Source organism: Triturus cristatus, chromosome 10 (genome assembly GCF_964204655.1).
Source record: "Triturus cristatus chromosome 10, aTriCri1.1, whole genome shotgun sequence".
Taxonomy (NCBI): domain Eukaryota; kingdom Metazoa; phylum Chordata; class Amphibia; order Caudata; family Salamandridae; genus Triturus; species Triturus cristatus.
In genome coordinates, this window is record NC_140593.1 from 148,864,880 (window position 1) to 150,018,312 (window position 1,153,433).

General features: G+C 45.5%; 1 protein-coding gene across 1 annotated transcript; it reads right to left on the reverse strand.

The window, feature by feature from the left end:
• Positions 1 to 9,685: 9,685 nt before the first annotated feature.
• Positions 9,686 to 830,172, reverse strand: TMEM108 (transmembrane protein 108). Its single transcript, XM_085629968.1, has 6 exons — positions 830,083 to 830,172; positions 760,596 to 760,711; positions 358,702 to 358,787; positions 92,088 to 93,179; positions 17,516 to 17,670; positions 9,686 to 9,992 (listed from the first exon to the last, which is right to left on the reverse strand). Exons 3-6 carry the CDS (start codon positions 358,739 to 358,741, stop codon positions 9,873 to 9,875), a joined length of 1,407 nt encoding a protein of 468 aa, XP_085486094.1. The 5' UTR covers positions 358,742 to 358,787; positions 760,596 to 760,711; positions 830,083 to 830,172; the 3' UTR covers positions 9,686 to 9,872.
• Positions 830,173 to 1,153,433: the final 323,261 nt, after the last annotated feature.

Consider the following 1,153,433-nt stretch of genomic DNA (forward strand, 5'->3'; position numbering starts at 1 on the left):
TCAGGAATGTTTGAGAGTTAAAGACATTTTCCTTTCTAGATGAATTACCCTTTAGGAAATTAAGAGCGTTTTTGTTTTTGGTTAGGATCTGTGTTTGGTCTTTGAGCATAAGACAACATTATGTAATTTGAGTAATGTAATGTTAGAAATCGTTTTTTTGATATGCATATGAAATGTGATTTAATGCATCACCTGATCATCTATTGTTTAATTACATTATTTATTGTTTTAATGTAAGTTCAGTTGAAGCGGTCTGTTTAAGGATGGATACAGAAACTTTGATAAAACTGCTGTTTATATGATTGCGATCCATCCTGCCTTTGACAATGTTAGTATGATCCAGCGACTTCTACCTGAGACTTCAACTTGTGGGGCCATAGTTATCTCGGATCATGCCTTGTACATCACGTTGGACCTTTGTCTCCAGATAAATCATGCCTAGCCTAGCAGTGTTTGGAAGAGAGAACAGCTCTCTTATGTCCTAATTAATTGAGAGCTCTGAATATATAGCAATTCTAATGATTTTCCCCAACATCTGGCAGGTTCTCACTGGGGTTGTGATGACTAGCAATATGTCATCCATGTTGAGTGATAGTAATACCTTCCTGGAGAGAACAAAATCACTCACTGGTAGTGACCGTGCATCACCTTACAGGCCTGAGGCAGCAGTGTCAGTTCAAATTGGAATGGGGCTATAGGGCACCCTTGTAGTTGCCCCTTCTGAACGGGAAGCATCCAGAAAGAGTATTATTCACCTGCAACCTGCCCTTGGGTTCTGTATTGAACAACTGCATCAGGCTATTGATGTACCTTTGCAGGACCATCCTCAATAAAATGATTTTAAGGAAGGGCCACTCCAAAGAGTCAAAGACCTTCTCAGCAACCAAGAGAGCCAAGACCACCTTGACCTCAAAATGAATTTGTTGTATTCTTGCGCAAAGTGTTTGCCAATTTTGACCCACTCTGTTCTCAATTCTGAATGTTCAGGTAGCACTAGCTTATCCATGTAAGGGGGCAGCCTTGTGGCAATAAGCTTGGCATGTATGTTATTCTCCATTTTATGCAAAGTCAGAGCACAATAAGATTGGCACTTTGTGTCATCTTTGCTGGGCTTAAGGAGCATTGAAATTGGCCTACTTCAAGTGCTTCATTATAGACATCCTACTGGTGGGATCCAGGACTTCTTTTGATAGAACTCAGCAGTGCGCCCACTGGTCCCATGAGCCTTCCCTCCCAGAAATATTCCAATCGCTTTCAAATTTTCAATGCCACTGAGAGGGGCCTCGAGAGGCCCTCTAAGCTCATCACCTACCCAGTCCAGAGGGACTTCATTCTGATGGGCTCATATTTCACTGGGTATCGGGGTGGCCTTTGAGGTGTACAATTCAACATGATAAGATGCAAATCCATCAAGTATCTCTTGCCTGGATGAGACTCTCTCCCTCTCCTGAGTGTGTAAAACAGTGATTGGTGGTGGGCGATAATGCGCTGTACTAACTAACTCTGCCAAGGTCTTTCCAAGATGCTACCCCTCCGCATATTGGTGCACCAGGGCACATTTGCAGAGGATTTTCACCTCTTTCTCAGGCCGGTCTTTGAGTTTAGCAACTTGTTTATCTTGCTTATTGTGTGTAGCGGGGGTAAGGTGGGGGAGGTTCATCTATATGCTGCTTTTCAAGTGCGGCAAGTTCAGCCTCTCGTGTAAGTATTTGTTGTATATTATCTTTCAGGACCCCATAGTGCTTAGCGACTGCCATACCCCATATATACACCTTAAAGGCCTCCCGGTGAATAGAAAAAAGAGACAGATTATGTTTAAAAACTCAGTAATCTGAATCAGAACCTTCTCACTATGTACTTAGCCGTGTAAGACTGGGAGGAAAACCTCCAGTCCACATAAAACTGTAGCATCACTGCTATTTCTAGGTCCACTACCACTGGGGTATGATCCGAAAGTGTATGTGGTAATGATTCAGCCTGTGACACCCAGGCCCTCATTCATGGGGATTTGGCATAGGGCAGTACAGCAAGTCAGCTTGCTGCACTGCCCTACACCAAAGTGAAAGGGCAGAAATACACCGTATTTATGCAATATGGTGCATTACTGTCCTTTCACCCTGTGCTGGGGCCATTTTGGCAGCCTAATGCCAGTGTTGGCACTCTTGCACCATGGTGCAAGGGTGCCTGTGTTTTTGGCAGGATTGTTATCGTGTAAGAAGGGGCACCTTCCTGCACAGAAACAATCCTAATAGGCATGTTCCTGTGTCTACGTATGCTAAAAGGAAAATACGAGGAGAAATAAAGTAATTTCTCTTTGTTATGCCTCATCTTGTGAGGCGTAAATTTTTGGCGCTTTCCCAGGTTTACATGAACTCGTAGATCTAGTGAAGTGTCATAATTCATGGGTATTGTGTGGGAAAACCCACTACAACGCCAACGGAACGCCTCCCGAGCGCAGAGTAAGGCAACACAGTGATCTAAGCTGGCTAGCCTTACTCCATATCTATGAGGCCATTCAAAGCCACGCATAGTGGCTCTGCGTGGCCTCATAGATATGAGTTTGTAATCTGTGCCGCGGGAGCAGCACAAAAAGTGACGCTCTGGCTGCAGAAGGGGTTCGTAAATATGCCCCCCCCCCCCCCCCCCCCAAGTGTGTAATCTCAGAGCTAATGAAACAATAGTCTAACCTCAAATGTCTGTCATGGACTGAAAAATTTAATAGGAAGACCTTCTCGGAGCCCCTTTTAAGCTGTCATGTGTCTAAGGGGTGATGTCCATCCAATATTCAGCAGAGGGGCCTCACCTGTCTAGAATGACTCGTTGGATTCAGGCCCAATCTATCACGCAAGGCATTCATAGCTAGGATAAACTAAACCCCGGTGGTGGTCCCAGGGGTGGAACACAGGCCCCTGCATTGCGGGATGGCTCGCAACCTTCTATGGGGCCCTCAGCCCTTCAAAATGGGCTACTTGGGGTTCCTCCTCATGTCACTCCTTTGGGTTACGCCAATGGGTGGTTCGTTATTAGGGGCGTTCGTCTATAAGAACCCTGATTGATTGATTGATATACATTTATAATTACACAATGCTGTCTACAGAGTAGGACGGACACTGCGAGTAGTCAACCATCAGGATCAGAAATCTCATTCACCGAGGAGTAGTGTGCTGTCTTTCTGATTAAAACCACAGCTCCTCTGGCACTGAAGCTGGATGAGGAGAAGTAGTGACAGTGTCCTCACTTTGAGACAAAAGAAGTAGGCTTCTTAGGGTCTACATGTGCATCCTACGGGAGGACACATGTAAAACCATGATCCCATGCGCTAAAACCGTGAGCAGATTAGGACACAACCACTGCGTCTACCAAGTTAATCACACAGTAATCAATAAAAAAGAGAAAAACACACAGTTTGCAAATATGCAAAATGTACTGCTGCAGAAAATATAAGAAGAAGCTGCTCGGTGCTCACGGGTACTCACAACGTGATCAGTGGTCCACATAAAGGGAGCTTAAAGTACACCGACAGTGGGACCACAGGAGTTGAGCGATAGGGCTTCTGAATATACAATATTATTGGTCAGCACATGGATGAGTCCAGATGGGTACGAGCCTGGTTATTTAATGGGTCAGGACTGTCAACATTTGAGGGAAGCAGCAAACCAAAGACTGTCAAAAATGACACATCTATACGATAATAGTAAACAAGCAAAATGGGTGTTAAAAAAGGTAAGTGCACTAATGGGCTACTCACTGTGGGCTACACTTAAGCATCAAACTGACCCAAAAAATCTGAACAAAATAATTGCAATGAAAATCTAATGCAATAGGTGAGGCAAAACGAGAGTCCGTCAACAACCCCCTGTGGGTGGCACTTTTGAAGACACAAAGTGATAAAAAAAGAAAGGATTCAAGATGTGTGCCAATTAATCTTAAAAAGAAACAATTCAGTAAAGCAGCATCTGTAAGTTGCCACGCATCATGCCTTTTATACCTTAAAAAACATGCATATTTTGTTAAAGGCGGCTCACCGCGGGGAACATCTCAGACAGAGGGATGGGTAAAGCAAAGATGCGCCTCGAGGCAGAGAGCCAGCATCCCTGAGGCTGCAGTGTAAGAGTCTGAAGCGGTAGGTCGCAACGTTTGCAATTTATGCCACTTACTTTACTCTGGGTTAAGACTGTTTTTCCAACCAACTGTTGCAACTCATGCTGTTTTCCGCTTCGCACTTGCAGCTCATGAAACGCTGCCTCCGGAACATCCAGAGCGCCTCAGTTTTCTTCACCACTTCTCCAAAAATCTTGATCAGGCTTGACATTTTCCAGACCTGATGATGACCCACCATTCATGAAGGGGTGGAAACGCCATCACCGCGCCTAGCTATCTTGACGCAAAATACCTCACATTGTAGACCACATATATAATAACAGACAGTATTTCCCTCATATTCTACAACATGTGAACAGGCTGACTCCGTGTGTTTTTACGCATGCACTTTTGGGCAACCTTATTTATATCATATCCATTAAGTGACCCCTTATTGCACAGAGCACATTGTCTTTGTATGACCTGTTTTTTGCAATAACATCTTTTGAATACCGTAGAACCACCTTGAAAGGAAGTAACACAATTGCAATGTACACGACTCCTTGTAGCTTCTGTTCACATTGATTGTTCACATTGTTTGCTAAGTATACCTTCCTTAATGATTGCAGTGATTATAAGTATACCTAGTATCGATTATTACAACACAAAAGATACCTTGCTGAAACATTGTGCTAATTGTCACTCAATAAGATTAGTACCTGAAAACTATTTACTTTGATATTCTTAATTTTTGAAATTTCAGTGGGCAAAGCTTGGCTTTGGCCCAACCGAGCCTTTTCGACCACCATCACTATTGCTGCTGGATATTTTGCCCCTGCCCCGTGAAGCTGGTTTGTGTCATGAGTGTCTGCTGTCGTCAGTCTCGCAGGTCACTGTGCTCGATCCAGAGTGACAAGGACTGAAGGGGACCAGCGATGATGTCCACCTCTGACCATCATCTGCAGGAGACCCTGAGGTGGGGGATGGAAACCAGGGATCATGTACACCTCTTACCAGCAGCTAACATGAGACCCTGAGGTTAGGGTGGCGCAGGGTTCATGCCATATGTGACCACCAGCCTGCAGGCAGAGGACTAGGGATCATGTCCCCTTTTGGCCATCACCATGCAAGCCACCCTGTGGGGGAGACATTAGCACATCTCACAGAGGTCCCAAGACCATCTCTCCTTCAGGAAGCAGCTCAAGACCTGGCTGTTCGAGCAGTAACATTTCCCCTTCCCCCAGCGCCTTGAGACCCTCCCGGGTGAGTAGGGCGCTTTACAAATGCCGTGATTGATTGATCGACTGAGGTGGATTAACTCCTCTGCGGAGACTGAACACCAAACCTGGATTCCCTCCTGCAAAGGGTTGAGTGGGTCATCCTTGAAAATCAAAGCAACTTCTGGGCAGTGAAGAAGCCGGCATCAGTGAACATTGTCAGCGTGCCACCCTATGCTTAAACGCTCTTTTCTTTGACATAAAAAAGGGATACCAGGCCCAGAGTGTCTGTGAAGGCACCTGATTGCAGACGACATTCCCTTGTATGTATCCCCTAGGCTAGGCTGAAGGTGTTTTTGCTCCATATGTCAAGAGACCTGGCATCTATGAAATATAATGTAAAGCTCGCTATGGACTGTCTAGGACTTCTGGCCTGGTCATGGCCTAATATTGGCCCATTAGTTCCAATAGTGGGGACCGATGTCTACCTAAGCTTCCTAGGACATTTGATCTTGTAAGGGACTAATATTGGCCCATTGATTCTACTGGTGGGGACTGACATCTACTCATACTATTTGGGATATCTCAGCATGTCCTAAACAAACATTGACCCATTGGTTCTACTGGTGGGAACTGCTGTATCGATCTTCCAATGATCAATTCAAGTCTTCATCAATATGTTATGTTATGTTATTCAGGCTTTTAAAGTGCACTTTTACCCAAGGGTGTCCTGGCACTGAGCACTTTCTAACTGGTACCCCTCTGCCCCTGAGCTCAGACTGAGGTTAAACTGAGAACAACCAGGTTTTAAGACCTTTCCTAAAAGAAAGGAGATCCGTGGCAGACCTTAGATGTATAGGAAGGTCATTCTAGGCATTGGTGGCTCCTCGGACAAAGCTCCTACCACCCCAATTAGCCTTCTTTGCTCTAGGAACGATCACTCGCTTTACTTCCATTGAGCACAGCATTCTCCCCGGGACATACCATTGAATGCACTTTCTTAGATCTTCTGGGCCGATACCCATCAGGGACGTAAAAACCGTACAAAGAGCTTTAAATTGAGCCCGTTGTTTTATCGGAAGCCAATGAAGATATCGTAGGCCATTTCTAACAGAAATAAACCTTGGTGTGCCCGTTAGCAGCCTGGCAGCTGCATTCTGCACCATCTGTAATCTGTTAAGATGTTTCTTTTGAATAATCAAATACAGGCTTTTACAATAGTCCAGACGGGACAGAATGAGGGCTGAAACAACTGTTCTGAAGCTTTCCTCTGCAAGGAAGAATTTTATTTTCCTCAGGGCTCTCAGGATGAAAAAACTTGTTGAAACCACCCCGCTGACCTGGTCCCCAAACATCAGTGTGTTGTCCATAATCACCCCCAAGTTCTTGACTTTCGGCGAAGGGAGTGGGGGGTTGCCCATTTCATTGGGCCATCATGCTGGTGACCAGAGGTTGGGGTTATTCCCAAAAATAATCACCTCTGTTTTGCCTGCATTCAACTTCAGGCAGTTCGCAAACATCCAGCCAGTTACTGCTAACATGCAGTCTTGAAAACTAGGGGCCATTTCAGCTTCTTTGCCCCGCTGAAGGGACAGCACGATTTGTGTATCGTCGGCATAAGAAGTTAATGGCAGCCCAAAGGATCTTATGAGGGCAGCCAGCGGGCTCACATATATATTAAAAAGCGTCGGACTGAGGGACGACACCTGAGGCACAATATCAGTTGGATGTAACCTCTCCTTGCAGGAGAACCACTGTATGTTAATTAAATGTTAACTTTGTGAAACATTTATAAACGACCTCTAAAGAGTTATAACCTTGGAAAAATTGGATGGGGTTTCACCTACATCCCTTATTTTATGTTTGATTTCTCTTACGTATGATTTGTATTACCTATAAGTGCATTGACAGTGTCTACTCATTGTTTACTGAGTCTGTTTGTCAGACGAAGATACATTCACCCACTAGTTTTTTTGGGGCCTCTCATCTGCACCACCCTAAAGGTTCAGTTCAGGAAGCAGATCTGAATTCATACACCTACAGTTTAGGTTCTGGCACAACTGCTTATTGTTTTTCTTGAATTTTAAGAAACCTTCTTGAGCTACAGTCGAAGAGGCAGACTGCCAGGTACTACGATGCCATCATAAATAAGATGACTGGTTAATTGTGAGGTGGGTTTAGACCTCCACCATTCCATCCAAGCTTATTATGCGTCATTAATAGGGACTACGAAGGTCTACAAAATACATATCTAGACTGGATTTATCAATCTAGTGTGCATGTTGTTACACCATCCTTAGTGAAGGATATTCATGATTATTAATAAGTGTAAGCAATGTTGCTAAGTTTTGCTTCATTAAACTTTGCAAACTCTTATTCAAAACTTTGCAAGTGTTGCAAAAGATGCGCTCTTTAAATTGGGAGATTTTGTTTGGAAATGTAGATTTTTGCAGAAAAAGATCTCTGCATATCTAAGTTTTAGTGCATAAATAGTATGTTAAAAGAGCTTTACAAAATTCTTCTATAAGCTGAGGCTTCGTGAAGTTTGCAAATATTTGTTAAACTTTTCGTAACTGTGAATGCAAAATAAATATTTCACTCATCTCTAGCTATAAGGTATGCTGTAAACATTGCGTTGCATTCTGCGAGTAATCAGACTACTGGAGATGCACAATTTAAGCTCTGCCCCTATACTTCATCAAATAAGCAATACTTACTTGCATTAGCGCAACCTATCTACTGTGTTACCTAACATCATTTGTATAAAGTGAAGCACCAAACATACTGCTTGAGCGTATTCACTGTACAAAGTAATCATTCATTTAGGTGTACGCTGTAATAATTTTATTATAATGTAAAAATTGTAGTTCTCCTTTACCCTTATACTTGGTACTTTGAGTTATAGTGCTTTTACTGAAATTGTATTTCTCATGCACTCATGTAATCATCTATAAACTTTTGCATTTATTCTATAATCTTAGGTGCATATATAATCATATATTTACCATGCCCACTGACTGTTTTACTAGGTTAGCTTCACCTAAGGCCGTAAGCATTTGGTCCCTAATGTTTAACCTTCAACGTGAAAGATCTGCTTGCAATGTAATGTTCTTTCTTTTTGCAGGTGCGTTCATATGATTTCATAGCTAGTGAAAGTGGTATTGTGTAGTAGAGATAGATAGGTCCGGGAGGAGAACTTTTGGCAAGAATGTGTGGCACTAACGAACTAAGAGAAGACTACTATTGATGTCGTATCAGGAGGAGGGAAACTTCCAAGGTCATCTTGATGTTCAAACTGTAGGATGGGAAAATCAAGTGAAGTTGCTAATTTATTCTGTGAGAAGGGGGAAAACTACTGGAATTGATGATGTGGAATTCTTGAATGTTCTGAGGGTTTAATTGGTGTTCACACTATAGTCTTTAGAGCAGATACCCTTTGGACTCTGAAAGGTTTAGACCTTTCTGCTCATATTTCCATTGTATGCTTTATGCTATACATTGTCCTGATTTGAAGAACCTCATTGAAGTCTCCACTATGCTGACACCTTCAAGCTTTCCCTGATTTAACTAGGTTTCCCTAGTTTTTCAATTTTAGATTAGGACTAGTTTTGGCAACCTTAGATTTATTCATGCATAGACGGGAGGATCGAAACCTCTAATTCTATTTCTTACATTTTGTATTGCTGCAACTGAATTTCTGGTATGCCTTATGTTACTAAGACTTAATTTCATTTGACATATTGTTTTACCTTTGGTGATTCTGCATCTCAACAATATGTTCTTGAGATTCATATTTATCAGTTTGGTCCTTCATTTGTAATAAAACTCATTTAACTTTACGTATCGATTCCTGGTCCTTAATGTGTGGTCAAATAGGTTACATTGTGAAAAGAAGGGCAGATTTACAAGCCACTTGCGCCACTTTTGCGTCCCTTTTAACATGGGAAAAGTGACGCAAAAGTGGCGCAAGTGGCTTTTAAATCTGCTCAGAAATCTTTGATTGATGTTAACTCCTCTTTACCTTTCAGGCAACTATAGAAGGTCCCTCACAGGATAAATGGTAAGACGGGCCCAGTGCTACATCGGATGGTAGCAGAGGATGGTCAGTTACTAGTAGGGGAGTTAGAATATCCCATTCTAGAATAGTCCAGCGCTTGTTCCTAAGACCTATGAGTTGGTTTGGAGGTCCGGCAGAGTCCAGCGGTTCAGGAGGGAGTTGTACCGGCAGAGGACTGAGTATTAATAGGGTTGCACATTGCAGCAGCTATTCATCACTACTATCAAAGAAAGCTCATAGGCAAGATTAATACTATGGAAGGGAAATAAGCAGAGAATAAGTCAAACTGCAGTTTTGCTTAGAAATACCTTTATTTCTTATAAAGCCACATTGTGTCCTGTAAAGTCTGACTACACTTATAAAAAACATGTCAACAATTCTTAGGAAAAGAAAGCCGAGAACGTCTCTGACAGGTCCAGGATTACACAAAGAGAGTATGAGTATAATGTTGAGTATTTTGTATAATTTATAGACACTGAACTGCAACACAAGGGAAGGAGCAGAAGCGGAAGCCGGCGTTATATGTCAGAAACGTGGTCTCTGCCGAATAGGGTTTCTTGGCAGAACGGATTGACAAGGACCATCCCGCTGGATCTGTAGTCACCATTGGCCGGGGAGCGGGGTTCAGACAGATGATCCTAGGAAAAACAGAGAATGTTATAGAGAGAATACTGGATCCAAAGAGGAGAAAGCAGAGTGAAACATAGGCGATAGAATGAGAGAGAGAGAGAAAGAGTCAGGGAGAGGTATATGGATAGACAAAGAGAAAGCGAATTACTGAGCGAGAGACAGTTATAGGAAAAGAGAAAAGGAATGAAATATAGAAGGTATTAAATCAAAGACCCCAAATGTTTCATATATGCATATCTATTTCTCTCTTTCGCTATAGATATATATGCACCTATATATATATAAATATATATATATATATATATATAATCACAGATCAGTGGGGCACAAAGAAGAATTCGTACACAGAGTTCCACTTTTAGATCAGTTTATTTCTGCAACACAACCTCACCAGGTCTTCTTCCCAGCCTCATATGCATATTGTGCCTCATTGACCATAGAAATAGCAAAACATAGAAAGAATACTATACCAATTCATACAGAGATGGAAGAAGTGCATAACACAAATATTTAAGGCAATTATTTCTTATATGCACAATTAATTCATAAGAAAAATCATAGAGTTGTGAAAAGACCTTTTCATATTATTAGATAAAAATTAGCATTGATGAAATAAACTGATCTAAAAGTGGAGCACTGTGTGCTAATTCTTCGTGCCTCACTGATCCTTGAGGTGCCATGGTTACAATTGAAAATGGGACCCGTACTCGCTGAATCGCACCAGCCCCGGGAAGTGGATGTGGCTGGGTTTATCTGAGGGCCTCTAAATTGAACCAGAGAAGAGGGGAAGAGGGACCCACCCCGATTGCACCAGTGGAGTGCTCACACTGGGGCATGTCATCTGCAGCGGGACCCCCCTACCTGTGAGGCCCTCAAAACTTCACCCTTGGGGAGTCATCGCTGCTCCCTTCAAATAGATTGGCCTCAGGGTGCTGGCGATAGGGATCTGTGGGTGCCTAGGGTTTAAAGACAGAGAGGTGAGTGGAGCCATGGCAACCTATAGAGTCAGCCAGTGGCCCCCTGGTAAGCGGCAAGGTCAGCGAGGCCTTGCTGTCCCTCTCAGCAAGCAGCCCACAGCAACAGGAGGGTGATGTCTGGGAGCAGGGTGCAACAAACCAAATGGAGAAATATGCACAGCTTGAAACATACACAATGGTGGCCATGGAAGAGGGACAGCAACAGTCTCCTCTAGCAGCAGAGAATGATGTACACTGCAAGACATCATGGCTGCATTCCAGGGTATCTAGACACATTAACTACATTGCAGAAGGAAACAAAGTCGCTCAGGGCCCAAGTTACAGAACTTCAATCTACTACAAGTGCCCTAGAGGCCAGAATGAAAGACTTTGAAGGGTGCTCCCGCCAGAATAACGTCTGCATTCTCGCAGTACCAGAATGGGAGGAGGGCCTACCTATGGGCTTGTTTGTTAATGATCTGATTATAAAAATCTCCAGCCCCGTGGCATTTCCAATTACTTCTCGGTGGAAAGAGCACATCATGTCCCAGGCAGTCCACCGAGGCCAGGCACACCCCCGCGCCCGATAGTGGCACGTATTTTCAACTACAGAGACAGAGACATCATTTTGCAGACCTCCCGAAGCGCACCACCAATTAAACTTGAAAATGCCACTATCACATTTTTTCCATACTTCACTATCCAAGTGCAGAGATTGTGGCGATCCTTCCTAGAAGTCAAACAGGCTCTGCCCAGCAGGTAACTGAAATAGGCAATGATTTTCCCAGCCAGGATCTGAGTAGGGGCAGAGGGAAAGGTGTTGTTCTTTAGGACCCCAGAAGAAGCATGGAACTGGCTTGATGGCTGGCGAACGGTCAAGGACGAAAAAAATCACGCACCTATCGCCCCAAATGTACAGGGTCCAAGAACAGCGGGAGCGGTGTTGCAATCTGGCTGGCGAGGGCGTCACAGGGGACAACTCAGGACCCCACAATTCGCTTATGTGGATTGGCCACTGTGTGATACTGCTGCAGAAATGGCCTAAGCAATGCAGTAACTGATCTAATTTGTTTTATGAGAGGGATGTGGTGCAACGGCAGGCTGGCTGGTCCACTTTCCTTGCCAATAGGTTACAAGGGTGGGGGTGAAAAGGTACTCTGCAATGTTGGGGTGTCACGTGGCCGATTGGGACATTGTCGACATCACTAAGTTAGCATGGCTCGTGCAACCATGATTCTGCTTTTGCGCACGTTACTACATAACTTTATTTTTGTAAGACTCTGTTTATACCTTTCACATGAGAACTGTGTTCGTTCTCTGCCTGTTCCTGGAGTCTGAACATTGTGAGCAAGTTCAATAAACAATGCCCCTTATTATTCTGGTCAGTCCCTAGCACCAAGACAAAACATGCCACTGCAGCTGCTGCTGGTGACTCGTACTTTGATATTATGGGGATACATGTTTAGGTGAGAGGCACTTGGAGAGGGACCTTTCCAGGGAGAAGAGCAACACCCACCTTCGATGTAGAAATTCCATCTATGCTCTAAGGTATGGGGTCTGCTAACAAAACCCAGAGATCTTCTATTATACAATAATACTCATTCCTAATTTCCTACCAAGGGGAGGGAGGTTAGGCACTATAGTCCTTTCTCCATTGTATTTATAAGATGACATCTCCCATTATAATGTATGGACTGGCTGTGATGCGAAATGTATTACTGTTATGCATTTTTCTGCTCGTTGTGGCACATATAGTGCATGTTAGAGCACGTTAGTTAAAATAAACATTTTGAACTATATTCGTGTCTCGGTCAGATCTTATTGTGGACAGGAGCGAGAGTCTGAGCGAAAAGGTGTGTCTTGTTATCACAATTCATGAGAGATCCGGGAGTGTTATGTTCTGAGTTGTCCAATCATTGGCTTCTCCGTGTTTGTGTAAGAGAGCGAGTGCGACACTATAGCTAGTCGGTCCAGGGCTCGTGAGTACTAAGGCGGTAGGAAGGCTCAGCCCCTATAACACCAAGGTCCCATAATCCTGTGCATAGTTCTGTGTATGTGCAGAATCCCTGCAACAGGGTGGTGGGCAGTTCGGAGTCTACTGTGCAGGGAGGCAGACAGGTGGGTTGGGGGTTGTATTTTGTGTTTGTTATGAATGATTCTTTTTGGCATGGGTGTTAAAGGCTGCGAAGAAAAACTTCTGCGGCTACAGAGTCCAACTTAGCCATTTGGATTGTTCCAGTCCCCGTTGAGTTTGTCCACAAAAATATAGGCTTCTCCCCCTTTGGTCCATGGGGTAATGTGCTGTGGGGTTTGGATCAGGTGAGCCCTCCCGCATCGGTTGTCCTGAAGTCCATAACATATCCCAAATGAGTACTGCAGCTGAGTCATATAAGTTTAAAATGTTATCCTGGAATGGCCTAGGGGACAAAATTAAAAGAGGGGAAGTGTTGCAGTATTTGAAACAGCTTTCCCCTGACGTAGTCCTCCTCCAAGAAACACACCTCCAGTGCACAATCTATGCTGCCCTGAATACGAGGTACTATAGTCTGGTGGCCCATGCAGGATACATGAGAGGAAGCAGATGGGAGGCATCCTCCTCCGTAATTCCTTCCCATTTACCGTTCGGCAGGTTACCCATGAGACCTCAGGGCATTTTGTAGAACTTACTGGACACTGGGAGGATCACCTATAAAACATTGCCTCAATCTATGTCCCCCCTAGGCTTCCTGTACCTTCACTACCAGACTTAGGGCCCTTTATACTCCATCTACCTGTTGGGAAACTTATACAGGGAGGCGACTGTAATGCAGCTATCTGTAAAGACATTGATCGCTGGCCCCTACGTCACGGGGAGACCTCCGGTAAAGCCCTGACTGAATTTATGTGGGTACTGGGATTGGTGGCTGTATGGCACATCCTCAACCTTTTGGCATGTCAATTTACCTTCTACTTTGGTGCACACGGAAGTTTGTCCCGCGTTGATTACATATTTGGACCCGCTGTTCAGGTTCCAGCTTTCAGCGATGTACGACTCCTGGTGAGGGAAATCGCTGGTCACTCCTCGGTATGCGCAACGTATAGGCATAGGGAACCGGAAAGGAGGCACTTGGCACCCCTCGATCCCTGGTAACTCAAAGTGCCGCAAATCCGAAAGGGCCTCTACAAGGCCACTGAGCACTACTTTAAGGAGAACGAAGGTACAGTATTGTTGAATTGGATACTATGGGAGGCGTTCAAGACAGTAGGAAGGTGCCAGGGAATTGCACTAATCATGGGACGTAAGAAAGATAAGGCAGCACAGTTGGAGTCCTAGAAGGGGAATTTCAGGTCTTTGAAGCCCAATTAACAGCAGGGGAGGACCCGCTGGTGCCACATCGATTAGCCCTCAAAAGCAAGGAATATAAGGATATAGTGGAAGAGGTGGCCAGAGCCAGGCATAGGGTGACTCAACACAGCTTTACGAGGTGGGGGATAATGTGGGCAAGCTCCTGGCCTGGTTGGATAAGCAAGAGACAATGTCAAGATGGGTGCTTGAAATACTCAATGCAGAAGGGCTGGTGTCTGAGATAGACAGGGTTTAGCGGACGCCTTTGCGGCCTACTATGCTGAGCTGTATTCCCCCTCCTCGACGGTCACTATCAACAATGCATGCAAATAACTTGCCGATCTGAGGGTTCCACACCTCGAATTGGCTGATAGAGACCTCCTTGAACAAGATCTGACAGAAGGCAAGATCTCACTAGCCATCTGGTCGTTAAATGTGGGGAAAGCCATGGGCCCCAATGGCCTCCATATTGAATTGTTCAAATTGACAACATCTGAAATTGCCCCCTTCCTGCTGAGAATGTTCCAAAAGGGTTGTGTGGCAGGGGAGCTTACTGTAGACCAGAGACTGGCCAAGATAATAGCTATCCACAAAGACAGTAAACCTCCTGACCACTGCTCATCCTATAGACGGATTTCATTAATGAACACAGAGGTCAAGAATTTGGCCAAGCTCCTGGTGAGCAGGTTAGTCCAGGTGATAGGTAGGCTGGTCCACCCCGACCGGCCTGGCTGTATACCTGGCAGAAACACCACACTCAACCTGAGATACTTGCATGGAGTACTGGGATGGGCACCTTCAATTCAAGAAGATGCTGTGGTGGTGTCGGTAGATGCCCAGATGGCCTTCAACATGATAGAGAGGCCATTTATGCATGCGGTTCTGGAGAAGCAGGGGTTCTGCCTGTAATTCTAATCTTGGATTGAATTACTGTACGAAAAGCCACTGGCACAGGTAATGGTGAACAGCAGGACGTCCGGAAACTTCCAGCTAAAGCGAGGTACAAGACAGGGATGCCTCCTCTCTCCGTTGATTTTCGCCCTCGTACTGAAACCTCTGGCAGTCTGGATAAGAGGAGACCCAATGATTAGAGGATTGAAGTGGACTGGAGACTGGGAGGATAGAATCTCCTTCTACGCCAATGACATCCTCCTCTATGTGACGAGTCCATTTACCACATTCCACAGAATACTTCACATATTCAAACTCTATCGCAAATACTCAGGGTACACAATAAATTGGGACAAGTCCCTTATATATGCTTAGTGGAGACACCCCACACCTTCCCAGGGACTGTAGGGCCCGGGTAGTGGCGGAAGGTTTTAAAGATCTGGGAATTTTCGTCACTAGGGATCCGACCATCTTTTATGAGTGCAACCTGGAGCCCCCTTTAAGATTCTTGAAAGGAGATGTGCAACACTGGGTAAGCCTTCCCCTCTCTCTTGCGTCATTGTTTAAGTTGATGGCACTGCCTCTCTTTTTGTATATCCTCAATAACACACCATACTTGATTCCCCCCAATACTTCCGAGATGTTGACTCTGTTGTCTGCACACTCCTCTGGGATGTGGGAGCCCCGGGATATCCCTACCAAAATTGACAAAGATCTGGTATGATGTTGGGATAGCACTCCCAGCCCTCTAATACGATTATTGGGCAGCACAATGAACAGTAGTGAATCACTAGGTCCATCTCCCACAAGAAGAACCTGCATGTAGAATGGATAGGCGAAATATGAGACCTTAGGGTCACCTCAGAACCATTTATGGAGGAGAAAAACATACATAACCCCTCGCTCCCACTTCCTCAACAATCAAACTTTGGCACGCCACATTAGGGGTGCTGGGATGGAGGCACAAGGCCACCCAGGCCACACTGCTATGGGACACCGCACAATTGGGTCTGCTGGGGGGGGCGGGCACCGGGGTTTTGACAAGTGGGATTTGACCGGACTTTTGAGAGTGGGTGATTTATGGGCAAATAGGGAAGTGAAATCCTTTGGTGATTTGCAGGCAGAATATCAGCTAGAGCCCCTGGAGACTTTACGTTACCTGCAAATTAGACATGCCCTGATGGGGGCGGTACTGAAAGCAGAGATACTCCCCAAGGCTTTCCCACTAGAGAACCGACTGCTTGATGACTTTATGCACAAGAAAGCCATTTCTTTGACCTACCGCAAACTTCTGAATAATTCCTCTGATCTCCTAATTAGGCTCTGGGAATTGTGGGAAGACGACTTGGGGAAGGTAGAAGACGATGAGTGGCAGGAAGCGTTGGCATATCCTAAAGAAGTAGCTATCCGTTCTTGTTTCAGACTGATGCAACTCGAGATCCTCAATAGGACATATTATTCATGTACAAAACTTACTAAGATGGTTAGAGTTGAGTCACCATTGTGCCCTAAAGGATGTGGCTGCGAAGGCACATTTTGTCATATGATGTGGGACTGTTCGGCACTACAGACATTTTAGGCTACAGTTGTAACTTGTACCATGGCAATGTATACCGAAAACGTATTGCCCTCCTCTAAATGGTGCCTATTGAATATATGGGAGGAAACTAGCCTTACGAACATCGACAGGCTGAGGGTAATGCTGGGCTCTTTTGTGGCGAAACAAAATATTGCTAAAATGTGGGGAGCGCTGTCCACCCGGTTACTAGAGAATGGAAAACAGTAATGGACTGGTGTATGCAGGCGGAGAGGGTGGTCTATGAAGGAAGGGGATGTCTCCATAAATGGATAAGGATAAAGGTATGGGGGAAACGGAATGCCAGCAGGGGAATGTTGTGCACACCTGTTGATGGGACTGATCCAAGGGCTTTGGAGTGACTGTTATCATATGGAGGTTTGGGTCGGGAAAATCCTACGAATGGAACCAGACGCACTGTTGGCTATGAGTATTGTATGGGACTCACTTATTGATGTAAAGCATGTATCTACAGTCATCGCTGTTTTATGCCTATATTTCACAATAAAAATATATTTTATTAACTGCTGCTGGTAGTACTTCTAATACCACTGCTACTACTACCACTACCACTACTACTACTACTACTACTGCTAATACTAGAGGTATAACTAAAACTACAAGCACTCCCACATCTGCTATTAGTACTGCTTATACTAACATGATAATAACTGCTGCTGGTAGTACTACTAGTGCCACAGCTACTACTACAACTGCTTCTATTTGCACACCCTCTGTCACACCAGCTAATGCTACTAGAAGTAATGATAGTGAAGCTCTCACCTCTGAGTTGTCGAGGGACTGGATGTCCCTCTGTAAGTCCACCGCGTGCCGATTGAAGTAGTCCATGGTTATTGCATTGTTCCAGTAGCTGAGGTTATTTTCAGGGTTGGACGCCTTCTTCTTCCTCCTCATACAGCACACTGTTAGCAGAACAGCTGGCAAAATAAAGAGATTGAGAGTTCACTCACTGCACCCTAACATTGCAAACATCATGGAAATGCTTCTTGCTCATAAACAAAGAACAGTTTTTATAATATAATTCTGAAATTGTGCAAGGAAATACCAACTAGGGCTGGACATTTCTGTTAAGGCAGAAAAGAGGATGCAAATTCCTTGGAAAATTTACATTTTCTATTAGATTTGATCCCCCCACACCTCACTCAAAGAAAATGAGAAACATGGATGTCATTTTAGGGGTCGCAGCTGCGACCAGTGGCTTGCCCTTTGTTACCCCTCTTACTGCCTTTGCTACTCCTGGCCTCAGAGGTGGCAAATTCAATGCCAGGAACACAGGGGCAGCTAGGGGCTCCACTTCTTATTTTCTGTCAATTTTTTATTACACAAATGGTGACTAAATAAAATATATTATTCACCAATAGTGTTATACAAATGGAGCACAATAAGCTGGAATATGCCCTTCCCTTACAGCTGAGGTAAGCAAAAAATGCTTTTAGATGTATATTTTTGCGTGCTTGCGGGTGAGAGTGTTTATGTGTGAGAGAGTGTATATGTGTGAATTTGTGTGTTTGTGTTAGTATGGGTGTTTGAGGGAAAGTGGCGGTCACAGGGCGTGTGATGTCACTTCCGCTACTGGCATTTTGGTAAATTGATGTCAATGGTGAGAAACAGAAAAATTGATGCAAAATGCATTCGCAGTTCTCGTTTCTCGTGGGTTTGCTGTCCTCTGGCTGTACCATTGCCTGCTGCCCTGTGCCAGGAAGCGGCACTTGCCAACAGAGCCCCTGCTGTGGGTGTCCCTGATCGATGCTGGTGAGCTTTTAGAGCCTTTTTAAACGTAGCCACTAATTTAAATGCTGTGGGGAAGAGGGACGACAAAGGATTTGGCATTAAGGGCCAGGGCCGGACTGGGAAATGAAATCGGCCCTGGCAAACTGCTAAGCCGCTCCCCCCTGTGGGGCAGGGGGGGTGCGGCCGAGCTGTTTGCTAGGGCCGGTTTTGGCCGGTTTTGTTACAGGGGGGCGATATTGCTGGCCCCCGGTAACAAAAATGGCCCCCAGTGGCCCAAAACCGGCCCCATCCTGGCGGCCCACCGTGGAAACGCCCAGTGCCCACTACGGCCAGTCCGGCCCTGGTAAGGGCATGGTGTAGAGTTAGGCGGATGTGCTACTCCGTTATAAAGGTGACAGAGTAACCCTTTTGCCGAACTCTTAATCAGGACCTACATTTTTTGTGATTCATGAAACTTTATGCCAATCCTCTGTCTCCCCCATAGCACTTTAATGAACAATTGCCTCCTGCAGCCGGAGACTGTGGGATAACACTTCCCCTTCACTTCTGAGGGTGTTTTTTGCATCAGTGTCTAAAACACCTCTAAAAGAGCAGGAGAGGTTATTTGAGATTAAGCTCCTCTGATCACTTCTCATGATTCAAGAAACGTCGGGCCTAATTTAGGATGGGATACTCCAACACAAATGTGATAAATATCACGTTTGCTGTATTACAAGTGCCATGGAATATAATGCACTACGGCGGACGTGATATCTGTCACAACTGTGACGGAGTATCCTATCTGCCGAAATCTAGATCAGGACCTTAGCTCTGATTTAGAGTTTGGCGGACGGGCACTCATCACAAACAGAATAGATATCCCCTCTGCTTTATTAGGACTGTAATTAGGGTATAATGCACTTGGAATAAGGCAGACATTTAATTTCTAACTACTAACTACCCTTTAGATCACCACAACCTCGCTAGGACTTGGAAATAATCTCAAAAAAAAAAAGGGGAGAAAAAAGAAAGATTAGTGTTTATTCACTTCTACCCTCTATTAATCATAATGTCCACCCCCCAATCATCCATCGATGACAAATTGGAGGACCTTATCAACAAGGCGGTGGAAAAGGTAATTGGCTCGATTGATGATAAAATCAATGAAAAATTGGAGTCCCTCTCCCTCATTACGCCCCGCCCTTCCACTAGTACCCAATATGAAGGAGCAAAAAAGGCTACGAAAAAGAGAACGCATGGAGGAAAAGAAAGACCTGCGTTTAAAAGAGCGAAAACCAGCGCTCAGCTTTCACGCTTGCAAGGCGGTGACAAATCTGGTGCCTCGGGCACCCAATGTGGGCATGACATAGGCCCTGAGCTTCCAATTGTTATTGATAACGAAGACAAGTCCGATAATGAAATCGACTTGTCTTGCTCCTCCGGGTTCAATACTGATGTGGAAGAGACACCTAGGGGAACAGGAAGCTCTGAAGAGGCTTCAAAGGCCTCACAACCCAATTTGGGAGTCATGGACCCTTTTGGGGACCTAATGTTTGATCCCTTGTTAATAAAACACCCCTTATCCCCGGAATGGACCCCATCCCAGCACATAGCGGAGTACCTCACCTTCTGGCTCAGGAAGGAGATACCCCAGGAGGTGAGATCCAGACTGCGCTCCGAATGTCCGAGACCCTCCCTTCCTAATAAGATAGCCGCAACCCCAGAACTGGACCCCAAAGTTGTGGCCTTTATAACCAAGACTGCTAGAGACCCAAGAAAGGGAATAGATAAAGGACTAAAGTCGTGCCAAGATCGACTCCTTGACACCATTGGCCCCCTTACCAAAATTTTTGAAATGGCTGAATCGGCTTATCTGGAGGACTCCATGGTCGATCCAAAAGAGCTAAGGGAGTGGGTCCAACGGGCTATATGCCTTTTAGGAAACGCAAATACTGCGATTTCCACCGAAAGAAGGAAAGGAATCCTGTTTAAAATAGACCCAAAACTAATTGAGTTGGCAAAGAACGATCCAGGTCCTAGCTCCCAGGGCTTCCTCTTTGGTGAGGATTTCATTAAAGTGAGGAAATATGAATTTTGTGATCAGTTATGTCCCCTATCGTAGACCCCAACGGCTCCATGTACATGCTATAAGTACATGTATGTTCCCTCCTGCTCCAGTTTTGAAGACGCAAATATATGTGCGTCCACCGTCAACATGTCCTCTTTTAGATCCGCCATGAATGGGTCAGATATTCCATTCCTAAGTATGAAAGGCCACCGACTTTATATGGTTCACTTTCCACATTTTACAGATTCAGGCGAGTAGGCCCGAATTCTGTCATCAAGCCTTTTCCTGCCTTCTGCTTCTGAAAGCTCCAGTCTGAGCCTGCATCTGTGACCATGAACTTTGTCCTACTCCCTGCGCGGCTAACGGTGCCTGATCCAGCCAGTTGCCTGCCAAAAACTGTATTTCACCTTCAAGATTATCTCCTTCGCTCCTCATCCGATGCATTCCTGTCTAGTAGTTTAGGTAAACATTCCTCCAGCTACCGTGCAAAGGGCCAGGCCTCGCTGCCCTCATGCAAGTAATTCATAGCCCCGTTACCATGGAATATTCCTACCCCCTCGCATCTAGTGTAGACACTTAGACGCTTGTACACGCACTAACAGTCAGTATAGTCAGTATAGAATAAGATTCTATCCTAAGAGACCTCTCTTTTTGGATAACACAGTTCTTTAAACATAGGATATTAGATATGATTTGGGATTAGGTTGACATAACCCCAGACTTCTGTCTCCACATGTAGAGCTAAATGTCAAGTCCCCTTCACCCTCTAGTTGCACGTCAATCACACGTCATGCGGCTGCGCGCGCATCTCTGCCAACTATTTCTGCTGACATTGCAGGATTCTTTTATGGATCCACCCACTTGTGACATCATGTATGATGACGTTTATTAAATTACGCCCTCTATTAGCTACGTATGCACCTTTTATCAGCTGTCACGCCTCTTGCATCTGTTTCACTGTAATGTATTTTCTATAAAACTGCTTATCTGTCAATAATATATGCCCTTCCTTCCTGAACTTTCGTGGTGATGGAATAGAATGCCAACAATTCGAATTGTGTTCCTTTGTATAGGAATAAAGCCTTTTAAAACCTCTAATACCACGGATTCTGCCTCTTATATTTACTGAGTTATTCTTGATAGACTTTACCGCATAAAAAATAGTACCGGTAATGAAATATTTACCACATAAATTGGCGCCCGAATAGGGACACTTTCTCATCTCACACGCTGGCGGTGCGTTGCAGGCCCGGTCTCCTGCCACAGCTGAACGGACAAAAACGCGTATCTACAGGATTTCCTGTGTCTCCTTCCGGCCAAGCGGGGACGACTGAGGCTGCGATCAACACCCAGACGAGGCGGTGAGAAGTGCGAAGTATCCCGACCAGAGCCTAGCTGAGAGAGCAAGATCCGAGGTATACAGAGACCCGCCAGGTTCCGAAGTTCCGAGTCCAATCGAGTCGAGTCCAGTCCGGTCCAGTTTCAGTTCCGTTCCGAGGCCTTCCGTTCCGAGCTACCCGGTGAGTACCATTACCGGGGAGGCATTTTACGTGCACAAAGTCTGTGCCGGTCAAGACGGGTTTGGGTACACAAATCCGGTCTGCACTGTTTTAGCAGTGTATCTGTACTGTTTAGCAGTATATATAGTATGTCTTGCATATAAATAAGTATTATCTAGTGTCAGTATTATGTCAGTAACCAGTTTTCTATTAGTTATCATTGTTCGTAAAACTGTTAAGCGTTAAATGTTTTAAATACGTTCTATATATTGTGGTGTGAATGACTGTTCATTATTGTGTTTTTTTTGTATAAAGTGTGTTCTAGTAATAAGGTCTAAGAATGCCGCTCTTTTCGAAACTAAGACAGATCAAAACCAGAAAGGGTGTACTCGAAGAAGCCGTTCCCATCCCACCTAGGGACACTCCAGGATACTTTATGTATCATAAGCATGGCCTAGATGCCGTATTATTTCTTGATTTATGGGTGGACTACACCAAAGAATTACCAGAGAGTCAGAGATGGCCCGCAGCGGGGACCTGGGATGCAGATTGCATCATGAGAGTAGAAGAAGAATTATGGAAAAAGAAAGCCAGACAGTCACAGAAAGATGCCATTGAATTATGGCGTAAAGAATCATATAGACGTACAGAAAAAGCACTCAGACAGGAAGATAAGGGTAAGGAGAATTCAAATAAAGTCCGAGAAAATCTGTTAATTGAGGAAGGTACCCGAGTAAAATCAGAACAAGTAGATAGACAAAGAAACGCTCTTATGAATGGTATGTATCCTCTTCTGGCCGAAGGGTTACCTAAGGCTACTCCGGAAATACCAAAAGACTTGCCACCTCCATTGTTTCCGATAAAAGCACATCCCAAGGGGCATCCCAGAACCGCAGAAGATGTTTTCCTTTCCCGCTATTTAGATGACGCAGCTCCCGAGTATGCTAATACCGCACCACATAGACCGCTTGCCGATGATGCTCATCGCCAAGAGCATTCGTCTGTACCTCCGCAACAACAAGCTTCGACACACATTCCGACAAGCACATCTGTTTCTACCGCTTTTCCCGCAACGACGGTTGCTGTCTCACCTTCAACAAATCCTTTCACGTCCAGCACCCCAGACGGTGCTACAGGAGGTACGACAGACATTTTTTCTACGCCACCCAGAGGAAATAAATTTTCCCTTAGAGAATTAGCACACCAACGTACGCCCAAACTAGCAACTCCTGACATGCTTAAGGAACTTCTAGTAGATTGTAGATATGATCCTGTGCCCGGTAAACGGGACGAAATGCTGCTGTCATCATTACGTATTCGACGAGCTGCAATATATTTAACGAAGCTACCAGGAATGAATACACATTTAGAAAATATATATCACTTTGTCCAGTCAGGGCGAGGTCCTGAAAGTATTAACAGAGCCATGGAGTACCAGAAAGCGGAGGTACAGGGACAACTGTTACGTTTCCTTATAAACTGTGTAATCAGAAATCAAGACCGGCCTGGGGTAAATCCGGAAGAAATGCAAAAACTTGTCACTTGGGGCCAGAATATATCAGAAGGGAGACATGATAAACAGTTATGTATAGTAGCTATGTACCGAAAGATCCGCAAAGAAATAGAACGAATACACGAAGAAAGATTAGAGGTAGACGCCGCTGACCTAAACAGAGAGGAGGAGGAGCAAGAGTCAGAGCAAGTAGAAACGATAGCTTATGTAGGTAGAGGAAGACCCCATAATAATACCAGAGGTCTTAATGATCCGATACGTCCAATACGTCCGGAATATAATAGACATTTTCCAAACCCTATGCTAAATACAAAATCCTCCGAACACTTATTCCAAGCCGCTGATAAATTACTCCGAGATCGAAGGGGGTACCACGTGCTCGATTCCATGGACGAACAAGAATTAGCCAGGTCAGCAGTACAATGGGCTGACAGTCCCGGCGAATACAATGACGATGTACTTGCACACACGTTTCTGAATCTAGACCCATATGAACAGCGTTTAGCTAGTATATACATGATTCAACACCTCCTTATATTATATAAAAGCCAACACTCCGACCCAGGACCCTTACCTGACATATTGACAGAACTACTCACGAATATATGGAGAGGGTCAGGTACTGATTTGATTAAAGAAATTCTAGAATCCCGAAACCAATATTTAAATTTCGTATGCCCAGAACGCGTTCCAGTTCCCATCATGGGAAGAAAAATGTATCACATAGATAGACAGAACCCGTTACGCGAAGTACACCCAATTAGAGGTGCCGGTGATAACTTTACACGCGTGTTTGTGTACACGCCTATAACTAAACTGGAATTATTAGAAATGAAGAAAGTAGTACCCAGCCATGACAAGGACCCAGCAGGTTTCCACCGTGAGATAAAAGACATGTTACTCATGGGAGAGTATACCTACCCCGACATTATGAAAATATTAAAAGTCCTATTACCCGCCGGTGTTTATGAGAAACTCAAAGAAAAAGAATGGGAGGTGGGAGACCAAAAGATAGATTGGACAGCATTAGAAAACGAAGAAAAAGCCCGAGCTGCAGGAGCAGGGCTTGGGGAAAAGACTACAGCACTAGCAGGATTACTAATACAGGTACTGCCACGTTTATTAACTACGAAAAAGGAAGACTGGGGTGCAATCTCAGCCTGTAAACAAAAACCAGATGAAGACACTAGTGATTTTTATTCCCGATTTGAAAAATGCTTTAGTATAAATAGTGGCATAAAAGCCAGTAGTGAGTCATATCCACATCTGTTTGTGACAAAATTAGTTGAAAATTCTCTGCTACAAGTCAAGAATAGAGTATTGAAATTCGAAAGTACCTGGCAAGGTAATACCCCATCACAGATGCTACAGATGTTACAATATCACCACAATAGAATTAGAGAAGAACAAGAACACGAACAAAGACGTATGAAAGATACGAAAATGAAAATGCTTGTTGCACAGTCAGTCCCAGCCGATAGTCATCAAAAGGGTGATTCCGCAAGTCCTGCGAAAGGGACATGCAACTATTGTAAACAACCAGGTCATTATATACACGATTGTCCAGTCCTGAAACATAATATTGCCACAGGTAGAACCCAGGAGAGACCACGTCCACCTAGACAGGATCAGAATCAACAACAAATCCCTCAGCATGCACAACCTAGGTTAGCTCCGCAACAACTAGCTCCGCAACAGGCAGCTCCACAACAGATCGTAGCACCACCTCGAGCGCAGCCTATTGCTGCAACACAAGCAACAACACAACAGATGTATCAGTATGCACAAACAGATTATCCCGATTATCAGCGATACTCATGAGATAGCCTAGAGAGGGAAGTTGGCTTACCCCTTATTGAGGTTCCTGTAGACCAAGAGGGACCTTATGTACATAGTGAACTATTAGGGGAAGACAGAAAGTTTTTACTTGATACAGGGGCAAGCAGAACAACTATAAGACGTAGTGAAGTTCCAGGGGCACCCCTCTCAGGCTCACAGAATATTTCCCTTGGATTCTCAGGAAAACCTATAATTAATGACGTAACACAACCTCTTCCACTTACGGTCGGTCCATTGACATGTACTACAGATTTATTGCTTACTAAATCATGTCCAGAAAACTTGTTAGGTATAAAAACATTGAAAGCTCTAGGAGCTATAATATGTTGTTCTCCGGAAGGAGTACGACTATTTTTACGTGACTTTAAAGGTCACTACGTGTCCAGAGACATGGATTACCGACTGCAGAATTTACCTACACATTTATGGGCACAAGGCCCCACTGATGTCGGTTGCATGAACATTACACCATATCGAGTTACACTGAAAACAGGAATAGTACTACCACGAATGCGACAATACAAGTTACCTCCAGATGCTGTAGTGGCTTTACTGCAAATCATTGACGAGCTTATTGCCCAAGGAGTGGTTGTGGAAACCGACTCCAATGTATGTAATTCTCCGATAATTCCGATTCTTAAAAGAACGGATCCAAAAGCATCACCAGTATATCGATTAGTTATTGATCTGCGTGAATTAAATAAATGTATTGTACCACAATACCCTGTGGTCCCAGATATCTCTTCATTACTCACAGCTATTGACTCAGAAGCAACGTTCTTCACTGTAATTGATCTCAAGAATGCTTTCTTTAGTGTCCCAATAGATCCGGAAAGTCAATATTTGTTCGGTTTTAGTTTAAATGGACGAAGCTTTAAATTCACACGCGCACCTCAAGGATTTACAGAAAGCCCCAGCATCTATAGCCAAGCACTGAAACGAGAACTTGACAGTATCCACATGCCAGTTAACACTGCCTTGCTTCAATATGTTGATGATTTGCTGATCACCGCTCGAAGCGAATCTGAATGTGAAAAAGCGTCACTGACGGTTTTGAAATTTCTGGCCGACAAGGGGCACAAGGTGTCCCCTTCTAAGCTGCAATTCTGTGTCCAGCGAGTTGTTTACCTTGGGCACTCGCTGTCCAAGGAGGGAAGGCAGCTTACATCTGACCGCATCCAGTTAATTGCTAACATGCCACCACCCAAGACACAAAAGGAGGTGCGGGCTTTTATAGGCCCCACTTCATACTGTAGGCAGTGGATCCCTCAATATGCATTTCTAGCAAAACCACTCATCCAGTTGACAACACAGGAGGCAGCCACATCGACTGTCCTCCCTTGGACTCCAGAACATACACACGCTTTTGAAAGCTTAAAGAAAGCTTTATGCCAAGCACCTGTCCTAGCAACACCATGTTACAGTAAACAGTTTACACTCTTCGTTACAGAACGCGAAGGTACTGCTTTGTCAGTACTCACTCAGGAACAAGCAGGATCACACAAACCATGTGCTTATTTCTCTAGTACATTAGATCCAGTAGCTCAGGCACTTCCAGCGTGCCTGAAATCAGTGGCAGCAACAGCTTTAGCAATCAGACAAAGCGATGCCATAGTGTTAGGACATCAATTGACAGTACAAGTACCACACGCAGTAGAGGTTCTCTTGAACCGCACACAAACACAACACTTGACTATAGCAAGACTCACCGGTTACGAATTAACATTGTTTCAGCCACATATAGAAATCAGACGTTGTAATACGTTAAATCCTGCCACACTGTTACCAGTAGGCGGAACAGATCCATTGGCACATGATTGTGTCGAAGTCATTACTATCACGACGAAACCCAGACAAGACTTGACAGATACCCCTTTGTCAGATCCAGACTTGACATTTTATGTAGATGGGTCATGTATGAGAACAAGTACAGGAGAGTTAGTGGCCGCTTACGCAGTCACAACAGACACTGAAGTCATTGAAACAAATTGTATTAACACTTTGTCAGCTCAAGCAGCAAAGCTCACCGCTCTGACACAAGCCTGTATTCAAGCCACAAATAAAAAAGTCAACATATACACAGATTCACGTTATGCATTCGGAGTCGTCCATGACTTCGGCGTACTGTGGCGAGAGAGAGGTTATTTAACTTCTCACGGTGCCCACATCCAACACGGACCCCTCATTCAAGCCCTATTAGACGCGATTCATCTACCTACTGCAATATCGATTATGAAATGCAAAGCCCACACAAAAGTTACCAATATCATTTCTCAGGGTAATGACCTAGCTGACAGAACAGCTAAACAGACTGCTCAGAATCAGACTCACACAACTGACATGACAAAGACAATAGTTCCGACACCAACACATTGCATGACAGTTAAGGATCCCGCCCTTGATGTAATTGACATACAGACACATGCTACACCAGAAGAAATAAAGAAATGGACTGAATTAGGAGGGATCCAAACAGATCAAGGATGGATGACGAAGGAAAAATCTATATGGTTTCTTCCCGACTCAATGGTCCAAGTCATCATTAACACTATACATAGTCCAGCGCACCTAGGAGAAAAAGCTATGCTAGACAGCATTCAACACATTTGGTTCAACAAACACTTGCGAGCAGCAGCTAAACAAAAAGTTCGTACCTGTATGATATGTTGTCAGTTTAATCCAGGTAAAAGCATCCCCGTAGAACAGGGTGGATTCCAAACTCCCGATCATGCTTTTGAAGTCCTCCAGATGGATTATATCCAGATGGAACGATGTCGAGGATTCAAATATGTTCTCGTAGTTGTCTGTGCTCTTTCCCGTTGGACAGAAGCATACCCGGTTTCAGATTACACTGCTCCGACTACTGCCAAACAGTTAGTTCGAGAATTCTTCCCACGGTACGGTTTACCACGTGTTGTCTACTCAGATAACGGCCAGCCGTTCTCATCCGAACTAATGAAACACGTTTCCCTTCTATTAGGCTATCAATGGAAATTTCACTGTGTCCGACATCCCGAGGCAGCAGGTCTCGTAGAACGCCATAATCAAACTCTGAAAATTAGATTGTCCAAAATATGTAGAGAAAAAGGAGTCGATTGGATAGTAGCCTTACCAGTTGCGCTCTTTTACATGAGAATGGTAGCCCATTCTCGAACAGGGCTATCCCCGTATGAGGTGATCTTCGGTAGACCACCAAATATGTGGGGGACGCCTATACCTCGCAAAATCACTGATGTTGACTGTAATATGCTGACAGATTACCTGGCTTCCTTGATGTCTGCACTACAATCTTGTCGTTCACAGGTATCAGCAGCTTTTCCCGATAATACTGAGGTGAAGCCCCATGACGTGGTTCCTGGTGACCTGGTTTTGGTCAGGAACTTTGACCGGAAGACCCAACTGGATCCTAGGTGGAAGTCACCGAAGTTGGTTCTACTCACCACAAGGACAGCCGTGAAAATCGAGGGACGGAAAGGGTGGTTGCACTCGAGTCATATCAAGAAGTTTTATGGACTACCACCCAGTGTAGATACTCAACCCTGTATTCCCTCACAGACAGACTCAAAGCTCCCCTTGGTTGAGCAATCGAACTCAGAAATTTATAAACTAAAATTGAGGTCTAGTAAGTCAGACAATTTGATTGTTTAAGTCCTCTCCAAGGTGAATCGGTTGAATTTGTCCCTGACATGTATCCTCTAGACCGGAATAGAGAAAGAAATCATCAGATGCTGCTCAAAAAGCATGCGTATTGTAAATCATTTCGTAGTCACTGCACAGTAACATTATTAATTTTGTTTTTTCTAAGTCTTCTGATCATCATTGTCAGTATACTATTACACATGTATTACCCTATTCCTAAGCGTGCTTACAATATAACTGCAGAACATTCTTTTAGTGAATTACCGCCACATGAATTGTCTTATAGATTTGCGCTGCGCAACAACACATTCATTAGTATGTTACATCATTCCCATCAAACCAGCAATGCCACAAATTGTTGGATATGTGGCCGACTCCCTCCCTATCAGAACTATAAGGGAGTTTTGCCCCTCTTTCCCTATCCGTTCACACACAATGGCTCCTGTGGAGCATGGTTTAGTTTGATTAATTCCCTAGATTCAAATTCCGCAGTTTATCAAGACAACTGGGTATGGGGAAACCTGAACTTAGTTTTGCTTAAAGTCTGCTACCCTAACAAGGAGGGACTTCCCAAAAGAACAGGAACTGATCTAGAAAATGAAGTATATGGATTAGGTAATTTTACACTTAACCTTATGATCCTGAACGTTGAATCTGAAGCTACACCAATCTTGCTCGCCATGTCAGTATTCCCAGTAAAAGGGGAATTATGTATAAGAAAGAATGGCTCTATACACATGGGCCATAGTAAATGCACCACTGTAATAAAATTCAGTGATCAAGGCAAGTCTACATTTAGAGCTTCTCGTCATTCCTACTTTATATGTGGCCAGACCGCATATATACGTCTACCTTTAGATTGGGATGGTACCTGTTACATAGCATTCCTTCTACCACCTGTTTTCCTAGCCCCTCCTGATTATCACAGAAATACCCATTTAGTACACAATAGACAGCAGAGAGATCTCCCAATTGTCGATTACACTGAAACAGCATGGGAGAAATACACAGATTTCAATAAAGGTTTCTTTCCCTATATAGGTACAGTCACTAATAGTAAGCTGATACGTAGATTAACCAGAACCCTTGAAGCAGTAGTGAACGAAACTATTTCCGCCTTAGGCAATTTAACAGAAGAGCAGTCTGCTATGCGGATTGTTGTGCTTCAAAATCGTCTTGTCCTTGACGTCATCCTGGCCGATAGGGGCGGAGCTTGTAGGGTCATCGGATCAAGTTGCTGCATTTTCATCCCAGAAAATTCGCCGTCAGTATATAAAGCCATAACTCGCCTTCATAAGATTGTAAGCCAGATACACCAGAGTCCAGGCACCTGGACTTGGTCCGGTTGGTTCTGGGGCGTGTTGTCAGCCTGGGGATGGAGAATCCTATCCTTCCTAGGTATTGGCTTTCTCATACTATTCAGTTGCTGCTTATGTCTACAATGTGGGCCAGCGATTTGTGGTCTGTGTGCCACCTCGTGTATCCCACATCCAAGTTTTCGTTCGAGATCCCGGAAGAAGAAAGAAGAACAAATGATGCTATATGAACAGATCGATGGATTGATGAAGATCGATATCTCCTAAGGGTCCGAAGGGGACAAGGAGGGAATGAGGAAATATGAATTTTGTGATCAGTTATGTCCCCTATCGTAGACCCCAACGGCTCCATGTACATGCTATAAGTACATGTATGTTCCCTCCTGCTCCAGTTTTGAAGACGCAAATATATGTGCGTCCACCGTCAACATGTCCTCTTTTAGATCCGCCATGAATGGGTCAGATATTCCATTCCTAAGTATGAAAGGCCACCGACTTTATATGGTTCACTTTCCACATTTTACAGATTCAGGCGAGTAGGCCCGAATTCTGTCATCAAGCCTTTTCCTGCCTTCTGCTTCTGAAAGCTCCAGTCTGAGCCTGCATCTGTGACCATGAACTTTGTCCTACTCCCTGCGCGGCTAACGGTGCCTGATCCAGCCAGTTGCCTGCCAAAAACTGTATTTCACCTTCAAGATTATCTCCTTCGCTCCTCATCCGATGCATTCCTGTCTAGTAGTTTAGGTAAACATTCCTCCAGCTACCGTGCAAAGGGCCAGGCCTCGCTGCCCTCATGCAAGTAATTCATAGCCCCGTTACCATGGAATATTCCTACCCCCTCGCATCTAGTGTAGACACTTAGACGCTTGTACACGCACTAACAGTCAGTATAGTCAGTATAGAATAAGATTCTATCCTAAGAGACCTCTCTTTTTGGATAACACAGTTCTTTAAACATAGGATATTAGATATGATTTGGGATTAGGTTGACATAACCCCAGACTTCTGTCTCCACATGTAGAGCTAAATGTCAAGTCCCCTTCACCCTCTAGTTGCACGTCAATCACACGTCATGCGGCTGCGCGCGCATCTCTGCCAACTATTTCTGCTGACATTGCAGGATTCTTTTATGGATCCACCCACTTGTGACATCATGTATGATGACGTTTATTAAATTACGCCCTCTATTAGCTACGTATGCACCTTTTATCAGCTGTCACGCCTCTTGCATCTGTTTCACTGTAATGTATTTTCTATAAAACTGCTTATCTGTCAATAATATATGCCCTTCCTTCCTGAACTTTCGTGGTGATGGAATAGAATGCCAACAATTCGAATTGTGTTCCTTTGTATAGGAATAAAGCCTTTTAAAACCTCTAATACCACGGATTCTGCCTCTTATATTTACTGAGTTATTCTTGATAGACTTTACCGCATAAAAAATAGTACCGGTAATGAAATATTTACCACAAAAGACATGGCCAAATATGTCGGCGCATTCAATTCTATTCAAAAGTCACAGAAGGACATTAAAAGGGTATTCCAAGATCGGGTTTTCACCCGGGCCGGGAGAATTCGGGGTCGTTTTCCCGGCCGAGGAAACTCCATTACAAGACCCTTCATGTCCCATGGAGGGAGATATAACTTGAATTTCGGAAACCAACAGTTTTACCCTCAAAGACAGAGAAGTCGAGGACGTCCCTTCAGAGGAGAACGCAGACAACGCTCTTTTTCATCAGGTAGGACTCTTGAAAGACCCTTCAGATATCCCTCCAAAGGTGGGTGGGAGACTACACCAATTCGCAAACAACTGGAATTTAGTAACCAAGGATCCTTGGGTCTTAAACACAGTGAGAGGTTACAGAATAGACTTCACCCATACACCTTTCCAATCAAATCACCCTCGAGAAATTACATTCTCACACACAGACAGACTTCTGGTTTCCCAAGAAGTAAGAGATCTTTTAAACAAAGGTGCGATTGTAGAATCGAATTCCATAGGCTTTGTAAGCAATATATTTCTAGTAGAAAAGAAAAACAAAGAACAGAGGCCTGTCATAAATTTAAAACAATTAAACCAGTGGGTAGTATACCAACATTTCAAAATGGAAGGGATACATCTCCTAAGGGACATTCTTCGGGAAAGGGACTGGTTAACCAGACTAGATTTAAAGGACGCTTACTTAACGATTCCTATCTGGGGACCTCACCAGAAATTCCTTCAATTCTTCTGGGAGGGGAAGTTATTCCAGTTTCGCAGCCTCCCCTTCGGTCTTTCATCCGCCCCTTAGTGTTTTACCAAGGTTCTCCGACCAGTTACCGCCTGGCTCAGACAGAGGGGAGTCAGACTGATTATATATCTCGACGACATCCTCATCATGGCACAATCGAAACAAACCGTATCTCTTCACACAGATCTTACAATTCGTCTTTTACAACATCTTGGCTTCATTATAAACATAAAGAAATCTTGTGTAACCCCAAGTCAACAAACACAATTTCTGGGTTTCTTAGTAGATACAATAAAGGCAGAACTGAAACTTCCTTCAGACAAAGTAAGGAAAGTAAGGAAAGAACTCAGGAATCTACTCAAGCTAGATCGGTTCCCTTTAAGATACCTAGCAAAGATCTTAGGTCTTCTCTCTTCAACAATTCAGGCAATCTTTCCTGGCCCATTACACTATAGAGCCCTCCAGAGACTCAAAGCAAGATCTCTGAGGTCGACTCTCTCCTACTCCCATCTGATTTCCCTCGACCACGATTCGAAGAGTGAAATTCTTTGGTGGTTGAAGAACTTAGAGGCATGGAATGGCAGAGCCATTTTTGGGGAGGAACCAGACCTCATAATAGAATCGGACTCGAGTTTGGAAGGATGGGGAGCCAGATGTGGGAACTCATCTACAGGGGGTCGTTGGACTCTTCAAGAGAAGAAATTGCATATCAACTGCTTAGAATTACTAGCAGGTTCATTCGCGATTCGTTGTTTCACCCAGAATTCCGCGAAATGTTGTGTAACGTTACGGATGGACAACGTCTCCGCAGCACGTTACGTCAGCAAATTAGGGGGTCCTCATTCGAAGGGTCTATCGGACCTAGCGAAGGGTTTCTGGGATTTTTGCTTGAAAAAAGGAATATCAGTCGTAGCGGAACATATTCCTGGTCTGAACAATGGTGTATCAGACTGGTTCTCGAGGAATTTCAAGGACTCCAGCAACTGGAGACTAGACAGACAGATTTTCCGTGCCATCCAAGCCAGATGGGGTCCCTTCCATACGGACCTATTTGCAGATCGTCTGAATACCCAGTTGAAGAACTTCTTCAGTTGGAGACCGGACCCTCAAGCTCAGAAAGTAGACGCATTCCTCCAAGATTGGAGAGGTCTGGACCCTTATGCTTTCCCACCTTTTGTCTTGATACCCCGTCTTCTTCTTCATGCTCGTCGTTACAAAGAGAGCATGGTGGTGATAACTCCACTATGGAAATCCCAAGCGTGGTTTCCGATAATTTTAGAAATGTCTATCGACTTCCCCATTCTGATTCCTTCTTTCAGAGAGGTTCTCATAGGGCCAGAAGGAGACATTCACTCCCTGATAGAACAGGGGCTCTTGGTTCTGACGGCTTGGAAGATTTCAGGAGACAGTGGCGAATCCCAGGGCTTTCGTCAAATGCTTTCATACTCATTTCTGAATCATGGGCACCCGGTACAAGGAAAGCTTATCGATTGGCATGGAACAAATGGGTTCGCTGGTGCATTCAGTGAGGTTATGATCCCGTTTCAACTGATCTAGTTCATGCTGTCAACTACCTTTCTGAATTATTTACTTCTGGTCTATCTTATAGAACTGTTAATGTTTATAGATCTGCTATCTCTGCTGGCCACTCTTTAATTAACGGAACTTCCGTTGGACAAAGTTTATTAACTAAGAAAATAATGAGAAGTATGAGAATTCTCAATCCTCCTTCTGCTAAATACACCGCCATGTGGGATGTCACTCTTATTCTTAGAACCTTATCCTCGTGGGGAGTTAATTCTTCTCTTTCTCTTAAACAGATTTCTTATAAACTTACAGTTTTACTTTGTCTTGTATCTTTTAGAAGAACCTCAGACGTTAAAGCTTTAGAAATTTCTAACAGGGCTTTTCAACCTGAGGGAGCTTGTTTCTTTCTCAAGAAGAGAACCAAAACTATGTCTTCCTCCATCTTTTATCCCTTTTTTCCTCAAAACGAAAGACTCTGTGTTGTTAAATGTCTGAAAGAATATGAAAAAAGAACTGAATGTCTGAGAATGAACGAACAACAACTCCTCATTTCTTACAGATCCCCTCATAAGGCTGTTTCTTCTCCATCCCTGGCAAGATGGGTGAAAGATGTCATGCATGAAAGCGGAGTGGATGTATCTGTTTATGGAGCACATTTCCTTAGAGGTGCTTCGGCTTTCAAGGCCTTTTTTCTGGGTGGTGGTCTTCAAGATATCCTTAGAGCAGCAGATTGGTCAAATGATACTATGTTTAAGGCGTGTTACTTTAGACCAATCCCTAATGTGATTGATAATGTTCTTAATTCACTTTGAACTTGCATAATATGGCCTCCGTGTCGTGCCATAAAATTTAGATTTTTCACAGCCTGCTGGGCAGAAAATCTGGATTTTATTAAGGACACGGAGGCTAATATTATCCCACCACTATTGATGTTGATGGTATTTTCCCTCCCTATGTGGATACAATTTATTACGTGGTATTATTCTTTTTTCTATCAGAATGAAAAAATTGATTCCTGCGGACCATTCCTTATAATCTTTCCTTCAATCATTTCTGGCTGTTTCTTTTGGTTGATGGATCTTTCATCGCAACTTTAACAAAGAAGGAAGATGGCTGGTCGCGAGGGGACTATATAGTTATTTAGAATGTTCATTGAAGTTCTATATTCTTCAATTGTTGCTGCTGAGCTGTGGCAATAAAGGAGATTTGCATAATATTAGCCTCCCTGTCCTTAATAAAATCCTGATTTTTTGCCCAGCAGGCTGTGAAAAATCTAAATTTCACCCAAAGACTTCCTCCACACCAAGTAAACCAATCCAAGGACTTGGAACACCTCTTGTCTCATTGGCCCACAAACTGGACCTGAGCGTTAAGGTCGGCTCCCTCACCACCGTTGCACAACAGTAGTTGCTATGTGGAGGACCCTATTGAATGGAGATGAAAGGCCCCCTGAAGGCCTCAACTTGAGGTTGATGCATGTACAGGTGCACAACAGAGCGGGCCTCAAGTAGGAGCCATGACTGCCCCCACAGGATGGTCCTGCCACAAAATATAATGACACTGGGCCTGATTCACAGAGCAGGGTTTGAAGAAGTCAGAAATCTACTCTTTTAATTTTCCTCCTCGTTTGCATCAAATTGGAGTTTTTTTAGGATTGACAGTGTATCCAGGAGTATTTCTGAAATCCTATGTCTTTTTTCATTTTAATGATTACTCCTATGAAAAAAACAGTTACTCATGCAGATTTTTCACCAGGTGGAAATGTACATGACTAAATCACGAAAAAAGAAAATTTCCCACTTCTTTGTTCTAAATTATTTAAGGGTTCTTGTTTTTTGTCTTGGGCAACAAGATTAAAGGGCGTTAATATCATCTGGTTCTGATGACACCAGTGATCTGGATCTCCCTGTAAAGCCTTAGCTTGTTCAGATGGAAATGTCCCTGATGTTTATCAAGGGGTTAAGGAACATTCCAGCGTCTTAAGAAAAACCCATGTGTTTTTTCTGGGGTTGGGGCAGCACACAGGCATTGGAGTAGGCACATGGTGCATGTTCCATCAGTAGCATCCCAGGTTTGGTCAGTACGAGGTGGGGAGGTGTTACACTGATCCAGACACTCTGTGATGTAACTATGTATGCACGTATATATGTATATTTGTATGTAGGTATGTACATGGTATTTCTACGGTGAGAACCTAGCCAAAGGGTATTGTTTGAATTGTTGCCAGGTCCACCAGGTTCTCCAGGTAGCAACTGATCTAAGTCTTGTCTATCTACGCTCGGCACTTAAGGCGGTGAATCTCGACGACTTAAGCACATAAACACATGCACTCATGGTAAGTAAGGAGAACAGGGAGTACCTATGTGAAACGCTGTATAATAGTTGTTTAATGCCTGTACAGAAAGTGCATATAAGGATCTGGTAACTGGCTTGAGATTAACAATTTAATTCACTGAAATCTGCTTCAAGGACCTTCCGCCTACCTGATCTGTCAGACTTTTGGTGAGCTACAATATCATAGGCTACAGACCAATCAAGGAGGTCTCGGGACGCTGAATAGTCTTCTTCAAGGGTGGCGACGAGGCCGTGATGAATAACGCCAGCATGGCTTTCATACTTCTTGAGTTTTTGAAGCATGACTGAACTTCATGGAGTGGATGATTCGGGTACCTGTGTTTTCTACAGAGGTCTAGTTAGCCACCTTTTTAGCACTATTTTGAGGTTTGGCAAGCTTGAGTTTAAGCACTAATTTATGAGGTCTTGAGTTTTTCATAATTAGATTTTTTCATGCGGTGGGTTTTTACTGATAATGGGGATCTCAGCAGCTTTTAAGATTTGCCTATTGCAGCGGCTTCTATCAACTTTGCCAGGTTCAGCTGTTTAAAGGTAGGACATATGGGGCATCCTAGGTGGATAACTGGGACGGGCGTGGATGTTTCAGAATTGTAGTACTCAACTAGATTTTGATAACCGTTGTGTTGAAGAAGGTCTTTGCAGTTCTATTAAAATCTGGATTTCTTCTCTAGAATCTTTAAACCACATATGTCCTAGATGCCCACCAGGAGCATGTGTTAATAAGGTCATCCCATTTCATACTGATTTTTGACTCTTGGAACAGCATAATGATGTCTTATCATAAGGACTTTGTGGCATAATGTCATCACTTTGATTAAATCTATGTGGCAGTTTCCCCAAATACCCTTCTTTTTCTCATTTCACATTTGCTTCTGTATCTTAGTGGTGACAACTGTGCTGGTGAGATTTGACACTGTATATGTTCAATATCACTGTATGCAATCACTCACTCACTCACTCACTCACTCACTCACTCACTCACTCACTCACTCACTCACTCACTCACTCCCAAGTAAGCATCAACTCCAAATTAAAAAAAAACTATAAGCAGCAGAGAATCAGTAACTGTTTTCTTATTGAACGATCTGAACCACCACGTATTGTATGGTGCTCGAAATTCGAGCAATAGTCTCCCAATATAGGTAATCAGTGCCAAGCCAGGGTTTCTGAAATTTGTCATTTGCCTTATGCATGACTTAAGCACTATAGTATCACTACTATACTCAGAATGGGTACTAACTTTGCATGAGGCCAGCTGATCTGTTACACAAGATTGCCAGGGTGGGACTGTGCCCTCTTATTATCTTTTACTCCAGGTGCTGTCCTGGAGTAAAGCAATCTCACAGACAAACAAATCTGTACATAGCTTTTTGCAGCTTTTCGGTTCTAGAAATATTTGCCTTTTTTGCCTACTATTACAGTATAAATCTATATGGATAATAATACCTTTAATACTACTTGAGATAGGTTTGCACTTTCTAGTGCCTTTTCCATAAGTTAAATAAGGTTCTTCTGATGACACCTGTCCCGTGACGAACTTTCAAGTACTGGACCTGCCTCAATATAGAACTACCAAGGATGATGGCATGCAGGTGGGCCTTGTACTTTTAGACCATGGAGCAGAATCCATATTTATTTCCAACAGCTGGGTAAGCTGATTCAGTCTTTTGAGTTCAGGACCTTTTTGTAAGCAGATGATTTCCAGATGCTACTGAAGTTTGGCCTGGTGTCTCAAGACAACACCATGGACCCTTTGGATTGGCTCACAGTAGTCCATGGATTATAATACTGATCACTGTGTATCAACATGTATATTCTTGCCGGTTTTGAACCCATTTTGTGAAACGGAAAGTAAGGACACACAGCAACATAATTTTGGGACATAAATTGTACTACTGAATATCGAGACTAAAAACATCGAGATACAAGAATATCATGGACAAAATATTGAAGACTTAAAACTACGGATAGGCAATAAATGAGGCTCCGTCTGCGGAGTTGGCGGAGTTTTGGCCACTCCGCGTTATGCGTGTAAAGTGGAGTTCCGGTCAAATTACACCAAGCGTTGCGTGCCAGAGTTTTTTCTCACGCAGAGCTCGCCAATGGTAAGTTGTCGAGCGCAAGCGAGAATTGGTGTCCCCTAGTGTGATTTTTAGGTGCTAGGAGGGCACCCGGTGAGATTTTCCAAACTCAGGCGGTCGCAGTTGTTCACGGTGAGAAAGCTGCTGCTCGAGAAAAAAATCTACTCGAGCAGCAGCAAAACCAACTCAAGGTGCAGCGCCTCTGGCACGTAGCATGGTGCCGTTGGCACTGATTTTTCAGCACAGAACAGACTCCCGGTGCTAAATATCAGCGTGAACAGTGCGACGTGCCGATTTACACCCATTCATGGAACTCCATGGAATCTCAAAGAGTTTTCATTTAACTCCATGGAATTCTGCGGTGTGAAACTCCGCGAGTCCTGCCCACCTCTAACCAAAAGATCGAAAGGTAAGTGCACAGAAGGGAAGTATACATTTACTATACTCCACATATATGTACCAAGAAGATATACTTATATTGTCAATGCATGTATATGTGAAGGTAGGTAGAGAAAATCTATACTTACTTAAATTTCAATATTTTGGATCCAATATTTTGTTTTTGATAATTGTGTACCTCGAGATCCTACCTTTAATATTTAGGCGCATACCTGGACATTTTCATGGCTTGAATTATGCAAGAATTATAATATATTAATAATCCACATTTGTAAAGCGCGAACAATGACCCGTAAGGGTCTCTAGGCGCTGGGGGCCGTCGGGAAGATTAAGCAAGCTATTGCCCAGAGTCACATGGTGCTGGGCAAATCTGCCGCCGATGATCGAACCGTGATCCCCAGATTCTGGAGTCAGTCGCCCTGGCCACAGCGCCACACCTCTTCCTCTGACCATACTGACCAGTCTGCTGCATCCATGGTGCTGGGAGGAGCTCAAAATGCCATCAGTAATCCCGCACAACACTGGTTACTCTTGCACCAAACAAAACCCATTCAGTATAGTAGTGACTAGCATTGGACAGGGCTGCTGCTGACATTCAGGCACTTGTAAACCAAAACTTCTGTAAGAAAAATAAAACCATCTGCATAAATCAATCACAGTGACTGCTGTAGAGTTAAAAATGTAAAAGACACACAAATGATAGACGGAATGCGGAACAAATCAAACATTCACCCCCAGTCAAGAAATCTGGGCTAAATCCATTGTTCTTTTGCTCACCATGTCACCCCAGTTAGACCCAGCCATATGCAAATCAGTCTTGACCCTGCTCCTCGTGGGAACAGTCCAGCACATTTATTAACATTGTTAGGGATCCTATTGGCACACAGAGATCACCATCCTGCAGCAGAAAAGGAGCTATGCGCCCCTGCAGCCCTTCGCCCTCATCAATGCACAGAACAGGTAGGAGCTCCTGCCTGGCTCACTGCTAAAGCTGCCAGCAGCTATTGCAAACCCATAGAAAGCAAGGTTCCTACTTGGAAGCGAGCTCATGCAGTGTGGCTTCCTGACAAGATCTGTGTTTTTGTGTTTTCTCTCTCAGCAGAATGGTCCAACCCTTTGCCGTCTCCCTAGCTCATGAACAGCAACTCAGAATCAGCTGTGACGCTATTGGGGGGTTGGGTAGGGGCTGGTGGAGAGGTGGGAGCAATAGAAAGTGAACTGTATGTCCTATTTGACACTCTTGTGCTGGTGCTGTCCTGCAGTGCCCAAGTCAATGTCACAAAGACAGTGGCAAAAGTTGCAAAGAGCAAGCCATGGGCAGCAGCTACTACCTTGCAGGACCTCTACATGATGCCCATGCACTCAAGTTCAGAAAGTGTGGCATGGGCTTCCTGACAAGCTGCTGTCCTATCTGAAACACTAGAAGCAGGGGAAGTCTCCTTTTATGATATTCAGGGCAGACTTAACAGCATTATAGGCCCCGAGCAAAGCAGTGCACTAGGCCCTGCCTACACAACCACTCACAGGAATAAAAATGTTTAATGGAAAATTAGTGTTAAATTCTGATCTGCATGGGGCCCCTATGCTCGTGGTGCCCCTATGCTCGTGGGGCCACTGGGCCCATGCATTAGGACGGTAATGATGACATTCTCATTTTTTACCCTGAAGTGCCATTCACTAATAAACATGAAGGTGGAGGGTGCCTCCCAAGCTAAACTAGGAAGAGCAAGGGTGCCTGGGATTTACCAAAAGTATGTGGCTTGCAATGAGGGGTGAGATCAGCTGCAAATCATGAGGCAAGCCGGTGCACGCTTACGGTGTCAGAGCAGCAACCAACCAAGAGCTTTATCTCCCACTCTCACATGCTCAGGGTGCCACTCTGGCTAGGGTCACAGCCAAACCCCGACTAGGGCTCCCCACCCCGGTGCTTGTCTGCCTTTGGGAGCTTCAGAGGGGCTTGGAGTGCAAAGGCCTGCACAACAGTTTGGCTTCCTTTGGAATAGAGGTTGTAGGTGGAATGTTGGCTTTTAAAGATGTCTGCTCCAGTTGCCAACCTTGATTGCTCTTCCACTTCCTTCTTCATTCATGGGGGTATTTGTTTATTAGAGGGCAGAAATATTGCCTTTAAAAAAAGTGTCTGTCGCCTCTTCATGTTAGCAGTTCTATTTCTTTCCCTTTTGGCATCCTTTTACTCACTCAGCAGCAACTCTGCCCAGTGCATGCTGCCATGTGGATTATTGGGCCTTCTCTGATTACCCCTCTTTGTGTCGTACACACACTGACCATCCTGTTGCCATTATGGACAGGCTGGTACTCTGAAGCTGCCTATATGTTTTAGTCCTTATTACAATTATAATTTGTACGTCTAACTCTCACATACCCCCACCCATCATTCTGCCAGGATTTGTGTCCTATAAGATGATAATCACACCTCTGTGTTGGTCAGGTATGCCACCAAAGCTTCCCACAAAAACTCAAAAGAAAAACAACACCCTTCCAACCACACACCCTACACGGTGTAACTTGCTATCTGTATGAGTGAGCACGTTCAGAGCTCCACAAAGGGGTAGTAACTGCAGACAATACAAAAACTACAATATAATACAATACAACACAATGCAATAAAATACAATACAAAAACTACAATATAATACAATACAACACAATGCAATACAAGACAATACAACAACTTCAATATAATACAATACAACACAATGCAATACAAGACAATACAAAAACTACAATATAATACAGTACAACACAATGCAATACAAGACAATACAAAAACTACAATATAATACAATACACCACAATGCAATACAATACAATACAAAAACTACAATAGAACACAATACAACACAATCCAACACAAGACAATGCAATGCAAATTAATTAAATTGCTAGGAAAAGATGCGCGATCAAAGCTAGGGCCCTTATCCTGCCCCGCCCCATCTATGCGAATGCTCTCTACATTGTCTTGCCTGAGACCCGCTTTGGAATATGGCAAAAGCCTTTGGAATATGGTGGAGTGCCTAACCTGTGGGCTTAGAAAATCCAAGTTTGTTGCTGCTGCACTTCGCGACCTACGTCGTTTTCAATTCAAACAGCACCTTCCCTTGAAGGTACTCGGTTTTACTCCGCGAGCATTCAAATTCAACGTTTGAAATCCAGCCAGAAAGCTGTGATCTTCAATCTTGGAAGTTCCTCTGGCCATTGGACCCATTGTGGTGGACGGTCGTTTTGGGTCCACGGCCCCATGTTTTGAAACGATCTACCTCTGCAGCTGCATCTGATTTCACACTTTTCTTGCTTCAAGACAATGCTCAAACCTGTGTCCTTCTATTGAGGTTATGTTTTAGTGCCTCTGACTCCCCTGGCCTGCAGTGCCTTGTGGCAATATACGTTTTTCAGTGAATGCTGTGTTTTACAAGTCAATAAATAAATAAGTAAATATTGAGTTTTTGAAGCTGTAAGAGATTATTGATTTCATCATGCATTTTATGGACATTGAAAATTTCGATATTTAGAGCGTAGCTTGGCTGGGTGGAATAATTTCTGAATATATTGTAAAACAGAAATGAAGAACGGAGGCCAGAGTCGATAAGTTTTGCCCTCAACCCTGTAGTGGGGTTTTAAGGCGTGTAGGCTCGGGTTTCTGTACGCATATCTACCTGTCAGAGAGTTGAGAGATAACTTCTGGCCCTGTACCTGCCACATCAGAGCTATAGACCCACATTATAGCCATATGAAATGAAAGTCCCCATTCCCAGGGTCGGACAGGGACAGAAAATAGGCCTGGGCACAAAAATGAAAGTGGCTCCTATTAGCGAATCAAATAGCTAAAAAAGTGTCCCACATTTGCAAATCAGAGCAGTTTTGAACTTGTACAGATGCGCTCTATATGTGGTTTACAAGGTATTGGCACAGCCACTAGAATTACGCATGCCTTGGGCCTCTTCTTGCTCCGTATATGGTGGTGGCAACACACGTGCAAGATTGTTGAAGTGAAACTCCCTTGCATCGGCAGGGGTTGTGTCTGTCTATAGGCAAAGACTCAGACTCTTGCTTTAGCTAACGCTGGGAACTTCGGCATTGCCAGATACGTGTTTGCCAACATAATGTCTATGGAGGCCACCCATGCCTATGGTCTCTGTTATTAGATATTGGCCACTACAGAGATGGCATTGGGGAAGCAGCTTCTGGGGAGCAGTGTCATTGCTGACGGTGAATACTGAATGTACGGTATAATCTGTGATGTCATCGTCCATGTCTTCTGTTTCCTCTTCGGGATGAAGTGGATGGTTTCTTTCACTTTCTTTTGTTTCGATGACCTGCACACCTTTGCGCAGTGGTTATATTTGCTACAGGTGGTGCATTTTCTTCCCTTTGCTGGGCGCGTGGTTGGCCTATGGGTTGGACCTCTGCCATATCCGCCCCTTCTTTTGACTTCAGGGGTCCTATTTTCTGACTCCGGCTGCAGCTGGACTGCATTGACTGGTTCCGGCTTCACTGTCCTGTGTAGTGTTGGCTCCATATGTGAAGCCCTGGCTTTCGACAGCTCTTTTGATCTTCCAAGCACGAGAATGTCCAGTTAAGGATTTGATGGATTCCTCCAGCATGTTTTCCTGTAGCTTGGATGAAGCTCAACCCTGAATTATCTTCCCTTGGATTTCTACTTGCTCGTCATTGAAACTGCAGGTACTAGCAAGCTCGTTGAGTATGCCGTAGAAGCTATCAAGCGACCTTTGGGTTCCTGGTGAACATGCTGAAAGATGAACCGTTCGTAGTATTGGCTGGCCATCGGCTCGAAATGTGTGTTAGGGCTGCAACTAGTGTGGCATATGTGTTGGGCCCTGCTTCAGTGATTGTCTTGTATACTTTTTGCATGGCTTTTTCACCCTAGATGAAATAGAAGGGCTCGCTGCCTCTCAGCGGGCACTTCTGTGGCTTCAAAGTAAACGCTCCATATCCCACCTAGTCCCTCCATATGGGTGCTTGAGGAGACGGTGCACCCTCAATTAGGAAGGCTTCAATTGCCGGCACGCTGGTCATTCTTAGTTGCTGGCTGGTGACGCAGAACTGGGATTGAGGGCGTGAGCAGACTCACACCCAGAGCGTGCTGGGAGAACTCCGGAAGGTATGTGGGGAACTCCCCATGGGCAGAACACATTTCACAGCACAAGCACTGCCGGCGCTACTGGGCAGCTGGACTGCCGCCACATAGGAATAACCCCTGACCTGGCACTTGTGGTGTTTCAGTACCCCCTGCAGTCCGAGCACTGCCAGCTGATACCGCTATTGTGCCGGGCACCCGATGAACAAGAGACTCAGGGGGATATTCACAAGAAACTGTTGGAGCGCTTTGTTAAGCCAAAATTGCTAATGCCACGATCCGACTGTTTCAAAATGCAGGAATGTGCTGTATTTACAAGATTGCAGTGCGCCCCTGTGTTTACCCTAGCGCTGGTGCTAAATTTAGCTGCCTAGCACTAACGCAGACACCCTTGCACCATAGTGCAAGGATGCCTGGGTTGAAGGGAATGATTGTTCATGTGAACAAAGGTGTCCCTTCCGGCACATAAACAATCACTAATGGTGATTTGTAACTTCTATGTGTGCTGCAGAATGCAGCTCATATAGAAGTTGCAAAACTTCCTTTTTTAATGATTGTTTATGTGCAGGAAGAGACACCTTCCTGCACATGAGCAATCACTAATGGCCATTTGCTGTTTCTATGTGTGCTGCAGAATGCAGAAACAGCAAAAATTAGGAGAAAATAGTAATTTCTCCTCATTGAATCTGTTTAAGACCAGGTTTTCCCTGGTCTTATTTTCGGAGCTACCCCATATTTAAGCCACTCTTGTAAATCGGGGTCAGCGTCAAAAAGCAATGGGTGTTGCAGTGGAACGCCCACAACAACACCCTTGCCCGCCCCTTTGCCGCAGCAGACTGCTGTAGTAAGGGGCATATTTACCAGGTGTCGTTAAGGCACGTTAAATGGCTTAACACCACCTTGTAAATATGGAGCAGGGCATTGCGCCGCAGGAACGTCATTAAAAGTGCAATGCCCTTGTAAATATGCCCCTCAGAGCTGTGGAAAGTCTCCTGGGTGTAGGGAGAAGTGTGTGGTGCGCCAGGAGACCTCCGCAACGTCGCCAGTATAGGCTTGTCAGCTAATTAACGACTGCCGCTAGGTCGGCTATGTGTGGCATTACATACACGGCATTAATAAAGACTCAGGAGCCGGGAGTTCACTTGCTCAGTGCATCGGGCCGGTAATGACTCCTCAGCCCCGCCTTCCGCCTTTTAAATTAATACGTGATCTGCGCGTGGGATGAATCACTGTTTGCACAATGCACTGGTTATGCCTTTCCCCCTTTTACATGGTGCTGCCCCATGGCTCGGGGCTGATACTACAGCGTGCAAGTGTTGGTGCAGGCAATGTTGGTGGTAATATCATTGAAGTTGACAGCAAAACAGACCCACCAGATCATAAAAATACCTGCAAACAGCCCCCCAAAAAAGCTCCAATGATTTGCCAGACCAGCCACACTGAGCTGTCAGACCAGTCACACTGCCAGATTGACCTATAAGCCAGTCCCACGCTGCCCACGCCCTATTACTGACACACTCTCTCATTCAGAGGTTTTTGCTTCTAGAAAGCAGGTGCTTTTAACATTGCGCGTAAATGTATTAATTGTTAGGTGCGTCTGCATCACCAAGAGCTTTGGCAATCTGCGCTTTAGAAAAATATTCTAGCATCAAAACTGGTTCACACGTGTTCCAATGAGGAAAGCTAGCACGCCAGAGAGCTACACGTTCGCATTGTGTCTTTTCCCCCTACTTAATTATTGACTGTTGCAGGGTCGGGAATATAAAACTTTAAAACAAAAGTTGAAAGTGTGATATATAAAAATCCCAGAAGGTGGCAGTAGAGTACAATGTAATCATGCTTTAAAGCCCAGGCTGACAATAATTATTGCCGAAACTAGACTGTACACAATTGTTTCCTGTATTTTGGTGGGGTATCATTTGTGTAGGGCGCAGAGCTTAACCCTCCCATATCGCCCCACATCCTTGACTATGGCTTTAAGGTCCAGCCAGTGTCAGACCCTCACTGTGTTTTGACTGCACTGTCGTCGCGCGCATAACTATGATGAAGGTGACAGTTGTGTGGCGCGCGCTTAGTCGCAAGGCATTTTCTTTTTATTTAATACAGTTTTATATAGCGCGAGGAGTTTACCCAATGGTGTCAGAGCGCTTTACAATAGAACTCAGGGGCATATCAACAAGGGCTTTATCTCTGCTTTTTTGGCTTTAAAAGCCAAAAAAGCAGAGATAAAACTAGCACCCTATCAACAACAGGGTGCTAACATGCAAATTTGCATGTTAGCACCCTTTTACTCTACGCTTCCCCTTGCATCTCTAATGAGATGCAAAGGGGGCGTTCCAGAGTAAAATAATAGGAGAAATGTCGCTAAGCCACATTTCTCCTATTATCAAGAATGTCGCTATCCCTGTTAGAGACAAAAAAAGCAGCGCTAACCGCGGTTAACGCTGCTTTTTTACGTCTGGTATTTTTCTGACTTAGCCATGATATCCTATGGAAGGAGGATATCATGGCTAAGTTTGGCTGTCCCTATCAACAAGGTAACGTGAGATTATCGCTGGGTTTCCAGCGATAATCTCACGTTAGCCTGTTAGCGTGAGGATTTTTATCGCTATTGAGATAAGCGTTGCTAATAGCACGCTATCTCAGCAATAAAAATCAACGCTAGCCGGCGATAATTATCCTAGCGCTAAGTGCGCTTAGCGATAATTATCGCCGGTTGTTGTTGATATGCCCCCAGATTGTAGCCGCATTGCCTGAAAGGGATTGATCCATACATCTTATGTGATCTTTAAAGAGTTAATGTGTCACTGTCCTCAGCTGTTTCATAAATATATATAGAAACTCATGGAAAGTTTGTATTCTGTTTTCCAGACACTCTGTATTTCTTTGTATTTGCTGGACTGCACTGGTAGGTGGATAAGGCTAGTAGTGCCCGCGTCATCGCGTCATTCTCCTCTGTAAAGTAAGCCTCTTCCTTGAGGCAGTGTCGCATTGCACCGCCCGGCCCTTCGCTCCTTAATTTACACTACCCTGATTCAGGGCCATACATACATATATATGAATGTACAAGGAGGTGAACCGTGTATTTCTGGAGACCAACGTTGTTTTTTTGGGTCACCAAGCTCTATCGTTTGCGTTCCGCAATCGAATGTTATGAACTATCAGACATTAGTTATCACATTGAGGGGCATATTCTCAAGAACATGTGATAACCATCGCACAAGTTACTTAACACAACCTACAACATCGCAGTCCATTGCGGGAAATTTACGCCGTGTTAACCAGGTATTCACAACACTTTGGTAACAGATAACGCGTCAACTGACCGCGTTAAAATCAACGCCAGGCCGCAAAAATGCGAAATGCAAAAAATCCTGCAATGAGGCCAATCGCAGTATAAAAAGCACCGAAAACCAGCCACAGGCCTGCAAATGTCACATGTCTGGCGGGAAAATGCAACATAAAAGCAGAGTAAACAAACCGTGAGATGACAACCGGCAAGCACAACCCCACAGCTGAGACGCAGAACAAAAGACCATTGTCCAAATCAGATAGGCATTTCCCCACAAACAGCACAATGCACATAGACATGCATTCAATATGTAACCTGTGCCAATCCGGAAACAAACATGGAACACACTGTGAAACCGCATCTCCCCCTCACATTGCAGAGGGACAAATAACACCCCCTGCACACTGACGTGCCATGTCCATGACCAAACAAGAATGAAAGCACGGACTAATGTAGGGCAGTAACTCCCCCTTACGCACATGTTGCCTATGTCGTGGGACTTGAGTCACAGGGTGCATCCCTGCATCATGGCGGCACATATCAGAGCATAACCGAATCCCTGTTGTCACCTGTAGGCCACAAATGACAGCCAAAATGGAATGAATGATATGGGACACACGCGAAACTCCAAACAGTGGGATACCCTAACAACTTTGACACACAGAACTGGCAGTTAGAATTCGTGACACCATAAACAGCCTCACTGCACAGAGGTGACACCCACCATCCATCAACAAATCCCTCAATTGACAGCACAACATGTCGCACCCACAGTTGTCTGAGTGAAGTGCCTGTACAGATGAGTGACATGCATGCAGGGAATGTGTATCGGAATGCTTTTATTAGCACATGCAGTGCCTGTGGCAGTCAACGTACTGTGCTGTTACTGCGAAGGACCCACACAATGTGACGTTAACCAGAGAAGAAACTGTCAATGATGTAATCTCTACGGGCCATTCCTGCTGCGGGTGCAGTGGTGTGTGGTCCACCTTCCTCATCTTCATCATCATCGTACGGTGCATCTGGCACTCGTATCCATGAGGCTTTGCTGCGTACACATATGTTGTGCAACACACAACATGCAACGATCATCTTGCACACGAGCTCTGGGCTGTACAGGAGCCTTCCACCTGTGACGTCCAGGAACTTGAAACGTGACTTCAACACGCCAAATGTGCGTTCCACGATGCCCCTGGTGCGTTTGTGGGCCAAATTATACTGACTAATCATCCAAGCGCAGAGTGCATATCCTTGGTCACCTGTGACAGTGCAGAGAGACATGAGTCACAACTACATTCTGCATGATGTGTTGGCAGGCTCACTGGTTCATTGGTGTGTAATATGTGTCACTTAGTGATTCCTGTATGACATGTACTGCGTGTTGCAAATGAGCTGCATCACTGTGTACTATGTAGCCTCACTGCTGCACCTCCCCCCCGAGCACATTCACTAGTGATGACATCGCATGCACCCCTACGACACACCATTGAAATGCCTGTCTGCGCATGTCTACAGGCCAGAGTATGACACAGTGATGATGCTGTGCAGAATGTGGCTGGCCACGTGTGGGTCGGCCCATTGCAAGGACAGTGCTGACACAGCTGTAGAGCACCTGCCTGACTGTACTCGACATGCCGTTGAGGGTACATATTTGGCTCACACTGCGCTAATAGCGACACACACAACATTGGTATGTGTGATCCCTGAGCCTGAGCGGGCATTCCCTCCCCCATGTACCCCTTCGGCTGACCACACACACCGGGGACATGCCACATAGCAACATTGTCGATTGTGTGACGGGTGGCGCAGACACTACAACAGAAACACATGCATCAGCCACATCCTTGGCAAGGCCCACACTGAACCACACCCAGATCCACGTGTGTAGAAGCCACACTCCTACGCCGTACTGTCATACACCAGGCCAGCCCACTCCGCTCATGCTTACATGGGGTACGTAACAAGCTACATTTCCGAGATCTTCCCCACTGGCTGGGGTGACATGGTTGCGTCCACTGTCCACTACACTCTATACACAAGCGGTGTATGTCGACATGGATATGTGTGTGGTCTGCATACTGAAGTCAGGCCAGCACATCCACACCACACTTGGCATTGTGTACATGCTTATTAATGGGTCACTTGCCTCCTTCACACATGCCTTGGTCCCACCTCACCCCCACAATCGGCTATTGTGTGGCTGATGTGCCATGCCGTTGGTGGCTCATGTACATGACTAGCTCCGATTACCACAGTAAGTTGTGCTGTCGTGTCTGGTAGGTGGGCATGTTTGGCATGTTGCAAGTGAGTTTGTAACGTGGGCATTCCCAGAGTTGTGAGTTGCACGATTGTGGAGGTGAGGTGTGTGGTGTGTTCATTAGGTACTTACCAATGAGCAGGGCATTTCCATAGGTGCCATCCTGGAAACGCCGGTTGATGATGGACTGTCGGAAGATGTAGGAATCATGCACACTGCCTGGGTAGTTGGCGACGACATTGGTGAAGAGTCCCCGGTGGTCCACTATTGCCTGCACATTGTTGGAATGCGTGTGCTTTCGGTTGTGGTAGTTGTGTGCAGTGTCCAGAGGGGGCACAAGTAGGACATGTTTGCAGTCAATAGCCCCCACCACGTGCAGGAATGCAGCTATGGCGTAGAAGCCTTACTTGGTCTCCAGCTGTTCCTGCGCAGTGTGGGGGAAGTATAGGTACTGGGGTACCATGATGATGATGCCATCCAGGACAGGTTTAAGGAACTTTGATAGGGCTGGCTGTGAGACCCCTCCGACTCTGGCGGTTGTAGGTTGGAATGTCCCAGAGGCCAACAGGTGCAGCACAGCCATCAGCTTTTTTCTGAGGTGGAATGTTGATTGTCCGCTGTGTTGGTACTGTCAGCAATGATGTTCAGGATGCGGAGAATGGGTGTCCTTTTGAGCCTGTAGTGGGCAATGACATACTCTGGTGTCATTTCTGTGAGGCTGGTGCATTTTCGGAAGGTCCGTGGTCTGTGTCTGTGCTGCCTCTGTGGTGGTCCGGGAGGGATGCGGGGGAGGTCCGGGGGGTGATGGCATTCCTGGGGGTGGTGGCGTTGGGTGTTGTGGGCCTATTGGATCTCCGAGCTGCATGATGTGTAGCTCCATGGCATCTGTTGTTCTTCAGGTGTGGCTGTGGGCTGGGCTCCCTTTTGTGGTGCCGGCTGCCGTCCGACTTTACACCAGGTCAGAGCAGGTGTTAATTTCCTGCTGCTAACGCACCTTATCGCATGTTTTGTGGTCTTATCGCCGATGTGGCTGGTCGTTGAGAATGTTGTGGAGTGGTGTTGTCGCGGAGTTTTGCACGGGTATGCCTACTCTGCATCTCATTAGCGATAGTTGCGGGGGTCATCTGTGGCAATGTTTTTTGCGGCTGCTATCGCAGGTAAACTGGTGCTATGGGCTGTAGGCACCAGCTTGTCAATGGGGTGATACATTTATCGCGACTTTGGCTGTGCTAAAGTGCCGTTAACTCGGCGATAGCTCCTTGAGAATATGTCCCGATTCTTTCCACGGAAATGTGTTACAGCATTGTAATGAAAACCTGCGACCGGTAGAGGGCAGCAGAGGGCAGAAGTTATCCAGAGATTTTTAAAATGGAAGACAAAGCACTTTAAACACGTAGTATGCCAACTTAAGCGTTGCCATCCAGGGACGTTACGCAGGCTCCCCCACAGCCCTTGTGGTGCAAGGGACACCAACCCTTCACGGGGCCCCCAACCCTTCCAGAGGGCCCCATTCAGTCCTAGGCCAATGAATACATGTGAGCTATGAAAGACTTGGAGACAGGCCGGTGGGTGGGTTGGAGGGGGGTCTCATCACATTCTGCAGGGGGCCCCATCGTTTTGTATTAAGACACTGCTGCAGTCCACAATTAAAGTATTTTAAAACTGCATTTTGCTGACAAGTTTTTAAAGGCACATGATCCCTTTTTTTTGTGTGCAGATTTATATAGCGCAAACTCGACCCAAAGGTATTGGAGCGCTTTACATAAGCACCAGTTACGTTACACAAGGACACATTAATTTTTTGTTGTTGTTAGGCACGGGGAGATTAAGTGATTTTGCCCAGAATTACAGAATGTAGAGTCAACCCCGAGGCTCAAACACTGGTTTCCCAGCTCCAAGGTCGGCAGTCCAGCCGTGAGACCACATCCTTTCCCATCCCTTGTGCTTCTGCGGGCTATGGACAGACTTTTAGCTGGTGCACATGTAACATGTCGCTAAAAACTGAGTGTTAGGATAGCACCTGCTCTGGTTGGTTTGAAAGTGTCCGTACCTGAGTGTGCATTTGTCCATGTGTCTGTGGTGCCCTTTTATGATCACGTCCTCAAATGTAGATGTTTACATTAGACTGATCACTTCAGTGTTTCGCCTTGCAGGATGTTGTGGGGGGGTTCCACTACTAGGGTCTGTGGCAGGCAGTGCTGTGCAGCAGGAGCGTCGCCCCCCCTCAAAAGTAGAAACATAAAACAATAATAAAACAAGCTTATTATCGTTTTATTTTTCAACTTGTACATGCTGCTTCCCGGGAGCGGGGCAGTCAGGAGTCGGAGTGGTGGGCAGCACTGCTATCAGTGCGCATGTGGGTTTGGCCGGCCGTCTCAGGCCGGCCAGCAAGCCCATCCATTTCCTGCAGCATTCTGAGGGATACCCCCCAAAAAAGTGATGACATATAGGGCTGTATTTTATGGCACAATTTACCAGATGTACTTGCTACAAAGCAGTGGGTCTTTGCAGACTAAGAGAGCTCTCAATCAATCAGTGCTCTTATAAAGCGTGACTACTCACCCGTGAGGGTCTCAAGGCACTGAGTGGGGGTATTTGGATCTGTGGTTCAGTCATAGAGCCAGGTCTTGAGATCCTTCTTGAATTGCGGCAGTGATTGTGATTGTCTGAGGTGCAGAGGAAAGGAGTTCCAGGTCTTTGCTGCGAGGTAGGAGAAGGCTCTTTCTCCAGCCGTGGTCCTGCGGATCCGTGGGATGGTGGCCAGAGCCAGATGGGCGAAGCAGAGATGTCTGGTGGGAGTGTAGAAGGAGAGGTAGAGGTCGAGTTATGCAGGTCCAGTGCTGTGCAGTGCTTTGTAGGGGTGCGTGAGGAGCTTGAAGGTGATTCTTTTGTTGATAGGTAGCCAGTAAAGGTCTCTCAGGTGGCTGCGGCGTGGGGTGTTCAGGCTGAGTCTGGCTCTGAGGAAGTACTAATAAATTATTCTAATATCGTAGCCTGTAGAGCAGCGGTTCTCAACCTTTTGACTTCTGTGAACCCCCACTGAATCATTACTGGAATCTGGAGACCCCCACTGAGTCATTACTGGAATCGGGACTGGGCCTAAGCAATTTCTATGATTTGAATTTGATTCTAAAAAAATACACAAAAATACAAAAACAAGTATGCACCAAGAAAATGCTCAGCTATTGAAATATTTGATTTTATAATTCACAATCAAATATAGAAAAAGTTTTCAAATTTTCAATTTTGGTTCTTTATCAGTATATACTTTAGGAGTTTTATATTATTAATTTTAATATTATTTAATTTAGTAAAACTGTTGCGCACCCCCTTATTATTCCTCGCGCACCCCAAGGTGTCCTCGGACCACAGGTTAAAAACCACTTGTGTAGAGCATCACAGCGAGGTCAGTATTGTTTCTATAGACAAGTCACTTTCTATGGTGTGTTGTGTAAAGCACCTTCATCAGGCAATTGCGCACTATTCCTAGAGCATGTTCCCTAGGCCAGTATTCTTAATACTCCTGTAAGTAAAACAATTTTCCCTAGGCCAATATCTTCAATGCCCCTTTAACTACAGCAATTTCTCTAAGCGTTTATCCTCAATTACCCTATAAGTAGAGCACTATGGCTGTGCCAGGATCCATAATGTACCAAAATGCAAGCATGGGGCATAGGCTGCAATCTGCAACGCCCCAGGAAGCAATGACCATCTCTTAGACTAGTTTCGATAATTCTTTATAATGTAAAGTGAGGTCTCCACGTCCTTTTTGAACGCAGCAAAGTGTTTAGTCTGGTTGTTAGGGCATTCCACGCACAGTGACCCATAAATATTAATGAGCTTTCCCCACTTTTTTACCCTATAGGATTAAATAATTCCGCATTTTTGCCGGAAAGGCTGTGTCTAGGTTTCGGGGAGAACCATCACATTGACAACCGTTGACGTGACCATGAAATGGAGTCTTGTGTGTCAGGGGACCTGCCCAGAATCTAGATCTGGCTTAAGAATTGCTGCCCCAACCAGGATCTGACTTAATTCTACTCTTTTCAGCACTGCACAGTTGAATGAAGCAGAGACTGAGGGGCACTAGCCCCAGAGTCTAGGGACAATTAAAAAGACTTTACCCATGAAGGCTAGGCTGGACCAAGGTTTAACAATCATTTGGAGTAGGCAAAATTGCTTGTTCCAGAGAGATAGATATGCAAGTACCAACAATTTCAGAAAAGTAATTTCATTCAGAAAAGCACCAGCAGTATGGCTTTAAGAGTAAATCTATCCTGCTGAGATTTCCAGTACTCTCTCTAACAAACAAATACATAATGTACAGAGACATGAAGTCCTTGGACCAAAAGGTAATGTTGTAAAGCATCAGGGATGACATACAGAGGTGAGCCTTATCTAACGTCAGTGGATCAAGAGTGAATCTTTGCACCAATGTTTGAGAATCACACCCAATGAGTGAGATGAGCTGTTTATGTTCTGATATTGTTAATGGGCATTTTTGGAGATATTTGTTCGCCCCTGGGCTATGCCTTGATTCATCATCGTGCCAAGCACAGACAGCATCCACCATGTGATGTGTAGTTTGGAAATTCTTTTCAAGATTTTCAAGAGGTGGGTTATGTGTCATTTTCTGTTTGGTCAGAGTGATGGCCTACTGGGAGTCTAGAAATGGAATTTGTATTTCCTTGTTTTGGTTGTTGCAGTAAGTAATTGTTACGGCTACTACAGTCTGTCCCAAGCATTCCCATTGGACATTACAATTTCGTTGAGGGCTCCTTATTTTATGAGCCTGGGAACGCAGACGCGCCATCTGCTACGCTGACTGGGGAGCAAGCAGGAATACACAATATGCGGTTTTGGTGATTTTAGAAGTTTTAAAAAGCTTTTAACATAATTGCTAATTTGCACAGTGCACACTAGGAGGCACAAAATAACTTTTGCACATTTATGCACTCGCACCTTCTGAGCCGAGACTGGTCGCGAGGGGTGCCTCTTTGGTTGGCAGTCTAGTCTTCGTTCCAGGCTCCTTTTTTAATGAGCCTGGGTATGCATGCGCCGTCTGTTACGCTGACAGGGAAGCATGCAGGAGTACGCAATAAGCGGTGTCGGTGATTTTAGAAACAGCTTTTAGCTTAACTGCTAATTTGCACAGTGCACGCTAAGTGGCACAAGATAACCCTTTCACATTTATGCACTCCCCCATTCTTGTCCATGTTTATAGCTGGGACTTGTCACAAGGGACGCCATTTTGGTTGGCAGTCTAGTCTTCGTTCCAGGCTCCTTACTTAAGGAGCCTGGGAATGCAGATGCGCCTCGGGAGCGCTGACGGCATTCCAAAGGCAAGCCCACCTGTGCCTGTCCGTGCCAATACCGCGCCACGTGCCAGGACCCTTGGCCAAATCTCACCCCAACAGTTCTCCAGGTAGCGGTTGCTTCAGCTCAACAAGGATAAGCTCCCGTCATGTGGTATTTTTAACTTCAGTCATGATCAGGGTCATGTATATTGCAATCATTGCAAGCTGGCCTGCCAGGTGGTACAAACTTTCTGAAGATGCAAGATTGACTGTCTCTAAGCCACCCAGCCTCTAGAAGATGAAGGCACCAGACTCAAATGCACATTGATAAACACTCTGTCTCTTATTAAGCGCAAAATTGAGGGGAATATTCACAAGAAAGTGACGGAGAGAGGCGTCAGCCTTCTTGGCTTAACGCCCATCTCCGCCACTTCGGAAAAGCAAGGCTGCACCATATTCACAAGGACATGGGGCAGCCTTGCTTTTCCCCCTGCGATGGTGCTAAGTTTCACAACTTAGCGCCAACGCAGGCACCCTTGCACCAGAGTGCAAGGGTGTCTGCAAGCAGGGAGGTTTGTTTATGTACAGGAAGGTTTCCCTTCCTGCACATAAACAAACCTTAAATGCCAGTTTGTAACTTTTTTTTTTCTTATTGGTTTCATTTTACCAAGTAGTGTTTACAAACGGTATCAAATCTGCACAATCTGATACAATAAACAATTAGCAATTGTACATAGCACAACAGTATGTAATGATCAGCATATTAGCAACTTATCCAAGCAACAATACAGTAGGAACGCAATGACAGTGACTATACATCATCTTTAAGGAGATTAGGATGTTCCTGTAGGTAGACAGTAAGGGGTTCCCAGAAATTAGAGGGCTTAGCACCTGTAGGCAATTCTTCTGCATACAACAAAAAATTATCATTACAATATATAGAGTCCAGTATCCAGCGGTTTACAGTAGGTGCTTTCCTGCTGTCCCAGCTAGTTTGTAAATTACATGTGTGCTGGTTCATGCAGCACACATGTAAGCTACAAAACGACCTTTTTAAAAAAAGGTTTGTTTATGTACAGGAAGGGACACCTTCCTGTACATAAATAAACCATGGCATTTTGTATTTTCCATGTGTGCTGCACAAGGCAGCACACATGGAAAATGCAAAAACGAGGCGAAATAAAGCATTTCTCCTCGTATCGCCAACTTAAGACGAGGGTTTTCCTGGTCTTAAATTTGGCGTTAGCTCCTATTTACGATGACCTTGTGAATAGAGGGCAGCGTAAATATCAATGGGTGTTGTGGTGGAACACCCACCACAACACCCACTGCACGCCCCTTTCACGCTAAACACAGCGTGAAAGGGGGCCGACTCACAAGGCAGCGTTAAGCCACGTTAAGTGGCTCAATGCTGCCTTGTGAATATGCCCCTGAGTTTTTTAACCATTTAGAAAATCACTCACCTGACATAGCATTCTTAACTGAAACTTGGACCGATGAACCTTCAAACCCAAACCTGGTTGATGCATTACCAGTTGGATTTGCTATCACTAGGATAGATCGAATAGGTAAGCGAGGTGGCAGTCTAGCAGTGGTTGATCGTGACCACCTCGAAGTTATATGTGAACTGGCGACAGTAACAAATAGTGAAGCAATGCTATTTAGTTGTAAGCTGGTTGATGCATTACCAGTTGGATTTGCTATCACTAGGATAGATCGAATAGGTAAGCGAGGTGGCAGTCTAGCAGTGGTTGATCGTGTCCACCTCGAAGTTATATGTGAACCGGCGACAGTAACAAATAGTGAAGCAATGCTGTTTAGTTGTAAGCTGGTTGATGCATTACCAGTTGGATTTGCTATCACTAGGATAGATCGAATAGGTAAGCGAGGTGGCAGTCTAGCAGTGGTCGATCGTGTCCACCGCAAAGTTATATGTGAACCGGCGACAGTAACAAATAGTGAAGCAATGCTATTTAGTTGTAAGCTGGTTGATGCATTACCAGTTGGATTTGCTATCACTAGGATAGATCGAATAGGTAAGCGAGGTGGCAGTTTAGCAGTGGTCGATCGTGACCACCTCGAAGTTATATGTGAACCGGCGACAGTAACAAATAGTGAAGCAATGCTATTTAGTTGTAAGGTATCAAACAAGCCTATTTTCAATGGATTATTGGTCTACAGGTCACTTGAACTGAAAGCGAGTTTCTTAGAAGGTTTTGGAGATATTTTAGAATCATGTATGCAGTATTCTAATTTTACCATTTTAAGGTGATATTAATTTTAATTTAGAAAATGGCAACAATAAAGATTCAGAGCAACTCATCGATATTTTAAGTGGTTTTAGTCTTACTCAGCTGGTGAAGGCCACTACACATGTAGCAGGTCATAGTCTTGATGGCATTTTCTCTAACAACCGAGACTTAAATGTCGATGATACACTACCTATTATATGGTCAAATCAAAAAGCTGTTAATTTTAGCCTAAAACTTGACCCATCCACCAATGTTACCAATAAGAGTGTGCAAAGTAAAAGTTCAATCCTGGAATAAAATTAATATAACAGACCTGGCAGATGCTTTAGACAGGCCTCAGCCCTCAATCATGAAGGATGAACATTTAATAGTGAGCACATATTCTGAGTGGATAAGAGTCACAGTTAATAAGCTAGCTCCCATTGAAACTATTAAAAATAAAAGAAGTAGGCCCTCTGCTCCTTGGTGTCCTCCTCAGCTTAAAAAATTAAAGCAAAAATGCAGAAGGCAGGAGAAAGTATGGAGAAGAAATTATCTGAGGGAAGAAAAGGTCAGATACCATAAGTATATTCAAGACTACTAAAAAACAGAGTGTTATCGAGAAAACAAAATACATCTTGGAAAAACTTCACTCAGCAAAGAACTCCACAAGAGAACTTTTAAAAACAGTTCAGCTCCTTTCCAGCCTATCATCAAGTTGTGCAATGTCTCCCTGTCAACTTTTCAGTGATAAACTAGCTGAAGTTTTTAAAAATAAAGTGGAGTAATTCATGGTAAATTAAACTCTAGTGGCAGGGCCTCAGCTCCGGCCTTTCGTTCAACCGGTACAGTTCCCGTTAAAAATACCTTCTGCAAGTTTCCTTCTGTTACGGAGGAAAGAGTGGTTGAGCTTATCGGCCAAACAAAATCAGGGCCTCCATCTGTTCCCTGTCCCTCGAAAATTGTCCACAATATAGCAGGGGTGGCTGCCCCTCCCCTTACTATGCTGCTGAACACTGTCATTACCTCAGGACAGTTTCACACTGAGTGGAAAAAGGTCTCCATCCTCCCATTGTTGAAGAAACCTTCATTAGAACCAAAAGGGGTAAAGAACTATAGTACTATATCTCTTTTACCCTTCTCAGCAAAAATCCTTGAGAAGCACATGAATCCTGCACTTTCTAAATTCATAGAGGAGAAGGAAATCTTAGACTCTACACAATTTGGGTTTAGACCAAATCATAGCACTGAGGCAGCTCTGGTAGTAGCTACAGAGAAGCTGAGAAGTATTTTAGATAATGGTGGGAAGGCGGCAATGATCTTGTTGGATTTATCGGCAACCTTGATACCGTAAACCATGCAGCCATGCAGGAACGCTAGGCAGAAATCAGTGTCCCTCAGGGTTCATCACTAGGTCCTACGCATTTTCACATTTAAGTAGCTCCCTTGACAAGATTGATCCGTTCTTTTGGCTTCGCCCCAGTGGCGTATGCAGAAGATACACAAATTGTTGTGTCCATCTCGAATGACGTAGATGAGACTGCACACAGGATTAACAGCTGTATGGGCGCAATTGAAGAATGGATGAGCAACAATAGCCTTATGTTGAACTTGGATAAAATCGAGGATCTCTGTTTTGGCAAGGACCAATCCTGGTGGCCGCAGATGCTTGGCTCTCTTCCCACTCTGGTATCTTCAGTCAGGAATCTGGGATCCTTTTTACCCCAGTTTGTCCCTCAATGCACAGATTAACAAACTCACCTCTTCTTGCTTTTTCCTGTTTCGCACTTTAAGGAAAGTTCTCCCTTTCATCCCATACGAACTTCAGAAAACAGTGGTCACTGCCTTAGTGCTGCCTAGGCTGGACTATTGCAATGCTCTATATTTAAGCAATCACCAGCACTCTCTGAAGAGACTTCAATGTCGACAGAATGCAGCGGCTCGATTTCTAAAGGAAATTCCTAAATTCAAGCCAGTTTCTGAGACATTATGGGAGCTCTATTGGCTCTCTGTGAAGAAAAGAGTCATGCTTGAGGATTTCTGTCGGGCGCATAAAGATTCTGTAGTGGGATGGCCCAGCATTTCTGAAAAAAATCTTTCTTGCTATAGCCCCAGAGGAATTTTGCCCCGGGCTAATTCCAGGACAGTGAATGTCTTCAAAATCAGAAGAACGAAATGGGGAGGTGGGAGCGTTATCTACACCACTGCACGGCTTCGGAATAACTTACCTGAACATCTTAGAGGTCAGTCTAACATACTCGGTTTCAGGAAACATCTTAAAACCTGGTTATTCTCCTGTTCGGTGTGATCAGTTATAGGCCCTTTCTACTAGTAAATTTTAGCTTTCATTATTCAATGAGCAGATATCAGCGCCAAGACGCCCTGGGCATTCATGCGCTATACAAAACAATTCAATATTAATCAACGTAATTGAGCTGATTTGCTGAGTGGCTGGGATTCAATGTTAATTGAATTGGTTAAGATGTGCAAAGACCAAGATTCAGAGCTGTATATAACAGCCGACACACCCTGTTTCTCTCTATAAAAAGCCCTCTTTGAAAGCTGTCCTCCAGCAGTTTAGTAAGACACAAACTATGTCTCCCTGTTCAATCCTAAAAGAGTAATCTGCCTTGCCAGTTTGTGGGTTGGTGGTAGTCTATTGTAAGTGTGCTATAGCCTTTTGCTATATTTATTGAGGGTGTGGTCTAAAGTATGCCCCTCAAGTTTGAAAATCAAGACAAACCCGATAATTGGATCTTCCTGCCCACAATATGTGTGTGGTAAGATTATATTAGCATATAGATGACATCCTTTCTCAGGGGATGTTTTCTCCCACTGTTGTGTCTCCCAAGAGAAGCTAGCCTTGGATATGACCCCTTCCCTTGGAAGCCATTGCCATCATCCTATGTGCACTTTATACATAGTTGCTGTGATATCTGGCTTGGGGCTGGAATACATAATGCTTGCACGAGTCAGTAAGGCACTGCTTTTCCGTGCAAGGCAGCACATGGACATGCGGCTTTCCCTGGGTCACCTAAAAGTTTTAATACTTCTCCATTCTGATTGGGATCTGAGACTCTGCACATGAAGTCCTGCAAAGAAGTCCTATACACTGGAGACTTACATTGACCTGAGGGGGGTAGCTAGACTTTAGGGCTACTTGTTACTCTCTCCTTATCCCTGGGGCATGTTCCCCACCTCTTTAAGGGAGACAGCAAAAGCATCCAGCTTACATATGGTTTCAGCCTTTGTCATCGGGCAACAGATAAAAACACATTGACCTCCTGTCAAGCGCCTCGTGACACGAGAGTTGTGCACATAAAAATATACTGGGTTAGAATAAGAATATGAGGTGCCGTAAGATACATGGGCACTGTGTTAGGGTCTACAATCCTAAATCCTGCACTCTGACATCCTGGACAGGCCAGGAAGTACTCATGCCCAAGAGAATGTCTGTCATTTTATGGTGTAAACGTGCACGGAAATCCACCAGCATTCCCAGGGATCCATGGGGCGATCCAGCCTTGTGCTCCATGGTAATCTCTAATCCTTGCAAGCAAATCCACCACCGGGGCAACTTTGGTTTATCACCTTTCGTTGCATGCTGGTGTGGGTGTGTGTATATGATGTACGTGCCTTTGTATTACTGTATCACTTGAGCACTACCGCTTTCACAGTCACCTGAATTATCCAAATCATGATTAAACGACGCGTTTTATTCTTTTATAGTCTACAATTTTATCATTTGTATGAATGTCAACTTAAGCAATATCAAAGGCAGAGCTTTTAGGCTCTGCACGTTGAATCACTGCTTTTATCATTATTATTGTTTTTAAATGGAATAGCAGCTTTCACTCTAAAAGAGCAGACTGCTGGCTGCTATCACCTTGTAAGTACTCTTTCCAAACAAGTTCACCTGTAATTTTTTATTACATCTCGGAAGACAAGACAGTGAGTGGAGCAACTAAGCTCAGGCAATTCTCCACAAAGCTGGGGTAGACCCAGTGAGTTCATAAAAGCCCTGGCTTGGATTTAGGACCTTGGAACCTCCAATTCATACACAGTTTGGACTTTGGCTTCTACAGGCTACATATTCCAACCACTACCTGGAGTCCTTAGGAGACAACACATCTGGCTCTTGCTGCCCATGATCATGGGGTTCGTGTTCTGCTACACACGTAGAGCCCACCTCAGGTGGATCATGTGGTCTGTCCGGATAGTGCTGAAGGCTGCTACTTTGTGTAAGTGGGCACCATTGACATTCCCCAGCCAGGCCATGATTGCCATGCATGCTGACACTTGTCGGGGGCTTCTTCAGCTCAGACTGCATAAACAGGAAACGGTAAAGACCCAGCACCGTCTCAAACACCATTTTCTCTTTTAGGCCATGGGCAAGCGTGATCTGGCGGTAGCCACTCGTCAGATGAAATGGCTTAAACCTCTTGCAGCACCAAGCTCGCTCACAAGCTCTTCTGCCTTTCTTGGGTGGATTAGCAGGCAATTCACTTTGGCGAAAGTATATGTTGTCATGGATAAAGGTGAGAAATTACCCACATTTGAGAACAGAACAATTTCCCATCTCTTCCCGAGTTCACCCAAAGCTTTTCTGTTCAAGTGATTTTATTGGTTTAGTATAATATAGAAAGAAAACAACTGAACCAGACAGGACACAAGTATCATTTTTATCATCTGTAATCTGACAGTGGAATTAATAATATAGCATCTTCTACGTGGTAAAACATAAATAGTGTAGAGTGATCGTATCCATTTGATACACATAACAATAAATAAAATGTTGGTTTATAATTTCTTAGGTAAGTAGATGAAATCATTTATGATAAGATGTAAAATGTATTTTTTTCATTCTCTGAATTCACATTTGAATTGGAGAAATCTAAATGTATAACTTAATTTTAGAGGGTGGTGAAGCTGATGAACTTATACTTGACCTATAGATATCTTATCCAAGTTTTTATTAAGTACAAGTAGATAATTGTTTGTCTGGCTGGTGTTCAGTTGAGTATCCCGAACGGGTTTTAAGAGTTCAAAGTGACAGGATTACCATGTCGGGGTGATTTTATTTTTATTTATAGCTGTCCAGTTTGTATTATAAAAGTTAAGCAGCACTAGTCAAGTTCCTATTATAAAATTCCAAATGATCTGCAAATATATTTCACATACATTTGACCTATAGCCACCAAAATAACTCTTTTATTGGTGTTTATAGATTCTGTTGTAATATATATGAATTACATACATGTGAGAAGTTCTGTCCAGAATAAATCTTTCTAGATGTCATTTGAGTAATCTACACATGTAAACAACCCTAAACAGGTTGTGGCAGTAGAGGTGACATTGTCTATTGTAAAACTTTCCAAAAGGGTGTGTCAGATGTTATTCCAAAACTAATGCATTTGTCCACAGCCAAAGAGCATCTGTATCAAATTGTCTGTTGAGTCTTGACAAAAAAGGGACAGGGATCAGCAGAGATATGGAAGACACACCAGTGGAACAAGAAAAGAGAATGTAGATGAAGAGGGACAGAAAACAGACAGTAAGGCTGTGATAGGCAGGAATGTGTTAAATGTAATGAAATCACCCAAAAATGTTTTTTGATTACCTTCCTCTCTCAGCTTGAAAAACAATGGTAGTCGCATTGATTACATCCAGATTAGACAATTGCAATAGTCTATAGGCAGGGACCTCTAAACAAACTATTCATAAGCTGAAAGTAGTTCAACATGCCGCCGCTAGGCTAATACTAAAACAATCACATTGTTCTTCAGCCTCAGCACCCTAAAAGCCCTCCATTGGCTGCCAATTCACAAGGGAGTCCTTTTTAAAATAATCCTGCTTACTTTTAGAGCCTACAGAACTGTGGGCCCTAAGTGTCTTACGGCTAGATGTATCCATTACACGGCCTCACGGTCTCTGAGATCTTCATCTGCGAATCTCCTTAAACCTCCTCACTTTAGGCTTAAGGCTTTTACGTTTTTAGGGATGAAGGCCAGGTCGGAATGGCTACCGGGCGTTTTGGTGTGCTGCCGAGCTGGGGGCTGATTTTGTTGATGGGGACCTGCGTGTGCTTAAAACCATTCGTTTTGTTTTGTTTATTTTGAAGCACACGCAGGTCCCCATCAACGAAAAAAGCCCCCACCGTGGTGAAATCAGCTCCCAGCTTGGCAGCACACCAAAACGCCCGGTAGCCAGTCCGGTCCTGACGAAGGCCTGGAACCAGCTCCTCTTGGAGATGAGACAAATCGTGTTGGAACCCCTTTTTCGGAAACAGCTGAAGACATGGCTTTTCACAGCTTCTGACTCAATCTGTAACTCTTTCATCTGACGAACCTGGAAGGACACCTCACAGATCCAGAGTCTTAAACTCTGTTTCACCTACTAGTACATCCTCTGACTGTTCTATACTGCCTAGCACCATGATGCTCCCTTCGGAGTGACACCGGCTGAAACCCGCACACGTCCGTGGCGGCCCGGTGCTACTCATCCCCCGAACTTTCATCGATTCATTCCCATACTACGCACACCCTAACAAGGTCTCCACCTGTCTCCTGTGCAGTGGATCGGGGCTCCGACCCTGCAACACCCCCTTTTCCTTCACCGGACGATTCCTTTCTCACGATCAGCCATCCTCTGCAGACGTCCCGAGTCAGCCCTCCTATTCCCGGGCACTGATCCGTTCGTGCAACAGCACCCACCTTTATGGCTACCCGGTCCAGAGGATGATCCTAACTTGAAAGGATCGAAACGCCGTCGACCCTCTCCCACGGCGCAATTCTTTGGCGCACACCGTGCTTTGGTTCTCTAAATCGCTGTAAAATTATAGCTAACCCACTCGAAGTAACTATTGTGTGAACCAACAATCCTTTATATATTGTATATTACGTTTTCACCTTGCCCCCTGCGCTGTGTTTCTCACGTTGTCACTTGCGCCGTCACGTCCTGTCACGAGCACAATGTGCACTTTATTCCTTTGGGTTGCCTCTGCATCCATGCTTAACAGTGTTGTTACAACTGTTGTGTATAATCCAGTCTTCTAAATATAGGATGCCAGGAGCACATTTAACGAATAATTTGTAGCCTCTCGCCTTTGTTCCTCTACTGTAATGTCTTGCACATACACGTACATTTATTTTCAATGAATCCGGTTGAGACATTGCTGTATATTTGTACCCTTCGGAGTGACAGCAGCACTTTATAAATTCCAAATTCAATCCAATAGGGAGGCAGACCTTGGAAGCAAAGCGTGTGCTGCCTGCATTACAGGACTGTCTGCACCACTAACCCTGCCTCTGCCGCTCTGCCCTGTGGCAGTATAAGAGTACAGGGTGTCAGGAACTGATAAAAAGGTATGTGAATGATGGAGGGAGGCAAAAAAAAAATTATATGAGGGGACAACAGTAGCATGTACCTATGTAACGTAAAACCAAGTAGATGATTATTCACTGTGGAAAACTAATGGGCGCAAGCCAGCCTCTAGGAGAATCCATCTGTGAAAAGTCCTTCATCTAAACAGATGAGACAACAAACCTCTCTGCCTCACTTTTCCTACAAGGCCAAATAATTCTGAAAGGATACTACTGTTAGCCATCAAGAGGCTATAGAGACTCATCGTTACTTTGATATTGCTCAAAGCAAAGTGCTATCTGTTGACTTGTAGACATGCCCAGGATTCTGTATCAAATGCTTTTTCAGCTTCCAGGGTAACAACAGGGGCAGGTGAGTCAATCTGATGAACCTTCTCAGCTCTATGCCTAAGAAGTCCAGAGTTAGTGGTTGATAGGAGCCGCTTCAAAAAACTGAATGTTTCAGGATTGATTCATTTCACTATCTCTAAGTTTAACCTGGGGGCAAGAATCTCTCTGTAGATGTTTAACATCTGTATTGAAGAGGGACATAGGGCTATAATCCAAAGGTCGCTTTTGGGTATATGGATGACTATTGCAGCTTCTGCTACTTTCAGCTCATTTGACCGTAACTCCTCAAAATTCTAAAATAAAATAAAGTAAAAAATTAAAAAAATTAGGTTTATGTAAGCTTTACATTTTGCAAGAAACTTGCCCATTGTGAAGGTGAGTCAAGTTTAATAACTTCAACTGAAGCAACGTTTACCACGCCTAGCCTATCTCAGGCTGGGATTTCCTACCTCAAGATGTCCTGTCGGCAAAAACCATGTCAAGGCCTTTTTAAGGGCTCACCGAGTATTACTACAGCCTTGTGGACAGTTTTGTGAACTTAGGTGATCCACTGACTATCTTGACTTACTAGATCTAATTAAATGGTCCAGCTGTACCTATTTGTAATAGACAACTGATTTTGCGGCAGAAAGAAGTTCGCTACTGAGGTTGGAATCTGTAAATCACCATTAGGCAGCGGGTAAATGGTTTTAAACCTAGTCCTACTCATGCTGAGATTGACACATTCTGTGTAATTTAGCCCATGATGCTTTAGTAAGTGAAACTGTAGGGTGTGTATACAATATATGGGACCTTGGATCTATTGCTTGGACCTGGGGTTTGGAATAGAATTGTCTTTAAATTTGGTCTCGGATCCTATCAGCTGGAAAGAAAGATGACACTTGGAAATGTACAGATACGATGAAAACGTATTTGCAGTGAATGCAATCGCATGTATAGTAGTTGATTGCTAAGGTCCTTGAAACCTTCAAGGAGTAATTTTCTAGACCTTTCTAGGAGAGCACTTGTGACTGCAGCTAAAAGTGGTGTGTACCGTTGGAAACACCTGCAGCCAGTACGCGCACCTTCATTGGCAGAGAGCCCCAACCATGACTCACATGTCAGTGGGGGTGTCTTATTTTCTATTTGACTCCCAAGACCCCCTGCTTATTGGCGTAACAAAAAATAATGCCCCCCTTGCAGAATGTAACAAGGTACCTCTGAGTTTCTCATATCTCACAAATATGCATTGGTTTGGACTGAATAAGGCCCTCCTTGGAGGGGGGCCCTGAGTGTGGGGGTGTGAATTACTCCCTTGCTCCTACTATATTTGAATTTCAAAAAATTTGCATTCACACCAGCAAAGAAAAATAGCTGCAGTCAGCCAACTGCCCCCGTGTGGAGCAGAAATCTGACATATTAATCAGGTACTTATAAGAAATGTAAATAGCACTTACTGAGTCTAGATTGGTAGTTAGCAGAGGCAGCATCGATTGTTTTTTCTCTGTTGTCGGCACTGAATTATTCAGGCTTGCGGTGCGTGTAGTTCAAGTGACAAATGACAGCTCTGGGCAGAGCTCTTAATGCTGGTCTCTGTTGTGAATATTATTGGCACCACTCTCTCAGATGAAGGGCGGAAGTTAAAGATATGGGGGTGCAGAACTACGACAGAATAGAGGTACTTTCAATCCTGAGCCCTGCAGGGAAATAGGTTCTTGCCTGATCTAACTTGTCAGAGAAGATTGGCATGGACCTTCACTAGCTTATCCAGGTAAGAGAAGGCTCAATCCATTTCTGTTCCATTCCAACGTTCAGGGGTTTCAGCTCTCATAGTTATACCCTTAAATGTCTTTGAAGTTTGTTGTGCTCAGGGATCCCAGACCCCTGCCTAAATCAGTTCTGGGTGTCTCCCTCCCAGTGTCACCTTTCTCCCTTTGATACTGGGGGTCTGGATCCTTAATCACTCAGCAGGAGATGGGTCAATTGGTTTATAGCACCAGCCCAGGCCTTTTCACCTTCCGGGCTTCTCCTTACCCTACACTCCAGATGCAGAGCAGCCTGGTGCCATCTCAACCCCTCCCTGGGTCATGACTTCTCCCAGCTCCTCGCACCTCTCAGATCCAGACAGTCAATCCACATTCAGCAGAGACACAAAGAAATGCTTAAAGCACAAAACTCAGCCACTTTCTAAAAGACTGGTTTCTGAATACACAGTGACAAAACCACTTTCATAGAAAGATCTGTTATGACACTGTGAGTTCATACATACTAAACTTCACCTCTCCATTTTAAACTTATAAGAAACTAGGCTAATAAACACAATACCCAGCCTCCCCATTCTGTCCTATGGGCAGAATGGCCTTTCACCATTGAAAAATGAAATGGAGTGTTTTTCACTGTCAGGACATACACACACCTCAGTATTTGTCCAGCCTTTTACCTACTCTGCACCCTGCTCAGGGGTTACCCGGGACCTACCACAGGAGTGCCCACTGTGTATGTAAAAGGGAAAGTAAGGCCTGGCAAGTGGTTACACTTGTCAGGACGACATGCTAAGTTAGCAAACTGCACGCAGGCCCTACACTGAAGGCCTGAGTTCCCTTCTCCTTGCGCCTTTGCATTACTAGCCCTGGCACACACAGTGCACATCACTAGGGACTTTTACTAGTAAGGCAAACATACCAATCATGGCCAACCAATTACCATTGTACTTTACATAGGGAACCCTTGTACTTTGACACTGATCAGCAGTGGCAAAGTACCCCATGCATCTAAAACAGAGGAGGTAGAGGCAAAAAGTCACGGGTAATCACGCCAAGATATGCCAGGTCTAACATAAAACATGACAGAAAACAGACTAATGCCCACCTCAGGCCACAGCCGCCCATGAGAAGTGTCAGTCTTCCATCATCCCCACCCATTTGCCCTACATTTTACGGTATTTCTTTGGGCATCCCCTGGCTTCGTACAAGGGCTTTTCCTGCGCTGCCCACCAGTCCACCCCCCTGCGCCATCGTGTCATGGTGGGTGCAGCTGGATTCATCCAATTCGCTGCAATGCCCTCTTAACTACCATCATATCTGTGTTCAGGAAGAGTTTGTCTGCTCTGGATCCGTCCAACCCATCGGTGACCCCTAGGAGTATAGTCAGTGGGTTAAGGGGAACCTCCCAGCTCAGGACCTCAGTGAGTTCCCCCACCACAGACTCCCAAACCACAACGGGGGCATGGCGCATCAGGTCAGAGCCCTGCGCAGTGGAGGTGCAGCGGTGTAATGTAGGCGGCGTGGAGGTAAGGTGGGTCAACTTTAATACCTTCAACTGAAGCAATGTTTTCCCCACCTAGCCTATCCCAGGCTGCGATTTCATGCCTCAGGATGTCCTGCCGGCAAAGCCAAGTTAAGGCCTTTTAAGGGCTCACCAAGTATTACTACAGTCTTGTGGAGAATTATGTGAACTTAAGTGATCTACTCACTGTCTTAACTTCCTAGATATAATAAAATGGCTCAGCTGGACCTCTTTGGAAGAGGCAGGAGATTTTGTGGCAGAAAGAAGTTTGCTACTGTGGCTGTAATATGCAAATCACCATCAGGCAGCAGGTAACATGGTTATAAACCTAGACCTACTCATGCTGAGATTTACAAATTCTGGGTAATTTAAGCCATTAGGATCCTGTATGTGAAACTGTAGGGTGTGTATTAGTACAATATATGGGAACATGGACCTATTGGTCGGGCCTGGGGTTTAATTTAGAATTTTCTATAAATCTGGTCTCAGTTCCTATCAGCTGCAAAGAAAGATGACACCTGAAAATGAATAGATACAATGAAAAAGTATTTGCAATGAATGCAATCGCATGTATAGTAGTTGATTGCTAACATCATTGAAACCTTTAAGGAGTAATTATCTAGACCTTTCTAGGAGAGTACTTGTAGCTAAAAGTGGTTTGTACCGCTGGAAACACCTGCAGCCAGTATGCGCACCTTCATCGGCAGAGAGCCCCAACCTTGACTTGCATGTCAGCGGGGGTGCCTTCAATAGCGGCTAGTGTCAGGGCAGAGTGGTGGGGCAGGTGGGGGGGGAAAGAACTTACCTGCCGCCCCTCTCTGGCTCCACTGTAGCACAGGCTCCCAGACTCTTTGTGGCCAATCCAGACACTGCTCTCATGGTGCCTGCAGCATGAGAGCAGTCAGGATTTGCCTAAGCGCCCTGGATTTGCACTCCCAGAAAGACTGGGAGCCTGTGCCCACTGTCTCCTACCCGGCAACACAGCTCAGGTTGCACACATCTCAGTGCGCATGTCGGTTTGGTTGTCCTAAGACGGCCGGCCAAACCCACATGCGCACTGGCAGTAGTGCCCACCACTCTCCCTCCGTGAGTGCCCCCGTAATGGCCCCATCCCCAAGGCTTGGCCCTTAGAACTTGAAAAAGAAAACATTATTAATCCTGTTTTATTATTGTTTTATTTTTCAAGTTTTGAGGCTGTTGGTGGGGGTGAGGGAGCGACGCTCCTCCACCATAGTGGAGGAGCCGCCACTGGGTCCCTTATTTTCTATCTGACTTCCATGATCTACTGCTCAGTGGTGTAACACAAAGTGATAGGGCCCCCCTGCAGCATGTGACAAGGCACCCCTGAGTTTCCCATAACTGACAAATATTCATTGGCCTTGGACTGGATAGGGCTCTTCTTTGTAGACCACCCGAAGTGTGCGGTGGCCACTGTGCACTGTAGGGACACAAGTTACTCCCCTGCCCCTACTATATTTGAATCTTTAAAAAGGTGCATTGACACCAGCAAAGAAAAATGGCTGCAGTCAGCCAACTGCCACCGTGTGGAGTAGAAATGTGACATATTAATCAGGTACTTATAAGAAATGTAAATAGCAGTTACCGAGTCTAGATTGGTAGTTAGCAGAGGCAGCATCGATTGCTTTTTCTCTGCTGTTGGCACTGAATTATTCAGGCTTGCGGTGTGTTTAGTTCAAGTGACAAATGACAGCTCTAGGCAGATCTCTTAATGCTGCCCGCCCTCTATTGTGAATATTATTGTGCATATTATTGGCACCACTCTCTTCCAATCTTTAGCCCTGCAGGGGGGAATCCTAGCTTTTTGCTGATCTAACTCGTCAGAGAAGATTGGCATGGACTGTCACTGGCTTAACCAGGGCACAAGGTAAATAAAAGGTAGGACATGGTAAACTGAAGAACGAATCACAGGAGTAGCGGAGGTGACATCACGTTTATTGGCTTCCACTGGCATCACAGGAAGTAACCTCATATATACCTTATATACAGCGTCTCTTCGAAAACAAATAGGATAGAAATATTTAACAGATTTAAATAACAATTGCAGAAAGTATCAAAAGCTAAATGCACATTTTCTTTAAAACAATACTCAGTTGGATCAATCACAGTGATCGCAATGCAGTCTATACTGGCAGCAAGCCAAGCAGCGACTTTGGGGCAATCAATATATATATATATATATTCAAAAAAGAGCATGGAACCCTGGGTAGATCTCAAGTTTTCAAACTTAAAAACTCTGATAGAAAAATAGACATTTGCGGTGAGCAGCTCTATAGAGAGAGAGATAGATATATTCACTAAATAGGACAAATGTTACAGGGATGTTATAGTCAGGTTCACAATTGCCACTCACAAAACCAAAGAAATTCAGCTGAATAGTTATCTCAAGGAATATAACTCCTGCCCTAAGGTAACTATAACTCGCACCCTTGCCATGTACCGTTTTCTCATCAATAATTTTACTGCAAAAGTTGGAGTGATATTATTAATTATTTCATTGAAGATGTCATCAGTGATGTAATATGTGGGGTAATAAGGTGTGCAAGGCAAGGGTGCAAGTTATAGTTACCTTAGGGCATGAGTTATAGTTTCTTCAGCTAACTCGAACTGCTGCATTCCTATGGTTTTGTGTGTGTAAATTCTGCACCTAACTATAACCTCCCAGAAACCTTTGTTTTTTGGGTGAATTTCCGAGGCTTTTAAAATGCTCTTTTCTGATTATACCATCCATGTAACTGTTGTTTTTTTCAGTGAATTTCTTTTTTCTTTAAAGCAGCGGGGGGGGGGGGGCAACCCCTCATATACAGCCAACCCCATGCATGCGACCAATCTCTGCAGGCAACTCCCTCATTCAGCCAAGCCTCTGCTGCAGCCAGGTCGTGTAGCCAACCCCCAAAGGCAGCCAACATGTGAGGGGGGCCTCCCCAGGCCGATTTCGGCCCAAGGGACCCTAGCCCCCAAGGCTTGCCACATTTATTTTAAGAGTAGGGGTACATGGCACCCGCCCTGGACTATATTTGGCCCCTGGGACCCCCCTCCCGTTGTTCAGCCTTATTGTAAGTGGGGAGAAGGCATGCAGCCCTCCTCTCCGGGCTAATTTTGGCCCCAAGGACCAAATCTCCTGGGCCCGGCCATTGTCTGAAGAGGCAGGGGGGCACACAGCCACACTCTCCAGCACAACATTGGCCCCGGGGACCCCATGCCCCGTGGTCCAGACAGTAAATGATGGGTGCTCTGGAGCCCACCTAGGGCACTCACTACATATTCAAATGGGGTAGAGGGCATGCAGCCCCCTTCCGGGCCAATATTGGCCCCGGGCATCCCATCCTCCAGGGCCAAGATACTTAATCTTTGGCTTGGGCCGCATGCATGGGCCGATTTTGAACCTGGGGACCCCATCTCTTGGGCCCAGCCACACTATCAATGGGGAGGGGGCCACATTATCAATGGGGAGGTGGGCACTCAACCCCTCTCCATGGGCCTGGCCAGTGAAGTGTGGCTGCCCTGAAGCCCACCCAGGGCACCCACGTCCTTTTAGATGGAGGTCGCCGGGGGAGCCCCAATGCCCCGTTGCTCCAGCCAGCTCGCCACCTCCAGCGGGAGCCGACATTGCTCCTGCCCACAGGGAGCAGCAAAACATGCAGGAAGGGACACCTTGCTGCACAAAAACAGTCCTCTTAGGCTTTTTTCTCTTTTTATGGATGCTGCAGAATGCAGCATGTGTAGAAAAAGGGAAATGATAAGGAGAACTAAACATATTTCTCCTCGTTACGCCTCTGTTGGGAAAGTGTAGCATTTTGATGCATTGCTAAGTTTACTAGTTTTAGTAAATCTGGGAATGCGCCTAAAATCACGGGTGGATGCATGGAAACACCCACGCTCAACCAACGGAAAGCCTTTCCAATGCACAGTAGTGCGAGGCAGTGACTTACGCTGCCTCATGTTACTCTAGATTTACTATTCCACACAGTCACACAAGGTGGCTCTCCGTAGCATAGTAAATCCGATTTACGGGTTTGTGTTGCCTTGCGCGATGCTGCAGCAAATCAAGTTCTCGATAAATCTGGGACCAAGCTCCTACCATGGGTACAGCATCACCGGGGTAAAAACATATTCACAGATCTGTGCATTCCTTGGGAACAAAACAGGTGTCGGATATGCCACTCTATGCTGGTCAGCCGAGAAGTCACCTTTAGCTGCTGTTCATGGACTTTGGAAATGACAAAAGCACACTTCTCACATCATATTCTTTACACCTATTAACAATCATCCAATGAAATCATTTACATCTGGAGATGTAGGGCCCCCAAAACTACCATTGTTAGGAGCCTGAATAGGCAGAACTGTTTCTAGGTGCTATCTCTGACCTGTCATGGAGAGTGGAGGAAAAACTTCAGAAGATCCCAGTTTTGGGCGGGTCCCTGCTGTTGACTTATTTTCATGGGGAAACAGCATCTTGAGTGGCTCGTGGGCATGTTGTCTAGTCCAACTTTCCTACTTACTAGGTTAAAACACACTAGGCTATACCTAGTAATCATTGTTCCCAAAGAAGTACATTTTGGATCATTAACAACAAACAGGTAGGAGGGGGGTTTAATGGGCTTTATTGAAAACAAATACAGAAACACAGACGTAAAGGGATTGGCTTGCATTATTAAAGAGCACACATACACCCAATTTTGTCAGGTACTGGTTGCCCCCAGTTGTTCAATGGTTGGAGATGGAACATAAATTTAATCCAGTCGTACAGTAGGTGAGAAGTGCATTTGATTAGATTTGGGAACTATTAAATTGGGGATCTTTGTAATTAGATATTTTTGCATGGGCTTTAGATTTGTGGCATAAATATTTATACGGAACCCAAAATATTGTGAAAGCGGGACACCTCTTCTCCTGCCATCATAGCGAGCAACCTAACCACAACTTCACACCCCCCTTAAAGGGATTCCACTGCCGATAGCGGTCACTGGCACGGGTTAACTTTATTAATCAAAGTTGTGAGGCTACCAGGAGCTTCCCAATATTAAAAGTGTTGCATGGAACTGCAGTGCAACTAGTGCCATGCGGCCACTGTACGTCGAGAAGGTCTGTGATTGGTAGGGAAGAACTACTGATCATATGAGTGAAAGGATGCAATTGATGTCCAAGGGGCCTTGTGATCCTAGAGCCCTCAGTGTGATACACTGTCACTGAGCACTGAGCTGTCAATCATTCCCAACTCACTGATTTTATGTACTTGTATTTACACACCTGACACGGACCCCCTAAATCTATTGCCTATAACATTGTTCATACCGTATCAACTCTTCCCTTGAATGGCTACCAAAACCATCCACAACGTTCATAAGGTTTCCTCCTTAAAGGCGTAATTGAGTTTGATAATATTTTAATGTTCATATCACTCCAGTAAATCCTGGAAGTAGAGACTTGGTTCACCTGTAGGGTTTAGAGACTATCTGTAGGCTAATTTACTGTGATGTCAAAATACAGCAGTTATGATACCCTATACCCTACCAGGCTTTGCAAATTCTCGGTATCATGCATCACACACATAATTTAGCACTGTGCATGCTAAATTAACACTTGCTAGCCAGCTGACAGATCTTTTGTTTAGGAACATGCTTTCCAAACTCGCCTTTTCCATGATTATAAGATACACATTGCAATGCATAGGCAATGAGTTGAATGTAATACTAGATTGATCCTTAAACACCGGTGAAAGAGGCCTACCGCGTGAAGAGTATTTCTATCTACACTATGCAATTACAAACGGTTTTAAAGTAAGCTTAAACCTCGCTTTAAAATATTTTGTATTTATATTATTTATTTAGAAGATCTGAAAGTAGTAACATAGCTGGCAGGTACGCAGCAACTAAAGCAGCCCACACGGCAGTGAAACTGGCCGCCACCCTGCCAGCCGACCAAATTCTGAGACACCATAAGCACCACGACTTGTGTGAATTCAGGCATTCTAGCTCACAGACATGGTTGCTGTGAGACAGGCGAAGATATGCTTACGGATGCGGTTATGCAGTCACTGTCTTGTTTCTTTGTCTTTGACCCAATCCATTAAAATGTCCTTGCTTTTACTTTACATCAGCCAATCAGCTGTCTTCAGTAGTCCCCTGTTCAGTATCCTGAGTTAGCTTTCCCACCATCCATCCCTGCCCCCCTACCCGTAGTCTCTTATTTCAGTGGGTCAACAGATGCGGACTAGGGACAGACATCTCTTTCTATATTCTCTATTTTCAGATGCTATTTTACGGTTGTAGGCCTGGACATATCACATTCCCTCCATACGCTTCGGTCTCAATATGCTTCTGAGGTATTCGTTAGAAGGTACTTTGTCTTTTTGTCTCCGGCCAAAGGGTAGGCATCTATTTGAACAGCTTATGTGCATCGAAGTCATACATTTAGGATACATTGCCTGGAGGTATCAAATCCATTCTGAGTAGAATAAATAGATTTGGGTATTTTGTAACAAGTTTAATGGTACTCCTTTACTAAAGGGTTCATATCTAAATGCGCCTTTGGCCATAACATTGAGGTAGTGAGAGCTAAAATGTAGTTGCATCTCCCGTCTCTTTGTTGTTTTTTAATTGCGGAGACATTGTGTCTACAAATGCGCATTCCATGTCAGAAAACACAAGACATCATTATTTTATTATTAATCAGACATATTTAAATTCTACGTGGATGAGATCTGTTTTTTAATGAAAATGCAGGTAAACGAAAGAGCAGAATGACTTTTCAATTAATTGGAGGAGGTACCATTGTCACATACATAAATTTGCAACTACATGAAAGAAGTGGAACCCCCTTGTATAGTTGCTCTAGGCTGCAATATGTTGTTAATCGTTTATATGAAGAAGGACCTGGGCATAGTAGATACTGGATGCCGTCCACTTATAGTTCATTATTTTGCTTTGCCAATGTGTGTACAGGGCGCACTGATACTCCTGCACAAAGATTGAAGTGGCCTTCCTGTGATTGGTCTGTTTATTCCTCTCAATTAAATATCTATCCTAAATACCTGCATTTTCTTACTGACTGCACAGGCACCCCTTAGGGAATTGCCAGATAGTCTTACATTGCAGGCAGAATTGTTTTTGTGCCAGAAGGGGCACCTTCCTGCACAAAAACAACCCTACAAGGCGATTTCCTCTTTCTGTGTGTGCTGCAGAATGCAGGACACATGAAAAGAGGACAAAATGAGGAGCCATTAACATATTTCTCCTTGTTACGCCTCACCGTAGGAAGCGTACAGATCTGACACTTCCCGAGGTTTACATCACTTTGTACATCTGGTGCAGCGTCACATTCCATGGGTGTTGCGTGGGAAAACCCACAGCAATGGCCATGGTATGGATCCCGGGCGCAAATCGCTGCGTCACCGTACTCATGACTTGCCCGGCCTCCTAAATCTTCATGACAGTCACGCCTGTACCACTTTACGTGGTCCAAAAGTGACGCAAGGCTCTCATAAATAAGCCCATGAGTCCTTAAACCTGTTTACACTCCTCCAGCTGCTTATTCTCTGATTCATTCTCAAACCTCCCTGCCACTAACTTCTTCCAATACACCGGCACCTCGTGGCATGTCAGGTGCACCTCGCGAAAGGCCGCACCGGCCCAATTTGACTTTGATGTAACATCCTGTCTTCCTCCTCTTCATCAACATGTCTAAATGTTGAATGTATTTTCACTCTTTTTGTCTCTACCCTTAACTCTCTTCATTCAACCAAGCTATGCAACCCCGCTGACAAGACCATTTAATATATTTTTTACTAATCTGTGTTCTGAGGATTTCTCTTCCTACTTTATTTCTAAGAGCAAACACATTTGTGCCATTTTCTCCTCTTAATCCTATTGTTGTTACTCCAGCAATGTTTTCTGCTCACTGGTAGTGTCCTTTTCTGAGCCTTTTCTGTGGTTTTTGGCTGCCTGACATCTCGAGGGTAAATCCAACTGCTTCAGTTTTTTGCTCAGTGTTTGCAGGGGACAGTTGCACTCCTTATGCCCATGGTGTACCTGTTCTGTGTACGCATGAGAAGCTTGCACTACTGATGCTCACCTGGTACCTTTTTTTCTGTGTGTTAGGAAAGCGTTCATTGGTGGTTTCTATGCGGTACATACATTTGAGTGTGTATGCGTGTGCATGAAAGTTGTATTCATAATGACCATAGAGTACCCATAATGTGTGTGAATATGAAGCTTACACTGCTGCGTCCTGTGCTATACCTGTCCTAGTGTACGAGGGTAGAGTGCATTGCTGATGGTCATGTGGTACATTTTTTGTGTCTGAATGAAAGTTGCATTCACAGTGACCATATTATACCAGTTTTGTGTGTGAAGCTTATACTGCCTCTGCCAATGCTAAACCTGTTTTGTGTGTAGGAGAGAAGCTGGCCCTCTTGATGTGTTGTGTATGTTTTTTGTGTCCGAGGTGAGAATGAGCTGCTGCTGACGGAGCAGTTATTCATTAGTGTGTTTGGCAAGCTTGCACTGCTGTTCTATGTGTGTGAGCGGATTGCTCTCCTGGTAGTCAGTCCAGGACCGGTGGTAATACCTACATGGTGCATGTCTGATGTGTACAAGCAATAGTTTCACTCTTATGCCCTTATGGTGCATGTTCTCTGTGTGGGCAAAGTATCTACAGTGGCAGCCTGATCTTTATCTGTTCTATGTGAAATGTTGGCACACATATGGTAACAATTGTGTGGGGTAAACGTGAGGGAAGCATGCACTGCTGGTGTTGGTGCCTTTGCTGTTCGCGTTTGTATAAGGGAAGGCTGTAGCACACCCCCTTTGCACGGTACGGTGGCTCTCACTCTCCTCACATCCTGCACTCCTCTCCATTTGCACCTTGCCCTCCCCACCCTCTTACATCCTATTCTCCCAGCTTCCTTTGCCCTTTGCCCTCGGCACTCCCACTCCTCTTGCACCCTGTATTCACACCCATGTTGCACCATCCACTCCAGTCACCTTGCACCGTATGCTGTCCCTTGCACATGTGTGTGAGGATGCGTATATATATATATATGTATATAGATATAAACACACACACTCACTCTCTCTTTCTTAGCTTCCTCTGGAAACTACATTTGTCAAGTGTATAGCTGTTAACAAAAAATTAACCCTTCAGATGGTGTGGTAAGTTCTAACCAGATCTGTGTACGAATTTGCGTAGCATTTGAGATATATATGAGTATAAAAAGCACTTTAATTAAAGGGAGTCGTTTTAACTGTTGCCCGCCAGTTCTACCTGGACCACTGTAAACGAAATGTGTTCTTGCAAATCTAGGAAAAGTGTATTGCATTAGCCCATTTCTAAATTGGTTTGCATTTTATTGGTTGTGCTCTCTACATTCACATAACTGCATGTACAGTTTCCCTGCACAGGTTTATTAGGTCAATGAATCAGATCAGTTACCTTGTCAAGTATTTTATGGATAGTCTAATTTGCTTCTTTGACCTAGTGCTAGGGTTGTGCTGGAACAGTGAGCATATTCACACACTTAAACTGAATTAGATTGTTGACACGTGTGAACATAACCTTGAACTAGTCATGATATGAACCTCTCAACATTTGATATTGCTCAGGATCTGACTAGAGTCTGTCAATACTTTTTTTGTCTTTAATGACACCTGCTTGATGGTGTTCCAATTTCTGTTTCTGCAAAGCATTACCCCTGCGTTTAAGACTCTTAATTGTATAACTAATTCAAATTTCCCATATGACTGTTTTAAGGTATCCCATATAAACAATATATGTACATTTCTAATTTTAATATGAATGTAGGATCTGATATGCGCTCTAGCAAGTGTCAGAAATATGATCCTTGGTGTGGCTTGGCGCCGACGGGCATGGCGGCACTTCAGTGAGGCTCCCGCTCCGAGCCGGCAGGGACACGCTTTGAGGACTTTCAGCGCGAAGAAACTCGGCGGAGCCGGTGTATGAAAGGCTCGTGAAGATGCTGTGAGCCTTTTTACAGTTTCCTGGAACTGCACAACACAATTTCAAGGTGAACGCTCGGAGGCGGATTCGCGATATCGCGGCCGCCATTATGTTTAGCGATTACCGCCGAGAGCGTTTACTTTACTTCAAACGCGGCGCAATGACTTTTTCTCAATGATGCCTCCAAATTTAGCATAGCGTTCAACGCTTAATGCTCATTTTCAGTGGCATTTTGTTAGGGTGCAGTTTATCTTTTTCTCCTCATTATTTCATCGTTTTTGACTTCCTAAGGTTATGGCAGCCATTTTGAGCTTATCCATATTTCTGCCCCAAATTCTCTGAGGAAACGTGAGCAGTACATGTTTTTCACAAGTATTCTCCTTCTCCTTCTGCGCACCATTTAATTAACGCTTTCCTTGTGCTTTTTTCTGTTGTGACTCTCATGCTGAAATCTCATATCCTATGCACAAGTACTGATTGGGGAGAAAATTATTTTTCAGATAATGAGAAGGTGCCCTGACAACAAAGTTCATAACGAATCCTGATATGTACCATTGCTGCCTCTCGTTATTTACTACCAACATGTTTTTAGACCCCCTCATGCTTGGGCAATGTCATTTCTTCCCTCGGCAGGGGTCTAAAGCGGAGCGATAACCCAGTTTCACTCCACCTTCTCTAAGGTTCTGTGGTGATGTGGTTATATCCACCATTTTGTGTTTCACCTCTAACTTCTGTGTGATAATCCTTCAACATTGATAAAAGTCGCACTGGCTCCATGGAAATTATTTTACATATGCAATGCCTTTTTGATTCAGACAACTTACTCTGCTTTTTCAAGTAATTCAAGTGCCCACTTTGTGGTGATGACTAACTGATTCCGGTCATATAAAGATTCTTAATATTTTATGGACTGTCTTGTCTTCGTCATTCATTCCAAAAGCAAGGTCCCGCTCGGCTATACATTCCTTCAACCTGCTTTTACTCCTCTTTACTGGCATCCTTACTTTTAAAGTTTTTATCTGCTTCTGGACTCTTGATACTATAGTTTGATGGGCAGAATAAAAGGTACCCTTTCTACTATTCCAAAACCAAAGCGTATCTTCATCAAAACTTCCAGATTTTTTTCTGAAATCTCTAAGCTGGAAAATCTGGGTGTCCTTGATAGAGACCAGTGCAACTCAAATATGGAGCCCACGCAGTTAGCAACAGGAAAATCCAATGTGAAACGTTTAAAAAAAGACCCTCAGTCTCAATGGAATTAATACTTCAGGAAATAAGAGCTCTCAGACCTTTTGTAGAGGAAACAAACACCAAACTGCAAATCCTCGCAAATGGTCGCAGCTGGACGCGAGACTCACAACAGTGGAACAGAATGTTTCCTCCTTCCATGATACCACCAATTGTGTTACTTCCTTACAATCTCAAGTATCGTTTCTACATAAACAGGTCGAGGACCTTGAAAATCGTAATAGGAGAAATAACATGCGCATTTTTAATTTGGCAGAAGGCGTGGAGGGTACAGATCCTATTGCTTTTTTAAATCCTTTCTTCCTAAGATTCTTCAATTGCCAGAAGGAACTACGTTGAATATACAACGCGTTCATAGACTGGGTCACATTGCCACTAATGTTTCATCTTCACAGAGGCCAAGAGGTGTCATTTTGTACTTTCTGGAGTACACAGATCTATTAAAGGTTCTGGCTGCTGCCAGGGCTACTGAAAACATTTCTTGGTCTGGTGCTACATTATTTTTTGCGCAGGATTATTCTAAAGCCACGGCATCAAGACGCAAAGCCTTCATCGACATGAGACCAGCTCTTCGTTCCATGGGTGCCAGATACAACTTTTTCCATCCATGCTTGTTTAAAGTCACTTACAACAACAAAACTACTTCATACGACAACCCAGTGCGTCTGCAAAGCTTCATCTGAGTCGTTAATTTAAGTGGTCATTTTCTTTTAGGCTGCAAGATTTATGCTGTTATTTCAATATATTGGTTTTGCATTTCAGTGTCTCTTAAAAAATGCGAATTAGTATTCCGAAAAGTTGCTTCTTCAATGTTTATGGTTAATATTTTAACTAATGTTATTCTCATCATCTCTTTTCTCTTTTGCCTCCACAGTTGCATTTGTGTTTTGGCGTGCTCCCTTCCCGGTTCGGTCTAGTTCTCACTGGATGTTTCGTCTGCTCCATGTGGGTCTGCCTACCCCTCCATTCTTGTTTCCTTCGTGTAGGTATGTTGTTCGTTTTGTCTTTTGTTTTATTTTTTGTCTTACAATTTTTCTCCTTTTTTGAATTTGGTGTCCCTTATAGCTCTTTCCCGTTTTATTATCTCTTCTGCATTTCATCACTTGTTACCCTAACACTTAATCTTTCTAGCTCTTTATTCCCTTTTTATCTAATCATTAATTCTAACCTTCTCTTCCTAGTTCACCTTTCTTTTTGCCCATGGTTTCTGCTATCTAAATTCTCTTTTTTATCTGAAATTTTATCATTCTTCCTCTTCTCTTTTTCACTATTGTACATTATTGTTATAACGAATTGGATCTCTGCCTCATAGCTCTGAATTACCTTATCTTTGATTATTTATGTCTCTAAAACTCATTTCATGGAGCGTTAGGGGTCTTAATTCTCCCATCAAAGGACAGAGAGTACTTACTCATTTGGCTAAATTGAATGCTGACATCATTTTTTTTACAAGAAACTCACCTCACAGATGTCGAATCATTAAAATTAAAAAGAGGGTGGGTGGGGGATACTTTTTCGTCTCCAGGTGATGGGAAACGTAACGGAGTAATGATACTCTGTCGTAAGTCACTTCCAATTTCATTCGTGTCACAAGAATCTGATGTAGACGGCAGATGGTTGATTGTTAAATTATTGTTAAAGGATGTTCCAGTTTCTCTTCTCAATGTTTATGCCCCTACATGTGGTGAACTTTCTTTTTGGTCCACATTGGCCAAACAAATTACACATTCCATGGATGACAACTTTATTTTAGCTGGGGACTGCAATCAAGTTTTTGATCCATTTGTTGATAGAAATTCTAAATTCCCCTTCGTTCCCAACAAACCGCATAAATCCTTTGTCCATACTATCACTCAACAGAAACTTCTATATTCATGGCGTTTATGCAATCCGATTAGCAGAGAATACACTTTCTATTCCCCCACCCACCATACCCAGTCAAGAATTGATTATATTTTTGTCTCCCACAATATCTCTCAAACACTCTCACATGCAGAAATTGGCCCCATTTCACTCTCAGATCATGCTCCTGTTTCAATTGGCATAGACATTTTACCTAAATCATCACTTCCTAGGAGATGGCATTTTAACAATGCTCTTCTTTTAAATCCAGAGTTTACTACTTCCTTCACCACTTTTTTTAATGAATATTTTGAAATTAATCACAGTGAGCACTTGCCGTTTTCCACCATTTGGGATGCTTATAAAGCTTCAGCGCGAGACTTTATTATTGGTTTTGTTGCCAGGGAAGCGCAAAAATGCAAGCACACATACCAAAAACCTTCTTCACAATATCAAGAAACTGGAGCATTCTTATTATACATCCCATTCGAAAGACTGCTTAACAGCCCTTATAAACGCTAAATTGCAATTTAACAAAAAGTCAACTGATGACGCATCATTATACTTATTAAAGTCTAGTGCAAAGTTTTATGGAGGTAGGAATAAACCGAGGAAGATATTGGCCAATTATTTGAAAGTCAGGCAAAACAAATCAAACATAGAATCGATCTACGACATACACTCAGATTTAAAATTTAAGGATGCCAAAATTTTAAGCGAATTCTCCCTTTTTTACAAGTCTCTATATTCATCCGAAACACAGCCCACAGAACATTCCCTATCACATTTCTTTTCTAACATACCAAAACCCCAATTTTCCTCTCTGGATTTATCCCCTCTGGAGCTAGACATCACACAGCAAGAACTACTAAGTGCATTACAACATCTCAACAAAGACAAAGCACAAGGTCCGGATGGTTTTACCGTTGAATTTTATCTTCACTTCTCCAAACTCCTATTGCCTAAATTGTATTCTTTAATGAATTCTTTTAGCTCCTTGAACAGATCCTCTGGATCCTTCTCGGAAGCTCATATTTGCCTCATCCCCAAGGAAGGCAAAGACTCTAGATTTTGTAAAAATTACAGGCCTATCTCCCTGGTTAACATTGACTATAAGATCTTTTCTAAAGCTTTGGCTCGCCGACTAGATTCCTATCGACCGAATTTGTTAGGGAGGGATCAGTCTGGTTTTGTTAAAGGAAGATTTATTACAGATAACACACGCCTTCTGTTTAATGTTTTATCCAAATCCTCTCGTCTAAAACAATCCTTAGCGGCAATTGCATTGGATGTGGAGAAAGCGGTTGATAGAGTTGAGTGGACTTATTTGTTTTATACTCTTAAATGGTTCGGCTTTGGTCCTAAATTTACATCCTTGATCTCTCTTCTTTATTCAAATCCTCGTGCTGCAGTTTATGCTAATGGTTTGATCTCCTCATTTTTCGATTTGGGCAGAGGAGTTCGCCCAGGCTGTCCCTTGTCTCCCTTCTTATTTAATTTGGCGCTGGAACCTTTTCTTTCCAAATTGCACCAAAATCCTAATTTACATGGCTTCCAAACGTTAAATTGTCATATTAAGCTTGCAGCTTATGCTGATGATATCTTGCTTTTTATATCTAATCCAAGTGTATCAATCCCTTCCTTTTTAGTGGAAGTTCAAGCATACTCCTTTATTTCTGGCTATAAGTTAAATAATGATAAATGCGAAATTTTGTCCTTAACCAAATACAATTTTAAACCAGAATTTTGCGCTTCTAACTTTACATGGAGCCCCACTCATATTAAGTACCTGGGTCTACATATTACACCTTGTATTTCTGACACGGTAGCACTGTGCACGAACAAGTGCATTCAAAAGATCTCAGAACTAACCCCTAAATGGCATCCCCTTTATTTGTCTTGGTGGGGACGCTTGGATACCATTAGGATGATGTTGTCGCCCATAGTTTTATACACCATCTCTAACATACCAGTTCCAATTCCTGTTAAATCATTTAACAAGATTAATTCCATCCTCTCTTCCTTTTTATGCAACAACAAGAAACCCAGAATGTCTCTGTCAAGGTTATTTCGCTCCAAAACAGAAGGTGGAGTTAATTTCCCTGATTTTCAAGCGTATCAGAAGGCATTCCTTTGACGTCAGGCTTCTCTTTGGTTACTTGAGCCCACGGATGACTGTCCTTTATGGACTTCAATCGAGATACTTTTTTTATCTCCCTTTTGTTTCCATGAATATCTTTCTTTTTCCCGCAAACCGCAGTCCCTTGCTACCCCCATAATTAAATTGACCACTAAACTCCTTCAACCATCAACTTCCCCTACCCATCACACCATTGATTCCTTCCTTAACTCGACTATTTGGCATAATAAACACTTGCTTATTCATTATAAACCCTTTTACTGGAAAACTCGGATACAGAAGGGATTCCTTTGGGTCCACCAATTATTCTCCCACTCAGTCTTCTTGTCTTTTCCCTTGCTTAGTCAGCTGTTTAATTTACCTGCCTCATTCTCTTCTAAGTACAATCTTTTAAAGGAAGCAGTGATGTCTACATACAATCAAATGTCTGGTACACCTATTAATTCTAACAATTCAGACTCCCTATCACAGCTGCATGCTCTGTTAAAAAATACACCTAAAGCATCCACCATATATAATTTTTTACAGGGTAATGATATGGTTAGGCAGAAATCCAGAACGGAGGAGTCGTGGGAACATGATTTTCAGACATCTTGGCCAATACCTTTATGGAACAAATTATGAATCGAGTTGCGAAAATCCTCTAGAGCAGCAAACACAACGCAAACATTATTCTTTGTATACAACAAGCTTTTATTCACCACACACTTTAAGTAAGAGTTTTTCAACTGTACCAGATGTTTGCTGGACATGTTCATCTCCAAATGCTGATTTATTCCATATGTTATTCTCTTGTCTATCTGTATGTAATTTTTGGAAACAAGTCTGGGCTCAAATTAACCTAAGTTTTGGAACTAAATTTTCTCTTTCTTTTATCAATATTTTCTTGGGAAGTCTTTCACCTGTTTGGGAGAATGTGATGCTCAATACCAAAATTATTGACCTGTTATTAGCAGTTATATTTCAACAAATTACTATTAACTGGAAAGACTTCACAAAAATTTCATATAGAGCCTGGTGGTATGCCGTTTGCTATAATCACAGGTTAGACACTGCTTTTGTTTACCCTATAAATTTGGCAACGAAGCGTTTGGATTTATGGTCACCTTATTTCTTGACACAAGTGCCAAAAGTTTCTCCAAGTTACGTCCATCACAGCAAGAAGTTCTTAAACCCCCCTGATTCCCTAAACGTTCCTAATAGTCTTTATAACTTATTTATATTAAGATTTTCTTTGTATTATTTGTACTTTGTATTCTGTTTATTCATAAATCTGATCTGTATATTCTCAATAGGGCAAATTTTGAATGTATTATTCTGAGGTTACTACGTTGTATTTATTTTTTTCTTTCTTTCTTCTTCGTTGACACCTTCATATTTATCAATAAAACTTTCTTGAACTAAAAAAAAAAAAGATATGTGATCCTTTAATAAATCTAATCAAATTTCAATCAATTCAAAATTATAGCTTTTTATAGATCATTTTTACCTTGAAGACGACTCTAGTATGGACTGAACTTTCCCCTGTGCATTCATTCAATCATATGTCTCAAAGTTTAAATGTGAACCTATTAAAATCTAGTAGACCTTGGAGTCTTAGCTCTCCGACACTAAGCGGGTTGTGGTAGCACAGCCCTTCACTGGGTATAAGATGAGTTTGAAGTTATCACTTATAACTAGAAGACCTATTAGCATAATAAGGTTAAAGGCCCCACAAAGGATCATTGTTCTTATTTGACACATATAATGAACAAATAGTCGGGCACAGAATTACAATCTATGTAACACATAATTAATTTGCCTTGTGAATCTCTTTAAGGCAAGACCATAACTAAAAATCAGAATCCATTCTCTGTATAGTAGATATTTGACTAGCACCCCATTGTCTACATTCATCACACCTTAGAAAAGTGTTCTCTCTTTGCAACCTTAATGAGCCTCTTGCTAAGTTTCTGGAGCTGGATATGCCCCAAAATGAACTCACATTTGTTTTTGTTCCTGGCGTGTCACAGTCTCATTTACTTTTACAGGCTTTACTCATTTTTATTCACAGTTTATGTATATTCCTCCATTTTTAGGTCTCGCGAGCCAAAGGCTCGAAGAGACATTTTATATCTGGGCATTTTCAAAGTGCTGCCGTGGCCTAAAGCTACAGTGCACGTGAACGTGCACGCGCGCAGCCCGTAGCGATCGTAATCACGATCACTTTCACTTTCGCGGGCTCCTCTGATGCTGGAATTCCCCCCTCCCTTCTCGTCTAACTTGCTTTGTTTCTCCTTTGTTAAAATGCTTGCTGTGAAAGGCCAGTTTCGTTGCATTGCCAGTGTTCAGTTTTCAACCTTATTCACCCATTGCTGTTTAATGAAACGGTTTTCTAAATAGTGGAGTCTAATTCTGATTTTATCAACCTTGGCAGCCGACGCGTGTTTTGCTTGCGTTGCTACGACCGTCTAATCTGTCGCCTTCATCAAGGCTTGTTTTGTTTGCTTTTCTGGTCAGCCCAAAGCCCCAATCACAAATGACGTTCAACTGTATAGTTTGGCTCAGAAAACGGCCCGCCTTGGGCAAGCTGACATGCCTCGTTTTGCAAGTAGGAACTTCCTTCTTTCCATTCTTGTCAGCGCAGCTGCTGTTTCACCTTTTATCTCTGGTTGTTTTTAAAACGAAGCATCGTTATGTGAAGTCGGCGCGCCTTCCATGTGTGTTTCCAGCCTCTTCTACGCGCCCCCCTCCCAGCGCCCCCCTCGCACAGCTTCTCGCCGCTCGGATTCGATCTTACACGCGGCTCAGGTTTGGACACATTATTTCCACACTTGTAAGAATCTTGGAACAGGAAGCCGTGGCTACCCCTAGAACTGCCAAATATCACTTATTTCATGAGAACGGAGGTTAGTAGAGGGTGCGGGCTCCAAAGGTTCTCGAGTACCGATGAACACAATGTTCCATTTATCAGAACCAAGTTCACTTTAAGAGAATGCAGTTCCTTGTTTTGGTTTGGACTGTTCTCGTCTTTAAACAACAGTCGATTTATTTTGTACCCAATCCTTTTCCTCTTAAAAGTGTTCTGTTCCATTTTTTTTTTAGCGTTTTAGATAGCGCGAACTAGACCTGAAGATATCGGAGCGCTTTACATGAGCTCCAGTTTCGTTACAGACGGACAATTTCATTTTTGTTATGCAGGGGGAGATTATTTGCCCAGAATCACAAGATGTTGAGCGTCGTTGCCGAGACACGAACCCGATTCCTCTGCTTCCAGGTCAACCGCTCTAACTGCAAGGCCACACTCCTGACTTATTCTCGTTCCTTATTTGAGCATTCACATGCATGGTGTGCCTCATGGCATGTCTGGCAGAGCTAATCTACCTCCCCCCTCTCCCGCCCCATTCCCCCCCACATACACATCACAGTCTCATGCTCGGGGACGACAGAATTATGCTGCAATGATGGAGCAAATTATGCAGCATGGTTCACTAAATTATGCAGCAAGAAAAGGCAAGTTATGCGGCATAATGTGGCCCGTTGTGTGTCAGTATTGTGCCTTTAGTTTGTCATTTTGACACAATTAATGTTGCCTGGGTAAAAGTTACATTTCATTAGCACCAGAGTAACACCCGAGTACTGCATAATCAGCCAGCTAACTTGTGCTCGGGCTCTGCCCCTGCTTGACACAAGTGTAGTACTTTTTTTTAGTAACTTTGGATTCGTTGGATTTAGATGCCTTCTTTTTTTTTTTTTTTTATTAAAGTCTGCAAATGGCGCAGCAGATGGAGGTTTAAGTGATAAGTATGGTAAATCTATAATTATGCAGAAAACACTACAGAATTGCAGAATTCCTGTGCCCTGCCATGCTAAGTTTAGAAATGTAAGTTTCTCTATTATACAAGTAGTTTTTTAGGTCTCGCGAGCCAAAGGCTCGAAGAGACATTTTATATCTGGCCTTTTCCAAGTGCTGCCGTGGCCTAAAGCTACAGTGCACGTGAACGTGCACGCGCGCAGCGCCATGTGTCTTTCCTCCGTAGCGATCGTAATCACGATCACTTTCACTTTCGCGGCCGCGTTTCCACGATCGTAATCACGATCACTTTCACTTTCGCGGCCGCGTTTCCAAAGCTTGTTTAAATTCCGCCGAAGCTGCAATCAGCAAGTGGTGCCAGTCAATGGGTTTTCTCTGCTTCACCAGCCTGCCCGTTTCTGCCAGGAGTGCAATGACACCACATGAAATTTCAATAGTTGCTGATCGCTCGGTGTTTCAGTATTAGAGGCTAGCAGTGCAGCTTGGACAAACAGCTGCAGGATTTTAGGGCTTTTTTCATTTACCCACCTTTTTAACGTAGCCCGGAGTAGCCCGCTAATAATGTGGGCTGGGTGCAGACCTTTAATTCTATACAGAAAGTTTCAGAGGGGTGCAGCATCGCATCCTGTGAGAAGTAGAAGGTGCCACTTCATGCAGCGCACAGAAAGTATTGGCACGCGGCCGCGTTTCCACGATCGTAATCACGATCACTTTCACTTTCGCGGCCGCGTTTCCAAAGCTTGTTTAAATTCCGCCGAAGCTGCAATCAGCAAGTGGTGCCAGTCAATGGGTTTTCTCTGCTTCACCAGCCTGCCCGTTTCTGCCAGGAGTGCAATGACACCACATGAAATTTCAATAGTTGCTGATCGCTCGGTGTTTCAGTAGTAGAGGCTAGCAGTGCAGCTTGGACAAACAGCTGCAGGATTTTAGGGCTTTTTTCATTTACCCACCTTTTTAACGTAGCCCGGAGTAGCCCGCTAATAATGTGGGCTGGGTGCAGACCTTTAATTCTATACAGAAAGTTTCAGAGGGGTGCAGCATCGCATCCTGCGAGAAGTAGAAGGTGCCACTTCATGCAGCGCACAGAAAGTATTGGCACGCACTCTCAAAAAATCACTTCAAAGCGCCCGCTTAATTCTTGCACCTCTGATGTGGGTGCTCAATTGTATGGCGCAGGCCAGCGCACAGAAAGTATTGGCACGCACTCTCAAAAAATCACTTCAAAGCGCCCGCTTAATTCTTGCACCTCTGATGTGGGTGCTCAATTGTATGGCGCAGGCCAGTCTCAAATGCCAGCTCAGAAGCAGGCCGGTTCCAGTTTCAGTTGCCGACCTCAGAAATAGTCCGGCACCCGTGTCCCAATCTCAGAAGCGCCAAAACGCCATCCTCTGTGCCACCGCGCCAACAATCATCCAAGAGTCTCTCCAGGGGCACTTGGTGCCAGCTCCAGTGCCAATCCCTACAGATGGCATACTCAGACTGGAGTGCGCTTGTCTTCTTATTCTCTTTCCGAGCAATGTGGATCTCCCGTTGCCGTCGGCGAGGTAAACCAGCCAGAAAAACCCAGTCATGGAGGACGAAGAGGATGCCATTGGACTCCTGGACAGAGCCCTGAAGGAGGAGGACGTGTTTCTGTTGGGTGACTACAAGATCATTGTGATGCCCTCGTGCCCCCTGGAGCTGGACTTCCTCATGTCGGGAAAGGTGAGAAGACATGGAAACACTGATTTTATTTTTCATGTTTACAGTATTCCTGTCTTGCAGCTCTGTGCGCATTGGAAGGCCAATGTGGTCATGTATGGACATTGCTTGGGGGTCAGAGGAGGGAGGGGGTTGTTGAGGGTGTGGCAAAGCCTGCCCTCTGAAAGGTGATTGCTCAGTGCGCATAGTAAAGGCTGTCTTGTTTGTAGGCAAGGTTGGTGGTGCTATGGCCGCGGGCTCTGGAAAACTCGTCTCAATGTATATTTGTTTTACCGGTGCTAGTAAAAGAGGGTGCGCCTGCTGCTCGTTTTCCACTGGAGCTGTTCCTTCGGAAGGGGGTAGGTGATGAACAAGAGTCCCATTTGTGCCCCTCAGCTTGGCAGACATTGTCCTGGGTGAACAGCGCGCTCCCTCTGCCCCCTTGGTGTGGTGCCAGCACGTCGACCTTCCTGAACACAAAGTGTGCCTCTTGCAGGATCACACTGCAGATTGCTGTCCCTGCTTCCCGTCTGTTTGCAGGTCTGAGGCACACACTTCTCTGGACATGGCTCGTCATACCTCAGTGCCCTTTGCACATTGCTACCTCTCTGAATGTAGCTCAGTAAAAGCCACACCCAGCTACCAGGGTTCAACGTGATGTAGCTAGGTTGGGTGTATGACTGTGCCAGGTGGCCACAGTTCTACCAGATTACACCTGTACTAACAGCAGTCACCAAGAAGGATGCCCCAATGCAAACTGAGTGGACCTCTTAGCTGGCACACAACGCCCATAGCCTACAGCCCCCTCCGTTGTGTGTCTCAGCCTGGGCTGATGCAGCTGGAGCTGCTGTGCGTTCGGCTGGGCAGTGTCTGGAGTCTTATCTCCTGCACCCTGAGTTATTCACAGATCTTTAAAGTCCATTTGCATATTTACATTCCTTTGTAAACTGGTTACCCAGGCTTCGTTTGTTTCTGGTTCCAGTACCCCCTGTGCCCCGTAGTTTCAGAATGTATTTCACGAAAAGGAATATAAAGTAGGATTGCCAAAAGAAAAATGCCAGCCATGTGTTGTTTAAAGAGCCTGCAAAACCTTGTCTTGACACTAAATAGGGATGTAAATAAAAAAGTATGTATTCATTTGTAATGTGACTTTTCTGTCTTTGTTCCCTTTAATTGTCATGGATCATTCAGGCAGTCCTAGAACACAATTAAAAGTGCTTTTTATTTATATTTGCTGTTCCAAGTATGCACAAATAACTGCTGAAAATACGGCTTTAGGTGACTGTTTATTTTTGTACCATTTGGGACATCAAAATAATGAGCTGGCAACCCTAATCATAAGACTGGAAGTTTGTTGTAGGATCACCACATTATTTATTTCCTCCACCCTTAATCCCTACTTTATGCCATAATAGAAATAGTTTAATTTATATCTGAAACTCTACGCCGCCGTCAATAACATGCTGAGTTACTTCAATAGTCTGGGAATGTACCCTGCATTCAGATAATTGACGCCTTATTCTCGACCTTCACTTTCACCCTGCACTCACAGTGATCACACTGATCACCATGCACTCACACTGATCACCATGCACTCACACCATTCACCTGCTCACCCCGCACTCACAATGCACTTGTACTGTTCACCCTGTACCTCACCCTGCTGTCAATGAGCACACTACTCACCCTGCAGTCATGTAACACTTCACTCACCTGTCCCCCTTACTGCTCAATCTGCAATCTCACTCAAATAAGCCCATCACTAACCATGCGTTCATTAGTCGCACTCTGCACTTACATCCGCATCCAAATTCATATGGTCATGTCACTCACCCTGCAGTCACTCCTCTTACCGTACTCTCACACTGTCGCATCGCTCACCGTGCACTCACATGTGCACTCTTATCACCCACACAGCACACAGGGTTAATGTGCCTGCTACAAAGAACGTGTACCAAGCAGATCACAGAACTGAGTGTGAGTAAACTAAGAATAGCCCTATAAAACATATGAAATGTTTGTCAGAAAGAGGCTATAGAGAAATTAGGTGCACTGTTGGCGAATGGTAGGGAGGGAATTTATGGAGAAGGAGGAAATGCGGGAGGGGCGCCAAAAAAGACTGTTGCACTGTGTGCGACCAGGGCCAGCACTGGCTGGCAGTGTTAGTTTCCCCACCCCCCGAAGTTCGGGTCTAGTTGCACCCCTACCTCTTAGTGCCTCTGACTCACCACTGTGCACTACTCCCACCAAGCTGCACGGGGAGCTTCTTTTACTCTCCTTTTTACTTTTAATCTAGGAAACCCATTTTTTAAAATTATTGTTATCTTTGATGTTAAGACCACACAACACACCTCCTCCAGGCCTTTCCCTCTTTAGGTCGAGCCGTGGCAGCGCATGCGCTGCAAGCTATGCTGTATTGGAGTATGTACTTGAAGCCCCGCTCACTCTCCGCCCATATTTGTCATGGGCTTGTGTCATTGTCTTTCATAAATGCTGGCTTCGGATTCATTATTAGACTTGTTAGTCCCTCCTTAGTATCACCTTGTCTATATTTGTAACATCCCATGAGTACTAGCCCTTTTACTTTGGTTGTTACACAGTATGTCTTTAGTCTGTGAGCACTATTTTCTGTCATGAGTTTCTCTTACTGCAGGAGGGTCTCTTGTGCACAGATGTGACCAATGGATTGTTTATTCAACTCATAGTAAATGGGGAGCTCTTCAGGGGCCAAAGGAGATAGAAGGGGGCAACTCAGTGATGCCGTCCAGCATTTGGAATGCAATAGGTCTCGCATTTGCGAGAGTTTAAGCTATTGGCATTTTAAATGACAATGCCTTTTATTTAGGTTTTAAAAACCAAATTATACATAAAAGGCATAATCATTTACAATGCCAATAGCTCAAACCCGCGTAAATGCGAGACCTATTGCATTGCAGATGCTTGTTATGTGTGTTTTCAACCCTGTCACACCCAGATGCCTTCTTATCTTCCCAGAAATGCAAACATTTTTTCTGTCGTCTTGAAGTTACCTTTACTGCCTTAATATTTGTGGCCATACCTTCTTTGTGTTACATGTGCTTAATATTGGAGGAAGGTAGAAGGCAAACTTGACAGACAGAATTATTGCCCATTGGCCCCTTGCCTCATAGATTTTCAATGGCTTTCGCAGGTTGATCACTCAGTATTTGCATCATATCATTGAAGAATTAAAAACAAGTGTTTCATGTATTTTAAAAGAAATGCTGTCAGACAGTAGTCAGTAGTAAAGCAGTGACAATAAAGATGCAAGACTTAAATGAGAAAAATTACTTACAACAGGATGATATTGGCACGCTGATGGCTAAAATGACCCAAGCGATATCCACTTTGCTGAGGCAAATGGTGGCTCTGTGCTGGGGTGTGTCCCCTTCGGTGACGTGCGAGATGTTCCCTGGCATGCTTGGCTTCCAGGTGCCAGCGGGCACAAGCCTATTTAGAAAATTCCCAGTTGCTGTGGATCCAATAGTTGAGACAGAACTGGGCGCCCTGAATGTAGGTTCAACAGGGACCACGCTGTCTATTAAGGTGGTAGGGCTGGTGATGTAAGTGGACATGAGGGTCCTTGTGGTAGTCTCCACTGCAGGCAGACCACTGCTTGCATCCATGGGACTGGGAGCAGAGGAGGACGTAGCCATTCCTGGATTTGCCAACAAGGATATGTTTCTTCTTGGGTTTGAAGTTAGCAAAGAGTCATTGTTGCTCAGGATGTTCCACAAAGTGGTTGGAAAAGGCACAGTTTCTGTTGTGGCATTGGTCACTGAAGCGGTAAAGGCTGTTGTGCGTTCCCGTCTTTGCTCCGTTACCTGCTGCCCCTTGGCTGGCTTTACTCTTTTAAGGCCTTGTAAGATCTCAGTGGGTAGGTAAGAGTCTGGGTTCATTGGAGATGGCAGCAAAGTCCTGTTTCGATGAATTAAAGTTGCAGTACGGGATGGGAACAGGGGTTTTTTGAAGGTGGCCTTTGGTGGAAATCTGGATGGAGGCATAGCTGTTGTTCGATAAGGCCTTGTATAATTTAGAATCTGGACTTGGGGGTGCCGAGTAGTTCCCTCCTTGTGGCGACTAGTTCCTGGAAGGCGAGTGCTCTTATTGAACAAATCTGGCATCTCCTTAGCCCCACTGTAACCATCCTCATTCGGTCTCTGGGACTCAACCCCAGAAGCAGCTTCTTCTTGGGCGCTGGTGTACCTCATCATGGCATGCGTGGTAGATAAGGCGAGGTCTGTGAAGGAGTGTCCCTTGTACCTGGGTACTACAATGGATGCATTTTTAACCATGTCGTCTAGAATTCCCCGAGCTGGTGCACTTGGTGATGTCTCCTGGACAGCAAACACAAGTCTTTCAGTAAATGCCAATATCAGCAGTACACCTAAAAAAGGAAGCAAGCCATAGTGTTAAAAGTGGTAGAAATCTTATCTCACATTTATTCTTAATTTACAGCCTAACTACCCATATGTTGGCACACCCTGGTAGGGAGCCAGAACACCATTCATTGGATATAATCATAACCACTGCTTTTATAGGACAGCCCCAAATTGGATTGTTTATAGGCACTTAAATAATAAGTGTTATTCTACCTAACTCAAGGGATCTCATGTGATTGACTTAAGAAAGATCAAAGGCTGAGTTATCCAGCCTAGGATTTGAACCTGTGGTTTGCAGGTTTCTCAGTAGACATAGTTTGCTCCAGTTTTGTCTTGCTAACATCCAACTGCAGAATTCCAGTGCTTTGGAGTAGGTAAATACAACATTTTATTGGATTAACCACAGTGATTACAGTGAAAAAAAACTTTAAAAAACAAGATTAAAGAACGGCATTAATTATACATACTTAAAATTCATTAATTTAATAAGGCAATCAAGATTTTTAAAATTAAAACAGTACTTAACCACTTCAGAGATAGATCTTATAGTAGCGTCCTTAAAAATGGTCCGGCAATAGGATCGCTGTAGGGGCAGAAGTTTTTGGAAAATGCATAATATGTGACAATTAAGTCCATCCCCAATTCTAGCTGAGAGTAGGAAATGCCAAGTGTGTACGCATTTTCAAATGGCTGGTGTTCTTAGGAGTTTCAAAGCAGTCCCTTTAATTACTTAAATTAGTTAATTAACATTCACAGGTATTCATAAGCAACATGTCTGGCCTTCGTATTCTGTTGCGAAGATGTATTCAATTTCAAAAGAAGGCAAACTTCCCCTGCAGGAATCCTGTCTCTCTTCAGAATGTGTTGATTCAATGGCTTGAAGATATAAGGCATCTTTTAAGAGCAGGGTCATAACTGGACATCTGTCAAACCTCTCCTTTTTAGGTTGAGCCTAGAGCCAGCACGCATGTGCTGCTCTGCGAGTCTTGTTGTAGTGGAGTATGGAATAGAAGCCCCACCCACTCTCCGCCCATATTTGTCATTGGCTTGAGTCATTGTCCTTCCTAAATGCTTGATTCTGATTAGTAAATAGTCTTGTTAGTCCCTCCTTGGTACCGCCTTGTCTTTATTTGTAACCTTCCATGGCGACTGGCCCTTTTACTTCCGTTGTTACACGGTACGTCTTCTTAAGTCTGTACGCACTACTTTCTTTATTTTCTCTTACTGTAGGCAGCACACGGACCCCCACTTTCACTGTAACACAGGCGCGCGGCTTTCACTTTAACAACACGGGCGCCCGGTATTATCTCAATCCCCCACTCACCCCATTCCTGATTAATCTCGTTTTTCTTAACAAATGTTAACTTTATTGATTGTTTCATTTATTTTCAGTGCGCGCACACTACAGGTTGTACCTGCCGGCCAGTTCACAGCGAGTGCCGTGGTTGCTTAAAAAGTAAAGAAATAGAAAAAAGAAGTTTGTCTATTTCTTTACTTATTAACCCCTTCGGTGCTCATGACGGAACGGTTCCGTCATGAGCCACGGTTGAGCTGTGCTCATGACGGAACCGTTCCGTCATGACCACGCCCGCGCAAGATTCCGTCAGCACAGCGGCGGAATTTGCGCAGCATGGAAGGGGTTAAGCCATTGCGGCACCCGTGCTTTAGCTTATGATGTTTACAGCTAAAGCGCGAGTGCGGCTACGGGAACAGTAAATGAACAACAAGCGCGGCGTTGTGTACATAAAACGTATTGCACCTGCTGCACTGTTGATAGCTGTGTCTCTTGGCTTTGAGTGTGTATGCGTAGCTATCTACTGCCCCACTGTTTTCAAGTGTCCACGTATCATGGGTCGCATCTTCAGCCAGTCCAGTTTTTTAAAAATCAACAATAATGTACATGATGGGATTTTTCAAACAATCTTATTTTAAAATGAAAACTGATATCCCGGAATGCAGGTGCCACACATAATTAGGGCCACTTGGGAGCTATGCAATGGACCGGTGTCTATTGGATGTCTGTAAAAAGTCAGTGCTGACTTTTCAGTGAAAGAATTAAAGATGCTGGCACGAGCATTTTCAGTTACCCTATTATAATTACGGGCCTACGAATCCCAGCATGCTTAGTGCTAACGGCTATTTTTTTTAATGAAAGTCACGCTCAAAGATGTATATTTCTACTCTATTTCTACTTCGAAGATGTTTGCGGCCATAGGGGCATATTTACAAGGCGGCGATAATAAATTATCGCCGCTTTTGCAGCCGTTTTCGGTGGAAAAGCGGCGATAATTTTATCGCTTAATTAGCAAGGTCACGCTAACGCGTGAAATCTTGCTTTAGTGCCGGGAATCTTAACGCCCAGCGTGGCTAAGTTTGTGAGTCCCTATCAACAAGCTAACGCCACATTTCGTGAGATTATCGCTGGGTTTCCAGCGATAATCTCACGTTAGGCAGTTAGCGCTAGGATTTTTATCGGTTTTGAGAAAAGCGTTGCTAATAGCACGCTATCTCAGCGATAAAAATCCACGCTAGCCCGCAAAAAATTATCGTAGCGCTAAGTGCACTGAGCGATAATTATCACCGGGTGTTGCTGATATGCCCCATAGTTTGTGGTATTCAACATTGGAGAGCTCGGAAGCTTAGTACCAGGTTACTTGTGCTGTGTGTAGGCTGAAGGCAAGCTTGCGATGTGTCATTTGAAGTTTAAATTAATTCAGCATGAAATACAAGACGATCTCTTGACAAAAAAGGATTTTTTGTGCTGTCCCCAACTATGGAAGCGAAATACATTTAAGAGGTACTCTGAGATGGTTGTTCCTCTATTACGAGTTATGCTTTTCCCAAGCGCCTAGAAGCAATGCAGTGTGCACTAAACAAACATACAACAAAAAATAATGCGTTGAAAGCGAGCATGAAACAAAAGTAAGCAAGGTAGATTTTAGCATATACATATTGGAGCGGTTTATTGACATAACAGGTGGTATTTTAAGAGGCAAGAGCCGCGCATATTAGGAGAAATCATCTACACACCTGTATGTTTTAATACACCATGCCCCGGGGACTGGGAGAGAGCAAGGCTGTAATCTCTGGCTAATATTTGCGCTAGCACAGTCACAAAAGAGACTGCTTGACAGCCCCGCCCCGAGGCAGCTCCTCCCCGTCACCAGTTGTACACAAGCATTTGCAATGCAATAGGTCTCGCAATTGCGCGCGTTTGAGCTATAAATGATAATGCCTTTTATTTACGGTTTGGTTTTTAAAACATATATAAAATACATTGTCTATTACAATGCCAATAGCTTAAACTTACGTAAATGCGAGACCTATTGCATTGCAAATGCTTGTTTACCCTCTGTGATGCAGAGTGCGAGGGAGGGCGGGATACTGATAGCAGAGCCCAGTGGGGGCCCTCTCACAGCATCCCTGATGCAATCAAAGGGACCGTTCAATTTAGCGCCGCTGGTCCAATATTTTGCTCGCTAGCATCCTTCTATCTGGCCTACTATGTAAACCACGGTTGTTATGGTCAGAAAATTAACTGAAATACCTCCACACATTGGGAGAAATCTCTCAGACTGTGGGGCATTAGTTGTAATATTCCTGTAGCGATACTCCCACTTTGGGATCAATTTTTCGGGAAAACATAGTTGACGGCAGGTTTGCTATGCTGGCACAGTACTGCGGATCTACTGCCTAGGGTCTTTTTCCTGCCATGTTCGCAGAAGTTCTTTTGGAGTAAGCGTCTTGTACAGGGCACACTTAGACCTCAAAAGCTAGGTCTGGCTAAAGGGGCCACACTTCACATGGGAACTAGACACATTGCTTTACCTCTTCTCAGTAGTGGCCTGTACCCTGCTGAAGTGACGGGGCAGGCCAGAGGAGGGAGGGGGGAGAGGAGGGTATCGGGGACTAAAAATAAAAAAACTTACCTCAATGCCGCCAAAGCCGCTGTCACCGTATCGCGCTCTTCATCTTGGGCACAGTTTCCCAGCCTGCACTGCGACCAATCTTAACGCTGCATGAAAGCGGCGTCGGGATTGGCCTGAGTGCCAGCAACTTGCGCTCCCGGGCAGCCCCAGCAACGCCGCTGGGTTGGAGAGAGCTTCACTGCGTATGAGCAGTTTGGCCGTCCTGAGACGGCCGGCCAAACACCTCTTGCGCTGTGAAGGGAGTGCCCACCACTCCCCCCCCAGCAGTGTCATCCCCTGGACCCACCCCCAAGACTCGTCAGAGTCCTGGAGGCGGGTCCAGGGATTAAAATAAAACGATAATAAAACAGGTTTAAAACCCGTTTTATTTCCTTTTTTTTGCGGGTGGTGGCAGGGGGGCGGCGCTCCTCTGCTCTTATGGAGGGGCCACCGCTGCCTCTTCTTCAAGCTCGTCCCGTGTCAAGTTCATCATGACTACCAAGAGACTGTTGATGCGGCTCTCTCATAATGACAAAAAGACAGACCTTAGGTCCGAGCTATCGCTCCACTGTCCTAAACTGACCTACAAATGCTTAGAGAGGGTGTTCCAGCTGCCAAGAAGCCTGGTCGGTGACTGAACCTATGCTTCAGGTTACTGAAATTTTATGAAAGTCCCATTGATGTGGTTTTTATAAGTGGGCCCTAGTGTGCGTTAGCGAGTCACACGGGGACACTTGCAAGAAATGTATAATGGCACAATGCATGCCATTGCAACACACGCCATTACAACACAGTTGTAACAATGCAAATGCTGTTACAACAAATTACCATTACAGTGCAAAGTTTTACCACAAATATGCCTTTACAACGCATGCCTTTTCAACAAATTTCGGTGTAATGGCATCATTGGAAAAGGCATATACGTGATCAAAGTTGCTTTTGAAAATATTTTACAGGTAAGTATAAACAATTTAATAGGTTTATATTTCCCTGTAAAATACTTACATTTTCGTAGTAAAGGCACTCATGGTAATGGCATTTGCTTTCTTTAAAATGTACAGGTAAGTACAAACACTTATTTTTAAATGTTTACATATATATGTATATATATATATATGTATATGTATATATGCAAAAAAGAAGCAGAGAACTCTGGGTAGTTCTCAAGTTTAGGTGGAAAGCAGCTCCTGTATAGAGCACTCTCAACACCAGCAACACTTTAAATTTGCTCACCTCAAATGTCTGCTTTTCTATCAAAGTCTTTAAGCGTAGGATTAGCACAGTGCCATCCACGCCGAGATAGAAAAGGACAAAGTCTTTTGCCATTTCTACAGCAAAGTCTTTAAGCATGGGACTAGCACAGTGCTGTCCATGCTGAGCTGTAAAATGGCCAAAGCCTTTTACCACTCAAGGCACAGTATTACAGCTTTGGATTTGTAAAATACCAACCAAGCCAACCTGAAATGAATAAAAGCAACCCCTACACGTGTTTTGCTCTACTTAGAGCTCTTTAGAGAGGTATAGCTGTGTCCAGACACAAGGGAGCACCTAGTATAAGTCAAAACAATACCCTTTCAGGCATAGAGTGATGCATAAATTATGCAAAAAAGAAGCAGAGAACTCTGGGTAGCTCTAGGTGGAAATTAGCTCCTGTATAGAATACTCTCAACACCAGCGACACTCTAGATCTGCTCACCTCAAATGTCTGCTTTTCTATCCAAGTCCTTAAGCGGCAACCATTAGGTATTTCTGAAGAGTACGTCTGAGACGAGTGTATAACTAGAGGCTGAACTCCCCGCCGGTGAAACCATGCAGTGCGGGCTTCACTGACAATATAAATTAATAATGCAAAGACCAGGTGGTATGAAAGAATTGTACACCTGAACGTGCATGTGCGATTGTTGCACTTTGTTGTTTGTTTTTCTTGGTGAATTGCAATTAGAAAACAACTAAAGGAGTAGAACTAGTTTTTTAAAAACTTACTGTACTAGGTCCTGAAGAATGGCCGAAAGGGGTAGGCTTGAAACATGTCAACCAGTAGACTGTAGGAACATCATTTCTAATGACCCTATTCATCCCCTGTTTTTAACCTTACCGACTAGGGGTCGGAATAAAGTACTTTACCCACTAGCCACGTAATTTTAAACACACTTTCTTTTTACTTCACTCTTCCCCTGCAGGACCATCTGCCTCTCATAGTCTGTTAATCAGTGCTCCCGCGTAATTAGTTTGGTCACAGCATGCCCCGTTCCGTAGCGGAACGTGAAGGACCCTATGATGAAGCAAGGGGTAACCCTGGTGGGTGAAGGTTTTACAAAAAAAGTAAGGTTTTTCCCAGGTAAAGGAACAAGATAGTCCTCGCTTAAGTAAGGTTGCCATGCATCACAACCACTGATGAATATTCATGACGACAAGAGCAAAAAAAAATATTTAATTGTAAATGTATGGCATGACTATGTCAGAAGCAGTTAGATAGATACAACGTGTAGCTCTTCTCCGATAGGGTGTGGGAGAGGAGTAGATGATGTGGACTCATTTGCTTTTATGGATGTATGATATGTTGATTTTGGATTTTATGGCTAAGTTAGTCGATTAAAGTATTTGTTTGATGGATTGAATCAGGACTCCAATTTCCAGAACTCATTGGGTTGTTAGCTGAATGTCCAGGACTGGCACATGGTGCCTCAAATAACACTGAGGCACCTCGTAACATATTTCGCAGTATGAACAGCGAAAACCTCTGAAGGACAGAACATATTTTTTACCCATCAGTAAACCAGGTTCACCACCACACACATGTTTCTGCGGAGGCGGTTTTGGGAGGAGTGGAGGTGTAAATGGTTACATTTCTGATTCGCACCGAGTGTCTGTAGGTTCTAATCTCGACTTCCCTCTCTTGAACAGTGTGATTCTTGGAACACCATATCTGCTCTGTCTGTCTCAGTTCCCTTTTTAGGTCTCGCCTGACCCAGCGCATGCGCTGGTCTGGCGAGACTTATTGAAAGGGCTCCAAAAGTGCTACCAGGCCCGCCTAGAGCTACAGTGCATGTGCGCGGGCACGCGCGCCGCGCTTTACCGCGATTACTTTCACTGTCGCGGCCGCTTTGATGTTTGATCGTGATCGCGATCACTTTCACGGCCGCTTTGCATAGCCAATAGGTCTCGCTTTTGGGACCTTATAAGTATTTAGTTATGCAACTGTTGCATGGCTAAACACTTATAAGGTCCCAAATGCGAGACCTATTGGCTATGCCAATGCTTGTTTTTGTTTTAATTGTGTCGTCCTAGCACTGGACTACGCACGACCATAAACCGCCACATAAAACCCGAAACTGACATTTGGGAGAGTAGAGTGAGAGAGAGTGGGCTCTGAGGCAGACCCCTACAGTCATTGACTCATGCGTTTTCATTAGTTGCCCTGCTTGGATGGACTGCTCATCAAGCCTTGGTATTTCACGGATGATTGCAGTGTTCCATTTGTGTTCCCTTTAGGTTTTGGTAATGGGACATTAAATAGTCCTTTTGTTAGACTGCAGAAGGGACATGACATGTGGCTTGTAATTTAGGGCTAGTTGGTGTGCTTTGATGTATGTGCTTTGCAGCAGTGATGACATTTTAACTGCTGATGTGTTCCTGTTCTGTTTAGGAGGTGGCTGCTTCTTGGATGCCTTAGCCTGTCTTTAAGACAGTGTTAGCCACTAATAGCCCTTGAGCGCTCATTTGTTTTACTCTGTTGACTTGATAATGTGCTGGCGGAGTTACTCGAGACTGGGAGCCTGTGCTGGAGGGAAGTGCATACATTGTCCCCACTGCCACTTTCCAGAATAATTTACCAACATATTTATTTGCTCACATCTTTGTCCTCCTGAACCATAACACTGTGTCCATTCATCTTTTCTTTCATAACACTTTCCATTACATGTCACAAACTTCCCCTTTCTTTGTGAACATTATTTCAGATTATGAAGCAATGCATAACGATTTTTATACCAAAGCACACTTATTGATGATGTCAAAATAAACAAAAGAATTAAGCACGATTCCTTTACAACAACTCTATCTGTAGCATAAGAAAAACAGAAGATTGCTAGTCAAATCTATAAGCTTTTTTTCATTCCATTTCTTTGTGATGGGTCAGATATTGCATTGCTGCCAGTGCCACTGTGTAGTTGTTGCCTGCAGACAACTCGTCTGCATGAGTCATGGTACCACTTGGCACATTTATGTAACCTACAAAAATTACCCAATAATAATCTGGTGTATGATGAACTCGTCTACTCCAGATGTTTTGGCAACTCTGCTTTCTTATCAGATTTTCTTTCCTCCTTGAAACGTGAGGGGTGCAAAGGGGGGTCGCAGACTTGAACCCCCAACTCCACTTGATTTTTTACATGTTTTTTCTCATTTGCCACCTGTATCCGCCACAGACATCCATGGCTTAGCCACCGCCGCACTGTGTGCTTCAAGTTCACTTTCCATTCAAATTTTCCCAAACAGAAAAAAACCACTTGGGAATCTATGCAGGTGGCCAGCAGATCGGGTTCATGCGAGGCAGCTATGCCGTGGCGCTTACCAGTGAAGGCTGCTTGAAGGGACTTCCAAAAACTCAAAATGGAGAGATTGTTCAATTCAAGCGTTAGTTAACTCTGAAGGAATATAGCATGCTACAACGCATGCTTTTACATCCCGTTCCATAACAACGCGGTCGTTACAGCGCAATACCTTTACAACGCAAGTCATTAGATCGACTTGCACTAGATGGCGCTCCAACATTAGGAAAAGTATAATTTACTATTACAACTCCACCCTACGCAACAGTAGGAAAGGTGTTGGAATAGTAAATCATGCTATTCCTTAGGTTGGAGCACCATCTAGAGCAAGTCGATCTAATGACTTGCGTTGTAATGGCATCGCGTTGTAACAACACGGTCGTTGTAACAACCGCGTTGTTATGGATCGGGATGTAACAACCGCGTTGTAAAGGTTGTTTCCCCTCTGAAGTAGTGGTTGAAAGCTGTTCTAGTAATGCCTGGTGCTCTTTTGCATGGATTCTAACACTAACAAAAATTGAACACCTTCTGTGAGATTAATTAAGGCACATAAGCGCCACGCCTGTTTTTGAGCAGCTGTCAGCAAGAAAATACCACCTGATTAAAAACAAAGATCAAAACCTCCTCATGGGGAAGCTCAAGCTGCTACTTTTTTTTTATGTCAGCAGGAAAATGGTCCCCTCAACGATGCTCCCATAGCATGTACAAGTGAACCCCATGCCATTGCGCTCTACGTCACTATACTCTCCAACACTCTACCTCACTTTACTCTGAAACATGCTATTCCAATGCACTATACACCAGTCCACCTCACTCTTCACCACTCCACGCCACAGCACTCTACTCTGCACTACTGTTCTCAGCGCCACTGCACTCTGACACACTACTCTGTGCCACTGCACTCTGCACCACTGCACTCTGTGCCACTGCACTCTGAGTCACAATATACTACTTTGCACCACTCTAAGCCACTCTACTCTGCACCACTGCACTCTATGCCACTGCACTTTTTAATTCAACATTGCATTCTACAACACTGCGTTGTACAATGCTGAATTCTATGTTGCTGCACTCTACACCACTATACTCTGCAACACTCAACGCCATGCACTCTACACCAGTCCACTCTTCTATATGTAACTCAACTCTAAGCCACTCCAATACACAACACACTGTCACTCCACTCTACGACACTATACTCCCCTCTACACCTTTCCAATCTACGACACTTCACGCCACTCGCCTCTACGCCACTAACGTTTAGCCATGCTGAACAGCAGCCACGCTGGCATACAACATGGCTAAAGCACATTGCATAGCATAGGCAAGACCTATTGGCTTTGCCAATGCTTGTTCTCTTCTGAATCCCACTTTTTAGTTTAAATAAGCTTGCCCCACAAGAATTAAAGCTGTGAGAAAATGTGTGTGCTCCAAATAGTGCAAGTCACGCTTAGTAGTGACACTTGTACCGGCTGCTTGTCCGCTTTTCTCATCCCTACATGTAAACGGCGAGGCAGTTTTTTATCTTAGGATGGTTTGAGTGAGATTCAAGCCTGGCTCGCACCTCAAAGATGTATCCATCACAGGTAAGCAATGAGGAATCTGTATGGAGCGCCCTGTTTAGATTCTAGGGATACCTTCATAGGTCGACTGTGATTCTAGTAATTTTAGAGCATGGGGTGTTAGAAGATGAAGTTGGAGAGGTGTGATAGTTAGCTTATTTGACCATATAAGTTGCATTAACGCTTTGGAAGGATAAGCATATTAAGTATAAGTTATTCCCTAATCCTTTAATAGGTTCCGGAGTAGCGTGCTACTCATCAAAAACAGCACTTTAACACTCCGTCAGGGGTAACAAGCGCTATATAAATGCAAACCTTTTCCCTCTTCTATCTCTCTGCTATCCTTCTCAATCCAAATAACTGATTAATATCCACCTCTCAAATTACTTTCATATTTCACTATACTAATTCACCACTAAACCTTATGGGTTCCGGAGTAGCTCGCTACTCACCAAGAAAGTGCGTCAACACCCCATTAGGGGTAGCAAGCGCTCTATAAATGCTAACCTTTTTTCCCTCTTCTATCCCTCAACTATCCTTCTCAATCCAAATAACTGACTAATATCCACAACTCAAATTACTCTAATATTTCACAATACTAATTCACCACTAACCTTTTATGGGTTCCAGAGTAGCGTGCTACTTGCTAAAAAAAGTGCTTCAACACGTCAGGGGTAACAAGCTCTATATAAATGCTAATCTTTTTCCCTCTTCTATCCCTCCACGATCCTTATGAATCTAAATAACTGACTAACCTATCCACCACTCAAATTACTTTCATATTTCACTATACTAACTCAACACTAATCCTTTATCTCCTGCCTCGCCGCCAAAACTTGGAACACCCTCCCTACCCACCTACGACAGACCCAAGACCTGCTCACCTTCAGAAGACTCCTCAAGACCTGGCTCTTCGAGCAGTAGCGGCACTCCCCACCCCCCCCAGCGCCTTGAGACCCTCACGGGTAAATAGCACGCTTTATAAGTCCAATGATTGGATTTATGGGTGTGAGAGTAGCGTGCTACTCGCCGAAAAAGCACTTTGACGCCTTGTAAGGGGTAGTAAGCGCTATATAAATGCAATTACAATACAAAACACAGTTAACAGAGCTGCAGTGGTTTTATCACCCAATGCAGAGGGACCGCGAGGACATAGCCCTGGTCCATTCTTCAGCATCCTGCACATAGCAACTAATTAAAACGCTATTTCTTTCCCCTGCTTTGGGTGACAAATGCTCATAGAACAGTGCTTCATTAATAATATAAAGTCCCTTCCACTGCTGGCAGACATTATGTGGGTAATAAACACCAAAGAGGTGATGGTTTGCATATATATCTATATATGTTGGAGACAGGAGATCAATCCATTCTAATCTAGTCCTTCAATTGGAGATTAATGTCTCCAGTTGATGGACTGCAGATTTCCAAGTTGTGCAGAACATGAAAAATCCATACCTATTTTAATGTAATTCAAATGGCTGTGTTGTGTGAACGTTTTTCAATATTCTTTCAAATTCATCGTACACCAGAGACACTCTTCTCAAAGAAGCCATGAGAAGAAACCCAAACATTTTACTCCTCTTTTTAAAGTTTACTGTCTTGAATCTTACTTTGCCTGTTAGTGAGACCTTGCCTAGTAAATATATGTAACACACAATTCTGTTCTATATGGCTGTAGGTCTGACTTGACCGCACAACTGTCTGCAAGAATTGTTACCAAATTTTCTGGACATTTTATCTGTGCCACTTTAATTAAGTTGCTTACCTTTTTTCCCTGCTTCCTTGGTCCGCCATGAGCCTGACGGCACGATTGTTGCGGAGGGAAGCAGTCAATCGCTCTCTTCTGGGTTGGGTGGGGGGACGTGCAGGTAGCGTTCTAGTGGTTAATTAGACGCTACTTAATGGCCATGTGTACATGGATGAACAGTTGACACACAAAGTGGGCGCGCCTAAGGCAAGCCCGTCTGCTCCCGGACTCTGTGCCCAAAACCCTGGTTGTATTAATGGGGCGCAGGCATCAGTTATCAGATACTCCAGAAACCTAATATTGAGGTTAAGAGGTAGGTGGGATTTCTCCTCTTGTACTGTGTTCCCCTTCCAGGACCTTTATGAGCAAGGGCAATGAAAGGGGTGTTGGTTGAAGCCTTCTCCAACACTCTGGATGGCACACCCATTGAGAATTTGGTGAATGTAGACAAGAGTGCTGATGCTTTTGCAGAGTGGCAGGAGATGGCGGCCAACAGGCTAGCCCCACTTAGGGAAGTCAAGCAAAAGAGCCTTTCTCCATTAGCCCCCTGGTATAATGATAGCCTCAGAACACTCAATCAGGCGTGTCGCTGACAAGACCCAAACTGGAGGAAAAATCAGGAAGAGAAAGAAAAAGTCATCTATAGGAATCGAATTAGGGAATATAAATTAGCTCTGACAGAGGAGAAATCTAAATACTGTACCCAGAAAATTGAAAATGCTACTTCTGCCAAAGAAGTCTTTAGGGTGGTCCAACGGATCTCCGCCCCTCCAGCTGCTGGAGAGCCCGAAGGTTCACAAAAATTCTGCAACCACTCACCTAATTTCTTTCAGGCTAAAATTGTTGACATCTATGATGGTTTTGAAGTACGTAAATCCTCAGATCCTCATGCACAGCAAACCTCTGGCAGAGCACCTCAACCAGCACCCTCCAAGACGTCTGAGGATAAGGACCAAGGGCCTACAGTACTCTCGGCTTTCCCATCCCTTACACTTAAGATGGTGGAGCAATAGATCCTTAATACTAAATCTGGGTCACCTCTGGAATCCTGTCCTGCAGCGATCCTACGCACGGTTGCCAGTATCGTGGCTCTACCGCTCTTACATTTGATGAACGAAGCTATACCTTCTGGGTCGTATCCCCGGTGATGGAAGGAGGCAGTGATCAAGCCCCTTCTAAAAAAACGAATTTAGACAGTAATGTCTGTAAAACCTATCGCCCTATCTCACTGCTCCTGCATCCAGCTAAAATACTAGGGAAACAGCTAAATATCCACCTGATGGAATTTGCAGAACAGCAGGAATGGCTGGACAATTCTCAATTAGGTTTCAGGAAGCAACATAGAACTGAAACCGTGCTAATCTCAGCTACGGATTGCATTAGGCTCTTAGTGGACTGGACGAAGGACAAGGCGTGGCATAGGTACTCCTTGATCTATCAGCAATGTTTAATACCATCTCGCCCTTGCTGCTGATTGTGCGCCTACAAGAAATGGGCATCACACATCAAGCCCTAGCGCTTCTGTCTTCTTTCCTTAGGGATCACTCGCATAGGGTGATGTGACAGCAGTACTACTCAGAGGTTTTCGCTCTGCCATGTGGAATACCGCACAGCTCATCACTAAGGTCTACGCTCTTTAACCTCTACGTGACACCAATTGTGGATATAATCTGGGCCTTCGGGATGCAGGTGTTATCATACGCCGATGATACAAAGATCATTGTGTCAGTTCCCAAGAACGCGGCCACCATGGCAGAAAACTCAATGCTTGTCGGTAGTTGTAGACTGGATGGGACGGAACTCTCTAAAATTAAATGGTGATAAAACTGAGGTGCTGCGCTTTGGTCCTTGTGCACTAAGATGGAATAGTCATTGATGGCCAGACACCTTGGGCACAGGTCCCATCCCAGTGGAGAAGGCCGAAAATCTCGGAGTGTTCTTAGATACCGAACTCACACTCAATGCCCAGACCAAACGCACTGTGGCACGTGCTTCTGGGTCATAAGGATGCTCAGAATTGTTTTCCTCTTATCCCTCAGCCTGCAAGTATACAGGTTGCATTAGCCCTGGTTAAGTCCAGATTGGACTATTGCAACTCACTCTATCTGAACTCCAATATCAGCACTCAGCACAAACTCCAAGTAGCACATAATGCGCTTAATAGAATTACTCTTAACATTCCTAGGTACCAAACACCTGCTATGGGGTTGGGGACCCTACATTGGCTCCCCATCGGAAAGCACATTATGTTTAAAGCAATCTGTACAGTGCATAAGGCCCCTTTTGTCCCCAGTGAGGATTAAAGATGTGTTTCACTGGCATTCCCCAAGTAGAAACTTGCGTTCTGCACACCGATACTTGCTCGCTGTGCCTAGAACTCGAAAGAAGAAATAGGGAGATAGAGCCTTCTCGATTGCTGCAAGTAAACTCTGGAACTCTCTAATGCAAAGCAAAAGGGCTATCCCACAGTTGCTGTTTTAGAAAACTCTTAAAAACTGGCTTTATGCTTTATAGACAGTTTTTTCAGGTGGATTTTCAGTTTTAGCACTGGACGGCCGGTAATAGCACCTTGAGGCCTTTGGGTAACTGTTGTGCTCTATAAATTCAAAATCAAATCAAAGTTTTAATGCATGTTTAGAGTGGACTTTGGCTCCATCTAAAGGATAATTACCCACTCACCGCATGCTATTGGCTGTTTGATGTGCCATTCACCCTCCTAGGGAGAGTTTGCAATAAAGTGCATGAGAACTGTTTTAAATTTCTAAAGTATGTTGACTCGTCACACATGAAAATATTTTTCTCATATATGATTAGTAGAAGAAAACAATTTTGATTGTATGATTTATTTTATTCAATGCAACAGGAAAGTCTTATAAATGTTTCCAACACGTCCCTGACTATCTCTGCCTCTGTCTTTTCTGTTGACTTTGCATTTATATTTATTTCGCGTTGTTTTGCCCCGTATGAATTTTCCTGTTGTCTCTTAACCAGTGTCCATCCTCCTCCTCTCTTGCCACATAAAACAGCTTTGCGAAAGCCAGTGGTTTTGGCTTTAGAGAACAAGCACATGCGACTACCGGCTACACACACCATGTGTAAGTACATTAAAGCCAAACATATTAGCTTTGCCAATCCTTGTCTAATGTAAGAAGGTGCTTCCAGAGGCCCTATAGTGGGAACACACGATAAAGCTAAGACTGAAGGTCGGTTTAAAACAAACCTGGGATGGTTACAATAAAAGAGGCGCATCTCTTGTTCCAGGAGTGTGCACATCTAGGCTTTTTTTAATGCTGAGAGCAAAATTTCCACAAGTTATTTAACTAAAGGAGTTGGAAAGGACAGGGTAAATGAAGGGGTGTTTCTATGCTTCCATGAAAGACAAAACCATTACTGTTTGGTGAATAACATTTTTAATATAATCTGCTAAATTTGTATACATTTTCGCTCAAGAAATCTTCGTATTTCCTATTACATCTGGGTCTTTCTTCAGAGTTAGAATGTAAAAATACCAACATAACTATGCCGTATAATGCCTCATAATTGGCCTTTTTATTTTCACACAATTTAACCAGCATTGTGCATACGTCCAGTCACCATTGCTGCATGATTTCTGTGGCCCTGATCATATATATGCCTGACCACAACTTGAATTACGCCAGCGTAATGTTTGAAAATTCCCAACATTTTGCGTACCCTTTTTACCCACAATTCCATGAAATTACACAATATTAGGCTTCTTGGTTTAATGGGAGGTTACTTGCGTAAAAATCCTGTTGCAGGAACAAAGGAACAAGAACAAACCGAACGCGAGTGGTTCTTATTCAGGTTATGTGTGTTTTTTACGGTATTTGTTTTAGCGTGAAATACGTTCACCGCATCCAAAATTGATTTGAGGATGCATTTCACACTGAAAGATAGTGCAAAATGCCAGATTTGCCTTTCACAGAATGCCACATAATTCCGCATAACTTTTTCGATTTCAATTACGCAAAAGAAAATTGCACAAAAAATTGCACACCCCTGAATATGCCATTTAATGTGTTTTAAGTTAAATCTTCGCTGGTACAGGTGTGCACAGCTTATGCTTTCACGGGTTTGCAGTCCCATTTCCATGTCGAGTAAAAAGAAGAAGACCTCTCTGATCTTTCCCCCTTGATGACAGCACTGTGTGCCACGGAACAGCACTGGAGTCTCATTGTGGACCCAAGATCAGTGCTTGATTTGAGCCGGTGGTTTCTGGTGCTTAGGCACCAGCATTTAATTGTCAACACTGGCTCTAGTGACAGTCCACCACATGGTAGCGCTGTCTGTTTACTTTTGAGATGAACACAAGTGTGTTTGCTAAATCAATAATCCTGCTACTCACGCCATTATTATAGCTTTGGTGTACTGAAATAGCTGAATTGTCACTCTCGTAGGAGTGTGATGGTTAGTAGTTGGTTTGCTACTGCCCTTGGCAGCTCTGGCAGGGCAATGGATGGTGAAGGCTGCAGTGGTCACCTGCGAAGGGCCCTGGCACTTACTTTTTTTTTTTACAAATTAGGCACCGCCCAAGATGAAGGCTTTTCACCCTGCTCAATGCCCACTCGCACTTTCCTCTGTATCATCTCCATTTATTCATTCTCATTAGTAGTGAGTTGGCACTTCTTGTTTGAATTAATTGCTTTTTGACCTTTCTGATATCTCTACTTGTTGCCGCGGCGCGGGGTTCCGCGGCACACAGTAGTACATACTGTAATTACATTGCATGCTCCAAAGGTCAGGCGAGAGCTTTGATTGAGTGCGGCTATTTGAATATTCATCTCAAACATGCAGAATCTAGTTCTGAGACAGGCAGAAGCTGTGGGGGAGGGGGAACAGAGGCAGGGGGTGAATGGAACTGGTAGATGGCGACTGAAGCGTCCCGGAGAAAATCAAGCCCCCCCCAGGGATCCAGAACAGAACTAATGCTAATCACATCCATTCTATTCGTTGTCTTTTTTAAGGTAAGATTGATGGATGTCGATTTAGCAACATGCATGGCGTACCGGTTGGGATAACTTATGTTCCCTTTTGGAGGGGGCTTTGTCTGGCAGTTCGGGTTGGACTGTCCCAATGAGGAGCAGGGTCAGTACTGATTTGCGAAGGTGGGCCTCTGTCTAGAGAGGCAGGGGATGAAAAACAATGGGTCTGAATGATACCCCAAGCGATTGTCAGTGGTTAGATTACTTGCAAGCATGCCTCCCGTCCTCTTGGTTAAATTCACCCTCGATCTGACCTATGTACTCCCCCCCACTTCGATCTGTCCTGCCCTCGTTTTACGACCCCTGCACCCTAAATCAATGCTTTTACTGTGTATCTCCCCTGCTCATTTGCTGTAACTATTTCTTGTGATAACTCCTGCACCCACCATTGTTAATGTACAAGATTAATTACTAGTATTGTAACCCGCTGTAACCCTTGTATCCTGCTTGTTGTAAAGCACTCCGATGCCTTTTGGCCATGTCCGCCCTATATAAAATTGCCAAAATAAACAAATAAATAAATAAATAAATAAAAAGTATTGTATTTTAAGGGTAGCACAGTTTACATACCACATCCTCTAACCCTCATGGACATTATTTGGTGGAACCAATGTTCAATTTTTAGCTGCCCGCTCTTGCCTTGGCACGAGGGAGGGAATGGAATACTAAACCAACTAGACTTAACTAAATTAGATCCTCTTTTACATTTTGTTTCTGTCAAGTCCCTTCTGGCCCCAAGACCAGGGGTAGGAAGGGCAACGCTTGAGGTAACAAAAAACACAATCCAGAGGTAGCAACTGCCAGTCTTAATACTCCAAATTGATTTACATGATGACAGTAATATATTATTGCACCTCATTCCCAACACCCCATCATTAAGAATTGATCTCACATTTGCAGCCATTGAACGCATGAAATGTGAGCATATACGGCATTTGGTTATTTGCCCCCGTGAACGCATAACATGTGAGTATATGTGCCATTTGGGTATTTGCCCGCATGGAATGCATGACATGTGAGTGTATGTGCCATTGGCTATTTCTTAATTTATTGTATTTTGTATAGTAGAAGTATTTAAAGTACAGTAGTAGTTTACAAAGCTTATTTAGGTTAAACAATATGACAGACTATTGCTATAGACAATGTATGCCATTTAAAAAGACAAAAGCTGACGTACAAATTCGTTATCTAAGTTCAGTACATAATTATATCACTTTAAGCAATCCATTTGTATTTTGAATTTGAAGTAGTGTTTAAGATACAGGGGCATATTATCAAGAACGGCGTTAAAATTATCGCCGCTTTAGCGGCAGGAAACTGCTGCTAAAGCGGCGATAATGGGCTTGATAATATCCCCGTGTGAATTCCAATAGAAGCCCAGGTTTACACCAGAACATGGGTTTCTATTGGAATTCCAAGGGGATATTATCGAGCCCATTATCGCCGCTTTAGCGGCAGTTTACTGCCGCTAAAGCGGCGATAATTTTAACGCCGTTCTTGATAATATACCCCCTAGATTCTAGTCCCTCCACTCTGTATTTCTCTCAAGATTTAGAGTAAAGACGTCTAGTACGAGCAAATGCTATTATTGTCAATGGTGACAAACAGCTTCATCCTCAATGTATAGCTTTCTCCTTGCTTCTGTGCAGTTCCAAAATACTGGGAGACTGTACAGTGCTGTGAGACTTTGAAAATGTGCATATTTTAAAACTACAGAAAAACTTAATGATGCATGCAGTGAAAAGAAAACACCCAGTATTCTTCAGGGTAGACCAGCCTCAAAGTCTTACTCCCATTTCTGGCGTACATTTCTTACTTCTTTAATGAGGCTGCCAAAGTTTGCTGCTTTTGGTCTGAGCCTGTCTATGCACTGGTGCAAAATGTTCTTTTATGTAAAAAGGTGAAAAGAGAACAAATAACAGTGAATAGCTTATACCTCACCGATATTTTTTCTGGATTTCTGTCCAGAACACAACCCAGTAGTAGGGTTTTTGGCCTCCCTGACTGCAAGGAATCTGCAATGTGCCAACCCGAGACAATAGTCCAGGTGGACAGCAACGACCTTGCTAACCACTCAATCAATCAATCAGGGGTTTATTTTGCGTGCGACTCACCTGTGAGGGTCTCAAGGCACTGGGGGGTGGGGGGGGGGGGGGGGGTTGAGCGGATCCGGAATCAGTCGAAGAGCCAGGTCTTGAGGTCCTTCCTGAACGTGTGCTGGGTCGGGGAGCGTCTGATGTTCACAGGGAGGTCGTTCCAGGTCTTGGCTGCGATGTAGGAGAAAGCTCTCCCACCGGTTCTGTGTCTGCGGATGTGGGGGGGGGGGGGGCTCTGCGAGGGTGAAGTCGGCGGAGTGGATGTTCCTCTTGGGTACGTGGAAGGATACTCTCTTGTTGAGGTATTTGGGTCCGATGTTGTGTAGGGATTTGTAGGCGTGGGGAGCCACTGAGCATTACTTGAGTGAGATGCGCATTAGGTAACGATCAATCCTGTGAAATATCACGGGGACTGTTAGTAGAACCCAAACACTCTTTCATCACGGAAAAGCACTGTCAAGAACACTAGGAAACCAGGAATATTTCTTTAGTGTTTTTTTTAAAATCAAAACCGTGTCATTGTGTATACAATGTGAATAATAACTATTTAAAGCGAGCAAAATAGTGTCAATGATACTTATCAGTACGGTGAGCAAAAAAATATATTGTAACATTGTGGCTTTATCATGAGGGATATTAATACTGAGATTTCTCATGCCACCTTCCTTTGAGCTAACTTAAGTAAACCTAGCACCACTAGTTTCAGAGATGGTTCACGCCAGCATACCTCTTTTGAACAATGGAACTCAGCAAAGAAACAGCTCCTCTCATTCTTGTCTGCTCAGGCCGAGTGAAGGCTAAATGTGCCTCCCTATAGACTCCAGCAAAGGCTTGGGGGGGGCCTGCTCTCTTGAGTCTCTGGTACAAAGTTCCTCTCAGCCCAATTACACTCTGGGTTTAGTTTATACATTGTACCTGCACATTGTTGAACATTTTCAGAATAAACAATTTGTAGACAGTCCCTGGCTCCCTTTAACTAACTTACATTCTGTGAAACCCTGCTTATTGTTTTAAAATTTTAAAAAAATAAACGAGAAGTGAAGCTATCAGCTTCTATGAAACCTTGTTCATTATGTAAAAACACTGGAAAAGGGAACTCATACTATTAAAAAAACTATATTGTATTAAAGTAGTCTTAATTATCATGTTGGAATGAATAATGATGAATAAATGTGCACTTATATTTGACATGTATCCGTAATTAAACAACATATATAATTCAAGAATGGGGAAGCACATTAGAGAAAATACATGCTAATTATGACAAGAGAGTTTTTGGGAAGGGGGTTATTCATTTAGTAATTCCTTACTAACTTAATACATGCACCCTGGCTAGGTCTCAACAGAAATCTATGTGAACCTCTGCTCACCCCTTGTAGCTATGTGCACGCAGCAGGCAGTTTCCAAGAGAGAGGCATGTTATGATCAAGCACTACCAACAGTTTTGAAGTGAAGGAAAGGAAACAGAGTAAAATTCACAAAACAATTTAGAAAAATAGTTTACATTTAATGACCAAAATGATTAAAAGTGGATAAGGAAAACAGAGATATGAATCCTTGAACTTCATAACCATATATAGGAACTCACCCTCCAGGCTCATTCCTCTACATGGTCATGGATGCCTTGGTGACATGCAGCATCTTTATAACAGGTGACAGGGGGCACTTTATCAAATATATAATAATAGGTATTCCTACTTGGAACAAGTCCCTTTCCTTTCAAAATGACATTGCAGTTCTTTTTAACTGCAGTCGAGCCACACCATAGTGGTGTTCCTGGGAGCCATGTATTTTTGACATATATGTAGCTGGTGAAAATACCACTGCAGCCCACATATGATATTTAAGTTCCACACCCCTGGTGTCATTCCTGCATCATCTACCATGACTTTACAGGAAAGTTAAATAGACCAATTAGGTGAAACTGGTTTTGACAGAACCATTTTCGTGCCAGAGACATGCAGCCTGGCACTGAATAGCAATGTAACAGGATGCAGAGATGTAATACCAGTAAAAAACAGGGTCCCGAAAAAAAGTGAGAGATCTGGGATGACCACGATGAAGAAGCGACTGGTACACAGATTCAGCAGGATTGAGCTACCATCAACTGACCAATCAGAGTTAAAGTTGGCCTCCAACTTTAAGAGGAAGCCAATCATTTAAAAGTGCATTTCCCTCTGATGTCAAACTCCTCAGTGGCAACCACGGTGAATTACCACTAAGATTTTGTACATTAGAATTAGGTGATTGCTGTCCAGTCAGGGTGCATTGCTGGGTGCTTGCATCTCAGGCATCAATCCATCGGTTTGTAGCGGGTGTGCAGCTTTTGTCATGTAGTTGGCCACAGCCCTTTGTTCAGATGTTGTTCTTCTGACTAACTAGCTGACAGCAGCTTGGTCCAGGACATACATGATATTTCCTGCTCTATTCCATTTTATCTGATCTTAAACTAGGAACATACACTTGGTTTTGCACTGTTTTCCGCAGAGATGGGGGAAGTCCAGAGCAGTACAGGAGAAAAGCCAGGGCATGGAGGCTATAGCTTTGTCTACCTCTATTGAGAATTTTACAGGCTTATTAGATGCCCATATATGCGGGAACCCAGCCTAAGGGTGACCAACATTTCATCCACCCAGGACACACACACACACCCCCACACACACGCTCTACGCAGTCACAGTGCAGGCCACAACAAATATATGATTATCCTAAGCACTAGGCAGCTGAAATAATATAGGAAACAGCCTTCACAATGAGGTTTTTACCACGTTGTGCCTTTACTTCACATTTTTTACCACGCTTGTCTTTACAACGTTTATGCCTTTACAACGCATGCCTTTACCACACATTTAAGGTAAGTTCAGGGGTGTGGAGGGCCTCTCCCCACAAATACATTGTGTGTGTGTGTGTGTGTGTATATATATATATATATATGTGTGTATATATATTATATATATATGTATATATATATATATATATATATAATTTACTGGCGGTCGCCAGTAGATAGTTATAGTTAGGACCGTGTTTCCATAGGAAATCTCAAAATTCTATTTTGAATAACCTTGGCGCCGGTTGACGAATCCTCGGGAAATTTTCAAAACTAATGGGGCGCTCTGCTCAGCTCCTACCCTGAAAGTCTCGGGGGGATTCGTCAAGCGGGGGCCGAGAAAAAAGGGGGGTCCCAAAACGCGTTTTCCCCATGCATTTTCCCATAGGACCTTTAGTCGAAGGTACAGCCCGAACGGCTGAACAGAATTACTTGAAATTTGGCAAAGAGGTAGTCCTCAGGTCAGGGATGTGCCTTTTGCATATATGGAGTCAATCTGTTCAGTAGTTCCTGAGAAAATTGCAGTTAAAGTATATAAATATCTATAGCCGCGCACCGTGCACGCACCGTGCGTGCACGGTGCGCGCACCCTAACGTGCGCGAGCGTCATTCTGATTGGTGGTTACATGTCAGTCAACGTTCAAATCGGTCGAAATCAGGAAGTGTCGGCCGCCATTTTGTTTGTTTTGAGTGCGAGAGTGAAAAAGGAAGGTGGCGAACGTGAAAAGGGGGCAGGGTAGAGAGTTCCTGACCCCCTAGCCTTTGTCAGGGGGGTCCCTGAAGGACCCCGAAGGCAGAAAAAAACATTTTAATTATTTTTTTAAAAATCGCGGGGTGCGCGCACGGTGAAAAACCATAAAAAAATATATAAAAAATATAATAATAAATACATAACTTAGCATTTAAAAAACCGTACAAATTCACTGAAAAAACCATAGGTTTCACACATGTTATAGTTAGGTGGACATTTCACTCGTAAAAAAACAACGAAATTCCCCCGTTATAGTTAGTTCAGATAACTATAACTCGCGCGACCGCCACTCTATCAAAAGGATGATGTCATCAGAGATGTCATGAGTGATGCCACTGACCATGTCATGTATGTATGTATGTATGGATACTTGTATAGCGCACGACTACCCGGAGGCCTCTCGGCGCTTGTACGAATACCGCTGTGGAACCCATCCTGGCTTTTCCCTGTGAGGCGTCCACTCCTGGGCACCCCCAAGGTGAAGGCCAGGCATCCTTAGCGTTGTGGGGGCCGTTGTGGAGATTAAGCAAGCTATTGCCCAGAGTTGAAGAGTGGGACTCCATGATTAGAATGGCACCGAGGCGAGAATTATCAGGTCCGTGGAATTTTGAGCCCAAGACCCGCCGAGGCGGGGAATTGAACCCTGGTCCCGGGCTAGACCTCTGCATCAGGGTCTGCCGCTCTAATCATTGAGCCACACTTCTCCACGAGTGATGTAATATGTGACGTCATGAGCAGTGGATTGCGAGCGCACAAGTTATAGTTATCTGAACTAACTATAACGGGGGAATTTCATTGGTTTTTTACGAGTGAAATGTCCACCTAACTATAACATGTGTGAAACCTATGGTTTTTTAAGTGAATATATATATATATATATAGTGAGTGTGTGCGTGGTAAAGGCATACGTTGAAAAAGCATATGCGTTCTAAACTATGCGGGGTAGAAAAAATGCAAAGTATTTCCCTGCGTTGTTCCGTCATACAACCAAATAATATAGCCCAGGACCAGGCTCCCTTTTGCCCACGCCTGAAGACGTCCCTGGTTTACTTGTGGAATTTATTGCTCAGCTGTGCCACGTGTTACTGGCATTTCAATGGCTAGAAGGTTATGAGGAAAGTTGATCAAATAAGCTATTCTGGCATCTGTGTCGAGGAGACTTGAAAGCCCCCAGTCAGTGGGAGCCTGCCAGTGGTTGATCTTGGAAGATCTAAGAGTGCTAAATGACACCCTGGGGGAGAAATAATGATTTTTCCACCTAGCACTGTATTGGAGCCCCTTTTCTGTGTTGATTGTTTTGCCCTTTGTAAAGAATTGTCATCTGATGATGTTCTGCTTCCGCTCCCAATCCTGTGTGCTCTTGTTGCCAAGGGTAACAGAGTACACATGTGACTGGCTGCGCAGTCATTTTCTGTTGCTGACACCGTCTATGTCATTGTGCAGTCCTCATAGTCCGCAGATGAGTCCGCAAAAATGAGGCACACAATGAAAGCTGAACGCTCTCGCGAGCCAGACAGGGTCACCAGTGGCACTTTGACTGAAAGCTCTCAGTAAGCACTGAAACAAGCTGGATCCAACAAGCGGATCTTTTTTCAACATCAACAATGACACAGCAAACTCTCCACATCGGAACTAGCCATTATATTGTCCGTGACAATCTTGCTCGTTGGAGCAGGACACTATGGCTCAGATTTATGTCAAATGAAAAGAACCCAATGGCGGACCTTCCAATGTACACCTCACGCTAGTTTCGATTGTTCAAGAATCCTGCGCAAAATCATTCCAGCACCCGCCGTTGTGCAGTGCCCCTGTGTTCCAGATCTTTAACCCATAAAGCAAAGGGAGGTGCGCCAGGTGATGAAGTCAAGTCAGTCTTGTAAATTTCAAAAACCTTTATTCATACTTTTTCTTCCATCGAATACAATTCAATGTGGATGTTGTTTTTCTTGTCTCTCTCACAATCTGTAATTTTGCACATGCTGGTACCGATATGACCATTCAGAGTGGCCCAGCCGCTGGTATCTTTACCTTCTTATCAGTGGTGTAATTAAATTTGAGGGCCCCCCCTGCAAAGTACATGGAGGGGGCCCCCCATTCTCCGCGACAGTCAAGAGCTCTCAGGGCAGCGACCCGCCATACTGCAGGGGCTCACCCCAGCCATAAAAAAAGGATTCTGGTTCCTCCATTGGTCACATCCGCCCTTTCATTGGGCGATTTACATACATCACTAAATACTGCTGCTGCGCCTTCCAGCAAAGTTAGATAACACTGCCTCCAGCCGGCCCACCAAACACATCCTCCTACTTGATGACCCACTTTCAAGCGAAGCCCGCTCAGTTGACCACCTGCAAACACAGACCACTGCCGTGGTGCCTGCTACTAACGCATCCACTAACTCTACTCTCACCCCTACGAAAGCCGCAGTTATGCTTTTCTGCCCGCCTTTAAAACCACCCCTCGGATGACACTGCAAACCCGTGACCACTGCCCACTGCTCCCCTGTCCACCACCGACAGAAAGACTGATGGCCGGTCCCCATCTAACCACTGCCTACCAGGAAAGACAGAGCCTTCCAGCTGCTGCCCCGCCCAATGCCACTGTAGTAGTTTAAAACATGTTAAACAATCTCTTTAACTGACCACCTCAAAACAGTTCTTGCTGCTAGCCTCTACGGCATCAAAGCCGTTCCTGCTACTTTTCATCCTTTGCATGATGCACACAATAATATTAAATGTACAAAGGGTCCGATTTTTGTTTGCTCACACCAACATTAATTTACACTATGTACCCCCCTAAACCATACCTCCCGTCAAAGGCAAACCTTATCCCATATGAAGCACCAATCAGCAAGTACCCCAAGGACAAACACCAGAGAGAATGCGCGATTCATGTAATTAAACCTACAGTGACAACGTAGCATTTCCCCACCCACTGTCATCCCAGCGAAGTCTGCAACCGCACAGTAGCCATTAATACCGGCAACGTCTAAAGCGCATTTCCACTTCCTTTCAATGGCAGCTCCTGATACATATACTTATGCCTTCTGGGCGGTATCTACCACAGACCACAGCATTCTTTGTCTCCCTAAGACTAACCGAATGCTGTCGGTGAACACTTCTTCCTTACTAATAACTAATGGAGGATAACAAAAAAATATAGTATTTTCTTATGCAAATAGCGTATCAAGTACTTGCTGCCCGCAGTCCTCACCAGATCCACATGTATCAATATTCTGCTATCGCACCATCAAACACTATTATTATCTGGAGATGTTTTCCCTTCCGTGAAATGGGAAAAGCAATACCTTGCACGAAAACAAGTCCCTTTAAAACCTTTGCTACTTATGCAGGCTCGCATAGCACTTACTTGTTTTACTAACTGTCGTTTTAAAGCAAACCTGTAACTCATTCTAGGATTGGAATTAGAAGTGTGTAAATGAATCCTGAGATTTAGGATGATTTTTTGCATGTCTGCCAGACACTCGTTCTTCCCTGCATGCGCACACAATGCAACAATACAATTTAGCTTAACAAATTGTTCAGCAATGTACTGGAAGGTAAAGAAACAACCCATATTAGAACTTTGGAATGTTGGGAGCTCCATTGAAAACAATGGAGTGCTCCGGGCTTATAATGGCTGGTATAAGCCCGGAGCTCCAACATTCCAATGTGTCTTTGTTCACAGCTCTGTCTGGGAACAAAGGCTTCAGGGAGCCTGAGGGGAGTTGAATCCCCTCGCCCTCCCTGAAGACTTTATTTTATTTTTTAAAACATTCTGCCTTCTAGTGACAGAATGTTCTAATAGCCTTATAGCCCTTCGTAGCAGGGCTATACCGGCTATTAAAGTCCCGCTGCTTTGTTAAAGTCCCTCGCCTTCGGCTCGGGCCTTTAACGATGCAGTGGGCCTTTAATAGCTGGTATAGCCCGCTACGGCGGGCTATAAGGCTATATTATTTTTATAAAGAAAAATAGACAAACATCCACTTTATACCCCATGACATAAAATCCTAAGCGTGCACCGCTTGTCTAAATCCACACCACCTAATTTAGCCCTGCCAAGTACCACGCATCTGGTGTTAGACTAACGCACTTTAGTGTGGTGATCCGCATCACCGCACTGAAATGCAAAATCAAGCATAACAGGCATCGCGCCTCCTCGGGTACCAGTGCTGCTAATCAATGCTGGTGTAGTATTATTTCCATGTAGCCACCATCTGTTTTCTGGTACTTCCCTGTCTCCTAAACGCGATGCGGTAAATTTCGTTATGCAGTTCCACTGCCTGTGTGGTAGTCCTGTAATGAATGTCCCTTTTCTATGCCCACAACATTTTGTCGTATTTCCGTAGTGTGTCCATAAAGTTAGGTCTCGTGAGGACTTATTGCAGGCATGCGCGTGTGCTGGCAGCCCTACGATGTCAGCCGTTTCGAGTGCGACATCTGCAAGGACTGGTTACTGACGGGAGCTAGGGGCTTGAGAAGGGCACTGGAGCTCTGGAGTAGGTGATGTGACCCGGGATAACCACCGCCTCCCTGCAGGGAGTGATGTGCAATAACGGCCGCTCTGCATGGAGGAGCCGGGATCTAAGATTCCAACACGATGACACCACAGCGCTGAAGTGCCCAATTTCATTGCTGTTTTGTTGTGGGGGAGCGGAAATAACAATGAGTAAGTAGTAAAGGAATAACATGCGGGGAGTCTCTTTCCAGGCTGATTCCTGCTTGTTTTCTTTGAAACTTTCACATGGTGGTAAAAGCTACTTTCAGCAGCAGACATACCGGAATGAAAAACAAAAACGTTAATTGTGAAGGTCCCGTAACTCCTGTGACCTTGGTGTATTGGTAACTCTTACCTGTGTCTGAGCGTTGATTTCTTCAGATCCAAGATAGATATATAGCTGCACTGATTAGGGGTGTTACACTGAGTAATTGCTAAATGAGTGACAACGGTTTCCGAAAGCGTTACTGTACACAGGTGACATTGTATTGACACCGCACAATACACTCTCGGAGTGCATCGACATAACCTCCCCTCCCCTTACTGCCGAGAATTATTGCTCCTCATCTCTCGTAGTTCCACCTGTTACTGTGGTCAGTCACCTCGTAGCCATCCAACGCCTGTTGGCCCTCCCGCGGACCTCAATGCTCCTCTTTTGACTAGAGTCCATCGAGAGGCAAGCTCTAACTGTCTACTATATTGCCTCATCCAGCCTCTCAAGTTCGGGCCTCTGCCATCTTGTCACAGGCCCGTGAGGCCCAATTTACACACACACAGAAGAGGCCTCAGGTCCCCCTCCATCCAGCAGGTGTTGTATTAATGCACCTACAGACCTTGCTCCGCAGACGAGCTGATTGCGCCGAGGGTCTAGGTGCCTACCGTGGCGCAGGGAGCTGTGGCCTAACTCTAGTCTGGGAGCATCAGAGGTGCCACTGCACACACTGCTTCAGGCTCGGATCTCCCCTCCTCACACTCATGGCTAAATGGACAAAACACTGCAGACCAGGGCAGTCTAGACAACATAGTCCTAAAACAAGTTAGATCCCAGTTTCAGCCTACCTCAGACAGAAGTTCAATGAGGAGGCACTAGAGGGTAGGTCACTGGGTCTTACTGTTTTTTTAGCATCCCAGAAACGGACTGATTACTCATAGATGAAAGTAGCTCTTTTTGGAAGGTTTAATCTGACCACAGATAAGCATTTAAAAAAACACCTTGCAGCATTTCTATGCAGAGTAACCAGACATTATGGGAGGCCTGATTGGACCTTGAATGAGCTGCCACTTTTAAAGTGCTGCAGTAAGTCTAACCTGGCGCAGGCAAACCTCTGATTTCTGCAGAGAGCATCCTCTGTATTTATTTCATAGAGTTACATTAACATGTAGCCGATGGAAAACTGCTTGGCGCTTGCAAATTTGCAAAGACACCTGGCAGGCTGGTCACCATGAGGGTGCAGAGGAATACACCTCAATTAGAGCACATTTTCTCACTGATTCACTCGTAGATGCCAAGGTTTCAGATTGGTAAGTGTGACGTTTTCATAATTTAACAGTAATAATGGGTGACATTCATGGAATCTGATTCTGCTCAGTTTTTAGTAGTCTGCTGTTAGCGCACTTCAGTTCAGTGACTTTCTTATAGTTTCTAGTTGCTCAAATGGGTGTAATTTCTGATATTTATATGTTTCCCTCCTCTTCATTGCTTGATTTTGCTCGCGAGAAAGTGTCACTCAGTCGTTGAAATGCCACTCATAATTACACTGAAATTATGAAAATGTCAGACATAGCAATCTGAAACCTTTGCAGCTATGCTAATTCTACCACATGCAGCTCATTTGAACATCTCATAATTCCATGCCACACAATTCAACTATATATAATTTAACCCTACAACATTCCATATCACATAATTACAATCCTAAAGATTAAAAAAGACATATGTCCACTTCACCCCATACCACATAATTCCACATCACATAATAACATTCCACACAACTTAATGCCACTCCAAACCACATAAGTACACTCCACACAACACAATTCAACTACACATAATTCCACTTCAAACTATATAATTATACTTCACACAACATATTTACACTCAACTCCAAAACACATAATTACCCTCCACAAAATACAACTCTGCAACATGCTGCATAATTCCACTCTGTACAAATATACACCACCCCATGCCACATAATTCCACGCGTCACACAATTCATCCACACACAATTCAACACACAACATAATTACACTCCACATAATACCACTCAGTCCACATAATTTACCTGCACATAATTATGCTCTACTCCATATTGCATAAAACACTCCACATAAATCCAGTCTATGCTACGTAGCAACATTCCACATAACTACACTTCACACCATGCCTCATAATATCACTCAACACAATTATCACTCAACAGCGCACACTTCCACGTCACACAAATTCAACTCTACACATTTCCATTCCACACCAAATAATTCAACAACAAACTACATAATTCAAACCAACAACACTATTACACAACACACCACATACATCTAATCTACACCTCAAAATTCCACATCATGCTACAATATTTAACAGCACACCACATAAGTAAACTCCACTACACACCACTCCACAATACAAAATACCATTCCAGATAATCTCACTCCAAGACACACAATTCCACTCCATTACACACAATCCCACTCCACATAATTCCAGTACACTCAATACCACACAATTACTAGCCACATAATTACACTGCACACCATGCCACATTATTTCACTACACAGATCCAATCCACACATCACAATTCCACAACTAACAATTCCAATCCAAACCATATATGACTAGCATATATGCAAATGCATTTATTGCAAAACCATATATTGCAAAAGCTTGTTTACCTTCCAATTGTTCCTGCAGATCCTGTTCCTGGAGCTGCAATCCTTCTCCTGCCCCTGTCAGCTCTGTGCCGCCTCGACTCGCCTCTGGTGGATGCTCTCTCTGAGGGCCGCCGCCCCCCATCCTTTTTCCGGGCCTGGCTCTGACTGAAGAGAAACAATGTAACTTGTTACTTTGTTTCTCTTCAGTTCTGGGTCAGCGGAGGAGCTCAGAGCAGGCTGCACACTGCAGCTGCTTTAGAGCAAGCCTCTCACAGCTCTCTACAGATGAGCTGAGGGGGAACGTCCAGGGTGGGGACGGACTTCCTAATTAGGATTTGTTTAGATGGAGTGTTTTTTGCATGTCCTGTGTTTGTTATATCATGGGTCAGTTTATGTTTATGTAATGTCTTTTTGATTTGGTTTTTGTGTTGATTGCTTTTCAGCCCTGACGAAGTTCCCACGGTTTGGAACGAAACGCGTTGGCTGAGCTGGTTGTTTTTATGAGGAATTGTATTCGATGGAAGAAAAAGTATGAATAAAGGTTTTTGAAATAACGAGACTGACTTGACTTCATCACCTGGCGCACCTCCCTTTGCTTTATGGCTCAGATTTATGTATAACTCAAGCAACGCAGCACCAGCTGTGGCCCGTGGAGGTGAAAGCGGTGGGGCCGGGTGGGAAGGGTGGGATTTCGACAGACAGAGACGAGGGAAAATAATTATTTATTTACCCTCGTGGTCATCTGTCGAATCCCCCCCCCCCCCCACCGCTCTTACCTGTACAGGCCGCTCCTGCGCAGCACAGCAGCTATCTCTAACATTCACCAAAGATGGCATCGCTTCGTTGGGTGAACGCAAGAGAGTAGAACAGCACCATATCTACTAACATGTAGCGCTGTTCTGCACTCTCCCTACGCTAGCGCACCTTTGGCTGCCATGCACCAATGCAGACACCCTTGCGCCACAGTGCATGGGTGACTGTGTGGTGTAAAGCATAGTTTTTTTCACTGGAAGGTGTCCCTTCCAGTACAAAAACTTTGCTTTAAGGTATTTCCCACTTTGTATGTGAGCTATAGAATGCAGCACATGTGTAAAGACCAAAATACGACGAGAAATGAAGACATTTCTCTTTGTTACGCATGCCTCGAGGAGGCACAGGATTTTGGTGCAAATCCCTGTCTACAATACTTTGTAGCTAGAGAAGGGTGTCAAAACCCCTGGGAGTTTGCATGCAGTGCTAAATTTGAGATGGTGGTTTCCAATGCTCGGCACCAGCACTTATTTGTCAACACCCGTGCTTGTGACAGTCTGCCACAAGCTGGCACTGTCTAATTTAGAGATCAGCATAACAACAGTCAATTATTAATTCAATATACATAAAAAATTACAATTACCTGCTGCACAAGCCATTCTTATAGCTTTGTGGGCCTGGTATAGTTGGTTAGTAGCTGTATTTACTATCATTTGCAGCAGTTGCAGAAGCAACGTGTGGTGCAAGCTGCAGTGGCCTCCTGATGAGAGCCTAATGAAAGCCCTGGCACTTATGTTTTTTTACAAATTAAGCACTGGCAGTGCTTAATTTGAGCTAGTGGTTTCCGGTGCTCGGCACTGGCACTTAATTGTTGGCACCATGGCACTGTCAGTGTCATTTAGAGATGAGCAGAACAGCAATTGTTTATTAATTCAGTATGCATTAAAAAAGATCTATTACCTGCCGCCATAGCTATTCTTTTAGCTTTGGGGGCGTGAAATAGTCTGATTGTCACACTTGTCGCAGTGCTCTGCTTAGTAGTTGTGCAGGTTCTATCATTGGCAGCGCTGGCAGTGGCAACGAGTGATGCAAGCTGCAGAGGCCTCCTGACTAGAGCCCTGGCACTTTTTTCTTTTTTTTCTCACAAATTAAGCTCTGCTTTGATGCCACCTAGTGAAGCCCTTGACTGTGGGGTTGGTGAGACATGTGGCCTTAGACCCCTCTGGTTCTTCTATGCTCTCAACTTTGACTTCCCACGAGCCGAGTTAGCACCTTTTTCCTTTGGTGAACCGCACTCCCTTCCTCTTTCTTGAGCTGTCTCTCATCGTTACCGCAATGAGCTGTTCAGCTGGCAGTCAGACAGGGCAATAATGGGATGTAGATGAGCAAGAAAGGTGGTTTATTCCCTGTCACTTTTGATTCTCCTGGCAGAGAACTAAATTCCAAGTCATGATCACTTCTGGAAATGCAGGAGTGCTCAGTATAGCTATACCTCAGCAAACTCTGGAGCTCAACTAATAGAAAAGGGACCTTAATCCAGAGAGTGTGCGAGACACGTTTTTGTGCGGCCCTCTCTCTTATACTCATCCACATCCTGTGTGGACCACTGACAGAATATCGGAAACAGAAATATCGTGTGGACAGAATATTGTGTCAAAAATATCGAGGGTCAAAATATGGAGAAGGTAAGTGCAAATAGGTACATATACAGATTTACTATTCCCAACTCCACATCCACATACCTTGAAGACATATATATTTTCAAGGTACATATATGTGGAGTTCTATACAGTAAAACTTTGCCTATCTATTGGAACTTACCTTCACAATATTTTGGTCTACAATATTTCTGTTTCAGATATTCTGGCTGAACACCTCGTGTGTCTAGGCAGACACCGATAAAGGAATTTTGGCAAAGTAAATGACACAGAGAAATAAAACGGTAAGCACAATATCGCACATTATGGTCATTAGGGGAAGTTAGGGTTTAGAACCACCCCTTCACATTAGAAAGCTTAGTCACTAGACCTTAAGCCTGTTCACAATCTACAGAAATAATGGACAAATGTGGTATTTGTGTACATTTTCTAAAGTTGTACCTTTTTTAGAGAGTTATTTTATACCTGCTGATGATATGAAGTAGAATCCTGATGTCAATTTTATAGCTACAAGAACTTAATTTTATTTTATTTGTATTTGTTTTTTATGAAGTGCTACCAAAACACTGATTATATCATCATTTAAATGTGGTACCACATTAAAGAAACACAATAATTTGTTTACTGAGTGAAGTTGAATATATTACTTACTGGTGATCTTCATTACCCAAAACCTCAGTCCTCTCAGTCCGTTACTCTGTGAGGAGTTCTGCCTCCTTCACAGAACCACCTTATAACTCAAGTTTTTTTCTATCTTGTTTACATAAGGAGAACTATCCTTAATCCACATAAACCCAATCCTGCCTCCCAACCTTGCTGTTCACATCTAAGCTTCATTGAGTAATTAAAAACCTAGGAGGGAACTTGGGACTGTGGCAACTCTCTCACTTCGAAGACTGACAACCCCCTGTAGGGATCACTTGTCTTTCATTTCTCTGTCCCCTAGAGTTGCTCCCCAGCCCTGCTAACCCGCATTGGTTGTAAACAAATTTAAAATGGGTGGAAGGAGAGACATCCATTTTTGTAGATTTTCAATGTCCGGCCACCAACTTAAATTTTCAACAGTGGTTTGCGAGACCAGCAAGATGGAATCGCAGATCTAAGTCACTGGGGACAAATGGGCTCGAAGGTGATGAGGTGAGGACTTTCGATGGAGACGAGCTCATGGAACCACTGCTGTCACTGTCGTTATCAACTCTTGCACTTTCAAGTACATCCTGGCCAGAGCTTCCCAACAAGAGAGGAGATGATTCAAAGTCCTATGCAACATCTGAGCCTTTGTCTCTGGTAAGAACACTCATGCCTTGACTGTGTCGAATAGGGCGCCACTAAAGTGTCTCTCTTGTGATAACATCAGCTGTGACTACTTTAAGTTGAAGACAAACCTCTTTTAAGGACACATCCAACAACTCTTACCACATCGTTCAAAGCCTTCGAAACAGAAGTGGACATAACTAGCCAGTCATCGAGGTAAGGTATTACCTCGATACCATCTAAATGTACGAGCGCGACCACAGGTGCCAATACCTTTGTGAAGACTTTTGGTGAAGTTGTTCAGTCTGAAAGGGAAAGCTCTGAACTCAAAATGACTCCACCCTACTGCAAACCATAGCAGGGCTGACTTTCTAGATGGATGGGTACATGAAAATAGTAATCTTGGAGATCGGGCCATAATTTAAACTCTTTTGTTATAAATTGAATCACTTCTTGCAGTATCGTCATTCTCATAGGAATCTGTTGAACAAACTCATTCAACCACTCAAAGTCTAGAACCAGGCGACAGGATCCATCTGTTTTGGGAACCAAGAACAAAATACAATAAACACTCTGATTCCTCTCGAGTACTGGAACTTCTATCATTGCCCCTTTCACCAGAAGACTTTTTCCCACCTTTAAGAGGCAATTCTTTTTTGCCATATCCCTTGGAATTGGTGTTTCCCGAAACATGTGTGTGCTTCTTCTTTTAGTTCTATCAAATTACCACTCCTTACAACTATAAAAACCCATGTGTCTTTGATTACTTGCTCCCATCTCCCATGGTAGTCAAGCAGCCTGGACCAAGTAATTTCACCTTGAAAGTCCTGACTTTTGGTTGTGAGATTAGGGCACCTGTGGTTATGAATTCTCTCCTTGCACAGCAAAACCAATTCTCTGGGGCTCGGCTTTGAAAGGGACATGAAATCTACTGTGCAGCTTGAGTGAACTTTTATTTTAAAAGGTTTTTCTTGTAGAAAATGACATGAAAGTTTGAAAGATCTTTCTTCCTCAGCTGTTTTTTAACCAAATCATTCAATTAAGCTCCAAAAATCGTTTTATCCTTACAGGGCAGCTTTTGAATCAAGGATCTCTTTGCAGGGTTTGACTTCCATAATTATAACCACAGCAACCTCCTGGGCACCACCAATGTCCCTGCTACTGTTGGACCAGACCACATGGGGCAGTGCTCAATTTGAGCCGGTGGTTTCCGGTGCTCGGCACTGGCACTTAATTCCCAGCACTTGCACATATGACAGACCACCACATGGTGGTGCTGTTCGTCTAATTTGTGGATGTGCACAATAACAGAGTGTTTAATACCTGCCCAGACTAGTCTTAGAGATTTAGGTTGCATGGAAAGGTCTGAATTGTCACACTTGTAGGAGTGTGATGATTAGTAGTTGTGTTGGTACTGTTCGAAGCATTGGCAGTGACAATGGGTGGTGCACGAGCTATGTGGCTATGTTAATGTTTTTTAAAGATTTTGTGCAGCAGTGCGGGCTGATGTGCAGCATGGATAAAGTAAATAATATGAAAGCCTTATGGCATGGTCAGCGTTGACCGCTCTATAGCGCTATGTTGGTATTTACCTTAAGAAATGCTGTACGGCAGCCCGGGCTGCTGTGCAATATGCCTTAAATCAGCACAGGGGAATTCAGAGTGGCAAGCAAACCCTCCTATGAGGAGAAGATGCGAGGTAACGGACAGAGCTGCTGACTGAGAAACTGGGTTTGAGTCTCAACGTTGGCTCAACATCCTGTGATTTTGGGCAAATCACTTAATCTCCCCATTCCCAAAAATCAAAAATGAATATGTTCTTGAGTAATGCAACTGGTGCTCATGTAAAGCACTCCAATATCTTTGAGTCGAGTTAGCGCCATATAATCGTGCAAAAAGAAGAGCAACGAGGTTGAAGGGTGGAAAATAACGGCGGAGGGAGAGTGGGCTAATGAGAACGGCGGCGGTGGGTGCGGAAAATTAAAAAAGAGTACCTGAAGGAATCTGCGGCCAGTGGAAGGACACTGGCCACAGGAAGCAGTACTTTGTCCATGCTCCACGGCAAGGACAAGAAGACGGAAGCCCAGGAGGAAGCAGGAGGCTAGGAGGAGGCACCAACCAATAGGAAGCAGAACAACGAGAGTGACGTGGGAGCCAACCAATGCCAAGTAAAGGTAAGAAATTGACATTTTCTAAGCCCCTTTTAACACTTTTTTTTCTTCACACAAGATCTCACATGCACAGTGCAAACGAAACCTAACAACAATGTTGGCCATAAAGCCAGGACTGACTGATGGTGCCATGAGTAACCAGTGGCAGCTGTTGGTTTCAGTCGAATACTGTATCATGCAGGAGTAAGTAAGGGGGGGTGCTTAAAGAGGGTCATGGGAGCGGCTTGGAAATGGAACTTGGATGCACTGTGGGCAACAACAATAAAGAAAGGATTGCAGAAAAGACAGATAATTGCTCGCAATTTGATGAATATCTGCTGGGTGACAGGGGACTCCCGTATCTATAGTGAACATAAGAGTCATTTGTTTTCAATCGTAAACAATGATATAGCACCGGGGGTTAAGGTACATGGGGCAGAGAAAAACGTGATTGATAGTTGTGTGGACCCGAAGCCATTTGTAAACCGTGCGTTCACAGCTGCTGCTCCCCTGAGTTCTGGCTGCTTTACTAATGCTGCTGACCTCCAAACAGGCGGGTGGTTTGAAAATTGTTACAAATGGCCCCGTCGTCCAGCCTGATGCATGGTCCGGCTGTATCATTATCTCAGTCAATCGTGTATGTACAAAGGCCTCTGGCCTCTAGGGATGCAGCTCTAACGCCCGATGGTTTACCACCACTAAGTCTAGTTACAGGGTTCTCCAATCTCAGTCCTGGAGGGCCGGATCCATGCCAGATTTTTAGCATATCCCCATTTAGATAAATGTAGTTATCTTAAAATTCTGGCATGGATTCGGCCCTCCAGGGCAGTCTTTGGAGAACCCTGGTCCAGGACATTGCACAGCTGAAGTTGCCTCTACAGACCTAGGCCCTGATTACCAGTATAGCTGCTATTTATCGCGCCTGATGAATAGCGATACCACGGGGTATGTTATATATCGGGTGCGATAAATAGCTCCTACTAGGGGTTTATGGGGAATAACATGTGGATTTTGGTATTTCCCACACCAAATATGCATGATACGGTAAATGCCATGTGCTTTTCCCCTGCTACATTTCGGCAGGTTAAACCTGCCGAAATTGAACAAAGGTAGAAGTATTTAACGCATCCGATAATTATTGAATGTCTTAAATACAACCAAACTCGTAATTTCGACACGTGAATAGACAAGGATTTACGTACCGTTCAGAATACACCGACCCCCTCAACCAGGCCTTGTGGATTAAAGGAGAATAAACAGCCGAGGCAGCCTGAAGGGCCCTGGGGTAAAAGGGGAATAGAAGCTGAAACAGCCCGTATAGGTGCTAGGTTCAAAGAGAGAACAGACAGTGGAAGCAGCCAGCAAGAACCCTAGGGTCAAAGGGGAATAGACGTTGAAGAGGCCTTTAAGGAACGCAGGTTGAAAGAAGACACACAGCTGAACGAGTTCGAATGTGTCCCTCCGCCTCCACTGGAGTGCCTACATTCACTGCAATATGGACTTATTTATACAATAGCCCTGTCTCCTCCTCCGGTCTCCCACCCAGGGCCTTAAGTAGGCTCTGGGTTCCTCTGGATCTCAGACCTGGTAATAATTAAAAACCCCACATTGAAACGGGTCCCTATCGGCTCCTGTGTTCATGACTTTAACTTTACAGGAAAAACACGAATCGTTTGTTGAACAATTAATGTAAAAACATGTTAATGTAACCCATGTCAGCGATTCAGTTCTTGTTTATATTTCACGTTTTACTTAATCTTGCATTCCTTAACAGTGTTTGTTATTTCTGGAATGTTGTGTTTCTGTATTTTTTTGTGTAGCATTTTACTCTTGCCCTGTGTATACTTTGAACTGAGTCGCCGCTCGGTGTTCATAATTGCCCTCGACTGAGAGCTCTGCAGCTGCGGCTGAAGACAGTGTGAGGTTCTCACAGTGCTTGTCTATGGGTCAGAAAGGTGTTCAGAATACATGGCCATTCGACCCTTGGCCTCTCTGTAGAGCCCCCAGAGCACTGGTCAGGTATTCTAGTTGTAATTGGGATTCTGTGCAGGATTTTGTGTGTGAAAAAGGTACACAATTGTCAAAATATGGACAACCCTGCGTGTGCTAAAATATTAAAGCTAGACTTTTTGGCTTTTACCATTGAATGGAAAATTTATCAAAACAGCACAGATCTCCCTGGAGAAGAGAGCAAGATTTGTACGTTCTTTTCCATTCTCTTGTGTTTTCTGCTGTGTCAGGCGTCCTTCCATTCCCTGCATGTGTGGGTTGGTGTCATGTTATGAGTTAGGTTACATACGTCTTTAATGGTTTACTATAGTTTCCACTCTCCATTTCAATTGTGTGTGTGATGTGTGTGCAGGCATAGGGCAAAAAGAAAAACCCATATTCTGCAGGTGGCTGGACCGCACAGTAGTCTGCCAACCCGTTGTCATTATTGTGACTTATTGGCATGTGTGATTGTATGTAGGGTTAGAAGGTGTTTGCCTAGATAAGTTATGAAACTCTGCTATGGCTTTTCTTTGTTGTTTTATTGTAATCATGTGCGGGTGTCAATTGCTGCGTGGTGTGGTGTAACTGACATGTTGGTTTGATGTGGTTTAGTGTGTGAGGTAGTGAGGCTTTAATGTGATTCCTTGCCTTTATTTTTGTGTAGTATGCTTCTTCCTTGTTTACTGCAGTTGTTCTTGTTTATTCATGGTTTGGAAATTTTGTGGTGTGCTGCTTCCTTGATTACTTTGGTTGTTCTTGTTTATTCATGCTTTGGAAGTTTTGTGGAGCGCTGCTTCCTTGTTTACTTTGGTTGTTCTTGTTTATTCATGGTTTGGAAGTTTTGTGGTGTGCTGCATCCTTTGGTTGTTCTTGTTTATTCACGGTTTGGAAGTTTTGTGGTGTGCTGCTTCCTTGTTTACTGCGGTTGTTCTTGTTTATTCATGGTTTGGAAGTTTTGTGGTGTGCTGCTTCCTTTGGTTGTTCTTGTTTATTCACGGTTTGGAAGTTTTGTGGTGTGCTGCTTCCTTGATTACTTTGGTTGTTCTTGTTTATTCATGCTTTGGAAGTTTTGTGGAGCGCTGCTTCCTTGTTTACTTTGGTTGTTCTTGTTTATTCATGGTTTGGAAGTTTTGTGGTGTGCTGCATCCTTTGGTTGTTCTTGTTTATTCACGGTTTGGAAGTTTTGTGGTGTGCTGCTTCCTTGTTTACTGCGGTTGTTCTTGTTTATTCATGGTTTGGAAGTTTTGTGGTGTGCTGCTTCCTTTGGTTGTTCTTGTTTATTCACGGTTTGGAAGTTTTGTGGTGTGCTGCTTCCTTGATTACTTTGGTTGTTCTTGTTTATTCATGCTTTGGAAGTTTTGTGGAGCGCTGCTTCCTTGTTTACTTTGGTTGTTCTTGTTTATTCATGGTTTGGAAGTTTTGTGGTGTGCTGCATCCTTTGGTTGTTCTTGTTTATTCACGGTTTGGAAGTTTTGTGGTGTGCTGCTTCCTTGTTTACTGCGGTTGTTCTTGTTTATTCATGGTTTGGAAGTTTTGTGGTGTGCTGCTTCCTTTGGTTGTTCTTGTTTATTCACGGTTTGGAAGTTTTGTGGTGTGCTGCTTCCTTGTTTACTGTGGTTGTTCTTATTTATGGTTTGGAAGTTTTGAGATGTGCTGCTTCCTTGTTTACTGCCTTTGTTGTTCTTGTTTAATCATGGCTTAAAAGCTTTTTGGTGTGCTGCTTCCTTGTTTAATGTGTTTGTGGTTATCAAATAGAAACATGGTAGTAGTGGTAGCTGATTTGCACCCTTCAATGATACACAAAGTAAATAGTGGGTACAAGTAGAAAATATCTTATAAGATTTGGTGCTCATGGGTTTGACAACATCCTACTACCAAAGGTGTTAGTCACAGTCAAGGGCCCGAAGACCTATAACTACTTATCTATCACTCCTCCTCCACTATACTACACAAGATTACATGGTAAGAGGGGAAACCCATGTTTATTGGACATGTCTTCGTATATATACATGTTAATATGGCCGCCACTCTCCTTGGAATCAACGGTTCTTTGACAACTTTTTCTTGGACTATTTATTGTGTTACTGAGGAGGTGGTATTGTTACCCCTTTTTTTGTTGTTTCTTTGGTCTTTTTATTCTCTTCTTCTATGCCATATGTGATCATAAGGGAGGAAGTTACTTCCTTGTACATTCTCAATACCTTTGTTTATACAGGATAAGATGGCCGCCGTTTTCTTGGATTTAAGGGATTGTACGACAATCTATCCCTCGTTCATTTTCTTAAATTCGTCAGCCGATACGGCTACCCCTTGTTTGTTTCTATATGCACACCCGCACGTCGTCCACCCACGTTTAAATAGAACGCCGACTTGGCGGGCGAGACACTTCCATATACACTAGAAAAGACCGTACCTGGTAAGCACGTTTTTGCTGTACTAGCCTGTGATCGTACTTTAATTACATAGGCTCCTAGACGAGCACCTTGCCTCGTGTGTACCATTGCCGGTCCATGACTATTGTACACTAAATTCGGGTTAGTATATGGTTTTTTGACCAAACCCTTTTTTAAGTCCAACTGCCCCAGGATCGTTTAATTCATTACGGGTCCCATATTTTAATATTATGGACCTTGCTCATTTAGTCTGACCTTTTGTTCTGTTATCTTTCCCAGACGAGAGCTTATCATGGACTCCGGCCACCGGTTATTGAACGTGGGAAAGTAGTCTATGTTAACACATTGGGTAAGAAATATCCTCACTTCATTCTGGGAATAGTGCATTTCAGCTTGCCCGGTCACGTTTTTAGGGTTTTCACCCTTCACCGTTCTAGTCGTATATGTGAAATATGTTGTTGTTTTTGCTCTCGATGACGTGCTTAGGACTTTCGCCTTTACCGTATCAGATGTATGTGTAATACTTGTTCTTGTCTAAACTCCCAGATTTTTTAGTTGTCAACATGGGTTATCTTAATTGCCACCTATTTTGGGGATGAGATCTGTTACTTCGTTTACTTCATTTCTATGGCCTGACATGTTTAAGGGGCTTGCACTTTACTGCTATATGGCTCCATTTGAGATACTGTTCTCCCACAATTACACGTCTATCTTTGTTTCTAATAGAGAACTTTGACCTGGAACCATTTCTACTGTGTATGGTTCACCACTGCCATTTGGAACACGTTCCCTTTTTTATAATTCCGGCTACACTCACTCAGCAACATATTCCTACCGCATATTTGCTGGTTTACTATATAGGTAGGTCCTTTTTGGGAGAATAACTATTCAGTATAGAGGCATCAGCCCAAACTTATTTGCAAACTAAAGGTGATTTAGTCTCAGATTTTCCCACTGTTGGTTTTAATGTGACTTTGTGCACCTCTTTCCAATTACACTGAGGAGGACAACATCCTATCGTATACTTTTGGGTTATTCCCAGCAACTTTGCCGAAAAAGACCTTTTAATAATTGGAGAATACCCTTTAACTATATATAGATAGGTAATTATTGGAAGAATATTATTCGGTATAGAGGCATCTCCTCCAAACTTATTTGCCAACTATACGTGTTATAGTCTCAGATTTTCACGTTGTTGGATCTAATGTGAATTTGCTCACCTCTTTCCAATTAGACCGAGGAGGACAACACTCTATTGTGTATCTTTGGGTTATTCTCAGCAACTTTACGGAAAAGATCTTTAATGATTGGAGAGTACCCTATACCTGGCAAGATGGGTCTCATTTCAGCGGTGGTTTGCATGTCATATATCCTCACTATCGGGTTAGGAATTACCTTATCAAGTCTGCACTTCATATTCTTATTATTGTAGTTTTTATATTCTTACTTCAACTCTCACGGGTGTCGTTCACAAGCAGAACCTTTCTATTCTTTACTTTCGGGTCTAATCAACTTGGGGATTACAGTTGCACTGTGGTTTGTCCTTGATTCCATCACCTCTCTGAGCTGTTCTTTAATAATTTTCTTTAATTACTGTGTATCTCTGAATCAAATCTACTGAAAATTATAAAATATATTCCTAATTTGTACATCCTTTGTGTTATGGAATTCACAGCCTTGAAAGACTCACGTTGGTGACGAAACACGTGTTGGCTGTTTCTTTGAAGCAAGAACCTATTAAGAAATGGATTGTAAAGATGAATATCGTTTTACCTTATTTGTTGAATTGTTTTTTGTTTCTACTGCAATTAACTCCGTGTTCGAACTTCTAAATTGTTTTAATACAGCCTGAGTGCTTCGGTTGATGAGCTTTGTATGGTTGTGGTTCTTGTTTATTCATGGTTTGGACGTTTAGTGGTGTGCTGCTTCCTTGTTTACTGAGGTTGTTCTTGTTTATTCATGGTTTGGAAGTTTTGTGACGTGCTGCTTCCTTGTTTACTGAGGTTGTTCTTGTTTATTCATGGCTCAAAAGCTTTGAGGCGTGTTGTTTCCTTGTTTACTGAGGTTGTTCTTGTTTATTCAGGGTTTGGACGTTTAGTGACGGGCTGCTTCCTTGTTTACTGCAGTTGTTGTTCTTGAATATTCATGTTTTAAAAGCTTTGAGGCGTGTTGTTTCCTTGTTTACTGAGGTTGTTCTTGTTTATTCAGGGTTTGGACGTTTTGTGACGGGCTGCTTCCTTGTTTACTGCAGTTGTTGTTCTTGAATATTCATGTTTTAAAAGCTTTGTGGTGTGTTGTTTCCTTGTTTACTGAGGTTGTTCTTGTTTATTCATTGTTTGGAAGTTTTGTGATGGGCTGCTTCCTTGTTTACTGCAGTTGTTGTTCTTGAATATTCATGTTTTAAAAGCTTTGTGGTGTGTTGTTTCCTTGTTTACTGAGGTTGTTCTTGTTTATTCATTGTTTGGAAGTTTTGTGATGGGCTGCTTCCTTGTTTACTGCAGTTGTTGTTCTTGAATATTCATGTTTTAAAAGCTTTGTGGTGTGTTGTTTCCTTGTTTACTGAGGTTGTTCTTGTTTATTCATTGTTTGGAAGTTTTGTGATGGGCTGCTTCCTTGTTTACTGCAGTTGTTGTTCTTGAATATTCATGTTTTAAAAGCTTTGTGGTGTGTTGTTTCCTTGTTTACTGAGGTTGTTCTTGTTTATTCATTGTTTGGAAGTTTTGTGATGGGCTGCTTCCTTGTTTACTGCAGTTGTTGTTCTTGAATATTCATGTTTTAAAAGCTTTGTGGTGTGTTGTTTCCTTGTTTACTGAGGTTGTTCTTGTTTATCCATGGTTTGGAAGTTTTGTGACGGGCTGCTTCCTTGTTTACTGCAGTTGTTCTTTTTTATTCATGGCTTAAAAGCTTTGTGGTGTGTTGCTTCCTTGTCTTAGGTGGTTGTTGTTCTTGTTTATTCATCGCTTAAAAGCTTTCTACCCCGCAGCTTCCTTGCTTACTGCGGTTGTTGTTCAAGTTTATTCAAGGTTTGGAAGGAAAGGGGGTGTGGCGCCTTTCAATTTCCTGCATGTGCGAGTTGGTGCTTGGAAAAGCGTGAGTGGTTTAGAGAATGTTGGTGTGTGGGTGTTGCTGTGAGCCTAGTATTTTATTTTAGCGAGAGTATGATGCCATGACAGGAGCCCAGGCTCTCACTAGGCTCTCCAATATGCAATAAAGACCTCTTATCCAACTTGCATCCTTCTCCTCTGCAGAAGACCCCCCTCCATACTCAACACTCCCACTTACTGCTGCAGTTGCTCAAACGCCGGGCGATTGATTTACCGCCAGCGAGACGCACGGAGGTGGTGTTGTGTGCCGTGTGCACGCATCTAGAGCATGGCTATTGCCCCTGATGGAATTAACGCACCTGGGGGTCCCAGGGGCCTGGATTAAAAGAGTCAAAGAATTTCAAATTCTAATGTAATTTTCGGCTGGCCCCAGGGCAGCCCGCAAGATTAATGTGCGCGGTACTCCCTATTGGGCTATCAAAGGCACTGAGGGGTGCATAAGGAAAGCCTTTTCAAAGCCTGCGTTCATCACTTGTGTTATTGAGTGGGCCAAGGTGATTTTATTCCACTTGCCCATGCTGTCGTCAGCAGGGTCGGCATCCTGGGGCTTGCAAGACGGTGCAAACCACGAAGAACCAGAATACAAACTGCATTTCTTATTTCTACTTTAAGTAATATTTATGCAAGAAAGACCAGACACTGAACAAAATTAAAATTTCAAAACTCATATCTCATTGACTTACTGGCCTAATTTCAGACTAATAATGACATGCCTCTATCAAGCATTGGCAAGCCACTCACTTTTTTTCTTTATTTTTACTGCAAACGTTTGCCACAAAAGATAAAATGGAAAAAACACGCTGCTGCCTCACTGTAGGCCCCATACGCATTTCAATAAATATTTAAGATGTAAAAAAAGTACAGCAGTGTGGATACTTCCCATCAGACAGGTGTACGTAGAACATGCAGAAAAACCTTTTTCACTTTTAATGCACATCACTGGAAAATGCGAATCTTATTAGCACAAAAAACAGGCATTATTGACTTTTAACTATCTAAACCTGAAGACATAGTTTAAACACACAAGGATGACTAAAAACTTAAAAAAGATAAGGACTGAAGGACAAAAAATATTGTTATGGTATTCGCCTATAAGCTACTTCTCTTTAGGTGGTTATGCACAAGCAAATTCCAACACTGACAAAGGAAACAGCCAATGCCTCAGTGGGCTGACCCATTGTCCCATGCTGTGTTGGGTGGAATCAAAATGGGTGGAGAGCGCCAATTCAAAGCCCCGCTATGTATGTATGTTTATAAGTATTTGTTATTTATTACTTTTTTGTTACATGAGGCTGATGAAAGAGCTGCCGATGCACCTCTTGGTGTTTAGGCCAGACATAAAAAAGGTATTTGCTGTTTGCAAACAGCAGTGCTGTACCGCACCCTTTCCGCCCCTACGAGTTTAGTATTGACTTAAGCGGCAAGTCAGGTGTCTTGTTTCTGGTACATAAGCATTATTGTGATATATGGGGCAACACCGCGTATATTAAACCACATACAAGAGATTTTTGTACATTGCACACCCTGAACTGAATTATTTCAAGGTGCTCCCAAATGTGATGGTCATGGGAAAGGTGCTCCAGAAAAGGAAAGTAATTGCCTAGGGTTACATGGTTTGGACATGATGGGACGCCGGGATTGGAACCAGGTCTCCCGATTAGATAATGTGCAATTTATTCACTGGATGAGTATAACATTCTGATCGCCCCTGCCCTGATTACAAGTTTATTGGTGACCTGAGAGGCAAGTCATTTTCGCTGTGCCTCCTATAGAAGGCATTTATTGTTGTTATCAATCGAGCAACAGCAGGGTGTTCTCAGATCTGATGATCATGGAAAGGCAGCACAGTGAAGAAAACAAATTGCCCAGGATCACAGAGTTTGGTCAAGCTGGGAAGCTGCATTTGAAACCAGAGTCTCTGGGTCGGGCCTACAACCCCAGGCTGCACAAAATCCTCTGACTCACGTGCCTATCTCCCTCTTCAACTTATTGTGGTCTTCGGGACCTGGACTCCTGTTGTAGCATTTGCTAGATTTATATTTTTGTGCAATGAAATATTACTGAATAATAATACTTTTATGTCAGATCAAATACGTAAATGCTGAATTAACACAATGTCAGTTGAAACAAGTTCATCAGGGTGTACAGAAATGTGTTTATAGCATATTTTAGTTAGGTCACATTTATGTGCAAACAACCATTTTGGATAAGATGGATGCTGTTTCTGTCGCTTACTCCTGACCTCCCCCTCTCATGCTGTGCCCCTGTGCATCTTCTCTCCTCACAGGCTCTGCAGAGGGAAGACAAGGAGATGCAATGGTTTATTCCCACAAGGCTTGCAATGAACTTTCTGCACCTCAACTGTTGCAGTTCCAGGGTCCTTAAGCTGTGGTTCCGCTGAGTAGCACAGGTCCATACATAAGTGTGAATCGCCATTGTAAAATATATTTTGTTCAAGCATCTCTGAATGAGAGTCGTATGGATGGTGCTTGGGGATTTCCTTAGAATGGGTTAGTGCTTATGTGTTAAGGTAATGACGTCTCATATTATCCATTTGCCAAACAGTTCACACTTTTGATCATGCTGTGATGATTCTGCTTTTTTACTAATCTGTTATGCAAGAATTATGTATAAGAACCCCTTGACATTTATTGTGTACCGCTTGATTTTGAGATTTTCGTAATAATACAAGAGGTGGGCGGAATTTGCGAAATTCACTTTTGCAAATTATCGCGAAAATGTTAAAAATCTCCACAAACACGCGGAAATATCGCGAAGATGCGGAAGTTTTTTTCCCGCCCGTTCGCGGTATTTTCTGCGTGGTCGCGGCTCGCCAACTTACCCATGCAGTTGCTCGCGGGCGCGGCCATCTTGTTTTCACTTGTCTCGCGGTGCATGATCGCGAGAAGAAAGACGTGATCGCGCGACGCATGACGTTACTACGGGCGTGAACTGTCGCGAGACAGCGCAAATGGCTACCAACAATCCAACATCTCGTGGAGAACGCGACCGGATCGGGAAAACTTGTCGGCGAACGCAGGGATTCAGGTAAGGTGATCGCGCGCATGCGAGAATGTATTATTTTACAGCGCGAGCAAGAAACAAATAATCGCTAAACTGCGGAATGCGGAATTTTGACATTTTTGCGCTTTCCGCGGAACGCGAAAATGCCAAATTATCGCAATTTCCGCGAACGGAACGGAATTTTGGCCCAGGCCTAAATAATACCTTTTACTTTCTTTCGATCTAGAACTCAAATATTGAGTGGTCCCAGGTAGTCATATTCGCTACTCTGCTAAATTGATGCCGGGAGCGTGCCTTTTTGTGCAATATCTATCAGTGTGAGAACCGTATGAGGTACAATTTTGGGTGTTCTGAATTTTGGGGTGTCCTCAATATTGTTGTACTTTTTTCCTCGCACACTGCTGCAGTGAAGGGCTAAAGGAGGGATAATTTTAACATGAAACCAAGGAGTCTAAGCTGGCTCTAGGTATTTACCCCGAGTATCCTGTGTGATTGTATGCAGGGACCTTGGATGTCCTAAAGTGTTCCCTTCATCAGCCCTGGGTGCATTTACATTATACTGGCTGTGTGAACATGGCCAAGGGAGTACTAATGGGTCTCATTCATTGAACAGTTTTTGAAAGGCCATAGACAGTGAAGAGGGTCTCTGGTCTGTCTCTCCATTTTCATAAATATGGTAGAAAGACTAGCTCAAGGAATGGCCTTTTTACATCGGCTCACCGAAAAGTCTGAGTCTGGTGATCCAAAATGCTATTAAAACCCTGAGGAATGTGCTGCTGAAACACAGCTTTGCTGCACGGCATGCCTTGCTCTGACTGGCTGAGAGGATGCTATGCAGAGAATGAGTGGCTCGCCGATGAATATTAAGATATATATCTGAAAGATAGGAGTGAGTGAAGTAACAAAACATCAGTGGAACCGATCAACTAAAATTTCCACCAGAGGGAGGACTAGTTCATTCAAACTGTTGTTACCTCTGGAGAAGTCAAATTGTGGATGAAGCTGAATTGCACACACTCTTGTGACCCCAAACGTCTACTGGGTACGGGGCTCTCGTGTCGCACCAGTAGAGGTGGGCGAGCCAACAAATTAACAGGGAGAGCAGAGCCAGAGCTGAACCTCAGGGTCTGGCTCAGATCTTAGAGCCCGTACACGAGCCAATCCCTGAAAATTTGTGTTATGTAATTCATACAAGAAACCACATAAAATATGATAAAGTCTCTTCAAAGTTAAAAAAAATTTTCTTTTTTTTAACACATGGAAGATTTGACATTAATAGGGTACACCATAGCATTGCACTGAGAAGTACTTATTAAAAGTGATAGTTTTGTTCAACTGGTAAACTGAACTCACTTATTCGATAGTGCTTTCATACGCGATAATGAAGAAAAAAGAGTTTGGGTGAAATGGTGAAATAAAATATTTACATAACATCACACAGTGTAAGCAGGGAAGCCATAATTTATCCAGGTTTTCTAGTTTTGCTCTGTACAAATCAGCCAGTAAATAGATATCTATAGGTCTTTCTTTATGTTAAGACTTTGTTTTTACCTCTAACTGCATTCTGCAGTTTTTAAAATATAGCGCGAACTCGAAGGTACTGGAGCACTTCACATGAGCACCAGTTACATTAGACGAGATCACATGCATCTCATGCATCCTTTATAGGCATAAGTGATTTGCCCAAAATCACAGTTGTTGAACCGACGCCGAGCCTCGAACCTGGTTCTTGTGTTCCATTGACGCAGCTCTGGTCATAAGGCCACATTCCGAGTAGAAGGAGAGCGGAAGAAGCCACATGAAGGATCGGCTTGTTATGGGCTCGAGGTTACAACAGGACCTCGATCCGAGCTAGAGGCAGATCTTCAGGCTCGTGCCCGGCTCAAGCTTTCAGTGGCTCGCCTACCTCTACGCACCAGCTTACTCTATCCTCGCCAAGATTGGTTGGTTCTTACAATGGGCGGCTCTTCTATGCCATAGCAGCGTTGTGATTGGCTTAAGGGAGGGGAGGGAGGCTGCCTGCTTCCTGTTGCTGCAGAGGTAGGAAAGCAGGAGCAGACCGGGCGTTGAAGATGCGTGAAAGGTACTTTTAATTTTTTTTTTATTATTTAAACCTCCTTCCCCTTGTGATACCCCCTTCCCTTGTGACCACTCACTTGTCCCCCCCCACCCAGCATGACCCCGCACCTGCCTCCCCCACCCGTCAGCCATGCCGGCCGCGACTGGTTCTTACTCGGCAATCCAAGGGCCCCGGCTGGAAGCGGATTCCACTCTTTTGCAGCTCGTTTGCCATTTTGTTTCATTTGACCACAGACCAGCAATGTTTGTTTATTAAAAACACAACAAAGCTCATGTTTCTCGTTTCACGAGTCTCCTGCAGGCGATCAGTCATACTCTGCAAGTTCCTGTGAATATGTAATATACACTGGAGTGCAGTAAAGCACCGCTTGCCAGAAAAGTAATTTCAGGATGTGGCCCTGGGCCACAGGCTTGCGTTTAAATTCATCCGATCCCTGCACTGTCAGGGCGGAACGCTTATAATGAAAGGTGCGTCTGCAGCCGCCGTGAGTCAGCATCGGCTCCGATCGATTCTCAATAAAAAACACTCTGAACGGGCGGCAGACACAGGTGCGGAATATTTTAATGCCGGATTCTTTCATTTTACAGACTGGGGGCTCGGAGGGGATGATTCTTTTGGCTCCTCGTGGAGGGTTAGAATACTAGTCCAATCAATACGTTCAGAATTTTTCTTTTACCACTTTTCTTTTTTTTTTAAACTCTTTTTATTAGAAAGAATTCGACAACAAGGCATAGTTTCACATTATCGCAGCATAGGCAATGGCAAACACAAGGGTTCGGTAGTACACAACATATTTTTTCAGTTGGAGTTATGGGGAAGGGGAGACCTCAAATTCGCTCAGCCGGGGGGGGGGGGTACATATTTCTCCTCGGTATTGGTTCCAGGGGGTCCATATCTTGGACCATTTTCGGGGGCAACCACTTGCGATGTATACAGATTTTTCTCGTTGCATGCACCAATCAAGGTCTTTTTTCCAGTCCGCTAGTGTGGGTGCGTGTGCGGCCCCCCAGTGTTGTGCAATATTCCTTTTAGCTATCAGCAAAGCGAGTGTGACCCATTGTACGGTGTAGGCGTTGAGGTCCGTGGGTTCCCAAATATTTAGGAGGCATCTGGGAGCTTCTGGCTGGAGTTCAACCTCTAGGATTTCACTCATGACTGAATGGATCTTATGCCAGTACTCTTGAATCGGTTTACAGTGCCATATGATGTGTATAAAAATACCTGGCTGGGAGCACCCCCGTCTGCAAGAACCATCCGTCTGTCCCCCCATGTGCGCCAGCTGAGGCCCCGTTAGATATATTCTGTGCAATATTTTAAGTTGCACCAGGCGGAGCCGCGCTGATATTGCGACTATTTTAGGGGATGAGATCGCTGTTTGCCACCCTTCATCGTCTAATTCAATACCATCCTCCGTCCATTTCTCCCTCAGTATGGTCAGGGGGTCACGCATGTTGTTAATTAGTTTTCTATATGTTAGGGAGATAGCCCGTTCAGGCAGGTGCCCATCAAGGAGCCTATCCTCCAAGGGGGAGCTATCCGGCAAGGAGGCGTCTCTCGGCAGTGCGGTCTGTAATGCGTGTCGGACCTGTATGTATCTGAATAACTCAGAGTCAGCAAGTGAGTATTGAGTCTGAAGTGTGCTAAACAATTTTACTCCCTCCGCCTCCCAGAGATCTCCAATAGTGGAAATACCGATCAAGTCCCATTTATCAAACCCCTTTGAGTTGCCCAGGTACCCTAGCTTTTGTGAATCCCATAGCGGGGTAGCAAGTGTTAGTCTGTTGGCCCAGCCCAACGACTGTGTCGCGGCGTGCCATATCTTGATCGTGTGCTTAGTGGGTCCTGTCAGCTGGTGCTTGCCGGGTGTTCTTTTACCACTTTTTAAAATATTTTTTTCTTCTTTTTTAAATTTTTTATATCAGACTTTTGTTGGCTGAATATGCCATCACAATTATAATATTAAACTGTATGCCTCCCCATTCACCGTTCATGATTATAATTTATTATTAGAAGAATTTATATAATATCATTATAATTTTTATTATATTTGTTATTAATATTACACAGCTACTAATTATATATGATATATGATATTAATTATGTCATAGAACATGTCTTGAGTAACGTAAAACAAGTGGTCATAAGCATTGCGCAGCTTATGTTGGCCCCCGCAGGTGCCCCCCGTGCATAGCCTCTAGCCGTGCGCAGCATGGGGTTGCAACCAGGCTCTGCACCCAACCCCCGGTGGGAGTTTTTAAGCATAGGATTGGCAGAGAGCCATCCACGCTGAGCTAGAAAATGACAAAGCCATTTGACATTTTTGAAGCAAAGTCTTTAAGCTTAGATTAGCCAGTGCCGTCCACGCCGAGCTGAAAAATGACAAAAGCCTTTTACCCCTCCAGACACAGCATTACAGCTTTGAATTAGTAAAATACCATCCAGGCCAACCAGGAAAGCATAAAATCAACCCTGACACGTGTTTGGCTCTTATTAGAGCTAGTCAGCAGGGGCATAGCTTCAGGGGGGGTTTGTGGTCATACAAACCCCCGAATAAATGTATTTTCTGGTAAATAGTCGGGTACTGGTGCTTATTTACATGCACACAGATAAAAACGCACACTCTCTCTGTTTTGAAAGTAAAAAAAATATATATATTTTACAAAATATTGTGGTTTCTTGCACTTAGGACCCATACCAACCCGCATTACTCTCCCTTTCCTCTGCGCCGTAAGCCCCTCCCATACACCCTGCTTGTTGTAAAATGTATTTCAACATTATATGATTGTTGGGAAATCTGAAGCTCAAACCCCTCCTGATCTTACTTCCCAAGCTATGCCCCATCTCATCAGAGGGGTACACCTTTGTCCAGACACAAGGATTCACCCAGTATAAGTTAAGCCAATGCTCTTTCAGGCTTAGAATATATATAATATTACTAATACCATAACTACTACTACTATTATTAACAATTATAATTATAATTTTTTACTATGACCTTTTTTACCAATGTACTATAAAATGCCTCCAAGTTCCAGTCATCACAAATATTTGTTTTGAATTTCTAAATCTGAGTGCTAGTCCTGTATGACCAGGAAGACTGCTCCCCTAGCTCATCTCAGGTACCCTTAATGCCTACCTCCTGCGGTGGACTGCTTAGCAGTGCGCTCGGGTACCAGCGTCTTGTCTCCTCAGTGTAGTTCTCAGATGGGTGTCTAGGGTTACATTTTTATCTCTGCCTTCCTCACAGTTCAACTGAATGGAAAGGCATTTGTATTTGCCCCGTGAGGCAACTGAGAGCCAAACAAGGGCATGTTGGGCTTGGATAGCTTGGTTGTTTTCGTTTTTAAGACTGGCTAGTAACGTCTTGCCATGGAAGACTGAAGGGCTAGCAGTGGCTTCAAGTAAGAAAAGATGGAAACCTAAACCCACAGAGCAGAGCATCTGAAAGCACCTCATTTGTTCTGCTTTTATACATTCTCCTTTTATCCTGAATTTATCCCGCTCTTCCATATCACCGGTGTGAACACATCTGATTTTCCACAAGACTGCAACTTTTCGGGGCCCACTTTAATGATCTCTGGGTGATCGCCTAGCACTAATAGGCCTTCTATAGAACTCTTTAAACTGTGATAGCTGTTATTGCAAATCACCCTCTAAAGGTATTATGTCTCGCTGCAAAGTGCAGGTTTTCGCCTATAAAAAAGTATTCCTCTTCTGCTGAGAAGTGCCAGTACTACTCCCCCATTAAAAGTATTGCACCTCTGCTGAGAACTGTTGATGCTCTCCCATTAAAAGTATTGCACCTCTGCTGAGAAGTTCCAGTACTCTCCCATTAAAAGTGTTGCACCTCTGCAGAGAACTGTTGATGCTCTCCCATTAAAAGTATTGCACCTCTCCTGAGAAGTGCTGGTACTCTCCATTATAAGCATTGCAACTCTGCTGATATGTGCTGGTACTCTCCATTTTAAGTATTGCACCTCTGCTGAGAATGCTGGTACTCTCCATTATAAGCATTGCAACTCTGCTGATACTCTCCATTATAAGTATTGCTCCTCTGCTGAGAAGTGCTGGTACTCTCCATTATAAGCATTGCAACTCTGCTGATATGTGCTGGTACTCTCTATTATAAGTGTTGCTCCTCTGCTGAAACGTCCTGGTACTCTCCATTATAAGTATTACACCTCTTCTGAAAAGTGCTGGTACTCTCCATTATAAGTATTGCTCCTCTGCTGAAAAGTGCTGGTACTCTCCATTATAAGCATTGCAACTCTGCTGAAATGTGCTGGTACTCTCCATTATAAGTATTGCTCCTCTGCTGAGAAGTGCTGGTACTCTCCATTATAAGTATTGCACCTCTGCTGAGAATGCTGGTACTCTCCATTATGAGTATTGCACCTTTGCTGAGAAGTGCTGGTACTCTCTATTATAAGTGTTGCTCCTCTGCTGAAATGTCCTGGTACTCTCCATTATAAGTATTGCACCTCTGCTGAAAAGTGCTGGTACTCTCCATTATAAGTATTGCTCCTCTGCTGAAAAGTGCTGGTACTCTCCATTATAAGTATTGCACTTCTGCTGAGACTGCTGGTACTCTCAATTATAAGTATTGCTCCTCTGCTGAAAAGTGCTGGTACTCTCCATTATAAGTATTGCTCCTCTGCTGAAACGTCCTGGTACTCTCCATTATAAGTATTGCTCCTCTGCTGAGAAGTGCTGGTACTCTCCATTATAAGTATTGCTTCTCTGGTGAGACTGCTGGTACTCTCCATTATAAGTATTGCACCTCTGGTGAGACTGCTGGTACGCTCCATTATAAGTATTGCACCTCTGGTGAGACTGCTGGTACTCTCCTTTATGAGTATTGCACCTTTGCTGAGAAGTGCTGGTACTCTCCATTATAAGTATTGCTCCTCTGCTGAAGCATCCTGGTACTCTCCATTATAAGTATTGCACCTCTGGTGAGACTGCTGATACTCTCCATTATAAGTATTGCTCCTCTGCAGAAAAGTGCTGGTACTCTCCATTATAAGTATTGCACCTCTGATGAGACTGCTGGTACTCTCCTTTATAAGTATTGCGCCTCTGCTGAGAAGTGATGGTACTCTCCATTATAAGTATTGCTCCTCTGCTGAAGCATCCTGGTACTCTCCATTATAAGTATTGCACCTCTGCTGAGAAGTGATGGTACTCTCCATTATAAGTATTGCTCCTTTGCTGAAGCATCCTGGTACTCTCCATTATAAGTATTGCACCTCTGGTGAGACTGCTGGTACTCTCCATTATAAGTATTGCTTCTCTGGTGAGACTGCTGGTACTCTCCATTATAAGTATTGCACCTCTGCTGAGACTGCTGGCACTCTCCCATTAAATGTGTTGCCCCTTCGCTGAGAACTGCAGACGCTCTACCATCTGATTAAAAGTGCAGTTATTCACGTAAAGCACTGATTGCCAAAAGGTGGCTCACAAATTGAGCTTGAAAAGCTTGGTTGAGATTAGAAAATACGGCCCTTTCCAAGCCCCCTTCTACATCATTATCAGAATGCTGAGATTTGTTTGTTCCAGAAGCAAAAGATGAGGACCTCTCTTAGGCCTCCATGGCTTTCAGGACCCACTAACAATTCTGCCCTGTGATATACTCATCTTCAATGTGACAACTCAGTGCCCTGTAAAGCACTTAATGCCCCCCATCGCTGCACAGTGTATTCTTCCAATCAATCTTCCCAGCCATGACCCCCAGAGAGTGGGCTTGGGGCTATTTGGCTCAAAGTCCAAAGGGGCACAGGTTTAGACACCTCTCGATTTATCTGAAAGTTTATGGAGGTAAAATTATGGCTACGGCACTCAAAATCTGAAGTGGTCTTACATCTTCTGACCCTTGGAAGCAGGCTCAGCCACCACAGGTAACAGAGGTAGGTCGGGGCAGGGGCGGGGCGGGTGGGCGCGCAGGGGGAAATGGACGGACTACGGGATAGGTAAAGTAAAATAACAAAATACATAAAACCACTTATCTTGCGCTCACCGCGTCTGTTCACTAACCCACCACCCGCCCTGCCCCACCCTACCCCTGCCCCACCCCACCACTGTTACCTGTGCCTGCCTGGAAGGGTCTCTATTCGGTTTACACACTTGTCAGGCACAAGAACAGATTTCTGGCGATATTCACTGCGTTTCTATGGCCCTTATTAGAAGAATAGGTTGTATGTCATTACAACGCATTCCGTTGCAACGCATGCCTTTACTACGCATGCGTTACAACGCGAATGCCGTTACCACGAATAACATTTACCACGAAAATGCATTTATCATGCATATCGGTAAAGGCATTTTCGTGGTAAATGTTCTTTTGTTTTTTTTAAATATACCCGTGTCCCCCTCATTAATTCCTAAAACTAAATTCCCCCTTACCTCGCTACGTCCTCTCCTCTGGAAGCTCTTCCGATCTGCATCGCACATCGTAAAGAGGAAGCGGAAGTGTCTTTCCGTTTCCTGTAACAACTGTACGATGCCGATTGCCTCCACATCAATGGAATCAGGTTTGGTTATTTTGTGGGGGGGAGACCCCCCCAACCCCCCTTTTTTTAATATTACCTTTAGCACACATGCCTTTAATAAGTATCTCTTAGTAAAGGTATGCGTGGTAAAGGCAATCGTGGTAACCACGCATGCGTTGTTATGCATGCGTGGTTACTGTTATGCGTGGAAACGGCCGCGTTGTAGTGGCCGTTTCCCGAAGAATAGGGTGAGGTATTTACCACACGGGGCAAATGCCATGACCCCACGGTGAGGTATTTACCACTTGTGATAAATACCTCCTGTTCCAAGTTTTTTACTTGTAAATGATGCATAACATGTGGATTTTAACACACAGAATTCTGCACGGTTTGCTCTTCTTACAGGCATTTTCCTCCAATAAATTCCGGCAGGTTTGACTTGCTGAGGTCTACCGGGGTAAAACTGTGAGAGTGTGGTAATTATCACACAACTGGTAAATCTACAGGCCTGGTGTCTCCGTTACTAAGCAACTGGGAATCGGGGCCTTAGTAAATATGTCCAAGCCGGAGTACACAGGAGCGGTACATAAAAAACGCAAAGTAACAAACAGGAGTACATCACTAAATATATGTAAGGAAACAAATAAAAAATACAACCTTAAGAAACAGAACAATACATTTATAAATAATGCCAGTTGAATTGTGCAAATCTTCAGAGCTCAAAGCTTAAAGACTTCAGAAGAGGTTAGTCATGGATGTCAAGTAGGGACTGCCAGGGTCCCACATGAACTCTTCAATCCTAGAAGTAGGCAGGCAGTGCTGTACCTCGGACACTACTATTCACTACTCTGAGTGGTTGAAGATGGAAAAGAGTGAGTGAGCTGCCTGTCCCTGGTTGAACTACGACATATGTTACAAAAATTCACTCACACGGCCTCCTTTTACATAAAGGTGCCCAGGGCTGGCACTCTTTTTAAATTGCCCCATTAAGAGATATTACTAAACCTTCTGCACAGAAGTCGCCTGGCTTTGTTCAAGAAAGCACCTCCCTCCCAACCCCCCTGCTCAGTCGAATAGTCCATGTTGTGGTCGGGGTGAATCTCATTATTTCTGGTTTTTAGGTCTCGTCTAGGCAGCGATTTCGTTGTCTCTTTGAGACATGCTGTATTCAGGATATGGGCATGAAGCTCCGCCCACTTCCCGCCCATCTTTTTAATTGGCTCCTGTCACTGTCTTTCGTAAATGGTGGCTTTTCATTGGTCAGTCGGCTTAGTTCTCCCTCCTCAGTACCGCCTTTTCTCTTCTTGTAACCTCTTGTGGACACCCCCTGTTACACGCGTTGTTACTCGGTACGTTTTAATTACAGGCTCAGAGCGTTATTTTCTTAAATAGTGGACATGCTCTCCCGCAATGCTCGTTTTAAATGTATTTATCCAGCGTGGCACTCCTTGGCTGGAATATTGGTGGCTGCACCTTTCTTTTGGTTACTTGCAATAGCTTTGTCCTGCCTGCTGTTGCATGTGTTGGCCACTCTATGTGCAGTGAGTGGAACAAATAGCTGGACGTAGGACATTACACTGCATGTGTGGATCTTTTATCAGTGCAGTGAGGTGCACAGTGAGTTGGATATTCCACTGCATGAATTCGCCCCTGTATGTGCAGTGAGTGGAACAGATAGCTGTATATTGATCAATCTGCTGCATGTGCTGACACCTATATGTGTATCTATTAGAACCGAAAGCTGGACTTAGGACATTCCACTGTGTTGATCGTTTATCCGTGCAATGATGCACATAGTCAGTTGGACACTTCACTGCATGTGTTCACCCCGTGTGTGCAGTGAGTGGAACTAATAGCTGTATATTGAACATTCTGCTGCATGTGCTGACACCTGTATGTGCAGGGATTAGAACCAAGAGCTGGATTTAGGAAATTCCACTGTGCGGACCTTTTGTCTGTGCAATGATGTGCATAGTCAGTTGAATATTCCACTGCATCAATCAATCAATCAATCAATCAATATACTTATAAAGCGCACTACTCACCCGTTAGGGTCTCGAGGCGCTGGGGAGAGGGGATGCTACTGGTCGAAAAGCCATGTTTTGAGGCGTTTCCTGAAAGTTAGGAGGTCCTGGGTCTGGCGTAGCTGGAGTGGTAGAGAATTCCAGGTTTTGGCGGCGAGGTGTGAGAAGGATCTTCCTCCGGCGGTGGTGCGGTGGATGCGGGGGATGGTGGCAAGAGCATTGTTGGCGGAGCAGAGATGGCGTGTGGGAGCGTGGAAGGAAAGTCTGTCGTTGAGGTAGGCTGGACCGGTGTTGTAGAGAGCCTTGTGTGCATGGGTCAGGAGCTTGAAGGTGATCCTTTTCCTTACGGGTAGCCAGTGTAGGTCTCTGAGGTGGGGGGAGATGTGGTTGCGGCGTGGGACGTCAAGGATGAGGCGGGCGGATGCGTTCTGGATACGTTGTAGCTTGGTTTGTAGCTTGGCCGTTGTTCCTGCATATAGGGCGTTGCCGTAATCCAATCTGCTGCTGACCAGGGCGTGGGTGACGGTTTTCCTGGTCTCGACGGGGATCCACTTGAAGATCTTGCGGAGCATGCGGAGAATGTTGTAGCAGGAGGAGGAGATTGCGTTGACCTACTGAGTCATTCTGAGAGTGGAGTCCATGATGAAGCCCAGGTTGCGAGCGTGGGTGGTGGGTGAGGGTGCGGTGCCTAGGGAGTTGGGCCACCAAGAGTCATTCCATGCTGAGGGGTTGGAGCCGAAGATGACGATCTCTGTTTTATCGGTGTTTAGCTTGAGGCGGCTTGATTCCATCCAGTTAGAGATGGCGTGTAGTCCGTTGTGTAGGTTGTTTTTGGCAGTAGTGGGGTCTTTCGTGAGGGAGAGGATCAGCTGGGTGTCGTCTGCGTATGATACTATGTTGATGTGGTGTGTCGGAGCGATGTTGGCGAGAGGAGCCATGTAGACATTGAAGAGTGTTGGGCTGAGGGAGGATCCTTGAGGGACGCCACAGATGATCTTGGAGGCCTCAGACAGGAATGGCGGAAGGCGGACTCTCTGGGTTCTGCCGGTGAGAAATGATGAGATCCAGTTGAGAGCCTTGTCGCGGATTCCGGCGTTGTGAGCGGAGGGTGTGATGGCATACCGTGTCGAATGTGGCAGAGAAGTCCAGCAGGATGAGTGCTGCGGTTTCTCCTTTGTCGAGCATGATCCTTATGTCGTCTGTGGCAGCGATGAGTGCGGTCTCGGTGCTGTAATTTTTTCGGAATCCGGATTGGGAGGTGTCGAGCGCCTTGCTGTCTTCTAGGAAGCGGGGGAGCTGGGTGTTGATGGCTTTTTCGATGACCTTGGCCGGGAAGGGGAGGAGGGAGATTGGCCGGTAGTTCTTCGGGTCGTCTGGGTCCGCCTTGGGCTTCTTCAGTAGTGCGTTGACTTCTGCGTGTTTCCAGATTTCTGGGAAGGTGGGTGACTCGAAGGAGCTGTTGATGGTGTTGCAGAGGTGGGGAGCGATGATGTTGCTAACTTTATTGAAAATGTGGTGAGGGCAGGGGTCCGATGGGAATCCGGAGTGGATGGAGGCCATGGTGTAAGTGACGTCTTCTTCGTTGACGAGGGTCCAGGTGTGGAGGAGGTTGGTGTTGCTCGGGGCGTCGGGTTCGTGGATGTCTGCGGTCTGTTTGGGGCTGAAGCTGTTGTGAATTTCTTCTATCTTGCGGTGGGAGTGGATGGCGAGGGAGTTGCAGAGCTCTTGTGACGGAGGGGGTTCGTTGGAGCAGGTCCTGGGGTTTGAGAGTTCTTTGACGATGGCGAAGAGTTCTTTACTGTTGTGGGCGTTGTTGTCTAGGCGGTTTTCGAAGTGGGTTCTTTTGGCGGTGCGTATCAGTTGGTGATGCTTGCGGATGGACTCTTTGAGTGCGATGTGGTTGGGTTCAGTGGGATCCATGCGCCAGGCCTTCTCTCTTTTGTGGTGTTCTCGTCTCGGGTGTTTGAGGACTTATTGAGCGGCGCAAGGGTGTTGGCGCAGTCTGCTAACCAGCGATGCAGGTCGGTGGCGGCTGTGTCGGGGTCCGAGGTTTCTGGCGGTGGGGTCTGGGCGAGGGTGGAGATCAGTTGTTCTGTTGAGATTTTGCTCCAGTTGCGTCGGGGTGGGTTGTGTGCGGTGGTGGTGAGTAGGTGGTTTCTGATAGGATAAGTGGATGCAGTGATGGTCTGTCCAGTCGAGTTCGGTGGTGTGGCTGAAGGAGACGTGGCTGTTGGTAGCGAAGATGGGGTTGAGTGTGTGGCCTGCGGTGTGAGTGGGCGAAGTGACGAGTTGTTTGAAGCCAAGGTTAGCGAGGTTGTCCAGCAGGTGGTTGGTGTTGACGTTGTTGTTGTTTTCTAGGTGGAAGTTTAGATCGCCGAGGAGGATGTAATCCGCTGAGGCGAGGACCTGGGCGCTGACGATGTTGGCGATGGTGTCGCAGAATTGTGCTCGGGGGCCTGGGGGTCTGTAGATCAGTGTTCCTTTGAGGGTGGTGTTGGCGTTGACGTAGATGTTGAAGTGGAGGTGTTCGGCAGAGTTGTGGGTGTCGTGGGTGCTGGTCGAGATTTTGATGGTGCTTTTGTGGACTATGGCGATTCCTCCTCCTGGTTTATTGGTGCGGTCTCTCCTGGTGATCTTGTAGCCTTCAGGGATGGCAATGGCAATGTCGGGTTCAGAGGCCGAGCTTGTCCAGGTTTCGGTGAGGAAGGCGATGTCCGGTGACGTGGAGGTCAGCAGGTCCCAAAGTTCGATGGCGTGTTTGTGGATGGAGCGGGTGTTGAGTAGAATGCAGCTCAGGTGGTTGTTGGCAGGTCTGTCGTGGTGCTTTAAGGTGCAGGTGAAGTGGCAGGCTTGGCAGACGAAGGGTCCTTTGGTGGTCCTGGGGGAGGACTGGAAACAGGTGGAAGAGCGTCCTGGGTTGAGGGCGTGGAGGTTGCTGGTGGTGTAATGGCGTCTGGGGGTGCCACGGGTCAGGGGGACGGGCGCTGGGCGCGGTCCAGGCATGGACGGGCGCAGATGGGCTTGCCTCTGGCGCGCCAGCGGCGCGGTCGCGCAGCGACCGCCATTAAGAAGGGAGGAGGGAGGGAGGAGCAGCTGGGAGGCGGGAGGGGAAAGCGAATGGGGGTGCTAGGGGGCGGGGCTGCAGGGACGCAGCGGCGGGAAGGCTGAGAGCGGCTCAGGGAGAGCCGGCAAGGGGAGCGCTCAAGGGGCGAAAATGGCACAAAAGGCACAAAACGAAAAACGATCGCAATAGCAGCACAGTAAAAGCAAGGCACAATAAAACAAGGCACAATCAAAACCAGGCACAAATACACGAGTCTAGGAACGCTTACCAGCAGCCCACTAGACACCAGGGATGAGGCGCGGGTGGGTGCCTGCGGGTGGAGGAGGGCCTCGAACGCGCGAACAGCAGCGTGGGCTTGGGTCAGGGACACGGGCACAGCTAGGTGGTGCTGCGCGCGTGGGGGAGCAAGCTCCTGACCAAAGGCAGGTCAGAGGTCACTCACTAGCGACGCGCAGCGACCGCCATGAAGAAGGGAAGAGGGAGGGAGGAACAGCTGGGAGGCGGGAGGGGAAAGCGAATGGGGGCGCTAGGGGGGCGGGGCCACAGGGACGCAGCGGCGGGAAGGCTGAGAGCGGCTCAGGGAGAGCCGGCAAGGGGAGTGCACAAGGGGCGAAAATGGCACAAAAGGCACAAAATGAAAAACGATCGCAATAGCAGCACAGTAAAAGCAAAGCACAATAAAACAAGGCACAATCAAAACAAGGCACAAATACATGAGTCTAGGAACGCTTACCAGCAGCCCACTAGACACCAGGGATGAGGTGAGGGCGGGTGCCTGCGGGTGGAGGAGGGCCTCGAACGCGAGTACAGCAGCGTGGGCGGGGGTCAGGGACACGGGCACAGCTAGGTGGTGCTGCGCGTGTGGGGGAGCGAGCTCCTGACCAAAGGCAGGTCAGAGGTGTGTGTTCATCCCAGTGTGTGGAACGAGTGAAACACTCATCTGTACACTGGACATTCTGTTGTATGTGTTGACCCCTGTATGTGGGTGAGTGGAACGACAGCTGGATTTAGGATATTCAATTGCATCTGTTAAACCCTTTATGTGGTTGAGTGGAAAAACAACAGTTGATGGACAGAATGAAGAACAATGTCATACATTCACCCCAGTACAGAGATCTGGGCCTAAATCCATCGTTTTTTTTTGCTCACCATGCCATTCCAGTTTGAACCCAGCCATATGCAAATCAGTCTTGACCCTGAGCCTCATGGGAACAGTCCAGCCCGAACTGCCAAGCCAGGTCCTCCCTGGACTGGAACCAAGCATCCTAGGACCGGTTTCACCCCTCTTCAGCCAGGATAGCTTGATTCCAGTGGCATGGAGAGCACGGGACTCACTTCTGAGTATACCCGTCCCACTCAGGGTGACAAATGCAAAAACAACAGTTGATGGACAGAATGCAGAACAATGTCATACATTCACCCCAGTACAGAGATCTGGGTCTAAATCCATCGTTTTTTGCTCACCATGCCATTCCAGTTTGAACCCAGCCACATGCAAATCAGTCTTGACCCTGTGCCTCATGGGAACAGTCCAGCCCGGACTGCCAAGCTAGGTCCTCCCTGGACTGGAACCAAGCATCCTAGGACCGGTATCGGGGTTTCACCCCTCTTCAGCCAGGATAGCTTGATTCCAGTGGCATGGAGAGCACGGGACTCACGTCTGAGCATACCCGTCCCACTCGAGGTGACAAATGCAAAAACAACAGTTGATGGACAGAATGCAGAACAATGTCATACATTCACCCCAGTACAGAGATCTGGGCCTAAATCCATCTTTTTTTTCTCACCATGCCATTCCAGTTTGAACCCAGCCATATGCAAATCAGTCTTGACCCTGTGCCTCATGGGAACAGTCCAGCCCGAACTGCCAAGCCAGATCCTCCCTGGACTGGAACCAAGCATCCTAGGACCGGTTTCGGGGTTTCACCCCTCTTCAGCCCGGATAGCTTGATTCCAGTGGCATGGAGAGCACGGGACTCCCTTCTGAGCATACCCGTCCCACTCGGGATGACAAATGCAAAAACAACAGTTGATGGACAGAATGCAGAACAATGTCATACATTCACCCCAGTACAGAGATCTGGGTCTAAATCCATCGTTTTTTTGCTCACCATGCCATTCCAGTTTGAACCCAGCCATATGCAAATCAGTCTTGACCCTGTGCCTCATGGGAACAGTCCAGCCTGAACTGCCAAGCCAGGTCCTCCCTGGACTGGAACCAAGCATCCTAGGACCGGTTTCCGGGTTTCACCCCTCTTCAGCCAGGATAGCTTGATTCCAGTGGCATGGAGAGCACGGGACTCACGTCTGAGCATACCCGTCCCACTCGGGGTGACAAATGCAAAAACAACAGTTGATGGACAGAATGCAGAACAATGTCATACATTCACCCCAGTACAGAGATCTGGGCCTAAATCCATCTTTTTTTTGCTCACCATGCCATTCCAGTTTGAACCCAGCCATATGCAAATCAGTCTTGACCCTGTGCCTCATGGGAACAGTCCAGCCCGAACTGCCAAGCCAGGTCCTCCCTGGACTGGAACCAAGCATCCTAGGACCGGTTTCGGGGTTTCACCCCTCTTCAGCCCGGATAGCTAGATTCCAGTGGCATGGAGAGCACGGGACTCCCTTCTGAGCATACCCGTCCCACTCGGGATGACAAATGCAAAAACAACAGTTGATGGACAGAATGCAGAACAATGTCATACATTCACCCCAGTACAGAGATCTGGGTCTAAATCCATTGTTTTTTTGCTCACCATGCCATTCCAGTTTGAACCCAGACATATGCAAATCAGTCTTGACCCTGTGCCTCATGGGAACAGTCCTGTGCCTCATGGGAACAGTCCAGCCTGAGCTGCCAAGCCAGGTCCTCCCTGGACTGGAACCAAGCATCCTAGGACCGGTTTCCGGGTTTCACCCCTCTTCAGCCAGGATAGCTTGATTCCAGTGGCATGGAGAGCACGGGACTCACGTCTGAGCATACCCGTCCCACTCGGGCTGACAAATGCAAAAACAACAGTTGATGGACAGAATGCAGAACAATGTCATACATTCACCCCAGTACAGAGATCTGGGCCTAAATCCATCGTTTTTTGCTCACCATGCCATTCCAGTTTGAACCCAGCCCTATGCAAATCAGTCTTGACCCTGTGTCTCATGGGAACAGTCCAGCCCGAACTGCCAAGCCAGGTTCTCCCTTGAGTGGAACCAGCAGATGGATTTAGTACATTCCACTGCATCTGTTAACCCCTATATGTGGGCAAGTGGAAATGACAGCTGGATTCAGGACATTTCACTGCATCTGTTAACCCCTGTTTGTGGGTGAGTGGAACTACAGCTGGATTTAGGACATTCAATTGCATCTGTTAACCCCTGTATGTGGTTGAGTGGAACCAGCAGATGGATTTAGTACATTCCACTGCATCTGTTAACCCCTATATGTGGGCAAGTGGAAATGACAGCTGGATTTAAGACATTCCTCTTCATGTGTGGATCTTTTTATCTGTGCAGTGAGGTGTATAGTCAGTTAGACATTCCACCGCATCTGTTAACCCCTGTATTTGGGCGAGTGGAACCGACAGCTGGATTTAGGGCATTCCACTTCATGTGCAGCTTTTTATCTGTGCATTGAGGTGTATAGACAGCTGGGCTTTACATTGCATCTGCTAACCTCTCTATGTGGGTGAGTGGAACTGACAGCTGGATTTAAGACATCCCAGTGCATGTGAGAATCTTTTATCTGTGAAGTGAGGTGTATAGTCAGTTGGACATTCTGCTGCATTTGTTAACCGCTGTATGTGGGTGAGTGGAACCGTCAGCTGGATTTAGGATATTCCACTGCATGTGTTCACCACAGTATGTGGTTGAGTGGAACCAGCAGCTGGATTTAGGACATTCCACTGCATGTGCGGATCTTTGATATGTGCAGTCAGGTATATAGTCAGTTGGATATTCCACTGCATCTGTTAACCCCTGTATGTGAGTGAGTGGAACCGGCACCTGGATTTAGGACTCTCCCATGCATGTGTTCACCCCTGTATGTGGGTGAGTGGAATGGGCAGCTGGATTTAGGACATTCCACTGCGTCTGTTAACCCCTGTATGTGGGTGAGTGGAACTGGCAGCTGGATTTATGACATTCCATTGCATCTGTTAACCCCTGTATGTGGGTGAGTGGAACTGGCAGCTGGATTTAGGACATTCCACTGCGTCTGTTAACCCCTGTATGTGGGTGAGTGGAACTGGCGGCTGGATTTAAGACATTCCACTGCGTCTGTTAACCCCTGTATGTGAGTGAGTGGAACCTGCAGCTGGATTGGGGACATTCCACTGCCTCTCTTTACCACTGCATTTAGGTGAGGGGAACTGGCAGCTGGATTTAGGACATCCCACAGCCTGCTAGGCTCTCTGTTGACAGAAGAGTTGATGGGAGGGGACCGCAGTGGTTCAGCAGAGCCAAGTGCTGTATCACAGAGAACATTCATCATCCGGGGCCTGCGAGCTCCATAATGAGTATGGTTAGCTGCAAAGCGGATGTGCACCGAGGCCCTGCTAAGCCAGGAGATGGCAGTTTGGTTTAATATCATATCTGTCTCATCTCGGAAATGTATTAGGAGAGCCTGCGCAGCGCAGGCCCCACGGAGAGCAGTGCCCTTTGCAGAGCCATCGCCATTCTTGTACAACAAATCAAAAGTTAATAACTTCACTGGAAATTCATGGACGCAGCATCTCCAGCACATAAAACCTATGCTTTGACAATGCGCAGCAATATATTTCTTTTTTTCCCTGCGGAAAACCGCAGACCGCAAAGCGGGGCCTCAAAATAACTTACACAGATAGGAGCTTCACCTGGTCCATGGTGGGATGGTAGTTCCAGTGCTTTGTTGTACAAGAATAAGCGCCTAAAGGTTTCTCCAGAAGTCAGAGGCAGGCGCTACAGAAGGTCAGGGTATCAATGAACAAGGCTGTGTAATCTTGATTCCACCTCATGCCTCTTTTCTCCACTACCAGACATTCCTTGCACCTTTATCTCGCTCTTGCTGCTTCTTTTTTGTTTCTGCTTTATCCCTTTCTCATTGTTTTTCTCTTCCCTTTTTTTTTTTTTTTGCAGAGTTTTATATAGCGTGAACTTGACCCGAATCCAATCAGGCATCAGAGCGCTTTACATAGCATCAGTTACGTTACATGAGGACACACATTCGTTTTTTCTTAGGCACAGGGAGATTAAGTGATTTGCCCAGAATCACAGGATGTTCAGCGTCATTATCGAGACTCGAACCCAATTCCCCAGGTCCGAGATCGAGCGCCCTAGCCCTTAGGCCAACTCCTCTCCCCTAACCTCTTCCCCACTTTTGTGTGGTGGTGGTCCCCACCTGCAACCACTGGCTCAAATTAAGCACTAGTTAATTGTCATTGTATGGTCTGCAAATAAGTAGTCCATTAAACTTGGCAGATGTATATCCTTATGCGTGTTTTAAAGGCACTAAGCAGTGTAGCGAAAAAAACAATTCTCTTTACCGTCTTGCACTGCTAACAATCACTGATAATCGGCATTCTAGAATTTTGCTGCTTGCTGATATTTGAGATCTATTGTGACATCATTCACCGCATGGCTTTTAAAAATGTTTTCTAACCTCCATATGGGATGGAAAGGACCAGTCCATCACAGAAGAGTATGACTACTGGGCCCCGGTAGAAAATGTCATTCTGCTCATGGAATTGTGGGAATTTGGCAATTCTACGTTACTGTTCTAACATGGAGTTCTGGCCACATTCTGCCAATTGCCGCATAGTTTCTTTTTTTTCTCCCGCGAGGCTCCCGGAATGCGAGTGGGATTTGGTGTTCCCTAGTTTGATTTCTGGTCGCTAGGGGGACCTCGGACAAGATTTTCTAACGCGGGCGGTTGCGGTCAGAGGGCTGCTTCTCGAGTAGATTTTCTACTTATGCCGCAGCAAAATTAACTCCAATGGCTGCACGCTCCCGCTCTTCACCTCCCTGCCCTCCTGGCATGCGCCTTATCTTGTTTCCTGCCTCCTGCTCACCCAGCTTCCTGCTCTCCCACTTTCCTGCTCTCCCACTTCCCACCTCCAGCACCCACTCTTCACTTTGCCCCCTGCTTTCCTCCCGCCTTCCAGGACCTACTTAATAGTTCTGCAGTGTGGATGCACTGGTGGCGTGTCAAAGGTGCACCCAAGGCAGGGCTCATATGTGCCTGGACAGCGACCACGGTGAGAAACTCTGAACTTATACTCACCCTCTGCAATGCTATGCCACCGCACTCCTCTGCGCCCTCAACCCTGGCCGTCCCTTGCCACACTGCTTCAGCACTGCACCACACAGCACTCGGGGAGCTTTTACCTGTGTTTTAATGCCGTCGATCTCCCCCAGCTCTCTCCACTCCCGCACGGAATACACCCAACACACCACTCCCTTTGCACTCAAACATCCCGGGTATCACCCACATGGCACCCCACACTTTTATGCATGCTACTCAATACCCGCTCACTCACCATAGAGATCTAGGACCTGCTTCTTGACCACGCCCCGGGCCTGCTGTACCTTACGGAGCCTGGCTGAACCCCACAGTGACACCAGACATTGTCATTGCCATAGCCATTACCACCCAGATACAAGATCACAAGGCAAGACAGACTTCACAAACCCAGAGGCAGAATCGCCATCATCCACACGACCGCCATCAGCGGCACCATCTCCGTAGACACGTCATCCACCAACACAGAACACTGTTATTCAAACTACACATCACTGCCAACTTCAAAATAAACGCCACTCCTAACTACAGACTGCTGGGGCTGCGCGCCAACTTCTTCAACACGTTTGTGGATTCTGTCACGCCACTCATTCTCAACCAAAGCAACTACATCTTCTTCAGAGGCCAGAACTTCCACCTGGAAGACCTCGCTGACTTTTACTCATAAACACTCCTCGATAACCTTGGAAACCTGGGTGTCATCCAATGGGTTACTGACCCCCCTCCCCCCCCATCGCCAGTCACATCCAGGATCCTATTTCAACAACGTCTGAGTCGAAGAACCCATTCTGGTGACATGGGCAGACCGTTGTCAGGGTCAGCACACCAGTCCCTCTGCAAACAAATGCAGCGCATACAGCGAAGGAGCGAGAATAACGAGGATAGAAGCACATTCAAGTCAGCCCTCACATGCTACCATCAACTGACGTGAATCAGCAAACGCTCCTCCTTGGAGTGCCGCATCAGTGCCAGCACCAACAGAAGCAAGGTAATCTTTGCCACTGTGAACAATTTCACTTCACCAGCAGCCACCTCAAACTACACAGCACCTCACAAGACCTCTGCAACGATTTATCCTTATTCTTCAGCAACAAAATCACTACCATTTACAGCAATTTTAACCCGTAACTGGTCTGACAGATTTCACCAATTGACTCCTGATCTCATACAAAGACCCAATACTTACCTCTTGGCTTGCCATCACCCTGGACAAAACTGCCACCGCCAGGACCATTCACTCAGGGGACCGTCATGCCTTTGCCCTTCCACGCTTACTCAAGAGGACTCCTACCCATCAACGCCATGCTCACACCCATCCTGAAACCTCCATCTACTCTGCAACCTTCACAGATGCTTGGACACATGCCACAGTCCTCCCTTTGCTGAAGAAACCCTCCGTGGGCCCCTCAATGCTCACTAAGTACAGACTGATATTCCTGCTGCAACATTCACCTAAGGTTTGAGAAAAACATTTAAAAAGTGGTTCACTGAATACCTCAATGCTCACCAACTCAACAACACCTTTCGTTCCGGATTCAGACCAAATCACAGCACCAAAACTGCTCTCACCGCTGCCATGGGCGATATCTGCATAATCCTAGACAGAGGAGACATGGCGGCCCTCGTCCTCCTGGAGCTTTCCGCACAATTTGACAGGGTCTCCCAGTCCATCCTCATCCATCGCCTGCATGATATTGGAATCCACGGTCCCCCGCTCCACTGGATCTGCTTCTTCCTCACTGGCAGAACCCAGTCAGGAAGCCTGACATCCCTCACCTCGGACGCCTCTGATCTCATTAATGGAGTCCTGCAAGAATCCTCCTTAAGCCCGACCTACTTCAACGTATACATGATCCCGCTGACTAGCATCATCTTCTCGAACATCAACGTCCTCTCCTATGCCAATGACACGCAACTCATCCTCTCCCTCACGGACAAGACACTCAGTACCCGAAACAGGTTCATGGCTTGCATGCCCGAAATTGACGACTAGATGAAGTCCAACTCCCAACTCCACCCCCCATGACAAGAACCTCGGGGTCACCATTGACTGGAAACATGACATACCTGCCCAAGCCAACCCCATGACTGCCTCATGCTCCCACACCCTGAAGATGCTGAGGAAGATTTTCTATTGGCTCCCTATCAACACCCGTAAAACTGTCACCCATGCTCTTGTCACTAGTGAGCTGGACTACAGGAGCACTCTCTACCCCGGGATCACCAAGCAGCTCACCAGGAGGCTACAGACCATCAAATGGCCAGAATCACTCTCAACCTCCCTTGCCACGCACATATCTCTCTTAACCTCAAGGAGCTACAATGGCTCCTCACCCACACCTTCAAGGCACTACATATCTCATGCCCTGCATACCTCGACAAGTGCATCTTGTTTCACGAATACACCTCCGCTCAGTCATACTACTACTGGCACTCATCCCACACACTGAAAACTAGATCTGGTGGTCGAGCTTTCGCCTACATTGCTCCTATAGCGTGGAATGACCTGCCACGATGATAACATTCTTTAAAAATTAAAATAGCATATTGCAACGTACTGTAATATAACATAACATACAGTATTCCTTCACGATTTCAGTGCATTGGCAACCTTAACCTTTCTTCTATTTCCATGAACTACAAGGGAAACTGAAGTAGGGCTACTGCTTTCTCTCCTGGCCAGTGCATGCTGCTCATGCACCAGGTTGACTGCTCGGCTGATGGGCAGACCTCTGGCAGAGGTGCTTGGAGGCTGCATTTAGTTGTGGTGCTGCAGACAGACTCAGCAGTCAGCCTCCCAATTTTGCGGGCCAGCACTTATTATTATTATTATTTTTTTTTAAGGAAAGTACTGGTGGATACTTTTCTGGACATCGGTGATAAAGTAGTTAGCTCTCTCTTGAGCCAAAAAACATTGTTTAACGTAATTTCCACCATAAGTGTAATTTCTGAAAGAAATTAGGTCTCTTGATAAAAAAAATTAAAGTAGATGTAATTTCAGCTGGAAGATTGTCTGCCATAAGAATTACTGTGCTGAGGCATCTCGATGTAAACAGTAGACCTTTAATTTATAGAGGTGAGTTAAGTTACAATCGCTTTTTGGACTTAAAAAAAACGCAGCTAGTCCCGAGGGCTTGTGACAAGGCAAAGGCAATCGCACAAACCCCTTCCTCTGACCTTCAGCGTGGAGAGCAATCCACCTGCGAAAGCCCACTCAGAATTAATGTATGGAAATGAAACAGATGGATGAAGTGCGGAGGGCAAGCTCTTGCGCGAGACTGGAGGGCGCGAGGACGGGCTGACAGAGCATGACAGAGGGGATTAAATGGCGATCGACCGACCTGCGTAGAGCCGTCCTCGGCGGCGGCGACTTGAGCAGTTACTGAATTAAAAGTGCGTCACAGACGTTCGCCTTGCATTAGTTTCAGAGCAATTAGTTTTGTAGGATTCAGTCAGAAGGAATTAGAATTTAGGAAACCATTTACTGCCACGGCAGAAATCTAATTCCTCAACCAAAGAAAGGTTTATAGAATGTATTGTTCCGTAGCACTTATAATGCCAGACTGGTTGCTGTGGAGATGGAGGCTAGAGACTTCGACTCATCGAAGTGCCAAGGGCGGCGGAAGTGACGTTGAGCATGCACCCGCTGACTCCAGATGACGTCATCGATGTGGACACTTTGTCCTGGCCTTCAGGGTCCTTTGCTGAAACGGGGCTGTTGGAAGGCAGGGAGTGCATACCACAGAGAGCAAAATCAAGGCTGTTAGAGACCTGTTTGTCTTCTATTCTGCTTGTTGCCAACATGACCTAGAGTCAAGGGATACCCAAAGCAGTCGCTGCGCGTGGCTAATAGCTACTATTAATTGATACCCCTTACTGATGTCCAGGACTTTAAGTGGGCCAGTTCCCTCCGGGTCTCTGAGCCAGTAGTAATTACCAAGCATTGGAAATGTTAAACACAAAAGGGTTCGGCACTATTCAACAAATTAAAATAGCCAACATCAGTATTCAGAAAGCAGTGAGCACACAAGAAGATGTCCAGATCCCAGATGTAGATTTCTTAAAAGGATTTCTCTTTATTGTGATTTTTCCTAAAAACAGAAGGCCATAGCCGACGCGTTTCGTCTCACGAAGAAACTTCTTCAGGGCTTCACTGGAGTAAAAAAGTGTGTTCACAAGTTCGTTGTAGATTTCAACATGATATCAAAGAATCCAAGTTTCCGTAGTCTTTTATATAGAAGACATTATCAGCAGTGGCTTGGTGACCCGTAGCATGTGTGCTCCTCAATTTCAAATTCGAAAACAATTTGATAATGTCTTCTCTATAAAAGACTACGGAAACTTGGATTCTTTGATATCATGTTTTAATCCACAATGTCCTTGTGAACACACTTTTTTACTACAGTGAAGCCCTGAAAAAGTCTCTTCATGAGACGAAACGCGTCGGCTATGGTCTTCTGTTTTTATGAAAAAACACAGAGAAATCCATTTAAGAAATCCACATCTGGGATCTGGACATCTTCTTGTGTGCTCACTGCTTTCTGAATACTGGTGTTGGCTATTATAATTTGTTGGATAGTGCTGAACCCTTTTGTGTTTAATGTTGTCATAGGACTTGTTCCTAGTTAAGGAGCATAGAGGGGAGTGCTCCTTGGTTCTTGCACTATATGATACCCTAAGACACTTTTCATTGTCAGGTGCGGTCTTCTATAGCCTCAACCCTCATCTTAATTGTAAGCATTGGAAATGCAATAGGTCTCGCATTTGCTTATGTTGGAGCTATTGGCGTTGTAAATGGCGCTGTAAATGATAATGTCATGCATGGTCATGCATGCAGCGTGTTCCCCCAGCTGCGTACAGCCGGGGAGCCCTGCCCCGCAGCAGCCGCTTATCTGGTACGCATTTGCAGACTGTGAAGTAAACCTTTATTAAGTGCCAGGAGCACACTGCTTCTGATTCATTTACCAGCTTAGTAAAACGCTCAGTTTTATTTCACAGAATCCCCAGGAGTGGCTAAAAAGCACCACGTCTAGGGTGAAAAGTGATTCTGACGGCACGTCTCACTCCGGGGCTCCCAAATATAAACCCCCTTTATGTTTTTCACCCGATGTGCCTGACTCTGAATTGACTTTATGGGAACACTAATAAAAATACAGGATAAAAAAAACAAGGAGCGGGTGGCGGACGACACACAGGGCGGGAAGCGGCACTTAATTGATTGTAAAGAAAATAAAGGATAAAAAAAACAAGGAGCATTGAAAACAAACACACTCCAGCATGCAAGCGATAATGGTGTTCATCTCCAAACATATTCCGGATATGCATGTTAATAGTAAACTTCTACAGGTAAGTGGTTTAACCCTTCAGCTGTCGTTAATCTTTTGTCAAGATAGCTTTCTAGTCACAGACTCCTACAGTGCCACAGATCGAAGGATCGCCATCCTCAAGAGGAGGGGGCGGGAGTGCGGGGTTCAAAGGCTCCCGCCCCCATATTCTTCAGTCACCTTTGTTTGTATACAGAGAAAACAAGACTCATGCAAAGTTAAACCTGAGGCTTCAGAGTGCCTTAGGCTAATGACCCGCTAAAGATTGCATTTTTTTTTTAAATGAAGTTACTGCAAACATTATCCTTTGTTGCTACCCCTGCGTGGGGCGTGGGTGCTTGAGCAATCCACCATCTGTAGACTTCAGGGGTCACCACCGGAGATCCGGTAAAGTAGGGGAGGGTAGAAGTGTAATGGGGGTACTGCGGGCCTCATACATACAGCGCAGTACATACAGGACACAACCACTTCTTAGCTATTCTGTGCCACCCGGTCACGTGCCCCTGACGTCACTACTCCCTGGTCCGCGCCCGGCCCAGGGAGTTGTTTGCTACAAATTATGGTAGGGGCTGTGTGGCTCACTACATCCCATCTAACCAATGGGCGAACAAAATAATAAACTAAAACAACTAACTAACGTAACAAAGGGGCAGAGCCCCAGAGGGAAAGGTTTGCAGCCTGCCACCTGCCGTTCACAGCTCGTTAGTCCTTCAGTCTGGTGCTGGGCTGGGGATTACTTCTTAGCTGGTACCGTTGTCCTGCTCGAGGTTTAGGGCTCTCTTCTGGTCCTATTTCTGTTCCCTTGCTTGCCCCCGCTGTCAGAGTTTCGGGTTCTTCACTCCTCCCCACGCCTGATGCGGGCTCATGTTGCTCTGGAATTACTAGGTTCTCTTGGCTCCGGCTCCTCGCGGTTTCTCTCATCTCTTCCACCTCCGGCACAGCCGCCGGTGCGGGAACCTTCTTAAACCAAGCTGCATTCCGCACTAACTGGTAAGGGCCTCTTCTAGCTGTGATCTTTGTTCCTTTCACGTGGGTCACTTCCCACAGCTCTCGTTCAAACGGTGTTCGAAACTTTGATCCCGGGTGTCGATCTTTAACAACAACATAATCTCCCCGACAGATCCACTTAGGCCTGGCTCTCCGCTTCTGACTTGCCTTATCATTGGTGCCTTGTCTTGTGTCTTGAGTCTGCACAGGGTCTATTTCAGCGGGCGATCATTCTTCACTGGTGGGAATTATATCCCTCACGGCCCGCTGCATTAGTAGATCGCTAGGTGCGCACCACCGGCGGGCCGTACAGTGTGGAGTTTGGCGATAGGCTTGCAGAAACCGGTGTAAACATCCTTCAAGGTCATCGGCCTGGTCCATTCCAATTCTCAGTGCTTTGGTGAGAGTCCTCATGAACCTTTCCACCTCCCCATTGGCTTGAGGCCATTCGGGAGTGATCCTTCGGTGGCGGATGTTATTCAGGATCATGTATTCTCAGAACTCCTGTCCTTGGAATGGGGGGACCTTTATCAGTGCGTATTTCCGTGGGCATTCCTAGAAGTGCGAACGTCTTCTCCAGTACAGGCTTGATGTTCTCAAAGGCTGTCGACGCCACCACCTCCACCACTGGAAATTTGGAATGACTGTCTACCATCACCACAGTGTGTCTTCCGTCCGGAAAATTGCCAAAATCGAGACTTATGTTGTTCCACGGTGTCATACTGGGTGCTTCAGTGATGACCGACGTGGGGGGTGCTTCAGCCCCGGTGATCAGACACGCATGGCATCCTCGGACCTTTCCTTCAACCATGCGATCCATGCCTGGAAACCAAACTTTCGCCCTTAGTCGCGCCTTGGTTTTCTCGACTCCTTGAAGGCCTTGGTGGGCCAGATTCACTGTCCTCTTCCACATCTTGGCCGGAATTACCATCTTAGCACCCCGGAGTAGGACACCCTCACATCCTTCGCTCAGTTCCTCGCGACACCTCCACAGCCCTTGTCGGTACTCTTTCTCAGCTTCTGTGAATCCGCCGGACCCTTGAAGGAATAACTTCCACTGATGGTTGCGTAATGCTTGTGTCACGGCTTGCAAACACCCATCCTCTTTGGTCGCTCCTTGGATCTCCTCCACTGACAGGGCTCGCGGGCAGGCATCCTCCACCACTTGCTTCACGACTGACTCCGCGCCTTCACCGACTTCACCCCTGGTCCCAGGGCCGATAGCCAGCGGGTGTCTTGATAAGTAGTCGGCCGGGTTGTTGACTCCTGGGCGATATACTACGTCGAACTTGTAGTGCTGGATTTGCACCGCCCATCGTTCAATCCGGGGTGGTCCGCCCCGAGCAGTGCCCGCGAGCAGCAGCACCAAGTAAATGTGGAAGTGCTGACAGGCCCATCAAATAGCCAATGCCTCGCGTTCAATTTGGGCATACTTGGTCTCTACTACGGTCAACGCCCGACTGGCATATGCGATGGGCACCCATTCTTCCTGTTGATCTTTCTGGAGCAGCACGGCCCCCAGACCCACTGGACTGGCATCTACCATGAGCTCTGTGGCTTGTCCAGGCTTGAAATATGCTACTGTGGCTCCGTGCAGCAACGCTTTCTTGATGTCGTTGAATGCTTTTGCCTCTTCGCTGGACCACTGCCAACGCACATCCTTCTTTGTGAGGTTTTGAAGTGGTTCTGAGAGCGTGGGAGGTGAGGTATAAATCTGCCACAGTAATTGGCCATTCCAAAAATCTCCGGACTTCCGACTGGGTCTGAGGTATTGCTGCCGCCCTAATGGCTTCTACTTTAGCAGTATCAAGTTGCAAACCTTTCGTCGAGAATTTATATCCCAAAAACTCCACTTCATTGCCGTAGAATTCGCACTTGGCCTTATGTAATGTCAGCCCTTGCTCTACTAGCCTCCTCAAGGTAGCCCTGAGTCGAGTGTGGTGGTCTTTCAGAGAGTTAGAGAAGATTAGAATGTCATCACTGACATTTAGCACACCCACCAATCCGGAGAGGGCCTCCCTCGCCACATCTTGGAACACCTCCGCCGCCGAGGAAACTCCAAAACTGAGACGTTTGAATCGTCGGAGTCCCACATCTGTTGAAAAGGTGGTTATGTATCTACTTTTTCTGCCAACATCAGTTGATGGTATCCCGAATTTAGATCCACCTCCGAGAACCACTGGGCTCGGTTGATGCCGGCTACGATCTCATCGATGGTGGGCGTAATGTGTCTCTCTCTTCGGATGCCTTTATTCGGTAGTCTCATGTCCACACAGAGGCGGATTGTTCCGGGCTGTTTGGGTTTTGGCGCAATCAGCAACGGTGACACCCACGGTGTTGGCCCAGATACCTTCTCAATTACTCCATCCTTCTATAGTCGCTCCAACTCAGCCTCAACCATGGGACGCAGATGAAACGGCACTCTCCTGTGCTGCAGGGCCACGGACTTGACAGTGTCATTAATATGGAGTGTTTCTTCGATGCCCTTCAGGCACCTCAAACCTCGAAACAGCTCCGGGAACTCAGCCAGGATGACCTCAGCCTGCGACTGATGGATGTGTCTTGTAAACATAACTAGTCCCAGGTCTTCCGCCGAGTGACAGCCTAATATTGATCCAGCCCGATCACAGGTGACATGGAACCTTGTGCGTGTCGACCGGTTTCCGCGCCTGACCTCCACCTCTATCACGCCATGAAGAGGTATAGGCACATCACCTCCATAGGTGAATATCTTGGCCTTTGTCCTTAGCAGGGTCGGTTTGGGTACCAATGCTTCATATTGATCTGCTTCGAGGATGTTTACCGATGCGCCGGTGTCAATCAAGGCCTTCTCGTTGTTGTCTCCAATCCATATCTGGAACACGGGCGGAGGCCTCCTATTGGTGTTGACGCCCTATATGTTTGATACTACGAAGACTTCATCATCTTCTTCGTCCTACGTGAGGTGCATTTTCTGGCACCGACTGTCCAAATTCTCCACCTCTTGCACCATCTTTACACTCTGCTGATTTTTCGTGCCCCTGGTGCATTCCGATCCTGTGCGGGCTGACCCCATGCACACCTTCGCGAAATGCCCATACCGGTTACATTTCAGGCACTGCCGGCCCTGTGCTGGACATCCTTTCTGGGAGTGACTCACCATACCACAGTTCCTGCACCCTGGCTTTACTTGACGATCACTAGCTCCTCCAGAGCTGGCCCCCTTCGATTGTACGCCTTCTTTATGGCCTCCACTCATTCCTCCTTTATAGGTGTCGGGTAAATTGGCTGTGGGGTAGCAGGCCGTCGTGCCAACGCCGATTCCATTTCCCCAGCCCTAGCATCAGCCAATTCGTGGGACCTCCCTAGGATGAGGATGTCATCCAATTATATTCCTGGTTGGCGCAGTATTAACTTACGCAGTTCCAATGACTTGCACCCCACAATCAGCTGTGCTCTGGTTTCAAATAGACGGTCAATCCCCACACAGGAGCTCGCCAACTTTCTCAAACGCGTGAAAAACATGTCTATAGACTCATCTTCCCTCTGCTTTGCCTGGCGTAACATGAAATGTTCGAAATCCGGGATGACTTGCGGGTCAAAATGCCTATCCAGTGCCCTCATGGCTTTGTCATAGTCATTGCCATCCCCCGTGTCGAGCAGGTCCTGAAACAGGTCGTAGAGTTCATCACCACCCATAAGCAGCATGGTTGAGCGCTTCACTGCATTGTCCATCTCCCTGTTGGGCACAAAGTAATTCTCTAACTGGCCAATCCATTTCCTCCACCTGGGCGCTGCTGTGGCTGGGTCTGCCAACTGGCTGGATGGCGGGAGAGCTTTTACCGCCATGTGTGAACTGGGAGGTCTCACAGCTGCACCCTCATTCTGCGCTGCCTGGGCCTGTGGCGTGCTCATGTTGTGAAAACCCTGCTCTCTTCCTGCCTTCCTCACCAGCACACACGTGAATCTGTCCCACTGCCTCTCTGCAGTACTCCTTTCCTCCTCTGCCTTCACCACACCGACACTCTTGGCGCTCAGGATAGGCAGTGCACTCCCTCCAGCTGGCTGCTTGACTGTCTGCCTTGGGCGTCGAGGGTGCACTTCTCCTGCTGCCCAGCGGTGTCACTGGCTCCCCTCCAAGGGCCCTGTCTGCCTTCCCCCGTCGCTGCAGCCAGGCCTGTTCAAACGCTGCACACGCGTCCCAGTCACACGCGGCCCGGCTCGTCAGGCAGACAGATGTCTCCTGCGCAGGCGCACACTTCACAGATGGCCTGCAGCCCTCTAGGCCGCCCGCACCACCCGGAGACTTGACTCTCGCCGGCCGCCTCCTCCCAACACCTTCCAATCCCTTTGCACTGCCTTACCGCCGCCACAGCAGGTCGCGGTGATCACCGCACGGCTCAGCGCACACCTTCCCCGACTGTGACGCTCGCCCTGCGCTCCCTCAACGCCGATCTGCTTTGCGAGGTACGAGCACGTGAGGTGATCGCCACTCCTCGTCGCCAATGTAGACTTCATGGGTCACCACCGGAGATCCGATAAAGTAGGGGAGGGTAGAAGTGCAATGGCTGTACTAGGGGCCTCATACATACGGCGCAGTACATACAGAAGACAACCACTTCTTAGCTATTCTGTGCCACCCGGTCACCTGCCCCTGTCGTCACCTTTTTTCATACTCCCTGGTCCGCGCCCAGCCCAGGGAGTTGTTTGCTACAAATTGTGGTAGGGGCCGTGTGGATCACTACACCATCTACATACCCAAAAACCCAAAGCATATTTTTAACATTGCTACTCTGAAAAAAACAGCTTCTTAGGAGACTGTAACACGGTTTCAAAAGCTTTATGCTGTATCAGCTCAAAACAAATCTCAAGAGCACTGCACACTTTTGTTTAATAAGTACAGTTCGTGAAACAAATATGTAATTGCGACAGTAAATGTATGCTCTTTGGAGGGCGGAAGTGCATAATTGGTGAAGGTTGCTTCTGGTGCACTATACCCGCGACTCTGGTCCCGCCAGACCACCTCTCCACCGAAAGCGATTTTTCAAAACAAAGGAAAAGCATTTATTTACATTGAGCTAAACATTCGCGCTTGCGATCGGATGGCCAAGCAGTCACTCGGTTTGTGAAGCAGTTTTCCTAAGCTGTATAACAGGTCGGTTTGCTCGAAGACTTTTCTCAGCCCACCACCCCCCGCACCCCCATCCCGCCCGTTCCTAGCTAAAGCTCGGATCACATCACTTTCCCCCTCCCCCAAGCAGTCCGAAAGGAAGCAGTCAAACTGACTGTGTTGCGTTTCAAAGTAACATTCGGGATAATGTCACTTTCTTCGGACCCCCTCCCAGTTAGTTGCCGCAGAAAGGCCCATTTAAGACTTCGGTTTAGGAAATGTAGGTGACACTAGCCTGCAACTGAAATACTGACTTGGCGCTAGCTTTGAGAAGATACTGATAAGACCGACAGATGTTCAGATTTCTGGGAGGCAGGATGTAGGTTTCACAAGAAACACTGATCATCGGCCCTCCCTCCCACCTACCCACTCAAAATCCCAAAGATCTCCTGGGAAACATACATAATTCACTTGTTAAGCCCAAACCTTTGAACATGAACGGATGAAATACATCACCAGGTAGATAGAATACGCAATTTAAAAATTGTAAATGACAATGCCTTTTATTTATGTTTTAGTTTTAAAAACATAAATAAAAGGCATTGTCATTTACAATGCTAATAGCTTAAACTCACGTAGATGCGAGACCTATTGCATTGCAAATGCTTGTTATTGCCAGGAATGAGGTTGCGGAAAACAACAGTACAGACAGTGGCATGTAGGTTCCACATGGACCCAGAGTAGAATATCTAATGCTAATTACGGTACACGCACCAAAACCAAAGAGTACTACTATATGAGAAAAGGTGTGTGGGGCAAAAAGGAGGAGAAGTGGGGGAGGCACAATGACGAAGTGGGGTGGGTGAGAAGAGAAGGTTGGCGGGCAGGCTGAGCCCTAGTACGATAAAACAAGGGTGGGGGCGGACACAATGGCAGACCGGTGGGCAGCTACGAGGAGGAATGGAGGAATAAGGAGGCAGGGCGGCAAAGGGGGGGAGGGGGTTGTCCTGCAGAAAGTGGGACCTCACTGTTGTTCCTTACAAGTTCTTTCAGTTTTTTGCTCTCTCCCTTGCGGAGATGCAGACACTCAAGGACTGTGGTCTTATTGTTTTTATGTCCTTTTCACCAGTTTGAATGATCGATGATAATTGTTTAGCATTACGCAGGTGAAAACAAGCTATGGTCCACAATTTTGCATCACAGACTTGGAAGCCCTGCTGATGAGGTCTGAACAGAAAATCCTATGAAGGATTGTAGACTTCAATCAACACAGTGAGAATTTGAAGATTCGAAACCTGGATATTTATTTGTCACATTGGATCATAATAAAAGTTTGTAGTCATTTACAAACTCCAAGATTTTTATTGCATCGTAGGCGTTGCCTAGCAGGTAATTGTTATTTAGAGCAGCCAGACACAGTTTAAGTGATAATGTTCTAGACAGATGCTGTGTGATTCTAGCCTCAGAGCTGCAACGGTTTAGAATGTTGAGGGCCGCCAGGTGTAATGTAATTAAATAATCCTCATGTGCACACTTACATAAGACCATCTCTTTTGAGCTTGGTAACTACATACAATTACTAGAGGTGGGTGAAATTCACATTTTTAAATATCCGGAAAGCAGACCCAAAATAATCTGCCAAAGCAATGACTGCCTTCTCTTGGTACACAGGTAGCTGGCATCGCCACTTATGCATGAGCCAGGTTCACCAATCTAACCCTTTTATTCACCCAGTCAATCAATGCCATGAGTTGGCACCCAAATAATACTTTATAATGGACCACAAAATGTGCATTTTATTTTCCGGATTAGCACTGTTTCCGTATGCAATTAGCACTATCTGCAAATTGTTTTTTCCAGTTTTATATAGCGCAAATAAGACCCAAAGGTGTTTGAGAGCGTTATATGAGCAACCGTTACATTACACAAGGTCACATTTTTATTTTTTAACATACGGGAAGATTAAGTGATTAGCCCAGAATCACCGAATGTTGAGCCGAGACTCGAACCTGATTTACCAGTTCTAAAGTCGCCAGCTCTTGCCGTAATGCCACATCTGTTTGATATATATCAATTGTGAAGTAGGAATCTTCTTATTAGATTTAAAAGTTGAGCGCACCCAATTAAATTACAGTCGCCCTTTGTCTTTGACATTTTCCGTTGTAGTCCTATGCTTATAGCAAATGCCACAATAAAGTCCTACTTGTGTGTTTGTGGCGTATCCTCAATGAGAGCCTTGGAAATCTGGTGAAATTAATATATAGAAAAAACGCTGCTATTGTAACGTCTAGAGCACATGCACACTTAACGCAAAGACAGATGCAGGCTGTCATATCTACAGAGGTTACTCAGAACCAAGACAAAGAAATACACACACTAAAAGAACGTGTAACAAAAAAATATCTTTCCTTTGCCCAAAAGAACTGCCTGGCCTTGCTTCTCCGATAAGAAAGGGGGCTGGTGTTCTTTGCACACAAGCCAGACTTCTCTCGGAAAGAAAGTGCCTTTATCAGTTCCAGCATCTCAGAGGCTGTTTCATGATCAACCACAGAGGCCTAAGGGGGTAGCTATGCCAACAGCCCACGGTGACGTGTTGTTTACTTTGGCAGCACATAATGTATGACAAGATCTACTTTTAGTCACCGTGTCGATGCAGTAAAGCAATGGGGCGGGTAATGGTAGCCGTCTCAGCATTTAAATCCACTGTTCCCGACTTCACAAGGTGAATCCCCTTTGGCCGCCTTCAATCGGGTGAGACGGCGCGCCAAGAAGATGCTCCACACAGATAGAAGGGTGAAAGGCCACTTTTAATAGAACAGGTCTGGCAAATGAATCATTATATCAGAACAAGCATGAGGAAGTCATACCTTCTGTTCTTTGAATGTGTCGTAAAAGGGCTTTGCTCGGACTCGTATCTCTGGCAAAGACAGCTTTTTTTGCCCTGCTATATTGTACATCATAAAGAGAAGAAATACCCTCACGACAGCCGTCAAGCAAAGGATCCAGTCCGGATGGGCCGTCCCAAAAGGAGACAGGCCGGTAACAAAGAAGCCTCCTTTTCAATCGGATGCCACCATTTAACATAAACGATGACGCCAGCCAATGAAAATAATGGGAGGGGCTTGAAGTCCCCTTCTGAAATCTCCTCTACCACAATATGTCGTGCAGAGCGAGCAGCGCATGTGCACTGCAACGCCAGGCGAGACCTAAAAATGGACATTAAAAAGGGTCCCATTCATTTTCTGAACTTTACAGGCAAAAACACTGATCGATTTCTGAACAATGAGTGTACTAAACGTTATGGTAGCCCATGTTGTTCCTGTGTATATTTCATATTCTTTACTGAATTTTGCATTTCCTTAAGAGTGTTTGCTTTTTCCAGGGTGATGTTCCTGTGTTTTGTTTTACATACAGCATATTGCGGTGCATGCTTCAAACTAAGTTGCAGCCAGGTGTTTATTACATGCCACGATTGAGTTGTGGTTGAAGGCAGTGCGATTCTATGCAAATGTGTGCGCAGAGTAGCACTCTATGGGGATTTTAGTTTACATGTTTCAGCCATATCCTTAATTATATAGGCCACTCTCTTTGTATGGACATCACTACTTTTTTCATCCCACTCAAAGCCCTGCTGACATCCATGGTGGTGTGGTTACTGTTTACTGCAAGCAGTACAGTTTGCTTGCTTGTCCACAAAACAAAGACATTTGTTTTCTTATCCTTCTGTTTTAACCTGAAATACGAAAAATTTACATTGTTCTATTTCTCTTGTTTTTCTAATTAAATATACTTTTAAAATCTTAAAATGTTGTAAATCTTGAAATCAATAGAGAACCGCTCTAAACTCCAGGATGAAACTGATACACAAAGTGCGCTGCTTTCAAGGTTTGCCATTGGCCATCTCTAACTCTTGCTCTCAATACCCTTGAACCACACATGCTGATAGACTGTTCTGTGAAACACCTTCATGTCCCAAAGGAACCAATGGAACAGCCATTGTGAATTATACTAGACGTTGAGTAAGACATTAACAGAGCTACTAAACAGTGTTTGGACATTAAGATGGCTGCCATGTTAGAGAGTTGGGATCTGTTGGAGCAGAACGTCAATTTTTCAAAGACATTCGGCTTACGGATATGGGTGGGGCATATAGAGGTTATTGAGGCAAACCCTTAGTACAAGAACTTGTTGCAGGTTCATGTGCCACATTGTGTGCCACAACATTCCCTCAATTATAAGCATATTTCTGGACAAAAAGAACCCACGTTGACCGGAGAGTTTCTGTTAACTTGTCTTCGGGCACTGCGCTTAGCGGTTTCATGATAGAGGAGTGGGAGAGAGAGATGCGCAGTGATAGAGGAGTGGGAGAGATGGTATATTGATCTGGCAAAATAAATCTTCCTTTTTAATACACATACTTCACCCCTAGGGTTGGCCCTGAACAGCCTGCAGGGCAGGCTGCATTGTATTTAAAAAGCTGGGCATGTACTTTTAGATATTACATGTCCTGGTAGTGAAAAACTCCTACATTTGTTTTTTACTATGGCAGGGGATACCTCTCCCGTAGGATAACATTCAGTTACCTTATTACATTTAATAAGTGATAACATTTTTGTGGGAGTAGGTGGGAATGTCATGTTTGGTGTCTGATGAATTATAATCTAAAACCATCTTTAACCGGATAGATGAATTTTAAGACCCAATTCTCAAAATGCCTCTTTTAGAAAGTTGCCATTTTTTGCCCTAACCACTTGGTGCCTGTATCCTGTTCCTGGATCACAAGACTAGGTGTTGTTGGCAGATGGCCTTTGTGTATTCCTCCCAGACAGCATCACAACAGAGGGTTGGCAGGATAGGCTCTCTCTAGTAGGATGAGGAGGACAGAAGTATCCCCTAACACACTTCCACTTCAAAGGCACTGGCCCAGTTCACACACAAAAGACTTAACACTAGCCTATTGTGTTCAGAGAAAGACAGGGACCAGGGCAGTTCTGTAGGGGGTTGTTGAAGAGCTCCCCCCCTCCCCCATCAACCAACAACACAGTTTCTCGCAATTATATTTATCATTTCTGTAATATTGGTACAAATTGATATGACTGGAGCGTGGGTTGCCTATTCAGCAATCTTATGAGTCTGGGGGAGAATTGGCGGCACAAAGGGTGAGATGGGAGGCAAAGAGTTCTTCTCTCACTACAGTATGGCTAATGCAGAAATTGGACCAGCTGGGCAGGGAGGCAAGGATCTGGTTGAAGGTAGGTATTGATTTGATCGCTACTCCGCACACCATGCCTCGGTACAGGATGGATTTTCTGTCCCTTACTATGCCACTTTAATGACGTAGGATCAAAATGTTTCTACAAAGATGCAGTATTGTTCGACTTACAGGAAGAAATCTTTTGTGTGAAAAAAGTGGATACGCTTCAATAAAGAATCTTCATGCATTGACTGCAGCCCTAGGAGGCACGCCGCATCTATTTTTTTGATCAGCCTATGCAAGTCCATTGTAGAGGTTAGTTTCCTGGGCTCATGTTCATGCAAGCTCCTTCTGTGCTCAGGCGGTTGCCAGGTAACCACAACAATTGTTTCATTCCTGTTTGAGCGCCTTGGACTTTAATGTGTGTTTTTCTTTGTTAACGTATTTACCGACAAATGAGAAAATGGTCATCTCCAAAAGAGAAAAGCCACTGCAGGAAGTAAGCAGCAATCAGACCATGACAGCATCCTCAATTTAAAATTAGATCCATAAAATACTGGTGGACAAAAGATGTCAGGAATAAAACCGTATGTCCTACTGCTTACGTTTATCTTATTGTTAATAACAATGCAAAACAAAATGAAAAATTACAATAATGAAATAATGAAAATTACAACATCTAAAAAAATCGTATGGATTCGTTGTCCAGTCAACCGTGTTTCATTTGTCCTGAGTGTTGCTGTTCGGGAGCACGTGCACTCATTTTTAGGGACTAGGACTTATTTTCATTATCCGACTTTGACTCAGAGCAACAGAGATGAAGGCTGAAAATGGGGGGAAAAGGAGGAAGAGAAAGATAGGGAAACAGTGTCGAATGGAGATAGCCAGGATGCGAAAGAACCCACAAGAGTGAGACAAAGAGACAGGAAGTGTAGGGTTGGCGAGGCATGAGGTGGAATCAAGACAAGGCTGTTTTAGTATTCGGCAACCATGACATACGGCAGGGCAGGAGGCAGACTCCTGAGAACAGAAATTGGTGTACACTTATGTTTTTTGTAAACAAATTAAGCACTGCCCAGTAAGCACCAAATGGATGTGCTTAGGGGTGCCGGCATATACGTGCTCCATGCTCACCTCTCTGATTTAAAATCTTTGGGGCATATTTACAAGCCCCTAGTGCCATTGGAGCATCACTTTTTCTGATGCTCCGGTGCCGTGGCTCCATACCCCAGATTTACACTTACCATATTACACTTAACGTGGCTTACCACCACCTGGTAAATATGCCCCTTTCTGCAGCAGTCCGCTGAGGCAAAGAGGCAAGCAATGGGTGTTGCAGTGGGTGTTCTACCACAACACCCAATGCTTTTTGATGCTGCCCCATCTTTACAAGGATTCCACCGCAACACCCAATGCGTTTTGACGCTGCCCCACCTTTTACAAGGATGGGGCAGCGCCAAAAACTAAGGCCAGGTAAAACCTGGTCTTAGGATGGGGATACGAGGAAAAATTATTAATTTCTTCCCGGATTTTGCTCTTTCTATTTGTTCTGCATTCTGCACCACATATAGAAACAGCAAATCGCCCTTATAGATTGTTTATGTGCAGGAAGTTGTTCCTTCCTGCACATAAACAACCACCCAGTCGAAGAGCCAGGTCTTGAGGTTCTTCCTGAAGGTGTGCAGAGTGGGAGAGCATCTGATGTTGACTGGGATCTCGTTCCAGGTCTTTGCTGCAACATAGGAGAAGGCTCTTCCACCTGCTCTGGTTCTGCGGATGCGTGGGGTCTCTGCCAGGATGAGGTCGGCGGAGCGGAGGTTCCTTTTGGGTACGTGGAAGGAGACTCTTTCATTGAGGCATTTGGGTCCGATGTTGTGGAGGGATTTGTAGGTGTGGGTTAGCAGCTTGAAGGTTACTCTCTTCTCTATGGGGAGCCAGTGGAGGTCTCGTAGGTGCTGGGTCATGTGCTTGTGTCGTGGGGTTCTGAGGACGAGTCTGGCTGCAGTGTTCTGGATGGTTTGGAGCTTGTGTAGCAGGGTTTTGTTGATTCCGGCGTAGAGGGCAATGCCGTAGTCCAGTCTGCTGGTTATGAGTGCGTGGGTGACGGTCTTTCTGCATTCAGGGGGGATCCACTTGAAGGTCTTGCTGAGGATGCTGAGGGAGTTGAAGAAGGTGGAGGCGACGGCGGTGATCTGGCGGGTCAAGGTGAGGGGGGAGTCTAGAATAATGCTGAGGTTCCGTGCGTGGTCGGTCGGGGTGGGTGGGCTCCCGAGGGCAGGGGCCACCAGGAGCTTTCCCATGCGGTATGGGAGGGTCCGAGGAAGGACGAGGACCTCTGTCTTCTCCGAGGTCAGTTTTAGGCAGCTGTCGCTTATCCAGGCTGCGATGTCTTTCATTCCTTCTTGGAAGCTGAGTCTGGTGTCTTCGGGGTTCTTCGTGAGAGAGAGGATGAGCTGGGTGTCATCGGCGTAAGATACTATGCTGAGCCCATGCTGTCTGACGATGGCAGTGAGGGGGGCCATGTAGATGTTTAAGAGCGTAGGGCTGAGCGAGGATCCTTGGGGTACTCCACAGTTGATCTCTGTAGGTTCTGAGAGGAAGGGAGGGAGTCTGAGTCTTTTGGTTCTGCCGGAGAGAAAGGAGCGGATCCAGTCGAGTGCGGTTCCTCGTATTCCGGCATCGTGGAGTCTGGCTGTGAGAGTGCGGTGTGAGACAGTGATGAAGGCTGCGGAGAGGTCTAGTAGGATGAGGGCCGCAGTGTGGCCCTGGTCGAGTAGCATGCGGATGTCATCGGTGGCGGCAAAGAGGGCGGTCTCGGTGCTGTGGTTGCTGCGAAATCCAGACTGGGAGGAGTTGAGGATGGTGTTCTCTTCGATGAAGGTGATCAGTTGAGTGTTGATGAATCTCTCTGTGACTTTGGCTGTGAAGGGAAGGAGAGAGATGGGCCGGTAGTTTTTCAGGTCCGTCGGGTCAGCCGAGGGTTTCTTGAGGAGGGGCTTGACCTCTGCCCGCTTCCAGTCGTCGGGGAAGCTGCCGGATTCGAGGGAGGCGTTGATGGTCTGGCCTAGTTCGGGTTCTATGGTGGCGGCGGCTTTGTGGTAGATGTGCGGTGGGCAGGGGTCCGTGGGGTTCCTGAGTGGGTGTTCTTCATAGTCGTGGTGGTGTCTTCAGTGGTGGTAGGTTTCCAGGTGGTGATGGTTGGCTGGTTGTTGGTGGTGGAGAGGGGGGTGGTGTCCAGAGTCTGTTCGCTGAAGTTGTTGTAGAGGGCCTTGATTTTCAGGTGGAAGTAGGAGCTGAGCTTGTTGCAGAGGTCCTGAGATGATCTGACGTCTGTGGCTTCGCTGGGGAGTTTTGTGAACTGCTGTATGACGTTGAAGAGTTATTTTGCGTTACTTGCCCTGGTGTAGATTTTGTTCTTGATAAAGGTCTGCTTGGTGGTGCTTATTTGCTGGTGGTATTCATTCATGGCGTTCCTGTAGTTGTTCTGGTCTTCTGTGGTTTTCCTATTCCACCAGAGTTTCTCGAGGCAGCTGCAGGAGTGCCTGGCTTCTTGGAGGTCGGTGGTGAACCAGGCGGCCTTCAGGGGGCGTTGTTTGTTGGGGTGGCGGAGGGGTGCGAGCTTGTCAGCAAAGCCAGAGATACAGCGGTGTAGTTCTTTGGCTGCGGAGTTGGCGTTGGTCGTGGCTGAGGGGGGGTCGTGGAGGAGGGTGGTGTTGAGGTGTTCCTCTGTGATCTTGCTCCAGTTCCTTTGTGGTGGATGCAGGGCAGGTTTGGGTGCGGTGATGGTGTTGAGGGTGAAGTGTACGTAATTGTGGTCTGTCCAGAGGGGCTGCGTGGTGTGACTGAAGTGAATGTTTGCCCCTCCTGCGAAGATGGGGTTGAGGGTGAGTCCGGCTCTGTGGGTGGGGGTGGTGACTTGCTGCTTCAGTCCGAGGTTGTTGAGGTTTTCAAGGAGGGTGGTGGAGTTGTGTCGCTGCTGTTGTCGAGGTGGAAGTTCAGGTCTCCAATGAGGATGTACTCCATGGAGGCGATGGTGTGGGGTGCGAGGAGGTCGGCAATGCTGGTGGCGGAAGAGGCGCGAGGCCCGGGGGGTCTCTAGACGAGGGTCCCACACAGCGTGGTTCTGGGGCTGGTTTGGATCTGGAAGTCGAGGTGCTCCGTGTTGGAGAGGGGGTCGCTCGTGCTGGAGGTGGAGAGTCGGAGGGAGCTCTTGTGTGCTATGGCGAGTTCTCCTCCTGGGTGGTGGGGGTGGTCCTTTCTTTGGATTTTGTATCCGTCGGGGATGACGGTGGCGATGTCGGGGGCAGAGGTGGCGTCTGTCCATGTTTCCGTGAAGAAGACACATCCCTGCATTTTGAAAATGTTGGAGCGCGTGTTGCCAAATTTGGCATTACACCGTGATCCGACATTTTCTTGTACATATTCCCCTTTGTCTTGAGCCAGCAGAGTAGTGTCACAGTGAAGATACACACAAAAGGGAAGTGGTGTTGTAGTGCTGCTAATTAGGGGACCAAAAGCAATGAACCTTAGGGCAGTGGGGATTCATGCTAGGCTGACACCGTACTAAAGTGAACTCACAAACTTGCCACATTCCTACTTGACTGACTGCGATAGAGGCGACTAAAATGTGTCTTTTTGAAGATTGCCTTCCCTTCCCAAAATGTTGTACAACTGGCACAAAAGACTACGGAAAATGTTAAAAGTTGGAATGCTAATTATGCTAAATTTCAGGGAGCAATAAAGAAGAACAAGATATTGTGCACATTTTAAGGGAAAACCCCAAACTATTCACAAACTGAAAAAATATATGGAAAAATAACTGACATCCTATAGACATATTGAAAGAAAATTAGAAGATAGGAGTTAAATGTCTTTGCGTGAATTATGTAAGTTATTTAAGCATATAGTGGAGTGGTGCATTACTTACAGTAAAAATGACTAAAGGATAAACCTGTCAGCCTGGAATCTTATATTTTGATGGGTGACCTATTGAAGGTTACATTATTTAAACCCATGGAATACACCAGCACTGATAAGGAACAAGGGCAGTTTGACAAGTTCAGTATAGGAAGTAGCCTTACTTGTCCACCGCAACAAGAGACACCAGAATACAAGTGGCCTAAAGAAGTTTCCGAATATCAAAATGTCATACTTCCTGGGCTCTGATAAGCAGAGATGATCAGGAGGCATGCTAGGAAAGTCCCCAGAATCTTCTTAAGGGTAATGGAGTTGACAGAAGAGTACGAGTAGGGGCAAGTAGAGGGAGTGAGTGGTATAGTACGATTACAACAGGAGAGAAAACCGATAAAGTGCACCAACACTGGTTCAGTTCAAGAACCACCACCTTTTGAACAGGGCCGGACTGGCCATAGCGGACACCGGGCGTTTCCCCGGTAGGCCGCTAGGGTGGGGGCCGTTTTTGTTACCGGGGTCGACAATATCGGCCCCCTGTAACAACATCGTCCCTCGCAAACTGCTCGGCTGCACTCCCCCCTCACCCTTGGGGGGGGGGGGCAGGTGAGCAGTTTGCCAGGGCCGGTTTCTCAAAGTTATAGGTAGGCGAAATTATCCGTTAACAATACAATTTAAAACGAAAACAAACACTGACAACCACCACTTATATCTTACTGAGCTAACCAGACCTTGCACCCTTGACATGCACAGCTTATGACCTCTCATATCACATCACTCATCACTCATGACATGTTCAATGACATCATTGATGACATCACCAATGGCATCCCAAATGACATCATTGATGACAATACTGATGACATAATCCACCATAATGCTCTTCATTTTACTCTACAAACCGGCACAGCTTTTGAAAAATGTAAGTAAGTACTAAATGTCACAGAATCATGTAAAGCATAGAATACAATGAACGGAAGATCTGCAGGGGGAGATGTGAGAGTACCGCAGAAGATTTAAAATTAAACGAATGTGCAATTAATCCCAAGTAAAGTGAATTAAAATAATAGAGCCTATATAGAAATAAGGCTTGGACCACAGTGCGTCTGGTAGTACTGGACAGAAAAGAGCAAACTTTATGGAGGAGTTGCACATAGTGCAGGCAGGGGGTGGATACCCTGCTGAATTGAGTAGTACATGAGTGAGTCTGATCTAGACCAAAAACCTAGAGTACAGTCTTCGTTAACTGGGGTGGGCAGTGGCCCTAGAGTCTCAGGCTAACATTTCAGTGACCAAGGGGCGCTTCCCCCCAGCAGAAGAATTTCTTACTTGCCTGCGATAACTTTATGAAAATTGATGTTCATCCAATTACAACTCCCACCAGAAATTGTTGGAAGTGGTGAGGAGCGTTGTCAGGGGGGTCAAAAAGATTGAAAAGAATTTGAGTATAGTGTGCAAAAGTTGTGAACGAGCGTGACTAATCCTGACTAAACGTTGAACATATAGATTAAAGAGTGTGGGATTCCCTGATGTTAGGGTGAAACGATCTGTCTTGTGTGACCTTGTTATGTTTTTAAAACAATAAAAAGATTTTCAAAAAAAAAAAAGTGTGGGATTTAGGAATGAGCCCCAGGGCCCTCCTAGTTCTATGTTCCAAAACTTGGGCCTGAAATATAGAAGATGACTTGCTTGAGTACAGTCAGAAAGATAAGAGGCTCGAACTCTGGTCTTGAGGGGACACGATAAGAGGATTTTGTGACAGAGGGTAGCACAGGCTGCTGGCAGGTCTGGTAAGACCGAGGCAATCGAGTAGCCTAGGTTTATCTGAAGACAAATGTCATCTATAATTGATAATAAACAGTTTCTGTGCTGAGTAAACCATAGAAGCCAGTTTGAGCATCATCCAGGATTGGATTATGATCCAGGAATTAGGAGAGTTGAACATTTACTTCCTTTTCTTAATGGTACATGGTCGTAGCTGGGTAGCCTTTCATTGCTGCGGACAGAAATTTCAGCGGAGGTTGTCTTAAGAAGCGGTAAAACTATTGATATAATGTATGGCTGGCATTGTGTGTACGGTTTGACATGGATTGGGTCATGCAAGAACTTTGAACATTTGCTATATTTGGGTAAAAAAGGACGCCTTGTTATTTTGGATTGTGTGATTTATTTCAGCTACACAATGGAAAATAAAAATATAACACTAAAATATTACTTCTTTAAAAATAATCCAGAGTTATGGCCATTCCAAAGATTACGATACCGCCTTCTTCCAAGATATTGCCTTTATCGCCATCAGATCAGGAAACTCCGGGTCCATAAATAATGTCAATAATGGCCGATCGACAGAGCTGGAAGTGGTCATCTTATATTCATCTTAGAATAATTTGTACATATCATTCATCATCCATGCTGGATTCACATCTACAATCCAAACAATCAAAATGACACCTATATCGCTTTGACCAATAAAGCAGATGGAAAATCTTATCTTGCTGATGGCTGCCACAAGCAACAGCGAGTAAGACATGTATTTCTGCCACATTTTATGAAACCGTCACAAAGGATCTAATTTTTCTACATATTACCCCTCCAGGTGGACGAGGCCGCTTGTGCGTGGATGTTCAATAACCACAGGGTTCTTTAGAGGCGAATACTTCTAGTTCTGTGGTTCTAGAATCCTTCCGGATTTGGAAGATTAGATACATGATATTTTAGTGACCCAAAGATATTGAGGACATATAGCGAATTGTACGTTTTCAGATTGTTTATGCTATATAATGTTACCTGTTCCCTCCATATAGACGTATATCATACACTATGATTTTAACTTTTTTCTCTTTTATGAGGCTGCTTGTTCCATTTTGTGTGTGATTTCTCTTTTTATAGACAATCATTTTTACACATTTACATGTTTTGTTGAAAATATCAACTGGGCAATATGTGGACAGGCTCATGTAAGGCACTATCTTAAATTATCACTGTGTGTATGCGCGTAGTGAAATTAGGCGATCTTCACTTTTATTAATGTTCGATTTGAAGTCATCCAGAAGGTAGTCTGGAGAGTGTTCTTTGAGAAGGTCCAATGTGAGGCTCTTGCATCTGCAATCATGTTCTGTCAATGGGATTTTGAGTGGTTATATTAAACTCCTGCTTCATTACTTCTGCTTGTGCTTGTTCTGTTACGTAACTGCTTTATTTTGATTAAGACTGCCTGAGATCAAGCTCACCTAGGCTACCTGACAGTCTTCCGATTCTGCATCTTGTCCGACACACCGCCGATCCTCCTATTTCATTTGCTTGTATTGTTATCTTAGATGATGAGACACTTATGGGATCTGTAAATGTCAGTCAGTCAGTCAAAAAAGCTTTATTTCGACCGTATGGTCATAAAAGCACATAAGAAAAAGACAATACAATACATTTTATATATCATAAGAGAAGTATTAAAATATGTCATCACACAGATTATATACATTGGTGCTATATTTAAAGATGATACGAATCTGGTTTGTGGAGAATTTTCTAATTCATGTTTGGTTGCGCTCTCTCGCAGCATCACTCAATGCTAGACTTGGGTACAAGCCAATAATCATCAAGGGATGAGTGTTCTACCTTAAGTGCAGGGGGGATTACAATATTGTATATTAAAACAAATAGCCAATATCTGTAAATGTAGATATTTTGTCAAGAGTTGCCTTTCTGCACAGTTGGGAGTATCATTCAGGAGTTTCTGCATGTGTCAATTCTCATGGTCAATGCTGGCTATTCTGAAGACACGTTAACCTGGGGTTATAATGCTCGCGGTTTAGGGATTTTTGCCGTATTCCTGTGTAATAGAAATATTTTACTTGTTAACCACTTGCTGTGGTAGCCATCTTGAGCTGGGGTTTTGTCTTCGTTTGTGTTTGGTTTGCACGACAGTGTCATCCCACAATGTGTTTAGTGTGACCCACACGCACTTGTGTTTTCCGTGTCTCTCTGTGCATGTGGATAGCTTGTGGATGGATAGATACACAGAAAAGACAGTCTGGAAACATCCAACTGCTTGGAGCAGTATAACATCAGCTATCCTATATCTCCCTCTTGAGGGCAGGCCTGCTGCAAGGGCTGCAGTGATACATACACATGTATTTCAGTGCAGAAGACTGCTGTTGCCTTATTCTCTTCTTTCCAAGGTTTGTCTGTTGAAATTAAAACAGAGCATTCCTCCATCATCAGACTCAATGTTGTCAATAAGCTGCATGGGGACAACCTGACTTTTCGTGAAGAACTCAGCTTATTCTATCTGATACCAACATCTTTCTGGGGGATTCAACACCTGGGGAGTCTCAAATGATGGTGAAGTGAATCTATTTTCATAATTTATTTCTGGAAACGACCTCTCTCCACCCAGTTGGGTGAGCCTCGACCTCTTATTCGCTAATTGGGAATTTATCTCAGAATGAGAACCAATGCCTACTGATTGATCCAATAACCACTTGATACCTTTTACAGTGTTCTTCAATCATGACATCAACTGTGGACAAATGAAAGAAGGTGTTTCCTTGGTTTAGGGACGCTGAAAATCTCTACCTCAAACACGTTGTGACACAGGATCTAGAATCTTCACCGAACAAGCCCAATGATGATGCCAGTATCTCACCAGATTATCTTGTGAACTGCTTCTAGAAGTTCTGAAAAACGAGCTTCTGTTGAATGTAAATAAAGAGGGTTGAAAATAGGGGTAAGCATAACTGGCATAATTCTCTCTGACGCAATTACTCGTAATTACCTCGAAATGACTCGTAAATATGCATAACTGAGTAAGAAGCATAATCAAGCATTTAGTGCTAATTTCTTGGTGCAAAATGCACCCTCACATCCAAAATGGGCCAGAGGATGTATTTTACGCTAAGAAAATAGTACTAAATGCTGCAGGACACGAACAGTAGTAGCCAGCAGCTGCTCACTCTCTCTTAGTTCATTTTTCCTGTGCCAGGATTTTTTTCCCCAAGTTACTCTTAATTATTTAAGATGGCGTAATCGCATAATTTCAGTAATTTCACATCAAGAGAGTAATGTGTAAATACTGAAATTACTCCGAGTACTCTGGTGTCATTAAAATTTCTCCCAGGCCTAGTTGTAAACTTCTGAATAAATTCACTGAATACTCCAATATTAGAGGTTTGAAGCTAATTCACAAAGACATACAAGAGTGTGGAAAAGGTTACTAGAGGAGTACTACACGAAAATGCCTTTGTGAATAGGCTCCTTAGACCTCAACGGGTTCCCCTCTTATTTAATCAACCACGCTCAATAGATCAAAATTAACAATATTTTCTCTTGCCCTATTACTTTGACACAATCATGTCCCACAAGGGTCTATTACCTATTTCAAATTCTTAATTTAACCCCCTGTTGCCCTACTCAAACCTTCTGGGGTCCCACATCATCAGTGTACGGAGGATAATCAAGTCTCTATCAAGATTACCTCACCTGAGGATCTTCTGGTCAATATTATGCAATGGTAGCAAGTCTTATAACACCTGGAACAATATCCCATTCAAACTGGATTCCTCCTCATCTCCCCCACTCACTTGAGCCTTCCAGTAAAATCCTGGCGTGGCTCCTGTGGTTTGCTGGATTGCATATCCACTATTGCAAATAGCTCCAAATTTCCAGGATTCATCCTTAACAACAGATCAATATGAAAACTCAAGTCAAACTGATGGCCAATAGTGTCTACTTTCAACTAGGACTTCTCTGGGCGATCCAAGGGCTCGTCCCTGAACAAGACATGAAAACCCTTGTTCAATAGCTTGCACTCTCAGAGATTGAGAAATGGCCCTTTCTTCTAATAAGTCGCCCTAAAACTCATCTCGCTCTTAGCAAAAAACGTCCGAAATGCTGCTACTTGCTTTTTGTTGGGGGGCTGGGACAAAACAATGTGACTATAACTCGCTTGTACTTTCAACGATGAAGTGGCTTCCGCCGGATGCCAGCACTTTCCTCTAGACTACCCGCATTACACACCAGATTCCATGCACCTCCTCCACCCATAGCTTGCCTCTAAATTAAATCCATCAGGTGGACTCAGATCACTTTGTAGCACCAGAACTCTACTCACAGAACCCCCCTAGGTTCTAGATGGAAAATATACCAGCACGCTCTTTTTCTATTCATGCGACCAGAATCTGGAACTCTCTCCTTCCGAGCCTTCACACCACTGCCTCAATAGACACCTTCGAGAAGAAGCTGAAAAAACGTATTTTCCAAAAGCTACTTTCTGTCTGCTTTTAAGATACTCTGACTCTACGGTTTACCTTCCAGTTTCTCTTTGTTTCTTTTCCATGTTCTCTTCTCGAGCAGCCCACACATATCTATCTATCATATCTATCACCCTCCTGCACACCAAGGTCCAGTCTATTCTCAAGATTCCCTCAACAGCCCGCTTCTCCCTTTTTCCCCACACACCCAAATTCCCTTCTAACTCGTGCTGTAGATAGGCGATTTCATTTTTTTCCCTTGCTCTTTTGCTGTGTATTGGTCAACTGATTGTATTATCTGTGTAGATAAGAAATATGATTGTCACCTTATCCAGAGAGTCTTCTTTGTATATTACATTCTGTGACCCTTGAATCACCCTCTGTAAAGACCTCTGACCCTTTTGGGCCAAGTTAGCACTCTATAAAACTGCATAAATAAAGAAACTAAATAACAAATAAATAAGTACTTGCCCACAAAAAGGTTTGTGTCAAATGGGTTTGCAGTCGTCTGTGTTATTGAAGTTATCTTCCTGCGTTGATGTTTATGTACTCAGAATTTGCACAAAAGGGGGTGACATAATTTGATTTGTTAACAATGATTTCATGGTGAGCACACGTCACAGGTCATGGTTCTCTAGAGGTTCATCCAGAGCTTAGTTTGCTCTGGTGTTTGACGGTGCTTGGCACCGGCATTTATTTGTAAGCACTGGAATGTATTTATTAGAATCCACCACATGGTGGTGCTGTTTGTGTTTGTTTGGTTTTTTAAGCAGAGCTTGCTAATAGGTCATTTGGCTATTTACTACCTAAAAAAATTATAAATCTAGGATTTAAACCTACAGTTTAAGGTGAGAAGTGTGTGGTGCCAGCTGTAGTGGACTCGAGGGAAATACCTTGGGCCTAGGCACTTATTGTTTAGGTCGATCTTAGACAGCACATGTGCTGTCTCTTTGAGACATGCTGTATTCACCCTGTGCGCTCAGAGCCCGCCCATTGCCTTATTCTTTGTCCCTTTGATTGTCCTTCAAAAATGCTTGCTTGCCAATTGGTTAATCCTTCCTCTTTGTCCCTCCTTTTTGTGTTTTGTTTCCTCCCACAGAGCACCCCAATTATCGGTATGTTTATGCTTCTGTGTTTTTCTTTTTTTTCTTAGTTTCCTGTCCGTGTTTACTGTTGACTTTAAATCTTGTATCTGTGTTGAGCACTCATTAGATGCAATCGCTGCCTGTGTTTTCTGTTGCTTGCTGTGAGTGTTTTTGTGTTTTTTTTGGTAGGCACAGGGAGAATTGACGCTGAGACTTTTTTTCACCCGAAGTGAGCTGCGGCAGCTTACCTGGGGCTGTATCTGTGTTATGCACTCATTCAACGCAATCCCTGCCCATGTTTGCTGTTGCCTGCTGTGAGTTATTGTTTTATCAAGACTTTTTTTTGCTTGAAGTGAGCTGCAGCAGCACAGCCTGCTTTCTTGGGGCTGTGTGCAGAAGCTTGTCAGGCACAGCACTGGTTCGGGTTCATTTAGGGGCGCGATTGCTATCAAGTGACGATATTGTTCAACCTGGAAGCTGTCTGGCATGATCAGTATCATTATCAAGGGGCCCGGACCCTGTGGTTTCAGGGTTGTCGGTGGGAAGGACATTCACCAGACTCTCACTGAGCAGGGTTAGTGAAAAATACACCCGTTCTCCCAGGCGTGGTGTGCCCAGCCTTGGACTCCGTCTTGTTGGTAGATTTCCTTTGTCAGGAGGCAGTAAGTAAATCGCATCCCTGTAAATACGGACACTGACCACTTTAGCTCAACAATTTTCTTCTTGTTTTTTTTTTTCGGTTCGATATTATTTTTAAACTGTTGACTTACAGACATGCGTAAATACGTGTGTTCTTGATAGTTAAGACCGTATGTTTGGGAGAAATGGACCAGCTGCTATACGGGCTCACACGTTGATTATTTTCGGGCGTTGCTCACTCTTCACTAGGGTGAGCTGCGGTATGCTAGGCTTGCCCCGCTGCTCTGCGTGTGCCTCATTACTTTTGATGCATTCTGGAAATCTGGAGTTGTTTTGAAAACCACTTTTCCCATTTCAGGGTGATGTTTATGTTTAGGGAATGTGTTAAGCGCACGTATACCAAAAGGTCTCTTGGCGCTGTGAGGGGAGGGAGAACCTTTCTAAGGACTACTAGCAATAGGCTAGGGTGAACAACCATGTTTTCAGTCTTTTCCTGAAATTGGTGTACTCAGATGTTAGGCTGATGTGGGGCTGAACAGGTAGTAGCATCTCTGTCTTCATCCTCGTTAGGATCTTCCGGTCGCCATGTCTCTGTCTTTCCCCGTCTGGGCTCCTAGGTGGTTTGCTCAGCTCTCCAGGGAGGGGCAGCAAATACTTCCCCCACCGCTAGTTTCTTACTTTTATTTCCTTTGAAGCTGATCCCTGCTCATGTTGGATTTTCACTGGTCTCCAACAAGTTTCTTTTGCATTTTTGTGCTGCACTTCGCAGATCCACCCCCTCCAAGCCCTGAAATAGGCTTGAATGGAGATGCATCCCTCATCCTCTCCTGAACCAGATCAGGAATTCCCACTTCAGGGTTCCCCTCTCGACATCTACAACTACTTTTCTGCTTGTCCTTGTTCAAAAAACTATCAACAATGACGTAGCACTTCAGAAATCCATTCATTCATTAATTTATTTGTTCATTCATTCATTCATATAAGACCATGAAATTCACTATAATGGGGACTGCCGCCTTGCACATCCCCGCCTGTAAAGTTTAGGTAATATTGTGCGGGTGTTCAGTCAGCGATGTGTAGTTTAATCTTTACATATTGGCACAAAAGTATGGGGAAGCCTGGAAAAAGAGTGCACAAATGGAGACGCTATCAATGTATATCTGCAGCCCTGTGTGTGGGTCTAACTGCAGTAAAAGTTGTCTCTACACTAACAGTGCTTGTTTTTTTAGAAAAGGTTGTCCTGGGCCCCAGCTTACGACCACTATTCTCCTTTGGGTGTTGAGCAGGATGTGCTTTATAGTCACCTTGAAGGATGCCTGAGCTGCATGTCAATACTCGTTCGTCAAAGCTCCTGGGCTGGGGACCAAGTGGACTAAGGTGTCCACTGTAGGGGCCTGTGTTCGACCGCATGGCCACATGTTCACTCAGCCTTTGATCCTTCTGTGGTCCATAAAATGAGTTCCATTGAGTTGGGTAACAATAAACATCTGTTATTCAGCGCCAGGACACCTACGGGTAAACGTGCGCTTTACAAATACACCTGTTATGTGGAAACAGTAATGTTTTTTTTTCAAAGTGACATTTCGTCTTACGCCACAATGAGGGGGAACGTCCCCTTTCTCCAAGCGAAAACTCTCAAACGGGGTTTAGCCATTAGAGTGCAAGTCACAAAGGTGAGTGCTCTGAAAGCATGGACTGTGCTTGCTTCCTATTCCAGTGATAGGCGAGGGTTGCAGGGCCGGACTGGGAAACCAAAACCGGCCCTGGCAAAGTGCTCGGCCGGCCCCCCTGGGGTTTGGGGGTGTCGCCGAGCTCATTTTCCGGGGCCTGTTTTCGGCCGATTTTGTCTCAGGGCCGATTTTTCAGCTAAGCTGCAAAAAACGGCCCTGTAACAAAAACGGCCCCCAGGGGCCCAACACCGGGCCCCACCCGTGCGGCCCACCGGGGAATTGCCCGGTGCCCGCTACGGCCAGTCCGGCCCTGGAGAGCTGTGAGCAATCAAATGCTTGGGGTGCCTTGTAGAGAGCACTCTGACAAGCCCTAAATGGCAGGAGGTGTGAGGAAGATGGGAGGAGGGCAGGGAGTTGATGGGGTTAGTTGCGGTGTGAGGAAGATGGGAGGAGGGCAGGGAGTTGATGGGGTCGTTGCGGTGTGACGAAGATGGGAGGAGGACAGGGGTTGATGGGGTTTGTTGTAGTGTGACAGCAGGAGGTGTGAGGAAGATGGGAGGAGGGCAGGGGGTCGGTGGGGTGCTAACAATTATGCTGAGGTACCTTAAGAGCTGATTACAAAGTCTTTAACAAGACCAATTAAGGCCAATTGGAATGGACAAGCTGCTGTTTGCATGACATTAAGTCAGGCAGCTCCCTACGGCGCCCCTCGGAATATTGGTGCCCTGGGCCAGGGCCCAGCTCGCCCAAGCCGAAGGCCAGCCCTGGGTACGGATGATCCGCTGTGCATGCTCCAGCCGCTAGTCTACCACATCTTGGTTTACGAGTGTTGTAAGGGTCACGTTGAGTGAGTCACTCTCAGTTGGCCAATGTCAGCGAGGTGGACCGGTTCCACTGAGTTTTCGAATAACTAGAAGCTTACCTATCACCTTCTCGATAATTCTACTCCTCATTAGAGTTAAACGATATTTACAGGTGCTTCAGACGTAATATACTCAGGAGCAAATCACCCCTTCTTGTCGTATTGTTTGACAAAAAAACTACCCATAAAACAACTTATAAAATGAATCTGATATAGGTTGCAGCTGTAAGTCAAGAGTGAGCCATGGCATTTCCCTGGTACTGATCGGCTGTCTCTCATTGCCAATGTCCCCTCAGTCCAATTCGCTGAGTCGACACTTTCCACATGAACAGTTACAATTCAAAGGAGTTTTTGGTCTCATGAAAGGGTTATTACAAGTTCCTTTAACTTCTTTAAACGGAGCCCAGCATAGCTGTCCACTCACAGCAGGCTCAGGCTGAGTGTCAGTTCTCCAGTTTCCAGCTTTAAATTGCATTGTGGTCATTGAATTTGTTGCAGCAATAACAGTGTCTTAACCCAGTGGCTGCAAGAAAACAACAATAGTTCAGCGGTTTCATCTTTTAAACCCAATGCTCAGTCTAGGGGAGGCTTCAAGTCTTGTTGGTAAAATTGAATGCTGTTGTTTCCGGGTCTATGGACCAATCAACAAATGGTTATCGCCCTACACTCAAACCCATCATGTTTTCCATGTTTGTGCAGTTCAGACAACAATCTAATAATGAATCCGCCCGCTCGTGGACTTTCCACAGAATTCGACAGTGTTTTTCTGCAACTCCACGGAATTCCGGGGAGTGAAACTCGCCCAGCTCCGACCAGGCGTACCACTGGTGTCTCTTCTTATCTGTGCTATATGTACATTCTATTTACACCATACAACATGTATCGCTGAAGTTCTTTCCTTGTCCCTTCTAGTTCCACTCTGTCTTCTCAACAATTCTTTGACAAAAAGTCTCTCTTTTCCTTCCCAGTCAGGTTTTAAAATTACTTTTGGGTACTTCTGCGAGGATCTAAGGGTTTGTTATAGTGTTTGATCCACTTCAGCGGAGTACTCTGCTTCCAGGACGCCTTCTGCTCTGCATCCGCTGTCATCATGCTCCCTTTACCACCTTCACAATAGGGCTAAAAAACGTTGGCACATAGGTGAGGAATATAGCTACAACGCATGCTATAACATTGCGTACTATTACAACGTGGTCATTACAACCACCTCATTGTAAGTACGCGATGCATTTACATCACAAATCATTACTATGACTTGCACTAGGGGTTCGCTGGACTTGAGAATAATATTAATTATTATTCCTACTCCAGTTTGTGCAACAGTGGGGAAGGTGTTGGAATTTAGCGCCCCCTAGTGCAAGTCGTTGTAATGACTTGCCATGTAATTGCATCGCGAACTAACAACGCGGTCATTGTAATGACCGCGTAGTAATGGTAGCACGATGCAATTACAGCGTTGTAAACACTGTTTCCCATAGGTAAGACCTATTGACTTTGCCAATGCTTGTTATAAATTAAGGATTGGGTTCATCTCCAATAAGCTCGCACACCGTGATCCTAGTGAGCTTCATATACATCTGTAGTAAAATGTACACACATCTGTCCCCTGCTCACCCCTCTGGTCACTTCCATCTGTGACAAGCTTGCACACGTCTGTGCACTGCATCTTGGAGATTTATGTGTATGGTTTTGATATTGCTTAAACAGATTTATAAATCTCCAAATATACTTATGTGATCCTCGCCTGTAGCATTTTAAACTAGGGACTGTGACAGAATGCTTTCTGGCTGTCTCAAATGGCACAAAGACCCACCATACATTGACATAGCATTTTTGGGGAACCATTGTTCGAATATACAGCAATCTTTTCTTTCTCATATTAATCTGGAATTACATTCAATTATAAAGTGAATACATCATTAAAAAGAAACGGCCGAGCAGCCAATTTCTAACCACTGTGGCCTCTGCAGAGAGAGTGTAATTAAAGCAGTAATGTACTGAAATATAATTACCATTTACTGATACCGGAGATGGCGATTTTACACAGCTTACACATTAATGACAAATGAATATTCAATATTGGTCATTAGGGAAGTCAGTGGAGGGAATTCGCCATTTTCACATAAACGTGCTTGTTGGAGGATTTTTATCCAGAAGAAATTATTGTCCAGCCCAAATTTTACACTAATATGAATCTATTTTAGAAATATATGAAAATAGGCGCACAAATGTAAACCGAGTTAATGAAGCATTATTGCCCTATACTGAGGTTGTTATCGGGAGTTAGTGCCCTCTGTTGAAGGTGTTAACTGCTAATTGCCCAGTGTGAAATTATGAGCCTGAGGGAAACAGTGTTAACGACCAGCAGCATATGAGCCATGATAACCCTAGTTTCCGGGGTCCCACAAACTCATCCTCAGCAGCAGAGACGCGTGCACTCTCCCCACCTGTTTTATGCGAGAAGCTTTGCACTGTCTCTGAATCAGACTGCAGGCCAACAAGATTAGCTAATGCCAGCATTCTAAGCACGCCTATTTCCCCCACTGTCACTGAGGCTGCCTTAGCCGTGAGTGACCACAAAGAAACGCCACAGCTGGAGCCCAGCCATCCTACCCTTCCCCTGCGGCCAGAAGTCTCGTCCTGCAACTGTCAGCACCTGGGAAGGGAGACATGTTGTGTGTCTGTCGAACACTGTGCTGGTTCATTAAGGAAGGATTGTCTTATGCAGACCAGGAAAGTACTGGATGATTGGTAGTTCAGATTCACAGGGCTGCGAGCATTTGGGCATAGGGTGCTGTGCAACCAGTGGTTAATTTGTAAAACAATAAGTGCCGGGGCTCTCGTCAAGAGGCAGCTGGCACCAGCCCATTTTTCCTGTTAGTCCGTCTAAAACAGAACCAACTACTAACCATGAAAGCGGGGAAAGGATGTGGCATATTGGCCAGAGCTGCTGACCTCGTAGCTGAGGAACCAGCTTCGAGTCTCGGCGTCAGCTCAACATCCTGTGATTCTGGGTAAATTACTTAATCTCCCAGTGCCTACCATCAATGAAAGTGTCCTTAACTGGTGCTGATGAAGAGAGCCCGTGTTAATATTTAAGTGCCAGTGCTGAGCACCGGAAACCACTGGCTTCAAATTAAGTACTGTGTGCTTAATGGGTGGTACAGGGTGCTGTACTCTGGGGACACAGGTTTTATAACCAATAGGTGGTACAGGTACAATGAGCAGCAGTGCAGACAGGCGAATGTGCAATAGACGGGCACAGGCCGATCGATACCTGATGAGAGAAGAGGACTCTTTTCATCCCTTCTATGCTAAACAGCTCTACAATGCTGTGCAGAGCACACTGGTGCACTCACGTACATTCGATGTGTGTAATGTTGACAATTTCACTTCTTTTTGTTTTCCAGCTTTTACAGGAAATAAAATATTTTATTGTGCTCTTTTTTGTGAGTCTCTGTTTACCCAAGAAAGATAAGACTTGCTGGACCATTTCAAAATTGAGGACAGTTCAGTTTGGTGATGCAGTGAAAGACACACCGGCTGACAGAGCACACGCCTGGCTGCAAAACAGTTTCTGTTCTGGCCTAGAACCAGCGATAGCTCTCTCTCCAGCCACATGGAATAAAAAATAAATTTATAAATAAAAAATACATATGTGTATACATAGAGGAGCTTTGGGTATGCCCTCTTCATCCATTGATCTGTTCAACTGTCATTCACATTTTACTTCTGCCCACCACGGTTTACAGCATAGGGTACTCAGGGGTGTAACACAGGCCCCCGCAACCTTCACAGTGTGGGGGGGCCCCAAAGCTCCAGGGGGCCACTTCTGCCCAGCACTTCGGCCGTAGAGCTCCTGATAGAGTCCGGAGGGGGCCCATTCAAGTTAGAAATGTTGTTCACTTGGGAATATGGAACAACATCACCGCAGAAACATGGAGAAAGCATGTTACCACGCTATATAAAGCCACTCCTACAAACACAATGATGTGTCAGTTTTAAGCATACAAACCTTTGCACAGCTCCCTTCAATACCAACTGTGGCCACAAATCCTCAATATGCATTAAGCTTTGTCGCTAGCAGAATAGCAACATTGATTTGAAAAAGTAGAGGAGACAATGCACCAGGCCCCAACGGCATCCCAGCATCAGTCGACAAACACGATATCGACTTCTGATCAGGCATACTTGAAAATGTATTCAAGAGATGCATAGTTCAGCACACAGTGCCACCATCCTGGCAGGGCCTGATTCTTCATGCTATTCATCCTATTCATCCTTTGTGGAAACATGCGCTGCTGGTACCAATCTTAAAAAATACTGGTGCCGACCCATTATGTTTTAGAAATTATCGGCCCATCTCACTTCTCCCTAAACCAGCAAAAGTGTTAGAGAAGGTGGTACAAGAGCAATTGTCTGATTACTTGGAATCAAACCACCTGTCACATGACACCCAGTCAGGATTCAGGCCAAACTTTAGTACTGAATCAGCCCTGCTTGAAGCAACTGAATCAATTCGCGAATGTGTGGATAGAGGAGAGGAGGCCATGTTGGGCCTCCTCGACCTATCCGCAGCATTCGATACCATCTCCCATAACATCTTACTAAATCGTCTTCTGGAAGTGGGCATTGGCGGGACTCCGCTGGCCTGGGTGAAATCATTTCTGACGGGCAGATTCCAACAGGTCACCTTTGGCTCTTTTGTTTCCACGGAGAAACCATTGATATGGGGAGTCCCCCAGGGCTCTGCCCTGAGCCCCCTCCTATTTAATGTATATCTTAGGCCGTTGGCAAGGGTGGTCGAATCTTGGGGCGTCCGAGTGATCTTCTACGCTGATGATACTCAGCTTGTGTTTTCATTCAAGGATCACTCTGAAAACTCTTTAGCTAATTTTCGCGACTGTTTGGTTAACATCGCCTCCTGGATGTCCACCAACATTTTAAAATTAAATGCCGACAAAACGGAGGTTCTTTTCTTCAATCAGAAATCTGCCATTCCTTCCAACATCTGGTGGCCAGCTGAACTTAATCCTCCCCCGGCACCAGTTCAGGCTGCCCGTAACTTAGGCTTTCAATTTGATACAGAGCTTTCCTGTAAAACCCAAATTAACAAAGTCTCTTCCTCCTGCTTTGGAAAACTCCGAATGATAAAAAAAATCATCCCTTTTTTGCCTCATGAGTCCCGTCGAACAGTAGTCCATGCTTTAATAACTTCTCACTTGGACTACGCAAACAGTCTGTACCTCGGGGCTCCAGCGTTCCTCATTAATCGTTTGCAGTTAGTACAGAACTCGGCTGCCAGGCTGATTTATAACATTCCTTATCGCCATTCGATTTCACCTTATCTGGCCAAACTGCACTGGTTACCAGTGAACTATCGCATTCAGTTTAAAGCCCTAGTTCTTACATTCAGAGCTCTTAATGGCCGAGGTCCTGCATACTTAATGCATAGACTCAGGTTGACTCAGGCGACACGGAACCTGAGATCTAATCATCTTCGCCTTATGTTCTGCCCTCGATTCCGTCTGGCACGCATGGGAGGCAGGGCTTTTGCCGTGGCCACCTCCAGATTGTGGAACCGATTACCGAGGGAACTCAGATTTGCGACATCTGAGCTTCTGTTTCGAAAAAATCTGAAGACCTGGTTCTTCTCTTGCCTTTAGCTTCATTGTTCCTCTTCAGCTTATCCTCCTTGACTGTCGCATTCTCTTGTTGTCAGCGCCGGGACACCCCCGTCGGGGGTAGCTGAGCGCTTTACAAATTTCTAAATAAAATAAATAAATATTCATAAAAAAAGGCCCCATCTCGCTTCCAGACAGTTACAGACTTAATGCACTACTGGACATAGACGCAAAATATTTTGCCTCGTTAATACTCGAGGATTTACAAGATGGGGCAACGACAAAAAACCTACTTTCCTTCAACCAAACTGTGTTTAGAACACAGGCCGGCACTATAGACAACCTGGTGGCCATAAGGTTGCTTGTAACCAAACAAATACAGAAGAAAGAAGAGCTGTACTGCTGTTTTCTTGACTACAGTTAAGACTTTGACTGAGTCAACCGTCGCTTCCTGTGGACCAAACCTACAGCCTAGAAAATTCGGGAAACATCCATTACAATGCAGTCATTACATCTCACTGCTTTTACAACGCAACTATTACAACTCAACTGCCTTTGCATCGCATGCCATTACAACGCATGCCATTACAACGCATGTCACTACAACGCCTACCATTATAATGCATACCATTACAACGCATTGTAAGGTAAGTAATGTAGATATTTTAGTTTTAGGTTGGGTATGGGTTTTGGGGTAGATGAGAATAGTAATTTTTACCCCTACACTATCAAACATTTACCCTACTGTTGCACTCACTGGAGTGGGAATAGTAATTTTACCCCTACACTATCCAACCCTTGCCCCACTGTTGCTCTAAAAGTATTATGCGTTGTAATTATATGTGTTGTAAAGGTATGTGTTGTAATGGAATGCGTTGTAATGGTGGTTTAAAAAAATGCGTTGTAATGGCATGCGTTATAAAATCATGCGATGTAATGGTAGTTGCGATGTAAGAACTGCATTGTAAAAGCAAGCATTGTAATTCTTTGCGTTGAAACGTCATTTATTCAGAAAAGTCCAGAGCCATTTTTACAAGGCATCATGTTGCTCTATTCCAGCACATAGGCCAGAGAAAAATTTGGATGACACACCACGGACTCTGAAAATATCAGCATGGAACAAGATGTCAAACAGGGGTGCATATTAGCACTTACCCCTTTTAACTTGAACATGAGCGATTTGGTTCCTGCCTTAAATCAAGTAAACAGTCATGCTTTTAAATTAGCCAACCAACACATCTCTTCTCTGCTTCATGCGGATGACAGCCAAACGCCAGTAGGGCTTCAAAGACTGCTGGATGCCTTAGATACGCACTACCATGCAAACAAGATGAAAATTAATCATGAAAAACCAACATACTTCTCTTCGGCCGGAAAAAGAAAAAAACAACATCACTGGCATCTTGATAACCATCGCCTGACCATCGCGAATAAATACAACTATTTAGGATGCTGGTTAGACGTCAAAGGAGGCCACTTACCGCATCTGAACACATTAAAACCAAAACTAGCATTGTTGCAATGTGCCTTTCGAACAATTTTCAAGAGCACTAACAAGTTTTATTTTGAGGTACTTTTGAAACAGTCTATGCAAAATTGGCGTCAACATTGTCATATGGGTCAGAGGCTTACCAGGGGAAACTGGGGGTCTTTTTAAACAGGGCACAGAGCTCAGTGTTCAGGTCTCTATTTCAATTACCATGCAATACCTCGCCAGCCCAGATCAGGGTGGAATTTGCATTAAAGGGCCAGTTGTTCGTACAGAAGGCCAGCATCATAAAATACCTGCACTCCACAAAGCCAGCTAAGCAAGGATCATTGCAAACCTCATCTGGCTCGAAGTTGCGTGTCCTTATGGTGCAAGCCACTCAAATGTCTGGTCACATGCCCTTTCCGAAGCACTGGTGCAAACATTTGCCAAAAAAACATGCCCACCTGGTCCTTAGCAGAATTGACACAGAAGGTCCACAAAAATATATTATGGAACCATTTTCCTCCTATTATAAAACGAAATACCTGCAGCTTCGGATGACCTCTTTTTCGTTATTAGCTTTATCTCCTCCATGGGCAGTAAACCCTGAGTCGAAAACATGTCGACTATGAGGACTTTTCCAGGAATCAATAACTCACTTGCTCTGCATATGCCCCATACTCCTGGAAGATCGCAGAAGATTGCTTTGGCATCTGTGGGCTAAGGAGGGGTCACGGACATTACCAGCTGCCATCAACTTCCTACTGAACAATGTGCAGCCGCAAGTGATTACTAAACTGGTAAAATTCCTGGAGAGTATAGGCAAGCAACTTAGAAATAACCTCTAAGTACAAAACAGGATGGGGAGGAACCTTGAATTCCAGCCGCCTCAAAGACTACCTTCAAATAGAAATATATCATCGCTTCTTAAAGTATTCGCTTTTATCCTTGCAGACCGGACAGTAATCGCAAGCTTTACATGGTGAAATTTTAACTAAAGGTTATATTACCAAGTTACTAGTTGCTTATTGAATTGCATTTTAAATTATTAACAGTACCACCATCGAATGGAACCTGTTCAAAGACCTATGGTTTATCTGTCGAATTATTGACATGTTTGAAAACATTCTGGCACTGTGTATTATTTTAATTCTATTTGCCTCTTATACACTTTGATAGACTTGATTGTCTAAATAAAGTATTTTGCATTTGACTTGAAATTTGTAATTCTTCCACTGCCACCTTTGGTCACCCTCTCTGGGTGTGCGCCTCTGCAGTGAGAACCTTCGGTATCCTTGTAAATTCTAAACCCTCCCTAGAACTGCATGTCTCTGAAGTAGCAAGAACAGTTTGTCAAATCTTTGCACGCTCCTTTTTCTGTCAAAGAGCCACACGTTTTTCATAAAGAATGGCTCTATTCGCCCCTGCATAGATTACTGTTATCCCATTTTACTCGGCCCTGGTAGGAAAAGTTTTGCCCACACAATATATTGAGAATGCAGCAGTGGGCACCATTTGTAGCCTTCACAAGTTTTGTCATAACCCACTAAGATCAGATCTCTGCACTGGATGCGTCTTAAGGAAAGGATCGCCTTAAATCACTTGGTGTCATGCATAACATGTTCAACAGTGGTCACCCCAATGTTCATCTATGAAATTCACCACCATAAACATGTTCTATGCTAAGACCGACCTTCCGCAGACTGTTCGTGGTCTCTAAGTTCAACCATGGCTCTTACACTGGGAAACCTTGCCGAGTCACAATAGTCACTTTATGGACTAAGCTTCAACTATCCATCAGAGATGTAGCAAAACATCTACATTTCGGGAAGATGTTAAAACCCTGACTTTTAGGGGCTCTCTGCTTCACTTTTCTAACTTTCAAGAGTTTTCAGCCACATGGTTCTATCAGGGCTTTTTCAACCTCAGAGCACCTCTATGGGGTGAATGTTTTGCGATTATGATTCTCCATATATAATAGAATAGACTGTAGAGCCGGGGACCGTGGGACAAAACTTTACTCTGCCAATGCTTTTTACACTTACTAGCAATTCTTGTGAGCCTGAACTATATTTTCAGTTTACAGCTATTCACAGTAAATAGTATCTTTCCTATAATATATATTAGACAGTAGAGGAATTTCTTTACTTGTTCTAAGTACTGCAGTCTGCTGGGAAGCCCCCACGCTGCAAACAAATCACCTGATGTAATAAATAGAGGATGCTATGGAAGAAAATTCCAGTGTACACAGGTTGAGAATCATCATTTCTTCCATAGATTAGGCAACAGAACAGCCAACCAGAGGTGGAATCTCATTGGTTCCTACACCAAGCGATAAAATGTGATGTGGTGGTTATTGGTAATGTTAAACAAGCACTGGCAAAACCAATAGGTCAGTGATTAGCAAGCTGCTGCAAAAGTAATTTTGCTTCTCTTTCTATTGCACAAGTATGCCACAAAAATGAACAAAAAACTAAAACATGCCACGGACTAAACGTGACAGTTCATTCTTGCAATAAAAATTTCAAATTAAAAAATAGTCATCTTATATGATTTTAATTGAAATTGTGCTATGCCATATATAGAGCGATATACAAATATAACATACATAACTTAATAGAAAATCATTCATCTTATCGTGCCCAAAGATTTTTCCCCAAAAAACTGAAAAAAATAATTGAATTGTTAAAACAATGAATCGAATCGCGTAACTAAAACATAGTTTTAAGGCTTAAAACAAATCCAGTCTTGAAATAAAATGTGGTTGGGTGTTAAAATCTGAAGGTTGAGTACAAAACGAATCCATCAATGAAAAACACAAATATATTTGTGAAAAAAGAAGAAATTTGCGATGTACTGCCTGAAATCCAGCTGACAAAATGCCCCCAGTTTGATGCATGTCACAGTTCAGGTTGGTAATAACATGTCTACTTAGCCCTACACATTACAGTGTGTGTAGCTTTATGAATAACTGAGCTATATTCACACAGCCTTTCACTGCAAACTGGAGTCCAGGTATTTGACTATTGTTAGTAAAGTTCGCTTCAGGTGACGTGAAATCACCATGACCACCGAAAGTTAGCCAGAATGCAGACATCAAAGTTTACATTAGAGATGTACACTCTGACAAAGTTCACTTTTAGCAATTGGTGGAAGTATTGAAAGAAATGAAGAATATCCTGAAAAAGAATACGTTCTTATAGTGTCCAAACCCACAAAACCCTAATCGTGCGTAACCTCCTGCAAAACCTTGCGTAACTTCCCAATCTTTGCAAATTCACAAAGTTTCATAGTTGTGAACTACTCTTAATTTAGGTTGCGAATAATAATTTCACACACCCTTAGTTTTGTATCACTGCTACAGGAGCAGTGAAACAGCAAATGGGCAACAAAGCACACTTAAACAAGCATTGGCAAAGCCACTAGCTCTCGCCTCTGAAACCTATTGGCTTTGACAATGTATATTAGCCATGCTGCACAGCATCCGTGTGCAGTGCAGCAAGGCTAAACAATATTAATAATAAAAAAGCCCTTGACGCAGCCCTCTGCCACATTTTGTAGACGCGTGCACTATGCATGTGCTCGCCTAAAAAATGATGCAGGCACTGTTAATGTTTAGTTATTGATCCGAATTGGATCGTTAAAAATGAGAAAGCATGCAAATTTGATCATGTTAGTAAAAAAGGGACTAGTGTCTGAGAGCAGGAGTGTAAAAAGGCCCCAGGAAGAGGTCAACGGGGGCAAGATTTGGGTGACCTTAGCATGGATGCATCTTCTTCATGATTGGTGGAAGAGAATCTGGACCAACTTAACGAGGAGACCAAGGCTCCATAAGTGATATCAGTGCTTCGAAGAGAGGAGAGCAGGTTCCTCATTCCCAAGCACAGTTTCTGAATTTTGGATCGGAAAAACTGCGCTAGTGAGTCTCGATGTTTTTTGTGAGCAGAGTATGAAGGAAAAGAGCAGTAAGGTGTGATGAAAGTCTTCAGTGCCTTAAATATGTCACAGACCTGGAAGTAAATTTCAGAATATGAGTAGATAGATTTGCTGATTCAGCTAAAAAGAGTTCTATTTTGTAGATCTTCCTTTGAGTTGTACAGGGGTTCATCTTTCTTGGAGTGATGTTTTGTGAGATACGATTGGAATTTGATGGGCAAGTACGGTGGTTTAGGTACAAGTAAAGAATGCTAAAGTTTCGGAGATTGAGTTAAATTTGGGAATAACGCGGCAGGAAGATCCTAGACAGAAACAGTACTTGGATGAGGTAACTAGCTTAGAATTGTCCGGACGGTGTAATTTCTTGCTGAGCTGGATGTGAAAGTACCTTCGGCTGTGCTCTGACCAAGTTAGAGGTAAAAGGTCTAAGATCCGAATTGTATTGTTCAATGTCCAAATGTGGTCTAAAGTGTAGCCCTCAATAGAAGGCCTCTGTGTGTTTAAATCCTAATCCAGGTTATACTGTCAGCAAACCCCTGTGCAAGGATATGTTGGGGATTGTCATTTTTGACACTGAACTCACCCAGGAGAGACAAATTCCGCACTTAAAGAAGCTCTTTCCCCAAAAAGTTATATAGATCAAAGAGAGATTTTGTGTCATGATTTGGAGAGCAATATACTAAAGCAAAGGGGAACATTTGTTCTGGAAAAATTGAGGAGCAGCTCACTAAAGCCTCAAAGCTTTCACCTACACAAGTCAATAATAATAAATTGCAGTGGGATTTTCCAGTCCATATGCAAGAGTATAGGGGCATATTAACAAGCCAGGCGATAAAATTATCGCCGCTTTAGCGGCAGAAAACTGCCGCTAAAACGACGATAATGGGCTTGATAATATGCTCTATGGAATTCCAATTGAAGCCCATGTTAGATGTCCTTCACATCTAACATGGGCTTCAATTGGAATTCCATAGGGCATATTATCAAGCCCATTATCCCAGTTTTAGCGGCAGTTTACTGCCACTAAAGCGGCGCTAATTTTATCGCCTGGCTTGTTAATATGCCCCATAGTTCTCAGGAATGGTGCTTACCAAGTAAGGTCTTACTCAGCAATGTCTCAGTGGTGAAGAAAAGATCTCAGGAGTAGCACTAGAGAGGGTGAGGTATCTCAACAGAGGGGGCATGGAGGGGGCGCTCATTCAAAATCACTGCCCTTAGTTGGTCTTCGGCTTTGATGGCAGAGCTGGAGGGAGGAAAACGCCTTAAAGATGGAGGCAGAGGACTGTGTGCTTAGACGCAGATTGGTATAGTCTGGCCAGAGTTTAGCAACATATACTACTGAGACTATGGGGCATATGCATCAAGCAAAATACCGGTCGCAAACGGGCAGATTCTCAGAATCTGACCCTTTGCTCCCGGTGTTTTTGCATTTGGGATGCATCATCCCAAATGCAAAAATAGCAAAATAAGGAATCTCTAAATTGCGATTCCTTAAATTGCGATTGCATTTAAGGAATCTCAAATTGAGATTCCTTAAATGCAATGCATGAAAGTAAAAATATTAGCGATTTCGCTAATAGGGGGAGCAACTTACCATGAAGTTGAACTTCATGGTAATTTGCAAAAACATTGAAAAATGCACTTAAGTGCTTTTTTCAAAGTTCCATTTTACACACACACACATGCCCTTGGGGCATGTGTGTGTGCAAGATGTACTCATATGCAGATTTCAGGGGTGCAACAGGGTGTCCTTTTGACACCCTGGCACCCTTGAAATTGCATGAGCAATTTGCGATTCTCTAATTGAGAATGGCAAATTAAGAAAGTCTTCCCATTCAGTCCTATGGGCCTCTAGGCCCATAGGAATGAATGGGGAGGTAATTCCTTAATTGCAACTCGCAATTTGCAAGTAGCAATTAAGGAATGTTTAGGAATCGCTACTTTGTAAGCGATTTCTACATGCATAGCCTTTTGCTATTCCTTATTAGCAAATCCTTATTTTTTGCTAATAAGGAATCGCAAATGGCATTGTTGAAGCATGTGCCAGTATATCGGGTAACAGAGGGGGCTAAGAGATCTTACCTTGAGCAAGCGGCAGGTCTGGTGAGGAAAAGGCAGCACATCGCGCCGACTGCACTGATTCCAAGCAAACAGGTGCAGTACAGGTTGCATTTGTGCCCCCGCTGCACGGAGTCGCTTACGGGGTGAGGCTAATTTGTGTGCCGAACCCCTATACATGCTGACACTCTCCTGAACTCTGGCTTGCACTGGCCTAATGGGGCCAAACTACTTTCAGCGTAACAGGGTGTAGCCCGGCTTATGAATCGAAATGCCAACTAACCCAAGCTATTTCTACGCTCTCCGCAGAACCACCAGAACCACCATGGTGATACACGGGGATCACACATCAGGAAAAGATGAAAGGTGACAGCAAGGGGGCGTGATGTAAATACACCAGTGACAGCCATAGGTAAGAGAAGAGTCCGGGGAAAAAGAGCTTGTTTAAGAGAGCGCAAGGAAAAATAGTACAGTTTGAGATCAAAGACAATAAACTCAGAAGAAAACTTTGCCAGCTATTAGAGTCCCTGGTCAGTTCCCTGCAGAGCGTGAGGTTAAATTATGCGCTGCAGCCCTACACATGTTCAGAATCGCCTGAATATAGACACTAGGGCACCAACAATCCAAAGATGGCGACTCTCACAGTTGGGCCAAACTACTCGCAAGATGGCGGCATGGATACCCCGGCTTAAGAATCAAACAAACTGCCCCTCTGAAAGCTTTTTCTGCTCTCTCTGCAAAACTTCCGAAAGGTTTGTGGAGGTTGGAGAGCAGGGAGGTGATAGTGAGGGAGCCATGTTGTAACTACGACAGCCACAGGAAGAGGAGAGTCAGGGGAAATGAGCTTGTGGAATCGAGCCCAGTGAAAAATAATACAGAGTGAGTCCAAGAACAATACACCCAGGAGAGCTCAGAAAATAACTTTTCTAGCAGCAAGAGTGCTCCATTTTCATCCATTCTTTTTTGTGTGAATTAGCACAAAGGCAGGGCTGTCAAGTGGTTCATGCTTCGCATGACACCTTCAGCCAGTTTTTTCATTTTAAGGCAACTCAACTTTGTCTTCTGGGACTTGCAGATTATTTGCCTTTACTAATGTAAGTGTAGGCTAAAGATCCCAGCACACAAAATGCTTTTGGTCGAAAGCCCAGAACTAACTCAGAGTGTCACTAGCGACTTGATGGAACTTGGTTGCTAAGCCGGTGTCCATGGTTTACCTGCATTTCACTTGTGTGATCCTATCTGTGTGTTTTCTGTCTACATTTGAGTTGTACATGTATTGCCGGTACATGTGTTGTCAGTAAATAGGGGTGACTCTACATGTGATGTGCGTGCATGTGTAAAATTGTGCGAAGTTGCGCACCATCTACAATTACGCAAATTAAACTTTGCATGTGGACAATTGTTCCTGCCACAGAAAAAAGTTATACAAAGCAGAGGATGGGAAACTGCAGCTAGCAGTAATCCCCCATCCCTGTCCAAAGCCCTCACCCGCTGGCAAAGTCCTGTGTCTCAACGCAGCCCTCCTGCCTCGACTTCGCCCTCTTCAATGAAGTGAAAATTCCAAACTGCGCCTGAATTCGCTTGCACAGTCAAACCCTTTGCCATTCCCTAGTGCATAAGGGCCTGCAAGAGTGCAGCAAAGAAATGATGTGGCTGATGTAGAGTTTGGCAGACAGGTTACTCCATCACAAATGTGACGCACATGCATTCATCCTTATTACAAGTGCCACAGGCTATAATTCACTTGTAATAAGGTGGAGTAACTTTTCCACTTCATGGATCGCTCCGAAGGGGTGTGGACCCTGTTGTCACACTTTCAGTCATCGTGAGCTCCGTATCCTAGGGTACGGAGCTCAGGAGGAGGGACAGTAGGTGTACCGGAGGGTGAGACACCTTGATGAAAGTGTGACAACAGCGTCCACCCCCTGTGAGCGATCCATGCTGTGGAGTAATTCTACACAGCAAACACTCATCGCCAAAGGTGATTCTAAAAACAGTGAGTTTGAATTGAGGCTCATTTACGCATGTCTTAGTTTGCATGCGTATTTTTCTACAGCCCTGACGAAAGCCATATTGACCCACTAGGGCACTTAGCATAAATGGCTGAAACGTGTTGGCCATGATAAGGGGTACATGATATCACTGATATCTCAAAAGTATCCAACACGGATTTTTAAACTTGCCCGAGGTCACAAATATTAAACTACCTTTCTGGCCTTGAGGTAATGTTAAATCACTTGCATCCTTTTTTGCACTTCACTCAAAAAACAACCAGCTCTGCTGCAATCAGGCGTTGAAGCACACATGTGAGGCACTTGGATTCCAGGGTGGGAACCCAATGATGACGCATATCACCAGCTAGGTTGGTGAGAGAGGGTTCTTTAAAAAACCTTGATGGGATATAAATGCTAAACATATTGGCTTTGCCAATGATTGTTTAGAAAAAAAATGTATACTCCTTAACCAGGAGTTGGGGTGAAACTGCAAACATGACCACAATTTAATCTTACCACTGAGCTGCAAGGAAACAGGGAGACTTGGTGGGGTGCGAGCAATTTAATATAGGAAATTTGACATTTTGTAGCGACTCAGCAGACAGCATTACTCAGAGATGGCAAGATCGTGCCAGGATGCTGCTGTCTTGGCCAAAATCCGTTTAGTTATGGATCATAATTTATGGTTGGCGTCTGTTTTTTTTGTCGTTTTCATTCGGCTGGCACCGGTGCTGCGCTTCCTGTAAATGGCTGCATGATTACTGAAAATAAAGATTAAAATGTATAATATTGAACATTATGTTCTTTAGCGGGCCCAGGACCTGTCACATTACGCATGACTGAGATGGCAATATACCCATTGCGAGATTCCACAGGGAACATTTGCATGATCCCGTTCTGGGTGTTGCAATTTTGTCCGACATTAAGCAGGAATCGATTGCGGCTACAGACACTTGAAGCATTAGTTATTAACTCACTGCCATTATTTATTTATCATTTAAAATTATTTTTAAATGCTGTATGATGCTCTCCTGCTCTATCAAAGTGCTTTTGGGTAAACAGAAAATGGCGAAAGCCAGGAGGATGGTCGATTGAAGACGTCATGGTTTCGGCAATGGTTCGCGAGGTTGACCTGAGAGATGAGTCCCTGTCGTCTAGAAGTCATCTAATTCGCAGGTGGTATAAGTTAGAAAAAAGCCTTAAAGAAGAAGGAAAGATTCTATCCACCATGTCCTTGATATCATTAGAACCGGATTGATAAGTATCATTCTGTGGGCTCTATCATACATGAGAAAAACCTGGAACCAGGATGACTCCGTTTCTCTTTTTCCATTTGCTTCTTCCTTGATTTCATTTATACTCCATTTTATGGTTTTCCAATATTGATTAGAAATTATTATATTGCACAATATCACTGAGGTTTAATAGAATACAATATGCTGAACTTTTTTTATAATGCATATTGCATGCTTTTATGCCACCCTTTTGAATATGGCCGAATACAGTACTTTAAAATCCTTTGCTTGATGTATTAATTATTCCAGGACCTACATTGTATCAGGGGTGGGCACCATTTTGACATGGATGCTTAAATTAGTTTAGGAATTTGATGATAGAGCCAATATTACACCAGCTGTCTGAAGAATTAGGCCTAGGATGCCCACAATAATCGAAATCATGCAACCATTATGAGTGACAGGAAACAATTGAGTAGCGCACCATGCCGCGATGTCACTGGGACGACACAATTCCAGCCAAGGGCTTCCATTGAATAAGTGAGTGCATTCTCTTATTTCTTACCTGGGTAGGAACTAATTGGGCTAACACGAATGATACCAATGATTTGGAAAAGGAGGCCCCTGCGTGGAAAACGAGTGTCACGGATCCACCAGAACATCGTGAGTCCTGCAGCACTGTCCATTTGCAATGCCAGTGCGATCACCAGTCAGGTAGGTAGCCCTTTCTAGTGCCTCTGCTTCAATCGGGCAGTGGAAATAACCCCGCTTCACGATGCCCTTCAAGATTTCTCATGGACAATAATTCTGTTTCTGCTCTGTTATCAGACATGGTGAGTGAAATATTGGCGAAATAAGCTAGATTTGACACTTTGGTAGCTGCAGTGAAAAAACAGGTTGAAATATAAGATTAATTTGTCTCTTTTCCTACTGCCTCAAAGTGACATGATCCCTTCTCAAATTGTGTTTAAACACTTTAGACTCAAACAAACTGATTTAGAGACCCTTGTGGTTCTACTAGAACTACTCTAACCTGTGGACGCTGTGACTGGATGCATCAGGAGCAAAGGTTAACTCACTAGACCATTTTTCTCTGGACATCTAGACCCTCAACTGCTCCAGAAAGAATAGAACTTCAATGCTGTGTCAAAGCTTTATGCTGGACTGTCCAGCTTATGCTCTGCTGGTGTAAACCAAGCTCTTTCTCCAACCATAATAGAATATGGGAAACATGACTTTGGTGGGGCATGTGCACCACTGACTCGCAGTGGTCACGTGGGTCCCTCCTTCAAACTCTAAATTACACAGGCAAAACTTTTAGCAAGTTCATCAGATGCCAGTTCAGCAGATTCAAAAGCACCGAGCTTGCTTCAACCTTGCCTTTGCTTAGGTGTCCAGCAGGACCTGTTCCTACTTGGACCATTGTTTTCAAATTTGAGACCGCTCACAACAGATCTCATATGAGGCTAATCTGAGGTCTGCAACTCTCTTTAGATTTTGCCAGTGATCCTCTAATGCTTAAGAGGATTTTCCCCATCCAGCCTTCTGTCTGAAAAACAATTGGGAGGATCCCACTGTGTGGGTGGCTGTGCACCCTGCCTGTGCCTCTGAAGAGAGCATCTCTTCTCTTTAGCTTTTTCATCACTTCAAGCCACCATCATCCAGGGATACTGTTGAGTTGCTCAGATGCTATGGCACCCACTTCAGACATTGCTTAGGACCAGCTCTTGCTTGATTAACCTTTGCTCTACAAAGTCTTCTATTTTTAAAGAAAGGTGTTTTCAATGCATCATAAACTTACCTATAGGCCAGGCAGGCCCACTCAAGGAATGACCTCATCATTGATACAAGTAAACAAAAGTCCATTAGCATGTTTAATAGAACATTGTAAGCCTCCCATAGACTCAACTTGTTCTGTGCTGAAAATGTTTTTCACAAATTCCCTCAAACCATGGGTGATGAATTTAAGTCCAGGTGGGCAGGATACTTGCTAGAATATCAAGGTAACCACTGACTATGCAAATGTGTTCAATTTCGATGCCCCCTATATAAATGTATGGTATGTGGTTATTCTAAAACCAGTGCACAGATTAGGTTCTCCTCGACTCATGTCGGACTCTTCTCCCATAGACTAACCTTATAAATGGGTTAGATGTATTTGTATTCAAATTTATATTATCTTGTTCTCCCATATGGGTAATTCAGTATTACTATTTTTATATCTGATGCTATGTATTTCATAACTGTCCGCGGCGTAGCTTGGTCAATAAGACTAGGGGGCGGGGGGCTTCAGAATTTCCGACAATCATGTTGGCATATCATGTTAGTCATTATATGAGAAGCGGTGCATGAGGGGGGCTTAAGAGCCAGGGTTTGGGAAAGGAACGTGGATTATGACGGGTACTTAAACACAGTATTTTGTAAAATAACGACGTTTTAAGATCTTCAAAACTGAAACGAGTGTGTGTGTGTGTATGTTTTTATCTAAGTGAGTATTTAAACATCCCAGGTGAAACCCGACAGACACCTTACCGTACTCGACTGAAAGCTCCTGTACCCAACTATTTTTTAAATAATACATTTATTAGGGGGTGTAACACCCCAAACATCTTCCCTGAAGCTACGCCCCTGATAACTGTAAAACATGGACCATGATGGCTTCTCCAGAATTGTTTTTGAATGTTAAACCTTGGGCTTGGCCATACTAGTTAAACTAAGACCAGGGGAGATCTCTCGGCACCTTCACTCCCCCTGTCCGTCATAGCTGGATTGTCAGTGAGACTTTGAGCCCACTAAGCCTCTGGTCTCTCCTCCATCTTCAGTCCACAAATGGACTTCATCATTAAGCCTTAACCATGCCTTTTCCTTGAAACGGAAGACATGGATTGGGAAAAAGGTCAGTTTAGAATCCAGGATCCATGAAGATTTTTGTCCATTGTGCAACTACTTTGATTTTGTACATATTGGCCTAGATCTACTGTCTTTTAGGCAATGGTTTGTTGGGGGAAATATTGCTATGCTGTGTTTTGTGAAGAATAAAAATCAATTATGTCATTGGTGGCGTGCCCGCACAAAAGAATGTTCTGCTTGTGCTCAGGTGAGCCAGCCAGCAGTGTATAGTGTGGTATGTGTACTTGAGGTACACCCATCTAGTGCACATATACCTGTACAAGATTAACCTGTGTAAGATGTGTAATTTGGCATAAATCACACGTGTTGTATAGAACTGAATATAATGCTTACCCACTTGGTTTTACTTGGCTTAAGGATTTAGCACAAAGCCAAGCCAGGATATTTTGGTTGATCTGACTTTGTGTCAAACCCATTGAATTGATCCTCCCAAAACATGCTCCCTTCCCATAAATTAATATGACGCTGGCAGTTTGTGGTTAAAATCGAGTCTGACACTGAGCAAGGGCTTGGTTTTAGCCCTGCAAACCTTTAGCACAGGGGTTGTAACTTTGTCCATTTTACCCATGCCTCTTTTCTGCCTTTCCTTCTTTCCTGGAATCCCCTCCTTTTTTATCACTTTATTTGTTCCTCTTGACTTGCCTCTTTTCTGACTTTCCTTCTTTCCTTGACCTCCCTCCCTTTTGCACCCTTAGCTCCGGTTCTCCTGACTACAGTAGAATGTTAGAAAATATTCAGTTGAGGTGGGGAGGAAATTCCTGTGGGGCACTTCTGAGCAGTGTGTTCCTGAGGTACTTCAATGGTGAAATAAAGAAGATTGATTCCAGTCTCTACTTTACAACAACAGGAAAGAAGGCTGACCCTACCAGCAACGCTGCAACGAACCACTTCGTGTAGCGCGAGCGCCCGCTTAAACCTATAGGTGATCAGTAAATTGCCTTCAGGGTAACAAATAAAGTTCTGCTGATGTAAACAGGGGTCATTGGCTGGTATGCAAACAATCTGTTGGAACGCAAGCCAGCCAGGATATGTCTCCAGCTGGGGGCAATCAATGAGAGCTGTTTACCCACAATCCACTGACATACGGTGCGTGCATACACTAGCATGCAGAGTGTTACAATTTCTTTTTCAACAGCTTACATAACACCTTATTGACTGCTTGAGGCTCCATTAAACTGTACCTTAAATTGATCCAGTGAATGAACACCGCTGATGGTTAACCTGAGCTGTCAATTGGTTCCACAGAATAGATGATTTTTAAAGTAAGAACAGTGAGTGATCGTCAATGTCAATGGAAGGCTGAGCTGCTGGTCTTTCGTGGGGCTGGAAGGGAGAGCAACATTACAGTGCCCAGAGGTCAGGGTGAAACAGGGTCACTGTTCCAATAACCATAGATACCAGTTCATCAAAATGTTCGGAAGAACAGAAATTACATCTTGATCCCTTTGACCACTTATGACATCACAGGTTGCACTGCTGGTCCCTCCTTTAGCCCCTCAAAGGCTCCCTATTTGCAGCTGAGGTGCTAGGGGCAGGTCAACGTGTGGGAAGGTAAATGTGACTGCACAGATTCAGATTGTACTTTCTATTCCTGACTTGTCTTCATGAATGCTCAAACCAGGGGTAGCCCGGGGAATGCCATGAGTACCAAAGTGAAGACCAACGTAGCAACATGCTTTCTCCAGACCTAGGCAAGTGCATGTATGGAAGTTTCTCTGTTGACGCATTTCCCTATGGTGGTGATCCTCACCAAGAGGAAGCATGCAAAATTCCACCTTAGGTGTATGAGAGTAATAGGGCCATTGAGTTCACCTATGGGATGTTCCACGTGAGGGTTTCAGGTCCGATGACCTTCACCTAAACCCCACTCTGTTCTAGCAGAGCTGTTGGCTATAGAAGGAATCCCGAAGAGCCTCTGTGTAGGGAATGGGGCCTTGTGGTCTTCAACAGTTGCTCACATCTTTCACTAATAGAATCTAGTTTCATGTGATGGAAGCAGATGAGACCAGAATGAACAGTTCCACCATCTTGTTGATCAATGTATATATGAGAGCATACAAAACTATATATATATAGCGTATTCCTACTATGCGTTCCCTAGCCTAAGTGTCTAGGGTGTGTATGCATTCTGCCAAGAATCCCCCTATTTGATGATCCACCTCTGTTACCTGAAGGGAAAAGATTATAGGTCCCCGTCTTGGTCACGAGTTTGGACATCCCTCCTCACAAAGGGATCAGCAAGCAGATGGGCTGAGGTTTCAGCGTGTAGTGACCTCGCAATGACAGCAAGTGGCGCTCCTCTGCCTAAAACCCGGAAATGCTTGTTTATGTATAACAAAAAACATCCTTGCTTCGAGCCGAAACCTTTAGTCTGAACGCCATTGTTTATGTTCTATAGATAGCTGCGTCGCCGCATGGATGAACAATAAACAACCACATTTGCACAATGTATGTTCAGACCTTGTACGGGATGTTCAAGGTGTCGTGATAATGTTATTACTAAGTGGAATTTGTAAGCAATGTAGTTTCAGAAAACGTAATCCTGCGTTGTCACACATGCAAGTGTGAAAGAGAAGGCAAATTAGGAAACGTGTCCATGTTTTAAAATGGCAGGGTTTCTCCCTGGGCCTAATTAAGACAGGACAGAGCAACTGATATTGTAGAAAAGTACAAATGACAAAGCCTTTTTGCATTTGTAATGCAAACTTTATACAAAAAATTGAATCTCAATACATTTCTCTGAACTGTAACATTACATGTTAATCTCACAATGATGTCATGATCAAAGGTGTTGATGGCACAGTGACGAAAGCATCCACTTTTGGAATCCATGTTTGACCGTATATATATATATAATAGGTCATGCCTTTTTATATATAGTGACTTGGACAATGCTCTTTGCTGATGGTGTGCAGCATTGAACAAAAACAAAAAAAAGAAAAGAACAAAGTATAATGAAGCAAATATGTGCATGCCTACAGACACGTCATGATGCTTTGAGTGTCCGTGCCATCCTGTATGCACGTGCATATGTGATGACGTATGTGTGCATGTGCCATCATGCATGCAATCAACTACTGAATGAAATGTGCGCCATTTTTTTTAATGTAACTTTCCAAGGCGGTTGACGCCACTTTGAGCTGTAAATTGAAAACAAATAATCAGCAGGCCGGCAGCAAAAGGCAATTGCTAGACTCTCCAAAACATGTAAAAAAATATATTTTAGGAACGGCGAGAGGTGAGCAGCAATGGAGGAGTGCCCCTGGGGAGAAGCTGTGGGTGAGGGGAGCAACGGACGAGCTTGAGGTGTAAGTAAAAAGGGGTAAGTAAATGCTTTTTTTTAAAGCCAGGGATGGGTAAGTTCGGGACAGGGTGGGGGAGGAGGGATCAACACAGAGTGCATGGGGTGGGGCAATCGTCACAGGAGGGCAAGAGCAAGTGGGCAAGCAATGGATGCGGTGGGGAGGAGGGAGCAACACGAAGCACGGGGGCCGGTATTTGAGGTGGGAAGGAAGCACACGAGGAAGAGCGCAAGAAAACAGATTCATTCTCAAGGAGTGCTTAAAGAACAAGCATTTACAATGCAACGGTCTCGGCATTGTTAAAGTTAGAGCTATTGGCATTGCTCATGACAATGCCGTTTCTTTAAATGTTTTAAAAACAAAAACATAAACAAAAATAATGTCATGAGCAATGCCAATAGCTCTAATTTTACCAATGCCGAGACCATTGCATTGTAAATGCTTGTTATATAGCGCGATATTGACCCGAATCCAATCAGGTATTGGAGCGCTTTACACAAGCACCCGTTGCGTTACATGAGGACAAACATTCATTGTTTTGTTAGGCACGGGGAGATTAAGTGATTTGCCCAGAATCACAGGAGGTTCAGCGTCATTGCCGAGACTCGAACCCAGTTCCCCGGCCTAGCGCCCTAGCCGTTAGGCGAACTCCTGGTTACCTGCGTACTCGAAACAAGTTTGTGTTGAAATCTTAATTATGCAGCTGATTGTGGGTTATGTGACCAGTCACCAGTTCGGCAAATGTACATGTATGTGGTTTAGCACCAAGAAACCGTCTGCGTGCGCTTTATGGAGCATCGTAAACATAACATAACGTGGACAAAGCTGCGGCTGCAGAACTCCAGTGCCCTGGGTGAGTGCAGCTCACTGAAGCCTCCACTCCCACTGCTAACCCAGTGACGTCACTCGCGGCCCTGCTCCTACAGCCCCTACTACCCCGTATCAGCCTCTGCCACCCCCGGCCCCAGCCACACTCACCCCTTGTCTCCCCGAGGTGCGCATTGGACTATAAACGGGCTCAGCCTCAGAGGTTCCCCTCTCCGGTTCTATGATGACATTTTAATGTAAATATTCAGTAATATACGCACACCGATCTCTGTAAAGCGCTATAAAACCATGCTTTCCAGGCTCCTGTAAATACAAGCTTTGTAAGCACACCGATCTCCACAAAGCGCTATGAAACCATGCTTCCCAGCCTCCTGTAAATACAAGCATTGGACTGATACACGGGCTCAGGAGTCCAACACTCCGGTTCTGAAATGAATTTATATTTTTAATATTTAGTAATAAAAGCACACCGATCTCCGTAAAGCACTATAAAGCCACGTTTTCTGGGCTCTTGTAAACACATGCATCGGACGGATACACGGGCTCAGGAGTTCAACACTCCGGTTCTGAAATGAAAATATATTTTAAATATTCAGTAATATACGAACACCGATCTCCGCAAAACGCTATAAAACCAGTTTCCAGGCTCCTGTAAATACAAGCATCGGTATACTTCTGAGATGAAATTCTAATGTATTATGTAAATATCCAAAATAAATCAAAATTGCATTCTAGAACCAAAGCTCTGGACCCATCAACCCGTGTCTGTTTCCGAGGCGTGTGTTAGAAGAGCCGAATTTTTTTTATAGCGCCTTGCGGAGGTTGGCGCGCTTCTTTTTATGGAGTATTTCAATAATAGTTCAACCCCAGCCCCCAAGCGCTGGCCCCGTCGCCCGTGTGTATCCGAGCCTTGTGTTACTTTGGAAGTTGCTGTGCTTATATTATGGACTGTTTAAATTCTAGCTGGCCCCAGAAACGGAGCCTCGGACTCCCGGCTCGTATGTACACAAGAGCCGCAAAAACAGGACTCTTTTCAGCGCGGTTTTTGGTGTTCTGATGTTAATCAATTTATAAAATATAATTTCATATCATAACTGCAGCTTTTGACCTCTGCCCCGTATGTTTGTCAATGTCAAAGGCTTGTTTCTAAAGGAAACAAACAACATGGCTTTTAATAGCGCCTAGCGTAGGGCGGTGAACTTATAATGTTGAATATGTCTCATTTAACTAAATCCCCGATCCGCAGCTTCAGACCTCAGCTCCTCTGTAAGTGTCCGATGCTTGTGTATACAGAAACATACTTTTAAAGCGCTGCAGGGGGCTTGTAGGGGTGGGGGCGTTACACGTACAGTCAGCGTCTCTGAACCGTCGGAGTGAGGGGCACAGGGCGAGAGATTCGGGGACACAAAGAGCTGGAAGAAATGTCATATTTATAGCACGGGGACTCGGGGACTTGTTAAGCAATGTTCAGCCACGGAAGGGAATTGAGAGCAAGGCAGCATAGTTAAAACAAACAAGGGGCCCCACCTACCAGCACTAACGGACCCTGCGCCGGCTTTATCGAAGAAATTAAAGGATCCGCCGATAAAGAGAGCGGAATGGGTAACGGAGGCGCCAGAAAAATGAAAGGCCAACCTGGAGAGGAGAAGAGGTGATATCAGCGAGGGGGGAGAGAGAACAAGATATGTGCCGAACACGGGAGCCAAGAGCAGGGGGAGAGGACGCCATTAAAACCACTGCCTTTCTCCGAGGCGCAGTAGAAATGCCTTTGAGAAACGCAACGTCCTTTTCGGATTCGGGGGCGTGTTTAGAGAATGAGACTTCTTGCAAAAAACACGCCCCCCGATCCGAAAAGGACGGGGCCTGATCGGAGTGACGGGACCTCTTCTCCAGTGGCTGGCCAGCATTTAAGAGGCCAGCCAATGGAGAACAGGATAGAAGAGGGGCGGGTGCAAGCCCCTCTTCTCAATAACATTAAATCTCCGGACTTCCGGTCTGCCGACCGGATGGTCCCGAGACCTAAAAAAGTAGTTCCTTGAAAGTGAGCAGTAAAAGGATACAGGTCATCTGGTCAAAAGGGCGGTAAAGAAGCCACGCTCCAGGAGAAGGACAACATTTAGAACAGGAGAGAAAACTATTGGATAAGAAGCAAGTATAAGTGAGTGACAATAAAGCCAACCAATAGTAAGCAATGGGCGGGCTCTAAACCCGCTGTAGGTTTTTGGTATGGTCCACAAAACACCTTTAGACAATAGACAATGTTATGTGCTGAACATTGATTTAGAGTGCAGGAAGGTAAGGAGTCACTTTAAATACCGCATTAAAACGCAGACTTTCACCGAGTCAGGGGCCAATCTGTTGAAGAGCACCACCGTGCACTCCGGTGGCACCGTAAATGCATCTTTTTATGCACCTGAGAACCTCCCGGGCAGCTCCCAGTGGGTGTTACACAATTTCAAATGAAGCAGCAAATTAAGAAACCCTGGGCTAATTAACTTTTTCACTTAAGACCATTCTGCAGTTTTGCAACTGATTAGAATGCAGAAGGGCAGAAGGACACGGAGGAGCTTGTGAAAGTGTCTTTTATGCATTTCAAGGGCCTGATTTCCCCCCCAAAAAGCGCACACTTCTGCTGTAGATTTTCAGTTACAGCTTGGCGGAGCCACAAAGTACTAAGCTGTTCATTACAATTACATGGTAATTGGATGGGTTTTCCCACACCCACAAATTACCAATACGGTGTGGACCATTACTTCCTAGGCGTGGGCTTCCCTTAGCAGTGCAAGCTTCAGGACCCGGAAATGCAGTTTATTCACCATAAAAAGGGCACATTTCCTCAATCACATTTCATCACGTTCTACCTGGAGGATTTGGATAAAACGTGTGAGCTTTTCTGTTGAAATCAGAATCCTAGTTCGGCCCTACAGTATGTCAAAAAGTTTTAAAGACTACAGGGCATATTTACAAGGGCTTTATCTCCGCTTTTTTGGCTTACAAAGCCAAAAAAGCGGAGATAAAACCAGCGCCCTATTTACAAGAGGGTGCTAACATGCATAATTGCATGTTAGCACCCTTTTTCCCCAGCGCCTCCCTTTGCATCTCCAATGAGATGCAAAGTGGGCGATACTGGGCGTACCCCGGATGGACTACCTTGCAAATATCGCTGATGTTTACATCGCGATATTTACAAGGCAGCCCACATGATTTTAGCAGACGTTAGATTTTGGCGAAAACTGCAGTTTTTGCCAAAATCTAATGTCTGCTAAAATCCTGACTTAGCCATCCATAACATAGGGGGTGGATTATGCTGATACGACCCTGTGGGTCGTATCAGCAAGGTTATCGCCGTTTTGCAGGGAACATCGCTGGAAAACCAGCGATGTTCCCTGCAAAAGGGCGATAACCTCGCTATCTCTGGAATTTTTATCGCCCTGGAGAAACGCGTTGTTAATAACGCGCTACCAGGGCGATAAATTCCAGAGATAGCCTGCGACAATATTATTATCGCTACGCACGGCCAGCGATAATTATCGCTGGCCGTTGATAATATGCCCCCAAGTTAGCAAATCAATAAAAATCTTACATTCCTAACATTTTATCATATGGCATAGCCTTTAGTCCTATGCCTTCTGAAAACTCGGGGTTGTCAAGGGAACTTTGCAACTGAAATGCACTCATTTTGTTTCCATGTGTATTCAAGTTGTAAAATATTTTCGCCATGTTTTTGAATACTCACAAAGTTCTGTATGTGGTCTGATCTTAGACTTTCATTTATCGACCCTGAGCATTGTGGGAGTTGTAGTCCTGGCTCAGTCGATCCAGCGGACCTAAAACAGCTGATTTGTGACAGAAAAGCCCAGGATTGGAGCACTGCATGCTTGGTGGCATGGAGTCATCTGGTAACCTTAGGCTTTTTGAAGCTGGGGCAAGGATAAAGACTCTACTCCACTCCACAGGCACATCTCATGTCCTCAAAGCCAAATGAACAGTATCGTCAATCAGTCAGTCAATCAGGGGGTTTGTAAAGTGCAGCAAATCACCCATGAGGGTCTCAATGCGCTGGAGTTTCTAGCTGCTTTGTGGTGTCCTGTTCATTCAAACAGCCAGGTCTTGAGTCCTCTCCTGAATTACTGGAGCGTTGAGGCATCACCAGGACAAGAGCTCCTGCCCAGCCCGCAAAAGCACCTGACCCTAATATTCTGAATTCTTCACACCGGTCAACCAACAACACGCTTGGTGCAGCGATTAAGCATGAGGGGCTGAGGAACAGTGTGAGGACAGGGCCATTGAGGAATGTAGATTGCTAGGCCTTCTTGGGGCTTGTTAAAACACAGCAGTTATTAACACGTAAAGAGCCAGGTTTTCCGGCTCTCCGGAGTGCAAGATGATATTGCCCTTACAGTGGTACAATGGGATCCGAAAAAGCATTCATTCTCGCTCACTCTCAGTCACTTGCCTGTGACTGGGGTTCGACTCAGTCCTTGGATTCCACTTTAGTAAGCCCAATCTTCACCACTGTGCGGGAAGTACGTTTAGTAGGACGAGAGTATGGAAAGGAGGCGCACGGCTCAGTGTTGTCAGCCTAGTGATCAAGCTTTTGGATAGTTTCCCCCAGTGACACTACTAACACGATAAACAAAACCAACATCAATTGCTGCCACCTTCAGAAAGGGAGGCGACCATTTGGGCGACACATTGGATCAGAAGGTCTTTTATTTCAAGAACCCAGACTCAGCTCCATGATTGGTTCATGGTATGATTGGGAGGGAGTGAAGAATCCACTTAGAGCTTATCCCGTTAGAGTAGGCCGGACACAGTTAGAGTAGTGTGGATCCAATGAGAGTAAGGTGGACCAGATTAGAGCAGGATGTAGCCAATTAGAAGAGTGCAAACCCAAATTAGAGTTGGGTAGACAAAGTTAGAGTAGTCCAAACCCAATTACAGCCGAGCACAGCCAATAGGAGAAGTGCAAAGGAATTAGAGCAGGGCTGAGCCAAGTGGAGTACTCCAAACCCAATCAGAGTAGAGCGGATCGAATTAGAAAAGTCTAAACCTCTGGTGACTCGCTCTTAAAGTTTTCAGGGCGACACCCTCCTTATTTTCTGGCCCTTCTTTTATACCAGAAGTGAATAATATATTACACACTGCTGGTATTATAAAAAAAGACGCCAACCTTCGGGTTCAGCAACATGCAGTGACACTGTCTGATGGCAGGCGCTGGTGCATCAATGCTCCAGTGCCAGCCATCAGAGGGATTGTCTAGGGCTGGTGAAGTCCCAGTCTTGTATGGGTATGGCATGCCTGAGTATCTCAATATCTGTGACATGCTGAAGTGTCACTGCTAAAGGTATCTCCAGTCTCCGTAGGCTCTGGGGCTACACGCCAATTAGCCTGTCACCCGACCCTTGAAAACTCATCACAGGGAGATTTCATTTAAGGTTTGGGAGACGGTACTCTATCCGTCAAGGTGGCAGCGGACATTACCTCCACCACCCTGATGCACTGCCATGTGTTAGTGTGGTATCCTGCTTGTGAGTCTGCAGTTGGCCACGTCATACTGAAGGTAGTTCTTGTAGTGGCGGCTGGTGTCTCTCAAATATGGTGAGGCATTCATAGGCTACATTTTTGAACTCACAGGCATGAGAAGCATCATGCGGGTCTTACAAATGTTTTTGTATATATATATATAGCCAGAACTTGATCTGTCAGTATAGCAATGCTTTACATGGGCACCAGTTACATTGAGATAATAAAACATAGTTAACTTACCATATCTTCTTCCCACATTGGGCTGACTCTGTCAAATCTACCGCAATGTCTGCTGCACTGAAGGGCTGTGCATGCTGGGATGGAGAAACTAGCACCACGAATTTCAGTCAATAAAAGCAGTGCTCTCATGAGGTTTATAATAATAAACAGCATAAGAGCACTGCAAGGATTGGCTGGGACAGACGACCACAGTGCTCCATCAGAGACCCATGGGGCTGTGTGTCTGGTTCCCCATCTCCCTGCTCTGATGACTGGGAAAGCCTTAACCGCACATGTTAGGCAAAATACTGGCCAACCTGACATGCGCAGTTCAGCTATACAGCCCCAGCTGGTCAACGGGATGAACCACAGCTCGCAGCAGTACACTCCTGTCTGCAGGCATAATGTGTGCTAGCAGACAGGGGGTCAACGCCCCCTCGCCACTATGAAGAAACCACCGCTGATTTCTTGGCTTACAGAGACACCCTCTGCAAAATGTCAGCACTGACATAGTGGAGTTAATGATAAGAGAGCATGTGAAAAAATACTGCCACTGGAATACTAGAGGTAAGAATTGGCTAAGTAATACTTTGCGCGGGTACACTAGAGTAACGCTTGCTACTGGCATTCTACAAGTGAAACTTGGTAGTGGTGTACTAGAGGTAATACCTGGCATACTGACATGTTGGACACCTACTGCAACATACTGGTGCCAGCATACTGAAAATAATGCTTGGCATAACAGTCATCCATGGCAAAATACTGATACTGGCACACTACAGGTTATTCTTGGCATATGGGGCACCCTTGAAAACAATGGTTGAACTGACATACTGGAGGGAAGTCTTGGTATGTGGGCCAAACAGTGAGACAATGTGAGTGCTGTCACATTGTAGACAGCTCCTGGAAGGACAACCATTACCCTGGAAGGGAGGCAACCATGACAAAGTGCTGGGCCTTACATACTAGAGACAGTTTTTCACATATGAGTCGCCCATGGTACAGGGACAACATAAATGGCAAAATTCTGGCACTGGAATATTATATGTAATTTCTGGCATAAGGGAGTACCCGAGGCATATGGAGGCACCAATGACTAATGCTGTCCCTGGCAAAATGGAGGTAATCGTGGCATATTCATGTACCCATAGTATGATGGTAAAAAATGGAATCAACTTCTTGGAAGCTTCGGAATTCACTGGTTTGCACGTCGCCAAAGTTCTTGAATATTTATGACGACTGCTCTTTCAAAGTTTATGGTTCAAAGGCACCATTTGACCCCATTTTTCTGAAAATTATCTCAGGGCGAGAAACCCCCGGACTCTCTCAGAAGAATTCAGGCTCGCTTCTTTTGCTTGCTGGAATTTGAGCCAAGTATTGCTCCCCACCACTTTCAACGGTCACCAGTAGCAACTGGTCCAAACTCAGTTAGTGTACGGCGAACTCAATTAGAGTAGTCCACAGCCAATTGAAGCATGGCAGGCCCAGTTAGGAGAAGTTTAAACACAATTAGAATAGGGTAGACCCAATTAGAACAGGGCAGTCTCAATTACAATAGGGCGGACCCAATTAGAATACGGTGGACCCAATTGGAGGAGGGACAACCCAATTACAGTATGATGGACCCATTTAGAGTAGTCAAAACCCTATTAAAGTATGGTGGACCCATTTAGAGTCCAAACCCAATTGGAGCAGGGTGCAGCCAATTAGAGAAGAGTGTGGGGTGAGGATCACTGAGCTCATTTTGAATCACTCTGTGATTAAAACACTGCTGAAGTGATCAGGATACCTGAGGGCAAAGATCCCATCAGCTTTGTGTCTGTGATTGGACCTGAAACACATTAAGCATATCACAGGAAGGAATGCTAAGAGTTTCATCTACTGGTGAGGTGTCAGAAGACTAATTCATAAACCTACGTTCCCAAGTACAAAGGTGCATGGACAACCGGGTAAGAAGAGTGCGATTACATACATCATATCACTCCAACGTCCCAATTGCGTGTAGATGGGGGTGGAATGCAGGAATACTCCAGACCAAAGTTGCCTCTAATGGTGCAATCCACGTCACACGTTCAAATGGCTGAATCTTTTCTTGTCTCAGGTTGATGTGTTTAAAGAATTGTTTCCTGCTTGAACAATCATGCATGCACCTGCCACTCCCTTATATCCACGTCTCAAACTCACAATGTTAAGAAGCTCTCTGAGTCCGGCCCGTCCACAGATCCATCCTGCCCCAAGAAAAGCCATGTTTCATTGATAAAACAAGGTCGCAGTGGTCCCCGTCGCCTACAGTGCATCCGATCTCTGAAGCCAGCAGGCATCCTTCTAGAAAGGTCACAAAAAGTCTGTGGTGTGTGTGAGTTTAAGTCAACTATCATTTAAATCAGTCTAGAACAGATATTATCACCACTAATGCAAGGGCAGCGTCTACAAGGAATTACCAATCACAGAATAAGGAAGCTCATGAGAATGAGAAGGCACGAGATACCAGTCCATGCTCATCTGAGGTGACCTTGGTATGGGTTACTTTACGAAGACTGTGCCAAGAGTTAGTGGAAACTGTAGAACACCATATGACTTGTATATAAAGTGAAGAGCAGAGTCAGACCACTCTGTATTAAGCGCTTTTCCTCTGAATGTGTCAGAAGAGATGATAGGAGCAAAGTATGAAAAGATTTGAATTGCGATGATAGATTTTCATTGGAAGTATTACTAGATAAAGGGACCGTTTTTGGAATGCATCTCAATTCCCTGTGAATCCTGTAACCTGTTATTTATTTTTTATATGATTTTTCAAAACCATAAATAATCTATATCAGTGAAATTGTACCACACACAATATTGCAACAGTGTACTCCGAAACGGGTAGGTAGAGGTCCCAGCCCTCAGACCCACTGTATAGCTGTATAGTAGCTAAAGGTAACAGGCGGTTCATAGTAAGTGTGTAGGCACGCTCTACGGGAGGCATGGGCCTACTTCCCCAACAAATATTGGTTAAAGGATATAAAAAGAGAGTCAGGCCCCAGAATCTCAGAATAACACCTCTATAGTAAATCATATACTTTTGGCTAAAATAGAATATAATATTTTTAGGTCTGTTTGAAATTCCAAAAAATAGTAATTCTCTTTTGTAGATACAGCCAATAAATATTTCACCGTTTATTATTAGCCTGTAGGCCAAGGCCTCAAGGAAGGGAGAGGGACCTGTTATTATGGATAGCGGGACATCCCTCCTGAATCTAACCTCTCATCCTTTCATATTTTCAACAGACAGGAAACGAGCATCCCCCAGAAAGAGGGACCAATCGCTGTAAGAGTAGGTACCAGTAGAGGGTGCATGGCTTCCCTCCATCCCTATGTAAGCCATGGTTCCAGGAGAACTGATGCTCCCTTGTGTTTTCTTGCAGGGAGGCTTGGAATACCGTGTGATAACCCCATATTTAGGCAGGAGACTGGGAAAATATGTATGTTAAAGGGGACGCAGTAGTAAAACCAACCCAAGATTTTCAGAGGACACAAATTGAGAGGGAGAAGACTTGTTCATGCCATGAAGGTATGTTCATATAAACTTAAACTTACAAAGAGGTATTGGTCTCCAACACATTCCTTCCAATTGCAATGGTACAGCTGGTCTTAGAAGGTGAACCTCTTTCAACCACTGTACGCCAAAGAAAATATCATACAGGAGTTACGCCCCAATGACACGTCATGAGAGTTATTTTATCAGACCATGTTCTGGCAGAAAGATGGCTGCAAGAGAATGCCAGTATCAAAGAAGGTATCTGTGATCTGATCATACTGCAACTGTAGTTGGAGGCACTGCCCTGGCCATGTAAAGGTGAGACAGACAGCATCCAAATCTGACAGTGGCCAATGTGGTGGAACTTGCTACAGCTGACCAGAGGGCGACATTAGTAGACCAATAGCCTCAACAGTGGTTTACAGACCCAGACCCCCAACTCCAATGGCTGAAATGAAAATGAGGCTAACAGAAGAAGTAAGACGCCAGGTACGAGTGAGAGGATAAGAGCTTAGACCTAAAAGGTCCATTCAAAGCAAAATAATGCAATGCTTGGGACACAGTGAGGGCATAAAGCCCAGAATTGCCGAAACAAAAGTAAAAGTAGAGATATAGGAGTGTTCGGCGTCCTTTATGGAGAACCAGACCCCCATCTATGTGACATGAGTGTCTATTAAACACCCACCCGAGACTTGGCAGATAGTGATTGCCTTCAAATAATTTCCAGTCCCCACCTTTGTGACTGAGATGCTGGGAGACAATGTATGAACATAACCTATTTTCATGGGATGCTACATGTTGCCCAGCTTCCTGAGTTGCTATCCTGGTCAAAGGACACAGCTATGAGATAGTATTGGGTGTCCCCCTGAATTTCCCTCAACTACTGAAGCTATGTGCAGACATACCAGAGGATTAACAGTTGGTTTTGGAGAACCTGATAATATAAGAGAATGTTTGAGTGAAGGCCCTTTTTCTAAATAGGACGTTTTTACTACATAACCAGTTTCCAAGGACAGAAAAGAAAGAAAAAGTAAAACAGTAAAGTGAATACAAAAAAATGGAGACTCTTCATGGGTATGGCCTCGGATTCTTGAGCAGTAGGGGACTAGACAGTAAAACAATGAAACTGGGGAGTATGATCCAGCACTCAGCTGTGCTTTAATCTGAGCCTAACAACATGATCTAGACCAGACACCCATTTGCCCTCATTTGCAGCATGAAAAAGGACAGGTGTATCAGATAATGCCACAAAACAAACACAAACAGTTACTGGCAGCCCAGTCATACTGAGCCACCGTTCTTTTTCTGCTGCCCTGTAACCACCTTTCTGAAGGATATTAGAGGGCTGAGAAAACACAATAATTTTCCTACAGCACTTATACCAGCCTGATGTATGTTGTCAAACATGAACATATTGTCAACAATGCCTGCAGAGCAAACAAATCCACCAGCTATATGCCAAGCCCCATTACAGCCCCTTCTGAATCAGCAAATACCCTTTCAATGGATTCACATGGATATATTGGATCTCTAAAAGTCTCCAGGAGGGTGCATAAACATATCCCAGAAGTGGTGGATTACACAACAAGATCTCCAGAAACCTTTCTGATGTGCAAACTTCAGGCACCCATGTGGCAGATGCGTTACTCCTGCTGTTTTCCAGAGTGGAGCTGCAAGAGATGTTGAGAGATCAAACACAAACTTTATCAACCAGGTCCTACAACAACTATGCAAATCTACTAATTGTCGTATACACCAACATGGCAGTGCACCATCCTCAAAATAATTGATTGGAGGAGTGGTATAACCAAAGCATAAAGCAGATGCTCTTCAAGACCATCTGGCCAGACTGCAAGAATGGGATGAAATGCTTCCCCTGGTTTTGATTTCACTGTGGAGTTCCCCAAAGCTACTACATGATTCAGTTCTTTCAAATTGTAATTTAGATGACAACCTCATAATATAATGGACATGGCGTGGGTGAATAGAAATGAGAAGAATAGGTAGCAACTCAGTTGGTGGCGTATGCATTGACCCTGCCTCCAAGCCATTAGAGAGAATGCTGTGGAAAACCTTCACAATGTCCAGAAAAATCAAGAACAAGAGGACAATCGGAGTACTTGTCTAAACATCTTTGGACTGGGAAATTCTGTGCTGATACTGCTACCAACCACAAGTTACAGGCTAAATGGCATTGATCTTGTAAGAATATTGAGGAGAAAAATATTGTGTGACAGTATGATTGTTGCAAAAATATCGAGCACAAAATGACAAGGTAAGTGTAAATAGGTAAGTATAGATTTACTATTCTTAACTCCACAAAAATAAATAAATACATATCTATATCTATATCTATATCTCTCTCTATATATATATATGTATACACAGTGAGCAAGGCGGACTTGTCTGCCGAAACGCGTCTGGGCTTTAGCGTTTGGAATAAAGAATCTCTTTGAAGTTATCCCACGGAGTCAGTGCCTGCTTTTTATTCATGAAACCAGGATTGGATGGAATGTATATATATGTATGTATGTATGTATATATATATATATATATATATATATATATATATATATATATATATATATATATATATATAATCTACTGGCGGTCGCCAGTAGATAGTTATAGTTAGGACCGTGTTTCCATAGGAAATCTCAAAATTCTATTTTGAATAACTTTGGCGCCGGTTGACGAATGTTCGCGAAATTTTCAAAACTAATGGGGCGCACCGCTCAGCTCCTACCCTGAAAGTCTCGGGGGGATTCGTCAAGCGGGGGCCGAGAAAAAAGGGGGGCCCCAAAACGCGTTTTCCCCATGCATTTTCCCATAGGACCTTTAGTCGAAGGTACAGCCCGAACGGCTGAACAGAATTACTTGAAATTTGGCAAAGAGGTAGTCCTCAGGTCAGGGAAGTGCCTTTTGCATATATGGAGTCAATCTGTTCAGTAGTTCCTGAGAAAATTGAGTTAAAAGCACATAAATATCTATAGCCACGCACCGTGCGCGCACTGTGCGCGCACCCTAACGTGCGCAAGCGTAATTCTGATTGGTGGTTAAATTTCAGCCAACGTTCGAATCGGTCGTAATCAGGAAGTGTCGGCCACCATTTTGTTTGTTTTGAGTGCGAGAGTTAAAAAGGAAGGTGGTGAACGTGAAAAGGGGGCAGGGTAGAGAGTTCCTGACCCCCTAGCCTTTGTCAGGGGGTCCCTGAAGGACCCCGAATGCAGAAAAAAACATTTTAATTTTTTTCAGAAAATCGCGGGGTGCGCGCACGGTGCACGCATGGTGCACGCACCGTGAAAAACACTAAACAAAATAAAATAGACTTTTTAATACGTAGTTTATTGTAAAATAAATATATAAAAAATATAATAATACATACATAACTTAGCATTTAAAAAAACGTACAAATTCACTGAAAAAACCATAGATTTCACACACGTTATAGTTAGGAATTAGCATTTAAAAAACCTTGCAAATTCACTTAAAAAACCATAGGTTTCACACATGTTATAGTTAGGTGGACATTTCACTCGTAAAAAACCAATGAAACTCCCACGTTATAGTTAGTTCAGATAACTATAACTCGCGCGACCACCACTCTATCACAAGGATGATGTCATCAGTGAAATCATGAGTGATGCCACTGACCAAGTCATGAGTGATGTAATATGTGACGTCATGAGCAGTGGATTGCGGGCGCGCGAGTTATAGTTATCTGAACTAACTATAACGGGGGAATTTCATTGGTTTTTTACGAGTGAAATGTCCACCTAACTATTACATGTATATATATATATATATATCAAAATACTCCGTCCCTCTGCAGCTTCGCGCCAAAGACGGAGACGGACCACAGTTAAGTGCCAGATAGCGTGATTCATTTAGCTTGTTCGGTCTTATATATATATATATATATACATGAGATAACTTGGAGTACCCATGACAACATGGCGGACATAATAATGAAAAAATGTGAAGTCCGTCATTGTTCACGACTCTTGCTGGGACCAATAGAAAATTGTGATTGGATGTTTAAATGGGGGCAATACAAACTGATGTGTACAGAAGGCATTGAGGAAGGCGGAATGCCGAAACCGGTCTGCCTTGATTAAAAAATTGAAAGCTGTGGAGTCCGTGGAGTGCGTTGCTTCCTGTTGGGAAAATGTTGAAGAATTTATGCGTGACTGCCGCTGTCACGGCAACGACACCCGCCCGCAAGTTGTTCGGCGAATAAGTGGCTTTTGATGAAGAAAATTAATGGTTTGCCTGAACCGCCGCCACTGACCAGCACGGTGAATCTCATTGACACCAGTCAGCGTTTACGATAAATGAAGGAGTACAGTTACTAAACCGTTCCCTGTGGTTTCACCCCTGTGTGCAGTGGAGTACGGTAGGGCGAGGAACAATCTTTCAGTTTAAACCCCCAAAAAAGACTTGTGTATTTGCGTGTCCACTGAGGTCAAAGCATTACTTTAATGTTAAAACACGTGAAAATGCAAGCAAATCTCACTTAGAGATAACTTCGAGTACCCATGACAACATGGCGGACATAATAATGAAAAAATGTGAAGTCCGTCATTGTTCACGACTCTTGCTGGGACCAATAGAAAATTGTGATTGGATGTTTAAATGGGGGCAATACAAACTGATGTGTACAGAAGGCATTGAGGAAGGCGGAATGCCGAAACCGGTCTGCCTTGATTAAAAAATTGAAAGTTGTGGAGTCCGTGGAGTGCGTTGCTTCCTGTTGGGAAAATGTTGAAGAATTTATGCATGACTGCCGCTGTCACGGCAACGACACCCGCCCGCAAGTTGTTCGGCGAATAAGTGGCTTTTGATGAATTAAATTAATGGTTTGCCTGAACCGCCGCCACTGACCAGCACGGTGAATCTCATTGACACCAGTCAGCGTTTACGATAAACGAAGGAGTACAGTTACTAAACCGTTCCCTGTGGTTTCACCCCTGTGTGCAGTGGAGTACGGTAGGGCGAGGAACAATCTTTCAGTTTAAACCCCCAAAAAAGACTTGTGTATTTGCGTGTCCACTGAGGTCAAAGCATTACTTTAATGTTAAAACACGTGAAAATGCAAGCAAATCTCACTTAGAGATAACTTCGAGTACCCATGACAACATGGCGGACATAATAATGAAAAAATTTGAAGTCCGTCATTGTTCACGACTCTGGTTGGGACCAATAGAAAATTGTGATTGGATGTTTAAATGGGGGCAATACAAACTGATGTGTACAGAAGGCATTGAGGAAGGCGGAATGCCGAAACCGGTCTGCCTTGATTAAAAAATTGAAAGTTGTGGAGTCCGTGGAGTGCGTTGCTTCCTGTTGGGAATTTGTTGAAGAATATATATATATATATATATATATATATATATATATATATATATATATATATATATATATATATATATATATTGTCAAGGTACATATTTGCAAAATTAAGTGTAGCAAAACTTTGCTTACCCAGAGAACCATAGAACCTTACGTCACAATATTTTTGTCCTCGATATTTCTGCGATGATACTTCTGTCACACAACATTTTTCCTTTGATATTCTAATCAAACACTGTTAGCTTTAGAGTTGAGAAATGTAACTGGAGACCCACCATACAAAGGTATCATCTCATTCTTTTGAAGAAATGGCTTAATGGCATTTCCTACCTCTCCACTCCCCCAGCATTGCACACAGTAAAGCACTTTCGACATGAGAGAGGCAGTTCTTGGCAAACCTTCAAAAAATGAATCCTCTATTACAGTAGAAGAGAAAAGGGAAACAGGAATTGCAAAATTCATGAAAAAGTATCACCACCAAAGTTCCATCACATCGTATCCCTAAAACCCGACACAAAGCCATTGTTCAAGAAGTCACTACTGTGATTGACTTCGGCCTTTAACATACTTATAAACATAATCAATTAGTCACTAAATCACTACTCATCACATGCTTTATCAAGTAATAACAGAGTGGGAGAAAAGTTTGAGTTAGTACTATGGAGTTGGGACACAAAGTGAAGATAGCACCTTAAATTGGGATTTCCAGAATTCTTTTTAGATTTTCTGGGAAAGCCATGAACTCTTTTAAAAATATTTTTGTCTTCTTTCACAGGACTATTTTGTATTTGTTCAGTATCCAATCTTTTAACAACCTGCTGCTTTATGATCATGTGCCCAAAAGACGTCCCTATGATTATGAATGAGAAGGGTAACGTTCGATGATAAATCATTTTCCGTAGGCACAACGGAACTGTGAAACTCCCTTCCTTTTTATTTACGCAGCCAAGCATTTTTACTGAGTTTCAGGAAAGCATTGGAAATTTGCATTTTAATCTTTAATATTGATTCTTTTTATTCATTTTACTTTTCTTATATTTCCTTTACACAACCAGTTAGTTAATGGCAAGAACCTACGGTGATCGAGCGCTTTACATATATCATACCTATACCTATTATACCTATATCTTTCATTTTCTTTATGTGTATTACAGATTGCTCACTATCCCCTAACTCCATGATTGACATACATATTAAAGAATCAGTGACCCAAAGTCTCTTCTTATAAATAATTAAAATGATCTCATAAAGGGCAGTCCTGTCCCTTATATAACTGTTTAATGTTTTAGGCTAAATACAGAAGTAATCAGTGGAGCTCAGTGGGCTTGAAAATAAGGTTCTATTTATGAGTTTCTGCTTCGAGCAGATGCATATCCTAGATATAATTAGATCATGTAAAGGAAAAACTGAAACCTTGTTCCACATCATATGTCGTTGCCCTTGGCTTGCCCCAAGGTTTCTAACACTGGAAGAAAATGAATGTGTGGGTATTTTAGGAACTTGATGATATGAAAATATGTACCAAAGGGAACACTTTAAAGATATTTTCTGTATAAGGTTCTGTAATTTTCTTTTGCATTGTAAATGTAAAGCTTGTATGGTTTTGATATATGACAAATAAACAAATTAAAAAACTTTAAAAAATGAATGCCTTGATGGATGGATTTGTCTCAATCCTTCCCAGATTTCCTCCAGTTTATAAACCAATCAATTATATATATATATATATATTCAACCAATATATATATATCAGGATGGAGCCATATGGAGAAATAAACCAGGAGGTACCAATAGATCCGATGCAGCTAAAATGGACCCCAAAACTCAATCTTTGGAGATAAAAATAAAGAAATTGGAGAAATTAAAACGTACAGAAATATCGAAATGGTGGGAGGCTATCTCACTACAAAATGATGTTGACCAGGCAATGGCACCTAGGGGTCTTAGAATTTTCATTACCCCCACATTTGAAGTACCTAACCTTACGATGTTAGAGGAATGGTGCGAGCAGTCGGCACTAAGTTCTAGGAAAATTATGGAAATTCTGATCATGTATGCTTGGCAAGATAGAGAAGAGATTTTAAAATGTATCAAAGAAATCATGACAGATTTATCTCAAACAATGGATGGTGAAACAGTGAATAAACTCCTTGATCCGATGAAAGAGCGTCTCATTAAATATGAAGATGAAATTAAAGCAAGGAAGCACAGAAAAATGAATCGTGACTATGCTGATTACGAGTGTGGCAGAATACTGACTTTCAGTAAAAAATATGTTCACTTATATAAGGTCCAAAATACAACACCTGTTGTGGACAATACTGCCAACACTGCGACGGACAACTCAATCGTGAGTGGTACCGAATCAGACGTATCCGGAGGCAGTACATCAGGAGAATAACGAAACCCACGACAGATCAATTGTTTAGACGAGTTTCGGGTCCTACAGAAGGACCGACAAACTGTGAGAGACAATCCACCACCACGAGCGAGGGGACGGGGAAGAGGCAGGGGACAAGGAAACGTCGCAATAGAAAAAAGAGTCTCAGACAACGCTGGCAATACAGGCAGGGGAAGGGGCGCAATGGGAAATCGCAAAACTCGCTCCAACAAGAACTACTGATGGATACCGACACGGTAAATAGAACTGTTGTCAACCTATCTGAGAGACTCATGAGCGATGTGGAAAAAAGAACCCTTTGTCTTGGACTCTCATTCTGTCCTTCGTCCACTTTCAATTATACTGACACAAGAATTGATTTATTTAAGTTTGTGAGAAAACTCAAGTTTAAAAAATGGCATAAACTCAAAAGACTGGGCCATAATCAGAGTAGCAGGCACATTACTAGCAAGAGTAACAGTGATCTCACAGTGGGTGATATTGATATTCTTATAACCATGGTGGAACTAGATCTGGCGAGTGTGTCTAGGGAAGAATTGAGTAACACCACACAGACTTTAGAGAGTATGGATTTAGAACTGGGGACTTCGGTTAGGACTGACTTTAGGGTTAAGTCTACATTTATACCCCTACTCCCTCACGACAACATAGACACGTTTCATGAGTGTGCTACTAAGGCACTTATGAACCTTAGACATAAGAACCAGAGACAACCTCGTGACATTCATGACAATCTCTCTCTCATACAAAGACAGGCCTTGAAATCTCTCAGTGAAGACACCAACATTGTGATCCGCCCTGCTGATAAGGGGGGTAATATTGTCATCTTAGACAAAGATGCCTACATTAGAGAGGCTTTACGCCAACTTGACGATATCAGTTTTTACATACCTGTTACTTATGACACGTACAATTTGAGCATCACGGTTATCTGGGACAAATTGGTCACTTGGAGGGAGAAGGGCCTTCTGGAATGGGAAGAATTTCATTATCTAAAAAAAGATCATCCCAAACTGCCGATACTATACCTATTACCCAAGTTACATAAAGACAGCAACAGACCACCGGGACGCCCTATTGTATCCTCAATTGGGAGTGTCCATGAACATATCTCCAAATATGTTGATCACTTCTTAAGGGATTTTGTGGTCAAATTGCCAAGTTACCTGAGGGACACCAAAGATTTCCTATGCAAGATTGAGAACTTAGTTTGGAACCCTGAATATCTTTTTATTGTTCTGGATGTACATTCTTTGTACACAATAATAGACCATTAGCAGGGTTTAGAAGCATGTGAACACTTTTTGAAACAACGGTCCCTTAGATATCGAGAGCACAGCAGGATGATTATTGAGATGATGGATTATTGTCTAAAAAACAACATCTTTGCTTTCAATGGCGCCCTCTATAGGCAGATTAACGGTACTGCCATGGGTTCTTGCTTTGCTCCCAGTTTTACGAATTTATTCATGGGCTACTGGGAGCAAGAGATCTTCGAAAGCACCACCTTGACAGAGGACCTCCAGAAAGTCATTTGGAGTAGTACCAGGGGTGACTACCTTGATGTGTGTCTGGAAATTAAACATGGCAAGGTGTGTACGTCTCTTTTCCGCAAGGCAACAGCAGGGAACAGTGTCCTTCATGCCCTCAGCAGCCACCCGGAGGCACTCAAATGGAGTACACCCTATGGCGAACTGCTGAGGGCTAAAAGGAACTGTAACAACGCTGAAGCCTATGCTACGGAAAGGGATACCATCGTTGAGAGATTTAGTTCCAGGGGTTATCCTAATTGGGTCCTCAACAAAGCTAAAAGTCGTGCAGAAGGGGTAGACCGGACTCACACACTTAGTGAGAAAACGCAGGAAACACAAGAAGATGAAAGTGACATCACACGTATGATTCTGACTTATAATTCTGAATCTCAAAAGGTTAGATGCATATTTTCCAAACACTGGGACATTTTGAAAACTGATGGCGTTTTGGGGATGAGTGTAGCTGACAGACCCACCATAACATACAGACGGAATAGGAATATTCGTGATTTGGTGGTGAGGAATGACATTACACATTACCCCACTTTTACTGACCATGGCCTCATTGGATTTTATCCATGCGGCCATTGCAAGGCATGTAGATACAGCAAGTATAAAGGAGTTTTAGAATATAGTGGAATATCTAGGAAGATCACCCAGTTCCTGACTTGTGGTACTAGCTTTGTCATCTATGCTATTGAATGTACGTGCAAGTTATGGTATATTGGGAGCACTACCTGCACAGCTAAGAAAAGGGTCATGGAACATCTCAGGGCCATCATAAACAATGACCCAAAATACCCGGTTGCACGACATTTCTTTGAAAAACACTACTCTAATGTTTCTGATCTGAGTTTCCTGATTTTGGAACATATTCCGAAAAACCCGAGGGGTGGTGACAGAGTACTTACTCTCAGACAACGGGAATCTCGTTATATCATAGATTTCCAAACAAAGAGGCCAGGAGGATTGAATTTGGATGAAGAATTATCCATTCACCTCAAGGAAGGGTCGTAAACTTTTTTGACTTCTTCGGCTTACATTGTTTTGCTGTTATAGATATCGTTGTAGGATTTCCTGTGTCTTTCACGTTTTTTATATGTAATCTATATAGATTTTCTGTATTACTGCTTTTTAACTTGTTATGGTCAATTGTGCACTGCTATGGTTAGAAATACGTATTCAAAATCTGTGCCGTGCTCCAGGGTATCACTCCCTGCCAGAGAGTGTGAGCAAATCAAACAATGGGTAACGACCCCACCCATGTGGGGTGTCTCCCCGGGCACTGGACTGTGGTGAAGAAGCTTATCGTAGTTGTCAATAAATGTTTTTGCTCAATTATGCGTTTGAAAGTTTAAAGTTGTTTTAATTTTGCAATCAAATTTTCATTAATCCATTGGAAAACTTCATTTCCCAAAATGCAACATGTTAATTTCACAACGTTGTCTCAATCGGTGTTCCAATGCATTTCGGCATAATGCCTTCGACAGGGAACATCCAAAACAGAAGATTTAAACTATATATAGTGATGCAAGAAAGATATACATGATACACAGTACTAGTCACATGCATTGTCAAAATGCTAATCAGGTGATGTCTGAATGAGTTAGAGTGTTTTTACAGTTCGGGAGGCATATGTGATCTGTAAACCAACTGCAAGAAAAACGTGTGGATAAGCGGCGTGTCTAAAGCGGTTGCTGGTTAAGTCAAAATAGTTGGTGGTTTTATCAAAAATCACTAAATAAAAACGAAGCGGATATTAAAGATTAAATGGAAAGACTAAAAAAGACTAAGAAGGCCACTATGTGTGGTTACTAGCAGGTATCAAGATCTTACCGAAGCTGTGACCGTCAATGCGCTCAGGTGTCTTCCGTGAGTGTGCTGCTGATTCGAAATCGCTGTTTGGTGTGATATTTAACGTAACTGACGTGCTGCTAAAGGTGGAAAGAGGACTACATGAGTGTGTACGAAGGGAAAATAAAGTTGTTAAAAAAAGTTGCTGAAAAAAATCGAACGAACACAGTGTACTAGTGATGTGGGACATGGTGCGATATGTTTACCAACAAAAGTCTGTAAAAATATTACAAATGGTCAGTTCAAAGATCTCGCGATCAATCAAGGAGGAAACGGCAGCCTTCCGATATGGTACCCAGGGACAATATCGCAGGTAGTTGAATCAGCTAGAAGGGATGTTTATAATTTATAGATAACATGAAAATTCCACCCTATCATTCATACCATACGGTTGTAATGAATTTAAATGGTAAATCCAATAGTTTTCTCTTTGCAGTAATGACATGTGGTTATCTTTTCCTTGCTAAACACACACTTGAGGTCAACGAAAGAAAAATTCGCAAATACCGTAGAGATACGGTGGACTACAAAATGGGGGAAGTCTACACGTGGGCAGAAATCTACGCTAAAAGACGACAAAACCGCCCATACACTCCCCAAACCGATACCTCATCCTCTGAGAATGAAACCACGACAAGACCAAATCAGACATCTTCAATCACACCAGAAACACCAGCCTCAACTTCACGGGAAATGCCTTTTTTAGACTCAGGCCGCGAAGAACAGGACGACCCAGGCGGGCAAAAAGAAAAGGACAAAACAAAAGGGAAAGAAACACCTCAAACGAGGAATGTCACAGCAGCCAAAAGAGACAAGAACAAGAAAGGCACCCAATAGAAAGTTTGGTGATCAACATATCGGATTACCACTTCAACGAGTTTGAACTTAAAACACTACAAAAGGGAACTTCGTTTGTGCCCACCACACAATCTAATCTTTTAGAATCCCACATCAGTCTCTACAAACTTATGAGAAAGATACGCCTACGGCATTTTTTCGAAAACATCATCACAAAACCAACTACAGAGATTGAAGACCCACTAAAAGGATTGAGAGCTACCAGCACATATGTAGCCCCCATAAGTCATAAAACCATCGACTTATTTGAACAATTGGTAAAACAAGACTTAGCCAAAATCAACTTCCAAAAAAGATCGCGACATCGAAACCTAAGCACCAAAGAGTTCGCTACCCTAAAATCCATATCTAACAATTCTAAGATTACTTGCCAAAAGGCCGATAAAGGGGGAGCCCTCGTAATCCTAAACACCACCTACTACCAAGAACAAGTTGAAACCCACTTAAAAGATGAGAATACCTACATGGAACTGACTTCAAATCCTACTGAGGAGTTCAAAACGATTCTTACACACATCATAAAAAGAGACTTTGATGGGGGTATCATTAACGAAAAAGTAAAGAAGTACCTTACGCAACCTCAACCCAGGAGTCCTAAGTTCTACATGGTACCAAAAATTCACAAAGACCCCATTCACCCTCCCTGTCGCCCCATAGTCTCGACATGTGGGAGCATACATGAACCAGTTGGCAAATTTTGGGATATTTACCTTCAACCATGTGTTCTTAAAATGACATCTTTCCTCAAAGACACCACAGACTTCCTCAATAAGCTTAATCTCATAAACATTACGGAAGAGGAAACCACACTACTGTGCACAATAGATGTCAAATCCCTCTATACATCAATCCCACATCAAGCAGGGATAGAAGCTGTCGAAAAGGCCCTATTAAACACAGAGTATGATGAAGACATGAAGATTTTTTTGATGGAACTTCTAGATTTCACCCTTCTACATTCCTACTTTCAGTGGCAAAACACATGGTATCTACAGAAGACTGGCACTTCGATGGGCAACTGTGCAGCGCCCGCGTATGCCAATATCTTTATGAACTACTTTGAGGAAGAACACATTCTACACACTCAACCTTGGAAGAACCAGACACTGCTTTACTTGAGATTCATTGATGACATTTTCCTATTATGGAAAGGAAACCATAAAGAACTTGAAGACCAAATCACACTATTAAACCTCATTGATGACAGAATTCAATTCACTCACGAGATTAGTGAACACACGATCAACTTCCTGGATGTAAAAGTCACTAAAACTTTGAGAGGTTTCGAAACTAACCTGTACAGAAAAACTTCGGACAGAAACAACACTTTGACATATGATAGCTTCCATCCCCAACCACTCAGACAACATTTACCGTACTCCCAACTATTGAGGGTGAAAAGGATTGTCTCAGACGGCGTTAAGTCCACTGAACAACAAGAAGACATGCTACAAAGATTCAGACAGAGAGGATACCCAGAACACATATTGACACAAGCTAAAGATCGAGTCAGCAACTTTACCAGACAACAACTACTCTCGACAAGACCCAAAACTACGGATGAAAAAATAACATGCGTAAGCAAATTCTCTACTATGAGCCAACACTTGAAAAAGTCAGTCAAAAAACACTGGACTTTGTTACAACTAGAACAGGATTTCAAAAACATCTTCATCCGTGAACCAGTATTTGCTTACACACGAGGTAAAAATATTGGAGAACTCATTTAACACCCACCTACAAAGTCATCTCAAGCTACCTACAAAGGCACGAGTCCATGCTTAAATTGCAGTAACTGTCACAATATTATCAAGGGAACTTATATCACGCATCCCATGAAAGGCCATAAAATCAAACTGCATGTGACAGCCACATGTTACACTTCAAACATTATCTACTTGTTAAAATGCCCATGTGGGAAAGTCTATGTTGGGCAAACAGAACGCAAATTAAAAGTTCGGTTGAACGAACACAAAAGCAATATAAGAACAAAACAAACCAAATCAATGGTAGCCCACCACTTCATTGAAGCTCAACACCACAACAGCCAACTAAAAGCTTGCATCTTAGAGGTTGTGCAAAAACGAGAAGGAAAAGATAACCACATGTCATTACTGCAAAGAGAAAACTATTGGATTTACCATTTAAATTCATTACAACCGTATGGTATGAATGATAGGGTGGAATTTTCATGTTATCTATAAATTATAAACATCCCTTCTAGCTGATTCAACTACCTGCGATATTGTCCCTGGGTTCCATATCGGAAGGCTGCCGTTTCCTCCTTGATTGATCGCGAGATCTTTGAACTGACCATTTGTAATATTTTTACAGACTTTTGTTGGTAAACATATCGCACCATGTCCCACATCACTATTACACTGTGTTCGTTCGATTTTTTTCAGCAACTTTTTTTAACAACTTTATTTTCCCTTCGTACACACTCATGCAGTCCTCTTTCCACCTTTAGCAGCACGTCAGTTACGTTAAATATCACACCAAACAGCGATTTCGAATCAGCAGCACACTCACGGAAGACACCTGAGCGCATTGACGGTCACAGCTTCGGTAAGATCTTGATACCTGCTAGTAACCACACATAGTGGCCTTCTTAGTCTTTTTTAGTCTTTCCATTTAATCTTTAATATCCGCTTCGTTTTTATTTAGTGATTTTTGATAAAACCACCAACTATTTTGACTTAACCAGCAACCGCTTTAGACACGCCGCTTATCCACACGTTTTCCTTGCAGTTGGTTTACAGATCACATATGCCTCCCGAACTGTAAAAACACTCTAACTCATTCAGACATCACCTGATTAGCATTTTGACAATGCATGTGACTAGTACTGTGTATCATGTATATCGTTCTTGTATCACTATATATAGTTTAAATCTTCTGTTTTAGATGTTCCCTGACGAAGGCATTATGCCGAAATGCATTGGAACACCGATTGAGACAACTTTGTGAAATTAACATGTTGCATTTTGGGAAATGAAGTTTTCCAATGGATTAATGAAAATTTGATTGCAAAATTAAAACAACTTTAAACTTTCAAATGCATAATTGAGCAAAAACATTTATTGACAACTACGATAAGCCTCTTCACCACAGTCCAGTGCCCGGGGAGACACCCCACATGGGTGGGGTCGTTACCCATTGTTTACTGCTTTTTAACTCACCATGATGTGATGTAGACATGATCAGAAGTATTGTGTGTAACTTAGAAATATGAGAAAATTATAATCTGATGCCATGTATGGTTTTTAACTACTTGTGTTTTTCTGTTTCTGTTTTTCTTACAGGAGAAAAGGAAGGGGCCCTATCACTCGTATTCACCTTCGCGGGCAACCTACCCTTTTCCTCCGATTGATTTTCACATTCATCACGCCATTTTTGTAATAGCCAGTTTCGCCAACAGGTCTCTGGTAGGTGTATTTTTCACTCCATGCTCCAACTTGGACTCTGCTACAGACACAACTTGACAGTTGTCCATCATCTATTTTCTTTGTGCCCCATTGTTATCCTATTTTCATCTGGGTTTACTTACAGACTGTATTTAACTGCGCATTTGCGCCAAATTTGATTGGGTACAATTTCAGTGTTTAAGGCAGTGTTTTGCTTTCATTGTATTCCGGTGTCCCATTACATTGCTATCTGAGTTTAATAGGTACTTCTAAGCGCATTTGCGCATACTATGTTTGGGTGCATTGATTCTGGGGTACTCGTGCAAGCTTTTGCAATTCAATGCATGGAGTATTTATGTACTTTTGCTTTACTGAATAGCCTTGCATATACAGTTCTATGTGAATTTTCCATATTCTGTATTTTGACTCGCACATTGTTGCGCTATCGTAATTTTGGTATTAAGCTGTGACTCAGAGGTTATTAGTTATTGGCTTCACTGTCATACTCACTGTTTATTTGTGCCATGAAAACCTCAGATTTAGCTGTGTATTTCATGTGTTTTCTTTTGGGGACGTAATGTGCCATATATTGCAGCCAGTAAAACTTTTTATGATCGTGACCTTTCTAAGATGGCTGCCAAAGTTGGGAGGACAGAATGCATTTACAGTCCTATGTTTATGTTTAAACGCTGCAGCAGTTGGTTGTGAGAAAAACATTATCAGTACCTGTTTCTGCTGTGTTTTTCACACTTGATCAAGGCTTCGGCTGAAACGCGTTGTGTTGATTAAAACTTGGGAACATCTACAATGTGCTCTGCCTATTGTTCCTGAGAGCGTACTTTATTGACATTTGGTTCTGGATACTATTAACCGGCACGCTCCACCAGTATGTACGCCACCCTCCTCGGGTCCCAGCATCCCAGAAGGAGAAATTTGTAACTTTCCATATATATATATATGCATTCTGGGAACTGTAGTCGTGGCATGGACTGCAGTGGCCCTGAGCAACAGGGTCAGCTGATCTCTCTCCAATGGGAGTGCCACAGCAAATTCAAAAGTGGGAGAAGGTGGAACCTAGGTAAACGAGCGGCATCTGAGGAAGGCGATATGCCGAAATGCATTATGCCTAGCTGTTACCTGTGAATAAAGGCTTCCCGACAAGTACCCCGCTATGTCCTTGGATTGCTTTGAATGGGCGATCGTTTTTGGATATGTTTTCGTGCCTGCCAGCAGCGCGATACAAGGACCCGCCTTACAAGTGTCCTGGGGTTTCGCTGGCAAAGTGACTGTGTGTTTCAAGGTATTGAATTCCCCCAGGACCACCTCAAGAACGGGCCTGGCAAGTGGCCGCTGTCAATGCAGCCCGTGACTGCACGGGGAAGAGGGATGATTACACTCTCTTCATGGCCCAGCTTGTTTCGTGTATTGAGGTTGAGGCGTTGGGGACTCAAGGGACGACTTAACACAGTATTTTAAAGGGAACACCATCTGCTACACGGCCCCACTTTTTACGAGGCAATTTTTCAGCGCTCACTGTAGCGAAAGAGATCCTGCTGCTGTACTTACCACCAACATGCATTCTGGGAACTGTAGTCGTGGCATAGACTGCAGTGGCCCTGAGCAACAGGGTCAGCTGATCTCTCTCCAATGGGAGTGCCACAGCAAATTCAAAAGTGGGAGAAGGTGGAACCTAGGTAAACGAGAGGCATCTGAGGAAGGCGATATGCCGAAATGCATTATGCCTAGCTGTTACCTGTGAATAAAGGCTTCCCGACAAGTACCCCGCTGTGTCCTTGGATTGCTTTGAATGGGCGATCGTTTTTGGATATATATATATATATATACAACTTTTTAACCCTTGATTGATTTTAGTGGTTTGCAGTCCGACTCTGGGTGGATTGTATGGCTTTCTGTCCCTGGGCAAAATTCATCACTTGCCAGTCCAACCCTGAGTGGATTACACTGCTTTCTACCATGGTGTGTATTTTAGTGGCTAACACAAATATATCACATTATTTTCTTCCACTGGCTAGAATTCAATGGTAATCAGTATGTCCCTGGGTATATTACACTTCTTACAAGTCAGTCTGTGAAGAGATTACACTGTTTGTCTGTCACAGTAAATTGAACAGTCAAACAGTCAGATGCTGAGTTATTTAAACTGGCTATGTCTGTGACAGCTGGTAGATTAAACGATTTACCTGTTCGCAAACATCAGTGGCATGGTAGTTGTCACAGATCTTAGAGAAAGTACTTGTCATTAATACAGTACTATATAGTTCATTACCGTAATGTATAGTGTAGGTTAGACAGCTGAACACTACGGGCCCGATTCACAGAACTAACTTAAGACAAAATCCTAAACTTACTACCATTTTGGTATTCACAGAAGGCACTTACTCATTTTGGTATTCACAGAAGGCACTTACTCATTTCGGTATTCACAGAAGTTAGGAGTCCTAACTTTAGGACTCCTAAATGCCTTCTGTGACTACCGAAAGTCTTAAAATTAGGATTTTTCTTAATTTAGTAGTCCTAAATTTAGATTTAGGACTACTAAATTGAGAAAAATCCTAATTTTAAGAATTTCGGTATTCACAGAAGGCATTTAGGAGTCCTAAAGTTAGGAGTCCTAACTATACTACTACTAAACTGCGAAAAATCCTAATTTTAAGACTTTCGGTAGTCACAGAAGGCATTTAGGAGTCCTAAAGTTAGGAGTCCTAAATTTAGGACTACTAAATTGAGAAAAATCCTAATTTTAAGAATTTCGGTATTCACAGAAGGCATTTAGGAGTCCTAAAGTTAGGAGTCCTAACTATACTACTACTAAACTGCGAAAAATCCTAATTTTAAGACTTTCGGTAGTCACAGAAGGCATTTAGGAGTCCTAAAGTTAGGAGTCCTAAATTTAGGACTACTAAATTGAGAAAAATCCTAATTTTAAGAATTTCGGTATTCACAGAAGGCATTTAAGAGTCCTAAAGTTAGGAGTCCTAACTATACTACTACTAAACTGCGAAAAATCCTAATTTTAAGACTTTTGGTATTCACAGAAGGCATTTAGGAGTCCTAAAGTTAGGACTCCTAACTATACTACTACTAAACTGCGAAAAATCCTAATTTTAAGACTTACGGTAGTCACAGAAGGCATTTAGGAGTCCTAAAGTTAGGAGTCCTAAACTTAGGACTACTAAATTGAGAAAAATCCTAATTTTAAGAATTTCGGTATTCACAGAAGGCATTTAGGAGTCCTAAAGTTAGGAGTCCTAACTATACTACTACTAAACTGCGAAAAATCCTAATTTTAAGACTTTCGGTATTCACAGAAGGCATTTAGGAGTCCTAAAGTTAGGACTCCTAACTTCTGTGAATACCGAAATGAGTAAGTGCCTTCTGTGAATACCAAAATGAGTAAGTGCCTTCTGTGAATACCAAAATGGTAGTAAGTTTAGGATTTTGTCTTAAGTTAGTTCTGTGAATCGGGCCCTACCACTTTCTAAGGGTCTGATTTGCAATAGCAGTATAATCTAAGGGGGATGGCACTCGCGTGTAGTTATTGGTAGAACCGGTGTAGGACCCCTGGCTCTGCCTTGACATTCTGAGACACCCCAGTCAATAACAACCTGGGGGTCCTTTGCTTGATTGGAACATTGCAATGTTTGGAGCTCCATTAAAGGCGATGGGGCTGCAGAAGGCCAGTATTGGTGGGTACGGACCTTCTACTCCAACCTTCCAAGGTTTGTTTGTGTTTCTCTCTGTTTAGTTTAGAACATTCCACCCACTATTGTGGAATGTTTTTACAACTTTATAGCCATACTGCTTTGGTCTAAACTGGTTATTTAAATTCCCATGCAGAGAAGTCCATTTACAACTGACAAAGTACTCTGCAGTGGGTTACAACACTATTCAGTGTTTTAATACTGTGATTGTTTTAATACAGTTTAACAAAAACGTGTTTATCTTTAAAGAAGTATGACATCATGTCATCATAGCAAAACCAAAGGGGATGATAGATGGAGCGTTTGAAGCAATGCAAACACTCACCCCCAGTCAACTGATCTGGGTTTAATCCATCATCATTCTTTAGCTCACTCCGCCACCCCAGTTCAGACATGGCCATATGCAAATCAGTCTGACCCTGTGCCTCATGGGAAAAGTCCAGCCCGAACTGACTAGCCATGTCTTCCCTGGACCAGAAACAAGCATCCTGGCACCGGTTTCGGGTTCATAACCCTCATCAGCCAGGCTATCTTGAATCCAGTGGCAAAGTGAGCAACGGACCCACGTCTGGGCATACCCTGCCAACTTAGGGTATCCAGTGATGGGGTTACTCTTTGCTTTAGGTCACCTATAGCTGTCCTTGGACTACAGGCCACAGAAAACAAGCAATGGCAAAGCCAATAGGTTTGGCATCGGTAATCTGATGCAATAGTTAACTTTTTTTTTAAATGTATTGCAAACATCAGGCAAAAAACTAAAAAGGAGGAAGGAAACCACTCCACACTGAGAGTCCAGGCTGCTTTGGGGCATCCCACCCACCCCTGTCATCGCGCCTGGAGGTGCAAGCTTTAAAAAGCCATTGGCGCTCCCACAGCGTGGGAAGGGAATTGTGCCACAGCAAGACTCTAGGCCCCAGCCTGCTTTGGGGCATCCCCCCACTCCTGTCATCGTGCCCATAGGCGCAGGTTTTAATAAGTCATCGGCACTATCATAGTGCAGGACTCAGCACAGGATGCGGCCAGGCACATGCCCCGGAGATGACCGGGCCAAGACCAAGCCCGTCTTCACCCATCATCACCCGGAAGAGGCTAGTCTGGGTCAACTCCTTGGCTCCTTCATGTGTTGCACCATAACGTCTCTGCTAAATCCTTTCTTTATACTATATTACCTGTTCATTCACTCCAGCCTTGCCGTCCAAGGGTTGACAAGCAGTTAGCATGGGCAAGCGCAAACTACATGGGGACAAGGATCCTGCCAACAAGCCACCTCATGGCACCACCATAGACTCTATTTTTAGCTTGTGCAATGGAAGTGATTGCAAAAGAAATTGACCTTGCGAAACGGCGATTATCTATGGATGCAGCGTAGGCTCCTAGTCTCCCATTGCCTTATCTCTGGATGCAGTGGAGGGTCCTAGTCTCCCATTGCCTTATCTCTGGATGCAGTGGAGGGTCCTAGACTCCCATTGCCTTATCTCTGGATGCAGGGGAGGGTCCTAGTCTCCCACTGCCTTATCTCTGGATGCAGGGGAGAGTCCTAGTCTCCCATTGCCTTATCTTTGTGTGCAGGGGAGGGTCCTAGTCTCCCATTGCCTTATCTCTTGATGCAGGGGAGGGTCCTAGTCTCCCGTTGCCTTATCTTTGTGTACAGCAGAGGGTCCTAGTCTCCCATTGCCTTATCTTTGTGTGCAGGGAAGGGTCCTAGTCTCCCATTGCCTTATCTCTGGATGCAGGGGAGGGTCCTAGTCTCCCATTGCCTTATCTTTGTGTGCAGCGGAGGGTCCTAGTATCCCATTGCCTTATCTTTGTGTGCAGCGGAGGGTCCTAGTCTCCCATTGCCTTATCTTTGGATACAGGGGAGGGTCCTAGTCTCCCATTACCCTATCTTTGTGTGCAGGGGTGGGTCCTAGTCTCCCATTGCCTTCCAAGCTAGATTCCCATGCCGGCCCTGACTCTGTGGTCTTGTCTGTTCCCCTTAGTATGGTACCTGTTGACTGTGAACCATCTGTAGTGAAAGAAGTGCATGAAATCCTAAATCCAAAAGAAAGTGCCAACCGACATGAACTGCTAATAATAATCTCCCCGCTCAAACTTCTAGTGATCAATATCTGCCTGTGGACCTCCAGGATGCTCGGGAAGCACCCACTTTAGACTGGGACCTCATTTTGAACAAGTTTAAATTCATTATTGAACAGTGTGTCACCCCATTGGCGGGGAGACTTAGAAACTTAGAAACTGCTGTCTTAGACTTGACCAAAATGACTACAGACACTAATGCTTTTTCTTCTGCAAGTGTGGTTCAAAGTGTTCCCCCCTCTTACCCATGGGGGCACTGGAAGGTCCTATCATACAAACTTGGCCTGTTTGGCTCAAAGTGTCCCACAAGTGGATACTGTACTTTCCAGCCACCCCGTCATCCATTGGTGATGTCGTGCCCCCTCGATTAGTGGAAGGCAGTCTCAGGGGGCTATGGTCAGCCATCCTGTGGCGGGGCTTGTAGAGGGATTAGAGGGGCTTACCCATCACCAGTGTGATAAAGACCTGCCCCGCCTTAACTTGCCACCGGAGTGCTGCCATACGCTATGACTGAGGTGCCTTATTGTGCCCCATCGTACCTCTGACACCAAGGAATCTATCATCTGTCTTAAAAACAAAGTTTGCCACTGGCTGTATCGCAACTCTAATTTCAAGTTCAGCAAGTACGGGGATATAATATTTGCGAAAAGGGATGGGTAGGTTGGCCCGGCCACTAAAACCCTGGAAGAGGATTGCATTGTAATCAACTGTAGATCACCCAGTCGGGCCAGACATCTGGCCTAGATAGGGGTATGACGCGAACATAGAGAGACCATGTATTTTTATCTCTAATAGATTTCTTCCCTTGACGGACCTCAACCACAATGATTGACTCCCAGGCATCTTAAGCCCCAGCCCTAATGTCAGCAGACCAATAATGATTAACCACACCTTTCAAAGTAGCAATTTGCCCACAGAATTTGTCTATTAGGTTCCTCTGTTGGAATATTGCAGGTATTAGGGCTAAGTTATCGGAACCTGAGTGGCTAAATGTTATCACCCAGTTTAATGTGATCATGCTCCAAGAAACCTGGGCTCAGGAGTTGTTTACCTGGGATGGTTTTTAATTTTTTAGTGTTCCAGCTACTCCCTCCCCTAGCCAAAGAACTCGATGTGGGCTAGCTCAAATATTTTAGGGTCATATCGGTTCCTTCGGGGTATAGTGGGATCCAGATTTTATGGGTTGTACTTTCCAAAGAGTTCCATTTCTTCTTAGTCGACTTTTATACCCAGTCTGTGACTCAGGGTGCGAGATTGAGATTTTGTTTTTAGCGTTGTCCGCTCTTGAAGCCAGGCTTTTCTCCAACTTCAATAATTTTAATGTGTTACTGGGTGGAGACTTTAATGCTAAACTGAGCTCAAACCCTACTGTCTCTGATCCTTTTATGGCTGGAGCTATTCCAGTTATTCAAAAGGCATCTGAAAACAGAGGAAGGCAACTGTATAATGCTATTGGGCATGGCAGGCCTCTGTAACGTAATGGATGTGGTGGGAATCTTTCTAACCAACGACCCACCTTTGTAGGATGGGCTAAAGGGTCGACCATACACTATGTGTTTATTTTATAGCAGTTAGCAGCAGCTCTGATGCCGCTCCTGCACTAACGGGCCTAATTCTAAAAGATCAGGGCCGCAGGGTTAAATGGCGCAATTTATCAATCCCCACTCAAATCGAAGCCTGATTATGGACCTTCTGTTAACTTTTGCGTCTTCCCCTGCCCTCGTCTTAAAGGCCTTTCAGTCCTTAAATTATTCCATAAGAACTACTATGCTTAACTATCTGGGCCCTGTAGAACTCCTAAGACTGGCTGGTTAGATAAAGAGTGTAGGGTGGCCAATAAGCAGCTTTGCGAAACTCTTAATGCCCGGCCAAGAAACCAGCAGATCATTAGGACTGCAAGAGCAGCTTACAATAAAGTCATTAAGAATAGGAAAATGACTCTTAAAGAGGAATTGTGGGCACACTGAGTTACCACCTGAGATTCAGACATGGAGGCATTGGGGGATCCAGAGGGTGGCGATTACCAAAGCGAGGTCTCGCTGATTTTATGTTGCTTGCTGAACTGAACGGCATCTGCAGGAGTATTGAACACGTGTTGATGTCCGTCAATCTCCACTCGCAGATGCGCTGGATAAAGCATGCCGTACTTGAGGCCTTGTTTCTGAAAAGTAGATTTCACCCCAGCTTAATTTGAGTCGCGCCTCGTGGACCATCGGGGTATAGTCTGGGAAGAGAGATAGTGAGGCGCCCTGATATTGTAATGTACCCTTATCACGTGCCATGCGTAAGGCTGTCTCGGTCCCTGTAGTTAATGAGTCAAGCAATAATTGGCCTCAGTGGCACTACAGGTATAGGGCACGGTCTGAGGGTCCTGTGAGCCCTCGCAATAACTAAAGTGTCAGTGGAAGCTTCGCTAGCAAAAAGTTCCACCAGGAGTTTTTCCACAAAAATGTCCATGTGCCCAGTATTAGTGGTCTCCACCACCCACGTTATGCGTAAGTTGTTGTGGCGAAAATGCGTCTCTAAGTCCTAATTTTTTGTGGCTGTGGTCTTTGGTAAGCACTCAACTCTTTCAAGGCACTTCAGGATGTCTGTGTTTCCATTTTTGTTCTCTGAAATCCTGCGTTCCGCACCGTCCACTCTGATTGTGTGTCGATCGAGACAGTCATTCATGCGATCCAGGCGGCTGTTCAGCGTATCGAATCTGGTGTCTACAGCCTTGAAACCAGCTTGCAATTCAGCCTTAATGGTGGCAATGGCCTCCAGCTCAGTTGACTGGGGGTGAGTGTTTGATTTGCTCAAGTGCTCCGTCTATCATCCCCTTTGGTACCGCTTTGTTCGCCCTTAGTTGGCAGGGTATGCCCAGCCGTGGGTCCCTTGCTCACTTTGCCCCTGGAGTCAAGACAGCCTGGCTGATGAGGGATATGAACCCGAAACCGGTCCCAGGATGCTTGTTTCCGGTCCAGGGAAGACATGGCTTGGCAGTTCGGGCTGGACTGTTCCCATGAGGCACAGGGTCAAACTGATTTGCATATGGCCATGTCTGAACTGGGGTGGTGGAGTGAGCCAAAGAATGATGATGGATTGAACCCAGATCAGTTGACTGGGGGTGAGTGCTGGATTTGCTCAAACGCTCCGTCCATCATCCCCTTTGGTATCGCTTTGGTGGCCAGAAACCAAATATGAATGAAAGCTGAACAGAGGAATGATGAAAAAGGCTGACCTCAAGTGCCCTCTGTTTGAATACATGCATGTAGTTTTTATTAATAATTTTATATTACATGAGGGAGGCTGTGACGCATCTGAAGCTGTCTCTAAGCTGGGCCCAAAAACAAGACTGGGTGAGTTATTCATGCCTGACACTGGGCAACTTGCTATCAATGCGTGAATAAAGTGCACTTACATCGACTGGCCTTTTTCCCAGTGGCATTCAGAGGGGTGAAAACCTGTCATTTATCACCACTGACAGACCGAAATAATTTGTGCTTTAAATCGCAGCAAATCAAAAACTCTAAACCTCTTGGCTGTGCAGTGCCGCGGGGCACGAGAACCTTTTTTGTGGACATGAAAGTGTATTTATTTTAAACACCCCATTTGGATACAGTGAAGCGAGCGGAAGTGGGCAGATGTGACCTTTGTGGACGTGTTTTTCATGAGCGCACAATCTGTTGATGATCAAAGCGCAGTGGCCCGGAGAGCGGCGCCGGAGTCCTTACATCAGCATCCGAGCACGGCGTTCCGTTCGGGGGCAGGACCCCTCCTCGCGGGCGGTAATGGAGGCAGCCCGGGCCAGCTGCTGCCCCGCGCCTGGCAATCACGGAGCTCTTTCAGGCTCCGGCGAGGCGCTGAGCGGAGTTATTAGAATGAATCACAGAGAAGAGCGCGTGCACGTGGCACCCCCCGTGCCGGGTTCTTCACACCCCCAGAGAACGCCTTGGAACACTGCACTAAAAGCTGGTTATTTCATGTTTCTTGTTGGTGTGATATTCCGTCCTCAGAACATATGTATGGCCAGTGCTTAATTTGTACAAAAAACATAAGTGCAGGGGCCCTCGTCAGGAGGCCACTGCAGTTTGCACCACACATTGCCACTATATTTACACAACTACTAGCCATCACTCTTCTACAAGTGTGACAATTCAGACTGTTCGAGGCTGCCAGTGCTTTAAGAATTGCTTGGGTGGCAGGTTTTTTTTAATGTATATTGAATTAACAAACAACTGTTTTTCTGCTCATCTTTAAATTGGACAAGCAGCGCCACCATGTGGCAGCTGTCACAAATGCAGGTTCCGGCAATTAATTGCCAGTGCAGAACACCGGAAACCACCGGTTCAAATTAAGACTGTGTATGGCCGCTTTATTTTTCTGGTACCCGCCCACATTCCCGCCACAGGGATGCGCTGCTCTGCAGCCGGTCACAGTCAAAGCATTCCCTCTGGCACAAAACGCAGGAGCAGCTTCACAGTCAGCTTCAAATTCAGTGTCTTCACGTAAGTCCACCAGGATACGGAATCTGATCATTTATAGTAGCCCATGAAGCTAATTCAAAGCCAAACCCACAAGTAAATTCTTAACTTTTGCATACAAGACAACCATGATAAGATTCACATTTATGAATCTAACAGGTAAAGGTGTTGTGATACAAAGCACAGTTTTATTGCATGCTAGTATCAAAACATTACATCTGATTCTCATAGCATGAGGTGCTCAAGTCTCAAATTTTAATCTGCGCCCAATAACTTTATGCACAAGAGGCAAGGCTGCAATCTGATCCTGAGCTCTGATTGCTATCAAAATGGCTTTGTATGTTAGATTCATGAATTTTAAGGATTCCAACAGAAACTGATTGGAGGTGGAGATGGGTTCCTAGATTTGGGGGAGGGGGGCAGAGCCTTCTCAGTAGAGGTCTTGTCTCTTTGGAATACCCTCACTTCTCTGTCCCACAATGTGCGTCTGTGTCCAGAAAGGGCCCCAGACTATGTCTTTTCACACTCCTTTGATAGACTCAACACCACTTCTCCTTGGTTTACCAGTGTATTTAATATTACTGCTTATGGTATCATAGTCCTTCTGCTGTAATCTCCTAACAAGCACAAGGAAAAGTCCATAGAAGTCAATAGATTATCTTTCTAAACACCTTGATATTGAAAAAAATATCTGAAACATTAGCAGCCAACACATTATTACAACGTTGCATCCATATATACCATGAAAGAGACAGTACCTATACAATGTGCCCACATGCATTGTTGCACCCTCTGCACCCCCTCAACTGACCCTAATTCCACCAAAGCCGTCGACCCAGAGAATTCAAGCGTCAACAGCTTCTTAGATCATTGTTTCCCCCTGAAAGCATTATCTCTCTTCAGGGCCAGTCTCTTAGACATCCTCTTGCATGGGGATGTTTCTTCTAAAACAGTGTTGCCTGAATATACATGCTCAGGCAAAGCAAGAGGCATGGTGCAGTGCAATATGGTTAGAGAAAAACAGTATTTGGAGAATTTGAGTCCAAAATGAAACTGCCTTGCAGTAACAGTAGAGTTCCCGATAACTGTGGATCCAAATCCAAGTTCAGCACATGTTATGCCCAACCACCCACAAGTGTGAGGCATACATTGAGCATTGCATCCTGTGACTTAGGGCCTGATTATGAGTTTGGCGGTCCATGGGACCGCCGAACCAGTGGTGGAGGCGCCAGTGGTCCGATTGCTGTATTACAACTACGGCGGTCGGACTGTTGTGAAACTGTTGCAACTGCCGGAGAACCGCGATCCCCGGGGTCTTGAAACCGCAATAAGCTTGGTGATGCCACTGCTGCACGCCAAGTATATTGCGAGTTTCCTCACTGCCAGCAGTTTCATGGTGGGCCCCCTATTGCCTCAGGCCCGTGGGATGCATGCAAGGGGGCACATGGTTTGCCCCGCTGTGTGCATGCACCCCCTTTCCTGCACGGCATGGACTTGATAGTCCATGTCGTGCAGGAATGGGCTTTGATGCTCCCATTGTGGGAATGCCTTAGGACCGCCCTCCAGACTACAAAAATACTTGTAATGTGGCAGGCGGCCCTGTTTCGTGGTCCTAGAGCAGGACGGCGGCATTGCAGCCTGCTCCATGACCACCAAACTCGTAATCGGGCCCTTAGTGTGTTGTGTTGGGTGTGTGTGTGGGGGCTGTTGTGCTCTGCATTGAATATATACAGTAGGAGGTGATTCATGGATGTTCAAGGCAGCATTTGATAGCTGAAAAATGTTAAGAGTGTCAGGTGAGAAGGGATAACATCCTTCCTCCAAGGGCAGTGTGTAGGTGTAGTCACCTGTAATATGAGTTTATTCAGAATATGGAGGAAGTATTTTCATGTCGATCGAAGTGGACTTCCTGTAGAAACATATAGATGTGTTTCGAATTAAGATGGAGAAGGCCCTTGTCTATTATACTCAATAGCACCCCCATCTCTATAGAGAACCAAGGCAGCTCACCCTCGGATTCATGGACCTTATAAAGGAACCTGCCATGCGCCTCTTTAAATGGTTACGAGGATGGAACCACTGTTTGTTTGACTTGCGATAATGGGATTATGTTCAAAGGGAGCAGTTTAATGCTTAATAATATGTGTTTATCAAGGGTGCAGTGCAGTGCAGTGCTTAATTTGTAAAAGCAGAAGTGCCATGGCCCTTGTCAGGAGGCACCATCCATTGCCCCTGCCAGCACTGCTGGCGACAGTACCAACACAACTACTAACCATGACACTCCTACAAGTGTGTCAATTCAGACTATTCCAGGCCCCAACGCTATAATAATGGCTTGGGCAGCAGGTGTAAGTCATTGTTAATGTATGTAGAATTATAAACAACTTTTGTGGTGCTCTTTCCAAATTAGATAGACAGCACCACCATGTGCCAGACTGTCATAAGTGATGGTGCCAACAATTCATTGTCAGAGCCGAGCCCCGGAAACCACCGGCTCAAATTAATCACAGATGCGGTGGTGTTAGAAACACTAGCTGTACTCAACAGAGTGTTTTGGGTGGAACCACAGCGAGCACTTCTCGCACCCGGAGCTTCAAGCCCACTGCCCTGCTTGAAATCACAGATTACCGCCTCTAAGAAAGGCTACTTTAACGAGGCGCTGTGGTATCCTCATGATTTACACACAGGGTGCCCTTCCCTCAGAATTTTGTGAAGCTTTGAATCGTCTGCCCGCGGAGTCAAAGTTCTGTCCCCTGGTCCAATGTCAAATACGAAATCCTTATTTAAGTCCCAAATGTAGCATTGATTGTGCATCCCTGAGCGCCTTGCACTGCCCACCTTACTGCCCTGCTGGTTTATTGGGTACTCCGTCATGTACCATGTGCCCCATAGGAAGGGTCTGACAAAAGAAACAGGGAAGCCTAAAACCCTGTGGGACTGATTCACAGGGTCAGGAAGATGCTACGACTCACCTTCAGTATTTTTATATTTCCATCCTTGTTCACATTTATTTTGAGCACTTTATTGGTATTATCCACCCTTATTTTTTGTTCTGTGAAAAAAAGTTGAACTGTTTACATTTGCACATTTATTTTCCGTGTACTCTGTCCCTTGGCATCACTGCCTCTACTAATAGAATTACTGTGCTCATCGCGCCGGCTTGTTCGCTTTATTCCACTTTTTCCAGTTTTGAAAATAAATACAGAAAGATGGGATGGTGTAATGCATGCATTGCACAAATTGAGCATACGGATGGGAGTGTCCTAGGAGTGGCCAATTAACTGCAAAGCAAATCAGTTGTACACCCAGAATAATAGAGTTTTCAGTACTGAATCCAAAAATGGTAAGGATTTCACTTTTTACACTGATCTATGTACCCAAATCACACCTAAATGGATATGGTGCAGAAAGACTGTGAAAGTGCACCAAACGTCCAGTTTTACAGAATGAGTGGATTAAGAATGACAAAATAAGTAAGCAATAGGGATTGAGAAATAAGTATGTTGAAATATAATTTATATAAAATTTACTACCCCTGACAAGGCGTTAAGTTTTCTGTAAAGTAAAAAAATATATTCCATGCTGAATGAGTCCAACCTCAGTAATCAATGCGGTTTTTTAACTCCCCAATCCCCAATGCGTTTCGGGCTTTACCGCAAGCCCTTCTTCAGGAGGATTACTGTTTCAATCCCACATCCCTGATTGCTGCGGATGCACGACTCAATCCCTGCTGGTGGGATATCCATCCCGCGTGGATGGAGTCACACATCGGCAGCAATCACCCCAACAGGCTTAAGCAGAGAGAACCTCAATGAGATGACTTGGACATTAACCCCTTTAAGACAGAAAAGTTTACTAAACCAACCAAAAAAGAGTGTGCAATTTTGGATATTCTGATTGAATGTAAAGGAGAAATATGAAGTATGTATATGGGAAAGAAATATTTGACACATGAATGGTTGTGCAACACAGGGATAACACCTACCCCGGGCTAGGAAATCAGGCATAAGGCTGGCGCGGCAAACACTTGGGATCGGAAGCAAACCAATAAATAACTGAGGAACACCTAGAGAAACACTATGCAAAAGTAAAACGGGTGAAGGCAGAAAGCTGATGGGCTACCATGCAGTTCTGTTGTCTTTTGGGACTAGGATTTGCAGGAGGTTGCACCGAATAGGTGACGTTACAACGTTTGCTATTACATCGCATGCCGTTGCAACGCAAACTTTTACTCCGACTTTCTGTCGGGGGCGCTGGAAGTTGGAATAGATTAATTTTCTATTCCAACTCCGGTGTGTGCAACAGTAGGGAAGGTGTGGGAGTTAAATCCAACACCTTCTACCCACTGCTGCACACCTTTTGCGTTGCAACGACATTCGATGTAAAGGCATGTGTTGTAACAGTTTCGTTGTAAAGGCTGTCTCCCGGTTGCAACAGCATCTAACACCTCACATCTTTGGGCGGTCCTAATTATTCAGACTCAACAGTGTGCACTACTTCTGAAATCTGTCTCAGTTTCTCAACCTGGGTACAGCAACATTTGCAATTATATCTCAACTATAGCCTAAATCAGTATGATACTTTGGGACTGTGTCAGATCAATCACACAGCCTTGCGCGTCTGTCCACCACTCCCTCAATTCCACCATCTTGACCGGATCTTCGCTAGGAGGGAGTACCTTGAACTCCTCAACAACTCACTCCTGCCTGGAACAGTTCACTCCTACAACAAATTCCTATCAAGATCACGAAATCCAGGAATTCCTCGCTTTACGTGACCTTGTATTTAACTGTAGAGCGCTTAGTAAGTTGTAGGGTTTTGTACCAGGATTTAATGACCAAGGCCTGATGCCTGATATTGGCTGATGGGATCCAAGTTAAGGAATAATCTTCGACAGGCCAGGCACAATACTCGACTAGTCTCTAAAAATAGCAGTAACTGAACCCACCTCTATCTGCCTATTTTATGAGACATTCTTATCCACAATGAGGAACTCCTGCCCCATAAATAAAACATAGTTAGCCCTTTTTGTGACTGAATTGTATTGTAAGTCAACAATGTATGGATTTGTCCTGTGTTTACTTCTGGCAAAATTTGCTAATTTTTGGTGAGAGAAGCAACAAGTTTACATGTTTTTAAATTTATAGCTATGACACAATGACATGTCCAATTGCAAATTTGCAGAAATGACCCGGTGGCACATGGAAAACATTTGCATAACGAGGGAAATGCCGTATTCCACCTCTTTATGGTCTCCACTACGGTGAAATCAAATTGATGCACTATGCAAAATCGAAATTTTTATGTGATTCTAGAATTTTATCACATTTAATTTAGACCCCAGTATTTCACTGTTAGATGGTTTTAGTCTGGTACAGTGGGAGCTGGATGAGCAATGAAGGAGAGGCCTGTCTCCCTTCAAAGTCTCCCTGAGAGCAGCAGCGGGCAGCAGCCATGTTTTCTGATACGCTGTCTGTCAGCTGACAACAGGGACATGTAGCAACGTTAGTCGCCTTGTTAGGACATGTCCTTTTTGATTAAACAGTCCTACAGCTGCTGGAATGGGCAGGATTAGTGTTGGACAAGACACACAGGAGGACTGCACAGCGCAGCACATCTTATACACAATATTCATAAAAAGCCATTTAAACTGATGTAAAATATCTTCGGCAACCAGACAGGCGCAAAAAAGTTCAGCTTGTAAGGTGCCCTTAGGTGGAGGGTCAGTCGTACTCTCCGTGCTAGCCCGCTTTACGCCATCCCTTGCATGTGCGTCTGCCTATGGAAGTCAAGTGGTCGCTAGCCCATTCGTAGGGGACGTAAGGACTAGTGATGGTAAGTGGGATTCAAGTCTAGGGGACCGACTGATTTGCAGCGGTGGGAGCTGGTGGGCGCTCCCGATCCCCCAGACAGTTGTCCACCCCCCCTAAAAAAATAGGGGTGGGGATTACCTTGTGAAAACGTTCTGCCAGTTCCAATGGACAAAACAAGACACATAAATAACCAACTTTGGGGGCAGTTTGGTGGACCTCTAACTACAATAATTGTCAACACAAATATCAAAAGTGTGCATTTGACAGACCAAGGGACAACTCAAAGAGATCACACGTTTGAAGGAGAGACTATGGCAAACATATACACCCCTCCGTAAAGAATTTTCACAAAAAAGATGCATAGATGCACATTTTCTAAACACATCAGATACATTGTTTGTTAGAAGATCATACATTCCTATGAAACACACCTGCCCATAGACACATGGATGTGAGAAGTGGCGAGCACCTTTATACATACTATATCACATGCCTGTCCATAGGCACATGGATGTGGGAAGTGGCGAGCACCTGTATTCAGGCTATCTGAAGATCTGAACCCCTTTGTGATGAGACGTACTGTGCATCCTTCAGATGTCTCTGCCTGAAAAGGCTGTCTGCCATTCTCTTGCACAGCCTCTTAAGTGCTGTAATGCCTGTGATGGGCAGTGAGTCTGTATAGGGAAAGGATGTTACCCGAAATATGAAGTTGCGAGATCTGTGCGATGCAGCCTTCGTTGTTCCCCATGACATAGAGCCAACTCTTGGTGCTCATGTAGAGTTCCACTTCTTTCACCCTGGTTGGAAGTGTGTAGAGACAGCCTTCCAGGAGTGACGCCAGTCTCAGGACAGAGACGGAGCGCAGTGCCTGGATGCAGGATGCCAGGACCACCATGGGTAGGTCGTTGAGGGCACACAATGGGAGGTGGCTTGCAATGAAACTTGGGCTGCAAAGAGTCCTAACATGCAGGAGAAACCAGGGGGCTACATGAGGATATGGGGGTCTACAGGACACATTCAGAAATGAGGAGCCGTATTAAGGTGAAATCAAGCTTGGAAGGGAAGAAAAGCAGCAGATGTTGTATCCGATAGGAGCAGACAGCAGACTGCAAGGACTGATGTTTGCTATGAGCGCCCATCTTCTCTTTATTTAAAGGCTCATCCTGAGTTACTCTGCTCTGGAGATCTCCCACCATGGGGTAGTTAGGGGGGCAGTTCAGTTAGGGTTTAAGTTTAGTGCATGTTCCCTGAAGGTGACACCCATGTTACCATTAATAAGAACGCTTCTTCATATAGTGCTTCACACCCCAACTCAATCTTTTCTAAGCGCTATAAATGTCAGCTCCGACTATTGGACGCTTAAAGGGTGCTCGGTTTAGCGAGCTTGGAAGTGTGCAGGGCTGTGCTGGCTTTGCTGGGAGTTGAACCCAAGACCCGCAGTCTTATCACATGCCAGTGCCTCTAAGCTCTCTTGCTCGCCATAGAAACAAACATTTGAAAGCCATGGAGCCTGCTTCTTCGGGTAGAGAGGAGGCTGCTGAAAGGGGTTTGTGCTGTATGGTCCTCAGAGGAGTGGGGTGTCAGAAGAACCAGTTCCAGCCATTCAATGGATGCACCCAAGCGGTGACATCGAGAGACTGGGTGGGGTGAACTGCTGGGCAGCCAGTGACATGTCCTGCACATGACCTGAACCGCTAGCCCAGGTTTGTGACCTTGCTCGCCAGTGCACCTGAATTAAAGGACCCACCTAGCACAGAAAAGTTGGCTGGGCAATGCTCTCGTGCATGCTTATCTCCCCCGTACTGCGCATGTCCAGGTCAGTGCACGTGCCACAGATGGAGCAGAGGCAAAGAAATAAACAAAACTCTTAAAGAGCCCCTTTCACCACCAGGTCGGTCGGTGAGTCATTGATGTTTATCAGCTGTAGCCGACAGAGTCAAGAGTCCAGACACGATGTATGGACACAATATACAGTTGTACAAAATAAATCAACATGTAGCATACCAAGAGGAACCCTCAAAATACAAGCCAGAATGCAAAGTAGAAAAGGCAAGCTATTGCTCTACCCTAAATGGGACAACGAAGCCACATCCAAACAGTTCACAGTCTTATTTTGAATTCCCAGGATGCTTTGCAGCCTGCAAATATCGCTCGTTATTCAATTATATGAAAATGTAAATAATTCGACAATCTTCCCCAAAATTCTTAATTCTTGCAACTACCCTCCACAATTAGGCACTCTACTCCTTTCTATCTTTGTTCTAACTTCTGGACGCAGAGTTTTAAAACTGCAGACAGGGTCAAAGTCTCAAAAAGCACAGTAAAGCCAGGGCCAATGTTAAGAATGAGACAATTCCTAACACCGTTTGGACAAATAATATGACACAGGTCCGAGGACCCCATAAGTCTCTGATTCTTGCCCACCCAGAACTCGTCTTCCAGCACCTTATGTCACGTTTGCAGTTATTCGGTTATTGTGCATGTCTTTGCAGGTCTTTTTATTTATCTTTTGTGGGATCAATTATTTTTACCCAAATGTAATACAAATGAATTGACAAGAGTAGGTTCTTATATATCTGTTCTTATTAAGGTTTATCCATTATTTATAATATTGCTAATATTTATTATTTTTATTAATTATTTATTGTTCAAGATGGTTTTTATGTATTACATGCTGTAGTACCTTAATTATTTATACTCTCTCTCTGAAATTAATAAAATTGTTTGAACAAAAAAAAACCCAGAAAATGCATGTCCTATAAAAGTATTTGCGGTTTGGGCCAAGAGCAGATGGAAAAGACACAAGCAGAAACAACATCTGGCAATGATAAATCACAACATTAGTAATTAAGATGGAATTAGATGGAATTAGAAATATAGAAATCCAGTAAATATATATATATTAGAAATGCCATAAAAACAAGAAATACAATAACTACCAGTTAACGGAAATGAATGTACAATAGCACTAGAGTCACAAATAGGCCAACACAAATACAGAACCATTAAAATAACAGAATCTTCAACTGCTTACAAAACATCTCAAGAAAAGAGACACTTTTTAAGGTACATGCAGAATGTTCCAAAGTTCACAAAATGTCATTCTGAAAAACCACACCAGGGACTTCGAGGGGATCACCAGCGATACCCTCGTCTCCAACATGTCATACATCACAAGGATCAGACGAAGGGGGTAAAGCAGACCGCTCCTCCCGCGTGTAGAGCACCACCACGCGCTCCGCGCCCACCAATCAGGTTTCTGGCTGACCAGAGGAACAGAGGGGCAACTTCACAGCTTGTTTACAAGGGCACCAAGACACCCGAGATGTCAGGAGGCTTGACTTTATTTATTTTATTTATTTATTTATTTTTTGCTATTTTTAAAGCGCGCAAATACCCATACAGGTGTCTCGGCGCTAGTGATCACAGAACTTCCTACACTTTGACGAGGTGGTTAGGCAGAGGAGAAAAGCCATGTCTTGAGGTTTTTTCGGAATTTAAGGAGCGTGGGGGCGGTTTTGATGTGCAGTGGGAGGCTGTTCCACAATTTAGCAGTGGCTGTAGTGAAGCACCTGTCTCCCCAAGTGGCCTTTTTTGTCCGAGGGACAGACAGCATGAAAGCTGTGGAGGATCGAAGGGTTCTGCGATGCTCCAATGGGCGTAGAGCTTCTTTTAGGAACTTAGGCCCTGGGTGGTTAAGGGTCTTATAGGCTATGCAAAGGGCCTTAAATGTTATTCGGCTCCTGATTGGGAGCCAGTGGAGCTCTTTGATGTGATGGGAGACAGATGTGAATTTGGAAATAGAGAGTAAGGTTCTGGCAGCCGCGTTTTGCACTGTCTGGAGTTTGTTGAGGACTCCTTCCTGAGCATTAAGAAGCAGAGAGTTGCAGTAATCCGTTTTAGAAAACACTAAAGTACTGATAAGTGTTTTGCCGGCTGACTGTGGTAGATAAGGAAGGAGTTTCTTGATTTTTTTGAGGGTGTAGAATGCAGATGAATCAACAGCATTGGTGTGATGGTGGAAAGTCAGTTTGTTGTCAAAGGTGACTCCCAGGTTGCGGACCTTAACCACCGGTTGGGGGGGAGATCCCAACTCCGGTGGCCACCATTGTGGGGACCATGCTGGTTTCAAGCTCCCGAATGTCATCACCTCCGTTTTATCAGAGTTAAGTTTAAGACAGTTTGATGACATCCAGGAGCTTATTGCCTTCATTCCCTCCTGAAAGTTGGCTGCCACGCTAGCTCCATTATTGTACACCGATAGTACTAGTTGCGTGTCATCGGCGTACGTGGTAAGGGCAATACCATAAGATTTTATCACCCTCGCCAAGTCCGATACATAGATATTAAAAAGCGTCGGACTTAGCGAGGAGCCCTGTGGAACGCCGCAGGGGAGTGAGAAGGTCTGGGAGGTGAAGTTACCCATTTTGACAATCTGTGGACGATTGGCGAGGAACGAAGCAATCAGATTTTTAGCTGTTCCTCCTATTCCCAGAGCTGCGACACGGTCGATCAAGGTGATATGATCGACCGTGTCAAATGCAGCGGAGAGATCAAGGAGTATCAAGACTGCTGATCCTCCCTTGTCCATGGTTGTTCTGATTTCGTCTGCCGCTTTCAGTAGTGCCGTCTCTGTCCCGTGTCCCTGCCTAAAACCGAACTGTGTGTCATCTAGCAGATTGTTGTCGTTGATGTATTTTGATAGCTGCATGTTCATGGACTTTTCAAAAATCTTTGCTGGAAATGGGAGACAGGCGATGGGTCTATAGCTTGCTGGGATAAGAGGGTCTAGCGTTGGTTTTTTCAGCAATGGCTTTATAATCGCCTCTTTCCAGACTGAGGGATATATACCTGTTGCGAACATAGCATTGCATATGGTAGACAACGAAGGGGAAATTGCTTCCGGTATGCGGTTGAGAATGGAAGGGGGACATGGGTCGAGGGGGGAGCCGGATTTAGTGCTGGCTACCAAACATTGAATGTGATCCTTATCCACGGCGTTGAAAGATAGTAAAGTTGGCTGAGTGCTCGTAAGGGGAGGACTCGAAGAAGGTAGGGGGGCAGAGCGTGAGAAAGTCTGGAAGATGGAACTGACTTTTTCCTCGAAGAAGCTGGCCAAGGCATCTGCCAGTGATTGAGAGCCTTCTAAGGGCGGCGTCGGGGGGTTGGATAGAGTGGTAACTACCCTGAATAGTTCTCCTGACGAGTTTTTTGCCTGATTGATTTGAGTGATAAAGTAATGGCTTTTTTCAGTGATTATCGCTCTTTTGTAGATGGCGAGGGCATTTTTATAGTTGGATTTGTCTGCAGGGCTGTAGTTGCGACGCCATTGTCTTTCGAGGTTCCTGCAGTATTGTTTCTGCATGCGTAGGGCCTCAGTGAACCATGGGGCTGAAGGTATTTTCCTGTTTCGGTGTGTTGATTTAAGTGGGGCTAGCTAATTACAGGCCGTGTCTAGGTTTGTCAGGTAGTTTGCGGATGCTTTGGTAGGGTCATGCTCATTGGGAATATAATTATCCTGTATCATCTCTGCTAATTGTGTTATGTTAATATTTTTCCAGTCTCTGTATGTTGAACGGGCTGGTACAGTGCGGCTTGGTTTGGTGGAGTTTATTTGCACTGTAAAACAAATAGCTGAGTGGTCTGTCCAGATTAGTGGAATTATTTGGGTGATATTTACAAGAGGACTGTTGGTAAATATACCGTCTAATGTGTGACCTGCCTGATGAGTCGGGGAGTTAATAAGTTGTATTGGGCCTGCAGCTTCAAGGTCTGCAAGAAGTTGCGTGGTATCGTGGTTATTCGAAGTCTCAAGGTGAAAATTGAAGTCACCTAGTAGCGTAAAATGAGGGGCGTCGGCGACTGCTTCGATTAGACTACCTATGTTAGCTAGGAACTTAGCTCTTGACCCTGGAGGGCGGTAGATCAGCATTCCCTTGAAGGATGATTTTGCTGATAGGACTAGAGTAAATGTGAGAGACTCATATTCTGGGCATGTATATGGTTTAGTCGAGAGTTTGAAGTGGCTTTTGTAAATTATGGCAATGCCGCCACCTCTTTTTATTGGTCTGTCTAGTCTACAAACATTGTAGTTGATTGGAGTGGCTTCTGCAAAATCGGGTCCTGAGGCGTCATCGCCCCATGTCTCGGTGACAAACAGTAGGTCCAGTTTGTGCGCGTCGATCAAGTCGGCGATTTCTGTTTTGTGTTTGGGGAGGGATCTAGAGTTTATTAACGCTGCTTGAATTGAAGGTAAGTTATTTGTTGGAGGTTTCCCGGAACGTTTGATGCAAGTCGGACATAAGAGTGGACCTAAGATGTGATTAGAGTAGCTTAAATACGGGGGTATATGCGGTTGGTCCGCTAGATGTCTCAGTTGTAGTAATTCATCGGTGGAATAGGTTAGTCTCACCATGTCCGTAGAAGGCCGTGGAGCTGGAGTTGCAGGGGGGGTGGCCGTTGGCCCGTCCTCGGCGCGGACGAGCGCAGACGAGCTTGCCCTATGCGCGCCTTCGGCGCGCAAACGGCGCTCCCGCTGCGCTCGTCCGCTGCGCTTGCGAGGATGGCACATTTGGGGAGAGGGTGGGTGTGGCCAGAGAGATGGGCGTGGCCTCGCGAAGCAGCGATGGCGGCCCTTTCACTGTCTATCCCGCGATGCAGCGCTAGCTCCGCTGCTCGTGGGGTGCCCTGGTAGGCTTTAGGTGCTGTCAGCCTCAGTAAAGGAGTTAGGTAAGTTTGAAATCATATAAAAGCACAAAATACAATTTTTAAAAACACGAGTGATTCTGCCCTCCGGCTTCCGCCTCAGAGGTGTAGGAAGTAATCACCAGCGCTTTCAGTCAGCGCTTAAATATAGGCGGGGGAGTGGGCGTGGCCAGAGAGATGGGCGTGGCCTCGCGAAGCAGCGATGGCGGCCCTTTCACTGTCTATCCCGCGATGCAGCGCTAGCTCCGCTGCTCGTGGGGTGCCCTGGTAGGCTTTAGGTGCTGTCAGCCTCAGTAAAGGAGTTAGGTAAGTTTAAAATCATATAAAAGCACAAAATACAATTTTTAAAAACACGAGTGATTCTGCCCTCCGGCTTCCGCCTCAGAGGTGTAGGAAGTAATCACCAGCGCTTTCAGTCAGCGCTTAGATATAGGCGGGGGAGTGGGCGTGGCCAGAGAGACTTGGTTGATGGACTCAAAATCAGCAGACAGTTCCACTCACAAACTGAACATGGGACCACAGCTAACGCCCCAGTGTGGCCAAGTTTTACACCGCTAAGTATTTAGGGATAGGATGGGAACTAAGATTTGCCAAGTAATGATGAGTGTGAGGATGAGGGGGAGCAGGAGCAGCAGGAGGAGCTATTCGAACGATAACGAAGACTCAGGGCAGATTTATCAAAGTCTGAGGCAGCAAGACTGTCAAATCTGGCCCTCAGGTTTTAAAATCCAATTTGAGATCCACAGGTCTCTGTTATTTGCTGTGATAATACCACACTAGATAAATGCTATCACTGTGGTGTGTGGTGTTGACCTTGTGTATTCTGAGTTTCACAACCTCACGCCTCGGACAGAGGAGTAACACGAGCTCGAAAGCTCAGAATGTGCAATATTTTGCCTGTAAAAGTTCAACCCAGTTTTACCTGGCAATATTTGTGGAGAATACATGTGGTATCACATCCAGATGTACAGATGTCGTCGTATTCTGCCACTAACGCCCATCCACAATAGGAATTGGGGATGCGGTGAGGGTAACTGTTATAGCTAGCATGGCCTACTGCAATGGTCCTTATGTTGCCTAGTGCCTTGAAGTTGCATTGCTTGCAAGCTGTAAACACCTGCTTAGACTACTGCAATGCTCTCTATTCTACCCAGTGCCTTGAAGCTCCATTGCTTGCAGACTGTAAACATTTGCTTGGACAACTGCACGGCTCCCTATCCCGCCTAATGCCTTGAAGCGCCATCGCTTGCAGACCGTAGATGCTTGCTTAAACTACTGCAATGTTCCCTATGCCGGCTGAATGCCTTCAAGCTCCATTGCTTGCAGACTGTAAACGCTTGCTGACTACTGAGGGCTCCCTAATGGCGTCTAAGTTCCTCAAAGCTCCATTGCGTGCAGACTGTAAATGCTTGCCGACTACAGCAGTGCTCCCTAATGGCGTCCTAGTTCCTTAAAGCTCCATTGCGTGCAGACTGTAAATGCTTGCCGACTACCGCAGTGCTCCCTAATGGCGTCTAAGTTCCTCAAAGCTCCATTGCGTGCAGACTGTAAATGCTTGCCGACTACAGCAGTGCTCCCTAATGGCGTCCTAGTTCCTTAAAGCTACATTGCGTGCTGGCTGGAAATGTTAGCCGACTACCGCAGTGCTCCCTAATGGCGTCCTAGTTCCTTAAAGCTACATTGCGTGCAGACTGGAAATGCTTGCCGACTACAGCAGTGCTCCCTAATGGCGTCCTAGTTCCTTAAAGCTACATTGCGTGCTGACTGGAAACGCTTGCCGACTACCGCAGTGCTCCCTAATGGCGTCCTAGTTCCTTAAAGCTACATTGCGTGCTGACTGGAAATGCTTGCCGACTACCGCAGTGCTCCCTAATGGCGTCCTAGTTCCTTAAAGCTACATTGCATGCAGACTGGAAATGCTTGCCGACTACAGCAGTGCTCCCTAATGGCGTCCTAGTTCCTTAAAGCTCCATTGCTTGCAGACTGGAAATGGTTGCCGACTACCGCAGTGCTCCCTAATGGCGTCCTAGTTCCTTAAAGCTACATTGCATGCAGACTGGAAATGCTTGCCGACTACAGCAGTGCTCCCTAATGGCGTCCTAGTTCCTTAAAGCTCCATTGCTTGCAGACTGGAAATGGTTGCTGACTAGCACAGTGCTCCCTAAGGGCATTCTAGTTCCTTAAAGCTCTGTGCTGGCAGACTGTAAATGCTTGCCATCTACCGCAGTGCACCCTAACGGCATCCTAGTTCCTTAAAGCTCCATTGCTTGCAGACTGAAAATGTTTGCCGACTACCTCAGTGCTCCCTAATGCCATCCTAGTTCCTTAAAGTTCGATTGCTTGCAAACTGGAAATAAGTGCCGACTACCGCAGTGCTTCCTAATGGTGTCATAGTTTCTTAAAGCTCTATTGCTGGCAGACTGTAAATGCTTTCTTACTGCTCCATTGCTTGCAGACTGTAAATGCTTTCTGACTACCGCAGTGCACCCTAATGGCGTCTAAGTTCCTCAAAGCTCCATTGCGTGCAGACTGTAAATGCTTTCTGACTACCGCAGTGCACCCTAATGGCATCCTAGTTCCTTAAAGCTCCATTTCTTGCAGACTGGAAATGCTTGCCGACTACCTCAATACTCTCTAACGGCGTCCTGGTTTCTTAAAGCTCCACTGCTTGCAGACTAGAAATGCTTGCCGACTACTGCAGTGCTCCCTACTGGCGTCCTAGCTCCTTAAAGCTACATTGCGTGCAGACTGGAAATGCTTGCTGAATACCGCAGTGCTCCCTAATGGCGTCCTAGTTCCTTAAAGCTACATTGCGTGCTGACTGAAAATGGTTGTTCTGCAATGCTCCTTATGCCACCTAGCACCTTGAACCTCTATTGTTTGCAAAGGGCACAGAATGTCACAGTTCACCTGGACTCAGGCCGCAAAAAGTGAACCACATCACCACAGCATGAGATCTGTGCACTGGATATAGATGAAAGAAGGAATGTTGTTCAAACTGTATCTTAAGTTTAAGTGTGTACATAATCAGAGCCGTCCTGCCTCATCAATCATATCCACTGCCACCCCCCCGCCTGAGACCTCAGAAGCCCACACCTCCACCTGGTTGAGACGCCCCAGTACTTAGCAGTGATTGAAATTCATTCAAGCATTGCAGCCATGACTTATATACTTTAGCGATGGGTAGCCACAGGCGTGGACACCGTGGTCAGTGTGCCATCGGATTTAAGCTGCATCGCACAGGTGAGACCCAAATAGGCAGAAACCGGTCTGGGGTCTGGGGCGCTTGTGCTTCTATCCAGAAGTCACCTGGCCTGGGAGTCTGAGCTGGACTGTTCCTCTTCCAGAAGGACCAAATCTTATTTGCATATGGCTGGTCCTTGGTTACAGCGTCATAGTGGGCAAAATGCCAACAGGCTGGAATGGGGCCTGGAAGAATTGTCCTAGGTAAAGGCCTGGAATGAAAGAATTACTTGTGGAAGTAACACTGATTTCTGCGTGTTATTTCACTTTTCATTGGGGGGCTAATAGGAGAATATTGGTAATCCTATGGCAATATCACTAACTGAAATTACTGGTCCAGCTATATCGGTAACACCGAGTGTGGTTACCCCGAGAGGGATACTGGGGGCCTGTGAGTAAAATATGGCAGAAGAAATGCGTTATACTCCTTGCCCTCTCTAGGTACTTGTTGGCTACTCCTGGGAGAGCTGCCTCCTGCCTGGCTATCCCCAAAGTCTGCTTGTTGAATGTGATTCTTTCTGCCCCAGCTTCCTTCCCTCCCTGGTAACAGGAAGTGGTGTCCTAGGTGAGGGGCATCCATGTGCACCAAGGTCCTAGTGTCCCCCTGATTAGAAAAGTTGGCAGGAGCAAAAGAATATCTTCCTTGTATGAACAGTCGAAAATGGACCCTCTGACCAATCCATCGGACAGGAGTGTAGAAATACACGGCGTAGATATATCTGGGTCACTCAGACCTCTGGTATGGTGTTACAACCGATGCAAATACAACTTGCGCTCATTATAGCAAGAGCATCGTTCCTACCAGAGGCTAAGTGCAAATGTTCTCTCACTGCTTCGTTTGTGAGGTCAAGCACCACCACGATGCACCTCACGGTACCTGTGAGTGCAAAGCACAGCACTTAGTGTAGCAATGTGATCACATCGGGCACAAATACCACTCACTCAAATTAGTTGCCACTTTCAATCATTATCTTCAAATTGGGTGAAAAACGCCAAGAGCACCATGAATGAGTTCAGTTTGTGATGGGGTGTTTTTTGCCCCAAATATTAAGGTGAAAATAAATGTGATGGAGTTTAATGATGTCTCTCGTCGACTCAAGGGGTTGTAGAAGTGGTAGTGTGTGCCTACACAACACCACCCCTGTGGCGAGCATTCACGACACACTGAGAATGTCGATTGTCTGATTGAAATAGAAAGAGAATCAATTTTCATTAAAGACACGGAGGCTAACATTAATAACAATGGCATCCAAAGCACACTAGATGACTCGTGAGACTTCCTTTTCCTGTTTTCCTTTTTTCCTACTGCGCCACAGGCGCGAGCCAACTGCTGTTCAGCTCGCGCCTCTGATGCTTGCCCAGCCACGGAGAAATGCGCTCGATAGGCCGCATGCGCCCGCGGTCATTGACAAGGTAATGCCCGCGCTTCTCGGCTCCTCCCCAGTGTGCTCGCCTTCCCCTACTCAACTTAGAACGCCGCTTACACCACAGCTCCCGGGTACTAACTGCAGGTCTAATGACTAAAAAGGTCACGGCCTCCGCATACACGCTACGATAATGACTATACTCTCTCCATACGCAATCAGTCAAAATGCTTTGTATGTTATTTACAAAAGTATATAAACCTACATTTCGCCAAAATATTAAACCCAGTACTTGCTTCCATAAATTAGAAGCTTCTCCATAAAGTACACAATTCTCTTAAAATAAACATTTCTTGCAATCATACACTCAGTGATCACAACTGAGAATAAATGGGTACTTATCTCTCCAGGAGCAGCATTTAAAAGAGAGTGTTCTAGGAGAGAATATTTATAAACTACAGTCTTCTGGTTCTAGATTGAAGTTTAATGTTTGGAAATTGTTTAAAGGGGCTGCAGGAGAGGCAATTGAAAGGATGGTGCATAATGGCAGCCTCCAGTCTTGTAGTGAAATCCATGCCCTTTTCATCTTTTATAACTTGACATTGAAAATTCAGTTCCTCTCCCCCGACGAGCAACACATGCACTTTGCTCACCTTTCCCGTGGACACAGACTCCCCTTTCTCGGAGATAAGTTAAAAAAACGTTTCCCAGGAGATCCTGAGAGTCAAAAACATGGATCATGTTTATAAAATGCTCCAAACAACACAAGATTCACCTTTTCCACCTGCAAGAGTGGTGTACCGCAAAAGGGAAGCGCGTATCTGAAACTCAGTGACATGGCATAATGCGTAAGGGGTGTATAGATATATAGGGATATAGAGGCTTGACATATATGACATGGCAGAATGTGTGTTCAGGGTATATAAGTACATGCGCTAGACACATATGACATAGCAGAATCTGTGTTTGGGGTATGACACATGATATGGCAGAATGTGTACGGGGTGTATAGAGGGTATATAGTCTTGATAAATATGACGTGTGTGTTGAGAGGTATATAGGGGATGCACAGGCTTGGCATATTTTACATGGAAGAATATGTGCAACTGGGAATATAGATATACAGGGAAGATTTAGGCTTGAAACATATGTGACATAATGTGGGTAAAGGGTATATAGACTTGACAGTTATTTGCAGAATGTGTGTAAAGGGGTATATAAGTATTCAGGGGACATATATACTTGGCACATTATCCAAGTCAGAATGTTTTTAAGAGGGCATACATGGGGTATTTAAGCATGCCAGAATGTATGTAACATGTATATATGGTGGTTATGTGACTTGATACATGGGACATAGAAAAATGTGTATAAGAGGGTATATAAGGGGTATATAGGCTTGACACATGATATGGCAAAACGTATGTAAGGGGATCTATAGGCTTGACACATAACATGGTTGGATATGTGGGAGGGAGTATATAGGAATATAGTGGATATATAGGATTGACATGCCATAGCAGAATGTGTGTAAGCGGGCATATGGGAGTATATGAGCTCGGCACATGTGACATGATATGATGTGTAAGGTGGTATATAGGTATATAGACCTTATATAGGCTTCATACTTGACAGCAGAATGCGTGTACGGGTGTATCTAGGTATATAGAAGGTATATAGGCTTGACATATACAACATTGCAGAATGGAGGAGGAGCCTAGCGCGCAATCAAGATGGCCGCGTAGGTGCGAGGCTCCCGAGGACCTCCGCAACCTCCTACGTTTATCCTGTCTTCATCCTGCATCGGTTGAGGGAACTGTGTCGGTGAGCCTGAGCCGAGGTGGTACCCGTTTCCCGTTTTCGAATCGGACCTCGGGTGCCGGAGTGAGCACCGATTGAAGTTTGCGGCCTACTTCTCTCCTGACCCCGGATTCGCGTTTGGGGCGACCCAGTGGCAAAGTGAACAACAACGGCGGGCTGGGCCTGGCGAGTCGCGTACCCCGCACTTTCACTTTCACTTTCGCGCCCCCTTGCTGTCTTTGCAAGTGGGATCGCGGCGCTCTTTGTGTTGGGGTGGCCTCGCTGGGAGACCCTGCCTGCCTGCCTGCTGTGGCCCGCTCCGCCGTCCTGGGGTGGCCCCCCGGAGCTCGTGGCCTTGATTGCTCGCTTTTTACTGCGTGGCTGGTGAGGGTGTGAGACCCGCGACGATGGCCACTAAACAAGATGGAGATCGGTTGAAGGCCAAGTCGACCCGGCGTGGCGCCGCACATCAGGCCAACATCATGGACCGCTACACCCTCCCGAAGGGATCTCCCGGTGGACCGCACAAGTCCTCTGAGTGCCCACCGGATGCCCCGGATTTGCCCATAGATCTGACTCTGCAAGACGTCATGGGCGCCATTGCTGAGATGAAGGCCTCGGTGGGCCAGCGGTTTGACACGTTAGCGCATAAAATCGACGGGGTCCTCGTTGACGTCAACCTGGTGAGAGCTGATCTCTCGAAGACCAACGACCGGGTCGATTCTTTGGCCCACACCGCATCGGGCCTCACGACTGAGGTGGCGGCCCTTCAGACGGAGGTACACCGGCTTCGTCAGGCGAGTGCGCTCATGGATCGGCGCCTGGAGGATTCCGAGAGCCGGGCCCGGAGGAATAATATCCGCATCATCGGAGTACCTGAGGGACGGGAGGAGTCGGCGGCGGATCTTTTTGTGGAGGACCTGATCACTACCCATCTCCAGCCTCGGGGACTGAGTAAATTTTTTGCGGTGGAGAGGGCTCATAGAGTTCCCGGGGGAAGGCCGAAGGTCGGAGCCCCTCCGCAGCCTCTTATTGCCCGTATCTTTAATTTTCGGGACAGGGATGCGATTCTGCAAGCCTCCAGACTGCAAGGGCCGATTAAGTTGGAGAACATGGAGGTGAACTTTTATCCTGACTTCACCCAAGCGGTCCAGAAGCAGAGACTGAGCTTCTTGGGCGTCAAGCGGCGGCTTCGGGACATGAACTTAAAATACGCCATGCTCTTCCCGGCCAGGCTGCGGGTGGAGGTGGATGGTCGCACTCACTTTTTTGACCGTCCTGAAACGGCCGGGGACTGGCTGGACACTTTGTCTGGGGGTCGGGATGGCGGGGGGGGGGCTGCGGGAGGAGAAGGCCCACTGGACCGGGACTGAGGTGCTGATACTGGGACTCACTCTGGACGAAGATGCTGCCGCTTTCGGCCAAGCTTAGGGTCTCTCGTTTTTTGTACTCGTTCTCCCTCCTTTGTAGGTGGTGGGGGGTCTCGAAGGGGTACTCTTTCCTCCTCTAGGGGGTTTACCTAGTTTCAACTATATAGGGGCGACAGGCACACTGCAAGTTGGGGGGGCTGTTTGGGCTCATGCAGGGGTGCAGGGAGGGGGGAGTTTTGTTGGGGCGGTTGGGTTGGGGTGGGGTGTTGTTCATTTGTACCACAAGGCAAAAGTATCGTCGTGCTATTCCCAAAGTGCTCTCGGGGGGACGAGTGATTGCTTTCGTTTATGATGGGGGGTAGGGGACTGAGTCTTTTGTCCTGGAACGTTAATGGACTGGGGGACAGGATAAAACGAGGTGTGGTCCTGCAGTTCCTGAAACGAATCTCACCTGACATAGTTTTTCTGCAGGAGACGCACCTCATTGGCAACTCCTTTCGTGCTATGAACCGACGGGGCTACCGCCTTCTGGCCCATTCGGGCTTCACGTCGGGTTCAAGGGGTGTGGGCATCATGGCCAAGACCTCGCTCCCGTTGGAAGTTGATGAGGTGCTCCATGATGACAGGGGACGTTACACGGTTCTGGTGGGTAGAATGGAGGGCAGAGTGATTATTTTTGTTTCTGTCTATGTCCCGCCAGGGTTGCAGATGACCACCTTTGCGGATCTGGGGCGCCTCCTCCTTGGCCTTCCGGAGGGGATTCTGGTGGTTGGGGGGGATTTTAACGCTGTGGTTTCCGGAACTGAGGACCGTCACCCCCCTAGGGATCTCCCCCGTGCCCAAGCGTGGTTGTCTGGCCTATTGGATGCCTTGGGGCTGGTGTATTGTTGGCGTTTGAAACATCCTACGCAGAAACAGTACACTTTTCATTCCGGGGCCCATGGCAGTCTATCAAGGCTAGACTATGTCCTGGTGCCGGCGGCGCATGCGGGGAGGATCGGGGAGGTGCGCCATTTGGCGCGGGGTATTTCAGACCACTCCCCGCTCTTATTGCACTTCGATATTCTCCCGAGGGGAGAGGGTAGGGTGGCCCCGATTAATCCCTGGTACCTGCGTGACCCCACCATTCGCGCAGAGTTGGTTAAGTCCCTTAAGCGATATTTTGATGATAATGTGGGGTCGGTGTCATCTGCGGTCTCGCTATGGGAGGCATTTAAGACGGTGATTCGGGGGGATGCCCTGTCCCTTATTTCCCATTCCCGGAGGCGCGAGCGGGAGGAGGTGACCCGTGTTGAAACTGAAATAACTGAGTTGGAGGGCGACCTCGAATGTGGGGTGACGGATGACAAATTACATGTTCTCCGACTCAAGCAGGCGGCCTATAGGGCCCTCGTCACGGAGGCGGCCAGGGGCCTCAGTAGAGAGCAACAGGGGAGACTGTATGATGTGGGTGATAAGGCTGGGAAATTGATTGCGTGGCTGGATAAAAAGGAGAGAGCGAGTCGAGTTGTCCCGTCGATTGAGAAACTGGATGGTGTGTGTGTCACGGAACCGGAAGAAATAGTCGATTGCTTTGCAGAATATTTCCGTGGGGTGTATTCCCCGGTGTCCTCCCGCTCGGAAGAGGATTCCCATGCCCTGCTTAGGGATATCGCGCTGCCTTCCCTTTCGGAGGAGGACAGAGTGTTGTTGGACGCCGCCCCAACCTCTGAAGAAATTGCCCTCGCCATACGCTCGGTCGCTTCCGGCAAGGCCATGGGTCCTAATGGTCTTCCCATCGAATTGTACAAGCTGCGACCGGATACGCTGGCGCCGCATCTCCGTGCGATGTTCCTCGCGGCCCGTTCGGCGGGTTCCCTCCCGCTAGACCAGCGTCTGGCTACTATCGTGGTCATTCACAAGGAGGGGAGGCCGCGGGACCGGGTCACGTCCTACCGGCCTATTTCGCTGCTGAATGCGGAGCCCAAAATTCTCGCCAAGGTGTTGGCCAATCGGCTGGTTGGCGTGGTGTGCAATTTGATTCACCAGGATCAGTCCAGCTTTATCCCCCATCGCAACACTGCGCTTAACCTGCGGCGCTTGCATGGGGTGCTCGCGCGTGTCCCGTTTATACGGGAACCGGCCATCTTGGCATCCCTGGACGCCACTATGGCGTTTGACACACTTGAGTGGCCATATATTTGGGCGACACTGGCGAAGTTTGGGTTTGGCCTGGGATTCATCGGTTGGGTGAAATTGTTGTACTCGGGACCGCTGGCGCAGGTGGTTGTGAACGGTAGAGTGTCGGCTCCGTTTGAGCTGGGCAGGGGCACGCGGCAGGGCTGCCCATTATCACCGCTCCTCTTCGCGCTTGCCCTGGAGCCCCTGGCGGAGTGGCTGCGGTGGGATCCTTCTATTCGTGGTCTCCGATGGACCCCCGAGTATGAGGACCGCGTATCTCTTTACGCTGATGATATTCTTCTGTACCTGGCTTCCCCACGTAAATCACTGATAGTACTGGTTGATGTATTGCACTCATTTGGCCTCAACTCCGGCCTGGTCATCAACTGGGCTAAATCGTGTGTGTATGTCCTCTCTGGGGAGGATCCTATCCTTCCGCGGGGTTGTCCTATCCAGATCGCCCCGCGGGGATTTAGGTACCTGGGTGTCTTCATTACCCTGGACGCGGAGGCCCGATATAACCAGAACTTGCTTCCCCCCCTCCAGCGCCTGAAGGAAGACGTCGCGCGTTGGAGGCGCTTGCCGCTCTCGCCGCTCGGCCGGGCGGCATTGTTTAAGATGATGTCGCTGCCACGTTTCCTGTATGCTTTGCAGAATACAATGGACGTTGTCCCGGCGCGAGGTGGAGAGTTTGCAGCGCCGACTGTTCTGGGAGGGTAGGCCGCGTATCGCCCTGGCGAAGCTGACGCTCCCGTGGTACGACGGGGGGGTTGCCCTCCCAGATATCAAGCGATATTACTGGGCCTCCCAGCTGGCTGCGATCAATCACGGCCTTTACGGGCCCGCCCTAAACCCGGCCTTTGAGATGGATAAAATGTTACTGCCGGGTGGTGACTATAATCGGGCGCTTTATTCTAGCTCGGATGACGCGCGGCTGACGGGCCCCACGAGGGTCATGGTACGGGTGTGGCACACGGCTAACGTGGCGATGGGGTGGAAGGATCGCTTGACCCGGGCGACGCCACTATACGCATCTGAGCGGCTGGGCTCCCTGTGGACCTCGAAGGGCTTTGAGAAGTGGGACATGATAGGCATCAGCAGGGTGGGCGATCTCTGGACGAGGGGGGGATTCAAAACGTTCGATGTGCTGCAGACAGAATTCCAGCTGCAGGACAGGGAGTACTTTCGTTATATGCAGATCCGTCATGCGTTGTGCTCCGTATTTCCGGACGTTGCCTCCATCCCGGAGTACTCCCCTCTGGAGGATAGAGTGCTAGATGGGCATGTCCCGGATGGCACGATTTCATTAATTTACAAAAAGCTCATCAATGACCGTTCGGGACTGCTGACCGGCCTTCGTGAGGCGTGGGGGGCTGATGGATTGGAGCTGGATGACGAGGACTGGGTGTCTGCGGTGGCCTCCCCGAAAGAGGTGGCCATACCGGCCCGCCTTCGCTTCGTCCAGCTCAAGATACTCCATAGGGTTTATGTTACGGGGCCGAGGCTGATGCGTATGGGCTATGCTGTGGACGGGTTGTGTAAGCGTGGGTGTGGTTCTTTGGGGACCTTTCTCCATATTCTGTGGGAATGCCCGGAGGTGGTGCGATTCTGGCGTGGTGTGCATGAGGTTTTGCAGGTAGTTACGCATGTGCCGCTGTTGCCTGAGGCGAGGAGATGTCTTTTGAATGTATGGGAGCCAACCGACTACTCAGTGCCGCAGACGTGGTGGGCGACTCTGGGATATATGGTGGCCAAACGTGACATTGCGCAACTGTGGGGTTCCCAGAGGTCGCCGACTGTCTCGGCGTGGAAGGACAACATGGATTGGTGTATGTTTCGGGAAAAGGTGGTGTATGTTGCGAGAGGTAAGCCTGGGACATGGGTGAAAGTATGGGGACCCTGGAACGCTTACCGTGGGGGAATCTGTACCCCGCCGCTACTGCCTGATCCGTCACCGGCCCCGTCTCCTTAGCCTGTTTGTCTTCCCGGTTCTGGGCAATGAGTTTACTTAGTCCCCGTCCTGACCTATTCCCCCCCTCGATATTCCTATGAATCGGTGGGGTCCCCCCCTAGGGGAGCACATGCTGTTGTTTCCGACTGTGGGTTGCCTTGTGGACTTGTTTTTTGTTGTTATTTATATAAAACTGAAACCGTCGTGTGGGGTCCGGATGGTGTGGCTGCCAACGCCTCTTTCAACTCCTGTGAATTCCCTTTTGCCGCAGCGTGCGTTCTATTGTCTGTATTACATGCTCCTTCTGTTTGCTAGCGGCCGGCCTGAAGGTTGTAGGCCCATCTTTGTATATTTTTTGGATTCTGTAATAAACGGTTTAAAAAAAAAAAAAAAAAAAAAAAAACATTGCAGAATGGGTAAGGTGGAATATAGATGTATTAATGTGTATTTATGTAAGTGTAGAGGGAACTGGAAGACGCATGCTTTGTAAGATGCTGTGAATATAAACACTTTGGCTCAAATACCCCAGCGTTTCCAAGAGAAACTGTGCGCATGCGCTGTCTCTCTCTTGGATTTTATCATGTTAATTAATTATATTTTCTCTGGAGGCAGGGGTCATAGAAGATTGGCGAGGGTAAGCATTGAGAAGCAGATAAATGCAGTTTGTTTACTTGGCACCAGTGAGCACTCCTGATGGCATTCTGCACGTTTCCCATTCCCAGTTACAGTGTTGAGTGTTCACCCTAGCGTCATAGCGTCACAGCGTCATAGCGTCATAGCGACGCACCCTCCCAGACCGAGGGATGGGAGGGAGAGAGGAACAGTGTCCAACAACCCCAGGTTTCGCCATCCGTCCAAAGGGCTACAGACCTGTTTATTGACATGGTGCATCACATTTTTGGGGTGCTTTTTGTTTTGAGTGTCTTATTCTCACACAAGCAAAGATGGCCTCTGAGACAACCTCTCTCTTTTCAGCGCAAGGCTTGGGATTTCTAGAGCTCGAGTTTAGCTGGCAAGGAGCCGAGTGCTGTGCAGGGGATAGGGGTAGGTCACCATGGCTCACAAGTGATGGGGGACGCACAGGTTGAGCATCGGTGAGGGCTCAGGTGGTGTTTACGGCAAACAGCCACATCTCCCTGAATTGAACCCTGCAAGTATTTTTGCCCCTCCCCGGTGGCAGCATGGAGTGTCTTCTCCATTTGTCCCACTTTTCACCCTACCTTTTCAGCATCAAAGACTCAGAAATGAGGTGGCGCACCTACAAACTAGAGAAAGGAAACCTGCTCCACCCACCCTAGTAATCCTCAAGGACTTCATAGACGTAGACATTTACTTTCTGGATGTGCCAGATTGATGGGGTGTTCTTTGATAGGGAGTGTGTTGATATCTGGACATGCATAGCTTCACACTGAGAGCCAGGCTGACATCCCTTCCATTGTTTCTATGGTGACCACCTCCCTCCAGGGCATCACAAACACTGTTACTGGTCCTGGGTGATAGCCTAATGCATTCCTGATGTTGCCGTCTTGTTTGGCTTCCATTAAACTAGATCGACTAACACACCTGGAAGCCATGATTTGTAGGTGAAAGGTTCAGCCCTGGAGACACAATCCAAAAGAACAGGACCTGAAATTGTTTCACATATTTACAAGAACAGTCACTGGTAGGTCAGGATGAAACCTGGGTACATGGAGGAGAAAGGCCTGTTGCGCCGTGCTGGTGTTGAGCCACTACCTTGTGACCTCGTCCTTGGTTACGGAGAGAAAATCTGCAACAATGGCTTGATGGCGGCTGCTGTGGCGCTCGCACCTACACTTTGGGATGTCTTCAGCCGGCCTGGTACCAGATAATAGTGGAATGAATAGCGGATGTTCTACATGCCTTTACACACTATAACCCCTTTGGAGGTCATAATAGAAAATCTGCACCCAATGGGACAATGCTTTAGTCAATGATAGGAGACACGGTTTATATCCGACAATATTTTTTTAATGATATTCTGGCATTCAGACCGAGAGAAGGAACCCAGATGGGGGTGAGTGAGGCAGCAAGTTGGGATGTCTTACATGTAAGGGAGGAGGGAGACGGATAAGCTAGAGCAGGAAGCCAAGAGGAGTGTGTGTTGTGTAGATCTTGTAGTAGAATGAATCTATGTTCCTTAAGTGAAAGGCAGGAATGGAGCTCGGATTCACCGCAGGTCGGGCTAACCAGTACTGGCACTCTTCCATGCACGGAAAGCCAATAGGTCTGGCCCCGGCAGCTGCGCAGTGACTATTCTTTCTGCGAGCATATGCACATAAAGAAAAAATTAGAACCTAAACATCGGTGCCACGTGCTTACAACAAGCGTAACATTAAATGTAAAACACGTTCACTGATGTGGACATTTGGTAGTGATGTCTTTTAAATCACAAGTGTTTCAGTAGTTCCTTGGATTTTGATGATGATGATGATGGTGATGATGATGATGATGATGGTGGTGGTAGTGGTGGTGGTGGTGATGATGAAAATGATGATGGTGATGATGATGATGGTGGTGATGATGGTGATGATGGTAATGATGATGATGATGATGATGATGATGATGGTGGTGGTGAAGATGGTGGCGGTGATGATGATGATGATGATGATGGTATTGGTGGTGATGATGATGGTGATGATGGTGGTGATGATGGTGATGGTAGTGGTGGTGGTGATGATGGTGATGGTAGTGGTGGTGGTGATGATGATGATGATGATGATGGTGGTTGTGATGATGGTGGTGATGATTAAGATGCTGGTGATGATTAAGATGCTGGTGATGATAATGGTGATGATGATGGTGATGATGAAGATGATGATGATGAAGATGATCATAATGATGATGAAGATGATTATTGTTGTTGTTATTTACCTTATCTTTATTATTGTTGTTGTTATCACTTGTGAAGGAGACAAGAATAAATCACCACACAACCAAGCACTCAAATCGCGGGCAGCGACAAGGTACCTTAATTGCTGCAGATCTTTAGAAACTCAGACAAAACTACTCCCCATCGACCTGCACACCCAAAGTGCATGCAAACAGTTGATAATTAAAATAAATATAAAGAATACGTTAAAAAGCACACTTTAAACCAGCTTTGTCACAGAACAGAAAATAAATATTTCTGGCGCATGGGTGAAGTGGGCTGACCTGTTACCCCACGCTGTATGCTGTGGTGGGTGGAAACCAAATATGAATGAGAACTTCACAGGCCAATGCATGAAGCCTAAAGCCCATCTATGTCCGAATATTATGCATAAATTCTTTTAAAATGAAATAGTCTGGCAATACTGCTGAAGCTGCCTCAAAGGCCAGACCTAAAAAGCTAACTTTTGGTTATAGGTATGTTAAGTTGCAAAATCTTGCGCCTCACATCTTTTCTTACATTTATTTAAATCTACAGCTATTCAAAGTTTTTAAAACATTACAATATAGGTTGCTCAGAGCAAGGAAGGACTAGTGCCACTTGATAGGCATCCACTCCATGGCCTGCTGGAAATCCCTGGACCACAAGACTGATGCGAAATCCACCCAAGAAGCCCAACAAGATTCCTGGCCAGCCCGAGCGCATTCCCACAATCTCCCCTGGAGTCCCACTGCACCCTGGCCATCCACCTCAAACAGCAGCATCCTTCTTGAACCCCTAAAAGACATTGCACCACATGCCTCCAAGACAGGATTCACTGCCCTTCTTTGGCACCCCACATCGTCCCTGGGAGGGTGTACCCTTGTCGTGCCCACTTCCTGTCCCTGAGTAGGAATCCCGAAGCAGGAAATAGAAAATGTTTTGCCGCACATGCGTACTCATAAGAAATGGGGGAAAACTCTACCCCGCCTGGCTATATTTTCCTGTTTTCATCACCATCTGCAAATACTTGGCAAAAATTTGCAAGCCAGGATTTTTCAGTCCTTTTTCAGTGATTTGGTAGCACAGTAAGCCGCAGCTTTATCTTGCCTTCTCGAAATGTTGCCCTGCTGAAAGGATGTCCATGATTTAGAAAAGATACAGACAAGATATCCTTGAAGAACCGAAACACATTTTATTCCACAGCAAAACTGTTTTCCTCTGTGGAAGATAATAAGCCCCTGAAGGCCTAGACTGGTGTTGTTGTGCCCCTGACAGAGAAAGGATTGTTATGGAACAGAGAGCTCAAGTGGTACACACATCAAGACACTAAAAGGAATCGCTGGCGGATTAAAGTTGTGAAGGGGACGTGCTGTGGAAGGAGACCGGCTATTGTGTCTCCTGTGCTGGGGGCAGTGACCGGTGCAAGAGGGCGAAGCTATCCATGCGCCCTGCACTGCCTCTGGGGGCTTGGTCGCCAAACTCTGGGTAGGATGCTGCTTGTCCTGCACGTTTAACCCCTTCAGTGCCCATGACGAGATGGTCTCGTCATGGGCCGCGGTTGCGCTGTGCCCATGACGAGACCATCTCGTCATGAACCCCGCCCGCTAATAGAAAGCCTGGCACAGGGCGGGGAAAGGGCGGGGCACGCAAGAGGTTAAGGGATTTTTATGTTTAGTATTATTTCTTAAAAGCAGGAGATGCAAGTGGGACCACAAATTCATGGATGATATATTCTCCATGATGGATGGAGACAAGATGACACCTAGGTTAGCTACACAGGCTTATTATTTGCAAGAATTCTCATTTTCCCTGAAACATTGCCCTGGCCGTAAAAATATAAATGTTGATTGTTTGTTTGTCCCATTTATTTCTGGGGGGGTGGGTGGGGTGAGGAGATGGAGAGGTAGGTGAACCAGATAATTAACTGGTTGCTGATGTGAATGATTGATGACAAGGGGCGATTGGTGAGGAAGAGTGGAAAAATGATGTTGATCAGTATGTGGGGTAGAAGGAAGATGTGTGCAGTGGGTGGCTTAAAGTGAAGGGCGTGGTGTACAGAGGGGACAAATTCTTGGTTCCAGAGTCGCTGAGGGAAAAGTTACTAGGATTGTTGCATATGGGACATGGTCAGCCGCAGCCGATGCAGGTAAGAGCGGTGGGGCCAGGTGAGGGGGATTTCGAGAGACGACCAGGAGGGAAAATTAAATAAATAATGAATTTTCCCTCATGGTCGTCTCTCGAAATCCCCCCTCACCTGGCCCCCGCCCCACCGCTCTTTCCTGCAGCGGCCGAGGCTGGACATGGTGGCATGTCTGTCATGAAGCAGAAGGCAAGAAATGTTGCTGGTCTGGAATGGACATGGTGATTGAGAGGTATGTTTGGAACTGTATGTCTTGTACCCGGGGCTATAAAATGCATAATTCACATGAAACACCTATGGTGCCCAGCAAATTTCCCCTAAGGGCACGGAAAAAAATCAGCTAGGTTATCTGTAGACCCTTCACGGGCAGGCACGTGAACAGAAGGTATGCCTTGTAACTAGTACATTATTTCTTGAAGTGGCTAGAAGTTACATTTATGAATGTCATTAATGTCGAGACAGTGAAAGGGTTTCTTAGTAATGATTTCTTAAGAGAGGGTTTCTAAGAGGAAGTGGTGACTGATAAAAGTACATAGTTTATTTTAAATCAGATGAAAGAGGTTTTGGAAAAAAATGGCATCTAGCACCATTGAACCGCGTTGTACAATCCTCAAAAAAATGGGTTAGTTGACCAGTTCAATCAAATGTTAGGAGAGTGTGTCCAGTTCATTGTGGCTAATGGACTGGATGAGAGTGAGGAAATGCGTAAGATGAAATAGATTTATACAACAATGCCTCACGGTTTCATGGGGGTGTCGCACGTTTGTGATGCTAAATGGTAGAGCTCCATATTCAAAACCATATCCCAGGTGGATGACTAAGGAGGGAAATAGCGGGTACAATTCCTTAGTGATGAAAGAAAGGATGCAGCTCCACCATGAAAATTACTGTACACAAGGTAAAAACTTGGTGTACATCTTTCAAATTTAAAACAGGTGACTCAGCGAGAACTAAGGGGCATATTATCAAGGACGGCGTTAAAATTATCGCCGCTTTAGCGGCAGGAAACTGCAGCTAAAAGCAGCGATAATGGGCTTGATAATATGCCCTGGAGAATTCCAATAGAAGCCCATGTTCTGGTGTCAACATGGGCTTCTATGGAAATTCTCTGCGGCACATTATCAAGCCCATTATCACCGCTTTAGCAGAAGTTTCCTGCCGCTAAAGCAGCGATAATTTTAACTCCGTCCTTGATAATATGCCCCTAAATTGTGTAGATTTTCTAGGAAGGGAGATTACAAGAGGTCATCGGTTACGAAAATTATCAGTGTCGGACGGAACACTGTTATATTGCAGGGTGGGGATACTTGAAATGCTCCCAAAATACCTTTGTGCCACTGTCATGAATTGAAAAAAAATGTTTTTATTTATGTAGACTGTTACCTGTGATTGTATATCTTATTTTGTTTCTGTACATTGCTTCATTTCAGTCCATGTTTGAATTATTTTTTTGGGGAAAGGGGAATTTGTGGAATGTTGGTTGGTTCTATTCTTTGGGTGGAATGATGAAGGCGGAGGGTTCCGATAGCGGCACTTGCTGCTAATCTGGGGAAGGCGATGGGTGCGGATCGGTGCTTCAAGATAGTGATGTACTGAGTTTAAACTCCGGAAACTGACATAACTGAGTGCTTGTTATCGATACATGGAGGTAGCTAGTGGTCAGTAATGAGCAGCCTCTCCTATTGAGCAGACCACCACTTGCCCCAGTGACAGAGAAGTTCTGATGTTAATGGCAACATAGATTTCTCTTACCAAAGTAAATCCAAGGGTATGCTAGTGCACCGCTGCCGCTTTTGTTACACGGGGTGATTTTACAGAACTGCTGCAAAACCGGCCTCCACCCCCACGAGTCAAAAACCGGCCCCCGACCCTTCCGGCCCACCCGTAAAAACATCCAGTGCCCGCTATGGCCAGTCCGGCCCTGAATGCTCCCTTGTGGGATTTCCTGTGGTTAAAATGTATTTGCTCAAGCATTTCCAATCCCTGCTTTTGTTTTCCTGTACTTTCTTCTTTATTGCCACTAACCCTCTGCGATGGCGGCTTGTCTGCGTGTAATGGGAAGTTGAGGCAGATCTAGTGGCAATTCAGACGTATTGTAAGTATGAGCCATTTCTTCACATCTCTATTGAGTCCCACTGTGGAGCCAGTAATCTCACGCACACATGCTACTATTACTCCGCTCAATCTCCGCCGCCACCTAAGCAGAGCTCCCATTGCTGGATTTATCCAAAATGGCCGACACGAATGAAAAGACTGAGCTGCATTAAAGATAAGACTGGCAATAAAGCTTACAGGCACGAAAGAGAGCTCAGAGACTCTCGGGATACAAATGAATCTTGTTTTTTTTGCCTTTCCTATTACTTGAACTAGTCGAGGACTGCAGTGGTTAGGAGAATCCAACAATCGATGGAGCAGCGATCCGAGTCGGGTTAGAGATTACAGAGGGTTTACCTAAATTGTATTGCAGACCGAAATCTTGAGGGTTCATTTACCGCAGAAATGCAGGGGTCACTAGAGAAAGATTTATGCACTTTGGAATACTTCTTGCACAGCACGCTCAGCTGTGTCACTTGATTGTAATGTTTGTGTAATAATTATTTTGAAATGTTCACTTCCGTTTTAGGGTTCTTGGTGTCTGTAATTCAGCAGCCATTTTGTGCTTGATTAGAAAGAGGAGCGTCTACAATTAGGATCTTGTCAAAATTATTTTCCCAAAATGGTGTGCCGCCGTAGAGATTTTTGGTGAACTAGGCAAGTGACATCTTATCATTCCCCTCCCCCGGCAAGGGGGCCACATTTTATGCTTGCAGGGGATTCTGGCGTGCTCTTGCTAGAGATGCACTAGGCCACTGGTTCTAAATCTTTTGACTTATGTGGACACTAGCTTAATCAATACTGGAATCCAGGGACCCCCACTGAATCATTATTGAGATCGAGGGACCAGCACTGAGTCATTACTGGATGCCAGCGGCCCCGGACTATAAACTTTTGATGATTCTTAACGGCAAAACAATACACAAAAATACAGAAACAGGCATTCATCAAGCAAATACAAAAATTAATTTCAATTCACAAGCAAATATTAAAAAATAGAAATTTTAATGGGTAGGTTGGAGCGTTTCTAAATTCAGTTAAGGTCACCCATCGTCCATTCATATATTCTGTTGAGGCACTTGCACTGCTCCCACAAATCAGCGTGGGGAGACCATCTCAGTTTTTCGCCTCAATTTAAAATGCCATCACATTTACAGAACTTTTTTAATTTTTTAGTTTGGTTCTTTACTGATATATACTTTATTGTTTTAATATTATTTAATTTTCTACGCTGTCAAAGACTTCCTGAGCAGGCATCACATACCCCTGGAGACCCCTGGACCACAGGTTAGGAACCACTGCCCGAGGCAGTTGCCCAGTATTACCCTAATGTAGAATCGATCTCTTTTTTATAAAGAGACTAAAAAGAGCCCACGTGATTAATTCCCCAATTCTATGGAGACTCAGTGACACAAATTTGCGCAACATAATTCAAACTGGAACAAGAAATGAGTGTCTGAAATTTGGGGGTGTACCTCAGAATGAAAAAGAACACTGACCTAGCCTCACGACAAAAGAGGAAGAGATTTCCCAGTATGTATTAATATGTCCTGAAGATGGTGGAGTGAACCAATATATGTACCACCGAAACGCCGCGTCGACACATAATACAAAATATAAGTTTTTTATTGTTTTTAGTATGTGTTTATGATAGGATTTTTAATATGTGTTTAAGAGACAAGAATATTAACAGTGGGTTGTAAAAATTGGATGACAACAAGACACCCTTTTAAAGTGTTGTGTATTAAATATGAATTTGTGATACTTTGTACTGTAATAATTTTTATAAAAAGAAAAGGGAAATGTTTTAATTGACAGTAATAAATAAAAAATGTAATGTTTCCTATACATGCAGTAAAATGTATTGTAATTTTTGGGAATTGTGAAATATTGTCAGGATCTAGTCCTGATTTATATCTGTTTAGTACATTTCCTGATCCCTGCTGATGAGTATCTTTATTCTTCAGTAAAGTCACAGCACAGAAGGGAAAATATATATTTTTAGTAATACACTTACGCTGTCCTGTTCAGCATCGAAAGGCCTCTCTCCTTGTTTTGTAAAGGGCTCCCATGTACAAGGCGGTGGGTTATTCTGCATAATTGCCCTACTCCTGTGTAGGTGGTGAGTGGCAGAGATGGTTTGGTGGGATGATGAGAGTTTGGGGTTGACAAGAGTGTAGTTGTTAACTTTTTGTAAAATAAGTTGCCTAAGAGAAGAGTCAGGACTTTAAGAGCCTCATTTAGAGTTTGGTGGAGTGAATGACCCACCATATCTTGGCAGTCCATGCGCCTCGCATTTATTCCACAACATTTGGTGCATGAACCACAGGAGATCCGCTTGTTGGAGTCTCAACTGGGTCAGCCAGTAGAATCCCTTGCCCCAGGGCCATTCTCCACTGGGCCACCAGGTCACAGTGACCCCATCACTAGATGTCCCTGTCTGGGAGCACAATGTGATGGACGGAGGTTCGAGGGAAGGGAAATCGTCCCATGGCTGTGATGTGCAAAGCGAAAACCACATGTCATCAGGGTTACTGGTTTGCTATTTTCCAAGAACAAATTTCCAGGCTCAGAGTTCGAGTTTGAAAAACAATACATTTTGCAGAGTGAGATCAACAAACATGCCCGCCTGGCAAGCTTTCTGACTCTGGAGCTATCGCCACAGCTCAGGTAGCTCTCAATGCGTAGAGAACCAGGCCAAGCAGTCTGGATCTCTAAATCTGGCGTGCGGTCCAACGCCAGGACAGCAGATGTTATGTCCTGGGCCGGGGGGCTGCCGAACCCATAAACGAGGGCCTATGTTCTATGTGCAGTTCATAAGGGCAGCGCTGTCTCATACATGTCGAGCTAGAATCAATCAATGCTGCATAGTACACAGGTTGAAAGGGCATGTGTGTGTAGGTGACCCATTGGGGAAGCACTGGGCGCCATTCATGGAGGCAGGAGGGGTGGCCCAAACGTGCTGCTGCACAATTGGAGTTTTTCTTGAATTGTGTGTTCTATACGGCTACCCAAATCATCTGCCCCTGCTTCCAACTTATGCGCAGGGGAGGGGGATATATAATGTAAATTGGGGGAGGAGTTGGCCTAACGGCTAGGGCGGTCGACCTCGAATCTTGGGAACCTAGTTCGAGTCTCGGAAATGACGCTGAACATCCTGTGATTCTGGGCAAATCACTTAATCTCCCCGTGCCTATCAAAAAATGAATGTGTCCTCATGTAATGGAACTGGTGCTCTGTAAAGCGCTCTGATACCTGATACCTTCGGTTCAAGTTCGCTCTATATAAACTCCGTAAAATAAATTTTTTTTAAAAATGTTTTTATAAAACTTAGCCCACTGCCACCCACCTCCCACCTCCATCACCAGAGAGATATCCTCCCACTCCGCAAATTAATAAATAAATACCCAGCTCCTTGCTAGTCATTCCCACCAACCTCTAAATACTCCCCTTGCCAAATCCAAATGGAAAAAAACAATATCTGGCCTCCTGCCACCCACCCACACCACCCTCTGCATATACTCCACATGCCCCCTCCCATACAACGCAAAAAATACTTGGTCTTCTGCCACCCTCGCCCACAAACCTCTGCAAAATCCTCCAAATACAACCAAACTCAAAAATAATTACCTGGATTCTTGCTGCCTCCCTGCCCTGACCATTTTCTGTCCAGTTAACCCCGCCCCCCCTCACATACCCACCCACCCTCTCCCACTGCACAGCTGTCCTGCGCTCTCATATTGTCTGTGGCTCTGAGAGAGACGCTGGACATCGCGGGTCATCAGAGGCCTGCATGGATGGGAAGCGAGTGGCTGCAGCAGGCACAGCGCCACCCGCATTCCACCGCCTGCCTCGGGTCTGTGGAGGTCCAGGAGAGGTGGAAGAAGGCAGGTGAGACCTCCAACAGCCATATTACCACCACGCTCGGATCTCTGGAGACACAGGGCAGGTGGCACAACAAAGCAGAAGCAAGCGCGTCCCGTAGTGACGTCACGCCAGAAGTTTACCAGCTTTTGATCCGGTTGTAAACAGCATCAGGACATACGTATTGGTGTTAGTGGGCATATAACGTGCAATTCGTCCTCAAACCTTCATATCCCCTTTTCCTCCCACAAAAACACTTTACAAGTGATTGGTGTTCACTGCGTAGCTTTTATTATTTGTCTAAATAACACCATCTTTATTTGCTGAATAACCTTCAACATTTTTCCAACTTTTATAAAATCGAAACCATCACACATTACTGAACATAAGATGGCGCCATATACAGTGCGCCCCAGGTTACCATGTATATACAATTCGGCATCACTAGATCCACTCTTGAGGGGTGTTGTACCAGCAGGCCACAACCCCACCCCTTTCCACTACTTCCATTTGAGGTAGCTATCCGTTGTCTACCCTTTAGACGCGACCAACAGAGCACGGCTTAGTGCCTTTCTGCACAACCGCTCTTTCCATCTTGCTTCCTCCAAGCACCGGCTACTAGGGTAGGGCCGGAGAGTCCAGGGCCACCAGCAGGACGGCCCCCTCTCCCGCCAGCCCATGAGCCCCAATGTCTACCTGCATATTGCAGGGTCAGTCCATTTTTTCCAAAAGAAGTCCCTGCCTTTTCTCTCTTGCCCGGGACCCCGCCAACTCCACCATAAACGTTGGGATGGGTGGGTGGGAAAAACTGCACCAGCTGCGACCCTCCAGCAACCCCCTGAGGCGAGAGGACAAAGAGGGCTACTCCCCTGGGTCCGGCACTTTTAAACAGCTTCGGGGAGGGATCACTAGCGCACCTCCCTATCTTCTCCCATTTCCTTTGCGACCCTCCCCTCGTCCACTTTAAGAGAAAGCAAAACTGTTTCCTTTTGCCCGAAATGCCACTAACGGCACCCCTCCCCTAAGCGCGGGGGGTGCCTCTCATAGTGGGCATATTACGTGCAATTCGTCCTCAAACCTTCATATCCCCTTTTCCTCCCACAAAAACACTTTACAAGTGATTGGTGTTCACTGCGTAGCTTTTATTATTTGTCTAAATAACACCATCTTTATTTGCTGAATTATCTTCAACATTTTTCCAACTTTTATAAAATCGAAACCATCACACATTACTGAACATAAGATGGCGCCATATACAGTGCGCCCCAGGTTACCATGTATATACAATTCGGCATCACTAGATCCACTCTTGAGGGGTGTTGTACCAGCAGGCCACAACCCCACCCCTTTCCACTACTTCCATTTGAGGTAGCTATCCGTTGTCTACCCTTTAGACGCGACCAACAGAGCACGGCTTAGTGCCTTCCTGCACAACCGCTCTTTCCATCTTGCTTCCTCCAAGCACCGGCTACTAGGGTAGGGCCGGAGAGTCCAGGGCCACCAGCAGGACGGCCCCCTCTCCCGCCAGCCCATGAGCCCCAATGTCTACCTGCATATTGCAGGGTCAGTCCATTTTTTCCAAAAGAAGTCCCTGCCTTTTCTCTCTTGCCCGGGACCCCGCCACAGGACGAGGAGCCAACTGGCGCTCTCGCCCTCCCCCCACCGCTGCTTCACTTTCCAGATGTAACACTATAGCCCTGCTTCCCCTCTAGCCGTAACGCTATGGCCCCCAAGATGGTTCGGACGAACAATTCCAATCCTGTCTTAGACAAATGCAACCCATCTTCCCGATATACTTCAGTGTTTAACGTCTGCAGCAAGCTATGCCGAATGGAACCTATTTGTGGACCTCTCAACAGTTTGGCCACCTCCCTATTCAGTTTTCTCACGGACGTGTTCACCGCGGCTGATGGCACATCACCACCCCAAACCCTCCGCGTGAGCACCTCTGACCAAAATACGGTGGTGTCTGGTAAGACCCTCCTTACCCATGAGAATGTAGAGCACAGCGACTCCTTGACCCCCCTCCTGCCACCTGGAATCATGCTTTCACCTCCCGAGTGAATCACCCTGAAATGTGGACGGCGTAGCGGTGAATATACCGCTTAACATATACTGGTACGAAGACCGGTCGTCCCGCACGGGTCACTGCACCCCGACCCGCCATTATTGCACCGAAATGCAGTCGGCCTGGCGGTGAATATACCGATGAGCACACAATGACCCGTCTCCCTGTACAGGGCTCTGTACATCAAAGCGCCATATATCACGCTTTGATGCATCGCACTGACTTGATGCTAGAGTGGCGGCAAATATACCGCTGCACACATAGGACCCGTCTCCCCGCATGCCCCCAACCTCTGCTACGCTGTGAGGACCCCTCACCTGTATGGATCGCCGCAAGCGTCGCCGGGCCAGACAATCCGCTTCGCGAAAAACTGTACCAGCTGCGACCCTCCAGCAACCCCCTGAGGCGAGAGGACAAAGAGGGCTACTCCCCTGGGTCCGGCACTTTTAAACAGCTTCGGGGAGGGATCACTAGCGCACCTCCCTATCTTCTCCCATTTCCTTTGCGACCCTCCCCTCGTCCACTTTAAGAGAAAGCAAAACTGTTTCCTTTTGCCCGAAATGCCACTAACGGCACCCCTCCCCTAAGCGCGGGGGGTGCCTCTCATTTCAGTGTCATCACCAAAGCCCAATCTTTAGTTGATTTCACCTCCAATGGGCAGAGTTTTTATCCATCTAGTGTAACCTGGAAACTTTTTACGATCAGTTAAGTGGTGTTTTATGAAAGCGTGTAAGTGTTGCTGATATTGTCTCCTAGGTGAGCCGAGGTACATGTAAATAAATCAATTTGCTCAGGATCACACGATTTAGCTCTCTGGGGAAGTCCAAGTTACACATACAGTCTCCTAGTTCCACAGCAGACAATAAGGTCCCCAAAACTATTCTAGCTGATAAGAACGATACATATAACCAGCCTGTTCATCCATGACCTTCCAGTGACATTGCCATAAAGGCCTCCCTATGACATGGTCGAGCAAACACGTGCAATGCATGGCTAGTGCATAGGAAGGGGAAATGGTTAATGAGGAAACTGGTACAAAGAGCAGACATGGGGGACACTTAACTAACGACAATCATTAGCTTCTAAGGTCACCAGCGTCTGTGTGGCCTGCCCAATCAAAGCACCCAAAGAGGAACTTGAGACACTCCAGAAAATAAAACAAGCATTGGCATAGCCAATAGGTCTCGCCTTTGGGACCTTATAAGTGTTTATAAGTATTTAGTTATGCAACTGTTGCACGGCTAAATACTTATAAGGTCCCAAAAGCGAGACCTATTGGCTATGCCAAGCGGCCGTGCGGCCGCGAAAGTGAAAGTAATCTCGGTAAAGTGCGGCACGCGCGCCTGCGCGCATGCACTGTAGCTCTAGGCTGGCCTGGTATCACTTTTTGGAGCCCTCTCAATAAGTCTCGCCAGACCAGCGCATGCGCTGGGTCAGGCGAGACCTAAACAGCAACCTGGCATGCTACACATAAAGCAAGCGGGCGGTCAAAACCACCACAACAGACATTTCGGGCTCACTGAACTGAGCCGGACAAACGTTTTGTCGAGTTAAGTTTCTTTTGCCCAAGATCACACAATTGCGGCCCAGTTTGAAACCGCGATCAGAGCTCATGTATAACAAAAACTGCGCCCTGCAAGTGTGAGAGCACAGCTCGAAGGTGGCGCTTTTCACATGGATGAACTATCACAGCTTTAATTTGTTTTTCTGGAGCAGATGGGCCTGTCATCACTGCGTGCAGGGGGCGCTATTTCGAGGCGGCTTGTGACGAGCGCGTGCAGGGTTCGGAGGGTGGACTTGAAGAATCACAAGGAAGCGTTTTACCCTGTGGCAAAAGAAGCCGAACCACCCAAGGGCAATGTCGGCTTTTTAAAGCATCACACAAACAAAGTGGGGAAAGGTGCTATCCCCATTAACGTGACTACAATTATTAAGGTAATTACAAACAAAACAGTCCTGCTGGCTTCTGTCTGTTGCTGATATCTTTAGGCAACGTGGATGTTTTCTGTTCTAATCCCCATCATTTCACAAAAGTTAATACAATTATTATCATTTAGTCGGATAAAAGAGCACCATTTTTCGCATTTGTAAAGTACAAGCCTTTATCATTAAACACTTTAATTATTTGAAAGTTGCGTGAAACGCGGAATATGCAAAAGCAAAGGGCGGCAGCACAAAGCAATGCAAATGAAAACACACATTAGCAAAGCCAAGAGGTCTGGGTTTGTAGCACCAACACACGTAGGGCACTGGAGTGAGACACATTGGAGGGAGCCGGCAGAAGTGAATAGAGGGGCCATAGTCCCTCATGCAGTTTCATGTAAGCACTCCATTGCAGGCGGAAGGATACACCCAAACAGCCAATAGCATTAGATGAGAGGTGTGTACTTCAGAGGGCAGCAGTGGCGGCCGGCACAGGTAAGGGCGGATGTGGGCGGAGTTGCGGAGGGGTCGGCGATGCGGAGAGCGCAAGGTAAGTGGTTTTACTTATTTTTTTGTTTAATTTTACCTACCCTGTGTCATACCTGCCAACTTGGGAACACAATAGGGCATGTGAGGAGGGGCGTGGCCTTAGAGGGGGCATGGCTTTATGCCAAATCTTCCCAAGAGGGACTTCCATCCCTCCTCTGCCCCCACCGACCTCCGTCTTCCACTAAAAAAACGAGAACAACGGATAGTTGAGGCTGCTGGCATTACCTCCTCGTCCCTCCCTCGCTTCCCTTCCTTACGCATTGAGATGTGCAAAGCCAATCAGGACAACCAAAGAAGGTATGCAAAAAGAGGTTTATTAAAAAACACAGACAACAAGGAAAAACCACTATTCAGGAACCACAGTTGAAAGAACCTTGTACCCAAAAACATCAGCACGGTCAACCTCCAGGCCAATCCTGTAATGAGAGGCAAAGGTCAACGGCGAAGCCCAGGTGGCAGCCCGGCAAATTTCAGAAATGGAAGCCCCTTGGACCTCCGCACAGGACGCCGCCATGGACCGAGTGGAACAACCCTGAACCCCCAAAGGTGAAAGGTGCCCCGCCGCCTTGTACGCCAAAGAAATCAGAGACCAAACCCAACGACTCAAAGAAGGAGTAGAAGGACGCAAACCCCGATTCACAGGCCTAAAATTAACAAAAAGCGAATCAGAGAGACGGAAAGGAGCGACCCGCTCCAAATAGACCAGGAGAGCCCTCCGAACATCCAAAGAGTGCAGCCGCACCTCAGACTCCGAGGACGGAGAATCAAAAAAGGAAGGAAGGGCCAACTCCGGATCCTTGTGGAACTGAGAATCCACCTTAGGAGGAAAGAACCGGTTTCAAAATGATCCTGTCTTCAAAAACCCGACAAAAAGGGTGTTTGGAAGATAGAGCACCCAGTTCACCAAGGCGGCGAGCAGAGGAAATGGCCACCAAAAAGAAGGTCTTGAAGGACAAAAGGCGCAGGTCCACAGAAAGCAAGGGCTCAAAGGGAGGAGACATCAAAGCGTCCAAGACAAGAGACAGATCCCAGGTGGGAAAATGCCGCAGAGAGGTAGGAAGAACATTACCCAATCCTTTAAAAAGGTGACCCACCCATCAGGATCCGAGAGATTGCCCCAAGAGCTCCGAAACGCCTTAATCGCAGCCCACTGCAAACGAAGGGAAGAAACCTTCAAGCCCAAGGCAGCACCATCCTGGTGAAACAGCATCACCTCAAACAAAGAAGAGGAAGCAGGGTCCAAACCCTTGTCACGACACCACCGACTGAAAGAACGCCAGTGCCTCAGGTAAGACTTGCTGGTCGACAGGTGCCTAGCCGCCTGCAGAGTAGAGGTCAAGCCAGCCGGAACCCCTTTACGCAGCAGACCTAAGCGTTCAACCTCCAGGCCGCCAAGCGCATCCTGGCCAGAACATCCTGCTGCAACACCGGGAACACCAAAGGGGACTGAGACAGAGGCAGCAACCACTCCACCTCCGACCTCATCTCCACCAGGAGAGGAAACCAGGAGGTACGAGGCCAAGCCGGAGCCACCATAATCACGAAGCCCCCAAGGATCGGACCCGCAGCAGGAAGCGGAGAAGAAGGGGGAAAGGAGGAAAAGCATACAGAAGCCCATAAAGGGCAGGAGAGAGCATCCACCGCCCCGGCCGACCCCTCCCAACTGCGGGAGACAAACCGGGCCACCTTGGCATCGCCCACACAAGCAAAGAGGTCCACCACCGGAACACCCCAACGCATCGTCAGATCCAAAAACAACTCCTGACGGAGGCAGAAATCCACAGAGGATGGGATGGCCCTGCTTAGGGCATCCGCCAGGGAATTGGACCCCCCCCGAATATGAATCGCTGAGAGCGCCATCAGATGAGACTCCGCCCAAACAAACAACTACGTCGCCACCAGAGCCAGAAAGGAGGACCTGGTCCCTCCCTGCCTGTACACATAAGCCATGGCAGTGACGTTGTCCGTCCTGACTAGAACAACGGAACCCCGCAGAAACCGGGAGAAGGCCAACAGAGCCAAACGGACCACCTCTAACTCCCTCCAATTCGACGACATCCTGCTCTGAGAGGGGGACCAGAAGCCCCTGGACCGATGAACCCCCAGCCAGGCCCCCCACCCCGATAGGCTGGCGTCCGTGGTAACCAGAACGGGAGCCGGAGGAGAGAGAGAAACCCCCTTTAGCAGATGACCCCAAACCAGCCACCAACCCAGAGCCGTCCTGATCTGAGGGGACACAGGGATCGGAGAAGAGAGGGGGAGGCAATAGGGAGACCAATGCGCCAGAACATAAGCCATCAGAGTGTGCAAATGAAACCTGGCCCACGGAACCAGAAAAACCGTGGCCACCATATCCCCCTGCACCTGGAGCCAACGAGCAGCCACCTGAACCGGGCCGGACAGAAGTGACAGGATGTGAGAATGAATCTGGTCCACCCGAGCCTCGGGCAGAGTGACCACCCCCAAATCTGTCCGAAACTGAGCCCCAATGAAGAGACGATCTTGGAACGGAACAAGGAATGACTTCCCCACATTGATAAGAAAGCCATGCTCCCTCAAAATGGCCAGAACCACCTCCGTGTGACTGAGAGCCAGCCGGAACGAGGGAGCATGAACTAACCAATCGTCCAGGTAAGGATGAAGAAATATCCCCCAACAGTGGACCAGGGCCACCAACGGAGCCAGAAGCTTGGTAAAGATCCGAGGAGCGGACTTCAGCCCGAATGGCAAAACCGCAAACTGGAAGTGGGAGTCGCCAATCGCAAAACGCAAAAACTTTTGATGCTCCCGAACCACTGGAGCATGAAGGTAGGCGTCCTGCACATCGATAGACATCATGAAGTCCCGGACCCCCACCAACGGAATGATGGACTGCAAAGTCACCATTTTGAAGGGAACGGTCAGAACCCAACCATTCACCCTCTTAAGGTCCAGAACCAGACGGAATCCCCCTGACACCTTCTGGACCAGAAACAAAATGGAATAACAACCCTGACTCTGTTGTGCCAGAGGGACCGGTATGATTGCCTTCTTCGCCAGAAGATCCCGAACCCCCTCCAGAAGAGCCTCCCGCTTCGCCGGGGACCTGGGGATAGGAGTATGGATGGGCGGAATAGTGACAAAGTCGATAAGATAGCCTCTCCTGATAATAGACAACGCCCAGAGATCCTTCACATCCAGCCGCCAAGCCTCCAGAAAAGACAACAGCCTCCCGCCCACAGGTTTCGAGGCTGAAATGCTGTCGACGTCTGGACTTCCTCTTGAAGGCATCCGCCGGATCCTTGGGACCAGCCATGGCACAAGACTTCTTGGGCTGGAAATTGCGCCGACGGGCCGAAAAGGTCCTTGAGGACTGCCGGGAAGACTGGAAGGAAGAAGCGGAGGAAGGAGCCGGATTTTAAAAGCGTCGAGAACCAGACGCAGACATCTTGCCCTTGTAAGGCAGAGCATGCTTACAATCTTTGAAGGCCTTAGTGATCATACTGTCCAGCTGTTCACCAAAAAGCATCTTGCCATCAAAGGGGATTTTAAGGAGAGAGGACTTCTCCGAAGAATCAGCCTTCCAGTCATGCATCCACAAATTTCTGCGAGCTAAAACCAAGGAACCAGAAGCCATGGCCGAAGACCGAAGCATATCCGAAGAGACGTCAGCCAAGAGTTTGGCCTGCTGCTCCATGTGGACAAGCAAGCCAGAGCAGTCCGTCTCCTCCTAAATAGCCGTGGCCAGCTTCCCAAAGTCAGACACCAATGATTGAGCTGCATAAGCAGAGTAAATGCCAGCACGCATAGATAAGTTACCAGCAGAAAAGGCCTTCTTCAGCGGACCATCCACTTTCTTATCAGTAGCATCAGCAGGAGAACAGTCTTCTGGATTGATAGCCGTACGACCAATCAGGGTGGCCAACATGGCATCCACCTTGACAGAGTGAGGAAGAGAGACCTCCCCCTCCTCCAGGGAATAAAGTTTCTGCAAAAAGCGAGGAACTGGAGAGCGCTCCAGATCTCGCCATTCCCCCGAAATCAAGTCCTTGATGCGACCATGAAAGGGCATAGCGAGCACAGGGGGCTTAACATACTGTGGAAATATGTCATCCGACCCCACGGGAGCAGAGAAAGGCAAAAACCCCAAGTTCTCCCTAACGTGTTGGAGAATCGCAGGAACCTCCTCCCTACGAACAAACTTCCCCGAAGAGGTAGAAGGCCTGAAAGCACCCGAAGAAGAAGAGTCCTCAGAGGGAGAGTCCACCGGACCCACCGCAGCATGGGAAGACTTGCGTTTAGCAGGAATCCTGCCTTCCAGAGCGCAAGCCACAGCAGCCTCAATCATGTCCTGCACCTCAGAAGCCGACAGCAGGGCAGAAGAATCCCCTGGACCTTGGGACATAGTCCGGCGAGCCGGGACAGGCTCCTCATCCTCAGAAGAGGAGGACAAAACACACAAGCGTTTGGTAGCACGCTTCGCCATAATGACACTGCAACCAGAAGCACAGCAGAGACATGTATAAATAGGGAGCAGCCCAGGAATCAACCAATAGGTACGAAAAACCGGGAGGAAACCCCAGAAAACTAATGAAACAGAGGCAAATTGGAATTTAAAAAAAAAAGAAAACCCAATCAGCAAACACACTTAAGTATAAAAAACGGCCTCACACGAGGCCCTTACTGTAACGAGGACCAGAAACAGCCAGCCGAGGATCCCAGCCGTCCCCACTGCTGCCGGTTCCCATTCCGGCCTCTAACCTAGAAAGACAGCCCCAGCCACCCAGGGCTAGCGACTTCGTCAGCCGGACCCCGTCTGCTCTGCCGCCAAGAGTTCACAGCTACTCCAGACGCGGTGAGGGAAGGCCCCGCGCTGTCCAGGCCAGCACCGCCAGGCCCAGCAGGCAGAATGCAACGAGGGAGAAGACAGCCCCACAAAGAATCGAAAAAACAAAGAAGAAACTCGAACAAGAAGACCGCAGCACTGCAAATGTCCAGCGCGTGGTACGCGCGTCTCAACAGGTGAGACAAAGAAAAAACAGGAGGTTTGAGGGGGGTGGGGGCTACTTATAGTCCTCGTGTGATAAATCACGTGGGTATGGGTGTCTGGTGAGGCCTCAATGCATAAGGAATGGAAGCGAGGGAGGGACGAGGAGGTAATAGGTCTGTTTCACCGCTATGCTGTCAATAGCCAGACGTAAAAGGAAGCCCGATCTCCAGGCAAGATGATAAAAGAGAGCAAATGAGCAAAAGTACAACCAGGGCCGGACTGGGAACAAAAACCGGCCCTGGCAAAGTGCTCGGCCGCCGCCCCCCCCTTGGGGCTTGGGGTTGCCGCCGAGCTCTTTGCCAGGGCCGGTTTTCGGTCGATTTTGTTACAGGGCCGATTTTGTGCTATGCTGCAAAAACGGCCCTGTAACAAAAACGGCCCCCAGGGTCCCAAAACCGGCCCCCACCCGTGCGGCCCACCAGGGGATTGCCCGGTGCCCGCTACGGCCAGTACGGCACTGAGTACAACTTTAAGTTAGTTAAGGAAAATATACATAATCTTATCTGTCGGATTCTAGAATACAGGTTCTTTGGAGTATGGCTAAGGTTCGAGAACCTGGGCGGTTGAGGGAAGGCAGTTGAAAAAGAGCAGTTGGATGAACACCATCTCTTGGAAGGGGAGCGTTTGTATTTACTTTATCTTGTGCTTCTTGATTTCAAGTAATTGTAACAATATCTGTGGTTGCTCAAGAATGTAGCCAAGTTATTGCATGAAGCAAGAATATGGAGGAGGGCAGAGGCCTGGACAGTCCAGGATGCTTTACTGGTAAGGGAGAGTACCTGTACTTCTGACCAGGGCTGCTATACCAGTAACGGAGAGTACCTGTACTCCTGAGCAGGGCTGGTATACCAGTAACGGAGAGTACCTGTACTCCTCAGCGGGGCTGCTATACCAGTAACGGAGAGTACCTGTACTCCTGAGCAGGGCTGCTATACCAGTAACGGAGAGTACCTGTACTCCTCAGCGGGGCTGCTATACCAGTAACGGAGAGTACCTGTACTCCTGAGCAGGGCTGCTATACCAGTAACAAAGAGTACCTGTACTCCTGAGCAGGGCTGCTATACCAGTAACAGAGATCACCTGTACTCCTGAGCAGGGCTGCTATACCAGTAACGGAGAGTATCTGTACTCCTGAGCAGGCCTGCTATACCAGTAACTGAGAGTACCTGTACTTATGAGCAGGGTTTCTATACCGTTAATGGAGAGTACCTGTACTTATCAGCAAGGGTGCTATACCAGTAACGGAGAGTACCTGTACTCCTGAGCAGGGCTGCTATACCAGTAACAGAGAGTACCTTTACTTGTGAGCAGGGCTGCTATACCAGTAACGGAGAGTACCTGTACTCCTGAGCAGGGCTGCTATACCAGTAACAGAGAGTACCTGCACTCCTGAGCAGGGCTGCTATACCAGTAACTGAGAGTACCTGTACTTCTGAGCAGGGTTTCTATACCAGTAAAGGAGAGTACCTGTACTTATCAGCAAGGGTGCTATACCAGTAACGGAGAGTACCTGTACTCCTGAGCAGGGTTGCTATACCAGTAACAGAGAGTACATGTACTTCTGAGCAGTGCTGCTACACCAGTAATGGAGAGTACCTGTACTTATCAGCAAGGGTGCTAAACCAGTAATGGAGAGTACCTGTACTTATCAGCAAGGGTGCTATACCAGTAACGGAGAGTACCTGTACTTTTGCGCAGGGTTTCTATACCGGTAATGGAAAGTACCTGTACTTCTCAGCAGGGCTGCTATACCAGTAACATAGAGTACGTGTACTTCTGCGCAGGGTTTCTATACCGGTAATGGAAAGTACCTGTACTTCTCAGCAGGGCTGCTATACCAGTAACGGAGAGTACCTGTACTTCTGCGCAGGGTTTCTATATCAGTAATGGAAAGTACCTGTACTTTTGAGCGGGGCTGCTATACCAGTAACGGAGAGTACCTGTACTTTTGAGCAGGGCTGCTACACCAGTAATGGAGAGTACGTGTACTTATCTGCAAGGGTGCTATACCAGTGACGGAGAGTACCTGTACTCCTGAGCAGGGCTGCTATACCAGTCACAGAGAGTCCCTGTACTTCTGAGCAGTGCTACTACACCAGTAATGGAGAGTACCTGTACTTTTGAGCAGGGCAGCTATACTAGTAACTGAGAGTACCTGTACTTTTGAGCAGGGCTGCTATACCAGTAACAGAAAGTAACTGTACTCCTGAGCAGGGCTGCTATACCATTAAGTGAGAGTACCTGTACTTCCGAGCAGTGCTGCTACACCAGTAACGGAGAGTACCTGTACTTTTGAGCAGGGCTGCTATACCAGTAATGGAGAGTACCTGTACTTCTGACCGGGGCTGCTATACCAGTAACAAAGAGTATGTGAGCAGGGCTGCTATACCAGTAACAGGGAGTATGTGACCAGGGCTGCTATACCAGTAACATAGAGTACATACCGTTGTGCAGGGCTGCTCTATCAGTAACTGAGAGTACCTGTACTTCTCTGCAGGGCTGCTATACCAGTACCTGAGAGTACCTGTACTTCTCAGCAGGGCTGCTATACCAGTAACGGAGAGTGCCTGTACTTTTGAGCAGGGCTGCTATACCAGTAACTGGGAGTACATGTACTTCTCTGCAAGGCTGGTATACCAGTAATGGAGAGTACCTGTACTTCTCTGCAGGGCTGCTATACCAGTAACGGAGAGTACCTGTACTTTTTAGCAGGGCTGCTATATCAGTAACTGAGAGTACCTGTATTTCTCAGCAGCGCTGCTATACTAGTAACAGAGAGTACCTGTACTTCTCTGCAGGGCTGCTATACGAGTAGCGGACAGTACCTGTACTTTTGAGCAGGGCTCCTATACCAGTAACAGGGTGTACGTGAGCAGGGCTGCTATACCAATAACAGGGAGTACATATACCTTTGTGCAGGGCTGCTATATCAGTAACTGAGAGTACCTGTACTTCTCTGCAGGGCTGCTATACCAGTAACGGACAGTACCTGTACTTCTCTGCAGGGCTGATATACCAGTAACGGACAGTACCTGTACTTCTGAGCACAGCTTCTATACCAGTAACGGACAGTACCTGTACTTCTCAGCAGGGCTGCTATACCAGTAACTGAGATTACCTGTACTCCTGAGCAGGGCTGCTATACCAGTAATGGAGAGTACCTGTACTTCTCTGCAGGGCTTCTATACCAGTAACAGACAGTACCTGTACTTCTGAGCACAGCTTCTATACCAGTAACGGACAGTACCTGTACTTCTCTGCAAGGCTTCTATACCAGTAACGGACAGTACCTGTACTTCTCAGCAGGGCTGCTATACCAGTAATTGAGAGTACCTGTAGTCCTGAGCAGGGCTGCTATACCAGTAATGGAGAGTACCTATACTTCTCTGCAGGGCTGGAATACCGTTACGGAGAGTACCTGTATTTTTGTGGTGTGCAGGGCTGCTGTATCAGTAATGGAGAGTACCTGTACTTCTCTGCAGGGCTTCTATACCAGTAACGGACAGTACCTGTACTTCTGAGCACAGCTTCTATACCAGTAACGGACAGTACCTGTACTTCTGAGCACAGCTTCTATACCAGTAACAGACAGTACCTGTACTTCTCTGCAAGGCTTCTATACCAGTAACGGACAGTACCTGTACTTCTCAGCAGGGCTGCTATACCAGTAACTGGGAGTACATGTACTTCTCTGCAAGGCTGGTATACCAGTAATGGAGAGTACCTGTACTTCTCTGCAAGGCTGCTATACCAGTAACGGAGAGTACCTGTACTTTTTAGCAGGGCTGCTATATCAGTAACTGAGAGTACCTGTATTTCTCAGCAGAGCTGCTATACTAGTAACAGAGAGTACCTGTACTTCTCTGCAGGGCTGCTATACGAGTAGCGGACAGTACCTGTACTTTTGAGCAGGGCTCCTATACCAGTAACAGGGTGTACGTGAGCAGGGCTGCTATACCAATAACAGGGAGTACATATACCTTTGTGCAGGGCTGCTATATTAGTAACTGAGAGTACCTGTAGTTCTCTGCAGGGCTGCTATACCAGTAACGGACAGTACCTGTACTTCTCTGCAGGGCTGATATACCAGTAACGGACAGTACCTGTACTTCTGAGCACAGCTTCAATACCAGTAACGGACAGTACCTGTACTTCTCAGCAGGGCTGCTATACCAGTAACTGAGATTACCTGTACTCCTGAGCAGGGCTGCTATACCAGTAATGGAGAGTACCTGTACTTCTCTGCAGGGCTTCTATACCAGTAACGGACAGTACCTGTACTTCTGAGCACAGCTTCTATACCAGTAACAGACAGTACCTGTACTTCTCTGCAAGGCTTCTATACCAGTAACGGACAGTACCTGTACTTCTCAGCACAGCTTCTATACCAGTAATGGAGAGTACCTGTACTTCTCTGCAAGGCTTCTATACCAGTAACGGACAGTACCTGTACTTCTCAGCAGGGCTGCTATACCAGTAACTGAGAGTACCTGTACTCCTGAGCAGGGCTGCTTTACCAGTAATGGAGAGTACCTATACTTCTCTGCAGGGCTGGTATACCGTTACGGAGAGTACCTGTATTTTTGTGGTGTGCAGGGCTGCTGTATCAGTAACGGAGAGTGCCTGTACTTCTCAGCAGGGCTGCTATACCATTAACATTACTAATGTTACCAACAGATTACATACGAAGAACAGCTCAGAAAGGGGGAGTGAGGGAGTGTTCGCTGTGTTTACGAATGAATAGTAGGGTGTGGTTATTACCACTTATCGTCCAAGAAGTGCTCAGTCACAGCTGCTGAAATGCACGTAAGACTGCCTGGAAACTCCACTCTCTGTCAGCAGCTGCTGAGCTGCACAGAGAGTGCCAGTCTGGGGCAGGCGTGCTCTGCAGACACAACTGAATGGACGTCATTAGGAATGGGGCCTGCCAGCGAGGCCGTGCCTGCATGCGCTGTGAATCGTAATGAGATGTTCCCCGATCCAAGATGGCTCCAGGGCCATGCAGCACACACATACATTCACCTGACTGCACTTGGAGAAGTGACCAGAAGTGCTATAAAAGCCGCTGTCCCCACTACACATGAAGAAATATGGAAAAACAAGAGGCATTTGGACAATACTCTGATCCTGTGACATTGACAAGGCAGCACTAGAGAGAGGTCACAATACTGTGATCCTATGACACTGTGATACTATGACACTGACAAGGCAGCACTAGAGGGAGGTCACCGTGATCCTGTGGCACTGACAACGCAGCACTAAGGGGGTGCAAAAGACTGTGATCCTTTGACACTGACAAGGCGGCACTACAGGGAGGTCACAGTACTGTGATCCTGTGACACTGGCAGGTCAGGACTAGAGGGAGGTCACAATACTGTCATCCTGTGACACTGACAAGGCAGCACTAGAGGGAGGTCACAATACTGTGTTCCTGTGATACTGACAAAGCAGCTTGAGAGGGGGGTCACAATACTGTGATCCTGTGGCACTGACAAGGCAGCACTAGAGGGAGGTGACAATACTGTGATCCTGTGACACTTACAAGGCAGCATAGAGGGAGGTCTCAATACTGTGATCCTGTGACACTGACAAGGCAGCACTAAGGGAGGTTACTTTGCAACCCCTCTGTCTTGCTTTATTTAGTTATGTATTTATTTTTCATATTTAAAACCTTCTATTTCTCTCCATCCCGCTGCACTTTGGAATAGAAAAATGTCAGAAAAAGGGCATTTCTCGCAAGAGTGTTTTTCTTTTTTGGATCCATTTCACAGGGAAGCAACTAAATGAAAGAAGGAAAGAGGTTGTGACCGTTTCTTCAAGTTAAGGTTTTCAGTAAGTGAGGAGCAAGACAGAAAGAGAGGGAATAATAGGAAGAGAGGGGGGCACAGCTGCCAGCACAAAAAAGAAGAGGACATTGCCCAAGTCCTATTCCTTCTCTGCCCGTCCCCGAACGTCCACGAAAGAAAGCCGAGCCTTATCTGAATTCCTTTGTCCTCCCCCAAAATAGTGCCGCCCGGGGCGGACCGCCCCCACCGCCCCCCCCCCCCCCCCACCCCTAGCTACGCCACTGAGAGGGAGGTGACAATACTGTGATTCTGTGGCAGTAACAAGGCAGCACTAGAGGGAGGTCACAGTACCGTGATCATGTTGCACTTAGAGGCAGCACTAGAGGGAGCTCACAGTACTGTGATACTGTGGCACTGACAAGGCAGCACTAGAGGGAGGTCGCAATACTGTGATCCTGTGGCACTGACAAGGCAGCTCGAGAGGGAGGTCACAGTACTGTGATCCTGTGACACTGACAAAGCAGCACTAGAGGGAGGTCACAATACTGTGATCCTGTGACACTGACAAAGCAGCACTAGAGGGGGGTCACAGTACTGTGATCCTGTGACACTGACAAGGAAGCACTAGAGGGAGGTCACAGTACTGTGATCCTGTGACACTGACAAGAAAGCACTAGAGGGAGGTCACATTACTGTGATCCTGTGGCACTGACAAGGCAGCTCGAGAGGGAGGTCACAGCACTGTGATCCTGTGACACTGACAAGAAAGCACTAGAGGGAGGTCACAATACTGTGATCCTGTGGCACTGACAAGGCCGCTCGAGAGGGAGGTCACAGTACTGTGATCCTGTGACACTGACAAAGCAGCACTAGAGGGAGGTCACAGTACTGTGATCCTGTGACACTGACAAGGAAGAACTAGAGGGAGGTCGCAGTACTGTGATCGTGTGGCACTTAGAGGCAGCACTAGAGGGAGGTCACAGCACTGTGATTGTGTGGCACTTAGAGGCAGCACTGGAGGGAGGTCACAGTACTGTGATAGTGCGGCACTTAGAGGCAGCATAGAGGGAGGTCACAGTACTGTGATCCTGTGACACTGACAAGGCAGCATTAGAGGGAGGTCACAGCACTGTGATCGTGTGACACTTAGAGACAGCGCTAGAGAGAGGTCACAGTACTGTGATTCTGTCATACCTAGAGGCAGCACTAGAGAGAGGTCACAGTACTGTGATTCTGTGACACTTAGAGGCAGCACTAGAGGGAGGTCACAGTACTGTGATCCTGTGACACTGACAAAGCAGCACTAGAGGAAGGTCACAGTACTGTGATCGTGTGGCACTTAGAGACAGCGCTAGAGGGAGGTCTCAGCACTGTGATCATGTGACACTTAGAGACAGCGCTAGAGGGAGGTCACAGTACTGTGATCGTGTGACACTTAGAGACAGCGCTAGAGGGAGGTCACAGTACTGTGATCGTGTGACACTTAGAGACAGCGCTAGAGGGAGGTCACAGCACTGTGATCGTGTGACACTTAGAGACAGCGCTAGAGGGAGGTCACAGTACTGTGATCGTGTGACACTTAGGGGCAGCGCTAGAGGGAGGTCACAGCACTGTGATCGTGTGACACTTAGAGACAGCGCTAGAGGGAGGTCACAGTACTGTGATCGTGTGACACTTAGGGGCAGCGCTAGAGGGAGGTCACAGCACTGTGATCGTGTGGCACTTAGGGGCAGCGCTAGAAGGAGTTCACAGCACTGTGATCGTGTAGCACTTAGGGGCAGCACTAGAGGGAGGTCACAGTACTGTGATCGTGTGACACTTAGAGACAGCACTAGAGGGAGGTCACAGTACTGTGATTCTGTGACACTAGAGGGAGGCCACAATGGTGGGATCCTGTGATAATGACAAAGCAGCACTAGAGGGAGGTCACAGTACTGTGATTCTGTGACAATGACACCGCAAAGTTTGAAGAATGTCTTCCTACAGGATAGAGGGTCCTACAGCAGTGAGAAGACAAAGCTAGAGGACGGCCACACTGCTGGAGTCCAGCAGAACTGTGGAGGAACTGATAGGGGAGGGGGGGGCCACCCCGAGGTCCTTCAGATCAGAGAAAGCACCACTGAGCGTCTTCACTAATGAGAGGCCGCTATTGGATGACGGCCATGAAGCTTGGATGCAAAGCACTGATTAGATACTTCTGGCTGAAGCTCCCACAGCTGGAGGACTCATCAATGAGAAGACACTTCAAAGGTAAGAAGAGGACAGCAACTGGGACCCCAAAGCATTAGTATGGAGTCAGAGCAGGAAAGCCACATTGTGGGGGTTCTGAAGGCACCCCCAAGACAGGTCTGGAAGATCAGGGTTCTGGAGTGTCTAGTACCGAGAGGACACTCATGGGGCCCAGGGAGTTCATTCACACTGCTGGTATCATCTGTGACTCAAGAGGCCTTGCGCTTACCTTCTAAGCACTTCTTCAAGGTTATGTTATGTTTTAAATTTATTTTTGCTAAGTTTATTAAATGTGCTGCTGCCTGATAGGCTATGGAAAACGAAGTTATCCACCGATGAAATTACTGAAGCAAACCCTCCATTACTACACAAAGAATACCGTTTTTAGAGCCTTTCCGCAAGTTGATAAATGACCGTAGGTGTGCAAATGAATCCAGCGCATTCCAGGTTTTTGCTGCCACAACTGAGACGGCTAGCCAGCCTATCCTAAACCGGCTAGGAATGGAATGCAATGTAAAGTGGATTTGTAGGGCGCTGCTTGTCACTCATAAGGGTATCAAGGCGCTGAACCACCAAAAGAAAACAACCGACAATCTCAGCTGGCACAAAGATACATAACGACAAAACTGTAGTGGTAAAAACAGAGGGCCCCAATGATGAATTGCACAATGACCATACTAAAGTGCCTTAAACATAATCCTTTTAGAGCTCGGCTCTCAATGCAGGGTCTTAAGAGTGGATGAGGGAGAAGAATTCTGAGGCGACTGAAGAGCAAGCGTAGCAGAAGCATTATATAAAATCTCTGCAGCCACTCCAGTAGGCCCAAAGAAGAACTTAAAACCAGTGAGGTACAATAATCGAGCCTGTTGAGGACCGTCCCTGCACCACCAAAGGCTGAGTACAAGGAGAAGGCAGGGGGAACTCAATAGAAGCCTCATATTCTGAAAACTCATGGAGGACAAGTGGGGACCCGACGATAGAAAGGTCAGAACCCACGTGAAACCCATGGTCAACATCTGACACAGCTGGAACGAGGGACGAGCCCGATCAAGGTGAGCACAGGCCAGTGGGGAACCCAGCTGGAGCGTTACAACTGGAAATTCACAAACTTGTCAGAGTTAATTATTAAAGAGATTTCCGCCAGCCAGCTAGCCGCAGCTAACATTCGCCGTAAACCGCCTGTGGGGTCCGAGGAAGATTGCACCAGGGATATTAAAACCTGTGTGTCGTCCGCATAGCTCATACATTTAAAATCAAAAGATCTAGTCAATATAAGCCAGCGAATGCACATACAAATGAAACAATGGGGGACTCAGTGCAGAACCCTGAGGCACCCACAGTCCAAGTGCCTGAACCTGGAACAGAACAGCGCCATACAGACGGCATAGAGATTGATCGTACAAGTAAGATGCGATCCAATCAAGAGCTGGGCAACGGACCCCAATATCTACCAGCCTGAAGATCAGCCAATCACATGACAGAGTGATGAAGGTGGAAGAAAAGTCCAGCAGCACCAGCTGTCAGAAGAAGTGTGCTTGTCTGCCAGGGTACCCAATACAACCACAATGGAAACCAGTATTATTTCAGTACTATGTGCAGAGATGTATGACCTAACCTGTGTGCTTCCTGTCGGTGTCCCGCTGTCTCAGACTACTGGTACTGTGTGGGACCGTCTTCTGCCTCTCACCCTGCCAAAGGACTCATTGATGAATCTGGAACCTCCTGGCCCGGAGCGCTATCATGTCCATCCCTTGATCTGCTCTTCTAAAGGATAGTGGTACTTTGACTCTACAGGTTCTCAAGCTGCTGGCATTGTTTCTGTGGTGGGGCATAGAGCGCCTGTAGGCAAGGCCCTCTGGTGCCTGCAATAAAGGCCTGAGGCCTTTCACCTCTCATTCGTCCTGGGGTGGCTTGGCTGGTGCTACTGCTCACCTTGGAGTTGGAGTAGACGCAGGTCTTGAGGTTTATCTGAGCCACGTTAGTACGCAATGGGCTGTCAAGACTTGTGCCTGACTTCTATTACGGCCGAGCCGCTTGTGCAGCAGGCTGGTTAATCAAGTGATGACTCAAGGTTGGGTCTCTGTGTCTCTTCCAGCTGCTGTGATTCTGGTATCGGAGACCCACGATGCTGAGTCTGACGTGTGTGTGTGTTGTACAGGTGAGTTCCTGAGTGTGTACCTCCGCCTTTGTAGGAGTGACTCTGGAGACTTCACCATGCCACTTTTACCAGATGGAGGCAGGTCCTGAGGTATCCATGGCTCCAAACTCTGGAATATGTTGAACCCATGCCTGAAAACACAGCCCTACCATTCCCAGTGAAAAAAACTCCTCCAAATTGGACGTTATGGACAATCTTGTGCCAACAAGGGCAGTGATAGAGGAGCAACCGTATCTTACTGCTAAGGCCTCGCGTGCAGATTTGGCAAGTTGAGAGCACTGGTGGTCATAGTAAGAATCACAAACCCTCTTGCAATTAAGGGTGAGTTTAAATCTTTATTTTAATGTGATTGAATATGTTTTCTTGTGTTCCATACATTTAAAACTGAGTCAATGCTATATTCACCTATATATTCCATGATTAAGGGAACTGGGCCACAGACATGAACCCATGTGCCAAAGATAACACAATTTGGTCAGATTGGAAAGCCTTGATTTGAACATAGGTCTCCTGGTTTTGAACTCTGCATCACAAGACCTTATCTACTCCCAAGCAACCCTTTCAAAGCATCATTAATGTCAACCTATAGTCTTCACCCTTCAAGGCGCACATCTGGAACCTGTTGGAAATTGACAGAATATAGACGACAAGGGAAAAACAGCTATTCTACCTCCTATGAGCTGCATCTATTTACAATACATGGGATTCTGTAATCGCTGTACAAACACCTGTCTCTAATTTCTGTATAATCGACAACTTGTGACGTCATAACTCAACTATAATTTTGTTACAGTTGAGTTCTGACACCACAATGCCTGCAGCCAGAGCCAGCAGCCAAGGTGAAAGACAGGCCAGGTTAGCAACTGTTTAAAGCAACGGAAACAGAACGTTGCTTTTCTTTCTTCTGCTCTATTTTTCTAACTTACATTGACAAGCAGAGAGAAGATGCTTATTGTTTTGCACTCCTTAGATAGTTAAGAGAGAAGCTAGAATATTTCTGCCTTTTCTCTACAAATTCCGAGCTACTGCAGCTTTTTTGTTTTTTTTAAAAAGTGACTTGTATTGAACTGGTTCTAATATCTGTTTGCAACAAATATATAAGATGTTTTTGGTGTGTTTATTTTTGCACTACAGATTATATTGTTATCCTTCACGTATGGAAACATGTTCACTCTTTCATATGATAGAGATACACACCAAGGTTTTAAGTGGTTTGTGGGAAAGGTGATGGTGTGACCATGCATTATATGGGATACAGTACCCCTTGGCATACATGATAAGGATACTGCAAGCCACCCCAGAGTTCCATTGCCTTATAAAGGAACTCGGCCATCGGCCTTGTTCTCCTGTATGGTTATGGAACTTCTCTTTGACTTGCAATAGCCTTATAATGTACAGCAGGGGGTACTTTATCCCTCATACTAATTGGTGAGCAAGTTCTTCCATATTAGTACATAACGAAAATCAAATACATTATTTGAATTTTGGAAATTACATAATTCAGATTAGCTAAATTCTGAGGCAGCCCTATCAAAACTCTACACCTGTGCTGGCAGTGCAGTTCCCTGTCCTCTGGCCCCTCCCACGGCCCAGAAGCCCTTGCGTCTGCTTTCTGCTCTTCTGAACCCTTAACTACCTCTTGTGCAGAGACTCCATTTGCATCTGATTCTGAAATGAAGATGTGCGCGCGCCGAAGGCCCGCGCGGCGGCGGCTGGGGACGGTTTGACAGTAATATGAAGGCTTTAAATTCAATTACACGTTGAAGGCCGCTTCGTCTTTCCGAGCTGAAGACATTTTCTTGCCATTACATTTAATGAACATTCACGTGGAGAACGACAGGGACACGAGTGTGACTCATGTCTACGGTGTGTTTACATCGATGTTCATTGGCTACATTCTTTGCCTGTTCGCTGTGTCGAAGGGCGGCCTTTGACACAGAAAAGACAAGCACGGGCTAATTATACATGGGGTATGTATTTGTTTTCGGTTAGAGGTGGCACGGCAGACAGCGACGGCCCATCCATTAAGGCATAGGAGTGCCGCCCCCCCCCGCCACCACCCTCAAATAAAACGATAATAAAACAGGTTTTTAAATCGTTCATCGTTTTATTTAATCCCCTGGGTCTGCCCCCAGGACTTTGATGAGTTTTGGGGGCGGGTCCAGGGGCTGACACTGCTCCTGGGCAGTGCACTCCTTTCACTGCGCATGATGGTTTGGCCAGCCGTCTCATGTGCAATGAAGCTGTCTTCATTCCCAGCTGTGCTGCTAGGGCTGGCGAGAGCAGGCACAGGCTCCCAGTCTGCCTGCACAAGTTGCCAGCAATCCTGATGCTGCTTTCATGTAGCGTCAGGATTGCCAATGCAGTCTAGGAGCCTGTGCCCAGAAGAAAGAAGAGCGTGAGGTGGCGGGCACTGACGGCGGCGTTCAAGGTTAGTTATTTTCTTTTTTTATTCATTTATTTTTTTTGTCCCATGGAAATTCCCTACCTCCCCACCTCCCTCCTCCGGCCTGCCTCTCCACTTTAGAAGTGGACGGGCCGCTACTGAGGGTGAAGCATCAACATGGAAGTAAACATGAGCCACCCAGCTTTACAACAAAGACTGCCAGTATGGCAGCAAGTAAGCTACCTCAGAGGGTTAATGCACCTTCTGCAGCACATGCATGTGGCATTCACGTCAGATGTTTCACCTAAAAGTGATTGAGTCACTAGGCTGCTCTTTCAAATGCAAAAAAAGCACAAGCAAATCCCAAATGGGAACTCAGTTTTGAGTAACAGTAAAAACTGAGTGCAAGGCTGCAGTAACAAGCTATGCTGTTAATTCAAATACAAACAAAAGCACTGGCAAATCCCAGATGGGAACTCTGTTTTGAATATGTATTTTTGGGAAATAATTTTTGGGGGGGACAACAGAGAACTTTGGCTATCTCCTGCATCCTGGCTTACCTGTGTCAATTTGCACATCTTCCATCAGAACTATCTCTCTGGAACGAGAGATGTGTGATGACGTGCCGTGAGCGTCATAAAGGGGTTCTCACTATCAAGACTCACCTATGTGACGATGGCTTGTGTCCATCAGAATCTACGTGGAGAGGGTTCTTTCAATCTTAAATCTGGTTTACAGTCCATCAAGCTTCACCACCACATTTGCAAATCCAGGTGCATACATTTTGCAGAATTTTGAAGTTGAGCGCGCTTGTACACAGCATTGGTTTCATCTAGGATAGCTCAGGGTGCTTATCACGAGACTACAGCTTCCAAGTCGTGTTCCCAGATAATCGTTTCTAGTGCAAACGTTAAGTAGACTAATCTTCATACCTAGATAACTTACAATTCTCAGCTGGGGTCATTGGGTCCACATCGAGGTAGGGGTTCCCATGGTTTAAGGGTCCACGGTTCTACTAGTGAGTTAGGACATCAGACTCAGACCTGGCAACTTTTGAATTACTTTCACTGTTTGAGAAGGGGGCCTTGAAGGGGCGGGGTCTGGTGTGGAGAGGGGAGCTTTGAGCCCATCACCACCGGCCAACAATGGAGAGGGCGGTAAAGAGAAGGGGCGTGGCTTAGAGCCCAGCACTGTTCGAAGAGACGCCTCCCCCCCTCGAAAAAAATATTACAGAAACTACTGTGACTGCAGCAGACATCCTACGGAGGAGGTAAAACACCTGATGGACGTCAGCCGGGAAGAACCTCCACAGAATGAGCTGGAAATCTGCTCTCGAGCACATGTTTCCAGCTCTCATTGTGGCCACCTTTGTGGTATTGGATCTTCACTGGGGGACAGTGTAATGAGAGCCGATACCATGTGACACACGGTGGTACCGTTTAAATTGGCAGGTGTGCATACCTGATACTACAGGTAATGAGATATTTTAGTGCATTCACTAAAGGACTATGGCCCGACTAATGAGATTTTGATTCAATGGGGCTAACAATAAGGTCAAGCTGAAATCCACTCTCAAATGGCCAGCAGAAGCCCAAGTTCAGATAATTCTTTTACAAGAGATACATTTCAAGGCACAATCCAAAATACCAAAAATGCCAAAATGTATCTCTCAAACTTCTTTTGCTTTGGCAGGAGCAGCAATCAAAGGGGTGGCTATTCTGAATTCATGGACATTCAAAGGGGACATTTTAGAGGTACTCAGAGCTCCAAAGGCTAGATGGATCATGCTTAAGGTGGTACAAGGATCTCAGCTTTTATGTCTAGTCAGCTTCTATGGTCCTATTGATGGTGATATAGTCCATCCCACTGAGTTATACGAAGCATTGTGGGTATTCTCTGGCCTGTTGGTGATGGGGGAGATTTTAATATTCTGCAAGACATTAGGTTGGATTCATCCGGTATATACAAGTCAAGGAACAAACCCAGGGCATCGAGATTTGTAGCCAAAATGTTCGAGGACTTAGCCTTAGCCTCACCATTTATAGAATCCTCAATCCCAGGGGTTTACCTGTTTTTCCAAAAGGTGTAATACAGCTTCCAGGATTGATTTATTTTTGGTTTCGTATCTATGGGCTAAGAGGAACGCTGGCATATGGTCAAATCCCTTTTCAGACCATTCAGTTCCGTATATAGAGCAACATGTTAATTTGATCAGGTCGAAAGACCAAGGTGGTCCCTAGATAAATCACTTTTAATCAATAGAGGGTGGGTAGCAGTCATGAAATCGAATCTTGCAGAATTTTCCGAGACAAATATAGGGTCGGCTTCCTCCTTTTCTGTCTGGGAGGCATGTAAGGCTTTCATACGGGGCGAGGTTATTGCTTCTAAAGCTCAACTACTTAAAAAGGGGAAAATATCAAGCTTTGCAATTAGATCTGGATAAAGCCACTCGGCGCATCTTAGGGGAAATGTGCAGGACTCTGGTTCTAGAATAAGCAAAGCTGGACAGGTCTTAAGAAGAGCACTACTTGACTCAGACAATCGTGAAGCAGAATTCTTGCTTTCAACAGCTATATGAGCAGACTGGATGATTCCTAGTGTGGTCTATCAGAAAGAGACAGAATAATTCTATTATTAAATCAACATATGATGAAACTAGTGGCCAGGTGATATTTCAATCGGCGGAGATAGAAAAAGTCTTTCTAGCTCACTATGTGCAACTATATAAGTCCTTTACTGCTATTATGCCCGAAGTAATAAACATGTTTCTTCGGGGTATTGACATGCCTACTCTTAGCCAAGAGCAGCAGTCAAGTGCAGTTGTTCCCATCACGCTTAGAGAAGTTCAAGAAGCTATCAAGAATTCCCAAAATGGGAAAGCAGAGATGTATAAAATCTTTGGCGTACAGTTAGCTCCCTTCTCGGTTACATTGTTCAATGAAATTCTAGATGGTTGTGGAATACCTAGTAGCTTTCCGGAGGCGGTAATCATTAGCTTTCTGAAAAAAGGTAGACCCTCTGACCAGCCTGGCTTTTATCACCCTATTAGCCTTTTGAAAAACGATTATAAGATCCTGGCCAAGATAATTGCCTCTATAATAACACCCCTTGCACAAGATGTGGTTCATTTGGACCAATATGCCTTTCTACCAGGAAGAACTATCTCGGCTAATACCAACTTTCTCCTCCAAGTGATAGATTTTTTGCCAAACAATAAGATCAAGTGGGCTCTCATAATGGTAGATGCGGGGAAAGCATTTGATTTACTTCAGTAGGAGATTCTCTTTGCTACCTTGAATAGATTTGGGTTCCCTTCGAAGCTGGTGAAGTGCTTAGGAAATCTATATAATTCCAGCTCAATCGCCAGGGCTGCCCGATTTCTCCGGTGCTTTTTGCACTGTTTACCAAAATGCTGGCTTCAGCTCTGCGTCAAGAACCCCTAATTGACCCCCCCCCCTCATTTAGGGTGCACCAAAATTGAGACTGTTTGTGGATGATTTGATTTTGTATCTACATGCTGAGGAACATTAATATAACTTTTTCTAAAATTCAAGCTTTTTCCGAATTGAGGGATATAGACTCAACCATTCGAAATCGGAAATTCTGTTATTTAATATTTCCGAAAGCATATTACCTAGCAAAATGCAGCCCCAGGTGCAGGTTTTGCGTCCCATTCGATATCTAAGAATTTTCATATCTCATGATTTTTCCGATCTATATCAGCTCAACTATGCACCTATGCTAGCTAAAGCCCAGAAGCTATTCATGCAATGGCAGTCGTATCCGCTTACTATCATTGGGCGAATAGCTTTAATAAAAATTATGATTTAACCTCTTTTACTTTTAATTTTCTATAATATGATTATTATAAAGGTCCCCCAGAGATTCTTCATGGAAATCGATCAGATGTTGTGTCATTTTATTTGGGCAGGCAAAAAGCCTCATACTAAGCTGGAAAAATTACAATTATCTATAGAAATTGGTGGATTAGCATCTCCTCATTTTAAGTCATATTCCCAGGCTTCTTTTCTAGATAGGTGTGTGCGGGCAGCAACCTCTCAGAATCCATGTAAATCATTTTTATCTTAACCTTATGAGGAATCAAGTTTTTACACTTTCTTAAAATACCCAAGCTCCCGAAGGGCTTCAGGTATAAATTTCCCTTTTTGGTAGTCTGGAGATTTAACCAACTGAAGGAAGTGTGTGATGTCCCTCAATTTCATCCGGATATCCTATTGAAAGACCATGACCTGTTAGGTTTACAGTTAGGAAGAGGGTGTATTAGAATTGGAAGTAAGCAGGTATTCGTCGCTTCAAGGACATATTAGCAGCTGGAGCCATGAAGCCCTGGGGGCAGCTCCAAGAGGGTAATTTGGCAATATTGGACACAATGCTTTTCTCATATTGTCAACGACAACACTTCCTTTATGAAAGTCAGCCCCCAGGGGATCCACCCGCCTCCATAATTAGCTATGAGTTTTATGTTTCTGGGCAAATTAGAGTTGTGAAATGGTATGACAGTCTGTTGAAACAAATGTATTTTGAGGTGGCGCTGACTGCCCTAGAGAAAATTGTGACCTCTACCAGCTGCAGGATAGAGCCCTCTACCTGGAATTTGTATAATTTATGGGCCTACAAGGCCATTACATGGCCTAATTTTAAGAGGATGGCTTTCTATTCAAAATAATTGTTCTGTTATACACCAGCCAAACTGCAAAAGATGTTTCCAACTATATAGGGGGAATGTTTTCAATGTGAGGCTGGGAAGGGGGATTGGCCCCTCGTAAGTTTTACTTGCCCAGAATTGTTCGCCTTTTGGAATAGGGTATTTCAATGGTTATTGGTGAAATTAGAGACCCCAGTGACACTGGATCCCATGGGTGCCCTTTTTGGGATATGTAATTTGGCAAATCTGACAATGCACCAGAAGCAGTTACATTTTATTGCTTCATGGGTGGCCAGATCACAGATTTGACAGAAATGAAAGCAGGAAAAGCTGCTACTTAAGAGCAGTGGGGACTTAAGATGCAACAGGTAAAAGCAAGGGAAGAACTCTATGCCTTGCGAATCAGGGCTGTAACCAAATTCCAGAAAATCTGGAAGGGGGAGCATAGGAGGGTCTAGTATCTGATGAAGTATCTTTTTATGACGAGGTCTAGCAATTTAGGGATGAAATAGCTGATGATGGGTCAGTTAAATGAATGAAGGGGGTGACTGAAGTTGCAATGCATGCATAAAATGGTATTTTGATTTTTTTTTTTCCAGAGTTTTATATAGCGCAAACTAGACCCGAATCCAATCAGGTATCAGAGCGCTTTACATAGCACCAGTTATGCTACATGAGTACACACATTCATTAATTTTTTTGTTAGGCACGGGGAGATTAAGTGATTTGCCCAGAATCACAGGATGTTTGGCGTCATTACCGAGACTCGAACCCAGTTCCCCAGGTCCGAGGTCAAGCGCCCAAGCCGTTAGGCCAACTCCTCTCCCCAAATTCTCTTCAATATTTTGTTTTTTTGCAGCCTAGTGATTATGGTCTCCTAATTTTAGAAGGAAACTAAGTCTCTTCAAGAGAGAAGGATTTGTATTCAACTACGTCTAAATGAATTAAATTTACATATATTGTTTGTTATAAAATAATATTTATGTACCCTATAGGGAAACGATAGAGCGCACAATTGTTTAAAGCTAGCTCTTGTTGGGAAAGATTAAATGTATCTTGTTTATTCCCTTTTTATACCTGCTCTAATAAAATAAATACATTTAAAAAAAGAGATGTTGCTTCACACTCATGACAGGACCATGGCTCTGCTAGTGAGGTAGCTCATTACACTCACTAAGGAATCTGCTAGTGATAGAGTTTTGAGCCCTCACTCTGCTTGTGTGAAAGTTCATGGCACTCATTTCAGGACTCCAGTGCTGGTAGTAAGAGAGAGGACATCCCTTCCAGTACCCAAGGACCCAAGGATCATGGGTCCCCTAATGAGACGGTAGAACACACTTACTGCTACTACTGGACCATGGTCATGCCAATGAGGTAGTACATTATACTTATTACTAGTGGACCAGTTTTCTGGTTGTAAGATAGTTCATCACACTCACTAAAACTCTGGTTGTGATAGAATTCACAACACACAGTACGCAGCCTGTGTGGCAGCTACACTCATTGTAGGGCCACTGCTCTGCTAGTGTGAGAGCAAATCACACTCACTGCTCAGGGACCATGGTACGGCTGATTACATTTACTACTAACAGGCCATGGCTAAGCTAGTGAGACAGCACATCACACTGATCACTGCTAGATCACGGTTCTACTCGTGAGATAGTACATCACCATTACTAGTACTAGACCAAGGTTCTACTAGTTAGCTAGTCATCATACTTACTAGTACTAGACCACGAATCTACTAGTGAAATAGTACATTGCCCTTACTAGTACTAGAGAACTGTTGTACATGGGAGATAGCACATCACCCTTACTAGAACTAGACCATGTATCTACTAGTGAGATGGCACATCGCCCTTACTAGAACACGATTCTACTAGTGAGATAGTACAGCACCCTTAATAGTACTAGACAAAGGTTCTACTAGTTAGCTAGTCATCATTCTCACTAGTACTTGACCACGAATCTACAAGTGAGATAGTAAATTGCCCTCACTAGTAATAGACCAAGGTTCTACTAGTTAGCTAGTCATCATTTTGACTAGTACTAGACCACGAATCTACTAGTGAGATAGTACATTGCCCTTACTAGTACTAGAGAACTGTTCTACATGGGAGATAGCACATCACCCTTAATAGAACTAGACCACGATTCTACTAGTGAGATAGTACAGCACCCTTACTAGTACTAGACCAAGGTTCTACTAGTGAGCTAGTACATCACCCTTACTAGGACTAGACCACGATTCTACTAGTGAGATAGTACAGCACCCTTACTAGTACTAGACCAAGGTTCTACTAGTGAGCTAGTACATCACCCTTACTAGAACTAGACCACGGTTCTACTAGTGAGATAGTACAGCACCCTTACTAGTACTAGACCAAGGTTCTACTAGTGAGCTAGTACATCATCCTTACTAGTACTAGATAATGGATCTACTAGTGAGATAGTACATCACCCTTACTAGAACTAGACCACGGATCTACTAGTGAGATAGTATGCCTCTCTGACTAGAACTAGACCACGGATCTACTAGTGAGATAGGACACCACCCTTACTAGTACTAGACCATGGTTTTACTAGTAAGATAGTACTTCACCCTTACCAATCCCTGCCTTGGTTCTACTAGTGAGAAAGTACATCATCCTTGCTAGTAGACCATAGATTTACTAGTGAGAGAGAGTACATCACCCTTACTAGTACTGTCCCATGGATCTACTAGTGAGATAGTACATCGCCCTTAGTAGAACTAGACCATGGTTCTACTAGTGAGATAGTACATCACCCTTACCAATACTAAACCACAGTTCTACTAGTGAGATAGCGCATCACACTAGTGGTGGACCATGACCTAGCTACACTTTCTCCTGCAGGACAACAGCTGAGCCAGTGAGTTAGCGCATCACACTCACTATGGCATCATAACTCTGCCAGTGATATATTACATCATACTTACTATAACCGGACCACCTCTCCGCTAGTGAGATAATATATCACACAACTACCGGACCACAGCTCTGCCAGTGAGAAAGCACATCACACTCACTACAGGATGATGACTTTGTTAGAGAGATAGTTCGGAACACTCACCATATTCTTAAAGTCGGTTGCTTTCCCTGGGAAAGTCTGGTTGTCGGGGACAGGAGGTCTTGTCGCTGAATTAATGTATTGTTTAAAACATCATATCCTACTAAAGGGAGTCGAACCTTTGATATCAACTTTTGTTCAACAAACGACAATGTTGAGAGCTTGCAACACTTTGAAGGCAAAAGGCGCCACATGCCTAGAGTACAGCAGATCACTGGTAGGCTGGGTGGGACAGGCTGAGGGCATACCTTCCCCAAGGGAAGCCTTGCTGCTTTATAATACTTCTAATAAGTTTTCAAAGGGGGGGTGCTTTGATGGCACACAGATCACCAGCGTATCCCACCAGTCCACATTGTTGCGTGCAATGCCCCTTACATGTGAGTCGCAGATGTGTCCTGGATCTGCAGCTTGTCTTCATGGCTGCATTTCACCATTTCCCTAATTGCGAACGAACTTCCATATTCTTTCAGCACACTCGACCAGAGTCAGATCTTCGCTGTACACATCCTGAATTTAGTGAACAGTCTTGCAGTCTCTTATAAGGACACTAGGCCTGCACCAGTCGTTCTTGGTCGACAGTTCCACTTTGGGGAGCACCCTTACAGTCTTCTGGAGGGCACTGGAACATTGCCAGGCTTTTCCCTATGCATGTTTTTTTAATACATCACGGATCAATTACAAGTGTAACACTTTATGGTTATCATTTGACAAGAATATGTTAATCTGATTGTGTGCATTTAATATCCCAATTCAGTTTGACCATGGTGATGTCTTCTTGATTTGAAAATATTTTTTCTTGCTCCTTTTCCCAATTGCTGTTGTTTTTTAACTTGTTTATGTATTATTGATTATTTGTTTATAATTGAACAGCACATTTGGGTATTACATTTTCCTATAAAATGTATGTTTTTTAACTTTGTGATTAGCTATTTTATGTACATATACAATTTTAATAAATTGGAGAAAAAAAGGGAAAATAAACTTTTTCTGCCTTGATTTTTGAGTTCATCTTATTTGCACCTCTGTGTTTGGCTGACTCTGGGCGACTGCTACTAAGCTTGGTGGTGGATGTGAGAATCAGTTGTTGTGGTTGAATATTTGTTCCCGAGGGGATTGTTCTTTTCACTTTTCCCTATGCATCGCCATATTTCAAAACTCCATAGGGACACTAGCCCTGAGTCAGGCCTCAGTGCATACATTCCCATATTGGTGAGTGCCCTTAATGTCACTAACAGGACTCTTAGGTCTGAGCAGGCTTTCTTAGACCAGTCAGTCCCATATTGGTGAGTTCCCGGAGAGTCTCATACAGGACACCAGGCCAGCGTCAGGCCTTCATTATGCACATTCCCATATTTGTGAACAGTATAAAAATCCGGATGCTAAGCTCAGTTTTGTTTCCACCTAAAGTATCATTGAAAATCTGAACGTTTTCACAGGCCACGGTGCCTTGGTGCCTGTATGTTTGCAGAACATGTTTCTGTACTCCATCCTATAGCTGTTCAGACTAAGGTCAGGCTGAAAATTATGCTTTGCATTGAAACTGTGACAGGATCACAAAACCTGTCTTAAAGTGAACCATGACTGACTCAAAATATGTGGGGGCAGATTTACAAGCCCCTTGCGTCATTTTTGTGCCGCCGTTGCATCACTTTTTGTGATGCGGCAGCAGCGTAAAAATGCAACCTGTACGCATCTAGGAAGATGCGTCATGTTGTGAAGCCCTGCGTCACATTATACCTGCGTCAGGTATTATGTATGCAGGGTGGGCGTTCCAACGCAAAAAAGCCTCCCAGAAGTGACGCAGTGAAATCTACAAGATTTCACTGCGCCACTTCTAGGACGCCACTGTGTCAAATTCTAATGCTTGCTTGAAGCAGGCGTAAGGAGTGACGCAGCACAATGAGGATAGGCCTCCCCCTGCATTGCTGGAGTTGCATCGTGCTTGCAACATGACACCAGCAATGCGTGACTTTTGCGTCAACAGATGCGTCAGAATTTCTGACGCATCTGTCAATCCTTGGGCCATGGTGCGCCGTATTGTAAATACGGCGCATCCATAGTGGCGCAAGGGTTTCTCAGGGTGGTGCAGGGAAAGAGATGCATCATTACAGATACGTCACTTTCTTGTAAATCTGCCCCATGGTTTATCTCCACTGCTGGTCCTAGTAGGAAGGTAACGTTCACTTTCTATTTAACAATATTTTGGTCCTTGGCAGGGGAATGGGTATGAGGGGCTAACCACCTCTTACCCATTCCCCTGCCAAGGACCAAAAGGGTCTTTTTAGTTCAAAGCCTACCAGAAAGCTTCTCTGGGAATGCATTCCACCCATTGCTTACCATTGTTGTGGGGTTTGTAACTCACACTTCCTTGTTTTCTATTTGCTGGCTTTATTTTTTTTTAGGCTCTCCAGCTTGAGTTCATCCCTCCCGTGTGCTATCCCTAGTTTACTGTATCCTTTAGAGTGCTCGATTTCTGTAAACAGGCCTGTAAATCTTGTTCTTATCTTGTCAAATGTGCTGCGCATTCCAAGGGAGCTTTGTGTTTACCTTTCTATCTCTGACTTAAAAGTGAGAGGATTTATGTGAAAATCTTGCTGACTACTGGGGATGTGCTGGAGGAAGGATGTAGAATGTTAATTTTTTCTAACACACAACAAAATTTAAATGCCCGTAAATGACTGTACAGATATTTCAGAATATATCAGAAGTAGGAAAGCACAAATGAAGCAAATATTTTGGTACTTATTAAGTGTGGTGGAAACAAATATTTAAATATGATCAAAACAAATCAATACACTAGGTGACAATATTTCCACACATTATCTTTTGTGCACTGTATATTTTTATCAGTAAAACTATATCTGTGCAAATGTAATGATCACTTTATGCCACTCCACTATACACTGTGCCACTCCACGCTACTGCACACCTAGTCGGAACCATCCCACTGTACGCCTCTCTACTCTACTCTGCACCACTGCACTCTTCGCCACTGCACTTTACACCGTTCTAGTCCAGGCCACTTCCCTCTACTCCGCACCATTACACTCTGCAACACTGCGCTCTATGCCAATGCACTCCACTCTGTGCCACTCCACGCTATGCCAGTGCACTCTAGCCCAATCCACTCTACGCCACTATAATCTACTCTGAACCACTGCACTCTATGCCACTCTACTCCATGCCACTACACTCTATGCTGCTGCATTGCACTCTTCACCACTCCACTCTATGCCACGTCACTCTACTCTGAAACAATCTACCCTATGCCACTGTACTCTATGCCACTATACCTCTACAACACTTTATCCTGCAACACTGAACTCTATGCCACTGCACTATATGCCACTGCACCCTACTCTGCACCACTCTACTCTATGCTACTTTACTGCATTCTATGCAAATGCACTCTACGCCACTACAACCCACTCTACTCTGCATGACTCTATGCCACTGCACTCTATGCCACTCTAATTTACTTGGAACTATAGCACTCTGACAATGCACTCTACACCACTCTACTGTATGCCACTGTACTCTATGTCACTGCAATCTATGCTGTGCCACTCCACTCTATGCCACTCTACTATACTCTGCAGTACTCAACTCTATGCAACTCCACTCTACACCATTCTACGTTAAACAGCTGCACTTTACGCCAATGCACTCTAAACCATTTTACTCAAAGCCAATGCACTCTACGCCACTGCACTCTACACCAGTCTACTCTGCCCCACTGCACTATGAGCCACTGCACTGTACATCACTCTATTCTACTCTGCACCACTGTACTCTATGCCACTTCACACTACTCCACTCTACTCTACTCAGAGCCACTCTTCACAACAGCACTCTCTGCCAATGCACTCTATGGCACTCTACTCTGCAACACTGCACTCTACACCAATGCCCTCTAAGCCACTGCACTCTACACCACTCTACTCTACTCTGCACCCCACTACTCTACTCCACGGCAATCTACGCCAATGTAATGTACGCAACTGCACCCTACGCCACTCTGCTCTACACCATTGCACTCTATGCCACTGCTCTCATTGCAACTAATTGTTGTTTTGGCAGCGGTGACAGGGGCGATGGGTGGTGCAAGCTGCAGTGGCCTCCTGGTCAGAGCCCTGGCACTTAATATTTTACAAATTAAGCACTGCATGCACTAAGTTTTCATCACAAATACCTGATTAAAAGCATCCCATACGGAGAGTTCTTAAGACTGCGTAAGATCTGCAGTTCAGACAAAGATTTAATTCGATGGCAACAAGAAACCAAAAAGAGATTTTACGATAGGGGTTACGATACTAAGACCATCGAACATGCCATAGTAAAAGCCAATGAAATAACCAGAGATAGCGTGCTTTCTCCAACGCACAGTATTAATGACCCCAAGCATGATACAGCTAATCCAAGGCATGATGGTGAGCTGGAGGTTAGACTCATTACTACATACAGCCGACAGGAGCGTAAAATTAGATCCATTATCAATAATCAATGGCCCATAGTTTTGACTGATGCTATATTAGGCAAACGATTACCATACAAACCTACTCTAACTTTCAGACGAGCACCGTCCATGAATGCGCTGGTTAAGAGCAGCCCAGAGGTGGATACTAAAAACATCAAAACTGATTGGCTCTCACTTAAAAATTATTTTTACAACTGTAGATCATGCAGGGCCTGCCTCTTTGGGGTCAACAAATGTGAATATATGCCTTCATTCGGCCCCAAACCTATAGAGTTGAAGGTGGTCTATAACTGTTGAACGGAGTTTGCTGTATATGTCCTTGAGTGCACCTGTGGAGTGCGCCATGCGGGTAGCACGAAACGTCAGGTACATTTGAGGATATTGCAGCATCTGAGGGCGATTGTCAACTCTGACCCCACCTATCCGGTGGCAAGGCTCTTTAAACTGGTACACAACAATGTTCTTAATTGTTTGAAATACTGTGTTGTTGGAGCAGTGCACCTTTGAGAAGAGGGGGAAATTGGGAAAAAATGCTCTGCACTTTGGAATCATGGTTCATTTTAGAATTGGATTCAAAAACCCACAATGGCCTTAACAATAGCGAGGATTTACACAATTTTATTGAATGTCAACCAGATAGGAACAAATAGGAGTCAATACAATATCGTTTTGGATCACCAATGAAGGAATAACAACTTTTTAGTATCTTATATGAAATATGTTCTCAGGACTAAGGCGATAACAACAAATATAGGTTTTCATATATTCTATATATTATTCATAACTATAAACAGTCTTCCCTTAAAGATTTACCATGGTTCTGTACTGTATTACACCCAGCACTTTGTTTAGCACTGTGCACTTTTCACGGTTAGCACTTTAAAAATGGATCTTTGGCATTTAAAGGCTATAATTACATATCTATATATTGGTTTTTAGGTAAAAACTGCAATTTTTTTGTGTTCTAGAGTTGTCAATCAATCATGCTCTATTTACAGGCTGTTGTCCATAAACTAAAAATTGACAACAATGTATCCCATAATAAGATACTATTTTAAAACATCTTTGTTGCATATATCACAATTACAATACTTGTGGAATCTTGAACCCAGTTATACCATGATATTAATTAGAAGTTAAAGCATTTATGCTCACAATGTTCGCCTATTGATTTCTAATCAAATCTGGGTGAAAGTAACAAAAGAACAATGTATTGTGTAACATAAACTGGAATAAGGAAATGAGAACAGTCTGTTTTCTAATGAACAAAAAAACTCTTCCGTGCAGTCTGTCTTGTTGGTTGCTCATGATGTCAATCACGTGGTGTTTATTTATTGTCGTTCACTTCGCAGCACATTTTATATGTAATCAAGGCCACTTGTGGTGGCCGAAACGCGTCATATTACATGTCTGGAACAATAAACCACCGAAAAGCACTTTATTTTGGAGTCTGTGCCCACTTTGTGCAAGGAATTTTATCTGGGATTATTGTACAAACAATATATATATGTTATGTTACAGAGTATTTGTAAAGCACACGGCTACTCCTGAGAGTGTCCCGGCGTTGACTTGACCCCATAGACAGAACAGTGTACACATCAGCGGGTGCTTCATCTAACGTTGAAAAAAACACGTTTTTAACTTTGTCCTAAGGCTAAGGAGATCTTGCACCTGTCTCAGGGAGGGCGGCAAGCTATTCTATAGCTTTGAGGCCTCAACCTGGAAAGAGCGTCCGCCCATACGCGCGCGAGCGAACTTAGGCATGATCGACAACCTCTGAGTCGAGGACTGCAAGGTTCTGGATGGTGCACAGGGCTGAATTCTGTTCCTGATATAAGGGGCCCCTATGTTGTGAAAGGCCTTAAAGGCCAGCACGAGGGCCTTAAAATTAACACTCTTTCGCACTGGGAGCCAGTGCAGGGACAGCAAATGTGTATATATATAGATATATATCTCCAACAATGTCAGTTTTGCGAAGAACCCAAGCCTCTTAGATGATGGCGGGCCGTGACGGGGTTGTGTACCCCTATTATTCCACAAAACCGTGTCGTCCCTTTCCAACAAAAAACAACGTCACAGCCCAAGCTTCTTTTCAACGTGTATTTTATTTCATAATTTTGTTAAAAGGTTAAGAATTGAAACAAATGCTTGTAGTGTTTAACACTTGTACAATACTGTGATTACATTGTGATATGTTTTCCTTGTTACAATGACTGAAATTGAAGTCTGTTTCTTGTATCCAGTGTTAGAAATGTCTCATGATTGATTTAAAAACATTGGTGAAGTGCACGCCCTTTAATTGTGAGCAAGGAGCGGACACTCCGAAACGCGTAGGGTGTTGTTGCCGAAATAAAATACACTTTGAAAAGAAGCTTGGGCAGTGGCGTTGTTGTTCGTTGGAAAGGGACGACACGGTTTTGTGGAATATATATATATACTTCTCACAAACATTCCATGGTGAATTTCAAGCTACTTTTGTGTCGACGGGCACACGGTGGGGTAGCCAGCCCCGTAAATACATACAGTTCCTGGCATACAACTCCTCATACGGCGAGAAAGAACCAGTGCCGTGGCCTCAATATTTGCTCAGTGTGTTTTATTTGGCAAAGAAAACACCCAACACGTTTTGGAGTTACTTCACTCCTTTCTCACGTGAGAAAGGAGTGAAGTAACTCCGAAACGCGTCGGATGTTTTCGTTGCCAAATAAAACACACTGAGCAAATATTGAGGCCACGGCACTGGTTCTTTCTCGCCGTATGAGGAGTTGTATGCCAGGAACTGTTTGGATATATATATATATATATTCAATGAAAAAACCAAAGGTTTCACACATGTTATAGTTAGCTGGACATTTCACTCGTAAAAAACCAATGAAATTCCCCCGTTATAGTTAGTTCAGCTAACTATAACTCGCGCGCCCGCAATGCACTACTGATGACGTCACATATTACATCACTCATGACATGGTCAGTGACATCACTCATGACATCACTGATGACATCTCAAATGACATCACTGATGACATCATCCAGTGAATGTGTGTTTTTCTGAAAATTAAATATGTTTTATATATGTATATCTCAAGGTCGATGGAAGAATAAATGAGTATATAAGTGTCTAAATTGATGATTTGTTTCTGAAAAATTGATTGTATAACTGACTGATTAAGTGTATCTTAGTGAATACATGGCTTAGTGAGTAATGTTTAAATGTGTAAATACCTGTATCAGTCTCTCACTTTGTGTATAAGTGGCTGCATGGGTTGGTGAGTAGCTACATGGGTGTCTATATAGGTTATTAGTTGGTTTTTTGAGTATCAGTCTGAGTGTCTTCATTGTGCAGTGGGGGGTATTACGTAGTGCATAGGTGCATGAATGAGTGACTCACTGTTTGTATGTGTTGAAGTCAGCATGTGTGCAGGACTGTATGGGTGGATGAGTGTGTGCATGGGTGTGTTAGTGAGTGAATGACTGTCTCAATAGTGTCTTCATAAGTAACTACATATGTTTTAAACTAGTATATGTGACTATTGTTGTTTATAAGTGAGTATATGTGAGAGTGAGAGATTGGAAGAGTTCCTGTATGAATAAGTATGTGTTTCTATAAGTGATTGTTAAAAAGACTAAGTATGTGTAAGTTTCTGTTAAAGTAAGTGTGCTGGTGTGTGTATAACTGTATATGCAAGTAAATGGATGTTTGTTTCTTTATTAGCATGAGTGACTATGTGTGTGAGTAACTCTATGGATGAGTGGGATTGTGTTACAGGATGTTTAGGTGTATGAGTACATATGATGTGTGAGTACATGTATGAGTGACTGTATAGGATTGTTGGTGGATGAGTGGATGTGTATGTGGATCTTAGAATTACTGAATAGGTTGTTGTAACTGTTATTGGTATGTCCATTGTTTTGAAAATTTTAGTGTCTATTTTTGAATGTTTGTATCAAAGGTTATATTAGGGTGAGAGGAGGTCTACCACTCTGTCACAAGGATAATGTCATCAGTGATGTCATTTGAGATGTCATCAGTGATGTCATGAGTGATGTCACTGACCATGTCATGAGTGATGTAATATGTGACGTCATCAGTAGTGCATTGCGGGCGCGCGAGTTATAGTTAGCTGAACTAACTATAACGGGGGAATTTTATTGGTTTTTTACGAGTGAAATGTCCAGCTAACTATAACATGTGTGAAACCTTTGGTTTTTTCATTGAATTTCTAAGGTTTTTTAAATGCTAATTCCTAACTATAACGTGTGTGAAACCCATGGTTTTTTCAGTGAATTTGCAAGGTTTTTTAAATGCTAATTCCTAACTATAACGTGTGTGAAACCCATGGTTTTTTCAGTGAATTTGCAAGGTTTTTTAAATGCTAATTTTTTTTTTTTCTTCTATTTTTTTACATATTTTTCTTTTAATTTTCTATCCTTTTTTAAAGACTATGGTTAAATTTTTAAAATTCTATAATATGTTTTTTTTAATATATTTTATAAAATAAACATGTAAAATTTATTAGCAATACATTTTTTCCTTTTTTTTAATTTTTTTTTAGTACGTGTACCGTAAGCTTAGGGTAAGCGTACGGTTTACGCAACGTCCGTAATCTATCTACGCTGTTTGCGTATAGTTATGCAATTTGCGTAGCCGCGCGTCCTCCGCGTGGGACGCGTACGCGTGTACGCTACACGCGCACGTTACGTGGAAGTGTCGGGTAGTGACTGTTATGCGCATGCGCGCAAGCACGTGTCTTTTTTACGCGCATGCGTACTTTTGCCGTAAGCGTACCGTAAGCGTACGGTAGGTCATGTGATCATGAAACACAACTTTTGATTGGATGAAACTACTTTCAGTTCTAGAACTCTCCTACACCACACCCATTCCCCTCATTTCTGCTTGTGATCCCTTAGGAGAAGGAGCTGGGTTGTCTTTGTGATACGATGGCAGAACAGCAGAGCCCTTCTGAGAGTGAGGCTAACACTAGCAGCACTACCTTGAGGCAGAGAGCGAGGAAACAAAAGACCTCTTATGTATGGGATTATTTTACTTTTCCTGAAGGCCAGCTAAAGGTAAATGCACCCTTAGTGACTTGCAAGCTGTGTCAGCGTGTACTTTCAAGAGGTAATCCTGACAGGAAGTATTCCTTTGGGAATCATACCATGATGAGGCCCCTCAAGGATGTACACAAAAGGACACATGCTCGACTTTTTGGAGGTAACCCTTCAGTAAGTCAACCAAGCACATCCACAGCAGCTCAGCCTGGACCATCATCTGCAGGGCTGAGTCCTTCTTCTGCAGGTCAGGTGAGCCCTTCATCTGTGGGGGGAGCATCTCCTTTTGCTGGCCCTCTGGAAATTAACCCTCGATTTCTGAGGGTTGATATTCGATGCGCCTCTTGTCATGATCTAATTTGTCATAGGGAGACCAGTGTTTCCCTAGTGAACTACAAAATAGATCAGCACACTTGTCGCAGAGACTAATTTTCCCAATCTTTCTTTCCTCTGTCCCTGCATGAACACAACGGCTCTTTTAAGAGCCAACCTTATCTTTCATCTTTTTTTTATATATGTTTTTAAAAACTTTTTTTTTTTTTTTTTTTACCGTGCGCGTAATTTTTTTTTTTTTTTTTAAATACACTAAAAATCAATTATCACATTACAAGGTCCTTGAGAGACTACAATTATTATTATTGACTTACCATACTCACTCAAAAAAATATTTATTAATTTGTTTTTAAAAAAAATTGCTTTAAAAATGGTTCTAGTTTTCGAAAATTTTCTATATCAATCTGAAAAAAAAAGAAAAAAGTATTAATATTTTTAAAACATTTTATAATACAGTACACATATTTACATATTTATCAAAAAATATTTTTGCCTTATTTTTGCTGTTTTCAACTTCAACAAAAAGAATTACATTTCTATTATTCATTTCTTAATTTACCATATACATCCCCTCTCAAACTCTAACCTCACCTTTAAAATTAGTTAGTTGTGAAAGAAATGTGGCACTCAAACAGCAGATTATCAGAGCCAGGATCTCTGTTCTCTACACCTCTCTCCTCTCAGCAGAACCAGATAATGGCAAAGTTTCCCTCTATTTTTCCACACATATACATGTAAGTTTCAAATCTCAGTGCTTCCCCCTTTTTTTCAAATGTAATCACACATTTCTATTGGTTGAAAACCAACCCTTTTCCAAAAGTACCCTGCCCCCAACTTGACTTCTGCCTAGTACCCTTCCCCCAACTTGACTTCTGCCTGCTACCATAGCAACAGCTCATGGAACACTGCTGTGTGGAGTTAGGTCAGAAGTTCGCCACACAATGTTTCAATTCCTCAGAGCAAGAGTGCTTGACTTTTCAAACCTAACAGCAAATCCATAGTACTGTTCTTTGGTAACACATTTTTCTGTACCAATACAAAACATGCTTCTATTAATTTACACATACAGCCTAGTTTTTATTCTAGAATGGTATGAAACAGCCAATCAGTTCTTTTTGTTTTGAAAAAAATATGTATGCCTCCATTTCCAAACTGTCTTTCTTTTCATATTGCCATTCTACTGAAAGACACCTCCTGAGTGCATCCAGTTCTCCTTTGAAGATGTTCACAGTGTGGATTGTAGGGCACAGCTATGTCTTCTGGAGTGAAAAGTTTGCAGAGAAAACAGGTATGGTGAGAGACCTTGCTTTGCCAAATGTAGACATTAAATGGATTGGTCAGAGAGGGTTAAAGTGGCACCAATTGATGCCATTGGTGAAATCCTTCATGCAAATCCAACACCCTGACCTCATAATAGTGCACTGTGGTGGCAATGACCTAGGCACTTTGACTGGGGTAGGTCTGGAAATGCTTATGAAGGACACCTTTGCACAACTGTTTTCACTTTTCCCTAAAACTGCCTTTGTGTTTTCTAACATATGCCAAAGGCAAAAATGGAACTGGTCCAATCATTTCTGTCCGCAGATTGACAAAGCAAGAAAGCACGTCAACAAATCTGTTTCTGCTTTCCTCCGTGACTATGGTATGGGTTCCATTTACCACAACAACTTGCGTTACGACATGCAAGACATTTATAGAGGAGATGGTGTGCACTTCAATGATGAAGGGAACAGAGTCTTCCTCTTGAACCTTAGACTCTGCATCGGTACTTACTTGTAGGTACCACAAAAAAATCACTTAATAAACACAACGGCTCTTTTTAGAGCCCCCTAATATCTAAACACTTAAATCTGAATTTCATTTCTTTTTTGTATTTTTTTTTTACCGTACGCTTACCGTACGCGTACCCCGTGATTTTTTTTAAAATCAATAAATGTTTCCTTTGTACTTTTCTGTCCTTCTTTGACCCCCTTACAAATGTTAGGGGGTCTGTAACTCTCTCCCTTGCCCCCTTTTCAAGATATCACTCTTTTTTACCGGAGTGAAATACACAAAATGGCGGCCGCCGCTTCCTGGTTTCGGCCGATTCGAATGTTTACTAAGATCTAACAGCCAATCAGAATCGCGCTCGCGCACGCCACCGTACGCGTACGGTAAGCTTACGGTAAGCGTACCGTAAGCTGGCTCAGATATATATATTGATTTAAAGGCTATTTTCTCAGAATCTACTGAACAGATTTACACCAAACCTACAAAAGGCACTTCCTTGACCTGAGGACTACCTCTCTGCCAAATTTCTAGTAATTCTGTTCAGCCGTTCGGGCTGTAGCCCTGTCTAAATGTCCTATGGAAAAATGCATGGGAAAAACGCGTTTTCGGACCCCCCTTTTATCTCAGCCCCCGCTTGACGAATCCCCCCGAGACTTTCAGGGTAGGAGCGGAGCGGAGCGCCCCACCTATTTTGAGAAATTCGCGAGGATTCGTCGACCGGCGCCAAAGTTATTCCAAATAGAATGTTGCGGATTTCCTATGGAAACAGGGTCCTAACTATAACTACCTACTGGCGACCGCCAGTAGGTAATATATGTATATATATATATATATATATATATTACCTACTGGCGGTCGCCAGTAGGTAGTTATAGTTAGGACCACGTTTCCATAGGAAAACCTCAACATTCTATTTTGAATAACTTTGGCGCCGGTCGACGAATCCTCGCGAATTTCTCAAAATAGGTGGGGCGCTACGCTCCGCTCCTACCCTGAAAGTCTCGGGGGGATCCGTCAAGCGGGGGCTGAGATAAAAGGGGGGTCCCAAAATGCGTTTTTCCCATGCATTTTTCCATAGGACCTTTAGAACGAGCTACAGCCCGAACGGCTGAACAGAATTACTCAAAATTTGGCAGAGAGGTAGTCCCTAGGTCAAGGAAGTGCCTTTTGTAGGTTTGGTGTAAATCTGTTCAGTAGATTCTGAGAAAATAGCCTTTAAATCAATATATATATCTGAGCCCGCTTACGGTACGCTTACCGTACGCTTACGGTAAGCGTACGGTGGCGTGCGCGAGCGCGATTCTGATTGGCTCTTAGATCTTAGTAAACATTCGAATCGGCCGAAACCAGGAAGCGGCGGCCGCCATTTTGTGTATTTCACTCTGAAAAAAAAGAGTGAAAACAAGGAAAGGGGGCAATGAGGAGAGTTACAGACCCCCTAACAATTGTAAGGGGGTCAAAGAAGGACAGAAAAGTACAAAAAAAAACATTTATTGATTTTAAAAAAAATCACGGGGTACGCGTACGGTAAGCTTACGGTAAGCGTACGGTAAAAAAAAAAAAAAATAAATAAATGAAAAGCAGATTTAAGAGTTTAGAAATTAGGGAGCTCTAAAAAGAGCTGTTGTGTTTATGGAGTCATTTTTTTAGTGGTACCTACAAGTAAGTACCGATGCAGAGTCTAAGGTTCAAGAGGAAGACTCTGTTCCCTTCATCATTGAAGTGCACACCATCTCCTCTATAAATGTCTTGCATGTCGTAACGCAAGTTGTTGTGGTAAATGGCACCCATACCATAGTCACGGAGGAAAGCAGAAACAGATTTGTTGACGTGCTTTCTTGCTTTGTCAATCTGAGGACAGAAATGATTGGACCAGTTCCATTTTTGCCTTTGGCATATGTTGGAAAACACAAAGGCAGTTTTAGGGAAAAGTGTAAACAGTTGTGCAAAGGTGTCCTTCATAAGCATTTCCAGACCTACCCCAGTCAAAGTGCCTAGGTCATTGCCACCACAGTGCACTATTATGAGGTCAGGGTGTTGGATTTGAATGAAGGATTTCACCAAAGGCATCAATTGGTGCCACTTTAACCCTCTCTGACCAATCCATTTAATGTCTACATTTGGCAAAGCAAGGTCTCTCACCATATCTGTTTTCTCTGCAAACTTTTCACTCCAGAAGACATAGCTGTGCCCTACAATCCACACTGTGAACATCTTCAAAGGAGAACTGGATGCACTCAGGAGGTGTCTTTCAGTAGAATGGCAATATGAAAAGAAAGACAGTTTGGAAATGGAGGCATACATATTTTTTACAAAACAAAAAGAACTGATTGGCTGTTTCATACCATTCTAGAAAAAAAACTAGGCTGTATGTGAAAATTAAAAGAAGCATGTTTTGTATTGGTACAAAAAAATGTGTAACCAAAGAACAGTACTATGGATTTGCTGTTAGGTTTGAAAAGTCAAGCACTCTTGCTCTGTGGAATTGAAACATTGTGTGTCGAACTTCTGACCTAACTGCACACAGCAGTGTTCCATGAGCTGTTGCTATGGTAGCAGGCAGAAGTCAAGTTGGGGGAAGGGTACTAGGCAGAAGTCAAGTTGGGGGCAGGGTACTTTTGGAAAAGGGTTGGTTTTCAACCAATAGAAATGTGTCATTACATTTGAAAAAAAGGGGGAAGCACTGAGATTTGAAACTTACATGTATATGTGTGGAAAAATAGAGGGAAAGTTTGCCATTATCTGGTTCTGCTGAGAGGAGAGAGGTGTAGAGAACAGAGATCCTGGCTCTGATAATCTGCTGTTTGAGTGTCACATTTCTTTCACAACTAACTAATTTTAAAGGTGAGTTTACAGTTTGAGAGGGGATGTATGTGGTAACTTAAGAAATGAATAATAGAAATGGGAATTGTTTTTGTTGTAGTTACACATGGTGGTTTCATAATGTGTCAGTCTGTAAAAGTGATTTTCACTTGGCCCGAAAAAAAAAGAGCAGTAAGTGTGCTTTCAAATTGGCAAAGAAATTTCGTTTTGGCACTAATGTGAAAACATGACTCTGTGTGCATAGAAGAATTATAGGCAGAGATTTATTGCGTCTTGCTCTGGTGATTTCACAGTTGCAGTAGATGGAAAGGGGGAGCGAATTTTTGGGGGAAGAAGCAGAGGCTTAGCACACACCCATGTGCTTGCCATGTATAGTCATGCACAGTAATTAGAAGCGAGTGGGGTTTTCAGGTTTAAGTCTGTAATGCAAATACATTCAGCATCACTAAGGCTGGTTGCCCCTGCTGGAGTGTAGGCAGTCACAGAGAATACACACGGTGGTGGTCTGAAAAAAAAACAGCTTGGACATGTGCATTTAAATAAATTTAAAAAAAAGGTTTCAGAATGTGTCAGTCTGTAAAAGTGATTTCAAATTGTAAAAAGAGATTTTCACTTGGCCCGAAAAAAAAAGAGCAGTAAGTGTGCTTTCAAATTGGCAAAAAAATTTCGTTTTGGCACTAATGTGAAAACATGACTCTGTGTGCATAGAAGAATTATAGGCAGAGATTTATTGCGTCTTGCTCTGGTGATTTCACAGTTGCAGTAGATGGAAAAGAGGAGCGAATTTTTGGGGGAAGAAGCAGAGGCTTAGCACACACCCATGTGCTTGCCATGTATAGTCATGCACAGTAATTAGAAGCGAGTGGGGTTTTCAGGTTTAAGTCTGTAATGCAAATACATTCAGCATCACTAAGGCTGGTTGCCCCTGCTGGAGTGTAGGCAGTCACAGAGAATACACACGGTGGTGGTCTGAAAAAAAAACAGCTTGGACATGTGCATTTAAATAAATTTAAAAAAAAGGTTTCAGAATGTGTCAGTCTGTAAAAGTGATTTCAAATTGTAAAAAGAGATTTTCACTTGGCCCGAAAAAAAAGAGCAGTAAGTGTGCTTTCAAATTGGCAAAGAAATTTCGTTTTGGCACTAATGTGAAAACATGACTCTGTGTGCATAGAAGAATTATAGGCAGAGATTTATTGCGTCTTGCTCTGGTGATTTCACAGTTGCAGTAGATGGAAAGGGGGAGCAAATTTTTGGGGGAAGAAGCAGAGGCTTAGCACACACCCATGTGCTTGCCATGTATAGTCATGCACAGTAATTAGAAGCGAGTGGGGTTTTCAGGTTTAAGTCTGTAATGCAAATACATTCAGCATCACTAAGGCTGGTTGCCCCTGCTGGAGTGTAGGCAGTCACAGAGAATACACACGGTGGTGGTCTGAAAAAAAAACAGCTTGGACATGTGCATTTAAATAAATTAAAAAAAAAAGGATTCAGAATGTGTCAGTCTGTAAAAGTGATTTCAAATTGTAAAAAGAGATTTTCAGTTGGCCCGAAAAAAAAGAGCAGTAAGTGTGCTTTCAAATTGGCAAAGAAATTTCGTTTTGGCACTAATGTGAAAACATGACTCTGTGTGCATAGAAGAATTATAGGCAGAGATTTATTGCGTCTTGCTCTGGTGATTTCACAGTTGCAGTAGATGGAAAAGAGGAGCGAATTTTTGAGGGAAGAAGCACAGGCTTAGCACACACCCATGTGCTTGCCATGTATAGTCATGCACAGTAATTAGAAGCGAGTGGGGTTTTCAGGTTTAAGTCTGTAATGCAAATACATTCAGCATCACTAAGGCTGGTTGCCCCTGCTGGAGTGTAGGCAGTCACAGAGAATACACACGGTGGTGGTCTGAAAAAAAAACAGCTTGGACATGTGCATTTAAATAAATTTAAAAAAAAGGTTTCAGAATGTGTCAGTCTGTAAAAGTGATTTCAAATTGTAAAAAGAGATTTTCACTTGGCCCGAAAAAAAAAGAGCAGTAAGTGTGCTTTCAAATTGGCAAAGAAATTTCGTTTTGGCACTAATGTGAAAACATGACTCTGTGTGCATAGAAGAATTATAGGCAGAGATTTATTGCGTCTTGCTCTGGTGATTTCACAGTTGCAGTAGATGGAAAGGGGGAGCAAATTTTTGGGGGAAGAAGCAGAGGCTTAGCACACACCCATGTGCTTGCCATGTATAGTCATGCACAGTAATTAGAAGCGAGTGGGGTTTTCAGGTTTAAGTCTGTAATGCAAATACATTCAGCATCACTAAGGCTGGTTGCCCCTGCTGGAGTGTAGGCAGTCACAGAGAATACACATGGTGGTGGTCTGAAAAAACAGCTTGGTTTCATAATGTGACAGTTTGTAAAAGAGATTTTCACTTGCCCAAAAAAAAGAGCAGTTTGTGTGCATTCAAATTGGCAAAGAAATTTCGTTTTGTGACTATTGTGAAAAGAAATGTAGTAATATATTTAAATACAATAAAGGATTTTTTTTTTAGTTTTTTTCAGGTATTACTGAAGAACAGTGAACAAAATTTAAGATGCCTACAAAATCTCGAGTTCAAAAAACGCTAAAAAAAAAACTATATTTGAAGACAACTGGAGGACCAAAGTTAGTAGAAGATGCTGATGTTGGGAAAAAGAAAAAATCTTCTGGTAAGCAAAAAAAACAATTTCTAAACAAAATATTCAAAACAAAGAAAAATGTACAAAATGTCTGTTCTCGGAAAAATGTAATAAAAAATAGAGAACAGCAAAAAATTGAGAATTTAGTTAATGCAAATATACCTTCTGCAATTGAAAAGTTTAACATAAACAGAAAAACAGCATTTAAAGAGATACGTAGAAAAATGTTTCAGAGAAGAGTTATGTCCAATTTGATAAAGGATATAAAGAAATATAAGCAAAAGGCTAAATATTACAAGAGAAAAAAAGAAATTGAAGCCATTGCAGCAAAAGCATTAGAATTAAAAAGGAAACTATTCATATTAATTTTGAATAGGATGCGTACATTAGATAAAATGGTTAATGTACTGAAATCACAAAGCAAAAGCAAAAGAGTAGTGAACAGAACAAACTTTTGTAAAGTGTTTTTAGGAAAGTGGATGCATAGTTCAAGTAGTGAACCTTTTTTTAATGAAGAGAGCTATTTTCAAAGTAATAGTTTGCTGCATGCAGTTGACACCAGAGGTCGTTCATACGAAGTAAAAAATGGTTGCATAATGGAGAAGGAGATAATGGTTCCAAGAGATGAGGTACAAGTGATGGCAGATGAGGCAATGGGGAGACGTCCTAAAGCCCCAGTGTACACTTGGAATTGTAGTAGTATTTGCACTGTGCGTCAGGAATCTATTGACAGATTTCGAGAGTTTCTAAGAGAATATAGTAAAAAAAGTGTAAAACAAAAGATTAAGGTGCTTCAAAGTCTGGATCCATGCAGAGTGAGAGAGAATACTGGTTTGCAGGGTCATTCTCTTGCTTGTCTATCTAAAAAAGTGTGCAATAGTGTTTTCCATCATTTTAGGATGCTGGCTGTTCATCATACTGAAATGAGAAAGTTTGTGAGACGGTTGTATTTTGCCAAAAGTCCAGCAATAAAGTTAAATGAATTGAATAGGGCTCTGTTCCGAGGAACGGTATCAGATGTAGAGAAGGTTGTTGATGAAATTCAGTTTTGTTACTTTGGTCCTGAACAAAACAGTGCAGAGAAGGACACAGTAAATGAGGCAGAAGTGGAAGAGAATGTAGAACCTTGTGTAAGTAAGACATTTAATGATCACATAACAAAATTTGCAATAATCTCTAATGAAAGACCAAATGTTACTTGTATTTGTTGCCGCAGAACTCATTATAGAAAACAAACTAGGAATGTTGATCTCTACAGAAAGAGTGAAAATGAAGATAATTATAAGTGGATGGATTTTGCCACATATATATTTCTTGAAAATTGTTTTGAATTGGGTGAAGATCAGCGTATTTGTAAATACTGCTACAACAAGTTAGAGGAAAATAGAATGCCGACCAGAGCTGTACATAATAATTTAGAATTGGATGCTATTCCTGCTGAACTTTCTGAATTAAATACATATGAGTCTATACTCATTCAATGTGTTCATCCGTTCCAGACCATAGTACGTATGGAGCCCAAAACTGGTAAATTACCTCCTTCAGATTTACTGAGAGGTTTAAAAGGTAGAGTGGTGTATTTGCCCTTGGATTTGAAAAAAAATATGGAAACTATTGATGCGGATACTTTGGAAACTGAACCATTAATTATTCTGGTTAATGGTGTACCTACAAAGAATAAGAAGATTTGGCAGGAGCTGGTAGATGTGCGGAAAGTACAAAGAGCAAATTTGTATTTGAAAAAAAATAACAAATGGTATGAATCAATTTATATAGAAGAAGAAGAAGAAGAAGAAGAAGATTTACAAGGAGACACAGAAACACCAACTGGACAAATTGAAAAAGTGGACAAGTCAAAGGAAGAAGAAATTTATGAACATTTTAGCATACATCCTCTCCATTCGAAAGAAGTTATGGGAGACAATATTGATCTCTTTCAGATGAAGAAAGCAAAAGGAAATCCCGTGAGTGTATGGGAGGAGAGCTTGGAAGCTCGATGTTTTCCCCAGCTGTTTCCTAAAGGAAAAGGAGGACGATACGATGAACGTCCAGAACAGATTCCAGCTTCAGAGTATCGAACTACAAGACTATATGCTGAAGATCCCAGATTTCGACAAAGTATTCCTTATTTGTTCCATCTTTTATTTGAAAGCGACTTGTCTGCACTGTCTTATGCAGTAAATCACATTTTAAAAAGTGGAGTACATTTACAAAATGTGTCTGCTAAGGATTTTATGGAGAAAGTGCAGCACCGAGATGATCATTTGGAAACACAACTGATCAATCTGATGGCTTGTCAGCGTGGGACAAATGAATATTGGTACCGACGCCATGGTGAACTAAAATGCATGTTACGCAATTTAGGAACACCAACATGGTTCCTTACCCTAAGCTGTGCCGAGTACGCTTGGGATGATTTACTGGATTTTCTACGAGAGGCCAATTCAAACATTAAAAACATCGAATACAAGACAGCAGGAGAACTGTGCTCATTGGATCCGGTTAATGTTTGCAGATATTTCAATCATAGATTTGAGGCTATGATGTCCTTCATCTGCAATAAAAAAAATCCACCCCTTGGAGAAGTAGTGGATTTCTTTTGGAGAAAAGAGTACCAGGCAAGAGGTGCTCCTCATATTCATATGCTGCTGTGGATCAAGGATGCCCCAAAGTTTGGAACAGATACTGATGAAGCAGTGTTATCTTACATTGAAGAATATGCAACATGTGCTATACCTAAAAGCACAGAAGAGAACAAGTTAAAGGAGCAAGTTCTACGTTTCCAAAGTCATCGGTGTGGAAAATACTGTCGACGGAAATACAAGAGCAAAGAAAAATACTACACTAAATGTCGATTTGGATTTCCTAGACCTGTTCTTACAAATGGAAGAGTCAACAGTTTTATGTCAGCTGTGAGACATACTATCACAAGAAAATCACCTAAGAATACCTACAACCTTAAAAGAAAAGAAGAATCAAAAAATATAAATGACTACAACCCAGTCATTTTATCCATGTGGAACGCTAACATGGATATACAGTATGTTGCTGACAATTCCATTGCTGTTGCTCGATATGTAACGTCTTACATTACGAAATCAGAAAAAACAGAATTGAAGGAAATGTGGGAAGAGATTTCTCACGAGAAGACTGTCAGTAAGAAGCTGTACAGTTTCAGTTTGAAGATGTTATCGCATCGAGAAATTGGATCCTACGAATGTTCAGATAGGTTATCTTCTGCAAGTCTCTACTCGAAGTCAAGAAGAATAATTTGGGCAAGTTTAGGCCTTGCAGCAATGAGAAATCGGGTACTGAAATCTGTTGGAGAAATTGAATATTTGGCTGAGAATGACCCAGAAAGTACAGACATATTGAAAACAAACATGTTGGACACATATTATCCCAAGAGAAGTCATCATCTGGAGAACATGTGTCTCTATGAAGTGTTACAGAACTACATTTATTCACGGAAAGCTGCAGAAGACATCAACAGTGGAAAATATAAAGTTGTTGGTGAAGAAGGATGTTTGGTGAAGCAAATCAAAGGAAGTTTGATAAATCACCGGAAGCTGAGTTGCGACACTACCGACAAGAAAGAATTTTACTACTTGGCTCTTTTACAGTTGTTTAAACCATGGCGTACAGAGGATGAACTACTGGGAGAATTCCAGAGCTATGAAGATTCTTTTAATGCTTGCAAAGACAGCATACAATGCAGTACATTCTCAACTTATCTGCAAATGTTAAATGAAGAAATTGAACAGGAAACTACAATTGCAGCAGAAATAGCTAGAGACAGTTCTCAGGACAGCCAAAGTTCAGGAACACACAGTCAAGATCCCCTAGGACAACCAATCGTTGAAAATGAAGCATCAATAGCCATGAATGAAGTGGAAACGGCTATGAATCAAGCTCAAGAAGAATTTATAGACTTAGAAAATTTGGAAAGACAACTGAATCAAGAGCAGCAACAAATTTATGAAGAGATCAAAAACAAAATTGATCACGGATTTCTACATATCAAAAAAGAGTGCTCATGCACATCATTTCATCCAATCAGGATGTATGTAAGCGGACAAGCTGGCACTGGAAAAAGTTTCCTAATTAAAGTCATCAGAAGCTACCTAAAGCAAAAAACGGATTCTACTTTGTCTTGTGTGGTTACTGCTCCAACTGGGTTAGCAGCATATAACATAAAAGGAATCACCTTACATCGTTTGCTAATGTTACCAGTGGAGCATGAGAACAAAATACAATTCAACAAGCTAACTGGAGAAGCATCCTTGGAAGTTTCACGAGTATTGAAGAAGATGCAAGTTCTCATTATTGATGAGGTGAGCATGGTATCAAACTTAATGCTTGCCTTTGTGCATTTAAGAATGCAGCAAATTTTGAAGACAGACTATGACGTGTTATTTGGTGGAAAACACGTCATAGTTTTTGGGGATCTTTTGCAACTTACTCCAGTTAAAGGACAACCAGTGTTTAATACTGTGACACATGAAGACACAAAGAAGTCATTGGGAAGCATTGGAAATACAAATATTTGGTCCTTCTTTGAGTACAAGGAACTTACAACTAATATGAGGCAAGCAAACGATGAAGAATATGGAAGTATTCTGAAAGATATCAGGATTGGACTACTCACAGATGTTGGGAAAAAAGCATTACAGAGTCGGCTGCTACATAATTTATTTCCAAAGGAAGAAATAGTTGCAGAGAAAATATACAAGAATATTGCAGAAAACAAAAGTGTCATCTGCTTAATGCCAACTCTACGTGAATGCTCAATATTTAATGAGGAGCTTTTGAAATTGGAAAAGGAAGACATCAGGAAATTGGAAGCAGTGGACAAAATTGAGGATGGAAGAATTACAGTCACAGTAACAGGCAAACTGAAAAATAAATTGGACTCACTAGAGAAGAACATCTCCAAAACAGCAGGATTAGAAAAAAATCTTTATGTTTGCATGAACTGTAGAGTGTTTTTAAGGAGAAATTTGGATGTTGAGAAAGGCTTAGTGAATGGAGCGATGGGAAGAGTTGTGGGTTTTATTAATTATCAGAAAAAAGAAGGAATTGAATGTTTACAGATAAAATTTGATCAGATAGAGGAAGTTAAAGACATTTGTCGTTGTTCAGTTCGTTTCATGCTTGTGAAAGACTTATATGTACGTAGGAAGCAGTTTCCGTTTTCACTAGCATATGCTGTAACTATCCACAAGTCTCAAGGATTGACTGTAGATTGTGCATTTGTGAACATTGGTTCAACTGTGTTCAAAGAAGGTATGGCATATGTAGCTTTGTCACGAGTCAAAACATTATCAGGTTTATTCATGATAGACTTTGATGACTCAAAAGTTAGTGCTGATACAAACTGTGTAAAGGAGTATAATAGATTAAGAAGAAGCTATGCTCCTCATTTAGGTCAGTATCCTGTGTTGGAGAAACGTGTAGTTTCTCGTAAAAGGAGAAATGAGAATATCTGTAATGAAGATGTAGAGAAGAGGAAAAAAAAGAGGAGTGATGTAATTGCAAGCAAAAAGAATAAGGAAAATGAAGAACAGGTTGTAGGATGTCATTTTGAAAATAGCTCTGGTGTCAACTGCTACGCTAATGTAGTGCTGAATGTTGCATTTTATCTGGAAAGTTTGCAAGAGCAGATAATAGTAAATCAGGGAAAAAGATTCTGTTCAGAGCTCAGTCTCCTTTTTCAAAAGCTGAGTAAAGATAAAACTCAAATAGAAAGTGCTACTGAAATTAGAAAACTTTTAGATGTATGTTCAGGACGAACACAGTTTTCTCAAAATGAACAGCAAGATGCACACGAATTTTTGATGTATTTTCTTCAGGTAGTGGAAGAAGAAGGAGTTCCCATTGACATTTTTTTTGGTCTCTCTTATAAATGGGAACATAGTTGTGATAATTGTTATAATATATGTGGCTCTATTGTTGATAATGAAAGGTTTATTTATTTGACATTGCCAGAGAGTAAAACAGTCACTTTTGCAAAATTAGTTAAAGATGCTAATCATAGCATGAAATGTGGTGAGTGTAATTCTGACATGTTTTCAACATTAATTTTAAGGGAATACGGACAGTATGTAATTTTAATGATGCAACGATGTAGAGCTGATGGATCAAAATTGGATACTTTAATAAAGAAGTTTACAGGACAGCAATTATCAATTTCAGGAAAAACTTTTGTAACTGTTGCAATAATTTTCCATGATGGACCTACTGTTACTTCTGGACATTACACAGTTTATCTAAAATGTGAAAAAGGCTGGACACTGTGTAATGATTCCCAATTGATTTTCAAACAACGTTTGCCTTTTGATTTAGCAAATTCCTATCTAATCTTCCTGAAACCTAAATTTTAGAGAGATTTGGCAAGATCTGGACAAAATAATTTTACCATTTTACTGGATTACCATTGCAATTTTGTAGAAAAAAGATTTTTAAAATTATCATTTGGCCTAAAGGAAAGATAACCAATTGTAATGTGGACTTTTTTAAATTTTAATGCAATTTTCAAAAACCAATAATTTAGAGATAATCGGTAACTTCTGCACATTTTAAATTATGGAATGCTATTGGACTGCCATTGGAAATTTTTTCAAAAATGATTTAAAAAATTACTATTTGGCCATGTGGAAAAGTAAGCAATTCTATTGTGGACTAAATAAATTATTCAAAAAATTTTCGTGAACCAAAATGTTACAGAGAATTGGTGAGATCTGGACAGATTAAACTTTAGAATTTTAATGGTTTTCCCTTGGAAATTTATTCCAGGAAAAAAAAAAAATACTATTTGGCCTAAAGGAAATAAAATCAGATGTATTTTGGAGTTATTTGAGATATAATATTGTGATTATACTTCTGAAACAAACATATCAGACGGTATTTTAAAGAAAAAAGTATTGTTTTTAGATGATATTTTTTTAGAATAATATGCATTTCTGTAATGATAAGTTTAAGTGAGAAGACATTCTGGGCTTTTTTAATACAATCTTTGTGATTGTTAATTTTTTTTGCCCGCTGTAAAATGATGAATGCAATTGCTTTCACAATTAATAGTGAAATGCAATATATTCTGAAAACAGCAAAAATAAGGCAAAAATATTTTTTTGTAAAAAATGTAAATATGTGTATTGTATTATAAAATGGATAAAAAATATTAATACTTTTTTCTTTATTTTCAGATCGATATAGAAAATTTTCGGAAACTACAACCATTTTAAAAACTATTTTTTAAAAAAACAAATGAATAAATATTTTTTTGAGTGAGTATGGTAAGTTAAAAATAAAAATTGTAGTCTCTCAAGGACTTTGTAATGAGATAAATGATTTTTAGTGTTTTTTTTTAAAAAATAAAAAAAAGGTACGCTTACCGTACGCGTACGGTAAAAAAAAAAAAAAAAAGTTTTTAAAAAAAAAGAAAAAAAAAGATGAAAGATAAGGTTGGCTCTTAAAAGAACCGTTGTGTTCATGCAGGGACAGAGGAAAGAAAGATTGGGAATATTAGACGGTACGACAAGTGTGCTGATCTATTTTACTGTTCACCAGGGAAACACTGGTCTCCCTATAAGTAATTAGATCGTGACAAGTGGCGCACCGTACTTCAACCCTCGCAAACCGAGGGTTAATTTCCAGAGGGCCAGCAAAAGGAGATTCTCCCCCCACAGATGAAGGGCTCACCTGACCTGCAGAAGAAGGAGTCTGCCCTGCAGATGATGGTCCAGGCTGAGCTGCTGTGGATGTACTGGCTCGTCTTTCTGAAGAGTTACCTCCAAAAAGATGACCATGTGTCCTTCTGTGTACTTCCTGGAGGTGTCTCTTCATGGTGTGATTCCCAAAGGAATACTTCCTGTTAGGATTACCTCTAGAAAGTACACGCTTACACAGCTTGCAAGTAACTAAGGGTGCATTCACCTTTTGCTGGCCTTCTGGAAAAGTAAAATACTCCCAAACGTAAGAAGGCTTTACTTTCCTCGCTCTCTGCCTCAAGACAGTGCTGCTGGTGCTAGCCTCACTCTCAGAAGAGCTCTGCTGTTCTGCCATCGTATCCCAAAGACAAACCAGCTCCTTCTCCCAAGGGATCACAAGCAGAAATGAGGGGAATGGGTGTGGTGTAGGAGAGTTCTAGAACTGAAAGTAGTTTCAACCAATCAAAAGTTGTGTTTCAAGATCACATGACCTACCGTACGCTTACGGTACGCTTACGGTACGCTTACGGCAAAAAGTACGCGTGCGCGTAAAAAAGACACGCGCTTGCGCGCATGCGCATAACAGTCACTCCCCGGCACTTCCGCGTAACGTACGCGTGTTGCGTAAGCGCGCACGCGTCCCACGCGCAGTACGCGCGGCTACGCAAAGTACGTAACTATACGCAAGCAGCGTAGATAGATTACGGGCGTTGCGTAAACCGTACGCTTACCGTGAGCTTACGGTACGCGTACTATAAAAAAAAATAAAAAAAATAAATAAAAAAAATGGAAATAAATTTTACATGTTTATTTTAAAAAATATATATAAAAAAAATATTTAAGGATTTTAAAAATTTAAGCATAGTCTTTATAAAAGATAAGAAAATTAAATTAAAAATATGTTTGAAAAAAATGAAGAATAAAAAAAAAAATAGCATTTAAAAAACCTTGCAAATTCACTGAAAAAACCATGGGTTTCACACACGTTATATTTAGGAATTAGCATTTAAAAAACCTTTCAAATTCACTGAAAAAACCATGGGTTTCACACACGTTATAGTTAGGAATTAGCATTTAAAAAACCTTAGAAATTCACTGAAAAAACCATAGGTTTCACACACGTTATAGTTAGGAATTAGCATTTAAAAAACCTTAGAAATTCAGTGAAAAAACCATAGGTTTCACACATGTTATAGTTAGCTGGACATTTTACTCGTAAAAAACCAATGAAATTGCCCCGTTATAGTTAGTTCAGCTAACTATAACTCGCGCGCCCGCAATGCACTGCTGATGACGTCACATATTACATCACTCATGACATGGTCAGTGACATCACTCATGACATCACTGATGACATCTCAAATGACATCACTGATGACATCACTGATGACATCATCCTTGTGATAGAGTGGCAGACCTCCTCTCACCTTAATATAAGCTTTGATACACACATTCAAAAATAGAGACTAAAAATTTCAAAACAATGGACATACCAATACCAGTTACAACAACCTCTTCAGTAATTCTAATATCCACATACACATCCACTCATTCACCAACAGTCCTATACAGTCACTCATACATGTACTCACTCATCATATGTACTCATACATCTATACATCCTGTTACACAATGCCACTCATCCATAGAGTTACTCACACACATAGTCACTCATGCTAATAAAGAATAAAACATACATTTACTTGCATATACAGTAATACACACACCACCATACTTACTTCTACGGAAACTTACACATACTTAGTCTTTTAAACAATCACTTATAGAAACACATACTTATTCATACAGGAACTCTTTCAATCTCTCCCTCTCACATATACTCACATATATACACCAATAGTCACATATACTAGTTAAAAACATATGTAGTTACTCCTGAAGACACTATTGAGACAGTCATTCACTCACTAACACACCCATACACACACTCATCCACCCATACAGTCCTGCACACATGCTGTCTTCAACACATACAAACAGTGAGTCACTCATTCATGCATCTATGCACTACGTAATACCCCCCACCGTACCATACAGACACACAGACTGATACTCAAAAAAACAACTAATAACCTATATAGACACCCATGTAGCTACTCACCAACCCATGCAGCCACTAATACACAAAGTGAGAGATACACTTAATCAGTCAGTAACACAATCAATTTTTCAAAAACAAATCATCCATTTAGACACTTATATACCCATTTATTCTTCCATCGACCTTGAGATACACATATATAAAACATATTTAATTTTCAGAAAAACACACATTCACTGGATGATGTCATCAGTGATGTCATCAGTGATGTCATTTGAGATGTCATCAGTGATGTCATGAGTGATGTCACTGACCATGTCATGAGTGATGTAATATGTGACGTCATCAGCAGTGCATTGCGGGCGCGCGAGTTATAGTTAGCTGAACTAACTATAACGGGGCAATTTCATTGGTTTTTTACGAGTAAAATGTCCAGCTAACTATAACATGTGTGAAACCTATGGTTTTTTCACTGAATTTCTAAGGTTTTTTAAATGCTAATTCCTAACTATAACGTGTGTGAAACCTATGGTTTTTTCAGTGAATATATATATATTCACTGAAAAAACCATAGGTTTCACACACGTTATAGTTACGAATTAGCATTTAAAAAACCTTGCAAATTCACTTAAAAAACCATAGGTTTCACACATGTTATAGTTAGCTGGACATTTCACTCGTAAAAAACCAATGAAATTCCCCCGTTATAGTTACTGCAGGCAACTATAACTCACGCGACCGCAATCCTCTGCTGATGACGTCAGATATTACATCACTGTATTTAGACACTTATTTACCCATGCCTTCTTCCATTAATCTTTAGCTATACATATATTACAAATATTTATTTTTCAGAAAGACACATATGTCATCAGTGATGTAATATCTGACGTCATCAGCAGAGGATTGCGGTCGCGTGAGTTATAGTTGCCTGCAGTAACTATAACGAGGGAATTTCATTGGTTTTTTACGAGTGAAATGTCCAGCTAACTATAACATGTGTGAAACCTATGGTTTTTTAAGTGAATTTGCAAAGTTTTTTAAATGCTAATTCGTAACTATAACGTGTGTGAAACCTATGGTTTTTTCAGTGAATTTGTACGGTTTTTTAAATGCTAAGTTATGTTTTTAATTTTTTCTTTTTTTTTTTCAGGTTTTACACCGTGCGCGCACCGTGCGCGCACCGTGCGCGCACCGTGCGTGCTCTGTGGGCACTCGGTGCGCTTTGCGCACCGAGCGCCCACGGTTCGCAGTGCGCGCAGGGTGCACGCACCTCGCGATTTAAAAAAAAATATATAGTTTTTTTTTCCATTGGGGGTCCTTCTGTGACCCCATGACCAAGGCTAGGGGGTCAGGAACTGTCCACTCTACCCCTTTTCACGTTCTCCAGCTTTGATTTTCACCCCCTCAGACTGCGAGAGACAAAATGGCGGCCGACACTTCCTGGTTTCGACCGATTCAAATGTTTACCGACATCTAACAACCAATCAGAATTGCGCACGGCAGGGTGCACGCACAGTGCGCGCACGGTGCACGCGTATAGATATTGATATGCTTTTAAATGCTATTTTCTCAGGAAACACTAAACAGATTTACACCAGACCTGCAAAAGGCACTTCCTTGACCTTATGGCTACCTCTCTGCCAAATTTCAAGTAATTCTGTTCAGCCGTTCGGGCTGTAGCTGTGTCTAAAGGTCCTATGGAAAAATGCATGGGGAAAATGCGTTTTGGGACCCCCCTTTTTTCTCGGCCCCCGCTTGACGAATCACCCCGAGACTTTCAGGGTAGGAGCTGAACGGAGCGCCCCATTAGTTTTGAAAATTTCGTGAGGATTCGTCAACCGGCGCCAAAGTTATTCAAAATAGAATTTTGAGATTTCCTATGGAAACTAGGTTGTAACTATAACTATCTACTGGCGACGCCAGTAGATAATATATATATATATATATATATATATATATATATATATATATATCTCAGAACAAGCTTTCTTCGCGTATGGGAGCTTCAGACCCTCGGTATACTTATTATTAGGCTTGTTGGAACTGGAAGTCGTATGACTTATGTGCTATAATATTTTTAATACACTGCCAAAACTTAATTCAAATGAGATGCTATTTCTTTATGGATTGCCCAATACATCTGAGCTCTCCAGGGGCAAGAGAACAGGCTGACAGGTTCTCTCCTAACAGAACTGCAAAGCTCTCCAAGTGAGGCGCACAATTTGTCCCCAATGGTTGTTTTAAGTTACGGTCAGAAAACAGGAAGACCAGGTGGCTTGTTCAGATGAAAATCAGAAACTGCTTGAAAAAACAAAACTCGAGGACATTCGTGCACATAGAAATGGTAGGAAGAGGGACAGATGCTGCATTCCTAAAGGTTGGAACAACCTGCCTCAATCAATGTAATGGTTAAAGATCTTAGAAATGTATCTGTCTTCGACGAGAAAACTATACATGAAACACTGCTAGTTAACTAGTTAACTATAACATCACTATTAGCTTTTTCTTCGGACTGTTGATGGAAACGTAGACTGCTGAAAATAACTTAATATCTTTAAGACTGTAGGATATTGTAATGCGTTCAGTTTCTACTGAAACACTTGAATCCTAAATGCAAGTTGCATGATCAAAGAGTGGCTCGTCGATTTCCATACATATGAAAGGGGCACTGCTGTTTAGGCGCTTTTCATATTTCTGGGCGCTATAAGTTAGCATTTGTGATCCCTGGCACTTCAATTAGCATTCCAGTGGCTACCACCGACAGCCTGAGGCGCAGAAACGATGCTGTGCTTACTGGACAATAAAGGGCTTTCATGGCTGTGCAACCTCTCCGCCCCCTCCCCCCATCCCCCCTCCACTCACCCGAAGTCCCTAACTCCCCAAAGTATCCAAACACAGGTCCCAGGGCGCCTCTTAAACGCATGACCAACTTAATGTAAACTCAGAAATAAAAATGCAGCGGTGACAACAGCAGGGAGGCCCAAAAGAAGTAAACATAAGGTCTACGTGGTTTCCATTCAGGGCCTTCTATTTAAAAAGAGAAAACCCGCCCTAAAACATTCTTCACCTGCAGACTGGAAGTTTGCTTTGATCTCTGCAGGAAAATTCTTCAAGGCAAATTGTAGCAACAGGTCTGGCAGCCATAGCAACAGCTGCCAGGCATGCACTGCGATGAATGTCTGCTATGTTTTTATGAAAAAGGCTCACTTTACCTGTCCTATAGGAAAAGAACTGCCTATGAAGATGAATCATTACATAACATATTTATTAGACCTTTCGCGCGACTTTCTAATTTACTTTTTGGTTCCATCTATTTTAATTTTCATATTCTCTCTGAGTTTGAATCACTGTTTTACACATTGTAATAAATATATATATACACGTATGTGTGTATATAAAATGTGCAAATTGCAATAAGTTATTTATGACCTTTGCTGGATGTGGGGAAGGGCCCGGACCCACACATGGCAGGGCCTCGAGTGTCCCAGGAGCCCCCACTTCAGCAAATATAATAGCTCTCGTGTTACTAGACTATGCCGTTAAACTCGACTGATCCTCATGTAGGGTTTCTGGCAGGCGGATTGTTTGCAGTGCAGAAATTATAAATAATGTTTTTTAACCCGGAATGGAGCATAAGGCATTTTTAAATCCGTTCTCCAGATAAGACCTCATTAAACAGCCTTTGTGAACATGAACTCAGCTAATTTCCTCTGCAAATGTACTGTAACATAGTGTATCATTTGTCCATTTAGGTAGAGTGCACACCTATGTAATAAGTAGAACCTGACCTTTGCACTCAAACAATAATTGACTGAGAGCAGGTTTTAGTACAATTCTCCCCAATAACAAGTCTTTGTGGCACAGTCTTGTTTTCCCTGGTGTGGCACGATTCCTAGGCGACTTTCTGGCCTCCACTTTACAAAGAAAGTCTTTTTCACATTCAGGACCAGTCTCACTTTTTTGCAGAGTAGCATCTTCTGAGACATGCTGAGGTCGGCATCCCAGGACTGAACACCTGGAAAAAGATGTCCCAGCGGGACAATTCTTCATGCACATTGTGAATTCATTCACAGGGACAACTTTATCACTGCTCTGAGAAATGGCTGCCCCAGAGTTCTACACAGGGGTCCGGTGTACGGGCCCAAGGGGTTAATTTGCGAAGAACCGAGTTCTTGCGAAAGTTGTCATCAGTCACTAAGAGGGAGAATTTGCAGAGGGGGCGCCAAGGGTGCACCACATAGAAGTCTGTGAAGGCCCAGTGCCCCCTCCCCTACCCGGAAGCCAACCCCATCCATGGATAGCTTGGAGTTAAGAGTACTCCATCCCAAAGAGGTGTCTCCGGCCTGCCTGGCACCAGGCCACAGACCCATGCCACTATCAGGGGCATAACATGTTTTAAAGAGGCCTTACTTTTACATGAATATGCACTGTTGATATACTTTCCAAAATCTAACCCATGAACATGCTTTTTAACCGCCCCCCAAGTGTACGTGCCCTGGCGGGGATTGGACAGTCTTAGCCAAGGGATACATCACTAGACACTCAAGGTCATCCCCCCCACCCCCACCCCCCCTCCCACTCCACCCCATTGCTCAATGGCGGGCAGCAATGCAATGGACTGGTGTGCAAAACTGGAGACGTCCATATGCAGAGGGGTTGCTCACATACATCTGGGGATTAAGCCCCACCATGAGGTTCAGACCAGGATTAACAAAGGTCTGGTGGCCTTTCGCTTTGTTAATCTTATTCTGACCCGAATCAATCCCTGAAGAGCAAAAAGGGCTGGGATGCTGGACCCTTCAATCAAGTGGTATTACATATGATTGGCCTCTCTGCTGCAACTGCCTGTGCCTCGTTCTACATCAGTTAGCTGTACGCGGAGGAAGAATTGATGCAGTGACCTGGAAGTGAAAGGTCACCTTTGCAGGGTTCGAGCACGCTGTGAATCATATTAAAAGTCTCATAAAGAACAAAAACGCTGAGCACATCAGAAATGGGCTCCCCGGATACCGATCTGTTAGCCCTAAAACCCCACATTAAACATGATCACCAGCTAAATTCACCAAAGACCATGTAACTTCTGATATTATTCCAATACCAAGTGCTTTTCGACTCTACCTCAGGACACCGTACTTTTCTGCCTAGGATGTGCTGACTCCCACAGCAGGGGACAACAAGCCAGGGATTCCAAGGCAGAGCAAGTGGTGCAGATCTATCCATCAGATTCATTGGCTAGGAGGGTAAACCCTAACTTTGGATCCGTGGCAGATACAACTTGAGTAAAATGGGATGTCTCCACAGTACTGCAGCACCACACTTTCCAAGACTCACAAAGTTCACTAAAACTGCAACACTAGCTGTCAATTCATGTGTTGGATGTTTGCTGTTGACATCTGGTGTGGTTTTCATTTCAATAGTTCACATCCTAGCACGGCCAATTCAGTCTTTCATCCTTCCGAGGTTGATAAATTGAGCACCATGTAGTTGGATAGCAATACCTCTCACCTGCAGTGCCTCGAAATAGAATAAACTGTGGATTTGTGCATATGAATTTGAAACAGAAGTTTAAATGGAAGATGGAGACAGACAGACGTTAATTTATATATTTTAAAAACATAAATGCAGTTCCAAAGTGTTTCTTAGGACCTTACTGCCAGCATTGTCAGATGTTGGGGTTAAAGAATATCAAGGCTGCCTAGTTTTGTGTCCACTTTGTGCCTCTTTTCACACCATACCCATCCTTTTTCCTTATCTCACTCTAGTGAGTTCTTTTTCGTCTCTGTTTTCTCCCTTTCTGAATGCTATCCTGTCTTTCTATTTCTTTGTCACAATTTTCCTATCATTATTTTCCCATTCCCTTGTTCCTTTTTAGGTCTCGCCTGTCCCAGCGCATGCGCTGGTCTGGCGAGACATTTTTTGAGGGCTCCAAAAAGTGCTACAAGGCCAGCCTAGAGCTACAGTGCATGTGCGTGGGCGCCTCGCATCGCGCTTTACCGCGATTACCTACACGGCCGCGCGGCCGCTTTGATGTTTGATCGCGATCACTTTCGAGGCCGCACGGCCGCTTTGATGTTCTCCGTGAGGCTTCAATAGATTGCAGCAGTTAAAACAAGCCTTGGCATAGCCAATAGGTCTCGCTTTTGGGACCTTATAAGTGTTTAGTTATGCAACTGTTGCATGGCTAAACACTTATAAGGTTCCAAAGGCGAGACCTATTGGCTATGCCAATGCTTGTTCACATTTCTCTCTGTTGCTCTGAGTCAAACTCTGATGATGAAAAATAGGTCTGAGTCCCCAAAGATGAGTGTGGATGCCCACCACATGCACCCACTGCCACCAGTTAAGTGCTGGAGATAGCGTCAGGTTCAAGCAAACCCCGGAGACTCCATCTCAAGGGGGGTGAGACTTAGGTGCAGTCTTAAATGGTCCTAAGGTCTGAAAGAAGGGCATGTTCCAGTCATAAAGTTTGCACCGCACATTGCCACTGTACTTACACAACTACTAACCATCGCACTGCTGCAAGTTGACGATTTTGACTGTTTGAGGCCGCCAAAGATTTAAGAATGGCTTGGGTGGCAGGTATTAGTTGGTTTTAGTGTATATTGATTAACAAATAACAGTTTTTCTTCTCATCTTTAAAGTGCACAAGCAGCGCGACCACGTGGCAGCTTTCATAAGTGCAGGTTCTGGCAATCAATGCCCGTGCCAAGCACTGGAAATCACCAGCTCAAATTAAGCACTGAATGGGGGTGAATCTGAATCTTGATTCTTGGCCATATAAAGGGCATTTATGTCATGAATATCCCCGAATGCCTTATTGACAAGCATAAATAGATCTCTACTGTACGCTGACACCCCGCTGGCCTCAACACGGTGATCGGGGGGGGGGGGGGGGGAGGAAACGTCAGCGGGAGCAAGAAATGAGTACACAAGTGGCAAAGATGATGGGTCCTATTCACAAAGGCATTTTGGAGTACATTAAGTAGCAGTCCTGGAGTACTCTTTTACGTACCCTTACATGCCATTGTGGATTGACTCCTAAACATCTAAAAGGGATATATTCTGGGTTCATTCAAGGAATATTTATATACAACTAGTGTAAATAGAATGGACTTTTTTGCACTTTTACTAATATGGAGTTGGACGGTTCCAGGGAAATTCACAAAGACATGGGAGAGTACGTAAAAGTATGCACATGTAGTACTACTTCCTGAACTCACAAATGCTTTTGGAATTGCCCAGATGACTGTCTATGGGCAAGAAGTCATACTTTGTGTGCCTGTTGCAGTACTCTAATCAGTACCTGATATGTGAGTTTATGGGGAACTTAGCTATGTTAAAAGGGAGGAGTCTGCAAATGTTTCTGATATTTAAAAGCTGGTACCTGGCCACCACAGCCGCATTGGTGACAAAGGAGTCATAAAGATGGAGGCATCTAAGGAGGGAGAGTGTCAGGTAGAAAGAGATTATAGGAGATGATTCAGAGGAGCTGAAGAAAGCAGGAATCTACATGGTTTATTTTGAGACAAGTTGTGGATAAGAAGGGAAACAGCCTTTACCAACCAGCCGGAACAACGAAGTGCCTTTACAACGTGAGCACTATAACGAACGCGCCGCTACCACGCGTTCCTTTACCATGCAAATCATTACAATGGCTTGCTTTAGAGAACGCGTTGTTGGACTGGTGTTTGATTTTAAGTCCAACACTTTCCCTACTGTTGCACAGACTGGAGTTGGAATAGTAACTTATACTATGCCAAAGTCCAGCGCTTCCCTAAGGCAAGTCGTTGTAACAACTTGCATGGCAATGTGATGCACAGTAACTACACGTTTGTTGTATTGCCCACGGTGTAAAGGCATGCGTGGTAAAGGCATGCGTAGTTCCTTCATACGACCGTACAAGAATGACAACGTGCCCTAGAGCACTCAATGCAGTTTGGGGACTGTATGACAAGCAAGCAAGCTAAATGAATATGCCAAGATTTATAAATTCAAAACATGCCCATTGAGATGCTGGGAAGACATCCCCCAGAGCTGTCAATTTCACCCTCTCCCAGTAAAAAGCATGAAGAAGCCATCTCTGCATTAACAACAGGACACTATTAGATTATTACTACATAGGAAAAACACCAGTTTTTCTCTGGTCAAAAAACAAATTTAGCTGAATTAAAGCCACAACAAACAAGCACTTCCAAAGCCAATAGGCCTTGGGTGATTGTGAAAATGCATGCAATATTAGCACATTAGAGTGAGATACACAGGCGGGAGCCAGCAGGAAGAGATGTAGGCTACTGTTGTAAAGTAGCCACCCAAGCAGTTCAATGCAAACACTGGGGTGGAGGCGGAAGGTTAGATCCAAACAGCCAATAAGATTAGGTGAGAAATGAATACTGTGTCAAGACAAGGGTGACAAAGTCTGATGTCAATGGCTGAAGAAGGGTGATTGAAGAATGCTAATGATCGAAGGGGGCAGACCTAAAACCCACTCTTTGTATATTGTTGGCATTAGGTAGTTTAACAGCTGCACTCTCAAAAACCAGACCTAAACTGTTCTGAGTGTGTTACAACTACTGATTGGAGACCTACAATCAGGCAGACCTGTGAGTGAGTAGCAGTACTTTACTTATGGAACTCACTCTCACTGCCCACACAGGAAACCCTGCCGACAGCTAGAAAGCTGCAGAAAACCAGCGATATTTTAAACCTGCAAACTTGTGCCTTAAGACTGACTTCCCATCATTCACTCCTCTGATACTGGAACACAGCTTGCAACTCTCACTCACAAAGCGTGAGGCCACCGGCTCAATAGTAATATATAGGAGGGAAAATCAGATCATAGCGCAGGACGGCAAAGCATAATGTAAAGTAACATGATATAATATAACACGCCGCCCCTGATGCCCAGGCACCCCTCCTCCCGTCTCTAACTGGACTCTGCTCTCTTAACCCTCAGAAAAGGCCCGCCTTCTAGGACCACTTCTGTAATGTGCAGGTGTTTGTTGCAACCTGACGCTATCATGCAATACACAGTGACAATTAAGACAATTCACAAAGTAAAAATAACATCCAATCCATGTGGGTCCACCAGCAAGCTATACGCCACAGCTGCGGGCAGGAAGGTACCCAGACGAGGAACATTTGCACTCTGTCTAAAGAATAAAGTGCTATACATTAAAATAGAATGTGGGCTGTGGCCTCATTCCCCAAACCTACATATCCTATGGCCTCATCAACCATAAAGTACTAACGTGGCTTAATCTAAACCACATCAAAAAATGTTTCATCTGAGATTTTTCCCTGTCTTCAAACAGCCAGGTAAACTGCAGCCATCTGAGCCTAATATCTGCATAAAATGCATCTCTATGGAGATATGATATGACCAGTCATCCTCCTGTGCAGTCTTTTCTGTTATTGCTTTAGGGCCCGACTGCAAGTGCCCCGTTAAATTGCGATCCCTCTGCAAACACCTCCACCTGCACCTCAGAACCGCACCGGAGCTCCAGCAATTCAGCAGAGAATTAAAGACCTGGATGTTTGAGTGATCAAACCTCCATGCAGCAGCAAACAGCTCCAGCACCTCGAGACCCTCATGGGTGATTTGCGGTGCTCTATAAATGTTTGATTGATTGATTGAACTGTGTGCGGGAGTGCCAGTACAAGTGGTGTGATGTTTATCCCACCTCATAATTACCAGGGCCCTGTTTGCGCCATGCACCTTTAAATCGATATGCCTTGCGCAAGCAGGGATGGTGCACCCTATTACAGAGAATGCTCTGCCTTCAGGGCAGCCACAAATGTGCGCTGCCCTGGGGGCAGCGCATTCAGGTGAAATACGGAGCGGCTGCTTCAAGGCCCCAATCTATGTTTCACTGTGCAGGCGGCAACACGCCTTCACTTTAAGGAGGGACTAGAGTTCCCCTTGCAGGTAGGTAAAGTGAGTGACTGCACCCGCCTGCAAGAGGATGTCTGGGGGTTCCATGTGACCCCCTTTAACTCCCTCCAGAAGGCTGTCATCAAGGAGCACACAGACAGTAAGCCACCTATTTGTGGCACACATTCAGTGCACCTCCTGACATCTAACTTACCCTTGCGCCCTCGTCCATGAAATATTGTGGGCGCAGAAGCAAATATATTCCCTGTTTTGCATGGGGCCACGTCACGATGCAAATGAGGGAATGCCCTCTTGAGATAGTGCTATCAGTATTACGGAAGGGGGCGCACAAGCATCTGCAGCCCCTTCTGTAATGCCAAAGAGCCCGGAGTGTGCACAAAGCGGGCGAACGTGCCAGTTGCACCTCCGGGGCCCTTTCTGTAATACGTCCCCAGGTGTAATAATGTTCCAGTCGGTCAAACCTGCTGGAATTTAACACGGGGACAAGGCCCAGTATTCACTGAGATGGATAGATTTTCATGCAGCAGGCACTACAATCTGAATGTTATTCTCCTGAAACATGGAATTAGCAATAAGAATTGCTTTCGATAAATTCCGAACACCTCAGTGTCAGATTTTGGCCTACTGATATTTAGTCCCTTGGTCTCTTTAAAAACATTTGGGGAGACCAGTGAATTATTGATTAACAATTAACATTTATTTGAGAAAAACCAAAATTAAAAAAAAATAAGCTATGATTGACAGGGCTCCAAATAGCTTGTCTAAAAACCTCTTCAAAACTCAACGACTAGAGGCACACAGGAGAGTTCTAATAGAAACGATAAATAGAAACAAAGAAATCTTGAACCCCCGTGCCAAACCACCGAGGCACGCAGCATCGCCGCCGCCTCTTCTATTTATAAGATAATGCAATGCGTTTGGCGAGCCGCAGAAAAGCCACCCCTGCCAGGGAGCACCAGGTGTTTTCTGTTGTTAGTGTACCTGAATGGATTCTTAAAACCACAAGGGAGGGCGATATAAAACCCTCAAAAATTAAACAAAGTTTTTTGCTTCCTTGCAGCTTCCCCAAGACTGGAGAGACTATTTATTGCATGAGCTGTTGTGTTTTTAAGTCTGGCTGCCTGCAGGACCTATTGTTGAAATACTTTGAATTGTTTATATGGATGCAGTATTTGTGCAGCACAAATCAGACAAAAAGGCAGTTGGGCACTCTACAGTGGCATAGGCAAGCACACAGTCAAGGAGTGATTTGGCGGTAGCTGGGCTCTGGGTGCAGATTAGAACTGTTACTGCCTGGTGATGTAGAGTCCTTTAAAAAGGTATGTCTTTAATTCTTAAATGGGAGCATATTTGGGGTTTTCCTGATTTTTTTTGTTAAATTGATTTAGGGCCTGATTTAGATCTCGGCAGATGGGTTACTCCGTCACAACGGTGACGGATATTCCGTCTGCTGAAATATAAATTCCATAGGACAGCAGGAAGAAAAGAAGGTTCACTGGCTAGTAAAGCCCTGTTAACTTTATGTGGCTTCCATTGCCCTTCTCCTGGCCCCGCAGCAGTAAATAGGAGGGGCTAAGAATGAGACAATGGGTTAACCCTTCGAAGTCCTTGGGGCCAAAGGGTGTATCATGCCACTTCTGATTTCCTGGGTATTCTGGTGAATTGACCTTCATGCATGGCCATCGCCGTGATGTCATCGAAATCAATCGGTTAGCTCTGGCGGCACACTAGGCTAGTTCGATCCCTCGATGCCGGGGAACAACCTTTACAACGCAACTTTTACAACGCACTACACTTACAACGCATTTTTTACAACGCAAAATCCATTACAACACACTACACTTCCAACGCATGACACTACAACGCATTTTTAAAAACTACCTTTACAACGCATTCCATTACAACGCCTACCATTACAACGCATAATATTACACTACACTATCCAACACTTACCCTACTGTTGCACCCCCTGGAGTTAGAATAGTAATTTTTACCCCTATACTATCCAACACTTACCCTACTGTTGCACCCCCTGGAGATAGAATAGTAATTTTTACCCCTATACTATCCAACACTTACCCTACTGTTGCACCCCCTGGAGTTAGAATAGTAATTTTTACCCCTATACTATCCAACACTTACCCTACTGTTGCACCCCCTGGAGTTAGAATAGTAATTTTTACCCCTATACTATCCAACACTTACCCTACTGTTGCACCCCCTGGAGTTAGAATAGTAATTTTTACCCCTATACTTTCCAACACTTACCCTACTGTTGCACCCCCTGGAGTTAGAATAGCAATTTTTACCCCTATACTATCCAACACTTACCCTACTGTTGCACCCCCTGGAGTTAGAATAGCAATTTTTACCCCTATACTATCCAACACTTACCCTACTGTTGCACCCCCTGGAGTTAGAATAGCAATTTTTACCCCTATACTATCCAACACTTACCCTACTGTTGCACCCCCTGGAGTTTGAATAGTAATTTTACCCCTATACTATCCAACACTTACCCTACTGTTGCACCCCCTGGAGTTAGAATAGTAATTTTTACCCCTATACTATCCAACACTTACCCTACTGTTGCACCCCCTGGAGTTAGAATAGTAATTTTTACCCCTATACTATCTAATACTTACCTTAAATGCAATTTTATATTATGCATTGCAATGGTATGCGTTGTAAAGGTAGTTTTTAAAAATGCGTTGTAGTGTCATGCGTTGTAAGTGTAGTGCGTTGTAATGGATTTTGCGTTGTAAAAAATGCGTTGTAAGTGCATGCGTTGTAAAAGTGTGCGTTGTAACGTCATACATCCCTCGATGCCATGACAAGAAGTGACATCACAAGACCTTTTGACCCTGAAGACCCACAGCTGCAAATTCTTTCAGCAAGATTCACTGAAACCTCAAAGCTGTAACGTCTTAATTCAGATTGTTGTATCACGGGTACAATCAGCTACTTCACATATCGAGAGTTAAGGATACTTTTTGGACTGATTGTAAACAGTGGTTGTCAGACTATCCAGGCCACAGGGTTCGCGTGCGACAACATAAGCAAGCAGCAAACTGCTAAGCCCAAGTTACCCCTAAATCCTGCTCCAGAACAGGGGCATCGGGCCCAATTAACAAAAGTAATCTGAGACAAAATCCTAACTTTACGACTTTCGGTATTCACAAAGGTCATTTAGGAATAGTAAAGTTAGGATTTTGTCTCAGTTAAACTTAAGTTTTGGTCTTAAGTGTAACTTAAGTAAAACTTAAGTTTAGCTGAGACAAAATCCTAACTTTACTACTCCTAAATGCCCTTTGTGAATACCAAAAGTCGTAAAATTAGGATTTCGTCTCAGATTACTTTTGTGAATCGGGCCCATCGTTTTCAGAGTATGCAAATGACATAAGAGTGTGACAAAAACATTAATACGTGCAAAGGGACTTAATCACAATGATCATATATTGATAACAACTATGACACATAATTTTATCAGTGCTGATGTCAAAAAACAATACTATTTTACCCAGGTGGCATGTGATAAGAGCTTTTCATTGTTGTGCTTTTTGTGCATTTTCAAGCGCTATGAAGCAATCTCCTGTTTACCACAGTGCTAAGTAAAAACAACCAATGAAACAACATGACTATGTAGAGGGTAGAGCTACCAAGGTGTATTAAAAAGTCAGAAAAGCACTTTTGACTGAAAATAAAAGACAACAGCCACGGCCACACATTCCTGTGCTTGGCCTTTTGCTTGCAATACTCAGCACTAACAGCTACCATCCAGCAGGGCTTTATTGGCCCTATTCACAAGTCCATGACGAAAACAAACTCTGGCAAAGCCAATAGGTCTGGTTTTGGCAAGCTAGTGATTTTCCTTTTATTTATTTTTTGCAGACATATGGAATAGATATTGAAAGTGTCAAAGCAATAAAAAATAGAAATGCCTCTGACTAAAAGTGGAGTGCATATGTTTGCAACAAAAAGAAGTAAAAAAAGGCCACTGCAAAAAGACATTAGAAAAACATGAATTTAAAGCAGAAAGCAATGCAGAGACTGGCCAACCAGCCCAGACAATGGCATAGATAATGTGTGTGGCATAAGTCCACAAGTACACAAGCAAAATGCTGTCACTAACAGTGAAGAGAGCCAGTGGCTGGAATGGACCGATCCATTGTCCCATGTTGTGTGCAGTGGTGGGCGGAGGCAAATGGATTAAAATAGCCGAAAAAATGTGTCTGCATGTACATATATGTATATATTTTTTCTATGCTTTTATTTTAAACAGAGGCTGCCAAGAGCTTTGGCGCAAGGACAAACCTAAAAAAAACCTAGGAAAAATGTAATCTCGTAAATCTCCCTTTTAATTCTACTAACATCATTAAGAAAATATAAACTCCAATATTACGGTGGACCTTGCCTTGTGATCATCATTCCTACAGCTGCTTCTTTCTAATTCACCAGAATTCTGGGAGAGGGGCCAATCATGTAGGCTCAGTATTTTTATGACGTGCAAATTTTCTTTATCCACATGGAGGAAAACTATTTGCCTGTAAGTCCTAAAGTTTGCACTGCTCTCCCGAGGCGATCTGGGCAAAGGACTGAAAACACTGTGAGCTTTGGAGAGACCCTAAAGAACACCTATTCTGGTGGACTCCTGTAAAATGTAAAACGAGTGCAGTTGGCCGTCACCACTAATAGTGCTTACAGATTCAAGGGGTTTAGTTCCATTTAAAGACTAAAAACGTAACCCCCATTCAGCAGGGGCGGCTTCTCCGCTAAGGTGGAGGAGCATCACCCCACTGCTCTCAGAGCAGGAGAAAGGAAAAATACAATGATAATAACCTTTATTTTTCACAACAGGGCTAGGTTAGAGCGGGCGGGGCTGCGATCACAGGGGGAGGAGTGGTGACACAAAGTGCGCATGACTGCTTGGCCAGCCGTCTTAGGTCGCTGAACAGTCATGCGCACTCTGCATGTTCCCCACCAGACTACATTACACAGTCTGGTGGGGAACGTGTCCAGACTCCCTGTCCCCGTCTGAGTGCCGAACCACAGCTCTCAAACCATTGCAGTGTTGTGATTGGCTTAGGGGAGGGATCCTGCGTGCTTCCTGCTTCTGCAACCGAAGCTGGGGAGAAGGTCGTCGCGAAAAGACAGAGGCCGGCAGAAGGTAAGTGTTTTTTTATTTTTTTGTCCTCCCAGCCCCGCAACCCCTGTTTCCTGACAGCAGCCACTGCCATTCAGTTTCTATAAAGTAATGCGGGTGATCGATAAGGGACAGACCCATGCCGGATTTGTAAATAATTGCTAATGAGATTCATACAATGTAAATGTATGTCATGGCTATATCCTGCATTTCTAACATTCTCTTGAGGACCAATGTTGGACACCCCTCCCAGGATTGCATATTGAAGTATCCTCTAACCATCTTATGCATTTGGTAGGGGTAAAAAAAAGCAAATCCCAACATTTGAACATGGTAGATCAAGCGTTCCACATTTCGTAGGACGGACCTGTAAGGGGTTAAGATCCTATGCACTTGCCTGTAAATAAGCCACAACTTTCATTTTGGATGGATGGTGTTTACAGATCACATTGGACTGCGTTTATTCACCAGACCAAAATGGAAACGGTCTACAGTTTACAATCTTTCGAACTCAGATGTTATGAAATACGTTTTTTATGCCTTGAAAATGCCCATACACAACTCACATGTGGGCGAAATATGAGCCACAAAAAACCTTAATGTGGAAAGCATGTAATTCAATGGAATATTCAGGCCAACACTCTCCTTGTAAATAACATTTCTCGCTGTTTTACTTTCAAATGGAATTTGCTTATTTTGTTATATAGATATCAAAGTCAATTAAACATTGAACTACCCAACTGAGTCTCAAACTTACTAGATGACTGTGTCATGAGGGACACCATTTCCTAATCATGGGATTTTCCTTCACAACCTACAGTATATATAGGAGGCCCATTCCCGGTCCACGTCCACAAAACCAATTGTACTTACACACCTGAAAATAATGGTTTTACAATTTTTAGACAAGTGTGCCCATGGTGACATAGAGTCATCTGGCTACCGCGCCAGGAGTCTTAATTCATGGTACCACAATTCTTCCAAAAATGATATTGAAAGCCAAAAAATGTATACTAGCATGGCACTTACTAACATGTTCATCAAAAGCAGGAGCGACATGCCACACTAACACGTGCCACCATTTAAGGTACAAAATACGAAACAGAAACCATGGAAACAAACTAGTCATAAACATGAAATATGGAGAAAAAAACAGAAGACAGGCCTTCTCCATCTGGGCACCCAGAATCTGGAACAGCAGACCTGCCCCAGCCCTCCTGCAGTTCAGGAAGCAGCTAAAAACACATCTCTTTAGGGAACACGACTCTCCCACCCTACTCACTGCGGTTTCTTGTATCTGCCTCCCTCACATGCCCATCTTCAAGGCTCCGTTATTTACAACTAGTTTCACGCTTTACAAGGACCAAAAATCACACATATGTATATTTTAGGGGTATGGGGTTGAGTCACAAAAACATTTATGAATAAAGGAAGGAGTGTAACTGGTGTTCCTTAATGTGCCCTTACAGGCGGGGCCTTTGTGAACGGCTCCTCAGTGGAACTCTTTGTTAGTAAAAGTGCAAAGAGGGCGCGTCCTTTCAACTTGTAGTACTAACATATGAATATTCCATGAACACGTCAGTTTTAGTGCAATTCTAGAAGCTTTCACAAAAGCAGGGAAGAGTACGCAAGAGTACTGCAGCAGTATTAAAATACATACTCCAAAATGCCTTAGTGGGCAGGCCCCATCTTTAATGTATTATTTATTTATAAAATGCCAAGGCCCTCCCACACAGAGACAGCCTGTCGCCAGTGCTTGTGATGGAGAAATAGAAATGCAGGTATGCTTGTTTCTGAGAAGTGCCAGTACTCTCCAATTAAAAGTATTACGTTTTCTTGAGTGCAGGTACTCTACCCCTCAAAATAAAAACGTGCCGGTACTCAGTACCGGTCAGTACCGGTCCATTTAAAGCACTGCAGGCTATCATTAAACAACAACAGATAATACCCGGATGTAGGAAAGGAGCACTTACTCAACAGTCGGCAGCAGAGGGCCTGTGGACTTCTCTTCATGGTATCATCTGCCTCGGCTGGTTGTCCAGTTTATTCATGGTTCTGTCTGTGGAAAGAAAGGAAAGACTCTTTCAGCAGCGGCCACCTTGGCGTAAGCTCGGCGCTGCGCACTCAGCCGGACCCCGCAGGCTGCTATGATTAAATTGGGTCCGAGAGAGGCTGGAATGGCGTCGGCGCCGGCGTCGCCTTTATTATCAAGCTACCGGAATGCAGAACAAACCGTATTATCTGCAAAGTCTGCAATCCAGCGCGCCAAACGCTTACTCAGCAGCCGGGGGATTAAACCGGTACACTTATGCTAAACACGCCTGGCGTGTAATAATCACAGAACATCACGGAGGGGGACTTTTCAGGGAAGCCCCCGCAAGTGTGCACCGGCTCACACGGATACGCTCACGAGTGCGCCAGGATTGTTGTCTACTTTCTTTGAGGACCAATGTTTCAAAAGGCATCAACGACATAAGAGTGACGCTTTTTGTACAGCGCTTAATGCTTGCTCAGCAGCCTGTGTTTAACCGCTACAAATTTTGCCTGAAGGGAACATGTGCAGAGAGAGATTGGTTGCTCAGGCAAGATCACGCAAATAGATCTAAAGAGAAAGGCAGTAAGCGAACCCTTGTCCCCAGGCTCCACAAATGAAAGGATGGTCCCAATTCGAACGGTCAGAGCTGCCGACTTTGGTGCTGGGGAACCATATTCGAGTCTCGGCGTCTGCTCAACATCCTGTGATTCTGGGCAAATGACTCAATCTCCCCGTGCCTACCAAAAATGAATGTGCGTTTCCTTGTGTAACGTAACTAACTGGTACTCATGTAAAGCACTCCAATACCTGTGGGTAGAGTTCGCGCTATATAAAACTGCAACAAACCCCCCCCCCAAAAAAAAACGTAGGTGTAATCTAATATAGCCTTATATCCCTATACCGGCTATTAAAGGCCTGCTGCATCGTTAAAGGCCCGAGCAGAAGGCGAGGGACTTTAACAAAGCAGCGGGACTTTAATAGCCGGTATAGCCCTGCTACGAAGGGCTATAAGGCTATTAGAACATTCTGCCACTAGAGGGCAGAATGTTCTAACAAATAAAACAAAGCCTTCAGGGAGCGCGAGGGGATTCAAATCCCCTCAGGCTCCCTGAAGCCGTTGTTCACAGCCAGAGCTGTGAACAAAGAAACATTGGAATGTTGGAGCTCCGAGCTTATACCAGCCATTATAAGCCCGGAGCACTCCATTGTTTTCAATGGAGCTACCAACATTCCAATGTTCTAATAACTGATTACATACATTATTTTTTATTAACCCCTTCAGCGCTGCGCGGATTCCCCCGCGGTGCTGAAGGGTTCGAGCGCGGGCGGGGCCATGACGGAACGGTTCCGTCATGAGCACAGCTCAACCGATGCTCATGACGGAACCGTTCCGTCATGGGCATGGAAGGGGTTAAAGCGATTGGAAAATTCAAGGGCAATTACTACCTCCTTCTAAACTCAACCTACCTGAGCAAAGGTATCTTAACAGCTATATCACTTTTCCCACCCGTTTATGACAAATTAAGTACACCATTGTTATATACAATAATAACTGCAAATTTCAAAGGCAGAGATTCCCCGTTGTTTTTCTAAAAACCCTCGCCATGTTATATGTACTTTCAGCACGTGTGAAGACACACTGCACAGTTCTCGTAACTAAGAGGCATCATTAAAAGGAGTTGGCATTGGGCAGCATCGCTAATCATTTTGCTGCGCTGCCCTGCGCCAATTCAAAAGGACAGGGATGCGTTGTATATACAAGATATGGTGCATTCCCGACCTTTTAGCCAGCACACATGTTGCAGCCGTGCGCCAACGCAGGCGCCTGGGTTTCTCTGTTGCACAATTGTTTTTGTGCAGGAAGGGACACCTTCCTGCCCCAAAACAGTCAGGAGAGGTGTTTTCCTCTTTCTTTGAATGCTGCAGAATGCAGCACATGCGAAAAGAGGAAAAAAGAAGGAGAAATGTAAACATTTCTCCCTATTACGCCTGTTCTAGGAGGTGCAAGGTTTTGGCGTTCCGCGGTTTTGGCGTTGCGCCAAGTTTACCTGACATTGAAAATCTGGGGCAGCGTCATATTCCATGGCTGTTGGGTAGGAACACCCACAGCAACACCTGCGGAACGCGTCTTTCACGCAGAGTAAGGCAAGACAGCGACTTGCGTTGCTTCGTCTTACTCCATATCAACAAGGTCATGAAAAGCGACGCAGAGTGGCTTTGGGTGGCCTTGTAGATATGAGTCTGCACTGTGCGCAACTGGAGCGTCAAAAATAGTGATGCTGAGGTGGTGCAAGGAGCTTGTAAATATGCTCCTAAGTTTCCAGCATCAGCTTCTCTGCTATAGCGGAGGAACGTCAACCCCCTGCCCACAGAGGCAAATGAAAAACAAAATTACCTAAATGTAGATCAATTCATTTTTTGTCCTGTGGTTGAGTCGTGAGGGCGGGACCACAGCACCGCAGCAGAGGAGGAGGAGTGGTGGGCTCTGCTGTCAGTGCGCATGACGGGTTGGCCGGTGGTCTCAGGCCGGCCAAACCTTCATGCTCCCTGACATCTCTCCAAAATTTAAAATGAGTTTGGAATTTTCTTTCGAGTTTGGCAGGTGACACTGTTGTTGATGAGTTTGCAGAGTAACAGCATGCACATTTTTGTGCATATTTTGGGGTAGTTACATATATGATGATGGGTTACAGTAATGTTTTTGGCTAGATTTGCATGTAATTCACGGCACATTTAGGTAAAGAGAGGTATGTTTTTGCACACTTAGGTACTGTATTGTATATTTTAAGCTTTAAGTTGGATCTCGTCCCTTAAATGCCAACGGGCCTGTTTAAAAATTGCAGTTACCCCTGAAGAAGGGCTTCCAGCCTGAAATGCGCTGGTCTATAGTTGCACAAGTAACCAGGATATATTGTTGATTCCATCGTGCTGTATGATAAAGCCTGGATGGGCATGTATGCATCATTTGAAGCTTGGAATTAAGCTACCTCCCTTATGAATTGGGAAAGTTTGAAGAACATGGAATAAAAATGAATTACATGAAGAAAAAAAGGAACTACAGTTTTGATTAAAGTCATTTACGCTGTGCAGCTTGTGACTGAAGCGAAACACCGCCCCAGCCTATTTTGGAAGTCTCTGCCCTGACAGTCACATATATTTAGTGGGATTTCCAGTGAAGGATGTCACAGTAAATCTACGCACCCACGGTGACATCATCAAAAAAATACTCTAGAAGACCTATTAATGGTGATTGTTGGAGATACACGAATGGGCAAATATAATCCTTTTTCCCGCACACTGGTTGGCCCCTTTAAGGTGGACTGGCTGTAGGGTCTCAGTTTCCAGGGGTCTCCTCTCTGATAGGCCATGTCTCCAGGTTCTGTACAAAGGCAGGTGGGTGGGATCCTGCTCTAAGCAATGAAGACAAGGAGTCCACTCTGATTCACCAATCACACCGCCGTTTCCTCCTACTACATCCTCATTGAGCATTGGGTAGACTGGTCATGTTTGGCGCCGTCCATCTAGAGCAGGCGTGTCCAGTGTTGGTTGACCGTGACTTGTAGGCTAACTGGAACCTTGTAAATAACTCTCATTTCCATTTTCTAGCTGTAGAGTTATCTTATGGCCTGCAGATTACATCAGATGTCACCGGCTAGTGTTTGCTAGTTTATTGTGTGTTTTTTTGGAAACTCCCTAACTTTGTTACAAGATTTTAATAACAGAGTACCTTTGTTGGGCCCTTAGCAATCATGAGGATATGTTGCATTATGCATTCATGCAAACTCTGCTCTTCACACACTGCTTATAGAGTAATAAGGAAAAAACCTTGATGCAAAAAAACAGATCTGGGTGAATACATATTTTATTCACACTCTAGGCCTCTGCGGTCGGTGCAGATTGTTGTAATGCCACGTAAGGCTCTGTGCTCTATTAGTTGACTGGCGGAAGCGTTGGCACATTATAGCAACTATAGGCTGCTCCACACCCAGGATGAGGAAGTGGTGCCAGTCTGCCTATTGCCTGCCAAGGCTCATAATGGGCTGCCCCTCCCCTTCACTTGCCCACCACTAAAGTTTCTCTGTGTCTAGGTCATGCCACCTTGCATTCTGATATCCTTTGTACCTCCGCCCATCTGCAGTGGGAGTTTTTCAATGCATTGGCTGGTCTTTCCATGCAAAATATTGGCTTGCATTTCTCAGATTCCTCAGATGTGACTCCTCCAATAAATTCATGAAAGCTGCCCCCCTCTCCTCTTGGGGTGCTTGGGGTATTTAAATGTCCAAGTCGACAAATGTTTGAACTGAGTTCAATTCTCATCGCTGACACGTGCTATGATCTGTGGGTCACAAGTTCCAACGCTAGCAAGACCAGTTCAGAGCTCCCAAGTCAGCAAGCTGAGTGCCATTACATTGGATAATAACAGCACTTGTTATTTAAAGTGCTTAGAAATGGTATAAGTGTTGTGCAAAGCACTATATAAACAAGCTCGAGCAAAGTTAATAGATTTGGTTCGCGGTTTGAGTCTTGACTAAAATATTTTCTAAAGGCCTGCTGCAGTGAAAAGCAAAACAGAAAACTTTTGATTTCTTATATAGCACATCTATGACATGAAGAATTTAGAGCATGATCAGTCAGTGTACTTGAGAGAAGTAAAATAGTCCCTCATGCATTGTAATGCAAACACTCCATGGGGTGGTGTAGGGTGGAATGATATACAAAAAAGCCAATGGCAAGAGATGAAAGGATATTACTCCTGTGGGGCACATTCAATACACATAGTATGTATATGTTAAAGAAATTGTAACAATAGGGCTTAGAGAAAGCTGGTTGTCAAGCCAGACCCAGAAGCCAAATTGTTAATATTCCCATACATTCTTTCTTCTTCACTCCTGTTGCACTGTGTATGCTTATGTGCTTTCAGTGCCCCTCATATGACTTTGGGCTGCTGTCCTTCCAATATCTTATGGGTCCATCTCTGATTCCTGCTAGGTTGTCAATATCCCTCTTCGGGGATGGGGGTGCAGGGACTAACCCTTGTTTGATACAGCAGTGTTTGATAATCCTTTCCTCACCTTTTCCCACTATTTCTTAATTTGCCAGCACCCGACTGTGCTTCTCCGCTAACGCCTCATAAGGTTTCACCAGCATAAGACCTTCAGATGTGATTGCCTCCCTCCTCTCATTATTAGCGAAGGAGACAACTGAGACAAAAGAGCAGACATTTTGCCTACTGTGGAGGAAAAAGAAGGAAATAAGACAATTTCTTTTCCGATACATTTACTTGGTGTAAAAAAAAACTTTTAGTCATTTACGCTTTATTGTGAACAAATTAATCAATTTTTTTGAAACACTCTAGCAATTGTGAACTGTCAATTCAGTACCAATACTGTGTGGTGCAGAGTTAAAATATATTCGAGCATGCATTTAATCTACAGATGGACTAGAATTAACACATATCAGTGCAGGGTGGATCAGGATTTACCGTTCAAGGGAGACCATGGAAACGTGTGCATAGCACCTGGATGACTAATAGCTCTTCGAGGTTATACTAATGGCGTATCGTACAGAATACGAATACGATAAGATAAGCTAAGATAAGACGTTATAAGATAAGATGTGATAAGATAAAGATGTGATAAGATAAGATAAGGTTAAGATAAGATAAGGTAAGCTAGGATAAGATTGGATTGACGTGGCCTATGTCAGAGGGGAAGACAATTAAATGCGAACAATACCTTTGTGAATTCCAAATCCTAAAGCTGCAAACTCTCTTTATTTCTTCGGTGTGCATTTGCTAGGGATTTAGCCAGGTCCCAAAATCAATCCTTCAGAGTTTTCTTAAGAGGCGTCCGCTGTCATTACACACACACGTCAACTCATTATATTGCACTCCCCGGCCTTTTAAATGCCAAAGAGATTATGAAAGCGGGAGGGCGTATTTGACTTGCAGTTTTCATCTCTTTTTATATTACTTTTACCAGTATCCCCTGCTCCCGGTTGATATCGAGTGATATTAAAAAAGATGACAGACTTAAAATAAGGAAGCGTCTTTGTGAAGCGTGAGTCGTCAATCGCCCCCCAGAAAATGCGCGATACATGCCAATTATTTTGAATTTGTGCTTGGTTACTATGTCATTTACTGTTAGCTGGCAGTTATTTGCATTACTTACTGCGATCATTATGTGCTTCCTGATGTACAACATGCGCATGTTCTATAATCAATGACAGCCGGTGAGAAATTCTTCTTGGTGCTGTTGCCTACTGTTTGGAGGCCTTTTATCTAATCATACCAGGAAGTTCCTTGTGCTTGCTTCATGGGTCCCCTGAGACCCATTTGGGCTCAGTTTGCAGAGATCCTTCGGAAGGAAGAGCATGTTACTACTGTAAATCTGTCCCGTGCCAGAGACAATGATGGAGGTAAAGACAGAGTGTATGCGATTCATTGACGATCTTAAACACTTGCAGTTGTCAATGATTGACAAATGTCTTGACAGGAATACTCCACTTTTAAAGCCCTCTGAGGATGGGAAATCATTTTCCACCCCTCAAGGTTAATGATCATTGTTGAGGTTTTAGCTGATTATTATGATGTGGACAACAGGACCCTAGGAGGGAACAAGCAACAGGAAAATTCAGTAGGTCTGGCTTGCTCCTTGAGTCCTGACCAAAGCATTGAAAAAAACTGCTACAGTGAAAAACAAACATAAAAACATTGACTACTTTCTGTGTACAATGCAATATGAGATCAAAAAAATCATGAATGATGATTCAGTATATGTTTGAGAAGTAAAATAGTTCCTCATGCATTGCAATGCAAGCATTCCTCCGGAGATGGATTGATACACCAAACAGCTAATAGCAAGGGGTGAAAGAGAAATACTCCTCAGGGCAGATCTAAGGACATTTCTATGAATATTTTAGAGAATTGGTAACAACAGGTGATGCAGACAGCTGTACTGTCAAGCCAGACCGAAAACAGTGCTGGGATGCCCTCTCTCCACCACTGTGACGAAGTGCCTATTTGACTCACAAATCCCAAAAAGGGTTCAAAAGTTTTCATTCTCAACTTGTAAATTCGTCCTTTTCCCTAGAACATAATGGAGGTTAGAACATGGTGTACATGATTCACTAGCAATCTTATACGCATGCCATTCTCAATGTTGAACACAATGCCATGAATACTGAAGATTGTAGACTTCTGAGAAGAATTACTTTCGTATCCCTCAAATGCCCTTACTATTGGCTCAGCCAAAGATGTTGTTGTGAACATCTGGCTCCACCCATACTGGCTGACTAGCACAATCTAAAATGTGGTTAAGTAGCCAAAGGATGTCATTCCTTACTGTAAAACCCGTTGTTCTCTCTGCAAGATGATGACTCTTTGGACACGGGGCAAGATAGTCATTGATATGGTATACACCATCTCTCGTTAAAGTTGATTTGATGGCCATGCACATTCACATTTTGGATGAGGCAGGGGAGTCCCCGGTCAGCTCTGGTGTTCGCCCTGGCAAGGGAGCCACTTGCAGCCTTCACACAAAAGCTTAACAAGGGTCTGAGCTTAGGTCTAAATGGGGCACGTCATTTAATATCATTTGAAGCTGAAGACATAATGCTATCCTCAAGAGATGCAACAAATGGCATGCCCCAACCATTACTGGACTGAACATATTTGGGAACATCTTGGGGTTAGTCATCAGTTGGACTAAGTCATGACTGTATACCCTGTCTGCTCAGAAACAGCAAGGCAAAACAAGGATATCATGTGAATAATATCAGATGGGTGGGGGACACATTTCCCCTCTTGGGCATCGACATTTGTTATACAGACTAGGCCGTGATAACGGCAACCTCCGTAGAGCCATTAGGGACAAAAAAAGATCCTAGAACCTTCTGGAAACCCTTGCCCCCATTGATCCAGGGTAGAGTATCCCTTACCAAAATAATAGTACTGCTGCACTTATTAATTTACTTTGTAAATATACATATGTTCTTAGCTCCAAATTTGTTCAAAGAACTTAATTCTACATTAAGGGATTTACTTTTGCAGGGCAGCGCTTCAGGGTGGCACCCCCAAATTACAACAATTCGCCAATGAAAGCGGAGTGGGGGTACTGGATTTTGAGGTTTACTACATAGCACACCAACCAAAATGGCTAGCTAAATGGCAAACTGAACCGCCTTCCGTGGAAGCCAAGTACCTTGCTCTATATTCTGACAGGGGCAGGGTAACTACATTGATGATATAAAAGAGCGCTGCTAAGGATACATTTCTGACACTAATGAAGGTACTTAAGCACTGCTGGGACAGGTACCCAAGATGGGCACCAACACTAACAGTATATTCTCCAGAGCTGATCCAGGCCCTTTCAGGCCTAAACTCAGCAGCAGGGAGACCGGCACTAAGAACTCGGAGAGATGCTGCGGAGCATCAGGTGGGAGAGCTATATGAAGGTGGTGTCATACCATTCTTCCAAGACCTTCTGGAGGAGATGGTACCACCACATGGCCAATTCCTAACGTAAGGCAAAGTAGTTGCGGTCATACAGACACCTTAGAAAGAAGGCAACAGAGAACCCTCCCTCACAAGAAATATTATCAAAATCAGACTGGAAATGGGTGAAAAGGCAGTGATGCACCCACACAGAGCAGCGCTGGATAGTCTTAAACAACCACTGGCAGACCCAAGGAAGAAATGGGTGGCAAATATGGGGAAAGACACCTCAGACTTCGACTTAGTATTGACACATTCTCAGTGTATTGAGAAATACACACCTAAAGCTAAAAAAATGTAACTATCTCCACAAGACATTTCTGAATCCTTACAAAGTAGCAAACATATGTGAAAACTCCAATTCTGCAAGTTGGAGATGCAACCGCGCCCCAGTGGGTTTGTACCACATGTTCTGGGAATATCTGGCGATAGTCCAGTACTGGGAACCAATAGTAGAAATAATCAAGGAAAGTCAGGGAGAAGCTACTACAACCTGAACTCTGCCTATTGGGGCGAACGCCCAGACTGAGAAAGAATAAAGTAGGGAATAGGTTTGTTGAACTAATTTTTATGTTAGCCAAAATGTCATGAATTGTAAATCTACAATAATGACCAACATAGAAAATGTAAGAGTCAAATGACACAGTGGGCTGACACAGAGGAGCCTGTACTGCACATAAAGAGAAAGAAGGGCACCATAGATGGTGGTGGTCCCAAGAAATGGACTTACTTTTAGTATAGCGCCCCCCGGGGGCTCAACTGCGTTTTCCCTCTCATTATAATGAACTACTACTGGTACGTGAGCCTGTGCACAGTCACACTGTCAGCCTCCTAGAGATAAATGTCGCAGTAGGCCCGTCCAGGATTTAACCTTGTACCCATCAGCCTGCACACAGCAGATGCATAACCTTGTGAGCTATCTTTCCCTGGAGAGGGCCCGCGCGCCTTCCCCCGCAGATGCAGCCTAATTGTGTCAGTGCAGATTTACAGTGATTGGAATTACAGAATTTTATATGCCAATAAAGCCACAAGGCACCGAACAAGCGCTATAAATCCACCCACCAGCTCGGTGCACCGAAGCATGGTTTTTACTGGTTATCGACAGTCTCATTGAAGGAGGAGGGCGATCAGGGTGGCCTCCTGTGGCGCATGACTCTACTGCAAACAAAGTCACTTTGACTTTTTTTTCCCCAGCAAAACAATTGAACACCCCCCAAAGCCATCTCACTTAGTTTGATGAAAAAAGCGGCATAAAGAAAACTAAAACACAAAAAAAGTTTTGACAAAGCAGTTTCGCTATTGGAGTAATGAGCCAAAAATTAAATAATTTCTCTGTTCTCAAATTCATAAATTGCAACATTTGGAATTTTCACACAATACCGCCACCAGATGGTTTTGGAATTTCCTTCCTCCCTGCCCTGGTCCCAAGATGTCTGAGGTGACAAAAGCCTGGTGTGGAGTTCTTTGTGAGTGTGCTGAGACAGCTCCTTTGAAGTGTATGTGGGGCAGGGAACAGCTCTACCCCTCCAATCCTGGCAGGATGGTTCATCATGCCAAGACCTAGTACCCCTTTGTTACACTGTCTTGGAGGGATATTCAAAGGCAACCTGCCAGCTACAGCTGCTCTTGTGACCCAGGGTACAGGCTGCAGGCACCAAATAGTTATGAAAAGAAATTGCCAACTTTCTAGAAGTGGATTTTCAGAATTGTGACTTAAAATTTGACTTTGCCATTACGGAGGGTTTTAATTTACAATTCATTTGCGACTAAACATGACATTTCTATCTGTTGCCAAACAAAAGTTATCACTTATTGTGAGGTTTGTTGCGCATTACATGGTGTGGTTGCGTGACCTCACCATGTTACACATTCGCCAAAAGTGTCTTGGGTCCAGTCAGACTCGTTTGTTAACCTCTTGCTCAACGCTGGGTAGCTATTGCTTTGAGCAGCAAGGCTTAAACAAATGAACAAGAATAAAGCATTTAGAAGTACCAAGCAACATCATAAGCAGGTCACACAACACAAAAGAAATCCCACACCAATTTATAAAAGTAGATTATATTTTCATAACATTTTAGACACCGAAAAGAATCAAATCCACCAGAGCTTTTCGAAGTTATACCTTTTTAAGTAGAATGCGAATCTCAGCCTTTTAGTTCAAAGCACTAACAAACATTGGTAACCGTAAAGTTGGAAATGTTTCAAAAGTTCAAAAGAGACTGGGCCGCCAATTCTAACAGGGGGGAATGTCAGGGGGCAGTAAGGAGTATTTGGACAGTTTCTTGGTCACAAAAGGAGTCTCAAAACAAGTTTCACACTTTATGCAAAGACCACCATAGATTTAAAAGGAGTGGTCCTATTGCTGAGGAATACCGATGCTGAGGATGCTGAAAAGATGCTCTGGATGCTGTACGGTCGACAGGTGCCTTCCAGGGTTGTCCCTTAGTCTATGAGTGAGGCAGCTTGGGCTAGACTGACTTTTGGAGTTCCCCTTTGCAGACTGGGGCTCTGGAGCAAGTTTTCCGTAGCCAAGATCCACAGGCAGAGTCCTCTGTTTGATAGCCAAAGGAGCAGCAGGTGCAGTCCAGTGGTTGGTGCAGGCTCTCTTGCCAAGCGCAAGGGCCGGCAGGGTAGTCCTTCTTGGGTCCTCTCTCCAGTCCAGATGTGATCTGAGGTTCAGAGTGCCAGGGGTGCCCTATTTCCGCCTAGAATGGACCTTTGCGGGTGTGGGGGTAATGCGGTTACTAGCCAAGCTGCAGGCCCACAAGTCGTATTTAATTTACAGGTCCTTGGTACAAGTAGTACCACTTTAATAGGGACTTATTAGTAAATTAAATGTGCCAATGAGGTGTTCGCCAATTTTACCCTTTTTTAAGGAGTGAGTACAAACTGTAGCACTGGTTAGCAGTGGTAAAGTGCACAGAATCCTAAGGCTGGCCAAAACAAATTTCAGCAAATCAGGAGGGGAGAAGGCAAACGTTTTACGGGAAGACCACCTTAAGGCTCTCAGGTCTTACAATAACATACAGGGAGCAAATCTTTGACCTCCGGTTTTGCACAGACCTTAGTAGCATCCACTCAAATTACAGTTTCCTATGCCTATCCCTTCTTGCATTACACCGGATCAGCATTTCAAACACTCACCTGGCAAAATAATGCACCTTTATTCACCATTTGCTAGAGCATAGTACAAAAACTGAGAGGTATTCTGGCTTAAGAATAGGTGCAAATATAACCTCCTTTATTTTCACTTGATTTATTAAATTCAGAAGTATGAATGGCTGATCCAGCCCTGCCAGGATTCATGCCTTACTTGCAGTATACATGCATTGTTCTGCTGTTGATGATCATCTCATGGAACACATTTATTGTTAAAATTCGCTTGGTAAACCACTTTCAACCATTTTTCTCTTTATTAAATAAAATCAGGAGGCAAACGACGAAGGGCCAGCTTACATAAACTTGGCGCTCGTGCAAAAATAGAGCACATTTTATTTTCCTCCTCTTTTGCTTAATGTTGATAGGTTTGCTCAGGTCTTTAGTGCATAAAGATTTTTGCACAGGAGCAAATATAGGCTGAACAGATTTTGTTCCATTTTTATGTAAAACAAAAGGAAGAGGTGTAATTTTCTCACCTGTTCAAACATCAAACTAAGTCTGACGCAAATTCAGTATGCACCATTTCATATTAGTAATGCTGCATGAGTGATGAAACAAGCATTGACAAATTCATTAGGCCCAGCCTTTGCTACCTATTGGCTTTGCCAATGGTTTTCAGCCACCCTGCACAGCATTCCCAATGCTGTGCAACATAACTAAAGTTTAAACAGAAAGAAAAAAAAGCTTTTTATGCAGCTGCTGGTGTCGTTTTGTAGATGTGCGCAACATTCATGCGCGCTACTAGAAAATAACACAGGCGTCTATTTTTCTATTCAGTTACCGGCCCATATTGGATTGGTAACTGCAAAGTAAATAAAGGTGCAAAACCTTTTTTTTTGTAAGCGGGTAGGCAGGGGAACAGAAGAAACACAGGGAGGGTGGGGGCATAGCGGAAGCAAAATGGGGATCATGGGGGAGCGCCAAAGCAACATGGGAAGGGACAGGAAAGAAATGGGAGAGGGTTGGAAGGGATGCAAAAGCAAAACAGGGAAGGAAAGGCAGGACTTGGATGTAACACGGGGGTTGGGAGAAAGCAACACGTAGGGTGGTGGAAGCAATGGGGAGAATCACACAGGCCAGCGCAAGAGGGGGGTGGTGGGAAAAAGCAGACAGGCGACAGAGAGCAACACGAAGTGCAGTAGGAGACACATACATGAGGAAAACACATGCACTCTCATGGAGTGATTGACTCAAAAGAAAAAAGCAGTGATTGAAAAGCAATCACTGGAAAAAGAGATGGCAGCAAATCAAAGAGACAATAAAGAGGCAATACTCCAAGGGAAGGATAAACACAAGACTGACAAGCTGGGACAGGAATAAGAAGCAGGCAAGTGTGATTGACACGGAAAGCCAACCAATGGAAATCAATGTGCGGGATTTAAGCCACTCTATGTCCTTGCTAAGACACAATGGGGCATATGTACAAGCCCCTATCGCCACGGGAAAGTCACATTTTGTGACGTTACCGTGGCGATAAGGGCCTTGCCTTATGTACAAGGCAGCGTTAAGCCACTTACCACATACAATTACATTCTTTTCGTACAGTAAGATAAAGGATGTAATGCATTGAAATTCAGTGTACAGTTAAGATGTAAAACAGTCCTTCATGAATTTCAAGACACCCACTCCACTGGAGGTGGAATGCTACATCAAACAGCCATTGGCATCCAGTGAGAGGGATTTACTCCTTTAGTAGGAGCCAGAATCCACTGTGTTTAGTTTAAAGAATTGGTACCAGTAGCTCACACAGACAGATGTGCTGATAAGGCAGACCTAAAAACCCCACAAATACACAGGATTATGCTGTATTCCTAGCGCAGTCTTGTGTATAAAGGAGGCGGGGAAGTCTGAGTGCAGTATACAGAGCAGCTTCCGGTGTGTAAACAGCCCTTTGTGGTGAAGCTCTCTTGCCGTAGGCTCTGCACACAAATCTAAGACTGTCTTTATAATCAATCACCGAACAGACAAGACCGAACAGGCATGCACCAAGGTAACCGTAGTGAGACCACCCTACCTGAATCCTCCAGGTAGCACTTGGCTGTCTTTGGATACCTGCACCAGGCCAACAATACCGAACAGGCATGCACTAGGCATAGGTAAACACAGCGAGCCCCCCCCCCCCCCCCCAGCTGAGTCTTCCACCTAGAACCAGCTGTGTTTGGAAACCTACACCAGGTCGACAAAACCGAACAGGCATGTGCATAGGTAACCATAGCGAGGCCCCTCCACCTAAATCTTCCAGATAGCACTGGCGGGTGTCCCGGTGGTAAAGGGCCTGCGTCCTGGTTCTATCGCCCGAAGCCGGGAAGTCCATCAAGGTAATGATTGGTCTACCCTAGCTTTTGGCTGGGTGGGGGTTGTGTAGGACTTGGCCTTTTGGGCTAAAGTTCCCTTCACTTTTTGCTTTCCCCTAGACTGTTTTCCTGACATAAAGTTGCCAATTTAGATGCTTTGGGTACTTTGCCACTGCTGATCAGTGTCAAAGTGCAAGTGTTCCCTATGTAAAGTGTAATGTAATTGGTTGGCCATGATTGGTATGTTTGCCTTACAAGTAAAGTCCCTAGTGATGTGCACTGTGTGCGCCAGGGCTAGTAATGCAAAGGCGCGCAGAGAAGGGAACTCAGGCCTGCAGTGTAGGGCCTGCATCAGTTTGCTAAGTTAGCATGTTGTCCTGACAAGTGCAACCACTTGTCAGGCCTTACTTTCTCTTTTTGCATACACTTTGGGCACCCCTGTGGTATGTTTCGGGTAACCCCTGGGCAGGGTGCAGTGTAGGTAAAAGGCAGGACATATACTGAGGTGTGTGTTATGTCCTGACAGTGAAAAACACTCAATTTCGTTTTCACTGGTGAAAGACCATTCTGCCCATAGGACAGAATGGGGGTGGCTGGGTATTGTGTTTTGTTAGCCTAGTTTCCTATAAGCTTATAATGGAGAGGTGACGTTTAGTATGTATGAACTCACAGTGTCATAACACATCTTTCTATGAAAGTGGTTTTGTCACTGTGTGTTCAGAAACCACTCTTTTAGAAAGTGGCTGAGTTTTGTGGTTTAAGCATTTCTGTGTGTCTCTGCTGAATGTGGATTGACTGTCTGGATCTGAGAGGAGCTGGGGGAGGTCTTGACCCAAGAGAGGAGTTGAGATGGCACCAGGCTAACCTGCATCTGGAGAGTAGGTGAGGAGAAGCCCCAGGAGGTGATGAGGCCTAGGTTGCTGCTATAAAACAATTGACCCATCTCCTGCTGCGTGATACAGACCCCCAGTATCAAAGGGAGAAAAGTGACACTGAGAGGGAGACACCCAGAACTGATTTAGGCAGGGGTCAGAGACCCCTGAGCACAATGAACTTTAAAGACATGTAGGGGTATAACTATGAAAGCTGAAACCCCTAAACGTTGGAATGGAACAGAAATTTATTGAGACTGAAAAGGCTTGGACCCATTTTGTGGTCAAGAGGAACCATTGCTAAGGAAGGAACAACTGAAGAGACTGCTGGTGGAAGACCAACCCTTGCTTTGTGATCTGGGGCTGGTCCGCAGTTTGCTGTTCTAACCAAGGAAGAGGCTGTTGGGACTGTGCTTGGAGCGCTGGGTCCCCCCGCTTGATGAAGACTGTGCTTTGTGCTGTGTCTTGTAACCCCAAGGACCCGAGGTGAGCTGGCTCCCTGTTTGGAAACACAGGAACATAAAAGTTTCCGGAGAAGTTTTAAGCAACGTGGTGGGCGCGTGTTGTGGCAGCTTGAGACCCTCGGAAGGTGTGCTCTGTGATCTTGGACACACGAAGGAGGAGTGAGTCTCGGACGTGCAGGGTATGTGTCGTGGTGCACCTCAGGCGTCAGTGAAGAGCGCCTGGTCAGAGTGTGCACCGAAGCTGAAATGAGACTCGGACGCGCTGGGTGCGTGTCGTGGTGCACCGCAGGCGCTGGTGAAGAGCGCCTGGTCGGTGTGTGCATCGGAGGTGGAGTAAGTCTCGGATGCGCAGTGTGCGTGTCGTGGTGCAAAGGAGGCATTGGTGAGGAGCGCCTGATCAATGTGTGCATCTGAAGTGGAGTGAGTCTCAGACACGCAAGGTGCGTGTCGTGGTGCGGCCGAAGGCGTTGGTGAAGAGCGCCTGGATATCGGGGCACCAGAGTTGGAGTAAGTCTCAGTAAAGCAGCGTGTGTGCTTTGGTGCAACCTGGGACTGTGGAGGTGATCGGCTGATCATCGTTTGCACCGGAAGAAAGTGAGTCTCTGCAACACGGTGGGCGTGTCTTGGTGCCAACTGAGACCGCAGAAAGGAGTGCCTGGTGAGCGCACTCAGAGTCGACGAGGAGTCCCATCAGCGTTGTGTGTGTGACTTCGTGCCAGAGGAGACCCGGAGGGTGCTATGGTGAATTTACACCCGGAGTAAAGTAATCTCGGGGCGTGGGGTACGTGTGCCCCACAGCCGCCTGAGATCTTCCTAACAGTGGCGGGCCAAACCGACAGCCGCGGAGGAGCTGAGCTGCCGGGCCGAGCCGCTGAAGTCCATTGAGAAAGTTCTGCACAGAAGGCCCAGTTCGTGGAACGAGGAGAGGAGAGTGGGGTCATGCCCCCAGGTAACGTGGATCACTACATGAGCGGGGTGCGGGCTCGGAGGGGCACTCTCTTGGCCTCTCAGTCCTTCTGACGGTGTGAGCCTTTGCTTCGGCTCAGATCGGGGCCCATACTGACGAAAGGAGTGGCAGTACTGGGGCCTGAGTAAGAAGCTGTACTTTGTGTCATCGTTGAGACGTGTGGGGGGGCAACTGTTATCGAAGAGGCTGATTGTCGTAATACACATTGCCAATATTGCTGCTAATGAACTGCCGTACTGTCTTATGACACCTGACATTATTTTTGCATAACAAAGTACACGATTGTAGCACTACGCATTTGTTCTGCTCGATTTTCCCGGCCTTCTTGTGAGGAACAATGATGGAATGTGACTTCAGTCTCTTATCATTCAAGTCTAAGGGTTAGGGTAGTGAATGGAGCCTATTTACAAGGCACTTCGACATGATTCTGTGCTCTTCCCCATAGATCAGGGCTTGCACACATAGCCTAGGGGATAGATTCGTTAGTATTAGGGATAATCTGTCCTGTAGTGAGGGTATTTCATGGAGCTGTGCTGAATTCAGGCCTGGTAGGCCTCAAACGGGAGAGACTCCATCTTTCTTTCTGCTCCGGCAGCTTGGGATGCTTCTAGGTCAAATGTAATGTTTTAGTTATGAGGTGTTATTCACTTGGAGAGAACCGGTTCAGGCCGGCCCTTATCGAAGGATTGTATTTTTCTTCATGCCGAAGACACTACATCAGGCCGGCCGGCTGGGAACGTGTCCTTGGTACGGGGAGGTACAAGAATTTGGTGGGCGGCAGGTTACAGGCCGGAATTTTCCATGAGGAAACGCACCTCTATATCAGTGAAAGTCTGAGGCAGTTACATGTTCAGTCCGTAGGCGGCATCTAGCCGTTAGCAGTAAAGCTACTACTTATTCCAGGGAAGACAGACGCCATCTTGAAGGCGGAGAAGAACCGAGAGACAGATACTCTCCTAGCAGAATAGCCAGAGAGGAGAGAGTAGCCGATAAGGAAGAGGTCCCAGTGACTCGGAGAAGGGTGAAGAGAACAGCGCATAGTGGTGCAGACTTGTATCCGTGACTGCGGAGGTGTGACTTCCAGGCGAGCCGAGGCACAGACGAGAAGGGAACCTAGATGACCACTGAGTGCAGGCTACACACTACTAAGGTGATGTCGACCCTTTCTTATTAGAGTGTACAACTTAATCTTTCACTTTTCTTTGCAGGTTATGTGTTATATTGTAATGTTATGTGATTGCGTATGTAATGAGTAATAAAGTACCCAGTTTGTAGTGAACCAACATGTGCTGCGTGTTCTTGTATGAGAGGGTAGCCTATTCTTCTAGTCAGCTGCGGCTACATGAACAGATGTTAACCCTGATCAGGTAAGTGGTAACTGAATAAGGGAAAGAGGAGCCCCTCGAACCAAAGAACAGGCTATGCTTGAACTGGCAATCCTTGTGTGATCTGATGAATAGTGAGACTGATTCCCTTTTTGTATGTTATGGTGATCATAGGATGAACTGTTGAGACTGCCGTCTGGGTAGAGAGGTCTGGATTCGTATGGGATCGCGAGGCCGCCACTTGTGATACTGTCGTATGGGCAGAGAGGTCTGGATTCGTATGGGATCGCGAGGCCGCCGATTGTGCTGAGACTGCCGTCTGGGTAGAGAGGTCTGGATTCGTATGGGATCGCGAGGCCGCCACTTGTGATACTGTCGTATGGGCAGAGAGGTCTGGATTCGTATGGGATCGCGAGGCCGCCGATTGTGCTGAGACTGCCGCCTGGGTAGAGAGGTCTGGATTCGTATGGGATCGCGAGGCCGCCACTTGTGATACTGTCGTATGGGCAGAGAGGTCTGGATTCGTATGGGATCGCGAGGCCGCCGATTGTGCTGAGACTGCCGTCTGGGTAGAGAGGTCTGGATTCGTATGGGATTGCGAGGCCGCCACTTGGGATCTGAGACTGCCGTCTGGGTAGAGAGGTCTGGATTCGTATGGGATCGCGAGGCCGCCACTTGTGATACTGTCGTATGGGCAGAGAGGTCTGGATTCGTATGGGATCGCGAGGCCGCCGATTGTGCTGAGACTGCCGTCTGGGTAGAGAGGTCTGGATTCGAATGGGATCGCGAGGCCGCCACTTGTGATACTGTCGTATGGGCAGAGAGGTCTGGATTCGTATGGGATCGCGAGGCCGCCACTTGTGATACTGTCGTATGGGCAGAGAGGTCTGGATTCGTATGGGATCACGAGGCCGCCACTTGTGATACTGTCGTATGGGCAGAGAGGTCTGGATTCGTATGGGATTGCGAGGCCGCCGATTGTGCTGAGACTGCCGTCTGGGTAGAGAGGTCTGGATTCGTATGGGATCGCGAGGCCGCCACTTGTGATACTGTCGTATGGGCAGAGAGGTCTGGATTCGTATGGGATCGCGAGGCCGCCACTGGTGATACTGTCGTATGGGCAGAGAGGTCTGGATCCGTATGGGATCGCGAGGCCACCGATTATGAGAGGTCTTGGTATGTATAGTAGGAATTCCCTGTCCTTAGGTGGTAGATATATGTGGTTGCACTATTGTAAATAGGCCCTAGGGAGGGGGTAACGTTCTGGCTGGGTTAGTGAGGCTCTGATGAGCGGGTTCTATCTGATCCGAAAACCCAAGCAGAACATTTGGCGTCACGAACCGTTTACGAAACCTGTGTGCGTTGTGGTTGTATCGTGTTTGCTTTCGGCGCGTGCGTGGTTTCGTTTGTATATTATTTCTATATAATTGTGAGTGTAGTTTTTTTTCTCTCTCTTTCTTCTTTCTCTTTTTCTCTTTTTCTTTCTTTTCCAAGATGTTTTCTAGAAAGTCGAAATCTACTTTTAAGTTGCCCGTTGATATTCCCGGTTGGGATTCAACGCCTTATGAAGCCTTAGCCCGTGAGTGGGCTGATTCTACTGGTTTGAGTGAGAATTGGAATTCTTTTTTGGAGCTGGCGGAGCCGGCTAATGTGATTACTTGTTTACAGAAGGCGCCGGTATCTAAGGGTGATGAACTTCCCGTTTTGGGGCGCAGAGGTTGGATTGTTCTGTCTGCGTACAGGATCCTGCATGAGTGGTTGTTGAAGTTACAGAATGTGCATAAGGATGTGGAAGCGAACTTTGTTGAGATTCAGAATGCTCATACTTTGTTGCGGTGTCAAAATAAGTTGCTTGCTGACAAACTTGAGACGTACCAAACTATTGCCGAGAGGGCGGCTGTGCGAATTGCTCGTTATAAATACAAGAATCGGCGTGGTCGGGTTTCGACGCGAAAGGTGCGTCTGGTCGTGGCGAAAGCCGGACTGGATTGGAATCCTGATGAATGGGATGGTAATATCTGGAACTCGAGTGATTCTCCTTCCTCAGGTGAGGAGTCTGCCAAGCGCGAGTCCTCTCGCTCCGGCCGTGATTGTAAGTCTGCTTCTTGCGCCTCTGATGGTGCACCCAATGATTACGCTCGTCCTTCGAGTGGGGTCGATGCTTCTTACACTGATTGTTCCTCTATGTGTACTGGTCGAGCTCCTTGTGATGCTCGTCCCGCGGTCTCGGTGCATCCAGTTTTTCGGCGGAAGTTGCAGCAGGCTCCCGGTGCTCCGAATGGTATTGCTTTAGACTCTTTGGAGGATTTTACTCAACAAGAAATTAGTGATATTTTGCAGCGATTTCGGCAGCGAGCTGGTGAGTCCTTACTCACATGGATGGTGCGCCTTTATGAACTGGGCGCTGCTGGCATTATGTTGGATGCTGGCGATTGTTTGAAGTTTTGTTCCTTGAGTTCGGATTCTACTGTACAGGATCATTTTCGTAACTTTAATGGTGGTGGTCAAATTACTTTGCTTCAATTGGCGACTGAGGGTTGTAATCAAAAATATCCTACTGAATCTGACTGGCCTGTGAATGACAAACCGTGGTATACTTTGCGCGATGCTGCACAACGTCTCAAAGAGGAGGTGATGAAAACGGCAATTTTTTTGAATACTGCTGACAGGTTGCTTGATGGTTTGTTGACATCTTCTGTGCGGAATCGTATTATTCGTTCTTCCCCTGTTGCTTATAAGCAGGTCATGATGACTTTATTGATTAATCAGACTGGTAACATATTGTCTATGGTGTTGGAATCGGTACGCCAACTCGGTGAGTTGGGTGAGTGGTTTAAACCTGAACGGCAATCCCGGCCTGACACTCGTACTCCTGGTGACAATAAACTTACTAGACGTGATATGTTTTTTGGTCTTATGGCCGATGGTGTGCGGAAGGAGGACATTGACGGTGAGACTACTTCTCGTTTGTGGGAAATGTTTCGCAAACGTGGCTTGGATCGAAAGGAGGGTGCCCGGCGTGTTCGGACGACTGAGTGTGATCGTGGTTTTTCTGACGGTAGCGGTGATGACGACCGCCGTGGGCGCTCTGATCGTCGTGATGATCGACGTTATGTACGTGATTTGTCCCCCCGTCGTGAGAGAGACAGGGAGAGAGAGGGGGAAAGAGAGAGGGGGAGAGATGATTATGTTAACAGCAGACGTAGAGATGATAGGGATCAATCCCCTGAGTTGAGAAGGAGAGAGGATCGACACAGATTGGCCGATCGAAACCTGCAGTACAATGCAGAGGACAGGAATCCATTTCGTAATGGAGATGGATATGAACAGGAGGTATCGATACCTGGGAAACGTGAGAGTCTTTATCCTGATTTATCCTGGTACACAGAACGCAGTAAAAATGACTAGGAAATAGGTCAAGCTCCAGTACACAGATGGGCTCACAGAGATAATAGACCCTATGTAGATATTGATATTTATTGGAGACATCGTAATGTCCAAAGGGCCCGAGCATTGGTAGATACAGGAGCGGAGGCCACTCTTATTCATGGAAAATCAAAGAAGTTTAAAGGTCAGCCTTTTACAATTACCGGATTAGGTGGAAAGGAAACTCCCGCAGTTCAAACTTTACTTGAAATGAGAATAGGTAGAATTCCTAGAAAAGAATACTCTGTATTAGTGGTACCACTCTTAGAATTCATAATTGGAATTGATATTTTGAAAGGAATGACTTTGCACTTAGATGATGGATGTTAACAATTTGGAACTAAACATTATATATCGTCCAGACCTGTACGGGTTGGTCGTTTAAGGATGCCCCCCATAAAAGTTCCCCAGGCGACACAAGTGGTTCGTCAGAAGCAGTATCGTATTCCAGGTGGTCATGAAGAGATTAGTACCACTATTCAGGAGTTGGTGGATGCAGGAGTTATAACCCCAGTTACTTCTGCTTGGAATAATCCTGTTTGGCCTGTACGTAAGAGTGATAATTCTTGGCGCATGACTGTTGATTATCGAGAATTGAATAGACACACACCCTCTTTGACTGTTGCAGTACCGGATGTTATTACCCTAATTGAAAGAATCCAAAAACATCCAGGTACATGGTATGCGTCCATTGATATTGCTAATGCTTTCTTTTCGATTCCGATTGCCCCTGAGTGTCAGGAACAATTCAGTTTTACGTGGAACGGGCGTCAGATGACGTTTAGGAGTCTTCCCCAGGGCTATGTGCATAGTCCTACGATATGTCACCGGCTGGTGGCAGAGCATTTGGCTGAGGTACCGGTTCATCCGCAAATTCAGATATGTCACTATATTGATGATATTTTGATCCAAGGCGAAACACAAGAAGAAGTTCAGACCCAATTGGACAGAGTCATTGAGTGCCTGCGTGAGAAAGGTTGGGAAATCAACCCGGACAAATTACAAGGTCCGTCCCAGGCTGTAAAATTCTTGGGTATTAATTGGCATGAGGGGCACCGAGAAGTGATCCCTCAGGTTAAACAGAAAATTCTTGATTTTGCAGTTCCGAGGAATAGGAAAGAAGCCCAAAGCTTCATTGGTTTGTTTGGTTTTTGGCGTCAGCATATTCCTCATTTGAGTCAAATATTGGCCCCTTTGTACCATGTCACTCGTAAAAAGAATGCATTTGAATGGGATAAACCACAGCAAGATGCGTTCAGTCTGGCAAAAGAAGCAATTCAGCATGCTCTGGATTTATGGCCTGTATGTGATGGTGATGTGGATTTGAATGTGTCTGTACAAGGCCTTTATGCGAATTGGAGTTTGTGGCAGAAACAAGGCAAGAGTAGAGTACCGTTAGGTTTCTGGACCAAAAAGTTACCTGATGCTGGTGAGCGTTATACACCTTTTGAGAAACAGTTACTTGCATGTTATTGGGCTCTGGTGGATACCGAGCAATTGACTTTGGGACATGATATAGTTTTGCGACCTGAAATTCCTATCATGCAGTGGGTTATGAGTTCGCCGAAAACTCACCGAATTGGACACGCTCAAGAGGCGAGTGTGATTAAATGGAAATGGTATATACAAGACAGGGCACGTGTGGGACAAAAAGGAGTTGCATCTTTGCATGAGCAGGTGGCACGGGCGCCATCGACTGAGACTGAGAGTGAATGTTCCGTACCTTTAGTACAGGAGTCTCCTGTTCAGTGGGGTAGACCTTTTGATGATTTGTCCGCAGAGGACAGAAACCATGTCTGGTTTACGGATGGTTCAGCAAGGTTCATAGGGACGAAACGGCATTGGAAGGCAGTCTCCTATAATCCGATCACACAAAAATTGCTGAGCACAACTGGTGAGGGTAAGAGCAGTCAATTTGCTGAACTCTATGCTGTTTATCAAGTTCTGAAACAAGAGTTACCTGGCACATGTCATATTTTCACCGATTCTTGGTCTACTGCCAATGGACTGGCAGTTTGGTTACCGACTTGGCATTCCCATAGTTGGAAAATCCATTCAAAAGAACTGTGGGGAAAAGAATGATGGCAGGAGATTTGGGAAATGCTCCCACAGAGTACTGTTACAATCTTCCATGTGGATGCTCCTACCCCGATAGACTCTCTTGACAAATTCTTTCATAATATTGCAGATGAGAAATCTAAAATTGCTGAGGCAGTGGTGGACAGGCAAGATTCTGATATTGCGGGATTGGCGAAATGGGCCCACCAGAAAGCAGGACACTTTGGAGAGAAAGCCACTAGCAGGTGGGCTGCTGATCGAGGAATTTATATTCCCCTAGATTTAATCAAAAATGTTATTCTACATTGTCCCATTTGTCAGCATATCAGGCAGCGCAAAGTGCCCCAAACTGTTAAAGGTCATTTACATCGCGGGAAATTGCCCGCTCAAATTTGGCAGATTGATTACATCGGTCCACTTCCTATGAGTAGGAATTGTCAATATGTTTGCACTATTGTTGATACATACAGTGGCCTGTTGGTGGCCCTTCCCTGTAAGCAAGCTACCCAATTGAATACTATTAAAACAGTGGAATTGATTATGATGTATTATGGTGTGCCATTCCAAATTCAATCTGATAATGCATCTCATTTTCGTGGAAGATTGGTACAGGAATTCTGTGTGGAAAACAATATTGAATGGGTGTTTCATATACCATATTATCCACAGGCCTCGGGTCTTGTGGAGAGGTTGAATGGCCTGCTGAAAGATCAGTTACGTAAATTAACAGATGACAAGTATAAAAATTGGCGAGACTTTTTGCCTCAAGCGCTATTGATTTTGAATAACCGTCCTTTTCTAAATGCTGAATCCCCACTTATGCGTTTGTTTCCTCCGAATGTTGATGCTAAGCCCAATGAAATCAGAGAGACTGTGATGTACTGGGAAATTACTCCCGGAGCTTTGGCTCCATGTAGAGCGACCCCAGGGTCGGCAGGTTTAGACTTGCATGCCATGGATAACACCGTTATAAAAAGTAAGGATCGAGTCATCATTGAAACTGGTGTTGGTGTTCATATACCAACTGGAAATTTCGGATTAATCGCCCCTAGATCGGGGCTGGCTGTAAAAGGCATTCAGGTGCTTGGAGGAATCATTGATAGTGATTATCAGGGAGAGATTAAGGTGCTCCTGCTGAATAGCAGTGAGGTTGACTTACTGATACATCAAACTGACCGAGTGGCTCAATTGCTAATAATGCCTGTTTTCAGTGGTGAGATCACAAAAGGCACTACCCCAACGTTGCTAACTGTACGAGGCCAGAAAGGTTTTGGCTCCACAGATAATCCTGGGGCCAGAGTTTGGGTGCAGTCACCTAAGAATCCCCCTGAACAAGCAGAAGTCATTGCAACCGGTCAAGACAACACCATTTTAGTTATGAGACCAGGGAAAGATAGCTGGGAAGCAGTCCCGGCTGACAAATGTTACTTACGAGAATGAATAATGCCTGTATTTGATTCTCTTTCAGATCATTCTTTGGACTGTTGCTGCAGGATGTGTCGGCGTTGGACTCCTTTTGGGCTGGTACGACGAGAGAGGAGGGATCCCATCAACCCGGGCTGAGTTGAGAACCCGAGTGTCGCGTTCCTTCGCTGCGTGGGATTCGTCGTCGAACTTTTGGATTACATTAGCCAAACAAGGGACTAAAGCCCCTCATTTCTGCTTGACACCGATGAGATCGGTGACGGACATTCTAGCGACTTGTTTAGTTGCTGTCCCTGCTTCATTGGAGACTTTGACTCATATTTTTAATATATCGAATGCTCGCCCCAATGTTCTTCTGGGCGATTTTGCTGCCCATGAGTATTGCCCCTTGTGTACTGTACTGTCAGACCCGATACCCCCCATCCAGTCCCGAATAGTTACCTATAATATCACACAGGGTGATTTGTGTTTTTTCCTTACTTGTGATCCTAGTGCGATTTCTGAATGTATGCGTTTAAGATTGAAAGGTGCCACTTCATTCACCGCTCATGAACGAACTTTGTGCCTTCAAAGGACACCGAAAACATGTACTTCTGTTCAGAATAACATGACTTGCAAGAGTTTGGTAGTTACCCCCAGTCATTATCGCACGATGTTACTACCTGCCGGATGGCTTTTCTCATGTGGTAATACTTCCTGGCCATATATTCCCGCAAATATTTCTGGAGGCCCTTGTGCCATTACTAGACTAAGCTTGTTAATGTTTTCATCACATCCGAATGCCAACTCTCGTGTGATTCGAGATACAGTGAGGTTACAGGAGGATTGTGACTCATCTTTGCATTTATATTCCAAGTCTGAATACCTTAGCCTGGCTATTTCAATTGTTGGTGTTCCTGCCTTGGCAGTTTATAATGCCAAATCTATTGGGAAAATGGCCTGCTGGATGGTAAAATCCATCAATCATACTTCTACAGTCCTGTCTGGCATGCTATTAGACGCCCAGGGTGAACGTAGGGCTATCTTGCAAAATCGAGCGGCCATTGATTATCTTTTGCTTAAACATGGACACGATTGTTCTGATTTTGAGGGTCTTTGTTGTTTTAACTTGTCGGATCATACAAAATCCATTCAAGCTCACATTGATAAACTACATGACTTGACAGAAGAAGTTAGAAAACACATTGACCAGGGCTGGTTTGACTGGCTCTTTAATTGGTTACCTGATTTGCATATGTTACGTCAGATATTAGGAGGTATTCTGATTACTATCGGCATTTTGATTTCTATCTGTTGCTTTATTCAGTGTATTCCTTCACTACTTCAATTCTGCACACCTGGTACTAGACATAGATCAGTTAGTCTTGTTTCATATTATTCTTCCACAGATATTAGTTCTGTTTAATGAATGTATAATAGACTGAAGTCAAGGGTGAAATGTTCTGCTCGATTTTCCCGGCCTTCTTGTAAGGAACAATGATGGAATGTGACTTCAGTCTCTTATCATTCAAGTCTAAGGGTTAGAGTAGTGAATGGAGCCTATTTACAAGGCACTTCGACATGATTCTGTGCTCTTCCCCATAGATCAGGGCTTGCACACATAGCCTAGGGGATAGATTCGTTAGTATTAGGGATAATCTGTCCTGTAGTGAGGGTATTTCATGGAGCTGTGCTGAATTCAGGCCTGGTAGGCCTCAAACGGGAGAGACTCCATCTTTCTTTCTGCTCCGGCAGCTTGGGATGCTTCTAGGTCAAATGTAATGTTTTAGTTATGAGGTGTTATTCGCTTGGAGAGAACCGGTTCAGGCCGGCCCTTATCGAAGGATTGTATTTTTCTTCATGCCGAAGACACTACATCAGGCCGGCCGGCTGGGAACGTGTCCTTGGTACGGGGAGGTACAAGAATTTGGTGGGCGGCAGGTTACAGGCCGGAATTTTCCATGAGGAAACGCACCTCTATATTAGTGAAAGTCTGAGGCAGTTACATGTTCAGTCCGTAGGCGGCATCTAGCCGTTAGCAGTAAAGCTACTACTTATTCCAGGGAAGACAGACGCCATCTTGAAGGCGGAGAAGAACCGAGAGACAGATACTCTCCTAGCAGAATAGCCAGAGAGGAGAGAGTAGCCGATAAGGAAGAGGTCCCAGTGACTCGGAGAAGGGTGAAGAGAACAGCGCATAGTGGTGCAGACATGTATCCGTGACTGCGGAGGTGTGACTTCCAGGCGAGCCGAGGCACAGACGAGAAGGGAACCTAGATGACCACTGAGTGCAGGCTACACACTACTAAGGTGATGTCGACCCTTTCTTATTAGAGTGTACAACTTAATCTTTCACTTTTCTTTGCAGGTTATGTGTTATATTGTAATGTTATGTGATTGCGTATGTAATGAGTAATAAAGTACCCAGTTTGTAGTGAACCAACATGTGCTGCGTGTTCTTGTATGAGAGGGTAGCCTATTCTTCTAGTCAGCTGCGGCTACATGAACAGATGTTAACCCTGATCAGGTAAGTGGTAACTGAATAAGGGAAAGAGGAGCCCCTCGAACCAAAGAACAGGCTATGCTTGAACTGGCAATCCTTGTGTGATCTGATGAATAGTGAGACTGATTCCCTTTTTGTATGTTATGGTGATCATAGGATGAACTGTTGAGACTGCCGTCTGGGTAGAGAGGTCTGGATTCGTATGGGATCGCGAGGCCGCCACTTGTGATACTGTCGTATGGGCAGAGAGGTCTGGATTCGTATGGGATCGCGAGGCCGCCGATTGTGCTGAGACTGCCGTCTGGGTAGAGAGGTCTGGATTCGTATGGGATCGCGAGGCCGCCACTTGTGATCTGAGACTGCCGTCTGGGTAGAGAGGTCTGGATTCGTATGGGATCGCGAGGCCGCCACTTGTGATACTGTCGTATGGGCAGAGAGGTCTGGATTCGTATGGGATCACGAGGCCGCCGATTGTGCTGAGACTGCCGTCTGGGTAGAGAGGTCTGGATTCGTATGGGATCGCGAGGCCGCCACTTGTGATACTGTCGTATGGGCAGAGAGGTCTGGATTCGTATGGGATTGCGAGGCCGCCACTTGTGATACTGTCGTATGGGCAGAGAGGTCTGGATTCGTATGGGATCGCGAGGCCGCCACTTGTGATACTGTCGTATGGGCAGAGAGGTCTGGATTCGTATGGGATCGCGAGGCCGCCGATTGTGCTGAGACTGCCGTCTGGGTAGAGAGGTCTGGATTCGTATGGGATCGCGAGGCCGCCACTTGTGATACTGTCGTATGGGCAGAGAGGTCTGGATTCGTATGGGATCGCGAGGCCGCCACTGGTGATACTGTCGTATGGGCAGAGAGGTCTGGATCCGTATGGGATCGCGAGGCCGCCGATTATGAGAGGTCTTGGTATGTATAGTAGGAATTCCCTGTCCTTAGGTGGTAGATATACGTGGTTGCACTATTGTAAATAGGCCCTAGGGAGGGGGTAACGTTCAAGCTGGGTTAGTGAGGCTCTGATGAGCGGGTTCTATCTGATCCGAAAACCCAAGCAGAACAGCATTGCATTCTTTCTCCCTTGAAAAGTACATGATTGTAGCGGCCCGCATTGCATTATTTCTTCATTGCAAAGTACGTGATTGGGGTGTGACGCATTGCATTACTCCTTCATTGCTCAGTACATGATTGTAGCAGTACGCATTGCATTATTTCTCCCATTGCAAGGTGCCGGGGTGTATCGTTAAGCATTGTATGATTTCTCCTTTGCTCAGCACAGGATTGTATCGTTACGCAGTGCACTATTGTTTGTCCATTGCAATGTGTGTAATTCTAGTACTATGACCAGCATAGCATTTGGAAAGCGGTGGTTGGGATTTGAACCTACCAGCCAGCCGGAACGAATATTACCCTTTATTCTATGTTGACTTTTGTATTGTGTGGTCTGATAGTATATCTTTTTGTATAAAGTTTATACTCGTTTTAATCAAACTTGTGTGGAGTCCATTTGTGGTGTCACCAGGGGATTGCTGTGGGTGTGGTTGCACATACTGTACACTTGTGCCTTGGAGATAGACCTAGCTGCTCGTGCCAAGCTACTAAGGGAGCGAGCAGGGCTATCTCAAATGGTGTCCTTTCTTGGCCTAATGTTGAGTGGGGGGCCCCTGGTCTCTCACTTGGTGACAGTAGTGCAGGACTGGGACTCCGGCTTCCAACAATGAGGAAATGAGGATGTAACAGGAGTCCACCATGTAGCCGATATGAGATAGAAGACACTCGCCCCAACTAAGATATACCCCAAAGGTGCAACCAAAGATAGTACACCCCCACAGAGTTTGGCCAGAATGTTGTACTACCCACCGCTTATTTGGAACGCAACCGTAGAGAAAATCCAACATCCAACACAACACAAGCATCACACGTGGCCATGTCCATCCATGGACAGCACCACAGCAAACCCACCAGCTGCACCCATGAATGATAAAGGGTCACGCTATATAAAAAATCGGTGCTATAACATAGCATATCGTCTCTACAGAAGGGAGGCTGCACTGCAATCACTGGCTCTACATATTAGGGCACATCACCTAGGACTATGATCCACCCACAACAGCAAACCCACAATAACATGCATATACAGCTGCACCTAGGAATGAATACGGGGCCAAGTTATATAATAAATTGGTACTATAACATTTCTTCTCTAAAGTGAGGCTGCACTGCTATCCCTGGCTCTACATAGTAGCCCCCATCACAAAGGACTTTGTTCTACCCACCACAGCAAATATCCTGTCAGACACGCTGTGTCTTGTCATGAAACTTTAAAAAATAAATAAAAGGGAAATTAGGTGGCACAACTAGAAATATATCACACACAATGCAATGTCACTGTTCTGATGCTGTAAATGCTGCCCCTAAGTCATCATTAAAGAAGGGACTTTTAAGTTGTATCTACTAGCCTTTTGAATTAATCTTATCGCATGCCATTTTAAATAGTCTAAATACTTTTTGGGAAATGTTTTAATTAATATTTTGTTTTATGAATCGTTGATGTTATTGAACACGTTGCCACATATAAACAAAATGTCGACATTTATGTAAAAACCTGTACTTTTCTACCTTAGGCAAGTTCGGATGTCATAAGTAGCTCGTAACAACCCACAGATGAAAAGTAAACATTTAATGCAGTGAGCTGTCTGCTTGTTTTTTAAGTTCATTTCACCTAAAGTAATAGCAACTAGTGCACAAGGGCCCACAGACCATAAAAGCTTCACAGCTCCCATATGATATATAGGGTACAGTGCCCTGGACTGTGCACCTTTAAATGTGTGTGCATGGCACAAACCAGGTCAGTGCACCCTATCACAATAACATTTGTATTTGTAAAGCACACGTTCACCCAAACATATCTTGGCGCTGATTAACAGATGTTTATATTACCCAACTAAACTGTATTTATTTTATTGACCCTAGAAGGATGAAATGCTGAGTTGACCCGACAGGATTTGAACCTCTGACCATAAGGTCGAACACAGGCCCCTACAGTGTACACATTAGTCCACTAAGCCATCAGACTTGACAATTGATACACTTCTCCAGAGCAGCCACAAACTCGCACCTGCCCTGGGGCAAAGCATTAATGAAAGGCAGACCAGCCCATTGAAACCTGCTTGAAGTCACCGGTCTGCCTTTCACGGTGCAGGTAGCAATGTGACCTACAGTTCAAAGGAAGGGGGCAGATTTCCCTATTCAGGTGTTTACAGTGAGTGACTGAACCTACCTGCAGGGGGATATCCAAGAGGTCAATAGGATCCCGCTTTCCCCCTTGAAATGGTGCCCTCAGGAGGCGCCTTGTGATGGTCTCTTTGCCTCTGTGCCCACATCTTGAAGACGGTGTGGGTACAGAGGCAAACAGCCTCATTTACAAGGTTCCTACACTGCCGGAACGTCATTTTTAGTGATGGTCCGACGGCGCACATTGCAGGGCCATATCTACGAGGCCACGTAAAGCCACCCTGCAGGGCTTTTCATGGCCTTGTAGATATGGACTAAGGCAACGCAGCACAAGTCGCTGCATTGCCTCACCCTGAGATGGGAACATTATGGTGGGTGGTCCCTTGTAACACCCATGGCATTTGTCACATTCCCAGATTTACGAAAATTCGTAAACTTGGGAATGTGTTAAAAGCCTACGCCTCCCAGGGATGGCGTAGGGGAGGTGCAACAAGGAGAAATAACATTATTTCTCCTCATTGTTTCCTCTTGCTATGTGTTCTGCGTTCTGCAGCACACATAGAAAGAGGAAATCACCTCCATGGATTGTATTTGTGCAGGAAGGTGTCCCTTCTCCTACGAAGGATGGCACTCTTATGGTCACTCTGGTGCACATGTCGCACCAGCGTGATTGGTCAATCAATCAATCAGCATTTGTATAGTTCAGTACTGTCACCCCTGGGTGCGTTTGGAAAGGTCAAGGATGAGTCTGGCTTCGGTGTTCCCTATAGTCTGGAGTCTTTTGAGGAGCTGGGTGGAAATTCCAATGTAGAGGGCATCGCCATAGTCAAGGCGGCTCGTTTTACGAGGGCCTGCGTGATGAACTTTCGGGTGTTGATTGGGATCTCTCTGCAGTTTCTGCAGAGAATGTGAAGGGTGTGAAAGCAGGAGGAGGTGACGGCGTTGACTTGTCATTTCATGGTCAGTTAGCTGTCGAGGATGATGCCGAGTTTGCCTGCGTGGTCTGTTGAAGTGGGTGTTGGCCCGAGTTCTGCTGGCCACCAAACTGTGGTCCCATGTGGAGGTATTCTTCCTGAAGATCAGTACTTCTGTTTTAGCATAGTTGAGTGTGAGACAGCTGTCTCTCATCCATTTGGCTACGTCGGTCATAGAGTTACAGCAGTTGGTTTTGGCATTGGAGGGGTCCTCGGTGAGCGAAAGGATGAGTTGGGTGTCGTCAGTGTAAGAGTTTAGTCAGTGGGATCTGACGACATCTGCAAGGGGGTGTCATGTAGATGTTGAACATGGGGGGGCTGAGGGATGATCCTTGGGGTACGCCGCATATGATATTCTTGGGTGTGGAGGTGAACGGAGGTAGACAGATGCTCTGCGAGCTTTCTGAAAGGAAAGAAATGATCCACTTGAGGGCATTTTGCTGGATGCAGATGTTGTGAAGTCCATTGATGATGGTGTGGAGTGAGACGGTGTCGAACTCAGCCAAGAGGTCGAGGAGGATCAGAGCCACTGTTTCTCGGCATTTGAGGAGGGTTCTGATCGCGTCTGTGGTGGCAATCCTGTTTGTAAGGTGTCGAGTAGGTGTTTTAGTTCCAGATATTTGGTGAGTTGTTAGCTGATAGCTTTCTCGAGTACTTTGGCTGGGTAGGGGAGCAGGAAGATTGGTCAGTAGTTTTTAAGGTCGCTAGGGTTGGCAGAGGGCTTCTTTAAGAGGGGTCTGACCTTCGCATGTTTACATCCATCTGGAAAGGGTGCTGTTGAGATGGAGTTGTTGAGGATGCTGGTGAGTTCCATTGGCTCTGAGGTTGAAGAGGTGGTGGGGGCATGGGTCGGTGGTGCTCCCGAGTGGATGGAGGATGTGATGGCTGTTGTAGTTTGAGTGGTGATTGGGTACCAAGTGGTTCTCGTTCATCTGGTGTTCGCTGGTTGGCTGAGGTTATCGAGGCTGAGAGTGGTGGGTTGGGGGTCAAAGTTGTTGTAGATAGTGGCAATCTTGTTGTGGAAGTAGTCTGAGAGGGTGTCAGAGATTTCTTGTTAGGGGTGGATGGTGTTCACTGTGGCTGTTGGGTTGGAGGTCTCCTTGACAATTTTGATTAACTCTTTCATGTGAGTGGCAGTGGTGTCCATGCGGTCGTGATCGCTGCTTTCTTGGCTTCTTTGATGCCGAGGTAGTAGTTGATGAGGGCTGCTTTGTGGGTGGCCCTGTTGGAGGGGCCTTTAGTGGCGCCCCATCACTTCTCGAGTTAGTAGCAGTTGCGCTTGGTAGTTCTGAGGTATTACAAAAGGGTCAGCACAAGCGTTTGTGTCCCCTTTTGTGATGCCAATGAGCCCTGTGTGCTCAAAATGACAGTGCATCTGCTTGTGGCATCCACAGGGCTCTTTTGATGACACTGCCCTTGGGGTTTGAAGGTTAGCTGCAGTGAACATGTGAAGATATGGAAAGCGTTGCATTTTAATGCTATCTGTATCTGTCACAGAGCCATACGGGATCTTGGCCCTGCCTTTATTCGCTCCAGAATCATGCATTGCACACAAGTGAAAGATTTGCCCACCTGCAGCCTCCCTGGTATCTGCCGTCATATCTCTCTGTGCCATCTGGGATGCTGGGCTTTTTGATACCTTGCTCCCAAACAACGGGATGTGCTACCGATTCCTCTGAGTCAAGACACTCGCTATCGTCACTTCCGCAAGGACCTGAAAACATGGTTAGTATATTGAGCCTCAACTGGAATTCTCTACGGTCGAAGTGCCAGAACACTCATTCCTGGGCATTTGTTGCACTTTATAAATACATTAAACATAATCATCATCTAAAACATTTAAAACCTATTGCATATTTTTCCTAAACTTGCATGTATCGTAATTGATCAATAATTGTGTTGATAGTTTCTTGTTCCTTCCTCCCTACTTGTTTCTTCTTGTACCTCTATCTCTCTCTCCTTTCCTCATTTAACATTACTAAGATACTCACACACATTGAATGAACTACATACCTACATAACTTAACAGTACATTCAATTAATGTGGCAACCACTGATGTGAACTCATTTGAATACAACACAAAGTGGTATTGCACCGAATAGTATGGTAGATTTATGTAGCACTCACTAACCCTGACGAGGTATTAAGGTTAGAAAATAATTCTCTACTTCAACAAAGATCCTTTACTTCAAGATAATTTGTTTTCTTGGATTTAACTATTTCTAACATTTTCTTTCAGTATTTGCTTCTTAGAAATTCTTGTATGCTTATTAGATTACTTTATTCGATAATGTTGAGTCCATATTTGTTTTCCAGACATTATTCCCAAAGAAATCTTGTTTCAGTGGGAGCAGGACATCAATTAGTTAAAGAGAAGGTGGACACTCGGGAGAGGCGTGGGTTTTCTAACAAAAAACAAGACTTCACTAATAGAGACCCAAAAATATAGACTGCCAAAACATAAAACATACAGAATTCAAACATTTCTGCCTGTTTTATTGTCTAAATCCACCCATTGATAGGTGTGGGTTCATTTACTATTCACAAAGTGTTTGTGCTCCCTTTGCAACTACACATCACATACGTAAATTTTGCGACTGATATTCGCCTTACCTCCTTTTGTGTTTTCTATCGTGTTTGAGGAGGATGAGGTAGGGTTTAGTCCTTATCCCCTTGTCTGTGTGCACTGTATCATATTTGGGACAACGGCTTGATAGTGGTTTCCAGTAAATGACACAAAATGTTTAGAAGGTATGTATGGGAGCTAATTAGCAAAGGCCATTGAGTCTATTGATTCACTAACCCTCAGTGGTGTGAAGTTGAGCATGTATTATAAGGAATAAAATACCCCCAGTTGTACCTAACATAGATAGTGTGGATCATTTTCATGTTACCTCAGCATGTAAAGGATTCTGGCCCTAAACCTGTAAGTTGACTAACTTCTTTGTCAATTAATAGACACAATCGGGGATACTTCATCCCCAATATAATAATCTTATTCAAGTTTTCTGCTCAACACAGGGGATATTGTGATCATCACTTCGTGTACCTTGCTGGAAAAAAGGTGTTTTTTACATTTTGCGGTATATCATAACATTGCCATGTCTATTTCACATTTTGCTGTATAAACTAACATTGCCAAGTGTAGTGCACATTTTGCGGAATTTAATAACATTGCAGAATTGAAGAACAGTCGTTAGACGTTAAGCTGCAGCATCTGCAAGCTGCTTGCAATAAAGTGATAACATGAGCAGAGGAGGCAGTCCCCAGACTCTACCCCTGGCATGATCCGATTAGTGCCCCCAGGGGTAACCATGGAAACACCCAAACAAAGGTTGAAAATACAATCTGCGAATAATTCATTTTTCTGGATTTAGATAATGGGACAGAAAGGTAGGGTGGTCGCTGAGGCTGCAGACTGGTCTCCATGTGAACTGCTGGGCCAGGGGCTCAGGGTGCAGCGCGCTTTACGCGCTCATGTATTTGAGTAGGTAATACGATGGTGAGCTGTAATCTGGTCTCAACAGCCCAATTAGCCCTTTATGGGGTTTAGTATGGGAGAGGAAGCTGACTCTGGTGTCAGTGAGTGTTACTCCTTGACTCTAGCTTACAAACAACGTGCATCTATTTATTCATTTGTCCTTCTGTATAGTGCCAAGATGCCGTCGTTCAGCCCTGCAAGGCACCATGCATACAGCAAGTCAACGCGTGGGGAGTATTACTTTGGGTAAGAATTTGCTATATGTGAGGGTTGGCATAGTTCAGGCTCGGTAATGGCCGAAGCTGTTCTGCCATATGTGCCGGATAGAACTACTTTTAGATCGTGAGCTAGCCAAGACCTTTTCATTTTACAAAAATGACATGTATCTATGCCTAGTTATAGAGGCTTTCAGATAGACCTCCTCGTCCATTGGTCTGTTTTCATGTCAGTCATATTTTCATCCATTGCAGCATGGGTCAGTCCACTTCAGCCATTGGCTAACTTCACATAAGTGACAGCATTCTCATTTCTTACAAGGAGCAGCTGCACACAAAGCCGTTGCCATCAGTGCCAGGGACTACTATGGCCAAGTGTGCTTTTGAGAACATTTCTTTTTTGCTTAAAACCCTTTCATACTGGGGAGGGGCCTGGCAGCTTCCCCAACAATACAGTTTTACAAAAAACAAAACAAAACAGGCATTAACAAAGCTGAAAAGGTTGCCAACCAATGTCAGACCTGTTGGCTTTGCCAATGCTTGATTTCTATTGAGTGTCTCCTTATTGGGCCCTTTATTGCTGTTTTCTCCCTATTTCGTCTATTGCCATATTTCTATTCCTCTTCCCCCCTCTGAAGAGACCTTTACTAAATCTGCATTTTTATTTATTTGATCTTAAAACTCTGAGGTGGGTGACAACAGCAGCCAGAACGGGGCACTTAAGGGAGCAGCTCTCCACTGCTTAATTTGTCATAAAGTAAGAGCCAGGACCCTCGTCAGGGGGCCACTGCAGCTTGAACCACCCATTGCTCCTGCCATCAACAGTACCTACACAACTACTAACCTTAAAACTCCTACAAGTGTGACAATCAGACTATTCCACGGCTGAAAGCTGTAAGAATGGCTTGGGCGACAGATATTAGTCGCTTTTAGTGTATATATAATGAATAAACTACTGTTGTTCTGCTCATAATTAAATTACACAGACAGCGCCACTATGTGGCAGACTGTCAAAAGTGCCAGGGCCCGATTCACAGAACTAATTTAAGACAAAATCCTAAACTTACTACCATTTTGGTATTCACAGAAGGCACTTACTCATTTCGGTATTCACAGAAGTTAGGAGTCCTAACTTTAGGACTCCTAAATGCCTTCTGTGAATACCGAAAGCCTTAAAATTAGGATTTTTCTCAGTTTAGTAGTAGTATAGTTAGGACTCCTAACTTTAGGACTCCTAAATGCCTTCTGTGAATACCGAAAGCCTTAAAATTAGGATTTTTCTCAATTTAGTAGTAGTAAAGTTAGGACTCCTAACTTTAGGACTCCTAAATGCCTTCTGTGAATACCGAAAGCCTTAAAATTAGGATTTTTCTCAGTTTAGGAGTAGTAAAGTTAGGACTCCTAACTTTAGAACTCCTAAACTGAGAAAAATCCTAATTTTAAGGCTTTCGGTATTCACAGAAGGCATTTAGGAGTCCTAAAGTTAGGACTCCTAACTTCTGTGAATACCGAAATGAGTAAGTGCCTTCTGTGAATACCAAAATGGTAGTAAGTTTAGGATTTTGTCTTAAGTTAGTTCTGTGAATCAGGCCCCCAGTGTTCACAATTAAGTGCTGGTGCTGAGGTCCGGAAACCACCCCCCTAAATTAAGCACGGCAGCTTTGCCAGAGCGCCAGCACAAATCCCGTCTTCATCTGAAAATATTTTTATTTTATTGTTTGTACTTTGCATTTTTATGCTGAATGATGCCCACTCCAGCTCCTTCGCTGCCAAACGTTGTCAGCACTCAGCAAAGCCCACCTGCGCTGTCTGTTGTGTGGCAAGCAGCCCAGATCTGGGCATTGTCTTCGAGGTAAACCAATACACAATTAATGCACACTGCCTCACTCAATGTAAATTGAGCTACAATCAATATGTAACAGCTCAGAATGAAACACATCAAATAACCTTCAGTAAGTGCCAACATGCTCTAGAGAAACACCCTACAATGCCAGGAGGTGCCTTTAGTTTAAGTCAACTGTAAGGCTGTTATTAGCTGTGAAAAGGGTGTCATGGCAATTGTGCTGTTGTTCATGTTGTACAGTAATGAGGCAAACACAGTCCAGCCACACTCACCACATGATTTTAAATTTGAATGAAGGACATTAGTGGATCAAAAGTCATTTTCATTTGGGAGAGCCTTAGTGCCAATGAGGTCTGAAGCAATTTTAGTATATTTTACCAAATAGACTCACTAGAAATGTCATTCACTTTCATAGCCGGCTGTTATAAGGTAAGTGTGAGTGAAATCTAAATTACGCCGCTGTAATTTTAGGAATTCTGCATTACGCTTGTTTCTTGAAATTCCAGAAGCGATGCCACCCTGCCATGTTGTGCAATAATGCTGCTGTTGACAGCAACATTATTGCACAGGAACAACTGCAACCACCCACTAACCAGAATGCGAGCAGCGATTGTTCAGGAAATTGTGTCTCGTGAAAATTGATGCGTGGATGCTGTCTTTGTGCTAAAATATAGCTCTAAATGACAGATTTGCATTTTGCTTAATTACGCAAAATTTCATATAATTTTCCCAAAATGTCACATAATTATGTGAAAGCAAATTACGTGAATTTCACACATCCATGTTATGTACTGACGCGGCTCCAACCATAGAGTCTCCTGTAGAGAGCAGGCTGTCGTGGGTCTTCGGCTCTCAGACACTCCCCGGTATGTCGGCCAGGTTGGCCATATGGCGTTGGGGCTCGAATAGTCTTCCATCTGTCCCTTTCCCGAAATACTGCACAAGCAGCCAGAGCCGGTCTCTTATGACCCAGACGTCCAAGCGAATGGATCCAATGATGCGGGCGAGGGTTGCAAACCGCCAGCACAGTCCTTGCACCTTTCTTGCTCAAGGTAACCCAGTCCCAGAAATATACTGACAATATTTTTCTTCACAAGACACATAGATGATGGACGGAATGCAGAGCAAATCCAACATTCATCCTCAGTCAATAGATCTGGGTTAAATCCATCGTTCTTTTGCTCACCATGCCACCCCAGTTGTTCGGGTTGCAAACCGCCAGCCCAGTCCTTTCACCTTTCTTGCTCAAGGTAGCCCAGTCCCAGAAATATGCTGAGAATATTTTTCTTCCAGCACCTACAGAAAATTATCTATAAGGCATCACTATAACTATGACTGTTCTGATTCTTGAAACTAGGGCTGGGCTCGCCGGTGATAGCAGAATTTCTTTCTTAGAATGTCATGTGATATTAATATTCTGTCATAAATATAATATGCGAACATATCACCCATTGTAATTAAAATTAGAAAATCCAACCCAATGGTATGATATTTTAATACGCGATTTTTAGGACATGTTATGCATGTCAGACGATATTTCTGTATTTTATATTCAGTCCTGGGCTTGCAAATCCACCAAATTTTTAAATCCAATGTATAGTTACATATAAATAAATTTATTGAACTCCAATTAAATTCTTTATTTAAACAGTTTTCTCATATTTCTTTTTAATATTCTTAAATCCAGACTGGATATTACTATTCCCTGTAAAAATCAACTCATCCTACCTCCAACTCTTCTGTCTCCAGTGCACAAGTCACAGTACTGTGGCTTTAACTCTATCAACATTGTTTTAGTGTGACTTACTCTTGACTTGCTCCTTCATGCCCCTTAATCTACAAGACTAGGTCCCACTCAGTTTTGTTTTTATATTATGTTATGTTATGTTCTGTTAAAATGCGTTGTCCAGCGCTAACTTTTACACAAAAAGGCTGTCCAGGCGCTAGGGCCGGTCGAACCAATGTCCTCACCTTGCTCAGATTTCATAGAGATCTTTTACAACAAATCACGGGGCATATTAACAAGGAACGGGGAAATTAACACTAAGGGCACTTAGCATTAATTTTTTTAACGCCCGCTATCGCTGGATAATATCGCCTGGTTATCGCGTTATTAACAACGCTAACCGCCTAGGCGATAAAAAATCCAGAGATAACGGCATTTTGGGAGGTTATCGCTGGTAATGCAGCGATAAAACTACAAGGATAGGGATATCCTTGTTGATAGCCCATGGTGGATTTAGCCAGGTAATCCACCTCCCATTGGATTACATGGCTAAGTGTGAAAATTAGCAGATGTAAAAAAGCAGCGTTAACCGTGGTTAGCGCTGCTTTTTTTGTCTCTAACAGGGTTAGCGTGAAGCTTGATAATAGGAGAAATATTGCTTAGCGACATTTCTCCTATTATTTTGCTCTGGAACGCCCCCTTTGCATCTCATTAGAGATGCAAAGGGAAGCGTAGTGAAAAAGGGTGCTAACATGCGATTACGCATGTTAGCACCCTGTTGTTAATAGGGCGATCATTTTATCTCTGATTCTTTGGCTTTTAAAGCCAGAAACGTGGTGATAAAGCCCTTGTTAATATGCCCCCACATTACAAAAAGGAGTTGAGTTCATACTAGAGTGTGGAGGACTCATTCATCACCCACCTGCACCCTCTCCCTTATTGAAAGTCTCGTGCAGACCTGGTGATGGTCTCGAGAGCCCTGGCATGGTCAGACGTGTGAAGCTTGTGTCAAGTCAGACATTTCACATGTCACATTTAGTAGGTGTGAGCCAGAGTTCTGTGCTTTTAAGTACAATTGGGAGTAGCCCCTGAAGCTCAATTATGCATAAATTATGCGAAACAAAAAGAGGGACCCTGGGTAACTCTTACTTTTTTTGCGGGAATTATTTATTCCCAGTGAAACACATCATTCCAAAGCAGATTGTAATAGGACTGATATGTTTTTCTTAGAATGGAGCCGACTTCAAAGGAGATCTATCCAGAATTCCTAATCCTGTCAAGAAAAGGGAATTTGTCTCATTGTCACAAGAACTGCATCATGGCCGCTGAACCCACACCATGTGTTTCATTAAGTGTATAACCAGGATTCATTTTGCTCTTGGAGGTAAGAGTGGGGCTGTGATTCGACACTCTACGATCTGTGTCTTCTCTAAACACAGGCTGATAATAAAGATATCTCTAGGATGTTGATGTTCAGACAACTGGCCAATGGGATTTGGACTGAGACCAGAGACTTGCTTAGCACTGGCCAATGAACAGGCCCCCAGATTGTAATGACCTCTATTATTGGCTGACTTTTGGCAGAAAGGTTTGCTACTATTTTGTTAAAGAACTGAGCTATTTACCTCCACAAATCTTGTTATTGCGAATATGTTGTTTTGTTTACCAGACAAGTGCATACTGAATTCTCATAACTAGTGGCCAGGAACTGAGACACAAGGCAACACGCAGATTTACCAGAGATCACACGAATTCGCCCAGAGGGATAGCCGAGGAACAAACCAAGATCTTCTGGTATTATTAGACTGCAACATGGCAAGTAGAGCACCTTTCCAGATGAAGGTTAGGGTGACAAGTAATGTACACAAATTCCTTATTGTTCTTATTTGAGTTCTCCATTTCCTTTTCTAAACATTTCTTCCAGCCTCTAGCTAGCCAGGTCAAAAATAAAGGTTGCTTTTCCCATTCATAAATTCCTCAACACTTAACAGATTGATTTTGGCATATGTCTGCCTTCATCCTCAAATGAAAGTGACAGCTTTATGCTTTGAGATATTGGTCTCTGTCCCTTGCATTGTACATTACGAGTCTAAAATTCCATTATGTGTCGATAGGGACACCTAAAACTGTTCGCCCAATACCTTATGCTGGCTTAACAAAAGGGGCGTCGGTAGGGTGATCCATGCCTAGTCTAGAGTCGCGAGTAAATTGAGTCCGATAGGACTCAGCTGAACATGTCATAGGCAATCAAACGTGGCTTATGCTTCGCTTTATTAAAATATGCATCGCTGCAATTATCCTCCAAGGTTATTGGCTGCCCAGCCCTGGCATCCAATTGTGAACTAAGGCTATGCCTCCTTGCCAAGATCTTATGTTATTAAAATTTATTATTTATGAGGCACAGTAATATAGGCAGGCTTTCATTTCAGGATGCTTGGATGTATAATTCAGGGCAGAGTTCTGCGGGGAGGCTCAGCTGTTTGCCCTATTAAAAAGTCTAACGATTCGCCCTGATGAAGACGACACGCTGTCAGAACGTGTTTGCGGACCGGATAAAGAGGGCAGCCTATAAGATGGAGACATGGAGACTGGTACAGCAACCTTCTTTGGCTAATGTTTCAATTCTGTTTCTACATGTGTCTCTGAGCCAGTGTTGAGCATTTACAGCCTTCGGTCATGTGACTTCTTGCTGCTTTCCATCCACCATAGGGTGGGGCAATATGCCCCCCTCACTGTTGATCCCCAAGCGGCTGGTCATTCTTACTCTTCTGAACTAGATCTGTATTGTGTCCAAAATTTGTATTTATTTGTTACCATGTCTTTATAATGCTTTCAGATGCCAACTTTGGGCAACTGCAGACACTTGTCAAAGTTAGGCACTGATTTTGGAAAATTTCACACAACGCAAGAAAGGGAGAAAGCAGAACAGCGCCGCATCTATTAAGATGTGGCGCTGTTTTCCTCTCTCCCTGCTCTGACGCATTTTAGGCGGCCATGCGTCAAAGCACACACCCTTGCGCCATAGTGCAAGGGCGTGTCCATTCTGTAAAGAATAGTTATTGTCCTGGACGGGTACCCTTCGAGTACAAAACTATCCTTTCACACTTTTACTGCTTTGTATGTGTGCTGTACAATGCAGCAAGAATGAAAAGTAGGTACAATGAGGGGAAATGAAAATATTTCCCCTTGTTATTCCTCCCTTGAGGAGGAGTAAGATTTTAGCGCAAATCTCTGTCTAAGAATGTTTGTAGATATGGATTTACATCAAAACCCATACGTGGTTTCAAGGGCATGCCCATGTACCATCCATCTACCACCCCCTTAATGCAAAGTAATGCGTAGTGCAGTTTTTTGTAACTTTGGGAAACTATCCAATGCAAATCCTGATGTGCATTGGGTAGTGATTCCCATCATAACACTTTGCGTCGGGTTTGCATTACAAAAACATTAGATACCCGGAGCTAAGCGTTAGTAAATCGGGCCATAGTTTCCCTGCTATTTGTGCATTCCCATTGGTGATCTCTCCTGTACGCTCTGGCAAACACCTGTTTCTAATACCTGGTGCATTTATAGAGATGCACATACTGGGAATGGGTTGGAACAGGTTTGGTGCAGTGGCACTGGGGGTGAAGTGCTTCAGGGACCAACTACTCCCTTCACAGCTGCCAACTGACCCCAGTTACATCAGACTTTTACTAAACAGCTGGAGGAGAATGTTGCCTGCATTAAAACACATGGTCAGCAAAACAATCCGAATTGCCCACAGGGCTATCTATGGCATGCGCCCATCATTCAATCAAGTAAAACTTCAAAGATACGTGCAGAATAGACCTGCCCATCCTACAACACATCTCGCATTGGTGGAACCTCCATGTCTGTACAGAATGTGCTCCCGGAAAAGACAAGAAACATCTTAGACAGCCTGGTATTCAGGAAGACATGGCCGTTTCCCAATAGATGACTTTCAATAGCACCGACCAAGAACCAGACTCAATCACCTGCACAAGGAAGGTAAGCCCGATCACGTGATCTGACTCTCACACCCCTTTCGCCCCACTCCACGCATATGCATAGCTGCCAACTGTCCCTTGTTGCCGGGACAGTCCTGGCAATTGCACTTCCATCCCTGCCAAGTGTCTTGCAGGGAATTTCCAAAGTAGCCGAGTTGGAAAAATTCTCCAATGCCGCTGAATGGGAGAAGTTTTCCACCTCAGCTACTTTGGTCTTAAGTTTGAAATTCCTATCTCAATTCCCTAAAATTCTCTCTTTATTGAGTAGACCCCATAATCTGCAATGTGATTAGTAGGGTCAATTATGCTAATTATGTGGGTTGGGCAGAGCTGGCGGAGCTTGGGGCAGTGGATGTGGTAAATTTTCAAGTAAGTAATGGATAGCTGTGCTGCAAAGTGTCCCTGGAAATGTTTTTCGAACGTAGGCAACTATGGGATATGTGCAGCTACCTGATGGCAATAACATGAGTAGAGTAAGTCATTGCTCTTCATGCACAACACCAAAACACTTTCCGCCCCTAGCCTCACTGGGAATCCACACTGTTCCAACAAGACCCAATAGTGCCATAAACCAAAGAGTTCTATCCGTCACTACTCTTTGCTGGACTATACGCTCATGCGCAATGACATACAGTATGAAATGAGAAAAGCACCATTGTGATCACCACATACAACAACACGGCAGCAAAAAACCCTTTCCACTTAGGTCACACTACAAACCCACCCATTTACAACCATGTAAAACCTTGTAAACCCTAAGTAGCAGACTGGTCCTTGCTGGCCAAAGCGTTTTGGCGCCTCTGCCTCGTCAGAGGTATTCAAGAGTTATCTTGTGATATACTTCCTGACTCAATGATCTTTATGTCTAGGAGCCAATCACGTGATAACTGTAATCCTTACAGGACAGAAGTCCCTCAAAACACGGCATGGCATTTAATTCAACACACTCAAGAATGCTGTTTTTAGAGTAGTCATGTGATAACCGGAAGGGGTTCTTCCAGCACGCGGCGCAGATGTCATGGCTTTCATAGTTCTGTGATGGCCCCCGCCTCCTTCCACCCTCACTTTGTCTCAGCACAAAAAACTTCTTGACCCCCCCTATATTTTCAACATCTGGAGGTGCTTTTACGTGTTTATCACCATGGCAACCGGACCATTCGGTGGAGGAAAGGGCTTTTTGCAATCAGCAGTAATGAAATAAAACAATCAGGGCAGCCCATTTCTGTCGTCATGAGGGGCCGCACTGCCTCAGTCACGCTGGTGGTAATTTCTGCTGTTCACTCGCCAGTTGTCCTGCCTGTGGGTATCAATTAAACATAACGAGCTACGTCACAAGCGGGAATATATTAATACGGATATTTCCCTATGTTTTTGTAAGGAGGGTCAGTGACTGCATATATGCCAATTTATGTGACTCTCGAGAGGAAAAATCTGTATCAGACAGAATGTAATTTTCACATTGAACTTATATTGATTGTTAACATATAGGTGCTGTTGGCTACCTCTTACATAACAGGTCATATGTGGCGCCAACAGTAGGGTGACCAGATTCTCAAAAAAAAAAACTGGGACCGTTCATAGACATAGAAGTAGGACTACAATTTGCAGTAACCGTCGACATAAAAGTAGGACTATTTGACAGCTGACATAGCAAATGGACAACAATGACAGCCGCCTCCACAGACACAGATGAAGAATTACAGATGACAAATCAGATGTGTGACACAGACAGCAATGGATTTTTTTTAGCTAACAGCATGTGCATTATAGGATGTCGGGTTTTTGCTTGAACAATGCCAAGAACGGCCTCCAAACTAGTAACATGCCAAATGGCTAAAAAGCTTGCCCCATGCCAGAAGTTGAGAAGGAAAAGGGAAAGAAGGAAGAGGAAGGGAGACAAAAGGCACTCTGATGCGGGAAGGGCTGAGGAGGTTGGCCTGTCTGTGCCTCAGAGATGAGGGGAGGGTTGAGAGAAGGCCTGTCTGTGCCTCCGAGGTGTGGGATGGGCTGTGACTATAGGCCTGTCTGTATCTCTGAGACTTCTCAGGTACAAGGCTAACTCTAAAATAGATGCAGTATGTTACTGGTGATATCCGCTATGTCCATGTTATTGACGCAAGTGTCTCCTATTGATCAGCTTTAAAAATACCTCTAGGCACTGTATGTGATTAACCAATGACATCATAGTGCTCAAAAACATTTCCCTGAGTGCTCTTTTGTGAGTGCTTCTTTCTTTAGGGAGCAGTTACTGTCCAATTACATGCCAGCATTTTTGGTCGTCTGGTAGAGGCGTCCAGCGTCCAGCTTCCTCCCAGGTAGGTGGTCTGAGTAGTGCGGATAAAGATACTACAGCACGGACATGTTGTAGGTCACAGAAAGGAGAGCTCACCTCTGACCCTGTGTATCTCACCCAACCATTTCCCATTAGACAACTGCACCTGCAGACATCTCACCCCTTCTACATCACACAGGGACTTCAGATGTAGTAGAAATACTACCTGAGCAGGCTTGAAGGCTGCAGTAACTTGACCCCATCACCACTCGTGCATGACACCTGACGATTCCCCCCACACTCCCATCAACCACTAATGTACCCTGTGCTCTCCTAGCGCTCCCAAACAAGTCCGCGCACTGAAGTCCCTTACATCGCTCTACAAAGAGGAGAGAAGTTGACCTAACGGCTAGGGCGGTTGACCTCGAATCTGGGGAACTGGGTTCGAGTCTCGGCAATGACGCTGAACATCCTGTGATTCTGGGCAAATCACTTAATTTCCCCGTGCCTAACAAAAATGAATGTGTCTTCATGTAATGCAACTGGTGCTATGTAAAGCGCTCTGATACCCAATTCGGGTCAAGTTCGCGCTATATAAAACTCTGTAAAAAAAAAAAGACCAGGTGACATGACAGAAGTATCCAGGCTTTAAGTGGGATGAAAAGACTGGGGGGGAGGGAGGTCTCTCAAAGGGGCATGGCTAATGTAATTTAGGGCGTGGCTTAAAACACATAAGCTAAAAAATCTATTCTCACTATAGTGTCCCGCCCGAAAATTTAGCTGCTTCTGTCATTATATTCAGATAAATATTGCAACAGGTAACATTACACCTACAACAAGCCAGGACTATTAGCTTTGTCAGTTGTTGTTAGCTAAATAAGATAAATAAGCAACAGCTTTGGCTTTGTTGTACATAACATTGAAAATGCTACAGTTCTGGAATGATGAGTCTGTGAAAGAACTAGAACGGGTCTCTTTGAAGGGAGTGAAGGGCGGTATTGCTGCAGCGGTAAGATTTTTTTTTCATCCCGAGGGCAAAAATGGAGACCCGCCTCAGCACTTGTGCGAAGTAAGCAGAGAAATGTCCCGTTTTTTAAAAAGTGTCTCAGCGCGTGCAAGACACTATTTAAAAACTGGGATATTTCTGTGTTTAACGCAGGCACTGCACAAAAACCGGGACATTTCTGTAATTTGGAGCAAAGTGTTGGGACACCGGGACACTACTCCGAAAACCAGACCGTCCGGGGAAAACTGGGATGTCTGGTCACCCTAGCCAACAGCGATCATGGTGTTTCAGCCAAATGCACTTTGCATTATGGAGGGAAACGACTTTAGCTGTGTTTGAATATACAAGCTATTGGCTTTTCTAATTTTCCTGTGGACCGGCAAGCGAATGCGTGTATCAAGATGCATGCAGTGTGGCGCAGCGGCTAGAGTGGCTGACTCCAGTGTGCAGGACTTACGGCTCGATCCCCTGCACGGGCGGCAGCTCTGCCAGCACAGCATCATATGACTCTGGGCAATAGCTCACTTAATCTCTCCAATGACCCCCAGCGCCTGGATACCCTTAAGGGTGATAAGTCATACTTTAAAAATCTGGAATTAATGCACAAGCATGTCTGGCAGTTTTTTTAATTGGTTTTCTAGTAAAGGAAACCCATTCAAAGAAGCTGCCGCATGCCATGAGCATGCATCATGATGTGTGTGCAATGATGCGTGTGCACCCATTTCTAATAATGCATGTGCACATATGCATGATGACATGGTATGTGCATGAGTTGTGATGCAGCTGTCATTTGTATTTTTTAACCTACAATTCCAAATTATCAGATGCCCATCCTGGAGTGAATTTTTGTTTTACACATAATAATTAGCACAAATGCACATTTTAAAGAAAAGAGTAGACCAGCACCAAATTTTAGCTGCCGTGCCCTCCCAAAAAAAAAATAAATAAATTTTGTTTAAAATGGACGTGCAAGGAAGGGGCGGGGGAGCAACAGTAGAGCAGGTGGAGGCATGGGGAAGGAAATTTTGGTGAGAGACAATAGTAAGAGGGTAGACCAATAGAAGAGGTGGGATACCTATTTTGAAGAAAAAAAATACACAAAAAAGCAGAGAGGGATGAGGAGGAGCGGAGGAAGCAATAGTGTAGGAATGACTGGAGAATACGAGGGGGAAGCAGCCAGTGTTTAATTTGAGCCGGTGGTTTCCAGTGCTTAGCACCAGCATTTAATCATCAACGCCAGTGCTTTTCATGAGCACCAGTTAAGGACACATTAATTTACGGACAGATTCAGTGATTTGACCAGAATCACCTGATGTTGAGCCAACCCTGAGACTTGAACTTGGATGCCAAGCTTCGAGGTTGACAGCTCTAGCAATTACGCCACATCCTCGCCCACTTTTGTGGTTAGTAGTTGTTTCTGTTTTAGGCTCCACTAACAGGAGAAATGGGCTGGTGCAAGCTGCCTTCTGACGAGAGCCCCAGCCTTAACCACTGGAAGCAGCACATGGAGTGAGAGCAAGAAAACACATGCACTGACATGGAGTCCTGAAAGCAAAATATAAATGAGTCCCTCAGATGAGCAGTGGAAGCATAAAACTCATCCAATCACAACAATTATTGACTGAAATGGTTCTGAGTGGGACAAACACAACAATAGGGAGGAAAGCTGATGTCTCAGTAGGAGGGAAGTGAGACAGACAACAAAGTCATCCAATCATGAGCACGGTACTGACCCAAATACCACTCTGTATATTGGAAACAATAGGTCTGACTAAAGCTGTGTTATCAAGATCTTAGCATTATATAAATGGATATATATTAAGGGTGGCAGGTGGGTCAGTCCTCTTCAGTCATATGTCGTTTCAGCTATTACTCACATTTTGCTTCCGCACGCCACATCATATAAGATACAACAGTGACTCAGCTCACGTAAGCCATTGGCTTTCTTGCACTATGAGTGACAGCATCTTGCCAGACAGTATGTTGCACATCTGTCTAAACAGACGAACAATTCAGTGCCAGGGAGTCAGTATTTCACTTTGTAATTTGCTTTCTTTATTTCCATTCTTTTTTTATTTTTAGGTCTGGCTTGACAGCACAGCGGTTTGGCAGACTTATTTTGATAAATTCTTTAAAATATTCATAGAGATGAATAGTCCTCGTGCTATTGGCAGTTTGCTGTATTATTCCACCATGCAGGAAGTGCTTCATTTCCTTTTTAAAAATATTTTATTTATTTCTCAGAGAAAAGAGCATACACTGTTAATTCATTTCATTATAGTACAGACAGCTTAATAAAATTCATTTCATTTCCGTAAAAGGGCAAGTAACATAGGGGAGAGGGTGTAGCCCTACGGCTAGAGCGTTTGACCTCGAAGCTGGGGAACCGGGTTCGAGTCTCAGCAATGGCTCAACATACGGTGATTCTGGGCAAATCACTTAATCTCCCCGTGCCTAACAAAAATAAATGTGTCCTCATGTAACGCAACTGGTGCTCGTGTAAAGCGCTCTGATACCCGATTTCTCGGGTCTGGTTCGCGCTATATAAAAATAAAAAAATATATACCTAATAAATAAAGAAAAGGCTACTTCAAATAGTTGGAGCAGTCTCATATCCCCGAACCGGTGTTATTACAAGCACCAAACATTATCAGGCAACCAGTATTTTCCCTCGATCCCGCACTACTCCTCCTTCTCTACTTTAGGTTCCCCAATCATTAGGAGATAGCCAACACTACCCCTCCCACTTATCAGCCGGGGCCTAACCAATCTTCATAGGCAAGGGGGCCAGTCAGCCACCTGGTCATTGGTGGGCCAAATCTTTTTACCCCGTTTCTTAGCACTCCTACCCTTATAGTTATAAAAGGATCTTTCCATATTGTAAATTCCCATTAATCGCCCAAGCCATGCCTGGAATGCAGTAGGTTCTGCACTTTTTCACACTGTTGCGATTAACAATCGGGCTACTGTCATAGAGAGAAAAATGAAATAGTTCTGCGTCAGATCATGTTCGCTTCTGTTGTCATAACCAAGAAGCATCGTAAGTGCACTAATGCAAATCTCCCTCCCAAATAACTTTCACCAATGTGTCTCGATTGCCTGCTTGAGGGAGCCATTTTTCACAATTAGAAAACGTGTGTATCGAGTCAGCTGGGCCCTCTCCACACCAACAGCACTTATCTTCCCTTTTACCTCATCTAAACAATATATAATATAGTCTAAAAATATTTTTATAGTGCTGAGCACTCAAATTAGATGAGAGAAGAACCTTCGTTCCTAGTTCAATAGACATATACAAATCCACAGCCGCTTCTTTTAATTTCCTTGCTTAGTAAGATTCCGTCTTTTCCAGATCATCCGGGGCTGTATCCCTTACAAGGTTATAGATTGGCCCTAACCTAAAATCTGACTACTTATTATCTCTAAAAGAGGAATTTGTTTCCAGAAGACCATACCTCCACTAATGTGGCTCAGATAGTCCCTGAACTGCAAATACTTAAAAAAAACAGCACCCCACTCCAAAATCTTGTTGTAGTTCCAAAAATGAGCAAGGCTGGTCTGCAGCGTAGAGGTCCCCTTTCTTGATTAAACCTGATTGCTCCCATTGCCCGCCCATTATACCTTAAAAATTGGTCGGAAAAGTGGGGACCGACACAAGGGGGTATGTGGAAGTGCTTCATTTCAAATGCATGAGGGACTATTTTCTTCTGAAAAGCACCATCAATCATCACACTGTTTGTCACATTCAATTCTATATCTTATAAACACATTCTCAATAGAAAGCAATCCTTTATAACTACCTTTTCATTGACATTGACAAAGCTAAAAGACCGAGTCTTAGCATGCTAAACAGCTTTTATACATGGAGCATATGCAAACAGCATTTGTGCCCTTAAAACCAGATCTGGTCGCTTTGCCAATGCTTGATCATTATGGCTGTTCATTTGCAAGACCCTGGATGGTAATTGCTGTTGCATCAAATTTTAGGGAGATGCAAGGTTAAAACGTTGCCTGTAAAATTTTGTAAAGGTGTCAAAGTTTGCAACTTGACAAAGTTCCATTGTTTGTAGCTTTGCCATATCTTTAAAATTGTACTGCCCTGAAAATCTGCTTTTGTGGAATTTTATACCAGCTAGTTATTGTTTTAAACTTTGGCAACATTGAAAAAATATAACTTCATGGAGTAGGCAAAGAACAACTTTCTAAGTTTCGCCTCTCCCGTTTACAACTTGCCTGTCTGGCTTCTTATGTGACTAACAACAGTTCACTATGTGCTTCTCTGCTCTCCCCCACTTCACCCCTTAGCTTCACTCTTTCAGCTCCCAGGCCCTTCACATTTCCCGTCCCTTCAGGAAACAACTTAAATTACTTCTTCTCAATAAATATCTAACCCCCCACCAAATCGATTCGACTTGCCTTCAATCACCACATCCACAAAAGAGCATGAAAATCGCGACCTTTGAAAATAACTGTACCTCGATTCCTCCTACTTATGAAACACCCTACCATAACTACCTGTATTTATACTGGGTGCTGGATTTGGTTTTTGCTTCCTCATTGCAGAGCCGATAATTGACGTGGGTGACCTCCCGAATGCATAGACCCCGCCTCGTCGTAAGGAACCGACGCCTCGACGCCACCGCGATGTCACCTCCCCGGCAACAGTAAGGAACCGGCACCTCACCTCTCTGCATCGCAGTAAGGAATCAATGCCTCACCTCACCTGTGGTCATAAAGGAACCGATGCTCCCCGGTGCAAATGAAGCATCACCTCCACGATGCTGTGCACTGTCTTTGTTATCATCCTTTGCCAAGGTACTGTTCTTTGGGGCCGTGTGACTCTGGGTCCAATGCCGCACTTTGGGATTTTCCTCTGTCACGACTTCGTAATAACCCCAAGTGGAGCTATTTGTTGCTACAAGCTTTATTTTTGCGAATAACCTATTTTTGGTGATATCTTGATATATGTATGGTGGATGTTTGTCATTGTGGTTTTGTTTTGTTCAGATTAAGATTTCCTTTTTTTCTAATCTATCCATTTGTAGTATTTTCACTCTATCACTGTATGTGTGCACAAATGCTTTACACACTGCCTCTGAGATAAGCCTGTCTGCTCGTAGCAAGACAAATATAGTTGTCTTCAGGCCAGATTTAAAATCATTGAATCACTTTGATTTAATTAACATTAAAGCTATTACATTTATTTGCACAACACAAGCAAACCGTGAAGGGCAAGGACTGCAGCATACATTCAAGGGTAGTTTTAAAATATAAACACCAGGACTTCTAGTGCATCATTTTGGGACAGGGAAGACAAACTGGAAAAAGGAAGAGATTCTCAAAGCCTCTTTCATACTAATATTAACATGTGGATATCCTTTGTGTGCTAACAGGGCATTTAGAAAGATATCTTCTAAAACCGCTGCTAAGTAGATTTTGTTAGAAATGCGAAAGTGTGGAAACAGCTTAATGTTATTAAAATTAAGAGAGCCCCACGGGCAGAGAGGATCCACCGAAGACATATTAAAGAGTTATAACCACTCCCCCATAGTTAATTTTAGAGAATCGATCATTTTTGATTTGGCCCCTGAAGGATGGCTTGTGGCAGATGGATCATCTAAATATATTGTGAGGGCAAGGTCAGAAGCTGTCAACCACAGAGAAGAGCATCTAACATCTGCTTTAGGAAAGATTGTGCAGTCCAATATTAGGAAACAGATTGAGCAACATCTGGGCAGGTAAAGGAGTCATTACTAATGAACATGTATTAATTAAATATTTCAGTTTTTATGTGCTTGGTATTGCCACAAGGACAAAGGAGAACTTCAGAAGCATTACAAGATATAAGAGAAAATCTACCCCCTGCCATATATTAAAAAGATATTGCAAGTCACTGAGGAGCTCCGCGACCATATAGTGGAAGCCAAATTCCTTTATAAGGTCACGAAACTCTGAGTTGACTTGCAATATTCTTTTAACACAGGGCACAAGTATTTTATAGCCTTATAGCCCTCTGCAGCTGGTTATACTGGCCATTAAAGGGCTGATCCAGCGTTATATTTCTGGTCCAAAGGCGCGTAACAAGGGAGGGGGACTTTAATGGCTGGTATAGCCCGCTACGGCAGGCTAAAAGGCTATTAGACCATTCCTCCCAATAAAGGCAGAATGTCTTAATTAAATATAAAGACCTCCCGCTAGACAGAGGTGGTTGAAACCCCATACAGCGCTTAAGCCTTTTCTTTCACAGCTCTTGCTGTGAATGCTCAAAAATTACATCTGTGTGCAGGGCCATGGCTGTTGAACATAAACACCAACAGCTGTAATGGGAGACTTAAGTCAGCCCCGGGTTCTCTGGCTCAACCAAATTGCTTTTCCTCGTTCAGCAGAGCCAGGGCTATTGGACTTGGCCCTTCTGGCAAGTTCACCCCTTGAACTTTTTGCATTTATCCTAGCCTTTTTCCTATGTTGTACTAGTGGTTTTAGGCCTCTAGGCGCTTTTACACTGTGTCCCAGTGGAAAGCGCGTGCGCTCTGTGTATGTTTTAGTGAGACTGACCTGCCCTCCCATAGGAATGCATGGGGGATCTGAGTGACCGTGTTAAGTCCTGATGTGAGAGGAGTGCAGGGTCGAGTTTGGTATGTGCAAACTCGTGAGGGTGAATGCTGCGCAATGATGTGTGCGGCGTTACGGTGTCTAGTGTAGAAGTGCCACTTCTAGAAGCTGGCATGTCTGTGTAATAAATGTGCAGTGACTGTCTGGCTTGTGATTGGCTGGTGTGTCTGGCTCCAGGAGTCAGGATGGGTCTGCCCCGGTGGTGAATGGAGAGATCTGCATGTGATGGCAGGGAGGAGTACACCTGGGACTTGAATAGGGCTGGTTCAGCAGAACCAGGGCGAACCAGTAGAACTTCCCCCGCCCTCCTTTCAAGGCTCCAATGACACTGTGAGCTATGAGAGGATGACTCCTGTGTGCCCTGGTCCCCAGCCTCGGCTTCTCCTTTTCCTACCCAATCCACATATTCTGGAGAGGCAGGGAAAGGGATGGGCACAGACTGTGGATTAGGACATTGTAACGTCGAAAGCAGTGGGCCTAGGCTGCTGCTGCTCCATTGTCTTCAATGGTGTTCTCCACATTCCCGTGTTCTAATATTCCTTAATATACATGTTCACTTGTATCGCTTCCCACAAACTGCCTAAATGCTTAGAGATTCATGAAAAAGTCATGCAAAACAATGCAGCAAAACAACTTGCTGCGCTGCGTGACGAGGGAGCACAGGAATGTGTCTCATCTGCTAAGATAGGATACATTCCTGTTCGCTCCCTACCATGCCACAGTGAGTGCTGCCGAGTGCCATGGTGCAAAGGTGGCTGCATTACAGGCAGGATTGTTTTTGCGCAGGAAAGGAGACATTCTTGCACAAAAAACCTTTGTTTGAGGAATTTTCTTTGTTATGTGTGTGCTGCAAAATGCAGCACACGTAGAAATAGGAAATACCAGGAAGAAATAAAGATCTTGCTCCTTGTTACGCACCTGTTGGGAATGTGTAGCATTTTGATGCATTCCCAAATTTACAAGTCTTTGTAAATCTGGGAATGCACCAAAATCCACAGGTGGATGCATGGAAACGCCTCTGCTCCACTCATGTACTGCCTTCTAACGCAGAATAACGCAAGGCAGCAATCTGCGCTTCCTCGCGTTGCTCTGGATTTACTAGGCCACGCAAGGTGGCTTTGCGTGGCTTAGTGAATCTCACTGAAGCCCTTGCGTTGCCTTGCATCACCTTGTGTGATGAAAGGACCATGCAATGACTTTTTTAATCCGGCCCCTTGTGTCTTGCTGTTTTATATGAAAGAGATAGGAAGGTTGCAGGCATAAAGACTACGGGCGAAATCTGGACGCTAAATTAAATACACCAAAAACAGTTAGTGATTTAGTGCAAAAAGATAATAGAATCAGTTTAATGTGAGTCAGAATAAAAAAATGTTGTTGCTCAGAAACATGCAGAGAGATTCTTTCTTTCCTGTAATGATCTACAGGGCAATAAATGAATATGTAGCCATAAATGTCTCCTCTCAGCTGGCCGCTGTTTATTTTAAAAAATAGATCAGAAGAATGAAAAGCCAGTTCACATCAACTGCAGCGATGCTCCGGGACCTGCCTTTTACCTTGGCTGCTGGCACCGGCAGGAGGCATATGACATCACAACTCAACTGTAATAGTTTATTACAGTGAAGCACATATGTCATTTCTTTATTATAGGTGGCTAGAGGGGCCACGTTGACTGCAATTTGGACATTATAGACTCCTTTATACAGGATTTGCCAGCCCCCATGTATTATATATGTAATTGAGTACAGATGGCAGGAGGACGCATCAGAAATAATTACCGGTTCAGTTGACTTTAAAGAGAGGGTGATTGAGAATTGCAAGTTTCATCAAGCCTTGGTGAATTTCACAACGTTTTGAAAAAGAAAGTGATTGAAAGAATCCGCTACAGACAAATTCTGAGGGGAAAAGTGCAGCAAAAAAGCTAATTGTGTGGAAGAATACATGAGCAGGAAAATGTACCCACAGGCAAAGTGGTCCAAAGCTGTTAAGCTCCGCAACTTGGTGAAGGGCAAACTTACCAACTTCACCCAGTTTTGCTGATGGCATTTTAATTCCACCCACCTCAATCTAGGAACCCCTGGGGGAGCTTCACAAGCCCAGCTGTGATGGAGACAAGACTAGTAAGGAGGCGGTATGAAGCTAGCCCTCTGGATGAGCAGACTCCTGATTATTTAATAATATCCTTATCACTGAAATTATTATTATGACTACTACAATACCAATAATAATAATAAAAATGGCAATTTCAGAAAATAACGATATTATTGAATATTAAAATAATTGTTAATATAATAGTAATAATATTGAATGATTTAATAATATCGCGATTAGGGAAATTATCATTAATATTATAAGTACAATAATGATAATAATAATAATAAAGGCATTTTCAGTAATACCGATATTATTAAATCATTAAATAATTATTAATATTATAATAATATTTGTTAATTATTTAATAATATCGCTATTACTGAAATTATTATAATTATTGTTATTTGTGGTACAATAATGATAATAATAATGGTAATTTCAGTAATAGCGATATTATTAAATGATCATTAATATAATATTAATCATCATCATCCTACAACATACAATATGTTTTTCTAATAAACATCGCACCTGTCTGTGGTCGGCTTTTATTTTTGTATAGATGACCTCACACTGTTCATTCACATTCGTTTTATGCAGAACAACTGCTCAGTGAACACTTGGGGCAGGAGTATGTCCGTATTTGCTGGTGATTCCGAAATGAAGGAAGTAGAAATAGAAGGAAGACCAAGGGGTGGAGAGAAGCTTGGAAAACCAACAGGGCCTGACATGCGGGGGTTAAATATGGGTGGCAATGCCAGGAGGGCACAGCACAACAGAGACATGGTACAGACCGAATCAGGGGTGCTCCAAGGAAAGAGTGTTGATAGACAATGAGCTAGGGATGGGTGCACAGGGTCATGCAGGTGATGGGTGCACAGGGTCATACAGGTGATGGTTGCACAGGGTCATACAGGTGATGGGTGCACAGGGTCATACAGGTGATGGGTGCACAGGGTCATACAGGTGATGGGTACACAGGGTCATGCAGGTGATGGGTGCACAGGGTCATGCAGGTGATGGGTGCACAGGGTCATGCAGGGGATGGGTGAACAGGGTCATGCAGGGGATGGGTGCACAGGGTCATACAGGTGATGGGTGCACAGGGTCATACAGGTGATGGGTACACAGGGTCATGCAGGGGATGGGTGCACAGGGTCATACAGGTGATGGGTGCACAGGGTCATGCAGGTGATGGGTGCACAGGGTCATGCTGCTGCTTTGAAAGCAGAGGACGTGCACACCTGCATGAAGCGGAGCATGGAAGAAGGGTTAGAGTGTTATTCGCCACTGGATGCCACCTGGGGCATCTTTACATTACTGATATGCAGTTTGGGCCTCGCCAGTCATGCAAGAATCCTCAATGCACTCTTTAACTCCAGCATGTGTCTGGACACCTGGCTCTACACTGAACCTCAACCTGCCCTTTGACTCTGACGTGTCTTAACACCTCCCTTTCCATTGAATCTCAATGTGCTCTTTGACATCAGCATGTGTCTCAACACCTACCTTGAGACTAAACCTCAACGTGCTCTTTAACTCCTTTGAACCTCAACCTGCTCTTTAACTCCAACATGTATCAGAACACCTCCCTCTCCATTGAACCTCAATGTGCTCTTTAACTCCTTTGAACCTCAACCTGCTCTTTAACTCCGACATGTGTCAGAAGACCTCCCTTTCCATTGAACCTCAAACTGCTCTTTAACTCTGACATGTGTCTCAACACCTCCCTTTCCATTGAACCTCAGCGTGCTCTTTTACTCCGACATGTGTCTCAACACCTCCCTCTCCATTGAACCTCAACGTGTTCTTTAACATCAGCATATGTCTCAACACCTCCCTTGAGACTGAATCTCAACGTGCTCTTTAACTCCTTCGAACCACAACCTACTCTTTAACTCCGACATGTGTCTCAACACCTCCCATTCCATTGAACTTCAACGTACTCTTTAACACAGACATGTGTCTCAACACCTCCCTCTCCATTGAACCTCAATGTACTCTTTAACTCCTTTTAACCTTAACCTGCTCTTTAACTCCGACGTATCTCAACACCTCCCTTTCCATTGAACCTCAACCTGCTCGCTCTTTAACTCCGACGTGTTTCAATACCTCCCTCTTTACTGAACCTCAATGTGCTCTTTAACTCTGACATGTGTCTTAACACCTTCCTCTCCATTGAACCTCAAACTGCTCTTTAACTCCGACATGTGTCTCAACACCTCCCTCTCCATTAAACCTCAACGTGATCTTTAACTCCTTTGAACCTCAACCTGCTCTTTAGCTCCGACATGTGTCTCAACACCTCCCTTTCCATTGAACCTCAACCTGCTCTTTAACTCTGACGTGTCTCAATACCTCCCTCTTTACTGAACCTCAATGTGCTCTTTAACTCTGGCATGTGTCTGGGCACCTCCCTCACCAGTGACCCTCAATGTACTCTGTAACTCCTGCTTGTGCCTCGAAACTTCATCCCCACTAAACCCACTGCAACCAATAACTGAAGTTGAAAACCTGCGAAATTTGCCTCCATCTTGAGTTCCCAGAGCCAAAGCTCTAGTGCACGCTACTTTTACATCAACCTCCTCATCGGCCTACTCTTAAATACAAGACACCTAACTTAACCATGTGAATGAACCCTTTTCTCCTTTTATCGACGCCAGAATATCTGGCTATTTGCCGAAAGCGGTGCCCTATTCAAACTGCTGCGGCTGGCATTCAAGAGAACGCTCTCTTGTTACCCCCATGAGAAACGCAATGATCCACAATTCACCAACCGTGATCTACTCACCACCTGTGAACCACCACTGTGAGTCTGGACCATCAACCTCTTGGGACCACTCCAGTGGAACTCAACCCAGAATAATAACAGAACATTCACCTCCCTCTCTCTGTACCAGACAACTCTGAAACCATACCTCCTCCAAATGGAGCATCACAGTGGTCCCTGAACACTGCCCACAAACCCGCCTACACTCTCTTGTAGCACTCTCTGCACTATGGACAGCATTTCTGATATAAAAATACAGTAAATACCAGAGAGTGTGTCAGAGGTTATAATGTTTCCTTTTATGGGTTAGGCAAATATGGCCATTTTTACATAAATTTAATTAAAGAAATAAACATTTTGTATAATAAAATCCCCGATTTTTTTCACTACAATTAAACAATCATACAAACTCCACTGTCAAGAATAAGACACATTGTCACTTCAGCGCTAGAAATGTATAAATCAAAACTACATGGGTTAAGTGCATAGCAACAGCTATTCGATACAGTTTTGGCCACTATCGCTCTGGTTCTTCCAAGAAAGTCTAATCCATCTATCTAGCAGTCTCTCCTTTAGAGGGCTATGTGACAGCATGATGGTCATTCCTATATGGTCACTTTGAGACCAAAAACATCACATCAAAAGTTATTGAAATGTTTTACTATAGCGTTATACCTCGCTGCGGAGGGTTGTACCGGTTGTCATAGACCCCGGACCCGAGTTATCGGCCCAAGCCACAGGTGGGCCTAAAACGAGTGAGAAGGCCTTTAACAACTGGTATTGCCCAAGGCATAAGTGCTATAAGGATATTAGAACTTTTCACTCACTTACGGTCGCATGTTCTAAATTAAAAAGGTGGAATAAGAAAGGGAAACATTGGTATGTTGGAGCAGAAGACCTGGTCGAGTCATTATTGCCTTCAATGGAGCCTTCACCATTCCAGTGCTCCAATAATACATATAATAGGACATTGTCCATCAGATCATGACTTTACCAATGGACTCTAGTCAACCTTCATCTAATATATTCAATAAAAGGCTATGGGAGGCCTAGGAGTCACTCCTGCAAGGTGTGCTGTCTGGTATGACACCTCAAGCAGGTGATAACCTTCTTAATTAGCTATCATGCCTTGACACTTGTTGTTTTGTGGAAAATATTATTAGGCAGAAAAATAACTGAGCCTCCATAGTAATATCTAGCACTCTGGAAATTGTGTGTTCCCTTATTATTCCATTCTACAGGGGACACAATAACACGAAATGTAGATAATCTACTAGCACACCACATATAGATGACTCATCCTTTGACAACTTTCTCTCCATCACACCTGTACCAACAGGTACAGTCCACTCCTAGCAAACATAAGTATTATGCTTTATCAGGTAAATAAAGTGAGGCAAACAGGTCCACTAATACAAGGAAAATAAATACAATACATGAAAACATGCAAGTTAAAAGTGATAATGATAGAGCACCAAACAAAATAAGGCATCAAGGGCTGAACTCCATACAACAGCGGTGGATGGAGTTTCATAAAAGAGGTGAAACCTTTGCTGTCTGAAAGCTTGTGTTCTTGATGATTGACCCAGAGACCCAACTAACCAGGACCCACCCCCTGTTACCCAGCTTCCCACAAATCTCCCACATGCCAGAAATCAAGCCAAAAGCCAAGTCCAAATGAGTTCTGCCCTCCTTCTCCTTTTACATTAATGAAAGACTCCATGATGTTTCATACTAAGATTACTGAGTAGGCTAAACCCTTGCTACAACCTGATAGAACAACAAAAACAAAACACTCCTGTGACAGTAATGGAAACTTCTAAAACTTCCTCAAGCACCCATCTTCTGATTGTCTACTGGATGTACTCGAGCACCTACAGACGAGTCCTCTTCTTTAAGTCCTCAAGCTGTGTTTTTTACTGCAGATCCTCAAACTCTTTCACGCCAATCCTCTTGTTAGGTTCTTAAGAACCTATATACTTGTCTTTATCTACAGGTGTTTAAGCACCAATACACTGATTGTCTACCCGAACTACTCATGGACCTAGAGACGGATCCTCTGCTGAAGGGAATGAAGCACCAACAGGCTTGTCTTTCACCGAGTATACTCAGGGCTCCTTCAAGCCAGTACTTTTCTGCAGGTTCTCAAGCACCAATCCACTGATTGTCTACTGGAGGAACTCAAGCACCTACAGACGAGTCCTCTTCCGAATATTATCAAGCAACTACAAGCTGTATTTTTACTGCAGATCCTCAATATCCTTCAGGCCAATCCTCTTGTTAGGTTCTTAAGTACCTACATACTTGTCCTTGTCTGCAGGTTCTCAACCACCAATACACTGATTGTCTGCTGAATGACCTGCAGACGGGTCTGTGCTGAAGATTCCAAAGCACCCGCAGGCCGGTCCTCTTCTGAAAGTTCTTAAGCATCAAGAGGATGTTCTTTACCTGCAGATCCTCAATCTCCTTCAGGTCAATCCTCTTGTTAGGTTCTTAAGTACCTACATACTTGTCCTTGTCTGCAGGTTCTCAAGCACCAATACACTGATTGTCTACTGAAGGACCTGCAGATGGGTCCTGTGTTCTCAAGCACCTGCAGGCCAGTCCTCTTCTGAAAGTTCTCAAGCATCAATAGGATGGTCTTTACCTGCAGATACTCAAGCTCCTTCAGGTCAGTCCTGTTCTTGAGGTTCTTAAGTAGCTACATACTTGTCCTCGTCTGCAGGTTTTCAAGCACCAATGCACTGATTGTTTGCTGGAACCACTTAAGGACCTACAGATGAGTCCTCTGCTTAAGGTTCTGAAGCTCATACCGGCTGATCTTTTACTGGGAATCTTCAAGCTCCCTCAGATCAGTCCTCTTCTGCAGCTCCTCAAGCACCAATACACTGATTGCCTACTGACGGGTCCTCTGGTGAAGGTTCTCAAGGAACAGCCCTCCAGTCCTCTGCTAGAAGCTCTAGGTTCTCAAGTAACAATAGGCCGAACCCCTATTAAAGGTTCTCAAGCTACAACAGACCGGGGCCATGCTGAAGAATATCAGCCATCTTCATGCCGGCCGCCTACGGAAAGCTCTCAAGGGCGAAAAGGCCAATTCAACTCTGAAGGTTGCCCAGAACTAAAAGGCTTGGTGTCCAGAGACACAAATTGATCCCCTGTTGAAACACCCTATAACAAACAGGTACCTTTCTAGGAGATCTCATAATTTATTGATCTCCTGATCAAGGTTCCTTGGAACCAACTGAAAGATTATTTTTTTTTTTTTTTTTTTTTTTTTTTTTTTTTTATAAACCAACTTTTATTGATTTTAACGGTCGTGCAAAAATCCATACACAGCTTGTTCGCCTACAACCACATTGGCCGGCAGCAAGTGACTAGTCATTGGGATACATACAGGCATAAGCGTTAGCCCCAGGAACATGAACTATAGCCCAAAAACCGGCCCCCACAGGCCCATTGACTTCCAGAGGTTGTAAGCCTTAGTAGCGTTAAACCCTCAGTAGACCTCCCGCCCAACAACCCTGTAGAGACAGTTCTTAAAGGCTAGAAACCAAGGCGAACGAAGTGACCCAGTCGCCCCTGGCCAGCCTGGCAGGTATCGTTAGGGTAGGGCCGTGGGGTGTCCCAGTTGTGCGCTTTTAGGGTCGCAGTATATGCCAGCAGATATTACCTACGGGAGGCGCTGTACAAGTCAGGTACCTTTCATCAATGATGCACAGAGCAGCAAGTAACGCCCCACTCCCCACATCAAAGATTGCCAGTGTGACGACCAATCAACCAGGGGGAGAAGAACAGGGGAAGAGGGGTAGGGTGTAGACCATCGCAAGGGGCGATAGTCGTGGCGAGGGAGAACAGATGCGCGCTTAGCTATCCCCAGTAGCTGGGGACCCTCCAGGATGTATTCCGCTAACAGCAGGGCCTCCTCCCCTCCCTTCGGGTCGGCTCTCACTAGCGGGTTATGTTACCTATCCCCAGTAGTGTTCCAGAACCCCCCCGGGTCCGTGGGAACTAGCACGTCATCGAAGAGCTTCAGGGCTCGAAGTCGCGGCGGCTGTAAGCGAGCATGCTCTAGCCGCCCCAGGTAATCCACCAAGGGCTTCCAGAGTTTCTTATACTTGGCGTCCCGAAGCTGTAGACGCGCCGTGAGAAACTCCATCGCCACCACCTGCCACAGGCGGGTAAACCACACGTTTACTGAGGGCGACTCCGGCTTCTTCCAGTGAAGGGCTACTGTTTGTTTTGCTGCGCCCAGCATGTGGAGGCTAAGATGCCGATCCCGCCCCGTCATGGCTCTCAGGGTTGTTGGCCTAACCCCCAGAAGGACCACCAGCGGATCCTCCGGGAGAGGGAACCCGAGCACCCTTTTTACATGGCTGAGGACCTCTTTCCAGAAAACTTTCAGAAGTGGACATGTCCACCAGATATGTATGAAGTCTCCCTGCGCCTGAGTGCATCGCCAGCACAGGGGAGAGGAGTTGGGGAACATTTTGTGGAGTCTGGCAGGGGTGTAGTACCACTGGGTCATTACTTTGTACGCCGATTCTTGTTGAGGGATGCTACGTAGTATTTTAGGGATATCGCCCCAAAGCCGGGCCCACTGGGCAGGGGTGACGCCCGAGCTAGTAGAGGAGTGCCATCTCGCCTGATAAGGGTGAGGGTCAAGCCGATGCGAGCGCTGGAGCACCTTGTAGATGCGGGAAATGAGCCCCTTATAGTTGCCGAAATCCCGCGCTAGCTGTTCGAACTGAGTGTAGGGTCGCATGGCCGCCGGTGTCAGGGACGAGCCCTGTATCCAGTGCCGTAGTTGTACATATTGGTATTTGTCCCCGTCCAGGAGCCCAAATTCCTGTTTACACTGTGTAAAGGTTTTGAGAGTGTCACCGCAAAATAGGTCTCGTATCGTCCTGCAGCCCGACTCCGTCCAGTTCGCGAAGTAAGGTGTCTGACCCGCGGGCGGGAACTGCGGATTTCGCGCAATCGGGGTGTGCGGGGATGGAAAGGTGGTCAAGCCCCTGCTCACCGCCACCTTGTCCCAGATCTCCAGGACTGTTTTAGTAGGTACGGCCATGTAGGCGCTGCGATGTCGGGCCGCCCGGGGGAGCCAAGCATGGTCCCACAGCGGCCGGCAGGTGACTGCCCTGTCCATGTGGAACCACACCTTTTCACTCTCCCACGCCCCCCACTCCAAAACGCAGCGAAGGTGCGACGCCCAGTAGTATTCGAGGAGGTTGGGGCAGGCCAGGCCACCTCTGTCCCGGGGAAGGCTCAGGACTTTATTCGAGAACCGTGGTTTTTTCCCCCCCCAAACAAACGCATTGAGCTCGCGTTGGAGCCCCTGTATTTGATGCTCCGGAATCGGGGTTGGCAGCGTCTGAAATAAATAGAGGACCTTTGGCAGGATCGACATCTTCACTGTGTTTAGGCGGCCCAACCAGGAGAGCGGTAAGGCCCTCCACGCCCGCAGGTCAGCCAGGACAGAGGATTTGTAGTCTTGCCAGTTGGCTTGCGTCCAAGTGGCCAGGTCTGGAGTCAAGTTAAGACCCAAGTATCGCACTGACGCGTCCGCCCACTGATACGGGGCCGAAGCCTGAATCGCTGGGAGCTCTTCGGTCGGGATTGAGATATTAAGGGCCCAGGACTTGGTGTGGTTAATTTTGAGCCCAGAGGCACGTTCGTAGGTGCGGAGCAGCGAGTGTACCGCCGGCAGTGAGCGCAGAGGCTCAGAGAGGGTGAGAAGGAGGTCGTCTGCGAAGAGAGCAATCTTGTGCTGCACTCCGCGAAGGGCTACACCACAGATATCAGGGGACCGCCGAATCATAATGGCCAGAGGCTCCACCACCAGAGCGAACAATAGGGGCGATAGGGGACAGCCCTGCCGAGTGCCTCTGCAGATGGGAAAAGGTTGCGTGAGCTGTCCGTTAACCCGCACCCTGGCGACTGGCGAGATATACGGGGCCATAATGCGCGCCACCATCTTAGGGCCCAGGCCTATTTTCCGCAGCACTGCTCGAAGAAAGGTCCAGTCCACCCTGTCGAACGCTTTTTCCGCGTCGAGCGACAACAGGCAGGCCGGGATCTTCCAGTGCTGGGCCTTCCCGACGATATGCGCAATACGCCGCACATTGTCCGCACCCTGGCGCTGATGAATGAACCCCACCTGGTCGGGCTCAATGAGATTGGGGAGGTGAGGGCTAAGCCGCTTGGCTAGGATTTTAGTATAAAGCTTTAAATCGGTGTTCAGCAGGGCAATAGGCCGGTAGGAGGAACACAGCGTATGGTCCTTCCCGGGTTTCGGGATGAGCGTTATGTCGGCCATTGTCATATCCGCCGAGGGCCCCACCATCTCCCCAAAAGAATTGAAGAGGCGTAAAAGGTACGGCTGTAATTGTGGTAAAAAGGCGCGGAAGAACGACACCGGGAGCCCGTCCGGGCCGGGCGCCTTGCCAAGCGGGAGGTCGCGTAGAGCGCCACCCAGCTCTGCCGGGGTGATAGAGTCTTCCAGAAGCCCCGAGTGATGCCCACTCAACGGGTCCCAGTGACAAGCGTCTAAGGCTTCTGCAACCAGCTCCGCCGCGGGGGGGTCGCCAGTGTAAAGGCCTGAGTAGTAGTCGTGAAACGTTTGGAGCTTCGCCGCTTCCGTCACGGCCCAGGTCCCGTCCGCCTTCTGTAGTTTCGCGATATGTGCCGTAGCTGCCCGCGTCCGCAAACGTCTCGCCAGAACAGCACCCACCTTGTCGCCCCCCGCATAGTAGCGCTGCTTGAGTGCCAGCAGAGCGCGCTCAGCCTTATTAACCCTGTATGCGCGGAGCTGCCCCCGTAGGACGGCCAAGCGGCGTTTATGCGTCGCTAGCGGGCGCTCCTTATCCATCTGTTCGAGCACCTGCAACTCCCTCGTAGTTTTTGTCTCATAAAGCCGGGCCTCACGCGCTCGGGCAGCTGCCAAGGCAGTGAGAGTACCCCGTATGGTGGCCTTGAAGGCATCCCAAAGGACAGGGAGGGGGGTCCCCGGCAGGTCGTTATCCTCGAAGTATGCCAGGATAGCTGTTTGGAGCTCCTCTCTATCCACTGGATCCCGGAGGACGTGGTCCGGGAAGCGCCAGCGGCGCGGACGCAGCGGGTGTGGAGGACCCTCCCGTAGGATCAGCTCAACATGGGCGTGGTCCGAGACCGAGATGGTGGAGTGGGACACCGAGATGTAATCTTTGAGTAGGGAGTGCGATATGAGAAGGAGGTCAATGCGGGAGTAAGTGCGGTGGACATGGGAGTAGAAGGTGTAGTCGCGCAACCCCGGGGAGTGATACCTCCAAACATCCACTAAGGTTAAGGCGGTTAAGGAGCGTTTCACAGCCGCTGACATGGCCCCCACCCCATGGAAAGTGCCCCCACAACGGTCAAGCTCCGCGTCCCACACCCAGTTGAAGTCTCCCCCGACTATGAGGTCTGTGGTTACCGGCTCAAGGTGTTCCCTGATTACCCTGCGCAAGAAGAGGTCCTGACCCTGGTTGGGGACATATAAATTACACAGTGTCAAAGCGCGGGAGCCCCGCCTGATCTCCACCCGCAGGAGCCGCCCCTCCGTATCTCTATGTACCTTGGAGTCACCCCGGGTTATCCCCGCCCGGCACAAGATCGCCACCCCTGCCGTCTTTGAAGGAGCCGAGGACCAGAACTGAAGGGGGAAGCGCGGGTGTGCCATCCGGCCCACGTCGGACTTGAGGAGATGGGTCTCTTGAAGAAGAATGATGTCGGGGTTCTGCAGAAGGAGGTAGCGCCAGATAAGGCGTCGTTTGTTGGGGGAGTTGAGCCCATTCACATTTAGAGAGAGAATCTTCCAGGCAGCGACGGCAGACATTGTCATAGAATCCCCAGTAGGGCACCACCCGCTTGAGCGTCCCGCCCGAACATATGTCCCCCCCGCCAAGGGTAAGGAAGGAAAAAGGTTACGAGGGAGAACAAATATAAACAAGTACAACCGTGTAAACCTGTAGTCGGCCAACAGGGCCGGAAGAGCCTATTCCAGTCCAGAGAGTAGCCAGGCACCATGGCACAGGCTGTCTCGGAGATGTCACTCTCCCAGAAATAGGATGGGGGGTGCGCCATCCTTGAACCGCAAAGTGATGTTGCCGAGGGTCTAGCCCGGGCCGCCGCCCACGCCTGGGAGACAGTGCCCCGTAGGGAAGACGCCGATGCTCCTCCGAGGGAGTCGTCCAGGGCGCCAACAATGGGGGGGAAGATGCAGTCTACAGCCGGCCATGCCGTCGGTCAGGTCAGCCAGCTCAATAATGTGAATGCAGTCAGGCAAGCAGATCCGCGATGGGTGTTGGTCATTTAACGGCAGAGGCTTGGGAGCCCAGCGGCGAGGAGGAGCCCTCCAGGGACTTGATATGTTCGATGATGTCTTGCTTGTCCCGGGAGGCCCTGCTGCCATCCGGCGACGATGGGCGTCTAGGGTGCCTCACCGTGGACCACTGCGGCTTCGCCGGGGCTCTGAGTCTGGATGGGCGCCGCGCAGGGCTGGCCGGCGGCGAATCAGGAATCTGTAGGAGTTGGGCTGCTTCCCGATATGAGCGCAGCACCCGCCGCTTGGACTCCCACTGAAACATGAGGGCGAAGGGATGGGCCCATTGGTAGCGGATGTTGAGCTCCCTCAATTTGGCAGTGATGGGCTTGAAGTCCCGGCGGCGCCGGAGAGTGGTGGAGGCCAAGTCCTGGAACAGTTGAATGGGCTTCCCTCCGCAGAGGATTTCGGATTTGCTTCTGGCCGCCTGGAGAATGGCTTCCTTTTCAACAAAGAAGTGAACCCGTGTCAAGATGTCAGGGACCAGGCCCGGCCTCCCCATCGGCCCCGAGACCCTGTGGGCGCGGTCTAGGGTGGGCGGCGATGTGTCCTCATCCCCTCGGATGTCGTGGAGTAGGTCCGCCACGAAGGACATGATATCTGCCCCTTCTGCCCCAGGTGGCACCCCCCGGATGCGAATATTGTTCCGGCGCCCCCTATTTTCCAAGTCCTCCTGTTGTATCTGGAGCTCCACATGCTGTTCCTCCAAAGTCGCAAGCCTTTGCCACAGGTGTTCTTGGTCCTCCGTGCGTGCATCCAGGGTTTTTTCCAAGTCATCCACCCGGCCCCCCAGCTCTCCCACATCCCTCCGAAGGTCCTTCACACATGCCTGGACCTCAGAGCGGAGGGACCCAATCTCCGATTTAAGTTCTTGCATGAATGCCGTCATAAAGGATTGCGTGACGGGGGCCGTCGAGGTCCCGGCCCCCGAGGGCTCCACGCTCTGTGACGGCGTGGCCGGCTTGTTCCACAGGTCTTTAACAGAGGCTTTTGGCGTTGCCGGCGGCTCCCTCCCCTGTTTCGTACGGGTCATGGTGTGGTCGTGTTCAGGATCTGTCTCCCAGTGAGTGGGGATGGCAGCCCCCAGCAACTCAGGGGCCCGCAGTCGTGTGGCGAGTGTTCAGCCCCACCTGTCCCGGCTCAGAACCACAGAGGCGCGGGGGTGAGCGCAGATGACAATGCTACTGCGGGAAGCGCCGCAACGTAGGGGGTCTTCGAGGCCCAACTCCACGTAGGATTGTGGCCGCCAAACAGTCCCAGGATTGAGTTCCCACGCCGTCTAGGAGAGGCCCTCCAGCACCAGGAAAGGCCGCCCCGCCGGTAGCGAACGCCACCAGCTCTCAGGGCAGGGCTCGTCAGCAGGCCCCCCCGAGCCCAATGCCAGTCTATCGGCCGGTTATCATGCACAGGCAGTAGGTCACGGACCCCAGGGCGCCGGTTGTCCTCCGGGCGCGTTTCCGTCTCGAGCGCCCTCGGATCCAGGCCCAGGCCCCGGTTCAGTCGCCTTGTGGGCTAGGCCTCTCCCGCGAGGCGAGTCAAGATGGCCGCCAGCGTCTCTCAGCCCCCGGTCAATCCACAGCCACAAGCACACCCCGTGTCGTCTGCCTGCACTTTCGGGCCCCCGCCTCCGCTCTGGCCCCCAGCAAACACCCAGGCTGTCCGGGAGGTCCCGGCCTACCAGCTCCCGTCGGTGTATTCGTCGTCCGCCGTTCCTTTCAGTTCGGTGATTCCGCGCCGCTCCACGGATGGCCGGCGCTGTCCCGGCTCAGAGGCGTCACAGGCCGGCAGAGCGACGCCGCGGCCAGAACCCGGCCGGGTCAGGCTAGGGGCCCCAGTCACGCCGCCACCCGGCAGCAGCTCCTCGCGTGCAGAGCGTCGCAGGATGTGGACAGGGCCGAGGCCGCAGCTCAATCCGCCTCCTCCTTGGCGCCACGAGACAGGCAGCCGCAGCGACGGGCCAGGGCCAGCCGCAGACCACAAGATGGCGGCCACGCCCGTCCCCGAGCTCGATCTCCCTTCAGTCGCCGCCTCGTCGGTCCCAGCCGCCTCAGGATCGCTGTCGCTCCATCACACGGCCCCAGTCACCTCAAGGACGCCGCCGCTCTGCCGCACGGCCTCACGGCTGCTCCAGCGGTGCGCCTCTCGGTCAGCCAGGCGCAGCCAAGATGGCGGCCGCAGTATCTCCCGCCGGCTCCTCGCCTCACAGGTCACCGTTGTCCACCACAATCGGCGTCGGGAGTCTCTAAGGCGCCTGGCAGCCGCCCGCTGTCAATATCTAGCCGGTCGCCCCCCGGTTAGCTCGTCTCCGCTTTCACCGTCTCGCTTTAGAGGCTGTTTTCCACGGCGGCGGCCCGGAGCTTCAGCGATGTGCGACTCACATCCGAAAGATTATTTTTAAAAAGGCTTCCAAATTTACCTCTACCTAAGCTTCCAAGCAACCCTCCCACCAAAGATGGCTCCTCTCTCACCATTACCGCTCAAAACTGGATTTAAGTATTTGCATTCATTACAATGCCCAATATTCTCCAATAATTTAAACAGCAGCAAAATAGTAACATTTGTGCAAGAGTCGAGGACTACCTGGCTGGAAGGAAGCAGAGCAATATTCAGGTCAATAAGTATAACTAACTGTGCCGCCAAAGAAATGCAAATGCAAAAAGAACAATTGATGGACAGAATGCAGAACAATGTCATACATTCACCCCAGTACAGAGATCTGGGCCTAAATCCATCGTTGTTTTGCTCACCATGCCATTCCAATTTGGACCCAGCCATATGCAAATCAGTCTTGGCCCTGCGCCCAATGGGAACAGTCCAGCCCGAACTTCCAGGCCAGGTCCTCCCTGGACTGGAAACAAGCATCCTAGGACCGGTTTCGGGCTTTCGGCCCTCATCAGCCAGGATAGCTTGACTCCAGTGGCATGGAGAGCATGGGACCCACGTCTGGGCATACCCGTCCCACTCGGGGTGACAAATGCAAAAAGAACAATTGATGGACACAATGCAGAACAATGTCATACATTCACCCCAGTACAGAGATGTGGGCCTAAATCCATAGTTTTTTTGCTGACCATGCCATTCCAGTTTGACTGGGGGTGAGTGCTTGCAATGTTCAACACTCCGTCCATCATTCCCTTTGGTTTTGCTTTGTTCGCCCTAAGTATGCAGGGAATACACAGACGTGGGTCCCTTGCTCACTTTGCCACTGGATTCAAGCTAGCCTGGCTGAAGACAGCTGATTAGTCAGAAACCAGTCCCAGGATGCATGTTTCCAGTCCAGGGAAGACATGGCTTTCCAGTTCGGGCTGGACTGTTCCCATGAGGCACAGAGTCAGACTGATTTGCATATGGCCATGTCTGAACTGGGATGGCGGAGTGAGCTAAAGAATGATGATGGATTAAACCCAGATCAGTTGACTGGGGGTGAGTGCTTGCAATGTTCAACACTCCGTCCATCTTCCCATTTGGTTTTGCTTTGTTCGCCCTAAGTTGGCAGGGTATGCCCAGACGTGGGTCCCTTGCTCACTTTGCCACTGGATTCAAGCTAGCCTGGCTGATGACGGCTCATTAGCCAGAACCCGGTTCCAGGATACTTGTTTCCGGTCCAGGGAAGACATGGCTTGGCAGTTCGGGCTGGACTGTTCCCATGAAGCACAGGGTCTGACTGATTTGCATATGGCCATGTCTGAACTGGGGTGGCGAAGTGAGCTAAAGAATGATGATGGATTAAACCCAGATCAGTTGACTGGGGGTGAGTGCTTGCAATGTTCAACACTCCGTCCATCATCCCCTTTGGTTTTGCCAAAGAAATGCAGGCTTCTCCAAGTGATGCAGGCTTCTTCATGTCCGGAAGACGGCATCACCATGATAATATATGTTACAGAACACTGCATTGTTGCATTTTGTAGAATAAAACATTTGTGCAGAGACAGCGGGAAGAGTGGAAATTGTGATCTTTTGGAAGGGTGTTCAGAATCCTGGCTGTAGGGTGGAGAGAAGCATCCTTAGTTCTACTCCTCAGCACCAGGAGAAGATTTTTAATGGGACCGAAAGAGCTACAACTTTGTTGCACCAGTCATCATCATACAATGAGATTTTAACATGCCTGTTTCAGCGGTGCTAGTTTTGGGCACCCCAAATGATGCCCTTTGCAAGCTAATTAACATTTGAACATGAAACTGAGTACTGGTCGGAAGGGAAACCACTTTTGGGATCCGAGTGAGGACTACTTTTTTGTGACAAATGTCCTGCTCTTATGGTAGTGGTTTTATACATCACTCACCAATTAGAAGTGGAGGAAAAAGAAAGCTTCTTTTACAAACACATCCAGTGCGGTTAGTAACCTATTGTCAATGGGCACCCTAATCTGGCTGAAACTAGAAGTTTATTTCAGAGTTCTTTTTTAACTATAAAGTCTGATAACCTCACCAACATCCATTAATAATGAGCACATATGCACCAGTGTCAATGTTATAAATCGTCTGTGTATATCATTGTGTAATTATACTCTGTGCACCAACAAAACCTGGAAAATACTCGTGTAGGACAGCAGATATATGCAAACTTAAATGCAAGTAGAGAGTACATTAGGTGTAAGAGGTAAGTAGGGGGATTACAATGAAAAGGTAAATGCTCTAGAGAAATTGCATGCTCTACTTAAGCGAAAGGGGTCAACTTTTCAGGTGACTTGACGATAATATAAATATTTAAGCACATTTAGAACTCGCGGGAGGGGCACAAAGAGATAGTTGGTGGTGGAGCTGCGAGAGAAGAGTCGGGGGAAATACTTAAGGTAATTTGGAATGTCTGAGAGCGCCAAAAGGAGACTTTTTTTAAGTCTTCATTACGAGATTGCTGGAATTTGGTTTAGTGACGCCGGGGGTCTAGAATCTCTAATACCAGGCGGTTCTATCCGCACACCAAATGAGGATAATCACACATATCCGAACCCAGAGATATCACGCCAGGTGGATTCCTGCCGCTGGTGATGAGGGTCCAAGTGAAGAGTGAGAGATAAGGAGGTGGAACCAAAATAATTTAGGAAACTTAGGATATCTGGGAGTAGCGCCGACAGATTCTTGTTGGCAGTGGCGGCTGGCACGGATTGGGGGTGAGAAGAAAAGCAAATACACTTACCTTTTCACCACTTCTTTCCACCGCCATCTCTCCACGTCTCTTCCCGACAATTCCGGCCGGAATGGAAGCAGGAAGCACACAGGCTCCCATAAGCCAATCACGACGGTGCTGTCAGCAGCATCGCGATTGGTCTGAGCACTGTGGTTCGGCGCGCAGACAAGGACTGATGCCTGTGCATGTTCTCCACCCAGACTGTACAATACAGCCTGGTGGAAAACACAGAAAGTGCGCATAACTGTTTGGCCGGTCCAAGATGGCCGGCCAAACCGTCATGCGTGGTTACAGAGTGCCCACCACTCCTCACCCTGCGAGCAGAGCAGCCCAGCTCCGCCCCACAAATCTGCCTCATCAGGGAAAAAATAAAATGACAATAACAGCGTGTTATTATCAATTTTTTTCCCCTTTTTTACACTGCTCAAAAGCAGTTGGGTGATGCTCCTGCGCCCTAACTGAGGAGCCGCCACTGCTTGTTGGTGGAGTGCGGAGGTGTCATTCGGTGGAGATAAAAACAATTAGGAAATTGTAAAATGTCAGGGAGTGACATACAGTGAGCTTTGAAACAAATGCCAATTGATGAGTGCAGCGTCTGGTATGCTAGTAGGTGCAAACATTGCCTTCTGGAGGCCCAAAGTACATTTTCAACCATTATTTTTTGTGCAATAAGGACATATTTTTGTTAATGAGTTACAGACAATATAATCAAATGAATGTGGAACCGAAACCGATTTTAACACCTTTTCCCAATGCTGTAGTTTAGATCTGACTCTCCAAGTGCGCCTCCCGTCTAATTTAAAGAGACTTTAAATAGTTTTTCATCAAAACACTCCTTCTCTGTCTGACTCGGTCCCGGGATCCCATCTAGGACACATCCTTAAACTTAATATCTGTCAGCTCAGCCTTTAATCAGTTCACTTGAAAGGGGCGCACACCCACCACAGCGGTGACAACTTAAAATTAAAATTCTCTCTGAGAAGAAATCCGGCTTGTTTACTTTAATTATCAGGAAACAGTCAGAGTAACACAGAAATGTCAGCGGGAAGCGGAGGAGGCGAGGGAGAAAAAAACTTGAGTGGTTTTGTTTAAAGAGATCTAACAAGGTAGGGATTGGGTGGTTTAATTAAAAGACTGCAAGATTAATTCTAAAATAAATTATCCTTTCTAACATTTGATCTAAAAACAAATACTGGTTGGAGGCATTTTCCTAATGTCACAGTGCACAATGGGGGATCCTACCTGGAGCTAGGATACTGCAGGAAAAACATAATGGGGCTGATTTACAAAAGCATTTAGGGGTACGGAAGTAGTACAGGGGTACGCTTTTAGGGACTTTTAGGTGCCTTTGCGAATCAGCCTTGAAGGGTCCAGCTCACAATTAGTTAAAGTGAAAAGAGGGCACAGTCCTTTCTATGTGTACTAATTGTATAGTAATATTCCCTGAAAACTCATATTCTATTCCCAATGTTGATGCATAGGTGCCAAATTGCATAGGCATGCAAGGGTATGCAAAAGAGTGCAGGAGTATTACTTTGCGCACTCTAAAATGTCTTTGTGAATCGGCCTCTATGTCTGTGTTTTGTGGCCCCATTCATGCGTGACACCTCCAGCCTCCTGGATTTTTAGCCCATGATGCTTTGCATTCTGGGACATTTAAGGAAATACCTCTGCAGGGAAAGTGAAACTACAAGTCTCAGACTGCACAGTGATGGTGTTTAGGAGCCAGAACTTTGACCACTATGACAGTGGTAGGTTCATGTTTTAAAGTTTAACAGTAATGAAATGGAAAAGTGCTCTGGTATTGCTACTTCTTAGGCATACCAGCATGTTGCATTGCAGAGGTCTGGATCTTGAAAATATTGCTTTATTAAACATAATAATAATTAAAATGAATTCGGGCAGAGTCTTGGGGTTCCTGATTTATTGTTGCTTTAAATCAAGGATGTCCAACTTAGGTCCAGGAAGCCTGAATACATGTCTAGTTTTTCAGGCAGATGAGACAATTTCAATATTTCCTTGAGGCGGGAGAGAAGCTTAGCTGTGAGGCATGATGTTTGACCTCTGACCCATCATACAAATGGGCTAATTGGGTTTAACATCCTTGTTAAAATAAATAAGTCAATCCTACAACCTTTGTGTTAACTTTTCATACTAAATAGATTCGATGTATTTCATCTGAATTGACCTTCTTCAGGTAGCCAAGCAGGCCTTTATCGTTGACCTGTCACTCAAAAGGAGCATGTTTTTCAGTTAAACACACACCTTCTGCCCAAACAAAACATTGTAGAGAGGAAGATGAGAATGTGGGTAGAGTCTAAGCCAGTCTCTTGCAGTTCTCCTTCTTAATACTCTTTTAATGGTGATCATATAAGTCCGAGTCAGCTATATTTTCAAGCCAGGTCTAAAAATATAAGTTCGGGGCAAAATATGTCTTGTGATCCTGCCACTGGTGTTGCCAAATTGCAGGTTTGTGAAACCAGCACTGCCTAATTTGAATTCCACCTCATGCCACATTTCCCCTCCCCACTGTACACTCCCGGTTGCTTTATTTCACTATTGCGGGTTCTTTTTCATCCCTTTATCCCTTAGACACTGTTTCCAGACCTTTGTTCTCCTTCTCCCTTTCTGCCTCTTACTCTGGGACAGAATCCAATTATGACAAATTATAACCTTTGCCCAAAAGTGAGTTCATGTGCCCATCACCTGCAGTCACTGCCACAAATAAGCACTGGGGACAACCCCTCAACTCTAATGTATGATCTGTCGCATCATCAGTGTGGAGATGCAGGTACAAAGATAGATGAAACATTCATTAGGAGCAGCAAGGTTTATTTTTAAAATCACTGGCATAGCTGAGTGAGCACTGCAAGATTGCATGTAAGCAGGGCCGGCTTTAGGGCAGAGTGACCGGTGGGGGCACCCTAGGCGCTGACCTGTGGAGGGGGCACCGACCTCAGGGGGGCACTGTGTTTAGCAATAACATGATTGGAGAGAGGAGGGGACCTTTTGCCCGGTGGCAGTGAGAGAATCCAAGCAGGCAGTCATAGAGTGTGGGGGCGCCAAAAATTATTGTCGCACCGGGTGCCACTAGTGCAAATAGGGAATGAGCTGTGGAAATCAGTACACACTTACTCCTTGTGTGGGGGGAGGTGCGTTGGTCAACTTGGTTAAAGTTAAATCACACATGTAGCAGCTGTGTGCCTAATAGACAGATGCATGAGACATACACTGGGGAGCCTTTAGTGGATTCTGATGTCACCCACGGCCTGACAACTCTCTGTTTCCAGGCATTTCCCAGGTGGGCTGGAGCCGTTAGAGGCCGGTTTAGAAAACCCAGGACCACTCCTGGTGCCTCTGTCACTTTGCCCAGCTGTTTGTAGCAGGTTCACTGGGGTTTCAAGAGAGAAGGAGAGGGAAGGAGGAGGGAGGCAGACAGGGCTGGACTGGGAACAACAACCGGCCCTGGCAAAGTGCTCGGCCGCCCCCCCAGGGGGTTGGGGGCGCCACCGAGCTCTTTGCCAGGGCCGTTTTTCAGACGATTTTGTTACAGAGCCGATTTTGCAGCTATGCTGCAAAAACAGCCCTGTAACAAAAACGGCCCCCAGGGGCCCAAAACCGGACCCCACCCGTACGGCCCACCGGGGAATTGCCCGGTGCCCGCTACGGCCAGTCCGGCCCTGGAGGTAGAGAGAAATTGATCAGAGGGAGGAGAGAGAGGTAAGAGAAGGAGAGAGAGAATGGATGGATGGATGGAAAGAGGGAGATCGAGCAGGCAGAGACGGAGGGAGCGGGGCTAGTTTGAGCACTTTTGCCGGATCTGCTTTTGGTTCCCTTGTCTGGTCCTGATGATACCACAAGTATAGTGGAGACCACTAAGAGTATCCCAATAATAACAGTTTTTGTATTTAGGGTTTTTCATTTTTTTCCATTTGGGTACTGTTAGAAATGGGGGTCTCTAGTTGGAAGGGGAAGGTACCTTTGTCCAAGTAGGGGCCCTTCTTCCTAGTCAGGATAAGGAGGATATACTTCTAAAATAACCCCTTCTCACCACCTTGGTAGCTTGGCACGAGCAGACAGGCTTATCTAAGAGGCAGTGTGCAAAGCATTTGTGAGCACATACAGTAATACAGTGAAAACACTACAAATGGACACCACACCAGTTTAGAAAAATAAGTAATCTTTATCTAATGCAAACAAGACCAAAACGACAAAAATCCACAATACAGTAATAAAAATATGACTTTCAAAAGGTAAGAACAGTTCTGTTCAAAGTAACTTGCAGAAGCAACACTTTTCACACAAAGTACCTTGGATGTGTCACGCACACAAACAAAAAGGGTCGCAGGGAAGGTGATGCGTTGGTTACTTACACAGGGAAGGTGATGCGCTGGTTCCTTGCTCCGTGGGACGGGGCTGTTGGTTCCTAATTGCTGCGCAGGGGAGGTGATGCGTCAGTTCCTTACCTGAGAGGAGGTGATGCGTCAGTTTCTTACTGCGTGGGGAGGTGATGCGTCGGTTTCTTACTGCATCCCCCAGCGATGCGACAGACCTGGCACCGCAATGTGATGTGTGATGTTTCAGGGCGATGTGATGGTTCTTGCAGCCGCACAGCAGGGCCTGCATCGGAATTGGTGCAGTGATCTCGTACTTCGAAGATTGGTGCACTCGATGCGGCGTGCGGCGATTTCTCGAGCAACGGTTTCTTCTGTGATGCGCCGGAAACAGGTGTGGATGCGTCGCGCTTCTTGAAGTTGCGTTGCTTTTCCAGCTTCCAGTGGCGAAACAACCTCCAGAGGCCTAGAACAGCAGCAGGCACCTCTTGGAAGGTCAGAACTCACAGCAAGGAAGTTCAGGGGAGCTGGTAGTGAAGTCTTTGTATCCCTGAGACTTCAAAATAGGAGGCAAGGTCTACTTCAAGCCCTTGGAGACCTTCCTCAGGCAAGGGGAACAGCACACAGTCCATGTCCTTTTCTTGGCAGAAACAGCCACTGCAGGCCAACAGCAGACAGCACATAGCAAACTGAGCACTTCTCCTCAGTTTCTCCAGCTCTTCTCCTTGGCAAAGGTTCCTCTTGAATTCCAGAAATGATCTAATGTTCAGGGGTCTGGGCCCCACTCTTTATAGCACAAAGTCCTTTGTTCTCTGGTGGCAGAGAAGCTCTTTGCCCAGCCAAAACCAGTTCTGTCCTCCCTGGTGCAGCTTCCCGGCTGGAGGTGGAGATAGCATTGTCCGAGACAGACCACGCCCACTCAGGTGTGAAAGAAATCTCCTCTCTCTACTCTGAATGCAGCCCAGGTCTATTCAGCCCATCCCTGACTCACCCTGGAAAGGCAGGACACACCTCAACCCCCAAGTGGCTGTCTGAACAGAATACACATCCCCAGCCCCTATCACTCCAAAGCCAAACAGTCAATACACAAACCTAGCAGAGGCACACTGGAAGACTAAGCAAGAAAATACCTACTTTCTAAAAGTGGTATTTTCAAAAACCGAATGTAAAAATCCCCCTTACCAAAAGATGCATCTTTAGATTCTGAGTTCAGGCATACTAAACTTTATCTTCCTATCTTGTTCCAATGGGAAGTTATATTTAAAAGATGTTATAAATAAACTCCCATTCTGTCCTATGAGACAGATAGCCTTTCAATAGTGAAAAACGACATTGGCAGTATTTCAATATCAGGACAGGCCACACTCATCAGGGCATGTCCTACCTTTCACATACACTGCACCCTGCCCACAGGGGTATCTTGGGCCTACCATAGCGGCGACTCACATGTAAGAAAAGGGAAGGTTAGGGCCTGGCAAGTGGGTGCACTTGCCAGGTCGACATGGCAGTGCTAGACTGCACACAGACACCACAATGGCAGGCCTGAGATTCTGTTGCAAAGCTGCTTGTGTGGGTGGAACAAGCAGTGCTGCAAGCCCACTAGCAGCATTTGGTTTACAGGCCCTGGGCACACACAGTGCACTGTACTAGGGACTAAACAGTAAACCAAATAAACCAATTATGGAAACAGTAATCCATGACAACAATTTACAGAGAGAGCACTTGCACTTTGGCACTGAACTACAGTGGCAAAGTACCCAAAGCATCTGGACTAGCAAAAACGAATCCCACACACAGCAAAATAACAGGCGGCAACAAAATACAGGGTAAACATGCCAATGATGCCAGGTCTAACAGGTACTTCAAAGAAAAATGCCAAGCAATAGTGCAGGTCAGAAATAGAGATGGCATATGAAAAGTAAAGTCTCACAAACTCCTCCCCCACTCAGCACCTCACACCATTTTACTTAGAGAGTGCTACCACATAGTTCACTGATTATGAATCTATAATTTCAGTGTGACCTCACCTGGAATGTGCTGCATCTGGGACGCATTTCTTGCCACTCCCTCATCAGCTCAGGAGAGGGCAGATTGGAGCACTGCCATGGTAGCGTGTGTCACGTGCCACTCAGGAACCACAGAGAGGAGTCAGCTGAGTAAGAGTGTCTGGTTCTGTGACAACTCGCAGCGTAGCAAGGAATCTCAGCATCAGGTCACTACAAGGAATCTTGTAAGAACACATCTTCCAAGAATTCTACTGCAGTGTACCCAGTGCTTAATACGTAAACAGTAAGAAGTATCAGGGCCCAATGTATACCTCAGATGTACACTGCAGCTTGCACCATTCACTGTCCTGCCAGCTCTACCGAAAGCCAATACCCACACTACCATCACACCTGCTAACCATCACGCTCCAACAAGTGTGACAATTGGACTATTTCAGGTCACCCAATGCTTTACGAATGGCCTGGGTGCCTCAATGTTATTATTATTTCTAATATATATTGAATTGTTAAACTTGCTAATAATGAGTCCCTGCTTAAAACTAGATCAACAGCACCACCATGTTGAGAATGTCATAAAAATGTGCTTATGTTAAGAAACAAGTGCCGGTGCCAAGCCCCACAAACACTGGCATAAATTATGCACTGAGCATACCTCTGCCCTTTCAGCTCCTCCTGGCCAGCCATGCCAGGCATACCAAGCAGAGAAAATTTACAAAGACAAAAGTGTTGCACAAGGTGTTGTCCATGCATTTTTGCTTCTATTCCTTATGCAGGGTGTAGACTGTTGAATATACCTGAAAGCGTGCAGTGGGACCTCAGCAGCCATCAACTGGTATTCCAGTGCCACCAATATAATGCAGCCTTCTGTCCCTCTCAGGGGCAGCGGGTCGACCCTGAACCTATTCGAGGAACGGGGATCCCTTTACCCTGCTCTTTGTCATCGGTGTCTCTATTTTCAGGCTTTCCATACAAGACACATTTACAAATAATGAATTGAACTGTACATCATTTACACGGCCAATGATTATTCTGAGAACCAGGCCCAGCTAGGGCAAGACAGTAATACATTCATACAGCAGGCTCTACCAGTATAGAGAACCGTAAGTATCTTATCTTAGTGACAGTCTGGTTTCAATCAATCACTCATTCAAGGATTTGTAAAGCGCAGCAAAGCACCAGTAAGGGTGTCAAGGCGCCGGAGTTGCTGCTTGTATCAATGTGATATGTCGTACGTACAGCCAGGTCTTGAGTCCTTTCCTGAATTGCTGGAGCGATGGGGCAAAATTGACCTTGCGGAGCTTCCATTTTAAGGACACAAGACTCTCCCCCAAAGAAGAGGCATGCTTCATCAGAGGGTCTGCTCCTGACACCGACAAGGCCTTCTGTTGTGGGTGGGCGGGCTCCTATCTAGGGGAGATCTTTTCAAACGTTTGGAATCTTGTTAGTGATTCTAATTGCAAGTATAGTGTTGTGAGATTCTAATCATAAACTGTTAAAATTATCTGTAGATGGACTATGGAACTTTTATTGCTGTCACCTTCCTTAGACTTAAAAAAATGTTAGAAGTTGTTGGGATCTTGAGGGTATTAGTTGTGTCTCTCATCCTCGGGTCAACATGTTTCAACCATCCTCTCTGAGTCCCGTACGGGTCTGTGGCTTTCATCAGGACCAAGGATCGCTGTGAAACTATCCGCTCCTGCACTAATCTTGTCTTTCCTTGACTTGCTTATGGTAGCACTCGCGTATGGTAGCTGGGGTACATGTGAATAAATATTTATAAAACTAAAAGAAACACATGCTTCTAATAAATCAGCTTCTTGTCTTTTTTTCCACACAAATGCCCTTGCTTCACGAAATGGATTTCCTTCCTACATCTCCCCAGTGACCACAAAGGTGAAGCACTATTGGTCCATACAAACTAATGAAGATGATCCCAGATCCACTGAGCGGAGCGGCAATAAACCTTTGATTAGAGCCCAACACCAATAGCTTCAATACTACTCTCTCTACAGGCTTCCTGTTCTTGGTTGATTGATTGTCTTGTCACACATGGATCTGGTGACAGCTGGAATGGAAACTCTGTGTGGAAACAGGACTTCAATGTTGTGGCCTAAAGCCCGCTGAGGCGATTCTGAGGAAGATTCACATGTGGTTGATATACATATGTGAAGTTAAGATCTTAACTCGAAAAGTGTGTTTCACAGCAGTGTCCTGACACCCCCGCTCCATACCTACCACATCTGCCCTACAGAGCACATGATTCGCCGGAGTAGAGAGGCCCACGTGCCACGGTGGTGCATCAGCATTGCCCCGCGAGTTCTCAATGACGGTGGCCACCTTCCGCTGAACTTGACACTACACGCCAGGTTACCTACTGCTTGCTGCGTTTTGGCTTCCACTCTCTGTGTCATTCTTGCTGGAAGACCAACGACTGAACATCACTTTGGTGCACAGTCACTCAGGGCCACAAGCGGCCTGTTTTTCATCCCTTTTAGGATTTTCTCCTCCGCCTCTGATTTCCTGTACACCTTTGTGAGCCCTTCCTGCACTTCCGGCCTGGAGCTGTGGACCCTCATGCCACGTGCCACGCTCGTGCAGCCTGCTTTTGTGACGTTCACATCATTGAAGTGTGTGTCACTATTACTGGACGATGCAGCGTCATTAAAACACGTGCTCAAAGGAATGCACTCCTTAATGTGAGCGAGAAGGGGTGCTGCAACACCTCTTGCTATTGGAGAAAAAAAATGAATGAATATGCAAATGATCACTATTCAGTTCCATTCAATTTAAATTTCTTTCATGAAGAGTGATGGCCCAGCTAGAGTTGGCCTTCGAGGATCATCACGGAGAGGTCCCTCGTCTATGTCGTTGCCGCTGGTCTTACACTCCTGGGCCCTGGGTCCTAAATGCCCCTGTTATTATTCCGAACCCTCCGGAAGGGTCTGCCGTGCCATCGGCCACGTTTGCACGAGTATGCAGCTGGCGTCCCTGGGGCCTTCTCACAGATCCTTTCTCCTTGAATCGATCACAGGAGGGGGGGGGGGGTGGACGATACCATCTGTTTCGTTAACAACGATTAATGAGGCAGGATCAATGCTATTCATTTGAAGATTGTTTATGGCTTCCCGGGCCATGCTGTCTGTGGGGGCGGGGCTAAGGAGCTCATGCTTTCAAAGAGGAAACGTCACAGATGCAGGGAAGAAGCACGAGGAAGGCATGCAACAAACACTTTGAAATGTAAATGAGCAATGCATCAGCCTGAGATTGCGCGAGCCTAATGGCGGTCCTCTCAATTTTCAGTGCGGTGACCTCAGCCGCTTGTCCTCTTCAGCAAGCACAGGGGTGGCTACCACGCCAGGCCTCTTGGCCACACGGAGCCTCAGCCAGCAGATCATCCTTCCTGGGGATGAGCATCTTCATTTAATCTCCCCTTGGAAAAGGTGATTATTCCAGCCCTAATTGGCCGTCATTGTGAAATCCTTCTGCAGGAGGATCCGAGAGGTTTGGAATCAATCAGATCATCCGCAGACCAGTGGAGCGAAGAGCGACCCCCGGCTCCAGGTCCCCTTGCAGTGTCAAGAGGCTTAGTCAAACATATGAGTGCAGGGTCAGAGGGCACCCGCTTCATCAGTGCTTCTCAATGGCCTGCCAGGAGTACCGGGTCCACCTACTGGTAATTTGTGGGTTAAGTTAGGCCACTCAGCCACAACTGATGTCTCAGCAAGGGTCGCCCAGTCAGGTGCTTCTCTGCACTGTTCTCTGGTCTGGCGAGTGAATACCTAATATTAGCTATGATTTAAAAGATACATACAATGGTCCCTGGCTCCACCTAGGTAACTATTTTACATCTCAAAAGTACCATGAATCATGACACATAAACTTCTTCATCTCTTAGATGCTTTCTCTAGAGAGCAATCTGTTTTTTGCAGTAGATCTTTTTAGACCGGACTTAAAATGCCAGCCAGGCCTATTGGCTTTGCCAATGATTGTTACATCTGTGGATTTCGCACCATCTTCTCTAACTAGCTGTGCCTGTTTTGAGGGAACAGCTTGCCGGCCCTGCCACTGCCTGACTGTTTTCTAAATGCTCCCCATTAGGGTTTAATTATTCAATTAAATATTTATGCGTTCAGCATTTATTTGCCATAAAATGAAACAGGTTGTCCATGAAATATCATGGACTCTTCTTCAGGAACCTTCTGCCTAATGGCTCCTTGTATGCTCAGGGTCGCACGGCGGAGGAAAGCGATGGACACAAGTATACACTACAGATGATATCACACACACACACAGACACACACACACCACCCCCCTACCTCAGTGCACGAGGGTTCAGAGGATGACCGTGTAGGCTCGATTCTCCCAGACAAGTGAGAGATAGTGTAACAAACACAACTCAGATGTAATAAGAACACCATTATATTATTGCTATTATTAGATTGTTAACAATATTAATAGCAGTAGTAACACTACTACTCCTACTCCTACTGATGTAATATTACTAACAACAGCCACAATAATAACAATAATATTATTAGAAATATTAATAATAACCATCATCGTCATCATGACCTTTCTTATGTTTGTTGTAATTTTTATCTTTACATTGACTTGCTTTCTATATGCCATTCCCTACCATAGAAAGTACGCTTTCGTAGTCCTGTAAATAGCAGTTGTCGCCATTTGCAAACTATTGGAGGATACTCAAGCTGTTTAGAATATTTGTGAAAACATTCGGATCTGAAGATCTGTGTTCCGTCGTCTTCGGTGGCACTGCGTGTCTGTAATTGGATACCTTTACGTAGACTTCATAGAGATGTTGACGTTTTAAGTAATTTATTTTGCTAGTAGACATTTTAGTGATTGTTGAGTAGAAGATTTGAGTTTAGTTTTGCCTTGATATATCAGAAGTAAGTCAGAAGGACACTGAATCAGCCCTCTGCATCAACCCACTGCCTGGCCCACCCATTGCTCACTCCCCGGAAAAGTGCAATGCCATCAACCTCATCTTCAGTGAAGAAATATGGAAGATCTGACCCCACATTGGCAACACAAAGCCTGCTTCATCTCTTATGCCCACGCCTTCTCGTGGCATCCCACAATAGTCATTCTTCAAAGCAGTATCTCTTGCAGATCTCACGGACATACTCAACTCTCTCAAAGCCAGTCCTTATGAAGATGATGTCTCATCCTTCATCATAGCTCTCTATAAGATGCCCTTTCTCCCCGGCTCAGAATTGTCAGTGCCTTCGCTACTCAAAAAACATCTTCCCAGATGCTCTCAAGAAAGGCCAGGTCTTCCCATGCCTAGAGAAACTTACACTAGACCCTTATGACATTGCCAACTATTGGCCCATCACTTAATTACCATTCATCTGCAAGATCATTGGAGAAGCAGTCTATGTGAGCTCCAAAGTCATAGTAATGCGACCCATCCACTGCATGTTTAGCAGTTTGACTTCAGATGATGAAGTAGTACAAAGACCACTACCTTACACATCGTAAAAGATGTCCGTCTGACCACAGATGAAGATAACATCTGTCTCCTCATACTGCTGGACCTCTTAGCTGCCGTCAAAACATCTGACAGCCCCATCCTTTAATACACCTTCATGATTTGCAAATCTAAACTCTCTGTCATTTTTGTGGGGCCACGTATGCTTCGCATTATTGAAAGCGTATTGATTGCTGTGTTAGCTGTGGTCGGAACTAAATGTCCATCTGCTAGAGTGAAGCCTGTAGTTGAGTTTGCACCAGGGATTTGCACAGTGCAAAACGCTGCAACATCTCTAACAAATCAAATCTTATCCCTGTCAACCAAGGAGTTCCTCAGGGCTCTACTCTGTTTCCAACTCTTTTCAGTCTCTACTTAGAACTCAAAACCTCGATTTTCCACCAGGTCAATATATCAAGCCATCTCTACATATATGACAAACTGCTGTACCTCAAAATCGCCTCCCTAGAGGATGCATTTCACCTAAATCATACTCTTTCGAAAGTACAATTCTGGCTATGAACCAACCACCAAAAACTAAGCCCACTAAAGACTGACTTCCTTCTCATCTCTCAACCCCTAAACAATACACAACTGGCTCCATTACTTTAACGCCTTAGACTGCACTCCAAAAATTATATACTGCACTAATTCTTTCTGAATCTTCCTTGACAAACACCTAAAAACGATTGCCCACATTAGGTTCAACATCAAAAGAGCACTATATCAACTCAGGCAATTTAGAAAAATGAATCCTTGCGCTCCTCTGCCCGACTTTCACAATATAGTACAAACACTAGTAATCTCCCGACTAAACTGCGGTAATGAGGCGCTCAACAGGCCATGGTCAAAGTGGCCGCAAGGCTAGTGATAGGAACGAGTCGCTATGATCATATCACTCCCTTTCTGATCGCTCTCAAGTGGCTACCTGCTGAAGTATGTTGCATCCTAAAGATAGCATGTACAACAAACAAAGAGCAACACCACGGAACCCCAAAGTACCTGGTGTAGAAACTCACCGTGTCTGGTGGCAGCTGCTCAACGAGGAGCTGAAAATCTCTACTTTTAGAACCACCCAGATTAAAAAGAGAGGGTATCTATTCTTGCTCCTTCACGGGCAGTGCGCTCAGGATCTGGATCGCTCTACTGCTAGAGATATGGACAATCCCCTCCTCTCCGGTCTCCAAGAAGAGTGTGAAATATCTAGTTTTTGAAAGATACTCAATGCAATGAACGATCCGATTCAGCGACTGTCGACAATAGCAATGTCAAATCCGCAATATTAGCTGTAAACATGCCATTGTAACCTATTTGGACGTAACCTACTGTTGGGCGTTGACTGCTCAATTGTAACCTGTTAGACCTGGCATCCTTGGCATGAATTCCCCCTAACATTTTGCCCTCTGACCTCCTGTTTTTGCTGACTTTGTTTTTGCTGGCCTTAGGACTCTGCGCACTTTACCACTGTTAACCAGTGCTAAAGTGTTTGTGTTCTCTTCTCAGAAAGTTACACCCGAGCCTTCTCAATATGCACCCACTCTCCAGAAAACAATCTGAACCTCCTTCTCTGAATTCCCCGTACACTAACCTCGCCAAGCGCGAGATCTCCCTTGACTCCTTCAGATCACAGAGCTAAGCTATACAAACCCCGTCGACTATTCTCTCGATCTACGTCCATTGTTCAGCTATGATGAACCTAGCTCGCAAGCAGTAGGGCGAAGGAAGGAGCACATTCAGATACATCAGTTGCTATCAGCTCATCACCGCAGTCCCTTTTGGAGACAAACTCTGCGCTGTGTTCGAGCATCCGTCATCCGCGATCCCTCAGGGCGGATACAATCTCCATGATTGGTATTGTAAGAAATCGCGTAGTCGCAAATGGAATAAACCTAAAATTGGTGATGAGCACGCATCCACCTTCGCCTCACGGAGAATGAACTTATTCCCCTGTAATTGAAATGTTTTCAGATTTTTCTTCCTTTTAATTAGTAATTTGTTGGCTCTTTTCACTTAGAGAAATGTCAGTGTGCATTTCCCGCGTTCAGTGAGGGGGATTACTTCCAGTGAGCAGAGACAAAGACATTTTGCGGGGATTTTTGTTTAGTAGTGTGCAGTGATCTAAAGGTCACAAGATGGAATCCGGGCAAGAAAGACTTAGGCTTCCATCCTTTTGGGTTGGTAAATTGAGTTCCATGAATTGGATAATAATAACACCTGTCACTTACAGCACCTAAAAACTATTACTATTATCAAGTTCCCTGATGCAACTTTTGACAGATTGTGGTGATATATAAGCAAAAAAAGAATACTATTAATCATTTGTACTTTGTGTCTTAGGAAGTGGATGTATGTGCTTCTTCTTCTCCACCCTTCCATTGCAAAATGGCTCAGTCTTGCATTTGTGCTGCTCACTCCTCCTTTTTCATCCCCGTGCCCTCTGTTCCTTCCTTTGACATCACGAGTCTCTGTAAGCATGAAGATTCATTCGCTGCTGGTGTCAGGTATGAGGTACTGCAGGTTTTGGACAGGAGAGGGATCTGTCATAGTAGAAGGATAGTCAGTGGGTCAAGCATGTAATGTTTTTACCGGGGCTTAATTTGAGCCGGTGGTTAGTGGAGCTTGGCACGGCACCTAATTGTAAACACCGGCACTTATGACAGTCTACCACATGGTGCCACTGTTTGTCTGTTTGTCTAATTAGAGATGAGAACAGAAGTTCATTAAGGCAATATACATTAAAAATTACTATTACCTGCCACCCAAGCCATTGTTCTAGCTTTGGGGACTGGAATAGTCTGATTTGCCACACTTGTAAGAGTGTGATGATTAGTAGCTGTGTTTGTCCTGTGATTTGCAGACCTGGCAGGGGCAATGGGTGGTGCAAGCTACAGTGGGCACCTGACGAGGGCCCTGCACTTATTTTTTTTTTCAAATTAAGCACTGTCCTCAACATACCTCATTCCCTTTGTCATGAGTCTCCTCTTTATGTATCAACGGCTGCTAGGCCTACTGCACTCCTGATATTAGAGTGAGGTGCATCAGACACTTATATCATTACATGTTCGGAGACAAGGAACGGCGTGGCGGCCATGTTCTGGGGCGTCCAGCAGGATCGCCTCTACTCCTAATCTTAGAGTGAGGTTGCTTGAGCTTTGTTACAGAAGATGTTCTTGCAGGATAGGTTTTCACTTGCTGCAGAGCAAATTTTTAGGATGATAGTAGAAACTGTGAAAGCCATTAAATATTGTGTAAACCAAGGTGTAAACACATCAGATATTGTACGACAGAGCTTATATGAATATGAACCCAGCCAGCGTTGCTGAATACCATGGACGCCCAGTCTTGATTACACTTCCGACCTGTATCTTTCACCACCCTACTCTTTCAGTATTGTTACCGCACACTTGCAGAATCTTTGCCAAGGTTTTCCTCTCTTTCGCTTTCTCCTTCTTTCGAATTTGCACTTTTATGGCTTTCTCTCTTTCATGCTCTAGTTCCGTGGTACTCATAGTATGGCCCGCGGGCCGCCAGCGGCCCGGCAGGCCTTCTTTGGCAGCCCCCGGACCTTGCAGGTAATGTACCCATGGCCCCACAGAGAGAGAGAGAGAGAGAGAGAGAGGGAGAGAGGGAGAGAGAGTGGAGAGGGAGAGAGAGTGGAGAGAGAGAGTGGAGAGCGAGAGAGTGGAGAGAGACAGTGGAGAGAGAGTGGAAAGAGAGTAGAGAGAGAGACTGACTGACTGAGATACTGACTGACTGATAGGGTGACTGACAGAGAGACTGACTGACTGAGGGAGAGACTGACTGACAGAGAGAGAGAGACTGACTGACTGACAGAGAGAGACTGACTGACTGAGACTGACTGAGAGAGACTGATTGAGACTGACTGAGATAGAGAGAGACTGACTGACAGAGAGAGAGAGACTGACTGACAGAAAGAGAGACTGATTTAGAGAGACTGAATGACTCAGCGAGACAGCTAGAGAGAGAGAGATACTGACTGACTGACTGAGGCTGACAGCGAGAGACTTGCTGACTGACAGAGAGACTGACTGACTGAGAGAGACTGACTGACTGAGAGAGAGAGACAGCTTGCCTGAGAGAGAGACACTGAGAGAGAGACTGACTGACTCAGAGAGAGACTGACTGACTGAGAGTGACTGATTGACAAAGAGAGAGAGAGACTGAGTGACAGAGAGAGACGGACTGACTAAGAGAGAGACTGACAGAGAGAGAGACTGACTGACTGAGAGTGAGAGATACTGACTGAGAAAGACTGACTGAGAGAGACTGACTGACCGAGAGAATGAGACTGACTTACAGAAAGAGAGAGACTGACTGACAGAGAGAGAAAGACTGACTGATTGAGAGAGAGAGACTGACTGACTGAGAAAGAGAGACTGACTGAGAGAGAGAGAGAGACTGACTGGCTGATAGAGAGAGAGACTGTGATGGAATTGGGGGAAAAGTGTGCATGAAGCTATGCAATGCCTCTTAAGATTGTTATTGTCTGCTAATAAAAATGTATTATCAAAATGTGCTCTTTGTAATTACATCTGCTTTTGAAATACAGCATTGTCTCATTTTCTAATGTTTTGAAACAGGTTTGATTTTTTTTTACTGTAGCCCTGCCTACCAACCCCCCCCCCCCCCTAGTGACCCGCCGCCCACTGACCCCACCCCTACCAGTGCAGCCCTCTGCCACAAAGCACACTGTAATTTCGGCCCCTCCAGAAAGTTTCTGAGTACCCATGCTCTAGTTGAAAGTCTGATGAAAAATAAGTCCCGGTACCCAAAAGCCAGTGCCGAACACCTGCAACCACTGGTAGAAATAAAACACATATTTTGACTTGAAAAATGAAGCTAGGCTCAGATTTCCATTCTGAATTTTCCCAAAGTTCTCTAATTTTTCAGTTAAATACCTTTATTTTGTCGAATCTGGCAATGCAGTCTAATTTTTTCCGTACCCCAATGTCTCAAACAGAAAGAAGGATGAATGTGCATTAATTAACACTTGCTACAAACATTCTTTGTCGGGGAAAAGCCCTTGAAAACGAGTGACATGTCCCAAGGCCTCGTCGCGTGGACCGTACACGAGTGAATATACCTCAGGGCTCCAGACGTCTGAGGCGCGAGACAGCTGCAAGTGAAGCCTGGACACCAAGGCGTGATTAATTACTGTGCTAAGCCCGCCCCCGAGCTGCAGGCAGGTTTGGATGCTAAAGCACGCACCGCACAGCCGCACGCCCGGGTTTACACAGGAGGGCCCCAAAATAAAATATTGAAGCTAATTTATCAACTTGACAATGATAGGGTTATTATTATTCAAAAACTGTAGAAAAATGTATTCAGGTGGAAAAAATACAATCACCCGAAGTGAAGTGACATTTAATTTTACTGGAAGTCGTCCTTATTGAATCAAGCGGCGTCACACTCGGTGCATTACATTGTCACAGTGAGAACCAGACATCCCCACATGATGATCACCAGTGGGTGGAAACACAAAAAGAGAATTATAGCATTCTTCCACTCCACACCTCTGCTTCGTCCTCCCCGGTATTTGTCTAAAGCTCGACATGTGGCCCATTTGCATTTGAAATAGTGCGTGTTACAGGCTGGCGCTTCATTCTTTTCAAACATATACGGGATAAAATACCCCTGCCATGCATTGTATGGTTATTGCGAGTTCTGTGCTCATACAGAGGAAAAAAATTAGGAGGATGAGTTTTTATAGTGTCATGGAACTCCAAGGTGACTTGTAATGTGCTGTTTTATGTATAGTAGGGGGTATTTTATTCCTTATAATACATGCTCTCACCCTCACCCTTTCCACAAACTACTTAAATATATGTGCTATTATTTCACACAATGCGTCTCGTTGCAAAAGGGAGAGAGCAGAAATGCTGCATATTTACAAAGAAATGGAGCATTTCTGGTCTCTTTTTACGCTGGCTGGTCAATGTAGACACGTGCCAGGGTACCTTCATTACGAGCAGTATTTTTTTTGTACAGGAAGTGTTCCCTTCCTGCACAAAAATAATCCTTATATTCCTCTTGGTTTGTGTGCAGAAGAATGCAGCACACTTGGAAAGAGGGAGTAACAAGGAGAAATAAAGATATTTCTAATCGGTACGCCTCTGTCAGGTAGGCGCGCCATTTTGGCACAAACCTAGGGTTACAAGTCTTTGTAAATCTGGCTTTGTGTCAAAATACACGGATGGATGCATGGGCATGCCCATGTCCCACCCATGTAACACCTGCCTGATTAAAAGTAACGCAAGGCAGCACTACCGATGCCTTGCAGTTTTTTGTATTTACTAAACCACGCAAAGTGGCTTTGTGCGGCTTAGTAAATGCCAAAAAGGATTTTGCAGCCACAAAATTAATGCAACAGCAACATTTGCATAAAATCATAGTAAATCTGGGCCTTGTTGTCTTGTTAATTCATATGGAAGAGATGGCCTGTTTGGAGACATCAAGAATAAAAGCAGAATCTGTAGTGCAAATTAAACACACCAAAAAGCAGTTAGTGAATTGTTGCAAAAATATATTAAAATCAGTATAATGTAAGTCAGATTTAAAAAAGCTGCAACTCACAAAGTGTACGAACATGCAGAGAGAGTCTGTTCTTCCTGTAATGAGCCACAGTGTGAAGATATGTCAAGACTAGAGACGGGCATTCACACAGAGATTGCTGGGTCCCATGTATTATGTATTTAATTGAGGTCTGGGGTTAGTTCTCTCCCCGGTGTGAAAATATGTAAGTTCAAAATAAGTCAGACCTGCTCTGGGCTGATAGCGAAGAGGTGGGTGGAGGAAATGATGCGCCTGGAATATGGTCAAGTGGGGGATACCCATACAGTCCCAAAAGACACGGGCTTTGGGCACAGAGACAGAGGGAAGCTGCAAAAGATGGGATGTGTTCTCAGGACAGAGGGATCCAGGAACTATACCTAATGCTCCCAGTTTTCTGACATTTCAAATATATTCTTGCATTTCTTTTTTTTAAATTGAAAAATACTGACATTTGATCTTTTTTCAGATACCTCTATGCTGTCAATCAAGTCCAGCAGACCAAAAGCTGAGCATATTGAGACCTAGGAAGTTAACAAAGAATAATATTTCGCAATACAATTTAAATAGATGCAGATGTGCACGTGTGTCAGTACTAAAAATGTAAATTCTGCAAGTTATTGCATTTTTTATGGCTATTTAATGCTCTGAAAACGTACAGGCATCAAAGTGTGAATGTGTCAGTTAAATACATGTGGGACTATGGTAGCGCATGTTAGTGTTTCCACTAGGCAAAAACAAATGTGGTTAAATACCCCTAATATGAGCAAAGATAAATATGTATAAATATAGATGGAAATGTGAACAAAATAAACCCCATAAAACAGGGAGCTAGGACGAGGGACCCAAAGGGGGAGAATGCATGAAGGGATTCTGCTGAGGTCATTTAGACCCCGGTGGTAATAGCAGTATTGACCCACCTCATATGACGTAGGGATGGAACTGAGACTAAAGATGAGATAAAAGAAACAACGCATAGGGCTCAGGATACCTTGCCATAGACTCCTAAAGGCCAGAAGTGATGCCAACTGAACCCTCATTGAACGCACCAGTCATCCCGGCAAAACTCATCCTGCATAATATCAAACAAGTGCACAGGGCAGACTTGCTCCATCTGTGTTTTCTTTCAAAGATCTTTGACTATTTAATTTCATCCCATAGATTACAAGAAGTAATACAATTGGTGCTGTCTCGTATTGATTTCACTGATATTATCTCTCTTCTCTTACAAGATTACCCGTCTCGAAGTCTGTAATGTCTAGAAAACATGGCTGCCCGCCCGCCATGGACATCCAAGTGGCAAGGCCATTTCAAGCTGGTTCTGCGAGTCTTGCTTTGGCACCCGTTGAAGAGCGTGAGGACCACAACGCCCTTTGCACAATCACTGAGCGGTCCACAATGGGGGGCACTTTTCTAATTTTAAGCCTCAAATCCTATACACCCCAGAACACTTCCATCTCTTGTGCTCTCAGCCATTGTAGAGAGACAACACAGCAGAACACAGCTTAACCCAGCCCAACATAACACAACGCAACATGACATAACAAGCCATAACATAACATCATAACATCAAAACATAACGTAACGTAACGTAAGGCTATGTAACATAACATAAGATAAGATAACGTAATCTGACATAACAAGACATGGTGTAATATAATGTAACATAACATAACTATATAAGATAAGATAGGATAACGTCCCATAACATAACGCAACATGACAGCTTGACACTAAATGGCATAGGCTGAAAAGATTTTGAAGACTGCAAAGCAAAGACAGATCTTCTTAATGGAGGGACGCAGGGTTCGCTGCACACCTATATTTATTTCTGCTGAGACATCTACCCTGGAACCCTAACCATTCAGGACCTGAGTCACAAAGGTAAACTTAAACTTCGGTGTAAGTTTACTATTTTTTTGGTATTCACACACTACGAGTTAATATTAACTTTATGACTGCAGAGACGCTGCAGTTGGGGCTGAGAAGTCTGCACATGAAAAGATAGGCCTGGCCGTAATCAGGCCCGCAGGCTTCAAATCAACAGACGCAACTGCACCCGCGCCTTAGTTCACAACTTCGGCCAAACCAATGGAGCAGGGAAAGGTTTGTTCCTTGACTTCCACTAAATAACTCCTCAGGGGCAATCATTTTGCAAAAGAACACTAAAGGCGAAATATTGTAGAGACTTATCTCATATTTTCTTCATTTTTCTCTAATTGTGGATTATTTAAAAAGAAAACTTGGTTTTCCTGTTGAAATATGTAACTCTACTTACCACACCCAAGAGAGTATCCAGAATCTCGTGATGCATGGACCGGCATAATTCCTTCCCCTTCTGTGGGCTTGGGGTGGGGTTGACCTCTGCTCCGGCCCGCCCTCCCTTATTTCCCCCCCCCCCTCCAGGGGTATGCTCTGAGTCCCCCAGACTAAGATTGCTTTCTTTGTGGCATGGTTGGGTACGGAGGGTGGGTTCCGGGTGGGATTGGGGGTTGTGGGACAGTTGAGCGGACATCGCTCCCCTTGAATACAATTTTTCGTAGGCTAGGTATGTAAAGCACACCACTGTGATAGAATGGTGGCCTTCCTAGCGGCCTTGGGATATTGTTGTAATATATCATGGACAACACTACAATTTGAACAGATGGCGCACAATGCCTGAATTGTATCCTGTGTTCTCTGAATAATTAAATGTTAAATGTGATGTGTATTATGATGTACCCCCACATGAAAATCCCAATAAAGTTTGTTTAAAAAAAAAAAAAGAGAGTAGCCAGAAAATTTAAATAGCCCCCACTTTAAACTAAAACTCTGATGGCACCAACGAAGCATGTGAGCCCTAACCTTCCTAGAAGAGCTCCCTTATCTCTTCCATTCAAGCATCTAGCCATTCATCCTTTCATCCACTCAATGATAGCCACTATTTCACCTTTACATTCTGTCATCCATCATTCAACCGTGCCCTATTCCATCCATTCATCCATTCTGCCATCCATCCATGCATCCACTGTGCCATCCATCCTCCCACTCTACCATCCATCCATCCACTTTACCATCTATCTTTTCATCCATCCATCCTGCCATCTATCCATCAATCTGCTCTGCCATCCACTCTGCTTTCCATCCATCCATTTGCTTGTCCATTCACTCACTCACTCACCCACGCATCCTTTTACTCAGTCAAATTTTCACCTGTCAATCCACTAATCCATTCACTCATTCTTTTGCCCACTCATTCATCCACCTACTCATTCACCTACACACTCATTCATCAACTCACTCACTCATTCATCCTTCCTTTTACCCTTCCTTTCGTTCAGTATTCCTCCCTTTTCCCCTTTTCTATTTAACCAGCTGCTGCACCTCCTCGCTCTTCAGTTGTTGCTGTATTTCTTTGTAGCATTGGTTATGAACTTTTGTCTGTCGAGTTGCAGACACAATAGTCCCATAATTAATCCCGCCCCTGCTGTAGCTGCCAAAGCGGGGGTTCACAGTGCTCCTGACCGCACCAGACACTTGGCTGCATGAAGAATCCTACAGAAAGCCCCAGAAGCGACAACAAGATTTTCAGCAGTCCGGGCAAAACAGCATTTTGCCCGTTGGAGCGTTCCCCATACATGAAACAAAGACATTTATTTGGACTTTTTGTGGTATTTTGGCACCACCACTAGGTGGTGCTACAATGGTACTTTACTTCACCGAATGTAAGAGATGGCCCTGCAACACTCTAAAATATACAACTATTTTATTAATGGGCTGCCCCCGTGCACGTTTACATGCGCTCAAAACGAGGGGGGGGGGGGGGTGGGGGTCGTGGGGAGCTGCCACCCTTTATTGCAAAGGGTTGCTCATGCGGAATGTCATTTTTTAAAGCTTCAGATGCCAAGTTATGAAGAGCTGCACTGGATCAACACACAGCCGAGTACCTGTTTTTTTTATTTTAGTTGTCTAAAGTTAATACAGATCACTCAGAATTTCTCAATATTAATTCACGCGATGCAGATAGGAAGTTTGGAAGCAGGGACTGCCTCTCTCTGTTCCTGACTTACGCTTTCTAATGGCACGGATATAATGTGGGCCCCTGGAGCTTCTGCGAGCAACATGGCACCCCCTACCCTTCAGGGGTACCTCAGCCCTTCAGCCCCCCTCCCCCATTCAGCCAAAGGCCAATGAACATCTGTAAGATATGGGGACTAAGGGACCCCCTTCACATATTGAAGGGGGCCCCATCATTTTGCGTTACACTGCTGTCTAAAGGATATATATTCCATATAAATAAATAACTCACCATACAGAAACCAAAGCTATATTACCATTTACACTACACAGGCAGTCAATTTTATTTCAATCTAAACAGAATATGTGCCTTTTATACCACGTGTGTTTCTAATTATTGTTTTTCCTATGCAATAGGATTAAAGCCATATATATTTTTTCAACTTTTTGTGGTATTCTATTAGGTTATATTTATGACCATGTATGCAAGTGTTTAGATTGAAAATGACTGCCTGCCTGTGGAGTGTAAATGGTATTGACACCTTGGTTTCACTTAGGGGAGTTTTTTAGGTATTTGGTTCATATACCTCTGCCCCCTTGGTCAGAGGTGTTACTCTTAATTTTGCCTGTTAAAGGTTTTACATTTACTGTGGGATTTTCTGAGTTACATGTATGAATTTTAGACACCTGAAAAGTGAAAGAAGAACAGGCACGCCTCTCCGTGTGGGGCCATCGCAGCTCTTCATGATACGACTCCAGGGTGCGCACTTTGCGGAGCTCTTTACGTTTAAAAAAGAAACGTAAGGACGTAAGGACGCAAGTCCACAGACTATGCAACTTTACAAGTTCCTACAATTAACAAACAACTGCTCAGAACGAATATGCCTCCTTATTCCGCAGTCTTTTTGTCTGCAGGGAATCACAACGCGGTCGTTACAACGACCGCGTTGTGATTCCGCATTCCATTACTCCGCAAGTCGGAACAATGACTTGTGGAGGGGGGCGCTGGATGTTGGAATAGTATAATTTACTATTCCAACTCCAGTCTGTGTGGACAGTAGGGAAGGTGTTGGATTTGAAATCGAACACCTTCCCCCCCCTCCGCAAGTCGTTCTTCCGACTTGCGGAGTAAGGGTATGCGGAATTACAACGCGGTCGTTGTAACGACCGCGTTGTGATTCCCTGCGTACAAAAAGTTTCGTTATAAACGTTGTTTACTGCTCAGAACACACAAGGCAACAAATCTCTGTAAACCTACGCAATTGACTTCCCAGATCTACTCTCTACCACGTATTTCAAATAGTCCACAGCGCATCGAAGCCATAACAAAGGCCGATGTGCGCTACATACATCCAGGCAACATTATTATTATTATTATTATTATACAACATAGTACAACATTTGATTTATTGACCAAGAGATCCTGATGCATGTATGTGCCATTTGGAACCGGAGTAGGGTGTGTGTGTTTCAATTACTATTAACACATACAGGAGCACACAGTCAGTATGCACACACACAAACGCACACCCTCTGTGTTAGTGGCGCTTGATTGCATATTGTATATATCTCACCTCATAATCAGGGAATGCTTCTCTCTCACAGTTTCACTTGAATGACATTTTCTCTTATCTTGTATAAATTACACATCTTTACTCACTGTGTAATTAAAACTGGGCCCGCCAGGCTGCGGTCGGCTGCAGATAAGCAGGATGCCGCCTTGGGATGATGTGTGTACATTTACATTAAATACACCCAGCGAGATCTTTATCGCTGGCCATCTAAACCTCCTATACTACTGATGGGAATCTAGAGAACAAAGGGTGAACATATCTAGCTTCTGTATGAGTTTAGTCTTTACAAGTAGATAAAAACGCAGTGCTACGTTGCTGTAGACAGTGAGCTTTCGTCTATGAAGCAGTTGAATGAATGAGTGTGTGAAACATGAATTGCCCATTCATCCAAGTAGGGCTGGCCCTAAATCAAATTGACCGGGACAGCACCCTAGGCAGATAGCACATTCTGTGTTTGTTGTGGGGGCGGGGGTTGTTGCGATGTGCCGGCAGGAGGTGTGAGGAAGATGGGAGGAGGGCAGGGGGTTGGTGGGGTGCTATTAATTACACTGTGGTACATTAAGGACTGATTACAAAGTCTTTAACGGACCCGATTGAGACCAAGTGGGATGGACGAGCTGACATCTGCATGAGATTAAGTCGGAATATTTGGCGCCCCGGGCCTAGGACCAGCTCACCCATTCGCAAGGCCGGCCTTGCATGCATGAGAGGCGGACCCATCAATATCAAGTTGCATTGAAGAGTGTGGGTGGAGAAGATTACTGTGGCTAGGCTGTTGCATTAAAGCAACAAAGTGTGAGGGTGGGGTGCTCATAAAAAATCTCAGCGCTTGCAGTGACTAGGGCCACATTCTAGTAGATCACCTTCTTGCCCACTGCACCCTTCCAGTCAAATCAGTCTTAGTCCTGGTCCAATAGGAACACTCCTGCCGAAATGCCAGACAACTTTCACCGTAATGCACACAAGCTGCCTCCAAACAGGATTCTGCCTTGTTAGGCCTCATCAGTGAGGTTCAACGTAGATCATCTGTCATCTGTCACGTCCAACTAGGATCCTGCAATTAGTTTTGGACCCGATGGCTGAGGCTATGGAGGAGATCTATGCTGAGGTCCTGGAGTAAGGGAAGGAGGCAGTTGTCATCCCTCTAAAGAAGAAGCCTGATGGCGATCCCACTGACTTGAAAGATTTGTGCCCGCTCTCTTTGTTGACCTCTACAGATAAGATCTTGGAGAAACACATATACGAGGAACTTGCCAAATATCTCCTTGAGCATGAACTCCTGGACCCTTCGCAGAATGAGTTCAGTAAGCAATAGCACCAAATTGCCTCTTATTGCTACTACGGATTCTATATGTAGGCAAGTAGATTAGGGAGGGAAGCTCTCTTGGTTTTGCTAGACTTGTCAACAGCCTTTGACACCATATCTCCATCTCTGTTGGTGCAAAGCCTGCGACAGGCAGTGCTGAAGGATATGGCCCTTAAGCTGTCGGTGTCGTTTCTGTGTAATAGAAGGATCACAGTTAGTTGCGGCGACTTCAGAGCAGCCCCTTTCAGCTTTCCTGTGGATTTCCTGAAGGGTCATCCTTAAGCCTTACCCTATTTAACTTGTATGTTGCCCCGTTGGCAAAACTGGTGCGGTCTTTTGGTTTCAAGGTGTTGTTCTTTGCAGACGACACCCATATCATCCTTTCCATCTTGGAGGACTGGAAGAGGTAGCGGGCAGGCTTAGGGCTTGCATACAGGTGACGAGCAGATGTATGAGGGATGTCTGGCTAAAAATGAATGAGGAGAAAACCCAGATTGTGGTGTTTGGAGTGGACAGTTCCATTCGGACTGACCGCTGGTGGCCGGATACCTGTGGTACCCTATTGATCCCAGTGGCGGCAGCCAAAAACCTGGGGGTGCTGTTTGATAACACCTTGACCTTTGACTCCCAGGTTAATAGAACAGCGAGTTCATGTTTGTGGATGATCAGGATCTTGAAGAAGATTCTGCCTCTGCTTCTGAAGGAGCTCAGGGCATCAGCAGTCATTGCACTTATCACCCCGCGCTGAGACGACTGCAATGCCCTGTATTTCATACAACCTTCAAGTCATCCAGAACGCGGCCGCACGCTTGGTCTGGGGAGAACTTAAATAAGCCTCAGTGAGGGAAGCCTGAGATCCCTTCATTGGCTGCCAATTAAGACACAGGTGTCTTCTAAAGCGCTGTGTTTGACACTCAAAGCCCTTTACTCTAGGGGTTCGAGCTATCTTAAGACAACCCTGAGCTGGCATGTTTCCAGGAGATCTTTGAGCTCTGCGGGACGACAGAAGGTAGCGGTTCCACGATCCAAGAAGGTCAGATGGGGGGATGCGCCTTTATGGTGGCTGCTGCCAGGTTGTGGAACTCTCTTCCTGAACATATCAGGAGCCAGAGTTCGCACTTGATATTCCGTAAGCAAATTAAAACGTGGCTGTTTGGGGACTAGGTCAGCTAGAGGATATTTTTTAGGGTGTCTGTCTTTTGGGTTCCACTAATGGTCAGTCTGTCCTTCTTCTTGCATAGCACTTTATGCATGTTGGTCTAACTGGCTCTAGAAATACCACAAATACAAATAGTGAACATGAAAGCCCTGGCCTGTCCATCACATGTAGGGCATCACATTAAAACAACAGTGTGTGCCCTAGTTCTTGAGATATAACTGAACCAAGGTTGCTCTTTCACAGGGTATTACAGTAGAACTTGGTTTTCATAGACAGGAACACACATGTAAGTGTGCATGTGCATGCTTGCATAAGCATGCACACACGTGCCCAGTGCACCCCCCTTTGTACCACTTTGTTCGCCATAAGTTGGCAGGGTATGCTCAGACGTGAGTCCCTTGCTCACTTTGCCACTGGATTCAAGCAAGCCTGGCTGAAGACGGCTGAAATGCCAGAAACCGGTCCTAGGAAGCTTGTTTCCGGTCCAGGGAAGGCATGGCTTGGCAGTTTGGGCTGGACTGTTCCCATGAGGCACAGGGTCAGACTGATTTGCATATGGCCATGTCTGTACTGGGGTGGCAGAGTGGGCTAAAGAACGGTGATGGATCAAACCCAGATCTGTTGACAGGGTGTGAGTGTTTGATTGGTTCTGATGCTCCGTCCATCACCACACCCTTTTGTACCACTTTGTTCGCCATAAGTTGGCAGGGTATGCTCAGACGTGAGTCCCTTGCTCACTTTGCCACTGGATTCAAGCAAGCCTGGCTGAAGACGGCTGAAATGCCAGAAACCGGTCCTAGGAAGCTTGTTTCCGGTCCAGGGAAGGCATGGCTTGGCAGTTCGGGCTGGACTGTTCCCATGATGCACAGGGTCAGACTGATTTGCATATGGCCATGTCTGAACTGGGGTGGCAGAGTGGGCTAAAGAACGGTGATGGATCAAACCCAGATCTGATGACTGGGTGTGAGTGTTTGATTGGTTCTGATGCTCCGTCCATCACCACCCCCTTTTGTCCCACTTTGTTCGCCATAAGTTGGCAGGGTATGCTCAGACGTGAGTCCCTTGCTCACTTTGCCACTGGATTCAAGCAAGCCTGGCTGAAGACGGCTGAAATGCCAGAAACCGGTCCTAGGAAGCTTGTTTCCGGTCCAGGGAAGGCATGGCTTGGCAGTTTGGGCTGGACTGTTCCCATGAGGCACAGGGTCACACTGATTTGCATATGGCCATGTCTGAACTGGGGTGGCAGAGTGGGCTAAAGAACGGTGATGGATCAAACCCAGATCTGTTGACTGGGTGTGAGTGTTTGATTGGTTCTGATGCTCCGTCCATCACCACCCCCTTTTGTACCACTTTGTTCGCCATAAGTTGGCAGCGTATGCTCAGATGTGAGTCCCTTGCTCAGTTTGCCACTGGATTCAAGCAAGCCTGGCTGAAGACGGCTGAAATGCCAGAAACCAGTCCTAGGAAGGTTGTTTCCGGTCCAGGGAAGGCATGGCTTGGCAGTTTGGGCTGGACTGTTCCCATGAGGCACAGGGTCAGACTGATTTGCATATGGCCATGTCTGAACTGGGGTGGCAGAGTGGGCTAAAGAACGGTGATGGATCAAACCCAGATCTGTTGACTGGGTGTGAGTGTTTGATTGGTTCTGATGCTCCGTCCATCACCACCCCCTTTTGTACCACAGTGCACACCCAGCTGGCATTAACTCTCATGTATTGCTTTTTCAGTGATTAACTTCCCTCCCTGCTGGTTGAAGTCCCTCATAGACGCTTCTTCATACAACCTGCTGGGTGGCTGAGTACCTTGTTGCTAAATCTCAAACTGGTAGAGACCAATGCACAGCCTAGATGAGAAAGGCTGGCTTCAGGTATTGGCCTGCACTGAATGGATGATGCGGTTGTTTGGATCCATGCCCTGCCTAGTTTTTGTGCCTTCTTGAAAGAAAAACAAAATTTCACCGGCCCACCCAACTCGCCTTTTCAGACTCAAAATAATATCAAACTCATGCTGGCTCAGCTCTTGGGTCCCATCCACCTTTTCGACGTCACAACAGCTCTGGCCTGCAGCAGCCACAGCCTCACCTAACACACAATCCTGCTCTGATGTCAGGAGAGCTACGGTGCATTGCTATGTCTTCACAGGACCTGTCAAGTGATTTAATTTTAGTGGAGGCAGGTCCCACAAGGCACAGCAATATTCCCATCCCACAGCACAACTGGGCAGGCATGCCAGATGTTTTAATGTAGCCAGGGACCTAATATTTGAGCACTTCTGTTTAGTTTCCTAACCAGACAGGAAAACAAGCTATCCCAGACTGGTTGTGGCATACTTAGACCTCCTCAGTGAGGTCTCTGTCTAGAGTGACTTGGTGGACAAAAAACAATGGACTGAAATGTGACCTGAGCAGTTAATTGTGGCTGAGATTTATTCAAGCATTCCTTCTATTACTTTGTTGCTTGTTGCTGTATACTTAGGTCATGTGCCTCAGGGAGCAAGCTAGATATCACTGATATGGTCTACGTAGGCCCAAACTGGTCTGGGTTTGTGTGTTTTCCCATCTACAGGTGAGTTGTCCTGGATGTTCGGGTTGGCCTCTTCCTTTTGGAGCAGGGCCAAGAAGTAGCGTAGCCAGTGTGTCATGGGCCGTAGCGCAAGGCAAGAAGTGGAGCCCCTAGCTGCGGTTTGAATAGTAAAATACAGCAGTAATGAGGGCTGAATGGGCCCCTAATGACTCTGAGCCCCGGTGTACTGCACCTGCTGCACCAATGGAAGCTGCACCTCTGGGACCAAGACTTATTTGCATAAGGCTGGTCTCTCTCTAGAGTGGCATGATAGGTGGAAAATGATGGACTGGCATATGGCCTACAACTATTATTAGTGGCTGAGATTAATTCAAACATTCCTTCCAACACTCCTAAGTGCACTAGGTATGCCTAGAGGTGGGTGCGGAACTCACAGGATCAAGGACTTACACTCAAGTGGCATGGTTTGTGATAAATTATGGGATGGAATGTGGCAACAACTGACAAACACCGGTTGAAATTAATTCAAGCATTCCTTCCAGTACTTTGTTGTTTGTTGCCGGAACAGTAGTCATGTCAAAAACATTTTTCTGGGGCATCTCAAGCACATCTCGAGGTCACCGGGGGAGGACTCGCCATCAATTACAAAGACACACTCAATTGTTCTACTTTCATGGACCCGAACACACCATTCATGGAGTTCATGCACTTCAGCCTACAAACCAACAACAGGCCCACCCTTAGGGCATTCAAGCATGCAGACCACATGGACCACAAAGCAACTTGAGCAACTTCATCGCTGGCTTCATTGCCCCCTTTACCATTAACTCCAAAGACTTCCTACTTCTCTGTAATTTCAATTTCCACCTGGCAGACCCTGCTCCACCGACCTCCTCGAGAGCCTGCACAATAGAGCACTTTCCCAGCTCGTCAGGGACCCTACACATAGTGCAGGGCACATTCTAGACACAGTCTTTGCCTCTGGAAACAGCATCAGCTATGACTGTGCCTCACCACTCATATGACCGACCACTCCATCATCCACTTCAAAATCTCCACTCCACTAGCCAAAACTCTCATTGGCACTAACCTATACAAATGGAACTGGAACAGAATAAAAGAAACTGACCTGCATAGCACACTCGAAACAGACCAACTTATCACCACCAACAACCTAGTTGGGGACATTGCCAACTTTAACCAGTGGGTTTTCAACTGTGCCAATGCTCTTGCACCCATCAAGAATTAAAATGACTAAAGAACCAACAAACAAGCCTCCTGGTACATGGAAGAACTCTGGGACTCCAAAATGTACTGAAAACAGCCAAGCACAACGCCAGATCAGCCTACAAAGCCATTCTCAGGCACTATTGCATTCTTCTGAGAGACACCAAGAGAAGATCACCATCCCACCAGATTGAAGCCAGCTCCAACAACAGCAAAAACATCTTTGCCATCATCAAGAAATTCTCCACTCCAGAAGCCTGATCCAACTCCACTACCCCCTCAGACGAACTCGGCGACAACCTTTCCAACTTTTTCCACAGGAAAATCGAAACAATCTACAATAACTTTGACAAAAAACTTGACCACCTCCCATATGGACACAAACCTAACCAACTGGAGAAACGTCACAGAGGAAGATAGCACTTCAATCATACAAAACATCCACTTCAGAGCCCTCACAGACCCCTGTTCACATTATATCTACAAAGTAGGAGGACCTACGATCAGCAAATTCCTCATCCACATAATCAATGCCAGGACTTCTGCAACCTTCCCCAATGCCTGGCAACATTCTGCCGTCTTTGCCCTGCTCAAAAAAGACATCGGCAGACCCCAAAGAGATGAAAACAATCCGCCCCCATCTCCCTACTACCATACCCAGCCAAAGTTATAGAAAAAGCAAACAACTATCAACTTACCAACCACATGGAACTTCAAAATCTCCTTGACCACACTAAATCTGGCTTTTGCAGCAACCATAGCACAGAGACAAAAATCATCGCCACCATATATGAGATCTGCAACTTACTGGACTGAGGAGAAGAAGCCACCCTCACACTATGTTACCTTCCCACTGTGGTTGACACCGTTCAAAACTCAAGCTTCCTCAAAAGACTTCACGACACAGGCATCCAAAGTCCAGCCCTTAAAAATGTATGCTCCTTCCTCACAGGAAGAACTCAGAGAGTCAGACTCCCACTGTACTCATAAAGGCAAAAGGACTTTATGTGTGAAATCTCTCAAGGATCATCTCTCAGCCCCACTCACTGATGTTATTGTGTCCTCCTTAGTGGGATGGGTATCCCCAGACGTGGGTCCCATGCCACTGTGCCACTGGTACCAAGCTGTACCCAACTGATGAGCCCATAACTAGGGTGAAACTGGTCCTATGTTGCTTGTGTTCCTGTTCAGGGAGGACATGGCTTGGCAATTCGGATTGGACTGTTCCGACTGGAGCAGGGGCAAGACTGATTTGCATATAGCTGGGTCCAATCTGAGGTGACATGGTGGGTGAAATAATGATGGATTGGGATGCGGTCTGGAGTGAATACCAGAGGCTGAGATTAATTCAAGCATTCCATCCATCACTGTTTTGTATGCTAATTGTGAAACTCAATTCAGACAAGATCGAAGTCCTGATATTTGAGGACAAGAACTTCCCTGGAATCCCACCTGGTGTCCATCAGAGTTGGCCAAACACCTGCACCCTCTAACCATGCATGAAGCCTTGGACTCATATTAGACATCAAACTCAACATGGCCTCACAGGTAAACACAGTCAGCTCCTCCTGTTTCCACATACGACGCATCCTCTGGAAAATCTTCAAATGGATGCCCACCAACATAAGGAATACAGTCGCTCAAGCCCTAATCACTAGCAGAGTAGACTATGTCAACACACTCTATGTCAACACACTCCTGTACGACTTCAGAACATCCAGGAACGCTGCTGCTAGACTATGTCAACACACTCTATGCGGAACCTCCAGTCACTTCCGCCATGGACTCAGACCAGCCAAGAACGCTGCAGCTAGACTCGTCCTGGGTCTCCCACATTGCACACACATTACGCCACACCTCTGAAAAACTCCACTGGCTGCTGATACACTAATACTGCCAATTCAAACTTCTCGCGCATTCATACGAGGCACTGCTCAACATAGGACCAACATACTTTAACTGCCTCCTTCACTCCCACCAACCCTCCAGACTCCTACACTCAGCTTCGCTCTCCCTCGCACACACACACACCATTATCCACAAAAGCAGAATGGGCAGCATAGCCTTCTCCTACATCGCACCCAAGTCATGGGGTGACCTGTCTTCACACATTAGGGCCTCCTCCTCGCTTCTTAAATTCAGCAAGAAGCTGGAGACGTGGCACTTTAACTAACTCAACTACTCCCAGCAGACGACCTTCACACCTGCTCCAGCACCTGGAAACCCTTCGGCTGAAAAGTTGTGCTATAAAAACTGATGATGGTGTTACCCCAAAACCGGTCCCAGGATGCTTGTTTACGGTCCTGGGAAGACCTGTCTTGGAAGTTCTGGCTGGAGTGTTCCCATGAGGCACAGGGTCAGACTGATTTGCATATGCTGGGTCTGAACTGGGGTGGCGAAGTGAGCTAAAGAACGATGATGGATTCAACCCAGATCTGTGACTGAGGGTGAGTGTCTGAAAAGTTAAAGCGCTCCGTCTATCATCTCCTTGTGTTTGCATAAAAACCCATATAACATCCCATAACATAACATCCCATGGCTTTTCTGGCTTCTCTGCAGCCATTCTGCCACACCTCACGCTTGTGGTGTTCTGATTTGGCAGCAGTGTTGCCCATCATATGTGTCAGTTTGCCCCAAGTAGGAATGGCAGCTTCTCCCTGAAATGAAGCTGTAGTTTTTTTTTTTTAATCACATTCTCGACTGAAGCCATCCTGGCATGTTAAAGAGCTCGAAACAAGTTTGTGAGACGCTAATTGGGTTCGGAGCTTATAATTAGCTGACAAAGTTTTATCACTTTTTTCAACAGGACGCCAGTTTCACAAGAAATACGGAAGCTTCGCACCAATTGCTGAAACCTGTCACATTTCCAAAGGATGAAGAGATCCAGAGCTCGGGGAGTTTGACATAGATTAAAACTTGAAAGAACCCTTCTCTTGTTTGTGAAAGAGTCTTGAACTGCAAATAGCGATAGAATCATTTCAGATCATGCCACTGAAATCGACAACTTCGGCCAGGCCATGTCTTTAGGCCTCCGTGTTTTTCCACTACAAGGCTTTGCGTTGACAGATCAGTGAGCAGCTCTCAAATGGATCAATGAAAGCAGAGAAAGACTACAACTCCCAGAATGCAACAATTTCTTAGGTGAAAACCCTTGACTGGCCCTTGGTGCTCTGCTTTTCTGGTGGCTCTGACTCCAACCCTGCCTTTTCCAATCTTCAGCTTCAAAATAATATAAGATGGGCAACGTGTGACAAACAACCAACTGAAATGTATATGGCGCCGTCCATAAACACCTAGGGGCAGATTTACAAGCCCCTCGCGCCACTTTTACGTCATTTTTAACATGTGAAAAGTGACGCAAAAGTGGCGCAAGGGGCTTGTAAATCTGCCCCCTAGACATTTTAACACCGTGAGTCACCTTGGCCCAATGTGCAGGGGCATCTGCCACTTTTTAACTATTGCCCCACATGTACCAAACTTTAGATCCGGCCCTAAATACCTTTCACTTCCAAGCAGCGATGGGGCAATTCACGAGCCTACATGTTTGTTTTAATATTTTTCATTTGACTCTCTATGTATGCATATAGCTTTTCAATATATATTTAGATGTATATATATGTTTATATATAAATACTCCCACACTTGTGCGCACTGCTCTTCGTGTTTTCCTGGTGCAGGCAGCCTTATCAGTTTTATCTACTGCCCATTTTGTTCCCTCTAAAAGTCACTTATGTGATGCAACTGTTGCCTGGATGGATTCCTTGTCGTTTGCAGCTGCTCCCACTGGGCAGCTCGGAACAAAGGATCTAATTTGACTTACGTGGGTATCTTGACAATATGGCATGGATTTAGACCACCAAGACCTGCTTTGGGTACCTTTTGATTACATTGTGTGGATATTATTTTTTCTATGGTTCTTTTTCTCTGAAAATGAGTTTATCCAACAGAGTGGGGGTGTTGGGTGCCAGGGTTACCTGTTTATTCCACCCCATATTCTGGAGTGAAGGCACATCTACACTGCTCTGCAGTGCTGCACTGGGCGCTGACCTGGAGGGGGCGCTGACCTCAGGTGGGGGCGCTGGGCCTGATTCACAAAGGTAAACTTAGACCAAATGTCTAAGTTCAGACCTAAAGTCTAACTTAGACCAGAAGTCTAACTTTACTACTACAGTTAGACTTTTGGTTTGAGGTAGACTTTTCGTTTGAGTGAGGCTTTTGGTTTGAGTGAGGCTTTTGGTTTGAGTGAGGCTTTTGGTTTGAGTGAGGCTTTTGGTTTGAGTGAGGCTTTTGCTCTAAGTTTACCTTTGTGAATCAGGCCCACTGTGTTTAGTAATAACTTATGATTTAGAAGCAGCTGATGCAGAGTTCCTTGTGCTGTCAGATTTCAGGCAGCAATACAAATGTCAAGATAGCTCTTGTAATTAATGTTCCTGCTAGAGAGAGAGATCCAGTTGTGTCTGGTGGCAGTTTTGACTCACTGTAAAGTAGTGCAGAGGGTTAATATGCCTGCTGCAAAGAACAGATCTATATTTAAAGGGGATAGCTGAGTGGATTAGTAAAGCCAGCCTTTACCAACACTTTAAAATAAATGAAATTGTGGAGGGAGAGGGGCAATGGGGAGATGAGGGGCTCTTTTGCCAGGTGGTAGTGAGGGAATCTGAGGAGGAGGTCATGGGATTCTGGGGGTGGAGGCGCTCAAAAAGATTGTTGCACTCGGCGCCACCAGAGCTAAATATTTACACCACGGCTGCAATTCAGAACACTGCAGCAGGACTACGGTCGCTTTAACTAAAGCAGGCTCCGGAAGAGGTAAAGGGACAGGTTGTATCAATCACCGCACTGCCAATGACACAACACTGAACAGGGTTGTATTTACATCTGGGCCTGCGAAAAGATCACTTTATAAAAAGCAGAGTAGCATTCTGGGAGCTCCTCCTTCCTCCCTTATAGGTGGAATGTGGTAACATTTGCTGCTGGAGAGTGTAGTACTCTGGCAACTCCTTTCCTGCCTTGGAGGTGGCTGATGTTATCATTTGATAGATGGAAGAGGTAGTTATCTGGCAATCTCTTCCGCCTTTGGACTTGGGGGGGGGGGGGAACAGTTGCTGCTGAAAGGGGTAGTAATCTGGCAATTCCTATCTATGAGATCAGTGTAAACGTCATACGCCGCGCCTGCATGAGGCTCCCGTCTGTCGCACAGTGCATGTATCTCCTGCCTCCTAGGTGCCCACTATCAGTGGGTATTAGAATCCCTTATTTGTGACAGTAGAAGGGGTCTTGTTGGCTTGGAAATTCCTGATCTCTCTAATAGGATGGTGAGAGTTGGCAGGTCGGTTCACATGTTCACACACAGCGCGCTGATGATCAATGCTCAAAGAATTACAAAAAGCGCACATCCCAGCGCGGGGTGCCAGCGGCGCCTGTGCTAGACGGCGGCCATCTTGAGCCATTGAAGTAGCTAATCACTGCCTAGCGCTCAGCAGGAACGGGCTTCAGCTCATTGATGCTAATCCGTAGAGCCATCTGTTCTTTAGCAGGTAATTGACTATCCTGATTCCTGAAGCATTGCGCGCTTCCCCAGGGACGAGTGGGTTGGGTGCGCGTGCTGCCAGGTGCGCCATCTCTTGCGGGTGAAAGAAAGCTTTGGTGGGCTAAAAGCATCAAATATGTATCTACAGCGACAGCACTCTGTCTTAGCTACAGTGTAGAACCTGAAAACAATTATTCTGGCTCATGTACACCATTTGATGAAAAGGCCAGGCAGTGCTTAATTTGTGAAAACAAATGAAGTCAAGGGCCTAATACCAATGCTGCATTATATTGATCCCATCTCATGCCTCTTTTTTCCACTACCCTACACTTCCTATCTCTTTATCTCATATCTGCCCCCTTCATTTGTCATCCTTGATTTCTCCATTTGCCACTGGTCCCTATACTTCTCTTCCTTCCATCTCTCTGCTCTGACTTTTTAGATTTAGTCTACGGAACAGACCAAGCAGCCTGCTTGGGGAAGATCTATTTAGAGCTAACAGTGCCCTCACAGCCTGCCCATAGCTTACCATTGGTTGGCTTCCTGTTCAATCTCATTTGCTTGCTTTTCGTTCAATGGTGTGTGTTGGACCTGTCAGCCTTAGGGAGGACTTCCCCCAAAACGTTTTGCCTTACTCTTCCATTTTTTTGCTTATCTCATTTGTGTTGGCATTAGGACTATGCACACTTTACCACTGCTAACCAGTCCTACAGTGCTTGTGGTCTCTACTCTAACATGGTGAAATTGACTTGCATCAATTTGGAACATTTAAATCACTTTTAAGTCCCTAGTAAAGTGATACTGTATGTATCCAGGGCCTGTAGATTAAATGTTACTAGTGGGTCTGCAGCGCTGTTTGTGCCACCCACTTAAATAGAGCCCCTGGGTAGGCCCTACAAAGCCCAGAGGGCAGGGGGCAGTGCATTTATAAAGTTGGACATCTACTTTTAAGTTTTACATGTCCTTGTCGTGAATAACTATTACATTTGCTTATCAGAACTGTGATAGTTAATTTAGGTTTTGCCTGCTACAGAGGCCCTAATTAATCAGAGTTTAAGGTCCCATTCATAAAAATGTATTGCATTGTTGCATTGATTCTTCCACGTAATAAAGCACAGCATTTACTAATGGCCAGTGGCCACAGAACAGGTCACTTTCACCAATGCTGGCAGGACCGCCGAGAAAACATCCTGTGTGCACTTTAACTTTTACAAAGACGGCCGCGCGTCAGACATCTGCAAACTGTTCTGACGTGATCTCTGCCAGCGTGTCGCTCATTAGGCTGATTTTCACTTAAAAGTTTCTAGTATGAGCTGTCTCTAAGGGCAATTAACATCCGGCATCTGTATAAGTTTTGTCTTCTAAAGACACTCTCTACCCGCCTTACCGCCATGCAGCGAGCTGTGCTTTCTGGGACCCGATCATAAGGTTTGATTTTTGTTTCTGTTTACAGTCTGCACTTTGCGTAATGTCTTCCTCGTGTTTTAGTCCCTTTTAAATGGCTCCCGTAGAAAAAGAGCATGTATAGCATTAAATCTGGTGATGTTTCCTGAGCGTGCAAGTCTTTTCAGCATTCCAGGTATTTAAAGATGTAGACTCGTGTAAACATAGGTTTTACTCGCACGGACCCACATGTTAATTCACTGCACATAGAGTATGCAGCCTAGTGCTCACCCTGAAAAAGGTAACTGTCGCCAATAGCCAATAACTCTGCATTTAACTAATGCGAGACCTATTGCATTGCAAATGCTTGTTCCTTGAACACTACATGAGAGTGAATTTGTTTTGTAGCTCTCTCATGCTGGTTCCCCCTCAAACATTCCCCCACCCTCATGATTCCCACCCCTCATACCTTGTCTGTAAAATCACAAAGGGATATTTTTTCAGGGCTGTGCCTGAAAAGAAGACTGTAAGGGTTGTTTTTATTTCATCTCCTGCATTACACATATTGTGTGAACGCGCAATCTTTGGCACAGACAGGCTTTTGCGGCACTTGGTGAAGGGCGCCTGCTGCACTCAATCAGCTGGAGTCTAAGGAAGAAGGGTATTTAGCATGACACTTCTCCTGGGGGCTCATAAATCTGCTCCCTGGGGCGGTGCAGAGGAGCAAGTGGCTGAATCCTGTAGAAAGCAAATTCGGCCTTGTCAAGTGTTTCTCTGTATATTCTGACACTTACATATTTTTTTTAAATTATATTCAGAGTCACCTTGGATTAAAAGTATTTGAAAAATAAAGAATTACATTATTAGAAATTGAAAACATAGCATTCAATGTACAGTTTTGAAATACCATAAGATATGTGTTTGCTTTCTATTCAGTAATTTGAAATGTGTTTTTTCTTTAACTTTTTTAAACGATGCTTTAGAGACAAATATTGTCAAAACCTACAGCATTATTAAGGTAAGGCCTGTTGGCTTTGTCAGTGCTTGTTCTCTCGTGTTCTGGGTTAAAGTCTGATAATGTGATTTAAGCTGTGGTCCACGCAAATGAGTGTCGGTGCCCACCACCTGCGAACACTCACAGATACTAAATACTGGTGCCAGGGGGTGCAGAAGTGAGATTGCAAACTCTTTGGGGTACACTGACCTCAACTGGGTTGGCCCTTAGATCAGCCACTGGCCTTACAACAGCCATCTATTTTAGGTGCAGAGGCTTGAGGAGGGCAAGGAGTGGAAACAAAAAAAAACCATAAAGTGGGCTCATAGATCTATGTGCTTGCTCTTCCTGTTACTACCTTCATTACCACTGAAACTAGGGCTAGCATTGCCACTGCCAGGGGTGCCAAAGAGAAGGTGGGGTACCAGGTGCTGCCTGTACCCCTAAATAATGTCCATGCTTCAGTTTGATTTCCTTCCTCCAATCATATGTTGGTGCTGTGTGTCTTGGAGTGGAAATAGTGTGGAAGGGTTTGGGCGGTCTGTACCCCCAAAATCTTACAGCTCAATAGCACACTAAGAAGATGGGGGGATCAGGGACGGTGTTAACTTCAATTTCATGAGGTAATGTTTCCCAGAGATAAGGATATCTGGCTACCTCCGTAACCTACACTGGCTCAGGGTGGAGACCTGCATTAAGTTTAAAACCCTGAGCTATATGTTCAAGATCAAAATGGGAACGGCACCACAGTATCTTAACTCTCTTGTCCGTCCCTATGCCCCCACTCGCCATCTACGATCTACCACTCTCGGATATTTCACAGTACCTAGGTTCAAACTATCCAGGATGGGGGGAAGATCATCACTGTGGAACACCCTTCCTCTCGCCATACGCAAGGAGACTGTTTACACATGCTTCCGCAGATCACTCAAGACCTGGTTATTTAACCAGTAACTCCTTCTATTACTGCCTGCTACTAGCTACACCTAGTCCGCTTGGCGCCAGGAAACCCTTTTTGGGTAGCTGTTGCGCCCTATAAATTAAAATAATAAATAAATAAATAAATAATAAATAAATAAGTAAATAAATAAATAAATAAATAAATAAATAAATAAATAAGGTATAAAACAGCATTTCAGTATACAGCTAAATAGGAATGGACTGACTCAAAAAGAGAGTTCTATAATTTAGGTAACCCATGAAGTTTTATTACAAAATTCAAAATACAATACAGAAATAATGGACCTCGGAAGCTGCTGAGTTACGTATAAATCAATTGCCACAAACGTCATCAAGAATCCAAAATAGTGACAAAATCAGACAAATGGCAAGTCCCAAATGTGCAGCAAAATCTGTAAGTAATCAGACAGCATCCCATGCCATATGGAAAATGTATATGTCTCAACCCCCAGATTGAAGGGTTTATATATGTTTTCTTCTTAGAGGAGCATTAGAACTGCAAACTCATTCTTGTGTTTAGAAAAGAATTACACTTATAACAAACCAAATTACAGTATTTTTAAATGTCACATATCCCTATCACCTTAGCAGCAACTCACTACATGAATATTGATTCAGTCCCTCCGCCCGAATGTCATCTGGAGGTCTTAGAACTAACGAGTTACATAAACAGTAGTGAACCATTGTGAATAAATAGAAAACTGCATGCAAGTGAAAGGTCCCTGGGAAGATGTTACTATAGGCCATTTAGCAGTCTTTCTTTGAGAACAGTGCCATTCAGAAATACAGTGTCATTCAGAAATATAGTGTCATTCAGAAATAAGGCAAAACCAAAGGAAATGATGGACGGAGTGTTGGCAGTTCGGCTGGATTGTTCCCATGAGGCACAGGGTCAGACTGATTTGCATATGGCCATGTCTGAACTGGGGTGGCAGAGTGGGCTAAAGAACGGTGATGGATTAAACCCAGATCAGTTGACTGGGGGTGAGTGCTTGCAATGTTCAACACTCCGTCCATCATACATTTCCTTTGGTTTTGCGTAATTCAGAAATAAACAAACATGTCATTTAGAGCTACGTGCAGCAGAATTCTAAATAAAGAATGAACATGATGCCGTGACATCAATTTTGAACAAGTTGGAGGTGAGTCCTAGGTGAGGTCTAGTTGAGGCCTAGTTAGCATAAACCAAACAAAAACACTTTAACAGGTCATAGCAAATGTGTTTAACTGCATTAGTTTCATGTTAGTTTACAAATGTGAATTCAAGTGTAGATGAATTGCTCTGCACACTATTAATAATGTACATTTGGAATAGACACATGCAAATGCCATCACCTGTGTCTTGCTAGTGGATGAAAAGTTGTTTGTAGAACTTTGCCGAAGATTTATTACTATTTGAATTTATACTTCAATTTTGTGCCACCCACTGACACCTCTCCTCTGCTGGCTGTTCGGGTCACGTTCTGCCTTCAGCAGCCGACTCGCTGTGGTTCACCTCATGCTATTATTCTGCTAGCTCAAAATGATTATTGGTTGCTCTCCTTCTGATTTTATAATTATTATTGTTATTATCATTTTTTTTTATTCTTATTTTATTCATATTCTTATTACTAAGTGCTTAGGACGACAAGATTAGTGTAGATCAACAAAGCACCTAGTTTTTCAGTGGCCCCTGTGGCATGGGTTTGCATTCACATACAGTTCCAGTTGTGTTAGTTGTATATAAAATTGCCAATGTCAGACCTGTATATTTTTCTTGGCTCAGTGCAGGTCATGTTACGTTATGTTAATTGTAGCTTATATAGCGCATAATCACCTGCAGGTCTCTTAGCGCTTGAGGGCGTGGAGGGTCAGCTCACACCATGAGTCTCTGAACTGTGCTCGTGCCATTGACAAAGGTGCACCAGGACTTCAATAAAACCACTGTTTCCAATCAGCTTTTGCTGGGTGATCAGGTGTGGAGCGCAGGCGATTGGCTGGCTGTGCGGGCAGGTAGCTGCCGACGCTCTCCTGTCCACCTTGAGTGCCGAGCAGCAAAACAAAAGGAGGATCACAAGCGATGCCCAGTGTTTTCAATTATTTGTAGGTTTTTGATTCTCGTTGGGGTATGGGAATATCCAGAGACTGCGCTCGCATCTTTATAGTCTTGACAAACCTGCTTTGTCCAATATTATCCCACTTGGGTCCTGCTTCAATGGTGCTGGGATAGTTTTCCAAGTGGGGTTGGTAGCCAATGGCATCAGATCCCCTGAGGATTTTTTTTTAAAAAACTCACTTATGCTGCTAAATGAGAAGCCCCACAACTGGGCCTAAACCCTTCCGCCGGTTGGAGGGGCGGAAGAGCCCCTCCCTTAAGATGTTTTTTCTAAAAGTGGGACCGAAAGCTCATTTATAGAGAAAATGTAAGATAAAATGTGATATGGCCGCTCACAGCTAGCACATGGTCAATGAAAAGGACATCTTATGATTCATCATCACAAGAAGCCGCCAGTGGACGACCGTCTCTGAGGCTCACTTGAAGAACACCGGCCTTAGACTACTCCTGAATCTACCACATTCTGCCAAAATGTGCAATTGAGTCTTCTTTTATAAATGATCCCTAGTTTTCCTTTTTTTATTTTCAGAAAGAAAATCCTGACAGATGATTTCCTTTTTGAAAATTAAAAAGAAAATGCGTCCCTCACCGTGAGAGTCCTCTCCCCTGGCAAGGGGAGGATTTAACAGTTATCACTGCCCCTCACGGGCACTGAAAATTGACCGGCAATTCTGCATTCTAAATTAGGTGGGTGGAAATAGAGGTCAGCCTCCGATGACCCTTACTCTGGAGAAGTGTCGGAGGGTCTTAATCTTGGCCGAGACGGAGTAGTCTCTGTCGCGATTAAAGCTATGGTCTGCCTGGATCGACATCGATCGGGTGGGCTATTATCCGTGCCGTATAGATACTTCATCGCCGTTGGGAATGACTATCTATGCCACCAAAATAGTAATCAGCTCCTAAGTCTCTAAATTAAAGTTAATTGCACCACTTTTTGTTGATAGTTCTATCCTCTAAAACTGTGTGGAATTTGGTAAGCAAAGTATCCCTGCCCCCGACACATACCAATATGTGTATTGATAATCATACATTTAGAGATATCATGTTTCCACAACACCATTGTGAAAATTCCAGTATTCGAAAAACATATTTAAAAAGTAAAGAATATATATTCAAATTCTCCAGGTGCAGTTCTTTTATATTTAAACAGTTGAAAATTCATTGCGAAAATCTGAAAAGTTTTAAATTAATCGGAGCAATTTTCAAAAATGTATAGATTCAAAGTAGCTCCACGAGTAACACACTACTCAAGGCGCACCAACTTAGGCCACATAAGTAATATAAAAGCATCTTTGCTGGTAGTTTGTAGACAGATGCACTGACAGCCAGTCATGAACAATGACGTGGAAAGCAGGGCGACAAGAAGAGTGCACCAGGGCGTGCACGCGCCTGCTGTGTAGATTACACATACCTCCCTCAGAGTGAAAGCTGACTACAATACGTTCACGTCTCCGGCACATACATTGAACTGTACATTCGAATTTAGCATAACAAAGGACTCCAGGAGATGAAATAAACTGAGAACGTGCAGGATCAAAAAACGGAAAGTTAAAAGGAACGCAATATCTACCAGATTATGGGAAAAATACACCCTTTGATGTCATAAAATAGAGTTCTTCGTGGATCTACAACGGTGTCATTTGCAACCGGGGAGAATCAGATATTCACAATAGACAATAATAATCAGAGTTCGTTTCCATTGTGCACGTCACTCGAAGGAAAGCCATGTATTTATGCATGGGTGTGCTTGTTGTGAACCATCCAGGAATGTTTGGTCACATCACATTCAGCACGAGGAAGCAATGACCATCCTTTCGAATTTCAAAGCTCGGTAAATGTTTTGAAATATCTGTGCTTGCGAGTGTTATTTTATATCTCAGTGGGCATTTAAGCTTTTCCCACCGCACCACCCATCACCCTTCAGCCTGCCCGAGCCTCAGACAGTTACAAAGGTTGCTCTCTGTTCATAAGTGTAAACTGCCTGACGAGTAAAGAAGCCGCAGGATTTTAGATTCTTTTCATTTTGACCTGATGACATTTTTCTTCCGGCACGCGACATGATTCGAAAACACAAAAAGAATGCCCTTCAGCCGGCTTCACGATGCCCACTGTCGGCTGAACTCTCCCTGCAACCGCCTTGCCGCACCCCTAATTTCAGTGCCCCATTTTCGAGCCCAGAATTACCGCCACCGACTGGAATCGCTGCATGGAATGTCTGCCCTTACAGGTTTGGCCTCAGCGGATTGGGGAATATTCAGGGCGTTAAGTGGGCGGGTCCTGCCGGTGTCGAGACGGCCCCTCTCGGGCTCTCCGTTTTGGCCCTCACTCTCGGGGTGAAAAAACATCTGAATTCTGTAGTAGCCCACCCTTCACTGCCACCACCCTTCACTGCCTATGATGTGACTTCAAAGCAGTGTTAGAAGTGGGGGGGAACGGAAGGGCACGGCGTGCCCCTACTTTTAAAAATTATGCTAGTCCGTTCCCCTACTTCTTGATTTTAAAAAAGCGTCCCGGGACTGCCCTAATTCAGGCCCGGTTCTAGTAAGGGCTTGAAGGTAGGCGCCAAGGGGCTCAAAGTGCTTCACACACAGACAGTTTCAGAGATTATCGCAGCCGTACCTGAGTACTTCACAGGTCTTTAAAAGACCATTTACATGTTAACGAGGCCTTGTTTATTTTTTCACCCCTTCAGCTCCACTAGGGGCATGGCGAAGGCGACACATCCTTTCTTTGGCCGCGGTAACCTTTGCCTCCTGTTCTGCTGCGTGGATATTCTTTTTCTATGCAGCGCAGGAGAAAAGAAGTTTGTTTATTTCGATTCACCTTTCCCAACCCCTGCAGCTGCTTATCACTTCAGGCTGCGACACTAAGATTGACTAATGGAGCAGGTAGGAGAATGTGTCACTATTTGTTATTCTTTTTAAATTCTACACCGGCGCAGCAGGACATGTACTTCGTGTGTGCTTCATTTAATCCGTTTTTATCGTTATCATGGCTGATGCAGGACAACAATAGGACAATAAAATAATGCCCAGATAACGCTGGGGATTAATGATCCTGCTGGAGAGCAATAATTTCTCTGTTAGTAGTTAAGAGCAGATGAACTGTATTTTATGTGGAAGCTCAGTGGGTTATTGTCACTGTGACAAGAGATCCTTGTGTTACTTGCAGTTCAGAAGTTACAATCCTAACCTAGGACAGTGTCCAATGAACTGTCACCAAAGAGCTGCATGCAAACCTGAATGATATAGTTAGAACTTCGCGTTTTTTGTTTTGTGATATAGTTAGAACTTCCCCAGTCTTTCATTATTCTAATGTTGCTAAAAGGAGTATCTTTGGGCAGATATACATTTTTATCAGTAAAGCCAACCCCTAACCACTGGAGTACTCTTTAAATCCTGAGTTTGTGCTTCTCCAGACCAAACCCTCTTGAAATAACTGCCCACCAGTATGGATGACATGTGATTCATACACCTTGTAATCCTCATTGGCTTATGTGACATTCCCTGTAGGCTGATTTACATACTTGTATGATTCGTTGTCTCTGTAAAATGTGTGCGTGGTGTAAAGTACTGACACACACTACACTGATATGAGTAGCGCTACACAACAAATGAATTGCATATGAGAGAGGGGCTACATAAAGATGAGGGGCACTGTTGGAGGGTGGCAGTGAGGGAATCCGAGGAGGAGGTAGTGGGAGTGGCTATGGAGCGAAGAGGGGCACTGTTGGAGGGTGGCAGTGAGGGAATCCGAGGAAGAGGTCATGGGGGGGAGGGGGGAGCTAGGGAGAGATGAGGGGCACTGCTGGAGGATGGTAGTGAGGGATTCTGAGGAGAAGGTCATGAGGGGGAGGGGCTACAGCGAAATGAGGGGCACTGGTGGAGGGTGGCAGTGAGGGAATCCGAGGAGGTCATGAGGGGGAGGGGCTATAGGGAGATTAGGAGCACTTGTGGCGTATGGCAGTGATTATTGGTGTGGCGCCAAAAACGACTTTCGCATCAGCGCTAAAGCCGGCCTTGTCATGGCCTTTCTGTTTTTGTTTATTTAATTAGCAGTCGGGTCATAAGGGCTACTGTGGAACATACTTTAAAGTGTGTGCTAATTGTATTTACTGCTATATTCAATGTTTTAAGTTTGAAGGTGATTTTACTAATGTTTTTACCGGGAAAAATGAAAGTGGAGCCCGATGGTGCCTGATATGGGGCTGGGGCCCAAGGTCAGCTGTGAGATAAGGTGCACTGGAGAGGAGTAGTGGATAATCAAGCCTGTAAGGGAGTGCGTTGCGGAGTCTGGGGTCAGGTGGAGGTAGCAATGAAGAGGGATCCTCCATGAAGGCTCGAACAGAGGGAGCCCAAGTAGTGTCACTTGCCTGATACTACCACCTCAGAAACCTCCTCTTCCCATCAAAGGAAAATGACATAGAAAAAACAGTTTTTGAGAGTGATAATATTTAGAAAGAGATTTGGAAAAGAGTGCGATTTACTGGGCCTTGTAAGACTAAGAAGAGATAAAGGAGGGCCCGGAGGATTTGCAGTCTGGGTGTTGCTACTCCCAAGATAATTTTGAAAAAAAAACTATAGGGTAAAATACTGCATTTTATTTTCAACACCCCATTTTTACACAAATTCTCTCAAAAGCCATTACTGTGCCAAGACAACATCCCCAGGAGTTGACCACATTTTTTTTCAAGATGCACAATATGTTCCTCCCATAAGTAAATATTTACCTCCACTTTGCCAAGGCCTGTGTTTTGTCCTGCTTGCTCACATGTTATCTCACTCAGGCTCACTACCCCCATTATTCATTCTCATTCACTTTCCCTTTTACTCAAAATTGCTCACTTGCACTCACTCTTCAACATTCAGTATCACATTCTCACTCAATCAGTCTCACCACTTTTTCCTACTCTGATTACCTCATTCTAACTTACAGTTTTACTTACTCTACGTGACTCCTTCTCACTCACTTTCTCTCACTTTCATCGACATACACTCTTTCACTCATGCTCGGTTACATTCAGGCACTCAATCATTCACACCCACATTTACTTACTCGCATTCATTCTTCTTTGCAGGACACTTGAATACATATGTGCTATACTATGTGTGAGCAGCTAGCTGGCTGACATGAATAAGAATTATTTATTTATTTATCTCACTTGTAAAGCGCACTCTCACCTAACAGGCATCCTGGCGCTGACAATCAAGAGTGCACAATGTGTGGATTAGAAGGAGCCCTTGTGGGTTTCCGTGAGTCAGATCAGATTCTCTTGAAGAGTTCCTTTGTCTCTGAGCCCTGCTTAACACATGTGTACAGGAGGAGCCCTATATTCATGTCCTCAATGTTTGAGACAAAAAATACTCATTGATTTCTGAACGAGAGTAAAAGCGTTAAGGTAACAAGGACTTGTAATCCTGGGAATGCGGCAAAATCTTGCGCTGCCCCAGAGGAGGCATAACTAGGAGAAATATCTTTATTTCTCCTTGCTTTTTCCTCTTTCAAACTGTGCTTTATTCTGCAGCCCACATAGAAAGATGAAAAAGCCTCTCAAGATTGTTTTTGTACAGGAAGGTGCCCCTTCCTGCACAAAAACAATCCTGCATGCAAAGGAGGCACCCTTGCACCATGGGGCAAGTGTGCCTGCGTTGAAGCTAGGCTGTTGAAATGGCGCCAGTGCAGGGGGAAAAGACCGGAATGCACCATATTGGATAAATACGGCACATTCCCGCCCTTTCCCTGTGACGCAGGGCAGCGCAGCAAAGTAACTTGCTGTGCTGCCCTGCGCCACCATTCCCATAAATATGTCCCTAAGCTCACAAATAGTAAATTGACCAGACTAATTATCTGTGTAAGAGCATGTATTGATAAACACAATGAGCCACTGACCTTTTTCTTGGACCTTGTTGAGTTGCCAAGCACAGCAGCAGATCTAATCTTAGATACCTTACTTGCATGCTTAGAGAGACACGGTTTTACTGATGAGTATTTAAAAAGTCATTTGGTTCAGCTTGTAACAGATGGTGCTTCCAATATGAGAGGTAGGAAATCCGGTGTGGCAACTCTTCTGAAACTGAAATATCCACAGTTGAGTGTATGGCACTGTGCTAACCACAAGCTGGAGCTTGCTGTGGGTGATGTTTGTAAAGAAGTCGCAGGCATTAATCAGCTCAAATGTTTTTTTGATAAACTATATACCACCTACCATGCCTCTCCGAAAAATCAGAGAGAGCTTGGGAAATGTGGTCTGGAGGTAGAAGTAAGACTTCTGGCAATTGGAAAGGTGCTAGATGTACGTTGGTTGTCCTCAAGTGAAAGATCTTTGAGAGCTGTTTGGAATAACTACAAAGGACTTATTAAACATTTCATGGAATCTTCCGAAGACTCAACGAGGAGTGACATTGAGCAGAGGAAATATGCTGGTTTAAACCGTTTATTAACCTCCCTGGTGTTTGTTGAAAATATGGGCATTTTATATGATGCTCTCACAGAATTGGGTGACCTATCCAGAAGGCTGCAGCGGCGTGATATGACCATATATGAGGCCGATCGTTCAATACAGATGCAGATTTTAGTGTTTGAATCAATAGCTGATGCACCTGGGCTCTTTGTTTGCTACAACTGCATTAGATGCTGCTGAACGGATGCAGTTTGCTGGTGTAGGACTGCAACAGAACAAAGGCTGTGTTAGCATCAATAGGGCACAGTTCTTTAGGAGCTTAGCAAATAACCTGCGAAAAAGGATGACAATGTCTAATGCATCAAATGTTTCTAGATGCACAACCACAAACAATGATGAAATAGAATACAAAGAGTTAGTACATAGAATGAAACTCCTACAACCAGTTTATTGGCCAGATCCAGTAGACATCTTATACGGTGAGGGAGAATTACAAAACCTTTGTAGCAGGTTGCATGTATTTGATACCAGGCAGTACATCCTTGGTTTCAGAGAGTACAAACAAAATAAAAATTGCATCTCTGAAAGCCTGAAACCATTAATGCACATTATAAACACCTTTTGTACCTCAACTGCTGAATGTGAACGGGGCTTTAGTGTAATGAATGATGTGCTCACACCACTGCGGAACAGAATATCAATCGATCGTCTGTCTTCTACAATGTTCATAAATATCGTGGGGCCACCTGTCATAGAATTTAAACCTGAATTTTATGTTCAGAAATGGTTAGAAAAAGGGAGGAGAAGTGCAGATGAAAGAAACTGCATGGCTCGGAGACAAATGGCTTATGATTCCACTTATAAGCGTATTTGGAATATTCTGTGATTGGAAACATGTCCCACATTGTAAATGAATTAAATATAAACAACTTATATATTAAACCTCAAATAAACATGTTTATTGATTCTTTGAATTAAATAACGTTATAAGCTGTAACTGGTCAGTGAAATGCCAAACGTTCAAAAATTGGTATGTTTTGCTATTTCTAGCCACACCTCCGACTCCGCCCACTAATCCAATCCTTGGGTTATTCCCGCCCCCTGAGTCTCCGCCCACAGTTCCCCTACTTTTTTTCCCCCACTTCGACCACTGCTTCAAAGAGACTCCTTATATTACTTTCACAGTTTCATCATTACAGAACTGACGCATATTCAGTGTTCTATACAACGAAGCAATAGTTGTGGCTTATTTATCATAAGCAACTAAAAACCATTGGCAAAAACAACTGTCCTGGCTTCTTTGAGGTGTGATGTTACTTGTTGCATCATATATCTAGATGCAATGACAGAAACAGCAAAATACAAGCACAGATTTTTACTTCACGTGTTTTTAAGCCACACCCTTAATTACATCGACCACACCCCTTTGAGAGACCCCCAGTTCTTTCATCCCACTTAAAGCCCTCGGAATAATGTGTGAACCCTGACTTACCAGGTGCAGTTCTGCACAGTACTGCTGATTTTCCTACCTCTGCCATGAGCAGGGGTTAAATGCCGACGACAGATCCTGTGCAAGGCGGCAATGGAGGCCGGGACGCTAGGGCGCCAAAAAGAGTGAAGGCGAAATTGTTGGCTGGCAGTGGGAGCGTGTGCTCCGCGTGCCTATGCAGAGGGTCAGGTAGGTGCGAGGAACAGGCCCGGCTGATGTGCAGTCCTTACCAAATGCACTTTTACCAGCCTGCTCCTCCAGCTGCTGAAATCAGGCCCGGTCAGGGCTTTAAGTGGGCCGGGTCCTGCCGGTGCTCAGCACTGGCAGTTCTAAAAACCAGGTGCTGAGACGGGTCTTTATGGGGCCCTCAATTTCTGCTCTCACCCTCTGGGTGAAAACAAAATCTTACCTCTGCAGCAGCGCCACCCTCCACTGCCTCTGATGTAACTTCAAAGAGACTCTTTATAGTTCTTTCACAGTCTCATCATTTCAGAACTGAAGCATTGTTAATATTACATACAACCAAGCCACAGTTGTTGCCTATTTATCCTATGCAACTGACAACCATTGGCAAAGCTAACTGCCCTGGCTTCTTGTAGGTATAATGTTACATGTTATATGGTATCTCTGGATGCAATGACAGAAACAGCAAAATACTAGTCGGGCTGCACACTATGCCAAGCACAGCTTTTTAGCTTATGTGTCATTAAACCACGCCCGTAATTACTTCGGCCACGCCCCTTTGGAAGACCCCCTAGTTTTTTCAACTCACTTAAAGCTCTGAGTCCGGTGTTCCCGCACTTAGGAAATCTGGGGCTTGAGTTCCCTAATCAAAATATGTGAAGAATTGGACCTGGCTTGGCAGTTCGGGCTGGACTGTTCCCATGAGGCACAGGTTCAAGACTGATTTGCATATAGCCAGGTCTAAACTGGGGTGGCATGGTGAGCAAAAGAATGATGGATTTAACCCAGATCTCTTGACTGGGGTGAATGTTTTGATTTGTTCTGCATTCCGTTCATCAATTGTGTGTCTTTTGCTTTCTCATGAAAGCCGTCAGTCGTCGTGGTGAGGCGGCCCACAATTCAGAGCAAGTAGCAATTGCACCAAACACGGGGCTTTAGAGAGGCGGGTTCATTGAAGACGGGTTTGTCAGGCAGGGGGTCTTGCGTAGGAATAACACGCTACTGAGCTGGCCAAGATTTCAGCACGGTACCAGGTCACAGAGGGGCATTTCGTAGGGTCCAGTTCATACCCATGGTCCTCCCCGTTGTTGTGAAGCCCTTCCATCCTTATCTTCCAGGGATGGCTGGTACGAGAGATGCGCCTTAAAAACTGCCTATATCTCAAAAAGTTTAGAGCCCAGAATGCGAAGAAAAGCCGGAACTAGATTAATTACTAACAAATTAACCTTGGAAACTCGAGAGCTCCTGAGCGGTCGGGGAAAACATACCATTGATTAAGGCCTTTGCAGTCCAGCAACAAACCCGGAAGTGATGTACAATGTTCAAAGGGGATGGAATAGACCCCCTCCCCCCCGCTGACGTGAGTATCTCATTACACCGGAGAGTCCCAGAAAATGCATTGATTGTTTTTGGCGTTGAAAAAGGATCGTTTGCTTTAAAGATGTTACATGTTCATTCGATTTCAGCACGTATATGACCGGACAGCGATGCGGGGAGCTGGGAGGCCGTGTTAGAGCTTGACGTGTTGATTTGGAGTTGTGCTGAGCACGGGAACACCAGAAGCAGAACGTTCCTTATGTTGCAGGGAGAGGGGCTCTTGCTCTCGGTGGTGTACAAGACTGTTTACTGTCAGCATTATTAGGGGAAGGGCGGGGACAGGAAGCAGTGAAATGTGCACAAAGAAAGGAAGGAGAAAAGGAGGAAAAAGAAGAAAGGGAAGTTGGAAAGTGAGAAAAAAATGAGCGATAAGAAAGGAGGAAAGGAAGAAAGTAGGGAAGGAAAGATGAAAGCGAAGGTGGAAGGTGGAAGGATGGAAAAGAAGAATAAGTGAAAAAAGGAGAAAAGAGTGTAGGGGATGATGGGGGAAGGAAGAAATGGACGAAAGGAGGGAGGAAAGAAGAAAGTCACGCAGGGAAGGTGAAGGAAACGCTAGAAGGAGGGAAGGACTGAGGAAACAGTGGCGCAAGGAATGGATTAAGGAAAGTAGGAATTGTAGCAGCCAAGAAGGATTATGGGAATGTGTCTACTATTTAAGATCAATTATTGTAATGGTAGTTTACCAAAGTAAGATTTCAAGCGTCTTTCTCGGATTCGTATCGCTGCAGGTGGGACTGGACTGGGATCCAGCTCATAACCTTCAGTTACCCTTGAGGCCTACAGCGAGCCCTGAGGAGGTGTGAAGAGCCACAGAAGAAGGCACGCTGAGGGTAAAGAGAAGGTGACTTACTCCAGTGTGTTTTCAGACATTGGTTACATAGCTTGGGGTCTTCCAGGAGTATGGATGGGACCTCCACTCTCCAAATGATGGACATAAACATTTGGAGATCTCAGAGGGTTAGCTGTATTAGGATGGGACCACGACTCTCCAACCATGGACTATGAAACTGTGAGGTCACTGAGAGTCAACCCTCTATACGACCCTCCTGCCACGGCACATGAGGCTTGGAGGTCAAAGAAGAGTAACCCTGTATCGATGGGATCACAACTCTCAAACTTGGAGATTACTCAGTGTTGTTCGCTCTTGGAGAAGAACTTAGAGATCTCTAAGAAATGACCATGTATGGATGGGACCTTGACTCTCTAACAGTGGGAGATGAAGCTTGGAGGTCACTGAGGGTTAACCTTGTATGCATGGGACCACAACTCTCCAACTGGGGTACATGAAGCTAGGAGGTCACTGAGGGTTAACCTTGCATGCATGGGACCACGACTCTCCAACTGGGGTACATGATGCTTGGAGGTCACTGAGGGTTAACCTTGCATGCATGGGACCACGACTCTCCAACTGGGGTACATGATGCTTGGAGGTCACTGAGGGTTAACTTTGCATGCATGGGACCACGACTCTCCAACTGGGGTACATGATGCTTGGAGGTCACTGAGGGTTAACCTTGCATGCATGGGACCACAACTCTTCAATTCGGAGGCATGAATCATAGAGGTCACTGAAGGTTAACCTTGTGTGCATGGGACCATGACTCTCTAACAGTGGGACATGAAGCTTGGAGGTCACTGAGGGTTAACCTTGTATGTATGGGACCACGAGTCTCCAATGCGGAGGCATGAATCTTGGAGGTCACTGAAGGTTAACCTTATACGCATGAGACCACGTCCCTCCAACAGTGAGACATGAAGCTTGGAGGTCACTAAGGGGTTAACCTTGTATGCATGGGACCACGAATCTCCAACGGTGGTACATGAAGCTTGAAGGTCACTGAGGGTTATGCTAGTATGCATGAGACCACGACTCTCCAACTGGAGGACATGAAGCTTGGAGGTCACTGAGGATTAACTTTGTATGCATGAGACCACAACTCTTCAACCCGGGGACATGAGGCTTGAAGGTCACTGGTCGTTAAACTTGTATGCATGGGACCATCACTCTCTAACAGTGGGACATGAAGCTTGGAGGTCACTGAGGGTTAGTCTTGTATGCATAGGACCACGTCTCTGCAACTGAGGACAAGAAGCGTGGAGGTCACCGGGGGTTAACCTTGCATGCATGAGACCACAACTCTCCCACAGTGGGACATGAAGCATGGAGGTCACTGAAGGTTAACAGCACTGTATGATCGGTGCCACGACTCTCCAGCCACAGCACATGAGGCTTGGAGGTCAAAGAAGATTGACCCAGTATCGATGGGATCACAACTCTCAAACAGTGGGAGACAAAACTTGGAGATAACCGAATACTGGTCATGCTTGGATGGGATCACAAGTCTCCAACCTTTCGAGATGAATTTAGAGATATCTGAGAATTGACCATGTATGAATGGAACCACAACTCTCCAACAGTGGGAAATGAAGCTTGGAGGTCACCGAGGGTGAACCTTGTATGCATGGGACTACAACTCTCCAACCGGGGGACCTGAAGCTTGGAGGTCACTGAGGGTTAAACTTGTATGCATGGGACCACAACTCTCTAAAAGTGGGACATGAAGCTTGAAGGTCACTGAGGGTTAACCTTGTATGCATCGGACCACATCTCTTCAACTGGGGACAAGAAGTGTGGAGGTCACTGAGTGTTAATCTTGTATGCATGGGACAACGTCTCTCCAACTGGTGACACGAAGCGTGGAGGTCACTGAGGGTTAACCTTGAATGCATGGGACCACAACTCTCTCACAGTGGGACATGAATCTTGGAGGTCACTGAGGGTTAACCTTTTATGCATGAGACCACGACTCTCCCACAGTGGGACATGAAGCATGGAGGTCACTGAAGGTTAGCACTGTATGAATGGGGCCATGACTCTCCAGCCACTGGACACATGAGGCTTGGAGGTCAAAGAAGATTAACCCAGTACCATGAGACCACAACTCTCAAACTGTGGGAGTCGAAACTTGGAGATTACCTAGTACTGGTCGCGCTTGGATGGGATCAGAAGTCTCCAACCTTTGGAGATGAACTTAGAGATCTCTGAGAATTGACCTTGTATGCATGGGACCTTGACTCTTCAACAGGGAGACATGAAGCTTGGAGGTCACAGAGGGTTAACAATGTATGCATGGGTCCACGACTCTCCAACTGGTGCACATGAAGCTTGCAGGTCACTGAGGGTTAACCGTGTATGCATCGGACCATGACTCTCTAACAGTGGGAATGAAATTTGGAGGTCACATAGGGTTAACCATGTATGCATGGGACCATGACTTCCCAACAGTGGGACATGAAACGTGAAGGTCATTGAGGGTTAATCTTGTATGCATGAGCCTACGACTCTCCAACGGGGGGACATGAAGCTTGGAGCTCACTGAGGGTTAAAGTTGTATGCATGAGACCACAACTCTCCGACAGTGGGACATGAAGCTTGAAGGTCACTGAGTGTTAACTGTGTATGCGTGAGACCACGACTCTCTAACAGTGGGACATGAAGCTTGAAGATCACTGAGGGTAATCTTTGTATGCATGGGACCACATCTCTCTAACAGTGGGACATGAAGCTTAAAGATCACTGAGGGTAATCTTTGTATGCATGGGACCACATCTCTCTAACAGTGGGACATGAAGCTTGAAGATCACTGATGGTAAACTTTGTATGCATGGGACCACGACTCTCTAACAGTGGGAATGTCATTTGGAGTTAATGAGGGTTAGCCTTGTATGCATGGGTCCATGACTCTCTAACAGTAGTACAAGAAGCTGGGAGATTATCGAGGGTTGCTCACGTACAGATTGGACCACGAGTCTCCAGTTTGGATCATGAATCATGGAGATTGCTGGAGATTAAGGGCCTCCTGTACAAGAAAATGATGTTGTGCAGCACCACAAGCCATTTAGCTGTGCCGTGCTGCGTTATTTTATGAGCACAGGCATGTGTTGTATTAACAACAATATGACGCTTTCCTGTACTTTCCCCTGCGCTGGAGCACAATTGGCTGTCATGAGCCACCGCAGGCACCCTCGCGTCATTTTGCAAGGGTGTTTGCACTGCGGCATGATTGTTTTTGCGCAGGAAGGGACACCTTCCTACACCAAGACAATCAATAATGGAATTTTCCTCTTTCTATGCATGCTGCAGAATGCAGCACTCATAGAAAGAGGAAAAAACGAGGAGAAATGAAAGTATTTTTCCTCATTGCACCATTCCTACGCCTTTCCTGGGGAGACATAGATTCCCATGCATTCCCAGTTTTACAACATGTGTTGAATCTGGGAATGGGTCAAGTTCCAAAGATGTTGTTTGGCAACACCCATGGAATGCCCCTTTCACGTAGAAAGGGGCCCATATTTACAAAGCCATGAAAAGTCACACAGGGTGACTTTAACAGGCCATGTAAATATGGGCAAGCCCATTGTGAAGCCAATCCATCAAAAAAAGCGATGCACTGGCGGTGCAATGGGCTTGTAAGTAAACCCCTAACTGTGTAGGAATGGGACTGTGACTCTCCAATTGTGGCATATGAACATGGAAGAAGCTGAGGGGTTACCATGTATGGATTGAAGAGTGACTCTCAACATGCACATCATAGAAGGTCAACTATGCATATAGGAATATGAGTCTACAACTATGGGGTCTTTATCAGGGATACCCATAGGGCGTGGCCGGAGCAGGAAGCCTTTGTAGAGAGTGTTTACGCTGCAGGTCAAAGAGAGCAGCCGAGGCGCCCAAGCAGCTAAAGATAGGCTCTGTGGGTACCTGTCTAAATTTGTTAGTAGATTCAATTAAGATTCGTCCATGGAAAGTTACCTAACCAACCCTAGGTTATCCTACTCTGATTAGAAGAGTTTGTTCTGCATTTGGCACATTTAAGGTAGGCAAGGCTGGTCTTACCATTGCCAGGTTCATAGGGGCTTGCACATTTATCTGAGATACTCACGTGGGTCTCACGCATTGCCATGCAGCGTCATCAGAGATGATTGAACTTCAGAATGCACCCGGGCATGCACAGCTCAACAGTACTATCCCTGTGTGCATGAGCGCTTAGCCAGTCTCCCCCAACAACCATGCAGCCATCCATGGAGCCTCCTGGAAACGGATACTTTTCTCACAGAGGAACCACATTAGCAGCCACATCTTTCACAGCCAATCAGACAGCCAAATACATGCTAGAAAATCCCTTTCACAGTAAACATATCTGGGATTCAGTAACACAATTACCATAGGAAGTTCAGCAACCCCCGCCAAGTAATGAAGGGATGTCTGATCCCAGCATCTTTCTAGTAAAGAATGGTTGACTACATATTGATCAGCACACTGGCAATTTACTACTAGACTCAATGTTATCATAGAAAGGTAAGGTCCAAACATCTCTGACTACTGGCCTGAGTCATGTAGGAATATAGCATGTTACATTGCATGCTATTACATCACATTCCTATACAATGCGGTCGTTACAACGACCACGTTGTTAGAACGCGATACCTTTACAACGCAAGTCATTAGATCGACTTGCTGTAGGGGGCACCCTGGACTTAGGAATAGTATAATTTACTATTCCAACTCCAGCCTGCGCAACAGTAGGGAAGGTGTTGTAATAGTAAATTATACTATTCCGTAGGTTAGAGCGCCCCCTACAGCAAGTCGATCTAATGACTCACATTGTAAAGGCATCGCATTCTAACAATGCGGTCGTTGTAATGACCGTGTTGTAAAAGAACTGTGATGTAATGACTACGTTGTAAACGCTGTCTCCCGTTATGTACCTCTCTAGTCATTGTAAGTGGGTGAGTATTTTTGTCCTGGAATTACAATCTCACAGTTAGGTATATGTTAACGCACATGCTACAGTGTCATCCTACTCACTACAGTACGTCTCATCTATCACCTCAAGAAATATGGCCATCCGCTCCATACTGGTGAAATGCCACTGTCTCCCCTTGCTGGCTCACACCATCCTCAAAGCCAGCTGCATCGCTTCCGAAGCAGTCAGGACCAACACCCACCTTTATCTGGCTGACGACTGACCACCGTCCGTGGCTCTTGGCACTTCTTTCAAGAACACCCCTTCATGATGCAGTAGGAGTCCACTTCTGCTATTATAACCAAACTACCTCTCTCCTCGTTTATTCAGTTTATCTTTTACTCTGTAAAGCACTTTGGTGCCTCTGGCTTGGTTCCCTCACTCAAATACAACAAACATCAATACATGAAACTCATCCCTGCGAGAAGCAATGTTCGAATAATATACACACACTTAGCAGTCTGTAAGTTCTTAAACATTCCTCTGTACAGGTTCTAGCCTTGCATCCCCAGTCTTAACATATATAGGCCACTACATATTGACATGGCGTAGTTTTCTATGTTGATACATAACAAATGTGAACTACCATTCAACAAAACAATTACGTGCGCTGTGTCCCAACTATGATACCCAAGACTAGCTCTCCTGCACCCATGTATCCCCAACACACATAAATTACAAAGCTGTCCAGAAAGGCAGTTACACTTATCAGGGTTCTTTATCCAGTTGTGCTTCCACAGAGGTTGGAGGCTCCAGAGGCAGGCCTTGGTAATGAGCCCATTTTTGCCAAATCTAGGGATGCTTCTGAGGGCATCCCCATGCCTTGAATATCGGTATCTCTAATCCCATACAAAAGTCCACACCCTGCTTCCATATGTTCAGTAGGGGAGGGAAATTAGCTTTCCAAAGCCTAGCGATGTCTCTCTTGGCCAGGGTGAGACCCAGAAACAGAAGATTATGCTTGTACCTGTTGCCCCCAATCTCTTCAGTGGTGTGCAGAAGGATTAGTTTCGGGGACTTGGGGAGATCCCAGGCCAGAACCTCAGTCAAGCATGTCATGATCCACCTCCAGAACCTAGCAAGCATGCTGCAAGACCATACTGTGTGGAGAAAGGTGCCCTCGCTGTTGCCACATTGTAGGCAGGTGGGAGAAGCCACTAATCCGATTATCCAAAGCCTGTGCTGAGTGTAGCATGCACAGTGGAGGTATTTATATTGAACGAGGTGCAAGCATTAGGAAATAGCAGCTTTGCGCTGGGACTCCAGGGCTTTGGTCCAATCATCGTTGTGTATCTGGCCCAGGTTGCCCTGCCAGGCAGCTCAGAGGGGATTTAGTGTGGTGATACTATTGGAAATTAGGGATCAGTATACCTTAGTTATTTTATGATCTCAAGATCATCCATCAGTAGTTTGCCCTCTAACTGGTTAAATTCCGGTAGAGCCTCTAGGTTCTTGAGGGAGGGGGACAGGGCATGACCAAATTACAGATATTTATAGAATTAGCAACGGGGTATGGAGAATTCATTCTGGAGATCGTGGAAGGATTTAAGGGTCAGGCCATGCATGACTACTCCCAGGGAGGATATGCCAATATTGTCCCATCCCTGAAACCCGAATAGGCCGACCAGTTGGGTACGGAATCCGTTGTGCCACACTAGGCTCTCTTGCGTTAGGCACCCCCACCACCCCATTCACCGCAGTGATTGTCTCCACACCTTGAGCACCACTCTTGCCGTGGGCGGCTAGGCCCGGAACTCCGATCTGCTATAAGGATATGTGTAGAGATAAGTGTTGCTCATTATCCAGCATTCCACTGCATGAGCAGGATCATACCTGGCACAGTACCACATTTCATTAAGCACTTGTAAGTGTGGGTCTGCACGGTGGGACTGGATGTCTGCAGCAGCAATGCCTCCACAGTAGGTGGACTGGAAGCAGGCACTTAGAGCCACTCGAGAAGCACCATAAAAAGTGACCCTAGAGTGTGTTCACCAGCTGGAACCATGCTACAGGGATCGGGTATGGATGGTTTTGCAATTGTATAAAAGGTGAGGGAGGGAAACCATCTTGAAAAAGGTGGATTGTCTGTAGAGCAACAGGGGCAGATTCGACCAGGATCTCACCTCCACCTTTACTTGTGCTGTCAAAGGAGCTAAATTACGCTCCCAAGAGATAGGTTGAGAGGTGGACAGGAAGACACCGAGGGATCACAGTCATTAGGCAGTGATAGTCAGGTCAGCTGCCCATGGACCATAGTCATGGGCCCCCGGAATGGTCAAAGAGTGGAGTTGCCAGCGTTCATATATAAACTGGTCATTTCTACTGCATAATACGTAGGAGCCTGGGGCCGGATCTGTGTGGGTCAGTGAGAAAAAACAAGATGCCATCAGCATATAGCGACCACTCAAAACTACATCAATTCTGACCCAAGCAGCCAAGGGCTCCATGGCCAGAGTGAATAGGAGTGGGGATAGGGGACAGGCCTGATGGGTACCATGCTGAATGGGGAACCCGGGAGAGAACGAGCCAGCCACATGCACCGAAGTGGTGAGATCTGTATATAGTCGATGAATGAAATGGAGAAATCGGGGGCCTATGTTGAGACTTTGCATGAGCGCAAGCAAGCAGGCCCAGCTGACTGCGTCAAAGACATTGTCGATATCCGCTAGTAAAAACTGCGGCCGGGCGATCCTCAACGGCTATGGCCATATGAGCGCAGCGGATATTGTGACACGTTGCGAGGTGGGGCATGAAGCCTGCTAGGTCCAGGTTGACGAGGTCAGTCATGTAGGGTATGAGCTGGTTAGCAAGGGCTTTGGCAGGTAGTTTGGCATCTATATTTAATAAAGAGATCTGACGGCAGAAAGAGTGGCAGTCTGGTGGCCGACCTGGTTTAAGGAAAACCACAACTTCAGCATGTATCCAGTCCAGGGGTAGATGCTTCACCTCCAGGGCAGCCTGTATTGCAGTGAGGTAGTGGGCGCCTAAGTGTGGCATATATGCCTTAAAGAATTCACATGGGAAACCGTTGGGACCTTTAGGATTTGCCGTGTGCAGGTCTGCTAGGGCGGTTGCTAATTCTTCAACCATAAGGGGGGCATCGCGTAGTGCTCTAGCCATGGCTGATAGGACCTTCGGGGGTAGATCATCTAGGATCTTCGGTACCTGGGCATCAGGCAGGGTGTCGCTATTGGCATATAGTGTCTTATAGTAGCTGGCAAAACTATTAGCGATTGCCGTGGGATCAGTGGGTATAGTTCCATTGGAATCGCAAATAGTGGGAATATGAACTGGCTTCAGCACGTGTTGGTACAGCCTATGCAGCAATTTTCCAGATTTGCCATCGCACTGGTAGATCCGAATGCGGGAGGCCAGCATGGCACATCTTGCTTCTTCTAAGAACCCCTCTTGATATTGCTGTTGCGCTAAAGCCACGCTGCTCAAGGGCCAGAATGCGAGCTTCCATCTGTAAAAGTTTCTCTCAGCGTTGTTTGCATTTCGTGGTACAGAACACAATATCAACAGCATGAAGGGCTGGCTTCATAGCCTCCCATAGGATTGAACTCAAGGCGATGGACGGTGCATTGAGGACAAAGTATTCGCTCAAGGACTGGTGCATGTGAGTCTTGTATTGTTGATCTTTCAGGTGCCAGGGAGCGAGGCGCCAGCAGAAAGTAGGACGGTCTGGGCCTACTCTGAGTCCCAGTGTCACAGGAGAGTGGTCTGAGAGGCCTCTGGGTAATGTTGCGGCATCAGAAACTCACTGAATATGGCTAGAAGGTACAAATAGATAGTTGAGCCGAGAGAATGAGGCATGGACATGGGAGTAGTATGTACCCAACCCATCGGCCAGAGGCTTCAGACGCGATTCACATATCCCCCCATCCCTCCGGTGGCACGCCATCTATCGTGATTTGGGTGTGAACACCATTCCAATCTCCACCGAACGCCGCCATCCCTTCAGGTGTATTTGTCCAGATATCCATCACCCACTCCACCAGGGTTACACAGTGCACAGGACCACCGTCTCCCCGTGTGTCATAAACACATATCTACCTTGCGTGTCTACCCATGTCCGCAAACATTGAAAGGGAACTCTGCGATGGACCAGAATGGCCATGGCTCGGGAGCCTCTAGTGAAGCCTGAGTGAAAAGTTTGGCCATCTTCATCCCCACATCCAAGAAAGTGAGGTATAATTCTTCATCCCTGTCTCTAGTTGCATGAAGTATACTACTCCATCTGCAGATCAAGCTATGGGAGGCATCACTCTTAATTTATGTACGCTATATCGCTTTCAGCTAAAGTCCCAAGTATGTGAGGTATATTCTATTTATGTGAGCTATGCATCTTTGTCTTCAAGCTGTGGCTGACCCTTGCTAAAGGAATATGAGAAGGAGCGTAGAACCCTGTGGTACAGAGAGAGAACACCGCCTCCTTCATGTCCCCTCACAGTCCTGTCTGGGTTCTAGAAAGAACACCCTTTCATCCAGAAATGAGGTGCCTAGATGATGAATTCTGATGCCCTCCCACATAAAGACTTCTAATAACTATATGCAATTAGCATAAACTATGGTCTGTTGTTTACTCACACTGCAACAGCTGCAGTTGGTTATTTCTCTTGGTCTGAACAAACTTAAACCAGTCAGTGACAGGTGTTGTAGCTTGTGATATAATGTCTTTAATAAAACATAATTAAAAATAATAATTTGTTGTCTCTGAAGCCACAGCGGCCATGTGTTCAGGCTCCCAACCATTCATCACACAATCTTTAATTTCTTGACACTGACTGCCAAGACGTCGCGTAGCCCTGATTCCCACCTGCCACCTGCTCTCCTTCAAAGAAATCAGGCGGCTTTGTTTAACTGCTAGAGACTTCTGATCAGGTGAAACAAACGTAGGACTAGACAGTGCTGCCCCCTGTGGCCCATAGTTCCACGGTGCCCTTTGAAGCACAGGTACCATGCTCACCAGTCCCCTGTGGGCATTCATCTACTTGTTTCAGAGTCTATTTCGACAAGCTGTGGGAAAGCTGTTTGTTGTAAATGAAATATACCCTCTTGGTAAGTAGGAAGCAGGCAGCCAGTTCATGCATTAATAAGTCATAGGCTTATTAATTAGAATTACCAGTTTGTTACAGGTTACAAGTTACTTAAGGGTAACCTCGCCAGGAGCAGCATCCTCCCTGCTCAGCCCACTCTGCCAACCAGCCTTCAGCCTCTCATCAACGTTCCATGACATCACTCACTGGCTGAGCAGAGCCGGGGGCAATGGAGACATGCACAGAATGCATCTGAAGCACAGCAGGTTGTCACACTGTTCTTCAGGGAAAGAATTTTCAGGGCTTTATAACGAGCACTCCTACTACCCATCACTTCTCGCCGTTAAAGGAGTGCGCCAGATAATGCATATCCAGGAAACGAGAAAAGAAAAAGAGCGGTAAATTTAAATCTAAGATGGCAGCTAGGAAGTGAAGTTCTCTTGCTCATCCCTTCTTACAACAAAGCAGCTGGTATACAAATGTTAATACAGCTTTGGCTGCGCAGTGTCTCGGTTACGCTTCCTGGTTCACTGTGTTATCCCTGTCAAAAATGGCCGCGGGTCGAAAGAGTCATAGTCGTGTCCTGCCAGGCCACATCTCATTGGTCATTATACTTCACTTCTCACGGCTGAAGAGCCAGCGTCCTGCAGAGACAAAGCCCCAGAACAATCTTTTGCTCAATTTTGACTTGAGGGCACTACTGCCCCGAAAGTAAAACATTCATTGTGGACAAAACGTCAGCAATAAATGGACATTTTGGAGACTTTAAGTGCTACTTAGCTTGCTACACATGTCCATCTATCACCCACCCATCTCCATCTGGATAGGGTTATCTCGGAATCGCAATGATGAACTACCGTTGTTGTCTCTTATTTACAATTTACATTTCATTTGCTGATACATTTATTAAATACCTGTGCTCAGTCGTTCTGCTTTTCATCTAAGAATGTGGGGCTAGATTTATCATTGTATTGTATTGTCCTCGCATCAACCATGGTTAGATTTACCAAGCAATACTAGAGCACTTTCTGTGGCCTTGCATGCCTTAGTAAATGTGAAGCAATGCATGACAGCGCAAGTTGCTGCCCTGCGTTACTCTGCCCCAAGAAGGCGTTCCATGGGTGGAGCGTGGGTGTTCCCACACATTCACCCATGGATTTTGGTGCATTCTCAGATTTCCCAAGACTGGTAAGCCTGGGAATGCATCAAAATGCTACGCCTTCCCGATATAGGTTCAACGAGGAGGAATATCTTTATTTCTCCTCGTTTTTTCCTCTTTTTAAGTGTGCTGCACTCTGCACTCTGCAGCACACTTAGAAAGAGGAAAAAGCCTCCAAGGATTGCCCCTTCTTGCACAATAACAATCCTGCCTGCAACGCAGGCCCCTTGCACCATGATTCTAGTGCGTCAGTGCAAGGAGAAAGCAGGAATGTCCCTCTCCGTTACATGCCGCGCAGGAAGTTGTCTTGCTACATTGCGCGGCATCAAAGTTTGATAAATCTGGCCCACGGTTTGAAACACCTTTTCTGCATCTGTGAAACCCCTCCAAACCACACTTGAATAGAAAAAATGTTAGTGAAAGTGTCCCCACTGACGGCTCCTTCACTCGTTACCAGTTTCCATCATCCAGTCCCTAAAGCCCTCAAGTACTTTGATGTCACTTTGCTTCTAGTCCCCCTGCCCCAGCGGGGCTCTCCTTTTCTTGGCAGTCTTTCTTTGAACCGTGGCTGTAGCCTCCTGTTTCATGCACAACCCAAGCATCACCTCTTTGAAGGGGAGCAGGAGTCCATCACTGGGAGTGTGTACAATGTGTGGAGTTTGCTTTTGCAACTACTCAAAATTTCGGAAAAATTGCCTGTAATTTCGTGCAATTGTGCTGAATGCAAATCCTTCATTTAGTGTGAAGTGCGTCGGACACATTTCATGCTAAAAAAAAAGTTGTGCGAAAAACAGTTCCTGTGAATGACCGTCACTAGCTTTGCCTGCGTTCTTTCGGCAATCCGTCACTATATTCTCAGCACGAATGGCGGCAAAATGACGTGACTGGCATAATGGCTGCATTTTGCATAATGTAAAATCCCCAAAATTAGGCGACTTATGCTACCACAATTTTCATTTGCCAAGGCCTATCCATCCTCTCATGGTCTGTGTGTTCGGTGGGTCCTCAAGTCCACCATTGGAGCTCATGAGTGCTGGGACTGAGCTAAGAACAACAGGCTCTGGGGGGGGGGGGCTCTGCTTTACTAAAATCTTGTAAGAGTCTGGATTAAACCCTCTTCACCCTACCGTGCGGCCATCCCCACCCCCATTGGCGCAATGCAAAGGTTCCCCTGTGGTCAGGGCTCCCCAGTACATGTGGAGGGAGATGCAAGGGGTGCAGGTAGGGCAGTGGGCACCCCTCCAAAGCCTCCCAACCCCAAGTGACTTCCACAGCCAGCACTCTACACTTCCTGCATCCCACTCAGGCATTACCACCCGCTCAGGCTGGGCAGTGACACAGGGCACAGGTGTACCAGATCCGTGTTCGCCTGGGCATGCTAAAGGGGTTTAATCCAGGATGCCTGGAAATATGAGGACTTCCTGTTTCCGCTCTAGCCCGACCCGGAAGCTCATGATCCACTTGCAGGGTTTTACAGTGTTGATGACCTGCATGAAAATGTTTTGTCGCCCCTCTCTCACCTGCAATGGTATCTGTCTATATAGTCCACATATATAAACCGAAATATACAAACCGAGGCGCGTATATACTTGTCAGTGAAGTAGAAGGAGAGGTGTGTTGGCACCGGCCTCAGGTACAGGTGACCCCACCCACTTCCCTCTTTCTCTCTCCCTATAACCCCTTCCCTATTGCCTCCCCTTCTCTCTCCCTTCATTTCTTTTTCTTCCTTCCTTCCCGTCTTCCTTCCATACTTACTCGCTTCTTTCCTCCATTGTTTCTTTCTCCATCCTGCCCTCTCATTGCATCAAAGACAGCTGACGCCTTCCCACTTCCCCCTTCCTTACCTCTTCCCCTGTCCTATCATAGCGCTTCCTTTCTTCCATGTTTTATTTCTTACTTCTTTCCTTCCTTCCTTATGCTCTTACTTTCTACCTTCTTTCCTTCCTCTTTTTTTGCTTCTTCTTTTCTTCATTTATTTTCTTTTTGCCTTCTTTTCATACTTACTTGATATTGTCTAAACTTCCTTCTGTCTTAGTACCCCTTCTTCTGTACTGCCCTCATTTTCAATTGTTTTTCTTTCCCTTAACACTCCAATCTATCATCGTTCAATTCATCTCTCTTGCACACACTCTCCCTTCTTCCTCCCCCTCCCTTCTCTCGCACTTCCTTCCATCACTGCTCAGTTTTCTCTCACTTACTGACCCCCCTCTCCCACCCGCCTTCTCTCTGCACGAAACTCACAAAACATTACTCCTACCGTACTCCTAGGTACAGGCTCGAACCTAGACTGCACTCTAATCTGGGCGCCCATGCAGCCACCGGAAACAGGATACAGCAGACAAAAGAGGGGGAGAGGATGTGGCATTACGGCCAGAGCTGCCAACTGGTGCTCGGGTAAAACGCTCCAATACCTTCGGTTCGAGTTCGCGCTATATAACTCTGCAAAACAAAAAAAACACACAAAAAGCGGTTGCTGTCCAGCGATACTGGTACTGAAACTTTAGCGCAGTGTGAGCTACTGCAGAAGTGGATTCAGGACGGTCACTTTCACGTCAGCATCCGTGAGCGTGCAGAGCGTCCACGCGGACTTCAGTTCCTTTAGGGGAAATCTGCTGTAATCAGATGACTACTCGAGTATTACAAGCTCGGTAGGGAAGCAGGCAGTCCATTTTAAATTCCACCCCAGCGCATTTGTTTGTATTGGTCAGACATTTTATGCGGCGAGCACTTTTTGTGTTTTACATTTGTCACAGTGCAACTAGACTCAAACTCGAGTGTGGATTGGCAAATTAATGTGAAGTCACGGATGTACGCCACACGGGCATTCATTTTGAGAAAGGATATTTCACCCTGAGCGTTTAACTCAGGTGAAATACCGCATCTCCGAATTCTAAGTGTCTCGGAGACGAAATGATCCGGTCTGCAGCCCCGGACCCCATCAATCTGGCCCTAGTGACACTGCCCCCCATTCTGCAGAGGAAGGGGGTGTGGGCAGCAGTACAGCATGGCCCCCTCCTGACCCATGCAGAGGCACAGGGGGAACAGACAACGCTCCTTCTGGGCAGACAGAACTCTGACCGAACCCCATCTCTCTACTCCCCCTTACCGCCCCCTCAGCCCACCTGGTACCGCCCCATGGGAATTGCTAGTTTATTACTTTAATAGAGAGATTTTGGCTAATCGAACCTAAGCATGACAGCGGACCCACTAACACAAATCGCACCTAACCTATATATCCCCAAATAATCAAACACAAAATATACCTGATATGTGCACTCAATGTCAGCGCCTGCGGTCAAGGTGCAGTCCAAACAAAGGACTATACGAATGTAAACACACAGTGAGGTGCACCTTACTGTGTGTTTACAGAGATATTTTGGCTGTTAAGAACAGTGGAAATCACCGTGTGAAAGTCCTGGGGAAAATTAGGAATTACTGGGCAAATCGGACCCAGGATGATCAATTCCCTGGTTATTCCTCATTTCTTAGTGGGCCCTCAGGATCCAACTCACTTAGGGGCCAGAATAAAGCAAACCCAACAATTATACCGTTACTTCCGGTATCAGTAACTCCAGGAGTGGGGAAATCCAGTCCATTTACCGGGCGACTTGTAATGATGTCTTTAGTCAAAAGCCTTGAGGTAGCCATGACTCCGTTCAGCAGACTTGGCCACCCAATGAACGTCTGCGCCTCTATGTCTCTAGGTTGGCATGATGTGCGTCAAACAAAACAGCTCAACGTTTGTGATTCCTTATTAGTCTCATTGGAAGCCTGTGAAACATTCTGCAATGAACTGACAATACATTGTGCCAACTCCCAGACTTCCTAACATCGAGTCCACGCCAATCACAAGACCTGGCACTGTGGACCCTCAGTGGTGAATAAAAACTGTGATAGAAAGAATGCTTAAATGAACCCAAAATACTGGCATTACTCTGGGCACACGATGCTATCAAATTGCTACTCTATTGCGTTTCCACACTGATGACGACATTTTATGGTGTAATGGCAGCATACATACACAGACTGATGCATCCTGGGAAACATAGTTCATCGAAGACTCTAGGTCTGGTTACAGGAAGTGGTATCAGCCAGGAAGGAGTGTTAAAGAGCAAAGGACATCTTGCAAGAAGAAAATGCCGATGGGTTAGGTTTACCAGATGGCTTCTTATCATAGGAGAAGCCATGATCCAATCTTTTTTTTCATGTTGTCATATAATACTTCCTGGGAACTATAGTCCTTTTTAAACCCTTTGAGAAGTAAATACCCTGCAAAATAATGCAATCAAGCTGGAATGAAATGATTTGGCAACTCCTTGTCTTCTGCTGCCCCAGGCAAGTGTCTGGAGGTGCCAGGTTTTAGGGCCAGCCCTGTCCTGTAACTGGCTCTTGGTTGGGAAGTGTGGAATCGCTCAGAATCCTAGGAGACAGACCGAGGTAGACTGAGACAGAAAATAAGCCTGGGGAACAAAATAAAAGTGACCCGCGTTAGTGAATCAGATTGCTAAAAAAGTGGACCATGTTTGCAAACTGGGGCAGTTTTGAACATGTAAAGACACGCTGTACATGTGTTTTGCATTGTACGGAAGACTGCATGCATCTGTGCTTGCTGCAGCCAATGGTTGTTTGATTATCAGGAAAATCCAGAGCAAACATCGGCCCGAAGATGAAAAACCTGCCCACAAAGAGCCCCAAAAACTGCCCTCACACTGACCTGCCAGACCAGTCTGTCGGGCACAGGCGGGTATAGAAACGAAGATCTTTTTTCATGGGGGATAGGTTTTACGTTTAGGATCACACAATCTCGAATTATCTGTTTTACTACTAATTGTATCCTATATATTTCTTCATTGCACTTTCATTGCAAAAAAACAAGAGCCCGAGGGCCTGATGTGGAGGTTGGTGGATGGGATGCTCCATCACAAAAGTGACAGATATCCCAAGTGCCACATACAAGTGCCATATTCGTATAATGCATTTTTAATATGGCTGACTAGATTGCTGGAAAACTTTATATCCGGCCCTTTATGGTCTAAATGAACTTTATTGCCTTGTACTCCAAAATGCACTGCTGGACAATCTGCACTTTCTAGAACACCTGCAGTTCATGCAAGAAACAGTTTTTCAACATATATTCTCGGGGGCGTGGCTAGACGCCCAAGGAGTATGGACGCGTCTTCGTGAGGCTCCCGGTCCCGGAGCGGAGAAGTCCGACTTCGCGATGATTTCCTGAGAAGCGGCTGGCAGCATTTAACATCGGAAGCGCTCCTGCATCGCGCACGATGTTTTACGAGCAGATTTGAGCCGATTTACTTTACCTTTATCAGGTAATGAGTGTCTGCTCGTCTCAGCAGCAGCGCGGCCGCCATTTTGAATTTCGGCGGAATGACCTCTCCTTTCATGAGCTTCTACCACAAAGCGATCTAAAGACATAATTCTAGTGGCAATTGATGTCTCCTTTACTCATGATGCCTGCAAGACCGTTTTTCCTGGTTTTTCTTTGTTGCTGTCTCTGTTTTTACCTCAGCCTACATGGATACTAGCAGTGGCCGCCATTTTAGGTGATGATGCGCCTCATTACTCTCTCCTGATATATTTTTGCTGCCCAATTCTGGATAGGCGCTGGCTGGGTCTGCACAGTCTTGCTTTGGGTCCACGAAAGCTCCTAGCTGTTACTCTCCATTACCACTTCTTTCATGGATTGTAGCTTCTAGTAACCTTATTGGCAAATAAGTTCTGGTCTGCTTTCTTCGCCCTCGCTACCACCCTGCTTGTTGACTCACGACCAGCTACTGTGCACCATATTCGGTGGTTTCTTCTTTTTTGTTGTGCCTTGCTACTAGTCCTACTAGTTGATGGGTAGGACACGGGGCGCTCATACCAGTCCGTCCCTGCCGCCGCGTTCATTTGTCAAAAACTCTACTTTATTCTCACAACTTTCCAAGCTGGAAGATTCGCAGCTGCCTGAGGAAGGGGCTGAGCATTCGATGATGGATCCTGCACCTGCTACAACTGCCAAGTCGAACGTGAAGAGGCTAAAAAAAGACCCTCCCTCGCCTCCCAAAACATCCTCGGATATCTCCATGGAACTTTTGCTACATGAGATAAGGGCTCCTAGACCCTTTATGGAGGAAACAAATTCCACATTACAAGCTCTCTCTGACAAATGGGGGCAACTCGACACAAGGCTTACAGCGGTTGAACATAATGTTGCCACCCACAGTGACACTACTAAGACTGTTCCTGTCTTGCACTCGCAAATTATTAACCTCCAGAAACAGGTCGAAGACCTTGAAAATCGCAATCGGAGGAACAACCTCCGCATTTTTGGCCTGGGGGAGGGACTTGAAGGGAGTGACCCTATTGCGTTCTTTAAGACTTTCCTCCCTAAAGTCCTTCACTTGTCGGACGGAACTATGCTCAACATCCAACGAGCCCACAGGCTAGGGCGTGTTCCTTCTGTTGGCTCCTCTCCCCAACGACCGAGGGGTGTCATCATCTATTTCTTAGAATACACAGATTTGCTAAAGGTGTTGGCGGCAGCCAAAGCTCTTCAACGTGTCACATGGTCAGGTTCCACGCTGTTCTTTGCGCAGGATTACTCTAAGGCCACTGCCGACAGGCGCAAAGCTTTCCTGAATCTCCGACCTGATCTTCGTTCTATGGGGGCTAGATTTGGCCTCTTTCACCCTTGTCTTTTCAAGGTCACGTACAATAATAGGACTACGACTTACGAAGATCCTGGGCGCCTGCAGAGCTTTATCGACTCACACAGGATGGATGCCACCACCTCTTCGGAAGCTTCCTCCTCACATGTTGCTTAATCGTTACTCAATATTTTTGTCTTTCTATCATTCTTCCTGCTCCATAGTCTCTCCAATTGCTAGTTGAAGTTGTTCCAATTTTATTCTATATAGTAGTGCTAGTTATTTGTGCTGTTTTTCACTGCATTAATGGTTCTGCATTTTTACAGTATTGTTCTTTTATATTTTTTAGGCTCGTATTTTCCTGGTGCCTGTCTTTCACAGTTGCCTCTTGAGATTAATTTTTGTCATATGTTCTTGTTTCACAGTTATGATGTCCTCTTATACGGTCTTCCCCGTTCCCCACCGGATCCTCCCTGGACGTGTGTCTGCTCCATGTGGTTTCACCCACCCTCCCACCCATTCTCTCCTTTTGTAGGTATGTTTTACATTTTGTTGTGCGTCTTCTCTGGTGTACTGTTTTTGTTTTGGTGTTCTGCTCTTTCATGTGTATCTCATTGCCTTTATGGTATCCCTATTGCTCCGACTTTCTTTCTCCTACTTATTTTTATCCTCTTCTCTATGCTTGCTTCGTCTTTTTCTTCTGTCTCTCTCTTTAATCAAAAGATTTCTTTTGTGCCATGCATTTTTTCCATTTTCTACGGATTTTGTACTGCATTGACTTTATGCTTTCTAATTGCATTCTGTATTACTTATGATTGCTTATGTCTTTGAAACTAGTTACATGGAACGTTAGGGGTTTACATTCTCCCATTAAGCGGCAAAGGATCTTGACCCATTTGGCCAAATTAAATGCGGACATTGTCTTTTTACAAGAGACTCACCTCTCCGCTGATGAATCGTTAAAGTTGAAAAGGGGTTGGGTAGGGGAGGTCTTCTTCTCTCCTGGGGATGGCAAACGGACTGGGGTGATGATTCTTTGCCGCAAATCTCTCCCGCTTACATTATTGACTCAGAATTCAGATGTTAACGGACGATGGTTAAATGTCAAACTGTCCTTCAAAGGGGTTCCTGTGTCTCTGTTCAATGTATACGCCCCAACCTGCGGAGAACCATCTTTTTGGTCCACCTTAGCTGCTCAGATTGCCCTTGGTTTAGAGGATAATTTTATTTTTGCTGGTGATTGTAATCAGGTTTTTGACCCCTTTATTGATAGAAGCTCCAAGGTTCCTTATATTCCCAACAAACCTCAGAAATCATTTGTACGAGTTATTTCCCAGCACCAACTCTTTGACGCCTGGCGTCTCTGTAATCCAACCACCAGAGAGTACACTTTTTATTCCCCCTCACATCACACTCAATCGAGAATTGACTACATTTTCGTTTCTCACTCTATCTCACAAACCCTTACACACGCAGAAATTGGCCCTATTTTGTTATCAGATCATGCCACTGTGTCAATTGGTCTCGAAATTCTCCCTCAAGCCACAGGTCCTAAGAGGTGGCGCTTTAACAATACCCTCCTTCTGGACCCGAAATTTACCGCTGCTTTTACTACTTTTTTTGAAGAGTTTTTTGTGTTTAATACTGACCAATCCATGCCCTTCTCAACCATTTGGGATGCTTTCAAGGCCTCAGCGAGAGATTTCGTGATTGGCTTTGTTGCTAAGAGGTGGAAACTTTCCCGCAAATTTACTGCTGACCTTTTACGGGACATCAAAGCATTGGAACACTCCTTTTACACTTCGCATTCGAGCCATTCCCTCACGGCCCTCATTAACGCCAAATTAGCATTTAACAAGAAATCGACGGAAGATGCTTCTTTGTACTTGTTAAAGTCCAGTGCTAAATTTTATGGGGGCAAAAACAAGGCAGGAAAGATACTAGCTAACTACCTGAAAGTTAAACAGAATAGACTTAATATCGAGTCCATCTATGATGACTGCCTGGATTTAAAATGTAAAGATTCGGATATTCTGAACGAATTCTCCCTATTTTATAAATCCCTCTATACCTCAGAATCGCAGCCTTCTGATGACTCTCTTTCCCAGTTTTTTTCAACACTTCAGACTCCTCCCTGTCATCAGCCGGATCTCAGTCTCCTGGAGTCCGATCTAACGCACCAAGAACTGTCAGCGGCACTCCAGCTGCTCAAGAAAGATAAGGCGCCGGGGCCTGATGGCTTCACAGTAGAGTTCTTCCAGCACTTTTCTAAGCTCCTGTTACCCAAGTTGCACTCCCTTATAGCTTCCTTTAACACACTGGGTTGTTCTTCAGGTTCCTTTTCGGAAGCACACATATGCCTGATACCGAAGGAAGGGAAAGACCATAGACACTGCAAAAATTATAGGCCTATTTCTTTGGTCAATATAGATTATAAGATTTTCTCAAAAGCCTTAGCCATACGTCTTGACTCCTACTTGCCTGACTTACTAGAAGCGGAACAATCGGGCTTTGTCAAAGGCAGATTTATCACGGACAATACCAGACTTCTTTTCGATGTCTTGACCAAATCCTCGTCCTTGAAGCATCCCCTAGCGGCAATAGCGCTTGATGCCGAGAAGGCGTTTGATAGGGTTGAATGGAAGTATTTGTTTTATACTCTTCGTTGGTTTGGTTTCGGCCCCAAGTTTGTGTCCTTGATTTCTCTCCTTTATTCCAACCTGCGTGCGGCTATTTGTGTCAACGGTCTGATTTCCTCATATTTTGAATTGGCAGGGGAGTTCGTCAGGGCTGCCCTCTCTCTCCTTTTCTTTTTAATTTAGCTTTGGAGCCCTTTCTCTCTAAGCTTCGTCAGAATCCAAATTTATTCGGCTTTCAATCAACGAACATTCACCTTAAATTAGCTGCCTATGCAGATGACATTTTACTTTTTATGTCCAACCCTAGTGTTTCTGTTCCTGCCTTTTTGACGGATGTACAGGCATATTCTAACATCTCTGGCTACAAATTGAATAGCGATAAATGTGAGATTCTTCCCCTGACCAAGTACACATTTAAAGCAGATTTCAGCGCCTCAAATTTTACGTGGAGCCCCTCTCATATTAGATATTTGGGCATGTATATTACTCCCTCAATATCTGACACAGTAGCGCTATGTTTAAACAAATGTATACAAAAAATTACTGACTTAACGGCCAAGTGGCATCCACTGTACCTATCGTGGTGGGGTCGGTTAGACACCATAAAGATGATGCTTGCACCCATTGTACTATACACCATATCCAACATTCCAGTCCCCATCCCGGCCAAATTCTTTAAAAAAACTTAATTCCACCCTTTCTTCCTTCTTGTGGAATTCAAAGCGGCCTCGTATGTCATTAGCTAAATTAATTCGCCCAAAGGCTGAGGGAGGAGTTAATTTTCCTGATTTCCAGGTTTATCAAAAAGCTTTCCTTCTACGACAAGCCTCACTCTGGTTGCTCGACCCCTCGGAGAACTGTCCTCTATGGCTTAGGATAGAGCGTCTTTTCCTTTCTCCCTTCTCCTTTTCTGAATACCTTTCATTTTCACGCAAACCGCAGGCGGTGTCCTCTCCTGTAATTAAACTGACTTCCAAGCTCCTGCTGTCCTCACCTTCTCCTCCCCCAGATTCGATTGACTACTTCCTAAATTCAACAATCTGGCATAATAAAGACTTGGTTGTCCGTGGTAAACCATTCTTCTGGAAGACCTGGCGTCGAAAGGGTTTAATATGGATACACCAGCTTTTCTCAGATTCAAATTTTATGTCCTTTCACTCACTCAAACAGCGTTTTGACTTGCCTGCCTCATTCACACATAAATATCCTTTACTCAAGTTGGCTGTGATGGATAGGTTTGATCACCTATCTGCTTTGCCTCAGGTCCCCACATCCCAGACTTCTTTCTCACAACTCTCCTCCCTACTTAAGTCTAAACCCTCGGCTTCTAGCATATATAAGCACTTACAAGGGGCAGACGTTCTTAGACAGAAATCTAAGGTGGAGGATGCTTGGGAGCGCGATCTTCAACTTTCATGGCCACTATCTCTTTGGAATAATATCTGGCTCAAGTTGCGTAAATCCTCCAGGGCAGCAAATCTCACACAAATGCTATTTTTTGTGTATAATCGTATTTTACTTACGCCAAGTGCTTTGAGCAGAAGATTCGCATCTACTCCAGATACGTGTTGGTCATGTTCGTCCCCAAACGCTGACATATTTCATGCGCTATTTCTATGCCCACTTGTGCAAAGCTTTTGGGAGCGAGTTTGGTCCCAAATAAATTTAATTTTTGACACTACATTTCCCTTTTCTATCCCTCATATTTTCTTGGGGAGTCTCTCACCATGCTGGGAGAATGTCCCAGGTAATACTAAAATTGTTGATTTGCTGTTAGCGGCTGCGTTTCAGCAGATCACGGTTAATTGGAAGGACTCTACTAAAATTTCTTACAAGGCGTGGTGGTATGTAGTTTGCCATAATCACAGGCTGGACACCTCCTTTGTATATCCAATGCAGTTGGCAACGAAGCGTCTGGACCTGTGGTCCCCTGTTACACTGTACCTCGACTTGTGTGCCAAAAAATCCTCTCAGCTAAAGCCGTCCCAACCAGAGGTCTTGAAGCCCCCATGAACCCCTTATGCGTTCCCAGATTTATTTCCAAATTTTTAATACTGTTTTGAGTTATTTTCTTTGCATCACTAGCCTATCTTCTACTCATGAGTTTGTCTTTTTATTTTTAAGCAGTATAAGTCTATTGTAATGTGATGGCATGAAATTATCGCTTTCTTTTTGTTCTAGGTCAATGGATTACCTTGATATGTATTTATTGTTATTGCTTACAGTATGGATACCTCTGTTTGTCTCAATAAAATTCTTCTTTCAAACTTAAAAGAAACCTAGATTACAGATTTAAATCCTAACAATGTATGTCGGGCATGGGACTAGCTAGAAAAATAATAAAACAACTAAAAATCCAAACATATATTCTCAACATTTAACCAGTCAAGTTTGATACCATCCCCCTCCTCTTCATTAGTTTCATTCTCAAACAAGCACGTGAGGCAGCAAAACATCTTCATAAGGAAATTTATAAATATGGGAAATATGACTTAACATATAATGACCGCCAACGAAGCGTGAACACAGTGCAACATAACACATACATATCTCAGCTTCGATGACTAGCTCACAAGGCCTTTAGATGTGGGGCTTGGTTTAGGGTTTGCCAGATGGGGACTCCATCACAAGCGTGACAGATGTGCTAATGCACTCGTAATAGGGTGGACCGGTATCTGTCACATGGGTGACACAGGCCTGATTTGGAGTTGGGCGGACGGGTACTCCATCACAAAAGTGATTGATATCCCTTCCACTACATTAAAAGTGCATTAAGATATCTCCTCTGCCGTATTGCAAGGGCAGTACACCCTAATGCACCTGTAATAAAGCAGAAGGGATAGCTGTCATGTTTGTCAGGTAGGACCCATAGATCACACTCTGACTCAGGCCCATAGACTTTACACACAATACATGCTACAATTATATGATAAAACTAATAAAACACAGTTATGAACAAGTACTTCTTTATGAATTGTATTCATAAACTCTGATGCAGCAATATTGAAGGCTTGAAAGTAAGTAGCTATTCACCGACAAAGGAGTGTCCAACATAGGTCCAGGAGGGTTGGATCCATAGAAGATTTTCGGGGTAAACATTATATAAATATAAATGTGTCCTATCAGATATGTAAACTTTATGTATGTGGTTCAGTGGCATAGCTAGACATACTGCCTCCCAGGGTGGCCCCTAAGTTTGCCGCCCTGGTGTGGGTAAGAGTGGGGGGGCGATGGCCAACTTGTTCCGGGGAAGGGGGGGGTGGCGGATGATAGACGACTTGTTCTTGGGGCTGGGGGATGCTGGTAGTCTTCAGGTACGACTACCGCTGCCCCCAAAACAGTGCCGCCCGGGGCAGACTGCAACCCACTCCGCTACGCCACTGGTGTGGTTGTCCTGAGAATCTAGTAGAACTCCCGCCATCCTGGAACTACGTTGGACAACCCTGACCTGCAGAGTGTTTACATTTCCTCCCATTAAACCATTCTCTGTACTTCTACCTAGAGGTGAGGCCAACTTTCTTAATTGTCGCTCTAACACACCGCAGGTTGCTGCAACATCATACTTAATTTCACGATGGACACCAAGAGTGGTCAAGAGACCAACCCCCTGACCCCATACAAACGGAACCTGAGAGCTTCTGGTCTGCCCCGAAACTCGAGGGGAGTTATCTGATACCTTATTATCATTTTATTTATGAGATTTATAGGGTACACCTCTACCCGAGGGGTTTCCTGGCGCAAGGTAACAGCAGATAGGCCTTCCCGGAATAGAGCATTGAAAAATCCAAGTTTTCAGATCTGTACAAAAGGTGAACAGAGAGTTACAGTTACTGAGACCGGCCGGTAGAGAGTTCCACAGTTTAGGACCCAAATAGGCGAAAGAGCGACCCTTTATGCGGGTAAGACGAAATCTAGGTTTAGAAAACAACGCTTGGCCCGAAGGTCTCAATGTATAGAGGTGCTAGGTCATGTTTGACCGTGAACATATAGCACAAAGCCTTAAATTCAATATGCTTCGATATCCTGAACCAATGCAGTTTCTGAATTAGCGGCGTGATAGACGCTCTCCGAGGTAGAGGAAAGCGCAGCCTCGCAGCAGGATTTTGAACCATCTGCAAACAAAGTACCAAGGTCTTATCAGCCCCCAGGTGCAACACGTTGCCATAGTCCAGTCTGGATATGACCAGCGCCTGAATAATATTTCTTTGAGTTGCTAATGGAATTAGCCACATAATTTTTTTTAACCATTTGAGGGTTGAGAAGCAGATGGCAGTGACCTTCATCATCTGTGGTTTCATTGAGAGTTTATCATCAATGATAAAACCCAAGTTTTGGGCATAGCTGAAGGGGTGGGCAGAGGCCCTAATGAGTCTGGCCAGTGTCTGGGACCCCATAGAGCAGCGTTATTCCCCAGTACAAGTACCTCCGTTTGATCATCCCTGAGCCTTAGTCCATTCTCATTCATCCATAGAGAGCTGTTCCTCTTCAGGGGAGAGGAGTTGGCCTAGCGGCTAGGGCGCTCAACCTCGGACCTGGGGAACAGGGTTCGAGTCTCGGTAATGATGCTAAACATCCTGTGATTCTGGGCAAATCACTTAATCTCCCCGTGCCGAACAAAAAAAGAATGTTCTTATGTGTCCTCATGTAACGTAACTGGTGCTATGTAAAGCGCTCCAATACCTGATTGGATCGGGTCAAGTTCGCGCTATATAAAACTCTGCAAAAAAAAAAAACTAGATTCAGCAGAGATGTGTCATGGTGCTGCGCTAATGATCGAGAGAAGATGATCTGTGTCATTGGCGTACGAGAAAAGAGGTGAAGGTTATGGGCTTGGATCTCACGTTGGCTGAGGAGACCTGAAAGGAACGCTTACTCCAGAAGGAAACAAGCCAGCTCCAGGTGGAACCTTCGAGTTCTAGAGATTCAAGTCTGCCGGCCAGGATGGCATGAGACACCGTGTCGAAGGCTGCGCTTAGATCAAGCAGAATACGTGCAGCTGTTCCTCCTGAATCGAGGTCTTGCCTACGACATTCAGTTGCGTCCAGAAGGACGGACTCCGTGCTCTGGGCCACTCTGAAACCAAACTGAGAAGGATGAAGAAATGAATGAGTCTCAATAAATGTTGAGAGTTGGGTGTTAACATACCTTTGCAGCCAAAACCGAAAAAGAGTGATCCCCACATACAGATTTTCTGAGTTTTATTATTTTTACAAATGCTAGACTCTCTAAAAGCAAATCTTTCCTCTGGACATACCATATGTGTCAGTAATAAAGCCCAGAACCTTCCTATACATTCCCAGCCCTGTGCAAAATATCGACTACGAAAAATAAACTGCTCCGCGTCTATATAGTTGGACTATATAGGCTATATTCAAGATATATAGATGTGCAGTTAAAAATAGTACGTTTATGCCTACCTATATAGGCTTACTTTCCCAAAATATTGATAGGTAATATCCTGCACTCCATATTTTTGGAGGACTATATTTCTTACGTTGATATTGTAGGATACAAACTCAGTCCGTTCCCATCACACAGGCATTGCACCTGAGTTACACAGGGAGACACCAGTCTATGAGTGTCTCCAGCTCTGGCCCTACAGTGATTTTCTTTGTGGAAATTACGTAAAATGTCCCCAAAAATGTTGGCAAAGTTATGCGGTATTAAAATGAAATGTCGGTTTTGGCATGTTTCACTATTTCATGAGCGGGAAATGCAGTCTTGTATCTATTTTTGGTGCACAAATGCATTTTATATCCGTTTTATGCACACAAAAAACGCAAAATCGCACATGATGCGAACAGTCGCCGCTCAAGTTTGGTTCATCTGTGTTCTCCCGTGCTCTTGCAATAGGATTTCTACCCAAACTGTCAATCATGTGACGGGACATAATAGCACACGGTGAGGCATTTTGCCTAACAATCAAATTGCAAAATCCCGTAAATTACGACAGATTACGCTGACTGGCGTAAATGTAATTTCACTCAGGCTCGCCAAGGCTTCTGTAAAAAATTGTTGTCCCATATCCGTTCTCTGAAAAAAAACATCCCTGCGCTCAGCCTATCACTCAACCCCTCCCTCGCTCTCCAAAGCCCTAACAGGGCTGAGTTTTTAAATTACCGTCTCATTTCTTGTGCTTCTTTGCTGCGCGCGCATTATCCCTTTAATTTATTCTTGTAAATTGCTCCTGAGTTGGCGTTTGTTCCCATCATCCTCGGCTCTGGGGCGGAGTTTCTGAGAGACATTTCAGAAGTGCTCCAGTTGTATCAGATAGGAAGGTTCTCGAAGAAACACTAAGCTGGACTTTATGGTTTAAGTGTTTTTATTAATTTACAAATCAAAGGACATAACCACATACATACAGCTATCCTCATATAGTGCTATAATGATACCACTGAACCCAGTGACTGTAAAGCGCTGCCCCAGCTGTATGCGCCCTGTTATGAAATAATACGTACAGGATTTAACAATGAAATGCAAAGAGAAGAAAAGGAAGAAACAAAAAAAGGAAAATCCCCCGGATCTCTGGCCCCTCCCCTCTTCATGATCCACGTCCCCCACTCAAGCTATGTGAACTCCCCATCTACCCTCTCAGCAGTCCGCCTGCCCCACTTGTAAGTCGCAAGAACCGTAGATACCGGAAGCTGGACTTTAAATGCCTGGAACCCGGGCAAGGATAAAAGAGAGACGACGGACACCGAAGCTCACTCCCTCAACAAACACGTCATTTTAGGGAGACATGAAAGGAGCATTCAGATTCTAGCGCTCGTTAAGTGAGTAGGCGCTTGATGGAGCGCCAAGATCAGGGGAAGAAACTTGCAAATAAGTGATGAAATAAAGGGGGGTGCAGGGAGGGTGGGGCACTCGTGCAGCTTTCTTTTCTAGTTATCGACAGAGACAAAAATACATGCAATACAACAACAAACAGGCAACAATCGTTGGCTATTTCAAAGAACATGAAATGATACACACATTGAAAAAGTAGAACATCTCTTTGTGAATATGCCATGAAGATATGGAGACATGGATCTACCTGTCCACGAGGATTTCACATCCGGCTTGTAAGGATGCCTGAGGCATCTAGGAGTGATTTGAAGCTTCTGCTAAAGGGAGGCTCAGCAGCGAATAGCTTTCTGCCATCAGGTTGTCGCTTTGGGGACCATATGTAAGACAAACTCATTTGTCACTCAGCGCGTCTCTCTGGTTGATACCTTGAAGGTCAAGTGAAGGTGAAGTGGTAAGTGGACTCTTGGAAATTGTGACCAGTCTGCTCACTTGATGAACTGGAGACCGTTCAGCCCAAGATTAGCACAGAGAGATTCGTACTCCCATGAAAAAGATGGGGGGATTGCACGGGTGAGGGGTTTTGAAGGGCTGCCCCAGGCGTTGAGCCTGTTCAAAATTGTTTGAGTGGATGCTAAAAATGAGCCCCTTAGAGAGAACCAACTGCGCAACATTGATGCCTGTGGCCCTACCGCCGCGCAACATTGATGCCTGTGGCCCTACCGCCGATTGAGGTACCGAGCACCACAGGGTTCAGTCCAACTCCTGAAGATCAGATTTGTAAACTAGATTTCAATCAATCAGGATTTATAAAATGCGGCTAATCACCCTGGGTGTCCAGCCCTTGAGGGCCATTCTGAATCCTGGAAGTGAGGTGACGGTCCATAGCTGCGTGGGGAGGCTGTTCAAGGCCTTTTCTGCGATGTGGGAGGATGAGCGCCCTCCACTTCTGCTTCGGTAGATGCAGGGAGTATGAGTAAGTGAAAGGGAGGCAGAGCGTAGTCTTCTCAATGGTTGGTGGAAGTTCAGGTGGAGGTTAAGGTTGGGGGGTCCTTGGTTTTTAGAGCCTTTAATTCTAATGTCCAACAGCTCAGTCCACACATCACCCATAAACGGATTTGGTTCACCCAACCATTGCTGCCAACACAGCAGAGCTACCCAGGGGTGATCAGCCACAAGCCAGTGCTCACAAAAACGTTAAACGCGAATCAGCCATCCAGTGAATGATGACGCACTAGACAACCATCAAACAAGAGAACATTCTAAAATGCCCATTGTTGGTGGTTGTTAGCAATGCAGGGCTGGACAAAGAGGACTGATTTTTTTTTCTCTACCTCCTTTAAATAAATAAATATAATCCAGTTCTGAGACCGCTCCCTAAAGGCACCCGAAGATGCCCCGTTACCGAACCCCCCACGCGGAAGGCTACATTAGCCATATTAGACAGTTAGATGTTGACTATGCTACATATTTAATTCATCCAAACACGCAGATCATCACCGCCTAGGATTCCAGTACAAACCAATTGTCACACAAATACATTACCCTGAAAACAAATATCAGCACACATGACCCTGACTATATAGCATGTGCAAACACAAGGTGATGATGGACGGAGCGCTGAAGCTTTTCAGACACTTACCCCCAGTCACAGATCGGGGTTAAAACCATTGTCATTCTTTAGCTCACTTCACCACCTCAGTCCAGACCCAGCTATATGCAAATCAGTCTTGACCCTGTACCTCATGGGAGCAGTCCATCCCGAACTGCCAAGCCAGGTCTTCCCTGAATCGGAAACAAGCATCCTGGGACCGGTTTCTGGATAACACCTTTCATCAGCCAGGCTAGATTGAATCCAGTGGCAAAGTGAGCAAGGGACCCACGTCTGGGCATACCCTGCCAGTTTGGGCTGGACTGTTCCCATGAGGCACAGGGTCAAGACTGATTTGCATATAGTTGTGTCTGAACTGGTTTGGCGAAGTAAGCTAAAGAACGATGATGGATTCAACCCAGATCTGTGACTGGGGGTGAGTGTCTGAAAAGTTTCAGCGCTCCGTCCATCATCTCCTTGTGTTTGCTTTCTTCGCCCTAAGTTGGCAGAAGTGTTAAGCCAAGAATGCTAACACCTCTCTCCACCACTTCATTGAGAATATGGCCCACTGTATCTGTCCAGCGGACCAGCATCTCAGACAGAGGTCACTGCTGGGGTTTGATCTGTAATTCAGTTGTTTGATATCTTTGTAGGACTTTACACGTGGGATCACTGATAATGCACAAAGTAATTTAAGACATTATTTAATCAGAAACTCAGACTTAGGTCTTTACTTCTGAAAGTGGGTTTTTACACAGCATGTTTCTGTAGCAATCCCTCAGAACAATAAGTTTCAAATCAGCTTTACAGTGGTGTGTTTCTGGAACAATCACTCTCAGAAGCATAAGTATCAAGCAGTTATACAGTGTAATGTTTCTGAAACAGACACACTCAGAAGTATCTGAACAAATTATGGCAGCCAGGGGACCTGATGCTGCACCACGTGAAAATATCACGGTGTTTCCAAGAACAAGTTGCCCACCTTCAATGACCAGCTGCTAATTGGTCATACATTAGAGACATTTAAACAAAAGCAGGAGGCAACTATAAACAACATGTATACACAGAAACTGTATCCAAAAAGCAACAAAGTCAAGACTAATAGGTCTTCTTGTTTGTGTTTGTCTTTTCTTCTTCCTCCAAAAGCACAAGCGCAGTCAACGCGTTTCACCTTAATAAAGGCTTCCTCAGGGCAGTTTTGAATACCAACTATTGTATGCCAAACTGGACAAGCAATGTCACAAAGCACAATCAACTGTCCGAAGTTCACTTGTAAGAAATAACTTTCTGTGTATCCAAGTTTGAGTAATAGGCGTCCTAATGTGTAGCTGAGTTTGAAGATGCAAAGTCTTGAGGTCAGTCGTCCAAGCTGTGTTCGGCACAACAATACGCCCAGGAAACGAGTCTCTCACCGTCCAATACTGTCTCTCAGAAGCACAAGTACCAATCAGTTATACAGTGGAATGTTTCTGAAATTGTCACTCTCAGAACAAAAAGTATCAAATCAGTTTTACAGCAGCATGTTTCTGAAACAATCACTCTCAGAAGCATAAGTATGAAGCAGTTATACAGTGGCATGTTTCTGAAACAGTCACTCAGAACTAAAAGTATCAAAGCAGTTTTACAGCGGCATGTTTCTGAAATAATCCCTCTCATAAGCATAAGTATAAAGCAGTTTTATAGCAGCATGTTTCTGTGGCAATCACTCTCAGAAGAATAAGTATCAGGCAGTTTTACAGCAGCATGTTTCTGTGGCAATCACTCTCAGAAGAATAAGTATCAGGCAGTTTTACAGCAGCATGTTTATGAAACAGTCACTCTCAGAAGCATAAGAATCAAGCAGTCATAAAGTGGTAAGTTTCAGAAACAATCACTCAGAAGCAAAAGTATCACGGCAGTTTTACAGTGCTTCCTGCCAATGACTGGAGATGTCCCCACAACCGGCGTACATCTCTACATGCAGAGTACGGTTACTCCATCAGGGCAACGTAGTATTTTACTCCATCACCCTGACTCAGCAAATATCATGCTGCACATGCCTGTCTGCATTCTGCCCATCTTTCTCCTCATTTGTGGGGCTTACCCTGGGCAATTACAAGGCTCCATTTTCTCCAAATGCCAGCTTAGATTAGCAAGGCATTCCCTGCCTTCCTCGGCCACCATACGGCCATCAATGGTTGGCTAGTCTTGTCTCACTAGACTACACTGCCCTAGCATAGGCTGCTAATGTAGCAGAGTGTGACATCATGCCCCTCACCCAAGCATTCAGCAGTGTTGTTCATGCAGCTGGAGAGACATTCCCATAAAGGGACAATTCAAGGGCCCATATTCTAGTCTCTTCCTTTCTCAGAAGCCTTTTGAAGAGCACAGACCAGCATTACATCTACGGACAAGACTGGATGTCAGCATCTTATGCTGGACTAACAACCTGTTCACCTATTCATCGTTCTCATGGGCTGCATTGACTTAAGACCCTTTCAGTGTTTTGCTTACTATTCACTGGTGAGTTGTGGCCCTGAAGGTTCGACATTAAATCCACACACAGGGTTAAGCCTGCTCCAGCCTCTTTGCTCCATCTGACACCCATCCCACCTCTGGGGCTTCCTGTCGCCTGGCTGATGCCTGCAGCATCTGCAGGGGCAGAAATGGTGGCTCCAGGGCACGCGGACGATAACAAAATTGGCAACGTTGCTTGATTGAAACCAAAGGGAGGATAAAGCTCAAATGAGTCATATTTGTGTTGTTACATTTACAAATGTTCATTCTTGAGGCACAGCTGAGCTGTAATAGCCGGAGGAAAGCTAGTAGGCAGCTGGGAAGTAGAAATGAGACGATATACCCAGAGGGATTTCCGCAGGAGTGCCAGAGCCCCCCCCCCCCTATAACTTGGCACCAAGGGCTGGGAGATGTCATCTACTGCTTAGGACAGGGGTCCAGAAACATACACAACTGTCCCCATGCCTGAGCAGCAGTTCTGCAGCCCAAGCCTCTGAAACTGATCAATTCTTCAGTCACAATAATTGTTCATACTCTGCTGAATTGTGAAGCATCTACAACGTTTAAATGCTCCAATTTGAATTGCTCAGTATTTTGACAGGAAGCAAAGTTGGGGGCACTCATCAAAAATGGAGGAAGAGATTATTGGGTGGCGACTTTAATGCGGTGATGGACGACCTCACTGACCGGTCTCCACCTAGGGGAAAGATTGGGGGAGTGTCTCGCCTCGCGGGCTTCGCGACGGCGATCGGATTAACGGACATATGGCGGCTGCATCATCCGACGGCACAGCACTACACGTATCACTCCGGGGTGCATGACAGTCTCACCCGCATTGATTACTTTCTAGGTTCCCCCGGTTGTCTCCAGAATGTTGACAGTATAAACATTCAACCCAGAGGCATCTCTGATCACTCCCCGATCCTCTTGCAATACGCCAGTTATCACCTACTGCGCCGTCGCGTTTATCCGCTACGCCCTAGCTACATTCGCCTGCCAAAGATCAGTAAATCCATAGTGCAAGCGACGAAATTCTACTTCCGGGAAAATGCGACTTCGGTCGACTCCCCTGCGATTCTCTGGGAGGCGTACAAAACGGTGGTGCAGGGCCGGGCGATGGCCGCCGTTTCGGAACACAAGCGCGAACAGGTAGCTGAACTACAATCGCTTGAGACCGAGCTCCGGGCGGCGGAGGCCCGCCAGGCCGCGGCTCCCTCCCGTGCAACCTCGCATGACCTGTATGTGGCTCAGACGAAATACAAAGAGCACCTCACAGAGCGAGTCCGGCAGCGCCTTGAGGCTTCGAGGCATACAGTTTATGATGTGGGGGACAAAACTGGTAGGTTACTGGCGTGGCTTGACAGGCGCGATGACGGCGCCAGGGGGATTGCGCAGCTGAGCACTGATGAGGGACTGACAGTAACAGACCCACGAGTAATAGTGCGCACTCTGGCGGAGCACTTCCGTGAAGTCTACTCCTCCAGCTCGTCCATGGCGGTGGAGATGGCACTGACTTACGTCAAAGACCTGCAGATGCCCAAGCTCTCCCCTGAGGCTCGAGAGACGCTCGAGGCTGAGCTCACGGTGGAGGAGCTCCAGGCGGCTATCGGCGCGCTGCAGCCTGGTAAGGCGCTCGGACCGAACGGCATCCCAATCGAGCTTTACCAGCGACTCTCCGAGACGTTAACGCCACACCTGCTGAATATGTTCACGCATAGCCTTGAGGTGGGGGAACTCCCTGAGGACCAACGGACGGCCACCATTGTGGTAATTCCGAAGCCGGGTAAGCCGATGGACCGATGCACCTCATACCGTCCCATTTCACTGATCAACGCGGAGGCAAAGATCCTCGCGAAGGTGTTGGCCGCCCGGCTCACACCTCACTTATCTGACATTGTACACCCGGATCAATCCGGTTTTATGCCTGGCAGGAGTACGTCTCACAATCTGAGGCGGCTGCATGGGGTGCTGGCCCGAGTGGAGCGGTTGCAGGAACCGGCTGTTATTCTCTCCCTTGACGCACGAATGGCGTTCGACATGGTGGAGTGGCCCTTTCTTTTCGCGGTACTCCAGCATCTGGGGTTCGGACCGAAATTTTGTGCCTGGGTCCAGCTCCTCTATACTAAACCTCTAGCCCATGTCACGGCCAACGGACACATGTCGGAGGACTTCCCATTGACACGTGGCACGAGACAGGGCTGCCCTCTGTCACCTCTGCTTTTCGCCCTAGTGCTTGAGCCGTTGGCGGCTTGGATCCGCTGGGAGCCCATGATGCGGGGCCTCCGGTGGTCTGCCGACTGGGAGGACCGCGTCTCCCTCTACGCGGATGACATACTACTCTATTTGTCCTCCCCGAGGCGTTCCATCTTGACGCTATTGAACATCTGCGAGATTTTTGGCCGGGCGTCTGGGTACACGATCAACTGGTCGAAGTCGGTCCTCCTGGTACTAAGGGGCCCACTCCCGCGGCTACCGCCGAGTTGCCCGCTCCGGGTGGCAGAGGGGTCTTTCAAATACCTGGGAATACACATCGCGCTGGATCAGACGGAATTCTTCAAGCGCAATCTAAGCCCTCAGATAGACCGCCTTAAGCGGGACGTGCGGTACTGGGGAGCGCTGCCCCTGACCCTGGTCGGAAGAGCGGCGCTCTTCAAGATGATGGCTCTGCCGCGGTTTCTCTATGTACTGGAGAATACCCCATTCCAGGTGCCTCCGGCCTACTTCCGTGCGATAGCGGCACAGGTGTCCAGCCTGCTCTGGGGCAACAAGCCGGCGCGCATAGCGCAGTCTAAGCTGGTTTGCGGGTGGTATGATGGGGGAATTGCACTCCCAGATATCCAGCTTTATTACTGGGCGGCGCAACTGAAGGTGATTAACCAGTGGCTCCACGCGCCTCAATCTGACCCGGCATTCAAGGCGGATAGGGACGTGCTGGGTGAGAGGGGTATGCTGTCCCCACTGTATGATACCCGACTGGCCTCGAGGATGATCGGCCCTTTGCGGCAGACTATATCCATCTGGCATGCTGCTCAGGCCAAGTTGGGATGGCGAGGAGTCCTGACTCAGCTAACACCTCTGTGGGATGCCAAGAAGCTGGGACGTCTGAGAGACAGCAAGGGCTTCGACGCTTGGGATACCATTGGAATATCGACGATAGGCGATGTGTGGCACAAGGGGGAGGTTGTCCGGTTCGCGAGCCTGCAGCAGCAGTACGAGCTGGCCCCCTCGGAATGGTTCCGATACCTCCAGATGAGGCATGCCTTAATGACGCAGCTGGCTCCTGGAGCGAAGGTTCCGGAGGCGTCCCCGCTGGAGGACAGGTTACTGACGGAATATATGCCAAAGAAGGCCACTTCCTTCACATACCGCAAGCTGGTCAACAATCTACCGGACCCTATGGGGACCCTGCGGGAGCGGTGGGCTAACGAGCTCGGCGATCTTGATGACCCAGAGTGGCGTGAGGCACTGGCCTCGCCGCGCGAGGCGGGTATACCCTCGAGGCTGCGACTGGTGCAACTTCGTATATTGCATCGCTCCTACTACACCAGATGCTTACTACACAAGCTGGGCAGGGCGCCACATCCCTTCTGCTTGCGGGGTTGTGGGGAGGAGGGAACCTTTTATCACACTATCTGGGACTGCCCAAGCATTCAAGACTTTTGGAAACGAGTGCTGCGTACAATGTCACAGGCGTGTGGGATATCGCTGCTGCCGGAACCCAGACGCTGCTTGGTAAATGTGTGGGAGCCCAATGACCTTAATCGTCAGACGCAGGGTTGGGTGACGCTGGGCATCATGACGGCCAAAAGAAATATAGCCCAAAAATGGGGTGCAGAAGAGGTGCCGCTGCTGTCCACGTGGCGCAAGGAAATGGACGCAGCCATGTTTGCAGAGCGTTCTGTATTCATTAGACGGGGATGCCCCCGCAAGTGGGCCAAGGTCTGGGGGGCATGGAACAAGTACAGGGGTGAAATATGCGAGCCGCCGCCTCTTTCGGATGAGGACTCCTCTGACTCGGATGGTTAAGGAGACCTGCGGGGCGGTGGGGGGGTGGGGAACCAGAGTCTTTCGAACTGCATTGGAACTTGGGTTGGTTGAGGGACTGTGCAATGGGGTGGTGCTCTTTCTAGGGATATGTATACAAGGTCTGTTTCAATGTCCTACTGTTTTCACTGTTTTACAAAACAATAAAATTCTTTTAAAAAAAAAAAAAAAAAATGGAGGAAGAGTGCATCAAGATACAGTTGTGCTGTTTTGTTTACAGGGCTGTTGTTATTTACATTCACCAGCTGTTAACTCTTGATGAAATACATCTTTTCCTCACTGCACATTATGGTTTATTCTTTAAATGATCGAATATATATATTTATTTATTTTTTCTCAGCATTATTCCAGGTGCGTTTTGACAATCCCAAGCATTCCATTCCATTTAGGGAAATTGGTTTATAAACGTCATTGTAAATGACTGCAGTGGTATTGTGACGGCAGCGACCACATTCCTAGTTTTCTGCCCACGGGGAATCACTTTCCGCAATTCAGAATTACTTCTGTTAAACCCTTCCTAAAAATACTTGGGGGATTTATACCTTGCCCCAAAATTTTCCAGGACTGGAGTTAGAAAAGTAAATAAGCTTCCTGGAATATTTTGGGGAAAGTAACTCTTTCCCCAAATATTCTAAGACTGCAGTTAGAATAGTAAATTTGACCTTCCAGTGTCTGCCATGCCCACTGCTGCCCTGAGGGCGCAGTTCACGCCATGCCACTTTGCATGTTGGGGCTTTCCGACACACAGTAGGAAACGCAAAATAAAACTGCATGCCCGGAAATTGCGTGAACGGAGGAGTGTTCTTTGCATCGTGTTTTGGTCATTGCCTCTGCCGCAGTGACGGTGACGATACAGGTCCCCTTAGAGGCTTCTAGATGTCCCCGCCTAGGACATTTGGTGACGAAACCGCAGTTTGGCAAAAAATATGGCATTTGTGACAACTAGATGAGAATTTAGTTGGCTGTGGAGAAGACTGGTTAACTTTGGAGTGCAAAAACAACAGTTGATGGACAGAATGCAGAACAATGACATACATTCACCCCAGTACAGAGTTCTGGGCCTAAATCCATCGTTTTTTTGCTCACCATGCCATTCGAGTTTGAACCCAGCCATATGCAAATCAGTCTTGACCCTGTGCCTCATGGGAACAGTCCAGCCCGAACTGCCAAGCCAGGTTCTCCCTGGACTGGAACCAAGCATCCTAGGACCGGTTTCGGGGGTTCACCCCTCTTCAGCCAGGATAGCTTGATTCCAGTGGCATGGAGAGCACGGGACTCACGTCTGAGCATACCCGTCCCACTTGGGGTGACAAATGCAAAAACAACAATTGATGGACAGAATGAAGAACAATGTCATACATTCACCCCAGTACAGAGATCTGGGCCTAAATCCATCGTTGTTTTGCTCACCATGCCATTCCAGTTTGAACCCAGCCAAAAAACGAGACCTAATGAGTAATTTTGAGGCAATTTCACCTAAAAATGCAAAAGCTCTGTGACACCACTCACGTGGTATCCCAATAGTTAATAGATTTATATGCGTCGGTTGCAATCTACCTGTAACCGACATGAGGGTCTATCACACAGTATGTGCCCATCGACCCATCTCCGTGCGTGCGATCGCCATGCTTTTGAACATCTGAGTGTCATCAACCAAAATACAATGCATACGGATACCAGCAATGTGTCTCCAGCCCCAGAGCCTGCACAAACAATACCCATCCCCGCCCCCCCATTCCCGCCCACTTTGGCAACTCAACTACGCCAAAGCCATCCCCCAAATCGTAACAACAACACATCCAACTTGTATTGGGGAGCACCCGCCTGGGGGGATCCACCAAGTGCGCACGCCTTCATCCAACATAGTGGATGCGGTCAGGGGTTATAGTAATAGTGCAGTTAGCAAGACTCACCACAACCAACCCCCACGATCACCGTGCATATCCCTGGACTCTACGAGCGAGGCTGATCCCGTCGTAGCACAAACTATGTACCTCACATATCCACAGTCCATTACTATGCTCTGTGGATTAGCAAGTGTATCTTGCTGCTACGCCAACCGATCCTGACTCAATCCAACAATTGCAATGTTTTTTTGTGTTTTTTTTTACCCAAGAATAGAAAATTTAGTTCATTTAGTAACATCATTTGCCAGTCTTCGATCGGCCAGGCGAGTGTAACCAACAGGAAGTCCAAACTGGCCCTATTTCCATCATTTAGTAGTCTTAAACAGAATGTACCAGTGCATGAACAGTTCATACATTACCGCCCTTAGCAAGTTACTCAGTCCAGCACAACCTTCGCTGCGGCGCCATGTCAACACCACCACTGAGGAGCAACCTTCCACTGTCTGCCAATCCTCATGATTAGCACCCATGTCCCCGTTGCATCGACAATCTAGTTGTGCCATGTGCAGCAGCAGTCATTTCCCATCCTCGTCCAGGTACCACACATCTCTGCAGGGACATCTATGCTACCACAGCAGCAGTTCAACTACCAGCGTGACTTGGCACCTCCCATTCTATTCATCAAGTTGTTCCTGCGTGGCTCTCTTCTGCTCTTTGCGCTTATTGATCACTTTTTTAAGAAATTCCTGCGCCATTTTAGGTGTCTGTAGCACCGTTGATCGTCCATCTTGTGTCACCCTCAGTCGCGCCGGATACAGCATGGCATATTCGATCCCCAACTCGCGCAATTTGTTTTTGGCAGGATTAAACTCCTTACGTGCTGTTTGCACCAACATAGTATAGTCAGGGTAGAAGGCTATGCTGTTGCCCTGATACATAATTTGCTGCTTTTCTCTCGCCAATCTCAGGACGGTATCCCGGTCTCTGTAATTCAGGACCCTTGCAATAATTGGACAAGGCGGCGCCCCCGGCGGCGGCCTCGGAGCTAATGACCTGGGGGCACGTTCTATGATCTGCATCGCAGAGAAACTGTCCGTTCCAAATACCGCCCGCAGTAGATCCTCCACATAAGTTTCCATCCTCCCAGTCGCCGTGGATTCTGGTACGCCCACAATGTGTATGTTATTGCGTCGTGATCGCGCTTCTAAATCCTCCGCTTTGTTCTTAAGCACCTCCAGCACCTTTTCCATTTCCAGACATTTGCGAGTCGTGGCGCCTGATTCGTCCTCCACCGCCGTTATACTGCCCTCCGCTGCGTCCAGCCGTTCCCCCTGTTTATCCAGTTTTGTGGAGATATTGTCCACCCTGTGAGTGAGCGAGTCCAACTTGCCATTGATGTCTTGTGGGCTTTGCTGGATCGCGTGGAGAACCGATTCTATGTCCTTGTTTGTCGCACCTTCAAGCTCCTGCTCCATATCGCGTTGCATCGCCGCCCCTTGGGAGTCTTTTTAGCTTCAAACGACAATTTTGACTGCTGCCTATCCTGTTTACCCATCATACATCGCAACCAAGTTCGCAATTAACCACAGCAGTCGGCTCTTAGTCAGGATGATCACCGTGGGGCTCCAGCCCTGCCAGGCAGCCACCACCCAACCCAGATAGTTGGTGCGATTTGCAATCAGCTCTCCCGGTCCTTCCAGCGTCAGGAGGGCGCCTCCACGCCAACCAGCTGAACCCACCGCTGTACACAGGCGCTATTTCGACGTAAGGCACAGCTGGTATCTGCTTCAGTGCAACCCGCACTCTCCACCAACAATCCACCCAGGGACTCTCAGCACGCAGTTGGTGCCATCCGCCACACAACGATGGAATGAGACTACAGTGAACACTCAGTGGGGCCACAGAGGGTACGAGTCCCGGCTTCCTCCAGACAATCCAAGCCACACAGGTCCACTCCTCACCACCGCGAGAGGCCAGCAGCTCTTCCCGGGTCCGAATATGTCACATCTGACCCTTGCCTCCACTCATTGGCACCCTCAGCGCAAACAGCAGCATCAGCGCAGACATCACTGCCCTTGTACGTTTCCAGCATCAACTTAATAGGGTGAATATTGTACCATGCACTTCAAATTGTCTCAGGCCGCCTCCCTCACCACTGAGCCGTCTCCCAACACAGCCTGAATCAGTGATCGGCACCGTCCGGTGCGCAGGTGTCCGCCATTTTGTGCACCCAGATCGTGCCTTCCAACATCTGCGCGGCGGATCTCGCCATTCAGTTTACTCTGCCGTACACTTTCTCCACATCGCTCCCTCACCTGGTATCAATCCGCGGCGCTGGAAAGAATTAGTAGGGTCGGCATCCGAGGTCCTCACAACGAAGTATACCTCGCATCTCCGCTCCCCACGCCGGGTTCATGGGCGCTTCCATTTTGAATTCACCGCGCCAGCACCGCGCGCTCGACCATAAACGCAATTTAGGGCACAACAGTTTGTTTCGCGAACATGCCGACAGAATCCAGTAGGCGACCCTCGCCCGCAGCTTAATGCTTTTAGGGCGGTCTCATCGGACGAAGTTGAAAAAACTCTGGCCAAGATGAAAAGTGGCTCTCCCTGTGACCCGTGTCTTGCTCCACCGGCTGGCCAGGGCGGGACTCGGGGGCACTGCGTTGGCCTGCATAGAGTAATTCCTGTCGGGCCGTTCGTTCCAGGTCTGGGATGGCAACTCCCGTTCTGACTCTCTTCCTTTGACAAGTGGGGTTCCTCAGGGTTCCTCACTCAGTCCCACTCTTTTTAATGCATACATGGCCCCTCTGGAGGATGTAGTTGCCCCCTTCGGCATCAAGATTGTGAGTTATGCGGACGACACGCAATTGGTCGTCTCCCTCTCACATCTTGATCAATGCCCAGATAATCTCCTGCACTGCCTCCAGAAAATCTATCTTTGGATGTGCGAGTCTTCACTCAAACTTAATGGATCCAAAACAGTAGTTATGCTGATGGGCAAGAAGTGGTCATCAATTCCATCATCTGTTTGGCCCGATATTATGGGTGAGGTACCCGCCCCTAAGAAAGAAATCAAGAGTCTTGGGGTCTGGCTCGAACCGGACTTATCAATGAAAACCCAGGCCACTAAAACAGCTGGAACTTGCTTTGGACTCATGCGGTCAGTCCGCAAGATCCTTCCTCTGCTTCCCTTTCAATCCAGGAAACTCCTGGTTCAAGGACTGGTTCTTGCACGATTGGACTACAGCAATGCTGTCTATCTAGGAGCCCCTGAAGCTACTCTCGGCAAGCTACAAAGAACCCAAAATGCGGCTGCCCGGATGCTGATGGGTCTTCCTTCCAGAACCTCGGCCAGACCTGCGCTTAAGGCTCTCCACTGATTGCCAGTGAGAGAGAGGATCGAGTTTAAGGCAATGTGCATCGCTCACAATCTTCTCAATGGACAAGGCCCTTCGATCCTAGGAGATATGGTTACTCCATACAAAGCCTCGAGATCCCTGCGCTCGGACAATGAGCGACTGGCAATTGTTCCCAAGTTTAGGAGGGTGCGTGCCGGAGGCCGTCGCTTCTCCGTAAAGGCAGCCACCCGCTGGAATTCGCTTCCCCGCAGTTTGCGGTTGGAACCTTGCCACTTGCGTTTTCGCAAGCAGCTTAAAACTTTGCTTTTCCCAAAATAAGTTTTTCCCTCCCTTCTTGGTCAATTCAAGCTCTCACAGCGCGGGGATGCCTCCGGGTCACCAGGCGCTTTACAAATTGTTAAATAAATAAATAAATAAAATCCTTCCACTGCTGATTTGTTCACACGGCGTTGTGGCGGTCTCGGGCTTAGTAGAGCCACCGCATCTCGCTCTTTGTGGTAGTTTTCGCACCCGACCGGCGGAGCTGTCTCACAAGTCAGCCATCTCGCAATGCGCCCTCTAGCGCCCCCCCATCCCGCAATGCGCCCTCTAGCGCCCCCGTGGTATCCCAATAGTTGCAACGTGTTGCAGACAAGCCTGGCCCACCTCAGGAACACAAGAGGAGGGAATCAGTGTGGGGGAGATGGAAGATTCACCTCACCATCCCCAACACAACACCATTTCAGTAAAATAGACATGACAAGCAGTTAAGAAATCTAGGGACACAGTCTCACATCACCGATCATTTTTTCAAATGCATTTTATCTTTGCTCTTCACTTCCACATCTCACTTCTTTTTATTTATCCATGATGCACATTCCAAATGGATTGTCAGTCTCAATGATGATAAAAGTCCTTCCCACGAGTCATCAAAGAAAAACAGTCAATGCAGCAAGCAGGCATCATCAGTCTCCAGGGCTCAGCATGAATTATCTCTCCAATATCAGCTTTAGAGAATGCAATAAACCTGTTCGAAAACCGAATTACACTCCTGCAAAGACACACATTTGGTATTTATGAGTCGTAGGTCTGGGAGATGAATTGATTAGTTGCTTCTAAATGTTGAATATTTCTGATGCATTTAGTCTTGCGTTCTGTTATTGCTTTACAGATTTGCTGGATGTATTTAGATAATGACTATAGTATATTTTTGCATTGTCTTTAAAAAACAACAACAAAAAAGAAATATGATTGCATCCAGGCTCCCTGCTGCCCTCAGCAATTCAAAACACAGTCCTGATCTATGGGGAGTGAGAAACAAATCAACAAATAAGTTCTTATGTTCAGACAAGTGAGAATTATAATTGGGGAAAATTCCTACTAAAACTATTCGGCTATGAGCACTGATGCTTGTGTTTTTGGGGTGTGGGGGAGCAGAACCATGAGCCGCAAAGGATTTATTTGAGAATTAGGAACCTTCTACGGAGGGAGGGTGGATGCAAAGAAGACATGTCTTCCTGCTGGGAAACTATGCAGCTTGAGTCCTGGTCCAATCCACCATTCGACGTCAACACCCTTGATGTAACCAAGGCCACCGCAGGACCTTCGAGGGGGCATGTCCATTCCAAAGAGGCAATAGAATATCTGTTACAACACAAGTGCTTCAAAACATTGTAGTTTTTTTTGTTCTGAAATGGTTTAGAAGCTCATTAGACCTTCAATTCCATATCTATGACAAATCAAACAAAGGTTAAAGGGACATTTGAGTTAGGTGAAAATCAGTTTTAAACTTAGAAAACCACAAAAATTCACCAGTTATAATTATCTCAATTAACTATAACTAGTGCTCCACCTTGCACAGTGTTGTTATCATTGATGTCATTCCAGATGATGCAGTGATGTTATCAGTGATGCTATAGAACATGTCATCAGTGACATAATACGTGAGATGATTAGCCGTGCATAGAAAACGAGCGAGTTATAGATACTTTAGGACACAAATTTTACTTGAGATAACTATGACTGGTGAATTTTAGTGGATTTGTTCATTTGAAACAGCATTTTCACCTGACTGTAATGTCTTCTAACCATTGTTTTTTCAGTGAATTTCTAAGTGTGAGTACCTACCAGATTGGGTCTCCACCATGCATCATAATATAGTTAAATTAGCCCACAAAGGGCATTATGGGGCGCTCTTTCCCAGAGCATTCAATAATAAATGAGCAGCTTTCTTTTATCATCATTATTTTTGGGGTCTCCCCGTCCAACCCGGGCTACCACATCTTCAAAATAAGTTCAGGGCCGCGGCGGGAGCCCCAGGGCCCTCGCGGACCCTGCTGGATCACTGGCTAGCACCCATCCTAGGACTGGCAGGAGCTGGCCTCTTTTTGTTTTTCTGAGTGGCCTGCATCATTAAAATATGTTGGGGGCTGTGAGGATTAGCTTCTGTGACCCACAGGCTCTGCCGACTCCCTGCTAGCACTCAGGATGGGTACTGGCAGGAGTGGGCAACAAGTGTTCTCCAGATTTTCACTCTGCTCCTACAGCAGCAGCAGACAAACTACCCTGCCCACGAAAATATAGGAAATGTTTGCTCCCACCAGGCCGGAGCATTACAGCGAGGTCCGAGGGGTGGGTCACCGGGGTCTTAATACAGCTCCGGGTGGAGGGCCCCACACCACCCTCCCCTAAAAAAAAAAAAAAACAGAGGCCCTGGGAAATGGGACTTTAAATTAGGAGTGGAATTTGAGAAAGCAAATACCACCGACATTAAAGGTGAGGTAGTCAAAAAAACAATGACAACCTTATCATTTATATACAAAGTTGCAATTCTTGCTACTAAGCAGATGAGCTCCCGCTGACCCAGCCACAACATTAAAAATACAAAATGGAGTCTTCAGTTTGATAAAGTGGCTTTGAGAGATAGTTAATAAATGAGCACTTTCATGTAGATTTAGTCTAGTTCCTACTTCTAATTGGGAAACGAGATCCTGGCTGTATTCCTGTGGGTGCCCCCTTCATGCAGGCTACTCCCCACCCCCGGAATTAATCTAGAATGAGCAGCCACTGCATGCTAATGCCTCCCTCGCCATATACAGCTGAATGAGCACTTCTGTGGTGGTGAAAACAATTCCCTCTCCGGGATGAAACGTGAGCTTCATCAAATCACCAGTGGTTGTGGTGACACAGTTATGGGGCTCCCCCACGCCCCCGCACAGGTAGACTCTAATTGACATTGAATTGAAAATGTGATTGCGGAGAGTAATTATGCGTCCCTGTGACAAACAGACTGACATTACAATCTGTCTCAGAACAGAGCAGAGCTCTCAGTGCCCCCGGGAGAAGGCAAGGCTGCGGCTTGCGGTGAAGGAGAATGTGGTTAACCTAATTCATACAGTGAAAGACGTTCTGCTTGTGAGGTATTGCTATTAGAGGTATGACCATGCTCTGGGGTACTTTTCACAGCTTGAACCACAACACAGTGTATTCTAAGCAGTGCTAGCCCTGGGGTCCACTGTATTGCTGTATATGTGTTGTTGGTCCTTGGCGTTGCTGTGCTGGCTCAGTGTGTCTGTTGGATTGTATACATGACCTTTCTGTGCTGGCCTAGTGGGTACATGTCATTGTGCACATGGTATTTTAGAACTGGCCCTGTGAATGCACGGTACTATTGTGCAGGCCCAAAATGTCTATGGCATTATGCACATGGTAGTGTAGATCTGGACCTGTCGGTGCACAGTACAACTGTGCTGACCCCATGTGTCCATGGTGCTGTACGCATGGTAGTGTAGATCTGGCCCTGTCGGTCCACGGTACTACTGTGCTGACCCCTTGTGTCCATGGTATGGTGCACATGGTTGTGTAGACCGGGCCCTGTGAGCGCATGGTACTACTTTGCTGGCCCTATGTGTAAATGGCATTGTGCACATGGTAGCGTAGATCTGACACTGTCAGTGCATGGTGCTCCTGTGCAGTCCCCATGACTCCATGGTGTTTCTACCCTGGTGTTGTTGGTCTGTGGTGTTGTTATGCTGACCCAGTCCTCCCCTTTAGGCTGCCTTCGCCACCTTACAATAGAAAATACCTTCAGGCTTTGCCTTGGGCTCATTTAGAGATCCTCAGGAGGCACAAACATATGTACTAAATCTGTAGGATATGTTTTTTCTCACATTTACAACAATGTTTTTGGAATTTAAACAAGAGTAATATTACCACATCACAAAAATGAATAATATTCTGTCTCTACAGGGAAAGTCCTTGATTGGAATAGACTAGTGCCAGCAACAAGTTCAAGTGGACCATTGGAGCTGTTACCTGAATCCCACCTACACTCTAATGCTCACATGTTATCATAAGGCACATCCTTGGAAGAGACAAGAGTCAACCACAAGTTCAAGTGGACAATTGGAGCTGTAACCTGAAGCCCAGCACTCTGGTGCTCACATGTTCGCATATGGAGCATACCTAGAAAAGACCAGCTACTACCACAAGTATAAGTAGAAATTGGGGAGGGGGGACAAGGAGCTGGATCTAGGTCCAGTGACTCGTGCCTCTGAAAAATAGTATTGTTGCTGAGGGGAGTCACAGTTCCTTAGGAGGAATAAGGGAGAGAGAGATGAGTGTTGTTCTTTTAGAACAATGGCAGGGGACAGTGTGTCCTTTTCTTGATGCCCTCACACACCCCGAAGGATGCCATGCTTCATCAAGGGGCGGTGCTCCTCGTCAGGCCGGTGCTGCAATGCCCTACGGGTCCCCCGAAGGGTCACTTTTTCAGAGATCCTTTGAATGATCTAGCTGCAGTGGTGTAAAGTGCAGTGGTAAAAGATGTCTAGAGGGGCGTAAGGGTAGGTTTAATAAGAATAAATGCATCATTCATCATTAAAAAAACAGAAGGTTAGTAGCTAGACAAGTCTGAAGTCAGTTTAGAACAAGAGTAGGGTCGACATGTTTCGTGCAGTGTAGTGGCCTCAGGAGGAGATCCTATGCGCTTCTTCAGGACCAGAAAGGGAGTAAAGTGAGTGCCAAGGCAGTGAAGTGGCCTAATAAATAGTAGTAATGCCACTCTTTGGAATTGTAGAATGATAATTTATGGAACGACAAAGAAATGAGAAGAAAAACATACAGTCAGTGTAAAGAAACCCAATCATGGGGCATTATCTCTATGTGGAACTGAGGTCCCCCATCGGTCGACCGTAAGCTCATAGTGCAGCCAACTACTCTTCACACCTAATTATTCTGTTTCTGGCTGACAGGTGGGGGCTTGTATGATAAATTTGTGAGAGGAAGATCAACGAACACATAGGTAAATCACAATTAATGATTTGAAAAGGTACTGATCATAGAACACATAAAATGAGAAAGAATGCTGTATATTACTCTCAGAACATTGCTTAGTAGGATAATGGGTTATATTGCCCAAAATGCCACCTGAGGCTCGTGAAAATATTGAAGGCAAATTACGCAAGGGTTAACCATTGATGGCAAAACCTCAGAACACACTGTGCTGACTAAGGTTGGTTGGGTAGTGGCCGCTTACTTATTCAATGTGAGTGCAATGTCCCATAAGGTTCGGCTGCGGGAATGTCATCATAATCTGTGCGGAGAAGTCAGCATTAGTTAAGACGTACAGATCAAGGTATTGCCGGCGCATGCGGGGCACAGAAATGAAGCGGTAATACAGTTACGTGGGTGTGTGCAGGCGCTTGAATCTACCCGACCTGTCGCCACCTTGAAAGGTGTTCAGTGTGGCTCCTTCGGTATTTGTGCTTGACACCCGGTGAGGCATGGTGGGCTTGTCTGAGCACGCACTGATCATGATGCTTTAGTCACATGTGTGTGGGTGTGATGGCACAACTTGGTAGTGCCATCTTGGAATGGTGTATATTTCAAAATGTGGCTAAGGAATAATACGGTTTGTTATCAATGAGAACTACCGTATAGCAGTCAGAGCCTTTTATTGGGTTACCACATTGTATATGGGGTCCAAACAGGAATGAAACATGCAGGACCAGTAATGATTGTATGGATGAGGCCATAAGAGCATGTAGAGACCTATGAGTTCACTGCCAAACCCCTCCGGTATTTGAGCTTAGCGTCAGGTGAGGTATGTTGGGCATGTCTGAGTGCGCACTGATCGTGTCACTATAGTCACGCGTCTTGGTGTGATGGCACATCCTGGTAGCGCCATCTTGGAAAGGTGTATATTTAAAAATGTAGCTAAGAGATAAGTCGAATCATTATTGATGAGAACTACCATATAGCATTCAACCTTTGCTAGGTAACCATGTTGGGTATGTGGTTCGGTACAACCAGGAAGACCGCCCGGGGTAGCGACGGCCAGAGCGCTGCCTCACGCCCTGAGTTGCTACCAGGAGTGGAGGCGATTATCCCCGATTTAATACGGGTGACACATGAGAACCCTTGCAGTTCCACTTACTACTTGATGAGTAGGTATATCTGTTGGTGGTATCGTTCCAGTTGAGGGTGGGATGAGATTCTTCTCACCCTGCCTTTATTCTTTAATTTTGTTGCAGTAGTAACAATTGGTCCTGAAGAAAGCCATGATCAGAGAGTGTGATCGTTAATGGCTGAAACATGTTGACCATGTTTTTATCCCTTGACATCTAAGGATACTGAATAAACATAATTTTAATACACTATTCATCCACACTGCACTTTACACGCTGTTCCACCACACGTTAGGCAGCTTCAGTCTTTGTATAGATTGGTCCATCCAGGGTGCTATGATTAAGAAAACATCCGCGAGCTCCTCCTTTTTCATCAACGCAGGAGTTGTAGCTCCTTATCCACACTAGGTGTGGTTAAGAGGAGGCCCCATATGATGAAGCATGCCACCTCGGTGGGTGATGGGACTTCGTCCTCCTTATGAGGACTGTTTTTCTTAGAGCATCCAGTCTTGTTGGCATTAGTATTTAGTATTGTTGCTTTAGACCCACGGATTCCGTGTTGTTTGGGGTATGTGGTTGAAACAGGGACAAAAGATGCAGGAACAGTAGTGATTGTATGAATGTGGCCAAAAGGGCACGTAGAGGTCTATGAGTTCACTGCCAAACAAGGGGGCGGCTGTGATAAGGTCATTGTTAGAAAGTTGCTTATGAAACATAGTCAGTGAGGCCATAAGGGCATGTAATGAGTTATGAGTTCATTGTCAGACAAGAGGGTGGAGGGGGGCAGCACACAACCTTCTGTTTTTTTAATGATGACAGAGGGTAAACATCGTTTACCACAAAACCTTTTCCCCGCAGGGAATTGCAACGCAGTTGTTACAATGACCGCTTTGTTACCACGTATACCATTACTAAGCAAGTCGGAACAACGACTTGCGGAGGGGGCAGAAGGTGTTGGATTCAAAATGCAACACCTTCCCTACTGTTGCACATACTGGAGTTGGAATAGTAAATTATACTGTTCCAACATCCAGCGCCCCCGCTCCACAAGTCGTTGTTAGGACTTGCGGGGTAATGGTATGCGTGGTTACAACGCAGTCGTTGTAACGACTGTGTCGTAATTCCCTGCGGGAAAAAAGAATGCGTTAAAAGGAGGTTTATACATAACAGAGGGAATTGTTCTTATTAAACCTACTCTTACTCCCCTCTAGCCATCTTTCACCACTGCACTTTACACCACTTTAAAATCAGACCCGCACACACCCGTACGGCTAGATCATTAAAAAGATCTCCGACAAAGTGACACCTCAGGTGACCCCTAGGGCATTGCAGCGCCAGCCCGACGAGGAGCACTGCCCCATGATGAAGCATGACATCCGTCGGGGTGTGTGAGGGCATCAAGAAAAAGACACACTGTCCCCTGCCATTGGTTTAAAAGAACGACACTCATCTCTCTCTCTCTCATATTCAACGTCAAGTATAAGTAGGTCATCAGCACTCTGGCCTGATTCCGGGCAATTGTGTAGCTTTCATGTTAGGATACAGCGCATCCATTGGAAGAGACAATCTCATGCCACAAGGTCAGGTAGCCCATTGGTAACCTTGACCTTCATCTCAGCCATTATCTATCTCTCAGGTTAGAGTATGTGCATCGGCGGACGAGGAAAGCTCAAGTCACTAGTGACAGATGGACCCTTGGTAACTGACTGCGCCAAAAGCAAGACGGGCGTGAACCGATGCCTACTGTGTACTGTGACATGCTGCCCCACAGCCTGACAAGCCTTTATCAATGGGTGCTCCTTGGCAGGGGCATTCCTGCAGGGCACGATGGAGCCTTTTATAGTCAGACACCAAGATGTGAGTGATGTGCAGGTGTACCAGGTGATTTCCCACAGGAACAGCTTGTTTCTTGGAGAGCTGTGTAAACACACATTCTGTCTGTCTGTCTGTCTGTTTGTCTCTTTCTCTCTCTGTTTCTCTCTCTCTCTTCCCCTCTCTTCCTCTCCCTTTCCTCTTTACGCCTCCCCTCTTTCTGTCTCGGGTCGTAGTTCGATTACCACCTAAAAGCTTCTTATTACCATCAGAACATTAGTCGAGATGAATCAGATCTACCTTATCACAGGATTCTGGTCATGTCATACCTATGGATTTAACAGCACATGTAACAACTAGACTGGAGAACTTACACACAGTGCTTGAAATAGAAAAATAGAAGTGCAGGCAGTCTGCAGCAGAGCACCTGCTTGTTTTTGAGAAGTACCGGTACTCTATAAGTAAAAGTATTTCATTTCTCTTGAGAAGTGCCGGTACTCTCCCTCTCAAAATATATAAGTGTTGGTACTCAGTACCGGACAGTACCAGTCCATTTAAAGCACTGCTTACACAACAATGAAGCAAGGAGTGGTTTTCCCACCCACCCAGATTGTCTCCAAAGTTGTGTATTTACATTTCTAAATGGCAACTCCTAGATAACTGCACCTTTGTCCATTTTGTAGCCTAGGGACCCTGGGTAAACCTCGGCCTGCTCAAGAGACCCATGATAAGTGACATAAAGGACAGGAGGGCCTGTGGCTCAGACTGTCTTAAAGGACAACTGGCAGAGCTGTGTCCTGTACCTGGTGTCAGGTGCCAGCCTGGCTGTTCACTGTCACACACCACCCCCAGACTCAGCAGGACATCAGGTAAACAAAGATACGCAATGCACACAACATTGACCAATTGATAGATCCACCTGAAAGGCTTTCAGCTTATGTCTCTTTCTCCTAAAACTACAAAGGATTTCTGAGGACATCATGCGTGGTGACACCAGAAGAACATGGAGGGACGGGCCTGGTGACCTTTTCACAGGTCAGAAACGTGTGCCCTGCAGATTACAGAAGATCTCTTCAAAGATCACTGGAACCAGCTTCACACGGTTATTCAGATTCAAACATGTGATCTGCAGGTCACAGCTCATTCTCTGTAAGAGAAAACATTAACCCTCTAAGATATTTTAGGATTTGAACCCCTGTGTGATTTGTTATATACATGTGTTGTGTGGCAAGTTAGGGTTAATAATTCAAATTCTAATTCAAATTATCTTTATTGTTTGATTACTTAAAACCATAACAATTTTAAAAACATGTAATTCATGTATACAAAACACAATGTTTTAAGAGACACAAATTGATACTGAAAGAGTGCAATGATCTTACGTGTGCTGCGTGGCAGGTCCATTAATCAACTTGACTATATTGCTAGATTTCTACCCCGAAAATGTCTGGCCACACATGTATGCCCTTACTCCATACACTATCGTGCCAACAAATATGCTTGGTCAGTAGATGAGACGGATAAGAGAGCTCAGTGAGTTAATGTTCCCATTGCAGTAAATTCAAGGCCTCCTGAAGGTCACATGTGTTATTCTTGGTGCAAGTAACTTAACGTTTTATTCTGCTAGTGTGTAAATGTGGCAATTTGTTAAAAGAAATGCTGCAATGGAGTGTGTCATTTTTTGGGTGAGCAGAAATGTCATTCATGTTTTGCTTCAAGGAAAGATGGATCCCCTAGCCAGGACACTCTTTAAATTCCAGGGAATCAGCAAATCTTGGCTTTTGAAGTTGCCTTGTCTGCCTTGCACTTTAGAAGTTGCCTTGTCTGAGATGCAGTTCCAGGTGCTGTGCATGGCTTATGGTGCCGGGATGCATGTTCCCGGCCCAGTGAATCAGCACCTCTCTCCTTTTGAAGTTGCCTTGCCTGGCACTGGTTTGTTTGATACAGTTTTAGGTGCTGTGCATGGCTCATGGTCCCAGGATTCTTGCTTCCGGTCCAGGGATGAATTCCACCCAGATCTCTTGATTGGGGGTGAGTGGTTGAAAAGTTTCAGTGCTCCGTCCATCATCTTGTGCTCTGCATGGCTTAAGAGGGCGGTTTGGACAAAGGCGCCACTGATGGAGAAAAGGGCATAGCCAGGAGGGTGGGGAAAGGAAGGCTCGGAGGGCTCGTACAGCCGCTGCCGATGTGTGCCGCGCACTCCTCTCCCCTCCACAAGCAGCCTTCGGCAGACAAGACTGAAGGTCAAAAGCTTGGCTTTAATTAATTTGTTCCTGAAATAAGAACAGCATGTGAACTAAGCAGCAAGGACTGCTGTGCACTTGCATCATGCCCTGACTGGGTATGTTTGTATCATTAACTAACCTGGGACCCCATAAAATACAACAGATTTGCCGCTCCCTGGTTAATAACAGGCCCGGCTCATTTGAACGTCTGCAACAACCATAGACGCTGGATCTTGGTCAGTCTCTGCTGGAGATTGAGTCGTGACTTTGACCTCCTCATGAGACTCTGCGACAGCATATAGGTTCCGGTTAATTCAGATTAAACATCTACATGGGGTATACCTCACCCGACATAAATTATGGAAGATGGGGCTGAGGACTCCCCGACATGTTTGAGATGATGCTCACAGCTCGAAGGCTGGCTGCACACAATGGGGGGTTGCTGATTGATCGATACTTTTTGGGAGGGAGTTCTCTCTACCCTGGAGATGGTATTGAAGTTATGTTATAAAACCGATATATAATTGTTTCGTCTCTTATTATTTTAAGGAGCCTTCCTCTGGTCACACAAATGATTTAACTCCTTTGGTGACACACCTCACCTACTCCTTGAAGCAACCTAATGATTAGAAACAAGTCAGTGTGGTATAGCTATACTCTCCAACAGAGTTGATTTTAATCAACTATTTTGAATATATTCTGAACTTTAATTTTCCAGTTGCGGCTAAGGCTGACTGTAAAATGAATAGTTAATTAGATATAGGATTAATTTTGCCGCTAAGGCTGACTGTAAAATGAATAGGTATTTAGATATAGGATTAATCTTTTAGCACTAACAGAATCAGGCCTGTCCTTTTGTTGGCAGGCAAATAGTTTGTTACCTACAGACCTTTTTGTAGCACTTTCTATTGTTGCCATTCACTTTCAAAGTAAATCTTATACACCATACCACCAACAGTGGTGTGGGCTGTCAGAAAGGCCAAATATCACTTCAGGATGAAAACTGTTTCTACACACCGGCTTTATTATCACCCTTTCAAATTTTTGTGAGCTGAAATCATGAATGAAATATGACAGCTATTCAATTTTATAGACTTTTTTAAGGATGTCTCCCATGATGGAAAATCTAGACTCTCACACAGAATATCTCTGCACACAGCCTCAGCAGTCCAGCACATGCTTTGAGTTCTCCAGTGGCTGATGGTTAATTTGGCAGCAAATTGCTTTAGTAAAACCGTGGAAACAACCAAGATTGACTGCCTGGGAAGTGTGAGATTCTAAAAATAAATGGAGACTTTGAAGACGCTGCAGAGTGATTTCCCGTCTGGCTTCCACCTTTTAATTATACATGAGTCTGCTGGTGTCAAGTAGGGGATATCAAGGCCTGTTATCGCCAGAGCTCAGGCCGCACCAGGTATTCCCAAGTCTTCAGTTCCTTTGTATTAAGTCACAAGCCCAACTCCCATTGCTTCTGTGGAAGCCCCCTTTGTGACTCAATCCTTTATTTGTTGCCAAGGCTTGTTTTAGGGGGTGTATTCCAAACAGATAAGGAAAGGCTTTTAAAGAAATCACGTGGTGCAACACAAATTGACAGTGTCCTCCAAACCTTTTCATTTATGTCTGCGGATGCAATCCTGGACTTGACTAGTGACAATTCTGTTTAAATACGTGAAAAGAGTTGGCATTCTCAGCCTAATTCCTGATAGTTGTTCTATACGTGGTAAGATACAGATACCTTCCCCTGTTTCAGGGATTCTGCGGAGTCACAGAACTATGCTTGGGACCATAGAACCTTGGTAGGCAGGGATTGAGTCATCCCACCACCTTAGTGCCCATGAGCCCCGGACCGACTAGCTATAGTGTCTCACTTGTCCTCCTACTCGCTTCCAGAGAAACATGTAGATAGTCACCCCAGAACACAACACTCCCGACTCTTTCAGGTATCGAGGTGACAGGACATACCCTTTCGCTCTCACTCTCGTACCGATCCCCATTAAGATTAGACAGAGACACGAGAAAAGTTCAAAATATTTATTTTAACTGTCCCGCTTTAGTATGCAGTATAAGTGCCACAACAAGTAGGAAAATGCCTAACACAAATATGGTCAGCATAGTAATTAGACCATAAATCATAAAAGGATCTGTCATTATATTAGACAGGGTAAACTAACCCCCCTCTCCTTCTACAGAAGCAAGGTAATTGTATATCAAAAGATCTCTGGATGTTTGCAACGGACCCCATACCTTAGCATGCACAGATGAAAGTTCTACACCTCAGGTGTAGTCGCGATTTCTTCTGTGTGTATTTGCATGTCTGTGCATACCTATATGACAAAGAGAATGTGTTCCCAAACAACAGCTGCATGTGTGCATCTTGTCTAGGTGCTAGAGGCTGACCAAAACAGAATAACAAGGGAATTGTTGTTAGACCTTGTCTACAGTGCTCAAATTAAATCGAAGGAAAGAACAGAACGCAAAAACAACAGCAGGTTCTGTGTGAATATACAATGTGGCACAAAAGCAAAATACGTTGGTATAGTAACGTGCGAAAAGCAAAGAACAGTCTGCATCTAGCTTATGCTAACATAGGGAAAAAGACAATGGGCCTGCACAGGACATATGACACCCCCACCTGTAGAAAACGCATCTCGTTCCTAACATCAAACTTCCCAAACTCTGAAAAAAACATTAAAATATCAAATCATTCCAGATTTGTTGCATTACTCGCTTCAAAACACAAACATGTAAAAATCAAAAACTAAACTATATGGCTGGGCTTTTGCTTGCATTTTAAAAATGTAAATCAAGATCAGTGGGAATCCAGCAAACCCACTTAATTCCATATACATTAGTTATTTAAGAACTTCCTGGGCAGTCAATCAGACAGCACTAATGTAAAATGAGATGGCTTAAGTCCTCGCCTATGTTTGATATATAGCTAGATAAGATAGAGAAATAGTAAAGCCTCAGAGAAGGGTCAACAGAGCTAAAGGTGACCCAGAAAGATAAGGAAGATAGATGGTCCAAGGTACCGAACCAGTTAAACCTGGGTCTAGGCAGAAGTAAAGACTAGCACAACAGAGTCAACTAACCATACCCCCACCTGACAAAGTTTTTTTAGTTTTTTTTACATCTGGCTGAATTTGAGAAACTATGGGGCATATTTACTATAGAGTGGCGAAGCGCTGCATTAAGCTAAAATTGCTAACGGCGCGCTCCGACATTCTGAAAAAGTTTTGCCAGATTGAGACCAGGTTTTCCCTGGTCTTATTTTTGGTGCTGCCTTCTATTTACACCACCCTTGTAAATAGGGGCAGCGTAAAAAAGCAGTGGATGTTGTTGCGAAATGCCCACCACAGCACCCATTGCCTGCCCCTTTCACACTAAGTGCTGCATGAAAGGGGGCATGGCCTCACAAGGCGGCGTTAAGCAACGTTAACGCCGCCTTGTAAATAAGGCGAATCCCCTAGCGCCATAGGAACGTCGTTAAAAGTGACTTTCCTGTGGCGATAAGCCCTTGTAAATATGCCCCTCAGTTTCCAAACTGGAATTCATGTCAGAAAATTCCACATAGAAGAGCCCTTTACAGGGAAAGCTCTTCCCCCAGATGAATCGGATGTATGGGCAGTAAGTAATTAATGACAGACCTTACGCTTCAGGTTGTAAGGTAAAGGACACACAACTTGCCAGGGCTGCCCAGTGTTTAGCCGCATATCGATTTGTGGATGAGCAGAGGGATTTGAAGATTGTTCTTTAATTGGCTGGCAGCCAATGGGTGGACTTCAGAACAGGTGTGACATGTTTGCGATGTTTTAGGACACATGGGACACAAGCAGCAAGCTTACCTATTATTTGAATTCTGCAGTGAGGTTTGCAGGGGAGGTCCGTCTAGAGGCTCTTGCAGTACCCAAAGGGGACATAACCTCTCTGCGGATTTCAGAGTGGTGATGGAGTGGTAGAACATCGCACAGCAATCACAGGTGATGAATCGCTGTTCAGGAGATACCGTTCCGTGCATGTGAAGAAGAACTCACTATGGAACAGCACTTTAATGTACAGGATCTTGTACTGAGCATGAGTGATGTCCCGTTGCACTGAAATGGAATAAGACAAAGGCAGGGGGCTGAGTTGACAGGCCCAAAATAGCAGGATTTCAGTTTTTCTGCTCCCCAACCATAGGCCATTTGTCCTGCATCCAGGGATGAACTTGTGATTGGCTCTGAAGGTTGCTAGAGACATCTTCTAGCTTAGGATGGAGATGAATGTGCCCAATATTCTCTGTCCGCCAACTCCTCGCGACACCCTCTTTGCATTCAACAGCTCCAGAGTTTGAATGCGCGCTATAGTATGACATGGTTATAGTACCGCACAATTAAAGCACCTACTACAGCATGAGGATAGTACTGGGCAATGAAAGTGCCCGCTGCAGCCTCAAAGCAATTTTTTTCTTTCTTCAAATCTGAAAATAACAATGCTCATCTACAAGAACAGGATGTGCTACAAAACCACCTATGCTGTGGTACCCAAAGTCTTGGTCTTGTTGAAAGACACTGCAAGACACTTTTTTGGGAGGCTCGAAGACTCCAAAACAGTCTAATTTAACAAAAAAATAAACAACTTGAAGCTTTTCTTCAAATGAGGTACCTCTGAATAATGTTCCTATTGTTTTTAATATCTGTATGCTTCTACACATTTGTATTGTTGATTCATTTGCTGTTATGCAACTTTAAAGCACTCTTTCTTGTTCTAATGTATGTTACAAATTGTTTAAGAGCGGTTTTGATGCTTGTTTCACACTGATTTAATTGCCATTTAATGCAAAAACAACAAGGTGATGGACGGACTGTTGAACTATTCTCAGCCATTGGCAATGGCTAGGGGCCGCATCCCAAGCCATTGTTTTTGGCTCACCATGCCACCTCAGTTTGGACACTGGCATATTCAAATCAGCCATGACCCTGCTCTTCATGGGAACCGTCCAGCCCAAACTGCCAAGCCAAGTCCTTCCCGGACAGGAATACAAGCAAACGAAGGAGCGGTTTCGCCCTGATATGGGCTCATCACACAGGTACAGCCTGATTCCAGATGCACAGTGTGTAAGCACTACCTGGTTGTTGAGCCCAAGTAGGGATCACGGGTCTTGGGTTGCATGTGTTCAGGTAGGACCCGGCATTGCAGTTAGGGCAGGACTGTTTCCCATTGGAGCAGGGTCAAGACTGATTTGCATATAGCTGGGTCTACAAGGAAGTGGCATTGTGTGCAAAATATTGATGGATTTGGATGTGGCTCTGAATAATTACCAATGGCTGAAAATAATTAAAGCATTCCATCCATCACTTTTATGTATAGTATAGTGTGTTGCCCTGAGTGGGATGGGCATCTGTCATTGGAACAAAGCTATACCTGGCTGATGAGACCTAAGCAGAGCGAAACCGGTCCTGGGTTGCTTGCGTTCCGGTTTAGGTAGGACCTGGCCTGGCAGTAAGGCTGGATTTTTCCCATTGGAGCAGGGTCAAGACTGATTTGCAAATAGCTTGACCGAAACTGATTTGGCATGGTGAGTGAAATAACGATGGATTGGCATGCGGCCCGAGTAATTACCAGTGGCTACGATTAATTCAACATTCCATCCATCACTTTTTTGTATACTATATTATTTTCCTTTGAGGCCTACCCTCAAACTACCTCGCTGGCACATCTGAAGTAATTAGAATGTGAAACAGAATATTGGGATGCTATGCAATGCCTGCCTCCCTCTCCCTCATAAGGCAGTCTCTGAGTTTTGCTGAGCGAGGGGTGGGTGGTGGTATTTCATTGGGCAGCCTAGAAAGTAGAAAAAAGTGGCTGATGAGCCTATCTCAACAGCCGACTCTCCTTCTACGTACCCAACAGGAAACTCCGCTCTGCAGACCTCTCCCTGGCTACCGTCCCACGCATCCGAAAGACCACAGCCGGAGGCAAATCCTTCTCCTACCGCGCCGCCAAGACCTGGAACACCCTCCCCCTCATCCTACGACAAACCGAAGACCTTCTAACCTTCAGGAGACAACTCAAGACCTGGCTGTTCGACCAGTAGCAACAGCACCCCCTCCCCTCCCTTCAGCGCCTTGAAACCCTTGCGGGTATGTAGTGCACTTTACAAATTAACTGATTGATTGATTGATTGATTGATTGATTGATTGATTGATTGATGAGAGAAGAGGGCTCATTGGGGGTGATAGTGGGGTGCTCAGTTCTTATCCTCTGTGCCCTACAAGCAGTGCACTGATTACACACAAAACCATTATGGAATCGGAAATAATGTATCGGTTTCAGGTCTGTGCACAGTGCAAACCAGAGAACCTGTGCAAACTAAGACGTCACATCGAGGACCAGGAGAGACAGGGCCTTCAGTAAACTCACTGTACAGCAGGTTACAGGATACATGACTCAAAGGGATGCGATTCATCTGCAAAGACGAGTCTTCAAGAGGGGAATGTTCCGGGCTCTGCTGCAAAGGCCTCTGGAAGCTTCAGGCAGTTTCAGATTCCGGTGGATGCACAAAAGAAGGTTTGGTGCAGAGATGTTTCTTTTCAGTGAGATAGCCTGGGGCACGTCTAGTTTTGTAGCTACTAGACCCTGCTGGTTGTACGCCACAATACCGCGCACAACATATCCTACGAAAATTTTGCAGTCCAACTATTGACTACCACAATACCTTAAAGGTAAATATACTTAGGGAAAGATAGAGTTAGCATTTTGGCAAGATGATATTAAAAATTCATTAGCGACATAAAATGACAACAGATTCTCTGCTAGGTACCGGCTACCAAAGAGCTGATTGGAAGTCTGGATGCAGCTGAAAGATGAAGTTACAGAAAATTTATTTGAAAAAAACATTCAATTGTACAGGGTTTAATGATGACTTGCATCATTTGTGCAACGCCCCACCTCCCCCCCCCCCAGTAAATCTGGATACAGATGGATATAAACGAGTGACAGTGTCATGTTGTTACTCTATATTATTATGTTCAATAGAATCTGTGAGAAAATGGATTTTCCTGCCATTCCTAAGTCAACTCATAAGTGGCGACTGTTTCAGGAGAATCTATGGCAATTTTAATGTGGATTCGTGAAATCTGGAATTGCTAAATGAAATGGGGAACACTGTACTTAATTCAGTAGCATTAACTTCAGTTCAGAGGGTGGGTTTACAGCAAAGGGCTTTGGTCTGAGCTCTCACGTTTCCCCCATCCTTGCATGAATAATTCATCACTCAGGACTCATCCAATCCAATTGTTCCTGAATGGATGATGTGATAAGTACAATACTTGGACTGGAAGTTCAACTCAAACATTGACTTTGGAAACGTGGGAGCTCTGCATAATTTGGAAAGGAAAAGAAACTGAGAAACAATGAACTGAAATCAACTTGCCTGCCAGCTCTCTGTGGCCTTCTTTGTTTCACAGTCTATTGTGGGTCAGGGCCTATAGTGATTTAAAAATGGGTGTCTTGCTTTGTTTTGGCACAGTAATCAAAGAAACCATGCAATGAAGCACCACCCAGAGTAAAATACACCGGTTAAAATGCTTTAAGTAATTCCATCCACCAGTTTTTCAATTCTCACCCACAGAGGCATGCCCAGAAGTGAGTCCAGCATTTTGTTGCCCAGTGAGCCTCAAGATGCATCTTGCAGTCTGAGATTGCTTATGTTCCAGTCCATTTGTTGCCATTCCGTCACAAATAAAAAAAAACAATGGAATGGAATTCCAACCAGAGTAATTGCTAATGATTTCAACGGATTCAAGCACGTACACCTATCACTTGTTGCTTCTCAAGTCGAGTCAAGGCTTACCTTATTCGGTTGACTAAACCAACCATAAAGTACACTTTAAAACAATAAAAAAAAGTTCATTAACAGTACTCAATACATATATACAACTAAATAACAGTGAAACGTCCAAGCTTAATAAAACATAAACATCAGCTCAACAATTTCCACCATATCTTATTTGCTTAAGGAACATAAATTGGCTTCTCCCTTCTTGCAGCACTTAGAACATCTACCTTTTCAACAAAGGTGGAAAAGGAATCCCAGTCTGACATAAGCCGTTGACCCCTCATTATGCGAGGCGGGTATTCTCGACGGGTGCCGCTGAGAGGAGTTGCATGCACCAATGTGGATTGCATGTGGTGCAGAATTGCCACACCTGGTTTTGGGGTGCAGTAATACCGATTTATATTTACCAAGAGCAAATCCTCCAGGTCCTTCCTGGAAGACATTGTCCCTGCTAAAAAGAGAGAAGTACAGGTTTATATATGGAAAATTGCTGATTTCCGCATGCTAATTCCAATTTTAGTACCAGTTTATGTTTACGCAGTAATAGTGGGACCTGGCATCACCATACTCCTGGTGCCAGGTGCGGTGTTACCGCCAGGGAACACCCGGCATCTTTTAATTGAGCCCATAATGATTTTCTCTAGAAAACAATTTAAAAAAGAAAGAATGCACAAAAATCATACCTCCTAGCCTCCCGCAGGGATTTCAGCTTGATAGCATTAGCATGCTGCCAGGCTGGCAATGCTGAGCCTGCCAGAGTGTTGTGAACACAAAGGGAAGGGCCCATATGTTTGGCTTTGTGATTGTGTCAAATCCCTTTGATGCTGTCTGATTCTGCCAACTCAGTCAATATGAAGAGCGCTCAAAATTGTATCATTAATGAACATTCCATGGGGTTTTATCAAGATAAAATTATTCACCACCTAAAACACGTGCCCAAGGCGCACCTCTAAGGATGAAGGGTAGTTGTCTAAATGATGATTCTCTCCAGAACATTCTTAAATGCTATTAGTACATTTGTGCTGCGAGCAGTAGAGTTTTATCAAATTAATTCTAATATGCACGCATTGCACGCTAAGCAACGTTGGTTGGCGGACAGTCTGCCGTGACATACAATGAGGAACTTGAGGTAGGCTAAGCAGCAGAAGGAAAACCTGTGAGGGCCACAATCTGATTGGTTGAGGTACTATATTGCATCACATGACTCAAGATTCTGATGAACAGGCGACAGGCAGCCCTGTGATGCCCCTTGAGCAGCTAAAGCCTGCAGAGGGAGCATTCTGATTGGTCACTCAACTCAAAACTTTCCATACAGGGTGTTATTGCCACTTAATGCCCTCTTTTAGGTCAAGAAGATTTACCACCATATCCTGGCTATTCCATTGCATGTTATGTTCTATTAAACCTTTCTCTGATAAACAGTCTAACAATATGTCTACATCTTTTGCTGTTTGTGATATTAAGTTTTGTTGCATCTTGATCTATCATCCGTTTGAAATATCAGTCCTTCAAGATAAATGATTCAGAGAATTGTTGGACAGCTTTGCGAGATATCATTGTTTGGCTGACAAACAGGTAATGTTGAATTTCATCTTTATGAAAACTTTGTGTTGGCCCTGTCATTGGATAGGATCTTGATCACGGGCAATGGGACCAAAAGATGTGCTTATCCGAATCAAATGAGTATAGGGGAGTTCTTTGTGCACCCCTAACCAAGGCCTGTTATTGAAGGGTTGCTCCAGTGGTGCTGACATGCTCTCCAACATGTCTGCTCGATAGGACCTCGCTTCTTAGTAGTGTACATTTAATGATATTCCAAATCTTTGATGATAACACATCTTAGCAGAGCGTACACTTGATGATGACACGTACTTTAGTTGAGTTTACGCTTGATAATAACACAACTTAGCAAAGCTTATGCATGATGATAACACAGCTTAGCAGAGCGTATGCTTGATGATAACACGTAACTGAGTTCGAGCTTACGCTTGATAATAACACGTATGAGCAGAATGTACGATCTTAGCAGAGTGTATCCTTGATGATAACAGTTACCTTAGTTGAGCCAACGCCTCACGATAACACATCCTAGCAGAGTGTATGCTTGATGATAACTTGTACCTTAATTGAGCTTACGTTTGATGATAACACATCTTAGCAGAGCTTACGCTTCATGATAACGCATCTTAGCAGAGCGTACGCTTGATGATAACACGTAACTGAGTTCAAGCTTACGCTTGATAATAACACATATGAGCAGAATGTACGCCGAACGATAACACATCTTAGCAGAGTGAATGCTTAATGATACCTCGTACCTTAGTTGAGCTTACGCTTGATCACAACACTGTTAGACCTGTCAGCCCTTTGGGTGGTCCCTCCTCATCATTATTTATTTTGTCCCACTTTTGCCTCAAACCCTGTTTGAATTTTTCCTTTTTGGGAACCACCAGACTTTTTCGTGTTGCTACAGATTCAGGGAACCATTTTAGCTACCCCTGAAACTTCTGTCTGAGGGCCTGGAGCACAAAATGGTGGCCACCTGTGACATCACCAGCATCCACTGGAACCTACCAGCACCTTCCAGAACATTCCAGGAGATTCCAGAACCCTGTGACCGTTGGAGGCGGTTTAGAATGTTGGGAGGTTAAGAGAGTGAGTTGGCAGTTGGAGCTGGCAGTTGGCACCTGACTGGTGAAGAGAGAGGAGCACAACAGTGAAGGAGGAAGGAGTGAAGCAGCAGGGGTGGAAACTTGTGCCTGGAGTGGGGTCCATAAACCCACCCTTGATACTTGTCCCTACTGATGGATCCCAGCCTGTAGCCCTGTGTGGGAAGAAGACAGAAAAACTCATCCTAAGGACCTGAACAGCAGGAACAGGCCTTAGAAGCAGAAAGCAGGAAGATCCTGACCTGGAAACTGGTTTCCCTGGAGTCCGGCGTCGAGTAGCCTGAAGACCTGGAGCCCGAGGTGGAGAAGCGGCGCTGACTGAAGTAGCAGACGTCGTACCCGGAGCCGCCCGAGGTCGTGAGAGGGCGCCGACAGAGGTCGTGAGGAATACCAGAGGTCGAGGAGGAAGTGAACCGAGGTCGAGCGAGCGGCGTCATCGGAGGAGTGAAGTCCGCCCTCCGGAGTCGTCGGAGACCGAGGTAGAGGTGAACCGGAGGTCGGGAGTGAGGATCGCACTCCGGAGTCGCCCGGAACCTGAGAGGAGGAGCACCGGAGGTCGGGGGTGAGGATCGCACCCCGGAGTCGCCGGAAGTCGACATCGAGGCCAGGCCGGCCGACGTCATCGGAGCCGAGAGCGCCATCGGACCGGAGCCGCCCGAAGTCGACATCGTGAAGAGACTGCCCGACGCCGTCGAATCGGAGGTAGAGATCGAACCGAGGCCGCCGACATCGGACCGGAACCGCCTACCGGCGTCGTCAAAGAACTGACATTGTGCCGAGGCCGCCGAGACCGAACCGGAACCGCCTCACGGCGTCGACACGACTCCAGCGGCGTCGGAACATCAGAAAAAGGGCAGTAAGTGGAGTAGAGGGCGCCTAAGGCCCTGTGGAGACCTGAGAGACTGCTCTAAGGGGCTAGGGAGGTGCTGAAACCAACCTGACTGTGCCTGGGGTGAACTGGGACTAACCTAGAGAGGTTGTGTGGAGAGAGAAAGCCAGGGCACTGGTATTCCCCCCTTTGATCTACCTCAGTTTAGGCCTCAGCCTTGTCTCAGCCAGGGAGTAGCCTCCCCCCTCAAGCCTTCCACAACCCTACAAGCTGTGCCTGGGCCAAATCAGCCCTTAAGAATTGAGAAGTCAACTGATTACATGAGGGTTGCTGTATACTTTTAATTATTTATTGGGGGTACTGTATTTATTGAGTTTTACCTATTTATTGCTGCACTATATTTATAGGTCCACAGGACTTGTTGGTGTACAATATTTATTGGTACAGTATTTATTGCCTCAAAGTATTTAATTGTCTGTATATATTGCACTTGTATTTATGCCCTGTTATTTATGATCACCCCTATTTATTTCATCAAACAGCCAATATTTATTTGACCTGCACTAATTGAAATTTGTATATTGTGATTGACCTATTTATTTTTCCAATCAGCAACTAAGAGAAAAAGATAAAGAAAGAATATTTTCATAATTTTTACGGTGTAGAGTCGTTTTTGGAACGGATGCACGCATGGTTATTGTTTGGGTGTATTGTATGCTTAGCACTGCGCCTGTTTCCTGACCACTCGAGCCAAGCTACCACAGTGTGTTCGGGGAGTCCACCACCACCCTGCGGAGTGGGAGTGGGCTGTTTCCAACATAAATTGGTGTTCAGTGGTGGGATAGAGCTGTGCCTACGTATACTCAACAATAACTGTGGGTAGTCCATAGGCCTACACCGGGAGTTTTCTCAAAGCGGCCTTCCTAATTGTGGGTTTTTGTTTTTTCCAAATTTACTCTGGTGGTGGGAGGAGGTATTATTAAAGGTACCCCCCTGCATAGTTACTGCACAAAACCTGTCCTCTAACCTGAGTGGGCAAGATGGAGTTTGTACTAGAAAATCTAGAAACGTACACTGTGGCCCAACTCAGGGAGTTTTGCCAGCGGGAGGGGGTGTACTGTCCCCCAGGAGCAAAGAAGGGTGCACTCCAAACCAGCTTAAGGGCTTGGGGGGAGGCACGCAGGGAAAGCAAGGCTGAGGAGGAAGACAGGGATGGAGAGCCTGACCCCGAGGGGGCTGAGATGTACCAACCTGAGGTGGGGAACCTGTCAGCAGGGCCCAGAACCATTTCTAGGAAGGGCAGCAGTGCCTCTAGCGGTGGCTTGTCTGAAGTGGAGCTAACGGACCGGAGGGAGAAAAGACAGCTCACATGGGACTTAGCAAGGCTGGAGAAGGAGAAGGAGGAGCAGAGGATGGCCCATGAATTGCGACTGAAAGAAATAGATCTTCAGATCTTGAGAATCGGGGCACAACCTGTTCCTAATGGTGGCAGCCAAACCCAAGAGATCACCAGGGAATCTAAACCATACCTGCCAAAGGACATAGTGGCTAGCTATGGAGTGGGCGACGATATCGCCAAGTGGCTAGCGGCCTATGAGGTCTCATTGAGGGCCCATGGGGTTCCAGAGAAGTACTGGGGAGGGGGATTGTATAAGTACATGCCTCCAGCTGGTAGGGATGCTTTATTGGCCCTCGAAGAGGATGAGCAAACCCACTACCCCACCATGAAACTGGCGCTCATCAGAAAGTTTGGACTAACACCTGAAAAGTACAGACAGAAGTTCAGGGGTAGTCACAAGCTGGGCACGCAGAATTGGGTGGACTTCCTGGACTATGCGAAGAAGGCAATGGAAGGTTGGATTCAGGGCAGTGAAGTGAGGAACTACGAGGAGTTGTTCGACCTAGTACTGAAGGAACACCTACTCGAGAAATGTTTCCCTGAACTGCGGCAACACCTGGTGGATAGCAAGCTGACCAGTCCCCGGAAGCTTGCTGAGGAGGCGGACATTTGGGCTAGTACCCGGGTGTCCACAAGGGGGACTGGAGGGGATACTCAAAAGGCCGGACAGGGCGCCCCCCAGAAGAAAGAGGGAGGGGAAAAGAAAAAGGAGTTCTCCAAAGGCCCCCAAAATAACTTCCAAGGGAAGGGAACAGGATTCACCTCTAAGGCTAACCCACCCAGAAACCCTAATCCTGGCCAGAGTCAGCAGCCAAGGGTTGTCCATTGCTACGAGTGCGGTGGCGTTGGACACTATAAAGGAGATCCGAAGTGTCAGAAACGATCACCCCCTCCCACTGGAGGAAAGCCCCCCGGAGTAGCTAGTGTAGTGCTCGGGGAGGAGATGCCCTTAACTAGGGGAAGGGAGTGGGCGGGTGTCACTTTAGTGTCCCTGGGAGAACGGGAGATGGTTCCTAAGATCCAGGTGCCCGCAAATACCGCAAAGTATGGGCAGTGGATCACCATCAACGGCCAAAGAGGGGAGGCTCTGAGAGACACAGGAGCCAGTATGACTATGGTGCGTAGTCAACTGGTGTCTCCAGAGCAGGTAATTCCCGATGTACTCCACCCAGCCGCGATGGCTGACGGCAGAACAGGTCACTATCCCGTGGCCGAGGTTCCCTTTGAATGGGGGGGGGTTGCAGGTTCACTTCGAGTTGCCGTAAGCCCTGCCGTGCCAGTCGATTGTCTGCTGGGGAATGACATGGAGCACAACGCTTGGAAGGAGGTGGAATACCGGACTCACACCGAGATGCTGGGTACACCTGACTGGGCCTGTGTTAGCACAAGGTCCACGACTACCCGAAGAGGGAGTTCATTTCGGCTGGAGCCTGGAACAAAGGCCCAGCCAGCTGCCAGTCAAGGGAAGAACCGAGGACAGGAGGAGCCTGCCTCGGCGTCCCCACCCCGTAGGACGGATAGGCCACCGGAGGTGGTGGACCAGGAGTCTGCGGTGGGGGACGTTACCAACCTGGAGGACCTACCCATCCCGGCCGAGTGGCACGTGGAGGGAGGCCCGTCCAGGGAGGAATTCTGCCAGGGCCAGAGGGAGTGCCCTACCCTTGAGGGGCTGAGGCGACAGGCCGAAGCCCAGGCAGCAGGGAACGTTGAAGGGAACTACAGTGTTTACTGGGAGGACGGCCTCCTCTACAGTGAACCCAAGGCCCCCCTACACGGATCGTCACGAGCCTTGGTAGTTCCTCAACGTTATCGAGCCTTCCTTCTGGAGTTGGCTCACGAGATACCATTGGCAGGACACTTGGGGCAAGACAAGACCTTCGCCCGTCTTGTCCCACACTTTTATTGGCCTCAGATGAAAGTGTCGTCCGATACCTACTGCTGGACATGTGTGTCTTGCCAAGCCAGTGGGAAAACAGGGGTGAAGCTGAAAGCTCCCCTGGAACCACTTCCTGTCGTTAGCACCCCCTTTGAAAGGGTGGGCATCGACATTGTGGGTCCATTAGATCCCCCGACTACAGCTGGTCACAGGTTTATCCTGGTTCTGGTGGATCATGCCACACGGTACCCAGAGGCAATACCTCTGAGGACCATAACAGCACCTGTTGTGGCTAGGGCCCTGATGGGAATCTTTACCCGAGTGGGTTTTCCCAAGGAAGTTGTGTCCGACAGGGGGACCAACTTCATGTCAGCATATATGCGGGCAATGTGGAAGGAGTGTGGAGTGACCTACCGGTTCACAACTCCTTACCACCCCCAGACCAATGGTCTGGTGGAAAGGTTTAACAAAACCTTAAAAGGCATGATCAGAAGTCTGCCTGAAAGCCTGCGGAGGAAATGGGACGTCCTCCTACCCTGTTTACTCTTTTCTTACAGGGAAGTGCCACAGAAGGGAGTGGGCTTCAGCCCCTTCGAGCTTCTGTATGGGCACCCTGTACGTGGACCTCTTAACCTGGTGAGAGACGGATGGGAAAGAACGCCCAGAAAGCTTCCCCAGGATGTGGTGAGCTACATGCTGGCCTTCCGGAGCCAAATGGCTAAGTTGTGGAAGCAAGCTTCTGACAACTTGGAAGCCAGCCAAGCAGTAATGAAGGCGTGGTATGACCACAACGCTCACCCGGTGGAGTTGGAGCCTGGCCAGAAGGTGTGGGTGATCGAACCGGGAGAGCTTAGTGCCCTCCAGGATCGCTGGTCAGGACCCTTTGAGGTGTTGGAGAAGAAGGGTAAGGCTACCTACTTGGTGGACCTGAAGACCCCTCGTCAGCCCCTGCGGGTGCTGCATGCCAACCGCCTCAAACCCCACCACGAGAGGCCCGAAGTCATCTTGATGATGGTGACTGACGGAGGAGAGGACGTGGAAAGCGAGCCTCTCCCTGATCTGTTTGCGTCTCAAGAAAAGGATGGGTCGGTGGAGGGAGTGATTCTCTCCCCATCTCTAACTCCTGAACAGCAGGAGGACTGTCGCCAGGTCCTGGGGCAGTACTCTTCGTTGTTCTCCCTTGTCCCGGGTAGGACTCACCTGTGCGTCCATGACGTGGACACAGGAGACAGCCCACCTGTGAAGTCCAAGATCTACCGGATGTCAGACAAGGTGAAGGCTAGCATTCATAGTGAAGTCACTAAGATGCTGGAGCTAGGAGTGATTGAACCTTCTAGCAGCCCCTGGTCCAGTCCGGTGGTGTTAGTACCGAAAGCTGCACCACCGGGTGCCCAACCAGAACTGAGGTTCTGTGTGGACTACCGGGGACTGAACTCTGTGACAAAAACTGATGCTCATCCGATCCCTAGGGCGGATGAATTGATTGACCGGCTGGGAGCTGCCCAATATCTAAGTACCTTTGACCTTACTTCGGGGTACTGGCAGATCTCTTTGACTGATGGAGCAAGGGAAAGGTCAGCCTTCTCCACGCCCAATGGCCACTACCAGTTCTGTGTGATGCCCTTTGGGCTCAAGAACGCACCTGCCACGTTTCAGCGCCTGGTAAACCAGATCCTCACCGGAATGGAGAGTTTCTCTGCTGCTTATCTGGATGACATAGCCGTCTTCAGTAACAGCTGGGAGGATCACTTGCGACACCTGCAAGCTGTTCTCCAGGCCCTGCGACAAGCTGGATTGACGATCAAGGCCAGCAAGTGCCAGATCGGGCAGGGGTCGGTAGTGTACCTTGGACACTTGGTGGGTAGGGGAGCGGTGCAACCCCTCCAGGCGAAGATCGAGGCCATCATGGCCTGGGAACCCCCCAAGACACAGACTGAGGTCCGAGCATTTTTGGGCCTCACGGGATATTACCGCCGCTTCGTGAAGGGGTACGGTACCATCGTAGCCCCCCTCACGGAGCTCACGTCCAAGAAACAACCTCGACGGGTAGTCTGGACGGAGGCCTGTCAGCAGGCCTTTGTGAGATTGAAGAAAGCCATGTGCGAGGCCCCGGTCTTAAGGGCCCCAGACTTTTCCAAGGAGTTCATTGTCCAGACAGATGCATCAGAACATGGCATTGGGGCAGTGTTATCGCAACTCAACGAAGAGGGTCTGGATCAACCCGTGGTCTTCCTATCCCGGAGACTACTTCCCAGGGAACAGAAGTGGAGTGCAATAGAGCGTGAAGCCTTTGCAGTGGTATGGGCACTGAAGAAGTTGCGGCCATACCTGTTTGGATCGCACTTCCTGGTTCAGACCGACCACAGACCCCTTCGTTGGCTGATGCAAATGAAGGGGGAGAATCCCAAGTTGTTGAGGTGGTCTATTTCCCTACAGGGGATGGACTTTCAGGTGGAACATCGGCCTGGAGTGGACCACGCCAATGCAGACGGTCTCTCAAGGTATTTCCGCCTTAGTGATGAGAACTCCCAAGGGGTTGGGTAGCTCTCCCCACTTTCAGCTGGGGGGGACGCGTGTTAGACCTGTCAGCCCTTTGGGTGGTCCCTCCTCATCATTATTTATTTTGTCCCACTTTTGCCTCAAACCCTGTTTGAATTTTTCCTTTTTGGGAACCACCAGACTTTTTCGTGTTGCTACAGATTCAGGGAACCATTTTAGCTACCCCTGAAACTTCTGTCTGAGGGCCTGGAGCACAAAATGGTGGCCACCTGTGACATCACCAGCATCCACTGGAACCTACCAGCACCTTCCAGAACATTCCAGGAGATTCCAGAACCCTGTGACCGTTGGAGGCGGTTTAGAATGTTGGGAGGTTAAGAGAGTGAGTTGGCAGTTGGAGCTGGCAGTTGGCACCTGACTGGTGAAGAGAGAGGAGCACAACAGTGAAGGAGGAAGGAGTGAAGCAGCAGGGGTGGAAACTTGTGCCTGGAGTGGGGTCCATAAACCCACCCTTGATACTTGTCCCTACTGATGGATCCCAGCCTGTAGCCCTGTGTGGGAAGAAGACAGAAAAACTCATCCTAAGGACCTGAACAGCAGGAACAGGCCTTAGAAGCAGAAAGCAGGAAGATCCTGACCTGGAAACTGGTTTCCCTGGAGTCCGGCGTCGAGTAGCCTGAAGACCTGGAGCCCGAGGTGGAGAAGCGGCGCTGACTGAAGTAGCAGACGTCGTACCCGGAGCCGCCCGAGGTCGTGAGAGGGCGCCGACAGAGGTCGTGAGGAATACCAGAGGTCGAGGAGGAAGTGAACCGAGGTCGAGCGAGCGGCGTCATCGGAGGAGTGAAGTCCGCCCTCCGGAGTCGTCGGAGACCGAGGTAGAGGTGAACCGGAGGTCGGGAGTGAGGATCGCACTCCGGAGTCGCCCGGAACCTGAGAGGAGGAGCACCGGAGGTCGGGGGTGAGGATCGCACCCCGGAGTCGCCGGAAGTCGACATCGAGGCCAGGCCGGCCGACGTCATCGGAGCCGAGAGCGCCATCGGACCGGAGCCGCCCGAAGTCGACATCGTGAAGAGACTGCCCGACGCCGTCGAATCGGAGGTAGAGATCGAACCGAGGCCGCCGACATCGGACCGGAACCGCCTACCGGCGTCGTCAAAGAACTGACATTGTGCCGAGGCCGCCGAGACCGAACCGGAACCGCCTCACGGCGTCGACACGACTCCAGCGGCGTCGGAACATCAGAAAAAGGGCAGTAAGTGGAGTAGAGGGCGCCTAAGGCCCTGTGGAGACCTGAGAGACTGCTCTAAGGGGCTAGGGAGGTGCTGAAACCAACCTGACTGTGCCTGGGGTGAACTGGGACTAACCTAGAGAGGTTGTGTGGAGAGAGAAAGCCAGGGCACTGGTATTCCCCCCTTTGATCTACCTCAGTTTAGGCCTCAGCCTTGTCTCAGCCAGGGAGTAGCCTCCCCCCTCAAGCCTTCCACAACCCTACAAGCTGTGCCTGGGCCAAATCAGCCCTTAAGAATTGAGAAGTCAACTGATTACATGAGGGTTGCTGTATACTTTTAATTATTTATTGGGGGTACTGTATTTATTGAGTTTTACCTATTTATTGCTGCACTATATTTATAGGTCCACAGGACTTGTTGGTGTACAATATTTATTGGTACAGTATTTATTGCCTCAAAGTATTTAATTGTCTGTATATATTGCACTTGTATTTATGCCCTGTTATTTATGATCACCCCTATTTATTTCATCAAACAGCCAATATTTATTTGACCTGCACTAATTGAAATTTGTATATTGTGATTGACCTATTTATTTTTCCAATCAGCAACTAAGAGAAAAAGATAAAGAAAGAATATTTTCATAATTTTTACGGTGTAGAGTCGTTTTTGGAACGGATGCACGCATGGTTATTGTTTGGGTGTATTGTATGCTTAGCACTGCGCCTGTTTCCTGACCACTCGAGCCAAGCTACCACAGTGTGTTCGGGGAGTCCACCACCACCCTGCGGAGTGGGAGTGGGCTGTTTCCAACAAACACATCTTAGCAGAGGGTACACTTGATGATAACACGTACCTTAGTTGAGCTTACGCTTGATAGTAACACAACTCAGCAGAGTTTACGCTTGTTGATAACACATCTTAGCAGAACATACGCTTGATGATAACATGTACCTTAGTTGAGCTTACGCTTGATAATAACACATCTTAGCAGAGCTTACGCTTGATGATAACACGTACCTTAGTTGAGCTTACGCCTGATAATAACACATTTTAGCAGAGCGTACATGTACCTTACTTTGAGCTTACGCTTGATAATAACACGTACCTTAGTTGAGCTTACGCTTGATAATAACACGTACCTTAGTTGAGCTTACGCTTGATAATAACACATCTTAGCAGAGCTTACACTTGTTGCTAACACATCTTAGCAGAGCGTACATGTACCTTACTTTGAGCTTAAGCTTGATAATAACATATCTTAGCAGAATGTTCTCTTAATGATAACACATCTTAGCAGAGCATATGCATGATGATATCAGGTACCTTAGTTGAGCTTACACTTGATGATAACACATCTTAGCAGAGTGTACACTTGATGAAACACATTTTAGTTGAGTGTACACTTGATGTGTGATGAAATCCCGTCATGCATTGCAAGAAGTAAAATCTCGGTCTTATGCCCTTTAAGGGATCTCATCACACCACTGAGAACCTTTAGGAGGGTATAAAGCATATCTTAAAAGAAGTACCTTCTTATTAGCTCCTCTAACGATCAGCTGCATAAGGAAGTAGTAGTTTATTAAGCGTCGTTGATGGAGCATAGGGTAGAGTTTGAAATAAGCCCATATTTATGTTACATTCCTGATCCTTCAATACATAATGAATTCTGAAGACCCCATAAGGAGAAATGGTGAATGGAATCAGCCCGTGTGCAATGAAAGGTAAACATAACGCTGATCACGCTTTATTGACTTCCTCGCCTAGTGTAAGTGCAAAAAGCTAATTTTTGAGATCTTTCTTAATTCTGGAATTCTGTCTTGGATAGTTTGTACAAAATTAATGAGTTGTTTTCGTATCATGCTAAATTCGTTTTACAGCACACATCACTTTCCGCCCAGAAATTAGCATTGCCAATAACCCACTAGATTCTTCGAAGAAAAGGCCGTATATTCTAATTGAAATGAAAGTGCAGATTTTGCAAATTTGGTTTAGTTTGATAATATGCTAAATGAACTCACAAAAAGATAAAAATGAAGAGATATAGAAATAGGAGATTTTGTCGCTACACAATTTCGCATTACATTGTAGGTTCTCTGCAGCACTTCATAAGTATCCTGAAATATGTTATAAATTAAACTACCTTAATTTAGATTACGGAAGAGTGAGTGGCAAGCCACCCGAAACAGATCAGAGAACCCCAGAAGGATGGGTTTAAAATTAAGGTAATTTCGCAATTAAAGCCGTTGCGCAAAAGCAAGCCTGAAAGACCTCATTTGAGAAAAAGAGAGGGTTGTGAATGCACTGAACTTAAAATTTATTTTAAAGTTAGTTGTTTCTGGGGAATTCTTTAAATTGTTATGTCTTTGAATAAATGCAGCTTTGCCACCATCAGCTCTCACACAGCTGTTCCCAGTATCTAAATTGGTGCATTAGACCACAATACTGTCTCCTCTTAGCGAGGAGTAAGCAATGTTAAGGCGCTCGGAACCTCCAGCCTGCCAGAGAGACGGCCTCCCATATTATCCAGTCACGCACCCGAGAGACCACACAACTCCCAAAACCGCTCTTAACAGGCTGCCTCAGAGACAGGGCGGCTGCTCCGTTGGAGCGTAGGAGCGTCACCGCACTTAAATTACCCCCAAAGATGAAAAATAAAATAGTAATATGTTACCATGTATTTTTCATGCTCCCGTTCTGAACTGAGCGTCAGGATGGGGGTGGGGCTGCTACTCTTGCACTTTTCAATGTGCGCATCTCTCTTGCGACGGCCAGCCAGACATGCGCAATGTGAAACCTCTAACCCAGCTGTCTTAAAACAGCTGTTTTAGGGTAAGTGCAGGCCTCAAGACCTCACAGCTGGAGAGCAGCGCTAGGATTGGTGCCACACAGCAGCATGCAGTTCATCGGAAGAGGTCCGTAGCGGAGGACGTCGGTTCAAATAAGTTTTATTTTTTCATATTTGCACACGCACTCTCGCCCCTCCTCTGCGTAGATGCCAGCCAAAACTGCTCCGAAACCTGCCCATAATGCAGTGGTTAATCCATGAATTAATAAACGCAGGTGCCCACATTTTATATCAGGCCACCACCTATTTCCCTACTGGCACCACCCATTTCCCTCACTAGCGCCGCCCACCGACTACTAACAGCATCGCAGGCCGGATTGAATTAAATGAAGCAAGTTTGCTTTCACCAAAAAGGATTTGGGGTGCTCTCTCCCTGAGCACATTTTGAAGAAACAAAGCTGCCAAGGTTTCAGATTGCTTATGCGTGACATTTTCATAATTTCACTGTAAATATGAGTGACATTCAATGACTACGAGTGACACTTTCTCGGGAGCAAAATCAAGCAATGACCACGAGGAAAACATATAAATATCAGAAATTACACCAACTTGAGCAACAAGAGACTCTAGGGAGATCTTAAAACTGCTGCAAACCACTAGGAATGGAAGGGCACAAACCAAATGAAAAGCAGTAACTCACAGCTAATCCTCATAAAATAGAGTTTTGAGAATATGCGTGGTTCATATTCTTTTGGGAAAACTGTCACTCAACAAAAGCTGCTCTTGCCCCCGCACTCCATCATTCACCAGAGCTGTCTTGACATTTGCATTAGTTGCATGAAAACTCCTGGGCACACGAAGAATGCAGCGCCACTAGCTTTGGTTTTAACCTCATGTTCTTTAACCGAAGCACCCACCACACCCCAGGTGAGCTCCAGGTGCAATGTGTGGCAGAAGTTTCACAAAAACAAAACGGATCTCGTGATATGTGCTCCCCTAGTCACCGCGGCAAGGCTGAGACAGAAGGTGTTTTTGGCCGGGCCAGGCTGGGTGGGGGGCCAGGGGCTGCAGTTACAGTGGGGTGATGGGGTCCGAAGCGCCGGCCTGGGCAGGCGTGCTTGTGATTTTCTTGGCCTTGTACATTTTTTTCACTGGTTGCTGTCCGCCCGCTTCCAGATTCACCTTTACTACCTTGCGTGTCCCGGCTGGTCGTCAGTTGGCCGCCATTAATTAGTCAAGACTAATGCTACTAATACGGTAAATAAATGTGTAGCCCGTCCAGGGAACCCATTGAGCAGGCTCAACTGGAGATAACAGGCTCAGCAGCCACGACGCTGTGAATTAAAAAATACTATCCTTAAAAAAATTATAAATATTTGTCCATGAGTGACAGGCACTCAGAGCAAGCCGCCACTGTATGATGGGCCAGCCGCCACGACTTCTCCGGCACCGGCCCGATCCAGGGACTCGCGGGTGGCATGAAAGCCAGCTGCCGCACAGGCCGCACACACAGTCGGCTGGGTGAGGTCCGGCGGACTCGCTCGGCATGCCGCATGATCACTCCGAGGCACCAACGAATCGGGGCACAACATTACTAACGGTGTGAGTGAGCACTCAACTCTTTAGCTGCCAAACGCTAGGAAAACATAACTGCCGCCCGCTCACTCGTGACGTGGGTGGCCCGATCATAAGAGCACAGCCTCGGTCGGGGGTCGGTCTGACCTCAGGCCTGGTAGTGAGTGATGACTCACTAAGTGACAGCCGCGCCGCGGGCGCCGGGAATTTCAATGGAGCCAGCACGGAGCAGGATAGTACGATACATTATAGCAGGCAATGCACACAGTCATCATTAACAGTTTACGAGCCTGCTGGTGGCAGCGCCCGGGCCGGCAAGTCTGCGGAAAGCAGCAGAGCCGGCGCACAGGTGTCACAGACGCAGGCGCATGCAGTAGCAGCCGGCGTAGCCAGTTTCAGCGCTGGTACAGCAGAGTGAGACAGTGGCATTAAAATGTATTACAATGCATTTCAGTGCGGTGATGCGGAACACCACACTGAAATGCGTTAGCGTCACGTTTGATGCGTGATACTTGACAGGCATGAAGAAATGGGGTCATATTGTGCATTTAACTCACAACTGCTAAAAAGCTCTGAAAGAGCATGAAATATTCCAGTACATTCATAGTCCGGTTTGTTCGGAGCCCTGAGGCTGAAGCAAGCGAGGCCCACCAGACACTGTTCTGTGACATATGCAGGGCCAAAGGGGGTCCTGATTGGCTGTGAAGATAGTCCAGCACCTTCCACGAAGCAGCAGCTTACTTGATTTATTTAATGCCAGCAAACTGTAGGAGACACATCTGACGCTCACACAACCACACTTGCGGTGTTGAATTTTTGTCAACATTGTGTTAATCCTTGTACCTACTGCAAATATACTTCAGACCCTAAAATGCAATACAAGCCCTTTTTTGGGAACATTATTCAAATTATCACTTTTCCGTCTTCAAGGATCAGGGAAGCCAGCGAGGAATGTGCCTAGACTGTCTGCCTGAGGTCCCAATGACAGAGCCACACAAAAGCAGGTGCAAGGACCTGTCTTTAAAGCAGGACCCATTGTTGTGTGACTGAGGGTCAAGTCGAGGGGCGCAGTCACCAGTAGAGCAGCATGAGCAATGGTTCTGGGGTCCAGAGCTGTGAGGGGCCACTGACTCCCAACGGTGGCTGTTGTTTACTAGCCAGCCAGTGGGCAGCCAGTCCATTTCTTTGCTTGCATTATGGCCCATGTACGCTTGCTAGGCCCTCGAATCCTGCCGAGCCCCCGCAACAGCGCAGTAAATGCTGCATTAATACTGTAACAGGCCCCTCAGAGACCAGATACCCTCTGAAGTGTAGGAATGGTCAAGGTCGTAATGTACTGGGAGCCCAAGCACCGCATCCAATCCCTAGAGCCATCACAAGCTCATGCACCTTCCTGATACCACTGCTGTCTATCATGTAAAAAATACTTTCTTTATTTATAGGAATTGTGCAGCTTTCTGCTTTGCGTAATAGAGATAGCACTAGCCAGGAACTGCGTCCGGGAAAACGAAGTGCTTGGAAGCAGACCAGTCATTGTGTGCCATGCTATGCTACTTTGGGTCAGACACATGAAGGGCACAATCAGACACACACAGCTGTCTTGGAAACGCCCAGCAACACTATGAAATATACATTTGAGAAGTTATGCTGTTGCTAAATGGATTGAGGTCATTGGGTTCTACATGACACCATGCAGGAAGGCTTGACTGGATGCACTGTATGCCCGATTTTCATCTCAACGAAGCACTTAGCAGACCTCTCACCACATGGTAAAATGGCCGGCACGGGTATGCGGCGCTAACCAGATACCACAATGCGGTACAACCTGTGGTGATCTGCAGAACAAGAGTTCGGACCCCAGAAAGGTCCACTTGGCCTTCTCACACTCCCACGGTCTGCAAACTGAGTGCCATTAACTTGGATAGTACTAATTGTTATTTGCAGAGCTTAGAAAGTGCAAAAATATTATTTGACTGTGCTATAACATCAAGTTATTCCCTCAACGGAGCCGTTCCCCATAACCCCCAGCTCCTTGAGACCCTCACGGGTGAGTAGTTGTGCTTTACCAACCCTGATTGATTGAATTGAATGGGGACCTTCCCCACCCGTCATTTAACCCTTTGTTAGAGTAGACCTTTATCAACCTCAATGACACTAAACACATATATAGAACCAATCATGCCACCGCTGCAATCAATGAAAGGGCACCTTTGTTGGCAAGATGCTGTGCGCTGACTAGCGGGTGATCCCAAAGAAGTCCTAAGGAGAGTCCAGAATTCAAACGTTTCCCTCCTCTCTTCTCTCCCATCCAAGATCCCCATAATGGTCTCACATCCCTGCTGAGTGCGACCTCAGATGCTGCCTAGGAGCACAAACCATGCAGACAAACTGTATACATTACAATATACACGGGTCGCTGTGCCCCACGCTGCCCTGCACAGGATCAGTGTCTGTTTGACGGCCTCTGTGCTGCCTATCATGACAGATGCTTGGTTCCCACTAACTCTGGAGTCGAGGGACGCAATACCTCATGGAGTCAAGGGACCCAGTAACTCCTGGTGTGAACGGACCCAATAACTCCTGGAGTCCAGGAACGCAATAACTCCTGGAGTCAAGGGATCCAACAACTCCTGGTATCAGGGGCCCAATACCGCCTGGAGTCCAAGAACCCAGTAACTCCTGGCTTGAAGGGACCCAATACCTTTGGAGTCAAGAGACCCAATAACTCATGGAGGCAAGGGACCCAATACCTCGTGGAGTCAAGAGGCCCAATACCTCAGGCAATCAGGGGACCCTGTAACTCCTGGAGTGAAGGGACCCAATAACTCCTGGAGTCCAGGGACCCAGTAACTCCTGGAGTGAAGGGACCCAATAACTCCTGCAGTCCAGGAACCCAGTAACTCCTGAAGTCCAGGGACCCAGTAACTGCTAGAGTGAAGGGGCCCAATAACTCCCGGAGTCCAGGGACCCAATAACTCCTGGAGTCCAGTGACCCAATAACTCCTGGAGTCCCAGAACCCAATACCTCATGGAGTCAAGAGACCCAATAACTCATGGAGTCAAAGGACCCAATACCTCGTGGAGTCAAGAGGCCCAATACCTCAGGCAATCAGGGGACCCTGTAACTCCTGGAGTGAAGGGACCCAATAACTCCTGGAGTCCAGGGACCTAGTAACTCCTGGAGTGAAGGGACCCAATAGAGGGTGCAGCGCAAGCCCCTGCAGCACAGAGAGGGTGCAGTGCGAGCTCCTGCAGAACAGAGAGGGTGCAGTGCGGGCCCCTGCAGAAGGGAGAGGGTGCAGCGTGAGTCCCTGCAGCACTGAGAGGGTGCAGGGATGAGAAGTACAGTGCAAGTCCCTGCAGCACAGTGAGGGTGCAGCACAAGTCCCTGCAGCACTGAGAGGGTGCAGGGATGAGAGAGTGCAGTGCAAGTCCCTGCAGCACAGTGAGGGTGCAGCACGAGTCCTTGCAGCACAGAGAGGGTGCAGTGTGATTCCCTACAGCACAGAGAGGGTGGAGTGCGAGTCCCTGCAGCACTGAGAGGGTGCAGGGAAAAGAGGGTTCAGTGCAAGTCTCTGCAGCACAGTGAGGGTGCAGCACGCGTCCCTGCGGCACTGGGAGGGTGCAGGGAAGAGAGGGTGCAGTGCAAATCCCTGCAGCACAGTGAGGGTGCAGCAAGAGTCCCTGCAGCACAGTGAGCTCGAGTCCACATCTGAACACCCCACGCCTCTTAGGATCACTCGCAGAGAAGAACAAACAGTTCCGGATGGAAATGCTTGAATCAATTGTAAACACAAGTAAGGATTCTGGGAGATCACTCAATTTCATCATGTCTTAGCTCACAGTACCATAACACCCAGGGACCAACCATATGCAAATGAGTCCAAGTGAGTGAATCCAAGCTTCAGCTGCTCGCACGTCCTCAATGAATCCCAGGCAAGCTTGGTCCTGGTTGTGTTCACCAGTGCAAAGCAGCCTGTGCTCCCGGTGCGCTGCAAGATACAGGAATGCAGTGTAAATGAGAAATAAATCACTTTATTTTCAATTCAAGATCCTCCTTGACATTACGCAGCTGAGCAGCGTGATCATCTTAATCTTAAAGCCCCGTGTTGACAATCATGAGCGGAAGTTACAACGTGCTTTAGACACTTACATTTCACATGGAACGGGGGACTCACAGAATCGTCCCACTGGTGCTTACACATAGGTGCTGGTTATCACCCAAGTGATCAGTTATTCTAGAGATAGAAAAGCATCTCCTGCCAGGCAGCAGAGCCTGCCTTGGGGCCTGTGAAGGATGGAGTGGACCCGCAGCCTTGGAGTGACTTTGAAGGTGGCCTTGAGGAAGGCGCTGCACAGAAGAGGAGGACAGCAAAGCAACTGAGGTGGCGACAGTGCTTTATTTGAGCCGGTGGTTTCCGGTGCTTGGCACCAACAATCAATTGTCAACACTGGAGCTTGTGACAGTGTGACACAAGGTGGCACTGTCTGGCTAATTTTAGGATGACCACAACAACAGTTAATTATTAATTCAATGTACATTAAAAAAGACTATTACGTACCCCCCAAGCCATTTGTATAGCTTTGGGGGCCTGCAATAGTTCAAATTGTCTCACTTGTAGGATTATGATGGTTAGAAGTTGTGTTGGCACTGTCGCTAGCAGTGCTGGAAGGGGCAATGCGTGGTGCAAGCCACAGTGGCCTCCTGACGAGAGCCCTGGCACTTATTTTTTTTACAAATTAAGCACTGGGTGGCGACAAATGTAGACTGCAACTGGGGGCGGGGGGAGATCTGCACCTTAAGCTGGAGGGTGAGATCTGGCAGACACGGGTGCCTTGCAGCATCTGACCTGAGCCAGAGTACGTGTGATTGGTTGGCACTTCCAAAGACCAACTCTCTGCTCCGTGGAGAGAGGCCCACGGAGCGGACGTCACCGCGACTCCGCTCCAGTTTAACCAAAATGGCTTCAGCTGTGGGTGTGTGCCTAGGTGAAGTATGGGAGATGCATAACCTCGTCTTATGTGTTACTGATGTTTATAATTCAATACATAATATGCTGTTTACTTTGCTTATGCCATTAATGGTTATTTGTTCCTTATCATCTACCTTCGTACGAAAATGAATGTCCTTTTGTGCAACATTTCTGAGCAAATTGTTTCAGGTGCAGCACATATATAAAAATAAAAATACATATTAAGGTGTTGATAGCTCATTGCCCCACTGCTTCCTGTTATTGATTTGATTAACTCCTTTTTCCTTCCGTAATGCTACCCTTTATCTCCAGCATATGTGTGTGTTTTGGACAATTAGCAGACATTAAATGTTGTGATGCATGCTACGTTAGATCTTCAAGTGGCTAACACTACATACGAGACGCACTGTGACACAGGCCCTCATCACCAGCCACCTGGACCACAACAACAGTCTGTACATAGGAATCAACACACACCTCCTACAGAGACTTCAGACCATACAGAACGCCGCAGTCAGACTCATCCTCAGCCTTCCCCGACAAACCCACATCACACACACCCTCAGGCAACTTCACTGGCTCACCGTACAGAAGAGATGCCATTCAAGCTGCTGACCCATGCAACTAAGGGCCCACATACATTAACCACCGCCTGAACTTCCACCAGCCGTCGAGAAGACTACGCTTCACCTCCCTTTCCCCTACCCGTACTTCCTGCATCTACCGAAGCAGAAGTGGAGGACACTCCTCCCACATCGCAGCAAAGACCTGGGACAGCCTCCCCACGCACCTCCGGACCATGACCTCACTTACATAATCCTGAATGGCCCTCAAGACCTGGCAGTTTGAATAAGCCTCTGGAACCTACAAGCGCCTGGATAACCTATTGGGTGATTAGCCGTGCTTTATAAATCCTGATTGATTTACTAGGACTTTCAGGTCGGGCTCATAATTGTGAGAGAGGGAATTAACAGTAGTTAACGCCTTCAGAAGGATGCCGTAACTACTGTGAACGCCTTCAGATGGTGGCGATAATTCCAGATTATTCAACGAACTATAGACTTCTGAATATGTAAATAGCCGCTATTATTTTGACACCATTTTATAAACCCTACGTGTACTAAATGTCGAAACACCCTCTATATGCATAGTTACAGCAAAAACACTCGCTTTGGATGCTTAACTCTTATATCGCACCAAGGTTGCAATAGGAATCTGCAGTCACTATAGAAAAAAGCAATTCTCGTCTAGCAATTTGCATTCAGTCTGGCTCTGTGCACGCGACTCTCAAACACTACACGCCCTTGATATTAGCCAGCGCCTGACAGCTAAGTACATAACGCGGGCGTCCATTCATCTCTACGGTGGAAATCAGTCCTGTTCTGAACCTGGTGTCATTTGTCAGCTGGGAGGTAAGCTTTCAGTAGCCCAAAGGAAGCACCCAGAATCCTAATCAGTTGAACGCGCAAAGGCAACCTGCCAAGTAAACCCGCTGTGAATAATGCGAAGCCGGCATTGGACCTGAGGCATCTGTAATAGGCCTACGCAGGCGACCTCGCCCATTAGAGCTTGCTTACAGAAAAGCTGCTGTGTCTCTTCTTTTTGACAAAAACAATGGTCAAGTGTTTGCTTTGGCCTGTAAAATCCTTCCTCTGTACAGGAGTGGGCACAGGTAATCAATAGACTGTGCCATAGGGATGTCCATGTGCCATCATCAACGTGGTCAACATTAGGCCTGGGCGAAACTCGCAGAGTTTAACTCCACGGAATTCCATGGAGTTACAACTGCTTTTGCTGTGATTTAGCACCAGGAGTTCATTTTGATTGTAAAATCAGCGCAAACTGCACCACGCTTCGCGCCGGAGGCTGCAGCTTCTCGAGGTGATTTTGCTGCCACTCGAGCAAATTTTCTACTTGAGCAACAGTTTTCTGACCACGAATATTTGTGACCTCTGGCGACCTCCAGCGTTGGACAAATCCTGCTGGGTGCCCTCCTAGCGACCGAAAATCACACTAGGGGACGCCAAATCTCGTTCACGCTTGCCAATTTACCATTGCCGCGCTTGAGAAATAACTCAGCGGTTGGTTGATTTTGGCAGGAACTCTGTGTTAGAAGCATAATGCAGAGGGTTGTAAGATGGAAAAACGCAGGGAAATACCCTGCATGCCTTTAACAAAGATTTTTTACCCCGCGTGTTTTTTCGAACGCATATGCTTTTTCAACGTCTGCCTTTACCATACATTGTTTATACATATTTATATATATATATTTATATATAAACAATGTATTTGTGGGGTGAGATCCCCCACACCCCTGAACTTGCCTTAAATGCATGGCGAAGACATACATTGTAAAACCACGTGCGTTCTAAAAACATGCGTGGTAAAAAATGAGTGGTAAAGGAGCAACGTGGTAAAAACCACGTTATAAAGGATGTTTCCCACTCAGAGTGGCTAAAACTATATCACCCACCCCTAGTCAACATGCAGACATTAAGACTGCATTTAGAGTGTTACAGGACAAAACACATTGCATCTTGTTTCCCTGGCCTATTCTTTGTTTCATATTTCCCGTTTAAAATTCTTGTAAGAGGCAAAGAACATAGACCGCCTTGGACTCATGCAAGCATCACCCATCCAGCCTGCCTCCCCGTCTCCGCCCTGCCGCCCCATGCCAACAATGTTTTTATTCCACCTTTTGACAGGGTAACAGGAAGGCTAGTGGTCACTTACAAATCATGTACTAGATACAAGACCATATTTAGAGTTGTGCGGACGAGGGACATCCTCCAAGAAGCGGCAGATGTCCCGTCTACTGTATTAAGAGTACGTTCATGTCAGTTGACTCTAAATATCGTAGAAGATAAGATGTCCCACGTGGCCAAACTCTAAGTCAGACCCATAGCCTTTTCCATATTTTGACTTTTGGGGCCTGATGTGCAAGGCTATTTGCAAAAGCAAACCCCATTACTGGTTGAGGAACTGAGGATAGGTGGGATTTTGCCTTCGAAATGGAATTTACACCAGTTTGTTGGAAATACAGTGCGAATAAATTTACTAAAAGGAAGGGTAAGTGGGTGTCACCATGTGGGGCAACCCATTAAAGATCACCCAGAATGCCTCTGGTTTGTGCATATTCACCAATGCTTTGCAAGTAGTTTTTCTACCCCAAATATATGCTTCTAGATTTACAACTGTCGAGAGCAGTACCGGTGGGGTGGTGGGGCCGGCTTGGGGGGATTTCTAGAGACGATGACGGGGGAAAATTAATTATTTATTTAATTTTCCCTTGTGGTCGTCTCCCAAAACCCCCCCCCCCCCCCGCAGCTGGCCCCACCGTCCCACCGCTCTTACCTGCAGTGGCTGCTGGGAAAGTAGACTTACTCTCTTTTCAGATCATCTCTTTGTATTTCTATATATCAATTTCTCCCCTTCTTTCTGTCAGCCTCTTCCTCTGAATATGTCTCTTTGCCCAGCATCCCCTTACGAAATTATGGGGCCCCTAGAAAGGCATATTTCAAATGTTTTTGTGTGACCCCCCCATTTCTGAAAGTTTGTTTGGTATCATGATGGTTTCAATTAGCAGAAAATTGGTAATAAATTTCACATTTGTTATGGACAGAGGGGCTGAAAATATATGTTGCCCAGGGCCCCCAACATCTATAAATCTACACTGTCCCAGGGCGTGCCCCAAGTTCTCTTCAATCAATCAGGATTTGTAGAGCGCGGCTGCTTCACCCGTGAGGGTCTTGAGGCGCTGTGGGATAATGCTGCCCTTTCCTATTGGTTGAACATCCAGTTCTTGAGGTCCTTTCTGAACTGCTGGAGCGATGGTTAGGCCCTCAGGTGCAGGGGAGCTAGTTCCAGGTCTTAGCAACAATATCTCAAGACCGGTTTATGGTTTTGGCAATCCCCATTTAACACCAAGAACCTAGTATCCCTATGAAATAGACATATTTTACAAACATCACAGTAACTCTTCTGGGGCACGCTATACTGACACACCTTTAGATGTCAGCTTCCTTTCTCATAACAAGCGAACCACCATGGGACACCATGACTGACTTAATCACAGATCAGCAGCCAGTTTAGCATGTTTGGTGCCACAATCACATGACACTGTGACACGAGTCTGGTCTGTAACATTCTTATTCACCTGGGAATCACTTCCCCTCTTTTCCTCTGCCCACACACTCAAATAGTTTACTCTTGGGAGTGTTTGTTGTTGCCCTTAACTCGTTATTATTGTGTGTATGAGTACATATCTGTTAGAATTCCCAGGATCCCTGGTTGGCTGAGGTAGGTACCGTAGGCCAAACAGGGACCCGCGAGCCCCAACATTAGGGAAAAGACAGGTCGCCTCTAGAGATAGCCCCCGCTCCACGTCCTTGGTAGCTTGGCATGAGCAGCCAGGCTTACCTTCAAGGGCAATGTGTAAAGTATTTGCAATTACGCTCACAGCAATCCAATGATGACACCACAAATAGACTCCATACGAGTTTCATAGGAAAACAAATATATGTTTATAGAAAGATATACGATGCAACCACACAATACTAAACCAAAATATGTGTCGGGGTAATACTCCAACTGGCCTATTATTATTGAGCTAAACTAAACAATCCTACGTAAACTTACTGTCGTAATATGCAGTTTGTTATGCAAGAATCAGGTACTGTCACTGTAATGCAATGCGTAAAGCAACAAAGTGGTAAACTGTTATGCCCCCGTAATGGAATGCGTACGATCCCCTTTCAGGTACTCTGTTAGGAAAAAGCAATGCAGCGTGTAATACAGTTATCAGGCAGTTCGTTATGCGAAACTAATGCAATGCGGAACACATATATCTGGCAGTTCAGTATGCAACACTAATGCAATGTGTAATACGACAATCCAGCAGATGGTGATGCAGGACTAAGACAAGGCGTAACACATCTATCAGGCAGTTCGTTATGCAAACCTAGTGCAATGAGTAACACACGTGTCAGGCAGTTCGTTAGGAAAACGAATGCAATGGGCAATATGACAAAACAGGCAGTCCGTTGTGCAGGAATAAAGCAATGCGTTATACAATCATCAGATAATCGTGCTGGCTTGCGGTTAGTCTCCGGCCACAGTTGCCCCCCCCACACGGGTAAGATAGAACACAGTAAATGCAGCTTCGCACTCAGGCCCCAGTGCTGCCACTCCCTAATGCAATGCGTAAAGCAACAAAGTGGTAAACTGTTATGCCCCCGTAATGGAATGCGTACGATCCCCTTTCAGGTACTCTGTTAGGAAAAAGCAATGCAGCGTGTAATACAGTTATCAGGCAGTTCGTTATGCGAAACTAATGCAATGCGGAACACATATATCTGGCAGTTCAGTATGCAACACTAATGCAATGTGTAATACGACAATCCAGCAGATGGTGATGCAGGACTAAGACAAGGCGTAACACATCTATCAGGCAGTTCGTTATGCAAACCTAGTGCAATGAGTAACACACCTGTCAGGCAGTTCGTTAGGAAAACGAATGCAATGGGCAATATGACAAAACAGGCAGTCCGTTGTGCAGGAATAAAGCAATGCGTTATACAATCATCAGATAATCGTGCTGGCTTGCGGTTAGTCTCCGGCCACAGTTGCCCCCCACACGGGTAAGATAGAACACAGTAAATGCAGCTTCGCACTCAGGCCCCAGTGCTGCCACTCCCTTGGCACAAGGGCCTCAATCCGAGCTGAAGCAGAGACTCGCGCTGCAGGACAGAGAGAGAGGCCGAGAGCGTCTCCCTCCGAGCCCGCGCCCCGCCCCAGGAGTCGCCACACGTTACCTGGGGGGCGCAAACCCACTCTCCTCTCCTCGTCCAGTGGCTTGGGCCTCCGATACAATTTCTTTGAATTTCCGGGCTATGGGAAGATCCCAGGCTGCACACTACACCCACACTCAGAGTCATTGAGACTCACGGGAACTCCGGGTGCACGATAACCAGACAACTCCTCACGAGGGTCTCAGGCTGCGCACGGCACACACACGCAGTGTCGCTGAGACACACTTGATCTTCTGGTGCCCACGATCACAGGGCACAACTTGTGCAGGTATCAGCCGGTAGAAAGTACACGCACACAGCATCGCTGAAACACACCTTATCTTCCGGTGCCCCCGATCACAGGGCACCTCTTGCGCAGGTCTCAGGCAGTAGAAGAAACACGCACACAGCGTCGCTTGAGACACACTTATCTTTCGGTGCCCCCGATCACAGGGCACCTCCAGCAAGGGTCTCAGGCTGCAAACAGCACACGCACACAGCGTCGCTGAGACACACTTGCTCTTCTGATGTACACGATCATGGGCCAGTCCACATGAAAGTCTCAGGCTGCCCCCAAGCACATGCACACTGCGTAGCTGAGACTTACTTGGCTCCCCGGTACACACGTTCACAGGACGATCCTCTCGAAGGACTCAGGCTAGACAGAGCACACGCACACCGAGTCTTTGAGTCTCGTTTGAAACTCCACGTGCCCAAAATCACAGAGCACGACTTGCGAAGGTCTCAGGCTAGACAGAACACATGCACCCACAGCGTATCTGAGAGTCTTCTCTGGAAACTTTTGTGTTCCTGTGTTTCCAAACAGGGAGCCAGCTCACCTCGGGCCCTTGGGGAAGTTACTTCAGGACACAGCACACAGCAAAGTCCTTCAAGCAGGGGGACACAACACACAGCAAAGTCCCTACAGCCTTCCCTTGGTTGGAACAGCAAACTGCAGGCCAGCCCCAGATCACAAAGCAAGAGCAGTCCTATCCAGCAGTCTCTTCAGTTGTTTCTTCCTTGGCAAAGGTTCCTCTTGATCCACGAAGTAGCTCCAGTCTTATTTACACTTGACCAAGCCATTCTCCAAAGTTCAGGGGTTTCATCTCGCATAGTTATACCCCTCAATGGCTTTGAAGTCTTTGTGTTACAGGGGGCACTGACCCCTGCGCAAACTAGTTCTAGGTGCCTCCCTACCAGTGACACCTTCTTCCTTTGATTAGTGGGGGTCTGGATTCTCAATCACTCAGCAGGAGATGGGACAATTGTTTTATAGCACCAGCCCAGGCCTCTTCACCTCCAGGGCTACTCCTACTCTGACACTCCAGCTGCAGGTCACCCATGCTGTCTCACCTCCTCCCCTGGGTCAAGACATTCCCCAGATCCTATCGCTTTCAAATCCAGCCAGTCAGTCCACAACCAGGCAGAGACACACAGAAATGTTTAAAAAGCACAAAAACCCAGCCACTTCTGAAAGAGTAGCTTACAAACACATAATGCAAAAACTATCTTTATAAAAAGATGTGTTATTGCAGGGTGAGTTCAGGCATACTAAACTTCACCTTTCCATCTTACACCTTTGGGAAGATAGGCTGGAAAACACATTACACAGCCTTTCCATTCTATTCTAATGGGCAAGATGGCCTTTCACCAGTGAAAACGAAATGGAGATTATTCCACTGCCAGGACATGGCACACACCTTGGCACATGTCCCACCTTTCACATGCACTGCACCCGGTCCAGGGGGTACCCTAGACCTACCATAGGGGTACCTGATGTGTATGGAAAGGGAAGGCCAGGGTCTGGTAAGTGCGTGCACTTACCAGAACAACATGGCAGTTTAGGAAACTGCGCGCAGGCCCTGCAATGGCAGGCCTGAGTTCCCTTCTCTAGGCTACTTGAGTGGGTGGCACAAAAAGTGCTGCAGGCCCAGCAGTAGCATTTGCATTACTAGCCCTGGCACACATAGTGCACTTTACTAGGGACTTTACTAGTAAAGCAAACATACCAATAATGGACAGCCAATCTCCATTACACCCTACACTCCATTACTCCATTACACTCTGCACTTTGACACTTTGACACTGTTCAGCAGTGGCAAAGTGTCCAAAGCATCTAAGTTGGCAACACATGTCAGAAAAAAGGTCTAGGGGAAAAACAAAAATTTTAGGGAACTTTAGCCAAAAAGGGCCAAGTCCCACAATGTCATGCTTTCATTTTTTGTGAGAACTCTAAACTGTGTCACCCTGGAGACTGCAACATTTTGTACACAAGAGTCTGCCTTGCTTAGCTCTTCTTCACAGCTGACTCCGCCAATCCTGCCAGATTTCCCAGGTCCATGAGTGACAAAAGGAGCTGGAAAAACTCCAATGAAACAATAACAAATTTGCATCTGCAAGGAGTCTTACCTTTGGAGAAAATGCCTGAAATGTAAAGAATTTCTAGACTGCTACTGAGAATCAGTGACCATCACAAAAAGCCCAGAGCATATATATATGTGCATGCATTACTTCATATGGAAATATGACAGGTGGACATTTGAAAATGTCACATAAAATTAATTTGTACTTATCACTTTTTTTGCTTCTTCACAGGCAAAACAGATATCTCCATGCTGAAAACCCTTCCTCTACACCCACATCATTTTTAGGAGGGTTGAGGGTAGGAAACAACCTGTAAATGTTTACCCATCAGCCACAAACTCGTGAGTGCATGTTTGATCCCCTAATCTTTCTGGTGGGCCCAACCATTGAGCCCACAAGCTCTCTCCTGCATTAAGATTTGCTCGATTGTAAGTCAGAATATAGAGATTTTAATATTGTGCTACCATAAGACTGTACCAAAAATATCAACAACCTAAATATCAAGAGAGTAAGTGTAAACAGTTAAGTATAGATTTACCATTCTTAACTCCAAATCTACATACCTTGCAGGTATATATCATGAAGGTATATTTCTGGAGGTAAGTATACTAAACCTTTTCCCACCTACTTAAGCTTACTTTGTAGATCTTTTGGACATTGGTATCTCTCCTATGAGTTAATGGTGGCATGATATTAAAGACTCAATATTCTGGACGCATATCATTTGAACATATACCTTAAACCTTATTGACAGAATTTCTATGTCAGAAAAATTTAAATTCCACCATTCCTTAATATGCAGATCAAAAATATGATTTTGCCCGCATAAATTACGCCTTTGGGTCCTGAACTATACTCATGTGCACAAAAACCATTGGAAAGATCAGCCAGTTTGGTGGAACCGAGGAAGGGATGGAGAGAATTTAGAAAAGAGGTAATTGAAGAAAAACCAATGTCAATGTTCAAGATACATTTTGGTTTTTAAACAAAACCAGACTGCTGTGCTGGAGGCTAAAGAAAGATGACAAAAGCGGAGAAAATGGCAAAGAGTGTAGAGAATGAACTGGAGGAGAGAAGGAAAGAGAAATGCATGAGGGAGTCTCAGTTGTGAAATCTTGGGGTGCCATGAAGAAGTATAGGGGGGCCATTGAAGACTCTCTCCAGTAAATACAACAAAAAGCTGATCTTGGGGAAAAGAATCTTCAATGGGATTTTTTTTTCTTCCAGATAGACACTGGCGTTCAACTAATTTGGTAGACTGGATTCTTATGTCTGGTTTCATCATGCTGACAGAATGGCTGGTTATTTTTCTTTGAAATAATGATCCTCTTTGTTGCATTTTAAGTAAAAATATACGGGATCACGGCAAACAAAAAAAAAAGAAAATGTCAGCCTGCCATTTTTCATAAAATAATTGGGTAGTGGGGTGTGAGTGCGGTCCACTCCCTGAGCCCATCTGAACCCATTTTGGGCCCTGAGAGACCCCATGCCCTGGGACTGTGTATTATTTCTAAGGAGAGGGGGCGTGTTTCCCCCCTTCCAGGACCATTAACAGGCACTGGGTCCCCCATACCCACAGGGCTGACTCAACCCTGTCCTGGAGAGCCCACCCCTGGGACAGGATAGTTTCCCACCCGGCAGGAGCATTTTTAAATCTCCACCATGAGTAAGCAAACATTCATTTCCTGCCTGCAGCAGTGTGAGCAGAGAAGGTATGTCTGCTCCCAGCTGGCAGGAGATTTAAAGAATGCTCCTGCTGGATAGGAGCAGATGTCTGTTTCCCTGCCCACACTGATGCGGGCAAGGAAACAGATATTGCTCCCGCTTGGAGGGGGCATGCAGAGACAGCTGCTCCTTCTGGATGGGAGCAATGCAGGCTCCCGCACCATGCTGGGAGCTGGCTGTGGCAGCCGGCGTCCTGGTGCTCCCCCTGAAGCCCCTAACTAGTAGTTTGTGGGTGCCCTGGGTGGGAACCAGAGCATCCATCTCTGGCCACGGGAACGGGCATCCCCTCGTCCCCTTAATGATAAAATTTAACCCTGGAGGATGCAGTAGCCAAGACTTTTTAAGGCTCAGGGAGGAGGACAATGTGACCCTCCCCCTTAATAATAAAACTCGGCCCTGGGGGATGGGGTCCCAGGGGCCTATTAAGGCTCAGAGTTGGGTCACTGCCATTTTATTATGGCATTTGCCCCTGGGCCCGACTACCGTTTTTTTAATGCATTCATCCCCAGTGGATGGGGTCCCAGAGGCCTATTAAGGCGCGGGAGGGGGCCCTGTGGCTCCACCCCTTTTTTATGGCATTTGGCCCCAGAGATGTGGTCCCCGGGGCCTAATAAGGCTGAGTAAGGGAGACCGAGCTGCTCCCTTTCCTTGATAATATAATTTGGCCCTGAGGGATGGTGTCCCGGGGCCAAACAACGCCTGGGAGGGTTGTGCAGGTTTCTAATATGGGTTCTCTAGGTTGGACGCAGGCACGTCACTTATATCAACTTCTATTTTCTTCCTTTTTAGGTCTCGGCTAGCGAAGGCTGCGCTTGCGCAGTCTCGCTCGCGAGACATAATGACTTGGGGTTGAGGGGCTTGAACACGCCCCTCTTCTCCCCTCTTCTCCATTGGCTGGCCTCTTGAATGCTGGCCAGCCATTGGAGAAGAGGTCCGTCACTCCGAACAGGCCCCGTCCTTTTCGGATTCGGGGGCGTGTATTTTTCAACTTTTCTAATTATCTCTCAAGCCAATGGCAAGAGGAGAGAAAAGCAAAACATGCCCCCGAATCCGGAAACGCCGCTGCCTTTCTCCGAGGCATTTCTGCTTCGCCTCGGAGAAAGGCGGTGGTGTCCCGGCGTCCGGACGCATTTGTTAATTTCCAATACTCACCTTTTCGTACACTTCTTCTGCACACGCTACTCCTCCACACGCCAATGATGCGGAAGTTCTTCTGCAGTGGGGATCACAAGTTATACTTCCGGCGCTAACATGTCGAGTTCGCTGCTGCCATCTTCGGTCAGATTCTGCGGCGGCTGAGGCAGGTAGAAAGTGGAACGGGGGCAACTACAGCGCGAACCCGAAAGAAACAACGCCTGCTAGAGCGGGAGGGCGGCGAGGGGGTTCTGTCTGTGCAGAACGATAAATAAATCCAACCACCTTCTACAACATGGCGGCCAGACCCACTGCGGCGAAGGCACCTCTTCCCGACCCAGCATGGCTGCCTTCTCCAGCTACCGTATTCATAGCACTCCAGCCGCCTCCTTACGTAACATGACAGCCAGTCCCATCCTGTGTTGGATCAGGAAATGACATGTTTAAAAGGAACTGGTTGTGAGTTAGTGCTATGAACAATCTTGGTCTCGTGTTTGATGGTCAAAACCCTTACAGCGAACTGATTGAGTCTGGTCTCGCTGTGGGAATACTAGACGTCACGTCCCGTCTCCTTATCCAAGATGGTGACCAGGCCTGGCTCTGTTGTCTTACAACACTGAAGGAACCCCCTAATCCATCATGGCGGCTGAGCGTTCTGTTGAGTGTAGTCACTCTTACCAGTATGCAGGCCTCATCTTTCCAACTGTACCCTGCCCGTCATGTCCATCTGTGTGCAAGCATTCAACTCACCTGTGCGCATCTCTCTCACAACACCCCTCTCGTTGTCACAAGGCTGCGAAGCTAGGGCAAGAACCCCCTGTTCATCTATGCTCTCTGTGACGAGAATTGATTTGTTCGGCTTATGAAAAACTCAACATAAAATGACACTAGCTATTTTAACCATTACACTCGGTTATATTTGTGTCCTATTCTGATTTAATACTCACCATGTGGTAAATAATTTAATTACCGGTACTTAATTTGATGCGGAAAAATCTATAATAATAGCTCAGTAAAATAAGAGGCAGAATCCGTGGTATTAGAGGTTCGGAACGGGCTTTATTCCAAAATCAATTCGAATTGATGGACTCCATATTCCATCACCACGAAGGTTCAGGAAGTGAAGGACCCTACTTTATTGACAGGTAATCATTTTTATACAAAGGCATTATAGTGAAAACAGATGCAGGAGGCGTAACAGTTGATAACAGAGATAAAACATACATGCGTAACTAAAGTGGGTGTAACTAGGCGTAACTAAAGAACGTCATTAGGTACGATGTCACAAATAGGTGGCACCATGAAAGAATTTCGCAATGTCAGCAGAAATACTTGGCAGAAATGCGCGCGCAGCAGCATGACGTGTGATTGACGTGCAACTAGGGGGTGAAGGGGACTTGACATTTAGTTCTACATGTGGAGACAGAAGTCTGGGGGGTCAAGTCAACCTAATCCCAAATCATATCTAACATCCTATGTTTAAAGAACTATGTTATCCAAAAGGAAAGGTCTCTCGAACAAAATCTATTCTATACTGACTGTGCGTGCGTGTACAAGCGTCTAAGTGTCTACATGAGATGCAAGGGCAGAAATCTTCCATAGTAACAGGGCTATGAATTACTTGCATAAAGACAGAGAAGCCGGGCCTTTTGCTCGGTAGCTGGAAGAATGTTTACTTAAACTACTAGAAAGGAATGCATTGGATGGGGAGCGGAGCAGATAATCTCGAAGGTGAAATACAGTTTTTGGCAGGCAGACAGGTCGAGTCAGGCACCGTTAGCCGCGCAGGGAGTAGGACAAAGTTCATGGATACAGATGCGAGCTCAGACTGGAGCTTTCAGAGGCAGAAGGCAGGAAAAGGCTTAATGGCAGAATCAGGGCCTACTCGCCTGGACTGTAAAATGGGATAAATGAACCATATAAAGCCGGTGGCCTTTCATACTTAGGAATAGAATATCCGGCCCATTCATGGCGGATCTGAAAGAGGACATGTTGACGGTGGACGCACATGTGTTTGCGTCTTCATAACTGGAACTGGAGGAAACATACATGTACTTGTGATTTATACATGAAACCGTTGGGGTCCAAGATAGGGGACATAACTGATCATAAAAATCCATATTTCCACATTCCCTCCTTGTCCCCTACTTGCCCTTAAGAGATATCAATCTTCATCAATCCGTCGATCTGTTCATATAGCATCATTTGTTCTTCTTTCTTCTTCCGGGATGAATGAAATCTTGGTGGTGTAATACACGATGTGGCACACAGACCACAAATCGCTGGTCCACATTGTAGGCATAAGCAGCAACTGAATAGTATGAGAAAGCCAATACCTAGGAAGGATAGGACCCTCCATCCAAAGGTTGACAATACACTCCAAAACCAACCGGACCAAGTCCAGGTGCCTGGATTCTGGTGTATCTGGCTTACAATCTTATGAAGGCGAGTTATGGCTTTATATACAGATGGCGAATTTTCTGGTATGAAAATGCAACAACTTGATCCGATGACCCTACAAGCTCCGCCCCTATCGGCCAGGATGACGTCAAGGACAAGACGATTTTGAAGCACAACAATCCGCATAGCAGACTGCTCTTCTGTTAAATTGCCTAAGGCGGAAATAGTTTCATTCACTACTGCTTCAAGGGTTCTGGTTAATCTACGTATCAGCTTACTATTGGTAACTGTACCTATATAGGGAAAGAGACCTTTATTGAAATCTGTGTATTTTTCCCATGCTGTTTCAGTGTAATCGACGATTGGGAGATCTCTCCGTTCTCTATTGTGTACTAAATGAGTATTTCTGTGATAATCAGGAGGAGCTAGGAAAACAGGTGGCAAAAGGAATCCGATGTAGCAGGTACCATCCCAATCTAGAGGCAAACGTATATATGCAGTCTGACCACATATGAAGTAGGAATGGCGAGAAGCTCTAAATGTAGACTTGCCTTGATCACTGAATTCTATTACAGTGGTGCATCTACTATGGCCCATATGTATGGAACCATTCTTTCTTACACATAATTCACCTTTAACTGGAAATACTGACATAGCGGGCAAAATTGGTGCAGCTTCAGATTCAACATTCAGGATCATGAGATTAAGCGTGAAATTCCCTAATCCATATACTTCATTTTCTAGATCAGTTCCTGTTCTTTTGGGAAGTCCCTCCTTGTTAGGGTAGCAGACTTTAAGCAAAGCTAAGTTCAGGTTTCCCCATACCCAGTTGTCTTGATAAGTTACTGAGTTTGAATCGAGGGAATTAATTAAACTAAACCATGCTCCACAGGAGCCATTGTGTGTGAACGGATATGGAAAGAGAGGCAGAATTCCCTTATAGTTCTGATAGGGAGGGAGTCGGCCACATATCCAACAATTTGTAGCATTGCTAGCCTGATGGGAATGATGTAACATACTAATAAAAGTGTTATTGCGCAGCGCAAATCTATAGGACAACTCATGCGGGGGTAATTCACTAAAAGAATGTTCAGCAGTAACATTGTAAACATGTTTAGAAATAGGATAATATATGTGCAACAATATACTTGCAGCGATTATTAAAAGACTTAAGAAAAACAAAATTAATAACGTCACTGTGCAATGACTACGCAGTGATTTACAGTACGCATGTTGTTTCAACTGCATCCTTCGGTTTCTTTCTCTATTCAGGTCTAAGGGATACATGTCAGAGACAAATTCGACCGATTCACCTTGGAGAGGACTTAAACAATCAAATTGTCTGACTTGTTAGACCGTAGTTTTAGTTTGTATAGTTCCTTATTACTCTGTTCAACCAAAGGAAGCTTTGAGTCAATCGGTGAAGACACGCGAGGTGTATCGTTTACATCAGACGGAAGTCCATGAAATTTCTTGATATGACTTGAATGTATCCAGCCTTTGCGACCTTCGATCTTCACGGCTGTCCTCGTGGTTAACAGTACGAGTTGAGGCGATTTCCACCTAGGATCCAGCTGAGACTTCCGGTCAAAGTTCCTCACTAACACCAGGTCCCCGGGAATTACGTCATGGGGTTTCACCTCGGTGTTGTCGGGAAAGGCTGCAGCTACCTGTGAACGACAAGATTGTAGTGCAGACATCAAGGAAGCCAAGTAATCTGTCAGCATATTACAATCAACATCAGTTATTTTTCGTGGTATAGGCGTCCCCCACATATTTGGTGGTCTACCGAAGATCACCTCATAAGGGGATAGCCCTGTTCGAGAGTGCGCTACCATTCTCATGTAAAAGAGTGCAACTGGTAAGGCTACTACCCAGTCGACACCTTTCTCTCTACATATTTTGGACAATCTAATTTTCAGAGTTTGATTATGTCGTTCCACAAGACCTGCTGCCTCGGGGTGTCGGACACAGTGAAATCTCCACTGATAGCCTAACAAAAGTGAAACGTGTTTCATTAGTTCGGATGAGAACGGCTGGCCGTTATCTGAGTAGACAACACGTGGTAAACCGTACCGTGGGAAGAATTCTCGAACCAACTGTTTGGCAGTAGTCGGGGCAGTGTAATCTGAAACCGGGTATGCCTCTGTCCAACGGGAAAGAGCACAGACAACTACGAGAACATATTTGAATCCTCGACATCGTTCCATCTGGATATAATCCATCTGGAGGACTTCAAAAGGGTGATCAGGAGGCTGAAATCCACCTTGTTCTACGGGAATGCTTTTACCTGGGTTAAACTGACAACAGATCATACAGGTACGAACTTTTTGTTTAGCTGCTGCTCGTAAATGTTTGTTGAACCAAATGTGTTGAATGCTGTCTAGCATAGCTTTTTCTCCTAGGTGCGCTGGACTATGTACAGTATTAATGATAACTTGGACCATTGAATCAGGAAGGAACCATACAGATTTTTCCTTCGTTATCCATCCTTGATCCGTTTGGATCCCTCCTAATTCAGTCCATTTCTTTATTTCCTCTGGTGTAGCATGTGTCTGTATGTCAATTACGTCAAGAGCGGGATCCTTAACCATCATGCAATGTGTTGGTGTCGGGACTATTGTCTTTGTCATGTCAGATGTGTGAGTTTGAGCAGTCTGTTTAGCTGTTCTGTCAGCTAGATCATTGCCTTGGGAAATGATATCAGTAACTTTCGTATGAGCTTTACATTTCATAATTGATATTGCAGTGGGTAGATGTATTGCATCTAATAAGGCATGAATGAGGGGTCCGTGCTGAATGTGGGCACCGTGAGAAGTTAAATAACCTCTCTCTCGCCACAGCACGCCGAAGTCATGTACAACTCCGAATGCATAACGTGAATCAGTGTATATGTTGACTTTTTTATTTGTGGCTTGAATACAGGCTTGTGTCAGAGCGATGAGCTCTGCTGCTTGAGCTGACAAGGTATTTATGCAATTTGTTTCAATGACTTCAGTGTCTGTTGTGACTGCGTAAGCGGCCACTAGCTCTCCTGTATTTGTTCTCATACATGAACCATCTACATACAACGTCAGGTCTGGGTCTGACAATGGGACGTCTGTCAAGTCTTGTCTAGGTTTCGTCGTGATAGTAATAACTTCAATACAATCATGTGCTAGTGGGTCTGTTCCGTTTACTGGTAACAGTGTGGCAGGATTCAATGTACTACAACGTCTGATTTCTATGTGTGGCTGAAACAATGTTAATTCATAACCGGTGAGTCTTGCTATAGTCAAGTGTTGTGTTTGTGTGCGGTTCAAGAGAACCTCTACTGCATGTGGTACTTGTACTGTCAATGGATGTCCTAACACTATGGCATCGCTTTGTCTGATTGCTAAAGCTGTCGCTGCCACTGATTTCAGGCACGCAGGCAGAGCCTGAGCTACGGGATCTAATGTACTAGAAAAATAAGCACATGGTTTGTGTGATCCTGCTTGTTCCTGTGTGAGTACTGACAAGGCAGTACCTTCGCGTTCTGTAACAAAGAGTGTAAACTGTTTATTGTAACATGGTGTTGCTAAAACAGGTGCTTGACATAAAGCTTTCTTTAGGCTTTCAAAAGCTTGTGTATGTTCCTGAGTCCAAGGGAGAACAGTCGATGTGGCTGCCTCCTGTGTTGTCAACTGAATGAGTGGTTTTGCTAGAAATGCATACTGAGGGATCCACTGCCTACAATATGAAGTGAGGCCTATAAAAGCCCGCACCTCCTTTTGTGTCTTGGGTATTGGCATGTTAGCAATTAACTGGATGCGATCGGGTGTAAGCTGCCTTCCCTCCTTGGACAGCGAGTGCCCAAGGTAAACAACTCGCTGGACACAGAATTGCAGCTTAGAAGGGGACACCTTATGCCCCTTTTCGGCCAAAAATTGTAGAACCGTCAGTGAGGCTTTTTCACATTCAGGTTCGCTTCTAGCGGTGATCAGCAGATCATCGACATATTGAAGCAGAGCAGTGTTGACTGGCATGTGGATACTGTCAAGTTCTCGTTTCAGTGCTTGGCTATAGATGCTGGGGCTTTCTGTGAATCCTTGAGGTGCGCGTGTGAATTTAAAGCTTCGTCCATTTAAACTAAATCCGAACAAGTATTGGCTTTCCGGATCTATTGGGACGCTGAAAAAGGCATTCTTGAGATCAATTACAGTAAAGAATGTTGCTTCGGAATCAATGGCTGTCAATAATGAAGAAATGTCTGGGACTACGGGGTATTGTGGTACAATACATTTATTTAATTCGCGCAGATCAATAACCAATCGATATACTGGCGGGGCTTTCGGATCAGTTCGTTTAAGAATCGGAATTATCGGGGAATTACATACATTGGAGTCGGTTTCCACAACCACTCCTTGGGTAATAAGCTCGTCAATGATTTGCAGTAAAGCCACTACAGCATCTGGGGGTAACTTGTATTGTCGCATTCGTGGTAGTACCACTCCTGTCTTTAGTGTGACTCGATATGGTGTAATGTTCATGCAACCAACATCTGTAGGGCCTTGTGCCCATAAACGTGTGGGTAAAGTCTGCAGTCGGTGATCCATGTCTCGGGACACGTAGTGCCCTTTGAAATCACGTAAAAACAATCTTACTCCTTCCGGAGAACAACATATTATAGCTCCTAGAGCTTTCAATGTTTTTATGCCTAACAGGTTTTCTGGACATGATTTAGTAAGCAATAAATCTGTAGTTCGTGTCAAGGGACCAATCGTAAGGGGAAGAGGCTGTGATACTTCGTTAATGATAGGTTTTCCTGAAAAGCCAAGGGAAATATTCTGTGAGCCTGAGAGGGGTGCCCCTGGAACTTCACTACGTTTTTTGGTTGTTCGGCTTGCCCCTGTATCAAGTAAAAATTTTCTATCTTGGCCTAATAGTTCACTGTGTACATAAGGTCCTTCTTGATCTACAGGGACCTCGATAAGGGGTAAGCCAACTTCCCTCTCTAGGCTGTTTCATGAATATCGTTGATAATCAGGATAGTCATACTGTGCGGTCTGGTACATCTGTTGTGTCGTTGTTTGTGTGGCAGCAATAGGCTGCGGTGGTGGAGCTGGCATAGACTGTTGCGGAGCTGGCATGGACTGTGCATGCTGCGGAGCTCCTTGTTGGTTCTGATCCTGTCTAAGTGGCCGTGGTCTTTCTTTTGTATTACCTATGGCGATATTATGTTTTAAAACTGGACAATCGTGTACATAATGACCTGGCTGTTTACAATAGTTGCATGTCCCTTTTACAGGACCTGCTGAAACACTGGACTGTGTCATACCCTTTTTATGACCGTCAGCTGGAACTGTCTGGGAAACTAGCATTTTCATTTTCGTGTCTTTCATGCGTCTTTGTTCATGTTCTTGTTCCTCTCTAATTCTATTGTGATGGTACTGTAGCATTTGTAACATTTGTGACGGAGTGTTACCTTGCCATGTACTCTCGAATTTCAATACTCTATTCTTAACTTGGGGCAAGGAATTTTCAACTAATTTTGTCACAAACAGATGTGGATACGATTCGCTACTTGCTTTTATTCCACTATTTATACCAAAACATTTTTCGAATCGGGCATAGAAATCACTAGTGTCCTCATCGTGCTTTTGTTTACAGGCTGAGATTGCACCCCAGTCTTCCTTTTTCGTAGTTAATAAACGTGGCAGTACCTGTACTAGTAAACCTGGTAGTGTTTTGGTCTTTTCCCCAAGCCCTGAACCTGGACCTCGAGCTTTTTCTTCGTTTTCTAATGCTGTCCAATCTATCTTTTGGTCTCCCACCTCCCAATCCTTTTCCTTGAGTTTTTCGTAAATGCCCGCAGGCATTAATACCTTCAATATTGTCATAATGTCGGGATAGGTATACTCTCCCATGAGCAACATGTCTTTAATTTCACGGTGGAAACCCGCTGGGTCTTTGTCATGACTGGGTACCACTTTCTTCATTTCTAATAGTTCTATTTTAGATATGGGTGTGTATACAAACACACGTTTAAACTGATTGTCCTCACCTTTTATCGGGTGGACTTCGCGTAAGGGATTCTGTCTATCCATATAATACATCGTTCTTTCCTTGATGGGCAGTGAGACATGTTCGGGGCATACAAAAAGAATGTACTGCTTTCTGGATTCTAGTATTTCTCTAATTAACTCAGTACCTGAACCTCTCCATTTATTCGTGAGTAGTTCAGTCAATATATCAGGTAATGGACCAGGATCGGAGTGTTGGCTTTTATATAATATAAGGAGTTGTTGAATCATATAGATACCAGCTAAACGCTGTTCATCTGGGGTGAGGTTCAAAAACGTGTGCGCTAATGTATCATCACTATATTTTCCGGGACTATCAACCCAATGAACGGCTGACCTGGCTAATTCTTGTTCGTCCATAGAATCGAGTATATGATAACCCCTTCGTTCTCGGAGTAATTTGTCAGCGGCTTGGAACGAATGTTCGGGGGACCTTATATTTATTATAGGGGTTTGGAAATTTCTGCTATTATCTGGACGTATCGGACGTATCGGATCAGTAAAGCATCTAGTATTATTGCAAGATCTTCCTCTACCTACATAGGCCATGGTTTCTAACTGTCCTGTGGGCAGTTCTAATTCTTCCTCCTCCTCGGTTTGTTCAGGCTGGTCTACTGCTAATCTTTCTTCGTGTATTCGTTCTATTTCTTTGCGGATCTTAATTTCGAAAAAAGCGGCATATTGAGAACTGATCTGATACACGTTTAATACAACAAAACACAATAATGAACAGTCATTCACACCACAATATGCAGAACGTATTTAAAAACATTTTAACATTTAACATTTAATGAACAACAATGATGGCCATTTAGGGAACTAGTCACTAAGCATAATACTCGGCACTAACTAGGTAATTCTGAATTATATACTAGACATACTTGATATACTGCTAAACAGTACAGATACACTGCTGAAACAGTGCAGACCGGATTTGTGTACCCAAACCCGTCTTGACCGGCACAACCTATGTGCACGTCAGAACGCCTCCCCGACAATGGTACTCACCGGGTAGCTCGAAACGGAAGGCCTCGGAACTGAACTGAACTGGATTTGAACCGGACTGGACTGGACTCGAAACTTCGGAAACTTCGGAAACTGGTGGGCCTCTGTATACCTCGGATCTTGCTCTCTCAGCTAGGCTCTGGTCGGGATACTTCGCACTTCTCACCGCCTCGTCTGGGTGTTGATCGCAGCCTCAGTTACCCCCGCTCGGCAGGAGGGAGATACAGGAAATCCTGTGGGTACGCGTTGTTGTCCGTCCAGCTGTGACAGGAGACCGGGCCTGCAACGCACCTCCGGCGCGTGAGATGAGAAAGTGTCCCTGTTCGGGCGCCATATATGTGGTAAATAATTTAATTACCGGTACTTAATTTGATGCGGAAAAATCTATAATAATAGCTCAGTAAAATAAGAGGCAGAATCCGTGGTATTAGAGGTTCGGAACGGGCTTTATTCCAAAATCAATTCGAATTGATGGACTCCATATTCCATCACCACGAAGGTTCAGGAAGTGAAGGACCCTACTTTATTGACAGGTAATCATTTTTATACAAAGGCATTATAGTGAAAACAGATGCAGGAGGCGTAACAGTTGATAACAGAGATAAAACATACATGCGTAACTAAAGTGGGTGTAACTAGGCGTAACTAAAGAACGTCATTAGGTACGATGTCACAAATAGGTGGCACCATGAAAGAATTTCGCAATGTCAGCAGAAATACTTGGCAGAAATGCGCGCGCAGCAGCATGACGTGTGATTGACGTGCAACTAGGGGGTGAAGGGGACTTGACATTTAGTTCTACATGTGGAGACAGAAGTCTGGGGGGTCAAGTCAACCTAATCCCAAATCATATCTAACATCCTATGTTTAAAGAACTATGTTATCCAAAAGGAAAGGTCTCTCGAACAAAATCTATTCTATACTGACTGTGCGTGCGTGTACAAGCGTCTAAGTGTCTACATGAGATGCAAGGGCAGAAATCTTCCATAGTAACAGGGCTATGAATTACTTGCATAAAGACAGAGAAGCCGGGCCTTTTGCTCGGTAGCTGGAAGAATGTTTACTTAAACTACTAGACAGGAATGCATTGGATGGGGAGCGGAGCAGATAATCTCGAAGGTGAAATACAGTTTTTGGCAGGCAGACAGGTCGAGTCAGGCACCGTTAGCCGCGCAGGGAGTAGGACAAAGTTCATGGATACAGATGCGAGCTCAGACTGGAGCTTTCAGAGGCAGAAGGCAGGAAAAGGCTTAATGGCAGAATCAGGGCCTACTCGCCTGGACTGTAAAATGGGATAAATGAACCATATAAAGCCGGTGGCCTTTCATACTTAGGAATAGAATATCCGGCCCATTCATGGCGGATCTGAAAGAGGACATGTTGACGGTGGACGCACATGTGTTTGCGTCTTCATAACTGGAACTGGAGGAAACATACATGTACTTGTGATTTATACATGAAACCGTTGGGGTCCAAGATAGGGGACATAACTGATCATAAAAATCCATATTTCCACAACCATCATCAGCTTGTATGAAATAGGCTATGTACGATTAATGCAGCTGTAATGGTGTTATTGACGCTAAAGCAGATATGCTATAAATTGTGAGTATGAATACACTTTCGTAACAGTGGTCTTGTTTTCATTAAAACAACCCTAGCGGCCGCTAGTGAGACGGCGCCACAGCTGTGGGACTGAGACATCTCTGGCTTGGGAAGAGACAACTTCAGTTACCTGAGGGGGTGAGGGAGACGCTCCTGCCCTGGGACAGAGCATAGAGTGTGCGAGGCATCGGACAGGACCAGGGGGGGGTCCCCCGACAGGAACTGACCTCCGAGGGGCCGGGGCTCCTGCCACTCCCTGGCCTGACTCATGCTCCGGAGGATTGCTGACTTCAAATGGTGCCCCTGCCCGGTAGAGGGGGCAGTCGCTGCACCAACCCCCTAGGGAGGAGCACCCCCATGGAATGACATCAGGGCAGTACCGACCTGGATACAACGTTACCCCAGCAATAAAGGCGAGTTGTGGGGATCCTGCCCCCTGGGGTTCACCCCAGCCTCATCCGTGAACCCCTAGTGACTGACTTCCGGGGTCCTGGACTGGATCGCCCTGACTCATCATCCGGAGTGCTTTGGGAAACACTGAGAGATTCGAAGCGCTTTGGCATTTCCAGGCTGTCAGAGTCTTTAAGCTGTGTTTTGGGACCGCCCAGTCCGGTCCATCTGTGTTTTACCGGCAAGCCCTCTGTGTATCCACCAGCCCCTGTGTCATACAGACCCCTTGTGTCTCCACACCACCCCCTGTCTCACCGTTGACCCCGTGTCTCCACCAGCCCCTGTCTCACCTCCACCCCTGTGTCTCACCACCAGCCCCTGCGTCATACAGACCCCCTGTATCGGCCCACCACCCTGTGTCTCACCGCTCACCCCCTGTGCCTCACCACCAGCCCCTGTGTCATACAAACCCCCTGTATCTCCCCACCACCCCCGTCTCACCGCTCACCCCCTGTTTCTCACTGCTGACCCCCGTGTTTCCCCTCCACTTCCCGTGTTTCCCCTCCACTCCCCGTGTTTCCCCTCCACTCCTCGTGTCTCACCACCACTCCCCATGTCACACCACCGCTCCCTGTGTCTCACCACCAGCCCCCGTGTCTCACCACCAGCCCCCGTGTCTCACCACCAGCCCCCGTGTCTCACCACCAGCCCCCGTGTCTCTCCTCCACCCCCTGTGTCTCACCGCTGACCCCTGTGTCTTCCCTCCACCCCCTATGTCTCCTCTCCTCCCCCTGTGTATCACAGCTGACCCCTTGTCACACGACCACCATCGTCTCACTATCTTACAGGATTCGTGTAAATGGGAGTCTCAGCGCCGCCCAGGCGTGTGATCTTGCACACATCGCGCGCTTTCCCGTTCCCTGGATCCAAAAGGAGAATATTTAAAGCCAAGTCACTTCTTGTGGTTTGTGCCGACGGATGTGCCCCCCCTGGAGCATGAGTGCGGGTTATCTCTGAACGAAGCACTTTACGTGGAGCGCTAGAGGGGGCCTGGAGTCGGCCATAAACATCTTGGCTCACCTCGGCACATTGGAAGGGCTGGGGCTATGTCCGGCAGCAGCGCATCCGCTCTCACCTCTGGCTTCTGCTGACACGTGCCATTGTGAAAGAGTGTCATCTTGACAGCCCTCCCCCTACCCAAGTGCACCCCAGGGATGGAAAGCCTCGCTTGTGTATGGCAAGAAAAGAGGTGCCCTCTACAGCCTTGGGATAACTGATGCCCGCTGGGTGCCCCCCTGTGTGCTCCCTGCTGCGGGCCCCTGAAATGACCCCTGGGGGCAGAAGAGGGGCGGTGCCCGGAAGGAGACCTTGGGATGGAGAACTTGAAGGAGGTGAGTGACACCGTGGGGCGTCAGTAAATGATGGGGGGGGAAGGTGAGGGTGCACGGGGGGGGGTCAGGTGATGCGGTGTGCTTGATTTCAGTCCTGGCCTCTTCCAACTAGTCGGTGCACCATTCCATTCCACCGTTTAAGCTCACGTGTGTCATTTCCTACAGCGCCCACCAGGTGCAAATTAGAATTGTCCGTGCCCAGACGGGGCAGATGCCCCCAACCCCTCACCCCCTCCCCCAACACCTCATGTCTAGGGTGTATTACATGACGTTGTACATCACAAATATAACTACATAGTATTGTACATTGAAATCATAGTATATTACATGGTCGCGTGCTGCAAGTTTAGTGCACTACATTGTATATTATTTAGCAAATACAGTTTAGAACATTATGCCAAATGTGTATTTCCAAGTACATTACAATACATTGTGCTATCTGTTGCAAAATACATCACCTCAAGTTGTTCATTTGTTGATGTAGTGTGCCACAGAATATTTTGTGCAAAGTAGATTATAGGGGCCCGTTCATGACGCGTTTGGTATATTAGTGTGTATTATATTAGATTAAACATGTATTTAACCGTGTAGTACCTTCCATTTATAGTGCATTATAGATTGTGTGGTATATTATACTTACACTGTGTTGCTTAATACCCTACACTGTGTAATTATAGTACACACTTCCAACAACAAACAACTAACAAACAGCTATTGACATTGTAAATAACAATGCTGTTTCTTTAAATGTTTTAAAAACAAAAACATAAACAAAAATAATGTCATGAGCACTGCCAATAGCTCTAACTTTAACAATGCCGAGACCGTTGCATTGTAAATGCTTGTTTAAACTGCTAGAGATAGACTGATATTGTAAGTGGGTGAGATAAAAAGTGTGTTTACGGTGTCTACCTACCACCAGATGAAAACAGAATGGCTGCGCAACAGACCCTATTTCTCTTTTCGATCTGCATGTTTAGGCGCTAGGATATTGCCCTTTGGGGTCAAGCGTCTGCTCATGGAATACAGGTTTCTCATATCAAATACTGTTAAACTGCACCTACTTCCTTGCGTATGTTCAGAAGCCGCAGAAAAGAGGTGGTGGCAGGAATGCAATAGGGCAAGTTTCCCAGGCCACACAGCCAGAAGAGGTATGTTATTGGTGAGGATGTTCACATGTGCAACATGTTTCACAGGGCAAGTCACTGTAATCGTAGTATGTGCTATGAAACAGGCCATGTCCACTCTGCCAAACCTCTCTTGCAGCTGACTGGGGGAAGCAGGAGTACATAGGCCTTGAGACTACAAACCACACACCCAACACCAAAGCATCTCCGGCTTCGCTACCGGTGCCAATCAGGCAGTGATGGCCGGGTTACATGATTCTCCGCAGCCTCACCTCTGTTGCATCCTGTCTGGAAAATCAGCACCCTGGAGGCGAACAGCTCCTAACTCATCCTGGACTTCAAGCCCTGCTGAAAGTGCTGCTGACTGACACTTTATTTATAGTTGAGGTTCAAAGCTTTGCACGAAAAATGTGCATTTTTAAAATTGCTCCACTTTAGCACCTTAGATTATATCACTGCATAAAGTGACCTTTAAAAGACACGGTGAGCCACACCCTTTCTACTGTGGCAATTGTATTAATGAATCAAGAGGCAAGTCCGTTGTCTTGTTTCCTCTATATAAGTCTTCATTTGTATAGATGGGGGGCTACACTATGGCAATCAAGCCACGCACAAGAGACATTGGTGTACAGTGTGCATCATGATCCGAGTTGTTTGAGGTTTCTCTCTGATGTGATTATCATGGAAAATGAGGCACAAGGAAGACAATGAATCGCCTTGGGTGGCACTGAGTGGTCATGTTTGGAAGTCAGGATTGAAACAGGTTTCCTGGTTAGACAATGTGCAATTCTGACCCTGAATAGGAATCACGCTCTTTTCCCCTTCAGCCCTCAAGACAGGTTCATTAGTGACCCAAAACGCAAGTCAGTTGTCTTGGGAACAACTACACAAGGCCTTTTGTTATAGATGAAGCAACATTATGGTCTATCAAACCATCAAGAGAATGGCGTATGGACAGTGCACATCAGGAACTGAATGATTTCAAGGTGCTCTCAAATGTGCTGATCACAGAAAGCGAAGCTGATAGAAGAAAGTCATTGCCCAGGGGCACACAGTTTGGTCAAGGTGCGAACCAGTGACCAAAACAAGGGTTGCTGGGTCAGGGCAGCGCAACCAGTTTTTGTTTTGGGTCAAAGAAAATATTCTGACTGGACTAGAAATGTTAGGCGCGTACATTTAAAATATCCTTTGTAGCTCTATAAGATGGGGCAACATCATTAGAGGCACCCCTCTTCATAGGACAGGTGCACCTTGGTCAGAAACAGTGCACGCTTCCTAACTTCAGAGGGCAGGGACAGCTCGGGTAGCATTGGCACAAGCCTTTCCCATAAGAGGACAGGTTCAAATGAGGCAGCAGCGGTGCAGGCTTTACTTCCTCACAGAACTGGGGCAGTATGGCATCAGCAAAGCAAGTTACCCTCTCCCACAAAAGGCAATAAGTGCAATCTTCCATTTCCTCAGGGCAGATCCAGCAGGCTTTAGTTGTACAAGATTTCATCGCTCACAGAATTTGGTCGGTCAAGGCATGAGTGTCATGCAGATTGCAGACAGTCTCTGGAGTGGGGGCTGAGTCACTGAGGTAAATGAGATGAGTGTATAGGTGGATGAGTGAGTTAATATGTGAGTTTTGACAACATTGTGGGTTAGGTGATAGCCATAATCAGCATCCTGAAAGTCCTGCTGCTATCAGTTAAAGACCTGCTGTTTTTTTTATGCTGTTGTGTTTCTTGTATTGAGAAGTCAACATCACCTAATAGGTCATTGCTATTTGGAGCAGCCTCACTAAAGCGTAACCAATTATGCTCTAAACAGGCAAACAAGAGCCAGCCTCTTAGAAAAGTCTTGAATGCAACTGCACCAGGCACTATGCAATCCCAGGCTCAGTGCTGCACCTGTTCAAAATGTTGAGGGCCGCCAGTGATATTACTACAACATCAGGCCAACCAAGTGACCAAAACTGCATTCCACACCATGACCTTTCTATTTTTCTATTTTTTAACCGCTAAACACCATGTTCTTCACAACTAACTCCAATCAGCTTCTACTCCCAGCATGCTCTGCAAATCCTCTGAGCCTGGCTGATGAGGGGTATGAACCAGAAACCCGAAACCAAATGCTTGTTTCTGGTCCAGGGAAGACATGGCTTGGCAGTTCGGGCTGGACTGTTACCATGAGGCACAGGGTCAGACTGATTTGCATACGGCCATGTCTGAACTGGGGTGGTGGAGTGAGCTAAAGAATGATGATGGATTAAACCCAGATCAGTTGACTGGGGGTGAGTGTTTAATTTGCTCAAACGCTCCGTCCATCATCCTCTTTGGTATCGCTCTGCAAATCCTCTTAAGCACAACTAACTCTCTGCCATCATATTTTCACGCACCTATCTAGATAATGCTTCTATTTTACCCTTCCACCTTAAAGACGAGTATCTTCTTGTTCCATTAACTTGCACCCATCTCCACCACTCCTGATGTATAGTAAGAAACCTACAGGCGGGTTGAAGCTTAACTCAGCCTGCATGTGCCCAGGCAGTGTTTGCAAGCCCTAAGACGTGGCCTCTGCACCCTGTGCTGGAGCATGCATCACAGACTGAGTTGTCGGTGCACTAGGACCTCTGAAGGAGCACTTTACCTGCAGAGGGAAGAGCTGCCAATCACCTGGGAACACAGCTGAGGCTGATTAGAGCTAATCAGGAGCCTTTTAAATCTGCTGTGGAGGGGGGTGGAGAGTGACAGCAGCGGTGGGCAGAGAGCTCTGTAATACCTGCAACTGCTTCTGCCTTTAATTTAAACCCTTCTTAAAAATTAGATTTTGAGACACACAGCCCAGCATCACACCAGCATTGCATGATTTTTGTTGCTGATTTTGGGAAATAGGATTTATCTTGCCAGGGCCATGAAAATGTATTTCTATTAAAACACTTGGTGCCTGGACTAGTTCATGATATCTGTTTCCCTCTTGGTGTCTCAGAAAATGTGGCAGCTCACACTTCCAAGCTGAATTCAGACTGTTACAAGTGGTGTTCTCTGCTCTGTCCTTGGGTTTATACAAGCCACTTATGCAGCAAGAGGTGTGTGAGGCATGCACAAACTAATATAGATCACAATCACGTCTTCCCAGCAGAAAAAACACTTAAGGACCTTGCCAGCAATCTGAGGGCTACTACAACCACTGCATAACCTGTCTCTGTGGAGCGCTGAGTCTGCACCACCAGCACCAGCAAATCTTACGATTGGGGTGGCCCAAACCACACCCGGTTCTCTCCCCGGGCTGCCTTCCAGACTCTCTCAACAAATGTGACCAACTCAGAGGCTATACAGAAGGAATTCATGTAACCAGGCTATACAAAAGAAACCAATATACAGCATGCCCTGCATAGTTACAAACATGTTGGTGACTGGAACCACACCTGTCTGATAATGAGGCATCTGCCCAGCAGTACGAGCCCCTAAACCTCTGGATGCCTTGCTTCCTTAATCGCAATATGCATTAACCAAATGTTACGATTGTCGTGCCGCTGGATCGCCAAATTTAAGGAGGGTTTCTCTCCTTTGCTCCACCTATGCCCCACACCAAAGCCCCAGTCCTGGTGTGATCAAACCGTACACAGTGCTCTCTCAGACTCTACCTCCCAGAGTTCAGACCCCGGATTAACCAATACCAGCTAATTGGCGTCATTCCAAACCTGCTACACCCGCTCAGACCATATGCGCCTCACTACCATACTAAATCAATGGCTCTTTGTTTCCTAAACCAAGCTTCCAAGGTCAGGCACAAACTGCTAATCAATCAACAATTTCAAAAAGTCCTCTGCCTCTTATAATGTACTTGGTCTCTGCCTCAATGTTATGGATTTCAGTTTTCACGTTACTGGCCACATTATGCAAAATCTCTGGAACGAGCATCCAGCAAAGGCTCACAACAGAGTCTGATCTTGTATGGTGACTCTGTCGTACAGCCTCTCAGTGATTGGTAATAAGAAATATGCAATGACGCACATGTACCCGTAACATTGCTAAACTGCTGCTTCTGACAATGTAATCACACCGTCTCATCCTTCCAGGCGCTTCTTCAGGGTCTCCGACTCCTGCATCTCTGTATGCCATTCACTTCCAAGAGAGCAATCACTATGTGTATGTCATTAACTTAATTATAGGTGCCTGTGTAAGCATATAAAGTTTCAATATCACCACAAATGTTTCCTTGCACCATCACATCCTTGGTACCCCCAGCCATAGATCTCTGCCCGAAACATCTGAGCTTGCCGGATCTTAAAGGAAAGGAATACAAAGAAACAAAGCACCATAAAAAGCAAAAAATTTACCAGAAAAGTTCCAATCAAGATCCTTTTGACCCCTACTCTCCAATAAAATGGAAATCTGACCGCCTGACAATATGGACTTAATTCTGCAATGTCTCAACTCTCTGCATGATATATTCCAGAGCGCTACATCGGAATTACCATGTCTGAGATCCAACTTTTAAGTCCTAGCAAACAGGTTTGAAGAAGCTTTGATGCAAAACATGAAAACTGAAGACAACCAACATAACCTTCAACTAAAAACACACTAATTGTAAAAAAAAACTAATGTCTCTGGAAAAAGAAATCACTGAGCTCGAAGATAGGCACAGAAGAGGCAACCTAAGAATCTTTGGGCTTCCAGAAAACACTGAGGATGAAACAAATTCATGTGTCTCCTTTCTCGAAGAAGAGAGAGATTTTGAAATTGAAAGGGGCCAAAGAATCACATCAGGCAAATCAGAATCCTATAAAAATACAACCAATGATTTTCACACACTTAAGCTTTCAATATTTTGAAAAATGGCTGGAATGTATACGGAAAATAAAAACTTTGGACTGGAAAGGCCATAAAATCGGTATAACCCAAGACTAAGCTAAATCCACGTTGATGCGTAGAAAAGGTTTTTTGGCCCTAAGGAATAAAATGAGATCTCTAAACGTTTCCTTCTCCTTCTCCGGCCCAGCAAAAATGAAGATTCTACACAATGGACGCTCCTCTGTCTTTGATGAGCTAAAAAACTTGAAGCTTAACTAAAAGACATTGCTGATGCCAAAATGGTCATCTAATAATCTGCCTAACCAACTTTACTACATTCTTCCATCAGTTTCTCTCTCACAACTAATCACAGATGCTGTGCAAAACTCCTCGATATCCGCTCACTAACATCTGAGCGCCTAAATCATATATTCTGAACTCTTCACGAAATCACAAATATCTATAGGTTGCTGGCCATCTAACATCTGGCCTAATATTCTCTCCCATCTACACTAGTAGGATACTAAGCTATATTGTTCGTCTATAAAGTAAGCTTGGTTAAATGTTCCCTCCCATCAGAGAGGTTAAATTGTACTGTTATCAAATGTTGTCTGTTATCAAAGTAATCCTACAAAATGGAGTGCTTAAGTTCATTGTAAGTCAATTTGTTAACACTTTATAAAGCACAATGACCTAATTTCCGTCCATGCGGTTATCCCCCTTGGCATTGATCCACTGCCAGCTTAGGCCTTTCATGGCCCTCACTTCCCCCCTATTTTGCTTTTGGGTTGTGGGGTAGGTTTTGGGGATTTTCTTCAATGTTTTTGTGTTGGTCTCTTTCATTTCTTTCAAACTTAATGTATCTGTATGTGTTTGGACAATCACCATGATCTATATAGCACTGTTCTACTCTCAATACCACACTAGAAGATTTAACCTCTTACCTATTCTATCTTCCCCTTGTCCTCCACAATTCCCCATACCCGGAACCTTACAGGGTCTCTGTGCGGAGATCTCTCCTGAACAATAATGAAACTAACGCAGTGGCCATGCAAACAATTGCTTTGGTCCTTCTCCAAGGATGAAAAAACACGCAAAGCAAATCCTCTCATCTCATGATGACAAATGGAAGGCTCTCTTAGAATATTAAACGTTAATACTAAGGGACTAAGCCACCGAGTTAAGTGGAAACAAATCCTTGACTACTTTGACAGACTCAAAGGGGACATTATACTCCTGCACAAGACAAAAATCGGCACAATCGAGACACAAAGCATGTAACATTCCTGGATTCAAGGCAGGATTGGTTTCATATTCCATAATTAAAAGAATTATGTTATTACACTTATCTCCAAAAAAGCAAATATAACTCACATTGAATCCCTCTATGAAGGAAAAGATAGATGACTTATCTCCAAACTAAATAAAAACACCTCAACCTTCTTCATCAACAACATATACACACCCAATGGGGATGATCCACAATCTTGGATAGACCTTAACAAAAAACTCTCCAAGATCCCGCCCAACAGTACCTTGATTCTTGGAGGAGACTTTAATCTCCCCTGGAACCATTCTTTGGACACACTATCCACTTGTAAAATATATAAGACAAATAAATCACATACACTTATGAGGAAAGTATGTGAAGACAATAACCCCTCTGACATACGGCATCTTTACAACCCAACAAGGAGTGAATTTACTTTTTTCTTCAACCCCCATAATTCCTTACCTAGAATAGGCTACTTCCTCTGCAGCTATCTGCTTGTATCACTTTCAACCAATCCCCACAAAGAGCCCACACATATCTCAGATCATGCTTGCATATCTCTAGATATTTCTCTCTAGGAATGATGCTGCTTGTTAGACCCGGGGTTCAAATCCCCTACCTCTGCCACCAAATGTTAGAACTGGGGTTCTAATCCCCTGGTTGGCTGAGGTAGGTACCCGCGTACCATCGTCAGGGAAAGGAAGGTCACCTTCTGAGATAGCGCGCTTACCCCCTTAAGCTTGGCACGAGCAGCCAGGCTTATCTTCAAGGCAAATGTGTAAAGTATTTGCAACCATGCTCACAGTAACCCAATGATGACACCTCAAATAGACTCCACACGACTTTTATAAAACAAGTATAAATTTTATATAAAAAGATATACGATAAGACCACACAATATAAATCCAACATCTGCATATTGGTAATATTCCTCCTGGCCGGTTGTTAGGCCAGCCAGCCCTTATCAGTTCTGGCGATAGTAATGAGCACTTCTAAACATTCGACTCTAATCCTAACACCATGTCATGCAGATCGTAATGCTAGAATCAGGTCTTTTCAATGTAAAAATAATGCTATGCGGGCGCAACAATCAGGCACTTTCCGATGTAAAAATAATGCATTGCGTAGCACGACAATCAGGTACTTGGTTGTATTACGCATTGCATTATTTTTACATAAAAACCAGGTACGTCATTATACAGATGTAGGGCAATGCATAATACACTAATCAGGCAGTTCGTTATGCAGTAATAATGCAACATGTATACAGAAACAGTTCAATGCATCATACACTAATCAGGTACTTCGTCATGCAGAAATGATGCAATGTGTAGTATGACAGTCAGGTACTCCGTTATGCAGTAATGGAATAATGTGTAATATACTCAGGCACCGATCACTGTGCCTCAGGCAGCTTCTCCCCCTCTCCTCCTGACTTGCAGTCAGACTCTCAACAGATGCCCCCAACAAAGGTACGATGTAATCAAAAAGTGCAGCTCCGCACTCAGGCCCCTGTACTGCCCCTCCCTTTGCAATTCGGGCCGCGATACAACCCGAAGCAGAGGCTCTCGCTGCCAGAACGAGAGAGAGTCTGAGAGCGTCTCCCTTCGAGCCCGCACTCCGCCCCAGGGGTCGACACACATTACCTGGGGGGCTAGAACTCACTCTCCTCTCCTCGTACAGTGGCTCGACCTCCAATGGAATCTTTGTGAATTGGCAATGGCAGGATCTGGCCGGCGGCTCAGCTCCTCCGGGGCTGCCGGTCTGGGCAGCTACAGTTACGAAGATCTCAGGCTGCCACAGGGCATATGCACACAGTGTTGCTGAGACTTCCTTGAACTTCGGGTGCACGATCACTGGGCACTCCACATGGCCTCAGGCTGCACCAAGATCACTCGCACCGCGCCGCTGAGGCTCACTTTAACTCCGGTGCACACGAAAACAAGGCAAATCCTCACGAAGGTCTCACGGTGCCCAACGCACACGCACAATGCGTCGATGAGACTCACTTGGATTCCGGTGCACACGATAACTGGACAATCCTCACGAAAGGGTTCAGGTTGAAAAAAGCACACGCACACCACGTCGCTGATTCTTGCTTGGACTCCAGGTGCCCACGATCACAGGGCACACCATACGAGGGTCTCAGGCTGCAACAAGCGCACACACACAGCACCGCTGAGACTCTCATGGAAACTTTTGTGTTCCTGTGTTTCCGCAACAGGGAGCCAGCTCCCCTCAGGCCCTTGGGGATCAGTTACTTCAGGACACAGCACACAGCAAAGTCCTTCAAGCAGGCGGACACAGCACACAGCAAAGTCCCTTTAGCCTTTCCTTGGTTAAAACAGCAAACTGCAGGCCAGCCCCAGGACACACAGCAAGGGTCAGTCCTATCCTTCAGTCTATTCAGTTATTTCTTCCTTGGCAAAGGTCCTCTTGACCACGAAGTAGCTCCAGTCGGGTTCACACTTGATCAAGCCATTCTCCAAAGTTCAGGGGCTTCAGCTCTCATAGTTGTACCCCTCAATGGCTTTGAAGTCTTTGTGTTCAGGGGGCACTGACCCTTGTTTAAACCATTTCTGGGTGTCTCCCTGCCAGTGACACCTTCTTCCTTTGATTAGTGGGGATCTGGATTCTCAATCACTCAGAAGGAGATGGGACAATAGTTTTATAGCAGCAATCCAGGCCTCTTCACCTCTAGGGGCTTCTCCTCCCCTACACTCCAGGTGCAGGTCAGCCTGTGGCTGTCTCACCTTCTCTCCTGAGTAGGTGAGACAGCCACAGGCTGTTCATTCCCCAGATCCTATTGCTTTCAAATCCAGACAGTAAAGCCACAGCCAGGCAGAGACACACAGAAATGTTAGAGCACAAAAACTCAGCCACTTCTAAATGAGTGGCTTCTAAACACACAATGCAAAAACTACCTTCATAAAAAGATGTGTTATTACCTTGTGAGTTCAGGCATACTAAACTTCACCTTTCCATCTTAAGCCTTTGGGAAGATAGGCTGGAAAACATATTACACAGCCTCCCCATTCTGTCCTATGGGCAAGATGGCCTTTCAACAGTGAAAAACGAAATGGAGATTATTTCACTGTCAGGACATAGTACACACCTTACTACATGTCCTACTTTTCACATGCACGGCACCCTACCCAGGGTGTACCTTGGGCCTACCATAGGGGTGTCTAATGTGCATAGAAAGGGAAGGGTAAGGTCTGGCAAGTGGATGCACTTGTCAGACAACCGGGCAGTTTAAAAAACTGCGCGCAGGCCCTGCAATGGCAGGCCTGAGTTCACTTTTTAAGGCTACTGGTGTGGGTGGCACAATTAGTGCTGCAGGCCTACTAGTAACATTTGCATTACCAGCCCTGGCACACATAGTGCGCTTTACTAGGGAGTTTACTAGTAAGGCAAACATACCAATCATGGACAACCAATTACCATTACACTTTATACAGGGAGCACATGCACTTTGACACTGTTTAGCACTGGCAAAGTGTCCTAAGCATCTAAGTTGGCAACACCATGTCAGAAAAAAGGTCTAGGGGAAAAGCAAAAAGTTTAGGGACTTTAGCCAAAAAGGGCCAAGTCCTACACTGCTTACAGTGCTTAATTTGAGCAGGTGGTTTCTGGTGCTTGGCACTGCCACGTATGACAGCTGCCACATGGTGGCACTGTTTGTGTAATTTAGGGATGAGCAGAACAACAGTAATTTATACATTCAATATCCATTAACCCCTTCGCCGTGGCGCGAATTCCGCCGCGGTGTGGGGGGATAGTGGGCGGGCGCGGCGATTCGGTGCTCATGACGGCACCACACCGTCATGAGTCAGGGCGGCGTGTGCTTATGACGGCGTGGTGCCGTCATGACTCCGCCCACTCATTAATTCGCCCGCACAGGTGGGGAATTAGTGCCACGTGGGCGGAGCGGCAGAGGCATGATGGCTCCACCCCGTCATGAGCACACGGCTAGCGTGACTCATGACGGCGTGGAGCCATCATGAGCACGCAAGGGGTTAAAAACAACCAATACCTGTCGCCCAAGCCATTCTTATATTTTTGTGGGTCTCGAACCGTCTGAATTATCACACTTAAGCAGTGTGATGGCTAGTAGTTGTGTGATAAGCAGTGGCAATGTGTGGTACAAGCCATGGTGGCCTCCTGACAAGGACATGGTACTTATTTTATTTTTTTACAAACTAAGCACTGATGCTGTGGGGGCACAGATGCCCACAGGAGGCAACCAGTTAATGTGTCTGAGGAGGCCGAGTGCCAGCCATCTGTGGGAAGCAAGCAAATGGTGCCATGCATCCTTTCTAAACTGACATGAAATCACCCTTCTGGCAGGCTGTGCCCTCATTGCAAGTCAATTAAACGACTGAAGGAATGGATACTCTGAAAACATTACAACTGCATTTTAATGCTCTGTTTTCTGTCACATTTGTGTGCTCCTCCCAGAGTCTGCTGCAGACAGACAGAGACAACATTGCTTTGCAATTTGGACTCGCTGGGGGCAAGTGCGGACTTATAACGTTTTCAAAGCATTTTAAATTGTTTTTGTTAAGAAGCAGTTTGGCCGAGCCAATTTACATCTGACATCTACACAAAAATGTTTGATGATTCCAGCGAGAGCCATGCATTTTCGAAACTAGGAGTCAGGGCTTTTAAGAATGAGTATTGGTACAAAGCTATAGTCTTCCAGTTCACGTCTTTTACACAGAAAAACAAATAACTAAATATCCCCTTAACTATGCCTTTGAATAGTGGCTTTTTTTCTGTTGCTAATGTTGTACGAGGAGTGAAGTTCAGAGAAATAATCCCAGAGTTGCGCTGTATCGCACTGTGTGTGACCTAGAACAAAACTGAGATAGGCACTCAAATGTCTCTTAATATCTAATATCATTTTATAATCTTAGAAATAACTCTTTTTTCAAAAAATGTATACGACAAACACGTGTAAGGCTATCATTTTAGTGGATTTACTCATTTTTGACATTCACAAATGTTTTTGCATCAGTAAAGAAGCATTTTGATTTTCTTTTTGCGGATGCTGACCAGAATCAGAAATAAAAAAGCTCTGGCAATTCAAAAAAAAAGGCTGGGTAATGCAGTTAAATGACGAGACCTTTTGGCTGTGCCAATGCTTGTTTTGTCTTGTTTAAGCATCTGTAGTCTTCAGTAACACCACCGGTGCTGGGAGGTTGAGGAGAGTCAGTATCATCGGACCAGGGATTGTAGTCGTCTGGCTCATTTGCCGCTAATTCAGAAATATAACAGAAAAAGATTCTTAAAACTTATTCCATCTAACATAGAGTCTTCTTTACAAACAAATTAAGTTAATTCCTGGAAGACATTTTGGCTGCAGCTGATGCCCGCTCCTCCATTAAATTAAGGGCCTATTACGATGGCGGGCAGACGAGTGTCCGACAGCCATTGAAGCAGGATTGAGATCGGCCGTCAAGGAGTTGGTGGTCCTACCCGCCATAATTTGATCAGACCGCTGTGTAGGCTGTCATAAAATGCCTTTTTCTACTGCGGCTTGGAAAAAGGTTGCAGCATTAGCCGCGGAAGAAAAAGGCATTTTTCAAACATCTGTGCACTGTGCACCAGGATCCATGTGGTGCCTGGTACAAGGTGCATGGATGTTTTGGGGGGGGGCACCACACTTAGCAGTTGTCCTCGGGGAACGGGGGCCCTGCTTGGGCCCCCCAAAGACCCTTTTCCACTACCTTTTTATGGCAGTGGTACCGTCATGAAAAGGCTGTGGCAAAAGTACGTTGTGGTCATGACGACGGTACCTCAGCAGGCTCCGCCTCGATTCAGGATCACGATTCCGACCGCCGCCCCGCCGGGATCAGTAGATCCTGATGGAGGCGGAGATCCGTCCCCCTACAGACAAGGGTCCGACCACCTGCATCCTAATGCGTCAGTTTGCCGAAGGGCTGTCTGTCGGTGGGGCTGCCATCAACGGCCTGTCGGTGGCGGTACCATTGAGATAGTGATGTGCCCCTAAGTGAGTGATTTGCATGTTCTGATGAGTTCTGAACTCTCCCTACCTCTTCTGAATGCAGCTGTAACCAAATCTTTTTTACTGAGATTTCCTAATCACATTCTATCATTCTTCAGCTCATTAAAAAGGATAATGGCAGTTGTTGCTTTTGCCCACTTTTGTCCAGATAGTCACACTCTCCTCCATACTGACCTACAGATCAGGTCAAAGTCTCTACTGCAACATGTGCAGAATGCTTGAGGAAATTAAAAGTTTTCTCTTCAAAAATAAGACATTAGCATTGGCTTCCATAACAGGATTTTGTTCACTTGTGCATTTCATACTATATGCAAAGGCTATTTTATCACAGTCTACTTTTCACTTTGGCTTGGAGATACTCAACAGTACTCCAATAGTATATATTCTAATACCAAACACATGTTTACTGTGGCCAGAAATACCCTCACTGGACGCAGGGGTGTAGAACATCTCAGCAAAGAATCATGGGACAGCTGTAGCAAGTTTCTGGTTACAAAAAGCAGCTGCAATTTGTGACCAGTCTTTTTATAACCAGAAACTTATTTGGCGAGCTGATGCACTAATAGGTGGATTCATAAAGTAAGGATATAGACCGAGTTGCATTCTAGCTTACCTAATTAATATTCATAATGTAGCTCACAAATTGTGGCTCAATCTGATTGGTCACAATCATAGGGATGGTGGCCTGCAAGGGCCAGCAGACCACTAGGGCTGTTATTATTTATTTATTTTTTCAGTCAAGTAAAAAAAAAATAAAGCAGCCTGATTTACCTAAAGAAACGGTGGTTGCTTTTAAGAAAGAAAAAAACAAACGTTTTTGTGGTTAAATGTTTAATTGAGGGACCAGTGCCTAGTCCTCCAGAAACGTTTACCCCAATTCAGAAATTGGAAGAGGTCCAGAGAGGACCCTCCCCCATTTGCAAATAGGTTACCACCCTAACGTGGCAGTCGGTAACTTTTCAAAGGTATGCCACCGGAATCTGATCGCAAACCATTGATACATAGGGTACCAATTCGCAGTTTGGAAGGGATTCCAACAACACGCCTTTTCGATAAACGTTTACTGACTTTGCATATGGCATTCGTATATAGGAAATACCTGTTTTGGGGTCACGAGCGTTGTCATTTTGCATATTGGAATATTTGCAAATGCAAAAAGGTTTGTGCATCTGTCCCCATACCTTCTGGTATTCTGAAGTCCGCTTAAGACCAGGCTGTTGGATGATTAAAATTCAGTCTGGCACGGGTTCGTTGGGTTCCGCTATGGGTTCTTACCGATAGTGGCCAGTCAACTTCTTGAGAGGACGATGCCTACACTTTAAAGAAATCTACATCCATCAATTGTGTTTGCAAAGACATGGGCCTGTGACTCTAAGTCCCCAGAGTGGTACAAATACTTGAATCGTGAAGATTGCAACAACAGTGTCTACCATGGTGGAAATTCCATCACACTCCAGCTGTGCCCAAAGAAGGGCTTCCGGATGTGCAGCAGAATCTACTTCCTGGAAAGAATGATGGGTATATGTGCAGTTTGCAGACATGAAGAGAGTTTAAATGGAATGCAGTTATCACAGGCTTGGATCCTTCTCAGATAATTCACAGCAGTGATAGCAATTATGTGTGATTGTCCATTGTGCGTCACTCCATCTTCACACTTCATTTTACTCAGAGAAAGTTTAGCATTTCTGCGAAAAGGAACATAAGGCTCCTCAGCAGACGCGTTCTTGGCTGTTCTGAAGTAAATAATAGCAAAGCAAGCTGTTTCTGGACTGATTAGACCTTGCTGCGGATGACTGCCGCTGCCTTCACACCCATCTTCAGGGGGGTGCCGCCATTTTCGACCCTGGGTACCAAGCACCATCATTATAACCTGCCAGCAAATAGGCAAGAGGCCGGCCTCGCGCTGCGGTGACTCATCCTTCTAGACAAAGTCCCAGCACTGGTTGTGGGAAGCTGGCAGGAACCAGGGAACAACATCTGAGCCCCCCCAATCTCTTCATCTGGCACAGCCGGTATAAAACACGGTCCCCGCGACGCCTCCCCTTCACTTGACTCTTCTTCGCCGCCCCCACTCTCCACTTCCACCCCTCCACTGTGTGCCTGGTACCAGGCCTAATTATCACCCATCCTTTAAACAAAGACATTGAAATAGGTGTCGGCTGGTTGACAACAGGGGGGGCCTTCAACAGCTGTTTCTAAACTAAATGATGCGCATCGGCTGAGCCTGCAAGAGGCAAGCTGCTCCTCTCAGCCCAGATTTACCAAGGTTTAGCCGCGGGTTTGTGTTACTTTTTATTGCAGACTCGACACAACATCATTTTTGGTATTTACAAAGCCACGCAAATAGCAATTACTGGTGTTTAGTAAAAAAAAAATAACACAGTGCACTGCGCCCTCATGGGTGGTGCATGGGCGTTCCTGTGCATCCATCTATGAATTTTGGCACAAACCCATGTCTACAGAGAGTTGTAGACATGGATAAGCGCCAAATTCCTGTGCCCCCCCCCCCCCCCCCGGATGGCGCAATAAGGAGCAAAATCTTTACTTCTCCTCCTTGGTTGCTTTTTTTTGCACGTGTGCTACAACTATCCTGACCACAACACACACCTCTTTGCACCATGGTGCAAGTATGCCTGAGGTGGCGCTAAGAAGAACAAAGTGGTCCAATGTACGGAGAGAGCAAAACTGCACCATTTCTTTGAAAACATGACACCCCCCCCTGCCCCCGTTAAGTGCGCAATCACTAGGGCTCCACGAAGCCGTTGGTCCAACGTGTCTCTCTACCTCGCCAGGAGCACGCCATTGACGTGGCGGCCTGGTCACGGGCCGATAAGCCTCACAACTGCAGAACCCTCCTTGTACCCTTCTTTCACTCCTTTCTCTTCTGCTTTTTTCTTTCATCCTTTTTTTCTTCTTGTCCTCACCAAACCAGGTCAGGTGGGGTTAGCTAAGCATATGTTTTGAAGTGACTGCTAACACTGCTGTACAAACTACGATTGGCTAACCTTGGAACAGAAATGATGATGTCTTGTTTATAAAAAATCAATAAAATACTTTCAAATGAAATGAAAATATGATGCAGTGCTCCTCATATTTTTCAGCTTTGCTGGGTGCCCCACGGAGCGCCACCTGCTAGTAAATCTTGCCCGCTGTGTCCATTAATTTATTTGTTATGTAGACAGCCCATTGCTGCCCAGAGGCTTCGTGGAGCCGAAAAATCAGAAAGCACACAGAAGACGCTTCAAGAAGACACACATAAAGAAAACTCAAACATGGCTAAGGCTACCGATGAAGGGAACTGCCAGCTTCTGAAGACAGGCTGGCAGAAAAGAAGTTTTCAACAACAACCCGCGGAGACGTCAATAGCTGTCCTGAACTCTTACCTCCCAAAAGAGAGTTCCAGAGGCCCCGAGCCAGTTGGCTGAGGGAACGGCTTCCTGTGCCTCCCTTACTAACACAGTTGAATGAAAGCAGGCACATACTGTATCACACAGAGAGCAGACTGAAGTGGTGAAATTGAACACTTTGGAAACTCAGATTTTTTGCAATTGTAAAAAACTCTGGTCAATGCTGAGATCTTTGAACTGGACCCAGCTCTCCTCTGCCAACCACTGTAAGGCTTTACTGCCCCTAAAAAGCCCGATTTTGCTTCACTCTGACTGTGAACTCCTGGTGCTGCAGGAACATGTTCACCAGATGTGCGACCATAGCCAAGTCCCAGCTGCTGCAGTATGTGAGCCTAGCTGGGACACATGCTGCAAGCACAGGGCTAGGCGTCTCTCGAGGGGGAAAGGACAGGGATGTTCTCAAAGTCCACAATGTGCAAAGACAAGAGGCAGTCACAGTAGTGCCTTGGAATTGCAAAGACGTCTCATGATCAACAGTAACCCTGGGAACCCATGCGTTTGTCCACTCATTCTTTAAAATCAGACATGGTGATGAGTATTGTTGAGAAGGCATAGCTAGCCGTTCTGCCACCAGGGGCGGCCCCTAAGCTTGCAGCCCGCTTGCAGGTAAGAGCAGGGGGTGTTGGCCTACGGAGGACTTTTCCCCAGTGGGGGATGGCGGCCGACGGATGACTTGTTCTCCGGGGGATAGTGGTGGTCGACAGACACGACTCCCGCCGCCGTGAAAAATAAGGACACCCACCCTCCCTAGCTACGCCAAAGTGGTAAAATATTATTCTCAGTATAAAAACACAGACTCTACCAGATTTCATTCTTCTACACACTCCACAAAACACCCAAGATACTCTTGTCTACTCATTGATCCTTCTCTTGCTCGTGGGGGGCGCAAACAGAGTGTTTCGGGCTTCTAAACTGGCCAAAAAAGGCAGTCATTCGGGTCTCCACAAACATGGATCTAAGAAATAATGAAACAACACCAGAACTTCTTTTCATGTGCAACTTTTGTGCCCTTCGCTAAGTGATGGCCAAGGCTGGAGAGGTTCACAAGCCACCTCTCTTATCCAAGGACAAGTCCGAGAGGTGATTGTGGCTGAAAGTCCGTCAATGAATGTTCAGATGAATGCAATATATAGAGCCTACTTCTTCAACCTGCACCTTTTTTATGACTAGTTTTGCTCCCTAGAGGGCATCATGCCACAATAGTAGCCACATGTCTCTTGCCCAGGCTGGACTACTGGTACTGGCTTATCCTGGGCTTGCCAGGGCGTGTGATTACCAACCTGTAGTGGATCCAAGTGCAGCAGTGAGATTGACGTTCGATCGCGTGTCGTGGGTGCCCAGAGACCTACACAGGTAGATAGGGGAGCAGAGGATACAGTTTAAATGCCCTTGCTTGATTCTTGAAACCTACCAATATCCAGATATCTCTATTCTAGCGTACCTTTTCCAGACCTGTGTTCATAAACATTCTCTCCACTATGAGACAGAGAAGTCTCTCTAGGTTCCTAGCGTCAATCGCAGCATGCTGAATCGAGATTTTGTAGACTACTAGGACCCACTCTAAGGACCAACCTACCGTTGCCACTTTCCGTACCTGATAACCAACCTACAGTCAAATCCACCTGGATTTTTGGATTTTGCGATTTGCAAACAATCCAGGAAATTAGTATCGGGCTCGGAGTCATAAAATATGTATAAGAAAACAGGGATCTGCTCTTGGGGCACAAGCACCGCGTGTGTATGACATATGTAATGCATTGACTCAACTAGCCGTGGGTGCTGCAGCAGCATGGTTGATCATGGTTAGCTCAAATGAGAAAGCTGCCTGACTCCTTAGTTAAAAGTTAGATTATTTTTTATTATTTTTAGTGTATTTGTTTTGTTTAAAGCCAGAGGCTGTCACATTTTGATTTTGACCCATGTACTATCTCCTGTAAACATTTTATTCACCGTTTTTGGTGGAGAAGTGTTTTGACAAAATTATACTTTCAATATTAATTTTGTTGTGTGTCTAAATATTCTATTTTTCTAGTTATGCACGGGGTTGCAAATGCTACACATATCTGTCATTCATGTATACAGTGTTTAACTTCATACATTCCTCGAATGATATATTATGGTCTGACTGAGTGACCAGTGGCAAGAAATTTGAAGGTTAAAGTCTTACCATTCTTAAGAAGCCTTGTCAAGATTAGACCTGCCAGAACAACATTTGATTAGCATCTATTTTGCCTTTTTAGTTAGAGGTAAATTAATAAGAGATGCCACCAAAACAGCTAAGAGCTTCTCTGGACTTGAAGGTCATTATAGGTCCAAATCAGTGTGGAGTTTGTCCTAGACATGGAGCTGAAACAGCATCAAGGGGAGCCCTTCATGGTTCTGTCTTCTAGAAAGAGGGTCTCAAATGTTTTATGTCCTTCGCCTTTAGGAAGCATTTGACATCCTTCCTCGTTGGTTCGGCACAGAGAGTAACCTGTGAGCAGAGCGGGGCAAGTGCCAAGTGCAACTGATTTGTCGAATTGTTTTCAGGTCAGAAACTTTAGTTCATTTATCATAATGCTTCACTCTAAAAAAGTTTGGCACACAAATTCCCTCTGCTTCGACGAGTTTCACAATAATGCAACTATTTATTAATCTTTACTTGAACTCCCACATTCATATTTGTTTTTCTCTAATACTACACGCATTTAATAATGTCATACCGAAAAACTAATCCAACAGATCATATATATGTATGTCCTCTCTTCCGGAGCGCCTTCCAGGATGGATACCTGTAATAAATATATCCACTAGACGAGGAGGTAAGAAGAAAGACTTATTTATAATCAGTTCCCCAACTCAACCCTCCGGCTCCTCAGGAGGCTTCTCAACATTCTATCGGGCACTCTAGGAGCATTCTTGGGAGAAACCAAAAGGGGAAAGAGGGATAGGGGAGGATGGGAACATACCAGGAGGGGAGACAGGAAGAAAGGTGGAGGGAGGTAAAAACAACACGTTTATAACACATCTTCCTTTCCACAGAAAACAGCAAAAGGTATCTGGGTGAAGCAAACTTATTTCATCACATGGTCTTTCTGCCGCTCTGGAGGCTTTACAGTTCTATTACAACGTTTAGTGTCCAACTTGTCAGACCTTTCACTTGAGATGTTGCTCTGCTTGTTACAAGTGGCTTGCACAGAATATGGAACATGTCTGTCCATGCTCCACATCCTGCCATCTGCCATAGTGACAACATTTCTACTGACACCACTTATCTTTACAGGACCATAACATTTGTTGTACCTATTAGAGCTGGCGACAGGTTTCTTGACCAGGACTTGTTGACCTACTTTCCAGTCATGTGACTTGGTTCCCCATCTGAGATCATACTCATGTTTATATTTCTCTTGGTGGCGCAGGATCCTTTCTTGAGTTTTTTCCTTATCGCATACAAAGGAATTATCCTCAAATAACCAATTTGGCATGAGTTTAGACCCCGGTTTGTGCCCTCTTAAGAGACAAAAAGGGGAATAGCCTGTTACACTGTTAGGGGTTATTGCGTGCGACCAAATCATGTCCTTGATAGATTGGATTATAGGTTTATGGGCAACTATTGCTAGCTGTAATGCGTCTTTTATCATTTTATTGCAGCGTTCTACCAACCCATTGGCACGGGGACTGTACAAAGGGGTAGAGATGTGTTTTATGGGCAGGCTGACCAGGAACTCATTCATCCCTTCTGAAAGCAACTGAACCCCATTATCTGTTATGAGAGTATGCGGTATACCTTCATTTGCAAATGTGTCTGACAGAAAGAATTTAGTAGCCTTGGTATCCACTTTGTTGACAAACTTAAGGGTAATCCATTTGGAGAAATAATCGACTAACACAAGAATGAATCTTTCTTTCCACCCAGTTATTTGTAAGGGCCCAATGATGTCTAAACCTAATTTTTCCCAGGCCTTAATGGAAACTCATACTCGTTCTAGGGGTGTTCTTCTAGTGCATTTAGTCTTGTCACTGATTCCACATGCATGACACCCTTTGACAAGCTCTTCGATATGGGTGTCCATACCTGGAAACCAATAACCTGACCGTAAGTTACTTTTGGTAAGACTCCTCCCCAAATGGCCTTCATGAGTCAAATCACATATGCGTTTTCTGAGGTTCTCAGGAGGCATTATTTTGGCGGACTTATAAATATTGGAACCTACAAAGGACAACTCTTCTCTTACATTCCCATATGGCTGCAACTCATTTGAAAGGTTCCCACACTTCCTGGGAAAACCCTTCTTGATTTTTCCAGCAACTGCTTTCAGCGTGGTTTCTTCTCTAGATGTTTTCTTCCACTCGTCCTCTAGAATGGCAGAAAGGATAGTTAACAAAGGGTTCTCGTGTTGGGGTTGTGTTATAAACGTGGTGTTTTTACCTCCCTCCATCTTTCTTCCTTTATCCCCTCCCGGTATGTTCACATCCTCCCCCATCCCTCTTTCCCCTTTTGGTTCCTCCCAAGAATGCTCCTAGAGTTCACAATAGAATGTTGAGATCCCATCCTCGTCGCCAATTTGTAATAAATATATCCACTAAACTAGGAGGTAAGAAGAAAGATTTATTTATAATCAGTTCCGGTTCCTCGGGAGGCATCTCAACATTCTATTGTGCACTCTAGGAGCATTCTTGGGAGGAACCAAAAGGGGAAAGAGGGATAGGGGAGGATGGTAACATACCAGGAGGGGATAAAGGAAGAAAGGTGGAGTGAGGTAAAAACACCACGTTTATAACACAACCCCAACACGAGAACCCTTTGTTAACTATCCTTTCTAGTCAATTCCCGGGCAACCACTTACAGTTTACAGAATCTGCTTCAGTAGCGGCTGGTGTCAGAGCAGAGTGGCGGGGTGGGGCTGGGGAGGGGACAGCAACGAATATACAGCAAATCAAACAAAAAAGAACTTACCTGCCGCCCGCAGCATCACTGCCCTTCTGCTCCTGACTGCAGCACCGGCTTCCAGACTCTTCTACAGCCAATCCTGATGCTGCTTTCATGCTGCTGGCAGCATGACAGCCGTGTCAGGATTGGCCTGAGTGCCTCGTTGTACGCTCCCAGAGAGACTGGGAGCCTGTGCCTGCTGTCTTCAACCCGGCAATGCAGCTTGTCCTAAGACGGCCAGCCAAACCGACATGCACACTGATAGCAGTGCACACCACTCCCCCTCCGTGACGGCCCACAAGAGGGTTCCACGTCCAAGACTCGGCACTTAGGAGTTGAAAAAAAAATGATAATGAACCTATTTTCCTATTATTTAATCTTTTGAGGCTGCTGGTGGGGAGGGCGACACACCTCCACCATAGCGGAGGAGCCGCTGCTGATCCGCCATCTTTACAGACCCTCTGTAACATTCAGGAAAATGAGTGCAATGTCAATGAAATATTTGCACATGCTTCCCATGACATCATTCAGCAGTAGAACAGTCTCCCATTGGCCAACCATTTCACTATCAATCCCTCTGCATGCCAATCATTATCACACTAGAGCTGACACCGCCTCTTCTCATCCTGCAGTCACCAACAATCCGCGCGGCCGCCAAGAAAGGCGCATACACTGTTGAGGGTGTAATTGGAAAATGATGAAGTGCTGCGCTGATGGCATATGGTAAGATCCCCATTAATTTATGAAGTGCTTGCTCAAACACTCTTCCAGCACATGTTTAGAAATTCATTTCAGGAGGCGGTGCCAGAGATTTGAAGCTGTCTTGAGTGACTCCCACTTCCAAGTAATATCTGTGGAACCTGCCTATGCAGCCAATTTACACTTGGATCCAATATTATACTTTTTTCATTACTGAAGAATGCCAGGGCAAGAAAGCTACAGAATCTTTGGGTACTGAAATCACCTAGCTCTAACTTGGCATGGTCAAATAGCGTGCAATGGTACATGTATTCCACCTCCCAATGTCTTGTCTTGTGGACCAGTGGATCACAGTGGAGATTTTCAGCACATCTCCGGCATTACATACCAGTATCGCCTGGAGATTTATGGACTTCTTACAAATTCGTGAAATTGGGCACATATATTGAAGGGCCCGTCCAGTGTAAATAAAAAACTGTTCTCTTTACCCAATCCTGCATTAGTAACAATCACAAACAATAGGCATTCCAGAATGTTTCTTTGTTGGAAGATGTCTGCTTGGGTTTTGAACACTATTGTAGCATTGTTGCTCGGATGACCCCTTTAGTAGATTTTGTCTAACTTTGTAATTATCTCGGCACATCCAAGGATGGAGCAGAGTAAAGTAAATTAATGAGGCTGAGTTGCCATTTAAGTTAAAACTGAAGTTAAATGGTGTCCATGGCTGGTCTATTGGGAAAGTAGGTTGTGGTTGCTTAGTGATGAAAGATGGGATGTTGCTGTGTGTTCTGTCTAGGGCCCACCCTGGCCTCTCTTAGAATTGATCATCTAGTTGTCCTAATAGATGGAGACGGGGTAGAAGACCGACACATTTTGTGGATCAGTGTTTGCGCCAAGGTGGTTTAGAGTTCTACTTTTCACTTCAGAAAAGTCACTCATCATCATTTGCTGTTGAGTAGTCAGATTAAACTTCAAAACTGACCAGTTGCAATCCCCACATGAACCGTCCAACTTTGTGAGGTTGATTCTATATGATAAGGTACAATCACTGTTCTGTTTTGACTTATATCCTCTGTACCTTCTGACCCATTGGTTGTTTCTTGACTGTGTGTTGGGTCTCCTGACGTTGGTTTCTAGTTGTTCCAGCATCTACAATACCATGATGCCCTATGCATCCATAATAAAACTTTGTATAATATAAAATGTCCAAAACACATGTCTACACAATGGCAGGGTATCCAAATTGCTGCACCACTACCTGTGTTCACTTTAGTGTACCACAAATCTTCTATATCCTATCTTGGCTCAAAAAGCTGTGCCCACCTCTAAGAACCAGCCACCATTAATGGTCCTCAATAAAATATTCTAACACAAAGATAGAGAGGCACAAGCATAGAGACAATAAAACGTCCGCACTTAGCCCCACGTTATTTAATGTGTACGTCCGCCCCCTAGCCGTTCTGGCTAGGGCCCATAACATCAAACTAACATCCTATGCGGACGACACACAGTTCATCTTCTCCTTCTCCAGTGACACCAATGCCGACAAAATTAAATTCCAAGAAGATCTATCGGCCATTGCATACTGGATGACTGAAAATCGTCTCCAGCTTAATTCATCTAAGACCGAGGTGCTACTGGTTGGTAAGGAGACCCTAAAATGGGACGACAAGTGGTGGCCATCTGCATTGGGGCCTGCACCCACCCCTAAGAAGGAAGTTAAAAACTTGGGTATCATGGTCGATAATCAACTAAACCTTGACTCCCACGCCAAAAAAGTAGCTGGTCTGTGTTACGGCCGTTTACGGTCTCTGAGACCCATTCTGGGATTCTTCAATCCCCAAGTCCGTCAGACGATCATTCAGGCTATGGTGCTGTCAAACATCGACTACTGCAATGTCCTCATGCTGGGCTGCAATCAATCCACAATTCATAGATTTCAAAGAGCTCAGAATGCGGCCGCACGTAGTCTGTTTGGACTGCCCAAAAATTGTCATATCTCTCCTATCCTTCATCATTTGCATTGGCTGCCTGTAAAGCAGCGTATTCAATTCAAGGCTCTTTGCCTTATCCATAAAATTTTGTATTCCTCGGGCCCTAAAATTCTGCAGAATTTGGGTTCTCTATATGTCCCCACCCGGGCTCTTCGTTCTGCTGACTTGACTCTGGCCCACATTCCTATGATCAGGAGGTTCAGAGCCGGAGGCCGATCTTTTAGATATTTGGCCCCGAAATTGTGGAACACAATTCCACTTGAAGCCCGTGTTGTCACAAATCATTTGGTTTTCAGAAAGAAAATTAAGACCTGGCTATTTTCAACTCTTTAGGCCGGACTCTCTGGAGCTCTTCCTATACCTGGTGTGGCTGCTGCGTACTTGGTTGTCTGCAAGCGCTGGGACGCCCCGTTGCTGGGGTAGCCATGCGCTATATAAGCTACCATAACATAACATAACATAACATAACATAACAAAATCCAGTCGGTAAAATACCGATTCGCTAATAGCTCCCGGTATTGAGTTAAAAATACCCAATCCCAATGCATCAACCCAAAAGCAAAAATCGCTATTTAAGGAATCCTTAAATAGCGATTCCTTAAATAGCGATAGCATTTAAGGAATCCCAAATTTAGATTCCTTAATTTAAGGAACCTCAATTTGGGATTCCTTAAATGCAATGCATGAAAGTTAAAAAATTAGCGAATTCGCTAATAGGGGGAGCAAATTACCATGAAGATGAACTGCATGGTAATTTGCTAAAAGTTTGAAAAATGCACTTTTGTGCATTTTTCAAAGTTTCATGTTGCGCACACACATGCCCTTAGAGCATGTGTGTGTACAACATATGTGCACATATCAATTTCAGGGGTGCAATAGGGTGTCATTTTGACACCCTTGCACCCTTGAAATTGCATGAGCAATTTGCGAGAACCTACTGGTACTCGCTATTTGCTCATGCAATCTCCAATTCATTCCTATGGGCCTGGAGGCCCATAGGAATGATTGGGATGGCATTCCTTAATTGCTACTCGCAATTTGCTAGTAGCAATTAAGGAAAGTTAAGGAATCGCTATTTGAATAGCGATTCCTACATGCATAGCCTTTTGCTATTCCTTATTAGCGATTCCTTATTTTTCGCTAATAAGGAATCGCAAATGGCATTGTTGATGCATGTGCCCCAATATTTGGAAGAGTCCATAAACCAGCGAAATCACGATGACAGAGGCAAATCGTTTCTTTGCATGGTCGTATTTCTTTTTAAATCCTCATTTGATATTATACATGCAGACAATGCAAAACAGCCAATGCGTTTCGCCCATTCGGGCTTCTTCAGGGATAGTTCCACCTTTTCTTTAGTGATCCGTGTGCACGGCCTTTCCAAGCCTTCCAGGGTTAGAAAAGACACCGGACTGATCACCGTCGACTGATTCCTCTTCCTTAGGAGAACGTACTCCTCATGTGCCCAAGTAGCCCCTTTCGTTTAGGGCACCAGGTCACCCCCTTGAAGTTGCTGTCCCCTTCACAGAACTCCAGCCTCTAGCAGGGGTGCTGTCCGACTGGTGCCCTGCTCTGCAATGCTGCAGCTCCCTGCTCACCAGCACTTTGTGCCGGGGTGCATCACAGTGGAGTGCGGTCATCAATGTTAATGTGTGTGTGTGATTGTTGTGGGTCAGCAATATAGAAAAGCCAATCTATTTGGCTTTGCCGGTGCTTGTTTCGCTTGAATATTTACACCAACGTATTATTTAATATTGAGTGTACTTTTTAAAGGAATCAAATTATACCAGGATTATGAAAAAACGAACCAGCTGTTACGCTGAACTGCTTTTTTCCCCTGGATTTCCCTATTCACAGCCTCTCAAAGCGGCAGCGCTCTCATCACATTGCATTTGGTAGCTGTGGTGCTTCTTTCCTATATCAGATATGCACATTCCACAACGAGGTGGAATGGAATGTGAAAGCAAGGACTGGTAGCTTGTGATGTCTGTGCTCTTAAAGCTGCTGACACAAGAGAAGGCCTGCAAATATGTCCGTAAACAGTAAAGGTTTATAGTGGTCCTGATGCAGGCCTGCAGGAGGCCGCAACTCATCATCTCTGCAGCATCCTTTAGGCGCGGCATCAACTCATCAATGCGGAACTGAAGCAAGCACCCGTGGTAATGTAACTGATACTGTCATGTAACATCCCCATGTAATTTAGTCAGTGGTGCTAGTATTAATCTGAAATGAACACAAGCAGGTGCTCATTCAAACCATGATGGCTGACAAATGAAGGGGTGAGAGTGAGGAAATGAAACACATGCTTTACAGCATGGAAATACCTGCCTTGACAGCATGGCAGGATGCAGTTTTCAATTATTATAATTTACCCATAAGGCGCATATGAATAATGAATAATTCATGTTAAAAATTCTAGTAGTATGATTGCATTTGGATTTTAATAAACATGTATTAAAATGCGTTTCGAGCATAGATGCCAAGCTCTCCCAAGCCAGGTGGCAGTAGTTCCTCTTTTTGCACTTTAATTTGTACAACCTGCAGTTTTCATTTTCCATCTACAAATGCAGGGCTACAATAATCAGTGTGCAAAGAAAAAAAAGTGGAAAATAGTGTTGCTGCTTTGTAAGCCTGATGTGATGAGCACGAACGCCAAGAATGAAAGGCTGAGTGGACTCAGGCCAGAATCCTAGCCTATGACTGCAAGGTACAGGGAGAGCTGAGCAAGGAGTGCTTGCGTCACTGACGTACTCACCCTAGCATGAAGCACGTAGTGACGTTCGTACTTTATGGTTTAAATCTTTTATTGGCATTTCAAAAATATACAAAAAGGCTCCCACCCAGGAAAATAACAACACCTTGCTCAGTCTCTGAATGGTGGATAGGTCCCACATTTCTCTGCTGCAGTCTAAATCAAACGTGGACCAATCTGGAGACGCCATAGTAATCTCCAATAAGATGTTATGGAGCAAACCATATATAAAAAAAAACCTCCCCCCTCCCTTGCCCCAACCCACCCCCTCCCCCCGTTCCACGTCCATCTGTCCCCCTTCCCCCACTATCTCAACTGCTCCCAAGCCCTACCCCTCCGTCCGCCCCTCGGACAGCCACAGCAGGCGCAAATAGCGGGGACAAGTAACCTCCCTAAATTCGGAAGACAACAGTGCCAGAAAGGGCTTCCACAACTCCCCAAAATTTGGAGCCCTCCCCGGTCAGTGTTAGTGTGTGTTTTTCCATGCCTAGGACATGCCACAATCGATATAACCAGCCCGTAAACGTTGGTGTGTTGGAAGTGCGCCAATGAGTAAGTATGTTCTGTGTCGCTGAGCCCAACGCTATGGCTATCTGTCGTCCCCTACGCGATTTAAGCGGGTATGTCAAAGGGTTTGGGAGGCCCAACAGTATGTACGCCGGGAAGCGCTGTATCGTAGTGTCAAAATGCTTGTCCACCTCGTCGAGCACCTGGGTCCAGTATGGCTGGACACACTCACAATCCCAAAGCAGATGGGCCAAGGTGCCTATCTGCCCACATCCCCTCCAACAGTGTGCGTCTCTCATCCCGTCTATCGCATTTAAGCGCTCCGGAGTGTAATACCAATAGGTCTCAATCTTTGTGAGGGTGTCCGTGAGTCCCATGTGGTACGCTGAGTGTCTGGCCCTGTAATATATCCCCCCCACTCCTCGTGAGTGAGATTCCTACCAAGCTCCCTTTCCCAACGTGTCCGTCCTGCATTGTAAGTGTGCGCAAATCGAATTTGGAGCATTCTATACAGATCAGAGATTAGCTGTTTATCTGATGATCGTGTTATTAACCATCGCTCGTACTGGGAGAGCCGCCGGTCCGCAAATGGGCGGTCCCGCCCATCGAGCGCCCAGTGTCGAACCTGGAGTTATTGGATCCGTTCCTCCTCCGGTAACCCGTATTCCTGCCTGAATTGCTGGAACGAGTGCACGCCCTCCGCATCATACATATGATAGAGGAAACGGCAGCCAGCCGGTTTCCACCCGCTGAAAGCCGCCAAGTCCATTCCAGGAGTGAACTCCGGATTGTCGAACAGGGGTGTAAGCGGGGAGGGAAAGGTGGTGAGATCATGAGAGACGTTAGTACGATCCCAGATTTCTAAGGGAACGCGGGTGATTTGAGAGGCGTAGAGATTGGAAGGCCTGTGCTGCTTTCGCAGGAAGGGGATTTCTTGTAGAGGCCGGGCCGCTACCGCCTGGTCTTGAAACAGCCAATGTTTCTCCGACTCCCAGCGGCTCCACTCCACCAGATAGCGTAACTGAGCGGCCCGGAAATAGAGCTGGAGATCAGGGATCCCGAGTGTCCCGCTTTCAGGTGTGAGAGTGACGTTCGTACTTTAAACAGTATACGACTTTATCTAACTCTTTGCTTCATCTGCCATGTTTCATTCTCTAGAGGACATTATCTTTCAATTAACCTACCAAATCATAAATGTTCCATATTTTCACCTATGACATGAACCAGTGATCGATGTAACTGTTGGCTTCTCTGAAAGCAATTTGAAATGTCAGTTTCTTCCACCTGCCAGGAGACTTGGAGCGGTTCGAAAAAATCTCTGATGCTTAAAATGGCTGCCCATCTCCAGGTGTAGCCGGAACAGGTAAGGGCCGTGGGCGGGGGCGGGGCAGAGTGGAGTGGACAGACGGCGGTATAGGGAAAGTAAAATAAATAAATATATAAAATCACTTACCTTGCGCTCGCCGCATCACTGATTCGCCAATGTGGTGAGTGCAACATAAGTGGTTTTATTTATTTTTTCTTTTCATTTAATTTGACCAATCCCGTTGTCTGTCGACAGCACTTAATTTGAGCCGGAGCTTTCCGGTGCTAAGCACCGGCACTTAATTGGTTTCCGGTGCTAGGCACTGGCACCTAATTGTCCACACCAGACATAGAACAGTCTAGCACATGGTGGGGCTGCTCATCTAATTTAGAGATGAGCAGAACAAGGGTTGTTAATGAATACAATATACATTAAATTTGGGTGGTGCAAGCTGCAGTGGCCTCCAGGTCAGAGCCCTGGCACTTAATATTTTACAAATTAAGCACTGTCTGCCGAATTCGCCGCCGCCGCACCCCACTGCTCTTACCTGTGCTGGCCGCGCCTGCCCACCTCCAATGCATAAAATGTGTGACAACTCTCACCCCCTTCAATGCATAAAACGACTGATCACCAAAATGTTTAAAATAAAACAGCTGACGGCCTCAAAGACTTAATATGGCTGACGGCATAAAAGACTTAAAACACTGATGACATCTAAACACGTTAAGAAAAAAACACAAAATGGCTTAAAACGTCACAGTTTCCATTCCAGCTATCATATCCCAAGGGGCAGCGGGAGAAACCCAACATTTATGAGTAATTTCCTTGGTTCAGATGGATAAACCCATTCCTTTCGGCCGGAACATTGAGACGCCATTCCTCTCGAAATAACAATGTTCCATTCTAAAGAGACTTGTCTTTGCTGTCGACGTTATAGCGCCATGAGACAAATTCAGAGTGCATTCACACTCAATCGAAATCCTCCACTACAACACAGGAAATGAACTGAAATAAAATGAAGGGGGGGGGGGGGGCATTGGTGTCAAATATGCCCTAGTTACCTGACTGGCGCCAAGCGTTTTTCAAAATATGCAAAATGTACAAAAATTGTGTGAAAACTATTTTTAGAAATATTAGCGCTTTAATGATGCCTAGAGCAACAACTGATGAAATTGAACCTGAAACGAGTTACCTAGGTTATTTAGAAGTGCAAATGAAGCTATGAATAGTTGTGCCACATGTTCATGTAGGAGGCCCTTTTATCAAATGGATGCAGTTTCTTGTGTTCTGTTCAACTTCTCCTGCTCATTCCCCCTCCCAATCAGTGACCCGCTGCAAAGCCTCCTCTCCCCTTGTTTCCACTGAGCATCAAGTGAATGACATCAATCTAGAAGTGATGTACAACATTTCCAAGGAAACATGCATTGTGAATGAAGCTTCCGTGCAGTGCTTAATGTGTAAGAAATAAAGTGCCTGGGCTCTCGCCAGGAGGCCACTGCAGCTTGTACCACACATTGCCCCAACCATGCTGCCAATGTTAGTAGCAACACAGCTACTAACCATCACACCCCTTCAAGTGTATCAATTTGGACTATTTCAGGCCCCCAAAGCTATAAGAATGGCTTGGGTAGCAGGTAATAGTAATTTTTAATGTATATTGAAATAATAATTAACAGTTGTTGAATTAGCCAGACAGCCCCACCTTGTGGCAGACCACACAAGCACCGGAGTTGACAATTAATTGCTCGTGCCGAGCACCAGAAAGCACCGACTTAAATTAAGCACTGCTTCCATGATGTACCCAAGCAATCATTTTCAAGTTCAGTTGTAGATGTGTTCTAGTTCTAGAGCCATTGTTCAAGAAATGCTTCATTTGTACAATACATCTCCGGAGTGCAGTTGCTGAGGAAGAAAGTCGAAGATTTCTCTTACCTTAAGAAATGGGTTAGTGCTAAATAATTGTGCGTTTTTTAATTATTACATTGTTTTTTATGATTTGTCAAATGTGACCCTAACCGTGATCATACCATGCTGAATTTATGGAATCCATTAACAGCTTCTGTGATTCTTATTTTTATGGGATTCTTTTGCCATTATCCTTGGAAGTGGCTTGTTATGCTGTCGGTGATCTTCATGAGTCTGACACTTAGAATTTTTGCTTAGAATATGTCTAACCAGAGTTTTATGATTTTGCATTTGTCCTTCATGGCGATTCATGCATTTCTCTCTCTGTACACCTTTTTATTATTCTGTAATTAATACTCTTTTTGCTCTATTTTTGATCTGGAACTCGGTCCGTTATGTGTCTAATATTTTATTCCGTTTAACTCTTCCACTGTGTGGTTTCTTGATGGAGAGTGTACTCTCTAACCGCTTGTTCAAGTAGAGATTCTGAAGATGGGTTATTTTGGTAACCTTTTTGGGATGGTCATTTATTGAGGTTCAATCAATCAATCAATCAATCAATCAATCAATCAATCAATAATTTTTAGAGCGCACTACTATCTTGTGAGGGTCTCGAGGTGCTGGGTGGGGGGGGGGGGGTGTTGCTACTGCTCGAACAACCAGGTCTTGAGGAGTCTCCTGAAGGCCAGCAGGTCTTGGGTCTGTCGTAGGCGGATGGGGAGAGTGTTCCAGGTTTTTACGGCGAGGTGGGAGAACGATCTGCCACCGGTGGTTGCTCGACGGATGCGGGGGACGGTGCCGAGGGCGAGGTCAGCGGAGCGAAGCTGGTGGGCCGGGTGTAGAAGGTGAGTCGTTCATTGCGGTATGCTGGTCCGGTGTTGTGGAGGTGCTTTGTGAGTGTGGGTGAGGAGCTTGAAGGTGATCCTCTTGTTGACGGGGAGCCAGTGCAGGTCTTTCAGGTGGGCTGTGATGTGGCTGTGGCGGGGGATGTCGAGGATGAGGCATGCAGAGGAGTTCTGTATTATGGGGTTCTGTATTATTGGGATTTGACTCCCACAATTGTCACTAATTCAATTTTTTATCACTTGATGTCATTCTCCACTAGTTCAAAAATAATAGCGGGCTGCAGTTTGAGGATTGTGGCACAGTCAACTCACAAACCATGTCGGGGAACACCTGTTACATTTTGGTGTCACACTAAGAAAAACAAAGTGATCGGTGGAATACTTGAAGTGATCTCAAACGCTGGTAACCACGACTTATCACTCTGGGCCGACTCCATCACTCTTTTAGCTCTCCTGTGCTATTATAGACAAGGTACGGCCCTATGTAAATCAGCCTTGGTCCTGGCCCAAGTTGGATAGACCAGTCTGAAGGCCTAGGCCTGGTTCTAGGAAACAAAAGCAATCCAAGACTGATTTCAGCCTTATTGGGTCTCCATCCTGAGGTACTTCTTGAGTGACATACAAGGTTAAAAAAGGCTGAAACGTTTCTAGGTTGCTTTCGTTCTCATTTAGAGAGAATGCGGCTTAGCAATTTGTGATGTATCGCCAGGACCAAAGCCGATTTGCATTTGTTTGATCCTCGCACATGAATAGCAGATAAGGACAACAGTTGGGCATGACCAGGTCACCGAACAGTTAAATTCATTGTGACCTCAATCAATTTGGTGAGGGACAAGACAGTCCACATGGTTTCCAATATAGTGAACAGCAACTGCTGGCAAAGTTCCTCAGAAATATTGCCAGTGGGGTCACATGAGGTCAGTGTCTTTAACAACATTTACTTCTATCAAGGTCTCAAGGAATTTCTATATCACAAAATAGATCTTGGAATTCTACAAGACACAGGGTTCTTCTCAAGAAAGCCTGTAGATCAATGAGATGCTGGGTTTTAGACCCAGGAAAATAAATAGCTGATCCCCTCCAAAGAGGCTATAAGTTGGCTCTGGGTGTCTCTTTCTGAGCCAATTTGCGGATAGAAAGATTCCACCCTATAGTTCCACCTGGATGAAAGTCTATCATTTTTCAAGATTCATGAAAAGGACTTAAAGCTCGGATGTTAAGAAAACAGTGATCGGTGACCAACTAGTTAGTGATGGCCAATGCTTATGGGACATGTGCGAATGAAGGCAACTCTTTGCAGGGTTCTCCAACATGTCGCTCATGAAGGACTCGCGGCTCCCCAGAGACATGTAGGTAGCTCCCCTATGTGCAGCCCCCTTAGAACCTTTAGAGCTTTTGTTTGGTTGAGATAATTATGTTTCCAATAATAAAAAAGCATGTATTTGAGAGTACAATGTATGTCTTTTCAGAAGTGATAAGGTGATGTTTGGAGGCAAAACGATTGAATTCACATATATTTAAAGCTAGTAGGTGAATGATAATTCACACTACACTGGAGAGACTTACTACTGACGCTGTTTCCTTGGTGACGGAGGGCATTGCGGTGACGACTGCTTTGGCATGTAGACGGTAACTTTGTTTGATGCACCGAGGTCATCACAGCCGACAATCCTGCATTGGGGTAAACTCTAATTTAATCCTTGCTGTTGAGGTCAGTATTGTATCTAATATTATTATAATGTCTCTGACTTTCAATGAACCTAAAAAGCTCTTTCTAAATAAAGGGTTGGCGACGCGGTTCTGCAGTGTCATAGTCAGAGCTGGTTGCTTGTAAATTTGATAGGCCACAGCAAGGCATCTTCAAATATCTTGTACTACAGTTACCAATGCTATATCATCAATTATGACCAGATCTGATCTCGTCAGTCAGAAAACCACTCCCTGCTGCCAGACTAGCGACCAGCAGTTTGCTCATTTTTTTCCAGAGGCATCAACAGATTCTTACCTTCAGCAGCCTACTTTCATCCACCTGACCACCTCACCAGCCAGGTGAACCCAGCTTTTGGGTGCTGATCACTGTAAGAACATGTTAACATTACATTTCTATATGTCCTACTATTAAACTCCTATGCTTCCTGCCTTGTGGACTACAGGGCCTACAAGGCCTCTATCTATCTATCTATCTATCTATCTATCTATCTATCTATCTATCTATCTATCTATCTATCTATCTATCTATCTATCTATCTATCTATCTATCTATCTATCTATCTATCTATCTATCTATCTATCTATCTATCTATCTATCTATCTATCTATCTATCTATCTATCTATCTATCTATCTATCTATCTATCTATCTATCTATCTATCTATCTATCTATCTATCTATCTATCTATCTATCTATCTCTCTATCTCTCTATGAAGCATTTGTAGAGCGCATAGCTACACTTAGGCATCCCAGTGCTGATAGTGTGACATAAGCTGCACCAGGTGCTCTGACAGTGTTAGGTTTCAAGCACACAAGTTTTTAAGAGCTGCCTGAAGGTCAGTTCATTGTCTGTTGTCCGCAGAGTGTGAGGGAGGGAGTTCCATAAATTTGCACATTTGTAGCCGAAGGATCTTTCCCCACCTCTCAACGTTTTCATAGTGGGGACTACTACCCGTTGGGTGTTAGAGGATTGACGAGTTCCCTGAGGGATGTATTAGGAGTTCAGAGGTCGTAAATTGGGGGGCGGGGGGGCATTGTCCAACCAGGACCTAAGGGCTATACAGAGGTCCTTGAACTTAATCCTCTGCTCGACTGGTAGCAAGTGAAGAGAGGCCAGAGCTGCATGGGCTAAGTTGTGCCTGGGGATATTCAACAGTATACTGGCCTCAGAATTTTGTACCATTTGTAATTTTCCGGTGACAGACTTTGGGTCTCCCAGACAGAGAGAGTTTCTGTAGTCCAGGCAGGAGAGTATCAGCACCTGGACTACAAGCTTTCGGGAGATAGGGGAGTAGATTCATGGATTTTTACAGCATTCTCAGAATGCTAAGGCAGCTGGAGGCTTGTGGTCAGGGCTTCCATCAACAGAGATTTGTTCAGCAGACTTTTCATGACTGACTTGGGGGCAGGGGGTGAGGCCTGAGGTACTCCACAGCTCAAAGAAAAATATCAGAGCTGCAGGATCCTTCAAAAATCTGAAAGGTCCTATCTCTCAGGTAAGAGTTAAGCCATTTCAGAGCAAGTCCTGAAACTCCCTCTTTGGAAACTCTTTCAATAAGGATATCATGGTTTACGGTATCAAAGGAGAGGCTAGGGTCGAGGAGGATGATAGCTGACTCGCCTCCCTGACCCAGCAGCCTCCTTTATTTCTCCACAACTGCCAAAAGGGCTGTTTCCATGACATGTCTAGGTCGAAATCCTGTTTGGGTTACATGGAGCATGCTGTTTAGCTCTAAGAATTCTGACAACTTCTGGTTAAAATGTTTTTCAAGAATTTTAATTAGACCAGGGAGCAGCAAGATAGGTTTATAATTTTCAGGAGGAAGAGGATCCAGTGGAGGCCATTTTAGTAGTGCTTTAACAATGGTGTGTTTCCATGCCAATGGGACAGTTCCCTTTGTAAGTTAGAGATGAAGGACTTCCAACTTCCATCAGAGTGCCGAAGATGTATTCAACTGCTTTAGCAAGAATGCGTGGAGCAGCAGGGTCTAGTGGGGAACCTGATTTTACTTTGTAAAAAACGTTGTGAAGCATTCTAGAGTCAAGTTAGGAATTATTGAAAGGTCAGGCTTCCTTTCTTCCTGCTTACTTCTGTTGGTGGTGTGGAGAGGGGAGGGGAGGGCAACTGTCCTTAGCCGATTACTGAAAAGTCAAATATATATCAGAGACTGTACTGGAGAAATATCAGGCCAGGTCATTACACCTGGATGCTGATGGTTATAGTGTGAAGCATCTGGAGGAGGGTTCTAATGATGCCTTAACAACTTGGAATATTTTACGGGGGAGTTTGAGACTTGGTTGATTTTGGCATCAAAGTAGGCAATTTGAGCGATTTTAATTTCAGAGTGATAATTTCTTATAAGTATACGATAATTTGATTTCTTGGTTTCACTATAGTCTCTCCTCCATTTCCTCTTGGCCTTTTTGCATTCCTGCTTTAGTAATCGTAATTGAGGATTGTGGAGGCGTGTTAATATGATTGAGGGAGCTGATCTTGCTTTAGCGTGTGAATTTCAACTTTTTATAGGGATACAATGATCAAGTGATTGTGTGATCCACTGAGATATCAGAAATATAAGCAGTGTACAGTTCCTAAGGGTAAGGGAAGAAAGGTCCTTTCTAAAAAGTGCCCTCACACACCCCAAAGGATGTCATGCTTCATCATTGGGCCTTGCTCCTCGTCGGTCCGGCGCTGCGATGCCTGACGGGCACCCGCGAAGCGGCTCTTTATTGGAGATCTTTTTGGATGAAGCCGTAGGGTGAGTGCGGGTGTGTAGGCTTGGTAGTGCGGTGAGTGAGTGAGTGGGTTAAAACAGGTCTAGGGCCATCCTAACTAAATGTATTTATTCCCAGGGGGCACTAACCTAGTTAAAATTAATCTGCCCCAACTGGATATAATGATCTTATAGGGCGAGTGTGGTGCATAGGGTTGACATGTTTCATGCCAGGTTAGCCCCTAACGGGTCTGGTGGCACTTCATCAGGAGCAAAGGAATGAGAATTGGGTATTTTAGCACTACTGCAAGTCTGGTTCCGTGGTTTTTTAACTGGTAACCAGAAGCAGTTAAACGCCCAGTGTTTGAGTGATCCCGAGGTGAAAGACCCTAAAGGTAAGGGCTTGTGCTGGCGGGGATGGCAGAGCACCTCGTTGCTCTGATGGCAGGTAGGCAGTGCAACTAGCGGCCGTCCTACCCTTGCTCTGGGCCCCGTGTAAATATAGCTCCTGGTTCCTTCTGTTCTAAACCATTCACTGAGATATCTCGGAATTCGTAGTAGAGGGTCGGAGCTCAGGTGGGGGCTTGAAGTATTGAGAGCCTGAATCCAGGTTTGACAATCAGGTTTAGCCCATTTGCAGTCTCCCCAGGGGTTCGAAATCAAGACAGAGGGGGGGTTTACATACCATATACTCAGTAGCAGCTCCCCTTCATAACAAGTGGTGGGGAGGGGGGTAGGAGGTAAATAATCCCCCCTAAAAAATCCTACCTGCTGCTTCTGACCGCCGTCTCAGGGTTCTTCTGCTACAGTCTCTGCACACTGCTCAGGCTCCTAGACACCAATCAAGACGCTGCTCGCACACTGGTAATACATCATGAGAGCAGCGCTGTGATTGGCTTGAGTGGGCTTGTTTAATGCTTGTTCAGGTCCTAGGACCCTGTGCCTTTACTTCACCTGGCTGTAGAATACAGCTCGGGTGAAGAGAGATCAAAGTCCACATGACCGTTTGGTTGGCCTTACACAGCCGGTCAAACCGCCATGCGCACTTACAGTGTGCACTACTTCTCCCCCGCTCTCTTCATGGCCCTGCCCAAACTTGCCTGCCTTTAGCGAAAATAAAAATAAACTAAAGTAAAATAATTTTATTATCATTGTATTTTTCCCTTTTCCCTCAGTCTTCCTGGCTCTCAGCGGCGGGGGGGCGACGCTCCTCCACCATAGCGGACAAGCCGCTACTACACACACTAGAGGACTCATATGTAAGTTAAATACAGCAATTAGGAATATGCCATTTCATCAGGTTGAAATGATCAGCACAGGCACTGTAGCTCTGGTTAGCAGGGGCAAAGTGCACAGAGTTCTACAGCCATTAAGAACACACAGGGCAAAAATCCGGGGGCACACCATGCAAAAGATGGCCCTTCCTACCTGTGCCATATTAATAACTGGAAATGGACACGCTGTGCTCTGGCTTTCCTAATCCTCTACAGACCAAAGGGCAGTCGCGGCCTGTGCAGGTAAGAGAATTCCTAGAATTAAGAAAGCTCGTTCAGGTGGCAAGGCTTTCTCATATCTGGCACCTATTTTTTGGAACAGTCTTCCCCTCTTTCTTCGTATGGAAATGCCTCTTTCTCACTTTAGGAAACTAATGAAGACTCATCTTTTCTAGCTTCCTGACTAGTTCGCTGTTGCTAGCGCAGAGATACCCCCAGGGGTGATTCAGCGCGATATAAAATTATAAATCAAATCAAATCAAGAGCGGTGGACCGGGTTGGGGCATTGATTCGACAAACGACGATGAGGGAAAATTAAATAAATAATACATTTTCCCTCGTGGTCGTCTGTCGAAATCCCCCCACTCGGCCCCACCGCCCAACCGCTTTGACCTGCACGGACCGTGGCTGCCAAAGGGTACCCCTGTCACACTGTGTGGCTGAATGCTTCAAGGCACTCCATCACTATTAAAAAATGTCAGTGGCTTGCAGGCTGCCTTCTGATCACAGTAGTTTCCAGGCTCCAGGAGCGAATAAAGTCCTCTCATGTGCTGATGGCTGCGGTACTTGGTGCGGTGCCAGCGGCGCGCCAATCTATTCACAGAAAAAATGAATAATGAAAAAGGCGATAATTCACCCCTCGAGATTTCTGACACCTTGTCTTGCTGACGCAGTTTGAAGTTCTTCATTCTGCGCCGCTTAATTAGGTTATAAAGATCTTCTGGATGAAAGATGTTGGAGGAGAGAATCTATGGGTGTTTGTGGGGCACAGAACATTCACACCTTCATAACCACTTCAGCAGGTCAGGGACAAATGTGCACATGAATGTCTTGTTCCTTGGCCTAGAAAAACTGACCCACTTCTGCAAGTTTGGTAAATTGTTGTATTTTTGTATTGTTGCAACTTTTAATTTGCAAGAAAATCTTGTCCTTTTGAATGAAAAATTAGATGTCTGTATTGCTTAGGATGCAGCACACAGCACAGGTGCAAGATACACCCAGGATGATGAATCTAGTACTTGGCTATCTGAGCGAGCTTGCATTAAAAAAGCACTTATTGGAGGTATGGGCACGATGCGCCTCGGACCTGGGGTGCTGCTCGTCTCCCCGTTGTCGGTCTGAACTAGGGGAAGTAGCTGGTTTTAGGGAATCAGTGCATGTGGCGTCTTTTTGCACGTGGATATGGATAATCATGCCGTGTTTCATGGTACGGGTCATGGCTGCATTATCCTCCTCACGGCTATGACACCCCTACTGGTTATGGAGCCCAAAGACTACTTATATCAGCCTATAGGAGGGTCCTGGTTTGTCCCTCGACCAAACTAACAACCATGCCAGAGTGTAAAGCAGATATTTCAAGTATCAATGTCCTTTGTACCAGCATAGCTGCAACAAAGACGCTTTATATGCCATATTGCCTCTTTCAATGAGGTCTTAACTTTTCAAGTGTGGACATCCCAGCTACAAGTCCACAGTAAAGTAGAAAGCGCACAAAAAGTAGGGAACTTTGTAACTCCTGTTGTGCCCCTCTTTCTAGGTCTGCATTTTTACCTTGGCTCTGTCACTAAGAGAGCGACACTGTTGGCTGCTAGGAGTCTCAACGTATGTGTCGTCTCTGCAACTTCGCATAACAGCTAAACGAGGGAAGAGATGGGTCATAAGATGTGTTGAGATTTGTGGATTCGCAGGACCAGGCGCTAGATGTGATTGAGGGCAGAGGGAATGGGCAGGAGAGGCCACTGCCCAATGTCTGAAAGGAGGTAACAATTTCTACTGGCAAACAAAAAATAATAATACAAAAAGACAAGAAGTGCTTGGAGATCCAGTCCCTGTTTCACCCTGAAAATGGATTTATGGCAAGGCTTGAGCGGAGTGGAATTCCAACCATTTCCTGGGTGAAAAGGGGACCAAAAGGAGTTTGTGAATGACCACAATTGTACACGTTTGAGGGCGCTTACAAACTTCCAAGGCGAACCAAACTTTGGAATTTTTAGTTTCTGGTCCAATGAGTGGGATTTATGGGTGTGAAGATCTTCAAAACCATCTTAGAGGTCTCCGCTCACATGCATTAGCTTACACCTGCCAGGAATCACTTTGTGAGTTCCCGGCAGGCATATAAAGGTAAATTCAGTTGCAAGTGTCCCACACACACTCAGGGCCGATGTATTATCCATGTTTGAAAACAGAAATGTGAAAAATTCACATCAATGATTGGCAAAAAGAGGGGTAATTAGTGATGAAAAATACATTAAAAGGCTACATTTCAAACTTTCCATTCTCAAGGACCTTTCTGGGTAAGCATAGAAAGCCTGCCTCCTTTTCTGTGATCAGCACATTTTAGAGCGCCTTGAAATAATTCTGTTCATGATGTGCACTGTACGTACACCTCTCTCGTGTATTGTTTGATTGAGCATAATGTTGCTTCATCTATAACAGCAATAAAGGACTTGTATATGTGGCACAAGACAATTGACATGTGTCTTGGGTCACCAATGAAATAGTCATCAGGACAGGAGGGGTAAGAATGGGATACCCATCGAGGATCAGAATTGCACATTGCCTAACCAGGAAACCCAGTTTCAGACATGGCCATATGCAAATCAGTCTTGACCCTGTGCCTCATGGGAACAGTCCAGCCCGAACTGCCAAGCCATGTCTTCCCTGGACCGGAATCAAGCATCCTAGGACCGGTTTCGGGGTTTCACTCCTCTTCAGCCAGGATAGCCTTACTCCAGTGGCGTAGTGAGCACATATAGTGAGGGTCAGTGACACTTTCAGCAGCGCTTGAGGCCCAGGATGAGCTAAGAACTGTTCTCCTCAGCCTCCAGAGTGTTGCTTTTCTATACAGGATGCAACACAGGTGGGGCAGCAGAGAATCATGGAACCCGGCCGCCACTTCCTTACTATCACTGCCTTATTGGCACTGGTACCGAAGCGGGAGATGCTTTGGTGTTGGGTGTGTGGTTTGTAGTCTTAAGGCCTAAGCACTCTTGTCTCCTCCAGTCAGCTGCAAGAGTGGTTTGACAGTGTGGACATGGCCTGTTACATAGCACATGCTATGATTACCGTGACTCTCCCGGTCACATGTTGCATGTGTGGACATCCTCATTATTAACACGCCTCTTCAAACTGTGTGACCCGAGGAAACTTACACCATTGCCCTCCTCCCACCACCTCCCTTCGGAGGCTTCTGAACACACACTAGGAAGATAACAACATTTGAAGTGAGATACCTGTATTCCTGGGAGGACGCTTGACCCCAAGGGGCGCTATTCTAGCAGCTAAACAGGGGAAAAAAGTAGGGTTTATCTGTGTTAGGGAAGGTGACACTGCTGCTAACAATGCTGTTACAACAAACAAATGATGGACGGAATGCTGACAATGCAGACATTCTCCCCCAGTCAAGAGATCTGGGTTAAATCCATCGTTCTTTTGCCCACTACGCCACCCCAGTTCAGACATGGCCATATGCAAATCAGTCTTGACCCTGTGCCTCATGGGAACAGTCCAGCCCGAACTGCCAAGCCATGTCTTCCCTGGACCGGAATCAAGCATCCTAGGACCGGTTTCTGGCTATCAGCCGTCATCAGCCAGGATAGCTTGACTCCAGTAGCGTAGTGAGCACGGGACCCACGTCTGGGCATACCCATCCCTCTTAGGGCGAAAAGCATTACAACAAACAAATGATGGACGGAATGCTGACAATGCAGACATTCTCCCCCAGTCAAGAGATCTGGGTTAAATCCATCGTTCTTTTGCCCACTACGCCACCCCAGTTCAGACATGGCCATATGCAAATCAGTCTTGACCCTGTGCCTCATGTTGTAACGCTAACAATGCTGTATCATTATTGTGTTATAAAGCTCGGTATAAAACATTCCAATACACATAAGAAAAACTTGCCTTTTGTTGGAAAAAAGCATCCATTGTTTAAGATGCCTTCATGCAAAAATAAACAATGCTAAAGTAAATAACTACATTTATGTCCTTGCCTCCTGTAGAATATTCTCCATGTCCTTAGGTGGCAGAAGACTAATGTATTTGAGCCAAAGGGCAAAATTGGGGCTCATCTTTGTTGAAACAAACAGGCAGCGCTGCACTAATTATTCATAAAGAGTTGGCACTAAGTTTATGAAAAGAGCGGCGGTCAGTCCGTCGCAAAGCTTAGCAGCGGAAGCAATATAATTATCCTAAAATCTTGGACGAGTTATTTATGTCCTTCTTGCTGCAGGAAATTTGTTTTCCATTAATAACAGCTCTTTGATAGTGCTTTAATGGAGCCCTGAGTGAAGATTTATCATCAGCTGATTTGGAGGTCGGCCATAGACGTTCAGAGACGCCTCAGAGATGGCTCAGTGATGCTCGAGGTTCATTCAGCCAACCATGTACAAGAACCGGAGGCTTGTAGGGTCTATCCACCCTAGAGGGAAAACAGTCCTAATGCCCAGTTGTTGTATCTTGGTTCTGTGATTCTGTGATTCTGACCTAAATTTCCTCAATAAATCTTCTTAATCATTATACCTCGGCTACATCAATGGACTCATTTCACCAGTCCTGCATCCTGACAATTACTAGCAATAGACATTTTAGAACGTTTTTTTTATGAGACCGATTGTGACATCATTCACTGGATGGCCCTTTCATTCTTCCAACAAGGGTGGCGTCATCAACTGATGGCATGATTGAATTAGCTAGATGTTTTAATTAGGTGCCATATCATGCAGACTTTGGTTGTGCATGGTCCTATTCTGTTTAAAAAGAGGTCCATACTGGGGTAGAGACTCCATAAGGCTGACGTAGGTTCATAAGTAAGTTTATTCCTTACAGCCCTAGACACGTCGTTCCTCCACGGCATCTAGATTACAACCGCCGTTGACTTTACCGCAGTTTAACTGCCACCTTTAGAACATATGCATAACAGGTATTTTACTTAACCAATAGTATTACATGGAATGTTACATACCTCATAATGGCATGCCACCAACCAGGGTCATGCTATAACATTACAACACATACCACCTGATGGTAGCCACCACCCATACGATATATCTGAGCTAGGCAGAGGAAGCAGAGATGCATATGCGGGGGATCTCATGCATCTGTGTTCATACATCCTTCCATCACCAGCCAAAACTACTAATTTGGTATTATGGAGCCAGCAGAGGTAGAGTACTCACCACCCAGAGTCAGAACCAACTCTTTGCCTAGATGCCACTATCAGCAGGGGATGGCAGAGCTTCACAAAGCCCCTCTCTGTCCAGCAGAGAAATCTCCACCTTGCATTACCCTGGAGCAATGAGTCCACGGGCAGAAGAATAGACATGCGTCCAATTTCTTTCTGCATCGAAGCAAATACAAGTTAGCTTTCTGACCTTTTCTTCGCTTGGAGAATTCTATACAGTAGAAAGAAATACGGCCCATTAAGTCATCCAGTATGATTACAGATCACAAAATTGGGGTAGAAATATTTTCTGGAAAAATATTGAATCCACATTATTTACTGAGCTGAAAATTGTCTGTGTGTCCTGTCTTCAAGGCCTAGACCGACACAGGGCTTAAGTATCTCCACGAAATAAAGTCACTTTGTGGTCCTCTGCAGCAGCTAAGATGCTCCGGTGTGTGTCCTGATGATCAACTAGGGAATAGCTTTAAACCTCACTGTCATAGCCAAAATAGCGAGAACAAAAATATCAACAGGTAAACATGTAAAGATTTTCTTTATACATAGATCTTCAAGGTACATAAATGTGGAGTTAAGAATAGCAAATATATACTTTCCCATATTCACTGATCTTTCAATATTTTTGTCCATATTTTGGCTACAATATTAAGGTATAATAATATTCCCTACACCATATTTGAGACTACGACCAGATACTTCTACTCTGATGTTTTGGAACCCAGTCCCTAACCGACTTTAAATGTATTGTTTGGAACCACTTCCCAGATCAAAACTGCTTTATCTCCAACTAGCCGAGTTTCCGAAAGATTGCGAAAGATTGCAACCTGGCTGTTTTCTGTCTCTTAATCTCGTCCGCTCCTTTTACCTTTTCTCCGTCTGCACTCAACATGACCCATCCTTTTGTGTATACATCTTCTCAAGCCCACAAAATATACACCATGAAATATATACAATACCGTTCACCAAAACCCTCCCAATGTAAGGTGTCACGACTTGCGCCTTGTATGAAGATTCAAGGAGGGAATCAGGCAGGTAACTTTCCAAATACGGTCTTAGAATACTGAGAACCCTTATTTCTGACCTCTGACACCAGGAAACGGCAGCATCCCAGGATAAGCATCTTTCAGTTACTCATTGTCCATCAAACACTCCAACTGGAAGCATCTGTCTCAACCTTCCCATTTCTGGCAATTTCAAACAGCTCAGGTTTATGCAAAAAAAACAAAGTAAATTCCTTCATCTCGAAGAGCATCTGTTTGGTTTGCTAAACTCTGATTGGAAAAAATATTTTATTTCGTCTCCCATCCCGCTGAGATTTGAAGGAATTGTATACAATATAGTGAAATTTAGGATTCAATTAGTCAAATGATTTAATAGCTCATTAGGGGGCAGTCAGTGTGGTTGACCAATCTCCTAAATTCAGAGTGAGTCAAGTTATGGCTGTTCAGTTTTTTTTTACACTCAGTTCACTTTTATGGAGCTTGTTGTTTTGTATTGTTTTCTTATATTTTACAAAGAAAACTGCAATAAATTCTCAGAGTTCACATTTCTTAAACTAAAAATAAATTCCACTGATCAAGCACATTACAGTGTTCGATTCCTATCTGCAAGGAACATGTAAATGTTGTTAGACATTGGGTTACTGGTTGACAGGGATGTGAGCCCTGGTCAAGCAGCAAGTGCAAAGCAAACTCCAAATTAACCTGTGCTCAGTTTCCTGGTAGCTTGGCACAGAGACGTCAGGCTTAACCTAGAGGCAATGTGTAAAGTATTTGTGCAGCACTCCAAACAGTAAAACATTGAAAAACCACACAAAAATAGTCCCAAACCAGGTTAGCAAAATAAACCTTAATTTAATAACTAAAACTAGACCAAAACAAAAAAATCCAATTAGTGGAACCGGAGATATTCAGTTTTGAAGTTCTAGGTCAAAATAGCACCAAAAAGCAGAAAGCACCAATTGTGAATATCTGGTCGCACCAGACCGAGGCAAAGTCACAAATTCAGGCTGACCACGAAGGAGTACGGGTCAGCTACAGGGACCGAGTTAAACCCACTGAACAAAGTACCTGAAATCTTGGTTGCAGAGCATTGTGTGAATCCGCGTCAAAGATGCGCCGCACAGCTCAAGAGATGCATCGGTTCCAAGATGCGGTGAGGCAATGGTGCAAGGTTCTGTTGCGTCCTTGTAGAGGATCCTGTAGGCGAGCTTGGAGTCGGGGATGCAGGGTGCAGCTGGCGATGCATCGGTTCTGAGGAGCTGCAAGGCTGCGATGCAAAGTCTGGCGTTGCCATTGAGGCTGCCATCAGCAAGCGATGCGAGGACCTGGGCCATGGATGTGCCGTGCCGTTGGGGCAATGCATCGATTCCAAGGATTGCAGAGGCGATTCCGGGTTTTGCAACGGGCCAAATCCACACAGCAGTGGCGATGTGTCGGTTCTACTCGGAGATGTGCCACTCAGCAGAGGAGATGCATTGGTTCTGCTCGTGGTGTGCCGCTCATCAGAGCAATGGCATGCTTGAAACAAGTTTGAAGGGCTACTTAAGTGGGTGGCACAATCAGTGCTGCAGACCTGGGCACAGGTAGTGCACGTTACTAGGGACTTATACACAAATTAAATATGCCAGTTCAGTAGAAGCCAATGCTACCATGTTTTAGGGAAAGAGCACAAGCACTTTGGCACTGGTTAGTAGTCCCAGGGCCAGCAAAATCAAGAGGTCTGAGGGCAAAAAGTTAGGGGGAAATCACCCAAGGATGCCATATTTAGCAGACATCTGCTATCTATAATAGTAATCATTTATAAGATAAAGGGCAGAAGACAGTTAGGAGTACAAGTGGGTCCTAATTCACAAAGCAGGGGTAAAAATGTGGAAATCTGGATGCGTAGGGACACATTTCTGACTTATTAGTGACAACTAAAAATTCCAGAAGTGCTTTAGGAAACCTCTAATAGCATGACATGGTAATGCCCAATATGTGCACGTGAAGATGGCAACCTGCATGATACCCGCCTTAAAACAATGTGCCTGAATCATATCCTGGGCCCTCACTCACTGTACAGTGCTCTGTTGCTCCCTAGAGAGGTTTGTTGTGTATAAATATTTCCACATGAGGAAAAATCTGCCTACGTACACAAATATGCTTTTGCAAATGCAGCTTTTTTTCTCCACAGGAAAAATACTTTCCCCCTTGGACAAACCCCTTCCGCTACACTCCTATTAAATGTAAGGGGAGCCCCTCTCTATTCCCACCAAAGAAAAACTCTTACCGCTTACAGGGCCAAATCTTTAAGCGTTCAAAGGATGGGAAACCACTGTGAAAAGAGTGTGCAAATGCCCACAAAAGTAAGAGATTTTATCTGTTCACTTATGTTTTTCAGGATGGTCCATCCAGCAACACCCACAATTACACCCCAACCCTAATATTCTGAATGTATTATTTCTGCTTTATTAGTGGAATTATAAGAGCACCCTGAGGGCGTAAAAAATCGTCAGTTGCTAATCCGGATTCAGATTCAATAAAAAGGAAAACAAATGCAAGGTCTGATAAGTTTGTTTACCTTTCTATATTCTACTTGACATTACAACCATTGCTAAAGATAATATATAGCCTCTAACTGCAAGAATCCATGCTTCGACTAGAGCAAGCCTCCTGATAATTAATAACTTCAATGTTCTAGATCCTTTCAATGCCCCCTTACTACGTCTGTCCAGTCAGTTCGATGGGGATGGCTATCTAAAAAGCATCCATGATCTGCGATCAGTGACAGCCTGAATCGTGTGGCCAGGCACCTATCCAACACCTTAGTAAAGCACCGAACAAAAAAGGCAGCTGTGCCCCCTGTTAACCACCAGAAGCACCTGGGATGCATGCATTTTAAAAACACAACCTTTCACCATCAAAAGTTTAAATCATTGACTTTTCCAAGCAGATCACTCACAATTCTCTGTGAGGTCTTATGAGTTGAAATCCCCGGAATCTGTCTTAAAGGGATATCCCTTTTTGTGTTTATTATAAGTTTTCAGAAAGATCCTGGATGTATAGGCCCATCAATGTGGGTCCTGAGAGCCACATGAGATAAATGTGTATATAATGAATCAAAATGTAGTTCAAATACATGGCCAGTGGTTACCCAGAAAATACATCTGGAATGGTTCCGACCCCCTGGACCTACACTAGACACCCCTAGATTAGAACCCCATCTGCTACAAGATGCTTTCCCAAGAAGTGAGAAGGAGGAGAAAGACACCTGGCAAAAGATTTGCATATGGCAGAAGCCTATATTGTTCTCTGGCACATGACATCCGTTTCCGGCAAAGCTCCTAAATGTGTACATTGCTATATCCTCAGGAAACATGTACACAGTTGCCAAGGAGCACTGAATGGAAAATCAACTGTTATAGAAATATATATTGTTAGTCAGACGTTCGCTAAACTCCAGGGTTGGCATCCGTCATGCCTCACGGAGGGGGTGAATGTCTCATTGGTATCTCCCCATGAAGCCTTCTTTAGCAGCCAATATGGTATAACCTCCAAATCAAGAAGAATAGGACGAATTTTGTCCTCGATAGTCTTATACCTTGATATCACCTTCGATATTCAGAGGGCAAACACATGCATCTTCTCGTTACCTCAGCACCATTCATATGAACCCTTTATCAGTGTGCATAAAGTCTTAATATATTTCAACTAATTGTCCCAAATTTTCCAGAGGACATCCCTGTGTCACGTACATTTCTTTTTCAAATAATGTGTTTTTGTACATCTACCTAACCCATTGCACTGCGCCGCGCCACGCTACTGGAATTCGCTTCCCATTGCCATTCGAAACTGTCCCTCTCTCACAAGGAAAAAATTAAAAACATTTCTATTCTCTACCTCCTAGTATTTGTCTTGATGTTTCTCCCACTCTCCTTCCCTCTCAGTGATTAACTAAGCATAGCGCCGAGATGCCCCCGGGTGAGTCGCGCGCTCTAGAAGTACCCTTAACATAACATTGCACGACTGTGTCGGGTCTTCCATCTCTAACAATGTCTTTTTCAGCATCAACATTGCACACACAAGTGGACAGTCTCTTGGTGTGTCTAGCTGGCTCTATATCTTTCAGTGTTCACATGACATGTTTCAGGCTCAGCTCCACAATCTATGGCAAGTACCTTGGCCAGTATTATCTTGATTTCTTCCTTAAGCTCTGCTAGTAGGTTGATGTTGCGTACACGAAGGCTGCCTCCTCAGTTGGGCACCTGTAACAAGTGGGATCTGTGCCCCAACCCATTATCAAGGGATTGGCTCTCTTCCAATATGCTCACTGCTCTTGAGGCTATACTGGGTACTTGAGACTGATTATGAGGATGTTATACCAGTCTGATGGAACGGATGGATGTGATAGGACAGTACAGTGTGTGCTCGTGGCTAGGAATTTGTTCTGCAACAACTATACTGACTTTCTAACCTGATCTCTACATCACCTTTGTTTCAGTCCTCCACTGCTCCCATGTTTGACTTCAGCAGGACCTTGTAACTGTAAACAAGGATATCATCATAGGTCAAGAAGAGCATCACCATGTAGAGACACCACCTTCCTCCCGGTCACGGTGGACACTGTTTCCAGTCCTGGACTTTTCTGTGATAGCCTAATTTATTCTGGGTTTTGTAGTCTTGTTTTGCTTCCATTAAACTAATTCCACTAACATATCTTAACTCGTTCCGTGCTCATGACGGAACCACGCCGTCATGAGCCACGGTTGCAGTGTGCTCATGACGGAGTGGTTCCGTCATGCTGCGGCCGTTGGCGGCCACGCCGCCCACGCGGCGCTAATTCCCCGCCTGTGCGGGCGATTAGCGCCGTGGGCGGAGTCATGACGGAACCGTCATGAGCACAGCCCAACCGTGGCTCATGACGGAGTGGCTCCGTCATGAGCACCGCGCCACCGCGCTGCCCCCCCGCTCCCCCCAGCGCTGCGGCGGAATTTCCGCCGCAGCGAAGGGGTTAAATAAATGATTTGTAGCAAAAAATGTCAGGACTGGAGACAGTGCCCGTAATGACTTGGAGTGGGGTGGTCACTTAGAACCATGATATATTTTAAGCTTAAACTCTTACTGTGTAGTAGCATGAGTAATTTTTATTGTGTATGAATTAAAGTAATTAGACTATAGTGCATGTGATAAAAATAGCAAAACATGTAAGACAAATAAAGAGATAAAATGCACATAATGAATACCTAAAACCTTGGAATACCAACAGGCAACATTTTCCAAATCTTATCCCATACAAAAACGATAACACTGAAGGTGCATGACTTCACTTTGGATTAATTGTATGTGAATGTCTCTTATGTTGATATCCTGTAAAACCAGGCGCGTACCCAGTCCACCAGACCAACATTGGACACCTTGGCTACAGAATGTTTACATTTCTGAATGAAAATGTAATTCTTCTGTTTTTAGCTGAAAGCCTACCAGACAGCACAGCTGTCTAGCTTGCTAAAGACATCTCCGGGACAGTCAGAAAGCTTCACTAGAAATGCATTCTCCCATTGCTTACCATTGGCTTTGTGGTTTGTAACACGGTTTCTGGCTTTCTATTTGCTGAATTTATTTGATTTAGGCTGTCCAGTATGAGTTTGTCCCTCCCAAGGAGTAAAGACTTTTCACACTATCTCTCCTCATACTCTTCCATCAGTGCAGATTTCTGTAAACAGGGCTGTAAATCTTGTTCTTATCTTTTCATATTTGCTGTGAATTCAAGTACAGTGAATTCAAGTTCAAATGGCAGGCTCTGTCTTCCTAGGGAGCTTGGTGTTTTCTTTTCTTTCTCTGACTTAAAAGTGAGCGGATTTATGTAACAATCTTTCTGGATACTGGAGGTAGGAAACGTTTTTTTTTTCTAGCACACAACAACATTTAAATGAACTGCAAGTATTTCAGAATATACCAGAATTAGGAAAGCACAAATAAAGCAAGTGTTTTGCTAATTCTGAAGTGTGCTGGAAACAAATACTTTAATATGATCAATACAAATCAATAAACTGTGTTATGTCATTTCCACACCCGTTTGTGAGCTGTATAGTTTTATTAGCAAAACTATGTCTGTGCAAATGTAATGATCATTTCAATTGAAAATGTGTTGTCTGTAACGGCGGTGTGCTACCACACCATACATACTCCACTCTACGCCACCCAACTTTTCTCTGCACCACTCCACGCCACTGCACTCTGCACAACTACACTCTACTCCACTATGCACCACTCCACTCTCTGCCACTGCACTCTACGCTTCTCTACTCTACTCTGCACCACTCTACTGTATGCTAATGCACTCTATGCCACTCTACTCTACACCACTATACTCTTTGCCACTTCACTATATTCCAGTCTACTACACCACTTTAATCTGCTCTGCACCACTCCATTCTATGCCACTGCACTCTACTCTACTTTACTCCACACCATTACACTCTAGGCCACTCTACTCTATGCCACTGTACTCTACACTGCACTACTCCAATTTTCCCCACTTCACTGTACTCTAACACAATCTACTCTATGCCACTGCACTCCATGCCACTCTTCTCCACTCTGCACCACTCTACGCCACTGTAATCTACCCCACTGTATTCTATGCCAGTGTACTTTGAGCCACTTTAATTTGCACCACTGCACACTCTGCACCACTGCACTCTACGCCACTCCACTCTAATCTACGCAACTGCATTCTATGACGTTGCATTGTACGCCACTGCACTCTACGCTACTTCACTCTACATCACTATACTCTGAAACACTGTACACTAATGCACTCCACACCAGTCCACTCTGGTCTACACCACTCCATGCCACTCTACGCCACTGCACTCTATTCTACTCTGCACCCCTCGACTCTACACTACTGCATCCTATACCACTGCATTCTAAACTGCACCACTGTACTCAACGCCACTGTACTCTATGCAGCTCTAATTAACACCACTCTACTCTACACTACTGCACTCTACACCAATGCACTCTATGCCACTCTACATCACTGCACTCTACAACACTGTATCTGCAACACTGCACTCTACTTTTTACTACTGCATTCTATGCAAATACACTCTATGCCACTGCACTCTATGGCGCTATACTCTACTCTGCACCACTCTACTCTGCACCACTTTATTCTATGCCACTGAATTCTATGCCAATGCACTCAATGCCACTCTATAGCAATGCACTGTACGACACTCTACTCTGCAACACTACACTCTATGCCACTCTACTTTGCACTATGGGATTCTATGCCAATACACTCTTAGCCACTGCACTCTACGCCACTCTGCATAATGCCACTCTATGCCAATGCACTCTGCAGCACTCTATTGTACGCCACTTCACTCTATGGCCCTACTCTCTACTCTGGACCACTCTATGCCACTCTACTCTGCACCACTCTATGCCACTGCACTCTATGCCACCCTACTCTGCACTGCTGCACTCTACAGCGCTGCACTCTACACCTTTCTGCTATGCTCCACTCCACTCTCCACCATTGCACTCAACACCACTGCACTCTATTATAAAACACACTGTAAGTTATGCCACTACATTCTACAATGCTGCATTGTATGCTGCTGAAATCTATGCCGCTGCACTCTGTGCCACTGTACTCAACAACACTCTGTGCCTATGCACTCTACACCAGGCCAAACACTCTACTCTACGCCACTCCACTGTACGGCACTCTACTGTACGGCACTCTACGTGACTCCACGGCACTCTCTGCCACTCTACTTCACTCCTCGCCATTTCACTCTACAACACTCCTCTAACTCTCCTTTATGCCCCTAACTTTTAGCCATGCTGAACACCAACCACGCTGGTGTACAACATGGGTAAAACTTACTGGCAAAGCCAGTAGCTCTTGAATAGGCGAGAGCTATTGGCTTTGCCAATGCTTGTTTCAAACATGGAAGTGAGCGGCTGCCCTTTGCGCACAGCGGATGTTTATGAAAAGGCAGCCCTTTTAGAAGGGAAAGCGATGACTCAGACATTAGCGCACATTGATAATAAGGATAAGGACTTGAGCACACAGGGATGCTAACAAGATACAAAGGATACATTTGCTTCTGGTACCCAGTGGGAGAAGAACAGAGCACAAAGTAACCGCCCACCACCACAGATCATCTCCTCTCACACTAAACAACATGTTTATTTCCCATTATCAAGGCCATGAGGTTTTGTTCAGGAGCCTCAGCCTCATGCTGAACAGAGTAGGAGTTTAAATTGGCTGATCCGGGGATCCGGCACAGAGTGGCGCTGAGTTTCTGCAGCAGGCGCCGGTCCCCGGGGAGTACTGTGCCTAGCAGACACTGCTGCTCATTGACCCACTGCTAACTGTCTCCACCTTGAAGCTGCGGCCTTCCCTCCAAGGAATAGCCTTGGCAGAAGGAAAAATACACCTCATCCTATAATGTTTCCAGTAAATGAAAACAGCGTTTGCAGGTGATCCCCGGATGGTGGCTTAATGGGAGTTTTACATAAACTTTGCTATTGAAAAAATGCATCCTCCACTGAGCCTATGCACACTGTTAATGTTTGTGCAGTCTGGTGGTGCCCCTGGCTCCCTAGAGCTTTGCAGTGGGCCCAAGGCAGGCAGCGGAATTTCATTTCTTCACAAAGAAAAAATTGAGGTTCTCCCTACCGGCACTTTCACGCCGCCAGTAGGGCACTTTTTAACGTTCCGGTGGCACAATGTGCCACTGGCATATTTATACGTGAAGTGGCTTTTCATGGCCTTATAAATATGTGCCCCTTTCACCCAGAAAACTGCGTGATAGGGGCGTTCCAACCATGGGTGTTGTTGGAGGAGTTCCCAGCAACATTCATGGCTGTTTGGCGAGAGATCGCAAGTCTGAGGCAGCATCAAAAACATACGCCTCCGGCAAAAGGGAGGCACAACAAGAAGAAATATCTTTATTTCTTCTCGTTTTTCCTCTTTGTATGTGTGCTGCATGCTGCAACACACATAGAAAGAGAATAAAGCCTCTTGTGACTGTTTTTGTGCTAGAAGGTTTCCCTTCCTGCACAAAATGAATCATACCCGCAACGCAGGCACCCTTGCACCAAAGTGCAAAGGTGCCTGCATTGGCGTATGACAGCCCATTGTGCACCGGCGCATTGTGCACCGGAGAAGGACAGGAATGTGCCATATCTAATAGATACAGTGCATTTTTGCCCTTTTCTTTTGCCGTAGGGCAGCGCAGCAGCAAGGCCTGCTGCGCTGCCCTAAAGGCAAAAAAGCCCATAGATAAATTCCTCAGTATTGCTTTAAACAGATGTCCACAAAACCAGAAGTGTGGCAACAACTGTACTTTCCAGCCTTTTTCCACAACCATGGTCTCACTTTTCCGTAATTTCAAAGTTTTTGTACCCAGGAAATGAGTGTCGGCCTCGGCCTGGGACATTGAAGAAAGTGACCCGCTTAGGGCCACCCGGGTCACCACTGACCACCTCTCAGCCGTCCGTACCAAATGAAGAGTTGAAGAGACAGTGGAGAATATATACCAATAACTGTATATTCATATACGCTCAGAGTGGGGCCTGGTCTGCACAGTCTCAAGAGAGTGCTACAGAGGGAACTGAAGAACAGCAAGCATAGAGATACATTATGTACATTTCATGGTTAGCTAAGAACACACCCACAATGGAATTTTCCAGGCAGATGTAGCTGGACAGTAAAATACAAAAAAAGGTGTCTGTTCCCCTATCTTGCACAACTCAGCACAGTCCAAGGCCGTTTCACCCTGGGCTGCGATCAAACTACCAGACAAGTGTGAGAGGACCGTTATCGAGTGGGAAAGCTATGCGCTTGCACTAACAGTCTTTATTGCAGAAACAAAACTTAGCAAAGGGTATTTCTCAGAACTAAGAAGGATTAGTTTTGATCAGCATACAAAATGGAATCTGGAAAGAAAATGGTGTAGCGAATGCTAACTACAACATGGCATTGCATGAGCATCAACGGTCCTAATCTAACAACATACTGGTGCGACAATGCTGTAGTTGTGGTAAAATAGGGAGGGGTACATCTAAAAGAGCCGTGGCCTAAGTAGGGTACCAGAGAGCTCCATCCACGAGGCACAGGCATCAAACTAAGGGAGTGAAGTAGAATGCTGTGCTTCAGAAATGTATAATTAGAGTCTTACTCAACAAAACATAACTGACATCATCAGGCTCTAAGATATTTACTAAGCAGTAGTATCCAGGTCCACTCGAATTATGTGACAGGTGAGGACTAAGTTATGTAGCAGGATTTTTTGAATTATGAATCAAGAAATGGCAAATTATATGGCATAACGCGTCACTTTTTATGACAACATTACCTCATTATTTTCTAATTTTTACACATGCTAAAACTTTCTGGAAGGTTTAACTCATTAGTACCAGCCTAACACACAATAACAGCGATAAGCAACAGAAAGAGGACCAGTCAACCTCTGTGAAAGGTCTTCTACTGTGCAGCAACACATGTTGCCACGTTTTTAGTAACTTTTAATTAATTTTTTTGTAAATATTTTTATTAGCATTTTGAATCAACAAAATAAAATACAAGCGAAAAGAATTGGCAGGCAATGCGTGAGGCAGAACCAAATTACACAGAAGTTAGAGGAACCAGTAACTTCGTAGATAACATGATGATGAGTGTGAAGTGGGGTCAGGGGTGGGGTCCCCAATACCAAGCAACATGCACAGTGGTTGAAGTGCAGCTCCACCTTCCAACCTAGTATCCCATGTGCCCATCCATTACCAGACCTACACGCATGAGGAATAGTAGGGCCAGGCACATTGCAAAACCCAAAAGCTCTCAAGGGGGTTCCTCCAAATGAAGGATCGCCTCCCACGGCATGGCAGCAGGCGAGGGGGCACCCGATATGGGCTCAACTGCAGCAACACGACCCCTGTGGGCCACCTGGGGACAGGCCAGTAATACAACATCCCATGCAGGCAGAATTAGTACCCCCTGTTCTCCCCTAGCCTCTTCCCTGCAAAACACCCTCTCGCACTCCGCCCATTTCACTAGTTCCAACCCCCATCTATACACATCCGGTCCCCAAGCGGAAGTCGAGCTTATAGTTAAGTGTCTGCGAGCAAGAATCAGGGCCAGGTCCAGAAACCTGTTTGTGATTTTCCTGGCCGAGGTACACTCATGTAGGCTGAGAAGGCACAGCTGGGGGCTGAGTATAAAGTCCTCTTGTGGGCACGCTAGCCACTCTGAGGACAGTAGCCCATTATGGTATTAAAAGCGGGCAGGCCCATACCATGTGGTAGAAACCTGTATCCTCCGTAGAACATCTAGGGTGCTCCAATGCCGTGGCTGGGAACAGAGAGTGTATGCGCCAGCCAGGGGTAAGGTAGGCCTGGTGTACATAGTAGAACTGGATATACTTGAAGTGCGCATTCCTGGATACCCTAGGGGCGAAGTCCAGAACCATTTTCTAAGCCGAGTCATTTATAGGCACCCCTAGATCCACCTCCCATTGTGAATGGACACCTGCAAGGGCTGGACGCGCCCCCTTCAGGAGAGCCCAATAGAGCAGTGTGAGCGCTTTTGTCCGCCTCGTGATGAGGAGAACATGGTGCAAGCATTCACCAACTTTTGATCCATTTCCGCTGCCACAAACCTTTTTTTGTTCCAATTTACAGATTATGCAGCAGAATCTGTATTATGTTGAAACTGCTACAAATCCATAACTATGCAGTAAATGCAGGACCGGAAAAATCACATAATTCCAGTGGCCCTGGCCATCAGCAATAAAGCACTTAAAAAGGTGCACTTTAAAAGTTAATCCTTGCCTTGACTGCTTTCTATTACTACCCATGAAGAGTCAAGTCTACAAACGAGATGCCTTGGCTCAACTGGAATGGAGCTATATCTGAGGCCCGGGAACAGCAATGGTAAGCCACCACGTCCCCGTAACCTCAAACTGTCCTAAAATTCAATGGAAATGCTTCAAAATATCTGTCTGCCTCATTTCTTTTGGAACTGGTTTGGAACCTGTGACCTCAGCTAATGAGTGCTCCGTAAAATAGCTTGACAGGACCCAAAACGAGGCAGGCAATATACTGGGTTGGGCGAACAGCACCCCCCCCCCCCACCACTGTACAGAAACATGATGGTGATGAAATGGGGCCAGGGCACTCGGGCCTCAAGCAGTCTCGCAATCTCGGCTTATTGTTAGACCAAATTGTTTAATCTTGGACAAATCACGTTCTGTCTATACCTCTTCCCCCTTATCTGCCACTATGTTAGAACTACGTTGGTGCATCTAGTGTATGAGAATACAATATGTTACTCATACAATACTAAATCTTTGTGGGTACATACAGCAGGCATACATTTTCTATGAATTTTGGCCTGGGTGCTTTCATGGGCATGATCAATTCATTAAAAAACACCTAAATATAACATAAATTCACATTTGATATGTGCTTTGTGGTTTGGTCAAAACCAGTTATGGGCCTGGATTGTTTAGATGCTGGTCCTGATTCCCACATATTTTTGTGACTTACTCAGGTAGTACTGCTGATTCACTCCTGTATACCAGGACTCTCTGAAGTTCGTATTAAGTCAGGAGTGAGAAGAGACAATCACACCTCTGTGAGAAAAAACCTGTGAATTGGGCCCATTATATTTAGAATCTGAAGCGCCCTGTAGCAGAACTGAGGGACCTCGGTGCTGCAGTGCACACACAAATGTATGACGTTACAATGCAGTTTTTACATCGCAACATCCATTACAATGCATGATTTTACATCGCATGCCATCGCAACGCATTTTTAGAAACTACATTTACAACGCATTCCATTACAACGCATACCATTACAACGCATATTACTTTTAGGGCAACAGTAGGGTAAGCGTTGGATAGTGTAGGGGCAAAAATTACTATTCCAGCTCCAGTGAGTGCAACAGTAGGGTAAGTGTTGGATAGTGTAGGGTTAAAATTACTATTCCAGCTCCAGTGAGTGCAACAGTAGGGTAAGTGTTGGATAGTGTAGGGTTAAAATTACTATTCTACTCCAGTGAGTGCAACAGTAGAGTAAGTGTTCGATAGTGTAGGGTTAAAATTACTATTCTACTCCAGTGAGTGCAACAGTAGGGTAAGTGTTGGATAGTGTGGGGTTAAAATTACTATTCTACTCCAGTGAGTGCAACAGTAGAGTAAGTGTTGGATAGTGTAGAGGTAAAAATTACTATTCCCCATTATTGCGTTGTAATGGCATGAGTTGTAGTGACATGTGTTGTAATGACATGTGTTGTAGTAACATGCGATGTAATGGCTGCGTTGTAATGTCATGCGATGTAAAGGATGTTGCGTTGTAATGACTGCATTGTAAAGGTAGTGCGTTGTAATGACTGCGTTGTAAAGGTTGTTTCCCTGCACACACATTTGTGCTGACACTGCCCATGATGCATCGCATGCTGTGATTAAGAGATTACTTCTGTCTGTAGTCTTGTGTTAGGAGCAATGTGACCCTTTGCTTGAATAAAACCCAATGTGTCACACGGTAAACAAAGGCTCATTCAGATATTGTACATTAAAATAATTGAGTTGGACAACAGGAAGTGACGTATGGTGGCTCGCTCACCTCCATGGAAGGCTTATGGTTCCCGGTATCTTGATCCAGCACCTTCCACCAGTATAGCGCAACATGGCGCCTAGAGGTGGTGACTCTGCAGTGTCTATGGTGCACATTCACGTGGAAGTTTAGATGTAGGATGAGATGGTGTCACTCATGCAAGCATGTAAACATGTGCTCACCTCCTCTGTTGCCACCTCTTACTAAAGCTACCACCACCGCCAATTCCTTCCAGAGCTTTGCAGATTTGTTTGTGTTTCACCACAGTAGGAGAGTTTAACAGAACCCACCACTATCACTCTCTATTGGTATATCCCATTGGGTTGATGCACCTTTATTTATTTATTTATTTTGGAGTTTTATAGAGCGCGAACCAGACCCAGGTAAGGGTATCAGAGCGCTTTACAGAAGGCATACGGTGAACACTTACAAAGGAGAACATAGCATATAAAAAGACAAAGTCCGAAAGAAACAAGGAGTAAACAATAAAATGAATAGTTCAAGTGGTAAAACATTCAACATTCGTGTCGGTATACACTTTACGTGTCAGCATTAGGAAGCAATGCTCTGAGCCTTACGATGTAGTTCAAGCTCGTGAAGTTCATAGTTCCTGTCAAGGAACCCACAGACGAGGTAGTTAGTGGTTGAGGTTCCGGGGTTGGGATTGTGCAGAATTAAAGTAGGCCTTTGTTCATCAGGTATGCTTTTGCTTCCTTTTTGAAGAGAAGTGTAGCAGAGATTTTTCTGATGAATGAGTTCCATATCCTTGGCGCAGCCCCAGAGAAAGCTCTGTTGAAAGTTTTAGACTTTTTAAAACGTGAGGGTTTCAGAAGTAGATTGTTTAAACTCCTTGAATGTCTGTTTCCTCCAGATAAGGTGAGTTTTTGGGCTAGGTACTGGGGGGTGTTGTGGTGTAAGCTATTTTTAGCTGGATTCGGGCTTCGTAGGGTAACCAGTTGAGAGCTTTCAGTTGAGGTGAAATGTGGTCAAATTTCCTAGACCCTGTTATGAGTCTAGCTGCTGCATTGAGACAGGCTTTCAGCGGTGCGGTACAGATTTTGGGAAGTCCAGCGAGGGTGGTGCAGCTGTATTCAAGCCTTGAGATAACTAAGGACTGGACTGCGGATTTGAGGTCGGAACTCTCGAGAAAAGGTTTCATTTTTCTGCGATAACTGAGGTGGAAGCGGGCGTTTTTAGTCAGTGATTTGATGTGATGTTGCATGTTGAGGTTCTTATCTAGCTTGATACCTAGTGATAAGGAGGAGTCTACTACAATTGGCGTGCATTTCAACGCAGTGATAGTTTCGATCCATTCCTTTGTCACCTGCTGCTAATATGTGCATATGGTTATAATATCTGCAACTCCACTCTCTGTCCCATTTGGTGAGCAGTGCTAAAGCTATTACAGGGCTTCACAGAGAATGTCCACGACTGATCTGCGAGGGACGGAGCCTGGTCGGATTTTCGGACTATCCACGTGAGATAAATTTACTTTATAATTTGCCTAAATGGGAATCTTTTCCATGGTGGATATTCGGCCTGCGTTGAGCCACAGTAAAGAGGGGTACATTAGAGGAGAGGCTTGCTCTTGCATAAGGTGGTGACAGGGGCGGCTCCTCCATTGGAGCGGAGGAGCGTCACCCCACTTAAGTTACCCCTCACCCCAAGGATGAAAAATGAAATGGTAATACAGTACTCTTTTATTTTTCATCCTCCCGTCTTGATGGTCGCGTCAGATGGGGCTGGGGCCGCTGCTGAGTGACAGAAGCATGTCACTAGGCAGGGAGGAGGGTGGGTTGTGTTTGCACTTTTCAAAGTGTGCATGACCGGCCAGCCGCACATGCGCACTTCAAAAGCTCTAACCCAGCTCTAACCCAGAGAAAGTGCAGACATCCAGCGCCATCGGGATCGGCGAGTGAGGCCGCTCCCTCAAATCAGTGCGCTGCTCTTACAGCGTGAGAGCAGCGCAAGGGTTGGTGCCCGCACAACAGCATCTAGTTCAGAAGAGGTCCGGAGCTGAGGAAGCCGGAGGACGTCGGTTAAGGTAAGTGCATTTTTAAAACTAAAATATTGGCTTGCTTGCACGTGCACGCCTGCCCAACGCCCCCCCCCCCCCCCCCCCGTAGATGCCAGCCGTCTCTGGATGGTGATATAACAACTGGAGGCCCAAGCTGTAAATATTTTGCTACGAGTAGCTCGTACTTACTCTTGTAGTACTCCTGAATTACTCCTGAATTTAAGGAGTAAGCTAGGAGAACCCAGGGCCAGACTGGCCATAGCGGGCACTGGGTGTTTTCCCGGTCGGCCAGAAGTGTAGGGGCTGGTTTTGGAGCGGCGGGGACTGGTTTTGTTACTGGGGGCCAGTTTTGCAGCAGTGCCCCAAGTAACAAAAGCAGCAGCAGTGTTTCGCACCAGCACCCTCCCCCCACCCCGGCCCCCCAGACGGAGGGGGGAGCAAGATCAAAGTTGCTGTAACAGGAAATATGTCTTGCCAGGGCCCCCAAGATGACAAATGGGATGAGCAGTGGAAATAAAAATATCTAATTAAATTGAATGGAATTTATCATGTCAACATTGCCATCAACAATATTCCTGCTCACCATCCGTGGAACAAACAAAAAACAATATTTCATACACTGAGCAGACCACGCAGCAACGAGCCTTCCTAGCCGAGTTTTGTTATTTTATTGAGAAGAAAAGATAATGTGTGTAGAAAAGTACCATGGCAACTGAAATGAAAAAGAAACTACATTAAAAACTAGCGGGGAGAACTGCAGTTTGCGAGCACCCCCTGGTCAGCATCGATTGCCATAGTAACCGCAGTCGCGCGGTGCCCTTATCTGCCACTTCCTCCCCGCCTGGGAGGGCGGGCGGAAGGAGCGCGCGCCGGCGCTCGCCTCTGGGGGGAGTATTGGATTTTTAGAAGATGAACAGCCTGGTCTTTTGTGCATCTCACTGTATTTGTTCCCTCGCACTGTGTGATATTCAGTCGCCCCCCGCCCAAAAGACAAACGCTTTCCAGACATCGGAAAGTGTTTCTACCGCTATCACCGCCTGAAAACTGATTGCTTGGGACCACACAGTGAGCTAAAGAGCACGGGACCCTGTGCAGCCCAAACAGTAGGATAAGCACCCCAAAAATCTGACGTGTGCGAGCAGAAAAGCTGGGTGGGAGGTGAACGGCTCAGTGAGCTATGTGTGGTTGGGTGGAAGCATCAGTGCTCACCGGAGTGGGAAAAGTGAGGTCGTTTCTTCAATTGCTCAGTCATCAAAATATTTCATTTAATTGTATTTATTTATTTTATTACACTATCCAAATAAGTGTTTGCTAAAAGTTAAGCCCGTTCTTTCCAGCTTTGCAAAGTCCTTCCTTTCCTCTCTCAGGAGGCCAACATCTTGCTGGGTCTGCCCTCGTGGGCTACCACCATGAGGATGGCAATACCCTCTACTGAGGACTTCCCCAGTACTTGTTGAAGTGTCAGGGGGCCACTAAAAACATAGCTGCTGGGTTGGTGAGTGGTACTCCTAAGTTTAGTTGTGCTAAGCCCCTATCATGACTGGCCTCTCATAGGTGCCCGAAGATCTTTCAAAAGACTGCATGGTTGCAACTCTTCACTGGATTGAAATCTCTTCAAATTCTGGTCAATTCTTGGAAAAACTCAGGGTTAGTAGCCAGAATTTCTATCTTCTTGCCCCTTCATTTTGGAAAACTTTGTCTGTGGAGCTAAGACTCATTCCTGACTTCAACAGGTCTAACAAGCAATTAAAAACCTGGCTTTTTAAATCTACAATAGCTTACACTGGTATAGCTGTTCCCACCTTCAAGTGTCATTAAACTTTCACTGGTGTATGTGCATAACCTATGAAAGCCTCATAACATAACATGACATAACGTACCATAACTGAACATGTAGTGGCAGCCCATACTGATCGGGGGTGGTGAGGTGGGGGCAGGAGCGAGCAATGTAAAAATTAATAACTTACCTCATCACCGCCGAGTCTCTCCTCTGCGCCGAACAGGAACCAGGTAGCACCCAAGCTCCTCAGACAAATCACAACACTGCAATGCATCTTTGTTTATTGCACATTTGTCGAGGCACACATGAGAAATACTATAACCAGTGAAGCTGGTTTCCACTGTACGTTTATATATATCAAATTGAAGTCCACAGAATACTTCAGGATTTTCTTCCCATATTTCTTTATTGTTTCTTCTTTTAATAACCACATGTGTGCAAAAAACAGCCGACATGTGTTTCGTCCAAAAGGACTTTTTCAAGGCTAATGCGTATTCTAAAGTCCGCTAATAACATCCATAATCAATCGAACAAATTAGGACAGCTAAGCCAACCAGGAATATATGACCCCTTATTTGGATTGGTATTGGCGTTCCCCGGATCATTTGTCTTCCGTTTTTGGGATGGCCTTGTTCAGGTCATGATAAACCATGCTCGTTCATGCAGGGGGAGTCCACTAGGGGGAGGTCACACCATTCTTCCACCACTCGACAACACCATCCAATCTCCACAGGGACACCTGCCATATATTGTCAGAGCTTGACTCGTTTATGGTATCTTAGAGCCAGGGCTGATTCTTGGTTGGGCTCTTCCTGGTAATTTGCCTTCTCTGCCCGAATGAGCAGCTCATGGAGTATCTTGAGTTCGCTGAAATGTGGTCCTCTGCTTAGGTCATACTTTCTGATGATTTCCCCGGCTCCTGAGGAAGGCACTTTGTCTGAAACGCCACCAATGCAGCTTTGTAATTGGTAAGCACCCAGGCTCCCTCGACCAATCACAACACGGCAATGCAGCGATGTGATTGGTCTGAGCGCTGTGGTTCGGCGCTCAGATGGGGACTGGAGTCCTTGGCATGTTCCCCACACATGCAGCCTGTATGGAGAACATGCAAAGTGCTCATGACTGTTCCAGCCAAACTCATTGCACACTTGGAGTGGGCAAACCACTTCTCCCCTGCCCTGCTCTGAGAGCAGAGCAGCACCGCACGCCCCCAAAGCAGCATGGAAACATAAAATTCTATGTTTCCTTTATTTACGCTGCTTAAAAGCAGTGGTGCAACGCTCCTCCGCCTCAGTGGAGGAGCCACCACTGTGAACACGACATAGCATGACCTGACAGGACATGGCATGAAAATACATAACATAGCACAACAACACAACATGACACACCTGTGCTGCTTTGCAGTACCTTCAGGGATCTTCTCTTGGTAGGGGAAATTAAGGGGTCAATATGTTTTGACTGGGGCCTTGCATGTCCTGATATAGGAGGGATGCAAATGAGCGGGCTGGCCTAGAGAAGCAACTTGTACTTACCCCTAACAATAGGACTCTCTTTGAGTCTGAGATGGAGAGGGAAGAGCTCTGGGTGGCGAGGGCTTGTTTGTGGAAAGATTTTTGCCAGAATCAAATGTGGCTTCGTGGATGCGCACCTTAGGCATCTATTCTGCCGCTATTGGGTAAGGGCTTTGGAGAAATATTTTGGGTTCCTTTCAAGTAGATTTCTCTGGCTACTATGACACATAGACTAGAATATTTTCTTTAGACTCAAGAGATGGTCAAACAAAACAATGCTCTTTGAATCCCTTAATGGTGGAATCTCTGCTAAGTGTTGGTGAGGTAAGTGGGTGCACTAGATTGCAGTTTGTGGTTCTAGGCTGTGTGCCGGATTAGTTCCATTTCCAGAGCAAATTATTTTGCTCACCCCTCGCTACTCTTGTTTCCTTGCCACTCCGAAAGGAAGCCATAGAATTTGGTAAGATGCACTCAACAATTTATCATCCAGTGGTTAAGGAAGCAGATAATGCATTTGCCTTTACAGACAATATTAAGAGAACACACTGAAATAAGAACCTAAGTGAATAGAATGAGGGTTCGTCAATTTTCCAAGTTATACTTAAGACTATTATTTTGCAACTAACTGTAAAAGAATCCTCTTTGCTTATAGCAACTAGGGGTGGCTGGAATTTTCAGAGTTCCACTCTGCAGAGTTTCGTGGAGTTACCCAAAAGCTCTGCAAGATTCCACGAAGTCCCGTGAGTGGTAGAATTGTGGTACATCGTGCTGGTCGTGCTGATTTTTAGCACCAAGAGCATGTCTCGGACTGTGAAATCAGCGTGAACGGCACTGCACTGTGTGCCAGAGGGCGCTGCATATTTCTGTCACTCAAGTAGGTTTTCTACTCGAGCTGCAGCTTTCTGACCGTGAGTGGCAGCCTTCTCAATGCATGTGGTAGCGACCTGCTGCAACCGTCCATATTGAGAAATCTCGTGGTCTGGCACTTGATTTTCTCGCTGGTGCTCGCCAATTTACCGTTAGCGAGCCGCGCATGATATAAAACTCCACCACACAGTGGTGGTGGAGTTTTTCAGAAACTTTGTGCTGGGCAAAACTCTGCAAACTCCGCCAGAGGAGCAGAGTTTACTGCTTACCCCTCCTAGCACTGATGTAGTCAACTGGGGTAAGAAAGAACTTTATTTTGATTTTGAGGTAACTTTGCCCTACATAATGGGATTACGAAGAGATTACTCCCAGCATTCACTTTATGTAGGAAAATGCAAATAATTGTAAATGGGATCGATCACTAAGCACCTCTGTCTTGGCTAGGGGAACAAATACCATACATAATCTAGAAAGTAACTTTGAATTCAGTCCATTAAATAACTTGTGGACCAAAAACATGATCATCAGGTCCTTACCTTTCAAGCTAGCTAGAAGATTTCAACTGGCTCAAGGTATTGTTTCTTTGCTTTGTCTTCAATGTTGGGTTCTATCCCTGAGTTGCAGCCAGTTGCCTGCTATTTAGCTTTCCTTTTTATTTGATTTGATCTTTCTCCTTTTTTCTTCCTTCTCCTCTCTTGTTGTTAGGGTACTTTTTGTAGATCTTACTTTAAAAACCTACAATGGGACCTCAGCAAGTTGTTTTTTGGATATAATTTTTTAATATTATTGTTTTTTCTGTTTGTGTTTTAAGCATTTGTCATTTACTAGCAAATGTAATATGCTTAATATAATGTATTTGAATATAATGAGTTAGGCAATTCAATGAAAGGACAAAATAAGTCTAAGTGAATCAAGCCAAGTTAAAACCAGCTATTGCGTATATTCAAGAAACGCATTCGTCGCATGGATTATTCACCAGGTGTGGTTACTATAGGAGGAATTGCATTTCTCTGACAGAAATCTCTAACAGTTGAACTTTTATCACAGGACCACGATAATGATGAAGAGGAATTGATACATGCAGATGTACTAATTAATAAGACACATCATTTTCCTTAAAATGAATGGTCTGCTTCAAAGCAACTCATCCTTTCAGAACATCAACATATTTAAAATGTGTAGTTTATACAAGAACTATATTATAGTCAATATTGCCGAATTATACACGCCTCTTGCTGGTAAATCAAGAATAAATGTATGAATTAAAATAGGGCATGTAAAGATGCAATTTCCACAAGATCCCTGTCTCTTTCCTGGAGAATTTGCAATACTGATTTGAATTAATTTCCTTTGTTTTCATCTGCATGTCATTCTCTGATGAGTTAGATCGTATAGACATCAATTACAATTTCACTTAAAGCAGAGATGGGCTCTGTTTTTCTTTTGGGCCATGGTCCCATCAGGAATACTTTAGAATTGCTTGTTGTAAATAAATCTAATGGCAGATGGAGGTTTAACAATTATTTAAGAACAGATAATATTTCAATAAAGCGAACATTTCCATTATGAATTGTTATTCTTTTACACTACATAGCACTTTAGATACATACATTCCCAATAATTGGAATGCTTTCAATGCTGCTCTTATAGAACTTGTAATGCTAGGAAATAAAGCCTCCCAGGCGGTCTGAAATAATGCCCTTTAGAAGACCATAGGTCTTGAAAATCCGACTTAAACGAATAGTACCTCTGGTATGCTTTCAGATATCATAAATACCAAAATGGAACCAAATAAGTTCCCCACTTGTAAAGGAAGTAATGCAAGTCAAGGCAACATTTTATATTGGAGAAAGCAAAGCTGATAAAATTCTGCCAATTTATTGAAAAAATGGAAAAGAACATACATTGATCAATAGTACTATTGAATATACCAATGGCCCTGTTTCAGTGTTGGCAGGGACATACTAAAATCATTTGAGAATTATCATAAAACTTAGTATACAGAAGTTGGTAATCCTTCTTCATGGGATACTGAAGAATTGTTTTATTGTTTGCAATATTTCTAAATACTTTACTGATGTTTTTGAATTTGAAGCCCTGGAGAAATATAGTTAATTTGATGAAATTGTTTCAGCTATTAATTTCTTTAAAAAGCTCAAAGCATCTGGATTAGATTGGCTCTCCATCACTTTTCTCTCAGTATGCTTGCCTCCAAATTATTAGAATTATCTCATTCTTTTTTGGCGAGTTCCAAGCCTATAGAAACCTCTATGGAAGCACTAATTACAAAAATATCCAAACAGGATAAACATAATATCTATTGCAGAAAATATTGTCTCCTGCCCTTAATCAAATGTAATTATAAAGAATTTGCTAGAATAATAACCTCCAGAGTAGAATCATATATACTCAATTTATTTTAATCTGATCAACCTGCGTTTGATAAAGACAAATTTGCTTCACCTAATAATATTTCAAGAGTGTCTTTAATTAATTTACCATTACCTGCTCTTTCTCTTAATGCAGAAAATTATTTGGGTAAGAGTAATAGGCCTTATGTTTTCAAAACTCTATTCTGGTATAGACCTTACATTAATAAAATATTTATATGCCTAATACCAACCCAAAGACCTATGTTTTAAATAAAGGCTATCTTAACATTCATCTGATTAAGGAATCCTTGCGAGGATTCCCTTTGGCCCCATTATTTGTATTGTAATGTGTAAATTGTAGGAGTAATATTTCAGCATGACAATATAAATATATATGTTAATGTGACATTTCAAGATGTATGTCTAATCTGATTTCCTAATTAACTTAATTATGTCTAAACGGATTTCTTAATTAACTTAATTCCTCAATAAAGTAACACATCTACTCTAGAATTTGGGTTATAAACTCAACTTTAACAATGTTGAAATCTTACCACGTCACAATTATGTATTCATTTTATGTTTGATGTTCCAATTTTCAGATTTTGTTAGTAGATATAACCAACCCTAATCTATCCTATGTAAAAGGAATATTACAAATGTTTGTCTCCTGCGAGCCACATTTATCTGCCATCCTGCAAATGCCATTCCTATGTTATGATAAGTGTGACCCTACTTACGCACACGGGTAATGTTTGCAACTTCTTTTCACAAGTCCGGCACACTATTGCTTGCAAAGGCTTACACCAGTGATGACTGCCAGTAATGTTTGCCAATGTTGCGGCTGATTCACAAAAGCATTTAAGAGTACAGGAAGTAGTAATACAGGAGTAGTCTTACATGTATTTGTGATTTGGCCTCAAAACATATAACATCGCATTGGAAAATGGGACTATTCAGGGGCTACTTATATACCATTAGTACAAATAGGATGGACTTTGCCCTTTTTGCACATTTACTAATAGGGAGTTGGATGTTTTGGGGCTGATTCACGAAGGCATAGAATAGTATGAAGAAGAGTACTCCTCTAGTACTACTTTTCATACTCATAAATGTTTTTGTTAATTAGCTTCATTATGGTCAATAAAAAAATGAACATATTAAGGAAATCGCATTGGCATGAAGCCTAGGGACTTCCATTTACATAGGGAGTTTCCCTCAAAACTATTCAGCTGGCATTATTCATAGCTTGATCGAATGATTGAAGTGGGCTTTTAACACAGGACCTTCAGTGGGGACACTGGGAGATGAATAGGGGCCTCTCCTCCATTAAGGACCCTGGGGTATCAGTCTGAAGTTTGGGGGCCCAAAGAATTAGCACCCCCTCACACAGTTGCCTAAAAGGAAACAAGTATGGGCAAAGCAAATGTGTCTGGTTTTAATGTGTTAAAACATTCAAGCACAGGCACACACAAATGCTGTTTGCATGAGTTTTCGACATTTTATCCAGTGATGTGTGTGAATTAATGGGAAAAACTGAGGAACCACATTGAAGGAAACCAAAATATGGAAAACCAATTTTAAGGAAAGAAAATTTAAGGGAATATAAATAAATAGCAAAATTAAAGGAAAGATATATTTAAGGGATCATACAATATCACACACTTGGATGTGCTTAGGGGTAGTGAGGGTTTTTTGGGTACAGAGATGGATGATGTTTAGGGGCAATGTAGGGTTTTTAGGGTTCAGGGATGGGTGGAGTTCCGAGTTGGTGAGTGATTTTTAGAGATCAGGGGTGGGCGGAGTTTAGGGTTGTGAGGGTTTTTTGAAAGTTTAGGGATGGGTGGCATGTAGGGCTGTTGTTTTTTTTTAGGTCTTACCAATGGGTGGAGTGTTGGGCCGGTGAGTGCTTTTATGGTTAGGTGATAGGTAGAGTGTTGTGGTGTTGAAGACTTTTTTGTGTTCAGGAATGGATGGTGTTATGGGTGGTGTGAGGTTTTATGGGTTCAAGGATAGGTGGATTTTATATAATTATAAAGAAATGGTTTTTAGAGTTCAGGGATGGGAAAGTTTAGGGGTGGTGAGGGATTTTAGTGGTCAATAATAGGGTGGTTTTCAGGGGTGCTAAGGGTTCTTTTTAGGGATCAGAAATGGGTGGAGATTAAGTGTGGTGAGGGGTTTTAATGGTTTAGAGATGGGTGGAGTTTAGGATTAGAAAGGGCTTTTAAGGTTCAGAGACTGGTGGCGCTAGGGGTCAGGGATGGATGTAGTTTATCGTGAGATGCATTTTTAGGTGGCAGAAATGGATGGCGTTTAGGGGTGGTGACAGTTCAGCAAATTAAAAGCATCGTAAGTAATGATTTGACAATGTAAAAGCTATAAACTCAAATTAATGTCCACTCACATAATGAAATATATACCTTCAACAAAAATGCAACCTTATCATTTACAACTTAAAAAATAAGTATGCTGATGTCAATTTCGAAAAAAAGGCTATCTGCGAATTTATATCTATAAAAATGGTAAATGTAATTCATCATGAAAATTTCCGATAAACCATTTAGATAAAATGGATTCTCAGTAATGTTATTCCATTAAATCGTTTTCCTATGAAATCACATACAACCATATCCAGACTTATTGGCTTTGCCAATGCTCATTGTATTTGTATTGTATTTGTATTATTTGAGATCAAAACAGCAAAAATCCAATCGATAGAACCGGACATATGCAATTTTAAAGATATAAGTGAAAATAGTGCCTCAAGGCCCCCGCCACATTAGGGTGGCTGGGGGGTCTGCGGCGGACGGGAAGACCGTCCACCGCTTTTACGCTGGTCCAATCGTCAACCGGCGGAAAAAGTGCCTGCATATGGTGGCGGTGTCTGCGAGACACCGTCATCCATATGGCGGTCAATGGCCTTTCCACAGCGGCGTTGCCGGCATGGAAAGGCATACTGTCCTTGCATTGGGGGCCCGTTGCGGGCTCCCAGGGTGAAGGAGGGGGGGTGCACATTGGGGGTACCTATGGTACCCCCCTCATTGCCATGCACCACGTGGCAGGCACCACGTGATGCCTGCCATGTGGTGCATGGCAGTGCCGTGCACAGTCCTTTCCCATTGCGGGCGGGTCTGCAGCCAGCAGATCCACCCGCAATCGAAAAGGCACAGGATGCGCCCGCCAGTGTGGCGGGCGCATCCTAATGTGTATGGCGGGACTGCCGCAGCATTGGCGGGTGGTCCCGCGCTCCGTTACGCATCGTAATAGGCCCCATAGTGACAGCTGTGGTTATCTGGTTGTGCTGGACTGTGACAAAGTCAAAAGTTCAGGTTGACTGCCATGGAACACAGGCTGGGTAAAGGGACCAAGTTAGGCCCTCTGAACAATGTGCCTTAAATCTTGATAGCAGAGTATTGTGAGATCCTGTGTCAACGCAGCGGTGGTTCCCAGGAAGCTACGAGGCTGCAATGCGGAGTCCTGCATCATCATCAAGGATGTTGTTGACAAGGGACTTGCAATGCAAAGTCCTACATCGAGGATGCATTGCGTAGAGCAGTTCTGTGGAAGCTGTGGGCTGCGATGCAAGGTCCTGCATCGGGGATGCATCACGTAATGACTGTTCAGAGGCGGCTGCGAGGAGGTGCATGGTGTAAGGATCGGCACTCGAGGCGCCTGCATTGCCTACAATCCCCAGAGGGCAATGGGAGAGAAGGCGGAGCCACGACTATTTACGGCGGAGACGCGCGCAGACGTATGCGCGTAATCCTGGATATCCGTTCCTGTTCACCGCTCTTGATTCCGGACTAGGCGGACGGACGTCCGTCAATACAGAAGCAGAGAGTATCTTAGCACATCATATGGGGGTCGGAAGGCTTCGTCCAAACTGCCCACGTTTTCCAGAGATAAGGACCTCGCCAGCGTCCATGACGGAGTGTACTGTCCGTGACTAGTAGAATCCCTGGTGGTCTTAGCGCTGCTACGTGGGAGCCGGCTTCCGCCTCAGTACCCGATTCTTCCCAGCACTGTTACTCCTGATGCGGCGCTCTTAGATACCAGCGCGGCCGTAGAGTGCTGCTCCTCCGTGGGGTCACTAATGCACATGCTTGTTTTCTTTTGCATTTTCACAGATTGTACCCATTAACTTCCTCATTGGTGGAGTGACCATTGGGTAATCTTAGTCCTCCTTGTGATTAATAGGCTATCTGCTGTATGATAGCAAACGGGAAGAAGTACTTTGAAACATTTCGTTTATGGACAGCATTTGGACCCGAGTCTTGATCAACCTTGACATTGCTAGTCATTTCTCAGGCTGTTGAACTGCAGAGAAAGAAAAAGTTTCCGAACTAGGTGTTTCACGAGACTTTAGGCTCATTTGTTCTTTCCCTTTTGGCACAGTGGGGTTCTTGGCAGGTGTGTACGAAGGGGACCGGTGTGTCACATTGCCTGGTATAGAATGTGCTTTCAAAAGCTAACACTGGTGTGTCTCTTTTGTCTTTCATGGCAGGTATGAGGTAATACCTGGTTTTTGAGGAGAACCGAAGGGGCGTGTTGTGTCACAGGTATAGGAGAAAGCCTAGCGAGAATTCACAGAGTGTAGTGTTGCATGCTTCTGTTGTCTTTTAACGGTGTGCGTTTGTATTACAGGCTCTACTCCCCGCTGTTCCCTTCCTACCCTTCCCTCACTTGATCTTTCTGACACTCCGTACAATTATTGTGGGAGTTTGGGGAGATCAAGGGGTGGAAATCTTGTTACGTCGCTCGAACCCTGAGGAGCTCCTATTCTGGAACAAGAACGTTACACATGGTGCTGCATTGGTTCTGCTCACAGGACCAAAGCTGGGCTGGCAGATCACCTTCAGGCCCACTTATAAGTGTCTAGGACTGGAGTCGCACCACTTGGGGGGCAAGACTTACAGCAGACAGATTCTAGGTGCTGGGTTCAAGGGGGTTCGTGCCTTTTCTGACCCTGAGGCTCTCGCTGATCAGGAGGCCAGCCAACTAGACCTTGGAGTCTCGGTGGTGGTCCTGGGTTCAAAATGCAGGTCCAGTCCTCACTCAGGCATTACGGCAGCAGGGCAGCAGAGTAGCAGTCCTTCTTGCAGAGCAGCGCAGCAGTTCTTCTGAGTCTTCCACAGGTCCAGTGGTGCACTGAAGCGTTGCGTCTGATGCCCAGTACTTATACCTGGTGCCAGCTTTGAAGTAGGATACGGTTCTGGAGGTTTCCACCCACCTTGTCTGGGGCACAAAATACTAGTGTAAAACTCTTTGCGAGTGTGCTCAGGCAGAGGCTTTGTGATGTGCAAGTTTGGTAGGTAACAGCTCCTCCCCCATCAAATCAGAGATGGCCCATTCTGCCAACACCTATTCCCCCTTTGTCTCACTGTCTGAGACCAATACAGTATGTGGCACAATCAGCCCTCCAGGCCCACTAATAGCATTTAATTTACAGGCCCTGGGTACACGTAGAACCACTTTACTAGGGCCTCAGAAGTACATTAAGTGTTCCAATTGGGTGTAAGCCAATTTGGCCAGGTTTTAGGGAAAGCGTACAAGCATTGTCTTCTAGGGACACATGTTGAATTTTCTCTAAAAATACATAACACAAGACACCCCTTAACTGTTTTTTTAAATCATTTTGGTATTATTTTAATCATTAACTTTTTTTGTCTTCTTACTAAATTATACATGTTTATCTATTTAAATTCTTGAATTTGATGTTGTTTTGTTACTTCTAAAATAGTTTACACACCTGCCCTCTGACAGAAGTATGTCATATTGAGGCTATTGACCAGGGTAGGCCTAGAATTCCTTGTTGAAGCCTGCTTTTTACTTCATGTGGATTGAGTTACATGTATTTGTGGAACTACATTTACCACTCGGTCTGACATTCAACAATCCAGTTTTAAAATTCAGCTAAACAGTATGTTGCCATCCAGAACAACGTTACAGCATTATTCTGCCTTCACATTTCATACCGTAACCCTCAGTTTCATAATACAGCATGATATTCACTTTCAAAATCATTGAAGCTGAATCAGGTCAATGCACCTTAAAACTGTAAAGAAAAAACTTTTTTGTCACACAGGCTTCCCAAAGCTTCACCATTAATAGCGAAACATATTCATACTCGGTACAGTATGGAAAAACAATCACTGGTTTCCACAGAAGATGCCAAAACAATTTTGCACACTGCTAGTGTTTTGTGTTTTTTTGTGTAAGATTACAACTGAGAGCATTATAGTTTAAGGGAGTTTGTGTATAACACAGAAGGAATAAAGGCACACGTGTTAATATATTTTGCAAGAGGCCTTTCAGTGCTCTGTTCATAAGAATTATTTTCAAAGTCAGTATTATAATATAGCCCTATAGTCCACTATAGGGCTATACCAGCTGTTAAAGGACGAGGGAGAGGACCTTTAACAACTGGCATAGGCAAAAGTGGTATAAGGCTTTTAGAGCATTCCAACCACTGAGGGTAGGATGTTCTAAATTATAAAGGGAGAAACAGGAAGACAAACATTGGACTGTTGGGGCTTCGGCCTTATACCAGCCATTATAAGCCCGGAGCTACTCCATTGTCTTCAATGGAGCTCTCAACATTCCAATATTCTAATTTATGGTGCATAAGCAAAGACTAAGGGGTCTATTAGAATGTCGGGCGGATCGCCACCACCCGCATGGCGGTGGCGATCCGCCCAACATTTTCCTCCGCCCGCATGCCATTTCCCCCGCCATATTAATATGGCGGGGGGGGCCCGGTGGACGGAAAGACCGTCCAACGTTTTTCCGCCGGTCAAACAGGTGACCGGGCTGAAAAGGGGCCTGATATGGTGGCGGTGTCTGCTAGACACCGCAATCCATATTATGATGGCAGCGGGAAGCAGCCTTGCCGCCACGAAAAGGCATGCGGTTTCCTCAGTTGGGGGCCTGTTGCGGGCCCCCAGGATGTTAGGGGGTGGGGGGGTACATGGGGGGAACCTATGCGTACATGCCTTTTTGTATTGCGGCGGGTGCTGCTGACAGCACCGCCCACCGCAATGCAAGAAATGCAGAATGCACCCGCCAGTGTGGCAGGTGCATCCTAATTGCCCATGCGGGACTGCCGCACCCTTAGCGGGCGCTCCTATTTGCCGGGGCCTCCGCCCACCATTATAATAGACCCCTAAGTTGGAGGCTAAGTTGAGTATGTGGTGTTATAACAGAAAGAGCAAATTATATGTCTGCTGGCCTTTAACTGCCACAAATGTCTATTCGGTGTAATGTGGTTACTAATTAATTGTTTTTGTGAACTTTCCTTCAGATGTGATTTTGATAACTGTTATACAAGCTATAAATAAATCTTCAATGAAAGAGATTGCCTCTGCAGCTGCAATCTGAGCTGTTTTTATTAATTACTTTTTTCTTTATAAACTGCTGTTAGTCAAGTCAGCCACAATTATAAAGCGGACCTTTTAGGTCTGGCTTTACTACATGACTTCTCCGGTTCCCCTCCACTCAATGCGCATGCACCGGCCTTCCCTCTGCCTACCACTTCCATTCACCTTTTGGACCACCAAGCAGAATCACCATCATAAGCCTCCATCTCCGAAAGCCTATATGAGCCTCAATGAGGCCACCACCCTTTCTGAGACTAAAGTTGCACCCTCAGTGCTCGCACATTGGCGCAAGCCTAAGGAGTCTAATGGAAAACCCACCCTTGGCTTCTTCAAGCTGGCCCATGACAGCCTATGTCACCACTGTAGCAGGCAACCAAGAACTCAAAAAGGGATCTCCTAATATCCTTCTGGCCCAGATGTGTTATTTTGTGTTCAAAATATTTTATTACATTTTATGCTAAAACTAAAGACTATACAAAAAAGAGCACCAAAAGAGGTACATAGAAGACTACAAAGTAATATTGAAATGAGAAATGTACCCATACAGAGACAATTGGAAAATACTATTTAAAGAAAAAGGAATAAACAAAAATGCCTTTAAAGGAATTTCTTCATAGAGCTACTTACTACAACCTCAAAATTCCACAATTATAAAGCAGTATATACATCAGTCAGTTTCCAAAATAAGTGATAAGTAGATGTGTTATGGACTACACCCAAAAGAGTCAAATCAGCTACTCTTCAGGGAGACATTATCCATGACACTATGCATGATTAGATAGTAATGTATCATTTTTCCAATTAGTAGTAATTAATTTTGAAGCAGCAGATGTAAGAAAGTCTAGAAGTTTGTTATTTAAATCAGACAAATTTGTGGACAGTGAAATAGACTTACAAATCAGCATATCATATGAAATATTGTCTTGAAATGTAAAGATTTTTGCGATAACATCCGAAACTGCCTTCCAATACTTAGAGACAACATTGCATTCATAAAGCATATGTCTTAAAGAGCCTGAATTCAAATTACAATGCTAACAATTTGGAGAATGTAAAAGTTTTGCATTGTATAACCTTAAAGGAGTCCATAAACAATTAAATAAAATCAAATAATTGGTTTGATATAAAGAAACAGGCAACCAACCAGAAATATTAATCAACCATATTTTCTTCCTTAAATCTTGAGAAAGAGATATACCTAGTTCCTTATTCCAAAAAGCAGAGAGTTAATATTATCTCTTGTTAAATTGTAAAAACTGTTGAAACACATTGACACAGCATGTGAGGAAGCAACTATCATTTGAAGATACATTTCTAAATCAGATGTGACTTTTGAAGGAACATTGTTTGGAAATAAATCAAGGATGAAGTTTTATAACGTTCATATCTAGAAATATCCAAGGAGGGCAAAAGTACATTTTTGTTGCAATACATCCAAAGGTAAAAAAGCATTATTATGATATACATTTGTTTAAGAAAAAATACCAGCTTTTATCAAAGAATGCCAAAACGGAGTAGTATGCTCAAGTTTCAGTAAAGGGTTATACCACAACGACATATTTGAAGTATATGTAAGATATTGAAAAAGAAAGCCTATGTCCTGCAATTTTAGTTTTGTTGATTTAAGTATGCCAGACCTTTTAAGTAATGTGGTAGAATTAGACAAGCAGGTAAAGGAAACAACGATATCAAAAACTTTATTAAATGAGAAGCCATAAAAGTAAATTATTAAACTCTGTTTGACTGACCCAAAAAGAACCTTATTTTAAAATATCTGCTTTATGATAATTGAAAAAATCAGGCAAACCAAAACAACCATTAAATTTGTAATTTTTAGTGTTCTATAACTTATACAAGTGGTTTCGTTATTCCAAATAAATTTAGATAAATGTTACCAACATAATTATAACATTAAGAAGAAGTTGTGTGGGTATCATAGAAAGGAGGTAAAATATTTTTGAGCAATAAACATTTTTACAGAATCAACATTCCCCCACAATGAGAGATGTATGGCAGACCATTCATGTTATTTGCCTTTAATATGGTTAAGGATGTATTCACAATTCAGAGCTATCGATTGTTTCACAGTTTGAGAAAATAGGATACCAAGATATTTAAGTATTTAATTTTGCCATATTATCTCATTGTTGGGTAGCATAGCAGATGTACAGTGAACATTAAGAAGAAAACAAATCAGTTTTTTTAGTATTTTTTTAGTATTTAAAGTGTAACTTGAAACCTGAGTTATATTTAATAGAGGAGGAATGGGGGAGTCAGGATTATGAATACAAAGTAGTACATTGTCAGCATATGCTGAAGTTTTCGTAGCGTTACAACAAACAAATGATGGACGGAATGCTGACAATGCAGACATTCTCCCCCAGTCAAGAGATCTGGGTTAAATCCATCGTTCTTTTGCCTACTACGCCACCCCAGTTCAGACATGGCCATATGCAAATCAGTCTTGACCCTGTGCCTCATGGGAACAGTCCAGCCCGAACTGCCAAGCCATGTCTTCCCTGGACCAGAATCAAGCATCCTAGGACCGGTTTCTGGCTATCAGCCGTCATCAGCCAGGATAGCTTGACTCCAGTGGCGTAGTGAGCACGGGACCCACGTCTGGGCATACCCATCCCACTTAGGGCGAAAAGCGTTACAACAAACAAATGATAGACGGAATGCTGACAATGCAGACATTCTCCCCCAGTCAAGAGATCTGGGTTAAATCCATCGTTCTTTTGCTCACTACGCCACCCCAGTTCAGACATGGCCATATGCAAATCAGTCTTGACCCTGTGCCTCATGGGAACAGTCCAGCCCGAACTGCCAAGCCATGTCTTCCCTGGACCGGAATCAAGCATCCTAGGACCGGTTTCTGGCTATCAGCCGTCATCAGCCAGGATAGCTTGACTCCAGTGGCGTAGTGAGCACGGGACCCACGTCTGGGCATACCCATCCCACTTAGGGCGAAAAGCGTTACAACAAACAAATGATGGACGGAATGCTGACAATGCAGACATTCTCCCCCAGTCAAGAGATCTGGGTTAAATCCATCGTTCTTTTGCCCACTACGCCACCCCAGTTCAGACATGGCCATATGCAAATCAGTCTTGACCCTGTGCCTCATGGGAACAGTCCAGCCCGAACTGCCAAGCCATGTCTTCCCTGGACCGGAATCAAGCATCCTAGGACCGGTTTCTGGCTATCAGCCGTCATCAGCCAGGATAGCTTGACTCCAGTGGCGTAGTGAGCACGGGACCCACGTCTGGGCATACCCATCCCACTTAGGGCGAAAAGTGTTACAACAAACAAATGATGGACGGAATGCTGAAAATGCAGACATTCTCCCCCAGTCAAGAGATCTGGGTTAAATCCATCGTTCTTTTGCCCACTATGCCACCCCAGTTCAGACATGGCCATATGCAAATCAGTCTTGACCCTGTGCCTCATGGGAACAGTCCAGCCCGAACTGCCAAGCCATGTCTTCCCTGGACCGGAATCAAGCATCCTAGGATCGGTTTCTGGCTATCAGCCGTCATCAGCCAGGATAGCTTGACTCCAGTGGCGTAGTGAGCACGGGACCCACGTCTGGGCATACCCATCCCACTTAGGGCGAAAAGCGTTACAACAAACAAATGATGGACGGAATGCTGACAATGCAGACATTCTCCCCCAGTCAAGAGATCTGGGTTAAATCCATCGTTCTTTTGCCTACTACGCCACCCCAGTTCAGACATGGCCATATGCAAATCAGTCTTGACCCTGTGCCTCATGGGAACAGTCCAGCCTGAACTGCCAAGCCATGTCTTCCCTGGACCGGAATCAAGCATCCTAGGACCGGTTTCTGGCTATCAGCCGTCATCAGCCAGGATAGCTTGACTCCAGTGGCGTAGTGAGCACGGGACCCACGTCTGGGCATACCCATCCCACTTAGGGCGAAAAGCGTTACAACAAACAAATGATGGACGGAATGCTGAAAATGCAGACATTCTCCCCCAGTCAAGAGATCTGGGTTAAATCCATCGTTCTTTTGCCCACTATGCCACCCCAGTTCAGACATGGCCATATGCAAATCAGTCTTGACCCTGTGCCTCATGGGAACAGTCCAGCCCGAACTGCCAAGCCATGTCTTCCCTGGACCGGAATCAAGCATCCTAGGATCGGTTTCTGGCTATCAGCCGTCATCAGCCAGGATAGCTTGACTCCAGTGGCGTAGTGAGCACGGGACCCACTTCTGGGCATACCCATCCCACTTAGGGCGAAAAGCGTTACAACAAACAAATGATGGACGGAATGCTGACAATGCAGACATTCTCCCCCAGTCAAGAGATCTGGGTTAAATCCATCGTTCTTTTGCCCACTACGCCACCCCAGTTCAGACATGGCCATATGCAAATCAGTCTTGAACCTGTGCCTCATGGGAACAGTCCAGCCCGAACTGCCAAGCCATGTCTTCCCTGGACCGGAATCAAGCATCCTAGGACCGGTTTCTGGCTATCAGCCGTCATCAGCCAGGATAGCTTGACTCCAGTGGTGTAGCAACATAATTAATATTAAGACCTTCAATTTCAATCGAGTTTCGAAAATAACATTGAGTAATGGTTCAATAGCTACAAGGGAAAGTAAAGGTGATAAGGGATAACCTTGCCTGGTACCTCTAAAAAGAAAAGAAAATACTAGAGATATGGCCATTAATAAAAGGTCTGGTGGACGGACCAGAAGAGAGTGCTGATATCATGAAAAAAATGATCTTCCAAAATTAAATGCAGACATGGTACAAAATAGATACTGACAATGAGCCTTATCAAAAGCTTTTTCAGCATCTAATGCAAGGACTCCTGAGGGTGTAGGTAATGATGTACCAGCGGCAATTGCATAGAATAATAGTCTTGTGAAGCTCACAAAATGTCTATGTTTCATAAAACCAGATTGATCAATATGAATAAGAGAGCCAAGCACAGAGGCCAACCTGGTTGCAAGAATTTTCACATACAGCTTACAATCTTGATTAATAAACAACATAAGTTTATAATTTGAAACAATAGTAAGATCTTCATTAGGTTTTGAGAGAACTATAATTAAAGCTTCATTGAAGGACACTAAGTTGATCCTGACATACTAAAGTGAGTAAATATCTTAAGTAGGTGAGGAGGAAATGATTTATAAAATTCAGCAGGAATACCATCCGGGCCAGGGGATATATGTGATGTAAGAGATTTAATGGCTGACTTAAACTCTTCTAAGGAAATCAGAACATACAATTGTTCTTTAACTGATTCAGAAATGTTAGATAAGCCAAACAACTCGAAAAAATTATCAATATGAGGAGTATCAGTAGATGGAGGATTATTGTATAAAGTTGAATAATTAATAACAAATGAATTGGCAATATCTATGTGAGATAATGCAATGTTAGCATTTGGATCATGAATTGCATTAATTTGAATTGTATATTTTTTTCACAAAGATAATTTGCTAAAAGTCTTCCAGACCTGTCAGCACTGAAACACAATTTAGCCTTAGTATTAGAAATGTGTAGGCCTGGCTTCTTACCTAAATGGAGTTTTAATTCATAACTGAGTTTTTGTAAATGACGCTTGTATTTGATATGACCAGGTGTGATAAAGAGATGTCGCTCATCAAAATCTTAAATTTTTTTGTCAAATGACTTATTACCATGTGCCATAATGGATATGGTTACACCTCTAACATATGCCTTAATATCAACCCAACGATTTACAATTGACGTAGAACCTTCTGGATTAAAAGCAAAATAGTCATTCATTGCAGACAAAGGTTTTGGATACATTTTTTTTATTAAGGGCAACATCCGTATTCATACGCCACCTATGCTGAAATTGGTGTGTGGAGGTGAGTTGCAAAAACCAAAGAAATGAGCTCATGGTCAGAAATATCAATATTATGAATAATAGGGTCAGAAATTGATTGAAGTAATTGATGGAATACTAAGAAATAATCTATTCGAGAATAGGAATTATGAGGGTTAGAGAAAAAAGTAAAATCTTTATCTGTTGGGTGGTATATGTGCCAAATATCTACCATTTTAGTATTTTTTAAAAAGGATTTGAGAGTAAAAATGGTTTTGGGAGGACGATATTTGGATAGAGATATTCTTGCTAAAAAAGGGTCATGTATTAGATTAAAATCCCCTTCAATTATATAAGTGGAACATTACCTAATTTAAGTACTTCATATGTAAAAAGATACCAAAAATTAGGTTCATCATTTGTTGGACCATAAACATTAATCAAGTGTAAAACAGTACTATCAATTTTTATTTTAAGTATAAGGTAACGACTATCAGCATCAGAACATGCGTTTAGTATTCGGAACTGTAACTTTCTTACAAAGAGAATAGCAACTCCATTTTATTTTGTTGAGAGCAGAAGAAGAGACAACATTACCAACCCATTTTGTATTCATGTAAGCTAAAACTGTATCGTTTATATGACTCTCCTGGAGTAAACAAATATAAATTTTCTATCACGCTAAGGAATCTCACACTTTAATATGTTTAAAATTAAGTTTTTTTAAAAATTCTATTAACATTATCCATTTTCATAAAAGAGAAAGAACAGTAAGAAATAAGAAGAAAGAGATTTGTGAGAGTAAAAAGTACCTCTTAGGATTAAATGAAAAAAGAAAAAGGAGAAGGAAAGACAAACATAGAAAGGACGACATAGAAACATAAATAATATTTCTGAATCGTGCACACTCATGTGCAAGAATGACATGCAAAGACAACGCCCTATCAACAAAAATCATAGAAAAAGGCTATCTACAAATAAATATTAGAACAAAAGATTCAAGTATCAGTCTCATTTGTACCCAAAGACAGTGGAGAATGCTAGTCTTGAAAGGCATGAAGATCAGGGACGTGAAAGGACCCGGAAAAAACATATTTTTCTATTCTAATTGTGGAAAACCAGAGCTTCTTAGTTGAGGTTGAAGTTCTGTGAACTCTTTGCAAATTTTAACAATTTCCCTGGCAAAGTTTTGATGGATTAAAATTTTGTTACCATTGAAGATGGGATCTCAATTGCCGCTTTACGAAATTATGACTAAATGATTATGATGCAATACTTTGAAGATCCTTTGGCGAGGTTTGGTGTGACTTGGGTTACGATGTGAAGGAATTCTGTGCGCCTTATCATTTTCGAATTTTACTGTGAACTTTAACTGCAATAAATCAGGTAATACGTTATACAAACACTCTCTGAAGCCATTGCCTTCAACACCTTCTGTCAAATTAAAGATGTGCAAGTTGTGTTGTTGATTGCAGTTTTCTAGATCCCAGTAAAAGAGTATTCATTGGCATCATTTTTGCTGCAATGGGCATCAGAATATCAATTTTGGTTTTGTTATCCTGAATTCTAATTGAGCTGTCAGAGACTTTCATAGAGAGACTCGCTAAGTCTTCCTTGATATTTTTGATCTCTGATGCAATATTGTCTGTATTAGCAGAAATTGTTTGCAATTCTTCTAATAAAGTGGATAACAAAGGTGCATTAGTGTCAACAATTTTTGACTTGTCTGGAGGAGGGGAAGTCGTTTTTTTACGTTTGTTATTAATAACATGCATATTTTTCCCTTCCATTATAATAAAAAGTACTGCAATATAGATAAGCATACAAAAAAAAGTGATGAAGAAAAGTATAAATGACAGTCACCACAAAAGCAGGCTGTGCAGCAGCTAAAACCAACTGTGGGAGTAGTCCTGGTCTCAGCCTTGCCCTTTCCTTGAATTAGCTCCGCCCTCCTGCCAGGACGATCGGTAGCAGAATTAAACAGAGATTGGGGACAGGCCCAGGAGGCAGCACGATGTGAAAATTACTGGAAATGCTGCAGAAAAGTTATTCTCATGCAGTAAGCAGATGATTAATGCCCAATAATAAAAGTACAGCTAAACTTGGAGTAAAATAATATATTTGATAATCAGGGCATTGGAAGAGAACTAACGGGAGGTGGCCATCTTGCTTCACACACTGGCACGAATTCCCGACCCAGTAGTGTTCTAAGTAGGTCCATGATTGCAGATCCCACACCTTACTCTCAGGATACAGACTGAGTAATCAAAGGTTTTCTATTAAGATACAAATCAGGCAAATGTATCTTATTTGAATATATTTGAATTGGTCTCCCCTCTGCGGAGGGAATCTTCATGGGAACATTTAAGCAGCCGCAGTCCGTGCAGGTAACAGCGGTGGGGCGGTGGGGCCATGTAAGGGGGGATTTCGGGGGACGATGCAGAGGGAAAATTTTTTATTTATTTAATTTTCCCTTGGCATGGTCCCGCAAAATACACCCTTACACGGCCCCACAGCCCCACCGCTGTTACCTGTCCAGACTGCGGCTGCCTTTAAGAGCAGAAACACTGTCAGATATAGAGTCTTGCACTTCTACACTAATGGTGCTCTTGTAGAGTAATTGTGAGATACTGCAGGAGTTGTGGTATGAAAGATGGTGTGTCATGCTACACTTCAGAGCATATATTGAAAGCGCTGTGCAGTGAAGCCTCTCGCCGCAACACATCGAATGCACCATTTGAAATCTAGCCCCAGGGTGGGAATAGAAAAGGGCAGGACTGGGCGCCTATCAGAAAAGTTTATTTCAAATAAAAAAAATATGTTTCTTGTTGTGCCTTGTCTGTCTGACCGAAATTTATATATGTATGTGGACGCTGAAATGTCAGACTTTTTGAAGGACCTGGGTCAACAAGCTCACAATATCTAGGGCCCGCAACTTCTACTAGGCATGTTTTGCTTCTTCATTATTCAATAGATGTAAATCTATAAATGAATAATATTGCCGCATAAGCTCGGATCCCTGAAAAGCGCAAAGTCTGAGGTAAGGCCTGTCCGTTTTGATCAACGTGTAATTCTTTAGTGAGTCCCACTTCAAGCCTTATCGTTGGACAACTAAACGCCATCTGAGCTTGAGATGGTGAGTGGTCCTAACCAGTTGGAGGTGAACTAAGCAATAGCACTCGCCAATACTCTTAGGAATTGCTCATGGCTATAAGAAATTTAAAAAAATGCCAAAGCCAATATGTATGTCTACTTTACATACACACAAAAATGCAAAAAAGAAACCGCTTGCATAAATAAAAGCACACACGCTCCAAATATCCATGCAGATAGAAGATGGCTATGTGTGCGCGGTGTGAGGGGAGGGTAAACCAATGTGAAAGTAACCTCCCACTATATTTAGAGGGGTAACCTTGTTTCCCCTAGAATGGGGAGACCGGTTGATCTTTACTACTAGTCAAGGACGTGTGTGTGGTGCTCTGCTCTGCCACAGCTGCAGCCATTTGTATCAATTGTAGACTATTCTTCTATTTAGAAATCACTGCAGGCAGCTTTATCTGTGGTATTTAGACGGAATATCGGAAACAGAAATTCCGTGGACCAAAATATTGTGTACAGAATATCGAGGACACAGATACCGTGAAGGTAAATTTCTATATGTAAGCAACGTTTACTATATATAACTCCATATATATGTACCTTGATGCTATATGTATATCTTCAAGGTACATAGATGTGGAGTTAAGAATTCTAAATCCATACTGACCTATTTGCACTTACCGTCTCAATATTTTGGTCTACAATCTTTATGACACACTATTATGTCCACACGATATTTGTTTCTGATATTCTGTCAGTGATCCTTATCTGTCTGTGAGACCTTGTGTTTCCAGTACTTTAAAAAGTACATGTAAATAGTAGTAAGGAGAGATTGTGTTTTCGGGCAGCCCTCTTCAACCATTGACTTTAATTGGTGTTTCATGCTTTACCCAGGGCTGGACGGGTGTCCCGAAAACGAGCTTGGCAAAAATGCTCAAAGTGGCTCCACTTCATTCCTCTCCTCACTCTGTCCCACCCTTCCCATTCATTCATTCTCTCTCTCACCTGCTCTCCTCTCTTGCTTCTCCCTCATTGATCACTCGGGCTTTCTCTATCCCCCGTTCCACCCCTAACCCCCAATGTCCACTGTCCGCCCCTGCAATTAATCTTTGGGGAGGTTGGGGGAATGTGCAGAGGCACCATCAGCTTTCAAAACCAGCCTCCAGGTCACTAGGGAGATGCCAAATTAAATAAAAGGCCAGTCCGGCCCTGGGTTTACTATTGCTTGAACAGGCTGTTCCATCAAGCCCATAGCATTTCATGGATTGGTATCATGTCCTATTTGTAGTCTTTGGTGGTGGTGCTCAAGTATTTCTTTTGGTACACTGCAGAAGCAACATTACATAGATTGTAATTCAGAGGTCTGTGTTCTTTTATTCAATTAGTGATAAGATGAAATTTTAATTGCTGGTTCAAGGATTTTTGTTTAGCAAGTGCACCCTATATGCCTTTATGGTAGGCAAAAGTTAGTCCCCAATCAACCTGTAACTTCATTTGTTTTACTTTGCTGTTTTGATCACATGTTGGGTTCACAGCTTTGTTATTCACAAAGTAAAGCCATAGACACATACACGTTCCTGCAGCTGCATCCAAAACACTGGTCCTTTGTCACCCATGTACTCATCAGCAGCAGACTTGACTACGACAACACACTCTGCACCGGCACCACACAGAAATTCCTAAAGAAACTGCAGAACATCCAGAACACCTCCGCCACACTCATCCTGAACATCCCACGCCACAGCCACATCACCGGCCACCCCGGAGACCTTCACGGGCTTCCTATCAGCAAAAGAATTACCTTCAAGCTCCACACGCACACCTACAAAGCCCTCCACAATGCTACACCTGTATACCTCTTCCACCGCCTCTCCTTCTACACTCCCACTAGACATCTCAGCTCTGCCCAACTGGCCCTGGCCACCATCCCACGGATCCACAAGACCACAGCTGGAGGAAGATCCTTCTCCTACCTCTCTGCAAAAACCTGGAACTCCCACCTCTGCACTTCAGGCAATCACCATCGCTGACGTAATTCAGTAAGGACCTCAAGACCTTGCTCTTCGAATGATCCGCAGCCCTCTCCCTCGAGCACCTTCACACCCTAACGGGTGTGTAGTCGTGCTTTACAAGAAACTTGACTGATTGATTAATTGATTTGTGAAAGGTATCTACTATGCAATATGTTGCTGCTGTTGCCTGGTAAGTTCATCAGTTTCAATCTAAGGGTCATTTTCTGTCTCCTTTTCGTAGTGCACTTTATTCAGGGCGCCGTCTCTCTCTGCTAAGCCAGTCTGTTCGCCACGGGTCTCAGCTCCTAGATTAAAAATAGTTGTAGCCCAAATGGGTGCTTCATTATTGTATATTTCGTGTAGGGTAGCTGGGGACACCACAAATGCAAAGTCGTGCAACCATAATCGAACGCTTCTCCTAATCAAAGGCCAGACTGTGAGAAGTTGGCCTGGCATATGCTGGTCACTAGTTATAGTGGCCACCTTGCACCAGTCCAATTCGACTCTTGTGGTAGATAGGTTTAAGACAACCTTTAAAGAAAGCTATCCTAGTGGTAGCTGTGGAGAGCAGCCTTCAGGCTAAGTCTCTGAGGAATGTAAAGCAGCTTGTTTTACCTTATAATCTCTTGAATTACCAAATGAAAAGACACCACACAGGTATATATATCAAATATATATGTATTTATTTCTAAATATACTCTACTAATCTCTTTATGAGATTAGAGCCAGGTAAACATTCAAAAGATCAACAGTTCTCAATAAATTAAGCACAAATATGGCTGTAGCCCTAGGGGCGTACAAGACCATATACTATAAAAAATTGGTTAACAATCTCAACCTGCAAATTGAAAAGGCCTAGGGCCTTGGGAATCGCTGGGGCTTCACTTCTGCAGTGTTAACAGGTAAGTAACCAGCCCACAGGAGACGCATGCAGTGTCTAAACACACACACGGGTTTCCTATACGTTTCAATGGCAAATGTTGCGGTTTGTAATTTACAGTTTCAGGGCACTTCGCAAAAGTCAACAAGCAAGCCACTTACAGGGTAAGTATTTCGAGGGCCATCACACACTTGGGCACCGAAGTGCACGAGTTACCTCACCCAGGGAAGCCGGGTGCATAGGTGTCCTTTGGTGTCGGGTCGCGATGCTGTTTTCAATGGAGATCACTGAAGACTTGCTGCTTGTGACGACTGGAGAGGTGTCCGCTGGAATCCGAAGATGGATTGGAGATGCAGAAGACCTAGAAATTGAGGGGATAGAGTTCAAAGTCACTTGCCAGTGACCGGTGGCCAGCAAGATGGATGACCACAGCTGTCGCGTCTCTTCAGGTCGATGATGGTGTTTTGTCTCTTCGCTCACGAGGTCCAGGAGAGATCGACGATGACCAGCAGCTGGATTTGGAGGTTCCCACGACGTCTGCAGCTGGTGACGGTGTTGGCACCCGGATTGGAGCCAACAAGCCTTGGCAACTGCAAGTCTTTTGTGGAGTGAAGATTGGCAATGGTGCAGACCAGCAAGGTCTGATGGACTTACCCAGCGAGGGTAAGTGAGGGCAGGCCCAGAGCAACTAGGCGAGCCCTTGAAGTTGAGGTGGAAGTCTTCAGGTGAGTTACTAGCCAACAGGCAAGCAACCGCAAAGACGCCTTTGCAGGAAAAGTTTCACAGAAGCCCACGGTCACTCGGGACGGGGTAGGCTGCTGAATTTTAGTACTAGACCTGCTAGGGACTTGGACAACAATTGGTCCAAAGCACAAATTCGTAGGACGAAGATTAGGGCTTGCACTCAAAATCAGTGCACGGTTCCCTGGTATTGCTGTTCCTCGTCACTCGTGGGGTCCAGATGCCACAGCTTCACTGGGGACTCAAAATGGCCGTCGATAGGTCAGGAAATTCACTTCAGGGGATGCAGGGACTTCGGACTCCGGCGGGAGCGGTGAAGTTTGCAACCGTTGTTAAAGAGTTTTGGTGCCTGCCCAAGGGCGATTCTTCCATCTTCCAGAGATAGTGGAACGTCGAAGGGCCAGGATTCTTCTTTGTAGAGCGTCGTCCAGGTGTAATCTGAATTGCATTGGCAATGCTTGGTATCTTTATAGTAGAGATAGGGGAGGTACTAGCTCTATGACCACTCCTCTAGGAGGGTCAGGGTAGTGGGTGGTTACACCCACTTCCCTTTGTCCAGTTTCGCGCCAGAGCAGGGGCAGGTAGCCCCCCGAACCGGTTTGAGCTGGCATATGCACAGAGGAGCCTACTGCTCCCCCAGTGCAGGACTTCAAAGCACTCTAAGAGTGCACCCACCCAGCTCCAATAAACTAAATCCTGTCTGGGAGGTGGTGACACCTCCCTGTGACAGGAAACCTTTTGTTGGGCTCCCTCCACTGCGAGTTTCGGTCAGCAGCAGGAGGGCAGCCCGGTGTCTGTGCTGGTGGCATCCATTTTGTGATGCCAGGGCTCTTGAAGATTTCTACCGTGTAGTACAGTGGGTACATGTCATCCCCTCTAGAAGGGTGGGATCCTACTCCCACACCAGTTACTGGTGTGGGGGTAGGATTCCAAGTTGTTTGACACCAAACACGGCATGTTTTGATGCAGTCATTCCAAAGTTAGCATTTACCGCGAGGTTATAATGCACTTAAGAGTATATGGTTTAACCGCATCCACAAACAGCAGTAGAGAATAGACTCTGCTAGCTGCAGAGGGGTCATGCTCAGGCAGAAGCACACCCTCACATAGTAAACCAAGCACCCTGCCCTCAGGATGGTTAGGGCCTGCTAGAGGGGTGACTGATAGGTTTATATGTGTGTGTATGGTGAGATATAGGAACCTATACCTCAGTGAGGAGTGCTAACACTACCTCACACAGGCTGCAGTAGCAGGCCTGTGGTGTCAGATTGTGAATGCTTCCCAGGGGTGGCATAATACATGCTGCAGCCCCTGGTAGGCCTGTGAAGTACCAATGCCCTAGGTACCTAAGGTACCATATACTAGGGGCTCACAAGGTACCACAGTATTCAATCACTAGTGCATCTAATATGCACACCAAGTTGTTTAGAGAGATCAGTGAGACTGGGGCCCTGATTAGCAGGGACCCAGCCAGACTATAGTTAGAAACCAGTGTATACATCAGAAAAAAAGTGGGGGCAAGATAAGTGCAGATCCTACTCTCCTACACAGACCTATTAGCTTTACCATTGTATTTTTCAAATAAAAGTAAGCCCTAATGGAGTTGCCAGTGCTTGTTAAAATGAGCTGTGACAGAAGCTATACCTTTTGATGCCAGGAGACTAATTGCCCCGAGAGCCCTCTGTTTTATCCCAGCCTGCTCACTCCTCGTTGGTCCCTCTGCTCTATACATCATCTGTTTCATCCCAGCCTGCTCACTCCTCGTTGGTCCCTCTGCTCTATGCATCATCTGTTTCATCCCAGCCTGCTCGCTCCTCGTTGGTCCCACTGCTCGATACATCATATGTTTCAACCCAACCTGCTCACCCCTCGTTGGTCCCTCTGCTCTATACATCATCTGTTTCATCCCAGCCTGCTCACTCTTTGTGGGGCCCTCTGCTCTATACATCATCTGTTCCATCCCAGCCTGCTCACTCTTTGTGGGGCCCTCTGCTCTATACATCATCTGTTTCATCCCAGCCTGCTCACTCCTCGTTGGTCCCTCTGCTCTATACATCATCTGTTTCATCCCAGCCTGCTCACTCCTCGTTGGTCCCTCTGCTCTGTACATCGTCTGTTTCATCCCAGCCTGCTCTCCCCTCGTTGGTCCCTCTGCTTATACATCATCTGTTTCATCCCAGCCTGCTCACTCCTCGTTGGTCCCTCTGCTCTATGCATCATCTGTTTCATCCCAGCCTGCTCACTCCTCGTTGGTCCCTCTGCTCTGTACATCATCTGTTTCATCCCAGCCTGCTCACCCCTCGTTGGTCCCTCTGCTCTGTACATCATCTGTTTCATCCCAGCCTGCTCACTCCTCGCTGGTCTCTCTGCTCTTTACATCATCTGTTTCATCCCAGCCTGCTCACTCCTCGCTGGTCCCTCTGCTCTGTACATCATCTGTTTCATCCCAGCCTGCTCACTCCTCGTTGGTCCCTCTGTTCTATACATCATCTGTTTCATCCCAGTCTTCTCATCCCTCGTTGGTCCCTCTGCTCTATACATCATCTGTTTCATCTCAGCCTGCTCACTCTTTGTGGGGCCCTCTGCTCTATACATCATCTGTTTCATCCCCGCCTGCTCACTCCTCGCTGGTCCCTCTGCTCTATACATCATCTGTTTCATCCCAGCCTGCTCACTCCTCGTTGGTCCCTCTGCTCTATACATCATCTGTTTCATCCCCACCCGCTCACTCCTCGTTGGTCCCTCTGCTCTATACATCATCTGTTTCATCCAAGCCTGCTCACTCCTCGTTGGTCCCTCTGCTCGATACATCATCTGTTTCATCCCCACCCGCTCACTCCTCGTTGGTCCCTCTGCTCTATACATCATCTGTTTCATCCCAGCCTGCTCACCCCTCGTTGGTCCCTCTGCTCTGTACATCGTCTGTTTCATCCGAGCCTGCTCACTCCTCGTTGGTCCCTCTGCTCTGTACATCGTCTGTTTCATCCCAGCCTGCTCACCCCTCGTTGGTCCCTCTGCTCTAAACATCATCTGTTTCATCCCAGCCTGCTCACTCCTCGTTGGTCCCTCTGCTCTATGCATCATCTGTTTCATCCCAGCCTGCTCACTCCTCGTTGGTCCCTCTGCTCGATACATCATCTGTTTCATCCCAGCCTGCTCACTCCTGGTTGGTCCCTCTGCTCTGTACATCATCTGTTTCATCCCAGCCTGCTCACCCCTCGTTGGTCCCTCTGCTCTATGCATCATCTGTTTAATCCCAGCCTGCTCACCCCTCGTTGGTCCCTCTGCTCTATACATCATCTGTTTCATCCCAGCCTGCTCACTCCTCGTTGGTCCCTCTGCTCTATACATCATCTGTTTCATCCAAGCCTGCTCACTCCTCGTTGGTCCCTCTGCTCTGTGCATCATCTGTTTCATCCCAGCCTGCTCACCCCTCGTTGGTCCCTCTGCTCTATGCATCATCTGTTTCATCCCAGCCTGCTCACTCCTCGTTGGTCCCTCTGATCTATACATCATCTGTTTAATCCCAGCCTGCTCACTCCTCGTTGGTCCCTCTGCTCTGTATATCATCTGTTTCATCCAAGCCCGCTCACTCCTCGTTGGTCCCTCTGCTCTGTACATCATCTGTATCATCCCAGCCTGCTCACTCCTAGTTGGTCCCTCTGCTCTATACATCATCTGTTTCATCCCAGCCTGCTCACTCCTCGTTGGTCCCTCTGCTCTTTACATCATCTGTTTCATCCCATCCTGCTCACTCCTCGCTGGTCCCTCTGCTCTGTACATCATCTGTTTCATCCCAGCCTGCTAACTCCTCGTTGGTCCCTCTGCTCTATACATCATCTGTTTCATCCCAGCCTGCTCACTTCTCGTTGGTCCCTCTGTTCTATACATCATCTGTTTCATCCCAGCCTGCTCACTCCTCGTTGGTCCCTCTGCTCTGTACATCGTCTGTTTCATCCCAGCCTGCTCACTCCTCGTTGGTCCCTCTGCTCTTTACATCACCTGTTTCATCCCAGCCTGCTCACCCCTCGTTGGTCCCCCTGCTCTATACATCATCTGTTTCATCCCAGCCTGCTCACTCCTCGTTGGTCCCTCTGCTCTATACATCATCTGTTTCATCCCAGCCTGCTCACTCTTTGTGGGGCCCTCTGCTCTATGCATCATCTGTTTCATCCCAGCCTGCTCACTCCTCGTTGGTCCCTCTGCTCTGTACATCATCTGTTTGATCCCAGCCTGCTCACTCCTCGTTGGTCCCTCTGCTCTGTACATCATCTGTTTCATCCCAGCCTGCTCACCCCTCGTTGGTCCCTCTGCTCTGTACATCATCTGTTTCATCCCAGTCTGCTCACCCCTCGTTGGTCCCTCTGCTCTGTGCATCATCTGTTTCATCCCAGCCTGCTCACCCCTCGTTGGTCCCTCTGCTCTATGCATCATCTGTTTCATCCCAGCCTGCTCACCCCTCGTTGATCCCTCTGCTCTATACATGATCTGTTTCATCCCAGCCTGCTCACTCCTCGTTGGTCCCTCTGCTCTATGCATCATCTGTTTCATCCCAGCCTGCTCACCCCTCGTTGGTCCCTCTGCTCTATACATCATCTGTTTCATCCCAGCCTGCTCACTCCTCGTTGGTCCCTCTGCTCTATACATCATCTGTTTCATCCCAGTCTTCTCATCCCTCGTTGGTCCCTCTGCTCTATACATCATCTGTTTCATCCCAGCCTGCTCACTCCTCCTTGGTCCCTCTGCTCTATACATGATCTGTTTCATCCCAGCCTGCTCACTCCTCGTTGGTCCCTCTGCTCTATGCATCATCTGTTTCATCCCAGCCTGCTCACTCCTCGTTGGTCCCTCTGCTCTGTGCGTCATCTGTTTCATCCCAGCCTGCTCACCCCTCGTTGGTCCCTCTGCTCTATGCATCATCTGTTTCATCCCAGCCTGCTCACTCCTCGTTGGTCCCTCTGCTCTATATATCATCTGTTTCATCCCAGCCTGCTCACTCCTCGTTGGTCCCTCTGATCTATACATCATCTGTTTAATCCCAGCCTGCTCACTCCTCGTTGGTCCCTCTGCTCTGTATATCATCTGTTTCATCCAAGCCCGCTCACTCCTCGTTGGTCCCTCTGCTCTGTATATCATCTGTTTCATCCCAGCCTGCTCACTCCTCGTTGGTCCCTCTGCTCTGTACATCATCTGTATCATCCCAGCCTGCTCACTCCTAGTTGGTCCCTCTGCTCTATGCATCATCTGTTTCATCCCAGCCTGCTCACCCCTCGTTGGTCCCTCTGCTCTATACATCATCTGTTTCATCCCAGCCTGCTCACTCCTCGTTGGTCCCTCTGCTCTATACATCATCTGTTTCATCCCAGTCTTCTCATCCCTCGTTGGTCCCTCTGCTCTATACATCATCTGTTTCATCCCAGCCTGCTCACTCCTCGTTGGTCCCTCTGCTCTATGCATGATCTGTTTCATCCGAGCCTGCTCACTCCTCGTTGGTCCCTCTGCTCTATACATCATCTGTTTGATCCCAGCCTGCTCACTCCTCGTTGGTCCCTCTGCTCTGTACATCATCTGTTTCATCCCAGCCTGCTCACTCCTCGTTGGTCCCTCTGCTCTTTACATCATCTGTTTCATCCCATCCTGCTCACTCCTCGCTGGTCCCTCTGCTCTGTACATCATCTGTTTCATCCCAGCCTGCTAACTCCTCGTTGGTCCCTCTGCTCTGTGCGTCATCTGTTTCATCCCAGCCTGCTCACCCCTCGTTGGTCCCTCTGCTCTATGCATCATCTGTTTCATCCCAGCCTGCTCACTCCTCGTTGGTCCCTCTGCTCTATATATCATCTGTTTCATCCCAGCCTGCTCACTCCTCGTTGGTCCCTCTGATCTATACATCATCTGTTTAATCCCAGCCTGCTCACTCCTCGTTGGTCCCTCTGCTCTGTATATCATCTGTTTCATCCAAGCCCGCTCACTCCTCGTTGGTCCCTCTGCTCTGTATATCATCTGTTTCATCCCAGCCTGCTCACTCCTCGTTGGTCCCTCTGCTCTGTACATCATCTGTATCATCCCAGCCTGCTCACTCCTAGTTGGTCCCTCTGCTCTATGCATCATCTGTTTCATCCCAGCCTGCTCACCCCTCGTTGGTCCCTCTGCTCTATACATCATCTGTTTCATCCCAGCCTGCTCACTCCTCGTTGGTCCCTCTGCTCTATACATCATCTGTTTCATCCCAGTCTTCTCATCCCTCGTTGGTCCCTCTGCTCTATACATCATCTGTTTCATCCCAGCCTGCTCACTCCTCGTTGGTCCCTCTGCTCTATGCATGATCTGTTTCATCCGAGCCTGCTCACTCCTCGTTGGTCCCTCTGCTCTATACATCATCTGTTTGATCCCAGCCTGCTCACTCCTCGTTGGTCCCTCTGCTCTGTACATCATCTGTTTCATCCCAGCCTGCTCACTCCTCGTTGGTCCCTCTGCTCTTTACATCATCTGTTTCATCCCATCCTGCTCACTCCTCGCTGGTCCCTCTGCTCTGTAAATCATCTGTTTCATCCCAGCCTGCTAACTCCTCGTTGGTCCCTCTGCTCTATACATCATCTGTTTCATCCCAGCCTGCTCACTTCTCGTTGGTCCCTCTGTTCTGTACATCATCTGTTTCATCCCAGCCTGCTCACCCCTCGTTGGTCCCTCTGCTCTGTACATCGTCTGTTTCATCCGAGCCTGCTCACTCCTCGTTGGTCCCTCTGCTCTGTACATCGTCTGTTTCATCCCAGCCGGCTCACCCCTCGTTGGTCCCTCTGCTCTATGCATCATCTGTTTCATCCCAGCCTGCTCACCCCTCGTTGGTCCCTCTGCTCTATACATGATCTGTTTCATCCCAGCCTGCTCACTCCTCGTTGGTCCCTCTGCTCTATGCATCATCTGTTTCATCCCAGCCTGCTCACCCCTCGTTGGTCCCTCTGCTCTATACATCATCTGTTTCATCCCAGCCTGCTCACTCCTCGTTGGTCCCTCTGCTCTATACATCATCTGTTTCATCCCAGTCTTCTCATCCCTCGTTGGTCCCTCTGCTCTATACATCATCTGTTTCATCCCAGCCTGCTCACTCCTCGTTGGTCCCTCTGCTCTATGCATGATCTGTTTCATCCCAGCCTGCTCACTCCTCGTTGGTCCCTCTGCTCTATGCATCATCTGTTTCATCCCAGCCTGCTCACTCCTCGTTGGTCCCTCTGCTCTGTGCGTCATCTGTTTCATCCCAGCCTGCTCACCCCTCGTTGGTCCCTCTGCTCTATGCATCATCTGTTTCATCCCAGCCTGCTCACTCCTCGTTGGTCCCTCTGCTCTATACATCATCTGTTTCATCCCAGCCTGCTCACTCCTCGTTGGTCCCTCTGATCTATACATCATCTGTTTAATCCCAGCCTGCTCACTCCTCGTTGGTCCCTCTGCTCTGTATATCATCTGTTTCATCCAAGCCCGCTCACTCCTCGTTGGTCCCTCTGCTCTGTACATCATCTGTATCATCCCAGCCTGCTCACTCCTAGTTGGTCCCTCTGCTCTATACATCATCTGTTTCATCCCAGCCTGCTCACTCCTCGTTGGTCCCTCTGCTCTTTACATCATCTGTTTCATCCCATCCTGCTCACTCCTCGCTGGTCCCTCTGCTCTGTACATCATCTGTTTCATCCCAGCCTGCTAACTCCTCGTTGGTCCCTCTGCTCTATACATCATCTGTTTCATCCCAGCCTGCTCACTTCTCGTTGGTCCCTCTGCTCTGTACATCATCTGTTTCATCCCAGCCTGCTCACCCCTCGTTGGTCCCTCTGCTCTGTACATCGTCTGTTTCATCCGAGCCTGCTCACTCCTCGTTGGTCCCTCTGCTCTGTACATCGTCTGTTTCATCCCAGCCTGCTCACCCCTCGTTGGTCCCTCTGCTCTAAACATCATCTGTTTCATCCCAGCCTGCTCACTCCTCGTTGGTCCCTCTGCTCTATGCATCATCTGTTTCATCCCAGCCTGCTCACTCCTCGTTGGTCCCTCTGCTCGATACATCATCTGTTTCATCCCAGCCTGCTCACTCCTGGTTGGTCCCTCTGCTCTGTACATCATCTGTTTCATCCCAGCCTGCTCACCCCTCGTTGGTCCCTCTGCTCTATGCATCATCTGTTTAATCCCAGCCTGCTCACCCCTCGTTGGTCCCTCTGCTCTATACATCATCTGTTTCATCCCAGCCTGCTCACTCCTCGTTGGTCCCTCTGCTCTATACATCATCTGTTTCATCCAAGCCTGCTCACTCCTCGTTGGTCCCTCTGCTCTGTGCATCATCTGTTTCATCCCAGCCTGCTCACTCCTCGTTGGTCCCTCTGCTCTGTGCGTCATCTGTTTCATCCCAGCCTGCTCACCCCTCGTTGGTCCCTCTGCTCTATGCATCATCTGTTTCATCCCAGCCTGCTCACTCCTCGTTGGTCCCTCTGCTCTATACATCATCTGTTTCATCCCAGCCTGCTCACTCCTCGTTGGTCCCTCTGATCTATACATCATCTGTTTAATCCCAGCCTGCTCACTCCTCGTTGGTCCCTCTGCTCTGTATATCATCTGTTTCATCCAAGCCCGCTCACTCCTCGTTGGTCCCTCTGCTCTGTACATCATCTGTATCATCCCAGCCTGCTCACTCCTCGTTGGTCCCTCTGCTCTGTACATCGTCTGTTTCATCCCAGCCTGCTCACCCCTCGTTGGTCCCTCTGCTCTATGCATCATCTGTTTCATCCCAGCCTGCTCACCCCTCGTTGATCCCTCTGCTCTATACATGATCTGTTTCATCCCAGCCTGCTCACTCCTCGTTGGTCCCTCTGCTCTATGCATCATCTGTTTCATCCCAGCCTGCTCACCCCTCGTTGGTCCCTCTGCTCTATACATCATCTGTTTCATCCCAGCCTGCTCACTCCTCGTTGGTCCCTCTGCTCTATGCATCATCTGTTTCATCCCAGCCTGCTCACTCCTCGTTGGTCCCTCTGCTCTATACATGATCTGTTTCATCCCAGCCTGCTCACTCCTCGTTGGTCCCTCTGCTCTATGCGTCATCTGTTTCATCCCAGCCTGCTCACTCCTCGTTGGTCCCTCTGCTCTGTGCGTCATCTGTTTCATCCCAGCCTGCTCACCCCTCGTTGGTCCCTCTGCTCTATGCATCATCTGTTTCATCCCAGCCTGCTCACTCCTCGTTGGTCCCTCTGCTCTATACATCATCTGTTTCATCCCAGCCTCCTCACTCCTCGTTGGTCCCTCTGATCTATACATCATCTGTTTAATCCCAGCCTGCTCACTCCTCGTTGGTCCCTCTGCTCTGTATATCATCTGTTTCATCCAAGCCCGCTCACTCCTCGTTGGTCCCTCTGCTCTGTACATCATCTGTATCATCCCAGCCTGCTCACTCCTAGTTGGTCCCTCTGCTCTATACATCATCTGTTTCATCCCAGCCTGCTCACTCCTCGTTGGTCCCTCTGCTCTTTACATCATCTGTTTCATCCCATCCTGCTCACTCCTCGCTGGTCCCTCTGCTCTGTACATCATCTGTTTCATCCCAGCCTGCTAACTCCTCGTTGGTCCCTCTGCTCTATACATCATCTGTTTCATCCCAGCCTGCTCACTTCTCGTTGGTCCCTCTGCTCTGTACATCATCTGTTTCATCCCAGCCTGCTCACCCCTCGTTGGTCCCTCTGCTCTGTACATCGTCTGTTTCATCCGAGCCTGCTCACTCCTCGTTGGTCCCTCTGCTCTGTACATCGTCTGTTTCATCCCAGCCTGCTCACCCCTCGTTGGTCCCTCTGCTCTAAACATCATCTGTTTCATCCCAGCCTGCTCACTCCTCGTTGGTCCCTCTGTTCCATGCATCATCTGTTTCATCCCAGCCTGCTCACTCCTCGTTGGTCCCTCTGCTCGATACATCATCTGTTTCATCCCAGCCTGCTCACTCCTGGTTGGTCCCTCTGCTCTGTACATCATCTGTTTCATCCCAGCCTGCTCGCCCCTCGTTGGTCCCTCTGCTCTATGCATCATCTGTTTAATCCCAGCCTGCTCACCCCTCGTTGGTCCCTCTGCTCTATACATCATCTGTCTCATCCCAGCCTGCTCACTCCTCGTTGGTCCCTCTGCTCTATACATCATCTGTTTCATCCAAGCCTGCTCACTCCTCGTTGGTCCCTCTGCTCTGTGCATCATCTGTTTCATCCCAGCCTGCTCACTCCTCGTTGGTCCCTCTGCTCTGTGCGTCATCTGTTTCATCCCAGCCTGCTCACCCCTCGTTGGTCCCTCTGCTCTATGCATCATCTGTTTCATCCCAGCCTGCTCACTCCTCGTTGGTCCCTCTGCTCTATACATCATCTGTTTCATCCCAGCCTGCTCACTCCTCGTTGGTCCCTCTGATCTATACATCATCTGTTTAATCCCAGCCTGCTAACTCCTCGTTGGTCCCTCTGCTCTGTATATCATCTGTTTCATCCAAGCCCGCTCACTCCTCGTTGGTCCCTCTGCTCTGTACATCATCTGTATCATCCCAGCCTGCTCACTCCTAGTTGGTCCCTCTGCTCTATACATCATCTGTTTCATCCCAGCCTGCTCACTCCTCGTTGGTCCCTCTGCTCTTTACATCATCTGTTTCATCCCATCCTGCTCACTCCTCGCTGGTCCCTCTGCTCTGTACATCATCTGTTTCATCCCAGCCTGCTAACTCCTCGTTGGTCCCTCTGCTCTATACATCATCTGTTTCATCCCAGCCTGCTCACTTCTCGTTGGTCCCTCTGTTCTATACATCATCTGTTTCATCCCAGCCTGCTCACTCCTCGTTGGTCCCTCTGCTCTATACATCACCTGTTTCATCCCAGCCTGCTCACTTCTCGTTGGTCCCTCTGTTCTATACATCATCTGTTTCATCCCAGTCTTCTCATCCCTCGTTGGTCCCTCTGCTCTATACATCATCTGTTTCATCCCAGCCTGCTCACTCCTCGTTGGTCCCTCTGCTCTATGCATCATCTGTTTCATCGCAGCCTGCTCACCCCTCGTTGATCCCTCTGCTCTATACATGATCTGTTTCATCCCAGCCTGCTCACTCCTCGTTGGTCCCTCTGCTCTATGCATCATCTGTTTCATCCCAGCCTGCTCACCCCTCGTTGGTCCCTCTGCTCTATACATCATCTGTTTCATCCCAGCCTGCTCACTCCTCGTTGGTCCCTCTGCTCTATACATCATCTGTTTCATCCCAGTCTTCTCATCCCTCGTTGGTCCCTCTGCTCTATACATCATCTGTTTCATCCCAGCCTGCTCACTCCTCCTTGGTCCCTCTGCTCTATACATGATCTGTTTCATCCCAGCCTGCTCACTCCTCGTTGGTCCCTCTGCTCTATGCATCATCTGTTTCATCCCAGCCTGCTCACTCCTCGTTGGTCCCTCTGCTCTGTGCGTCATCTGTTTCATCCCAGCCTGCTCACCCCTCGTTGGTCCCTCTGCTCTATGCATCATCTGTTTCATCCCAGCCTGCTCACTCCTCGTTGGTCCCTCTGCTCTATATATCATCTGTTTCATCCCAGCCTGCTCACTCCTCGTTGGTCCCTCTGATCTATACATCATCTGTTTAATCCCAGCCTGCTCACTCCTCGTTGGTCCCTCTGCTCTGTATATCATCTGTTTCATCCAAGCCCGCTCACTCCTCGTTGGTCCCTCTGCTCTGTATATCATCTGTTTCATCCCAGCCTGCTCACTCCTCGTTGGTCCCTCTGCTCTGTACATCATCTGTATCATCCCAGCCTGCTCACTCCTAGTTGGTCCCTCTGCTCTATGCATCATCTGTTTCATCCCAGCCTGCTCACCCCTCGTTGGTCCCTCTGCTCTATACATCATCTGTTTCATCCCAGCCTGCTCACTCCTCGTTGGTCCCTCTGCTCTATACATCATCTGTTTCATCCCAGTCTTCTCACTCCTCGTTGGTCCCTCTGCTCTATACATCATCTGTTTCATCCCAGTCTTCTCATCCCTCGTTGGTCCCTCTGCTCTATACATCATCTGTTTCATCCCAGCCTGCTCACTCCTCGTTGGTCCCTCTGCTCTATGCATGATCTGTTTCATCCGAGCCTGCTCACTCCTCGTTGGTCCCTCTGCTCTGTACATCATCTGTTTGATCCCAGCCTGCTCACTCCTCGTTGGTCCCTCTGCTCTGTACATCATCTGTTTCATCCCAGCCTGCTCACTCCTCGTTGGTCCCTCTGCTCTTTACATCATCTGTTTCATCCCATCCTGCTCACTCCTCGCTGGTCCCTCTGCTCTGTACATCATCTGTTTCATCCCAGCCTGCTAACTCCTCGTTGGTCCCTCTGCTCTGTGCGTCATCTGTTTCATCCCAGCCTGCTCACCCCTCGTTGGTCCCTCTGCTCTATGCATCATCTGTTTCATCCCAGCCTGCTCACTCCTCGTTGGTCCCTCTGCTCTATATATCATCTGTTTCATCCCAGCCTGCTCACTCCTCGTTGGTCCCTCTGATCTATACATCATCTGTTTAATCCCAGCCTGCTCACTCCTCGTTGGTCCCTCTGCTCTGTATATCATCTGTTTCATCCAAGCCCGCTCACTCCTCGTTGGTCCCTCTGCTCTGTATATCATCTGTTTCATCCCAGCCTGCTCACTCCTCGTTGGTCCCTCTGCTCTGTACATCATCTGTATCATCCCAGCCTGCTCACTCCTAGTTGGTCCCTCTGCTCTATGCATCATCTGTTTCATCCCAGCCTGCTCACCCCTCGTTGGTCCCTCTGCTCTATACATCATCTGTTTCATCCCAGCCTGCTCACTCCTCGTTGGTCCCTCTGCTCTATACATCATCTGTTTCATCCCAGTCTTCTCATCCCTCGTTGGTCCCTCTGCTCTATACATCATCTGTTTCATCCCAGCCTGCTCACTCCTCGTTGGTCCCTCTGCTCTATGCATGATCTGTTTCATCCGAGCCTGCTCACTCCTCGTTGGTCCCTCTGCTCTATACATCATCTGTTTGATCCCAGCCTGCTCACTCCTCGTTGGTCCCTCTGCTCTGTACATCATCTGTTTCATCCCAGCCTGCTCACTCCTCGTTGGTCCCTCTGCTCTTTACATCATCTGTTTCATCCCATCCTGCTCACTCCTCGCTGGTCCCTCTGCTCTGTACATCATCTGTTTCATCCCAGCCTGCTAACTCCTCGTTGGTCCCTCTGCTCTATACATCATCTGTTTCATCCCAGCCTGCTCACTTCTCGTTGGTCCCTCTGTTCTGTACATCATCTGTTTCATCCCAGCCTGCTCACCCCTCGTTGGTCCCTCTGCTCTGTACATCGTCTGTTTCATCCGAGCCTGCTCACTCCTCGTTGGTCCCTCTGCTCTGTACATCGTCTGTTTCATCCCAGCCGGCTCACCCCTCGTTGGTCCCTCTGCTCTATGCATCATCTGTTTCATCCCAGCCTGCTCACCCCTCGTTGGTCCCTCTGCTCTATACATGATCTGTTTCATCCCAGCCTGCTCACTCCTCGTTGGTCCCTCTGCTCTATGCATCATCTGTTTCATCCCAGCCTGCTCACCCCTCGTTGGTCCCTCTGCTCTATACATCATCTGTTTCATCCCAGCCTGCTCACTCCTCGTTGGTCCCTCTGCTCTATACATCATCTGTTTCATCCCAGCCTGCTCACTCCTCGTTGGTCCCTCTGCTCTATGCATGATCTGTTTCATCCCAGCCTGCTCACTCCTCGTTGGTCCCTCTGCTCTATGCATCATCTGTTTCATCCCAGCCTGCTCACTCCTCGTTGGTCCCTCTGCTCTGTGCGTCATCTGTTTCATCCCAGCCTGCTCACCCCTCGTTGGTCCCTCTGCTCTATGCATCATCTGTTTCATCCCAGCCTGCTCACTCCTCGTTGGTCCCTCTGCTCTATACATCATCTGTTTCATCCCAGCCTGCTCACTCCTCGTTGGTCCCTCTGATCTATACATCATCTGTTTAATCCCAGCCTGCTCACTCCTCGTTGGTCCCTCTGCTCTGTATATCATCTGTTTCATCCAAGCCCGCTCACTCCTCGTTGGTCCCTCTGCTCTGTACATCATCTGTATCATCCCAGCCTGCTCACTCCTAGTTGGTCCCTCTGCTCTATACATCATCTGTTTCATCCCAGCCTGCTCACTCCTCGTTGGTCCCTCTGCTCTTTACATCATCTGTTTCATCCCATCCTGCTCACTCCTCGCTGGTCCCTCTGCTCTGTACATCATCTGTTTCATCCCAGCCTGCTAACTCCTCGTTGGTCCCTCTGCTCTATACATCATCTGTTTCATCCCAGCCTGCTCACTTCTCGTTGGTCCCTCTGCTCTGTACATCATCTGTTTCATCCCAGCCTGCTCACCCCTCGTTGGTCCCTCTGCTCTGTACATCGTCTGTTTCATCCGAGCCTGCTCACTCCTCGTTGGTCCCTCTGCTCTGTACATCGTCTGTTTCATCCCAGCCTGCTCACCCCTCGTTGGTCCCTCTGCTCTAAACATCATCTGTTTCATCCCAGCCTGCTCACTCCTCGTTGGTCCCTCTGCTCTATGCATCATCTGTTTCATCCCAGCCTGCTCACTCCTCGTTGGTCCCTCTGCTCGATACATCATCTGTTTCATCCCAGCCTGCTCACTCCTGGTTGGTCCCTCTGCTCTGTACATCATCTGTTTCATCCCAGCCTGCTCACCCCTCGTTGGTCCCTCTGCTCTATGCATCATCTGTTTAATCCCAGCCTGCTCACCCCTCGTTGGTCCCTCTGCTCTATACATCATCTGTTTCATCCCAGCCTGCTCACTCCTCGTTGGTCCCTCTGCTCTATACATCATCTGTTTCATCCAAGCCTGCTCACTCCTCGTTGGTCCCTCTGCTCTGTGCATCATCTGTTTCATCCCAGCCTGCTCACTCCTCGTTGGTCCCTCTGCTCTGTGCGTCATCTGTTTCATCCCAGCCTGCTCACCCCTCGTTGGTCCCTCTGCTCTATGCATCATCTGTTTCATCCCAGCCTGCTCACTCCTCGTTGGTCCCTCTGCTCTATACATCATCTGTTTCATCCCAGCCTGCTCACTCCTCGTTGGTCCCTCTGATCTATACATCATCTGTTTAATCCCAGCCTGCTCACTCCTCGTTGGTCCCTCTGCTCTGTATATCATCTGTTTCATCCAAGCCCGCTCACTCCTCGTTGGTCCCTCTGCTCTGTACATCATCTGTATCATCCCAGCCTGCTCACTCCTCGTTGGTCCCTCTGCTCTGTACATCGTCTGTTTCATCCCAGCCTGCTCACCCCTCGTTGGTCCCTCTGCTCTATGCATCATCTGTTTCATCCCAGCCTGCTCACCCCTCGTTGATCCCTCTGCTCTATACATGATCTGTTTCATCCCAGCCTGCTCACTCCTCGTTGGTCCCTCTGCTCTATGCATCATCTGTTTCATCCCAGCCTGCTCACCCCTCGTTGGTCCCTCTGCTCTATGCATCATCTGTTTCATCCCAGCCTGCTCACTCCTCGTTGGTCCCTCTGCTCTATGCATCATCTGTTTCATCCCAGCCTGCTCACTCCTCGTTGGTCCCTCTGCTCTATACATGATCTGTTTCATCCCAGCCTGCTCACTCCTCGTTGGTCCCTCTGCTCTATGCATCATCTGTTTCATCCCAGCCTGCTCACTCCTCGTTGGTCCCTCTGCTCTGTGCGTCATCTGTTTCATCCCAGCCTGCTCACCCCTCGTTGGTCCCTCTGCTCTATGCATCATCTGTTTCATCCCAGCCTGCTCACTCCTCGTTGGTCCCTCTGCTCTATACATCATCTGTTTCATCCCAGCCTCCTCACTCCTCGTTGGTCCCTCTGATCTATACATCATCTGTTTAATCCCAGCCTGCTCACTCCTCGTTGGTCCCTCTGCTCTGTATATCATCTGTTTCATCCAAGCCCGCTCACTCCTCGTTGGTCCCTCTGCTCTGTACATCATCTGTATCATCCCAGCCTGCTCACTCCTAGTTGGTCCCTCTGCTCTATACATCATCTGTTTCATCCCAGCCTGCTCACTCCTCGTTGGTCCCTCTGCTCTTTACATCATCTGTTTCATCCCATCCTGCTCACTCCTCGCTGGTCCCTCTGCTCTGTACATCATCTGTTTCATCCCAGCCTGCTAACTCCTCGTTGGTCCCTCTGCTCTATACATCATCTGTTTCATCCCAGCCTGCTCACTTCTCGTTGGTCCCTCTGCTCTGTACATCATCTGTTTCATCCCAGCCTGCTCACCCCTCGTTGGTCCCTCTGCTCTGTACATCGTCTGTTTCATCCGAGCCTGCTCACTCCTCGTTGGTCCCTCTGCTCTGTACATCGTCTGTTTCATCCCAGCCTGCTCACCCCTCGTTGGTCCCTCTGCTCTAAACATCATCTGTTTCATCCCAGCCTGCTCACTCCTCGTTGGTCCCTCTGTTCCATGCATCATCTGTTTCATCCCAGCCTGCTCACTCCTCGTTGGTCCCTCTGCTCGATACATCATCTGTTTCATCCCAGCCTGCTCACTCCTGGTTGGTCCCTCTGCTCTGTACATCATCTGTTTCATCCCAGCCTGCTCGCCCCTCGTTGGTCCCTCTGCTCTATGCATCATCTGTTTAATCCCAGCCTGCTCACCCCTCGTTGGTCCCTCTGCTCTATACATCATCTGTCTCATCCCAGCCTGCTCACTCCTCGTTGGTCCCTCTGCTCTATACATCATCTGTTTCATCCAAGCCTGCTCACTCCTCGTTGGTCCCTCTGCTCTGTGCATCATCTGTTTCATCCCAGCCTGCTCACTCCTCGTTGGTCCCTCTGCTCTGTGCGTCATCTGTTTCATCCCAGCCTGCTCACCCCTCGTTGGTCCCTCTGCTCTATGCATCATCTGTTTCATCCCAGCCTGCTCACTCCTCGTTGGTCCCTCTGCTCTATACAGCATCTGTTTCATCCCAGCCTGCTCACTCCTCGTTGGTCCCTCTGATCTATACATCATCTGTTTAATCCCAGCCTGCTAACTCCTCGTTGGTCCCTCTGCTCTGTATATCATCTGTTTCATCCAAGCCCGCTCACTCCTCGTTGGTCCCTCTGCTCTGTACATCATCTGTATCATCCCAGCCTGCTCACTCCTAGTTGGTCCCTCTGCTCTATACATCATCTGTTTCATCCCAGCCTGCTCACTCCTCGTTGGTCCCTCTGCTCTTTACATCATCTGTTTCATCCCATCCTGCTCACTCCTCGCTGGTCCCTCTGCTCTGTACATCATCTGTTTCATCCCAGCCTGCTAACTCCTCGTTGGTCCCTCTGCTCTATACATCATCTGTTTCATCCCAGCCTGCTCACTCCTCGTTGGTCCCTCTGCTCTATACATCACCTGTTTCATCCCAGCCTGCTCACTTCTCGTTGGTCCCTCTGTTCTATACATCATCTGTTTCATCCCAGTCTTCTCATCCCTCGTTGGTCCCTCTGCTCTATACATCACCTGTTTCATCCCAGCCTGCTCACTCTTTGTGGGGCCCTCTGCTCTATACATCATCTGTTTCATCCCAGCCTGCTAACTCCTCGTTGGTCCCTCTGCTCTGTGCGTCATCTGTTTCATCCCAGCCTGCTCACCCCTCGTTGGTCCCTCTGCTCTATGCATCATCTGTTTCATCCCAGCCTGCTCACTCCTCGTTGGTCCCTCTGCTCTATATATCATCTGTTTCATCCCAGCCTGCTCACTCCTCGTTGGTCCCTCTGATCTATACATCATCTGTTTAATCCCAGCCTGCTCACTCCTCGTTGGTCCCTCTGCTCTGTATATCATCTGTTTCATCCAAGCCCGCTCACTCCTCGTTGGTCCCTCTGCTCTGTATATCATCTGTTTCATCCCAGCCTGCTCACTCCTCGTTGGTCCCTCTGCTCTGTACATCATCTGTATCATCCCAGCCTGCTCACTCCTAGTTGGTCCCTCTGCTCTATGCATCATCTGTTTCATCCCAGCCTGCTCACCCCTCGTTGGTCCCTCTGCTCTATACATCATCTGTTTCATCCCAGCCTGCTCACTCCTCGTTGGTCCCTCTGCTCTATACATCATCTGTTTCATCCCAGTCTTCTCATCCCTCGTTGGTCCCTCTGCTCTATACATCATCTGTTTCATCCCAGCCTGCTCACTCCTCGTTGGTCCCTCTGCTCTATGCATGATCTGTTTCATCCGAGCCTGCTCACTCCTCGTTGGTCCCTCTGCTCTATACATCATCTGTTTGATCCCAGCCTGCTCACTCCTCGTTGGTCCCTCTGCTCTGTACATCATCTGTTTCATCCCAGCCTGCTCACTCCTCGTTGGTCCCTCTGCTCTTTACATCATCTGTTTCATCCCATCCTGCTCACTCCTCGCTGGTCCCTCTGCTCTGTACATCATCTGTTTCATCCCAGCCTGCTAACTCCTCGTTGGTCCCTCTGCTCTATACATCATCTGTTTCATCCCAGCCTGCTCACTTCTCGTTGGTCCCTCTGTTCTGTACATCATCTGTTTCATCCCAGCCTGCTCACCCCTCGTTGGTCCCTCTGCTCTGTACATCGTCTGTTTCATCCGAGCCTGCTCACTCCTCGTTGGTCCCTCTGCTCTGTACATCGTCTGTTTCATCCCAGCCGGCTCACCCCTCGTTGGTCCCTCTGCTCTATGCATCATCTGTTTCATCCCAGCCTGCTCACCCCTCGTTGGTCCCTCTGCTCTATACATGATCTGTTTCATCCCAGCCTGCTCACTCCTCGTTGGTCCCTCTGCTCTATGCATCATCTGTTTCATCCCAGCCTGCTCACCCCTCGTTGGTCCCTCTGCTCTATACATCATCTGTTTCATCCCAGCCTGCTCACTCCTCGTTGGTCCCTCTGCTCTATACATCATCTGTTTCATCCCAGTCTTCTCATCCCTCGTTGGTCCCTCTGCTCTATACATCATCTGTTTCATCCCAGCCTGCTCACTCCTCGTTGGTCCCTCTGCTCTATGCATGATCTGTTTCATCCCAGCCTGCTCACTCCTCGTTGGTCCCTCTGCTCTATGCATCATCTGTTTCATCCCAGCCTGCTCACTCCTCGTTGGTCCCTCTGCTCTGTGCGTCATCTGTTTCATCCCAGCCTGCTCACCCCTCGTTGGTCCCTCTGCTCTATGCATCATCTGTTTCATCCCAGCCTGCTCACTCCTCGTTGGTCCCTCTGCTCTATACATCATCTGTTTCATCCCAGCCTGCTCACTCCTCGTTGGTCCCTCTGATCTATACATCATCTGTTTAATCCCAGCCTGCTCACTCCTCGTTGGTCCCTCTGCTCTGTATATCATCTGTTTCATCCAAGCCCGCTCACTCCTCGTTGGTCCCTCTGCTCTGTACATCATCTGTATCATCCCAGCCTGCTCACTCCTAGTTGGTCCCTCTGCTCTATACATCATCTGTTTCATCCCAGCCTGCTCACTCCTCGTTGGTCCCTCTGCTCTTTACATCATCTGTTTCATCCCATCCTGCTCACTCCTCGCTGGTCCCTCTGCTCTGTACATCATCTGTTTCATCCCAGCCTGCTAACTCCTCGTTGGTCCCTCTGCTCTATACATCATCTGTTTCATCCCAGCCTGCTCACTTCTCGTTGGTCCCTCTGCTCTGTACATCATCTGTTTCATCCCAGCCTGCTCACCCCTCGTTGGTCCCTCTGCTCTGTACATCGTCTGTTTCATCCGAGCCTGCTCACTCCTCGTTGGTCCCTCTGCTCTGTACATCGTCTGTTTCATCCCAGCCTGCTCACCCCTCGTTGGTCCCTCTGCTCTAAACATCATCTGTTTCATCCCAGCCTGCTCACTCCTCGTTGGTCCCTCTGCTCTATGCATCATCTGTTTCATCCCAGCCTGCTCACTCCTCGTTGGTCCCTCTGCTCGATACATCATCTGTTTCATCCCAGCCTGCTCACTCCTGGTTGGTCCCTCTGCTCTGTACATCATCTGTTTCATCCCAGCCTGCTCACCCCTCGTTGGTCCCTCTGCTCTATGCATCATCTGTTTAATCCCAGCCTGCTCACCCCTCGTTGGTCCCTCTGCTCTATACATCATCTGTTTCATCCCAGCCTGCTCACTCCTCGTTGGTCCCTCTGCTCTATACATCATCTGTTTCATCCAAGCCTGCTCACTCCTCGTTGGTCCCTCTGCTCTGTGCATCATCTGTTTCATCCCAGCCTGCTCACTCCTCGTTGGTCCCTCTGCTCTGTGCGTCATCTGTTTCATCCCAGCCTGCTCACCCCTCGTTGGTCCCTCTGCTCTATGCATCATCTGTTTCATCCCAGCCTGCTCACTCCTCGTTGGTCCCTCTGCTCTATACATCATCTGTTTCATCCCAGCCTGCTCACTCCTCGTTGGTCCCTCTGATCTATACATCATCTGTTTAATCCCAGCCTGCTCACTCCTCGTTGGTCCCTCTGCTCTGTATATCATCTGTTTCATCCAAGCCCGCTCACTCCTCGTTGGTCCCTCTGCTCTGTACATCATCTGTATCATCCCAGCCTGCTCACTCCTCGTTGGTCCCTCTGCTCTGTACATCGTCTGTTTCATCCCAGCCTGCTCACCCCTCGTTGGTCCCTCTGCTCTATGCATCATCTGTTTCATCCCAGCCTGCTCACCCCTCGTTGATCCCTCTGCTCTATACATGATCTGTTTCATCCCAGCCTGCTCACTCCTCGTTGGTCCCTCTGCTCTATGCATCATCTGTTTCATCCCAGCCTGCTCACCCCTCGTTGGTCCCTCTGCTCTATACATCATCTGTTTCATCCCAGCCTGCTCACTCCTCGTTGGTCCCTCTGCTCTATGCATCATCTGTTTCATCCCAGCCTGCTCACTCCTCGTTGGTCCCTCTGCTCTATACATGATCTGTTTCATCCCAGCCTGCTCACTCCTCGTTGGTCCCTCTGCTCTATGCATCATCTGTTTCATCCCAGCCTGCTCACTCCTCGTTGGTCCCTCTGCTCTGTGCGTCATCTGTTTCATCCCAGCCTGCTCACCCCTCGTTGGTCCCTCTGCTCTATGCATCATCTGTTTCATCCCAGCCTGCTCACTCCTCGTTGGTCCCTCTGCTCTATACATCATCTGTTTCATCCCAGCCTCCTCACTCCTCGTTGGTCCCTCTGATCTATACATCATCTGTTTAATCCCAGCCTGCTCACTCCTCGTTGGTCCCTCTGCTCTGTATATCATCTGTTTCATCCAAGCCCGCTCACTCCTCGTTGGTCCCTCTGCTCTGTACATCATCTGTATCATCCCAGCCTGCTCACTCCTAGTTGGTCCCTCTGCTCTATACATCATCTGTTTCATCCCAGCCTGCTCACTCCTCGTTGGTCCCTCTGCTCTTTACATCATCTGTTTCATCCCATCCTGCTCACTCCTCGCTGGTCCCTCTGCTCTGTACATCATCTGTTTCATCCCAGCCTGCTAACTCCTCGTTGGTCCCTCTGCTCTATACATCATCTGTTTCATCCCAGCCTGCTCACTTCTCGTTGGTCCCTCTGCTCTGTACATCATCTGTTTCATCCCAGCCTGCTCACCCCTCGTTGGTCCCTCTGCTCTGTACATCGTCTGTTTCATCCGAGCCTGCTCACTCCTCGTTGGTCCCTCTGCTCTGTACATCGTCTGTTTCATCCCAGCCTGCTCACCCCTCGTTGGTCCCTCTGCTCTAAACATCATCTGTTTCATCCCAGCCTGCTCACTCCTCGTTGGTCCCTCTGTTCCATGCATCATCTGTTTCATCCCAGCCTGCTCACTCCTCGTTGGTCCCTCTGCTCGATACATCATCTGTTTCATCCCAGCCTGCTCACTCCTGGTTGGTCCCTCTGCTCTGTACATCATCTGTTTCATCCCAGCCTGCTCGCCCCTCGTTGGTCCCTCTGCTCTATGCATCATCTGTTTAATCCCAGCCTGCTCACCCCTCGTTGGTCCCTCTGCTCTATACATCATCTGTCTCATCCCAGCCTGCTCACTCCTCGTTGGTCCCTCTGCTCTATACATCATCTGTTTCATCCAAGCCTGCTCACTCCTCGTTGGTCCCTCTGCTCTGTGCATCATCTGTTTCATCCCAGCCTGCTCACTCCTCGTTGGTCCCTCTGCTCTGTGCGTCATCTGTTTCATCCCAGCCTGCTCACCCCTCGTTGGTCCCTCTGCTCTATGCATCATCTGTTTCATCCCAGCCTGCTCACTCCTCGTTGGTCCCTCTGCTCTATACATCATCTGTTTCATCCCAGCCTGCTCACTCCTCGTTGGTCCCTCTGATCTATACATCATCTGTTTAATCCCAGCCTGCTAACTCCTCGTTGGTCCCTCTGCTCTGTATATCATCTGTTTCATCCAAGCCCGCTCACTCCTCGTTGGTCCCTCTGCTCTGTACATCATCTGTATCATCCCAGCCTGCTCACTCCTAGTTGGTCCCTCTGCTCTATACATCATCTGTTTCATCCCAGCCTGCTCACTCCTCGTTGGTCCCTCTGCTCTTTACATCATCTGTTTCATCCCATCCTGCTCACTCCTCGCTGGTCCCTCTGCTCTGTACATCATCTGTTTCATCCCAGCCTGCTAACTCCTCGTTGGTCCCTCTGCTCTATACATCATCTGTTTCATCCCAGCCTGCTCACTTCTCGTTGGTCCCTCTGTTCTATACATCATCTGTTTCATCCCAGCCTGCTCACTCCTCGTTGGTCCCTCTGCTCTATACATCACCTGTTTCATCCCAGCCTGCTCACTTCTCGTTGGTCCCTCTGTTCTATACATCATCTGTTTCATCCCAGTCTTCTCATCCCTCGTTGGTCCCTCTGCTCTATACATCACCTGTTTCATCCCAGCCTGCTCACTCTTTGTGGGGCCCTCTGCTCTATACATCATCTGTTTCATCCCAGCCTGCTCACTTCTCGTTGGTCCCTCTGCTCTATACATCATCTGTTTCATCCCAGCCTGCTCACTTCTCGTTGGTCCCTCTGCTCTATACATCATCTGTTTCATCCCAGTCTGCTCACCCCTCGTTGGTCCCTCTGCTCTTTACATCATCTGTTTCATCTCAGTCTGCTCACCCCTCGTTGGTCCCTCTGCTCTATACATCACCTGTTTCATCCCAGCCTGCTCACTCTTTGTGGGGCCCTCTGCTCTATACATCATCTGTTTCATCCCAGCCTGCTCACTCTTTGTGGGGCCCTCTGCTCTATACATCATCTGTTTCATCCCAGCCTGCTCGCTCCTGGTTGGTCCCTTTCATCCCAGCCTGCTCACTCCTCGTTGGTCCCTCTGCTCTGTACATCGTCTATTTCATCCCAGCCTGCTCACCCCTCGTTGGTCCCTCTGCTCTATACATCATCTGTTTCATCCCAGCCTGCTCACTCCTCGTTGGTCCCTCTGCTCTGTACATCGTCTGTTTCATCCCAGCCTGCTCACTCCTCGTTGGTCCCTCTGCTCTTTACATCACCTGTTTCATCCCAGCCTGCTCACCCCTCGTTGGTCCCCCTGCTCTATACATCATCTGTTTCATCCCAGCCTGCTCACTCCTCGTTGGTCCCTCTGCTCTATACATCATCTGTTTCATCCCAGCCTGCTCACTCTTTGTGGGGCCCTCTGCTCTATGCATCATCTGTTTCATCCCAGCCTGCTCACTCCTCGTTGGTCCCTCTGCTCTGTACATCATCTGTTTGATCCCAGCCTGCTCACTCCTCGTTGGTCCCTCTGCTCTGTACATCATCTGTTTCATCCCAGTCTGCTCACCCCTCGTTGGTCCCTCTGCTCTGTGCATCATCTGTTTCATCCCAGCCTGCTCACCCCTCGTTGGTCCCTCTGCTCTATGCATCATCTGTTTCATCCCAGCCTGCTCACCCCTCGTTGATCCCTCTGCTCTATACATGATCTGTTTCATCCCAGCCTGCTCACTCCTCGTTGGTCCCTCTGCTCTATGCATCATCTGTTTCATCCCAGCCTGCTCACCCCTCGTTGGTCCCTCTGCTCTATACATCATCTGTTTCATCCCAGCCTGCTCACTCCTCGTTGGTCCCTCTGCTCTATACATCATCTGTTTCATCCCAGTCTTCTCATCCCTCGTTGGTCCCTCTGCTCTATACATCATCTGTTTCATCCCAGCCTGCTCACTCCTCGTTGGTCCCTCTGCTCTATACATGATCTGTTTCATCCCAGCCTGCTCACTCCTCGTTGGTCCCTCTGCTCTATGCATCATCTGTTTCATCCCAGCCTGCTCACTCCTCGTTGGTCCCTCTGCTCTGTGCGTCATCTGTTTCATCCCAGCCTGCTCACCCCTCGTTGGTCCCTCTGCTCTATGCATCATCTGTTTCATCCCAGCCTGCTCACTCCTCGTTGGTCCCTCTGCTCTATACATCATCTGTTTCATCCCAGCCTGCTCACTCCTCGTTGGTCCCTCTGATCTATACATCATCTGTTTAATCCCAGCCTGCTCACTCCTCGTTGGTCCCTCTGCTCTGTATATCATCTGTTTCATCCAAGCCCGCTCACTCCTCGTTGGTCCCTCTGCTCTGTACATCATCTGTATCATCCCAGCCTGCTCACTCCTAGTTGGTCCCTCTGCTCTATACATCATCTGTTTCATCCCAGCCTGCTCACTCCTCGTTGGTCCCTCTGCTCTTTACATCATCTGTTTCATCCCCTCCTGCTCACTCCTCGCTGGTCCCTCTGCTCTGTACATCATCTGTTTCATCCCAGCCTGCTAACTCCTCGTTGGTCCCTCTGCTCTATACATCATCTGTTTCATCCCAGCCTGCTCACTTCTCGTTGGTCCCTCTGTTCTGTACATCATCTGTTTCATCCCAGCCTGCTCACTACTCGTTGGTCCCTCTGCTCTATACATCACCTGTTTCATCCCAGCCTGCTCAGTTCTCGTTGGTCCCTCTGTTCTATACATCATCAGTTTCATCCCAGCCTGCTCACTCCTCCTTGGTCCCTCTGCTCTATACATCATCTGTTTCATCCCAGTCTTCTCATCCCTCGTTGGTCCCTCTGCTCTATACATCACCTGTTTCATCCCAGCCTGCTCACTCTTTGTGGGGCCCTCTGCTCTATACATCATCTGTTTCATCCCAGCCTGCTCACTTCTCGTTGGTCCCTCTGCTCTATACATCATCTGTTTCATCCCAGCCTGCTCACTTCTCGTTGGTCCCTCTGCTCTATACATCATCTGTTTCATCCCAGTCTGCTCACCCCTCGTTGGTCCCTCTGCTCTTTACATCATCTGTTTCATCCCAGTCTGCTCACCCCTCGTTGGTCCCTCTGCTCTATACATCACCTGTTTCATCCCAGCCTGCTCACGCTTTGTGGGTCCCTCTGCTCTATACATCGTCTGTTTCATCCCAGCCTGCTCACTCTTTGTGGGGCCCTCTGCTCTATACATTATCTGTTTCATCCCAGCCTGCTCGTTCCTCGTTGGTCCCTTTCATCCCAGCCTGCTCACTCCTCGTTGGTCCCTCTGCTCTGTACATCGTCTGTTTCATCCCAGCCTGCTCACCCCTCGTTGGTCCCTCTGCTCTATACATCATCTGTTTCATCCCAGCCTGCTCACTCCTCGTTGGTCCCTCTGCTCTGTACATCGTCTGTTTCATCCCAGCCTGCTCACTCCTCGTTGGTCCCTCTGCTCTTTACATCACCTGTTTCATCCCAGCCTGCTCACCCCTCGTTGGTCCCTCTGCTCTATACATCATCTGTTTCATCCCAGCCTGCTCACTCCTCGTTGGTCCCTCTGCTCTATACATCATCTGTTTCATCTCAGCCTGCTCACTCTTTGTGGGGGCCCTCTGCTCTATGCATCATCTGTTTCATCCCAGCCTGCTCACTCCTCGTTGGTCCCTCTGCTCTGTACATCATCTGTTTGATCCCAGCCTGCTCACTCCTCGTTGGTCCCTCTGCTCTGTACATCATCTGTTTCATCCCAGCCTGCTCACCCCTCGTTGGTCCCTCTGCTCTGTACATCATCTGTTTCATCCCAGTCTGCTCACCCCTCGTTGGTCCCTCTGCTCTGTGCATCATCTGTTTCATCCCAGCCTGCTCACCCCTCGTTGGTCCCTCTGCTCTATGCATCATCTGTTTCATCACAGCCTGCTCACCCCTCGTTGATCCCTCTGCTCTATACATGATCTGTTTCATCCCAGCCTGCTCACTCCTCGTTGGTCCCTCTGCTCTATGCATCACCTGTTTCATCCCAGCCTGCTCACCCCTCGTTGGTCCCTCTGCTCTATGCATCATCTGTTTCATCCCAGCCTGCTCACCCCTCGTTGGTCCCTCTGCTCTATACATCATCTGTTTCATCCCAGTCTGCTCACTCCTCGTTGGTCCCTCTGCTCTATACATCATCTGTTTCATCCCAGCCTGCTCACTCCTCGTTGGTCCCTCTGCTCTATACATCATCTGTTTCATCCCAGCCTGCTCACTCCTCGTTGGTCCCTCTGCTCTATGCATCATCTGTTTCATCCCAGCCTGCTCACTCCTCGTTGGTCCCTCTGCTCTATACATCATCTGTTTCATCCCAGCCTGCTCACTCCTCGTTGGTCCCTCTGCTCTGTACATCATCTGTTTCATCCCAGCCTGCTCACTCCTCGTTGGTCCCTCTGCTCTGTACATCATCTGTTTCATCCCAGCCTGCTCACTCCTCGTTGGTTCCTCTGCTCTATACATCATCTGTTTCATCCCAGCCTGCTCACCCCTCTTTTGTCCCTCTGCTCTGTACATCGGAGCACTGGAGGCGTGGAGGAATCAGTGATGGAATTGTTGTGACCCCGAGTGATACACCAGTGTCGGTTTTGGAGGAGTGGGTTTAGCCCATTGGAGACTGCTAGGCATAGCTAGTTAACGGCCTCATTCCTAAATATCTGATTACTCATTCAATAGCATCTTCAAGTTGAAACGAAATAATTATCTTTCAAAACACCTCTCCTGTTTGTGGCCCTTGCGTGCATTCTTTCAAATCTTAGTCAAGAGTATAAAAGGTCAGATGTAAATTCTGTCTTCTTCTCCTAGTTTTATTTGGACTTACTCTGGTCTGTAACTGGCTTCTGTTCCTAGTTTTTTTTCTACTAGTTTTAAAAAACACTATTTCACAAATGTCTTCAGTTCATGGCAAAACTATAGCCACGTCTATGTAGCTTTTCAAGTCGGAGCTTGCCCAAATGTTATATTTGTGCGTGTGTGTGTGTGTATGTGTGTGTGTGTGTGTGTGTATGTGCGATGCATGCGTGCGTGCGTGTGTGTGTAGGTCATCTGCATCTGTATAGATCTGCATGTGTCTGTCTGTGTCATATTTTTCTCTTTGTCTCAGGTCTGAGTGTAATCCCTTGGTGTCTTTGTAGGCTTGTCTGTATTTCTATAGGGGTATGTCTGTGTGCCACTACAGGTCTGCATGCAAACCTGTGTGTTTGTGTGTGTGTGTGTGTGTGTGTGTACAACCATATGGGGGCAGTGTATGTGCATGTCTGCCTTTATGCACGTGTATCTGTGCAACTGTGTCTAAGACTGGGTGTGCTTCTCTGCGTCTGTATTTATGTCTGTGTGTGTTGAAAAATGCCCATTACTGTTCCCTAGCAGATGGCCAGGTAACCAGGGACGTTTAGTCCTACATTGCAGGAATGCAAACCCCAAGCGTGCTTTGAGATCACAAGTCATTATTTACAGCTAATTCTGCAAATTAAGGTATGGGCTGTTAATCTTCGTTCTGTTTTCCCATCAGTTCTTGCCACCCACAAAAAACAAAATGTATGTGAATAGGTGAAGCAAATGAAAAAAGCAACGCAGCCTTCCTTTCACGCCGCAGTACTGAGATAACAAATGTTTTTGAACTGATCTCATGCTGACGAGCCACTGGCGTTGTTACAAACCCCTTACCATCTGTGGCACAAGTGCCTCCCCAGTGCATGCCTGGGTGCAGAGGGCATGGTATTTACAGCTTGCAGTAAAGGTACTGGATCACAGACCATTTAAACTGGGGTGTGACTACATGACCTTGAGGGCAAGGAAGGCAGGGCTTGGTTCAAACAGCTTTTACCATCGCATTATGATAAGGTGTGACAAAGATGTTTGTACAGATTTGTTGTGCGGCACTTTGTTGTGGTAGGGAATGCTGTGTTCTGTGTATTTTGTGCTGCTGTGCTTTTGTATTGCATTATTTCAATGTCTTGTGGCTGTGTTGCACTGTGCTTTTTGTGTGGCATTGTTTTGACTGTTTTGTTGTGTTGTATTCTGTTCTGATTTAATTGTGTTGATTTGTTGCATTGTATATGCTATAGTGTTGCATTCTGTTGTTTACTTTAGATGTATTGATAAATGTTGCTGGATTTACAGCCAAAAGCAGCACATGCTTTTAGTTTTCCTTTGACAAGTAACCATTTTCCAATGTCCAATGAGGAGGCGAGTAATGCTGTCCCAGCTCTTCATTGGAGAGCTCAGTCAGCATAAAACTGTGACAGAGACTGTGTCTTAAATTAGCACTTACAATGCTCACTTTATGTGATATGGCCCAAGGTGTGGAAAAGACAAAAGGTAGAAAATAGTTTGTAGAGTGAGCAAGCAAAGCAGAAATGTTATGTTAAGTTAGATGTTTTCATAAAGCGCTCGAATGCCCAGAATGGGTGTCTTGGCGCTAGCTGAGTGCAGATAGTCCATGAGTCAGGTTTCAGTTGGAGACAAAAAGCCAGGTTTTAGGGGCTTTCCTAAAGGACAGGAGACTGGGTTGGGATTTAATGTTCCAAGGGAGATTCTTCCACGCCTTTACGGCCCCTAGCACGAAGCCTCTATCCCCCCCCAACTAGTGTGTTTAAATGTCGGTACCGGGGATGAGTTTAGCTGAAGTGGATCTGAAAGAGCGGGAAGGTACGTACCAAGTGAAACATGTTTTCATGAAGTCTGGACCCATTCCATGTAGGGCCTTGTAAACGATACACAGAGCTTTGAAATGTATCTTTTGTTTGACCGGGAGCCAGTGGAGGTTGGCTATTAGGTCAGAGACAGATCGGCGCTTGGGGATATTACCTAGCAGTCGTGCTGTCGTGTTCTGTGAGGTCTGTAGTTTAATTAAAACTTGACAGTGGGCATTGAGATAAAGCCCATTGCAATAATCCATTTTTGAGACAACTAGAGAAGTGACCTCAGTTTTTTAAGAGGTTCCGGAAGAAAGTGCAGAATGTTTCAAATCATTTTCGAGGTGAAAAAAGCCGCTAAAGTGACCGTATTTACTTGGTTATTGTAGGGTTGTTTGTTATTTCAAAGAACTCCTAAGTGTCTTACACACCTCGATGGAGTATGGAGGGGACCCAACTCGGTGGGCCACCACTTGGGCATCCAAAAGGATGGTTGAGCACCGAACAACATCTCCTCCGTTTTGGGGGCATTCAGTTTAAGACAGTTGTTCTCCATCCAATTTTCTACTGCTCTCATGCAGTCACAAAATGTTTCCACTGCTGCCCTGTCAGCTGTTCCAATGGAGACGACAATTTGGGTGTCATCAGCATAGGACGTGATTTCGAAACCGAAGGATCTGGTGAGATCCGCCAGCGGGATAACGTGTACATTAAACAGAAGTGGGCTGATGGTGAAACCCCGCATGGTAGAGAAAAAGAGGGGGAAGAGAATCCCTCAAATCTAACAGTTTGCACCCATCCAGATAAGAATGAACCAATGACCCTGATCACGCTCAAGCGTGCCATAAGCAGCTCATGGTTGACCATATCAAAGGCTGCTGATAAGTAGCTCAGGATCATGGCAGCCTGGTCGCCCATGTCCAGGGACTGCCTGATCTCTTCTGTGGCCTTAATGAGTGCAGACTCTGTACTGTGTCTGGCTCGAAAGCCGAATTGTTAGGAGTCAACAAAATTGTTCCTGGTAATATACTCACCCAATTGTGTATTTAAGGCATTTTCAAATATTTGGGCTGGGAGTGGAATTCAAGAAATAGGCCGGTAGCTATTTGGGTCATCTGAATTGAGTGATGGTTTCTTAATCAGTGGAAAAACAATATTTTTTTTCCAGACGGAAGGGAAAGTACCAAAGGTACTCAGCACTTTGAATAAATCCGCCAGCTTAGGGCCGATAACATCGGATGCCAAAGTGGCTGTTCTCAGTGGTCAAGGGTCCTCAGGAGAGCCTCATTTAGCAGCTTTAAGAAGCTTGACTACTTCAGTGTGGGAAGGGGGTCTGAATGAATTGAAATCTGTGTTAACGATGGATGTTTTAGGGAGGATGATAGCTGGTCCCATTGAGTTGGGGGTTAACGAAAAGGTATTAAAAACATCCTCTACTTTGTAGCGGAAGGCTTCGGCCACTGAGTTGCAAAACTCCTGGATGCGGACAGTGGGCCCAGGTGGGGGTGCTTGGGTGAGCCTTTTTACTGCTGCGAATAATTCCTTAGTGGAATTAGCAGCATTCTCATGTTTAGGGGTGAAGATCAAGGTTTTCGCTTTAGTTTAAATCAGGGGTCTTCAAACTGTGGGGCGCGACCCCCAGGGGGGCCGTGGAGTGATGCAAAGGGGGTCGCGCCTTCCCAGTCACACTTCTGCCCGGCCCAAGGGCTTCAGCCCCCCCCCCCACACTTCCCCCCCCCTCCTGTGTCTCAGCCCGGCTGCTGCAGTGAAACTTGAGCTGCTGGGGGCTCAGCTGGGCAGTGTCTGGATTCCTATCTCCGGCCCGTGTTTTTTTTCACAGGTCTTTAAAGACCATTTAACATGCCTTTGTAAACTGGTTACAGAGGCTTAGGTTTTTTTTGCTGGTTCCAGTACCCCCTGGGTCCCCACTGTGCCTATTCCTTACATTTGGATTCTACATTCACTGCCGTAGTGTGAGAATGCATTTCATGGAAAGGAATACAAAGTTGGCTTCCTGGGGGCGCCGTGAGTGAAAGTTTATTGTGCTTTTGAAGCACCTGCTGCAGCGTTTCTTTCCCCGGCAATTACCAGGCCTCACATAAATGTCAAGATAACTCCTGTGATTAATTATCTTCCTGGAGAGAGATCAGTGTTTTGTATAGTTGAGGTTTTGACTTCGGTGAAGTTAGTGCAGAGGGTTAATATGCCTGCTGCAAAGAACGTGTACCAAGTAGATTGCGTATGATGTGAAGAGATCAGCAGGTTACTGCTTTCAAAAGAGACATCCTTTTGTTACTTGCAATTTATAACTTAAAGTCCTAATATAGAATAGTGAGCTATTAACGTTCATCCTAGAACAGCATGCACACTACAAAGAATACCTTATTAGACCATTGATTAATGTTGCAAAAAGGGTTAATTTGGCTAGAAATCAATTCTTATTATTAAAGGAAACTCCCAAACTATGCTGTTTCTTTTTCGACTCTGAGTTTGTGCTTCTCCACACCAAGCACTCTTGAACTATACTGCCTACCAGTATAGATGACATGTGACTCCTATACTTTTAGTCCTTTGGCTTATGTAACATTTCCTATAAACTGATTTACACACTTATGATTGTCTCTGTGTAAGGTGTGTGTGATGCAAAGTGCTCGGACACCCTACACTGGTATGAGTGGCACTATATAACTAATTCAATGCATCTGAGTGTGGGGTTATGGAGACTTGGTCACTGTTAAAGGGTGCTAGTGAGAGAATCCGTGGTGGGGGTGGTCATTGGGGGGGCACCAACAAACATTGTCGCACAGGGCACCACCAGCACTAAAGCCGGCCCTGGGAAGTATGCACAGATAAGCGCTGAAAATACCGCTTTAGGTGACTGCTTTTTTTGTACCGACAGGGCCATCAAAATAATCTGCTGGTAACCCTAACCATAGGACTGGAAGTTTGTTGCAGGATCAGCACATTATTTATTTCCTTCACCCTCGATCCCCGATTAATGCCGCAATAGTTTAACTTAGATCTTAAAGTCTACGCCCCGTCAATAACATGCTGAGTTACTTCATTGGTCTGGGAATGCACCCTGCATTCAGACAACTCATTCCTCATTCTCGCCCTTTATTGTCACGCTCACCTTGCACTCACAGCAATCACAATGCACTCACACTGATCACCATGCACTTGCACCATTCACCCGCTCACCTTGCACTCACAGTGATCACTCTGCACTCAAAATGCACTTGTCCTGCTCACACTATACCTCAACCTGCAGTCACACGAGTACACTACTCATCCTGCACTCATGTGACACTTCACTCACCTGTCCCCGTCACTACTCAATATGCAACTCACTCAAACAAGCCCATCAGTAATCATACATTCATTCATACCATTCTGAACTTGCATCCGCACCCAAAATGAGAGAGGACAGCAAGGGAGTGAGAGAATTTGATTGAAGAGGTCAGGGATGAGGAGAAATGTGAATTGCCGAAGAGAAGTGTGGACACGCAAGAAGTGAGTGTGATCCAAAGGTTGAGGGCTTCTGTTAGAACAAAGGGGAGATGTGAAAGAGGAATGGGGGGACTGGAGAGGTGTAAGATACAAATAGACAAAAATTTGAATGAAGAGACGAGGTGAATGAGAAGTGCTGAGGGGCACGGGAGGTGACAGGGCCAGAGAGGCCATGAGATAAATGTGAGAGACTGTTAGAGATGAGGGCAGTGAAAGGACAGAATGGCAAGAGGTGATTAAAGGTGAAGTGAGAGGTTGAATGGGGAGAGTTCAGAAGTTGTAAAAAGGGGTGAAAGAAAATGACCTGCAAAGTGAGAGAGAGATCCGGGGTTAGGAGAGGAGAGAGGGATGGAAGGGAGGGGGTGAGAGGAAAGCTGCATGGGTAAACGGCTTAACTCTACACAAAACCGCCAGGGTTTTAAGGGACCCCTGCTTCTTCCGGTCAGGGCCAGGTGAGCTTCTAATGTGGCAGCACGTATTGCTGCAGAGTGGAAGGCCCTTCACAAAGGTTGACTTGAAATCTTTCTGATGATAATTGCTGTATTTTGGTTATAAATGGGTACTGATTGGGTGAAATCTTTCCTCAGCGTTACTTTGTGTAACAAATATCAAAATAATGAAGCAATGCTATCCCAAAATACGCGGCATCACATAACCTCATTTACATTTTCATCCCACGCAATTTAGTCAACCGGTTTAGACATTTTTGTCAGGAGGGGGTCCTTACGCCTCAAAATGTTGACAGGGGGGTCTCGGTATCCAAAAGTTTGAAGACCTCTGGTTTAAATGATCAGAAAAAAACAGTTGCTGAAAGCTGGCATCTCATAGACCTACATTGTACTCCCAACTGCTAGGTCTTCAAATTACACAAAGTGGTGTAATGGTGTAATTTCTGAAATTTCACATAAGTATCATCAAATGCCGGACATTACGATGAAAAAAAACAACCAATGCAAGCTCAACGTCTCCTAGCGAGTTTTGAGCTGGCAGTGCAGGCTATGAGATGCTAGCTTTAATCAACCGGTTCCCTTCCTGATTCCTGATACTTCCTCACCACGACCATCTCTCTCTACGCTTTTGAGTCCCTATGATCCTTCTCTAACGTGGCCGCCATCTTGAAATGCATTTCCGTTTTATTACACAACTTTGTTAGGTAATGTAACTGTTATGCTGGCTACCTCTACTAACTTTGTTTCAGCCTTTAGTCTTTCCCACACCTTGGGCTATATCACATGAGGTGCGGCCTGGACAGTGTTAAAGTGCACTCTTATCATCGTTCTAGGAGAGTGTGACATCACTTCACTGTGGCCTGTCTGGAGAACACAAAGAGAGACAATGCAATACTGCATCTTATTTATTGTGACAATATATAGAGTTAAATGATAAAAGGCAGTGTTTATATTTCAGAAAATGCCAGCCATTTAATTTATTGATATGAGACAAGGTAGATTATTTTGCATAATATTTATTTTAGCAAAGTTAATTCTGAAATTGTGTTACAGATCTGATGTTGTGCTAGTTTCTCAACTGCATGCATGAATCTGGTTTGTGAGGAGTAAGAGAAGGAAGTAAGGTACCCTTTCAGAATCAGTTCTGATGTTTTTTCTGGAGCGCGTTCATTTGTTATTGGGTGTCCATGGTAGTTAGGCAGTTTGGGAAGGAAGACAGTACCTCATGCACTTTGTGATGCATGTGTGGAGATTGTTTACTGGTGGAGATTGTGTTGCACATATGGACAATGCATGCAGGTTCAGATTTTGCTTTACGTATGGATGGGATTTATCTCATGTGGGTGTATGTATGAGAGTTTTCTCAAGTGGTTTTTTGAATGAGTTCTCTCCATTGGTTGCCAGGTTGAGAGTTATATCCAGTGGATGTTTGGAAGAGAGGTCTCTTCAGTCGTTGTGTAGATGGGAGTTCCCTCCAGTGGAGGAATGGATGAGAGTTCTCTCAAGTAGATTTATGGATGAGAATTCTCTCCAGTGGTTGTCTGGGTGAGAGTTCTCTCCAGTGGATGTATGGATGAGAGTTCTCTCCAGTGGTTGTCTTGATGAGACTTTTCTTCTGTGGGTATGTGGATGAGAGTTCTCTCCAGTGGTTGTCTTGATGAGACTTTTCTTCTAAGGGTATGTGGATGAGATTTCTCTCCAGTGGATGTATGGATGAGAGTTCTCTCAAGTAGATTCATGGATGAGAGTTTTCTCCAATGGATGTATGGATGAGAGGTCTCTCAAGTGGAGATATATATAGGAGTTCTCCCCAGAGGTTGTCTCGATGAGCGTTCTCTCCAGTGGATGAGAGTTCTTTCCATTGGTTGTCTACATGAGAGTTGTCTCCAGCGGTTGTCTCGATGAGAGTTCTCTCCAGTGGATGTTTTGATGAGACGTCTCTTCAGTCGTTGTGTGGATGAGAGTTCCCTCCAGTGGATGTATGGATGAGAGGTCTCTCAAGTGGATGTATATATATGAGTTCTCCCCAGTGGTTGTCTGGATGAGAGTTCTCCCCAGTTGTTGTCTCGATGAGAGTTCTCTTCATTGGTTGTCTGCATGAGAGTTCTCTCCAGTGGATGCGTGGATGAGAGTTCTCCCCAGTGGTTGTCTGGATTAGAGTTCTCTCCAGTGCATGTATTCATGAGAGTATTCTACAGTGGATGTATGGGTGAGAGTTCTCTCAATTGGATCTACGGATGAAAGTTTTCTCAAATGGATGTATGGATGAGAGGTCTCTCCAGTGGATGTACGGATGAGAGTTCTCCCCAGTGGTTGTCTCGATGAGAGTTCTCTCCGTTGGTTGTCTGCATGAGAATTCTCCCCAGTGGTTGTCTCGATGAGAGTTCTCTCCATTGGATGCGTGGATGAGAGTTCTCTCCAGTGGATGTCTGGATGAGAGGTCTCTCCAGTGGATGTAAGGATAAGAGTTCTTCCCACTAGTTGTTTGGATGAGAGTTCTCTCCAGTGGATTTACAGATGAGAGTTTTCTTAGGTGGATGTATGGATGAGAGATCTCGCCAGTGGATATATGGAAGAGAGTTCTCTCCAGAGGTTGTCTGGATGAGAGTTCTCTCCAGTGGTTGTCTGGATGAGATTTCTCTCCAGTGGTTGTCTGGATGAGAGTTCTCACCAGTGGTTGTCTGGATGAGAGTTCTCACCAGTGGTTGTCGGATGAGTTCTCTCCAGTGGTTGTCTGGATGAGAGTTCTCTCCAGTGGTTGTCCAGATGAGTTCTCTTCAGTGGTTGTCTGGATGAGAGTTCTCTCCAGTGGTTGTCTGGATGAGAGTTCTCTTCAGTCGTTGTGTAGATGGGAGTTCCCTCCAGTGGAGGAATGGATGAGAGTTCTCTCAAGTAGATTTATGGATGAGAATTCTCTCCAGTGGTTGTCTGGGTGAGAGTTCTCTCCAGTGGATGTATGGATGAGAGTTCTCTCCAGTGGTTGTCTTGATGAGACTTTTCTTCAGTGGGTATGTGGATGAGAGTTCTCTCCAGTGGTTGTCTTGATGAGACTTTTCTTCTGTGGGTATGTGGATGAGATTTCTCTCCAGTGGATGTATGGATGAGAGTTCTCTCAAGTAGATTCATGGATGAGAGTTTTCTCCAGTGGATGTATGGATGAGAGGTCTCTCAAGTGGATATATATATAGGAGTTCTCCCCAGAGGTTGTCTCGATGAGCGTTCTCTCCAGTGGATGAGAGTTCTTTCTATTGGTTGTCTACATGAGAGTTCTCTCCAGCGGTTGTCTCGATGAGAGTTCTCTCCAGTGGATGTTTTGATGAGAAGTCTCTTCAGTCGTTGTGTGGATGAGAGTTCCCTCCAGTGGATGTATGGATGAGAGGTCTCTCAAGTGGATGTATATATATGAGTTCTCCCCAGTGGTTGTCTGGATGAGAGTTCTCCCCAGTTGTTGTCTCGATGAGAGTTCTCTTCATTGGTTGTCTGCATGAGAGTTCTCTCCAGTGGATGCGTGGATGAGAGTTCTCCCCAGTGGTTGTCTGGATTAGAGTTCTCTCCAGTGGATGTATTCATGAGAGTATTCTACAGTGGATGTATGGGTGAGAGTTCTCTCAATTGGATCTACGGATGAAAGTTTTCTCAAATGGATGTATGGATGAGAGGTCTCTCCAGTGGATGTACGGATGAGAGTTCTCCCCAGTGGTTGTCTCGATGAGAGTTCTCTCCGTTGGTTGTCTGCATGAGAGTTCTCCCCAGTGGTTGTCTCGATGAGAGTTCTCTCCATTGGATGCGTGGATGAGAGTTCTCTCCAGTGGATGTCTGGATGAGAGGTCTCTCCAGTGGATGTACGGATAAGAGTTCTTCCCACTAGTTGTTTGGATGAGAGTTCTCTCCAGTGGATTTACAGATGAGAGTTTTCTTAGGTGGATGTATGGATGAGAGATCTCGCCAGTGGATATATGGAAGAGAGTTCTCTCCAGAGGTTGTCTGGATGAGAGTTCTCTCCAGTGGTTGTCTGGATGAGATTTCTCTCCAGTGGTTGTCTGGATGAGAGTTCTCACCAGTGGTTGTCTGGATGAGAGTTCTCACCAGTGGTTGTCGGATGAGTTCTCTCCAGTGGTTGTCTGGATGAGAGTTCTCTCCAGTGGTTGTCCAGATGAGTTCTCTTCAGTGGTTGTCTGGATGAGAGTTCTCTCCAGTGGTTGTCTGGATGAGATTTCTCTCCAGTGGTTGTCTGGATGAGAGTTCTCACCAGTGGTTGTCTGGATGAGAGTTCTCACCAGTGGTTGTCGGATGAGTTCTCTCCAGTGGTTGTCTGGATGAGAGTTCCCTCCAGTGGTTGTCGGATGAGAGTTCTCTCCAGTTGTTGTCTGGATGAGAGTTCTCACCAGTGGTTGTCTGGATGAGAGTTCTCACCAGTGGTTGTCTGGATGAGAGTTCTCACCAGTGGTTGTCGGATGAGTTCTCTCCAGTGGTTGTCTGGATGAGAGTTCCCTCCAGTGGTTGTCTGGATGAGAGTTCTCACCAGTGGTTGTCTGGATGAGGGTTATCTCCAGTGGATGTATGCATGAGAGGTTTCTCCAGTGGAAGTATGGATGAGAGTTCTCTCCAGTGGTTGTCTGGATGAGAGTTCTCACCAGTGGTTGTCTGGATGAGAGTTCTCTCCAGTGGTTGTCTGGATGAGATTTCTCTCCAGTGGTTGTCTGGATGAGAGTTCTCACCAGTGGTTGTCTGGATGAGAGTTCTCACCAGTGGTTGTCGGATGAGTTCTCTCCAGTGGTTGTCTGGATGAGAGTTCTCTCCAGTGGTTGTCTGGATGAGAGTTCTCTCCTGTGGTTGTCTGGATGAGTTCTCTCCAGTGGTTGTCTGGATGAGAGTACTCTCCAGTAGTTGTCTGGATGAGGGTTCCCTCCAGTGGATGTCTGGATGAGAGTTCTCTCCAGTGGATGTCTGGATGAGAGTTCTCTCCAGTGGTTGTCTGGATGGAGAGTTCTCTTAAGTGGTTGTCTGGATGAGAGTTCTCCCCAGTGGTTGTCTGGATGGAGAGTTCTCTCCAGTGGTTGTCTAGATGAGTTCTCTCCAGTGGTTGTCTGGATGGAGAGTTCTCTTCAGTAGTTGTCTGGATGAGAGTTCTCTTCAGTTTCAGTGGTTGTCTGGATGAGAGTTCTCTCCAGTGGTTGTCTGGATGAGAGTACTCTCCAGTAGTTGTCTGGATGAGGGTTCCCTCCAGTGGATGTCTGGATGAGAGTTCTCTCCAGTGGATGTCTGGATGAGAGTTCTCTCCAGTGGTTGTCTGGATGGAGAGTTCTCTTAAGTGGTTGTCTGGATGAGAGTTCTCCCCAGTGGTTGTCTGGATGGAGAGTTCTCTCCAGTGGTTGTCTAGATGAGTTCTCTCCAGTGGTTGTCTGGATGGAGAGTTCTCTTCAGTAGTTGTCTGGATGGAGAGTTCTCTCCAGTGGTTGTCTAGATGAGTTCTCTCCAGTGGTTGTCTGGATGAGAGTTCTCTCCAGTGGTTGTCTGGATGAGTTCTCTTCAGTGGTTGTCTGGATGAGTTCTCTCCAGTGGTTGTCTGGATGAGAGTTCTCTCCAGTAGTTGTCTGGATGAGGGTTCTCTCCAGTGGATGTCTGGATGGAGAGTTCTCTCCAGTGGATGTCTGGATGAGAGTTCTCTCCAGTGGTTGTCTGGATGGAGAGTTCTCTTCAGTGGTTGTCTGGATGAGAGTTCTCTCCAGTGGTTGTCTGGATGGAGAGCTCTCTCCAGCGGTTGTCTGGACGAGAGTTCTCCCTAGTTGTTGTCTAGATGAGAGTTCTCTCCAGTGGATTTATGGATATGAGTTCGCTATAGAGGTTTTTGCGATGAGAGTTCTCTCCAGTGGCTGTCTAGATGGGAGCTATATCCAGTGGTTGTCTGGGTGAGAGTTCTCTCCAGTGGCTGTCTAGATGGGAGCTATATCCAGTGGTTGTCTGGGTGAGAGTTTTCTCCAGTGGTTGTCTGGGTGAGAGTTCTCTCCAGTGGTTGTCTGTGGATGTTTGGATGAGACGAATCCTCTCCAACGGGTGTGTGGCTGAAAGGTCTCTTGAGTGGATGTATAATTAGAGTTCTCTTCAGTTGATTCTATCCTTTCAGTGAACTGTTGTCTGATTCGCCTATTGCTAGGTTTGTTTAGTGTTCCTAAAACTTAACCGAAAGTGCTAACTCTCTCTCTCTCCTTCTTTTCCCCTCTCCCTTTCTCACCCTCCCCTCCTCACCCTCCCCTCCTCTCTTTCCCACTCTTCTGCCTCACTTTGATTGGCAGCTGTTGTGCTTTTCTTAAATCTTCCCAAGACATCTATCCACGGGGCGCTTTTCATGACGCCATTCGATAAATAAACTTCACTGAGATGCTAAAAGGAAAAAAGTAAGTTCCAGGGGAGGATGGGGGTGCAGGGATGTTTGAGGGTGAGTTTACTTAGGGACGCTTCCAGCAGTTCTCTGCTAGCGCTTCGATAGCATCCCAGGGAGCAGTGGAGGGAGGGCGGCAGCAGCCGCCCACCATGCTGAAAAGGGCTGCGTCAATAAATCTGTACCACGCAGCGAAGAAGCTTTAAACAAAGCTGGCTGGGCCTTTTTGTTGCCAATTAATGGCGTGCCAAGTGGAATAACGATTATTAAAGAGAAAGGCTTCAGGGGAGGAAGAGGCAGACACATCCCGCGCGAGTGCCAAGGCAGGACGTGGTTGAAACCAAGCTTCGTTTCACGGTGGAGCTTATCAAGAAGCTGATCCGCCCTGCCTCAACAGGCTCCTTCTGAGCGACCTGCAGTGTCAGCTGAGAGGCCCACTAGGGGATGGGCATTCCGTGTGACTAAGTGACTAGACCATCGTGTGCCCTCGCTCTCATCCTGTTAGTTTACATGGTGAAGTGCACTGGCCTATGCAGTGTGAAATATTTGCACTGCTGCTGCTATGGCAGAGTGAGGGTATTCCCCCTGCTACCATCTGGGCAATTAGAGAGCATTCGCACTGATGCCACCTAGCCAGAGAGAAGGCATTTGCACTACCGACACTAGGTCAGTTACAAGTCAATTTAACTACTGTGCGGGGATATTTTAACGAGTACCACCAGGCTCGTGTGAGAGTATGTGCAGTGCTGGATGGTAAGTACTGGTACGACCCGGGACTGGCAAGTGGAGGTTATTTCAACAGCTGCCAGCCGAGTAGTGAGAGTCTGGAGGTACTTCTGCTACTTGTGCAGTGCGAGGGTATTTACACAGTTCCCACGTGTGTAGTGTGTCTGTGTGTGTGTAGTGTCATAGCTTTGCCACCACCTTGGCAGTGTGAGAATATTTACATTGTTGTCACCTGGGTAGTGTTAGGTTAAGCGCATTGCTGCCACCTGGTCAGTCTGAGGGTATATACAGTGCAGCCACCTGAGTATCTACAACATGTGAAGGTATCTACACTTCTGCCAGCTGTACAGTGTGAGGGTACTTACACTGTTTTCACCTGGGTAGTGTGAGGGTAATTGCATTGTCGCCCCCTGGGCAGTGTAAGGGTATCTACACCATGTGAAGATATCTGCACTGCTGCCACCTAGGCAATGTGAGGGTATTTACCCTGTTTCCACCTGGGTGGTGTTAGGGTAAGCGCATTGCTGCCATGTTGGCAGTGTGAGAGTATTTACAGTGCAGCCACCTGAGTATCTATACTATGTGATAGTATCTACACTGCAGCCTTCTGATTAATGTAAGGAGTGTGTTTGCACTGCTGCCATTTGGGCAGTGTGAGGTTATATGCACTGCAGCCATCTGGGAAGCGGCAGCCGGCACTGATCGGGGGTGGAGGGGAGGCGTCGGGGAGGAGGGGGTTGAGGGGGGGTGAGGTTACATAAAACATAATCTAACTTACCTGCTTGTTGCATCCTCCTTGCCGCTCCTCCCGCCAGCAGGAACGGGAAGCAGCCTGAAAGCACCCAGGCTCCCCTGAGCCAATCACAACGCTTCAATGCAGCTTTGTGATTGGTCTGAGCGCCATGGCTCGGCGCTCAGACCGCGCATGGGGGCCTGGGCATGTTCTCCACCCAGGCTGTAATAGAGCCTGGGTGGAAAAGAGGGAAAGTGGCATGGTCAGCCTGAGAGGGCCGGCCAAACACTCATTGAGCACTTGGGAGTGGGGGCAAACCACTCCTTGGCTGCTCTGTCAACACCGCCCGCCCCGCCAAGCTGCCCTGCAAAAAGCAAAAAAGATAAGATGATGACAACTGAGTAATTATCATTTTCTTTTGTTCTTATACTTTTTTTAAAAAACAGTGGGGTGATGCTCCTCCGCCTTAGCGGAGGAGCAGCCACTGCATCTGGGTAGTGTGAAGAGTGTACGTGCACTGCTGCCCTCTGGACAGTGTGAGGTTATGTACACTGCAGCCTTCTGTGTAATGCGAGAGTTTACGCACTATTGTTTCCGGGGTAGTGTGAGCACATTTGCACTTCCGGCGGCTGGGCATTGTTAGGGCCCTTCTATTAGATATATACTGCTGAGGTAGATTCTTCAAGACCCAGAGGGTCACTGGAGCCCATCAGGAGTACCAATGTCTTTTCAGCACCCATTCTTTCATGGACCATGCTTTCCACCATGAGCCAGTCTGAGTTGAGTTGAAATGCTGCGAGTGGGTTTTTCTGGCACTCAAACAAGCCTGCCTTGAACAATGCAGTGCCGCGCAGCATGGTGCAGAGGTGAGTGCGCGCTGTCCAGCACAACGTTTGTAGTGGAAGAGACCCCTTCCAGTCCACTTAAACACCGAAAGAAGGACCTCATGCATTGTATGGGTGATCTGCAATCCAGCACACGTGCAATGCTTGTTTTTCTGGTTAGAAAACTCATATTTGCCCTTAGAGCCTGCTTTAAGTAGGTGTTAGCTTTGATGCAAAGCCCAGTTTGGCTATCTTAGAGTTCGGCTATATTAGTAGAATAGGCTTTGTGTCAAAACCTAGAGCGTTTGCCTGATCCACTCCAGCAATTCCTCACTGGCGCAAATCGAAAAAAGCATTTTGTGCACTGAAAAAAGTGCATCTTTCTTGTGCATAACACCTTTTGCAGTGGACATGCCATACACTGATTTGCATCAATATGGGCCCTGTTTAGATCTTGGCAAATGGAATACTGCGCCACAAATGTGATGGATATCCCACACGCTGGAGTACTATCTCCATAGGATATAATGTGATGGAGTATTCCCTTCCGCAAAGATCTAAATCAGGCTCTTAGTAAATTATCGCCTTTATGTCGTATTGATTGGTGCCCTTCCTGGTGGTCCGTATCTTTGTATGCATAGTAGTAAATGTTTGGTAATGGTTGCCTAGCTATGAAGTCTTTGGGGGGTTCTTTAAACAACTACATGCATTTTTCATTCATAGACATAGGATGTCTCTGGTCTGTCAAAACATGCTGACATTGAGTTTGAACTAGTAAGGAATTTGGTTGTATATAGATATATATTGTTCTTAAGTGTTAGAGATTTTCTGTGCAATATACGTGTATATATGTATGCATTTGTGAAATATATGTATATAAGTATGTATTGTCAACACTGTACAGTTTGTTTTATACTATATGTGTATTTTATTTTAATTCACAGCCCTGCAGAAGTCCTATGTTTTAGAGACGAAACGCGTTGGCTGATGGTCTTTTTTTAGAATTGAACACAATTAAATAAAGGAGAAAACGACAACCTATGGACTGTATAGACACTGTTATTCCTAAGGAAGTGTCATACCACATACACATGTTTTACTTTGACATTGTCTAAATTAATATCTCTGTCTGTATGTGGTGCAGTACCAACTGTGTATTGTTGTTCTACACTCCCTGTGGAAGGGAGGCACCGCTGGGCAGGGGTGCATGTGGAGATTTGCACACAGGGACATTCTCTTTGGTCATAATTGACATAGGTGACTAACGATTGGGTGCTGCATGTAAACATGGAAAGTAGGCATCATTTCTCCAGTCATTTTTTGCGCAATGTTCACTAAGCAACACTAACCTTGCAGTCACTTTCCTTAAAACGTATTTTCATTGGTAGAAAGACCACCGGGCCGCACAAAGTCACATCACATTTACAACAAAGAAACAGCCTTGAGCTAAAATTAAATATCTGGCCATCTGTGGCTTAATAAGTGAGAATTTTACAGCGATTTTTCTGTAATTATGTTTTTCTTCTCTAATTCCCGTTCTGCACAATTTCTCAGATGTGATCATTTCGTGCTGTCTGAAAAGGATATAATATTTAAGTCTGGCTGTCCGATATTCACATTACGGTGGAGCGGAATTGGGCACAGGGAGGGAGAGAGAACAATTAAAGTGCAAGCAATAATTTCAGGGAGAAACTGGATCCTCTCAAGTATATAAATGTGGAGACATTTATTTGGAAAGCTGTAGATTCAGTGCAAAGCATCGAAATGTGTCACATCCTCTCCGGAGAAACAAGGGCAACAGATGCAAAGCATCCGGGAAGTAAGCAAGGCCTCTGCTAAAACAAACATCAAATGTATCTTATACCCTTGGGGATCATTAAATGTTCAAATGATGCACAATGTCTGCAGGTCACAAGTTTGAATCAAAGCAAAGTGCTCCATTAAAATTAACATTGGGATCTAGAGGCGGTGACCCTGCAGTGAAGGGCTCAGAGATCTTGGCTGAATTTGGAAACAGTTGGTCTCAGTTCTCTTTTTATGGCTGTATCCACAGTTGTGGTCAATGGAGCCAAGGGTGGCAGACTGAGTGCTGCAAGGCATTAAGGGTGGGCTGATGTGTTTGCCCTTTGTCCTGGTTTCTCGGCCACCTCTGGTGCAAAAGAGGACAACCCGGGAGGATGAAATCAACCAGCAAAGAATATGTCACATAACATCCCCTTCTCCAAACGTGAATTGGTCTTTTTAGGGGGCAATGAAACTCATCCAAAGTCAAAACTCCAGTGCCACGTTAATCAGGCTAACGTGATAGTCAGTGACAAAGAGGACAATGAACACAGTCCAAAGGGAAATCAGTTACAGTCTCAACAACTCTTCACATTTTACGCAGAGAAGGTCACTTTGCTACTGAGGGAGTGATGCAGGAGAAAGGGCCGCTGCGTCTCACTGGAATCAAAGATCCCATCAGCATCAGCCACCTCATAGCTTGGTGCATGGGCAGTGGCTAGACTCTATTTCAATGTGGATGAAGGCACGTTTCGGTTACATCCCAGCCAACAGAGGCCTTCATTCTGCTAGAGAGCAGCGCAAAAGCAGGAGAGACACATCCAATGGGCTCAATGACGTCCAGTCAACTGGGAGAAAACACAGTCAGAACCAGAAAATTGAAGAAGAGGGCAGGATGGTACGGCTGTGCGGATAGTGTGAGGACCTTCATCTCCACAACACACATTTGTGGATAATGCGTTCTTATTGAGACCTTTGTGTTTGTCACATCAACATAAACCACCTCAATGTGAACTTTATACCTGAATGCTCATAACTTTCTGAGCATCACAAATTCTCAGTCTAAAAATCCATTTACACAGTACACTGCCAGTATTTTTAAATGACTAATGACTCATTCTGCTAAGGGAGAAGAATCAAGCACCAAGGCTATCTCTTGGTCGCCTTCTCGTGCCTATCATGGCGGAAGTTCTGATTCGTACCGGTGAGGTTCATCATTGACACCTCCTCATATTTCAAGTTGGGTGGAGGTTTCACCATGTAAAGACACTGGCAGAGTTGCCAAAGCTTGCAAACCCTAGAACTCTCCTACATCATGAAATTTGCCAGACTGACCAGGATTAGTGTGACAGTCACAAGTGCAGTAGGGTTGTGTCTCAGAGCAGAAGAACGAGACCTTGTTATGATCATGTGAAATGTGCATCTCTTTTGGGTTTGGCCTTCAGCTCTCCTGCCAGAGGCAGGCATGAAAGGCCCATTACCTGCAAACCTCTTTGCAGCACGCGTACCAGAGGAGGAGAAGCTCATGAAAGATGCTTCAGATTCAGGCATCAGAAGAATGGTGTACTAAGTACCAATTATGTAGATGACTTTGGTTCTTGTTCAAGAAAAGAAGCAGATTTGGAAGACTTCAGAAAAGGAGAAACAGTAAATTCACAAAGAAACAGGTAGCAGATTGCACGTAACCAGATTCCCTCTATCAACAACAAATCTAGCTTATATTTCAAGAAGTGGCAACCAATATTTACCACCAATATTCCTACTAATGGCACAATGCATGCTAAAAAGGTTATATGTCAAAATATCGTTGGCAAACATATGATGCCACTGAGTGTAGAATTGACATTATTAGCTCCACTGGACCAATGTTTTTGTAAACAATATTTAGGACACAATATTTCTGTCAAAAGATATTTTTGTTGAAGTGTTCTCGTACCATATCATAGTTAGAAAAGTTAATGAGTAAAACTAACTACCACTCAGGTACTGAAGACAAACAAAGAGGCTAAAGCAAGTGTTGACCGATTGCAGAATTGCAAACTGCTCCTTGGGATCTTCTCTAAATGAATCATACTGTTTTTGACTTTGCTGTAGGGTAGCCCTTCCCCTGCAGACCAGCAGGACTCTGCACCCTCACAGACCTTCTCTTACAGACTATGGCTAAAAGCGTTGATCAAGACTTCAAGTGATAAGAAGAAATAACTGAAGAAAAGGTTGAGTTAGGAGATTTTTTAAGGATAGGCAGAGGGGTACGTACTGTATGTATCTCATGAAAAGGGTGGTGCTCCTATGGATTTATGGTCTTATGTCTCAAAGGTGTGATCCGCTGTACTCTCCGACTGTGCCTCTAGAAGGACAATGCATCTCACAATGCTGATACAATTTTTTGGCAGCCTTGCTGGATGAAAAGTATTCACTAGAAACTACAGCAAGATGCAAGCCTAGATAGAGCATTTATATGGCGCAAAAGCAAGCAGGATTGGATGGAATTCTGGGACAACACCATCGAGTTATGTGCAGCTCGGTGATCAGGCCTGTTCCATCTCATTTATTTAGTTCTTTTGGGATAAATTGCAACCTGCCTCTTCAGCGGCTGAGCTTGTGAAAGCTGCTTATGAGTTGATAGTGCCAGGTTTCTCCATTTGATCCATCAACGCAGGAATTGCAGGAGACACCCCAATATTTGATGAAGGTGATTGCGTCAAGTTTACACTCTCATTCAGCATGGTGCTGGGCCCTAATAGTGACTCCTTGAATTTCAAACAAATTTCATGCAGAATATGAGAGTTCAAATGATTGGATGTGTATAGTTTTGCAATGTGTGTTGAGGAAGGACATGATTATGCGTCTTTCTCAGGCTGGTACAGATCCCCTGCACTTTGGTTGCACCATTCTGGAGGAAATTATTTTGAATACAAGATTAATTCTAGTTTTGGGGGGCTGATATATACTGATCAGTTGTGTTTCCCTATATCATGGTTATAACATCAATCTACCGGAGTATCGTACATTATAGCAACTAACAGCATTGTCAAGGTGAATATATATAAGGAACTATAAATATACTATTTTTTACCTCCACGTCCACTTACTATGACCATTTGCTGGTACTCAATATCATGGGTACATTGTTTGGACAGGTTTTTATTAAAAACACCATATTGTCGTAGAACAGCTACTGACCAACAGAGCAGATTTCCAACCGATACATCACTCAAACTCTAAATCAGAATCAAATTCGAGGTAGCGGTGAACCTTGGCAAGCGGAAGTCTCCTTTTGTTGAAATTAATGGAAATCAAAATCTTGAATCAGAAATATGTATGAAGGTCTATCTATATAGTGAGTACCTAGCAACAAAACAACTATTGACTGTACCGAGTAGGGGAAAGGATGCACTTCGGTTACTAATGGTAAGCAATTGCTCTGTTCATGCTGCAATCACAGAAACTTTAAACAAATATATCCAAATGGGCTTGAACCAGTATTTTAATATGAGGAAAGGGTCCATGTACTGTGCTCAACCATGAATATCTGGAGGGTACAGTTTAAGCAGTTTACCTGCATGCCTGAGTTAGACTGCGTGTATCCACGACCTGCCCTCATTCTCCTCACCACCCACCATGAGCCACTGCCCTTTAGATGTCGATCACTACGGTTGGGTGTTTGACTTCTCACCACATTGAAGGCATTTGTAAAACTTGAACCCTACATATGATTATTTTCTGTGATGAGCTAGAGAATAGTCTGGGTCACCAGCTCTCTGCGAAACATGGAAGCAAAATGTATTATCTTTATCATATGGTCCACTGGGCTATATGAAATTGATTTGCTGCGCATTACAGATCCATTATTTATTCAGTTTGCACTGAGATGTGCAGAAAACGTCTTTTGTGAAGGCATGGACGCAGAGGATGAAACCCACGACTCACTTTCTTCAATCACGGAGAATCGTCAGGGCATCAGAAGGTGTATGGACTTCCACAACTTGGGTCCTTGCACTTTCACCAATCTTCTTCTCACTTTGAGGCACACCTAGGTCTATTGATTGATTTAATGTCTGACCATTCATCACCGCTTCCTCGTGGCCTCTTAGTGGTGCCAGTTTCTGTAGATATCCTGGACGTGTGCTCCATCTGGCTTTGTGCATAGAGAAGAGGCTCATACACCCTGACATATCTCTCAGTAGAATCACAGAATTCCCATCAAAGCTCTTCAGTGAGGCTCCTGTTCTTCTAAGGCTACTGTGTTTTTTTCAAAATTGACCCAAATATTGAGATTTTTGAAAGAACGTCACCAAAGGTATATCTGCCATGATGGGCTAAACTGAAGATTGGACCATAAATGTCTTTTAACTGAAATTGCAACCAAAAATGCAATCATATTCAAAGACGTGTTAGAAAACCAGCCGTCTTGGCAAGGGCTTCTTAAAGGTTGACGTCACATCTTCATCCTTCCCTTGAGGATGGACCATAGTTTGAAGCAATCGCACTGAGGATGTGGTCCAGTGCCTTGCGCACCATGGTCTCGCAAGAAAGAACCCTTCGTATGACTTCCAGAAAGTTCTTGTTGACAACAAAACATGTTCTTTCTTCGTCTAGAAGGGAGCACTTCCCTTGGTCATGTCCTAGTTCGGCTTCGATTCGTACCTTGGCTCTAATTGTTTGATCCATCTATAAAACATTGTACCAGAGTACTTTATCAATCAATTGCCTTTATTTAGCTCGATTCGCTTTTAGGATGCTGAGATGACGCATACCATAAAGAAGTAAACACAATGCTTCCTCTTCTCCCAAGATGCATATAAACCAGCAGACACCAATCAAGATGTGCATTAATCTAAAACATTTTTCATGGGTGTACATACATTCAGAAGCTTAAAGTGGTCTTTTGGCCTCCTCTGTTTACAATTCATCTTCCAACTTACTTTAATGCACATTATGCCATTCAATAGCAAGTGAAATATGGATCCATTGCCTTATAATGCTCTGCCTGATAATTCACTCGCCGTAGCACCGACCCGCGGCCACCATCAATGCCCTATACCACAGTGTCCACCGGTCATGGAGAATTTTGATCTTTCATTAATTTTCAGGTATCCAATATTTGTCTTTATTAGTATGGTTGTGTTAGGCAGAGTTATGGTCCCAAAAAGCAATTTACTTTGCAATGTGTGAGAAAGAAAGAAAGAAAGAAAGAAAGAAAGAAAGAAAGAAAGAAAGAAAGAAAGAAAACAAAAAGAAAGAAAGAAAGAAAGGGAAAGAGAGAAAGAAATACATATTTTATCCACCTTACAAGTTCTCATGAAGAAGGCTTGTTGTAAGAATCTAATAAAATAAAAGAAAGACACCAAGCCCCACAACTCCTGCAAGATAAATACACTACTCAAAATAATTGTCTAATCAAATAATTAAACGTCTATTTACATGGCAATTCAAACTTTAGTCAATAGCAATCTGTCACTTACAGTGTCATTGAGCCCAGGGTTTGTGCCTGCAGGCGTTGTCAGGAAAACAAGCTATAATTGCTGGTTTATGAATATGCTCAGTAGATAAAATATTTATTTTTAAGAAATAAACGCCTGAAATCACCCGTCTGTGTGATCGGCATACTTATTTACGGGTGGTTTGTATGCAGTGCCACATAATTCCAGCTTCACACTCCCATCACGGCCCCAAGAGGTTTATTTTACAAAAATGTGAGCTCCTTTCCCTTTTTGAGCAGTGGATTCTTCAAAAACACGGCTGTACTAAAGGTACAAAAATCCTAGGGCGGCAGCTGCGCCTCCCGCCCTCCCCCACAGCCCAGCAAAGACATTAAATTAATCCTATCATCCCGTCTTTCCCCCAGTCCATTATCCCACCTCTCGCGCGGTAATTAATGCGCGGAGCAGGCGGCGCGAGATGTGATAATGCGCACGAGGACGGCGGCTGCCGGGGACTTTTTCCTCTGCTGTGAAATGGATTTTTGAAAGAAGTCACCAGCGGAAAGACAACGGTTGTTTGATGTTGTCTTTTGTCGGGTGAACAATCGTTCAGGTGAAATACCACCGCTCCTAAAAATTGCACATATTAGAGCGCCCCCAGTCAATCCATCCCTTAGCATTCCTCATGTCATTCATTTTAGGGGTTGTGTGCACGCGATTGTCAAAAATATACTCCAAACACTGAAGCTGCGGCTTAGCTTTACACCTTCCTCGCCACTCTGAGCCCACTGTTCGGCATTTCGATTACTGTCCCAAAAATGTATGCACAGCCCCAATATTTGTATTGTGCATTTAAATATATGTGCACATAATATGCAGTCGCAGGTTAAGATCCGTTACACTGGAACGAACCACCTACACGTGACTTGGTGAAAGTTGTGTGCATGATGTGACATTTATGCATGAACACATACACACAAACATGCACATGCACATACACACCACACACAGACATGCAGGACACACACTACAACACATACCCTGCAATCACTCACAAGCATATCCACACGCACACCAACACACACCACACCCAAGCACACACACTCAACCAGACACATCAACACACACAACCCTACGTACAGACTTGGTCTCCCTCACACACACACATCAAAACACACACCACATACCCTGCACATCGTGCACACATGTAAACACACACAGCAATCACACACACACACAGTCACATGCACACACACCACACTCAGACAAAACACAACACGCACTACACAACACATTCCCTGCAGTCACACACCACACACACACCAACACACACCACACACAAGCACACACACCACATACACATCAACACACACTACACACAAGCACACACACTAACACAGACACATCAACACACACAACACACGCACCATACACACACACATAACGAAACACACACCACACACTATACACACACAGCAGACAGATATACCACACGCACACACACAAACACTCACACACAATCATTTGAGTGATGCTTCCACATGCATGCGATAAGCTATAACAACAGTCACAGGCGGCAACATTGCAGGTGTACTCACATCTTGGTGGTTGCACACTGGGGGGGGGCAGGCCTTGGCTCTGTCAAGTGTGAGCGTGAAAGGTTTTAATTTTTGTTTGAAATCCATGGTGGACCTGCTGTGCCTTGTGCGGTTTGAGAGGGAATTTCCCCGGAAGTAGGTTGAGAGCTTTTAGGCGCCAAAGGGGTCAGCCCCTTTCACCTCACATCGTCTCAGGCAGTGGCTTCTCTTACCTCTTCAGCAGAGGCACTCACATTCACCAACACCGCACCTGCCTCAGTGCAACCACCCACTGTCCATTCGAAGCCCAGTCTGAAATAAGAGGGGCCACAACTTGGCCAAAGAGGCCCATATCTGATGCCACCTCCAACAGAAAGGGGATTTGCTCTCGAGTGCCTCTTTACTGAAAATAAAGCTTAGAAGTTGCTATTTTCAAACTATATGCACCTACATTTGTTTGAATGTGCATAGATCCGGAAATGAAATTTGTATCGCCATACAAGCTCCCTGAACTGCTTGTCATCCTTTGCAAAAATTGTCAGACATTCCTTTCCCACACTTCATAAAATGGTGAGCACAATTTAGCAAATTTCATTATGTTTGCAATTTTAAGAAAATGCAACAGAAAAAATCACAAAATAGATGATTAGCACAAAAATGAAAGAGATTTACTCTTCAGTCTATTGTCCTACAATAAAGGTTTTTGCTGGAAAACAGATGCCAAAGTCGTATGTGCTCAAAGCAATCATAATTTCATATTTTCAAGAATTACAATATTATGAGTGTTGCTTAATCCCACTAACGGAATTTACATTTTTGCACACCAGTAGCGGTCTCTGGAGGGAGTTCGGTGGGGCAGTGAGGCGGGGCAGGGGAGGGGCAGGGTGGGGAAATGTAAACACCGGAATATGGATGAACGGAGGTAAGTACACATTTAAATAAATAAAACAAATTCCTTTGCGCGTGCTGCATCGCAAAATGCGATGCAGTGCGCGCAACGAAATTCGTTTTATTTATTTAAATGTGTACTTACCTCCGTTCATCCATATTCCGGTGTTTACATTTCCCCCGCCCCTCCCCCACCCCGCCTCACCGCCCACCAAACTCCCTCCACGGACCACTACTGTTGCACACCCATAGTAATCAGTCTCAGCCATTGTCTGAAAATAGGGATACAAACTCCTGTCTCTTCGGATACCCTGATGCAAAACACCAACTCTTCAGATACCCGATACAAAACCCCGCCTCCTCTAATACACTGATATAAAATCCTGCCTCCTCGAATACCCTTATATAAAATCCTGCCTCCTCGAATACCCTGATATATAATCCTACCTCCTTGTATACCCTTCTACAAAATCTTGCCTCCTCGGATACCCTGAAACAAAATTCTACCTCCTCAGATACCCAATATAAAACCGTACCTCCTCGAATAACCTTATATAAAATCCTGCCTCCTCGAATACCTTGATAGAAAATCCTACCTCCTTGGATACCCTTCTACAAAATCTTGCCTCTTCGGATACCCTGAGACAAAATTCTACTTCCTCAGATACCCAATAAAAACAGTACCTCCTAGAATACCCTTATATAAAATACTGCCTCCTCAGATACCCTAATACAAAATACTACCTCTGCGGAATCCCTGATAAAATCCTACTTCTTTGGATACCGAAAATAAAACTGTACCTCCTCGAACATCCTTATATAAAATTCTACCTCCTCGGATACCCAATATAAAACCATACCTCCTCGAATACCTTTATAATAAAATCCTGCCTCCTCGGATACCCTGATATAAAATTCTGCCTCCTCAGATACCCTGATACAAAATACTACCTCAGCGGAATCCCTGATAAAAAACTCCTGCCCCCTTGGATACCCAATACAAAACCGTACCCCCTTGAATACCCTGATATAAAATCCTGCCTCCTCGGATACCCTGATATAAATTTCAGTCTCCTTGGTTACCATGACACAAAATACTACCTCCGCACAATGCCTGATGTAAAATCCTGCCTCCTTGGATACCCTCCCTCACCCATCACCCAAGGAAGAAACCCTCACAGCTTAGATTCCATTCAAACGAATGCCTTTCTTTGTGTGTTGAGTCGAAAAGCAGTCCCATGGTGGCTGGAAGAGCAGCTTTTCTGAGGTTTGCTGATAAATGCCAGCGATACATCCCATTGGAACTAACTCTTAAAATGCAAAGAGCTTGTCATTAAACATGACATTATTTTCAGCCTTCTGTAAGTACAAGGGTATTAAATGGGGTCTTTAAATGCCACACACAGGGGGACATGGCGATTAACCTCTTGTGATTGCTTTTCTAAATAGATTGCACTCAGAAGAAGGATCAAGGGTTCTGTCTGCTCCCATGACGACCTATAATTAGGTATGGTATGTACCCTACCTTACATGTAATAATTATATTTATACAGACACAGTCACCGAGTTATTACATATTGTGGATTCCTGTGGTAAGGAAGCCTTTCATTTCCATTAATCTATTTAATAGGAGAGCAAAGAAAAATGTCGATCTGTACACACTGCAAAGTCATTAAAATAGTACAAAAGATACATTTGAACACTTAGGTGCCTAGAGGCCTGGAATTAATTACCACTCACTCTTAAATATACCTGCATCAATAAATGTTATGACACGTTCCCTTTTTACATCTGGCTTGACAGCACAGCTGTCTGCAAGATGTACCGTTACCAATTCTTTAAAATGTATATAGATTGAAACTAGGTTCAACTCAGAGGTATTATTCGCCCACCACATGCTGTCAGCTATTTGACTTGTCATTATGCCTTCCAAAAAGAGCTTCCATTGGAATCCATCAGGGACTATTATACATCTGGAAATTACACTCAATCCTCACGCTGTAAGACCTTTATCTACTATATGCATTTTCTAAAGAAAGCAATCGTTTTTTACTTTTTTTGCCCAGCATTATCAACGCCACAAGGGCAGGCTTTATTGCGATAAACACCATTTGTACATACAACACATGTAAACAGCATTTGGAAGACCTTTGTTTATATGCTGTGGCAGCCTTCAACCTTTTGAACAAGTGCAGCACCAAGGCTGGGATTGCACAGCGCCTAGCGTGAACTCATTTAAACCCTTTTCTAAAAGGTTAGCACATGTGCCTCTATAGAGCTTAGTTACTTAGGCTGTGGCTGGTCGGCTCCAAATAACAATGACCTACTAGGTAATGACTATTTCTCAAGACATGGAAAACCAAACAAAACCACAAACAGCAGATTTTAGAGTGACAGCAACAAGACTTTCAGGATGTTGACGTGGAATATCAGCCAAACGAGGATAGAGCCAGAACTTGCATATCCACTCACTTACCCATGTATACATGCCTCGTAGTGAGTTATGCACTACTCCAGAGAGCTATATGTCACCTAAATGTCACTCATGCCTGAATTATACATGTTCTGTCAGTGATTAAAGTTTGCCCTACATTGCCATGTTGATCATGTTCTACAGGGAATAGAAGACTGCCCTGACTGCCTTCTGTGAGAGAGGGAAGCTTGATTTGCTTCTGCCATGCTTTACTTGTTCTGCGAGAAAGCAAAGCTTGCATTACTGCTGCCTGATTTGTACATGTCCTGTCATGAGGAGGGCTTGTGTTGGTGCCATTGCTGTGCCTGCTCTCTCTCTCTCTCTAAAGGAGAGAAGCTTGCACTGTTTCTGCCCAAGGTGTACCTGTTCAATGAAGAAGGGGTGTTTCCACTATTTTTACCCCATCTTATGAATAAACAAAGGACATATTTAGTGCAGTTCCATTCCATACCCAATGAACCTGAGGCTATTTCACAATATTTGATAATAGATACCAAGATCAATAGTCCAGCGGAAGGCACCCAATGTCACAGAGGCAGTATTTAAGCTCTGAAACATGTCAACAAAGCGAAGTCCATTGCTCAACCCTCTTATTTTTAGGTCGAGCCTAGGCAGCGCGCATGCGCTGTCTGCAAGACCTGTTGTAATCTCCTCTATCAGCTTTTGGCATGCCCATAAATTGCCCTTTGTTAGTTGTTGTGCCATTAAGAAATACGGGGTTTTTATTGGTGCATTGGGTCTGATTCTCCCGCCTTTGCGTGCTTGGGTCACGCCCAGGTAATTTCCTTAATTGTTTGCTTGCATTGGCCATCCCAATACGTCCCCGCTTCCTCCTGGTCACCCTGATCTGTCTATTTATTTTGTAGGCTATCAACATCGTTTTAGGCTTTCAGGCCGTTTCACGGAGCAATGCTCTGTTCGGCACCTTCAAATTTCTGTCCAGTCGCTGTTGAGCTATGCCAATAGTCCTAACTCAAAAGAATGCGAGACCTATTGCATTTCTAATGCTTGTTAATCTTGTAGTAGGGAGACACCAGTAAAATCCTTTTTAGTTCACCCAAAACATTTTAATGTAGGTTTAACAGTTTAAGGTAAGAATGTGCGATGCTGTCCATTCTCTACCTTTGTTGCGTTGTGAAGCCTGTGTAAAACTTTCCACTTCACAAGAAACATACAATAATTTGATTTGCCAATAACTGTTTTAATGCATAAAGCTAATGAATCACTGACCCCTCACGAAATGAGTAAGCGCTGTTTTTTGTTGTTGTAAAAACAGGTTTTCAAATGGCCTCGATGACCTTGTAAAAACATAGCTGGCAAGTAGCTCCAGGTCTTGTCTAACACATTTGAACAAGTCTGACATTTTAGGTATTCTGTTTAGGACATGATCTCCATCCCTCATAGTTTTCATTATATTGGAGATTAAGGCATTCAATGAATTGCAGAGTTCACCAAATTGATTAGACTTTATTGCAAGTCGTTGTAGCGTCATCTACTCCTACGAACAGTTTAAGGCTGATACCACCTTTAAATGATCTCTATCAACTCACAAGCAAACGTATTTCTCCCTGCCTGTCAAACTTTAGCCTCCAAGCTTCATACCCACAACAGTGAGGAAACAGACTAGGTCTGGGGGAAATTTAAATTGGGCCAGCATAATTTATGTGATTTTGCGAATTACCTGTTAAATAAAATTGCCGAAATGACGCTTTATGCCAACTTGTGTAATTACACGCCATTCGTGGAAAAATTTACAGCAAACGCACTATTCGTGGTAAAAATTTACTACAAACACATGAGAACATCTGAACACGTGTAACCTTTTCACACTTTATTTTATTGGAAATGCATCCTCATGTCTAACATTGATACGAGGACACATTTCATGGTAAAATATAGCACAAATGACAGATTTGCATTTGATGCAATTTCTCATTATTTTGCAAAATCTTGATAACATTTTGCATTGTTACGTGAAAGCATATTACATGAATTTCAGACACCCCCAAAACAGACTACACATCCTTAACACATTTTATTTATGGTAGCCCCACTCTTACTAATAGTAGGTCCAAAACAGACTCACATCTTTAATAACACATTTTACTTATGGTAGTCCCACGCAAGAGTATGTGCACTACAAGAACAGCATCCCTTCTGGCTGGATGTGGTTCCCATAGGATGGCAAATGTCCAGCCTCTGGTGGCTGCCAAAGCTGGACTCCGAAGCACACCGAATGACAAACGACGAGGAAGATAACACAAGAGCTTTCGGATTGCTTCAGTTCAAGAATTTATATCCTTCCTAAACTTTGCTTCTTGACTCTTTTGTTCTAGTTTTAATCAAGTGTCTCTCATTAGTATCAGCAAACAAATGATGGACGGAATGCTGGCAATGCAAACATTTTCCCTCAGTCAAAAGATCTGGGTTAAATCCATTGTTTTTTTGCCCACTACGCCACCCCAGTTTGGACCCAGCCATATGCAAATCAGTCGTGACCCTGTGCCCCATGGGAACAGTCCAGACCAAACTGCCAGGCCAGGTCCTCCCTGGACCGGAAACAAGCATGATGGATTTAAACCAGATCTCTCGACTGGGGGTGAATGTTTTGATTTGTTCTGCATTCCGTCCATCAATTGTGTGTTCTTTGCTCTCAGTAGCATCTAGCATGTTTCAGAGGCCCTAGTTAATTAAATTTAATTAGCAGACACGATTGTCTTATGCAATTAGAATACTGTTCTTCTCTGAAAACAGTGAATTGTAGATATGGTCTAGCACGTCGGCGATAGGGGTGTAGGACGAGGCTGTATGAATATTGATTAATGTAAACTGAAAGGAAATTTGCATCCCTTGCTGCACCAAGCAAGACTCATTGATGTATGGTGGGGTTGTACCAGTAATGCAATCAGAAGATCCATTTACACCTGTAGCAAAAATGTCTCTGATTCAGTCCACTTGTTGGCACATGACCTTCACATTTGCACCAAACCAACTGTAACAAATTTGCTAGGAACTATAGGAATTGCTCCCTCCCAACCAATTTACCCTCTTTTGGCAGGCCAGGTTATAATATGCAAATATGAACTTATTTTAGTATGCTTTATTCATTACACAAATTCTGACAATGAGTATTGTCTAGCTTCTAAGACCTAAAAAGATCTATTCCTAAATATTATTATTTGATCTGTACAGATAAAATTGGAAGCCCTATGTAAATCTATCTCTAAAGGCAATCTGTCCTTGCCCCCTTTCAAAAATACAGCCATGAATAATCCCCTGCTAGCTCGAACCGGCAAGTCTCTAACGTCGTCTGCCGATGATTTATACCAGTAATTTGTGAAAATGTGTTTGATAATTCAACATCAATACCTTTAACTGCAGAGCAGTTGTTGCTTTTGTACACTTAAATCCCAGGAGGGATGCATAATCCCATGCGTGTCATTAGAGGGGGCTCTATGTTGCTTATTAGCACTTCTAATGTCCAGATGATCTTCCTGGGTTAATCCATCCTAGTCAAGAAATCAATTTGAGAAAAATAAATTGCCTACCTAAGCACCGCTGCCTTTTTATTCCACAACCGAAGACCAGATGCATTGGAGCCAGGGGTGGATGCACAAGGAAAGAATGAAGTAGAACAGACCTGAATACAGATTTTATTTTATTAATTTTGTTTTTTGTTTATTTTGTTTGGGGAGTTTCTAAGGTGCTAAATACTCAGGGTACCTGGTCTAAATTCATAAGTTCTTGAAAAGGAAGGAAAAGTGGTCCTTACTCAAGAATGATATATTAGCACCAGATCATTCTCCTTGCTTTCCTCCAACAGTTCTTTTGGTGAAACACCAGGGCTTAGTGATATCACTCAGCTTTGTTGAGTGTGAGGTTTGCCTTCTAACCCCATCCGTATAGTGGTGCGAGATACTGAGCAGCCATTTTAGGAGACAGATTTTGCCCATCCCATCAGACTGGGAAAACGTGACAAACTTTGTCCACATTTTAGGGCATCCAGGAGCCCTTTGTGGGGCCCTGACTACCGTTATGGTTAGTTAAATATTTCATTGCTCTGTTAAAAGTCCAGGAGTGGTGGTTTTAATGGACAACCACTGATAGGAATGCAGTACTTGCACCTTCTTTTACAAATGCAGAGAACACACAGTTCACACACACATTAGTGACGCATCTCTGGAGTAGCCTAGGCAGCGCGCATGCGCTTTCTTCAAGACCTGTTGTTATCTCCTCTATCTGCTTTTGGCAGGCCCATGAATTACCATTTTTGTTAGTTGTTGTGCCATTTAGAAATATGGGGTTTTAATTGGTGCATTGGGTCTGATTCTCCTGCTTTTGCGTGCTTGGGTCACGCCCAGGTGATTTCCTTCATTGTTTGCTTGCATTGCCCATCCCAATACGTCCGCGGTTCCTCATTAGCATGTTGAGTGTGAGGTTTGCCTTCTAACCCCATCCGTACAGTGGTGCGAGATACTGAGCAGCCATAGGAGAAGACAGATTTTGCCCATCCCATCAGACTGGGAAAACGTGGCAAACTGTGTCCACATTTTAGGGAATCCAGGAGCCCTCTGTGGGGCCCTGACTACCCTTACGGTTAGTTTATGATTTAATGGCTCTGTAAAAGGTCCAGGAGCGGTGGTTTGAATGGACAACCACTGATAGGAATGCGGTACTTGCACCTTCTTTTACAAATGCAGAGAACACACAGTTCACACACACATTAGTGACGCCTCTCTGGAGCAGCGGCGTCACGTAAAATGATGGGACCCCGCCAAACGTGTCTCCGATATCTCACAGATATTCATTGGCCATGGGCTGAATGCGGCGTTCCTTGAATGGTTGGGGGCCCACTGGAGGGGGATGCCCCCCTACACTGCAAGGGCTGCAGGGGCCTGCGTTATGCCCCTGTTCTAAAGGACTCAGTCACTGGGAGGCTGGGAGGTCCCACAGGTCAACGTTTGTGCATCAGGGTCTCCTCAGCAGGCAAATGAAGTAAGTTAAAGAACCGATACACTAAGTGTTTTTTTATGTAAACTCGTGAAAAAAAGTAATAGTGCATAGGTAACATACAGTTGACTAAGATATTGTAATGCATTTACAACCATTTTTTTTAATACTATTTTTTTTACAACATACATTCTTATTTTATCAATTTAGATCTACTCTGTGTAGTAGGAATCTAAGGACTGAAGAAATTATTGCATCCATCACAGAGTGGAATGTTACTCACTCTCAGTGTCTACGTAGTTTTCCCTTATTTTGTGTATTTCACCCGCTCTTCCTCTGTCCTGTAATTCTTTCCAGTGCACACAACCTTGGCTTAGTTCTCTTCTCTCTAATACTCAATTTTAAGTTTGCACTTTCATTTCCAGTTTCTTAGCACTATATACTTTCAAAGACGCAGCACTTGCGTACTGTAGATAAGTAACAGAACGGCAGCATACATTTCCTACACGTATCTAAAAACCCGATTTACACCTAGGTGATTCAGGTGCAAGTCGTGAGAAAATGTGATGAAATGCACCAATATTTTCAATGTAACAAGAAAAATCATGACAAATGTTTTACATGAGGAAGCTGCCAGTGCCGTTGTATTTGGAAGTTCAAAACTAGCTTTCTACAGGAACAGAAATCCAACTTCAGGACCTGTCCGATACAGTGGCGGCTCCTCAGCTAAGGCGGAGGAGCATTGCCCCAATGCTATTTAGCAGTGTAAGAAAAAATAAACGACAATAACTCAATGTTATTATCGTTTCATTTGTTCTTGTTGCAGGCACTGCAGTTTTGGGAAGCGGGCGGGGCTTGGCTGCTCTGCTGAAGGAGCAGGGGAGGGGAGGAGTGGTTTTCACTTCCTACGTGCGCATGAATGTTTGGCTGGATATCTCGGGCTGGCCAAACATTCATGTGCGCATAGCATGCTCTCTGTTGGACCTGGCCCTTTTTGCAGGGTCATCCCTAAACTTTTTGCCTTCCTCCTGTATTTTTTCTGACCTGGTTTTGGCTGTTTTATGACTCTGGGCACCTTACCACTGCTGATCAGTGCTAAGGTGCATATGCTCTCCCTATGGTAAAATGTATACATTGATTGGTGTCCATGTTTGGCTTATTTGGTTTACTATCAGCCCCTAGTAAAGTGCACCAGGAGTGCCAGGGCTTGTAAATACAAATGCTGCTGGTGGGTTTGCAGCACTGGTTGTGCCACCCACAGAAGCGGCCTAGTAAAATGTGTCGAGGGTCTGCCACTGCAGAACCTGCGCGCGGTCTGGTACTGTCGCGCTGACTGCGCAAGTGCACCCACTTGCCAGTCCCTAAACCTTCCCTTAACTACATATTAGTCACCCCTCTGGTAAGCCCAAGGGCAGGGTGCATTGTAGGTATAAGGTAGGACATGCCCTGATGTGTGTGGCATGTCTTAATAGTGAATTACAGCCATTTTCGTTTTTCACTATTGAAGGCTACCTGCTCTCCATAGGCCAGAATGGGTTGCTGGAATTACTACACGTTGTAATCCCAGTGGACTCAGAGAGCATGGTAGAAAGTCAAGTTTAGTATGCCTGAACTCAGAATAATAAAATACTTCTTTTCGTAAAGTTTATTTTAATATCCTGTGTTTGTAAATACTACTTTTAGAAAGTTAGTATTTACTGACCTGGCCATTTCAGTCCGCCTCTGCTGTGTGTGTGTATTCTGCCTAGTAACAGTAAAGGAGCAGGGCTGGGGAATTCCAGGAGACAGGCTGGCTGCAAGGGGGTGGGTAGAGAGATTACACCAGGATAGGTGGGAGGAGTACACCTTTAACTCTGAATAGACCTGTGCTCTGCCTCCACAATGCCGGCTCCGCCCCTGTGGAGCGGCTGATGTCTCTGCCCTGCTGCTGAAAGGAAAGAGCAGAGTCACCACAACAAAGTGCTCCAAAACTGGACTGAGCCAGGCCCAGGCCCCCTGGCGACAAAGAACAAAAGAATTGTGCTATAAAAGAAGGAGCCCTGCTCCTAAGAAATCAGATCCTGTTTGCGCCAAGAAGAAACTCTGCCTGAAGGAGAAGGACCTGGAGAAGCTGAAGGAGGAATACTGTCTCTCTGCATGAGAGACTGGCCTGCAGTGGGTGCCTGTCTGCTGGAAGGAGAGGAAAAGACTAAAGAAAAAGACTTTGATTCAACTTGTGCTTTTAAAACAATCTCCAAGGGCTTGCTTGTGAACTTGCCCCTTGATCTGCGCCCCAGGAACAGTGGGCGCTACCTTTCCCCCAGAGGAGGAGAAGCTGCTGGAAGCGATCCTGTGACGCTGACCCCCAGAGAACCTGTGTGCCCCTCTCTCTTTCCAAGCACCGCGACATCTGCCACCTGGGGCTACCACGAGCACCGCAAGGACCTGTCCAACCGGTCCGAGCACCGCAAGTAACTGCCCCTCCGAGCCGTAGCTCGCAACGCGAGGAAAAGACCCTGACCGTCTAAGCACCGAACCTCTGCGACCCTGTACCGCCGAGATCACCGCGAGGACCTAAGACGCACTGGTGATCCCCTGGAAAGCCGATCGCGCTGCAACGCGCTGGGAATCGCCCCGAGCTGCCCTCCCTGCCTCTGAGCACTTTCGTGTGCCTGGGACCATCCTCGAGTGTTCCACGAAGCACCGCCGCCCTCTGACTAAGAGGGACGACAACGCGACGTGGGACACCTCTTTGGGGACTCCCGAGGCCGCAGTGGACATTCCCCTTCGCTGGTGTGCTGAGAAGTTGGAAAAGCGTCCCCACAAAGCATCGCAGTCCACGGAGGAGCCGGGACTAGGACGCGACGTGGGACACTCAAGGAAGACGTCTGCAAGCCTCCACGAACATTTGCCCCCAAAGAAATAAGGTATTTGTGCCCTGCGCGCCTTGGTACGACCCGTACTTGCCTTGTACAAGCCGTGCCTGCCCTGCCGTCCGTGTGCGGCGCGTCCCTGCTGCTGTCCGGTCTGTATCGTGTTAAATCCAGTGCCGGCGCTCACGCGGGAAGCGTGAGGTTTGGCAAGGAGCGTCCCGAACGTGTACGACGCGTACCTACGAGGGTACGGTCTGTACGGTTCGAGTCCGGCATACGCGTACTCACGCGGGAAGCGTGAGCACGACGTGTCCAGATAGCGCTACGAAGCGTACAAATACCCCAAAGAAGCTATTTTAAGTCTAATTTCGCCCTTGTAACATCTGTGGACTGCCTGAAAAGCATTTGCAAGTAACTGGAACATTATTTGAACAAGAGAACTGTAGTTTTTGCAACCTGCCTAAAGAGACCTTATATATAAAGAACTTTATTTTACTATAAATACAGCCTTGTGTCTTTGTGTGGTGGGGTGGTGATTATTGTGTGGGATACCTTGAATGCTTAACCTAATGCCCTCTGGAAATCTAGCCTGACTGCTCGCGCCACGTTACCTAGAGGGTGAGCAGGGGTTATTTTTAAAGAGGTAATCCTACGCCCTGACTTAGAGGAAAGGGTCCCTGCTTGTCGCAAGTGCATACCTGCGCCAACCAGAGACCCCGGATTCTAACATTGGTGGCAGCGGTGAGGATTTACAGATTTGCGTTCTTGGTGTCTGCTCAGTGATTATTAACCATTGCACGGTAAAGAAAGTCCAGTAGCTTGAGCCACAGAACTTTACAATTTTAACTTCGCTTGCCAAGAAAGAAGATCCCTTGTGTTTGGAGTGATGCCGGGCCCAAACAGCATTGAGAAATCGATCTCTGAAGCCTCTGAAAGAGAAGAATTGGAATGGGATGAGTCAAAGCTGGACAACTACAAGTGAGATGAACTCAAGTACTTCTGCAGGACACTCAAGGTTCCCCATGCAGGGTGCAAGAACAAAACAGATCTCTACAAGGCGCTGAAAGCCTGGATTGAATCAAGGGGTACAACTAAGGAAGTTACACCATTGAAACCAGCGGAAAGCGTTCGCAGTTTTGGCAGAGGCCTGTCGCCAGAGGAGCTAGCAGACAGACAGGCCACCAGGGATCATGAGATAACATTGGCAAAGCTGGAATTAGAAAGCCAATTGGAGCTAGATAGCAAAAAGCTGTCTCTGGAAGAAAAGAAAATGGCTCTTGAAGAAAGAAAGATTCAGATGGAGCACGACTTGATAATGAGGAAACTTGATATGGAGCTCGAGAGGCTTGAGGCCAGGAGTGTCTCAGCCCAGCAGCAAGAAAGGTGCGTAGCTCAGAGATTGAGCTTTTCTGAGTGGGAGGAGGAATCCAGCTCAGATGGTGGCAGCCATATTGAATTTTCTAGTGCTGAGAGAGTAGTACGCACACCCAGAGATGTGGCGCCTGACTTGAAGGAGGGGGTTAACATACACCAGGGGGTTCAAGGGCATGAGGTAGCTCCAGTAGTGCGCAGTATCCCTGAAGGGAATAGGGTAACTGGCGCAGGGGTTCATGGTCCTAGTGGCGGGAGGGACACTCTACTGACTCTAGATGAGAGGTGCAGGGAGAGGGGTTCCCCCAAAATTGAAGTCCTGGTATGTGAGTGTGAAGACCACCCAGAAGAGTGTGGGTTGTGTGACAGAGACAGTCAGATACTGTCTTGCCAGTCTCAGGAGAGTACGTGTGTGAGGCACTGGATGGTAAGGTGAAGGATAGTTTGGTTAACCCTGCTAGGGGGCTGTGTGATCCAATTGTAGGAGAGCATATTGTAAGTCCCTGTTTTCCAGAGCTCTGCCAACACCTGTGTGAGGGTGAGTTCTCTGACCGCAGAGAGCTCACATTGGAGGCAGACCTTTTGGTGGAGTCCAGAGGGTCTGGAAAAGCATTGGGGAGTGATCCCGAGAGGAATGGTTCAGGAATCTTCAAACCCAGTGTGGTGGAAGTGGCTAAGAGTAGCCCAGCTAGGTCCTGTAGTAGTGAGAGGGGTGTAGGGCCTCGCGTCCTGTCTTTAAGGGGAAGGAGTGCGAATGGGTTATGTCCCGGTAGGGCCCAACCTCAGTCTCAGAGCCTGGATGGTTCTTTAAGGGAACACCAGGTGGGGAGCCTAGTCTGTCCTGAGGGGCTGCCCGTTGTGCAGGATCCCCTAGTGTCTGGTGAATGGGGAGTGTCTGTAAGCAGGCCTCCCTCAGTTCTGGTGTCTGGCAATACCGCTCCAGTTGGGAGGGTGCAGAAGTCCAGATTGAGGGGTGAGAGGGGGAAAGAGTCCCCAGTGGAAAAACCAGTGGGTCAGGGGCCGGCCAGAAGGGCTGCGTCCGTCACCAGTGAATGACCATGGTGACACCACTTCTGTCCTGGGGGATCTTCATGCACTGTCAGATGGACAGGGGTTGAAAGATCTGCGCCAGGCAGACTGTCACACGACACAGGAGTTATGTGTCACCCTCAGGGGGAGCATGCGTGCTCCCCGCGAAGTCCTGGTGCGCCAGGCGAGCGTTCAACCGCATGGGTTGGTCCCAGGGTTGGGAAGCCAGGTTCAGGTGTTGTCTGACCTGGAGGGTGGGACAACTGTAATCAGTGTCCTGACCCAGGTTGCTTCTAGGGGTACCACTCCAGTTGGGAGTGTGCAGCCATCTGGAAGGGGGTGCAGAGGGAGGCAATCCTCGCCTCTGACCCCGGCTCAACTGAAGGGTTTAGACCCTAGGTTGGAGGGCCGGGTTCAGGGTGTCGCCCCTGACCTGGACGCCCAGTTGCAGGATAGAACCCCTGAACTGGTGGGCGAATTGCGCCGGACACCTGCCACAGGTGCCCTGGCAATTCTGGAAGGGGGTACCACTCCAGGTGGGAGGGTGCAGAGCCCCAAGAGGGAGAACCGGGTGTGGGAGAGGCCACCCCAGTCTTTGGTCCAGCCGCCGGGTACAGTCCTGGGGCTGGTGGGTCAGTGCCAGGATGTCATACCTGACCTGACAGGAGGGAGAATGGACAAAGGGTGCCAAGCACCTGGGGCTACTGCCCCCCGCTCCCTGGCACCACAGAGGATTGAGAGCCCTGAGAGGCATACGGCTTGGGTCTCATCCCTGACTACTGTCAGTGGCCACTGTAGCATTTTGCTGTCTGTCTGTTGGGACACACCTGTGGGCCAGTTAAGGTTAGGTGTTGCACAGGTGGTGTCCACAGGTGAGGAGAAGGGTTCCCCATGGATTGGCTTGGTGGGCCCTGAGAGTATGGACAGAGGAAGTCCAATAGGTTCAGATTGGCGTAGAACTGGAGTCTGCCCCTGCAGTTGCGGGCCAGGTCCTTGTTCTATCGCCCCAAGCAGCGAAGACCATCACGGTGGTGATTGGTCTACCCTGCGCTTTGGCTGGAAGGGGGTTGTGTTGGACCTGGCCCTTTTTGCAGGGTCATCCCTAAACTTTTTGCCTTCCTCCTGTATTTTTTCTGACCTGGTGTTGGTTGTTTTATGACTGCTGATCAGTGCTAAGGTGCATATGCTCTCCCTATGGTAAAATGTATACATTGATTGGTGTCCATGTTTGGCTTATTTGGTTTACTATCAGCCCCTAGTAAAGTGCACCAGGAGTGCCAGGGCTTGTAAATACAAATGCTGCTGGTGGGCTTGCAGCACTGGTTGTGCCACCCACAGAAGCGGCCTAGTAAAATGTGTCTAGGGTCTGCCACTGCAGAACCTGCGCGCGGTCTGGTACTGTCGCGCTGACTGCGCAAGTGCACCCACTTGCCAGTCCCTAAACCTTCCCTTAACTACATATTAGTCACCCCTCTGGTAGGCCCAAGGGCAGGGTGCATTGTAGGTATAAGGTAGGACATGCCCTGATGTGTGTGGCATGTCTTAATAGTGAATTACAGCCATTTTCGTTTTTCACTATTGAAGGCTACCTGCTCTCCATAGGCCAGAATGGGCTGCTGGAATTACTACACGCTGTAATCCCAGTGGACGCAGAGTGCATGGTAGAAAGTCAAGTTTAGTATGCCTGAACTCAGAATAATAAAATACTTCTTTTCGTAAAGTTTATTTTAATATCCTGTGTTTGTAAATACTACTTTTAGAAAGTTAGTATTTACTGACCTGGCCATTTCAGTCCGCCTCTGCTGTGTGTGTGTGTTCTGCCTAGTAACAGTAAAGGAGCAGGGCTGGGGAATTCCAGGAGACAGGCTGGCTACCAGGTGGTGGGTAGAGAGATTACACCAGGATGGGTGGGAGGAGTACACCTTTGACTCTGAATAGACCTGTGCTCTGCCTCCACAATGCCGGCTCCACCCCCTGTGGAGCGGCTGATGTCTCTGCCCTGCTGCTGAAAGGAAAGAGCAGAGTCACCACAACAAAGTGCTCCAAAACTGGACTGAGCCAGGCCCAGGCCCCCTGGCGACGAAAAGAACAAAAGAATTGTGCTATAAAAGAAGGAGCCCTGCTCCTAAGAAATCAGATCCTGTTTGCGCCAAGAAGAAACTCTGCCTGAAGGAGAAGGACCTGGAGAAGCTGAAGGAGGAATACTGTCTCTCTGCCTGAGAGACTGGCCTGCAGTGGGTGCCTGTCTGCTGGAAGGAGAGGAAATGACTAAAGAAAAAGACTTTGATTCAACTTGTGCTTTTAAAACAATCTCCAAGGGCTTGCTTGTGAACTTGCCCCCTGATCTGCGCCCCAGGAACAGTGGGCGCTACCTTTCCCCCAGAGGAGGAGAAGCTGCTGGAAGTGATCCTGTGACGCTGACCCCCAGAGAACCTGTGTGCCCCTCTCTCTTTCGAAGCACCTCGACATCTGCCACCTGGGGCTACCACGAGCACCGCAAGGACCTGTCCAACCGGTCCGAGCACCGCAAGTAACTGCCCCTCCGAGCCGTAGCTCGCAACGCGAGGAAAAGACCCTGACCGTCTAAGCACCGAGCCTCTCTGACCCTGTGCCGCCGAGATCACCGCGAGGACCTAAGATGCACTGGTGATCCCCTGGAAAGCCGATCGCGCTGCAACGCGCTGGGAATCGCCCCCGAGCTGCCCTCCCTGCCTCTGAGCACTGTCGTGTGGCTGGGACCATCCTCGAGTGTTCCACGAAGCACCGCCGCCCTCTGACTGCGAGGGACGACAACGCGACGTGGGACACCTCTTTGGGGACCCCCGAGGCCGCAGTGGACATTCCCCTTCGCTGGTGTGCTGAGAAGTTGGAAAAGCGTCCCCACGAAGCATCGGAGTCCACGGAGGAGCCGGGACTAGGACGTGACGTGGGACACTCAAGGAAGACGTCTGCAAGCCTCCACGAACATTTGCCCCCAAAGAAATAAGGTATTTGCGCCCTGCGCGCTTTGGTACGACCTGTACTTGCCTTGTACGAGCCGTACCTGCCCTGCCGTCCGTGTGCGGCGCGTCCCTGCTGCTGTATGGTCCGTCCCGTGGTAAATCCAGTGCCGGCGCTCACGCGGGAAGCGTGAACTTTGGCAAGGAGCGTCCCGAACGTGTACGACGCGTACCTACGAGGGTACGGTCCGTACGGTTCGAGTCCGGCATACGCGTACTCACGCGGGAAGCATGAGGAACGGCAAGACGCGTCCAGATAGCACTACGAAGCGTACAAATACCCCAAAGAAGCTATTTTAACCCCTTCTGTGCCCATGACGAGCTGGACTCGTCATGGGCCGCGGTTGCGCTGTGCCCATGACGAGTCCAGCTCGTCATGAACCCCGCCCGCTAATGCAACGCCCGGCACAGGGCGGGGAAAGGGCGTCGCACACAAGGGGTTAAGTCTAATTTCGCCCTTGTAACATCTGTGGACTGCCTGAAAAGCATTTGCAAGTAACTGGAACATTATTTGAACAAGAGAACTGTATTTTTGCAACCTGCCTAAAGAGACCTTATATATAAAGAACTTTATTTTACTATAAATACAGCCTTGTGTCTTTGTGTGGTGGGGTGGTGATTATTGTGTGGGATACCTTGAATGCTTAACCTGGAAATCTAGCCTGACTGCTCGCGCCACGTTACCTAGAGGGTGAGCAGGGGTTATTTTTAAAGAGGTAATCCTACGCCCTGACTTAGAGGAAAGGGTCCCTGCTTGTCGCAAGTGCATACCTGCGCCAACCAGAGACCCCGGATTCTAACACTCTCCAGCCAGGCTGCATTACAGCCTGGGTGGAGAGCATGCCCAGGCCCCCATTCCTGGTCTAGGTCCGAACTACAGTGCTCAGACCAATGACAATGCTGGATTGCAGCGTTGTGACTGGCTCAGGGGAGCCCTGGGTGCTTCCAGTATCCTTTCTGTTCCGGCTGGAGGAAGGAGTGGGGAGATGTGACGAGGAAGACGCGGAACGCGGACAGGAGGTACGATTTTAGTTTTTTATTTACCCCCGCCTCCCTGCCCCACCACCCCTGATCAGTGCCGGACGCCATTTGTCCTATAACTTGTTCCCCGGTAAAAATCATACTGCTAGGGCCTTACTGAAACAAAGACATGAATGTGCAGAAACTGTAGCTACAATCAGTGGTGTAACTAAAGTTTATGGGGCTCCCTGCAATTTACGTGGAGGGGCCCGCTCCGCATTTAATACGGAGCGCTCAGGCCTAAGCACTGTGCTGTGATAGCCCCCTGCAGCTCGGGGGGCCCCCACGCACCGCGGGGGTGCGGGGGCCTGTGTTATGCCTCTGGCTACAATAAATTGAGTTTATCCAGATTTGTCCTCTTGCGATGTTTCATCAAACTTTCAATGATGAGGTATTTCACTAGTTTTGAGTAAACAGCTTTGGTTTTAGGTCTATATTTAGCTAATCTTTCAGTCTCTTTTTTAAATTGTATTCATTACAATTAGTTCAAATTATGTAAGAATAAAAACAAGAAGACCAGAGTTTAAGTCTCACATGTCAGCATTTTGAGGCCGTCAGCCCACTGCTTAGAAAAGTGGGCGAAAGGTGGCTGTGCGTGCCCTCACTTCATTTCCACCATATACTGCGTTCGTCTTGTACAGACGCAGTCAGACATAGGAGCCGGAAGCAGAGGTGCAGGGGCTGCTGCAGACCCCCCACAAATACCATGCCGCAGAATAGAAGGCGAATGAGCAGTAAGGATGCCTTTATGTTTATTTGTATTGTGTCACATTTGCTGTGATCTAGAAGGCAGAGGTCAAATGTCAGGGTATGTCTTCTAACAAATTGCTGCTATATATAGATATCAAAACAATACCCTTTCAGGCAAAGAATGCTGCATAAATTATGCAAAAACAGAAGCAGAGAACTCAGGGTAGCTCCCAAGTTTAGGTGGAGAGCAGCTCCTGCATAGAGCACCCACCCTACAACATCGGCGACACTCTTCATTTGCACACTTCAAATATGCACATGTATGTTTTGGGAGTTTATTGAGTACATACAAAGTCTAACAAAACAAGGCCATGCAATGGCTACCACTATGAACACAGGTTTTAGTGGTGCCAGTTATGAACTGTGATCCAGACACCCAGTGTCCCCACAGCAAGGAGTGAAAGAAGCTGCCTGGTCTTTTAACAAGGAGATTGGGGTTTACTTCTCTTTCTTTGACCGCAAAGTTAGAACATTCAAAGTTAGAGGATTTTGTAAAGTGAACTCTCTGACAATCTTTCTGGCCTACTTTCCCCCCCCTTACCACTCTCCTGCTGAAGGGGCGCGGCTCATTTGCTGTACTTTTTCTTTGTGTGAGAGTTGGATTTTTCGCAATCTGTGACTTTGAAGAGCTTGTCATGTTACTACCTTTCCTAATCAGTATAAAACAACAGATGCTAATCTTTCCGTATGTCGAGGTTTTTCAAGATGCAGCTAGAATTCAGTATAACCAGTTGTTGTTACCCTTCTCTATGAGGACTGGAAGTTGCCCCTCTAGGCGCTTCTATTCTAAAAGAGGGCCTGGCAAATGCTGCATAGAGAAATTCTCAATCTGAGGTGCCCAAGGAAACACCACTAGAATCTTACTAGGAGGCACTTTATAAATCGTATTGTATTACTCCTGCTGGATTTTCAAGAAACCCAAAAAACATAACATTACCCACAATTAAATTCTATGAGACTCTTTGACATAGTCAGCGGTTGTCCTGAAAATCTGGCATGGATTTGGCCCTCCTGGACCGATATTGGACTCCCCTTGCTTAGAAGAACTGCTCAAGCATTGCTACCACACATCCGGCAATGTCACTCACTGACCTTCGCTCCTTTTGGTACCCACCCCGGAGGGGCTGTGTGAGCATCTCAAGCACCCTCGCTGTTGAGTGAGACCTTTGATTATTTTTTTTAAATTACTCAGCGCTGAAGAAGAAGAGGTGTTCTCGTCGTGCACATTTTTTCATTACATATAATTGCACACTAAATTATGCATGTGTGTTATTTCTGTCAAATATGTCATAACAGTCTGTGTTCGATGAAAACTGCCGTGACTCATCAGGCTGGGTGAAAATAAAATCTCCCCTGTAGTGGGGGTGACTCAGCCTTCCGAGGCAGAAACCCTCGTCGCCACTGTTGACATTAACCCTCTCGCAAATGTCACATCTCGCAGAAAGAAAATTACTCCGGGGCGGCGGAAGAAGTGGGGGAGGTGCAGGAAAGGAGGGGGCACGCTGGTACAAGGCGCTTGATTACTCCCTGGGAGCTCTGGTCTTCGGGCAGCTTATCCAACACGAGGAATAAACCTAGAGTGTATTTATTTCTGCCTGTTTATTTGTTTAGATGGTTTGCTTAAGGTCAGTGTTAACATTGGGTTTGGACCTCACTTGTGTTGTCAGGACACTTGGGGTCCGATTCACAAACCCATTTACGACAGTAAAATTACGTTTGTAGCTCAACTTCAGTCTACAAGGATTCCTGGCAGATGTAGATGGTTTTAATGCTGAATAATAATTGTACCCCACAACTGCACACGATTACGCGTAGTATACCCAACACAAAGTGTGGGAGGAGAATGGCTCAAGGCATAGTTTGCCAAGAGAGTTTGTGAATGCCCGGACTAGTTGATAAAGGGGTATCGCAGGGGTCCTGTTTGAGCCCTACTATGTTTAACATTTATGTGGCACCCCCAGCCAAAGTTATCAGAGAATACAAACCATGTCTTATGTGGATGACACACAGTTGCTCATTACTCTCAAAGGAGACATTGACAAACCAAGGGCCTGTTTCTTGGCTGGTATGAAGGCGATTGTCGGCTAAATTTTAAATAACTTCCTCCAGTGGAACCCTGATAAAACCAAAATCACTCTGTCTGGAAAAGACCAAGACCTGTGGTCTTCAGACTGGGGGCTTTCGGAGTTAGGCAAGGCCCCTTCTCCCAGCAAGGCAGCAAAAACCTCAGAGTGAAGGTCGACCAGGAACTCAACATGAGGGAGCAGGTTATATCCACCACAGGCACTTGCGTTTCCACTTTGTGTCTACTACAGAAAGCCCTGCCGTTTCTCCCACTGACAGCCAGAAAGACCTTGGTACAGGCGCTGGTGGTAAGTTGGTTGGATTACGAAAATGCGCTATTGGCTTCTGACAAGGAGTCTTTAATAGCCAAATTACAGGTGATGTAAAACACTGAAGCACGGCTGATCTGCAATCAGCCCCCAGAACGCCATCGGCTCCTCTTCTACAGTCCTTGCATTGGCTGACAGGACACAAAAGAGTCACTTTTAAAATCTGCTGCTTAACCTATAAAGCACTTCAGGGAAAATGTTCCCAATACCTCTTTCAGAAACTCAAGCGCTATCTTCTGACTAGGAATTTGCGTTCCAGTGACAAAGAGCTGCCTGTGATTCCACGCATGCGACGCGCCAGATGTGGTGGTCGAGCCTTTAATTATGTGGCTCCCACCATTTGGAACAGTTTGCCTTTCTCTCTTCGAACTTGTCCTAACTACTCCAACTTCAGGAAATCATTAAAAACAGTATGGCTCTAGATCTCATACGCTGGCTTAAATTTGACCGAGCGCTGAGATACCCCTTCCGGGTGATTCATGCGCTATATCTAATTGCACTAATAATACAACTAATAATAATAACAATGCCACATAATTGTCATTTTGTTGACTTTCACAAACATCTCTCCAATCCTTGACCACCCTCGAAATGGTAGAAGGTTTGAAGTACTTTCCCTTTCAGGGCAGAAAGGGGAATTGAGTACCCCCAAAAGTTCATGGTTGTGTAAGGAAAAGGTTTCTCCCTGGGGAAAACAAGGACAAACAAGCACTGGCAAAGAAAATAGGTCTGTGTTGGTCATCAGCCTTTTGGCCTTGCCAGTGCTTGTTTTGTTTTATCATGTTTTTAGCAATATTTTATTATTACTGAAGCTGCCAGACCCTCATCAATCTAAAAAAAAAGATTTTTGCTAAAAGCAAAAAATGTTTTGGTTTTAAAAAGCACACACTGCCATAGTAGTCCCTGGCACTTCCGGGGACTTGTTTGGGTGTGGATGTGCTCCTGGTGAAAAGGAAGGATGCTGTCAATCACAGCGGAGTTCGACAATGCCTGAAGGGGGCTGACCCACTGCCCCATGCTGGACGCTGCAGTGGTCTGAAGACAAATGTAAATGACACAATAACAGACCAATAGATGAAGAGGGCTGACTGAAAGTTCCTATAATTAAAAGTACTATACATATCATTTTAGTAAAATCAAAATATTTTGGCTAACGCCAGACATTAAAAAAGAACAAAATGTGCAATTGGAAGTATAACTCTGCACTAGGGAAATTGCAAAGGTCACATGACATTTACTATGCCTGGGAAGCTGTGACAGGAGTGGTTTTCAAGGTGTATCACTGGGAAGGTTTGTGAATTCCCAAAATCCATAGATTTACATTTATGTACAGGACTATGGGTATAGGTCAAAAGGTATGTTATTTTCTTGTGAATTGGACCTCATGGCTATACTCAAGCACATTTCTAATGCAAATAATAAAAACCTATTCTCCAGAAAACAAATGTATCTGGCGAGGTAAGCCCTTTTGATGTACCAAATTTTTGACTTCACAAAATTGACATCTATACTGTTGGCTCTGTTTTCCCAGACCTTACAGAACAGAACATCTGCACTTGGAGTATTAGCAGAAATCTGCAATTACCCACTTATTTCCTTCTCTTTTTTCTCGGATGGAGAACAATTTTACACATTTTGGCAGTGCCACCTCCAAAACTGTGGCTGGAACAAGTGCCACGTGCACCCTCAATCCTTGCGGGCGCTGAAGCACTTCTTATGCACAAGAAAGCTCCACTTACGCCTGCAAAACGTTCTAAGAATTGACCCCTTTGTTATTAGTGGGCTAGTCCAAGCTTTTCAAAGGAAGTAAACCAAGACTTCAGGTCCCAGAATGCATTAGGTTGTCACACGAAAGCCGGATTGAGGAAAGCTAGCATCCTGATGACACAATTCGAGGTGGCAACCATACATTAAATTGTGTTATCAAGGATACCTAACAACATCATGTCATATGTTTTGTGACTTTTCCAGAATTAGATTAGTGACATTGCTTCTGAGTGATTTTCTTTTTTCTAGTCAAAGATAATTTTGCTAAAAGGGCAGAATTGTGATTCTTGCATGCCATGTTAGAAAATACAGAAGTCATTAACCCAACCCCTGCAAAAATGCTCTGATGGACGAGTCCTTCGGATATGCACATCGACCAGATAATATACTATTTTAAAAAAAGGAAATGCAAAAGTCCCACAGATGAGCCCCAGTGGCATTGCCTTTGAGATATTCAGTGTCTTAGTCATGTGCCATTTTTTGTGCTTCCTCATAAGGTGATGCTTCTAAATGCACGTCCCTGCACGTGCCTGGGAAGTGGGGATGCCCCCGGTATTGAAGACTGGGAAAATGATGTAGACTGGTGCCAACGGGTGGAGGAAGTCGTCTACCAAAGCAGGGGCTGTCCTAAGAAATGGGATAAGGTTTGGGGTAGTTGGCGCACTTTCCAAGGCTCTTAATTAGATAGAGATGAACAAGGGAGAAGGGGAAGCAATTAAAAAAGGAAAATCCTACATATGGGGGAGACTGACTTCTTTGTAAATTGGGAAGATTCCTCTCACAACACCTGTTACCTGTATATACATGAGTTGGATTGCTCTGATTAACGTGTACATTGTGTGATTGATTCATCCACTGTGTTTGCTGGATGCTGAGCTATTGTTCAACAAAACGAGTTATTAAAAAAAGAGATCGGGAGATTTATTGGAATAGAGTCATCTTTGTGTGTATTAAAATAGAAATGCAAATGGTTGCATTGAATCTGCATATCAATAGAAGCAGCAGATGTAAGAGGTCCTAGTTATGTCAATGGTGCAGAACCGAGGTAAGCACTCATCATCACCCCTTCTATAGGTGCGATGAAATACTACAATACAGGCGGGACTTGGACTCATTCACGAATGGAGCTGTGGAGTAAGGACTCTATGGGGCCATACTGAACGAATGGAACTGAAAAGATATGTGGAACTGTGTGTTTGTGGCATAAAAGGGGCCAAATGGGATATTTAGTGTGTTGCAAAGATTAAGCTGCCATCCTACAAGGGGAAGATGCATGACAGAAAGGGTCAGCTGCCTGGAGAATGAAAAATAATTCTATGAATGTTGAGGCTGTGAGAAATTAAAACAATGTGGGCCCTTAACAAAGATACTATGGTTCCAGTAGAATGTGGCAACTAACTATGGATGAGGGGGAAAGAATGGAAATAGAATGTTAGATGGATAGAATATAGGGTGGGTGAATATTTCCGCTCCGCCGGCGGAGTTCGCAGAGTTTTGCCCGCTCTGCGTTCTGCTTGGAACGTGGAGTTCCGGCAAAACTCCACCAAGTGCTGCATAATGCGCTTTTTCTCCAACCTGGCTCACCAACGTAAGGTTGGCAAGCAAGAATTAGCCTTCCCATAGCATGATTTTCAGGCGCTAATTTGCCCCCTGCTGCGATTTCTCTACATGGGCGGTCGTGGTAGGTCGCAACGGTTCGTGTTGGGAAAGCTGCAGCTGGAGTAGAAAATCTACTCGAGGGGCAGAAAGAAGCGTCGCCATCTGTCAAACCACGTGGTGCCATACGCACTGATTTTACAGCACAGAACAAGCTTCTGGCGCTAAAAATGGGCATTCAGCGCAACGTGCTGAATTACGCCCCCTCGCGGAGCTCTGAGGAATCTCGCTGAGTTTTTGTGGATTTCCGCAGAGTGAAACTGTGCTAATTCCGCCAATCCCTGGTAAAATATTGGCACTCCGTCAACCTAAGTGTAACATATTTGCAGTTACATTTAATCCGTCAGAACTATGCTTAGCCAGTTTACATAGTGGGTTAAATGAAAAATTTAATTAAAAAAACAATTATGGAAAAAGTGTAGCCCTAAATAAACCTTAATGTATGAAATTGAGGGCTAGTTAGTCACACCTTTATCTACTTTTGTTACCAAATAATATGAAAGAACAGCTGATAGCAGAGTATTTTGATGTGCTTAGCACCTACTGGAAAGGTACAGCATTATGAGAACACACATAGAGGCTTACCAAAGACCGTGACAATGTAGCTCTGAAAACTAAAGGGTAGAAAGATTGATCCCACTTTTGCTTTATTGAACTGGACACGTTGCTGTAAAGTTGCCCATGTCCGCGGGCGACTATTTTTGTTGTTGTAGTTTTATATATCGTGCAAACTCAAACCTGAAGGTATTGAAGCGCTTTACATGAGCACCAGGTACATTACACAATGACGCATTCATTTTTTGTAGGCCTGGGGGGGTTATGTGATTTGCCCAGAACCACAGGATGTTGATCCAACGCCGAGGCTCGAACCTGGTTCCCCAGTTGCAAAACCAGAAGCTCTGGCCCTTACACCACATCCTCTCCCAGTGTTTTTTACCCAGCATAAAAACAGGACTACAAATCCCAGAATTCTGAAGAAAAAAAAATCCAGACTGGCCTAACTAACCAAACATGGACCTGGGAACTTGGCAGCTATGTAAAAACGGCTAAGAAAGCACGCCATAAAGAGACATTAAAAGCCAACCCAGGGTCCTTTCTAATTAGATTACCAGTGCCATAAAACCATCTGAAGCGCTGTTTGCTGTGAATGAACATGTTATGCTTGGCTCTCTGTGGGCCATTAACAGGAGTGTCCCATTTTAAAGTGATAATTCACTGCTATGACGTAGGCGGGTTACAGATCGCATAACTCACTGTTGTTACGTCAGTGCGGGGATGCAGTGCACGCAACGTAATTCGTTTTATTAATTTATATGTTAACTTACCTGTAAACCTCCGTAATCCATAGTTTACTACCCCCCACCCTGCCCCTCCCCACGTCACCGCCCTGCAGTGACTCCTACTACCGAGCGCGGCTGTCGGGTTCTGAGTGACATCAGTCCTATAGACGCCTCAAGCTTTGCTCTCGTTGTCTATGTGATGTCACTCGCACCCCTTGGTGAAAAACATCCCCGTATCTCACTGTTACCGAGCTATAATTCCATATATTACCCAGGTTTAGCAATTTTGCACTGCCAACAGGGCAATTTTGTACCAACTTTTGTACTACCCAACCAGTGCAAAATGGCATATATACTGACAAGAACAAGATTTGCACTTACAGAATATGGCATATACGTTTTTTTCTAATGGAAAATCAAGTGCAAATGTTCCCCGCCACCAAGCAAAATTGCTGTTGCTGAGCGATGCGAGTAATGCAGGAGACCTACGAACACAAGGAATGTTTTTTATTGAATATTGCATTGTATGACTCATTTGACTTTTATCAGAAATCTTACAAGCTGTGCGCTCTCCGGGTGAATTTAAAGCTAATATCCACATACAAATTCGATGTCCAGAGGCTCTGCTTGCTGATGTGAGTCAAGACCCGGCCCCCGCTTGCATCACTACATAAAAGACATATGAAAAGATCGTTTCAGAGGTATAGGACTTAAGAGGGACACCAGGCTCTGCACTCAAGGACAGAGACTCACCCAGTCCTTCCTGCTGCAGCTTCCGGCAGCTGAGAATGAGTTTTAAAAGGTGTATCTCTGCCAACAAGAGGCAGCACCCACCTCCCTGGTGGCAGCAGGTCTGTGTTTGACGCGTTTCGACTGTTTCTTGGAAATGGGTTTTTAAACACTTCCCAAGGAGAACACATGAAGAGGTGACTCGAGCCCTCAGTCCCTGCTGGGGCCTTGCAGCTGGAAAGATTGGATTCGATTCGCACCTTAATTTAAATCAGACAGAAGTAAGCTACGAAATAAGAGGCCGGGAGTGGTGATTGACAATGATAACATTTCTTGTTGTGTTCTTGTGAAAGAGAGATGAGATTGTAATTGTTAGTGCATTTATATAGTGCTTACTACCCCTGATGAGGCGTAGAAGCACTTTTTTGGTGAGTAGCACACCACTCCAGAACCCAAAGAGGATTAGTGGTGAATTAGTATAGGGAAATATGAAATTAATTTGTGCGGTGGAAGTGTGAGTTTGTTATTTGGATTTAAAAAGGATAGTGGAGTGATAGAGGAGGGAAGGGTTTGCAAGATGGTGAAGCTGGGGGCCCCTCTTCTACTATAGTTAGCATGAGAATCAATTCACCAAAATGCTGGGGTAGCATAACTTGACGCACCCTTTGATCCTAGCCACATCAAAGGGGAGCGCAAAATGTGCATAATTTGCTTTTGTGTAAATTTGGGGGAAATTACACAAAATTGAATGTAATTCTAAACGCAAATTAGTTATTTAGTGCTGTATCATAGTGTAAAATGTGCCCTTCAAACAATTTGTGGTTAAAAAAAAAAGAAAAACGCTTGTATTCTGGTTGTTCACATTGTTCCTGAATACTCCTGGTAACATTTTGCCGCATAGTGCAAGTAATTATGTGACATGGCATAATGGCCTACCAAAGGTAGGACTAAATTACGCAAATTACACTAGTGTAAAGTTTGTCCCTTTGCCCCATCCTTAGCTACTCAGCAGTTTCCTATGCAAATGTAAGCATAAAGACCACAGGAACAACAAGGAGTGAAAACAGTAGAAAGTTGTGTTCTGTGTCCTCATGACTCCTGACATGAGGGGTCGACAAAACAGAGGCAGGAAGTGGTAGCAACTACCTCCTCCTAATTCACCTCCATGCTGGTTGCTGTCTCTCCCTACAGGTAGATAACTGTGAAGGCTGCAGTGCATAATTGGAGCCGGTGGTTTCCGATGCTCAGCACTGGCACCTAATTGGTTTATTGTGCTCTGCACCGACACTTCATTGTCATCACCGCACTTATGACACTCTGCCACATGGTGGCTTCTCATCTAATTTAGAGATGAGCAGAACAAGGGTTGTTTATGAATACAACATACATTAAAAAATAGTACTACCTGCCGCCCCAGCCATTCCTTTAGCTTTGGGGACCTGGAATATTCTGAACTGTTGCACTTTCAGGTGAGAGAGATGGTTAGTAGTTGTTTTGGTACCGTCATTGGCAGCGATGATGGGGCGATGGGTGGTGCAAGCTGCAGTGGCCTCCTGCTCAGGGCCCTGGCACTTATTATTTTACAAATTAAGCACTGGTGAAGGGTTTCCTGGAGCGACACGAGCAATCGAAGAAGGTGGCAGATGCTAACAACAGGTTCTGTCACATATGATCTGCCGTGATTGCCACCGCTGGTGGAAGATGCAAAAGGAACCGGGATGTCTGGAACGCAAGAAGTCAGCAGGAATGATGCTGAGGCTGCATTGTCACAGGAGCCCAGACACAGGCAAGACAAGGGACACATTCAAAGTAGTGAGACTTCTCTGGAGAAGTAACAAGGCAGTGGGATTGGTAAGAAGAATGTGTGAGAGGGCATGGGGAAGATACGGGTATCATGTCAGTACATATATGTGGAGTTAGGTATTAAAAATCTAGACTGACTTATCCGTTTATTTTTTTTGTGACATTTCTTTCCTCGCTATTGTGTCCCATTGATATTCTGGGGCGAATTTCAGGGTGAGCGTTTGGTTGAATATCAGCCCATATGTTCATGTCACTCAAAGTATGGCCTGGTTGGATAGTGTTGATATGTGTTGAGCTAGATCTAAAATATTTCAGTGGAAGGTGGATATGGGAGAGGATGTGGCCTAACAGCTAGGGCGGTCCACGTCAAATCTGGGGAACCGTTTTCGAGTTTCGGCAAGGACGTGCAGCATCCTGTGATCCTGGGCAAATCACTTCATCTCCCCGTGCCTAACAAAAAATGAATGTGCCCTCATGTAATCCAACTGGTGCTCGTGTAAAGCGCTCTGATACCCGATACCTTTGGGTCAAGTTAGCACTATATAAAAAATAAAAAACTCAAGGTGGTCCTGGATTTCATTGGTGGGTGATAGATAACAGCAATGGCCAAAGAGAAGTTAAGGGAAGGTGTGACCCTGGCATGGACATGGAATTAATTATTCGAAAATAATAATGGAATAGGAAATGAAGAATCCTGTAGGTATTCAATAAATTAGATTTCTTCTGTAAAAGGCTTTTGCATAAGAGAGAGATTATATGTCAGAAGGAATGGTCGCAGGGCCATATAGTGAATGTTTGAGCAGATGCAAACATTTGTCCCGGTGGATTCCCCTCTCTGAGGGAACCTGGTGTCAGCCCTGTCTTTTGTTAGGGGCAGATCATACCTAGCTTTCCTGACATGGGACTGCCCAGGGGTACCCTGCACAGGTCTATCCTGTGTATTGAACCTCTGACCTCGACGCGTTGCAACCGAACAGGGACGTTGCCAGGATTCAGTCGGTCGCTGGGAGATTACGGTCTCGCCCACCCAAAGGCGTATGGCCTCAGTCATAAATGTTGGACACATCTGTATACTCGTGCATCTGTGGTGTGATATTGTACATGGGCAAACCTTCTACTGATGGGAGGAGTGGGCAGGAGTGTAGCAGGGCAGAGATGCCCTTGAACATTTGTGAATTTTCACGGTTTTTGGGTATTCAGAAACTTCCCATGAACCGCTGTCGCCCTATAAACAGCAAAAGATTTATTCTAGTCAAGAAAAGGAATGAATCACATTTCAGGTTGCTTGTGAATAGGAAGAAAACGCGCGCCAAATTGGTAGAGATAAATGGGAACGGATTCTTTACGGGGAAAATATTTTCCCTATGGAGGAAAAAAAGGGCAAATATACAGATGTAAAGGCATTTTCACCTGTGCAGTTACACTGTAAGTTCAATTATGCATGCGGAAACTGCCTCTGCCAATGTGTTATTAATAATTCACAAAACCTTTCGAGGGGGTGCTACTGACACCTGCACCAGTTTCAGGATTCCAGGCGGATTCTAGGAAAACATTGTAGAATATATTTCTGATTATTAAATAATGTGTGCTTGACATCACGAACATTTTGTGAATAAATCGAAAACACTGCACCTTACGAAATCGTATATTTCTGTGCTTTACTAAAGTAGGCCCAAAATAGCTCGGACTCCATCTTGAATCTCACCACAGCCATGAATGTGTGTTTTCATTTCTGCGCCCATCGCAATTAGCAAAATATGGACTAATGAAGACTGTATTGACATGCTGTTCTGGTAGAAGAAGTTTTCCATTCCTATCTAGCATTTCAAGGTTCTTCCTGCCTGTACCACTGGGAACCTTTTTGTGCATAACCTTGTCATTCTACTGTCACATCCGTTGACATTTGGTCAAACAGGGATGCATCATTATTTTATTTTAGTTCATATTGTTGCACATTGCTGTATTTTGATAGGTTGAGCCATGCTACAATTAACTCGTTTTATGCTGACTACCTGCCTTTTTCTGTGCATTTTTGCATAAAGGACCCCAAAACTGGAGGTGAGCCAGTCGGTTTGCCCCAACTCTTGTCAGTTTGTCTCTTGATTTGGACTTAAAACATTTTACTCTGAGATTTGACTTCATGTCAGGCTAGAGTTGCCAGCGTTTTTGTTGTTGTCCTCCATAAAAAAAACAGTGGCCAGGCCAGTAAAAATCGCCCAAGATGGCAACCCTATATCAGACACTCTGCTCTATTTGATTGAGCCCGATGCTGCTCTACTTGATTTAGCCTTATGCTGCTCTTATGCTGCTCTATTTGATTGAGCCTTATGCTGCTCTACTTGATTTAGCCTTATGCTTCTCTATTTGATTGAGCCTTATGCTGCTCTACTTGATTGAGCCCTATGCTGCTCTTATGCTGATCTGTTTGATTGAGCCGTATGCTGCTCTATTTGATTGAGCCTTATGCTGCTCTTATGCTGCTCTATTTGATTGAGCCTTATGCTGCTCTTATGCTGCCTTATGCTGCTCTATTTGATTGAGCCTTATGCTGCTCTACTTGATTGAGCCTTATGCTGCTCTTATGCTGATCTGTTTGATTGAGCCGTATGCTGCTCTATTTGATTGAGCCTTATGCTGCTCTTATGCTGCTCTATTTGATTGAGCCTTATGCTGCTCTTATGCTGCCTTATGCTGCTCTATTTGATTGAGCCTTATGCGGTTCTTATGCTGCTCTATTTGATTGAGCCTTATGCTGCTCTTATGCTGCTCTTATGCTGCCTTATGCTGCTCTATTTGATTGAGCCTTATGCTGCTCTTATGCTGCTCTACTTGATTGAGCCTTATGCTGCTCTTATGCTGCCTTATGCTGCTCTTATGCTGCTCTATTTGATTGAGCCTTATGCTGCTCTTATGCTGCCTTATGCTGCTCTATTTGATTGAGCCTTATGCTGCTCTTATGCTGCTCCTATGCTGCTCTATTTGATTGAGCCTTATGCTAATTCCTTATATTGAATTGCTATGGGTTTTTGACTAATTATTGATTTTGCTTTCTGTATTATACTTTAATTATTTAATAAACCTTCATGATTTCTAAACTTTTACTGGCCTCAAGGAGGCTCTTTTAGTTGACTGTGCTGATTTATTTGTTGTCCACCTAATCTCCGCACGGACACATTGCCTCCTATGTTCCTGAAGACAACGCTATCGCCGTTCCAGCATTGGCGCTTTAACTTAGAATATCTGATACAATAGTGTCCACACCATTTTACATTCATTACATTTGTAAATCTTCAGACATAGGATGTAATAAACCTGCAGGTTCAGTTTGCCAAATTCCTGGCACCGTTTAGGCTGTAGGTGACACACGTGCCTGGGTACGTCCCAAGCAAGCTGTGACCCCATTCAGAGCTAATCACACGTAGCAGCAAAGAGATTGATGCTTTCCAACTTCTGCTGCCTCCAACTGGATCATAAATTAAGGGAAGAAGAAAATTGGGCTCAAAATAGTAATGAAGGAGTCTATAGCTTTCCAGTTTCGGAATACAAGTCCCCTAGTCTTGATTCCACCTCATGCCTCTTTCTTACACCACTGAACGTTTCCTGTCTCTTTATCTCTCACTTGCAGGCTGTTTTTACCCTTTGCTTTTTCTTCCTTTGTCACCTTTAGTCCTATTTGTCCTTAATCAGTTGTTTCCATTTTTCTGCCTTTCTCTCTTGTTCTGCTTCAAGGTCTGATGAAAAGTAACCCCCCATCCCCAGAAGGGAGTGCCAGTGCCCATCACCTGGACAAATTAAACTCTGGTTAATCGCCTAAGGAAAAAAACAGCAACTTGTAGTACAAACAAAGATGGCGGCAAGAGCCTTTGACTAATAGGGCTCACTGTTAGCCCCACACCGCAGGAGACATCTTTAAACCTAAGGAAGCCCAGCAGCATCTATGCACAGAACACCTGCATCCTGGGGGACACATGAGATCCAGTTTCACAACGCGCCCTAAAATAAACATTGATTTGCGGCACAATTATTCCGCGAGAAGCTATGATTTTCTTCCCTGTTTGATTTACTGTAGATGAAAAGGCGCCAGGAGAGCCAGAGAGGGATATTCTCTCCCCCCTTCTTTTATTGCTCCTCAGCTCAGTAATTATGTAATGAAACTCCATACTGTGCTTGTTATTGGAGTTACTCATTGCCAAAGACCAGGCGTCTGAGCCTTTGTTGTAACAGTAGGCTATACATTAAGCTCTGTAATGCACAGCCCTGTACAGTAAGGCACTATGCGCACCTGCATCCCTTCTGTTGTCTTTCCCCAGTGGCCTCATTTAGCATGGAGATAAATTTCGCAGTAATGCCCAAATGCAGACTCAACTTTACTACTGGTTTTTACCACTGGATTTCAACAGGACATAAAGATGAGAACCCAAAAAAATAGCAACAAAAATGTAGCTGATCCTCTACTGCATATTTACGTTTATTTTTTAATTAATCGTTAGGACCAGCAAAATGCTGCAGGTAACTGAACAGAGGCATCCGTTTATACTGTGGTGTTACCTCATGTATACAAATACGATTTTAAGGCAAAGGTATGCGGGAACCTGAATTCTGCACAAATATATACTAAAGTTTAATTACTGTGGGATTCCAAATGAGGCCACATTAGGTCAGGAAATGTTTTCTACACGTGGTAATGTCAACTGAATAACTGTGTCAATATTATCAGCCAATCACTGTTCAGTATGTGAGACATATATCAATGGAAGACCAACCTACGCGGCAGCATCGGGTTTCATGGATATTTGTAGAGTGCTTGGATCAGAAGATGTTCACGTGCCTTGGAGTTTGACAGGAGGGCCCTGTTTCAAGGCTTTCACAGGCATGTCAGGCACAAAAAATGAAAATCTGAGTATTTTGAGATTTTTATTGGATGTAAGTTGACCATTTTTTTGTTCCAAGGAGAAGGTTGCAGGTGCACCATGTTGACTTGTTGCTCATGGGTTTGGCCAGGGTACTGTTGTCAATTAAGCCCAACCTTGCATATAAGTCACAGATGTTGTGGTATGAAACTCTAGAAATCCAGCCAACTGGACCTGGTGTGATTTAAGACTGATGATTCAATTGCAGCAAATAACAAGGTGGGTGGAGCCCAGCTCTCTTGGCTCTGACTGGGACTTGGTTTGATCAGTAGCCACTGGAGTTTGCTGCAGCAATACTACTATGCAATGTTGGGCAGGGATGGCCCAAATTAGGCTAAGGGAGGCCTGATCCATGCCTGAGTTTCAGGAGTATAAGAAAGAGTTCCAATGATATACATTGTATTACAAATTGTCTCACTTGAACACCATAAAACTCAGCAATGGAACCTTCTCCTCCCTTCCAAGGCCTTGGCTGCATCATATTCAAATCAAAGGTCATTTGTGTAGCACCACTAGAGACGCAGAAGATGCACAAAAGAGCACTTATGCAGAACACAACAGCACGTCTAGCACCTTCCTGGTAATTTCAGCTGTCACTTTCCTGGTTTGTTCGCAGTAACTGGCCACCGGCGCAGAAGCTTGCCATAAAGAAGCACATTCAGGAAAGCAGCCAGTTGACCTTTGACAAGGACACCGTTGATGCATGGTTCTTCATTCAGCATCACCAATCCTTCTTGGAACACGATGCATCAGGAACCCGTTGAGCCTCAGTCATTCCCGCTGAATACAGTAGAGTGTGACGCATCGCTTCTCACGGACTCTACAGTCTATCCCACTCCCAAAGATGACATGTCAAGGCTTTTCTGCACATTGGAGGTGTCGCAGCATCAAAAGATATGACTATGATTGAGAGAGGCATCGCCGTGGACCATTCCCATCGGATACCGAAGATGAGACTCTAATGGCCGTCCAATGCCACCGTGACCGCGGCGTGCTCGCGGACAGTCAGATAAAACTGCAAGGATTCCCAACTCGCGGTTTAGGGATTCTCATAATTTTATATGTTCATATATAGCATGCCTTGCATAACAGTTTTTAAAGAAAATGTTTCTTAACACAAAAATGACAACACTTCAAGTGACATTGGTGTTCATAAATATAAGGATTATCATGTTAGCTGGACATATTTGCATTCGAAAGGTAAATAACAACAGTGAATCATAGAATGATACCCATATTGTGCTAATGACTACCTTAAGTCTCAAATTTGAGCGCCAGATAGATTTGTTGCTCAGTTATTCTCATAAACTAGAGCAAGGGACTTACGTGGTACCGGAAAATGTACTCAAAATATGTGTTAACTTAAAAAGATGGCGATCTTGGAAGCCAGATGTTGTATTTTCCTCGATAAAAAATTTCTGTTAATGTCAATAAGAGGAGGATCCAGATGTTGCAAAACTTTGAGGATTATTCAAAGTTTGGTGGGTACAGGGAATTTGCGAAACATCGGCAGATGTCCTGTCTGTCCTTTTAGAGCATACGATGCCCCTTATTTATAGTGTGCGCACTCCAAATTGGGCGAAGAGGGCATCCACCAAATTGTTTGCGATATCCTACAAACTCCTGTCTTTATATTTCTCTGGCATAATAATGGCTCTTGGATAAAGCCCTGGAAGTGCGTCTCTTACCATGGGCGGTTTATATAACATGCACTTAGTCCTAGTTTCTTTACCGCTTGCAGTATTAACTGTTTTAGTGCCAATGCCGAGCATGTAAAGGGTTAGCACTGTCTTTTTAGCTGGATGTTGTTTTAGCACTTATTCCTTTGTTAATGTGCGCGCATGGATCGGTATGATAGATGCTGCAGCCATTTCAATATGTCTTTAAAGCAGTATGTTCACCATATTTGTGCATTCATTGTATGTATTTCTAAAGTGCATTTTGACTTTTAAACATTAACTTGCAAGTGTTCTGCTACTTGATTTTCTTGGTTAGTCCATAATAATAGTCTCTAGATTATTCAGCGAGTTGTGCATTCCAGGTATACCTGAGCATATGTCTGTGAACTTCCAGATGACTCCACAGGCGGAAATCTTTGACTGTCGGCCCATTATGGACAGTGCTTATATTGTGCCGGAGTTTGCAGGTGCTCAGCACCAGCACTTATTTTCAAACACCAACACTTGTTTAAGAGAGTACACCACATGATGGCACTCTAAGCCTATTTTTGAGCCGAGCATGTTCTGTATTTAGCAATTCCAGCTTCTAAAAAATGGTAAAACTAGCACTTCAGCACCATACCAACAGCTCGGTGTGAGCTGTAATAGTCCAAAATGCCACACCTTTTTAAGTGTCTTAGTAGGTAAAGCTGGCACTGGGTGCTACCATTTGCAGTAGAATTCCTTGGGCCCAGCTACTTGATATTTTGAAAAATTAAGCTCTGATTAGGGGAGACATTCTGGGGTTTATTTTTCCTGTTTTGGACCACCTGGAAAATCCTGACATCTCCAAACAGGAAACAAGAGAAATGACCCACCCATGGTGGAAAAACCATACAATGCGTCAAGGCCACTACCTCTTTTTATACTATAAACAAACTCCTGGTGTGTACGATTTTTTAATGAAAAACAAAAAGCTTTGCCAAGCGATGCATTAAACACTTCAGTGCCTTCAGCATATGCTGAAGACATGGAGAGCCAAGCCTGCCTGGTGGGATCTCTAAGTATGGCGGCCATCCATGTGCAAGGGAGTGGAGGCAACAGTCTTCACTGAAATGCTGGAACAACAGGCCTCCTGCCCAACCCTAGATCTGCCCTAATTGTTTTTCCTATGTAGCTGTACTTTAAAATTAGGTAAAATAATATTTAATTAACTATCAAAATCGACAGCGAATAATACATATTAGAGTGCGTACAAGTATTATTGCTTAGTTTACGGCTGACAGCTTGAAGCTCCACTAATAACAATGGTTACATTATCCTTCGGTTAATCTCATTGCAACAAGGATATGGCAGAGCAGTGTTCACAGCATCATCAGAGCTGGTCTCAGCAGACAAAGCATTATCCAGGATGTTGCCTCAGTCTCACTGTCTGAGAACTCATGTACATATGTCAAACTTATTAAGTTCAGAGAAAGTTTTATTAAGAGAATAAAGGTGTCAGTATACAATCTATAAGATTAATCACAGGTCATGACATTATAAATTCACTCCAACAAGAAATGCATGAATTGGATTAATGAATGGAGAAAGTGAAAACAACGTTGTAAAAAGGATATATAATTAATATTAAGGTAAGAAAAAATGGCGGAACATTTGGGGGATTCAAGGTGGTTTAAGCACTTCTTGTTGAGAGGGATGCAACAGGGAAAATCTTTTAGCATTTGCATCAATGAACAATGTGACAGGTGACCATAAGTCAAAACGTTTCGTAGCCATATGTATAGGATAGACAAAGGAGGTATCGAACCCATGATTATGGCACATAGCATACCACCAAGCCTTATAAGAGATTTTAGTGAAATCTTTCCAGTTGTTAGTAATTTGCTGGAAAGCATTCAATCTTATTAAAGTTAGTCGCAAGATCCCATGACCGCACTAATACATATGTCAGACGGGTGTTTTGAGCACTTTCCATAATCAAACTAAAATAATACATTTGAAATAAGGCATTCTTGGCCTACTACTATCATTTACTGCTCAAATAACATCAGGCCGCCAGATCAATTCAAACTAAATGGAACAACCGTAAAACCATCTCATTGACTACTTTGATGCACAGGTCAGGGCAGGGTGTTTGTTGGGCATCATTATGATTTCTGTCCCCTGTTCTCTCTAATGTTTCCAATAGGTGTCTGCAAGCGGGGGAGGCTCAAGCGAGCAGTGAGCGAGAGCTCAGCCCTGAGTCCAATCCTTTTTAAAATATATCTACGCCCACTGCCGACACTCATCAAATTCCACGACATTAGGTTTCTAAACTATTCCGATGACACACAACAAATTTTTTCATTGGACAACAATAGGCACACTTCATTGGAAGGATTCCATATATGTCTAAGAGAGATGGCAAGTGAGTTGAACAACAATTCATTACAGTTCACTGGAGAGAAAATTGAATTTTTATGTTGCTCATCCTCTAAAGATCCTTACAGACTCCTGAACAATTTCTGGCCTTGGACAAAAATGGAAAATTTAGAGACATCACTGTCAGTGTATAATCGAGGAGTATATGTTGATGACAAGTTCTTTATGGAGACACATGTCAACAAAATAGCAGCCACATGTTTTGGGTTTACTCCGGAGCCTCAGGATAATCAGAGCTTGAGGTTCAGAATACCATTCTCAGCAGAATCGATTATTGTAATGCGCTGCTGCTCGGAGCGCCAGATTATCTGCCAAAAAGATTATATAGGGTGCAAACTGCAGCGGCAAAAATTGCACTGGATAAACCCAGATACGCCTCGTCCTCGGGCACCCATAGGGAACTGCACTGGCTCCCAGTAAGAGAAAGGATCACTTTTAAATCATTATATATGGTTTATAAAGCAATAAAAGAAAAAGAACTAAGGAAAATAAAACACTACATTCCAATGCGGATCCTATGCGCTCAGCCAACCTATTATGTGTCCCGAGAATTTGGAAAGTGAGGTACAGAGGCCGGATCTTTGTAGTGAGAGCAGCTCAGCTGTGGAATAAGCTGCCAGCCTCTCTAGAGCCAGTAAGAGTCTTGTGCAATTCAGGAAAGATCCGAAAACCTGGCTGTTTCCTAAATAGTCAGCTCCATATCAGGAAAAAGGACTTAAAGATGTATCATAAAGAGGGAGGAAATGTCTCTGTTGTTGACCCCGCAAGGTTGACATAGCACCATGATACCTGTGAGGTGAAAGCTGCATTTTAAAAATGTAATTAATAAAACAAAGCTTCACTCATGCTTAATTAATGCAAGTTACCACCAAATATTCAATACAGAGCTAAATCACATTCTCGCAGAAAATTTGCAAATAGCAGAGGATTTTCACTGACTTGTTCACCTTATGGAATTCAACCCTTGGTGGCAGGCACACAGGCATAGAGTCGATATATATCGACATTCCAGGAAGCTGCCTTATGGTGACACCACTGATGGCCTCAAAGAGGCAGTAGACTGAAGCAGAAATAGCCTTGCTTCTGGAGGAAATAGGAACCACAAAAATAGCAAAACATCTTTTTGCACGGGGCTCTGGAAATCCTTGCCCCGAGCCACTGACGCATTTGGTACAGCTGAAAGAGCTAATTTGCATAAGTTTATGTCAATGCCAATCAAATCATTATCTAAAGTTATCAGAGTTTAGAATCTATTTAAGGTGAGTTTGTTGAGGAGCAGTTGTTTCCTAGAGTAGAGGGCAGCTAGGCACTGCATACTCCCCAAAGCTGGTCACTTTCCCTCCCTAGCCCAACCCAGTTTGAGGGGACAGGCTTCCATGCCGACACAAAACACTTTACAGAGATACCCAGTCCTGCAGCCTAGAGGCACACATATGTAAGTGCATGCGAATGGTGGGATGATCATAGACCTGTGTACAGCACACTACTGCAGAGAGTCCAGGTTAGCCAGTTTCTATCCTACGTATTACTTGGCCGGTCATCTGGCAGCGAACAAACATGTGCCCTCGTGGACTCTGTGCTGCTTCATGAGACATCAGCAAGTTGCAAAACAGTATCTGTCATGTATGTGTCATGTAACAGTGAAGATCATACTTCATCAGACTTGGGATTTCAACCGCACAGTGTCACTTACACAGTTGCATTTCCATATTCATACTGCAAACAAACTTTTACTGTTCAAAAAATATATATTTGTGCACTAAAGATACATAAAATACCTATATATCTAAGGCTTATACCCATGTACACAATTCTACGATTCTTACTTATGCAAATAGTTCATTAATCTCTGGAGCACTACGAGAAGTATCTTATTCAGCAGAGAAGGGGCCACAGAAATACCCAGAAAATAACACAAATCTCTGAATCTACCGGAAAATACAAAATTCCATCCCTACCGACTTTCCTCCCACAACTTTGTAAGTCACACTGGTCAACTTTTCCACACTTCTGCTCCAATAATTTTTTTTCTGGTTTTCTAAGTAATGTTTATGAAGTTAAAGGTGTCTTATTTGTACCATAATGATTACAGCGCCAAGAGGCCACCTAAATGCCAGAAATTTGACTTTCTAAATACAGCATACAATAACGCGACTTCCACGCGGTCAATATATCAATTAACAAGAACTAACGGGAACAGTTCCAATTCTGCTTTACACATACAATACCCATTGACTTATATTTGGCGGTTAAGAGTGGAGTGGGCTTCTGAGAATGATTCCTAGAGACAAGATCAGAATTACAACTCAGTGGGTGATGTCACTTCACGCCAGCCTACACCCTTCTTTCTGTGTCCAGAATTGTGAGTCTTTAAAACAACAGGCTGTTTCTCTCGTGCACTTTAGCCAACCTGTTCCCTGCTATTGTTGTTTACATAAACAAATCATCTTCCTTTGTCCACTTTAGTAGTGTCATTCCCATAGCAGAATATAACGCAGGCAGCAGGCTATTTTGACCCTACAAGACAGCCCAAACCGCAGGCCTGCTCCAATGCTTGGCTGTTCCTAGTCCCACTGGGTTTGCCTCACTTTAGCTTGATTAACATTCACTTCCACCATTAGTCAATTTTGAAGATGACAAACCACATTCTTCCCTTGGTCTCTAATTCCCTGATTAAATCATGGCCTAACCCATCAACATCATTTATCTCAATTCAATTCAAAACTTTATTCGGCAGCATTGTGGCAGCCATACAAGTTATTCACGAACAGAAATTGATAAAAACATTTTACATCATAACAATTTGATTTGACCAATACATTACATGCCTCAGCTAGATAAGATAAAATATCTCGTACAGTACCAAAGTGCAGCAGCATATCTCATCAGGGCATCGAAGTTCGTGCCCGCGTGGCCACCTTTAAAAGACACTTCATCATTATGTAAAAGTAATAAGAATCTAAGAGCGGGTCTGCATTGATTTAGGCCCTAACAGTACTTCTTTAAAATAGGGGTTAAAAACAACTTGAAATATTGCAAGTAAAATTTGCAGAAAAAGATAAAATGCAGTATAGAGTGAAACATCATCACACAGGCAAAATATGGAATCAAGTTTCTTATCTCAATTATCCCTTCAATATGCAGCTAACAACTTTTAACATAAGATTTTGAGAGAATCACCTGAAACACTGATAGTTGACCAAAATCACTGAGCCCCATCGGGAAAGACATAGGGGCAGATTTAAAAGCCCCTTTCGCCACTTTTGCGTCACTTTTCCAATGTTAAAAATGATGCAAAAGTGGAGCAAGGGCCTTGTAAATAAGCCCCATAGTACTCTGCTGCCCTTTGGCTGGAAGTTTCATGAGGCCCCTAATACCGCTTCTATTGCTAATATCTACCTTATGGCCAGAATGTAACGCTGTCTCCCTCCATGAGTTTCAGCATCAATCATTCCACTTGTATTTTCAACAACGGCAAAATCATGATTCAAGCAAAGGATGAGAATTTGGAATTATTTGAGTCCATTTTATGGTGGTCCTTAATTGTGTTCTAAAACCCTGATAGCACCAAATCTCTCTACTCTGGAAAATGTCTTGGCTGGTTTCTCTGTTCCTCGATTGACGCTTTTGAACATTTCCCTGCCCCCATCATGCACCCTTTTCCTGTGGTCCACCCCCTCATCAGTTGTTCCAAGCAGCTCTAAGGAGACTGGCAATGCTGTCCTTATGCATTCTCGCACCTCTTCCTACAATTCAAAGCCTCAGATTTTTCACTCAAACTATCTTCCTCTCCTCACCTAATTTGGCTTCCCCCCCACATCTCCTCTTTTTGACTATTGCTAAGACCTTCCCTCAGACCCTATGGCCAGACCCCCTCTGCTCATACATTTCCTCTTCATCAATTCAGTTTTCAGATTTCTCATAGCCCTCAGATTACTTAATATGTCCACCTCTTGAAGCACATCTACCTAGAATTCCACTGAGAGCCTGGAATAGCCACCTTCATAGCTTTACTATGCAATAGCTCAATGATTGAATGTGTCTGATGCTGTAGCGCTTAAAGTAGAATATAAAGGCCAGAGGCCACAGTGTACATACCATTTTTCACTGGTGTACGGTGAGTTAACAGAGTACCACACAAGATACAAAAAGTACCTGTACAACAATATCTCAAAGCACAGTGTTATTTAGCACTGTCAGCCTACACAGGATCAGAATCATCCACTGGTGCCCCCAGCACCCTCCAACGACCCCCACTCTGCCTTACCTAAGCGTAGGATGCGAAGAAGCCGGCAAGCATGGTAGCGCTCTCACGCTCCATTGGGGATATGGTCTTGTTTTCCTCAGATGGGTCCTTGCATCCCTGGCTGTGGCTGCGGGGAGCTGAAATCATGGAAGAGAGCTGAATTACTTGGAGCAGGTCACCACATTATCTATACCTCAGTACATCTGACATCTGTTTCTCATTCTCCCTTTGATTACAATCACCAAATAGCTGCCATATATATAGTACTCAGTCATGTGCTTATATCCGCTCGCGTAAACCTGCTCATGGAACTACCAAATACTAAACATGCAATCCTTAGTGCTTGTCCAATGGCATTTACATCAACATCCACTTTCCCAATCTAAATCAATTTGATATAAAATGTTTACATATATATAAGCACAATAGTGCTTAATTTGAGCTGCTATTTTCTGGTGCTTGGCACCGGCACTTAATTGTCAACATGAGGGCTTGTGACAGTCCGCCACAAGGTGGTGCTCTCTGGATAATTTAGAGATGACCACAACAAAAGTTAATTATTAATTCGGTATACATTAGAAATTACTCTTACCTGCCATCCAAGCCATTCTTCTAGCTTTGGGTGCCTAAAATAGTTTGAATCGTCACACTTGTAGGAGTGTGATGGTTAGTAGCTGTGTTGCTACTATTATTGGCAGCGCTGGCAGGGGCAATGTGTGGTGCACGCTGCAGTGGTCTCCTGTCGAGAGCTCTGGCACGTATTTTTTTTTTTTTACAAATTAAGTACTGAAGCACAGTCTGCAGCTCCTGCACATGGGTACAATGATGATACAACCACACAAGGAGCACAGGTATTTCCATCACCTGCGGATCCTTCATGGCACACAGGGAATGTTGGGCAGTGCCCAGAAAGTTCTATGTGAACTCGTGACCCTGCGGTGCGTCTTCCCTTTAAACAAGCCCACCAGATCTGTATTGACGTTTCTGCACAGTGATCTCAGCTTTTCATATTTCAGTACCGTCCAAGGGCTCTTGGTAAAATGTCATGCAGTACTCTGCAGTCCTATTGGCGGGCACTGATGATATCCAAGCTGCCCCGCTGTGAAGTCTAGAGTGAGGGGTATATGGGCTCGCCTCATTTCCTTGCTGTATGGTTTTGTAGAAACATAAGTTAAAATCAAAAACTTTCAATGTTTAATTGTCTCATTCACAAACCTGTTACCTTGCTGAGAGGACCTTACGGATGGAGTCTTAGCAGTGGTCGAAGTGGGAAAAAAAAAGTAGGGGAACTGTGGGCGTGGCATCAGGGGGCGGGAATATTCCGAGGATTGGGTCAGTGGGCGGAGTCAGAGGTGTGGCTAAAAAAAAAGAGCAAAACATCCCAATTTTTTAGTATGTTTGGCATTTCACTGACTAGTTACAGCTTATGATGTTATTTAATGCAACCAATAGATACACGTTTATTTGAGGTTTAATAGATGAGTTTTTTGACATTAAAATTCATTTACAATGTGGGATACGTATTCAATCACAGAATGTCCCAAATACGCATATAGATGGAATCATAAGTCATTTGTTTCCGAGTCATGCAGTTTCTTTCATTAGCACTTCTCCTCCCTTTTTCTAACCATTTCTGAACATAACATTTGGCTTTAGATTCGATGACCGGAAGCCCCACGTGTTGGGGAGCACTGTTGATGACATCATTCTGTGCCCCACAATCAATGCAAAATTGTATTCATGTGTTTTTACATTCTTCACGCAACATGTCATGAAGCCAGCATTAGATGCCTCTTAGTTTCCTGTTATTGTATCTAGACCTAGCACTCTAAAACAACCCAGACCTGTTGGTTTTGCAGATGCTTTTAGCAGTATCAGATGAATGAGATACAACTATTTTATGAGTAGTTTGTGTAATTACCACTCAAGTTAGATAGCTATCAGAATTGCAAATGCATCAATTCTGAAATTATGAGACTCAAACATTGGTAGAGTTAAAAATAGGTAGTGGTCCTCAGATTATTTCAATCAGTTATTTTCTCCCCTACAGGCTACTATCCTCTGCAATCACTATTAGGCACCTTCCTCCTTTGTCTCTCCATGAGCACTGTAGGTGTCTAGGAATACCACCCACGAGAGACTGCATGAGAGAAGTTCAAACATGCATGGCAAAATATCCTAGTTTGCAAATGTTTTCCACATAATTATAACTCTGCCGTGTTTGCCACATAAAGCACCATCTGCTTCATAAGCTGATGGTTTTACCTAAAAATTTGTTTGCATCTCAAATGGATCAAAACAACGTGACTTGTGTTGCTGTGAAGTGGAGGGCCCTTTACAAAGGTTGACTGGTCACGTTCTCAGGGCTGCTATTAATGAGGCGAAAGCTTTACAGAGACTGTTAGTATGTGTAAAAATTTCAAAATAACAAAGTATCAGAAAATGTACCACATTAACCCCTTCCATGCTGCGCAGATTCCGCCGCTGTGCTGACGGAATCTAGCGCGGGCGTGGTCATGACGGAACGGTTCCGTCATGAGCACAGCTCAACCGTGGCTCATGACGGAACCGTTCCGTCATGAGCACCGAAGGGGTTAAGCTGCAGTCTTTCTTTGCTGCATAATTTAGTCAACACTGCAACATAATTTTGCCCTCCATTGTTGCGTAATTGCAGCGGCCCAAAAGCAGGCAGCACATGTTAAAAATGCTTGCTGCTTGAAGCAAAGAGACACCGTGAAGTTTGAGAATTTAGGGACATATTTACGGGAATGGTGGTGCAACGCATCAAGTTACTTTGCTGTGCTGCCCTGGGTCACAGGGAAAGGGCAGAAATGCACCGTCTTTATCCAATACGGTGCATTCCTGCCCTTTCCAAGTGTGCTGGTGCCGTTTCGTCAGCCTAGCGCCAACGCAGGCACCCTTGCACCATGGTGCAAGGGTGCCTCCATTGCATGCAGCATTGTTTTTGTGCACAAAAGCAAACCTGAGAGGCTTTTTCCTCTTTGTATGAGTGCTGCACATATAGAAAGAGGAAAACAGGGAGAAATAAAGATTTTTCTCCTTGTTGTGCCTCCCTTGGGGAGGCGTCGGATTTTGAATCAGTCCCAGGTTTACAAGTCCTTGTAAATCTGGGAATGCATAAAAAACGTGAGAGTTGAGTGGGAACACCCACTGCAACGCCTCCCTTGTGCAGAGTAAGTCAAAGCAGCAATTTGCGCTGTGTTGATTTACTCCATATTTATGAAACCATTCAAAGCCATGCAAAGTGGCTTTGCGTGGCTTCATAAATATGATTTGCAGATTTGTGAAGTGCATTTACCACGTTCCATGGTGCAAGCATGACGCAAGGCCCTTGTAAACATGCCCCTTAGTCTGGTGTGCATGCAAATCCTGCATTGCCAATCCCTGGTGAGTTGCATTAATACCACTGGAACAAGGCCAATGGAGGCACCTATGTGTGAGGCGGACTGGCCTCAAGGGTCCTGTGACCTCAGTGACAAAGTCACTGCTGTTCTGGTAGATAAGCAGAACGTGAGAGCTGTGACAAACTAACCTTTCCTCCAGCTAGGGGTTCAGCATACACTCCATGATGGGCATATCAATGTAACTAGATCTCAACAGTCCGAATCTGTATTTGTTTTCATAGGCTGCTGTTCAATACTCTTACAGTTGCATCCATCAGAGTGGTGTACTCACAGGTGAATTCACTACGGGGGAACCACCAGAGTCGTGCACTCACAGGTGAATTCACTGCATTGAATCCATCAGAGCGGTGCACTCATGGGTGAATTCACTACGGGGGAACCACCAGAGTCGTGCACTCACAGGTGAATTCACTGCATGGAATAGACAAGAGCTGTGCACTCACAAGTAAATTCACTGCACGGAATCCATCAGAGCCGTGCACTCACGGGTGAATTAACTGCACGGAATTCATCAGAGCGGTGCACTCATGGGTGAATTCACTGCACGGAATCCACTGGAGCCGTTCACTCACAGGGAATTCAGTGCATGGAATAGACCAGAGCAGTACACTCACGGGTGAATTCACTGCACAGCATCGATCAGAGCCGTGCACTCATGGGTGAATTTACTGCACAGAATCCACCAGAGCGTGCACTCGCAGGTGAATTCAGTGCACAAAATATACCAGAGCAGTGGACTCACAGGTGAATTCACTGCACGGAATCCATCGGAGCGGTGCACTCACGGGTGCATTCACTGCGGGGAATCCACCAGAGTCGTGCACTCACAGGTGAATTCACTGCATGAAATAGACCAGAGCAGTACACTCACGGCTGAATTCACTGCACGACATTGATCAGAGCCGTGCACTCAGGGGTGAATTTACTGCACGGAATCCATCAGAGCGGTGCACTTACAGGTGAATTCACTGCGGGAAATCCACCAGAGCCGTGCACTCACAGGTGAATTCACTGCATGGAATAAACCAGAGCCATTCTCTCATGGGTGAATTTACTGTATAGAATCCACCAGAGTGTGCACTCACAGGTGAATTCACTGCACAGAAACCACCAGAGCCGTGCACTCACAAGTGAATTCACTGCATGGAATAGACCAGAGCCGTGCACTCACAGGTAAATTCACTGCACGGAATCCATCAGAGCGGTGCACTCATGGGTGAATTCACTGCACGGCATCCATTAGTGCCGTGCACTCACGAGTGAATTCACTGCACGGTGATGAAGAGACAAAAGGGAACAAACATGGCTATCGACACTTCCTAAAGGCTCACAGAGGCAGCACGTGCGGCTGTTGCTAATATGTAACAGACCACCCAAGACATGTTCAGACCACAGAGGGCGAGTGCAGTCTTATAGCGCCTCGCTCATTAACCGTAAGACGTGCAGCTGCATCTGTGCAGTGACTTGCATTTGTGGCAAAATGTAATAGGCTCCGCGGAATAGTTTTATAGTCCATTAAATCAAACATATGAGATGCTTTTACAGCACACATCTAAAACGTAAGTATTTAAGTGTTCTGTTACGTAATAATAAAGAAAAAGCATTTGCAATGCAATAGGTCTCGCGTTTACGCGAGTTTAAGCTATCGGCATTGTAAATGATTGCCTTTTATTTATGTTTTAAAAACGAAAACAAAAATAAAAGGCATTGTTATTTGCTATGTCAATAGCTCAGACCCACGTAAATGCGAGACCTATTCCATTGCAAATGCTTGTTTTAAAAAGCGCCAAGGTTTGAGCACAGTCTGCCACAGAATTCCACATGAAGTCCTCTTCCTTTCCATGTGGCATCGTCAGTCTGGGTGAGCTGGAAAATAAAGGGCAGATGAGGTCAAGGGTGGGGCGGCCAATGCGTCCTAATGTGTCCATTGTATTGGTCACAGTGAGGGCAGGTGGGTGGCCTCCTCACTAAATGAGGTGTAAATCACCGCACAGCCGGGCCCATCAGAGGTAGCCAGGTTTTTGTGCCGATTGATTGCTCCTCCATTGCACCACGGCTCCTACAGTGCTGCTGGGCAGGCCTCTGCCCACAGATACAGTGAGGAAGGGGGAGGGGGTCCTGGCAGCTGCAGAGGCCTTTCTCGCTATGCAGCACACCGGCCTGGATGATCCTGTAGCAGAGCATTCCTGCCGTCCCGGGACGCATTTTTGAAATGAAGAAGTAGGGGAACGGACTTTGCTAAATTAAATAAGTAGGGGCACGCCGTGCCCCTCCGTTCCCGCCCACTTCGACCACTGAGTCTTAGACATGGACGTCATTTAGGGGTCGCCAGGGGTCACTGCTGTGACCCCTGGCACTGGCTTTGCGACCCCTCGCGTCAGCAGTGGCAAAATCAGTGCCAGGAACAGAAGCAGCTCGTCCTTATGGACGTCGGTGGGGGCTTTTTTTTATTATACTAATAGTGAATAATATCACATAATTCGCTATTAATTTAATAAAAAAAATGGACTACAAATAGATGGAATATGACTTTCCCTGGAAGCTGAGGGAAGTAAAAAAATGCTTTTAAATGTGTGTATGTTGTGTGCAGTTTTGAGTGTGTTTATGTAAGAGAAAGTGTGTCTATGTGTGAATGTGTGTGTGTGTAGGCAGAGTGTATGTATGTGTATGTGTGAATATGTGTGTATGTGTAAGTGTGTGTATGTGTAAGCATGTGTTTGTGCGAGTGAAAGTGAAGGTCAAAGGGCATGTGAAGTCACTTCCGCTACCCGAGACATTTTGGTGAATTGACGTCCATGGTCTTAGATACTATTTGAAACGCACAATGAATGGACACCCATCCCTGTAATGTGTGCTATGTGCATTTCAATTTTGTGAAGCTTCAGCTAGAAAGCAGTTAGGGCACAAATTAAGAAATCAGATATGTGGACTGGATCAACCGCTTCTCCTGATGCACACATTCAGTGATAGCCCCGGTTTCCAAATGCACTTAATGCAGCGTCTGGGCTCTGTCCACCAATACTTTGAGATGCTACTTCACTCCGGAAGATTCCAGGTATCCTGGCAGGGCTCATTTGGCATTAAATAACCACTGGCACAAACATTTGGGGAGTTTCTTTTCCAGCGTTTTATATAGCGCAAACTTGACCCGAAGGTATCAGGTATCAGAGCGCTTTACATAAGCAACAGTTACGTTACACAAGGACACATTTGTTTCTTTGTTAGGCACAGGGAGATTAAGTGATTAGCCCAGATCACAGGATGTTGAGCGTCATTGCCGAGACTCGAACCCGGTTCCCCAGATTTGAGATCTACCGTTTTAGCCTGTTACGCCACGCCCTCTAAAGTATTATGTCATTTAACTCTGCAAGGGCCGATGATAGTTTGTAGAGTGCGAAGATCACAAGTTATAAGTATGACTTAATCTGAACGTAGCTCAAGCATCAAACTGGACCTATAATTAAAGGAAAAGTTATACTGACAACCCTGGGGTTTAGAGTTGTTGTGATTCTCACAACCCTGTGGACATGGTATGATGGTAGAAGATGTTATCCGATTGCGGAGAACTTAAATTAGTAGCCATTTATATAATCTAATTCACGGTTACTGCTGCTCCAGAAAGGTGTGTTGCTGGTTGGGAAGAGAGTTTTTATGTCACTGGTGACAGCCATCCATCGCATGTATGATTAGATATCGAGCACAAAAGTATCTCGGGGCCAAAATACCATGACAGAAATATCAAAGAGCAAATTATCGAGAAGGTAAGTGCATATACGTAAGTACAGACTCAATTTACTATTCCTAACTCTGCATCTAGGTACCTTGAAAAAGAATATATATAAATATATCAGGAAGGTACATACATGTGGAGTTAAGTATAGTAAACCTACGCCTCCTTCATAAGATCTTCAAGGGGGTCCCCACCGAGTCCAGGACAACAGTCACCAATGCACTTGTCAGCAGCAGACTCGACTGCAGCAATGCACTCTATGCCGGCACCACCCAGAAACTCCAAAAGAAACTGCAGACCAACCAGAACGCCTTCACCAGACTCACAGTGAACATCCCACACTGCAACCACTTCACCGGCCACCTGAGAGACCTTCACTGGCTACCTGTCAACAAGAGAATCACCTTCAAGCTTCTCACGTATGCGTACAAAGCCTTCCACAATGCCGGACCTGCATACCTCAACCACTGCCTCTCCTTCTACACTCCCACCAGACATCTCCGCTCTGCCCAATTGGCCCTGGCCACCGTCCAACGGATCCGCAAGACCACGGCTGGAGGAAGATCCTTCTTCTACCTCACTGTGAAGACCTGGAACTCCCGCCTCTCCACCTCAGTCAATCTGTCGCAATTCAGGAAGAACCTCAAGACCTGGCTCTTCGACAGAACCGCAGACCCAGACCCCCCCCCAGGCACTTGAGACCCTCACGGGTGAGTAGTGGTGCTTTATAAGTCTCTTATTGATTGATTGATTGATTGATTGATTGATGATTGATGCATTACTATATAAATTTCCATTTACAATATCAATATTTTGGTCGTCAATATTTTTTGCCATTCTATTATGGAAACCACAATATTCTGGTGGAATACCCCATCCATCACACAGCACATGTCAGCTGAACCAAATATGTAGGTCAATCACTGTGGAGAGTAATATCACCATAACATCGCCAGAAGGTAGAGGGAATGAACAGGGTAGAGTTATGACACTCCAAAAAGGATCTTCCCATCACCATATGGGATTCAGACACCATACAGCGGAAGGCAGACATCAGACTTCAGAAACGGTTCACTTTGAAGTACACTTAGATCGATATACTGTTCCTGGAGGAGAAGGGGGAGGCAGAGGAGGAGGAGGATGGAATTGTGTCCACCTCTGGTCCTTTGGTTGACCACTTTACACCGCTAGCACATAAAGAGGTGTCCAAAGAATAGGGCTCCTTTAAATGGGGTCACCTGCTGACCCATTCCTCCCTGTACAATTTACAGCAACCTTAATATTAGTGGTTCCAATCTTTTGACATGATCTGGCTTGTCCCAAGCCGCCATCATAGGCCTACTTAAAAACCCTTCTGCAGATTCTACTGATTTTGAGAACTATTGCTCTGTCTTCGCATTCAGACCAACACCCTTGAAAAGGTGGTACATTTATGAATTCTATTTTCCTGAAGCCTTAGGCGCACCGCACCCTACACAGTCAGGGTTTGAGCAGCTCAATTGCACAGAGACAGTTTTTGTTGCTGCCCTCAATGACATCAGTCGTTCCCTGGATGGAGGCAGTACCACTTCTCTCATCCTTTGAGATCTCTCAGCAGCTTTTGATACAGTCAATGATAGATCTTAACAGATGGGATCGTCCCACTGCTCTGACGTGGATGAGGGCCCACATGACGGAAATGGGTGAGGTTGTTTCTCTGCCTCCTTATCTTTCTGAATACAAACTTCTTGGGATGTGGCATCCCGCAGGGATAAGCTTGGACTCTATGCTCTTTAATACCAATGTAGTGCTCCTAGCAGACCGATCCATTCATTTGGTTTCTTATTCTAAGCCTATATAGAAGACACCCAATGCTATTTCACTTTTATGTCCCACATAGGGACCGCTCTCCTAATCTTCGATCCTGCCTTCATAATGTCTCTAAATTAATGCAAATAATTCTTTTATACTCAGTTTTGAAAAAAATGAAGTCATGTCCTCAGCAGTCTTCTACCAGTCTGACCCTCAGTTTGGTGGTTGACAGTGTAGGGTCTACCCAGATGATGCTCCTCAAGGTGGGCTCATCTCAAGGAGATGCCACCCAACAATCACCTTTCTCATGCAGGCAGTTCCTACTTCTTCAGGTGCAGTTCCTGCTTCTTCAGGCAGCCTACAGCCCTCCTCATCTTACTTCTCAGAGGCACCTGAGCTGCACTGATATAGGGGAATAAATATCCTAGCCCTTTGATGTGCTTGTCCCTTCCACTGACAGCCACATCGAGTGCCCGCTGCTCAGCGTGCCACTCCAGATATACACAGCTGCCTGCAGTTTGGTCTTTGTGGTGTGAATGTTCTTGAACTTTTGGGGAGGCGGAGCCTGCAACCTGCTTCAGACGTTTTTACTCCAATCACCCACAGGGTGACATTTTCTACGACATGCAGTGCTGGAAAATAGGGGGGTTCGTGCGGGATACCAGATCTGAAGCAATTTCTGGCTGTATCTGGGATCAGGCCCACCCAGGGAAACAAGCTCAATTTGTGCTGGTGCCATTTTCTTTCTGATACCAGGACACATTTCAGCAGAGCCTACACATTGTATGAATTGAGCTCGGAGCAGCACTGCGCAGGCGGCAAGAGGACTTTCTTATTCATACTTCCAGCTGGGATTAAAACAAAGGCCTGCTATAAAGGGCGATCAGCCATCCTTTTGTTAGTGTGTAATACTTGACGGGAGCTATCTGGAGCCTAACACCTAGACGCCAAAGCAAAGGAAGGAAACAAAGTGCACAGCATGTTACCACTTCAGAAGGACTTAAGAGAAACTATTATTTGGAAGCAGGTTTTTAACTTAGTTCAACTCTCTATGTAAGAGGTGTGCTTGCACTGTAAGAATGCAAGATTTATTTGTCTATGTGAGTAATTGCATAAATATCAATGTAAATGGCACCTACTATTGTTTTCATTTAATTTATTGTATAGTATAGTTAATTCAAATGTGGGGTATCAGAGCACTTTACATCCCACACAGAGGCACAATAAATCATAACCATGTGTAAATCAATGTACAGAAAATAATACATAACACAATCAGGTTTATAACTAATAAGGTGTTGGAATCACATATCATCCATACGTGTAGTCATTGTATGTTAAGAGTGAACAGTTGGGAGAAGCTCAAAGTCAAGATATAAAACCTAACGAGTGATTGTGGTTGTCTGGACTAATAAGACTTTATTACTTCCCGAAGGAACCCTTCTTTGCAATTCTAGAATTGAGAAAAAACACAATCAGGATCTAAATCCATGACTTACAGTTTGCATGCAGCTCCTTGAGGCCAGTAGATGGATCATTGTGCTATATTACAAAGATTGCAACTTATGAACTGGAAGTAACAGAATGATCACAGCGACAAAAGCAGTAGACCACTTACCTAACTACATAAAATACAAATCTGTGATCTACATGTTACATGTGATTTTATTCAGGGGACAGCTTTCTGAAGCAAGCTTCAATAGGCCCCGCCCACACCACTTGGACTCAAGGCAGCTGCAGGGCTTCTCTCTCGCTTCACCTTCGCCCTCTCCCTCCTCCCCACTCCCTCATCTCTAAGAACTCACAGCAATGAACATTTTTAATTACAATTTTCTGCTGCTGTAAGGCGGATAGTCTCTTTATTTTTTTTCTAATCGATCAGAATGTTCAAACTCCGCCGCAATGCTTCAGGCCGGCCTGTATCTGAGACGTCTACGGGAGGCCTTCTTCACCCAGGACATGTCACAGCATCTCCAGGCGATTACCCCATGGCAATTGGTACCAAGAATGACACGATGTCTGCGGTCTGTATCAGTACAATGGAACTGGGGTTGGTTGTGGGATTGCGCAATTGGGTGGTAATTGGTCAAAGGATCTGTGCGCAAGATTTATTTCAGTGTCTTTTTGTTTTAACTGTTCTGAAAACAATAAAAATTCTTAAAAAAAAAATTTAAAATAATACATTTGCAATAAACAATTTAAAAAAAGGCAAAAAAAAAAAAAAAGAATGACACAGTGTGCTGCACGTGCTCTGCTTCTGTTTTACTTATTTATTTGTGGTCTTACTTAGCGTGAACTCCTCCCAGGGTAGTTTCCTAGCGCTGTACTGAGTAAATATGAAAACATGGCATCCAAGTTGGCAATGCATTGATAAACTTAGATTGGCAATGCACACGTGTCTTGTTTAGCAATAAACAGAAACCTCAATTTCAAAGTGAAATTGCAGCACATGGAATGTAAACATAAGGGTGGTGGGAGACACGTCATCACGGAAAAATAAACATTATCAGCACGGTGGTCTTGCAAAGCATCACTGTGCCGTGCAGCTGACAGCGCTTGGTACTTTGCTGTTCATCTCCTCTGTTTTGAGATAGAATGAAGCCAGGGTTGGATGGGCGATCACCCTGGTGTTTGCATATGTCATTCTCATGAGTTTATGGCCTGCGTGTTTGCAGGGGTGAAGCCAGTGCAATGGGCCCAGTGGGATGCTGATTTTATTTTGTTTAAACCGGGTCCCAGTCACCTTTGGACTGTTGTCCCATTGTCACTGCACTGACCAGAGCTAATATTGTGTGATGTGACAACCTGTGTACAACTAGGTATAGTTTGCAGCTTGCTCTAGTGCTAGCCACCGCTGAGGCACCCTCTGGTGCCATCACTCGAATGATGAAGCAGATGCAGAGATAGAGGAGGCTGCATGGCAGCGGGGAGACAGGAGTGAACACGCGGGCAGAGGCAGGAGATGCACCTTTAATTTTTTCCTGAAGATTCCCGCGCACAAGGAGCCGCGTGGCCTCTTTCAGGTCTAATCTGAGCAAGGCTCTGGGCTCCAACTGACAGTAAACGAATCAGTTGAGCCAGTGCCCAACCCCAGTGCCCAACCTCAGTGCTCAACCTCAGTGCCCAACCTCAGTGCTCAACCTCAGTGATCAACCTCAGTGTCCAACCTCAGTGCCCAACCTCAGGGTTTAACCTCAGTGCCCAACCTCAGTGTCCAACCTCAGTGCTCAACCTCAGTGCTCAACCTCAGTGCTCAACCTCAGTGTCCAACCTCAGTGCCCAACCTCAGGGTTCAACCTCAGTGCCCAACCTCAGTGCCCAACCTCAGTGCTCAACCTCAGTGCTCAACCTCAGTGTCCAACCTCAGTGCCCAACCTCAGGGTTCAACCTCAGTGTCCAACCTCAGTGCCCAACCTCAGGGTTCAACCTCAGCGCTCAACCTCAGTGTCCAACCTCAGTGCCCAACCTCAGTTCTCAACCTCAGTGCCCAACCTCAGTGCCCAACCTCAGTGCGTGCTCAACCTCAGTGCTCAACCTCAGTGTCCAACCTCAGTGCCCAACCTCAGGGTTCAACCTCAGTGCTCAACCTCAGTGTCCAAACTCAGTGCCCAACCTCAGTGCTCAACCTCAGTGCCCAACCTCAGTTCCCAACCTCAGTGCGTGCTCAACCTCAGTGCTCAACATCAGTGCCCAACCTCAGTGCCCAACCTCAGTGCCCAACCTCAGGGTTCAACCTCAGTGCCCAACCTCAGTGCCCAACCTCGGTGCTCAACCTCGGTGCCTAACCTCAGTGTCCAATCTCGGTGCCCAACCTCGCTGCGCAACCTCAGTGCCCAACCTCAGTGCCCAACCTCGGTGCCCAACCTCAGTGCCCAATCTCAGTGCCCAAACTCAGAGCCCAACCTCAGTGCCCAACCTTGGTACACAGCCTCAGTGCCCAACCTCAGTGCCCAACCTCTGTGTCCAACCTCAGTGCCCAACCTCAGTGCCCAATCTCAGTGCCCAACCTCAGTGCTCAACATCGGTGCCCAACCTCGGTGACCAACCTTAGGGCCCAACCTCAATGCCCAACCTCTGTGCCCAACTTCAGTGCCCAACCTCGGTGCCCAATCTCAGTTCCCAATATCGGTGCCCAACCTCTTGCCCAACCTCAGGGCCCAACCTCAGTGCCCAACCTCAGGGACCAACCTCTGTGAGGAGCTGCAGGTGGATAGGTGTACCCTGGGGTACCTTTTGCCCAAGGGACAGTAGAGGGTATAGAATACCTGGATTACCCGGTGTGCTTGGTGGGGATCAGGGGTGTGCTACTGCAACTGCTGCAGAGTGCAGAAATAGGTGCTGGTTTATTGGACAGATGCAGACAACCAAGAAAGTGTTTTTTAAGGACGCCAAGGGTTCACTGAAGCCTTAAAAGGATGAACATGTTAGAAGAGAGGGATTCCCGCAGAGACTTAGCTGATGGTTTAGAGGAATACAACTCAAATTTATAGTGCACTGACTATATACTGAACTTTTCACATCGCCCAAGGATTAATTTAGATTTTGCCCAGAGATTGTTCTTGAATTTATTTGGTAAGTTGAAAACTGAGGGTTGAAAGCTTTTGTTCAGCTTATGAATACGAATACCATATGTACACCACGGTCAAGCCGTCTTTCACCACATTCTTTATAGATGTGTTAAGGAATAATATAAAATAGAATGTTTTACACCCAGCTCAGGCAGAGATGGCATTTTGGGCGGGATGTACTAACATTTTTTGTTGCTCTGAATTGGAGTTTGCAACTGCAAATAGTTTTTTTTTCCATGTATCAATTGGAGTCTGTAAAGTTTTACCGACTCCTAAAAATGGGTTTGCGCATGGATACCGACTGCGTTGTTGTGGCATTTCAGGCAGTCTGTTAATCTGGCACTGCCAGATGGCCCAGCTTGAAAGGGTAAGTGTGTGGGCCATTTTGTTTTGGTCCCATGGACAGGGTAAAAAAACAAAAAAACAATCCACACGCTGGCCCTTACAAGTTGGTTCATCCGGACACGCCACATTGACAGAAAGGCCAGTTCAACACTGCATTCAGTATGTAGAAGGGGGTTGTTTTGGGTGTCTCTTCCAAATAACACAGCTTTGCACTATGGGGCCGATTCCGATCTCGCTTGGTAAGCCCTACGTATGAATCAGATCTGGAGGGCTTTCCAAGCGTGATGCGCTGTGTGAGTCAAACCAAGCGAGTACCTTGCAACCGCATGGTTATGGACTCGGTTCGGCCAGACTCCCATAGCACTCTATGGAAGCTTGTGTACGGACGTGTACACAGGCTCCCATAGCAAAAAGGGGGTGGGTGGGGAAAAGAGTACACACCGTGGTGGGAATCCGCAACACTGTGCATGCTTGGATCGGGGGGACCCATGCGCACCTCCCGGGAACGATTCAGAGTGCTCCGGGTGAAGGGGGGCCTGCTCTGGACCCCGAAGTCCGATTCTGACAGCTGCTTACACTTGCTGAGACCGAGTCGATACAGCAGTCCGAATGGTGCATCGTACTTGCCAGTTTGGAATTTGGCTCCATTGCACAGCACGATTTGGCTACATACGAGATTCGGGTTCGTAAACAATTCGGTTGGCGCGTGTCGATCTTCGCATCACACTTGGTCATTTGTAATGGGGGACGATTCGGACGGAATGATAAGCTCCTAATCAGATTTGCTCTTTACGAATCCCGTTAAGAGGCCTTACTTACGAGATCGGAATCGGCCCCTATGTATCAATCGCTTGTGATCATAATTATAGTCGCAAACCTGTTCAAAAGTTGATAATCGCCAAGTTGTGGTGGTAACTCATTCGCAAAAGGGAAGGGGTCGCCTTTGAACCCCTAGACCCCGTCTCATCAGTGAATTGCAGGAAAAAGTTTCTGATGGAGAAAGCAGTGGTCCAGGGGACCACAAACAACTCTTTTAAAAAAGAAAACCTTTTAAATACAGCTCTGTTCCTTTTAGGAAATCAGGCTGCTTTAAAAAAAGGTGTCTTTATTTAAAGTCAATCTCAGACATGGGGTCTGCGGACTCCTGCAGCCCACCATCCCTGTTATTGAATCCAATTTTAGCGAGTTGCAATTTGTTGCTTACCTCATGAATATCAATAAGGTAGGTCTGATTGGGACGCAGGACCTAGCATCGCAGCCCCGAAGCTTCTTGGAACCACTGCTGCCTGACGCATCCTCAATGCGATTCCTCGCAACACTCCCAACCAGGATTTAAGGTACTTTAGTCAGAGGGCCTAACTTGATTTCTATATCCAGCCTGCACTCTACAGTGGTTGGCCTGAACTTGTGACTTTGTCCCAGTCCAGCATAACCAGATAACCGCAGTTGGTGCTTTGTACTTTTAAGCACTATTCTATCTAAATGCTTAAAGTTCCATCTCTCCGGTTCTACTGAATGGATTTTAGTTGATTTGGTGTCAAATAATTTATTACATTTTCTATTTTTCTAAATTGGAGTGGGAGTTTACTTGTATTGTGGTTTCACTTTATCAGTAACCCAATTTCCTATATAACACACACTGCTGATTTATCTGTGAGTTGTAGATCTCTTGTTTCCTTCTCTTCAATCCAGACTCATTCATCTGGTACCCAGCAACACATCTGCTGAGCTGTAGGTGGTGTTCCTCTCTCTCTCGAGGGGATCTGGCTTAGCAGTTCAGGCTGGGCTGTTTCAAATGAAACAGGGCCCATGCTGCCTTGCATGTGGCTGGTCTCTGCCTAGAGTGGCCCAGCGGGCAAACACACAATATACTGGAATGAGGCCCCAAGTAATTACCAGTGGCTGAGATTAATTCAAGTCTCCACCCTTTTCTTCTTTTTGTTTTCTTGGATGAAAGTCACATAATCCACCAACTCTATGAAAACGGGTCCAGATACGGACACTGGTCAACATGTGAGACAGACCTGCTTCTCTCAAAAACAACTCTTGGAAAGGGAGAGGTGCTACAATGAGAGGTAGCACATGTCCAGCAACCAGAATTACCACAATGAATGAATGCATAGGCTTCCAGGGTGACATCCCTGCAGTCTGGTAATCACTGTGCCATTGTCTTGTGGTGCACTGGTGCAAAGCCTCATTTTAATAAAACAGCAAAGCTTCAGGTGTCAGAAAGGACCACTGATGTGTTTAAGTCATTTGACAGACAAGTTATTGGAGATCCTAGAGAAGGTGTCAAATATGCATATCATTTAGTAAATAGTCCATTTAGGATCTTCGAGATGCTGGTCCAGGTCTCACCTGTGTAACCATTAGTGGGCAGACGCATATGAGCAGTTTTGGACCAAGCATTGGACTTTAGGTACAGATTCCTTCATAAGCAATCTTTTCCAAGGATGGGTTTCTTACTGTGTGGTCTGGAGAGGACAAATTGGCAGCTGCACAATATTTGTGCACAATTTGAGGCCTTACAGTGCCACACACTCTGCTGTGGTGTATTTACAGGAACCATTTAGGAGCAGTTTGAGGGGGTCATCCACTCCATTGTATAAGTAAATATCACACGCCTAACATGTTTGAAAGCATGTGGGCTGACTCCTCACATTTACCACAAAATGTTGATGAACATATCTTAGTCCTCGCTGAGCCAAGGATATCCGTATAAAAACTATATATTTTTAAATTTTATATAGACCTGTCCTGGAGGATTTTGAGGCTGGGAGAAAGTATTGTACATTCCCATGACATTAAACAGATCATCCATGCAGTATTGCATCCCAGCTGAAAAGCAGACAGAATTTTGAATAAATATAGAGTACAATTGGATCCACTGTAGACACATTTTCAATGTGCTCCTCCGTGATTTGCAATGTGTGAGCTTTTGTTATTTCATAATTATGATCAATTCTGTCTCCTTTTTAGATCTAACATACAGATTTTGCTGTTTTTTGTCGAAGAACTATTGTCTACAACACAATATGCATAGTGGGCGGTGGGTCAGCCCCTCGCTTATGATTTTAGTGTTGTTTTGGTCCATATTCCTTATTCGATGACTGTCCTCCCTATTCTTGTGTTTGTCCCACCCTTGGAGCATAGCATCTTTACAACAGTACTGATTTGAAGTCACTTCTTTCCACTGCAGATGTGGGGTGACTATTTTTTGGTTCTGTTTCAGCACTCCACTAACAGTCACCTAGCATTGCTCAACCAGTGCGCCTCTCCCTACTAATTTTTTTAAAATATATATATTTCCCCCGTGCTGCCCGAAGTGTTGCTTGTACGAGGGGTGGCAGCCCCACACAGATGCCAGGTTGCTTGCCTCCCAATCTGTTGCTCCCTGCACTACACTTTTGTTTTTTTGTTTTTTCTACAAGGTCCCATTGGCGGCACACTGCTGCTGGGCTGCTCGCTTCCTCCATCTGTTGATCCGGAACTATTCTTAAATGGTCGCCTCTTGTCTGCGTACGCATAAGTTGTAATGCACAAGCGCCCATTTTGCCCTTTGTATTTTACTATGGCAATATGAATAAGGGCCATTTTGTAATGGTAAATTAAAAAAAATATAAGCACAAAACAAAAAATCCTTGCAAAGTTAGTAGACCACCTATTACAGGTGAGGGCTAGTAGCTTAGCTCATTTAACTGTAGTAATGTATAATATGCTGGCTGCACAAATATGTGTGCCCTTTTCTATGACCTTGTTTCTACATGTAACTCGCAGCCTTCAATAAGTGTCATGCATCTCTATTTAACAACCCCGTTAAACTGAGATTGCCTTCTTTCCTGCATGCCAGCCGCGTGCAGTTCTCAGCCCCTATTTCCCTTCCATCTTCTTCCTCTCTCCTCATCATCAGCAATCTTGATGTGGTCTTGGTCTCATCTAAGTACTTCCACCATCACATCTCTTCAGCCTCCTGGAAACCAGTGCACTGATCAACTCTAAGGCAAGAAACCGCCTCATACTTACCCAGGCACCTGCGTCCAAAGACAGATCCCCCTTCCAAGCAACTGCATTTAAGCAAAGTTGCCTGAGGGAAACTGACTGGTTCTACCAAGCAGTCACGAGAAAAGATGCTTCTGGAAGTGATCCAAAAAATAATGCACAAACAACTCAAATCTTATCCTCAGAGGAGAAGGAGTGACTCAAGACACTTTGTTATGACAGTAAAATAGGCAGGCCTTTAAGTGGGCAGTTGTAAGAAGCAGGTGCTAGGACGGGTCTTTATCGGGATCTCCATTTTTGCCCTCGGGATGGATTTTTTAAATTTTTTTACTCTGCAGCAATACCACCTTTCACTGCTTTTCAGGTAACTTCAAAGAGGTTCGTTATAGTTCTTTCAACCTTATCATGTCAGAAGTGAAGCATTATATATATAGCAAGACCAGAGTGGTCGAAACGCGTTGGTTTGATTAAGGAACTCAGTCAGTCAGTCAGAAAACTTTATTTCGGCTATCAGCCATAAAAGTTCATAAAACACAATAAAACATGAACAATAAATATGAGAAAATGATACGGAAAACTAGAAATAAGAACCTAAAAAGAAGCACATAAAAAAGAGCACTATATTAAAGGTGGATAGTGCCACAGGATTTATCTTAATGTAATAGTAATCGTCTTCTGATTAGCCACATTGAAAATAAAAATTTGGCAATCACCGTGACAAATAAGGGAGAAGGGTCATACTTCAACAACCTAAACAGGTCTCTATAGTTCCTAGCCCCCAAGTTTTTTGCAAGCTGGATAATCCATTTTCAACGGGGGGTTTTATAGGCTGCACAAAAGAAAATAACATGAACCTCTGATTCTTCAGGGACACCACACCCAGGACAGGGTTGTCTAATGAAAACCAGCCCACTTATTCGTTCTCGAGAAGAGAGGAAGGGAACCATGCCTGAATTGTATAAATAGTATCTTGGCAATAACCGGGTGGATAAAATCTAACGCAGGCTCAAAACTATACCCATTTTTTACCTCGAGAAATACCGAGGTCAGGTTAGGGCTATTCACTGATCGAAAGACCTGGTTCAGATTATGTTCCTCCAGGATTTTTGCCAGAGACTTTTTTGAAAGAAGAGGGCATGACTCCTCAGGTGTGAGCCAAAGATCTTCTCTCCCAATTGCCCTCAGCGATTTTTTTACGAATGCTAACCAGGGAATGGCACCTGCCTTTGGAATCAACAAAATAGATTTCAATTCCTCCCGAAAATTAGCAAGTTCGGGAGTACTCCATAGTCGGCGCCAATACATTACCGGTCTTGAGGAGACCAGATCCCCAATGGGTTGTATGCCCAGGTCCATCCTGAGCGGCTGCATAGGAGTGCTCATAGGAATTGCCAGTAATTGTCTAATAAATTGGTTTTCTGACTTGGTTAAAATCTGGACTATATTGTGGCCCCATAGTTCAGCACCGTAGGTCACCAGCCCCCTCGCCTGTGCTTTGTATATCTCCACTAGTGGGCTGATCAACTTAAGTGGGCTATTTTTATACATCTTTATAATTCCCCCAGTTATCTGTACAAATTTTAGATTCACTTTTGAGATCTGGGGGCCCCAGTTCATTTTGTTGTTAAAGGTCAAGCCCAAGTAGTCAAAGATGTTCACCCGTTCTAAGTGCAGACCATCCAGTTTTGGCGTAGGGCGGTTTGTAATGTCTGCGTGCAAGACCATATATTTGGTCTTGTTCACATTAATGACTAAGTTCCTTTTCCTGCAGAATGAAGCAAAACCATCCAGGATTCTTTCCATCCCCATGGGAGTCCTGGACAGAAGCAGGGTATCGTCTGCAAACATTAATGCAGGTATTTTTCTACCCGCCAGCCTAGGTGCGTCTATGTCTCTTAGGGTCAGGATATCCTCGACCAGCCCATTTAGGAAAAGGGAGAAAAGGGTTGGAGCTAGTACGCAACCCTGCCTTACTCCCTTCTCTACTCCGAAGGGGTGCGTGAGTTCTCCATTTAATCCAAACCTAACTCTAGCAAAGGTGTCTTTGTGTAATCGCTCTAGTAGGTCACAGTGATAAAGAGGGACTCCCATCCCTCTTAACAGCTCCCATAGCTGGCGACGATCCACCATATCGAAGGCAGACTTTAAATCTACAAACATGAGGTAAAGGCTGCCCCCTTCTAATGTAATAGATTTCCAGTGGATCATCTGTAACCTAAACAGTTGGTCCACAGTTGACATTTTGGCTCTAAAGCCCACCTGTTAGAATATTGGACTCATCCATCCAGGTTTGTAATCTACCTAAAAGAATGCGTGCAAAAATCTTCTGTGCGACATCGATTAGGCTGATCGGCCTATAATTTGCCGGATCAAGGGGAGAGCCCTTTTTATGAATTGGTATGATCTCGGCACCAGCCCAAGTTGGTGGTAGCGGCATTCAAGCTAGAATTGCGTTAAAAAGACCATATAGATAGGGGACCCAGATGTCCGGCTCACTCTTGAATAGATCGCCTGGGATCCTGTCTAGGCCTGGAGCTTTATTTGGGAGGACTTTGCTAAGTGCCATTTTAACTTCGCTAAGCGTGCACTTATGAGCCATCCCCTGGGAAGGTGATATGAAGGGATTAGGGAGGGAAGAAGGATAATTTACTTCTGATGTCTTAGAGGCGTATAGGTCTTCAAAATGACCACGCCAAATTTCTTCCCCAATTTTAGGTTGGACTGCTTGCTGGGAGCATGACGATCCGGTTTTAACCAGATTCCAAAATGATCTTGAATCCCTGTTCTTCAAAGCAGAGGAGATCTCCCCCCATCTGCTTATTTCCCATTCTTTTTTTGCTTCTCCAGTCATTTTTTTAAGATGTGCCCTTGCCTCCTTAATTAGTGGAATGTTGCCATTCTTAAGGGTTGTCACAAGCAATGTCTTTGCTTCCCTGCAGGATTTTTTGTACCAAGTATTGTTCCCCCTCACGGGTACCGAATTTCTCTTGGTTTCCCGGCGGAAGTGGGTCTCTAAGATACCACAAAGTTCTAAGTGAGTTGCCCCTATCAGATCTAGATCTAGATGGCCCTCTGTCGAGGCAACTTCACCCAGAGACTTCTCCAGGAGGGGATAGATCTCGGTGTACATAGCACTAAGATCCCTTCTCCCATCTAACTCTACGAGCACCACAAGCTGTGACCAAGGGAGCTGAGGTGATTAAATCATTAGCGGGATGAGAGAAGTTAATGAAACCCTCCATAGATACAACAATGGGATTGTGGTCGCTTTCGCATCGTTTCTTGACTCGAAAGTCCAGAATCCTAGGCCAGAATCCCATACTAAGCATTATATAATCGATAATGGAGGTTTGCTCATTTCTTTCAAAAGTGGAATTACCTGGATTATCTGCAGGGAACCTGCCATTGCATGCCCTTAGCGAAAAGGTGAGTGTTATTGAGGTGAGTTGAAGGACCAGGGGTGTCCAAGCCTTCGTAGAGTAGGTATTAGTCGGGGGATAGCCCACACTTGATCCTCTTCCTGGGATACTGGATTAATCAACCCGTTCAAGGGTTCGTAATGGCAGTTAAAATCTCCGCCAATTATGAGATGGTCTACGTTAGTGGATAAAGTCAAAAATGTCTCTAAGCTAGCAAGAGTAGAGGACACTTGGCCGTAGTTCACTGGACGGGCATAAAGGTTAATCAAACTCAACACCTGGTTGTCCCGAAAAGACATGGCTAGGCACATAATGTCAGGTGAATCAGTAATAGTTTTCCTGATTACACAGCCCAGATGGGTTCGCACCCAGATGGTCAGCCCTCCCGATGGCCTCCCCCTTTTAGCCCTCACTGCCGGTTCCCAGTAGGTAGCATACCCTAGACGATGATACTGCTTCAATGCCCATGTTTCCTGAAATAGGCATAGGTCATGTTCGTCGATAAATTCCCCCCAGTCGGGAGAGGCTAATAAGCGGGATAAACCAGCCACATTCCATGATAGAATTTTTAACCCCTCAACCTGAGTGGGAGAATGGATAACGGGATCTAACCAAAGAGGGATGGATATGTCCCCGGGAGGGGTGCTTGGATTTTCACTAGTGTTGACGATTAGCCCTGGTTCAGTGGAAAACCCGGGAGGCATCGGGTTACTAGAAGAGGTAGCGGGATGGGTCACAGTTAAATTTAAAAGGGGTAACTCCACTGGCTTCACCTTTGTTTGCTGAATTGACCTTTTTGTACAACTTTCAAAGTCAGGGGTCAGGGTCGTTACAGGGAAACTTCCAGATCCCCCCTCAATTCTCAAGACATTCCCATCTTCCCGGGTTTTTCGACAACCATATCCCAAGTGTGAGAAGTTGGCCTGGTATATGATGTTCACTAGTTAAAGTGACCACCTTGTACCATACCAAGCAACCCTTATGGTGTGGTTGTAAGTCAACCTTTTCGGACTAGCTGCTCTAGTGGTAGCGTAGGCTAAGCAGTCTTTGAGGCTAAACTCGTGAAACGTGTTAAGCAGGCTGTTTTACCAAATGTAACCCCCTTTTATACCAATGAAAGGACACCACACAGATATATATTCAAAATATATATGTATTTATTTCTCAAAGTAACCCCTAGACTCTTTATGAGCACAGGAGCACAAATCGTTAAACAAGAATACGTTAAAATACACAGAAGTTGCACTTTATATGGATAGGCCCTGGTGGCCGCTCGAACCATATACTAAAATAGTGGTATAAGTACCACGAACAGAAAAGGGAAAAGGCCTAGGGCCTCTAGAATCGCTGGGCCTACAAGGAGCTAACTTCAGTTAGTGACCAGGAGGTCCATGGGTTGCGTGTGCAGAGCAAATAGTCACACGCGAGCTCCCATAGGCTTTCAATGGGTGCGTAAAAGTTTACAAAGTTACTGCAAAAAGTATCTTCCGGATGGACTATGAACTCAAGATTGGAAACACAGACACTAGAGATGATACTCTACACTTGGGCACCGGAGTGCCAGCTTTACCTCACCCACAGGAAGCGGGTGCATAGGTCTCGAAGTGCGTCTGGTTTCTTCTATATGTTCAATGGAGCCTGAAGACAAAGGTGCTGCAGGCGGCCGGCCCGGAAGAGATGCGGTGGATCCAAGGGTGGATCGGAGTTGTAGAAGACCTGTAAGCAGAGGGGACAGTGTTCACAGTCACTAGCCAGTGACCAGCGTGGCACCAGGTGGGTACCAGGCGATGTCGGGTGCAAACAGGAAGAAAGGTGTAGCTTGTCTCTGCAGCCACGTGGTCCCTGAAGGTCAACGACGTCCAGGAGTCAGTTCACGAGCTGTCCCACGCAGGCTCTCGCCTCGCTGTCGGCGGTGTCGACGACTTGATCGAAGCAAACAAGCCTTGGCAAAAGCAATTGTTGTGGAAAACAAAATAAGCTGATGGTTCTGACCAGCAAGGTCAGAGGGATTGCTCCTTTGGAGGGGAGCAAGGGCCAGTCTGGAGCAACCAGACCAGCGGTGTAGTTCTTGAAGTTCGTCGCCAAGATGGCCACTAGCCAGCGGGCCAGCAACCGGTTAGGCGCGTCGAGTGGCAAAATGCAGAAGGGCCCCACGCAGATCGTGGAGATGCTGGAGGGCTCACCTTTGGTGCAGATGCTGCTCGGGTGTTGGGCTTCTCAGATCCCAAAGCACAACTTGGAGGGAGCCTCGGTTGTTGCGCTTGCAGCTTGTCGTGGTCTTTTCAAGATGGCTGGCTCCACGTGTCTCGGTGCCTCCACGGGTTCCTTCTTTTCAGGGACTGTGGATCGGGCGGTGAGAGGTCTGGAGGTCCAGGTCTTGTCAGTCTCTGGGCTCGGGCTCCGGCGGGAGGCGGCGGCAAAGCAGACGTTGATTCGCTGGATGGTGCTTGCGTTAGCAAGGTGGTCACTCCCTGACCACAGGGGAGATTGGCTTCAGTCCTCTGTGCGGCAGAGCATCGAAGTTCCCGTCTTCTTCTTGTAGTTAAGTTGATTCCAGGATGTCTGAAGTCTTAGGACACAGCTCCTACCTTTAAGCGGATTCTAGGGGCCGGACTACCTGCTAGGTCCCTCCCTAAGGGTGGGACCAGGAAGGGGGGTGGTTACACACCCAATCCTTTGTCCAGCTCGCCCCAGGTCCAGGGCTGGTGTGCCCCAGGACCGGATTGAACTGGCATATGCACCGAGGCTCCTTGTGAGCCTCAGGCATGTCTGGTTTCTTTCAAGCCCTACCTGACCAATACACAAACTCCTGTCTGGGGTGGTGCTCGCACCTCCCCTGGCAGGAAACCCTTTGTCCACGTCTCCCAAGCTGGAAGGACTCCCAGCAGCAGGAGGGCAGACTTGTGTCTGTGGTGGCAGCATCCATTTTGTGGAGCTGAGGCTATGTCTGATTTTACCCGGGTTTCAGGTACTGTACATGTCGTGCCCCTCTAGAAGGGTGGAATGCTAACCCCGTCGCCAGAATTGGCGAGGGGTTAGTATTCCAATTCGTATGACACCTTACTCGACATGTTTTGATAAAGCCAAACCAAAGATAGCATTTAACCGCGAGGTTCATAATGCACTTAAGAGTATATGGTATGACGATATCTGGAAACAGCAGAAGGAAGGTGTTCCGACCACTGCAGACAGGCTCAGCTCATGCCAGAGCACCATCTCACATGGAACCAAGCACTCTGCCTTCAGGATTGTTAAGGCCTGCCATAGGAGTGACTTATAGGTTAACATGTGTCCCATTTAAGGTTAGGTATAGGTATACTACACCTAAGTAAGAGGTGGTTACACCAACTTACCCCAGCTGAGTGATCAGCCAGTTGTGTCAAATTTGTTAGGCCAGGCCAGGGGTGGCACAATACATGCTTCAGCCCCTGGTGGCCTTAGATACACCAATGCCCTGGGTACCTAGTGTACACTGGTACAGGGGCTCACAGGGTAATCTAGTTCCAATGGGTTATGCACCTAGGGTACATGGAATCCATTTCAAAGAGAGAGCAGATGGGCTGAGATCCTGAATGGCAGGATCTCAGGCCAACTATGTCGAAAAACCAGCTAGACACTAGGCAAAAATTTGGGGGTAACCATAGTCAGATATCCACCTTCCTACACAACCCCCCCCCCCCCCCCCAAACGAAGGGAGATAAGGCTGACCTTGACCAGGTAAGCCTATATTGCCCAAGTGACCATATAAGGAGGAACCAACACTGGCATGGTTACCCCCTGTCCCATGGTCCACTAAGCAATCCCTCACCCTAAGGGTATCAGAGGGTCTCCACCATAGGGAATCTCTACCTTTTGGTGTGTCTTGGCAAAGTAAAAGGCTGGTGTTGAGATGGAGTACTGAAGTGAGTGTCCTCAAAGTGAGGCCTCAGCTTCCTCCAATCATCCTCCACCATGGATGCCTTTCTTTCCTTAACTGAGTTGCACTGTGCTCTCAAGGTCAGCCTCTGGCTACCTAAAGCTGGAGGCTGGGTCCCTTTTGTGGGCTTACTGGAGGGACAGGTCAGGTTTGGGGCCCTAAGGTCCCATGTTTGCCTGTGCCCAACAGAATCCCTCTGGGGGAGGTCTCTAACTACCTGTAAAGGAGATCCCTCAGGAATGTTTTTACCCATCACCTGGCTAGGGCTACTAGCCAGGCAATCCTCATTCTTTTGATGGGGGGGTTCTTGTGGACAGGGGCCCTCTTGGGGTCCACTGGCCTCCCTGACCTCTGCAGCCCTGGGCTGACTGAGGCAGGGTAGAGAGAGGCAGGCTACCTGCACCAGACTGGGTCCCACCTTGGAAGGGGCCACTGACATCAGAGGCTCTGCCAGGCCAGGCCTGGCTACCTCTGGGGCAGTTCCTTCACAAGGGGTGAGGTCAGATCCCTGAGGAGGCTGACCTTTTCCTAATGTCTGGGGAGAGGGAGACTTTTCTTCCTCCCCACTACTCTCTGTTTGTGTGGAGTGATCCATAGTTTCAGGCTTCACTACACCTATGTCAGTCTGAGTATAGGCTGAGACCATTACAGCCTTGCCAACCCCTTCAGGGGGGCACTCAGTTTGTGTTTGAGCTGTGACTGTCACAGCTCTGCCAGTCTCTACAGGGAAGTCTGTCTGTGCCTGGGCTGTGGTTACCACTGCCCTTCCAACCTTTCCAGGGAGGAAATCTATTTGGACAGGGGTTGTGAATGGCACAACCCCACTACCCTTTTGTGAAAGGCCTACCATTTTAGAATGGGGGTCTTGTTCAACTCCAGCCCAAGCTGAGAGTTCTAAGTCATTCCCCAGTAAGCAGTCTACAGGCAAGGTTGGGGACACTGCCACCCTTTTAGGGCCAGTGACCCCTCCCCAGCTGAGACATACCTCTGCCATGGGATGACTGTTCTGTTTGCCATCAATGTTAGTTACCTGGTAGGAGAAACCAGGCAAAAGCTGCTCAGAGGGAACTAGCCAATGGGCCACCATCGTGATGCTAGCTCCAGTGTCTCTGTAGGCCTCAGCTTTTGTACCATTGATGTAGGGCTCCTGTCTGTACCTACCCAAAGTGTTGGGACAGGCAGTGAAGTTGGCAAACCCCATGCCACCATCACAGACAAGAGTAGTTGCTGTAGGGGAATTGGCTAAGCCAGGGTCCCCCTGTGTTCCCCAAGTAAACCCACCCACATTTCTGGGGGCACTCCCACCACCTGGGGGATTACTGCTGACAGTAATAGGTGGTGTGACAGGAGTAATTGGAGGAACAGTTTTGTTTTTAGCCTTTGGGCAACTGCTGTCAGTTTTCCAATGCCCAGGAATTTTACATTCATGGCAGTAAGGCTTTTTAGCTGTGGTAGAGGAGGGAGCTTGGGACCCACCACCCTGTGTGGAGTTTTGGGGCCCTGAGGAAGATTTCTCTTTTGCTTTATCCCCACCCTTCTCTTGAGGCTTGGTGGTATCTTTCTTTTGGTCACCACCCTGGTTTTTAGGCCTGATCCTGGTCCTGACCCATTTATCTGCCCTTTTTCCCAATTCTTGGGGAGAGGTCAAATCTGAGTCTACCAGGTGTTGATGGAGAAGCTGGTTTTGACAATTACTTAAAATCTGCTCTCTCATCATCAAATTGTACAATCCTGTATAATCAGACACCTTACTTCCCAGCAACCAACCCTCCAAAGCCTTAGTGGCACATTCCACATATTCAGACCAGTCCTGAGTCTGTGTCTTCTGGGTATCTCTGAACATTAACCTGTACTGTTCAGTGGTTAAGCCTAACCCATCAACCAGGACACTCTTCAGGGCTCTGTAGTTTCTGACATCCTCTTCTCTAACAGTGAGGAGTCTATATCTGCCTCTCCCCTCAAAGGAGAGCCATAAGATTGCTGCCCACTGGTCTTCAGGAACCTGCTGCACTTTGCAGGCTCTCTCAAGAGCAGTCATCCATTTGTGGATGTCATCCCCACTTTTGTAGGGGGGCACAACCTTGGACAGGTTCCTATTATCAAAGACCCTATCTTTGTCCTTAGGGACAATGCTGCCACCAGTGGCTATAGACCCACTCTCTTTATGCTGCCTAGCCTTGCTCAGTTTCTCTTCCATCAGAGCTACTTCTAGCTCCTGCTTCCTGATCCTCAGCGGGGCTTCTTGCATTCTGGCCTCATGCTCCCTCCTCTGAGGGGTGGTCATCCTTCTCCTGGAGTGACCTTGAGAGCCTCTAGAGGTATGAGAAGCATTAGATTCACCTGAGTGATTCCTTTGCCTCCCAGACCCCTGGTTAAGTCCACTGGGGAGATCCAATGGGGTGATCCCATTGTCAGTCCCCAATAGCCTTAAGTTAGCTGGGTCATGTATAACACTTGGCACTGGGCTAGTTCTCCCTTCATCCTCACTACCTTCTGTATCCCCACCACTTTCCTCCTCTGTAGTATGATTCTCCTCTAAGGGATGACTATTGGAAAGGGGTACTTCAGTAGAATCTTCAGAAGGGGGGCCTCCTGTTCCTGTCCCTAAGGGGCCTAACTGGGAGGCTCCCTGAGAGCTTTCTGATCTTCATCAGCCTGTAAAAGCTCTCTGAGTTCAGCAGAAGTAGGATTCTTGGGCTGTTTAAGGCCCCTGATATTTGCCAACTGCCTGAGCTCATTTTGGTTTAGGGTAGCAAAGATGGATGGTGCCCTCTGGGGGTCACTCTCAACAGAGATGGGTACAGTGGACCCCTCTGCTCCAGCCATTGCTCTTAAGTGTGGGTGGATGTGTTGCAATCTACCTACACTTGGGTTTGCCTACTAAACCTGTCTAGTAGTTGTAGTCAGGGTGTGCTACTCCCTTTGCTCTACAACAACTAAGTTCAGTAGAACTTAAGTATATCTAATCTTGTTTTATATGTACCTACAGGTACCTATGTGATCTTTCAATTGGTAACCAAGAGATTACAATGGTAAAACACAGCAAGCTCAAATCCAACCGCTGCTCACCAATGTGAGAAGTTGGCCTGGTATATGATGTTCACTAGTTAAAGTGACCACCTTGTACCATGCCAAGCAACCCTTATGGTGTGGTTGTAAGTCAACCTTTTCGGACTAGCTGCCCTAGTGGTAGCGTAGGCTAAGCAGTCTTTGAGGCTAAACTCGTGAAACGTGTTAAGCAGGCTGTTTTACCAAATGTAACCCCCTTTTATACCAATGAAAGGACACCACACAGATATATATTCAAAATATATATGTATTTATTTCTCAAAGTAACCCCTAGACTCTTTATGAGCACAGGAGCACAAATCGTTAAACAAGAATACGTTAGAATACACAGAAGTTGCACTTTATATGGATAGGCCCTGGTGGCCGCTCGAACCATATACTAAAATAGTGGTATAAGTACCACGAACAGAAAAGGTAAAAGGCCTAGGGCCTCTAGAATCGCTGGGCCTACAAGGAGCTAACTTCAGTTAGTGACCAGGAGGTCCACGGGTTGCGTGTGCAGAGCAAATAGTCACACGCGAGCTCCCATAGGCTTTCAATGGGCGCGTAAAAGTTTACAAAGTTACTGCAAAAAGGATCTTCCGGATGGACTATGAACTCAAGATTGGAAACACAGACACTAGAGATGATACTCTACACTTGGGCACCGGAGTGCCAGCTTTACCTCACCCACAGGAAGCGGGTGCATAGGTCTCGAAGTGCGTCGGGTTTCTTCTATATGTTCAATGGAGCCTGAAGACAAAGGTGCTGCAGGCGGTCGGCCCAGAAGAGATGCGGTGTATCCAAGGGTGGATCGGAGTTGTAGAAGACCTGTAAGCAGAGGGGACAGTGTTCACAGTCACTAGCCAGTGACCAGCGTGGCACCAGGTGGGTACCAGGCGATGTCGGGTGCAAACAGGAAGAAAGGTGTAGCTTGTCTCTGCAGCCACGTGGTCCCTGAAGGTCGATGACGTCCAGGAGTCGGTTCACGAGCTGTCCCACGCAGGCTCTCGCCTCGCTGTCGGCGGTGTCGACGACTTGATCGAAGCAAACAAGCCTTGGCAAAAGCAATTGTTGTGGAAAACAAAATAAGCTGATGGTTCTGACCAGCAAGGTCAGAGGGATTGCTCCTTTGGAGGGGAGCAAGGGCCAGTCTGGAGCAACCAGACCAGTGGTGTAGTTCTTGAAGTTCGTCGCCAAGATGGCCACTAGCCAGCGGGCCAGCAACCGGTTAGGCGCGTCGAGTGGCAAAATGCAGAAGGGCCCCACGCAGATCGTGGAGATGCTGGAGGGCTCACCTTTGGTGCAGATGCTGCTCGGGTGTTGGGCTTCTCAGATCCCAAAGCACAACTTGGAGGGAGCCTCGGTTGTTGCGCTTGCAGCTTGTCGTGGTCTTTTCAAGATGGCTGGCTCCACGTGTCTCGGTGCCTCCACGGGTTCCTTCTTTTCAGGGACTGTGGATCGGGCGGTGAGAGGTCTGGAGGTCCAGGTCTTGTCAGTCTCTGGGCTCGGGCTCCGGCGGGAGGCGGCGGCAAAGCAGACGTTGATTCGCTGGATGGTGCTTGCGTTAGCAAGGTGGTCACTCCCTGACCACAGGGGAGATTGGCTTCAGTCCTCTGTGCGGCAGAGCGTCGAAGTTCCCGTCTTCTTCTTGTAGTTAAGTTGATTCCAGGATGTCTGAAGTCTTAGGACACAGCTCCTACCTTTAAGCGGATTCTAGGGGCCGGACTACCTGCTAGGTCCCTCCCTAAGGGTGGGACCAGGAAGGGGGGTGGTTACACCCCCAATCCTTTGTCCAGCTCGCCCCAGGTCCAGGGCTGGTGTGCCCCAGGACCGGATTGAACTGGCATATGCACCGAGGCTCCTTGTGAGCCTCAGGCATGTCTGGTTTCTTTCAAGCCCTACCTGACCAATACACAAACTCCTGTCTGGGGTGGTGCTCGCACCTCCCCTGGCAGGAAACCCTTTGTCCACGTCTCCCAAGCTGGAAGGACTCCCAGCAGCAGGAGGGCAGACTTGTGTCTGTGGTGGCAGCATCCATTTTGTGGAGCTGAGGCTATGTCTGATTTTACCCGGGTTTCAGGTACTGTACATGTCGTGCCCCTCTAGAAGGGTGGAATGCTAACCCCGTCACCAGAATTGGCGAGGGGTTAGTATTCCAATTCGTATGACACCTTACTCGACATGTTTTGATAAAGCCAAACCAAAGATAGCATTTAACCGCGAGGTTCATAATGCACTTAAGAGTATATGGTATGACGATATCTGGAAACAGCAGAAGGAAGGTGTTCCGACCACTGCAGACAGGCTCAGCTCATGCCAGAGCACCATCTCACATGGAACCAAGCACTCTGCCTTCAGGATTGTTAAGGCCTGCCATAGGAGTGACTTATAGGTTAACATGTGTCCCATTTAAGGTTAGGTATAGGTATACTACACCTAAGTAAGAGGTGGTTACACCAACTTACCCCAGCTGAGTGATCAGCCAGTTGTGTCAAATTTGTTAGGCCAGGGGTGGCACAATACATGCTTCAGCCCCTGGTGGCCTTAGATACACCAATGCCCTGGGTACCTAGTGTACACTGGTACAGGGGCTCACAGGGTGATCTAGTTCCAATGGGTTATGCACCTAGGGTACATGGAGTCCATTTTAAAGAGAGAGCAGATGGGCTGAGATCCTGAATGGCAGGATCTCAGGCCAACTAAGTCGAAAAACCAGCTAGACACTAGGCAAAAATTTGGGGGTAGCCATAGTCAGATATCCACCTTCCTACACCAAGGAAACCTGAGAGTAGGGCGATGTAACCCGACTCACCCTAGCTTTCGTCTCCACCTGCATTGGGAGACTGAGCCCGGAGTCGGAGTCAGGCAACTGTCAATCGACACAGTCCAACGGGCTGAACATGTTATAGCAGGGTATGTTGATACATGGGACGTGGGGGTCTGCCTCTAAGATTCCTCTGTGGCCGTAGCCCGCCCCCACTCTTTCCCTATGTGAATTTACTATATCCATCCTATGATTAAAAGCTCCCAACGGATAGATATGTGATAGGAAAGATGTTTGGATTCCATCGATCAATCTAGACCTCCCCCCCCCACACATTTTACCACCCTTTTGTCCCTGAAATTTACAACAATACAATCTCCCCTTATAGATTTCACGCCCCGGCCTATCCAAGACACTCTACGCACCATCAAGATTTCCCCATTTAAATTAGGTGGCAGAGGTCTGTTTTCATTCAACCAGTGGATTACCTTGTTCTTCAAAGACAGGTATGGTTCTGCTCTATCAGGGGGTAGTTCAGGGACACCTGTAAGGACCACTACATAAGGACTACAATCTGGGGGCAGGTCGATTCTTTGAAGATTCCTGGAACTAGGGGAAGTATTTAAACTAGGATTTGCGGGGGGAGAGGGAGTGGGTTGGGATGGTGGGCAGGCCAGGCGACCTGTGTCACTTGTGACTTGGACCTGGTGTGAGGGGTGAGGAGGAACAGTCCTACTATCGTTGTTGGGGGGTATATCACTTTCAATTGGGGGTGGATTATAATGAAGAGATTGATCGACACCCGGCTCACTTGATCTGTTGTTTGATGGTAAAACCGGTTGGTGACAAGGTACCTTCTGAGCTGAGTGAACTATTGCCGCTGGATTAAACTGAATGGTGTCAGCTATCGATGCAATTTTGCCTTCTATAATGCATAAACGCTTAATTAAAGGGACAGACTCTCGTCAATTAATGATGCCATTTTATCCCAAAAAAGATTCTGAGTCAAGCCCCATAATTCTTCGTCACCAGTAGATGTAGAAATGAGGGGCGCTACAGGGTCCCGAGTAGAAACTCTAGGTGGATTAATTTCCTTCATGGGGATGTTAGAATCTAAGTTGCAATCTATCACGCTTTTTTGTTTTTTATTAGAAGGACATCTCATGGGGACCCCTTCGCGTTTCTTCCCTTTTGTTGCTGGTGGCTTCACCCCGGGGTGTTTACTTCTTTTGGTCCGGTCCGACATGGACCTTGTTGTGGCACAGTTAAAAATGGAATCTGGAGAAGGGGGTTTAGTCGATAGCGAATTAACCTCTATAGACCTTCTAACAGAAGAATTAGGTGAGATAGGGCCATCGGAAGGGGCTGGCTCTGTTGTTAGTAGCTCGTCTAGTGAGCCGTCTGGGGGCAAAGACACAAGTTTATCAGGGGAAGGAATGGACATGATGCCTCCCAGTGAGTAGCGTTTCCCTAGTAGGGGGTCCAGGGATAATCTGCGTTCAGTAGCAGCGATCTCATATGCCAGAACATTACTTGCGCGAGTAATAAAATTGTCCAGTGTCCCTGCCACAGAACACCCCTTGGAGGCCAACCTCAATAGTCCCATAGCCATAATATTTTACCTTAAAGAGATCTGGCCAAGAAGAATACCCAACCCAGCCTCGTACAGTCTCGAACGGCCTCAAACGGCCCGCTCTTTGCCCGGTCTTCGCCCCGTGCTTCGACCCGCGTGCGTCCCACTAGCGCGTGAGCACAGGGTGTGTTAAATAGGGAGAAGGTGCGGAGGAGGAGTTGGCGGGAAGAGGCCCCAGGTGCAGCGGTGATTACCTCGCTATGCACGCTGGTCCTCGCAGTCCCGCCGGCAGAAGGACCACGCACACAAGCTCCCAAAGTTCAGGCAGAGTCCGTAGTGGCAGAGTTAGTTGTCCCAGGAGTATCCAGCCAACACAATCCTCGGTGTAACAGCGGCGAGCGGCCCCCGCGAAGCGGGGGCCGCGAGTCTTAAATAGTGATAACGGGAGGAGCTGGCGGGAAGAGGCCCCAGGTGCAGCGGTGATTACCTCGCTATGCACACTGGTCCTCGCAGTCCCGCCGGCAGAAGGACCACGCACACAAGCTCCCAAAGTTCAGGCAGAGTCCGTAGTGGCAGAGTTAGTTGTCCCAGGAGTATCCAGCCAACACAATCCTCGGTGTAACAGCGGCGAGCGGCTCCCGCGAAGCGGGGGCCGCGTGTCTTAAATAGTGATAACGGGAGGAGCTGGTGGGAAGAGGCCCCAGGTGCAGCGGTGATTACCTCGCTATGCACGCTGGTCCTCGCAGTCCCGCCGGGAGAAGGACCACGCACACAAGCTCCCAAAGTTCAGGCAGAGTCCGTAGTGGCAGAGTTAGTTGTCCCAGGAGTATCCAGCCAACACAATCTTCGGTGTAACAGCGGCGAGCGGCTCCCGCGAAGCGGGGGCCGCGAGTCTTAAATAGTGATAACGGGAGGAGCTGGCGGGAAGAGGCCCCAGGTGCAGCGGTGATTACCTCGCTATGCACGCTGGTCCTCGCAGTCCCGCCGGCAGAAGGACCAGGCACACAAGCTCCCAAAGTTCAGGCAGAGTCCGTAGTGGCAGAGTTAGTTGTCCCAGGAGAATCCAGCCAACACAATCCTCGGTGTAACAGCGGCGATTAAGGAACTTCATGGTGTCAGGCTGTTTAAAAATTGGAGTAAAATGTTCTTGATATTTACGTCCTGGAGTGCGAGTACTTCTTTTTTGGTGAAAAAAAATATATATATATGTATATAATTTATCTTACACAACTAACAACCATTGGCAAAGGCAATAGCCTTGATTTGTTGAAGGTGTAATGTTACTTCTTGTATTATATATCTTGAAACAATGACAGAAAGAGCAAAATACCCGTCCGGCAGCACACTATGCTACACACAGATTATTAGTTTATCTATTTTTTAAGCCACGCCTTTAATTACCTCGGCCACGCCCCTTTGAGAGGCCCCCCCTAGTTTTTTCATTCCACTTAAAGCCCTGGCTAAGGGGCCATATTTATGTCAAAGTAACGCAGCTCAGCAAGTCACCTTCCCGCGCTGTGCTGTGCTACAGGCATAGGGCATGCAAAATACACAGGCCCTATGCGAAACTCATTCTCCCAGCAGTTCCTCAATTTCCCACTCCTCATATTTAAAATGGAGATTTCAGCAGCCAAAACCTCTGGGTAAAAATGAAGAGATCTGTGGGAATACTGTAGATCTCATCATTCTGGTGGGGAAGGTGTCCCTTCCTGCACATAAACAATCCAAAAAAAGAAATGACATTTTGCAACTTCTATGTGTGCTGCATTAAGGCGCACACATAAAAGTTGCAAAATGTAATTTACAGATTGTTTATGTGCAGGAAGGGAAACCTTCTTGCACATAAACAATCTTCCACTCTACGCAGACACCCTTGCACTGTGGTGAAAGGCTGCCTTGGTTGGCGCCAGGCTGCTAAGTTTAGCTCCAGCTCAGGGGGAAACGCATGGCTGCACCATATAGTTGTAAATAATCAGTAAGTTGTGTTTCTTTTTCTTTTGCTCCTGTTCTGGTGGGCACCGGGAAACCCTTTTTGGGTAGCTGTTGCTATATATAAATTTAAATAATAATAATGGTGCAGCCCTGCGTTTCTGAAGTGGCGGAGTGCGGCGTTAAGCCAGGAAGGCCAATGCCGCACTTCGTCACTTCATTGTAAATATGCCCCTAGAGTAGGGAGAATGGTGTAGATTGGAGTATTTTGGAGTGGGGTAGATTGGAGTGATGTAGATTGGTGTAGATAGAAGTGTAGATTTTAGTGGTGTAGATTGGAGTAAATTGGAGTGGGGAAGATTAGAGTAAATTTGAGTTATGTAGATAGAAGTGTAGATTTTAGTGGAGTAGATTGGGGTAAATTGGAGTGAGAAATATGGGGTAGATTGGGTGGGGTAGATTGGATTGGGGTACATTGGGGTGTGGTCTATTTGAGAGAGGTACATTGGGGTAGATTGGATTGAGGTAGATTGGGTAAGATTAGAGTGGGGTAGGTTGAGGCAGATTGGTGTTGTTGTAGTGGGGTAGATTCAAATGGGGTAAATTTGAGTTGTTTTAGTGGGGAAGATTGGAGTCGGGTAGAGTGGGGTAGAATGGGCGTGAGCTGATGGGCAACCCATGAAGCTTGCCCAACGGGATGCTGAAGTTACAGATGATTTAGTAATTTTGGGGAAATACACACCAAAATTTCGGATCCACCTAATAATAGACCTTCCTTGGTGGCTGCCGAAGGGGCCTACAAGATAAGTCAGCGGGATGTCGTGGGAATTGCAGTGCACTGATGCAATGTTATATATATATAATTATGATAATTTACACTGACTTGAAATGTCTGGGACTGCAAGTGTTCATTGATCATGTAAATGTGATACATGTTTTATATGGATGCAACATTTCAATGAAAACAAATTCAAAGGAGAGGTTACTCCACAAATTTGATGACTTACTGTTATCACTGAGCCTAAGTGAGACCCAAGTCTTCATGTCTTGAGGTTGTAATATATGCAGTAGTGGTCCGTGGGAGGAGTTCGGTGGGGCAGTGAGACGGGGCGGGGCAGGGGAGGGGCAGGGTGGGGAAATGTAAACACCGGAATATGGATGAACGGAGGTAAGTACACATTTAAATAAATAAAATGAATTTCGTTGCGCGCGCTGCATCGCATTTTGCCTCTAGTTATTATTCCGAGTGGGGTATTCTCCACCTGTGACTGTCAGTGCTGAGATGCATGAACACCCAGGAGACTGCACACAGCTCCTGGGACAGTTTACATGTCTTTGGCCAGAGTTAAAAGGCACATACCACTGCATGCACAACCCTTCACTACCACTCACGCCTGCCTTGGGGAATAAGGCATGAGTGGTAAGTCCCCCTGACGTTGCTGGTCGATTCTGACTGGTGCACAAAGAGAAAAAGGTTTCAGGGTCACTGACTCCAAATTTACCTCATGCTGTTTTAGGGCCGGCTTTAGCACTTGTGGCGCAGAGTGCTATATTCATTTTTGGTGCCCCACCTCCATGACTTGCTCCTCGGATTCCCTCACTTCCACCAGGCAAAAGTGCCCCTCATCTCTCCATAGCCCTTCTCTCGCATACATTTCATTTGTTTTACAGCACCAGTAAAGGCTGACTTTACTAATAAGAATGCATATCTACCCAAATAAACCTTTTTTAATTTATGAATAGATAATATAACACTGGGGGTAAAGCAATACCATCCTAACCTATGTTATGCAGTTTGCATGCAGCTCTTTGATGACAGCTCGTAACAGTCACTGTTCTATATTAGGGTTGTATCTTATGAACTGCGGTAACAAAAGGATCTCTGTGACAAAAGCAGTAATCCACTCAGCTAGCCATATAAAATACAGATCTGTGATCTGCACGGTGAGAGTTCTTTGCAGCAGGCATATTAACCCTCTGTGCTATTTTAGGGCTTACCAAAACTGCCACTGGACAAAACTCCGATTTCTCTCTCTAGCAAAAGCAGTAATCCACTCAGCTAGCCATATAAAATACAGATCTGTGATCTGCACGGTGAGAAAACTTTGCTGCAGACATTAACCCTTTGTGCTATTTTAGGACTGACCAAAACTGCCACTGGAAAAAACTCTGATTTCTCTGTCTATTATGAAAATGAACCACAAGAGTTATCGTGACATTTATATTGCTGCCTGAAAGCTGGACGCATAAGGAACTCCGCCAAAGGTATTTTTAAATCGTAAGTTGTGGCTACGCCCCATCTCCAGGTCAGGCCCAGTGCGGCCGCACCAGTCGCACTACCTTAAAGCCGGCCCTGTGTTGTTTATTTAAATGTAGCAATAATAGCTACTTATGCAGTGCACAATGCAAACAGATGTCTCTCTAGGCAGTTGATCAAGGATGCTGTCATTACCAAGCTGAATGGAACTCAATCTATCACCATTGAGAAGTGCAAATGCAGTGTTTGAGAGCCAGGATATTCTACTGTGACTTGCAGGACTCTCAGTATGTCCTCGCCCACTGAGTTATATAACATGAAAACATTGGTGCTCGCTCCTGACCTCACTCTGTGGCCAGTGCTGGTGCTACATTAAGGCCATGGTAGGGAGCCGCCTTATGGCAACACAATTGCTCCACTGCCAATGGCCAAAAAAGGAGCCAGATTGAAATAAATGGCCTAAAAGTGTCCTTGGTTTTAGTGGAAAGGGAGCGATCCAATGGTAAAATATCATTATTTTTCTTGAGCTCGGGAAATCCTTGCACTAGCGCGGTCTGCAGCAAACTTTGCTATGCTATCAATCTACCAAACAGTGGATGTGCAGGTCATTGAAATGCATAACTATAATACTAACAAAGGTTCAAACACATAATTATACAAAACATAAACAGAACGATTAAAGAAGGTAATACAAATAAAGAATGAAATACAATAAGAAATCAAAAAACGTATCCCAAAGAACAAGTCATAAGAAGTTATAGAAAGAATAATGATACCCGTACAAAATTAAGCAATAGCTACAACTTTTACTGAGACCATACTATAAAAAAAACAATACAATCTCAAACTAATGGTGCTCACACAGTTACACAATAAACACAATCAAAAAACAAAGTTAACAGTGTAAACTAAAGGACAGTGGCAGAGGCAGATCAATTAACAAAAAAGATTGATTGGACAAAACACAAAACCAGGAGAGGCAATTAATGCATCCTCTTGAATATGTGCCAAAGCTAGGCGTCGACGGCGTTTCGACCAAATTAAATTGGTATGGTCATCATCAGCACAAACAATACAATTCATAGAGCATCCAACCAAGAATTCTGAAATAAATATGTGCAAGGGTATCAACAACAACAACTCAAATTCAATAATAACAGCATAGCTCAAAGTCAAAAGGTCAGTGTCATGCATTGAGAGATAATTTCAGAAAAGATGGAGAGAACAAGACTGTGTCCTCAATATTAAACCCACACCAGGTAGCCAATCAGTGACTTCATCAGGTCATGCATTTAAAGATATATACAAAGGGGTGATATGAGCATCAACATTTAGAAGGGTGTGGGTGCTCTCCCCTCATCCTTATTCCTGCTGCCCTTCTTTATCTACTCTTTGGGTTTGGGAGAACCTACAAATCATGTCTAGTGGATACGTAGATTAAAAAGGGTGATCAGGATCACAAAAAACAGATGACATGACCCAGCCAGAACAGTGAAGGACACATTGTTGTTTTCGAACTATCTTGCTCTTGAGGAGAATGGATCACCATTCATAGAGTGATACCCATCACACATGGGAAATGTCCACAGCCTTTAGGGACTGGACTTTACCCCATTCTAAGGCATCCAAATCATGTGCTTGCCATAAACACCTGGGCCAAGAACTTCAGAGAGGACCTAAGAATTCTTGACATCAGCAAGGAATAAAAGTTGCACACCTTTTATTCCAACATAACCCACATTAAACAAATATAATCCAATGAAGGCAGTCTAACAATATGGATAACCAAAATCAGCTATGATCGATCGGTCGGTTGCAATCCATATATTGCTTGTAGATGCAATTAATGCCCCAGACACCTGGTGCCCTCGGTCCAAACCACTGAGAGGACCTAGCATGCCAATTGTTGCTTTTGGAGGTACAAGATGAGATTAGAGACCTGCTAGCATGACTGTTCCTCATTTAGTGTAATCTTCATGTGAGTATTCCTAAACTCCATCTCAGCAAGCATCTAGAAGTCTATCTTTTCTGCTTCACCCACATAAAGTAAACTTGTCGATTCACAAAAGCGTTGAATCGCTTTGATTTATTTATAAATAGCAATGGTGCACGGATTTTCGGTTCTCCAGGAAAAATAGCATTTTCCCATATAAGCATACAGTACCTCTTAATAAAAAAGGTATATTTAAATCCTGTTCTTGGAATATGACACAACTTAGTGATGGCGCCCCAAAGCCTTCCATTTCCATAAGGAAGCCCCAGCCATCTACACAGGAGCGTCACTTTTCCCCATATTAAAAGTGGTGCACTGCGGCAAAAGGGGCTTATAAATGAACCCCAAAGTATGTCACAAGTAAAGGAGGATGCCCCATGCGGATCCATTGCACCTTGCGCATTTGGTTTTATATCCCCTTCTCATCGTTACTTTTGTTATGGAAACATTAGGAAAAATAGGAATCTACTGAGGATTAAGGAGGAAGCTTTAGTTAGAACTCCTGTGATCAGTTGTTGATGCTCCATTTTTTATTCTGTCTTTTGTTTCATTATTAGTTGCAAACAAAATACAAAAACATCAGCCTCACCAGCGATTTAATGCAAACCACCCATACACTTAAACTGGACCGACCACTTCACCATCCGTATCTCCCTGCTCAGCATCCCATCAACAAACATAGATCAATCCAAAAGAGATAATCAAACCTTCAGATCCTGCAAAGGCTTCTCCACTGATGCATACGCAGCTGCATCATTTACAAAGCATCAGCACCCCCCCAATATCTCGGACACAGTCTCACCATCTGTGGTGGTTCCCAGAACACCCTCAGCCAGGACACCATCAGACTGCAGGCTAAGAAGTATAAACAAGCATTGGCATAGCCAATAGGTCTCGCCTTTGGGACCTTATAAGTGTTTAGCCCTGCAACAGTTGCATAACTAAACACTTATAAGGTCCCAAAAGAGAGACCTATTGGCTATGCCAAGCGGCCGCAAAAGTGAAAGTGATTGCGATCAAACGCCAAAGTGAAAGTGATCGCGATCAAACATCAAAGCGGCCGCGGTAAAAGTGGCGCGCGCCCGCGCACATGCACTGTAGCCCTAGGCTGGCCTGGTAGCACTTTTTGGAGCCCTCTCAATAAGTCTCGCCAGACCCAGCGCATGCGCTGGGTCAGGCGAGACCTAAAAAGGAAACCCTAGGCAGCAGGTCTTTTCCTACTTTCACCCAGGATCTGTAGCAGTATCACTGTGTCCATCATGACCATTCCAACGCTGCTTCAATTTAGGAAAGAGCTGAAGATGCACACCTTTAAAAAACACTCAAGCTCAATGTATCTCAATGTATTACCAGTTCAAAAAACAGCTACCTGTCTATCACTTGTTGATATTTTGCTTTTTTCGACCCTGTACAGTGCTGACTTTTTGCCAGGTTGGCACAACTGAAATACCATAAACATACATGCATACATACATATTTTGCCACACTTCCAAACAGGAAATTCGATGCCGTGTCTTTACTGAAAATTGCCTTTAATGTCAGTTGATAATGTTAGACGCGTTTCGCCTGCCCAGCAGGCTTGCTCACTAACAATTCAATAAAGTTTTTTTACCGTTTTTGACAGTGAATGCAATCATGTCACATCTGAACTACGGTTTCATAAAACGTGAAGACAGACTTGTAGTTCTCTAATTGATACGTAAGTATATTAATTCATATATTTACAGAAAGCAGACAATCGTTTCTGGGTAATCAATTCACAGTGCTTACTAGGCTCTAAAGATAATAAATCTGATTATTACAATGTCAAATAATTAATTTAAAGATCCTAAATTATTGCACATTGATGGTCGCCAATAAATGGGCTAGAATCATTTCACACCAGGTAAATTGTGCCCAAGTGGGTAACTTATTTTTAGCAATTGCTTATATTGATTTGAAGCAACTACTGTTGCGACCATGGAAAATTACATTTTATCGACTATTAAAAAAAACTTTAAAAGCCAAAAGCATAATAGAACTGAAGAACAACAGAACACTCCTGCCCAAGTCGGCTAACCCAATATTGACAAAGAGAGACATGTTATTTGCAATAATTTAGGATCTTTAAATTAATTATGTGGCATTGTAATAATCAGATTTATTATCTTTAGACCCTAGTAAGCACTGTGAATTGATTACCCAGTAACGATTGTCTGCTTTCTGTAAATATATGAATTAATATACTTACGTATCAATTAGAGAACTACAAGTCTGTCTTCACATTTTATGAAACTGTAGTTCACATGTGACACGATTGCATTCACTGTCAAAAACGATAAAAAAACGTTATTGAACTGTGAGTGAGCAAGCCTGCTGGGCAGGCGAAACGCGTCTAACATTATCAGCTGACATTAAAGGCAATTTTCCGTAAAGACTCGGCGTTGACTTTCCTGTTTGGAAGTGTGGCAAAGTTACTTGGACCATGTTTGGGAGGTCGGCAACGCCGATGCGCCCTCTGTTTTGGAGGTGGTGGGTGTTCCCGAGGAAGCGTGGGTTGTACATACATACATATATACACACACATTTGAGGTAAACAAAGGGGCTTATTTATCCCCTGGCAGAAGGCCTGCTAGCCTACCAGTTCAGTGGAGACTTGTACCTCGGCCCCCAGGCAGAGGATTGCCTACCCCATTTCTAAATCCACAAGTTCCTGGTTGGCGTATCTTCACTAAAAGTAGATTCCAGCTGTGATGGATGCATTTTTGACAAAGGTGAATGCTGAACAACTCAAAAACAAATTGCCAAAGCGGGGTTGGAGTGGGGGTCATTGCTTATTTTGTAAAAATAAACAATGACGGGTCCAAGACAAAAGATTTCCATTGGAAGGAATACCCTAAATATGAAACCCACCCCCGCATGCGTGAAAGGTAGTAACCAATGGCAGATGGGGGGGCAACACCTTTGATTGTCCGTATAAGGCTCTATCAGAGGCCAATCAAATGGTCTACCACGCCTAAATTCGGGGGAGGGGGAGCACCAGTTTTGGCTAACTCATGGAGGACCAAGACTTTCATCAGGATACCCTTTGGTGTGCAGACATGGACATACACACACACACATGCATACTCTCAAATTTCAGTTCAATTTAGTGTATGAGGACAAACAAAAATGTCCATATAAACGTATTAATAAAATCGAAATACATCAATAAACACAATCAAATCCAAACCGGCTTCATTATTTTAACAGCCTGAAAAGGTAGTGCAATATAAAACACAATTTGCTTTAAAAAAGTATCCGCCTGAAACAGCTCCAATGGGTACTCAGTGCACATAACATTTCAGGGAGTAAGTCCGCTCTCCTAAGTCCACTCTTTCTTACCAGCGGACACAAACAGATTTGTTTGGGACACATTAGCATCAAAGTGTGCAAACCTTTCAACCACTCATCTCTTTAAACAAAAGAACCTTCTGGCAATTAAATTATTCCATCTCAGATTTCACCCAGTGACACCCTAAGGAATAATCCTACAGAAGCTAAGGTTGTCACAAAGAGCAGGTAAAAACACTGGCTCATGGTGAGGCACAGTATTCGCTTCCCAGTATAGCTAAGGACATTGACAAATGGTGTAAGGTTAAAAATCTACCAGTGTTTAAATGTATCAGATGTGATAAGCTAGGATCCATTTTGTCTTTAAACAGAAGAAACTTCAATCTCATCTTTACTTTTGAGGTTGTAAAAAAAACAGGACATTGTGGTTTCGCCCCCAGGCAATGCTGAAAGACATACGGTGGAATAAAAGTTTTGGCGGACGGGTTATACTGAAACTTGACATCCACCAGGCTGAGGGTACTCTGCCTGCCAATTTTAGAAATGACTGCCAAGCTGGTGATCATTTCAAAAGCATTAGTAGGATTCGCTGTCACAGCCAATCCTGTCAATTGTTTTTAAGTTTGACGCGAGGCTCCGTCAACACAATGGAATCGTCAGTCAAGCATTTTTTTTTCAAAAAGAAAATCTGAAATGGGATTTTCTTTTTGAAAAAAGAAAACATGCTCTCATCACCATGCAAGTTTTCTCCTCCAGTGCCCAGGGGATCATTGAGCAGTTTTCACGGCCCCTTACCAGCAGGGTTTCCCTGGCTGTGAAGGGCAATGAAAACTGACTCAATTAAGTGGGCGGACATAGTGGTCAGCCTCTGACGGCCCTTACCATGTCGGCTGTTAGAGGGGTGTAACCATGGCGGAGACGCATTAGTCTTCACCATGGTTACACCAATGGGCCACCCGCTTCTAAATCTGGAGGCTGGACCATTATCTGGACGGTAAGGATACTCCATTGCCTTTGTGACGGAGTATCCTTACAGCCCAGACACAAATCAGGGCCATGGTCCTGCAACAGAAGGAGTCCATTCTTTTGCCGGCTTCTCCAGTTTTAATATCCCACCAACTTCGGGTTCAAATGTTAGACTTTGCAAGCTCAGCTCCAACCTCCGGAGATTCTATATCCATCAAGCTTGGCAACAACAGAGCTTTTTCCAGGCTTTACTTTCAACTATCTCTTAAGGTCATACGCAGGGTCACTGGAATTATGTGGCATAGGAGGGTGAAAGTATGCAGCAAGCTCCACTAAATTACACAGCAAGAAAAGGCAAATGATGCAGCATAAAGCAGCACATTTTGTGATAATTTTATCTCATTTTTTTTTTATTTTGACATGTTAGCAATATCTGGGCAAAGGTTTCACCTCATTAGTACCAGTTTGACACCCAAATACACCAATAAGCAATAGTAAGGGGACCAGTCAGCCTGTGCAAAGGGCCTTCCACTGCGTAGCTACACGTGTCCCTGTGTTATTAGTAACTGCCAAACCGTTTGAGCTAGAAACTGTTTTTTTGTTGATATTGCCAGATTATGCAGCAGTTGATGGATTATGTGGCATATGCGCCGATCCATAATTATGCGGAGATGCCACAGCGGCAACATTGCATAATTCCAGTGGTTCTGGTCATTGGTTTTCACCTATTTTCGCCTGCTTAAAGGTTCAATTCCACACAAGGCAATTGGAAACCTTTTTCGAGATGTGGGTCTTTAAAAGAGGTCAGATCAAAGATCTGCCATGCTGTGCGTCACACCTAGTGAAACCATTCATAGCCACAAGGCTGCGACTTAGAATCAGTGGAGTCAGTTAAGGTTCAACTTAAAGATTACTCCAAAATACGTCTAACCATCGAACACATGTGAGGGCTCTCCACTCAACTTTCAACTAAGTAATATGGTCCCATTTACAAAAACATTCATGAGTACGAGCGGGAGTACTAAAGAGGTACTCTCCTATGTACTCCTATGTGCCTTTGTCCATCAGCCCTAATATGTATCGTCTGAAATGGGACAATCTGTGGTAATAATGTTTAATTTGTTTTTTTAAACAATAGGCATGTAAAGAAGTGTTCTGGCCAGTAAAATGTCAAGATGGCCACCAGAGACCTCAGGAGGAAGTCCTCGGGATTCTGCAGAAAGCATTGGAAGATCCCCCAGAAAATGTAAAAGCAGCAAGGCGTGAGTACCCAACTCTGCTTCAACTCATTGGAGACGCCAATGTTATAGATCAGCTCTCTTCACCTCAACGGAGTTCTTGGCCACATGCTGGAGAGGAATATTTAAACCGAACAGAGAAGGCTAACATAAAATGCCCAGTGGCCCAAGTTTTGCCCAAAAGGATCGATGATGCACAGAATCAAATGGCGCGTAGAAGTCCAAAACATGGGCATCAAATTGACTCTGAATGTAAACCACCCTGCTGCTAATCATATTGTGAAGAGCTGAATATGGTGCCCGGGGGGCATGGAACCAGAATACCATTGCATATAGTCGACTGCTAAATATAGAGTACAATGATATCACCCCATGGGAGTTAATCATAGCAAATCTACACCAGATAGATGATATTTATGTAATCAATATGTAGACCACCATAGTCTGACTGCCAACCACTCCTTTGAGGATGAAGTCTCCAAGCTTGCTTCTTGGGCTCATCATATTCAGTTCTGCGACCCATTCGTACAAGCCCTGCACGAGCACTGTCCGAAGAACGCGGACCACTGAATCGAAAGAAAATATCCGCTTATACGGCACTGGGGTTGTCTCTCTTGTCAATGGGTTTTGTGGTGGAGGCAACCCACACAGCAAAATGAGCGCAAAGAGTAAAATTGTCAGCCACAATGCAAGGAAAGGCTTTATTAATAAGTTGGCTGTTACGGCGGGACTGGGGTCTCTACCGGCCTTTAAGAAATTAATAGTTACAACCAGATTCGACATTGTGCATTTATTAAAAATACTGTCATTGGAAGCAGAAGTTGCAGCGAGACGAGAACTCAGAGGCATGAAACAACTTAAAGAAGTCATTTTGTCACGTTACTTTCACAATAAGTAAAATTGCACCACCCCATTGATTAGTGGCTCCTGTAGCAACTTTAGGAAGGAGTAAATTTGCATCATCCCATCGATTAGCGACTCCTGTAGCAACTTTATGAAGAAGTAAATTTGCATCATCCCATCGATTAGCGACTCCTGTAGCAACTTTATGAAGAAGTAAATTTGCATCATCCCATCGATTAGCAACTCCTGTAGACACTTTTGGAAGGAGTACATTTGCATAATCCCATCGATTAGTGGCTCACGTAGCAACTTTAGAAAGGAGTAAATTTGCATTATCCCATTGATCAGCGGCTCCCGTAGCACCTTTAGGAAGAATTACATCTGCATAATCCCATCGATTAGTGGCTCCCGAAGCAATTTTAGGAAGGATTAAATTTGCATCATCCCAACGATTAGCGACTCCCATAGCACCTTTAGGAAGGAGTACATTTGCATCAGCTCATCGATTAGCGACTCCCGTAGCAACTTCAGGAAGGAGTAAACTTGCATCATCCCATCGATTAGTGGCTCCCGTAGCAACTTTAGGAAGGAGTAAACTTGCATCATCCCATCGATTAGTGGCTCCCGTAGCAACTTTAGGAAGGAGTACATTTGCACCATCCCTTAGATTAGTAGCTCCCTTAGCAACAAGGGACCAACGTGTGCATAAAAGTGTTTCCTTTCTCAACATCTCTCTCTGTCTCTCTCTCTCTCTCTCTCTCTCTCTCTTAGAGAAATGAAGACACTATTCATTGTGAATCTTTTCCATAGTCTAGCAATGTGCTTTGCAGCTAGAGACCTTGTAAGGCATTGGGGTAGTGGGCAACTACCCGGGGTACTCACCGGACAAGGACCCTCCCTCCAGTTCACCTCTATCTATTTCAATATTTCAACCTCTCTCCTCTCTGCCTGCCTCTGCCCTGAGTCTGCCTGTCTTTGTCAAGTATCATTTTAAGGATTTTGGGAACCTTGGAATTACCTATTTGAACTGTTTGTGTTTGACCCTGTTCTGAAAGCTACTCATTGAAGTAGGATGAAGTTAGAGACTTAAAGCCTGATAGAGCATCTAATACAATTAATCAAATTAATGTCCAGCCAGGGTTTTTTTAAGGGGGAAAAAGTACTATACTGTTGCACGCAACACAATACTCTACTAAGACTCAAAGGGAACACTACATGTCACGCCGGTATCATAATTATGAGTCACAGTGAAATTGGGGGCACACAGCCCCAATTGCTCTACTTCAATCAGATCTCAGTCAGTAACAGGGTTAAAACAGGTCTTGTCACCCTGGAACTGGTCAAATTCACATTTGAGGAAATATGGATTCTTCCTGGTTTCTTGAATGGCAACTTAGCAAACCTTCTTTGTGTCTTCTTGGCTTGTGTGCATTTAAGGCCTACGTAGGTCAGTGGTTCTCCCTGCTCACGGGGGTGTGCTGAGCACACGGCCACTCCTTGCCACGGGCCCGCTGATGTGTTTGGAGGCCATGGCAGCGGCTCAGGTGCACGCCAAGTCTGGAGAGTATTGACAGCGCTGGGACCAGCAGCGAAGTAGCTGTGCCCAGATGGTGGGGCTCACAGTCTTATGAGTCTTGGCTTTGTGGCTTTGTGAGCTCGGCCTCAAACACAAGCCCACCACCCAAAGACTGCTAGGAGCCCCCCTTCGGTCAGTGATGATCTTCAGTCGTTGATCGATGTACTAAACCTCACAAAGGGTAGATGGTGGTGGGTGCCCAAACCATGTGTCATAGATGATTGTCTGTGTTGCCACTAGTGTGGTACCCCTGCACCTAGTCAAGAAATCTTGGCAAAATGGTTCAGTTTCTGTCTTATCTTTATAGAGTAGCTTCAGGCAGCATGTGTGTATTCCACTAGTCGGTTCTAGTTCCAGGTTTGCCAGTCTCTTCCTTTTACTTGTGGCTCTCAGACTGGTCCAGGCTCAGTCTTTTCATCTACTGTCAGCAAGAAAGTGGGGTGGATTTAGTAGGCTCCTGTAAAAGAAGACCCTAATCAAGGGCATACAGGAGGGGAGGGAATCCCACAGTTGAGCTGTGTGCGGTAGCCCTTCCAGTGAACAACTGCCCAGAAAAAGGCAGGAAAATCTCTAAAAGCTTCAAACGGACCATCTGGCTCCTCTCCACCACACTCTGAGTTCTGACCCACTACAAAGCATCTCTTGGATGTTTTGAAAGAGCCCTTAAATTTGCACTGCTGTCTGAGGCTCTCTCCACCCTCCATCTGAGGTATAACTTGGAGGAAGGAAATCACAAAGGATTTCCTTTGTGGCCATAATCACAGTTAATATACACACTCCACACATGTTCTCAACAAACAAAAGTAGCACATGTATGGATGCTCCATCTATGTCTGACGTGAATGACGCAAAGGACCAGATTGCAGGGTTTTAGCAGTCCAATTTAAAAAAACAGGTTTAAGAGGCAGGACAGGCCATGAGCTGTGTGAACGGGTTTCAACACAGCTCTGCCGAGGCGCTTTCTCTGGAGACCTACTGCAGCAGGCAGGGGCTGAGCGTCTGGGTGGCAAGAATGGAGGCTCCCCGGGGGATGTTGGGGTGGCTATGAGGGTGACATGGAGTGTCTTTCTTTGTAGTGAACAATGGAATCTAATGGGGCCTTCTACCCTGTGAAAGCCATGGAGATCAAGATGGCGCTGGCCATCTTCTCCCGGCTGGTATGAAAGTATTGGCCAACAGACCACTTGACGTGGATTGGCCCTATCGAAATCCCAAATGTGGAAGGGATGGGAAGTAGACTGGAGGTTCTGCTGGGATATTGAGTTGCCTGGGCAACAGATGTATGCAGCAGACTTAAAGGAGGATGTAAGTGAGGGTCCATGGTCTCCAAGCCCACCTTGCACAGCACACAGATAACTGTCCAAAGGAATCTTTTTTTAAAGGAGTGGCAGTGAGCGCTAAACACCTGCAAAGCAGACTATGACATCATGCCTAGCTGACCTTGTGATGACCTCCAAAGAAGAGAGAGGGAAAAGCAAGAAAAATGTATTCAACCTAAGATCATCAACTGGACCAGAATCTGGGATGGGTGTTGTGGACGAAGGAGAAGAATAGGCCGGAAGAGGTCGGACCAGGGGAGACTCCATGATCTGACTCTCCTTCAAACACTACAACAGACCACTGCTATAAAAGAAAAGAAGGTTTATTTTACTGAGATGACACTAGGCACTATGGACTGTAGCTGGTCGAAAACAAAGAGAGACATGAGGAGGTCAAAGCCACGGTCTACAATCTGGAGAAGTCTGTTGAGAACCTTCAAGAATCTGGGGAACTCCTTACAAAGTTTCAAGCCTGTGCTGTGCCAGCTGTGAAACATCTGGGGCCCCAGCCTGAATCCCTTGAGAGCACTAGAAGGGATGAAATTTACACATTTTTGGATTTCCATCCAGTGGTGCTTTTCAGAGTCAAAATGCAGAGGTTTCTAGACCATTCATCCACTGGTCGTGGTGTTGAGGAGGCGGTATCGACTATTAACGAAAGGCACAAAAGGAGCCAAGAGCAACAGAGGTACCATAGTTGCTGAATTGAGCATCCCACAAGGCCACGGGCCATATACTGGGCAAGGGACCGATCCTGTGATTCCCAGACCACAGCCAGGGGACACTTTGGTGCAGACAGAAGATGCAAGTGATGAAGAAAGAGCGCAACAAGTTGGGCTTGACTCTTACAGCGTGGCACCCAGCTACGCTGAAGGTGGAGGCTAAAGGTACACAACATATGTTTTTAGGCAGGTAGAGGTGCCCTGGCGTACCTGGGCTCGAAAAAGAAATTACTAACTTGATCACATATTATCTTGAGCACTGTGTTGCTGAACTCTAGATGTGCATGTGTATGGCCCATTGTTTATACTTATGGAGGTGGCGGCTGGCTGTGAATTGTTGGCGTTGGATTTCTGATAATTAATAGTCACCTGCCTCCCTCCAATCCTTCTTCCCAGCCCCGCCTTGGCCCCCGACTAGCTTGGAAATCTTAGTTCTTGAAACTTGTGATGAATTAAGATATTAGTCGTTCTACATTTTTTGTAGAGGGCGTTTGATCTTACAGGATTGTACTCTGATTGAACCTGTGGCAACCTCTAATAGTTTGACCCTCAATATAAATGTGTGAGCCTCAAAAACAAGTCCAGCAGGCGGCTCTCCACAGCAGAAGACAGCTAAAAAGCCATGAGCTGCCACGGCAATCTTGCGACTGTCTCCAAGCTCAGTCCTCAGCAGCCCTGTGAGCTAATGGTAGCCATGCTCAGTTTAAAGGAGTGTGCACATGATGTGCTCCCTCAGACCATACAGCACCGCTTGGGGGCGCTATCCATGATGCAGGAAACCTTCAGCACACACATGCTTGTCATGAGGGATGACGTGGGATTCACAAACCTACAGAACTTGCTATTTGGAACTCGAGGCAGGGGTGCCGGCTCTTCAGCACCATGGAGAGGGCCTTTCCCTGTCGCTAACCGCATTCATGCGCAGCATCGCCATCACTTCTTGTAACGAGATACAAACCAGAACAGGGCATCAAAGGGCCACAGAGAGGCATGACATGTGCCTGGCGGAGATTTAGAGGTTAAATTAGAGTCTTTTGTAATTGTTCTTAAATGGCCTAAATTGCTCATTTAGTCTCGTGCCCTGCAGCAAATAATTCCGCTTTGAAGTTCCATGGAGGGGAAATGAACTTCCCCCCCACATATTGGGCCTTGTAATCACTTTTGTGTTGACACCTTTGGATTTCAGGGGCATTAACAAACATTGATCTGTGGGTCTTGAAATTTCCCTAGCTTGCCTGGCAAACAAATATTATTTTCTAAAAGGAAGGGCGACCCAGTCTTTATACGGCATATCAGCCACTGCCCTTGTAGCTGATCTCTGCAGCACCTGCAGCTTTTCGGTCTGAGTTTGAACAGCAAAGCTGTCAAACAGACTTACTGCTCACCATATACCTAGAGTGGGCTTTCCACCACTGGCCTTCTTTGACCAGCCTCTTTCAGCCATTGGCTTGAGATTTTGTCAATCACGTCTTGGCTCACCCCATAGGTGTAGGTATCTCTCACCTACTACTATTGGCTATTGTGGTCTATCCTTCCGCCGCCACGTGAGTGATTACATTAATCTGTTTAAGAGACTACTTTACATCTAGATCCATCTCTGTCTGCTCCAGCTGGCTCCCTCCTGTCTGCCTCACTCCAATGTGTTAACTCTGAAGCCTTAGCACATTAATCAAAGACCTGTTAGCTTGGCCAATGCTTATCTGGTATCCTCCTTAGTTGTCCCAACCATCGGCAAGTGTCAGTGATCCAATTTTTAACCGATGACTGCTCTTGCAACAATGGCCCTATATTTTTACCTATATGATGGACACACTTTCCTTAACATGCTCAGATGAAAGTTCAATACTGACACAACTAAACAGGTGTGACAAGCACACGGTTGAGTCAAAGATGACAGTGTTTTCACTCTGGCTTGGGGATTCATAGGAATTGCCCTTACTAAAAAGTGAGCTATCTGTGTGTTTCTTCAGCTTCACAATTGTATTCTAGCTTAAAATTATATAGAAGCAAGAAAGTAACCAGTAACTTGATCCCGCCTCTCCCCAGAGTCTTTCGTTCTGCTCATGTGTTTAAATATCTCTTAGCGCCGGGAAACCCTTTTTGGGTAGCTGTCACGCTTTAAAAGCCCAATAAATAAAGGCACTTAGTAGTAAATTAATAAGTATAATCAGAAGAACATAGTAAATAAAAAAAACTCATAACAATTTAGAGCACATCTTATATATAACATTTCAATATACAAAGATCCAAGAATAATATAAAAAAACTGGCACAAAATGTACATTATTCCATTACTACGATGGTATTTGTATTTGCCGCCCCTCGGTGCCTGTTTGGAGAATCTTAGGCCAGATTTAGAGTTTGAAGATGCAGGAACGCCCTCTACGCAGGAACCACGGCCAAACTCCAGAAGAGACTCCAACGCATACAGAACGCCTCTGCACGCCTCATCCTCGACAAACCCTGCCACACCCACATCACCGCCCACCTGAAAGACCTGCACTGGCTCCCCATCAACAAGAGGATCACCTTCAAGCTCCTCACCCATGCCCACAAAGCATTACATGACGCCGGACCAGTGTACCTCAACAAACGTCTCACCTTCTACACCCCGAACCGCCAGCTTCGCTCTGCTGACCTCGCCCTTGCCACCGTGCCACGCATCCACAGGACCACCACCGGTGGCAGGTCCTTCTCCTACGTCGCCGCTAAGATCTGGAACACCCTCCCGACACAGCTGCGACAAACCCAGGACCTGCTGACCTTCAGGAGACTTCTCAAGACCTGGCTGTTCGAGCAGTAGCTGCACCCCTCCCCCCCTACTCAGTGCCTTGAGACCCTCACGGGTGACTAGTGCGCTCTACAAATGATTGATTGATTGATTGATTGACATGAGCCAAAAAAAAGTGGCAGGACCCCTCCCCTCTATGAACAGTGCATACATATGAATACACTATATTAATCTCTTACCACATGCCATTAGTTTTTAGGCATATCATTCCGCCTACACTTTGCTATGACTGGGGGACTATTTTACACCTCAAAAGTACACAACATCATCATTAATTTTTCTTGTTATTTCATAGAAGTGTTGCATCCACATAAGAATCGTGTTCTGTTAAAGTCTTTTTCACGGCTGAGGGACTTTTTTCATTGTTTTAGTCAGGACTCAAATGCAAGCCTGTTGATTTTACCTGTGCTTGTCTAATATTAGAAACGATTTCCTGGCCTAGCTTGAAGTCTTTTCCTGGTTGGGCAGGTGAAACATGGCCTGCGTAACATCGGCGTCATTGTGGAATGGAATCTGCATCCTTCCTAAAAATTGTTTAGAAGGTGGACATAAATATTAATTTTTAATGAGATAAGGCAGGGTGCGCGAGGAACTCCACAAACCACGTGTGTCTCAAATACTTAATCTGGCAACTTTATATCATTAATAAGCTCACTATTGACCATGTACATAGCTCCCACTAGAGACAGCATGGTCTCTTGGAGCTTGAAAACATTAGGGTTATTTTCATTGTCCAACTCTTTGGCGCTGATTTTATCGACTTTGAAAGAATGAAAAGCTGCATCTGCCACACTAAGGTGGAAAATAAGAACTCATAGGTTGAGGTCGCGGATAATACACGCGCTGACCCTACCGGACTATCTCACTTGATATCTGATGGGTATTTGCTTCAGTTGAACATGTAGCACCCTGCTGTGTCACTTACTCACAATACGGATTCGAAGATTTGTGCGGCCTTTTGCTAATGCACTGTGCATGTTGGTATTTAGGAAAGTGCAGGATGGCTCCGTCGGTCAGTGCATTCACTGCATACTATATATTTGCCAGATAGTAAAGAACAGACCTACTCAGCCGCTCATCCTTCCCGGCCAGAGCCAGGATCACATTTGGACTTCGTTAATAGAGCGCTGGTAGAAAATTCAGTTTGCAAAGTTCGCCAAGTCACTATGTTCAGTAATTATTACTTAAGCACCAGAGGGCCCGACCCTCTTAATGCGGTGTTATTTCTTGATGTCAAGCCTCAATTAACACCATATCGTGTTTTGCTTCTTCTTGACAATGTTGACGTGTTGATCAGATAAAACATGGTTCACATGTGCAAATAGGGGCAGTGTTCAACTTTTAAAGGCACGCTGTATATGTGTTTCACAAGGTGTGTGACACTCGTGCCTTTGTGTTTATTAATGCCGGCAAAGTTTGTTTATATCTGGGAAATCAACAGTAAAAACTGGCCCAGTAGACCATAAAAAGATGCTGCAAAAAGCTCAGACACTGAGACCAGCCCTTCTGGCCCTGATAGATTGCCCAATAGGCCAGTCCGACCCTGCTTCAGACTTCCTCTGGGGGGCATGAAACCACGGCCCTCGTCTCGAGGCCGGCGGGATTATCCGGCTGCGACACATGGGATCACAGAGGCTGAACACCACTTATGCACCAGAGAGAGCCGCTGTCAGCCCGCTCTGGGCGGGGGATTTCCAGCGGCTTATTCTGGTTAATTTAGATATTGACTCCCGTCACTCAGGGCAGCGGCTCCCGCCGCCCACGGGAAGCGGCAGCAAAGCGCCGACGCGACACAGGGGGCAGGCGTGCAGGACATCAGCTGACATGTCGCAAAAGACAAGGCCTTTATTTTCACCACAGTGAGTGGGGTCATTAATGCGGCGCGCAGGCAGGGCTGACGGTCTTCTGGGCAGCATCAGAGATACCACCGTCCCCAGAGAATCCCACACGTCATGAGCCTTCTACGCTGCCAACATCCCAAAACGGCAACTGAAGGCCTCCCATGACGGCACCAGGCAATCAATCATGACCCTTCCGAGACAGATTCAGCATGAGTCGTGACCCTTCCATGACACGTTCAGTTTGAGTCACAAACCTTCCATGACAGGTTCAGCAGGAGTCATGACCCTTCCATGAAAGATTCAGCATGAGTCACGACCCTTACATGACAGGTTCAGCATGAGTCATGACCCTTCCATGAAAGATTCAGCATGAGTCATGACCATTACATGACAGGTTCAGCATGAGTCATGACCCTTCCATGAAAGATTCAGCATGAGTCATGACCATTACATGACAGGTTCAGCATGAGTCACGACCCTTCCACAACAGGTTCAGTTTGAGTCATGACCCTTACATGAAAGATTCAGCATGAGTCATGACCCTTCCATGAAAGATTCAGCATGAGTTGTGACCCTTACATGACAGGTTCAGCATGAGTCACAACCCTTCCATGACAGGTTCAGTTTGAGTCATGAACCTTCCATGACAGATTAAGTATGAGTCATGACCCTTCCATGACAGATTCAGCATGAGTCATGACCCTTCCATGACAGTTTCAGCATGAGTCATAACCCTTCTATGACAGGTTCAGCATGAGTCATGACCCTTCCATGACAGGTTCAGCATGAGTCACGACCCTTACATGACAGGTTCAGCATGAGTCATGACCCTTCCATGACAGGTTCAGCATGAGTCACGACGCTTCCATGACAGGTTCAGCATGAGTCATGACCCTTCTATGACAGGTTCAGCATGAGTCATGACCCTTCCATGACAGGTTCAGCATGAGCTATGAACCTTCCACTACAGATTCAGCACGAGTCATGACCCTTCCATGACAGACATGTCACATCCTTTGAATCTGGTACATCCCATTCCTCAGAATCCTTACAAGCGGGCAGAACCAAACATATCACTCTCCGTCAGCGCTAATGTCAGTCAACATATCACTGTCCTTCAATGCCAGTATCGGCTAGCACATCACTCTCCTTCAGCGCTATATATCAGCCAATATATTACTGTCTTTCAATGCTAGTATCAGCCAACATATCACTACCAGGGTTGTAAAACAGACCCTTGCAGCCCCTGGGGTGCAGGAGGCCCCCAGCCTTTCAGGGGCCCCTCAAACCTTTAGCACAAGACCAATGAACTGTGAGATCTGATCATTATGTGTTATGCCACTGATTACTGTCCCTCAATGTTAGTATCAGCCAACATGTCACTGTCCATCAATCCTAGTGTAGGAATGTCTTTGCCATGATCACCCTCATTTTTCGGTCTTGCTTAGTCAGCGCTTGCGCTGTCTCTTCGAGACATGCTGTATTCAGGATATGGGCATGAAGCTCCGCCTATGTTCTGCCCTTACATTTTATTGGGTCCTTGCAGTGCCTTTTGGAATTCTTTTTATTTCATTGATTTTTTTTGTTAGTAGTCCCTCCTTCTTCCTGTTTAGTACCACCCTTTCTTCTATTGTTTACCTACCATGAGGAAAGACCCTGTTATATGTATCTTACTCGTCTGGGGTATTTAGAGACCTTTGACTGCACTCTCTTCTTTTTGTTGGCGTTCCTCTGCTCCTTAATTGTTCTGTTACTTTGGTTCCGGCAGCTTAATTTGCTCTGCCCCCATACCTCTCCCACAACACTGCTTGACCGCCTCTTTAAGTTGCACTTATGTTTATTTTGCTTCTGGCAGTTTCATTTGCCATGCCCTCCCACCCCTCCTACAACCCTGCTTGACCTTGCTGTTTTTTTGTTGTTTAATTTACGCTTTCAGTTTAACAATGGTGCAGCCGTGCCCCTTTCTTTATTCGCAGCTTGCCTCATTCAGGTTACCAAATATAAAACCTTTATTTTGTAAAGCGCCCCATGCCGTGGTTTCACTTAAACAATAGCGTCCACGCGCCTTTCTTTATGCCCGGCTCGCCGTATTCACATTGTAAAACATGCAAGTCACTTCACGGGCACCATGGGGCATATGTATCAAGTGATTTTGTATGCGCAAACGCTGCGATTTGCAAGAAAACAGCGTTTGCGAATACAAAATCGCAAAACGCGATGTATGAGCCTTTTTCGCATCGCACTAATAAGGAATCGCTAATTTTGCGATTCTTTAATTTTGCATAAGCATTAAAGGAATCTCAAATTGTGATTCCTTAAATGCTATGTAACAAGCACCCAAGTTGTGCGATTTCTCCTTAAGAAATCGCAAATTACCACCAACTTCAAGTTGGTGGTATTTTGCGAATTCTTTAAAAAATGCACTTTTTGGCATTTTTCTAGGTGCCATGTGACGCACATTCATGCCCTTATGGCATGTATGTGTACCATAGGCGCACACATGCTCCTTTCAGGGGTGCATCAGGGTGTCATCATGACACCCTTGCACCTTTGATATTATTCTGAATTTGCGATTAGCAAATTGCGAATCGCAATTTGAGAATTCCTTCCCATTCATTCCTATGGACCTCCTGGCCCATAGGAGTGAATGGGAAGGTATTCCTTAATTGCGATTTCGCAATTTGCTAATCGCAATTAAGGAATATTAAGAATTCGAAAATATGTCCAAATTTTTAAATACATCCCGTTTTGCAATTCTCAGATAGCGATTCTCAAAAAATCGCTATTTGAGAATCGCAAATACGTTTTTTGATACATATGCCCCCATATGCTTAACTTTTATGTGCATGGCGTCCGCTTTCAATGGTGGTACACGGGCGCTGCGCCCATGGCGCCCCCTTTTATATATGTTTTAAAAACAATAGTTTTTAGTTGTTTCGGTTTCTGCTACTGCTCTTGATTTATGCGGGTGGGAAGTTTACCCTCCTTTTCATTTGCCTGCCCCTACCACACCAGTGCCACCCCAGTGCTCCTCCCGCCCCAGGTCTTTCACTTGCCATCTCTGTGGCTAGCTGTCCCAGGGCTCTGGCCTCCACACTGCTACGGAGGTGGTTGCCTGCGTTGCACAGATAGTAAACTCCTTTTTAGGTGTCTTGCCCCAGTGTTGTGCCCCACCTTCTACAGAAAATCAACCCTGACACTAACAGGATTCATTTTACTTGTTTGGGATTGTATGGCGCAGCCCCTAAGTGTGAAAAGAGAGGTGCTCACCGGAGGCAGGAGCGGCGAGCTCAGACAAAAGGTTCCTTAGCATAGGGCTCCATTATCTCCAGCTTTATTAAACTTTCTGTTTTCTTCCCAACATCCTCTCTTGCTCTCCTGCATGTTTCTCTGCTTTTCTTCTCTTTATCTCTTCATTCTCTAGTCCCTCTCCCTGCCTCCTGTTTAAAGTTTTTATGTCCACTTCTGTCACTGCACCTCTCCCATCTGCCTGTTTTTTTTAAAATAAAATGTTTACACCGTACAAGCAGTCATTTGATTTTTTTTCCAACTAGGTGGCACAGTTGTTTGAAAAAAAAGCATTTGCAATGCAATAAGCACGGGGACCTGCTTACGAGCCAGTCGACGGGAGAAAATTCGATGAAAAAGACTAAGTCCAAGCGTAAACTTTTGACTGGGACCTAGCCCTTATCCTAACTGACCTGTGCTTCATTCCAGTCAGCCTAAAACTTTGATTTTGTCCCAGTCCAGCATGACCAGATAGTCACAAGTGGCTCTTTAAGGTTTTTTTGCGCTAAAATGCACAATTGTTGAGTTAATCTTTTCTAAATTCATATCTCCAATTCTCTCCATTGGATTTTTGTAATGTTGGTGTCTTTTTAAAGAGAAACAAACATTCTCTATATTTATGAATTAGTGTTGGATTTCTATTGTGTTGTGTCTTTTACTTATTTACTGTTTTGTGATATTAAATGCTTTACACATACCTGTCTCCTAAATTAAGCCTCGTTTGTCAAACTACCAAGGGTTGAGCAAGGATTCATTTATTGAGACTTGACTCAACCTGTTAGTGATTGTGGTATCATTGCTAGCTGAAGGTGAATACCTCCACCTATTAATGACCCACTTTCCTACAGCTTGTATCAGCCAACATATTACTGGCCATCAATGCTAGTATCAGCCAACATATCACTCTCCCGAGCGATATATATCAGAGTACATATCATTGTCCTTCAATGCTAGTATCAGCCAACATATCACGCTCCCGAGCAATATATATCAGAGTACATATCATTGTCCTTCAATGCTAGTATCAGCCAACATATCACGCTCCCGAGCGATATATATCAGAGTACATATCATTGTCCTTCAATGCTAGTATCAGCCAACATAGCACTCTCCTTATCACTCTCCTTATCACTTATTTATTTTATTTATTTGAGGTTTTATAGAGTGTGAAAGTGACCCGTTAGGGTATCAGAGCTCTTTGCAGGGAGTACACATTACGTACAGGTTAGGCACAGGCAAAACACATGGATGGGGATTAGGGAATTGACTACATTAGGACAAAAGTCAGTTATATACAATAATCAGAACAGCACCATAATCAGCAGAGCGACATGTCAGCGATTAAAAGATAAAAACGGCAATTGTATAAGAGGGAAGATATGATAGCAAAAGGCAGAGAGAACCAGCAGAAGATTTGAAGGAGTGAGAATTGGTACATGGAAAAAGGCAAGTAGTACAGGAGATTATGCACAGAAACAAAATCCGTGACAAAAGGTGGTATGCGCGACAAAGGTGAGTTATTGGAGGAATTTGCTCATTAGGAAGGTTTTAGCTTCCTTTTTGAAGATTGACAGAGAAGGTATTCTTCTGTTTGAGGATGGTAGCGAGTTCCAGATTTGTGGTGCAGCCCCAGAGAACCCTCGGTTATATGTTTTATCCATGCGGAAGCGGGGTGGCGGGAGCACATGGTCTCTGGCGGACTAGGAGTTTCTGAATCTCCCAGATACCACGATCACTGTCCCTCAATGATAGTAATAGCTAACATATCACTGCCCATCAATGCTAGTATCAGCCATCATAACACTTTCCTAAGCGCTATATATCAGCAAACATATCATTGTCCCTCAATGCTAGTATCACCCAACATATCACTCTCCTGAGCACGATATGAGCTAACATATCACTGCCCCTCAATGCTAGTATCACTCAACATATCATTCTCCTCAGCGCTAAATATCAGCCAACATATCACTGCCCATCAATGCTAGTATCAGCCACCACATCGCTCTCCTTCAGCGCTATATATCAGTCAACATATCACTGCCCATCAATGCTTGTATCAGCCAACATATCACTCTCCTGAGCACTATATCAGCCAACATATCACTGTCCCTCAATGCTAGTATCAGCCAACATATCACTCTCCTTCAGTTGTATATATCAGCCAACATATCACTGCCCCTCCATGCTAGTATCAGCCAACATATCACTCTCCTCAGCGTATATATAAGCCAACATATCACTGCCCATCAATGCTAGTTTCAGCCACCACATCACTCTCCTTCAGCGCTATATATCAGTCAACATATCACTGCCCATCAATGCTGGTATCAGCCAACATATCACTCTCCTGAGCACTATATCAGCCAACATATCACTGCACATCAATGCTAGTATCACCCATCATATCACTCTCCTGAGCACTATATTAGCCAACATATCACTGCCCATCAATGCTAGTATCAGCCACCACATCACTCTCCTTCAGCGCTATATATCAGTCAACATGTCACTGCCCATCAATGCTAGTATCAGCCAGCCGCGGTCAGTAGTAGGAGTCACTGCAGGGTGGTGACGTGGGGAGGGGGAGGGGTAGGGTGGGGGGTAGTAAACTATGGATTACGGAGGTTTACAGGTAAGTTAACATATAAATTAATAAAACAAATTTAGTTGCGTGCACTGCTTTCCCAAATGTGATGCAGTGCACGCAACGAAATTTGTTTTATTAATTTATATGTTAATTTACCTGTAAACCTCCGTAATCCATAGTTTACTACCCCCCACCCTGCCCCTCCCCCTCCCCACGTCACCGCCTTGCAGTTACTCCTACTACCGACCGCGGCTGGTATCAGCCAACATATCACTCTCCTTCAGTGGTGTATATCAGCCAACATATCCATACCCATCAATGCTAGTATCAGCCAACATATCATTCTCCTTCAGCGCTATATATCAGCCAACATATCACTCTCCTTCAATCCTAGTATCAGCCAACATATCACTCTCTTTCAGCGCTATATATCAGCCAGTCTGTCACTGCCCATCAAAGCATGTACCAGCCACCACATCACTCTCCTTCAGAGCTATAGATCAGTCAACATATCACTGCCCATCAATGCTAGTATAGCCAACATATCACTGTCCATCAATGCTAGTATTAGCCACCACATCACTTTTCTCAGCGCTCTATATTAGCCAACATATCATTGCCCATCAATGCTAGTATCAGCCAACATATCACTATCCTGAGCGCTATATCAGCCAACATATCACTGTCACTCAATGCTAGTATCAGCCAACATATCACTCTCCTTCAGTGGTATATATCAGTCAACATAGCAATGCCCATTAATGCTGGTATCAGCCAACATATCATTCTCCTTCAGCGCTATATATCAGCCAACATATCACTGTCCATCAATGATGGTATCAGCCACCATATCACTCTCCTTCCGCGCTATATATCAGCCAACATATCACTGCTCATCAATGCTAGTATCAGCCAACATATCATTCTCCTCAGCGCTCTATATCAGCCAGCATATCACTCTCCTTCAATGCTACTATCGTCCAACATCTCAGTCTCCTTCAGCGCTATATATCAGCCAACAAGTCACTGCCCGCCAATGCTAGTATCAGCAAACACATTACTCTCCTTTAATGCTAGTATTAACCAACATTTCACTCTCCTTCATTGTTATATATCAGTCAACATATCACTGCCCATCAATGCTAGTATCAGCCAACACATTACTCTCCTTCAATGCTAATATTAACCAACATATCACTCTCCTTCACCGTTATATATCAGCCAACATATCAGTTACCATCAATGCTAGTATCAGCCAAGAATGTCTCCTTAGAGTTATATATCAGCTAATATATCACTGTCCATCAGCACTGTATATCAGCCAACACATCACTCTCCTTCAGCGCCATATATAAGCCAATATATCACTACCCATCAATGCTTGTATCAGCTAACATATCACTCTTCTTCAATGCTAGTATCAACCAACATATCACTCTCCTCAGCTTTATATATCAGCAGCATATCTCTGCCCATCAATGCTAGTATCAGCCAACATATCACTCTCCTTCAATGCTAGGATTAACCAATGTATCACTCTCCTTCAGCGCTATAAATCAGCCAACATTCCATTGCACATCAATGCTAGTGTCAGCCAACACATCACTCTCCTCAACGCTATATATCAGCCAACATATCACTGCACATCAATGCTAGTATCAGCCAACACATCACTCTCCTCAATGCTATATATCAGCCAACATATCACTGCACATCAATGCTAGTATCAGCCAACACATCACTCTCCTCAGCGCTATATATCAGCCAACATATCATTGCCCATCAATGCTAGTATCAGCCAGCACATCACTCTCCTTCAATGCTAGTATTAACTATTATATCACTCTCCTTAACTGTTATATATAAGTCAACATAGCACTGCCCATCAATGATAGTATCATCCAACACATCACTCTCCTTTAATGCTAATATTAAACAACCTATCACTCTTCTTCGGCACTATGTATCAGCCAACATATCACTTCCCATCAATGCTAGTATCAGCCAACACAGTCTCTTCAGCGCTATATATCAACCAATTTATCACTGTTCATCAATGATAGTATCAGCCAACATATCACTCTTCTTCAATGCAAGTATGAACCAACATATCACTCTTCTTCAGCGCTATATATATCAACCATCACATCGCTGTCCATCGACGCAGGTATCACCCTCACACATGTTCACCTTGTCATGCTAATAGTCTCCTAGAAATCTTTATGATTTCATGCCACCTACAGAGTATCATGACTGCTTCATGTCCACACTATTCAAGGTCATTGTGAACTTTCAATGCCAGCATAATTCCATGCGTGATGACCCTTCCATATGAGCATCATCCCTCGTACCGTGACAGATCCATGCAGATATTTTGCCATGTGTCATGACACTATCCACTGTGTCCTCGCCCTTCCGTGCCCAAATGACCCCAGTTTTGGATAACACTTCCATACTAGCAACTCCAAATGCATCTTCCGTACACATATCAGGCCAGGAGAGGAGACATTTAAATGCACGCGTGATCCCATGTTTTTATGCTACTTCTATGTCAACACCCTCAAAAGAATCATCACCTTTTCATGGAGGTCTCAGGGCATGAGACTGGCATTTCTATGTTTTACCATGTTTTTTCAACCTTAGACGCTGGCATCATCTTACATAGCATGATGACCCCACAGTGGCATCGTCCAACAGGAATGACCCTTCCAAGATGGAGTCATCCAAGCAATATGACCTTTGAAGGCTGACCCCATCCCTGGCATCACAACAGTTACACAAAGTCCCCATCCCAGGTATCATAACCCTTCTATGCTGGCGTCATCCGAGGCATCATAACTCTTTTATGCTGGCAATGTACGAGGCATGATGACCCTTCCACGCTGATGTCATCCCGGGCTCCATGGGCCTTCCATGCAGACTTCATCTCAGGCCTCATGGCCCTTCCATGCTAGTGTCAGCCAGGCTTCATAGCCTAACCATGCCCGCACACCGAGGCATCATGACCCTTCCATGCTGGCGTCATCCAGGCTTCAAGGTCCGTCCATGCCAGCACAGCCAGGCATCATGACCCTTCCATGCTGGCATCATCCAGACATCATGACTCTTCCATGCCAGCACACCCAGACATCATGACCCTTCCATGCTGGCGTCATCCAGGCTTCATAGTCCGTTCACGCCAGCACACCCAGGCATCATGTCCCCTCCATGCCAGCACACCCAGGCCTCATGACCCTTCCATGCTAGTGTCAGCCAGGCTTCATAGTCCGCCCTTGCCAGCACACCCAGGCATTATGACCCTTCCACGCTGGCGTCATCCAGGCTTCATGATTCTTCCATGCCAGCACACCCAGGCATCATGAACCTACCACGCTGTTGTCATTCAGGCTTCGTAGTCCGCCCATGCCAGCACACCCAGGCATCATGACCCTTCCACGCTGGCGTCATCCAGGCTTCATGGTTCTTCAATGCCAGTGCACCCAGGCATCATGACCCTACCTGCTGGTGTCATTCAGGCTTCATAGTCTGTTCATGCCAGCAGACCCAGGCATCATGACCCTTTCAAGCCAGCACACCCAGGCACCATGACCCTTCCATGCTGGCGTCATCCAGGCTTCATAGTCAACCCATGCCAGCGCACCAAGGCATTATGACCCTTCCATCCTGGTGTCATCCAGGCTTCATAGTCCGTCCACGCCCACACACCCAGGCATCATGACCCTTCCAGGCTGGTGTCATCCAGGTTTCATAGACCGCCCATGCCAGCACACCCAGGCATCATGACCCTTCCATGCCAGCACACCCAGGCATCATGACTCTTCCACGCTGGTGTCATCCAGGCTTCATAGTCCATCCATGCCCGCACACCCAGGCATCATGACCCTTCCATACTGGCGTCATCCAGGCTTCGAGGTCCGTTGATGCCAGCACACCCAGGCATCATGACCCTTTCATGCTAGTGTCATCCAGGCTTCATAGTCGGTTCACGCCAGCACACCCAGGCATCATGTCCCCTCCATGCCAGCACACCCAGGCCTCATGACCCTTCCATGCTGGCGTCATCCAGGCTTCATAGTCCGTTCACGCCAGCACACACAGGCATCATGTCCCCTCCATGCCAGCACACCCAGGCCTCATGACCCTTCCATGCTAGTGTCAGCCAGGCTTCATAGCCCGACCATGCCCGCACACCCAGGCATCATGACCCTTCCATGGTGGCGTCATCCAGGCTTCAAGATCTGTCCATGCCAGCACACCCAGGCATCATGACCCTTCCAGGCTGGTGTCATCCAGGCTTCATAGTCCGCCCTTGCCAGCACACCCAGGCATTATGACCCTTCCACGCTGGCGTCATCCAGGCTTCATGATTCTTCCATGCCAGCACACCCAGGCATCATGAACCTACCACGCTGTTGTCATCCAGGCTTCGTAGTCCGCCCATGCCAGCACACCCAGGCATCATGACCCTTCCACGCTGGCGTCATCCAGGCTTCATGGTTCTTCAATGCCAGTGCACCCAGGCATCATGACCCTACTTGCTGGTGTCATTCAGGCTTCATAGTCTGTTCATGCCAGCAGACCCAGGCATCATGACCCTTTCAAGCCAGCACACCCAGGCACCATGACCCTTCCATGCTGGCGTCATCCAGGCTTCATAGTCAACCCATGCCAGCGCACCAAGGCATTATGACCCTTCCATCCTGGTGTCATCCAGGCTTCATAGTCCGTCCACGCCCGCACACCCAGGCATCATGACCCTTCCAGGCTGGTGTCATCCAGGTTTCATAGACCGCCCATGCCAGCACACCCAGGCATCATGACTCTTCCACGCTGGTGTCATCCAGGCTTCATAGTCCATCCATGCCCGCACACCCAGGCATCATGACCCTTCCATACTGGCGTCATCCAGGCTTCGAGGTCCGTTGATGCCAGCACACCCAGGCATCATGACCCTTCCATGCTAGTGTCAGCCAGGCTTCATAGTCCATCCATGCCCGCACACCCAGGCATCATGACCCTTCCATGCTGGTGTTATCCAGGCTTCATAGTCCGTTCTTGCCATCATACCCAGGGATCATGAACCTTCCATGCCAGTGTCACCCAAGCTTCATAGTCCATCCATGCCCGCACACCCAGGCATCATGACCCTTCTACGCTGGCGTCATCCAGGCTTCATAGTCAGCCCATGCCAGCGCACTAAGGCATCATCACCCTTCCATGCTGGCGTCATCCAGGCTTCATAGTCAGCCCATGCCTGCGCACCAAGGCATCATCACCCTTCCAGGCTGGCGTCATCCAGGCTTCATAGTCCGCCCATGCCTGCACACCCAGGCATCATGACCCTTCCATGCTAGTGTCATCCAGGTTTCATGGACCGTCCATGCCAGCACACCCAGGCATCACGACCCTTCCACGCTGGCATCATCCACGCTTCATAGTCAGCCCATGCCAGCGCACCAAGGCATCACAACCCTTCCATGCTGGTGTCATCCAGGCTTCATAGTCCGTCCATGCCAGCACAGCCAGGCATCATGACCCTTCTATGCTGGCGTCATCCAGGCTTCATAGTCCGTCAATGCCAGCACACCCAGGCATCATGACCATCATGACCCTTCCATGCTGGCGTCATCCAGGCTACATAGTCCGTTCATGCCAGCAGACCCAGGCATCATGACCCTTTCATGCTAGTGTCAGCCAGGCTTCATAGTCCGTCCATGCCAGCGCACCAAGGTATCATAACCCTTCCATGCTGGCGTCATCCAGTCTTCAAGGTCCGTCCATGCCAGCACACCCAGGCATCATGACCCTTGCATGCTGGCGTCATCCAGGCTTCACGACCCTTTCATGCCAGCACAGCCAGGCATTATAACCCTTCCATGCTGGCGTCATCCAGGCTTCATAGTCTGTCCATGCCATCACACCTAGACATCATGACCCTTCTATGCTAGTGGCATGCAGGCTTCATAGTCCGCCCATGCCAGCACACCTAGGTATCATGACCCTTCCATGCTGGCATCATCCAGGCTTCATGACCCTTCCATGCCAGCACAACTAGGCATCATGACCCTTCCACGCTGGCGTCATCCAGGCTTCATAGTCTGTCCATGCCAGCACACGCAGGCATCATGACCCTTCATGCTGGTGTTATCCAGGCTTCATGACTCTTCCACGCTGGCGTCATCCAGGCTTCATAGTCCGTCCATGCCAGCACACGCAGGCATCATGACCCTTCATGCTGGCGTCATCCAGGCTTCATAGTCCGTCCATGCCAGCACACACAGGCAACATGACCCTTCATGCTGGCGTCATCCAGGCTTCATAGTCTGTCCATGCCAGCACACCTAGGCATCATGACCCTTCCATGCTGGCGTCATCCAGGCTTCATGACCCTTCCATGCCAGCACAGCTAGGCATCATGACCCTTCCACGCTGGCGTCATCCAGGCTTCATAGTCCGTCCATGCCAGCACACCCAGGCATCATGACCCTTTCATGCTAGTGTCAGCCAGGCTTCATAGTCCGTCCATGCCAGCACACGCAGGCATCATGACCCTTCCATGCTGGTGTCATCCAGGCTTCATGATTCTTCCATGCCAGCACACCCAGGCATCATGACCCTTCCATGCTGGCATCATCCATGCTTCATGCCCCTTCCATGCAAGCACAGCCAGGCATCATGACCCTTCCATGCTGGTGTTATCCAGGCTTCATGACCCTTCCATGCCAGCACACCCAGGCATCATGACCCTTCCATGCTGGCATTGTCACAGGCTTCATGACCCTTCTGCTGACATTATGCCATGAATCATGACTCCTCCATGCAGCACCATTCCATGCACATGTCCCTTCCGGAATAGCATCAACTGAGCATGTTGCTGCTCGACCGTGTGTAGAAAAGCACTGGCGTCTGAAGTACTCCTAACAAACCATACCAAACCACAATGCCTCCTGTGCGCGCGCATACCCGCTTGTGTGCGTGTGGTGCGTCCGAAGAACCAGTAAGACAGGTTGCAGTCACTAGTCGGACTGGTGCAACCTTTCTTCCTGCCCAGGTGGATATATCAGCACGATTGATCTGTCGTTGCAGCTCGTTTGCCAGGCGGGTTGCTACCATGAAAGAAATGTCAGTGTGCGCTTTCCGGGCTGCGCAGCGGACGCACACGTGTCACTGCCATCTGAGAGAATCTGCCCTTGCACCGAAGGGCACAGGCCATGCGCGGGTGGTAACCTTCTCCGCCAGTGGGCTGCGTGCGATGGCCTGAAGGTGCTATGGCTAGCCGCAAAACGAGGCTCTCTGCACCCAACAACATAGCACTGTTGCCCTGGGCCCAGGGCAAGTAATGAATTTGGGCGTCCTGGCTGCTAGCTGGGAAGACAAGTACGGAAAGTGAGTAGAACGTGCCCCTCTCACACCGCCGGACTCCGGTACTGCACCTGCTGCTTCACTCAAGTACGCCCCTGTCTACTCCGAAAACATGCTAAGCTTTTAACTGGCGCGGCGCCTCTCCTTCAGATCTTGCTTGGTTTATTGTAAACGCTATCCGACTATGCGTGCTGGAGCAGCTGGGAGGATTGCGCCTGTACTGCGCCTGTGTGCGCAGCGCCACTGACCACGGCCCTCGTGCATCGCCATTCGTGTGCTCCTCGCCTCGCGCTAGTTTTGGCTTCCCTCGTGCAGCGCCTTACGCACCCCAGCATTCGCAGATGGCGTCTCGGGCCTCCTTACTACTCGGTCTAGAGGTTAATCTATGTAGCTTTTCCATGGGGGGTCATCCACAGAACGCGGACCGGAAACTGGCCCCCATTCTAAACGTGCCCGCAAAAGCACGGGGGGACACATTAGGACTTGGTGCCATCTGAACCCCAAACACAATCACCCAGCACTGCAAGTGAATGAAACGGTAAGTTAGCTCAACGGGTCCAAACACCTGCTGTAGAGACCTGCGTGGCCAGTAAATCAGAGGTTTTTAACCTGGAAATGTCGACTCCACCTTTCATCATTCCAAGGTAGATAGTAGGATACCATCGAGTTGGGCGATAACATCACTAGTTATTTTCAACATGCACAATGCGTGCGCGTGTGAATGACGCAGGAAAATACTGTAATTATTCTAAACAACGTATCAGCTGGCTTTTCTTTAAATAAACGGCAGCGCATCAATCTTTATTAGCATTTTTTCAAGAAAATACTGCGTCTCTAGTTTGATCAGGTGCTAAAGCACCATGTGCTGCCTCAGACCGCATCGATAAATGCACAAAAGTGGCACTGTGCAAATGTGGGCTCTTCAGAGCGCTATATTTCACATCACAAACCAATGAATGCGCTCCTAGATTTCTCTTCCCCAAGCCTGCTGTCTGAGCCCCCGGCCTCGAGACAATGCTGCCCCTCATAAGATATACAGATGTATGCCACCTCCTGGAAAACGAGTTTAGTTTTGGGGTGCAAAATAAATAGCAGGCTTGCTGCTGATCAGGCATGTCTCAAGTTGAGTCGTATTACAGGCGCTGCAGCTCTACAACTGACACTACAGATGCGCGCTACAGCCTGCAGCTGACACTACAGGTGCGTTATGCAGCCCTGCAACTGACACTACAGATGCGCGCTAGGGCCTGCAGCTCACTCTATAGGTGCGTTATGCAGCCCTGCAACTGACACTACAGGTGCGTTATGCAGCCCTGCAACTGACACTACAGATGCGCGCTAGAGCCTGCAGCAGACACTACAGGTGCGTTATGCAGCCCTGCAACTGACACTACAGATGCGCGCTAGAGCCTGCAGCAGACACTACAGGTGCGTTATGCAGCCCTGCAACTGACACTACATGTGCGTGCTACAGCCTGCAGCTGACTCTACAGGTGCGTTATGCAGCCCTGCAACTGACACTTCTGATGCGCGCTAGAGCCTGCAGCTGACTCTACAGGTGCGTTATGCAGCCCTGCAACTGACACTACAGGTGCGTGCTACAGGCTGCAGCTGACTCTACAGGTGCGTTATGCAGCCCTGCAACTGACACTACTGGTGCGTGCTACAGCCTGCAGCTGACTCTACAGGTGCGTTATGCAGCCCTGCAGCAGACATTGCATGTGCTGCAGCCTTGCAGAAGACACTACAGGTGCATGCTGCAGTCCTGTAGAAGACAGTATAGTTGCTGCAGCCATACAGCAAACATTACAGGTGCGTGCTAAAGCCTCCAGCAGACACTACAGGTGCCTCAGCCTTGCAGCTGACACTACAGGTGCGTGCTACAGCCTACAGCAGACACTACACATGCGTTATGCAGCTTTGCAGCAGACACTACAGGTGCGTCATGCAGCCCTGCAGCAGACACTATAAGTGTGTTATACAGCGCTACAGCAGCAGACACTACAGGTACGTGCAGCGGTCCTGTGGTAGACACCCCAGGTGCGCTCTGCAGCCCCTACTACACACTACAGGATCTACAGCACTGAAACTGACACTACAAATGCGTGCTGCAGTCCTGCAGCAGATACTACAGATGTGTGCTGCAGCCCTGCAGCAGATACTACAGGTTCTGCAGCCCTGCAACTGACAATACAGATGCGTGCTGCACTCCCCTATCTGACACTATAGCTGATGCAGCTATGCATCAGCTACTACTGCTGGTGCAACTCTGCAACTGACACTACATGTACGTGCGGCAGCCTTGCACCAAACCCTACAGGTGCACGCTGCAACCCTGCAGTAGACACTAGAGATGCGTCCTGCAGCCCTGCAGCAGACACTACAGATGTGCCCTGCAGCGGATACTACAGGCGCTGCAGCCCTGCAGCAGACACTACAGGTTCTGCAGCCCTGCAACTGACAATACAGATGGGTGCTGCAGTCTCCTATCTGACACTATAGCTGCTGCAGCTCTGCACCAGACACTACAGTTGGTGCAACTCTGCAACTGACACTACAGGTACGTGCTGCAGCAGACCCTACCGGTGCGCGCTGCAGCCTTGCAGAAAACTCTACAGGCGCACGCTGCAGCCCTGCAGCAGACACTACAGGTACGTGCTGCAGCCCTGCAGCGGATACTACAGGTGCTGCAGCCCTGAAACGGACACTACAGGTGCGTTGTGCAGTCACTCCTGTATCCGACACTATAGGTCCATGCAGCAGACATTGGGTGATCCCCAACCTTGCCAATGAAGGGCAGCAACAGAAGCAGTGACAGCAAGAAAGCGGGTCCTTGAAGCAGCCAGGTTCAGTGAGGGGCGGGGACACCCCGAGGATGGTGTGGAGAAAGCCAGGCTTACCTCGGGGGGCAGTGACGCCGGGGCTCGCTGAGCTGGAATCGCCGCTCCGGGATCGCACACAGCTCACATCCAAAGGGATGCTCCTCCACAGCACTCTGCAGCACCGAGGCCAGTAACACATGGTGCAAGTGACTGCTCACGTGACCCAGCCAGCCAATCCGCAGGTCGCCGCGCGCGACGCCTCCTCCGTCATCCCGAGGGATGGCGCCTCGCAGCTCCCGCATGGACCGGCTCTGAGGGGTGCACTCTCCGCAGGATGCTGTTGTCGGCTGGCGGGTGCAGGCACCTGGCATGGCTGAGTGGCAGCAGTGAGGTGGGCACTGAGGAGCCCCCCTCACACACAGGCTAGGACTGAGTCACTGAGATCCCACCGCTTGGTACCGGGTGGCTATGGGACACAGGCCTGAGCACCGGAGCTCAGAGCCCAGACACTGAATTTAAATGAGCCCAGACGGCAGCGACAGCAGGCGCAGGGTATTACTGCCACCATTAAAGGCAGCGCGAACCCGGCCTGCACCAGACCAGGCATAATTGCACAGACACGAGCTCTCATCTGACGGGTTTAAAAGGATTTGGACGCGAGTACGCATCATTAATGATGTGAGATGCTAATAAAAAGCGCTCTCTGTGAAACCCGGTCCTGACCGCTGGCTGCTTTCATATGTAAAACCCTTCACAGAGGGCAAGCTTATTTCCGTCTGTTAATTTTTTATCATTAATAAAAAAAAAAACAGAAACATTGAAGTTCGCTCGTTTGTTAGCAGTGCGGATTTCGTAGATAATGGTACTGAGCACGTGGGAAATTACTGATTTGCCTAAGATCACACATCTTTGTCCAGAGAACTCACCTTCGTCAATCTGTTTCACTCTCTAGTTTAAAGGCATGAACTCAGTAATATAATAAGTTTAACAATTTGAATAGGTGTAATAAGTCTATAATACATTCTCATGATCTTCATTTATAGAAGTGTATTATATACCCCCTCTTTACCCCTCTCCCCCCTTTTTCTCCTCCTTTTATTATTGTTAAAATGTAAACAGCTTTCTACGCTGATTTATTGTCTCTTTTTATATTTCTAGATATTTTGCTTTTTCATGTCCTATTCTTATGTAATTATTACCTACTTAATAAAGCTTATTAAACATAATAAAAGGCATGAACTCAGACGCTAGATCGTATTGTTCTGTAAGGGGATTTATATAGCGCTTACTACCCCCAATGAGGCATTGAGGCTCTTTATGGTGGGCAGCTGCTACATCATAATTCAAAGTTAGTGGTTAATCCAGTGGTCATTTGTTGTTGTTGCACATTGCTGGTTACCAGGTTAGGCGTAGGAAATTGTTACTGGCATGTTCGGCCATTTCTGTTGGTAGATTAGGTTAGCAGGAGTTTGGTGAAGTTACTGGAGGGAGTCCAGGCACCTTGAGACTGGGATGAGTAGATTGGCGAGTAGTGGTTGGAGAAAGTTAGACGGCAAGGAGAGGTCCCACAGAAATAAAGGTTGTGGTCTGTGAGGAGCAGCGAGTCAAACTGAGAAGTGCGGGCTTTCAAATGTGAGATATTGTTGGTCTGTGTTTGTGAGGAGTGGTGTGGTTAGATTGCTGAAATATATTAGAGAGTAAGGTGGACAGACACGCGACAGAGAAGAAGACAACCAGGGGCGTTAAGGGACAAGGAGAGGAGGGTCATTCAATAAAAAGAGAGGAGAGAGAATAATCACTAGCTATAAAATGAGTCAAGGTCAAAGTTCATGCAGGGCTTTAGGGGGAGGATGGGAGTAGGTTTTGAGATAGGATGCAATCTGAGGTTGTATGAAGAGTAGAAGAAAGGATGAGGGATGTTACTTGTGGGCAGGTAATATACGTTGTTACTTCTTTGGCTGTTTTATTTGGCTGACTGATCTTGACAGTCTGCCTGCTTTTAGCTTGTTATAATATGAGGTACGGTGATTACATGGTATGTCCGTATAGCTGGTGCTTTATAATTTATATGGTAAGATTTAAAGGCTTCGGCCTTCTTTGGCATTTGCATTTTTTTATTTTGTTGTGAATTAGTTTGAGATGGATATGTGGGTGGCCTGTTTCTCAGGGCTTGTGGTTATCTCTGAAACTGGTAAGGGGTTTTGGTTAAGCCGTTCATCTGATGTAGTTCTTACTTGGTCGTAGAGGGTCTTGGAGGGGCATTTCTCTGTCGGCTAAGAGGCCAGAGATTGAGATCATGTTGATTTTCTGTTGGATCATGTTGAGAATAACCAGGTCTTATCCATTCCTCCGAACTCTAAGTGATTCTCAGTGACTCTGATCGTGGAAGATCGGGAGTTCCATAGTTTTGTGGCTTGAACAAAGAAGCTGGTGCTGTTAAATGGTAGCGGCAGTTTCAGTCGATAACCTTTCAAGTATTTGCCCGGCGGTAATCGCCTCTCATACCACTCGATAATTTACCAATGAAAGAGGCAGGCGCCGGAGACTGGAAGGCAGGAAACAAAGTTTTATTCCGTCGGAGCAGAACACATCAGATCAGACAGCAAGGTATCGTCACGAGGTGCTCTAACTGCATCTCTGAGACCTGGTCTCTTATACACCAGTTTATTGCTTTATTACACATAGTACATCCTTGAGATTCCCTTGATGCATGAGGGAACATCCCCTGAAGCCCCGGCTCAGATCCGATCCCACACATAGTTACAGTAGAGGTTCCCACCTTACCCGCAGTGGGAGATGGCTATCGCGCAGCAGGGAATTCCGCCAATTCCCGGGGGTGTGTGCGACCGGCCGGGTCTCAGGGGGTAGGGGCTTTGATCCACTGTAATCCCTTTGATGTGGGGTGTTTCCCTTACAGTAGGGGCAATAAACTGCATCCGCAGCGCTAGGTGATGGCCTGGGACCAGTTCGGACAATGGGGCGCAGAGGAAGGGGGTTATCAAAGGAGCGGCATGACCATGTATGGGATGTCGGTCGGATGTGGTTCCGTAGCAGGGTCGCGCTGAAGGAGAGGGTTTATGGCCCGTGTATGAGAGAGCGGGGGTGGCCGGCGCGCGGGGGATGTTCGCAGCGCCAGGGGAAAGCGCTGGTGATCGAGAATGAGCGGGGAGAGAGTGGAGTGCCTAAAATGGCGGCCGTGCATTCGCTGTGCGTGGCGCTGGGGAGAGGCAAGATGGCGCAGATAATGTTCAGTTTGCAAGCTAAATTTCCACAGTCCTCCCTTTTAACATATCTCGCCAGCTTGCCTGGCCGTCATTTATCTTCGTTAACCTTCAGCTATAATATCGTTAATGTCTTTCGTACATTCCTTAAAGATACAGAGTTTTTTTAGGGCAGGCAGGAGTAATCTGACACATTTGCTTATAGTTACTTACAGGTGATAAAGTAGGCGAGGAGGTAGTACATACAGAGTTACAGTATAGTCGTGTACATGGCTGGTGTTGTATGAATGTTACTATACAAAGTTACATTTTCTTAACTTCTCAGTGTACAGTCGGAAGTGATTGATGCAACATCATGAAAACTTGATAAGAAGATAGTTAATATAAAAAGGTGGTTGGGAGAGGATTTTCAACTTTGACATGGGTTCTTCTTTCCAGTGTCCTTTTTTATAAAGAGCTATCACTGGTAAGCTCTCATTGTTGTTCTTCTTTCGTTGGCACTGTTGAGCACCGGCGGTGGAGCTAAGGTCCAGCTCAAATCCAATTTCTCACGTTGCAGGGTGTGATCATTCACTGTTCTCCGATCACAGCCCTGTTCCTTAACACAGTTCACCATAGGTACTTTGAGACAGGGTACCTGCTTTTTGTTCTTCTGTGGGAAGGTCAGATTCATAATCCATATAAAAGATGGTGAGAGAGAGAAGGGTGTGACGTGCTTCGGGACGCCGAGGGAAGAGGGGGTGGAGTGGGATCGGATCAAAAATGTGGACCAAGGGGAGCAGAATCTTCCAGCACTGGGCCCATCAATCGGGCCCGACGGGTTGAGACTTCAGGCACTGTGGTAAATAATTTAATTACCGGAACTTAATTTGATGCGGAAACTAAACAAGAATAGCTCAATAAAATAAGAGGCAGAATCCGTGGTATTAGAGGTTCGGAACGGGCTTTATTCCTATACAAAGGAACATAATTCGAATTATGGGCCTTCTATTCCATCACCACGAAAGTTCAGGAAGGAAGGAACATATATTATTGACAGATAGGCAGTTTTATAGAAAATACATTACAGTAAAACAGATGCAGGAGGCGTAACAGTTGAAAACAGAGATAAAGGCATACATGCGTAACTAAAATAGATGTAACTAGGCGTAACTAAAGAACGTCATTGGGTATGGTGTCACAAATGGGTGGTTCTATGAAAGAATTTCGCAATGTCAGCAGAAATACTTGGCAGAGATGCGCGTGCAGCAGCATGACGTGTGATTTGACGTGCAACTAGAAGGAGAAAGTAACTTGACATTTAGCTCTACATGTGGAGACAAAAGTCTGGGGTTATGTCAACCTAATCCCAAATCATATCTAATATCCTATGTTTAAAGAACTGTGTTATCCAAAAAGAGAGTTCTCTTAGGATAGAATCTTATTCTATACTGACTATACTGACTGTTAGTGCGTGTACAAGCGTCTAAGTGTCTACACTAGATGCGAGGGGGTAGGAATATTCCATGGTAACGGGGCTATGAATTACTTGCATGAGGACAGCGAGGCCTGGCCCTTTGCATGGTAGCTGGAGGAATGTTTACCTAAACTACTAGACAGGAATGCATCGGATGAGGAGCGAAGGAGATAATCTCGAAGGTGAAATACAGTTTTTGGCAGGCGACGGGCTGGATCAGGCTCCGTTAGCCGCGCAGGGAGTAAGACAAAGTTCATGGTCACAGATGCAGGCTCAGACTGGAACTTTCAGAGGCAGAAGGCAAGAAAAGGCTTGGTGGCAGAATCAGGGCCTACTCGCCTGGACTGTAAAAATGTGGGAAGTGAACCATATAAAGCCGGTGGCCTTTCATACTTAGGAATAGGATATCCGGCCCATTCATGGCGGATCTGAAAGAGGACATGTTGACGGTGGACGCACATGTGTTTGCGTCTTCATAACTGGAACTGGAGGGAACATACATGTACTTGTGATTTATACATGAAACCGTTGGGGTCCAAGATAGGGGACATAACCGACCATAAAAATCCATATTTCCACATTCCCTCCTTGTCCCCTACTTGCCCTTAAGAGATATCAATCTTCATCAATCCATCGATCTGTTCACATAACATCATTTGTTCTTCTTTCTTCTTCCGGGATCTCGAACGAAAACTTGGATATGGGATACACGAGGTGGCACACAGACCACAAATCGCTGGCCCACATTGTAGACATAAGCAGCAACTGAATAGTATGAGAAAGCCGATACCTAGGAAGGAGAGCATTCTCCATCCCCAGGCTGACAACACGCCCCAGAACCAACCTGACCAAGTCCAGGTGCCTGGACTCTGGTGTATCTGGCTTACAATCTTATGAAGGTGGGTTATGGCTTTATATACTGACGGTGAATTTTCTGGTATGAAAATGCAACAACTTGATCCGATGACCCTACAAGCTCCGCCCCTATCGGCCAGGATGACGTCAAGGACAAGACGATTCTGAAGCACAACAATCCGCATAGCAGACTGCTCTTCTGTTAAATTGCCTAAGGCGGAAATAGTTTCGTTCACTACTGCTTCAAGTGTTCTTGTTAATCTACATATCAACTTACTATTAGTGACTGTACCTATATAGGGGAAGAAACCTTTATTGAAATCTGTGTATTTTTCCCATGCTGTTTCAGTGTAATCGACTATTGGGAGATCTCTCTGCTGTCTATTGTGTACTAAATGAGTATTTCTATGATAATCAGGAGGAGCTAAGAAAACAGGTGGTAGAAGGAATGCTATATAACAGGTACCATCCCAATCTAGAGGTAGACGTATATATGCGGTCTGGCCACATATAAAGTAGGAATGACGAGAAGCTCTAAATGTAGACTTGCCTTGATCACTGAATTTTATCACAGTGGTGCATTTACTATGGCCCATGTGTATGGAGCCATTCTTTCTTATGCATAGTTCCCCTTTAACCGGGAATACGAACATGGCGGACAAGATTGGTGTAGCTTCAGATTCAACGTTCAGGATCATGAGGTTAAGTGTAAAATTACCTAATCCATATACTTCATTTTCTAGATCAGTTCCTGTACTTTTGGGAAGTCCCTCCTTGTTAGGGTAGCAGACCTTAAGCAAAACTAAGTTCAGGTTTCCCCATACCCAGTTGTCTTGATAAACTGCGGAATTCGAGTCTAAGGAATTAATTAAACTAAACCATGCTCCACAGGAGCCATTGTGTGTGAACGGATATGGAAAGAGGGGCAAAACTCCCTTATAGTTCTGATAGGGAGGGAGTCGGCCACATATCCAACAATTTGTAGCATTGCTAGTTTGATGGGAATGATGTAACATACTAATAAAAGTGTTATTGCGCAGCGCAAATCTATATGACAACTCATGCGGTGGTAATTCACTAAAAGAATGTTCAGCAGTAACATTGTAAACATGTTTAGAAATAGGATAATATAAGTGCAACAATATACTTGCAGCGATTATTAAAAGACATAAGAAAAACAAAATTAATAACGTCACTGTGCAATGACTACGCAGTGATTTACAGTACGCATGTTTCTTCAACTGCATTTCATTATTTCTTTCTCTATTCCGGTCCAGAGAATACATGTCAGAGACAAATTCAACCGATTCACCTTGGAGAGGACTTAAACAATCAAATTGTCTGACTGACTGGACCTCAATTTTAGTCTATATAGTTCTGAGTTCGTTTGCTCAACCAAGGGGAGCTTTGAGTCTGTCTTTGAGGAAATACAGGGTTTAGTCTCTATATGGGATGGTAGTCCATAACATTTCTTGATATGACTCGAATGTATCCAACCTTTGCGACCTTCGATCTTCACGGCTGTCCTCGTGGTGAGTAGTACAAGTTGAGGCGATCTCCACCTCGGATCCAGCTGAGTCTTCCGGTCAAAATTCCGCACTAACACCAAGTCCCCGGGAACTACGTCATGGGGTTTCACCTCGGTGTTGTCGGGAAAGGCTGCAGCTACCTGTGAACGACAAGATTGTAGTGCAGACATCAAGGAAGCCAGGTAATCTGTCAGCATATTACAGTCAACGTCAGTAATTTTACGAGGTATAGGCGTCCCCCACATATTTGGTGGTCTACCGAAGATCACCTCATACGGGGATAGCCCTGTTCGAGAGTGCGCTACCATTCTCATGTAAAAGAGTGCAACTGGTAAGGCTACTACCCAATCGACACCTTTCTGTCTACATATTTTGGACAATCTGATTTTCAGAGTTTCATTATGTCGTTCCACGAGACCTGCTGCCTCGGGGTGTCGGACACAGTGAAATCTCCATTGATAGCCTAACAAAAGTGAAACGTGTTTCATTAGTTCGGATGAGAACGGCTGGCCGTTATCTGAGTAGACAACACGTGGTAAACCGTACCGTGGGAAGAATTCTCGAACTAACTGTTTGGCAGTAGTCGGGGCAGTGTAATCTGAGACCGGGTATGCTTCTGTCCAACGGGAAAGAGCACAAACAACTACAAGAACATATTTGAATCCTCGACATCGTTCCATCTGGATATAATCCATCTGGAGGACTTCAAAAGGGTGATCAGGAGGCTGAAATCCACCCTGTTCTACGGGAATGCTTTTACCTGGGTTAAACTGACAACAGATCATACAAGTACGAACTTTTTGTTTAGCTGCGGCTCGTAAATGTTTGTTGAACCAAATGTGTTGAATGCTGTCTAGCATAGCCTTTTCTCCTAGGTGCGCTGGACTATGTATTGTGTTAATGATGACTTGGACCATTGAGTCGGGAAGAAACCATACAGATTTCTCCTTCGTCATCCATCCCTGATCCGTTTGGATCCCTCCTAATTCAGTCCATTTCTTTATTTCTTCTGGTGTAGCATGTGTCTGTATGTCAATTACGTCAAGAGCGGGATCCTTAACCGTCATGCAATGTGTTGGTGTCAGAACTATTGTCTTTGTCATGTCAGATGTGTGAGTTTTATTCTGAGCAGTCTGTTTAGCTGTTCTGTCAGCTAGGTCATTGCCTTGGGAAATGATATCAGTAACTTTCGTATGAGCTTTACATTTCATAATTGATATCGCAATGGGTAGATGTATTGCATCTAATAAGGCATGAATGAGGGGTCCGTGCTGAATGTGGGTACCGTGAGAAGTTAAATAACCTCTCTCTCGCCACAGCACGCCGAAGTCATGTACAACTCCGAATGCATAACGTGAATCTGTGTATATGTTGACTTTCTTATTTGTGGCTTGAATACAGGCTTGTGTCAGAGCGATGAGCTCTGCTGCTTGAGCTGACAAGGTATTAATACGATTTGTTTCAATGACTTCAGTGTCTGTTGTAACTGCATACGCGGCCACTAGCTCTCCTGTACTTGTTCTCATACATGAACCATCTACATACAACGTCAGGTCTGGATCTGACAATGGGACGTCTGTCAAGTCTTGTCTGGGTTTCGTCGTGATAGTAATAACTTCAATACAATCGTGTGCTAGTGGGTCTGTTCCGTTTACTGGCAAAAGTGTGGCAGGATTCAATGTACTACAACGTCTGATTTCTATGTGTGGCTGAAACAATGTCAATTCGTAACCGGTAAGTCTTGCTATAGTCAAGTGTTGTGTTTGTGTGCGGTTCAAGAGAACTTCTACTGCGTGTGGTACTTGTACTGTCAATTGATGTCCTAACACTATGGCATCGCTTTGTCTGATTGCTAAAGCTGTCGCTGCCACTGATTTCAGGCACGCAGGCAGAGCCTGAGCTACAGGATCTAATGTACTAGAAAAATAAGCACATGGTTTGTGTGCTCCTGCTTGTTCCTGTGTGAGTACTGACAACGCAGTACCTTCGCGTTCTGTGACAAAGAGTGTAAACTGTTTATTGTAACATGGTGTTGCTAGGACAGGTGCTTGACATAAAGCCTTCTTTAGGCTTTCAAAAGCTTGTGTATGTTCTTGAGTCCAAGGGAGGACAGTCGATGTGGCCGCCTCCTGTGTTGTCAACTGAATGAGTGGTTTTGCTAGAAATGCATACTGAGGGATCCACTGCCTACAATATGAAGTGAGGCCTATAAAAGCCCGTACCTCCTTTTGTGTCTTGGGTATTGGCATGTTAATAATTAACTGGATGCGATCGGGTGTAAGCTGCCTTCCCTCCTTGGACAGCGAGTGACCAAGGTAAACAACTCGCTGAACACAGAATTGCAGCTTAGAAGGGGACACCTTGTGCCCCTTTTCGGCCAAAAATTGTAAAACCGTCAGTGAGCCTTTTTCACATTCAGGTTCGCTTCTAGCGGTGATCAGCAGATCATCGACATATTGAAGCAGGGCAGTGTTGACTGGCATGTGGATACTGTCAAGTTCTCGTTTCAGTGCTTGGCTATAGATGCTGGGGCTTTCTGTGAATCCTTGAGGTGCGCGTGTGAATTTAAAGCTTCGTCCATTTAAACTAAATCCGAACAAGTATTGGCTTTCCGGATCTATTGGGACGCTGAAAAAGGCATTCTTGAGATCAATTACAGTAAAGAATGTTGCTTCGGAATCAATGGCTGTCAGTAATGAAGAAATGTCTGGAACTACGGGGTATTGTGGTACAATACATTTATTTAATTCGCGCAGATCAATAACCAATCGATATACTGGCGGGGCTTTAGGATCAGTTCGTTTAAGAATCGGAATTATCGGGGAATTACATACATTGGAGTCGGTTTCCACAACCACTCCTTGGGTAATAAGCTCGTCAATGATTTGCAGTAAAGCCAATACAGCATCTGGTGGTAACTTGTATTGTCGCATACGTGGTAGTACCACTCCTGTCTTTAGTGTAACTCGATATGGTGTAATGTTCATACAACCAACATCTGTAGGGCCCTGTGCCCATAAATGTGTGGGTAAAGTCTGCAGTCGGTGATCCATGTCTCGGGACACATAGTGCCCTTTGAAATCACGTAAAAACAATCTTACTCCTTCCGGAGAACAACATATTATAGCTCCTAGAGCTTTCAATGTTTTTATACCTAACAGGTTTTCTGGACATGATTTAGTAAGCAATAAATCCGTAGTTCGTGTCAAGGGACCAATCGTAAGTGGAAGAGGCTGTGACACTTCGTTAATGATAGGTTTTCCTGAAAAACCAAGGGAAATATTCTGTGAGCCTGAGAGGGGTGCCCCTGGAACTTCACTACGTTTTATGGTTGTTCGGCTTGCCCCTGTATCAAGTAAAATTTTTCTGTCCTGGCCTAATAGTTCACTGTGTACATAAGGTCCTTCTTGATCTACAGGGACCTCGATAAGGGGTAAGCCAACTTCCCTCTCTAGGCTGTTTCATGAGTATCGTTGATAATCAGGGTAGTCATACTGTGCGGTCTGGTACATCTGTCGTGTCGTTGTTGGTGTGGCAGCAATAGGCTGCGGTGGTGGAGCTGGCATAGACTGTTGCGGAGCTGGCATGGCCTGTGCATGCTGCGGAGCTCCTTGTTGGTTCTGATCCTGTCTAAGTGGTCGTGGTCTTTCTTTTGTATTACCTATGGCGATATTATGTTTTAAAACTGGACAATCGTGTACATAATGACCTGGCTGTTTACAATAGTTGCATGTCCCTTTTACAGAAACTGCTGAAACACTGGACTGTGTCATACCTTTTTTATGACCGTCAGCTGGAACTGTCTGGGAAACTAGCATTTTCATTTTCGTGTCTTTTATGCGTCTTTGTTCATGTTCTTGTTCCTCTCTAATTCTATTGTGATGGTACTGTAGCATTTGTAACATTTGTGACGGAGTGTTACCTTGCCAGGTACTCTCGAATTTCAATACTCTATTCTTAACTTGGGGCAGGGCATTTTCAACTAATTTTGTCACAAACAGATGTGGATACGATTCGCTACTTGCTTTTATTCCACTATTTATACCAAAACATTTTTCGAATCGGGCATAAAAGTCACTAGTGTCTTCATCTTGCTTTTGTTTACAGGCTGAGATTGCACCCCAGTCTTCTTTTTTCGTAGTTAATAAACGTGGCAGTACCTGTACTAGTAAACCTGGTAGTATTTTGGTCTTTTCCCCAAGCCCTAAACCTGGACCTCGAGCTGTTTCTTCGTTTTCTAATGCTGTCCAATCTATCTTTTGGTCTCCCACCTCCCAATCCTTTTCTTTGAGTTTTTCATAAATGCCCGCAGGCATTAATACCTTTAATATTTTCATAATGTCGGGATAGGTATACTCTCCCATGAGCAACATGTCTTTAATTTCACGGTGGAAACCCGCTGGGTCTTTGTCATGACTGGGTACCACTTTCTTCATTTCTAATAGTTCCATTTTGGATATGGGTGTGTATACAAACACACGTTTGAACTGATTGTCATCACCTTTTATCGGGTGGACTTCGCGTAAGGGATTCTGTCTATCCATATAATACGTCGTTCTTTCCTTGATGGACACTGAGACATGTTCGGGGCATACAAAAAGAATGTACTGCTTTCTGGATTCTAGTATTTCTCTAATTAACTCAGTACCTGAACCTCTCCATTTATTCGTGAGTAATTCAGTCAATATATCAGGTAAGGGACCAGGATCGGAGTGTTGGCTTTTATATAATACGAGGAGTTGTTGAATCATATAGATACCAGCTAAACGCTGTTCATCTGGGTTGAGGTTCAAAAACGTGTGTGCTAGTGTATCATCACTATATTTTCCGGGACTGTCAACCCAGTGAACGGCTGACCTGGCTAATTCTTGTTCGTCCATAGAATCGAGTATATGATAACCCCTTCGTTCTCGGAGTAATTTGTCAGCGGCTTGGAACGAATGTTCGGGGGACCTTATATTTATTATAGGTGTTTGGAAATTTCTGTTATTATCTGGACGTATCGGACGTATCGGATCAGTAAAGCATCTAGTATTATTGCAAGATCTTCCTCTACCGACATAGGCCATTGTTTCTAACTGTCCTGTGGGCAGTTCTAATTCTTCCTCCTCTTCAGTTTGTTCAGACTGGTCTACTGCTAATCTTTCTTCGTGTATTCGTTCTACTTCTTTGCGGATTTTTCGGCACATAGCTATTATATTTAATCGTTTATCATGTCTCCCTTCTGATATATTCCGACTCCATGTAGTAAGAGTTTGCATTTCTTCCGGATTTACTCCTGGTCGGTCTTGATTTCTGACCACACAATTTATGAGGAAACGTAACAGTTCTCCCTGTATCTCCACTTTCTGGTACTCCATGGCTCTATTAATACTTTCAGAATCTCGCCCTGACTGGACAAAGTGATATATACTTTCTAAATGTGTAGTCATTCCTGGTAGCCTCCCTAAATATATTGCAGCTCGTCGGATACGTAATGATGCCAACAGCATTTCATCCTTTTTGCCGGGCACAGGGTCATATCTACAATCTACTAGAAGTTCCTTAAGCATGTCGGGAGTTACTAGTTTGGGCGTACGTTGGTGAGCTAATTCTTGAAAGGAAAGTTTATTTACTCTGGGTGGCGTGGAAAAAATGTTTGTTGTACCTCCTGTAGCACCGCCTGGGGTGCTGGGTGTGAAAGGATTCGTTGAACGTGATATAGCAACCATAGGTGTGGGTACAGCTGTAGAAACAGATGTGTTTGCCGGAACTTGTATCGGAGTTTGTTGTTGTGGGGGTACAGACGGAGGGTCTTGGCGTTGAACCCCCTCGGCAGGCGGTCTATGTGGTGCAGTATTAGCATACTCGGGAGTTGCGTCGTCTAAATAAGAGGAAAGGAAAACATCTTCTGCGGTTCTGGGATGCCCTTTGGGATGTGCTTTTATCGGAAACAATGGAGGTGGCAAGTCTTTTGGTATCTCCGGAGTAGCCTTAGGTAACCCTTCGGCCAGAAGAGGATACATACCATTCATAAGGGCATTTCTTTGTCTGTCTATTTGTTCTGCTTTTGCTCGGGTACCTTCTTCAATTAATAGATTTTCTCGGACTTTATTTGAATTCTCCTTACTCTTCTCTTCCTGTCTACGTGCTTTTTCTGTACGTCTATACGATTCTTTACGCCATAATTCAATGGCATCTTTCTGTGATTGTCTAGCTTTCTTTTTCCATAATTCTTCCTCTACTTTCATGATGCAATCTGCATCCCAGGTCCCAGCTGCGGGCCACCTCTGACTTTCTGGTAATTCCTTGGTGTAGTCTACCCATAAATCAAGAAATAATATGGCGTCTAGGCCATGTTTATGATACATGAAGTACCCTGGAGTGTCCCTAGGAGGAATGGGAGCAGCTTCTTCGAGTACCCCTTTTCTAGTTTTGATCTGTCTTAATTTCGAAAAGAGCGGCATATTGAGAACTGATCTGATACCTAATTTTGAACACGTTTAATACAACAGAACACAATAATGAACAGTCATTCACACCACAATATGCAGAACGTATTTAAAACATTTAACATTTAACTTTTAATGAACAACAATGATGGCCATTTAGGGAACTAGTCACTAAGCATAATACTCGGCACTAACTAGGTAATTCTGAATTATATACTAGACATACTAGATATACTGTTAAACAGTACAGATACACTGCTGAAACAGTGCAGACCGGATTTGTGTACCCAAACCCGTCTTGACCGGCACAACCTATGTGCACGTCAGAACGCCTCCCCGGCAATGGTACTCACCGGGTAGCTCGAAACGGAAGGCCTCTGAACTGAACTTGAACTGGACTTGGACCGAACTGGACTCGACTCGAAACTTCGGAACTTCGGAACCTGGTGGGCCTCTGTATACCTCGGATCTTGCTCTCTCAGCTAGGCTCTGGTCGGGATACTTCGCACTTCTCACCGCCTCGTCTGGGTGTTGATCGCAGCCTCAGTTACCCCCGCTCGGCAGGAGGGAGATACAGGAAATCCTGTGGGTACGCGTTGTTGTCCGTCCAGCTGTGGCAGGAGACCGGGCCTGCAACGCACCTCCGGCGCGTGAGATGAGAAAGTGTCCCTGTTCGGGCGCCATATATGTGGTAAATAATTTAATTACCGGAACTTAATTTGATGCGGAAACTAAACAAGAATAGCTCAATAAAATAAGAGGCAGAATCCGTGGTATTAGAGGTTCGGAACGGGCTTTATTCCTATACAAAGGAACATAATTCGAATTATGGGCCTTCTATTCCATCACCACGAAAGTTCAGGAAGGAAGGAACATATATTATTGACAGATAGGCAGTTTTATAGAAAATACATTACAGTAAAACAGATGCAGGAGGCGTAACAGTTGAAAACAGAGATAAAGGCATACATGCGTAACTAAAATAGATGTAACTAGGCGTAACTAAAGAACGTCATTGGGTATGGTGTCACAAATGGGTGGTTCTATGAAAGAATTTCGCAATGTCAGCAGAAATACTTGGCAGAGATGCGCGTGCAGCAGCATGACGTGTGATTTGACGTGCAACTAGAAGGAGAAAGTAACTTGACATTTAGCTCTACATGTGGAGACAAAAGTCTGGGGTTATGTCAACCTAATCCCAAATCATATCTAATATCCTATGTTTAAAGAACTGTGTTATCCAAAAAGAGAGTTCTCTTAGGATAGAATCTTATTCTATACTGACTATACTGACTGTTAGTGCGTGTACAAGCGTCTAAGTGTCTACACTAGATGCGAGGGGGTAGGAATATTCCATGGTAACGGGGCTATGAATTACTTGCATGAGGACAGCGAGGCCTGGCCCTTTGCACGGTAGCTGGAGGAATGTTTACCTAAACTACTAGACAGGAATGCATCGGATGAGGAGCGAAGGAGATAATCTCGAAGGTGAAATACAGTTTTTGGCAGGCGACGGGCTGGATCAGGCTCCGTTAGCCGCGCAGGGAGTAAGACAAAGTTCATGGTCACAGATGCAGGCTCAGACTGGAACTTTCAGAGGCAGAAGGCAAGAAAAGGCTTGGTGGCAGAATCAGGGCCTACTCGCCTGGACTGTAAAAATGTGGGAAGTGAACCATATAAAGCCGGTGGCCTTTCATACTTAGGAATAGGATATCCGGCCCATTCATGGCGGATCTGAAAGAGGACATGTTGACGGTGGACGCACATGTGTTTGCGTCTTCATAACTGGAACTGGAGGGAACATACATGTACTTGTGATTTATACATGAAACCGTTGGGGTCCAAGATAGGGGACATAACCGACCATAAAAATCCATATTTCCACATTCCCTCCTTGTCCCCTACTTGCCCTTAAGAGATATCAATCTTCATCAATCCATCGATCTGTTCACATAACATCATTTGTTCTTCTTTCTTCTTCCGGGATCTCGAACGAAAACTTGGATGTGGGATACACGAGGTGGCACACAGACCACAAATCGCTGGCCCACATTGTAGACATAAGCAGCAACTGAATAGTATGAGAAAGCCGATACCTAGGAAGGAGAGCATTCTCCATCCCCAGGCTGACAACACGCCCCAGAACCAACCTGACCAAGTCCAGGTGCCTGGACTCTGGTGTATCTGGCTTACAATCTTATGAAGGTGGGTTATGGCTTTATATACTGACGGTGAATTTTCTGGTATGAAAATGCAACAACTTGATCCGATGACCCTACAAGCTCCGCCCCTATCGGCCAGGATGACGTCAAGGACAAGACGATTCTGAAGCACAACAATCCGCATAGCAGACTGCTCTTCTGTTAAATTGCCTAAGGCGGAAATAGTTTCGTTCACTACTGCTTCAAGTGTTCTTGTTAATCTACATATCAACTTACTATTAGTGACTGTACCTATATAGGGGAAGAAACCTTTATTGAAATCTGTGTATTTTTCCCATGCTGTTTCAGTGTAATCGACTATTGGGAGATCTCTCTGCTGTCTATTGTGTACTAAATGAGTATTTCTATGATAATCAGGAGGAGCTAAGAAAACAGGTGGTAGAAGGAATGCTATATAACAGGTACCATCCCAATCTAGAGGTAGACGTATATATGCGGTCTGGCCACATATAAAGTAGGAATGACGAGAAGCTCTAAATGTAGACTTGCCTTGATCACTGAATTTTATCACAGTGGTGCATTTACTATGGCCCATGTGTATGGAGCCATTCTTTCTTATGCATAGTTCCCCTTTAACCGGGAATACGAACATGGCGGACAAGATTGGTGTAGCTTCAGATTCAACGTTCAGGATCATGAGGTTAAGTGTAAAATTACCTAATCCATATACTTCATTTTCTAGATCAGTTCCTGTACTTTTGGGAAGTCCCTCCTTGTTAGGGTAGCAGACCTTAAGCAAAACTAAGTTCAGGTTTCCCCATACCCAGTTGTCTTGATAAACTGCGGAATTCGAGTCTAAGGAATTAATTAAACTAAACCATGCTCCACAGGAGCCATTGTGTGTGAACGGATATGGAAAGAGGGGCAAAACTCCCTTATAGTTCTGATAGGGAGGGAGTCGGCCACATATCCAACAATTTGTAGCATTGCTAGTTTGATGGGAATGATGTAACATACTAATAAAAGTGTTATTGCGCAGCGCAAATCTATATGACAACTCATGCGGTGGTAATTCACTAAAAGAATGTTCAGCAGTAACATTGTAAACATGTTTAGAAATAGGATAATATAAGTGCAACAATATACTTGCAGCGATTATTAAAAGACATAAGAAAAACAAAATTAATAACGTCACTGTGCAATGACTACGCAGTGATTTACAGTACGCATGTTTCTTCAACTGCATTTCATTATTTCTTTCTCTATTCCGGTCCAGAGAATACATGTCAGAGACAAATTCAACCGATTCACCTTGGAGAGGACTTAAACAATCAAATTGTCTGACTGACTGGACCTCAATTTTAGTCTATATAGTTCTGAGTTCGTTTGCTCAACCAAGGGGAGCTTTGAGTCTGTCTTTGAGGAAATACAGGGTTTAGTCTCTATATGGGATGGTAGTCCATAACATTTCTTGATATGACTCGAATGTATCCATCCTTTGCAACCTTCGATCTTCACGGCTGTCCTCGTGGTGAGTAGTACAAGTTGAGGCGATCTCCACCTCGGATCCAGCTGAGTCTTCCGGTCAAAATTCCGCACTAACACCAAGTCCCCGGGAACTACGTCATGGGGTTTCACCTCGGTGTTGTCGGGAAAGGCTGCAGCTACCTGTGAACGACAAGATTGTAGTGCAGACATCAAGGAAGCCAGGTAATCTGTCAGCATATTACAGTCAACGTCAGTAATTTTACGAGGTATAGGCGTCCCCCACATATTTGGTGGTCTACCGAAGATCACCTCATACGGGGATAGCCCTGTTCGAGAGTGCGCTACCATTCTCATGTAAAAGAGTGCAACTGGTAAGGCTACTACCCAATCGACACCTTTCTGTCTACATATTTTGGACAATCTGATTTTCAGAGTTTCATTATGTCGTTCCACGAGACCTGCTGCCTCGGGGTGTCGGACACAGTGAAATCTCCATTGATAGCCTAACAAAAGTGAAACGTGTTTCATTAGTTCGGATGAGAACGGCTGGCCGTTATCTGAGTAGACAACACGTGGTAAACCGTACCGTGGGAAGAATTCTCGAACTAACTGTTTGGCAGTAGTCGGGGCAGTGTAATCTGAGACCGGGTATGCTTCTGTCCAACGGGAAAGAGCACAAACAACTACAAGAACATATTTGAATCCTCGACATCGTTCCATCTGGATATAATCCATCTGGAGGACTTCAAAAGGGTGATCAGGAGGCTGAAATCCACCCTGTTCTACGGGAATGCTTTTACCTGGGTTAAACTGACAACAGATCATACAAGTACGAACTTTTTGTTTAGCTGCGGCTCGTAAATGTTTGTTGAACCAAATGTGTTGAATGCTGTCTAGCATAGCCTTTTCTCCTAGGTGCGCTGGACTATGTATTGTGTTAATGATGACTTGGACCATTGAGTCGGGAAGAAACCATACAGATTTCTCCTTCGTCATCCATCCCTGATCCGTTTGGATCCCTCCTAATTCAGTCCATTTCTTTATTTCTTCTGGTGTAGCATGTGTCTGTATGTCAATTACGTCAAGAGCGGGATCCTTAACCGTCATGCAATGTGTTGGTGTCAGAACTATTGTCTTTGTCATGTCAGATGTGTGAGTTTTATTCTGAGCAGTCTGTTTAGCTGTTCTGTCAGCTAGGTCATTGCCTTGGGAAATGATATCAGTAACTTTCGTATGAGCTTTACATTTCATAATTGATATCGCAATGGGTAGATGTATTGCATCTAATAAGGCATGAATGAGGGGTCCGTGCTGAATGTGGGTACCGTGAGAAGTTAAATAACCTCTCTCTCGCCACAGCACGCCGAAGTCATGTACAACTCCGAATGCATAACGTGAATCTGTGTATATGTTGACTTTCTTATTTGTGGCTTGAATACAGGCTTGTGTCAGAGCGATGAGCTCTGCTGCTTGAGCTGACAAGGTATTAATACGATTTGTTTCAATGACTTCAGTGTCTGTTGTAACTGCATACGCGGCCACTAGCTCTCCTGTACTTGTTCTCATACATGAACCATCTACATACAACGTCAGGTCTGGATCTGACAATGGGACGTCTGTCAAGTCTTGTCTGGGTTTCGTCGTGATAGTAATAACTTCAATACAATCGTGTGCTAGTGGGTCTGTTCCGTTTACTGGCAAAAGTGTGGCAGGATTCAATGTACTACAACGTCTGATTTCTATGTGTGGCTGAAACAATGTCAATTCGTAACCGGTAAGTCTTGCTATAGTCAAGTGTTGTGTTTGTGTGCGGTTCAAGAGAACTTCTACTGCGTGTGGTACTTGTACTGTCAATTGATGTCCTAACACTATGGCATCGCTTTGTCTGATTGCTAAAGCTGTCGCTGCCACTGATTTCAGGCACGCAGGCAGAGCCTGAGCTACAGGATCTAATGTACTAGAAAAATAAGCACATGGTTTGTGTGCTCCTGCTTGTTCCTGTGTGAGTACTGACAACGCAGTACCTTCGCGTTCTGTGACAAAGAGTGTAAACTGTTTATTGTAACATGGTGTTGCTAGGACAGGTGCTTGACATAAAGCCTTCTTTAGGCTTTCAAAAGCTTGTGTATGTTCTTGAGTCCAAGGGAGGACAGTCGATGTGGCCGCCTCCTGTGTTGTCAACTGAATGAGTGGTTTTGCTAGAAATGCATACTGAGGGATCCACTGCCTACAATATGAAGTGAGGCCTATAAAAGCCCGTACCTCCTTTTGTGTCTTGGGTATTGGCATGTTAATAATTAACTGGATGCGATCGGGTGTAAGCTGCCTTCCCTCCTTGGACAGCGAGTGACCAAGGTAAACAACTCGCTGAACACAGAATTGCAGCTTAGAAGGGGACACCTTGTGCCCCTTTTCGGCCAAAAATTGTAAAACCGTCAGTGAGCCTTTTTCACATTCAGGTTCGCTTCTAGCGGTGATCAGCAGATCATCGACATATTGAAGCAGGGCAGTGTTGTCTGGCATGTGGATACTGTCAAGTTCTCGTTTCAGTGCTTGGCTATAGATGCTGGGGCTTTCTGTGAATCCTTGAGGTGCGCGTGTGAATTTAAAGCTTCGTCCATTTAAACTAAATCCGAACAAGTATTGGCTTTCCGGATCTATTGGGACGCTGAAAAAGGCATTCTTGAGATCAATTACAGTAAAGAATGTTGCTTCGGAATCAATGGCTGTCAGTAATGAAGAAATGTCTGGAACTACGGGGTATTGTGGTACAATACATTTATTTAATTCGCGCAGATCAATAACCAATCGATATACTGGCGGGGCTTTAGGATCAGTTCGTTTAAGAATCGGAATTATCGGGGAATTACATACATTGGAGTCGGTTTCCACAACCACTCCTTGGGTAATAAGCTCGTCAATGATTTGCAGTAAAGCCAATACAGCATCTGGTGGTAACTTGTATTGTCGCATACGTGGTAGTACCACTCCTGTCTTTAGTGTAACTCGATATGGTGTAATGTTCATACAACCAACATCTGTAGGGCCCTGTGCCCATAAATGTGTGGGTAAAGTCTGCAGTCGGTGATCCATGTCTCGGGACACATAGTGCCCTTTGAAATCACGTAAAAACAATCTTACTCCTTCCGGAGAACAACATATTATAGCTCCTAGAGCTTTCAATGTTTTTATACCTAACAGGTTTTCTGGACATGATTTAGTAAGCAATAAATCCGTAGTTCGTGTCAAGGGACCAATCGTAAGTGGAAGAGGCTGTGACACTTCGTTAATGATAGGTTTTCCTGAAAAACCAAGGGAAATATTCTGTGAGCCTGAGAGGGGTGCCCCTGGAACTTCACTACGTTTTATGGTTGTTCGGCTTGCCCCTGTATCAAGTAAAATTTTTCTGTCCTGGCCTAATAGTTCACTGTGTACATAAGGTCCTTCTTGATCTACAGGGACCTCGATAAGGGGTAAGCCAACTTCCCTCTCTAGGCTGTTTCATGAGTATCGTTGATAATCAGGGTAGTCATACTGTGCGGTCTGGTACATCTGTCGTGTCGTTGTTGGTGTGGCAGCAATAGGCTGCGGTGGTGGAGCTGGCATAGACTGTTGCGGAGCTGGCATGGCCTGTGCATGCTGCGGAGCTCCTTGTTGGTTCTGATCCTGTCTAAGTGGTCGTGGTCTTTCTTTTGTATTACCTATGGCGATATTATGTTTTAAAACTGGACAATCGTGTACATAATGACCTGGCTGTTTACAATAGTTGCATGTCCCTTTTACAGAAACTGCTGAAACACTGGACTGTGTCATACCTTTTTTATGACCGTCAGCTGGAACTGTCTGGGAAACTAGCATTTTCATTTTCGTGTCTTTTATGCGTCTTTGTTCATGTTCTTGTTCCTCTCTAATTCTATTGTGATGGTACTGTAGCATTTGTAACATTTGTGACGGAGTGTTACCTTGCCAGGTACTCTCGAATTTCAATACTCTATTCTTAACTTGGGGCAGGGCATTTTCAACTAATTTTGTCACAAACAGATGTGGATACGATTCGCTACTTGCTTTTATTCCACTATTTATACCAAAACATTTTTCGAATCGGGCATAAAAGTCACTAGTGTCTTCATCTTGCTTTTGTTTACAGGCTGAGATTGCACCCCAGTCTTCTTTTTTCGTAGTTAATAAACGTGGCAGTACCTGTACTAGTAAACCTGGTAGTATTTTGGTCTTTTCCCCAAGCCCTAAACCTGGACCTCGAGCTGTTTCTTCGTTTTCTAATGCTGTCCAATCTATCTTTTGGTCTCCCACCTCCCAATCCTTTTCTTTGAGTTTTTCATAAATGCCCGCAGGCATTAATACCTTTAATATTTTCATAATGTCGGGATAGGTATACTCTCCCATGAGCAACATGTCTTTAATTTCACGGTGGAAACCCGCTGGGTCTTTGTCATGACTGGGTACCACTTTCTTCATTTCTAATAGTTCCATTTTGGATATGGGTGTGTATACAAACACACGTTTGAACTGATTGTCATCACCTTTTATCGGGTGGACTTCGCGTAAGGGATTCTGTCTATCCATATAATACGTCGTTCTTTCCTTGATGGACACTGAGACATGTTCGGGGCATACAAAAAGAATGTACTGCTTTCTGGATTCTAGTATTTCTCTAATTAACTCAGTACCTGAACCTCTCCATTTATTCGTGAGTAATTCAGTCAATATATCAGGTAAGGGACCAGGATCGGAGTGTTGGCTTTTATATAATACGAGGAGTTGTTGAATCATATAGATACCAGCTAAACGCTGTTCATCTGGGTTGAGGTTCAAAAACGTGTGTGCTAGTGTATCATCACTATATTTTCCGGGACTGTCAACCCAGTGAACGGCTGACCTGGCTAATTCTTGTTCGTCCATAGAATCGAGTATATGATAACCGCTTCGTTCTCGGAGTAATTTGTCAGCGGCTTGGAACGAATGTTCGGGGGACCTTATATTTATTATAGGTGTTTGGAAATTTCTGTTATTATCTGGACGTATCGGACGTATCGGATCAGTAAAGCATCTAGTATTATTGCAAGATCTTCCTCTACCGACATAGGCCATTGTTTCTAACTGTCCTGTGGGCAGTTCTAATTCTTCCTCCTCTTCGGTTTGTTCAGACTGGTCTACTGCTAATCTTTCTTCGTGTATTCGTTCTACTTCTTTGCGGATTTTTCGGCACATAGCTATTATACTTAATCGTTTATCATGTCTCCCTTCTGATATATTCCGACTCCATGTAGTAAGAGTTTGCATTTCTTCCGGATTTACTCCTGGTCGGTCTTGATTTCTGACCACACAATTTATGAGGAAACGTAACAGTTCTCCCTGTATCTCCACTTTCTGGTACTCCATGGCTCTATTAATACTTTCAGAATCTCGCCCTGACTGGACAAAGTGATATATACTTTCTAAATGTGTAGTCATTCCTGGTAGCCTCCCTAAATATATTGCAGCTCGTCGGATACGTAATGATGCCAACAGCATTTCATCCTTTTTGCCGGGCACAGGGTCATATCTACAATCTACTAGAAGTTCCTTAAGCATGTCGGGAGTTACTAGTTTGGGCGTACGTTGGTGAGCTAATTCTTGAAAGGAAAGTTTATTTACTCTGGGTGGCGTGGAAAAAATGTTTGTTGTACCTCCTGTAGCACCGCCTGGGGTACTGGGTGTGAAAGGATTCGTTGAACGTGATATAGCAACCATAGGTGTGGGTACAGCTGTAGAAACAGATGTGTTTGCCGGAACTTGTATCGGAGTTTGTTGTTGTGGGGGTACAGACGGAGGGTCTTGGCGTTGAACCCCCTCGGCAGGCGGTCTATGTGGTGCAGTATTAGCATACTCGGGAGCTGCGTCGTCTAAATAAGAGGAAAGGAAAACATCTTCTGCGGTTCTGGGATGCCCTTTGGGATGTGCTTTTATCGGAAACAATGGAGGTGGCAAGTCTTTTGGTATCTCCGGAGTAGCCTTAGGTAACCCTTCGGCCAGAAGAGGATACATACCATTCATAAGGGCATTTCTTTGTCTGTCTATTTGTTCTGCTTTTGCTCGGGTACCTTCTTCAATTAATAGATTTTCTCGGACTTTATTTGAATTCTCCTTACTCTTCTCTTCCTGTCTACGTGCTTTTTCTGTACGTCTATACGATTCTTTACGCCATAATTCAATGGCATCTTTCTGTGATTGTCTAGCTTTCTTTTTCCATAATTCTTCCTCTACTTTCATGATGCAATCTGCATCCCAGGTCCCAGCTGCGGGCCACCTCTGACTTTCTGGTAATTCCTTGGTGTAGTCTACCCATAAATCAAGAAATAATATGGCGTCTAGGCCATGTTTATGATACATGAAGTACCCTGGAGTGTCCCTAGGAGGAATGGGAGCAGCTTCTTCGAGTACCCCTTTTCTAGTTTTGATCTGTCTTAATTTCGAAAAGAGCGGCATATTGAGAACTGATCTGATACCTAATTTTGAACACGTTTAATACAACAGAACACAATAATGAACAGTCATTCACACCACAATATGCAGAACGTATTTAAAACATTTAACATTTAACTTTTAATGAACAACAATGATGGCCATTTAGGGAACTAGTCACTAAGCATAATACTCGGCACTAACTAGGTAATTCTGAATTATATACTAGACATACTAGATATACTGTTAAACAGTACAGATACACTGCTGAAACAGTGCAGACCGGATTTGTGTACCCAAACCCGTCTTGACCGGCACAACCTATGTGCACGTCAGAACGCCTCCCCGGCAATGGTACTCACCGGGTAGCTCGAAACGGAAGGCCTCGGAACTGAACTTGAACTGGACTTGGACCGAACTGGACTCGACTCGAAACTTCGGAACTTCGGAACCTGGTGGGCCTCTGTATACCTCGGATCTTGCTCTCTCAGCTAGGCTCTGGTCGGGATACTTCGCACTTCTCACCGCCTCGTCTGGGTGTTGATCGCAGCCTCAGTTACCCCCGCTCGGCAGGAGGGAGATACAGGAAATCCTGTGGGTACGCGTTGTTGTCCGTCCAGCTGTGGCAGGAGACCGGGCCTGCAACGCACCTCCGGCGCGTGAGATGAGAAAGTGTCCCTGTTCGGGCGCCATATATGTGGTAAATAATTTAATTACCGGAACTTAATTTGATGCGGAAACTAAACAAGAATAGCTCAATAAAATAAGAGGCAGAATCCGTGGTATTAGAGGTTCGGAACGGGCTTTATTCCTATACAAAGGAACATAATTCGAATTATGGGCCTTCTATTCCATCACCACGAAAGTTCAGGAAGGAAGGAACATATATTATTGACAGATAGGCAGTTTTATAGAAAATACATTACAGTAAAACAGATGCAGGAGGCGTAACAGTTGAAAACAGAGATAAAGGCATACATGCGTAACTAAAATAGATGTAACTAGGCGTAACTAAAGAACGTCATTGGGTATGGTGTCACAAATGGGTGGTTCTATGAAAGAATTTCGCAATGTCAGCAGAAATACTTGGCAGAGATGCGCGTGCAGCAGCATGACGTGTGATTTGACGTGCAACTAGAAGGAGAAAGTAACTTGACATTTAGCTCTACATGTGGAGACAAAAGTCTGGGGTTATGTCAACCTAATCCCAAATCATATCTAATATCCTATGTTTAAAGAACTGTGTTATCCAAAAAGAGAGTTCTCTTAGGATAGAATCTTATTCTATACTGACTATACTGACTGTTAGTGCGTGTACAAGCGTCTAAGTGTCTACACTAGATGCGAGGGGGTAGGAATATTCCATGGTAACGGGGCTATGAATTACTTGCATGAGGACAGCGAGGCCTGGCCCTTTGCACGGTAGCTGGAGGAATGTTTACCTAAACTACTAGACAGGAATGCATCGGATGAGGAGCGAAGGAGATAATCTCGAAGGTGAAATACAGTTTTTGGCAGGCGACGGGCTGGATCAGGCTCCGTTAGCCGCGCAGGGAGTAAGACAAAGTTCATGGTCACAGATGCAGGCTCAGACTGGAACTTTCAGAGGCAGAAGGCAAGAAAAGGCTTGGTGGCAGAATCAGGGCCTACTCGCCTGGACTGTAAAAATGTGGGAAGTGAACCATATAAAGCCGGTGGCCTTTCATACTTAGGAATAGGATATCCGGCCCATTCATGGCGGATCTGAAAGAGGACATGTTGACGGTGGACGCACATGTGTTTGCGTCTTCATAACTGGAACTGGAGGGAACATACATGTACTTGTGATTTATACATGAAACCGTTGGGGTCCAAGATAGGGGACATAACCGACCATAAAAATCCATATTTCCACAGCACGCTGGTCGGTGAGCAAGGGGCCTCGATGTAGCCCTTCGCGCTTATCATCCTGAAAATGGTGTCTCGTCTCACGCCCTTTTTGCTTCGTAGCCTCCCCCTTGGTCGATGTCATAGATGTTCCATGGTCTGCAGCCAGGCTGTGCGTCACGTCCGACCCCTCCCTTCCGATGGCAGCACGTTATCTTTAAATGGGTTCAAGAAACAAAAATCTTAGAGAGTTGGCAGGGAAGACATTTACATACTTCATCCTCTCTCCCAACCACCGAGTAGTTGCGGACATGTTTTTATCGGTTGCTGCATGATTGGTGTCTTTTAACTCTGATGTTAGTGTGTGCGTTACTAATCTATTAATTATTGTTGTGGTGCAAGTTTCTCTGGGTGTCCCTGTCCATCGTCTGGCCCCCTAGGTGCCGATTCCTGTGCCCGATACTGGTTGCAGGAAGCCTGACATCTGTCAACCTTCTAGTCTATTAAAAATTCGAACCGGCTTCTCCGGCAGAGGCTCGTTCGTCTCAACACAAGTTTTGTTATTACATATTTCCTTCCGAGGACTGCTAAGTTTATAAAAAGAAAGTGCGAGGTGCTACTGTCACGTGTTCACGAGTATCCATTTCGGGGAGGAACATAAGCTAAGCATTATTTTTGCTGGCGACAATAGATAACCCTTTATCAGTTTAGGCGATGCATTATTAGTGAATGAGGTCATCTGCTGTTTCGTTCGGAATACTCTGAGACGGCTAGTATAGGGCTGGGGTTATCTTGGGAGAACGGGGTGCTTTAGACATTCTATTTCGGGGTAATTGGGCGGGGGTAATTCTGGGCGGTGGAGATGGTGTTGTTAAAGCTCTGAAAAACGGAAACCACTGACATATAGTCCCCGTGATGAGGGCCAAATTGGGAGACATCAGTCGTCTTACCTGTCCTTTCTTTTCTCAGCCAATTAAGCTCAATATTTGTAGAAAGGAGAGGTAGTAACGTGGCAAAGTACGGTCGTTTTGTTTCAGTCAATTTGTTCGAACACCACCGTGCTCCAGGCCAATTATACACTTACCGAGGAGGTATGTGTCGTTAATTTATTCAAACAGAAAAGAGGGTAAGAAGGCTTTTTAGTGAGGGAGGGAGTGAGAGAGAGAGAGAGAGAGAGAGAGAGAGAGAGAGAGAGAGAGAGAGAGAGAGAGAGAGAGAGAGAGAGAGAGAGAGAGAGAGAGAGAGAGAGAGAGAGAGAGAGAGAGAGAGAGATGTGTGCATCAAGTAGGCTATTTGGCATACATATGAAGATAATAGGCCACTTGGTGCACACACAACATGGAGTAGCATGGGTCTGTTCCATGTAAGAAAACACAAGCGGGGAAAAGACATAAATTCGGTGATCACGTACACACAAAGGCCAGATAGGGTGTGACAGTACATGCATCAAGCGCAGAAACTTAAGATGGAGACTCAGGGCTACGTTGAGCATCGGGACCTCTCCTTTCCTGTCCTCCTTTCCTATGCATGCTGCGTACTTTCAGTATTTTGTAGTTTGTCCTAGGGGGTGTCGGACCCTTTTATTCTCCTCCCTTTGATCGACGGGCGAGCACTTCAATCATACAGTGACGCCTTCTTCAAGTGACCTAAGCATGAGATGCACACACATTCATACCGTGTAATCATAGCACACACGCACAATCATGCCATACAGTTTCTCATGTTCTCAATGGTGGTCTGCACTTCACGCACTATCTCACAACGTTTGTCTAAATTTTCCCTGATATTGAACTCGGTACGGTCCATGTCCACTTCATTCTTCAGTCGGAGCTTCGCCGTGACCTATTGAGGGGAAAAAGAGGGGAGGGGATGTGCAGCATTCAAAGTACCCCAGCGCGCGCAGACACGAAAAAGTTCTACTTACCACGTACCAGGCTAGTCGCAGGAATGGGTGATACCACAGACCTATTATTTTTTGTCCGAGACAAAGATGCTCTAATTTATTTCATTTCCTAAATTCGCGTTCCCTTGTCATACATGCATTTCTCAATCGGTCGTGTATTAAGGTGCAAGATACCATACCTTGCGTTCGGCATATACTCTGAGCTATGGTTGACCATTGTTTAACAACTCTTGGAAAAAATAGATGTGATGGGTACAAATTCCGTTAATCAAAAAGATTCAGGCAAATGGGGACTGTATTATCTGTTTTCTATTGCTTGGGAGTAACAATCATTTATTCAAATGAAGAAACCTTTATCAACCTATGTGATTAGTCATGGCACTGATTCCGTAATTCTTTCAAGAGACCCTTTATTTAAAACAATGTCAGCATACAAGATACGGGCCTACAACCGTTCAGGCCGGCCACGTGGTGGGAGGCGTCGAGTGTCATGAGCAACGCTACTACGGCATAAAATCGGTTCCCTTCCCGCCCCTCCCCGACCATCATGTGTGGAAGCATCGCATATATATATATATATATATATCTTTTTAACACAAATGTCACGTGACTGGGACGCCACAAGGGTTTGTAGGCCTCTCCTACATCGGCGCCATCTTGGGGCGAGGTCGGGCCAGAGTACAGTCTAAGTCTTTCCATGAATTAGCTGTTGGACCAGAATCCCTTTCAGTAGTTCGAGAACTTTCGTTAGCGTCAACTTTGCGTCAGCATGGCGTCACTGCGACCCCGTAGAAATGCCATGGTTCGTTCTTGGGGCGGGGCAGCAGGCGGGTTCTTCCGCCGACGCTTCGAACCAGTCTTTCTCACTGCACCAAGCGGAGGCAAGGTGGCTGCCGTCCGGGGCAAAGAGCAATGGCGGCGGTTTTGTCCTTACCGGAAGTCCGCGGGAGTCGAGTGTCAAATGACTCCAGCCGATTCTGCAAGGCTGAGGGGAGCATTTTGTCAAGGGTGGGGCCCACGCCCAAGCAGACAAGCTTTCGAGTCCAGAATTGTCTCACGGTGGGCTTTAGGCCTGGATCCGGAGGAGTCGACCGCCGGAGTTCAAGGGCAGCAGTAGCAGCAGCTCTTCGGTACAGCCACCGGAGAGGAGCCAGCAGCAGTAACAGCGGCAGTTCGGATGGTACTGCCACCGGGGTGATTCCAGTAGCAGTGACGACAGCAGTTTGGATGGTATCACCATCGGGGTGGGTCCCCGATTTCTTGGCTGCGGGGGCCCACTCCTCGCGTCGGGAGCTAGTGGCGATCCTGGTGAACCCGTGCTTGGGCGGTTGTCCGGTGGTCGCGTGCAGCGGCAAGGTGCAGCTCAGCTGGCCGGTGAGTCAAAGACGGTTGGGGTGCCCTCATCTGCTGGCGAGCCTCCACCTGGGGAGGTGGGGGAGGCCCGTCCGCGTCGCTTCCCCCCGCCAGGGCATCAGCCCTTATTGAAGAAAGAAGAAAGAAAGCGGGAAGATCCGCACAGCGTGGCGAACTCCGCCTTGGTGTTGCCAGAACTTCGGCGCTTCGTATAGCCTCCGGCCTATTCGCACAGTCGTCCGCCACTGATGTTAATGGATTTTTGCATGGCTTTTATAGCCCAAAGCCGACTAAAAGAACCGCCCAAAACAGGCCAATGTTGCAATTTCGAGGAAGGAGAGGCGAGGACGGTGTCACGTGGACGTTAAGGCTTTGGGATGGAGGTTGCAGCAGACTGTCATGTAAATAGTTGTTTTAAAACGTGTTTTAACCTGTTTACCCTGTTGGTGTGTTCGTTATATCTTATAAGTTATTAAAATGTTATAACTATACTACTTCGTTGGAGTGTTTGTACCTATTTGCAATCTGACGACGAGCACAAGGAAATATAACATAGACCAATTGCGCGCGATCTAGCCCTAGTTTGGTGACGTCGATGGTGGGTGCCAGCAGGCTTCCGTTTGTGCAGGATTTTGTCATACTCATTGGGCGGGGTGGGCAGTAGGGCAGACATGTTTAGGTAGGCGAGAGTAATGGAGTCGGGCTACCTCGTGGCCGTCTCGACCGTGAGCTTGGCTCCTTCCCTTGGTTTCATATGTCCCACAAAGGGCTAACTCCTAGCGTTACTTTAGTTTTTGTGAGGTCAAAAAGGATCCTACCAGTGCCTTTACTATTTTGTCGATTCCTGTTCGTTCATCCTTCGTTAGTCGATTCATTCTGGTGGACTCTTTCTTTCTCATCTCTGGGTCGTCTAATGTTATAGCCGACGTTGTGTTCAGCACAGGAGGCTCGGCCGGCGCGGAGGCCGTGAGGACCGAGGCCCCTGTACTGCTTTCGCTCGTGTTCGGGGGTTGTGGGTGTTGCACTACTGACTGGGAGGGTGCATATGGAGGGGGCATGTAAATGATCGGGGGACCTAACAGTAATTCGTCATTCGTTCGCTGCTTGGAGGACAACTCAGGGTAGAGCAAAGAAGGGGTCCTAACAGCGTACTGGCCTGATGTTTCGGGCTCCTGTCTTAGTTTAGTTTCCCTTCTCTCCTTTATTTCTTCTTCTAACTTTCTAGCGGCAAGGTGAGCTGCCTTTCGTAATTCCTTTTCTGCTTTTACTTCTTCCCTCTTTTTCCGTTGCGTTGCTTCTTTGCGCCACATGCCAATACTGTCAAGCATAGTAGGCGTTGTCTTATTGCTACGCAGAGCTATTTCTGGCACTTCTATCTTATGGTCGTCGAAGGATCCCATCAGTGGCCACTGACTCTCGGGGTCCTTCTTTGTATATTTATGCCATAGCTTGGTATAAGCTACGGCGACTAGTCCATATTTAGTGAACATGTCCTTATTAGGGGTGCCCTCCAGTGGAGCCGGATGGTTCACCTCTAATAAGCGGTCCGGGCAGAACCAACTACCAATCAGTGGGGAGAAGATAGGCATGACGGGTTTCAACGGGGACAAAAGTCAGCACTACCTATCTTTTCACTGCTTGCAAAGACTAGACAGAATATCTCTATTCTTCGTTATTTGTAAGCAGAGAATACCTCCAAAGAACCAATATCGAACAACTAGTGTTCGGACAATCAATCAATCAATCAATCAATGGGAGATAAAGATAGGCATGACGGGTTTCAACGGGGACAAAAGTCAGCATTACCTACCCTTCACTATTTGCAAAGACTAGACAGAATATTTCTATTCTACGTTATTTGCAAACAGAGAATATCTCAAAGAGCACTATTCTTCAAAACAATCAATGTTCGAACAATCAATCAGTGCGGAGATAAAGATAGGCACGACGGGTTTCAACGGGGACAAAAGTCTGCGTTACCTACCCTTCACTATCTGCAAAGGGAGAGAGAGAGAGTATTTCTACTCCTCCCCGTTTGTAGACAGCGAATATCTCAAAGAGAACAATCAATGAGCACAATCAATGAGCAATACTAGTATTCAAAAGCTTCGGACAATCAATCAATTATTTCGCAATTTGTCGTGTATCACGACCTTACCCGGACCGCGTGGACAGTTTCTCGTCTTCCGCCTCCAGCGCCCGATCGTCCTCTACTCTCCGTATTTGCCGCGGCACTCCTGATGGTTCCCAGTCAGGACCGTAGATCACTCGAGAGAGGTCTGTTCGGAACCAGTGAAGTTCGGATGATCGGCTGCCAGACGAGGGTCTATTGGGCAGGAGCTCTCCCGATCGTTGCAGTCGTTCACTCTGTCGTCGGGACCTCTCCCACTGGATCCACGTGTCGCTGATGGGCCCCACGTTTGGGACGCCAATTGTTAAATGGTAGCGGCAGTTTCAGTCGATAACCTTTCAAGTATTTGCCCGGCGGTAATCGCCTCTCATACCACTCGATAATTTACCAATGAAAGAGGCAGGCGCCGGAGACTGGAAGGCAGGAAACAAAGTTTTATTCCGTCGGAGCAGAACACATCAGATCAGACAGCAAGGTATCGTCACGAGGTGCTCTAACTGCATCTCTGAGACCTGGTCTCTTATACACCGGTTTATTGCTTTATTACACATAGTACATCCTTGAGATTCCCTTGATGCATGAGGGAACATCCCCTGAAGCCCCGGCTCAGATCCGATCCCACACATAGTTACAGTAGAGGTTCCCACCTTACCCGCAGTGGGAGATGGCTATCGCGCAGCAGGGAATTCCGCCAATTCCCGGGGGTGTGTGCGACCGGCCGGGTCTCAGGGGGTAGGGGCTTTGATCCACTGTAATCCCTTTGATGTGGGGTGTTTCCCTTACAGTAGGGGCAATAAACTGCATCCGCAGGGCTAGGTGATGGCCTGGGACCAGTTCGGACAATGGGGCGCAGAGGAAGGGGGTTATCAAAGGAGCGGCATGACCATGTATGGGATGTCGGTCGGATGTGGTTCCGTAGCAGGGTCGCACTGAAGGAGAGGGTTTATGGCCCGTGTATGAGAGAGCGGGGGTGGCCGGCGCGCGGGGGATGTTCGCAGCGCCAGGGGAAAGCGCTGGTGATCGAGAATGAGTGGGGAGAGAGTGGGGTGCCTAAAATGGCGGCCGTGCATTCGCTGTGCGTGGCGCTGGGGAGAGGCAAGATGGCGCAGATAATGTTCAGTTTGCAAGCTAAATTTCCACAGTGCCACCAATGGTTTTCTAACTGTAAGCAGAAATGAGCCTGGAGTGTAAATTCCTAGGTTGGGAGTATTTGGTGATTTTTGCCTGAATTAATGTTGGTCCTTTGTCATTTACTGCTCTGTGTGTGATGCATAGTAGGAAGGAAAATGATCTTCTTTTAATAAAACAGGGCCTAACAGATGATTCGCCGCTGCTGGAGCAAAGTCACAGAAGTCCAGCTATCCACCACCCTCGCCCGGAGCCCACCCGCAGACCCGACTGACACCGCCGCCGCCGCTCTCAACCTCAGACAGTGAATCAACGACTGCGCCAACACCCTCGCCCCTCTCAAGAAGCCCTCCAACAACCACACCAGCAAGAAAGCCAGCTGGTTCACTGAAGACCTCCAGGCCTCTAAGCAAACCTGCCGAAAGCTGGAAAAGAACTGGATCCGCGAACGAACACCAGAAAGCTATACAGCCCACAAGAACGCCACCCGCAGACACCACCACCTCATCAGATCCGCCAAAAGGGCCTCTCTCAAAGACCGCCTAGACAACAATGCACACAACAGCAAAGAGCTCTTCAACATCGTGAAGAAACTCTCCAACCCCAGCTCCAACACCAACGACATCCCACCTTCGCAGGAACTATGCGACTCGCTGGCCACCTTCTTCCACTGCAAGATTGCAGACATCCACAACAGCTTCATCGCCGCAACTGCCCCAGCACCCACTGAGACCCCCGCCCCCACAACCACCATCAGCACCAACCGCCTGCTCTCCTGGACCAACATCAACGACGACGGCACCATCAAGATCATGAACACCATCCACTCCGGATCCCCGCCAGACCGCTGCCCACACCACATCTTCAACAAAGCCAGCAGCACCATCGCACCCCATCACCGGAAAGCAATCAACATCTCCTTCGAGACAGCTACTTTCCCGGAGAGCTGGAAGCACGCAGAGATCAACGCCTTACTCAAGAAACCCAAGGCGGACCCCAAGGACCTCAAGAACTTCCGACCCATCTCCCTGCTCCCGTTCCCGGCGAATGTCATCGAGAAGGCCGTCAACAAACAACTGACCAGCTTCCTCGAGGAGAACAGCATCCTAGACCCTTCCCAGTCCGGGTTCCGCAGCAACCACAGCACCGAAACTGCCCTCATCGCCGCCACCAATGACATCAGGACCCTGCTAGACAACGGAGAAACCGCGGCCCTCATCCTCCTGGACCTGTTGGCCGCCTTCGACACGGTCTGCCACTGCACACTACGAACACGCCTCTACGACGCCGGAATCCAAGAGAAGGCCCTGGACTGGACCACCTCCTTCCTCTCCGGCAGAACACAGAGCGTTCGCCCCCCCACTTCCCCTCCAAAGCCACCGGGATCATCTGCGGTGTTCCCCAGGGCTCATCCCTCAGCCTAACGCTGTTCAACGTCTACATGGCACCGCTCGCCCACGTCGCACGACTGCACAACCTCAACATCATCTCCTACGCCGACGACACCCAGCTGATCCTCTCCCTCACCAAGGACCCCCACACCGCCATAACCAACCTCCACGAAGGAATGAAGGCCGTCGCCGACTGGATGAGGAACAGCCGACTGAAGCTGAACTCGGACAAGACGGAGGTCCTCATCCTCGGATCCACCCCCTCGGCCTGGGACGACTCCTGGTGGCCGACTGCACTAGGAACACCCCCAACACCCACCGACCACGCACGCAACCTAGGGGTCATCCTCGACTCCACTCTCGCCTTGACGAAGCAGGCCAACGCCTTCTCCTCCTCCTGCTTCCACACCCTCCGCATGCTCCGCAGGATCTACAAGTGGATCCCCACCGAAACGAGAAGGACGGTCACCCAGGTCCTCGTCAGCAGCAGACTGGACTACGGAAACGTCCTCTACGCAGGAGCCTCGGGCAAACTCCTGAAACGGCTCCAACGCATCCAGAACGCCTCGGCACGCCTGATTCTCGACATCCCTCGCCGCAGCCACATCACACCCCACCTGAGAGACCTGCACTGGTTCCCTGTCAACAAGAGGATAACCTTCAAGCTCCTCACCCACGCACACAAGACACTCCACAACACCGGACCAGCGTACCTCAACAGCCAACTCAGCTTCTACACTCCCACCCGCCTGCTCCGCTCCACAGACCGCGCCCTCGCCACCGTCCCCCGCATCCGAAGAGTGACCGCCAGCGGCAGATCATTCTCCCACCTCGCCGCCAAGACATGGAACACCCTCCCCATCCTACGGCAGACCCAAGACCTTCTGACCTTCAGAAGACTTCTCAAGACCTGGCTCTTCGAACAGTAGCAGCTTTCCCCCGCACTTAGCGCCTTGAGACCCTCACGGGTATGTAGTGTGCTTTACAAATGTTATGATTGATTGATTGATTGGGATACAGGTTTGTATATTTACAATAGGAAACAGTCTTGGTGCTGGGTTTTGGATTCTTTGTAGCCTTCTGGTAGTCCAGAGTCAAATGCTGTGGCGTAGCCCATTAAAATAATCAAGTCTGGCGAAGATGAGTGATGTTGTTGCTTGTACCTTTTGCAAAAAGATGTGTCTAAGTGTTTTCATTGTATACAAAGTTGATTAACACAGGTGGTCCACTCGAGTATTCATGGAAACTGTAGAGATAAAGAAGATTCCAATATTTTTCATGGTCCCATGGTTCATCTGGTCAGAAAGCAGAAGATCAAACTTTTTCCATCCACCGGAGGCCATTTTTTCAGTTTTCGAAGCATTTAGCTTGTGGTGATTCCACACCATTCATTGATCTACGGCTTTGAGGCAGGAGTCGAGTTTTGGTGTTCCTATATCCTTAGGGTATGCCAGTTTGAGAATTGCCTCAGTGTCATCTACATAGTTGTAGTAGATGAGTTCAAAACTGTTGGCAGGATTTACTTGTGATGCTCATATATATGTTAAAATGTAGAGGTATGAGGATAGAGCCTTCTGGGACTACCATTTTAATTCAATAAATAAATCAGGTACGACCAGTTGTTGAGGTAAGAGCAAATCTAACTGAAAGTTTTCTCATCTTTACTAACGTCTTACAGTACAAGTAGTTATGCATCATGGTGTACTCTGCCAAAAGCTGCCAAAACGTCGATTAGTAGTAATGCAGCTACACCATTTTTGTCCACTCTGTTTTTTAAGTCATCCCAAAGTGTGATTAAGGCTGATCCGGTCCCTTTTCCTGGCAGGAATTCTGTTTGCCAGGAAAAGACAATTTGGTTTTCTTCTATGAATTCTGAGATCTGGCAAAAGGCTTCTCACTTCGTAAGTTTGCTAAAGAAAGGTACATTGATGCCTGGTCTGTACCTGTTGAGTTTCTTGAGAGTACATTTGTTCTTCTTAAGTAGTGGCTGTATGTCTTCTTCAATATCTCTGGGAAAATGTTACTTGTTTAGTGAGATATTGATAATAGTTCTACATGGGATAGGCACAGATATTGATTGAAGGAACATCTTGAAAGTTTGGGAAGGGCAGGGGTCTGATGGGCTTCTGGCTGCTAACTTTTAGCAGGTCTTCAAATTCTGAGTTCCTTGGAATGATGATATAGATGGCAATTGTTTATATGTTGTGATTTTTGGTTGTACTATAGGGAATTTATTTTTCTTCTTGATTGTTAGATACCAATCTAGTATGTCTGCTTTCTTTCTGTAATGTTTTGCAAGTTTACTGCAGAAGTTGTCAGGCGCTGATCCAGAGCGCCTACCGCACGTTCCGCCATGAAAGAACTACGATGCCCAGAATCCTCGGCGGGACGTAGGCGGGAACCAGTGAAATACGCGACTCGGGAGCCAATCGAGGCGCGTAATACTGAATCGAGAAGCACGCTGGTTATTGCTGACCGTTACCGTTACCGAGCCAAGAAGACGCAAGAGCTCGCGTCTGCGGCTTCGGAGGAAGAGCGGGATCTTGTTCGTGCTGCTAAGACCGCCAAAAGACTCCAGTGCAGGAGCGTTCGGTTCCGACTCTCGGAACTTCCCCGCGGGACGCTGCGGTAAGCGTCGCCGCGTTCTCAGACCACCGGACTCACACAGGATTCGGAGAGAACTGCCAAGTACCCCAAGCTGTGAGGACTACGCGTAGGATACCAGTGGATTCCACAGAGAGAGAGAGACTACTCGACTTCCGGCAAGTAGCGCGTTATCCGAGGGAGAGGGCAAAGACTCCGTATCCGTACCGTTGAGGGTGATGATACTACGAGCTGTATGAAATGTAATACGAGACTTTGCTTAAGTAAGCTCACAGAAAGCGGAAGGGAGGAGAACAATTGTAGGGGAACAATTCATCGATCTCCTTCTTGTTCAGGTCTGATAATTCCTGGACAACGGTGCAAGACATTTGTATTATAGTAAAATACCTAAGGGAAGGGATCTTCCAGGTTCACTGAGGGAGGTGGGTTTTGTGCTTAGGAAAGGGCAACGGGAGCAGAGGGAAGACAGTAGAGAGTGTGGAATTTGGAGGTGGTGTGTCATCTCAGAGTGTGTTTTGGCTGTGTTTGGAACAGTAAGTTTGAGGTGCCACAGTACACTAGCGAGACCTAATGAGAGTAGGCTGTTGTTGTGATTAATCTTCATTTGTTTTTCTCTCTCTTACTTTCTCTCTTACTATTCTCTCAGGGCTTCATCTTCCTTGTCCCTCGCCTGATTGTTCTGGCACTCTGTGTTACAATAACCAGAGCTGGACACGTCGGGGGGTGGAACCCTTGTGCCTCACTCGAAGCCCCAGGAACGACGGCGGTCGTGACAGAATTACGCGCCCACGAAATAAATCCTTGGGTTCCGAGTGACGCACAAACATGGCCTCATTGGAAGACGTGTTGCAGGCTCTCCTGGCGGTACAACACGAATTGGCCGCATCGAAGGCGGAAACGGCAGCGCTACGAGAAAGGGTGGATAGACAGGGTAGGAATCCTTTTGATGCCACGCCGTCTTCATCACCTATACAGGTGAATGTGTCACCTCCCATACCTTTAGCTAGCCCAGAGAGGTTTTCGGGTGATCCCCACAAAATACAGACCTTTCTGACTCAAATAGCCCTGCACGTTTCCTGCAAACCAGCTTCCTTTCCTTCTAACCATTCGAGGGTGGCCTTTGCGATCTCATATATGACGGGGGACGCGGCCAATTGGGCAGTGCCCTTGGTCAAATATGACGATCCCTTACTGTCAGACTGGAATGCCTTTCGAACTGAGTTCGAGCGGGTATTCGATCGAAGGGCCACCACCTTCTCGGCGGACCGAGAACTGTTGGTACTACGACAGGGGAAGCAGGACCTGGTGGCGTATTTGACTCAATTCAACCGTCTAGTGGCTGAAACAGCCTGGCCCGAGGAGAAAAGAATGTCCCTCTATTATCAGGGGTTAAATGACGACATGAAAGACGTATTGGCTCAAATTGATCCGCAGCCCTCCACTTGTACTGATTTGATGAATCTTACGTTGAGACTAGACCAGAGGTTATCCGAACGGAAGGGAGAGCGGGTGTATGCACACGTTGATAAAACCGAGAGAGGGCCAAAACACCCAGTGGCCTCGTCGGAAGGTCAGGCCGAGCCCATGGAGGTGGGAGCGATTAGGGCCCCCTTATCCAGGGTCGAAAGAGAAAGCCGCAGGAGTGCGGGGTTATGCATGTACTGCGGAAAGAAAGGGCACTACGTGAGGGATTGCCCAGTTAAACCCAAAAAAGGAGGGTATGCAGGGGTGAGGAAAGTGGCTGTAACCACATTGCAGGCCTCCCTTCCAGAACTTAAGAGTGCGGAAGAAGGAGACAAGACCCGGACGCTACAGCTGCCGTCTTTGGCGATTATAGATTCAATAGCATCGGAATCCCACGTTATTTTAATCATGCATGTGCAAGTGAGAACAGCAGAACATGAGGTCAGAGTGATGATTGATTCAGGGGCCACCGGGAATTTCGTGAACAACGGGTTGGTGCAGCGGCTGGGGTTAAGGCGTTTATCGAGACCTAGTCCAGAAAAGGTATGGGCCGTGGACGGAAAACCCCTGATATCAGGACCTATCACGGAGGTCACGGAGCCCTTAACGCTGTCCAAAACTGGACCCCTGGGGGATCATGTGGAAGGAATAGCCTTCAATATCATAGAGGCCCCGCAGTATGAGTTGATTTTGGGCATGCCGTGGTTGACAACCCATAATCCCACGAACGATTGGAAAAGAAAAACGGTAGAATTTGTCACCGAGTATTGCCAAAGGGAATGCGCTAACACTAACCGAACCCATCTTCTGGCGCTCACCCAAGGGTATCATGTCCTCACGGCGGCAGAGAAAGAAACGGTCCTCCCCGCAGTCTATGACAAATATTCAGATGTGTTCAGCGAGAGTAAGGCGGAAATCTTGCCCCCTCACCGGGAATATGATTGTCAGATAGACTTGATTCCGGGGGCAATTGTGCCATCGTGTCGAGTGTATGCCTTGTCTGAACCAGAGACGGAACATCTGAGACAATATTTGGAACACTATGCAGACATAGGGTTCATCAGGCCTTCCCGTTCTCCGGCCGCTTCGCCCCTGTTCTTTATCAAGAAAGCTAATGGCGACTTGAGAACGTGCATTGAATAAAAATGCTGTGCGAAACCGATACCCTCTTCCACTCATTCCTGTCTTACTGGACCAGGTGAAGGAGGCCACCATTTACGCCCGATTGGATTTGAGAGGGGCTTACCACCTGGTACGGATAAGAGAGGGAGATGAGTGGAAGACGGCGTTTAAAACGCGGTATGGCCTTTTCGAATACAGGGTAATGCCGTTTGGGCTGTGTAACGCCCCGGCGGCGTTCCAATACTTTCTAGATGATGTGCTCAAGGAGTATATAGATAAAACAACTGTAGTATACATTGATGATATCCTAATCTACTCCAAGGATTCTAGCCTCCACCACACACATGTGCCACAAATCCTCCAGAAGTTGAGAGAGAACAATCTGTTTTGCAAGTTGTGCAAATGTGAATTTGATGTAGAGAGGGTGGAGTTCTTGGGGGTGGTCTTGAGCCCTGCAGGGTTAAGTATGGCGGAAAGGAAAGTGGTAGCAGTTCAGGAGTGGCCCATCCCAAGAACAGTGAGAGACGTCCAATGTTTTCTTGGGTTCTCTAATTATTACAGGAGATTTATATCTCACTTCTCACAACTTGTCTCTCCTCTTACTCGTTTACTATGAAAAGGACACCCCTTCACATGGACTCAAGAAGCGATGCAGGCGTTCAGTGAGTTAAAGCAAGCTTTCACTACAGCCCCGATCCTTCGGCATCCCCGCTCCGACGCTCCGTTCATTGTGGAAGCAGATGCGTCCGACATTGCGGTGGGAGCGGTACTCTCGCAGCGAGAGGCACAGTCAGGACAACTGCATCCCATAGCATTCCTTTCTAGGAAATTGACCCCGGCTGAAGCAAACTACACAATTGCGGAAAAGGAGTTGCTCGCAGTTCGGAAGGCGTTTCAGGAATGGAGACATTATCTGTGGGGAGCCCGACATCCGATAACGGTATACACCGACCACAGAAATTTACAATACCTAAAAACGGCCCGACACCTTACGCAAAGACAAATGCGTTGGATGCTGTTTTTTGCAGGATATGACTTTGTCATCACTTTCCGTCCAGGGTCGGAAAACAAGAAAGCTGATTCACTATCCCGGCAAGGCGGAGAGCCCGTGTCTCTCAGAGAAGTCCATGAGTCAATCATCGCCCCGGAAAAGGTACTCTGCGTGGTCCGGGCGGACACGTTTCTGCAATCAGTGCAAGCACACCATACCATAGAACAATGGCTCCATTGGGAAGAACAGGGAGTAGACCGGCATCTGAAAGGAGGATTGCCGTTTGTTCGCGACCGTCTGTTTGTGCCATCGGTGGCGCTCCAGCGTCAGGCCTTCGAGTGGTGTCATGTGTCGCTGTTGGGGGGTCATCCAGGGTGCGCTAAGACTCTTCAGCTTCGCAAGCGTCATTTTTGGTGGGACCACATGAAAGAGGACGTCCGAAAAAGGATACAACAATGTGACGTGTGCGCACAAGCCAAGGGAGACCGGTCGAAAGCTAAAGGCAAGTTGGTACCCATGCCAACTCCCGCTGGACCCTGGCAAAACATCAGCATGGATTTCGTGGTGGGGCTGCCGATGGACCAGGGTTGTAATGCAATCATGGTTGTGGTAGATAGCCTCACGAAAATGGGTCATTTCGTGCCATGCAAGAACCTTCCTTCGGCCAGTCAAACGGCTCATCTGCTGTTATCCCATGTGATACGCCTACATGGACTCCCGAGAGTGATTGTTTCAGACAGAGGCCCCCAGTTCATAGCACGGTTTTGGAAGGCGTGGTGTAAGGCACTGCAAGTAGAGGTGGCTACCACCACCAGCTTCCACCCACAGACGGATGGCCAGACCGAGCGTCTCAACCAAACGCTCAAGACCTATCTCCGTTGCTACTCCAAGGAAGCCAGCACATCGTGGGTGTCGCTGCTGTGGCTGGCGGAACTCTCCTATAACAACGCGTGGCATTGTTCTATCAAGGAAACGCCCTTTCGGGCGAATTATGGTTATCACGCCAGGGTTCTGCCAATGGCATTCCCCGAGGACATCTGGGAGCAGCCCGCGCTGGCTACTCATTTACGGCAGCTGGGTACTCTCCATGAACGCCTCAAGTCACCTCTGGAACACGCCAAAGGCGTCTACAAGGCATGGGCAGACCGCCACAGACGGGACGGGCCTGCGTATCAACCCGGAGACCGCGTATGGCTTACTACGAAATACCTTCGGTTCAAATTCCGCAGTATCTTCCATCCACGCTTCATAGGTCCGTATCCCGTGATCCGTCGTGTGGGGTCCGTGGCGTATAAGTTGGCCTTGCCCGCGTCGTTACGCATCCATCCGGTGTTCCATTGCGGACTGTTGAAACCTGCTGTTGGGGCCCGGAGGAGGGCGCCCCCGCCGGTACTCCGCGACGGCCAGGAGGAGTATGTGGTGAGCAGGGTGTTGGATTCCCGGTACCGGAGAGGGGACCTGTGGTACCTTCTTGCGTGGAAGGGCTATTCGGCTGCGGAGGACTCCTGGGTGCCGGCATCGGATGTGCACGCCCCAGTGGCGGTGCGTTTGTTTCACGCCCGCTTCCCGGCCAAGCCTGGTCCTAGGAGGCGCATGGCAGGGGGGCATACTGTCAGGCGCTGATCCAGAGCGCCTACCGCATGTTCCGCCATGAAAGAACTACGATGCCCAGATTCCTCGGCGGGACGTAGGCGGGCGGGAACCAGTGAAATACACGACTTGGGAGCCAATCGAGGCGCGTAATACTGAATCGAGAAGCACGCTGGTTATTGCTGACCGTTACCGAGCCAAGAAGACGCAAGAGCTCGCGTCTGCGGCTTCGGAGGAAGAGCGGGATCTTGTTTGTGCTGCTAAGACCGCCAAAAGACTCCAGTGCAGGAGCGTTCGGTTCCGACTCTCGGAACTTCCCCGCGGGACGCTGCGGTAAGCGTTGCCGCGTTCTCAGACCACCGGACTCACACAGGATTCGGAGAGAACTGCCAAGTACCCCAAGCTGTGAGGACTACGCGTAGGATACCAGTGGATTCCACAGAGAGAGAGAGACTACTCGACTTCCGGCAAGTAGCGCGTTATCTGAGGGAGAAGGCAAAGACTCCGTATCCGTACCGTTGAGGGTGATGATACTACGAGCTGTATGAAATGTAATACGAGACTTTGCTTAAGTAAGCTCACAGAAAGTGGAAGGGAGGAGAACAATTGTAGGGGAACAATTCATCGATCTCCTTCTTGTTCAGGTCTGATAATTCCTGGACAACGGTGCAAGACATTTGTATTATAGTAAAATACCTAAGGGAAGGGATCTTCCAGGTTCACTGAGGGAGGTGGGTTTTGTGCTTAGGAAAGGGCAACGGGAGCAGAGGGAAGACAGTAGAGAGTGTGGAATTTGGAGGTGGTGTGTCATCTCGGAGTGTGTTTTGGCTGTGTTTCGAACAGTAAGTTTGAGGTGCCACAGTACACTAGCGAGACCTAATGAGAGTAGGCTGTTGTTGTGATTAATCTTCATTTGTTTTTCTCTCTCTTACTTTCTCTCTTACTATTCTCTCAGGGCTTCATCTTCCTTGTCCCTCGCCTGATTGTTCTGGCACTCTGTGTTACAATAACCAGAGCCGGAAACGTCGGGGGGTGGAACCCTTGTGCCTCACTCGAAGCCCCAGGAACGACGGCGGTCGTGACAGAAGTCTTGTGAAAGTGCGGAAAGATTTAATAGCGCTCTGCATTGCGAAATTCTGAAAGGATTCTATTGAGTTTCTTGGCTGAGCATTTGGCACTGTCACTCCTGCTTGAGAAGTGGATTCCTTTGGCTTTCTTTTACTATGATTTTCACTTTCTAGTGTGTCTTGAGAGTTCTTGGATTTGAGCCATCTGCATTGAAGTGTTGCTTTTGGTCTTTTTCAACTCTTTATTCTTCCAAGTGGCATTCTTCTTCTTTTTGCCTTTTTGAAGTTCTTTTTGTAGTTCTTTTTGTGATTAATATGTAAAAGGCTGAGGGCATCCATTCAAGGCGATTTTCTATTGAGTTTATAGTTTCCAATTGAGTATTATTAGTTGAGGTTCCAACTCCTTCATGATACTTTGTTCCACTGTCTGTAAGTTGTAATGGTTTGGTGGAATTTAGTTGATATTTTATTTGGGAAGTTCAACAAGAAGGTGATGATGTGGTGACCTGTCCATGTTACAGGTGAATTTAGTTCACTGGTGAGTAGTTCTGGGCTAAAGAAAATTACATCCAGTGTGTGTCCTGCTGTGTTGGTGGTTCCAGAGATAATTTGTTGTAAGTATTGAGTGTTTATTCCTGCTACTGGTATATTTGGTTGAGGCATACTTGCTTTACCAAAACAGATGTTTAGGTCACCAAGAATGCTTATGTTGGATAGATTTGTTGATAAATTTGATACTGTGTCCAAGAAGGCATCTGTAAAGGCTGAGTTGTTCGGTGAAGGTCTGTAGAGCAAGACAAATTAGTGGGTGAAAGTGGTTCTGGCTTAGCATCTAGCAGGAAGGGCTTTACAAGTCACCTCTTCCAACTTGATGATTGTTATGTTGTCATTAAATACAATGTCTAGTCCACCTCCTTACTTTCCTTCTCAGTTCGGTTCAATGGTTCAGGATCCAGGAGGGATAGCTTTAAGCAGTACTGAATCCATGTCTTTCAGCAACCAGGTTTCAGCGATAAATAGTATGGGCCTGATTCACAAAGGTAACTTACATTTTTTGGAGTAATTTAAACTTTTCAGTAAGTTTACTACTTTTGGCTATTCACAAAATCAGTGTGTAAGTTAATACTAAGAAAACAGTAGTAAGTCCAGCACCACACATGGCTAACCACAGGGAATGTAACATACTCCCATTAAAATAATAGAGGTAGAGAATTAAAATAAAACCCCAAAGAAAATAATGTTAAATAAAATTATTTAAATAGTTAAAAATATAAATAAAATAATTTAATGTTAAAAATCAAATAGAAAAATTCCATGTATTTATTATTTAATTAAAAAATATTTCAATACACTGTTGTGAGTTTGAAAATTAGTGAAACGCTAATTTTATTAAAATATAACATAATTAACTTTAATTAATTCTATACATTACTCTTAATAAATGATAATTCATAATAAAAAGTACTTTTTCTTTATGTGGAAGTTTATTTTTTCATTTAAATTCCTGAAACGTAATTCAATTTAATTTAATATGTTTCCACTAATTAAAAATGTATTTCAAAATTAAGTTAATAGTACCATAGCAATTGTGTATTTTGTTATATATTTATAAGAAATAGATCAAATTAATTTAAATAAATCTTTAATATAGGGGAGACTCCACAGTCGGGCTGGAGACAGAAGGGGTGGCTGTAGAGTGAAGTAGATGTGGGTGGGAGGATGGGCAGGAGAGGTGGCAGGTGGTAGTGATTTATTAGTGGTGGAATGGGGAGTGAGTGGTTGGGAAGCAGGTGGGGAAGTCAATAAGGATTACAGTAGTTAGGTGGGATAGGAGTGTGAAAAGAGAGCGCGTGGATGGAATGCTGCACCTGCCAGAGTGGATACAAGGATAGGGAGGGGGATAGGTAGGATGTGGTTATGGATACATGTTTGTTTAAATTGCGTTGATGAGAATTCTGAGTGTATCACTGTGATCTGTTCTGGAGTTGTGTGGTGGGTATGTGGGTGGAAAGAGGGTGATTTACTCCAGGGATGATTATGTTACCGGTTTGTAAAAGGGAGCTAGTATCTCTACTTGTACGTACTGTGTGGGATGTTGGGCAGAGCGTCTACCCCTAGGCCCTAACAGGATAAACAGGCTGTACCCTTAACCTGACACACATTTCCTGTTTCCTCTAGATCCTCTGTTTAAATAGGAGAGGAAGGCCTATTGATCAGGTGTCCCAGACCAATAGAGACACTAAGCCCTAGAACCAGTAGAAATCCAAGCCGTAAGTCCTGTAACCAATAGAAACGCTAGCCATGGGAACCAATAGAAAGCCTAGGATTAGCAGCTAATAGAAACCCCAGTCCTGAGCCCTGGAACAAATATAAACACTAACTGAGAGAACCAGTAGAATCCCTTGGATTGGCAACCAATAGAAATCCCAGCCCTGAGCCCTACGCCTATAGACACCCTAGCTTGCGGAACCAATGGAAATCTTAGCCTTAAGCCCTAAAGCCAATACAAACGCTAGCTGAAGGAACCAATAGATACCTTAGACATAAACAGTAGAGCCAATACAAACCCAAGCTGAGGGAACCAATAGAAAACTTTGCTCTAAGCTGTAGAACCAATAGAAACCCTAGAATCAACAACCAATAGAAGCCTTATTCCTATGCAGTGGAGAGGATAGAAACCCTAGCTGAAGGAGCCAATAGAAAGATTAGTCCTAACCCAAAAGAGCTAATCAAAACCCTAGCTTTAGTGGTCAGGTAACCTAAACTTGAGGGGTTATTGGAGTGGGAGGAGAAGCCCTGATTCGAATGACTCTAGCTCTAGCCCAATCACTGAGCCTGTAGCTGGTAAGAGAAGTGAACAGCAGACTCTTCTCTGCTCAGGTTTCCTTAGTTACAGGCAACGCCAATATACACGTTCTGCTCGTGGGCAGGGTTAGACCAAACTGCTATATTTTAATGCTATCACACCAATCAAAAACCTTTCTCCTAAACACTAGAAAACGCTGCATCGCAAAGGCAAACAGATCTAACTTCAGGTTCATTATAAATGTTTGTTTCCCAATGAAACATTTCCAATGAAGTCTATGAATGAACAGCTTTCCAAGTTAGTTTACTTGTATATGGATGGAACTGCACTTGCAATCAGGGCTCGTGTACCTTTATTGGGTTAGCACTGTATTTCATATTAGGATTCATGTGCCAGTAAGAGGACAGTACTGGACTTCTGACCAGGATTCATGCACCTTTATTGGGTTAGCACTGTATTTCACATTAGGATTAATGTACTTGTCGGGGATAGTACTGCAGCTCAAACCACGATTCACATACTTTTAATGGGAAAGTACAGTACCTCTTATCAGGATTATTGTACTCACACTGGGATAGTCCTGCGCCCTACATTCAGAGTTCATATATCTGTAATGAGACATCAACAGCCTCCTCCTTGACTTCTGTTAAAGTGCAGATAGATTGAAGGCTTTCAACCTCTGCAGGCCTGACATGGAAGGGACCCCTTCAGGTCAATAGAAAGGCGATGGACCCCATAACCTTTCGCAGTCACTCTACCTTTCCTCTGTATTGTTGCTCAGTTTCTCCATGGCAATGAGGGTCCACGGGCGGGCGTGCAGGTGAGTAGTGGGTGGAGGTTCAAGTTTCTTTCCACTACTGGGCCGCCACTGTAGTTTTGGGGGCACCTAGGCAGTTTCAAATGATCATTTTATCTGCTTGAGTCTGATATCACAAAGATCAAGAGAGCTGGAGAGAATAACCTGATATCAGACCAAAATGGCAAGTTTCGTGGACAATCTCAACAAATGTGTTTTAAATTTGCGATTGAATCACAGCCCCTCCAGCACTTTGGGCTAGTGAGAAGCTTTCACTGGATGACAATACCAGTCTAATAATAATTTGTAATGTGCCTCTCCAAATAGAATGCTCTGTTCATTTTGATTTAAGTCTCTCCATATTGTCAATTTATGTCTCGGTAGATTATGGTCATATAGGGTCACCTCCAAGAGAAGTGAGTATAACTGTGAAATTATGCTCTTGTCTCGTGAATTTTTCTATGGGGGTTATGGTCCTGGTGACTGCGTCCCTCCACCCCGGCTGTAACCCCCTGTGCTGTAGTTGCATGTAGGGGAATCTTCCCTTTTCATCTAATCCTTCTTACACTCTTTACAGGTCTCAATTGTTCCATTATTAAATATATCGAAGATCATACGGCAACCACGCCAAGCAGAAAAGGACCGCGGATGAAGGGTGGACGTGAATATTGGATTATAATGCATACGCGTTGAGTGGGAAGGGATACGTGGTCTAATGTGTATCCCTTTGTGTGGTGTCCTAGACTTGCAGTGCTGTGGACGTTGGTTTGCCGGAAGATCACTTTTTGGTTTCCATATGATGTCCCACAATGAGACATTGAATAGATTTGTGAACACTGACCACATTATGACGTGGGCATTCCTATTATTTCCAAGTGCCGCCTCCCTTACACTCTCTTGGGAAACCTACTAACTGTGCATGTGGTAGGAGACCAGAACTTCCACATGTCTTGCAGAAGTCATACTCTTTTTAGGAGGTCGCTAAGGACATGGCTTTTTGTTGCCTCCTCCAAATAACCGTGTTCACTTTGGCTCCACTAGCGCCAAGACAATTCCGTATTCACGCCCTCAACAAAACCTTTTCTTACTTATTTAGAAATTCCAACAAGCCCTGACATCTCCACTCATTCAGTTCCGCACATAATAACATATGCACCTAATATGTACTGTGAATCTAAGCCATATACTCCTGTCATCTACCTTTCACAGTCTCCGGCAGTCTAAACAACATGAGACCATTGTTTAGCCCTTGGGAACTCACAAACATTTGCGCAGGGGCCGCAAAGTATGGTCTGTGGTGTGAGGGCCGCACTGATGACCGCAGGGTGGCGGTAGGGGGTCTGGGTCGGTCAGGGTTTGTGTTAAAGGTGAGAAAACATGTTAAATAAGCGGGCAAGCATTTATTTGCAGGTTCATAAATGCTTGCCCGTTTGGTTATAAAAAATTCTGGATATTATTCCTGCACAATTAAAGGGCCGCTCGCGCTTCTGTTCACCGGGGGGGGGGGGGGGGCTGCATGTAAAGGTCAAGAGGGCGGTACTTTGAGTATCACTGGCTTAGAGTGTACTGAGGCAGTCTGAGTGACAGCAACAGGCCCAGATTTGTAATAAGTAACCCTCTTCAAACTCTCATAACTTCCTATGCAGAAATGACAGGAAATGTCTAAAAATCTGTTACTGTGCAAAATGGTGGCCTGGCATTTGAACTGGTGATTTCTGGTGCTCGGCACCGGCACTTAATCGGCAACTCCAGCACATATGGCAGTCTGCTACATGGTGGCACTTTTTGTCAAATTGAGAGATGAACACAACCACAGTTATTTATTAATTCATACACACTAAAAATGACTAATCCCTGTCGCCCATGCCACTTTTAAAGCTGTGGGAGGCCTGAGATAGTTTGCATTGTCACTCTTGTAGGATTGTGATGGTTAGTAGTTGTGTTGCTACCCTCATTGGCAACGCTGGCAGTGTCATTGGTTCATGCAAGCTGCAGTGGCATCCTGATGAGGGCCTTGGCACGTATTTCTTTACAAATTAAGCACTGACAGCATTAGACATGCATATCAGCGATGTAAAAAAATTCACTAATTTTTGGGTCTGCAAATGTGTCACTTTCACTGAAAAGTTAGATAGCTAAAAAAAAAGAGCAAAAATAAAGGAGAGTGGTTTCAATCCAGTATACACTCAACTCCCGCATGTTGTACTTTTAGTGGGTCTATTCACAAAGATAAAGTTACAGGTGAGTAGATTTATACATGTAAATTTACTCTTACACTGTCGTAAATTACCAATTTCTGAGTGTAAATTTACTAAAAGTGTAGACTTATATGTCTCCACCCTCTGAAACAAGAAAAGAAACCAGATTTACGAGTGTAAAGTTATGACTAGTAAGTTTTCACACGTAGGAGAAGGTCGCTACCAATGAGGTGGAGATTGTTGCGAACGTATGGGGACATTTTGACAAGTGTTTAAATTGAAAAAAACGAAAAATTATTTTTATAATAAATATTAATCTAAATTGATTTTGTATATTAATTTTAGATGTAGAACAAAGTGTAAAAAAATGCCACACCACTAATAACTTCATTTAAATTAAATATATAATGAATTTAATTATACTAAATTTAACTACAATGATTTTTTAAAGATATATCAAAACATTCCCACCTCACTTAGAGGTTTTATAGTTCTTTACTATGCAGTACAAATTACCAAAAAAATATTTATAGAAGTTATATAAATTAATTGAACTGTTTTTTTCCTACAAAATAGGTACATTTATTTTTAAACTAAAAAATGTTATTATAATATTTTATATTACAACAATTTGTTTTTGTATTCATCTATATTTTATTTACTTTAAATTAAATATTAAGAAAACGTAAATAATCATTTATTTTACCATTGTTTCCTAAGGGGTAATATTTTAAGTCCCTGCCCCCCCTAACTTTCTATTGGAGGGTGTTGCAATACCAGTTGTAGGGGGTGTATGTAGCACATTTACTGTTTTGGGGCCTTTTTGGCTGTAGAAGGTTTAGAAGTACAGTTTTTGAACAGCAATGGGCTTACACTTTCATGGGTGGGTGCATGTTTCTCCCGAAACCCCTCCTTAGCCCTTCCTAAAACCTCCCTACTCCTCTCTAAACTCCACCTATTTAGTTCAGAAATATTCCCACATTTTCCAGCCACATCCTCTTTCCCTGCAACCCACACCCACATTTACTACAAAAATGTATACATACTTAGGCATAGATCTCCACAGTCGGGTTGGAGATCTTCACACATAAAAGATGAGAGAGTAGGAGGCAGATTCCTCTGTTCATAGGTTTGTGAATAGCATTTTGTGGTATTTGAGTAATACTGTAGTACTACAAAACATAATATAATATGTAGTTTGTGAAAATATTTCGAAATCTTTGGAACGTGTACAACCAAATATTTTTTGCATCTGTGGAGTTAAGTAAATTGTAGACGCAGACACATTTAAACATAGAAGTGGACGAATAAAGAATCTGCAGTAGTTTACATCTTAAAAGGCAGTGCTTCTCTGGCTAAATAATACTTAATCAATGTTCGCCAATGAATAGAAAGGCTAAATGAAAAAACAGTTTGTAGCTCTGCATCATTGCTTATTTTCCAGCTGAAATCGCTTCAGGGGCGCTACAGCACCTGCTGTTTGTTGGGTGAGGACTCATGCCAAGTAGGAGCAAACATCAAGTTCGCTCCCAGCGGGTGGAAGCTTCAAAAATTTCTTGGAGTGTTGCAAAGCACTACCATACTCATACATCAGCAGGGAACATGTGTCAGTGTAGAGGGTAGTTCACTCATAAATAGTACACCCACTTTAAAAACAGTATTATAGTTCAGATGATGTATCTTAGAAATACAAAAACTCTATAGTAGTACAGAAAGAATAGTAATTTAACTTATGCAGTAGCTCAGTATATATTCTTAAGTGTCAGAAACATTTACGAAACACTCACACACACTGGATGATGTCATTAGTGATGTCATTTGAGATGTCATCAGTGATATCACTGACCATGTCATGAGTGATGTAATATGTGAGGTAATATGCAGTACATTGCAAGGTGCATAAGCAGCTGAAGTGACTGACAAACTGGTTTTGAAAAAACAAAAATCACTCTTACTATGGAAACTAGGTCCTAACTATAACTACCTACTGGCAACTGCCAGTAGGTAAGATATATATATATATCCACAGCGTTTGCGAACAGCCACCACACTCCTAATCAGCGGGTGCGTCGTCGAGCAGACCTCGCAAACTAGGTCCGTAATATGAATAGATACTCCTCTCAAGAAAAGGAATGATGACGCCACGTCTTGACAATCTGTATCAGATTTTAATCAACAGCAATGTCGGACGCGTTTCGCCTGAACCAGCAGGCTTGTTCACCAACAAAGTTTTGTCAAAAAAACACCATTTTAAAGCTGTACACATGATAAGTCACATGATAAACTACAAATAAAGTGCAATGACAAACAGACTCGTAGTTCATTTAAATTCACCATCAAAGCAAAAGCAGGCATAGCGGAATTGGTGGGAGTTAAAATTAAACTGGTACCAAAACTTATTCTGTCATTAATACGCAATAAATATTGTACTCCTTAAATTCCACACACCAAACCGTAAATGTAGCCCTAGTGGACATGCACAATGACTCTTGCTACCGTCTTTCAGATTAAGCCCTAGTGGGCATGCACTACACATGATTTTCCGACCTCTTAAAGCAAATCTGGACTTATCTTATTCTATCTAATACAGTGCTACCCAGTGTAAAACTAACAAAACATACTAGGGCTACATTTACGGTTTGGTGTGTGGAATTTAAGGAGTACAATATTTATTGCGTATTAACGACAGAATAAGTTTTGGTACCAGTTTAATTTTAACTCCCACCAATTCCGCTATGCCTGCTTTTGCTTTGATGGTGAATTTAAATGAACTACAAGTCTGTTTTTCATTGCACTTTATTTGTAGTTTATCATGCGACTTATCATGTGCACAACTTTAAAATGGTGTTTTTTTGACAAAACTTTGTTGGTGAACAAGCCTGCTGGTTCAGGCGAAACGCGTTCGACATTGCAGTTGATTAAAATCTGATACAGATTGTCAAGACGTGGCGTCGTCATTCCTTTTCTTGAGAGGAGTATCTATTCATATATATATTCACTGAAAAAACCATAGGTTTCACACGCGTTATAGTTAGGAATTAGCATTTAAAAAACCTTGCAAATTCACTGAAAAAACCATAGGTTTCACACATGTTATAGTTAGCTGGACATTTTACTGATAAAAAACCAATGAAATTCCACGTTATAGTTAGTGCAGGCAACTATAACTCACGCAACCGCAATCCTCTGCTGATGCTAATACTGTATTTAGACACTTATTTGCCCATGTCTTCTTCCATTAAATTTTAGCTATACATATATTACAAATATTTTTTTTTCATAAAGACACATATGTCATCAGCAGAGGATTGCGGTTGCGTGAGTTATAGTTGCCTGCACTAACTATAACGTGGAATTTCATTGGTTTTTTATCAGTAAAATGTCCAGCTAACTATAACATGTGTGAAACCTATGGTTTTTTCAGTGAATTTGCAAGGTTTTTTAAATGCTAATTCCTAACTATAACGTGTGTGAAACCTATGGTTTTTTCAGTGAATTTGTACGGTTTTTTAAATGCTAAGTTACTTTACGCCATTCGTGGCGTGCGCGCCCACTTAACGCAGTTCGTTCCGTGCGCGCACGGTGCGCTTCGCGCACCGTGCGCGCACAATGAGCACGCGGTGCGCTTTGCGCACCGCGTGCCCACGTTACGCTAGATGGGCCATGAACGCACGATGCTCTTCGCGCACCGTGCGCACATGGAGGACATATGATGAGCATCGTTGTGACAGATAATATATTAGTTTTTATTGGCTTTAATATACCATGCTCAAATGGTGCCCTCCGGGCACCATTTGCACATGGGGTGGGGAGAGTGTGGATACTTTTTTATTTTTTTTACTATTTTTTACCGTACGCGTACGGTAAGTGTAATCGGCGAAATTTTCAAAAAAATTAAAATTGCCTTTTTTGCCTTGGGGGATCGCTGGGGAGTCCCTCAACATGGCTAGGTGCTTGGGAGCTGTCTAAACAGCCCCTTTACATGTTTTTGCCCTTTGTTTTTCAATCCCCTGTCAGAGTGCGAGAGAGAAAATGGCGGCCGCCGCTTCCTGGTTTCGACCGATTCGAATGTTTACTAAGATCTAACGGCCAATCAGAATCGCGCTCGTGCACGTCACCGTACGCGTACGGTAGGCGCACCGTAAGCGCACCGTAAGCTGGCTCAGATATATATATTGATTTAAAGGCTATTTTCTCAGAATCTACTGAACAGATTTACACCAAACCTACAAAAGGCACTTCCTTGACCTGTAGACTACCTCTCTGCCAAATTTCAAGGAACTCTGTTCAGCCGTTCGGGCTGTAGCTGTGTCTAAAGGTCCTATGGAAAAATGCATGGGAAAAACGCGTTTTGGGACCCCCCTTTTATCTCAGCCCCGCTTGACGAATCCCCCCGAGACTTTCAGGGTAGGAGCGGAGCGCAGCGCCCCATTAGTTTTGAAAATTTTGCGAGTATTCGTCGACCGGCGCCAAAGTTATTCCAAATAGAATGTTGCGCTTTTCCTATGGAAACATGGTCCTAACTATAACTACCTACTGGCAACCGCCAGTAGGTAATATATGTGTATATATATATATATCTATATATATTCACTGAAAAAACCATAGGTTTCAGGCCTGGTATAGTTAGGAATTAGCATTTAAAAAACTTTAGAAATTCACTGAAAAAACAATAGGTTTTAGGGGTGTTATAGTTAGCTGGACATTTCACTCGAACAAAACCATTGAAATTCCTCCGATATAGTTAGTTGTACTAACTACATCTCGCACGCCCGCAATCCACTGCTGATGATGTCGCATAACACATCAATCATGACATGGTCAGTGACATCACTGATGACATCTCAAATGACATCACTGATGACATCATCCAGAGAATGTGGTTTGGTTCGTTAGTTAAATATGTATTATATATATAGCAATTTGCATTGAAGAATGAGTGGATATATAAATATAAATATCTGGATGGAGGATTTAGTAGCAGTGTGATTGACTGTTTACTTGACTAATTTATAGTGTCTCACTACGTATATTGGATAGTGACTAAAATGTGTGAATATCTGTATCACTTTGTCAGTTGTTGTGTAAACTGCTGCACTAGTTGGTTACTAGCTACTTGAAAGTCTATATTATTTATTGATTAGTTAACTGACTATTTGTATGGGAGAGTGAATGTGTGTGTGGTTCGGTGGGGGGGGGTGTGACTGCCCAAAGATGTGTGAATAGTTGATTCAGTAGGTATATGAAGTTAAAACTACATGTTATAACAGTTGTTTGGGTGAGTGAATATCTTTATGGGTGTGGCGATGAGCAAATATATGTCTCAATGATACATGTCCAACAAACTAGAAAATAAAAGCCAGTGTATGTGTCAGTTGTTGTATATAAATAAGTATACATAAGACTCAGTGATTGTATGAGTGACTGTATGGATAACTGTATAGTTGTAATAGTGATTTTAAAACACACTAAGTATGAGCTATTATCTATATGAATAGATGAAGTGGTATTTTTATAAGTGTATAGCTAAGTAAAAGTAAGTATGATCCATTGTTTGCATAAGTGAGTAGGATGTCTTCATAAGTGATTAGGATGTGTGCTAGTGTGTAATGTTGATATAGGTGTATAAGTATATTTGATAGTGTTCTTTTGATCATTGACAGCATGTATGAGTGAATCTATAGGTAAGTGATTAGATGTGTGTATAGATCTAGGAATCACTGAGTGGGTGTTTACAAACTTGTATTGGTGTGTCAATGGTTTTAAATCTGGCACTCTATTTTACAGTGAGTGATGAAAGGCTATACTAGTGTATGATGAGGTGTATCTGATTGTCACGTGGATGATGTCATCAGTGATGTCATTTGAGATGTCATCAGTGATGTCACTGACCGTGTCATGAATGATGTAATATGTGACATCATCAGCAGTGGATTGCGGGCGCGCGAGATGTAGTTAGTACAACTAACTATATCGGAGGAATTTCAATGGTTTTGGGCTAGTGAAATGTCCAGCTCACTATAACACCCCTAAAACCTATTGTTTTTTCAGTGAATTTCTAAGGTTTTTAAATGCTACTTCCTAACTATATCAGGCCTGAAACCTATGTTTTTTTCAGTGAATTTCAAAGGTTTTTTAAATGCTAATTCCTAACTATATCATGCCTGAAACCTGTGGTTTTTTCAGTGAATTTCAAAGCTTTTTTAAATGCTAATTCCTAACTATATCAGGCCTGAAACCTTTGTTTTTTTCAGTGAATTTCAAAGGTTTTGTAAATTACAATTTTTAATGTATTAATTGTTATACTGTTTTTTAATACTGATTTACTACATTGTTTAAACTGTTAATTTTTAGATATTTTATTTTTTAATTACATTATACATTACAATACAAAATATACTTTCTCAGAATGAATTACTTTAGTTTAAATACTTTGCAAATAGGCAATAGACTTTTAAGTACAGTAGTTACAGTTGTTGCAATGGGAAACACAATTTCAAACACAAAGCAACATTGAACTCAATGTGAATTTCTAGTCAAATGAAATTAGTTACTTTATGGATTACTTTTCTAACCACAGGACTGGATGCTAGATTCAGTCCTTGGACATCTCCTGTAAATAGTTGAGTAAAAGCGTTTTGGTTACAGTAGTGATTTTTAAGGATTATTATTGTATTTTAAAAGTTGACACTTAGAACATTTTTCACATAGAATCACCAATGTTATCCTACGGCAGAAAATTCACTTAGCAGGTAAGTAGTGTTATCGTTACTTTTTCTTACTCAGTGGTGGATCCTGGATCCAGCACAGGTGAATCTCCTGTAAACAGTTGAAAGAATGTGTTTAAGTCATACAGACGATTTTTTAGGAATATTTTTAGTCTGTGAAAATAGACACTTAGAAACTTTTCTACTTAAAAGCACACAATGGATTCCTATGGAAGGAAATACAAGTTACTGTTAAGTACGCTTAAAATTACTTTTCAGGGTCAGTGCTGGTCTAAAAGATGTAGCCCTGGGTTCTCTCCTGATAACAGGTGAGTAAATCGGAATTCGTAGTTCGGCTGATTTTAGAGGAATATTTATACGTTTCCAAAATGGACACTTGGAAACTTATCTGGTGAAAACCACACAATGGATTCCTATGGAAGGAAATAGTGAAAACCACACAATGGATTCCTATGGAAGGAAATACAAGTTACTGGTAAGTATGCTTAGAATTACTTTTCAGGGTCAGTGCTGGTCTAAAAGATGCAGCCCTGGGTTCTCTCCTGATAACAGGTGAGTAAATCGTAATTCGTAGTTCGGCTGACTTTAGAGGAATATTTGTACGTTTCAAAAATGGACACTTAGAAACCTTTCTGCTGAAACCACGCAATGGATTCCTATGGAAAGAAATACAAGTTACTGGTAAGTATGCTTAGAATTACTTTTCAGGGTCAGTGCTGGTGTAAAAGATGCAGCACTGGGTTCTCTCCTGAGAACAGGTGAGTAAATCGTAATTCGTAGTTCGGCTGATTTTAGAGGAATATTTGTACATTTAAAAATGGACAATTTAAAACTTTTCTGCTAAAAACCACACGATGGATTCCTATGGAAAGAAATACAAGTTACTGGTAAGTACGCTTAGAATTACTTTTCAGGGTCAGTGCTGGTCTAAAAGATGCAGCACTAGGTTCTCTCCTGAGAACAGGTGAGTAAATCGTAATTCGTAGTTCGGCTGATTTTAGAGGAATATTTGTACATTTAAAAAATGGACAATTTAAAACTTTTCTGCTGAAAACCACACAATGGATTCCTATGGAAAGAAATACAAGTTACTGGTAAGTACGCTTAGAACTACTTTTCAGGGTCAGTGCTGGTCTAAAAGATGCAGCCCTGGGTTCTCTCCTGATAACAGGTGAGTAAATCGTAATTCGTAGTTCGGCTGATTTTAGAGGAATATTTGTACATTTAAAAAATGGACAATTTAAAACTTTTCGGCTGAAAACCACACAATGGATTCCTACGGAAAGAAATACAAGTTACTGGTAAGTACGCTTCGAATTACTTTTCAGGGTCAGTGCTGGTCTAAAAGATGCAGCCCTGGGTTCTCTCCTGATAACAGGTGAGTAAATCGGAATTCGTAGTTCGGCTGATTTTAGAGGAACATTTGTACGTTTCAAAAATGGACACTTGGAAACTTTTCTGGTGAAAACCACACAATGGATTCCTATGGAAGGAAATAGTGAAAACCACACAATGGATTCCTATGGAAGAAAATACAAGTTACTGGTAAGTACGCTTAGAATTACTTTTCAGGGTCAGTGCTGGTCTAAAAGATGCAGCACTGGGTTCTCTCCTGAGAACAGGTGAGTAAATCGTAATTCGTAGTCCGGCTGATTTTAGAGGAATATTTGTACGTTTCAAAAATGGACACTTAGAAACTTTTCTGCTGAAAACCACACAATGGATTCCTATGGAAAGAAATACAAGTTACTGGTAAGTACGCTTAGAAATACTTTTCAGGGTCAGTGCTGGTCTAAAAGATGCAGCACTGGGTTCTCTCCTGAGAACAGGTGAGTAAATCGTAATTCGTAGTTCGGCTGATTTTAGAGGAATATTTGAACATTTACAAAATGGACAATTTAAAACTTTTCTGCTGAAAACCACACAATGGATTCCTATGGAAAGAAATACAAGTTACTGGTAAGTATGCTTAGAATTACTTTTCAGGGTCAGTGCTGGTCTAAAAGATGCAGCCCTGAGTTCTCTCCTGATAACAGGTGAGTAAATCGTAATTCGTAGTTCGGCTGATTTTAGAGGAATATTTGTACGTTTCAAAAATGGACACTTAGAAACTTATCTGCTGAAAACCACACAATGGATTCCTATAGAAGGAAATACAAGTTACTAGTAAGTACGCTTAGAATTACTTTTCAGGGTCAGTGCTGGTCTAAAAGATGCAGCACTGGGTTCTCTCCTGATAACAGGTGAGTAAATCGTAATTCGTAGTTAGGCTGATTTTAGAGGAATATTTGTATGTTCCAAAAATGGACACTTTGAAACTTTTCTACTGAAAACCACACAGTGGATTCCTTTGGAAAGAAATACAAGTTACTGATAAGTACGCTTAGAATTACTTTTCAGGGTCAGTGCTGGTCTAAAAGATGCAGCACTGGGATCTCTCCTGAGAACAGGTGAGTAAATCGTAATTCGTAGTTCGGCTGATTTTAGAGGAATATTTGTTCGTTTCAAAAATGGACACTTAGAAACTTTTCTGCTGAAAACCACACAATGGAATCCTATTGAAGGAAATACAAGTTACTGGTAAGTATGCTTAGAATTACTTTTCAGGGTCAGTGCTGGTCTAAAAGATGCAGCACTGGGTTCTCTCCTGATAACAGGTGAGTAAATCGTAATTCGTAGTTCGGCTGATTTTAGAGGAATATTTGTACGTTTCAAAAATGGACACTTTGAAACTTTTCTGGTGAAAACCACACAATGGAATCCTATGGAAGGAAATACAAGTTACTGGTAAGTATGCTTAGAATTACTTTTCAGGGTCAGTGCTGGTCTAAAAGATGCAGCACTGGGTTCTCTCCTGATAACAGGAGAGTAAATCGTAATTCGTAGTTCGGCTGATTTTAGAGGAATATTTGTACATTTAAAAAATGGACACTTTGAAACTTATCTGCCGAAAACCACACAATTGATTCCTATGGAAGGAAAGACAAGTTACTAGTAAGTACGTTTAGAATTACTTTTCAGGGTCAGTGCTGGTCTAAAAGATGCAGCACTGGGTTCTCTCCTGACAACAGGTGAGTAAATCGTAATTCGTAGTTCGGCTGATTTTAGAGGAATATTTGTACACATATCACCTCAGGCCCCGCCCCCTACCCTTACCACTGTGCAAACGCGCCCCGTGGCGTGTTTTAAGTTGGGGGATTAAGTCCCCTTGAATCCTGAGGTCCCCTGGTGGCCAACCTGCCCACCAGGTACCTCCAGTATGCGCCAGGGAGCTGCGTTGCAGAGAGGTGTTCAGCGGCCACGCCCCTTTTTATAACACTCTGCAACGCAGCTCCGTGGCGCTTACTGGAGGTACCTGGTGGGCTAGTTGGCCCCTAGGGGACCTCTCGATTGAAGAGGAATGAATTCCCCAACTTAAAACGCGCCACAGGGCGTGTTTACACAGTATAACCTCAGGCCCCGCCCCCTACCTTCACCACTGTGCAAACTCACCCCGTGGCACGTTTTAAGTTGGGGGGTTAAGTCCCCTTGAATTCTGAGGTCCCCTAGCGCCCAACTAGGCCACCAGGTACCTCCAGTAAGCGCCAGAGAGCTGCGTTGCAGAGAGGTGTAAAAAGGGGCGTGGCCTCATTACACCTCTCTGCAACGGAGCCCCCTGGCGCAAACTGGAGGTTCCTGGTGGGCTAGTTGGCCCCCAGGGACCCCCAGTATTCAAGGGGAATTAGTTCCCCCTCTGCAAACGCGCCAGGGGGCTTGTTTGCAGAGTGGTGTAAGGAGGGGGCGTGGCCTCCGGCCCGATCCCCTTTTTTTTTTCCTTAATTTTTTTAGAAGGGGGGCTGTGTAGCCCCCCTTCTTTTTCTATTTTTTTGCCCCGGGGACCCCATGCTCCGGGGCATGGGCATTTAACAAAAAAATATTTATGGAGGGGGGCTGCGTAGCCCCCCCTCCTCTGGGCACTTTAAGGCCCCGGGGACCCCATCCCATTGTTTTATTTATTTATTTATTATTTAATGTGGGAGATGCAGCCCCCCTCCCGGGCCACTTCTGGCCCCGGGGACCCCATCCCCCGGGGCCTGGCCTCTCGTTGGAGACCATGGGGGTGTCCCCAATCCCCCCACGGTCCCAGCCGGCTCCCCGCCTCCTGCGGGACTCGGCATTGCTTTTCCACATGGGGAGCAGCTAACATGCTGCTCCCCATGTGGAAAAGCAATCTGCTTTGCTTCATTGAAGCGAGAGCAGGCTTCCCTGCTCTCGCTTCAATGAAGCAAAGCAGTTTGCAATGGCAGGGTGGGAGCCGTGAGGCTCCCGCCCCGCCATTGCAAACAGCAGTGTCCCCGGGGGTGGGCACCCCGGGACACTGCAGGAGCCGGCCCTGGGGGGTGGCGGTCCCCAGGGCCAATACAAGGCTGTACATGTACAAGTTGCCCCGGGGGGTGGCGGTCCTCGGGGCCGGGGGGCCTAAGAGCCCCTCCACATCAAATTGTTTTAAGCCCCGGTGGGTGGCAGTCCCCGGGGCTGGGGGGGCTGCGAGCCCCCCACCTATGTTAACGAAGCCCTGGGGGGTGGCGGTCCCCGGGGCTGCGGGGGGGCCGGGAGCCCCCCCGCATATACAATCTTCGAGCCCCGGGGGGTGACGGTCCCTGGGGCAGTGTGGGTGGGATTGGGACCCCCTCCACACCTTTTTTTTTAATTATGCCCCCGGGATTTGACCCCCGGAGGCAAATTAGAATATTCAGCGCGGGAGCCCGTGCTGAATTTTTTTTTTATTTTCGGCCGAAATTCGCGCTGGGTGCGCGAATCTCACCGATTTAAAAAAAATAAATCTTTTTTTGGCCCTGGGGGTCCTTGTGGGACACCCTGAGCAGGCCTAGGGGTCAGGGTGTTTCTACCCTGCCCCCTTTTTGCGTTTTTCTCGTTTGTTTTTTAGGTTTCTTGTGCCTCGGTTTTACCGAGGCACACGATGGCTGCCAACACTTCCTGATCTGGAGTGTTGGCAGCCAATTAGAATACACCTCGTGCACGGCAGGGTGCGCGCTGGGTGCGGGGAGTGTGCGCGGATCCTCCGAGGCCATAGATATATCTATGATTTTACTTTTGATTTTCTCAGGAACTACTGAACGGATTTACACCATTTAAGCAAAAGGCACGAGTCTGAACTGAGGACTACCTCTTTGCCAAATTTGGTGTAATTTCATTCAGCAGTTCGGGCTGTAGCTGCTTCAACAGGTCCTATGGGAAAATGCATGGGGAAAACGCGTTTTGGGCCCCCCCTTTTTTCTTGGCCCCCGCGTTACGAATCACCATGAAATTTTCAGGATAGGAGCGGACCGGAACTGGCCAAAAGTTTGGAAAATTTCGCGAAGATTTGTCAATCGGCGCCAACGTTATTCCAAATAGAATGTTGCGAATTTCCTATGGAAAATAGGTCCTAACTATATCTACCTACTGGCGACCGCCAGTAGGTCATATATATATATATATATATATATAGTTGATTCCAAACATTCCTTAACCTCCAGAGACGGCGATAAAGAACGAGCGAACTCGTCTTTGTGGCAATAAAGAATTTCTTGATTTCTCTCTTCTGCCTGCCATGACGCGTTTCGACCGATAAAATGGCCTTGATCACATACATATATACATACACACACACACATATATGTATGTATATATAATGCTCCGACAAACGGAACCGCACTCGAATGCAGGCAGGTCCAGCAGTTTCCTGCAGGGTCCTTTATTCTTTAAACACCAGCGTGCACAATTGGACATACCAGAGCCCAACGTGTTTTGGGGATCCTTCCCCTTGATCACGGGCATACGATAGTTGGATGACGTATGCAAATAAAGTTCCATGCAATTTATATACATAGATATATATGTATTAGTATGTATGTGCATATTTATATATATATATGTATATATATATATATACATATTATATATATATATATATATATAGAGAGAGAGAGAGAGAGAGAGATAGATAGATAGATATCTATACATATATATAATTGTGTGTGTCTGTAAACATATACATGTATATTTTACCACATTTACATAGGGAATGGATTTTGTGGTTTGCTGATAACTTTAGCACCATTTGACAAATCTTCACAAGACTTTCCCCAAAAAGTTTCTCCACCTCAGGTCCTTTCTGGAAAGTTTCAGGGTGATCTGTGAAGCAAGGGCCAAGAAAACATGGGGTGTATCAAAACCAAATGTTTGGGGGGGGGAAATCCAGGTAATGTGAAAATGATCAGAATAAGCTATATAAGGGGGATTGGTAAAGGCACCCTCACAACCCTAGGAATTGAGAGGAGGTCAATGAGGCGCTTGTAGTGTGATGAAGTAAACTGTTGCCATTTGTGGAAGTTCGCAGGAAACTATTGTGAGACTCTTGTGTGAAAAATAAATGATGAGGGCAGTCCTAACACAAAACCTACAATTCACACCTGTCATTCTGGGGAGAGGCCTCAGTGGAGAGGCTAGTCTCTTCCTCTAACCTACTACGCTCACCTGTCGCCCTGACAAGAGGTCTCAGCGGAGAGGTCCGTCCCTCCACATACTCTACTGCACACAGCTGTCACCCTAGGGAGAGGTGTCAGCAGAGAAGTCAGTCCCTCTACACACTCTACTATGCACACTCATTGCCCTGGGGAGAGGTTTCAATGGAGAGGCCAGTCCTTCCTCATCCTCTACTATGCCCACTCTTCATCTAGGCGAGAGGTCTCAGTGAGGTGGGCAGTCCATCCTCACATCCTACTATGCACGGTTGTCACCCTTGGGAGAGGTCTCAGAGGAGAGGCCAGTCCTGAAGAGTCCAGTCCCTTCCCACACCCTACTATGCACATCAATCACCTGAGGGAGAAGTCTCAGCGAGGAAGACAGTCCCTCCTCACACCCTATTTATTATGCTTGTCACGCTGGAGGGAGATCTCAATGGAGAGTGCAGTCTCTCCACACACTATTGTTTGCATGCCCATCATCCTGGGGAGAGGTCTCTAAGGAGAGGCCAGTCTCTCCTCAAACTGTACTATGCACAGTCCTCACCCAGGCACTGTTTATGAGATGTATGAGCTAGTGAGACTTTTGTGTGAGTGTTGGAAGGCGTTCACCGGGGAGGCTGCGGAATGCGTTCCTGACCACCCGGGGACCCACCTCTCCCAGAGTTAGGCCGAGCAAGAGTGGGGAGGCCCTTCCTGGAAGGGTCTCGTACCTAGGATCGCACACGCTGCGCTTACTCTCTTCTGACAGAGGGACACCACACAGTAGTTCTTCGTAAGACAATATACTTTATCGTTAGTTGTAAGGGACCTTTATGATCCGAAATGCAGGTACAGCGCCACAATCAGCGGCGATCTCGTGATGGGGGTATGGGGGTAGCGGGACAGTCTTTGAGTCAGTGTCTCTGCAGAGTATCCTGCGCACAGCTCTCAATCCTCGAGCTGAGGGGATGTTGCTTCTCTCGGCAATCTCTGCCGATTCTCTTGGAAGAGGGTGCCGCGAGTTACTCAGCAGGCACAGGAGGTTCGTAGTTCGGGGAGCCGCGACGGCGTCAGCAGGGCTCAGATGGTTCAGAGTTTGGGGAGCCGCGACAGCGTCCGCAGGGCTCAGATGGTTCCAGGATTCGGGGAGCCGCGACAGCGTCAGCAGGGCTCAGATGGTTCAGAGTTCGGGGAGCCGCGACAGCGTCAGCAGGGCTCAGATGGTTCAGAGTTCGGGGAGCCGCGACAGCGTCAGCAGGGCTCAGATGGTTCAGGGTTCGGGGAGCCGCGACGGCGTCAGCAGGGCTCAGATGGTTCAGAGTTCGGGTAGCGTTCTTCGGTTCGGGGAGCGATCGAGCTGCGACCAGGTCAGCAGGCTCTCGTCAGTCCAGGTCTTCTCTGCCTCCCGTCCCTTCCGCACCCCTTGTTATACTTCCCCTCCTCTTTGAAGTCCGGAGTCCTCGCCGAGAGGGGTCTTGGTGCCTGGGGGCGGTGTGTCGGGGCTTCCTGTCGCTCGGCCCTTTGATCTGTTCAGGTGGGTCCGGGAGGGACTCCAGACACCCAGCAGGCGAGGCGGCCGCTCACCGGGGGCCTGGTGGCCGATCGAAACCTCCCTCGGGGAAGAGACCAGAGGTGTGACAGGGTCGGCGCCTCTCGGTCTGGCTTGGGGGGTTTCACTCTCTCTCAGCCGGGCATGCGTGTTGGGGGTCTGGCCGGCCATCGGGATGTTGGGCCATGGTGGCTGGAAGTCTGTGATATTGAGGATCGATGCGGTTGCAGGGTGGCTTGCTGGTCGGGAGGGCCCACGCCACGAGGCCGGTCTCACACGCGCCCCCCCCAGCTGAAAGGCGGGGAGAACTACTGTGAGACCGGCCTCACGGCGTAGGCCCTCCCGATCATCCAGCCAACCTGCAACCACCCCAAGACACGGCATCTCCGACTCCGGCTGCCCCAGCCACGCAGACCCGAGGGCCGGCCAGAGCCCCCGCCAGACTCGACACCCTACCATGCATGTCCGACCAAGGGAGCGGGAACCCCCCGAGCCAGACCAAGAGGCGCCAGCCCAGTCACACCTCGGATCGCCTTCCCCCGGGAGTGCTCGATCGGCCACCAGGCCCCTGTGGCGCAGGCGCCTCGCCTGCCGAGCGTCTGGGGTCCCTCCCAGACCCACCTGAAAAGACCAAAGCAACGAGCGGCAGGAACTCCTGCCGAACCCCCTCAGTCACCAAAGGCCCCTCTCTGCGAGGACTCCGGACTTCAAAGGGCAGGGGGAGTATAATAGGGGGTGCCGGAGGGACGAATGGCAGAGAAGACCTGGAACCACCGGAGCCCTGCTGACGCTGTCGCGGCTCCCGAACACCGAACCACCTGGGCCTGCTGAGTGACTCGCGGCCTCCAGCCATTGCACCATCTGAGCCCTGCTGACGCGGTCGCGGCTCCCGAACTCCGAACCACCTGTGCCTGCTGAGTGACTCGCGGCCCCTGACCATTGAACCACCTGAGCCCTGCTGACGAGGTCGCGGCTCCCGAACTCCGAACTACCTGTGCCTGCTGAGTGACTCGCGGCTCTCCCCTCGAGGAAGAATTGGCAAGAGATCGCCAAGAGAAACAACACCCTCCAGCTCGAGGATTGTGAGCTGTCCGCAGGGTACTTGGCAGAGACACTACATTCAAAGACTGTCCCGCTACCCCCATTCCCCTACTACCGATTTGTAGTCTCTTGTGCCACTGATGTACTACTTGCAACTTGGATCATAAAGATCCCTTGAAACCTTCGATAAAAGAACCTATCGTCCTACGAAGAAATACGTGTGGTGTCCCTCTGTTCGTAGTGTAAGCTCAGGGTGTGCGCGCCTGGTTCGGCCTACTTGGGAGAGGTGGATCAAAGGGGTGGGCAAGACGTTTATCGTACCCCTCTCCGGCGAACGCCTTTCCAACAACTACCCATCCACTTGGGGGTTCTCCTCGCTGAAGCGGAAGAATCGGGACAGGCCGTCCGCGTTGGCGTGGTCCGTCCCGGGGCGATGTTCCACAGTGAAATCCATCCCCTGGAGGGAGATGGACCAGCGTAGCAGCTTGGGGTTTTCCCCTCGCATCTGCATCAACCACCGCAAGGGTCGGTGATCTGTTTGCACTCAGAAGTGTGTTCCGAACAGGTAGGGCCGTAGCTTTTTGAGGGCCCAGACTACTGCGAAGGTCTCTCTTTCAATTGTGCTCCACCGCTGTTCTCGGGGCAGCAGCCTTCGGCTGATGAAGGCTATGGGCTGATCTATGCCTTTGTCGTTGAACTGTGAGAGGACTGCCCCGATGCCGTGTTCCGAGGCGTCCGTCTGGACCACAAACTCCTGGGCGTAGTCGGGGGCTTTAAGCACCCGAGCAGTACATATAGCGGCTTTTAAGGCATCGAACGCTTTCTGGCATGGGGGAGTCCATTGTACTTTCTTGGGGTGTTTTTTGGAGGTTAGCTCTGTGAGGGGGCCTGCGATGCTGCCATAGTTCTTAATAAACCTCCGGTAGTAACCGGTGAGGCCCAGGAAGGCCCGGACTTCCGTTGGGGTCGTTGGGGGTTCCCAGGACAAGATGGCGTCGATCTTTGGCTGGAGGGGGGCGACCTGTCCGCTTCCCACCTGGTGCCCCAGATAGGTTACGGAGCCTTGCCCAATTTGACATTTGCTGGCTTTGATGGTGAGGCCGGCCTGGCGCAGAGCCAGCAGGACTTGTCGGAGGTGCTGGAGGTGCTCGGTCCACTGGGAGCTGAATACCGCTATATCGTCGAGGTACGCTGCTCTGAACCCCTGTAGTGCGGACAGGACCCTGTTCACCAGCCGCTGGAAGGTGGCCGGGGCATTCTTCATTCCAAACGGCATCACCCTAAAGCGGTAGTGCCCATCCGGGGTGGAGAAGGCAGAGCGCTCCTTGGCTCCCTCGGTGAGGGCAATCTGCCAGTATCCACAAGTTAGGTCGAAGGTTCTGAGGTAGCGAGCGGCCCGAGGCGGTCGATGAGCTCGTCTGCGCGGGGGATAGGGTGAGCGTCCGCTCGGGTGACCGCATTGAGTCCTCGGTAGTCCACGCAAAACCTCAGCTCGGGGGCGACACCAGGGGCAGCCGCTTTCGGAACCAGGACTACCTGGCTGGCCCAGGGGCTGTCGGAGGGTTCAATCACCCCGAGGGCCAACATCTTCGCTACCTCGGTCTGGATCCAGGTTCGGACCCGATCAGGGACCCGGTAGGCCCGGTGTCTCACTGGTGGGCTGACGCCGGTGTTCACGTCGTGGACACACCAGTCGGTGACCCCAGGGGTTAAGGAGAAGAGGTCCGCGAACTGCCTTAGTAGCTGGCGGCAGTCGTCGGACTGTTGGACTGTGAGGGTGGTTGACAGTCTCACCCCCTCCACGGAACCATCGGTCTCTTTCGCCCCCAGGGGTCTGGAAGGGGCTCGGTGTCTTCTTCGGCCCCATCATCGGTGGCCAGGAGTAAACTCAACTCCGTCCTCACAAAGTGGGGTTTGAGGCGGTTCACGTTGTGGACCCGGAGGGGGTTCCACGGGGACTGCACATCGAAGAGATAGGTGACTTGGCTCTTCCGCTCGACCACCTTGAAGGGTCCAGTCCATTTATCTTGGAGGGCGCAGGGTTTTACCGGGGCCATGACCCAGACTTGTTGGCCCAGCTGAAACTCGACCAGCGTAGCATTCTGGTCATACCAGCGCTTCATCTCTTCCTGGCTAGCCTCGAGGTTCGCCTCTGCGAGTTCTCGGAATTTCCGGGTCTGGTTGCGGAGCGCCAAGATGTATCGGAACACATCCGTAGGGGTCCCCCGGAGAGTTGTTTCCCACCCCTCCTTGACCAGGCTCAGGGGTCCCCGGACGGGGTGTCCGTATAGCAGTTCGAACGGGCTGAACCCCAGAGATTTTTGTGGAACCTCTCGGTAGGCGAACAGGAGGCAAGGGAGGAGGACGTCCCATCTCCGGCGTAGAGGTTCTTCGAGGCCCATGATCATTCCTTTCAGTGTCCTGTTAAATCGCTCGACTAGGCCATTCCCTTGGGGGTGGTATGGGGTGGTGAACTTGTACGATACTCCGCACTGCTGCCATAGGGACCTCATGTATTTGGAGATAAAGTTCGTGCCCCGATCACTCACGACTTCGCGAGGGAACCCCACGTGGGAGAAGATCCCCATCAAGGCCCGGCCTACCACGGGGGCCGTCACGGTGCGGAGGGGAATGGCTTCGGGGTAGCGGGTGGCATGGTCCACCAGGACGAGGATGAACCGGTGGCCCTGGGCAGTCTTGGGGTCCAGTGGTCCCACGATGTCGATGCCTACCCGCTCAAAAGGGGTACTGACGACGGGGAAGGGTTGTAGTGGAGCCTTGCGCTTCCCCCCACTCTGTCCGCTGGCCTGGCACGTGAGGCAGGACTTGCAGTGGGCCTCCACATTCGCTCGCATCTTGGGCCAATAGAAGTGGGTGACGAGTCGCTGGTAGGTCTTATCTTGGCCTAAGTGTCCGGCCAAGGGTACATCATGGGCCAGGCCCAGGAGGAGATTTCGGAAGCGCAGGGGTACCACCAGTACTCGGGCCGATCCCAACTCGGCCGACTTTTGTTCGCTGTACAGGAGGCTGTTTTCCCAGTATACCCAGTGGGTTCCGGTCCGGTCGCCTGCGGCTTGGGCCTCGGCCTGCTGTCGGGGTCCAATGAGAGAAGGGCAGGTGGATTGTTCTTGGCAGAATTCTTCTCGGGAGGGGCCTCCCTCGCAGTGCCACTGGGCCATTTCTGGCAGGTCCCCGAGCTCGGTCAGGGGTTCGGGATCTGGAGGCATGGGCCCCTCGTCGGGAATGGTCGCTTCTTCCGGAAGGGGGTCGTCGGGCTCGGGTGGTGCATCCCAGACCTCAGGGATGGTGGCGGTGTTCAGCGGAATGGCCTCACCTCCCTCAGAGGAAGGCCATCTGAGAGTCATCGAGCGCGTGGTGGCGCATACCCATTCGGGTAGGCCCATCATCTCGAGAAGGGCTCTTCGTTCCACTTGTCCCCACGGGGAATTCTCAAGGTCGTTGCCCAGGAGGCAGTCTACGGGCTGGGAGGTTCAGACTGCCACCTTCAACTTGCCGGTGACTCCCCCCCATTCGAAGGGTACCAGGGCCATCCGGCAGAGGCTCTCGGAATTGTCTGACGATATGACTGGACAAAAGGCGTCGGGCAGGATCTGATCTTCGGAGACCAGGTGACAGTGAACCGCCGTGACACTCGCCCCCGTGTCCCGGAGGCCCTCGACGCGGTGACCGTTGACCGTCACCTGCTGTCGGTACTTCTTCGTGTTGGCGGGCAGGGATGTTCCGGGGACCATCTCTCGGTCCCCTAGGGAGACCAAGGCCATGGCGGCTGGTTCCCATTCTTCGGAGTCTTCCATCTCCTCCCCCAGGGCTACGGAGGCCATTTGCCGAGCCGGCGGGGTTGTCTGGGCGGGTCGTTGGTACATGGGACATTGAGGGTCACTGGCAGAGTGTCCGGGCTGTTGGCAGCGAAAACAGGTGATCCTCACTCGGGGCCCCGACCTCCCTGGTGGCCCGGTGCCGGCTGGAGGTGGGGCTGGAAAGGGCGGAGGTTGTCCTCTGGGGGGACTGTGCTGGGATCTCCCCGGTAGTTGTCTTGGCGGGGGGGTCCCTGACTGTGGTGACCGTAGTCTCCCACGGGACCCCGGGAGGCCCGGGTGTTCACCCATCGGTCAGCCTCGACGGCCAGTTTCCGAGGGTCCGTGAGTTTGCTGTCCAGGAGGTGCTGGCGTAACTCCACAAAGCAATTGGCGGACAAGTGTTCCCACGCGATTAGATCGAACAGCTCCTCAAAGGTGGAGACCTTGCTGCCCTTGATCCACCCGTCCAAGGCCCGGCTGTAAAAGTTCACGTACTCCACCCATGTGGTACCGGGTATCTTCTTGCAGTCTCTAAATCGTTGCCGGTACATTTCGGGGGTGAGCCCATATCTGGCTACTAGGGCCTCCTTCATGTGGCTGTAGGAGTTCAGCACCGTGGAGGGCAGGTCCAGCAGGGTATCCCTCCCCTCGCTCAGGAACCGGCCCCACAGCCCAGCCCCCCAGTCTTTCTGCGGGACTCGGTGGGAGGTCATGGCGACTTCGTAGGCCTTGAACCATTGCTGGATGTCGTCGTTCTTATAGTATTCCTTCACCACCACCTTTGGTTCCACGACGGAGGAGAGGGGTTGAGTTCCCGAGGGTCCGGCCTCCGCATTCTTAGCCTTGAGCTCGATCTCCTTCGGGCTGCGTTCGTGATCCAGTTGGAGTTTTCTTTCTTCGTGCTCTCTCTGTCGTTTCTTTTCCTCGAGTTCTCCTTGTAGGCGTAATTGTTCTACCGCCAGTTTCTTTTCGGCCAGTTTCAGCTCACCCTCGATTTTTAACTTTGCTAGCTTTGGTTCGTGGTGGCGACCCCTTTCTCGGTCCGCTAGTTCCTCTGGGGATAGGCCCCCCTCCGGGGCGCCGTTCCTCCCCGGGGTGCTTCGTGGTTCGTTTGGCGACTCTCCTTCTGTTTGTATCTGGGGAGCTCCTGCCTCGACCCAGGTTTTTAATGCTCCCTGGAAGTCCTCTTTCGTGCTTAATCCGGTGGTAGCGATTCCAAGGTCTTTGCAAAATTGTTTCAGTTCTCGGTGCGTATAAGATTCCAACTGGTCCTCTCGGAATGACGTGCCCGTGTTGGTACCTGCGGCACCTAGGGAGGTTTCTCCTTCCATTTCTTCTTGGTAGTGCGTCAGCCGTTTACTGCACGATCTCTAGGTGTTGGCTCGGATCCCGTCGTCTGCCACCAAATGTTGGAAGGCGTTCACCGGGGAGGCTGCGGAATGCATTCCTGACCACCCGGGGACCCACCTCTCCCAGAGTTAGGCCGAGCAAGAGTGGGGAGGCCCTTCCTGGAAGGGTCTCGTACCTAGGATCGCACACTCTGCGCTTACTCTCTTCTGACAGAGGGACACCACACAGTAGTTCTTCGTAAGACAATATACTTTATCGTTAGTTGTAAGGGACCTTTATGATCCGAAATGCAGGTACAGCGCCACAATCAGCGGCGATCTCGTGATGGGGGTATGGGGGTAGCGGGACAGTCTTTGAGTCAGTGTCTCTGCGGAGTATCCTGCGCACAGCTCTCAATCCTCGAACTGAGGGGATGTTGCTTCTCTCGGCAATCTCTGCCGATTCTCTTGGAAGAGGGTGCCGCGAGTCACTCAGCAGGCACAGGAGGTTCGTAGTTCGGGGAGCCGCGACGGCGTCAGCAGGGCTCAGATGGTTCAGAGTTCGGGGAGCCGTGACAGCGTCAGCAGGGCTCAGATGGTTCCAGGATTCGGGGAGCCGCGACAGCGTAAGCAGGGCTCAGATGGTTCAGAGTTCGGGGAGCCGCGACAGCGTCAGCAGGGCTCAGATGGTTCAGAGTTCGGGGAGCCGCGACAGCGTCAGCAGGGCTCAGATGGTTCAGGGTTCGGGGAGCCGCGACGGCGTCAGCAGGGCTCAGATGGTTCAGAGTTCGGGTAGCGTTCTTCGGTTCGGGGAGCGATCGAGCCGCGACCAGGTCAGCAGGCTCTCGTCAGTCCAGGTCTTCTCTGCCTCCCGTCCCTTCCATACCCCTTGTTATACTTCCCCTCCTCTTTGAAGTCCGGAGTCCTCGCCGAGAGGGGTCTTGGTGCCTGGGGGCGGTGTGTCGGGGCTTCCTGTCGCTCGGCCCTTTGATCTGTTCAGGTGGGTCCGGGAGGGACTCCAGACACCCAGCAGGCGAGGCGGCCGCTCACCGGGGGCCTGGTGGCCGATCGAAACCTCCCTCGGGGAAGAGACCAGAGGTGTGACAGGGTCGGCGCCTCTCGGTCTGGCTTGGGGGGTTTCACTCTCCCTCGGCCGGGCATGCGTGCTGGGGGTCTGGCCGGCCATCGGGATGTTGGGCCATGGTGGCCGGAAGTCTGTGATATTGAGGATCGATGCGGTTGCAGGGTGGTTTGCTGGTCGGGAGGGTCCACGCCACGAGGCCGGTCTCACAGTGAGTTGGACAAATATATATATGTATATATGGATATGTGTGTGAGGGTACAGTTTGGTTGATCCCACTCTCATGGGAGTGCCATGGGTGTTCATTTTTACATTTAAAAAAGCTTGCCACATAAACCAAACACATCATGAGGATGTAGGGTGGTTCTTAAAAGAGTTATGTGTTTACACTGTGCCAAGCACACTTAATTGTACAACGAGGTAGGGTCCATGGCCTAGCTGCAAGTCAGGTACTGTGGCCAACCCACATGGCCCACAATGTCAAAGGCCATACGAAGCGGGGAGTTGTACATCTAAGTGTGCTCTGCACACTGTAAACACAACGTCTCTTTTTGGAACCACCCTACATCCTCATCGTGCATTACTCGTGCCTTAAAGTAAGTATAACTCACGCCCTTGCCATGCACTGCAATTACCTCACATCACTCATGAAATGTTCTATGACATCATTGACAACATCACCGCAATATCTGAAATGACATCATTGATGACAACACTGAGCATGGCGGAGGTGCGAGTTGTAGTTACTTTATGGCAAGAGTTATAGTTACTTTAGATAGCTATAACTGGTGAATTTCAGTGGTTTTGTCACTTTAAAAGAGTATGTTTTAACTGACATTTTCACATAACTATAATGTCAATTTAACCTTTGTTTTTTCAGAGAAAGAAAGAATATACATTCTATCCACGTTGCATTCTACTCCTAGGGTATGCTATCTCTACATGCATTCAATCCCAATGTGTAGGCTTCTCCTAGGTGTATTTATCTGATGTGCATTCTAAAATGATGTGTACAACATCTCCATGTGCGTTCTATCCCAAGGTGTACAATGTCTCTAGGAGCCAGTGCAGTAGATAAGTGAATGTACAAAATCTTTGGGTGTGTTCTAGCCATATGTTTATAATATCCTGGGGAGCATTTTATAACTAGATGTATTCAAACTCTGAGTGCATGCTATCCATTGGTGTGCACTATTGTTATGTGCATCATATAACCTTGGGTACACGCTATCGCTAGGTGCACTCTATCCTCCAGTGTGAATGATACCTAAGTGCACTCTCCATGGGTATATACTACCTGCAAGCATACTTAGACCCTGAACAGATTTAATATATTGCTGCATGCATCTCCACATACATTTTGATCCTGGATGCATTCTGTTCAAAGTTGTTTGCCATTCCTAGGCACGCTACACGTCCAGTTGTATTTTAGGTCTAGGTGCATTGTATCTATAACCATGTCCTACCTCTAGGCGCATTCTAACCCTTGGAGCATTCTATGACTAGGCATTTAGGGCCACATGTAGGTAGCTAAATACCGGTCGGTAACAGCCGAAATTCGGTAAATATCCCGTTACCGACCGGTATTTAGTCAAGTGAGATGTAGGAGGCCAAAAACCATTTTCGGTAAATATGAATCGGTAAATACCGATTCATATTTACCGAATTCTAAAATACCGCTTCATATTTTCCGAATACATATTTTCCGATTCGGTAAATATGAAGTGGTAAATATGAAGTGGTAAAACGGGAAAAGATATGTAGGTAAATTCGGTAATTAAGAAATTCATGAAATTCGGTAATTAAGAGTCGGTAATTAACACAGATTGAAAGCAGGTGGTAAGCATCAACAGTGCATATAAGCAATCCCAAAATGCAACAGCGTGGACAACATGGCCTCTCTGTATGTCATTGCAAGGCGCCTACGTCTACAGGCAGCAGGACTGAGGATATGGAGACGGGAGGAACGCATTTACAGACAGCGAATCACACTCTTTCAACTGACTGACGCTGAGATACATGAAAGGTACAGGCTACACCCCCAAACCATCATGGACCTGATAAGGGACCTGCACCCACTCCTGGACCAGCCAACAAGAAGGGCGCATGCCATACCACCACATGTGCAGGTTCTCTGCAGCCTACACCTACTCGCATCTGGCAGTTACCAGGGGGTGACAGCTGCGGTGGGCGGTGTATCCCAGAGTTGCCTGTCCCGTTTCTTCAGGAAGTTCCTGGATGCCATGATGCAGAGAATGCACCACTACATCAGCTTCCCAAACACACAGGCTGAACTGCAGAAAACTGAAACTGACTTTTATCACATGGCACAGTACCCCCATGTCATTGGCTGTATTGATGGCACACACATCCCAATCTGCCCACCAGCTGCCACTGAGCACATCTACAGAAACAGAAAGTCCACCCACTCCATCAATGTGCAGGTAATCTGCGATGCAGGGAACATCATCACTGTTATTGTTGCGAAGTTCCCTGGGAGCACCCATGACTCCTACATCTTCCAGAACAGTGGGATCTACACACGACTGCTTGCGGGAGAATTTGGAGAAGGATACCTGCTAGGTAAGTAACAGTGACGCTCCATAGTACTCAGTGCAAATCATAGTGTATTGAGGCATGTGACTGATGTTTCCCTTTTACTCACCTAGGGGACAGTGCATATGCCGTGCGGTCATTCATCCTCACTCCCTACCTACACCCATCAACCCAGAGTGAGAGACGATATAATGTGGCACACAAATCTACACGCAATGTGGTGGAGCGCACGTTCGGACTATTGAAGAGCAGGTTCCGCTGCCTCCATAAAAGCGGAGGTGCACGCCAGTACACACCCATCCTCTGCTGCAAGATAATTGCCACTTGTGCAATGCTGCACAACCTTGCCACGAAGAGAGGTACAGAGGTCGAAATGACATATATTGAGGACAATGATGATGAGTCTGCACAGCCAGAGGCCAACGCAGCAGGAGTGCCAACAGCAACAGATGGGAGAGTGAGACGGGCAGAGATCACATGCAACTATTTCTGAATGAGTAAGGGGACACAGCCAGTAGTCGGATGCCATAACGTAGTTTAATCAGGCAGCACGACGCCACGACACAAAGGAAAACTTATTCCATCAACATTAGGAAATAAACTTATGTCAGTTAAGGGTTACTTCACCCAATGGTGTCATTGTTTTTCCTGACGCATTAATGTTTGCGCCCACGCACACCAGTGCGGGATGGCATTGAGTGAGCGTCCTCACTGGCTGGGGTACCAGTGGCACCACCTTGCCGCCTGCTGCTCCGACGTGTGTCTGGGACAGGGGGGGTTATGCTGCTCCTGCTGGTCGTGACTTCTGTGTCACCAGCATCCAAAGCGCCAGTTGTTGCAGACTGGCTGGTGAGCAGCACTTCCAGTGCACTCGTGACCCTCACCATCCCCCTGGACACATCTGTGCTGCAGTGCGCAAGGCCCTCCTGCAGAGCAGCGATGTGGCAGTCGCCAGCCGGTTCACTGCCCTTGAGATCAGATCCTTTCTCTGATGTCCCCTGCGCCGTGCTGCCCTGTCCTCATCATACTTTGAGCACAGCAGCATGATGGACTGGGACATGTCCCGCATGCCCGCTGCCATCTCAGCCATGCCCCCTGCCATGGCGCTGATGCCCTTGTCAATGTTTACAAAAGTCTCATTGAGGCCACGCATTTGTCGCTGTACGGACACCATTGCCCTTGCCTGGATGCGTTGGATTTTCACCATGGTGGCCTCAAGCCCTGAGGAGACTCCATGGCCCAGCCCTAGGGGAGGTGGACTCTGCGGCCGAGCCCTGCGGCGCCGTCTGCCAACTGTGTGTGCTCCCTCAGAGTCGGAAGGCACACTGGCATGGGTTACATCCTGGGGTACAGTGGACGTTTCCGCCCCCCTCGAGTCTTCAGACGATGAGTCTGTCACATCCAACCTGGCAGCAGGACGCCTCCTCAACCTGTGCAATGCAGGTGGTGAAGATGGTGGTGACACCTGCAGGAGTGGGGATGCTGGCTGGAGCGGCGATGCTGGCTGGGGTGGTGTGACTGCCTGTGGTGCCGTTCCCTGGGCAGTACTGGTGGTGGCCTTCTCCGCGCTGTGTTTGTGGTGTGCCCTCTCTCCCTTGTCATGGGCAGTTCTGTGCGCAGTAGTGCCTGTGGACAGAAAAGCGACATCAGCTAAGTGTACCTGAAGCATTGATTTGCTGACATGACAAAACATTTTCTAAACAGTATCTCAATGTCCTCTGCCTGCTTCTCGCTACTGTGTGTCACATGCCCTGTTATTCTGTGCTGATCGTATCATGTTTGGGCTTTCAGGGACTACATCTCCCATGATGCATTGCTAGCATGCACTAACACCTGTACTGGAGTGGGATTCTCATTGCACATTTGGGGAGTTGGGATAGGGGTAGGGGGGGGCACATTGCTGTGCAAGCGTCTTACCTTGTTTGGAGGTGCCTCTGGCGGAGCTGTCAGCGTCCCCAATCCCCACTATGCTTTCTGGCTCAATGGTTGTCTCCACTAGCTCCTCCAGTTCTGTCAGGGCTGGTGCCCTGTTGCGTCCACCTCCTGTCTGGCTGGCCTCTTTTTTTAATTCTGCCACCTTCCTCTTCGTGATGATACGGATGTCGTACCACCGCTTCTTGAGGACATCGATGTCCCGGGGGGTCACTCCCATGGCATTCACCTGTGCCTGGATACCAAGCCAGATCTTACGTTTCTCTGACTCAGGCACTTGCTGTGACTGTTTGCCAAAAAGCTTCTGGTGCTGCTTCATGACCTCCTCCACCAGTACTTGCAGCTCCTTTTGGCTGAATTTCAGCTTTCGCTTCCTCTCCCCTCCTTCCCTCTCTGTGTCCTGGCTGGCCATTGTTGCAGTTTCCAGGGCTGAATCAGGCAGTTGCTCTGTTCCTCTCCTCAGCACTCCCAGCCTCTCCAGAGTCTGCTGATTGTGTGCACCTGCCTGGGTGTGGCCACTTCCTGGTTGGGTGGGGTTTAGGTAGCACAGGATTGGCTGATTCAAGTCATGTGTTTTTGAACTACCGATTCGGTATTTACCGATTCGGTAATTACCGATTCGGTAAATACCACTTCAGTATTTACCGATTCGGTAAATTCCGATTCATGTTTACCGAATTTTACCGAATCGGTAATGTTTACCGATTGTTGACCTACATATAACTTACCGATTCTTAAATATCGATTCGGTAAAATTCGGTATTTAAGAATCGGTAAAAATTATTTACCTACATATGGCCCATAATATCTCTCTGTGCATCCTACCCTTGAGTGTATTACATTTCTAGGTGTGTGCTCTCCTTGTATTGTATTGTATTGCAATTGCATTTATATAGCGCTTACTACCCCTGACAAGGCGTTAAAGCGATTTTTCGGCGAGTAGCACACTACACCGGATCCCATAAAGGATAAGAATTGTATTTAAGGATGTTTGCATTAGGGGTGCGCATAACTTGCATTATTCTCTCTAGCGTAATTACTTGTAAATACCGCAACATACTTGTAATTATGTGTAATTGTGTGAGAAGTGTAATCCACCATTTAGCGCTATTTTCTTAGTCCAAAATGCACCATTGCATCCAAAATGGGAACAAGGATGCATTTCACACCAAGAAAATAGCACTAAATGCTACAGGACATGAACAGCAGTAGCCAGCAGCCCCTCGTTCTCCCTTAGTTTGTTGCTCCTGTACTCTTGTGGTAGGACTTTTGTACTAAATTACTATTAGGTACTCAAGCGGGCGTAATTGAATAATGTTGGCACTTTTGCATCGTAAGAGTAATGCATAATTACTGAAATTATTCTGATTACTCTGACATAATTACATTTTCTCAAAGACCTAGTTTGTATCCCTAGGTTCACACTATCTCATGAACCATCCTATCCCTGAGGGGAATAGTATCTTTGAAGACGTCATGCCCATAAGTGCTTTCTCCGCATAAATCCATCCTAAAACTGGCTGTGTTTTATACCTACTGGATTCTATTCCTATATGTACACAGTGTCATCATGCATTCAATCAATCAGTTCCTACGTGTCCACAGTTCTCTGCATGCATTTTTAGTCTTCCTTGCATTATACCATTGGCTGCATGCTGTCTCCAAAGGCATTATGCCACTGGGAGCAGTGCTTTAAATGGGCCGGTACTCACCGGTACGGAGTACCGCCACTTCTTATTTTTCTCCCTTTGAGTACCGAAACCTTTCCTTCGCCAAGGACGGTACCAGTACTCAGGGTAAACTCAGGCAGTGCGGGCTCGATGGCACTGGAGACTGTGCTGCGCAGAAAGTGCTCTGCTCGGCTGCTGCCGAAAACGAGAAGGCAGAAAGGAGGGAGGGGCAGTGTATGCCTCTGAATTGAGCCGCTGCTGAGCAATCCAGCAGCGGCTCATTTGCATCACTTAACGGCTGTTTAGGGTTGTGCATGCCCTGCGGCCCTCTGTGAAGAAAAGTTAAGGGCCCAATCAGACCCTGCCCAGTCAATTACACTGTAGGTGTGGGACTGTGAGCCTATCCCCTACCCCACAAATCTAATTGCAGCATGACACCCAAGGTGAATGCAGCTCTCAGTACGAGTCTGCGGAAGGGGCGGGGGTGGGGGGTATTACACGCTACCCAGCATCCGATTGGGAAGGCGGACATTGGGCGATGGGATGGTGCCTAAGGGTCTCTCTGCTTTTCTTCCCTGCTCCCTGTCCAGGCTAGCGCCCTGAAGTTATAGTTTGCTGGGGGGGAGTTAGTGAATTGGCCTTGCTGTGTGCCTGTTGTTAGTACCTTCGCTCCAGTGTCTTTCAGGCCTTGGTGGGGGGTTTATGTTTGCATAGGCTGTGAGGCATCTTTCCCAGATAGGAAAATTGAGAGGATGTAATGTTAGGGCCGGTCAGAGCTGCCTAACGAGGAACTATGAAAATAGGTTTGAGTTCTGAGCAAATGACTTAATTGTCCTAGGCCTAAAACAAAAAATAATGTGACTTTCTGTAATGTAACTGGTGCTCATGTCATCTCTGCCCTTGTCTGTCTGCTATGTTTGTGTGTTTGCCTGCATTTGTATTCGTGTTTTTGTAAGTAAAAAAGTGAGAGAAAGAGAGAGAATCAAGACACTCTCAGGAGGTATTTGAAAGAAAATGGGTGGCACTTTGTGTGTACATGTCTGCTCGGCGACAAAGATTCATAAATAACGAAAAAAAGGGTTGGTGGGTGAGTGAGTGAGTGGATGGATGAGTGAGCAAGGGTGGATGTCTGGCTGGATGGATGAACAGATGGATGGATGAGTGAAAGCATGCGTGTGTGAAAGAGGGTGGATGATTGGCTAAAAGGGCGGATGATGGGTGGATAAGTAAAAGATTGGATGGATGAATGAAAGGGTGGATGATGGATGAATGAAAGGAGGGATTGAGTGAAAGGGTGGATGGAGTGAAAAGGTGGATGGAATAAAAGAGTGAAAGGGTTGATGGATGGATGAGCGAATGGATTGATGGATGAGGGAAAAGGTGGATAAAGAGATGGATGAGTGAAAGGATGAATGGATAGGTTTGGAGATGGATGGATAGGTTTGGAGATGGATGGATAGGTTTGGATATGAAGGGTGGATAGATGGAATGGTGAAAAACTGAATGATTGATGAAAGACTGAATAGAGGATAGAATGTAAAGGTTAAATGGTGGATATCAGCAGGTAAATGGTAGGATGAAAGGATGAATGGATAGATCGATGGAAGAGACAAGAGATTTCTTCTGGGGAGGGTCATGATTGTTTGCTTCATTTGCTTTGTTCAATAAGATCTTTTGTTCGAAGTGGGGGTATTTTCAGTTTCATCCTACTCGCATGCTCAAAAATATATAGTATTGTGCCAAAACAGCAATTAACAGTATGACATTAAAAAGGTGCAACTATTGCAAAAAAAAAGGAAATGTTAACATATTATCGCCTTTCTCTTTCATTTTGTGTAATAAGTTAACTTGTGTTGTTTATATAAACACATTTCTCGTGTTTTGGTATGTGCTGCAACTAATATAGAAGTCGTTAAGATTCATCATGTCTGGCCTTTAGCCCCGCCCCCTCACTACACCTCTAGCTCATTTTAATGAGTACCTGCACTTATTTTTTCCCATTTAAAACACTGACTGGGAGCACCCTAACCCTAGATCTATACTGCAGCTAGGAGTATATTTATTTATTTGAAGGTTTTATACGGCACGAACAAGACCCTTGCGGCTATCAAAGCTCCTCACACATGTTACAGAACCAAAACACATGCAATCAATAGTATAATGTTCGCAAAAAACACACAAGTAATTAACTCTCCTATGGGTTTTCTATCACTAGGAGTGTCCTATCTGTAGAGATAAAAGGCTCTTACGTGCATTTGACCCTAGGGATATTCTTTATCTAAATACATACGGTATTCTGATGCCTATACCAACCTAGCAATGCTCTATCCGTGGGCGTGTAGTATTCTAAGGAACATTTTTGCTGTAGGTATATGCCATTAATGGCTGGCTGCATGTTATCCCTAGGTGTGTGCTGTCTCTAGCAGTACGGTTCTGCTCCGGCCCATTTTAGTATCTCGCAATTGTCTACTAGAACCCACTCTGGTCGGATGGAACTTTCTACTTGCCCAATAGCGTGGAGGGAACAAACACAATTATCAAAAATGCTGTCCGCAATTTGTCATAATTAAGGACTCGAGACTTAATCTCTTGGCTCTCTGGCTTTTATTATCAGCATAAAGATTTGAAGATACAAAGTCCTCAATACGAGGCACAACAAGTACATAGGCACTAACACAAATGCTACTCTACGAAGAATCCGCATACGGCTAAAAATAACTAAAAGCACAATCTCTAAAAGCATGAGGTAGAAAACTACCAAGCCAATGTCGATATTAGGGACACTGGACCATACCATTTCTGTCCCTACTCTGTACTAGATGTCATCCCTACTTAGCAATCCCTTGAGACCCTCAATCGAGTAAAAGGTGTCAGAGTGAAACTTCCTAAGAAGTCTTCACTTAGAGAGCTTGGTCTAAGTTGCCCCCTCTACCTCTTCGCCTAGCCTTTCTCTGCTCTGGGCTGCTCTGATCTGCCTCCACCCTCGGGGCGCTTTCCCTAATACAGAACCCCAAGTCCCAGAACACGCCCTTTTGCACCTCCTCTCCAGCGGGGTCGTCTTTCAGTAATTTTCCACAGAGCGCTGTCCAGTTCCATCGTCCATCGCTTGGCCTTGAGTCCCAGACACCATCCGCAATAGGAGTTACGATTGGCACATTCCAATGCACTCCCATGTCTGGCTTTTACTACATAAGTCAATTCATGAACAAAGAGCTTCTCTACTAACGAGCAACTTTCCTTGCACCTGGGGTGAGATCATGCAAGGCAGACATACTCTGCATCTTTTAACTTTGCAATTTACTACAGCCTAATACCTCTACTGGAATAAATCCTTCTTGGCCTATTGCCCTCGGCTAACATAAGAAAAAACAGGCCTTTCGCCTCAACGATATATGCGAATTCTGGCCACTCCTTCGGTTACACAAGCATGTCTAAATCACAGTATTGACATTTACGCCTTTCTTTCATGTGTGGTCAAACTAAACAGTCTACAGACACGAATTCTAAACTACACGTTTTTAGCATCACATTGTTCTAATAAACTAACTCTATGCATTTCTCTAATACATTCACAATATGCTTGTACATAGCTAACACTTCTAGTGAAATCGATATAGGTTATACAATTCTTAATACATTGCACACAAAATACCTGAGTACACATTTGATTATATGCGGGTGCCGACTAACAGTGAATATAACGCACCCCTACGATTTTCAAACTTTTAAGCGCTACATCAGTTCCCCCCTTTGATGACATCTGTCATCACACCATTACAATCTTCTTCTTTAGAACTGATTTAAACCGTACTGGTCATGCCTCTGCCATGTCGAACTCCCTCCATTCTCTTAAGACTCTCATATTGCTGCTCCTGAAACTTCGCCATTCTTTTCTCGTTTGCTCTAAGAGCTCTTTCAACCTTACCCCCTTGATACCACTTCCATGCTTTCACGCATCCCCACAAACAAATCACACAAACTGCAGCAATGATAATCGGCTTCAACACTGATCCAAGAAATCCTCTTCCCAAATTCGCAAACCACGTTCCCACTCTTCCAAATCCCTGTCCAATCTTTTCCCACACATTCTCCTCCGTCAAATCCATAATCTCCTTGTGAATAGTTGTGATGTTATCTATGTACTTCCCCAACTCCTTCGTTTTGTCTGGAATATATGTGCAGCATTCTTGAACCTTCAATAATTTGCAGACTCCGCCTTCCTTGGCTAATAACACGTCTAACGCAAGGCGGTTCTGCATAACCATATTTCGTATCGACAACATCTCTCCAGCCACCAACAACAAAGACCTCGCCGTATTCATAGACAACTCATCAACTACAGTCGCCAACCTCCTGATCTTCACATCATTCAACACCACACCCATACTAGGTATCATTGCTCCATATATATCACCAATCACTGCACCTGTGTTTACGGCCCTACGTCTTCTAGAATGTTGTCTCGTCTCTAACAACTCCAAGTCCTCTGTGTGATAAATCTTTGGGAATATGATAGCCAAATAGCAAATGCCATACCAATTTGCAGGTAGCCTGACATAAGCATTCTTCCCACATACATAATACACTGTCGGAATTACTTGTACCACACCTTGCATGAAGTCCTTAACAGAAGCTTCCATGGTGAAGGTCTGAGAACAGGTGCTATGTCCTACTGCAACCTTCTCCGTGGCCGATTGAGGCCGCCCAATACACAAATTCCCTTTCTGCACTTCATCTAACGCTATTGGTCCATAGCTTCCCTTGGACTTGTGAGCTTTCTCCTCCTCAGTCCAATCGACTGGACTATCTCCGGTGTCTCGTGTCTGGGTCAACTTTCTATATCTGTCCTCTACTTGATCAATGAATTTCTTCTCCGTCCCAGATAACGCACATGTCAGGTTATGCCTGTGAGCATGCGCAGTATCCAACTTCACAGTCGGTTTAAAATACTTCAGGAGTCTGTCCTCTTTCTTATAATAATCGTATTTATTCAAATGCTTGATTGCTGGATCTTCAGGAAGTACCGTATCAAAATTTGAAAAGAAATACTCGAACTGCCTCCTGTCGTAAAATAAACTGAGCAATAAACTACAAGAAATCCCATAGGTCAATGGGAGATGATGATACTTGATACCTTCATCCACTGAAGCGGGCAACTGCATGCACACATAACAATCCTTCACATCCATCGCATCAACGTATTCATACAACAACTTCGCATAAGCATTAAGCTTAAAATCACCCTTCGACAAATCCATGTGGAGTCTGCGATCCTCACTCAACTTTGATGTTCCCTGTTCTCTGATACTGACACCTCTCTGTCCTGGGGTAATAGGTGTGTGTGCTCCCTGAACCTTCCCCTCCTGCCTGTGAGCCACCATGTATGAACTTATCACTACTGCAAATATAGTGGCTATCACAACCCCTATCAATGTGCCTATTATCAATTTAGCCCTACGATTTGTGTTTGCAAGATCTGCCATCTTCGGAATATACACATGCACATATCCTCCATTCGCCACTTCCCTCAACGGGAAAGTCTTTGCTAATAGCAACCCTTCACCCGGAGTTCCTCCTTCCGCTCCCTTAGAGGTCTTTTTCTTTGACCATTTCTCCTCCCATTTTTCAAGCATCAGCCATGGCCGCATGGCTAGAACCAGTTCTCTTGCATGTGACCTCAATCCAACAACCCTCTTCTCTTCCAGCTCCCGCTCGGTATAATGCATCCTATGACTTCCTTGCAACACCCTAGTCTTGGTTAAATCTACCTCGTATTCCTTCGCCAATCCCCTCAATTTCTCGTGCGCCATTCGTGCTTTCCGAGTCACATCTTTCGCTACAAAACACAGCTCATCCGGACTGTAGGATACTATTCTCTCAAGAGGTAGACTTCCATATATAATTTCGTCTACCTCTGCCTTGAGCCTTACTATGTCTATCATCCCTGCCTTCAAGGCTCCTTTCAACACCTGACAACTTGCTCCATGTCTCTCGTCATATTCACAGTCTGGTTCCTTCTCTCTCCTCTCTCCTGATATTTCTATAGGAGCAGAATAACTCCTAAAGTTATCCCGAACTCTCTCCGATTGGACCACATTCGGGTTTAGATGCCTCTCTGACGGTACCCATGACCTTAAATCTGATCTCGATTCCATCAGATTTCTCGGTCTCACCGGTCTCTGTTCCTCTTCGCCCCTAGATGTGTCTGACACCGCTACCAATGGTGTACTCCATTGTACAGGGCTTGGAGGTCGTGCCATTGCCCCTTCCAACCCACTTTCCTCGCTTTCTCTCCTCGTTCTTTCTGCCACTTGTGCAGACCTCTCTCTTTCCTCCGATTCCGGACTGTATATTGACACAATTGGTCCAATGGTGACCGGTACCCTCAATGCATCCGGTAACCTCATCTCTCTCTCAATCCTCCCACTAGCCTCAGACTGACTCCGTGGACTCTCTGTTTCAAACGAAACCAACCCTTCCACTCGAGTCTCGGGTTGCATTGTTACTCTTCTAGTTTCCCCTCTCTCACCCCACCTATCGTCTGCTTCATCTGGATTATAAGGAGGTGGTCTTTCGTCTAACAATCTCTGCAATACTCCGTCATCGGAGTCACTCTCTTCCTCCTGTTCTTTCACATGCCTTATCCCCGTCGAGTCTATCAATAAGGGATACAGTTTCTCTTCCTCAATTGTCTGCACTCTCCATCTTTTCTCCGCTGCGTCCCACTTGGCATCCTGAAATGCCCTGATCGACTTTCTCATCCTTTCCTGACTTCTTCCCTTTTCCTTATCATGCGCTGCTCTAATCCACGCATGTAATGCTTCGAACTGTGCCGGTCTTGGAAAGGGTCTTAAGGACCCCATCACCGACTTCAGCTGGTACAGCACCGCTAGTCTAAATGAGCCATACCTCGGGAAAGCTAGTTCCCCTTCACCTTGTGTAATCTTGTGCCAATTCTCGATCCAAACTATAGTATGTAACCCCACATTCTTTGCCATGTAATGTGCTGGGGTGTCCTCGGGAGGGGCTTCTTCTCCCTCTCGCACAACCACATGTTTATCGGCTCTACACAATTCTCGCAAAACCCTAAGACACTTCATGACGAGTCAATTCGATCTCGCGCTCTGTTTACTTCTTGTTCTTAAATCCTCCAATAACAGCGCGACTCACTCCAACCGGCCTATCACAGCGCGGCACTCTCTAACGTCACCTTCCTCCGTTCGCAGCAGTTCCCTTCTCCAAACACGTTTCACGCCTGCTCTCGTCCCTTTCACACACTGAAATAACCGATTAAGTTACTTCTCTGGCTGTCCGTCCACAGCCTCTGACTGTTCGTCCACAGTCTCTTGACCTTGTTGACCTCGATTGGCGCCCGTCTGCCCCCGTCCGGCCAGACAGATCGCCACTGATAGGTTACTAACACTCCGATCCGCACACAACAACCCACGACCAGCGTAAACTTGCCATACACACACACGTTCGCTCCCCCTATCTCGGTCCAGGTGATCGATGGTACCTCACGATCTCCTTTGGGTGGTCAACAAAATCTATCTCAGGTGTCTTCTACACCACAACTCCCGGGCTGCGCGCGCTCACAGCCTGATCTCACAATCACACGACATACACATCAACTCCGCAAGACATCACACAACAAATCAACACCGCAATCTACAACATCTCATTTTCATACTCACTCCTGGAACTGCTGCTTCCTGCCGCACTGCTACTCGCCGTCGATGCTCATCTGCTGCCGTCTGGTACTCGCCATCTGATGATTCACCATCACTTATCGTCTTTTGGGCCTCAAGGATCACTTATCCTTATCTAATCTAATCGTCCCTCGCTATCGGAAGTAACCATCCGTCTCTGCTACCAACTGCTCCGGCCCATTTTAGTATCTCGCAATTGTCTACTAGAACCCACTCTGGTCGGATGGAACTTTCTACTTCCCCAATAGCGTGGAGGGAACAAACACAATTATCAAAAATGCTGTCCGCAATTTGTCATAATTAAGGACTCGAGACTTAATCTCTTGGCTCTCTGGCTTTTATTATCAGCATAAAGATTTGAAGATACAAAGTCCTCAATACGAGGCACAACAAGTACATAGGCACTAACACAAATGCTACTCTACGAAGAATCCGCATACGGCTAAAAATAACTAAAAGCACAATCTCTAAAAGCATGAGGTAGAAAACTACCAAGCCAATGTCGATATTAGGGACACTGGACCATACCATCTCTGTCCCTACTCTGTACTAGATGTCATCCCTACTTAGCAATCCCTTGAGACCCTCAATCGAGTAAAAGGTGTCAGAGTGAAACTTCCTAAGAAGTCTTCACTTAGAGAGCTTGGTCTAAGTTGCCCCCTCTACCTCTTCGCCTAGCCTTTCTCTGCTCTGGGCTGCTCTGATCTGCCTCCACCCTCGGGGCGCTTTCCCTAATACAGAACCCCAAGTCCCAGAACACGCCCTTTTGCACCTCCTCTCCAGCGGGGTCGTGTTTCAGTAATTTTCCACAGAGCGCTGTCCAGTTCCATCGTCCATCGCTTGGCCTTGAGTCCCAGACACCATCCGCAATAGGAGTTACGATTGGCACATTCCAATGCACTCCCATGTCTGGCTTTTACTACATAAGTCAATTCATGAACAAAGAGCTTCTCTACTAACGAGCAACTGTCCTTGCACCTGGGGTGAGATCATGCAAGGCAGACATACTCTGCATCTTTTAACTTTGCAATTTACTACAGCCTAAAACCTCTACTGGAATAAATCCTTCTTGGCCTATTGCCCTCGGCTAACATAAGAAAATAACAGGCCTTTCGCCTCAACGATATATGCGAATTCTGGCCACTCCTTCGGTTACACAAGCATGTCTAAATCACAGTATTGACATTTACGCCTTTCTTTCATGTGTGGTCAAACTAAACAGTCTACAGACTTCTAAACTACACGTTTTAGCATCACATTGTTCTAATAAACTAACTCTATGCATTTCTCTAATACATTCACAATATGCTTGTACATAGCTAACACTTCTAGTGAAATCGATATAGGTTATACAATTCTTAATACATTGCACACAAAATACCTGAGTACACATTTGATTATATGCGGGTGCCGACTAACAGTGAATATAACGCACCCCTACGATTTTCAACCTTTTAAGCGCTACATCAGTTCTCCGTATGTATCCTGTGCCTATGAGTATTCTGTATATAGGCGCATGATGCTCTATGTATGTTCTCGCGCCAGGAGTCTACATACAAGTTATTTCTTGGGTGTACTGTATTCCTTTTCCGGGGTGCATGTTCTCTTCGTGTGTGTGTGTGTGCCTTTTCTAGGTGAATGCTGTCCCTAGCCGAGGTGAACGTGCCATTGACGAGACTCCAGGGCAGGCCACCACCGGAAGTGGAATCGTTAAGCTGCAAACGTACGTGCGTCCTCTTAAGGAAATTTAGTGGTAAAGTCATAAAATATACTGTTATAAATTAGCACTGTATCTACGCACATCAAAGGCTTCAAAGTACACAATGTGACAATGGCGTGGTTGTTAGTGATGCCCGTTTAAGGGTGTGTAGGTGGACGTTTCGTAAGTGGGGCATTGAGGGGGCGCGGAGTGTGTCATTTGTGTTTCATGTCTGCATTGAAATCTATGAGTATATGGACAACAACAGGTGTGTCAGTGTGCGTGTGGTGGCGGTCGTAGATGATACGTGAGTGTGTAGTTATGTAGTTGGGGTGTGGGTGTTGTCATGTTGATGTGCACTGGTTAACGGGTGGGCTGGTGCAGTGCGGAGGTTACGCGTAGGTTTTTGTGCACCGGGAGACTTGTATATGGATATGGTCGGGGAGTACATGTTTTTTTTTCTTTAGGCCTGTTTCGGGTTGATTTGATGTTTTTTGTGAATGGGTTGATATACAAATGGGTTTGAGCAGGTAGAGAGTGGTGTGTATGTATATTTTGATGTTTATGCATAGGCGGATGTTGGGGTTGCTGGTCGTTAAAAGTGTGGGGCAGTCCTGGGAGGAGGTTCGGTTGGCGTGTGTATGTTCAGAGGGATGTTCATCTTTTTGCTGTAAGTGCTCCTGTGGTCTGTGTTGGTGTATCAATTTATGCTGGGTGGGTCGTTTCAAGATGTTATTTATATGACAGTGTTTGTGAGTGGAGCTTCGAGCCCCAGGGGTGGCGGTCCCTGGGGCAGTGTGGGGGGGATTGGGACCCCCACACTTTTTTTTTTTAATTATGCCCCCGGGATTTGGGCCCCAGGGACAAATTAGAATATTCAGCGCGCTGAATTTTTATTTTTATTTTCGGCTGAAATTCGCGTTGGGTGCGCGAATCTCGCCGATTTAAAAATAAAATAAAAATGTTGGCCCTGGTGGTCCTTGTGGAACCCCCTGAGCAGGCCTAGGGGGTCAGGGTATTTCTACAGCCAATTAGAATACAGCTCGTGCACGGCAGGGTGCGTGCTGGGTGCGGGGAGGGTGCGCGGATCCTCCGAGGTCATAGATATATCTATGATTTTACTTTTGATTTTCTCAGGAACTACTGAACGGATTTACACCATTTAAGCAAAAGGCACGAGTCTGAACTGAGGACTACCTCTTTGCCAAATTTGGTGTAATTTCGTTCAGCAGTTCGGACTGTAGCTGCATCAACAGGTCCTATGGGAAAATGCATGGGGAAAATGCGTTTTGGGACCCCCCCTTTTTTCTCGGCCCCCGCTTGACGAATCACCGTGAAATGTTCAGGATAGGAGCGGACCGGAGCTGGCCAAAAGTTTGGAAAATTTCGCGAAGATTTGTCAATCGGCGCCAACGTTATTCCAAATAGAATGTTGCGGATTTCCTATGGAAAATAGGTCCTAACTATATCTACCTACTGGCGACCGCCAGTAGGTTATATATATATATAACTGCTTTGCTGACTAAGTGGGCTCGTGTGTATTCTTTCCTTGACCAGGAATCGACTTTTCAAAAAAAAAAAATAATAATATATATATATATATATATATATATATATATATATATATATATATATATATATATATATATATATATATATATATATATTCACTGAAAAAACCATAGGTTTCACACATGTTATAGTTAGCGGAAATTTTACTGATAAAAAACCAATGAAATTCCCCCGTTATAGTTAGTGCAGGAAACTATACCTCACGCGACCGCAATCCTCTGCTGATGCTAATGCTGTATTTAGACACTTATTTGCCCATGTGTTCTTCCATAAATTTTTAGCTATACATATATTACAAATATTTTTTTTTCATAAAGACACATATGTCATCAGCAGAAGATTGCGGTCGCGTGAGTTATAGTTTCCTGCACTAACTATAACGGGGGAATTTCATTGTTTTTTTATCAGTAAAATTTCCGCTAACTATTACATGTGTGAAACCTATGGTTTTTTCAGTGAATTTGCAAGGTTTTTTAAATGCTAATTCCTAACTATAACGTGTGTGAAACCTATGGTTTTTTCATTGAATTTGTACGTTTTTTTAAATGCTAAGTTACTTTACGCCATTCGTGGCGTGCGCGCCCACTTAACGCAGTTCGTTCCGTGCGCGCACGGTGCGCTTCGCGCACCGCGCGCCCACTTTACGCAGTTAGTGCCGTGCACGCACGGTGGGCACGCGGTGCGCTACGCGCACCGCGTGCCCACGTTTCGCTAGATGGGCCATGTACGCACGATGCGCTTCGCGCACCGTGCGCACATGGAGGACATATTATGCGCTTCCTTGTGATAGGTAATCTGTTGAAATTTTTTGGGGAAATGCTGTGCTCTTATATGCCATGCACAAATGGTGGCCTTCGGCCACCATTTGCACACGGGGTGGAGAGAGTGTTTTTTTTTTTTTTAATAATTTTTTACCGTACGCGTACGGTAAGCGTACGGTAAGCGTAATCGGCGAAAGTTTCGAAAAATAAAAAATTACCGTTTTTTGCCTTGGGGGATCTTTGAAGACTCAACTAACATGGTTATGTGCATGGGCGCTGTCTAAACAGCCCCTTTATATGTTTTTGGCATTTGTTTATCAGCTCCCCCCTCAGAGTGCGAGAGAAAAAATGGCGGCCGCCGCTTCCTGGTTTCGACCGATTCGAATGTTTACTAAGATCTAAGGGCCAATCAGAACCGCGCTCGCGCACGCCACCGTACGCGTACGGTAAGCGCACGGTAAGCGCACCGTAAGCTGGCTCAGATATATATATTGATTTAAAGGCTATTTTCTCAGAATCTACTGAACAGATTTACACCAAACCTACAAAAGGCACTTCCTTGACCTGAGGACTACCTCTCTGCCAAATTTCAAGTAATTCTGTTCAGCCGTTCGGGCTGTAGCTGTGTCTAAAGGTCCTATGGAAAAATGCATGGGAAAAACGCGTTTTGGGACCCCCCTTTTATCTCAGCCCCCGCTTGACGAATCCCCCCGAGACTTTCAGGGTAGGAGCGGAGCGTAGCGCCCCACCTATTTTGAAAAATTCGCAAGGATTCGTCGACCGGCGCAAAAGTTATTCAAAATAGAATGTTGCGGATTTCCTATGGAAACGTGGTCCTAACTATAACTACCTACTGGCGACCGCCAGTAGGTAATATATATATATATATATATATATATATATATATATATATATATATATATATATATATATATATATATATATATATATTCGCGCTCACTTCTCTTCCCCCTGCCGGTTTCGAGAAAAGCACTCGCAGGGTCTTTGCCTTTTCAAATTCCTTTAGTTCGTACAGCCAAAATGACATGACGCGTTTCGGCTTATGACTTAATCTAATGTTTTCATGTTACGCGCCAGAAAAAGAAGAAGATTAGAACAAAGTAGAGGAGCTCAAGGAGCAAATGAGAAAACGACTCATCAAGTATAGAACAAAAATCACGCAAAGAAAGCAAGAGAAATTTGAACGGGACGAGCGTGATTATGCCCAGGGAAGAGTGCTCACGTTTGTGAAAAAGTTTGAGGGATTACGTAAAGAACTGAAGGCAAAGGAGAACATGCCCGAAACGGTAAGAATTGAGACCTCAGAATCTGAAGTCACTGGCGGTGAATCCTCGGATGTAGGGGCGAGTAGTTCTGCATTGACGAAGACCCCTTTTCAAGAGGAATTTCGCATCATGAGACAAACGTGGCTCAGGGGAGGCAAGAGCAGACCCCCCGAGGCACAAAAAGGAAAACAAGGAGGAGAGGCTGAAGTGGAAGTATCAAATGTGCTAATAAGAGTTACTCGCAGCAAAAAGGTGAAGAGATGGAATTAGATAACTTACCCATTATAAATCTAACACCCAAAATTATTACGACTGCGGAACAGGAAGTCCTTAGATTGGAACTCAATTTTTGTCCATCAAATAAGCTGGAGTATGCACCAAACACGCATCAACCTCTTCAAAATGACCGGCAAACTCAAGCTTTATAAGTACTTCAAAACGAAACCCAACTTTTTGAAACAGAGGAAACCACCGAATATAACAAAGGCAATGGATGTCCTGACAGGTGAAGATCTAGCCGCCCTGGAAGTTATGGAATCATTAAGATTGGATAACGATGGAGAGAATAGCCAAAGGATGGCTAGAGTACAAAGAACAGTGCAATTGGGATTTGAACAAGAAAAAGAAAAGAGTCAGTTCAAACAGACCTCTCAGTTCTTACCACAGCTACCTCCTGACGCTATTGATGTATTCTCTGAGGCAGTGAATAAAGATCTTTTAATACTAAGAAAAAAATCAGGATATATGAAAGAACACAATATAACTAAAGAACAACGAGAAGCCATAGAGTCTGCGAAATGACACTATGGTGATTTCCAAACCTTCAGATAAAGGAGGTAACATTGTCCTTCAAACGAGGGAGTAATTCAGTGCGGAAGCACTAAGACAACTATTTGACGGCAATAGTTACCAGAAGATCTCAAAGGATGTCTATTTGGACAGTGTACAAAGATATCATGAATTAATTAAGTTGTGGTTTGATAAATCAATGCTGGACATGGATGAGTACTTGTTCCTCCGTTGCCTGAATCCAGTGGTGCCCACATTTTATCACATTCCGAAAATTCATAAAAACAGTGAGAAACCGCCGGGGAGACCGATTGTCTCCTCGCAAGGAGGACTAACGGAACATTTGTCTATTTTTGTGGATTTGTTTCTTTTTCCCTTTGTAAAGAATTTGCCTGCATATATCAAAGATTCACGGGATTTTCGAAACCACATAGAAACGCTACAATGGGATCCAGAGTATAAATTAATTGTTTTGTACATCACAAGCTTATATACTCGAATAAGCCATGACCATGGACTTGAAGCGGTGACACACTTTTTGCAAAAGAAACCATTGAAGTTCACTGAGCATAATAAAATGATCCTGCTGTTCACTGAATTTTGTTTAACAAGTAAAATTTTTGTATTTGGTGAGGATTTTTATCGTCAAATCTCTGGCACAGCAATGGGCTCTTGCTTCACTCCCAGCTACGTGAACTTGTTCGTGGGCTGGTGGGAGGAGCAAATGTCCAGGTCGCCTGCAAATATTGAGATGAGCAGGGTCATTTCTTGGTATCGTTATATTGATGACCTATGTATAGTTTGGAATGGATCGACAGAGTCAGCCATTGAATTCATTAACAGTTTGAATAACAACATAGTTAATTTGGAGTTCAGTGGAGAGATCAGTTCTAACACAGTGAACTTCTTGGATCTAAAAGTGAGCATTATTGACAACAAACACCATGTATCACTGTACTGTAAACCCACGGCCGGTAACACAACGTTACATGCGGCAAGTAATCATCCCCCGAGGCTGGTTATGAGTATCCCCTATGGGAAGTTCTTAAGATTAAAACTGAACAGTACCAGTGACCTGGATTTTGAAGCAGCTGCTGAAGCTAACCTCAATAGATTTATCATTAGGGGCTACAACAAGGATTTTCTGGATGTAACCCTTAACAGGGTGAAAAACATACCCAGAGAAACCCTTCTTTCAGAGGAGAAAAAGAATATAGACAAGACAGGAGAGACTAAGTTTAGGATGATAACTACTTTTTCAGATGATGCCAATGAACTAAGAAAAATCTTGAGGAGAAATTGGCACATCCTAAAAACAGACAATGTTATTGGTTCAGACATTCCAACCACACCATTGATAACATTTAGAAAGGCTAGATGACTAAGGGACAGTCTTGTACAGAGCCACCTAGAAGTAAAACCTAACACAGGAGGAACCCTAAGGGAGCTTAGTGGTTTTTATCCTTGTGGAAAATGCAAGGCCTGTGTAGGAAGCAAAAGAACACTAATGTACAAAGTGACAGGTCTAAAGAAGCCAAGGATTATAAAAACGTTTTTATCATGTAGCACTACATATGTAGTGTACTGCTTAGAATGTCCCTGCGGACTGAGATACATTGGTAGCACTATCCACCCCATAAAAATGTGAGTTTTAGAACATATGAGGTTGATAGCTAAGAAAGATGCCACCTACCCAGTCGTGAGACATTTTGCAGAGAAGCATGGCAGTGACAGGGCACTGTTCCACTACTTTGGATTGGACCAGATCCCTAATAATGTGAGGGGTGGAGATAGGATCAAGCGGTTGCATAGGCTTGAATCGAGATACATAAGTGATTTAGAGACCAAGGCCCCAAAAGGTATGAACATAAGGGAAGAATTAGTGATACATCTCGGTGATTAAAATTTGAGTTAGTGTGTAGGTTAACTGTAATGAAATATTAGACCTGTGTAAATTCTCTAATAGAACTGCTTTAGAAACATTCTTTGAAATTTTAGAAATTGATTGGTTTTTTGATTTGTCCATGATGCATGCTGCAAATGAAGTGGGAGGTTGGCCGATACACGGCGTTATTGAGACAAAATCAAATGTCATGGTTTATTAATAACAATTAATTAAAGGTATTTAGCCGATTATCGGCTTTATGTGACAATTAAAGCTGTGCAGCAAACATGCTGATATAAGGCGTTATAACAAACGTAATGGACTTATTTTGTCAAACTCTGCTACACAAGGTTTCATTTTAAATCCTCAATATGTGAGAACGAAACTGTAATTGAATTTGATTATGTCTAGCAAGGTTGTTGAAATAGTGTATTATGAACAGGATATGTTGTTGACGTAAGGAGCCATCTGGGCAATACATGTTCCAAGATAGCTCTTATAATTAGATATGGAACGATGATCCTTTGTTGATTACAATGTCTAATGCATCATGTGACTTATCTCTTGGTTTGAAAAAAAATGCAGTTTTCCTGGCGCGTAACTTGAAAACATTAGATTAAGGCGTAAGGCGAAACGTGTCATGTCATGTTGGCTGTACGAATTAAAGGAATTTGAAAAGGCAAAAACCTGCGAGTGCTTTTCTCGAAACCGGGAGAGGGAAAAGAAGTGAGCTCGAATATTTAACGCGGATGCACCTCTGCGTCTACAAGCACCCGTCCATGAGTGTGCTGGTCTAGGTGCAGTTGAGCAAGTATATATACAACCTTGAGTCCGCTCAGCGTCTAGTGGAAATCCTAGTGAAGTACGCCGAGAGTGACTGGGTAACCTTGCAGAGTCAAATAGAGGCAATGAATGAGGAAATTGATAAACTACCGAGTACTCCTCTTATCCCAAAGTACCATGAGGAAATGGCAGTGCGGTTACAGCGAGAGGAAGAAATAATCAAAATAAGAAAGACCTACAAATTCCAACGAGACCGGTTGGACTATGAACACGAGCAAATATTTACATTTGCTAAAAAATACGACAGTGTCAAAGCGAAAAGGAATAAGACGTTGGAAATGCCAATCGCAGCACAACCGGCTCTCAGTGACCCCCCAGAGACTTCATCCGTGTCAGAGCTGAGTTCAAACGTGGATAGTGAGTCGGATAACGACTCAGCGGTTGGGGTTTCGGAAACTCACCCTGGCGCAGGAATTAGACTGCATGCGCCAGGATCGGAGGCAGACCCTTCGCTCTGGTGCCCGAAATGCCAATACCAGCAAAGCGCAAACAGGAAACACAGCGCAAGGCGGAGATGTCACGAAAATGTGAGTACAAAGCCATCACACAGAAAGGCACGCAAGCAATGGAAGAGCAAGTAAGTGGCAATGCAATTTTGAGTGACTCACAGACGGTTGTTAATCTCACTAATGTAACACTTTCTGAGAAAGAGAACAATATCTTGGCATTGGGACTATCATATAGCGCTAGGAGCAATTTTGACTATGCTGGGACCCGAGTAGAAATCTACAAATACGTACTTAAACTCAAACTTTGTAAATTTCACTTACTGCACAGGTCTGATAAAATGGCACCGCCAGCTTTACCCAACTTAAGTCCTCCACTACTAACTACAGGTGATGCAGAGTTGTTAAAAGAATTATTACAAATGCAGGCCGAGAACACACAATTGCCTTCTAATCTAGATTTAGGACAGAGGGTCATGACTGTACCTACTACATTTAAACCAAAATCCACGTTCTGTCCATTGATGCTGAAAGATAATATTGACATGTTCCATGAAATGTTGCACAAGATCTTAGGCTGTTACACGTTAAAGAGGTCAATGCTAAAAAGAGACATACCATCAATTGGTTAAAAAATTACAAAAGAATGTGAATGTGGTCATCCGCCAGTCCGCTAAAGGCGGGAATGTGGTGCTTTGGCCGAGCTAGATGTATATGGAGGAGGCCCTCGGTCAATTAAATGACAGAGAGTGCTACAAAAGACCCACAATGGCGGATGCCAAGATGGCCTGGAATCTGCTATATACCAACTTGATGGCATGGAGGAGTATGTTCTTGATTACTATGGATGAATATACATTTTTGAAAAACGAACACCCTGTGATGCCCATAATTTATTTCATCCCTAAGATCCATAAAGACACTGTGAAGCCACCTGGGTGCCCCATTATCTCTGCCTGTAACAGTAACATGGAGAACACCAGCAAGTACGTTGACTTTTTCCTCCAGGATCATGTCAGAAAACTCTCTTCGTTCATTTTGGACACTGGTGACTTATTGCAGAAATTGCAAGGAGTGCATTGGCAAACTGGTTACCATTTAATCTCTCTAGATGTATCCTCCTTGTACACCAGTATCTACCATAGGGATGGACTGAGAGCAATTGAATATTACCTGAACATGAGACCTATCAATTTCCATGAACACAACAGAATGTTACTGTCCATGATCAAATTATGTCTGGAAAATAATTTCTTTCTATTCTCCAATCAGGTGTTCCAGCAGGTCAGGGGTGTGGCTATGGGGGCCTGTTTCTCCCCTAGCTACACCTGTCTGCATATGGGGTACTGGGAGGAACAGGTCCTCATACCTACCTTTCCTGATATCATGTTGAACAATGTTGTGAAATGGTTTAGGTATATAGATGACCTTCTCATTATCTGGAATGGAACTAAGAGTGATGCTTTGCAGTTCATTGAAAACCTTAACAAAAATAACTTGAATCTAGGGTTTACAAGCCAGATCAGTAATAGTTCGATATGCTTTCTTGATTTAGAAATCTTTATTCAACATAATGAACTACGAACCAAAATGTACCGTAAACCAACAGCAGGTAATGCCATGTTGCAAGCCTCCAGTCACCACCCAGTACATTTGATCAGAAGCATACCATATGGAGAAATGCTCCGTATTAGAAGGATTTGTAGCACTGATCAAGATTGTGTAGAGGCTCATAACGAGTGCAGGGACAGATTTCTGAGAAGAGGCTATCTCCCAGAACTGGTAGATAAGGCAATAAGCAAAGTAAATAAATCCGGTAGGTCGTTGGCACTGACAGGCAAAAAGAAAGAGGAGCAAACAGAGCAGAATGAAACCCAGCTAATTCTAACCTATAACAGTCAGCATCAAAGTATTCGCAAAATTGTGAATAGGAATTGGGCACTTATTGCCAGCAATTGCCCCATTCTCCCAGTATCACTTACAGGAAGGCTAAATCTATGAGCAATTGTTTAGTCTCCAGTAGCCCAGAGATTAGAATTAATAGCCCATGGCTCAACAGCAGTAAGGGTTTTCTCAAATGCTCGGTTTGCAAAGCCTGCAAGAATGGGGTGAGCAAGATAGAATACACGACTCCCCTCAGTAACAAACCTACTCGTATACAGAGTAAGTTGACTTGCAAGACTGAATACGCAGTATATGTGCTGGAGTGTCCATGTGGCCTGAGCTATGTAGGTAGCATTAAGCTGCAGGTCCACAAGAGGATACTCCAGCACATACGGGCCATTACCAACGGCGATACCGCGTACCCAGTGGCAAGACAGTTTGAGGAACAACATGCTAAAAACCCTAATGGTCTGAAGTACTTTGTGATTGACACAGTCCCACCACAGAGAAGGGGTGGGAATCGTGAAGCACAGCTACGTAAACTTGAGACAAGGCACATTATACTTATGGACTGTAAAGCACCCAATGGATTGAACGCTAGTGAAGATTTTTTTACCTATCTTCACTAGGTCAATACGACATAGTTGTACACTTTAGCTGCCTCATATCTCTTTGTAATTGGTTTTAATCAGTATTTATGCCATTCTATTATGAAATCTATTGTTTTTGCACATGGTTTGCACTTTACTCTATGAACCTACTATTTATGCAATTTGCACAGTGTCACTCTGATAAGGGTGGTTTTATATTAGATGGCCCACATGGGCTTAATCTCCTCCCCATTATATCATGGAAACGCTAGAGGTATCCTGTGAGACCCACACAAACATTTAAATGCTGCTACCCTACGGGACAAGAGGTGTTTTACAAAAACAATTGTTTTAAAAACCCTTCTATAAGCTGCTATCTAATTGTGCTAGTGTGAACTGGGATTAGAATTGCCAAGTCATGAGTCATCTTTTAGCATAACAGTATGATATTGTGAATGTTTCTAAATGCATTTATTTATATATTTATTTATTGAAGTATTTTTGTGCTTTTGAATATTTATTCTACATGCTGCTTGTCTGGCGTGACAATTTAACACAAGATGCTGGATTGCTGTTCTGAACTTATGTATTTTACATGTATTAGGAGCACTAATGACTGGAACTACCAACGGCGCAGGCAAAGTATGCTTTCCATGTTTATCAGTGATTGCCAGGCAGTACGTCATCCACTTGCACTTTAAAAACATTCCACTTCCTCATCCGTGTCATGTGATCAAGGCCCCACGTGGGCTGAAACGCGTCATGGCGGCGGTGGTGTCGGGCACTAAATAAACAATATTGCATCATCCATTGGGTTCGGTTCGTCTATATATATATATATATATATATATATATATATATATAAGAAACAACTCCTGCTACTGTGCTCCAATTCCCAGGCGGGCGGGAAAAAACAGGTACAGACCACCAATAGCTTCCAAATTTCAGTGCTCTATTGTTGTAAAGGCATCCACTGCATGACGCGTTTCGACCGGGTCACCCCGGTCTTGATCACATGACGTGCTAAGCCAATGGCATGTCTTAAATAGTGCCATACGCAAACGTAAAAGAGAGAACCCCTCCTACTTAATAGACATAGAAGGTACAAAATGACATAATAACAAATAGTATCCTGGCTAAAAAATCTCTGTATTGTATACTAAACCTCTAAGAGTTATTTGCAATAAAGTATTATGTATGAAAAAATTGCTAGCAAAACTAGAGGTTATACACAGGTGTCATATGGCCAAAGTTAATCATATACAGTGTATCATCAGTAAATACATCATCTCAATTTATACTGATGTACCAACCATATGTCAATATCAGTAGAGGGTTCAACAAAGTGCAAGTGCGAATAAGTGCTGTGTGCGACACATCTAGAATTAAAATTTCCAAAAAACAGGGAGTTAGCAGCTGTTACAAAAGTTACTATATAATATATAGGTTTACAAAATCCCATTAAATGCATAAATAAAGTAAGTTAAGTAAATCCAAAATAGGGGAAATCTTGATCACATAGGCAGCCATTAACAGCAACTAAGCCTAGTTGTACCATATATAGCGTACCCATGTAAAAAAAAGAGGGTCCCTAAAGTTTGCATAATACAATAATAGAAAGTAGGAGCACCTAGAAATGATAAAGTTTCAGATAAACAATGTACAAAACCTGCTCGCATGAAAACTATAAAGGTAATGCTTAGATTGTAGAATCAATCCATATATGAATGCAACAATATACCCATAAATATATGAATATAAATAAAAATATAAATATCATCATGAGTATGAATACAGTATAAACACATTATGGACATGATATAAGCTTAATAAATATATGTGCACAAATATTGGTTTGTCTGTAATTCATTCGTAATGTGAATCTCATAGTAACCAACTAAAACCAAGGACTCTAAAATTCCATTACGCCAGGTAAAAACCAAAATGAATGGTTAAAACTGAACTAAAACGGGGATAGAAAACCAGGTCTTAAAAGTTGGCCAAAAGATTTCACTAATATATAAAATACGAAAAACCGTGTGCACACATAAACTTAATCCATCTGCAACCATAAAGAGCCATATAGGGATACATAATATGGTCTAAAAGAATGTTTCCTAGGCCGAAAATGAATTTACAGAAAATTGTGTAAATCTTCACCCATGTTGAGCCCATTAGGCATCTTAGTATCAAGTGTTAATATGTGTTGTGATTCCATCTGGCGCAACCTCCTTTCCCTGTTTCCTCCTCTAAGTAGTTTCGGGACTGCATCAATGACATAATAAGTAAGATCTTTGAGATTGTTGTTATGTACCAAATTAAAATGTCGTGCAACCGGGTAGTTGTGATCTGTGTAGACAATAGCACGTAAATGTTGCAGGATACGGTTAAATACCTGCAATATTGTGCTTCCCACATACCTTAACTGACAATCACATTCTAGTATGTAAACCGCAAAGTCAGTGCGGCATGTAAAATGGCCTTTGATTTGTATGGGTTCAGGATCAAAAGCATCTGTGTATTCTTGTTTATTAATGCCAAATTTGCAGGCTCTGCAAGTGTTGCATTTAAAAAAGCCTGTTTTGGGAGATAGCCAGGTAGTAGGTGTTAATATAACTTCTGGACTAGTTCTCACTAAGGTGTCCCGCATAGAAGGAGCTCTACGGAATGTGATGGAGGGGGAATAAGGGAGTATATGAGAAAGAGTAAGGTCAGTTTTAACAATATGACAGTTGTTCAATATCATTTTTCCTATCTGATGTTCTTGATCGCTGTAGTAGTTATAAGTCTTATTATGTTGTGTTCGCCCGGTTTAACATCTGTTGTAATTGACTCAGTTTGATCAATTGTGAATACTGGCAAATTGTGTGCATTAGCCTTGGTTAGAGCAGTGAGTAAAGTCTTACTAGAATAACCTCGTTGTAAGAATCTTTGAAATGCCTCTGCCTGACAGGTACTGCGGACAGCCTCAGTACTGCAAATTCTTTTCATTCTGAGGAACTCCCTATAGGGAATACTGCTGATGAGATGCCTTCGGTGGGCACTATGGGCATGTAGGATGGAATTACCCGCCATGACCTTCCTGTGCAATTTAGTTTGAATGGTATCATTAGCAATATACATTTCTACATCTAGAAATTGTATATTCTCATTGCTAATGTGTGCTGTAAATTGTAAATTGGAATTATTGATGTTAATGGCATTGACAAAATGTTCTGCCAATTCGATGGTGCCTTGCCAAATTACACAGATGTCATATATATATGTATGTCATCAGTAATGTCATGAGTGATGTCATTTCAGATGTCATTAGTGATGTCACTGACCATGTCATGATATATATATATTCACTAAAACAACCATAGGTTTCAGAGACGTTATAGTTAGAAATTAGCATTTTAAAAACCTTAGAAATTCACTGAAAAAACCACAGGTTTTAGGGATGTTATAGTTAGTTGGACATTTCCCTCATACAAAACCAGAGCAATTCAGCTGTTATAGTTAGTTGAGCTAACTATAACTCGTGCCCCCGCAATGCAATGCTGATGACGTCACATATTACATCACTTATGACATGGTCAGTGACATCACTAATGACATCTCAAATGACATCACTCATGACATTACTGATGACATCATCCAGTGACTGTGTGTTTCTGAAAAGTTTAAGTAGGTTATATTATATATATATATATATATATATATATATATATATATATATATATATATATATATATATATGTATATATATATTTATGTATATATATATTTATATACATCGATATATATATATATATATATATATATATATATATATATATATATATATATATATTTATACGCCAATATATATTGAAGAATGAGTGGGTGTATGAGTGTGTGAATGGATGATTTAGTAGGTGCGTAACTGTATAAGTGACTGATTAAACGTGTCTTAGTGAATGCATGGGTTAGTGACTAATCTGTGTGAATGTCTGTATCAGTCTTTCAGTTGGTGTGTAAGTGGCTGCCTGGGTTGGTGAGTACCTACATGACTGTCTATATTGGTTAATGCTTGGTTGTCTCAGTACCTGTATGGGTGTCTGAGTCTCTGTGTGGGTGGCTGTGGGGTGTGTGACTCCGTGCATGGATGTGTGAGTGGGTGATTCACTGGGTGTATGGGTTCATGAGTGCATCTGTGAGGGGTTGTATGGATGGGTGAGTGTGTGTATGGCTGTTTCGGTGAGTGAATAGATGTTTCAGTGCTAAATGTGAGTGTAACTACATATGTCAAAGGCAGTATATGTGAGTGTTGGAGTATATAAGTGACTATATGTGAGAGTGAGTGATTGTGAGAGTAGCTGTATGGATGAATGTGTGCTAGTGTCAGTGATTGTAGAAGAGAGTAAGTATGTGTTAGTATCTGTATGAATAAGTACGGTGGTGTGTGTATAACTGTATATTGAGTAAATCGCAGTGTGATTGATTCTTTGGGTGACTGACTAGGTGTGTGAGTAACTCAATGAGTGAGTGGTGGTGTGTGTATATTTGTATAGGTGTATGAGTGCATATATCAGTGGCTGTATTGATGAGTGACTATGTGTATGAGTGACTGTGTGGGTGAGTGGATGTGTGTGTAGACCTATGAATCAGTCAGTGGGTATGTACTAACTGGTATTGGTGTGTCTATGGTTTGGAGAATGGTAGTCTGTATTTTAGAGTAGGTGTATGAAAGTTTATATTAGGATGTGATGAGGTGCGTTAGATATTATGTGGATGATGTCATCAGTGATGCCATTTGAGATGTCATCTATGATGTAATCTGTGTTGTCACTGACCATGTCATGAGTGATGTAATATGTGACGTCATCAGCAGTGCATTGCGGGGGCGCGAGTTATAGTTAGCTTAACTAACTATAACAGCAGAATTTCTCTGGTTTTGTACGTGTGAATTGCCCAACTAACTATAACATCCCTGAAACTTATGTATTTTTCAGTGAATTTCCAAGGTTTTTTAAATGCCAATTTCTAACTATAATGTCCCTGAATCCTATTTTTTTAGTGAATTTCTAAGGTTTTTTAAATGCTAATTACTAACTATAACGTCCCTGAAACCTATGTTTTTTTCAGTGAATTTCTAAGGGTTTTTTAAATGCTAATTACTAACTATAACGTCCCTGAAACCTATGGATTTTTCAGTGAATTTCAAAGTTTTTTTAAATGCTAATTTCTATAAGGTAGTAGTCACGTTTGCAGGGTGGTGCTGAAAGGGGCCTGGACCTCCCACCAGCGCTCAGGAATTCCGCTGCGTAGAACTTACTAGAGGTACCAGAAGGGCTACTTGGCTGCCAAAGTCCCTTAGGAGTAAAGTGCCAGGAGGCGCGTTTGCAGAGTGGTGGAGAAAGGTGAGTGTGGCCTCCGAAGACCTCTTAGCAATCCCACTGTGTGGGACTTACTGGAGGTAACAGGAGGGTTAGTTGGCCCCCAAGGTCAACCATGGGGGCCAACTACCCCTCCTATTACCTCCAGTAAGTTTCACACAGCAGGATTGCTAAGTTCTCATAGCAGGCCACTCCCCTTTTCCCCACCACTCTGCAAATGCACTTCCTGGCCCGCTCTTGGATGGGGATTAAAGTCTCCTTTGCTGCTGGGGGTTCTTAGGGTCCAACTAGCCTATCTGATACCTCCAGTATGCCATAGATAGTGGGATAGCTGACAGGTTGACACAGGCCACACACCCTTTCTCCACCACTCTGCAAACGCACCTCCTGGCGCGTTCCAGGTAGGGGAATTAAGTCTCCTTGAATCCTGAGAGTCCCTGGGGGCCAACTAGCCCACCAGGTACCTCCAGTAAGTCCTACACAGCTAGATGCTGAAAGTGGTCCGAGGCCATGCCCCCTTTTTACACCACTCTGCAAACATGCCTCCTGGCACACTGCTGCCCGGGGGATGAAGTCCACTTTAGTCCTGAGTTCCTCAGGACACAAGAGGACCTCTTCGCCCCACCAGCAAAGGCGCATTTGCACAGTGGTGTAAAAAAGGGCGTGGCCTCGGACAGCCTCTCAGCAATCCCACTGTGTGGGGCTTACTGGAGGTACCTGGTAGGCTAGCTGGGCCCCAGGGACGCTCAGGATTCAAGGGGACTTAATACCCCAACTTAGAATGCACCAGGAGGCGCTTGTGCAGAGTGGTGCAGGGAGGTGTGGGGCCTCTGGCGAGATGCAGGCCTTTCTTTTTTGTTTTACAAGGGGGGCTGTGTGGCCCCCTTCTCTTAATATTTTGTGCCCATGGGACCCCATCCCCCAGGGCCTGACCCATAAAAAATGGCATTGTTTTTTTATTTTTTTATTTGTCAAATTCTGCGTATTGAATATTATTTCACAGATTACAAACATTGCATACAAAACAAGAACTATAGTGTGTTCAGGCTTTCTCTATAGGTGCATGTACCAATCCTTAGATAGCTAAAATAATCACACAGTTTCAAATAGCATTGGTGAACAGCTCCTGCATCGTACCTCATAGAGGGATTTTGCACTGTTTTGGCGTGTAATCCTAATACGTCCCATGCAGTACAACCACAAACCCCCTGCATAACTTCTGGAGAGGTGAGTAAAAAACCAACCACAACCGTACCCAGGGAGGTTCTTGAGTCAATGCAATGAGCTAGAGAGATGTAAAGCCCTTAACCTCGGGCTACAAGCAAACAGAGGAAGTCCCTCTGAGAGATAGCTAACCAGAGGACTCCAAATGTAGTCAATCCTTTTCGGGAATCGTCAGCTATGTCCGATAAGCGTTGCAGCGCCAGCGCTTTCCAGAGGCGGGCATGCCATTGGGTGAGCGAAGGGGCCTCAGGCTTCTTCCATGCTGCGGATAAAGCCATCTTCGCTGCACCCAGGCACAACCACATGATAGACCTATCCCCATGCGTCTGGTATTTGAGCAGCGGATCACGGATACCCAGCAGAACATGTTCCAGGGAATCCCCAATAGGGTACCCCAATATGAGCTTGATTTGGGAGAGAATCTCTTTCCCAAATATCTGTATTTCCGGGCAGTCCCACCAAATGTGTTTGAAATCTCCCAACATGTCACACCCCCTCCAACAACGGGCAGAAGTGTCGGGAAAAATGTAGTGCAGTTTGTGCGGGTGGAGATACCAGTCATATAGCGTTTATAGCGGGCTTCTCTCAGATACATGGAGCAATTAAACTTCGCTATATCTTTATATAGGGAGTCCCATTGTTTCTCCGAGGGCCTGGGACTGCAGCATGTCTCCCCAGAATGTTCTATGACGTGGTATGCGGTGTGGAGATAGTGTGAGCAGTAAGGTATAATGAAATGAAATACACCCCCTCCCCGTGGTGCCGGACTGAACACATTTTTCTATTGGGAGTAGTTCCCTAGTAGCCGCCTGGTGAATCCGTGGCAACTGAACCCAATGTACCAATTGTGGGTAGTGGTAGAGCTCGGTCTGCGGTAGACGAAAGCGGGTCATGCAGTCAGTGGAAGAGCGTATTTTATCCCCTTGGAAAAGATCTGATATCATGATGCAGCCCCCCTCTCTCCAGCGATCAAAAGGCCTTGCTAAACTGAATGGGAGTGTAAGGGAACGGGAACGTAGTCAGAGGCAATGTTTTGGTCACCGTATCCCATACTCAAAGGGTGGTGGAAGTAGGGACACTCAAGTGTGCATTGGCGGACCTGTCTGCTTTGTGTCTCCAGGGTAAATCCCAGATAGTTCTCCCCATCACTTGTCTAGCGATGTGAAGCCATAACTTGTCCGTTTCTCTGTGCGACCATTGGCTCAGCACTCGCAATTGGGCAGCCCTATAATAAGTTAAAAAATCCGGAAGGGCCAGGCCCCCTTTAGTGCGTGGCCTCGTCAATAGATAATAGGAGAGCCACGCTCGCTGACCTTGCCAAATAAACTTAAGCAGCATGGTATTCAAGTCATGAAAGAGATTCTTGTCTGGCGGGATGGGGAGCCCCTGGAAGAGATAGAGAAGACGGGGTAGTACGTTCATTTTGATCGTATTTATCCTACCAATCCAAGAGATGTAGGCAGCACTTCATTTTTTAAATCTGCGCCGAGTTGTCTGAGTAGGGGCAGAAAGTTGACCCTATATAAGTCATTAAGTTTGGGGGTAATTTGGACCCCTAAGTATGTGACAGCTTTGCGGGCTATTTATTTTTTTAATTATTTTAATACGGGAGGGTGGCCACGTGGCTCCCTCATCCCCCGGGCCTGGCCTTGTTTAAAAAAAAAAGAAAGAAATTAATTACGGGAGGGGGGCTGCGTGGCCCCCCTTTCCTGGGCCACTTCTTGCCCCGGGGACCCCATCCCACTGTGCCTGGCCATCCTTTCTTTTTTTTTGATTTAGAGGGGGGCCGGCCTTCCGTTTTCTTCAAAAAATTAATTTAAAGGCAGGGGGCTGAGTGACCCTCCAGCCGGGCCACTTCTGGCCCGGGGACACCATCCCCTGGGACCTGGCCTTACGTTGGGGACCGCAGGGGGGAACCCCAATGCCCCAGCGGTCCCAGCCAGCTCCCTGCTTCCTGTGGGAGCCGGCATTGCTTTTGTACAAGGGAAGCTGCTGACATGCAGCTCCCCTTGTCCAAAAGCAATACTACTTTGCTTCATGCTTCCCGGCCTGTAATTGCAAACTGCAATGTCCCGGGGGTGGGACCCCCAGGACACTGCTGGAGCCAGCCCTGGGGGGTCATCTAGGGCTCCAGGAAGGGGACTGCGCGGCCCCCTCCCAACATTTAAATAGCCCGGGGAGGTGGTGGTCCCCAGGGTCGGGGGTCCGCAATGGACCCCCTCTTTACCATAAGTAGTGCCACGGGGAGGTGGTGGTCCCCGAGGCAGTGTGGGGGGCAGGAGCCCCCCACACTTATTTATTTAAATTGAAGGCCCAGGGAGGCTTGGGGGGACCATGAAAGCCCCCCGGCTTCATTTAAATTGAAGCCCTGGGGAGGTGGTGGTCCCCGGGGCAGCATGGAGGGAAAGAGCACCCCAACCATTTTTTTTTTAAGCCCCGGGGAGTCCACGGGACACCCCCGCTCATTATTAATAAAGCCCCGTGGCAGTCCCCAGGGCTGCGGGGGCTAATGTGGCCCCCACATATATTTTGCACATTGCCCCCGGTACCTGGCCCACCCTGGGGCTTATTAAAACAAAGCGCAGGAGCCTGTGCTTTGTTTACTTAAAAAATATTCAACCGGATTCCCACACCCAGCGCAAATCCTGCCGAAAAGTAAAAAAAAAAGCTTTTTTGGGCCCTGAGGGTCCTCCCTGCGGGACCCCCTGAGCACGCCTAGGGGGGTTAGGGTGTTTCTACCCTGCCCCCTTTTCTTTTTTTAAATCATTTTATTCCCTTTTTTCTTGTCACTCGGTTCTACCGACTCACAAGATGGCTGCCAACACTTCTTCGTTTGAAGTGTCAGCAGCCAATCAGAATCAAGCTCATGCTCGGGAGGGTTCGCGGATCCTCCTCGGTCACCAGATATCAATATTTTGTATGTTTGAATTTTTCAGGAACTACTGATTGGATTTACAATATTTAAAAAAAGGTCACTTTGTGAACCAAGAGCTACCTTTCTACCAAATTTGATGTAATTCCGTTCAGCAGTTCAGGCTGTAGCTTTGTCTAAAGTTTCCTATGGAAATTAACATGGAGAAAACACGTTTTGGGACCCCCCCTTTTTACTGGCCCCCGCTTGAGGAACTACCCTAAAACTTTCAAGATAGGAGCTGACCTGAGCGAACCATTAATTTTGAAAATTTCACAAAGATTCGTCAAACTGCGCCAAAGATATTGACAAAAAAAAACTATTTTCCTATGGAAACTAGGTCCTAACTATAACTGCCTACTGGCAACCGCCAGTAGTGTAATATATATATATATATATGCACCCACAAACTCACACACATATGCATAAATAGATTTATATATACATTTTAACATATATATATGTGCTACTCTACTAGAAGTTATACATGCAAAATAAATTACAATATTTATTTGATCTCAGAACTAGGAATACACTACCTCTTCAAAATGAATGATTTCTAAATAATTAATGTAAATATATTAATTTATTCTGTAAATATTCTTTTTTCAAATAAAATAGAACACAAGCAACCTACCTAGAAAAAAAGTTTTCGGTATTTTTTTCTAAATTCAATTGAAATATGGGATTAATTAATTTCAAATAAGAGTAAAAAAATATTGTTAATGAATACATTATTAATTTTAAACTAGTAAAATATTTAAATATTGATTGTGCATAATTTATGACTACAAATAAACACACACACACACAATTTACAAGTCCAAATAATGAAATTATTTTTCATTATTTCCTTTGGGATGTTATATTGAGTCTTTGTCGTCATTCTTTGCTATGAGAGAGTGTTGCAGCACCTTTGAGTGGCGGTGTACTTACTCTAAGACTGTACATTTGGCACTGTTTTGCCAACTTTAAGGCAGTAAAAATCCTTAGAGTGTAGTTTGTGAAAAACAATGAGCTAACTTTTTTGTGGGTGTCTAATTGTGCGTACTCCTCCATAAACTCTTCCTTACTCATCCTTAAATCCCTCCATATACATTGCATTTTGTAATAGATATTCCCTATGTTCCCACAACTCCCCCAATCCCTTCCACATTTACTACTAAGGGGTCGATTACCATCTCGTCCGGAAATCATTCCTACCGAATCGGTTCCAAAATACTTCAATGGGAGCCTGTGTTCCGAAGGAGAACACAGGTTTCCATTGAAGAAAGGGGGGGGGGGCTAGGGAAAATCTTGCATCCTGTGGCAGGCACCCCAAGGTGCCTGCCACACTGCGCATGGTTGGAATGGGGGGTCCCTTGGGTACCCCCACTGACCATATTCGAAGGGCCCAGGGTGAAGAGGGGCCTCACACAGGCCCCCACAGATAGATCCAGCAGCTGATTCATTCCGGAGAAACCAAATTGTAACCGCTGTCTGAATTGGTCATCGTAATCGCTCGCTCGGAAACCGAGTCCATAGACCTGTACGATTCGGCCCTGAAAGATGCAACCTGTCTGAATGCCTATTGGAACCGATTCGGACAGCCCTACCGGTTTACAGGCATCGTAAACGGTCGTTAGGAACTGTGCACGATTTGGTCAGCAACAAGAGTTCAGAATAAGATTCGGCAATCCCGAATCCGATTCAGAGCCCTTCCGGACGGCATCGTAATTGACCCCTAAGTAGTAAACTAAGATGTGCAGTGATCTTTGCATAGATAATATAAAGAGGTAGAGATCGAGATTTCCACCTGCGGGTTTGTGAATTGCAGTTTGTAGAAAGTAGTTCTAATGAATTACTACTTTACTTGTTACAAAATGCAGGTTGTGAGTCAGACCCAATGTCTCCAGTCTCTCATAAAAATAAGCTTCCAGGCTTCATAATGAACTGTGGACTTAGTGGATCCTAACGTGCCACTGTTTCATCCGGCCTGGCTGCAAGACCTGAGCTCATTACACCAGATAGATATATAGACAGAGAGACAGACAGATAGACGGACAGACGGACAGACAGACGGACAGACAGCCAGACAGACGGACGGACGGACGGATGGATGGATGGATGGATGGATGGATGGATGGACTGGCAGGCAGATAGGTAGAACACTTATAAGGTACACAGTTGTGCTATTTTCATTGGCATGCAGTGGAGTGACTAGCCACCTTAGTAGAGCAGTCAGACGCTTGCTTCAAGATAACATCAGCGATTATTTTAAAATCAAACGTTAAATACGCTTTGTAAAGTAATTAATCTTGCAATTGAGTTTTAATAAGTATGCAATAGGGCACTGTATCACCGTAATGTAAATACAGGGATTTGTAGGTAGTGCCCTCCAGAGGTCTGGCATAGTCTGTTACCATGGCAGCAGACAGACATGAACTGATATTTTCTGTGCAAAGATATGCATGTATGCATGGATCAAACAGCTTTTGCAGACTCCCTGCTGTTCGGCAAATCTCACAAGCTTACAAAATAAATTGATGGCATTTAAAAAACAGAAATGCGGAGCGTTATTTAATAATTGTTAATTACTTTTAGGCTCCCTTGGGTTTTTCTTGAGTAAATCTCGGTGTCAAGAAATATATTTTTTTCCTATCTGCAGTGGATTCGCTGGGTGACTGGAAAGTAACCGAATTCTGCCCACCACCAGGCAAGAGGGCAGTTGATGCCTGTGGGCACAAGTGTGGGGGATGCCCACAGTCACTGGATGTTTTGCTTAAGGGAATCTATGCATGTCTGTATGGCATACAAAACCAGCTAACAGTACACTCAGTGCTACAAAGATGCTACAAGCTATTGCAGTTAGCTGGATACTGCAGGATAGCGAGTAAAGCTCATGCCGTGCCTTGTTTGCCTCCGGGAATGGCGCTGGATTCTAAACACAAATGAGCACATCACAAAAGCACAGTATGTGGTACCGCAGGAGTACTGTTCTACGCCCTCTTACATCCCTATGTCAATTGGCCCCAAAACGTCCAATCCCTATTAGTTAAAGTGCAATATTCTCGGAATATCCCCATTTTATTCTCTATTTAGAGGTTTCCGGCCCTCTTCACAAAGGCATGTAAGAGCGCGTAAGAGTGTAAGAGGGCTGTTACTTTACGTACTCCAAAATGCCTTTGCGAGTAGGCCTCAAAGAAAGTCAATGCAGCATGGATGGGGAGGTGCGTATATGTGTGAGCAGGCCAAACCATAAAATGGGGGTGCCAAGAATGCACTGGTGGTTAGGAGCAATGAGTTGGGGAAAGGGGCATAGAAAAGAAGGGGGAATGGTTAACTTCCCCATGCTCTTCCAGAGAACATCTGTGAAGCACATTTCCACCCAAACTGTAAGGTTGGAGTTAGAATCAGAATGCCACCTAGTCCCAAAATATTGTGGGAAAGATTACTGGCACAGAGGTCAGAGGTTAGTTTCTGTCAACATTGGGTTAATGGCTAAAGAGCAAGCAACAGCCACTTCTGAACAACCTTTGTAGAGGTAGCATGGCTGATTGAACCTTTGACCTTTGAACTGCAGTGAAATCAATGAACACTTTAAATGGGTCAGAGCTGTATGAAGAGGGGCACTGCAATGACACTAGGTCAGTTCACCACCTACCACTATCACAAAGTGTAGCAACCACAGATGAGGGCCAGGGACAACACCACAGACCTCCACTGACAGGCAAGATTGATGCGGCACACAGAGTCTCCAGCGAAGAAAGTAGTGTGATTGCTATAGCTGAGATGTATCAACAAGATAGATCAATCAATCAATCAGTATTTGTACACTGTCCCCCCTAGGAGCATCTGGGCGCTGAGCTGCCATGACTCTGTCATATTGCCAGGTCTTGAGCTTCTTTCTGAGCTCCACAAGGGAGGGAGCTGTTCAGAGGTGGAGGGGTAGGGTGATCCAGGCCTTAGCGGCGATGTAAGAGAAGGAGCGGCCAGGCTCTGGCTGCGGTGGATGCAGGTGGTGTGTGCAAGGGTGAGTGACGTGGAGCGCAGGTGTCTTGCGTGCAGGTGGAAGTTCAGTCGATGGTTGATGTAGGATGGTCCTTGGTTGTGTAGGGCTATGGAGGCATGCATAAGGATTTTGAACTGGTATCTGTTCTGGGTGGGGAGCCAGTGGAGGTCTCTGAACTGGGGGTGATGTGGCTTCATGCATACAGTGGTAACAAGCCAATCAAATGCCGTTGGCATGGTGGCAAATACCCAGGGTGGAGGGTTGCTGTCAATAATTTAGTGCTGCAGAGATAGTCACAGCCGTCTTTACACAACACTGCGGAGGGATGTTGGAGTAACATAAAGGGGTTAATGTCATGTACCATTTAAGGTACTGGCATCTGAGGCACGTACTGGATAGGGATGCATATGTTGGTGGATCTCTGAGCTACACGGTGTGGTCCATTGAAAGGGGCATCACTGTCCGCAACAACACATGTAAGGTACAGTCTTAGACACCTGTTCATTGTTTCTGTTGCGCACTCGTTATGGCACTCAGGTGAGTTCAGGCATGCCATAGATCAGGTTGACCTTGCTGCGGAGCATAATGCCAACAATACTGAACAGTATGGGATCACTTGTAAATGTTCTGAATAGGTCTCTAAACGAATGTGTTAGGAACATTACTGAGAATTGGGGAGTGGTTACTTTCTGCTGTCCTATTGCAACCCGGGAGTCCTTTACGATGGAAGGCATTAGACTGTCTGCCTTCTACGAGTGCCCTAGATCAGTGGTTCTTCACCTTTAGACTTCTGTGGAACCCCTCTCAATCATTACTGGAATCCTGTGACCCCCAGTGAAGAATTATTGGAATCCGGGGTCCCCCACTGAGTTATTATTAGGATCCGGCAACCAAAGCCTAAGCAATTTCAATTATTTGAACCACAAAACACAAAATTACGGAAAATCATCATTCATCAAGAAAGTACAAAAATTATTACATTTTTTATTTAATTCACAATGGAATATAGAACAAATACACATTTTTTTTCAAGAAGGTTGTAGCTTTTCTAAATTCAATTAAGGCAATCCATTGTCCATACTTTATTGTGTTTGCTGGAGTTGCACTGCTCCCGCCTCAATCAATCTGATGGCACCAACTTAAATTTTAGTCTCCAGTTTAGAGTTTCTTCACATTTACAGAGCGTTTTAAAAATTTATATTTTCATTTTGCTTATTTATTAATATACAATTTAATAATCTTTTCATAGCATTTTATTTTTTAAGCAGTCACGGACCCACTGAGTAGGCGTCATGGAACCCCAGGGGTCCCTCTACTACAGGTTAAGAACCACTGCCCTAGATAATCTGCCTACACAACCAAGCCAGCAGTCTGTCCCTGGAGTATCAATACCGGACAGACAGATAACTGCAAGGATGGAGCAGAGTGGCCACCTGATTAGGAGCATGCTTGTTAAAAATTAATTGCAAGCCAACCTGTCTTAATATTAATAAAGAAGGCAGTCTGGCTTGAAATTAAAGATCTATAAATAAATGTTGCTGAAGAGTCATGGAAAACACAGAGCCTGGGGCATAATGCCCCGTTTTCTGCCCCTCTGTGTGTTGCCCAGAATATGAATGGGACTTCAAGGGTCCCCATAAAAATGAAGAATTAAAGGGAGTATTGGTAACTCTGGTGGGGAGAGGCAGAGTTACCATGTATTACATGAGGGACCCTGAGGAAGTAGAAAATTACTCAGGAAATCAGTAATATCTGTCCTGAGGTCCCTAGGTATTCCTCATTTTTCATAGTTTTTTACCTGGAGCTTTGTCTCAGCCTCCGGGTGAAGTGTCTTGGACTGCGGAGTTTCCTGCCACACACCATGCTATTCCAGTGGGGCTGGTATGTCCCAAAGGGCAACATCATTAACAAAATTAGGGGTCTTGAAGCAGGTTGGGTACTTTTGATAAGGGCACAGTGATTGTTACAAGGCTAGTCTCAAGTGATCTGCTGGATCAAGGATGGATAGCTGGTTAGTTCTTTTGATATAATGGATTACGGAAATAGGGATAAACAAACACACATTACCCAAAATTATGATCTCAATGCCTCTGGGCTACAAAATGCTGAAATTTGACAGGACTGGCAGTCCAGGAGGAGGCATTGCTGTCATCTTCGAAGACAAATATACTGGCTCTATTGAACTCAGTTCTTCCACAGCAGAATGTGAGTTCCTAGCACTCTCCTACAAAGAGCGAAGATTGCTCGGAGACATGGTACTGTATAGTCCCTCAGGATATAACCCCCTAATGGCTACCAATTTACTCTCAGGGCTATCTCCACTAATTTTAAAACGTGATGAATATATAGTGATTGGAGATCTCAACTTACACTATGAAAATCCAGAGGACCCACTTTCCAAGCGACTAGAGAGCGATATGCAAATCCTCCCGCTTACACAACGCATTTCGGGCTCGACCCAAAGTGCAAGACACACGTTAGACCTACAATTCCCAAAAATAGAAATCACCTTGATCCACAATATTAAACCCCTGCTTTGGACAGAGGATGTTGTTCTGCTCGATTTTCCCGGCCTTCTTGTGAGGAACAATAATGTAATGTGACTTCAGTCTCTTATCATTCAAGTCTAAGGGTTAGAGTAGTGAATGGAGCCTATTTACTAGGCACTTCGACATGATTCTGTGCTCTTCCCCATAGATCAGGGCTTGCACACATAGCCTAGGGGATAGATTCGTTAGTATTAGGGATAACCTGTCCTGTAGTGAGGGTATTTCACGGAGCTGTGCTGAATTCAGGCCTGGTAGGCCTCAAACGGGAGAGACTCCATCTTTCTTTCTGCTCCGGCAGCTTGGGATGTTTCTAGGTCAAACGTAATGTTTTAGTTATGAGGTGTTATTCGCTTGGAGAGAACCGGTTCAGGCCGGCCCTTATCGAAGGATTGTATTTTTCTTCATGCCGAAGACACTACATCAGGCCGGCCGGCTGGGAACGTGTCCTTGGTACGGGGAGGTACAAGAATTTGGTGGGCGGCAGGTTACGGGCCGGAATTTTCCATGAGGAAACGCACCTCTATATTAGTGAAAGTCTGAGGCAGTTACATGTTCAGTCCGTAGGCGGCATCTAGCCGTTAGCAGTAAAGCTACTACTTATTCCAGGGAAGACAGACGCCATCTTGAAGGCGGAGAAGAACCGAGAGACAGATGCTTTCCTAGCAGAATAGCCAAAGAGGAGAGAGTAGCCGATAAGGAAGAGGTCCCAGTGACTCGGAGAAGGGTGATTCCAGGCGAGCCGAGGCACAGACGAGAAGGGAACCTAGATGACCACTGAGTGCAGGCTACATACTACTAAGGTGAGGTCGACCCTTTCTTACTAGAGTGTACAACTTAATCTTTCACTTTTCTTTGCAGGTTATGTGTTATATCGTAATGTTATGTGATTGTGTATGTAATGAGTAATAAAGTATCCAGTTTGTAGTGAACCAACATGTGCTGCGTGTTCTTGTATAAGAGGGTAGCCTATTCTTCTAGTCAGCTGCGGCTACATGAACAGATGTTAACCCTGATCAGGTAAGTGGTAACTGAATAAGGGAAAGAGGAGCCCCTCGAACCTGAGAACAGGCTATGCTCGAACTGGCAATCCTTGTGTGATCTGATGAATAGTGAGACTGATTCCCTTTTTGTATGTTATGGTGATCATAGGATGAACTGTCGTATGAGACTGCCGTCTAGGTAGAGAGGTCTGGATTCGTAGGGGATCGCGAGGCCGCCGATTGTGCTGATACTGTCGTATGGGCAGAGAGGTCTGGGTTCGTATGGGACCGCGAGGCCGCCACTTGTGATACTGTCGTATGGGCAGAGAGGTCTGGATTCGTAGGGGATCGCGAGGCCGCCGATTGTGCTGAGACTGCCGTCTGGGTAGAGAGGTCTGGGTTCGTATGGGACCGCGAGGCCGCCACTTGTGATACTGTCGTATGGGCAGAGAGGTCTGGATCCGTATGGGATCGCGAGGCCGCCGATTGTGCTTAGACTGCCGTCTGGGTAGAGAGGTCTGGGTTCGTATGGGACCGCGAGGCCGCCACTTGTGATACTGTCGTATGGGCAGAGAGGTCTGGATCCGTATGGGATCGCGAGGCCACCGATTGTGCTGAGACTGCCGTCTGGGTAGAGAGGTCTGGGTTCGTATGGGACCGCGAGGCCGCCACTTGTGATACTGTCGTATGGGCAGAGAGGTCTGGATCCGTATGGGATCGCGAGACCGCCGATTGTAAGAGGTCTTGGTATGTATAGTAGGAATCCCCTGTCCTTAGGTGGTAGATATATATTTGGTTGCAGGATTGTAAATAGGTTCTAGGGAGGGGGTAACGTTCTGGCTGGGTTAGTGAGGCTCTGATGAGCAGGTTCTATCTGATCCGAAAACCCAAGCAGAACATTTGGCGTCACGAACCGTTTACGAAACCTGTGTGCGTTGTGGTTGTATCGTGTTTGCTTTCGGCGCGTGCGTGGTTTTGTTTGTATATTATTTGTATCTACCTGCGTGTAGTTTTCTTTTCTCTTTCTTCTTTTTTTTTTTTTCTCTTTTTCTTTCTTTTCCGAGATGTTTTCTAGAAAGTTGAAATCTACTTTTAAGTTGCCCGTTGATATTCCCGGGTGGGATTCAACGCCTTATGAAGCCTTAGCCCGTGAGTGGGCTGATTCTACTGGTTTGAGTGAGAATTGGAATTCTTTTTTGGAGCTGGCGGAGCCGGCTAATGTGATTACTTGTTTACAGAAGGTGCCGGTATCTAAGGGTGATGAGCTTCCCGTTTTGGGGCGCAGAGGTTGGATTGTTCTGTCTGCGTACAGAATTCTGCATGAGAGGTTGTTGAAGTTACAGAACTTGCATAAGGATTTGGAAGCGAACTTTGTTGAGATTCAGAATGCTCATACTTTGTTGCGGTGTCAAAATAAGTTGCTTGCTGACAAACTTGAGACGTACCAAACTATTGCCGAAAGGGCGGCTGTGCGAATTGCTTGTTATAAATACAAGAATCGTCGTGGTCGGGTTTCGACGCGAAAGGTGCGTCTGGTCGTGGCGAAAGCCGGACTGGATTGGAATCCTGATGAATGGGATGGTAATATCTGGAACTCGAGTGATTCTCCTTCCTCGGGTGAGGAGTCTGCCAAGCGCGAGTCCTCTCGCTCCGGCCGTGATTGTAAGTCTGCTTCTTGTGCCTCTGATGGTGCACCCCGTGATTGCGCTCGTCCTTCGAGCGGGGTCGATGCTTCTTCCACTGATTGTTCCTCTACGTGTACTGGTCGAGCTCCTTGTGATGCTCGTCCCGCGGTCTCGGTGCATCCAGTTTTTCGGCAGAAGGTGCAGCAGGCTCCCGGTGCTCCGAATGGTATTGCTTTAGACTCTTTGGAGGATTTTACTCAACAAGAAATTAGTGATATTTTGCAGCGATTTCGGCAGCGAGCTGGTGAGACCTTACTCACATGGATGGTGCGCCTTTATGAACTGGGCGCTGCTGGCATTATGTTGGATGCTGGCGATTGTTTGAAGTTTTGTTCCTTGAGTTCGGATTCTACTGTACAGGATCATTTTCGTAACTTTAATGGTGGTGGTCAAATTTCTTTGCTTCAATTGGCGACTGAGGGTTGTAATCAAAAATATCCTACTGAGTCTGACTGGCCTATGAATGACAAACCGTGGTATACTTTGCGCGATGCTGCACAACGTCTCAAAGAGGAGGTGATGAAAACGGCAATTTTTCTGAATACTGCTGACAGGTTGCTTGATGGTTTCTTGACATCTTCTGTGCGGAATCGTATTATTCGTTCTTCCCCTGTTGCTTATAAGCAGGTCATGATGACTTTATTGATTAATCAGACTGGTAACATGTTATCTGTGGTGCTGGAATCGGTACGCCAACTCGGTGAGTTGGGTGAGTGGTTTAAACCTGAACGGCAGTCCCGGCCTGACACTCGTACTCCTGGTGACAATAAACTTACTAGACGTGATATGTTTTTTGGTCTTATGGCCGATGGTGTGCGGAAGGAGGACATTGATGGTGAGACTACTTCTCGTTTGTGGGAAATGTTTCGCAAACGTGGCTTGGATCGAAAGGAGGGTGCCCGGCGTGTTCGGACAACTGAGTGTGATCGTGGTTTTTCTGACGGTAGCGGTGATGACGACCGCCGTGGGCGCTCTGATCGTCGTGATGATCGACGTTCTGTACGTGATTTGTCCCCCCGTCGTGAGAGAGACAGGGAGAGAGAGGGGGAAAGAGAGAGGGGGAGAGATGATTATGTTAACAGCAGACGTAGAGATGATAGGGATCAATCCCCTGAGTTGAGAAGGAGAGAGGATCGACACATATTGGCCGATCGAAACCCGCAGTACAATGCAGAGAACAGTAATCCATTTCGTAATGGAGATGGATATGAACAGGAGGTATCGATACCTAGGAAACGTGAGAGTCTTTATCCTGATTTATCCTGGTACACAGAACACAGTAAAAAGGACTAGGAAATAGGTCAAGCTCCAGTACACAGATGGGCTCACAGAGATAATAGACCCTATGTAGATATTGATATTTATTGGAGACATCGTAATATCCAAAGGGCCCGAGCATTGGTAGATACAGGAGCGGAGGCCACTCTTATTCATGGAAAATCAAAGAAGTTTAAAGGTCAGCCTTTTACAATTACCGGATTAGGTGGAAAGGAAACTCCCGCAGTTCAAACTTTACTTGAAATGAGAATAGGTAGAATTCCTAGAAAAGAATACTCTGTATTAGTGGTGCCACTCTTAGAATTCATAATTGGAATTGATATTTTGAAAGGAATGACTTTGCACTTAGATGATGGATGTTACCAATTTGGAACTAAACATTATATATCGTCCAGGCCTGTGCGGGTTGGTCGTTTAAGAATGCCCCCCATAAAAGTTCCCCAGGCGACAAAAGTGGTTCGTCAGAAGCAGTATCGTATTCCAGGTGATCATGAAGAGATTAGTACCACTATTCAGGAGTTGGTGGATGCAGGAGTTATAACCCCAGTTACTTCTGCTTGGAATAATCCTGTTTGGCCTGTACGTAAGAGTGATAATTCTTGGCGCATGACTGTTGATTATCGAGAATTGAATAGACACACACCCTCTTTGACTGTTGCAGTACCGGATGTTATTACCCTAATTGAAAGAATCCAAAAACATCCAGGTACATGGTATGCGTCCATTGATATTGCTAATGCTTTCTTTTCGATTCCGATTGCCCCTGAGTGTCAGGAACAATTCAGTTTTACGTGGAACGGGCGTCAGATGACGTTTAGAAGTCTTCCCCAGGGCTATGTGCATAGTCTTACGATATGTCACCGGCTGGTGGCAGAGCATCTGGCTGAGGTACCGGTTCATCCGCAAATTCAGATATGTCACTATATTGATGATATTTTGATCCAAGGCGAATCACAAGAGGAAGTTCAGACCCAATTGGATAGAGTCATTGAGTGCTTGCGTGAGAAAGGTTGGGAAATCAACCCGGATAAATTACAAGGTCCGTCCCAGGCTGTGAAATTTTTGGGTATTAATTGGCATGAAGGGCACCGAGAAGTGATCCCTCAGGTTAAACAGAAAATTCTTGATTTTGCAGTTCCGAGAAATAGGAAAGAAGCCCAAAGCTTCATTGGTTTATTTGGCTTTTGGCGCCAGCATATTCCTCATTTGAGTCAAATATTGACCCCTTTGTACCAGGTCACTCGTAAAAAGAATGCATTTGAATGGGGTAAACCACAGCAAGATGCGTTCAGTCTGGCAAAAGAAGCAATTCAGCATGCTCTGGATTTATGGCCTGTATGTGATGGTGATGTGGATTTGAATGTGTCTGTACAAGGCCTTTATGCGAATTGGAGTTTGTGGCAGAAACAAGGCAAGAGTAGAGTACCGTTAGGTTTCTGGACCAAAAAGTTACCTGATGCTGGTGAGCGTTATACACCTTTTGAGAAACAGTTACTTGCATGTTATTGGGCTCTGGTGGATACCGAGCAATTGACTTTGGGACATGATATAGTTTTGCGACCTGAAATTCCTATCATGCAGTGGGTTATGAGTTCGCCGAAAACTCACCGAATTGGACACGCTCAAGAGGCGAGTGTGATTAAATGGAAATGGTATATACAAGACAGGGCACGTGTGGGACAAAAAGGAGTTGCATCTTTGCATGAGCAGGTGGCACGGGCGCCATCAACTGAGACTGAGAGTGAATGTTCCGTACCTTTAGTACAGGAGTCTCCTGTTAAGTGGGGTAAACCTTTTGATGATTTGTCCGCAGAGGACAGAAACCATGTCTGGTTTACGGATGGTTCAGCAAGGTTCATAGGGACGAAACGGCATTGGAAGGCAGTGTCCTATAATCCGATCACACAAAAATTGCTGAGTACAACTGGTGAGGGTAAGAGCAGTCAATTTGCTGAACTCTATGCTGTTTATCAAGTTCTGAAACAAGAGTTACCTGGCACATGTCATATTTTTACCGATTCTTGGTCTACTGCCAATGGACTGGCAGTTTGGTTACCGACTTGGCATTCCCATAGTTGGAAAATCCATTCAAAAGAACTGTGGGGAAAAGAATTATGGCAGGAGATTTGGGAAATGCTCCCACAGAGTACTGTTACAATCTTCCATGTGGATGCTCATACCCCGATAGACTCTCTTGACAAATTCTTTCATAACATTGCAGATGAGAAATCTAAAATTGCTGAGGCAGTGGTGGACACGCAAGATTCTGATATTGCGGGATTGGCGAAATGGGCCCACCAGAAAGCAGGACACTTTGGAGAGAAAGCCACTAGCAGGTGGGCTGCTGATCGAGGAATTTATATTCCCCTAGATTTAATTAAAAATGTTATTCTACATTGTCCCATTTGTCAGCATATCAGGCAGCGCAAAGTGCCCCAAATTGTTAAAGGTCATTTACATCGTGGGAAATTGCCCGCTCAAATTTGGCAGATTGATTACATTGGTCCACTTCCTATGAGTAGGAATTGTCAATATGTTTGCACCATTGTTGATACATACAGTGGCCTGTTGGTGGCCCTTCCCTGTAAGCAAGCTACCCAATTGAATACTATTAAAACATTGGAATTGATTATGATGTATTATGGTGTGCCATTCCAAATTCAATCTGATAATGCATCCCATTTTCGTGGAAGATTGGTACAGGAATTCTGTGTGGAAAACAATATTGAATGGGTGTTTCATATACCATATTATCCACAGGCCTCGGGTCTTGTGGAGAGGTTGAATGGCCTGCTGAAAGACCAATTGCGCAAATTAACAGATGACAAGTATAAGAATTGGCGAGATTTTTTGCCTCAAGCGCTATTGATTTTGAATAACCGTCCTTTTCTAAATGCTGAATCCCCACTTATGGGTTTGTTTCCTCCGAATGTTGATGCTAAGCCCAATGAGATCAGAGAGACTGTGATGTACTGGGAGATTACTCCCGGAGCTTTGGCTCCATGTAGAGCGACCCCAGGGTCGGCAGGTTTAGACTTGCATGCCATGGATGACACCATTATAAAAAGTTAAGATCGAGTCATCATTGAAACCGGTGTTGGTGTTCATATACCAACTGGAAAATTCGGATTAATCGCCCCTAGATCGGGGCTGGCTGTAAAAGGCATTCAGGTGCTTGGAGGAATCATTGATAGTGATTATCAGGGAGAGATTAAGGTGCTCCTGCTGAATAGCAGTGAGGTTGACTTACTGATACATAAAACTGACCGAGTGGCTCAATTGCTAATAATGCCTGTCTTCAGTGGTGAGATGACAAAAGGCACTGCCCCAACGTTGCTAACTGTACGAGGCCAGAAAGGTTTTGGCTCCACAGATAATCCTGGGGCCAGAGTTTGGGTGCAGTCGCCTAAGAATCCCCCTGAACAAGCAGAAGTGATTGCAACCGGTCAAGACAACACCATTTTAGTTATGAGACCAGGGAAAGATAGCTGGGAAGCAGTCCCGGCTGACAAATGTTACTTACGAGAATGAATAATGCCTGTATTTGATTCTCTTTCAGATCATTCTTTGGACTGTTGCTGCAGGATGTGTCGGCGTTGGACTCCTTTTGGGCTGGTACGACGAGAGAGGAGGGATCCCATCAACCCGGGCTGAGTTGAGAACCCGAGTGTCGCGTTCCTTCGCTGCGTGGGATTCGTCGCCGAACTTTTGGATTACATTGGCCAAGCAAGTGACTAAAACCCCTCATTTCTGCTTGACACCGATGAGATCGGTGACGGATATTTTGGCAACTTGTTTAGTTGCTGTCCCTGCTTCATTGGAGACTTTGACTCATATTTTTAATATATCAAATGCTCGCCCCAATGTTCTTCTGGGCGATTTCGCTGCCCATGAGTATTGCCCCTTGTGTACTGTACTGTCAGACCCGATACCCCCCATCCAGTCCCAAATAGTTACCTATAATATCACACAAGGTGATTTATGTTTTTTCCTTACTTGTGATCCTAGTGCGATTTCTGAATGTATGCGTTTAAAATTGAAAGGTGCCACTTCATTCACCGCTCATGAACGAACTTTGTGCTTTCAAAGGACACCGAAAACATGTACTTCTGTTCAGAATAACATGACTTGCAAGAGTATGGTAGTTACCCCCAGTCACTATCGCACGATGTTACTACCTGCCGGATGGCTTTTCTCATGTGGTAATACTTCCTGGCCATATATACCCGCAAATATTTCTGGAGGCCCTTGTGCCATTACTAGACTGAGCTTGCTCATGTTTTCCTCACATCCGAATGCCAACTCTCGTGTGATTCGAGATACAGTGAGGTTACAGGAGGATTGTGACTCATCTTTGCATTTATATTCCAAGTCTGAATACCTTAGCCTGGCTGTTTCAATTGTTGGTGTTCCTGCTTTGGCAGTTTATAATGCCAAATCTATTGGGAAAATGGCCTGCTGGATGGTAAAATCCATCAATCATACTTCTACAGTCCCGTCTGACATGCTATTAGACGCCCAGGGTGAACGAAGGGCTATCTTGCAAAATCGAGCGGCCATTGATTATCTTTTGCTTAAACATGGACACGATTGTTCTGATTTTGAGGGTCTTTGTTGTTTTAACTTGTCGGATCATACAAAATCCATTCAAGCTCACATTGATAAATTACATGACTTGACAGAAGAAGTTAGGAAACACATTGACCAGGGCTGGTTTGACTGGCTCTTTAATTGGTTACCTGATTTACATATGTTACGTCAGATATTAGGAGGTATTCTAATTACTATCGGCATTTTGATTTCCATCTGTTGCTTTATTCAGTGTATTCCTTCACTACTTCAATTCTGCACACCTGGTACTAGACATAGATCAGTTAGTCTTGTTTCATATTATTCTTCCACAGATATTAGTTCCGTTTAATGAATGTATAATAGACTGAAGTCAAGGGTGAAATGTTCTGCTCGATTTTCCCGGCCTTCTTGTGAGGAACAATAATGTAATGTGACTTCAGTCTCTTATCATTCAAGTCTAAGGGTTAGAGTAGTGAATGGAGCCTATTTACTAGGCACTTCGACATGATTCTGTGCTCTTCCCCATAGATCAGGGCTTGCACACATAGCCTAGGGGATAGATTCGTTAGTATTAGGGATAACCTGTCCTGTAGTGAGGGTATTTCACGGAGCTGTGCTGAATTCAGGCCTGGTAGGCCTCAAACGGGAGAGACTCCATCTTTCTTTCTGCTCCGGCAGCTTGGGATGTTTCTAGGTCAAACGTAATGTTTTAGTTATGAGGTGTTATTCGCTTGGAGAGAACCGGTTCAGGCCGGCCCTTATCGAAGGATTGTATTTTTCTTCATGCCGAAGACACTACATCAGGCCGGCCGGCTGGGAACGTGTCCTTGGTACGGGGAGGTACAAGAATTTGGTGGGCGGCAGGTTACGGGCCGGAATTTTCCATGAGGAAACGCACCTCTATATTAGTGAAAGTCTGAGGCAGTTACATGTTCAGTCCGTAGGCGGCATCTAGCCGTTAGCAGTAAAGCTACTACTTATTCCAGGGAAGACAGACGCCATCTTGAAGGCGGAGAAGAACCGAGAGACAGATGCTTTCCTAGCAGAATAGCCAAAGAAGAGAGAGTAGCCGATAAGGAAGAGGTCCCAGTGACTCGGAGAAGGGTGATTCCAGGCGAGCCGAGGCACAGACGAGAAGGGAACCTAGATGACCACTGAGTGCAGGCTACATACTACTAAGGTGATGTCGACCCTTTCTTACTAGAGTGTACAACTTAATCTTTCACTTTTCTTTGCAGGTTATGTGTTATATCGTAATGTTATGTGATTGTGTATGTAATGAGTAATAAAGTATCCAGTTTGTAGTGAACCAACATGTGCTGCGTGTTCTTGTATAAGAGGGTAGCCTATTCTTCTAGTCAGCTGCGGCTACATGAACAGATGTTAACCCTGATCAGGTAAGTGGTAACTGAATAAGGGAAAGAGGAGCCCCTCGAACCTGAGAACAGGCTATGCTCGAACTGGCAATCCTTGTGTGATCTGATGAATAGTGAGACTGATTCCCTTTTTGTATGTTATGGTGATCATAGGATGAACTGTCGTATGAGACTGCCGTCTAGGTAGAGAGGTCTGGATTCGTAGGGGATCGCGAGGCCGCCGATTGTGCTGATACTGTCGTATGGGCAGAGAGGTCTGGGTTCGTATGGGACCGCGAGGCCGCCACTTGTGATACTGTCGTATGGGCAGAGAGGTCTGGATTCGTAGGGGATCGCGAGGCCGCCGATTGTGCTGAGACTGCCGTCTGGGTAGAGAGGTCTGGGTTCGTATGGGACCGCGAGGCCGCCACTTGTGATACTGTCGTATGGGCAGAGAGGTCTGGATCCGTATGGGATCGCGAGGCCGCCGATTGTGCTGAGACTGCCGTCTGGGTAGAGAGGTCTGGGTTCGTATGGGACCGCGAGGCCGCCACTTGTGATACTGTCGTATGGGCAGAGAGGTCTGGATCCGTATGGGATCGCGAGGCCGCCGATTGTGCTGAGACTGCCGTCTGGGTAGAGAGGTCTGGGTTCGTATGGGACCGCGAGGCCGCCACTTGTGATACTGTCGTATGGGCAGAGAGGTCTGGATCCGTATGGGATCGCGAGACCGCCGATTGTAAGAGGTCTTGGTATGTATAGTAGGAATCCCCTGTCCTTAGGTGGTAGATATATATTTGGTTGCAGGATTGTAAATAGGTTCTAGGGAGGGGGTAACGTTCTGGCTGGGTTAGTGAGGCTCTGATGAGCGGGTTCTATCTGATCCGAAAACCCAAGCAGAACAGATGTGTTGATCAGTTTTTCGCTCTCACTATCATTAATTCCCCCCAAAAAACATGGACCCGTCCAAGAGAGCTTGAAGCAAAATACATGCAGACTCACTCTCAAACCATTTCATCCCGCCGGTACATCTGTTAATGCTCAACTAGAGAAGGTTAACACTACCATTAGCAACTCTTTGCAAACAAATCCCAGCAAAAGTGCTCATCAGAAAAATGGTATTCGCTAGAGCTAAAAACAAAAAAGAAGATATGTAAATGTCTGGAGCATGCTTGGAAGGCACTCCAAATGAGTTAAGGACCGGCAAGAATTTGAACAAGAGCTGAATAACTACCATAGATCACCCAAAAAGGCTAAAAGGGACTAATTTATTGAATGCTTTGAAGGAAATAGCAGTTCATCAAAAGAACTTTTTCAAATTTGATCACAAACCATCACCCCCTCAGCTACCAATGTGAGGAATTAAGCAATTTCTTCACCGATTGACAATATCTACGCTACCTTTGACACACAACCCCATTTAGACGAAATCCCCTGGGATCAATTTAGCCCCTCAACTACAGGCAGCGCTACTCTATGAAACGTGCCAAATTCTCTGTAGAGCAAGTCGTAAAAACGATGATGGAAGGTAAGTCTGGCTCTCCACTGGTTCCCTGCCCCCATTTTATTTTTGCTCGCTTGGTCCCTGTATTTAGGCCCTTTCTGACACAAATTGTCATCCTATCTCTGTCCACTGCAGAGCACCCTGATATTTGGAAGCAAACGCTAATACGCCATCTAGCAAAACAATCCCGCTTAGATGCATCAACCCTATCGAACAACCGACTCATCTGACATATTTGGGACTCCTGATGGTGGCCTGCTGCTTTGGGATCAGTCCCACCCTAAGAAAGAGGCAAGAAATCTAGGGGTCCTAATTCACAACTCCCTATCCATGCAGGAGCAACTCTTCCATTGGATTCCGGCGAACAGACGAATAGTAGTGCAGACTGGACTATGGTAATGCGCTTTATGTGGGCATGGTGGACTATCGTTTCTTCCATCTTCAGGTAATTCAAAATGCGGCAGCCAGACTGATAGGGAACAAAGACAGATATAGTTCAGCTTCAGCTTTTGTAAATACCCTCCATTGGCTACCGAAGCGCAAAAGAGCAAAATGTAAACTTTCTTGCTGTGCATACAAAGCACTTTGCAATTTGGGCTCAGCAATACTATGCTCCAAACTAGAACTCTACATACCTACTCAAAACTTAAGGCTACAGAATTGCGCTACCAAGACTGAGCGCTTCAAATGAGTGAGGACTGGGGGCCGCGCCTTCTCCCATCTAGCAGCATTCCAATCCCAATGGACCTTATTGCCTCTTGACATTCGCCTCATGAACAACCACCTTACGTTCAGAAAAAACTTAAAAAGCTAACTAAATTAACACACACCAGTAAACCCCTGCATTAGACACTACAGTTAACAGCAATTTTAGCACCGGGATATCCCCTGGGGGATGAGTGGTATGCTCTAAAAGTAATGTGAATAAATAAAATATGCTCACAGGACACCGGTATTTCATGAATGCTCAATGTATTGCCTATATAAATAAAAGCATAACTTTAAAACCTACCAGAAAAACTTGCGCATTTTCATTGTTTGTTTAAGAAAATGGTGAAATCAAACTCAGAATGATTGTTTTTTACATCTAAACAGAAATTTTAGCTCCATTGTAACATTTTTTATATTAACTATTAATCAACAACTGACAGAAATCTCTGTTAATATTGGTTAAAAGGATTTTAACCCCTTGAGTGCCCATGACGAGATGGTCTCGTCATGGGCCGCGGTTGCGCTGTGCCCATGACGGGACTATCTCGTCATGAGCCCCGCCCGCTAATGAAACGCCCGGCACAGGGCGTGGAAAGGGCGGGGCACTCAAGGGGTTAAAAAATCAAGCTGTAAGCAAGTGTTCTCTGGAAAGCAACGGGCGGTGCCTTTCATCAGATTCAAACAGATTGGGCCCGATTCACAGAACTAACTTAAGACAAAATCCTAAACTTACTACCATTTTCGTATTCACAGAAGGCACTTACTCATTTTGGTATTCACAGAAGACACTTACTCATTTCGGTATTCACAGAAGTTAGGAGTCCTAACTTTAGGACTCCTAAATGCCTTCAGTGAATACCGAAAGTCTTAAAATTAGGATTTTTCGGGGTTCAGAAATGGACCCTGGAATCGCTCACGCTCATGTGTGCGCGATTCCTTTTGTGGTACGCAATTGGCCTTCGCATGCGTCTTTTTATAAAGACTGCATGCAATTGGCCAAAGGCGGGCGCGTTGCTCCGCCCATGGCCTATTGGTGTCTATTACGCGCTTGGTGTGTGTAATAGACACCAATAGGCCATAGCTCGCAGTGGCGCATGCGCACCACTCGCGGGCTTGTTTTGATGTTTGTGCGCGCGTCCAAGTAGTGAATGGAATCTAGGGTCAGGCTCTACCGCTGCTTGTAGGCTGTAATAAATAAAAATAAAGTGTCCTACGTTTTGCATGTGGAATGAACAAAGGCCCAAACACGATGGTTGCCTGCCACTCTCTTACTCCGCCCCTGAAAAGCGCGATGCGTTTGTTGCTTGCCAAGCAAGTTTGTCTAGAAATTCGAGAAGCCAGATTGTAATTATTAGTTCTGAATCTTGCAACGGCCTTCCTGGTAACACTTGGGTTCTGAGAAGGCAAAACGTGTTCTAAAAACCATTGACTGAGGTAGTGAGGTTTGAATATTTGGGCAGGATTTATTTGTTATCTTTTTAAACTAGTGAGTAGGTTATGCGCACGAATCCTATCACATATCCATTGTGCAGTGGAACCCATTGAGCAGTTCAGTGGCATAGCGAGTGTGTCACAGATCCAGGCGCAAGGGAGGCAGTGTGAACTCTGAAATACTTCAGGGTCCCTTAGGCCTCTGTGCCCTGGTGCCACTGCACCTGCTGCACTAATGGAACCTACGTCTCTCTTGCAGTTCGATAAATTGTGGGCATTCTAGCTGTCAAAACAAGGCAGAAAGAAGAATTGGTGCATACGTAATGGGTGGTTATTTAGAAAAGTGGGGCATAGATGTCTGATATGCTGGCCCATTTAATAGAATGATTTTCCACAGGGAGAAATTGCTTGTTACCGTGCGCCTTTTTAAGTGGATGACAGCTTAGCTCTCACGGAATATTTAAATTGTTATTTTTTAACTCATTTTTCTCGCACCCTGTCAGCTCCCTCCGTTCGTTTCTGTTAATGTGTCTATCCAGCTTTCACAATGCAGCACTCGAAAGTCCCTTAGGGTATATTCACCCTTCACAAAATGAATACGCTAAATAAAATAAATCATTTTCTGTTATCGTTACCAGAAAAACATGACCCTTCAGTATATTCCTAAGTCATGTAAGGAGAAGAAGCTGTCTGCACGCGTATTCACTCTTATAACCAGCATTAATACGGAGCAATCGGAAGTAGCCACTGCAGACTTCCTACTCAGCAAAGTTCTTAGATATGTATGAAGTTTGAATCAGTAACTACAACACATCAGATACAAATAGGAATAAACAGATCACGAGGTGTAGTAACTTTCTTACTTTAGTCACGCCTTTAACATCTGGCATTTACAAAGTGGAAGTAACGCCACCTTGTGGAAACTAAGTGCTAAAACGTGTAGAAAGGAGACAACAGAAGAAGGGACTCCTTGGGGGTGTTTGTCCTGCAAAATGTTGATGTCTGGTCCATGAGATTTGGACCTCTGGTCAGTGAGAAACCGCTGAAGAGTTCCCCAATGCATGCGCCTTTCCCTGAAACACGGAAACTGTTTTTGCTGTAGGCTTGGTTTATTTGACATCTCTATGAGTCCACTTCAGTGTGCTTACAAATAGCGCAGGCTGTTTAAATGGTGAATATCGTCGGTGTATTTATTAGGGAAGTTTGTCCCTCACATTTGGAGATAAGGATTGTCCCACAGTTCCAAGCTGGGGCTAAAAGTAGAAGTGAAATGGAACTTGACTTTTATTTAAACACACTAGATTTAACATAAAGTCAGTTGTAACTGTGTTTATAAAAGTTAAGTTCAGCTTCATTGTGCTTACATTTGAAGTGCGAGTTGTGGACATTTCCTTTTAAAAATGGTATCACCTGCTTACCTGCTATGTTACGAATTCGCACTGCAGCTGGGTTGCCTACTTTTAAAGTGTGCTAAAACCCACTCTTGCTCACAATATTTAAAACAGTTACGCAAATTTGAGCTATTGGCACTGTAAATGGCTATGCCTTATATTTTGGTATTGGTTTTTAAAGCATAAATAAAAGACATTGTAAATTACAATGGCAATAGCTTAAACTTGCGTAAATGCGAGACCTATTGCATTGCAAATGCTTGTTTTGTTAATGAGTTGAACAAGGATACAAAATACGTCAATGAAAACGTGGTGCCACAGAAAGAATGGGTAAGGCATCTATCTTTACAATGAACACATTGAGCCAATGTCCTTACCCCAGTTGGAGCCAGCGAAATCTCCCAAACCACTGGTACGAAAGTTAATATACAGTACTCAGACTGAATTAAGTTTGCACATGTCATGTATATAATTAGATACCATGAAGGAACACGATCATGGCTTCATAATTTGCTGCTGCGGATGAATGTTGCTATCCACCAAAGACATGCCACATGCCTGCCAGAATTGGTGTATTCATGTGGGAGAGGAGCACCCTGGCCAACCAAATAAACCCACTATGGTTACATCTTAACAAAGTTCTGAGAGAATTTCTTCTCAATACCTGGCACAAGCAGCAGGCAATCCCCAGAGAAGGGCGTGCTAAGTTCAAACAGTATCAACAATTGTAAAGCATAGAACACTACATAATAACATTCACAAATCAATTTAGAAGAACAGAGAAAAGTTCAATGATCAAAAAGAGGCCAAGATCATCAAAATAAGTTAAGGGGAACCAGAGATATTATTTTTTTAAGTTTTAAGTCACAAAGCACCTAGAAATAACTCAGCACTATGGAAAAACAACAGTTCGAGCCGCACCTAGACCTACGCTCAACTTCAGGCTTTATCTTCAGACTTAGGGCCTGATTTGGAGTTTGGCAGATAGACTGCTCCATCACAAATGTGACAGATGCTCCATTTGCCCTTTTACAAGAGCCAGAGGATAATTCACTTGTTTTAAGGCAGGGGGATTGCCTTCACATTTATAAAAGATTAACCCTAAATCAGGCCCCTCGTCTTCAGCTGCTGAGAAAGCTTCTTCTGGTCAGCCATGCGGCACCAAGCTCTTCAGGGCACTTCTGTTCACCAGGACTCTCTCCACCGGGTCCCTTGCAGGGTCTAGGCCCCTTTAGTCAGCGTGGCCCTCTTGGAGTCAGGAGTCTTTCTGTTTTTTTGTGTCCCAGAAGAAGGTAAACATTATGCTAACCGCTTGAACCAGGGAGATCAGTTGTGTCCCTGGGTGGATGTAGGATTCAGGAGTCCTTGAATCTGTATCTGAGTCCTCTTCTTCCAGTAGGAGTCATAAGTCAGTATTCTTCTTCCAACAGGACCTTTTTCTTTTCAGATGGGGTCTTTAAAGGTCCATTAACGTTCTCAGGAGGTGATGTTAGGGGTGCCAGATCTATCCTGTGCACTAGCAGTGCTTAAAGAACTTGTTACACCCAGTTCTATTTTCTCACAGCCCCAAACTTTGCAACACTTCCTCTTTGGCTACTGTACAATGACCCAGGATCCCCTGTTTCAACATGGCAGGACCGAGCTGCCAGGGTTGAAACTTGTTTTTCTTCCTCTGTAGCTGAAGCCTGACTGTCTACGACGATGAGTTATGGCCCAGGCAGCATAAAGTACATTTTTACAAAACTACTTTTCTGCTTAAGGCATAAAAAATCTAATGTCACCTCTAACTCAGATTGTACGAATAAAGCAGGAATTATCTTTCAAGTATTTTTCTAGCCCTTTCATAAGCAGAGGTGGAAAAAAAGATTTTAATGCGACCTAGGCCTATTAGCATTATTTCACGTGGAACACAATCTAACCGCAATATTTTGTATGCCCAATGTTTATATCTAAGAACCGTGCTCTATGGCTCTACAAGGAACACCTTAGGGTGACTTACTAATATATCAAAATAGGCAAATGCATTTTTACTTGCCATGTGTTGCAGCAGCATAACCAGAATACAGTGGTGCCCCAGGAATAAATATATTTTTGTCACTTGTGTGGGAGGTGTAAATATACATTTCAGCCCACATATGACATTTCATTTTCCATGCTATAGGTGCTCTCTAGGCACCATGTATTATGGACTTATAGGAAAGTTAAATAGGCCACAAAGGGAGTTCCCATTAAAGCACATGTTTTAGAGGGAAGCAGCGGTAAAGTGCAGAGGGTCTTAAAGTCAGCAAAAATACGGTCCAGAACAAGGTGAAAAATCTGAGGTGACCAATCATAAAATGATTTGCTACAATGCCCAACCACGGTCTAGGCCCCCCCCCCCCAAAGATGTCTCATCAGAGGTCTGCTGGAGCCATGTGTACCTATCAAGGAAGGGGGAACCTCCTGCACGTCTTCGTCTTATCTATAACAAATGGCCATCAACAGACAATCCTAGATGATAATGGTCAAACTCTGTCAACCCCTCGAGCACAAGGAGCAGTCTGACATCCACCAACACACCCATGTCTCATAATTGCTTAGGGTCTAAGAATTGTGGCACTTTTCATGGGATGTGGAAACACGCAAGGAGGACCTAGGCACATGCACCTGAAATGGTTGACAGGACCACATAGAGTAGAATGTATGACGATACAACGCGTGGTGTTACCACGCGGTAGGTAACAACGCGGCCGTTACAACAACCGCGTTGTTACCACACGTGGCTTTACATCACAAGTTGTTTCTACGACTTGCGCTCGATGGCGCGCTGGATTTAGGAATAGTATAAATTACTATTCCTACTCCAGTTAGCGCAACAGCACGGAATGTGTTGGATTTAAAATCCAACACATTCCCTGGTGTTGCACGCCACCTAGTGCAAGTCGTAGAAACAACTTGCAATCTAAAGCCACACGTGGTAACAACGCGGTCGTTGTAACAACTGCGTTGTTACCTACCTGTGTGGTAACAACAGCGTTGTAACCGCTGTTTCTCCATAGAGTAGTACAGAGTTGAGTTGGTTGGCGGATTCCCCTGATCTGTATTTCGGTCGGAATGATTTTAAAAGGATCTGTTTACAGAAAACTAACGTGTGCGCATCAATGCATCGATTCCTCATATCACCTCGCCGGCACCAAACCACCACTGTGATTTGGATTAAATGCGAACAGGGGTAACTGGCCATCGACTGCAGGCCCTACTCGCCCACCCACACAAACTACCCAGTGTAAGAGGCGTCGATATAGTGATGGTGGGGGCAGGGGGTATTGTCTTAACATGCATTTAGCGTACAATTTGGGATCTGGATCTTTGCTGGAATGGCATAGTCAAAGATATTTTGTATTATCCCATTTGCTTGATTGAGACCAATATATTTAAGAAAAACAAGTTGTCCATATCGATGCAGCTGGGCGTGGCAGTTCTTTTGTTCTAGTTGGTAAAAGATCACAGCTTAGACCTGATTAAATGAATATTGAACAATTAGGAGATGTTGGTGCCACAAAACAGCAATGACATTCGCAGCAAGAAATTGAGAAAAACAGTAAACCCATACAACATGTAACATGGTGCTAAATAGCACGCCGGTGCAAATTGACACCAACAGTAGAGTGGTGTCAGTGCTGGCAAGCAGAGCTGCCAGACATTTAAGGGAAAAATATAGCAATGAAAAATATTCAAAATAATCTTCCAACACCAAGTGCAGTCTCTTCCTCCCACTGCCCCCAAGGAGCTTTAGCCGATCCAATCACAGGAGAGAAATGATGTCTGGAAGCAAGCCATGGGATGCGAGCCCTGATAAGGTCATGCATTATTACATGCACACAAACAAACACACACGTGTGATCACACGGTGAAAGCACATCATTCACGCAGTGACCTTCTCTGCACAGGCAGCTTTACATCACCATCGCCCCCCTCTGACAGCTTCCGAGGCACACGGGCGAGCACTGGAATTTCAAAAGGCTACTTTGCCAACAACAGTTTTAGATCTTTTAATCCTCCCCTTATTGATCATTGATCAATGTCACAATTATCCAATGCTTTGAAGGGAAGTCTGCAGCGCGCCCTGTGATTTCATGAATAGCTCTGGGTAGCGTGTGGCCACAGCAAGGCTAAAACGCCTCGCGCTTGGGTTTATATCGACAAAGCAGCAAACCAGCGGCGAACAAGCAAGAATTACGTTTATGCTTTTATTGAAAAATCCTGGCCGCCAGCCTCATGTAACAAAAGATAACATATCAAGGCAGCCTGCAACCTCTGGATAAACCACTACCCCTCATTTTCTTGTTTCAGTTTAGTTGTGAGATCACAAGTCAGCTGTAATAAGAAAATGACATAGCTGTTCAACTGTAATAACTTATTACAGTTGATTTGCGGCATGAAAGAGTCTGCTGCAGAGCCGACAGACATTGTAAATGGCAGGTCATGGAGCAGCATGGCGGCTTCAGTGAAAACAGTGAATACGAGAAGGAGCTGTCCACCTCTTTTGAACTGAAAGAATGGAGGCGTTTTTGGGAGCATATTTATTTTTTGTAATGCAATAGTTCATTTTAGAGGAAAGGTGGAATCTCTCTGCGTCTTCGCACATGTCTGACTCCACCTCATGCTTCTTTCATCCACCACTAGCTCCTTCCTGTCCCTTTTATATCACTCGTTAGGTTTATTTTTCACACCATCTTTCTCTTTTTGTAACAGGTTTTCCTTCTTTCTCTTCCTCCTTCTTTCCCCTTTTTGTATTTTTCTCTCTGTTGTTCTAGATCAAAGTCTGATGAGGACAAATGAGTGCCAATACCCATAGATGAGTGCCAGTGGGCCACACCTGCAACCACAGGTTCAAATGTAGCTCTGTTGTGAGTCCTCGAGTTGGAAGACCCCCCAGTACTACCTCCTGAGAGAAGCATCACTTTGCACAAAGTCTGTGCCTCGAGAGAAGCCTGAGAAGGACACTTGAAAGTGAACCACCTCCAAAGAGTTCAGAAGTTTGAGATGGTGGATCCACACTCCTGTTTAGAAAATGTATATGAAGGTGGGACACAATCCACACCACTTTTTTACGAGTTCCCGGTTCCTAGGAAGGGAGTCCGCCACATAGTACTGGAAGGACTGCTATGTGTTGTAAATTCAAGAGAGAGACCCCTTTCGAAACCAAAGGGATAAGGTACTCTTAACAAGTAAAATATAAGTTCCCTTTGGAACAAATCTTAATAACATATACCATGATATGAACACAAAATGAAGATGAACAACACTTTCAAGAACCCAAACTAAAGGGTTAAGTTAAATTCTAACACAGAAACGAAAAATATGTTAAAAATATTTCTTTAATTAAAATTGCATAAAAATCAATAAATTCACACAAAAGCAATTGTCTCTTAATACATACAATCTATTCGAAACAAACTTATCACTTTGACATGTAAGACAAAAAGTTTTTTTACAAAAACATCAATACATAAAACCAAAAGAGAAAACACGATTATAGACTCCTATCGTTAGTCTTTGTCTGTACATATCATCTACAACAGTGAATTAATGGTCTGTTTTTAACTTCTATTTGTACAATGACACGACCATATTCCAATAGAGATTATGTAATTAAAGTTGCGTCGATGCGTTTCGATGGATTTTTCCAACTGTTTCCATCTTTTTCAAGACAAATGATAAAATAAAGTTTTCTCAATATATTGTTTCTGATTCTGTACGGTCCTTGTATAGAGATTTCAGTTTTGATTGTGTTTTATTTTCAAGTCGTATGATATTTTATTCAGAGAAAATTAATAAAAACGAAGCTGCCACCTATTTAACCCGTTCGACGCTTGTGACGGAGCGGTTCCGTCACGTGCGTCGGTTGCGCTGTGCGCATGACGGAACCGCTCCGTCATGGCCCCGCCCGCGCACGGAATCTTCAGCGCGGCGCGGAAATCCGCGCCGCGCTGAAGGGGTTAAAACCTTATTATTTGTGTTACATAAATATTATTCAGTATAAGGGTCCGTTTTTGTATTGGTAGTTTTCACTTTATAGAGTGTCCAAGTGTTATCCCCTTGAGATATGCGGTAACCCGACTATCGGAGCTCTGTTTTGCAAACAACTCGAGGGACAAATGGATAGTTCACCTCCGCAGTGTGCTATTTAAAATGCAGCCTATGTCCTGCACATCCTTCACTGTTGTGGTATTAAAACCGAAATCTCTATACAAGGACCGTACAGAATCAGGAAACAATATATTGAGAAAACTTTATTTTATCATTTGTCTTGAAAAAGATAGAAACAGTTGGAAAATCTATCGAAACGCGTCGACGCAACTTTAATTACATAATCTCTATTGGAATATGGTTGTGTCATTGTACAAAGAGAAGTTAAAAACAGACCATTAATTCACTGTTGTAGATGATATGTACAGATAAAGACTAATGATAGGAGTCTATAATCCTGTTTTCTCTTTTGTTTTTATGTATTGATGTTTTTGTAAAAAAACTTTTTGTCTTACATGTCAAAGTGATAAGTTTGTTTCAAATAGATTGTATGTATTAATAGACAATTGCTTTTCTGTGAATTTATTGATTTTTATGCAATTTTAATTAAATAAATATTTTTAACATATTTTTAGTTTCTGTGTTCGAATTTAACTTAACCCTTTAGTTTGGGTTCTTGAAAGGACTGCTATGTGACCAGGGCTGGAGGCTGCATTACTGTCTCCCAGAGGTAAAGGGACATCACATGAAGTCTGTAATTTCTGTTGGAGGACCTGATGGTTGCCTAGTGCCTAGAAGCCTGCATGCCTGCTGAGAAAGAAAGACGTAGCCTGTCTGGTCTTTGATAGACAAGAGACTGTCCAGGAGGCAAAGTCCAATCTAAACCTTGCCTGAGGATTACCCAGAGAAAGAGTGCTGCATGAGAGAGTGAAGCCAAGAGCGACTCGCGCTGCAGAGGATTTCCTGGTGTCTCCGTGTTTCCTGATGAGAACCTTAAAGTCTACGCACATCCACACACGGGTCACAGGCAGGTTACAGCTACCTTGAAGTCAGGCTACAACTGCTTATTGGTGTGGGTAACGCCCCAGGCTGGGCTGCAAATGCTTTAATGTGGGCATCAGCCCTTTTGAGGCCACATCTGTTGTGATGAGCGCATGTGTCGGCCGACAAGTGGGCTACAACTGCCAGGAATGCCCACACAGTGGTGCCATGACATGCCCAGTAACATCAGTCCATCCAGTGTGGCCATGCTTGGAGAAGGCAAGAGCCGCACCGACCCCCTGGAGGCTGCGATGTCTGTGGACCTCCCCCTTTGTAAGACTGAGACACTCAGCTCACACTGAAGAAACCATGAAGGACTAAAGACAGATACCTTACCCACTAAGACACTAAGAACTTGAGTACACATGTATTGACTGCACATTTGACTTATGTGGAAAAGTAAACATCACTGACCCTTAATAATGCTTCTACCATAGTTTTACGGGGCAATAGGTCCAACTAGGAGCTCCTCTGTGGAAGAGCTCATGAGGACAGGGAGAGGTGGGAGAAAGGGTTGTTGTGCACAAGTCAAGGTCAGGGGCACCGCCCTGTTTACTGGACTGATCTGTGTAGTATTGAGTAACCCGGTGTAATATAAAAATACATTCTTTTTCCAAAAGACAAGCACTTTGCTGGAAGTTAAAGTTATCATGTCTGTTGGTTGGTTGCATTTCATTATCATGGGGTTCTGGGCCTTAGAACAAAGGATACTGGGGAATTTCCCAGTAGATTGAAGGTTGGGAAGGCTGTTTTCAATTCTAGAGGGACTAGCATCCAGCCCTAAAAGCAGCCCAGGAGCTTTAGAAAGTTCTCCCTCAGTCTAGAGTCTGCCTGTGCCAGCACACACACTTCAAATGTCAGCATGCTTTCAGCCCAATGCTTGCCAGAGCACTGGAGCCCCAAGCCAGATTACTGGGCACAGGGGACTGAGTGGAGCAGTCAAGAGGGCCAGGAAAAGAGGCAGTTTGGTTTCCCATGTAGGTAAATGAAGAAGAATCAGAATTACAAATGTTATTGCCTATTACATGTCCTTTCTGGGAAGTAGGGCAGTCCTTGTTGCAAACACCCTTTACCACCATATTATGATATGGGAATTGTGGAGGTGGTAATGTGCGGCAGGAACATTTGTGCATAGTGCATTTTGTTGCTGGATGTGAAATACTGTGTGATTGTTAGTGTTGCTGTGTTTTGAGCTGCATTTCTGCATTATTTCATTGCTGTGCTGTAGCGTGCTTATTGCATTGTATCATCTATTGACTGTTTAGTTCTGTTGTGCTCTATTATATTTGTGTTTTGTTGTTTTGCTGTATATTATTGTGTTGTGTTCTGTTGTGCTCTGTAACTGCAGATGTCCACACATGCTGCTACAAAAAACAGTGCGTTCATTTATAGTTTCAGTGAGAAACAACCCGGCACCACTGTCCAAGGAGGTAAAATACAGCTGCTTCAGCACGTATGCAGTTTAATATATCAGTTATCACAAAACTGCAGCAGAGACCATGCCTTAAATTAACATTTATAGTGCTGCCTTCAACCGATACGACTCATGAAGTCCTGCTGCGTCCTTCGCATACAACAAAGCGTTTAGACATGAACCGTTTGAAAGTGCAGTATGAGTGATTACCTCTGAGCTATATACGACAGAACAACGTATGCCTTCATCATGTAAGCAATTACCACGATCATTTACCGCGCAATGCCTTTACAACGCAATGCCTTTACCACGCAATGCCTTTACAACGCAATGCCTTCACAACGCAATGCCTTCACAACGTATGCCTTCATCATGTAAGCCATTACCACGATCATTTACCGCGCAATGCCTTTACAACGCAATGCCTTTACCACGCAATGCCTTTACAACGCAATGCCTTCACAACGCAATGCCTTCACAACGTATGCCTTCATCATGCAAGCCATTACCACCATCATTTACCATGCAATGCCTTTACAACGCAATGCCTTCACAACGTGTGCCTTCATCATGCAAGCCATTACCACCATCATTTACCACGCAATGCCTTTACAACGCAATGCCTTTACCACGCATGCCTTTACCACACATATACCTTTACGACTATGCATGGTAAAGTGATGTGTGGTAAAGGCAGTGTGTGGTAATGCCTGTGTTGTAAAGGCTGTTTTCCCCTCTGTGGCACTGGGTAATGGCTGAGACTAAGAAGAAATTAGGATGAGATAAAGAGAAAAGTGAGGATAAAAAGAAGGAAAAGGTGAACAATAATAAGGGAAAAGGAAGACGAGGAAAGAAAAAGAGAAATGCTAAGGGGAAATAGGGAATGGATGAATGAAGATAATAGTAAGAGAAATGGAAAGATGAAGAGAAGAATGAACAGTACATCAGTGAAATCAATATTAGAGAGTAGGAGATAAAAAAGGGTGAAAAGGAGAGATACAGCAAGACAGCAGAACAATGAATAGATGATGCTGTGGCAAACAGAATCAAAGAGAAAGAGATTATATGTGGGTTAGCCAGAAGGGAAAATAGGAGAAAAAGAGCAGAAGCATGAGAGACCAATAACAGAAGAGAAATTAAATGCTGAGACTTATGTTGATTTCTCTATTTGTCTCTCTCTTGTCTCAGTCTCCCTCTTTCCTCTCTCTCCACCCCCCTTGTTAGAGTGCTTTGCTCCATGCAAATTGTGGTGCAAATTCGGGTTCAGAAGCGCTCTTGGATGACTTTAGTTCCAACTGAGGCTAGCATAAAAAATTCAAAACATTTGAAAAACGTGAAGCACATTCGACTTTACTAGGAAGACAGAAAGTGGTTAACTGAGACAAGAGAAAGGCAAACAGAGAAATCAACATAAGTCACAGCACAGTTCAACCTGCCGTGTGAGTGAAGGGTGGGTTGGACACGATCACACAGCAGAGGCGTGGTCGAGGAAGTCCTATCACAGACCATTAAGAGACCAAAGGACACTGGGGAATGGTGGAGTTTGTAGATACAGGCCTAAGGCCAGTGTTTAACTCACTTTGGTATTACACATGCTGACCTTGGCCTAATGTTGTTGCTTCACAGGCATGCTGGGGCAGTATACATCCTGGCCTGGGGCTAGTGTGATACTGAACAGGTTTTGTGGCTTTAAATGTTGTGGCATTGCACATCCTAGGCTTTTAATAGTACTTTGAGTAAGATGCTCTTCATGGTTTACATATAGGGGCATTGTGGGAGCTGGCCTGGCTATAGTGCTTCATACGTTGGATCATTGTGGGAGCTGACCTAGCTATAGGGCTTCATACGTTGGATCATTGTGGGAGCTGGCCTAGCTATAGTGCTTTATATGTTGGATCATTGTGGGAGCTGGACTAGCTATAGTTCTTCATACGTTGGATCATTGTGGGAGCTGGCCTAGCTATAGGGCTTCATACGTTGGTTCATTGTGGGAGCTGGCCTAGATATAGTGTTTCATACGTTGGATCATTGTGGGAGCTGGCCTGGCTATAGTGCTTCATACGTTGGATCATTGTGGGAGCTGGCCTAGCTATTGTGCTTTATACGTTGGATCATTGTGGGAGCTGGCCTAGCTATAGTGCTTCATACGTTGGATCATTGTGGGAGCTGGCCTAGCTATAGTCCTTCATACGTTGGATTATTGTGGGAGCTGGCCTAGCTATAGTGCTTCATACGTTGGATCATTTTGGGAGCTGGCCTAGCTATAGTGCTTTATACATTGGATCATTGTGGGAGCTGGCCTAGCTATAGTTCTTCATACGTTGGATCATTGTGGGAGCTGGCCTAGCTATAGGGCTTCATACGTTGGATCATTGTGGGAGCTGGCCTAGCTATAGTGCTTCATACGTTGGATCATTGTGGGAGCTGGCCTAGCTATAGTGCTTCATACGTTGGATCGTTGTGGGAGCTGGCCTAGCTATAGTCCTTCATACGTTGGATCGTTGTGGGAGCTGGACTAGCTATAGTGCTTCATACGTTAGATCATTGTGGGAGCTGGCCTGGCTATAGTGCTTCATACGTTGGATCATTGTGGGAGCTGGCCTGGCTATAGTGCTTCATACGTTGGATCATTGTGGGAGCTGGCCTAGCTATAGTGCTTCATACATTGGATCATTGTGGGAGCTGGCCTAGCTATAGTTCTTCATACGTTGGATCATTGTGGGAGCTGGCCTAGCTATAGTGCTTCATACGTTGGATCATTGTGGGAGCTGGGATGGCTATGGTGCTTCATACATTGGATCATTGTGGGAGCTGGCCTGGCTATAGTGCTTCATACGTTGGATCATTGTGGGAGCTGGCCTAGCTATAGTTCTTCATACGTTGGATCATTGTGGGAGCTGGCCTAGCTATAGTGCTTCATACGTTGGATCATTGTGGGAGCTGGCCTAGCTATAGTGCTTCATACGTTGGATCATTGTGGGAGCTGGCCTAGCTATAGTGCTTCATACGTTGGATCATTGTGGGAGCTGGCCTAGCTATAGTGCTTCATACGTTGGATCATTGTGGGAGCTGGGATGGCTATGGTGCTTCATACATTGGATCATTGTGGGAGCTGGCCTGGCTATGGTGCTTCATACATTGGATCATTGTGGGAGCTGGCCTGGCTATAGTGCTTCATACGTTGGATCATCGTAGGAGCTGGGATGGCTATGGTGCTTTACATGTTGGGGCATTGTGGAAACTTCCTATCAATGGTGGGTTACATGCAGGAGGATATTGTGGAAGCCGGCACAGGTTTGGTGCTTTACAGACCTGGCTATTGTGAAAGTTGACCTGCACTGATGCTGAGACGATGTGAAACTGACCTTATTTCGGTACTTTTTCTACAGAGTGACTGAAATATTCCACTAAGCCTCCTTCTGAGCTACCCGCAAAATCTATTGCTTTACAGCTCATATAGGTAATACATTCTGCTGTGAATTGTACCGTTGTCCGCATTTGTCCAGTTTTGTCTTGGAAGGAGAATCCCCCCAAACCCTCCTAGAGAGGGTTGGGCTCGCTTCCTATGCTCATCCCCTCAGGGCATCTTGTCGCTGGTGTTATTAAAGTTCCAGGGCGGCTTTGTGCTTGCAGAGGCCTTGCAGCCTCCTCACAGAGCCTGTGGTGGAACAAGGGTGTTCTGGGCAATGATGCAAGCAGGGGACATGCACAAGTCTGCACAGTGAGTGAGTCCACAAGAGAGCTTGGAAGTCAAACAGGGGTGAAGGGAAGACTGGCCTCTGGGGCAGTGAGTGAAGTCATGTATACTAGTGGCGTATAGAAGGTTACATGTCAGGCATAACGTGGAAAACCTACAGGGCTGCGACAGAGTCAGCCTCTTGCCTAATGAGCAATTCATAAAGGCTTGTAGTGTCAGGGCAGAATTAGTCACATGTAAAATGCACCTCTGGCAGGGCAGGAGGCCTGGAGCAGATGTAGTCACATGCCAGCAGCACATCTGCCAGTGTGGTGTGGCTGTGGTATTGCCTATCAACGCAAAATGCACCTCTAATAGGCCAGCATGGGTGAGGAATCACAATCTGCCTACTAGGCACACTTGTGCAAGGCCAGCCGGGCTGTGCCAGATGTGCACATCTGACGGCTGTCAGGGCAGAAGAAGAGTGAAACACGTTAGTCCCACCATAGCCTGGCTGGTAATGTGCTGTGTCTCTGAAGAACTCCTCACAGCTGGTGTACAGGTGTGTTGCCGTTGTGAGTATTGTAAAGGGCTTGCACTGTTTATTCCTGTATGAAGGTGTAAAAACAGAAAATTGAACCATCGTGCCGCACACACCCTGCACCCTACACTCTGCCTTTGCATTGCACTCCCTTCACGCACCCTGCACTCCGTCTTTGCATTGCACTCCCTCACGCAGCCTGCACTCTCCCTTTGCATTGCACTCCCTCACGCAGCCTGCACTCCGCCTTTGCATTGCACTCCCTCACGCACCCTGCACTCCGCCTTTGCATTGCACTCCCTCACGCACCCTGCACTCCGCCTTTGCATTGCACTCCCTCACGCAGCCTGCACTCTCCCTTTGCATTGCACTCCCTCACGCAGCCTGCACTCCGCCTTTGCATTGCACTCCCTCACACACCCTGAACTCTCCCTTTGCATTGCACTCCCTCACGCACCCTGCACACCGCCTTTGCATTGCACTCCCTCACGCACCCTGCACTCCGTCTTTGCATTGCACTCCCTCAAGCACCCTGCACTCCGCCTTTGCATTGCACTCCCTCACGCAGCCTGCACTCTCCCTTTGCATTGCACTCCCTCACGCAGCCTGCACACCGCCTTTGCATTGCATTCCCCTACGCATCCTGCACTCCGTCTTTGCATTGCCCTCCCTCACGCACCCTGCACTCTGCCTTTGCATTGCACTCCCTCACGCACCCTGCACTCTCCCTTTGCATTGCACTCCCTCACTCAGCCTGCACACCGCCTTTGCATTGCACTCCCTCACGCACCCTGCACTCCTTCTTTGCGTTGCACTCCCTCATGCACCATGCACTCCACCTTTGTATTGCACTCCCTCACGCACCCTGCACTCTCCCTTTGCATTGCACTCCCTCATGCAGCCTTCACACTGCCTTTGCATTGCACTCCCCCACGCACCCTGCACTCCGCCTTTGCATTGCCCTCCCTCACGCACCCTGCACTCTCCCTATTCATTGCACTCCCTCATGCACCCTGCACTCCGCCTTTGCATTGCACTCCCTCACACACCCTGCACTTTCCCTTTGCATTGCACTCCCTCACGCACCCTGCACTTTCCCTTTGCAGTGCACTCCCTCACGCATCCTGCACACCGCCTTTGCATTGCACTCCCTCACACAACATTCACACCGCCTTTGCATTGCACTACCTCACGCACCCTGCACTCTCCCTTTGCATTGCACTCCCTCACGCATCCTGCACACCGCCTTTGCATTGCACTCCCTTTCACAGCCTTCACACCGCCTTTGCATTGCACTACCTCACGCACTCTGCACTCTCCCTTTGCATTGCACTCCCTCACGCACCCTACACTCCAACTTTGCATTGCACTCCCTCACGCAACCTGCACTCCACCTTTGCATTGCACTCCCTCATGGATCCTGTACTCTCCCTTGCACACTGTACTCGCTCTGCCCCCCTTGGCTACCCATTGCAACCTGCATGTATGCCCATCTTCATAGTTTTTGGCTTCAGGGCCGGACAGGCATTTTATTCCCCTGGGCCTTTTTACCTGTAGCTGGAGCACCTGGATGCCGGTTTTGAAGTCCTACTGCCTCTCCTTGTGCCTCAGTCACTTTCCCCAGCACCCCCCCCCCCCTACCAGGGTATATATACACATTTATGACTCATTGCCACGAATTGCTACCTTGAATCAAGATGTGCAAATACGCAAGTACACGGTTGGTTAGTGTGTAACTGGCACAGTGCAGAACCGCAAGTATTGTGCCTACTTAAAAATCCAACCAAATAAGGTGTGCAAATAAGCAATTCTAAAATGCACTAACCCCAATGTCCAGTATGCCCATATGCTTACATTGGCACTAACTGCCAAAATATACTTAGAATTTCGTTGTAAAGCTATGCGCGGTAAGGGCTTATGGTGGTAAAGGCAACGCATGGTAAAGGCATTGTGTTGTAATTGATGCATGGTAAAGGCATTGTGTTGTAATTGATGCATGGTAAAGGCATTGTGTTGTAATTGATGCATGGTAAAGGCATTGTGTTGTAATTGATGCATGGTAAAGGCATTGTGTTGTAATTGATGCGTGGTAAAGGCATTATGTTGCAATGCCTGCTTGGTGAGGGCTGTTTCCCATCCAAACAGTCTTCTTTTACATGCAGCCAGAACAGGACTTCCTTCCAGTCTTGTGCAAAGGTGCTAACAGGACCTGATCACAAAACATTTGTAACTTTCGCTGTTTAATTTAATTGCTGGTACATTAAGGCAATGCTTTATCCAAACAGCTTTTACCACCGTATTATGAAAACAGGATTCGCGAGGTGGTAATGTGCGTGGCATTCTCTTGTGGTGGTGATGTGTTGCATTGTTTTTTATGATGATGTGTTTTTGTGCTGCATTATTACAATGTGATTTTGTTGTGTTTTACTGCGCTTATTGTGTTCTGTCTTTATTGGTTTTTGTGATTTGCCCAGTTATTTTTATATTGTGTTGCTACAATACTTCTTTGTGTGTATGATTATGTTATATTCAGTTTTTTGCTTTCGATATGTCAACAAATAATGCTGTATTTCCTGTCAAAAGGATCATAGGCCTGGAAAGTCTTGTGACAAGCAGCTATTTACAACCGTGAAAGGCGGTGAATAGCGGTCAACTACTTAAGACACCAGTCAGCCCAAATGGGGGCAAAGACTGTGTCTTAACTTAGCACCTCAGCACTCATTTTATGTGATACAGCCCACAGACCTTTCTTTTCACAGCAAGAAGACTTATACTTCACACCGCCACTACTCCAGGGAGCAAGGCAAAACAAGATCCCCTTCTTAAGTCCATACAGAGCAGTGCTTAATGTGTGCCTGTGTTTGCGGATGCTCCGCACTGGCACTTATTTGTAAACACAGGTATGTTTTATGAGAATCCTCCACATACAAACAGTAGCGAGGGAACTGAAAGCATTTTACTATGCGGATGACATATTGGTGACCTTGTCCAACCGATCAGAATCTATACCTGCACTTAAGAAAGCCCTTGATTCCTTCTCTGCATTTTCAAGCTATAAAATACATTTATCAAAATTCAAGCCAACGCCGATGACACCTGCCACGACCAAACTGTCGCTGGGAGCCTCACCTTTTGCTTGGCAATCCAGTTGCCTCGAGTACCTAGGCATCTATCTGAATAGAGGGTTTGCGGATATGGTGAGAGATAGCAGGGCCGGCTTTGGCGCCGGTGGCATTTGGTGCAACAATTATTGTTGGCGCACCGCCATCCATGATGGAGGTGGTGACCACCTCTACCGCGGATTTACTCACCACCACCTTTTAACAGTGCCCCTCAAGTCTCCATAACCACTCTCTTTCACATGCATTTAATTAGTTATATAACGCCAGTCATACAAGTATAGGTGTCGGAGCACTTTGCATCACACACACATTATACAAAGACAGTGAATCATACCTGTGTAAACCAGTGTATACGAAATATTACATAAGCCAGAGGACTACAAGGTGTAGGAGTGATGTCATTCATACTGGTAGGCAGTATAGTTTAGAAGTGCTTTGTCTGAAAAGTTCACTTTAATAAGTATCGATTTCTACCTAAAGGAATGCTTTTTGCAACACTAATTTATGCTCTAATCTATACCTTGCCATGTGTATGCCGTTCTTTGATGACAGTTAATAATTCACTGTTCTATATATCAGGATTTTAATTTATAAACTGCAAGTACCAAAAGGATGTTTCTTAGAAAAGCAGTAACCCACTGACCTATTGACATTGCATGCACTTTGTGATCTGCATGGTACACGTTCATTGCAGCAGGCATAGTAACCCTCTGTGCTATTTTACTATCAGTCAAAATCTCTATTAGACAAAACTCAGATCTCTCTCCAGTAAGAACATTAATCACAGGACTTGTCTTGACATTTTTATTTTTGCCTGGAAATTGCTGGAGGCAAGGAATGCAGGAGCAGGAGCTTTTAAAATCAAAATAAACTTGCAAACATGGCGCCCACTGAAGTCAGAACCCGGTGCGGTGGCACCGGTCACACCGCCCTAGAGCCGGTCCTGCTTAACTCCCATATTCAAGAAGGTTAAAACCGAATTTGTCACATGGTCGAAAATACAACGGTCAGTGTGTCAGTTCGGGGTAAAGTGCAGGTCATAAAAATTAACATAACGCAGAGATTCAACTGCATCTTGGCTATGCTCTCCATGAGAGTGCGTCGGACCAGATCATCAGAAAGATCATATGGAGCGGACACAAACCACGACTTAAGGTCTCCAAGCTATTTGCCAAAACCACAACAGGATTACTGCGACTCCCTGGTTGGCCTTCCAACTCACACACATGCTATAGACCCTAGGAAACCCTTCAGTGGGTACCAATGGGAAAATATATGGCAACGGACACTGCTGCAGTCCTCGGGCAACATCAATTTACGGTCCCCCATTTAGAGGCACAGGGATATAGGAGGGGAGGAAGTTGACTGGTCTCTGTGGGAAACTAAGGGGATACGATGTTTAGATTACATGATCCACTCACAGTTTGCATAACGCTCTGAGTAACCCACCCTGCACATTAGAAGTCAACCCGTTTCTGTAATATATTGTAACATGGAAGAACTACAAAGGAACTGTATTGGGACTCTACACTACATTAGCAGATACTCTTCTCTCACAGCCGACTGTCCGCAACCTTCATCGATGGCGGGAGGACAGGTTGGGCCTTTCTACCCACGACCATGACTTTGTAGATAAAACACTGAGAAAAACCAGACTGCAATTCAGTTACTTTTAAAATCCTCCATGAATGGGACTGGACCACAGCTAAGCTCCAGGAGCTCGTCTGCAAGCAGACCCTAGGTGTTGGCGATGCTCCACCTCAGACCGGCACTGTGCACATTTTATGGGCTGTACGACCCTTTCCCATCATTGGTGACAGGTCTGGGACCTACTAAAGGGTGAACTCGGGGTGTCCTTCCTGTTGATAGGCAGACTGGCTTTATTGCATGACACTTCTTCCTTACCATCTTTACCATCTTTACCACACTATGCCAAATAATGGATCTTACAGGTCTAGCAGTGGCGAATGTTGAAATTTAAAGTCAAAAGAACCCTGCTAGGCCCCCATCCTATGGAACATGGCTATCAGACATGCACACAATGGGGACTTACGAAAAGATCATATACAAACTCAATGATCAGATGTAGAAGTTTGAAGACAGCTGGGGCACATCCCTTCATACGTGAATGCCTTGAGTGTGCTTGGAACTGTCCCCATGCTACACTCATGAGGCTGGAAGCTTGAGCCCTACACCCCCGTACCATGGTGAATACCCCTGTCAGGCTGAAACCTTTAGAAGAGGGAACCTCCCCCCACTAGTGACAGCTCCTCATCTATGGCAGAGGAGCGTCGCCCCACTGCTTTTAAGCAATGCGAAGACAAAGCATAAAATGATAATAACTTTAAGTTATTATCATTTTATGCTTCCTGCTGTTTTTTCGGCGGGCAGCAGAGTGGGCGGGGCTGCTCTGCTTTCAGAGCAGGCCGGGGGAGGAGTGGTTTGCCCAGTCCAAAGTATGGAATTACTGTTTGGCCGGCCCTCTCGGGCTGTCCCAACCAGCATGTGCACTTTCCCGGTTCTCCATGCATTACAACCTGCATGGAGAAGAAGCCCAGGCTCCCCTTCCCTGGTTGAGCATTCAAGCAGGGTTCTCAAAACCAATCACAAAGCTGCATTGCAGCATTGTGATTGCTCAGGGGAGCCTGGGTGCCTACCAATCACAATGCCGCATTTCAGCATTGTGATTGGTTATTGGGGCCTGTCTGGGCTTCCATCCGAGACAGAGAAGAGCAGGAGCGGAGGGACCTGGCGCAACTATAAGTTTAATTATTATGATTTTTTTAAATATGCATGACCCCCCTGCCCTCCCTGTGTGTCCTGCCCACACTGCCACCCGCGAGTTATGCCGGCCGCAGCTGCCCCCCACATTCTCTTCCCAGATGGAATACAGTAACCGGCATGCCCCCTTAGAGTAAACTAGCACCATTTTAGCCAATACATTCCCACATGAGGATACATACCAGGGGAACTGGTAACCACCCACAGCTTTATAGGGGGATGGATGCTAGGGGGAAGGCGGGATTGCGAGGAGTTCTTCTTCCACATAGGCGTAGGGTATTTTATTGTGAGAATCTCTATCCGAATCCTCTGTTTATCTTCACACATAACAGATGTTCTTTCTCTCAAGAGGTTCTTTTGTAAGCCTGGGTGGAGTTTGCGGAGTTCGCTACATGAAGCTCCTCGGAGTGCAAAAAAACCTCCGCTGCACTACGCGAAGCTCCACAAGCGGCAGAGTAGGTTTGAAAAAATGCCGTCCATGCTAATTTTCAGTGCCAGGTGTTTGTCCCCGTTGTAAAATGATCGCGAACGGCAACATGCACAGTGCAAGCGGGAACTGCTTCCTTTCTGCTGCTAGAGTAGTTTTTCTACCTGAGTAGCAGCTTTCTCAACGTGAAAAGACGGTTTCTCAACGTGAGCGGTCGCGAGCATACGCGGCCACTTGCTTTGAGAAATCCGACCACCCGAGATGAGAAATCTCGCCTGGCAGTTGATTTCCTTCGTTCGTGCTCGCCAACTTGATACTGATGAGCGCGTATGAGGAAAGATCTCGCCGGGAGGTGGATTTTCCTCGCTCGTGTTCACCAACTTGATGTTGATGAGTCCAAGTGAGGAAAAAACTCAGCGAGCTCTGCGTAACGCGCAGTGTGGCAAACTCCACGAGCAGAGATGAGTTCACCACCCAGACTTAGGGCCTCATGTAGGTAAATAAATTTTACCGTTTCTTAAATACCGAGCCGTACCGAATCGGTAAATTAGAATCGGTAAGTTATATGTAGGTAAAAATTCGGTAACAGTTACCGATTCGGTAACATTCGGTAATCACGAATCGGAATTCACCGAATCGGTAAATACCGAGGTGGTATTTACCGAATCGGAAAATACCGAGGTGGTATTTACCGAATCGGAAAATACCGAGGTGGTATATACCGAATCGGAAAATACCGAATCGGTATGTAAGGAACCGTTAAGTAAAATCACATGACTTGACGAAACAGCTAATCCCGTGCAACCACAGCCCACCCAACCAGGAAGTGGCCACACCCAGGCAGGTGTACATAATTAGCCGACCCTGGAGAGGCTTGGAGTGCAGAGGAGAGGCAGGGAGCCGGTGCCTGTGCGAGCGGGAAAACGAACATCATGTCCAGCCAGAGAACACAGAGAGACGGAGGGGAAAGGAGGAGGAAGCTGAAATTTAGCCCCAAGGAACTCCAGGTGCTGGTGGAGGAGGTGGTGAAGCAGCACCAGAAGCTGTTTGGAAGGCAATCCCTGCAAGTGCCTGAGGCTGAAAAGCGCAACATATGGCTGGCCATCCAGGCCCATGTGAATGCCGTGGGAGTGACCCACAGGGACATAGAGGTCCTAAAGAAGCGCTGGTATGACCTGAGGATTGTAACCAAGAGGAAGATGGGCGACATCCAGAAGGAGGCCAGCCAGACTGGAGGTGGAACCAACAGGGCACCTGCCCTCACCTAACTGGAGGAGCTGGTAGGGGCCACAATCGAGCAAGAGAGCGTCGTGGGTCTTGGGGATGCCGACAGCTCTGCCAGAGCCGCCACACAACAAGGTAAGACGAAAGCACAGCAATGTAGCACCCCCTATCCCTATCCCACATCCCCCAATGTGAAACGAGAATCACACTGCAGTCCACACGTGTCAGTGCAGACAGGCAATGCATTCCGGGAGATGTAGTCAGGGAAACACCAACCATGACGTAAATGTTACAGGGCAACAAGGCATGTCACGCACTCGAGGCACAAGGAGACAGAGGACATTTTGGAATGTGAAATTATGTATTGTGACGCTTTCAATGCAGCCCTTCGGGGACACTGAGCCAATGTTGTATTTCTGTCCACAGATGTGACATCATGCAGGACAGGGCATGCTGCAGGAGAGACGGCACACCGGCCACAAATATCACCTCTAGCCAGCACAAGTTCAGACCAGGGAGCAGGCCCACTGGCAGCCGCACCACCAACACAGGCAGCCTCGCCGCAGCCAGAGCCAGCATCACCTCACCCAGAGCCAGCATCACCTCACCCAGAGCCAGCATCACCTCACCCAGAGCCAGCATCGCCACTCATGTTCGAATCACCGGCCACATCTCCGCTTGCAGGTGTGGGAATGAGGAGGCGTCCAGCAGCCAGGCTACGAGCCTTAGACACCTCGTCAGACGACAGCATGGGCCCTGAAGAACTCTCCAGGCCCCAGGAAGGGAGCCATGCCACTGTGCCCCACACCTCACAGGCAGCACAGACGGGAGCAAGAGGGCGCCGCAGGTCGCGTGTCCAGAGTCCACCAGCACCCATTGACGGCCATGGTGTCTTCTTGGGTCTCGAGGGCCAAATGTTGAAGCAACAGCGCCTGCAAACAAAGGCAGTCATGACAGTCCAGAGGCACATGCGGGTGATGAAAACTACATTACTCAACATGGACACTAACATCAGCGGCATGGCTGCGGGCATTCGGGACATGTCCCAGTCAGTCCAGCAGTTGTGCAGCAAATTGGATGCTGACATCGAGGCACGGCGCCGGGAACGGCAGAGAAGGGACACTACCAACAGGGCACTCAACCGTCTGGCAACTGCGACTTCTCTACTGTGCCGGCGCTCTGTGACGATGCAGGAGGGCCTAACACACTGCTGCAGCGACCTGTCTCGGGGGATGGTGCAGGTGACAAGTGCACTAGGGGTGCTATTGACTAGTCAGGCGTCGACAACTGCTGCAGGGGATGCTGCGGAGAGCATCGACACCAGCAGCAGGAGCAGCATCACACCCCCCATCCCAGAAGCACGCAGGAGCAGCAGGCGGCTTGGGGTTGTCTCTAGTGAGGATGCACAGGCCATGCCATCCACCACTGCAGCGCGTATGCGCAAACATTGATGTGGCCCTGCTTAGCCACTTCCCAATGGGTGACGTAACCCTGGACATACTCCTTGTATAGATGTTATATTGCCAGATTGGCTTGTTCATGTGTTCATGGCGTGGTGCCACATTAAAACCACGTCATGACTAATCACAACTGGCTGTGTCCCCTTACTTACTCAGAAATAGTTGCATGTGATCTCTGCCCGTCTCTCTCTCCCATCGATTGCAGTTGGCACTCTAGCTGCGTTGCCCTGTGGCTGGCCTGACTCATCCTCGTTGTCCTCAAAATATGTTAGTTCCACATCTGTACCTTTTTTCGTGGCAAGGTTGTGCAGCATTGCACAAGTGGCAATAATCTTGCAGCAGGTGATGGGTGTGTACTGGCGTGCGCCTCCGCTCTTGTGGAGGCAGCAGAACCTGCTCTTCAGTAGTCCAAACGTGCGCTCCACCACATTGCGTGTTGTTTTGTGTGCCACGTTGTATCGTCTCTCACTCTGGGTTGCTGGGTGTAGGTAGGGAGTGAGGATGAATGACCGGCATGCATATGCACTGTCGCCTATATGAGTTGAAGGGAAACATCAGTCACATGCCTCTTTACACTATGATTTGCAGGTTGCAAGGGGCGTCACTGTTACTCACCTAGCAGGTATCCCTCTCCAAATTCTCCGGCACTCAGTCGTGTGTAGATCCCACTATTCTGGAAGATGTACGAGTCGTGGGTGCTCCCAGGAAACTTTGCAACAATATCTGTGATGATGTTCCCTGCATCACAGATCACCTGCACATTGATGGAGTGGGTGGACTTCCTGTTCCTGTAGATGTGCTCTGTGTCAGCTGGTGGACAGATTGGGATGTGTGTACCATCAATACAGCCGATGACATGGGGGAACTGTGCCATGTGATAAAAGTCAGTTTTAGTTTTCTGCAGTGCAGCCTGTGTGTTGGGGAAGCTGATGTAGTGGTGCATTCTCTGCATCATGGCATCCAGGAACTTCCTGAAGAAACGTGACAGGCAACTCTGGGATACACCACCCACCGCAGCTATCACCACCTGATAACTGCCGGATGCCAGCAGATGTAGGCTGCAGAGCACCTGCACATGTGGGGGTATGGCGTGCGCCCTTCTTATTGGCTGGTCCAGGAGTGGGTAAAGGTCCCTGATTAAGTCCATGATGGTTTCGGGGTGTAGCCTGTACCTCTCATGTATCTCTGCATCAGTCAGGTGGAATAGTGTGATGCGCTGTCTGTAGATGCGTTCCTCCCGTCGCCAAACCCTCAGTCCTGCTGCCTGTAGACGTAGGCGCCTTGCAATGACATACATAGCGGCCATGTTGTCCAAGCTGTTGCATTTTGGGATTGCTAATATGCACTGTTGATGGTTACCACCTGCTTTCAATCCGTGTTAATTACCGACTCTTATTTACCGATTTTCTTGGATTTCTTAATTACCGAGTGCTCCTACATGTCATTATCATTTTTACCACTTCATATTTACCACTTCATATTTACCGATTCGTTAAGTATGTATTCGGTAACTCTGATTCGGTATTTTAGAATTCGGTAAATATGATTCGGTATTTACCGCCTCATATTTACCGAAAAGTCGTTTTTGGACTCCTACATCTCACTTGTCTGAATACCGGTCGGTAACGGCATATTTACCGAAAATCGGCCGTTACCGACCGGTATTTGGCTACCTACATGAGGCCCTAAGTCTTTTGTTTCTGTTTGAGCTCTCTGATTTCAACTGGAACTTCTCCCGTCTTTCCACATCGGAAGCCTCTCTATTTCACTTATGTGTAACAACATGCACAGTGTTTTGTGGATTTTTGCCTTTATATCTTTCAGAAGATGTACCTTCAAAAAGCAATAGTGAATTGAGATACAAAAAGTGACAGCGGTGGGAAGAAAAACAGATGCTACAGAGAACCCAAGCTCGAGACTGGGCTAGAGCTTCATAATGGCGGAATGTTTTCACCCTCTATTTAAAAGCTACAAAGTTTGAGATATTGTGTCTCCTTAAGGTGATTCCATAGATTGGGTTCCAGAGGAAAGAAACTCTCCCACCACACTTCACCTGCTTGAAATGAGGCACACACTGCAGGAAGTTAGCCTACGAATTTAAGAGCCATGAAGACTAGCAGGGAGATCCTAGTTGAGTTGGGAAAACCAGGATGGTCGTATGGAAGGCTCCATGAGAGTAACAGAGGTCTTCAAGATGAATCCTTCCTTCCTTTTACCAGAAGCCATCACAGGGTGGATGTGGCCCGAGAGACATGATTGAACTTTCTGAGATGCCTAAGAGATATTGCGATTGTCTTTCATGAACTTTCCAGCATGCAGGGCTATGAAGATGTCTGCTTGCAGACCATACCTAACCAGCTCAATCTGTATTGCAGCAGCCAACAAAGAGCCTGCCTCATGATGGTGACATGGGTTTCAACCGCAATGTAACACATTACAGGAAGGGTCAGCTTTGGTGTTGTTGAGTGCTGGTGGTGAAGCTGTTCAACAACTTGGTTTTAAATTAGTCCTCTTTCCCTTAGGTTTATTGCCCTTGACCTCATCTGGGATTTCACATGTTATCAATTGATAAATATCTGACGTAATCTAATGCAACCTGTCCTTTAACTGTGATACACAGAGTCCATCTACCAGTGTGACTATGGGACTCTTTAATGCTTTGGTTGGTGGCCTGCTGCATCTGCTCCTCGGTGGAGGACCGCGTGCCATACTCAGCGAGCCCTTTCATCTTGGCAGAGATCTCTATGTCTTCAGTGCATCTGCTGGGGTCGCTGATGCGCCAAAAACAGCGCAGCTTGTCAGGGACAGGCTATTTTCAATAAATGGCCAATGCAGGAATTTGTTCCAGTAAAATAAACTCAATGAGTGTCAGTGCTATGGTTTATTCTCCCTGCCTGGCATGGCCATGCCTCAAATGATAGTCCAAGGAAGGCAAATTCAGTGTTGCTATAATTAGGACCAGGACACAGGACCACCACCTCGGGAAATCACCACACTGAGAGACAGCCACTTACCTCTAAATAATGGCAGATGTTCTTATTTTTTATTTTTGACACTCCAGTCCTCTTTTAGGAAATTGATCTCAGCATGGCAGGTGTGTAGTAAAGATTCACAAGCCAAGTTCCAGTTGCTGGAGCACTGGGCTGATCTTACCATCTATCCTGAGATTCATTTTTTTGTTTGTTGCCTAAGAATTAAAGGGGAGTTAACGTCCAACAATAAGTAACGTTGAGTAAGTTTTATTACAAATTAAAGGCCAAACTGATATATATGAATCTCAGGAACATATTGTATAGCTACAGAATCACTACACCGAAACACTGAATGAAATTAAGTCTTAGTAGAATAAGGCATATAAGAAATTCAGTTGCAACAATAAAAAGATAAGAAATAGGATCGGATGATCAATGTTCTGGTTTCGATCCTGCTGTCTACACATGAATAAATCTAAAGTCTCTTAAACTAGTCCTAAGCTACAGTTGGAAAACTGGGGAAACCTAGTTGGATCGGAGAAAGCAGAAAGGTGTCAACATAGTGGAGACTTCAGTAAAGGTCATTGGCGGCTGGCATGTACCGAGGGGATAGGGTGGGTGACAATAAAAAAAAATATATACTTACCGTCCTCCGTGATGCGACGCCCTCCTCCTTCGGTCCTCTGGCCGGCTCCAACGCAGGACCCAGAAAACTCCCCTAACGGATCCTGGTGCTGCTTTCACCGGCATGACAGCAGCATCAGCATTTGAGGGAGCAGCCTTCTTCAGCGCTCTCAATAACCCTGGAGGCTTGTGCTTTCTCTCACCCAGCTGTCTAAGACAGCTAGGTTAGTGAAGTTTAAAAGGTGCATGTCTGGCTGGCCGTCACAAGACAGCCGGCCAAATGGGCATGCACATTTTAAAGCCCACAGCTCTCTGCTGCCACTCGGCAGCACTGGCCCGCCCCATCCTGAGACTCAGTTCGGGACAAGTTGGTTGCTTTAAAATAAAATAGTAATAAATAACCTTTATTACCATTTTATTTTTCAGCTCTGCCCAGGGGCTTGTCTTAGCGGGGTGACGCTCCCCCACTCAAATGGAGGAGCCACCCCTGGTAAAAGTTCTCCAAGTCAGGACAATGCATAGCATAAATCCACACTATGGAAATGCGGACAGAGAGGTCCATCCCTCTCAGAGTCCAAAGGGAATCTGCTCTAAAGACTAACAGTGTGAACATCAATTAAACCAGCAGAACATTTGAGAATATCACGTCATCTACACCAGTACTTTTGCACCTTCTCACAGTAGAAATTGTCAACTTCACTCAATTTTCCCATCCTACGGTTGGAACATTAGGACGAACTTGGATGTCTCCCTGCTCCTGATACAACATAAACAGGAGTCTTTTTCTTAGTCCATTAGCGCCTCTCCTCTTTGCCAATGGCTCTCCTCCCGTACCTCACAATCTCTAACACACAATGTGCCTTTCACTAGCTATGAGATCATGTCAACGCACCTGCAAAAGAAAGAACATTGCAGTGCAAGCACAACTTTCACGTTGAAGGTTAAATATTTTAAGACTAAGGGGCAGATTTATGAGCCCCTTGCGCCTCTTTTGCGTCACTTTTCCCATGTTAAAAGTGACGCAAAAGTGGCGCAAGGGGCTCATAAATCTGCCCCTAAATGCTTAAGGCCTTTGGTTAGGCTAACTTAGTGAGACATTTTACCGTGCACTTTGAATACATGATTGTGTGTGCACATACAACTACAGAATAAATGTAAAACACTAATAAATGAATACATGAGTGCATTATAAATGCAATTTCAGTAAAAGCAGTTTAACTTAAAATGCACAAGTATAAATATGAACGAGAACTACAATTTATAGCATTATAATGAAAACATTAAAGCACACACTCTTATATGAATGACTAATTTCTACAGTGAATACACTCCAGCAGTATGTTTGGTGCTTCACTTCACATTAATAAGGTTGAGGCACACTGTTGATATATTGTGCTAATGCAAGTAAGTATTGCTCTTTGGTGACATAGCGCGGTGGTGCTTAAATTGTGCGTATCCATAGTTATGCTTAATTATAGAGCTTTGTCACCCTAATGTGTAGTGAAAGGCTAGCTGGTCCCCTAAGTAATTTTATGTTTTAAAGCAAAAGCTAGAAAAAAAGGAAGATGAAAGGCAGCTATTGAATGAATCCAAAATATAGACATAAACGAATAATAGTGGGAGGCACTTAAAATTAGGGATGTCAGGGCATTTAACCAAAATGTTATCGAATATATAATTGTCTAATAATTTAACGGTCCATATCAATTGAGTTTTTTAACTTACTTCCCTAAGGATTTCACTCTTATGTAATTACATAGACATTTATATTCACTACTACATGTTTTAAATTGCAGTACTCCACTTACTGTAAGGAATGCCAGAATATATCACAAGTTCAGGGGCGGCTCCTCCGCTATGGCGGAGGTGCATCGCCCCACTGCTTTTAAGCAGTGGGAAACAAAAGCATAAAATGATAATAACTTTGCGTATTATCATTTTAGGCTGCTTCCTACTGCTTTGCTGGTGGATGAGTGGGTGGGGCTGCTCTGCTCTTGGAGCAGGGCAGGGGAGGAGAGGGTTGCCCACTCCTAAGTGCGCAACGACTGATTGGTCGGCCCTCTCGGGCCTCACAAACCAGTCACACGCACTACATTACAGCCTGGATGGAGAAGATGCCCAACCCTACAGCCCCTGGCTGAGCGCCGTGTCACTGCTCTCAGACCAATCACAATGCTGCATTGTAGCATTGTGATTGGCTTAGGGGAGGGAGCCTGGCTGCCTGCTTCCTGTTCCTGTCAGAGACGGAGGCAGGAGAGCAGGAGAAGAGAAGACTGAAACTCAATCTTTTGGTTTAACTGTTCATGAGAGAGGGTGCATGAAAGATTTTTGTTAGTGACACTAACTGAGCTTAGACTGGAGGAAGTAAAAATATTTCGGCAAAATAAGAATGGTGCAAATACATTAAAACGTATAGTTGAGTATTTGAGTGTAAATAGTATAATGATATACATTTCAGGCATCCATTAAGGAGTGGCAAATCGCTGTGTAAAACAGCAAGAATGTTAAAATAATGTGGAAGCTATGTAACTAATGGATGCCACTAGAGAAGAATATCATAATCCAAATGTAAATCAATTTAAATTACTTTATTATATGGCAAAAACGAGTACAATGAGGAAATATTGTTGTGAGCGATTTGTATGTTGAGCATTTCTTTTCATAATTATTTCTATTTATTATGTAATTTGGATTATTTCTTTAAAATGCCAAATATATTGCCTCTCAATAACAGCTGGGACCCACTGATTGGGTTTCTGTCCTGATGAAGGCTCTGGTTAGGAAGAGGCATGGCCGAAACAATATAGTTGACAGGTAATAGCATTTTCACCTTGTATGTTGAACAATTTGGAATTTTGGATGTTGTGTTGTTTTGCCCCTGACATGACACTTTTTAGAACTGTGACCAATTTTCACTTGATTTAACGATTAAAAAGAAGATACATTATTTCTAGGGGTTGGATAATTAATATGATTGTGGTATGTTGGTACAGATTTTTCATAAAAATGATTATTTTTTGCTAATTATTTTGTGATGTATTTCCTCTTTCCTTGCAGCAAGCGTATTGATGATTGATATTTTGCAAAACATTACTTTAAAGATAAACAACTTTACCGAGGGTAATATTCTAATGGGAATATTTTAAATGTCTCGATTAACAAAGAAACAGAATACTGGAAAGATATTCATTTAATTTCATATTGCATATGATTACATAGAATACATAAATAAGTAGAAGTGCCAGATCAGAAAAAATAACCATATATCCCTTCTATATTTCTTAACAATAATTCTTTGATCTACTGTGAAGTCTGTTTTGAGTGATCCTTTGGCCCACATTTCACCTGCTAGTTTGGTTGTTGCATCCCAATGGCTTTAACACCCTCCACATATACCATCTTGAGACACCATTGTTGTACCATCATGTCACAACCAAACTTCCTCTTGTAAATGTAATATGCATCTTACCAAACTGCACTCACTTATTCAATTATGAAACAACATACATCCCTCTCTTGAATTTCCCCATCAGATCAGGGCTCCCCATATGTAGTTTGCAGAGAAATAGACCCCACACTTGTAAGAATACACCCACATAACTTTATATATTCCACACTTATTAAGTGCAAAGATGACGTTTCTTTGTGTAGATACTTGACAAAGCTTTATGTTGGAGAGTGAAGTACCAGCTAGACCTTTATTGCCTAGAGTCACTGACTGTTAAAAGAGGTGTGTGCACAATCCAATCTAGCATGGTACAGAGGAATGGGGCTTGTGGCAAGGTGAGTCTTTCTCAAAGTGACTATTGTAATATTGGGATTGTGTCCTGTTGTTTGCATGCAGTAGTGGACATATGCATTCATGCGTCTTCTGTTCCTTCACAGTCCTTCACATCTGGAGCCAGGTAAAAAAGGAAGGGAATTATAAGGACCAGGGTTAAAGAAGAAATGGACACTGCAGGAATCAGAAGACAGGATGGTCACTGAGGCGAAGGGAGAGGAGGCCAGCAGGATAAGTGACATTCTAGCCAAACGGTGGGGACACAAGAGAGGTACAGATGGAGACCACATGCCAGGAGGGGCCTGATAATGGGAATCTTCCTGGCCACGAACAATAATCAACAGTGATATTCCAGGAAATGCCCCTCCTTGCTGTGGCTACACTCACTGTCGTCTCACCTCCTCCAATGAGTGCCCATCAGCAAGATTAGCAGGAAATGGTGAAGTCTGCCCCAGACCAACCTGAGCTCCCTTGTTTATCTCAGCCCTTCCCCCTTAGTTAGTTACTCTGGTGGGTTTCTAGAGGGCATGAGGCTCCAGGTGGCTGGTCAGCAGGCAGAGTTCTCTGCATGCTCTACATAGAACCATGCTTATGGGCAGATGCCTAAAGTAACCCATTAAACTTACTGGTAGTAATCTTTAATTTGTATTTTCAGTCCTTAGTATCCTCACTACCTAATGTGAGGAGGCAAGGACACTGACCTACTACTGGGTGTACATCTCCACCCATAATTGCTGAATTGCATGCAGGCATAGATTGTAACTTAGTCTAAATCTAAATCCAGTATTTGTAAAGCGCAAACTACTCACCCTTACGGGTCTCAAGGCGCTGGGGCCGTCGTGGAAATTAAGTGAGCTATTGCCCAGAGTCACATGGTGCTGAGCTGATCTGCCGCTGGAGCCGGGGATCGAACAGTGAGCCCTGTGCTCTGAAGTCAGCTGCCCTGGCCGCTGCACCATACCTCTCCACTTAAGTATGAGCAGACCTTCACACCCAGATTTTCCTTTGTGAACAGGCTCCCATGCAGGTGCCTTTTTTAAAGTAGTGGCCGGCACGAATCGGGTGTGGCGGGCGGGCAAGGAGGGACTGTAGGGAGGAACTGTAATGTAAAAAAAAAATATGTACCTCCTCGCCACTCTCCCGCTCTGTCCCACGGCGTTCTCAGTCTCTCCTCTCTGGGACCGAAAAAGGAAGCAGCCAGGCTCCCTCCCCAAAGCCAATCACAACGCTGCAGAGCAGCAGTGTGATTGGTCTGAGCGCCGTGGTTTGGTGCTCAGCCAGGGAATGGGGGCCTGGGCATGTTCTCCATGCAGGCGGTAATGCAGCCTGCATGGAGAACATGAGAAGTGTGCATGACTCTTTGAATGGCCCGAGAATGCCAACCAAAGTTTTAAGCCCACTTGGAGGGGGCAAACCACTCCTCCCCAGCTCTGCTCTCTGAGCAGAGCAGCCCCACCTGCCCCACAAAGCTGCGCAGCAGGAACAAATACAATGATAATAACCCCTAGTTATTATCATTCTATTTGTTCTTTCTTTCTCTGCTTTGCAGCAGTGGGGCAACGCCCTTCCGCCTTAGCGAAGGAGCCGCCACTGCTTTTTTATATAATTATTGCTGAGTGTAAAGCCATTATTAAAGTCTATGGTCAAATCAATTGTCTGCCAATGCATTTGCCTATCCATTACACAGAAGTGACCCAATAACAAAAAGCTTTGGAAAAAAAATCACCTAATACATGGATCAAAGGGCCAGATGTAGAAAGTCATTCAGCAGTCGTAAGGCCTTTGATTTGGTAAATCACAGGGTTTGCGACTGTTAAATGACTTTTTAGTATGTACGAAACCCATTCTGGGATTCAGTGAGTGCTTACCGAATCACAAAACTAGATGAATCACAGTTTGCAAGGGGCGTGTTTACAATGTACCTTCCAAAGTCCAAATTGTGATTTGGAATGCTATGCATAAATGTTTTGCTACAGCTCCTTTGGTCACAAAGCATTGCTCAGTTTTCAACTTGCAAAGGACATGCTAACCTATTCGAAAAGCTCCTTCACCTCAGTGAAATAATTTTTTTTTATTTGAGAGTTGACAGTGGTCCAGAGGGCCCTCTCAACTCTTTAACTTTTTTTTTTTAAAGTCACTTATTTTTTAAATGCAACCCTGTTCCCCTTGGGGAAAACAACCAGGCAGAATTAAAAGAAAAATACTTTATTTAAATGCAATCACGGGTATCTGTTGACCCTATCAAGCCACCATCCCTCTGTGACGGCATCCAATCGGATTGAGTCGTAATTTGTAGCTTACCTCACGAATAGTAATGAGGTATGTCAAATTCCAATCCAATCTGAATGCAGATTTTTCGAATGGAACTAACAGTACATTGGGTGGTTCGCAAAATCGGAGTCGATCCGCAAAATGTCAGTGCATAATTTGCAGCCACTTTTTGCGAAATGATTCGTACTGCATCTGGCCCTTATACTGCGAATTCCCCACTATCTGCTCAGATTTGCGACATAGAGGGCCATTGGATGATTGTATCTCCTTCCTAAACAATGTAAAGGGATGGTAGCTGCATAGAATGTCTGTGATGGAAAATGAGGTTCTTCAGCAGCCTGGGCAACACACAGAAGGTCACAATTGAAGTCTTTATTAAAGATGGCAAGTGCCAGATTTGATGAAAGTGATGATATCAAGAAGCAATTTGCACTTTCAAAACTCTATTGACCTTTCATTTTTTGGAATCATTTTTCCTGCTCGACTGGTTTAAGCTGAATTTCTATATCAAAAGAGCCATCGCTTGGCACCGCTCATAAAAGTGACAAAGCAATTTAGCGTGAACAATAACATGCTAGCTCTTTCAATTTTTTTCTCTTGACTGGAGATCTGTTGAAGGATAGCCCCATGGAAAGGCATCAATCAATGATCAGTCAGCAGAAACTATTTGACATGTTTTATTTCTTTGTTTACTATTTTAAACAATCATTTTCTTTTTCTATTGAAATAACAAATTGGTGAAAATTTGAAAGAAAGTTGGCTAGTATTAAACAATTATTGTTCAGGTTAAAAAAGAATTCTGTTTTAATTGTGTGCCATGTAAATGATAATTATTAGTGTAGTTATATACATAGACAGACGTACTATATTCCTTACAGCTGTTCTTGTAAGCCAGACCTAAAAATCTGTTTATTTCTCAATTACCTGGGAATGGGAGATAGAAGCCTTTGTCTTTGTTTGAGTAAATAATGCTCACTATGTCCTCACTAGGTGTGATATCAACCAGTTGATATTCACTGCTTGGGTCAGTGCTGGCTACTTTATTGCTTGCACAACTACTGGCTGATTTGTGCAGGAGCGGACCGTGCAGGTAAGAGCGGTGGGACGGTGGGGTGGGGTGGGAATGGGGCGGAGGGATGGGGTGAAGTTGCTAGACAATGAGGGGGGGAAATTAAATTTAAAAAAAGAATGCCGGAGGCTTGGCTTGTGTGCCGAAACAAGATGGCGGTGTTCTTTTACGACCGTGGAGCTTATTTACCTTTTTTAGCACTTTTCCACCATGCCTTACTTCTCCTCATGAAGCACTCAGTTCCTTGAAGTGGCGGCAAGCATCGCATACCGAAAGAATAGTCTGAGGTACGTTTATTATCATTTTCATTCATGCGAGCTCTCACCTTTATCTAGCACATTGCTCACGCTGCAGATTTCCAGCCCTATTAGGCTTATTTGTCAACCGGCTTTCCTCTTCAGACATGTCATTTTTTTAAGGGGAAAAAAACACAAAATGACTTTTGTATCCTGGTCTGGCCTAAATATTATTTTCTTCCTTCTAAACTATTGCTGGATCAACAATGTTGTTCTACTACATGCTACCAACCAGCTTCATATACAAAACAACCCTGAATATATAATACAATAATACCTTTTTCTTGATAATTCTTCATATATCCTTTCATATTAAAAAAATTTTTTTGCTCTTCTATACCTATTCTTCTATACTATACCTTCTACACCATACGCTACCTTAGTGCATGGGCAGGATTCGGTCTTCTCAAAATCTGGCTCAGCGTTCAATTCATTGCATCAAGATGGCCAGTGACTTACATTCAGCTTCCAAGCCGACTTCCTCGGGTACAAAGACAAAGAGAGTAAAAATGACTCTCCCTCACCAATTTTGTTATCTCATAACCCTGTCTTAGATACTATTCTAGTTGAGGTGCGTGGACTTCAACCATTCATGTGTGCAACAAACGAAAAATTGTAACAAATGGAAGATCGTTGGATCATTATGGATGGTAAGATGACTGACTTGGAACAGCTTGTTGGTGATCTTAAAGACATTGCTTCCATACCTATGTTGGAACCAGAAATCCAAAAAAACTCAAACTACACACCGAAGTCCTGGAAATCAAAACAGAAAGAATAATCTTTGGCTTTATTGTCTTCCTGAGAATCTTGAGGGTCCTGACCATTTGACCTTCCTGAAGACGTTTTTACCTGATCTTATCGATCTGCATCACCTTTGAATATTCAATGAGCGCATTGCTTGGGCCGTCTTCAAGCCCACTCCAATCAACCACGTGGCATCATAAGGCTCTTTCTGGAATTTACTGACTTGATGCATGTCTTGAAGACTGCTAAGGTAAAACGTCGCCTTGCCTAGCCACAACCTATTCATCTCTCAAGATATCTCCAACGCAACCAATGCTCGGTGAAAAGAATTTCTAGCCCTTTGACGTCGGATGAGACAATTAAACATTTGTTATGGCATTTTACATCCCTACCTATGTAAAATTACCGATGAAGGTGTCTAACGTTCTTTCGATGTACCAGAGAAACTAAAAACATTTTTACTAAATGATACAAGTCAGACTATGGAAATTACTGCTTGATATCTCTAAATATTCTTAACTCTACACATGGTTTTTCTTAACTTACTCTTTAACTCTACATCTCTTTGAATATATGGCTTTTTTTGATATATACTCTCTTGTTCTCCTTCTCTGCTGTCGCTCTTGCTTTTGGCGCTAGTATGTCCTTTACTCATCCTTCATTCTCTCGGCTTCAGATCTTGATTTTTATCCTTAATCTGTTTTGCATTTTCCTTTCTATTATTTTCTTTTCCTCATTTCTTTCTCTCTTTTATTCATCCCTTCTTTCCTTTCTCTTTGTTTCCTCCTCTTATTTCTCTTGTATTTGTATGAATGTTTACTCTGTCCTTCATTTTTTGTTTCCAATGTCTGTTTCTTTATGTCTCTTAATTGTTGATAAACAGTCTTTTTGTTCTTACTATTGGTTTTGCAGCCTATTGTACCTTTTCCTGAATCCTCACCCTCACCCCACAGCATGTTTAATGTTGTCTTGTGGAATGTTCGTGGTTTGGGTCATCCTGTCAAACGTCAAAAGGTACTTTCTCACTTATCAAATTGTAACGCACATGTTGCTTTTTTACAGGAAACACACTGTAATGATATTGAATCGCTTGAACGTCAATGGGTGGGTCAGGTTATTTTTTCTTCTGCTGTTAATCGCAAGGGTGGTGTACCCATTCTATGCCACAAATCCTTGAATATTCAGATTTTATCTCCTGAATGTGATACGAATGGACGATGGGTTTTGGTTGATGCTATTATATTTCAAAAACAAGTTACTTTCTTTAATATTTATGGCCCTGTTAAATCTGATTCTGAATTTTGGCAAAGTGTTAAACTAAAATTATATTCCATTTCTAACACCAATATTATTATTGCTGGTAATTTTAATGACTGGTTAGATCCATTTACTGATAGAAAATCTAAACATAAATTTAAACCTGATAAATCCCATAATGCATTTAAATCTACCATTGCCACTCGTCCGCTCTTTGATACATGGAAAACTTGTAACCCCGATATATGTGAATTCACTTTCTTTTCCAATGTCTCGAATTGATTATATCTTAGTCTCTAAATCCTTACTCCCTTCTATTCAAACGTCGGAAATTGGTTCTATTTTTATTTCTGACCATGCTCTTGTTTTGTCTTCTTCTGAGTTGCCTATTAATAACTGTAAACAGGGACAATGGTGTTTTAAATAATTCCTTATTATCAGACCAAACCTTTATTTTAGAAGCATCTTCGTTTATTACTGAGCTCTTTAAAGTTAATCAATCTAAGGCTCATTCTGTTCAAAATTATTGGGACGCTTTTAAGTCTTCCTTTAGGGCCTTCACTATTGCTTATACCCGCCAAATAGAAAAAGATGTTGAATTCCAAACATCTTTCAGCTCTGCAACACATTAAAGTGATTGAACATACCTATTTAACTTCTAAATCTCCCTTTAACTTGCAAGAACTGATTAAAGCCAAGTCTCCCTGAAAAAGATTGCTAGGGTTGACGCTTGCATTGTCCTCCTTAAAATTAAATGTAAATACCATGGAGGACAAAATAAAGCTGGCAAAATGTTGCCCAATTATTTAAAAAACAAATCTGAAAGGAAAAATATTGGTCCTATTCGCAACGAACACAACAATATTATAATGGCGTCTGAGTCTGATATTACTAATTCTTTTCAATCCTATTATGAATCATTTTATACAGAGGATACAACTCCTTCTGAGTATAATATTATAACTTTTTTCATGACCTTCCTAATCCTCCCTCTATTCCTGATACTTTTCTAACTCTTGAAAAAGATGTTGCTCTTCAAGACGTTATTAATGCTATTAAATCTTTGAAAAAGGCCAAAGCTCCTGGTCCAGATGGTTTTTCCATTGAGCTTATTTCTTCCTTTTCTTCTTTTATTGCTCCTAAATTGCTAGAACTTTTGAATTCACTTTTGCTGAGCCAGTGGTTCCTTGTTGGATGCCCTTATCGTCATCATCCCTAAACCGGATAAAGACCCTACCATTTGTAAAAACTACTGCCACATCTGATTAATTAACTATGATTGTAAACCTTTTGCTAAAATTCTGGCATCTCGATTGGAGGATGTTGTTCCCCTTCTTGTTAAACCCGACCAGGCTGGCTTTTATAAGGGCAGACATGCATCCGATAATGCTAGAATGTTTTCGAATATCCTTGCCCTTGGGAAAAAGCACCCATCTCCTCTTGCTGCCCTTTCACACAATACTGAAAAAGCTTTTGAACATATAAATTGGCAACTTATGTTTACTACTCTCCAATGGTTTGGTTTTGGCCCAAAGTTTATATATATCCTTATCAAATTACTATATGCTAAGGGTGGGCGGACAACTCCGTTCCGCCCACGGAATGTGCGGAGATTTGCCCTTCGTCTTCCGCGATGATAGGCGGAGAAACAGGGCAAATCTCCGCACACTTGGGGCATAACGGAAGTTGTCCGCCCGCCTCCCGCCCACCTTAAATACATTAGAATAACAATTGTTAAGAGTAACCTTACCTTATCGGCGGTGTCCCCGGGCTCTGATCCTTCTCCAGCGCGTCTTCTTCTGGGAACTACGCATGGGCGGGAGCCCACGTATGCGCATTCTTCGGCAGAACTATGCGGAGAGTGCGGAGATTGGTTTCATCTCCGTGCCTCTCCGCGTAGGTCCCTTACGCACATTACGCCCACCCTTCCTATATGCTGAACCGCGTGCTTCTGTTTTTGTTAATTGTTGTTTTTCCCTTTATTTTAATTTGCATAGAGGCACTAGACAGGGTTGTCCTTTTTCACCCTTGCTATTTCTTCTTTGAGTCCTTCCTTAAGCGTGTTTGCTGTAATCCTCTTATATCTGATTTTAAACATAACTACCTAGAAATTAAACTCTCTGCTTACGCAGATGATATTCTGGTTTATATGTCTAACCCCCTCACTTCCCTGGAACCCTTTTTTGCAAGAGATTGAATTATACTCTAGTATTTCTGGTTACAAAATAACCTTTACTGAAATTTAGATTTTACCATTAAATTTCTCCTGCTAATGTTAAGTGTTTGATAATACAAATTTTGCATGGTGCCCTTCTAAAATTAAGTACTTGGGTGTCTGGTTTTCTCCTTCGATTCCCAATACAGTCGCTCATAATTGTAATGCACTAAAACTTAAACTTCAGAATTCATTTTCTACCTGGTTCCCTCTTTCTTTATCTTGGTGGGGTGGATTAGATACTATTAAAATGATGATTATCCCTCATGTTCTTTTCATGCTCTCTATGTTACCCTTTAAAATTCCTAATGACTATTTTTCCCAAATTACATCCATGTGTCTTAAATTCCTTTGGAATAACAAACATGCCCGTATAGCTTTATCCAAATTAATTAGACCAAAGGCTGAAGGTGGTGTGTTTTCCTAACTTTAAGACATATCATACTGCCTTTTTGAATCGACAATTTTATGCTCTTACCAATGAATATTATGTTTCTCTCTTTCCACAAAGGATTAATTTTGAACGCTCTTTATTAAATGATTTTTCATTTTACGAGGTTGTGTTTATGTCCAATTGTACATTCATATAAAAAAAACAATTTTAAAATATTCTCAACATTTATTGCATACAATATTTATTCAGGTATTTAATTTCTTTTAATCCTTGCTTGCATCCTCTATTTGCAACAATACGTTTATAAAATTTCACCATAAATCATTTTTTTCAAATATTGGAAGGAAAATTTTATTTTTTATGTTAATCATTTGGTCTCTCATATTTCCACTCTGTCTTTTGCGTAATTACAAGAACGATATAGCCTACCCAATTCCTGCTTACAACAATATAACCAATTGTTACCTGTGCTCCAATCTTTTTTTTATCAACCAATATTTTTTCTCCTGGCTCTATCTCACTTACTTCTCTGAAACCATTATACAATCTTACTTATGATTCCATCCCCAAAGTATCCCTTATATAAAAATGTCTATCTTCTCCTATACCTATGAGAACTGAATCTCCTATTGAGCTATTATGGAAAACAAACCTCTCTCTATCATTATCAGTTCATCAATGGGATCAACTATGGCGTAAAATCTTCAGTACCTCTAAAGCTGCCAATATTACTCAGTCTTTATTCTCATTATATAATAGAGCTGTCATTACTCCTCCCCTCCTTCATACATTTGATCCCTCGTCCTCTCCCTTATGTTGGTCATGTTTTTCCTCTGACGGTACTTTGACCCATCCAATATACGCTTGCCCTAATGTGACTGAATTTTGGAAAACTATTTGGTCAAAATGTTTAATGATATTTTCATGTAATGTTCCATTATCTATTCAAAAAGTTGTTCTTGGGACTTTATCTGCGGATTTTAATACTCTTTCTTCAAAACCTATACTATTTCATCTTTGTATTGCACTAGCTTTTAAAGTTATACTAACTTGTTGGAAAGATTATTCTAAAATATGTACACTAGCTTGGTGGAATCTTATTTGTGATGAACGTAGACTATCTACTGTCTCATCTTCAATATCGTAAAAAATTAAATCTGATCTACTTTGGCTACCTTTCACTACTTTTTTGTCTTCACACTCATCTTTTTCTTAAACCCTATAGATACTTCTCTATCTCTATCTCTTCTGTTTCTTTTCTCTTCTTTTTCTATCCCTTCCTTTTTCCCGTCTTTCTCTTTCTAAAGAATATATAAAATATAGATAGATATTTATCGTTCATTTTGCTATTTCCCATTATTCAATTTGTATTTCATAACTTCTTGATTCTTTAATGTGATTTCTCGACTAAATGATGTTGCCAATTCTGTAATTTGTCTAATCATTATATTTTGTTTGACAATTGTATTGTTTTCTGCTTTTAATCTTAAACAAAAAAAGTATAACAAAAAAAAAGAAAACCACCTACCTTGCGATCGCCGAATTGCAGAGTCGTCTGTCTACTCCCTCCCCAACCGGTCCTACCACCCTTACCTGCACGGGTCGCTCCTGGATTTGTGCTATTTGCAAATCCTGGATAAAGCGTGTATTTCCCAAGTGTTATATCTTTATTTTACTCAGCCACGGCCCGTGCAGGTAAGAGCAGGGGGGGCCAGGTTGGGGGGGGGGGGGGATTTCGACAGACAATGACGAGAGAAAATTAGTTATTTATTTAATTTTCCCTTGTTGTTGTCTATTGAAATTCCCCCCACACACTCTTACCTGCACAGGCCACGGCTGATTTTAGTTATGAATTTATTTTGATTTTCCTCTTGTGGACCACAGGGAAAACTTACATTGGGCTTACACTCCGCCCATTGCTTACCATTAGTTGTTTCTACTGCCACTCTAATTTTCTTGCTTTTATTCAATGGCTTGCCTTTCTCTCCTTGTCCTTGCCCTAGACAATAGCCATTTTAACATCCTTTTAATTGGCTGACTTGTATTCTTCCGCTGCTCACCTTTAGGGAGCTACATTTTCTTTTTTCTTCTTTATTCAGCACTCAATGAGAGAGTATATGTTTTCTTGCTCTCTCCCTCGTGTGCTGCTTGCGCCCCAAAACAAATACCCTTCCCAAATGCTCTGTGTTGCTCTCCACTCTTCCAAGCTTGTCTGTAAAAAGCACAGGAACTGTAATTTTGTTGCCAGTGTATGATTAAAGAGCAGACTTAGCACACAAAGGCTTTTATGGGGCTGGAGGAGGGGTTTCCTGCTGTACTCACTCTGCTGGTGTTTGAGGCAGAAGGTTTAATTAGCTTCACTGGAAAGGGAATGTTTCTTTTATTGGGGGGGCCTATAAATCTGGGCTACTGCAGAGGACCAACTGGCTAGAGCATGCTTTAGTCATGAGTCATGTGGAAAGTAAATTAGGCCTTGGCTAGTGTTTTTCCTTTAAGCTTCCTTGTCCTTTTTTAAATGTGATCTATGTGTCCTGGTGAAAAGCAGTGGCGGCTGCTACTTAAGAGGGGCGGCGGGGCAGGGGCGAAGAAAAATAAAATCACTTACCTGCAGGCTGGTCGCCACCTCTCGGTCCTCTTCGGTCGGCTCCATAAACAGGAAGCACATACCCTACCCTACTCACCAGTATGACAGCAGAATCGTGATTGGTCTGAGCACCATGGTTCGGGGCTCAGACAGGGGCTGGGAGCCTGTGCTGTTCTCCACCCAGGCTGACCAATACAGTCAGGTGGAGAACATGCTAAGTGAGCATGACTGTTACTATTTTGCACAATACTGTTTGGAAGGATTGGGTACAGAAGAAAAAGTTGCCTTTGATTTTGTTTTTTGCAAGCGCAGCGATGTTACAAGTGGAGGGAAGCATTACTGCAAAGTGTTCAAATTCACCACCTACTCGGGCCCCTGTCTTCAACAGCGCGAGCTAAAGACAAACATGTGGTGGAAATAATAACGGGTAATTTCCGCTCCAAGACATCTGCTATTATCAAACATACACGTGCAGTGGGAGATCAACTCAGCTCGTCTGTGTGCAAAAGGTTCACAGAGCAACGTGGATGCAGGCAGATCTGAGGCTCCATGCTGGGTGAGTGGTCGGCATGCAAAATGGACGACGCAGCTTGTCAACTTAGGGTACTGGCATGGCACATTCATTGAATTTAAAAAGTGGACCAGAATCAATGGCCAAAGATAAATTGAATTTGAGTTCAGTAGATAGAAGTCTTTTTTTTCAAAATGTTTTATAATTTACTAAATGGTCAGAGCTGACAGTTGTGGAGGCCAGTTTAAGAGTTTATATACTGCACGTGGCGTTATGCAAAATACCAACTTTTGCTGTCTTTTGAACATCCTGTCCCCCTGTGCATTTGGTTTGATATCTTAGGAGCAGTTCAGATACGTCTGTGCGCACAGCTGCAGACCAGCTCTAGTGAAACTAGTGTGCAGCTAACATTTAATTAAAATTAAGAGCTCAGGAATTGGGCATAGAATAATTTGAATGTGGAGAAAAACATTTCTGAAAATGAATTAGCACGGATAGTCCACACGTTCTCTAATAAAGGTAAAAATGGAGTGTAGTGAGTAACTTTCAAAAGTTTATAAAGGTGTTGCAAAGTCCCCCTTGGGTCCTGGGCACCGCCCAATTCTTTGGGGGACTGGTACTGGTGGCAACTGACTCTGACGGTCCCTATGCTCTATCTAACCAGGCCCAGGGCCAGTACTATTCTGAAAAGACACTTACAATACAGTGAAAACACCTACATACACTAGGGAACACTATGGGTTAGGGTACCCCTATGATTGGCATGACATCCCCTATAAGGCCCTAGTACATTATCAGGCACAGGGATTAAAAATACCTTTAAATTCCCAGTATATAATAGAACATGTCAGTTTAGAAACCAGCAGCCCTTTCTGCACTTGCATCCATGCACTGCTGGAGCCTGAGGCCACTTTAAAAGCAACCTTGTGTTGTAGGACTGCTTTTAAAATGCAAATTGTGCCCAAACTCGACTTTGGTGTTTGAGGGCACTTGAAAATTAATAAACTACAATGTTGTGACATATTAAGTACCCCAAGGGTACAGATTGGCAACGTTGGCAGGGGCAAAGTGAGATGCAAGCTGCAGTGGCTTCCCAACAAGGGCACAGGCACTTATGTTTATTACAAATGAAGCACTGATCAAACCATTCAAACATTGCAGCACTGCATGGCATTGGACGAGAAGGCAATGCATAGAAGGTCCTCTGGTTTAAAGTGTCAAAGGCCGCTGATAGTGTCATGTGGCATGAATAGACACACATCACTATTACCAGAATAGGTAGGACATTGTCCAGCACCTGAAGGTTAGCTGTCTCAGCTCTACCCATGCCTGAGAGACAGCAATCTGCGAGGTTAGATAACAACTGAGAGGCTACTGTCTCCAACAGTTAGATGAAAAAGGAGCTTATGGTAAGTCTGACTTTTAGTAATAGAACGAGTGAAGATTAGGGGGCAGATTTATGACGACTGGCGCATCCCTGCATATCAGCAGGGATGCGCCAGTTATTATGCGCCACAGCTGCGCCACCATGGATGCGCCGCATTTATAATGCGGCGCACTTTGGGGCAAAAACGGCACAGATGCGTGACGCATCTGTGCCGAAAAGTGGCGCATTGCTGGAGTTGCGTCGCAAGCGCGACGCAGCTCCAGCAATGATCTGGAGGGCCCTATCTGTACAATGCTGCGTCAATCCTTACGCCTGCTTCAAGCAGGCGCAGGGTTTTGACGCAGCATGGGCCTAAAAGTGACTCAGTGAAATCTTGTAGATTTCACTCAGCCACTTTTAGGAGGCGTTCCTGCGCCGGAACGCCCCCACCTGCCCTGGAACGCCTACATGTGGCGCAGGGCTTTACAACGTGACGCATCTGGGAGATGCGTCACGTTTGTAAATACCCCGCACCATGGCGCAGGATTTGCGCCGCTGCTGCGTCACAAAAGTGACGCAACGGCGGCGTAAATGAGGCGCAAGTGCAACATAAATCTGCCCCTAGGTTTCTAAAAAAAGTTCTATTTGGGAAGGTATCAATGACAAGTGAAGAACCCTTGTGAAAGGAAAGCATTGATGATTTTGATAAGGGTGCAGGATATCGCCCGAAACTTAATGGCATTTACTGGGATATCATTGCCCTCAGGCGAAGAAAATGTAATCAATTAGAACATTTCCAGTAACCTGTGGGCGTCAACTGGCAGAAACAAATACCACAGAGGTTTGACTCTTGGTAAGACAAACACTGCATAAAGGCTTGGTTTCTGTACTTAATGATTTTATCAATTTTATGAACATTGGTTCCTTTATGGGAATGGTTTGAACAAAGTCAAAGACAGCCGGTTTCTCAAGACCATTTGCCAGTGTTTTATAGCACAAAAGAGTACCCTTGGGAAGTCAATAAAGTTATTTCAATTTTTTTTGTTGTAGGTATTAAACCACAATTTTGTAAATCCTTCACTGGGTTCTTAGTGAATTCTGAGCTTCAAAAAATTGAAAGAAACTTTTTCTTAATTTCCTGATCTGACACTAACTGCCACTGCCTTCTCGGGTGCACCAGGGAGTGGTGGATTTGAGGTTTATGATTAGGCTTCTCGTAGAGTGCAACATACACCTGAGGGTTTCTTGGCGCTATCCTGGAACATGTGGAAGAACCTGGTATGTTAGGGATTTAATAAACGGATTTTAGGGCTTTTTTTAAAAAGAGGAAGGGAGGGCAAAATGGGGAGCGAGAAAGGGAATTGTGCTCCTGGGTTTAGCTGCTACTATGGACAAGGTGCCATCCCCAAATGAAATGGAGGCAAATCAGGTCTCAGAGAAGCCAGATGGTAAATTAACTCAATGATTATTTGTTGTAAACTTTACTGCTATATTCTGCACAAGCACATTGACGGCATTCGTCAAACATGTTGTGAAAGGAAAGGGCCAGTCCAGAGCTCTGTTGTCACCAGCTTTGTATGTTTTTTCTGAGCTTAGGTTGCCCCTTGGGCATGGCATAATATAAATTGTTGTTCTATAAGTTGGGGAGCATACGCAGCCAGCCAAATAATACATGTGTTTTCAGTGCTGACCCTTTAGTCGAACATGGAATTAAGTATTCTCTAAGTGGATCCTTGAGCACAGCAGACACAGCTGTTATAAAGTTCTGAATGTAGGTTTTTTTATGCCAGGAAATTATTACCTTTTCACCCCTCCTCCATATAACTTCAGCTCTCTGGGTGTTTCCTACTCCATGATGCTGAGAGTTTAGAGCCTGCATCTTTAGCTAAAGAAAGGCTGAGCGTATTCTACCTTCTTCCTCACCCCAGGTGCTCACACTCTGCTGGTAATGGTTTATTTATGCTGTCTTATGCAGTATTCATTTGTTTGCAAAGTTATATCTTTCGATCGGTATTTGCATAGCGCAAGCCTGCCATTGAAATGTGATGACGATGATGATGATGATGATGAGGAAACCCGTCAATCACCTATCAGGGTATCCTGGCACTGTGAAAAAAGACTGGTCCAGTGCAAGCAGAATGACTTTAAAAGAACAGAGAAAAAAGATGGGTAATGAAAAGTGTCCTAAAATGGAAGTCTTCCTTGGTGAGACAGATAGAGAGTAGCAGCAAGTTCCAGTTTTTTTTTGCTTGATGAGAAAAAGAACTTCCTAGCCAGAAGGGACAGATTTTAGGGAAATATAGAAGGTCAGAGGTAGAAGAGTAGAGATTATGATAAGGAAGATAGGGTGAGTTTTCATTGGAGGAAAAAGGGCACCAGTCTTGGACCAGTCTTGGGAAAACCTTTGTGTGCACTACACATAGCTTTGAGCAGAATGCATGCAGGAATAAGAAACCAGTGGAGCTTGATGAGATATTGCAAAAGGTGAGAATGTTTAGAAAGATTGTAAATTGTTTTTGCTGCTGCATGTTGAATTGGGAGGAGATGGAGAATGGGTTGTTGAGTGAGACCAAGAAAGAATAAGTTACAATAGTCTAGACTTAAACGAATGGCTGATTGTACCACAACTCGTTGGGATGGCACAGGAAGAAAATACAAGATTTTCTTCAAAAGACATAATTGGTCAAAACAGGAGAATTACATTTTGTTGATCTGAGTAGTTATGGAGAGAGACGCATCAAACGGGAAACAAACTTCTTTTATAGGAAAAGGGGTGAGGCCAAATTCAAGATGCCACCAAACAGAAGCATCATGACTAGATTAGGTTTTCCCTAGAACTAGGATTTCTGTTTTATCAGTATTGATTTTAGGAAAATTATATACCATCCAGGAATTAATTGAGGTCAAACAGAGTGGTAGTTGGAAATGTTGGAGTGTGAAGAGTCATCAAGAAGAAAAAGAATCTGTGTGGCATTAGTGTATGAAATTAAGGGTGGTCCAAAACAGCAGATGAGACATGCAGGGGGGTGTGTTAGATATTAAAAAAGGTGGGTCTTAGCAAGGAGCCTTGAGGTATGTTTTTTGCAGTTTAATATAGCGCAAACTCTACCCAAAGGTTTTGAGCACTTTACATGGGCACCTATTGCATTACAGAGAGTCAAATTCATCGTAAATGTTTTATGTTTTTTAGACACAGGGAGATTCATTGATTTATTCAGAATCACTGGATCTTGAGCTCACGCAAGACTTAAACCTGGTTCCCCAGTTACAAAGTCAGCAGCTATGGCCATAATGCCCATCCTCACTCGTGAAGGAATGTCAAGGAGTGTGGATGTTCTAAGGGGAGATTGAGTACCATCTCTCAGATAATACTCTCTGATGCCAACCTCTTGTAGAAGATCTAGAAGGATGGCGTGAAAGATTGTGTTGAAGGCTGCAGATAGATCAAAGGGGATTGAAGCTGCAGTGCCTTCTTGATCTATAAGCAGTCTAGGATCATCGAGGACAGCAAGATCAGTGGACGCCATGCATTGATCAGAAATGGGACCCGCATTGGGCCTCACACATCCCTCTTCTTCTCTGACTTTACTTGCAGTGAGTCTGCAGGGATACACAGAGGCGCAGGATTTGCAGGGAGATCTGCAAAATGTATTGCTGCAGTGCACTAACATCTCCTCAGTCTGTGAGGCCCAAGGACTGCTCCTATTTGGAGATCGTTGTCAAAGCAGCCAGGACTACACTTCGGATCACTTTTACTGCATCTCCTAGGGATTCATTACATTGATGCTGGTATCTTTGCCCCAGAGAAATACCCCACATTGTGGTATATCCCTGGGCATTTTTGCCACCCCTTTCCAAGCTAATGAGATCGGAATCACTGAGAACTTGTGGTATCAAGTTTGCACATCTGATTACCTCAGGCTTTTCATATTTCGAATCTCTTTTCTTGATGCAATTTTTGCCACACATTTTTCCGACATATGCAGAGTTTGCACATATTGTAAACTTACGTTAGGCGCAATAAACTGTAACTAGACAAAATATCAAAAAATATATATAGAATGGACAGAATATCGAAGTCAAAATATAGAATGAACATAATATCAAATGGACATAATATAGTGGTTAAAAATATCGAAATGCAGGTAAGTAATATCGACTGTCAAAATATCGAAGTACATAATATAGGCATTAAAATATATTGAATTTTTAATAATATAGAATTTTTTAAAGTGTTTTCTATGTTAGTATATGTGTTAAAAGTGTATATTATTTTTGTAATGTATGTTTAATTTTTTTTAAGTAATGAATTTTATGTTATTTATTTTTGCGTAATTTAATTACTTAGCAGGTTGTGGTTTTATAGGGGAATAGGGTGGGAAGTAATTTAATTATAGGAAATTAAATATAAATTTTTAGTAATGATTAATTATTTTTAATTTAATTTTGCGTTTTAGTTCTGTAGCGGGTTGTGGGTTTATAGGGGAATAGGGTGGGAAGTATTTTAATTGTAATTAAGTAAATATTTATTTTAATTTATTTTAATTTTTTTTATTGAGCAGAGCATTGGGTTAAAAAATTACATGGTATACTAGAAAAAACATTTTCATTAGAACCAGTTACTACAGAGAATCGAAATGAGAGCCAACACTACATTAAGAAAATGACAAAGAACTAAAACTAAAGCAGCTAATTATATACTCATTCATAAATGGAAATGCAAATTTATCCGAGAACACAGCAGCATTAAGGAAAATTCCTAATACATTTAAAGTGCAATTCCAATAAAGTGTTAGTGCCATCTTATGGCCTAAAGCCGACATATATACAATGAGGATTTGTGGCTATAGCAGTTCCTCACATCATTGACAAAAGTGCAAAATGCATTCTATAGAGTGCTAAAACTATTAAAGTGCTAGTGCTACTAAAGTGCGATTAGAAAAAGTGCTGATGCATTTTAGTAACAAGCTGCTACATTAATTTACCAACCCTGGTGCTATGATCTCTCTTTAAATTTTTCCAGTTCTTTGAAAAACTTCCAATTTTTTTCACATTTTTTAATAGCTCCTACCCTCCTAGCATAGGCTTCCTCAAATTTTCGGGTTCTTTTCATTTTGTTGAAACATTTCAGATGAGAAGGTGCTTCCCTAGATTTCCAATTCTGCAAAATTAGAGAGCGAGCCACCATGCATGAAATAAATACGAAGGCTTTTTCGGGGTTCGGATAGTATCTTTTAATCTCTACTGATACCAAACAAGGCAGCTTCGGCCTCGAGCAAAATAATCTTACCGATTGCTTGCCCAATATCTGAAAAAACTGCCTCCCAAAAAAGCCTAAGTCCTGAACATGCAAAAACAGTATGTTGCCACCCGCCCTCCCCATCTATTTGGCAGCGAAAGCACCTATTTACTGCGCCTGGAAATCTTTTTTTTAAAGCGGCCGGAGTTAAATAAGAAAGCCATCGTGATAGAAAGGCCATCCTTTTAAAATTTGCGGCACGCAAAGATTTACTTCCTAGAAGGCACATAGACTCCCATTCCTTCCCATCCAGCCTACATCCGGTCTCCCGAGTTATTTTATCCAAATGAGTCTCTATCACGGAAGCCTGTCCCTGCTTATGTAACAGCCTATACCAGTTTCCCACCCCTTTAACATTGGCCCCATAGAGGGCTACCACAAATTGGTTAGGGGTGTCCAAAATACCACTGGTATTTGTTAGCAGATGAACAACATGTAAATATTCAAGAAAGGTCGGCTAACGATGTCCTTCCGCCCGTACCGCTATTTCTTGCCAGGGGATCGGCCTATTTTGAATTAGAAAATGCCTTAACTCGGAGAGTCCACAGCCTTCCCAAGTACTTATAAATCTAGATTGCAACTGGAGGCCGAGACTCATACATTCTCTTAATTTTAAATACTGGAGTCCAGATGAGCCCATCTTTTTAAAAAAGGACTGGAGTCTAAAAAGATAATCTTTTAAAGTCTTATAACGTGTCTTTTTTGGAAGTTTAGAAGTTTTTAAAAATACTGGGGTTAGTGATCCAATTTCTTATGTCATTTTGTCCATAAAAAAGCTGTCGCTAGTAAAATTGGATCCCATTAATCCAGATACTAAGGGGTCGATTCCGATCCTGTATTTTTTTTTTCCGTACGACTCGTATCCGTAATTTTTCCCGTACAAATCGTACAAGTCCCGTCCCACCCGTGAAGTACGATTCGTACGGGAAAAATACATACGGATCGGCCCGATCCGTACGAATTCGATCGGGAAAAGTTGTACGAGACGGACCCGGACACTTTTCCGTACGAATCCTAAAAATACAGTCCAACCGTACAAGTACGATCCGGAACGGCTTTCCGATTTAGGATTCGTACAGAAAACGTCCCGTACACGGGGAATGACTTTACCCGCTAAAAAGCAAACTTTGTACGACTCGTATCCCGGGAAAAGTAGTTCCCGGGGTGTGAGTCGTACAGGGGTACGAGTCGTACAGGCCCCCCATGCATATGTACGCACCTTACAACAACATCGCGTATGTACGGTGCGTACCCCAACATCGCATATGTACGCACCTCACAACATCGCGTATGTACGCACCTTACAACAACATCATCATGTATGTACGGTGCGTACCCCAACATCGCGTATGTACGCACCTCACAACAACATCGCGTATGTACGCACCTTACAACAACATCATCGCGTATGTACGGTGCGTACCCCAACATCGCGTATGTACGCACCTCACAACAACATCATCGGGTATGTACGGTGCTTACCCCAACATCGCGTATGTACGCACCTCACAACAACATCATCGCGTATGTACGGTGCGTACACCAACATCGCGTATGTACGCACCTTACAACAATATCGCTTATGTACACACCTTACAACAACATCATCGCGTATGTACGGTGCGTACCCCAACATCGCGTATGTACGCACCTCACAACAACATCGCGTATGTACGCATGTCACAACAACATTGCGTATGTACACACCTTACAACAACATCATCGCGTATGTACGGTGCATACCCCAACATCGCGTATGTACGCACCTCACAACAACATCGCGTATATACGCACCGTACATAGGCAATGTAAAACAGCACAAGGAGGGTCTATTCAACTTGCACAACACCACAAAACACGTCTACAGTGCACAAAACATGGAAATGACTGACCTGGCCACATCCAAACAGGCAAACAGCGGGCCAAACTCACAACCACCCCTTATAACACACCCACCAAAAATTCAAACTGAGGCCCACCCACAAATGGACCAATAAAAAGGGCCCACACACACAAACCATGAGCCTTTGCAACAGACTCACTGCAGCTAGAGAGCACACACAAACAACTGCAACCATCCACCTTAACATATACACCTTCACACAACCTCCTTCACACATACCCCCCCTCTTCACATTCAGACACACAACTTCACATTCAGACACACACACCCACAACCATCCACACCCTCACCCCACACCATGCCCACAGACAAGAATCCAAAGTTCACAAGGGAGGAGCTGGAGATCCTTGTCAATGAAGTCATCAGAGTCGAGCCACAGCTGTTTGGAACATTGGTCAGACAGACCAGCATAGCCGAAGAATCACGCCTGTGGCAGAGGATCGTCGATAGGTTGAATGCTGTTGCACCCATCAGAAGGACCAGGACTGAATGCCAAGCCAGGTGGTACGATCTGCGGAGGGCAGTCAAGCGAAAAATGAATGACGACTATGCCCAGAGCAACATCACTGGAGGTGGTGGACCCCGCAGACCAGTACATTTCCATCCCTGGGAGGAGAAGGTGATGGCCCTGCTTCCGCCGGTGGGAGTACATGGACTTCAAGGAGCTCCAGAGCCTGGTGAGTACACAAACAACATATGTAACATGGGGGTAATGGCATCCACACCCCAACTACACAAAATGCACGCAACTATCTCCAAACATTCACTGGCCAGAACCATAGTCAAAAACAACGCCAATGCCACTAACATGTGTATGCCCCATTGAGAAAGCAAGGCCATGCTATGTCCCATGCTACACGAAGCACTAACCCAAGAATGGATGTCCGGTACGCTGGGAGGGTGGGTGTCACAAAACGCATTGTTGAACTCCAAATCAGACACAATTGCACTCATCCCATATGGCCCAGGTACATACCCATGCACCATGCTCAATGCACAGGGACAGTGAAAGTACTGACAAGATAGCTGACACTGGGCCCTGGTGTAGACAGCACAAGAGAAAACACAAACACCAAGACAACAAGGTCAGATATCTAGGACAGGAACTCACACTCACTGTCATGGCAGCATGCTCCATGGGGGGACAGCTACATCACCTGTGAGCCCCAGTGCCAAATCACACTACACCCACCAGCAGGCCCTGTCACACACACCCCTTACACAAGCAGACACCCCCGGGACAGGCAATGGATTTACCCACTGTCACAATGGACATGTAACACAACAAGACCAATACATAGCCGAAGAAGCATCCAAGCAAAAAATCAATAAGTCAAACACTCAGGAACACATATCAATCTGTCCCCCGCAACAAACCCATCCACAAGTGAACATTGAGGAGAATGCTAGGCACATACAACTACCTGGAGGAACAGTGCCAACTAGAATGTGTATGAAACATGGATGTTGCATGAAACAGCATTAAAATTGACTGTCTCTCACACACAGGGCAACGTGAGGAATCTCCCCCCAACAATGGGGGTGAAGAATCACAGTCCCAAGCTCGGGAGGAACCTAATCCCACCGGCAGCGATGCCTCTCAACACTCCGCGGATGACCCTGAGCGACCTGGACCCTCTGCTGTCCAAGCCCCTGCAGCACCTGGTTCAGGAACATCTGTGCCAACCACCACCCCCATTCCTGCCACATCCCAGGAGACACCGAGGAGCCCTGCCTGCAGTGAACAACTGAGCCAGTCTGACCAGGAGGGACAAGGTTCGCCGGGCACCCAGGAGGAGGCAGACAACACCACCACTGCCATCCCTCAGGGGTCCCGCAGACCCGATATGCCCACAACGGCAGGCCAGGCTCGTGTGGGCAGGGGTGGTGGGAGTGGAGGCAGGCAGAGGCGAGAACCTGACCAGCCAGCTGAAGAGACCGGTATGTCACACATACACAACATCATGGAGGCATACCGGCGTGACACCAGGGAGATCAGCCAGGTAGTTGGGATACTCACAGAGATAAAGGGGACCATCACAGAGATGAAGAACCAGCAGGCCGAGCAACACGCCAGCCAACAAGAAAAACCAAGGACGGATGGAGGCAAGACTGGCTGAGCACCTGGCGGTGCAAAGGGACATAAGCCATTCACTCTGTCGGATCGCAGACAACATGGGCAACCCTCCCTGTGCCACCAGGCAAAGACCACCACCAGCCACAGGGTGGGAGGAGGAGGAGGATTTTTCCGACGGAGCGTCCCAAGCATCTTCAAGGCCTGCATCTGAGGGTCCCCTGAGGAAGGTGGGTCGTCCACGGAAAAGACCGTGAGAGGCAGCGGGCCATCCACATCTCCCAGGTCACCTCGCCTGGCACCTGGCCTTCATGTGCAACAGCATCACCTCATTGACTGACATTCTCTGCCACATGGACTTGCTGGTCACAGTCTGACCAATGATGCCAAACTCTTTGGTCTGGACTCTGCTGCTTTCAAATGCCAAGGATCCCACCTCCCCCTGGGAACTTTGGATTCTATGGTCCCTGTATTGCACCTTTTTCTTGCACAAATCACGGCCCAGACCTATAATAAAAAAAATTAAAAAATTTGATGTTGAAGTCATTTCGCATGAGCCCACAACATAAGTGTGGGGATATGTCAAAGTATGCCTGAGTGTGGAACTAACTCCAGCCATCCATACACTGGGATCTGAGTCCAGTCGAGGACACACATGGGTCACAATGTATCATCAAATACAGACATGGAACCCAATACTCACCCGTGATGGCCTCAAGCTGCTGAGGGGGGGCTTGCAATACTGCTCGGACAGACCAATTTGGAAGAGTATCATGAAGGCGTAGAGGTCATGGGTCATGTGGAGGTGCCCGGGGAGGGAGTCCCAGGTCTGTTTGGCGAGGTGGGAGAACTATCTCCTGCATGCAGTTGTTCTGTGGATGTGATGAATGGTGGCCAGGGCAAGGTTGTCTGCACGGAGTTGGGCCAACGGGGTGTTGGATGACAGACGTCCAAGGTTGGTTTTGGGTCTGGGGTTGTGGACTGCCTCCTGAGTGTGGGTGAGGAGTCTGAATGTGATCCTGCAGCAGACAGTGAGCCATTGTAGCTATCTCAGGTGGACGGTGATGTGGCTGGGGCGGGGGATGTTGAAGATGAGATGTGCGGATGCACCCTGGATGTGGACAAGTTCTCCTGCAGTTTTGCTGTTGTCCCTCCGTACAGGGCGTTGCTGTAGTTGAGCCAACTGGTGTCGTGGAACTGGGGGACGGTCCGTCTTGCCTTGGAGTGGATCTATCTGTGGATCATTTGCAGTATGCAGAGGGTGTTGCAGCATGAGGTACAGATGGTGTTGAGTTGCATGGAAATTGTGAGCGATGAGTCCATGATGAACACCAGCTTGCGTGCGTGGCCACTGGGTGCTGGTGCGGTGCCCAGACCGGTGGAACACAAGGAGTTGACCCAGCCGTAAGGGGACAATCCTCACATGATGACCTCAGTCCTGTCCAAGTCCAGCCTCAGGTGGCTGATGTTCAGCCATTCGTCAACGGATCTCATGCCTTCTTGAAGGTTGGGTCTGGCAATGGCTGGGTCTTTGGTGAGGGTGAGGAGCAGCTGGGTGTCAATGGCATACGAGATGATGATGAGGACGTGTGCGCATGTGATGGTGGAGTTGGAGGTCATGGAGACATTGAAGATCGTCACACTGAGAGATGAGCCCTGGGGCATGGGCCAGATGACCCCAGTGTACCACATGCGGAAGGGTGGAGGCCGACTCCCTGGGCCTTGCTGGTGAGCTACTTGTTGATTTAATCCTGGGCCCTCCTCTGGATACCAGTGTTGGAGATGTGTGAGCTGACAGTGTGGTAGCACATGGTGTACAATGCCGCTGAGAGGTCAAGGGGGGTGGTCTCACCATTGTTGAGCAGAGCAAAGTTGTCGTTGGTGGTGGCAATTATGACGGTTGCAGTGGTGTGATTACTGTGGAAGATGGTCTGGTGCCGGTTGCCTGGAGCTGTTTGCGTGGAGGAAGTTTGTCAGTTGCTCGTTGAGTGTCTTCCTGATGACATTTGCTGGGTAGGGAAGCAGGGTGATGTTCCAGGAGTTCCTGCGGTACTGCCGTCCGTTGTTTAAGAAGGGCCTGGGTCTCTGCATGCCTCCAGCTCCCATGGAATGTTGCAAACTCAATGGAGACATTCAGTTTCAGTTTTTAACGTCTTTATTTCGAATATTCTTCATAAAAGACAAAATATTTACAAACATACAATTAATAACAATATTACATAATCAATGACATTATATACAATATAAAAACACATAAATCCTCAATTAAATTAGAAGTGTGCATAAAGACGATAAGGAGAAATTGTTGTTATACAAATACAATTAAAAGATACAACATCAATACTGGTCAGAGACACAATCTAGCAAAGTAACAAACTATATAAGATGTTCATGACAGAGTGTTAAAAACTATCTTAGATCTTAGTAACCAAGCCCATCCAAGAAATTTAGCCATTCCGATTGAGAGACATTCAGAAGTATTAGTTCTTAAGATGAATAGGGCTTCTCTGCTCGACCTGGTCTTTAGTCTATAGCAAATAGGTTTTAACCACTTATGTCGTGGTTCACGGTAAGCATTACAAACGAACAAGAAGTGACCTATTGTTTCTTTATGGATTATACAACATGGACAAAATGGAGTCACCGGCTTCTGCCAACCACTGGTAAAGGTCCGTAATGGCAGTGTACCAAGACGGAACTGAAAGTAAAGTTTCCTATCAGTGGTTTTAACAATTATATCCCAGAAACACTCTGTATGGGGGACTATTTTATATAGCAGAAACAAACCAGTCAAGTTTGGTTTCTCCGAAAGAGCAACGTATTCATCCTTGACCATGGACCAAAAGAGAGATTTAAAATCTTTCTTAGAAGGAAAGATATGGGAGCCCGGCTCAGACCACAACAGTGGGAGGCCCATTCCAAAAAGAATGTTTCTAATAGACTTAAACCAAGGGATGTCACCAGCCCCCTGTTGTGATCTAACATCCTGAAGTTCTTGGGCGAACATGGCAAGTTCCGGTGTGGACCATATTCATCTCCATAACGCCACCAACCTGTACCGGGCTTGATGTTTAAATGAGTGGAGCCCCATGTCCATCAATAGTGGCAGAGTTGGTGTTGATGGCGGAAGACTAACTAAATTTCGGAGAAATTTGTTTTGTGTCCTGTCAAGGACAGCCAGGTCTACACAGCCCCATATATCCGCCCCATATAATATGGCAGAGCTAATTTTTGCACTATATATTTTGAGGGCGGGCAACACCCTTTTGGTCAAAGAGCTCCGCTGCTCCTTCACCAAACAACCGGACAGGCGCATTAGTTTCAGGTTAAGCGCTGTTATTTGCTCTTTCCAGCGTAATCTATAATCCATTGTGACACCAAGATAGGTCATAACTTCAACCTGTTCCAGTGTTGACCCGTTCATCGTGACATTGCCCCTCTGTGCTTTTTTTTCCGTAAAGACCATAAATTTGGTTTTATTAATGTTAATTTCTAAATCGTTCTCTTTGCAGAAATCCACAAATTTATCTATAGCAACCTGCAAACCCTTCTGAGTTTTGGCCAGTATGAGTGTATCATCCGCAAATATTAAAAGGGGGAATTTACTCCCCCCCAACGATGGGGCGTCTGTAGGAGTTTCTGAGAGAAACTTAACCACTTGATTAATAAAAAGTATAAAAAGGGTAGGGGCCAGGACGCAGCCCTGTCTCACTCCACGAGTCACCGGGAAGGTTTCAGTAACCTGGCCCTGACGACCCCACCTTACTCTAGCAAAGTTTCCCTCATGCATCCTGATGGTAAGTTCTAGGAGCGCAGGAGGAACACCCATCTTTCTCAATGCAGCCCACATCTTTCCTCTGGGGACCAAATCAAACGCTGATTTGAGGTCCACAAATGCAGCGTAAATCCTGCCACTTCTCAGAAACACAGTTTTCCAATAGATCATAACGAATCTTAAGATCTGGTCAACTGTGCTAATGTAAGCTCTAAAACCAGCTTGTAGTGGGGAAAGAATGTCACCTTCGACCATCCAAGTGTCAATTTTTCCTAGAAGCATTCTAGCCACAATCTTTTGAAGGGCATCGATAAGACTAATTGGACGGTAGTTTCCTGCATTAGTTTTATCCCCTTTTTTATACACGGGAAGGATCTCTGCCCCTTTCCATGAATTTGGAATCTCCATCCCTCTAGCTATCGCATTTGCTAGGGTGGTTATATACGGAACCCAATGCACCTGATCATACTTAAAAAGGTCCGCAGGAACACAGTCCATACCAGGAGCCTTACCGTTCTGAACTTGTTTAAGCGCAGCTACAGTATCTAATTCTGTAAAAACAACATGGTCAAGTAAGGGCGCCGCAGTCTGAACACTGGCATCTTCCCAATGTTGGGAGATCCGTACCGTGTCACTAAACTGCGTAGCGTAATGTTTGACCCATTGTTCTGCAGACACGTGGTTAACAGGTGTTTTCGAGTCCCCAGTCCCACCCCACCTCACAACCTCCCAGAATTTTTGTTGGTTAGATGAGGTGCTTGCTTGATATAAATCTAACCAACGCTGTTCATCCCAATTGGTTTTTGCCTCTTTAAGTATTTTCTTGTAGTTAACCCTAGCTAGCCTAATATCAATGGCTGACTTCAATTTAATAGCATCTATTAAGGTGCTATGTGCTAAACGACAAGATTTATCGTACCATTTAGTCCTAATTGGTACTAGACTATTGTTCCCTCCTTTTATGGGTTCGTTAAAAAAAGTTTTTATCTTATTAAACAATGACTCATGGATCATCCCTATTTCTTCCGGGGAGGTACCTTCATTAAGTATCGGTACCATCAGATTAGTGGCTACTGAGACCTCCACCGCAATCCTTTCTAACACGGTAGGGTTGTCTATAAGCCTAGTCCAGCGTACTCTTCTACAGTCATTCGTGAGAACAGCCTCAGCTGTAACAGTAGTAGACGCAGAATCCAATCTGTAACCCTCATTCAGTGTTAATTTAATTGCCAGAGGGTTATGGTCGCTTTCAGGTCTTTGGACTACTTCCATATCCTCTAGGATTTTCCAGAATTTTATCTTTATTAAGAAATAGTCAATACGACTCGAATACTTGGAATTGTCAAAAGTGACCTTTCCCATTGAATCTGATTTAGTTCTACCGTTAGCTGCACGCAAATCCCATTCAAGACAAAGGCCTAGCCACTGCATTGCTGCCTCGGTAACCTTTTTGATGGGGGGGATTGATAATGGTGGAATATTCCAGATTTGATCAGATTCCCCATAACCTTCATTATCAAGATTAGGAAAGGGTTCAAATGAACAATTAAAATCACCAGCCACCATTATACAATTATCGCTAGAAATGGTGTTTAATAAGCAGTCTAGATCACTGACTGCTCTCGCAGGCTTCCCACCAGGTAGCCCTCTTGCATATATATTAATCAGAGAAAAAACCTCTTTATTTTTACCAGACAATTTCAAGGCAAGAATATCACTACTTAAAGTAGGAATATCTTCAATTATAAGGGCTAGAGATTGCCTGATCCAAATAACCAAACCACCTGAGGGACGGCCTTTTGGTCCTTTACAGGCTGGTTTATAATAATTAAGATAGCCAACCCGAAAGATGGCAACAGTTGACCAACTTTCCTGAAACATAATGATATCGAAAGAATCCACAAAAGAGCCCCAGTCAACTTCGGACATTTTCCCCGACAATCCCGCTATGTTCCATGACAGGACTGTAAGAATATTACTTGTGTCTTTCAGCAGGTTGTTGGGTAGGTTAATAGTCTCCTCCAGTGCTAGAGGACTATATATGGGATTCAAAGGTTTTACCCCATCTTCCTCCCCTTGGGAATTACCACTCAACCCTGTTACAATCTCAGCCCTAAGAGATGGAACAGGGTTAGGGGAACTCGGTACGACTTCACTCCGCCCAGGAATCAACATTGGATCATCAAGTCAATCCACACCTTCCAAGCCGGTCAGCGGAGCAAACCGGTTTGTGAGTTGCGGGTAAAACAAAGGATAAGCTGGAGTGTCTAAGTGAAATCTCCCTCTTGGCCTGTCTCTTCTAGAATATTGAGGTGGGGTGTGGGGACCGCTTGTGCAAAAAGCGGGATAAAAATAATTCAACAATAAGGTTTGCACATCCCCGACTCTTCCAAATCTAGGTTCTCTGCCAATAAAATTAGCCACCCATGATTCTCTAAAATTAATCACCACACAGTCCCCTTCAAGATCTTTCTTACCATAACCTATCCATTCCACCCTTCTTACATTAAGAATTTCAGAGTACGTATTGGGTGGGAGCGGGCGATTTTTGTTGAGCCAAAATGTAACCTTATTGTGGAGGTCCATGTGTGTTTCTCTTTTACCTTCAACTAATGGAGCCACGCCAGTTAAAATGATGGTATAGGGCTGTGACTCAGGGGGGAGATTAACACATTGTTTCCTCGGGATAGGTTTAGAAAATGGCCGAGGATTATGTTCATGACTGCTAGGTGTTTTCTTGGGCTGGGGTTGTTTTATGGCCTTCTGTCTAGGTGTAACACCAGAGCTAACTGTCATCTTAGTGGCCGATACTGATGTTGGCTGCGGGGATTTTAACCTATGAGATCCCGCCTTTAAGCTTGACGTCCCAGTTCTTTTTTTGTTTATCGGTTTGGATTTCGGTGGTGGCGGAACAATGGGGGTCACACCTTTAGGGATAGGACTGTCTAGCTTTTTATTTGATGGTGCTATATTCTCTTTAAACAACCTATCCAGTGAGTCCATTTTTTCATTCAGTAATCTTGTCCTTTCTAATAGCGGTATAAGCAAGGACTTCATTAATAACTCTATCTTTGCCAGGAGTATGCCTTCTACAATACTAACAGTGGTATTATGATCTTCGGGTTGACCTGCCACGTTAGTATTACGCAGCCGAGTAGAAGAATCAATAGTGCTTCCCACCCCCTCATTATGTTCATCTATGTGGGGAAAATCTAGCCTTTTGCGTTTCCCAGGGTTCTGTGTGGGAGAAAGATGTAAAATGGGGGGGAGATCTCTTGCTCCTTACTAAGATTTAGATTAGGTGAGTCCGAGAGACCTGAATTCCCTCTAGACTGATCTAACAAGATAGTAGTCCCACCGTTTAGCATGTTATCGTGAGCAGTGATAGATGAGCTATCTTGACCCACCTCCGCCATCTCCCCTATTTGGGTCTCAGGGACAGATATAGGCACAAGATCAGTATTAGCAACATTGCTATCAGAATCTATAAGGGAAAGCGAAATAGGGGAAACTGCCTCATTAATTTTCCCAAGAGAAGATCGCTTGCCTGTAATTATGTCTAATGAAAGACGTTTTTCAACTATAGCAATTTCTTTCTCCAGTATAGCAGTGGAGCGTTTAAAAAATTGGTCAATTGTACCCGTATAAATGCCATTAGAAGTAGAGACCTGGATTTGCCTCTTTTTTCCAGATCTTAGGGTCATCTTTAAATCGACAGATAACCAAATTAATAACTCAAAAAACGTGTATATTGGCAGTCAATGATAGATCTAAGCGATTATGCTAACAATGGGAACACACGCCTAACGATGGTTAGATGCAAAGATAGAAATACGAGCATTTACATCAACAATAAGGAGGGACCATGTGATGTTTGAACGAAATATTTTAAAATGTTAGGGAGGTGGCCCAGCCCAGCCGCTGCCAGCCCCTGACGGCCACAGACGGCCCGCCCTTTGCCCGGGCTTAGCCCCGGGCGCTCCCGCGCGCTCCCGCGCAGCGGGGACAGTGGCTGGCTATAAGCTAATACGTGGGCGGGACAGGCAGGGAGAGCGACCCAGGTGTTACGGGTCAGAACCTCACGCAGGGACTCCTGGAACACTGAGTCCCTGCGGGTCCGCTCGCAGCCCCGCGGTCCTGCACAAGCGCGCGCAACCACGCCAGCAGCCCAGCACAGTCCAAGCGAGGCACAGTGGATAGCCCAACAGCAGTTTTGAGGGTCCAAGGGAAGTCCGGGGGTCCAAGGCGACGAAGCGGGGCCCGCGAAGCGGGTCCGGCGAGGAGCAGCAGCAGGGAAGAACAAGAGGTGAGTTTCCGCACTTTGAGAGCAGGTGTTAGTCCCAAAGGTTTCCTCTGACACAGCCCTTCTTAATGACTAATACGAGGGCGGGACAGGCAGGGAGAGCGACCCAGGTGTTACGGGTCAGAACCTCACGCAGGGACTCCTGGAACACTGAGTCCCTGCGGGTCCGCTCGCAGCCCCGCGGTCCTGCACAAGCGCGCGCAACCACGCCAGCAGCCCAGCACAGTCCAAGGGAGGCACAGTGGATAGCCCAACAGCAGTTTCGAGGGTCCAAGGGAAGTCCGGGGGTCCAAGGCGACGAAGCGGGGCCCGCGAAGCGGGTCCGGCGAGGAGCAGCAGCAGGGAAGAACAAGAGGTGAGTTTCCGCACTTTGAGAGCAGGTGTTAGTCCCAAAGGTTTCCTCTGACACAGCCCTTCTTAATGACTAATACGAGGGCGGGACAGGCAGGGAGAGCGACCCAGGTGTTACGGGTCAGAACCTCACGCAGGGACTCCTGGAACACGGAGTCCCTGCGGGTCCGCTCGCAGCCCCGCGGTCCTGCACAAGCGCGCGCAACCACGCCAGCAGCCCAGCACAGTCCAAGGGAGGCACAGTGGATAGCCCAACAGCAGTTTCGAGGGTCCAAGGGAAGTCCGGGGGTCCAAGGCGACGAAGCGGGGCCCGCGAAGCGGGTCCGGCGAGGAGCAGCAGCAGGGAAGAACAAGAGGTGAGTTTCCGCACTTTGAGAGCAGGTGTTAGTCCAGATGTTAGAGACATTCATGAAGTGCTGGACGTGGGCTTCAAGGATGGGGAATGATGTGGTTGAGATGTTGTGTGGGAAGGGGCCTGATGGAGAGCCAGATTGGATGGTGCACATGAGCCAGGTGGTGTATTTGCTGCTGACGGGAGTCCAGAACCTGAGGGGGGTTTGTCCCGCGGATAATAGTGCTGTCTGCCTCTGTGTGCCAAGGCTGTCGTGTATGTCCATGAGCTTGCAGTGGTAGAAATTTGTAAGGGATTTGATCTGCCTTGCAAGGGTGGGGTGTCTTTTGGATGGACAGCTGCTGTCAGTCCACTCACAATGCTGATGAGCTCCTTTATGTCGTGAGTTGTGGTGCTTCGGCCCTATCTGAAGGATCTCCACTTGTCCTTGCTGATGATATGGTGATGGCTGTGTGTGGCGCTTTCCAGGGCTGTAAGGTAACTGATGGTTCTTTGTGTTGCAAGGTTTGCACAAGAGTCCGGCTAGATCTGTATGAGTCCAGTAGGTCTGCCTTGTCCCAGGTGGCTTAACTGTTGTTGTGCTTCACAGGAAAGTCCGTCAATGTGGCAAGATTGTTGGATCAGTTGCTGATCCAGTGTGTGAGGTTGCAGGGTGTGGCGGGGGTGTTGGTTCGAGTGTCCCACACAGCTTGTCTGTGGTGACTTACATCAAGCATCTTTGGGGGATCGGTAGCGGGGTGTGTTGCTTGTCGGAGACGTGGATGCAAATGTTGATGGACCAATGATGGATGGTGGTGTGGTTCTCCTCCAGCAAGAAGTTACTGGCCCCCAGCCACATATAGCCTGTGGAGGTGAGGGTGTGCGTGCAGATGTATGTGTTGATGGCTTTGGGCATTTGTGGATGTAGGCCTGGAGATCTGTAGATGAGAGTTACTCTGAGGGTTGCCAGGGGGTTGGTGCAAAACCGGAATTGTGACTCTAAGGGTGTACTTGTGAATAAATTGCAAGTCATCCGCCGGGATTGTTGGTGCCGTCCCTGCGGGTGATCTTGTATCCATCAGAGATGGCAATGAAGAAGTTGTGTGCTGAGGATGCTTTTATCCAGGTTACTGTCATGAAGGTGATGAGTGGGGCTGTTGTGTTGAGGAGGTAACAGAGTCCAATGGCGTGCTGGTGGACCGAGCGGGTGTGGAGTAGGAGGCACATGAACTGGTTGTTCTGATAGGGTCTGGTAGGCGGGGCAGCGCTGTGTAGGCAGTTGGAGTTGCACACTCAGCATGCAAAGGTGTCGTGTGTGCGCTTAGGGGTTGCCTGATAGCAGGCGGTTGCTTGTCTGGTGGACATTGCTTGGAGGGATGGCTGCAGCATGAGCCTGTTGTGTGACGTGGGTCATGCAAGGACCAGAGGGTCATGCACTGTGCACGTTGCAGGCGCAGACGGTCCTGCCTTTGGCACGGTGTTGGTGCATCAGTGGCACAGACAAGCTGCTGGCTGCATTAAGAATGGGTGGAGGGGGGAAGGGAGGAGCATTTTGGAGGCGTGTGGGTTGCAGAATCAGGGCACTCGGTGGGGCAGCAGCAGGCGGAAGGGGTGAGAAACTAGGCAAAAAGTAGCACACAAAGACAAGGAGGTCAGAAAGGCACAGTGCAACAGGTGTATGTAAAGGAAGGAGTGTCAGGTTACTCATGGATCACTCTGAGAAAATGTATGAAGAATCAACAAAAATGACGGCCACAGGATCAGGCAACAAAATGCGGAGCTGCGCACAGGAGACACACCGTCTGCAGGCGTTGACGTCCCGTTGTGGGGAGCAACCTGCACAAATACATACATAACCAGGTACTTCATGCACAATAGAGATTATTAGCCATGAAGACATGAATGCATGTTGCCGAAGTACACATACACTCATATGCTCAATCTTTGACAATTATGCCATAGATGACACATGCAAACTGGCAACAGATATGCAGTGACAGAGATGAGGCACTTTGGATTGTGCTGAACACCTTTATTGCACAAACTCACACAAAGGGAAATGCATCCATACGAACAGACTCACAGGTCAGTTGACAGAACATGTGGGACATACGCTGGACCCCCCCTTCACAACACGGATGTTGTAAATCCCAATGAACTGGCACACAAGTTAAGGGGATGAGCCAAACACATCCTGCTGCACAAGGAGAGGCTGCAAATCACCATAGAGCCTGTTGTTGTGATGTCCCACACTATGTCCACCCGTAGCATCAGCAATGTTTCAGAGGCAAGGTTTACGCACATTGATGCCTTCATCAGACTCCACACTCCACTACAGATGACTGTCAAGAAGGGTGACTATCATGTCATAGGAGTGTTGCTACATGTCATATGCTCCATGGTGAGAAGACATGTATGCATGGTACCACAACATGCACAGAAGCAGTCCCCACACATTCCCAACCCGTACCACCACCAAAAAGCCTTGCTGCAATCCTTACCCAAACTGACAATTCCACATGTCCGTGCATGGAACGCTGATTCAGCACACGTTGCAATCCTCATGAGGAATAGCAGGAGGACAAAGATGACACGAGCAGACAACAGGCGCAAAAACCTGGGAATGACAGACACACAAGAAGTCACCTAAAACAAATCTCGCCGCACACATGGTCAGTTACGAAACATGAACAATGTTGGACACATGCAAATTTCAAAGAAAGTCGCTCCGCAAAACTGTGTGGCATGACATCATCAGTCGAGTGACACATCAGTACACACATCAAAGTCACTTTGCATTCAGTCAGCTGGACACACACATTGCAACACATGCCACTCAATGCTACAAGCTTGCACACTCATACCCAGTGACTCACCATTATGAGAAGAAGTTGCGTATGAGCTGACTCCGGATATCATCCTCCTCATCACTTGCCTCGTGACCAAGCCCTGGATCCTCCACGGGTGGGTGTTGCTGCTCATCAGGATCAAGGATGAGTGGCACTGCCTTCTCAACGGTCATGTTGTGCGGCATGCAGCACACAATGAAGATTTTGCAGACCTTCTCCGGTGCATATGGGAGGGACCCGCCTGTCTTGTCAAGGCACCGGAATCGGCTCTTCAGGAGGCCAAACGTCCTCTCAATCACTCGCCTGGTCTGCCCGTGTGCATTGTTGTAGCTGTGATCTGCAGCTGTTCTTGGGTTGCGGAGAGGTGTCATTAGCCATGGCATGTTGGGATATCCAGAGTCCCCTACATGGAAACATCATGTAAATAAGTGGCTCAGGAGATGCCGTAAGAGCCAAAGATACCGCAACACACAGGACCAACAGAGTATACCCACCAACAAGACATGCTCGTTCGTTGTGCAGCCGCAGCATCATTTGTGGCACCCTGCTACGCCTCATGATGTAGGCATCATGTGCTGATCCTGGAAAACATGCACAGACATGGGAAATCAGCATGTTAGCAAGACACACCACAAGGGCATTTATTGAGTGGTAATGTTTACGGTTGCGATAGGCTTGCTCCTGTGCCTGTGGTGGTACCAAAGCCACATGTGTCCCATCAATGGACCCAATGACATGGGGCATCCCTCCCAGGGCATATAAATCACCCTTCACATCTGTCAACTCCTCAGGAGTAGGAAATTTGATGAATTCATGAAGGTGCTCCAACATGGCTGCCAAAACATCACGCAGGACACGGCTGAACATTGTCTGTGACATCCCACCAACATCAGCTATGGTCAATTGAAACGTACCTGTGGCAAAAAAATGTAGGGCTGCCATTACCTTCATCTTTGGGGTCAGCGCAGTAGGATACCTGTGTCGCGGTTGGAGGTGTGGTGCCAGCTTGGCGGTCAAGTCCTCAATCAACTGTTGAGTGAATCTGTAACATCGGATGCAGGCACTGTCCCTCATGGCAGCCAAGTCTGGCATTGGTCTTGGGACAGGCGGTGCCCTACAAGACATTGTTAGGAATAATGAAGATTGAGAGTCTGCCAACATCAATGTCAATGAACATAGCACATGCTAAACTGCTACTAAATATCAGGTAACTATGGAGTCTGGTGTGTGCAATACATCCAGGACACATATGCCAGCTTGCTGGCACTCCTACGAAAAGCCAGATACACCTGTTGGTTGTCAAGTCCACATGACATGCCCTGAAATGAGCTGGGGGCAAGTCTGAGTGAACAGCCAGAGATATCACCGGAGTGACACACATCCACATAGCTGCATTGGAAGGATGTCATCTCATCCAGACAGTTGACTGCAAGGCACACGCACAGGTCACATGGAATGTCAAATGTACATATGAAACACAATGCGATGAAGTGGTACACGTGACAACAAATAAACACAGCCATTGAGACGACGCAGACATGTATGCCTGGGAAAATATGATGTCCGAAGCACACAGACCCTACAGCCGTGGGAATCCACATGTGGCATGGTGTGCGTAGATGTGTGCCATGCCCAACTCCACACAGACCCATGTTGGATGCACCAACAGCAGATGCAGTTGACGGAACACATGACGCACACCTGACATAGTCACATAGGGGCACGCTGATCATGACATGTCAGTTGATAAAGTGTCCTTGTCCCTGGCATCAGGAGACAGGTGCGGGTGGTGATGACTGTGCCATCCCACTGCTGCTGTGCATGACACAGTTGGACTACACACATGTGGCAAGTGGCAAGGTGATGTGTGCCATATAGTGCCCCATCACACATGACATGTGTCCACAGGTCATCACACATCAATTGTGCAACTAGATGAGATGACCTGTGCAATATCACTGGCTGACACACCTAGGGCCTGCACATGAAAGTATGCAATGACAAGTACTTGATGGACATCCCTGTGCGACTCGTAGCCCTCCATTCCTGGCGTGTGTACGCCTCGTATCACTATTGTATTGCTCCCGTTGGGGTATGTGTGAAACGCACTGTACCCACGCATTCATTGCGTGTGTACGGTCCGTATCACTATTCTACTGGTGCCGTACGGGTACGTGTGAAACGCACCGTACCCACGCATTCTTTGCTTGTGTACGGTCCATATCACTATTCTACTGGTGCCGTACGGGTATGTGTGAAACACACCGTACCCCTGCATTCATTGCGTGTGTACGGTCCGTATTACTATTCTACTGGTGCCGTACGGGTACATGTGAAACGCACCGTACAACCGCATTCATTGCGTGTGTACGGTCCGTATCACTGTTCTACTGGTGCCGTAGGGGTACGTGTGAAACGCACCGTACCCACGCATTCATTGCGTGTGTACGGTCCGTATCACTGTTCTACTGGTGCCGTAGGGGTACGTGTAAAATGCACCGTACCCACGCATTCATTGCGTGTGTACGGTCCGTATCACTATTGTACTGGTGCCGTAGGGGTACGTGTGAAACACACCGTACCCACGCATTCATTGCGTGTGTACGGTCCGTATCACTATTGTACTGGTGCCGTAGGGGTACGTGTGCAATGCACCATACACATCCACTTCCGTTGTTGCGGTACGCAGGGGTTGCTGGCCACGCCCCCCAAGTGACCAGTCCCTGATGGTAATGTATGGGCTCCATATTATAGGTTTGGATTTGGGTATGGGGTATGTTTCCTGCCCCTCACCCCCACCCTGGTCCCTGGGTGTTGTTCTCACCTTCTGCGGCGTGTGCGTCGGGTCCGGTGCACCAGGTCGTAGGCTAGGAGGACCGGGATGACACGTACGATGGGGTTCATGGCGTGTACGTCGCATACCGGGGCTCCGCTGTGTAGCGGTTCGCGTCGGACTCTGCTTTTCTGGCTGTGTTTGGCTCCCGTAAAAAAAGAGCCGTACGGAGTGATGTAGGGACAAATCGTACTTGCTGGGCTGGAAACCGCTGCTTGAATATGTCCGGACGTCGCGTACAAGCTGTTCCGGATCAGAATCGTTGTTTTTTTTTACCCGTACGGTCTTTTATCCGAAACGTACAGAAATAGGCTTTCTGTACGAATCGTACTTCCTAGGTTGTACGGAAAGTTTACTGGGTACGAGCCGTACGGAGAAAACTCTCCATACAACGATTCGTACAGCCTTTTTCCAGGATTGGAATCGGCCCCTAAATCTAAAAAGGCGGCCTCATAATAAGGTCTCAGGTGAGGCAGCGCTAAGCCCCCTTGTACTGTGGGTAATTGGACCACGTTCAATTTAACCGTCGGAGCTTTCCTACCCCAAATGAATTCCCTGAGTAGAGTATCAATTTCATTACAGTATGACTGATTTATTTTAATCGGGACATTAGAAAATAAAAAAATGAGCAATGGGAGTATGGACATTTTAATCAATGAAACTCTACTCACTATCGATAGGGGGAGTAATGTCCATTCTTCCAGCATGTTATTTTAATTTATTTGTATTGATAATTAATTTATTGTTAATTAATTATTAATTGGTAATTAATTTTTACTAATTGGTAATTAATTTTTATTAATTGATAATTATGTTAATTGTATTCATGTATTATTCGGAGTGGGTTGTGGGTTTATAGGGGAATAGGGTGGGAAGTAATTTAATTGTAATTAAGTTATTATTGAAATTATGTTTGTGTATTGATAATTAATTTATTGTTAATTAATTATTAATTGGTAAAAGTTTTTATTACTTGTTACATTTTTGGTATAGAAAATTAATTGGTTGTTAAGTAATTAATAATAGGTAATTAATGTTTAATAAATAATATTTATTGGTATTTATAATTAATTAATTATTAAATACCTTGCAATTGGTCATTCATTTTAATTAATTTTTTATTGGTATTGATAATTAATTTATTTTTATTTAAATATTAAATCATTACTTTTCCTACTGTTGCACTCACTGGAGTGGGAATAGTGATTTTTACCCCTGACCTATCCAACGCTTTCCCTACTGTTGCACTGACTGGAGTGGGAATAGTAATTTGTACCCCTACGCTATCTAATGCTTTCCCTACTGTTGCACTCACTGGAGTGGGAATAGTAATTTGTACCCCTACGCTATCCAACGCTTTCTCTACTGTTGCACTATCTGGAGTGGGAATAGTAATTTTTACCCCTACGCTATCCAATGCTTTCCCTACTGTTGCACTTACTGGAGTGGGAATAGTATTTTTTACCCTCCCGCTATCCAACGCTTTCCCTACTGTTGCACTCTCTGGAGTGGGAAGAGTAATTTTTACCCTCCCGCTATCCAACTCTTTCCCTACTATTGCACTCACTGGAGTGGGAATAGTAATTTTTAACCCTCCCGCTATCCAACGCTTTCCCTACTTGTTGGACTTGGCCCTTCTGGCAGGTTAACCCCTGAACTTTTTTTGCTTTTATGGGTGACTTGGTGATAGTGGTTTTTGGTTTCTGCGCACTTTCCCTGTGGCCCAGGGTAAAGTGCGTGCGCCCTCTGAGTGCATGTGGCGAGATAGGCCTGCCCTCCCATAGGAATGCATGGGGAATGTATGTGTCCCTGGTAGTTCCTGATGCGTGGGGTGTGCAGGCTCGAGTTTGGTATGTGCAGACTCGTGTGATTGAATGCTTCGCAATGGTGTATGATGCGTGATTATGTCATGTGCGGAAGTGCCACTTCTAGGAGTTGGCATATTAGTGTAAAGTGTGTCTGGCGTGTGAATGGCTGGAGCTGGCTGGTGAGCCTGGCTCCAGGAGTCTGGTTGGGTCTGCCCCAGTGGTGAGGGTGAGATTAGCATGCTGATGGCTGGGGAGGAGTGCACCTTGGACCTGAATAGGGCAGGGCTTTCCCCACACAATGCTGGCTCCGCCCCCTGTGGTGCGACTGACGACCCTAGCCCTGCCAGTGAATAGTGTGAGGGGCTGAGCACATCAAGGGTGCTCCCCAACCAGCTGCGACTGGTTTTCCCCCTCACCCTGAACCAAGAACAAAGGGTTTTACTGTATAAAAATGGGGCTGTGTCCCCACAGAAGCTGTTCTCTGCCAGGATCCTACCTGAGGGGGGCTGCTGCTGCTGGACCAGAGGACCGCCACTTGGACTACCTCCCTGCCTGTAGGCCCAGTGAGCTGGCTCTGGGTCCAGCCTTGCCCCCCACCCCTGCCCTGCTGCATGCAGGGGAGAACTTTGCTGGATTTGGTTGGAATCCTCCTTTAGGCGCTGGGAGCGCTTTATTTTCCCTCTCTAAGCGCCTGGGAGCGCTGGACTTGTCCTCAGCGCTGAAAGCGCTTTCACTTTTGGCCGTAGCGCTAGGAGCGCTTTATTTCTGCTAGCCGGTGTCCACCCGGCGTTTGCCCCGTTTTTGCCGAGTCCGGAGTCTCCTGGCAGGTGCCCACCCTGCCAGGGACATTGCTGTAACTGTAAGCGGGTGCCCACCCCGCGGGATAGTGTTTTATTATCACGAGGGAGCCTACCCCTCTTGCTGCCAAAAGTTGGAATCACCGCCGCGGCCCGGGTTTACCGGAAGTCAGGCGGGAGCCTACCCCGCCTCCTACCGAAGCATTGCGGCTGCTCTGAGCCCCGGAGCAGGCAGGAGCCTACCCTGCGCCCCGGGGCGCCCTGCCTGGAAGCGAAGCAGCGCTGGTCTATGCCCCTTGAGACCCAGGCGGGAGCCTACCCCGCGCTGGGCCGAACGTCGGACCAAGTCCCCGGTGCCCAGGAGAGTGGTGCCGGAGAAGGAGGAAGGCCCCGAGGAGGATCCTCACCGCGCTGGAGAGTCCCGGTGAGTGGGGGCCGCATGGGGATAGAGCGCCTGAGCTCTAACGGGGCCCGCATTATTTTCCTTGAGCGCTGGTGCGCTCCACGGGCCCACAGTGTGTCTAGAGCCCCGTGTGGCTCCAACGTGGTGGCAGTGTTTTGTCGAGCCCCGTGAGGCTCCCACGAGTGGTCGAGTACTTGTTTAGAGCCCCGAGGCTCCATCCATACGGGGGCATTTCCTGACAAGCGGAGCGGCCCCGGAAGGCAGCGGGCCACTCCCACTCCCACGTACACGGGCACATTGCTTGGTTCAGAGCCTACGAGGCTCAGGGGGGCCACGAGTGCCCAGGCCTCAGCCCCTCCAGCTGCCCAGCACTTAGTGGGCAGCTGCCACGTTTAGGCCCCCCCCTGACATTGGGACACAGGGCGTCCTTGCCCCTACAAGGCCAGTTGGCCTAGGGACTGCCACAGGTGGTGGCGAATGTGAAGTTTTGCGCTAGTGTTCCTTTCCTGCACCTCTGAATGTGTTTTTATGCGTCATGTGCCTTGTTTTACACCTCTGAATGTTTTTATGCATCATGTGTTTTCCTTCCCTACACCTCTGAATGTGATGCATCATGTGTGACGTGCTATTACCCCTACAGGTATTGTGATACTTAGGTGGTTGTTTGTTTTCTCCTAGTACAGGTGGTGCTAGTGAGGTCCTGGTTCCCTGCGCAATATTTTCCTAAGGTGGTTAGGGTTGCGTAGGTGGTACTTACCTGTTACCAGTAGTTACTGGTTGTGTGCTATATTTGCTATTTTTGTACTACAGTATTATTCCTACGTTCTAAGTGCTATTTCTACAAAGTTCTAATTCCTGACAGCGGTCCATGTGGCCCTGTCCCCTGTACATATAATCCCTTGTAAATTCTGCCCGTGCCTGTTGGCACATTGTAGAGTGTGTGTTCTTATCTAATGTGTTGGTATAATACAAAGGGCATTTTTATATAATACCTGGTGTGGAGTTTCCTTTGTGGTGGGCCTTGGGTGTTGTTGCTGGGTGCGCGCGCAAACGCTTTACACATCGCCTCCGGGATAAGCCTGACTGCTCGTGCCAAGCTACCAAGGGGGTGAGCAGGGGTTATCTTTGGCGTGTAACTCCCCAGCCCTGACTAGAGTGGTGGTTTCTGCCTGGCTTTGGCGCAAGCCCTAGCCAACCAGAAATCGCCATTTCTAACACTACTGTTGCACTCTCTGGAGTGGTAAAAGTAATTTTTACTCCTACGCTATCCAACGCTTTCCCTACTGTTGTACTCACTGGAGTGGGAATAGTAATTTTCACCCCTACGCTATCCAACGCTTTCCTTACTGTTGCACTCTCTGAAGTGGGAATAGTAATTTTTACCCCTACGCTATCCAATGCTTTCCTTACTGTTGCACTCTCTGGAGTGGTAATAGTAAATTTTAACCTCCCGCTATCCTACGCTAAAAATATTGAATATTTTGTATTAATATTGAGTTAATATATATATGTATTAAAAAATTCAAATGTATGTTTATTTTTTTATAACTTACATTAATTATTTATTAATTTTAAGGTTATTTAAGTATTTCTAAGTATGTTTTAGTTAATTATATTTATTATTTCATTAATTTTACATTACTTTTAAAGCATTTAAAAAATTCGTATTTTTGTACTTGCCTGTTTGTAGATAGGAATTCGATATTTTGGCATTCTATATTTTGTCCACGATATTTTGGCAGGTCGATATTTTGGCATTCTATATTCTGTCAGTGATCCGCAAAAAACAGCTTGCGCTCGATTAGCTATTACCTGGTTACTCCAAATTAGAAGCTTACCATGATATAGGCTAATATATATCAAGGTTTGTACATAGCAATGCTAGGACTAAAACTAAGCATTCTCAATGTTGTCACAAAAGGCAACTGTTGTACCAAGGCTCCATACACTTTATTCCACCACCTACTTCTTCCTTCCACCACCTGCACCTCCTGTCTCTTGTCTTAAGTCTCTGTGGTTTTTTCATCCTTGATTTCTCCCCTTAAGACTCTTTTGCTAACTTTCTTTTACTCTTTCTTTCTCCTTTATCTGCATTTTCTCTCTTACTCTGGGCTAAAGTGTTATGATGCTCAATAATTTCTGGCCCCTTAAAATGCATTCCAGTGTTCATCGCTTGCAAGCACCGCCACAACTTAAGCACTCAGAGGCTGATTTACTACATTTCCCCTAAGGATTTGCGTCACTTTTGTGGCGCCGCCCCATCCCAAAATAATTGTTATTATTCACTAAGCCATGCAAAGCCACAAAGTCAAAGCTATGCGTTGCCTTGTATTACCTTTCATTGGAAAGTCATTCCATGGGTAGATCATGGGCGCTCCCATGCATCCACTCATGGAATTTGGTGCATTCCCAGATTTACAAAGACTTGTAAACCTGGGAATGCATCTAAAAGGCTACGCCTATCCCAGTAAGTCGTAACAAGGAAAATATCGATATGTCTCCTCGCTATTTTGTCTTTCGACATGTGCTGCATTTTGGAGCACACATAGAAAAAGGAAAAAACTATTCGGGATTGTTTTTGAGAAGGAAGCTGTGCCCTCCTGCACAAAAACAATCTTGCCTGTAATGCAGGCACCCTTGCAGCATGGTGCAAGAGTGCCTGCCTTGGCGCTAGGCAGCATACAGTGACCCAGCGCTAGGAGGCAGCAGGAATGCGCTATATCTTAGTAGATTTGGCTCATTTCTGCTGTTTCCCTTTCATACAATGCAGTGCAGCAACTTTGCTTGCTGCCCTGCATTGCATCAAGAATTTTAGCAAATCTGCCTTTGGGTCTTCTGGTTCAGCACCTCTCTGTCACGTTCAATAATAAGGATGGCCATGCAGCATCATAGGGTGCATGTCCCCAAAATGTTCCAATTTCATATTCTAATTGTTATGCACTGTATAGTCTGCATTTCAGTGATGCACATAAAGCATTCCTAAGAACCAGACTAGGGTATTAAAAAAAAAACACGTCTCAGATAGACTGCACTGATATCCTTCAAAATCCGCACCAATCATTGGCTTGACTCTCCAACAGTGCTTGAAATGGAAAAATAGAACCAGTGTACATGCTTGTTTCTGAGAAGTGCCGGTACACCCCAACTTAAAGTATTACGCCACTCTTGAGAAGTGCAGGTACTCTCCCTCTCAAAATAAAAAAGTGTCAGTACTCAGTACCGGCCCATTTAATGCACTGCTCGCCAACATATACGTCAGACGCCGACGCAAATCCTGAGCTGGAAATTGTCAGAGTTCAAGTACTGGGGGGCACGCTGTACGCTGAAAGTGCCCAACGGAGACCTCTCATGAACCCCATCCTCCATTTTCTCAGAAATTGATTTACCCAGTAGAGCATTTAATAAATCCGCCAGTGCATTTGATAATTCTCCGCAGAGGAAACGTCTTCAATCGTTAGCGGGAACCTCGTTCTCCCTATTTCTGAAGAGGTCTTTCACTCTCCTGCGGAGCAGGGAGAGAGCCAGGAAACTCAGAACTCACAGGATGTGGAAACCAGTGGTCGAAAACCCTTATGTGACTTGGAGACAGATAGCTACTGGATGCCTTTATCCATTACTAGAAACAGAGGTGCACTCCACCAGTGATGGACAACAGCTGGATCGGGCAGTGGTGTGGATCTCTGAAGGTCCTCTGGAAACCGATGAGACTGTCCTTTTCTTTCGTGGACAGTGTACCTTTATTATAGTTCTTGAACTCTAGTTACTCATAAAGGGGCATATTAACAAGGCTGCATTATAAAATTATCGCGGCTTTTGCGGCCGTTTTCGGCCGAAAAGTGGCGATAATTTTATCGCTTTATCAGCAAGGTCACGCTATCGCATGAATCCTTGCCTTAGCGCCCTTTCCCGTAACGCCCACCTTTGCATCTCTAATGAGATGAAAAGTGGGCGTTTCTTCCCAAAATAACCGACATTTCTCCAATTATCAATGGGCACGCTAACAAGCATACTGATAAGAAAAGCAGAGCTAACCGCGGTTATCGCTACTTTCCTTACGCCTGCTTTTAGTTTGACTTAGCCATGATATCCAATGAAAGGTGGATATCATGGTTAAGTATGCCCTGCCCTATCAACAAGCTATCGCCAAACCTTGTGCGATTATCGCTGGATTTCCAGCGATAATCGCACATTTGGCAGCTTGAGCCAGGAATGTTATCGCTTTTGAGATAAGCGTTGCTGATAGCACGCTATCTCAGCGACAAAATTCCCGATAGCTGGCGATAATTATACCGGCGCTAAATGTGCTTAGCGATAATTATCGCCGGTTGTTACTGATATGCCCCTAAGTACTTTAATTAAAAATTATAGGAATGATTCATAAAGATGATTGCAAGTTACACCTGTCCTAAATTAGCATTAGTGGCTCATTTCAAAGTACATGGGTAATAACAGGTGGTAATACCGAACGTGAAGGGAAGTAACAATACTACTTGGGTGTGTTTTCCCATGTGTGGTATTTCCTCCCAAAGACGAGTTCCAGATGTCTGAAAGGAGGGCAACGCGGTAAAGGCAGACATGTTCCCTCAATCGAAGCTGGAAAGACCTGAATCTTGACGTCTGTCCCTGCACGAGTTTTGCAAGGAATTAGCTGGCAAAAATTGTGGAAAGAAAATCTATTTGGTTGGTCAGTGCAAGATTTGCACACACCTTGCAATGCTGATTTAAAGGGAAGACTTGGTGCCCAAGTAGGCAATTCCAGTAAGCTCACAATGACACATAAGGTATGTGTCAAAGTTAAACTTATCAGCAGTGAAGGAAATGAGGGGGATCCTGCTTGATCCTAGTTCCACCTATTTCTGAGCAGGATTTGGGATCTGGGCGACCCATTGAAATATGCTGAATTTGTCCTGGTGTAGTCTTCCAAAACCAGCAGGACTCGATTCAGCAGCGTCTGCAGGTTATCTGCGTTCTATTACAGCAACAACCTTTTGGAGGTGAGGGGCTTTCACATGTTCACTTCCTGCTGGGCACAATACAAAGGCCTGCTTTAAACGGCCACCAGCCCTTCTTTTCTTCAAATATTGTCCTCACTGGGAGCCATCTGGAGCCTGTTAGCTAGATGCCAATGCAATGGAAGGAAAGAAAAGTACCCAGTTTATCGCTTCACAAGTACTTTAAAGAAGCTATGATTTGGAAGCAGGTTTTTTACTTTGAAAACACCCACAGCCGCATCTAAGCGATGTGCATGCACCGTAAAAATGCCAGAGGTATCTCTATAAGTAATTACACAAAAAACTATTTGAATTACACTAATGAATGTCATTTTTAATTAGTTTATAACGCTACTCATTTCAGTGTAACATGTCAGAGCACTTTACATCATATACAGACAATAAATCAAGAAAGTTTGTAAATCAATGTATGGTAAACGTTACATAAGATAATGAGAATTATGAGGTGTTGGAGTGATATATCGTCCATATTTGTGACATTTGGGTGCCTATTCCGATCCGGCAAAAAGGCCCTACGAATCGTCATACGGAGCGTTTTCTCCGTACGACTCGTACCCGGTAAAATGCCCGTACAACCTAGGAAGTACAATTCGTACAATTCGTAGAAAGCCTATTTCCGTACGAATCGTACAAAAGACCGTACGGGTAAAAAAAAACTACGAATCAGATCCGGAACAGCCTGTACGCAACGTCCGTATGTATGTAAGCAGCGTTTTACGGCCCAGCAAGTACGATCCGTCCCAACGGCACACCGTACGGCTCTTTTTTTTACGGGAGCCAAAAACAGCCGTAAAAGCTGAGTCCCTAGGGGTACAAATCATACAGGCCCCCCCACCAACCCCTGTATGTACGCACCGTACCCCCACCCCCCGTATGTATGCACCGTACCCCCAGCATGTACGCGCTGGGGTACGGTGCGTACATACGGGGGTGGGGGTACGGTGCGTACATACGGGAGGTGGGGGTACGGTGTGTACATACGGGGGTGCTGGGGGTGCGGTGCATACATAGGACCGCCTTTCCCTTCTCCAGAAGGCTGCACTTAAAAGGTGGTGCACTGTGAGTGTGCCCCCTGAGAGCTTCTTTGCTTCTGCGCCCACGTCAGTAATATGGCGTGGGTGCAGATGCAAAGGAATTCTCTCATTTGCATAGAGCATGTCCTGTGCAAATGCGGGAATGCCCCCTGAAGGTAGCGTTGGCGCTTTAAGTGTGCCAGCGATATCGGTATTACTGCAGGGGTTGCACAAGCATCTGTGCCCCCTCCTGTAATACAAAAAGTGCCCTGGGGTAGCACAAAGCAGGCGCAAACGCCTGTTGCGCCCCCGGGGTACTTATTGTAATACGGCCCCAAGTGTCTTCTTTGATCTCACATGTATCCAAAGATATTTCTAGAGGATGCCTCACCCACAACTTATTGTGGCATGCTTCATCATTGGCGACCTATGTACACCAAGGCAGGTGTATACCACCTTGGTGGACTCAATCAATAATGAGAGTTCCTACATAAGTTGGTACTGGATGGTAGCAGGGATTCAGATATATGATAAAAATATCATAGAGTATTTGCCCAGGAAATTCCCTATATTCAGTGAGTACCCTCAAAATGATTAAAACAGAGATGTTTTGGATGACTGATGAAGGTCAACCGATCATCCATTCAAAAGATTTGCCAACATGTTTCGACTGAATAAAAAGCCCTTATGAATCAACTGCCTATCCGGACTCCTACAGTCCCTTCCTGGACCATGCAAAATTATTAGGTGTGAGACACTCATACCTGTTTATGCCTTTTTTGTTTTTGTCAGCAAGAATATTTTGTCAAAATAAAAATAGTAGTGAAAATAAAACCAGGCTGTCATTAAAGTTTTTGTGTTTTCAACTTGACACACTCACCCCAAATTGGTGGACACTGCAAACCAAAAGCACTATGACTGTGTATCAGTGGATTGTGGAATGGATTACACTGCAAAGACACTGCACATGTGATATTGATGGTATCACAGTGTCTTGATGTTAGAACACTGCTATTTAATCTTCAAAGCCTGAGAACCCAGGTCCCATCCACATCACCAGAATCCCTGTGGGTGGGCAGAGCCTCAGAACAAAAAGCAGGCCAACACAGCAACAGAAGTCTTGTTAACAGAAGCCAGCACTGGATAAGCCCACTTGACCGCCACTCAATATGCCACATCTAGTTCCATCTGCAAGTGGGACCTCTTCATCATAATTATTGTAATAAAAAGCTGACCATGCCTTCCATGGAAGCTACACCACTGCACTCCAAACATCCTTTGAGCCAGCTGCCCTGCAGGCATGGAAAGATTCAGCCCAACAAGTAGAAAAGAGTGAAGGCATCATGAGCCTTCACCTCATGGTATCCACACCTCCTCCATCATCGATGGAGGTCCAAACCTGTCAGTGCTAAGGGCACTCGTTTGACGATGCCCACATAAAATAAGAGGACGTTTTAAGGGTCCATCCTTTACATTCCATGCTTTTTCCAGGGATGCCTATCTTGAGAAGGCAGATCCTTCTCAGTTAAGTAAGAAATTAGGTGGGGAAAGGGATGAGAAGATAATGAGTTTCGTAAGTTGCTGGTTTGGGGGTCAGCTGCTGGATTTTAGTGCTTCTATTCTCTTCTTGGCAACATCTAAGACAAGGACGAAAAGGAGTTCAACACCAGATGATAGCTCCTTTGGATGCCTGAAGATCTCCGTAAACACTCTAAAAGTGCTTGCTAACTTCGGTCAACTTCGGTAGTAAAATCTAGTCTTTTCATTCCCAAACCCCATTAGATGTTTCTTCTATTTTACTTCCTCACACACCAATCTCTCATCCGTATTGGAATAACAATTTCAGGGCAATTCCGATGGAATACAAGCAGTCATCTTTAGCGGATAGTAAATTCTTTACATCATTGCCTTCTTTCTATCCTGAAACTAGGTAAGGTTATCATACCTAGTTGTCATTGCCAAATCTTAAATTCTTAACTTTAATTCTCCCACTGCTCTGACGTCTGGAAAGGCAACTTATGTGAAACCCCTGCTCCGAAACCAAGTGCAGACCCTTCAGAACTGTCACATTTCAGCCCCATTTCTCCCCTACCGCTTGCTTCCAAAATAATGGAAAAAAATCAGTCAATGAGCAAATATCTACATATTTGGAAACTAATTAATTACTGAATGACTTCCAGGCCAGTTTTGATCCTATATTGAGCATTGAATCCGCTCTTCTAGCTGTATCAGGACACATTCACTCAACATTGGACCATGAAGGCTTTGCTGATTTTGGACCACTCCGCGGCTTTTGATACGTCAGTTTGAAATAGAAAGGTCTGCTCTTAGATAGAGAGCCTCCTTTCTTTGAGATCATTGTCAAATATGAATCAGATATACACTCTTGATTCCTTTGTTTCTTCTGCTAGAGCACTCAACTATGGGACCCTGCAGGGCTCCTTTTTGAGCCCCACATTGTTTCACGTACATTTCATGCCTTTGGCAGTACTGGTTCTATCTTTTGTTTGGATTCAACATAATATCTTACACCGATGACGGCTAGCCGATTCTTTCCATTGAAGAGAATGTCATACCATCTCAAGAAATATTCTGGACATGCCTAACAGTGGTTGCAGCCTGGATGCAAAAAAGCTGCCTTGAGTTAAATGGTGGGAGTCCGAAATTCTTTTATTTTGCTCACTGAATTCCATCTGGCTATCTGTCTGGTGGCCCAACGATTGAGACAATACCCTTAATCCAACTAGATACACTAAAAAATGTAGGTATCAAATTTGATGATGACACGTCTTTCTAAGTTCAGGTAGCATCTGTTATCGCTACATGTTTCACCATGCTAAAGGGCCTAAGGAAAATACTGGACAATCTGCCATCTTCCACTCGCAAAACTGTGATGCATGCCTTGATTACTTCTAGACTGGACTATGGAAACTCCCTATACTTGGGACTCCCCTGACTTCAATTACTGTAAACTGTGCAGAACTCTGCAGCCAGACTTCTTATGAATATGACCAGATAACTACCTAATACCACGCAGGTCAGAGACCTTGATTGGTTGCCCATCCACAAAAGAAGTTTTAGTACTTACGTTTCATGCCTTATCCAAGAAGGGCGAAAAATATGTTCCAGGCCTCTTCAGTCCCTAGGTTCCTTGAAGATCACTCAGCTCTTCTGTCAGACTATCAAGTGTTTGTTTTGCTATTGCTGCTTTGCTCGACATATGGCCTGTGAACAAGAACTGTTAAGTTCGAAACGTGTTAAGCCTGGTGACTTAATCTGATGACCTTTTCTGTTTTTATTGTAGCGAAATAAAAGAGGAAGAACCCTGTTTGGAGTGCACCTCGTTGAGGATAACTCTTTTTTTACACACACACACCCACACATTGTATATTTTATATAATATTTAAATGTATTATATTACTGTTAAATGTTAATGTATTTACTATTTCTAACTATATATATATATCTTAAAAGATATTTTTGAATATACTTTTTGATAGTGTAAAACAATATTTATTTTTCACATTTTTTTTTATAAATCTTTTTTATTAAAGAAACAAGAAATAATAATACAATAAAAACGTCAATGCAAAGAAAAAGAGCAGTTATCAAAAATGAGCATAGCGCAGAGACCAAACCATCGTCCATACAATCAGGTAATGCAGAAAAGACAATACAGATAATGACATTGGCACGCAACGACATTAGAGCCTCAAAGTGTCCCTTTAGCAGCATGGGGAATCATCGTCAAAGGAGGTGCACAAAAACCGTCTGCTTTCATTCCAGAGGCCCCATATTTTAGTCCATTTGCCTGAGCATCCCCTGCTCTCGTATATCACCCTTTCGCCCTGCATGCAACAGTCCATGTCCTCGGCCAAGACACCACTCCTCCCTTCCATGTTCGGGCTATATTGCGTTTTGCTATGATACAGCCCAGAGAAAACCATAGTTGTTCTGTGCGATTGAGGTCGGTGGCGTCCCACATGTTTAAAATACAGAGTCGGGGGGAGGATTCTATTGATTTCTGACAAACTCGGGACATAGTAGACAAAACCTCACTCCAATACTGTTGAAGAAATGGACAGCCCCACCACTGGTGCAAGAAAGTACCTAAGGGCCACAGTCTCGGGGACAGAGTGGGGAGATCGCCAGACCCATTTTAGCAAGAGCTGTGTTGGTGTAGTAGGCCCTGTTAAGTATTTTAAGTTGTATAAGCTTAAAGCGGGATCAGATTGCCACGTCCCTGGGAGATGCCAGGGCCTCCCTCCAGTCTTCATCAGGCATGTCCCCCACATCATCTGACCATTTCGTGCGCAGTTTATCGAGAGGTTCTGGTAGGTTATTAAGTAACTTGCGGTAGGTCAGAGAGATGGCCTTGTCCGGAAGAAAGTCGTCGAGGAGCCTGTCCTCTAGAGGGGAAGAGACGGGCAAGTCGCAACCCTTGGGAATGGCTTTATTTAACGCACTACACGCCTGAAGATATCGGAACGTTTCTCCATCATGTAACTGGTATTTTACTTTCAATTCACCGAAAGGAACCACCGCACCCCTAGCCCACATGTCCCCCACGGCGAAATGACCAATCAGGTCCCATTTGTCAAATCCAGGTTGACTCGATAGCATACCTAGGTGGCAGGATTCCAGCAGTGGAGTAACCCGCGTGATTTTACCCTTCCAGCCCAACGCGGAAGTTGCCATGTGCCAGATCGAGACTGTGGTAGAGATAGGGGTACAGATGGGTAACTGCTTTGGCCCATATAACACCCTCATGTAGTTACCCGCTGCCATATTAAACCTGTCCATTCTGTACGCTGGATCAGTAATGGGACAGTGAGACCAGTGGTTGAGGACTACTAGTTGTGAGGCCCAGTAGTATGTTTTGATTGCCAGAAGAGCAATACCCCCATCGTACCAGCTGCGTGTGAGTTTTGTCAGGGCAATTCAGGGCGTGCCACCGTTCCATAAGAGTGAGCGGACCTCGGAATCAATTGTTTGGAAATATTGATTCGGGACGGGTTAGGGTGTATTTTGTAGGGAATAGAGGAAACGAGGAAGTGCCATCATTTTGAATAGGGCAGCCCTACCCAGTAGAGTGAGGGGCAGTGTCTTCCAATGCTGTACATCAGCCCGGAGGTAATGTAAGGCAGGGAGGAGGTTCTACTGGTGAAGACATCTGCATCTTTCGTGACATAGATATCCAGGTAGAGAAAGCCGTCCGTGACTATGCCAGCATTGAAGCCCGGCAGAAGCCGTGGGGGTTCCCCACTGAGGACATAGACCAATGACTTGTCCCAGTTGATGGTGTAGCCTGAATACTTCCGGAAGAGAGTGAGGATATGGAGCACCGCGTGAAGTGAAAATCGGGGTTAGGTCAAATATAAGAGAATGTCATCGGCGTAGAGGGAGATCCTGTCAGATCAATCCAGGGCCCAATTCAGTTCACGTATAGAGGGGGCACCCCGGATCCATAAAGCCAAGGGTTCTAGTGCCAGAGCTAATACAGGCCGTGACAGGGGGCAACCCTGTCTCGTACCCTTCCCCAACTCAAAAATTGCCGACCTGCCACCATTCAGCGAGATGCGAGCCAAGGGTTTGGCATATAATAGACGCACCCATGACATAACTCGCGGACCGAAGCCGTACCTTTCCTGGGAAGCACACAGAAAAGGCCACTCCATCATGTCAAACGCCATTTTGGCATCTAAACACACAATTACCGTGTCTTTTTGTATGGTGGGGGCTCTGCCCAGAACTCCGAAGAGGCGACGGAGATTGAGCACCGTATTTTTGGTCGGCATAAAGCCGGATTGATCCGGGTGCATTAGTTTATGAAGATGGGGCAAGAGGCGAAGGGCCAGAAGTTTGGCTAGGATCTTGATCTCTGGATCGAGGAGGGAGATCGGTCGATACAAGCCACATTGATCTAGGGGTTACCCAGTTTTGTGTATGACCGCAATGTTAGCCAATCGTTGTGTTTCGGGCAAAATTCCATGTGCTGCACTCTCATCATACATCTGCACTAGAAACAGAGCCAGTACCGAAGAGACTGTTTTATAGAGCTCGATTGGAAGGTTACTAGGGCCCATGGCCTTCCCGGAATGCAATGCACCAATCGCTTTAGTCACCTCCTCAGAAGTCAAGGCGGTGTCTAGGTCGGTAACATCTTGAGGGTCTAACCTCGGTAGGGGGAAGGTAAAAAGCAGGTCGGCTGCCTCCTCCTGGGTGGATTTGGATGTGGGGACATAAAGTTGCTCGAGATGATTAGCAAAAACTCTCTGCGATCCCATCCCGGTCGCATCGCCTCATACCATCAGGAGCCACAATTTCAGCCACCCGCCTATTAGCCAGTTCACGCTTATCTAACCATGCCAAGAGTTTACTGGCCTAATCTCCAATTTCATATACACCATATTTAGTGGCACTGTGGTGCGCTTAGGCCGCCCCCCGGGCTATATCATTATACTCCTTTTGTTTCACTGCAAGTCTGTGGGAAGTGTCAGGGGAGGCAGATGCGATTAATTGGCGTTCGAGATTGGTCACCTCTAGTTCTACATCCTCTAGTTGTTTGCATTTCTCCTTCCGGTGGCCCGCCACTGCCGCCACCCCACACCCCCGAATAACCGTCTTATACGCCTCCCATAACGTCACATCCCTTTCCACGGAGCCCTAATTTTCAATGAAGTAGTCTGATGTGGCCTGTACCAGTTTATCCCGTATCTCCGGGACCCGAAGATACCATGGGTTGAGGGCCATCTCCCAACGGGAGTGGGAAGGCACACCACCGTAATGCGCCAGTATAGAAGAGTGGTCGGCTATGCCCCGGGGCAAAAAGCCGTTGTCACTAAACATCGAAAGTTGTGTGGCTTTGCAGAAGAGGTAATCAATACGGGACATGCTCCCATGAACCCCGGAAAGGAAGGTGTACTTCCGATCTGAGGGGTGGTGCGTACGCCACGCATCTACCAGTCCCATGGCTAATAGAAAGTCAGACATGAGCTTCCCCTGTGGATCACGTTGTCGGGGTGGCAAGCGATCCAAATCCCCAGCTAGGGCGGCATTACAGTCTCCCCCAAGTAAAATGTCTCCGTCGGGTAGAGTCAACAGGTGGGGGCCTAAATCAGCCAAGGTAGAGGAGTGGAGTTTGGGGGGTATGTAGAGCGAGGTCACATTAAGGGAGCGACCCTCCCACCGTCCAGACACTGTACCAAAACAGCCAGTGGTGTCGCGTGTTATTGTTTTTATCTGAAAGGGAAGGGTGGTGTGTGCCAGGATGCCCACCCCCCTGGACCTCCGAGTGTATCCTGCATGGTCAAGCAGTTTATAACCCCACCGAGGAAACCCCGTGCAAAGGACCCCCCCAATAACATTAGTATATAGGTTAAGTCGTCGTGTGCGCTAATGACCGCCTTGCGATTGTGTGTGATCGTAATAGACAGACTGCTCAGGAAACAAAACAAAAATCGAAAAAATCCCTTAATAAAACACCCTGGAAACCCCCCCCCCACCCTGCCTCCCTGCAATGTGGACTCAGAACTGCCCACCACCCCAAATTGCAGAGCGCTTGTAGACCCATAACTAGAACCATGTCGAGGGGAACGCTACACAACCAGTCTACCCCAAGATTCGACCCTCTTCCCCCCTAGGAGCAATCACTGTTGCCCAAAATGAAACTTAATAGATCTCGTAGCCCCCATCAGGAACACATTGTGTCAATCAGTTCAGGTGACATGTCCCCTCATCCCCCACCCAAAACTCCCACCACAATCAAACATATACCATAGCCTGAGAGCGTTCATTATGTGAGACAACACATGTGGTAAAACAATGTTCGGATATTGAGTGCCTCCCAACCTCCAAAACCAAGGAGCGTGGCCAAGGGCATCCCAGTCAATGTCATAGCTGTACACCAACTACTGGGTGTGGACCCCACTTCATGCTAAGGCTGCCAATACCTGTGTCGCAGGAACTCAGTCAATCTTTCTTTGAGGACGTTTGGATCCATGCGGCTGGTCCCAGGATGAGCCATCACGATCTACGGAGGAGCGCCACCCCTCGAGCCAGTCCCAGGCCTCCTCTGGGGACAGGAAGAACAGCAACTTACCATCCGACTGCTTTGCTGGGAAGAGCATGGCATATTTCAGACCGTGGCCCCAGAGAGCTCGCTTTATTTCCAGGAAGGAGCGGCGTTTCTGCTTCACTTTGTAGGTGAAGTCAAGGAAAAAGGTGACGTTCGAGTTCTCGAATTTTACAGGAGGGCCACTCCTCGCAGCTTGAAGGATAATGTCCCGGTCACGAAAGTTGAAGATCCGTGCCAGGATGGGACGCGGCGGAGCGCCTGGCTTTGGAGGCCCATCCGGCACCCTGTGGGCGCGCTCAACTGAGAAATAGTTGGAGAGGGACCGTGGTTGGAGATGATTTTGGATCAGGTGTTCGACGAACAGGTCCGCAGCCTGTCCCTCTGCTCGTTCAGGAACCCCCAGGATGCACACGTTGTTTCTTCTTGCGCGCCCTTCGTTATCTTCCAGGCGAGCCTCAAAGTCGGACGTCTGGGTCTGCAGTTGCTTGACCGTCGATTCCAGCCGCATCGTGGATTGCGTGAGTGTGGCGATAGAGCCCTCGATCGCCTTGACCCGCTCCCTCATATTCTTCAGGTCGGCGCGGATAATGTTGACATCAATAGAGACAGTGTCAATCTTGAGTGCCAGTGCAGGACGGACTCCCTGGACTGCCTCCATGATGTCTGATAGTGTTGGGCCACCGTCCTCAGACCGCCGCCTCGCCTCCGCCCCAACCTGCCTCTCCTCTGTGTCCTCGGGCTTGGAATGGGCAAATTTGGACAGTTTTTGCATAGCGGATGTTTTGGGGCCCCTAGCTGTGGCCATCGCGTCCCGTTCCACCCCCTTGGCCGAGAACTGATCAGGGGGAGCGTTGAGCGCCAGGTATACAGGACAGCAGGCAGGTGAGGTCAGTTCAGCAGTTTCAGTGACCCCTCATGCGAGAGAAGTTCATAACACAAAATGGCGGTGGCTGTGTCTCAGGCAGGCGCTGTATAGTCACTGGGAGTCCCAGAACCTCCAAGGGGCTAATGGCGCTCGAGGAGTCCAGAAAATCAGGGAGGCGGCCACTTATGTTCTCTTAGAGATCCCCCAGCTCCCAACAGAGTTAATCAGCAAACTTGTGGAGAGGGGGGGAAGCGCCCCCGACCGTCCCGTATCACCAACGGGCCCCAACACTGCCGGGCCCCCTTCACTCACCGGTGGCTCAGTGAGATCCGTGTAAGCCTCCGAGCTGGAGGAGGTGGCGTAAGACGGTGCCCGGCGGCTGTGGGGTCCGTATTTGTCAGGCTTCTTCCGGAGTTGATCGCTTTCTATGCGCCAGCCGGCGGCAGGGGAAGCCGTGCAGCGTCATGGCCGGGTTCACATTCTCCTACCAGCCGGTAACTTCCAGCATCGATTATGCAGGCAGATGAGGTCCGATTTAGCCCGGTGAGGAATCGGACTGATCCTTGGCTCAGGGCGCGTCGGCGGCTGCAGAAATTGTGGGCAAACGGATCAATGAAACGGATGTAGGGAGAGAATTAGTCTGCAGCAGATCGGAGCCTTATTCCAGTGCGGCCTTCTTGGGTGTTGGCTAGCCATGTCCCCCTCTTTTTCACATTTTTGTCATTTACATTATCAGCGTAGAAGAACAATATTGTTGTGATCGATATTTTTGGTATGATATTTCTGCATCACACTATTTAGGTTTTCGATATTTTGTCAATCAACTCATTTTTTTATGATCCTAATAGTGAATATTAGTGTTCACTATTAGTGTAATACAATTTTTTATAAAAAACAAGGAGATTTGATCCCCAGCCAATGTTCATAAGGAGGAGCTGCCCCCGTGTTCCCTTTGAATTAATCTATTTCAAAGTTTTGGTACTTACATTTCATGCCCTATCCAGGAAGGTCCCAAAATACGTTTCAGGCCTCATCAGTCTCAATGTTCTTTGAAGATCACTCAGATCTTCTGTCAGACTACAGACTATTCCCGTGTTTAAGCAGATTCTCCAACGCCTTGAAGCCCTTGCTTGAACATATACTGTTCTCTATAAAAGTTCACATTCATTTTGCCACTTCTGAGGCCGGGGGTCACAAATGCAGTGGTCACAAGGGACAAGCCAGGGGTTGCAGTTGCAGCCTCTGGCAACCCCTACATGACGTCCATGGTTTACCCCTTCCCTGTTCAAAAACATTCTCTCTGTATGCCATTATTGCTGTCCAGCCTGTCTTCATGCTGTTGTGTGCAGCCTTTTAGATTGCTTCCCATGCAGTCTTTGTTCTTCTCTGTGCAGTCTTTTATTACTTTCTAGGTCATCTGTGCGCTGCTCTCTGTGGGCCTTCATTGCCTCTGTGGCAATTTGTAGTCTGTGTGTTGATGTCTGTAACCCCTGATTGCTGCTTAAGTAGTATGTGTACTGCTGTCTGTAAACCCTGATTGCTCCTTATGTATAATCTGTGTGTTCCTGTCTGTAAACCCTGATTGCTTCTTAAGTAGTCTGTGTGTTGCTGTCTGTAGCCCTTGATTGCTCCTGAGGTTGTCTATGTGTTGCTGTCTGTGGCCCTGAATGCTCCATAGGTTGTCCATGTGTTGCTGTTATAGGTACCGGATTGCTCCTTAGGTTGTCTATGTGTTGTTGTACTAGGCACCTGATTGCTCCTTAGGTAGTTATGTGCTGCTGTAATAGGCACCTGATTGCTCCTTAGGTTGTCTATGTGTTGCTGTAATAGGCACCTGATTGCTCCTTAGGTTGTCTATGTGTTGCTGTACTAGGCACCTGATTGCTCCTTATGTAGTCTATGTTTTGCTGTCTGTGGCCCCTGATTGCTCCTTAGGTAGTCTATGTGTTTCTGTAATTAGCACCTGATTGCTCCTTAGGTTGTCTATGTGTTGCTGTAATAGGCACCTGATTGCTCCTTAGGTTGTCTATGTGTTGCTTAATAGGCACCTGATTGCTCCTTAGGTTGTCTATGTGTTGCTTAATAGGCACTTGATTGTTCCTTAGGTTGTCTATGTGTTGCTGTACTAGGCACCTGATTGCTCCTCAGGTAGTCTATGTGTTTCTGTACTAGGCACCTGATTGCTCCTTAGGTAGTCTGTGTGTTGCTGTACTAGGCACCTGATTTCTCCTTAGGTAGTCTGTGTGTTGCTACACTAGGCACCTGATTGCTCCTTAAGTAGTCTGTTTGTTGCTGTCTGTAGCCTCTGATTGCTCCTGAGGTTGTCTATGTGTTGCTGTACTAGACACCTGATTGCTCCTTAGCTAGTCTATGTTTTGCTGCCTCTCACTCCTGATTTGTCAAGTTGTCTATGTGTTGCTGTAATTAGCACCTGATTGCTCCTTAGGTAGTCTATGTTTTGCTGTCTGTGGCCCCTGATTGCTCCTTAGGTAGTCTGTGTGTTGCTGTCTATAGCCCCTGATTGCTCTGTATGTAGTCTGTATGTTGCTGTCTGCAGCTCCTGAATGCTCCCTAGGTTCTCTATGTGTTGCTGTACTAGGCACCTGATTGCTCCGTTGCTAGTCTATGTTTTGCTGTCTGTGGCCCCTGATTGCCCCTTACGCAGTCTAAGTTTTGCTGTCTGTGGCTCCTGATTGCTCCTTACGTAGTGTATGCGTTGTTCTCTGTGATCCTTAATTTTCTCTGTGGCAGTTTGTGTGCTGCTGTGAGTAGGCCCAGATTGCCCCTCAGGTAGTCTGTGTGTTGCTGTCTGTAACCCCTGATCGCTGCTTAAGTAGTCTGTGTGTTACTGTCAGTGGCCCCTGATTTCTCCTCAAGTTGTCTATCTGTTGCTGTCTGTAGCCGCTGATTGCTCCTTAGGCAGTCTGTGTGTTGCTGTCTGTAGCCCCTGAGGGCTCATTGGGTTGTCTATGTGTTGCTGTCTGTGGCCCTGAATGCTCTATAGGTTGTCCATGGGTTGCTGTAATAAGTACCTGATTGAGCCTTAGGTAGTCTATGTGTTGCTGTCTGTGGGCCTGAATGTTCTTTAGGGTGTCTGTGTTTTTTGTTGTAGTAGGCACCTAATTGCTCCTCAGGTAATCTATGTGTTACTGTCTGTGCCCCTGATTGCTCCTTAGAGTCTATGTTTTGCTCTAATAGGCACTTGATTGCTCCTTAGCTAGTCTATGTTTTGCTGTCTGTGGCCCCTAATTGCTCCTTAACTAGTCTATGTTTTGCTGTCTGTGGCCCCTGATTGCTCCTTACGTAGTCTATTTGTTGCTGTACTAGGCACCTGATTTCTCCTTAGGTAGTCTATGCATTGTTCTCTGTGGTCCTTCATTGCCTCTGTGGCAGTTTGTGTGCTGCTGTGTGTTGGCCCAGATCGCTCCTCAGGTAGTCTGTGTGTTGCTGTCTGCAACCCCTGATTGATGCTTAAGTAGTCTATGGGTTGCTGTCTGTAACCCCTGATTGCTGCTTAAGTAGTCTGTGTGTTGCTGTCTGTAACCCCTGATTGCTGCTTAAGTAGTCTGTGTGTTGCTGCCTGCAACCCCTGATAGCTGCTTAAGTAGTATGTGTGTGTTGCTTTCTGTAACCCCTGATTGCTGCTTAAGTAGTCTGTGTGTTGCTGTCTGTAACCCCTGATTGCTGCTTAAGTAGTCTGTGTGTTGCTGTCTCTAACCCCTGATTGCTGCTTAAGCAGTCTGTGTGTTGCTGTCTGTAACCCCTGATTGCTGCTTAAGTAGTCTATGGGTTGCTGTCTGTAACCCCTGATTGCTGCTTAAGTAGGCTGTGTGTTGCTGTCTGTAACCCCTGATTGTTGCTTAAGTAGTCTGTGTGCTGCTGTCTGTAACCCCTGATTGCTGCTTAAGTAGTTTGTGTGTTGCTGTCTGTAACCCCTGATTGCTGCTTAAGTAGTCTGTGTGTTGATGTCTGTAGCCCCTGAGTGCCCCTCAAGTAGTCTGTGTGTTGCTGTCTGTAACCCCTTATTGCTGCTTAAGTAGTATGTGTGTTGCTGTCTGTAGCCCCTGATTGCCCCTCAAGTAGTTTGTGTGTTGCTGTCTGCAACCCCTGATTGCTGCTTAAGTAGTATGTGTGTGTTGCTTTCTGTAACCCCTGATTGCTGCTTAAGTAGTCTGTGAGTTGCTGTCTGTAACCCCTGATTGCTGCTTAAGTAGTCTGTGTGTTGCTGTCTGTAACCCCTGATTGCCGCTTAAGTAGTCTGTGTGTTGCTGTCTGTAGCCCCTGATTGCTCCTTAGGTAGTCTGTATGTTGCTGTCTGTAGTCCCTGATTGCTCCTCAGGTAGTCTGTGTGTTGCTGTCTGTGGCCCTCAGTGCTTCGTAGGCTGTGTATGTGTTGCTCTAATAGACACCTGATTGCTCCTAAGGTAGTCTATGTGTTGGTTTCTGCTATCCTTCATTGCTTCCTACCACCAAATTCAAAATCGGGCCTTCTTTCTTTGGTGCCCTGGCTACGGTAGTTATCCAATCCCACAACCAGGCCCCTGCTCTCTGCCCCAAAACTGTGCGCTGCAGAAGGCGTCTTTTGCTGCCCTGTGAGGAGTCACTGAAAGGGTTTGTGGTGCCCAACGCCTCGAAAGCCGCTTAAAGTGCAAACAAAGGCCCTATTCCACAGTCACTATGTTACCCGAAGGAAACAGCAGATTTCTTTCTGTGGTAGCATCCTATTAAAATCAGTACATCCCAGGGACTATTGATAAGTCTCCCAAGAAAGAGCAGTTTACAAGAAGCAGCTGGCGGGCTCTTCCTGTGCCTTGTTCCTTTCAAACCTATTAGAATAAAGCATTAAAGGCCAGCAGCACTTCCATAGTCCAACCTGCTAACCTCCATTCTGTGCCCCATCATATATCAAAATACCATTAGAAGAATAATGTGGTTGCTACTGGCAACCCCTAATTTGTAAGCTCCTGAACTGCGCACTCAGCAGCCCTTGTCACAGTGGTTCAGCCTGGGAGCAGAGGCGAAGGCGCACCACAGAGGCGTACACAGGCCCCCCGCAGCCCCTGAGTTGCGGGGGCCCCCCGAGCTACGGGGCTCCCCTCAGCACAGTACTCTGGCCTGACAGCTCCGGATTAAATGCAGAGCGGGACCCTCCATGTATCTTGTTACACCACTGGTTCGGTGAGCTGTCAAGCACGTGTGTGCATAGTTGGGTACCCTTTAAATGCATTCTTGGCAAGATTTACCATCTCTCTCTCTCCAGATGTTCTTGATTCAGCTGTGCATTGTGCTTTCTCATTATGATATTAGTTATTGAATAATTGAGTTTCTATGCTCAGAAATTAAGAAATGACGCAATTTAAAAACGCATAGGGTTAGCAGTGACATCACATTGCTGTCTATGGCCCCTGTTTGCTCCTTACATTCTATGTGTTGCTGGAATAAGCACCTGATTGCTCCTTAGGTAGTCTAAGTGTTGTTGTCTATGGCCCCTGTTTGCTCCTTAGGTTGTCTATGTGTTGATTAATAGGCACCTGATTGGTCCTTAGGTTGTCTATGTGTTGCTATATGTGGCCTTGAGTGCTCCTTAGGTTGTCTATGTGATATTAGATATAGAAGAAGTGTGTTTCTATACTCACAAATTAAGAAGTGACGCAATTTAAAAACGCATAGGGTTAGCAGTGACATCATATTCCTTGACCCCTAATGGCAGCTCATGTAGAAACGAGCTTTGACCACACCAGTAGGTCTGACTTTTCTGTGCAGACAACAGTACAGGTAGACATAGAGAGCAACATATAAGCACTACTGCAAACAAAGGTAACACAGACAGGCTTGCCAGCCAGACCACACGCTGACATCACCAAATGATGATTTATTTTACCAGGTGTACTTTACAACTACATGAAAACTGGTAATGTAATCTAATTCCAGCTAATGGTGAGGCAACAACACTGTACAATGATTCATGGTAAACAATAGATTCATAAATTCAACAGGACAAGTCTTTCAGAAATTCTCAACTCGTAGTAATAGTGAAATTCTTTATTTATCTTCTTTGAAAGAAACAGCAAACAGCCAACACGTTTCGCTCTCCAACACTGAGAGCTTCATCAGGGCTCCAGGTTCCACTTCTAAGAATTCTTTCCAGTTAGACTGAGTATAGAGTACCTCATCCACTTTTTATGTTTATTCTTATTGTGTTTGTGCGTCATGGTAGACTCCAGCCATGTTTGGCGCCCCCTCTTACATCTTGAGTGTTCAAATGGTTCAATTTTCTTTTGACCATAAAACACTATAGTTGGAATTATATTATGTCTTAGGTCTGGGAAAGTTGACCTTGGGAGGCGGTCAATATTTTAATTTACTAAAAGAACACTTATCCGATGATGCGACTGCTTCCTTACCCTAACTGTCCGTTTGTTAGTGAATAATATAAAGGACATTCTACATAGTAGCGCATCCCACACAAGTATCTTTAAGGCCGAGCAAGCAAGACAGAAAAAATGGTGTATATGCAAGATGTACCCTCGGCTTTTTCTGCTAGTTAGAGTTTGATAACCATTTTTATATTGCAGTCATTAATATAAACGTGTTTTACTGTTCCTTTTAAATGCTTTATTTTAATGATACTGGTATGACTATTTGAAGTGTCTTCGGTTGTTATGTGCAATTTAACTGACTAATAAACTTTGAAGATCTGTTTTAAAGGCAGACTGTATCACATAATCTGCTTTCTCTGTAAAATGGGAACAAGTAAACAGTCGCATACTAAAATATACTCCTTAAATAATTCTAAATATGTGCTTTGTACAAAACTGAAATCAAATCCAACTTGAAATTGCATTCCTAAATTCAGTTCCACGAGGATTTTTGACTATATAGGCCCTTATGGCAAGGGACATCTCAATTTTAAGGGGGCCGGTGACAGCAGTTTCCCCCCATCACACTTATGAGATCCGCAGTGATTTTTTCATACACAGAGTTTTTTTCTGCTGAAAGCAGACAAAATAGCCATGTGGAAAACCTAAGGGGAAAGGATGAATTACCTGGGAGTGGGACCCGGAATTACAGATTCCCCTGGTAATTCCTCATTTTCAAGAGGACCCTCAGGGTTTAACTTTATATGGGTAGAATTTTGCCCATTCCCAGAGTTACCAATCCATCATTGTTAATTCCAGGGGAGATATGTTCACTTCCAGTAGTGGCCATTTGTAAGCAGGGCCTTAAACTGCTAAGAAAAGTAAACATCTGTGTGACTTGAGCAGGTTGAATCCCAGTAGGATAAAATGATTCCTTTTAGAACTAGCATGTGTTATGCATGGCACACATTTCAAGCTGCAGTACCAGGCAGCAAGCACTGCAAGCAGAAAATATAGTTCTTGTTACAAACTAGTTGTGTCAATGGAATTAGGAGAGCATGTTCACGCTGCAGAATATGGCAGATGTGCCGCATTGGTTTGAGCCTGCAGGGCCAGAGAATCCCAGATCCCTCCTCAGTGGTTGGGTCTTGTTGCATTGTAATCTTGGGCTCAAAGGGAGCTGGCATGGCCTCTGCGTGAAAGTGCAATTGATCAAAACGGATTGCTTATGTATTTATTTATGGGTATTTCCAAAGAGCACTATCACCTACAGACATCTTGGAGCCATGCCTTTAAGGCAAGGTGGATAGTGACACCAAAAGGAAGACAGTAGCTGAGCCTTAGCCGACCTAGATTCACCAGGGAAACAGTCCTGTTTTCAAAGCTTCCCTAAAACCAAGACCATCCTAAAGGCCTCTTAGACTTACTTGTAGAGCATTTATTTATTTATTTTTGGAGTTTTATATAGCGCTGGCTAGACCCGAAGGTATCAGAGCACTTTACATAGGTTGAGTAATATGAATAGTTGCACAATAAAGATTGGTGGCTGCTCTCATGAAAGCCAAACCACCAATGGTTTCACTTTTGTAGTAAGGAAGGAGCTACAACTCGAAATAAAAGTGTGGCGTGGCCAGGGCCGGACTGGAAACCAAAATCGGCCCTGGCAAAGTGCTCGGCAGGGCCCCCGGGGTTTGGGGGGGGCCGCCGAGCTCTTTGCCAGGGCCGGTTTTCGGACAATTTTGTTACAGGGCCGTTTTTGTAGCTATGCTGCAAAAACGACCCTGTAACAAAAACGGCCCCCAAGGGCCCAAAACCGGCCCCCACCTGTGCGGCGCACCGGGGGATTGCCTGGTGCCCGCTACAGCCAGTCCGGCCCTGGGCGTGGCCATAATAGCTGACCAGGCCGATCAGATGGAAATGTCTGGGTCAAAACAGAAACCCAATAGCCAGGTAAGGCTTTGTGCAGCAGACACAGACACAGACTTTCCTGTCCCTATCTGCTTTTCTTACTTGTTTCTCACTGATGCTCTTCTAATCGCTTTTTAAATGTAATCTTGAGTGTTTTGCAATTTGTATATATGTAATTCTAACCACTAGAATCTGTAGTAGACGTATGTACTGACTACTGTTCTTTTGCGATTTTAGAGTTGTTCTGTCTGTATCTTTTATGTAACTCATGTACTCTCTTCCTTGAGTGACTTTACAACTTGTACATTTGCAATTTTTCCCTCCTTTCGCTCCACTTGTACATTTGCACCTTTTTTTTTTTCAATGTAACTCATATAATCCAAAGTCCTTATGTAGCGCAACTGGTTCTTTTGTAAAGTGCTCCGACACCTTCGGGTAATCTTCGCGCTATATAAAATCGTATTAAGTAAATAAATAAAAACAGAGTGACTTGAAGAGAATCTGCAGCTACTGGTAGCCAGGGAAGTCTGGTCGGAGCAGAAGAGACAGAGTCAGTCCTTTTAAGGTTGAGAGCTGGTCTGGCAGCTGAGTTTCAAACTAACTGCATTTTTTAAAATCATTTTTACAGGCAGATACAATGCATTGCAACATTCGAATAAAAGCATTTAAAATCATGATTTTGTTACAAAAAAAAATGCACAAAATATACTCGAAGCTGAAAAAAAGCAAGAACGGAATAAATGAAGGTGATAGTCGCAAGAACTGACATTTGGACAGCGTAAGAGTGGTATCAAATTCTACGCCCGATTTTACATGCAGGAAGACTGTGTGGATTTGCCGCCTAAGCCTGAAGGCCATAAAGTAAGATGCCATAAATGGATGGGCCTACAGGACAGAAGTATCTCTGTCTTCCCCCATTTAATATTAGATGGAGAAAACTCATCCAGACAGTACCTTGCTGCAGACAGGTGGACGAAGAGGAATCACAGACATTACCATCTCCTTTGGACTGAAGCAAGATTGAAGTGTCATCTGTGTGAATAAAAAAGGTAACACCAGAAGACTGCATGAGAAATGCAGGAGGAACCATGCAAAGTTTGAATAGCAAGAAGGAATGCAGAGACCCCTGTGGAACTCTACATTTTAAAGATGTTGCCTCTGAAACACAAGAAGCCAAGGAAACCTGGATTTTCCTATCAAACAGAAAGTTGGCAAACCACTCAACATCTGTGTTTTTGATTACAAAATGGTGCAGTTGTTCTGAAAGCAGTGGACAATCAACAGTATCGAATTCTGCCGAAAGGTCTAAAAAGAATAAGCGCTCTAGGAATATCATGGTATGCTGAGATGCAGAGTTCAACCAGAGCGGTGGTGACCACTGCTCCACTATTGGATCCCACATGAAAACCTGCCCATGGAAATGAAGAAGATTGTGGTATTCAACACAGCTGGATAGCCGCGAATATACCGCGTGCTCCACCAGCTTCGATAGGTATGGAAGTCGGGATATTGTTTGATAATTTTCGAGAAGTTCAGGGTTAAGGGAAATTTTCTTCAGCAGTGGAGTGATATGGGCTCGTTTCCATTCGGTGGGCATAATACCAGTTTTTAATGACGCAATAATAACTTGGACATAGGTGTGATTCAAATGAAGAAGTAAATGTCGGATTGGGAACCAGTGGATTTATTTTTAGTCCCATAGGAGTTAAAGTTTTGATGATTTAATGGCAGAAATTGCAAAAAAGAGCCCCCATTTAAAGGCTTTGACTGTGGCTGTGAAAGAGCTGAGGTAGAATGAACTTTTAAGTGGTCAATACCAGAATGTACACGTATGGTGGTGTTACATTCATTGCAAGATTAAATAAAATCAATGTTACTGTCAAAATAATCTGCAAATTTGTAACATCTTCCCAGGCACACAGGCTCCTGAGAGGCAGAAACATATTCCTTTAATTATTTGATGGTAGAGAAAATGGCTTTGGAAAGGTTTGGAGATGTGAAGGTTTCGTGAGCATAAAAAGCTAATTTGGTGTTTTTAATTGCTGCTTTATAATTATAGTTACATTTTTGCCATTCTGAGTTTGGGATGGTCATAGAGAAAGAAGCCTCTGTCCTCTCGGGCAAAATCAGCTTCTTTTATTATAAGTATTCCTGGGCTAGGGTCAACTTATGCACACACCTTTCAAGGAGTCTTTGAGGATTACAGAAAGGCGCCCATTTCCCTTCTCTTCAGCGTAGGGAGAAATGATCCAATAGCCTGGGAAATAAATCCATAATACTTGTCTGGCAGTGCTCCTTCAATATTTTACAAGTGAGACATAACAAATCTGGATTGAATTCAATAATAAGATTGATTATTTTATATCACTTCCCCAAAGCTGATCGTGTGTTAATCCGGAAGCTTTGAACACAATTTGTGAGGAGGGGAAACATGATAGGATTTGAGAGCTGTTTTGAAAGCTATTTAAAAATGTCAAACACACTTTAGCATGGTTAAAAAGCGTGACATACGGCCCAAACTTAGTTCGTAAATTTACACTTAGGACCCGATTACGAGTCTGGCAGTCCAAGAATCGCTAGACTCGTGGGACGGCTGCGGTCTCCTGACCACCCTCTTAGGATATGGGTGGTGGGACCGCCACAGCCAGCCGCAGTCACCAGGGAACCGCCATTCCCTGATGGTGTTGCACCAGTCAGGTGGCAGTAATATTCTAGGCAGGACCACCGCGGTCCCACCAAGCATTTTACAAGTTTCCTCTCCACCACAGTTTTCATGGAGGCGCCACTGCCATTTAAACTGTGGCGGTGAGGAAACACAGCACCCTGGTGCCTCACGCCCTGTAGATGCACACAAAGGGGCACCACATGTGTGCATGAACTTTTCAGTCCACTGCATGAACTTTTCAGTCCATGCAGTGCAGGAACTGTTTTTTGGTGTTCCCATTGCGGTGCCAATTTTCAGGGCACTGCCATAGGAACATCAAAAACAAAGCCCGCCAGACAGGAGGAGCATGCCTGGCCACAGGTTGCGGTCTGGTTGTGGACAGTTGGAAACAGGCTTGCCTTTGGTGCACCATTGACGCCCTGCTGCTGTAGACACGCTCATAAGCATTGTTCCCTATAGCATGCGTGCATGCGCGGACACTCACACTGCCTTCCCCCAGTGTGCACAAACTCTAACAAAGTGTGCATTTCACTGCTCCAAAAATGGTCAGTTTCTGAGAGCTCAGGTGCAATGGCGTCGAATTTTCAATGCCAGGTGGAGGAGGAGGAAAATGCCTGTGAAAGGCAGAGTCCTCCTCTTGTAGGCTGTTACACATGCTGCTTGTCTTTTAGTGCCGGGTGGGTGTCCTGCCAGGATTTTGCAGCAGCATCTGGGAAGCGATTCAGGAATAGATGTATCGTTGTCAGTGGCACTGACAATATTTAGGTGCCGATCACGATCCGGTAAAAAATTTCCCCGTACGACTCGTATCCGGTCTTTTTACCGTACGAATCGTACAAGTGCCGTACAAACTGCCAATCACGATTTGCATGGTAAAAAGTCCATACGAACCGCATTGGGAATTATTCCCCACACGTCCTCGGGTCGGAAAATGTGTCCGACACGTCCTCGGACGATTTACCGTACAAATGTGAAAAGTGAAGTCCGACCGCGGAATCACGATCCATCCCGTGCGTCCGATGTTACAACCGGATGGAAAAAACACCGTCCGCACCGAACTCCCATAGCAACCATGGAGACATGTGCCCGCATACGCGCCGAACCCCCCCCCAGCCCCCGTAAGTACGCGCCAAACCCCAGTGTATGTACACCCCCGTACGAGTCGAACCCCCCGTGTATGTACACCCGCGTACGTATGAGTCGTACCCCCACCCGTGTATGTACACCCCCGTACGCGCCGAACCCCCCCGTGTATGTACACCCCCGTACGAGTCGAACCCCCGTGTATGTACACCCGCGTACGTACGAGTCGAACCCCCGTGTATGTACACCCCCGTACGAGTCGAACCCCCCGTGTATGTACACCCCTGTACGAGTCGAACCCCCGTGTATGTACACCCGCGTACGTACGAGTCGAACCCCCCCGTGTATGTACACCCCCGTATGAGTCGAACCCCCCTGTGTATGTACACCCCCGTACGAGTCGAACCCCCGTGTATGTACACCCGCGTACGTACGAGTCATACCCCACCCGTGTATGTATGGTGCGTACTCCCAGCGCGTACCCTGGGGGTACGCACTGTACATACACGGGTGGGGGTACGACTCGTACGTACGCGCGTGTACATACACGGGGGGTTCGACTCGTATGGGGGGTGTACATACACAGGGGGGTTCGGCGCGTACAGGGGTGTACATACACGGGTGGGGGTTCGACTCGTACATACGCGGGTGTACATACACGGGGGGTTCGACTCGTACGGGGGGTGTACATACACGGGGGGTTCGGCGCGTACGGGGGTGTACATACACGGGTGGGGGTTCGACTCGTACGTACGCGGGTGTACATACACGGGGGTTCGACTTGTACGGGGTGTGTACATACACGGGGGGTTCGGCGCGTACGGGGGTGTACATACACGGGTGGGGGTTCGACTCATACGTACGCGGGTGTACATACACGGGGGGGTTCGACTCGTACGGGGGGTGTACATACACGGGGGGTTCGGCGTGTACGGGGGTGTACATACACGGGTGGGGGTTCGACTCGTACGTACGCGGGTGTACATACACAGGGGGGTTCGACTCGTACGGGGGGTGTACATACATGGGGGGGTTCGACACGTACAGGGGTGTACATACAGGGGGGGGTACGGCGCGAACTCACGGGGGCTGGGGGGGGTACGGCGCGTACCGGGCCCCCTATTCTGGTCCTTTTGCGGCGTACTTCGCTTTTCCGGCACTTTTTGGGTGCCGTGAAAATATTGCCGTCCGGACTGCTGTCGGTTCGAATCGTACTTCCTGGGTCGTGAAACGCTGCCTGACAGCGTCCCGACGTCACGTCGGAGCATTCCCAGATCACATTCGTATGTATATTTTCGTCGGACGGTGTTTTTTACGATTCGTACGGAAATGGTGTTTCCGTGCGAATCATAATTCCATGTTTGTAAATTTTTACGACCGGGTACGAGTCGGACGGAGAAAACGCTCCGACCGACGGTTCGTACCCCCGGTTTTTCCAGGATCGTAATCGGCACCATAGTGTCTGTTGGTAAGCTCTGGAAAACTGCCCAAAGTTTGCGGTATGTAAAATTGCACAAAATGAAATGTGGATTCTGGCTGTCACCAGAATCCAATTGCATCTTTTAAGCAGACCCAAAGTATCTTTGATGGCAGAAACAGATACTAATCTAGTGGCTGAATTGTACATCATACAACTGGAAAATCCCTGCTTGGCCAAATTGTGTGATCTTAGAGAAATACATTATTTTAATGAGAATCCTTTTTGTTCATTATCACATATTAGAGCACCTTCGAATATAGGTTCAGGGTGTACGCTGTACAAAACAATACTCTGGTGCTTGATTTAGCAGCTTATGTAGTTGTTCATCTATGATAAGAATCCAGGTCTTATATATTCTTTATGCATAACAATTAAAAATTTGCGAACATTCGTGACAAGAATTTTCAATTCTATTAAGGACAACGGAGGCGAGAATTATGCTTCTCATTTCTTTACTATAAGCTCACAGCAGCCAATGAAAAACACAACAGAAACCATTTGATGAACCATAGAGTCCCAGGGTATATAAGGTCCCTGCATGAACATAGAGTCCTCTTTCTTTGGAAAACATAACAGTCAAGTCCATTCACGACCTGCTCCTGAAGAATCACCAGTAGACTAGGACTTCTTCAACTAATAACTGAAGGCTCAATAGGGCTGGAAGTTCGAACTGGATTTCGGTCCGGATAACTCACTCTTGTAACGGACTATGGACTGCATACCAGCTGCCCACGGCAGAACTGTATTTAAGCTTTATTTGCTATCAGCACCTGAAATAAAAGAAGAAGAGCACCCCGTAAAAACCATTCAAACCACATGGTGAAAGTCAACAGCACAAAATCAGTACAAGAAAAGGGTGGGAAAAAACATACCAAGCTTAAGCAATAAATTAGCACGATCAAGCAGATAATACGTGATATAATAATAATAACGTCCTTTTGGGTGGAATAATCCTCGCCTCCGTTGTCCTTAATAGAATTGAAAATTCTTGTCACGAATGTTCGCAAATTGTTAATTCTATGTCAGGACCGGAGACTCCGATTATGCTTGTTCAAAGCTTAGCCACCACAACAGAAGCTACATCCACAATGGGTTTGTAATAAAACGCTTTAAAAGTATGTTCAGTAGACCAATCAGCTGCGTTCATGATTTCTGACAAGCTGACACCTGAAGAATATGCTTTGGAAGCCATCGCACCACGGGCTGAATGAGCCCCAAACTTAGAAATATCAATTCCTGCTTCACCCATGAGCCAACGCATCCAGCGAGACAAGGTAGCCGGAGCCACCGGGCGAAAGGGTTTCTGCAGAGCAATCAACAATTGACCTTGCATGTCAGTACGAAATTCTGCAGTACTCACCTCGTAATCCTCAACACATTGAACCACGCACAGCTTGGGGTTATTTGGAAAAGCTGGGTAGGTGACAAAAGCAGTGTTACACTTAGTTCTCCTAGATAAAATAAAGGTTACTCCTTCTGGGGAAAACCTACGCCCCGCTAAGTCCAATGCACGTACGTCAGATACTCGTTTGCAAGAAACTAGACATAGTAGCATCATTAATTTAGCAGAGAGTTGTTTACGGGATAGATACTTGTTGGAAGGCCAGGCTTCCAGAAATCTAAGGACAACAGAAACATCCCATAGCTGAGAATATTTAGGACATGGAGATTTAACCATCTGTACGCCTCGAAGCAGTTCACATACTGTTAGCCTCGCATGAAAGGCCCGCCGGGCCACTAGAGGAAGTTGGCCCGATATCACCAATGGATGAGGATTCCGAAGAGGGTCCAGCAATAGGTTCTCTATCTGGGGAGAAGAACTGGGATTGCACAACACATTTCTAAAAGGACCGGGAACCATGCCTGCGCCCTCCATAACGGAGTGATTAAGATGAGTTCCGCCCGACAAGCCCTGGCTCGTGCAAGAACCCTGGGAATCATCACAAACGGGGGAAATGCATAACAAAGGGACGTTGGCCAGTCCTGCAGGAATGCATCCGAGGCCAGAACCTCTGGGTCCGGTCTCCAACTGAAAAACTGGGGGACCTGTCTGTTGAGGCGGGATGCAAACAAATCTATCTGACAGGGACCCCATAGATGTATCAGATTCTGAAAGGCCTGGGGAGACAGCATCCAATCGCTGAAGTCTCGCAGATGGCGGAAATGCCAATCTGCCACCTCGTTGGTGTAGCCCAGGAGATATTCCGCTACTACCGAGATCCTGTTCTGGAGACAGAAATGCCAAAAGTCTTTGGCAATCTCCGCTAACATCCGGGACTTGGTACCACCCAGTTTGTTGACATACCGAACTTCCGAAATGTTGTCCATCCGAAGAAGGATACAACAATCTGACTTCTGGGGAGATAGACATCAGATTGCAAAGGAACCAGCTAACAGTTCCAGACAGTTGATATGTAACTGTAGTTTTTCCGGCGACCAGCGACCACCCGTGCACAAGTGGCCGCAGCATGCTCCCCAACCCCACCGGCTGGCATCGGATTCGATTATCGCATCCGGAGCTGATCCGAACAGTGCTCGGCCATTCCAGTCCTCCATGTGGTTTAACCACCAGATCATCTTCAGCCTCGCCTCCTCCGAGAGAGGGATCTGTTCTGAGTAATTGAGGCCTTTTCGGAGGTGGCGGATCTTGAGCCGCTGAAGGGCCCGGTGGTGAAGGGGACCCGGGAAGATCGCCTAAATGGACGAGGCCAATAAACCCACTATGCGGGCTAGCGATCTCAAGGAGATCGTCTGCTTGTGCAGTATAGACTGCAGTTCCCGTTTGATGGTTCTGATCTTTGGCATCGGAAGCAGTAGCTGGCAAGACAAAGAGTTGACGAGGAAACCCAGGAATTCGATCGATTGAGTCGGGGACAGCACCGATTTTTGTGGATTGGCAATGAACCCCAACTTTTGCAACAGACTGATAAAATGATAATATCGTCTAGGTATATTATGAGACGGACTCCCCGGGCTCTGAGCGATTCTACCACTGGTCTCAGAAGCTTCGTGAAGCACCATGGTGCTGACGACAGACCGAACGGGAGAACTTTGTACTCGTAACAAACCCCTTTCCACAGAAACTGAAGAAACCGGCGATAAGGGGGAAAGATGGGAATGGACAAATACGCATCTTTCAGGTCTAGCCGGACCTTCCAGTCTCCTGCCTGGAGGAGGTCGCGTAACAGATGGATACCTTCCATCTTGAAGTGTCTGTAAATAATCCATGAATTGAAATCTCTGAGATTTAAGACCAGTCTGGACCCACCCCCTTTCTTTTCCACTAGGAAGACATTGCTTAGAAAACCATGGGGATGAAGAGTGGAAACCACTATTGCGCCTTTCCTTAGTAGGGACTCGATTTCTGTTGAAATAAAGGTCTGATCTTGTTGGGAAAAAGACAGGGGAAGAGGGTGAGCTGTCTGTGATGGGGACTCATACAGCTCTAGCTTGTATCCCTGAACCGTTTCCAACACCCAAGCATCTTGAGAGATCTCGCGCCAGTTGTCTAGAAAACAACTTACTCTTCCCCCCAATATCACCTCGGAACAAGGAATCAGGCTCACCTGAGCTTCCGGCATCCTGCTGATTACTGGAGTTGATGCCAAATCTACCACCTTTGCGGAACCTGTTCCGGGATCGTCGCGTAGGGTAGAAGGAGGAGGAAGTACTGGAGTTGTCTTGGTACCCTCCTTTTTGCTGGCCACGCTGGGCGCCTTGACTGTACCCCCTGCCGAACGAGCGCCCACGAAAGCGTCCGGCCCTGCCGAAAACTGGGCGGAACGCCCGTTTGAGCGAGCCCTGGGCCTTATCCAGCCCGCTGAAGGTGGCCACAAATTTGGTCAACTCTTTTAAGAAAGGTTGCCCAAACAAAAGACCTTGCGCCAGAGGTCCCGATTCAGATGTGGACAGTTCTGCCAATTTGGGATCCAATTTCAGGAGAATGGAACGGCGTCGCTCTGTCAAAAGTGCACAATTGGCATTGCCAAGTTGACACACTGCCCTCTGGGCCCAGCCAATCAGCTCGTCGGGGTCAATGGTGAGCGATGACTCTTTTGCCCTAAAGCCAAGCTCAAGAATTTTGGTCAAGGGACCAGCTATGTCCAACAGTTTGTCCTGACAGGACCTCCACGACCTGTCAAGGCCCTTCTTGGGGTCTTTAGAATATTTCTTTAGGTAGGTCAGCATCGAGGGGTCCACCTCTGGTGTTTCCGCCACTTTATCTGCTAGATCAGGCCTAGGGCATTCAGACCGAAGTCTTGCCTGCACTTCCTAATCAAACGCCTGGCGCAGATGGGACTGGACATAATCTGCCACCTCCTGAGGCGGGAGCCAAGCAGTAGAATTAGGATGGATGATATCCGCAGGTTCAAAATTGAGTACTTTAGGAGACGGGCTTGGGTGTGAATGTTTCTCTTTGCGTGCCTCTTTGGAAGGGCGAGGAGCCTCCTCCTGATCAGTGGAAGGGTTCGAGGAGGTATCCTGCTCATCGTCGTCCGGAGGTATTTCGGTGATCGTGGCTTCTGCGCTAGAAGCAGAGTGTTCTTGGTCGGCCAGAGCCTTAGCTAATCTAGCGAAATCTGCAGTATGGGGATTCGCCTTTCCGTGACCACCAGATCTAGCTCTAGACCCCGAAGGGGGAAGCCAGCCTTTCTGCTTGGCATAGGAGCAAAGGTGACACTTCAAGGGAGCAATTGCCCTTACCAGCGCAGAATTGACGGAATGTTGAACACCCGCATCTAATGCCTCTACGAGGTCTTGCTCTATAAGCCCCGAGGGGTCCTCTTCGTAGTAGTAATAGCCCTCCTCATAGTATTCAGCCATCTTAGCACACCAAGTGTGGAGTCACGGACCCTGGAGAACTGTGGCTTGTAAGCAGGTCAAACCAAGCTGGTAACAAGGTATACCGATGAGGTCAGGGGGAGTGGTAACCCCAAGCAAGCCCAGGCAATTCACCAAAGGTGATCACAATCACAAATTAGGACGTGGAGGGAGGAAGAGCTTGCTGAAATTCCCACTCTAGGCAAAGCCTATGCGCTATTGTACAGCCCCACAGTGTGTGCAAACATACAGGGCGTCAGGGGAGCCAAACGAGCCTTAATTATGCATAAAAATGCTATAGGCGAAGGGTCTGAAGCACAAAACGCTGCTCCGGCGTTCACTGAATGCCCGATAGTAAGATACAGGGCAAAGATGGCCGCCGCGCATGCGCGCTGGCCGAGGCTCATTGAAATCGAAAGAGGGTCGCGCGTCTGTCAGACGCGCGCCCTCGCTCCCCGGGACCTCCCGCTCCACAATAAAGCCACGAACTCCAGTGCCGGAAGACACCTGCGCCGGAGTTGGGACACCGAACAGAGGCACAAGCGCGCTTCACAAACACGGTGAGCGGTGAGCACGACAAGCGGCACAAGACCTGTAAGCAAACTCAAATTTGACGCTCAGCGCGCAGGGCAAATTAATCAGCCGACACGATAGGCATTTAGAGAATCCACACAGTAATCGCCGTGCAAACGCTTACAATGTAAGGCAACTCGTCACAGTATCGTATAACACGTCAATTGCAAGCAAAAAATAATGGCACTTAACTGGCTGCGGAGCAGCAAAGAAAGAGGACTCTATGTTCATGCAGGGACCTTATATACCCTGGGACTCTATGGTTCATCACATGGTTCCTGTTGTGTTTTTCATTGGCTGCTGTGAGCTTATAGTAAAGAAATGAGAAGCATAATCGGAGCCTCCGGTCCTGACATAGAATTGACATGCCTCTGTTCACTTTTTGCATTGTCTTCAGGGCTGGGGTATTAATGTTTCTGAGTTCATGTTTAAAAATTTCCAATTACTATTTTTAATAAATGCATTTCAGATAAACTGATGTGCTGAAATGAAACGCTTCTGCTTCTTAAAAATATACACTTTCTTGAATCTTGAAGATAACTTATATTCTAACCTGATATTTGTTGCAGCGATTTAGACGTCTAATATTTTCAGAGATCAGCTCCTACAGTGCTGTTAGTGCCAGAAATGACCTTTGGCTCAGCTCTCCCCGTTAATTGGTTGGTTCGTCCACCCCTGCTCACTCCCAGCTCTGCTTTGGGCTGCAGGCAATTGTTAATGGGTGCTCCCTCCCTTTCCCTGACACAGAGTGTCCGCTCATCAGTATGTTTTATGATGTCTCAAGTGTGCTGCCAGCAAAAGGAGAAATCATACCTGTCATAGTGGCTTTAAGTGCGATGGAAAAACAGAGGGAGTCTCTAAAAGGGGCACTGCAAACAGAAGTGTAACTGTTACTAAGGTTTTTTGAAAGTGTGGTGCCATACCCTGTTACCAGTAAAAACTGCATTTTAATTTACCTTCATCCTCATGCTGTTTAAGGCGCTTTGTATCTCTTTCAAACACTTTTGCATATAATCACAGTTACAATGGTAACATTGATCTGTGAGCTCTGCTGAGGGGCCAACAATTGGATGCACAGTTTTAGGAGGCTTGCTTAGCATATGGTGCACACTTTCCTGATTTCTTTGAAGTATTCTTATGTGTATCGCTGATATCTCTGGGTAGGAGATACACCGAGTGATAGTGCTTGTGTTGTGTTAATAAATAGACTTATGTTTCATAAAAACTGTGTGGTTCTTGCTCATCTGATCTACACTCTTGATTAAATGTGGTAAAACAAGCATCTTTCCACTCCTTCAAGATAAGCCTGAAGACTGCTCTCCACTGCTACCCCTTTGAGAGCTTTTAAGGTTATCGAAGACCACTAAAATCACCATAAGGGTTGCCTGGATTAGTGCAAGGTGCATCACACCTTTAATTGTGCACCATTCAGTATGCCAGCCCCCTATATTGGTGTGCCGTGGTTGGAATTGAAGCCCGCACCGTTTTACCACTTAAACAGTTGAAGGTTACATGAGAAGTCATTACTAGATAGGTACATATAAATACTTGTATCAAGTCAGTTCTACCAAACTTTTTGGATTGGTTGTCAAGTGTCCTAGCGCAACCCTTTCTCCAATCTTTCGACGTTTACGATCACTAAGGTAGGTAGGTGCACCAAACCACACTAAACTTAGTACCATGTCTCAGGTTGGTGAGGCCAGTGGGGCTCAGTCCTCTAGATACACTGGTCGTGAGTTCCAGGAACGTAGGACTCTGTGTGCAAATAGTAAACGTATGACTGGTAGTAACCCTACCAAAGAGCGGCTCTCAGAGATGATCCTGCAGGATGACCTCCAAAATCCTCACATGTCAGATGGGCAGAATAACTTGAGTATGGGTGGTGATGCTCCAGAGGAAGAGTTAGGGTTCTCCAACACCAATGACTCTGCTTCTGAGCAAGTCCAGGAGGAGTCTGGAGACCTCTCACTGGAGAACTCTAGTCTCCCAGGGAACAGTACTAGTGGTACCGAGGAAGTTCGTAGCGGTAGGTTCCCCTTTTTTCTTCCTGGGAGGGTATAAAGAGTTCAGGGGAGGTCCAGGTCCCCCTCAGTTGGTTCATACTCCTCTTCTACTTCCCTCTTGCTAGAGATGGAGGACTCCTTAGATAGGCAGTAACACCTACTCAAACTTGTGAGAGCCAAGCTGAGGCTCAAGAAAGAGCAGTGAGCCCTAGATAAGGAGACACTAGAAGTCCAGAGAGCCAGTAAGAATTTGGGATTAGAATCTCATGGTGGCAGCACTTGTGAACCTCGGATCTGGGAACACTCTTTTGATGCTAGGAACTTGAGCAGGAAAGTCCCTCCTTCCCAGGAAGGTGATGATATCCATACGTGGATCACTGCTCTAGCGATGGGCCTGTAAAGTTCAGATGGTTCCTCAGGGGCAGTGGGTAGTTATCCTGTGGCTCTCCTTTGCAAACAAAGGTAGAGATGAACTCTTAACTGTGAGGGAAGAGGGTGCAGATAACAACAAAGTCTTGAAAAGTGCACTCATAGATGGGGTTGGGTTAACCACTGAGCAATACAGGGTTACGTTTAGAGACACACAGAAGGCACACTCTCAAGACTGGGTAGATTTCATTGATAGTGCTATTTAAGGCTCTGGAAGGATGGCTTCATGGGAGTAATACACATGACTATGAAGGACTGTATAATTTACTAATGAGAGAGCACATCCTTAATAATTGTCAGAACAAACAACTGCACTAGTACCTGGTTGAGTCAGATCTGACCTCTCCCCAAGAATTTGGAAAGAAGGCATACAAATGGGTTCGCACCATGGTGAAACGAAAGTCTCATGGTGGTGGTGACCAGAGGAAGCAAGATTCTTCTAAGTCCTAAGAGAAAGGTGGTGAGAAATCTAAAGATAAGAAAGAGTCTTAAGAAGGTCCCCAAAAATCTTCCTTTGGGGGTGGGTCCCAGTCCTCTTCATCCTCTGGTAAGAAACCATGGTACTATTTAAGTAAAGAAAAATGCCGTAAGTCAAAATACTCCATTTGCCCTAAGGCTAGCACCACCATTACTATCTACTACTACTAAATTCCCTAAGCACCCCTAGCAGTAGCACTAGTAGTAGTAGTACACCCATGAATATAGCTGGGGTCACCTTGGGTACTGAAGTGGGTTTTGGCCTAGTCAGAACACCCACTCAGGCTGTCTAAGTCTGTGAAGGTGGCATTGACCTTGGTACTCTTGGTGTAAGTCCAACTAACATGGGAAAATATAGACAACAGCCTCTTAATAATAGTCAGGAACCTGAAACTTACAGGGACACAGGTGCCAGTATCACTATGGTGACAGAGAAACTTGTGTCAGATTCCAGTCAATCTCAGCTGGGGAGGGGTAACTGGCCTTAAAAGAGTTGTGGTATCCTCCAAAATCCCTGTAGAATGTCTCCTGGGCAATGATTTGGAAACCGCAGTCTGGTCTGAAGTGGAGTTTAGGACCCATTCAGAAATGCTGGAAATTTCAGGAAGTGTCTTTGCTATCACTAGGGCTCAGGCCAAATAGTTAGACACTGAAGGAGCCCAGGATCCTGAAAAAATGGACCAGCAAGCTCCCAAGAGAAGGAGCAGGAAGGGTAAGTATTCATCCTCCCCTCAGACTTCCAGTGAGAATCAGCTCCTGAGGGAGATGATCTTAGTACCTGTGAAGGAATTGCCACACAGGAGCTTGGACCTGACACAGCAGAGCTACTGGGAGCAGGGAACCATCCAGGTAAGAATTGAGTCTCGAGCAGAAGACCTGCCCCTCTCTTGACAAACTCAGACAGCAAGCTGCTACTGAGGAAGCAGGAAATGTCAGTGGGCCCCATAGGAAGTATTGGGAAGTTGGGCTTCTGTAGTATGAGAGTAGAGACCCCAAGCCTGCTACCACCAGGAGGTTGGTCAAACCTCAGAAGTTCAGGGGGTTCTTATTGACCCTTGCACACAACATTACCCTTGCAGGACATCTTGTGCAAAGTAAGACTTGGGACAGACTTGTTCCTCACTTTTTACTGGCCCCACATGTCTGAAGATACCAAGGAATTTTTTCACTCCTTTGTCACCTGCCAAGCCAGTGGCAAGTCTGGTGGTACTACAAAGGCCCCTTAATCCCACTACCTGTGGTTGGGGTACTCTTTGAGTTGGTAGGGATAGACAATATAGGTCCCTTAAAACCTCCAACAGCATCTTGATGTAGTTTTATCCTAGTGGTTGTGGACCATGCCTCTAGATATCCAGAAGCCATTCCCCTTAGGACCACTATACCTCCTGCAGTGGCTAGGGCCCTCCTGGGAATCTTTTGCAGAGTTGGCTTCCCTAAAGAAAGTGGTGGCTGGTATTTAACGGCGGGCGGGTTACAGGGAGGAGGAGGGAATGAAAAAAAAAATTAAACACTTACATGTGTACCACCGCCGCTGCTGCCGCCTCTCAGTTCTCTTTGCCTGCTTCTAGGACTCCCGGGCAGGAAACAGGAAGCACCCAGCTCCCAGGCTCCCCATAGGCAATCACAACGCTGCAATGCGGCTTTGTGATTGGTCTGAGTGCCGTGGTTTGGCGCTCAGCAAAAGGAATGGGAGCTTAGGCATTTTCTCTACCCAGGCTGTAACGCAGCCTGGGTGGAAAACATGCAAAGTGCACATGCCGGTTTGGCCGGCCTAAGACAGCCGGCCAAAGCATCATGCACACTTGGAGTGGGCAAACCACTCTTCCCCTGCCCTGCGAGCAGTGCAGCCCCACCCTGCCCATACCCCCCTGAGCAAGAAGAGAAAACTAAAATGATAATAACAATGAGTTATTTTCCTTTTTGACCTGCTCAGTGGGGCGACACTCCTCCACCTTAGCGGAGGAGCCACCCTGCCTAGGAGGTATTGTCAGACAGAGGTACTAACTTCATATCTGGTTGCATCACAGCTATGTGGAAAGAGTGTGGTGTTAAGTACAAGTTCACCACACCCTACCATCCACAATGCAATGGGCTTGTTCAAAGGCTCAACAAGACCCTCAAAGGTATGGTCATGGGACGCACAGACAAGCTTAGAAGGAAATGGGATGTCTTACTACCTTACTTTCTCTTTGCCTACAGATAGGTTTCTCAGAAGGGAGTGGGTTACAGCCCATATGAACTTCTGTTTGGACATCCAGTTAGGGGTCCATTCTGTCTGGTTAACTATGAATGGGAACAACCTCTCAATCCTCATAAACAGGACATAATTGACTATGTACTGGGCCTGCGTTCTCGCATGGCTGAGTAAATGAAGAAGACTAGCAAAAACCTTGAGGCCAGCCAAGAACTTCAGAACGCTTGTCATGACCAAAAGGCTGTACTGACTGTTTACTAGCCAGGACAGAAAGGGTGGTATTGGAGCTGGTGGCCCCAGAAGCTCTCCAAGACAAGTTGAGTGGCACCCACACCATACTTGAGAAGAAAGGTGAGGTCACCTACTTGGTTGGCCCAGGTACGCCAAGAAGTCTCCACAGGGAGCCTGAAACCTTTTGTTGACAGGGCTGGTATGAGCTAGCTTATGGCTACCGTCAAGGGACAGGAGGACGAGATTGACCCTCTCCCTGATCTCCTCCCTCAGGACCCTGTTGATGGACCAGTTGAAGGAGTAGTCTTGGCAGGTAGCCTCAGTGATCAACAGCAAACTGATTGCAAACAAATAGTCAGTTTCCTGGTTTCTTTTCTTTGACACCTAGTTAGACTACCTAGTGTACCCATGAAGTGGACTCCGGTGACAGCCTGCCTGTAAAGAGTAAAATGTACAGACAGACTGAACGTGTCAGCCTTCAGATAGCCCTTGGGCTAGTCCTGTAGTCCTTGTGCCGAAACCTCACACCCAGGGTGGTAAGAGAGAGGTGAGGTTTTGTGTTGACTACAGAGGCCTCAATGCAGTCACTAGGACTGACTCCCATTCAATCCCAATGGCAGACTAATTGATTGATACTTTGGCCTCTGCCAAGTATCTCAATAGATTTGACCTGACTTCTGGTTTTTGGCAAATCAGACTCTCTGAGGATGCCAAGCCAAATACAGCATTTTCCACCCCCAGTGGGCATTATCAATTTATTGCGATGCTTTTTGGTTTGAAAAATGCACCTGCCACATTTCAGAGGCTGGTGAAGAAAGTCCTAACAGGTCTGGAAGCTCATAGTGCAGCATATCAAGATGATATAGCTGTCTTTAGCTCCACCTGGGAGGATCACCCGGTCCACTTCAGAAATGTACTTGAGAACTGCAGAGGCAGGCCTCATTATCAAGGCCAGTAAGTGCCAGATAGGCAGAGCAAAGTTGTGTACTTGGGCCACCTTGTGGGTGGGGGCCAAGTTCAATCACTGGAGAGCAAAATTCAGACCATCATGAACTGGATTGCTCCTACTACCCAGACTCAGGTCAGAGCTGTCTTGCCCTGACTGGGTACTACAGAAGATTTGTTAAGGGTTATGGATGAATCCCCTTAATGATCTCACCTCCAAAAGAATGCCTAAGAAAGTTCTGTCAGAAGGCATTTGATGACCTGAAGCAAGCCATGTGCTCTGCACCACTTCTGAAAAGGCCTGACCACTCCAAACGATTCATTGTCCAGACAGATGCTTCTGAGATAGGGGCAGTATTATTACAGCTTAATGAAGAGGGCCAGGATCAACCAGTAGCTTTTATCAGCAGAGGATTGACCCCCACGGAGAGGCGTTGGTCAGCCATTGAGAGGGAGGCCTTTGCTGTGTTCTGGGCCATGAAGAAGCTGAGGCCACACCTGTTTGGCACTCACTTAATTGTTCAGACAGACCATAAGCCCCTCTTATGGCTTAAACAGATGAAGGGTGAAAACCCCAACATTTTGAGGTGGTCCATTTCCCCACAGGGGATGGACTTTTTAGTGGAACATAGACCTGGGAGTAACCATGCCAATGCAGATGGACTTTCCAGATATTTCAACTGGGTAAGGTTAGTCTCATGTCCTTACTTTTGGGAGGGGGTTGTGTAGGAAAGTAAGATATTTCTTTTATGGTTACCTCCACTTTTTGCCTGGTGTCAGTATGTTTTAACCTTAGTTTGCTGGAATCCTGCTAACGAGGACCCCTGCAACTGTGCTCTCTCTCCGGAATGGCTTTGGTAAGTACTCAGAACCCAGACCGAAGAAAGAGCAGTTAGTCTGTGTGATAGACCATTCCAACCTAAACTATAAAATCAAACAAACCATAGATAGAAATTGGAAGATCCTCAATATCAATGATGACGAAACACCTACCCAGAAACCGCTGGTAGCCTTTAGAAGAAACCGCAACCTCAAAGACAAGCTAGTACATAGTAGAGATAAATTGCGGGCACCCTTGAGACAAACGACCATTGATGGACTGCCCCTCCCTATAGGCAACTATAGCTGTGGCAACTGCCATGCATGTTCATCAGCCATCATAACAAAGACCTGGGCATACAGAGACAAAACAGGAACATTAAAATCCATGACGAACTGCAGAAGCTCTAATGTAGTTTACATGATACTATGTCCATGTGACTCTGGGTACATAGGCGAAACATCTAGAGAATTCCGCATCCGTCTCTCCGAACACAAATCTGCCATTAGAACAGGCAAAACACAAGCACCTCTAGTGAAACATTACGAAGAATGTCAACACACAGAAACAGATCTCCGTTGGGTCATTCTAGAGCGGGTCACACCTACACCAGGGAGGGACCCTACCAAAACACGCAAACAGCGAGAAACTTTTTGGATTTTCCTTTTAGACACAGTGAACAAAGGCCTAAATGAAGAAATTGTATGGCTAGTTACATCTTAAGCCATCATAGCCACATCGGTTCCTCTTGAGTTTCATTCCTTGTCTGTTCCATCCCAGCCAAGACCTCTCTCCTTAGAAGTTTTCCGATTAGAATATGAGCCACCTGCATCATCCTTTGATCCCAACTCTGCCAACTTGCTATATAAATATTTGTATATACATTTAGTCAGACGACCATCTGTTGGTGCAGCATGGTTGTAAGCTAGGGTCTGCTCCGTACCCTATCCTATAAATCAACCACTTCACATTGGTACCTCCATGCTCCACAAGATGTTGGGACATATCCAGAGTTTCCATACCTTCATTAATTCACATACATCTACACACTAGTATCCCTTTATAATCATCACTAGAATTGTCGGTCCTTTGTACATTTACATCATCGCATCTATAAACAAGCTAGCATCCCTACAGCATACCATCACATATTTATAACTTGATACATTCAACATTTTGTTAGTCGCATCATTATTGAATTGACCATTCCAACATGGCGTTCACTATTGAATTGACCATTCCAACATGGCGCCCGTACATCTCACGGCGTAACATTATAATTTGAGGGCTACGATGGCTTTATTTAATTACATACATTTAAATATCATTTCAGCATATCCCACCTTAATTTAGATTTTATTCTCCCCAGATCGTTAACTATTTTATACATCGTGCCAATTTTCAGCTCACGACCTCGTCCTTGGTCGTTTAAAGATGGCGCCTGCTGCATCATACTATCCTCCCCATACCAACATGGTGCGGCATTTTGAGTATATAAACACATAAGAACGGTTATACCTCAATGATATATTAGTACTGCAGGATAAGATTGTTGGTGGTCCTTTACTCAATTTCCACAATTACCGGCATGTCAGACACATAGCTATTGCCACGATATGGCATGGTATACCGTCACAGTTCCATTCCAATATGTCTCCTGCTTTTACTTTAAGTAGGGAGTCATTAATCATCTATCCTGAAACATCGCGTTAGTTCGTTACTTTTGACGCGTTATTTAAACGCGTCCAAAATGTTGCTTTATCCCAGCCTCGAATCGGACGACAATGGAGAAGACGGCGCAGCTTTGTGAAATTTAAGGTAACCGTACCTGCTTGAGTGTTGTTAACTTTCAGACAGTGACTCTAACCTTCCGCGATGCTTATGGACGTTATAGTTTTGACTCTTAGATAGCATTTACCATTGTCACTACACCACTTATATTCTTAAATCGGTAGACTCCTTTAGCGGCCTCAATATACGGCTGACTGGATACACAGCCTTGGTCCCAATTATCGTGTTTATGTCCTATGCCTCGATCAGTTAACATAAATGCCCATGATGTTAGATTACTCTATTTACACACATGTGATAAAGTTAGACTTAGATTTAGTTTACGTTTTGGAACACTATACCAGACAACCTACAGCGCTGAAGACACAAAAGCTTATACTACTGGCTCCACGTAGATAATGGAGCTCGCTCATGTTAAAGCACGCGGCATTGATCTAGATTTATCCTGTGTCTGAACAATACATCTATATATTTAAGTCTGCTTAATTACACTATATATAATGCGAACCTTTTCTGATTTACTCCTAGAATCAATAATTCACAAGCTCCTTTGGACCTGACTTTGATACATGCTATTACCTCTACAGCAACCAGGAGTTAAGATTATAAAATATTTTCTGTCCACCCAATCTCTTACGAAGGTAAGAAGCACTTATCCGATATTCAAAATAGAGTGAGCTACCTATGTTTTTTCTCCCTTGGAATAAATACATAGTATATCTTTGTCATCTCAGGCACACCTCTAGGATAGAACAACCTGATTTGGAGACTTTACATACAGGCCTGTCCAAGCCTACTCTTCTTGGCAATCCAACAGTCTTTATGGTAAGAGACTAGGATTTATCAATAATAATGACCGAGGGGCCTGAATTAGTTTTATACAAAAACTTTTTTCAAACTAAGGCCAATAAGTGTTTATTTGATTTTCCAATTAACAGATAAGTCCAACAAGAGATCCACCTCAATTGAAAGAAGATTCGTTGAGGACAATAATAGAAGCATAAGAGCTCGATAATTTGACTTACCTCTAGCAGGTAGTTTTCTATTATATCTGTCTCTCTTTTTGAAGCTCTGAATTGTCTGGTGCCTTCATTAATGGTGTAACTGCATACTTAGAGGATCTCTGCCACATAGCAGGAACTCTCTTTTTCACATTAAGGCGTGTAATTTAGTTTTTAGTTTTCTTCCTCTAGGAGGTCACACTCTTCTTTCACTTTCTTTCTCTTCTCTCTTGTTTCTTTCTCTTGGTTTTCTCTTTCTGAGACGGGCATGTTTAGGCCAACCCGATAGCAATTGTTATAAAAAGTTCTAAAAGTAGGAAAGACATACATCAGTGAGACCCATATCTTATATACAATGTATTTACTATTTCAGAGAACTGTCCCCTCGTTTGTGCACAGAAAAGTTTTTTCTCTTCATTGGTCCTGATGAAGGTGAATTTAAATTATCTCTCACCGAAACGTGCGTAGACCAGCTTCTCTACAACTGGACAAGAAAGCTTATCTGGACGTACTCAGACTAAACAATAAGAAGAAATCAAGTCTGTTACTATAAACTTTACAGTCAAACGTGGAAAGAATTTGTTGAACATTTTAAGACAATTGACTTTCCCAGTTGTACACTTTTATTGGTTCTTTTTTCTCTTTTCTGTAGTGATTAGTCTGTGGTATGACTGTTTGTATGCAAGATTAGTATGCAAGATATGAATGTAGTGATTCAATTGGCCTATCGAGGGGCTAAATAATTTGTGTTTATGTTATTTTGGATATGTCTTATAATTTTGTCCAATTGTACATATTTGTCTTTAGCATATTTGTGAATTATTAGAAATGATAACACTGAAATGAAATGTTTATAATCACTTTTTGATACAAAAAATGCTCTTACTTATCAAATAAAATAAACAAAGATAAAAAGTAAAGAATTGTGTGTATACATTGTATTTATGGGTCATCACTGTAGGTGTGCATGTTTATTAAGATTTGATTAGAGTATTTACCAGAAAATGAAAGAAATATAGGCCGTCAAATAGGTAGCTTCTCTTTAAATTAGTTTTTTTCCCCCCTCTTGGGCCTAAAAGTCATTTGGGGAAAACCTTTCCTTACATGAAGTACTCTGGTACCTCCACAATTGGCTACTGGTGGACCCTTATAAGTCCCTATCATATGGTACTGAGGTACCCAGGGCATAGGTACACCAGGAGTCTCCCATGGACTGCAGCATTTATTGTGCCACCCATGGGAGTCCACTCAACATTTTACTACAGGCCTGCCATTGCAGCCTGTGTGAGATGGCGCTTGCACCTCTCATGACAGATATAAGTTTCCTTACATCTGAGGTCATTGCACTTAAAAGCTAGAAGTCACCCCTATGGTAAGCCCTTCAGTCCTGTGGGCAGGGTGCTTGGTTATAGGTGTGAGGGTGCCCCTGCATGAGCAGGGCACCCCTACAAACCCCGGAGTCGATTCTCCAGGCATTTTAAGTGTGGCCGGTCATTTTAAGACATGTTGTGTTTGTAGGAAGGTGGATATCTGACTATGGTTACCCCCAAATTTTTGCCTAGTGTCTAGCTGGTTTTTCGACTTAGTTGGCCTGAGATCCTGCTATTCAGGATCTCAGCCTGGCTGTTCTCTCTTTAAAATGGACTCCATGTACCCTAGGTACATACCCAATTGGTTGGATCACCCTGTCAGCCCCTGTACCAGTGTACACTAGGTACCCAGGGCATTGGTGTACCCAAGGCCTGCCAGGGGCTGAAGCATGTATTATGCCACCCCAGGCTTGGCCTAACAATTTGACACAACTGGCTGATCACTCAGCTGGGGTAAGTTGGTGCAATCACCTCTTACTTAGGTGTAGTATACCTATACCTAACCTTAAATGGGACACATGGTAACCTATAAGTCACTCCTATGGCAGGCCTTAACAATCCTGAAGGCAGAGTGCTTGGTTCCATGTGAGATGGTGCTCTGGCATGAGCTGAGCCTGTCTGCAGTGGTCGGAACAACTTCCTTCTACTGTTTCCAGATATCGTCATACCATATACTCTTAAGTGCATTATGAACCTCGCGGTTAAATGCTATCTTTGGTTTGGCTTTATCAAAACATGTCGAGTAAGGTGTCATACGAATTGGAATACTAACCCCTCGCCAATTCTGGCGACGGGGTTAGCATTCCACCCTTCCAGAGGGACACGACATGTACAGTACCTGAAACCCGGGTAAAATCAGACATAGCCTCAGCTCCACAAAATGGATGCTGCCACCACAGACACAAGTCTGCCCTCCTGCTGCTGGGAGTCCTTCCAGCTTGGGAGGTGTGGACAAAGGGTTTCCTGCCAGGGGAGGTGCGTGCACCACCCCAGACAGGATTTTGTGTATTGGTCAGGTAGGGCTTGAAAGGAACCAGACATGCCTGTGGCTCACAAGGAGCCTCGGGGCATATGCCAGTTCAAACCGGTCCTGGGGCACACCAGTCCCGGGCCTGGGGCGAGCTGGACAAAGGATTGGGGGTGTAACCACCCCCCTTCCTGGTCCCACCCATAGGGAGGGACCTAGCAGGTAGTCCGGCCCCTAGAATCCACTTAAAGGTAGGAGCTGTGTCCTAAGACTTCAGACATCCTGGAATCAACTTAACACTAAGAAGAAGACGGGAACTTCGACGCTCTGCTGCACAGAGGACTGAAGCCAATCTCCCCTGTGGTCAGGGAGTGACCACCTTGCTAACGCAAGCACCATCCAGCGAATCAAATTCTGCTTTGCCGCCGCCTCCCGCCGGAGCCCGAGCCCAGAGACTGACAAGACCTGGACCTCCAGACCTCTCACCGCCTGATCCACAGTCCCTGAAAAGAGGAGACCCGTGGAGGCACCGAGACACGTGGAGCCAGCCATCTTGAAACGACCACGACAAGCTGACAAGTGCAACAACCGAGGCTCCCTCCAAGTTGTGCTTTGGGATCTGAGAAGCCCAACACCCGAGCAGCATTTGCACCAAAGGTGAGCCCTCCAGCATCTCCACGATCTGCGTGGGGCCCTTCTGCATTTTGCCACTCGACGCGCCTAACCGGTTGCTGGCCCGCTGGCTAGTAGCCATCTTGGCGACGAACTCTACAAAATACACCGCTGGTCTGGTTGCTCCAGACTGGCCCTTGCTCCCCTCCAAAGGAGCAGTCCCTCTGACCTTGCTGGTCAGAACCCTCAGCTTATTTCCTTTCCTACAACAATTGCTTTTGCCAAGGCTTGTTTGCTTCGATCAAGTCGCCGACACCGCCGACAGCGAGCCTGCGTGGGACAGCTCGTGACTCGACTCCTGGACGTCGTCGACCTTCAGGGACCACGTGGCTGCAGAGACAAGCTACACCTTTCTTCCTGTTTGCACCCGACATCGCCTGGTACCCACCTGGTGCCACGCCGGTCACTGGCTAGTGACTGTGAACACTGTCCCCTCTGCTTACAGGTCTTCAACATCTCCGATCCACTCTTGGATCCACCGCATCTCTTCCAGACCGACCGCCTGCAGCATCTTTATCTACAGGCTCCACGGAACAGATAGAAGAAACCCGACGCACTTCGAGGCCTATGCACCCGCTTCCTGTGGGTGAGGTAAAGCTGGCACTCCGGTGCCCAAGTGTAGAGAATCATCTCTAGTGTCTGTGTTTCCAATCTTAAGTTCCTAGGTCATCCGGAAGATTCCTTTTGCAGTAACTTTGTACTTTTTACGCACCCATTGAAACCTATGGGAGCTCGCGTGTGACTATTTGCTCTGCACACGCAACCCGTGGACCTCCTGGTCACTAACTGAAGTTAGCTTCTTGTAGGCCCAGCGATTCTAGAGGCCCTAGGCCTTTTCCCTTTTCTGTTCGTGGTACTTATACCACTATTTTAGTATATGGTTCGAGTGGCCACCAGGGCCTATCCATATAAAGTGCAACTTCTGTGTATTCTACTGTAATCTTGTTTGACGATTTGTGCTCCTGTGCTCATAAAGAGACTAGGGGTTACTTTGAGAAATAAATACATATATATTTTGAATATATATCTGTGTGGTGTCCTTTCATTGGTATAAAAGGGGGTTGCATTTGGTAAAACAGCTGGCTTAACACGTTTCAAGAGTTTAGCCTCAAAGACTGCTTAGCCTACGCTACCACTAGGGCAGCTAGTCCGAAAAGGTTGACTTACAACCACACCATAAGGGTTGCTTGGCATGGTACAAGGTGATCACTTTAACTAGTGAGCATCATATACCAGGCCAACTTCTCACATTGGTGAGCAGCGGTTGGATTTGAGCTTGCTGTGTTTTACCATTATAATCTCTTGGTTACCAATTGAAAGATCACATAGGTACCTGTAGGTACATATAAAACAAGATTAGATATACATAAGTTCTACTGAACTTAGTTGTTGTAGAGCAAAGGGAGTAGCACACCCTGACTACAACTACTAGATAGGTTTAGTAGGTAAACCCAAGTGTAGGTAGATTGCAACACATCCACCCACACTTAAGAGCAATGGCTGGGGCAGAGGGGTCCACTGTACCCATCTCTGTTGAGAGTGACCCCCAGAGGGCACCATCCATCTTTGCTACCCTTAATCAGAATGAGCTCAGGCACTTGGCAACTCTTAGAGGCCTTAAACAGCCCAAGAACCCTACCTCTGCTGTGCTCAGAGAACTCTTGCAAAATGATGAGAATCAGAGAGAACTCAAGAAAGCTTCCCAGTTAGCCCCCTTAAGGTCAGGAACAGGAGGCCCCCCTTCAGAAGATGCTACAGAGGTACCCAGTTCCAATAGTCACCCCTTAGATGGCAATAATACCACAGAGGATGAGAGTGATAAAGGTACTGATACAGAGAGTAGTGATGATGAAGGGAGAACTAGCCCAGTGCCAAGTGTTATACTTGGCCCAGCTAAACTAAGGCTACTGGGGACTGACAGTGGGGTTACCCCATTGGATCTCCCCAGTGGACTTAACACAGGGCTTGGGAGGCAAAGGAATCGCTCAGGTGACTCCAATGCTTCTCATGGCTCTAGAGACTCTCAAGGCCACTCCAGGAAAAGGATGACCACCCCTCAGAGGAGGGAACATGAGGCCAGAATGCAGGAAGCCCAGCTGAGGATCAGGAAGCAGGAGCTAGAAGTGGCCCTGATGGAAGAAAAACTGAACAAGGCTAGGCAACCTAGAGAGAGTGGGTCTATACCCACTGGTGGCAGCATTGTCCCTAAGGACAAAGATAGGGTCTTTGATAATAGGAACCTGTCTAAGGTTGTGCCCCCCTACAAAAGTGGGGATGACATCCACAAATGGATAACTGCTCTTGAGAGAGCCTGCAAAGTACAGCAGGTTCCTGAAGACCAGTGGGCAGCAATCCTCTGGCTCTCCTTTGAAGGAAGAGGCAGAGACAGACTCCTCACTGTTAGAGAAGAGGATGTCAGAAACTACAGAGTCCTGAAGAGTGTTCTGGTTGATGGGTTAGGCTTAACCACTGAACAGTACAGGTTAATGTTCAGAGACACCCAAAAGACACAGACTCAGGACTGGTCTGAATATGTTGAATGTGCAACTAAGGCTTTGGAGGGTTGGTTGCTGGGAAGTAAGGTATCTGATTATACAGGATTGTACAATTTGATGATGAGAGAACAGATTTTAAGTAACTGTCAAAACCAGCTCCTCCATCAACACCTGGTAGACTCAGATTTGACCTCTCCCCAAGAATTGGGAAAGAGGGCAGATAAATGGGTCAGGACCAGGATCAGGCCTAAGAATCAGGGTGGTGACCAAAAGAAAGATACCACCAAACCTCAAGAGAAGGGAGGGGATAAGGCAAAAGAGAAATCTTCCTCAGGGCCCCAAAACTCCACACAGGGTGGTGGGTCCCAAGCTCCCTCCTCTACCACAGGTAAAAAGCCTTACTGCCATGAGTGTAAAACTCCTGGGCATTGGAAAACTGACAGCAGTTGCCCAAGGGCTACAAACAAAACTGTTCCTCCAATTACTCCTGTCACACCACCTATTACTGTCAGCAGTAATCCCCCAGGTGGTGGGAGTGCCCCCAAAAATTTGGGTGGGTTTACTTGGGGAACACAGGGGGACCCTGGCTTAGCCAATTCCCCTGCAGCAGATACTCTTGTCTGTGATGGTGGCATGGGGTTTGCCAACTTCACTGCCTGTCCCAACACTTTGGGTAGGTACAGACAGGAGCCCTACATCAATGGTACAAAAGCTGAGGCCTACAGAGACACTGGAGCTAGCATCACAATGGTGGCCCATTGGCTAGTTCCCTCTGAGCAGCTTTTGCCTGGTTTCTCCTACCAGGTGACCAACATTGATGGCAAACAGAACAGTCATCCCATGGCAGAGGTATGTCTCAGCTGGGGAGGTGTCACTGGCCCTAAAAGGGTGGCAGTGTCCCCAACCTTGCCTGTAGACTGCTTACTGGGGAATGACTTAGAACTCTCAGCTTGGGCTAGAGTTGAACAAGACACCCATTCTAAAATGGTAGGCCTTTCACAAAAGGGTAGTGGGGTTGTGCCATTCACAACCCCTGTCCAAATAGATTTCCTCCCTGGAAAGGTTGGAAGGGCAGTGGTAGCCACAGCCCAGGCACAGACAGACTTCCCTGTAGAGACTGGCAGAGCGGTGACAGTCACAGCTCAAACACAAACTGAGTGCCCCCCTGAAAAGGTTGGCAAGGCTGTAATGGTCTCAGCCTATACTCAGACTGACATAGGTGTAGTGAAGCCTGAAACTATGGATCACTCCACACAAACAGAGAGTAGTGGGGAGGAAGAAAAGTCTCCCTCTCCCCAGACATTAGGAAAAAGTCAGCCTCCTCAGGGAGCTGACCTCACCCCTTGTGAAGGAACTGCCCCAGAGGTAGCCAGGCCTGGCCTGGCAGAGCCTCTGATGTCAGTGGCCCCTTCCAAGGTGGGACCCAGTCTGGTGCAGGTAGCCTGCCTCTCTCTACCCTGCCTCAGTCAGCCCAGGGCTGCAGAGGTCAGGGAGGCCAGTGGACCCCAAGAGGGCCCCTGTCCACAAGAACCCCCCCATCAAAAGAATGAGGATAGCCTGGCTAGTAGCCCTAGTCAGGTGATGGGTAAAAACATTCCTGAGGGATCTCCTTTACAGGTAGTTAGGGACCTCCCCCAGAGGGATTCTGTTGGGTACAGGCAAACATGGGACCTTAGGGCCCCAGACCTGACCTGTCCCTCCAGTAAGCCCACAAAAGGGACCCAGCCTCCAGCTTTAGGTAGCCAGAGGCTGACCCTGAGAGCACAGTGCAACTCAGTGAAAGAAAGAAAGGCATCCATGGTGGAGGATGATTGGAGGAAGGTGAGGCCTCACTTTGAGGACACTCACTTCAGTACTCCATCTCAACACCAGCCTTTTACTTTGCCAAGACACACCAAAGGTAGAGATTCCCTATGGTGGAGACCCTCTGATACCCTTAGGGTGAGGGATTGCTTAGTGGACCATGAGACAGGGGGTAACCATGCCAGTGCTGGTTCCTCCTTATATGGCCACTTGGGCAATATAGGCTTACCTGGTCAAGGTCAGCCTTATCTCCCTTCGTTTGGGGGGGGGGGTTGTGTAGGAAGGTGGATATCTGACTATGGTTACCCCCAAATTTTTGCCTAGTGTCTAGCTGGTTTTTCGACTTAGTTGGCCTGAGATCCTGCTATTCAGGATCTCAGCCTGGCTGTTCTCTCTTTAAAATGGACTCCATGTACCCTAGGTACATACCCAATTGGTTGGATCACCCTGTCAGCCCCTGTACCAGTGTACACTAGGTACCCAGGGCATTGGTGTACCCAAGGCCTGCCAGGGGCTGAAGCATGTATTATGCCACCCCAGGCTTGGCCTAACAATTTGACACAACTGGCTGATCACTCAGCTGGGGTAAGTTGGTGTAATCACCTCTTACTTAGGTGTAGTATACCTATACCTAACCTTAAATGGGACACATGGTAACCTATAAGTCACTCCTATGGCAGGCCTTAACAATCCTGAAGGCAGAGTGCTTGGTTCCATGTGAGATGGTGCTCTGGCATGAGCTGAGCCTGTCTGCAGTGGTCGGAACAACTTCCTTCTACTGTTTCCAGATATCGTCATACCATATACTCTTAAGTGCATTATGAACCTCGCGGTTAAATGCTATCTTTGGTTTGGCTTTATCAAAACATGTCGAGTAAGGTGTCATACGAATTGGAATACTAACCCCTCGCCAATTCTGGCGACGGGGTTAGCATTCCACCCTTCCAGAGGGACACGACATGTACAGTACCTGAAACCCGGGTAAAATCAGACATAGCCTCAGCTCCACAAAATGGATGCTGCCACCACAGACACAAGTCTGCCCTCCTGCTGCTGGGAGTCCTTCCAGCTTGGGAGGTGTGGACAAAGGGTTTCCTGCCAGGGGAGGTGCGTGCACCACCCCAGACAGGATTTTGTGTATTGGTCAGGTAGGGCTTGAAAGGAACCAAACATGCCTGTGGCTCACAAGGAGCCTCGGGGCATATGCCAGTTCAAACCGGTCCTGGGGCACACCAGTCCCGGGCCTGGGGCGAGCTGGACAAAGGATTGGGGGTGTAACCACCCCCCTTCCTGGTCCCACCCATAGGGAGGGACCTAGCAGGTAGTCCGGCCCCTAGAATCCGCTTAAAGGTAGGAGCTGTGTCCTAAGACTTCAGACATCCTGGAATCAACTTAACACTAAGAAGAAGACGGGAACTTCGACGCTCTGCTGCACAGAGGACTGAAGCCAATCTCCCCTGTGGTCAGGGAGTGACCACCTTGCTAACGCAAGCACCATCCAGCGAATCAACGTCTGCTTTGCCGCCGCCGCCTCCCGCCGGAGCCCGAGCCCAGAGACTGACAAGACCTGGACCTCCAGACCTCTCACCGCCCGATCCACAGTCCCTGAAAAGAGGAGACCCGTGGAGGCACCGAGACACGTGGAGCCAGCCATCTTGAAACGACCACGACAAGCTGACAAGTGCAACAACCGAGGCTCCCTCCAAGTTGTGCTTTGGGATCTGAGAAGCCCAACACCCGAGCAGCATTTGCACCAAAGGTGAGCCCTCCAGCATCTCCACGATCTGCGTGGGGCCCTTCTGCATTTTGCCACTCAACGCGCCTAACCGGTTGCTGGCCCGCTGGCTAGTAGCCATCTTGGCGACGAACTCTACAAAATACACCGCTGGTCTGGTTGCTCCAGACTGGCCCTTGCTCCCCTCCAAAGGAGCAGTCCCTCTGACCTTGCTGGTCAGAACCCTCAGCTTATTTCCTTTCCTACAACAATTGCTTTTGCCAAGGCTTGTTTGCTTCGATCAAGTCGCCGACACCGCCGACAACGAGAGCCTGCGTGGGACAGCTCGTGACTCGACTCCTGGACGTCGTCGACCTTCAGGGACCACGTGGCTGCAGAGACAAGCTACACCTTTCTTCCTGTTTGCACCCGACATCGCCTGGTACCCACCTGGTGCCACGCCGGTCTCTGGCTAGTGACTGTGAACACTGTCCCCTCTGCTTACAGGTCTTCAACATCTCCGATCCACTCTTGGATCCACCGCATCTCTTCCAGACCGACCGCCTGCAGCATCTTTATCTACAGGCTCCACGGAACAGATAGAAGTAACCCGACGCACTTCGAGGCCTATGCACCCGCTTCCTGTGGGTGAGGTAAAGCTGGCACTCCGGTGCCCAAGTGTAGAGAATCATCTCTAGTGTCTGTGTTTCCAATCTTAAGTTCCTAGGTCATCCGGAAGATTCCTTTTGCAGTAACTTTGTACTTTTTACGCACCCATTGAAACCTATGGGAGCTCGCGTGTGACTATTTGCTCTGCACACGCAACCCGTGGACCTCCTGGTCACTAACTGAAGTTAGCTTCTTGTAGGCCCAGCGATTCTAGAGGCCCTAGGCCTTTTCCCTTTTCTGTTCGTGGTACTTATACCACTATTTTAGTATATGGTTCGAGTGGCCACCAGGGCCTATCCATATAAAGTGCAACTTCTGTGTATTCTACTGTAATCTTGTTTGACGATTTGTGCTCCTGTGCTCATAAAGAGACTAGGGGTTACTTTGAGAAATAAATACATATATATTTTGAATATATATCTGTGTGGTGTCCTTTCATTGGTATAAAAGGGGGTTGCATTTGGTAAAACATCTGGCTTAACACGTTTCAAGAGTTTAGCCTCAAAGACTGCTTAGCCTACGCTACCACTAGGGCAGCTAGTCCGAAAAGCTTGACTTACAACCACACCATAAGGGTTGCTTGGCATGGTACAAGGTGATCACTTTAACTAGTGAGCATCATATACCAGGCCAACTTCTCACAGTGTTCATCAACCATTACGAGATATCTAACTATATAATGGCTGCACCGAACCTGGTCATGTTTGGTATCAAACATGGCGAAATCATACACCAACACCGATTCCAGTGTTGGAGGTATAATCCAATGTACTTGGGAGCTCCTTAGAGGAACCCCCTGTGCTCCCGGTTACAGCCTTTCAGAGATTTCCAGCAATCTAGTGCTTCCGCTGACCACAGACACTGTTCTGCCCTCCTGCTGCTGAGCTGAGCTCGAGCAGGGGGAGCTAGAACAATGGATTTCCTGTCACAGTGAGGAGTGACCACCTCCCAGACAGTACTTAGTTTATTGGGCTGGGGCGGGGGAACTTTCCAGCATCACCAGACTGCATTGAATTGCACATTTGGTGCCCTCCTTACATACACCAGTTTGAGCCAGTTCAGGAATCCTTGGTTCCCGCTCTGGCACACAACTGGATAAGTATCCTCCCTTCTGTCCTGCCCCCTCCTCTGGGAGGGACCTCTGAGTTGTTTCAACCCTTTCCTTGGGTATTTAAGGGCTCCCCCATGGGTGGGTCTTCAGATTCGTCATGGAACAAGACTCACCTCTAAAACCAAGACATTCTTCAACCGTCTGAACACTTGGACTTCGCCTGGAACCAAGACTGCACCAAGGAAGACTCCTTCTGCTCCTGGTCTCACTGTTCTGCAAGTATTCTGCCTCTTCTGTGTCTGTGCTTTTCTCAGGACCTCCACGGACCCGTGGCCATCAAGGACATCTGATATAATCTCCCTTAGAGGGACGGAGTCACTCCCCTCCTTCTGCAGGCAACGCATCGAAGCTGACTGGTCTACTGCTCCTGTCATCCTACGGACTTACTGAGGCTCAGCAACACAGGTGGTGGTTTAGTGGTTACCCCAAGGCCTGACCTGTCTTCCCTGCAATTTGGGGGACAGTATCCCTCGGAGCCGCTGGGACCAAACCCCAGTGCACCTCGTTGACTTGCTGTTAAAAAGACTTGTTGGCTCAGCACTCCAGGTGTCTTCGGGCAACGAGAAGCTCCAGCCTCCAGCATCTCATTCCTTAAGAAACAGCATCCTCCATGCATCCCATGCATCATGAGCTTCCATCTTTGGTGTGCTACCTGAGGACCTCTTGTGACTCCTCTGCCTTCAGCCTGTGGGTCCTCTCGAGGGTCTTCTTCTGCTTTAGTGGACTCCCCTGCTTGCTTGGGCCTGCTTTAACTCTCCTGCACATGGCGAGTCCCTTGATGTTCGCAACAATTGCATCTTTTCGTCTTCCACATCAGTTGCGGTTACCAAGGCTTGTTGGTGTTCCCACCGGATACTGACCACCTAGACACCAACATCCGACGTGGGACAACTCATGTACAGCTCCTGGTCTTCCACAGAATCGCCGGAACCCCACAGTTGCAACGATAAGGTCCTCTTATGAACTTTCTGCCAAGGGTGGGTATTGTGCTTCCATGCCTCCTGGCCACCTGCGAGTGCCATAGACTCTGTCCCATCTGCTTGCAGGTTCTCTGCTTCAAGAATCTACCCTTGGATTCCACCGGACATCTTCACAGACATCTCCAGAGGCCTTTCTTCCTGAGTCGCTCATTGTCGCCTATGGGAGGTTCCGACGTCAAGTCATCCCTATGCACCCGGCTTCCCTGGTGCAGGCAACCTGGTTCCTGGGGCATCCATGGATGGGGTGGCTCTCCAGCCTTCTGTCTTCTAAAGAGTTTCTTTGGGGTCCTCTGGGAAGGGTCCTTTTTCTTAAAAACTGCAGCCACAACTTCTCCATTGACTTCTTTTGAACAAGAGGCTGCATTTCCACTCTGCACACAGCCTCCTTAGGGTTCCTGGTTCTCCAAGCTCATCTTAGTCCTTTGGTCCAAGTCCCGTTTTCCTTTGCAGTTCGCGTTCCACTTATTTGGTATATGGTTTGGACGCCCCCTGGAGACCAATGTATATTTTTGCTACTTACCTGATTTCTTTGAAGTATTCTTATGTGTATTGCTAATATCTCTGGTTAGGAGATATACAAAGTGATAATGATTGTGTTGTGTTAATAAATAAACTTATTTTGCATAAACACTGTGTGGCTCCTTCTCATCTGATCTACACTCTTGATTAAATGTGGTAAAACGCGCTGCTTTACACTCCTTCAAGATAATCCTGAAGGCTGCTCTCCACAGCTACCCTTTTGATAGCTTTTAAGTTTATCAAAAACCACTAAAATCACCATAAGGGTTGCCTGGATTAGTGCAGGGTGCATCACTCCTTTCAGTGTGCACCGTATACTAAGCCAGCCTCCTCCACCAGTATTCTGAACAACTTTTGGAACCCCTGACATGCATTGTGTGAATCTCATTCTTCCATCAGCCTCAACTACCGAGCTTTGCATTGTGGCCCATTATAAAGACTCATCTACAGCCTGGGCTTGCACAGGCGCAAAAATCCGAGCATATAAAAATATCAGAGCATACAAAATGCCGGCTTACTGTGCCACAACTGACATGCAATGACCAGACCGGTCCATATTAATGCAATTTTCTTACACCGTCTACTTCCCATTAGGGTGCAATGCATGTGTGTGTATGTAACAAGTACAAGAATAAATCATGTTTATGAGATACGGCAGCCTGAGTTGAAAGTCACATATTTAAAACTGTATATTTGTAGTTGGGTGCTAACATCCTAATTTCTTTCTATTCGCATTTACCAACCAACCCCATTAAGATGGTGAGTACCGGAATACAACAAACTCATCCATTGTAAAGTTGGGTATAAAGTGGCACACTAAAAATAACTATCTACAGCATAGCCCATTTTATACCCCTTTCTGTCTTCTTGTGGAATTCCACCCCACAATCAAGTCACAAGTAGAGGTTGTGCCTTATACAGATTGCATATTATGAACACACAATTTCGGCTTCAATAATTCCAAGCAAAAGCTCTCAATAATGCCACAGTCTGAGGTGAATGCCTGGTTAAACTCAACTTTTGACAGCTTCAGTCAAGCATATTTCAAATTGCTCAGCAATCACAGACACGCTTTGCCCTATATGAGACTCACGAGTATGATGTGAAAAATACTTCACCTGCGGTCCCAGCTTTCTGGTGGATCAGCAGACAGCAGTGCCACTAAGAAGAGTGGTACAGCGGGTCTGCCTAGGAGTAAAGGACACTGGTAGTGTTTCTGGACAGATTTAAAAAGAAAGTAGATAATGTAGGGTTCAAGATAAACAGACCTAGCACCCGGGGAGTTCCTGGATTCCATGAAGGAGGAGAGCCTGGGAAGAGGGGCTCAGGTGGAAGGAGATAAGACTCGCGGGGAGCAAGGTCAGAAGGAGAAAGTGAAATGGAAGACAAAAACACAGACAACATGCCAAGACCCCATACTCCTGCCTCGTCATGATCACCCTGATAATCCAGAACTCCTCGGAGAAGATATTCATCATCTTCCAGGTAAGAGGACCGCCTCCCTCTCCATTAGTGCCTTATGACTTGTTCGCCATTAGGATCGCTTTGAGGATGCTTTCTTATTGCGTGCTATAGAAGTTAATAACACCACCCTAACACCCTCTTCTGGGACCATACAGGCTGCATTAACCAGCTCTTAACCTTCCAGGTCATTGTCACCAGGGCACCACTTTACCTTCAAAGGTACAACTTTCTAAGTCCTGTCATTTTTAGAAACCTGGGGTTTAGGTGCCACTAGAGTAAACAATTCATGTCATGATGGAGTGTATCTACATTGCAAAACTGTCTCACGACCCCATTAAATATTAGAAATGCACTTGCTTTCTCTGTTTCTGTAAACAAAGGTTTGGAGTGGTGTTTGCTGCAGATTTATTTAACTGAGTGCAGCGCTCATATGCATGATCAGTTCCTTGGTGCACATAGATTTGTCTGCAGCGCACAGAGTTGCCGCACACAGGGGAAATAAATTAGAGGGAACATTTCTCATAACCCCTATTTAAATATCCATTCTTGTTGATAAACTCTCCACAAACTAGACTGCAAACCAAACTAGTGAACAACAAGCACTGACAAAACCAATAGGTTTTGTCTATACGAGATCTATGGGCTTTGTCAGTGTTTTTAGACATGTTGCACGTGTTGAACATGTGAAAGCACTTTTTTTCCTTTACACACATGGCAGGGTGGGTGGAGGCAAGCAACACAAGGGAGGAGGACACAGGGTCTCAAACAAACAAGGAACAGCGGGAGGAGGTCAGATGGCTTAAAGTAAAGTTATAGTACTTTTTTCCTTTAAAAACAACAAGGGGGGGATCAAGCAACACAAGGACGGGGTGTGGAAAACAAACAACAGACAGAAAGAGGAGGGAGTGGGGTGGGGAGACATTACAGTGCCATGCACTGTTGTAGAGTGCATGATAAAACATTTAAGAAAAAGTACCTGGAGCAGCGCGGGACCAGTGGAAGAATGTAGGAGGAGGTGAGCAGCTGACATGAAGCAGGAGGCGCGACCAGTAAGAAGCAGTGAAATGAGAGTGACTTGGAAGCAAACCAACAGTAAGTATTGGTATGTAATGGGCAGGCTCTAAGTCTGTCTCTTGTTAAGAATAGCTTTCGCTAACAGCACGTGAGCACTGTATGCGCATACTTAAAACGGGATAACAATGGCCATCCATATTCCACAGTTCCTATTACCACTTTTGGATGTCCAAAAGAGCATTAGTGAAAGTAGGGGCATATTATCAAGACAGGCGATAAATTTATGGCCGCTTTAGCGGCAGAAAACTGCCGCTGAAACGGCGATAATGGGCTTGATAAAATGCTCTATGGAATTCCAATTCAAGCTCTGGTTAGATGTCCTTCACATCTAACATGGGCTTCAATTGGAATTCCATAGAGCATATTATCAAGCCCATTATCGCCACTTTAGCGCCAGTTATCTGCCGCTAAAGCGACGATAATTTTATCGCCTGTCTTGATAATATGCCCCGTAATTCTCTAATTATCAGAACTCTAACCTTTAAAAACAAAAGACCTCAAAGACATAGACCAAAATTACCGATGTTAAAAAAACTGGTGATCAGGTAAGCTTTTAAAACATTAAAAACTAAACACAGACAGCTTTAAAAGAAAAAAACTCAGCAATGAAAATAAAACTCAGTAAAGCAGCAGCAGTACTCGTTCCAATAAATGCTGACTTTAAAAATAGCGATTTGCTTCAATATTGTGGCCTTAATATCAACAGCCAGAATGTTGTGAATTTAATTGCATATGTGTAAGCACGTATTTACTATGTGTTTATGCTCCACATTTATGCATCTTGAAGATATATATATTGTCAATATACATATATGTGGAGTTAAGTATTGCAAACCTATACTTACCTGTATAAACTTACATTCACGATATTCTTATAATGTGCCAAGTCGGTATTTAAAATTCAATATTCCAGTACCATACCTCGTCTGGTACTGCTGAATTTATTAAACATAAGGCCCCAGTTATGATTGGGTAATCCCAATTTGGACACAAACTCATGTTTGAAACAAACAGCACACATTTGTTTTTAGTACACCTCAAAATAGAGAGTAACATGTGGTTTTGGGTAGAGGCGGGCGAAGAATTTTGCTCCGTCGGTGGAGTTCGCAAAGCTTTGGCCACTCCGCGCTACGTGCGGAGTTCTGAAAAACTACGCCAAGTGACGTGGAGTCGAGTTTTTTTTCTCAAGCGGCGCACCAATGGTAAATAGTGAGCTAGACTGACTCCTAGTGAGATTTCTCATCATGGGCGGTCGCGGCAGGTCACATTGCATTGAAAAATTTGCCATTGGTGTTGAGGAAGCTGCCGCTTGCGTAGAATGTCTACTCGCGCGGCAGAAAGAGGCAGTGTCCACTGGCGCGACGTATAGTGTCGTTCACTTTGATTTTAAAGCATGGGACAAACTCGTGGCGCTAAAAATCAGTGTGAGCAGCACAACTTAACAGACTCCGCCACTGGCGGAACTCCGCGGAGCGCAGCGGAGTTAATCTGGCACTTTGCAGAGTTCCGCAGAGTAAACCTCCGCAAACTCCGCTGAGGCTGAGTTTTGGGGCAAACAACCCAAATAACTCTGTTCCTGCCATCGAAGGGAATACATGTCAAGGGTGACTAGGACGTAATAGTACTATAAAACATACAAACAAAACACCTGCAAATGTAGCTTTGACTGCTGGATGTTTCCACTGACAAATACATCTCATTTTACAACTGGAGTTCTTGGTGGGATAGTGAATATCACAGCACTGCTCTGACGGTTTTCTCAATCTTTCGGGTGAAATCTGAAAATGTTCACCTTTATTTTCTCCCCCTGTGTCATCCAGCTCCTCATCTTTTTATATGTAAACTTGCCTCGCCAGACGGTGACCACCTGCTCAGCTGAGTAAGAGAGAGAGGAGATTCAGGAGGCAATAAGAATGGCATAGCTAGAGAGATTAAGTGGAGGAAGAAAGGAGGTAGAGATAGAGATGACGTAAAGAGATAGGTGAAGGGAAAGACGTAAGGAAAGTCGAGGTAGCCAGAAAAAAGCGTACAAGAGGTAAAAAGAGGAAGCAGTAGGTAGAAAATGGGATGCAGACTGCTAGGTAGGATGTTAGTGTGAGGTTGAGAGAACAACCAATATGGAGAAGGAAATGTCAACACAGGGACCGGGGTGAATGAAATAGAAAGAGGGATAAGGTAAAGAAAGATATATGGTAGGAATAGAGATCTGATGAAAAACTAGAAGCAGAGAGAGTTAGAGATAGACACAGAGAGAGAAGAATAGACAGATGCAAGATAGAGACAGTGGTGAGGTAGAGAGAGGAACCGAGAAATAGAAAAAAGTCAGCTAGGGAGGTAGAAATAAAAGTAGAGTGTGAGGGGTGAAAGTTATAAAGATAGGGGTTGCAGAAAAAAAGGGTGAGGTAGAAAAAAAAGAGGTGAGATTTGTAGGAACGTGGAGACGGTGTATGTAAGTGTATGCAAAGAGAGTGGTGAGTTAGATACAAAGAGATGACGTAGAGAGAAGTATAACGAGAGAGAGTTAAACAGAGAGCTGAGGTAGAGAGGGTCAGTTGACATAGACAAGATAAAGAGAAGACTAGAGTAGCAGAGAAGAAACAGGTAGCAAGAAAGGAGTGGGGTATTTAGAGAGGTAAGATAGACGGAACAGAAACAAAAAGAGAGAGCGAGGGGGAAGAGGAGCAGTAAGACAGCGAATTTAATGGTGAGGTAAATTGAGATGCTGGCTAGTGAGAACAGAGATAGAGTTAAGAAAGATAGTAGGCAGGAAGAGAGAATGATGAATGAAACAGGGATGAAGTATGAAGGGAATAAGAAAGATGGGGAGGTGAGCTAAAGGGAGAGGTGAATGAGTTTGAGAGAGAGGTGGGGTAGATGGAGGAGAGAGGCAAAGAGGTGAGATGGAATCAGAGCAGTGAGGTACAGAGGAGCTGAGGTAGAAGAGGTAGAGATGTTACGGGAGGTACAGAGATTGGTAGAAAGAGGGGGAATCGTGAGAGAGGTAGGGAAAGTGAGGTAGAAAGAGATGTATTTGAGAAAGAGAGGTGAGGTAGGGAAAGATGAGCTAGAGAGAAAGTAGGTAGATTTAGAAGTAGAGAGAAAGGGAAGGAGAGAGGGCGAGGCAGAAGAGGTCAGGTGAGTTAAGCAGGAGACACCTAGACATGTTAGGCGGAGAAAGAGAGGTTCAGAGAGAGACATAGAGGTAGTCGGAGAAAGGGGTGCATCGAGCAGACGTAAGGGGTAGAGAGGTAGAGATGTGAAGATAAGCACAACATTTGGTAGTGAGAGGTGGGTTGATGAGAGGGATAGAAAAAGGTGAGGTATAGAGTAATGCAATTTAGAGTGAGATGTAGGCAGAGGAGAGGTAGAGACAGTTAAGTGAGAGATACAGTACCTGAAGAAAGGCATAGATAGAGAAGTTAGATACAGAGAGTTGAGGTAAAACAAGAGCGAGACATTGAGATGGGGTGAAGTCAAGAAAGATGAGGCAGAAAGAGAGAGGAACGTTAGAAAGAGAGAGTTGAAGTAGACAGAGGAAAATGAGTTGACATAGACGGTAAAGAGAGGAGTTGAGAGAGAGTTAAAGAGGGGTGAGATCAGATAGGCAGAAAAAGAGGTGCTAGACAAAGGTGTGGGTGAGGACAGACGGTAGCCACCAAAGGTAAAGAGAGGAGTTGAGAGAGAGTTAAAGAGGGGTGAGATCAGATAGGCAGAAAAAGAGGTGCTAGACAAAGGTGTGGGTGAGGAGAGAAGTGAGGTTCAGACAGAGCAAGAGACAGAGGTGAGAAAGAGGGGGGGGGGGCTTTACAAGTGGGCCTCTTGGACGGCAGATCCCTGGGCAATTGTTCACTCTGCCCATGCCCTAAAACAGTGCAGAGGTTTCCACGTGAGTAAATCCATTCTGTTGGGTGGCGAGTGGGTGCTCCAGGTCAACCCACTCTCGTTTCCATTGGCGGGTATCCATAAAACACATACTAACTCTTTCCCATCATGGAAAAGGTTGGAGATTTAGATTTGCCAAAGGTGGGCAGTGAATTGTACCAGAATAGGTAGGAGTGCAAGACAACGGATGTCTACGTGCAAAACGTTTTTCCTGAAGGAGCAAGCAAAAAAAGATCAACTGTAGCAAGTGCTTTTGCGCGCGGTCTGTTTTTATTCACACATGAACATATAGAAAACTTTTTCGGACTTAAATATGGAAATCTGCAACTGGCACAATATTCTATGTGTGACATGGAAACTTTCCGTGCTTTTAGAACAGTTGTAAAGTGTTCCTCATGTGAGGTAATAAAGCTGCAGGTGCGTGTTTCCAGATGCTTTTAAAATCTGCCAAAGCTGACATAAGGATTTACCACATCTCCTCCCTTTCCTGATGACTTATATTACCTTCTCGTCTCCGTGGACGCAGTCCTTACTTTTGAGAATCATTCTCTCTCTAGGAAAACAAATTCCATACCTGATAAACAAGAACTATGTCCCCCAAGATGGCCGCCATTACCCAAGAACCATGCTAAAAGGGAGGAACTAATGACATCATATCCTGTATGTAAAGTACCACACAAAAGCAAACCGCAAAATCTGAAATACAAAAGAATAGAAGAGGCGGGACCGGCATCGGACACGCCAATAATATAGCGGTCCTGCCGGCCCCCAACGACCGGGGAGGCGGGCGTGTCACGCACAGCAGTGACGTTGCAGGCGCGCCTCCTCACTCATTGGACAAAGGCTGGGGGTCGTGACCCGGAAGTGAAAGGAATCACTTCCGGGTCACGCAAGTTGCCAACCCCCCAGGCCGGCCAGAACCGGTCTGGGGCTAGTAGCAGCCATAAAAGGCTGGGGAGCAGAGGAATCTTCCTCTTTGCCTTCCGCGCTCCCCAGCCTGTAGTGCATCCTCGCTAGGAGGCTGCAATCTAATGTTTTGCCTTTTTTATCTCTCCAGGTCGCTATTGTCGGCAGGAAGGCTTGCGACGTCGAATTATCGGAGATCGTTGCTGGGACTGCTGCGGTCTCGGCAGAGCGTCGCCAGATTACAGCTGGATGATTAGCAGTTTGCAAGCGCTTGCACCATTGTCACAAAGTAGACTTTGCTCCCTAGGTTAAGTGTTCAATTCTAGGATTGCATTGCATGGTATTTGTTTCTTGATTTTGGTTTGACCAGCTGAAGGGGGGTGGGGGATTTGTTGCATTACGTACCATTGCAAGTTAAGTAAGTATACAGGCTAGCATTGTTTACGCGGTGTTAGTAAAAAGTATCAAATCATTGGCAGAAACGTAAGCAGCTATGGCAGGTCAAATTAAACGGGGTGATAAACGTTCTCGCATGGAGTACATGATGGAGACAATGATGCGCAAAATGTTTACCATGGACAGGAGATGGAAGAAGGTTGACAGATTGGGGCAGAACTTGGCAGATCTCAGGGAGAGGGTGGAAGGTCAGGAAGGGACGCTGGAAAGGCCCAAGTGCACCATAGTACCCCCTAGGCCCAGAGGGGAATTAGATTCCCTTCCTAAGCGGGTTAGGCCCAAAAAAGGGGTGACTAAGACAAAAGCCACGGCGCCGGTATCTCAGCCCAAGGATGGGGAGGTGCCTGGCCTATCAGGAGTCGGACCACTGGGTGGGGTTCCTGTGGGTGCCCCAGTCCCGGCGATTCCAGTGGAGGTGGTACCTCTGGGGGAACCATTGAGCGCACCGATACCGGTCGTACCGGCGGGAGCGGTGCCAGTAGGCACCAAGCCACAGGTTACAGGGGTTCCAGACGGTTGGGTCCCAAAAGATAGCCCGGCAGGCGTAAACCCGGTCCCATCAGATTTAGTGGCACATTTAGCGGCAGTTTTACCTTGGTTGGGGAGAACAGGGATTTTGTCTCCAGTAGTAGGCGTGAAAGACATACAGGGGGACCCAGAGGCGGAAGCCAGGAAGTTGATTGCCCAGTTTGTGGCAACACCTGGTGGGCCACTGGGGTCAGGGCAGGATACTCCTTTTCTTCCCAACCCAAACAATGGGGTTACACCACTGAGCGTCAACAAGGAAGTACCGGTGGTCGGCCAGGCGAAGTAGAAGCTGACAGAACCTGCTGGAGTGACCACAGCAGGTAAGCAGGTGACGCTGCCAATGCTGGACTTGGGGGAGGTTCGTACCGGGAGGGAGAACGTGGCTAGACACGTGTCGCGTGAGTTAAAAGAACTCATATGGTCAGGCAGCTATGTTAGCATGTTTTCTTTTCTAGTTGATGAAAGAGAAAGAGAGGAAGCTAAGAAACAGAAGGACTGGATGCTCCTGAGAGAATGGGCGAGTGAGTTGCTAAGATTCAGGGTGGAGGAGAACTTGAATAACTGGATCAGGGGTTTCTCAGTATTTATGGCAGTGATGGCTGAACGTTTTCCTAACATACAAGCTGAGATGGCATGTTACCAGAATCGCATTACTATGGCTCATGACAAATATGGGGGAGGGAGTTGGAAGCAGTATGACATAGACTTCAGGAGAGCTAAGTCATCTGACCCTGCACTCTCATGGAACCAAGTCGATACAATCTCTTGGTTGGATCAGTTAGGGGCAGCTCAGTCCAACCATCAGTTTAGTACAGCGCAGGCCAATGACAGGGGACAGACAGCCCAAGCATTTCCTCCTTATCAGACCTTTCGGCCAGCCCAGAACACAGGCCCTGCCAATAACTCGAGGGGTGGGGGAGGGCGGAAGGGGACTTGTTGGGATTTTAATAGGAGGGCATGCACGAGGGCACCAGGCACATGTAGGTTCAAACATGCCTGCTCTATCTGTGCTAACCCATCACACCCAGAGTCCATGTGTCTCAAGAAATCAAGGGATAAAGGCAAGAGGAAGCAGGATTGATTGTAAATGCACCAAGTTACACACTCACCCATTGACATAACGGCTATGACCCCTTGGCTAAACAAATACCCTTGCCATTCTACTGCTAGGACTCTGCAAGAGGGTTTCACATATGGGTTTAGGATCCCTGCACCTGATTATGTTGGGGCGCCGGAATGCAAAAATCAATTGTCAGTGAAGGCCAATCCAGACGTGGCGGCAACTAAGATAGCTAAAGAATTACGCCTGGGCAGAATAATGGGCCTGTTTGACCACATCCCAATGCACAATTTTGTTTGTTCTCCTTTGGGGGTGGTCCCCAAAAAAGAGCAGGGCGAGTTCAGGTTGATTCACAATATATCTGCACCTAAGGGCAACTCACTGAATGACGCCATCAGTGGTGAGATTTGCAGTGTGAAATACGCATCATTTGACCAGGCGGTGGAAATGCTTGGGGGCCTGGGCCCTGGTGCTTTGCTGGCAAAATCTGACATAGAGTCTGCTTTTCGTTTGTTACCTGTTCATCCAGAAGACTTTCACTTGCTAGGATTCAAGTTTCAGGAAAAATTCTACATGGATAGGTGTATGCTCATGGTTTGCTCGGTTTCCTGCGCCTATTTTGAAAAATTCAGTTCATTTTTGGAATGTGTTTTTAGACGTGTGACCGGGCATCAGTTTGTCATGCACTATCTAGGTGACTTTCTTATCCTGGGGTCGGCGGGCTCTCAGAAGTGTGCATGGGCACTGCAGGAATTCTTCAGGCTTATGTGGGTTTTTGGGGTGCCCCTGGCGCCGGTAAAGACAGTTGGACCAACAAAAACGATAGAATTCCTGGGTATTGAGTTGGATTCAGTCCAAGGGTGTTTCCGCTTGCCAGCAGATAAGATTGAAAAGTTCAGGACAGCTTTGCAGCAGTGCCTAGCCAAGGATAAGGTTACCTTGCATCAGTTACAGCAAACGGTGGGACAGTTGAACTTCGCCCTCAGAGTGATTCCAATGGGACGACCATTATCCCGTTCCATCGCCCAGGCCATTACCGGGTTTAAAGAGAAGCACCACCACACCAGGCTGCCGGCTGAGGTTAGGCAGGACATACGGATTTGGATGGCATTCCTGAAGGACTTCAACAGCAGGGTAGTCTGGCCCGGTCCACCCACTACCTCTGCGGAGTTAGGTTTATGGACTGATGCTGCGAGTAGTGCGGGATTTGATGCCATACATGGCAATGAGTGGGTGGCGCCGCAGTGGCCAGATGCATTGGTACAGAATGGGTTATCAGCGACCATTGGTTTCTTGGAATTGTTCCCTATCTGGGTGGCATTAACAGTATGGCCCGACAGACTACGTAATCAATCTGTGGTATTTTGGTCTGACAACATGACGGTGGTTGAATGCATCAATCAGCAAGCAGAAAGATGTAAGATGATCCTCCGCCTGTTGAAAGAGATAGTACTGTTGTGTATGAAAGAGAACATACTGTTTAGGGCTAAACATGTGCCAGGTGTGTTAAATCATGCTGCTGATGCACTCTCTCGCTTCAAGATGCAGGTCTTCAAAGCACACCTCCCTACTGCAAAAGCGAATCCAACACACTTCCCAGAAATACTTTGGCTGATTGGTGCCCCCAACTACCGAACCTCGTGGCAGCTAGCCTAGCTCCCAGGACCAGGAAAGCTCATGAAGGGGCGTTCTGGGCACATTGTAAATTCTTGGGAAAGGATTGGGCGGAAGTGGCATGACACAGGGGCACTTCTGCGTTATCTAGGGGCGTTACATGATGAAGGGCGCTCAGTGGCAGCAGCCAGGCGCCACGTGGCAGCAATATCCTTCTTCGCACAAACCAGGGACAAGGGAGATCCCACCGCTAGTTTCACAGTCAGGAATTTTTTAAAGGGTTGGCAGCGCATCCAAGGAACAGCACCAGACGCGAGGCGTCCAATAGGGGTGGAACTGCTAGCAACCTTACTGGGGATGCATGACACGGTCTGCAACACCAAAGGGGAAGTTTTACTGTTCAGGGCGGCTTTTTCACTAGCCTTTTCATGCGCTTTTCGCATTGGGGAACTGGTGGCCCAGAATAAACAGGATATACAAGGGGGTTTGCAGTTAGACCATGCTATGGTACATGGCGACGCCTTATTGATATCCATTAAGAAATCCAAAACCAACCGGGAGGCCCGCGGTGAGGGGTTAGTTCTACATCGGGCGCATCGCAATCCGTGCTACCCCATAGCACAATTGGAAGCATTTTTGCAGCATAGACCTTCTACAAGGGGTGGGACACTGTTAATCCATGCGGACGGGACACATTTTAACCGGTTTCAATTTAAAAGGGTAATGGATATGGCAGTACAGCAGGCAGGTTTAGATCCTAGTTGCTTTGGAACCCATTCTTTTAGAATAGGGGCTGTCACGGAGGCAACAGCAAGGGACTTGCACAGCAGCAATGTCAAAAGAATTGGGAGATGGTCCTCCAATTGTTACAAACGCTATGTGCGGCTGCACATGTTGTAAGTAGGGCGTTAACACTGTACTGTTGCGTGTCTTTTTCTGGTTATCTCTACAGTTTCTCGAACCTGTCACGCAGGGGGGAAACTGGCGTTGGCTCATCAACTAGTAAAGCAAGGACATGCACCTCTTCCAGAAACAGTACCACAGGTGGTTTGGATTATAGGCCATTCATATGTGAGACGTTTGAAAGCATTTTTCTTTTCAGGAAATTACGAATACAGGGCGGAACCAACTGGTTTCCAGATCTCATTGCACGGGAGAGGGGGTCTCTGTTTGAGTCAGTGCAGGGGTTTTGTAAGGGACTTATTGAGCAAGGGGGGTCCCCGCCCGGATATCATTATCTTACACCTAGGAGGGAATGATCTGGTGAATCTCGGTAGAAGAGGGCTAGTGGAATCCATAGTAACAGAGGTGAGTTGGTTAGCAAAAGCATTCCAGGGATGCACCATAGTGTGGTCGCAAATGGTACCTAGATGTCAAAGGAGGGGGGGGGAGTCAGTGAGGGCACTGAACGACTCGGTAAGAAGGATCAATAACAAGATAGAGAGGTTGTCTAGGTCTCCTCAGTTACAGACGATCGCCCACGGGTGCATCAGGGGGGACCCGTGCTTCTTAAAAGACGGTGTCCACTTATCAACGGTAGGTAATTCAATCCTCTCGGAGAATCTGCTGGCATGGTTAGTGGGCTTGAAAAGCAGGGCATGACCTCCTAGTTAGCATGGTGGTGGGGGGGGGGCAGATAGTCGGGCAACTATGCTGGCCTGTGGCGGTAATGTCATGATTGATGAGCAGTACATTTAAGGTCCTTAGGGGGCGGCGCCATTCTTGAATGGGGTCACCCAAGGGGGAGGGACAAGCCGTCCCTCCTAGAACTCCAGGGGCAGTTACAGCATTTTTGGCTGTATGGGTGCGGGGGAGGGGGGAGTTATGCTTTTCCTAGGCAGGCTGGCCACCCCGCACGTGCACAATGGCGCCAGTAAAGGCGCAGAACTGCAAGGGCCCCTGATGGAGATAGTATACAGAGCGTACGGGGGTAACTGGGGGGGGAAGTACCCTCACGGTGAGCGGGCCCTCTGCGCATGCGCACTCTGGCGGGAGGGCGGGGCTTAATTGATAAGGATCTGACACCAGTTATTGACCTTGCCGTAGGCCCAAACATGGATACGCAGGAAATAATTGCCATTATGATTATGGATGATGTTATGCTTAGCTAGGATAGGAATAACTTGTATTAGAGTTATGTTAAGGATAGCCATCTGATATCTGTACATATCAAATGTAATCAATGTCAATTATATGATTGTCTGCGTAATTTTGTAAATATTGTTATTATTTATTGTTCGATTATTTTGTTAATAAATACGGCCGGGGGTTATCTACGACCCCCTTTTCCAGCTAAACTCTTGTTCTTGATATTGTGTGGGTCTTGACAAGGGAGGAGGGGGTTTCGGTAGTACCAGGCCATATCAATTCCTAACTCCCTCTTATTCAGGGCATCATCGAGGAAGACCAGGACTCTGAGTAATGAAGATTACGTGTAAGTAACTGGGACATTTTGTGGTATTGCAGCTTTCCAGTATATGGTATCATTGTGCTCTACGATATGAAAGAGTAAGATTTGGGATCCGATACATACATTTTTTTTTCACCTTTGTAAAGCATGTGCAGTACAAAGTGGCAGACTTTGAACTGACATTACGAGTTCCAAATATATTTGCAAATCAGAATATGAACTTTGTAATTCCTTTAGAATCACAACGAAAGAGAGTGGCAAAGATGCGTTCCCTATTCCTCGATATTTGCAAGAAAATGTATTGGTCTTTTTATCCCGCTCCTGTTGTCACAGATGCAGTGCTTAATTTGAGCCTCTGGTTTCCGGTGCTCGGCACCGGCATTTAATTGTCAACACTGGTGCTTGTTGTGGCAGTCTGCCACAAGGTGGCGCTGTCTGAGATGACCATAGCAGTCAATTATTAATTCAGTATACATTAGAACTGGCTATTACCTGCCGCCTAAGCCATTCTTATAGCTTCGGGGTCCTGGAGTAGTCCAAATTGGCACACTTGTAGGAGTGTGATGGTTAGTAGTTGTGTTGATACTATCACTGGCAGCGCTGCAGGGGCAATGTGTAGTGCAAGCTGTAGAAGCCTCCTGACGAGAGTCATGGAAGTAGTGTTTTTTACAAATTAAGCACTGCACAGATGTAAACATTTTCAAAGTTGTCCATGAGAAACGGATTTCATGTGTGTGAATGTCTGCTCTGAGTATTGGAGAGGTCAGACTGAGGTCTCAGAGATACCTACACCCTCCCTCACTAGGTCCATTACGTAATGTGTTATTTATTTTAAGGGATAGTGGTTGTAATGAGGTCAGTTTGTACATGTGAATGTAGAGATGGGGGTCTCCTGTCACTTGCAGGCCCCCGTCTCCGCATATGCTGTAACTCATGACTATTCAATCAATCAGTCAACCAGGACTTATCAAGCATGGCTAATCACCCAATAGGGTATCCAGGCGCTTATATAGGCTATTAATGAGACATAATTTAAGCAACTGCCTACACGCCACCTTCATGTGCTGTGCTGCATTTGCTACATCTGGCACTTGGTACAGACTTGGCTGTGTCGCATCACAGACACTGCTCACACCCAGCCTCTGTGAGGAGACCCAGCCAGAAATACATCTGGCTCATGATGCCTTTTCCAGTTTTGGGTAATCAAGGCACTACCTAATAAGCAGTGCCACTGGAATTATGCGATTGTGTGGCTGCTGCATTTTTTATTGCTTTGCCGTATTTGTCACATAATCCATCATCTGCTGCATAATCTACAGATTCTAACAAAAAAAACATGTTTTCAGCTCAAATGGTTCAAAAGTTACTAAAAGTGCAGCGGCACTTGTTGCCGCGCAGTGGGAGGCCCTTTGCAAAAGCTGGCTGATAACCTTTTGGTTGCTTATTGTTACATTTGAGTGTTAAACTGGTACTAATGAGGAGCAGCCAATGTCCAGACATTGTTAACAAGTGTAAAAATGGCAAAATAATTAAGTAATACTAACAAAAGATGTGCAAGATTACGCCACATAATTTGGTGTTTCTTGCCACATAATTTACTCAATCTTGCTGCATAATTCCAGTGGCCCTGCTAAAAAGGGAATAAACCAATGGAAACAGGCATCCAAGCCAAGACTGCTGTTCCCGTTTGGAGGGGCTTGGTATTTGATTGGCAGCTGGCCTGGGGTTGCTAAAAAGTTCTGACCTGCAGATGAAAGAACTTGTCACATTTTTTATTGAACCTCCAGACTTAAAGTGCAATTTCTCCCCTTGTCTAACAGCAATAAAAGTGATGGAAGATACAATAAATGCGCAGGCCGTTCCACAAAAGCTAATAAAAGTGGCATTCTGAAACCGGTGTGTTTCTCTGGCCAGAGATAAGCTCTGAAGGGAAAGAGCCCAGCATGGGTAATATGATTTGTAACTCAGCTTTGCTTTCACTGCTCTGAGCTTACTGTTGCTGGAGGCTTGGAAACAATTTTACCCATTTCTGCTACTGCTACCTGTAGATTACTTTGATTGCTAATAAAGATGCCAACTCAAGGATTTTCACTAGTCTTTCTAACTGCATACACCTCAATCCCTCTCCTTCTCTCACCAGGGAGAAACGGCATAACCCCATTAAGAACAAATAGTTTAGTAACCTCCACACTCCAGTGTTCACAGACCCCTCCTGTTTTTGCCTTTCACTTTTAGAATTACCAAAACCAGGAACTGAGATATATTCCTCCTCTTGGGTGATGCTTCTTTTTGACCTTCATATAGGGAGTTTTTTTAGGTTTCCACGTTTCTGGGGTTTAACAGAGACAGTAAATAACTCCAGGAGACTGTGGCTTTAAAACTTCACTTGCTTTTTCAAAGAGTGCACACTAAACTGAAGGCTGGCGGTTACGTTGCTGCTGGGAGCTCATTGTTCATTAATATTTTCGACTAAACCACAGACAGCACATTGAAGATCCTCTGCTTTCTGATCAGTTGTTGCAGGTGGACGAGGGGCAGCCATCGATCTTCTAAGTGAATGGGCACTGGGTTTAGTTGTCGTCGCTTCCTCAAAAAACTCTGATTCTTGTTGTGATTCATTAGTTTCTGCTTTTTTTTTTACAGATTGTTTCTAGGCTTTTTTGCATTGTATACGACTTGAAGCACTTACTTGTTGTTACAATGCAAAAATATTGATTCCATCACACCCTATAAATATTTGATCCTCTTCACCCATCAGTTTCAATCTTTTGTGAACTTTGTCTTGCCGTATTGACTACTTGACCCCCAAAACCTACTTTTTGATACCAAAATGAAGTATATAGGTCTTATGGTTCCTGCAACAAATCCACCATTTTTTAAAATGCTGTCCAGAAAAATTTGCCTGGGTTAGCAATTTCTACCCAATCTAAATTACTTCTCTAACGATAAAATACAAATCAAAAATGAAAATCTTTGGACAACAATTTTTTTTACGGTGGTATATCAAGGGGCCAGGACTAATATGACTCAAAGCTTAAGATTTCTGGAAGCAAAGGTAACTAATCCATAGGATGTTGGAAGAGTCTCTGCTTGCAACCAGCTTGAGAACCTACCTGGTCCAGTGTGGTTAATCTTTGTTGTAACCATGTGTAAAGTATACAGAGGTGGCAAAATCTAAGTGCAAAGATGTGAATACCCAGCACTTCAAGCACTGTTGTGGCTGCCCTTTGTGTATCTATCTTTTTCTCTTTCCCTTTATCTCACGCTTGCCTTAGCACCACCCTCCTTCTGTACCAAATTCAAAGATCATTGCTGCACCACGAGATACACATATCCCTTGCATGCTGGAGCCCTTTCAGGGAGAGCTGGACACAGCAGTGTCATTGAAATGACTCCTTCCTACGTCATTTCCTGCTTTATCATAAGTTGCTGCCACTTGTTACACCAGAGAGGCCTCCCCGTGGTTGCACAGAATGCATGGACACAGGGTGTGATGGAATCAACCCATAAAGACCCCACGCATGGGATCCTTGGCCATTTTATTCACTCCATGACATCACTCTGGCTTAAACCACTGCTTTGTGTACCACTGCTTGGTGTCTAGAGGGTGGAAATCTGGGGAAAACCATTAACTTTACTTAGTGCTGCGCACATGCAGTTCTACATTCTTACTAAAACATAAACCACTGAACAATACAACTGCAAACTGTAGTACTTGCGACATTAACAAAATTACTGTTCATCATCATGGTACTTTTGAGGCGGTGACGGATTGGCACGAAGATGATAGCGTGGTGGTCTCCCCTGGACCGTGCAAAGGGCACACCCCTCACCACATCAGCGAGTGTCTCATTTATTTCCGCATTCTAGGTTTTCTCAACTTCAGAGGGATTCCAAGCCAGGTCAGTCATAGTCTTTCTTGGCCCTTCTGCAGTAGCCATCAAAGGAAACAGAGTAGAACTTTCTCCATCTTTAAAGTGGTGAATAAATCAGGAGTCACCTGTCCTATCATTGTTCAGCGAACAGGGTTGACTTGTTTGGTCTTCTAAACTGTCTGCAAAGGATACATTTCTTGGGACCTCCTCTTCACCTCTCCACGATGCCACCATTGTGCATGTGTTCAGATCACTTGCCATGGCAAACGTTCAAAAGGTAGTTGGAACTTGCTCCCTGGGTTTCAATCTTTCACCAATACCAAATTACCCTCTTGCAAGTGCAGCACTTTTGCTCTGTGCCACTGGCTGACCACCACATTCTGTCTTTTCCTCCTTTCAAGCGGCCTTGCCATTTGTAGGTGTAGGAGGTGATAGTAGTCTCTCAGGAATGAGTGGAGGGCCCATTCAAAATCAAGTGTAAGGAAATGGCTCTTTTTTACATGATCACCCCCAAAGTGTTCGACTAATGCTGCAGTTTTTTCAACTTTGAGAGTGTGCTGAGGCCTGCTGAACTCTGTGCCAGTGCTATGACCCTGAAACTTAAAGGTGCATGTTTAATTAGCTTATATCAAATCGGCATAACTCACTTTTAGGTCCCTAGTATATGGTACCAGGGTTACCCAGGGCCTGTTAGTTATAGTGTCCTGTTGGACTTGGCCCTTTTTGCAGGGTCATCCCTGAACTTGTTGCCTTTCTCCTGTATTTTCTCTGACCTGTTGTTGGTGGTTTTATGACTCTGGGCACTTTTTCACTGCTGATCAGTGCTAAAGTGCATATGCTCTCATTGTAAATTGTGATGAATGAGTGATTCCATGATTGGTTATTTAATGTACTTGTCAGACCCTAGTACAGTGCACCATGTGTGCACAGGGCCTGTAAATCAAATGCTGCTGGTGGGCTTGCAGCACTGGTTGTGCCACCCACAGAAGCAGCCTTGTAAAATATATCTCAGGTCTGCCATTGCAGAGCCTGTGTGCAGTCTAGGACTGCCATGTCGACTTGGCAAGTGCACCCACTTGCCAGTCCCTAAACCTTCCCTTTCCTACATGCTAGTCACCCCTATGGGCAGGGTGCATTGTATGCGAAAGGTAGGACATGCCCTGGTGTGTGTGGCATGTCCTGACAGTGAATTACAGCCAATTTCGTTTTTAACTGTTGCAAGGCTACCTGTTCCCATAGGCCAGAATGGGCAGTTTGATTATAACATCTTATAATCCTAACTGACCGAGGGAACAAGGTAGAAAAACGAGTTTAGTATGCCTTAACTCAGAATGTTAAAATACATCTTTTGGTAAGGGTGATTTTTACATTCTGGGTTTGAAAATACCACTTTTAGAAAGTAGGCATTGTCTTGCCTAACCATCCAGTATGTCTATGCTGGGTTTGTGTATTCCATGTCTGGTTTATGAGCGACAGGGGGCTGGAGAGGGCCTTGGCTCCAGCTGTCTGATGGTTCAGGGCTGGGCTGAATAGGACCCACATTGAATGGGGAGTAGGGGGAGGACATTTCCTTTCAGCTACCTGGACCAGGTCTGCTCTCAAACAATGCTGTCTCCACCTCCTGCTAGGAAGCTGCCCCAAGGAGGACAGAACTGGTTTTGACTAGGTAGAGACACTCTCTGCCTTCAGAGAACAAAGGATTTAGTAGTATAAATATTGGGGCCCGGACCCTAGAACTTTAGATCACTTCTGGGAATCAAGATGAACCTTTGCCAAGGAGAAGTACCAAGGAAGCTGAAAGAGGAGACTGCCCCTGTGCTGTTTGCTGGTTGGGGTTGGCCTGCAGTGGTTACTTTATTGCCAAGGAAAGAAGAAAAGGAACTTTGTTTGTACTTTAATCATCTTGAGGAAGATCTTCAAGGGCTTGAAGCTGAACTTGCCTCCTGTTCTGAAGTCCCAGGGACACAAAAACTTCACCACCAGCTCCCCTGAATTCTCTTGCTGGGAATTCTCCCTGAAGTGAGGTGCCTGCAGTTGTTTGGGGCCCTCTGAGAGACTGCGTGTTGCTGGGAGCTGGAAGCACGACGCAACGAGGAGAAGCGTGTCGCCGCTGCAGCAGTTGCCATCGCATCGCCGAAGAAGTGTCCCGCCGCCGCAGCTGTTCGCCATCGCATCGCAGACGAAGCGTTTCGCATCACTGGAGAAGCGTGCTGCCACCGCAGAGGTCGCCGTTGCATCACCAGAGAAGCATGTCGCAGGGTCTGTCGCTGCTCCAAAGTTCATCGATTTCGCCGAACGGCCGTCGGGCATGCACGCATCGCATCCACGTTGTCGCATCACATCAAAGACGCGATTTTGTCTCATTGCACCGGATCATCGTATCGCATTGAGGCGCCATCTTGTCGTATCGTAACCGGAACACAGTAAGAAACCGGCGCATCACCTCCCCTCAGGTAAGGAACCGACACATCACCTCCCCTGCGCTGCAGTAAGGAACCGACGCATCACCTTCCCTGCGACCCTTTTGTTTGTATTGTGTGACGCATCCAGGGTACTTTGAGAGTAAAGTGTTGTATTTACCATCTACATTGACCTAAGCTATTTCTACCATTTTAAAGTCATATTCTTGATAGTGTATTGTGGATTTTTGTCGTTTGGTAAAGATTACTTATTTTTATTTTTTATTTTTATTTTTATTAGTAAAGATTACTTATTTTTCTAAACTGGTGTGGTGCCAATTTGTACTGTTTTCACTATATTACTGTATGTGTTCACAAATGCCTCTGAGATAAGCCTGTCTGCTCGTGCCAAGCTACCAAGGGTGTGAGCAGGGGTTATCTTAGGAGTATATCCCCTTTCCCTGACTAGAAGCAAGGGTCCCTATTTGGACAAAGGTGCAAGACATTGCCAACTAGAAACCCCCATTTCTAACATGTCCCTCATGGGCTGCAGCACTTATTGTGCCAACACAAGTGTGACAAAGTAATACATGTCTCCCAGCCTGGCACTGCAGACTGGTAAAACAGTTAAAAACTGCTAATTCACCTTTGTCATTTAACCTAATGACAAAGTACAGATCTTCCTTCTTAATATATATGTTACCCCTTAGGTAGGCCTGTCGAGCCCTAAGGAAGGGTGTTGTATATTAAAAGGTAGGACATGTGTTTTATATATATCCTAACACTAAAAAACCCTAATTGCTGTTTTTACTGGCGAAAGGCTAGTACCTCCATTGACAAGAATAGTGTAGCACGCTGGCAACTACGCTAGACTAACCTCTGAATAGGACTACTAAAGTTGGTATTTTCAAGGTGTCAAAAGAATCCTTACATTAAACCCGAATTAATGCCTAAGACAGATTTAATGTAGAAGGTAACTTTAGAAAGTTGACACTATGTTGCCCAAGTCTTCCAGTGACCATTTCCAGTTGCTAGTCATGAGACAGCCTTCTGTCCTCCTGAAGTGAGGTGTGAACAGCTCTTAGGAAAGGACATAATAAGAGCCTGAAGTTGGAAGAAGTGTTACCACTCCCTGGCAGAAAGCCCAAACAAGGTGTGATCCCAAAAAGCTACAAACAAAGGGCAAGTCCACATTGAAGGCAAATGGTGGACACTCACGAGAAGGGCTGGCATTGGGGACAGAGAGGGGGAAACTATTCCCAAACAAGGTTTTCTGTGGGTTTGAAGCCCTCAGGTAGCCACACCTCTAGGGTGAGCTACCATGCTCCAGACACCGGGTTCTGCCATCTTGGGAGTGGGCAGATTATTGCACTCTGGGATAGCTAGATGCCACGCTTTGCAGGAAGTCATCATCAGGTGGGAGGGGACATTGTAGTCTATTGGCTAGAAGTCACCACATCTCCCAAGGGCAAGCTGTTGGCATAAAAGTGGCACCCCTGGCATCTAGACTTCAGATCACATCTTCACTTGATATAGAACCAAAGAAGGACAGTCCTGGACCCAGCAAAGAGAGGCTGTATCGAAGACACGGCTGCACCTTCTGATCCTTGGGCTAGCAAAGAGTGGACTGTGCCTGTGGTGCCCTGCTCCAGAAAAGTCATCCCAATTCACCGGACAGAAGAGATGAACTCCAAGAGTCAGTTGGCTGACTTCCTGTTACAGCTCCAAGGCCACAAAAGCTGAAGAACACTGCCTTGGCGAGTTGGTAGCCACAAACGCTTGATCGCCACTAACCACTGAAGCGCAGCCTGGGAAACAAAGTTTCAATGATCAAGCCGAGTCTGCTGGACCAGGTAGAGTCGTCAGAGTGTAGTTAGGTTGCCAAAGATGGACACTGGCCTCAGTTAAAGGGAACCACTGGTTTTGGTGTGACCGGAGACCAGTGACAACTGTTTTTTGGCTGGGCTTCACCCGAACTTCGAGTGGCATTGATCTCTGTGGCCAAAGTCACCCCACCATGTTTCTAGACTGAGGGGCAACCCCAGGAAGACCCCCGTCGACCAAATCAGCATCCTTCAGCATCTTCTGCATCCTGTATGCCAAGGCAACAGGGACACTCCATTATGTCTATGGCGGTTTTCCCATAGAGCCTGGAACTGAACTGGACACTGCCCTGACTGCAAGGTAACAGTACTCCTAGGCCTTATGAACCCCAGGTACTTGCTTTCTGCTTGAGCTGGTCACCCAAAGTGGGCCAGAGCAATAGAACACAACTCTAGAAAAGTGTTTGAAGTAACCGGTAACTGTGGCAGTTGCTAATGTTTGTTTGTGATTTGTGTGAAAAGCAGCGATTTATTATTTTCTTAATAATTTATATCTCCAGAGCCCTACAGTGGATTTTGTTTGGTTTGGTGTCTAAAAATTCATAAAACTAAGTTCTACTTTTATAAATTGGCGTTCGATTTCCTTTGTGTAGTGTTTCTTTCTTATTCAGCTGTTTTAGAACTTCTAAATGCTTTGCGCTTGTTTCTTTGACAAAACTTGACTTCTCAAAGCCACAGCTTCCCAGGGTTGTGCTGAGATCTTGCAAACAAATCTGACTGGACGCAAGACTGTTTTGTGTGTTTATTACACAGTGAAGTCGCACAGCCACACCATATCACAATAAACTTAATTTCCTCACAGCTGATGATTCACTTGAGTAATTCTAATTACTTTGATTAGCATCTTCATAAACCTCTCAGCTTCTCCATTGGCCTTCAGAAAGTGGTTGTGCGATGTTTGATATGAAGAAATTTCAAGTACTCAGCTAACTCCTATCTTTGGTAAGGAGGTCTGTTGTCAGTCCCAAGCTCTTTCAGAAGTCCGTGAGTGGCCATTCTTTTTTTCTAGATTGGGTGTCTGTTCATCCCCTGAAGTGCTGATCACAATTTGAACTTCGGGGTACTTGGAGTAATCATTGATTACCACCAGCAGGCTTCTGAGGTCAGCAATGGCATGGAGCCAGGGAGATTTTGAAGTTTCTTCCATGATGATGGACAATGGCATTTCAGAGCTCCCAGATGCTTGGCACATGTGGCAGTTTTTCACCACTCATTCCAACATCACATCTTACTGTGGGAACCACCGTTTACCTCTAATCTGGCTTTTGGTTTTGACAATGCCCTGGTGCACTATGAGCCAAATGCAAAAACAACAAGGTGATGAATGGAATGCTTGAATTAATCTCAGCCAGTGGCAATCGCTCGAGCCACATGCAAATCTATTTTTTTGCCCACCATTCCACCTCAGTTGCAGATCAGTCTGCTCATGGGAACAATCCAGCCCAAACTGCCAGGCCAGGTCCTCCCTTAAATGGAACACAAGCAACCCAGGACTGGTTTCACTTGGTCCCAGTGGCACAGTGATCCCAGGACCCACGTCTGGGCATATTGGGCGCACTTAGCCCATCAAATGCAAAAACAATAAGGTGATGGCTGGAATGCTTGAATTAATCTCAACCACTGACAATCGGTCAGGCTGCATCCTAGTCAATAATTTTTTCACCCACCTTCCCACCTCAGTTTGGACCCAGCCATATGCAAATCAGTCTTGGCCCTGCTCCTCATGGGAACAGTCCAGCCCAAACTGCCAGGCCAGTTCTTCCCTGAACTTCCTACATACTACTGGTGCACTGTGTGAGCAATAGGTAGAACTTGCACAGTAAGGCAGCACAGAACTACCAGTGGTTGCCCTCTTGGCCTTCTATTTATGCCACATGTTACATAGGTGGCCAGTGCCTGTCCTGTTTCTTGGGTTTGTCATGAGACGTGAGTCTTCAAAACATACCTTTTTCTATTGCAGACTGCTTGGAGGGCACGCTGTAGGCAGTCATCCATTTCTGTAGCATTTCTGATCTCCTCCAGAAACATAGGCAGAGGTTGAGAACATTCGACAACAAAGCTGACAAACTCTTCAGTGTTGTGAGCACTGTCTTCTTCAGGTAGCTGAAGGTAATCTGTTTGAATGTTGGTAAACTGGTTAGTACTCCATGGAGAATGCGTATTCGTACAGCTACAGGATCCACTTTTTGAGCCTAGGTGTGTCTCTGAGGTTGACTCCTGTAAGAGTGGAATAAGGAGTTTGTGGTCAGTGTGTACGATGAATGGGTGACATTAATCACCTTGTTAATCCAGAGTCTGCCTCTTGTATGCTTTTGAAAAACCTCTGCTGCACCCTGGCATGCAAAAGCTCAACTTTTGGTTTTCGCAAAGGACAAGTTGTGTGGAAAAGGTTGCGATGTAACTGGAGCTGGGATTTCAGAGAATATGGTTTTAGCTTGAATGGAGATCCATTTTTGAGAAATAGCAGGACACACTTATTTCACTCATCAGGCTATCTACCATCGTTGTGAAGCTTCACTCCCACTTGAAAGCTAAGTTAGAGATGTGGACACCTACACAAAGTCTCACCTCCCCTGGTTGATTGGGTTTACGGGTAGCCACAATTGGTGACACCCAGGGAGTGGATCCCTCCACTCTCAAAGATGTCAGCTTTGTGTAGTGTCCGCAGTTCTTCTTCCACTTTCGGCTGTAGATGAAATGCCATTCGGCGATGTCTCAGGTCCACTGGCTGCACTGACTGGTTTATGTGAAGTTCCGCCATTTTCCCTTGTAGGCATCTGATTCCTTGAAATAGGTCTTCGAACTTGTAAAGGAGTATGTCTAAGTCAGTGGTGTGCACACTGTATGCAAGTTCAATCAGGAGGAGCTTTTTGGCTGTCTTGCAACTTAGACACATGGCTGCCCATCCTTGGGTGGCATAAAGCTTGGCTTGGGTGGTAACGTCATCATGGGCAATGTTAGTGATGCCCATGCCTGCCTGAAGTAGAGGATTTAGTTGTCCACAGGGGTAGACTTTTCTATCTGCTAATCGGTGAGGGTTCATAGGTTCCTTTCTCCATGATGTTTATGGAAGCTCCAGTGTCAATGATGGGAGTCACTGCTCTGCCACCTATGAGCATTTGCCACTTCGATGAACACCTTGAGTAAGCATGAAATTGATCAACTGCGTACACCGCGCGCACCATCCCTTCCCTCTCTTCCTCATCATCCATTCTCTCTCCTATGGTATCCTCTGTTTCAGGTGCAAGAGAATTCACCGTCTTCTCTGTGGTGTCTATTGCGGTTGGGCTGAGCAGCATACTTTTCCTAAATGGTTCATCTTTCCGAGAGCGGTGCACTTCTTGCCTTTGATGATCTGATTTACTGGTTCACTTTTAGTGAGTTTGGGTAGTGCCGCCTTCGTGTGGGGGGCTTGTACTTTTGACAGTTCCTTCAAGAGGCCTAGCATCACAATGGTTTGTAGTGATTTGTCTGGTTCTTGGAGTATCTGCTCTCTTAACTTGCCCAAAACGCAGCGCATAATGTATTGTGCTCTAGAGTACAAGTATTGGCCAGGTCTTTCAGGAATGTATAGAAGACCATGCCTAACTTATCTAGGCCTTGCACTGCTTGGCAAATTAGAAACCAGTCATAGTCCAGATTGGCCATTGATGCAAAATTGTCATTAAGTTGTGGGATATGAAAATGGCGGTCTAGTCTCATGTAGATTATGGAATAGTTTGCAAATATTCTCTCCTCCAAGGTGTAGAAGCAGAGAGCGTTTCCTGTTTTCATCAACTCCAGTGGCTGCAAAGTACATTTCGAGTCTCTCCACCTATAGTTTCCACTTGGCTGCTTGCATAGGTGGAGGTCCTGCAATGATGAAGAGCCCGATGACCAGAATGGACAACACCCCTACAGTGTTGCCTCAGTCTTTCTATCAGGTGCTTTATTCTTGCCTTTTGTACGTGTGGGGGGGCTTTGTCCTGTCAGTTAGGGCGGTGTGCGCCTCTAGTCCTGACATCACCCTCAGCATTATCAGGAATCACCAGGTACTTGTTTGCTTGATGTGTATTGTGTTCTCCGGGGATGGCCACCCTCTAATGAATAGTTCTGTGACCGGTAGGAAGGAAGGTTGAGCTGCTTCTAGTACCAATATTCAGACTGGAGTGTGAGTGTGGCAGGACCTTGTCCACTTGTGGCAGCAGTGTACCATGCACAGATGTGCTGAGACTCCAGCCAAGAGGTGGCACTGCATGCGCCCCCTGATGGTGGACCAGAGCGACTGGAGGTGTGTAGCTGGTGGGGACTTGGATTGTCGGTCGCACTTGTGGCAGTGTTCGGGGAGGTGGTTCAGGATGTGTGTCGGTGTCGTGCGATGATACCGCCGCTTTGCCTGCAACTGTGCTTCAAGCGGTGGTCCGCTCCCTGCTTACCACCCCAGTTACCGCCTTGCCATCAGCATGCATGCCACCTTGTATCTGCAGAGCCGCAACATACCGAACCCTCTGATGGCCTGCTGGGACAGAAAGTCACACTTTCGCCCTCGTCGCCAAATGTTATATTGGGGAAGGCTCCCAGTAGCACCATGGAATGCACAGGTGCTGGGTGTGTTAGAACCAGCCTATGAAGTACCCACACAAGGGATCCTAGGCCTTTTAATTCACTTCATGGCATCACTATGGCTTAAACCACTCCTTCGGTCAACAGCTGGGACAATCCACTAACAGAATACTTAGTTCTGAAAAACTAGCAACACTTCAGCACTGAAGAGGTCTCCCATGAAATATATACCATGATTTTGTCTTGGCCAAGCTCATCATGGGCTTGTGTTTTTTGAGATTCCACCCATAACCGTGACATCAACAGAAATGTTCTGTAAATTCAGTTTAATGTCCTATCATAAAAGAACCAAGAAGCCTGCGAAAGTTCTGCTTTGCTAATTGGTTCCCTTTAAAAAACGATTCCCTCGGGGGCTTAATTAAAATTTTGTTCTCAGTTTTGCATTTGTTCGTTTCTAAGTACTCCATTAGTTATAACGAGACGCACAACTTCCATAATTAGTCTTTGCAAAGATGTTGATGTTCAGAGAAAGACTGCCGGGTCATTTCTTTTAACGATGTTCCCTACACAAATAAGTTTAGACTCAGCGATTGAAAGACTGTGCGCTTCAACATTGTAATGTTGACTCGGGCGCTGCCTGTGCAATGCTATCAACATGATAAAAGGCGGCGCCCATCAAAACTGATGACAGACACTTCATTACCTTCATAGACTTCAAGGACTCTGCAGAGAGCTCATCAACACTCTGCCCTACAGGGAGGGGCAGCGGAAGTACCTTCTTCATTCTTTAACGCTCCATCATTGATGGGCTCTCTCTAGTCATTCCAACGAGCCCCTCTCTCTCACATGAGGGACCAGACATCCTACACTGCAGGCTTTGCATCTCCATCACAACCTTCTGTGGATCTTTGGCACAAGTGTGGGGAACCTCCTTATGTAGCATGGCACAGCGGGCATGGATGCGCACTAGAGGTGGGCACGCCTAAGGGTCGAGCTAAGCCTGTGGTCCAGCTTGGCTCTGAGAGCCAGGGCACGAGCCAGCAAAAGAACCATCATGTTACAAGCACAGGAATTAAATAAATTGTGCTAAACACGTGTACAAATGTGCACGACTCCTTAAGAATAAAAAGATGTTTATTTATTGAGCATCTATGTGTTTTTATTGACAGTGGGTGTGGTTCACTTTTTCAAGGTCAGCATTTTCATATGTGAATGTGGAGGCTGTAGGCATTACCCCCTACTACTGACAAAGTCGCTGTAGGTATCATCGGTATAGCAGTTGCAGAGGAGCCCAAGTGTTTGGGGGGCGGAGGGAGGGGGCATTTAAAAAAAACTCATGGTTGTCCTTATCACACAAACGGGGGCGGGGGGTCGTCCCAAGACACTTTTGCCTCACTCCTACACTCTTTTATTCTGGGGGACACAGGCATCATTCGCCATGCACTTTCTTTCTGGTGGGGATTCCAGTAGCAGTGACATGTTGGGGTGCCCTGACATGCTTCCTGCCTGTGCCAGCCTAGAGTAGCCTGACATGCCTTCTGTGGTCTGTACCACATGGACACCAGCCTTATCCATGGCGGTGAAGCCTGGTAGAGACTGAGGGTTGAATGTTGTAATGGATGAATGTATAGGCGTTGGAAGTAAGGGTGCTGGGGGTGCTCTAGCACCCCCACAATAAACATGCTGAGTTTCAGGAGGTGAATGAGCGTTAAAGATGTGTTTTTACCTCGTCTCATTTCCTCTGCATTTAAATTCAGAGGTCAAATTTCATGTTATGTCTTCTGACATATTGCTCCTTATACTCTTAACACGGAAATTGTCATTTACTTTTCTTCTTCTGACTGCAAATTGAGAGGCTTCCGTAAACTGAACTAAGTGACAATCTTGTTGTGTCACAGGGAGTGTTAAAAGGCGATAGCATGTCATTTTTATAACACACAACATAATTTAAATATCTGTAAATGAACTGTACACATTTTTTCTGGAGGCCACACCCACTTCCCCAGCTCCACCCACTTTTCCATCATGTGTTTTGACAGCATTCTTGAAACACTTGATCACTTCCAATATCCTTGTGAACTTTGACCAATCTGCACACCCCTTGGGGGCTCTTATTTTTACAAAATCACTTGCTTCCAGTCCTACCTCCTTTACTTTCATATATTGATCAAATAACTCTTTCTTCTTGACCTGCGCTGAAATCTCTTTCTATCTCCACCTTCCCAGTGAATTGTCCACACAGTCTTTGTTCCAATGCATCCAACCCGGACACATCGTAGTAGAAGGAACTCTCCCTTTAAACTCAAAAGGGGATTTGCCATACTCAAATGTGTTGCAACACGATAACCAAATAACCTATTAGATAGTTCAATTTTCCAATCAGTACCATTCGCTCTTGCTAACTTGCTTTCTGTTAAAGTTTTGATGACTCTTTCAATTGCACAATTTGTTTCTGAATGATACAAAGCTGATTTCTTGTGAGTTATTCCACAACTCTTGAGTAACAATTCTGTCTCTTTTGAGAAAATCTGCACACCATTATCTGTGAGGGGATATCATGGAAAACTCTCACGTGTAAATATGTTCTCCAAACTTTTTATGATGGCACCAGAAGATATGTCTGACACTTTGACCCACCTAGAGTATAAGTCCATCAAAACAAGCATATATGGCGTTGCATGTTCACCTCTTACAGGACCCAGAATATCCATCGCTACTTTCCCCCAAAGGGTAATTAGGTCGATCTCTACACACCATGGGAGTATGACTAGTTTTTAATCTAATCCTTTGTCCAAATTGATAGACTCATCACAATCCCTCACCATATGTTCTACATCGTGATCAAGACCAGGCCACCAAAAATCTCTCCTCAGCCTACACTTAGTTTTCACTATGCCCATGTGATCCTCATGAGCCATCTGTAAAACTCTCTGCCTTAACTTCTTAGGAGGAATGAGCCTCGTGCCTCTCTAAAGGAATCCTTTGTCTATCGCTAATTTGTGTAAAATCTTGCTCCAGTGGTCCTTGTACTCACCTAATCATAAATTGTTAAACCTGCCAGAGCTTAAAGCTTGTATCACGCAATTTAGTTCAACATTAAGTCGAAGTTCAGACAACCACTTGCACTAGCTGATGATGCCTTCCGTGACTTCATATACCCTCACCACGTCTTCCTAATCTTGTTCCACTTTCCCACTTGCATCCAACTCATCAGCATTCGCCATTCTGGATAAACAATCTGCAGAGAAATTGCTCACTCCCGAAACATATTGTACATTAAAAAAATACTCTTGTACGTTTACCACCCATCTCCTTATGCATGAAGAAATTGCATTGAGACCTTTTTTTAAAAAACCTTGTAGTGGCTCATGATCCGTCTGAACAGTGTACCTGATTCCCCACACAAATTGTCTAAATCTATTAATAGCCCAATGCACAGGAAGGGATTCCCTTTCGAAAACAGAATAGTTATAATCTGCATCACTAAAACAGTGTGACACTCAGGCAATTAATTCTTTCTTCCCACCTCTGTTTTGAATTAGTAGAGCTCCCAAACTCTTGGCACTTGCATCACACACCACTTTGGTGTAGTTCAGTGGATCATATGCCTGTAGTGAAGGAACATTGTCAGTTCCTGTTTCACATTTTCAAATTCCTCTTCTTATGAACTATCCCATACAAAATCTGTTTTCTTTTTCAATAGTTTCCTCATACTGAATGTTTAGGAAGAAAAGTCCTTGATAAACCTGCTGTGGTATTCTACCATTCCTTAGATTGAGGTTCTTGTAGAGACTTGATAGTGTCCACCAGTTCTTTTCTAGGTTTAACTCCTGCACTTGAGATCAGATAACCAAGGTAGCTTACTTCACTCACACCAAACTTGCATTTTTCAGCCTTAAGTGTGAGTCCAGCATCCTGTAATCTGCTGAGCACCTTTCATACACACTGATCATGTTGTGGATTATCAGCTCCAAAAATCAGAATGTCATCCTGGCAGCACTTTACACCAGACACTCCCTTCAGGAACTTGGCCATAGTTCTTTGAAAAACAGCCGCTGCCGAAATGAGACTAAACGGCATTCTTTTGAAACAATAGATCCCAAATGGTGTAGTGAATGCCGTAAAGTTCTGCAAACTCTCATCAAGTTCTATCTGTAGTAGGCCGAAACTAAATCAAGAGTACTGAATATTTTAACCCCTGAAAACATTGTGATAATTTCTTCAATGTGAGATAGGGGACATTTTTCTACAATCACCTCTTTGTTCAATGCTCTAAGGTCCACACAAAGGTGTATATCTTCATTCCCTTTGTGTGCAACAACAATTGGGCCTAACCATTCTGTTGCTTCCACTGACTCAATGGCCCCACACCTACATAATCTATCTAGTTCATCAGCTACAACAGATTGTATCTGTAAGGGAATTCTCCTGACCTTGGCAACAAAAAGTTTTGCACCCTACCTTAATTTGATTTTGTGTTTTAACCCAAGTAACCTTCCCAAATTATGTTGAAACAGGCTACTGAACTACTTCACAAATCTGTTCGTCTCACTATTGAGTGTGTCCACTCTTACTTGTGGAATTCTGTTGAGATGTAAGCTCACCCCTAAATCCTTCTGATGGGCCTATCCCAATAAATCCTCACCATGACAGGACACATATACTTTGCCTGATGTGGACATTCCGCTAATGCTCAACACTGCTTTAACATAGCGTAGCATCTCAATTTTAGATCCCCATAACCACCAGGCTGTATGTTCATAGCATCAAGCTTCTTCTCCCCACCAAAATGTTTCACAAATTTCTCCTTAGAAATTATGGTAATACGTGACCACGAATCAAATTTAAAAAACTGATGCATCTCACCTGTGTTAGTTTCAACACTTAGACTTCTTTGCTGAATTAGCAGCACCTCCAAACAAAAACAATGAATTTGTCTTAAATTTGAAGTATTGCTTCTTACCAATTGTAAGATAAACATCTATAGTATTATGGAGATGCTGTTCAGTACAATTTCCTTTCTCAAGCCACTGTTACTGCCAATCCCAATTGTATTGATATTCAGGCCCTTAAAACACACAGAAGCCCGGCAGACAAAACACGAGGTGTATTGCTCTATGCCACCACTTTTAAGAAATGAGTTGGCAAGAATACCCACAATACGTAACGAGTCACTAATTCCAACTGACCTTTTTGACAGTATGATGATAATTACACATGCACTGTCGTTTTGTTTTCAAGGTTGCTTTTTGTCTCAGTTTGTGTCACAGGCCCAAAAACACGCCTAGTAGTTGTCAATTTTAGAAGTCTTGCAGAAAGATTTAAACTATGGGGGCTGTTCACAAAATAAATCCACATGTGTAAGTTTACTCTTATCCTTTGTGGTAAATGTACTACTTTTGACTATTCACCATTTACAAGTGTAAAATGACTTCAAAATGTAGGCGTGCATGTCTTCGCTCTCTGTAACTAGGGGGAGGAGTTTAATTTACTAGAGGAAAATTACTGCTTGTAACTTTTTCTTATAGTTGGAGACCTCTGCCATTAGGGCAGAGATCTCTGTATGGTAAAGTATAGAGGACATTTAGAAGGTGTATTGAACTTTAAAAAAAGAACTAATATTTTTATGTTAACTATTAATGTTAATTACTTTAATATATTTATTTTGTATGTAGTGCTAAACAAAATAAAAGTTACAACAGTACTTACTTAATTTTAAATGAAATGTTTATTAATTTAAATATAATGAATAAAGTTACAATTATTTTTAGAGATTGGTATAAAAACAAACACCCAAAGTAAAAGTGTTATTTACTATGTATTCAAAATTCTTAAAGGTTATGTGTAGCATTCATTTAAATAATTACATTTATTTGAAAATAATGTTATGTTTATTTTTAAATAAAAAAAGTTTATTAAAATAATTTAAAAAAATACTAATTCTTTTTTATGTATATGTAATTTTGTTAACAAGAAATGTATGTATATATTTTTATAAAGTATGAATAATTAAATTATTTTAACACTATTTTTCTTGGGGTTCTAATTTAAGTCCCTACCATCGCTGTTGTTGGCTTTCCTGTGTTCTAGCTGCCGCTGCCCCAGGAGGGGCTGTCTCTACACTGGTTGGGCCTGAACTGCTGCTGCTGTCGGGTGAAGGGCCTCCGCACGGGACTCCAATTCCCAGAAGTCCGTGCGCAACATCAGCTGACTTCCCACCCGCCCACCTGTCACTAATTGCACTCGCTTGCTTAAAATACCTCGCGGAACCCGCTGGCGCGGGTCCCGCATCGCTGTTGTTGGCTTTCCTGTGCTCTAGCTGCCGCTGCCCCAGGAGGGGCTGTCTCTACACTGGTTGGGCCTGAACTGCTGCTGCTGTCGGGTGAAGGGCCTCCGCACGAGACTCCAATTCCCAGAAGTCCGTGCGCAACATCAGCTGGCTTCCCACCCGCCCACCTGTCACTAATTGCACTCGCTTGCTTAAAATACCTCGCGGAACCCGCTGGCGCGGGTCCCACATCGCTGTTGTTGGCTTTCCTGTGCTCTAGCTGCCGCTGCCCAGGAGGGGCTGTCTCTACACTGGTTGGGCCTGAACTGCTGCTGCTGTCGGGTGAAGGGCCTCCGCACGGGACTCCAATTCCCAGGAGTCCGTGCGCAACATCAGCTGGCTTCCCACCCGCCCATCTGCCCATTGGCTAACGCCCTAATATCAATCTGACTCTATCCGCTGCGCGGAACGCGTGCGGAACGTGCCGGACGAAGCCCGGACAAAGGGCGGGCGGTCTGTGGCCGTCCGGGGCCAGACGAGGCCGGGCCGGGCCATATCTCCTGGCTACCTTCCCCGTGACGTGAAGTAAGACTCTCGTCCTGTGTCTCAGACTAACAACTGATTTTATATTTGTCACTGTATTTTTACATTATTGATCCTCCGCTAGCTGTGTGACCACAATGTCAGAAAGTATGTCTACACGCTTAAGTAAAGGCAAGAAGTCATTGGTGGGAGGAAACTGTAGAGGGACACTTGATCACTTCCTGACTAAGGCTGCCTTGAAACTGGATCATGAGATAGCTGTCACCGAACGCCGTCTGTCTTCAGATCTTCATCTTAATAAACGCTCATCCTTGGGTTCTATTCAAACAGCGCTTTCCCCACCCATTCAACGTACTGACAAAAATCCTATGAGTGACCCGGGCATCCCTCTACTTTTACAAGATCGGTCGCCAACCATAGAATTCTCCAGGGGGTCTGATATTATTATTGCAAACTCGGATCCTTCTTTAGAATCTATCTTGGAGGAGGCTTTACCAATCTTGCCACCTAAATCTAAACCTAGGAAAAAGAAAAACTGTAACCCAAACAAAATTTCAGGACCAGGGTTCACATCAAAGAGAAAGCGGGGAGGAGAGGGTACTAAAGGCAGCCACACTAAAACATCCAGATTACATGCAAGCCCTTTACAGGCTAAAAACATCCAAGCACCCCCGTGTCTGATTTGACCCAGGGACCAGTAGAGAAAATAGAACACCTAGTAAAATCTCTACTATTGCCTCTTTTTGAGAGAGTGAACAACTGGACTCCTTAGCGGAAGTATCCTCAACAAATTGTAGTTTATTGAAGGAATTGGCTACTATTCAACCACATATTATTTGTGGTCAGAAATCCACTAATTGTACCACCATTGGGGATATCTCACCGCCCCTTACAGAAAGTATATTGATCCCGGCTAACACCGTCAATGCGCCTATTACAGCAGGCGCGGTGAGACCATCAGCACATTTGAATACACAAGGAAGTAAAAGCCCAACCACCACTAGGGTACTTCTCCCGGACAGGACTACGAAAGGAACTGGTCAGCATATAGACTTGCCACCCGAGGCGGCTCCATACGTTATAGTACTTACAGGAGTCCCAGAGTTGACAGCCGGGAAGACGGAGGGGTTTAAAGAACTTAAAAACAAAGCAATTTATTGGCTAAGGAAAAATAGACCTTTGCCCCCTAACATAAACGGCGAAATTCTATTTGTAAGAAGACTGGCATGGGTAGGGCATAGACCCACAGATATAGAGGGGGATATTTTAATTATTAACTTCAAGGATCGAAGGGTAGTTACCCATATAGTAGACTGGTACCTTGAGAGAGGAGGAGCAGGAATATCAACCCGTGATCTGAGCTACTTTTACCCTCAATCCCTTCTGATGCCCCGTAACAATAGATCCATTCGCGAGACATTTAAGAATTCTAGATATACCCCCCTACCCCAACCCTTTAGGTTATCTAGCCATTGGGCAGACTCCTATCCATTTCCATTACATGTAGATAGGCCATTCCCCTATCAACATCATAGTATACAAAATGCATTTCAGTATCCACAATGGTCCATCCCCCTAGCTAACCACTTTGAGGCACTAACCGATCCAGTTGACCTGGACTGACAGACGAAGAACAATCGGGAGGCTCACTTTTATGTTACTACTACTGTGACACCCAATGATCATTCTAGAAATATATCCCTAGGCAGGGATGTCTATAAAAACTGGGACAAGGGAATAAAAACCCTAGAGGCAGTAAACGACCAGGGTCAGAACGACCTAGATAAAATATACATGGACTCTATGTCTCAATCTAATAGTCAAACAAAGTTAGCTCCTTCTCCCACTATGGCCGTCATATTCAGAGACAGCATTGACGACTCCCCTCTTAGGAGGGTAAATACTACCCAAAACATCCTATCATGGAATGTCGCAGGTCTTATAAATAAAGTGACCAATCAATTGTGGCTAGATATAGTCACTAATTACAGTATTATCTGTCTTCAGGAAACATGGGTTGTAGATGAACTGCATATACCTGGATATCAGACTTTTCACACACCTGCATTAGTAAGCCCACAGGGGAGAAATAAAGGGGGCCTGTGTATATATGTTTCTATTACAGAGGAAATAAAAATACTCAGATACATGACTACTGAGTATTATCAGATTTTATCAATTAGTTGGGGTCACGTTAAGCTTCTGACCCTAATAAATTTCTATAATAACGTCTCAATAAATAGTCTAGAAAGTGTAATTGATAACCTTATGCAAAGTGTTAACACTATTAAGGACCAGAAAAAAGGTGAGAAGGCTCTGATCTGGTTGGGTGATTTTAATTATACTGTTTGTCCTAATGGTTCCAAGGGTACTTGCGGCCTCGGTGAACATAGGGATGAAAATCCCACCCATTTCATCCACTCGAATTCAGGAAATATGTTCAATAATATGATTTTTCATTTTAACCTGTCCTATATTAACGAGTTATGTACTCCAAATATTCCGTTTCAGCCAACTTTTCACGGGCGGGGGCGCAACTCAACAATAGACTTTACTTTTATATCTACAACCCACGCAGGGCTAGTATTAGCATGGGAAACACTTGATGCTGTTTTTAGCGACCATTATCCAATTTCTTTTAACCTAAAAATTAAAGGGTGCCAACAGACCTCAGTGGATAAATTTACATACCAACCCACTATTAACCTAGCTACTAAAAATGGTTATTCTATAAAATGGGACAGGGTAGACCCTGTAGTATTCCTATACATCTTAACAGTAACAACTCAAGAAGACATGCTTATCTGTCTGTCAGAAACCGAGGAGTCACCAGTAATTATCGGCTCGTTTTTAAAAATACAATCAGAACTGAAAAAGTTGCTAACAAGGGAGCACCGACCAAATTCCAATAACACTCATGGATGGTTTGACAACAGCTGTACAAAAGCACTTACAGCTCTAAAAAGGGCATTGCATGCATCAACAAAATGCCCTGTGGAGATTCGCCAAGCTAGAAAGCTGTATCAGTCGGTTCTTAAAATGAGGAAACTATCCCTGAGGAAAGAGGCTTGGTCGGCCCTGCATGAAGCCTCTAAATCTAAGGATAATACTGCTTTTTGGAAAGCAGTAAATGCTCCCTACTTACAGAATAAACAGACAGACATCATAGACATAGCCATCAACGGGGATATCTGGGTCAATCATTTTAAACATCTGTATGATAAAGTTAATCACTCTGACCCGGTTAATCTCACGATTGATGAGACGGGCACCCAACATATTACAAACCCATTGAACATATTCCCGCTAGGTATTGTTTTTACTTGTAAGGAGGTCATTAAGGCAATTAAAGAAAGCCCTTCAGGTAAAGCACCGGGCCCGGACGGAGTCCCAATAGACGTCTACAAAGCTGAGAGAGATCTTTGGGCTCCCATGTTAACAAATGTCTTAAACCACTCAAACCAACATGGGTTTTTATCGTCCTGGTCTGAAGCTATAGTTGTTCCAATTTTTAAAAGAGGAGATAGAAACGACCCCACCTGCTACCGGTCAATATCATTATTAGATGCATTAATGAAGGTAGCCGGCCGGATAATTTTAAACAGGATATTACTCTGGGCAGAAGAGAACAACGTAGTCTCAAACTTACAGTATGGATTTATATCAGGCAAAGGCACCATAGAGCAGGGACTAAACTTGGCTTTAGTATACTCAGGCCAAAAGGGAAACCTCTTTGTTTCCTTTGTGGACCTGAGTTCTGCTTTCGATTGTGTGGACCACGAGAAATTATGGTCCACATTATCTGAAATGGGTATAGATTTTAATATCCTCCAGTTCATAAAAGCTCTGTACAGGGATGCAGGTGCCAGGGTACGTTATGGCAATAAGGGCGAGTGCTCTGACAAGTTTCCCATTAGGAGAGGGGTGCGACAAGGGTGCATTTTAGCACCCCTTCTCTTCACCCTATATATAAATTCCATCGGTCAACACCTAAGGGAGTCACAGTGCGATTACCCAACTATCTTGGGAACATCAGCGCCACTATTCCTTTATGCTGATGATGCTGCTATTATGTCCCAAACTAGGATTGGCTTACAGAGGGCCGTCCTGAAATTCGCTAATTACATGAGAGACAGAGGGCTAAAAGTCAACACTACAAAAACATACACTATGGCATGTGGCCCCGGGACAAAGAAAGCACCCTGCCCAATCTTCCTTGATGGCAAGAGGATCGAGACCACGGATCGATTTTCTTACCTCGGAATAAATTTTGATAGGAAGGGTAATTGGCATGCAGCATTAAATGCCAGACATCTAGCTTTCACCCGGGCAATAGGCGCCCTGAAAAACTTTGCGGCCAAATTAGGTGGTAGACCTGTGAAGGAACTAATTTTAATTTATAAAGCAAAATGTATCTCTACTGCTACTTATGGGTCTGGCCTTTGGGGCATTGAAAACCCACAATTGATACAAAAAACTGAAAATCAGTTCCTTCGCTACTTATTAGGGGTCCCCAAATCATCAGCTACCTACATTGTACATATTGAGCTGGGCCTATTATACATTTCAGATGTTATAAAAATCGCGCCTATCCTTTTGTGACACAAAATATGGGTTACCCCTGAGACTTCATTAAACAGAGACTTAATCACTGACTGCCTTAAACTTGATGGTATAAGTAATATCAAATGGCTCACTTATGTAAAGAACATGCTAACTGAGCTCGGACATCCAGAGTTTTTTGTGAGGCCATCAAGCATGGAAACGGTGTCCAGAAAATCGCTAAGAGAGCTGGCCCTTAACCATCTAATTAATATTAGGTGGAATCTGGAAAAAACTAAAATCGCAGTCATTGGATACCAGCAAATCACTGCTCATGAAGGGCTCCAAGGGTACCTTTCGATTCAGTCAAGCTGCTATGCCCGAATGTTGTTGACCCGTTTTAGACTAGGCACCTTTTTTCGCTTGACCACCTTCCCAGATTGTAATAACTGGTCAAACGAAATTTTAGTATGCCCATGTGATGACATCTCTGCTCAATCAAATATCCATTGTGTTTTATTTTGTAAATTTTATCAGATTCCAAGGGGGGCTTTCCTGAAACCAATTTTAAAGGCCTGGGGTATTCGTACGTGTAGATCAGCTTTAACTAGGTTATTACAGTTAGAAAATGAATCTGTTATCTTTGCTGTATCTAGTTTCCTAAAACTGGTTATCAAATTTCGGAACTCAATGTAATCACTACGAGTATTAACCCTATATTCTAGATCTTGTTGTTTCTCGAGGAATACTAGCTTCTTTTTAAATGAACTTTTACGATTTGTATAGGACAGACATATTAATACTACTTTCAATTCAGGCGACTGTTTTAATTGTACTTAATGTTTATTGTACTTTTTAATGTATGCTTTTATGATTTTGTTCTGAAAATCGAAAAAAGCTTTCTTGAACAAGTCCCTACCACCTTTGTATTCCGCCGGAGGGTGTTGCAGTACCACTAGTTGGCCATGTGTGGTTCTAGACTTAATCCAATTCTAGTTGCAGTACATTTATGACAGTTTTTGTTCCATTTTGGCTGTAGTAAGTATAAAAGAGCAATATGAGAATAGAAATGGGCTTATTCTTTTGTGGTTCGGCGCAAGTCACTACTTCAACCCTTCCCCACCCCACCCCCCCTTAATCCTTTCTTCCTAAACTTCTCCCATTTAGTCGTAAATAGTCCCTATTTTTCATTCCCTCTCCCCTGTCCCTCCCACATTTACTACAGAAAAAATACCTACATGCTTGGAGACCCGGTAGTCAGGCAGATACAACTGCACATAAAAGATAGGAGATGCCTTTGTGTAGACCTCTGCATCTAGTTTTGTCAATAGCATTGTGTAGTACGTGATTACTACTATTGTAGTCCTACTAAACATACCACAAAATGATGCTTGTGAATGTCTTTATTCAGGTTCACAGCAACGTCTGGCCAGGCACAGTGCTAGTAGGGGGGGGGGGGTAAAGGAATGATGGCCGCCTCTGGCTTCCCTTTCTCCCGGTGGTTACCCCCACACCCGTATGAACTGTCCCCGCTGAGTCCTTATGCGCCAGTCACCTGTGAAGTACATTTCCTATTTCCCATGTGTCTTCAGTAAATGGGGACTGTCTAGGGCAGGCAGTGAAATGCACACAGCTGATTGGATATTCACGAATATACCAGGTATAAATATCCTTAGTTTCTCGATTTGAACTTCTGCAGGTGGAGAGCAGGTTTGGCTGGTAGAACTGCCAATCTTCCCCCTGGGGACCTGGATAGAGCATTGTTGAATTTTAACAAGTAGCAACAGAGCGGCCACAAAAGTTGACTTTGGAGGATAAAAGCGGAATTTAATCTTCATACCTTTCAGACAAAAGCACTGGCCCCATGTTCACTGGATATTTGTATTTCTCCCATGAGATGACAGTGGAGTCTGATTTCCATGCCCATTTAGTCCTTGGATCTCGGTGAAGGCATTACTTCTGGGGTGACGCAGTGTGCTCATTCAATGATTGGCCTCTCACTAAGGCATCACTTTTAGGAAGCAGAGTGGAGGGTACTATGCTAGGGCAAGAAGCTTCTCAGGTCCATAAAGTGGTTTTCCCAACTCTGCAGGAATTAGTTCTAGAGGTGAGAGAGTGTATTCATTCTATGGCCTCTCTTGGATGTATCACATATAGACATCTGGATCTTTGCTTGTCTCCCATTTCATGCATTATTGGGCCTCTCACTGAGGGATAATTTCTAGCGATGAGAGAAAACTTTCTATGACCTTTCATCCATGGACTCTCCATAGAGGGACTACATCTAGTGGTAAGATGGCGCACACTGAGATTTGTGCCCATTCACTTCCAGGCCTCCCTCTGAGGGACCACTTGCAAGAGAGAGTGAGCTGTTTGCTCTTCACTCCACCACCCCACCACCTCAGAGATCTCCACTGGCTCCCCATCTAGAAGAGATGCCCGTTCAAGATCCTCATGCTAGCCTACAAAGCCCTCCATGACCTTGGACCTGCCTACATCAACCATCGACTGAACTTCCACCAACCCGCTAGACACCTATGCTCCTCTTCACTCGCCCTTGCACAAGCCCCCCCCCCTCGCATCCGCAGCGCCTGCAAGACCTGGAATGACCTGCCCTCTCTCACCGTACGGCCCCCTCCGTGGCAGACTTCAGAAAGAGATCAAGACCTGGCGTTTCAACAGAGACACAGTGTCCAGATACCCCTAGGGTGACAGAGTGTGCTTTACAAATGCTTATTGATTGAGTGATTTCTACTGGATTTTTGCCTTTCACCCTGGAGGTCAGAGCAGGCTCTGTATTTAGTGATTGGCCTCTCTGCAAAAGGATCATTTCTAAGCATGACTTGAGAGGTCATTCCATTTACCATGACAGTGTGCTGCTTGTTTTTGGGTGAATCTATTACTTCTAGGGGTGAGAGGGCAATTCTTCATCAGTGCCCATTTAATCCTTGCCTCTATTTGAGGGCTCACATCTAGAGGTAGGAAGCCACACTACTCTCCCAACTCAGCAGTGCTTGGCTTCTCTATGAGTAACCACTTCTAAAGGTGAGAATGTACTTCTACCCCCATTTCAATGCTTTACTTCCACTATAAGCCTCATATGGCATCTTTCTACACCTCCCACCTGAGCCTTATGTGACCTTCCTGCCGTTGTCTTTCTCTTGAGAGCCCTTTCTGGAATGCAATGGGAGGTTTCAGGCCACACCTTCACCCAGTGATAGCATCGCTGTTTGCCCCCATTAGTAACTGTATGTCTGAGTTCAATGGGATACAACGTGCACTTGACATAAAGATCCATTGTGCCCATACCCATGTCCCCATTGCCACAGGTTATGTTTTTTAAGTGACTCCTCGAGGGCCCTGCTGGACTCAGCCCACACTCATCCTTGTGATTGGCAGCGAAGAGCCTATTGTGAATCCAGCGTGGGGTGAATCTCCCTCAATCTTCTATGGAAGCAACAAGGATGGAAACTAGACAGGTCTCTTGGGATTGTATATCAATGCTGGGAATCTGGTAGAGATTACTAGCAGCCGGAAAAGATTAAATGACTTTCTACGGTAAAGGGAGATTTTAAGCATAGGTCAGAGGTGGGCTGTGAGGCTAAGAGGTGAATGCAGACAATAGATGATTTGTTTTCTTTAGACTCACCCATCTTGGATTCTCCAATGAGACTATTTCTCGACTTGGCTTAAGTACGACAATTTAAACAAGCATTGGCATAGCCAATAGGTCTCGCTTTTGGGACCTTCTAAGTATTTAATTATGCAGCACAATATCCTTGGTGCAACCACATCAACTGTTGCGTGGCTAAACACTTATAAGGTCCCAAAGGCGAGACCTATTGGCTATGCCAATGCTTGGTGTGGTTGTGTGTGTTGTTGTGTGTGTGTGTGGTTGTGTGTGTGTGGTTGTGTGTGTGTGGTTGTGTGTGTGGTTGTGTGTGTGGTTGTGTGTGTGGTTGTGGGTGCAGTTGTGGGTGTGGGTGCGGTTGTGGGTGTGCGTGTGGATGTGTAGTTGGGTGTGGTTGTGTGTGTATGGTTGTGTGTGTGTGGTTGTATGTGGTTGTGTGTGGTTGTGTGTGTGTGGTTGATGTTGTGTGTGTGGTTCTGTGTGTGGTTGTGGTTGTGTGTGTGGGTGTGTGTGTGGTTGTGTGTGTGGTTGTGTGTGGTTGTGGTTGTGTGTGTGTGGTTGTGGGTGTGGTTGTGGGTGTGGTTGTGTGTGTGGTTGTGTGTGGTTGTGGTTGTGTGTGTTGTGTGTGTGTGTGTGGTTGTGTGTGTTTGTGTGTGTGGTTGTATGTGGTTGTGTGTGGTTGTGTGTGTGGTTGTGTGTGTGGTTGTGTGTGTGGTTGTGGTTGTGTGTGTGGTTGTGTGTGGTTGTGTGTGTGGTTGTGGTTGTGTGTGTGGTTGAGTGTGGTTGTGTGTGTGGTTGGGTGTTTTTGTGTGTGTGGTTGGGTGCGGTTGTATGAGGTTGTGTGTGTGTTTGTGTGTGTGTGTGGTTGTGTGTGTGATTGTGGTTGTGTGTGGGGTTGTGTGGTTGTGTGTGGTTGTGTGTGTGTGGTTGTGTGGTTGTGTGTGTGGTTGTAGTGGTGTGTGTGGTTGTTTGTGTGGTTGTGTGTAGGGGTTGTGTGTGTGGTTGTGTATGGTTGTGTGTGTGTGGTTGTGTGTGTGGCTGTGTGGTTGTTATGTGTGTGTGGTTGTCGATGTGGTTGTGTGTGTGTGGAGGTGGTTGTGTGTGTGTGGTTGTGTTTGTGTGTGTGGTCGTATGTGTGGTTGTGTGTGTGGTTGTGTGTGTGTGTGGTTGTGGTTGTGTGTGTGTGTGTGTGGTTGTGTGGTTGTGTGTGTGGTTGTGCATGTGGTTGTGGTTGTGTGTGTGGTTGTGGTTGTGTGTGTGACAGTAATACTAAAAGCATCTCAAAATAAAGGAACACAAACATTGAGTTTGTGGAAAGAGAAAGCACATTGTAAGTCAAACGGGCGCAGCAAAGCATTAACACAACAACAAAACAAACAAGATCACTTAGCGAAGACGGAGTGCTGATAATGGATACACACAGCCCATCATCTTAAGAGTTCGATTGCAGCCAATGTGCACTCAAACCTGCCCCCTCCTTGTGAGTTGTACCCCATATTTTATGAGTTGTAACTGCTGCACCCACCATAGCGCTTTGAGATCTAGAGCGCTACATAGTTCTAATCGATTAACCAGTCGCCAACGTGCTGTGCTTTTAAAGAGAATGTGCCAAAAGTTTCCAGCTTCCTCATCATGTCCTTGTGAAAGCACCAACGAAAGGACTCCCTGAATGGTGCAACGAACATGAAGCAGCCGCTGCGATCAGAAATAAACACTGTGAACGTTGTCCAGTTTCACAGTAAAATTTCCTTAATGTTCTTTAAGTCACAAAACAGTAATACTAAAAGCATCTCAAAATAAAGGAACACAAACATCGAGTTTCTGGAAAGAGAAAGCACATTGTAAGTCAAACGGGTGCAGCAAAGCATTAACACAACAACATGGTCTTTAATGTTTGATGTTCTTTGAACGAAAACATCAAAGGAGCGCCGTGAAAGTGATCGCGGGCGAAAGTGAAAGTGATCGCGGGCGCTTAATGAGCATGACGAGGTTTGCCAGCCTCTGCTCCTAAGCGCGCGCCCGCGCACATGCACTGTAGCTCTAGGCTGGCCATGGTAGCATTTTATTGAGCCCTCATAAAAAGTCTCGCCATACCAGCGCATGCGCTGGGTCAGGCGAGACCTAAAAAGGTCTAGAGAGTTTGAAATATTTGCTAACAAAGGTCCCAGTTTTGCAATTTATTGATTCTTGGAGCAATGATGATGCATTTCCATGTATTTCTCGTTTCCTTGATCAAGATATGCAAAATAGAATTTTACAATTTAGGATTGGGATAAACCTAATATTTGCTTGCACCGAACTAGCCAATGTTATACAGAAAACAGGGGGTATTGTAAGTGCGGCATGAATATGAAATGCTCAAATGTACATATTCTGTTTGATTGCCAATTGTACAAAATGGAAAGGCGGAGAATTTTAAAACCGATTTTTATTAAGTATGACATAAGAACACGCCAGGCAGCACTGTGTTTTTAGATTTCTTGCCTACGTAGCACGCATGCGCTGCATAGGAGGGCCTTTAGCCGTCGCTCTGCTCATTTTCAAGCACTGCACTCGTGCCTTGTGGCACCATCCACCTTGCGGGAGCGAGCAGCGGCACGCCACAAGCAGGTGCAGTGCTTGAAAATGAGCAGACTGCTCGTCCAAACGCGTGCGCGCGCGCCTCTCTCCTCACCCACACGTCTGGCTACCAACTCGCCGTTTACACACTGCTACTCGTAAACTTGGAATCAGCAGTATTTGCCCCTTGCCTACCACCGATAGTAAGTGATGATTCCTCACTCATTATTAACTACAGTGCTTTTTCCTAAATTTGCAGTCTTCACAGTGCTTTTCCCACACTCCCTGTGTGCAGTTCCTATCTCACGTACCCCACTGCCGCCAAAAGCTGCTTTTCCATTCACCAACTGAACAATACATCTTGCCAGCTCACTTGCTGGCATTTCCTGCACAGTGATTTTTTCCACAAATTCTCAGCGTGCCCAGTGCTTTATACGCTCTGACTATCAGCACGCGGCTTCTTCCCATCGCTGTATGCATCTGTCGGCTTACTGATCGGTGACGGAGCATGATTCCCCATCACTAGAACTAGGGGGAGGAGTGGCATGGTTTATTAATGCGTGGTCGTGGTTTATAAAAAAACATTCAAACAGGAAGCATAAAACACGTTTGGTCTATCCTGCAATAAACCCTAGCAATTGAAAAAATTTGTTGCAGAAGAATGCAGCCATCTCTTTTCGGTGTTTTTGCTGTACCTCAAAAAGGGGGGGGGGAAGGGGCACTAAATGATGAAAACAAAATAGACGAATACGATTCAGCCGTCAACCACAGCACACATTACAAATCTACTTCATAAAGACTGAAAAGCTGCTTAACTCTATAGATTTTATTAAAGGAATAACTAAATCCACCTTTTTACAATATACCATATTCATTTAAAAATCGAATTAACTCGGAATAATGCTATTAAAAAATGTGCCACATTATGCCGCATAATTTGCCTTCTCTTGCTGCAATATTTAGTCACCCCTGGCATAATTTGGTCCTCCCCTGCTGCCCTGTGACCGTGGCTATAGCACTGGGACTTGCCCGTCTGACTGTTCCACGGCGCCAATGACGTAATTATAAACTCTTCTTTAATCGGTGCTACTGCAATGTGACGTCTGCCTCTCCCTTAAACCAAACCCTTAAAACTGCACAGCACTTCCGGCACACCAGTCCTAGCACCGCAGTTAATTATTTAACTTATTTTAGAGCCATCAATAAATGGTTTAAATCCTACCTTAAAGCTGTTATCAGTGGTGTGGCGTATGCCTTTCCTTTTGTGACAATACACAGAGTTCCGTTGCTCCAGAACACTACACAGATGTCCCAAATTACCAAAAACAATGCAACAAAGTAGGATTCATGAAACCTCCCACCGAAGCAGTACCATGAAAACCACAAGGTCTTACAACATATTGTGAATTAAAACCTGAACATCAAGCGTCTGAAGGTACAATAGTTCACAGTCATCCAGCACAATATCCTTGGTGCAACAACATCAACTGTTGCATGGCTAAACACTTATAAGGTCTCAAAGGCGAGACCTATTGGCTATGCCAATGCTTGTTTTTATTCGCTCTGCAGTCCTTGAAGTAATAAGCGCTGGTGGGAAGTACATTACACATGGTGAAAAAAGAAAAGCCATTCTGTTTATTTAGTTTTTCAGGAATTTTAGCAAATAATAAGGATTGGTTTTGTAGAATTGTATAGATATATGTGATGTATGTAATGAATTTGGAACTTTTTAAATAGTGTTAAGATGTTTATAATGGTTTAACGGACAATGGTCCCAATAAACTGGATTTTGACTGACTAACTGGCTGACAGTGAGGGTGTGCAAGATAAAATGTAAAAAGGTGTAAGAGAGGTAAGTTAAAAATCATGAATGTGTGTATATGTGTGTGCATGCATGTCTGAATGCTTGCCAGTGCGTGCTTACGTATGTGTGTGAGAGGGAGAGTGTGTGATTGTTTGTGTCTGTCACTCTTTACGTAGCAGTTTCTCCCACCAGTGACTCCAATCATGCTTGGACTGGTTGAGTGCGGTAATTAGAGCCCGACTTATTAGTTTTGGTGTATTTCGGCCAATGTGAGGTGAAGGTGTGCAGTCAGTGGATGTCTGCAGTTTGGGCACAGGCTCCAAGTGGTTGCTCGCGTGCCTCATGATAGGGTTTGTGGGATTACACTTGGGGTTTCGGGTTACTCCCTTATTCTTGGCACGTGTCTAGACTTGGCAGCCCTCAATGGGCCCTTTCAATACGTGCCAATGCTGGGTTCAAGCGCCAGGACCTCAGGTTTCCTGGACACTCAGTAAGTAGTGGAAGGGTTCAAAGTTGATACTGGATAACATAAGGCAGTAGTAACAAAACTGCCTGTTCCTGATGCAGAATTCAAGAGTTCTCTGAAAAAACTTCACATAATTGGTGGGCCTGGTCTTGCTATTGTGGGGTTCACTCACCCACAGCGGAAATGACAGCTTCAGTCAGACCACCTGGTAGATGTCTGGGCGCAGTCAGTCACGCATCCTGCAGTAGTCACAGGTGAACACTAACTCTGCCCAAGTCTTTCCAAGGCAACAGTCTGTCCTTAAATCTCACAATTTCACTACAAGATGACGAGCACCTGACTCCACCTCCCCATGTTGGCATTTCAGAGGGACAAGCTCCTTACAAAAATCTTCAAGTGTCCCAGTGGCATGTAATGTGACTGGCTCTCCCCCAGCCTATACGGCCTTTCTTAGGCACCCCCAGGCCATTTGCCTAACCCACCCCCAGCCCAACATGCCTTTCAGTGGCAACAGCCTAATACATTGCCCCCCGTATAACATGCACATGACTGCCTCCCCAAGCAGCCTTTCAGAGGCAATGTCTGCGATTAAGTCTCACAGCTTTCCATATGACTGACTATGACCAAAACCGGGCAAAACAGGAGATTTCGAGAGACTGCTGCCTCCGCCTTGTCGGTATGCCGTATACAGGTAGTCTAATATTATGTCTGAGTCTTCCTCTGCCTTTCAAATGCAACATCCTGGCAGGAAACCTCACCATTTTCTAACACTCTTACATATACCAGACACTGTCTAAGCCTTACTGGCATCTCAGAAGCAAGAAGCCTTTTAGAACCACGTCTCTTTCAGAGGCACCGGTCCTACATCTGCCAGGCTCTGCATGGGCTCTGAAAGCCTGTCTGACCATTTTCATGTTACAAACATGTCCTCAGCCTTCCCTGTGATGGCTTTTCAGAGGCAATGGCCTATTCAGCAGACCCCTGCTTCCCCTCTAGCCTGTCATTTAACTGACGAATATATCACGTTACAATGCAAACAGTTACAACGCATGCTTTTACATCGCGGTTTTTACATCGCAATTACCATTACATCGCATGATTTTACAATGCATGCCATTACAACACATTTTTAAAAACTGCCATTACAACACATTCCATTACAACGCATACCATTACAACGCATACCATTACAACGCATAATACTTTGAGGGCAACAGTAGGGTAAGTGTTGAATAGTGTATGGGTAAAAAATACTATTCCCACTCCAGTGAGTGCAACATTAGTGTAAGTGTTGGATAGTGTAGGGGTAAAAATTACTATTCCCATCTACCCCAAAACCCAAACCCACCCTAAAACAAAAAAATCTCCATTAGGAAGAGGTGTGGCGTCGCGGCCAGGGCGACTGACTCCGGAATCTGGGGATCACGGTTCTATCCCTGGCGCCGGCGGCAGATTAACCCAGCACCATGTGACTCTGGGCAATAGCTTGCTTAATTTTCCCATCGGCCCCCAGCGCCTAGAGACCCTTACAGGTGATTGTTCGCGCTTTACAAATGTGGATATTATTTACCTTATAAGGTGTTGTAATGGCATGCGTTGTAATGGTATGCTTTGTTATGTCATGCGTTGTAGTGACATGCGTTGTAATGGCATGCGTTGTAATGGCATGCGATGTAAAGGCAATTGTGTTGTAACAGTTGCGTTGTAAAAGCAGTGCGATGTAATGACTGCGGTGTAATGGGTGTTTCCCTTGATTGACTCTATCCCAGCTATACCGGCCTTCAGAGACACGGCACAGACCTGTGACTCATTATGTTCACATTATGTCAGCCTTTATAGGTCCTAACCGTATGCAGTACTAGCCTGACACATGACTGATGGCCCTGCATCCCCGATAACCCTCACTGATCCCAACCTTCGAAGTCACCAGCCTGGAATGTGACTGTCTCTTCCACTGTCCTACGCGCCTTCTACAGGTATGAGCCTGACAGATGTGGAGGTATGGGCATGGCTCTGCAGGCTTCAGAGGAACAACCCATAATGTTGAACCCTTCTGCCCCAGCTCTAAACCAATCTATGGCTTAATGGAGAGCCCCCCAGGCATGACGGTGGAGATCCACGGCACAATGGTGATAATGTGTGACATATTGTGGTGATCCATGGCACAATGGTGATAATTTGTGACATATTGTGGTGATAATTTGTGACATATTGTGGTGATCCATGGCACAATGGTGATAATTTGTGACATATTGTTGTGATCCATGGCACATTGGTGATCACCTGTGACAAATTGTGAAGAGCCATGGCACATTGGTGATTTTTTGTGACATATTGTGCAGATCAATGGCACAATGGTGATAATTTGTCACATATAGTGGAGCTCCATGGCACAATGGTGATCATTGTGACATATTGTGCAGATCCATGGCACGAGGGTGCCACTTCCCACCTGTGGTATACTGCTTGCCGTTTCAAAATGGTGGTATTTCAAGGCATCCTTGACATTTGGTTCCCATACTGATTTAATGTTGACCTTGGCACAATGGTCGCTTTGCACGGGCATCCAAGACATTTTTGTGCCAACCTCTGATTTAATGCTAGCGCTGTCTCAATAACAGTGATGCTTGACTTATTAGGGGAAACCAATGGCGTGTGGTACCAATCCCTGGAATAATACTCTGCACAATGGTGATAATTCAAGGCATATGTTGGGCATCCACAGAATGTGCTATAATGGTGCTAACCACTGGTATAATGATGGCCTCTGAATAATGGTGGTAGTTCTTGGGTTACTGTAGGCGTGATGTCTTGCCCCCGACATAACGCTGGTGGAAATATATGGTATGTAATAGAAGCTGCCGTCATGAGATAGAGGTACAAAGGGATGTAAGTCAGTATCTGGTCATCTGTGGTGCAGTGATGTTTAGGGAACAAAGTTAGATTTACAAACAAAACTAAGCAAATGTATTTCATGGTAAAATTGGAGTTTATTCATCCAAAACTAAAGGCTTGTGTTTGCCATGAATGTGCGTACCCTTTCAGGAACCCTTAAGCCGATATGTGAGGATAAAATTATTGGAATTCCTGCTAAGTTCAGAAGACCAATTGCTGATGTTTTTTCTTGGTGTCAGAGGGGATTTCCTGCTATACCTTGTATTTCATGACTGGTGGAGGCATTTCATCATCTATTTTGACTAAGCCTTTTATAACACTATAACTACTGCTGTTTGGGGCCTGAGCCTGTATATGTGTAACAGTAACTCTGCTGTATGAATCTAAGTTGTGTTCCCCGATGCGGTCTACAGGACTGTCGTGACCGACGGGAATCAAGGATCCCGCAGCGCTTGCGCAGAGGTCAGGCAGAGGTCAGGCATAGCAATATGCAGGCGGTACCGCTGCGGTACTGCCTAGCCTATTAGGAGTTGCCAAACCACCACCCTTTCCATGGTGGTAAGTCTGCTGTCAAACCGCCGCAGGACCGCCGGCCAGACCAGGATTGGAGTCTAAATCTGGTGGGCGGCAGCACCACGGCTTTGGCGGTCCTACAGCGGGGACCGCCAAAGTCGTAATAAGGCCCCATGTCTTCACTGCCTCCCTGTTTTGTGGAATGGTTTTCTAGGAGGTTCGAAGAGAGAATAACACACACTGTCCTGACTTGATGTTTGGCGTACCGCATATGAGGGTACAGAAGGAGAAAGGCGGTGAAACTGACATCAGCGTGCAGGGGTGGGAGTTATATGTGGCACTATTCCATGATGTCGGGAGCAGCACAGAGCCACCGCTGAGCCACACATGCCACTTATTGGCATGCAGAAGCCCTGCTACACATGTTTGGGGATCCAGTCGAGTGCCTAGGGATATTTTTGAGATGAGGAAACTGCTGTTAGCTACAGTAGCCATAGGAAAGGGCATTCACCAACGTAAGTAACTTGTTTTACTCTCTCACTATGTACAATTCATGCCAGACATTTAAACACCACCGTGGTTAGACTTCACCAGATATCACTGTTCATGCCTGTTCTCTGTCACTCCCCCATTTTGAAAGTTCAACAGCCATGTTTAACAACAGCTGAACATTTGACTCCAATTTAGGTACAGATGATGCTCTAATATTTGAAGCTATTTTTACAAAATGTAATCGGGGAAGAACCATACCAAGACTCTCTACAGCAATTACATTGCGCATTTTGTGCACTCACTGCACACAATTCGTATTTACCCCCTGCACTGTTATACTTCAACAGTCACCATTGTTAACTCATCTTTGAAAGCTCAACAGCTGTGAATGACCATGATGCATTGAGGAACATGTTGCCTAGAAGTAAGGAAACACTATTCTTTTTTTTTCTTCATAATAGTTCTCAGGCGAGAGGCATAAGTTACTCTAGAGCAAATGATACTCATTCGTTTCACTTGTTCACTGCGTGCAAATCAGACATGGTATTTCTTTCCACTACATCAGGCCTTCACTAGCCACTGCTACTCACCGCTGACCTTTATGTCACTCCTTTTTGGAGAGTTCTACAGCTGTGACTGACCATAGTACCTCTGGAGGAGTATTTTGGCGCCCCTCCAGGTACAATAACCTTTTTTCACCACTGTTCCTGTCATGTGTGAATGAGACATGATTAGACTTACTTTGTCAATGCAAAACATTATAGCAAATTATACTGAGTTACGCTCGGGCGAGGGCCTGTAACGAGGGAGAAGGCCTTTAACAACCGGTATAGCGCGGTGCAGGAGTGATATAAGCCTATTAGTACATTCCACCCACTAACAGTAGAATGTTCTAAAACAAAAAGAATAAACATGAAGACAAACATTGGAATGTTGGAGATCCGGGCTTTTACCAGCCATTATACGCCCAGAGCTACTCTATTGTCTTCAATGGAAATCTCCACATTCCAAAGTTCTGATAAGGGTTACATTCACATGCCCTCGTGCTTGAGATTTATAACTTGTTTGTGAACAGGACCTTTCTATAAAGCTACAAATAGGATTTATAGTCTTGAAACAAGAGAGCTCTCTATCGAATGTATGTCTGAAACTGATTAGCAGATTTTTGGTGCTGCTATGTCCCTAATCCGAGTTTGTCTGTGTTTTCTGACCCCTGAGCAAATGAGTTGGATGGTATGGTAATTACCGGTGCTTTAAATATTTCACCCTTCATTAAATTACAGCATGTCAAACCTGCCAAAATGTAACAAGAGAACAATATGGTATTTACCAGGGCATGCGGACCCTAGTGCGGTAAGCACACAAATCCACATGGTATTCCCTCAGAACCAGTGGCGGTTTCTCTGTGTGGGCGTCGGGGCTCCGCCCCAGGTAATTTCCCAGTTAATTAATTTAACAAGTTTCCTTTGATTTAAAAAAAAAAAAAATACCAGTACGTTTCTTTTTTATTAAGAAAATAAAAAAACGCAAAGAAAAAGAACACATCGCCGCAAACTTTAACATGGGGCACTGTCGTCAGTCTGCTGCCTCCCACTGTCAATACCCCCGCGCTGCACCACCTGCTATGTCTTTGCCGGCTGAGAACCTCACAGCCCTGAAGGCTGTGACGCCATCAGCAGGCAAAGACATAGCCTGGAGGCCCAGTCTCCACCCCCTGATGGCGTGGAGATTAAGTTAGCCCCGGGCGTTTTTTACACAAGCCCGGGATTGCTAACATCTCCACGTCAATCAGAGAGTGGAGGAGACAGGAGAGTGTGAGATTCACCCCCACCCCCTCCCAACTCGTCACAGGGCGTGGTGAGAAGTGAACCACCTGTCCCTGTGACGAGTGGATAGGACCCTCTGCGCAGACTCGGAGTAGTTCTTCCCGCGCATGTAGCAGCAGCCGCCATTTTCGGGACGGACTGTGTCGTGTCAGGAGCGGTGGAGACTGACTAGTGAGTCAAGGTCGGGGCCTTTGAAAAAAGAAAGCGGACCGGTCGTGCTCTGTAGCAGCAGCCAGCCTAGTCCACCATCCATCCATTTGGTTGCACTTGCAGGAGGTTGCTGTCAGGAGGACCGAGAGTGAGACGTGTGTGAACTCGGGCAGGTAGGGCCTACCGGACCGTTCTCTAGACTCCCATATGTGGACGCCATGGCTCGTGCTAATGACATCAGAGATTAATCTAAGCCTACCCTAGGGGAGCAGGGCGGAAGAACCAGCACAGAGCATACGAATCACCGCGGGGTATGAGAAGGAGACTGTGAGCGATGCTAGCACGCTGCATTACAGAGACATTTATGAGGCCTTCCTTCCCGCGCGAAACGTAATTAAATACAGCTGCGAGGTTTCGCTAGCATGGAATCCAGCCTAATTGAGGGTTCTCACTGGTAACCTACAGTAACATTCTATACATTTTTGTTTAGGGAGTATTTTAACGTTTGTATGAGGCATATTATGTTACATTTGTTTCCAGGAATTTAGACATAAGTATGTTGTGAGCAGTAACATATTGTATTTCACAAGTAGCGCGTTTGTGTGCATGTTTGCTTTTCAACCCTCCTCCTTCGCTTGAGTGTCTGTTTTTTGGTCGCGTTCCGTTGGAAGCCTCGGTAATCTTTTTAAGTCTGGCAAAACAAGTCGGTTTCTATGGGTGAGCCTAGGGTCATTGTCGTTATCGGTATGAAGTGACTTGGCGGCTGCCTTGACTCCTAAAGCAAATTGATACATCTAGATGTGACATCGTTTCGAATTCAACTAGGAGTCCTACAAGAGTAACATAAAACAGAGCCGGACTCAGACAGAAAATTGGGCGGGGCACCAAAAACAAAGTAGTCCTTTCTAGCGAATCCGATATCTAAAAAAAAAGTAGTCCACATTTGCAACTGAAGCCAGTTTTGAACTTGTAGCTGTATATGTGTTTTTCCAAGATATCTGTAATTGCATTCACATGTGCTTGCTGCAGGCAATGTTTGTGGTATTACCAAATAACAATTCAGCCACAAGACTATTAAAACAGGCAACCCACAAACAGCCAATGAAACGGCCAGCCCATCTGGCGCTGACAGAGTTCGCTATAGGCCAGTCCGACTGTGACATACAATGAAACCCACACTGGAACTTTTAGATGCATCAAAACCTTTTACAATCAGGTTTTAAATCCATTCATGCTGTGGTAGGAATGTACATCTGTGTTTGGGTCCCATAGCCTTCACAAACGTTCTTGAAATAATTGTTTTACAAGATATTGCAATCCAAAGCAACTTGAATTGAAGTCTGTTTAGTAGAGATGGCCCATTTCTGTTCATTACACATTGTTTTAGACCACTGTCTGCGGTGAGCATGAGCATTGATTCACTAAAATGTCTGGGGTAACGGAAGTGATATCATATACCCTTTGACCCTAATGATGTCAAAGGAAGTGACAACACAGGACCTTTGACTCTGAATCTTCCTAGGGAGTGATGTCACATGACATTAATCCTGATGACATCACATTAATTAACATTTCTGAAATTCCAAAATATTTGCATGATTAATGTAACAACACACCACAAACAAATGTCTGTTTTGACTGTCATCTATATAAAGGTGTGGACATGATATGTCAAGAGAGCAGGCACCTGAATTGTAGTAATCAGGTGGGTGTTTCTCTCCTTTTGAGAAACATTGGAAAAAATGGGCACTAATAGTGAATTTTAAAGCACAATTTTCACATAATTTTAAACTTTCTCCCATAGTAGCCTGTGAAATTAAATTTTAGAAATGTATGCTATTTCATTGTTGTGCCTGTTTTAAGACCACTTATTGCACACCTACATGATTTTCGATGAGTTTCCATTTTGTGAACCTGTGCTGTAAATACAAACCTTTTTTCCTCGTCATCTACCCTTCTGCGTGCAATCATTCCACTTGGTCAGTAGGCAGATCCAACCTATTTATGCAACATTGTTAAAATTAATTGTGGTTTATTGCAATTTAGAATGGTTTATTCATGAGGCCTTGGAACTGATGATAGTTTTAGGGGAGGCAGTGGCCTGTTTCTGTTAAGCACAATGGCTTCCGAAAGTCTTGAAAATCCACCATTTGGCTGCTAATTTTTCAAAATTTTCTCGGGGGGGAAACCCCCCGAACCCTCCGTAGGTGGTTCGGGCTCGCTCGCTGCGCTCGCTCGCGCGCCATTCGACACCAAAAATTTTCAGCCTCACCACTTTAAAATCTCACCAGCCGCCACTGCTCAGAACTGCACACGGTATCTTCCAACCCCCAGGGTATCGGATTTTATGCAGTGTGATAAACACCATCTTCAGTCCAACAAACTCGGCATCGGGGCCAATGAATCCCAGTGCAAACATCTCTTCCGTTCGACCTCTAGTTCAGCCACCTTCATCCTTATGGAGTTATTTCTGAATGTCACCTAGAATCATGCATGTGGAACCCCGAGAGGTAATGCAGTGTGCCCCCCTGGCATTTTATTCTCAGTTAGTCCAACAAAAGGTATGAAAACCAGAAGGGTTTGGGGTTTTAGGCTGGACTAACACAGAGGGGCATATTTACAAGCTACTATTGCCACAGGAACGTCACTTTTAATGACGTTTCCATTGTGTTAGGGGCTTTGCCTTATTTACAAGGCAGTGTTAGGCCACTTGACGTGGCTCAACGCCACTTTGTAAATAAGGCCCCCTTCCATGCGATACTTAGCATGAAAGGGGTGGGCAATGGGTGTTGCGGCGGGCATTCCGCTGCAAGACCCATTGATTTTGGCTTTGACCCCTATTTACAAGGGCGGCGCTAATAGGAGGCAGCACCAAAATTACGACCAGGAAAACCTGGTATTTTGACATCTTGAAAAGAGGAGAAATGCTTTCTTTCTCTTCGTTTTTGCTGTTTTCTATGTGTGTGATGCATTGTGCAGCACACATAGAAACAGCAAATTGCCATGACTGATTGTTTATGTGCAGGAAGGTGTCCCTTCCTGGTCATAAACAATCATTTAAAAAATGACAATTTGCAACTTCTAGTGTGCTGCACAGTGCAGCACACATAGAAGTTACAAATCTCCATTCTGGATTGTTTAGGTGCAGGAAGGGACACCTTCCTGCACGTAAGCAATCATTCCCTCAATGCAGGAGCCCTTGCACTATGGTGCAAGGATGCCTGCGTTGGCGCTAGGCAGCTAAATTTAGCGCCAGCGCAGGGAGAAACACAGGAGTGCACCGTATTATTGTAAATACGGCGCATCCCTGCATCTCTAAAGTGATGCAGCGCGGCACTCGCAATTTTGGAGCTAACCCGCGCTCCGCCACCTCCTTATACATATGCCCCAGAGTGCGTCCCTTCTCTGCTCACAGCTGCAGGATGTGGCACCTTGCTGTCTCGTCGCCTGTTTCCAGTCCATTGAACCCCCTTCTGGTCATTGCTGAGCTGCCCCAGCGAGAATCCCCCATGGCTTCCAGAATGGCTAATGGCCCCGTGGCTTTGTATAATTAACCCTAATTACAAGTGCCCGACCTTGACCGCGGGGACAAGGCTATTTCTGGAGTTAATGCATCATACACCTTCGCGTTTTCGGGTTGGTTGGCATTTCACTTTGCAGGGGCGGCTCTAGGCTCATGGTGGCCCTGTGCAGGGAGTGCAGGTAGGGGGCCCCGGAAGAGGGGGTCCGGGTGGGGCGGAGCTCAGGAAGGTGTTTTAATAAAACGTCCAGAAAAGGCGTTAGATGACCAGTAACATGGTAACAGAAAAACGACGTTTACTTTTTGAGTGCTCATCACTTGGATACTTTGTTTTAGAATCTGGGTCTCTGGAGGGACCCCTTTCAACAAGAAAAACATGTTGCGCGTCCGTAAGAGAGTTCGGCCACAAAGCAGGATCCCTCCAATCACATAAATCATATTCAGAACACGGGTCTGTAACATGGTCTTGCTCTTTGGCTTCCTTTTCAATACCAGCATCATCCGTCTGTAAACTCTGAACCTCCTTCAGAATGCCAGATGTTGATGGAGCGATGAATGATGTTTCAGTTTCTCTGTCTGAGGGTCTTTTGTAATAATCCTCATCCTGAGTTGGTAATTGCTGCATGTTTGTATCCATTTCAGAGTCACCTTGTTCATTTTCATTGGTCTGCTCATGAGTATCATTCTGCTCATGGATATCATCATTGTTTTGTTCTTCTTTATGGTCGTCAGCGCCTGTTTTACCGAGTGCATCAGCAGTACTCTGGCCAGAGGATTCTCCATCTTTAGGTTTCCCTTGGGTGATAAAGTTCAGGATTGCTCCTTCCTGTGACACTACGAAAGCCTGCTGAGCCACCTTTCTCTTTCGTTTCGAATAACCAGATTTGTGTACTCGAATTCTCTTCATCATTTTGCTTGCAATGCAGCGGGCGAGGCTAGCAGTGGGTAGGGAAAAAAAGAAGACAATCAGCAGTGGCGGCTGCTGAAAGATTTTGATGTGTCATTTTTATTTTCTTGCAAAAACAACAGTTGATGGACAGAATGCAGAACAATGTCATACATTCACCCCAGTACAGAGATCTGGGCCTAAATCCATCGTTTTTTTGCTCACCACACCACCCCAGTTCAGACATGGCCATATGCAAATCAGCCTTGACCCTGTGCCTCATGGGAACAGTCCAGCCCAAACTGCCAAGCCATGTCTTCCCTGGACTACACAATGAAGGACCAGCATACCTTAATGAACGAGTGAATTTCCACCAACCTACCAGGAAAATATGTTCCAGAACCATCTCCCTAGCAGCCACCCAATGCAGCCGCTGATAAAACAGTGGAGGCCGCTACTTCTCCCACCTGGCAGTGAAGACCTGAAAACCCTCCCCCTGCACCTCAGAGCCTCACTATCGCTCCAGCAGTTCAGGAAGGACCACAAGACCTCGCTGTTCAACCAACAAGCAGCATGATCCAGCAGCATGAATCCCACACCGCCTCGAGACCCTTATGTGTGAAGCAGCTGAGCTTTACAAACCCTGACTGATTGATAGTAATTACCCTTCCCACTACATGTATGACACATTATGAGGACTAGCCACATATGGAAGGTTTATTTGAAGAGTGTTATAAAACTATAGGGTAGATCATGTGACTTGGCATACAAGGTCTGTTTTCTCAGTCCACTGAGAACAGTAGAGCCTGGAGAATAGTTCATGATCTATTTGGGAAGTGACCTTAGCAGGAAGAGAGTAAGCTACCTTGAAATCATGGCACACAGAGACCTGTCTCAGTACGTCACTAACTGATCCTGAAGACAGCCTACAGGTAACCAAAGACTCGTCCACTTTACCACATTGTCAAAAGACAAAATACAATATATTTAATTAAGGTTTCTTGTATAGTGCCATATTCCAGCAACCAGTTCTGCTCGCTTTCAGAGCACCTATTAAACAAGGATTAATTACAGTGAGTCCTAAGGCTATGAAAAGGCACTAGAGGTTCACTGAAGCAAAATGAATGTGCAAGGAACATCCAGTCAGGAGACAACTTTCAAGCAGACGTACGAATCACTAGCACTATTTATGCCACGACCCCATGGGCCGTGGCATAAATAAGGAAAATGGCCTCTTTGGTTGCTGCTCAGGAAGTAAATATAGCTATTATCAGGGTTCAATGGGCCCCTGAGGGTTTTGGGTCTCAGTACCACTGTACTTGCTGAACCAATGGTAACTATGCCCATAGTATGGACAGAGAAGGCTGCTTTACCAATTGCAAACTGAGGACTAGTTAAACTAGTTTTCTCTGCTAGTCACATGACAAGCACTGGAATGTAATTAAAGAAATGATCAAGAAGCCAGTCTCCTACCAAGGTCTCTGCAAAAGGGCATTAGATTGAGTTAACATGGGTAGGCACTGCCATCCTATTCCAGGCGTCCATCCATAGGTGCTTGCATTTCATGTCTGCCTCAACACCATATAAACAGACATAACCAAATGCCAAGTACATTCGAACACTCGATGTTTTAAAAGATTTGTGCAGGCAGATCCACTCATTAGATCACAAGTATCAACTTCATACTATGTTTTCATGATTGTTGATAAGTAATTGTAATCATTTTAATGAATCCTTAACATTACGTCTAACACCTCGTACCCTGCTCTCCTCTTCCCCCCAATACGACCGTGCCTCCCAAGTTACACCTCCAAAAGTCACCATGCCTCCCCTCAGCCACAAGTAAACACCGCCCCTGCACTCCTGACTCACTCTTCCCTCAACACACAGCGCCGATCTGTACCACTCCCTACCCCTGGCGCACGGTGACCACCTCTCCGACCCGCGCCCTCTCAGAGATGAATCGTGAGAGAGAGGCTCTCTCTCACGATTCATCATGCCCTCCCTTCCCATGACCACCAGAATACCTCCAGCTCGCCACCTCACATGGCTTACCTTCACCCAGACCCAAAGCACACACCATCTACAATAACATCCTCACCCAACCTTCCCCACGCCCCCGGCTCCTCACCCCCAAGGGCTGTGATACATTCCTACGCCTGATCTGCCCTCCTCCCCAGGGCTCCCCACACCCTCGTCCAATGGCTCACCTTCCCTCGGGTTCACTCTGCAGTGGCACACGCTGACCTCCTCACTCCCCCTCCCCATGCCCTGACCCTCGGGCTGCTCACCTCGCAGCTGGCACCAAAGGTTGCACACTGGCATGCTATCCTCTGCAAGGCGGCCTTTCTTGCCCAGGGTCTCTAGGCACGCCGGTGCATGGCCTCAGCCGGTCTCGGTGCTGCTCGCTGCACGCCGGGCATGGGTGCTGCCACCCCTCCTGCCGCCAGTGATGCGTGGTGCTTCTGTAACCGCTTCGCTGCAGGACTCGCGGGCACTGGGCATGCGCGCGCATGCGAGCCTCCGGAGGTGCCAGATCTGGACTATTAAAACAAGCTCGATTCTCCTGGAAAAAAAGTTCTAAACAAGCACAAGACCTACCAGAAGAGCCCGAAACAAGGCCGACCCCACACAAAGACGAGACTGGGTTAGAAAGGAAAAGAGTATAAGAACAACCATTCAGTGTGCATCACATTGGATTTAGCACGCCTCAGTCGTTCATGCGCCAAATCCCTGCCAGGGGCCGCCACGAATATGTATTGTATCTGATTCCTCGTGGTGGCCCCTGGGGTTTGGTGGCCCTGTGCAGGTGCACAGCTTGCACATGCCTAAGGCCGCCCCTGCACTTTGAGTGACCTTCATATGCCGTCACTCACTGTCCCCGGGGTTGCTCCGGCCTCTGTTCTAATGTGTACAGCCCCTGCCTGGGAGGCAGGACAGTGCATGATAACTAGAGTGTTTACACCCAACAGAAGGCAGCTGCTGTGTGAATCATGAGGGCGCAGTCCATGCTCCTGGTGGCCTGGCAGCAGGCCCCCTCTACTGAGCTGTTTCATTGCAGAAGAAGGCGCTACACCGGGGTCTTTATCAGCCTGGTTTAGGTCTCCCGCGGATAGTTCCTGAAGTCCAGGGGTGAAGAAACAGCCTTCTGAACCTTGTATCTTTTGTAGTGCAACCCACGGGGCCTCTTTTTAAGACAAAGCCAATAGGCCTGGGGTGTATTTTGAGTCCTGAATAAAAAGTTTAAAAAAAAGACTTAGAAGGATATATTTTGAGAAGTTCAGTTAATCTCTCCCTCCTTTCAGCTCTCGAGTCACGTGGGTAGTATATTGCACATTAAATCATACATATGTGTTTGTATTCTACAGCTGGAGACCAGCAAGGGAAAAAACAGCTAGGTAATAAAAGTCATTATCCATCCATGGTCTCAGCATCTGGAAGGACACCCCTACATCCATGAGACTGACCCAAGCCTGCTCTAAATTTAGATAACGAGCTGATGCCATGTCTCTTTAAAGTAGGGGTGGGTGATAAATTCAACTCCGCAGGCAGAATTCGCAGAGTTTTGCCCACTCCGAGTTCCACTTGGAACAGGAGTTCCAGCCAGGGCCGGACTGGCCCTAGCGGGCACCGGGCAATCCCCCGGTGCGACGCACGGGTGGGGGCCGGTTTTGGGCCCCTGCGGGCCGTTTTTGTAACAGGGCCGTTTTTGCAGCATAGCTTCAAAATCGTCCCTGTAACAAAATCGGCCAAAACCCGGCCCTGGCAAAGAGCTTGGCGGCACCCCCCCGGGAGAGGATGGGGGCCAGCTGAGCACTTTGCCAGGGCCGGTTGTGGTTCCCAGTCCGGCCCTGGTTCCAGCCAAACTCTGCCAACCTCCATGCAGTGGAGTTTTTTCTTGCACATGGCTCACCAGTATTAAGGGGCATATCAGGAAGGGCCGCGATAATTATCGCTCAGTGCTCTTAGCGTGAGGATAATTATCGCCGGCCAACTCTGAATTTTATCGCTTATCTCCAAAGCGATAAAATTCAGAGCGCAAGCTGCCAAATGTGCGATTATCGCTGGAAATCCAGTGATAATCACACAACTTTTGGTGATAGCTTGCGATTAGGGCCTCACATACTTAGCCATGATATCCACATTACATAGGATATCATGGCTAAGTCAGTTTCAACGTAGGCGTAAGGAAAGTAGCGATAACAGAGGCTATCACTACTTTTCTTGTCGCTATGCTGCTTTGCGTGAGGCTTGATAATAGCGACATTTCTCCCGTTGTCCTGGGGAGGAACGCCCACTTTGCATCTCATTAGAGATGCAAAGATGGGCGTTAAGGGAAAAGGCGATCAGGCAAGGTTTCACGCAATAGCGTGACCTTGCTGATCAGGCGATAAAATTATCGCCTCTTTTCGTCCGAAAACGGACGCAAAAGCGGCAATATTTTTTTATCGCCTGCTTGCTGATATGCCCCTAAGTTGGGTGAGAATTTGTGTCCCTGAGCGTGATTTTTAGGTCCTAGAAAGCCTTGCAGTGAGATTTCTCAATTCGGCGGTTGCGGGGGGGACGCGGCCATTCATGTTAAGAAAGCTGCCACTCAAGTAGAATATCTACTCGAGGAGCAGAAAGAAGCAGCGACCTCTGGCATGCCAGGTGGTGCCATTTGCACTTACTTTACAACGCAGAATAAGCTCCCAAAGCTAAAAGTCAGTGTAATGTGCCGAATTCCACCCGCTTTCGAAATTCTGTTGAATCTTATGAGTTTTTATGCAACTCTACCCCTACTTTAAAGCACGCGACATCAGGATGCAGTAACAGTCCACCTCTGCCCCCAGAACCCAGCTACCCCCCTGGCCACTCACCGGCTATATCTTTGCCTTTGACCAGTGCTTAATTTGAGCAGGTGCTTTCCGGTGCTCAGCACCGGCACCTTAATCCTCGGCACCGGTGCTTATAGCACCAGATAAGGACCCACTCATTTAGAAGGCATGTGATTTTCCACAGAATGAGAGGATGTTGAGCCACGCAGAGACTCGAACCCTGTTCCCCAGCTCCGAAATCGGCAGCTCTAGCAATTAGGCAAAGTCCTCGCCTGAATAATAAGGGCCGGGGCTCTAGTCAGGAGGCAGTTTGCACCTGCACATTTCTCCTGTTAGTGCTGCCTCCTGAAGAGAGCCCCGGCACTTCTTATTTTACAAATTAACCACTGCCTTTAACCCTGTACCGCGCCTCACCACCTTTCAGCCAGGTGTGCGCTCCACAAATACCGCATATCTACCTGCAGTTCACTAGTGCGCAAGGGCGCTTTAGACCCTGTAGCAAGCCATGTCCGTTTTCACCTGGATGAGTAATAACAGGGAGCCATCATTGTGCTTCAGTCCCGGGCCCCGGCGCCGCTGCACCTAGTACTTTCTGGCAGCTTTTCACAAAGCATCATCCATGTGAGAGTTTTTGCATTTCGCATGGGCTGTGTCCATATTTATCTTAAAAGTGTTCTTGCCGTGTATCTGTTCATTAATTCGTTCGCTTTTTGTTGTTTTCAAACGTGTCATTGTGAACACCCAAACAATTCTACAACTCATTAATCTCGTCGGAAAAGCACATGGCAGATGCGGCAGAAGGCGATTCCTATCTCCAGACAAAAAAGAATATTCTGTTTATCTGAGAGGAGGGAGGGGAACCAGGGGCTGCAAATTACCCAGCCGAGGACTGTGTATGTATGAGCTTAAAATATGCTGCATGGCGTTAGACATGGCACCGCACAGCATGAGTGATTATGTGGCACAATGAAGCCTGCTTACACCACACAATGGGAACGCACCGCCCGCAAATTGAAATGTAAAGCAGGGCCCGGCGGAGGTAAGCAGAAAGTTGCGCATTTCTCAGAGGAGCCCGCAGAGGCGTCCAGTCTTCCACAATAAGAATCGGTGTCTGGCGTCTGGGATGGAAAAATGGACAGGGGCGCTATATATAGGCATGCGAATATAACAAGTCCTATATGTGATGTTATACGGGGCGCCATATATAGGCATGCAAATATAACAAGTCCTATATGTGATGTTATACGGGGTGCCATATATAGGCATGCGAACATAACAAGTCCTATATGTGATGTTATACGGGGCGCCATATATAGGCATGCAAATATAACAAGTCCTATATGTTATGTTATACGACACTGTGCTCCAATGTTGGGCTATGCCACGTTATGATGTTACGTTACATAATGCTCTCCTCTGCATCCTTTGTGATGTTTAATCATTATATTAACTCATTATATCATGGTCTCTTCTATTTCAATTTTAATTTTCGGTTTATTTATTGTTTTTTCTTTCTATCCTTCTCTGTTATTGTTCGGCACTAATCTGTAAAGCTTGCACATAACATGTGGCAAGTTATCTAACAACCTACCATTTTTAATGTAATTGTTTTTGCTGATTCCTGTTATTTAACTATCACTAAAATATTGTTGAGGCCCCAGCAAGCGACAATGGAGAAACACATAGGCCGCGAAACACGTGTTCACCAAATTTGAGTTTCTTAATGTATCCAAAGAAATAAAACATTGGTTTCTTTACCCCAAATAAAGCGTTGACATCTTTACAGAGTAAATCTGATGCAGTGAATTCAATAATTTTAGAAACCATTCAAGTTGTCTCACGAAGTGTATGTGAATGATATGACCTCAAACCCTTTTTGTCTTTTTATAGAAAAGTTATGTCATGGTAGAATAAGCTATACTATGCTCTTCATTTAAGGAATGTTACTTTATGTTTCCAAATGCTATCCTAAGTCATGCTGTGCTATGTTAAGTTATGTTTCTGAGATTATATGTTTGTTACGTTATGCTATATTATGTTGTATTGTGTTATGTTGTGTTGTGTTGTGTTATGTTGTGTTGTGTTATGTCATGCTGTGTTATGTAAGGTTATGTTGTGCTATACAGCGTTATTTTACGTTATGCTATGTTTTGTTGTTATATTATGTTATGCTGGTTTTTGTTGTCTTATGTTATGTTATATTGTGTTGTGTTATGTTGTGTTGTGTTATGCTATGCTATGCTGTGTTATGTAAGTTTATGTTGTGCTATACAGCATTATTTTACGTTATGCTATATTTTGTTGTTATATTATGTTATGCTGGTTTTTGTTGTCTTATGTTATGTTACGTTGTGTTGTGCCATGTTATGCTATTGTAGGTCATGCTATTTTGCTATGTGATTTTTTTTGTAAATTACGTTTACTGATATTTCTTGACACAAAGACAGTGAAGCAGCGAACACTGGAGGACCATCTCAGATGTTACACAGCTCACAAGATAAAATGGCAAGTTTTTCAAAGGTTTCCTGGCTTTATAAGATGTGTGTTTACAGCAGAGGTAAGTGGGAAGAGTGTTCAGTGTTTGAACCGTTGCCACCGAGAAGGTCTTTCTAACTGGAGGAATATTTAGGAGGGGGTTTATTAACCAACCTCGGTTAGGAGCATGCTTACATCAAATAGACTTGGCCACATGAAACCACAGTGACTTTCCAAAGACGGCCTTATGCACTATTACCAGGGCCTTAAAATGAGTCTCTTCTCCATTGCAATCTGTGCCCTGCATTCAAATGAGCTTAACATGGCATATGTTGCTTCTGCATGCCCGCTGTTGTCCTGGGTGCAGTTGGCACACAGACGGAGGTTGTATGCGCATCGATCACTTGAATGTGCAGTTGAGACACTAAAAGGGGGAAGATTTGACTTAAAACATTGAGATGGTAAAAAGAGGTGTCACATAGTGCGGATGATTGTGTTTCCAACACCAGGAGGGTTCATTATGAAAACAAAAAGAACAGATGATGGACAGAATGCTGAACAAATTGTCGTGTAGTTCCTATAAACCTATGTAGGATCTGTGCGTTAAGACAACATACACTATAGGATTGGTGTCAGACGGATTCTAGACACCCCTCCGGGTATGTTAGCCTGTAGACCAGCTAGCTCACAGTGCCAATAGAAACCACTCTCACCAAGGAGAGAATAGTTCTTGACACTTATCGAACATGACAACCCTCTCCCACCAGGGATCGTGGAAACAGTGCACTATTGTTCGCTCAGTCACTTGTGCTCACTTCGTCTCAGAGAGATACTCAGAATAAACGGTGGGGACGTTTCTCAATAAGCCTTTATTGAACCAGCGTCATTCTAGTGTAAATAGGTGCGCTGAAGCAACCATTAGACAATAAAAGATATAAATGATTATAAGCACTAACAGAGTAAAAGGATGGTAGATTTCCACCATTGTGCTAAAACAATGAATACAGGCAAGTATATAAAATACATGACAGTAAAAATGCGTACTCCTACGATGCGACCCTAACTAGATGTACCTAAGTGTACCTAGCATGTATGTGGGTGTAAAGCCAAGAATCCCTCTAGGATAAAGTCAACCCCATTACCTGAAGTGAGAGACTGTGAGACCCCGTCTTGGTCTCGAGATGGACACCCCGCAAGGGATGTCAAACCACTGCGAGCCGGAGTGTCTGCTTGCAGGAACCTCAGTGTCTTGCGTCAGTGTGTCGGCATGGAAGTCCTTTTCTCCTCTGACTACCTCAGCAAGATATGGTGTATATATACCCAAAGTGGTACCGCCTGAGGATATACCATGCTGTGTCATGTCGGACTAGGATGACGGAAGGAAAACCCATATACAGTTATTATGCAGGAGATGGTAGGCCTGCTGTCCTACTGTGATTCCAAGAATACTCATGCGTAATGAATGAGGCTTAAGCTTTTCGGAGAAATCCCCATGTCATCTTTGGACATTACCATAACTAGGTAAAAGGTCAGTACTAAGAACCGTTATGTAGTGTAATGGTAGGGGAGAATATAGATGAAAGGTTAGGTGACTACCTGAGCCTATATTGGGGTACCTATATGGAACATAACAAAATCAAACACTCACGCCAGTCACAGATCTGGGTTTAATCCCTCACTTTTTTCCGCTTACCACACCACTGCAGTTTGGACCCAGCCATTATGAGGCTGATGTGGGAGAGTGTCCAGTGAAGGTGGCTCAAAGACTGACATCCGCCCAAGGTAAGACTGTAGAAGGATTCAATTCCCCAAAACTTTCCAACATCTATCGCCAAATTAAGACAGACAGGAGGCGGGGCTCTGCTGGATGTCCCTGTTGACTTCTTTATGTTGGACAACAAATGTTGTGTGTCATCTGCATACGTGCAACAGTAGGCTCCATTTTCATGGAGTGGTCTTGCCAAGGGGCTCATATAGATTTAAAATGGAAAGGTACAGAGCTGTCTGTAACTCACTGGACTGGCACTAATTAAATACTGTCTCTTGGCCCCCCTCACTCACCTGTCATCGCCCCCCTGAAAGTCTGTCTGGGAGCAGTGTGTGGGGCACATACATCGCAGAGAGACGTGCTCCACAGGTTCTATTACACCGCTGCTTTAACCACTTTTTGACAATGGGATGCATTCTTCATGCCATACATTTTTCGATAGATTTCTCCCGAGTGGCCACAACGCTCTATACATAAGGTTGCATACTTGGGTCACCACTCTGTCACTTTGAAGGGGAGGGTGTGGCCCCATTCGCCTTAAGATCTGGCCTTTTAAAACATAGTCCACTCTAGCATTCTAACATTATCATCTAAAAGGATTTGCCACCTTATGATTTCAGGGTTTAGTTCAAAGAGATTTTATCTAAAGAAACATAGATGTAAAAAGAAATGTCAACCAACTTTAGATGGGCACGTGGCATGGTGGCCCATTGACAGAAGACCGTAATTTGGTAAATTTGGTTTATAGTCTGAAGGCAGAGATTGAAAAGGGCACAGTGCCTCCAAAAGCGATAGCGTTGGTCCAGTGCTTCTCCTCCTAACCATCCTTGTAGTCACAGTTGACTCATGACACCCTGGCTTCAGTTATTATCCCTCAATTTTCCTCTCCAGAAACCTGCATTTCTTGATCTCAGAAGGGTCATACCGCGGATGATGTCACACTAGGTCCCAAAACCCCATTAGACATCATCAACCAGAAGAACATTCTGGAATGCCTATTGTTGGTGATTGTTAGAGATGCAAGACTGGGTCATGGGAGCAGTTTTTTCTCAACACTGGGGAGCCCCTTTAAGACAGAGATAGCGAATATGTTTGAATCATATTCTTCTGAAAGGTTTTAAAAGTGGCTTAAAACGATCAGTGTTTTTAGAGGCCAAAGTGGTTTGCAATATTTAAACTTTGAAATATTAAAACTTTGATTTGAGCAGCGCACAAAGATCTGCCAAGCTCTACCTTTCAGCAGAGTTTGATTCTCATGAATAGCATAGTAGTTTAAGTGTGCAGTCACAGATTTCAATTGCATGTAGCACACCCCATGCAATACTCACCAACACATTTTGGGGCATATTCTCAAGGACTAAGCGGCACTTCATCGCAGCCAAAGTGGTGATAAAGTTATCGTCCTATTCACAAGCTGGTGCTAACAGCCGATATCACCAGTTTTCCTGAGATAGCAGCCGCAAAAAAACATCACCACAGATGACACCGGCAACTAACGCTAATGATATGCAGAGTAGGCGTTCCGGTGCAAAAAGCCGCGACAACACCACTACGCAACATTCTCAACGACCAGCCAGATCGGCTATAAGATCCCAAAACAGGCGATAAGGCACGTTAGCAGCAGGGATTTAACACCTGCTCTTACCTGGTGTTAAGTCGGACGACAAACTGCACCATAAGAGGGAGCCCAGCCCAGAGCCACACCTGAAGAACAACAGATGCCATGGAGCTACTGATCATGCAGCTCGGAGACCCAAGAGGGCCACAAGACCCACCGCCACCACCCTGAGGCCGGCCACTCCCCCGGATATCCCCCCTCCCCGGACTAACACAGAGGCAGCGCAGACAAAGACAGCGGACCTTCAGAAAACGCACTAGCCTCACAGACTTAACACCAGAGGATGTCATTGCCCACTACAGGCTCAAAAGGAGAACCATCCTCCGCATCCTGACCACCATTGCCCACAGGCTGACGGTACCAACACAGCAGACAACCAACATCCCTCCGCAGATAAAGCTACTGGCTGTGCTGCACCTGTTGGCCTCTGGTACCTTCCAACCAACAACTGCCAGAGTCGTAGGAGTCTCGCAGCCAGCCCTATCAAACTTCCTCACAACCGTCTTGGATGCCATCATCAGCTTGGTACCCCAGCACCTTCACTTCCCCCACACTGCGCAGGAACAGCTGGAGACCAAGCAAGGCTTCTACGCCATAGCTGGCTTCTCGCACGTGTTGGGGCAATTGACTGCACACTTGTCCTACTTGTGCCCACTGCCGACACTGCACACAATTACCGCAACAGGAAGAACACGCATTCCATCAATGTGCAGGCAATAGTGGACCACAGGGAACTCTTCACCAACGTCGTCGCCAACTACCCAGGCAGTGTGCATGATTCCTACATCTTCCGACAGTCCATCATCAACCAGCGCTTCCAGGATGGCACCTATGGAAATGCACTGCATTTTCCTTTCTATTTCATTTGGGACATAAACCTTCAAGCTATTGCTGTCCTTTTTAGGTCTCGCCAAGCGATGCAGCGAAGCTGCTCGCTAGCGAGATGTATTGTCGTCGACTTGGGTTGGAAGGGGGACAGGAGATGTGCACTTTCCCAGACAGCCAATGTGCACACTCACGGCGTGTCTATCAGCTTTGTCCCGGACAGCACATGGGCACGTGCACGGCGTGTCTTTCAGCTTGCGCCTGGACAGCCGATGTGCACGCTCGCGGCGTCTCTTGTAGGTTGCGACGCAAGGCGTGATCACAGTTCCTGCTCGTTCGCTCGCAAATGCAAATTTGGCCCACATTCACACATCGCAGTCTGTTTTCATAACATTTCTCCTTCTGTTTTTATAATATGCCCACCCTTCTGCATTCTAATATGCTCATACATATGACCTTTAACACTTTTTTGTTATTGTTGCCCATATACATTACCACACATTAGCGCTTTACCATACCACAACTTCTGCTCCCTTGTTACTCTGTTTGAGAGGGAGCGGGCGCCGCGTGACCTGCTTGAGGAGAGTGACCTTGCCACGTTCCCACCTCCAGAGTGCCGCCTCTGCGACCCCTCACCTAGAGCACCCCAGGAGCGAGGACCCTCGGCAGTGCAGATCGCAGCTCAGGGCGGCGGCAGCAGGCGAGCGCGTGCTGCTTGGGCTCAGGCTCCATGCTCAAGGCGCCTGTATCAGGTTGCCCCTGGACAGCACATCGGCACACGCACACATACAGCTGCATTAGCACAACTTGGAGCATAGGAGCTGTGCACGTGTATGTCGCACGGCGTGATCACAGTTCCTGCTCGCTCGCTCACTCGCAAATGCAAATTTGGCCCGCATTCACACATCGCCTTCTGTTTTCATAACATTTCTCCTTCTGTTTTTATAATATGCCCACGCTTCTGCATTCTAATATGCCCATACATATGCCCTTTATTATTTTTTTTTATTGTTGCCCATATAATTTTGACCACATTACCACAAAATAACGTTTTACCATACCACAACTTCTGTTCCCTTGTTACTCTGTTTGCGAGGGAGCGGGCGCCACGTGACCTGCTTGAGGAGAGTGTCCTTGGCACGCTCCCACCTCCAGAGTGCCACCTCTGCGACCACTCACCTAGAGCACCCCAGGAGCGAGGACCCTCGGCAGGACAGATCGCAGTTCAGAGCGGCGGCAGCCGGCGAGCGCGTGCTGCTTGGGCTCAGGCTCCATGCTGGATTGGGATTCTACACATGCGGTGAAGCTATACTGAGCGATAGTCTTCAATCGGACCGGTGAGATTAACGCTTCACGTTACTCCTCAGTAAGTGCGACGTGGAATCAACTCATTAGGAGTGACATGATCTAGCCGCTGTCAGTGCGCGCCCGTGGACGCTGCTTCCCGCGTGAAGAGGTAAGAAGAATGCGGGGAGGATACGGGGACAGAGGCAGTGCAAATACCTCGGGACAGAGCGGAGGCACAGGTGACACGTGCACAGGGAGGGTGCTGATGCCGGCCCAAGGCGCAGGTTGCATTGCCAAGAGGCACTTTCGGCATGCTTGCGGTGCATGATGGGAGATGTGTGTGAAGGTGGAGCATTAGAAGGGCAGTTGAAGGGGCATATACAATTGTACACGCCATTTTTCTCATGCGTTTCCATAATATAGGTGTTTGTGTTAATACCTCTGCATGTTAGTGCACAACTCTGTGAGAATGTCCGTAGAAACGTCTCTGCATTTGACTTTTTTTCTACATACTTCTGTGTGCATGTCATGAATCTCCTCTGTAGATGACAGCGTGTTTGCACGCCCCCTGCATGCGAGTTTGTGAGTATGCCACGCTGTATGTACAGCACCCTAAAAAGTGTGTCTGCATCATAGCACTTCTGCCTACTTGTCTTTGTAAGTGAATAACTGTTTTCTTGGTTGCCTTTCAATGGATTTCGGTCTTTGTGAGGACTTTAATTTCTGCAATCTTCAAAAGGAGATTTGGGTAAATAGATTCAGCACTTCCTCTAGGGGTCCACCAACTCCTAAATTAAGCCATAGACTACTGGACTGTCAGAGAACTCCGGAGTGTGTATGAGGTGCTAATCCGCCTGTTCCTTATTCTCACTGACCAGGAAACTTCTGACATCCTCTTCTCCATCAACGTTTTTTCATCATTAGCTGTAAACTTTCTTCATTTGCCCTCTCCTTCCTCTCCCCTTTTGTTTCCCATCCTTCACTCTGTTTACCAACACTTAGCTTGTGAGCTACAGGTAGCTCTCTAGGTTCCAATAAGTCGCTGTGCTATGTGCATCCTGGCCAACCAAACTAGAAGCTTTTGCTTTGTTGAATATATGTACACCAAAATCGATAGCATGTATTCAATGTGGAAATGTGTTTATTTTCAGAACTCGTAAACTGATGTTTGGAGAAAAATGACTGAATTTCCCAAATATATTTAAAGCCAATAATTGAGTCATAAATCATGTAGTGTTGGGAAGACCTAAAACTAATATTACCTTGATGTCAGGGGCAGTACTACCATGGCTGTTATATATTTCTCACATAGAGACATTCTACATTGACAAACCCTTTATTACGTTTCTGCTAGCAACCATGCCTGGAAAACTAAGCCACAACGTGTGCGTCCTCAGGCCACCCAATTATCATTCTGCAAATAACAATGAATGGACCTAATTGATGGTTTGCTCACACTACCTCTCACCTGCAGCAGTCTATTGGTTAGAAAAATCTGCCCAGGTATATGGGGGCTGCGTTAGCCACAGACAGAAAAAAGGCATTTGCATTGCAATAGGTCTCGCATATGCGAGAGTTTGAGTTCTTGGCATTGTAAATGGCAATGCCTTTTATTTATGTGTTTTCAAAACCTTCAAACAGTGCGTAAACACCCACTTTGTACTTATAGTCGTTGCTTATGAGAAGCAAAGCTAACAGTAACTGCGACTCTTTAACTGCCAGCCTTGCTTCTTGTAAGCAAAGACAATAAGTACACATGTGTACGCACCACTTGCAGGTTTTCAAAATGCATAAATAAAGGGCATTGTCATTTACAATGTCAATAGCTCAAACTCTTGCAAATGCGAGACCTATTGCATTGCAAATGCTTGTTGAATAACTTTTGCAAAGTGTTAATTTTCATGAATGTTCCATTGATTTTGTGTTGTAACTCCTTACATCAGTACATCCGGTTTGTCTTGAAATGAAAATATTTTGTGAAACTGATGTTTTTACATAATTCACATGTCTCTTAGATCTAAAGTGAACTGGATAATCTGCATCAATTTCGAATGACTACACGGAATTTTTTTCAGAGTATTAGTGGTACACTGAGAGACATGAGGTCAAAACTGTTCTTCAAGTCGCTTGTTGAGTTTTATTCCTGTTCCAACTAACAGCGAGCTTCCTGGGGGGGAAGGAAATCTCATCGCATCTCCATGGCCAGCTATTCTGATTAGCATAGGTGTGGCTAATTAGAGGGGTGGAAACAGCTTGTTGGCTCAGCCATTTTGACTGACCAATTTGGTCTCTATGTTTAGATCACTGGATTTGCTGCTAGGAAGCCAATTGGTTAAGCTGAGATTTACCACCCCTTCTTGGACCTCATGCATTAAGGAAGGCATGGGTTGTTCTGTGCAGGGTGAGAGTGGCACAAATTTAGAAACACAGACCGCCATTTTGCTGCTATCATACCCACACTGAAAGCTAAAAATGCCAGGTCTTCTCAATGATTCACTTGTTTGATCCGTACACTCCTCCACACCCCATTCTAATGAAACAACCACACATCCAGTTTATCACACACTCTGCCAATCTTTTGCATTAAGTGGGAGCAGATGTGGTTCAGGGTCAAAGTTGCTGACCTCTTACACTAAAGACTTGTTTCATGGTCAAGACTTGACCATACATTGTGTGATATATGTAGTGTAGAGACCCAGATGCAACATATCCTATCGAGCATTGCCCGGATGACATGCTTCCACCCAGTGCCGTCTTAACGCATGGGCACTCTGGGCAGTTGCCCGGGGGCCCCACAAGTATGGGGGCCCCATGCAGACCAGAATTTAACACTAATTTTCCGTTAAACATTTTTATTGCTGTGAGTGTTTGTGTAGGCAGGGCCCAGTGCACTGCTTTGCCCGGGGCCTATAATGCTGTTAAGACGGCCCTGCTCTCACCCCCTTCCCGGCACACCCTGATATTTATTCAGATTGGAACTCACAGGACACTGTTGTATGCGGAACACCTGGTACTCGAGGTGCTCCTCAATTATCAAGAAACACAGAACTTCCCTCACACTGATACATCAAATGTTGGCAATAAGTCCATAATACACCCACAGACCAAGAGTATATTTATAAAAGATTTTTTTTTGTTTCATTTATTTATCAAAATATATTTTTTGTAATGATTGTAAATCCATTTTTTCTTCATTTTCATATATGATACAGAAAGTGACACAACCTAAGCCCAGCACACAGAATAATTAGAGAGCCAATGGGTGAGAGTACATGTAAAAAC

Coding starts and splice junctions, on each gene's coding strand:
- TMEM108 (XM_085629968.1), bottom strand. CDS start 358,741: ATGAAGAGAAGTCCACAGGCCCTCTGCTGCCGACTGTTGA. Junction 93,180..358,701: donor CCTCTGCTGCCGACTGTTGA/GTAAGTGCTCCT, acceptor TTCCTTTTTTAG/GTGTACTGCTGATATTGGCA. Junction 17,671..92,087: donor CGTGCCAATATCATCCTGTT/GTAAGTAATTTT, acceptor TTATTTTGCCAG/CTGTTCTGCTAACAGTGTGC.